Here is a 1,153,433-nt window from a genome sequence, read left to right as displayed (position 1 = left end):
ATTGTAGAACATATAAACTCATTCTAAGATACCAGCCTCTCCTTTCTTTCCCAGGGTCTAGAAAAGGCAGCCAGACTGGAGATGATCCAAAAGAAGCCATTTCAAAGCATACATCCTGTTTATGTGTCGGCCACACTCCCCACCTCTAGAGATTCTGGTCAGGGTGGGCTGGGAGATTCCTTAGACAATCTAATAGATTAGTTTCCAGTTTAGCATAACAGCTAGACAGATTTTTGCAGTGAAGTCATCCAAGTCAATTAAAAGGCATTTTTCCCTGCTGTGAGTTCAGAAGTCCCTTTGGTTTGTTCCAGCTTTCTGGGATGTTTCATAATACGTTCCACCCTGGGTTAATTAATAACTCTTGATTCCTACTGAAATGCAAAGACCGAAATCCTGTGTGCAAGCACATCCGGGCAGGGGCTGCTAACAGGGCTGGGGTGAGCCCAGCGGGGTCTCCTCTCATCAGGGCATGAGCCAGACCCCAAATAGTGGAGATGACAGCAGAGCTGGCAACAAATGTAAAGAGCGCCTGAGCAAAAGCTGAAGGTCAAAGCTGAAGGTCAAAGCTGGAAAAGTGGTGTGTGGAGGGGCAGAAGGAGGTGGAGGAGGGAGAGCATAAGCCCTTGAAGGAATCACAAGGCCAGAGATTAGGTTGGTTGGGAGTAAGTCGGAATGTGGGTGTGAAGTGGGTCAGAGCAAGTGGCCGGGACTAAGCTGGTGAATAAGATGCAGTTGACCGTGGTTTGCTTTCATGCAATGCCAGCTTAAACACATCCTGTGGGTTTGGTTCCATCCTCTCTGTTATAAGGAAAACAGGTCATCCCTTCTATTCTCAAATACAAGTTACAGGTATGAGAATGAAGCTTAAAGGGCTAAAGAACACATGCATTTTATGAAGTTCTTTCCATGAGCCTCCTCCCCAAGCATAATATTCCAGGATATGATGTTTTTTCACCCAAAATCCAGAGCTGAGTTTCCCTGCCTCCAGTCTCATGCCACCAATCCTACCAAGTCCATCTTCTAAATCCACTATCAGCATGTGCATCCTAAAATGAAAACATGATCACGTTTTCATGTCATGTTGCCATGACCTAAAAAGTTCAATAAATATGTCCCCACTCCCTCTGGGACACGATTTCTAGCCACATGCTTTGCCATACATAGCCCACCCCAAATAGAGACTGTTCTCTATCTTCTTTTCCAGGTTCATCTCCTACCACCCTTTTGCAGGTGTCCCACCTGTTTTTTTTTTAATTCCTCCAGCTGGTTCTTACATTTGAAAAGAAAAAAACCCTCTGTGGAGACCTGCACGCTTTTAAAAATAATACAAAACAGAATGTCTGAGGTCAGGGTAAGCCAAGCCAAACAAATAAATCTTGCAGGATTGTGTTAACAAAACAGGCTTAGTAGATCAGAGCAGGTAGAGCTCTGCTGGACTCAGCCCTGCAGAGAAACACCAAGCTCTGGTGAATTTCAAACACAAGGAGGTCAAATAAGAAGATCAAATTATGGAGCACTTCAGAGTTCAGCATCAATGCTTGGGCTGTAACCAGGAGAGCATTCTGTGCAGGATGGTCTCCAGAACCCATGAGTCGTGTAAAGTCCTAGAAATCCAGACCCAAAGGATCTTATAGATCATCCGCACAACCTCTATGGAGGGTCATTTGTCACTATCTATCAGAATTGTAAATGTCTTGAGAGGCAGACTCTGAAATGAACATTAGCCTTTGAGAGGTTCATTAGGGAGCGCTGGGAATCACCACCACTGGAAGGGAAGAAAAGGGAAGGAAGCACGACTGGGTAGAGGGAGAAGTTGGGCTACACTGCCGTCTCAGCAGAGGTCTCTGCCAACTCCGCAGGAGCTCTGAAGCTGGGATGGCCCTTCAGAGTTGTCTCAAATTGGGGTAAAGGAGCTAGGTCTTTATTCCCTGTGCCAGCCAAAGTCCCAAGAGATGTGCCCTTGGGGAAGGCAGATCTTTTCACCTGAGTGAGGCATTTCAGAATGAGGGCTGACAGCTGAGGGCTGTCTTCCGGTATCAATTCCAGCAGCTGGAGGAAAGTACTTCATTCCTCAAGGTGCATTATAGCATGCACTACCTGCAATGCTTTTTTTTTTTTTTTGCGGTATGTGGGCCTCTCACTGTTGTGGCCTCTCCCGCTGCAGAGCACAGGCTCTGGACGCGCAGGCTCAGCGGGCATGGCTCACGGGCCCAGCCGTGACGCGGCATGTGGGATCCTCCCGGACCAGGGCATGAACCCGTGTCCCCTGCATCGGCAGGCGGACTCTCAACCACTGCGCCACCAGGGAAGCCCTGCAATACTTTTTATAACCAGTTTTTCTATTCTAGATAGGAGTCCGACGGCTATACTAACTGATGCTTCAAATTAAATAAGTTTAGCATTGTTTATAATAGTAAAATTATGGAAAATAAATTGTGGTATATCCATATGACAGCACCCTTGGCAATCATTAACAAGAGTGAGACAGCTCTGCACATACTTTCATGGAATAAACTCTAAGATATACTAGATAGAAGGGTGTGTGTGGATGGACTGTGTCGCTCACTGTCTATTACCGTCAGCCCCACACCCATCCTATCCTCTCCTGCACTACGGGGGCTGAAGGCCTAACTCTACACTTCCCAGGTTCTTTTGACACACAATTCCAGCTTATTTCTACCAATGGGAGGCATTCAGGTAAGAGTTGACATTAGGAAGATGGTGGTAACTATTGCACTTCTTATGGTAGCAACAGAAGCTTCACAACAGCAACAGCAGTTAAAGCAGGTTGGTGACAATTCCTGCAGCATCAGTGGGAGTGCAGGCTCATGTTCTCCACTGGCAATAGTGGCAGTTCCAGCAGTGGTAGTGACAACAGTGAATGTAGGGGACTGCTGGGCTCTGGGCAATATGATTTCCCCCTTTGACCCATTTGGAATCAATCTTCCTTATTCAATACTCCTCTGAAATACAATGCTTTATGTTTTTCTGATCAACTACCATCTATGAAAAGCAAAGGAAAATAAACATGTATGTGTATTTGATTACTGCATTTAAAATTTCTCTGGAAAGTTGCCCAAGGAACAAGTGATAATGGTTAAATGAACTGGCTAATAAATAGTTAAATGATTAGTCAAAGAGAAACATTGGTGGGGGCAGGGTTGAAGGTAGACTTTTCACCAGATGCCATTTTTTACCTTTTTAATGTTTGACTATTTGAATATATTACTTTTATGCAAAAAAATAAATAAAAGAAAAAAATAATAAAAGTTATATCTGATTAGGTACATACATTTCCTGTGAAATATTTCCCAAATTAACCACCCAGTTTCTGCCAGAGCATTTCAAACACAGGGACTCCCTACCTACCAGAGGGATGTGGTCTATTCATCATTACTCAGCACTGCTGAACAGTTTCTGTTTATACCAAGTTGAAATCCATCTTCTTGTATGATGTACCATTAGCCGGAACTCTAATCCCAGTGAAGTAATATAGGCTGGTGGTTCAGCACACATGCAGATGAAACCTGGGTTCAAATTCCTCCCCCATCACTCATTTCAAGCAGGACGTTTAACCTTTCTGAGCCTTAGTTTCTTCATCTGCCAAATGGGGAGAGTCATAGTACCTATCTCAAAGAGTTGTGGAAAGGTTGGAATAAGATTATGCATATAAAGTGATTTAACCAGTACATTTGGTTATTGTTCTTGGTATCTGCAACACCAGCAGAAAAATGCAGTGGATAAGAGGAGGACTCTGAATTCAGACTGCTGGGGTTCAAAAACAAGCTCCTGCCAATTATAAATCAGGCAACCTTTGGAAAACCACTTATTCCCTCTGAGCCTCAGTTTCTGTTAAGATGGAGGCAATTATAGTGCCCATACCAAGAGCAAAAAGCATTTATCCTTATCTTGTAAGTACTCAACATATGGTAGCTCTAACTCTTTTCAACCACTCATTCAGGTGGTGGATAATTGCACAGAGTACAGTGGGTCCTACCAAAGGCCTCTCTTCTCTGGACTAAGCATCTCCAGTTCCTTACACTGATCTCCTTTGCTTCTCTCACTCCAGCCACTCCCTTAAGAAGGCATTCCAGGCTGCTACTATTCCCCCCTGGTGTGACGGTACAACTGGATCTCTCACTGGAGTCTGGGTAGAATATTGTGTGAGAGAGTTTGTGTGCTGTGTGTGTATGTGTGTGTGCCATCACCTTCCTGGATTCTAAATGCTGTACTTTGATAACGCAGCCTGAAGTGGCATCAGGTTTTGCAGGAGTAACAACCGTAACTATAGTTACTGAGCTCTTAATATATGTGCCAGAAACTATACCCAGCATATGACTTACACTGACTCACTCACTCCACACATTAACTTTAGGGGGTAGAAATTATTATCCTCATTTTTCAGATGAAGAAGCTGATGCTTAGAGATGTTATAAGTGAAAGGTCAACCCAGCTAAAATATGGAGCTGAGATTCCATCCCCAGTATATCTTACGCTGGAGTCACAGTCTTAATTTCCACATAATATTTCTTCTCACGAATATTAAGAATTTGTTCAACTCAAATTTTAGGTCTTTTTTTTTCTCATGAGATTTTAATATGCTAAATCTCCCCAGTCCTTCTCCTCTTCAGCTGAGCTTTTGAATAGGACCTTATATTGTATCCTTATTCAGTTTGATCGTATCAAATTTAATCCAGCATACTCTCTCTCCCATTAACTTCAGGTCATTGGTAAATGTAATTCGATAAATCACAGTTAAGAAGGAGCTGTAGAACAGAGCCAAGGGCAGAACTCTTTGGTAAAGTATTAGATGTATTTCTTTCAAGGTGAATTACTATCAAGTAGTCATTTCCTAATGGGGGTAATGTCCAACCTGTTACCAATCCACAAAACCAAATAAACTAACATCCAACCTCCACTTCTCTATCTCACCGACAATTATGTCTTGAAATATAACATGGCCTTTAATACAATATCTACAGTTAGGGTCCATGCTAAGAAAGGTTGCCCCAGAAAGAATTGTGGATGGTAGGCTGAAGTAGGTATGAAAAATATATACATCACGGTCCTGAGTGTTTAACTTATTTTAAGGGAGAAATTCCACCTTTGCTCCCAGCAGACAATTAAGTTGAGTAAATATATAAAGGGCAGAAGACAAACAGGATTTCAACCAACAGCCTTCCCTGGGATCCATATGCATCCACCTAAACCCATCTCAACTCCAATATCACACAAGGACAGGACTCCAAAGGAGCCACCGGCATTCCTATGTAAATCTGTGGCTTGTCCAGCTTCAGAAGAGAAGGATCTTCACCTTCTCCAGCCGCTCTTTCCATCTGCTGGAGCAAGGCACTGCCATTCCTTATGCTTTGGTACCTCCATTAACACTGAGGAAAGACTATTATAATTTCAGCATTTATTAGAGAAGAATGAAGCCCAAGGCTCTACCTCACCAAGCCCTAGTCTGCTAGTCTCAGAACTGTGAGTCTACTTGATATTAATCCATTCATCAACCTCACTGCTGAGTCCCACAGAGGGGTGACTTGCACCTGTGGAGAAAGAGACCCTTTGCCTCAAGTATAAACAGAGGAGAGCTTGACATGCCAACCACCCTGGCCGGAACCTCTCAGGCCCTGCTAGGACACTGCTGTGAGGCCCTGCAGAGCCAGCAGGGCATTCTGGGTAATAGGATGCAACATGAGGCAGCTTCCCCGACTGGCCTCCCCAGGGTTTCTTGATTCCTGGCTCTGCAAAAGCTGAGGCAGACAGTTTTTGAACTGGGGAGAAGAGGGTGGAGAGAAGTGCCGGAGGCTTCCTCTAGGCTGACCACAACTAACTCATTTGCTCTGTTCAGCAAAACCCAGACAGTGCAATTATCTGGTTAATTTGGTCCTTAGTTGGGAGACAGAATTCCAAAGTGTGAGGCCAGCTCAGACTAAAAAGTGGCTTCCATCCTAAGAATTTTCCTAAGTGCTATGCTTATGTGACCCACCCATCAATCCAGATGGGAAAAGACAAACAATTCAGACTCTAAGATGAGTTAAGGGAGGCCTATATTTCAGGGAAAAATGCCCAAATGACCTGCTAATTGGTCTCTTGGCTAATTTTGCCTTCTGGCTGCCATGGAGGGAGATGACTAGAGATCAAGATGACTGTAAATTAGCCAACTTTTTCCAGCATGATTGTAGCCCTCATAGACTGGCTGAGTGTCACCAGTGTCCTGGGTGAGTTATTCTTAGGGCAATTCTCTCTGATGCTCCTGCTTATAGATTTTACACCCGTAAGTTGGGCCAGAAGAATGGACTTGAGGATATGGGGAGGGGGAAGGGTAAGCTGTGACAAAGTGAGAGAGTGGCATGGACATATATACACTACCAAACATAAAATAGCTAGTGGGAAGCAGCCGCATAGCACAGGGAGATCAGCTGGGTGCTCTGTGACCACCTAGAGGGATGGGATAGGGAGGGTGGGAGGGAGGGAGACGCAAGAGGGAAGAGATATGGGAACATATGTATATACATAACTGATTCACTTTGTTATAAAGCAGAAACTAACACACCATTGTAAAGCAATTATACTCCAATAAAGATGTTAAAAAAAAATGCCCCTGGGGGTTTCACAAATGGGATGAGACAGCTAGCAACTGAGCATTTACCAGATGGTGTATGGAAAACTCAGATTTTTGAGGGAAGATTAAGGAAGAGCAATTTATCTCCATTGGAAACTGACAAGCAGCCTGGAATCTGTGGAATCCATCAGTTAGTCATTCTGCAAATATTTGCTTCCGCTCTAGTATAAGCCAGGCCCTGTGTTATTTAACAGAGTGAGATCCAAACGTCCCTACCCTCATGCAAATAATACCACATCTAAATATGTGGTTAAAAACTCAGATAAGGGCTAGGAAGGAAAAGTTGAGGTGCTATGAAAGGGAATAAGCAGCTTACCTGATTTAGATTGGGGTGGAACGGCTCAAATAAAGAATCTTTGAGAAAGGAATTTTAAAGCTAACACTTTAAGATTCTAATTTGTTTTTTTAGAAAGATCACTCTAGTTTTAGTACAAAAAATAAATTGGAAGTGGATGAAAAGATGAAGTTAGGAGGCTGTTGATTAGGAAGATTGGATGAGAGCCAATGATGGTTCAGCCAAGGACCTAGGCAATGGGAACGGAGAACAGTGGGTGGACTAGAGAGACGCGGGACATGGAGTCCACAGCACCTGGTGAATGGGTATAGTGGTGGAGGGAGAGGGAGGTACCCAGGAGACCATGCAGGTTTCTGGCTAAGGTGCAAGGTAGATGGTAGCACTCTGCACCGAGAGAGAGAATTTAGGAGGATGAGTAGGCTGGAGCCAGGGAACGACAATGTGTTCACACATCACTCCATACCCTGTACTTCCAGGCTCCTTACCTTTGCTCATGCTGATTCAGTCTCATGCACTCTTCCTGTTGAAATCGCCACTTGTTGAAATACTATCCATCCTTTAAGATCCATTTCAAATACCACCCCCTCCTTGAAGTCACTTCTGACTCCCTCAAATAGTTGTGGCCTCTGGTGCCCACAGCACTAAGTTTGGACCTCTCTTTCCTGGATTCTACCTGTGTTAGGTTCTGTGAAGACTTATCTTGCCTCCCTTCCTAGACCACAAGCTCTTTGGGACAGAGCCTCTGCTTCTCTATCCTTGTTCCCCACGTGTTAGCTAGCTAGCATAGCAGACGTTTGACAAATATTTGTCAAGTGAACAAAAATAACCTGCTCTTTGCCATAGAAGGAAAACCAGTAGACATTGGACTGACTTGAAAGCCACAGGATCAAATCGAAATTCAAGCTGTAGGTGTTTTAATACTAAGCCAACTCAAATTTGATGCTCAGAAAAGCTTTCTGTTCCTCCAACACAAAAAACTCAGAGAGTGCCATAAAAGTCACACCTCTCTATTTTTTTATCATGCTTTTCTGAGTTCCTCTTATAGCAGGAACCTTTTCTATCTTATTAATTGTTTGCCTTTGATGATGAGGATGATGATAAATGGGTAACATTTACTAAGTGTTGATATATGACAGGTGCTATTCTAAGTACTTTTCTTGGACTAACTCATTTGATCCTCTCAGCTACCCTGTGAAGTTGATGCTATGATTACCCCAATTATATGGATGAAGCAACTGAACTTCAGAGAGCTCAAGTATTGTTGAACCAACATCACACAGTTGGGACTGGAACCTAGAGTCTAGCTCCAGAGCCCATGCCCTGATGTGCCCTTCTAAGGCCAAGCACGGTGCTTGGTATTGAGTTAGTCCCCAGCAAATGTTCACTGAATGAATGGAAGGAGCCCTGGATCTGGAGACCACAAGTTCTGGTCCTAATTCTATCTCTGACTTCCATTGCAGCCATGGGCAAATCTGTGCTTCTTTCCCTATAAAATGAGGGGTATGGATGTTGATACCAGTGGTAATAACAAGAGCCAGTATTCAAGATTCTAATCTCTTTTGAAGCTTTACATAATTTAATCCCAAGGAAAATGAGACGCAGAAAGACTGACTTGCCCAATATCTAGAAAACAAGGGAGCCCGGATTCAACCCCATTGTGCTTCCTAGCCCAGGTGGTTCCAAGGAGACACCTTAGGGACCACGGTGGGGAAAGGAGGGAGGTGGAACAGGATGGAGCGGACAGACTTTTGGGCTCCCTATGACCGTTTCCATCAAAGAAGCTTTACGTGTCTCAATTTGGTAGAACGGGCTCCTACTTGCGATTTCCTTTGAATAAAAGTTCTGCTGTTAAAACAAAAAGGTTGAAAACCATTGGACTAAATAATTCTGGAATTTAAGAAGTCTCCCAAGTATAAGTCAGGATTTTTCTGGTAATCTTGACTCATTATAGTTATATAAGATGGGGAAGAAGGTTGCTCCTGGGAATGGCTCCAGCTATAGAAAAAGTCACGGCGATAGCACTAAAGCCTCAGCTCCAACCTACCTGTTCCACTCGGATCTCAATCTCTCCATTCACCTTCTTTCCATGGAAATACTTGGCCCTGTGAAGGAGAGGAAGAAATCTACTGAGTAAGGATGCAGACTGCTTCACTCTTTCCTCCCTTTTCCCAAAGGTTTTACCCCCAGACGTGCATGTCCAGACACATTCCCCACCTTCCTGCTCTCTCCCACCTAGACAGGTGATTTTCTCATTCTTTATATATATATTGTGTGAGAGAGGGGAAAGAGTACAGGATGGGAGGACTGGACACTCAGGTTCCGGTTCTGCCAAGCTGCTTTACCTCCCCGTGTCTCCATTTTATCCTCTGTAAAAGGGAGATAGTTATACGTGCACGATATATTTCTAAACATTATTTTAAGGATAAAAAGAAATAAAGAATCCTACGTAAATAAATAATGCAGAATTCTTTTGAGTTATACCCTATGTGATCCATAAAGGACGTATTAAATCGCTCTATCCAACTACTCATTTCTTTATTTGTCCATCTAGAAAACAAGGGAGCCCGGATTCAAACCCATTGTGCTCCTACATTGTGCTTCCTAGCCCAAGTGGTTCCAAGGAGACACCTCATCTGAAGCAGACCTCATCTGTCCCTTGGTCCATCCATCCATCCAACCACCCTTCCATCACCTTTCCTCTACACCCCTGCTTCTGTCTTCCCATTATCAATAAATGGCATCCCATCTATCCATCACTCAAGGCAAAAACCTAGACTTCATTCTTGTTTCCTCTTTCTCTCTCCCTATCCCCATGGATTCTACATTCTAATTATTTCTCAAATCCATCCACTTGCCCATTTTTCTCTGTAAGCACCCTAATCTTGACCTTAGTCATCTCTTTTCTCATATAAATTCTCTTTTCATACTCTACTTTTCTTTCATAGCACTTATTATAATTGAAATTACTTGCAATTAGTAACTGGGTTTCATGCCTGTGTCCAACCAAACTATAACACAATTCCTCCAGGCCAGGAACAACCTACCTTACTCATCATTCTATTCCCAACACCCACCAGAATGCTTCACACACAGTAAGAGCTCAATTAATATTTGTTGAAAGAATAAATGATTGAAGAGATAGATGGGGGAATAATTGTTGAATACTTACTCTGTGCCAAACACTGTGCTATACCCCTAGTCTTTCTCATTTAACACAGCTACCACCATGAGGTGGGTATTATTATTTCCATTCTATAAATAAGGAAACTCAAACCCAGGGAGACGAAATACTTTGCCTAAGCAGCTTTAATCCTGGACTTCCATTGCCACATCAATGTTTTTATCTCAGCTCTGAAAAACAGCAGCAAATATTGGGGTGCTCCTGGGTTTAGATGCCCTCCCGCAAAGCAAAAGTAATACAAGTTTCCATCTGCTCTTTTTGGTTGTTGGTATGATGAAACTAATAGTTCTCAGCGATTTGCTATAATCTGAGCACCGTGTTAAGCATATCCATAGACTTTCTCTGGGGCACAGACAGCTCTTTGCTCCCAATCCCAATTCTCCTCTTTGCCTACAGTGAGAGTGTTTATAGACTGGCACCAAGAAATGTATATCCCAACTCTCCATTTAGCTAGGTATGACCACATGATTGAGTTCTAATCAGTAATGTTACATCCAAGAATCTTCTGCTTAGTTTCTTCTTCTATTCTTTTCCATCAGTGGAACATCGATGTTGCCACCTCTTTTTTCAACCTTCCAGATCGAACCTTTGCTACAAATTCTCTGACCAAGCTGCAGTCTCTCTGCTTCTGAAGTCTATCCACACTTATCAGATGCCAGTGGAGTTCATCTCGACTGCCTGAACCACTGACTGATGGCTGTAATATTAATGCCACTTTTTCTTATAATGTTGACTGGCTCAGATGTCAAGTAGGTAGAACTTTATGGGAACAGGAGTTGTTAGTGTGACTTGAAAGCAAGATTTGTTTTTTTCTCCCAGGATGGTCTTCAACAAAATGTGTGTGCAGCCAGCCTCATGCAAAGAGAACCTTTTCAGTGTAGTTTGTGAATTTTATGAATCCTTAAAGGTAGTGCTGGCAAACCCCAGACCCTGGGATAAGACCCCCCTCTAATATTTGTAGGGCCTGGGACAAAAGAACAAATGGAAGCCTATGTATCATATGCCTGATATTTAAAATTGATAAAGCTAGCAAACATTTAAATAAAACATGCCTATCTTCCTTCCTTGACCAACACAACTTCATAATGACCTGGAAGGGTCAGAATTTAAACTTCTCAGAATTCTTGGAGATCCACCCAGCACATGGTGGCATGGGGGCTGCCAGCTCTTGATTTCCATCGTCCTTCCTAATTCTCCTCCCACCCTCCTCTCCTGCATCACTGGAGCTTCTTGTGCATGCTTGTGGATGACCCAGCCCACATGGCCAAGCTTCATCTCCTCACCCACACCGGCATCAACAGTGCCTTGGCCATGTCTGGGGAGGATGGATCAGGGAATTGGCCTACACAGGCCGTGGAATTGGGTCTGGGTCCCTATGCGCAGGGATTTCCACAGGTCTGGGTACCCACTGCAAAATCAAAGGGTGCAGTTTGCAGGGTCCTCCTTTGCTGTCAGGAGTGTAGCTAGTAAGGGCCAGAGTATGACTTAGGGCAGGGGTCCCTGTCACTTGGGTTTACAAGAAGTACTGGATGACCCTGGGACCTCAGGATGGTAACTAATGAATGAAATCACTGGTATACTGGGAAAAGCATGGATCTGGAATCACAGAGGCTTGGGCAAAATCTTAGCTCTACAACTCACTGCATGTTCCAAGACAAGGAACTTAACTCCTCCAGGTCATAGTTTTGTCATCAGTTAAGTGCTGATAACATCTGCCAGCCAAGGTGTGGTGAGAAACTCACTTGATCCTGTACGTGAAGAGCAGTAAGTAGAGTGTGTGGGCTCAGAGGCAGACCACCTGGATGCAATCCCAGCGCCACCACTCACTCACTGTGTAACCTTGGGTAACTCATTCAACCTCCGTGTGCCTCAGTTTCCACACATGGGAAGCAGAGATAATCACAGTAACTATCCCACAGGGGTGCTGTGAGGATTAAATGAGACACGACGTACAAAGCACTTAGAATGGTTCCTGGCACAGAGTAAGCTCCAAAGTATACAGCCCAGGGTCTGAAACAGAATCAACAATGACAGCAAAGAAACCACCGAGTGTGTATGCTGTGGCTACAGGGGGCGTATGTGGGGACCCACAAACAAACATAATCTTACCCTCATGGGGGTTACAGAACAGAATTACAGTTCATCTCACTTTGATCTGCCCCGTTAGCACAATAAGAGATTGGTGATGGTGCTGATGGTAAATAGGTGGCACTGGTACAGAAGGCCTACAAGTCCTTCACATCCCTCCTCCTATTGTATTGACTCCAGTGTCCACCCTGAGGAGCAGCAGGGCCAGGACCAGCCCCCACAGGTTCAAAGTCACATAGAGCCTCTAAGCAGCAATGGTGAGTTAGACCTTGTGCTTAAAGGTCTTCAGGATTCAGCTAGACCCTCTGGGACCTTCATGATCTGGACCCTGTTAACCTATGGTCCATTTCTTCTCTGGTTTTCTGCCCACCTACTGCACACACTCAACTTCCTGTGATTCCTATGCTTTTATGACTCTGAGCCTTTGTGTTTGCTGTTCTCTCCTTCTCTGCTTGGTTACCTCTTTCTCATGTTCAAGATCCCTGACTACCGTTTCCTTGAAATCAACCCCCCTAACGAGGCTAGGTTAAGTGTCCCTCCTCTGGGTTCCCACGGGGCGCTGTACTTAGCAACCATATAACACATATCACTGTGTGCTGGAATGACATGTCCCCTGCCCCCATACACCTAGTCTGTGAGCTCCTGGAAACCTGAAACCGTGTCTTAATGCTCACTGAATCTCCCAAAAGCAGCACAACGTGCCAGGGCACAGGCACATGTTTAAGGAATGTTTGCTGACTGGGTAAATGAATAATGTTTCCAGGGGTAGGCCATGGGGCATCCAGTGCTCCAGCTGCTCTACTGCCATCTACTGGTGCAATGCTGTAACACACTTACAAATCCATACCCATTACCGTGTGGGGCCACCATTCAGTGTCCAACACACACAACCTAGCAGCCCTCGACGGGATTCTGACTCTGATTCTAACTCAGAACTCAGAGCACTACACCAATACCACCCAAGCATCTCTGGCCTCACCTTCTGAGGAGAAACACTTGTTTTGCCCATCTCTGGAATGTTTACTACAGGGCCTGCCAGACGGACTCAGGCTGAAGCTAAGGGTCAGGCAGTCCATCCCCCTGCTTGGCCGAGAGTCGGAAGTCTGTCTCCTGACAGGCCACACAGACTGCTGCCTCCTTGCCTGGGGCTCATTCTGTCTGGCAGAGGAAAGGGTAGGGATGGTCTGGAATTCTAGATGCCCTGGGGGCTGGGGTTGCTGCCTGTGTAATTGCCTGGCTGTTTGACCTCAGGCAAAATGGATGACCCCACTGTGCCTGAGGTCTCAGTCTTCCTAATGCAGACCTCTTCCTAATGCCCTAATATGTTTATCCTCATAATGAGATCCCTGAATCCACAGGCCAGTCAGTCAAGTCCTTGGCCTTGGGAAGGGGTTGGGGGAAGCTCTTGATTCTACAAAGCTTCCATCTCTGTGGGTGGTCTCAGATTTTACTGCCACATCAGAGGCACCAGGAAGGAGAATATTATAAAACCAGTGCTGCCTTGGGTGGGAAATCCCTAGTTTGGGGAGGCGGGATTTGGTGAGTGAGCAAGATTTATGGGGAGGGATACCGAGTTCTTTCATGGCTGCAGGAGGGGCAGAAGAGGAGAATTAGCACAAACAGGATCCACCTGTGTCCAAGCAGCACCCTTTTAATAAATCCCATCTGGGATGTACAGTCAATGAGGCTAGGCCTTGGCAGTGCCCTTCCCGGGGAGGAGAGGGTCAGGAATGTTCTGTCTCAGAGTAGCTGGAGGAGAACGAAAGCAGGGATCTGGCCCTAGAAACAGATTTTCTTATTTCTGATGTAACATGCCCATTGCTCATTTGTGGCCTGGACAGAAGCTGGGGGAGATGGATGACAGACCACACAGGAGAACCCTGAAGGTGGACACACTCAGGGTTTTCTCAGTTAGCAGGATGAGGAGGGTCACATGACAGCTTGGATGGATGAAGGTGTGACAAAAGCAGGGCCTTTGAACACAGAGTTCCAACTCAGAGATCCAATTCTAGCTCCATTATCTACTCTTAAGAATAGCTAACCCTCCTGGTCCCCTCCCACTGCCAGAGGGGACCCTCCAATGATGGAGCAGCCTCATCGTACCTCTTTGCAACTGGGGGGGCTCCAGTGAGTTAGGACAGGGAGGGACCCTCTGAGAGTGACAAGGCCCCTTGCACCTGTACAGGGATCTGTGAAGGTGAGGAAGTGAGACATACTAGGGCCTGGAGCCACATGATATGATGAATGTCCCCTCGTAGGCTTCCGACAGCAATAGGGAAGGAGATTTGTGTGGGCAGCTCTGATCACAATTCATATCATTTATTCACTCCCTCATTTAACCACTACTTACTGAGCTTCGTAAGGACTGGGCACCCTACTAGGCATGAGGGGAAAGGCTGATACAGTCCCTGCTCTTGTGGAGCTAACAAGCTCTTGGAAAACTCAGGAAATTAACCAGGTGAAAAGGAAATGATGAATACAATGAACAAGGTGGTACAGGGTAGGATGTGAGGAGCAGGGAGGTCTGACCTGGGATAGCGAGGGAAGGCTTTTTTGGAAGACATTTAACACACTTGTACTAACCATCTACTGTGTGCTCGAGCCTGCAGACTTTAAGGAAACAGGGATGAAGATAACATCCTCATCCCTGAGTTCTTGGCCTCAGGGGGTTTACTACCTAACAGGAGGGAGAGACCCATAAAGGACAACGACCACACAGGGCATTAGCCCACAGAAAGGGACCCAGCCCAGTCTGAGAGCCAGGGGCTACTTCCCTGGTGAAGTGGCCCAGTTCATCCATCCATCCATCCAATGTTTGGTACTTATCCTTTGCCAGGACGAAGGGCTGCAAAGATGAATCTGAGAAGGTCTGATGTGTGTGTATGTGTGTGAAAGGCACATACAAGGACAAATGAGTTGGGCAGGCACTGGTGGCGCTCAGGGGGCTGATGAAGTTTCCTGGGGCATGTCTCCCAATAAGCAGGAAAAATGAGTGACGGGCATGGAGCAGAAGACCTAGATTTGAATTTGCAGCTCTGGCACCTGCAAATTTTGAACAAGCCTCTGCTTCCTTATCTACAGGGTGGGGCTGGGAAGATCCACCCATAGGATCATGAGGATAAAATGAGGACGCAGATTTGAAGGCCTCTGGGAACCTGCCAAAAACGTGCCAGCAAGTGGGCTGCTCACTGGTGGGCTGCTGAGGTGGACTTCACCCTCCAGGTAAAGAGGTGGGCAGGCACTGCTAGCGTTAGCAGACGACAGACCCAGGTCCTCTCCAGCTCTGCTATTTGCTATTTATTTCCTAGTGGTGCCTCAAACATCAACCTTCCTGAGCCCCAGTCTCATTTGAAAAAGTAAGCACATCACTATGTACCACTATGTCTGCTATAAGGCCCCATGAATGATATCCCTGACACCTGGCAAGTGTTTACTGCTCATCTCTTTCTCTCCTGTCCTTCAACAAGTGGGCATGTACCTGAGGAAGTGACATAGCATTTAGGGGAAGGTGGCAGTATCTTCCTTGCTCTAAATGGAACTCCTGCTTCATGTCTAGCATGATGGAATCCTGCCTTGGCTGCCACCTGGGAGCTCCTCTTCCTCCCCAGCACCAGCCTTTAGGGTAAACAAAATCGTCAGCCACCCACTCACTCTGACAGCAGAGATCATGCTAGAATGTTATCTCCCAGTTCCTAGCCCTCTTCTCTCCAAAGACACAACATTGTGTCACCCTCATTCCCACAGAATTCTGAAAATCCACAGCCTTCACTCCACCAAGACAGTTCACATTTAGAAGGCTAAGCTGTTCGCTCAGCAAACGCTTAATGAGCATCTATTAAGAGCTCAATCTGGGGAAATGCCCATGAAAACAGTTACACACTGAAAGGTAATTCATACCAAGGTGCAAGTGACTTATATCTGATCATCCGTAAAAGGAGTTTAGATGGTATAAGGAGGATGAGAAGGGGACCATGAGAATATTAAGTGTTTGATTTAGAAAGGGGGTGTGAGGCCTGTCAAGGTGAGAAGTGCAGGGCACAGAAGGAGAAGGCTGTGAGAAGTCATTTTCCCTCCTCCTCCCTCCCTCCACTTATCCATCGACCCATCCACCCATCCATCCACCCATCCATCCCTCCATCCCTCCACCCCTCCATCCAGGGTCTACTATGTGCTTAGCACTGTGCTAGTCCCTAGGAATTATGCTGAACAAAACAGCCCCCTGCCATCCTAGCGCTCCTGGTCTAGCCAGGAGACACGTCCAGATGAGGAATATTTACCCTGACTCCTGTCTTCATCAGAAGTTGCCAACTGGCAAACCTCATGGAGTCCACAGTCTTGTTTTGTTGGACTTAAATTACATAATTTTAATTTTAAAATAGAAAATTCATATGAAGAATTCAGATTTCTGGCTTCCCCTGAAAATCAAGAACTGGGCAACACCAGACCTGTATTCCCACATGGCAAAAAGTGGCTGAGTGGACGGCAGCTAGTGCCTTCAGAAGGGCATCAGTTCCCACGCTCAACAATCCCCACTGCTCCCTGTTGTCTCTCTGCAGCCAGAGTCAAGTGGCAGATACATGTGTCATGGAGCTTGCGCTGTTGTTTTCCTTGTAGCAGGGAAATATTTCTCTGTGCCCATGCCTTTTCCTAACACCTGCCTCTTCACTCACTGACCACCTTGTCTCCTGTGAGCAACTGCACAGAAAACCCCTAATTTAACAAATTCCATTACGAAAATGGCAGTTAGCTCCGTGCAAACCCTCAGGAAGCCCACACCCCCACCCCTTCTCCCAACTCAGAGCTGGAGGTCAGGAAAATGGACACAAAGCACCATCCCCTCTCTTGCCGTTACAGCCTCCCTCCTGTCGAGGAAACACGTCCCAGGCAGGCTTCCACAGGACCCAGGAGGAAAGACATTCTGTAATGAGGCTGGCATGCATCCAGTGCCATGCCTCCCGCAGGGCAAGGCTATAACCAGGCAGGTGAAGTCTGGAGGAACAGGAACAGCTACTGCTAGGAGAGCCCATGGCATCTGAGGGACTCCTTCGAAAGAGGAGGACCTAGGCGAGAAAACCACATTTTGGAGGGTGACAGAAGACTCAGAAGTTGAACAGTTGAACTCTTCAGAAAAAAGCAGGGCAAAGGCAGGAAAAGTGACTGAGACACAAAGCCAGAGTGGGGAAAATGAAAAGCTGCAGGTCTGAGACTCCTTTAAGGGCTTGCAGGCAGACTCGTTTAGAGTGTGAGCCTCTTCTGCACTGTTCCTCCCAAATCACCAGCCCAGTTGTACTGGAATACCTGCAAGTGACAGGGGGCTCACTCCCTCACCGGGAAGCCCACGTGGTCTTTGGATGACTTTACCATTCTGTACACTGAGCTGACATGTCTCCCTATTCGTCTGCTTCATTGGCCTCGGTTCTACCAGTTGGGAGCCACATGAAACCAGTCCTCTAGCTCAGTGGTTTCTAAACTTGGCTCTTCATCATTTAAAAAAATAGTTTCCTGAGCTCTCCTCTGGATATTTTAACTCCATAGTTCTAGGGGTACATCTCAGTGTGGCCTGTCTTGCACCCATTCTGACTTCTAGTAACAGCACCTCCATCTGTACTTGCATACATGGAACCAAGCCTCTCTCTTGCACACAGTCTTGATGGGACTGTCCCCAAGTGTCCCCAGGACACATTGTGGAACCAGCCAGGTTTGTTCTTGCTCAGGAATTTGATTTTTGAGCAGAGAGGCACAAGGTTGGGAGGAAACAGGAGCTGACGTCTCCAGAGACTGTCCACAAGTCCCTGCCTCTTAGGTCCTGGCAGAGCCCTGGGTCCTGACCTCTCCTAAACTCAGGTCTTCATGGCTTTTCTTTTCATTCTGTGAGCCTCCCACATATTTTCAATAAACTCCCATTTTGCCTAAGTCAGCCGAAGTAATTTCTTTTTCTTGCAAACAATGAACTCTATCCAATACAGAAGGTGTAGGGTGGTGCCTGGTAGTCTGAATGTCATTCTGATGGAAACAGTGTTTTGGAGACAGTGATCTTAGTCTATTGTCATTGTTTGACTTATGAAGAAACCGAGGCCCAGAGAGGAAAGTGGCTCCACTGAGAGCTCACAGTATCAGCAGAGAAGGGAGAACTTAGGAAGAAACAGCACATATCAGATTCCTCCCCACATTCCCTTCTGCTCAAAGACACTTCCCCCAGATTTCCTAGCCACAGTCTCAGAGGGTGAAGACTGTACCAGGGCAGGAGACAACTCTTCACTGTTTTCCCCTCTCTCCCTCTCTCCCTGCAAGAGCAGGGTAGGAAGCAGCAGGGGCATCAGGCCTCTGGATTGGATGGCGGGGGGACCTCACGGAGAGAGGTCAGCACTTGAAAAATTCCTCAAGTCAAAGGGCTCGGGGCCTGGGTGCCACACAAGGCCCTCACTGTGTGTGTACATTGTCCTCCTGATAAAAGGGGCCGGGCCTGGGAAAACGGCACTGGTGTCCAGGCGACGGGGCAGGCTGCTGGGGAATGCCCAAGGCCCCTCCCCGCCCAGGCACCAGGGTGGAGGGAGGGGGAGTGGCAGAGGGTGCCCGGAGTGGAAGGACGAGTCCAGAAGTCCAGCACCACACCAGGTTGTGTGAGGTGGCCTCTGTGAGTCAGCAGGTGAAGGGAGTAGGAGGGTGGCAAGACCCCTCTCATCAAGACTTTCTTAGCTCCCTCTCCCTCCACCTCTGGATTACCCCACAGGGAACTGGCAGGGCCCCGTCCTTGTTCAAGGAGAGTCTTAGATGTGGGGGAAGTGGTAGAGGGAGGCATAAGGATTTTGTTTCCTAGAGCCAAGTGTCTTCAACAGAGAGGTGTGTATCCCCCATTGAGCTCCCCACCCCGAGCCAACTCCAGGAGGAGGGGACCAGCTCGGCCCCCATCTTCTCATCTTCAGAGTAGAAAGTATGCCAGCCTACCAGCATCCAGACAGCCCTCCTCCAGGGCTTCTAGGAGACAGCTCTCAGGCATATCCAGCTGAACTGAGAAACATGCCAAGTGGCTTCCTTCCCCCTGGCTCCCAGTGCTATTATATTCACTATCAATTAGTGATTGCAATTAATTGTTAATACCAGTTACCATTTCAGTGCCTGTATGGCAGCTAAGCCCAGTACTAGCCCCACCCATGCCATCATCTCTAACTCTATAGTGACCCCTCGTGAAAGATGTGCCACGATCCGATCCTGCCTTACAACTGAGGAATGTGAGGCTCAGAGGTCAGACTTGCCCAAGGTCACATAAGTCAGTGAGAGAACAGGGGCCCAGGCAGCCTGCCTTGAGACTGCCACTTGGTTTTGCTCCTGCCCTGCTAGTAACTTAGATTGTTCAGTCCTCATCACAGGCAGGGAAAGCTGCTTCCTGAGCATGGGGTCGACTGGGAGAGCCTGGTTTGGCTCCCCAACCAGAAAGCAAAAATATGCAAGGGCCAGCCTCTCACTGGGCGCATATTAGCAGGGCTGGGCACTGTCTCTCGTTGCCACCTCCATCAGTAGCGTGGCCAGATAAACTAGTGGACACTCAGTTAAATTTTTTTTAAATATATTTTTTAAAATATTTATTTATTTATTTGGCTGCCCTGGGTCTTAGTTGTGGCATGCGGGATCTACGTTGCCACGTGCGAGATCTTCGCTGCGGCATGTAGGATCTTTTCCTTTTTTAGTTGTGGTATGTGGGATCTAGTTCCCTGACCAGGGATAGAACCCGGAACCCCTGCATTGGGAGCACGGAGTCTTAACCACTGGACCACCAGGGAAGTCCCAACACCCAGTTAATGCTGAATCCCGGGTAGACAACAGACAATTTTGCAGTATAAGTAAGTCTATACCAAATATTGCATGGGATATACTTATACTGATTCATTGTTTATCTAAGTATTAATCGGGTATCCTGTATTTTTATTGGCTAAAACCGATAACTCTACCCAAAACCTCTGCTGGTGATGCCAGTTCTGAGTTAATGCTGCTCCCCCGCCCCCTCAGAAGGTGGCACAGTGGGAAGTGGAAAGTCCTGGTCACCCTGGGGCCAATTAGGTCACAGCAAGCCTTCTCGGGCTGCCAAGACACCCTGCAGTCCTCGCTCAACCTTCACTCAAGCAGCCTGAAGCAGCTCAACTCTAAGGTGGAGGCTGGAGCCTTTGAGTTATCAGCTGGGCAGGAAGGAGGAAGGAGCCTGGGGAACAGCATGGAAGTGTCTGGTACCCTTCCCGAATTCCAGGGCAGCTGAGTGCTTTCTGAGAAAGGCTCTCCCCCAGGGCATCCTCAATCCTGAACTTTCCCTTAATAATAATAACAGCCTTGGCAAAAGCATCCATTTGCTTGTTAATTATATCCTCCATTTATCCTATTGTACCAAGTTCAAGGCACCGTGCTAGGCTCCGGGGATATGGTGGTTAAACAAGAGAGGTCTAAACTCTACCTCCTGGAGCTCATGTTCTAGAGCAGAACTGCATCACAGGTAAACAAACCGTCACACTGAAAAACGTCCATGAAGGAGAGGAACAGAGTGCTCTCATTGGAGCCTCATACCTCCTTGTGAGCTTAGTGGTATGGTGAAGGGGGTGGCATTATGAGGCCACTTTACACATGATGAAACTGAGGCTCAGAAAGGTAAAGCAGCTTGGCCAAGTCCTCAGAGCAGGTGAGTGGCAGAGCTGGCACTTCAATCCTGACCTGCCACCTGCCAGCCCTGAGTTCTCTGCATTTTATCTTCTTCCCGATTTTTAACTCTCTTGGGGAATCATGTCAGCCACGTGTTAGGAAATCACACTTTAATATAAAAACACAGGAGAAGAGAACAGAAAAGACCCTGTCGGAGCTCCCTTGGTGCTTTAAAAAGAGGAAAATAGTCCAAGGGCCACTTCTGCAAAGGGTCCAGCTTCCAAGCCTGAGCTCACAAGTGTCTGGTTGGCTGCAGGAAGCCCCTCTTCCCCTGGCACAGTGCTTAACATTCTGGCTGCCCAAAGGCACTGGTAGGGCAGGGCTGCCTAACTCGAGGTGGGTGCTTTCCTCTGAGGATGAGGGCACCAGGATCTTGTGCTTGGCTACAGTGCTGTAACAAGCAGTCCTGCCCTCAGACACCGAGCATATGTGGGTACGTGCACACATGTGAGGCTCCAGAGTCCTGCTCCATGGGCTGGCACCCTGTGCTCAGGTGGGAGAGGGAAGAATGATAAGAGAACAGGGATGCCCAGCCTTGCCAGCTGGATGGCCTGAGCTGATCCAGATGCCACCAGCATCTGCTCTCATTTTGAGCTCAGAGCCTCAGTTTTCCTTATTATTAAAATGAGAACAGTAATAGTACTCCATACAGTTGTTGGGAGGATTAAATTAGAGAATCTATGAAAACTATTTAGCACAATGTCTGGTCATAGAAAGTGCACAAGTGTTCGCCATATGACGATGATGAGGACATGACCCTATTCCCAAGGAGCTCGTGGTTTATTCTATTCATTTGTATGTTCATTCATTTTTCAACCAAGATTTTTCAGCATCTACCTCATGCAAAACACTAAAACCCTGGGCAGTGGTCAGCAGTAGGCAGGTCACCATGCGAAATGCCTTTCAAGAAGTTAGTTCCATTCAAGTCCCAGCCTACCACTCTCCTAGCTTTGGTTCCTCAAGCAGGTGCATGGTATGTCTGTGCTCTGCTTCCTCACCTGTAAAATGCTCCCCAGTAAAATCAGGAAGTGCAAAGAGCAGTGGTGTGCTGGCAAATGCTTAACAACTGGCTCTCTGGGGAGACCTAAATGCCTGGTTTGTAGCACTTGCCAATTTCCATGGTGTAAATGCTCTCACCATGGCCACTGTAACTTTCTGTTGGATTGAGTAGTAAGTGAGAGAGGGAAAAAGAGGGTTGAAGAATACCACCAAGGTCACTCCTCAATTTCACTGTCACACCTTCACCCTTGTCATTACCAATAACATCACCTTCAAATCACTCATTCAATTAACAGATGTTTCCTAGCCCCTATTATCTGCCTGCCCTGTTCTAGGCGCTGGGATACAAAGATAGCAAGTAGGCATGCGTGGGGTGGTGGTCATGGGGACACAAATTATCACACAGCATAAGAACTCTTGGTGAATCTAGACATGGCCAAGGTGCTTTAATGAGTATCATTAGCCATCATTTAGTAGAATGGTATAACCTCACAAACTCCAGGCTGAAAGCATAGTAGTTAAGGGGTGTTTCAAACTAAGAATCCTCTTTTCATTTCCTCAACAAATAAAATAAAAAAGAAATCCTAGGGAAGGGTGGAGAATAAAAGGGAAGGTAACAATAGATAATTGTTGAAAGGGGATAGCAGACATTCTGGGAACAAGGACCACTGATGAGGCAAGAGGAGAGGAGGGTTCCAGAGGCCACTGGAGGGAGGGGTGGAGGCCAGGGCTTAGCTGCTCTATGTCCCCTTCACCCCAACATCCCCTCCCCAAGTCCATTCGGGCTCCTGAGACCTTGCAGGTAAAACTGAGAACAAGGAAGTATACTCAACCCTGACCTGGTTATGAACAATCTTTCTTGGGGTCATATTCAATGTTCTCCTTTTAAAAAATCAAACCTAGGGTTCCAGTACATTCTGTGAATAATTTAAAAATTCATCTGTTTATGAATCTCAAATAGCTGCCTTACAGTTATTCTAGCTATGTACTGGAAAATAAAGAGCCAAGACTTTATACACAGGTGAGTAAAACTGGAAACCCCTCAACTGTATGTACTATATTGCTGACTTCTAAAGTAAGGTGAGTTTCAGGGCCAATGATGCCCAATAAAGGTTGTCCTGATTGGACTGGGTTGGGAACAATGACATATGCTAATTGAAAATATACATGTGTTGAGCACCAGGGATACAAAAAAGAATAAGACATATACCTTGTTCTTGCAGAAGAGACAGCCACCTAAAGCTAATTATAATACAGTGTCATGTGTGCTGCAGTGACACAATGGAATATATTTTAAGTTATCAAAGGAGGTAGTTATTAGCACTGTTGGCAGGGTTAGGTGTGTCAGGGAAGAATTCAGAGAAGACGTGACACTTGAGCAGGCTTTTAAGGATGAATGGAGATTGGCTCAGTGAACAAGATAGGGAAGGGTATTCCAGGTAGCAGGGAACAGAATGTGCTAAGGCAGAGGTGTGTTTGAAAACTACAAATCATTGCTATTCCTGCAGAATAAGCAGCAAAGCAGGAAGTGAAGTTGGAGGCAGAACTAGAGGGAGGGCAGACCTGCTTAATGACTCTGACTTTGAACCTGAGGGCAATGATGCACCACCAAATGGTTATAAAAGGGAATACACGGTGGGGCGTGCGAGCAAACTGATCAGATTGTATTTTCAGAAAGATGATACTTCGGTGGTAACATGAAAGGTAACCAGGAGGTGAGGTCAAGCCTAGAGGCCTGAGACCAGTGAAACTGTTGGAAAATTCTACGCAAGTAGGGCTGAAGAAAACTGAGCTTGAAATGCTTTTGTTTTATTTCTCCTTTCCCTTGTGGTTCTCAAGGATGACTGATCTCCCATCATCCCAGCGGACAGCACGAGCTTTAGTTCAGACCTACTACTGAGCCAGACCTTATTGGGGTGTGATCCTGGTCCAAAGCTCCCCAACATCCTTGATGTAGCCAGGCTCACCTCTGGGGCAACCCCAAAAGCTGGTGGGATCTTAAAATGCTCGGCCATGAGTCCTTCTTCCCAGCAAAGGTGGCTTTGGGACCCTCTGTGTCTCCTCAGAAGATGACAAGTCCTCCCCTCACCACCTCACGCCCCTTCCCCCGTTCACTGGCCAGGTATCAGATCATCCTTGGGGGGCCCAGGCTGGTTCAGAGAGTATGCAAGCTGGCCTGTCAGGAAGCAAGAGTGGGAGGTTCCTGCAACTCTCTCACCCACGAGGAAACCTGACTCTGCAGCAGGGTCCTGGACCTGGAAAGCGATGACAGAGAGAAGGAACTGGGGCTGACAAGGAAGAAAAGGGAGCCACATTGTTCCTGGTGGATTCACTCTCAGTCCAGACGGTGGATCTTCTCCCCACTCATTACCATCTCAAAGGAGGAAGAAAGGGGCTGTGTGAGCTGGCTTCTCCCCCTTCAACAGCCTCTTCCTCTCAGGAAACAGTCTGCACAATGAAGGAGGGGCTGGGCAGAGGGCTGACCCCAGGCAGCAAGGCTCTGCCAAAGCCACCCAGGGACAGTGGGGCTGGCCCGCCACCGCCTGGCCACTCCTGGTATCAGGGGGACAGGCATCCTTTGGGAACTCTGCAGTGAAGGATTGGGGTTTAAGGCAGCCAGCATCAATATGGGAAGCTGGGAATGTATTTGGAAAGGCCTGCAAGTTCTTAAAGGATCTAGGATGGAGTTCTATAGGAGAAGCTGTTACGTGCGGGTAGGAAGTCTCTGTCACAAACATCCAATGAGTGCAGAGCCAACTTCCAGGTGACATAATGAGTCTCAGTTTCTCACCTTTCCACTTTTTTAACCACTGAGAGGCAAGAAAAGGACTGCTGTTCTCAAGACCTAATTAACCTGTGGGCATATGAAGCGTGACTGAAACAGACTGGAAGAAATTCCTCTGGCCAAAAATTGTGTCCCCCACCAGGGTGCACAGCCTAACATTCACACATTGGTCTTGCCTGTGGATTAGAGAGATTGAGGACCAAAGTCAAAATTTAGATGTTACTTGGCTGAGGCTATTCATGGCATTTCAATCTCATTCACTGTGCGCCTACACTACACTACACACCATATGGGCACTGTGGGGGACAGAGATTAATTAATAAGACCCAACTTGATCATCTGAGAGCTAGCAGGGAAGAGTGATCATTAGAAAACCTTAGTACAACAGGGGTAAATCCTAATCCACTCTGCCTAATATTGGGCATAAAGAAATTAAATAGGCATGCCTACAGGAGCTGCTGTCAAGATGATTAATATTGCACAGAAGGTAACAATAGTCTGCAATAATAATACACACTTAAATAGCACTTACTGTCTACTAGACACATCCCAAACACTTCTATAGTAACTCAGATTTTAACCGTACTTACATATATTAACTCTACAGGTAGGTACCATTTTATTCCCATTTAGATGCAGTTAACGTTCAAAGGTCATATAGCTATTATGGGGTAGAGATTTGAATCCAGACAGCTCTGAAGTCTGAGTTCTTAACCACTGCACCATGCTGCCATTTATTAGGTCAGCCTCCACACAGGAAGCAACTTTTTAGACAAATACCCCCCATCACCATACCATGTTATCCCTGACTGAACCAGGGATAACACAGTCGGCAGAGAACACTCAAAATCAAGGTCAAATTGGGTTAAAGAGAAACAGAGGACTGCAAAGGCCATGTATGCATTTTGATTACCAGGCAGATAGGCAGCAGGATTGCACAGGCGAGAGTGCATGGAAGCCACACCTCTGCAGAAATCAACCCCTTGGCTCAGAACCTAAATATGATGCTTTACGTAAGAGCATAAGCAGAGATGAACAAGGCTTCATATAAGACCCTTCAAGCAAGCAGCATCATTGAAGACAATTCAGACTGGGTCAGAACAGAGGCAAGGCACATGACTACCCTGGTTAAGATGAAGTGATTTCTTCGCAGGAAAATAACGGCTAATGTCTGAACCTGCTGGACATGCTTTAATGTTGACTGTATTGAATACGCTAAAAACTATAAATATCTCCCACTCCAAAGTATAGGCTCAACCATTCCCAACCTGAGTTAACTCCTCAAGGAATGAATGTGAGTGCACACATCCGTGACAGAATAACAGAGCACCTGGCATGCTAAGGGAACTGAATACATTAATTTATTCATTTAATACATATTTACTGGATGCCTACTTTGTGGCAGCTTTTGGAGATGCATGCAGAAAACCTTGCCCTCCAGCTCCCATGGCATCCATGGGTCCACTGTCAGAATTGCCCTGGATGGTGTGCTTCTATGTCTCCACATTTGGGTTTACTTCCTGGACTGCAAATTCTATGTCTCCAACTGGAATGATAATATTTATCATATCTGTCTACCAAAAATTTGGAGTAGAGACCTCTTTTCTACCTGCAGTTCCATGTGTGCAGGGCCTGTTCATTACTTACCTGAGTACCTAAGACTGTTATTTGCACTCAGTCAGTGCTCAGTAACTACCTGTGGAACTACTGCTGCAATAACCTTGACACATGTGTCCAGTCTCTGCCCCCCAGGATGCTTACCATCTATCGGGGCGGGGCATACCTGGGAAGAGACTGGAAGGGTTGTCATTTCTGCCTACCTTTGCTGTTAAGAGGACAGGTTCTGGAACAAAACTGCCAGTACATGAAAGAGTAGGGATGCAAACTCAGACACTCTGTTCCCAAGTGTTTCAGATAAGGACTGTGGGCCTTTGTTGGTTTCTTTTACCCTCATAGCAACCCCATTCAATGAGAGAGGATGGCTGAAGCCGAACGAGGTCAAGCAACTTGCCAGAGTTACTGCAGGTTTTAAGTTTTCCATTTTTAGAAAAGTAATACAGTGCATATACCATATACTATATAATACTTCCAGTGAGCTCTGGGCAGTACCCCATATCAAATGTATTACGATGTCTGCAGCAAATCATATGAACAAGCACGGTGAGTGGCCCAATGAAGACTATTACAGTCTAACTTTCCTTCAGATCAGGTTTTGTTGCCAAATGGGTTATAAACTATTTTCTAGGTTTCAGAGCTTTTTGGATTTTGGATTTGCAGGTGAGAGATTTCAGACCTTAAATACAAAGCCCTTTGGACAGAGCATGGCACAAAGTAGCTGCCATGGTGCTTGGCATTAGTGGCCTTCCCTCCTGCCAATCTCTGATACCACAGAGCCTCTCACAGCTCTTCCCCTCTCTCTTCCCCACGAGGGAGATAAGCCCCATCTCCTCTCCTGCCCCTGGGGAGGGGGCACCTGCAGAGTCCCGCTTACCAGTCTGTGTGGGCAGCATCGATCACCAGCAGGATCCTGGGCCTTTGAACAACAGGCGTGGAGGGACCTGGAGACTCCATCGGCCCCAAGGGGGCCTGTGAGGTCTGCTTCATGGCACTGGAGAAGGAGCTAAAAAGGCTGGATCCTGGAGAGGAGAAGGAGGCTGCCAGGGGCTGGGGGTGCCTCCTCTCCATGGCTGGGGATGCAGGGGAGCTGGTGGAGCTGTCTGGGCGCTGGAGGTCTGTCATGTAGCCGTTCGGCAGGTTGGCCACAAAGCTGCTGTCAGAGAGGCGTCGCCGGAGGAAATTCATGGCTGTGAATGATGCGATGGCTTGTTCCTACTCAGACTGTCTCGGTGAGGCCCAAAACACAGGCTGCCAGGCAGAGGGAGTGGTAGGGTCTCGGGCACAAGAGCCAGGGGAGTCCCACGCAAGTCGGCTGCTGCTGTCTTTTTCTACCTATGGAAACAGGCCAGCAAACACATTAGTGGAAATGACCTCAGCCCCTTAAGAGCAAACAGATGATGCCCCTTCCTGCCCTGCTGCTGGGGGCAGTGCAAAGTGGGACATCTTTCTGGCAAGGCATTTGGCGACATCTAATTAGACCATACCCTTTTAACCTACAATTTCCATTTTCTGGAATTCTACCCCAAGAATGAAATCCGAGTTACAGAAAAAGCCTCTTGTACAAACGTATTTATCACAGCATTATTTACACTAGCAAAATACTGGCAAGTATCTCAACATCTGACCACAAGATAATGAACATGTAAACTGCAGCACAGTCATTCAGCAGAACCTTTTGTGGCTATTAAAAAGAGGTATTTAAAAAGGGATTTTAGTAACATAGAAAAAATTTTATGTTGTAATTTAAAAGATCATGATACAAGATTATAGGTGCAGAATGACTACAACCACATAAAAGTTGAAATAATAAAACTTTGGAAAGAAGAAGACATCAAAATGTTAAGTGACTATATTTGGGTAATGCGACTACAGGGTTTTTTGTTTTTTCTTTTTCTTTCCACTTACCTATGTTTTCCAGATTTTCTAGAATACTTACAGCTGCAAACTGAATTGTGTCCTTCAAATGCATATGTTGAAGCCCTCATCAGCAATGTGCTGGTATTTGGAGAGGGGTCCTTTGGGAGGTAATAGGGTTAGATGAGGCCATGAGGGTGGTGCTCTCATGATGGCATTAACGTCCTCATAAAAAGAGACACCAGAGAGCTTGCTCTGTTTCTATCCACCATGTGAGGAGACAGGGAGAACGCAACAGTCTACAAGCTAGCATAAGAGCTCTCGCCAGACACCAACCATGCTGGTACCCTGATCTCAGACTTCCAGCCTCTAGAGCTGTGAAAAAATAAATTTCTGTTGTTTAAGCCAGTCTGTGGTGTTTTGTTGTGGCAGCCCCAGCAGATTAATAAACAAATGCATTCCTTTCTGAACAGAATACAGTTAAGTTTTAAAAAACCAAACTGTTCATGTGAGATCAAAATAGCTCATTGAGAAAAATGATTGTTTATATCATGCAATTCAACCCCACCTATATTTTTTGTTAAGATTATTTTATATTTTTGTTGAGGTAAAATTTACTTAGAGTGAGATGCATAGTCCATAAGTGTACAATTCTTGGAGTTTTAATAAATGTATACACTGGCAGAAGATTTAGTATACTCCATTCACGTCAGGAAATTCTCCTGTGTCCCCTTCTGGTCAATCCACACGTCCTCATAGACAAATGCTCTGCTGATGTCTGTCATCGTATATTAATTTTAGCTATTCCTGAACTTTATATAAATGTGATTGTGTATTATTCTTTTATGAACAGCTTCTTTCCCTCAACATAATGGTTTCAAGACTCAGCTATGTTGTACGTATCAAGAGTCATTCTGTTTTTTACCACTGAGTAGTGTTCTGCTGGATGAATAAACCACAAATTGTTACTACATTCTCTTGTTGAAGGATGTTTGAAATGTTTCCAGTTTGGGAGGTATTCTGAATAGAACTGCTCTTAGGATGTTTTATTTAAGTAATTTTGTGGAGAGAGAGAGGGGGAGAGGGAGGGGCAAGGAGAGACAGAGACAGAGAGAAAGGTTGATTGAGAGATTCACTTTTTCTTTGGGAAAATACCTAGAAGTTAATTTGTTAGGTCATAGGGTAGGCACATGTTTAATTTTTTAAGAAACTGTCCAAAAGCTTCCCATAGCGGTTGTGCTATTTTGCACCTTTTATCGGAGTTCTAGTTGCTCCAAATCCTTACCAACCTTCGGCTGTTGTCCATCTTTTTAATCTTAGCCGTTTTAGTGGGTGTAAAACAGGATCTCATGGTGTTTTGTTTTTTTCTTGTTTTTTGCGGTACGCGGGCCTCTCACTGTTGTGGCCTCTCCCATTGCGGAGCACAGGCTCCGGACGCGCAGGCTCAGCGGCCACAGCTCACGGGCCCAGCCGCTCCACGGCATGTGGGATCTTCCCGGACTGGGGCACGAACCCATGTCCCCTGTATCGGCAGGTGGACTCTCAACCACTGCGCCACCAGGGAAGCCCCACTCATGGTGTTTTTATTTTCTCTGACACCTAATGAGGATAAGCAACTATCATGGGTTTACTGGCCATCGATATACCTTCTTTGGTGAAGTGTCTGTTCAAGTCTCTGTCCCATTTGGAAAATGGGTTGTTTACATTTTTAATTTATTTTTAGGAGTTCTTTACACATTCTGGATATAAGTATTTTGTCAGATATGTATATTGTGAACATTTTCGCTCAGTCTTTGGCTTACCATTTCATTTCCATCATGAGTATAAGTCTGGCAGAATGAAATAACTCTTACAAAAAAGTGAATTGTTACTCGAGATAAAAACATCCCAATGGAAAAAAAAAATTATACCACAGGATGAGACCACACTTCCATATTTTTGTTATTAGGAGTATTTTACCTATACATACAAAAATTATGTATATATGTGCATATGTATACACATTTATATGTACATATATGACATCTATTACGTCTATCTGAATATCTTTTTATAAACAGAAATTTAAAATTTTTATGAAGTCCAGGTTACCAAGTTTTTCTTTTGCATTTAGTCCTTTCTGTGTCTGCTTTTAAAAATCTTTGCCAACCCCATGATCACGATGATATCGTGTTGTAATTTCTTCTGCTTTATAGTTTTAGCTTTTCTGTTTAGGTCCACAGTCCATCAAAACTTGATTTTTGAGTGTGAGGAGAGGTTCATTTATCCAGTTTTCCAGCACCATTTATGAAAATATTTTTCCCAAATGAATTATTTTGGTGGCTTTGTTGGCACCAGTTGACTGCATGTTATCTATTTCTGGACTTTTTATTATGCTCCATTGATCTGTTATCCTTACACTGTCTTGATAACTGTGGCTTTATAGGAAGTCTTTAAATCAGGTAGAGTCCTCCAACCTATATTTGCTTTCACAAGATTGTTTTGAGTATTCTAGGCCCTACGTTTATGTACATTTTAAAGTCAAGTTGTACAAAAACGTCTGTTGGGATATTGTTTGGGATTATGTAGAATCTAGCTCAGTTTGGGTAGAACTGACATCTCAACACTATTGAATTTTCCACCTCATGAGCATGTTACAGCTCTCTACGTATTAAATCTTCTTTAGTTTCTCTCAGAAATGTCTTGTGATTTTCAATATAGAGGTATTGCACCCATTTTTTAAAGCTGATTCCTAACAATTTCTTTTGGGCTTTTTTGGATGGTATTATAAATACTCTCTTTTCTAAGTTTTATTTTCCATTTGTTTGCTGCCAACATCATATATTTGCCAATTATTATCAATATAGTGACCTGATAAATTCAATTACTGTTTTTCATGATTGTTTACAGATTCTTAAGATTTCCATTTAAACAATCATGCCATCTACAAACAAAGACATGTTTACTCCCCCCATTCCAATCTTTTACTTCTCTTATTACAGTTGCTAGCCCTTCCACTACTGAATACAAATAATGAAAGTAGACAATTTATCTTGTTCCCAATTTTAGGGGGAAAATGTTCAATATCTCATGTTAACACAATGTTATTAGCTATGGGTTTTTTCATAAATGCATTTTATCAGATTGGGACAGTTCCCTTGTAGTCTTAGTTGGCTGAGAGTTTTTATCATGAATGGATGTTGAATCTGCCAAGTGATTTTCTAAATCAATTGAGAGGATTATGTTTTTAAAAATCATTTATTTGCTTAATGTGATGAATTACATTAATTGATTTTCAAATGTTAAATCAAACTTGCATTCCTAGGATAAATCCCACTTAGTCATAGTGAATTACCTTTTTTATATAATGCTGGATTCAACCTGAGAATATTTTGTTGAGGATTTTTTATGTCCATGTTCATGAGAAATACTGGTCTCTGATTTTCTTTTTTGTCAATGTCTTTGCCAGGCTTTGGTATCAGGATAATATTGACCTCACAAAATATATTGAGAAGTGTTCCCACCTTTCCTGTTTTCTGAAAGAGTTTGTGTAATATTGGGTTTTTTTCCTTAAATTATTGGCAGAATTCAACAGTGAAGTCATCTGGGGCTGATTTTTTTCTTTGTTGGAAAGTTTCTAATAATTATCTCAACCTCTTTTATAAATGTATTCGTATTCTCTGTTTCTTGTTATTTCAATATTGGCAATATGCGATTTCAAGCAATTTGTCCATTTCATCTTAGTTGTGAAATGTGATAGCATAAAGTTGTTCATAATATTTCTTTACTAACCTTTCATTTTCTGCAGGGGCTGTAGTAATTTCCTGTGACATTCCTGATACTAGTAATTTGCTTTTTCTCTCTTTTTGATTAATCTGTGTTAGGAATTTATAAATTTTATTAATCTTTTAAAGAAACAACTTACAGCTTTTTCTATTTTCTCTATTATTTGTTTTCTATTTCACCTATATCTGCTTTTTATTACCTCCTCGCTTCTTCTCACATTGGGTTTAAGGCTTTTTTCTATATTCTTAAGATGGAAATGTAGATCATTAATTTTAAACCTTTCTTCTTTTCTAATATAAGCATTTAAAGCAATGCATTTCCCTCTATGCACTACTTTAGCTGAATGCAGAAATCTGACATGTTGTATTTACACTATCATTCAACTCAAATTATTCTTATTTCTTTCTAATTCTTTTTGACCTATGTGTTATTTAAACATATCTTTAATTTTCAAACTCCAGTGCTCTTTCAGATATTTTAGTTATTGCTTTTAATATGATTCTGTTATGATTATTGAACATAGTCTATAATGTTTTAATCCTTCAACATCTTTGACATCCACTGAGATTAATTTTATGGTTCAACATGGTCTATCTTGATGAATGTTTCATTTGCACTTGAAAAGAACATGTATTTTGCAGTTGCTGGGTACAATGCTCTGTAACATCAATTAGATCGTTGTTAAGTCAAGTTCCCCAGGACGCTGACTCTGCCAGGATGATTTGGAAGCAGAAAGTTTATTGGAGAGTGTCTCCATGATTAACAGCTGTGTGCAAGCGTGAAAAGCACACATGGGCTGAAGGAGGGGTTGAACTGGAATACAGTTTTCACAGAGGCGTCAGCTGATCTTACTGGGAGCACGGATTTGGGGTATCTCTTTAGATTTCCTCATTTTCCAGCCACTCTATTAGCCTGTACTCTGCTACTTGTCAAAACAATAAAACTGCAGCTTTCTGCTTTTTGCTTTCAAGGGAAGAGCCACATCGATGTGAATCTCACTTGGTGGGTGCCGCTCCCTTCTTTCAAGGGTTAAATCCACTCCAGATTCCACCTACTTTCTGTTTCTCTCCAGGAACCTCAAATAGATTCTTTTAAATACTTTACCCAAAGTTTATAGTTATCATCTATGAGAGGGTTACTCCAACACAAGTTACTGAGCTATTATTGGATCTGAACCTCTTCCATCTTCAAATACTGGATAAAAAAGTTAACAAACTATTAGAGTTAAAGGGACCTTAGAGATTATTTAACAATCCCTTCTTTAGGAACTCTGGTCGACCTTACACTGGTGGGAATTCCCCGCCTTCAGAAGAATCACCTCATTATCTTTTGACCAACTCCAATGTTCATCAAAGGCTCCTCCTATAATTTCTCCCACTGCAGGCCCCAGGGGAGCTTACAGTCTGTTAAGGGAAGCAGATAATGGAGAAATACTCATGGACTGTGGCAATACACAGAGCGCTGTTGTAGAGATTAACATGGGGGGAGGGTCAGGGAAGGCCTCTCTGAGGAAGTGACCTTTAAGCTGAGATGTAAGGGTGAGGAGAAAGGGAAGAACATACACAAAGGCCCTGAGGTAGGAAAGAGTCAGGCACATTTGATGAACAGAAGGAAGGCCAGCTCAGTCAGAAAATAAGAGATTTTTTTTGTAAGAAAATGTTTAGCGAAGTAGATAGAGGCCAGATCATGAAGGGCCAACCTGAAAATAATTCTGATTTTATTCCAAGTGTGAAAAGTAAGCCATTGGATGGTTATAAGCAGAGAGACGTCATCTGGTCTGCCTGGCCACTGTGCGGAAAACAGACTGTAGAGCAAGTGCGTGGAAGCAGCCAGACAAGTTAGGAGGCTGTTACAATCACTTGGGTCCTTACATATAAAAGAAGGGAGTTGGATTATGTGATTTCTAGGGTGTGTTCCTGTCCTGTGAGCCACTGACTCCCTGTGCCACTAGACACTGGATATCTCTTCAATGAAAAACTTAATTTGATGGTGGGACAAGGTGAGGATAAGGGGGATTCTGGAAAGAAGGCAGTGGGAACAGAAAGTCAGGAAGACCCTGGGATAGAATCCTTCTGGGATAGAATCCAGCAGGCCAGTCGAGCGCTCAGCCCCATGCTGCCCCACCAACAGCCGCTAGAGGGCAGGAGTGACCACACCAGACAGAACAAACAAACATTTCATAAAGCAACTTTGCAGGCTTACTTTTTGGAGGCTGCGGCGGGAAGGAAGACTTTACTGTGAAGAATTAAATAAAGGTTGGAGACTTCTCACTGATTAATGGAGCCACACAACAGAAGTAAGGTGTGAATCATAGGGATGCAGGTTTTGCATCAAAGCATAAACAACTCCATAGAGTGAGAGCTGCCCCACAGTGGCACCAGCTACTTTGGGAGAAGATGAGCAACTGAATGTGAACTGGACAGGAGAGGGGACATCTCTGCTCAGGTGTCTCATAGACACCCAGACTCACTTTCTTCCTCATCGTCTGATGAATTTTGTACCTGTGCCCCCCTCTTCCTCCCGGAAGTGCCACTATCCATCCATTCACTGTGGCCAGAGACTCGAGTCTCATACTTCACTCCTTCTTAGCCCTCAGCGGTTTCAGCCACTCAGGCACCAGGCCCTGTCAACTTTGTCTCCTGAAACATCCTTAATATCATCCTCACCCCTCCCTCACTCCTATCATAGTCTGGGTTCACAGGTTGCTAAATTTAAAAATGGACCAAAGACCTTAACAGAGACCTCACCAAAGATATACAGATGGCAAGTAAGCACATGAAAAGATGCTCCATGTCATCTGTCAGTGGGGAAATGCAAGTTAAAACAACAAGGAGAGGGCTTCCCTGGTGGCGCAGTGGTTGAGAGTCCGCCTGCCGATGCAGGGGACATGGGTTCATGCCCCGGTCCGGGAGGATCCCACATGCTGCAGAGCGGCTGGGCCCGTGAGCCATGGCCGCTGAGCCTGCGCGTCCGGAGCCTGTGCTCTGCAATGGGCGAGGCCACAACAGTGAGAGGCCCGCGTACCGCAAAAAAAAAAAAAAAAAACGAGACACCATCACACACTTAGCAGAATGGCCCAAATCTGGAACCCTGGCAACACCAAAGTCTGGCGAAGATGTGGAGCAACGGGAACGCTTATTCATTGCCAGTGAGAATGCACTTCTTCCATTTTGGAAGAAATCCTGGTTACTTCTTATACAACTTAACATACTCTTTCCATACTACCCATCAATCATGTTCCTTGGTATTTACCCGAAGAAGCTGAAAACTTACGTCCACACAAAAAAACCTGCACCAGAATGTTTACAGTAGGATGTTTATTCAGAACTGCCAAGACTTAGAAGAAATCAAGATGTCCTTCAGAAGTGAAGGGATAGAGGCTGGAGGAGAAGATGGCGGAAGATTAAGACGCGGAGATCACCTTCCTCCCCACAGATACACCAGAAATACATCTAAACGTGGAGCAACTCCTACAGAATACCTACTGAATGCTGGCAGAAGACCTCACACCTCCCAAAAGGCAAGAAACTCCCCACATACCTGGGTAGGGCAAAAGAAAAAACAGAGACAAAAGAATAGGGACGGGACCTGCACCAGTGGGAGCGGGGTGAAGGAGGAAAGGTTTCCACACACTAGGAAGCCCCTTCGCGGGCGAAGACTGCGGGTGGCGCAGTGGGGAGCTTCGGTGCAGCGGAGGAGAGCACAGCAACAGGGGTGCGGAGGGCAAAGCAGAGAGATTCCCGCATGGAGGATCGGTGCCGACCGGCACTCACCAGCCCAAGAGGCTTGTCTGCTCATCCACCGGGGCAGGCGGGGCTGCGAGCTGAGGCTCGGGCTTTGGTCGGAGCACAGAGAGAGGACTGGGGTTGGCGGCGTGAACACAGCCTGCAGGGTGTTAGTGCACCACGGCTAGCCAGTAGGGAGTCCGGGGAAAAGTCTGGACCTGCCGAAGAGGCAAGAGACTTTTTCTTACCTATTTGTTTCCTGGTGCGCGAAGAGAGGGGATTAAGAGCGCTGCTTAAAGGAGCTCCAGAGACGGGCGCGAGCCGCGGCTAAAAGCACGGACCCCAGAGACGGGTGCGAGCCGCGGCTAAAAGCGCGGACCCCAGAAACGGGCGGGAGACGCTAAGGCTGCTGCCGCCACCAAGGGGCCTGTGTGCGAGCACAGGTCACTATCCACACCCCTCTTCCGGGGAGCCTGTGCAGCCCGCCACTGCCAGGGTCCCGGGATCCTGGGAAACTTCCCCGGGAGAACGCACGCACGGTGGGCCTCAGGCTGGTGCAACGTCACGCCGGCCTCTGCCGCCACAGGCCCGCCCCGCACTCCATGCCCCTCCCTCCCCCCCGGCCTGAGTGAGCCAGAGCCCCCGAATCAGCGGCTCCTTTAACCCCGTCCTGTCTGAGCAAGAAACAGACGCCCTCCAGCGACCTACACGCAGAGGCGGGGCCAAATCCAAAGCTGAGCCCCTGGGAGCTGTGAGAACAAAGAAGAGAAAGGGAAATCTCTCCAAGCAGCCTCAGAAGCAGCGGATTAAAGCTCCACAATCAACTTAATGTACCCTGCATCTGTGGAATACCTAAATAGACAACGAGTCATCCCAAATTGAGGAGGCGGACTTTGAGAGCAAGATTTACGATTTTTTTCCCCTTTTCCTCTTTTTGTGAGTGTGTATATGTATGCTTCTGTGTGAGATTTTGTCTGTATAGCTTTGCTTCCACCATTTGTCCTAGGGTTCTATCCATCCGTTTTTGTTTTATTTTTAAAATTTATTTTCTTAATAATTAGTTTTAATTATTTTATTTTACTTTATCTTCTCTCCTTCCTTCCTTTCTTCCTTCCTTCCTTCCCTCCTTTAGACAACGAATCATCCCAAATTGAGGAGGTGGACTTTGAGAGCAATATTTATGATTTTTTCCCCTTTTACTCTTTTTGTGAGTGTGTATGTGTATGCTTCTGTGTGAGATTTTGTCTGTATAGCTTTGCTTCCACCATTTGTCCTAAGTTTCTATCCGTCCGTTTTTTTTCTTAAAAATTATTTTTTAATTTAATAACTTTATTATATTTTACTTTATTTTACTTTATCTTCTTTCTTTTTTCCTTCCTTCCCTCCTTCCTTCCTTCCTTCCTCCCACTGTCCCTCCCTCCCTCCCTCCTTTCTTTCTTTCCTTCTTTCCCTCTTTCCTTCTTTCCTTTTTTCTTCCTTCCTTCCTTCCCTTCTTTCTTTCTTCCTACTTCTATTAATTTGTTCTTTCTACTTTTTCTCCCTTTTATTCTGAGCCATGTGGATGAAAGGCTCTTGGTGCTGCAGCCAGGAGTCAGTGCTGTGCCTCTGAGGTGGGAGAGCCAACTTCAGGACACTGGTCCACAAGAGACCTCCCAGCTCCACATAATATCAAACGGCGAAAATCTCCCAGAGATCTCCATCTCAACGCCAGCACCCAGATTCACTCAACAACCAGCAAGCTACAGTGCTGCATATCCTATGCCAAACAACTAGCAAGACAGGAACACAACCCCACCCATTAGCAGATAGGCTGCCTAAAATCATAAGTCCACAGACACCCCAAAACACACCACCAGACGTGGACCTGCCCACCAGAGAGACAAGATCCAGCCTCATCCACCAGAACACAGGCACTAGTCCCATCCACCAGGAAGCCTACACAACCCACTGAACCAACCTTACCCACTGGGGAGAGACACCAAAAACAACGGGAACTACGAACCTACAGCCTGCAAAAAGGAGACCCCAAACACAGTAAGATAAGCAAAATGAGAAGACAGAAAAACACACAGCAGATGAAGGAGCAAGATAAAAACCCACCAGACCTAACAAATGAAGAGGAAATAGGCAGTCTACCTGAAAAAGAATTCAGAATAATGATACTAAAGATGATCCAAAATCTTGGAAATAGAATAGACAAAATGCAAGAAACATTTAACAAGGACCCAGAAGAACTAAAAATGAAACAAACAATGATAAACAACACAATAAATAAAATGAAAAATACTCTAGATGGGATCAATAGTAGAATAACTGAGGCAGAAGAACGGATAAGTGACCTGGAAGATAAAAGAGTGGAAATAACTACTCCAGAGCAGAATAAAGAAAAAAGAATGAAAAGAACTGAGGACAGTATCAGAGACCTCTGGGATAACATTAAATGCACCAACATTCGAATTATAGGGGTTCCAGAAGAAGAAGAGAAAAAGAAAGGGATTGAGAAAATATTTGAAGAGATTATAGTTGAAAACTTCCCTAATATGGGAAAGGAAACAATTAATCAAGTCCAGGAAGCACAGAGAGTCCCACACAGGATAAATCCAAGGAGAAATACGCCAAGACACATATTAATCAAACTGTCAAAAATTAAATACAAAGAAAGCATATTAAAAGCAGCAAGGGAAAAACAACAAATAACACACAAGGGAATCCCCATAAGGTTAACAGCTGATCTTTCAGCAGAAACTCTGCAAGCCAGAAGGGAGTGGCAGGACATATTGAAAGTGTTGAAGGAGAAGAAACTGCAACCAAGATTACTCTACCCAGCAAGGATCTCATTCAGATTTGATGGAGAAATTAAAACCTTTACAGACAAGCAAAAGCTGAGAGAGTTCAGCACCACCAAACCAGCTTTACAACAAATGCTAAAGGAACTTCTCTAGGCAAGAAACACAAGAGAAAGAAAAGACCTACAATAACGAACCCAAAACAATTTAGAAAATGGGAATAGGAACATACATATTGATAATTACCTTAAATGTAAATAGACTAAATGCTCCCACCAAAAGACACAGATTGGCTGAACGGATACAAAAACAAGACCCTTATATATGCTCTCTACAAGAGACCCACTTCAGACCTAGAGACACATACAAACTGAAAGTAAGGGGATGGAAAAAGATATTCCATGCAATTGGAAACCAAAAGGAAGCTGGAGTAGCAATTCTCATATCAGACAAAATAGACTTTAAAATAAAGACTATAAAAAGAGACAAAGAAGGACACTACATAATGATCAAGGGATCGATCCAAGAAGATGATATAACAATTGTAAACATTTATGCACCCAACAATAGAGCACCTCAATACATAAGGCAAATACTAACAGCCATAAAAGGGGAAATCGACAGTAACACATTCATAGTAGGGGACTTTAACACCCCACTTTCACCAACGGACAGATCATCCAAAATGAAAATAAATAAGGAAACACAAGCTTTAAATGATACATTAAACAAGATGAACTTAATTGATATTTATAGGACATTCCATCCAAAAACAACAGAATACACGTTTTTCTCAAGTGCTCATGGAACATTCTCCAGGATAGATCATATCTTGGGTCACAAATCAAGCCTTGGTAAATTTAAGAAAACTGAAATTGTATCAAGTATCTTTTCCGACCACAACGCCATGAGACTAGATATCAATTACAGGAAAAGATCTGTAAAAAATACAAACACATGAAGGCTAAACAATACACTACTTAATAACGAAGTGATCACTGAAGAAATCAAAGAGGAAATAAAAAAATACCTAGAAACAAATGACAATGGAGACACGACGACCCAAAACCTATGGGATGCAGCAAAAGCAGTTCTAACAGGGAAGTTTATAGCAATACAAGCCCACCTTAAGAAACAGGAAACATCTCGAATAAACAACCTAACCTTGCACCTAAAGCAATTAGAGAAAGAAGAACAAAAACACCCCAAAGTTAGCAGAAGGAAAGAAATCATAAAAATCAGATCAGAAATAAATGAAAAAGAAATGAAGGAAACAATAGCAAAGATCAATAAAACTAAAAGCTGGTTCTTTGAGAAGATAAACAAAATAGATAAACCATTAGCCAGACTCATCAAGAAAAACAGGGAGAAGACTCAAGTCAATAGAATTAGAAATGAAAAAGGAGAAGTAACAACTGACACTGCACAAATACAAAAAATCATGAGAGATTACTACAAGCAACTCTATGCCAATAAAATGGACAACCTGGAAGAAATGGACAAATTCTTAGAGAACAAATTCTTAGAAAGGCACAACCTGCCAAGACTGAATCAGGAAGAAATAGAAAAGATGAACAGACCAATCACAAGCACTGAAATTGAGACTGTGATTAAAAATCTTCCAACAAACAAAAGCCCAGGACCAGGTGGCTTCACAGGCGAATTCTATCAAACATTTAGAGAAGAGCTAACACCTATCCTTCTCAAACTCTTCCAAAATATAGCAGAGGGAGGAACACTCCCAAATTCATTCTACGAGGCCACTATCACCTTGATACCAAAACCAGACAAGGATGTCACAAAGAAAGAAAACTATAGGCCTATATCACTGATGAACATAGATGCAAAAATCCTCAACAAAATACTAGCAAACAGAATCCAACAGCACATTAAAAGGATCATACACCATGATCAAGTAGGGTTTATTCCAGGAATGCAAGGATTCTTCAATATACGCAAATCAATCAATGTGATAAACCATATTAACAAATTGAAGGAGAAAAACCATATGATCTTCTCAATAGATGCAGAGAAAGCTTTCGACAAAATTCAACACCCATTTATGATAAAAACCCTGCAGAAAGGAGGCATAGAGGGAACTTTCCTCAACATAATAAAGGCCATATATGACAAACCCACAGCCAACATCATCCTCAATGGTGAAAAACTGAAAGCATTTCCACTAAGATTAGGAACAAGACAAGGTTGCCCACTCTCACCACTCTTATTCAACCAAGTTTTGGAAGTTTTAGCCACAGCAATCCGAGAAGGAAAGGAAATAAAAGGAATCCAAACCAGAAAAGAAGAAGTAAAGCTGTCACTGTTTGCAGATTACATTATACTATACATAGAGAATCCTAAAGATGCTACCAGAAAACTACTAGAGCTAATTAATGAATTTGGTAAAGTTGCAGGATACAAAATTAATGCAAGAAATCTCTTGCATTCCTATACACTAATGATGAAAAATCTGAAAGTAAAATCAAGAAAACACTGCCATTTACCATTGAAACAAAAAGAATAAAATATCTAGGAATAAACCTACCTAAGGAGACAAAAGACCTGTATGCAGAAAATTATTAGACACTGATGAAAGAAATTAAAGATGATACAAATAGATGGAGAGATATACCATGTTCTTGGATTGGAAGAATCAACATTGTGAAAATGACTCTACTACCCAAAGCAATCTACAGATTCAATGCAATCCCTTACGAACTACCACTGGCATTTTTCACAGAAGTAGAACAAAAAATTTCACAATTTGTATGGAAACACAAAAGACCCCAAATAGCCAAAGCAATCTTGAGAAAGAAAAACAGAGCTGGAGGAATCAGGCTCCCTGACTTCAGACTATACTACAAAGCTACAGTAATCAAGACAGTATGGTACTGGCACAAAAACAGAAAGATCAATGGAACAGGATAGAAAGCCCAGAGATAAACCCACACCCCTATGGTCACCTTATCTTTGATAAAGGAGGCAGGAATGTACAGTGGAGAAAGGACAGCCTCTTCAATAAGTGGGGCTGGGAAAACTGGACAGGTACATGTAAAAGTATGAGATTAGATCACTCCCTAACACCATACACAAAAATAAACTCAAAATGGATTAAAGACCTAAATGTAAGCCCAGAAACTATCAAACTCTTAGAGGAAAACATAGGCAGAACACTCTATGACATAAATCACAGCAAGATCCTTTTTGACCCATCTCCTAGAGAAATGGAAATAAAAACAAAAATAAACAAATGGGACCTAATGAAACTTCAAAGCTTTTGCACAGCAAAGGAAACCATAAACAAGACGAAAAGACAACCCTCAGAATGGGAGAAAATATTTGCAAATGAAGCAACTGACAAAGGATTAATCTCCAAAATTTACAAGCAGCTCATGCAGCTCAATAACAAAAACACAAACAACCCAATCCAAAAATGGGCAGAAGACCTAAATAGACATTTCTCTAAAGAAGATATACAGACTGCCAACAAACGCATGAAAGAATGCTCAACATCATTAATCATTAGAGAAATGCAAATCAAAACTACAATGAGATATCATCTCACACCAGTCAGAATGGCCATCATCAAAAAGTCTAGAAACAAAACATGCTGGAGAGCGTGTGGAGAAAAGGGAACACTCCTGCACTGTTGGTGGGAATGTGAATTGGTACAGCCACTATGGAGAACAGTATGGAGGTTCCTTAAAAAACTACGAATAGAACTACCATATGACCCAGCAATCCCACTACTGGGCATATACCCTGAGAAAACCATAATTCAAAGAGTCATGTACCCAAATGTTCATTGCAACTCTATTTACAATAGCCAGGAGATGGAAACAACCTAAATGTCCATCATCGGATGAATGGATAAAGAAGATGTGGCACATATATACAATGGAATATTACTCAGCCATAAAAAGAAACGAAATTGAGCTATTTGCAATGAGGTGGATGGACCTAGAGACTGTCATACAGAGTGAAGTCAGTCAGAAAGATAAAGACAAATACCGTATGCTAACACTTATATATGGAATTTAAGGGGAAAAAAATGTCATGAAGAACCTAGGGGTAAGATAGGAATAAAGACACAGACCTACTGGAGAACGGACTTGAGGATATGGGGAAGGGGAAGGGTAAGCTGTGACAAAGCAAGAGAGAGAGGCATGGACATATATACACTACCAAACGTAATATAGCTAGTGGGAAGCAGCCGCATAGCACAGGGAGATCAGCTCGGTGGTTTGTGACTGCCTGGAGGGGTGGGATAGGGAGGGTGGGAGGGAGGGTGGGAGGGAGGGAGACGCAAGAGGGAAGAGATATGTGAACATATGTATAACTGTTTACTTTGTTATAAAGCAGTAACTAACACACCATTGTAAAGCAGTTATACCCCAATAAAGATATTAAAAAAAAAAGAAGTAAAGGGATAAACTGTGGTACATCCACGAAACTGAATATTATTTAGTACTAAAAAGAAACTGTGTCACTGGCAAAACCCGTTAACAATTCCAGGGAAGTAAAAATAGAATCTGGGTAATAAAATAAAATCGAACCTTTTTCTCTCCTTTGTGTTTAGTCTAGTTTCACTTGCTGACAGGAAACCGCCTGCAGAAGCCTGATATTCGGCACTTCAGATCAGAGTTCCCAGTGCAAAATGGCTGCGCCGACACTTCAGCTTGGTGGGCCGTGTGCAGAAGCGCTGTACACGGCGCCTCACTTCAAGATGGCGGCGGCGGGCCGTGCGCAGGAGCGTTGTGCACGGCGCCTCACTTCAAGATGGCGGCGGCGGGCCGTGGGCAGGGGCGTTGTGCACGGCGCCTCACTTCAAGATGGCGGCGGCGGGCCGTGCGCAGGAGCGTTGTGCACGGCGCCTCACTTCAAGATGGCGGCGGCGGGCCGTGGGCAGGAGCGTTGTGCACGGCGCCTCACTTCAAGATGGCGGCGGCGGGCCGTGCGCAGGAGCGTTGTGCACGGCGCCTCACTTCAAGATGGCGGCGGCGGGCTGTGCCCAGGAGCGCTGCGCTCCACACTGTGGTCGGCAGCACAGGGAGCAGCATAGCTGCACCTGACCAGAAAGAACTCTGCACCCTCCCTGCTGAGAAGAACCCTATAAAGCTGGGGGGGGGCAGTTGTTTTGTTCTGTTGGCCGCTCCGCAAGGTTTGCGGAATCTTAGTTCCCCACAAGGGACTGAACCCGGGCCCTCCGCAGTGGAAGCAGAGTCCTAACCCCTGGGCCGCCAGGGAGTACCCTGGGAGGCGTGGATTCCAGAGAGTGAGCTTGCACCTTTCCATCCTTCGATCAAAGGATAAAGCTTTCCTTTGCTTCTAAACCAAACTTGGTCCCGCTGTTTGCTCGAACAGCACTGAGCAAACAGAACCAACTCGGGAGAGTCGGTAACAAAACGAGCTGTCAAAGCCATGAAAAGCCATGGAGGAACCTTAAATGCATGTGACTAAGTGAAAGGAGCCAGTCTGCAAAGGCTGTAGTACTATGTGTGTATGTGATTCCAACTGCTCTAGAAAAGGCAAAATGATGGAGACGGCAAAATGGTCAGTGGTTGCTGGGAACTGTAGTGGGGCGGGGGTGTTTGCAGTGATGGGGAGGATGGAGAGGCAGAGCACAGAGGATCTTTAGAGCAGTGAAATTACTCTGTATGATACCATCATGATGGATACATGTCCTTAATACATTTGTCCAAGTCCAGAGAACGGTACAACACAAGAGTGAACTCATGTGAAGTATGGACCTTGGGCAATTACAACGTGTCAAGTTAGATTAATCAGTTATAACAAATGTACCACTTTGGTGGGGATGTTGATAATGGGGGAGGCTGTGCATGTGTTTATGGGTTTTCTCTGCACCTCAAGTTGTTGTGAACCTTACACTCAAAACACAATGCCTTATTGGAAAGAAAAAAGGGATTCTTTAAGTGCAAGACCCCTACCAAACCCAGGCTAAGGATGACCACGGCTTTAGCACTCTGGTGCTGGACACGGCTGGACAGATCCAGTAAGCCTGAAGCTTAAGCTCACGGACTCTGGAACCCGACTGCCTGTGTCTAATCCCAGCTCTGCGACGGTACTACCTACACAGCCTGTGGTAAGTTTCCTAACTTCCCTGGGCCTCGGTTTGCTCATCTGTAATATGGAGATAGTACCTATGTCGTAGAGTTCTTGTGAGAATTAAGTGACTTAATATATATAAAGTATCTAGAACAGCTCCAGCACACGATGAGCAGTATGCATTAGCTGTTGTGATCACACTGACTGCTTTTTAGACAGTGTGCTTCCTATTGTCATAAGGTCTGGCAGTGTGGTCAGCTTTAGTTTGCGAGGCAGTGTGGCAGGGACTTCAGTATTCATATGAGAACAGGCTTTGGATGGATGTGACTTTGAAACCCAGTCTGCCTCTTACGGCTGAGTAACATCTTGGCCACAGGCTCCTGATCTGCAAAGCGGGGATGCTAATCTCTGCCCTCCCTAATCCACAGGTCTTTGAGCAGAACAAAATAAAATGCACTAAACTGCTTTTTTCAAAATGCTTATTTTTTTAAGTTAACGTAGGGTAAAATTGACTTTTCTGGTGTACACATAGAACCACCACCACAACCAGGGTAGAGAACAGTTCCTTCACTCCACGGGCAATAACTTCTTAATCTTTAAAGTGCTCCACAAATGTTGATAGTACAGTGTTTCACGGGCTAACACCTGGCTCTCCTACAGTGGGACACCAGATAAGGAATATTCAAGGCCTAGCACATTTCTTAGAACATTAAAGGAAAAGACAAATTCCAATGTCTGAACTTCCTGATCATCAGCTGCCTTTGCACTGGCTGTTCCTTCACCTGCAACATTCTTTCTACAGATATCTGCATGACTCACCCCTCATCTCCTTCAGATCTTTGGTCAAATGTCACCTTCTCAGTGAGGCCTCCCATGACCCCCTAATGTTAAACCATCCGTCACTTTGGAACTCTCTTACTCTGCTCCATTTATTCTTTTTTCCCCAGCATGCATCACCTTCTATAAACTATACAATTGACTGACTTGTTTTTCTTATTGTTGGCTCTCTGCTCCCTCTGATAGAATGCAAGCCCCCCTAGAACAGAGATCTTTGTCTGATTTGTTCACTAATGTATCCCTAGCACTTAGAAAAGTGCCTAGGACATAACAGGGGCTCAATACGTATTTGTTGAGTGAACTTGCTTAAGACAACAGGAATAAAATTAAACTATCCTTACCTTTTGTTTGCGAAGACTAAATGTGTAATTGTATAAGAGAAAGCATCCATCCCAGTGGATGTATATAAGCCTAAGCTGGACCACAGTTGGAATAATGGGAGGGCATATCTGATTCCATGTTTTAGTGAATTCCTTCCCCATGAAAAAACACCAAGACTCATAAATTTTCTCTCTCCATCTTTGGCTCAATGAGTGATGAAAGATTTTCTTTTTCCTCGCCTACTAGGAACCAGCGTTTGGGCAATTAACAACTGCTAAAACCCTTTCTGCCTGAGCAAAAAGTTTAAAAATTCATGGAGACGACATGGGCTGAGTTTCATCCATATATTGATGAGCCCAGGCAGTGTGGGTAAGCCTTAGAACCCAGAGAGTGTGCCACTCAAGTTGCAGAGCTAAGAGATGCTTAACTTCCTGGAAAAAGGTCAAACACGCATCTGCTGAGGGAGCAGCTCCATTTCCACATTAACAGATCTGCCGGGCCTTTCATCCTCCGAGCTCTGTTCCAGCCACAGCTACATGAAAGTGTGTGCCGTCTTTGATGAGTTCAAATCCACTCACACAGGCCTTGATCTCCTGTGAGTGGCAACACTCTGGTTCCCACAGGTGGGACACTGTAGGTCCCCAGCCAAGAATTTGGGCTTCGGAGGTAGGATTTGTAGGTGAGTGAGCTTTTGCACCAGCAACTCCCTCCCCTTGTTGGAGAACGCCAGCGTGTCAGGAAATTTCATGGGAGAGGGTTTCCTCGAGGTCAATAGAGGTGAGATTTTTTTCCATGTATTAGAAACTACCCTCCCCAACCTGAAATATACCCAACTAGAGAAATGCCAAAAGACGGTCACAAAAAATATTCATGCACGTGAATATTTACATTTAGCAAATTAAAGCTTTTAACCTAAAATTATAAAGCAACTATAACTGTGTTATCCACAAAACAATCACAGGATATTTATTTACAAACAGAATTTACAGAAGTCTCCAAGCAGCCCCAGGTGGGACTGGGACAGAAGCTTGGCATTATCTGACAATCACACCGGCTTGTCTCTGATTTATCAAGACCTTCCTCTGAAGGTCATTGTCAAACATCTAACCCAAGGCCCTTGATAACCTGTAGTCTGGAGCTAAATAGCCATCTTGGGTCCCTCTCATTGCTGCCCATGATGTGCCTTTCAAAATAAATTAAGGTGATTTCTAGTGACATTAACTTACTGTAAAATAAAATAACATAAAAACCACATGTGGTTTGGGGGATATATTTCACAATATTATTTCTAGGCCTTTTCATCCTAAGCTGGAGCTGGAAAGGTGCCCACCTTGGTGATGATCGGGAACGCTGGCCCCTCTGGGCAAGATCCTGTCCTGAGGGTGAACTGCTCTGCCCCCCTCCCCCCTTTGTATTCCCGCCTCTCACGCTCAAGACCGAAGACACCATTTCACTCACAGGCCTCCCTGGTCTTCTTCCTCTTCTGCTACTTCTCCATTGCTCCATGGATTCTGCCTCTTTAACTGCCTCTGGAATCCAGTCCCTCTGGAACCCACCTCTCTCTTCCCCTCACTGCCGGGCCACCCTCAGCTCTCCCAGGTCAAGTGCTATATACCCTGCAGGCCTGCTTCCCCCTCCAGCCCCTTCCCCACACTGCAGCCGACTGACCTCTCGAGCACTTCAACTGGACATGATCACGTCACTTCCTGCAGCAAACTTTCCCGCACTTGCCCATGGCCTACAACATAAGGTCCTTCACAAGTCCTCTCACCTCCAGCTCGGAACAGACCACTCTTGCCCCACTCCGGCCTCATCTCCCTTCTTTGGCTAAATCTCACTTATCCGTTGACTCAGTCTTCCCTGAGCTTCCGCTCTACTTATGCCGAACATGGGGTTCCCTGAACCTGTGGGCCCGCTCTCAAGGGCAGCTCTCACACGTGCAGCAACCTCTGATTGGCTCAGCCTTGTTCGCCTTCACTGCATGGTTAATTTAAGTGGCCCCCTCCTTCAGAAGTCATCACCTACATCACGCACTCAGGCTAACCTTCCTGACCATCCCAGCATGCTGCAGGCCGGGTAACGGGCTGTTCTGAGAAACCACTCTTGGGTTTCTTCCCCTCACAAGCTGATGGCTCTGTCGATTTAAAGTCTCAAACTCTAATTATGTACCCATATCTCCTGGGACGCTTTCTAACTATAGAAATTCCCAGGCTTCGCCCTCAACAGCTCTGGAAAAGTGGCCCAGAATCTGCGTTGAATAAGCTCTCCAAATGACCCAAATGATTCGCTGCAGTTGGTCTACCACATTGTGGGAAACCCTTCTCCAGACCAGAATCTCTAAAGATGAAAAGTGCATCCCCTGGGGATTTCCAAGATGATACATTGGAGTGCAGGGAAAGAAAATTGTTTGAAATTTTCTTTCAGAATTTTCAACCTCATTCCTAAATTTTTTTTGTGTGTGTACTCTTTATGAACACAATTATTAGCAAAGTAGTCATGATTTATAAATAAATATGCCTATGTTGGGGTGTGCAATTTTGTAGTTTCAATAATCAGCCACAATTCTTCATCCCTCCCAGGATCTACACAGGTTGCCAAGTGACTCAGCAGTTCTACTAGTAGCTGACTCCCCTGCCCCCTGACCTTGGGCCCAGCTGTCAGACTAGTTTTGCCTGACGGAATGAGGGCAGACCTGACAGTGCAGCAGTTCGGAGCCTGACCTAGTAGGTATCATGATGTGTTTCTACTTGCCCTCTTGCATCTCTGACATTGCCATGAGAAAATGTTCCGTGGGCATGTTCTGTGGGCTGGCCCACGGATCTAAGGAGGAGAGACACGTGGAGAAGACCTGGACTCAAGCTGCGTCCCAGAGCCACCCAGACGAGCCTGGCCTACGTTAGTCAACTCCCAGTCAACCTGAAGACACGTGAGCAAGACAGTGTGTATCATCTATGCCATCTGGAGGCTGTGGTTGTTTGTTATAGTAGTAGCTCCTGATACAGCAATAATTGGTTTAGATTTTAGGCTCACTGAGGACAGGGTCTGTATTTCAGCTCTGCATCCACTGCAACTTGTAGGCAGTCAGTAAATAACAAGAATGAATGAATGAATGAATGGATAGAATCTCTATTTCCCGAGAACATCCTCATCAATACTCTCTGTGGCCCTGTTTGAAAAGATTTATGATGAACTCACTTTTCCAAAACCAACTACAAAGGCTGGGGCTCTTAGGGCTCCCCAGGGCACCTTTTCTGCCAGTCAGACTCAGAGCTTGGTGTCCAAGGGTACTCCAGGCTCTTGTATAATCATGAGATCAAAATACTGACCCTATTAACCATAAAATTAAACCTCTGAGTGGTCCAAGGGCTGACCTTGGCCTGGTTCTGTTCTTTTCTTTGACCAGTTGGGCTCTTCATTTCACCAGCCCCCACTAATCCAACAAGACCCTAGTATCTAATCTCTGCTTTAAATTCATGACTGCCTGTTGCCTGTGGGAGGATCAACTTCCCAACTCCTGGGACAGCATCTGAGACTGCCAGGCCCTTCTCCTTGTTTGGAAACCTAAGCCCTAGCCACTTCCAGAATCAGGGCTGAGAATGCTCTGCTCCCTCCACCCCTGCCAAAGAAAACCCAGAAAATCTCTGTGCCCTGATTTTATTGAGAAAACACGACTACCGTATACACCGAGAATAATTAGTATCCAAGGAAACATCTGAGTCTCTGTACACATCAGTGCGAGTCTGACTGCGGAACGGCTTACAGATTTCCTTGTGCCGATCACAGCTCCTTCCTTATCAGTGCCAAGGCCTAGAAGTCAGCTGTAAAATGCTAATTTCCACCAACTTCCCCAATGCCCAAGTCCCTAGAGAGGGATCTGCCCAAAGGTCCTCTTGCCCACATTTCATTCTGTAGCAACAGACCAGAAAACAGAACATTTGGATTCTCTCTAAATGAAGTCAGGAAATTTTGAGGTTTGGGTATGCCACTAGGATGCAGAGTGTGGCTGGGAGTAGGGGAATGCAGTGGAGGTCCCCTGATGGTGGGCAACTAGGATCTGGAACCTTCCCCCAGCAGAGCTTCTCATGCCTCATCCTGCATGTGGGGCTGTTCAGAAAATGCAAGTGGGGCAGCATCAACTCCATCATCAAAATGCAAGTGGGGCATCATCAACTCCATCCTATTTTCTTCTGTGCTTTCTTTTCTTCCCTCTTCCCTCCCTCACTTCTTCCTTCCCTTCCTTCTTTTCCTCCTTCCTGATTCTTTATCTTCCATCCCTCCACTTTTTCAGGAACTACTTTGGAATTTGAAAAAGAGTTGGGAGTTAATACTCTTTCTTATTCAATACTTCTATAGTGTTTCCAATGTGAAATTAATTGCTATCATTCATTGAACACCTATGAGGTGCCAAACACTCTGCTAGGAGATACAGATATCTCCTCTATATCTATATCTATAGAGAGATATATATATAATATCTTTACCTATATTCTAATTCAGATACTAATCAAAATCCATCATGGAGGTATTTTTATTTCCTTTAAAAAAACAAAATGAAAACCTCAGGGGGTTAAGTTACTTTTCCAAGACCAAACAGCAGGTGAGTAGCAGAAGCAGAATTCATTTCCACATACTGCAGTGCCTGAAATTCTAAAGTGGAATCTTAAGAGGATCTAGTGCAACTACCTTATTTTATGAATAAAGAGATAAGAGCCTAGCAAAGAGAAGTGAGTTTCATTTAACTCTGATTCATTTAGTCATAACAACTTTATGAGATATAAACCAGTATTAACATCATCTCTGTTTTAAAGATGTGGAAACTGAGGCACAGGGAGATGAACTGACTTGCCCAAGACCTTATGTCTGGTTAAATGGTGGAGCTGGGATTCAAACCTAGGCAGTCTGGGTCTCCCGGGGTCCAGTTTTAGCTACCCTATGCTGCCGTCCTACGATGAAGACTGGATAAGAAACAGACAGGGACACAGCACAGAGGGAACCTAACCGTGACACCCAGGAGCCTGTCCTGTCCCCTCCAGTTTCATCATTAACAGGGACTGTGGGTGGAAACCAAATTGCACGTGAGTGGAGGGAACAGAGAGTGGAATGGCCTCGGGATTTCCTTGTGCTGATCATAGCTCCATTCTTGTCAGCACTGGGCCCAGAGGTCACGTGTGCAATGCTTAGTTGCACAAGCTCCGGGGAGAGACCTGCTGCCGGCCTTTTGCATGACCTGGGGGAAAGCTGACAACACAGCTGCTAGCATGGCCGGAACAGCATCTGAATCACTGCTGCCCAGCAAAAGGCAGATAGTTTTCCAGGGCAACTGTGGCCTAGATTTACAGCACTTAATTTCCAGTCTCTAGGCTGGGTGATCCATGATGCTTGCTGGGCAGAGGGAGGGAGTCAGTGAGCAGGGACTCGGTGCCAGACCAGCCAACATGGAAGTATAATAACAACCATGATAATGGTAGTGCTGGTGGTGCTGGTGGTGGCTACCGTTTACCGAGCCTCTGTGGGGAGCCAGGGACTGCACACGGATGGCCTGCAAGTGGTCCCCAAGCCTCACAACAACCCCGCCCAGGAAGTGCAATCACCCCGTTTTACAGAAAAAGAAACTGAGGTCCAGAGATGATAAGTACTTTACTCAACCTGTAAGTAATCATTACAGTTCTGTCAGGTACTGTTCTAAGCACCTGACCCTATTAACTCATGCCGTCCTTCCTCCAGCCTTATGAGGTAGGTGTGCTGTTATTACCTGCACTGTACAGATGTGGACACTGAGGCCCAGACTTACACTGCTGACAAGGGGCAGAGCTGTGATTCAAATCCAGGCAACCCGGCTCCGGTGGGCATGGCGGTAACCACTGGACAGCACTGCCCCTCCACGGTATCAGGATGCAAACCCAGGTCTGTCTGGGGCCTATCGATTTTCCATCACGTCATGGTGCCTTGGGCCTCCATGAGCCTGGAATCTGTCTTCTTGGGTACCTTAAACTTAGCTCATTTACACAAATCTGCTTAGGGTTCACCATCCTGTATGCCCTGCCCCCCACACAACCGCTTCACATTTCCATTCCCTCTGCCTGGCACGACCTTACTTTGCTTTCCTACATTCTTCAGCTGGTTACCTCTGACTCAGCTTAACCTCTTCTACTCTGGGGAGGCTTCCCTGACTCTTCTCACCAACCAGTTAGGACTAAGAGAGCGGCTCTGTGTCCCTGCGGAGGCCTGCACATGCCCGTCACTGCAGGTTTGGAGAAGTGACCAAGTCTGCTGCAGACTCACTGAGTTGGAGATGGTGGCAGGCAGAGCCGGGCACCCAGAGTCCAGGAGAGATGCCAGCATTGCCAAGGCCTGGGAACCAGCCGTGGCAAGTCCTGTCTGCTGGGTCAGAAAACACATGGAGCCAAATAAGTAACCTTCCGCTAGAGACAAAGGAGATCTTTGGGAGGCTTGCTCAGGTCTGCAACATACCTGAGGATGCAAAGGAAGGGCTGAAATGAGGGGAAACACCAGTCACTTGGAACACCTGAATGAAGGTATTCACAGATGAGGAGACAGAGAAACACAGAGATGGAAAGACAGAGAGACAGAGAGAGAAACACACACACACAAAAACAGAGAGACAAAAAGACACAGATAAAAACAGAGAGACAGGGAGACAGAGCGGGCACAGGCTGTAAGCAGTGCAGCACTCAATTTCATCACCTTCAGTTCCTACAGCCTCTGCCTAAGCTTCCACAGGGCAGGTGGCCAGCCTGGCGGTGCTTCTGGTGGCCAGGTGCCACCCTAATGAGGAATTTAGCAAGTTCACTCTGGAGAGCAAAGGCATGCTATTAGGCATCTTAAATTTACGAGGTCCAAAACAGAACTCCTGTTTTCCTGCCATCTCCCCCACCCATACTGCCCCTTTTCCATCCTCCCCATCTCAGCAGATACCCCATCCAGTGCTTTAAGCTAGAAATGTGAGGAGATGCCAGGATTCCTCCCTCTGGAGCCTCCCACACCCAGGCCATCACCAGCTCTTATCTCCAACGCAGCCTCTGAATCCACCTACTTCTTTCAACTCCGCGGTCACCGCTAGCGTCCGAGCCGCTGTCATCCCTCACCTGGACCAAGCCGGAAGATCTCCTCTGACCTCCCTGTCTCCCCACCTGCTCCCCTGCTCTGATTCCCGCCCTTCAGTGCGAGTGGCATTCAATCTTCTTCTGCAGGCCGACATCGTCTGGGCCCCCTCCCCCTCACTCACTGCCTACAGCCAAACTGGCCTCTTTTCTGTCTCCCGAACAAGCCAGCCTCCTTCCCCAGCACTGCCCTTGCCCTCAGGCCTTTGCACGTGCTGTTCTCTCTGCTCAGAATGTTCTTCCCTGGCTCATCCTCCTTGCTGCCTCCTTGTCATCCAGGCCTCAAGTCCAATGCCACTTCCCCAGAGCTCTTCTCCGACCACTCCATTTCATGTTCACCCTAGACCCGCAATCCCACCAACTGTATCTTCTTCTATCCTCCTGAGGCATTTTCTTTATAGCGGGAATGGTTTCACTTCCTGTCGGACCTGACCCCCTCAGTCCTCTATTTCCCGCACCTCACACAGAACCCAGATGCAGGATTGGCACCCTGGGCGCTTGGTAATCATCTGTTGAAGGACTCCAGGCCCCCAGGGGAGTGCGGGCTATACCTCGGCAGAAACACAGTTACCTGGAGGGGCTGGACCTGGGGAGGTGGAGGGACACCTGTGAAATCACACAGAACCATACAGTGTGGCACCCCCGTTCCCATGACTTTGTTGCCTGATGGGGAAACTAGGTACAGACAAGGAAGTGACTTGTCTATGGTCACTTAGCAAAGTAGAAGCCAGGCCAAGCCCAGAACATAGGTCACCCAAGTCTTCAGCCAGTGTTTTTTTTTTTTCTGATTCCACAATTATCACAATTAAAATACGAGATTCTCAGGATATCAGTGCCTACTTGCTAGCCACTCACTTCCCCCTCTCTGAGGAGTACTTTTCTCCTAAATAAAAAAATACTAATAACCACCATGTGGCTGACTGCTTGCTCAAGCACTGAGCTAATTTAATTAAAAGCATCATTTCATTAATCCTCACATAACCCTGTGAAGCAAATACAACTACTAGCCCCATTTTACAGATGAGGAAACTGAGGCTCAGGGGCTTCAGCAACTGGCAGGACATCATGTACTGGGCAAGGGGCAAAATTAAATCTTGGCTCTAGATCAGTCTAGTCTATCTCCAGATGTAGCCCTTCAACCACTGTGATACCCTGGTTTGCTGGCCCCCCTCCTCCCAACAACCCGGGCACCAACATCAATGGGGTGCTCCTTGATAGCCTGGCACCTACTAGGCAGCACTCTGGGGCAGACTCTGCAGTGACCTTCACCTTGGAGAGCACTGGCTCAGAAAGTTCTGGGAACAGTGGGCTCAGCTGCAGTTATGGGGACACAGTCCCCTCTTGCAGGCTAGAGAAGCTGGCAGGAAGCCTCATGCTCACATAAAGAAGCAGGTGTGGGCAAGGCTAGCATGCAGATTTTTGCTAAAATAGGTAGTAGCTACTGCCACTGGCTCCCTGTGTGACCCTAACAGTAATGATGATGATGATGATAATGATGGTAATAATAACAATAATAGTAGCAACTAATAGCAGTTATATTAATAGTAATACAATAACTGTAATAGTAACAATAGCAACAATATTATAAATATATAATATTTATATAGTGCTTCCTATGTGCCAGGTACTGTTTTAAGCCCTGTTTATATATTCAATCAATTAGTCCTAATAGGAATCCTTCGTTATTATCTGCTTCCCATGCAGAGGACCAGAAAGGTAGAGTAACTTGCCCAGTTGTCACTGTGATTCAGTGTGGAGTCAGAATGGGGCCCAGATGATTTGGATCCCCATTCCACACAATCAGCATCCATCAGCATCCCCCTAGGCAAGTCATTCCATCACCCCTGCACCCAGGGGCTTCTCCCATTGGGAAAAGGAGGAGCTCAGATCTGAAGAACTCAGATGCGCATCTTTGATTCTCACTTTCAACAGAAAGAACCAGACACAGAAAAGTGGTTTCTTTCTCTACCTTCCTTTATCCTGATTTCTAATAATACTTGTCAGTCTATATTGATAATAGCAACATGGACAGACTTCCTGCTACATGTCAGACACTCAGCTAAGCACTTTACCTGTACCCTCACTCTCTCCTATACTCCTAATAATCCGATGAGGAAGGTTCTAGTATCTTTATTTTAGTGCTGAAGCACCCAAGGCTCAGAAAGGTTCAGTAACTTGCCCAAGGTCACACAGCAAGGAAGGTATGGAACTCTAATCAGGTTCCTCTGACCTCACAGTCTAGGCCTTGAACCACAAGTTTTGTCTGTTTGTTTCTCCTCCTCCCTCCTTCCTCTTTAGGAACAACTGAGCTGGGGAAGTAGCTGGCCTTAGCCAAGCAGCAGTAATGCCCCCTTAGGCCAGGCACTATGATACCTCATGGTTGATGCCATGTGACAGGTGGAGGGAAGCGCCCATGGGAAGCAGAGCTTTCCTATCCCAGCATCAGATTTCCACCCAAATATCCCCAGGCAGCCGATGCCAACTCCTTCCAGAGTGTGGCCCCCGAGTCCTCTCCAGCTGTCACTTGCAGGCAAGGGGAGGTTTTTGCACAGTAGTCCGCATGGAGATGGCAGCGGGGGCCTCCAGCTCCTGCAGAAAACAGCTGTTTCTGCTGCGCTTTCTGGTCAAACTGCTGAAGATAAGCTGGACTTGCCTTCACACCCACCAATGCTCTCTGAACTCCACTTACTTTTTTACTTATTTAAATTTTTTTTAAATTTTTTTAAATAAATTTATTTATTTATTTTGGCTGCATTGGGTCTTCATTGCTGCACACGGGCTTTCTCTAGTTGCGGCGAGCAGGGGCTACTCTTCATTGCAGTGCACAACGAAGGGGCTTCTCATTGTGGTGGCTTCTCTTGTTGCGGAGCACGGGCTCTAGGCACACGGGCTCAGTAGTTGTGGCTCGCGGGCTCTAGAGCGCAGGCTCAGTAGTTGTGGTGCACGGGCTTAGTTGCTCCACAGCATGTGGGATATTCCCAGACCAGGACTCGAACCCATGTCCCCTGTATTGGCAGGTGGATTCTCAACCACTGCGCCACCTGGGAAGCCCTCCACTTACTTTTTTAAATCACAGAAAGGTTTTCTCATATCCTTTCCCAGGGGGTTTGGACCTGCCTGGGGACAGAATCCTTCTCAGGAAAGGTGGAGACCTTCAAGGGCTTCAGAACGTGGCATGACATCAGCCCCAGGGTTCCCCTGCCCCGAGTGCTGCAGCATCTTCTTTTTTGGAGAAGGGGGATTAGGGGTGGAGGGAGGAACCGAGTGATCCCGTAGCCCCCGAGAACTGACCCCAGACAGGAGTCATCCCATTTTACAGAAGAGTCGAGTTAGGAATCTCGACTAGGAGTCAGGCTAGAACTCAGCCTTTCTCCCCTCCCTGGATCGTACTGCGAATAGCCAAGATGGTGAAGGACCCCTGAGCTGCTGGAGGAAAACTGGGGCTACTCTGGGACTTCTCCTGCCTCTCGGTCCTGGGGCCCCAGGACTGCTTTGTAGAGCCCACAGCAGAAGAGCCCTGGTAAGGCAATCCTGCTCCTAGACTCCTGTTTCGCCTCCCAGGGCCCCCTTCCCATAAAGCCTTGGCGATGCCCCACCAGAATCATTCCTGCCATCGTGAATATGAACCATATAATGAGCATTTTCAGGGCGCCAGGTTCCACGCTGAGCAGTGAGGCCTCATGGCAGTCCTGGGAGATGGGTGTCACCAACCCCATTACAGGGATAAACAAATCCATGTTCAGGGAGGTGAGATGACAGTCTAAAGTCACCCAGCCAGTATGGGATGGAGCCAGGATTCAAATTTAGGTCTGTCTGGCCCCAAGGGCCATGCTCAATGCTGCTATAACCACAATGTCTCCAGGGAGGGGTTTCAGCCTCCACATTTGTATATTAATGTTCCCTTGCCTCCTTTAGCCCTTTAATCAAATACCCTTTTAAAAATTTGCTCCCAACACTCCTTTTCCCCTTCCCTGCTTTAGTTTTCTCTGCAATTACCTATCACCATACTTTTGTAGTGTATTGTTTCTCTGCTGTCCCCCAACTTCAGTGCGGTCCCCATAAGGTCAAAGATTTGGGTTTTTCTTTTTTCACTGTTACATCTCCAGCACCCACCAGAAAGGGCTGGCACATGGTAGGCATTCAAAAGATATTTGTGAGCCAAAGAAACTGCGTGAACCCACCTCTTGTATTGTCAATGGTTTCTTCCATGTCCCTATGTTATAAATGTTTTGAGGACAGGGCTTGTATCAGATTCACCTCCACACAGTCCCATAATAGAGCAAAGGGGTTTGTTCTGGGTGTGGGAATGAATGAAAGGGATGCTTTCCCACTCTCTTCGTCTCCCTCAACTTCCAGTTCAGACACGCACAATCTCTTTCATGGACCACTGTAAAACCCTCCTTCCTGTCTCCCTGTATCCAATTAGGTCTCCTCCAAATCCATTTCCATAGCATACAGTGTCAGAGACTTTTTTTTAAACAGAAATCTGACCATGTCACTGCCCTGCTGAAACACCACAGTTGCTCCCTGATGTATATCCAAGCTCTTCCATGCAGCTCTGAGACCCTTCCTGCCCGGCCAGCTGAAGCTCCAGCTTCCTCTCCCACCATGGTACCCTTTCACATTATCTCCACTAACTCCTATCTGCTTTCCTCCCACGTGGTCTTATGCCTCTGCCTATGCTTTTTCCACTTCCAGGAATACCATCCTCTTTTATTCTCCTCTAAGCGCCCCCCTCCTCCCAATCCCATGGGGTTAGTGAACTCCATTCATCTTTCAAAATTCAGCTCAGACATTCCTTTTGCTCAGGAACCTTCAAAACTCTCCCAGATGATGCAGTTCTCCTTCTGTGTTGTCTGTCAGTCTAGCCTGACTCCTAGCCGAGATTCCTAACTTGACTCTTCTGTAAAATGGGATGACTCCTGCCTGGGGTTGGTTAGGCAGCAAATTCAACCACCCAACTACTATGGACTGAATGTTTGTGTCCCCCCTCAAATTCACATATTGAAGCCCTAATCTCCAATGTGATGGTACTAGGAGATGAGGTCTTTAGGAGGTGATTAGGTCATGGGGGTGGAGCCCTCATGATGGGACTGTGCCCTTATTAGAAGAGACACAAGAGAGAGCTTACGTCCTCTCTCCCTGTTTTCCACCCAGCGAGGACACAGCAAGAACATGGCCATCTGCAAAGCAGGAAGCAGACTCTGACGGAACCCAGCCACACTGATGGTGGACTTCCCAGGTTCCAGAACCGCGAGGAATGATGTCTGTTGTTTAAGCATTAGGTCTATGGTAGTTTGTTAGAGCAACCAGAACTCCTAAGACAACAACACAGTTGAAATAAAGGAAGAAAAGGCCCTAGACCCACCAGTTTACAGCACCTTTTTCTATACTTTACAAAAGGAGAAAAGGTCTTCAGTCCGATTATATTGATTTCTTCCTTAGGAAACAATGCATGTATATTGGGTAATTTGCCTTCCCTGACTTCAGCCAAACACACACAGCAAATCAGAATTTTGCCGGAGGAAAGTACACTGGCTACTTGAAGCGGAAAGACAGATTTAGAAGAACTCTAGACATAATAATCTAGGGTCATCTAGTACAATGGTGAACAGTCTCACATACAACAACAACTTTTAGGGTCATCATGTATTATAACATTTTATTTTGCTCTTTCAAACCTCAAAAAAGATATACCATACTGGTTTTTATTAACCAGACAAGAAAGAATAAAAATAGTAAGTTTTAACCCAAAGGCTAAAATCAGAAAAGAAAAATCTTCATAACAGGAAACTTTATCACTGAAATAGTCCCTACATGGAATAACCCTAAGAATAACACAATGGTGACACAGTAACTATTGTATGTGTGTTATTGCTGCTACTACTATTGAATACTCCGAAGATGCCCTGGAGGGTTTATGCAGCATAATAGTTAAAAGCATCGGTTCTGAAGTCAAAACGACCTGGGTTAATATCCCAGCTCTTCTATTTCCCAGCATTGTGACCTGGGCCTGTCATTCATCTTTCTGTGTCTCACGTTGCTCATCCTAAAACAAGGATAATAATTCTATAAACAAGGATAATAATTCTATCTCATCCATAGGCTGGTTGTGAGAATGAAATGGGTTAATCCATGTGAAGTGCTTTGAACAAGGCTTGGCACATAGCGAGTGTGCAATGAATTAGTAGTTAAGCCACAGGAAGATGTGGCTCTGGCCTCCTTGGAAAGCAGGCAGGATGACGTATGTGCAGGAAGGAGAGGCAGAGTCTGTGAGCTTTGAGGAAGGCCCAGGGTAGGACTGGGTAAAGGGCATCCTGCAACCAACCTCTGCATACTTCATGCCAGCCAGCTCGTTCACTGTAGCCACAGCTTTCCTCAAAGGCGCTGCATCACAGGAGATTTTGAAAGCACGGCAGGCCCTCTGCACACCCCGCTCTTGGACTGCTTGGTACCTTTCACTTTGGCAGGCCCCTTGTTAGTAAAGAGGGAGCTGATGAGTTGCTGCAATCCCTTGAGACTCACTGAGCACAGGAAGTCACATGACTCCCACCCATCACTAAACAGACATGTACTCTTTGGTCAACCATCGTCATCATCATCACCAACCTACATTTCCTCTTGGCTCCAGCCATTCTCTATCATTTCCAAGCTTCTGCTTTTGCTTTTCCCTCTGCCTGGCTGCCCTTTCCCCAGCTTTCTCCAAGTCAGAATTCCTGCTAAACACTGACACCTCCCCTCAAACATCACTTCTTCTGTGAAGTCACCCCAGCTAGCTCCCCCAAGAGTTTCTCATAGTGTGGTCGGCCAATCACTGACACAGAATGATTTGTGGTGCTTGCTGACCACAGACCTCCTACTTTTGGGGTGGGAACCTAGTCAGCTGCATTGTTACCAACCTCCCAAATTGACTCTAATACACACTAAAGTTTAGAGAGGCTTCCCAGAGAGCTGGCCTTGTACAACTTACACTTAGCCATTTCTCTGTCACCTGGGCTCCTCCAGGACTTTTCACATGAACTCTGAGAGCACACCTTGTCATATTCCAGGTGAACTGCTTACAATACATCTCCCCTCACCAGACTGTGAGCTACTTGAGGGCAGAGAACATGCCTGAATTACATTTAAATTCTTGGCACTTCCAGCAATGTTGCCATCCTTGAATCCTCTTTTCCCTCACATTCCATCCATCACCAAGTTCAGATGGTTCTACTTTCAAAAGATTTTTTTTTACCACTTTTTCACCTCTTCTACCCCAATGACCTTACTCCAAACTAACATCATCTCTGCCCATGGACTACTGCAATGGTCCACCTGCTGATCCTTCCAGTTTGACCCTTGTCCCTTACAACTTCCTTTCCACAAAGCATTCAGAATGATTCCTTAAAAAAACATAACTCACATATTCAAGAAAGCACTGATATCCAGAAAATATAAAGAATCCTCAAAACTCTAGAGTAAGAAACACAAAAGCAACTTAAAAAATGGGTAATAGACTTGAACGGACACTTCACCGAAGAGGATATAAGGAAGGCAAAAACACACATGAAAAAATATTCAACATCATTTGCCATTAGGGAAATGCAAATTAAAACCACGGCGAGATACCACTAAATGGCTAAAATAAAAAATACTGAAAATGCCAAGTGCTGACAAGAACACAGAGCAACTAGAACTTCTATACACTGCTGAAGGGAATGCAAAATGCTACAACCATGCTGGAAAATAGTTTGGCAGTTTCTTATGAAACTGAATGTAAATTGACCATATGTCCCAGCAATCCAACTCCTAGGTATTTCTTTACCCTAGAGAAGCAAAAACGTATGTTCACACAAAAACCTGGACACAAATGTTTATAACAGCTCTATTCATAACTGCCAAAAGCTGGAAAGAACCCAAGTGTCCTTCCGGGGTGAATGGATAGACAAACTGTGATATGTCTATTCAATGGAACACTAGCCAATGAACAAACTCTTGATATGCTCAACAACATGAATGAATCTTGAAGACATTATGCTGAGGGAAAGAAGCCAGCCTTCAGAAGGTTACATACTGTATGAGTCTTCTTATATGACATTCTCAAAAGGACAAAACGGTAGTGAAGGAAAGTACAGCTGTAGTTGCCATATGTTAGAAGTGGGGTGTTTGTGGTTACAAAAGGATAGCAGGAAGGAGTTTTTTGATGAAAGAACTTGTCTGTGTCTTCATTGAGGTGTTGGTAGTTCCATGAATCTATACATGTGTCAAAAGTCACAGAACTCTATGCCAAAGCAAAGTCAATTTTATCATATGGCAATTAGAAAAATAAAATGAGTTGAAAGAATAAGTCAAACCATGTAACCGCCTTGTTCGAAACCTCCAACTTAGAATAGAATCCAAACTTCTCTCCACAGCCCATGAGTCCCCACCAGATCTGGTTTCAGGTACCTCTCAGATCACATCTTCTCAAACTCTCCCTTCTTGTGTCTCTCTACCTACCCCGAGGCTCACTCACTATTTCCTCTGCCTGGAATTCTTTTCCACAGATATTTCCAAAAACCCATTTCTAAACCTCCTTCATGCCTCTGTTCAAATATCAACTTCTCAGAGAGACCTTCTTTAACTGACTTTTCTATAATGGCATTTCCCCTGCCCTTATACTGTTTCATTTTAATTCACGGCACTCATCGCTAACTGACATCTCACTGGATGTGCTTTATGGTTATTTTCTGTTTCCCCACCAGAATATAAGATCCACAAGGGTAGGAATCTTGTCTGTACCGCTCATCCTCAGCATCTAGGGCACTGCCTATCACAAGATAAGAGCTCCATAAATATCTGTTAAATGATTAATGAATAAACCCAAGAGATGAATATTCAATGATGGAATTCCCAATGCTTTGAACTTGGAGACATACTTTGGCTTCTTTGTAGCATCCCTCAAATCACCTGCCCACTTGGCCTCTGAGTAAAGCAGCCCCAGCCCAGAATATTTAGTTCAGCTATTGGTGCTTTAAAAATGATTTAAGCTCAACAGCTCCCTTCTAAGTGCAGCCTTCTGGGTGCTTGGTTAGGTAACTAGCATGAGGATGAGCTAGGACAGGGCAAGGCTGTAAGCACGCTCATTCTTAGAGTAAGGCCACATGGGGTTTCCTACGGGCTTGTAAAAAGCCATCTAGAAGTGGGCATCTACTAATGTGGGCAAAGGAGTTGGAGATGAGATTGAAGAAAGAAAAAATATACCACCTCTCCTCAACACCCTTCCAAGGAGAAGGAATAAATCAGCACTTAGAGGACACCTACTCTACATGTTCCAGGCACTCTCTAAAGGTTCTTATTTAATCCTCCATCCATCCTGCACGGTGGGGTCTATGGATCCCATTTTCATAAGTGAAAAAACCCAAACACAGAGAGGTTAAGTAACATGCCCAATGTCACACATCTACAGGCAATGGCCAGTGCTTTGAACCCAGGTCTGTGTAGCGTCCAACCTCATTCTTTTCCCACTTTGAATTTTAGAAGCAATAGTCAGAGGCATGACGGTGAGCACTGTCCAGAGAAGCCAAACAGACATGCCAACCTCAAGTAGGAAATGCCAGCCTGGACACAGCTGACCAAGTTCTTCACTAAAACTTTTCAAAGACCGGCATCAGCAAGTCTGCTAAAGCAAGCGGCTGAGTACCTTCCAGTAAAAGTGTACTCAGCGTCTGCTCTGTAACTCAGATCAGGGTACCCACATATATTATCTCATTTAATTTTCATTATCATTTAAAAAGAGTTACCTGTATGAAGTATTAGAGGCTGTTTATCCAAAACAATGGCATAAACCCTGCAAGCAAACACGAACACATTGAGAATTCTCTATCCCCCCACTTTATGCCAGTTAGAAATTTTGCAGTTACCTTCAAGACAGAGCAATATGAAACCCCACAACTGCATATAAATTTCATTTTGTGACTTCTTTTAGTCTTGGTCAGTGTTTTACATACTAGTTGGCACAGGAATTATTGTTCAGAGTTGCATACACAAAAACCATGTATAATGCAATTTGGGGGGCAGTGAAAATATTTTCAAAGGTATTTTGGTTATGAATGATTTCCACCCCACACTATGGCTTTGGAATCTAAATATGAGTCAGACGCAGCTCTACTCTACCTCTGGCCTCCTCTCATTCACTCCTGCATGATAGGTAATCAAGAAATCTTAGATCCAGAAAGGAAATCAGAGACTACCAAATGCTACTCTTTGCCAGGGCAGCAATGCCTGAAGGTTACCACACACTTCTGATGACAGTGGTCCTACCCACTGGACCACTGCTACCATCAGCACCCTCTTCCTGCATTTACCTGCTACCTGCTCCCCTCCACATCCACCCATGGCTGCTGGCTTTGCTCTCCAGCCCTGCAGAACAATTATAACCCCTCTTTCCTACGATAATCGTTAGGATATTTGAAGCCTGCTATTAGGATGATTCTTTCTTAACGTTATAGTGATCAAGAAAAGCGTCACACATCTGCGCTGCCCTTTTTAATAATAACTCGATGGCTTTTACTTCTGGGTGTACATCTCTGCACATCCGAGATACTGACACCCACCTCCCCACAAGGTGGCTCCACTGATTAGGTCCTACATTTTGGGAGCTGTGCCCTGGAAACACGCAGCCTAGCTGCGAAGAGGAAGAACGGAGATCTCATGTCATGTGGCAAGTGTTCTTACAGTGGTATAAATTAGGTGCCAACCACATGCGGAGACAAAGGGTCAGGGCTGCAGCCCCTCCACTGGGAAAGACTGCTGACCTGTGAACTGGACGCTCGTGAAACACAGCTTGTATCCTGAGTCTCTCCAGGGAAACTGACCAGGTCTCCCGCTTTGCTTGCTTACCAACCTCATCCGTGTCTCAGACACCTGCCTCAACATCAAGCGCACAGTAGGTGCTCAATGAGTCTTACTCCAACCCTCTGGCACTTCAAAAGGGCCTGGAGGTAAGAATAACTAAGTTGAAATGATCCCAAAGTTCTCAAATGAAGGTTTAAACAAACTCTTTACTAATAATACCACTTCAAACACCTAAGGCAAGGAGTCATCCCTGCCATCTGTTGACTCACTGAGTGAGTCAGGTAACCTAACTTCTCTAGACCTTCATTTTCCCAGATATAAATTGAGGGGCCTGGTTCAAAGGATTGTAAAGTCCCTTTCAGATCCAGGGACCGCCTGCTGTCCCAGACAGTCAACTGGATAATCCACAATAATCTGGCTGAATTAGTAGATCTGAAAATCAGTGCGTGATTTCTAGTAGAATGAAGAGCACACAAAGAAGCAAAGATAGATGCGGATTCCAGCTCCAGCCCTCCCGTTATCGTGCCACGTACCGCCATCCCAGTATAGTGACCAGCACAAATACCCCTGTCAGCATTCACTGAATGATGATCTTGGGTAAGTCACTGAACTCCTTCAACCTCGATTTTCACATCTTTAGATTGTACATCCCCCCTCCTGCCAGGTCTACTGGGAGGGTTACATGAGTTAAAATGTGTGTGAAGCCCCCAGCACCCAGAGGACACAGGCTACGTGTCCCTTTATGCAAACATCCTTTACCCACACCCAATCCACTTAATCAACAGACTCAGACTCTGAGGCTTTTCATGATGCAGAGCACAGACAGCCAGAGAGGAAGGGCTCTAAGAGTCAGCTAGTCCGACCCCCTCCTACCTCTGTGATTGACAACGAGGGAACTGAGGCTCAGAGAGGCACAGTGACTTGCCCAAGAACCTACATGTCACGCAAAGCCTGACCCAGAACACAGGGTGGCAGACGCCAGGGGTCATACAAGACATGGAGAGAAACCTTTGCGGGCTCTGCTCTCCCTAAGTAAACTGGGGACACTCCATGTATAACCAAATTCTGAAAAATAAAAACAATGGAACTTTTTATTTACCAATTTGGGGGAGGGCTGCAAGAGAGACGAAGCGTCATAGTTTATCCACGAAATGCAAGGTTTCCCTGAATTCCCTGTGAAATGAGTAGAGTTTCTTGCTAGCAGCCCTTCCCAGTTACTCTGCTCCCGTTTCCCCTCCCCATTTTGACTTTTTTCAGTTTGTACACCTTGGGGCAGACACGCTGCGTTAGGATCCTCTCTGGGCAAGGTGAGGAGCCTCAGGTCAGGGCAGTGACGCATGCCCCCTTACACACAAACAGGAAAATCCTCACAACTGCACTGTCATAATACAAAAATAATTCCCTCCCTCCCACCAACCCTAAGAGCTCCAGCATGGGACAATTAGGAACATGCCCAAATTCACGAAGGCACACCCATAACTCAAGGGTCAGGGATCCAAAGGTCCCCCTAAAAAACACAATCAAAAATCCCTGAGACCATTTAGGTATTTCTGGAGAAACCTCAGCCCAGAGTCCAACAAGGGCCACTCAGCTGAGTGGGAACACTGAAGAGGAAGCCCAGGCAAGATACAGAAGGGCCCGGGTGACAGCTGGCTCAGGGAGACAGTGCTAACCTGATGCCCCGCCTCCTGCCCCAGACCCCCAGAGAAAAGCATTCCTCTCCCAGAGGCATTTGGCAGAAAGCTACTTCGAGAGCACGCTTGTGGATAGTGCCTGGCCAACACACTCCCCACCAGTGTCTCCCTAATCTAAGCCCCACGTTGTGTTCTTGAGTAAATAGACACACACAGGGAGACCGTCCTGGCCCAGCTCACACCGCACGTGCGGGCAGCTTTGCATGGAGCCTGTGCCTGTTTCCTCCCACTGCCCCAAGGCTCCTCTCCTCCAGGTCCACTCTTCCTTCCAAAACCCGGAGCTTACCTCCCGGTTGCGAGGATCCCACCAGGTTGAACAATGCTCAGAAGCAGGTGGCCGTTTAGCAGTTCATCCAGTGGGACCTCTTCGGGTCAGAGCCGCTGGAGCTGTGCCCATCCCCAGTGGCCAGGAGAGACTGCTGCGTGGAACTTTGAAAGGGCTCTCTCTTCCCTAAACAATCCTGATCACCCCGCTCCGGAGTACTATGGAGACATGTGCTCTGCTTAGGAAGAGGTAAGGAGGAAGGTGCAGCTATTTACTGGAAGAAAGGCAGCAGCCAGCTGAGCCACGCTACACACTCACACCTAGCAGAAGAGAAATGGGGAAAAAATAGCTCTATGTGCTGCCACAGAATTATTAACCCTTGGGCTCCAGCTCTACTCCTTACACAGCTGAAGCAAGAGAAACAATACACTTAACCAATAGAGTGCCAGCCAAAGGCATTACATCATCGGTCAGCACCGTCATTGGCTAATAATTCCTAGAAGGCATTATCTGCTTCTAGGTGCTTAACCCTTTTGTGTACATCATAGCAAAGACTTCAGGCATTTGGTCTAAGCCAGTGGTTCCTGGATCTTGCTTTTATCAGGATCATCTGGGGTGCTTTCTAAACATACAGATTGCTATGTTCCACCCCAAACCATCTGAATTAGATTCTTCAGAGGATGCATGGGTTTCTATATTTTAAACAGTGTTCAGAGTGTGGAGACCACTGGTCTATTCAGAAAAGCTTCCTCTCCAAAAGATAAATGAGACGACGTTTTTCTGAGCATTTATTATGTGCCCAATACGTTACTACATCATCTCATTTACTTCCTGCACTGAGCAGTGGATGTGACTGGCTCAATTTCACAGGTGTAGAAAGTAAGGTTCAGAGACTAAGTCATTTGCTCAGAGATGGAGCCCGGCTTTGAAAGCCAGGCTGTTTGCACCATACCTTGCTACTCCTTTGAAGCTTCCACTTGAAATCAAACCAAGCTATTTGTCTACTTATTGCCTCCAGGGTTATAGAAAAGACAGACATTCTGGATGAGCTGGAAAATGCCAGTAACATGTGAAGAACTGGGGAGTGAAAAGAATAGGGAATTCCCATAGCAGGTGTTCAGGGATCATGAACCTTCCAGAGAATCATTCTCTTTCTCAGGCTCAGTTCTTTTGCTTCTGCTACAAATCTCTGCTTAGCTGTCACTTTCTCTAGGAAGCCTCCTCCCATCCCCAAATCTAGGACAGACGCCCCTGCTCCAGGCTCCTATGGTCCCCTGTATCAGTGGACTGCAGCTGCTTGTTTACTAGGTAAATTCCACAAGATTAGAGCCATTTCTACCTTCACCAACATATGCCCAGCACAGTGCCTGCCACATGTGAGTACTCAATCAAGAACGAAAGAAAGAAAGGAGGGAAGGAGGGAGGATGGAAGGAGAGAGGCAGGAGGGAGGAAGGGAGGGAAGGTCTTTGCTGAAGTTCTAAATAGCATCACGCTGAGGTGTGAAAGGCAAAGGACTGGAAGCCAGGGGAAAGACATGAACAAATTGTCTGACCTTGGGCAAGTTCATTCTTAGGGGGCCTTGGTTTCCTCACCTGAAAATGACAACAGGAGCACCTTCCTCATAGGCAGTTATGAGGATCAAATTAAAGAATGATCCAGGCTCGGATGTGCTCCTCTACACTCTCTCTCTCCCTAGATTCCACCTATTTTACTGGCTGACATCTAAGTGCTGACAACTCCCTTATTTATCTCTCCAGTCCAGATGTCCCCCCTAGGCTCTGTGTGGATGTCTTCCAGGCCATCTCCAAGAGAGCATGTGGATTTTCTCCCCTGACCACAGCCTGTTCCGCATCTCCACTCTCTGGTGCTCCCATCCACCACTCTTTTTTTTTTGGTAATTGGGGTGAAATTCGTATAAAGTAAAATTAACCTTTTGAAAGTATACGACTCAGTAGCATTTAATACATTCACAATATTCTGCAACCACCACCTCTACCTAGTACCAAAACATTTTCATCACCCTAAAAGGAAACCACTTACCCTTTACACAGTCATGCCCCACTTAGCCTTCTTCCCTCTCTGCACAAGCCCCTGGCCAACACCAACCTGCTTTCTGTCTCTGTGGGTTTGCCTATTCTGAATACTTCATATAAACAGAATCATGTAATATGTGACCTTTTGTGTCTGGCTTTTTTCACTTAGCATGTTTTCAAGGGTCATTCACATGGTAGCATGTATCAGTACATCATTCCTTTTCATGGCTGAGTAATATTCCATTGTAAGTATTTACCACATTTTGTTTATCCATTACCCTGTTGATGGACATCTGACATCCACCCAATCTTGAACCATAAACCTGGGGGGTCATCCTTGACCCTTCCCTTTCCCATATTCCTGACACGTAACGTATCAGCAAGTCCTGTCCATTTAACACCCCAAATACAGCTCCAATTCTTCTACTTTTCCAACACTATTGCTAGCCTGCAGCCAGGATACCAACACCTCTCTCACCAAACTCCCCATTTGTGACAAGGTCCCATTCTTCTCCCTACTCTGTTTTTCACCTGGTAGCTGCATAAACCCCACCACCCATTCACTTCAGCAATATTTACTGAGCACTTTTCTTCACGGAGCTTGCCTGCCAGAGGCATGACAGACAACAAACAATTATATACTGTATTTATAACGCCAGGTCATTACTAGGCTTAAAATCCCTCACTGACTTTTCATTGCACTTTCAGTAAAATCCAAGCTCAGCATGGCCTTCCAAGGCACCATCTATTTCTCCAAATTCATCTCAGGTTGCTCCCCAATCATGCCATGCTCCATTCCTCCACCTCGTGGTCCTTGAACAAGCTGTTCTCTCTGCCTCTTGACCTTGGCATTGCTGGATCTTCCTCATCCCTTAGATCTCAGTGTAAATATCTCTTACTGGTGATACCACTCTTCTAAGCAGATCTACCCTTCATTCACTTCACTCATTCAATAAATACATGCTAAACACTGTGCTAGGATAAAGTGATGTATGATCTCCTGGAGCCTTTAGTCTAGTGGGGACGACCAATGACAGGGAAGTAAATAAAATGTATAAGCAAGTGTGATGAAGGGGGAGTAAAAGAGAGGGGAACTGCTTTTCACAGGATGGTCCAAAAGGCCTTTTTGAGGTGGTTATATTGAAACCGAAGGGTGAGAAAGAGTCAATTGGGAAGACAGCCTGTTACTCTCCATCACACCCTGGCTATGCAACGGTCCATCCTTCAATGTTTGCTTTGGAGGAATCAAAGCATTTAATGTCAGTCTCTGTCTCCCCTAACAGACAGAACTGTATTCCCAGCGCCTAGGACAGTGCCGACCATTTAGGAGACACTCAATGCGCATTGATGACCTAATTATTAATTACTTAATCAATCCACCTATGAAATCACTGCATAGACTGTAACAAGTCATTATCATTTTTGCTGTTGTCGTTATTGTTATTATTTTGTGGCAAAAGGACACCTACTCTGTTGGGTTTTAGAAAACACTAACTGTACATGTAACTGTAAAATGAGAATAAAATACCTAAGTTGGAGTATTACTGGGTAGCTAGGAGAGAATGCATATGCAAAACAGACACTCAATAGTAGTCATTGTGGCCATTATCATGAAAGGTTCTTTCCTCACAGAAGCTGATCTACTCAATTCAAACTCCAAAATCCATTTTCAGGCACAGGCAAGAAGTTTAAAGATAAGAAAAGGAACGCTTCTTCAATGCCTGTTCTGCACTGCGCGCCTTCTGTCAGTCATCTCAGCCACTTCCCAAGCCCATGCTGTAAGGTGGCTGCCGTGCTACAGTTCTCGGTCCCCCCAAGACCGAGGCACCACTTACTCCCTTGTACCAGCTGCTGGGAGTGTTGGCTACGCATGGCTCCCAGCTGAGTTCTGCTTCAGGAACTGTCCTGCTGAAGGACAGCCAAAGTTGTGCCCCCTTCCCTGGGGGCAGCCTGCCCCCGCTGGCTGGTCAACATGGGGTTTCAAAGGCCTGGCCCCATGCCTCAGAAGATCCACTGAGGCCTCTCTTGCTCTGCATCACAGACCAACTTCTCCCTCTGCCCCATCCTGCTTCCCTCACCACCCCCTCCCTTGCAGACTGAGACCATTCCCCAAGAATCCTCCTACACACAATTCTCAGAGCCTCCGAGTCTTTTTCCAGGGAACCCAACCGATGACAGGTGGGGATGATGACTTCCTTTTAAGTCAGAAAACTGAGGTTCAGAAAGGTTGATAATGTCCCCAAGACACATGGTTAAAGTGACTTTCGGGTTTGACTCCCCAGCAAGACCTTGCTCTTCACGACAGCCTCTAACAGCTGAGGCTGTGTCTCTGTGAAGCAGAAGGAGGAGTCCAGGGAGAGGGGAAACCACATCAGAAAGGGCAGGCAGAGGTACCCTTCACAGTCCTCCAGGGGGCATCCCTGATGACAAGGTCCAGGTCAAAGCCTCCAGAAACAATATAAAGATGATCTGCAGGTTGCAGAGGCAAGCAATCACATGGGCAACATCTCCCTGCCTGAATGATCCATGCCTGGAAGCCAAGGAGCAGGACTCCTGGGCAGATGGGGCTGCCTTTAGGGATCGGAGTATTTGCAGCCCCATCCAAAATATGAACTACAACTTACCAGCTTTCTACTGCTCCAGTCTCCATCCATTGTCCACAGAGCTGCCAGAATTCTTCCACTGCCCTTCTTGACCCCAGGACAATATTCTATATAGTCTAAGGCTGCATTTTAAGTTCTGTGCATGTTTTAGCTCCTGCCATGTTAACAGCTCATTTCCTACCCACCTTTTGTGGTCCTATTTGATTAGCTGATATAGGATTATCTGATGTTCTAAGTCAGGATACTGGCCTTTTTCAGTTTCTTTACCTTTGCACAGGAAAATCTATCTGGAATTCCTGCTATCCCATCACACACACACACACACACACACACACACACACAAACCAGTCCACACAGCTTTCAGCCTGGCAAACCCTCCTACTCCTCCAGTCCCCACTCAATAGTCACCTCCTCTCAGACGCCTTCCTGGCTTGCTCATGGTCCTCCCCTCCCCTCCCCTCTCCTCCCCTCCCCTCCCGTAACATCCCCTGTACTACAGCGCACTGTAATTGTTCCTCGTATTGTCCTTCTTAGCCCCAGGAGCTCCTCCAAGGCACTTCTTCCTGACGCTAGGGCTTAGCACAGTGTCTGTCACGCAATAGGACCCCAATAAATGCTGAATAAATACACGGGGCGCTGCATAAAGTGCTAGTCTCTCTGCTCTTAGCTTGGCCAGAAAACCGCTTTGAGATTTCTCCTGAGTTCCAGGAGACCTGCAAATAGGAAATGGCTTGACAAATCTGACTCCTAGCCCCGGGGCAACAGGTCAGGAGGCGTCTGAAGACCTAGGCAGAGCAAAGTCCGGCCCCTGCGGTCGCCAGCTACCCGCAAGCTCTTCCCTGGGCCCCGGCGCTGGGTGGAGATTCCCTTGGAAGCCACTATCCTGAGACCCTCTGGCTCCCGGGCCCCTCAGGCATCCCCGCACGAGGACCTGTCTATCCCAGGGTCGGCCCCGGGACCAGGCAGCAGCAGCCCGGGGAGGCAGCGTGGCGCGGCGGCTCCTCGCCTCCCTGCCGGGCCCCTCCGCGCGCCGGCATCCCGCGGCACACAGCCGGAGCGTCCGGGGACTCAGCCTGGCGCCAGAACGCCACCAACAGCCCCGGCGGGAAGTGGCGGGGACTCCCTGCTGCCAGAAAACCCACAAAGTCTACTTCGCTGCGGGCTCTGCTTACCGTGCGAGCCACCAGGAATCAAGAGCTGGGTGGGTGCCTATGCCGCGGCGCCCGCCTGCTGATCCGCTCGGGTCCGGGAACTCAACCTCCGCCCCCCACCGCGCGCTAGCGTCTCCTCTCGGCCGCCCGGCCTCCCCGCGCCGCAGCGCCCCATTGGCTCGGGCAGCCAGGCCCCGCCCACAGGAGGCTCCAGCCCTGCCGCCCCTCCTGCCTTCACCCACCCAGCTCCTCGTCTCTTCAAGCCGGAAAAGTACTTCTAGACTCAGCTCTCACACGGCTCAGGCAGCCGAGAAAGGTAATAATTCTCCATCCCAAGAGCGTCTAGACGCCCCTCGGGGAGTGTGAAGAGTGCAGAATCCCTGGAAGCCAGCTTTGAGAAAGTCACTTGACCTCCCTGGCCCTCAAGAGGCTCCTTCAGAAACCCCACCGCAAATGTCTCAGGCAGTGTGCTAGGCACTTAACGCCAGGGCTGCATGGGGAAACTAGACAAAGTCTAGGACTTTGCGTGAGGTAGGGGTTGGGGAAGGCTATATGCAAATAAACACATAAAAAGATAATGTCAAATTGTTGTGAGCATTATGGGTGGGGGTGATTAAGAAAGGGAGCCGGGGATGCTATAAATGGGATGGTCCCGGAGGCCACTTTGAACCAGGAGATGGAGGATAAAAGCGATTCCAGGGCTGGAGGAAAAGCATTGAGGACAGGGGGCAGCAAATGCTCCGTGGTTCTGAGGCTGGAACTGTATTCTAGGATGGCCCAGTGCACTGAGCAGGCGGAGAGTGGGCCATGGCCAGAGAGGTGGACGGAAGCTAAGTCACCCAGAGCCGTGTGCGCCAGAGTGAGGAGCTCCAGTTTCGTGGTAAGGACACAAATAAGCCAGTGAAGGGTTTTGAGCGGGACTGTGACAGTTTTAAAAGACCACTCTGGCTTTTTGTGTGGAGAATGGATTTTAGAAGAGAAAGAATGGAAGCAAGGCGACCAGTTAGGAGGTGTCTTAGTCTTATTCTGCTTGCACTGCCATAGCAGAATACTATAGACTGTGTGGCTTAAACAAAGAAATATATTTTCTCGCAGTTTTGGAAGCTAGAGGTCCAAGATCAAGGCACCAGCAGGGTCAGTTTCTGGTGAGAGCTCTCATGCTGGCTTGTAGGCTGTTGCCTTCTCCCTATGTCCTCACATGGTGGGTAGAGACAGAGCAAGCTCTCTGGTATCTCTCCTTCTAAGGACACTAATCCTATTGTGAGGTCCCCATCCCCATCATCTCATCTAAACCTGATTACCTACCAAAGGCCCCATCTCCAAATATCATCACACTATGGGTTCGGTATGAATGGGGGGCCGGGGGCTGGTACATAATTCAGTGCATAGCAAAGAGGCTATTACAGAAGTCCTGGCAAGCGATGATGGGGGCTTAGACCAAGGCAGTGACAGCAGAGATGGGGAGAGTGGCCTGATTGAAATACATTTTGAGAGTATCATGAAAAGGCTTGATGATGGATTGGATTTAGGGGGTGAGGAAAATGGATGAATGAAGAATGACTCCTAGGTGTTTACCTTGAGCTACCCATGGGATAATGGTGCTATTGCCAACATGGGGAAGACTACAGAGGAACAGGCTGGAGGCAGAGGGAAATGAAGGCTCTCTTGTTGACATTCGAGCGACCTGTTAGACATCCTATAACAACAATGCCAGGCTCTCTTCAAATGTTTTCACATATATTAACAATTGTCTGTATAATTCTCATAATAACGATATGGCGGAAAAGTACTCTCACTGTCCCCATATTACAGATCAGGAAATGAAGGCACTGAAAGGTTAAGTGACTTGCCCAAGGTGGGTGGCTGGATATACAAGTCCAGAGCACAGGCAAGTGACTGTGGCTGGAGATGTGCATTGGGGTGCCCTGACCTGGGCTGTGTGGAATCACCTAGAGAGAGCATGCAGTGTGAGAAGAGAGGAGAAACAAGGGCTGAGCCTTTGCAAGGTTCTCTTCCAACGTCTTCCACTTATTGCATGGTCACCTTTACTCAGCGACCTCAGTCCATAAGAAGGAGTGACGCAACTTTAGTAACTAAGACCGAATAAGACTAGCTCAAGGATCGCACACTCTAATACCAATGGGGACAGGCAGTAATGTAGCAAGCGAAGTTGGCAGGGTGTGATAGAACAGGGAGGGATGGGGGCTGTGGCACACCGAGGTGTACCCACCTGTCTAAGGAGCAGTCGTTACTTTGCAAGAGCTGGGTTTTGCCATGGGGGAACATGGACCCTGAGTTGCCAGATGATCTGATTTTTATTAAGGAGCCAGAAATTCAGATTATGTTAAATCTCCAGATTTTTTTAATTTGGCAATTAATTTAATTCTAATTTGGCCAGGACTGTTGGGCAAAATCAAACCTATGTATGGGGTAGGATTTGCTCCTTTCGCCACTACTTATCACTTCTGGATTAGATAATATCTCAGGTCCTTCAAGAAACTTCCTGAATGGTTTCTGTCCAGACACAGTTGGTGACAATAGTTGGACATAAGAGGACCAAGGAAATCTCAACTCAGGGAGCATAGCATAGTCTTTGATGGCATTTGGCCAGTCTCTGCCTTGACCCACCTGGCATATCATTTCTAAGCCTCAGTTTCCCCCCTTGTAAAATGAGGAGCTCAGAGTAGTGCTCCTCCAAGACTCCTCCCAACTCTAACATTTGGAGTTATATCATAACAATAGTTTTTATTACTATTGGTTTTCAAATAGGCACAGGAAACTTACTTGGGGAAAAATGGAAAGGGTGTTCTTGTCTGGGTCTATAAATTCAAAAGACCTCACTAGTGTCAGTTTTAAACAAAGAAGAAAAGAGGAAACAGGGAGTGAGATAGAGGTTTAGTTGAGAAACCAGGCAAATTTTGGCAAAGAAAATTATTTTTTATTGTGCTATAAGAAAAAAAAGCAATTAGATACAGGAATGCTTAATAACCATTATTGAAAACTCAGTGCATTGTAGCCAGTCCTCTCTATATATCACCAAGGGTTTTGCAGTAATGAGATTCTCCTGTCATGTATTGAAGGTCAGCTACACTCTAGCATTATTTATTCTTATGTGCTGAGCTTATATAATGAAAAGAGCCTGAAGACAGATAATTGCTCTCCGTAGCATCAGTCCCTTCTGTCCCCACCTGAGACACGGTTTAAAGCTGCAGAAACAGCTTATGGTTTTATAAACCACTGGGTTTTGTGTAGCAGAGTGAACATGGGGTTGAGAGCCAGGAGACCTGACACACAGTCATTGAATAACCTCTCTGAACCTTCTCCATCAGTAAAATGACTACTGGACAAAGGTGGCTTTCCTAGAAGATATTTGTATTCATACCTCCACATTTCTTTGGAGGGAATTTTTCGTTCTGTGAGGACCTGGTAATTCCCAGGGCCAGATCCTTCCACAATTCTCCGCCTCTCAATCCCCCAGAATTCTTCAGGAAGAGATGTCGTCTAAGTTGGGCCAATTATATGCTCATTTCTGGGGCTTTGTCTCTCCAGAAAGTAGCAAGGCTGGAGAGAAAGAGATTGGCCATGAGATTGATCAGAGTGACGGTGGCGGCAGCAGCAGCATCGTGAAGAGGCTGGACCAGTGGTTGCTACTCAGTCATGAATCTTGTTGGCCAACCTCCAGAATTCCCCTGGTTTCTGCCAGTTTTTCATGCCTGTGCCTTCATGCCATTCCTGTCACCCATCCAAATTTAGTTTGTCAATCTCCCATCTCTGCTAAATTTCCTTCTTGTGTTAGCAGTTCAAATTGTTTATCTTGCTTTTAACCAAGACTCCTGATGGATCCAGGAAGGAAAGAAATGTATTGCATCACAGGACACTTTCCCCAAGGGGAACAGTTCAGCCCAGTAATGTGCATACGTGTGGATGCACACACGGTGACAGGTAAACATTCTCCTATCACTCATTAAGAAATCCAGCTCCACAGGGCAGTGGTAGTGGTGGTTAAAAAGGTTTTTTTCTTAACATCTTTATGGGAGTATAATTCCTTTAAAGTGGTGTGTTAGTTTCTGCTGTATAACAAAGTGAATCAGCCATACATAATATATCAGATATACATCCCCATATCTCCTCCCTCTTGTATCTCCCTCCCAACCTCCCTATCCCACCCCTCTAGGTGGTCACAAAGCACCAAGCTGATCTCCCTGTGCTATGCAGCTGCTTCCCACTAGCTATCTGTTTTACATTTGGTAGTGGATATATGTCCATGCCACTCTCTCACTTCATCGCAGCTTACCCTTCCCCATCCCCGGGTCCTCAAGTCCATTATCTATGTCTGCGTTTTTATTCCTGTCCTGCCCCTATGTTCTTCAGAACCATTTTAAATTTTTTTTTAACATTCCATATATATGTGTTAGCATACGGTATTTGTTTTTCTCTTTCTGAATTACTTCACTCTGTATGACAGACTCTAGGTCCATCCACCTCACTACAAATAACTCAATTTTGTTTCTTTTTATGGCTAAGTAATATTCCATTGTATATATGTGCCACATCTTCTTTATCCATTCATCTGTCAGTGGACACTTAGATTGCTTCCATGTCCTGGCTATTGTAAATGGAGTTGCAGTGAACACTGTGGTACATGACTCTTTTTGAATTATGGTTTTCTCAGGGTATATGCCCGGTAGTGAGATTGCTGGGTCATATGGTAGTTCTCTTTTTAGTTTTTTTAGGAACCTCCATACTGTTCTCCATAGTGGCTGTATCAATTTACATTCCCACCAACAGTGCATGAGGATTCCCTTTTCTGCACACGCTCTCCAGCATTTGTTTGTAGATTTTTTGATGATGGCCATTCTGACTGGTGTGAGGTGATACCTCATTGTAGTTTTGATTTGCATTTCTCTAATGATTAATGATGTTGAGCATCCTTTCATGTGTTTGTTGGCAATCTGTATGTCTTCTTTGGAGAAATGGCTATTTAGGTCTTCTGCCCATTTTTGGATTGGGTTGTTTGTTTGATATCGAGCTGCAAGAGCTGCTTGTAAATTTTGGAGATTAATCCTTTGTCAGTTCCTTCATTTGCAAGTATTTTCTACCATTCTGAGGGTTGTCTTTTCATCTTGTTTATGTTTTCCTTTCCTGTGCAAAAGCTTTTATGTTTCCTTAGGTCCCATTTGTTTATTTTTGTTTTTATTTCCATTTCTCTAGGAGATGGGTCAAAAAGGATCTTGTTGTGATTTATGTCATAGAGTGTTCTGCCTATGTTTTTCTCTAAGAGTTTTACAGCATCTGGGCTTACATTTAGGTCTTTAATCCATTTTGAGTTTATTTTTGTGTATGGTGTTAGGGAGTGATCTAATCTCATACTTTTACATGTAGCTGTGCAGTTTTCCCAGCACCACTTATTGAAGAGGCTGTCTTTTCTCCATTTTAGAGTCTTGCCTCCTTTATCAAAAATAAGGTGACCATATGTGCGTGGATTTATCTCTGGGCTTTCTATCCTGTTCCATTGATCTATCTTTCTGTTTTTGTGCCAGTACCATACTGTCTTGATTACTGTAGCTTTGTAGTATAGTCTGAAGTCAGGGAGCCTGATTCCTCCAGCTCTGTTTTTCTTTCTCAAGATTGCTTTGGCTATTCGGAGTCTTTTGTGTTTCCATACAAATTGTGAAATTTTTTGTTCTACTTTTGTGAAAAATGCCAGTGGTAGTTTGATAGGAATTGCACTGAATCTGTAGATTGCTCTGGGTAGTGCACTTATTTTCATAATGTTGATTCTTCCAATCCAAGAACATGGTATATCTCTCCATCTGTTTGTATCATCTTTAATTTCTTTCATCAGTGTCTTATACTTTTCTGCATACAGGTCTTTTGTCTCCTTAGGTAGGTTTATTCCTAGGTATTTTATTCTTTTTGTTGCAATGGTAAATGGAAGTGTTTCCTTAATTTCTCTTTCAGATTTTTCATCATTAGTGTATAGGAATGCCAGAGATTTCTGTGCATTGATTTTTTATCCTGCAACTCTACCAAATTTATTGATTAGCTCTAGTAGTTTTCTGGTAGCGTCTTTAGGATTCTCTATGTATAGTATCATGTCATCTGCAAACAGTGACAGCTTTACTTCTTCTTTTCTGATTTGGATTCCTTTTATTTCTATTTCTTCTCTGACTGCTGTGGCTAAAACTTCCAAAACTTGGTTGAATAATAGTGGTGAGAGTGGGTATCCTTGTCTTGTTCCTGATCTTAGAGGAAATGGTTTCAGTTTTTCACCATAGAGAATTATGTTGGCTGTGGGTTTGTCATATATGGCCTTTATTATGTTGAGGTAAGTTCCCTCTATACCTACTTTCTGGAGGGTTTTTCTCATAAAGGGGTGTTGAATTTTGTCAAAAGATTTTTCTTCATCTATTGAGATGATCATATGGTTTTTCTCCTTCAATTTGTTAATATGGTTTATCACATTGATGGATTGGCATATATTGAAGAATTCTTGATTTCCGGGGATAAACCCCGCTTGATCTTGGTGTACGGTCCTTTTAATGTGCTGTTGGATTCTGTTTGCTAGTATTTTGTTGAGGATTTTTGCATCTGTGTTCATCAGTGATATTGGCCAGTAGCTTTCTTTCTTTGTGACATCTTTGTCTGGTTTTGGTATCAGGGTGATGGTGGCCTCATAAAATGAGTTTGGGAGTGTTCTTCCCTCTGCTAGATTTTGGAAGAGTTTGAGAAAGATAGGTGTTAGCTTTTTAAATGTTTGATAGAATCCTCCTGTGAAGCCATCTGGTCCTGAACTTTTGTTAGTTGGAAGATTTTAAATCACAGTCTCAATTTCAGTGCTTGTGATTGGTCTGTTCATGTTTTCTATTTCTTCCTGGTTCAGTCTCGGAAGATTGTGCTTTTCTAAGAATTTGTGCATTTCTTTCAAGTTGTCCATTTTCTTCACATATAGTTGCTTGTAGTAATCTCTCATGATCCTTTGTATTTCTGCAGTGTCAGTTGTTACTTCTCCTTTCTCATTTCTAATTCTATTGATTTGAGTCTTCTCCCTTTTTTTCTTGATGAGTCTGGCTAATGGTTTATCAATTTTGTTTATTTATTCCAACAACCAGCTTTTAGTTTTATTGATCTTTGCTACTGTTTCCTTCATTTCTTTTTCTTTTATTTCTGATCTGATCTTTATGATTTCTTTCCTCCTGCTAACTTTGGGGGTTTTTTGTTCTTTCTCTCATTGCTTTAGGTATAAGGTTAGATTGTTTATTTGAGCTGTTTCTTGTTTCTTGAGGTAGGATTGTATTGCTATAAACTTCCCTCTTAGAACTGCTTTTGCTGCATCCCATAGGTTTTGGGTCATCATGTTTTCATTGTCATTTGTTTCTAGGTGTATTTTGATTTCCTCTTTGATTTCTTCAGTGATATCTTGGCTATTTAATAGTGTATTGTTTAGCCTCCATGAGTTTGTATTTTTTCCAGATTTTTTTTTCCTGTAATTGATATCTAGTCTCATAGAGTTGTGGTTGGAAAAGATACTTGATACGATTTCCATTTTCTTAAATTTACCAAGGCTTGCTTTGTGACGGGAGATATGATCTATCCTGGAGAATGTTCCATGAGCACTTGAGAAGAAAGTGTATTCTGTTGTTTTTGGATGGAATGTCCTATAAATATCAGTTAGGTCCATCTTGTTTAATGTGTCATTTAAAGCTTGTGATTCTGTATTTATTTTCATTTTGGATGATCTGTCCATTAGTGAAAGTGGGGTGTTAAAGTCCCCTACTATGATTGTGTTACTGTTGATTGCCCCTTTTATGGCTGTTAGCATTAGCCTTATGCGTGAGGTGCTCCTATGTTTGGTGCATAAATATTTACAATTGTTATATCTTCTTCTTGGATTGATCCCTTGATCATTATGTAGTGTCCTTCTATGTCTCTTGTGATAGTCTTTATTTTAAAGTCTATTTTGTCTGATATGAGAATTGCTACTCCAGCTTTCTTTTGATTTCCATTTGCATGGAATATCTTTTTCCACCCCCTCACTTTCAGTCTGTATGTGTCCCTAGGTCTGAAGTGGGTCTCTTGTAGACAGCATATATACGGGTCTTGTTTTTATATCCATTCAGCCAGTCTATGTCTTTTGGTTGGAGCATTTAATCCATTTACATTTAAGGTAGTTATCGATATGTGTTTTCCTATTACCATTTTCTTAATTGTTTTGGGTTTGTTATTGTAGGTCTTTTCCTTCTCTTGTGTTTCCTGCCTAGAGAAGTTCCTTTGGGCTTCCCTGGTGGCGCAGTGGTTGAGAGTCCACCTGCCGATGCAGGGGATGTGGGTTTGTGCCCCGGTCCGGGAGGATCCCACATATTGCAGAGCGGCCTGGCCCATGAGCTTGTGCGTCCGGAGCTTGTGCTCTGCAACAGGAGAGGCCACAACAGTGAGAGGCCTGTGTACCACAAAAAAAAAAAAAAAAAAAAAAGAGAAGCTCCTTTAGCATTTGTGGTAAAGCTGGTTTGGTGGTGCTGAATTCTCTTAGCTTTTGCTTGTCTGTAAAGGTTTTAATTTCTCCATCAAATCTGAATGAGATCCTTGCTGGGTAGAGTAATCTTGATTGTAGGTTTTTCCCTTTCATCACTTTAAATATGTCCTGCCAGTCCCTTCTGGCTTGCAGAGTTTCTGCTGAAAATCAGCTGTTAACCTTATGGGGATTCCCTTGTATGTTATTTGTTGTTTTTCCCTTGATGCTTTTAATATTTTTCTTTGTATTTAATTTAGGATAGTTTGATTAATATGTGTCTTGACGTGTTTCTCCTTGTATTCATCCTGTATGGGACTGTCTGCGCTTCCTGGACTTGATTGACTATTTCCTTTTCCATTTTAGGGAAGTTTTCAACTATAATCCCTTCAAATATTTTGTCCGTCCCTTTCTTTTTCTCTTCTTCTGGGACCCCTATAATTTGAATGTTGATGTGTTTAATGTTGTCCCAGAGGTCTCTGAGACTGTCCTCAGTTCTTTTCATTCTATTTTCTTTATTCTGCTCTGCGGTAGTTATTTCCACTCTTTTATCTTCCAGGTCACTTATCTGTTCTTCTGCCTCAGTTACTCTGCTTTTGATTCCTTCTAGAGAATTTTTAATTTCATTTATTGTGTTTTTCATCATTGTTTGTTTGCTCTTTAGTTCTAGATCCTTGTTAAATGTTTTCTATATTTTCGCCATTCTATTTCCAAGATTTTGGATCATCTTTACTATCATTACTCTGAATTCTTTTTCAGGTAGACTGCCTATTTCCTCTTCATTTGTTTGGTCTGGTGGGTTTTTACCTTGCTCCTTCATCTGCTGTGTATTTCTGTGTCTTCTCATTTTGCTTAACTTACTGTGTTTGGGGTCTCCTTTTCTCAGGCTGCAGGTTCGTAGTTCCCGTTGTTTTTGGTGTCTCTCCCCAGTGGGTAAGGTTGGTTCAGTGGGTTGTGTAGGCTTCCTGTTGGAGGGGACTGGTACCTGTGTTCTGGTGGATGAGGCTGGATATTGTCTTTCTGGTGGGCAGGGCCGCATCCGGTGGTGTGTTTTGGGGTGTCTGTGAACTTAGTATGATTTTAGGCAGCCTCTCTGCTAATGGGTGGGGTTGTGTTCCCGTCTTGCTAGTTGTTTGGCGTAGGGTGTCCAGGACTGTAGCTTGCTGGTCGTTGAGTGGAGCTGGGTCTTAGCGTTGAGATGGAGATCTCTGGGAGAGCTTTCACCATTTGATATTACCTGGAGCCAGGAGGTCTCTGGTGGACCAATGTCCTGAACTTGGCTCTCCCACCTCAGAGGCACAAGCCTAACACCCAGCTGGATCACGAAGACCCTGTCAACCACACAGTTTGATAATTATCAGAGTATTTTGTGCCCTCTGCCTGGCATGAAATCTCTTGGAGCATGTGCATGGGAGAGCATTCTGTACAGTGGAGCCTCCTTTTCTTCTCCATCAAGGTTCAGCCTTTCCCAATGCGGCAGGTAGAATGCTGTGGGCAACCGGCCAGGCTGCACACACAACTCTACAACTTACTACTGGTATACTTTTAAACTTCTTAACCACTTTGAGCTTCCATTTTTCCAACGGAGATAATATTACTGAACCAGGTTCGTTTTGCCCGACCAACAGGAAGCCAAAATGCTGAGATGCTGAGGTTTGCGGCAGAGAGAGGGTTTATTCGAAAGGCATCTAATCAAGAAGATGGGAGAACTAGTCTCAGATCCACTTCCCTGAAGGCAAGGGGCTTGGGGTATTTATGGGATCAGGATATTTGTTTTTGATAAGAACTCAGATCTGCTATTCTTAACAGATCTTAAAAAAAAAAAATACTGATCAAGCCCTTATAATAACAAAACAACTGCAGAAATAAGCCTTCCTTTATGTAAATTTTGCAGTTTGCAAAATCCTTTCACATAAATCCCCTCATTTTATATACATTCCTGTATGGTAGGCAGATTATATAGCATTCATGGTTTATGATTATATTAATAATAGCTATCATTTATTGGACACTTTTTTTGTGCCAGGCGCTGAGCTAAATATTTTACATACCCATATAACAAACCCTGCTAAGAAGATATTATCCCCATTTCATAGGTGAAGAAAATGAGGCTTGTGCAAGGTCATATAGATGATATATTGTTGAGGTGAGGACTCAAACTCAGCTCTGTCTTGACAACAAAGGCCATGTGTGCTTTTAACACACTCAGCTTGGTGTCATGTGATACAGCTAGTGAGAGACATTGCTGTAATTGGAACCCAGGACATGAGTCCGGAAAGTTTCTACTCCATTTGGGTATGGCTTGTTCAAATTTGTCAACAAGGGCATAGTTGATTTGGTTGTCCATCCATGGTGAGATTTTTAAGGTCATAGAAAATTTATTTCCTATTTCCCGCTCTCTACCTATCATGGTGCCTAAAATCCTTACGATCAAAGATGAATTGCTATGTTTGAAGATTGATCAAGGGACACAAATGCAAATATGCCTGTGAGGAGAAAAATGCTGCTTCATCAGCTGGAGGAGTAAAATGTCTCTGGAGTCTATCCAGAGTGGGTTAAAGTAGTCATCATTTCACTGTGTATATGCATATCGAATAATCATGTTGTAACTGCCTCAGGGTTCTTATCTATAGAACATAAAATGGAGATACTAATAACAACAGCAACAATAATAATACCTTCTGGAGTTGTGGTAAGGACAAAAGCTATTAAAACATAGAAAGTTCTTAGAGCATGCCTGGCATATATTAAGTACTCTTCAGGTGTTAAAAAATTAATTAAAAAACACAAATTTACAAAAAAATAAAAAGGTAAAAGTGGAAAAACTTTTCAATTTCACCTGTTTCCTCTTTGGATTTAAAAATTGTTTTAGAAAGATGGGGAGGTAGGGCATAGAATAAAAACAATCTGAAAATATTAATTTACTCCTATATTCGTTTACTTCATGAAATAAATGAAGCAATTCATTCCATCTCCGAGCCCTAGTAAAATGAGGGGAGTGTTTAAAATGTCCTAACATCTATGGTTTATTTTTAGAATCCCTAAGTAAAGGCTCAAAAGTGATATGGCCTGGTCTGGAGCTGAGGGAGATTCTGAGCTAAAGATTTCGAGCAGATTCTGAGATAAAGATTTTGTGCTTGCTTTTTCATAGTGCAGAGCATTTTTGCTGACGTTGCAAAAGATTGTCATGGCAACCAGGAAAGTAAGTTTCCAAGTCCTTGGAATCCCCCTTACAGGGAGGCAGATGTCAGTGGCTGTTCCTTTGTAATTAAGGGCACTTGAAGGTTTTAGCTGATCAGTCACTTTCAAGGTAATGTTCTAATACATCTGCCTTCACAACTCACTAAGAAGCAGCTGCAGAGAGGCAGAAAGAAGACCAGCCTCCATCTAATGGGATAGGCAACGAAAACGCCTAAGCAGTGGTTCTTACCACTGGTTGCACGTTACAGTCACCTCTGGACATTAAAATGCACCGATGTCTGGGCCTCTGATGCCCCAACCACACCAGTTGAGAGGGTATGGGGCCTGGGTATCAGCAGACATTTTTTGTCCGTCTTCCAGGTGACATCATTGTGTAATCAAGGTTGAGAACCACTGAGCTGGAGTTTGAGTGTCAGGTCCACAGCTTCCTGTGTGGCTGTGTGGTCTTGGCCCAGTCTCTTCACTTCTCCAAGTTGTGGATTCTTCACCTATAAAATAAGGTAATATAAATAGCTTTACAGGACTGTTGTGAAGCTTAAACATGAAAGCACCTGGCAGATACCATGATCTCAGTGTTAGCTGCATTTGAGTTAGAACCAGCATGGGATTGGGAAACACAGAGCCAAATATTTTTCAGTCCCAACCAGTTTATCCAACTTAAAATGTATCTTTTCTTTCCTTATTTCTCTGAGCCGATACTAAAAACTACATTTTATCAAGTATGCACTGTTTGTTAGGTCCTTTCAAAGGCATTTTACATATTTGATTTGATTTGATTTCACAAAACCCTCCAAAGTTGAAGTTATTACTGTTCAGAGAAGTGAACTTGTTTGCTCAAGTTGTTATACCTCTCTGTTGGGTAAACTGATCAATCAATCCATGCTAATGGCTTCAGGTGTCACCCTTCTAAGGTAGGATACTTATATTTTCACAAGAGCTTTCTGGAGACTTAATGCTTTTTCCCAAAGGAGGTCCACTCATGAGAGAACTCTGGGGCACTATTGCAGGCTGTGCTTCAGGCTGGGGCTCTGGGCACCTTTCCAATAAGGCACCTTTTTCTTACACATCGGCTTCTCCCTTCTGTGCATCTCTACTTTCCAGACCCATCTGTTCCTGTGCATGTGGTATTATTTACTCAAGAAAATATTGTATCTCACTTCCTGTTTGGTGTGGAAAGAGTAATTTGGCAGGAGTACCCTTCAAGAGACCAATGTGTATCAGTGGGAACGATTTGGGGCCACATCAGAATTAAAAATGCTTGTATCCCATGATCCAGCTATTTCATCTCTAGGACCCTTCATTAATGACAGGCTCACTCATGTGCAGAAAGAGATGTGTACAGTACAAAGATGTCCATCAAGGCATGATGAGCCACCTAACTGTTCATCGGTAGGGGAATGACTAAGCATAAAATAGCATGTCCATATATGTGTAATATTATAAAGTACTAAAAAGAATGAGGCAGATTCATGCTAATATGTGCTAATAATGGTCAAGGCAAATTGCTTAGTGAATAAGTAAATTGAAGAAAAGTGTTATAGTATGTGTGTGTGTGTCTATCTATCTATCTAGATGTAGTATATATTAGATATAGATAGTATATCTATATATAGGCATTTTACGTATTTGTGAATATATGCACACTATCTATCTACACACACTATACACACATATATAATGTATACACACACACATATACTGTAGGAGCACAAAAAAGTTACTACCAATGGTTATCTTTAAGGATAGCAAGGAGACAACCTCATTATATATGTGTTTGTGTGGGTAGGTTTCAAAGGGGTCTTTAGCCTTATCCATAATACTCAAATTTGTATAAGATTATGTTTGCATCATTAGTAATATAATCAAAATGTAATTAAAAAACCCAAACCCTAGCATTTTATTATTTTTCTTAGTTTGAACAATACAGTAGATATTTTTAAATGGGAGGTTTTAGAATGGAAAACCTTGAAAAAGTTTGCTTGAAAAAGTTTCTATATTTAGTGCTATGCAGAAGGAAGAGCACTAGAATGGGAGTCAGGTTGTCTGGCTGTGTGATCTTGGGGGAGTCACTTCCCCTCTCTGGGTCTCTGTTCTTCCTTTGTAGAGTGAGGAGGAGTTTGGACCTGGTCAGTAGTTTTCTATATACTTCCGAGTGTGAGGTAGCTCAGGGGCCAGTGCAAACTGTGTGTATGTGGTGGGGGGAGAGGGGTGTGTGGGGGGCAGGGCTTGGAGAGAGAGAGAGAGAGAAACATAGAGAAGGGTAGGGAGGAGACAGGGAACAAGAGAGGGTTGGGGGAGGAGGGGGGTTGGAGGAGAGAGAGAGAAGGAGGGAGTTAAGGAGGGAGAGAGACTGAGAGAGAGGGAGGGAGGCTTTCTATGATTCAATTCAGCTCAGCTATTCTAAGCAGAAGCAAGTAACAACAGAAGCTAGATGATTGGATCTAAATCCTAGTGTGTGTGTTGGGGAGCCAGCGAAGAGGCTTCTGCCTGGATATCTCTCCCTTGTCATCAGCAAGGACAGATTCAGCCCGGACTCCAGACATCTGGCCACACGGTGGTCCCTCCATGCTGGACTTTTGAGTCCTTTATGTTGGTCAGAGCAAACAGAAGAGAGAAGGACCTGCTGAGTGACCTGGATGCTGAGTTCCATGCCCTTAGTTTTGACTCAATGCACTGGGGGATGGGGTTCCCTCTCCTGGCTTTCAAGCCCCTGGAAGAAGAACAGAGTTTAACTTTCAGAGGCAGACAATTGCTTTTCCCAAAACTATCTCCATCCAGACATCAGAGGAGTCACCAGGATATTAAGAGAGAAGATGCATCTGAAAGCACTGCTTGGTCTATAAAATGCTATATACAAGGTAAAATTTTCATCACCATCACATAGTGGCACATAAATATTTGTTCAAAGAATGCATTCTTATAACTTTTCCTTTCAGAGGAGGTAGGAAGTAATGGCAAAAATTTGCCTGGGTATTACTAGAGATTTGAGTTCAAATCCCAGCTTTATACTTAAGTTGTGTGCGTGACCCTAAGCAGTAATAATAGCAATAATAATAATAATAATTGTGCACTTATGCACCAGGCTCTGTGTAAGTGTTTAACATCTCTTATCTTACCGCTTTCAATGACACTTTGGAATAGGTGTTAATATCCCCATTTTACAGATGGAGAAGCTGACACTCAAAGAAGCTAAGAAACTTACTCAAAGTTGCATACTTTATAAGTGGAAGAGTCAGGAATTGAACCCACATCTACATTATTTCAGAATCACTGCTCTTAACCTTTCTAAAGTTTTCCCTATCTGCCGATTTCAATTCTGCCTGTTTTGCAGGGTGACCATGGGGATCAGTTGGGCCAATTTATATTACCTGCCCTTTAATTCAGAACCTGGGATGTACATTTAAAAGCAGATGGAAGAGAGGAAGCAGTAGTTTTGTACATGGAAGAGAGCAGAAGAGCTTTTTTTTTTTTTTGCGGTACGCGGGCCCCTCACTGCTGTGGCCTCTCCCATTGCGGAGCACAGGCTCCAGACGCGCAGGCTCAGCGGCCATGGCTCACGGGTCCAGCCGCTCTGCGGCATGTGGGATCTTCCCAGACCGGGGCACGAACCTGCGTCCCCTGCATCGGCAGGCGGACTCTCAACCACTGCGCCACCAGGGAAGCCCCCAGAAGAGCTTTTATTAGTGATACTAAAATATACACTTGTGTTTGTGATTTTTGTGATAGAGTCACCTCCTCGTGGGCAGATAGGATTGTGCACAAGGGATTATACACAATCCCCCAAGATTGTGCATAAGGGATTTTTGCCACTTCCAGAATGAAGATTCTTTCTGTCCACTCCCCAACCAAATATTCCCCAGTAGGCTGCTCTAGCAGCATGATAGGAAAAGCACATTCAGGACAGGTGGAGTTACAAATTCTGCAGTGCTCTGCTCTGGCTATGACCACTGCTCCCAGCATGAATATCTCTGCTCATTCATTTACTGCCACTCTGGGAACTGGCAGTCTCCATCACCGTGTTGCCAGGCAACCAAAACAGCACCTGCACCAGGAGACAAACAAACCAATCAGGACAGTCAGAGGAGGAGCTTTACCTGGTTGGCCTCCAAGATAGAAAGAAGGCTCTCCGAGTCGACTCAGGACTGTGGCTGCTGGAATCAGCATCAGAGCTGTAGGGAACTCAGGAAATCTGAAATCTCTCATTTTGCGAGGCCTGGTTGGGTGGGAGTGAAGTCTTCAAGGTCACACAACAACTCTGAGGCAGAGCCAGGAGGACAAATGAGATGTGATCTGATCATTTCAAAACTCATGAATGGGGCACCATCTAGGTATCAGGCCCTCTGCTTGGTGGAAGATGCAGAAAGCATTTAGACACTGTTCCTCAACCATCTAACAGTTACTTATTACTCCTCCCTATTCGAGGCAGTATAGCATGGTAGTTAAGGGCACAATCCCCCACAGTCAGACAGAGCAGCTCAGCACTTAGCACTTACGGGAGACTGCAGGTTACTTAACCTTTCTCTGCTTCAAGCTTTCCCAAATGGGTAATTTATAAATTTCCCATTTATAAAATGCTGATAAGGATGAGAATAAAATAAATAGCTTATTGTGTTGTCGTTATGCCTAGCACAAAGCAAGGTTCGATCGATGTTGTTCATCCTTGGGAATAACACGTGGTGTCCTTGAGCTTGGACAGGGCTGCTTGGGTTCAATTCCAGGCTCTGCCTTGCGCTCACTACATGACCATTGTCAAGTTACCTACAGTTTCTATGATTTAGTTTGCTTACCTGTAAAATGAGTGTAATGATAGATCCTCATAGGAGCTAAAGCTATTTAATATACATAAAGTGTGTAGAACAGTTTCTGGCACATAATAAGTACTCTATAAATTTTAGTTAATAATTGTATGTCAACAAGTATTTATTGAGCTCTTAGTATGTATCAGGCACGGTCCTATGAGCTGGGGATATCAAACTAAGCAAAATAAGCAAGTCTTCATGGAACTGTGACTATTATTACATTCTTAATAATGTCCGTTTACTTCTCGGCTCCTGTAACTAGATAAATACCTTGAAGGCAGGAGCATGTGATTGCTCATAGTTATATTACCTGTGCCTGGCACAGAGCCTGAACTAGAGTTCAGGTCAATCAGTTCAGTCAATATTTGTTTGATGAATGCCTGGCACTGTGCTAGATGCAAGACACTGGTTCTCAGTGAGGGATGATTTTGTTCTCCAGGGACTATCAAACAACGTCCGGAGGCATTGGTTCTCACACCTTGGGGGAGCAGGGGAAAGTGATGGTGGTGCTATAGTCATCTAGTGGGTAGAGCAGAGGGTGCTGCTAAACATCCTACAGTACCAGGGACAGCCTCCCACAACAAAGAGTGATCCAGCCCCAAATGTCAGTAGTGCGAAGGTTGAGAAACTCCGGTGTCAGAGATCAGAGAGAAACGAAGCCTTGTAAAGGCTCCTTCCCTCCAGAAGCTCTTGGTGCAGAGCTTTGATAACCATGATAACAAGGCACACGAGTGCTGTGCAGGTGATGGAGAGAGTGCTGTGAGGCAGAGCGAAGAGGCCCTGGACAGCAGAGGCTTCTGGTGGAACCAGTGTCTGAGCTGGTTCTTCAAGGACGCGTATGCTCTTCAGGCAAATTCTGTGTGTCCTGGGAGAAGTTGTAGGGCTTGGGGAATGTGAGGGGAGGGCGAACGGCAGGAGCGAAGGCTCGGAAGTGGGAAGGGGTGCAGTTTTGTTAAAGTGCAAGGATGAGAGTGGGGAGCAGAGGCTGGGAGGGAGACCTTGGGGGCCCCAGGGGAAGCATACTATGGAGTTTGGGCATGATGCGGTCAGCTGGAATTTCCCAAAATCTGTTCTCTGAGAATGGATTCTTCAAGGTGTACCAGAAGCGGCCACAGGGAAAGAAGACTGAGAAAGTGCTGAGTACCACTCCCTCCCCTTTTGGAGATTTACGAGGCTTGAGAATTCCTACATCAAAGAAACTTGAATTATTTTATTTAATTTATCCCAGAGTCTTCCAAAGTTATTTGCCCATGGAAACTTCTTTCCCAGACATCTATCTACATGGAGTCTACAGACGCCTCTTTGGGAAGAGGAGCCATAGAAAACTATTGACTGTCTTGAGGAAATACCGTGGCTGGATTCGGTGTTTCAGGAAAGTCTTCCTGGCTCCTGTGTGCATTGGATTCAGAAGATAAGAAATGTTTATACGTGTTGTTCAAGCACTAGTCATGTTGCTGTGAAACAGACCTCTGGGATGTCTGTCCCACTAGATTGGTATAGGGAGCCTGTTTATTAACCACTCTGTCCCAGTGCCTAGCTCAGCCTGGTGGGAAGTAAGCACTCACCACATTTTTTGAATGCATGGATGTTGTTTTCAGTCATTGTGTTAGATACTGAGGCAGAAGAAGACAGATGCAATCCCTATTCTCATACAGTGAACAGCCTGGTAGGCACATAGTAGGCACTTTATACATGTTTATGGACTGACCAAAATGATTAGCATAAATAAGACTGAAGGTGGCAAGGATCAGAAGTGGTGTGGGGCCTGGGAATCTGTATTTTTAACTAGTTCCTTGACTACTTCTGATGTCCAGGGGCCAGCATTTGGGAAGCGCTATATGCCAATCAGAGAGGACATCTCTTTGATTGTCCCACTGAGATCAAGACCCCAACCTTCTTACACTGACTATTCTTGATCCTTGTCTCTTGGGACCTTTAAGTCCCTGGACTCACTGTCCGTGAGCAGTGAGTGACCCCAAATTTCTGACCCTGCTAGGATCCTCTGAATTGACCTTGGAGCAATACAGGTCCTTCATAGCCCAAACCCTAAGGGGAACACCTCTATTTGACATTGAGTGAGATGTTTGTTTCTAATTTCAACCTCTCTGCCCTCTCCCCAACACTCACGGCACCCTCATGGCCATAACACTGCATTCCTGGATCTATAAGAACATCTCTCAAGATCTTCTTGAAGACACCTAGAATGCAAAGCGCATTTATGTTTTAATGTAAGCTGTATACATGCTAAAGCTCTGTTTGGTGTTTGATGTGAGATTTTTTAAAAAGAAGAAGAAGACTGCATGGTCTTTTAAGATAGGCTATGGAGACTTTTATTCATTTTGTCCTGGAGAGAGTTTACTGTGGAAATGAAAGAAAAAAGTCCCTGATTGACTAGCTTGTGGTGAGTGGAATCAGTTTCTTAATCGATTGGTCAGAAACTGCCTTAACTGGTAGTTCTCAAATTCCGGCTTGGGGGTAAGCTTCACCAGAATCATCTGAGAAGCTTATGAAAAATTATGCCCAAGCCTCACATGATATCTTCTGAATCAGGGTCTCCACGGGTAAGGTACAGGAACGTTTATTTCCAAAACTATTCCCTGGAGATTTTTTATTTATTTAAAAATTTATTTATTTATTATTATTATTAATATTATTATTTTTTTGGCTGCATTGGGTCTTCGTTGCTGTGCGCGGGCTTTCTCTAGTTGCGGCTAGCGGGGGCTAGTCTTCATTGCAGTGCGCAGGCTTCTCATTGCAGTGGCTTCTCTTGTTGTGGAGCATGGGCTCTAGGCGCGTGGGCTTCAGTAGTTGTGGCACCTGGGCTCAGTAGTTGTGGCTTGCAGGCTCTAGGGCACAAGCTCAGTGGTTGTGGCGCACGGGCTTAGTTCCTCCGCAGCATGTGGGATCTTCCCGGACCAGGGCTCGAACCTGCATCCCGTGCATTGGCAGGTGGATTCTTAACCACTGTGCCACCAGAGAAGTCCCTAGAGATTCTTATATACAGTTCAGATTGGTAGGTATAGTGGGTGGTGGACCACTTCTCAGCCTGGCCCGGTCTCATCCTCTCATTAAGCCAGCTCTGACTCTTTCTGTCCCAGCTGTAAGTCACAGCATCATCTACCCCAGGCCACAGCAAGTAGCCCCAAGATTCTTTCTCATCAATTCTTGGACCAGCTCATGACAGCCAAGGCTGTTCAGTCCTGGCTGTCAAACACTGCTCTATGAAACCCCAGGGCTGGCCCCCATTGCAGCTACACTCCGCCCCCGGTAAATCCTCAGCACAGACATTTCCGGGCAAGGGAGAAAACCAATTTCTCCTGCAGCTCTCTCAAGGGATATAAGTTTCCTATCATTAGAGTTGGTAATTTCCCTGATGATGGGAACATCATGTCAGCGCTTATCCAATTTAAACAGATCATCTGTTGACTGGCTCTTCTTCCCCATAGGAAATAGGGGCAGGAGAGAAATGCCACCTATTTCTGCTCAGGAAAAGACTGAGGGTTTTCTTCTGTTTCCTTGAAACATTCCCAAAGTTTAAATAAACTTTGCTAACATTTTCTCATTTGCCTTCACCAACAATTCCTTAGGAGAGCAAAGGAACTTGCCTTTAATAGAGTCAAGGGGCTTGCATGTCCCAATCCATGTCTTTAGTGAGTGGGGCTGAAGTTCAAAGTTCAGAGTGCACATACATAACCCGATTACTAGACCCCAAATCAGTCTCTAAATAAAGTCATATTTTAAAAAGTCCAAACGAGCAATCAAAAGGAGTTTTAAACTGTGCCTGGCTCTCTTGAAGACCCATAAAAGGAGTCTATTTTATAAACTAGAACAACTGTTTTAAATCCCTTTTAGTCTTTCTCTCCACTCTTTCCCATTTATGCTCCTGAGCTCACCTTCATGAAATCCCTCAGACTCTAACACCCAGCCTTTGACGGTTTTATTTTTACTTCCTCTTTCTCTTTCTTTTGGATCTCTAGGCCTGTCTCTCCATTCATTTTCTTTGTATTCTGAATTTCATCACAAAACCCTCATAACTGGACTAGCAGGCCAGAACTCTACTAATTGCTGGACAAGTTAAAAAAAAAGTTTTAATGGAGGTGGGGTAGAGAATATGCAGGCTGGGAACATAGACACACTAGTAAATCTTGTCTCCTTCAAATGTGTATTTGGGGTTATCATCTGTCCTGCAGATGATAGTCCTGTAAACAGCCAATGTAATAGTATTCCTGTAACCCTCCCACAGCACCAGGAGGGCATTCAGACTTCCTGTCTCTTCTAACTAGGAGCTTCCTTCCTGGGTCTCATGCCCTTTCTCATCTTAAGCTCTTCCAGGTCCATTATCTGCTCATTCTGGTGATTCATATTGTGTTTCTCTGCTCTGAACTGATGTCAACAGGAAAGAGGGTGAACTGCCTGAATCAGCAGAGGTCTAGCATTTGTAAATGTTAGGAGGAGAGAGCGTAGCTTGTATTGTGTCTTCTTCCTCACTCTTCTTTATAGCCTGGTCTCTTGATTCTTCACCGGGACCCACTTTCATCTCTTCTTTCCTTCCATAGAATTCCACTCCTTCATGCATCATTGTAACATAAATTATCTTTGATGTGATTCCCCCCACCATGATCATGATCACAATTTGAGTTATCATCTGAGCAAGGAATAGCCTTAAGAAAAATAAATAAATGAAAACTAAGACATGGTTTCACAATAAGCAGCTCTACAGAGAAGAAAGGTTTCTCGGTCTTCAGTCCTCTGTCCAGGAAGTATGTAAAGGGAGGTACCTACCACAAAGGCCTGGACTACTTTATATTTGGTCTGGCATGTTTTCCATATATCTGACGTTTATTGAGTTCTTATTATGTGCTAGGTACTGCCCTCAGTGCTTGACACCTATTAACATGTTTAATCATCATTAACATCCTCATAAGACGGTTGTTGATATTATTCCCATTTTAATGGTGACTAAATTCAGGCTCAGAGACATTAAGAAATTGTCCAAAGTCACTTAATTTGTGAGTGGTGGTATCAGAATTTAAACCCAAACCACTGCCAGAGCCTGCACTATTAACCACTATGCAACACTGCTTCTCTACCTTTTAATCCAAGTAGCTAGTTGGATTCTTTACCAAAATATAGTGATAACCATATTCCAGTAAAAGAATTATATTTTTTAGGCTGGAGAAATAAACGTTTGGGAAGGTGGTTGGTATGATAGCTAATATGTGATAGGGATGGAATTTGAGGTCAGTTCTTACTTCAAATTGCATAGCTTTTTAACATTTGGGTAGTTGAAGAATTTCATTGGCAGTGAAAAGGAAAACCCTTGTGCCAATCTTTAGCGAGATTTCCTTCATTGTTTTTCTCAAAAAATGTATTTTAGTTCCCTTAGGTGAGTTAGTCAACTGGGCCTCAATTCCTCTTCTGCTTGCCACTATTCTGCACCAGTGGTTGCATATTATCTCATTATTCCTCATAATGCCCCAATGAGGAGCCGTAAGTAAAACAGTCCTCATTATTCAGAAGAGGTGACTGAGGCTCAGAGGACTTTAGTAACTTTCCATGATTATATGGAAAGTAACATTTCCATGATTAGTAGAACTTGAAGAATTGCTGAAAAGATCTTGGAGGAGAACGATTTATAGTGATCCTTATTTATATCTGTAGAGACTTCCTTGAAGAACTTTGCACTATTCTAATAATTATAGTCTTGAGTGATTAAATCTATAATTCCATATTCCTTCACAGAATCACATTCTCTTTTAGCCTCTCATAGCTGCTTTCACTGGATGGGATTAGAGAAGCACAGTAAATGGAAAGTTTTCCTTTCATGAGCTCTGGGAACTATCCACCAAAAATGTATCTTCCAGACGAGGTGATGTCATCCAGATTAGACGTGTCTTTAGAAACTAACATGCTTCCTGTGAGTGAGTCACCTTCCTTTGGGATGTCAGAATTAGGCAGTGTCAAATCTAATAAACATTGATAGGCTGGAAAGAATTCTAATGTACTCAGTGAGGTCAAAGAAATGCAGTGTCTAAGGCAGGGTCAGTAGTAACTTAGATCTGTTTCTCCTCTCATGAACCTTGAAACTTCTTTTCACCTATGCTTTCAAATACATTAGGAAATATACAGGAAATAGGAAATAATAAATAATAATATTAGGAAATAAATCTTCCTAACTGACTAAGTAAGAATACCTCTGGAGCTTAAATCAGAGTACCTGACTCCTTCCTTGATTCCTGTTTAGGGAATTGTCACCATACCCCACACCCATGTCACTGAATGTGCACACAGTTCTTCTGCTTGATGGTGACAGCACACTTGAGATGGGGTGAATTATAAATACACTAGTTTTAGGAATTTAGTTCTTGACTTCAGCTGTGTGGCTCTGTGGATGCAAATTTCCCTCTCTGTTCGAGGTACTTGTGTTTAGTAATTTTTAGGATTCTTCCTAAGATCTTTTTGAATACCTGATTTTGTGTGTGTGTGTGTGTGTGTGTGTGTGCGCGCGTGTGCGTGTGCGCGCGCACATGCGCGCGCGCGTTTGTGTATTCTAAAGTACCAGATCTTCATGAATTTTGAGAGAAAAACTTCAGGTATATTCCTGGTGCCAATAGCTCTTCTCTGCTGTCACTGGTGCTGAACTGTATAAGCTATTATTGTTCCAAATGTGGATACTTTGGTCTGGAGAGGAAAAGGTAAAAGAAAGAAAACCAAATGTTTAGACTTCATAAAGACCTATAGACCTGGCAAATACTATTCATCAATATGCCTATGAATGAAATGGACATGGACAAGCTTAAAAGAAACAGTATAACTATATAAATATTTATTAAATATATTAAGTTTTTGTAAGGGAAAGACCTTGTGTCTCTCTTCTTTAGTAATATATTTCTAATGCCAGAATGTTACTAGACCCTGAGTAGATTCTCAAAGAATATTTTTTTAAGTGAATGGCAAATAAGTTCAGTCATAGTGCTCAAAAGAAGTGAATATAGATTTTTTTTTTTTTTTTTTTTGCGGTACGCGGGCCTCTCACTGTTGTGGCCTCTCCTGTTGCGGAGCACAGGTTCCGGACGCATAGGCTCAGTGGCCATGGCTCATGGGCTCAGCCGCTCCGCAGCATGTGGGATCTTCCCGGACCGGGGCACAAACCCACGTCCCCTGCATCGGCAGGCGGACTCCCAACCACTGCACCACCAGGGAAGCCCTGAGTATAGATTTAATGTTTAAGAATGAGAGCTCTGGAATCAGACTATCAGGGTTCACATTGTGCTATGCTACTCACTACTCACTAGCTGTGTGACCCTGGAAAAGTCATTTCACCTCTACCAAATAGGACTACCTCAAAGGGTTATTATAGGATCAAAGGAGTTAATATACCAAAAAAATGCTAAAAACTGAATCTGTAATATTGAAAGGGCTATGTATTATTGTTATTATTACTTCTTTCCATTTTGTTACAGATATTTATGAATAATATATCCAAGACACATAATAATGATTAAAATGTATTGAGAGCTTATTCTGTATGAGACATATTAATTTCCTATTTCCTTAGGAAATACCATGATCTAGGTACTATTATTATTTCTATTGTAAAGTGAGGAACCTCATAGACAGAGAGCTTAAGTAACCTTCCCAGGGCCACATAGCAGTTTTAGAACTAAGATTTGAAACTAGGTTATCTATAGTCAAAATCTGGACCCTTAAGCACAACATTTTGCTGCTTCTCAATACTATTGACTTTCCACTATTGGTGATATAGAAGACAGGCTGGATATGGAAGGAATATTTTCCATAGATGAGAAGGTAGTGGCTCAAAGAGAGTTTTATGTTAAAAATCTTCTTCCAATATTGAGCTGTAACAGCCTGACAAAGAACAAGATAAACTTCCAAAATTTTAATCTTTTTCCTTGAGGGCATAGGAAGAGAAGGGATGTTTTTTCCTTTCCTTTTCCAATTAGGACACTTAGGATGTAAAGCCTAAACACATGCTATGTATATTTTATCATTAATCTTAATGCAGAGATTAGAACGTGTTATGCCTTTTGGTTTACTGCCTTCACCTCTGATCTAGTTATTAAAATAATTTTGACAGTCCATTTTGTTTATTGGGTCAATAGTCTAAACTTGAATACTGAATAGTCTTCACTTGAAATTCCACTTGCAGTCTGAGTATAATAAACTGTAATTCATGTCCAATCAGAATGGATGTGCTTACACACTACTGTTTTGTTTCCATTTATTTTTCAAAACTAAGCTTCTTTTCAGAGATATCTGAAGTGCATGTACTATTTTCAATTTGCAGTAGGAGACTGGCATATAAAAGAAATAAGGAAAGCTGCATTATTATGTTCCCAGAAAATAACTGGTAATGGTGTAATCAGTTTTCTCAGGGTTATTTCTTTTTCCCCATTTTTGACCGCTCAACCTCCATCCATCTGAATGGAAAAAAATGTTAAGCAGGTGCTGATTGCTGTTGTGCATGGACTAAATTACTAAAGTACAGCAGCTTTACAGGTAAGTTGGCTTATACCTCTCAGTCTACCATGTTATCATCATTTGGCCTAGGTCTTATGAGCTCTTTACTCATCAGTCAGTGATAGGCATAGCTGTAATGCATCTTCAGTGTGAAATGTACCAGGATGCTCAGGAAGGAGGAGCTAACATTTATTAAGTATTTACTATGTGTCAGGACCCTGGCTAAGTTCTTTGCTACATCATGTCAGTTAATCCATGCAATGACTCAATGAGGTATGTACTGTTTTCATCCCCATTGTATAGATGAGCAAACTGAGGCACATAAGAGTAAATAAACATGCCATGGTCATACCTGTTAGTTATGAAAGTTGGTGGCTGGGATTTGAAGCCAGGCAGTCTGACTTCAGAGCCAATGCTCGCTTTGTCTATGTTCTGCTGCTTTCTATGTACTCATAGTTTTCAAATCCTTAGATATAAATTCAGTAACATTGAATTAGCCTTTATTTGTGCCAGGGACTGTGTGAGACACAAAGGATGCTAAGATTATTAGATTATTAAGATGTAGTCTCTTCCTCTAAGGTACTCATGGCTTAGTGTGAAATTCATTGTTGGGTTTTTTCTTTTATCTTTTTTTTTTGGCCACACAGCATGGCTTCGTCTTGCAAAATCTTAGTTCCCCGGCCACGGATTGAACCCGCGCCCTCGGCAGTGAAAGCACAGAGTCCTAACCACTGGACCAGCAGGGAAATCCCTTGAAATTCGCTGTAATAAAGGCAGAGAGGGTCACAGAAGAGAAAGAGAAAGACAAAGGGGAGTGTGGGAGGAGAGGTCAGGGCAGTCTCCACAAGGAGATGGCCCTGGATCTAAGTTTTAAAAATTCAGAGGAAACAGCATGTGCCAAGGCTTGGAAATGTGGAAATGATTAGCGCAAAATAGATGGGGGACAGTACAGTGCAGTGATTGGAAGCACGGACCCCAGAGCCAGACTGCTTGGATTTGAATCCTGGCCCTACCTGGTGGCCAGCGGCAAGTTCCCTGGCTTCTTTGTGCTTCAGTTTCTCATCTATACAATGAGGATGGTAATATTATTAGCTCCCTAATAGTGCAGTGAGGATTAAACGTGAGGGTTAAAGTACACAAATCACTCAGAGCAGGGCCTGGCATATTTATTAACAGCACTCCACAGTAGCTAGTTATCCTCTTATTACCCACAATCTTTATTATTTTGATGCTTATTAATTTCTCATTGTTATATTAGAGATAATACAGACTTGACTGGATCATACACTGTAATTTTCTTTCAAGCCTCGCCAAGCTTTCCTGAGACATCAACACAGTTAACAAACGCAGTTTCTTCACAAAATGAATTGGCAAGGAATGGCCTTTTCCTCCTTTTAAATCTTGAACCACTCTGTTGAGAAGAGACCAGCCATTTAGTGCTGCTTGGAAAGTTCCCCTCAAGGCACAGTTTTATTCTGGGCCCCAAGGAAAGAAAGAAAGGAAAAGGGGGGCAAGGATGCTCTGCTGAGTGAACACAGATCGTTGCCCTTCTCCCCAGTGAAATCATTGGCCAGAGTGACTCTGCTCTTGCATGTGTTCAGGAACTTGTTTCAGGAGCAATCATCCCTCCCAGTGCTGGGGATTCTTAGGCATGTGAGGGTGAGGCTTCTGTTTATCTTCTCCCCTCTTCCTCTCAAGTGTTCTTTTGCAGATTTTGGATTAACAGAATGCAGTGAAAATTACATTGTAATCATAGACAGGAAACCTAGGTTCCAGTCCCAACTTTGACATTAACTGAGTAATAATAATTGCAGCCACTTACATAGTGCTGCTATGTGACAGACACTGTTCTTTACATGACACTTTGAATGACTGATTTAATCATCACAAGAGCATAAGGATTTGGCATATATATTAGTCAGGCTAAGTTAGGTTATGATGTGATAACAAATCACTACCAAATGTCAGTGGTTTGTTTCTCACTCATCCTCTATGTTCATTATGAGTCCATGGGGATTCTGTAACATACTATCTTTACCCCAGGATCCAGGCTAATAGAGAAGCCTCCATCTGGGATGTTTCAGATTTCATGTCAGGGAAAAGGAAAAGACATCACACATTGCCTCTTAAAAGCTTCCACGTGGAAATGACACAGTCATAGAACTCCCATTTTATGGCGATGCCTAACTTTGAGTGAGCATGGAAGAGATGTCTTATTATCTATCTGCAAGAGGAGAACCAGAATATTGGTGAATAGCTCTAAGGCTTCCATAATATACTATTATTATCAGCATTTTATAGAGGAGGAAACTGAAGAACAGAGAGGTTAAGTTGCCCAAAGTTACATAGTTCGGAAAGCGGAGAAGCTGGGATTTGAACTCAAGTGGTCAGCTGCAGGAGACTGCTCTTAATCACTGTGCATAAACCTTTTCCAAGGCGCTGAACTTGTCCAAGTTTCAGTTTCCCCATATGTAAAAATGGGGGAATCTTTTTCTTCCATCCCTCACAGATATACACTTAGACATCCTCAACCCATCCATCCATCCATCCATCCGTTTATCCACTCTTGCAGTAATTGGCATACATACTATGTGCCAATCATTGTTCTAATTATTGTGAATAAAACTAAGTCTAAATAGTAAAATAAATAAGGGAATAAATCAGTAAGCAAGGTATGGATAAATGCTCTGAGGTCAATAAAATATAGTGGTATTGCTATGGTCTGGATTGTGTCCCCCTAAAATTCATATATTGAAGGCCTATCCTTCAATGTGATGGTATTTGGAGATGGGACCTTTAAGAGATAAGTAGGGTTAGATGAGGTCATGAAGGTGGGGGGCTTCACTATGGAATTAGTGGCTTTATAAGAAGAGGAAGAGCAAGAGATCACTATTCTTCCACGATGTGAGGACACAGTAAGAAGATAGTCATCAGCAAACCAAGGGTTCTCACCAGAAACTGAATTGGCCGGTACCATGATTTTGGACTTCCCAACCTCCAGAACTGTGAGAAATAAATGTCTGTTGTTTAAGCCACCCACTCTATGCAGCAATCTGTAACAACCGGAGTAGACTAATTACACATTTGATAGAAAGTGACTAGGGAAGACTGTTTAGATTGGGGATCAGGGAAAGGCCATATGAAGAAGTGACATTTGATCTGAGTTTATCATGTGAAGAGCTAGAGAGCAGAGAGGAGACAAGCAAAACACCTCTGAGGCAGGAATAAGCATGGTGTGTTTGGGAACAGAGAGGGTTAGATTAGCTGTAGTACAATGAGTGAGGAGGAAAACGGTAGTTAGTGAAGGTATAGAGGGAGACAGGAACCAGACCATAAAAGAAAGATACAGACCTATCATCTTTTTACAAGATTTTACAAGTGATAGCCTTGTTTGGGGGTTTAAAAACCCCTTAGGGAATCTGCTGAAAACCATAGACATACTTATCAGTTAAGACCCTCATGTCCATACAAACCTCAGGTTGGTAACTTCTGAAAAATACAAAGACATTTCGAATAGTAGGAAAAGAGAAGAGAGAAAGTGACATTGTTTGCGAGCTTTCTCTGTGCCAGAAGCTTAGCCAGTTATGATAAATTATTAACATTTTTCATAATCCCATTTGATAAATGTTGAAACCAAATATTAGAAAGGCTAAGCAGTACGCTTTAGGCTAAGTGGATAGTGAATGATAAAGAACTTGAATTAAGGTTGGCTTCACTCCAGAAATGTTATTATTATTAGATGTAGGGTCTGGTTTCATCTTGCCCAGGGTATTTTTATTATTAGGTGAAAGGTCTATATTTTCAAACAGCTGAGGCAGTATCCATTTCCTTTTCATTGGCTCTAGCTGAATAGCAGAGCAGCTCAGATTCTAAGCTTCCATTTCTTTACTGCCACACTGATTATAACGTCAGCCTTTATTACTCCCAGCAGAGTGGTGAAATATAATCCCTACACCACTACCAATTAAGGCAGCACAACTCTATTCACATATGCTCCCTCGTTGTGGATTCCAGAAGACCTGCTTCAAGACTTTTCCAGTGGTTTAGCATTCTGCTCAAAGGAGTCATTTGCTGAGCACCATCCTTCTTAATTAGGGACCTAATGTATTGCAGCCAATCCTTTGAACAAGGGGAGGATGGAGACCTAAAAAAGCGGCATTACCATTCATTTCAAGGTAATCAGCTTTGAAGCTGCTTGACAATGGATATTGATTTCCTAGTGCCTGGAAAACCTCTGGAGAGAGGCTTCTGATCTCAGCAGCCTGGGCAATCCACGTGTTAACCTTATTCACTCACCACAGAAGGCCAGGAAATAGCCTATAATTTAATGAGCAAAAAAACTACCTTCTTTGAAAACCCACATGCAGAGGATGATTGCAAGTCTCCTCCTAGACCAAAGTCAGGAGGAAAAGTTGGAAACAGACAAGCAAACCCCATTTTCTTACCTCTTATAACCTTACATAGAAGCTAATACTAGCTATCCTTTATAGCACACACTCTAAATATATTATTGCCAATATCAAAACACTGCTGGTTTTACTGCCCCATTTTAAGGATGAAGAAATTGAGGCTCAGAGATGTGAGTTACTTTGCACAGTGTCACACGGCAAGTAAAAATCTGAGTAGAGAATTGAAATCCACGTTGGTCTCAGTATGAAGTCTTTATTCTTCCATTATATTAGGCTGCCTCATTTTCTAGGTATGCATTTTCCTCCCTTGACTTTCCACTTTAATTTTTTTGAGCCAGTTAAGTCAGCATGATTCAGAGATAATGATGTCATGTTGGTGGAATTTGGCTTCCTTAGGTGTCTTACCTAGGTATCTACAGACTGCAATAGAGCTAGATTGCAATACTACATGTTACCAGTAGGTGACACCATCTTATCTAATGTGTTATTTATTCAAAAATATTTACTGAGCACATACTATATGTAAGGCTCTATTGTAGGTGCTAGGGATACAGTCATGAACAAGGCAGAGTCTCTGCTTCATGAAACTTATATTCCAGTGGGGAAATCTGAACTACAAAACAATATATAATATTATATCAGACAGTAATTAGTGGAATCAATAAATGCTGAAATTTAAAACTTCAGGCTCTGAAATTAATCAGCTGTGTTTGAACTATATTATATGGGGAAGACCTGAATCTAGTGACATGAAACCAGCTGCCATACAATATAAGAGTTCATCTCTCAAGAAAGGTCCATGCAACTAACTCTGTTTATCCAACCAGTGAAAATTATCAGTGATCCCACTCTCCAGTGAAACAGATTAGGAAAGAAAAACTTCTTGGAACTAGAGTTTACAGAGTTTACTGCCTGAGTGTCCAACTTAACCCATTGCCATCATCTACAGAATAAGTCCCATGCTAGCATGGTCTACTAGACCTATTATGATCCAACTACCTCTCCAACTGACCCCTGACCATACGCTCCTCACAGTTTACACCCTGGAAAACCAGATCTGCTTCTATTCCCTACATGAGCATTCAATTTCACCCCTTCAGGTGTTTGCTGATAATAACCACTCCATTGGAAAGCTATTTTTATTTTTTCTCATTTATTAATTCCTTCTTCTCTTTTAAGGCCATATCCTGTTATCATCTCCTCCAAGAAGTCTTCCTTGTTTTCCTCAATCTGAATTAGATGCTCTCCTTGATACTTCTTCCACATCTTTTAGATTCCATCACTTGACTTCCACACTATTTTACAGTGGGATGTCTGAGCTTAGTTTTCTTCTTGAGGGAAGGAACTAGGTCTTATTCACCTCTCTATCCTCTTTGCCTAACTCAGCATTGTCCAATAGAAATATAATGCAAGCCACACATGTAATTTTAAATTTTACATTCTTTTTATCACACCAAGTCTTCAAAATTTGGTAGGTATTTTATGCTTGCAGCACGTCTCAACTCAGAAACCAAAGTTTCATCAGAAGTACTTGATCTACACTTAGAGTTTACAAAATTTCTTCTCAAAAAAGTATAGTCATATGCTCACACTGTGCTCCAAACATACTTAAAAGTTTTCTAAAATTGGAATTAAATACCAAAAATACCATTTTCCTTTAACATTCAAATTCACATAGGCAAAACTGACCCATTATTTTTAGAACAATTAATTTGGCTTTGAAGCTAAAGCATATCCATTTCAAAACTATGTCTATTCATAATAGATACATTAACTCTTGTGTAAACTCAGTATTAGCATTGGGTGCAAAAGGGTATTGTATAAATTGAAAAGCAACTCTAAATTTACTCCCAAAAAAAGGTCTTCAATTTTTTTCCTGTCTCTTTTGCAGCCAAGGTACATAATTCTTTCAATTTCAATTATAATCTTCATATTGATTCCCATTAGAAAAATGTGTAAATTATTATTAATCTGTGTAATGGAATTTTTAATTTCAGCAAATTCTCATACCAATCTTGCTGGGTCACAAATAAGCTTTTTCTTTCTATGAAGCTTCAAGTTTGGCTTATTTATACATAGTGTGATATTGGCTAGGAAATTGAAAATCTTCCACTTTTTGTAAGAATATCACTTTTAGTAGTTCCTTCATAATTTTCTTTAAAATGTTCATAAGTGAAATAATAATTCATTTTATTATCTATCAAAAAGTGGTTCTATGTATGTGTGTGTAAGAATCTAAGTCATTTCATAGTTGGCCAAAATTAAAAGCACAGATTCTGTTAAAAATCTTAAAAATTTTTTATTGATTGTTGTTTAATTCTGTTTAATCAGGTGACTAATTTAGTCAATTATTTTTTGACTGTAGAGAAGGAACTTCTTATCAAATTCATCATATTTGCTGTAAATGTCTCTAATGTTTGTCTGTTATCTTTTTTTTTTTAACAAAACAGAAATCTTTGTTTTATTCTGCGGTAAGTTGCAATTGCCCTTCACTGTAAAGTTTAAAATATTTTTCTTCCAATCTCTTCTTTTCTTTTCTATTCTGATCATAGTATTAGCTTTGCCATCTCCACTCAATCCTGCATCAGTAGTCTTCTTTTGTTTTAAATTTTAAAAGTTGTCCATACTTATTTTTATACTAAAAAATAATTTCATTGTATTATAATTAAAATATTAGCAAGCATTTCAATTTAATTATCAATTAAGATTTACATAGTTGTCACAGTAACTGGAGCTGTCAGAATAAAGTATTCCAAGAAACACCCTACAATGTTGCATGTATAGAAAAATATCATTCAAACTGAATCAATCCATCAAATCCAGCTAGATCAGTAATGTGTTTATGTGTATTAGTGGAAACAATGCATGCATGTAAGTGCATTACTATACAATAGTACTATCTTATGCAATGCAAAAGCTAAAGTGAAATGTACTTCTACCAAAACAGTAAAGCTCTATTAATAGAAAAATATTTTATGTTTCCATTTAACATTAAAAAAAAGTAACAAAAATTAAATAATATTAAAAATTTAGTTCCTCAGTGATCCTAGTCCTAAATCAACTGCTCAAAAACCACATGTGGCCAGTGGCTACTGCATTGGACAGCCAAGGCCTAACACATTGTATACAATCATCAAGTATCCTTTGAATAAATAGACCCACATAAACATCTTTCACCAACTTTACATTTGAGCCTTGGAAATTAAGTCCTCAGCATAGTTGCATCATACTCAGCTCCTCTCTAATCTAAGATCAGTGGTACAGAAACAATATCCAATTTTCAATAGACTAATGGGGATACTAGAGTTTGGAGTGGTGTAGACAACCATGTGTGGTGAAGGCAGCATGGTGTAACGGGGAAAAGCATCGGACTTTGGTCCAGATGACTGGGCTTGGAGTCCCCACTCCATAGCTCATTAGCTGTGTGTGTTAGATTTCTCCTCTTTAAAAGAGATTGCTTATGACACTTCACATATTTGCTGTCAGGATCAAACTAAAATATTTCTATTTATAAGTTTTAAAACACCGTCCAAATGTTCGTGTTTTTGTCTTGTCTGTGCCAGTGGAAATCTGTCTCAGGCTGAATGCCACTCCATCAGAAAGTACCCATGTTGCAGAAAGCAGGACGACTTTGTTAAGTAGGTGGGGAAGTCCATCTTGCTGGCAGAGTGTGTATAGGTACAGTCGATAGCGGAGAGATGTCTTACTCTCAGCCAATCACAGTAACACACAAAATTCAGAGATTAGAGCTTAATTGTTTATTTTTTCAGGTAGTGGATCTTAATAGCTAAAAGTGCAGGCTCCTGAACCAGACGACCAGGCTTGGAATCCCCGACTGCTAGAGGATTTAAGATTTGGGATTTAGGATTTGGCAGCTGTATGACTTTGGGTACATTAACTAATTTGCCATGTCTCATTTTTCTCATCTATAAAATGGGAATAATTATAGGGCCTATCTCATAGGGTTGACTAAAGAGAGAGATAGCCATTATAAAGTGTTTAAAAGAGTGCCTGCCATATATTAAGTTCTCAGTAAATGGGTAATAACTGTTATCCATTCTGAATGCACTGTCTAGGAATGCACTGTCTAGGATGAGCGTCTAGGAATTTCCTCATTTTTCTGATTCCTCTCCATCTACTTCCTCACTAATCCCTCTGTCCTCCATAAGGTACTCTGGTTCTAACTTGAGAAATCACAAGTCCTTAAGATCCAGCTCATCACTGGAGGAGACAATGTCTTCCATTTTCTGCAGAATGGAATATCTGTTAAAACAAGTCTTCCTGCTGACGTTGACTCTATTTCACAGCTGAATGTCTATGTGCTATCGTGCTGGGCAGTTTCTGCCTCTTCACTTAGGTTTATCAGAGAACCTCCCTGCAAGCAGAAGAATGTGAATGAAAGGAGACCTCATTCATTTATTCATTATTTCCAAAAATATTTATTGAGTACTTAACTTGTGTCAGACACTGTGTGCTGTGCTTGGCAGTCAACTGTTAACAAAATGGTCAAAAAAAAAAAAAAAAAACTCCGCCCTGGTGGAGCTTGCATCTTCGTGGCAGGGTGGGGCAGAGATGGGCAATAAATACTAACATAATAAATATGCAAATTATTCAGTATGTTAGAAAATTACAAACACTATGAAGAAAACTGAGTACACTTAACAGGGGGATTAGAGGTGTGGGATGTAGAGTTGGGAAATAATTTTAAACAGAATTCTCAGGAAGGCTTTTATTGAGAATAGAGCATTTGGGAAACTACGTGAAAGAGCCAGGGAAATAACCACAGGGTTATTTGGGTGAAGAGTGTGTTTAGAGAGGGAACAGCCACTGGAAAGTTCCGATGGTGGGAGTGCATCTGGTCTGTTCAGAGCACAGCAAGGAAACCGCTGTGTCTGGAGTAGAATGACAGCGGTGGAGCCATTGCATGTAGGGCCTTGTGGGACAGTGTAAAGACTATGGGTTTTACTTCCAGTGAAGTTATTTAGGGGCACAGAATATAACTATGGGGCTAGAGTTACTAATTGCATAGTTATTTCAAGTCATATTTGGTCACTGAGAGTATAAATAGACCACAAAATTGGATTCTCTGAGCCATCAGAGGCCTTTAGGAGAATTGAGTCTTCTTGCTCATCAATCCTTGAATTCCTTCCTCAGCATTGCCATCAGAGAGTCAACTTGCCTGTTCTTGGATACCCTGGTGACAGGGAGCGCTCGTCTTCCCGTCTTCCCAGTTCTGCCTGGTGGAAGAGTCTCTCGTGTATTGAGCTGACATCTGACTGCCTGTCATTGCCATCCATCACCTTTATTTCTACCCCCCTGGAGGCCTTTCAGTATAAGTCTAATCTTTCTTCCTCATGACAGCCCTTCAAATACTTGAAGACAGCTGCCTCATCCCCAGAGTGTTCTCTTCCCCGGTGCCTGCTCTCATTCCTCATACAACACTGTTCCTCATACAACAGCTCTCTGTCCTCGGACTCTGCTCCAGGTCTGCTTATCTGATGCCCAGAAGGGAGCCCAGATGTGCCTGGATGGAGAAGACCAGGCCAGAGCCATCCCATCCTTGGCCTGGGCCAGGTTCCAAGCTCTAGTGGGGTGAAGGGAAAGACTTTGAGAGGCATGGATTCAAATCCCAGGTCTGCCCCTTCAGTGTTGTGTGGCTCTGGGGAGTGCTTGAATGTCTCTGGACCTTTGTTTCTGGGTCCCTGCAGTGAAGGTGGTAACACCAACCTTGGAGATATGCTGTAGGAGTCTAGGGGTTTGATGACTTGACAGTTGTCTGGCACCTCGTAAAGGTTCAAAGTTGATTTTTTAAAATCTCTTCTGTTCCTTTGAGTTTTCCTCCCCCTGTCCACTATAGCATTTTATTCGCAGAGCCAAATCTCAGAAAATCCAGTCTCCTGAGTCCCTAGCAGAAATATTCTTTATGCTGTCCTTCTAAATCTTTAATAAGAGAGTTGTAAACAGGGTTTTATCTTTTCTCTTTTCTTCAACAAATGAATAAATGGAGAAGTTTCACTGGACCAAGATTCAGCTTCTCGGGGGCTGTAGAGGTGATTTGGGGAATCATTCGAGTGGGTCATGGGCAAGTACTATGGGGAACAGTGGATGGAGTGATCTACCTACGTTCTGGCTGCCTAACTTTGTAACAAATAGAGTGTTTATTCTAAGCCCGGGAGAGTGGGCTCTTTCTTTGTCATATGGCATAAAGATATAACTAGAACTATTTCAGAGCATCATCAGTATAGCTCTGCAATAAAAGTGACTCTCACAGCTCATCTGAAGCTGAAAGATCAGACAAGACACTGTCCCTGAATGGTTGTAGCTATTCTGATGTGGGAGATGGAGAGTTAGGGAGAAGGCTGTGGCATATCCGGGTCCTGGCTCTTTGGTCAAATCAAGTCTCCCTCTCCACCGTCCTGGTGGAGAGGCTCCTCATGTGCTGTGTGGACTATCGCACTCAGCAGTCTCCCAGCCAGGGCCCTGCTTCCAGGCTCAGCTCCAGTTCTGTCAAGCTGTGATCTGATGATGACATTCCTCTCAAAGCTCCCCCTGGTAATCAGGCTCCTATGGACTTCACACTCCAGTCTCAGTGGAACTTCCCAACCTCACATCCAGCCCACCCTTAGCTGTAATCTTTCAAAATTATTTGCCATTCCCCCCAGACACCATTCAGGTCCAAGCCTCAAGTCCTTTGCATGTGCTGTCAACTCCACCTGAAATGCCTTTCTCCACTTTTTTTGCTTAATGAACTCTCATTCATTCTTCAAGATCCACTCAGACATCAGTCACTTCATTTATGAGGACTCCCCTGTTTGCTTCAGAAAGAGTTTATTCCTCCCTCCCCTGTGCTCTTACAACACTTTGCACATACCTCTGTTGTATTGTAATTGGCGTGTTGTATTACAATGATCTGTTAATGCATCTGTCTTCTCCAACAGAGGAGAAAGACTCAGCCAGTTACCAGGGCTGCCATAACAAAGTACCACAAACTGGCTTAAAACAACAGGATTTATTCTCTAACAGTCCCGGAAGCTAGAAGTCTGAAATTAAGGTGTCTGCAGGGCCATGCTCCCCCTGAGGGCTCTAGAGAAGAATCCTTCCTGGCTCTTCCTAGCTCCTGGTGATTTCGGGCAATCCTTACTAATCCTTGTCTTGCAAGTTCATCACTCCAATCTCTTTCTCTGTTGTCACATGGCCTTCTCTGTGTCTCTGTGTCCAAATCTCTCTCTTCTTTCTCGTAAGGCACCACTCACAAGATTAGGGCCCACCTTACTGCAATATGACCTCATTTAAGCTTGATTACATCTACAAAGACCCTATTTCCACATTAGGTCACATTTTCAGGTTGGGGAAGGGATAGGACTTCAAAATACCATATTTGGGGGGGGGGACACAATTCAACCTACAACACTAGGTTTTATATGTTTGTGTACTGTCACTGCCTAGCATCTAAGCGGCGCATAAAAATGCTCATTCAGTAATGAAGGCAGAAATGGTGAGTGAAAGGAAGAATGTGTTATCCCAGTTCACACTCATTCACTGTGTGTTTCCATCTACGTCCGGCCCTGTGTGAGATGTTGAGATTACAGAGGAGAACAAGATGTGGCTTCAGCCATCATTTACTCCCCACGAAGGGCCTGCCCATCCCAGCTGTGTTCTTTTGTAGTCCTCAGCTCACCCTGCGTTCTTTAGCTTTAAATAGACCTCCCAATGTGCCTGATGCCAGAGTGCTCATGACTAATGCAGGACCTTCCTGGCAGTGAGTTCAGGGGCGTGGTAGTCCAGCTGGGACCCCCCCATTCTCCAAAGATCGCTGGGGCCTGCTCCCACTCATCAGCTGTGGGAGCATTACTCTCTGCATCTAGACACAGGATAAATCTGTAGGTTCTTTGGGAACAAGTCCCCACTTTTCCACTCCTGTCCTGCTCTGAGTTTTATTTCCTCACTTGTAAAATGGGGATAGTACCCGATTTCTCAAGGTTGGTGAGATAGTAGACGTGGAAGTCATTTACTACACTATTTATTAGCTATTTAGTATTCAAAATGTATTTGAACACACACTTCTTCTGTCTCTGTATTCTCACCTCTTTGCAAGGCAACCTTGCGGCTCCCCCCCCATCAAAAGGTGGAAGCAATTCTCTTACTCCTTGACTATAACCTTGACCATGTGTTTTGCATTGACCGATGAGAGAGTAGTAAATACGGTGCAAATGCAGGTTGAAAAGCACTTGGATATTGGCACTTGCTCTGTGGCTCTTGGTAGTCTTTAAAAAAATTCCTTAGGACTCTGAAAAGTGCTGGATCCCACTTCCTGCCTAGTCTCCGAAGTTCAGACATGCCCATGGAGTCCAGTAACCTCAGGTACTCTGAACCTCATCATTAGTGTCATACTCACTTAATAAGGGGTCTTAGTCTTAATTCTTCAGACTGTGTGCATTATTGAGTAAATAAAAAACTGGCCACAGCTTCTAGGAACACTCTAAGAACAGTCTAAGACCAGGGACGCTATGCATAGATAGTCTGCAAAGACAGCCTGAAACAGTGCTGAATATGTACATTAATTATATATATATCAGAATAAGTGTCACGTTTATAAATTGATGCCAACTTAGAAAGGGATTTTAAAATCATATTTCAACTGACCTTCATGACAGTCCTTTGTTCCAGGATAGAGATGCTATCTGCTTCTATTTATAAGGAATCTGGTGCCTGGAGAGGTAACATGACTTTCTCAAGGTCACACGGCTCATCAGTTAGTGTTTGCTGCATAATAACCATCCCAATACTTAGTGGTTTAAAACAACAGTCATTTATTAGCTCATGTTCCTGTGGGCCTGCAAATGTGACTTGAGATCTCTTGGGTACTTCTTCTGCTGGTCTTGCTTGGGCTTACTCATGCAGCTGCAGTCAGCTGACAGGTCAGTTGAGGACTGGTTTTCTTATAATGATCTTACTCATATGTCCCATAGTTGGGGCTGGCTGTTAGCTGGGGTGATGGAGATTTGGGGGCCATATGTCTTCAGTAGACTAACCTGGGCTTATTCATATAGAAGTTGTCACAGAATTTCCAAGAGCCACAAAGTCAAATACTGACGTTCAAGTACTTTTCAATCTGCACCTGCATCATTTTTATTGTTCTTGTTGGTCAGTGCAAATCACATGGTCAAGGTTATATTCAAGGAGTTAGTGAATTGTCTCACCCTTTTGATGAGAGGAACTGCAAGGTCACCCTAAAAGGGGCAAGAATACAGGGATAGGAAGATTTTTGTCTGTTTTTACAATCTACTACAGCTAGTTAAGTAGTAAATATGGGACAGGAACTAAAGAGTATTCAGTACTCGTTGTGCTCTGGCAGGGATCTAAGAATGGGCTCAAATAATGTTCAGTTGATCAGTCTATTTTTTTCTATTGCTCATGAGTTATAATTATGACTCTGCCATATATATATAGTGCATTACAATTTTACAAACAGGTGTATGTCCTAATCCAGAGACAGGCATATAAATGAGAGGTGATTGTAAAGGGGGAACATGAGAGATACAAGCTGAGAGGAGGTGTCAATGGCTTTTCTACCTCAATTTAAATCAGTAAGCTTTTATTGAGCATCTATTATGTGCCAGGCACTGTGTTCAGTTCATGAATACACAGGTGAATAAGTCCTGGTCCAGTTGCCCAAGAAGCTCTCAGAAATCTACTGAAAGAGATAAACATAGGACAGAAATTAATTATAATGCAGTGGGAAAGGTTCTATGAAAGATGTTTCATATAAAGTGTTTTGCGGCTTATGCAAGGAACAATTAATTCTGTTTCAGAATGTGGTCAGAGAGAAAGTGCTGGTGACAGGTGCAGTTTTACCTGTGCAAAGGCACAGAGGTATCAACCTGCACGGAATATCCTGAGAACTGCAAAACCACACAGGAGCACAGAGGGTTGGGGTGAGGGGCAGTGGAGACCGGAAAAGTTATAAGTGATTTTGAATACCGCACTGAAGGATTTGAAATTCATCTTGAGAGTTATGGGGTGACACAGAGACTTTTAAAGTGGTAGGGTGGGGACAGACAGACATAACTTTATAACTGTAATGTAGAATGATTGCAGGTTACATTTAGTAAAGAAAAGTTAGAGTGGGAGACTAATTAGGAGGCTATTGCCAAGTAAGACATGATGGTAGACTGTGTCAAGGAGCTACAAGTAGGATTGGAGAGGAGAGAATGAATTCTGAAACTATCTTGGAGGAAGGTTTAATGAATGATTGGGTATGAGGGATGAAAAAGAGAGATGATAAAGAGGGGTGGAGACCCCTAGTTTCCTGGGGTCTCCCAGGAACTAGGTCAGCAGGAGCTGGGATAATGAAGACTGACAAAGAAGCTGGTCTCGGGGAGTAGGGACAGAAGAGGGGAAAGGGCAGGGGAGGATGGATGGCAGATTAACTGGTGCCATGTTCAGCTGAGGGACCTGTGAGGATCTCCAGAGAAGTATCCAGAAAAGTAGCTCATTGAATATCTGAGTCTGAGGCTCAGGAAAGACATTTGGGCAGAAGATATCAAGCTGTAGGTCATCTACATTTAGGTGGAGAATTTGTTAGAACTCATTTGATGGTAATTGATGGAAAGTCTAATTCAAGCTGCCTTAAAACAAAATAGTAAAAAAGACGGGGCTTTGAATTCTATTAACAATAACATTGGAAAGTCCTAGAACAGTTTTGCTTCACGTATGGCTGGATCCAAGGAGCCCAATGATGTGATCAAGTCTTCAGCTCATTCTGTCTCTTTGCTCTGCTTCTCTCTGTATGTTGGCTTTATTCCAGGCAAGTTTTTATTTTTTTTTTTCCTAGATGGTAGCAGCTTATTCTCAATCAGTCACTTACTCGTGATATTTTATCAGTCTATCCTGACTCAGAAGACATAGTTTCAGGACGTGGCCAGGGCATCCCCAAAGGAGCTCTCCTGACACTTCTGGACTCATTTGGTTTGGAGCCTTCTAGAATACCTTCAGGGTTTTGAAAGTATCTGGGTCCATTCAGTGTGATGATTGGCCATCTTCAAGTCACAGTTCTTTTTCTGGTGCTAACTGGCTCTAGTTCTACTCTGGGTAAGGCTGGGCCACCCCCTAAAAAATTCTCCTGAAGTTAATGGTACTGGAATTCCAGTATTTCCAACAAAACCAGAAAGAAATAAGAAGTATGTGCTTAAATACTAGTCCTGGGTATCTTATGTTCTTTAGGCCCCTCACCAGGGCCCCCTTACCTTGCCTCCTGAGACACTGGATGAATAAGATGGTCCACGGAGGGAACAAAGCACTGGTGGAAGGGACGGCCAAAGATAAACCTTGGGAACATCTACATTTAAGGAGTCGGCAAAAAAAGAAATAACAGAAAAAGAAAATGAGAAAACTCAGTGAGTTTGGAGGAGAACCAGGAGAAAACTACTTCATTTATCCTCTGTCCAGAAGAACACCAGAATTATCAGACATCCTATCTATCTTTTGCTCCTCTGTTCTCTGGAGTGCTCTGCACTGGACAGTTAATTTCTTTAGAACGTTAAGTACTTCACAAGTTGCTGTAAATAGCCCCAAGGTGCACATCCAACACCTACCACATAGATTAAACCATTAATCTGGAGGAAGGGAGCAGCAGAAGAGATAATCAAGCTTAATGTGATTTTTTTCCAAGAAAAGCATAAGTCAGTGAGGAGCACTGTATCTAAATAGCCTCTTAAGGCACCTCTATCCAAGAGAATTAGTTCATTTTCTCTAGATCTTAGCATTAGGAGCTCCAATGCCTCCTACAAGGACATCTTTTGTTATCCCAATTATTTCTAATATGGCTCTAGCTAACTCAAGAATTAAGAGTTTAGGTCAAGTAAGAGGAAGGTGAATGCACTTATTCTGTCAGTTTCTTCATCTAAAATAGTGAGCATAATACTATGCTCTTTCAGGGTTACTGTAAAAATTAAATGACATGATGTCTGTCAACTGCTTCAAGTAGTCCTGGCATAGTGACAAATAATTATATGGTAGCTATTTTAGATAACTAGATATATGAAACCCTTGGAATGTATTTTTCATTTTTCTATCCCTAGCACTCAACATTTGCCTTCATAAAGCTTTTGTTGAAGTGAGACCATACACAAATAAGCAAGGAAAATATATAGCATGTGTAGAGGGTAAAAAAATCCCTCCCCAAAAATGTCACTTTGACATACAGATTATTTTGTGCTGGAGGCAAATGACAATCAACAGCTGCAGAAAGACTCTTTCCAGGAGCTTCCCATATCCGACTAAGAGCAGAGACTTCTGAGAAATGACTGCCATAAATCCCCTCTCCCAGGGAAGTTCATAGTCATGAAGAAGACAGAAAGTCAGCAATGAGATGCATCTGCACAAAAAAAAGCCTCCTCCATTAGTTCCCCCAAATATTCTATTTCCCTTCCCACACTGTACTGCCCTTGGAAGCCTAAACCTTTTTCTTTGTCTTATCACTTCTCTGCACATGTACTGTTTATTTGTTAAGATGCTATATAAGCCCAAGTTCTAACCACCCCTTTGAGTTACTCATCACTGGGTTTCTCCCACATGCATACGTGCTGCATGTGTTAACAAAATCTGTTTATTTTTCTCCTGTTAATCTGTCTTTTGTCAGTTTAATCTGCAAGGCCTCAGCATGGCCTCCTAGAGAACCTAGGAGAGTAGAGGAAAAGGTTTTTTTTTCCTTTCCTATGTGTGACGAATGGGAATAAATGGTATGGAGAAAAATAAGGAGTGTGGAGCAGGAAGGTGGTAATTTAAAATAAAAATGTTGGCAAGGGGTGTTTCCAATGAATCGTTTTTTCTGTTACTTATAGCGGAGGGCATCCTGATGGCTATAGATGTTGCCTAATAATTAGGCTTGGTTTCTGTCTTTGGAGAGCTTGCATTAGGTGGGGAATACCGTTGAGTAACCAGAAGATAATACTATATATGTGACCATGGGAGAATGCAGGGACTGTTGAAGAAGTACTTAGGCATGTCAGGCAGGCAAAAGGATCAGCCAGACCACAGAATACCTTCTGTGCTATGATTCCTTGCCTTGCTTAATGCTCCGACCCAAGCTGAGAGGAAACACAAAGTCCTCCACTGTGTTCCCTGACGAGACTGTTTTAAGACAAGATTCTCTTAATGAAACTTTGCAAAGGGTGATTGGATCATAGGGAAATAAACACAAGGGAACAACCAGTCTAGAATCTGTGTTGTCCATGTAGCTATTTAAATCTAAATTGATCAAAATTACGTAAAATAAAAAATTCACTTCTTCGATCATACTAGCTACATGTGCTTAATAGCTACATGTGGCTAGTGGTTACTCTATTGAACAGTGCAGATGTAAAACATTTCTATCATTGCAGAAAGCTTTATTGGACTGTGCTGGCTTAGATAATATGACTCAAGCTACCCAAACTCAAATGTGCATGTGAATCACTTGGGGATCTTGTCACAAGCAGATTTGGATTCATTAGGTCTGGAGGTGGTGCCTAATATTCTACGTTCCTAATAAGCTCCCTGGTGGCATCAGTGCTGCTTATTTACCAGCCACTCTTTAGTAACAAGGACGTAGAACTTAGGGCATGTTCTCCAGTGCTTGTAGGAAATAGATGGTGCCCAGGGAGCTTCTACATAACTCCTTCCACACCCCTCCTGGGTCTTATTTCTTTCTTCAAGGAAGAAGACATATAGCATATTAATCCCATTGTCCCTTACAAGAGGTTCACAGCTTATGGACAAGTCCATGGGCTAAAAACTCAGAATGCCTATGTTAAATTCCTGACATTAGAAGTTACTAGTTGTGTAAACTTGAGAAAGTCACTTAACTTCTCTGTACCTTAGTTTCTATCATCAAAACAGGGAAAAAAAACAATATTTTGTAATGTTGCTTGAAATTTTGTAAGTGCTTTATCAATGTTAGCTACTATATTTATTAATCAAATAGGTTTGATTGCAAAGCATATTTTCTCATATATCTACTCTGTGCTAGGGACCAGGAAATATAGATATGATCAAGACAGCCCCTGACCTTGAAGGGCTCCCAGGTAGAATTGTAGATGTCTGGCATTGGTATAGGTCTTTGGGAATGAGATGTTATGTAGTTTGTTTGCTAAATAAAAACGATGTCTCATGATGTTAGATGGAACATTTCTATGAGAATCTATGCTTCTCCTTTACCTTGATGCTCAGTATTTCTGCTGACATTATAGGGCAACCCTGCTTACAGCTTAACTAGTTATATAAGGTACCTTTATATGCAACTGGAATATATGTCACCAGGTCCACACAGAGTCATATCCAAGGAAAGACAGGCCAATAACTAACATTAGTAACAGCAAATTTATGTTTTTACTGGCTTCTCTTTTTATTTATTTATTTATGGCTGCGCTGGGTCTTTGTTGCTGCGTGCGGGCTTTCTCTAGTTGTGGCGAGTGGGTTCGTTGCGGTTCACGGGCTTCTCATTGCATTGGCTTCTCTTGTTGCAGAGCACAGGCTCTAGGCACACGGGCTTCAGTAGTTGTGGCACGTGGACTTAGTTGCTCTGTGGCATGTGGGATCTTCCCGGACCAGGGATTAAACCCACGTCCCCTGCATTGGCAGGCGGATTCTTAACCACTGCACCACCAGGGAAGTCCGTACTGGCTTCTCTTAAAGAGTGTTCCAGAGAATGCAATTTATAGCTCAAAGCAGTGCTTCTTAAAATCTTTTTTCCCTATTCCTTCAATTCTCTTTCTCATTCTCATCTTCCTATCAAATTTTTACCTGAAGTAAACCTTGTGATTCTTTCCTGCCTCTTCTCCCAATTTCCCACTCATGCAGTAGGCCCAAACCTTGCCTCTCTCACCTGCCCATCCCTTAATGCATAAACTGTTTCCTATGGCTTCCTCTTCCTCCAGGCTTGATGTTCACAGGCCCCACTGCCTTCCAGAAAGCTCATGCTCCTGGCCTGCTCCACATCTTGCCACCTGCTGGGAGAGGAAGTGTAATTCTAGCTCTCACCACTTTGGGGTGGAATCTGTCCAGTTCTCAGATGACAAAAGAGAGTTCAGAAACTGACCCTGAAAGCAAGAATTCTTCCTTCATAGAGAGAAGCTTTGAGGGTTTGGTAGACAGAATTCTAAGATGTCCCATAGGATCCCCACCTCCTGGGGTACATGCCCTGAATAACGCCTGGGACTGTAAGCATGCTGGATTTTACTCCTGTGATCAGGTTTTGTTACATGCATACTGATTTTAACAAAGGGAGATCATTCCAGGGAGCTTGACCTAATCAAGTGAGCACTTTAAAAGCTGAGGGTTTTCACAAATATGACATGGGCGTAGCTATGGGCTGATTTATTTATTAGTCAGGCAATAGAATGTAGCATCCAAAAGTAGGTCCTAGTATATATGGTAATTTAATATTTGACTAAAGTTGTGATTTTACCCAATGAAAAAGGCTGAGTAATTTAACACATGATGCTGACACTACTAGCTATCCAAATGCAAGAACAAAATTGGATCCTGCTATTAAATCATTAAAGGAAATCTTTTAGACATATTACACACATAAGTTTGGTAATAATCATTGTTTTATAGTACAGTCTAAGAGACTGTGAGTACAATCTCAGGCAGGAAAGATCTTAACCAAGATTGGAAACCCAGAAGTCATTAAAAACATGTAAATATATTTGAGCCTTTAATATTAAAATCTCATGGCAATAAAACCAAAGATAAGTTGAAAAAAGACTGGTCACGTAATGATACTTCAGTGATTAATATCTATAATAAAAAATGAACTCTAAAAAGTAGACAAAAAAGATAAATAACCCAAAAGGAAAATGAGTAAAAGATATGAATAGGCAATTTAAATAAGTGCAAATAACCAAGAAACGTGAAAATAATAAATTTCACAGAAATATGGAAATGCATATTAAAATAATAATACAGTCACTTTTCTCCAAACAGACTGGAAAAAAATTTTAAACCCTCATCTTTTTTTTTTTTTGATGGCCAGTAGTTTGTCACCAGTATATTAACAAGTTTTGAAGATGAATAAAATTTAACAATTATCAATAATAACACATTTTAACCAATGAAATAGGGGAAAAATAGGATAGGCCTTCTTTTTTTTTATAATATCTTTATTAGAGTATAATTGCTTTACAAAGGTGTGTTAGTTTCTGCTGTATAACAAAGTGAATCAGCTATACATATACATATATCCCCATATCCCCTCCCTCTCGCGTCTCCCTCCCACCCTCCCTATCCCACCCCTCTAGGTGGTCTACAAAGCACCGAGCTGATCTCCCTGTGCTATGCGGCTGCTTCCCACTAGGTATCTATTTTACATTTGGTAGTGTATATATGTCCATGCCACTCTCTCACTTCATCCCAGCTTACCCTTCCCCGTCCCCGTGTCCTAAAGTCCATTCTCTACGTTTGCATCTTTATTCCTGTCCTGCCCCTAGGTTCTTCAGAACCGTTTTTTGTTTTGTTTTGGATTCCATGTATATGTGTTAGCATACGGTATTTGCTTTTCTCTTTCTGACTTACTTCACTCTGTATGACAGACTCTAGGTCCATCCACCTCACTACAAATAACTCAATTAAAACCCTCATCTTTAATTGTTAGTTTGCATGTGGGGAGAAACATCCTCTCAGACGTTGCTGATGGTATTAGGAATTGCTTTAACTTTTTTAGAAACAAATCATTGAATAGCTATTAAAATTAATGTATATATAATTTACAATTTTCAAATTGTAATCTATATAAATATATAATATGCATTTGTTTATATTTATAATGTGCATTATTTTTAAAAAAATAAACCACATGGCAAAGCAAACAAACCAAAACAGACCAAAGCAGAGGGTTTTCTCTTGTTGGTCACTAGGAAGAAGCGAGAGAGGTGTGGTCCTGCTGACCTGGAAGAAGCAAGATGTTGTGAACCATCTATGGGGGCCATGTGGCAAGGAATGTGGGTGACCTCTAGGAGCTAAGAGAAGCCTTTGATAAGGAAATGGGGACCTCAGTCCCACAACCATAGGAACTGATTTTGACCAACAACTTCAATGAGCTAGGAACTGGATTATTTCCCCAGAACATCCCAAAAAAGAGCAAAGCCTGGCTGACACCTGATGTCAGCCTTGTGAGACCTTGAGAAGAGACCCCAGCCATGCTGTGGCTGGACATCTGACGTAGAGAATTATGAGCTAGTAAGTGGGTGCTGTCTTAAACCTCTAAGTTTGCAGTAAATGGTTACCTGCAACTAAAATAGAAAACTAACACAGAGGGAAAGGGAGGACAGATAAGATATGAAAGCTCATAGATGGATCATTTTTGTTGCGGTTCTAGATAAAATGATTACTGGTCACACAGTGCAAAGGCTAAAGGCTGAATGGAGCACTGATGGAAAGTGCTGACAGAGGCCACTCGAGGGACCTGTGGCCTGGGACAGTGGGAAATGGGCTACGTGCTGGTGATGGATGGTAGAGTTGGGTAGCTGGAGAGAAAAGAGAAAGCCTTCAGGTAAGAGGATTGATCTAAGGAAAAGTGTGTGGGCAGGAATACGCAAAACGTGAAGGTGTCTTGCAGGAAGAGTAAGGAGGCTGCTGGGGACCCTGCCTGGCTTCCCCCTTCAGCCATTTCCCTGCACTTTCACACCTCCTGCCCACCCCCTAACTTCTCAATCTCAGTAGGGTTAATCCCAAACCCAAGGTTTTATAGCTCAATAATGGAAGCTGGGAATCCAACAGGCTTACTTGTTCAACTATTCCACATTTATTGAAGAAAGGGAAGAAACTCTTTGCTAGGTCAATAATCAACCTCAAAATTTAATCCTTTTACCTAATTCTCATTTCCAGATGGTGGGTTTTCTTAAAGCAGGGCACACCATAACCAGGCCAGGCTGGCAGCCCTAATTTAGTAGGAGCCCTTGGCTGTGAGTTTCTAAAGCAGCTGGAGCTGTGAGGTGCTGCCTGAGGCCCCCAGTGAGAATTCCAGGGCCCCAGGCTCTTCCCACAGGATCTTTGATCATGTTCTCATTTCCTCCTCCAGAAACATGGGGCTAAAATAAACCCAGAGGCTGAGGCAGGGGTGAGTCAGCTTCTTAGAGTGGAGCAATCGCTGCATGGCTGCTCCTTGTAAGAAACATCCCCCTTGAGTCTGAGTTGTTTATGCCAAGAGCTGTAAGCCTGAAAAATGAGTTCCCCTAACATAGGTTGGCAGTAGGCTCCTCTTCCTGGAGATGGCATGGTGCTTCATAGCCTGGAAATTTTCTGTACCAGTGTAAAGGAGAGGCACACACACCCCTGAGCAGGGGAAGCCTGGTGACAAAGGAAGAGGTGCTTGGGCCGGAAGCCAGGTGACATGAGGTTTAGGCCCAGCTTAACTGCTTACCAGGTATGTCAGGTCAGGTAACACCCTCCACCACTGTGGGTCTCCTTTTTCTCAGTTGCAAAATAAACAGGTAAGCCCAGATAATTTTCAAGTTTTCCTCTGGCTTTGGCATTCTTTCAGTTTATCTGAGCAACTCCCCAAGTGCCAGGTCTCCAGGCTCATTCTCAGGTCCCAGCTGGCAGGTGTGGGATGTTAAAGATGGAGAAAGAAATTCTGAGGTGGCCCTCAGCAGCCTTTGCTCGACTGAGACAGGCTCCCTTGGCACCCACTGATCTGGCACCTCCACTGTGCCAGGCATCTGGGAAACAGCTGGGGATACAGAGGAGAAAGAGACAAGGTCCCTTCAAGGACGCATGAGGGTGTGAAAAGAAGATGTGGACAACAAGAAGATGACCGGCAGCACAAACTCTTTTGCTAATCCCTGATTGAATGATACACGCAAGTATTAATAGCTCAGAATGAGGAATAGGCCACAACATTCCAAGTGGGCTTCAGTAGGAATTCAGTTCTGTTACTAGATTGTCCCCACCTCAGTCAAAAGATACAAGCACCCCAATGTGCATTGCAGCACTATTTACAATAGCCAGGACATGGAAGCAACCTAAACGTCCATCAACAGATGAATGGATAAAAAGATGTGGCACATATATACAATGGAGTATTACTCAGTCACTAAAAAGAATGAAATAATGCCATTTACAGCAACATGAATGGACCTGGAGATTATGATACTAAGTGAATTAAGTCAGACAGAGAAAGACAAATATCATATGATATCACTTATATGTGGAATCTAATTTTTTTAAAATGACACAAATGAAATTATTTACAAAACAGAAACAGACAGATATAGAAAACAAACTTACGGTTACCAGAGGGGAAATGGGAGCGGGAGGGATAAATCAGGAGCTTGAGATGAACATACACGAACTACTATATATAAGACAGATGACCAACAAGGACCTACTATAGCACAAGGAACCCTACTCAATACTCTGTGATAACCAGTATGAGAAGAGAATATAAAAAAGAATGAATATATGTATATGTATAACTGAATCACTTTGCTGTACACCTGAAACTAACACAACATTGTAAAGCAGCTATACTCCAGTAAAATTTTTTTTTAAAAGTTTTACTGAGAAAGAGGTTAGTATGAAATGCCCAGAGAGGTTCAAAATTCATTTTCTTCCAATGATTTAACATTTAAACATCCACACAGTTTTCTCCAGACAGCAAGAATAATTCAGGATTGGTTACCATCCTGGAGTCTCCCCATAATTGAAAGACAAATAATTCACACACAATGATGGGGCCACTCAACTGAGAAACCACTTCTAATACCAAGAGTAAGATAGTGAATAATTCCTAAAGTGAAAACTCTATTTCTGTTGTGCTCATCATCTCATATAGTTACCGTAGTCAGCATTTCCAAAATGTCTTTCAACCATTTAAAAAATATTTATGACATTGCATTTTAAACCACATTTAAAGCAAATGTTAAAATTTAGTTACATATTTTAATATTCTCAAGTACCATGAGGCTTCATTTAGTTTTATGATTTTCTCCTTAATAAGTTTTTTTGCCTTCAGGCTTTTGTTTTGAAGATTTAAAAATAAAATAAGTAAAAATTAAGATATCACACATACAGAAGATGAATAGAACATATACATACAGAAGACTGAAGAAAATATATATATTATCTAATATTAAAATTCTCATAAAGCAAATACTATATAACCACCAATCAGATTATGTGGTCCTATAGATTCTTCTCTTTTTCTATCTAAGCTTATCTAAATTGCACATTTGTCATTTGTAGCCACAGTCCGTGCTCAGTCGGTACTCATCCTAATTGTGATTCAGATAGAAGCCAATGGATGTCCTTATTGTTCCTATCAGTCTGAATAAGGATTTCTGCACAGCCAGCAAGGCAGGGAGCTGGGCTCCAAGTCCAAGTCCAAATCGGGGCGACTCCCCAACCCACGCTTTCCTACAGTGCCTGGCTGCAGACATGGCTCTTCTGCTCAAGTTGTTTACCATCTGGCAGGAGGCTTTTGGCATTTTGCTGTAGTGGCAGATTTGATCCTCAGTCACAATGCCAAAGGGATGGTGGTTTGAGTCATTGTTTATCTGTTGTTCTAATTCTTTCATAATAAATATGCATTGCTTAGATAATAAAAACAACAAAGGGGAAAATTCCATGTGAGGCAGAGATACACAAAAAAGCTCTGCTAAAAAAAAAGAAGGCTTATATAAAGGTAAAGCTGTATGATGTATGTTTGGCATGTTTTTAAAAAAAAGCTGAACAGGATCAGGCCAGAGATAGGGCCAAGGCGTCGAGCCTTTTATCACACACTAGACACCAGTTCCCTTTGAGACCGGATTATTAATTAGGAGAGCTGGTTGTAGCTACTATCAAACTTCCCTGATTTCCTCCCACAATAGAGGACCTTACATAGAAATGCCCTAATCATGACAGCTTCTGAGGGCCTGGGTCCAGCTAAGAGAGGTCCTAGAACTTTAATAAGAGGTCCTACAAATTCATGTAATTCTCAAGACAGAGAAAGCCGGAGGAAATCTGCCATACCTTGGAAAGCTGGCTTACCACTGTGTTTTTATGTGGATTTGTCCACCTCCCTGCTTCACAGTGAGGTCTTAGGGACATAGAAGCTCTCTCTCTTTGACAAAGGGAGACCCTAACAATCAGGGGTAGTGAGGGAGGTTGTACCATAGAGACAGAGAGTGATAGAGGGATGTTGAAACCACAGAGAGGACAGCCTTCTGAGAAGGTAGAGGGCCCTGCCTAGTTGCCAGTCAGCACGGGCTGCACAGAGGGGAGGAGTCATTTTGGGAAAAGGAAAACTCTGAGTGAAGGTCTATCAGGAAGCAGATGGAATTTGTCTGTTGTGTGGTGCTAGTACAGGCTGCTTTAAGGCCCTTATTAGCTTTAGGCTTTCTCATTTTGGTTCCTCACTCAGACATGTTAAAATGCCCCCTACATCCCATGATAAATGGAATTTACACATGATAAATTGTAAAAATTGTGCGTTGTAAAAAGGTTATAAAAGTTGAATGATGCATTTTGTAGACACACTAAATGAAACACCTATTAATTTAATTTTACTGCTTTCATATTTCAGGGCCAGTGATTTTGTATTTGAGATCTCAAAGATTTCCCTAGGCCCTTGGAAAGCTTGTAGATCTTAGATACTGTTATCATGGAGCTTAACTGATGAAGCAGCCTTAGTGGATGAGAAGGACAGAGTTGTCCTCTGCTGGGCTGTAGGCAAGGAGCAGATGCTTTGATCTCTGTTTTTCTCAGTGCCTGGCAAATAGCAGGGAATTCAGTGACAGGGAGCTGATTGATGCTCAGGAAGGAGAGGAGGCTGAACTCAGATCAGGGTTGGTCTTTCAGGCAATCAGGTGGGTGTTTAGGCCAAAAGCTGCAGACAAGAGGGGGGCCGTTCTACGCAGGAGTCTCGTGCATTTTTCTTAATTTCATTTTTCTAAGTATAGGGCAGTGACTACAAAGATAACTATAAAAAAATCTCTCTATGCGTCAGGCACTGTGTGAGTCCCTGTTACATACAATGGTTTCAATGAAATCACAAACAACCCTGTACAGTACGTAGTACTTTTATTTATTTTTTTAATTAATTTTTTTTTTTTTTTTTTTTTTTTTTTTTGCGGTACGCGGGCCTCTAACTGTTGTGGCCTCTCCCGTTGCGGAGCACAGGCTCCGGATGCGCAGGCTCAGCGGCCATGGCTCACGGGCCCAGCCGCTCCGCGGCATGTGGGGTCGTCCTGGACCGGGGCACGAACCCGTGTACCCTGCACTGGCAGGTGGACTCTCAACCACTGCGCCACCAGGGAAGCCCAGTCGTACTTTTATTATATTTTACAAATGGTGAAACTGAAGCTGGGTAGGTGAAAGGACATGGAGAAAGTGACACAGCAGAGCAGGAACTCAAAGACTTTTGTCAGACGCGCAGAACCAACCCTCCCCTAGTGAGTTTTCAAGTGAGTAGGTGAGTGCTGGGTGGAGAAGGGGTAAGGGACAGTTGCTGAGAACTCTTTAGAGCCCATTTTTGAAAACCTGGTTTCCTGGGATCCCTGTCTCCTTGTCAGATTTCCTTTCTGTTCCCCTGCAAGTTCCCTGCTGAGCCTCCGGCTCCGTAGACCTGACCTCAGCTACCTCTTCGTTGCTAAGGACAGATCATCTTGGTGGGCTTTGCCAAGGGCATTAATAAAACAGTTCCTGTGATTATAGCCACACAAAGGTAGGCAAAGGAATTACTCTGATTCAAAAAACAGAAAACCACTCTCCAGCTGGAGCCCGATGACTGACCTTCCTACCCACAAGAGCATAGGCTAAGATTCCTTTTCTCCCCATTCACTGGATTAATTTCAGCCTCATAGACAATCCCAACCCCCAAGCCACGTTTACCTGCTGTTGTTTTTAACCTCAAACAACATCATAGCAACAAAGCTCAGAGGAAAGATCACAGTGTCTGAAGTCAGACAGACGTGTTGATAACCCAACTCATCCTCTTGCTAGAACTCGGATTTTGAGCAGGTTGCTTGAGGTCGGCTTGCTCATCTGGGGAGGGTTGGAAAGGAATTAAATGATGCAATACAAACCTTATAAATGTATTAAATTACCTGGGAATTCATACGCTTTTGAAGGAAGTGTGAGGCAGTGAAGCAAGAGAGATACCTTTATTTTCTCCCAGGGAATTAAGTGGAGGACAAGGAAGAGTTCTCAGGCTAAGGGAACAAACAGTGCAAGGCTCAGGGACAAATGAAGTCAGATGGAGCTGGAATGCCAATAAACTACGGGGAAGGGATTGAGGGGAAGTCACTTAAGGCTGGAAACTTCAGGCAAATCCTGATAGTTCAAAGCCCTGTAAGGACTTAGCACATGATCATAAAAGAAATGACGTGTCACTGAAGGGTTTAAGCAAAGAAGTACCATGACTTATGTTTTTATAACTTCATTTTGCCCGGGTAAAGAAAAGATTGCAGAGGGTCAAGGCTAGAGGCAGGCAGCCCAGTTGGGAGGCTGCTGACCCAGTCCAGGGGATAGAGTGGCAGCCTTGATGCGGAGATGGAGGTGGGTATAGAGAAAGGTGGACAGTTGTGCCACGTGCTCATTCTGTGGCTTTGGGTAACCTCACTAAGCCTCAGCTTTTCTTCAGTTGTTTATGGAGGATAATAACAGAATCCTCGTCCCAGAGTTGTTAGGGGATTAAATGAGATCATGCATGCAGAGTAAGGAGCATGGTGACTGCCACACACTGAGTGCTGGCAGGATGGAAGCGATTGTTATTGTCGCTGGTGGTGGTAGCAGGGGTCCTGGAAACATTACGGGATGCTCTCAGGGAATGCTGCGGCTACAAACGAGACAGACACATGGGCAGCGGGTACCAGAAAAAGCCCTTTTCAAAAATGAAATCCTGGTTAAAAGGTACAAAGGGTCCTGGTGAGGAAGGAAGTAGAGAGGGGAGGAGGGCTGTTGTCTAAAGAGGTCGGTGTGCCTGCTTTGTGAGCTCTCCTGAGAGTTAGGACACAAAGAGAATGTGTCCCAAAGGTGGCAGGTGAGGTGAGCGGGCTGAAACCCCTTTGAAGAGGGTTGGGAAAGAAAGCTTTAAAAACCTGCAGGTTAGGGGCTTCCCTGGTGGCGCAGTGGTTAAGAGTCCGCCTGCTGATGCAGGGGACACGGGTTCGTGCCCCAGTCGGGGAAGATCCCACATGCCGTGGAGTGGCGGGGCCCGTGAGCCATGGCCGCTGAGCCTGTGCGTCCAGAGCTTGTGCTCCGCAACGGGAGAGGCCACAACGGTGAGAGGCCCGTGTACCGCAAAAAAATAAGTAAATAAAATAAATTAAAAATCTCCAGGTTGGTGAAAAGGCAATTTTTTTTAGTTTGGTACGAGAAGTCCACGAAAGATGTATAAGCTGTAAACTGAGTGTTCCTCGCCTCCACCCTCCCTGCCAGGAAAATTAATCATTGAGTCAGGAGCATGGAAGCTGAAGTTGGTTGGAGGAAAAAAAAAAATCCAAGAGAGAAGGAAAGATGGTGAGAGAGTGTCTTGCTCTGTTAAATACATTCAAGTCGCATGGCTCAGACAAATGGCATGTGAAGATTCATTTCAAAATGGGAATGTTTTTATTGTTTTGCGGTTTTAAAGGAATGTATGCTCATTATAAACCTCTCAGACTGTTGAGAGGGACTATTTTGAGAACTAACTTTGTGACAGGAACTTGGCATTGAGCTTTTTATGAATTTATGCCATTTAATTATCACACCACAGTTATTGTGTAGGTAGTATTGTTTAACCATTTTACAGCTGATGAATTTGAGACCAAAGAGGATAAGTGACTTGCCCGGAGTCACACAACTATTTCTATGACTTGCTAGTTTGGGAGAGTTATTTAACCTCCCTACACCTTTTTTTTTTTTTTCTCCCAGTTGTTTAGTGGGGATAATAACATAGTGTGCACTCAGACACGAGCTGTACTCTGATTCAAAACCTGATTCTCCATCTTACTAATTTACGTCTTTGGGGAAATCACATAACCATGTGCCTCAGTGCCTCTTCCTTAAAATGGGGGTATTAATAGTACCTCAGATTATGTATCTCGGTCAGTAGAACATGGAACTCTTCATCCCAGGGTCATGAGTTCAAACCCACATACCTTCTTTCTGTTTCTAAAGGAGCAGTGACTATCATCTACCTATCGACCTGCCTATCTATCTGCCTGCCTATCCCTATCTTCCAAATCTTGTGAAAACTCCTCACATTAGCAAACTAGTTGTCAGGGACTCTGGGAGATAAGGTTTGCATTCAGTTTCTTGGCCTCTATGACACAGAGAAGGACATAGAAGGGAGAAATGGCAGTGAGTTGCCAACAGATGATCTGGTGCAGATCTTCAGAGTCAGAGATGTTGGACAGAGGACACATACAGCACCCTTGGTCATAGATACTGTATGTAATTTTCTCACATGTAAGAGTTCACCGGGAGCTTAATTTGTTTGAATAGCTTTAGGGATCCTGGAGGTATGGAGACAATTCCTGGGGATATGGGAGAATGTTTCCATTTTCAAACAAAGGAGGAAAATGGAAGTCATGAACTATAGTTGGTGAGCCTGGTGGAAATTCTGGGAGAGTTTCTACTTAAGAATACCAAGAAGATGGCACGTGAAGACTTGGACGATAAAACAGTGGTTACAAAGAAGGATCGGAGGTTTACTAAGAACAAGCCATACTCACCTTCTTTGTTGGTTTGTTTATACATGAATTATTGGGAGGATGACTAGAGACATGGGCATGTGGCTTTTAATGTGGCATTTTCCAAAATCTCATTATGCCTTTGTGAACAAATGACCAAATATTGACAGCATTACTGCTGAGCGGTATCAAATCTGAATGGCTGTGTCCTGAGATTGCTAACTAATGGGTTAGTGACAACCTGGAACAAAGGTCTCTGTTGAGGAGTTCTGGCTTTGGTCTTGTCCAGTTCCACATTTTTATCAATGTTTCATATGAGAGCATTGATGGTCCTCTAATCAAATCTGAGGGTGCACCAAGGCTGAGAGGAAGAACAAATGGATTGCATAATAGAATCAGGATTCAGAAAACTATCAATAGCCTGGCATGAAGGGAAGAAAAGAGCAAGTTGGATTGTGCTAGAAATAAATCTAAAACATTGCCTCTAAACCTTCAAACGCTATGGTGAGGGTAAGTGGGAGGGATGGCTTAATAGCAGGCTCTGAAAAAAAGACTAAGGTCTTGCCTTTATGGTAAACAATGTTAGACTGTTGGAACATACTGAATTGTCAAAATCATAAAATGACACTTTGGATTACATTTATAGAATATTTTTGGATAGAATAATGCCAGGCACGTAGTATGTGCTCAGCAGATACTGTTTAAAATAATGCATGATTTAATGTTTTTTCTGGAACACTGTGTTGAGTTATGCATGCATTCACTCAGCAAATACGTTTTGAGAACTAGAGCCAGGCTCTGGTTAGGTGTTGGGTACACATCAGTGAACAAAATCTCTGAAGAGGACTGAAACATTTGTTGAGCATCCAATATGTACCAGATACTCTGTGAGGTTGTAAAGATCAATGTAGTTCCTGCCTTCAAATTCTTATTAAAAATATGAACATATAATCACAACCCAGAAATGTTACATGCCATTATAGCTTTAGAAAGAGGAGTGGTTCTGAGAAGTGTACAATTAACTCATTTTAAGAGGTGTCTGGGAAAGCGTTGCAGTAGATGGGACATATGTGAGGTTTTTTTGGTGTGTGATGAATAGATATTTGCTCATTCTTGGTCCCATCTTTATGAATGTGTCCAGAATAAGACAACTAGAATTGTGGGTAAACCTCAATCCTGCAACATATAAGGTAATAGAGGAGGAACTTGGATTTTCTTTAAAACCTGGTGATGAAAAATGCTAGGAATAGGGCCAGATTAATGGACATGCAACATGTGAGATGTTGTTATATAAAATGAATAGTGGTCTTGTACTGTGTGGACACAAAAGATGCCTTTAGGATACAGCTGGAACAGACTTGGGTTCACACAAGGAAAATCTTTCTGATGGTAGTTTATCAGTGGAAGGATGTATTTGCAAAGTAGGGGATTCCTTCTCTTTGAGGCATTCAAGTAGAAGCTGGAGAGGACCCTTCAACATATGATGAAGATTGACTCATTGATTTGTGCTTTGGACTGAATGGCCTCTGAGGTCAGGTTTAGCCCTGAAATTCTATTTTATAAACTTCTATACACGGCATTTAACAATTTGTATCACACATTGCTATTTTGCATTATGTGTGAAAATCATTGCTCCTTAAGTCAATTTTGGACTTCCTGAGAGCCGGAGAAAAGATCTGGATGGTGTATTAGAGAAAACATGGATTTGAAATTCGTTAGAATACCAATAGGCTGTGTTCGCTTTGGCCAAGCTTTTTGTCTTCTCTGCAACTCAACTTCCACATCTACAAAACGAATGGAATAAAATGTATCCTATTGTGTTGCTGCGAGGATAAGTTATAGTGTGTGGGTAAAGCATCGTGAACAAAGTAACACACAACATGGACGTACATATAACGGTAGTTATATTTATTCCATATATATATATATATATATATATATATATATATATATATATATAGTGATCCCTTTGGAGCCTGGCATTAAGGAATACATGGATCAGTTCTGTCTCCAAAGATACCTGTTGGGTGAAGACCAAATGCTAATTGAAATATTGGGGCCCAGCAAGTCAGAGAATCAGTGGTCACTGATTCTTTCCCCGAGGAGAGGGGGATTTTACTCTGTCCTTTTGTAGCTCTCTCTGCTCCTTCTTTACATTATTCTTTCTCTCTCTGGCTCTCCACTGTTCTTCACTTTAGGTCCAGAAGCTGCTTGTGGGTAGATTGGTGGATTCTGAGCACCCTCTAGGGACAATAGAGGGATTTGTTCCACTTGAGAGAAGATAGATTTTTCTCATCATTCAGTTGCTGGTGCAGGTGAAATGTGCCAGGAGCAAGTGAGATGTGGGCGGAGGGAACCAGTGATGGAGGATCCAGCTTTTCTTAACCCACTCCTCCCTACCAATGCGCTTTTCTGGCTGCTTATGTATCCAACCCTCAGCAAGATCTGAAGACAAAGAGCCACACAGGATTCAGAAAAGAAAAATCCTTTCTGTTCCTGAGCATGGGTAGTCAGCTGGGAGTACATTCAACGGGACAATAACTGAATCTCTAGTGAATTCTGAAGAGGCCAAAGACTCAGGGCCAAGGAACTCACTAAATGGTGCCTGAACTAACTTCTTGGACCATCTAGGCAACGTATCCTGTTTAATTATCAGAAGAAGGGAGAGAAGAACTTATCCAAGCACAGTGAACCACAGAATGCAATTTTAATTATAAAATTTATCTTCAAATATTTAATCTCTAGTTCTTTCTCATAGTCAACTCTTTTAAAGTTCCACATCATTCCCGTCACTAAATAAACCTGAAGAACAACAAATTTCCTGAATGTAGAGGGGAAGAGTGTGAGGGGTCAGAAGACAGGGGAGAGAGGGGATTATGGTGGGTAATAATGGGGAAGGTGTAATAAGACCCACTTCAGGATCGTTACACCTTGGATAATTAGCAAGAGTTATTAACTTACCAGAAATCAGAACACTTATATCCATTTCTGAAAGAAAATGATGAAATAAATTTCTCAGAGTGAGAACGTTAAAACAGTAAAGTTTATCAAAGAAAGCATAGAGGAATTTATTTCTAATTTGAATTAGGCAACTGTTTTAAGTAGGACACAACTATAAAAGAAGATAAATGAGACTTTCATTTAAATGAAGATCTGTTCAAGATACACCATTAACAGAGTACATAGCTAATCCATAGAATTAGAGAAGAAATTTAAAATTTATATGTATCTGATAAAACATGTAATAGTAAAACTTAAAGATTTCCTGCCATCAGTGAGAAAAAGATAATCCAATTTAAAAATGGACAAACAGCTCATTCTCAGAAGAGGGTATCCACATGGCCAGGAAGTATAGTAAAAGGTGCTCAAGTAATTACTCTTCAGATAAATGCAAATTAAAATGACAATGATATATCACTTCACACTTACCAAAATGGCCAAGTTTTAAAATATTAATGCCAAATGATGGTGGCAATGTGAAACCACCTGAATTCTCATACATTGCTGGTAGCAGTATAGAATAGTATAACCCCTTTGGAAACTAATTTAGCAATTACTACTGCAGCTGAATATATGCCCACCCTATGACCCAGGAATTTCACTCTTAGGTATATTATACATAAGAAAGATGCGTGCATACAAGATGAGTGCCTGGGTCCACTATGAAAATACACAAATATGTACTTAGTAACTTTATTTACAAATAAAAGAAAAAAAATAATGCAAATTTTAGGATAGTAGTTATTTGGATAAAGGGAATGCAGGAAGGGATTATAAGAGGCTTTTGGTGTATGGCAACACTATACTAATTTGCCTTGGGTGGTGAATACATGGCTATTCAGTTAATTTATTACTGTTATTGACATATTTTATATGTAGTTAATTTAGGGTATTTTCACACTTAAAAAAGATAAATTTTTCTAAAAACTGCTATCTAAATGTGGGAACTCACTTCCTTCTTAAGCCTCAGCCTCTCCATCTGTTAATTTATCGGGTTGGAGTGCAACATCCAAGGTGTCTTTCTGTTCTTACACACTATTGTCCTGGAACCATTGGGAAGCTAGGCAACATGAAGATGGAAAATAGCCCCAATCGGGATATTATAAAAGATCCCTGATCATCAGTATAAATGGTCATTAATTAGCAGAATTGGCTATCTAGACATGTGCCCTAGTACAGAAGCAAAGTCTTCTAACTTGCATGTATCGTCTTGCGAGAGACTAGACGTGCAAATAATAAAGGAAATTGGTTAATAACGCATCTCACTCGAAACCTTGAAAAACAAACAAGTGAGACAAAACAGGGCATTTTTGGAATCACTTACCAGAAGAGCTTCCATTCTCAAGTTGTTTTCCTCGGGGAAGATGGAAGAACTCTCTGCATGTGAATTGTGTATAAGTGCTCTTGTTAATGGCAGCGTCTATCCCAGATCCCTAGAAAACGCAGGCTGAGGAAGAACCTTTATGTATGAATAATTTACTGGCGGGTGCAATCTTAGGGCACCAATTGTGCGTGAAATTGAAAGTTAGGCAAAAGAAGGACAGCAAATAGTGGTACGTTCCCATGCCCATCAAAGCTTTACAATAAACACAGCTGATGTTAGATTCCACAGGAGCACAGAGGGGCCTTGAAACTACTGCAGCTCAGAACCATTCATTGGAGAGAGAGAGATGAGAAGAAATATATCTTCCTGGCTTCCCCCTCTTTCCTCTTTTTCACTGTTTAAGGTCTCTATGAGGGATGGGTAGGCTGAATAATGGCCCCGAAAGATAGCCACATCCTAATCACTGGACACATAACAATTTATCATACGAAAGTAAGCAAAGAAAGCTGTTCAAAAGCTTGCTCTGAAGATTGCACAGGAAAACGTGCATGAAGGGTTTTGCAACTTTAAAGTTCCTGTGGAAGTAAACTATCACTGAGGGTGGTGTTGGTGCTTAGAAAAAAAATCTGGAAAATATGAAGACAGAATATATGATCTCCGCTATCTTACCTGCTGTATTCATAAAGGGCTCAAAATTTATGGCAAAATGATTTTTTTCTCTTTAAATATTTCTTGCCTTTTTATGGTTCCAATAATATATATTATTTATATATAAATATAAATAAGTGTGTAGATTATAGACTTTTCTCATAAATGGGGGCAATTTTAAGTGCAAAAGGAACACTAGTCATAATTGCAATGCTACAATATAAAATTGCATCAGCACAGTATACGTAAACTGGGACTGTTCCAAGCCATCTAAGACAAGTCTCCACCTTACGTATAATATAAGTGAATTGTGGCAGTACCAGGAGGCATGTTTGGCATATAAAATATTTGATAAATGTCACTTTATTTATATTAATGTCTTCTATCTCATTCAGTAAGTTTTATTTACCGAATAAATGAAAGAATTAAGGACCTGAACATGTCAAGTAAGTGAAACCTATGAGTTTAGATGGGTATGAGTATGAGATCAATTTGTAGCAATACAATTGGCAATAATAATGGCCAATATTCATTTTGTGCTAGTGGATATGATAAATTCTAATTGTTTCATTCTCTCAAAATGTTTTTGAGCCCCTTAATGTCTAATACTGGGCTATGGGATTTAAATGCAGGGCAAAATAAAAGTTGCAGTCTTTCTCTCATGGAAGCTGTAATTTAGAGGTGGATAGTAACATTAATAATTTTTTAGGAGATATAAATTAAATTGTAATAACATAGGAGAGGAGCATGGTGCATTAAGAATGTAAGAAAGAGGGTTGTCCAATCAAGCCCAATCATCTCTGGCACAGAAAGGCATCCCCTGGGCCCTCTGAGAAGTCATAGATGGTGGTGGAGGTGGTAGAGATGGGAGTGGTGGGGTATGGGTGTTCCAAGCAATGGGAGAGCATATCCAAAACCATGAAATAGGAGAGAGTACGGCAATGTGTGAAAGTATAGTGTTTGTAGCTGAAGTCCAACCACCAAGGGGAGAAGAGGAGGGAAAAGTGGCCAAAAAACTTGAAAAATGGAAAACCGCTGAAGGTGTAAAGGCAAGTGTCAAGGTAATTATAGCTGCATATTTAAAGCTTCCTGTGACTTCCAGGTTGAGAAGTAGTTGGCAGAAGGTCTGACTATGTGTTGCCCATGAGAATGGAGGATGTATTAGCAGAAGATGGTATTAGTTGTAAATGTGGGAAAAATGAAAAATTGATTTTATAGGAACCTTAGAAGGTAAAATTAATAGGTTTGGATTGGACAAGCATGGTGAGGCAGAAAGAGACTGTTGGCATGTCTGGGTTGAGGGTCTTGGTATTTGTTGGAAGTGGAGTCATGGAAAAAAGATGAGATGGGAAAGAAGAGGGAGGTCATGCATTAAGCTCCCACCCATGGAAACTCATTGTTGAGCTTCATCTCATCATTGTTGGATAATTATTTTTTTCCTCTAGAGCTCTCATGAGAGAAAGTTTATATTTATGTATTGTATATTACTTAAAGTCCTTCATGGGTAGAAACTGAGTTCCGCCAATTCCTATATGCCCAGTAACAGAACATTTCTTAATTCATTCTTGACTATGAAGAGAGACAAAGCAGGAAAAAGGAAGGGTTGGAGGGAGAAAGTAATAACCCCAGGGGAAAGCAAGCCCACAATTAGTCAGGATTATTTTTGACTTTGTATGGCAGAAATTTCACTACAATGACCTAACTAAATGAGAAGTTACATGAGAAGTTTGTCTCACATAACAATATGTCTAGAAGAAGGAAGTCCAGGGCTGGGTCCCCTGCTTAAGGTAATTGTTAAGGAAGCAACTTTTCTCTATATTCATGCCCACCTTGCAAATGGGGGGATATAAGATAGTGTATAACAAAATTTCTCCTAATTGGCCTGAATGTTAGATACACAGATATTCATTTTATTACTGTTTACACTGTACTGATGTTTTATGTGCAGTTTTTTTTTTTAATCTATTTATTTATTTATTTTTGGCTGCGTTGGATCTTCGTTGCTGTGCACGGGCTTTCTCTAGTTGCGGCGAGGGGGGTCTACTCTTCATTTGCGGCGCACGGGCTTCTCATTGTGATGGCTTCTCTTGTTGCTGAGCACAGGCTCTAGGAGCGCAGCCTTCAGTAGTGTGGCGCGCGGGATCAGTAGTTGTAGCTCACGGGCTGCAGAGCGCAGACTCAGTAGTTGTGGCGCATGGGCTTAGTTACTCCGCGGCATGTGGGATCTTCCTGGACCAGGGCTCAAACCTGTGTCCCCTGCATTGGTAGGGGGATTCTTTTTAAATTATTTTTATTTTTTTGGTGGTACGTGGGCCTCTCACTGCTGTGGCCTCTCCCGTTGTGGAGCACAGGCTCCAGACACGCAGGCCCAGCGGCCATGGCTCACGGGCCCAGCCGCTCCGTGGCATGTGGGATCTTCCCGGACCGGGGCACAAACCCGTGTCCCCTGCATCAGCAGGCGGACTCTCTACCACTGCGCCACCAGGGAAGCCCAGTAGGGGGATTCTTAACCACTATGCCACCAGGGAAGCCCTATGTGCAGTTTTAATTTAGGATATGCTCTACTTTTTAAAAAGCATTGAGCTTTAGTTCTCATGATCACAGTATGGCTGCTGCAGCTCCTGCTATTATATCTGTAAACCAAGGAAGAAGAAAAGGGAAGGACAAAGGGCAAAAGCCAAGAGCCAAAGAGTAAATTCAGTTGATCCTTCACTTAAATAGACTTCTCAGAAGCCTTTCTCACTTACTTACCATTGGCAAGGATTGTTTTTATGTTTCTTTGATTGGTGTCAAATTCACTTTTCTTAATGGGGCACTCAATTTTATGGACTTCCCCTCATTCTATGATGTTGTAGGAAATGTGAGAGGGGAAATTATGCTCATTAATTTAGACTTACATGAGGAAGGGAGGAGTGCTATTAACACCAAGCCATCCTAATTTCCATAAAGCAAATACCCAAAGAACATCATTTGAGGCGTTTCTTTTTCAGATTCTGCTTCATTCAGCTTGGATTCCAGCCAGACCTTGTCCTCCTTCTCCAGCTGCACAATGACAGTTCCCAAAGCATGTTTGTGACTGTCTTTGGCTTGGGCTTGCTTCCATCTGACCCGGATGCCATTCCTCATGAGTCCTATCTTCACAGATCTCTGAAACATCTCATTGTCAAAGGCAAAATTGTACACACCAGGGGTGGTGCAGCTGAATACTCCAGCGGTCAGATTAAAGTGATCCTACTGGTTGTACAGGGCTTCCTTGAAAACAACGGGCTGGAAGGGCTTTGGGAGAGGTTCACTAAGCTTCACGAAAAAGGCAGATTTTGGTGGCAATGGGCACCTCTCAGTAGCTCCAGGTGACCCTCTTTGTCCCATTTTTCCTGGATGACCTTGAGGACCTTTACACAAGATATACAGACCAAGGAAGGAGATAATTCTGAACTCATGCATTTTATGATCAGCGTACTTCTGTCTCCCTCCTCCCATCCACCTTTTTTACTTATGATCTTAAAGATTCTTTTAAAGTTTCTTTCTCTATTCTGTGGGAATAGCATCCAGTGCTAACTTTTGTCATAGCTTTTACCACACTGAATTGTAACCCCTTCCTTAAGCACTTGTGTCCTTGACTATGCCTGTGCCTCATTAGAGTGCCCAGCTTGCAGTTAGCATTCAAAGTATGTTTTCTGAATGCATAAGTGCATGAATTGTTTTTCTTAACTTATCCCAGAGGCAGAACCATATGTTTTCTTTATTATAAACCGTATAACTAAGGACCACTTTCTGTAGGAACTGATGCAGAAAAATCCAGACATCATATTGTGCTATAGCTAAAAGAGCACAGATCAGCTGTACTGAAACCCACGTAAGCGTTACAGTCACCCGTGGAGCTCAAAAGGCTCACTGATGCCCTGGCTGCACTCTGCTTCTTCTAAATCGGAATCCCTGGACGTGGAGCTCAGGTTAATGATGTACACAGGTCAATCTGATGGAAACCATTGTCCTCAGGTATCCAAGTGGCAGAGCGAGTGTTCAGAGCTGAATGGCGATCTAATCCCCAGCCTGTTGGTATCTTTTCATGATACCACCTTGCCCCTGATTTTGTGGGAATCACCACTGCTTCAGTGTGAAATATGTGCTGCCACACTGCACAGAAATAACAATGATATTTGTAAGAGTACATCTACTTAAGTGCTATTCAAGCTATTTTCTCAAGCTAGTTATCCTGACTGATAACCAAGCATATAAGCGCCACTGATGTCTTTTTTAGAATGCAAAGTTACCTTACTCTCCCAAATACATGACTGAACTTCAAAATTAAAGAACAAACTGAGTATTCATGCATATTTTGTATGGTATGCTCTCTAAATTCACCAGGTTCAACCATTTTCTCTAATCTAGCAAAAAAGATTTGTCTCTAAATGTTTTACAAGCGAGTTATTTTTCACATTGTGTTTGCATGTTTGTGGGTGTGTGCATGTGTGCATGTGCATGTGTGTAGCTGAGTGATCTTTCTTACCATGTGAATCAAAACGTATCTCAATTTAGAACTTACTATGTTTTTCCAATTCTAGAGGAAGAGCTAACTAGTGGGAAAACACTGGGTCTCTAGCCAAGAGCTGCAGTATTGGTGTGTGAATTCCCACTGAGCTCCAGCCAAACATTAATTCTTTATTCAGGGAGCACTTCTTGTTGCATAGTTGACTATGTGTCACCTGTGCCATTACCAATTTCTCTATGTATATTAGATTGAAATGTTTACAGGTCAGTACTTCCCTGATTTTGCCCCACAAAACAGCAATTTTGAATGGTTTAACCTACTGTAAATAGTAGTATGCAGATGGAATCCCTTTCTTGGAGATATTTTCAAAGTACAAACCAACTGCCTCAAACCCAGTTTGCTCTTCAGCAAGGTGGTGAGAGGATGGGGATGAATTTGTGCTACAGATACTTTTCCCCATAAGAATTCTCCCACATTTCTTTATACATACACTAAATGAACCTAATATATGTTTTTGTCCTTGCCCCATGGCATGCTGTGTATGAATAGCAACGAGAGTTATAGTTTTGGGTCTCCACTCCAGTGGTATATCAAATATCCTGAGAGCTTTCTAAACATATGGGTAATTTGCATCTATTCCCAAGTTTCTGATTCAGATGAAGTTTTGACATTCTGATGCATAATCAGAGTTGAGAAACAACTCATAGGCATTGAAAAGAAGAAATGTCTTGCTTCAGCAATCTTATCAGGCTCATTTAGGAGTTTAACTGGGTCTGTGAACATTACAACCAAAGAGAGAAAGGAAAGAACAGTAAAAGCAAAAGAAAACAATCTCTCACCTTCTTAACCAGCTATTCCCAAAGGGCCTGGAGGGCTTGGGGGTCCTGGGGGTCCCCGAGGTTCACAGCGTTCAAAATTTCCTTCAGTCTTGAGATCAGCTGGGGCTGATGTTATGGGCAGGGCCCAAATCCAGAAACCTAGAGCAGAAGAGTAACGGGAAAAGTGCACATAGACTGGAAAATGCTGCTGCTGCTCTTGAAGGATCGTGTTCCCACCCCGTCAAAGGGATGCAAGCCCTCACAATCCCAAGGAGTATCCATTACTGTGGGCATCCACATCAATGCTGGGACTAGGGTCAGAGATGGTTCGGAACGTTCCAAGGGCATTATCCCATGTTATCGAACCCTCCCTAGATGGGGCACAGAAAAGGCAAAAGGGACCTGCTGATCTTTCCTATTGGAATCCAGTGTTGCTTCTTCCAACTTATGCCTCTGCGGCCTAGAAATAGTCTCTGGCAGTCACATTCAGTACCTGGTGTTAGTTGTGATGATTTGGTATCTGAAGTCCACTCACTTAAGCATTAACGTTGTGTCTATAGAGAAATTGCCTTGTTTCTTTTTCTCTCAGTTTTCCCACCTATACATTGGGGGATAATTACACCTATCTAAGAGGGTAGCATAGGGTTTGGGGATAATATAATAAAGTATCTAGCACAGTGAAGACACAAGGCTGACTCCCAATATAAGATTGTTCTGACGTTTGCTCTTCTTTGAATATATCTAGGTTGTAGACATTTTCCTTGATTGACATCCTTTTATTCCCATTAACAAAGCAAAGCCTGGACATGGAATTAAATCTAAAACAATAGGTCACCAATACATACAAATTCTAGAGGAAATTGTCCCCAGAGACTGCACTGAAAGCACTGTCTGTCCTGATAAATCAACTATTGTAGCAGAGTGGTCCTAAATGTTACCTTACAAGTTTAATTTTTGTATCATCTTTTTTTTTTTTTTTTTTTTTTTTGCGGTACTCGGGCCTCTCACTGTTGTGGCCTCTCCTGTTGCAGAGCACAGGCTCCGGATGCACAGGCTCAGTGGCCATGGCTCACGGGCCCAGCCGCTCCACGGCATGTGGGATCTTCCCCGACCGGGTCATGAACCCGTGTCCCCTGCATCGGCAGGCGGACTCTCAACCACTGCGCCACCAGGGAAGCCCTTTTTTTTTTTTTTTGTATCATCTTAATACTTGCTTTAAAAGACAACTAAGCCACCAATCATATCCTTGGTAATAAAATTGGCTCTAATTTCTGATCCCATTGATGACTTACAAAATGGTAAGTCAAGTAAGTAAGTATGAAAGTAAGTCAATAAAATAGTTATTAGAAAAATCTGAGAATTTTTAAAAATATTTATTTATTTTATTATTTTTGGCTGCATCGGGTCTTAGTTGCAGCATGCAGGATCTTTTGTTTCGGGGTGCGGGCTTCTCTCTAGCTCTGGCATGTGGGCTCCAGAGTGCGTGGGCTCTGTAGTTTGCAGCATGCAGGCTCTCTAGTTGTGGCGTGCATGCTTAGTTGTCCCGCGGTATGTGGGACCTTAGTTCCCCCACCAGGGATGGAACCCATGTCCCCTGCATTGGAAGGTGGATTCTTAACCACTGGACCACCAGGGAAGTCCCAAGAATTTGTTTCTCAAAGTCAGACAAGGTTTCACACATCCCAGCTCTGACACTTCCCAAATGTGCAACCTTGGAGAAATTAACTAAACTCTTTTTCAGCCTCAACTATACAGTGATGCTATGAATTCCAACTTAAGTCGCAGAATTTCTTAGAGGTGAAAGAGTATGATGTAATAAATGTGCCTGCCATGATGCATGGTACATCAAACAGTCCCCATATATTAACTCCTGGCCCCTGGCCCCTACTCTCTACATTCTGATGAAAACACTGTACATATTTGAGCATCGTTATGACTAGAAATTATTGATGGTTTCTCATATTAAAGCCTTGGGACATCTTAAAATAATTTTAAGATGGCTATGAGAAAATCCCAAGTGTTCAGCACTTGCATAGCCCTCATTTTATTTTTGTAATTTTCTAGACCCCTCTGTGAGTTTGGGAGAGTTTCAATATTACATTCCTCATTGGAGAGAAGAAAAAATTGAGGTCCAGAAAAATGGAAGTATTTGGACTCCTTTGAGACTGTTTTACAGGATGGAACTTGTTCTGGAATATTCTTCTGTTTACTCTTAGGTGATTGTGCTTTCATTTAATTATGGCTGGGATCTCACATGACTGGAGATTAGTGGGGAACACCTTGTATGTTCAGAGTCTAAAGTATACCCCACACCCCCTGCCCCCAACTAAACATCCACAGACATATACCCACGCACCACTCAAACAGAAAGTTCTCATACACACAAAATCATTCAATACAGGTTGCGTACTACAACAAAGAGTATATTTAATAGGTTTTTGTTAGATGTTATAGCACTGTCCTCAGCACATATTGTAATAATACTTCAGCTGACTAGAAAATATAACCACCACTGGAAGGTGTTATTAAAGAATCAGTTGACTTATTTCATGCAATGTTCCTATATGAAATATTTGAAAATTATTTTTTCCTATCCATATTGCAAATCCCCAAAGACAATGCATATTTCCCATTATGGACAATGTGAATTATATAAGGGACCTGTTTTCTGTTTTGTTTTGCCCCTAGGAAAGTCAGATTCATATTTCCAACTAAAATTTTAAAACTGGGTAGGTGCACACATCTGCACTTTAATTGACCATTTACTATGGTTTTGCTTTTTGTCTTTTGTCTACTCCTAATTTTTACCTGCTTGTATTTTTCTACTTTGTCCTATTAATTTATGTAGGATAACTCAAATATGCTATGGTCTAATGTGAAAGCAGAGATAGAGGAGAGAGAGGGGATAGTGGATAGAGAGATGAAACATACACAATAGCTTTGGCTTTTAAATTGGATACAATGAATGAAATCAGTAGTAAACTTTAATATCTTACTATTATTAGTAAAACAGTAAGGGTGGTAAAGGAGAGTCTGGACATAATATAGTAAGAAAATGTGTGGGAGGGAGAGATAGAAAAGAGACAAAAGATGAATTAAAGGATAAATAAACAAACAAACAAACAAACCCAAGAGGTAGCACAGAAACACTCAGCTTTATAGTGATAAAACATGAACGCCAGAATCAGAGGCAAATATAGAGGAAGGGAAAGAGTCTTGGCAGGTATTGACAGGTCTCATGCTGATGGCTTAGACTCTGGGCATCAGAGTACTAAAGCTGAATATATATTTCAAAAGTACATATGTGGGATGTTTCACCACCTGCCATTCTCTCATAAGTCCTCTGTACTAATTTGCGTAACTGAGAGTAATTAAATAATAATGACATCATTCACGGTCACCATTTGACTTCCATTCCTACCCACTTTCACCAGTAGTAACGCAGAAATAAAATCTATACCTTTGACAAAGTTATGAGAATATGGTCTCCCAGGGTAGATATATTGATATAATATTTTCCATGTGAAAGAAAGAGGGGTAATGGAAAGTAATATAAGAGGTTTAATTTATTATTGTAACTAAGAGTGGGTACACTTACCAAGATTTCCCATGGAGAGGGTGCTTTTTCTTGGTCCAAGCATTCTGATATTATGGAAGGAAGCCTGAAAATCGACTTCTCAGCTATCTTGTTTTCGTCTCACTTGGTTTGATTTTCAAGTTGAGATTAGGTGATTTGCAGAATTGATTTCTCTAAATATTCGGTCTTCTGGTCTCTCCTGAGACCAATGTCCTGGTTATATTTTTAACCAGAGAGAAGTTGCTGCAGTTGATATTCACAATGAGGCAATACCATCCATATACATCTGGCTGATTTTACTTGGACAGGTCAAGGTTCAGTCTCTGAACATGTGGTCTTTGTCACTGGTGATCCTTGTATGGTCACTTTCTCAACTCATCAAGTGGGGCCTCCTCACTACAAACATTCTAGTACTGTATCAACAAAATATCAGAGGCAGAGTAGGAACAGAGGGAAACTGTCTTAACTTGATCAAAGACATCTTTATAAAACCTACAACTAGCAATATACTTATTGGTCAGAAACTGGATGCTAAGACAAGAAATGGAAATAAAAGGAATAGAGAATAGGAAGAAAGATGTAAAATTGTCATTGTTAGCAGAAGACATGACTGTGTATGTATAACATTTTAAAAACAAAAAAGTTGTTTTCCTTTGTATCACCAATGAACGTTCAGAACTTGAAATAAAAAAAAACACAGTAGAATTTACAGTAGTACCAAAAAATGAGATACCTAGGTTAAATCTGACAAAATATGTATAATATATATATCAGGAAAACTACAAAACTGCCATGAAAAAAAATCAAAGAAGATAAATGGAGAAATATTCCATGTTCATGCATTGGTAGACCCAAAATTGTTAAGATGTCAATTCATCCCAGCTTGATCTATAATTCAACATAGTTCCAACCCAAATCTCAGTAACCTGTCGTATAGGTATCAACACACTGATCTAAAGTTTGTAATAGAAGGTGAAAGACATAGATAAACACAATACTGAAGAAGCAAAACAAAGCTGGAGGACTCAGGCTACCCAACTTCAAGGCTTATTATAAAGCTACAATAAACAAGACAGTGTGGCTGCATGTGGAGAAGCTTATGTGGTTTGTGCTTCCCACTAGCACCAGAGGAAAGGAGCATCTGGACTTTATTATCAGCTTTCCCAGATGTGAAGCAGGAAGAGAAAAGGGAGGAATGAGGCTTAAAAACTATCAGCAAACATCAAAAAATGGGACTTCCCTGGTGGTGCAGTGGTTGAGAATCCACCTGCCAATGCAGGGGATACGGCTTCGAGCCCTGGTCCGGGAAGATCCCACATGCCACGGAGCAGCTGGGCCCGTGCGCCACGGCTACTGAGGCTGCGCTCGAGAGCCCACGAGCTACAACTGCTGAGGCCCGCGTGCCTAGAGCCCGTGCTCCGCAGCGGGAGAGGCCACCGCGGTGAGAGGCCCGCGCACTGCGGCGAGGAGCGGCCCCCGCTCGCTGCAACTAGAGAAAGCCCATGTGCAGCAACAGCCATGTGCAGCAACAAAGACCCAACGCGGCCAAAAATAAATAAAATAAATTAACCCCCACAAAAAAAAATGAATAAAAAAGGAAAAAAAAAATCAAAAAATTGAGTCAGACTCCCCCCCTTTTTTTTGGCCATACCTTGTGGTATGCAGCATCTTAGTTTCCCGACCAGGGATCAAACCCATGCCCCCTACAGTGGAAGCACAGAGTTCTAACCAGTGGACCACCAGAGAATTCCCTCAGACTTCCTTATTATGAATAAGTCATGTGGATAATATGTATCCTTGATAGGATGTGATGAAAATGACACACTCTACCTTTGTAGTCTTCCTGCCCCAAATCCATAACACTCTCTAATCATGAGGAAAACATTAAACAAATCTCAGTTGAGGAACATTCTACAAAATACTCTTGAAAACTGTCGGTTTTCAAGTACTTTTGAAAACTGTCAATGTTGTCAAAAACAAGAGAAGTCTGAGAATCTACCACAGCCAAGAGGAACCTAAAGGAGACAGACAATTAGATGTAATGTGGTATATTGGATGGAGTCCTGGAAAAGAAGAAGGACTCTAGGGAAAAAAAATAAGGAAATCTGAAGAAAGTATGGGCTTTGGTTAATGTAATATAAAATAAAAACCAAACAAAATGAATTCACCACCTTTGGAGGATGAAAGGAAATCAATAAAACTGGCAAATAAAAGAAAAACAGTCAAGCATTTGTTCCACCTTTCTTACATGAATTATACCCCTGGGTAGCCAAATACTAGATGAAGAGTAGAGTCTCATTATCAAATTATTCCAACTACCAAATGAAAAAGATCATAGACAATCAAAAAGTAGACAAAGAGTTGACTGTCTTTATCAAGTTATTCCAACTAATACATGAAAAAACATATTATAGAACATAGAATAACACTGTTTTGAAGCAGCAATGAATTAATGGATCTGGGCACCTAGCATCAGTACCTACTAATATCACAAAAAGAAACATAATGCCATCTGTAGTGTTGTCAAAAGGATTGAACCTGAGTCTGGTTGAGCCTGTGGATTCGTCCACTAATGTGTAAGTGGTACACAGAGAACAGAGAAATATTGTGACCTGCATGATGAGTGGGTAATCAACAAAAGCCAGGTAAAAAATAGTCATGGTAGTCATGGTATTGTAATGGCGATTTCAAGAGGTGATGCATGAGTAATAATAATAGCTAGACAGACATTGTTTTTCCTATGTGGTGTTCACGTATTAACATTAACGACACTAACTTACGTATACTACACTTTGGACTTCAAATAATGGTTGTTTTTGTCCCCAGTGATTAAGTTGTCACGGTTCCCAGTTCTTTGACCTACACAGATTTCTCATCCAGGAGCTTGCTTTCACTGCCTCCTGATCTGAGATTAGATACAGCAAGAAAGTATTCAAAGAGTGGTAAAGGAGCAAGGAAAATCACACTCTTGAGGTTTGGTTTTACCTGTAGCAGCAGCTATTGCCATAAGAGATATCTCTGATAGAAACTCAGGGGGTGACCAGGATTCTAGAATCTTCCTAGTCCAAACTCTGGAGCTAGTCAGGGTAGGTGACCTCAAATCCTGCTTGTGGTTGAACATTAATCTTATTGTGAACCCAGGTTGGATTGCATGAAAATATTTAAATATTGAAGAGGTGACTTCAAACCTTTAAGAAGTTCTTGCTACAGTGGAGTGCTAACAGGGGCCCCTGCTTCAGATTTAACAGCTGGAGTAACACAGGGGTCCTTCACATTGGGAGAAGCCAGCCCAAGAAGAACTGTCTCTTTGTCTGAGAATCACTGGTAGGGACCTGATGCAGCTGCAGGAAGGGATGGTCCAGTTGCCTGGTCCCTAGGAGAGGGTGGATTAGGAATAACTGGACTTAATAGGGCACTGAAACCTCCAATGTTGATCGTGGAATTTTCTACATATTATTTCTAGGGGCTTCTGCTTTGGGGGACAGGAAAAATACATAAATAAAAGACAAACAGTCCAGGCTGCTTTTTGTTATTTGCTTAAATATAAGGCATGTTTACAAAAAGGATATAAGGGTAAATTTTTTTAAAGGATCTAAGGCTGAGCACCTGGGGACGGGAAAGGAAAGGACCATATAGTATAGGCATTCATTCATTTATTAACTCATTCAAATAATGGTCCAGGCTCAGACTAGGATTCAGATCCTACCCCTTTTGCTTTCTGGCTCTCTGGTTTTGGATTGGTCATTATAACTTGCTGAATCTCAATTTTCTTATTTGTAATTGTGGGCCAAGAACTAATCTCTTATATAATTGAAATGGAAATTTGATTTAAAAAATAATATTTCTAGTATTGTGCCCTGTGCAAAATTGGCAATACCTAGGAGGCTCTGTTAATAATAATTCATATAATAGGCCAGTGTTATTTATTAAGTGTTCATTATGTTCAGTTGATAAAGAGATGGATAAGAAAGGAGATAAATAATATTGAGTGAAATCGCATTTGTAAATGAGTAGTGATTTCAGTCTGGTGGTTCATAACAGAACAGAGGAATTAATAAAGAGCCAGCTAAACTGTAGAGTTTAACGTGCTCAATTAGCTGACAAGTGGCACAGCTGTCATTTGGAGCCAAGTATGTGTGATTCCAGAGCCAATGTATAATTTTGACAGACCGAGCTTTAATTCTACCCACACAGATCGCATAAGCAAATAACTCCTCTTTGCTTTCTTGTTCTAGGCGTGTGGAGATTCACTATGTCTCTTCTGATAGCAAATACTTTCATTGAGTAAATTGGATGCTGTGGACCTCCAGGGCCTCCTGGACCTCTGGGGCCTCTTGGAGTTGCAGGTCCTAGAAGTAAGCAAGCCTTTTCTTCTGTCTCTTAATTTCCCCTCCCCCTTTCTCTTTGGGTAAAATGTCATAATCTTCATGGTATTGATAGCAAGTAAGAATAGAAAGAATCTGGGGAAACGTATGGACTGCACAAAGGGCTTCTTTAGCAGAGTGTTCGTTAGCCCAAACCACAGGTCTTATGAAGACTATGGAATCTGACCTAAAAGTCCAGACCCAGGTTGTTACTTAACGCAACACTGCTCCGTAAGGGTAAGTCAATGTAGTGGAGATGTCAAGAAAACTCATAGTTGCAGAGGTGGAATCACGCATCAGGAGAGTCTTTCTAGCTAAGAGGGAAAAAAAAGGAGCTAGTGGAACCTTATAGCACATAGTACTATATGAGAAGGTGTGCATTTGATCACAAAGACTGTACCAAGTCCAGATATTATGGGAAAGTTGGCACTCAGTAAGCCCTGGGTATGCTTATGCTCTAGATCCTTCTCACTGGTTACAACGCGGGGTCCCTGGTGTGCTGTTTGTCTTCGCTGTGTAGGCTTAAAGTGGATGAGTCAGAGTCAAGCTTCTCCAAGTGTTGTCCACAGACCAGCAGCACCAGCTTCACATGAGGTATTCTTATAAAATCAGATTTCGGTCTCTACCCCAGATCTAGTCTATGAGAAACTCTGGAGGTGAGCAATCTGTGTTTTAATAAGGCCTCCATGTGAATCTGATGCATGCCAAAGTTTAAGAACCACTCAGAATGGGGAGGCTTTATAAACTGCTGCTTGCAGCTGAGTAAGACTGAGTCAAAGGCTCCCCCATCCCCCAGAGAATCTCACATATTTTGAAAAATTTCTTATAGGGCCATTATTGTCATTGAATACCCATGGGCCCCTATCCTAGGATCAAATGTCTAAGATTTAGTGATTCAGAGGTTTGTTTTTCCTGAAAATAAGAGACCCAGGCTCTTGGATTCAAGAATAGTGTCATGAAGTAAATGGCAGACCCATGAAGTATATGGCAGACCCATAAAGTAAGGGGAAAAGAAAAAGTACAGTAAAATGATTTGACACTGCCTCTTTATTATGACATTATCCTAAAATCTTATTAGGAGCATAGATCACAGTCCAAAACTTAGAGGCCAGCAGTTATAATCATAAGAGCAAATATAATATTTAATGCTAACTTTTTTCCAGAACAGACCAATGAGAGTATATATCATGACTTGCTTTTGTGGATGATGAAAAAATGGACCCTTACAAATGTTAAGAAACTTGACCAGGGATGAGATATGACCTACACTATTTCCTTTATAAGCCAAAGCTCACACTCTTAACCAAGGTAGCATCTTAATCCCCACAGGAAGGCTAATGGAAAATTGACATTCTGATTGATGCATAGCTTGCTCAGATAAAAGTGAAAGAAGTTCCCTGGGGGGCAGGGATGGGGTGGCTAGTGGATAACAAGCTCAAGTTTCCAAGCTCTGAATAAGGATCACCAAATACAAAACTGCGACAGTCCTGAAGTGGTCAGTACTGGCCTAAGTATAGCATAGCAGTCCTCAAGACTTCGCTCCAGGGAAGGTTCAGCATCTGGATCCAGAAATGCCAGACAAAAATAGAGCAAGTACGGGACACTGTATTGAGGACTCTGATAGCACAGGGGGAGCTAGGACAGGAATTGAAACTCTAGATATTAGAGTCTAGACAGAACAACCTGCAGAGCAGTGCATCTCAAGTTCAGTGTGTGAAATCACACCACCACCAGTGCATTCCGGAAGGGTACACGCTCCTCTAAGGTATCAGTTTCTCATAGACTGTTCTGTGTTCCTCCTAGGTCCTGCAGGATTCCTGGAAATTACTATTTCGACTTTGATGTAGAGCTTCGCCACTGCAAGGTGAAGGTTTGGCTAACGACGAACCAACGCCAAGTTTTGGAAAAGGATCTGATTGCCAAAAAAGTGTAAGTTAATATCTCTGGTGCTATAATTATGCTTCTGAAAAAGGGGGACAAGGTGTGGCTAGAAGCAGAAGTTGAAACTGAGAAACCAAAGCAAGCAGAAGTCACTATCTATTTCTCAGTTTTCCTGAATTCATCCCTGAAACTAAGCCTCATGTGAGTCTGCAGCCTGAAAAGGAATAAAGCCAGTTTCTAATTTCTGAAATCTTGGATTTCTTTCATTCCCCATTCTGAGAAAAATAATTGCATGGGAAAAAAAGGCATTTCTGCTTTCATTAAAGCTGGGGCTTTAAAGATGTTATCAGAATCAGGAAATTAACTTGTTCAAACAACCCCATCCTCAAGTCCAAGGACATTCCTATTTACACCATCCCGACTAGAGTTGTTGCCGAAATATCGGCTTCCCTGTGCACCGATGCCGAACAAAAATACGGAGACAGATTTTGGAGGAAAAGAGAGATGGCTTTATTTTTCTGCCAGGCAGAAGGGGGGACACAGCTGAAGAAGTGAAGATTTATGTTTTGATTTGAGCGCGCTAACGTCTAACGTCTAAAGTCTGTTAACAAGTGCTGGAGCCAAAATGGGAAGTGCTTCCTCTAAGATTCCACCCCAACCTGGGAACCCTTACGGAAAATTTTAAATGACTAGTCGACCAATAGCTATGATCCAATGACAAAGAAAAATGGCCTGAAAATGGGTCTCCTACAATTAGATCTTTATTGCCACAGGATGGGGAAAATGGACTGAGGTTCCCTTACGTTCAGGACTTTATGCCCCTTTTATTATAATCCTGCTCTAGGTGGCTCCATAATCAAAGGCCTGAGGAATCAGAAAAAAAAACCAAAAAACCACTCTCCTGACATTCTAAATGATCCTCTTCTAACTTCTCCCAACTCTCAGGGGAAGAGAGGAACCAAGCTTCCCCCACTCCTTCAAGTTCCCTCACTCCTTCAGATTTTTCTGACCAAACTAAGACCCCACCTCCCCAGAGGGACAACCCCTGTTGGGACAACATTTTATCAGCCAGTCTGCCCCTGTTATTAGAGCCAATTTGAGCACTATCTGGTTTAAATTTTAGCTATGAAACCATGACCACAGAAAGAGAAAGATGATTTTTGACAGTATGGCCACAATATTCTTTAGACTCTGGAGAAAATCGGTTAAAATAAAACTGTTCTTAAAATTGCAAAACGAATTCTTTTTACATGTGCAATTAGAAAAAGCTAGCTTGTTAAAATACTTTTCTTCAAAATTCTGACCCTGAGAGAACAAAAATATGCCTAGGACAAAGCTTGAAGTTAACTCTTATCATGTCCTTGAGCTACAAACATAGCCCACTTTGCCTGAGACTTCAGCCTTGGGTTAATTAATAGAACTTCAAGCCAAGAAAAACAAAACAAAAACAAAAAACGGCAAAGAGACATTTTAAATCTCAAGTGGAAACTATGAGATCTCATGTCTGTCTGGATATATGTGTATGTCTCAGTATGTGTTTTTGTCTTTGGATAATGTTACTGAGGTTAATTTGTAAATGAGCTCTATTTAATTGGCTTAAAAGAAAAGCGCTTGCAAATCAAACAATTCTAAATACAAGAAAAATTAAATAAATTTCAGGTTCACATGAACTGGGAAATAGTCAATATAAAATTAATACCTGGTATTTTTTTCTTTTGTAAATTTATTTATTTATTTATTTATTTTGGCTGTGTCGGGTCTTCGTTGCTGCATGCGGGCTTTCTCTAGTTGGGGTGAACGGGGGCTACTGTTCGTTGCGGTGCTCGGGTTTCCCATTGCAGTGGCTTCTCTTGTTGTGGAGCACGGGCTCTAGGCACGTGGGCTCAGTAGTTGTGGCGCGCTGGCTTAGTTGCTCTGCGGCATATGGGATCTTCCTGGACCAGGGCTCAAACCCGTTAAGGTGGATTCTTAATCACTGCGCCACCAGGGAAGTCCCTAATACCTGGTATTAGTGTTTAAGTTTCTTGATCTAATTAATATAGACATGTCTTTCCAGCCATCAACATTAAGTATAATACTTTCATTGTGCCTAGGTTTAATATAAACTAAATAAGATCTTATTATATTTGTTACAAATTTGTCAGCAATAAAAATAACTCGATAAGAAGAAACTTTTAAGAAAAAAAACTGCAAGTGAGATAAGAGCTTTGGGTGAACTTTTTAGGAATAATTATGTTTTAGGCATATTTACTTAAGAATGATCTCTCCAGATATTCGACAATTTGAAAATTTAGAGTTGTGCTAACTTAAATTAAAGGATGGAAGTTTATTAAATAACTAAGCCATTTCCAAATAAGATACTGAAACATTAATTACTGAACACTGGCTTCCTTTTACAGAGAAACAAAAGGTTTAGAACTATTAAAAAATGTGTTTGGTGCCACACTGAGATATTTTCTATAAGAAAGCACATTCTTCAGAAATTATTATTTGGATGTATGTTTACCAATCTACAGAGTGCTGATATAAAGGACAGTTCATGGTTGCTTAAGGAAAGTAAGATGTATGTTTTTAATAAAGAAGGTATGAGGAATGGAATTGCAGTTTATTAAGAGAAAAGGAAGTAGGTCTAACTTACAGGTGGTTGTCTCTGAATGGGAAAATAAAGTGATGGATACAGAAAAGTAATAAAAAAGTTGTGGAAAGTGGACCCTGAGAAAGGAGTTTTATGCATGGTAAAAATTTTCTTAAGACGTTGAACTGCCTTGGATGACAGATTTTAAGCTTCTTTACCTTTTAAGTGATTAGTTCGATATTTGCCTTTAAAATCTTTTTTTAATTTTATTTAATTAATTTGTTTATTTTTATTTTTGGCTGAGTTGGGTCTTCGTTGCTGTGCTCGGGCTTTCTCTAGTTGCGGTGAGCGGTGGCTACTGTTCGTTGTGGTGTGTGGGCTTCTCATTGTCGTGGCTTCTCTTGTTGAGGAGCACAGGCTCTAGGCGTGTGAGCTTCAGTAGTTGTGGCACATGGGCTCAGTAGTTGTGGCTTGCGGGCTCTAGAGCTCAGGCTCAGTAGTTATGGTGCATGGGCTTAGTTGCTCCACAACATGTGGGGTCTTCCCAGGCCAGGGCTTGAACCCGTGTCCCTTGCATTGGTAGGCAGATTCTTAACCACTGCACCACCAGGGAAGCCCCTTTTAAAATCTTTTATTGTTACTTTGGCTAAGTGAATAACTATTGTTTCACAGTGATGTATGATCTTATCTGACTGTTTTAAACCCTTTTGATTTTTTTGATAAAACTTCCCAAATCAAATTGTGATGAAGTTTCTTTGACCTCTAGCTAACTTTGGGGTGCTTTAAAGGGCCCTGAAACATCCCAAAGAGAGATATTACATTAATTTGGTTCATTTGGTTATGTTAAAAGTACACAGGAAGTATTGTCAAATGTGTAATAAATCTTCTTAGGTTATATTATATGTTAATTGTTACTAATATAAATATTCTAGAAATTATATGGAGTTTCAAAAAAAATTCTAATATGTGCTGATAAAATGTTATCAGTCATAATTCTAGTTATTATCTTAAGTGTCATATGTTACAACAGTAACCAAGTTACCTTGTTAATTACATTGTAATCAGATTTTAAACTTGCCTTAAGTCTTTTGTCATTATAGACACTTACGGTTTCACTCTGATGCCTTTGCAAAAATGCTTCCTTTTCAAGATTTATAAAAAGGACTTTTGGGGCTTCCCTGATGGCGCAATGGTTGAGAATCTGCCTGCCAGTGCAGGGGACACGGGTTCGAGCCCTGGTCTGGGAAGATCCCACATGACGCGGAGCAGCTGGGCCCGTGAGCCACAACTACTGAGCATGCGCATCTGGAGCCTGTGCTCTGCAACAAGAGAGGCCGCGATAGTGAGAGGCCCGCGCACCGCAATGAAGAGTGGCCCCTGCTTGCCGCAACTAGAGAAATCCCTCACACAAAAACGAAGACCCAACACAGCCAAAAATAAATTAATTAAAAAAAAAAAAAAAAAGGACTTTTGGATAAATACAAGTTTCTGACTTTCAGACCATAATGCTAAACTGGGTATAAAGAAGCTCTTCTCCTCAAGCTACTTATGGTTTACAGCAACTTGGTAATTTACACCTATGGGTAAAATTAAAACATTTATCTTTTCTCTCTATCTACTCCCTCCAGGGACTGGAAACTCTTAGGTCCCCAGTACCTTTATCAGATAAATTAGGAAGGCTACCTCACTAACAGGTACAGAAATCGCAAGGTATTTTTGGGACCTTGAAAAGGGAGGAATTCACCTAGATCTGGTAAGCGAAATCTGTGACAAGCCCTTAGTGTGACTTTCCTGAGAGGTCTTTTAAAAGTTCGGTCTGAGATTCCTTATAAAAGTTTCAGCAAGCAAAAAGTCTATATGATCCATTACAGTTATATAAATCATCAGGCCAAGTTTATTGAGACCAGTCTGAAATTTGGTTCTCCCTCTCTGTTAAGAGAACAAAGTTTTCTTGGAATGCTGCTTTAATAACAGACTATGTCAATTTCTTTGCCTTTAAGTGATTTACATTTGCTTTTAAAATCTTTTGTTACTTTGGTAAAGTAAATAAGTATTATTTCACAATGATCTGTGAAGATGATGGCACATGTAGGTAAAGTCCATTCTGCTTCCACAAAAATTAACCCCTCAGTGTCAGACTTTTGCCATCCTGATGTCCTTAACACATGACAACAGTCTACCCCTAAATCAGGGAATTTAAAATGGGTAAACGTTAGCTGTCAAACAAGCAGGGCTATGGAAAATCCAAGACTGCTGCTTGGCTTTTTCCAGCTCCATGACAAACCTCATTTTTTATTTGATGGGATAAAGCCTTCCCTGGCCGCAGGGTTAATGCCCTCACAATGAAGTAAAAAAAATTATGTTTTACTGAATATTAAATTCTAGTTTTGTGAATGAAGGTCTGTGTTTACCAAGACTCACTTCCCAGATAGTTCCTTGTTGTTATGTTATATTGCTAAAAAGTTTAATTGAATTATTAAAGGACACTCTAAGTTTGTATCTAAAGCTTATCTCAGTAATCTATCTTTGGAAGAAGATCAGATGGCCCACTACCTACAACCAGGGGATTATACGTACTGGAAAAGACATAATTTAAAGGACTATCTCCAAACTGGATGGAAGTACCCTTATCAGGTACTCTTAACTAGCTCATACACAGTAAAACTAAAGGGAATTAACTCTTGGATTAATTTCCACTCACAAAGGGCCCCTGCACTGGACTGGCCTATAGAGAGGAGGGGTGACCTCAAAATCACCTTAAAACAACGCTCAAACAGAGGCGAAGCTACACGCACGCCAGGATGAGAAAAAGACAGCATCAGAAGTAGACAGCTTACCCAAGGTTCTGGGCCTGACTCATCTGCTCATTTATAGTGTCTTCTCGACTTCTTGGACCTTTGCATATGAATCTAATGTTTTTCTATCATAGGCATGATCCTATGCTCGTTTTAAAAATCCGTCCAGTTGTTGGGTTTGTGGCCAATTACCTATGTCTAGTACTTCTGGGTTACTTGAGTGGATTTATCCACTCCAAGGCTCTAATTGGTTGACTCTTAGGAAATTTATCTTAAAAGGAAAATTATAGTCTTGTTCAGGCCACTACTGATATTACTAGATGAGATCCCCTCACCCGACCAATTAACAATACCTGCTCTGACCCTGACAATAAATATGAATTTTCCTCTATTACTCAAAGTTCAATCAGAGCAATAAGCAAAATTTCAGCCAAGGAATAAAGCCTCCCACAATTATGGGATGGATTTATGTAATTAACACCAGGCGATGGTAATTTAAGTATAAAGGGTCCTCTATGCTGGGAACAATTAAATCATACTAAGGATAATCAGTCTAGTAACACTAGGAAACTGGGCTGAGTACCTTATGGACAATGCCAATTATAATTCCGTGAAGAATAGGGATTGGTACAGAAGAGACTAAGACGACCTGGGATATACTGGGCTGTACTCAGTGGACGTTCTTGGCTTCATTCTTACTTACGACTTTATTAATACTGCCAGCTATGTTATTTGTATTCTGCCTATTTCAAAAAATTATTGTTTCTTATGCTACCAAGTGTGTGACTGAGCATCTGATAAAATGATGTTGTATAGTTTCATGTGAGATCAATGATTGCAGTAGTCTAACTCTAGATATGAGAAGAAGCAACAAGAGGGAGTATTGTCCTGGACCATAAGAGACTAGGAAGACTGGTGGTCCAGAGACTTTTGGATACGAGTAAAGGCCTAGACCAGTAATAGCACGTGGAATGGCCTATCAGCAAAATCTTCGCCAGACCTGGGAATGAGCATTCCTAGCAACATGGGACAAAATGGTCCTGAAATGCCCCAAACCATGGTTGAAATTATGACCATAAAGGGGCCCTGCTGGCTGAAAACTGACACTTGCCATCTACTTCTACAAGGATTAAATCATGAGGTGCTGTTGTAGCTGGTGACCTTCAATACCCCCTACAAGGAGTTCAGGGTGGAGATCTGAAATGAGGCCCTCTATGCTCTGGGAAAAACTCACAGGACAGGCCTTCAGAGAGTTAAATACTTTCAGGAGAAGATTTTATGAGCCCCAATTCTTGCATCTTCTCATACCTAGAGAAACACTTCATTAACGGTGACACTATGGTGTGATTTTAGGCAAGTCCTTTTATTGCTAAGAACTTGAGTTTTCTGAGCTGTGTTAGATTTGGGATGTCACCAGCCATTCTCAAAACAATGTCTGCTGGCAGCTGGTAAGTGCAACCTTACTTCTTAAAGGTCTCCTCTTGTAACTGTTATACTTTTAGATGATACAATTACTTTAGATCATTAGTTAACAAAAAGAGAAAACACATGTAGTGACCAATAGCTCCTGTTATTTATATGTTAATACCACATCAAAGGTTAACACCTACTTTGATGAAACTAGATAACCGGCTCCCTGGCTACACGTCTCCCCAAAGTGCCAGGCCTAGACTGGGTTTCAGGCTTCTTCTCCTAAAAAGAAAGGAGATCTATTTTGTCTATTAATGTTTAGGTTGTCACTCCTCCAAATACTTCTAACAGGGTCTGTTACACCTACATCAATCTCACTGAGCTAATAGAAGAGGACATAAAATTATTTATATGAACACACCAAATGGCTCCATTCCTTTAGACAGGGTAACCCAAGTGCTGACTCTATCTAGATCAGGATCAAAATTACTACCAAACGTAACATGGCTCTTAATCCTGCATGGGCCCCCAGCTACAATCATTCTTTTACTCATCTTTGGCCTCTGTTTTTTTAAACTACTTGTTAAATTCTGTCTCTTCTGGATTACAATAGGATCACATCAAGATAATGGTGATGTAGAGATTCCGGCCATTTCTCAGAACAGATCCTGCCAAAACAACAACAGAAGTCACCCTGGGGCCCTTAATAAGACAGGGCAAGAGCTCCGTGACCCCAACTAGGTAGGGTCTACGAGCCCCATGCCAGCCTGGAGAAGCTACAGAAGACAGACCATCGTCCTTCATCCTCCCAATAAAGATTTCTTGGGGTTCATGTCTCTCAGGGGGGATTTGAAATAGGAGATAGATGGGCCCCTGGGCCGGAGAGCTGATGTTTGTCAAGTGGAGGAAAACTGAAGTTTTGTCCTCAGCCAGACAAGAACGACGCCTGTTTCCCTTCCTCCATTGATATGGAGAAAATGAACTAGCAGTGGGGAATTTGTTGCAGCAAAAATAGAAATGAAGTTTTCCCTCTCTTGAGAACAAGGAAAATAAAGGGAACAGTGAACAGGCTAGAGAAGAAACATAACCTGGCCTGAAAGAGTTAATCACTCCTAGTTGTTTTTTTCTTTTTTTTTAACTGTTACTAATCTGTAGTGTCTGTAACTAGATTTGTACATCACAAAGCTAATCTATTACTCTTTAGCACTATGTGAATTACATCCTGCACTCCCTTGTAGCAAATCACCCCTTGTAGCATTTGCATTTCAGAAAAAAATGGTCGCAGGCGGATAACCCAGAGACAAAGGGACCCAATTACCAGGCTGCCTGACTGCCAGCTGTGACTGTTTTGAAATAATGCAAGAAGAAGAATGCAAGACCTTCACTACTTTGATCCTTATCATATACCCCAGACAGCAAGCCCCATGTATAAAGTCTTCTCCGATTCCCGAAGGAGGGGGGGGCACAGTTCTTGAGGCGCTAGCCTGCTGTGTCTTCCCTTCTGCCTGGCAGAAAAATAAAGCCTTCTCTCTTCCTCATATATACACTACCAAATGTAAGGTAGATAGCTAGTGGGAAGCAGCCGCATAGCACAGGGAGATCAGCTCTGTGCTCTGTGACCGCCTGGAGGGGTGGGATAGGGAGGGTGGGAGGGAGGGAGACACAAGAAGGAGGGGATATGGGAACATATGTATATGTATAACTGATTCACTTTGTTATAAAGCAGAAACTAACATACCATTGTAAAGCAATTATACTCTAATAAAGATGTAAAAAAAAAATCTCTATCTCCGTATTTCTGTTCGGCATCGGTGCACAGGGAAGCCGATATTTCGGCAACAGACTTCATTGGACCCCAGTTCATCCATTTCGGGAAAATGTGATCAATGTACTCTCTCCACTTGCCCTAGTCACATCCTATCTTTTTTCAGAGTTTTTATGTGCCTGAAGATCTTATTCTCTGTACATTCTTCCATGTAAATAATTTTCTGTTACTCACCCCATAGGCTCTGTCAAGCTTATTTGCACTGCTGAAGGGGCCTGAGGCAAAACTGGAATTTTCCCTTTCCAATAATAAAGGGTAAGTGATTGTGATCATTCCTGTTTTTGAAACATGAGAATGATTTAAAATATTGTATTAGAAAAAGTGACAATAGCTGCTATAACAGATCCACTTATAAATCTCAGTAGCTGAACACAGTGCTCACAAAAATTCTGCAAGGGTATTTCTGAAAAAAAGGGTGAATCTCTTCCAGTGGTAAGGGAACCAAGGTCCTTCCTTCTTGTGGATGGGCATCTTCTTCCGCATTGCTTCTAGGTTCTCCACTTTCAAAGTAGCAGAGGAGAAAGGAAGATGGATGGGAATACATGGGAGAAATCTATGGACAAGTCTTTCAAGTGGCTCCCATTCTGAGTGCCGATACTGTGTGGGTTGGAAACCAGTTGTATGGTCCCTACTAACTGCAAGGTGAAGAGAGTTTACATATGCAACCAAGATAAAGGAGAAGCAGTTTGGGTGAACAGCTATCCAGTCTCTGATATAGAGATAGAGATAGAGATACACATCTATCTATATGTATACAGATATTCTATTCGCCTTAATAGCATTTCAAAGCTAACGCTATGTTAAGAAAGATACAAGGCTGAGTTTAGAGGGAAAACCTGATGCCAGAGAAGTAAAAGGAAATTAAGACACAGGAGCTGCTTTTTCCCCACAGAAGGCATTTTCCAATATGTTCATACATGAGCAGCCATTTAGTCACTTTATGGGACAATGAGGACAGAAGTAATGGCCCAGGAACTCTCCAAGTTGGGGAGTCTCATGAAAAACCCTCCAGGGACTAAGCTCTCCAAGGATTAGACCAAGATAAGAAAGAAACAGAACTAAATCTTCTAAATTTTTCCAACTAGAAGGGAATAGAGGGAATGTGTAAAGGGAATAATATTGCCTTGGTTTCAAGTGAAGCAAATGCAAATGGAAATACAATGTAACTGCTATGTAAATAGTTGTAAATACAATGTAAATGCAATGTAAATACAGTTGACCCTTGAATAACACCAGTTTGACCTTTGATTTTAATATAAAATTAATGTCAAACCATTCAAATTAAATCAAGGTCATTATGACATAAATAAACAGAACAATGGAGAGTGAGAAAATCCATTATATTTTTCAATTATGTTTTAAAATTTTTAACTATAATCAAACCAGCAGTATAATACATTGCTCTACATGTTAAAATTTTCTTTGTCTCTTTACCATTCTTAGTATCTGTCTCCGTTTCTATTTTTCTTTGTCTTGATTTTATCCCCAATTGTGTTTCACTGTGACTATCCCTGTGTTTACTGTTTATTCCCATTGAGGCTGTTTTCTGTCCCTTTCCAGATCTCTCTTGACTTATGTCCTTCTTGATCATCCTTGTTCATTATCTTCCAACTGAGTTTACTTCCCTACCTTCAACAATATCAACTGATATGATATAAAGTATGTTTTTTTTTTGTTTTGTTTTTTTTTAAAGAAGATGTTGGGTGTAGCAGTTTATTTATTTATTTTTGCTGTGTTGGGTCTTCATTTCTGTGCGAGGGCTTTCTCTAGTTGCGGCAAGCGGGGGCCACTCTTCATTGCGGTGCGTGGGCCTCTCACTATCGCGGCCTCTCTTGTTGCAGAGCACAGGCTCCAGACGCGCAGGCTCAGTAGTTATGGCTCACGGGCCTAGTTGCTCCGCGGCATGTGGGATCTTCCCAGACCAGGGCTCGAACCCGTGTCCCCTGCATTAGCAGGCAGATTCTCAACCACTGCGCCACCAGGGAAGCCCCTACAGTATGTTTTTGATAGTATCTATTGTTATTAATTATTAATGTTTGAAACATCCAATCAGTGTTTTTAAAGCATTTTAGTTGTTTGCCTCCCCCTGCACACAACTCTTTTATCTCTGTCTCTCAAACTTCCTCTGATTCCACAAAGTATTTGTGGGAGTTTGCCCGAATTCACATATTATCATAGGACAATATAAACAAATACAGGAGTATAGATTTTTTTAAGAAAACTTATAGCAAAGCCCAAAACAAGTAGGCTAAAATGGGGACTGAAGGAAATAAGGTGTAGGTATCAAGACAGTTTTTGAAATTTAGATGAAAATTTGTATCCAAGCTTTATGATGAAGAAGTACAGAACAAAACATAGTCACTTATGCAAATTATATTAATATAGTTTGTGAAGGTCATGCCTACTTCTTTCTTGAGGGTCTTGAACTTAGGACAAGAGGAAATCATCTTCCTGGATTTTCATTTATGGACACCAAGTAAGTTAAGCCACAAAGTCCTCATCAACTTTCCTCATCACAATAAATTCAATGAAAGGTTTCCTTTTACAGTCAGTTTATTGTCCTAGCATTATATTTTTAGAATAATGCTAGTTTAGCTCAGCAAAATCAACTGAACATATGATTTTAATTTAATTCTCTGTGTGGCCTTTGTGTATTTGTATGTATGTATGTGTGAGTATGTGTGTGTATCTATTTTGGAATCAGTAGGAATGGAATGGGGGAGTCAGTGACTGTAAAAAAAAGTTGTTGCCCACTTATATCCACCAAGACATAGACAATCCAGCACTATATTTGTGTGAAAGAACAAATCACCCAAGAGTCTGGAGATGTGCATTTCAATGCTGGTTCCATCCTCAAAAACTAAGAGCCTGGAGAAAGTACAGCCATCACCTTTTCTAGGCCTCAGTTTCTCCTTCTCTACATGATTGCATGTGATACCAAGCCCCCCACTATTTCATGGAGGAGTTTGGGAAATGTGAAGCAATGGAATGTGCCAAAATGTTCAAGATATCCTCACAGCTGTTTTTAAATTGTTTTGAGATATATCCTTAGTTTTCATGTAATAGATTGTCAAAACTCTTTGAATTAACATTCTCTCTGGTTTTAAAATCAGAATAGCACTCTCCCTGTAAGATAGCAAGAAGAATAAAAGTAATAAGGAATAATTTTAAAGATACATATATAAAGATATATAAAGTACCTGCTAGACTCCAGACAAAGAATATACACATATCTTCTTGAAACTTTAAAACTATTAAACAAGGCAAGCAGATGCTCCCAGCATCCTTCTATAGATGTGGCTGGGAGAGAAGTTAGGTGACTGCTCTAAGGTCACCCAGAATGGAGGTAACAATGCTAGGATTTGAATCCACATCCTCTGACTTTAAAAATATGCCCATAAATTAGCATACTTCCTTTCATAAGTTAACTTCAGCTTTGGAAGAGCATCTTTTGAATCAGAAATTAAGGCCAAAAAGTGAGGAATATCTTTCTTGAATTAGAAAGGATATTCTAAAAGTTACGGTTACTGACTGATAATTTAACAGTTAGAAGCACTCTACTTTCAAGAGCATATTAATCATGTTAAAGTTGATTGTGTTTCTTGACACAAATTTCTGTAGTTGTTGCATACATTTGTAACCCATAAAAGTTGATTATTGAGGGCAAGTAGAAGATTCAATGTGTCATAAAGGAGAAAATATAACAAGCGCATTAACAGAAGCTAGTATAATGCAAGCATATTGATCTTATTGGCTTGGTACTTCAAAGTGGAATGAAGGCTACTGCACTGAGTAAAAGTTTTAAGGTGGTGGGAAGTAACGGTTGGCTAATTCAGTATCTGGCATTTGTCGATTCATTTACCATCAAAGAACCATTTGTCATATATCTTCTAGGTTCGAAGCCCATCCAAGATATAAAGCAATAAGACAATATAAAATAACACATAGGCAAATCGGGTGCTTATTCATCATCATAAGAAGATTAATCACACCAATTATTTAAAGATCACTGCTAAACAGATGGCAGGAGGCTCTGAGTCCATGAGAGAGGAACTCTGGGGTTTGCATGAGATTGAAAAAGCAGCATGGGTTTCAAATAGGATGAGTTAGCTGATTTTCTTGGATTTTGCTGTGTTTGACTTGAAAGCATCTCAATTCAAAGTGCCTCCTGATCTTGTCTGTATGAGTCACAGCATTGATACATGTAGCATTTCATGGAACTAAAGACCAAAATAACATCAGTTTCTTGGAACTGTGAACCGTAACTTGACAAAATTTATAGCACAATCTCTTTAAGAGAGGCTGATCCATCTTCCAAACTATTTGAAACTTCATTCATTTTTCTTCTGCTTCAGGTTTCTGGATTTTAGCTTTATTTGTCCTGTTACTTGTGGCCGATGTCAAACCTTCAGCAGATTCTCAGCTATGTGAACCTTGTGGACCCCGAGGACCTCCAGGACCCAGGGGTCCTCCAGGGCTACTTGGTTTAGCAGGTGGAAAAATAAATGCAATTGCTCTCTTAGCCTCTCATAGTTTCTCTTTGACTGCAATGTTCATAGATTCAGTGAAATCTTCCAGGTGATCTGATGAGAATATTGATCATTGTGGTAAGTCATTTCTTGGTAACAAATGACCATGGTCTCTTTTTCGGAACTCTTAAGAGTCATAGGATTTGTCTACTAAGACGGCTTCCAACCACCAAGAAATCTGTGTGCTCAAACACCTCTTTAGACACACTGGATGTACAATCCAAATTGAGACATAACTCCATCTCTAGACTAGTGTAAAGCACTCCTATTGGTGTCATACAGTGTAGGCGTAAGCCGAGGTTCACACAGTGATACCAGAGTCATGTGGGCAGCAGATACATTGACTTACTGTTATCTTGTCATCTGCTGAGCGGTATGCTGGGCTAAGCTCCCACAGAGATCCCATCAGCTTTGAGTACTTGTACTGAACCTCTAAAGCAAAGGTTTTGAAATCTGGCTGAGCATCAGAATCACATGTTAAACATGTAGGTTCCTAGTCTCCATCCTCAGAGATTCCTCTAAAGGCCCGCAGTGTAGACTGGCCCTGAGTAACTGGGGAACAGGGGTGGGATGGTGTTCCACAACTGGTTCTAATAAACAGGCATATTTGGATACCACTGTTCAAAATTCCCATTTAGTTCTGGCAATAGTATGATCCCTGGATTTGTCTGGGTAACTTCCAATAGTGATCCTTAATACTCAGCCTTAGAGTAAAGATATATATATACTAATATATATACTAATATATAATTCATATACTAATTCATTCAGTTATTCACTTATTGAACATATTTTGAGTGCTAATTTTACAACTGATACTGAGTATGACATTTAGAAGGAAAATTAAGTAAGATGCCTCGTTCCCAGTATGGATAAGGAGACAGTCACTTAAGGGAGGGATTACAATTCTTTGTGGTAATTCTTTATACCTATGGTAACAATCAATACCAGATGTGGTACAAGGAGATAGAACTTTTCCAAATCTGGAGGAGACAAGAGAGCCTTCTGGAAGCAGTGATGCTTGAGCTAGGCTCTGACCAGTGAGAAGAAGGGTAGGAAGGAAGAAGCAATTCATGTATTAATACTTTGAAAAATACAAAACCTTAAATTCTATCCTTCTTTTTTCTGCTTATTTTGGGATCTAGGACCCCCAGGTGTAACAGGACCAAGAGGTATACCTGGGGTGCCTGGAGCCCCTGTCTACCTCAATCTGCCTTTTCCGTCTAGCTGAGTGGGCCTCTCCCAGGACCCTCCCAGCCCATTGTCTTCCAGGAAGTTCTGTACAACCGTCAGGACCACTCTGACCTGGCCACTGGAGTGTTCACCTGCGGCGTCCCCGGTGTGTACCACTTTGGCTTTGACATTGCGTTGTTTCAGAATGCTGTCAAGGTGAGTCTCATGCAGAATGGCATCTAGATCTGGGACAAATGAGCAGAGGCCAAGGAGAGCCATGAGCAAGCTTCAGGCAGTCCCATCTTGCAGCTGGAGAAAGGGGACAGGGTCTGGCTGGAGTCTAAGCTGTACAAAGAAGAATCTGAAAAAGGAACTACTCACACTGTGTTTTATGGGGTTTTGCTCAATGGAAATTAGGACAGCTAGGAGTAACTGCATGGTTCTCTCCCTCATGTAACACTGAATTTAAGAAAATAAGCCTCCTACTCCTCTCATCCCAAATGGTTCCTCTAGGATGAAGAGCTCACAAAATCAGTAATGACCAAGTTGAACAAAATGAATGTATTACCAATCGCTGAAACCAGTAAAGACTCATGGTTCATCAATTTGTCAATAATTTCTTATTTGTGATTCCCCAAATTCAAGATCCTAGGTGGCAAAAATGTGGGGAGGGGCATCCCTGGCAGTCCAGTGGTTAAGATTTCACCTTCCAATGCAGGGGGTGCGGGTTCGATCCCTGGTCAGGGAGCTAAGTTCCCACATGCCTCCTGGCCAAAACGAAAACATAAAACAGAAGCAATATTGGGACAAATTCAATAAAGACTTAAAAAAAATGGTCCACATCAAATAAAAAATCTTTTTTAAAATGTGGGGTAAAAAAGAGTGAGGTAGGAAGCTGCCCAACCATGTTGTTGTTAAATATACCAGGAAAACCCTCATTCAGCTCCTTTTTGAAGCCTGCCCCCCTCCCACCCCCAGAGGACAAAAACTTTGCTCAAACTCTCAAATCTATTCTGAGAATTAAGGATATAAATATAGAAGTAAATATCTCTGGCAGAGATGTTAAGTTTGCTTAAAAGACCAAATGAAGATGCTCTTCACCAGATGAGTCTCCCAAAGCATAACTGGGCGGGTGATAGAGGTGAGGGAATTTCTGTGGCTTCAGATTAATTATTAATTTACTTCAGGCTGCTACTTACCCAATATCCCTTCTTCTACCAATTTTTATTCTAGCTAAATTCGTTTGCATTGCCTCAACGAACCCGGTTAAAAAATGTAATTTGACCAGCTTCTGTTACGTTCAGGGTGGCCATAAAAAACACCATCCTTTCTGGTGAGATGTAAGTGCATGGTACTTGCGGGAGTCGTATGTAAGAGGGAAAAGACTCAACTGGCTTATGTCTTTGGCCCTTGGCCTCTGCCCTTTGCTTTCTCCATTTCTTCTCCGAAGAGTGTAGATGCAGGTCTTAACAGCTGCAACAGCCATCCTGCAGGCATCAAATCAAAGCCCCATATTCCATGCTGGAGCAGGAGGATAAAAGTAACCACATTGTTTTGTACACTGACATGAGCATCTAAGCCAAATTTGTACTACTGATGACCAGACTTTTAAAAAAATATTGGTGGGTTTTGTTTCTTTAGTATTGAATTATAACTTAAATATAGTAAAATGCAGAAATCTAAAGTACACAGCTTGATTAATTTTATATGCATACAAACATGGACCCACCATCCAGATTGATGCATAGAACATTTCTATCATCCTAGAAGTCTCCTTTGTGCCCTTCCGGTCCACAACTACATCTGCAGCATTGAATCTATTATTCTGACTTTCAGCATCATTTATCAGTTATCTTTGCCTATTCCTGTACTTTATATGAGTGATATAATCCAATATAAAATCTTTTGTGTCTAGTCGTTTTTCACTCATCCTAATGCCTGTGAAATCCATCCACACTGTGGTAACAGTAGTGAAGTATTTCATTGAATGGAAATGGCCAGTATTCCATTGTAAATATGCCGCCATTTATTTATTTACTCTTCTGCTGATGGATAGTAGAGTGACTTTGTGATTGACCTTTTCACTCAATATAATGAACTTAAGATCCATCTAATAAGGAGAAAAATCACAGACTCAGGATGGTATCACTTGCACTAAAGCCCATGATACCAAACCTAGATTTAATACCTAACCTAATTGTAGTTTCAACCTTCCTCAAAAATGTAATCTTAATCAGCCAGTTTGGAATTTTCTGGTCAGTACCAATGAGGTAACCTGTCACATTGGCCCTCTCCATCCTCCAAAGGAATTGGCATGATAACGTCCTCACCATTTCCTTCCCCCCAAAAAGATGTCCTGGCCCAAAATAACCCTTTCCATTCATTCCTTTGCTAATGACTTCCTTGCCCCACTCTCCTTTCTAAACCTTCTACTTTGTACCTCTCCTTGGAGCACCCTTCTAATTGCTAGATGGGATGCTACCCAATTCAGGAATCACCGAACAAAGCCAATTATATCTTCAAATTTACTAGATTGAATTTTTTTTAACCCATTGAAGCTGCTCTGAATATCAATAATTTTTTTCTTTTTGGTTGTTCACTAGTATTCCATTATATGATGTATCACAGTTTGTTCCTCCATTCACTCATTGAAGTCCATTTGGTTTGTTTCCAGTTTGGTGCTATAACAAATAAAACTATTAGAAACATTTATGCATAGGCTTTTGCAGAACCATACATTTTCATTTCTCTAGGATAAATACCCAGGAGTGGGATTGCTGGTTGTAGTTTTTAGCATACATATCCTATACATGTCTTGTTAGACTTTTACACAAGTATGTCATTTCTTCAGAGCCATAATACATGGTACTGTGTTTTTCGTTTCTATTTCCAATGGTTCACTGCTATATACAAAAATATGATTGATTTTTGTGTGTGTTGACCTTGTATCCTGTAACCTTGCATAACTCACTGATTAGTGCTAGGAGTTTCTTTTGTAGATTCCTTGAATTTTCTTTTAACATCTATATTGGAGTATAATTGCTCTACAATGGTTGTTAGTTTCTGCTTTATAAAAAAGTGAATCAGCCATACATATATGTATATCCCCATATCTCCTCCCTCTTGTGTCTCCCTCCCACCCTCCCTATCCCATTCCTCTAGGTGGTCTGAAAGCACTGAGATGATGTCCCTGTGCTATGTGACTCCTTCCCACTAGCTATCTATTTTACATTTGGTAGTGTATATATGTCCACACCACTCTCTCACTTCGTCCCAGCTTACCCTTCCCCCTCCCCGTGTCCTCAAGTCCATTCTCTATGTCTGTGTCTCTATTCCTGTCCTGCCCCTAGGTTCTTCAGAACCATATATATATATATATATATATTTTTAGATTCCATATGTAAATCCGTATGTGTTAGCATATGGTATTTGTTTTTCTCTTTCTGACTTACTTCACTCTGTATGACAGATTCTAGGTCCATCCACCTCACTACAAATAACTCAATTTCATTTCTTTCTTTCTCCACAGATAACATTTAAATTGGTATACTCTTTACTGTGGCATAATTACTCTGTGCTCACCCATAATTAACACTGGAATACTAGTGAGTTTCCTGCAAATTCAAGGGCAAAATGGTATCGTAGAAAGCAATTTAGAATAAGGTATTAGGAGCTTTTCCCTCAATTCTGAGAACTTATTCTGCCATCTCATCCTCACTGGAAACTATTCACCAATTTGATCCTGCATTAGTGATTCCTCTACCTGATTGTGCATCAAAATCATCTGTGGACATTGTTTAATGTTCAGGTTCCTGGATTCATCCCCTTGAAATTCCAATTCAGGTGGTCACTGCATTATTAGCTAAGACACTCTCATACACAGTCCAGCTGGGGAGACATTGCTCTAACAGCCCCTTTTATCTCTGGAATAATACAATTCCTAGATCTCCTTGTGTCATTGTTTTCCAAGAGTAATCCTTACTTGGTGTTTGTGATAATAAAAACATGATCACACCTATGAAATGAATTGAAAGGGCAATTCAAGCAATTATTTATTCAATCATTGCTTCCAAAAACATACTATGCTTATCAACTCGACCCTGGATACCATATAATGGCGCTTTAGGAACAAAATTAAGTAGGGCACTGGCTCTTCATCTAATTAAGGAAACAAAATAGGTAGATAATGGGAGAGATTACTATTCAGTGTAGCAAATGCTACAATCAAAGTAAACACTGGATTCTGCTACTATAATGGCAGAGAGGAAAGACTTCCTGGGAAAAGTGATGCATAGAGGATCTTTGAAGGGCAAGTATTAAGTTAGTGGGGGGGGGGTAGTGTGGAAAGAAATTTATGGACTGTGAAATGCATGAACTTCAAATCTCTATCCTCCTGTTTACCTTGGCCTTACGCCCAAGGCCCTCCAGGACCACGAGGAATTCCTGGAATTCCTGGAGACATTAAGAATTGTTCATCTAGGGCTTCCCTGGTGGCGCAGTGGTTGAGAGTCCGCCTGCCAATGCAGGAGACATGGGTTCGTGACCCGGCCCGGGAGGATCCCACATGCCGCGGAGCGGCTGGGCCCGTGAGCCATGGCCACTGAGCCTGCGCGTCCGGAGCCTGTGCTCCGCAACGGGAGAGGCCACAACAGTGAGAGGCCCACGTGCCGCAAAAAAAATAAATAAATAAAAAATAAAGAATTGTTCATCTCCCCCCAAATCTGCCTTTGCAGTGAAGGTGAGTGATCCCCTCCCAGCCCTCTCCCAGCCCATTGTCTTCAAGGAAGCCCTGCATAACGACCAGGACCGCTTCAATCTTACCACGGGAGTGTTCACCTGCACCGTCCCAGGCGTGTACCACTTTGGCTTTGACATTGAGCTGTTCCAGCATGCTATGAAGTTAGGGCTCATGAAGAATGGCACCCAAGTCCTGGAGAAGGAAGCCCAGGACAAGGACAATTATAGGCATGTTTCTGGAAATGTCAGCTTCCAGCTGACGATGGGAGACAGAGTCTGGCTGGAATCCAAGCTAGACACAGCAGAGAGTGAGAAAGGACTGACTGAAAGTATGTTCTTTGGGTATTTGCTCTATGGAAATTATACTGGCTAAGGGGTAAGAGCACACTTAAATTCCTCAAGTGGTCCTAAATTTCACAGCAGACTTCCCTTCCCCCCTGGATACTTTTCAGTGACCGTTGAATGAATAACATTAAGAATGCCCAATTTACCTATGTGAAAGTAACCCTAAAAAACAGTCAAGATTAATTATCCATTAATTCGTCAACAGTTTCTTACTGAAAGCCCATCAAATTTCATGTATTCTGCTATATCCAAGGAACTTCAGGAAGAGCATATGTCAGGAAATCAGAGCTGGTGGAGGCTGGGGGAAACAGGGAAGTCCTCATGCCTTTTCTTGTTTATGTGTGAACATTTTTCACCAGAGGAAAAAATAGCCTTGATCACAGCCCCCAACACCACTTCAATTTCACAATTTATAGTATAGCTAGGAGAGCAAATATCCCTGAGAGATGAAGAAAAATTGCTTAAAGTCACACTAAGCAGTGAATACAAACTACCAAGTACATATTTTGCATTTGATTCATAGTGCGTACGTTGATGATGGTTTGATCAAGAAAGGAGGGTACGGATTGAGGGAACAATTTCTGTTGCTTAATACTTTTCAGAAAGAGAAAAACAAATATCGTATACTAACGCATATAGGTAGAATCTAGAAAAATGGTACAGATGAACCAGTTTGCAAGGCAGAAATAGAGACACAGATGTAGAGAACAAACATATGGACACCAAGGGGGGAAAGAGGTTGGAGGTTTGGTGGTGGTGGGATGAATTGGGAGATTGGGATTGACATATATATACTAATATGTATAAAATAGATAACTAATAAGAACCTGCTGTATAAAAAATAAATTAAATTAAAAAAAAAACTTTTCAGACCCTGCTAGTTGCCTATGCAGTACCCATTCTACCACTCCTTGTTTAATTTATTTCTAACAGAGCTCAAACTTTGGGTTGTCAATGAAGCTAGTTAAGGGCAGGATCTTCAGCCTCTTTGCAAAGCATGGGTGGCATGTGATACCATCTGAAGAATGAAATGTAATCAGGTGGGGCTTCCTGGGTGATTCTTTAAAAGGTAAATCCTCAAGTGACTTGTTTCTTTGTATTTTTATTCTTTGCCCTCTGCTCTTCCCTCTTCACCCATCAATCCCCCTCCCCCACCCCAAGAAGATGCAATGCCTGGGGCAGAAGCAGCCATTTTGTAAACTTGAGAACAAAAGACACATATGCTAAGCAGGCTGAGGGAGTAGGATAGAAGCAGATCAGGTCCTTAATAATTTCCTTGCACAGACACACCAGACCTACATATAAGAATAATAACCACTGATTTTATTAAGCCAGTGTAGACTGGTTTCTGTTAGGTGTAACCAAATGCAACCCTGATATACTTGTTCTTTTCCTTCACAGACTTGCTCTCTCCTAGAGACTTCACCTACCCCCCACTCCCCTTACTCTTTCCCCTTTTTCTTCCATCATCTATTAAACATCTATGTTTAATATGCTGAGAAACTATCTTTAACCTTGAAGGTCCCAATCTAGTTCATACACAGACATGAGAGCTAGTCACAGCTCTGTAATATGTTACCAGAGGAGATCAGAGATCAGTGATATACCGAGAGGCTTCCTCAAGGGTCGCTGTACCAAGGTATCCAAAACTGAGTTCATGGCTGCATCTTCCTCCAACACCTCATGTATTTCCATTGTTTTCTTTCCCCATGAACAGCATTACCATGATGCCACCCACCTCCCTCTTGTCACCTCCCCAATCCAATCTGTCACCGAGCCAAATCAATTTACGTTTTTACATTCCCACAAGCAATACCATCATCTTCCCCTGTCACTGTGCTAACTGATGGACCAGTCCTCCACTCTGTGCCTCTTTGATTGGATTTATCCCAACCCAGCAGCCAATGCTCATTGCACAAAAGAAAATGTTATCATATTCATCCCTGATTAAAATCATTTCATGGTTTCTCATTTTTCTTAGGATAAAAATTAAATAGTTATTGCATATTTGAAAATTGCAAAGAGAGTAAATCCTAAAAGTTCTTGTCACAAGAAAACAAATTCTGTACCTACGTGTGATAACAGCTGTTAAGTAGACTTATTGTGGTGATCATTTCACAATATATATACAAATATTGAAGCACCTGAAAATAATATAATGTTGTATGCCAATTATACCTCCATAAAAAATAAATTATTAATATGGTTTACTTTATACCTCTTCATCATTTTTTCCCACCACACCTTTCCTTACTGGATGGTTTCCAGGTACATTGAATTTTTAGTCCCTCAAATAATGTATGGTCCCTGGACCACACTGCCATAGGGCATTTGCACTGGTTCATTCCTCTGCCTAGGTCACTTATCTCCATAGCCACCAATACTTTTTGTTCCCAGTCAGATTTCAGAACTACCTTCTTGAGAAAGGAATGGATTAACAAAGTAACTGGCCGAGTGGCCCTTTCATGCATTCTTACATTATGACCTTCTTCTTACCTGTTTGTAGCAATGGCCACAGCTTTATTTCTACATTTTCAAAATTCTCAGATTAACGTCTCTCTCCTCTGCTAAACTGTAAGTTGCATGATATCAAAAACTCTATCGTTTATTTTGGTCTTTACTGTAACCTCAAAATCCCACATATGTCTAGCACATTCTAGGTGCTCAATAATTTTTGAAACAATGAGAGCAGAGGAACACTTAGCATAGTTATCAGCACATGGTAAGTTTAACCTGCTATAATCAGATTTATTATTTTGTTGTTACTAGAAATTGCTTTGTTCCAATCATAACCTGTTTGATATGTATTAAGTACTTACTCTGCTCCAAGCAACTCACTTACCTGCTGTGTCTTAATTTACCTGGTGCTTTACAATACCTAGGAATATTCGAAAGGAGCCATATGATTTTGCCAATATTTTTGAGTTATTTATGAAAAATTTCAAGGAAGATAGAATATATTTTAAAAGTTTTAGTTGTTTCTGAATATGAAATCTCTACTAATGGTAAAGAACAGCAGGAAGGCACTTTATCCTTCCCAAACTCTTTTTTTTAAAATTAATTAATTTATTTTTATATTTATTTTTGGCTGTGTTGGGTCTTCATTTCTGTGCGAGGGCTTTCTCTAGTTGCGGCGAGCGGGAACCACTCTTCATTGGGGTGTGCGGGCCTCTCACTATCGCAGCCTCTCCTGTTGCGGAGCACAGCCTCCAGACGCGCAGGCTCAGTAGTTGTGGCTCACGGGCCTAGTTGCTCCGCGGCATGTGGGATCTTCCCAGACCAGGGCTCGAACCCGTGTCCCCTGCATTGGCAGGCAGATTCTCAACCACTGCACCACCAGGTAAGCCCCCCAAACTCTTTACACGCAGGCCCAGCAGCCATGGCTCATGGGCCCAGCCACTCCGCGGCATGCGGGATCCTCCCGGACCGGGACACGAACGCCTGTCCCCTGCATCGGCAGGTGGACTCTCAACCACTGCGCCACCAGGGAAGCCTGATATTAATTTTTATAAAATGTCTGTTCTATAATATGCATTTCGACAAGTTTTGAGTTTCCATCAGCCTTTCCAGGATATAGGTTTATTTTTTGAAAGCCCATTTAGCAAAATGGCCAGTCATTAAATAACTCATTTACTAAATTGGCTTCTGGTGAATTAGTCTGCCTCATATTTTTTCACCTGGCTAACCTGTTATGAGGTCACCTGCTGTCTTAATAAAAGGTTGAGCTTGGCTTACAGATACCTACAATGCTGGAGTAAAACATAATCAGGATGGGAAATCTTACTTTTTATATATATCACCATTCCTTATTTGAAAGACAGATTGTATCTTTTTCTATTACACATGGAAAATTAGCTAAGGGGTCGAAACTATTCTCTTCCCATTTCAAAGTACTAGTGTACAGATAAACAGAAGTTGGAGAGAATATTTCAAAAAACTGTAAGGAAGTTGCTCCAAAGCACACAAGAAGGGAGCTGATGTAACATTAAGGGCTGCATTACTCCAAGTCTCTCTTCAACAGTCTTTCAAAATCTCAGTGATCCTGGGTCCCAAGGAAAAAAGAATATCTATTCAGTCCCCAATCAGGGCCTGCTTTGTTTTCTACCCCAACATTAATTTCTCCCCAGGATGAATATCAGTGGGAATATCCCTTACATTTTAAGGAAAATTCTACCATTAATCGAGCGTGGTGTGATCAGTCCCCAAAATCTCAAGAGGATGTTCACAGTATCTGCATTAATCTATTTCCAAATCTGAATTCTTTCTTCTTAAATAACACTTTTTGTGGGGTTCCACTGTTGGCTTTCCTTTTCCCCAGCCCAGTCCAGTTCCCTATAATGTACTTTTTACAGGCATGATGTAAAGATATAATTAGGGCTGCATGTTCAATCCTGGAAAAGAACTCACATATTTCGTAAAAATAAATAATAAATTAGTAAGGAGAAGGCTATCTTACTCTGAAAGCACCTAGTTTTTCTAGTACACTAATTTGCCTTGAAAATATTTCCCACCATCAAATTGTGATACATCTTTGGTCATATATTATATCCCTACTGTTAATACCATAAAGGAAATCTCCTGGTTCCTATTTAACTACACCCTATCCACTAGGGTGCTGTATTCCATACTTTCTAAGGTACTCAACTCTTTCCAATTTTCTGGATTATAAGGAAGCATTTGTTAACTAAGGAAAAAATGCCCAAGCAAGAGGGAATAGCCCAGTGGGAATTGTCTTAGGGCAGGAGCACATTTTTCATGGTCGAGGAACAGCAAGGGATTCACTGTTTCTGAGGTGGAATCAATGAGGAAGGGAGCAATAGAGGCTGCAGTCAAAGTTAGCATGGAGTTGGGGTGGTGGATGGACTTGGACAGACCATATATAGACTCGTAGACAAATGGAAGGTCTTTGATGTTCAATGAAAAAGATGAGAAGCTAGTCAAGTTTAAGTAGAAGAGTTCCATGATCTTAATTCTATTTTAAAAAGATCACTCATACCATGATGGACTTAGACTGGGAGGGGGGTTGATATAGAGCCAGGCATACGAATCTGGGGGCTATTGCCATGATTCCATCCAAAAGTAATTGTGGATTACATCAAGCTACTAGGAGTTGAGTTTCTTTTTTTAAAAAAAGTTTGGATTTGGGATATATTTTGAAGGAAAAACTAGCAAGATGTCCTAACAAACTGGATGTGGTGTGTGAAGGAAAAAGAACCCAGAATGGCTGCAAGGTTTTGTGCTAGGAATCTAGAAGGACAAAACTGCCACATGCATCCATGGGAGAACTGTGGGGAAAGTAGATGTGTGGGGTAGGTCAAGAGCTTGGGCTGGGCATGTTAGGTCTGAGATGTTGTGAAGAAAGGATGGGGAGGGATAAATTGGGAGATTGGGACTGCCATATACACACGACTATATATAAAATAGAGAACTAATAAGAACCTCCTGTTTAGCACAGGGAACTCTCCTCAATACTCTGTAATGACCTATATGGGAAAAGAATCTAAAAAAGAGTGGAGATATGTATATGTATAACTGATTCACTTTGCTGTACAGCAGAAACGAACAAAACATTGTAAACCAACTATCTGCCAATAAAAATTAATTAAAAAAAATACAAATGAATGTATATGCAAAACAGAAACAGACTGACATATAGAAAAATGTGCGGTTACCAAAGAGAAGGAAGGGGAGAGGGGCAATTTAGGGGTAAGGGATTAACGGACACAAACTACTATGAATAAAATAGATAAGCAGCAAGGATATATTGTACAGCACAGGGAATTATAGCCACTATCTTGTAACAACTTTTTTTTTAATTTAATTTAATTTATTTATTTTTGGCTATGTTGGGTCTTTGTTTCTGTGTGAGGGCCTTCTCTAGTTGCGGCGAGCGGGGGCCACTCTTCATCGCCGTGCGGGGGCCTCTCACTGTTGCGGCCTCTCTTGTTGTGGAGCACAAGCTCCAGACGCGCAGGCTCAGTAGTTGTGGCTTACGGGCCTAGTTGCTCCGCGGCATGTGGGATCTTCCCAGACCAGGGCTCGAACCCGTGTCCCCTGCATCGGCAGGCAGATTCTCAACCACTGCGCCACCAGGGAAGCCCTGTAACAACTTTTAATGGAGTATAATCTGTAAAAATACTGAAACACTATGCTGTACACCTGAAACTAATATTGCAAGTCAGCTATACTTCAATTTTAAAAATAAAAAGAAAGATGAATAGTTGGTGTGACATTTGATTATCACCTTTTTGGGATGCTCAAAGAAATCTGTAAACATAACCAACCAGACCGTCTTCTAAACCTTGACTGATGGAATTTACTAGCTGGAAGATAAATAATAGTCTTGTAGGGAGGTTGCTATTACTGACTAACAATATAAAGAATAACAGTAGCAGGAAAGATCTAATGCTCTTGGATGGTTTATTTTAAATAATCCTGCAGCTTCTTAATGTAATGATAAAACATGGAAGATAGTCATGTAATCCTCATGACCACAAGGACCCAGCGACTCTCAAAGTATAAAACCCTAGAGATTCCAAAACAAAGTGTCTCTCCTGTGCTATCTTGTCCTGCTCACACAGTTAGCAACCAGCACTCTGAAACTTGATCTTTTCTCATCTGGGGTGAGAAAAGAGATCCAGTGATCTATGTCTGACGGATTCAGGATCTCCAAAATGTCTATGTTGTATTTGTGATAGCTTCTCTGCCATGTCCTTTGCCCACCCTCTGTAGAGCATGTTGCTTGGGTGAAATTTGTATTTCATGGGACTGTGCTTGACCATTCAGCACTACTCGACATCTCAGCTGTAGTCTGACATCCAGGAGGTTGGTCTGAAAAGAGACATTTCTGGAATGGTCAGCATCTAGAAGTTATTTAAAGGGATGAAATCACATGTGGGGTAAATGGATATAGAGAAGGAAAAAAACAGATCTAAAACTAGGACATGCCAACATGTAGGGGACTGAGAGAAAAATCACTGGGGTTGGAGGAAAATCAGGCAAGGGTGGTGACATAGGAGCCAAATGAGGAAAGTGGCAACAAGTCAGTGATCAAGTATATCAAGTAACAAGTGGACTGACCATCTGGAATCAGTGTCAAGGTTATTTGTGACATTGATAACAGCACTTTTGGCGGGACTGTGTGGAAAACTTGAGTGTAGTAGGTTGAAGAGAAGGGGAGATTAGGAATTGAAGAGAAGTATAGACAACTGTGTTAGTTTACTAGGGCTTCAATGACAAAGTACCATGGAACTGGGTGGCTTAAACAACAGACATTTCTCTCTCATGGTTCTGGAGGCTGGAAATTTGAGATCAAGGTGTTGGAAGTGTTGGTTTCCTCTGAGGCCTCTCTCCTTGGCTTGTAGATGGCCACCTTCTCGCTGTGTCTTCACATGGTTTTTCTCCTGTACCTTCCTGGGTCTAAATTTCCAGTTCATAATAGGATTAGAATTCCCCCGTCATGACCTGAATCACCTCTTTAAAAATCCTGTAATATTCTGAGGTACTAGGTGTTGGGCCTTCAACATAATAATTTTGTGGGGGAACTTCCCTTGTGGTCCAGTGGGTAAGGCTCTGAGCTCCCAATGCAGGGGGCCCGGGTTCGATCCCTGGTCGGGGAACTAGATCCCGCGTGCATGCCGCAACTAAGTCCGCATGCAGCAACTAAGAAGTCTGCATGCCACAAGTGCCACAACGAAGTTCTCGCATGCTGCAACTAAGACCCAGTGCAGCCAAAAAATAAATAAATAAATAAATCTTAAAAAAAAATAATTTTGTGGGACATAACTCAGCCCATAACAACTTTCTCAAGAAGATTTTGTGTAAAGAGGATAAATCAGGCAGTAGCTGGAGAAGGCTTTGGTGTCAAGAGAGAATTTTCTCTTTGAAGATGTGAAAACTCAGCGTGGTTACATACGAAAGGAATGATCTAGGAGAGAACAAAAAATAGGTGAGAGAGGGGAGACTTAATAAAACTATGTCTATGAGGAGTTCAAGAAAACAGGATCAAGTGCACAAGTGGAATTCCTACATAGCAGCGGGAGTGTCAGCCTGTGGGATAAGACGGAAGGCAGAGAATTCAGCAGAGATGCAGACCTGGGGGTCGGTGTGATGGAGGGACTTTGGGAAGTTTGCTTCTAATTATTTCTTCTTCTCAGCAAAACAGAACACAAGGTAATAAACTGAGTGTTGGTGCTAGAGATCTGGAGAGAGAATGAGGGTGTGAAATTGTAAATGGGAATGAAGGACACAGCATGGAGTTGCTAAGCAACAAAAAGGGCCTAATTGTGACCAATGGCCCTGAATTGAGAATGAAATCACTGTGGCTGCATACTGACATTTTTGTAATTGTGAAAAAAGCCTAAATACAGAAAAGTGAAAAGCATAAATGAACAATATGATAAGTGACTGAAAAACAACCCCCTGGACAAAATTCTCTTAAAAGACCGTACGCTCCTTTTAGGCACTTGTTTCCTATTTCTCTTCATCTTAATACATACACATCAATCATTTAAAAATGTAATTTAGGTTTGCATTTTTTTTAAATGTTTCTTTATTAATTTTAGTAGGTTGTTGGGGTTTTTTTAGCCACGCCATGCAGCTTGTGGGATCTCAGTTCCCTGACCAGGGATTAAACCCAGGCCATTGCAGTGAAAGCCCAGAATCCTAACCATTAGTCCACCAGGGAACTCCCAGTTTGCATGTTTTTTAAATTTATAAAAAGGGGATATGATTGTAAGTATCCTTTAAATCAGTAGTACTTTTCCTTCACAGCATGTGTAACATAGGTGGGCAACACTCATTTAATTTCATTGTATAGCATTCCATTGCATGAGTGCACCGTGAATCCTGTTTCTATTTTACTGTCAAGGTACATCTGTGTTGTTAGGCTATTGCAAACACACTTACTTTCTGCTGAGTATGCCTGCCAGCTCTCCAAGGATACACTCTAGGCACATTCCACACAATACAGCCCCTACACCACCTGTTTTCTGGGAATCCATCAATGCTGTCAATCAGTTTGGAGAAAATGCTTACCATATTAAGCCTTAATCCCTGAACAGGGTTTCTCTTTGTTTCTTTTATTTAAAACCCTTCAATAAAAATTTATACTACTCTTCAAAATAGTCTTCACAACTTTGTTAGGTTTAGTCCTAGATACATTTGCTTTAAAAAAAAAAAAAAATAGAGTGCCCTCCCCATACTCCAGGCTTCCCTCCCAGCAGTTGGTGGACACAGTCCCAGGCAGAGGCAGCAGAGGTGGCCACGGGAACCGCTGAGCAGCGGGGATGCAGCTGGATCAACCCATTCCTGCTTCTTCCTGTCAGCTCACTCGGCTGGAGGCATGCCCAGCCCCCTCTTCCCCAGCCCAAGTCGCCTATATTTGCTATTTTCATTGCTAGTTAAATTGTATGGTTTTTTTTTCATATTCTAATTAATTGATTCTGCTGTAAAAAAACACAATTGACTTCTTAAATTTATATCCAAAATGTTTGCTAATTTTCATTAATTTAATAACATATAAATGTATGTGTTTTTTTGGCTTGAATTCATACACTGGTAATATAACAAACTTTGCTTCTTTCTTTCCAGTTGTATATGTTTTATATTTTTCCTGCTTACTCCATGGATGAGGGTCTCCAGCTCAATACTGAGTAGAAGTCATTGTGGGTATATTATTTTGGTTCTCAATCTGCAAGCTTCCATTTCCAGGGTGAGATGTTCTGTATGTAACTTTTCAGTAGTCACTATGAGATTAAGAAAATTCCCTTCTATTCTTATTTCCTAACAGATTTTTAAATTATTAATAAGTTATGATTTTTTTAAGCAAGTGCTTTTATTGCCTTCTTAAATGACTATGTAATCTTCTCACTGAATTTGTAAATATGATAAAGGGTTCTTCCAGCCAGTAATGTGGGTTTAGGGACAAGAAAAAAATATGGCCTTGGTAGCTATGAGAAGAGTGATTTTTAAGTGAATAGAATCTATTTACCAAAATTCCACAATTCCGAAGGAGGTAAAGTTAGGGATGGTCAACGACTGAATTTTTGTCAATGGCACGCAAGCAAAAACTCTGTGACCCATCTCTCAGCCTTGCCCATTAAAAACATCTTTCACGAGACTCTCCAGGATCTTTCCACTTTTGCTGTCTTGATACAAGAATAATGGAGAGCTCATAAGCCACATGTCAAAGATGGCAGAGCCACAAGATGGAAGGAGTCTGAGTCCCAGAATCACTGTTTAGGAGGGAGTCATCCTCCAGTCCAGAATATCAATATTGGAATTTTAATGAGTCAGAAGTAAACTTCTATTAAGTTAAGCTGTTTCATTAATTAGTGTTACCTTAAATCATACAATATTTCCCCAAGTTTTTGTTGCTATGGAAGGAGGGTAAATCCTATTATTATCGTAAGCAGAATAATGGCAGTGTGTTTTACTTCAACCCTCTTTAACTGTAAAAATGATCTGACAGAATTTCCAGTGTGAGTGACAGAAGAGGAAAGCATTAGAGGGTTAAGGAGGGGCACATGGTGAATGAAACTTGTCAATTAGATGGAGAAGTAGATTGGTGAGAGGGAGGGACCCTGAGCCTGTTTCCCTTGGATAAAAGGTAAGACATTCCTCGAGGCTTCCCTGGTGGCGCAGTGGTTGAGAGTCCGCCTACCGATGCAGGGGACACGGGTTCATGCCCTGGTCCAGGGAGATCCCACATGCCGCGGAGCGGCTGGGCCCGTGAGCCATGGCCGCTAAGCCTGCGTGTCCGGAGCCTGTGCTCCACAATGGGAGCGGCTACAGCGGTGAGAGGCCTGCGTACCGCAAAAAAAAGGTAAGACATTCCTTTTTTTTTTTTTTTTAATTTTTTGGCCGTGCCACGCGGCATGTGGGATCTTATTTCCCCAACCAGGGATTGAACCTGCACCCCCTGCATTGGAAGCACAGAGTCTTAACCACTGGACCTCCAGGGAAATCCCGTCCCTTAGATAAAAGGATTTCCATCCAGTAACAGGGGTCTGGGGACAAAGAGGCAGAATGGCCTCGATAAATATTAGAGAAGTGATTTAAGTGAAATAATGTCATGATTTCTGGAACAGAATTCTAAGGCCCAGTTCCACTGTGACCAAATCTACCTGTTCCTTCATATAAACATAGAATGTACAAAACTTCCAAAATGCTAAGGAAAGGAAAGCCCAAGAGGCCAAGATATAGGGCATATTTATTTGTTTGTTTGTTTGCTTTGGACAGCAAAATCATAAGGGGTTTGTCTTCGCTATATAGAGAGGCCAGAACTATGTCAGGAGACCAGAGAAATAGACTGTAGCTGTGGCTTTGCTCCGGCTCCTTGGTTTCCGCTTCTGCTTCTAGCCATACCTTCTTGCCTACGCTCAGCGGCAGGCTCAACATGCCAGAGAGATTCCTGGACTCTTTGGTGGAGACCTGACACTTTTCTAAGACAGAACTTTTGTTCCTCATCAGCCGAACAATCACCTTGCAGTGCTGGAGCTCCACATCAGAGAGGAAACGGGAATTTCCTGGCACCCTGCCTGTGAAGACCCCAGTGTCCTCCTGTAGGTCTCTCTGGGCATTGTACAGGACCTCTGTGAAGGTAACAGGCTTCAAAGGTGAAGGCAGCTTGTCACTGAGCTTTGCAGTGAAGGCGGACGTTCTGTTGCACGGGCATTTTACACTTGGTCCTGGAGGTCCTGGCAATCCTGGTAAACCTGGTATCCCTTGGAAAAGTGGAGAAGACCCAGCAAGAAGCTCATAGCATCCAATAAAAAGATGGTACCTCAGTTGATGTATGAAACCACCACTTTTTGGTTATAACATCATGGTTAAGAGATTGATCTTTGGTGTATGATTAAATGGTTGCAAGTCACATCTCCGAAATTGACCAGCTTTGTAATCTTGCTAAAGTTAATTAATGTTTCTGGGCTGTATTTCCTCATCTGAAAATAATATTATTGACTTCTCATGTGACTGTTGTGAAGTTGTAATGAGACAATGCATTTAAAATACTTGTAGTGCCTACAAAACATTAAGCCTTACAAGAAGACATGTATGGCATGATCTCAGTTATAGGTGGACTTTAAAAAGCTGAACTCATAGAAGCAGAGAGTAAAATGGTGATTGCTAGAGACTGGGCGTCAGGGAAAAGGGGAGATGTTGGTCAAAGGATACAACATTTCACTTATGTAGGATGAATAAGTTCTGGAGATCTAAGGGATGGCATGGTGATTATAGTTGATCAGATCCATTGAAAATTCACCATTCTTGACATCAGGTAGTGAGAATGCAGGCGTTTCTACTCCCAGCTCCTCTCTTCACCCTGCCATGGCTCTAAATGTCCAGGAAGCAACCCAGAACATGTAGGTGAATGAATCCTCTGACTTCACTTCCAGAATATTTTTGCAAGTAGATTGTTGAAGCATTGTCATGACTTTGCTTTTGTGTAAGATATGATTGAGATTGTAAAAAAATCTCTGCTGTACTAAGGACCTAGGTAATTGATGATAGAGATTTCCTCCACCAAATAAAGTTAGAACTTGACCTTATATATAATAAGGTGGGGAAACCTTTCCTCATCTTCCCATGCGGCCCTAAAATTCTGTTTGGAGAGACAACTTCTTGTTGGGGAGAGTCCTTGCTAAGAATATGTGTTTTGATGTGGTTGCAGCTGGAGCCAAGACCACAGGGAAGAGAACTAAATGAACATGCATGTACCAGACATGATTTTCAGACCATAAATATGATGTTAACGGTAGCTTTTTGGGCGGATGTTCTTTATCAAGTGGAAGAAGTTCCCCTTTATTCCTAGTTTGCTGAGAGTTTTTATTGCGAATGGGTGTTGATTTTTGTCAAATAATTTTTTCTGTATTAATTGATATAATCATATGATTTTCTGCTCTATTTTTAAGACTTAGTTTATAATGTTAGTGATTGACACACTGTGGTTTTGGCAGAGGGATATAAGCATACATCAATGGAACGTAAAAAAAAGTCTACACATAAATCACACACGACCAACCTATCTTTCACAAAGGTGCAAAACCAATTCAGTGGAGAAAAGATAGAATTTTCAACAAAGGATGTTGGAACAATGGGTAGTTGAAAAAAATTAATGTTAACCTAAACCTCATGCCTTATAAAAATATTAACTCTAAGTAGATGATAGATCTCAATGTAAAGTGTAAAACTGTAGTACTTTTAGAAGAAAGCATAGGAGAAATTCTTCCCAATCCTGGGCTAGGTAGAATTCTTAGACAGGACACCAAAAACATAAAAGAAAACAAATCGATAAATGGACTTTTTGGAACAGAAAAATTGATTAGCAATTGTTCAAATCCACCCTTTGGAACTCAGGGAAGGTCATGAAGGCTGGAGTCTTGCCTACAAAAAAAGGGGGACAAAAAAAGGCTTCCGTGCCCAGGAGCCCACAGGGCCCGCACCCCCTGGTTTCACCCAGACTTCTGACCCATGGAAACTATGAAATAATAAATTCATGCCTTTTAGCTGCTGAATTTGTGGTAATTCCTTGTCAGCAATCAAGAACCACATAGGACGTGTAGTTTCCCTGCTTTTCCCACTGGCATCCTTTAATTCTTTAGCTTCTATCTTTGTCAATGTCAAGGAGAAAACCCAAGCTCACAAACTCAGTGGACACCTCTGGTCCTATTCTGTAGGTAGGGGGAGGAATAGGGGGAAGCTGGGCCCACATTCTGGGGCTGGTATGTGGCTACAAAAGGAAGAGATCCAGGGTAGAGTCCACTTACCTCAACAGTCAGATCCTAGTCGTCAGCCAACAACTCACTGCCAGAGGTATGTGGAGGGAAGGACCCCAGTTTGAATGTCAATCACCCTAAATTCTCTCTAATTAAAAATTAACCAGTCCGGGCTTCCCTGGTGGCGCAGTGGTTGGGAGTCCGCCTGCCAGTGCGGGGGACGGGGGTTCGAGCCCTGGTCTGGGAGGATCCCACATGTTGCGGAGCGGCTGGGCCCGTGCACCACAGCTGCTGAGCCTGTGCTCTAGAGCCCGTGTGCCACAGCTGCTGAGGCCCATGTGCCTGGGGCCCGTGCTCCGCAGCAGCGGGGGCCATCGCAATGAGAGGCCCGTGCGCTGCAGCGGGGAGTGGCCCCCACTCACCGCAACTGGGGAGAGCCCGTGCACAGCAACAAAAGACCCAACACAGCCTAAATAAATAAATAAATAAATAATAAAATAAATAAATTTATATTAAAAAAAATTAACCCGTCCATTAACCTCAGGAGAGATAAGAAATCAAACATTTTTTGAAATCAATGATTTAATCAGCCCTCCTAAACCTTTCTAAATGAAGCTCATGAGATGGGAACAGAGACATTGAGAAGCTCTATGGTTGGTCAAGTTTCTTTTCACAAGTCAGGTTGCCTGGGGTTGGCAGTAGAGGGGAACTCTCTTCATGATAATTACAGGTAAGGGTCCCTTACAAAGACAGCAAAGTTAAAGCCCTTTACTTTGTTTCAAGCCTGATTCTAAGTTTTTAATACATTAATTATTTCTTTCCCATAATATGTAGAATAACTTACCCTAGCATAAAAGAAATAAACATACTTTATAGATGGTTATTCAGACAGAAGCTTCAAAAACATGCAAGGGCTTCCCTGGTGGCGCAGTGGTTGAGAGTCCGCCTGCCGATGCAGGGGACACGGGTTCATTCACCGGTCCGGGAAGATCCCACAGCGGGAAGATCCCGCTGAGCCGCTGAACGGCTGGGCCCGTGAGCCATGGCCGCTGAGCCTGCGTGTCCGGAGCCTGTGCTCCGCAATGGGAGAGGCCCGCCTACCAATATACAAATATTTCACACTGTTATATATAACCTTATCATTTGAGAAATCTCTATTGACTTATAAACAATAGTGATAACAACGAAAGTAATAGCTAACATTTATTGTGAATTTATTATATACTAGGCTTTGCATGATTATTTTACTGAATACACAATGAGCCCAGGATACGAGTTACTATTATTATCTTCAATTTATAGAAAATGAAATGGAGGCAAAGTGCTGCCTAGTAACTTGTCCAGAAGCCACCTTTGGCACGGGGATATTGACTCTAGGGTCTACAGTTTTTAGCCACTCTGCTCTACTGATCTGTTTCTATTTATCCAAGAGCTGCCACGTATTCTGTTCTGTTTAATCCATTCCTTGTGAAAAGAGAGGGACATTTAGTGAAATCTCTGTCTAAATATGTAATCTATAAATTCTTATGAACTTAAGTTAAAAATTTAATACAGACAACTCCAATTAAATTGACAATATAATACCTGACTCAAAGCTATCCCTGTTCTAGATTCTCCTTCATATTCTGACTATTTCCCAGCTAGGTGCATCACACCACATTCCTCCCCTGGACCCTGAACTGTCCGCAGGCTGTAGCAGGCCACACCAATTTCCCAATCCTAATCCATGAAAACTCTCTCCACTCCAGTGCTGTGGGTATTTGACAGGATCCATTATTCCAACTTTGGGGGAAGTTATGGAATTTAATAGTGCAGTGGTTGCCTTATCTCTGTCTGATTAATTATCACTCCACCCCTTCTCCATAGAATTCTCTGAACCTAGCAGTACCAGATTGAGTTTTGTAGCAATTCTGCTCATGGATCACACGGGTAGGCAATGACATACGGACTCCATAATTGTAGAAACCAGCAAACTTCACAGTGTAGTCTCTTGTATTCTCCCTCCATTTTAGTTACGAGGAAATAGCCAAGGTCCCCCCACTCCATTCAGGAACAGTGTGCTTCACAGAAATAAATCTCTTGGGAACACTGACATGTAATGCTTTGGTAATCATCAGCAAATGGAATTCCACAATATATTAAAAAGTATACCTGGCCACAGGAAGTAGTTACTTATTTGTGTGAACTAGATGTCCCCAGGCTTGGCTGTATTTAAATTACAACTAAGATAATGCTGCATTTAATATTCAACTCGTTAGGATTTGTTTCTCAGGGAAGTCCTTTCCTTCTCCACCCATGGAAGCCAAATTCTGTTTTATGTACTTAGAGGCCCCCAGGGGCCCTAGCTCCCTCAAATAAATCATACGTAATTATACTTACAGCCTCAGTGAAGCAGGAATGTTTGAGATTAGAACTGTGTATAGAGTTGACCTGACTTCACTGTTTAGATAGGTAAAAATTCTGCCGAAACCCAATCGGTTCTTAGAGCCTACAACAATTAATTTATCCAATGTCCTGACTCCCACCTCTGTGACTGCTTTTGGTAAAAAGAATGAAGTTCTTTCTCTCACAGTATGTATGTCTCAAATACATCTGCTACAAGGCAGCATAACTGAGTGGTTAAGTGTCCATGAGTTTCTGTCCACAACCTGTGTGACCTCAGAAAAGTAACTTCATCTTTCAGTGCTTTGAGTTCTTCATCTATAAAATGGAGATGCTCATAGTACGTACTTCCTATGTTTATTAGAATTAACTGAAAGGTGAAGTATCTTTCCAAGGCCTATACAATCATTGAAGTATGTTCCAAACCAGATTGCCTTCTTCCAGGGCCATTAAAGTATATCATTGAATTATAAACTGCTTCTTTTTGCCTTTTGGATATAAATAAAGATAGAGTGTGGGCTACATATATCATTTTCCTTCCAACAGTTCCTTCAGTTGGAACAGTTCATGCCAAGTCCCTTCGAAGGCAAAATATATCCTGTTAAACTTTCCCTGTGAGAAATGGATGGATATATGTCATTGGTACATAACTTATATAACAATTCCAAAGATGAGTTGAGTCTCCCTTTCTATACCCATAGATATAACTTTTCAGGACAGGTTTTCTTCTTCTAAGGAAAATTAAGTCCCATCTCCAACTGGAAATCCATTACATATGATTCATACTAAAATTAAGGAAATGCCAGCATTGACCAAGGGTACATCTCTCTTGCTTCTCAGCCGCAACTAAGACCCGACGCAGCCAAAACAAATAAAGAAAACAAATAAATAAAAGTTGGCACAACGGAACAGTTGGGGAAATATGATCTCTTTAATTAACGGCACTGGGTCAGTAGATTATGCATTGAGAAAAAATCTTATATCTTATCTCACCTGGTATACAAACATCAAATACAGCTGAATATAGATATACATGTGAACAGTAAAATAATGAGGCTTTTTACTAGAATAGATAGGAGAATATCTTCATGCTTTGGCTAGGCAGAATTTTCTTCAACAGGATACTAAAAGCATTACTCTTAAAGGAATAAAATGATAACTTTGAGTTCGTTAAACTACTGTACTGGCCATCTCTCACATGCCCAGAAAGGCACCAGCCTTTATGCGCTAGTGTATGTAGCAGAATGAGAGCCATGGTGAGCTGCAGAAGTCTCAGAGCCAGCCATGTGTAGAGCTTTAGAGATGCTCAATTCCAATGATTCTAAAGCATCTTAAGTGTCCACAAACATCCCCTCCATCATTTAATTCTGGCATCTTTTTTTCCCTCTAGGGGCAAAGCCTTTCCCTTTACAATTAAAGATGACCCTGCTGATGCAAATGTCTTTGTGACGGGTGAACAATTGCTTAAATTACAATAAAAATAAAATATGCTGACTACTCTTTCTCTGAGCCAACTTTGATAAAGGAATGCATGGAGAGGAGAGTAGGGCCCAGAGATACTTTCTGTTGAGTCTTTCTCCTGGTTCACACTAAACAAGTCACGTCCTGGTAGTATATGGGAACCCACCAAGTCAACATACAACATTACTATTTTGTGGGTGGCAAGAACTTCTCTACCTTCCTGGTCAATATTTTGCCTCTGCAACACAGGTATGTCCTTCAGAATGCAAACTAAGTAGGTTTATTTTCAAATTTCACCATTAACAAGTAATGTGGGACTTCCCTGGCGGTCCAGTGGTTAAGACTCTGTACTACCACTGCGGGGACGCGGGTTCGATCTCTGGTGGGGGAACTAAGCTCCCGCATGCTGCACGGTGCAGCCAAAATAAATAAGTAAAGTTCATTAAAAACAACAACGAAAAAACAAGTAATGTGACCATAGGTACGTTGCCACATCCTTAAACCATATGAAGTAAAGATGGATTATAGGAGATCTAGGTAGTGTATTTAGGAAAGAGTGTTTTATCTCTTGGCTGTCCTAGTACATGGTCCAGGAGGCTGTTTCCCCTTCTACTCTGGCAAGGAGCTGGCTCAGCAGAACTGAGTTTGCTAATTGGAGAAACATGCGTTCTCTAATTGATAGCTACAGCATTTGAATGGAAATTCTCCTAGCTAAGCTCTAGACTATAAGGTTATTTCACCAGCCAGGTGAACTGACTGTTTCCTCTTTCTTTCTGAAATTCCCTGTAATTTTGTATATTTATGGGAGTTAGTGTTCTTCTATTGGAACACTTTCTTTGGTGCTTCCAGGGTAGTCAAGGCTATTTATTGACATACTTCTCAACAGAATGTTATACTACGTTATGTGTGTGTGTGTTGTGTGTGTGTGTGTGTGTGTGTGTGTGTGTGTGTGTGTGTTCCTGACTCTAGCAAAACATGTTGTAACTCAACCAGGGCTGGTATCATGGGTCTCAATTCTGCTTGCACTTCAAAATCAGTTTGAAAAGACAGGTTCACTCTTTCTCTTCCCCAAAGTCAGATATTTTTATTTGTCCCATGTCAGAGCAGGTTGCCCAGCTGCCTTATATATTCCTCAGGTGGGATGATTAGAGTCTTAACTCCTAAGAAAATGATTGCTGAAAATGGCTTCAAAATGAGTCTTTCCCCCTTAGTGGGTGGACAGTGCCACCCAGTGTTTCAAAGGGGAATTGTTGAGCAACGATCCTTTGACGACTCATCTCTCCATTGTTCAATCAATTCCCAGGTGTGCCAACAATATCTCTATTATTTGGCTCTGGTTAGGAAGGCTTCCACAGCTCCCATGCTTTTAACTGGTGTATGAAGAGGCTGTTCATAGCGAGGGGAGAGTTGCATGAGATGAACCTGAAAAGGCAAGCAGAGGTGATGAACTGTGTGCTAAGGTGAGACCCACACAGACCTACTCACTATTTTCCCCAGCATCTCAAGCATTTTGGATTTCTAAGACTTTGTCTACGCCGCTTCCTTTTCCCAGGAGGCTTTCCCCACCCACTCTGCTTGCCGATGCCCACTCTTCCCAGGAGGTTCAGCTGAAGCATCTGTCACTTTCCCTATGAAGCCCTGACTGATCACTGATCACCTCCTGCCCTTCCCCGGTAAAATCAACTATGTATTTCTTTCTGTCCCCTTCATGCCCTCTCCCCTATACCACTTAAATATGTGTCTCAATGTTTATATATTTGTTTTGCACGTAGACTCTAGGTCCTGGAGTGCGACGGACCATCTTATTATTCTGTATGTCCCCAAGGTTTAGCAGGGGATTTGCATATTGTAAGGTACATGATTGAATTTAAAAATAAATGAACAAATAGGAAAATATACACATATTGTTTTTTGAGGAATCATATTAAAAGCCCTTAGGGCAGAAAAATCAATGTCATTGGGAGGGAGGGAAGAAATACCGAAATCCTGAGGCTGGAAGAGCTGAAAGCTCACAGAAAGTGATAGTGAATTCTAGGAAAGTAACTAATTTCCCTGCCAGAGAAAGAGCTACTTGTGTAATACTAAAATTAATATAATAATAATAATTATCCTTAGTATTTCCTTAGAAGTATTAGTATTTCCTTATTTAGTATTTCCTTATTTAGTATTTCCTTATTTAGTATTCCTTAGTATTTCCTTATTCCCTTTCCTTTTTTCCTTGTTCTTTTTTCCTTATTTCCTTGTCCTTCTAAGGACAAGAGAGCCACATAATGGCTTACACCGGGATTAAGGGGCTGCAATTCAGAAGACCACTAAAACCATTTGAGAAGGTTCTAACTTTGCATTTCACTGAAATGTAAGATTTCTTGCTTGGAAATGTCTCAATTAATGGACGCATCAGCCTCCCAAGCTAGAAATCATCAAGATATCTTCAATCCTCCGCTTTCCCTAATTCCCAACACTCAACTAATCATCAAGGTCAAGTGCTGTGACCCCAGAAATGTCTCATAGCCAGCACCTCCAGTCTGGGCTCCTGGTTAGCCCCTCATCATTTCTCACTGAAATCATTCTGACAGTCCCCTTACCAGCTCGGCCCCAACTTTCCCCTTTCCAACTCATCATCCATCCCAAGATCACTCTGCCTGAGCAGTCTTTCTAGAACCCAGATGTTACTGTGACCCTGCCCAGGTGAATACTCTCAGTTGTCTAAAAGATAAAGCCCAAACTCCTTGGTGTGGCACAACATTCACGAGTTGCCTGTGTGCACATCTTAAGCCTCAGCCCCACCAATCTCCGCAATGCTGGGCGTCATCCTTAGTTCAAGGGCTCCCAGAACCAGTCATGCCCTTTCCAACCTTTAAACACTTTCACTTCTCCATGCCTTTGAACATGCTATTTCCCCTGCCGGAATATCCTTGAACCCTTTTCAGAGAAGGTTAAATTAGTATCTTTCTTTGAGACACAGCTCTGGGAAGAGACTTTTCCCACTTCTCGAAGCAAAGGTGACCTCTTCTCCACTGTGTCTCCACTGCACATTGTTGATGTACCTATTTCTGTATGTTTTCAAGCCGCTATTATAGAAACGATTAGGTTTCACTGGAAGTCTTTTGGTCTGCCCTCCACTGGCTGAAAGTAACTGAATGGAGGTTGTAAAGCTTTGGTATCTTTACAGTCTTCATTTCTAGTAGAGGGATGGAATATAGCAAATGCTCAAAGCATATTTGTGAAATGAATGAAAAAGTAATTGAAAATGAATGAGTGGACAAGCATGAGGAAAATATTAGGTGGGGAGAAAAAGCTTTACTAGTCTCTGTAGCTCATGGTCACAATGATATCTACGAGTCACCTCCTGCACACGACCCGGCCTCTTTCCCCATTATTTCCAATCAAGACAACACTCATTACTTAAGGCCTAGTTCTAATGCTACCTGCTCCAAGCTTCTGTCCACGATTAGTCAACCTGCAACCCTTTGCTTCTTGGCAATGTTCGGACGGCACTTATCACTTTCTAGCCTTTATGAGAAAGATTTCAAGCCAATCACAATGAGAAAAGCCAATCATTTTCAAATGTCTAGACTTTTCTTACATGGACAGGAGAGGGCATGGACAGGGGGTGGTCGTAGAACAGGCTTGTCCTCGTCATAATAAGCCTGGAGGGGAAAGCAGGGCTTTTCCTCTATAGCGCAGGAAGCTTAGTGTTCATTGGGCTCAGGTTTAGGGCCTTAGCTTTCAGTGTCAGAGGCAAGTCCATTTACCATCCTATTATTCCTATTTAGATGCAGGTGATCTAGCAAAGGGAGAAATTAAGGGTGAAGCTTTAAGAAATGGAAGACCAAGAAAATGAGATCCATGAAAATTTTACAGACCGTGTAGAATAGGCTAGAAGATCTCCTCTATTATTTTCCTCCAGGAATATAAGGTTATATCTATTCCTTTCACCTTGCATGTATATTTGAGGTATCAAGCAATCCAAGTCTTTGAAGCTGCTTGGGTTCCTTAGCAGTTAATAGGAGAAGTACATGGTAACCATGTCATAAAGCTGAAACATCATAAAGCTGTAGCCTGCATTCCGAACTTTCCCCATGTGATGGTGTAACGGCCTTTGGAAGCCTAGGAGCATCCTCCTGGAAAAACAACAAGAGACTCTATAAAGACCACCACGTTCCTGATCACCTCTTTACAGCCTTTCTACAGTTCTCTCCCACCACCTCGCCCTCCAGAACCGACAACTACACAGGTGGCAGATGGGAGCTAGAGTAATTTGCCTCCCTCACGGGAGCTCTTCGAAGCCATAGTGTGTTACGCGACTCACAGCATGTTACATAAAACAGGTGCTCCTTAGACAACTTTGAAGTTGAATTCAACCAAGGAAGATGAGATGGAGGTGGGGTCAACTGCCCCCCAACCAATTCAACTGACTTTATTACTCTCAAAAAAGAAAGCTCCCAGAGTACATTTCACCTATGAGTCAATCAATGGACTTTTGCTTAACACACAGTATCTGGATTCATGGTAGTAACCTACAGCAATGGTTCTCAGTCTTAACCTTGCCTCTACAGTAAAAATTTCTGGGAAATTCCCTGGTGGTCCAGTGGTTAGGACTCTGTGATTTCACTGCCAAGTGTGAGGGTTCAATCCCTAGTTGGGGAACTAAGATCTTGTAAGCTGCATAGTGAGGCTGAAAAAAAAAATTCTGGGAAGCTTTCAAAACCCCCAATGCCCCTGTTACACACCCAACCAATTCACACAGAAGATCTTGAGGGTGGGACCCATGCATCAGCTTTTTAAAGCTTTCCAGAAGTTTCTGGTATGCGGGGAAAGTGGAGAAACACTGTTGTAAAGTAATCCAGAGCTGTGTGATCCCGATCAAGGATTCCATCACTTTCCTTTTTTTTTAATTGAAGTATAGTTGATTTACAATGTTGTGTTAGTTTCAGGTGTGCAGGAAACTGATTCAGTTATACTTGTATATGTATATATTCAGATTGTTTTCCATTAGAGGTTATTACAAGATATTGAATATAATCCCTTGTGCTATACAATAGGTCCTTGTTGTTGTTGTTTTAAAAAATAAATTTACTTATTTTATTTATTTCTGGCTGCGTTGGATCTTTGTTGTTGCGCGCAGGCTTTCTCTAGGTGCAGTGAGCAGGGGCTACTCTTCGTTGTGGTGCCCAGGCTTCTCATTGCGGTGGCTTCTTTTGTTGCAGAGCACGGACTCCAGGCATGCAGGCTTCAGTAGTCGTGACTCACGGACCTAGTTGCTCCGCGGCATGTGGGATCTTCCCTGACCAGGGCTCGAACCTGTGTCCCCTGCAAAGGGAGGCAGATTCTTAACCACTGTGCCACCAGGGAAGCCAGTCCTTTATATATAGTAGTGTGACCTGATCCTCTTTGTCTCTCTACTGAACAAGCCTTGGTGAAGATGGAAGCCCGGGTGGCACAAGGGTGACATCCAGTGGTAAAAATGAATTTATTCTCCCATTGTCCCATTCCCTGAAAAATTACAAGTCCCCAGTAGAACCCAGTCTACACACCTCCTTGCATTGGCTCAGCGGTGGTTTTCTGTCCCATGTAACTGATGACACTCCAGGAAGATCACTGGCCTGAACAGCACTCTTGCAAACTCAGAGGGGAGGCTTTGGTCTTTGTCGAACTTGGTCTTCAACTTGGTCTTCACCTTCCCGTGCTTTGCCTGCCTGCTGACGGACCTGCTGTGGCTCTGTTCCCAGCCCTCATGTCACTCACAGGCGTGGGTCCAGAGCACCTTGCCTCAAGCCTCACCCCACCCATGCTTCACCCACTGTCGCCACTGAGAAAAGCTCAGTGCTGGTACGCACTCTGGCTCACCTGGCCAGGCCCCCAGGTTGCAGGCAGACAGACAGGAGGGGTGCTTCTGGTTCTCAGTGGCTCATAGGCTCTCCCCAGGCTCTGTACCCCCTTCTACATCGGATACCTCTGCTGCTCCCCCCAAATATGGGGGAAGTTGATGCCCATGGGGGTTGTTTTAGTTTGCTAGGGCTGCCATAACAAAGTACAAAGTACTACAGACTGTGGCTTAAACAATGAAGATTTATTTTCTCACATTTCTGGAGGCTGGAAGTCCAACATCAAGGAGTTATCAGGGTGGTTCCTTCTGAGGCCTCTCTCCTTGGCCTCTGGGTGGCCGCCTTTTCCCTATTTCTTCACATGGTTGTCCCTCTGTCTGTGTGTGTCTGTGTCCTAATCTCTTCTAATAAGGACACCAGTCATATTGCAGAAGTGGTGGGAGGGGTAGTGAGTGATTACTGATTCAATCTCCTTACCAGATATTGGTCTGTTCAGATTTTCTTTTTCTTCATTATTTAGTCTCGGCATGTTGTGTTTTCAGGAATTTATCCATTTTTATCTAGGCTATCCAATTTGTTGGCATACAAACTTTCATAGTATTCTCTTGTAATCCTTTTTATTTCTGGGGCATGGGTTGTAATGATCTCCCTTTCATTTCTGGTTTTATTATTTGAGTCTTTTCTCTCTTTTTTTGCTTAATCTTTTCAAAAGACCAATTCTTAGTTTGATTTTTTAAAATTGTTTCTCTATTTCATTGATCTCTGCTGTAATCTTTTTTATTTCCTTCCTTCTGCTAGATTTGGGTTAATTTGTTCTTCTTTTTTGTTCTTGTTCTTTTTCCTTGAGGTATAAAGTTGGGGTTTTTTTTGGCTTCACTGCACAGCTTGCAGGATCTTCGTTCCCTGACCAGGGATTGAACCCAGCAATGAAAGCACGGAGTCCTAACCACTGAACCACCAGGGAATTCCCTAAAGTTAGGTTGTTAATTTGAGATAGTTCATTTTTTGGTTGGCCCCTAGTCTGGTTGGTTGCCAGGCCCTGCCTTGTATAGATGCTGCTGGCTGCTGGTCCCGAGGTGGCTGGTTGTGGAATCCTAGGGGACCCTGGGGCTAGTACTGGCTCCCTGGTGGGTGGAGTCAGGGTCCCAAAGACCCCGGGGCTGTTGCCCACCTACTGGCAGGTAAAGCCAGGTCCTGGGGTTAGTGCAAGACTACTGGCAGTCGGAGCTGTTCCTGGGGTGTGGCTGCAGGGCCCAGGGATCCCAGAGCTGGTGTTAGATCATTGCGGGAAGTGGGGGAAGCGGAGGTGCAGGTGTGGACAATTCCTTATACGGTGGGGTATGGGGTCTGGAGTGTCCAGAAGTTTGCATTGCCCTGCTAGTGGGCAGGGCCTGGGCCCAGCTGGCTCCAGGGTAGCATCTGGCCTGCATTGCAGGATTATATTAATAGTTTTCTTGCTCCTGCTGTCTGCCCGCTGGTGGTTTAGAGACTAATGCAGGCTTCTTGATGGGAGGGGCTGGTGCAGGTCCATTGGTGGGTGGAGCAGGGTCTTCACTCTGATGTGCGCCGGCTGTGCCTAGGGGCGTGTCCAAAGGCAGCTGTAAGTCGTTAGGCAGCCTGTGTGCTGATAGGTAGGGCTGCGGCCTCTCCCAGTTAGTTGTTCAGCCTGAAGCGTCCCAGCACTGGCGTCTGTAGGGTGTTGGCTGGTGCTAGGTTTCGGGGCTCAAGAGGCAGGACGTCAGCCGCCACAGCAGCAGTGTTCACGTGGCTGAATGTTCCCCAATATGTGTCTACGTACGTCCCCAGGGTGAGCTGCAGCCGCCTCCCGCTTCTCCAGGAGACTCTCCAAGACCAGCAGGTAGGCCTGGCCCAGGCTCCTATCAAATTACTGCTTTTGCCCTTGGACCCAGCGTGCTTGAGATTTTGTGTATGCCCTTTAGGAGTGAAGACTCTTGTTTTCCCCAGTTCTGTGGGGCTCCTGCAATTAAGCCCTGCAGGCCTTCAAAGCCAAATTCTCTGGGGGCTCCTCTTCCCAGTGCAGGAATCCCCCGCTCTGCCCTGGGCTGGGGAGCCTGATAAGGGGCTCCGAACTCTCACTCCTGTGGGGAGAACCTCTGCAATACAATTATTCACCTGTTTGTGGGTCTCCCACCCAGGAGTTACAGGATTTGATTATATCTCTAGTCCACACCCTCCTATTCATTTCGTTGTGGTTCCTTCTTTGTCTTTAGTTGTAGAAGAGCTTTTCTGGTAGGTTCCAGTCTTTTTCACTGATGGTTGTTCTGCAGATAGTTGTGATTTTGTTCTGCTTGTGAGAGGATGTGAGCTCAGGGTTGTTCTGCCGCCATCTTGGCCGCTCTCCTAGTTCAATTTTTTTAATGTAAGCATGTACAGCTATAAAATTCCCTCTTGAGGAGACCTTCAAGATGGCGGAGGAGCAAGATGTGGAGATCCCCTTCCTCCCCACAAATACATCATAAATACATCTAGTGGAACATCTCCTACAGAACACCCACTGAACGCTGGCAGAAGACCTCAGACCTCCCAAAAGGCAAGAAACTCCCCACGTACCTGGGTAGGGCAAAAGAAAAAAGAATAAACAGAGACAAAAGGATAGGGCCGCGACCTGCACCAGAGGGAGGGAGTTGTGAAGGAGGAAAGGTCACACACTGGGAAGCCCCTTCACGGGCGGAGACTGCGGGTGGCGGAGCGGGGGAGCTTCGGAGCCGCGGAGGAGAGCACAGCAACAGGGGTGCGGAGGGCAGAGCGGAGAGATTCCCGCACAGAGGATCGGTGCCGACCAGCACTCACCAGCCCGAGAGTGCATGCTAAAAGTTGAGAAACTCTTCTCCGTGCTATGCTGTCTCCTTCCTAATAGTTAGCATAGTGCTTTGCACAGAGTGGGGATCCAGGAACATTGTGTACATCAGTGAAACAAACGTTTGCGCCAATAGGGCATTTATTTGGAAAGGAACCCCAGATCTTCCATATCTTCCTGATTCCCAATCCAGTACTGTTTCCATAAACCCATTTGGATAGCACTCCTTAGGATTCCTTCTTAAGTTAGGAAGGCATTAAACTATTGTCAGAAATGGTCCTCTGCTGGGTTTTTTTGGGTTTTTCTTTGTTTATTTGTTTTTAATTTAAGTTTTATTTTATATTGGGGTATAGCTGATTTACAATGTTGTGTTAGTTTCAGGTGTACAGCAAAGGGGTTCAGTTATACATACATCCATTCTTTTTCAGATTCTTTTCCCATATAGGTTATTACAGAATATTTAGTAGAGTTCTCTGTGCTATACAGTAGGGCCTTGTTGACTATTTGACATGTAGTTGTGTGTATCTGTTAATCCCAAACTCCTAATTTATCCCTCCCTCAACCTTTCCCCTTTGGTAACTATAAGTTGTTGGGGTTTTTTTGTGTGTGTGTGGTACGCGGGCCTCTCACTGCCGTGGCCCCTCCCGCCGCGGAGCCTGCGGACGCGCAGTCCCAGCGGCCATGGCTCACGGGCCCAGCCGCTCGGCGGCATGCGGGATCCTCCCGGACCAGGGCACGAACCCGCGTCCCCTGCATCGGCAGGCGGGCTCTCAACCACTGCGCCACCAGGGAAGCCCTGGTAACTATAAGTTTCTTTTCAAAGTCTGTGAGTCTGTTTCTGTTTTATAAGTTCATTTGTATCATTTTTTAAGATTCCACATATAAGTGATATCATATGATATCTGTCTTTCTCTGACTTATTTCACTTAGTGTGATAATCTCTAGGTCCGTGCATGTTGCTGCAAATGGCATTATTTCATTCTTTTTTATGGCTAATATTCCATTGTATATATGTGTCACATCTTCTTTAGCCATTCCTCTGTCCATGCACATTTAGGTGGCTTTCATGTCTTGGCTATTATATAGAGTGCTGCAATGGGCCCTCTGGAGGCTGTCTTTCAAGCTGCTAGAACTCAGACCCCTTGCCTGCTGGACTTACTGTCAGCCTGCCCACAAAGCAGGTAATTAGCCTGGAGCTAAGAGCAACAGTTAAGGTCAAACTCCCCCCACTGTCACTGGGGATAGTTTATTCTCAATACCATCCTTCATAAAGGATCCTCTCCCTCAAATAGCCTTAGTCCTGAGGAAAAAAAAATACTTTGAGATTGCTTTCTGATTAAAGTCCACTATGACCTTGATGTTTGCTGTAGTATTCTACAAGGACTGTTAACGCTAGGATAATCCAACTGATGGTGAATTTGATTCAGTCTTAAATTCCACTGCTGTGGGCTCTGGGGAGAACTGCTAACCTCTCTTAATGGAAGGGGACAAAGAAAGGCCATCTTTGGATTTGTGGGGTCACACACAGCTCAGGGAGCATGGAATTTATTGAGTTCGCTGCCAGCTCAAGCCATTTTCTCAAAATGACTCTCTCTGGGGAGACAAATTATGCTAATATTGTTAGAAGCTCAGAGGTTAGGTTATAAAACGATATTTGCCTGTTTTGTCAACTTTATGTTTTGTTTTAACAGTTGTTTAAAATGCAGAAAAATCAAGGAAGAAAAAACCCACACACCAAATAAAAAGACTAAAGAAAGAATGGGAGGTGAAGTGGAGAGTCAGTATATAAAAAGAGAGCAAATAGACAGATAAAAGAAAAACTTGGTATAGTGAAAAGGAGAAGAAAATTTAGGTCCTGGCTTCCTCCTTTTTCATTTGAAGAGAGCGTGAGCATAAGATTTCACTTTCCTGAACCCCTGCAAAATTGTTCATGACCCTGTTTTTTTTCCCTTTGAGCCTAAAACAGATATTGAAAGATAATCTTAGAAAATTTTCAGTTGCCTGAGTGTGGCACTGAGGCTGTCTGTAGACTACTCTGAGTCTGGTGCTGATTAGCAGAGGATGCAGCCACAGAAAAGGAAGCAATCCCTGCCTCTTGCACGTTTTAACAGCCCACACTGGCTGCCCTCTACCCTTCTCCCCTCATCTCCTGGAAACCCTTCAGCTGAGTCCTTCACGCTCGTTCTCTTAGAAAGACAGCTGCATGTAATCCCTTGCTATTTAGGGGAGAGATTCAGCCTTGCATGGGTAGAACAAGGCTTCTGGGCTCTGATCTGCACTATTCTTTCTCTCCCATTCCCACAGGAGGAAGACCCTGAACAATTGGAAGGTCAGGGAGGATTTCCCATGGGGCCCTAGGTTTCCACTCCCCACCACATCTTCCCCACCACACACACCTAGAAGCAAAAGTGTAGGAAATCCTCCTACCATTAAGAAAGTTATGAAAATTATAAGGTACCTCTCTCGTCTCAATATTTTGCCCCTATAAAAAAGGGAGAGGGAATAACAAAAAAGAATTAATCAAAAAGGCTATTTTGATATACAATTCTGGTTACAAATATTATGTGGTTTACATCTCTAGCGAGGTCAATTATAAACATCCAGGGAAAGTGGCTGTGCCGTCTCTTCCTACACCTCCTCTCTCTCTCTCCTCTGCTAGCCTTGATAGTCTTCTCTAAGAGGCTACCTGACCAATGAAGGCCAAGACATAGTTTTGAAGTCTAAACTTGTTTCTTCTTTGTATTAAAAATGTTAAATATAAAAAATGAGTGTAGCTTGATGTAGTCCCACTTTTTTATTGTTGCTTTTGTTCCCCTTGCTTTTGGTGTCAAATCCAAAATATCATTGGCAAGACCAATGTCAAGAAGCTTTTTTATACCTTGTGTTTTCTTCTAGAAGTTTTACAGTTTTGGGTTTTACATTCAAGGCTTTAATCTATTTTGAGTTGACTATTCTGTGTAGTGTAAGATAGAGGTCTAGTTTCATTCTTTTGCATGTGGCTGCCCAGTTTCCCCAATACCATTTATTGAAGACACTATCCTTTCCCCATTGTGTATTCTTGGTGCCTTTTTCATAAATTAATTGATCACACATGTATACATGGGTTTATTTCTAGGCTCTCTATTCTGTTCCATTGATTGAAATGTCTGTTTTAATACCATACTCTTGATTACTACAGCTTTGTCATATAGTTTGAAATCAGGACATGTGAAGACTCCAGCTTTATTCTTTTCTCTCAAGATTCTTTTGGCTATACAGGGTCTTTTGTGATTTCACACAAATTTTAGGATTGTATTTTCTATTTCTGTGAAAAACGCCATTGGAATTTTGATAAAGATTGCATTTAATCTGTAGATCACTTTGGATAATAGGGATATTTGAGTAACATTCCCAGCCTTTCTCCCCCACAGGAGACAAAATGACTTATGGAGTTTTCAGACCCTCTCTGTTTCCTCCACATGGGATCAACCTACCTGTATACCTTTTCTCACCTGCTCTCTGCAGTGTTGTAAAGGGCCTGCCCCTGTCAGGGGAGACCTGTGAGTGTGAGAAGTTGGGTCAATATCAGGATGAATGAGCATGTCTTACTCAGGATAAATGAGGAAGACCACTTTACAAAAGATCTGATTCATTTCACTCCAGTCTCATCTGTCAAAAGGGTGATATTTTGATCTCTATCTGCCTGACTCTTTTGCCTGTCTCTCAGGTAGAAAAAATAAACTATTCCTAAAATCTCAAAATAATCAATGCTAACGAGTCATTGCCATGAGCAGAAGATGAACCAAGAATACTTTTTTCTTTTCCATTATGGTTTATTACAAGATATTGAATAGAGGTCCCTGTACTATACAGTAGGACCTTACTGTTTATCTATTTTATATATAGTAGTTCGTATCTGCTAATCCCAAACTCCTAATTTATCCCTTCCCTCCCCTTCCTGCTTTGGTAACCATAAGTTTGTTTTCTATATCTATAGGCTGTTTCTGTTTTGTAAATAAGTTCATTTGTATCATACTTTAGATTCTACATATAAGTGATATCATATGATATTATTGTGTTTCTCTGTCTGGCTTACTTAACTTAGTATGATAATCTCTAGTCCCATCCATGTTGCTAAACATGGCATTATTTCATCCTTTTTTATAGCTGAGTAATATTCCATTGTATATATATATACCACATCTTCTTTATCCATTCATCTGTCGATGGACATTTAGGTTGCTTCCATGTCTTGGCTATTGTAAATAGTGTTGCTATCTTTTTGAAGTAGAGTTTTCTCTGGATATATGCTGAGGAGTGGGATTGCTAGATCATATGGTAACTCTATTTTTAGTTTTTAGGTAACTTCTGTACTGTTTTCCATAGTGGCTGAGCCAATTTACATTCCCACCAACAGTGCAGGAGGGTTCTCTCTTCTCCACACCCTCTCTAGCATTTATTATTTGTAGACTTTTTAATGATGGCCATTCTGACTGGTGTGAGGTGGTACCTCACTGTAGTTTTGATGTGCATTTCTCTAATAATTAGCAATGTTGATCTTTTCATGTGCCTATTGGTCATTTCTTCTTTGGAGAATGTCAATTTAGGTCTTCAGTTTTTGATTGGGTTGTTTGTGTTTTTTTTGTTATTGAGTTGAATGAGTTGTTTGTATATTTTGGAAACTAGGCCCTTGTGGTTGCATCATTTACAAATGTGTTCTCCCAGTTCGAAAATTATCTTTTCATTTTGTTTATGGTTTCCTTTGCTGTGCAAAAGCTTGTAAGTTTGATTAGGTCCCATTTGTTTATTTTTGCTTTTATTTCTATTGCCTTGGGAGACTGACAATGAAACATTGCTATGATTTATGTCAGAGAATGTTTTGCCTATGTTCTCTTCTAGGAGTTTTATGGTACCATGTCTTCTATTTAAGTCTTTAAGCCGTTTTGAGTTTACTTTTGCATATGATGTGAGGGAGTGTTCCAATGTCATTGAGTTACATGCGGCTGTCCAACTTTCCCAGCACCACTTGCTGAAGAGACTGTCTTCTCCATTGTATATTTTGCCTCTTTTGTTGAAGATTAATTGACCATAGGTGTGTGGGTTTATTTCTGTGAGCCAAGAATATTGATGGTGGGCAAAATCAAGATTAAAAGGAACAAGATGCCCAGTGTGAATCACTTGGGCATTTGCCTAAGGTGCCCCCTCCCCCAAAACATTTCATTTCCATCTACTGGAAAATGGTTATAATATGCTGATTTGGTTGGAACAAGACAGTTTGCTATCATCTGCCCAGAAACTGCCACAGTTCAGGTGCAAATGGTCAGTTCTTCAGATGGGAATGATGCCCTCCAGGGTGGTGTGGTACCCAATCTGTCCTACCGTCAAAGCCAGGCAATGCTGGTGTCTGACACCATATTAGGGGGAAGGCAGACACCCATACACCAAATTCCTTCTTCCTTCATTCAGTAGAAGCAGCCCTCATGTAAATCAGTCCCTCAAAGGCCAACTACTGGATTGGCCTCGCCTTGTTTGTGACTCAGTTTGGACTCCAGGAACCATACTTGTTATATCTAAATGAAGATGTCCAAGTTCTGCATGGACCAGCCTCTAACATTACCCGATTTTAGGTCTCTGGTACCAGACCTTTCTCAGGTCTACCAAGCACCCGGCCCTGCAGCTTGCTATTGCTAAATTCTGGTCACCCAATCCTAAAACAGTTCACTGATGCTCATGTGGCCCAGCGATGGGTCAGCATCCTTGTACAATCACCACTCCAATGCTCCCCATCTCTGCAAAACCCTAGCATAATGGGTGCTCAAAAAGCTATTGAATGAATGGATAAAAGAATACATTCCCCTTGTATGTACACAGTACAGCTTCCTCCCTGTGTCAAACTTGCTAAAATGTATTTATTCTTATATTACCTTTGTGACTTTTTCTGTACCCACGTTCTGCCAGTACTAGTATATTGTTGATATTCTTTAAATTGGATCACCTTTTTCCCTTAAATATTTTGAGTAAAAATCCCAATTTAAAGGGACACTTTAGAGTCTAAATGAAAAACAGTATCTCAGTATCCTTGTATCAGAGTAAAGGATCCAGGGATCCTTCCACACCTCACACAACCGAAAACCATGTCATGTATCAACATTGTGAAAGGATCACCCTTTAGGGAACACTGCCCTAGGTTCCGGAGTCCACCATGTCTTGAATCGGGACCCAGCGAACTCCCTGGTGCCAGCTGAATAATGCATCTGATCCCTACCTGCAGGCCTTGCCAAAGGCAGTTCAGGTTGTGACACTTGTTAACAACAGGACAGGGAGAGCTGGTGTCTGGAAGAACCAGGAGAGGTAGGTCACAGGCTCCCAGGCTGTCAACCCGTGTCAAAAGAAGACAGAGCAGGGCCTGCCAGCCAAAAGAAATGAATCAGAAAAATGATGCAGAGTCATTTGTCTGGAGGAGAAGGGGGAAGAGATTGTTTTCTCCTTTTGCAGGAAATGGTTAGGTGGGCGTGGACCCTGCTGGGCAGGCAAGCTCCTGCCAGATAGCTGGCTGGAAACTGGGATGACTCCATACTCCACACTCCCTGATAAAGTCCCCTCAGCATTGGTTGTCAGGGCTGTCAAATAGCTCATTGAGAAAACTTCTCGGCATCCTGACGGAAGACACTGCTTTCCTACATCTGCTTGGTTGTCAGGGAACAGCCGTCCCTAGGTGATGTAGCCCTGGGTGTGATAGGGACCATCCAGGTCAGGCAACTGAGAGTGACTTGCTGAGCAAAGCCATGGAGGATGCTCTGGGCCCAGGAGCAGGGCTGCAGGAAGCTGCCAGCTTTTTGGTCCTAATTCTGGGGTGCCTTGGGTGTACTGTAGTTCACAAAGGTTTAAAAAAAAATAAAAGGAAGAAAATGATCAACATTTGAGCAACCACAATGCACTAGGCACCGTGCTGACTGTTTTAGGATAGACGCTGTATGTCTGTCTTTTACCAAGTTTTAGAGTAGGTCTTCCTTTATTTTTAAATAACCAAATAATATAAACACTCATCCTGCAGTTTGCTGGAAGAACAGGGCATCTCTCAGGCATTTCTGAGAGTTCCCAAAGACTGCTTTGTGTTCCAAAAATCCATCGGTTGCTTGTCACCGCTCCCTCTGGGCTGCTTTCTGAACTTAAGTCTGTTCGCGTTGGCTGCCTCAAAATCATGTTTCCATGCTGTCACCGGCCTCACGGGGCTACTAGGCACATTGCCACACACGGGTCACCACCAGAGTGCATGCAGGATCTTCTTTGAAGTCCCAATGCACAGCTAATTCAAGGCTGCCACGCTGGATACTTTTGACCAGAGTTTAAGAATTAAACAAGGACACAGCACTGCAACTGGGCATCCATTGTCATGGCTTCTAGGACACATCAGCTCTTCCCTTCCCACGAAGCTCCTCCTGTCACTGTGACCCATAGCTGTTGACCTCAGGCTGTGATATGGGAGCTCATTCATCTCCCCAGACAAGAATCCTCTTTTTAAAGTCCTGTCGTTGCCGTTCCAGACCCCTTCTCTTTCTCCTCTTTCTCAGAGCCTCACAAGAGGAAGTACAAAATTAAAAAAAAAAATAAGTAAAAACAATTCGCTGGAGATATACCACCTGTAATGAAGATAGCCCTGTAATTATTAAACAGAAAATTAGACCATCCAGCCTAAAGTGTGCACGTTTGCAACTCACCATTTGCCTTGAGTTCTGAGTGACTAAATTATAAATGTACGTAGGTATCTATTTAGCAGACTCACAAAACACCTATTGAGTGCCAGGTACAGCTGTCCAAATATTAGCTCATGTGATCCTTATAACAACCATATGAGGTAGCATCTACTTTGATCCCCATTTGACAGATGAGGGCATTGAGGCACAGACAGCCTGGGTAACTTGTCTGATGTCACACAGCCAGCAAGTAGCAGAGCAGGATTTAACTCATTTGGCTGGGTAACAGTGCTCTTAACTACTGGACCACGCTTCCCTGCAGTGGTCCCCTACTGCTCGGAAGGAGGCCCAGTCCCAAAGACAATCCCAAGCGTACACTGTGGGGCCTTAGAGAAGAAATGCTATCAGGTGTGTCCCCTCCTCCTGTCATCAAAGGTTCAGAAATATTGTCGTCTAGATACAGGAGCCCTTCCCCCAATTACATTATCTAAGTTGGTCCTTATAACAACCCTGCTAGTTATATGTTCCCTGCATTTTACCACTGGGAAAACCGAGGCACAGTAAGTAGTGGTGCTTGGATTTGACCCCGAACCTGTCTGGCTTTTTAAAACTATGCACTTTCCACCATACAGAGCACTATATCTACATGATGCTACCAAAAATAATTTTTAAATTCACTTCATTTAAACCTTTTATCTGTAGTTATAAGGCTTGAACAGTTTAGAAGGAGAAAAGCTAGATTTCAAAGTAAAGCTTCCTGCAATGATCAGTTGCATAAGTAATGTGCTTGGGGCCATGCGTGGAAGGAAAGAGCAATTTGGAATGTAAACCTCTGGGCTGGGCATATTCCTGCACAGCTTCTTTTTTTTTTTTAAGATGTTGGGGGTAGGAGTTTATTAATTTATTTATTTTTGCTGTGTTGGGTCTTCGTTTCTGTGCGAGGGCTTTCTCTAGTTGTGGCAAGCGGGGGCCACTCTTCATCGCCGTGCGCGGGCCTCTCACTGTCGCGGCCTCTCTTGTTGCGGAGCACAGGCTCCAGACGCGCAAGCTCAGTACTTGTGGCTCACGGGCCTGGTTGCTCCGCGGCATGTGGGATCCTCCCAGACCAGGGCTCGAACCCGTGTCCCCTGCATTAGCAGGCAGATTCTCAACCACTGCGCCACCAGGGAAGCCTCTGCACAGCTGCCTTAACATGCTTCCTGCCTCTTGGTTCTCTTGCTCATCAGTCATCCATGCGCTCCCAGTCGGCGAGGATCTTTTTGCTCAAATGCATTCTTCTTCTCCAGATAAATGATGATGATAGTAATAATAATAACTTCAGCATATTCCTATTCATCCAATGGGGGTCTGTTTAGGTACTCATTAAGGGATTCATCTATCAGAATGGCTAGATTTGAATACTGGGCCCGCCTCCTATTAACTACGTGGCCATTGGCAAGTTATTTAACCTCTCCGTTCCTCAGTTCTTTGCTGTAAAAATAAAATGTATATGTGAAGTACGTAGAGCAGTGAGTGGCACAAAGGTTGGAGTGCAATAAATGTTAGTTGTTACAGTTATTTTTATCATTCGCCAACTGTAATGACAGGTACCAGTGACACAAGATAAAAGATCAATGTGGTGTGGCTGCAACTCAGATTAAATCATAACTGAGGTGGAAGTGCATCCGTACCATGACTGCTGCATTGTGAAACAAACATTATATGGGAGTAAATATTTACCCAGCACAGGTGTTCTGTCTCTTGACTAGTGCCTCAAAATCAGAGGGATGCTATGGAAACAGCTTGGAGGATAATCCCATGTATTTTTTGAACATTGGCTCTATCTGAAAACTAAGTCAGACTGAGTTAATGTTGCAGGGATTCTTAGTACTACAAATACTGGCTAAGTTAAAACCAGAAAAAAATTTAATACAAAGTCTATTAAATATATACACTTTTTCTGTTATACCAGCCATGTGCTTGGCCTTAGGTTGAGCCCAAAAGTAGGAAAAAGAAATACCTAGTTGCTAGAAACGAAATAAGGAGTTGAGGCAAATGTTAAGAGATAATGCTGCCCAGGGTTACTGGTCTTAGATATAGGTCATTAGAGCTAGGGACGGGGATAGTTAACAGCTGTGTGAGGGCAAGAGGCTTGGCTTTGGTGGGAGCGAGAGAGATGGAGAGTTAACAAAGCCCCTTGCACGGGGCTGGGCGCCTTGAAGTGAAAAAAAAAAAAAGAAAGAAAGAGAGCCTGAAGCATGCCTGGTACGTAATCTGAATTCACATTATCACCATAATTTAGAAAACCCCAAATAGGAAATAAAGGCAAAATTTGTTGTGGAATTAATGTGGTCACAAGGATCCTAGCAGCTACAAATTCAAAAGCACACTTTGAGGATACCTACAAGATACATGGACCTCCCACAGGGAAAAAAAATCATATGAACATGAGTTTCCATCTAAAATTATAAATAACAAAATTATCATGAGCAAGTAATGAAGAGAATTAGTATTCACACAATATGGAAAAAAGAAAACCTGAAAAAATATAAAATAATAATATGTAAAATAAAGAGACAAGACGAAACAGAAGTCATAAAAAACAAGGAATGTGAGTAAAAGAGTACACATATTTGAAAAATAATCAAAATATTGAAGAATAAAGAAAGGTAGTCATTAAAATTGAAAACAGTATGGTGGATTTAAATACAAGATTAGATATAGCTGAAAAAAGAATCAGTAAACAGGAAGATAAACCCAAGAAAAAAAAGTAGGTTGTTTTTTTTTTACTTCCACAGGGAAGTAAAACTATGAGATATTTTAAAATGAGGACATAAGAAGGTACAAGGACACCTTTCATAGAAATTTCAGAAAGAGAGAATATAAATATCTCAGAAGGAAAGAATAGAAAGAATAGGGGAGGCAATATTTGAAGAGATAACAGTTGCAGAGTTTTCTGAAATGAGCAAAGGTGCCTTGAAAAGGCACACTAAGTCCTGAGAAGAATAAATAAAATCCAGCCCAAACCTTGACACATCATGGTAAAACTTTTGAACATCAGACAAAAAGAAAACCTTGAAAGCAACAGGAGACAAAGAAAGACTGCCCTATAAAAGAATTATGATTAGATCGACAGCAGAGTTCTTATGGACAACAATAGAGGCTAGAGAACTGTAGAATGATATCTTCAAAGTTCTTAAGTATAAAAACTGCTGTCCTGGAATTTAATGCCAGCTCTCTCATATTCAGTGGAAGTGGTGAAACACTGCACTGGTGAGCATCCTAGATGAATTAGTTCCAAGCCTTGGCCTCGTAGAGCAGCAGATGAAAAGGACCATGGAAATCAGAGTGTAAGACAGTATTTATGGACCTAGAATTTCCTAAAAATAAATAAAAACATCTTTTTCTTTCTAGAAAAAGGAAGGAAGTTCATGACAGATAAATTTGTGCTAATTTTAGGTTCATAACCTATTCCAACCTCTGAGAGTAATTCCCTTCTCAGAGACTGGCTAGGCTCATAGTATGGGCAGGTGATTGAACTGACCTGGGAGGTTCTGATGGAAAACACATAGTTGTCTGGGCTGGTCAGGAGAACATTGAAATTGTCTCAGATCTCAAAGAGCTTACAAGACACTGAATGAAATAAGTAAGTTCATAATCATTATAAAGAATGGATGTACTCTAAAGCAGAAAAGTATGGTACAATGGCCACCCAGAGAGGAGGTGTCTGTAGTTCAGAGTTAGCTTGACATCCTAGATCTTTCACCATCATGTCCTATCAGATAATCTTTCACTACTCCCCAGACTAACCCTCCCCTCAGAATGGTTGGACTGCTCACTAACCCTTGAAAACAAGTCATATTTTATGAACTGTGTTCGTAAATTGGTTGATTGGTTGATTGATTGACTGGTTGAATAGACAAAAGCAATGTATATATCCTTATGTCTTGGCATCTCAGCTGTCCTAACCACTCTTGATAGATTATAACACCAGTCTGTATATAGAAAGAGAAATCTTCTGTATGATACAAGCCATGTGCCTTACCCTCCAAGTTGTGACAACTTTCATTTATGCAGGATAGTATATTAAACAGTATAGGCACAAGTTATGGAGTGAGGTTTCCTAGGATCTAATTCTGTTTCTACCACTAGCTCTGTGACCTTGGGTAAGATATTTAATTTCTTTATGTCTCAACACTGAACTATAGGAATAAAATGAAGACATAGCTTATAGTGTACTTTTAAGAATTTAATGAAGCAATATGCATAAAATTGAAATATTCCTGATACATGGCAGTGCTCAGTATAAGTTAGCATAAATTGCTATTAATTTTATTAACACTTAAATCACACAGAACAAGGAAGAAACATTTGCTATTCAACTTACACGTTATTGCAAGTAAGAGAAGGGTATCTAAATGAAGATTTGGAGAGGACCATAAAATCTTCCAATTTTCTATAATTCTACACTGACTCACAAAATGTTGAGTAACTACCAAGACTAGACATCAGGTCTCTTGATTCTTAATCTAACACTCATTCTATTAACTCTATCACTGGTACAACCCCAGTCTCCTGGCTCATAAACAGCAACTCTCATTACTACTGTTGTTACAACTGCTATTATTAATATTTACACTACAGCTACTGCTATTATAGCTGCTATTACTACAACCATAACTAATACTGCTGCTGTGCTGTCCTCACTAACTTACTACCAGAAACCATCGAAGCACCAACCTTATGCTGGACACTTTAAAAAAGTATTGTCTCTAATCATTACAGCAATTCTGCAAGAATTGTATTTATCTCCCCATTTTTACAGATGAGGGAAATGTCTAAAAAATTTGCTCACCACTCATAGCCAGTGAGCAGAAGCATTGGGATTCAAACATAGATCCCTCTAGCTCCCAAGGCCATGCCTTTTCTACTTCACCAGTCTGCACCTCGACCTAAAATGTATTTGAACACAATAGAACAGATTTTACCAGAGTTTTATAGCTGTTTCTCTCAGCCTGCAAAACAGATTGCTCCCAGTTTCTGAGACTGACAATCGGTACCAATTTGTCATAATGCCAGTGGCGTATTAATGATTTAGAAAAAGCACAGGCCGACAGCTTTTTCTACACCCAGCAGATGCCTGTGTTCCAAGAACTGTAACAGAATTAAAGTGCATCACACCCACTGACTTGCAATGTTTCCTGCAAATGACAAGTCTGTGGATGTCCTCTGGGGACCAAAGGCAAGGATGAACTCTGTCATGCTCACCTGCAGAAAGAAAGGAAAAAAAAAATAACCAAGATAAAACCACCATGGGGCTGTGAGTCTGGCAGTGGATGGCCTGAAGATTAGTTTAAGATAAGTCCTGTCTTCCTTCTGGTATTTGGAAAACCTTTGACCCTTCAGATTTCTCACTTAGTCTCCTCCCTTCCAGCTCTTGGCTTGATTATTTTGATGCAGTTCATCCTAGGTAATGGCCTCAATGGAGTCTAATTGACAAAAACACAAAACAGTAAGGGAGAGAAGGAAGCTGTGCGGCATGGAGGCTGCAGATAAATGGGGGCTACTGGAAAGGTGGGGTGAAAAATGGGAGAGTGATGGTAGCCATTTCGCAAGGTGCTTGACTTATGGACTCATGAGTCTTTTAGGACTTGGCAATTGTGCTTCAAAACAAGATAGAAAAATGAGAAATTGACTGGACACCAAATACAAACCAGCTTTCTGAGAGCAGGAAGCAGGATTCCACCCTCATGCCTTATGTGGTATCTCTGTGCACCATTCATCACCTGGGTGGGAGAATTCACAGGCCTTGGAAACCTCTGCAGAGTTTCAAAGGTAGGATGTGCTTTGAATTCTGAGTTATTACAACTCATTCAAATTCTCATTTTTCCAAGGGTTGCTAACCCTTATCAGGAGGTGGTTTTCTAAGGCAGGTCCAGACCCCGAGCATGCAAGAGAACAAGAAGGAATTCTGAGTCTCTAGTGATAGAGAACATAATGAAGGTGGAGGAGTAGTAAACTTCCAGGTAGAGGGAGTTGCCTAAGTCAGCTTGTGAGCAGCCTGTGTGGTGGTGGTGATGATGACAGCGATGGAGATGATGACGATGATGATGGAGATGATGACGGTGATGATGGAGATGATGATGATACCATAATAGCCGCAACCACTTGCAGAGCATTTATTCTACGCCAAACGTATGCTAAGAACCTCCATATATAACAGGTGTCATGTATTTTCTCCTACCTCCTGTCCTCCCCCTGGCCTCCATCCTCCATCCTATGTTTTTCGTACCCCTCTTTCTTTTTATTTGTTTGGCCTTAGGACTGTGAAAAGTCTGGGTTGTGAGGGGCCTCAGGCAATAGAGAATGCATGATCAGATTGCCTTAGCTAGAGGTATGGCTGCAGATGAGAAAAGAGTTCCCAGACTAGGGTGAAGGCACAGTATCAGAGGGGACACAAAGCTTTGGTCTCTAAGAAAAGAGTCTCATAGCTGGACACCCTCGGATATGGCTGTGTTAGTTCTCTAGGGCTGCCCTAACAAGATGCCGCAGACCAGATGGCTTAAACAACAGAAACTTATTTTCTCATGATTCTGGAGTTTAAAAGTTCAGGATCAAGATGGAGACAGTGTTTGTTTCTTCTGAGAACCTTCTCCTTGGCTTATGGATATTTGTCTTCTTCCTCTTTTTTTTTTTTTCCTTTTTTCCAGTCTTTTTATTTTATTTATTTTCACACACACACACACACACACACACACACACACACTGTATTTTATTTTTACAAGAGATAAATAAACTGACACCAAGCATTGTAAATGGATGACCACAACAAAAGCAACAGTGATTGCAATTACCAAACACGAAACACACTCATACTGTGTCATAATATTGACATTCAGTCCAGGAATCCTCCACTGTAACAGCTCCTTTACTTTGCAGTGAAAATTGATTTGTATATTTTTTGCCTCTGAGTCCTTGTGGGATTTTTTTTTAATTCAAACAGAAAGTCACAAAAATTATAATCATCCTCATCAATTCACTCAGTCCCATGTAATTAATTTTTTTTCATCTTGATCTTTTATTAGCACTTTTATGAATTCATCAGTTTTCCATTAGAATTCTGAAAATGCTTATTCATTCAGTTCAGCAGTATAGTCAGTTACCAGAAACCTGTACTTGTCAGAGACTTTTCCATGAATTCCTTGAAGAAGAAACCCTTTTATAGGAACATTTTTGCAAAAGCATCAGAGCACACCCAGAACTGTCTGTAAATGAAAAAAAGACTTAAAAATGACCACGGTTAAAGATTTGATGGGGAAAAAAAAAAAAAAAGATGAAAAAAAAAAGATGGAAAAAAAAAGATTTGATGAAAGTTCATAATAATGCAGTTGACAAGGAAATTTAGTTATTTCTGAGATACACATTTTAAAGTAATAACTAGAATTATGACTTATAACATTATACCAGAACATATAAGATTTTTAGAAATTTCATGTAATGTCTGAAACATTTATATTAACATATTTCCATACAAATAACCCAAAGAAAGTTTAGTATTAGTTGTTTGTTTTGCTTGTTTGTTTTTTTATACAGCAGGTTCTTATTAGTCATCAATTTTATACACATCAGTGTATACATGTCAATCCCACTCGCCCAATTCAGCACACCACCATCCCCACCCCACCGCGGTTTTCCCCCCTTGGTGTCCATACGTTTGTTCTCTACATCTGTGTCTCAACTTCTGCCCTGCAAACCGGTTCATCTGTACCATTTTTCTAGGTTCCACATACATGCGTTAATATACGATATTTGTTTTTCTCTTTCTGACTTACTTCACTGTGTACGACAGTCTCTAGATCCATCCATGCCTCAACAAATGACTCAATTTCGTTCCTTTTTATGGCTGAGTAATATTCCATTGTATATATGTACCACATCTTCTTTATCCATTCGTCTGTCGATGGGCATTTATGTTGCTTCCATGATCTGGCTATTGTAAATAGTGCTGCAGTGAACGTTGGGGTGCATGTGTCTTTTTGAATTATGGTTTTCTCTGGGTATATACCCAGTAGTGGGATTGCTGGATCATATGGTAATTCTATTTTTAGTTTTTTGAGGAACCGCCATACTGTTCTCCATAGTGGCTGTATCAATTTACATTCCCACCAACAGTGCAAGAGGGTTCCCTTTTCTCCACACCCTCTCCAGCATTTGTTGTTTGCAGATTTTCTGATGATCCATTCTAACTGGAGTGAGGTGATACCTCATTGCAGTTTTGATTTGCATTTCTCTAATAATTAATGATGTTGAGCAGCTTTTCATGTGCTTCTTGGCCATCTGTATGTCTTCTTTGGAGAAATGTCTATTTAGGTCTTATGCCCATTTTTGGATTGGGCTTTTTGTTTCTTTAATATTGACCTGCATGAACTGTTTATATATTTTGGAGATTAATCATTTGTCCGTTGGTTCGTTTGCAAATATTTTCTCCCATTCTGAGGGTTGTCTTTTCATCTTGTTTATGGTTTCCTTTGCTGTGAAAAGCTTTGAAATTTCACTAGGTCCCATTTGTTTATTTTTGTTTTTATTTCCATTACTCTAGGAGGTGGATCAGAAAAGATCTTGCTGTGATTTATGTCAAAGAGTGTTCTTCCTATGTTTTCCTCTAAGAATTTTATAGTGTCCGGTCTTAAATTTAGGTCTTGAATCCATTTTGAGTTTATTTTTGTGTATGATGTTAGGGAGTGTTCTAATTTCATTCTTTTACATGTAGCTGTCCGGTTTCCCAGCACCACTTCTTGAAGAGACTGTCTTTTCTCCACTGTATATCTTTGCCTCCTATGTCATAGATTAGTTGACCATAGGTGCGTGGGTTTATCTCTGGGCTTTCTATCCTGTTCCATTGATCTATATTTCTGTTTCTGTGCCAGTACCATATTGTCTTGATTACTGTAGCTTTGCAGTATAGTCTGAAGTCAGGGAGTCTGATTCCTCCAGCTCCGTTTTTTTCCCTCAAGACTGCTTTGGCTATTCGGGGTCTTTTATGTCTCCATACAAATTTTAAGGTGATTTGTTCTAGTTCTGTAAAAAGTGCCATTGGTAATTTGATAGGGATTGCATTGAATCTGTAGATTGCTTTGGGTAGTATAGTCATTTTCACAATATTGATTTTTCCAATCCAAGAACATGGTATATCTCTCCATCTGTTGGTATCATCTTTAATTTCTTTCATCAGTGCCTTATAGTTTTCTGCATACAGGTCTTTTGTCTCCCTAGGTAGGTTTATTCCTAGGTATTTTATTCTTTTTGTTGCAGTGGTAAATGGGAGTGTTTCCATAATTTCTCTTTCAGATTTTTCATCATTAGTGTATAGGAATGCAAGAGATTTCTGTGCATTAATTTTGTATCCTGCAACTTTACCAAATTCATTGATTAGCTCTAGTAGTGTTCTGGTGGCATTTTTAGGATTCTCTATGTATAGTATCATGTCATCAGCCAACAGTGACAGTTTTACTTCTTCTTTTCCAATTTTTGTTTCTTTTATTTCTTTTTCTTCTCTGATTGCCATGGCTAGGACTTCCAAAACTTTGTTGAATAATAGTGGTGAGAGTGGACATCCTTGTCTTGTTCCTGATCTTAGAGTAAATGCATTCAGTTTTTCACCATTGAGAATGATGTTTGCTGTGGATTTGTTGTATATGGCCTTTATTATGTTGAGGTAGGTTCCCTCTATGCCCACTTTCTGGAGAGTTTTTATCATAAATGGGTGTTGAATTTTGTCAAAAGCTTTTTCTGCATCTATTGAGATGATCATATGGTTTTTATTCGTCAATTTGTTAATATGGTGTATCACATTGTTTGATTTGTGTATATTGAAGAATCCTTGCATCCCTGGGATAAATCCTACTTGATCATGGTGTATGATCCTTTTAATGTGTTGTTGGATTCCGTTTGCAAGTATTTTGTTGAGGATTTTTGCATCTATATTCATCAGTGATATTGGTCTGTAATTTTCTTTTCTTGTAGTATGTTTGTCTGGTTTTGGTATCAGGGTGATGGTGGCCTCATAGAATGAGTTTGGGAGTGTTCCTTCCTCCGCAGTTTTTTGGAAGAGTTTGAGAAGGATGGGTGTTAGCTCTTCTCTAAATGTTTGATAGAATTCACCTGTGAAGCCATCTGGTCCTGGACTTTTGTTTGTTCGGAGATTTTTAATCACATTTTCAATTTCATTACTTGTGATTGGTCTGTTCATATTTTCTGCTTCTTCCTGGTTCAGTCTTGGAAGGTTATACCTCGCTAAGAATTTGTCCATTTCTTCCAGGTTGTACATTTTATTGGCATAGAATTGCTTGTAGTAGTCTCTTAGGATGCTTTGTATTTCTGCCATGTCTGTTGTAACTTCTCCTTTTTCATTTCTAATTCTATTGATTTGAGTCCTCTCCCTCTTTTTCTTGATGAGTCTGGCTAATGGTTTATCAATTTTGTTTATCTTCTCAAAGAACCAGATTTTAGCTTTATTGATCTTTGCTATTGTTTTCTTTGTTTCTATTTCATTTATTTCTGCTCTCATCTTTATGATTTCTTTCCTTCTGCTAACTTTGGGTTTTGTTTGTTCTTCTTTCTATAGTTCCTTTAGGTGTAAGGTTAGATTGTTTACTTGAGATTTTTCTTGTTTCTTGAGGTAGGCTTGTATAGCTATAAACTTCCCTCTTAGAACTGCTTTTGCTGCATCCCATAGGTTTTGGATTGTTGTGTTTTCATTGTCCTTTGTCTCTAGGTATTTTTTGATTTCCTCTTTGATTCTTCAGTGATCTCTTGGTTATATAGTAACGTATTGTTTAGCCTCCATGTGTTTGTGTATTTTACGTTTTTTTCCCTGTAATTCATTTCTAATCTCATAACGTTGTGGTCAGAAAAGATGCCTGATATGATGTCAGTTTTCTTAAATTTACTGAGGCTTGATTTGTGACCCAAGATGTGATCTATCCTGGATAATGTTCTGTGCACACTTGAGAAGAAAGTGTAATCTGCTGGTTTTGGATGAAATGTCCTATAAATATCAATTAAATCTATCTGGTCTACTGTGTCATTTAAAGCTTCTGTTTCCTTATTTATTTTCATTTTGGATGATCTGTCTATTGGTGGTAAGTGAGGTGTTAAAGTCCCCCACTATTATTTTGTTACTGTCGATTTCCTCTTTTATAGCTGCTAGCAGTTGCCTTATCTATTGAGGTGCTCCTATGTTGCGTGCATATATATTTATAATTGTTATATCTTCTTTTTGGATTGCTCACCTGATCATTATGTAGTGTCCTTCCTTGTTTCTTGTAACATTCTTTATTTTAAAGTCTATTTTATCTGATATGAGTATTGCTACTCCAGCTTTCTTTTGATTTCCATTTGCATGTAATATCTTTTTCCTTCCCCTCACTTTCAGTCTGTATGTGTCCCTAGGTCTAAAGTGGGTTTCTTGTAGACAGCATGTATATGGGTCTTGTTTTTGTATCCATTCAGCAAGCCTGTGTCTTTTGGTTGGAGCATTTAATCCATTCACATTTAAGGTAATTATCGATATGTATGTTCCTATGACCATTTTCTTGATTGTTCTGGGTTTGTTTTTGTAGGTCCTTTTCTTCTCTTGTGTTTCCCACTTAGAGAAGTTCCTTTAGCATTTGTTGTAGAGCTGGTTTGGTGGTGCTGAATTCTCCTAGTTTTTGCTTGTCTGTAAAGCTTTTGATTTCTCCATTGAATCTGAATGAGATCCTTGCTGGGTAGAGTAATATTGCTTGTAGTTTCTTCCCTTTCATCACTTTAAGTATATCATGCCACTCCCTTCTGGCTTGTAGAGTTTCTGTTGAACAATCAGCTGTTAACCTTATGGGAGTTCCTTGTATGTTATTTGTCGTTTTTCCCTTGCTGCTTTCAATAATTTTTCTTGTCTTTAATTTTTGCCAATTTGATTACTATGTGTCTCGGCGTATTTCTCCTTGGGTTTATCCTGTATGGGACTCGCTATGCTTCCTGGACTTGGGTGGGTATTTCCTTTCCCATGTTAGGGCAGTTTTCGACTATAATCTCTTCAAATATTTTCTCTGGTCCTTTCTCTCTCTCTCTTCCTTCTGGGACCCATATAATGTGAATGTTGTTACGTTTAATGTTGTCCCAGAGGTCTCTTAGGCTGTCTTCATTTCTTTTCATTCTTTTTTCTTTAATCTGTTCCGCAGCGGTGAATTCCACCATTCTGTCTTCCAGCTCACTTATCCGTTCTTCTGCCTCAGTTATTCTGCTATTGATTCCTTCTAGTGTAGTTTTCATTTCAGTTATTGTATTGTTCATCTCTGTTTGTTTGTTCTTTAATTCTTCTAGGTCTTTGTTAAACATTTCTTGCATCTTCTCAATCTTTGCCTCCATTCTTTTTCCAAGGTCCTGGATCATCTTCACTATCATTATTCTGAATTCTTTTTCTGGAAGGTTGCCTATCTCCACTTCATTTAGTTGTTTTTTCTGGGCTTTTTTCTTGTTCCTTCATCTGGTACATAGCCCTCTGCCTTTTCATCTTGTCTGTCTTTCTGTGAATGTGGTTTTTGTTCCACAGGCTGCAGGATTGTAGTTCTTCTTGCTTCTGCTGTCTGCCCTCTGGTGGATGAGGCTATCTAAGAGGCTTGATGGAAGGGACTGGTGGTGTGTAGAGCTGACTGTTGCTCTGGTGGGGAGAGCCCAGTAAAACTTTAATCCACTTGACTGTTGATGGGTGGGGCTGGGTTTCCTCCCTGCTGGTTGTTTGGCCTGATCAACCCAACACTGGAGCCTACCTGGGCTCTTTGGTGGGGCTAATGACAGACTCTGGGAGGGCTCAAGCCAAGGAGTACTTCCCAGAACTTCTGCTGTCAGTGTCCTTGTCCCCACAGTGAGCCACAGCAACCCCCACCCCTGCAGGAGACCCTCCAACACTAGCAGGTAGGTCTGGTTCAGTCTCCCCTGGGGTCACTGCTCCTTCCCCTGGGTCCCGATGCACACAGTACTTTGTGTGTGCCCTCCAAGAGTGGAGTGCCTGTTTCCCCCAGTCCTGTTGAAGTCCTGCAATCAATTCCCACTAGACTTCAAAGTCTGATTCTCTAGGAATTCCTCCTCCTGTTGCCAGACCCTCAGGTTGGGAAGCCTGACATAGGGCTCAGAACCTTCACTCCAGTGGGTGGACTTCTGTGGTATAAGTGTTCACCAGTCTATGAGTCACCCATCCACTAGTTACGGGATTTGATTTTACTGTGATTCCACCCCTCCTACCATCTCATTGTGGCTTCTCCTTTGGATGTGGGGTATCTCTTTTGGTGAGTTCCAGTGTCTTCCTGTCGATGATTTTCCAGCAGCTAGTTGTGATTCTGGTGTTGTCGCAAGAGGGAGTGAGTACATGTCCTTCTACTCCTCCATCTTGGTTCCTCCTCCTTCTTCTGTCTTCACATGGTCTTCCTTCTGTGTGTTCTGTGTCCTAATCTCTTCTTATAAGGACCCCAGTCATTATGGATTAGAGTCCACCCTAATGACCTCATTTGAATTTAATTACTGCTTTAAAGACCTTATCTTCAAACACAGTCACATTCTGAGGTGCTGGGAGTTAGGACTTCAACATAGGAACTTTAGGGGAACACAGTTCAGCCCATAACAGTGGCCTAAGGGACAAGGAACACAAGGAGTAGAAGGGGAAACACATAGGATTTGCCAGATCCTGTTTCCCAAATAAGACCCCATGCAGTCCAACAAGACCCCACAGTAGAAATGGCTGTATGTTGTATCCATGCAGGAAAACATGGGCTCACCTCACGAAGTTTGTCAAACCCAGAGTGGCCAAGACCTTTGTACCTAAGAGCAGATCAGACATAGCACAGACAGGTGGAGGACCTAAAACACTATGTCATCAAGAAAAAGGAAATAGTGACACAATATCTAAGATCAGACATGAAGAAGGACATCACAGAGAATATAAGCATGTATAGATGTTGATAACCAATACTGCCAAACATTTATATAACACTAAGTGCCAGGTGCTGTTATAGGTGCTACATTTGAATTAAATCATTTAATTCTATCATCAACCTTATACAATAGCTATTGTTATTACTCCCATTTCACAGATGAGAAAATTGAGTCCTGGAGACTGCCCTAGGTCATCAGTAAGGAAGTGACATAGCCAGGATTCAATCCGTAGGCTAAGCTTATAACTGGAGCTAATAATAATCACTACCCAACAATATGTCAACACTGCTTCTATAAATATCAGAATGCTTCTATAGTTGTTGGCATACAACTGTTGGTCCAAGACTCCTGAATGCCTTCTTCCTGCCCTGTTCACCAAGGTCCCCCCCAGAACCCACAGACCAGAGTCCATAAGCTAAGAATTAACTTCTATGTCCTCCAGGCCCATTTCAGCTCTGCAGGTCCCACCATTCAGATTGATAAATGCTTGTGCCACAGTGATTGTTTAAACATTATTTTAACATTTTAAATAACATTTAAAATATTTTAAACATTATTCCTGCCCTATACCCCTGTATTATATTGCATCCCATGGACCAGTGTCCCCACCAATGCCTTGGCTCTAGGGAACCCATTACATTATTCAATATAGGCTGCAATAACAGCCTCCACATCCAGTGGATTCATCTACAAAAGTCTCACTCATGCTACATGTCTAATATGTGTCGGCAAGTGTCTCTGCTCATCGTAGTTGCTCAGGGGTCCAGTTGATGAAGGCTTCATCCCAATGTTTGCTTGAACAGTTACCAAGGGAGAATGAGACTGTGGCATATTGAACACTGACTCTTAATGCTTCTACCAGGAAGTGACACATGGCATGTCTGCTTACTTTTCAGTGGGCAATGGGCATCATATAGTCACACATATCTTCAACGGAGCTAACCCTGCCACGTGTCTGGAAGAAAGAAAGTAGAAATGTTTAGCAAAGAGCCCTGGTGACATCACACGTGCCCAGCACTTAGTGACAATACAAAGGAAGCTGAGAAACCAAATGTTCTGAGATTATGCTTCTTTCATTCTTTCTTTATTATTTATTTATTTATTTGGTTGAGCCAGGTCTTAGTTGTGGCTTGCTGGCTTCTTAGTTGTGACATGCAAACTCTTAGTTGCAACATGCATGTGGGATCTAGTTCCCTGACCAGGGATCAAACCTAGGCCCCCTGCATTGGGAGCACGAAGTCTTATCCACTACGCCACCAGGGAAGTCCCTGAGATTATGCTTCTGACACAAGGGACTTATAATAAGAAAATCAAGTTCCAATAAAATTAAGTAATGGTATTCAAAAAAAAAAAGAACCCAAAAACCCCTGAATTTCCCAGCTGAGATTTTTACATGTTACACATGAATTATTTCATCAAATAATTAACGAAAATATTTTGAGATGAGTATTTTTATTCCTGTTTTATAGATGAGGACACTGAGCTCAGGAAAGTTAGGTAACTTGCATGAGGACATTAATAAATGCTACAGCTGAGATTTGAACCCCTAGACAGCTTGATTCCAGAACCTTCCAACTTTAAAACACATGTTCTCATTTTTTCATTCATTCAACAGTTATCTATTGAGAGACACTTGTATGTCAGGGACCATTATGGAGTTGGGAATAGAGCAGTAAACAAGACAGGGCTCTTCTGCACGGAACATACATTCTAGCGGAAGGGGAGGGGATCCAGGATAAAAACCAAGTAAACAACTATGCAAGCAAGAAAATATCAGATGACAGCAGTATTATGGGGTTATATGATAGAGCGGCTGCTTTGAGGGAGGTGACATCTGATCTCAGACCTGAATGCTAGAAAGGATCCACACACATGAATGCTTGAAGGAAAAGTCATTTGGGAGAAAAAAAAAGTTAGTTGCAAGGCCTCAATGTCAGGACAAACTGGCACAGTTAAGAAATGAAAGGATCTCACATGTAGTTGCAGTCAGATGTTGGAGCTACAGTCCTATGAAAGCTCCAGTGGACTGATGTCCAAGATGGTTCACTCATATAACTGGCAGCTGATGACGGCTGTTAGCTAGGAGCTCAACTGGGGCTCCACGTGAGCCCCTCCAGCCTATATATGGCCTCTCTGGGTGGCACGAAATTCTCACAGCTTGATGGTGGCGTTCCAACAGGGAATATCCGAGACCAAACATTCCAAGAGTCAGCAAGCAGAAACTGGCTTGAAATGATCACAGAATAACTTCCACAATATTCTACTGATCAAAGCAATGACAGGGCTTGGCCAGATTCAAGAGGGTTGCACTGGGTTGAATAGTGTTCCCCCAAATTCATTTCCGTGCAGAATCTTAGAATGTGACCTTATTTTATAGGGTCTTTGCTGATGTAGTTAGTTAAGTTAAAATGAGGTCATACTGGATTGGGGTGAGACCTAAATCCAATGACTGGCATCATTGTAAGAGGCGAGACAGGGGGATACAGGGAAGAAACTCATGTAGTGACAGAGGCAGAGATTGGAGTGATGCAACTGTAAGGCAAGGAACACTAAGGATTGTCAGCAAACTCCAGAAGCTAGGAAGAGGCAGGGAGGCAGAGAACATCCTCAGAGCCCCTAGAAGGAACCAACCCAGCTGACACCTTTATTTAGGATATCTGGCCTCCAGAACTGTGAGAAAATTAATTTCTGTTGTTTTAAGCCTCCCAAATTGTGGTAATTTGTTACAGCAGCCCTAGAAAACTAATGCGTGAGGGGAAAAATAAACTCCATCTCCTGATGAAAGTGTGTTAAAGTCACACTGCAGAAGAGAAGAATAATGATGGGAGATATTTTCAGGCCCATCTTTGCAAAATACAATTTGCTACTACTGTTCATATCCCCAAACAGTAATAGCCTCAGTAGCTGTCAGCTTGGTTTCCTCTCCCTTTAGTAATTCATGTGTTCTGTTTCTGTGTATGACCCATGATGTGGGTGTGGGTGGGTGGGTGTGTATTCTTTGCTATAAGTCTCAATATTTTCTTTGGAAAGTTCTGGGGTGTGAACAAACCAACAACATTTTCCTCTGGGGTAGGGCTACAGCTTACACCACAACCTTCAAGTTTCACTGTTTTTCTGCCAGACTGAATTTCAAACTTTTTTCTCAGCAGTATGTAGCAACTGAGCTAAAGCTTTGACAATTTCTGAGCTCCCACTGTGACTGAGATCCAGGAATCGTAATTAATCACCCAGGTGTTGGTGGATGCTGTTGCCATGCCTCCCCATAAGGCACCAGGGCCAGTCCAGCCCAAAGCTAGAGGGAGACCAGTACCCATGGGTCTGAAAAGATGGAGTGTGTCCCAAACACACTCATATAAGAGACAGACTTATACGAGTCTCCTGTGTCTTCTGAACATGCCTCAGGAAGTCCAGCTGTTTACCAGGAATCTGAGATTTAAGCTTTAAGTTTGAAGCTTAAAGACCATCAAAATACTGGCATCTCATTGTCAAGTGAGACAGTGGATATGGACAGATTTTTAAAAATGTAACAAATATAAGACAGCAGAGATTACCACAGATGAGTAGAGTTAGACCATGATGATCTCTAGTCCAACTCTTAACAAATCCTCTCACGACATCCCTCCACTAATAGAGAACTCACTACATATAAACGTGTCACAGATCCAGCCATCAGAGGCAAGGCAGCTTTTTATCCTGTCCAGGTAATAAGTGGCAGGCAAAGGAGGTGGAGAGAAAATCATCCACGGAATAACAAAATCCCATGCTCTTGCCATGCGTGCTCTCGCCATGCAGTAAGAATTAAACTGCCTCTATGATAAGAAGCCCAAGTTGAGAATTGAAAAATAAAATTAGTCCTAGATGATTGAAACTACAGGGTTCAAGAAGAAATAAATGTCAACCTACCCTGAAGTAACATTTTCACAATACAGTGGTCATAGTTCACTCCTTCCAACTCAAAACAAAATGGAAATGTGAACAAATTCTGCTAACATTGACTTTCCTAGGGAAAAAATTACAAAATACACGAGTAAATGAACTATCGTGAGGGCATGTGATAATAGGAAAATAATCATCCCCTCACCCAAAGCTGGAACTAACAAATAATTTCAAAAGAGCTGTAAGTATGCTTAAATAAAGTAATAAGAAATAAAAATAATAATAAATGGGAGACTGAAAAAAACAAGCTGTTTCAATTTTTAAAAAAACAAATAGAACTTTAAGAAATGAAAACATAGCAACTGAAATTTAAAACTTGGAGGTTAGGTTAAAATCAAATTAGATACAGCTACAGAGAGAATGAGTAAACTGGAAAAATTATCCAGAATGCAACAAAAGGAGATAGAAAATATCAAGTAAAAGTTAGAGACATTGAGGATAGAATGAGAGGGTCCAAAATATATCTCAAACCTGTAAGTGGCTAACCAAAGATCCTCAAAATATGTAAGGCAGGGCTTCCCTGGTGGCGCAGTGGTTGAGAGTCCGCCTGCCGATGCAGGGGACGCGGGTTCGTGCCCTGGTCCGGGAAGATCCCACATGCCGCGGAGTGGCTAGGCCCGTGAGCCATGACCACTGAGTCTGTGCGTCCAGAGCCTGTGCTCCGCAACGGGAGAGGCCCACGTACCACAAAAAAAAAAAAATGTAAGGCAAAAACTGACATAATTACAAGGAAAAAGTGACAAATCCGTAACTATAGAGTTTTTAAGATATCTCTCTCAGAAACGAATAGATTGAGCAGACCAAGGATTAGTAGGATTTGGAACATTTAAACAATCTAATAAGTAAACTTGAGCCAATGCACAAATAGAGAAATACACCACCAAAGAGAATAAATTTGTGTCCTAGCTGACATGAAACCACTGCAAAAATTGACCACAAAATAGCCCTTAAATAAAACTTAGCAAACACCAAAGAATAAATATTTTGCAGTGCCATTAAATTAGAAATCAATATCAAAAATACAATCTGCTGGGCTTCCCTGGTGGCGCAGTGGTTGAGAGTCTGCCTGCCAATGCAGGGGACACGGGTTCGTGCCGTGGTCTGGGAAGATCCCACGTGCTGCGGAGCGGCTAGACCCGTGAGCCATGGCCGCTGAGCCTGCGCGTCTGGAGCCTGTGCTCCGCAACGGGAGAGGCCACAACAGTGAGAGGCCCATGTACTGCAAAAAAAACCCCACAAAAACACCAAAAAAAACAATCTGCTAAAACCACAGTTGGAACTGAAAGTATACATTTTTGTGATTCATGGTTTGAAGAAGAAATTGTAATGGGAATTAGAAAATATTAAGAATCATATAACTATGAAACCAGAACATACAGAAGACTTTATGACATTGCTAAAGCAGTGCCTCGTGGGAAATTTATAACTTTAAATTCATATATTGAGAAACAAGGAATACTGAAAATATTTTAGGAAGCTGTTACGATCAAGAAGATGAAACAGAATAATCCCCAAAGGAAAAAGAATGGGAGAAATGGAAGAGTGGAAAGTCTGGATCATAATATAGATATGCATTAAATTTTATAAGAAACTGACAAACCATTCTCCAAAATGGTTGTATCACTTTACACTCCCACCAGCAACGTGTAAGAGTACCTGTTGCTCTGCATCCTCACCAGCATTTGATTTTGTCTGTCCTTTTAATTTTTGTCATAGTGGGTGTGAAATATTTTCTTGTGGTTTATTTTAAATGTTCCTGAAGACTAATAACATTTGCGTACTGCCCATTCATAAATATTTTTTAAGGTCTTTAAAAATATTTAAATATTTTTAATAATATTTAAGTGCCTTTTTATTATTGATTTAAAGGACTTCTTTATATTCTTATATTTGAGGCATGAACCTTTTTTCATTTTTTTCCAAAATAATATTCAGTTGTTCTTGAACCATTTATTAAAAGGACCCTCTATCTTCCTCTAAATTGACTTGGTGCCTTGGCAAAAAAATCAATTGACCATGTATGTGTGGATACACCTCTGGACTGTTAGGTTCCATTGATTTATTTTTTTCTCTCCTCATGTCAATAATACTGACTAGATACTGGTAAGTCTTTAAATCAGGTGTGTAAGTCCTCCAAATTTTTCCTTAGTTTTCAATATTGTTTGGCTCTTCAAAATTCCTGTGTTTCTTGGTGGGAATGTAAATTGGTGCAGGCACTATGGAGAACAGTATGGAGCTTCCTCAAAAAACTAAAAATAGAGTTACCGTATGATCCAGCAAACCCACTCCTCAGCATATATCCAGAGAAAACCATAATTCGAAAAGATTCATACACCCCAATGATCATAGCAGCATGATTTACAATAGCCAAGATGTGGAAGCAACCTAAATGTCCATCAGCAGATGAATGGATGAAGAAGGTGTGGTATATATACACAGCCATTAAAAAGAATGAAGTAATGCCATTTGCAGCAGCATGGTTGGATCTAGAGATTATCACACTAAGTAAATAAGTCAGAGAAAGACAAATATCACATGATATCACTTATATGTGGAATCTAAAAAAATGATATAAATGACCTTAAAAATATTCCTTCTGTTTCCATATAAAGTTTAGAATAATCTTGTCAATGAAGTTTTGATTGGGCTTCCCTGGTGGTGCAGTAGTTAAGAATCCGCCTGCCAATGCAGGCGACACGGGTTTGAGACCTGGTCCAGGAAGATCCCACATGCTGTGGAGCAACTAAGCATGTGCATCACAACTACTGAGCCCACATGCGTAGAGCCTGTGCTCCTCAACAAGAGAAGCACCACAATGAGAAGACTGCACACCACAAGAGTAGACCCCACTCGCCGCAACTAGAGAAAGCCCGTGCACAGCAATGAAGACCCAATGCAGCCAAAAATAAAATAAATTTATTAAAAAAAATGAAGCTTTGATTTATATTGTATTGAGTTTATAGATCAGTTTGGGGAGGGTGGACATTCAGTATGGAGGTTCCTTAAAAAACTAAAAATAGAACTACCATATGACCTAGCAATCCCACTATTGGGCATATACCCTGAGAAAACCATAATTCAAAAGGACACATATAACCCAATGTTTATTGCAGCACTATTTACAATAGCCCAGACATGGAAACAGCCTCAATGTCCAACAGTAGATGAATGGATAAAGATGTGGTACATATATATAATGCAATATTACTCAGCCATAAAAAGGAATGAAATGGGGTCATTTGTAGAGACATGGATGGACCTAGAGTCATACAGAGTGAAGTAAGTCAGAAAGAGAAAAACAAATATCGTATATTAATGCATATATGTGGAATCTAGAAAAATAGTACAGATGAACCTGTTTGTAGGGCAGGAATAGAGATGTAGACATAGAGAGTGGACATGTGGACACGGGGGGAATGAGAGGGTGGGGAAAAATTGGGAGATTAGGTTTGACATAAATACACTATCATGTGTAAAGTAGATAGCTAGTGGGAACCTGCTGTATAGTACAGCTCGGTGCTCTGTGATGACCTAGATGGGTGGAATGGGGGTGGTGGGAGGGAGGTCCAAGAGGGAGGGGATGTAAGTATACATACAGCTGATTCACTTCATTGTACAGCAGAAACTAACACAACATTGTAAAGCAATTTTACTCTTAAAAAAAAAAGCCATTGATTTTGAAAAAAAGCCATTGATCCTTTCTTGTCTATTACTAACCCACCCTGGGTTTAGGCACTACTTATCTTCTGCTTGTTCTATGTCTAGACCCCCTATACTCTTCACTTTGTCATCCAGTTAAACTCAGCTTTGTACCAATACTATCTCTTGCTTCGATGCCATACCTCTCATCTAATTACCAATCCATAAATTATCTCCAAGTTCATGGCTTGTTTCCTTCTTCCTGGGTGAGCTCTGCTCAGACTATCTACTCAGTATTATGATCTCTATGTCTTGGGAACTAGGCACTCTCATTTCCAGTTTCCATGGGATGCCCTGTACTTCTGGGAAGAGCCACGAGAATAGTCTCCAAACAGCTTAATGTGGTAGACAAGCCCTTTCATGGTGGGACCTCTCTAGTTTCCTCACTTAACCTCACTATCTTGTATTCCTGCTTCAGCCATAATGAGCCACTAGTAGTTCCTTGAACGCACATGCTCTCTCTCAGATCTGGACTTTTGCACATCCTATTACTGCCGCCTCAAACAGTGTGTTCCCCCAGACACACCCACTCCCCATCCTGTTAGCTTAGGGATTGTTCCTGATTCTTCAAGCGTGGTTAAGACGTTCCATCTGTGAACGCTCATAACAACAGTTTGCAATTCCTCATAGCAGCACTTACACTGTGCATGCACCTCAAAGGCAGGAACTGGGGTTTTCTCACTGTTAAATTTCCAGCACTTAGCACAGTGTCTGGCACAAAGCTCTCCATCAATATTTGTTAGATGAAAGAATAAATAATGAGTAGATGGATTTTCCTGGCAGTCCAGTGATTAAGACTCTGTGCTTCCACTGCAGGGGGCACGGGTTTGATATCTGGTTAGAGAACTAAGATCCCACATGCTGCGTGGTGCAGCCAAAATAAAATAAAATAAAAAATTTAAAAAACAATTAAAAAAAAAAGTAGACACTGTCAGTATGTTCATGATATACTCTTAGGGGATAGGAACCCTGACTCACTAAAGACCTTATGGAAGTCATGTACCTGTGGTGGAGACAGGTGACCTATTCTGCCCCCAGCACTTGTTAAAAATACCCCTTATCCAAAATCAGTTTGTGTGCATCAATCGATCTTCTAATCTTAATGCCCTTCCCAAGTAGATTTCTTAACTGGAATAGAAATGTGTTGGCTGGACGATACATAATGGTAGATAGGTTCACACTGTAAATGAGTATTTTGGCCTCTACTTTTAAAAGCAACCTTACATAATTTTGGTTGACATGGATACAATCTCAGAACTCCTTCTGGGAACTGAAAGAACTAAGTTTTTCTTTCCTTTTTTTCATATATACATTCCCCAAGGAGGGCAGCTCTTATTTCTCATGTTTTTCCCTCACAGGATCTAAATTAATGTAGAAGATCTTGATGATGTTCAATAAGCATAAATTGAATTTAATGATTAACAAGGCTGAACAGTAAACTCAAGGGACATGAGTTAGTTTGCTAGGGCTGTTGTAACAAAGAACTGAAAACTGGGTGGCTTATAAACAGAAATACATCGTCTCATAATTCTGTAGGCTAGGAGTCTGAGATGTTGGCGGAGTTGGTTTTTTCTGAAGGTTGTGAGGGAGAATCTGTTCCATGCCTCTCTCCTAGCTTCTGGTGGTTTGCTGGCAATCTTATACAAGTATCATGCTGATTTCTGTCTTCATCTTCAAGTGGCATCCTCCTTGTGTGTATTTCTGTGTCCAAATTTCCGCTTTTTATAAGGATGCTAGTCATATTGGATTAGGGGCCCATCCTACTCTATGACCTCATCTAAACATATCTAATTACACCTGCAGTGACCCTGTTTTCTAACAGTCACATTCTGAGGTACCTGGTGTTAGGACTTCAATATATGAATTTTGAGGATATAGCTCTAGACACCTACCACTTGCAGACTATGGGATTTTTAGCATCTCAAAAACTCTGAACCCCAATTTTATTCATTCATTCATTCATTTAACCAATCTTTACAAAGCTCTATTTAAAAAAAACCCAAAAAACTAAGCACTGTCTAAGCTACTAGGGATATAACATTGAACAAAACAGACACAGTCACTACCCTCATAAAGCATGTAATCCAGTGGGGAGTAAAGATAATTAAAGAAGCATTAACAAGAAATTAAGATAAGCGTCATGAGGTAGCAATTACGGAATTAAATAGCATCATAGAACAGGATTATCTAGCCTTGTTTTGGGACTGGGTAGAGAGTTGTGAAGACTTCCCCGAGAAGTAACTTTTAATGATATATATCATCCAGATGAGGAGAATGTAGAACCAAGCTTGTGGGGTTATCGGGAAGATTAAATTGGATAAAATCATTTATCTGAATGTTATCTTCATGCTCCCATTTACCCCTGTGAATGCACCTCTTTCAGACTCTACTGTCACTTACGGAGCTGCTTACTGTGTGTCAGGCACTATGCTGGTTTCCCATATCTTCTCTAATTCCTTTGTGACAACCTCATGAAGACAACATTTAAAGTGCTGTCATCTTTTAAAAACTATCCCATTTTGGACTAAATTATGCAAAGTGCAAAATACCATCGACTTAAAAGTAATTCTTTGAAACATAAAAGTAATAAAAATAGTAATGATATTATGAATGTAAATTGTGGAGAGAGCGCCATGCAATTCAGGGCAAAGAGAAATTCAGAATAACATTATAGATATAAATTATGGGAAAGTCTCCATACCACACGGAGTGGAGAATAAATCTTCAGCCAAAAAAATAAAGATAAAATATATTAAGTATCTGAAAATGTATTTTATTGAACTTGCAGTCCATTTGCTTCTGCTGCCTAGGGAACTGTCAGTTTTGATTCCTTGAAAATACTGACAGATAGCCATAGAAATGTAGCATTTTCAAATAAAATAGTGACTCTTTGGTAATCCAGTCACGTTTTCTCACCCAAGTCCTTGCACCAAATAAGGCTTGCTAGTATGATATAAGTGAATTGTCTATCCGAATGTAGAAAAATGTCCAAAACTCCACAGGCATTATTCAAACTATGTACCAATCACACCACTGCTGAAAATCTTATTAAACTAGTCCAAAAGTTAGTGAAAATTTTGCAAAATTCTTTCATCATATAACACTTTTGGATATTACATATTATCAATTGTAAAAAATGTGAAGAGAAATTACTAGGTGTAAATTTCTAGCATATACTTAGTTTACATGTAGCTCAACCCACTGGTGTGCAGAACATAAGTCAACTCCTTGAATATGTGTAATGCATTTGTTACAGAACCAAACTTGGGTCCACCTGCCCGCTCGCAGTAAAGCCAATCTACCGACAGCAGGTTGTGGTGAAGGAAAGTGCAGTGTTTACTGCAGGGCATCAAGCAAGGAGTCCAGGCAGCTAGTACTTAAAAGACCCAGACTCCCTGATGGCTCTCAGAGAAAGGTTTTTAAAGACTGCGTGAGGGAGGGGGATTGTGGGGTGTGTGATCAGCTCATTGACATTCTTCTGATTGGTTGCTGGTGAGGTAATCATGAGTCATCATCAACTTTCTGATTCCAACTGGTCTGGGGTCTGCATGCTTGTGGGTAGCATACAGTTAACGTCTTCCACCTGGTGGGGATTTCAGTATCTGCAAAACAGCTTAAAGGACACGGCTCAGAGTATTATCTATAGTCCTTGAGGAGGAACTAAAGGTCCTTGATTTTGTTTAATGGCTAAAGTATTATTATTTTGTCTTGTTTGACTGTTTTCCTTTCTGCATTTTCTCACTTCTCTAATTCAGTTTATCCTTTGGTACTTGGGGAAGGCCTACGAGGCTAAAGTTTTTCTGCAGACAAGAGGCAGGCAGAGGACATGGGTGGGATGGGATTTGTCCTGGGAAGGCCCCATAGGGTCCTGCTTGGTTACACATACATGACAGAGAAGCATTCAACAACTTTTTATCATTGAAATCCTGTGTCATAAGAAGACTTTTTTCATTTAAATTAAAATGATTTTGTGAGCCATGAGGAGGACAGTACAAATGTACTGGGACTCATACCAGTAGTGCATACATATGTTTTAGAATATTTTATTCCCAGAGGCTAATCAAGTAGCCAACAATATGCCTCCCAATCTTGATCCAAAGTTGAAAAAAACTGGAAATTTTTACCATGATGAATGAAAGCCAGTATATGTGCATCTTTTCAGAGTGATGTGTTGAGAAATGGTCAGTGAATACAAAACTCTATTCTTTTCATACTGACATATAGGAGTTGATAAAAACAAAATGTATTCTTTTTGGTTGAATGTTATTTATTTTTTTATACAGCAGGTTCTTATTAGTTATGTATTTTATACATATTAGTGTGTATATGTCAATTCCAATCTCCCAATTCATCCCACCACCACCAATCCCTCCCACCCCACTTTCCCCCTTGGTGTCCATATGTTTATCCTCTACATCTGTGTCTCTATTTCTGCCTTGCAAACCAGTTCATCTGTACCATTTTTCTAGATTCCACATATATGCGTTAATATATAGTATTTGTTTTTCTCTTTCTGACTTACTTCACTCTGTATGACAGTCTCTAGGTCCATCCATGTCTCTACAAATGACCCAGTTTCGTTCCTTTTTATGGCTGAATAATATTCCATTGTATATATGTACAACATCTTTATCCATTTGTCTGTCGATGGACATTTAGGTTGCTTCCGTGACCTGGTTATTGTAAATAGTGCTGCAATAAACATTGGGGTGCATGTGTCTTTTTGAATTACGGTTTTCTCTGGGTATATGCTCAGTAGTGGGATTGCTGGGTTGGTCATGTGGTAATTCTATTTTTAGTTTTTTAAGGAACTTCCATACTGTTCTCCATAATGGCTGCATCAATTTACATTCCCACCAACAGTGCAGGAGGGTTCCCTTTTCTCCACACCCCCTCCAGCGTTTGTTGTTTGTAGATTTTCTGATGGTGCCCAATGTAATCTTTTTTTAAAGTTAGGGATAAAAAGAAAACATTTCTTTGTGACTTCAATACTTCAATTACTTAGAATGGACTGATATATTTCAAAATGGGAGTCAGTATCTTGAATAAACTGAATCTATCATTTCAGAGCTAAAGGATTATAATTTTTAATGTCAGGACAAGGTAGTAGAATTTCTTAAGACCAAACTGTAAAGAAATTCTTCAATCATTATGGCTAATAATTTTCTTCCACTGTCATAGAAAGAAACTAATGATATATTATTGATAATGTTTGAAAAATAACATCAAAATGCTGTCACAAACCATGTAGAAATATTTTCCAGAGATGCATTCAACCCAAGAATGAATTGGTATTCATCTTTCAAGTTGAAAGATTAGTTAAAAATTAAAGCTTTGCCTATGATGTGTTCATGTCTAATGAACATGCAAAGCAATCTTCAGTGATAAATCTGTTCTTTCTGAGTCAGTGTTTTAGTTGAATACCCAGAATTATCTGAACATCCTTACAATTATGAATCGGGATCTTCCAATTTAGAAGGAGTAAAGAGTAAGGAAATCTACTGATTGTGGAAGCTGGACATGTGTCAAGCTATTCATGCTGAAGCTGGTTATAGATAACCTAAAAGTGGTGGCTTGTGTGCAGCAAATGCCCATGAAGTGGTCTGAAAATGCTGAGAAATTGAGAAAAGCCATGCTAGAAATTCTGACTAGGTTTCTGTCTCCTCAGAATGCCCCTCCCCTGCAACAGGGGATCACCTGAATCACAGACTGTTGACTAAGTTAACATCAGTCCTCATTTTGGCCACACCATTTCCCCCCAAGATTTGTACCCCATCTTTGATTTTTGACCCATGACTCAATCTGATTGCTTACTGTTGCTCACTGCTTGGACCCTTGATACTGTACTTCACCCACCATATTGAATATCCTGGAGCCAACTGCTTGAGTTGGGCAGTAAGATAGACTATGATGTTCCGTTGAATGTGGACCATGCATGTGCTCCTTCTGGAGCTTGTTGAGAAAGACGTGTCTCTTCCTTACTCCTGATGGGTCCTTCCATGTGGAGGTAGCTCAACTAGTGAAACACACCTGGCCTTAACTATCCTCATTTATGGGATTTGTGATTTTTGAAGAAGAAATTGGCATGAGTAACCCAATGCCTTCCTCCCATTTCCTCTTGGGACCATGCCGAACATGGAACAGGGGCTGCCCTAACGTGGGGCAGTCTGGCCAATGTCCCACATGAGCAATGACCAGGTAGATGAATCTGTCCATTACAGGACTCAGTATTAGGGATTCGGCTGGCCTTTGTGTCACGTTTACCAGTATCACCTTTTCTTGGTAAATAAAGTGGTACTTTTGTTCTCCCTTTACCCAGTATTTTCCCATCTCTCACCCAATTCAAAGGGTTAGGAGAGGGGTGCTATTACATAGCTTTGTTCAAATTCCAAACATGGGCTCTGTGGCCAGATCAGTTTCCTCCCTTGCCATCCCATCTTGGTGACGGGAACTTGCACAGTCTTTTGCCCATTCCTTGACCCCATCAGCTGGGAAACAATATGCCTGGGCCTCAGAGCAGCTCACTGTGGTAAGACTGACAAGTAGTCAACAGCCTTTGTCTATGGTGAGTTAACCAGTTATGAAAACATTTAACAAGTTCCAGCCAGTCCATACATCCCCATCTTGTCCATAAACTATTAGAGTCCATTTCAAAGGGCTTGGTGAAATCTAGGTGTATCCCTACCAAACGAGTAAAAGTGTCCAAAAACATAGTGAGGCTGGTTTGTTCTGAATTTTTATTAGAAAATTCTACTAAATTGATGGTAAAGCTAAATTTATATATATTTTTTATAACTTCTGTCCTGGCATGTGTGGACAAAAAATGTCACCTGCCATATTAGTAAACAGATAATGTTGTGGCCGACAAGACATCAGCCACTGCAGCTGCCCCTACTGTGCACCCTGAGGGGATTCAGGATGGAGAAAAGCAGGATCCTGGTCCTAGATAGTTAAGGTGCATATCAAAGGTATGATTTAAATGAGCCCAGTTTCTTGCATCTTCCTATACATAGAAAAAGGCTAAATTCATTAACTTGAGATGTCTGGTTTGCTCTAATTAGCAGTAATCTTTTGATGTTCTGACTACCTGTTTTTTTGGTAAAAACTCCTATATGTCCTGGCTCCTCCCATACCTCTTAGGAGCTGTCCCTCAGAAGTACCTGAGAGGCTGCCTCCTGAGCTTAAATCCTCAGCAAGTTCGCCAAATAAAACATAATTCTCAGCTTTTAGGTTGTACGTTTTTTTCAGTTGACACATGTATTACATACTCAATAAATGTTTTGATGAATAATTAATCAAATAAATTTGCTAACTCCTAATAATTATCTTAAGTCATAAATGCGCACAAAACATATTTTTAATGATATTTCCTTCAGTTTTTTGTTCTGATTTCAAACACATTACTATTTATTCCTAGAAGCCCTATTTTTTTTATCTTGTTGGTAAAACAGAACATTTACTTTCCCCCAGTCTTCCAGCCTAACTCTCCTTCTCCATCATTTCTTAAAGAGCAGAAATGTCGACTTCATCAACATAGATACAATTTATTAATATATTCTGTGCCCTGAGATGTAATTATTCTGGTCCTGGGAATTTAAAGCATGTTAAATGTTCTTTTATTATCATCTTTTATCTTCAGGGAAGTGTCCTCTTAAGGACAGCTTTCCTACCGTTTATTGTTAGAATTATTCCCCTTGGCAGTGAAGCAAAGTAGAAATTGAATCATTTACTTTTCTCTCATTCATGTGATAACATTCTAATATCTGCCTTAAAGAAGTGAGTCTATACCTTTGTTTCCTTTGTAGTATTATTTACAATTATGCCAGTCTCTGCTATTCCTGGAAAAATTGTTTTGGGTTCAATAATTTTTGTTGTTGTTTGGCTTTGAATCCCTTTCTCTGGATTTTGTACATATGCTTCTATTTGAAAAACAGAGCCTAGGAGAGGCTTTTTGAGGTCACTCCCTTTCTCTGAGAGTCCACGGCCAGATTTAAGGCTTGTGCGAGGTTGTCATCCCCCTTGACCACAGACTGGACAAAGGATGGACACCTGGGAAATCAGACTCTTGATCCCAGCAATTTAGAGCTGAGAAGGAATTGGTATTTTAGTCTGGGCTGACTACCTGAATGCAGAGATTAGGACCTCGGAAGCTGTGAAATGCAGCATAATTGGACTATACACAATGAATTGGTGAGAGAGGAAAATGGACAGATGTATTGAATGAAAGAAAGACAGTGAACCAAGGAGATGAGCTCCTGATGACTTTCCAGGTCCTAGCAAATCACGGCAGGATTGGTTTTTGAAATTCCAGTTTGTGTTCTTGGGTGTCCCTGCTCCCATTAAGAGGTGGTAGCTGGATTATCACTGTTCCCTTGACTGTCCATGGTATACGGTAGAAAACAAGAGCTTCTTAAAGACAACACAGAGAAGCAGTGTGGGGCTGTGGATAAGAGCAAGTGTTCTTGAGCCAGGCCATCTGACTTAGAAGATCTTGTGTCACTTCCTGGCTGCGAACCTGGACAAGTGACATAATCCACCTGTAGTCCCTTCTGTAAAATAGTGATAACACTGCCTACCTTGTAGTGTTAGTGTGACAATTAAGTAAAAATGTAATGTCCTTAGAACAATCATCCTCGTGTCATAAAGGAACTAATAAATGCAAGTTATTTTTATTATCTTAGGTTTTTTCCAAAGCCCAGAACTAATTGAAGAGCAGTACTAGATACCCCAGAGGGTGAAATGAGGGAGAGGGGCACCCTGGAGGACGTGGTGTGTGTCGGGAGGAGCAGACCCAGAAGATAGTAGAGATTAGAATGGCCTGGAAGAGAGCAGTTCATGCAACACTCAGAAGCAGTGTCTGAGGATGGGCTGAGCCTCAGAGGGGAGGGCTGCCTCCTGAGTTTGGGGAAGCAGGACACTGCTCCCAAACTTCGCCAGAGGCCCCCACGCTTAGAGGACGGCAGAGATGCCAGACTGCTAGCAGCTTCCCAATTTCCAGTCTTTCCTTCTTTAGGAAAAGAAAGCCAAATTTTAGCTGGCCACCCATATACAAGTGGCCAGATTTCCTTTTTTTTTTTTATTTATATATGAGAGAGAAATAGACTTCTATCTTAAGACATTGCTATTTTGTTTTTGTTTTGAATACAGTCATATCGAATCCTATCTGATTCAGCAAGAAAGTAACAGAGTTTCCAGACCTGAAGTACAGACTAGGACTATGGAGAAAATGACCAGGACAATAGGGAAAAAATAGAACAACAGGTGGAAACTGTGAACTGCTGACCAAAGCCTGGAGAGCTCTCCTCTGTTCTTTAGTGCCCCTTGGACAAAGGTGGGCAACGATGTCCCCCAAATAACCAAGATTTTATATCCCTCCAATCTGGCAAAATGGGAGAATCATAACCAGATGTACAGTGATGTCAATTTCTTGCATATCTGACTTTATCGTTTGAGATTCAAGACCACTGAAGAGGCTTAGCTGCCCTTGGGTTTTGTGATTTATCCCAGAATCCTTTTAATATATTCCTCTTTATTTGATTTTTCTAAAGTTAATTCAAAGTGATTTGTTACTTGCGCCCAAAAGGACCCTACCTAAGACACAGACCCCACCTGGGCAGCCACATTAATTTCTTAAGGTGTCTCTTTCTTTCATCTCTGGCTAGGAATATTTTACATTATATTGTCAGATTTCATTTTTACGGTCTTCTATCTTAGGTGTTTTGCTCTTTTGAAGAGTCAGTTTCTGGGATCATGTCCATTTTTTTGCCTCACGTTTGACATCTGCCTTATCAAAGTTTAGAGCCCTGGGAGGTGGGTGGTGTCGCCTCCTCCCTTTACCCCATGCTGACCTGTTTCTTTCATTTCATTGTCATTGCCAGACAGGCAGTCAGTGGTTCCTTATTGATCTAAACCAAGTCCAGAATGGCAGTTCTTGCTGCTTCCTCTTCCAGCTGAGCAGGGAACTGTCAGCAAGGCAAGCCAAGAATTTATCAGCTGTAATTCTTCCAGCAGAATTAATCTACTGAGAGATGCGTGGCTCCTCGAATCTTTCAAATGTGGTTTTTACAACATCTGGAGGACATGAGAAGAGATTCTCAGGCATGGTGTGGATAACACCTATGGGGACTGCCCTTGTTATTTTAAACTTTCACAGATCCCAGCACGTTTGGAAATTGGTTGACTGTAAAACAAACTGAAGCCAAACACTGGAGAGAAATAGCTGGAAAGAACACAGAGAGAAATGGGCACAGGACTGTGAAACTCAAACCCCCTGCTTTGCCTCTCGTTCACTCTGTGATCCCGTGCAAGCCACTCTAACCTGCTGGGCTTTATTCTTTCCATCTATAAAGTGGAGATAATTATCTCTCTTCTGGATAGCTCACAAAATTGTCTGGTACCAGTGTTTAGGAACATATGTTCTGTTCAAATGTATTGTCATGATCTTAATGTGTCCCAAGCCCCAGCTTCCCATTCCCATATGAAGAATTGTTCCAGCCATGCAAAAGGAAGGAGAGGAAAGGAAATAAGCAGCTTCTGAGCACCACGTATGCACCAAATACTATGCTAAGGATATTACATGTGCACTTCCTTTTTCTTTTTTTTTTTTGTTTTAGAGAATGTTGGGTAAATATTGTTTAGGTCTTCTTTGTGCATAAATGTAAGTTTAATTATAAAATTAAGGAAGTGTTGACAGAAAAATGAAATTATAGTTAAAAAAATTTTTTTTATTGGGGTATAGTTGTTTTACAATGTTGTGTTAGTTTCTACTGTACAGCGAAGTGGAGTTCCCTGTGCTATACAGCAGGTTCTTATTAGTTATCTATTTTATACATATTAGTGTATACATGTCAATCCCAGTCTCCGAGTTCATCCCACCTTCTGCACCCCCTGCTTTCCCTCGGGTGTCCATACATTTTTTTCTCTACATCTGTGTCTCTATTTCTGCCTTACAGACCAGTTCATCTCTACCATTTTTCTAGGTTCCACATATATGCGTTAATATACGATATTTGTTTTTCTCTTTCTGACTTACTTCACTTTGTAAGACAGTCTCTAGATTCATCCACGTCTCTACAAATGACCCAATTTTGTTCCTTTTTATGGTTCAGTAATATTCCATTGTATATATGTACCACATCTTCTTTATCCATTCATCTGTCTATGGACATTTAGGTTGCTTCCATGACCTGGCTATTGTAAATAGTGCTGCAATAAACATTGGGGTGCATGTATCTTTTTGAATTATGGTTTTCTCTGAGTATATGCCCAGTAGTGGGATTTTTGGGTCACGTGGTAATTCTATTTTTAGCTTTTTAAGGAACCTCCATACTGTTCTCCATAGTGGCTGTATCAATTTATATTCCCACCAACAGTGCAAGAGGGTTCCCTTTTCTCCACACTCTCTCCAGCATTTATTGTTTGTAGATTTTCTGATGATGCCCATTCTAACCAGTGTGAGGTGATACCTCACTGTAGTTTTGATTTGCATTTCTCTAATAATTTGTGATGTTGAGCAGCTTTTCATGTACCTCTTGGACATTTGTATGTCTTCTTTGGAGAAATATCTATTTAGGTCTTCCACCCAATTTTGCGTTGAGTTGTTTGTTTTTTTGATATTGAACTGCATGAGCTGTTTATATATTTTGGAGATTAATTATTTGTCCGTTGATTCATTTGCAAATATTTTCTCCCATTCTGAGTGTTGTCTTTTCGTCTTATTTATAGTTTCCTTTGCTGTACAAAGGCTTTGAAATTTCACTAGGTCCCATTTGTTTATTTTTGTTTTTATTTCCATTACTCTAGGAGGTGGATCAGAAAAGATCTTGCTGTGATTTATGTCAAAGAGTGTTCTTCCTATGTTTTCCTCTAAGAATTTTATAGTGTCCGGTCTTAAATTTAGGTCTTGAATCCATTTTGAGTTTATTTTTGTGTATGATGTTAGGGAGTGTTCTAATTTCATTCTTTTACATGTAGCTGTCCGGTTTCCCAGCACCACTTCTTGAAGAGACTGTCTTTTCTCCACTGTATATCTTTGCCTCCTATGTCATAGATTAGTTGACCATAGGTGCGTGGGTTTATCTCTGGGCTTTCTATCTTTTTCCATTGATCTATCTTTCTGTTTCTGTGCCAGTACCATATTGTCTTGATTACTGTAGCTTTGGAGTATAGTCTGAAGTCAGGGAGTCTGATTCCTCCAGCTCCGTTTTTTTCCCTCAAGACTGCTTTGGCTATTCAGGGTCTTTTATGTCTCCATACAAATTTTAAGATGATTTTTTTCTAGTTCCGTAAAAAATGTCATTGGTAATTTTTTTTTTTTTTTTTTTTTGTGGTACGTGGGCCTCTCACTGTTGTGGCCTCTCCCGCTGCGGAGCAAGGCTCCGGATGCGCAGACCCAGCAGCTGTGGCTCACGGCCCCAGCTGCTCTGCGGCACGTGGGATCCTCCTGGACCGGGGCACGAACCCCTGTCCCCTGCATCGGCAGGCGGACTCTCAACCACTGTGCCACCAGCGAAGCCCGTCATTGGTAATTGGATAGGGATTGCATTGAATCTGTAGATTGCTTTGGGTATTATAGTCATTGTTCACAATATTGATTCTTCTAATCCAAGAACATGGTATATCTCTCCATCTGGTTGTTTCATCTTTGATTTCTTTCATCAGTGTCTTGTAGTTTTCTGAGTACAGGTCTTTTACCTCCCTAGGTAGGTTTATTCCTAGGTATTTTATTCTTTTTGTTGCAACGGGGAATGGGATTGTTTCCTTAATTTCTCTTTCTGATCTTTCATTGTTAGTGTATAGGAATGCAAGAGGTTTCTGTGCATTAATTTTGTATCTTGCAACTTTACCAAATTCATTGATTAGCTCTAGTAGTTTTTTGGTGGCATCTTTAGGATTCTCTATGTATAGTATCATGTCATCTGCAAACAGTGACAGTTTTACTTCTTCTTTTCTAATTTGTATTCCTTTTATTTCTTTTTCTTCTCTGATTGCCATGGCTAGGACTTCCAAAACGATGTTAAATAATAGTGGCAAGAGTGGACATCCTTGTCTTGTTCCTGATTAGAACCATTAGAGGAAATGGTTTCAGTTTTTCACCGTTGAGAATGATGTTTGCTGTGGGTTTGTTGTATATGGCCTTTATTATGTTGAGGTAGTTTCCCTCTATGCCCACTTTCTGGAGAGTTTTTATCATAAATGGGTGTTGAATTTTGTCAAAAACTTTTTCTGCATCTATTGAGATGATCATATGGTTTTTATTCTTCAATTTGTTAATATGGTGTATCAGATTGATTTTTTTGTATTGAAGAATCCTTGCATCGCTGGGATAAATCCCACTTGATCATGGTGTATGATCCTTTTAATGTGTTGTTGGATTTTGTTTGCTAGTATTTTGTTGAGGATTTTTGCCTCTATATTCATCAGTGATATTGGTCTCTAATTTTCTTTTCTTGTAGTATGTTTGTCTGGTTCTGGTATCAGGGTGATGGTGGCCTTGTAGAATGAATTTGGTAGTGTTCCCTCCTCTGCAATTCTTTGGAAGAGTTTGAGAAGGATGGGTGTTAGCTCTTCTGTAAATGTTTGATAGAATTCACCTGTGAAGCCATCTGGTCCTGGACTTTTGTTTGTTGGAAGAATTTTTTTTTTTTTTTTTTGCGGTACGTGGGCCTCTCACTGTTGTGGCATCTCCCGTTGCGGAGCACAGGCTCCGGACGCGCAGGCTCAGCGGCCATGGCTCACAGGCCCAGCTGCTCCGCGGCATGTGGGATCTTCCCAGATCGGGGCACGAACCTGTGTCCCCTGCATCAGCAGGTGGACTCTCAACAACTGCGCCACCAGGGAAGCCCTGTTGGAAGATTTTTAATCACAGTTTCAATTACTTTACTTGTGATTGGTCTGTTCATATTTTCTATTTCTTCCTGGTTCAGTCTTGGAAGGTTGTACTTTTCTAAGAATTTGTCAGTTTCTTCCAGGGTATCCGTTTTATTGGCATAGAGTTGCTTGTAGTAGTCTGTTATGATGCTTTGTATTTCTGTGGTGTCCATTATAACTTCTCCTTTTTCATTTCTAATTTTACTGATCTGAGTCCTCTCCCACTTTTTCTTGATGGGTCTGGCTAAAGGTTTATCAATTTTGTTTATCTTCTCAAAGAACCAGATTTTAGTTTTATTGATCTCTGTTATTGTTTTCTGTGTTTCTATTTCATTTATTTCTGCTCTGATCTTTATGATTTCTTTCCTTCTACTAACTTTGGGTTTTGTTTGTTCTTCTTTCTCTAGTTCCTTTAGGTGTAAAGTTAGATTGTTTATTTGAGATTTTTGTTGTTTCTTGAGGTAGGCTTGCTATAACTTGCTATATATTGCTATAACTTCCCACTTGGAACTGCTTTTGCTGCATCCCATAGGTTTTGGATTGTTGTGTTTTCGTTGTAATTTGTCTTGAGGTATTTTTCTGATTTCCTCTTTGATTTCGTCAGTGATCTCTTGGTTATTTAGTAACGTATTGTTTAGCCTCCATGTGTTTATGTTTTTATTTTTCCCCGTGTTTGATTTCTAATCTCATAGCGTCGTGGTTGGAAAAGATGCTTGATATGATTTCAGTTTTCTTAAATTTACCAAGGCTTGATCTGTGACCCAAGATGTGCTCTATCCTGGAGAATGTTCCGTGTGCACTTGAGAAGAAAGTGTAATCTACTGTTTTTGGATGGAATGTTCTATAAACATAAATTAAATCTATCTGGTCTGTTGTATCATTTAAAGCTTGTGTTTCCTTATTAATTTTCTGTCTGGATGATCTGTCCATTGGTGTAAGTGAGGTGTTAAAGTCCCCCACTATTATTGTGCTACTGTCAATTTCCTCTTTTATAGCTGTTAGCAGTTGCCTTATCTATTGAGGTGCTCCTATGTTGCGTGCATATATATTTATAATTGTTATATCTTCTTCTTGGATTGATCCCTTGATCATTATGTAGTATCATTCCTTGTCTCTTGTAACATTCTTTATTTTAAAGTCTATTTTATCTGATATGAGTATTGCTACTCCAGCTTTCTTTTGATTTCCATTTGCATGGAATATCTTTTTCCATTCCCTCACTGTCAGTCTGTATGTGTCCCTAGGTCTGAAGTGGGTCTCTTGTAGACAGTATATATATGGGTCTTGTTTTTATATTCATTCAGCGACCCTGTGTCTTTTGGTTGGAGCATTTAAATCCATTCACATTTAAGGTAATTTTTGATATGTATGTTCCTATTACTATTTTCTTAGTTGTTTTGTGTTTGTTTTTGTAGGTCCTTTTCTTCTCTTGTGTTTCCCACTTAGAGAAGTTCCTTTAGCATTTGTTGTAGAGCTGGTTTGGTGGTGGTGAATTCTCTTAGTTTTTGCTTGTCTGTAAAGCTTTTGATTTCTCCATCTAATCTGAATGAGATCCTTGCTGGGTAAAGTAATCTTGGTTGTTGGTTTTTCACTTTCATCACTTTAAATATATCATGCCACGCCCTTCTGGCTTGTAGAGTTTCTGCTGAGAAATCAGCTGTTAACCTTATGGGAGTTCCCTTGTATGTTATTTGTCATTTTTCCCTTGTTGCTTTTAATAATTTTTCTTTGTCTTTAATTTTTGTTAATTTGATTACTAGATGTCTCGGCATGTTTCTCCTTGTGTTTATCCTGCCTGGGACACTCTGTGCTTCCTGGACTTGGGTGGCTGTTTCTTTTCCCATGTTAGGGAAGTTTTTGACTATAATCTCTTCAAATATTTTCTCTGGTCCTTTCTCTCTCTCTTCTCCTTCCGGGACCCCTTTAATGTGAATGTTGGTGAGCTTAATGTTGTCCCAGAGGTCTCTTAGACTGTCTTCATTTCTTTTTTCTTCATTCTGTTCCACAGCAGTGATTTCCACCATTCTGTCTTCCAGGTCACTTATCCATTCTTCTGCATCATTTATTCTGCTATTGATTCCTTCTAGTGTATTTCTTATTTCAGTTATTATGTTGTTCATCTCTGTTTGTTTGGTCTTTAATTCTTCTAGGTCTTAGTTAAACATTTCTTGCATCTTTTCGATCCTTGCCTCCATTCTTCTTCCAAGGTCCCGGATCATCTTCACCATCATTATTCTGAATTCTTTTTCTGGAAGGTTGCCTATCTCCACTTCATTTAGTTTTTTTTTATTGTGGGGTTTTATCCTGTTCCTTTGTCTTGGACATAGTCCTCTGACTTTTTACTTTGTCTATCTTTCTGTGATTGTGGTTTTCATTCCACAGGCTGCAGGATTGTAGTTCTTCTTGCTTCTGCTGTCTGCCCTTTACATGTGCACTTTCATTTAACTTTCCCATTAGCCCAATGTAGTATATATTAAGGTATATTTCTGTGTTCATTTTGCAGACAAGGTTCTGGGAATTTAAGTGATTATTTGCTCAAAGTCTCATAGTTGATAACTTTCAGAGACAAAATTCAAGTCCTAGGTTTACTCCAAAGCTGGTGCATGCTTGTTTAGACTATACACTCAGATGCTATTGGAAAGGGAGGTGAGGGATTAAGTAGTTGGAATTCCAAGGGCATCTTTTTTAATGACATATATTGGTGTTTGCTTTCTTCAGTAATTGCAGTATCTTTATGGCATGACATGAATTTATGGACATGGAACTCCAGGCAATTTATACCTGTAGAGAATATGAGCTTAATTTACAACAGCTAATGTTTTCACTACCATCCAGGAACCCAATTAGTTCTTAAATGCATGTCACTCCTCTTCCCAAAGCCCTGCAATGGTTTCACATCCCACTCTGAGTGAATACCCGTCTCACAATGGCCCCCCAGGCCCTGTGTGTTTGTCCTCTCCCACCCTTACTTCCTGGTCCTCATTGCTTGTTACTTTTCCCCAGCCCACTCTGTTCCAGCCCTCCTTGCCTTCTTGCTAATCCTCTAGGCTGCCAAGGATTCTCCTGTCTCGGGGCCTTTGCATCGGCTGTTTCCCACATGTCCACATGTCTCACTCACTCCCTTCCTTCAAGTCTCTGAATTTATCAGGGAGGCTTTCTCTGACCACCCTTTAACATTACAAGTATCCTCTCTCCCCACAGCTTTCACAAATCTTAAAGCAGCCCCTTTCTCCTTGCCATGAGGAGAAAATAGACCTTCCTAGGAAAAAGCACGTCTCCTTCTAGGATATAGAAAGCCTTAAAACAGCCCTTCACAGCGTAGGACCAGGGACAGCTTTAGAAATTGTTGCTATCAATTCTTCCATTTTTCAGATGATGAAAGGAAGCCTCAGTGAGGGGGAAATGACTTAGTCAAGAATGAGAAGCTGTGCAGAGATGGGTCTGGGAGGAGAATGCAAGCTCATTTATGTATTTATTTAACAAATATCTGTTTAGGATGTACTACACGTTAGGCTCTTGAATAAAAACATTTTCAGTTCTTACCTACCTCTAGAGCCTACGGCCTTGTCAGCTTTATTGAACAAGTCATTACATAAATGTGAACTTCAGCTGTGACAGGTGTTGCAAGGGAGAAATACTTGGTGCTATGGGAACATAGTTTGGGGGCTTGACAGGGAGCTCAGTGAACACTTTCTTGATGGAATGGTGCTAAAGCTGAGAATGGAAGAATAAGTGACAGGCAGCTGCTGGAGGAGCAAAGGGCTTTTTAGGCAGTGGGGTAGAGTGTGTGTGAGAAAAAGTTAGAAATAGATGTAGACGTTGGAGTCTGCAGCACCCTATAAGCCATGATAAGAAATTTTATCTTTATCCTAAGAAATACTGCAAGATTTATCTGATTCCTGTTTCTATTCCTTGCCTTTAATCACATTGTCAAATAACGTTAAGGATAAGTAACAGAGGAGACAGATTCAATTTCTATTTATATCCACGGACCATCCAAAGGGCAAAAAATAAACTTGGAGAAACATTCCTTCAGTCCCTTGCCACATCCTACTTTCCTGGCCACCTAGGCAGTCAAATGCCTTCTGTTTCTCTGAAAGCCGGATTTTTGTGTACACAGTAAACACACACAAACACTTTATATGTACTTCTTCATTTTAGCAAACAATGTCTTTTTTTATTATGTTGTGCACATTTTTATGCATTTATTAGCTATTTTCTTCTTTTTCTTGAATTTTATTTATTTTTTATACAGCAGTTCTTATTAGTTATCTATTTTATACATATTAGTGTATATATGTCAAGCCCAATCTCCCAATTCATCCCCCCCGTCCCCGCTTTCCCCCCTTGGTGTCCATACAGAAAACAGTGTCTTGACATTCCTGATACAGGGATAACAGAGCTTATTCTGATTCATCTCATTTAATTCCAATTAGTTTATCTACTTGGGTCATTTGATCTGCAATTACTTGCTCTCAGGGTGCTGAAAATAATGCCCATCCTGACTTCTCCAAATGATGGCAATGCAGTCGAGAGGTCTCTCCTGGTGTTCCATTCTCTGGTTCCAGAACATAGAGGAGACCCAGGAGCACCATTATTAGCCACTTTGAAGGTCTGTGATATAAACTGCTTGCCTGGTTAAACATTGCTCTTCTGTAAGAACCATGTGTTTCCCACATCTAGGGCCCCTCTGGGAGCTAGCTTTCTATATGCAAATCAACCAGTTCAAAGCTCACTCCCCCTGCCACCTCCTTTATCAAGCTCTTATACTCTGAGCCCCTTCTCTGATCCAATCACCGCAGGGCCAGGTACCAGACAAGAAGAGAAAGCCCTTACTTTAGAACCCACTGAAATTATTCAAACTAGCCAATCCTAAGCCTGCTTACCTTGTCTCACCTGTTGCCTCCCCTGCGGATCACAATAAGGGCTCTTGCCCACTTTTTTCTCCTCCTCCTTCTGCCTCCTGACCAATCCTGGTGCTTCCCATGTGGCCCCGCATGGTGTGCTGGCCCCCTCCTCTTGGGAACTGTGAGTAACAAACTCTCTTTTCAATGACAGTCATCTCCTGATCTGTTGGCCTCATCATACCTGAATAATAAAACCTCCATTTTAAAACCTCTTCCTCAGACTCTCTTCTTTCATTTCCTTCTGAGAAATCCCATGTGAAATCCCTCTGGTCTCCTCAGGGCTTCTGCTAGTGGAAAGGCAAGGATTCTGGAGCCTGGCAGACCTGAGTTGACCACCCTGCCACACCCCTTACCAGCTGCAAGACTGTGGGCTTTTGCTTCACCTCCTTGACCCTTACTTCCCATGCACAGAAAGGAGGATCACAGCATCGGTGTCACAAGGCTGGTTGAGGATTAAATGAGTAATGCAGGTCCTGCATCTAGCATAGGACCCAGGACATGGTGGCTGCGTAATGCACGTTAGTTCTCTCCTCCTGTCAGTCATCTAGAGCTTCCTTTGCTGTCTGCTTTCTGCCTGCCCGTTTTTTGTTGTTGTTCTTGTTGTTCAGTCAACTAGGAATCTTGAAGAAAATCCGTGGATGACTTATTGTAAGCTTTTCAACCTTTGCTTCCTTTATTTGTTAACCTCCAGCCAACCAGAGCCTTTTATTTTCCCCTTCATAAGCCCCCTGCCAACTCTGACATGTTCTGAGTGTGCGTTTTTGATGAAATGCTTGGACCCAGCACTCACTCCAGCTGCTTCTCTCTTGCGAATGGCTTGTCCAGGAGTTATCCCAAGAGCCCAGGACGTGGACTCAGGCCTGGGTTCCAGTGCTGACTCTGCTTCTTATGTATGACCTGGGCACTTTGGTTAACCACTTTAAGCTTTATTGGGTTAAAAATGTACATGCTGCCTATATCTCAGGACTGTTTTGAGAGGCAGATGGATGATGTATATGAGAAGTGTAAAGTGATGTAACACTACGAGGGACTATAATTAAAAATACAAGAGGCAATTGGGGTTGGACCTCTGCTTTTCCTCTTCTGTGTATCTTGTACTTCCCCCTCTACTTCCTGGTATCCCTATATCCTGCCCCTATCATCCCAGGTCTCTCACTGCTCAACCCTTCTCTTCTCTCTCCCATCCCTACCCCGCTGGTGGCTCTGAGCCCAGACTTTCCTTTCTGGGGGCAGAAAGAATCCTTGTGAGAGGGTCAGAGAAACAGGGAAAATAAGAGGAAAAGAAAGGATCAACTTGTGTGTGTGTGTGTGTGTGTGTGTGTGTGTGTGTGTGTGTGTGTACCTGCTATGTCCCAGTTTCTATCTCACATAAACTTCTTAGCCCTGAAAGGTAGGGATCCTGAGTGGCATCACTTTACAAATGACATCATGGAGGCTCAGAGAGATGCAGTGACTAGTTGGGAAGTAGCCCATCCTTGATGTAAAATGAGATCTTTTTAAAGTCTGAGCTCTTGACTACTATGGTATCTTGCTCCCCAGGCAATACATATTTATTGAGCATCTACTATGTGAGGGGCACAATGCTAGGTGCTAGAATATTGTTTCTTTCTAAAGAGAAACAACTTCCAAAGGACCACCCTCAGGCTGTATTATAAAAATGATCCCTTTCAGCCAATACAGGAAGGAAACATCTTCCTTGGAGCAAGTATGCTTCCTGGTATTCATTTCTTTTCATACTTGACTCTGACCATTTCTGTGGGTTCATCTTCTGTACTAAACAGTGAGCTTCTTCTCTGCATCTTCTGCCCATGGGGCTGAATCCAGCACACACATAGTTACCACTGAATGTCTGTTATTACATTTAATTAAGGGAAAAGGAACGTCTCCACCCACCCCAGGAAGAGAAGGAACACAAGGGAACGAGAGAGAAGATGGTGAAGGAAGAACTGGGTGGGGGGTAAAAGTGTCTGAGATAGGATGAGATATTTCTCCTTTCAGAAATGTAAGTGTTCTCAAAATGAAATGTTAGTGTCCAGTGCATGTTGGTACCACACCTGGCATGGCCCAAGCCTGGATTACCCAAAGTGAGAGCCCTACATTCTCTGAGACGCCCTGGAATTTGCAGCAAATGTGTACTGAGCTCCCCTTTGTGCCAAGGTGCCAGTGATGGGACACAGCAATGCCCCTTTCTCCTGAGGAGTGTCCAGTCTAGCCTGGAGAGAGGAGGGCCATGACGATCACTTGGTCATGCCAACCAGAGGTTCCTCCACAGGATGTTGTCATTGATTCACTCACAGTTTTTTGATTTTATCTTCTATCTCGATGAAGGTTTTGTAATGTCTAAACTTCTGAGAACAAAGAGAATTGGGACTTTTGGAAGTGCTCTGGAGTTCTGTCTTAGCCCCTAGACTCTTATCTACTCCTTAGATGATCTCAGACTACTGATGACCGAAGGCATTGGGACCATTTCCTAGGTCCCAAATTCAAATTGTGATTCAGAAATGGCTCTTAGAGAGTGCGTGGAAAAGGTTGTTTCTTTCATAAAAATATGAAAAAGAAAAAAATGAGCCAAAGGCAAGACATAATATAAAACAAAACGAAAGAAGAAAAAAAAGACCCCAAACACCCAACGCTGCAGTTGATTCTCGAATTTTAGTGAGGTGACCGTATATCCGATGTTCTGTCAGTGTGTCCAGGTGTGAAGGAAATGATAAGACTCTGTCTTAGCAGGATGGAGGGAGAGGGTCCCCCGCCAGCTTTGAAGAAGTAAACTGCCATGTTGTGGAGAGGACCACGTGGCAGGACATGACGGGTATCACCTAAGAGCCGAGGATGGCCTTGGGCCAACAGTCAGCAAGAAAGTAGGGGTCTCAGTCTTACAACCACAAGGAACTAAATTCCTCCAACACTGAACTTGAAGGAGGACTCCAAGCTCCAGATGAGAAACAAAGTGTGGCTGACCCCTGACTGCAGCCTGGTGAGACCCTCTCATCAGAGGGCCCAGCTAAGCAACTCCTGGACACCTGACCCCTGGAAACGATTAGATAAGAAATGTGTTAAGCCACCTAGTTTGTGGTAATTTGTTATACAGCAACAGAAAATGGACCCCCCCCCCCAAAAAGAGATTAAATGCATAATGAGGGATCTGTTATAACTGTATGCCATTTCATCCCTGGTCAGGGAAGCAGCAGAGATTAGTGGTCAAGAATATAAACTCAAAAAAAAAAAAAAAAAAAAAGAATATAAACTCTGGGACCAACCTGCTTGGGCTCAGATTCCAGCTTTGTTACTGACTGTGTGACTTTGGGCAAATTACTTAACCTCTCTGTGCCTTGATGTGTCCCTTTCTAAGATGGGTCTAGTCATAGTACCTACCTTAGGTTACTAATTAAACCTAGTATCGAACTTACTAAATGTAGAACACTTAGAACTGTGACTGATGCATAGCAAGTCCTACTCAAGTGCTTCCTAACATTATTATCAAATCAAAACCAAAACAATCTGTATTCAGAAACACAGGAGATCAACTGCTTTATGTTATAGACAGAAACTGAGCTCCAGAGAGAGGAAGTGTTTTGTGCAAGGTCAGAAGAGTAGTTCTAAATTTACAAGCTACATTTAATCCTGAAGGTAAAGGCTCAGAGAATCCGTAGGCTAAAAATCATGTTCTGTGTAATCTGTTCGTGGGGAAATCCAGCCTAAATCAGGTTCGAGAAAAATGGGGCAGTTTCAGGCCTCTCCATGCTCGGTGGGCCACTTAGATCAGGTTTACCTTCTTGTTCTTCGGGCCAATGACGGCCTCCTTCAGATGTGACAAAGACTCTCTCCTTGACCAAACGTTATTCAGGCTCCTCTGAGCCCTCTCTTCACCTAGGTCCCCATCCTGTCTTTGGCTAGCCCAGCCCAGTCTTAGCAAAGAATTCTTCCAAATCATTTTAGTAAGAACCATCGCCCCACACCTTTGATCTGATCACTCTTGGTATCTGAGCAAATTCTTCACCCTCTACCTTTTGATGTGTAAGTCCTTGACTTGTCTTGAGCAAGAATCCTGTTAAGTGGATTAAGAATCCCCCTACTCTTGATGTCTCCTCCTAGTAATTTTCCATACACCGACCTGCCCCCAATTCTGCTTGTTGTCTACAAATCTCCCCTGTACTCAGAGTTGAACCCAATCTCTTCCCCCCTATTGTGATAGTCCTGACACCTACCACAATAGTCCTAAGAAAAATCTTCTGTACTGCTTTTAACAAGTGTCAATCAATACTTTCTCTTTACCAAGTGTCATCTGTCTTGGAAGCCTTCCACGATCCCAGCCTGCAGTGAGCACCCTTCTGTCAAGCTTCCATCACATCCTGGGCTCCCTCCCCTTTACCTCCCTGTACGATGTTACTATTCATACACCTGTCTGTCTTCCCCACTGAACTGGGGTTCCATGAGGGCAAGAACTATGTCTTATATATCTTTGAATTATTACCACTTGGCACAGTTGCTGAACCCTAGTAACTTTTTTTTTCTTAAAGTGAACAAATCAGTTACTTAAGTGGGGTTTCTGCAGGATCTTGTGATGACTGCTGGACATGCTATCAGGGCTTCACAATATTTGGAAATAGCTGACTGATTCTTAAAGGTTGAAGAGACCATATTATGTATGGTCCATGGACCAGCAGCCTTTGTACCACGTGGGAGTTGCAGAAATGCCGAATCTCAGGCTGCATGTACTGAGTCAGATTTTATTGAGATCCTCACAAGTGATTCATTAAAGTTTGAGAAGCATTGGTGTGGGCCAAAAAAGAAAAAGAAATACACACACACACACACACACACACACACATATCCCCAAAGACTAGGCTTATTCTTACTATTAAGTTTCTTTCAACAGCGAAGATTCTATAATCTCATGTTTATCTGAATCCCTGGGAAACAGTGCAGACAATTAACAATGTCTTGAGCTATGGGGCACATAGACCTGGGTTCAGTTTTCAGGACTCTTATTTAACCTCTGAGTTTCTGTTCCCTTGTCTTTAAAATGGGGATAATACTCACGTCATATTTTCTATTGATGGTTAAATAAAATAATGTATTGTTCCGCAAATGTTTGTTCCATTCCCTTCCTTCCAAGTTCTGGACTCACTGTTACCTGCATTATTGAGAATGGTTCATGACTACCAAGCAGCTGTAGGAAAGGATTTAGACTTTAAGGAGGGAACCCATGTGTCCCCCTTGTCTTTGTCTCCATACCCCATACTCATGTCGCTTCCATCCACCAAAACTAGAGAGAATAGTCCTTGGAGTCCCAAAACTAGTGTTTGAGATGTGGTTCCCCCAATTACTTCATCTCACTGAGTCTTGGTTTCCTCATCTATGAAAAGAATAATCCTTCCTCTCATGAAATTCCAACAGGCAAGAGAAGCAAAAAAGCTAGCCCATCAGCACATAAGTGCTCCATAAATGGTGGCTGTGGTTGGCTACAGGTAGCTCTGAACAATGTTAGAATGTGCAAAGCAGATCTGTTGTCAGAGGACATGATTAAACTGGGGTCTTCCATTAGCCTTCTCTGCTGGATTAGACATAGGTTTTTATGTTTGCAGGTTTTATGTTCTAAATAACTCAGAGTTGATGAAACGCCCAAGCTCAGAATTGCCATTTGTTTTGGAATATACATAGGACACATTTGTTTTGGAATATATAGAGGACACACACATTTGTTTTGGAATATACATAGGACACAGAGTGCATCACTTATGGAGATATTCCTGGGATTTTGGAATCTGAGAGTGACTAACCTTGTGTGATGCAGTGACTGTGGATCAGCGAGAAAACAGAGACGTTTCTGGGATTTCTGAGGGGAGCCCTTTGTTTTGAGGCCAGATGGCCAAGCCAGTCTACATAAAGAGGGCTCTTGGCCCTTTTCCTTCAGGGAAAGGTGTTGGTTGTTGGGGGGTGTTGGTTGTTGGGGGGTGAGAGAATTTTCTCTCACCTAGTTTTTAATCCTTTAAAAGGTTTGAATACAAAATGTTTATCATAATATTCATGGGAAGGAAATCAAGTTGCTCACTTGGGGAGAGTGGAAATATTAATGAAATAGCTAATGTGGGATCACAGATAATGAGGTTGGAGGAAGGTCTAGAATTGTTATTTTCTTGTAGATCTGGGAAGCTGAAAAAACTCAAAAGGTTCACATTTATATCCACACATAACATGCACCCATCTGAACACACAAAGTATTTCAATTAATGGATGTATCTTAAAAGTTGCTACAAAACTTTAAGCAGGTAGAACATGATCACTTGTATTGTCCGGTAATAAGGTAACAGAGTGGGGTGAGTGATGTGTCCTATGACAGTATGCACTGCCATAGGGTCCCACCTATGGGACCATCTCAGCAATGCACATGCATACACACTGACGGTGAACCTTCTGGGTCCTGGCTTCTTCACCATCTGCCATAAATGTTTATGTTACATCATATGCTATTTAATATTAATGAACTCAGAAAGTCACATATGCATATATATCTATTTTCTGAATTGCCCTGTATATGTGGACCTATGTCTCACTCAAAAGACGAAGGCAGCAAGACAACTGTCTGTACCCTTCAAAAATGTCCCTGTCATGAGGTGCAAAAAAGGACAAAGGAATTGTTCCTAATTAGAGACTACGGGCAACTAAGATGTAATATGTCTTGGACTGGATCTTGGAATCAGGAGTGGGGGTGAGGGATGGGAGTGATAGGGGTTACTGATGTTAAGACACTACTAGAACAATTGGCAAACTTTAAATGTAGACTGTATGTTAGATGATAGTACTGTAACAATGTTAAATTTCTTGAATTTGATCACTGCACTGTGGTTATAGAAGGGAATGTCCTTGTTTCTTTAAAAAAAATACATCCTAGAATATTCAGATTTAAAGGGGCATGACATATACAATTCACTCTCAAATGTTTTAGAAAAAATATAGACAGAGAGATAGGAAGCATATGCGGCCAAATGTTAACAATTTGTGAACCTAAATGAAGGGCATACAAAAGTTATTTGTATTATTCTTGCCACTTTTCTGCACTGTAAGTTTAAAAATAAACTGTTTACATGAATGTAATATGGTGAAACTTATCTTGGCCTTGTCTTTTTACTTTTCAGCTAACTAGATAATTCTACACGACATGAAAATAGACTGCCTGGTTCACTGTTGTATTCACGTGCCCATCGCGGAGTAGATGCTCAGTTGTGTGGAATACAGAAGAAGTGATAAAGAGCATGATGAAATTATTCTGATGCACTGCAGCCCTGACTTTCTTCCTTCAAAACCACAGCAGCATAACTTACCCAGGAATCTGTTGAAGACTCTGCTCTGAGCAGGCCCTGTCAATCATTTTGTGACAGCGTCCCGGCCTCATTGACCAGAAGGTCTTGGTACCTTGGGAACCAAGTGGGAAACACTTCCCCAGCGCTGACTGACATTCTTTCATTCCAGAAGATATTGTCTCTGAAGACTACCGAATGTGTTGGAATAAACCAATGACCAAACCCATCAAATATTCACAATAAGAAACCCTATATGCCTAAACTTTAATGGCATTAAATTGGAAAATAAACCCTTAGGATTAAAAAAGCAAGGGGAAAAAAAAGCATATCATCATGAACTACACAAAGACATGACTGGATAAGCCCGGCAGCCCAACTGACTTCTGTATCGTATAAGGAGGCAGCAGCGTTCGGTGGAGACGTGGGTTTCTGATGGCAGTTGGATTTTGGTTCAAATTCCAGCACCTCCATTAACAACCTGTGTGATTCCGGGTAAGTAACGTTAATTTCTCTCAGGACCGGTTCCATTAGCTAAATAATGGGGATCATGATAAATACCTTCCTTATATTATAATGTTGCTGTGAGGACCCATCAGTGCCAACTCCCAGAGAAGTCCTGGCTCAGTAAATGGTAGCTCTTGTTATCTTCACCAAGAGGGTGCGGGAGCCGTGTCTGAGAGGGGATTTTAATCACGTTTCTTCCACTAACACAGAGCTCCCTAAAGGCCTGGTGACCACAAATGAAGCCTTAACTCAAAGACAGTAGAGTCTTTGAAAGGAACAGAATTAAAAGTAGGGTCTGTCCTTTCATGATGGGGTACAAAGAAGCTATTAGTCAACTCGGCAAATACGTCCTCTGTAAATCAGCTCAGTGCGTTTGGAGAGCTCACTTGGAAGCAGCATGCTGATGAGGTCCAAAGGGGAGCTTAAAACTTAGTGTCTCTACCTGTGCCATGTAATCTAGGAAATAACCCAGGAGAAGCATTCAGAGAATCAATTACTGCCCTCCTAGTTGATCTCAGCTGTCTAAATATGGTCATAGATTGCCCAGGTCTATTTCAAATGAATTTTGAGAAAGTCCATGAGCGTGGCAAGAATTGGAGCATCTAAGGAGGGGTTGCTGTCTAGGCTGTGTGGTTATTGTTGGATGGTGAACGAGGACTTAGGAATCTCATCATCTTCCATAGGTTCAAATCCTCTTGTCCGCCAATACTTAGTATGTTTCGTTTCTTCTGGGGAAAAGAGCATCGTTGCAGATTACGTGGCTTTGGATTTTAAAAAGTAGGCTTGGGTTTAAGTTCTGATTCTGCCATGTACTGACTATGTGAATTTGGGGGACTTACTGAATTTCCCAGAGCTCACTCAGTTTCCTCATCAATCAACGGTAATAGCCACTTTGCTGTTTTGCCGCAAGGCTTCAACGAGCTCCTGCATGCCCAGGGTCCTTTCACAGTGGTTACCCAATATATCTCAGCTCCCTCGGGCACTGAATATTATGGGGGCTAAAGGAGAGAATCCTGTCCTCCCTCCCAACTGAAAGCCAAGATGGTTTTGGCTTATTTAAGCATGAAATCATCAGTGTGCCCCATTCACCAGCGTCTTGTACCCTAGGGAACTGATACGAAGGAATCAGCATCTGTAGCAACTGCCTCTGACCAAGTGGCTACAGCTCCCCACACAGGAGCCGGGGCTGGCGAAGTGCTGCTGCCCTCAATGGAAGTTCTGGGAATTCACGCTGTTGGTGCGGCAGACCTCAGCCTCCACCGGCTTGGCAGCCTCTGTGTTGAACTTGGGAATCAGCCACGATCTGAGTTCTAGCCTTAAGTGAGAGTAGCTTCAGAGTGTCAGGCGCCTGTCTTTGGGGAAATAGGATTTCCTCTTGTGGGTGTGGAGTGTCAGTTTCTGGCTTTAATAAATTCAGCGTACGTGAAGCTACACCGTCCTCCAATTTATACCTATTGTCTCCAAGTAATTAGCACCTTCCTTCATTCTCAGAGCTGACCCACTTCAGATGATAATAGATTATATGGTCACAACTATACCCACAGAAATGCAAGTGAAGAAGCAAGGTGGCTGGGTGTGATTCAGGGGCCATGAAAAAATTTAAAAAATAAAAGGCTTTAGGGAATTAAAAATTGATTTTCAACACTGAGGAACTAGAGCTGTCAGCATATGAAAGTTTGAGTGCCTGTGCGTGTGTGTGTGTATGCACAGGGGAGAGGAAAAAGCAGTGGTGTGCGGGGAGATGTTTAACAACCGGCGCTCAGGGTGGCAGGGCCCTGATTTGTGATGTTTTCTGATTTCCATGGCGTAAATACTCCAATCACGGATGATTTCACGCTACAAAGGTGATGTCTCTGTACACAGGAGTAGGAAAGAGATGTGCACAATAAGCTGGCTCCCACACACCAGTGGAAAAAGGAAACTTTAACGTGAACTTTGAATACTTTTGTGATGTTTTGCTTTTTACAGTATTTATGTATAACTTTTGTAATAATACTGCATATGTCATCTATGTATGTGAGATATATATACACACACACATGAGACATATACACACACACAAACTTATGCATATCTGTGTGAGGATTAGTCCTAATAGTTTTCCTAAATTTGTCAGTAAATCTGAGTGAATGCACGTGACTGCGTGACACATTGAGGGCCTCTCATAAATCAGGCTGCTGCTGCGGCGTTTCATGACTAACAGGACAGTTGCCACGATTTCCCTTGCTGGCCCACATATGCTACCTAAAACATCTGGCCTTCAGTATTGAGACAGAAGCTGAATGGAAAATGTGAAAATGCTCTGAGGGTTGGAGCATGAAGTGAGATCTAACCTCAGGCAAAGAGAAAAAAGAGGTTCAAGTTCAAGCAATGAGAGAACACAACGGGAGAACAGAAAGTGTAAAGTTGCTGTTTACCGACTTTGCTGTCTACACGGAAGTGTGTCCGGTAGCTCCTTACAAGAGTGGGAGGGGAGTGGGGAAGAAACAGTCTGTACTTTCGTTTATTGATGCAGCGTTTGCTGGTCACACTGCAACTTGATACAAACAGCCCGGCAGAGAGTAGGGCCCTGACTCTTGTTCTCATCAATGTAAACACAACATTAACATTGAAGATTCAAGAAAATGGCTAAAAAGTCCAGTGTCCCTTCAATCTGTGTAACGGTAAAGGTGCTGGCCTACCCTTGGATGGGTCCCCAAGGGAGCCTGAGGTCATGACCTCGTCCCAGCTGCAGCGGAGTGGACGTGTGAACACAGTGGAGCCCAACACATTCTTCCCTAAGTTCTCCAAACGGGCTTGTGAATCTTCAGGACTGGGCTCGAGTGAATTACGAAAGTTCTTCTAAAGGCCTGAGAGGTTCGTACCTTTCGCGTGCATGGAAACCATCCCTTTAAAGCCCTGTCCCCATTGAATCAGTCACTGCCAATAGAAAACGTGACTGGTTGTAAAACAGCTGGTCTCTGTACTTCCACAGTCCCCATCGTAGCCCCTGGATTCTGGAAAGTAGGGAATTCAAGGTCATGGGGCCTCGGTGACCATCCCGAAGAAGGCGACCCGCGTCAATGTTGGCCGCAGACTCCCGTCCTCCTTGCTGGGCCACTGCTGATAGAGGGATGGCAGCTAAGCAGCTGCTTCTCCTTCAGAGCCTTAAAGGATCGGGTTTTCTAGCTGGGATTCCCAGACCCAAAATAAACAAATAAACAAAATCCCCCAAAACAAAACAAGAGTGACCTTGAGGATAAAGAACCGGGCAATCCCCACCCCTAGGTCCTGCCGAGTACAGTGTCCCCACTGGGTTTTCCCAAACAGTTCTGATCACTGGTGTGCCCTCCTTTTGGATACCCCGTTGAACTGCAGGGCGAAGAAGAAAGTCTTCTCTGATGAAGAGACACTTTTGCTTTTATTTCCTTGGATGGCTAACCCCTACACCCTGCCTTCTCTTTTTTTTTTTAAAAAAAAAAGCCATGAGAATATCCTAAAGACCTGCCTGGTGGTGTGCCTTTGCGGAAGGATAACCCCCTTGCTCCCTCTCACCCTCTGTGTCCCGTTCTTGGAGAGACCACATAGGTGGGCTGTTTTCCCACGCTCTGGGAGTGATGGGTCATGGGCCAGAGAGGGACTGGTCGGATCCTTGTCCCAGATCTCCGTAGTGAGGGCAGCTTTGTTGGGCCAAAGAGACAAATAAAAACAAACCAAAAAAAGCGGTGCTCAATTTGAGTTTGAAGGCTGGGCCCCACACAGCAAGTGGCTCTCCCCCTTGTAGAACGTCTCTCCCTTGTGATGGGCTTCTTGGTGCTAGCTGTTGTTCTCGGCCGTGAGATATTTGAGGGCGGCAAAGCCGTAGCGGCGGGACATGTCCTGCTGAAACTCCTCCTTCAGGGTTTTGAGACAGATGCGGTATTGCTTGTTGGACCGGAACTTGGTGATGTCGAAGCTAGGGGCGTGAGGCATGTGGATCATGTATGCGTTGGGCAGCACGATGAATTCATACTCCTGGAAGCAGACAAGAGCAGTGTGAGACCTGCAGAGCCCCCAGCGATGTGTGATGAACACCCAAGCGGATGGCCTCCTGACCAAGCGAAGGAATAAGTGGTGAATGACACCAGGAAGCAGGGCAGCACCACCATGTGGACGGGAGCAGTTCAGGGCTGTCTCCACGACCTTGGACACATTACCTGGCTTCTCTGAGCCTTAGTTTTCCCATCTGTAAAGTGAAAGTAATAATACCCACCTTGAGAGACGACCAGTAATGTAGGGACAGTGCTGGGCAGAGCTTATGGCCCATAAAACGTTCCTGATTAAGTGTGAGTACACACCCACATGTTTGCTCTAGAATGACACAAGCCACAGGAGACTCTCTTGCTCGATTAAGTGATGTCTGCTCATGTGACTTCTCATAGGGTTTGATGAGATTTAACAGTCTCGTCAGATTAGTACAAAAGAGGGAACAAAAAAGGAATGAGGAAAAAGATGCTCCACTGGACGGAAGCTCATCAAGAACTAAATTCTCAAAAACAAAACAGAAAAACCCCAACAAAAAACAAACAAAGGGCTTCCCTGGTGGCGCAGTGGTTGGAGTCCACCTGCCGATGCAGGGGACACGGGTTTGTGCCCCGGTCTGGGAAGATCCCACGTGCCACGGAGCTGCTGGGCCCGTGAGCCATGGCCGCTGAGCCTGTGCGTCCGGAGCCTGTGCTCCGCAACAGGAGAGGCCACAACAGTGAGAGGCCTGCGTACCAAAAAAAAAAAAAAAAAAAACACACCAAACTTCTCACCCACGCAGCCTTACTACGAATCATCGTATGGTATTCTCCACTTTGCAGAATATAGATAGGAACTCAGATAAAAAATAAAATGCCTCTAAATAGCTAAAACAGGTGACATAAATTCGGGATGTGTAACTCAAAGGAGAACCAGCACAGCTGCACTCAGAATTACAATCTCTGACTTTAGATAGAATGTCTGATAAGCTTTGGTCATCTAGTTTCCCAGCCCAGAGCAGATCAGAATAAACTCAAAGGGAAACGTCAAGATGGGGAAGGGTAGCTGTTCCACGTGGAGGAATACTGACAGCAGCCAGAAATGACAGTTGATGGTGAGGAAGGAGTGAGAAAAACCATAAAAAGAAAATGCAAGAACTCCCGGAGTTTAGCTGTCTGGGATTTTTCACGTGGGGACAAACAGCCCTACTGATCCCAACAGCTCCTACAGGTGTGGCTGGATTACCTGTCAGGTGTGTACTCATTACCTCCCTAAATCACTAGAAAGAGTAAAATTACGTTTGGCAGAGCAAGGAAAATATGCAACAAATTTTCAAGAGTTCTGTCAAAATCGTCTAAAACAAAGCCCAGGTCTCAGTGCTGGAAAAATTAACTTTATTGAACCAGTTCACCTCACCACACTGCCGGATGCACGAATATTACAACATTTCTTTCAAGCAGAAGCTGAGGCAGACTAAGCATTTCTGTCTGTGAGCAGCACTGGACCACCTCCAAGACTGAAAAAATGGACTAAAGGTCGTGCTCTCCGTTGTTAAATATGGACACCATCCCATAACCTTCTATCTACATCAGTGGTTTGCAACCCTAGAGGTTTATTCAAATCACCTGGGACTGTTCTCAAACACACTGGAACTGTTGGAAAGTTCTCCAGGTGACTCAGGGCAGCCGGCACTGAGTATCCATTGCTTTTTCTGAATTCAGGATGTTCCTGTTGAGAAATCTTTACACTGTGTTCCAAGAGGAGGTGCCTTGGAGAATAGCATACAGAGAGACCAAAGGGTGGGGTTGAGGGGCGTAAGCATCCTTCTCCAAACTGAACCAGAATAGCTTTGCTTTTGTTTGTTTGACACAGGGGTTGCCAAGCTGTGGTGTGTCTGGCCGGCTGCATGTTCTTTAATAAATAAAGTTTTATTGGAACACAGCCACGTCCATTCTTTAGATACTGTCTACAACTGAACGACAATAGCAGAACTGAGTAGTTGAAAAAGAAACTTGCAGGCCCCACAAAGCCTCCCAAATTTACTATCTGGTTCTTTGGAGAAAAGCTTTGCAGACCCCTGGTTTAACCTATTAGAATTCTGCGGAGATTTCTTTTGAAGTAGGTGCTCAGTTAAGTATTAGTTGAATGAATGAGAAGGTTTCATGATTAAATACAGCCTGAACATCATCACTCTTTTAGTTACAGGGTAGAATAAATAGCTGCTTCTCAGCTGCATGCTTTGTGTCATTTATACCGAACTGCTAGAATGCTTTGTGTCAGTTACATGACTCACAGGCTGAGTGATGAATGGTCATCATTTGCTTGTCTTCGTCACTGGGTTGAATGAGGATGAGGGGGTGAAGTGGTTTGTCACAGGACACTCACATGTGCCTGAGTCCTGGCTGGGAACCCAACTGTCTGTCACCCAAGGGAGAAGAAAGAGAAAAGTTTTGGGAATCAACAGCCCTGAGAATGAGTACTGTCATGTTCTCACTCTAGATCCCTGAACACGCTGCGTTCCTTCTCTGGTCCCTGCGTATTATCTCCAAGGCCCTTCCAGCTTTAAGATCCAGGCCTCCCCTTTCCCCACAGCACCGGGTCCATAACGTCCCACTCTTCTCACCTGGGCATCCAGTTCCATGATGTGAGCCACCTTGTTCCAGCCAAAGCCCACAAACCTCCGGTCGTACTCAGGGCAGTCCCGTCTCACGACAACATACGGCTCAAAATCGGCCTCCCACTCAACCCGGTAAGGCGTGGTGGCGGTCCGCCACTTGGCAAAGTTTGTGGGTGCGTGGCCTTTAGTCCAGACGTGGTACCTGGGACACATGGAGAAAAGCCACTGAGTGGAGGGAAGGAAGCTCAGCTTTCCAAATGCTGCTGGTTTGGAGGACGAAGAGCTACATGCTGATATAGTCCTTGTTGTGGGTTGCATTTTGTCCCCCACCCCCCGCCAAAAGCTATGTTCAAGCCCTAACCCCTAGTACCGGAGAATGTGACCTATTTGGAAAGAAGGTCTTTGCACATGTATCAAGTTAAGAAGAGGTCGCAGTGGATTATTGCAGGGTCTAATCCAAAGGCTGGTGTCCTTATAAGAGGAAATTTTGGATACGGAGATACACAGGAAGAATGCCATGTGAAGATGAGAGCAAAAATTGAAGTGATAGACCTGCAAGCCAAGGAACGCCAAGGATTGCTGGCAACCACCAGAAGCTGGAAAGAGGTACAAAAGAAGTCTTCCCTAGAGCCTTTGGAGGAAGCCAGGAACCACCATCACCTTGAGTTTGGACTTCTGGCTTGCAGAATGGTGAGAATAACTTTCTGTCACTTTAAGCCACCCAGTTTGTAGTACCTTGTTACAGCAACGAATACAGTCCACTATCTACATCCTTTACTAATGAAGAGGCTATCACTGTGAAAGGGTACATGACTTTCTGGAGTGCTCTCTGTTGTTTATGTGGAACTGCATGTTAGTCTGTAATAGGGTCATTCCTACCAGGGACCCTTGTGGAAGGCAGAAGACTCTCTTCTGGGTGACCCTGCCCTCGTATAATGTTCTCCCTCTTGAGGCAGAACCTGTGACTATGGTATCACCTCTGTGATTATGCTATATTATAGGGCAAAAGGGATTTAGTATATGTAATTATGGTCACTAATCAGTTGACTTTAGATTAATTACAAGGGAGATTATGGGGGGTGGGCCTGACTTAATCATGTGAACCTTTAAATCTGAGTCTGGAAGAAAGCAAAAAGCCATGCGTGAGATGCCTATGGGGGCCACATGGCAGTCCTACAATGACAAGGAAAGGAATCCTGCCAACGACCAGTGAGCCTGGAGGAGAACCACACGCTCCAGGGACAACTGCAGCCTTGCCCACGCTTTGATTTCAGCCAAACGAAACCCGAAGCAGAGAATCCAGCCATTCCATGCTTGGACCTCTGACCCTCAGAGACTGTGAGATAATAAATTTGTATTGTTTTGAGCTTCGAAACTTGTGGTAGTTTGTTATATAGCAATAAAAATGAATACAACCATGCAACAATAATGATAAGAAGCCAGTATTTAGTAAACACTTACTCTATACTGGTTATATTGTACATGCTAGACCTATAGTTTTAAATTCTTATTACGTGCCCAGTGTCAAGTTACAAATAGCTGTGGCGGAGTTGAGATTCAAACCTAGGCAGCCTGGCTCAAGGGCCAGGACCTTTAACCACGATGCTGGGTTACCTCTCTTATATGTCACTGTCACCACACTCTCTGGCCTATATCTAGAGCAAGTAGTCAATGGCTGTGCACTAAGTTGAGCAGATTAATGAATGAATGAGCACTCTAAAAACTTGAGAGGTACCTGAGACAGAAGCCAGTTAGTGGGGCAGGAATGTGCCTCTGGACGCTCCAAAGAGATGGCAGGAGGCTGATGCTCTAGTGAAACAGCAGATGGGGCCCAAGAAAAAGAACATTCTAGAAAGAAAAGCTTCAGAAAATGCCCCAAGAAACCTACTGTCAGACCAGTAGACAGTGGTCTCCAGGAGTTGCTTTCTGAGACCATCCTCAGCCTCCAAACATAGTGACGAGAGAGATTTCCTGGGTACACCTTGTGGGATGTTGCTTAGAGGAGATGCGGGGCACTCTGCTTTGAGCAGAGGTTCTCCAACGTGAGTGCGTATCAGAATGCCCTGGAGGACTATTTTCTAACAGATATCTGGGTTCCACCCCCAGAGTTTCTGATCCAGTAGGTCTGGGGTGAGGCTTCAGACCTGGCATTTCTAACAAGCTCCCAGGGGATGCTGTTGCTAGTGGCCCAGGGACCACACTCAGAACCGCTGCCCTGGAGGATGGATGTGTAGGTGTGTGGGTGATTTCTCATTCCAGGTGCAGTGCGGAGTAGGTTTCAGCTGTTCATCATTTGGAGGGAAGGTGACAAAAGCAATTTCTCGGAGGGAAGGTCTGTAATTTAGCACTTGGCATGGTGGCTTGCAAGCTGTGGGCCAGAGCAGCAATCGCGGACACAGCAGGCCAAACCCCAGCTCTCAGGCCCACGGACTTGGCCTTGAAATGAGTTCTTAGGTAATCTGGGGATGGAGAAGGAAGGAAGGAGGTCTTGAAAATTTGCTGATGGTCAGCCATTAGGCTGTGGCATCTAGAGTCTCTCTTTTTGCATGCATCTTCAAACACTGAAAGTGAAAAAATTCAGGACTTGATCAGTGGTCTGATGGTACTTCGGTTAAGAGCACAGGCTCTGTAGTTCCCCAGAGCTGGGCTGAATCCAGGCTCTGTCACGTACTGGCCGTGTGGCCTGGCAAGTTATGTAGCCTCTCAGAGCCTCGGTTTCTTTATCTGTAAAATGGGGACAACATATCTGCCTCATGGATTTGTTGTGAGGATTAAAGGAGCTGATCACAGTGCCTGGCACTCAATAAATGGTAGTTATTGTTTTTTTTCCAAAAAGAAAGGATTGGTTGGTGGGGTATTAACTCTTTGAGGCTACTTTCCAGAATTCTGGAGGGAGGAAGAAGGCTGGAGTTTGAGTCCTGGCTCCCCCAGGACCCCTGCACTCCTCAGTTCCTTTATCTGTATAAAAGGTGAAAAGGGAGCATCTCTGAATTGTTGCATGAATAACCTACCTGATAAAATTATTTCACAAAATAATGTTTGAGAAAACCTTCCAGAAACTTCTAGTGACTTAATAGTGATATGAAAACCTAAGTTATTATGATCTTTCCAATAAAATTCAGATTGCCTAGAAATGTATGTTCTTTAGCTCAAAGGAAGTGTTGGGCATTCTTACACGGTTCAAAAGGGAGGTCTCTCTTTAAAACGGAAGCAGAAGGAGGGTGCAGCTCTCTCTTTCTTCCAACTGCTCTGTCAAGAGACCGAGCACGATTCCTACTCCCCCGCCCAGGGGCGCTACCCTTAATGCTGTAGTCTGTCCCCTGCAGACAGAAGCCATCGGCACCTGTGCTATCCTGCAGACTCTCTGGGCCCTTTGGACAGGTGGAAGGGTAGCTCTTCTGCAATGTTCCTGCAGGACTTAGGGTACTAGGAAATCAGGGAAATGAAAGGTTTGTTCGAAACTGTCACTCGGGCAACAGGAAAGTCAGCTGCCACATCTGTTGTGTCCAACCTTGGAGTCACCTTGATGACTTGAGTGGTTGAAGCTACTGCTGCCCATCCCAGGCCCGAGGACCTCGGAGAACAGACCACCCACAAGAAAAAGGGAGACGGCCTCCACGGCACTAACGCGACGAAACACGCTTACCAAATGACTGAATGGACAAACAAACCAAGACAGGAATCAGAGCCGGGAGACGGGAGCAGAACTTAAACTGAGTAAAGTAGGAAAAGAAATAAGCTAACTGCCCTGCCCAGCGTTCCTGTCCTTGCATGTGGACACACAGGTCGATCACACGTGTACAAAAAGCGCATGGCACGTGGGAAGAGAAAACACTCCAAGCACACAGTGTGGGGCCAGCGGTGCTTTTCTTTGGCCTTAAAATGGTCTAATGCCACGACAACTGTCTGGGCCAGCAGCTCTGGCGCCTGGGTTCCCAGGAGCGAGAAGGCCTTCAGGCTCCCCCTCCCCCAGGAGGTGGCAGTGAGGGCCACTCACCTGAACGTGAAGAGGGTCCCCATGTCCAGCATCGACAGCAACTCTGCCTTCGACTTGGGGAAGGAGAGCCGGTAGCGCAGCGTCTCGAACGCAGGGACTATCGTCACCTTCTTGGTGTTGGCAAGGTCGAGCTGGATGACAGACTTCCTGGAGAGTGGGCAGGAAGAGAGACAGGGTCCCTGTGATGCCAGGCAGAGGCCTTCCCCACGGGACGGAGTGGAGGTGGTTGGCACAGGGAGGGGTCAGCCTCTCGGGTTAAAGATGGGGGATCCGAGGCCCGGGGAGGCCAGGTAGCTGGTCCAGCGCCACTCGGGAGCCCTGCTGTCTCTGGACCAGAGAGCGGAGTCTTCCTGGAGAGTGAACAGAGAGGCTGGGGGCCCTCCCTCACTTTCATAGTGTGTGCCCCTGTCAGAGACGAGTGCAAAAGCCAAGCGTCCGGGACGCACAGGGTTTGGAGATCTGCCCACCTGCTGGGTCCGCTGGGTCGGCCACACGCTCCCAGCGCACCACTGGCCACGGGAGAGCTGGACATAAAGCTAATGAGGTATCACCAACTTGGGCATCTGTGGGTCCCGTCTCTGTGACTCTTCCATCCTTTCCCTCCTTCAGACCCTGAGCCTTCAAAATGGCCAGACACACCCCACGCAGCCAGCAGCCAATGCGCCAGAGCTCTGCTATCCCTCCTCCTCTCATTCACTCCTGGCCTTTGAGCCTGGCCTTCTGCTCCTCAGACCCATGTCCTGCCTTATGGATTTATCTGCCATGGCCCAGCTCTGTGGCCAACCTTTGAAAGAGAGAAAGGCCCAGAAAGGTCACAGTGCACGAGGCCTGTAATGGACACAGGCAGGATTTGAATCCTGGCTCTGCCGCTTTAGGAGTCTTGCCACATCGTACAAGGGATTTAGCTTCTCACGACCTCAGGTTCCTCCCTAAGATGGGGCAATAATATCTCGCCCCTGAGGTGCTGTGGAGACCGGACAAGGTAACAGAAATACTAGTACTGTTTGGTACACCTGGCACGTGGCAGGCTGGAAGCGACAAATGGTCCCTATTACACTGCGGTGCTGTCCTATTCCCTGGCTTCACCTTCCAGCATCTCTTTGGCCGTGGCTTTGATACTTCATGCGGGCTCCCTGCTCAGACCACTGACCCTCAGGTCTCAGGCCAGCCTGGGCCATCTGCCCGTTATCTCTGAGACAGAGAAAGCAGTCTTCCTTGGGGTAATGCGAGGCGTTGAAGGCATTCTGCAAAAGTACCGGAAGCAGCAGCCCTCCAGAGCAATGCAACTGCTTGAAGTAAGAAGTCACTTTCACTCAACAGGACGCTGAGCCTGTGCCTACGCAGGGACTGGGGCTGGTCTGCAAAGAGCCGTCACCCTACGAGGAAGCAACACGTTAGCCCTGGCCGGCGTGGGACAAGAACAGAGCGGCCATCCAGGAAGACCGGCAGCAGGGTTTGGAAGCAACAAATGAGGGGGAACCCGGACCAGGTCGGGAGAAGGGCAGGTCTCGGAAACCACTCTTGGTTAAGGGGTTTCACCAGCTCCCAGTGCAAAGGTGGTGGTTGAGATGGACTGGAAACTGACGTGGGAATCCTCCAAATATCAGTTGCGGTTCACTCTTTATAGTTATGCTTAAGTTAACTATATACCAAATGATATATGGGCCTCACGTCGCTACTTCAGGGGAGATTCATAAACGATGACACCAAGATAGAATCTGGGTGAGCTATATGTAGCTGGTTGGAGGACCAGAGGTCTGAGTCACCCCGTTCTGGCGTGCATTTCTCTGTCTTTTCTATGCAATGACTTCATACAAACACCCGACGTTTCCTCACTGATGGCCAAGCATCCTCTTTCATATCAACCCTACATTGGACATGGGCAGAGCTGAAGCTCATTACCTTTCCCCCAGGAGAGGTATGTACCTTAGTTACAGATATGGGTGTTAGGGACGGGACACATGGGTCTAAAGAATACCCTTGGATCAAGATGGCGAAGCCCCTGGAGGGAGGAGGGAAGATGTCCCAGCACTGACGGGTGGTTGCCATTCGTTCAACAATCACCGAGCACCTACTACGTGCCAGGCACTGTGCTTGGCACTGGGAAATACAGAACAAAACATCCAAAGTCTCTTCCCACCTGGTGCTTACGTTTTCAACTGAAATGTCTCAGATGCTTAAGGCCCAAGGGCAAGTGTCTCTAAATTAGGGCTCTAGATTGCATTTGCAGCTAATTAGTTGAAGATACGACTGCTATGGAAATGGAGTGGGAGGCTAGGAGGGCTGAACTATGGAGGGAATGGTGAAGTGTACACACATACACAATAGACATAGAGATCTATGAACATGGACGTCTCTATCTATATAAACCCCACATTACTGTTACAGTCAAGGTTATTATAGAAGCCACTTCTTGGAATAGAAAATAATTCCCTCTCTCATGGTCCCCGTACATAGTCGGCAGCTCTGAGCTATGCTGACACATGTGAAGACCTGGCCAGGGCCGGGTGTTCAGGGGTAGACACTTGGGCTGAGCAAATTAGTTTCTTACTCTTGGAAATCTGAACAGATGCAGAGACTGGAGATCACAGAGCCGACTTGCACTAATATCAGGCAACACTCAGAGGTTTCTGAACTTCCACTGCAGAGTGGCCCGGAGCTGCCCAGGGTTAATTATGGTCTCAAGTATTGGTTTTCCAAATCCTACTTTGATTCCGTAAGATAAACCATTCAACATTTTCCCCCCTTTGATTTCTTTTCAGTTTAATTAAGTGCCTAGCACTGGTTTCTGTTGCTTGCAACAAAACCACCAATATATTGCAAGGCCCAGAGTAAGCAGACCTGGTCAGCAGCACGCCCTACAAAATTGAGTCCCAGAAAACCTTATTTCCCTCTGCACAGAGAGCATCAGACCCTCAAGTGTTTTCTGCAAATTCCCTTTCATCTCGCTAAAACACAAAATGCCATGGAGATGGATTTGTCGCTAGATAAGTCTGTTTCAGCCTCAGTTCAAGGAGGCTTTGATACCGATGTCCTGAATGGGTCTCATTATGAAGTTGTTTCAGCAACAAAGTGGTTTCAGGGCACCGACTCTGAGCACATCTGTTCCTTGAGACGGTAACGGCAGCCTGGGCTCTCCTGGGCTGTGTCCTGCTGGCATATACTACCTTGGCTGGGCCCGCGGACCACCTGGAGTTGCATGGTCTGTGGCCATGCTCTACCTGGGAAGCGAGTCTAGCAGGGGATGGAGTGTTCCCAGTGCAGAATCTTCCAGGAGCAGGGGAGGGCAGGATGGCGAGGTGGGAAGGCTGGCCTGGGAGCCAGCTCTGACCCGCTGAGTGGTTCTGGGTCCCATCGTCCATCTCTCTGGGACTGGTTCATCTAGAGTATTCAAACTGAAGATTTTGGAAGGCAGTCCGGTATGGTAGTAACCAGGCAAACGTGGTTTCTAGCTGACTCCACCACTCCTCTTGGGCAAGTCACTTGCACCCTTCTGAGTCTCCGAGTTCATGCATGGGTTAAATATTTTGATGAGAAGCAGCACACGGTGTGTGCGGAAGTGCTGGCGTGGTGCCCGTCACATACTAGGTGCTGACTACATGGCGGCTGCTGTTCCGGACGCTTACTTGCATGTGTCAATTAGGCTGGGCTGTGGTGCCCGGCTGGTTGGTTAAACAGTCGGTCCCGGCCAGGGCTTCACACGGGGAAGCATAGCTCAGAGCTGCCCCTATGTACAGGGACCATGAAAGGGGCAATTATCTTCTATTCCAAGAAGAGGCTTCTATAATACCCCTTTGCCTTAGACGCAGGTCTAGATGTTGCTGTGAAGGTATCTTGTGGATGTGGCTAACATTTAGAATCAGCTGACTTTAAGGCCCTTACCCTTGATAATGTGGGTGGGCCTCCTCCAATCAGTTGAAGGCCTTAAGAGCAAAAACTGAGCTTAACTGGGAAAGAAGGACTTCTGCCCCAAAACTGTCACATAGAAATCCTGCCTGAGTTTCCAGCCTACTGACATACTCTATGGATTTCGAACTTGCCAGTCAACACAGTTCCTTAAAATCACTATCCAGCCATATCTAACCATCCTATGGTTCTGTTTCTCTGAAGAATCCTGATTGATCCACTTGCCCTTGGCCAGGACCCCTTCAAAAAGATTCACAAACCTACTAGAACATTGTTGGACTGAAAACTTGTAAAAGACACCCTAGGTAGCTACGGAAGTAAATGAGAAACCTGCTGGTGTAACAGAGCACGGCAAACACAGGGACTCAGAGGCAGCCGGCACCGGGTTCAGGTCCTGCCTGCCACCCTCCTGTGGCCTTGGCGACACTGTAGTCACAGGTTCCCCATCTGTAAAATGGAGGTAACACTCCTCTCTTACCAATCAGCACTGCTGTGAGGATGAAATAATCATTTACAGCCAGGCATGCGCCTGACGTGGAATAACTGAGTAACAAGTGAGCTCGCGTCCCCCTTCCCAGCTCAGCTTCCCGCTGGGCCTGGTGCAAGAGAAAGTACGAGGGCAGAGGGTTCAGAAAAGGCCACAAACTGCCCACAACCAGGACAGATTTCTGGCTTGCCAGCCTGCCTGTCTATGGAAACAGTTTATTTGATTTCGGTCTCCAGCCAGCTCCCCGAGTCCTTCCTCATGTCAAAAACAATTCAGGTGTTTCTAACACAGTAAATTCATCCCTTCCAGTCTGGTGGGGCCGACCTGGTAGCAAGCTGTGAACTGGGTGGTGTCTGTCTTCCAAGTCCCCCATCTCCTCTCCCGTGCATCTTTTCCCCTCAGCCTCTCGTGCTAGTTTACTCAAGTATGCAAATAGTTCATGGCCTTTTTTGCTCCCATTTGGTAAAACTGGTGACCGAGTTTGCGGGGGGGTGGGGGTGGGGGATGTGAGTAGCAAGGCTTCCTGCGCCAGTTGAGGGGACGGAGGTGGGCAGAGACTGCAGGCTTTCATGGGGCTCAGCGCTAAGTTGAAGAAACAGCACGAAAGAGTACACTGTTAGGTAGATGGGCTTCCTGGCGCTTAAAATGACCAAACCTGAAGACTGACCCTGGCAGTTGACCGCGTATGCACGTGCGCGCGCGCGCACACACGCGCGCGCGCGCACACACACACACACACCCTCCCCCTCTTCCTCTCTCTTTAACTCCATCCTTTGCCCTAGAGGCAGGTCTCTGTCACCAGGAAAACAGCCCAGGTTCCTGGCATGAAGAGATTATGAGAAAGTGTCTCAGAGAAATAAGAAACAGGGATGAGCTGTGTGGTTCTAATGACGTCACCTCATCAGTGGTGAAGATGAGGGCTCTGAGGCTGGGAGGCTTAGGTTTGCAACCCGGCTGATTACTTAACCTCTTTGTTCCCCAGCTTCTGTCTGTAAAGATGGGGATGGTGATCACAGCATTAATCTCAGAGGGTGTTTGTGAGGACTGAATGAGCTCCTATATGTAAAATGCTTAATCCGTGCCTGGTAGATGACAAGCACTGATGTGCGCTGGCCATCGGCATGAGTGTCCGTCCCTCTTATGCCAGCCTGACCGCGCTCATAAAGCCTGGCGCCCACCCTGGATTCTCCCACTTCGCTCTTTCATTGGTTCCTCGCTTGTTCCACTCTGTGCCAGGCACTGTTGAAGCACTTGGGATACACTGGTAAACAGAACAGGCAGAAATCCCTGCCCTCGGGGAGCTGACATTTTACACGTGGGGGACAGACGAGAAGAACAGAGTGAATCACATAGTGTGTTGGAAAGTGAGACCTGCTGAGAGAGAACGGAGCTGGGTTAGGAACGCCAGAGGTGGAGAATGGGCTGTACTTTTAAATAGGCAGGCGTCATGGAGAAGGGGATATCTAAAACAGATACCTGGAGTAAGCGAGGGAGCATGCCATGTGGTGACCTGGGTTAAGAGCTTTCTGGGTTAGGGAAACAGCCAGTGCAAAGGTCCTAATGACAAGAGCACAGCAAGGAACAGAGAGAGGAAGGGGACCAGAAAGGCCATGGTGGAGGGGGAGGGTGCTGCAGATCATACAGGGCCTTACAGATCACTGAAGGGTGTGGTGGGCAAATGCCTCCCCCGCCTCTCCCCCAGTGAAAACCACCTCCTAATCCCAGGAACCTGCAGCTATGTTACCTTACACAGCAAAAGGGACTCCGCAGATGTGACAAAGGATGCTGAGATAGGAAGGTTATCCTGGATGATTCAGGTGGATTCAGTGTAACAGAGAGCATCCTTCTAAGAGGGAGTTAGGAAGCAGAGGCTGGAGGCCACAAGCCAAAGAATGTGGGTGGCCTCCCAGCAGCAAGAAAAGATTCTTCCCTAGAGCCTCCAGAGAGCAGCCCTGTTGACACCTTGATTTTAGCCTCCACAGACCCTTTTCAGCATCCTTACAGCAGCAACAGGAAACCAATACAAAGGTCTTGAGATCTTACTCAGTGAGATGGGGAGCCGCCAGGGAACTCTAAGCTGAGTGAGAGGACCTGCTTTCTGTATTGAAAGAATCACTCTGCTGCTGTGTTGAGAGCCGACTGTAGTGTCGCCTAGGGTAGAAGCTGGGAGGTCAATTACGAGGCCTTGACGCAATACAGGTGCTACCTTATGGGATGGCCAGATATTCTGATGTTTCAAGAGGAGCCTACTAAAACGATTTTCAGTACATGTGGGGAACGGGTCTCTCTCAGGGGCTGCCAGTTTGAAGAGAGGCTGAAGAGTGAGAAGAAGAGCACGGTCTTCCACATCAGACGATGCTGATTCTATCTCAACACCGCTTCACTAATCGTGTAATCAGGGGCAATTTTCTTAACTCTGGGCTTTTGTTTCCTTATCTTGATGATAATAAATACTTCACAGGCTTGGTTATGAAGAGAACTAAGATAATATATTCATTAATTTGTGAATATTTATGAAGCCAGACCAGAAATATTGAGTCCAGAGCTGGGTGAACAGATAAAACCTCTGTCCTGACAGAGTCCAAAGTGGAGAGAGGCAGAAGTGTAGGCTCTCTGGTGTGGAACTTCCCATCACTGAGCTGTATGTCCTTTTCATTTTCTCATAGAGACAAAAAGTATACTAAAGATTGTTAGGCACTGAGCAGAGAGGGAATGGGGAGTTATTGTTTAACGGTTACAGAGTTTCAGTTTTGAAGGCACAAAGAATTCTGGAGATAGATGATGGTGATGGCTGCAAAACAATGAGAATATTCTTTTAATGCCACTAAACTATACACTTAAAAATGTGTAGATGGGTTAAGATGATACATTCTTAAAAAATTTTAATTTTATTGGAGTACAGTTTTATAATGTTGTGTTATTTTCAGGGGTACAGCAAAGTGATTCAGTCATACATATATTCATTCATTTTTAGATTCTTTTCTCATATAGGTTATCACAGAGGATTGAGTAGAGTTCCCTGAGCTATACAGTAGGTCCTTGTTGGTTATCTACCTTATACATGGTAGTGTGTGGGTGTTTATCCCAAGCTCCTGATTTATTGCTCCGCCTCCACCTTTCCCCTTTGGTAACCACAGGTTCTTTTTCAATATCTGTAAATCTGTTTTTGTAAATAAGTTCATTTGTTATCTTTTTTTAAAAAAAGATTCCACACATGAGTGATATCATGTGGTATTTGTCTTTCCCTGTCTGACTTCACTTAGTATGATAATCCTTAGGTCCATCCATGTTGCTGCAAATGGCATTGTTTCATTCTTTTTTTAATGGCTGAGTAATATTGATTATATATATATATACCACATCTTCTTTACCCATTGATCTGTGATGGACTTTTAGGTTGCTTCCATTTCTTGGCTATCGTAAACAGTGCAGCAGTGAACAGTGGGGTGAATGTATCTTTTTGAATTATGGTTTTCTCTGGATATATACCACAGAGTGGGATTGCTGGATCATATGGCAGTTCTATTTTTAGATTTTTAAGGAAACTCCATACTGTTCTCCATAGTGGTTGTATCAATTTACATTCCTACCAATAGTGTAAGAGGGTTCCCTATTCTCCACACCCTCTCCAGCATTTATTATTTGTCAACTTTTTGATGATGGTCATTTTGACTGGTGTGAGGTGATACCTCATTGTAGTTTTGATTTGCATTTCTCTGATAATTAGTGATGTTGAGTATTTTTCATGTGTCTATTGGCCATCTGTATGTCTTCTTTGGAGAAATATCTGTTTAGTTCTTCTGCCCATTTTTCAATTGGCTTGTTTTCTTTTTTTAATTTATTTTTTATTGAAGCATAGTTGATTTACAACGTTGGGTTAGTTTCAGGTGTACAGCAAAGTGATTCAATTATACGTATTATGTCTTTTCTTTCCTTTTTTTTTTTACATCTTTATTGGAGTATAATTGCTTTACAGTGGTTAGTTTCTGCTTTATAACGAAGTGAATCAGTTATACATATACATATGTTCCCATATCTCTTCCCTCTTGCACCTCCCTCCCTCCCATCCTCCCTATCCCACCCCTACAGGCGGTCACAAAGCACAGAGCTGATCTCCCTGTGCTATGCAGCTGCTTCCCACTAGCTATCTACCTTACATTTGGTAGTGTATATATGTCCATGCCTCTCTCTCGCTTTGTCACAGCTTACCCTTCCCCCTCCCCATATCCTCAAGTCCATTCTCTAGTAGGTCTGTGTCTTTATTCCTGTGTTACCCCTAGGTTCTTCATGACATTTTTTTCTTAGATTCCATATATATGTGTTAGCACACGGTATTTGTCTTTCTCTTTCTGACTTACTTCACTCTGTATGACAGACTCTAGGTCTATCCACCTCATTACAAATAGCTCAATTTCATTTCTTTTTATGGCTGAGTAATATTCCACTGTATATATGTGCCACATCTTCTTTATCCATTCATACGATGATGGATACTTAGGTTGTTTCCATCTCTGGGCTACTGTAAATAGAGCTGCAATGAACATTTTGGTACATGACTCTTTTTGAATTATGGTTTTCTCAGGGTACATGCCCAGTAGTGGGATTGCTGGTTCATATGGTAATTCTATTTGTAGTTTTTTAAGGAACCTCCGTACTGTTCACCACAGTGGCTGTATCAATTTACATTCCCACCAACAGTGCAAGACGGTTCCCTTTCTCCACACCCTCTCCAGCGTTTATTGTTTCTAGATTTTTTGATGATGGCCATTCTGACTGGTGTGAGATGATATCTCATTGTAGTTTTGATTTGCATTTCTCTAATGATTAATGAAGTTGAGCATTCTTTCATGTGTTTGTTGGCAGTCTGTATATCTTCTTTGGAGAAATGTCTATTCAGGTCTTCTGTCCATTTTTGGATTGGGTTGTTTGTTTTTTTGTTATTGAGCTGCATGAGCTGCTTATAAATTTTGGAGATTAATCCTTTGTCAGTTGTTTCATTTGCAAATATTTTCTCCCATTCTGAGGGTTGTCTTTTGGTCTTCTTTATGGTGTCCTTTGCTGTGCAAAAGCTTTGAAGTTTCATTAGGTCCCATTTGTTTGTTTTTATTTCCATTTCTCTAGGAGGTGGGTCAAAAAGGATCTTGCTGTGATTTATGTCATAGAGTGTTTTGCCTATGTTTTCCTCTAAGAGTTTGATAGTTTGTGGCCTTACATTTAGGTCTTTAATCCATTTTGAGCTTATTTTTGTGTATGGTGTTAGGGAGTGATCTAATCTCATACTTTTACATGTACCTGTCCAGTTTTCCGAGCACCACTTATTGAAAAGGCTGTCCTTTCTCCACTGTACATTCCTGCCTCCTTTATCAAAGATAAGGTGACCATATGTGCGTGGGTTTATCTCTGGGCTTTCTATCCTGTTTCATTGATCTATTTTTCTGTTTTTGTGCCAGTACCATACTGTCTTGATTACTGTAGCTTTGTAGTACAGTCTGAAGTCAGGGAGCCTGATTCCTCCAGCTCCGTTTTTCGTTCTCAAGATTGCTTTGGCTATTCGGGCTCTTTTGTGTTTCCATACAAATTGTGAAATTTTTTGTTCTACTTCTGTGAAAAATGCCATTGGTAGTTTGATAGGGATGCATTGAATCTGTAGATTGCTTTGGGTAGTAGAGTCATTTTCACAATGTTGATTCTTCCAATCCAAGAACATGGTATATCTCTCCATCTATTTGTATCATCTTTAATTTCTTTCATCAGTGTCTTATAATTTTCTGCATACAGGTCTTTTGTCTCCTTAGGTAGGTTTGTTCCTAGATATTTTATTCTTTTTGTTGCAGTGGTAAATGGGAGGGCTTTCTTGATTTCACTTTCAGATTTTTCATCATTAGTGTATAGGAATGCCAGAGATTTCTGTGCATTAATTTTGTATCCTGCTACTTTACCAAATTCATTGATTAGCTCTAGTAGTTTTCTGGTAGCATCTTTAGGATTCTCTATGTATAGTATCATGTCATCTGCAAACAGTGACAGCTTTACTTCTTCTTTTCCGATTTGGATTCCTTTTATTTCTTTTTTTTCTCTGATTGCTGTGGCTAAAACTTCCAAAACTATGTTGAATAAGAGTGGTGAGAGTGGGCAACCTTGTCTTGTTCCTGATCTTAGTGGAAATGTTTTCAGTTTTTCACCACTGAGAACAATGTTGGCTGTGGGTTTGTCATATATGGCCTTTATTATGTTAAGGAAAGTTCCCTCTATGCTGACTTTCTGCAGGGTTTTTATCATAAATTGAATTTTGTCAAAAGCTTTCTCTGCATCTATTGAGATGATCATATGGTCTTTCTCCTTCAATTTGTTAATATGGTTTATCACATTGATTGATTTGCATATGTTGAAGAATCCTTGCATTCCTGGAATAAACCCCACTTGATCATGGTGTATGATCCGTTTAATATGCTGTTGGATTCTGTTTGCTAGTATTTTGTTGAGGATTTTTTCATCTATGTTCATCAATGATATTGGCCTATAGTTTTCTTTCTTTGTGACATCCTTGTCTGGTTTTGGTATCAAGGTGATGGTGGCCTCGTAGAATGAGTTTGGGAGTGTTCTTCCCTCTGCTATATTTTGGAAGAGTTTGAGGATAGGTGTTAGCTCTTCTCTAAATGTTTGATAGAATTTGCCTGTGAAGCCATCTGGTCCTGGGCTTTTGTTTGTTGGAAGATTTTTAATCACAGTCTCAATTTCAGTGCTTGTGATTGGTCTGTTCATATTTTCTATTTCTTCCTGATTCAGTCTTGGCAGGTTGTGCATTTCTAAGAATTTGTCCATTTCTTCCAGGTTGTCCATTTTATTGGCATAGAGTTGCTTGTAGTAATCTCTCATGATCTTTTGTATTTCTGCAGTGTCAGTTGTTACTTCTCCTTTTTCATTTCTAATTCTATTGATTTGAGTCTTCTCCCTGTTTTTCTTGGTGAGTCTGGCTAATGGTTTATCAATTTTGTTTATCTTCTCAAAGAACCAGCTTTTAGTTTTATTGATCTTTGCTATTGTTTGCTTCATTTCTTTTTCATTTATTTCTGATCTGATTTTTATGATTTCTTTCCTGCTGCTAGCTTTGGGGTTTTCTTGTTCTTCTTTCTCTAATTGCTTTAGGTGCAAGGTTAGGTTGTTTATTTGAGATGTTTCCTGTTTCTTAAGGTAGGATTGTATTGCTATAAACTTCCCTCTTAGAACTGCTTTTGCTGCATCCCATAGGTTTTGGGTCGTCGTGTCTCCATTGTCATTTGTTTTTAGGTATTTTTTACTTTCCTCTTTGATTTCTTCAGTGATCACTTCGTTATTAAGTAGTGTATTGTTTAGCCTCCATGTGTTTGTATTTTTTACAGATCTTTTCCTGTAATTGATATCTAGTCTCATAGCGTTGTGGTCGGAAAAGATACTTGAAACAATTAAAATTTTCTTAAATTTACCAAGGTTTGACTTGTGACCCAAGATATGATCTATCCTGGAGAATGTTCCATGAGCACTTGAGAAAAATGTGTATTGTGTTGTTTTTGGATGGAATGTCCTATAAATATCCATTAAGTCCATCTTGTTTAATGTATCATTTAAAGCTTGTGTTTCCTTATTTATTTTCATTTTGGATGATCTGTCCATTGGTTAAAGTGGGGTGTTAAAGTCCCCTACGATGAATGTGTTACTGTCGATATCCCCATTTATGGCTGTTAGTATTTGCCTTATGTATTGAGGTGCTTCTATGTTGGGTGCATAAATATTTACAATTGTTATATCTTCTTCTTGGATCGATCCCTTGATCATTGTCCTTCTTTGTCTCTTCTAATAGTCTTTATTTTAAAGTCTATTTTGTCTGATATGAGAATTGCTACTCCAGCTTTCTTTTGGTTTCCATTTGTGTGAAATATCTTTTTCCATCCCCTTACTTTCAGTCTGTATGTGTCTTGAGGTCTGAAGTGGGTCTGTTGTAGATAGCACATATATGGGTCTTGTTTTTATATCCATTCTGCCAATCTGTGTCTTTTGGTGGGAGCATTTAGTCCATTTACATTTAAGGTAATTATCGATATATATGTTCCTATTCCCATTTTCTTAATTGTTTTGGGTTCGTTATTGTAGGTCTTTTCCTTCTCTTGTGTTTCTTGCCCAGAGAAGTTCCTTTAGCATTTGCTGTAAAGCTGGTTTGATGGTGCTGAACTCTCTCAGTTTTTGCTTGTCTGTAAAGGTTTTAATTTCTCCATCAAATCTGAATGAGATCCTTGCTGGGTAGAGTAATCTTGGTTGCAGGTTTTTCTCCTTCAACACTTTAAATATGTCCTGCCAGTCCCTTCTGGCTTGCAGAGTTTCTGATGAAAGATCAGCTGTTAGCCTTATGGGGATTCCCTTGTGTGTTATTTGTTGTTTTTCCCTTGCTGCTTTTAATATGTTTTCTTTGTATTTAATATTTGACAGTTTGATTAATATGTGTCTTGGCGTATTTCTCCTTGGATTTATCCTGTATGGGACTCTCTGTGCTTCCTGGACTTGATTAACTATTTCCTTTCCCATATTAGAGAAGTTTTCAACTATAATCTCTTCAAAAATCTTCTCAGTCCCTTTCTTTTTCTCTTCTTCTTCCGGAACCCCTATAATTCGAATGTTGGTGCATTTAATGTTGTCCCAGAGGTCTCTGAGACTGTCCTCAGTTCTTTTCATTCTTTTTTCTTTATTCTGCTCTGCAGTAGTTATTTCCACTATTTTATCTTCCAGGTCACTTATCCGTTCTTCTGCCTCAGTTATTCTGCTATTGATCCCGTCTAGAGTATTTTTAATTTCATTTATTGTGTTGTTCATTGTTGTTTGTTTCATCTTTAGTTCTTGTAGGTCCTTGTTAAATGTTTCTTGCATTTTGTCCATTCTATTTCCAAGATTTTGGATCATCTTTAGTATCATTACTCTGAATTCTTTTTCAGGTAGACTGCCTATTTCCTCTTCATTTGTTTGGTCTGGTGGGTTTTTACCTTGCTCCTTCATCTGCTGTGTATTTCTCTGTCTTCTCATTTTGCTTAACTTACTGTGTTTGGGGTCTCCTTTTCTCAGGCTGCAGGTTCGTAGTTCCCGTTGTTTTTGGTGTCTGTCCCCAGTGGCTAAGGTTGGTTCAGTGGGTTGTGTAGGCTTCCTGGTGGAGGGTACTAGTGCCTGTGTTTTGGTGGATGAGGCTGGATCTTGTCTCTCTGGTGGGCAGGTCCACGTCTGGTGGTGTGTTTTGGGGTGTCTGTGGACTTATTATGATTTTAGGCAGCCTCTCTGCTAATGCGTGGGGTTGTGTTCCTGTCTTCCTAGTTGTTTGGCTTAGGGTGTCCAGCACTGTAGCTTGCTGGTCGTTGAGTGAAGCTGGGTGCTGAGATGGAGATCTCTGGGAGATTTTCGCTGTTTGATATTGTGTGGAGCTGGGAGGTCTCTTGTGGACCAGTGTCCTGAAGTTGGCTCTCCTACCTCAGAGGCACAGCACTGACTCCTGGCTGCAGCACCAAGAGCCTTTCATCCACACGGCTCAGAATAAAAGGGAGAAAAAGTAGAAATAAAGAATTAGTCAAGTAGAAAGAAAGAAAGAAAGAAAGGAGGGAGGGAGGGAGGAAGGAAGGAAGGAGGGAAGGAAGGAAAAAAAGAAAGAAGATAAAATAAAATAAAGTATGATAAAATATAAAGTTATTAAAAGGAAAAATAATTATTAAGAAAAAAGAAAAATTAAAAAAAAAATCAAAGACAGACGGATAAACCCTAGGACAAATGGTGGAAGCAAAGCTATACAGCATAAATCTTGCTCTCGAAGTCCACCTCCTCAATTTGGGATGATTCGTTGTCTATTCATGTATTCCACAGACATCAAGTTGATCATGGAGCTTTAATCCGCTGCTTCTAAGGCTGCTGGGAGAGATTTCCCTTTCTCTTCTTTGTTCTCACAGCTCCCAGGGGCTCAGCTTTGGATTTGGCCCCGCCTCTGCGTGTAGATTGCCGGAGGGCGTCTGTTCTTCGCTCAGACAGGACAGGGTTAAGGGAGCCGCTGATTCGGGGGCTCCGGCTCACTCAGGCCACGGGGATGGAGGGGTGCGGATGCGGGGTGAGCCTGCGGCGGCAGAGGCTGATGGGATTTTGCACCAGCTTGAAGTGCGCCACGCGTTCTCCCCCGGGAGTTGTCCCTGGATTCCGGGACCCTGGCACTGTGGCGGGCTGCACAGGTTCCCTGGAAGGGGGGTGTGGATAGTGACCTGTGCTCGCACACAGGCTTCTTGGTGGCAGCAGCAGCCTTAGCGTCTCATGCCCGTCTCTGGGGTCCGTGCTTTTAGCCGCGGCTCGTGCCCGTCTCTGGAGCTCCTTTAAGCAGCGCTCTTAATCCCCTCTCCTCGTGCACCAGGAAACAAAGAGGGAAGAAAAAGTCTCTTGCCTCTTCGGCAGGTCTAGGCTTTTCCCCGGACTCCCTCCAGGCCAGCCGTGGTGCACTAACCCCCTGCAGGCTGTGTTCACGCCGCCAACCCCGGTCCTCTCCCTGCATCCGACCGAAGCCCGAGCCTCAGCTCCCAGCCCCGCCTGCCCCGGTGGGTGAGCAGACAAGCCTCTCGGGCTGGTGAGTGCCGGTCGGCACCGATCCTCTGTGCGGGAATCTCTCCCTGCTTTGCCCTCCGCACCCCTGTTGCTGTGCTCGCCTCCGCGGCTCCGAAGCTTCCCCCTCCGCCACCCGCAGTCTCTGCCCGCGAAGGGGCTTCCCAGTGTGTGGAAACCTTTCCTCCTTCACAGCTCCCTCCCACTGGTGAGGGTCCCGTCCCTATTCTTTTGTCTCTGTTTATTCTTTTTTCTTTTGCTCTACACAGGTACGTGGGGGGTTTCTTGCCTTTCGGGAGGTCTGAGGTCTTCTGCCAGCGTTCAGTAGGTGTCCTGTAGGAGTTGCTCCACGTGTAGATGTATTTCTGGTGTATCTGTGGGGAGGAAGGTGATCTCCGTGCCTTACTCTTCCGCCATCTTCCTGTTTTTTTGACATAGAACTACATGAGATGTCTGTATATTTTCGAGATTAATCCCTTGTTGGTCACTTCATTTGCAAATATTTTCTCCTGTTCTGTGGGTTGTGTTTTCGTTTTATGGTTTCCTTTGTTGTGCAGAAGTTTTTAAGTTTAATTAAGTCCCATTTGTTTATTTTTATTTTTGTTACTCTAGAAGGTGGATTAAAAAAGATACCATTGTGATTTCTGTGAAAAAGTGTTCTACCTATGTTTTCCTCTAAGAGTCTTACAGTGTCCGGCCTTACATTTAGATCTTTGATCCATTTCGAGTTTATTTTTGTGTATGGTGTTAGGGAGTGTTCTAATTTCATTTTTTTTTACATGTAGCTGTCCAGTTTTCCCAGCACCACTTATTGAAGAGACTGTCTTTTCATTGAGCTACCATATGATCCAGCAGGCTCATTCGTGGACCTATAACCTAAGACAGAATTGGAAAGACACAGGCAGGCAAATCTGCACTGCACAGTATTACAAGAGACTTGGTGTCTTTTCTCTGTTAAATTCACCATAGGTGCATGAATTTATCTCTGGGCTCTCTATCCTGTTCCATTGATCTATATTTCTGTTTTTGTGCCAGTACCATACTGTCTTGATGACTCTGGCTTTGTAGTATAGTCTGAAGCAGGGAGTCTGACTCCTCCAGCTCTGTTTTTCTTTCTCAGGATTGCTTTGGCTATTTGGGGTCTTTTGTGTTTCCATATAAATTCAAAATATTTTGTTCTAGTTCTGTGAAAAATGCCATTGGTTGAGCTGTGTTCTAAAAAGCAGAAGTGGGACTTCCCTGGTGGTGCAGTGGTTAGGAATCCGCCTGCCAATGCAGGGGACATGGGTTCGAGCCCTGGTCCGGGAAGATCCCACATGCCACGGAGCAACTAAGCCCATGCGCCACAACTACCGAACCTGTGCTCTAGAGCCTGCGAGCCACAACTACTGAAGCCTGCATGCCTAGAGCCCGTGCTCCGCAACGAGAAGCCACTGCAATGAGAAGCCCGCACATCGCAACAAAGGGTAGCCGCCCCCCTTGCCTCAACTAGAGAAAGCCCGTGCACAGCAACAAAGACACAATTCAACCAAAAATAAATTAAAAAAAGCAGAAGTTAGCCAGTCAGGGGAGGGGGTTCAAGGTATTTGCAAAATTTGGAAATAAGAAAGCATATAGGATTCAGGGGAACTGAATTTCTTAGAACACACCTGGTACATTGTAAGTGGTCAATAAACAGTAATCAAAAGTGCTTGTAGGGCTTCCCTGGTGGCGCAGTGGTTGAGAGTCCGCCTGCCGATGCAGGGGACACGGGTTCGTGCCCCGGTCCGGGAAGATCCCACATGTCGCGGAGCGGCTGGGCCCGTGAGCCATTGCCGCTGGGCCTGCCTGTCCGGAGCCTGTGCTCCGCAACAGGAGAGGCCACAACAGTGAGAGGCCCGCGTACCGCAAAAAAAAAAAAAAAAAAAAAAAGTGTTTGCAACGTTTCCGTAACAAGCACTGTGCCAGGCACTTTATAGGCATTACTCCTTGAATCACTGCTGATATACTATGACATATGTACTAGTATTCCCAGTTTACTGAAGAAGACATTCAAACTCTGAGAAGTTAAGTAATCTGCATTAAAACGACAAATGATGATGATGATAAAATCATCATTGTATGAATTAAGGCTGCACCAGTGTAGAAATAACCTGGAAAGATCAATAATCACAGGATCTATGTGGACCAAGTCTGTTAATGTGGTGACTTTGCAGCTGGAGCAGTGAGCTTCTTGGAGCTCATGGATTAAGGCAGTTGGTGGGAGAGGTTAGGAAGGGGATGGAGGGAGATGGCAGGAGGCTGCAGCCTGCATGCGGATGCTCTGTACATGGCATCCCAATGGTGGATCCCACATCGTAGCGGCTAACTGGGCAGAGGCCAGAACACAGGTAGCGTTTGGAGGTGCAGAGACGGGCGTCCACCTCCTGGCTTACTGAGCCTCCTGCACTGATTTTTTTTTTTTTCTTTACCATCCACTAGCTTCTCTAACAACTACAGTCTGCCTCTGACTCCTTGGATCAGGCCAGGGTTGGCAATGTCCCCTCACTGTCAAATCCAACAGACTTCTCCATTCTCATCTTTCTTGACTTTTCTCTGCACTTGGTGCTAAAGACCACTCCCGCTGCCCTTAGCTTTAGAACAACGTCCCAGAATTCTGGAGAACATCTCCCCACCCTCTTGGGCTTTGATCAGGGTAATTGTTTTATGCATCAGCCCTCTTGATGCTGGTTACCGTCTGGACACATCTTGTTGCCCCTGCTCCCTGGGCAGGGATGGAGATCCTCACTCTCTAGACACGAGAGCTTCCACTCCTATAACGGAAGTGGTTGGGCTGATTTCTTTGTGTTGGTGCAATGAATGGCTGAGGTTGGTGCTGACAGGTGACAAACTGCTCGGAACCATGGGGCCGAAGGCACTGGGGCTGCTGTCAGGATGCCAGGAGAGAATGAGACATCGGCTCTCTGAGCCTCAGATGTCCACAGCATCAAATGTCAGAGAGCCGACTGTTTAATCAACCCTGTGTTGTAAGGAATCCAAGCGATGCTCATACAAGTTCCCAGGACTCACTCACAGGAACGTTATATTACAAGGACTGGGAGGAGGGAAAGAAATTTGTGCTGGAGTGCGTGTCTGTTTCTGAAACCCCAGAACAGTATCACGCTTTCTCTTAAGGCTTTGCGTGCAGCCAGTTAGAGAACTTTGCTTCCCTGCACCTCCCCTGCCCACCTCTGTTGGCCTTGATGCGGCCCCCTTGATGACGGGGCTACATCTTCTTTGGGACTGGTTCGTCCTGGACTTTTCTATTTTTATTTTATATTGGAGTACAGTTGTTTTACAATGTTGTGTTAGTTTCAGGTGTACAGCAGAGTGATTCAGTTATACATATACGTGTATCCATTCTTTTTCAGATTCTTTTGCCATATAGGTTATTACAGAATACTGAGTAGAGTTCCCTGTGCTATACAGTAGGTCCTTGTTGATTATCTATTTTATATATAGTAGTGTGAATATGTTAATCCCAAACTCCTAATTTATCCCTCCCCACTTCCTTTCCACTTTGGTAACCATAAGTTTGTTTTTGATGTCTGTGAGTCTGTTTGTTTTGTAAACAAGTTCATTTGTATCATTTTTTAAGATTCCACATATAAGTGATTATCATATGGTATTTGTCTTTCTCTGGCTTATTTCGCTTGGTATGATAATCTCTAGGTCCATGCATGTTGCTGCAAATGGCATAATTTCATTCTTTTTTATGGCTGAGTAATATTCCATTGTAGGTATGTGCCACATCTTCTTTATCCATTCCTCTGTCCATGGACACTTAGGTTGCTTCTGTGTCTTGGCTATTGTGAATAGTGCTGCTATAAACATTGGGGTGCATGTATCTCATAAAATTATGGTTATCTCTGGATATATGCCCGGGAGTGGGATTGCTGGGTCATATGGTAGTTCTATGTTTAGTCTTTTAAGGAACCTCCATACTGTTCTCCATGATGGTTGTACCAATTTATATTCCCACCAACAGTGCAGGAGGGTTCCCTTTTCTCCACACCCTCTCCAGCATTTATTGCTTGTAGACTTTTTGATGCTGGCCCTTCTGACAGGTGTGAGGTGACACCTCATTGTGGTTTTGATTTGCATTTCTCTAATGATTAGGGATGGTGGGCATCGTCCTGGACTTCTCTGCTCACCGAGGATGGCGGGTGGTGGCAGTGGTAATAACACGCAGAGTGCCTGCTTATGTACCTATCAGCTCTGCTAGGCTTGAGGTCAAGGATGAGCCTTGTTCATGGTTACGTTTCTAGCTCTGGCACTGTGTCAGGCACACATCAGGCAAGCAATAAATACGCAGGGAATGAAGGAATCAATTTGCAGTTGTCTTATGTGAGAGAGAGGGTGGTACTGTGAAGAGGGCCCTTTGGAAGCAACAGAGCTGGGTGGCAACTGTAGTTCCGCCACTTAAATACATACGACTTTTGATCAAGTTTATCTTTTGCGTTTAAAAAATGATAACGTTTGTGATTTAAAAAGATAACATTTGGGGACTTCCCTGGTGGTCCAGTGGTTAAGACTCTGCACTTCCACTGCAGGGGGCATGGGTTCGATCCCTGGTTAGGGAACTAAGAGCCTGCATGCCAGCGCAGCATGGCCCAAACAAAACAAACCAACAAAAAACCTGGAAAACATCTGTCAAGCACCTAGCACAACACCAGGTGCATGGAGGGTGTTTGTAAACGTCTCTCTCCCTTCCTCAGCCTGCACAGGCTGCCTGCACCCTCGTATCCTCCCACGAGGCTCACGAGGTGTAGATGGGGCACAGTTGGGGTGATCCCTATTTGAAGAGAAGGCTGAGATTCCCCCGTACCTTTCTGATTTCAGCTTATTCCTGGAACTATGTGGGCGTGGTTCAAACAAACAGAACCAGGGAGCAAGCTGGCAGCTGGTGAGAAGCAGCAGGGCTACCTTGGCCACAGATACCAGCAACCAGTGAGAAGCACAGATAGGTGCGTGTGCACGTGTACATGTGTGTCTGTGGCTCTGAGAAGCCCCCTGGTCCCCAGCTGCCCCCCACACCCCTTACACTGCCTACCTTCAAGAGTACCAGATAGAATCATGGCTTCCAACCAGAGCAATGGGAAATCATCTGAATAACGCTTTTCAGGACTTAGCAACCTACCTCTGGGCAGAGAGGGCGGAGGGGGCAGAGTTAAGCTGTGCTTATCATCTGCTCAGGTAACTGTGGAGGCAGACCTGGGCACAGCCCGTCCCAGGCCTTGCTGCACTCCCCTGCACAGGAGGCCAGGTAATGGGGTTTGCTAAGATTCTATTATAGTTGCCTAGGAAATGAGTTCCCAGCAGACAGGCTTCCAGGAGGTGTGTGTGGACAACAGCAAGGACTTGCAAATGAGGGAGATAAAGCTGCCTACAGGGAGTGGCACCGTAAGACAGACACATCACGGATGCGGGCAGAGAGGGGCAGAGTCATCTTGAGAGCTGGGGGGGCCTCCAGGGCCAGCAAAATTGGGTGGTTCCTGAATTGATGGCATTAACACATCCAGAGGGAGAAGCTGTCAGGCAGGGAGGGGCAGGAAGGAAAGAGAAGCTAAGAATGAGCTTTTGGGGCATGTTAATAAAAGAAAAAGCTGTCGTTGACTGCGCCCGGCTCTGTGCCAGGGACTCTACAGGCAGCATCTCATGTCCTTCTCAACATCCTCATTCATTCCTATCTAATTACCCCACTGCCCCTTTGCCGTTAGCAATCACGGCTGAACATCCAGCGGTGCTTTCTATGTGCTGCCCTGGGTCAGCTGTGAGCTGGAGGTTAACTGGAGGGGCCATTAAGAGCTTTGCAGTTCAGAGGGCAGCTCTGGGGCAGCCTGCCCAGATTCAGGCCCTACCTGGACACTCACCTGCTCGTACTCTCCAGCAAGTTACATCTTTGTGCCACTGTTTTATCCTCCCTGAGACGGGGATATATTAGGACTTGGGCTGTGGGGTTTTGTACGAATTAAATGGATTATCTCATGTAGAGCTTAAGACAGTTCTTCAACGCACAGAATGCACTTGATAACTACAACCTGTGAGGATGATCATGGCCATCATGATGATGGAAGAGATCAGCCCATCAGGCGTTTGGATCAATAAACAGGTTAAGCACAACAGCAAACAAATGGCTGGAGAGGGTGTGGAGAAAAGGGAACCCCCCCCCCATTGTTGGTGGGAATGTAAATTGGTGCAGCCACTATGGAGAACAGTATGGAGGTTCCTCAAAAAACTGAAAATAGAACTACCATATGATCCAGCAATCCCACTCCTGGGCCTATACCCAGAGAAAACCATAATTCAAGAAGAGTCATGTACCACAATGTTCACTGCAGCACTATTTACAATAGCCAGGACATGGAAGCAACCTAAGTGTCCACAGACAGACGAATGGATAAAGAAGATGTGGCACATATATACAATGGAATATTACTCAGCCATAAAAAGAATGAAATAATGCCATTTGCAGCAACGTGCATGGACTTAGAGATTATCATACTAAGTGAGGTAAGCCAGAGAAAGACAATTACCATATGATATCCCTTATATGTGGAATCTAAAATATGCCACAAATGAACTTATGTACAAAACAGAAACTCACAGACACAGCAGACTTGTGGTTGCCAAGGGGGCAAGGGGATATGGAGGGAGGGAGTGGGAGTTTGGGGTTAGAATATGCAAATTATTATATACAGGATGGATAAACAACAAGGTCCTACTGTATAGCACAGGGAACTATATTCAATAAATATCCTGTGATAAACCAAAATGGAAAAAAATATAAAAATGTAAATATATATGTATAATTGAATCACTTTGCTGTACAGGAGAAATTAACACAACATTGTAAATCAACTATACTTCAATAAAACAAACAAACAAATATTATAAAAACAGTAAGCACACAACGCCTTTGGATAAGCCAGGATAAGCAAGATGTCTGCTTAGTGATGCTGTGCCTGTGGGCATGTTATTTCACCCAGGCATCCTCATCTGTTAAATGAACTGTGATGAAGTTAAATGACAAAATACATGCAAAAGTGCTTGCAACAGCGCTTGGCCTGTAGTACGTGCTCAATAAATGTTAAATGTTGCAGTAGAAACAAAATGACGAATGTACACAAGGGAACGCCACCTGGTAATGTCCCTCATCGAGCAGCCAGTCGGCCTCGCCTGGCGCCACCTGTCCCTGGCCTTGTTCACATTTCTGTCCTTCATTCAACCAGTGTTTACAAAGCCGCCATCATGTGCCAGGGGACACGTGATGGGGGAGGGCGGTTAGATGTCATCCTGCAGAGAACACAATGAAACTGGAATCTGTCACTCCTGTACACTCTCAGGATATAGTCTCAACCAACGTGGCACGTTTGTCCCCTCGAAAGCGAGGCAACATTTGCAAAGCAAAGCACAGAGGTTTAAAGCTTCAAGCACTGAACAAAGATGAGGATTCTGCTGGGTTAGAGAAAGAGGCGAGAAACCTGCCCCAGTCTCGTGGATGTGGGACGTCCCAGCAGACAGAGCTGTCTAGGCCTCTACCATTCTGGAACATTCCTTGAACATGCCAAGATATTTCATGCCTTTATACCTATTAGTCCTTAAAGCCTGAACTGAGCTATCACCTATTTTCGAGGCCTTCCCAGCCCACCCACGCTGGGTCGTCATCTTGTGAGTCTGAGCTCCCGTATCTTTTATCTCTGTACCTGTATTGATAATGACAAGAGCAACAGCAGGGCGTGCAGCTGGAGTGCCCCCTAGAATGTAACCCCATGAGGGCAGGAGCTCGGGCTGTGCTGTGCACCGTGAAAGCCCCAGTGCCTAGAACACAGCCTGGTCACGGCAGATGCACAGTGTATATCTGTGGAATGTAGAACATACCAGGCATGTGCTAGGTGCTTTCCAAGTACTATTCCATTTAACCTTCCCAGAACCTTAAGAGTGAAGAAAGAATAGAACAGGATCCTCACTTCATAGGTGCAGAGTTTGAGGGTTAAGTACCTTTCCCAAGGTCCAGTAAAGGCTGAGTGAGGAGCACTCAGTGTTGAGATGCAGGTCGAGTGAATCCAGAGACAGCACTGTCACAATGCAGCACACTGTCAGGCACGTAGTAGGTGCTCACTCAATAGTTTTTGGAGTGAATGAGCACGAGTATATAGTTTCTCATTTCATTAAAAAAAAAAAAAAGATGGTTACATGAAGTTACCAGGCTGTACTGAAGGCGGCAGTTCGCAACAGTGGGGGTTATGGGCGGGGGCCTGGCAAAGACGTTCAGTTCTGAGCGTCAAAGCACAGAAAATTAACTTCTGTTGAACACCTACTGGACCCCCGCAAGAAGCTATTACTAGCCCCTTTACTAACTGAGGAAGCAGAGGACTGGGGAGACGAAATAAGCAACCCCGAGTCACATCCTTGACAAGCACGGTAGGACCTGCAGGCAAAGGCCGGTCTGCGTGACTTCTGCCACGCCTGCTGAATTTCACTTGACATTTCTGAAATCAGGAGTGAACGCTGCACATCTCCACCCTCATTTTTTTTTTTTTTTTTCGGTACGCGGGCCTCTCACTGTTGTGGCCTCTCCCGCTGCGGAGCACAGGCTCCGGACGCGCAGGCTCAGCCGCCATGGCTCACGGGCCCAGCCGCTCCGCGGCATGTGGGATCTTCCCGGACCGGGGCACAAACTCATGACCCCTGCATTGGCAGGCGGACTCCCAACCACTGCGCCACCAGGGAAGCCCTCCACCCTCATTTCTTAGAAGACACAGGTGAAGGGGTGGGAGTGATATTTTAGTGAAACTCTGCAGCTATGCCCATGCATGTAACCGATTTCATTATTTTCCAGTTGATCTGTTTGTTTTTGCTATGATAATAGCTGGTTGCTAAGCAACTGCTCAGGGAGCTATGATGCTGAACTTTTTTTGGTAACCTAGTAGGCTCCCCAAAAGGGGTGATATGGGTGTGTTTGGGGGTCTAATCAAAGGGCTGCCAATCAACCTGCTCCGGTATCCTGAGTTTTGAGAGGGATCTAGCCCCTTCCATTAATGAGCAGGCTATTGTAGAGGGGTGGCCACCTTCCTCCTCCGGCACGAAGATTTAACCTCTCTGGGGCCTCTGTTTGGTCACCTGTAATAACACTTACCTCACACAGAAGAAATTTTTCCTTAAGCTAATGGCAAGTCAGTATGGTTATCTTCACATGAAAAGGACAGTGCACGCTTACTTGGGACGTCTGATAGAATCGTATTCCTTACCAGTTCTCAAAATTCTAGTTCCTAGAAATGATCAAGGTCAGAGGTCATACCGACAAGGGATTAATCTCCAAAATTTACAAACAGCTCATGCAGCTCTATATCAAAAAAACAACCCAATCAAAAAATGGGCAGAAGATCTAAATAGACATTTCTCCAAAGAAGACATACAGATGGCCAAAAAGCACATAAGAAGATGCTTAACATCACCAATTATCAGAGAAATGCAAATCAAAACTACAATGAGCTAGCACCTCATAACGGTCAGAATGGCCGTCATCAAAAAGTCTACAAACAATAAATGCTGGAGACGGTGTGGAAAAGAGAACCCTCTTGCACAGTTGGTGGGAATGTAAACTGATACAGCTACTATGGAGAACAGGATGGAGGTTCCTTAAAAAACTACAAATAGAACTACCACATGATCTGGCAGTCCCACTCCTGGGCAGGGCATATATCTGGAGAAAACCATAGTCCGAAAGGATACATGCACCTCAATTTTCACTGCAGCACTATTTACAATAGTCAAGACATGGAAGCAACCTAAATGCCCATCGACAGAGGAATGGATAAAGATGTGGTACATGTATATAATGGAATATTACTCAGTCATAAAAAAGAATGAAATAATGCCATTTGCAGCAACATGCATGGACCTAGAGATTATCATACTACATGAAATAAGCCAGAGAAAGACATATACCATATGTTATCACTTATATGTGGAATCTAATGAAAAAAAGAGATACAAACGAACTTATTTACAAAAGAGAAGCAGACTTACAGACATCGAAAACAAACTTATGGTTACCAAAGGGGAAAGGTGAGGGGGTGGGAGGATAAATCAGGAGCTTGGGATGAACACACACACTACTATGACCAACAGGGACCTACTGTAGAGCACTGGCAACTCTACCCAATATTCTGTGATAACCTATATGAGAAAAGAATCTAAAAAAGAATGAATATATGTATATGTATAACTGAATCACTTTGCTGTACACCAGAAAGTAACACAACATTATAAATCAACTATGCTCCAATAAAATTTTTTTAAAAAAGGTCAGAGGTCACAACCTGGTGGTCTGTGGGGATGAGAAGGTTCTATTCATCCTGAAGACATGTTTGGTCTGACTCAACAGTGTTTACATTTTTTAAAAAATTAGTTGTCAACACTAAAAATTAAAACATGAAAATCCAGATTTCTAGCTCCTCTTGAAGAATATAAAGAAACAGGTTGAAAAAAACAGAATTGTTGGAAGTCACACAGTTTTTTACGGCACAGAGTGCGAGCTGGAACCAGGGTCGCAGCAGGTGCCTGTCCACCATGACACTCAGAGTCAATGCCATGATATCCTGCTTAGTCCGGGAAGGACATGGGCACAGCCGACCAAGAGGGGGCCAGCACGAGACACAGGCCAAAGCAGGCAGGACTTGCAGGCACAGGCTTTTGAAAAGGAAGCCTCAGGTGACAACATTTGAAAGAGGTTCCCTGTCTTGCTTCCAAAGTCCAGCCACCTTTGCAGACAGTTACCGATTTCAGCTGCAGAATCTCTCTCTGGTCCATCTACCTGTCTCTGCCGCTACTTCTGATCCCTTTGCTAGGCCTCCAACATCTCTCACCAGAATGAACACAAGAGTCCCCTAACTTATCTCCTCTGGCCCTACTGACTGTGATCCTTCCCTGATGCAACAAGAGTGATCTTCCTTAAATGCACACCTAATCATGCCATTCTCTCAGGGATCTTCTGTTACCCACACCCCCACACCCCACCTCATGAAGCCCAAACTCCTTAGCGTATTTTATGAGAAGTCCTGAGGGACCCACCCTGGCTTACATTTCTGGCCACATCATCTCTTGCTGTTCTCCCCATCAGGGCTCCGGCCACCTGCCTCTCCAGAATGGATCTCTCTCTCTACCTGGAACATCGTCCCCTCTCCTGGCAGACTCCAGCTCAGCCTCAGGCCTCCATTTAGATCTAACCTCTTCAGGACCTCTTTTCCTATTACTGCCTCCCCCCCAGATGAGGCTGAAAACCCTGGGAGAGGACACACCCATCACAGTACCTAAGGAGTCTGCGTCTTTGCTCAACTCTCATTCCTGTTGGTCTAAACCTCTGGGATCCTATCTGTGTGGTTCACAGATATGGGGGCCCCTAAGGTGCCTCGTAAATGGTTACTCACTAAACGAATGGACACTATGGATGGAGAAGAAAGAATCCGGAAAGTCCCACTATCTTTTCACTCTAGACGGAAGTCGCTTTGCTTCTCTGGTCTGTTCTCACGTGTGCAGTAAAAAAACACTGGACAAGATCAGTTATTCTCAACTCAGGGTCTCTGGACTCCCATAGGGCCTGTGAAGAAAGGAATGGGGTTTCAGGGGCAATCTGCAATATTTCCAAATGCGTGAGGGGAACCACATACCTTCTTGTGAGGAGGTGGCTAAAGGCCAACTCAAACTTCAGGTGACTGTGTAGTAAGGAAATGTTAATTAATGGGCAATACCAGTTATCTCACATTGGGTAAGGTCATGATTAGCAGTTACTGACGTCTTTGATCAATAAAACATAGGAAGACGACATAAAACGCAGTCTGTTCACGTGTAATGTTTTTCAAATCACGAGGCCCACGAGACAAAATTATATAGTCTTTGGATGGGGGAGCAGAGACCACAGACTTTTCAGATGGGGCCAGTTCACCTTCAACTAGCTGGAAGGAAGTCTCTGCGGGTGCTCCCGCAGTAGAGCCCCAGAAGGTGGGCTGTGGTCCAATAGCGAAGCCTCTCTCTTGCTGGGGGAAGGCAGCCCTCACCCCTACCGTCTGTTCCCTTGAAAGCCCCGCCCGACACACCCAGAGCCTGTCATCACCCTGCAAGCTGCAGAGGTTTCACAATTCACAGGAATCAGGGGCTGAAAGTGCTGTCTGGCCACACGGGGGCGCCCTCACTCCACACACTGGTATCCCAAGGCCCAGCTGGAGCTGGAAGACAGCTCTATTCCTGGCGTCCCTGCAGGGTCAGGAGTTAGGGTTCACAGAGCTCCCTACCACAGCCAATGCTTTTTGGGAAGACACCTCTCATCCTCCCTGACTGAGGGTTATGTTGACTCGGGGTCACTCACCTGTTGTTGTTGTTGTTTTTAAACATCTTTATTGTAGTCTAATTGCTTTACAATGGTGTGTTAGTTTCTGCTTTACAACAAAGTGAAGCAGCTGTACGTATACATATATCCCCATATCCCCTCCCTCTTGCGTCTCCCTCCCACCCTCCCTATCCCACCCCTCTAGGTGGTCACAAATCACCGAGCTGATCTCCCTGTGCTATGCGGCTGCTTCCCACTAGCTATCTATTTTACGTTTGGTAGTGTATATATGTCCATGCCACTCTCTCACTTTGTCCCAGCTTACCCTTGCGCCTCCCCGTGTCCTCAAGTCCATTCTCTAACGTCGGTGTCTTCATTCCTGTCCTGCCCCTAGGTTCATAAGAATCGTTTTTGTTTTTGTTTTTTTAGATTCCATATATATGTGTTAGCATATGGTATTTGTTTTTCTCTTTCTGACTTACTTTGTATGATAGACTCTAGGTCCATCCACCTCACTACAAATAACTCAATTTCGTTTCTTTTTAGGGCTAATATTCCATTATATATATGTGCCACATCTTCTTTATCTATTCATCTGTCAGTGGACACTTAGTTTGCTTCCGTGTCCTGGCTATTGTAAATACAGCTGCGATGAACATTGTGGTGCATGACTCTTTGCATTACGGTTTTCTCATCACCTGTTGTTCTTAATAAAGACGGTCTGGAAGGGACTCCACCAGCTCAGAGGGGACAGATTGATGCTATGGCATCCCAAGATAACCCTGGAAGGAAACCTGACTCAGACAGTGGACAGAGAACAGTCTGCCTTCTCTTTATCTAGAGAGCAGGGCAGGGGGGAGCTCGTATCACATCCGTGCTCTGGCTTTAGTACCAAAGGTTTGAAGACTCTTGTGGGAGCTCTTTTGAGAGTGAGACAGACAGAGACAGAGACAGGCGCGCGCGCACGCACACACACACACACACACACACACACACACACACACACACACACACACACACACACACGGAAGTGGGGGAGGGCAAGAGACCAGGAGAGAGACAATTCAGACCCTGCTCTGTTTGGGACAGTCATAGACCCCAGAGCAGCCAGACAAGTATGAAGCAGGGCAGGCTGCAGACCTGGGGTCCCACAGATACTGGTTCGAATCCCGGAGCCGCCTAGGTGCACCTGAGCAGGTCACTTTGCTTCTCTGAGCCTCACCGTTCACCACAATAAAAGGGAGGGGGTAACCATGCCTGCCTTTTGGGCTTGAAGCGCGGCTCCAGCAGGACAATTAATATGCAAACCACCCCTCATGGTACCTGGATCGGGAAGGTACTCACCTGGCAGCAGAGATAACTCATGTTGACAAACGACAGTGCTAAAGGATTAAAACGAATTTTGACCATTTACATCTTGTGACTTTGGTTTGCTCACGTGGGGACTTCTGGCCTAGGTGAATTCCATAGTCCCTTCCAGTTCAGATGGTTTGTTATTCCATAATAAGCGCAACAAGCTGAGAGCTCTCCCCGGCTGCTGGACGCCTGCCTGCCCGCGCCCCCCACCCCCGCACGGGGAGAGCTGGATGCAGTCACAGAGAGTCAGGCCGGCTGACCCCAGCTCCCACGTTAGTGTGAGCTCCCCATCTCGCTCCCAGTCTCCCGCTGGGAACATAAAGAATGACAATAGTACCCATGGCAGGGACTCCGCAAGGGGAGGAAATGGAATCCCACTTGCCATGCATTCAGAACAGTGCCTGACACTCAGCGAGCGCTTCAGTAAATGTTCGCCATCACCACCGCTTTGATTTGTTTTCCAGAAAAGGCAGTGATCTTTCTAGAATGTTTAGATGAAGGCTGTCTGATCCAAAATTGCAAGAGGAATGATATGTTTTCATAAAAGCTATAGGAAGAGCATTAGACTGGGAGACAGGAGATGCTTCCTGGACCAAGCTCTGCCATAAACATTTCATGAGGCCACCTGGGGTTCTAGTCTGATCATCGTAAAAATACAGACACCTGATAGCCTAACCGCCCCTCCAAACCCGGCAGTCAGGGGCCACTTATCTATGGGTGGACTCGGGCAGGTGCTCTCCCCTTCTGGGTCTTGGCTGACCCATCGACAGAGGGAACACTGGACTAGACGACGATCCTAAGGGGGGTTTTGGCCCCAGCACTGCCCGCGCCTGAGCCCCACGGGTCCTCACCTGAGGTACTCATAGAGTCCGTACATGGGCAGGAAGTCGATGTCGGACAGGAACATGTAGGGCGTGCCCACGTGCTTCATGGCCACGTTGCGCAGCAGGTTCACGGGGTAGAACTGGCCCTCCTTGTACACGATGTGGTAGGCCACGTTGTGGCGGCCCATGAGCACCTCCGAGCCCTGTGCGTAGCGGAGGAACTGCTGGGCCTCAGCGTCCGACAGGTAGAGGGCCAGGCTGATGGGCCCCTCCCAGTGCTTGCAGATGGCCTCGAGCATCTGGAGCCTGCAAGAGACGGGACACCTGACCCATCCGCGCATGCGCGGGCCTCATCTGCATCTACAGGTGTCATCTGCGTATCCGCGCGCATCGTCCTGTCCGCTAGCCTGGGGCTGGGGAACTCCATCTCCATCCACAGTTGGTCAGTCAGCTCCAAATCCAAACCCCTGCTCTAAATGTTAATCACTGTGTGATGGAGGCCAATAACCAAACCTCGGTTCCTTTATCTGTAAAATGGGCACAATACCACTCACCTTTTTGTGTCTAGTGTTTGAATGCTTCCACCCAGAGGGGTGATATGGAGAGAGTCACATCCCACTATACTAAGCTTTTTCTTTTCAGACTCCTCTTTTCAACAGTGGGTGGGAAAAAATACAGTTAATGATGTAAAGATCCCTTTCCAGCTTAAAACTCCTATACCTTTCCTTCTCCCTCAGCAAAGATGTACAGCAGCCCTCCCACTCTCCTGAAGCAGGGACCAGCCATAGGAGATTTAGCCAAACTGAGTTACAAGGAGCATTAAAACAACCAGTAAAAACAAGAGTAATAATAACCACAATCACTGACTCATTACTATGCACCAGACACTTCCCAGAATTCTCCCCCAAGCCCTGTGCCCCATCTGTCATTTCCCCCATTTTCCTGATGAAGGAATTGAGGCTCTAGATGTCCAGCCAGCTTTGGTTCTTGGACTTGCACCAAATGTGTGTGGCTAGGTTTCTGGATAGGACTTTGAAGACAGTGAGAAGATAATACTCTTGGGTGTCTGGCAAAGGCAAGGAAAAAAAAACATATGAATGTTGGGGACAAAAGTGAGCCTGGGGTGACGGTGTCTTCATTTTTCAGAGCGCTTATTGCTCCAGGGCACCAGGCAATTTTGCAAGGCTACCCGAGAGGCGCTGAGCCAGGGAGAGTGAGGGTGGGGTGGGAACAGAGCCCAGAGAAAAAAACGAAAGATGCTCCCAACCAAGAGGGTTCTGCAAAAATGTCTGAGGCGAAATCTATAAAAATGCCCCCTCCCCCCACCGCCCAGAAGCATTAGAAGTGCCTGGTACATAAAATCTATGGTTAAGAAACAGCAAAAGCCTATTTCAATTTTCCCTACCCAGCAAGAGGTACATAATCAAGTAGGCTCCTGGTCAGAATGGCCACTTCATTCGGACAATTACCAGGAAATAGATTCCATGCATTTCCATGCTTCTAAACAAAAGAAAATGGGCACACCTATCTTGTGTCAATGGCTTTCCTGATGGACTTTCAGTTTCCTCTCAGTTAATTCTGTGAACTGGTATTTCCTGGATTTGCTTCCTCTTTCACTAAGGAGGATTAAGATATTCATCAGGGTACAATGCCCTCCATTTCTCATACTTTATAGCATTTTGTTAATCAAACTGACCCCAGCCAGTTTTGAAAGAGGCACTACATTCTCCACAATGCTTGATTTCACTGAAATTTGTGTTCGGCCTCTGCTACAAGGGCCCTGGTTTCTGCTGGGCTCTTGAGAATCTGGGAGTTTGAATTATCCCACCTGCACCTCAGTTGCACTGTCTGCAAAATGGGAGGGCTCTGCACTTGGATGGGAGCGATGTTTGTACCAATCCTTGAGGATTTGGGGAGTACAGGGCAAGGGTAATTTCTACTATGTGGACGTCAGCATTAAAGGGAGTGGATGCGGGAGGCATGTCAGACCGAGTGTGAAGAGAGACCAGCTTCTGCTGTGGATTCTCCCCCTGACCTGGTTTTGGACTCTGTGTCCGAGTTTTCCGAGCAGGGAGCAAGCCCTGCCTGGTCCAGCCCCATCTTCCCACCTCTGACAAGTTTAGAGTGAAAACAGAGACACAAAATACTTAGGGTTCTCAGGAGAAAGGGGCTGCTGATGTGACAAACATCATATCCATGCAGACTCTACAGGAAATGCTGCCAGATGTTCCAAAGAAACTCACTGAGTGAAAACGAATCATGGCGCCATCGCTTCTGTCTCTCTGCCACTAGCTCCAGTCTCTCTTTTCCCTTAAAACCAAGCTCTCTGCCAGGACCCGAACAACAGTCAAACAGACAAGCTGAGCGAGGTTCATCGTAATGATGAGGATACGTAAAGTGCGATCACGATACAATAAGTCTCTACCTTTATCTGTTGCTCACAGCGTGCCAACACATTTTGGCTGTTGTCCAAAATGTAAATGTCAATTTGTAACATTTACAGTAATGCTGTAAACATAGTGGAGATTCTCAATCACTGTTTTACAGGTGAGGAAGCTCCAGGAGGTGAAATGACTTCTTTCAAGTCACACAGCTACAAAGAGGAGGGGCTGGATTCGCACCCACGTCTGACCCCAGTGCCAGGGATCCAGACCACTGCTCAACACGAACTGGCTTTGGGCTGAGAAAGATGTCCCCAGATATCTTCCCATCCCCTGTTTCCCCGAACAGGAATGTGTTCCGACCTTGGTGTCAGCTTCCCTCTAGTCCTTCCTCCTTCTCCTTGGTCTCTCTTGGAGTCCAAGATCCCCCAGTCTCTCCACCCTTCTCCTGGTTGTCTCCCCACGCCTATGCCCTAGGGCCTGTCCCTGTGCACTTCCTGTTGGGTTCTGTGCCGAGGCTTTCTTTGGTGTCTTAACGTAGGACGACAAAGGCTCTGGCACAGCAAGGACCTGGGCCCACGGAGAGTGTTTCAAGAGACAAAGATTAATTCAAAAAATGGGTAATTCCTACCCGTTTGGAAAGAATCTTTGAGATTTTTAGTCTGATTATAACATTGTTATGATGAAAGGCCTCAGCCTCAGAGAGGAGCACGACCTGCTGAAGAGGACACCGTGTACGAGAGGAAGGGCTGACGCGAGGACCCCCTGTCCCGTGCTCTCTCCCCTCCCCCACAGAGCCCGCCATCGCTTCACGCCGGGAAGAGGACGGCAAAGGCGCAGGAACGGCCAGAGATATTGTCTGCAAGACCTAGAAAGCAGCAGGGCTTCCCCCAGGGAGTCCTACTGAGACAGGAAGCCCCAGACAGTCTGTGTAGGTGAAAGGGAGCAGGCAGGGAGATGGCTGATTCGAAACCTAAAAGGCTGGGGTTGGAAGGAATTCTAGAATGTCAGTTGGCCAAGCAGCCCGGGCAGGTGGCCACTCAGTCTCTGCTGGAATGGGGAACCCACTCCCTACAAGGCAGACAACTCCAATCTGGTACACAGGGCAAGGCAGGCTGCAGGGTACAGAGGGCAACTGTGGGTTCTGGGCTCAGGCAGAACTGGGTTTGAACTCTGACCTGTGTCAGTATCTCTGGGCAAGTGACGATAGTTCTTTGAGCTTCCACTTCCACATATGCATAGAGGGGATAATAGTACCTTTGTCGACGACAGAATGGCTACAAATTCCTCTCCCGCTATCCATCTACACCTTTTGGTAATACCCTCTGCCACACTGATTCTGGGCTGGCCATGGGACATGCTTTGGGCCATGGGGCATTGGCAACATGACACAGGCAGGGGCGCTGAAAAGGGCTTGTGTGGTGGGGCTTGCCCGGAGCTGCTCTCGGAACCTTGCGAGCGCCGCTGTGTGAACAGCCTGCTTACTCATGACTCTCAAGTGTCTGTCACAGGGCTGGATGTGCAGCAGCACTCGTACATGACAGCTGTGATTTCCTCCTCACGTTCAACTCCTCCCTTTGGAACACGTGGTCCTCCAGCAAATATCCTGTGAGTATGTGCAATGTGCAGGCATTGTCCCCAGAATGAACGAGAAAGACAAGGTTCCTGCACTTCTGGAGAGAAGAAATAAACCAAGGTAAGTTCAGAGTGAACTGAGCGTCAGAGGGGCAACAGAACAGGAAACAGGATAAAGAGGGACGGTGAGGGCAGGCCTGCAGGAGAGGTCAGTGTGAGCCCCGGATAATGAGAAGGACTGGCCTTGAGAAAGCCTGGGTGGAAAGCTTTCCAAGAAGAGGGAAGAGCCCTTGGGATACAGAGTTTAGCACGCTCAAGAAAGAAGAAACAGGACCAGTGTGGATGGCACACAGGCAAGTGAGGGGCAGAAGGAGAGGCTTTGGGGGCTGGGCAGGTGCCGGGTCATATGGGGCCTTCAAGGTCATGGTGGACAGCTCTAATACTGTTCTAAAGGCACTGAGAAAGCATGATGTGACCAGATTAAGAGCGCCCTGGCTGTTGCATGGGGAAAGGAGTAACTTTCACTCTAGAACAATGCTTTCCCAGCTTCAGCTGGCTCAGGATCACCTGGGAGGCTTATTACAACACAGATCCCTGGGACCCACTGTAGAGATTCCTGTTCGGCAGGCCTGGGATGGGGTCCGTGCATCTGTGTTCTAACAAACTCCCAGAAGATGCTGTGCTGCCGGCGGAGGGATGGGACCTACAGGATGGGACCCCATTAGCTCAGCTCACGTTCTCTTTCCCCCACTTGCAGAAAACAGAGAGAAGGCCCGTCAGCCACACGATTCCCTGGAACTGTAGCTGGTACTTCAAGGACTTCATCCAAGGAGCAGGAAACCGAGCAAGCGTCTCCCGGCCAGGTGGCCGGGATGCTGCGATCAGGATGCCTCCTAGCCAGCCCGCTTTGTCCTTTCAACCATTCTCGTCCGCTGCTGGGATGGGAGGGAAGCTTCCTGAGCGAGCGCCTGTGTGAGGAGCAGCCCTCCCAGCTCCACAGCTGCAGCAGGCAACGTTCATTCTTTCTGAACGGAATTCTAGAGGGAGCTGGGCACGGGAGCCTGCACGCTGCCTCCCCTAATTCGTTGTGGCACTCACGTAGGGCCTACTTCTGACTCAAAGGTTTACAAACACACCCGAAATGTTTCTTCAATTAAAAATCAATCCAGCAGGCACCAGTCAGCCTGCAGCATCATAATTGGATATGTGGGATGGCGGCGTGGAAGGAGGAATTTCTGCCGTCTTCATCCACCTGTGCGGCTGCTTTAGAATTTTTGATTATGTCCCGCTAAGTGTCTCTTGCTAGGGTGTGGAATTCCTTGGGTTCTCTGAGGTATTGTCTGGATGGCACTACTTGTCACAGCGTGTCAGGGGATCGCACGCCTGCCATGCTGGGGGATGTGTGTGCTCTGAAGGGAAGGCGTCTGAGGTTAGTGTTTGCAGCAGATGTGAGAAGTGCCGGGGCTTTCTTTTAAGCCGGCTGGGAGGGGAGGTCCTGCCGGGTTTCCTGTAGCCCAGGCTGGACGCTTCGGGCTGGCCACAGAAGGAGGGGCTCTGTCCTGTCTGTATTCTTTTGTTAATAACAAGCATATACATAAGGATGGATTTGAGTTGTTAATAATTAAAAATGTTTGGCTTCTAATTGTTTGTAAATTCTGGGTAGCAAATGCCATAGCCAGCATAAAGGTGAAAAACATTAAGGAAAGTGAGCTAACATTCGTGGCCCACTTGCTAATCACTGGGCACTTTGCAGCGTCTCACTTTATAAAACCCAGACAGCAATCTGTGAACTTGACGATATTACTGCCACTTCATAGGTAAGTAGAGTGAGGCTCAAGCAGCCTGAATAACTTGCCCAAATTCACACGGTTAGGAAGTGGTACAACTCGACTTCGAACCCAAGTCTTCCTCCCTTTTTTTCCCCCCTACATCACGTTCTCTCTCCTAAATACCTACCATGTGCAGATGCTGTGGTCAGAGAACACAGACCTAGCAAGTACTGACTGAATGTAAATACGTCCCAGGGCTTTCCCAGAGATTCTCACATCTTCACCTGAGTTTGCAGGTGACCACTGGCTACTGACCTTGATGAAGAATATCTTGGTGACAAGCTGAATGTACGAATAGCAGTCGTGAACGTGACCAAGGAAAACCAGGATGCTCTGATGGGAACCTGGGATCACCTGGAACTCACTCACCTGGCCAGATCATAGTATCTGGACTTCAGGTGCCTCGTCTGAGGCGACTGAGATACATTGATGCCGCCTGGAGAACAGAAGACCCATCTAGACCATCATGCAGCACGAATATTAAGGATTAGGTTTTGTTTTCATTTTAAATGGCACAGAGGAGAAGGAAAAATAAACGTGAAGAGCGGCAGTTATGGCGGGTGACTTGCTGTTGTGCTTGGCGGGGAAGGGTGTGTACGCCCAGGCTGATAAGGAAGGGGAGGGGTGACTTGGGACACTGGTCTAGGCCAGTCCCTCATGGAGCCTCACTGGGAGCCTGGCAGGTTTGAGCAGGAAGGGCCGCCCACCTCTCCCGGTTTCCCCAAGCCCTGCCTACCTGGCCGAGATCTTTTGCTCTCCTCACCCTCACCCTGAGCACAAGCACCTAAGCTCTAACCGTGTGTGCCCCAGAGGGCCTGGCATCCTCTCCATCCTGTGGATATGCTGCACGCTCTACCTGGGGGCTGGCAGGGGGCTCCTCTCCCTACGAGCCTTCTACTGTCAGTCCACTCAGCCTCCCTCGGGGACATGCGCTCTCTCTTCCTTTCTCTGCCCCGGCCAGGATGCGGGCTCCTCCCGGAGCATCCCTCTGTGGTCAGAACCTGTTCCCTGCCTGTACCCGCCAGACTTCTAAGCTGGCCCCAAGACTCCTGCCCCTGCCCTGGTGTATCACCCTGTAGCACCCCTCCCTTGAGCGCAAGCGGAACCTGGGAATACGATGGGATATTACTCCTGTGACTAACAGACTGGAGAGATTCTCCTGCTGGCTTTGAAGAAGTAAGCTGCTATGCTGAGAGGGCTACATGGCTAAGACCTGAGGGTGGCCCCCAGGAGCTCAGAAGGACCCCAGCTAACAGCCAGCAAGGAAACGGGGACCTCGGTCCTGGAGCTGAATCCTGCCAAAGCCTGAATGAGCTTAGAAGTGCACTCTGACTCCGAGACGAGACTGCAGCCCAGCCAACACCTGGATTTCAGGCCTCGGACCGCAAGCAGAGAACCTGCTAACACATCCAGACTCCTGACCCAGACACCGTCAAAGTAAAAAAAAAAAAATGTGTTTCTAAAGCTGCCAAATCCGTGGTGATTTATTACACAACAATAGAAAACGAATACATGGTCTGAACTCTGAATACACTACATATTCCTTGAAGGCAGGAACAGGGTTACGTAGCCCCAGCCCCACAAGAGGCTGGCACGGGGTTCTAATAGATGCTTACACAGTCTTGCTGGGCAACCACGTGAATTCTGGAGATGAGAAAAGTGAGGCCACGGGAAGGAAAGACCTCTCCCGAGATGACACAGCAGGGCAAGGACCCAGCTGGAGCCAGAAGCTCTGTGCTTGTCCTCCTTACCCCGTTTGGTCTTTGTTACCTGTTACGGTCAGCAAGTTCTCTGAGTTTCTGTACAGGTGTCCCGGAGGCTGTGCATCTCCAGGAAACCACTAGCCACGAAGCCATTTAATTCTGTGAGCCGTCATTTGCTAATAAGCAGAGGGACTCACAGAGCAAAAAGGAACCTGCTTCCACAGCCGCTTTCAGCACGCATCATTCCCGGCTGCCTCCGGAGGCAAGGTCGCCCTCACTCTCCCGAACTCCCAGACTGCTTCCTGTCCGTGAGCCTTTTCGTGTCCCAGTGCTGTTCCTTTGTTTGTTCACTCATTCTTCAATCACTCGTGACTAATCACAAGTGACATTTATTGAACACTTAACTAAGTGTGCCACGTACTGTCCTCAGCACTTTACAGGCGTTAACTCATTTAATCCTAAAACGGCCCCATGGAATCTCATCCACAGGCTGGACAGGCATCTCCAAAGTGGCTCAAAGACAGAAGGAGACCATCAAACTCCCTTCCTAACTGTGGGAGTCGAGGGGGAATGACATGAAGGAAACTAGGGCAAGGGCAGCCACTGTGGACATCAGTAAATCAAAGAGGAAGCTGGTTAGCCGAGGTACGCACAAGGCACATAGGACGGCCAGGTACAGAAAAACTGCAGAGCCCTGAAAGGCTTTGAATCCATTCACCTCCTGGCAGCCAGAGAGATGTCTTCAAAAATATAAATTACAGCATAAAACTCTGTGAAATTTCTACAATAGGTTCTCAACCACGTTTAGAGTAAAATCCAAATATTTCATGAGTTTCTAATGTTTATAAACTTAACCTCATGCAACTTTCCCCTCAAGCCCCCTCTCAAGCGATGCTATAGTCACACTGGTCTCCTATCAGGTGTCTGAATACACGAGGCCCTTCCTACTGCAGGGCCTTTGCACTTGCTCTTTTGTCTGCCTGGAAAACTTTTCTCAGCAACTCACCTACCTAACTCCTTTTCTCCTCCTCAAGTCTCTGCAGAAATGTCCTCTCCTTAGAAAGACCTCTCCTGACCATGCCACCTAAAGAAGGTCTCTCCCTTGACATCGATAATATGTGTTTCATCCTTCAAAGCACTTACCACAATTATAATCATTCGACTTAATTACTGACTGTTTTTATACTGCTAGTCCCATTTTCTCAATGCTGCCTGCACGTGGCAAACTCAAAACAATTCAAGGTCTCCACTCCACAAAGATTCTTACTTAACTGGTTTGCAATGGAACCTGACCATGAATTTGTTTTAAAAGTTCCTCAGGTGATTCGATTTGTCCCCAGTCAAGGTTGAGAATCAGTGCAACAGACCATACGCCACATGAGGGCAGGGATCACGTCAGTACTTCCTGATAAAGGCTCCAGGAATGATGCTTGCATCAACACGTATATAAGGAAAACAAACAGAATTGCTCTCCAGCAGCAACTGTGGGTCCAGTCCATGTGTTTCCCTATAATACACTCCCCCTTTCCTTGAGGTAATGTGAGTAGAGCTCTATTTTTTTAGAATCAATTCTTCACCCTCACAAACAACCAGCACCATCAGGAGACAGGAGCCCTTGGTTCTCAGTGCTGGAGAGGGGATGAGACATAAGCCCTATCTTATCAGGCTTCAGTGTTCTAAGCCTGTGAGGCCACCTCTGCCTTCTCCATTCGACTGGGTGAAGGGCAGCGGCAAGGGGACTGTGTGGAGGGTGGGGGCCCGTCTGCTTACCTGTCCATGGAGAGCTGAGCAACCAGGGTGACGTCCGTGTTGTCTGAAGTGGGCTCATACTCGTAGTGCAAGAAGTACAGGTGGGTTCGGTGGACGGTGAAACGCTCTCGCCGGAACTCATAACACAAGTCGTCCTCATCCAGCTCAGAGAGCTGCTTCTGGAGCTGAAAGGTAGGCAAGCGGGCTTGGAAACGAGAAGAAGATCCCCGAGGGGGCCTGCCTGTTGTGCCCTGTCCTCCCCTGAGTTTGTTACCCATTGGACCTTACTGATGGGCCAATCCGAGAAGGACAGGATCCTGTTTTCATTTTCCTCTGCAATTTAATCTGATTTCAAAGAGGTGATGATAAAGGGCAGCTGCCTCACCCTCTGAGGAGTGAGACGCTCTGAGCCAACAGTGATGGTGGTGGCACTGACAAATGCATAAGCAACCACGAAGTCCTTATACAAAACAAAAAACGTTTTCCTTCATGACCCAGCACAACAATTTCAAATAACAGGGGGGGACTGTCGTCTATGAACAGAGTAATGGGAACCAAACGGAGCAGTACCTGTGTGTGACCTGGTGCCTTTCTCTCTCCAGAGCTACAGATTTCAATCTCTGTACCAGGTATTGGAAAGAAAATGCAAACCCATAAACGAAACAAAACTTCTTTTCTTTTCATTTCATCCAAGTTTAATCAGTCTCAGTACCCACTCTTCTTCTCCCTCTCTTCTAAGGCTCTGACATCTTTTACTTTATTAATCTGCTTGTAGGAGTTCTTTACTTACCTCTCCTATTCTCCTTCCTACCCAACTAGCAAAAGAGTGAGCTGTCCTGCTAACAGGGAACTAGGAACTTAGCATTTCACATAAGCAGGTGCAGATATACAGGTTTCCAGATCTGCCGATACACAGTATTCCTCCCAGGCAGGTGGGACTGACTGTGCTGCCTTACGGGTGAAAAACTGCAACGAACAAGTAAAAGAACTTCGACAGTTATGGAAATCCAATCAGTGGATGTGCGGTAGCAGAATGAATGGGCTGGGAACAGGCAGGAGAGAACTTTTTCGGGTGATGGGAATGTCTTACGTCATGCTCAGACGGTTATCTGGGTGTACACATTTGTGAAAATACATGTACACTCAGAACGGGTGGATTTATCATATGCAAATTGTATTTCAGTAAAACGTATTTAAAGAAAATAATAATTTGCCAAAGGTCACATGGTTGCTTCCAATATTTCTTCTGTTACATGAACCTTGTCCATCACATGATGACATATAGTTGAATATAGATTAAACTTTACATGACTAGAGTTATTAAGAGCTGAATGCAACAGAACACTTTTCCAAAAAGAAGATCTATAAAATCTCTAAACCAACAAGAAAATATATTCACTCACTCCTTTATGACCTATCAGTTAAGACCACTGCTTTGAACTAGGTGATGTGCTCTGATTATTCTTTTGTCTACAGTTCCAGTGATTTTATTGTTAAGGTCAAATGGATTTTCCTTCTTTATTCTCTACCAGTAGTTCAAAGTCATGGTAAATTTTAGTTTGCTTTATATTAAGACCATGCTGATCTTGCATTTTTTCTGTCTGTATTTCTGAAAAAAGACTTTTTTCTTTTTTAATATTTTGTTTTTTTTAATAAATTTATTAAAAAAAAGACCACTGCCTTGACAGGTTAAGCTCTGATATTATTTCTCAAGATGTGTGCTGACAGCCGACTGCATTAAATGCTCCAGTTTCTTCACTGCCCCCTCCCCCATATCCTTCCCCTTTGTCATGCGACCTTTGGTGCTGCCCACTACAGAGGCAAAGCCGATTTCTCTAATCCTTGAATCTGGGCCAGACCTGTGACTTGCTTTGGCAGACAGAATGGAGGGGAAAGCCCCAATCCTGAGGCTAGGGCTCGAGAGGAAGTGCATGCTTCTTGGGAAAATGCCTGGCTAGCCTGCTGGGGGAAGAGAGACAGCTGGAGCAGAGTGGAGTCTCCCCAGTTGCCTATCACGTGAGCAAGCCTGGCCGAGGTCAGTAGAGCTGCATCCATAAACACTTCTCACGGCACACCACTGAGGTTTTAGGGGTTTGGACCACTAGATAACAGGCAGTGTCATTGGCATTTTGTGTGGGGTACCTTTTCACTGGGTGAGTCTGTCCCACAGGGCGGTTGGTTTCCAGGGCCCCAGCCCAATAAATGTTCGCAGGATTCTCCAGACGGCTGTGTACAACTCCAAATGCACCCATATGTTCCCAAAGGCCACTCGGGGAACTGGTTGTGATCCAAGTGATCTATGAGACGTTTTCAGCTATCTTTGACATTTTTTTTTTTTTTTTATCTTTGACATTTTTAACCTTTAAGAAGGATGCGATCAGGGATACCCTTCAGCTTTTCAAGTCCAGTTCGATGTCCTTCCCTATTTGAAGATTCCCTCTATGCCAGCAGGGTAACTACTTGATATAAGGCTAGGAGCTGGAACTCTCATTCCACCTAAGATCCTAGGAGCCAGGTGACGCCTTCTGGCCTGCAGGACTAAACCCAGATCCTCACTGACAATCGTATACTCTCTCTCTGACCCATCAATCCCCACATACTCTGCCTTACACCAACGGTCTTCCCTCTGCTCCCCAAACCTGCATTCCCTCCCACGCCTCCGTGACTTGGCCCATCTTCCCTCCCTGCCACACCCTCCCTCACCTCACCCACTCTTCCCCACCTGCGGACTTTCTATTGACCTTCAAGATTCAGCTTAAATGGTACCTTCTCTGTGAAACCTTTATGGGCCCTGCCAGGTAGGGCTACTCCATTTCTTCTCTGTGCTCTAAGAGCGCTGAACCCGTAATTCCACCAAAGCACTTGCTAGTTTGAACTGAAATTGTTTAAGAGCAACTTCCCTGGCGAGACTGTGACACTTCACCATTGTCCCCAGCACCGTGCCCACCGCAGGACAGGTGCTCAATACGCGTGTGCTGTCTGCATGAGAAATACCTGCCGCACACAAGAAGGCTGCGGTCACTGAAGTTAAGGTCTGTCCATGTCATTTCCCTTTTGTATTCTCTAACGTTATGCATAGAAGCTTGTCATTCTTACGCCCATCATTGGCTCCTATATTTGCAGTTTGAGGGTCTGTGATGGCTGAAAAGGTTGTGTCCAGCAAACAAGCATGTGTTGGGCTCCGTGCAAGGTGCTAGGTGTGCTTGACTTCTTGTCCTTAGAGCCATCCAGTAAGGCATGTGTCAAACCCTCACTTGACAGTGGAGGAAACTGTTTGGAGATCTTGAGATCACCCAGGGAGGTCGAACTTGGGTCTCTGTCCCTGGACCACCAAGCTGCCTCTCCAGAAAAGATGCTTGTTTAGCCTCAGGTCAAGAAACAGACACAGGACAGGGGCTGAGGTTACTGCTTCGATCCCAATCCTGTCCGTGAAATCTGGGGAGAGTGGGTCAATCATTTAACCCTTCTGAGCCTCAATTTCCTCACCTGTAAAATGGAGATAATAACAGTAGCTACCTCAGGGGATGGCAGGAGGATTCCAGGAGATGCTGCATATGAAGAGCACAGTGTTTGGAGGGACTCAACAATGTCATCTATTATCGTGGTTGTGATCACAATTAGGAAAGGGAGATTCCTGGGCTCCCGGAGACACCTAGGTGGACGTGTGCTGAAACGTCACCTGAAGGAGATGGCATGGCAAGGGTCTGGAGGGCAGGGGAAGAGGGGCTGGATAAGGCTGGGTCACCTTCTGTTTCATGAGTGTCAGAGAGAGTCCCAATGTCTTTCTCCTTGAACTCAAATATGCCTGGAAGTTGCAGTGTTGTCTGCCAGGAGGAAACGGAACCAACCAACACCCACCTTCCCTTTCTCACCCACCCTGCTGAAGAAAACAAGTAATTACTGCCCCTTAGAGAATAAATGTCTGTCAAGTTCTTTGCAAAAGCAGGGCTGTTTGGTGGGTATGTGTTTTGTGTTGTATTTTTAATATGCTGATAAGAGTGCATGGCTTCCAGTCCAGTGAAGAGAGAGAGGGAGCCTGTGAGGATGTGTATGCATGTCCGTGTGTGAGCACGGCCAGACACCTGCGTGTGGAGCAAAGGGTCTTTCTTTGATGAGGTTTCGAAAAAGTTTATCCTCATCACATGAGAAAGGAAATTAGTGACCAGAACATGAGAAATGCATGTGTTACGGGGTTCTCTCTTCCCCCTTAGCCTTACACTGGCAGTATCCTTGAGTTGGGGAAAATGACATTCCAAGGTAAATAGTTCCAAGAGCCATTTTCTGGAAAGCGCCCATAGCGTGGGCTCCTAAAGGCAGGAACTGTATCCCATCCATCTCTGAATCCCCTGAACCCAAAACACCTAGTGCATCTTGAGTGCCCAGCAAGACTCTGTTGGATACATTCAGAGCCACAGCATGTTAAGAAAGGGAACAGTGACCAATGAAAATGCTCCTAGAGCTACCAAAGTATGGCTGCCCTAGCTGGGAGGGTCTACCAGCAGTCCCGGGGGATAAGGCGCCCCCATCTATGAACTTCACGGTACCAACGTGGTTCAGTTGCAGCCACATCCCCAGGTCACCTGTGGCCATCACAGTGCTCAACGGATAGGACCTAGGTAACACTGCCATTTACCAACCGCACTGGGTACTGTGGAAAGCACAGCAGGTATGAGGTCAGACATAAAACGTCAGAGTCTATTGGACTCTGGACCAAATAGATGTCTTCCTTGAGCTTTAATAGTATATTGATTATCAACCTGGCGCTCTGCACCTCTGCTCTAATATGGACTGAGCACCTACTGTGCGCCAGGTGTAGCGCTAAATCAGGTGCATTGCTTTACTAATTTAATCCTTCAGCACAGAGCTCCGTTTTACGAGAGAGGAAACTGAGGCTCAGAAGGTGTCCATAATCTTCCAGTTACAGCTAGAGAGCAGCAGTCTGGACTGTGAATCCAGTCTTTGGACCTCACACCAGGGACATCTCACAACACAATCACTTCTCTCCTGGCGGATGGATGTGAGGATCAAATGAGCTGGCGGAAGACACAAGGCTGTGTGAACAAAGCAGGCCATAAAAATGCACATGCGGTAAGATTCCAATACAGCAAAAAGACAAACAAACCAACCCCACACAGAAACAGACCAAAGGGAACACGTTACAATGTTAACAAAGCTTTTCTCTGAATGGTGGATTCACAGATGAATTTTATTGGCTTCTTTATACTTTTCTGTACTTAAGTAATTCCCTGCAATTTTCTCAAATGAGCTAATGCATGTACAAGTGCTTTGTAAACTGTAGAGTTCTACACACACCTCAGCGATGTTATTATGATCGCATTATGTACCTTTTCAAATTCTAATCTAGGACTGCTCATCATTGCTGACTGCGTGGCTGATGTTATCCCAAGGAGGAGACTAGAGCAGCTTGAAACCTGCCTCTTTTTCACCCAGGTAATCTCTCCAGGGAGATGCTGAGCTGGAAGGCAGGGCTGGGGTGACTTGGGTTAACAGGGTCTGAATGCTACCGCCACTGCCCACTCCAGCCACGTGGGGAGCAGGGGCCCCTGACAAGCAAGTCACAGAAACAAAAGACAGATTCCTCCTGAGATAAAGTGCATTTGCTCAGTTGCTTCCTTGAGCAGCCAGCTGAGGCACAGGGAGATCTGGACGTAAGGGCAAACGACCTTTAAGCAGTTTGCATTTATTTCTTCCCATCCTGAAGGGCAGTGGCCTAGATTGACCTCTGAGCTGCCAGAGATGATGGCTGGTCCTGCCTGAGGACTCAGATGGGTGGGAAGTGTGTCCCTGGGCTCTGGCCTGATGGACGTCTCTGCTCGAAGTCAGGAAAAACGACATGGAGAGATTATAGGGATAAGTGGACACTGAGGCCTGATTCCTCTGGCCCTCATTTTCCACGTGAACTTGAGCAAGTCATTTCTCCCAACAGCAAGACAAAGAGTTCTGGCTTCAAGGATCACGTCCTCACTAGGCCAGGTAAGGGCTGAGAGCCCTGTGGGCACTTTCTCATTAACACTCATGGTCACCGTGGCTTAGAGACCACCAGCAGTCCAGGTCTATAAAGAAAGCCTTAGCCACTTGTTCAAGGTCACACAATGAATGAACAGAGTAGCCGAGATTCACATCCAGGTGTCTCTCCTCCAAGTTCTTGTACATAATCAAGTCACTAGGATGCCGTGTTCAGCAGTCTCTGGGGATCTTTCTAGTCTAATGCCAGACGGTTCTGTGACTGCAGAGGACTGAATCACGTGCTTCCCTCGGTGGCAGAGATCTTCTGCTCTCGGGCTGAGTTTCCAACCTTCCTGTGGTGCAGGGGAACCATGTAGCCAAGTCCGCGTCAGTGGAATGTGGGCAGATTCTGGCCACCATAGGTACCACTTTTAAGACTGTCTCACGCACAGTCTTCTCTGTGGCAGCCAGAGCGAGAGCCCCCAGTAGAGGATGCTCTATGGAGGGCAGAGGCACAAGATGGAAGGAGTCTGGGCCCCGAACCTGGAGAAGAGCTGCCTGCCAATCAGGAACACCTGCTTGAACTTCGTGCGCGTCATAAACTTCCAGTCTGCCGAGCCCATTTTATGGCTGCTTGTGTTACCTTAACTAACACACCTACTTGACCTCTTCCAGCCACTAAGTGATGGAGACAGCACAACGGACCAGGTCAGGAGTCTCTGAGGCCACCCTTTCTTCTTTCGACACCTGTCCTTTGGATGCTTTAGGACAACAGGCAGAAACATCTGATGGATAAGATAACACTCAGGAGTGTTGCTTTACACTTTCAGCTTTCACTTTCAGTGGCCTGGATATCCATTTCTTCATCCGTTCCTCCCAGTGTCTACAGGAGACTGGCAGGGCCGCCCACTTGCCCCCAGTTGATGGATGAGGAAACTGGAGCACCAGGGATGTGCACAGAAAAGCTGGGGCTCTAAGTCACGTCTCCTGGAACCTAACTCAGGGCTCTTCCCTGGGGTTTCCATGAAGTGGTTAAGTTTTATTAAACCACGTGGACAGGAAGAGAAAAATTACTAGCTCGCTGGTTGCCTGCTGTGCATATTAATCAACAAAAGCCCAGGAACCCAAACCACTGTTTTCCAAGGAAACCAAACCATGGGCCACTTTCATTCTTTTGTGGGAGGGGAGAAGCATGGACCTTAGGACCATTCAGTGACGGTTCAGAGAGGGTCTGCTGAGCACTGCCTGAGGCTCTGAGAAAATAAGAAAAAGGCATGGTCTGCTCCCTCCCAGCTATCAGCATTAATGTGTACATTGCACACAATTAACAGTCCCTCATTCTATGCCAAGCCCTGTGCTAGGAATGGGGAATGAACCCATTTCTGCACTTAAATTGTTTATACAGTCTGGGTGGGGAAACAAAGAAGTCAGCAATTGTAAAACTGTGTATTCATAATGCAAACAAAACTCAAGGTTGGGGCTTCCCTTGTGGCGCAGTGTTTGAGAGTCCCCCTGCCGATGCAGGGGACACGGGTTCGTGCCCCGGTCCGGGAAGATCCCACATGCCGCGGAGCGGCTGCGCCCGTGAGCCATGGCCGCTGAGCCTGTGCGTCCGGAGCCTGTGCTCCGCAGTGCGAGAGGCCACAACAGTGAGAGGCCCGCGTAACGCAAAACAAAAAACAAAACTCAAGGTCGGGGGGATGTGCTAGGTGCTACACTGACCTAAGCTCCTGACCTGTCTTACCTTACTTAATCCTCATCAAGCCTACCAGGTAGGAATAGTCCTACCTGATTCCCATTTACAGGTGAGAAAACTGAGGCACAGAGAGTTGAGTGGTCTGAAATCCCAAAGGGAGTGTTCCTAACATCTTACGCAAGGCAGTCTCGCTCCAGAGCTGTCCTCTGGAGCCAAGGAGCCAGTTAGGGGAGGAAGATTCAGCCAAAAGGAGAAGAGGGCGGGGGCTGTGACTGACAAAGGCACAGGAGAGTCGAGCACCTGGCGGGTTTGGATAGGTGACAACCAGAGCCTAGGTGTGCGAAGGAAGGATGTCTTCCTGTGGCCCAGACACACCCTCTGAGTATCTGGACCACGACTCCCACCTTTATCCCTTCTCCTGGCCACCCAGGCAAACACTGTGACGCTTCAGGCTCTGGAACTTAACACGCCATGGAAAGTCACTGGAGGCTGGCCTCGGGCAGCCTGTTGTAGGGCTCTGGACGCCTCCACCCTGGGCTCTGCTGCCCACTGTGTGATTAAAGAGCTGGTGACATGTGGCTCGCACGTGAGAACAATAACGCATTCTGGGGTTTCTCTGGGATACAGCTGTTTCCACAGAGCCATCTGTTCCCTGGTAGCTTCTGTTAACATGTGTCTTATTTTTAACGTCTCACGGAGCCACCGTGAGGCCGTTGTCTTTTCTTCTTAGTGAGCTTAGCATCAGGGGATGTGACCCCACAGGTGGCCCATCACCCTTGTAGCACGAGGGGGTTGAACGTGGAAGCCCTCATTTCAGAGGTGAGGCAGGGGGCTGAGAGCAGCTGGATGGGAAGGCATCCAGGACGAGCTTTCTGGCCAATACTCGTAAGGAGACCGCCTGTGGCCTGTAGCCCTTCGCATACCTTAAGCCCTTCAACGCACATACCAGCCTGGGCTGGGTTTGTTTACTGACCATTTTACAGGTGGGAAAACTGAGGCTCAGGAAAGGCAAGAGTTATACTTGAAGGCATAGATCTAGTCCCGGGGCCTGGTTTTCTGATTTTAAGTACAGGGCTCTTTCCAGAGTACCACAAATACTTCAAGACAAAGACTTGTAATATGTTCATTGGTTCTACAAAATTTATCGAGCACATACCAGGCAGTCTTTCATAGGCATAAAGATATACTGATGAATGAAACAGACAGACATCCCTGCAGTCCCAGAGCTTACACTCTAGTTGGAGAGACAGAACCAACAAAATAAATAAGTCCAGAATATAATACATCGATGGGTGATAAGTGCTATGGAGAAAAATAAAGGCACGAGCTCTGGGAGATGGGGGTGCTGGGACTGGGGTTAAGTATTACAACTTTAGATCATGGAGTGTTTTCAGCAGTTGTAAAAAGACTACTCAGCAAGACTGATACCAGTTCCAGAGCTGCCACCAACCTGTCCTCTGATTTCACATTGCTGAGCCTCCGTTGTCTCCTCTAAAAAATAAAGATAATAATAACTACCTTGCAGGGTTCGTAAAAGAATACTGTTCGTAAGAACAGTGATATAAAGTAAAAGCAGCTAGGAGAGTCGCTGAATGACTTGTAGCTCCTCTTATGTTAATTTTAAATAGGGATCTACATCCACTTGAGGAGCATGGCCTCGGTCAGTCTATGACTTCAAAGTTAGGGCGACCCTGTTTCCAATCATGGCCCCATCATGTAGGAGTTGCTTGATTTTGAGCACGTAACTCATCTCTTCTGAGCTTTGGTTTCCTTCATCTGTGAAAAGTGACTCGTAACGTCTCCTTCCCTTGACTGTGGTGAAGATTAAAGTTGCATTTCCCTTTTGCTTTCCCTGCAGGAAATCTCCAATTGTCAAAGGCTAGAAGAAGCAGAGAAAGGTCTTGGAGCAGCACAGAGAGCTCTCCTCATGCAGGAGAGAACAGAATGATGAAGGCCTAGTGCACGGATGCCCGCATCTCCCGTGTTATTGCTTGGGGATTGTTACTGGTTCTCTGGAGTACTGTCTTGGTGAGGATACTGGGGTTGGGGCTGAGCCCAGATGGACAACTGGGGTCATCAATGAGTGATGTCTGCTGTGGGCATCGGATAAGGGAACTCCAAGTCTGCAGACACTTGTCTATTAACTTATAATTACATATAAATGTGAAAACTCATTGGTATCCAGTCTTTTTGCTTTTTTTCCACTTTTTAGGTGTTTGCTATGTTTCATAATTTAACTTCTAACATGACAGTGGGTAATTCTTTTACCACTGGACTTTCTGACTTCAATACCACTGGTTTTCCTTTTTTTGGCTGCCATGGGAAGGATGAACAGGGGGTTGAGCCCAGAAAGGGTTGTTCTGAAGCTGATGAAGTGAAAGTGACAGCTGTCAGAAAGGCATCTGCAGGATAAGCAGCAAACAGTCTGAGGCCATTTCCTGCCAGGATAAACAGCATCTTCCCTCCTCTGGCCAATTCCCGCCCCCTCAGCCTACTCAGTGCAACCTTAGTCACTGAAAATTGTAAATTGAGTTTGGTCTACTTTGGTTACTAAGGAAGGGCATGTACTTGAGTAAGATTCCCATCCAAATAGGAAAACATCTATCATAACATATATTTTAATGGTTTTGCATTTAGAAAGGTGAGTTTCTCTTATCTGGAACACGCCCTGAGGTGGAGCAATGCACTCTTGATGATAAAGCAGGCTTCTATAATACAATGCTTGGGGAGAGTTACATGTTTCCGGATAACACGCTGTACGGAAGCTACGCTATCTGCCCAGCTGTTGGGGACCACAGAGGGTGTCCTTATTTTTTCCTGCACCCAAGGACAGGACTCAGATTCATGGATTCTTTCCAGAAGGGGGGATTTTCAACTCAACATGAGGAAAAGGGGGTTAGCATCTGGAGCTTTCTAACAGCGAACTAAGCTGCTGGAGGTGGTGAGCTCCCTGTCCTTAGGAAGATTCCAGCGGAAACCAGATGTAAGCCTGTTAGAGACACTGTAGAAGGATTTTTGCACGGATTAGGGGGTAGAGAATATCCACGATTATCCAGCCGTGTTCTGTGGAGTCCCAGAGTTTCTGGGCTACGCTTGAGCAGCTGGGTTGCTGAGGAAAGGGGAGAGAAATGCTAATATATAGAATCTAGCTTCCACTGCGACTTCAATCAAAGTACAGTAACTAATGCCAAGTGAATGCTTCTTGCATTACACAGACTAACTTATTGGTTCCAGGGAGAGATGGCCAGACAAACTGTGGGACAGGAGTGGCAATGTCCCATCAGCTACTGTCATTCTACGCCGCCGCTGGAGCCCGAGCTCTTCCAAACAAAACCATCTTGTTTTGGAGCAAGCACCCCAGACAAAGGCTGGGAAATGGGGTTTTCTGCTTCCTAAAGGGTTGAATCCCCCAACCTCCTGAATTCATGCTCCTTCCCTCCCTCTTTTCCTTTTTCTTTTCTCTCTCCCTCTCTCTTTCCGGCACCAAGACCAACCAAATGGCCTCTTCCTCCCACCCAGAGTCTCCTGCTGGAGAAGAAATCTACCTGGGATTGTCTGATCCAGAGCAAATGTGACAGCCCCTTCCATGCTTCATACACAGATTTCTAAGTGACTCTGTAGGTTCATCTCTCTGCCAGGCCTTCCTAGAAAAAAAATCTTAAAATCCCAGAACCATTCGTGGAACGACAGACTATGATCAGACAGGTTGGGCACTGTGGTTTGTGATAAACCCCCTCCTCAATGAACGTTGTGTTCTGGGTGTCCTATTTTTGGTGATTTAACATACATTATCCATGAGACACTATGACAAAGGCATCCCTGTCCCCAGTTATTTATCAGATGGTGAACCCAAGGCTCAGAGCATCCACGTGACCTCTCTGAGGCCCTATGTCCATTAAATGAGCGATCTGGGATGACCAGAGAGCTCACACCCTTATCATCATCATCACCTCCGTGAAGACATAATAATACAAAAATGCACTTGTGCAGCCCTCCACGTGCTCACGTTGGCTTCACTGGAAGCCGAGTATGCCATGCTCGTGTTCACCTCTGGTCTCCACTGCCTGTGCCGCTCCCGCCACTCTCCATGTCTTCTCACTCCTCCTTATTCATCCTTCGAATTTCACCTTCTCCAGGAAGTCTTCCCTGACATACCAGCTCTCCCCTTCCTGTGTGCTCTCAAAGCATCACACTGTCCCGGCACTTATCACACTGGATGACAGCCCCGTGCCTGCCTGCATCCCTCACTAGACAAGCACTGTGAGAGTCAGGCTTCGATCTGCACTCGCTCCCCCCCAGGATCTCTAGCCCTGCGGCTGGTGACCATTTCGATGACTTATCTGCTGAATGGATGAACGCGTCTTGAGACTTAGACCCTGCCACCAGATCCCTTTCCCATCTGGGATCTGCAGTCCGATGGAGAGGTCCCTGACTTGCAGTCTTTGAGACGACCACTAACTGTGCGCTTGTCATAGTTCCAGCGACTTCTTCCCCAAAGCTGGGAGCATTCCGCTTTGGGCCAGATACGAGGTCTTACCCTTTCCCGCTGGCTCTGTTTGCAGATAACACTCAGCATGCTGCAAAGGATCAGGGGTAGAACTCCCCACGGAGACACGATTCCTGGCTGCGGTGTTACAGACTCTCTGCCTGCTCCAGTCCCTGCCGCTGCGGGCCTGCCCGGCCAGAGGCATCTGACTGAAGCAGAGCACAGGGACCTGCCGTCTTGGTTTATGGTTGCCAGCTGCGCTTGCTCCCCTGTTCTCAGCGCCCACAAAACAACCCATCTGTCCTCTCCATCCCCGCGGCCGCCGCCCCTGGTCAGAGCCCCATCACCATCTTTTGGCCTGGGATGCGGCAATGGCCTCTAAGTGGTCTCCCTGCCTCCAGTCTCACCCCTTCGGTTCTATTCTCTACATGGAGTGATTTTTCTCAAATGTAAATGTGACCACGATTAAAGCCCTTTGGTGACTCCTCACTACTGACAGGATTAAGTCTAAACTCCTAAGCACAGCCCAGGCCCTTCGGTCAGCTTCATTCTCTGCCCCTCTCCTGACATGCCTCTGCTCCAGTACAGAAACTACCAGCACGTTCTCTCCGAACTCTCTACTTCTTCAACGGCTCTTCCTTTGTGTCTGGTCCTTCATTCTTCCCTCTTATTTGTTCAGTTCAGTCCATAAACATTTATTAAGTGCTTGTTATGTGCCTGCTTCCATTCTAGGGGAGGGCACCCCAGAGGTGAATGGTACAGGCAGAGTCTCTTATATCTGGGGAAAAAACTAGGAAAAAAATGACATGAATCAAATAATTGTGGAGAGTAGGTACGCACTGAGGAAAAGAAAATATGGGACATCACAGAGAGTGACATTAAGGGTTACCCGAGGCTGGGGGGTGGTCTGGGTGTCCCAGGACTTGGGAAGCAAGTACAAAGGCCTTCCCAAGGAGGGTGGGGGGAGCCTGGGGTGCAGGAGGAGCAGAAAGGTAGTGGATGTGGGCTCAGCATCAAGGGGAGTGTTTGGGGGGACAGCTGAGGTGAGCCTCAAAGAAGGCTGCTCTCTCCTTCATGGTCCTCCCTGCACCCGGGCAGACTGTTCTCTTGCCACCCCTGACACTGGTCCATGGCAAGCACCTTCTATAGGGCACATGGGCCAGCCTCCGATTTCAACCACAGTGCCCTGCGTAGCGCCTGGCTGGTGGCCGGCTCTCACACGTGCGTGTTAAACAAGTAAATGCAGTCACAGATTCCGAGAGGGACAACCAAAGACTTCTCCCCTCTGATGACCCACCAGGGGAAGCTGGTGTAGGAAGAGCCGGTGAGTCATTTTTAAAGGGAGCTCCACTTTGTAAGGCATTGAGCAGTGCACCACGGGAATCACCCATACGGAGATTAACTGATGGTGTCAATCTGCAAGGCTTTTTATTTGAGCCTCTTCCGTGGAGGAAAAAAAAAAGGAGCAGGAGAAGAGTCTATATTTAATGTTTGCGGAAAGAGTGCAGAATGGGCACTCAAATATTGATGATGACAACAAATACTGATGTGAGTAAAGAGAAGGGAAGGAAAACCCAGAACACAGTGTTTGTCGAGACCCCTAAGGGCTTCCCAGAATCTGAGACAGAGGTCAAGTGCTTAATGGTTTTCCTTCCTCTCTTGCCAGTGGTAAAGAAGGGTAGACGCTGAGGAAGGTATGGAGGGTGACATGGAGAAGGGCTGGAGCTAGAGGCAGCGCCACTGTGACCTGGGGGCCAAGTGACAGAGAGCAGGGGTGGCCGTGTGACCAGTCATCCTGATACAGGGCCAGGTGAGTGTAAGCCCGCAAGAGCTTCCACACGCGCCCTCCCCTGCCATCGGAGCCTAAAGGAATTCTCCTGACATCCAAGATAAGAATACAAAAAAGAATAGCAACAAAACAAAATTCGGACTCTTTAACCCACTTCCAGCCTCCTTCCAGCCTGCCTCCTGGCTACCTGCTGCTCTGCATCTCCTGTTCTCCTCCTTCCCCAGCAGTCCCGGGCACACAAGTCATCCTTCAGTTCCTCACATCAAACCTGCCCTACCTCAGGACTTTTGCACCAGCAACTTCCTCCACCCGGTACAGTTGGCACACAAAAAATGACACATGATGAAAACATGAGTTTGGATATATGTATATACTCAGGTTACTATCACCACATTCAAGGTAATAAACATAACCATTGCCTCCAAAAGTGTCTTGGTTTTTTTCTTTGTGTGTGTGTGGTAAGAACACTTAACATGAGATCTACACTCTTAAATAAATTTTAAGTGCACAATACCCCGTGAACTATAGGCACTAGGTTGTAGAGTGGATCTCTGGAACTTACTTATAACTGTACCTTTATAACCACCGAACATAGCTCCCCATAATGCCCTCTCTCCATCCCCTGGTAGCCAGCATTCTGTTGTCAGCATCTATACGTGGGACTATTTTCGATGCCTCGTATATTTGGACTCATGCCTATATTTGTCCTTCTGTGACTGACTTATTTCACGTAGCACAATGTCTTCCAGGTCCATCAATCTTGTCACAAATGGTACGATTTCCTTCTTTTTTAAGGTGGAATAATATTCATACACACACACACACACACACACACACACATATATATTTATTATGTATATTTACTACATTATCTATATCCATTCACCTGTCGATGGACACTTAGGCTGTTTCCATAGCTTGGCTATTAAGAATACTGCTGCAGTGAACATGGAAACGCAGATATTGCTTTGTGATCCTGATTTCAATTCTTTAGGACCCAGAATACCCAGAAGTGGAATCACTGGATCACACGACAGTTCTACTGTTAATTTTTTGAGGCCCCTCCATACTGTTTTCCATAGCAGCTGTACCATTTTACATTCCACCAACAGTGTACAAGGTTCCAATTTCTCCACATCCTTGCCAACTCTTATTAGCTTTTTTTTTTGATAGGAGCCACCCTAACCAGCATAGGAAGATATCTCATTGTGGCTTTGATCTGTATTTCCCTGATCCCTTGCTCTTCCAAGGCTGTGTCTTTCTTGAATTTGGGTCTCAGATGAAATGTCACCTCCTCAAAGAAGTCCTCTCTGACTTCATATGTCACTATGTAGCACCTGTCAGTGGCTGGTAATTTTTCCTGATAGTTCGTCTAGGTATTAATTGTGTCTCCCCCACTAGAGCATCCATACCATGAGAGCAGGGACCACTGCCCTTATTTACCTATGAATCCTCAGTGCTCAGAATAAGAAGGCCTTCAGTAAATGTTGGCTGAATGAACCAATTACTTCTGTGTCTAATACTAAGGGTCAAGGAAAGGGCAGGGAGCAAATATTTATCAAGCATCTAACATGGCAGATGCTGAGTTAGGTGCGTTACATGCAGTTTCTCACTTAGTCTCAGAACAGCCCTATAACCGTTTTTTCTTATCTCTATTTGACAGCTGAGGAAACTGAAGCACAGAGAGGTTGAGTAACTTGCCTGAGGTCACAGAGGCGGAAATCGGAAGGGATTGAAGCCAAACCCAGGTCAGCCTGACCCCACATGCCCTACCTTTTCCACTACAGTGAGCTGCTGCCCCACATCCTGCTCCTCAGAACTTCAAATCAGTCTCAATTTTGTTCCTACATGCTGTGTGACCACGAGCAACCTGCTTAACCTCTCTGTGCCTAAATGTCTTCAACTCTAATTGGGGAAAAAAAGAGGGTTTCTATGAGCATCAAATGAGATACAACGTACGAAAAAAATTATAAACAGTGAAGAAACTGGACAATATAGTAGATGTCAGCTATGCCTGTGACCATTTGTGAAAATCTTTTGTGCCACCCCAGTCACTGACCCTGATTCCTGGGTCTCCTAGGTGGGTGTCACGTCCACAAAGACCTCAGAGTTTCCGGCTGTGGAGAGACCCTTTGTCTGTTGTTTCACTGGTGTTTTTGCTCACTGATTCCTCTGCTTGGCAGCTCCCTTCTGACTTCACCTAGTCTGGGCGAGCGTACCCCCTTCTGCATCCACAGGGACGAGCACAGAAGTGACCTGCTGATGTGCCTGTCCCCCTGGCCACGGCCCCGAGGTGGGGATGGTGCCTGGCTCCTCCTGGGCCTGCCCCGAGCCTGGCATGGGGGCTGGCGCCGGAGGTCCTTGACAGACCAGCAGAGAGGCCACTGCTGCCTGCGCGGCCGAGCCCTGGGACCACTCACGTTTTCACTGTTGACGTCAGCCTCGCTGGGGCAGCCGAACAGCTCCCGTCGCAGGAGATTCCCGTCGTACTCCAGGAAGGTCAGGTAGAGGTTGCGGAAAAACTCCACGTGCTTGTTCTTCACCCGCAGCTTCTTGGGGGAGTTCCAGTGAATGACCTGGCAGGTGACAAGGAGGCAGTCAGGCCGGGACGACCTGTGCTTGTGGGAGGCATGGCTGGGCACTGGTCTGAGTACTACCTGGGGGCCTGCCCATTCATTCATTCATTCATTCAAATGCATTCACTCATTCAACATTTGCGGTCCAGGGGTTAAGAGCTAGGGTGCTGAGGCCAGACTGCCTGGGGTCAAATCCTGGTTCTGCTCTAGGTAGTGATTTAATCTTAGGCAGATTACTTAATCTCTCTGTGCCTCAGTTTCTTCATCTGTGAAATGGAATAGTAACAGCTCCTGCCAAGGCCAGTCTCTGAGCTTTCATCTCTTGGCTCCAAACCTGCTTTGTGATGCTGAAGCCAGGACTCTGCCAACCCTGCTTCTGCTGTGTCTGCCTGTTCAGCACCGCCAACGGGGGCAGTGAGAGGGAGACAAGGTCTGGAGGGGAAGAAGGAACTTGCCCCTTCCTGTGTTCCTGTCCCTGCCCCTTTCTCCATGCCAGTGGCGGCGCTTCTCTCCTTCAGCAGCAGCTAAGCACACTTGGCAGTGTTTTTCAAAGCTCCGATGCAGCGTCATGGTCCTTTGTCCCCGCCCGGTACTGTTCCCTCTGGAGCTACCTGCTGACCCCAGAGTGTGGCTTCCGGCCCAGAGCTGTAATAACTCCTACCTTTTCCCTCTGTTCCTTCAGCTCCAGGGGTGGGAACTGTTTCCTGCAATTTTCTATTTTTGCTTTTACAGTTACCAAGTGACCACTTTACGTCTAGTTATCATTTTTAAAGATTAAATTCTCTGTTCAAATAACTGGTATGGTTTTTGCCTCCAGCCAGGACTGATGGATGCCCTGTCTCCCAGAGCTGCCGTGAAAAAGCAACTCATTAACACAAGTAAAGCACGTAAGCGGTAAGGACATGCGCTCAGTACATGCTGGCTCCAACTATTAAGTGCCTACAGTATATGGAGTTGGGAGACGGTCAGAGGCCCCTGCGGGCAGTGCCTGCCCCTGGCTTGCTCACAGTCTGCTGGGGAGCCATGTCCCCAAACGGGTAACAGGCGGCAATCGTGGAGGGAGGATCAAGAAGACATGGCAGCTCCAGAATGCTCCGAGAAGCATCTCTCAGAAGGAGGTACCTGTGCTGGGGCTCGAAGGCCCAGCAGGAGTTTCCAGGGGAGACAGGGCCTGGGTGGGGGGGAGGGGGGCAGATGTGGCTGCAGAGGTGACAGGGGAGATCCTGGCCCTGTGGGACCATGTTCTGAACTCAGACTGCATCACTGGAGATTTTTAAGGGAGGCAGGGAATTACTAACTCTGGGTTTTGGGAAGATTACTCTGATTGTAATGGAGAAGATGCGAGTGGCAGGGTGAGAGGGCCCAAAGCGGGACCGGGGACACTTCAGCTGTGAAGCCTGGGGGCATGGCTCACCCCCGGGGCTGGGGAGTCATTTCTGAGGGGAACCCTATGTTGCTCCACATTGTTTCACATCCACTGTCTTCCTTTAATCCTCACAATGACCCTAACAAGGAACGCAAATTTAAAGATGAAGAAACTGAGGACTCTCCCTGGCGGTCCAGTGGTTAAGACTATGTGCTTCCAACGCAGGAGGTGCGGGTTCGATCCCTGGTCAGGGAACAAAGATCCCACATGCCACAGGGCGTGGCCAAAAATAAATAAATAAATACGTACACACACAAATTTAAAAAAATCAAAAAATTAAAATACAAAGGATGAAGAAACCATGGAGATGTATCTTGCTCAGGGCCACAAAGCTGGTAAATGTTGGAGCTGGGATTCAAACATAAATCTGAAGAAATCTGATTCCAAAGTTCTTTACTCTGTGGAGAACGGGAGAAGCCACGTTCTAAAGACTTCTTTTTTCACGCTGCATCACATTACAGAAGAGACAACAGAGCTCTCCTCTTCCCCCACTGGCCCCCCATGGCCCTCACTCTCTCCTCCCATGGCGGGACCGACAGCCTATCTGACCATCTGAGCTGGGGAAACACTGCTTTGTAAGACCAAGCCCCTCTCTCAAGGTACAGCGAATAACAGGAAACCTATTTGGTCCAAACCACATCACGGCTCTCCCCTAATCAGCAAAGGTGTAACAAGAGAGCAAGAACCGGGGCTGTCAAAGCAGCCTAGGTCTGAATCCCAGCCATCCTCTTCACTAGCTGTGCGTGTCCTTGGGCATCTTGTTGCATTTCCTGGGGCCCCAATTTCCTCACGTGCAAGGAGGGGATCAGTAATCCCAACTTCACAAAGTGGTTATAAGAGGGTTACACAAATGCCTGGCATAGTGCCTGCATGTCACAGTGGCTCCATATATGTGGGTTCCCTTCCCCCTCAAAGATGGGACCAATCTGCACCACGAGTGCTCTGCCCTCCTTTCCCTCCCGCCAGCAGGAGGTCCACTGCAGCCGTGAGGAGGGAAGCAGGCATCTCGCACTCAGGAGAGGGCAGAAAGGGACAGCAGACCCTCCTTGGAACGAGGCCACTTGGCAGTGTTTGCATTTCAGGGAAGGATGAGTATACAATGTGCGATTCTCCTCCTGTGCACTCTGAAGGGTGTGAGAGGGAAGGAGAGGGAAGACTCCCTTGAGAATACACCCAACCCGGGCAGGAGAAGGTCCCGGGCCAGGCATTAAAATAATTGCATGAGAGCTGGTGACACTCATACCCAGTGGGGATCACGTCTTTGCTGTGAAAGATTCTGGTCCTTGCCAAGTGCTGAAGCCAGCAGGAAGGCTGATGGATGTGCGTCTGACTCAGGAAACCTGGGCTTCTTCAACAGGGAACAACTTTAACTAAGGGGAAATCACGGCTGGCCTATGAGTCCCCAGACAAACAAATCGTCACTTATCATTCACGAATCTACCAGGCACTTTGGAGACACTGTGTCATTAAATGCTCCAAATGAGCCCATTTGAATCCCACTGTACATTTTACAAAGATGGTACTTGACTTGCCTGTATTTCACAGCTGGTAAGCTGCAGAGCTGAGACACGAACCCAGCTCTGAACCTAAACCCCCAGGTTCCTGACTGCTATCGTGTTCCATGTCAATGGTTGAGCACTTTACAGGTGCGGAGAGGGAGGCCTGCAGAGGAGAGGTGGCTTGCCCAAGATCACGTGGTGAGTTTGGACCAAGCCCGGGCTGGGACGAGGATGCAGGTCTCCGGGTACTCCCCGCCCTCCCACTCCAGGTCACCTCTCATCCCATCGTGTCTCATCCTGTTCTGTGTCTGCCCAGGGATCTGGGTTCATCTACAGGTAAATACTGAGGTTATATAACAAGCGGCAAAGGTTAAAGGAAGGTAGGGGGAGAAGATGGTGGGTCGCTGGTAGGCCAAGGGGGTTTTAAAAAACCCTGTGAACCTAGCTGCCCTGTAATAGGTAAGCCCACTCAAAGTCTATTAATGTATATTCAGATTTACCTTTCCACCTAGGTTTTTAATCATCACAACAGAGAATACTCCATTCCCCTGTGCTAGGCTCCAGAGAAGTAAGTAATATCTATTGTTTACCTAATACCCATTATATGCTAGACATAGGTCAGGGCTGTTACTGTTGTTGTGTGTGTGTATGTGTATGTGTGGTTTCACATTCCATCCTCAAAACAACCTGGTAATGTTGTGTCTGTTATCATCCCTATTTTATAGACAATAATCCTGAGCGTCTCTCAGCTAGTAAGCAGCCAATCCTAACACAAAATCAGGCCTGTCTTACTCCCAAATCTTTTTCTTTCTGCCACATCATTCATTCATTCAATACTAGAATGAGCACCGACTCTCTGCCAGGCACTGATAGGGGCTGTGATTGCAGAGATGGACACAAAAGATCAAGATTCTCTTTCTGGAACCTACAACTGAGGGGAAGAGGCAGACATTACGTAACTGTCCATTTTCAATTACAAGTATGACTCGTGCTTTTAAAGAGATGGTAAAGAGAAGTTGTTGGTGATCGTTTCTGGGCTGGGCTACTTCAAGTATAGAGAAACCAAGGTCCAGAGGGAAAAAGTCACTAGCCCAGACTCACAGCAGAGGGAGAAGTGGTGCCCAGCTCTGTCTCCCAGGCCACCACTCCTCCCACTAAACCCACGCACCTGCCTCTGAAACTCCAACTCAGGATGAGTATTGCTGATAATTCTCATCAGCTCATGTCTGACTACTGAGAAATGTCATTTCCTGGTCCCTTGAGGGACAGAATCACCCATCATCGCTGGCTCAGGGCCAGCAAGCTGGTGGCGTAGATGACACACATTGACAAGCTTACACACACGAGACAAAGTGACACTGGGAATGGGCCCAAAATACGTTTTTGCAAGAAGCTGGTAAGTACACGTGAGTCTATGACGCTTGTGAAAACCGAGCATAACTGATTCCACTTGCTGGGACACATCAGCCCAGTAATCATTATTATTGTTAATATTAGCAGCTAACATATATTGGATGTTTGCTATGTGCCAAGCGCTGCTCTAGACATTTCATTCGTCACGGCTCATTTGTACTTTACTTAATACTACAGGTATATTCTCATTATCCCATCTTACAGGTAAGGAAAGTCCAGCCAATTGCTCCAGGTTACACAGCTAGAAAGTGGGAGAGTCAGGATTCAAACCCAAAGAGGTAGAGACATGAGGAATCTCTCTCTCTCTTATTTCTCCCATGTCTGTAATCATCAACTGACTGTTTACAGCAATGAACATGAGATTCTCAGAAGATTACAGGATCAGAAGTGAAACCTACTCTTCCCTCCCAAACATAGGCACGGCACCATCCCGGGGACACGAAGGCTGCTGGGGTGATTTAGGACTTCTCATATACATGGGCTGAACCTCCAGCTTGGGGGGAAGTAGAGAAGGAGGCATCCAGCTTGCATGGCAGGTGGGCTGCAGAAGCTACCAGGCATCAGGGGTCCCAGGAGTGTGATCTGATTGGATCTGAAATGTCTGTAAAGGCTGAGTATGTGTACAGACTTGCAGTCAGCCTGCAATGAGCCTGAGAAATTGATGAAAATTGATTACTGTCCAGGAAACTTAAACATCATCCGGGAAGAGAGCAAAAGTCAACGTGATTAAAGGAGAAACGAGGGACTATCACCTATCAAGGGCGCAGGAAAAAGCATTTCAAAGACAGAAACAAGACCTCAGTACAAGGACAAGGCTATGGAAGGAGTTTAGCCCATACTCCGGCTTCTCAAGTACTTGGAAACCACAGGGCTCATAAAAATAATTCTGATTTCTTGGCCAAAGTGCCAAGATATCAGAACCTGTGTGCAAATGCCACGTGAATAAGAACACGGGGCTTATGTGTTCCCAGTTACTGAGATAAGGGGTATTTGGAAAACGGGGCTCTGTCTCGAGACCTCCACTGACTTTCTTGGCTCATAGAATAACAACTATCCTCTTTAGACTGGCAGTGAAGCCTGCTGCAAACTGGTTCCCGCTTACAATTCCAACTCTAGCTCCAGGCTAAAAGAACTTCCTGGTATTTCTTGAACCTGTCTTCCATGACTCAGTGCTTTTGCATATGCCTTTTACCCCTCCTTAGAATATCTTGATTTCTTCTCTACCATATTCATGCCTGCTTGTCCTTCACAGCTGAGCTCAAATGCACCTCTTCTGTAACTCTTTCCCTGACCACTCATGCCAGAAGGTTGCCTCCTAGTAGTCTTTCTCTCCACTCTATTCTTCATTCCTAAAAGAACATTCATTTTGTTTGTAGTTGCAATGTCCCTAGCCCCTTTGAGTGGCTCATGATCCATTTCAGATCCAAGCACTCATGATGATTCTTCTCTCTGATTTCCCAGACTCCCTTGCAGCTAGGGGTGGCCATGTGACACAGGATTGCTCAAAAAGACACATGGCAAAGCATATATTTGATTTCTTAATCACAAGGTTCAGATAAGGTGCTGTCTTCCTCCCACCCCACTCACCTTCCTGTTGTGAACAGAGATGTGATGACTGGCACTCTGACAGCCATCCTGTGACTGTGAAGTCAACACACTGCTGATCTACAAACCAATTCTACAGCTGCTTACTCCAGGACTCTTAGGAAAGAAATTCAAACCCCCTATTTTATTTTAAGCCACTACAAATTGGGTTTTATGATTCTCACTGTAAGCATTCCTCATATAACACCTAAGGCAGTTGCTGGGCCCTTCCTCAGTAAGCCACAGGCTCTCGTACTGAACTCTATTAGAGAACTCATCGCATGCTCTGGTAATTATTTATTTACATTCCTGCACCTGGCAGCACTGGAATATGAATTTCCGGGCCAGCAGGGACCGTGACTTATTATTCTTCCTGAGTGCTATACTGCCTGGCAGGTAGTTAGTATTCAATAGCTGCCCTTTGGTTCAAGAATGGAAATCATGATGATGACATTCTCAATAATCCTCACATTCTGTCTGTCTATAGCAAATCAGTTATAAAAGCCCTATTCATGTGGGCTTTCAGATAGAGAAACATATTCCTCTTTTCTTCATCTAAGGGCCAAACAGCTTGTCATTTTCTTTTGAAGAAATTTAAGCTCCCTCTGTTCTTCCCTTGTCTGGTATTTCAGGGAGAAGGACAATGGTCTCAGAAGTCCCTTTCCTTGTCCTCTTCAGGATTATGATATATGCTACAAAAGGATAAGCACACGCACCTGATCCCAGCCCCAGCTCCAGCTCCAGCTCTTATCCGCTAGGTGGCCTGCACATAGTTGCCTAGTATCGTGGAGACAGTCCCTCACCTATAAAAGGGACATAACAGCAACTGCCTTGCAGTCTGTGGTCAAGCCCAGGACTGATGGGTTGATGGGCATGAAGGCATTTCACACGTGCTCATTAAATTACAAAATAAATCTGGTTTTAGACTTCATGAGTCATCCACCTTACCAATGAGGAAGGCTGGATGAAGACAGGAAAGGAAAGAGGAATAAGAAACAAGACTTAAAGGAGGAATTGCAGGTGGAGGCAGCCTGGGGCAGAAGGGCAGGATGGACACAGACAACACAGCCCAGAGGAGACGCCACGCCAGGGGCCAGGCTCCTCCTGGCTGGACCTCAAGGAGAGGCCCGAAGAGGGGGCTGTTCAGAAAGGAAAGCACTAAGGTGGGTTTAACACACTGGGCAGAGATTGGAGAGTGCTAACAGGCAGGGGGGCGAGGCAGATGTCACCCTTACTTCTTCCCAACTCTGTCACCCAAACAGCTTAATGTATCTGAACCTCTATTTTCCAATCTGTTCAAAGGAAACAATAATAATACCTGTTTCAGAGGATCAATGAGAAAAGAGATGTAAAGGCATCCACCATGGAGCCCAGAACAGACTGGTGCCCAGCATGTGCGCGTCTTGGGAATGTACGTGCTCCATTCCCACGGGATCTTCTCTAAAGTGATGCTGTCCCTCAGTCTGTATTTAAACCTAGACTGTTGGTTCCTTGAATGCAAGACTTGTGTTCGTCCAACTCTGCATGCACAGTGGCGGGTCCGGTCAACGTTTGCAGACTGCCACGGAATCCACTCCAGTTCTTTTCTTCCCTCCACCAACTGCTAAAGACTCTATTCCACCTCTCTCCCTTCTCCTTTCCCATTCCTGACCATTATCAGGTAGTGGCTATTAGATAAAAACAGTGTCCTTGGTACTCAAGACTTCAAGCCACAGATGTTCTGTGACTCTTTCCCTCCTTCTACAAAGGTTCCTGTGGTTCCTTGATTTTTTACAAGTCCCAGAAAAAAAAAAATCTTCCCAGACAAAAACATTACCCAGGAAAGGGGAAGAAAACAGATGAAACTCAGCGATTGTTTAGTCCCCTCATCTGGAAAACGTAGACACTTAGGCCAGCGCATGCATCCGAGGCCCTGTCCTATAGCCTGTCGTTTCTTGTTCTGTCACCTGTAACATTTCTTATTTTTCCCTGCCTGAGGTGCTGGACGTTGTAAAGAGGGAAAAAAAATGAGAACATAAAAATAGATATCTTTGATAATACTCAGGGCTGGGAGGGTCATGAATCCGAGAAGATCCTGCTCTGTTCTCTCATGTTCGTCACGTTTAATGTTTCTGGTTCTTTTGCTATATAATGGGGGTAGCAATCAATTTGAACTGGATTCTGGCCCGTCTGAAGAATTCCGATGGACCTCTGAGAGCAAGGAAGTGAGAAAGCGACGCATTCAGTACAAGGATCCTCCATGGCGTTGCCTAATGCGGCTTCTCTGCAGTCATGTGACCTGTGGATGGTAACCAGCCCAGTGTGCTCCCTCTCTAAGGCATTAATTACTAAGACTCTATTCACTTTCACAGAGTCCCCACAGGGTCCTCCAGGGAGTGTCTCTGTTGATTTGAGGGCAAGGAGGACAGAGGGAAGTGGGTTTCACCTCTAGAGACAGGCAGGGACCCTTCAGCTGAACGATTCTACCAAGGTTGGTTGAGAAGCCAATTTGGTGGAATGTCAGTAATGCCCCTGGGGGTGGGCACCCCGTGATTCACTGCTTGGAAACTCCAAGAAGGCAAACTGGCTTCCAGGATCCCAGCAGGCCTCTTCTGTAGTGGCCTGCTGTTGCTTTTCCGTGTGCTCTGCACCCTTCCTTCACAGATCAAGACCCTGCCTTCTTCCGATGATTCTAACAGGGCTACCGGTCAGGCCTGACCTGCTACAGCAAGGGCGTGTGACTCAGGATGACCAATGAAACATTTCAGACCGTTCGTGGGCATGAGTTCCGTGAAGGGTCAACAGAGTTGCTCTGCAGAGTCATGGAGGGAAAGAGGGTCTCTCTTTTCAGTATGGGATCATGTGTGCTAGTCACTCTTATGTTCCCTTGCTTTGATTTCTTCATAGCATGTTTTCCTGCCTGAAATGACCAGTTTGATCATTTGTTGTCTTGTTTGATATCTGTATTCTGCACTAGAATGTAAGCTGGGGAGAGCAGGGCCTGCATTGTCTGGTTTTCCACGTATAACCCGTGCTTGGAACAGTGCCTGGTCCACAGCAAGCGAGCAACATGTATTTGTTGAACGACGAAGCTCTACATACTGGCTGGGGAGGCTGCCAGAAGTCACCCTGCCATGACAGAGAAAGCAGAGGCAGAAAGAAAGCAAGACAGAGGGGCAGAGAGAGAAGGAGAGGGAGTGAGGTCTTACGTCATTTGAGCTCCCATATCTAATTGTGTCAGTGCAGAGCGCAGGATACTGAGCCCGCACATACTGAAACGTACTGAGGAATAAACCCGGCTAAGTGTTCTACCAATCAGACTACATCTATTTTAGTGCATTTATTAACATTATTTAATGATAACAATAATTTTAACTAAAATAACTCATAAAACGAACAAAGGATTTAAAAAGAGCCCTGCATTATTATTATTATTAACCCAAAGTACAAAATAAATACATGTGAGTCCCTGGGGTTATGAATACATGATTTAAGAAATAAATATAATTGGGGGAAAGAGACAAATCTCCCTAGAGAAGAACCCCAGTGATGTACGTGGATTCTACCCCCTCCCGGGAAGTGAAACTTCATCTCCTCACTCCCAGTGTGGGGTAGATAAGTGACTCACTTCCAAAAAAAGAAGAAGGAAAGGGAAACACAGGAACTTTACAGTGGAGAAGCCTGAAAAGACCACCTTAGCGAAAGAAAGGTGGTTAGCAGCCTTAATAGTAACATGGGTGGCACAGTACATGCCTTGGAAGTGTCAAGGTCAGTCATGAAAAAACAAAGACAGACTGAGACACTGTCAGAGACCAAAGGAGACTCAGGAAGCAGGAAGTGAATGGAAAAACTGGTGAAATGCAGCTAAAGCCTGACGTTTAGTAATAGCAATACAGCAATGTTGGTGTGTCAGTTTTGACAAGTTCACCATTGTTACATAAGACGTTAACATCAGGGGAAACTGGATGGGGCACACGGGACTCTACGTACTACGTTTGCAATTTTCCTGCACGTCTAAAATTCTTCCAAATAAAAGTGTATATTAAAAACACAAACCAGTTCTACAAAGGAACGAGAGGTTGAGAATACTAGTAACACAAGCTTTTGGGACCAGCAAGAAAACAGCTGAGCTGACACTTCTGCTCCCAATATAAGCTCTTCCTTAGCTACATCTCCAAGTAGAGAAATGCCCATCTAATTAGATCTGACAAGAAGCTGGCTGAAAAAAAATTAAATCCTCAAGACCATTTCAAAAACCATTTATAACCATGATCGTTACGGAAGAACTTCACCCCAAGTGTGTATTATGCCTCGAGATATTACTTAATGTTAGTACAGACATGCGTGATGAGCAAGACATTTAAAAACAAAGCATCCGAAATATAAAGACGAGCCTCCATGAATTCTGGATGACGTTTAAAGTCTTGTGAGAGTCAGTCTTGAAATTTACAATGTTTCACTAAACCCCATGAAAAGAGTTCTGCAGTCTCTTTGGAGATTTCATACATCAAAATGAAAGCTAATAAAATCCAATAAGGAAAACACTTGTGTTTCCTGCCTTGGCAAAAATGGCTGGAAAACACACAGAAGACAATCTGGTAACAAATGAAGTAAATTCCTGGGTCAGCAAATATATAGGAAGAGTCCTAGAAAACAAATGATGAAAGCCTGGAGAAACTAGTATTAAAACAAATTACGTGGGTGATTTGCTATAGAGTTAAATCCAAGTACAGAGGATTCTGACACGCGTCATCTTATGCTATTTGCAAGACTCTGTTTAGAAAATGAAATACACAAAGAACAACTTTTCAGTGAGCACTAAAGGAAAGATGTCCTGGGGAAGTGATATTCTGAGCAGTGAATTCCTACTTTAACGATGGTAATGCTTTATGGAGCGTGCATATGTGGAATGACTGAAGGTACAGCTGCTTTAGCTGGAATAACGAAAGGATACCAAGAAAAGTTACAGAGGGAGTGCCCCACACTGAATTCCTTTACTGTATCACTGATGGTCAAGTTTGCAACAAAACACTGGAAGCCAGTGTGCATTAGTACTATTAGATGTCGTTGATTTGGTTAACTTTATAAAGACAAGACTGAAAATATAGAATTTTTACAACACTTTCTAAAGACATGAGGAATGACAATGAAAATCTTCTGTCCAACATAGAGCTTAGCTGGTTAACTCATGGCAAAGGACTTATAATAAATGGCATACGTAAAGACGATTTATGCATTTCTGTTTTTATGAAAAAATGGTTGTCGGTGGTATGCTATCTCATGCTTTTGGGAAAAAACACACACACCTGAATCTGACCCTTCAATGTAAAGGTGATGAATGGAAAAGTAACTGCTTTTACAAAGAACCTGTAATATAGATGGAACTTTTAGAAATAAATATTTGAAATTGTTTTCCCATTCTAGGGATTTTTAGGCAAAAATGTTCCCTATCAAATCCCTCATTTCCACATTCCTAGAAACTTCAGTGGTTTGATGTCCATAATTACCAAATACTGCTTAGTTGATGGTCCCCTCTCTCAGAATCCTTTTCCTTCTTAATAGAGCCCAGATTATCCAGGGAAATGTTTCTTAGAGTGCGCTTCTAAAGAACCTGTTCCACAGGGCATTCCATGGTCATGGTTCTGGGTGTTGACATAGAATACGTGGGGGAAATGCAGGGGAATCAATAAAATCGATCAGATGTCCTTGCTGCAGGATATCATAATAGGGTATCTGGTACAGTACATGGTACACGGAACTCCTCTCTCCCCACCCCTCCCCAGCTCTCCTCTGTTTTAAAGAAATCTCACTAACAGTTCTTAGAACTGTTTAGATATGTACCCCACCAAGTGCTATTATTGAAGGGCGAATTCTCCAGAGCCATGGCCTTGCTTCCAGGGATCTTGTGGATGTTTCCAGGAATAAATGCATTTGAACTTCATCAGCTATGCATAACCAAGCCAGTGACGGATAACTTAAATCAATAACAACCAAAGGAGTTCAGTTCTAAAAACTACCACATAAGCCAAGAATGGGTGAGTGTTGAGGCAAAGACAAAAGACTCAAGCTTAAAGCACCCAAAGTCCCCTCCACTGAGTGGGTCGTTCTCCAGCACAGTATCAGGGCACAAGATGATGAGACACACACCAGTGCTTAACCCTGGGCAAGCCGTTTCCCCTCTGTGGATTCCTGTTTCCGGTCTGTGAAATGTGAGCGCTGGAATGGATGAGCAAGAAGGTCTCTTGTTTACAGGTTCTGCCTGTAAACTAGCTGAGTGAAAATTACCCCAAGAGAGTGGGAACAATACTGACAGATTATTAATAATAAGAATCCAAAAAGAGTCATGTACCCCAATGTTCACTGCAGCACTATTTACAATAGCCAGGACATGGAAGCAACCTAAATGCCCACTGACAGATGAATGGATAAAGAAGATGTGGCACATATATACAATGGAATATTACTCAGCCATGAAAAGGAATGAAATTGAGTTATTTGTAATGAGGTGGATGGGTCCAGAGTCCGTTATACAGAATGAAGTAAGTCAGAAAGAGAAAGACAAATACCACACGCTAACACACATACATGGAATCTAAAGAAACGGTACTGATGAACCTCGTGGCAGGGCAGGAATAAAGACGCAGATGTAGAGAATGGACTTAAGGACACGGGGAGGGGGAAGGGGAAGCTGGGACGAAGTGAGAGAGTGGCATGGACATATATACACTACCAAATGTAAAATCGATAGCTAGTGGGAAGCAGCCGCATAGCACAGGGAGATCAGCTCGGTGCTTTGTGACCACCTAGAGGGGTGGGATAGGGAGGGAGGGAGATGGAAGAGGAAGGGGATATGGGGATATATGTATACCTACAGCTGATTCACTTTGTTATAAAGCAGAAACTAACACACCATTGTAAAGCAATTATACTCCAATAAAGATATAAAAAAATAGTAAGAATACTAGGCATAACAGATACATACTACTGTATATAAAGCAGATAAACAACAAGGACCTACTGTATAGCACAGGGAACTATTTATACTCAGTATCTTGTAATAACCTATAATGGAAAAGAATCTGAAAAAGAATATATATATATATTCAGTTTTGCTGTATACCTGAAACTAACACAAAACTGTAAATCAACTATACTTCAATTAAAAAAAAACACACAAACAAACAAAAAAGAATACTAGGCTTACTACATGTCTCATAACCCCGTACTAATATATCACCCCTTTTCATCTTTACATCTCCTCTATAGAGTGATTACTGCCCCACTTTCTCAGATGACGACAAGGTGAAGAAAGGGTAAGTAGCCCAGCGACAGCCCTGCAGCCTAGCCCACAGTGGGTACTCTGCAGTTTGCTGGGTGAATGGGCGATTCCCAGGTACGAGCCCTAGAGCGATGGTGCCAAAAGACAGACTACTTGGACAGGGGCCAGCTGCCTCAAATTTAATCCCAGAACTCCTCGGGTTTACCAGCCGCAGCAGTGCACAGAGACAAGAAAACACTTCCAGTCCTCGGACCTGGGTCATGCAAGGAAATCAAACAGCCACTGGCCTGAAGTTAAGAGAGGTCTGGCTGGAAGGCGGTAATTCTAAACTTTAGATCTTCTTCCCCAGAGCAACTGTTTTTCCTTCCTCAATCCATCCTAATCCTCCAAAATCAACCTTACCGTTCATCATTCTTAGTACCCTCTCTCTGCCTTCCCCTGCCTCATTTTTCACTGCAGCCAGCTTAGCTATGGCAAGCTCAATACCCTAATACACGGTGGCCCCCCCCACCCCGTCTTCCTCAAAAGATGTGAAATCTGACACCTCTCTAAGTATTATAAAATGTTTTAAAACTTGAGTTATGTGCTACTCCTTTTATGCAAATGCTACAGATTGCCTCTGGAACACACATCATTTCCCCATATGGATGGCAGGTTTTCTCTTGGTTTTCCTCCTCTCCTTTAAGGTTCTCCTCTTAAGTGCACGCAGCTCCCAATTCAAAAATTCAGGCTCTGCGCCTGCTGCTTCAAATTCACATGTTCTTTCAAGGAGAGAACGTTATATTCAGGGTCTCTGTTCTGGAGTTAGCCCTCAAAAACGCACTTAATTTAAAGAGGGCTCACACAGATTAATCCTATAGAATCATTATCTCACGTAAAATACTTTCCTGGGAAAATACATTCAGGTGGGAACTCAGCCCCAAGTCAGAAGAAAGAACCTTGGACCGAGAGTAAGACAGACACGACTTTGAATCTCAGCTCTGTCCTATTGAGCTGTGGGATTTGGGGCAAGTAACTGACTAATCTGTACGATTCTTAATTTTCTGATTTATAAAACAGACTGAACAATATTCACCCTGTGAGACTTTTGTCAAGATTAAGTGACACCATACTTGGAACACCATTCCCACCCAACTGATCTGGAATATGCCATTTCATCCTTTGGGGTCCTGGTCACAGGACCAGGACCCCAAAGGATGAGATGTGTTTCCTGTCAATCCCAGAAAGGGATCAGTACATTCTGGGCAGCTGTTTCTCTAGCAACGGCGTGGTCCCTGTTGCTTGCCTACCCAGCATCCGGTTTACTCTTTCTAACTTGCATGTGAGTTTCCACTCCCCATTCTCCAGGGCTCTAAGTAGGGGAGGGACGGAGGGAGGACTGTGGAGAGGGCCAGCCTGGGTGGATGTGAGGGCAGAAGATGAGGAAGCAGCAGAATCTGGATATCAAGATTCAGCTCAGACCTCCTATAGAGATCCCTCCGAGATACAGGCTGCGTCACGCTCCCAACTAGACAGGGCTCCTGCAGCCGCCCTCAGCCCCCTTTACTTCCCTGCTTCACAGCACTTAGCAGGCTGCACTGGGATCTTCTGTTTCCTTACTGGTTAATTCTAAATAGTCTGTGACCTTCCCAAGGGCAGGAACCATGGGCTTACTCAGCCCTGGGCTCCAGTAACTCTCACAGACCTGAGGACTGGACCCACTGCTTGCCACTTCCTGGCCATCACCCACTGTTTCTGACCAGGGCTTCCTTCTCTAACAGACAGTCTACTAAAGACGCAAGGGCTAGACACGATTTCCTGGAATCCCGCGCAATCTCCCGGCTCTAGGCCAGCACACAGCTTCTTTGCTGGTCTCCTGAGTGTGTGCTCCCGGTGAAGGAATAAAAAGCCGCTCCTTTGGGTCCTTCTCTTTTAATTTAAGACTCAGCCAGGGAAGCCTGAGTCATCAAGGTTTAGGACTGAAGAGAAAAAAATGGAGGTCTTTGAAACATAAAAGACGGAGGTAAGGTCAAGTGCATTTCTATGGAGCACTCAAGGGGCCTGGCTGAGAACCGGGCCAAGAATAATGGCCTCCATTTTATCAAGGATTTTGTAACTGAGCCTGAGAGGTTAAGTGAGTTAGTCAAGTCCTTCAGCTGGTAAGAGGTAGAACTGTCAGAATTTACAGGACTGCTTGGCTCCAAAAGCCTAGATACTTCTTCTGCCTCCTCAGTGAAACCACTCCTCCCCTTAGATGTTCTCTTAACCTATACTCAGCATGAAGTTGTCCGCTGACGCCCAGGGCAGGCTAGAGGCCAAGGCTGGTAAACTCCTCTCTGGCATGAAGTGGGAGGCTGTGTGCAGCTACACCTGAGCCCTATGTCATCAGGAGGGAGCTGTGTTTGTTACCAAATGTGTTTTTACGCCACTTCAAATGTAATTGGAAAGGAAATTAAACATTCTTTGAATTAGGTGAGAGTTGCTATTTCCACGAAAGGCAAGATAAACGTTCTGGAACAACTCGATAAAAAGAAGTTCCTAAAAAAAAAAAAAAAAAAAAATTGGCTGTCAGACTGGGCATGGGTGAGATGACTCTATAAGAGTGAGGGAAATGCAAAAGTCCAGGACTGCCCTTCACTTGCTTTATGGGAGTCCTTAAGTTCCTGCTCAACTTGAAAGGACCCCGAGAACCACAGAGGACACAGATGGAGAGTCACTTAAGTGACCTTACAGCACAATCAGCCACAAAAAGACCTGGCCCTGGATTTGCCCCAAAGGACAGTCAAGGTTAATAGAGTTTTGTATGTCTTGCTGAAATTGACGTTCTCTATCAGCTGACCCAGCACAGGTCCCTGTGGATCCCACAGGTGAGCTTCTTAGATTGGCTACCCTTTGGGGCAACAGAGTGTGAGTTGATGGAGAGCAGAGCTCAGGGTACCCTGGATACTCCCCAGGGAGGGACATAATAACTAGCAAACAGGAGGTTCCTTCATAGATGTTGAACACAATGAAAAAAAGTGGGGGAGGGAGAGAAGAAAGAAAATTAAGAGGAAAGAAAACAACAAAGATACACCTTTCCCTGGAATCTGAGGCCCAGGTTGGCCTGGAGGGACCTACAGAAGAGCTTGGACCAGCTCTTCATCAATGTCCAGACCCTGATATGACCCAGAGGGTGGTGCTCAGGCCTTCCAGTCTCTCTCCCTCATCCCCTAAGCCTCTCCCCACCTCCAGGGCAGCTCCCCTTTCATATATTGCCTGTATTTTAGGGTTCTGTGTCAGATTTTGTTAGATAAGCTATCAGTGGTAAAATGACTTCTTTTTTAGGTTTATCTAAGAAGATATGGATTAAACTTGGTTTAAATCTATCTTCATGGTTTTGTCATTTGATGGAAACTCCTCTATTCACATATAGAAGAGGCTGCCAAAGGGGGTTCACAAATTATTTCGTTTGATAGGTTCAAAGTGACAATAATTAAGCAACACTAAGCAATGCCCAAGAGGCACAGCCATCTGCTACACCAGCACCTAAACTCTACGTGACCAATGGCTTTGTCTGTTTAGTTTCCTGCGGCATCACTAGGACCTGTAACAGTACCTGGCATATAGTAATCACTCAATAAATCCGGCAGCATGAACACATTGGTATGTACGTGGTGGGCAGATGGGACATACACTTGGAGACCAAGCTTTGTTGGCATCTACAAAACATAGAAGTTGAAAGTTTGCAAATGAAGAGTCTCCTCTAATTTACGAAGCTTTTTCTTTTCCTTTTTGTGGCTGCCAATTTACAGGTGCTCAGAAATCATGCCAAATATACTGGCTTATGACTGGTTTCTTTAATGAAACTCATACTAATCCTCCTAAAAACAATCAACTTCATAGGACACTCGCCAAGGTCCCTCCACCCCCAGATTTTTCTTTTTAATTTAATTTATTTGTATTTAATTTTGGCTGTGTTGGGTCTTCGTTGCTGTGTGCGGGCTTTCTCTGGTTGTGGAGAGCGGGGGCTACTCTTTGTTGCAGTGTGCAGGCTTTTCATGGTGGTGGCTTCTCTTGTTGAGAAGTACAGGCTCTAGGCGTGCGGGCTTCAGTAGTTGTGGCTCACGGGCTCTAGAGCGCAAGCTCAGTAGTTGTGGCGCACAGGCTTAGCTGCTCCGTGGCATGTGGGATCTACCTGGACCAGGGTTCAAACGCGTGTCCCCTGCACTGACAGGCGGATTCTCAACCACTGCGCCACCAGGGAAGCCCCAGATTCTTTTTTATTGTGGTAAAATATACATACAATTTACCATTTCAACCATTTTTAAGTGTACAGTTCAGCGCCCTTAAGTACATTCACATTGTCGTACAACCATCACTGCTATCCATCTCCAGAACTTTTTCATCATCCCATACTCAAACTCTGTACCCATAACTCCATATTCTCCCCTCACCCCAGCTCCTAGTAACCTTTAGTCTACTTCCTGTGTCTATGAATTTGAGTATTTTAGTTATCTCATATAAGTGGACTCATACAATATTTGTCCTTTTGTGTTTGGAGTATTTCACTTAGCACGTCTTCAAAGGTCATCCACGTTGTAAGCTGTCAGAATTTCCTTCCTTTTTCAATAAGGCCTGCCAAGGTTTTTAGTTGCACTGATTTTTGTGGAAGTTTATTGTTTTTCTTTTTGATATGAAAATAAGACTTGAGGGCTTCCCTGGTGGCGCAGTGGTTGAGAGTCCGCCTGCCGATGCAGGGGACACGGGTTCGTGCCCTGGTCCGGGAAGATCCCACATGCCGCGGAGCGGCTGGGCCCGTGAGCCATGGCCGCTGAGCCTGTGCGTCCGGAGCCTGTGCTCCGCAACAGGAGAGGCCACAACAGTGAGAGGCCCGCGTACTGCAAAAAAAAAAAAAAAAAGACTTGAGCTTTTAAGTCTACTGTGCCACTGCCTAGTCAAACAATGTCATTTGTTATGAGGACACATGGCCTGACGTCAATCTGTCACCATTTGCCCACTGGTAGCTGGTGGAGTGCTTTCTGCAGGAAGTCATCCACGTCTCAATTTTTGACCAATTACATCCAAGCCCTAGACTGTAAAATAGGTGTTACTTCAAGTTTACAATATGGTGCCAAAGGGTTTTCCCAATTTGGTTGTATACATTTACACTCCCATCAACACTACAGGAGAGTTCCTACTGTTAAATGAGACTTCATTAGTACCACTTTTTCAATTATTTGTGGTCTTAATTTTCACTTCCCTGATTAACAAAGAGGTTGTACATCTTTTCAAGTGTTTATTGGCCATTTTCTTTGCAATTCTGTGAAATGAATTCATATTTTACACATTTCTCTTCAAATTTTTTGTATACTTTGTTTACTAGTCCTTAGTTGTATATGTTGAAACTTTTTTTTCTTTTCTCTTTTTGATGCCACTTTGATGGAGTTATTAATTTCAACGTGGTTGAATTCACTGACCCTTTCATTTATGATATATGCTTTTGGTGTTTTCCTTATTCTGAGGTCATAGGCTAATTTCCTAATTTTTAAAAAATCAACATTTAATTTGGCCTTTCACTTTGAAGTCTCTAATCCATCGGAGTAAGTTTTGTATACGGTGTGAGACAGGGACCCATTTTCAGTTTTTCCTGATTATCATACATAATCAGGCGTCTCAACACCATTTACAGAAAATTACATCCTTTCTCCAATGGCCAGCAATGCCACCTTGTCGTGTATCAAATTTCCATAAGTGTGTGGGTGTTCGTGGGCACCCTACTGTTTTCTTTTAATTATTTAGCAGAACCCTAAGCAAATGCTCGGCAAAAGTTTGCTGTAGGTTTTCAGTAGATTCTGTTCATAAGAGGTTTTGTCACAAATGAATATTTAATTTTATCAAATAATTTTCCTGCATCTATTTAGATAATCAGATGGTATTTCTCCTTTAATCTATTAACGTGCTAAATGACACTTGTGGATTTTTTTCAATGTTAGATCACTCTTGTATTTCCTGGAATAAACCCAACTTGGCCATGATGTATGATCTATTTTATACATGGCTGGATTCAGTCCGCTAATATTTTGCTTAAGATTTTTACATCAGTATTCCTGAATGAGATAGGCCTGTAATTTTCCTTTCTTGTAATCTCCTTGTCTGGTTTTGGTATCAAGGATATCCTGGCCTCACTGAATGAGTTAAAAAGTGTTCCTCTTTTCCTATTCCTTGGAAAAGTTGACTAAAAACTGGAAATACCTTTTGATTAAAAAAAAAACTGGTAGAACATCTTCTTCTCACTATCTATCTAGGGGTACTATTTTCTTTGTAAGAAAGTTTAATGACTAGAAAATAACCCAGACTTTATATTTTTTTAAGTCAGTTTTGATAAACTATACATTTATAGGAATATGTTCCTTTCACAGTTTTCAAATTTATTGACATAATATTGTTCACAGTATTCTCTTATTATCTCCTATAACTCTGCTTTATCTCCTAGAGAGAAAGTTCCACATGTGAGAGGCTTTTGTTTGCTTTAATCTTTGTTGTATTCCTAGAACTCGGAAGAATCACTGGGCTCAAAAACATTAAGAGATTGAGTAAATGAATCTGCATTTGTATCTTCTTGGTGAACTTTTTGTTTTTAAGTCGTGACCATCTCTGTACCTACCAATGCTTTGTCTGATATCAAGATAGTCACCCAGTTTTATCTGGGATGATATCTGCCTGATATTCTTTTCCCATAATTTTACTGTCAACCTTTCTGGGTAGTTTTGTATCAGGCATGTCTCTTATCAATAGCATATGTTGAATATTGCTTCCTAGTCAATCTGACAACCTATCTTCTCACTGGCAAAATTAGTTTATTTGATTACTGATATAGCTGAACTTATTTATATCATTTTGATTTCCTGTTCTCTATTTCCCCCTACTTTTTCTATGCTCTTATTTATTTTTCTTTTCTTGCATCTAATTCTTCTTTTAAACGACTGAGGTATCTTGGTTGGTTATCTTGGTTTTTCTTATTCCATTCTATCCCACCCATTTTTTCCAGTTCTTTTAGAGCTTAACCTTGAAATGTTAGCGTGCATACCTAGCTTAGCAGCTAAATTTAATATCTCATCCCCCTCCTCAACAAAGCAATGACCTCAAGGAGTACTTTAATTCTCATCACTTCCCTCCTGACTTACATGATGTCACTGCCTGATAATTTAGGTATAATGTTTTTAAACAAACAAATTACATTATTATTACTGCTATTGCTATCATGTAGAAACTGTTCAGAGTTTCAATACATTTCTAATTTGTTTGTTCAACATTCCTTTTTGAATCTGAAATCATTTTCCAAAGGATTCCAAAGTACATTTTCCTTTGGATGTTTCTTTGCATAAGTATTTTGGTGGTAAATTCTCTTTGTTTTTACTCAATTCGATATTCCTCTCTCATGTTTGAAAGATTGTTTTGCTAGGTACACAGTGTGTTGTTATTGTCTCTCAGAACACTGAAGATATTCTTTCTACTCTTTTCTGGCTTCTGCCATTGGAACTCTCATCACACATGTGGAATTTCTTTGTAGAGAATCTGTCTTTTCTCTTTGGCTATTTTTAAAATCAGCTTTCTTTAGGGTGCTGCAATTTCACTACTGTAAGTCTAAATATGGCTTTCTCTTTACACTGCTTGGTAAACACAATCCTTCTTGTATCTATGGATACCTTTTAACAGTTCTGAAAAATTCCCATTCACCACCCCCATCCAATGATGCCTCACTTCCAATTTTCTCTTTATCTCCTTCTGATAATCTAATTAGACATATCCCAATACCTTAACTTCCCTTTATTTTTCTACCTCTTTTTTTTTCAGTGTGCGTGTTTTGGGTAATTTCCTTAGATATTTCTTCCTGTTCACTAAGTCTCTCTTCAGCTGGGTCTAATCTACTGCTTAACACATTTATTTAATTTATAATTTCAATAATTATATTTTTCACTTCTACAAGTCCTAGTTGATCTAAATAGGCCTATTCATCTTTGAGAATCTCTTGTTCCTCTAACCTACTTTCAATATTCTTTTTTTATTTTTTATACAATACAAATGCTTATATTATGTTTCATGCCTGATGAGTCTAATACTTGTAGTCTTTGAAGTTTAATTCTATGGTCAGTTTCTGCTCTCTCTCATGGTAGCTTACTTCCTTGTGTGTTCAGTGATAACTGACTGAGAACTCATTTTTCTAGAAACTCCACCTAAAGGATTCTGAAGTCTTGTTTTTGAGAGTATTCTTCAAGATCAGATTTCTGTTTGTTTCTCCCAGGGATCTGGAAATTTTTCATTTTTTTCTTTGTATTTCTGCCCTACACATATAATTTTAGCTCCCCAAATAATATGAGCACAGGCTTGAAATCAGGAGTTCTCAGGGGAAACATTTCTCCCTTATTCCACCAAAAGCAAAGAATGAAACAGGCAACAATCTCTGTTGTTTCCTCCTATACTATGGGTTTTTAAACTGTTTATCTACCGAGGATATCACTCTTCATGGATCCTGACTTTATGCCAGGGTCTTCTAATTGTGTTTTTTCGTGTTGGGGCCCAAGTTCCCACACATAGCATTTCAACAGAATGGCTATACGTATGGGTTGCCTGATTTTGATTTAGGCCTATTATCCCAGTGCAACCCACGGTAGCATTCCCTTGTTTGCACAATAATTATACAGCTATCTACATTTATACAAGGCTCCCAGACGCCAAGGATAAGCAAATATCCAGCAAATGTCAGATGCAGCTGCTTTTTGCTTATCATCCTGGAGTCACACTTTATTACTGTTTTTTGGCCTCTGTTTATTACTTCATTTAATTTATGAACTGATCAGCTATGCTTTCAAAACATTAAAAAAAATTTTATGCAGCATTTTTAGGTGTTCTTTATAGGGTTGGTTTTATTTTCCTCCCCTTTGAACTTCTAGTTTATGATATTCTTGGAAATATTCCTGTGCATTTCATCTGTTTTCCTTATGTCTAACAAATACATGACATATTGAAGGAATTTCATAAATGCCGATTTAAAGAATGAATAATGCAGGTACTTCTGTTTTAAATATTTTGCAATGAACTTCAAGTGCTTTAAAAAACAGTTCTTTATTTTTGACTCTGTGATTTCACTCCTGAGAAGGTGTGAACTTTGAGCTGTTCAATATTTATATTTGTGAAAGTTTGAAAACAACTAAGGTAACCAGAATGGCTAAGCAATGGAAGAATACAAAATTCCATGTAAATTGTGACTACAAATAAGACATAATAGGTACATAATGCGGATATGGACCAGAAACCAATAAGAGAAGCCTGACTTGTTAGAAAAGCAAGGTTTGGGTCCCTTTTTCCTTTTTATAACTTGCAATTATTGTTACCACATCGTCACCTGGGCAATGGGTATAAATTTTAAATGAAACAAACTCTCTATGGATGCATGTATCTAGTTCTTCTCTTACAGCCAGAGGGCAAACACACTTGGTGTCAGACAGACCTGGGTTCAAATCATTAATCTGTCATTTAATAGCTGAGATCAGTTTTTCATTCTTTCAACCCTTCACGACTACAGGCAGGGAATCCTGACACACCCCTTAACTCTGGGCTCAGCCACACGGTTACTTTGGCACATAGGATGTCAGCAAAAAGGACTCGGGTTTCCTTGTGTGCCCTAGGGCTTCCTTTTCCACCTCTGCTTTGCCATGAGAACGAGCTAGACTGGCCTGCTGACAGGACACAGGAGACACTGGAGGAGAACCAAGTTGCCCTAGCCACAGCCACCCCATCTGAAGCTGACCACAGACATTTGGCTAAGCCAGTGACTATCAGACAACCATCCAGTCAACCTGTGGACTCATCAACTAAATACATGGTTGATGATTTAAGCCCCTATTAGAATAGTTTGTTACGCAGCATTATCTGTGGCAGTAGGTAATTGATACACACACCCCTTCTTCTTTGTCTATCTCCTGTCAGGCCTTACCACTGTGTTTGGTACTTAGAGACCAATGATAAAGGCTTTTCTGTCACTGTCCTTTCTCCCTGCTGGCATCTCACCTCATCCACAACTATCATAGCATCTGTCATCTTTTTTTACATTTATTTCCTTACATGTTTCTCTGCTCCTCTCTGCCAAGAATGATTTGAAAGTAGAAAAGAAGTTATTCATATCCATATCTACAGCACCTGGCACAAAGGAGGCCCTCAATAAATGTTTTCATTTGAATTAAATGAGCCAACATGAACCAAAACAGCTAGCAGCAGGTAGCAGGAAGAGTAACCACACATGCTGGTTCTTGTGCTGGGAGGCCTGATGCTTTCCAGAAAGCCAAAACAGGGCGGGGTGGGGGGGAACAAAACAAAGCATAAAAGCCCATTCTTTCTGCTCTTCTGCACCCTTCTCTCTCTCTCTCTCTCTCACCACACTGCACACAAAGCTCCGAGCCAATCATTCCCCTGAACGGCGCTGCCCCATCCAGCTTCCCTCTGCCACCGCCCACCAGGGCCTTCCTTACCCTACCTTTAGATCAGACACGTCTCTGTAGCACTGCTCAGAGCGGGTGTGGTCTGACAGCTGCACGTTCCAGAAGCAGGGGAGCTGATACACGAGGAAGGGGTTTTGTTTGATGACAGCGTTGAAAATATCCTAGGGGATAAAAGCCAGAGATACGGTCACAACAGTCAGATGGGCTCAGCTTGTGATGCTGGCTCTTGAGGCACCACATCTCCTGTGCAATCTCTTGAGCCTCCGGCTCAGAGCACAGGCTCACTTGCACTGCAGGGCATCTCCTTTGCCTTTTATCTCTAGAAACCAAGCAGTCATGTTTGGATAGAGAGGGGGGAATGCCCCACACTGACTTGAAGCTCACGGGTCCTGCTGGTCTCAGTGAGCACCGTCCAGCAAAGGGGGCAGACACGGAGCGTCTTTTCCACCCGAGCCAGCATAAAATAAATGAAGTCACTTTTCCGCCCCTCTTCTCACCTCACCGAGGAACCCTGTTGTCATCCATCCTGAGCCTCCTGGAGAGGAAACTGCGTGATGACAGGTTGCTCTCCTTATTGAGGGGCTGAGACAAATGATATATCCTGCTTCAGCGGCATTCCCTGGGGCGCTGGGCAGACTCGATGATGGATGCAACCCGGGATTCCTGCGGGCCAGGGTGCCTGTGCCCGTGCTCCGCATTTCCAAATCCAACTCTGACTTTTCTAGGGAGGCTTTACTTCTTGCCGGCTCTTCTCCAAGCTCTTGCACCAGCCAGGCCACACATATTAACTAGCTGCTGACAGGTGGTGTCGGGAGGTGAATTATGGGCCTTCGCAGAAGGCGATGGCTGAATCAACTATCCTCCATGGACATGGACAGGCAATTGCTAGCTTTTGGGGACATACTCAAGTCATTATGACCTGACTTGAAATATGATGATGGAGGACAATTTTCCCCTCAGGTTTAAAACAGCTACCTGGGTAATTTTTAACTCCTTCATTATACCATATCTCACGTTTGAAAAAGGAAATTAGTTTCTGGCTGCTCGGGAAATACAGAGTAACAACAATGCTAAAAAAAATAGTAAACTAACACCACAGAGTTTCTTGTTTCCTCCACGTTAGAAAACTTTGCAAAAATTCAACGAATCAGACAACTGAATGTTGAACAAAAACAGGGAGCGAGCTTGCTTTTTGGTTAAACAGGAAAGGATAAAATGCAGAGAACTCAGAGAAATCGTCTTTACATTTCAAGACGGCCATTTATACCATGGGAAACTCATAATCTAGATGTGTGACCCTGGTAGACTCAAGGGCAAAGGCTCAGGCCTCTGTATTTCTTAGCCAAAATGAGAAATGGGGTTTAAATGAATTTATGTTAATAGTTTGGTGGAGTTCATGGGTTTTTTCAGATTGCCTGGATTAAAAGCTGGTTTCACCAGCCAAGGAGGTTTGTCCCTTCTCTTTAAATGCATTTCCCTTGAGGATGGGGTCATAGTATAGGATCTAAGCAAAAGGCTTTGCTTCAAAAGTTAGATTCTATTTGCCAGAAAGGAAAATGGAATCTTGCCTGGGAAATATGCCTTGGTATTCTGGAATCTCAGGGGGCAGGCACTGGATAGTCTACACCAAGATGAAGACTGTGACCTCCTAACACACCAAATTATCATTTACTTATGACTCTTCTTCAATAAACTATGAGCTCTCTGAGGCCAAGGACTGTGTCCTTCATTTATCTCCGTAATCCTATTTCTGAACGTATTCCCTGGCACGCGCAGTGTGCAGGGCAAGTCTGCTGAACACGCACACGAACGAACAAGGGGAATGAACTAAGGGGAGTGCTGTCGTCTCAGGCTGGCAAGTACAGGGCAGATCTATCCAAGTAAGCAGTCATACAGATCTGGAAGAATAATGCAGACTCAGCCACTTGCAAGTTTGAGACACAGCAGCAGGGTGCTCAGGAATAACCGTACCTTCTAAGCTGCCTACTTACCTGATCAGCTAAGGATGTGGAGAGCATGCCCATCAACTCCCTCTCTGCAGTCAGCCTCCACATCTGCTCCCACTTCATCTTCCGCAGCTTATCCAGAAGCAGCAGGATCACCCCTAGACAACAGTATAGGATGGAAGAGAGGAAAAATACGACAGTAAGAGAGACAGCCAGGCACGCCTGTCTACGTGTTTTGGAGATGAACACATCTGGATTCACCCCAGGCTCTGCCGGGTACTCAGGATGAGACGTTAAACAATCTCTCTGAAATAGCCTCATTGTATGGAGAACATTAACACAGACCTCAGCAGCTGTCCCGAGGACTAAGTGAGACGGGCAAAGGAGCCCAGCGCTCCCTGGAGATGATGGCTGCACAACAACGTCAATGCACCAAACGCCACTGAACTGTACACTTAAACACGGTTAAGACGGCATTTTTATGTTATGCTTATTTTACCACCAAAAAAAAAAAAAGCCTAGCACTGCACCTGACACATAGCACATCACCTGTAAGCACAGATTCTCTCTTATGTTTTTCTCCGGATATATGACAACCTACCTAGGGTTAGCTGATGGATGGTGTTTATACAACATATGCCATTTATCTTTACAGAAACAAAGCAGATCCTCTCTGACTTTATTCTGGGTATGTCTTTGCCAATTTGCTTTATACCTACTGATAAGCCATATGAGCTCGTTGCAGTATTCCTGGTTTCAACAGACTTCTTTGGTCCAACAGAATCAACACAGATGGAAACTATGGTGAAGGCTGTGCTGATGCTGGGTGTTCAAGATGGGGCTCCAAGAGCCTTTGGGTTCATAAGATACTGATAGTCAGAGGCTGCTTCCTCCTCCTTGCCACCTTCTTTTTTTGCGGTTAGTTTTCATGGGGAGGGACCTGAACGAAGGGGGGGATCGTCTAGGAAGGGAAATTGCCCTTGTTTACACCTTTGTATTTTTTAAAATGTTAAAAACAACTAAATGTATTATTCAGGTAAAAATACATTAGTAAAAGTCTAAAAAGAAAAATACATTTTGGCTTAGCTGAATGGCGTAGGAGCAAATGTCTACCAGCAGGTCGGTGAGAGCATGCAGAGACAGTACAGAGCACAGAGCACGAACGGCCAAGAGAAGGTCCCTGCAGGCCGCTGCAGTTACTTTGGTGGATGGAACTGTGGCCGTGATGCCCTCCCCAATCAATACTCCTCAGGAAGCTTAGCTCAGCAAAACAGTCAGCGGAGAAAACTCCAGGCAGCTGAAAAATGATCTTAGTTGATACCTAGTGCGTTTTCTAAGACTGCTGGAAAGAAACTGATTCCCCAAATCACACATAAATGTCAACACTGAGACTTTTTTCTACTTATTCCAGTGGCACATACTTGGAGAAAAAGTATATTCACTATTCTTTAAAAAAAAAAAGTTATTTATTTATTTATTTTTGGCTGTGGTGGCTCTTGGTTACCGCGAGCGGGCTTCTCATTGCGGTGGCTTCTCTGCGGAGCACGGGCTCTAGAGCGTAGGCTCAGTAGTTGTGGCTCGCGGGCTCTAGAGCGCAGGCTCAGTAGTTGTGGCTCGCGGGCTGTAGAGCGCAGGCTTAGTAGTTGTGGCGCACGGGCTTAGTTACTCTGCAGCATGTGGGATCTTCCCGGACCGAGGCTCGAACCCGTGTCCCCTGCATTGGCGGGCGGATTCTTAACCACTGCACCACCAGGGAAGCCCAAAAGAGTATTCACTATTTAGTGAAAGGTGTTTGTTCAGGGAGAGAGTTGAAATAAAATATATATGGTTATGGGAAGAATAGGATAATACACAGAGATCTGAACTTGTAAGTCAGAAGGGCAAAGCATATTTATTGCATATCTCCCTTGTGCTTTGTTAGGTTTTTTTGCACATCGATAAGGTAAATATTGTCATCCTTATTTTGCAGGTGGGGAAACTGAGGGGGGCGGGTGGGTCAGACACTTGAACAGTTCACAGTACAAGAGCAGCTCTACGAGATCCGAACTCAGATCTGCCTGACTCCAAAGCTGGTGCTTCTTCAGCTATACCACACAGACCAGAGCCCCAGCAATGCCTCTGGGGAGTTCTGTGACTCAGGCCAAGGCCTTCTCCTTTTCTGACTTTTGGTTTCTACCTGGGTAAAAGGAGGAAAATGCTACTTGCCTTGCAAACTCAGAAAACTGCCACGCCCCCTAGTGGTAGGCTGGTAAATGTTTAACCACCAGCTAGCTCTTCAGGGGAAAAACACCCCAAACCTAGATTTGTAGCGACTGCTGATTGCCATGGTGTAAATACTCTCATTGTGGCCGATTTCCAGCTACTGATGTGATGTCATCAAACAAGCAGTTGGGAAGGACTGAGCACAATTGGCCCTCCTGAGCTAGGGGGAGTTAGGTCCAGCACACCACTGAAAGTGTTCCCCAAACACGGGAGGAATTTTAGAAATAGCAAAATTCACCACAAGGGTATTATTTGATTGCTTCTTTGGGGGAGAAAGGAAAGAAAAATTGACAGTGTTACAAAACAAGAGAATATAGTGACGGATTCAAGAAAATAGATTCCAGTCCCACATATGAAAGAGAATTCCACTAAATCTTATTGCAGAAACTAATGCTAATTAGATTTAGAATTAGGGCTAGATGCTCCAATATATAGAAAAAATGAGGAATGCAGAAACTATAAACAATGACGAAAGATTGAAAGCCTCTGGAGGCATCAATGGTAGATCTATCAGTCTCTGGAGACTGACTGAGAATTGATGCTTTTCAACGGTGTTAAGACTTAGCAAGTCCTAAGTGGCAGATGTGACTCCATACAGTTTGCCAGGCTAGTTGAAAAGAGGTGGGGGGATGGTCCAGAACAGAAGACTAAAGGCAGAAATGTAGGGTCCTTCTCCCAGTTACCCAACCTTCTCCTTTGTGTGATTTTAATTTAACTTTTAGAAGCATGAACTATTTCAAACTAACAGAAAAGTACCAAAACTAATATGACAAATACCTACCATCCCGATTTAATAGATGTTAACATACTGCCACATTTGCTGTTCATAATAAAATGTCACAGGTAAATGAGAAGCTCCACCATCTCACTGTAGCCCTCCCTCTCCCAAGGGTAACCAGTATCCTGGAGTGACTGGGTTTCATTTCCCTGCATGTTTTTTTTAATTTGTATTCTCTATGCATATATTAATAAACAATATATGGCATTTTCAGTATGTTTCCCAGTGCATATTTTCTACTCTAACTTACCTTTTCACCCAATGTTATGGCTTTTAAGAGTTAACCATGTTACGGTTTCAGCATCTAGTTTATTCATTGTAATCACTTTATTCATTCCTTGTATAGCTGCACCACAGTTTACTTGTGCATTCCGCTGCTGAAGGACATTTTGGCTGTTTCCCATGTTTCTGTTCTTATAAACAATGCTGCAATAAACATCCTAATCCCAATTCACTGGGCACACTTCCGAGCGCTCAGCTGGGGTACAGCCTCCCATGTTGTACAAGGATTGCTGTGTTGATGGTGCTATTTGTCTTGAAACATCTTGAATTGCCTCATCTTCCTTTTCTCTTACAAATTAGGCCATCACAGAGACTCATGGAGTCTACATTTAAAGTGCCTTTCACATCTCTTCTTTTACTCACTCAGTCAACAGTTATTTGTTGAGCACCTACTATGTACAACCTAACTGAAATTTGTTTTTAAAAAAAATTGATGGGGGTAACATTGGTTTATAACACTATATAAAATTTCATGTGTACAACATTATACACACATAGATACAGAGAATAGCGTCGTGGTTATCAGAGGGGAAGGTGGAGAGGGTGAAATGGATAAAAGGGGTCAACTGTAGGGTGATGGATGGAAACTAAACTTTTGGTGGTGAGCACACTGCAGCGCATACAGATGTTGAAATATAATGTACACACAATTCATTTTAGAGGCACCTTTTGAGTAACTCCTACAGTTCTATTCACTGGGTTAACTGGGGACTCAGCAGTTCGTAAAACACAGTCCTTGTTCCTGGGGAGCAAGGCCTAACAGGGAAGGGAGATGGGTAACCAAGAAAATGGAAAACAGTGACAGATAGGAGATGTGTGAAGAACCGTGGGGAGCCGGGGACAGAGGAACTGATTGTGATCTGGGTGTGGAGGGACCATTAGGGAAAAGCTTCCTGAAATAACTGATGTGGAAACTGAAATCTAAAAGAGGCAGAGGATTACCTGCTGAAGGTCAGGCCAGACAGACTTCTCCCTTCAGGGCTGTGAATGTCAATCAGGCAGCAGATCTTTTCTACCACATTTGAATAGCAGACCTTAAAAGGTAATGACCCATTTCCCTCTCTTCTCTCAAAAAAGACAATTAAAAAGAGGCTGCATAAAGTTGTCTAGCATGGGTGAAAACATCTGTCTTTGCTCATAGATCTATAATTAACCACAGGTTATTTGTGTAATAAACATCCCCGTATCCTCACACTGATGCAGTAGAATGAATTCCAGCAACACAGGCATTTTTGTAGCTATCACAGAAGGGAGCTGTATGTAACATGAAAACTGTGCTGGACTTGGAAACGTAAGTCCTGGGTTTGAGGCCTGATATGATCACTTATTGCAATATCTCTTTAAAAAAGCCACTGGGATCCTGAGCCCCAGTTCCTTATTTGTAATAAGGGGACAATCCCACATTAGCTCCAAGATGATTATAAGGGCTTAAAAATTATATCTTTAAAAGCATCTGGTATATGCCATGATTTATTATTTCCTATCTTGAAGTAAAGATCCTATGAAAAGTCCAAAAAAAAAAAAAAACGTACTGGGCTTCCCTGGTGGCGCAGTGGTTGAGAGTCTGCCTGCCGATGCAGGGTACACGGGTTCGTGCCCCGGTCAGGGAAGATCCCACATGCCACGGAGCAGCTGGGCCCGTGAGCCATGGCCGCTGAGCCTGCGCGTCCAGAGCCTGTGCTCCGCAACAGGAGAGGCCACAACAGTGAGAGGCCCACGTACAGCAAAAAAAAAAAAAAAAAAAAAAAAGTACTGAGTACAGTAGGAACAGTACTCAATATTGCTGACTTGATAAATATTCATTGAGAATAAATGTCCATACCCCAAACTCCTCTATGAGCCTGAACTCACTGGTCTCTCTAAAAATCTCCTTGTGCGTGTAGAATGCACTGGACACTTAAAAATTGTGACATATTGCCAGGTCCATATTGCTTCTTAGTCTTCTGTCAATAGTCACTTAGGGTGTCACCACCAGCATGACTAAGATGTCCCTTGGGGTTATTGCAAGTGGCCACTAAGGGATACAACCCACAGGAAGAAAAGAAATTGATGGAAAGAAAATCCACCCCAAGAACAATCATGTGAGTAAATTACGTTCTTAAGCAGCTAAGGAGTCTGTTGAACCTGTCAAATATAATCACATGAATATGTACTTACAACAGAATCTGCCTGTTTCTTCAAAGGTTGGGAGTTTGTACCCAGATTGTACAAGAGCTAAAAAAAACAACATTTCCAGGGAAACATAACTCTAACTACTTATTGACCTAACTCCTATGGTGCTGGGGAGATACCCTAATTAATGACTGTGAAGGCCTTCGGAAATATGAAGTGGTACCTAAAAGTTTGTAAATAACAGTTACAGAGACTATACATTTCTTCATTAAGGTACCTAATTATCACGCATTAAACTTGCTTGATTCCCACTCGAATTAATACAAATCGTGTGCACACAGGCAATGTGGGAACAAGCTTTTTAAGTGAATCCTAGTTAAAATGATGAAAATGGCTCCTTCTGAAATGGGACCCTTTCAAGCTGAAACAACACAGCTTTGGCTTTGGAATAAGTGCCCCCAGACAGATGTTGACACTGCTTCCCTGCTGTCAGGGGGACAGGAGTGCCAAAAAGCTTGACTCTGGCCTTTGCTGCTGCGCGATCTGCCCTTTCCATACTTGCCGCTGAGGTCTGGGAGCATGGCGCAAGCCCTTTGCCCTGGAGGCCAGCACTCTGCACAGAGGCAGCAGGCCTTGAATTTGAAAGGCCCTCCCAAGGGAGCTGGCTGGGATGCATGGGGCTCACACAGCCTTACCTTCTCCTGCCGTGCTGGGTGGGAGCTTAAGAGACCAACACTAAATAAATAAATGAATAAATAAATTAAAAATCAAAGGCTTCTCCTGTGAACATCTGGTCCAGAGGAAGGGCGTTGTTTCATCTGTGGATCAGAGGACAATGTTTTTTTTCCCAAACTGAGTATGTAGTAACATCTCGGTAGCCAATATGGCAGGGAAAGGAAGCTGGATGTGGATGTGGAGAGAGAAAATAATGCTTTTTTAAAAAAATGAGCCAGATATTGATTTTTACCAATGCGACTGTAAAAGGGAGAACAGACTAAAAATGGTGACAATGCTGATGACTGTCACCTACTATTTATGAAGCAACTGCTGTATCCTGAAGACAAGGTGCCTAACCTAGATGACCTCTGACTCTTATGACAAGCCTGCTAGGTCAATGGAATTATCCCCATTTTTGAGACGAAGAAACTAAGGCTCGCACTTAGCTAGTGAGTGGCAAAATTAGTCTCACTCTTAGACCTGTGGTCTTTCAGCCACGCCATGCTGCCTCCTGGTGTGCGTGTGTGTCTGCGTACATGCCCATAGTAAATATGGCGAGACTTTGCTGAATCGGTGGCCTAAAACCAAAACAAGTCAGGGAGCTCCTGGAGGAACAGTAATGTGAACGTTTGGGGAGCTCTGTGAAGACCACAGGCCAGAACCAGACTACATGTGTCAGAACCTGGGAGAGACCAAGCGTACAAGGCCAGGAGAGGCAGGGTGGCCCTGTGTGACTGAAGCTGCTCGCACAGGTGGGCTCTAACCAGGTATAAGGGACCATGGGGGGCAGTCAAGAACTATTTCAATCAGCGCACCGTTCCAGAGCTAACTTACATCAACTCTCCCTCCCACACGGCACAGAAATCCTCTTCTTTCTGCATCTGAGTCCACAACCTCGCAGCCTGTGTTGGACCACCTCTTGCAGGCCAGGAGAACGCCTTAAAACCCCTTCAGCGAATGGACAACCTTAAGCTCATGTTATGAAAACCTGCTGTTTAAGAGGAGGTTCTACCATTGTCTTCTTTCTTTCTTTCTTTCTTTCCATGGAGCCAGTTTTCATCCTTCAGCCAAGCTAAAGAATACGGCTAGAACTGACCTGGTCAATTCTGATCACGTGCTTCCTTAATTCAGAAGAAGAAACTGAGGTCCAAAGTGGCTCCCTGATGTCTTCAGACCAGTTCAGAGTAGGTTTCAGATTAAACCTTTTATTCCTCAAGGCAGTGTTTTCCATGGCCTTCTGCAGGATGCTAATAGGTGTTGTGGGAAGCAGGTAGTTAGCTGTGTTAAATAAGTTTAGTAGATAGTGGGTTAAATGAAGTTAAACAGTGTTGGTTTTAGCAGTGTGCGTATGGCGAATCTCAGAGGTGGTTACCACATCCAACACCTTCTAGACTTATTTACCAGGACCTCTTCCCCGCGCCCCTGCTCTCCCCCAGGAAGCTGGTAGAATATTGTTTTTCCCTTCACTTCCACCTGCATTTTCTCAGCTCTCCACCTGCACTGTAAGGGCTGATACACGAAAATGAAGATTTATTCTTTGGTCCTTTAGCATTTCTTGTGGCTTCATTGGCTTGAACCAGAGAAAGAAAACTTTAAGTGGGCACTGAGTGGTTGGCTACACAGGAGGCTCTGGGGAAGATGCTGGCCCTCATCGTGGAAATGTTTATGACAATGACCCACATAACTTCGACTTTCCTCTCTTCTGCTTTGAAGCACTAGAGTCCTCTTCTCATGCATGATGACCCAATAGAAGGTGAGTTTATAAAAGTTCACCTACTTTAAAATCCCCTGATTTTACCTACGACTCACTTTTGATCATAAAAAGCGAAAGTAGAACCTTTTAATTTATAAGTGTTTTTTTTCCTCAAAAGCTCTTTATCAGAGAGAGAAGATGGAAATCCTTCCACCTGAAGCCTTCCCTGACTTTGCTGGGATTTCTGAAAGTGCGGATGGATGTAGTATAAAGGGCTGCTCAGACCTTATAAAAGGCTGGTCACTCACTCACTCATTAATTCATTCAATAAATGTCCATCAAGCGACTTCTACGTGTCAGGCACTAGGTACACAGAAATGGAAAACACAGCGGTCCCTGCTCTGAAGCATCTGGAGGTGCTGTGGGCACTGAAATAGAGAGGTGTGTTCTGGGCAAGCGAGGTTGGTTCCTTTAAAAGGAGGTGGGTTCAGATCTCATGTCATGGGGAGCGGTCCTTTAAGAGAACAGAATTGTACCATATCTCTTCCTCTCACTGAACAGAACTGTGATAGGACTGAGAACATAAAGGCTTTGGTGGCTGGCAAATGCATTTTAGCCAAGATTTTTATAAGTAAACTTTTTACTGAAGTATAATATACATTCAGAGAAGTACACAGATCCTAAGTACACAACGTGATGAACTTTCACGAAGTGAAATCGCCATTGTAATTAGAACCTGGACCAAGAGACAGAACATCACGAACAGACCAGAATCCCCCTCATATTCACACATACACCCACTGTCCTGCCATTATCCTGAATTCTTACACCACAGTTCAGTTTTATCAGGTTCTGAATTATATATAAATCAAATCATACAGTATTCACCCTTCTTATGACTGGCCTTTTGGCTCAGTATTATTTCTGGGAAGCCCATTTGCATTACTGCACGCTGCTGTTGTCCGTTCATTTAATTCTGTATCGTTACCTACACTATGAATATATCTCACCCTAGTTATCCATTACCTTGCTGATGGACACGTGGGATGCTTCCAGCTTTGAAAGCCGTTGTAAACATTCTTGAACACGTCTTTTGGCGTCATTTGTATGCATTTCTGTTGAGTGCAAACCTACTGTAGTTAAGGTAGTTATTAAAGACTCTCCAGCCTGTCTCTTTAAGTTTGAAGAAAGTATTTTATGGATCTGTATAGGGGAAAAATATAGAGTGTCCAAGGTGTTGATCTTAAAACGACCACTGAACAAAAGGGAGCATGTTTTGATGCTCAGAAAAGCCAGAGGTAGATGCAAGAGCCGAGCACAGCGCCACAGAGCCTGCCTGGGGGTCCACAGCCCCACGCGCTTTCTATCAGGTACTGAAAAATAACTACTCCCTGAACAGAAGTCCGATCTGCTGCCTGGCTTGTTGGAACGGAGATTTTAATTTTTAACAAATCATGAGCCTTCATCTCCCTACTGGCCTGGCTAGATGCTTCACTGCACAGGATGATGTTTCATTTGCTCACCAAGAAGGGAGAGACGGCTCGGATAGCCGGGCAGTGCGGACCAGGTGCACGTGCGCTAGAGCCTGACTGAGCGCCGAGCTAATGGACTGTGGAAGGGCGAGGAGCATTCCTGCCATTTCCAACTTGAACAAAGTGAACCCACACGGAAGGGCACGCTACGTATCTTTTCATCATTCAATCGTTCACGCACACGAGGAACAAGCAGGTGCTGTAAGAACAGGAGGTATGCAGGGGAGGTATGCAGAGCTCACGGCCATCACAGACGGAACTGCCTGGGATCCCTGGTGGCAGATTCCCTGTCGGAAGCATCGCGACAGACTGGAGGGTGGGAGGAAGGAGGGTGTCGTCCTCCCTGCGCACTCTCGAGTCTGTGCAGTGTTTCCAGCGGGGCCTGTCTCCCCTCCCCTGCAGCTTCCTCTGGGCACGGCTCTAGTTCCCACTGGTGTCTGGCAGCATCGCCTCTTCTTTGTATCTCACTATGGGCTGAACTGTGTGCCCCTCTCCCCCAGTTCATATGTTGGAGTCCTAACCCCCACCCAGGACCTCAGGATGTGACTATATTTGGAGGTAGGGTCTTTAAAGAGGTGTTAACTTAAAATGAGGTCATTGGAGGTTCCTAATCGAGTAGGACCAGCGTCCTCATAAGAAGGGGAAACCTGGGCAGACAGGTACAGAGGGACGGCCATGTGCAAACACAGGGACGAGACAGCCATCTCACGAGGAAAGGCCAGAGGCCTCAGAAGGAACCAACCCTTGATCTTGGACTTCCAGCCTCCAAAATGGTAAGAAGATAAGTTCCTGCCATCTCAGCCATCCAGTTCGTGGTGCTTAGCTGTGGCGGCCTTAGGAAACTAACACGTATCTCTTGGCCCAGAGCTGGTCACAGCTGCCGCTTCTGCCGGTCTCTGGTGCCTCAGCCTCCTTGCCGACACCTTCAGGGCTCTCTGTCCATCCCATAAACTGTCCCTTCATTAAAATACCTTGAATTACCTGATAAGATGCTGGGATCCTGACTAGTGACATGTATGTTATTTCATTTAATTCCCTGACTGCCTCTGTGAAATTGGGATGGTCACGCTTCTTTTACATGTAAGGAATCTGAGGCTGTACAGCTCATGAGCGGCAGAGTCGAGGTCTCCATCGGGGTCTTTCTGACTCCAATGGCAGTGTCTGACCCTGCAGGCTTGCAGCAGGCTGAAAGAAGGGGCTGTCTCTCTGAATCAGAGGCCCATGCAGTAGGAAGGACCCCTGGACATCATCTAGGGCAATCTCTTCATCTTCCATAAATGTGGAGACCAGGACTCAGAGAAGTGAGCTGAAGGTCCTGAGGTCGGGATGCTTATGCAAATGGCAGAATAAGGACTTGAACGTAAGTGTTTGGACTCCAGCTTTGATACTTTTTGTTGCTCCCTTAACTAGTTTGAGAATGATAGCAAGAAGAGAGTCACTTCCCAAGTCCCATATTTGGATTACATGGGGATCTGACCACAGAGATTAAAGGTCCCAGCATCAATCCACATGTCAGCTCCATGCTTACTAGCTGCATGACCTTGGTTAAGTGACCTAATTACTGCTCTACGGTTCAGTGTACTCTTCTGTAAAATAGGTATAAATAATAACTCACAGGACTGTGATAAGGATTAAAAAAGATAAAGTAGACCACTCAGCACAGTGACTAACACAAAGGCTAGTTTCAATTAAATAAGTGCTACTGTTATTACCTGGGTCAGATTTTTTTTAAAACCCAAACTAAGCTCCTATTCACCTGTAGGCACTGAATCCACCACTCATAAGCTGACCAAAAATAAATGATGACACTGATAGCTAACAAAGCTGGCAGCAACCCACTACTAGGTACCTGCCAGGCCCCAGGCAGGGGCCCCAGGTACTGTGTTAGGGATGCCCATCACCTCTATTCCTTAAAACATCCCAGAAATACTAAGTAACTAAGAAGCTAAGAAGTAAGAAGCCAAACACAGTTTCATCCGGCTCCCAAGCCCATGCATTTTCTAATACCGTTGTTGATAAGATGAAGTAGGACGTGACTAGTACAGGTAATCAGATGCAGAAAAGCACTACGTAACCCAGTCTACGCCCGCGACGTCAAGATGCAGTGAGTGTAGATATGTACAGGTGGCCCTGTATCTCACGTCCTCTGTACCCACAGTTTCCAACACCATCTACAGCACACAGTTGGTCTGCTCAAGATGGCCATAATGACCTGCACTTGTGTTGAACTGAAGTGAATTCTTTCTGGGGAGTTGGATCTCAATAAGCGAGTGTCCAGAGCAGAGGAGGGGCTGAGATAGCTCTTCTATTCATGCGAATCCCTATCGTACCAAAGCCGACTTCAAGGGGACATTTCAATGGGGTGAGTAGGCAGTTCTGCCTCCTTGTTTCCTAGAACAACCATAGTTCTAGAGAAGGCTTTGGATTTGGTCGAGTGCTGGCCCTGTAGTGCTGTAAAGACTTGGAGGCCCGAGATGAAGATTAATTCTGGATCCATTACTTATTCTCCATAGAACCTGGGGCCCGTGTGCGAATGTCTGTAGACTTCTCTTTCCTAGCCTGTAAAATGGTTATGGTGATATTACATTTTTTTTTATTCCCGCTCAGTCGATACCTGTTGAGAGTCTCCTACGTACCAGAACCCATTCTGAAAGCAGAAATCCTTATCCTTGTGGAGGCTTTACATGAATAGAAGACAGACAGTAAGCAAAGTAGGTTAAACATACAGATGATATATGATGATAATGATAGAGCACAGAAAGGCAGGAAGACTCAGGTGGGGGACCTGTTGAAATTTTCAATGGGTGGCTGGCGAAGGCTTCTCTGAGAAGGGGATGTTATTTAAGCAAAGACCTGCGGGAGGCGAGGGAGCATGCCACGCTGATAATGGGGCAAGAACTCCGGCAGAATCAGCTGCAAGTGCAAAGGCCCTGAGCGAGCTGATATGCTGCAGAATGGTGAGGAGTGCCTGCCTCTTGGGCTGCTGTGAACGTTAAACAAGTAAATAATCCATTTGAAGTATCACATTCGTAACAACTGCTCAATAAATGTTAGCTAGCACTATTAACATTATTCCCGTGGGCACACAAAGGGCCCTATCTACTAGAAAGTGAATCTGGCAGGCAAGGAGGCCGTGGTAACCCTTTGGGGTCTGAATCTTCACGAATGAATGTGCTCTCTGCTCTCTGCCCGCCTGATGTGGCAAACCCACAGGCTGCCCCGTTCATGGGAGAGGATTTCCTCCAAATTGGATTAGCGGGGCGTGCACTGAGTGCTGGGGAAAGAGAAGGGAGAACTAAACCCAGCTTTTTTGTGGTGTCAATCATTTTAAAGAATGTGCAAAATGATCCCCGGTTCAAGCTTTTGGGCAAGAGTAATCAGTGTCCTTCCCTTGATGACTTTTCCAGTAACACAGAAAGAAGGATGGGGGCGGGGGAAAGTGGAACCAAGCCCTTTATCCTTTTAAGGAGCTCTTTAATGCAGGGTGAGATGTCTCCCCAGAAACAAATTTCTGCTTCTGTTAAGTGGGGGAGGGGAAGCGTGGTGAGAGCTCTACCTGTCAGCAATTGTTCTGGGGGACTCTTAGGAATCACGATAACCAAAGAAGATCCCAGATGGATGGACTCCGTATTGGGAGGGTGGGGATCAGAAAATAAAGGAATGTGCTGGCCTCCTGGTGTTGGCTTTTAAGGGCATGCAGTCATCCTAAGCTATGCTTACTTTTTTTTCCCCCAGCCCTCTTATAACTGGATCTCTTACGAACAATTATGAATCTCTTTAAAATCATGGAATTATACTTTAAAAACCAACCAACCAACCAACCAAACTCATAGAAAAGGAGATCAGGTTTGTGGTTACCAGAGGTGTGGGATATGGGGAGGGGGCATTGGATGAAGGTGGTCAGAAGATACAAACTTCCGGTTTTAAGATACATAAGTGCTAGGGATGTAATATACAAGATAAATATTGCTAACACTGCTGTATGTTACATGCGAAACTTGAGAGTAAATCCTAGGAGTTCTCGTCACAAGGAAAAATAGCTTTTTCTTTTTCTTTTGTATCTATGTGAGAGGATAGATGTTCACTAAACTCACTGTGGTGATCACTTCATGACGCATGTAAGTCAAATCATGATGCTCTACACCTTAAACTTATACAGCGCTGTATGTCAATTATAACACTGGAAGAAAAAAATCATGAAATTCTGAGCTCTAACTGAGCTAAATATGATTTGCTCTTTCTCCCTCTTGCCTCCATTTACCCCCTACCCTCTCTGGCCCCTGTCCTTCCCAGCCTTCTCTTTGGATGCCTTCCTGGACCCTGCAGCACAGCTGGCCACGAGTCTCTTCTCCACCCACAAGCTATTCCCTTAACACTACTCATCTTGCTGCTCGGGGTCTCCTCTTGAGTTCTCCAGGGCAGGAGAACCCATCCCTATGGCAGGCCTGGCAGACAGACCCAGAGAATGCTTACAACTGAGCTGATAAATAAATGAATGAGTTCAGAAATAAGACAGAGGACCTGCCCAGAGGTACCTAACAGAAGTTCAGTTAATTAACCTGCTGAATGGCTAATTGGAAAAACGGCTTTGAAACACACAAATAAACTGGTTAAAAACAGATCCTAGAGGCTCTGTACAGTGCAGTTAGCTCGTCCAGGATGGGTGGAGCCAGGACAAATCAGGCCAGGAAGTCAAAACACTGTTCTTGTGTTAAATGACTGTCCATATCCCAATCATAGCCAGAAGTGTCACAAACTTTGCATCAGGAAGTTCTTTCTGGCCCATCTCCTTAGCCCACTTGCTACCTTTGGGCCAAAGCAGAGGGTTTTGCAAAGAGCTAGGGTCTGAAGTCAGACAGACTTGGGACTGAATCTGGTCTCTGACGCTTCCTGGCTGTGTGACACTGGGACTGTCACTTAACTTCTCTGTTCTAATCTGTGAAATGGAGGCAACGATACAGTTCTTTTCTCCAGAGGCAAGTTTCCCTTGGGGAATATTCTATGCTGTGCAGAATTACTCCTGTGGATTTTTTCCTCAAATACAAGCTTTTTACTTTAATTATACAAAGATTTTGAGGTACCTCTTGGTGATAATTCCAAAAAAGGTAGGAAATGGGGGAGTAGTGTGGTAAGATAAAGCAGTAGAAGGTGCTGGAACGGCCATGCTCCACAGTCCAGAGCCATCTGGAGTATCCCATCTGTGTGCTGACGGAGCCATGCGGGGCCAGAGAGAGGGGCGAGGAGATGATGTAGCGATAAATACCGCTCTAGGAAATACTGAATGATAAGTGAAGGCTACTGGGAGTCTCTTTTGCCGTAGCCATCTAAGTCACAGTTGGAACACACAATTAGGAATGTGTCCCTTGATGTCCTACAATCATATGAGCATTTGGAGAGAGGATCAGACATGGGTAGGCAAAGCAAAGCACAGTGATAAATAGCTTATTGACATGCAAGGGGGGGTCCTGCAAAACTATTGATCGAGGAATGATAAATAGGAATTAATCTTACACTAGTCATTATTACTAATTAGTAATGTACAAAAGATCACTGATGTTCTCAGCTAGAGGCTGTCTTTACCACTGTGTTACAGAACAAAATCCAAACTCCAGAGCATCCCATCACAGCCCAGGAAGCTCTTGCCTGATTCCCAGTCTCACCTCAAGCTTCTCCTGCCCCTCACCCCGCAGTCAGTTCCAGAACAAGGCGAGCCCGTGCCCCCACGGGGGCTGCTGGGTTCTTGTTTCCAGGCGAGGCCCATGGCCAGCTCCAGTGCACCCTTCGGGTCTCAGCTAAAACATCTCCTCCTTGGGCTTCCCTGGTGGCGCAGTGGTTGAGGGTCCGCCTGCCGATGCAGGGGACACGGGTTCGTGCCCTGGTCTGGAGGATCCCACATGCCGCAGAGCGGCCGGGCCCGTGAGCCATGGCCGCTGAGCCTGCGCGTCCGGAGCCTGTGCTCCGCAACGGGAGAGGCCACAACGGTGAGAGGACCGCGTACCGCAAAAAAACAAAAACAAAAACATCTCCTCCTCAAGAGAGGTCTGCTCCTGATATCCTCAACCACAGAATCCTGGTTAATTACTTTAGGGAGTAATCACACCTGTAACTCCTTTCTTTCCTCCCTCCCTCCCTCTCTCCCTCATAGGTGGGGAGGAAAGATTTTAACAGATCACATACATACATTAGTTCCATTCCTTTCCCCTTTATCTTTGGAGACGGCTCTCTCCAGTTAAAAGCAGGACTAGAATCAAAGAAAAATGGAAAAAAAAAAAAAAAAGGACTAGATCTCATGCGATTTTGTCCTTTCAGTGCCTAGAAAAGAAATCATATTTGCATAACAACTAAGGTGGGTGAAAGTAACCAATAATTACTGAGCATCTATACTAGTTCTGGATCATTGGGTTCTGTGCTCTGTTTACAATAGCTTATTTAATCCTCACAACAGCCTATTAAGGACATCTTCTTATTCTCATCTTCCTGCTGTGGAAAGCTAGGTGGCACAGGCAAGATCCTGATCCAAGTCTGGATTCCCCAAATTATGTTCCTTCTGCTAAGCTGCAAGCTTTCACTGGTAATCTTTTTCTTAAAGGGCCAGACTATATATTTTTGGCCCTGTGAGCCAATAAGTCTCTGTTGCAGCTACTCAACTTCTGCCAGTTTTAGCCCCAGCGCAGCCACAGACAAAACAAAAATGAACGGTGTGGCTGTGTGTCGATCAATCTTCATTACTGGACGCTGAAATTTGAATTTCATATTTTTATGTGCCGCAAAACACACTTGTCTTTTGATTTCTCTTCTCAGTTGTTAAAAAATGTGAAAACCATTCCTCTCTTGAGACAAACAAAAGTAGGTGGTGGGTAAATCTGGCATGAACCAACCCCTGCTGTAAACAGTTAAACATTCCTTAGGAAGATATGAAATTGACTCTGAATGAGATTAAGGGTTAAATGTTTCCTCAGTATATGTGCTGCTGCTGCAACTTGATGCTAGGCTTTTCCTGAAGACGGGAGTCATGTTTTCTACTGCTTTTGTTGTCCCCTTGAGCAGAGCTGACGACGAGCCTGCCTGCACTGCGCTGGGCATTCAATCTGCGCTGAATACATGTGGGTCCGACCGGCAAAGCTTGCCTGGGAAGGACAGCAACTTGAGCCATTTCTCTCAGATAATTGTCTGAGCTGAGATTCCCTTACTTAGAGCAGGTCCCACAGGGCTCTGCTAACCAATTCAGGATCGGTCTTGCCATTCTGATTCAGATACCTCTGACCTGCTGTGGAGAAATGTCGCATATGCTGTAAGAGGAGACTGGGCAATTGAGGGTCCAGGGCAACAAGGTGGGGGCGGGGGAGGAGGGATGTCTAAGCATAAAGGCGGTTGACAGGAACAGCTCTCAAGGAGATGACTAGGAGGCGGCTCTCTCCTTTTCTACGATGTCACTCACATTTTTTTGCTGGGTTCTGTCAGTCCCAGGGAAAGCACAGGATGGTAATCCAGACAAGGACAGAGGTGCAAAGAAACCACTGGAGGGGAACCCCTGCACCTCCTCCATCTGGGTATTTACGGATGATAATCCCTTGCAATTGCTCCTCAGTCTTTTTTTAAGGTTTGTTTTATTTTAACTTTATTGAGGAATAGTCGACACATAACTGTATTATTTAACGTGTCCAACATGATGATCTGACATACCTATATGTTGTAGAATGATTATCAAGACAATTAATGCAACCATCGCATCACACAGGTAACATAGGTAACTCTCCAAAGAAACTGAAATCAGTATTTTGAAGAGATAGCTACACACCATGTTCTCTGCAGCATTATAGCCAAGATATGGAAAAACCTACAAGTCCTTTGAGGATGAATGGATAAAGAAAAACATGAGATAGATAAATATCTATAAAAGAAGATTAAGAAAATGTTTCCTCAGTATATGTATATATAATGTGTACACACACACACACACACACACACACACACACACACACACGGTGGAATACTATTCAGCCTTAAAAAAACCCGCAATCCTGCCATCTGTGATAGCATGGATGAATCTGGAGGGCATTATCCTAGGTCTTTCTTGACAGTAGCCGCCTGAGGCTAGGATTCTGGTGTCACTTAAGCATCCCCAGAGCCTAGCCTGGGGCCTGATATTATCCACAGCTAATACTCAAAATATCTCGAGCTGAATGAATATACACAAATTCAAATAGCTAGGGAGTCCTGGAGTCTGGTGATGGTTAGGAAAACAGGACAAAGGGGATAAAGAGGAAAGGTACTCTTTCCTTTAGGACCTTTCCAAAGAAAGGTAGTAAAGTGCAAATGAGTGTCTTTATAATGCAATACTGGGAAAGATAAGGAAGCATTCCTATCTGGTAGATAGGATATCTGGTAGGTAGGAATCACCTGTATGATTTTATTTTTATTTTTTATTCAAGTATAATTGACTCACAATATTATGTTAGTTTTAGGTGTACACCTGCATGGTTTTAGAAACTACTGACAGAGGGGTCTCATATCAGAGGTTCTGATGGTTTAAGGTGAGCCCTACACTCACAGTTTTTAAATTCTCCCCAGGTGATTTCAATGTGCAGCCATGATTCTGAAGTATGTTCTAAGGTATGATTTTGAATAATCACGTAAACCTTCCATAGAATACAGTGAGAACTGAATGAGATCAAGCATGAAAAGCACTTAGCATAGGCTTGGCACAAAGTAAACGCTCAGGGAATGTTAGCTGGTGATCTGAACACAATACTGGGCCTTCAATTCGTAGATGGCAGCAGGTTACAAGGTGGTCCACAGCTGTCTACTCCTGTGTGTCGGGGAAGGGGCTGGACTTACCCTCTGGGACAGATCTCAGCGACTGCGCCACCAATCTCAAGCACCGAAGCCCTGAGAAGAGACTGCAAGGTAGGCTTAAGCAACGGCTCTGTTGTTCACTAGCTCTGCTAACTTCTGAAGTCAATTAGCCTCTCTGTGCCACCATCGGCTCCTCTAAAACAGGGATTACGTGAGCGAATGCACATGAATGCGCGAGTCAAGTCGAAGAGATGGGGACTGTGAACTTGAGAGACCTCCAGGAAATCAGATGCCTCTTCTCATCGTAAATATGCCTTCCAGGAAACCGTGCACTGAATGAATACCCGATTGTTTTCTTTACGGCAGGAAGATTCAGGATCACATGTTCCCTTTCTCTCCCTTGCACTGCAAACTGAACAACACAGGTGTCAGGGTGGCTGGGACCTGAGTGAGTGACACAGAAACCAGTGACCTTGCGTGGATCGGCAGAGTGGGGCAGAAACGTTTTTGGGAAATGGCCACCTCTTATGTCCACTAACAGGCCAGGTCAATTTAATTAGCCCCAGAGCTGAAATGCCAGAGCCAGGTAGAGTTACCCACAGCAAGGAAAGGGCTCTGCTTTACTTAGCCGCTGGTCCATCACTCATGGCTTCAAAGGCCTAGCTGGATCTTTTAGTCAGAGATCACCTGCCTATGTCAAAAAAAAAAAACAAAAAAACCCTGAAATTAAGTTCTGTGTTAGGTGGCTGGAGCTGCTATAGCAAAGTACCATGGACTGTGTAGTTTATGCAACAGAAATTAATTTTCTCAGAGTTCTGGAGGCTGCTCTTATAAAAGAGATCTCACAAAACTCCCTCATGCCTTCCACCAGGAAGACGGCCGTCTATGAACCAGGAAGTGAGCCCTCACCAGACACAGAATCTGCTGGCGCCTCCAATCTGCCGGTCCCCAGAACTGTGAGGAACAAATTTCCATCGCTTATAAGCCCCCAGCCTATGGTATTCTGCTATAGCAGCCTAAAAGGACTAAGACAGAATCATTATTCTCAATTCACAGAAGAGGACACTGGGGCTTGGAGAGATGGACTGACTGCCTTAAGTCCAGATGCACAAGCAGTAGGCGACAAACTCAGGAGGAGCGCCCAGTGTCCTGTTCTCCAGTTTGACAGATGCAGCCATTCTAGTTCACCTGGACAATGGCAGGTGAGGGCCAGCTCAGTGGAAAAGTTTTGGTTTTGCTTTTGGTTTCTTTTTGTGTTGTTTCCCATCATGCAGCACACAGAAGCCTTGTGATTTACTTATCAAAGAGGAAGAAAAACCACGAGACTATCAACAGAACTACCCGGGAAATAGAAAGAATGATTTATAAGGAAAATAGTTTACGCGAAAAGATCTCTCTTAGAGGGTGAGGAGAAGTTGGGGGCAGTCTTCTTGCACTGAAGGTCAGATTCTGGAAGCCTCAAATTAAATACACCTCTCCCGTGAGGCCGTGCAAGGGGAAGGAGGAAGGAATGACAGAGTAACTCTTCTAGAACAGTGGCTTTGGCTCAGGAGGGCGGGCGATGGGCAAGCTTGCCATCTTTTCAGGATGCTGCTGGGAAGACTCTTTAGCAGCTCAGTATAATTAGAGGTCCCCCCAACCAAGTCCGATAAGCAGCGGGGCTTGCGCTTGGCTGCGTCGTGAGGGTACTTCAGAGGACCCAGTGCCGCTGAAGGCAATGCGGTGGGTTAAGTGCCCGGGGCCTGCTGATGGGAGCTTCCGCGTAGCGTTTGAACAGGCTGCTCCTCTGCGTTAGGAGATGAAAACCTGGCTCAGGGACAAGACATAACTGGAGACAATAAAAATGGCAAGAGGATGTTGGGTGAGGGTGGTTTCTCCCTAGGGCCTGGAGCAAAACTGTGCGTTGTTTAAAACCCCACCAGCCTGCTGGATAAAGCTGAACTGCCTCTTTAGCATTCAGACCTTAGACCTACCCAGCTCCCAGCCTCACTGCTTACCTGCATGAACCTCCCATCTATCTCCACGGCTGGGCCAGGAATCCTAGCTACCCTGTATTGAGTGCTTCCTGTTTGTCAGGTATTTCCATTCACTTAATCTTTCCAGCAATCCTGTGAGTCTGTACTGATGCCCCTATTGTACAGATGAGGAAAGTCGGCCAAAAAACCCCCCAAAATGGAAAAAAAGATGAAGGGATATGCCCAAGGCCATTCTACTAGAAAGGATGGAGACAGAGGTTGGGCACTTAGGCACTCCCTGTATACTGGGCAGAGTCCACGTTGATTAAATTAAATAGACAAACTATGCATTGTTCCCTGACCCTGCCAAGTATTTCCACACTTGCTGCTCTGTCGGCCTGGAACATGCACTCCACCTTCCCCACTTACAGCCCTCCTGGCTCTGACACTCTTCTCAGTGCATCCAAGCACGTCTCTACCTTAGCTCTCTGTACCATGGATGTGCCCCTCCAACACAGCAGCCAACCACATGGCATTTAATTGTCCTTGACCTCCTGATGTTTTTTTTTTTTTTTTTTTTTTTTTTTTTTTGCGGTACGCGGGCCTTAAACTGCTGTGGCCTCTCCCGTTGCGGAGCACAGGCTCCGGATGCGCAGGCTCAGCGGCCATGGCTCATGGGCCCAGCCGCTCCGCAGCATGTGGGATCTTCCCGGACCGGGGCACGAACCCGTGTCCCCTGCATCGGCAGGCGGACTCTCAACCACTGCGCCACCAGGGAAGCCCAACCTCCTGATCTTTGAGTCTACGGTGGACCACCTGTAGGGGGCAGGGGGTGATGACGGTGCAAGCAGAGACTACATCTTATTTTTAATTTCTACTCCTGGTGCAGGGTCCAATGCCAGGCCAGTACCTGCTGAGGGCTTCGCCTACTGAATGCGCAACACGGTAAGAACTGGGAATACAGAATGTTTCCCACCAGCAGCTTTCCATGCTCCCTTCCATGCCCAGAAAGGAAGGAGACCAGAAGACTGGAATTCACTTACTCATTCAACAAATATTTATTGAGAGCTTTCCATGTCCCAGATGGGGACACAGGAATAAACAAAACAAGATCCTTGCCCTCATGGAACTTGCATTTTTATGGGCAAAGTCAGGGATATGAGTTTCCTCTTGCTGCCATAACAAATTACTTTAGGAGCTTAAAACATATCAATGTATTACTTCACAGTTGTATAGGTCAGAAATCTAGGGGCTGGGCTGGGCTGGGATCTCTGCTCGGACTCTCACAAGGTCAAAATCAAGGTGTCAGCCAGCTTGGATCTTATCTGGAGGCTCTGGGGGGAGAATCTAGTCCAAGCTCATCACGTTGTTAGCAGAATTCAGTTTCTTGCGGTTGTAAGACTGAGCTCCCCTCTTGTTTGCTGTCAGCTGGGAGACTTTACTGGCTCCTAACGGCTACTTACGTTCCTTGTCACTTTGTCCTCTCTATCTTCAAACTAGTAAGGGCACAGTGAGTCTTCCTCATGCTTCAAATCTGAATTTCCTTCTGCAATATCTGTTCTGCTTCTAGGTAGAGGAAGTTCTCTGCTTTTAAGGACTCCTGTGATTAGACTGGGCCTCCTGGATAATCCAGGATAATCTCCCTATTTTAAGGCCCGTAATTACAGCTACAAAGTCTCTTTTGCCATGTAACATAATATAATCACAGGTTCCAGGGATTAGGGCATGGACTTCTTTGCCGGGGTCATTCTGCCTACCAAATAGGCAGCAGGGGAATAATAAAAATTTTATTTGATTTTTATATTTGATATTTTTACTTCATGTATATATTTTATAATGTTGCTGGAAAGTGCAATGAAAAATAATAAATCTGAGTGAGGGGATCGAGGGTGCTCCTTTGGATAAGATGGTCAGGGAAGCCCACCATGAGGGGATAACATCCAAGTGGACAGAAGGAGGTAATGGGATGAGCGGGTGGGGGGGGCAGTGCGGGAGGCTGGCAGAAGAGCAGTCTGGGCAGAGGGCTGAGGCCCAGGGTGGGAATGCACTGGGCAACTGTCAGGAGGCCAGCGGGGCTGAAGGAGTGCCCAAGGAAGAGCAGGGGCCACGTGACCAGAGAGCTAGCCGAGGCCAACCCAGGAAGGCTCTTTTCTCTGACGCTGTGCTTTGCCGTGATTCACTCTGGGCTGCTGGTGGTCTTTACAAACTCTAGAGCTAAGGCGGGAAAACAGGACCAGATGCATGGCTCTAAAGCATGTTAATCGAGAGCTCAGAGGGCATGGAAGGCAGAACCGATGGCATTCGGAATCTGAGCACTTGGAGAATCTGATTTGAGCATTACTAGAGTGTAGCGAGGGGAACAGGAATGGCCCAGACATGGGCTAAGCATCTGGGGCTTGGTGAAGACCTGCTTGATGTCTCTGACCAGGGGATGTGAGGCATGATGATGCGAAAGGAACACACACATCCAGGTCCACTCCTGCTTGGGGGTCTCTGCACTCGCCCCTCTCTCTCTGCCTGGAACGCTATTATTCTAGATCTTGTAGATCAAGCCATCTTGTAGCATGGTGACAACTTCCACTCCTCAGGTCTTTAGCTCAAATGTTATTCCCTCAGAGAACCCTTCTGTAAAAGATGGCTCCTTCTAGAAGAATCCAATTCCCTCCATACTTCCCAGCCATCACATTATGTCAGGGTTTCCCAGACTCAGAACTACTGACATTTTGGGCTGGACAGTTCTTCGCTGTAGGAGACTCTCCTGTTCACTGCAGGATGTGTGGCAGCCTCCCTGGCCTTTACCCACTAAAGGCCAAGAGCATCTCCCTAGCTGTGACAACGAAAAATGTCTCTGGACATTGCCCATGTCCCCTGGGGCACCAAATCTGCCACCAACGCCCCACTGATAACCGCTGTTCTATGTCACTGTCTTCAAAACAGCATCTTCCAAAATTATTTATTTCATTCGACCACAAATACTTACTCAATGTCTAGTATATGCCAGGAATGATTCTAGGTACAGGAGATAAAGCAGGAAAATTAACAGACAGAATTATTACAACCCTTGAGGAACTTATATCCTCATGGAAAGAGACAGATAGCTAAGAAGAAAATGGACAGAATGATCATAGGCCAGAAGGCGATAAACACCGTGGAGGAGGAAGAGGCAGGGTGGGGGCACGAGGCTGCAGTTTGCAGCTGGAGAGACTCACGGGGGTCGTGTTCAAGGAACCGAGGGAAGGCAGAACGACGGGCGCTGGGTGGGTGCAGGAGCCCAGGAGGAGACGGCACCAAAGGACACCAGGGCAAGACTGCTTCTCTCCCACAATGACAAGCAACCTCCCATGAAGAGGGCTCCTTTTTGTCTTGGTCAGTGGCATCCCCAGGCCAAGATACGTGAATAGACAAATGAGTGGTCAGCTCTGGGGAGGGAGAGCTCAGCCCCAGGTGTCTTCACTGGACAAGAGACAGAGTTCCTATCAAAAGATGCGGAAGAGCCACATTGTGGGGCCCACTTTTGAACCTCAAATAGAAAAGGAAAGGGCAAGTGCTAATCGCTGATATTTATTGATCCAGACACTGTCTCAGGCACTTTTCAAAGAGTATCTCATTTCTTCAGCAAAGCAACCCTGTTAGGTGGGAACTCTTTTTGTCCTGACATGATAACTAAAGAAAAGATTGTTAATTGCCCAGAACCATGAAGGCAGGACTCGAACCCAGGGTAGTTCATCTCCAGAACATAAGCAATACTGTCTTTTAGCAGGAAGAATGAAGCAGGAGCTCCAGAAGCACAGGGTGACGGCCAGCCGCCCTGCAGTCTCTTTGGCTACTTTTAAGGGATGACGACACGCACCCGCTGCTACATTTACTGAGCACTGACGACATGCCCAATCTTGTCCTATCAGAGTAAATGTACTCTGTCACCTCATTGGCCTACCACAGTCCTTTGTGAGGCAGAAACAACAGCCGCTTCCATCTCACATGTGAATAAACCCGGGCTCAGAGAACCAGTGACGTGCAGGGAACCAGGGGTGTTAGGTCCCCAGAAGAGAAGAATGCGATGCATTGTTCACCTTCTCTTCCTCAGATATCTAAGGGGTCATCAGGCGGACGAGGGAGACTTATTCCGTATGAACCCACAAGGCAGCGCTAAGGCCAAAGGAGATTCTGGTTCAGGATATGAAGTGGACAAGCTCTGGGTAAAATCACTGAACCAGTTCCCTGTGCTCTACGGCAGGACCTTACTGTTTACCCATTCTACATACGCTAGTTTGCACCTAATCCCAAACTCCCAATCCCTCCCTCCCGCAGCTCCTCCAGGATAGGAAGCACTCTTATTAGTTGACATCAACCTCCAGGGAGATCTTGGGCACATCACGGCTTTGCGTGTAAGTCAGCCCGTTGAACACCTGCAACGCCTTGGATTCATGACTCTTAATGGGGACAGAACCCCTTTCCGGGACAGGCTGGCACAATGAAGAGTATTCCTGCATCCTGCTTGGGTCCCACTGGACATGCACGTTATACTTGTGTATAACTGTCATAACTATCTGAGTCTGAAACCAGTACTACGTCCAAAACAGAGTGCTTTTCCGGGCATCATTTAACAGACACTGAACTTGGAATACAAGCAAAGATGGTTATTTCCTGCTGCCTGAAGAGTTGTTCACTAGATTGGAAAACTTCTCACAGATGGCAAACCCCGCTCACGGAACCTGGACCGCCAGTGTCCCATTAGAACCATCTTGCTTTGTAGCTGCCACACTGAAGACAGCTCTCTCGCGAGCACAGGCATACAAGCATCTAGTACTTCATTAACTTCATTATGCCTTTGACTATAGCCAAGCCTGAGCAATTACACATTGCAGTCAGTATTATTTTATAGTAAATGAATTTCCTTTTTTTCTTTATATCATAGCTAGGGAACTGTACTGATTTTTTTGACATTATATTTGTAGACCATGTAATATAGGTAATCTTTGGATTTTATTCCAGGATTCTAAAAGAGGCACTCAAGACATTTGTTACCAAAAAAAGGGGCAAGGCCACTGGCTGAAAGAACAGAACGCATTTTCATTATTTTTGCAGTTGACCCTAAGTTGAAAACTAAAATGAAGTCAAATAAAAGGCCACAAAGATTGGCCTAACTCCAATAACACTCGCCAGAGATAAATATTAAGTCTGTGCCCCAGGCCCAATAAATCTACTACAGGAGCACGGAACTGGGAACCTTTGGCCGAACGGTCATTCAGGGAGCTTTTCAGTTGAACTCAAGTTCAACTGGAGCTTGATGTGCAAATGGCCATGCAAGTCTGACCCAGGAGGCTGGTATGCATCAGAACATGTAGGGAGCATGTTTACAATAGTGGTTACCTGGCCTCATCTTTCAAGATTCAGATTCAGTCTCTCCAGGTTAGGGCCTGGAAAGTAACATCTTAAATAGGCATTTTAAGTGATTCAGAAAAGTGGGTGGAAGTGTCCAGGTGGAGGTGTGAGCCTCTGATAAGAGCCAGAACGTGTCATCTGAATTAGAATGTCACCATTGAAGACAGAGATTGGGGCTATCTAGAGGCGGCCCACCAATTAGTATGGTGAGAGGTTTAAAGCCGTCTCACACCCCATTTCTTCCCATGGAAAGTTCTGGAGGGCTGCTAGCTGGTGACTGGCTTCAGATATGTAACGACACAGAGGATGTTGATTAAGAAGGTACAATTTTATGGTGCCTATGCCCTTATAGTAGAAAAATGAATGAGGACCTGCAGAACAAAAGACAGTAAACATTTCTATTAAGTGTGGTGTCAGATGAACCGTTCCTTGAACCGCAAGCATCTTTCATAGGGATTATTCTACAAACTCCATTTAAATACTTCTACACCAAGGGCTTGGGATACAGAGCTCAAAGTGATCACCTCTGTCCTCCGAGTTCACAGAGGTAGGGGCGGTTGTTTCCAAACTTGTTTCCATAGTTCTACGATCAAGTAAGAGTGGGGAATCCTGGTGGGTTTAACAGCTTTACTTCTGGACTTTCCAGCATCTCTAATATGCCAACGTGAAATCTGAATCTCCAAGGGAGGGATGCAATATGCAGATTTCTCAACCTTAGCTGTCCACGGTTCATAGTTTCTGAACACATGCTACCATCACCTGCAATATCTCCTAGAATTAGTCTAGAAAATGCTGGTCCAGGGTTATTGCGGGGCTGATGTTCAACTCTGAATCTCAATCAGGCTAGAGGCTCAAGTCACACTGAATTTATTTACAGATAAGCAAACTCTCCTCTACTAGACAATCATCTTTTTTTAAGAAATAAATTTATTTATTTATTTTGGCTGTGTTGGGTCTTCGCTGCTGTGAGTGGGCTTTCTCTAGTTGCGGCGAGTGGGGGCATCTCTTGTTGCGGAGCATGGGCTCTAGCCGCACAGGCTTCAGTAGTTGTGGCACACGGGCTCAGTAGTTGTGGCACGCGGGATCAGTAGTTGTGGCTCGCGGGCTCTAGAGCGCAGGCTCAGTAGTTGTGGTGCACATGTGGGCACACATGTGGGCACACATGCATGTGGGATCTTCCCGGACCAGGGATCGACCCTGTGTCCCCTGCATTGGCGGGGGGATTCTTAACCACTGGGCCACCAGGGAAGCCCAATTGGTATCACATTTAAAAAAATCATTTTCTGCCCTAAATAACAGACGCTCAGTAGTATGTGCTGAAGGAAGAAACTACATTTAAATCTGGTTTCTCTGGACGTACTTATTACAGACACAAATCATCCAATCCCAATATTCCTTCAGAGCATGAAGAGATCTTGGTTCTTGACCCAAGAGACAAAGAGGGCTCAGGGAAATGAAAAGACTGGCCTAGGGCTACAGAATGCCAGGTGCCAGAGGGAGAGCAGAGGGTGGCCCTACATCCCACACTGCCAGTTGTCCCACTAAAGCTATTTCTTTAACAGCTGTTAAGCAAGTTGTCAAATGTTGGCTCCTTCGATCGCCACCATGGAATTCGCCACCGTGTCTGACTTTACCACGAATTTCCTTCCCTTTACTTCTTCACAGCCCAGCTTGCTCCAACCTCAGAGGTGAGTCAGTCCTTGAATGTCCCAATTTTGTTGTTCTGTAGATAAGGATTCCTAGAGAAATTCTTCCTCCCTCCCTGGAGAGCCAGGCCTCCATCTGCCTGTCTCTGGCCTAATTTGGGGACTGGAAGGAACAGGATGCATTTTACTTTTAAATTGCTCCTGAAAGCATATCTTCTGGTTAATATTATATCCTTAATATGTCTCAGGGAGGACACATCCTCTCTGTGAGTAACGTCTAGGATCCCGTGCGGACAAGCCTCCTGTAAACTTGCCACCTTCTTTCTACTGGCCTGCCTTCCCCGGTCCCTTCCCAATCACCTGCTACTTTGAGCTCTCTTTTCCTTTCTGTTCTTTGCTGGTGTTTGTTTTTAAGATATTCACTCTCAGCGTATGAACTGGAGTGGGTTGAATCTTTATGAGACTATCATAATCTTGTTTTCATTTGTTTGTTTTTTAAAGTCCTGCAGACAGCTGCTTGCACCTAGGAGATGATGAACTGACAGAATGGTCGGGAATGGACACATCTCTGCGCGAGGATACGGGAGTTCTCCTTTATTCCACCTGAATGGCTGTAGCAAGGACCCTGAGCGGCGGCTGTCTGGACATCCACAGCTGCTGTGGTTTAGCAGCTCCCTTCATACGGAATTAAGTTGTAAACCGCTCCAGGAAGAAGGGAGCCGGATGAGTGGGAGAGGTGGGCAGATCTTCCCTCATCTTTTAGGACCCTGGGGGCTTTGTGCAAGCAGACTGGGAAAGAAAAACAAAGAGGAAGGGAAACTGGCTGGCTCTTCGAAGGCGAGTGTCTAGCATACAAGACAATTCTAGGAATTAACAAAGATGACGCATGGTAAGGTGCCTTGTAGGAAGCCTGGTGAATGCAGCTGTATCTGATAAATGTGGCTGAACCTGAATTACTTGAAAACAGATGCTAGGCTGTGGTCAGGAGGAGAAAGAAAAACCACCACCAACTTCCAGAAGCACTTGGGTTGACCAGCTCCCCTGTAACTATACCACCACCTTGGAGCCTCACAGCGGGCTCTGGGATAGGACTATCATTCTCAGATCACAGATGAGGAACCTAAGGCTTGGAGAGCTTGAGCAGCTTTCCAAAGGCACAAAGTTGAAAAGCGTCAAGGTCAAGTCTTAAGGGCAGATCTTCCAGCTCCAACATTTTATGCATTTTCCGGGACTTTTCAAAGTAGAATCGGCTGATATACAAACTAACATTGTCATTTTTTTTTTTCTAAAATGATATGAAAAGTTAACCTTTTCTAGTTAGTGGAGAGATTAAAAACTTCAAGGTGACTGCATTATATTTGGGGAAAAGCAAGAAAATGTACTGGTTCTTTCTGACCCGAGAGCTTAGGAGACCTCAGCAAACCCTAGGGAACCAGGTAACCACCATTTTTAAAGCAGGTGGATCCCATTCCCTGATGAAATAAGTGGCAGAAAAATGCAACAGGACACAGGCTAAGTTCATTAAACAAGTTACCCCATTAACCCTCACACACTAGGTGGTGGTGTTATTTATCCTGTTTTATAAGGGAGAGAACTAAGGTTCAAGGAGGTGAAGCAACTTGGCCAAGCTCCCAGAGAATAAACGGCGAAATTCCAGCCTAACCAGACCTGTCTTGGCTTCCCAGCACCAAGTTGAAGGCTCAGCATGGGGCTCGGCTGGAGATACCCCGTCTGGAGGCTTGAGATGCGCTGGGATTCAGGGGAGCAGGTTCTCTCCAGTGGAGTCCTGACAATTTCCGTTAGAAGCTAAGTGTCTGGATGACTCATCCACTGATGTGTGGCACAATCCTCAGTCTTAAAATAACAAATTCCCATCATGAAAGTCAATGCATTTCGATGTCGCAGAAATCCTTTTCTAACGATCACTTGGCGTCCCTGGCTTATTTAAATGGATACATCACTTCTAACAGGGCTTTTTCCCATCTGCTCTGCCCTCTTAGAAGCAGCCAGAAGGGAAGCAACTCCCTGCCTTGGTATATCAAGTAGGGGCTGCAGAGGGTTTAGGTACCTGTCTGTCTCCTGAAGGAGGGGACATGCCATTTGGGTCATCATAAATTCCCCAGTGTGCTACACTGTTCTTCCTCCTGCAAACCCAGACTGATGACCGGTGGTTTCTGTTTGATGCAGATAACCATGACCCCGATGCTGGGTCCTAGAGGCACTGCAGTTTGTCTCCATGTGACATTTTCTATTATTCTATGCTGTGGAAGGCAGGAACTAAACACACGCCAGGCCTCACCTGAGATGCCCCTTCTCCCACCTGATAAGCATGGGTGTCCCGAGCTGTAGGAAAGCCGGGAGTGAATGTGTGGAAACCCAGGCACAGGAGATCAACATGAGGTGATCACTTGCTGAGCAGAAGCAGCATGGGGGGCCCTCTCACTGGCCCACTGTGGGTTCCTACAGGGTCCAGCCTCAAACGTGCTGAGAAAACAGTTCCTGGGGAAGCTTGCAGGAAGGGGTAATGGGGTGCCACGTTTTATCAGAGCAGACCCTTGGACCTTCTGCTCCAGAAACATCCTGGAGGCTTCCTTTAGGGCAGAATCCTGGACCCCTCCCCAGACCTTTCAAGAGTCTAGGACTCCACATTTAAAAAAAGTATTCTTGATAGAATAGAAGCCACTAAAGTTCAAGCTAGGAAGGTTAGCAGTTAACAGCAGGCTCCTTACTTATCAGACTACATCCTTTCACTCTCTAAGCTTGAGTTTCCTGGGTATAAAACAGAGATAAGAATAGCCCCTGCCTCATGAGGTTAGTGTGAGATCGGATGAGATGAACACCTAGAACGCACCAGGGACAGCACCTGGTCAATACTTAGCTGGGATGCAGAGGCTTACCCATTATTAAAACACCGAAATACCTCTAAATCAGCTAAGAAAAGCTGCTGCTCTGAGCCCCTTTGGGCTCCCTCCCTGAACCTGGCCCCTCTCAGGGACTCCCCAGAATTTCCCACCATCCAGCAACTCACGGGTGAATGCCCAGCACAGCCTCCAGGATGCAGCCTGGGTCTGTGAAGGGCTGGTGGTTACCATTCTTCCATTGCAACCCCTGCAGGCTGTGATGCCTGGTAGGTGTTACATCCCGTGAGGCATGCCTGGACGTTCTGGCAAACGTTGGCTAAAGGAATGTCCCCCCAGTTCAAAGGACAGCTTTCAATGAAGGCCTCCCTAACCTCTGGCTGCCCAGGACACTGACCCTGGACCTTTCTTTCCTTGTCTTATTCCAGCTTTGACCCCCCTCTGACCTGATCTCGGAACCTTCACTTCTGGAAGCTTGACTCTCAGCCTTTTTCCTGTGGCCTCTGGGGCTCCGTGTTTGCACCTGACCTCTCAGGAATCTGACCCTCAGCTCTCAGAGTTGAGTCTGGCTCTTCCCCCTACAGACTGACCTTAGCGTCCAGGACAGGCTACCACCTACCACCTTCAGGTGGCGCCATGCCCAGACCCCTGCCCCAACGCAGTACAGCTGGTCCCAGATGCCAGGTCCCAGCCCTTCTTGGCCTGACCTACCCTACTGCCCCCTGAGCTCCAAGTTCCAGTTCCAGGTAGTGGCAAAGAGGATGGAGGGGAAGAAGCAGAATTCAGAGGCATTTCATAGGTAGACAGTGGCAGGACGTGGGCCTAAGGAGAGGGAGGTTGCTCTAGTTTCATCCTTTATAAGCTCCACGAGGTCATGGGCTGTGTCTGGTGTATTAGCATAGGGCCTAGTGCACAGTAAGCATTAGACAAACAAGAGCTGCACAAAGAATGACTGAATGAATGAATGAATGAATGATGCTGTTAACAGAGACAGAAAGAAAAGAGGAGGTGCACATTTTGGGTTAGCAGCAAGGTAGAAAATGGATTTGATTTCAGACACATGGGGTTTAGGGGCTGTGGTATCCCTAAGTACCAATTACCAAATATTTCTGCCTTTTCTTCTTCCAGGCACATGGTCGGGTTGCACTTGGCCACACTACTCGAAGGTGAGCACGACCGCACGATATGCTTTAGCCAATTTCATGTTAGCTCCTCGAAAAGACACATGCACCCCAATGTGCACTGTGGCACTATTTACAGTAGCCGAGACATGGGAGCAACGTAAATGTCCCTTGACAGATGAATGGATAAAGATGTGGTACATATATACAATGGAATACTACTCGGCCATAAAAAAGGGATGAAATAATGCCATTTGCAGCAACATGGATGGACCTAGAGATTATCATACTAAGTAAGCCAGACAGAAAAAGACAAATATCATATGATATCACTTGTATGTGGAATCTAAAAAAAAATGATACAAATGAACTTACATACAAGACAGAAATAGACCTAGAGACAGAAAACAAATTTACGGTTACCAAAGTGGAAAGGGAGGGGAGGGATAAATTAGGAGTTTGGGATTAACATATACACACTACTATATATAAAACAGATAACCAACAAGGACCTACTGTATAGCACGGGGAACGATATTCAGTATTTTCTAATAACCCATGAGGGAAAAGAATCTGAAACAAAAAGATATATATGCACGCATAACTGAATCACTGCTGTACACCTGAAACTAACACAACACTGTAAATCAACTATACTTCAATTATACAAAAAAAGGGAAAAAACAAAACAAAATAAAACAAAAAAGAAATTATGTCGCTTCTGACAAGAAACTTTCAGTCAATACACATCAGCAACTTTGCTCCCCATACAAAGACGAATCTTGAATGCTGAGGATGAACACAGACCCTGGGGACCTAAAGTGGACACGATGATCTCTAGTCTCTATGAAAAGAGCCAAGGAACCTACAGATCACACTCGTAAAGCTGTCCCGCTGAATCTGGGGCTGACGGTCAGTCCGGAGAGGGGTTTTTGGTGAGAATGCCATGGACTGCCACGGCCCAGTAGCGACTTTGCCTGTAGCTGCAGCCCTAAGCAAGAACCAGGAGGCCAACGCCTTATGTACCGTCCAGTGCAGAACTCAGGCAACCAGGTGGCCTTCTCCCGTGCTTTGGGCCCACCTCCTGTCCCACCCCCAGCAAGCCACCCTCATGACTTACCTGTGTTGTAGCCCCTTCCAAGGGCAGGCCAAGGGCGGTGATTTTTCCACAGGTTTCCGAGGTACCAATCACTCTGGTTCTCTACCAGGCCCAGGACCTGTTGACCTGTGAAGTACGGAGAATGCAAAGGTCTTAAAAGAAGCCAAGCCACGTGGGACAGTGAGTACTGAACGGCAGATACAACAATGGCAAATCATCGTAACACAGGTTTTGTTATTGGGAGCTTTTATGAGGTGCCAAACTCTTATCTAAGCGCTTCACTTGTATTAATATGTTTAATTCTCACACTTAGGCAGCCCAGCCATTTTCATTATCCCTATTTTATAGAAAAGAAATGGAGGTCGCACAGAGTACTTAATTAACTTGCCCAAGGTCATCCAGTTCATCTGTGACAAAGCCAGAATCCCAAACTATTCATCCGTCCATCTGTCCATCTATCCCTTAACTCACGTGAACACATATTTATTTACTTACATACTCTTCTTCAAATGTTCCAGTTCACTATTTCCCAAGGTATATTAATTTACTGGCTTTTGAGGCAGGAGTTGAGGTAATTTTCTCACTCAGAGAGGAAGAAAGGACCCTTGGTTAATGAGAAGGGAGCCCCCAGAGAAGAGCCACATTCTTGCAGCGTTTTTACTCTCACATCCACTTTGTCTTTTGTCAACAAGCATCACGTCAAGGCAGGCGTGTTTTCTAGAGGAACAATTGCTTCTCTGTCCCCAGAGCTCGGCTTTGACGTGGGCCTCGCCCTCTACTGTACTGAGGCCAACATCAAAGGCGAGTCAGGTCTCTCAATCAATTTCTTAGCAGCTTTAGCACCTCAGGTGAGTCCTCCACTCACCCCAATTTCTTAGAGTGTTAATGTTTCTGGACTCAGGTCTTCTAGGTGGGGCAGGCAGCCATCAGAATCAACTATCTTCTATTAGACAACCCTATCATGCCATGTGCAGAAGGTATTCCCTTGCAACTACTATCAACAGCACTTTACAAACTAGGAAAACTGAGGACCGTGATTTGTAAAACTTGTGTATCCTGGAGCCAGGATATGAATCTTAGTTATCTGACATCCAGATTCTTTCCACTGTCTCTGCATCACTGCTCACCTTTACAACAAACATTTGAGGCAGAAATTATAAGTCCATATTTTACAGGATGAGATACTGAGACTCAGAAATGTAAGTAACTTGCTAAAGGTCACAGGACTAATGGTCACTGTCTTCCACAGCTAACTGATGTCTTCTGGAGCTAAAATCCTTATATTGTCTGAGAAATAAAGCCCCTTCTGACCAAATGAAAGCCTAGCAGCCCGTGAAGAAAACACGACGGTTCTCCTGGAATACCACGCTGTGCGACATAGAACCTCTTTGGTGTGATGACAGCTCCCTGAAATGATGGTGTGTGGGTTTGGTGTAATTTATTTGATCAATTTATCGAGCTCCCATCTAAATCACTGCCCCAGCACAAATACATAAATTAGCGGCATAGGAAAAACACTACCACCCACTGTGTCATTGCATATAATCACAACCAAAACGTGTAGAATCCCTCAGAAAAACAGGTCACCAATTCAGAAAGTGCAAGAGCTAATCAATTCCACATGCAACAAGCTTGGGACGTTCGTGCACAACAGATCTGAAAGGCGCGGGGCCCTCAGCCAAGCAAGCTGTGTGCTGAGTCCTGATGCTGTAACCTTGTTAGGGAGCCTGTTTAATAACCTCACTCCGAGGCTGGGACTCAAAGGGCATGTGGGGTCCTTGGGGGAGCTGGTTCGTTATTACTAATGACCCCTGGGTGGCGTCACCATGGTTTTTTTTGGCATGATGAAAGAGGGGTGTCATGTGCTCAGAACCGATAAAGGGGAATGACGTTTCACTGAGTTTAGGGTGGCCATCCGAATTTCAGGAGAGGTCATCTTCAGCTACCTGAAAGTCCAAATTCCACTTTCGGACATGCCGTGAATTGTATTCTGCCTCGACCTACTCTTCAGAAGAATTTTCTAACAGCCACACGAAAATGCATAGCTTTACTGCTTGTGTCCTCATCTCCACGTCTTGCTCGTACAGCTCTCGCCAGCCTTGCCCCCTGCCACTCCCTACCAGTAATCCTTTCAGGCCCATCTCTGGCAAGAAGCAGACTGTGAATTCCCGCATTAGATGGGGGACATCTCGACTTAGCGCTTCCTCCCGGTATTTTTGCCATCGGCTGACTTATGTCCTCTCAAGGACAGAATGGGTGATGTTCAAGCACTCACGCCTCATCTGTAAATGTCCACTTCTCCATTTGTCCAAGGGCAAGGAGTGCATAATATCTAACACACTAATAGGCATGAATAAATGTCTGCTAAATAAATGACATCTGGTGCGTAAATCTCTCCTGAATGGAGACCACTTACGTTACTGCATTAGTGTCCCCACATTTCTGAGGTTGCAAAGCATTTCATCCTCTCCCCACTCGCCAACATCAACATATTCTCTCACTCAGCTCTGGGAACTCTGGCGTCTTCCTCAGTTGCATGGAAAACTGCAAAGATGGGGTGGCAGCACCTGAAAGCATCTTTTATATGGGTTGCTCTACTGGAGCCTTCAACTCAAGGGCTTCATCTTCAGAGAAGGAGTAATTTGCATGGTTAACCTTAAGCCATGTTATCTCAAAGGACAACATCCAAATTCTCCTTCTGTCACTTTGCACCTGGGCTGCATATCCTTTGATGGTGGCAAGCGGCCCTTTCACATATGCCCGTCCTCTTTAAGGTTAAGAAAACAAAATCCTTAATTAGCAACATGATAGCTGTAATTTTAATATCCACTGGTTGAGAAGGCAAAATAATAAACAGCTACTAAGATTTCATTTTGCTTTTTTAGATGAATTCATTAGCTGCTTTGTCGATGATTAAAGCGACAGCTGGGCTTTGCAAGTGGGCTTGTGAATACCCTGGGCTAGCTGCCTTCACCCCTGCAGAGGTCTGTGTCCGTGGACCGGAAACCACGTGCAGCAGTGTAGCCAGAGGGGAAGGCTGGGGCCAGGCTGCCTGGTTCCTATTTCTAGCTCTGCCACTTTTTAGCTGTGTAGCCTTGAAGAAATTACTTAACCTCTCTGTGCCCCAGTATCTAACTGCTGTGGCTTCACATGTTTAAATGACTTCATATGTGTTAAGGGCTAACCACAGGGGCTGGGGCACATTAAAAACTATATAAGTAATAGCTCTTCTTAAATATCATCATTCAAGCTCATCGGTCAGCTTCTGAAAGACAGTGAGCCCATCCAAATGGTTTTCTTTTTGAAGGCCCTCTAGCACAACAATTAAGTCCTTCTAGAAGTTTGTTTCTTTAAGTGTGGTCTGAGGACCAACTGCTACATAAACACCTGGGCTTCTTGTTAAGAGTGCAGATTCCCAGGCCTCAACTGTGACGTTAACTGTGACCGGAAGGCTGCTTCCCTCTACATCTTTCATTTTGTGAAGGAGGGATTTCCCGGCTTCTTACCCCAATCCTTCCTCTTCCCCAAGGGCAGGGAAGGAGCTACCTGACCTGGTGAGTTTCAGAGAGAGCCGAGCTCAGGTGGCCTAGCTATTCCTTCATCTTCCTCCTAGGAGCCCTTTTGCCAGCAGAGCTCCACCTTGGATCAGTTGTACAGGGCAGGTCCCCTCCGGGTGAGGCTGCAGTGGCCCCACGCTTCCTGTGACAGGGTGGGCCATTCCAGCTCCGGGGTTGGTATTATGAATATCCGCCGTAGATGCGCATCTAAGTCAAAACCTCCAATTTCACTTTTATCAGCAAAATAAGGTGACATTTTGCTCTCCTTTGTCTTATCTCTCAGGATCTGGGAGTATGGGGGTAATATCACATACTAATTCCCTCATCACATAACACTTCTAAATAAGAACTCTGGCCACTGGGTCTAGTAACCTGCATTAAAAAAAATCCCCAGGTAATCCGGATGCACGCTAAAATTTGAGAATTATTGATCAGGGGCTGGGAGCTCTGTCCTGGCTTTGGTTATCAGTGAGGTTCCCTTGCACGGCCCCTAGCAAACAATAAAACTCACGTGGTGTCTCAATCTAGCGCATCAACCAGCAGAATTCAGTGGCCGCCTCCAGTGTTACACTTCTTGAGTACAGTGAAGTGGTGAAGAAAGTGTATGAGAGACAGGCTGCCTGGTTTCCAATCCTGGCTCCTCACCCAGGTGCTAGCTGTGTGACTTTAGACAAATTACTTAACCTCTCTGTGCCTGTTTCTTCATTCATTTATAACATGGCATTGACAAAAGTACACACCTCAGAATTGAACATTTTTTTTCTCTAGGCACAAGTTAATTTGTGAAAATGAAGCTGTGTTCTTTGCTTATTCAAACATCACCACTAACAACGCCCAGAAAATAGTAAAATGTTCAGTAGGTATCTACTCTTGTCATCATACCCAGAATTCCCTGGCCCAATATTCTGCCCCATTGGCCTGGGTTCGGCGTCTTCGGTCTTAGCGGTTCCCTCCCTTCCTTAGCTGACACAATCCTTACCCTACGTACACTTTCGTTCAGTTTGATATTGATTGAGGGTTTGCTTTGTGTCAGATACCACACAAAATACTAAGGAATCAAAGACAGATAAAACACAGTCTGCACCCTAGAGGCAGTTGGAAGGAGACAGGTAAACAATTATGAAGCAGCGCGGTACATGCAATGACAGAAACGCTGATACGTAGGAGGAATGGAGGGCAGGCAATAGTGGATTCTATGGGGAGAGTGGGTGATGCCCGTTTCCTGTCTACTGCAGCCCCTGCCACACTGCAGGCCACACCTGCCCCTTCCACACAGACCTCCAAGCTCCCAGGCTTCCCCCAAAGCTTTTCGGGTAGCACTGCTGTCCTGGAACACTGTTCTGGGCATAGCTGTCCTCAGGTCCCCGGTGACAGCACATATGAGACAGCTTATTTTCACAGCTCTGGCAATCCCAGCTCACCAGCCAGGTGGCAACTACAGCCTGGTCTCCAGGGGTCAAAGTCTAAAGCCTTAATCTTGATGATGTAAACCCATCCTGGGCTTGCTATCCCATGAAGACGTACAACCCCAGGGATTCCTCTTGGGGAGATGACGCGGGATGCTGGTGTGCTGCCGCCCTCAGCATTCCACACCGCCTGTCTCCTCTATAATAGGAGTTATTATAATAAAACACTGTGATGAACAGAAAAGGCTCTGTCATTGTTTTCTGCGCTGGCCCTGTGGTTATGATTAAGTGCACTGTTTCCCGTCTTCCTTACTCTCGGCACAAGTTAACTTATGAAAATGAAGCTGTCTTCTTTGCTTATTCATACATCACCACTAACAGCCAGACAGAGCGAACAAGCTTGCTATTCTGCTGGGGCCCCGGTGCCGGTGTCACCAGCCAGCAGACGGATGGCTCCAGACCGGGAACTCCCCTGGTTCCCTCCTTCCGCAGTTTTTGGCTCCAGGCAGGGCTGCTGCCATTCAGGAGGTGAGGCCCCAGGGAAGCAGGGATTGGTGACGCTTCCACGTGGCACACTGAATGTGGAAAGGGTAGGCGGGGCATTTGCCCGCCAGGTATAAATTAGAAAGACAAAGGGTTTTACAACCAGGCAAAACAAGAGTTCAAGCTCCAGTTCTGTATGGCTTGACCAAGGCATAACTTCTCTGAGCCTCAATTTTCTTATCAGTAAAAGGGCAAGAACAGAATCCCCACCCCCTGCCTCTAAGAATGGATGTATTGATAAATAAGATAGTACCGGAAAGTGCCTGGTTCGTGGTTAGATGCTCAACTAAAGGCATCTCCCCTTTTCCCTTTTGTGACGGTCACTGTTCAGAAAGTCTAAGTTTTCCGATTCAAGCACTGACCCTGGCTGCATAGGCTGGGCTCTGCGAAATTCAGCCAGCTGCTCCCCAGCTGCCATGCTGCTGGCCCTTCCCCAGCCCCGCTGAAACCTTTCGAAGCCTTTAGCTTCTGTGACACTAGTCTCCTGGCTGTTTTCTTCCCTCTGGACATTCCTTCCCCACCTCCCTCATGGGGGTCCCCTCCCTCTGCCTCCCCTGAATGCTGGGCTCCCCAACTCCCAACCTTGCCCCCTTTTTGCTCTACGTCGTATCCTTGGATGATGGAATCTAACTCAACAGCTTCAAATACCACTGAGGGGGGCTTCCCTGGTGGCGCAGTGGTTGACAGTCCGCCTGCCGATGCTGGGGACACGGGTTCGTGCCCCGGTCCGGGAAGATCCCACATGCCACGGAGCGGCTGGGCCCGTGGGCCATGGCCGCTGAGCCTGCGCGTCCGGAGCCTGTGCTCCGCAACGGGAGAGGCCACAACAGTGAGAGGCCCGCGTACCACAGAAAAACAAGAACAAAAACAAATACCACTGAGGGGAAGATGTCACCCATCTCCGTATCGGACTACTTTCCAGAGCTTCTTACTCTTAAATCCAACTATCTTCATCTGGCTCTTTCACAGCGACCTTCAACTCAAACTGATCAAAATCAAATGCACACTTTTCTCTTCCTAAATAACGTCTGACTCCTGCCTTTTTGCGGTTAGTAGCATCAAGGTTTCACTTGTCACTGAAGCCAGGACCTTTGAATCAAGCTTGACACCCCCCTCTCCTCACCCCTCACATCATTGCCATAACCGACTCCTCCAGATTTTATCTATTATTTTTCAACCTCATCCCCTCCCTTGCTCTGTCCTCATCATCTCTCTTTCCCTGATACCTTAGCAGATTCATCCTCGATCACCTTTCCCTCAGGGGTGCCCCTTGCCATTCTATTTTGCTTTACTCAGCCGCAGAAATATTTTAAAAGTACAAATTTAATGACTTTGCTTCCTTGAGTGAGAAATGTAATGCTCCTGAGACCTAGTACAGTGTGAATGAATGGCTGGCTGGATGAATGAATGAAGAAATGAAAAATAAATATTATCTACAACCCACAAACCTAGACCATCCAGAACTGGTGAGCTCCACGTGAATGGCGTGGAAGTGGCTGTGCACCAGTTATAGCCTCTCCAGGTGAACAGCAGGAGCAGGTAGCTCTGCCCCAATGATGGATGCTTCCGGTGCTACCTGTTTCCCACCCCCAGGAAAGCTCCTGGGTGCACAGGGGGAGTCTGCCAACCACTGCTGCACATCCAACCAGCTGTGCTTATGGCAGCAGGGGAATATTAAAATGTTATCACCAGGGGCTGTCCTGAGTATCAGCAGGGAAAACAACAATGCCCTTCCAACCTCATGTGTATTCGACTAAGCTATTTTAAAACAGAAAAGCCTCTAATAGTACCATTCCTCCATGCATGTCTGAGTACAGCATGGCTGTAATAAGGAAAACATAAGAGTATCACATTGCCATTCACTAAACATCTGAAAGAACCGCTTCACAGCCATAGGTGCCCCCGGCTAGTGGGTGTAGAACAATAAAACATCTCCCGAGAAGATGGGACACAAAAGGGTATTTAAACAGCCCTGAAAGGGTTGAAAAGGACTGTTTTGGAACTTGCAGTTTCACGGTTCTGACTTCTTCCGTTTGGTTGTAGCTAAATGCACTCTGGGAACACAGAGGTTCACATGAGCTGCAGAGGGCTTAATAATTCCTCTGGAACTGCCTAGTTTGACAGATGAAGCCCAGAGAAGGGGATGGAGGTGTTTAGAAACAAGCCGTCAACGCAAGATATAGGACTCCACGACCGACTCTACGCTCCCTGTTTTTTTTTTTTTTTTTTTCCTATGCTTAAGCTTCTCCAACTTGGCCTCCTCTTCTTCCCTTAAACTTTAATATAATTCTCATCTGGTTCAAATTTCTAGCTCTTCTACGCTTGAATGGTAATCCTGGGCAAATTCTTAGTTCCTCAGCTTCCTCCTCTGTAAAATGGTAAAGGTTTCTATTTCACGGGGCTGCATGGGGACCCTGAGCCAGGTTTATGTGCCCCATGTTTATGTTGCATGTCCTTGAGATGGAATCCATGTGCTCTAGTTAAAAAGGTCCTGTCGTCCATCATTTTGTTTCCTTGGGGCTGCTTGACGAAGCACCCCCGGCTCCAGTTTATACCTTGTTCAGCCAACCCTGATTTCATTGGGAGAAAAATACTTCACCCTTACTGACCTCTATAGCTGAGGGATAATCCCTTCTAAGAGGAATTAGAATCAGTGTCACTCTAGAAGGTAGAAATAGGCTGCATGAGTTAAGATTGAAGGAAGATAGATTTGCTTCTTGTAAGCAAGACCGTAAGTATCACTGGAGTTCACCCAGACAGAGGTGAGCTGCATTTCCAGGGAGAAGCTCCCGGCACGGCTTCCGAGGCTGCGTGGCCCCACCCCCGTCCAGCAGGCATTCACCACGTCCCTGCTGTGCACTGGGCCCCCTACCACCTGCTGGAGGCACAGCAGTAAAGGAAACACTGCCTTCGGGACTGCATGATCTCTGCAAAAAGCTTCTCGAATGGTTTGGCTGCTCTCTGCACACCCCACCGGACTCTTAGAGAAGCAGATTCTCTCAGGGTGAGGCCAGGGGGTCTCTCTGCAAAGGACAGCTGCAGGAATTCTGATGCAAAGTAGGTGTGGGGACCTTTGGGAGCGGGAGGTCACCCGGCAGGCATGCTGTAGGCGGCGGATTACCTGCACTGAGCAGAAACACAAGATTTGCTGACCTCAAAGCTCCCTTCCAACCTGACCATGAGATCTCTTTATTCGGGCTAGCAACGCCTTTCTCAACATCCTCCTCGTGCTGGGCTGTCCCCACACATGTTCTCGCACTTGTGCTGCGTGTGTGCGCGTGGCTGCCCCGTGAGGGGAGGCTGTGCTTCTCAGGGCAGCCCCTGCTCGGTGAGCACTTTGCCCAGGCACCGGGATGCATGTTTGTCTTGCGTCATCTCAGAGTGCCCTACAACAACCCCAGTGAAGTGGGCACGGTGCTCATCTCATCTTTCAAAAGGGAAACTGAGGCTAAGAGAGGGGAAAGTCACGTGTCAAGGACATGTGACTAAGGACCACAGAGCTGGGGCTTGTGTTCCGGTCTCTGTGTTGCAAAAGTCTATGTTTTGCACCTAAATTCATGGTTAGGAACGATCTGCAAGGCATTCCTCTCCCCAGGGGAAGGGCTGCAGCTGGTACAGCTGTGGGCAAAGCTCCAAAGGACCTAGAGAGGATGGGTGGAAAGGCTGGTCAAGGCGCCCAGCCCTCCCGTTCCTGCCCGTGGTGCCCCCTGGGGCTGCAGGCAGGGCTCTAGGACCCTGCAGAGTCCTCTGGATCCCATCGGGGCCTCTGAGTCTAATTTCCTTCAGCATTAACACCAGGGCGCTGAGCTGAGAGCACGTCCTACCCAGGGACATCGAGGAAGAACAGAAAAGGCAGGCCTGAGACTCAGAAAAGAGCCTGCCATCCAATAAAGGTCCAGAGAACGATATTCCATCTGCTGAGATGCAATACCAAGCTTCCCTATCCCCCAAGTCAGCCCCAAGAGGGCCCGCATTAACTTAATGTACAGTTTAAAAACTCCTGCTCAGCCTCAAATAATGATTTCTCTCTTCTTCCTTCCGTGATCTTTGGTCTTTGGAAATGGGAAAAATGAAAAAGGGATGCGGAGCCAGCCGCTGGGCTCTCTTCCAAGGCTGCTTTTATCACACAGACTCCCAGGACGCTCGGCTGCCGTCGCCGCTCAGATGAGGCCTCAGCTCGGGGAGCAGAGCTGGCCTGCATCCAGCTACCACTGCCATCCATGGACTTCTTGGGTCGGTCTCTTTTTAAAAACACAATTGGTTGGTATCTTTCAGATCCTTCATTCACAGACACTCCTTGAATCACTAATAATAGTGCCTAGGAGCAATCCTCTCACTTTTCCCACTGGGGTTGCAGAAAAAGCACTTGCTTGCAGGATTCAAAGGGCAACATTTAAGTTCTGGCTTTTCCAATTATTAACTGCAACCCGGGCCCAAACTACTCCTTTTTTTTTTTTTTTTTTGCGGTACGCGGGCCTCTTACTGTCGTGGCCTCCCCCGTTGCGGAGCACAGGCTCTGGACGCGCACGCTCAGTGGCCGTGGCTCACGGGCCCAGCCGCTCCGCGGCACGTGGGATCTTCCCAGACTGGGGCACGGATCCGTGTCCCCTGCATCGGCAGGTGGACTCTCAACCACTGCGTCACCAGGGAAGCCCAAACTACTCCATTTTTGAACTTTATTTTTTATTACTGTTATTATTTTCATTTTATAAAAGGGATGATGATAAAATTCACCATCATGCCATCATAAGGTTGTTTTTAGAGTGAAATGAAAGGCTGTAAACTGTAAACTACCATTCAACTTTAAGCATTATCATTATTACCAAGCCTTTCTGGGTCTTATGTAGCTATTACTTAATTTTTTTTCCCCAATAGCATTTCTGAGATTACAGTATTATTATTCATTGATACTCTACTTATGCAGAAGCCAGATACTGAGCAAACTTTACAGTCTGAAACACAGCCTGGAAGGTGGGAGTTACCAGGAGAGGCCCCTGCGTGGCTGAGAAGCACTCAGGAAGAAGCTTGAGCACAAAATCTCTCTATATTTTCAAGGCTGGTCTTTGGGCAGATTATCGAGATGAAGTAATGCTCCTTCAGGGAGGAAAGACAGGCAGGAAATTCAAAACAGAGATACTGAAAGGATAAGGGAACATTGGCCTGGAACCACACAGTACAGGGTTTATGAGACGTCCATATTTCAAAGATGTCTGTCATCACCTTGAGATACGTCATTCATCCATTCACCAAATAGTTACTGAATACGTATAGAGCCAAACACTGTGCTGGGCTTTGGGGATGCAATGATGGGTAAACCCTGAGATGGTCCCTGCCCTCGGTGGAGCTAACATCCTTGTAGTGTGTATCAGTTTGTTAGGGATGCTGTAACAAAGTACCACAGACTGGGTAGCTTAAACAGCAGCTATTTATTTTCTCACAGTTCTGGAGGCTAGAAGTTTGAGATCAAGGTTCTGGAAAGTTGTTTCTTCTGAGGTCTCTCTCCTGTACCTGTAAATGGTCATCTTCTCTCTGGGTCCTCACGTGGTCATTCCTCTGTGTGTCTGTGTCCTCATCTCCTCTTCTTATAAGAACGCTAATCATATCAGGTCAGGGCCCATCCTAATGACCTCATTTTACCTAATGACCTCTCTAAAGACCCTAAGTCCAAATACAGTCACATTCTGAGACACTGGAGGTTAGGACTTCAACAGATGAACTTTTTGGGACACACAATTCAGCCATCCCATAGGGCAAGGTCACTAGACAATCACACCAACAAATGTGGAACTGTGACTCTGAAAGAACTGGGAGGGAGAGCTCCAGAGTAATGCACCGGGTCTGAAAGAGGAGACGTCAGCCAGGAGGTTACCTGAAGAAATAAGGATTAAATCAAGATCTGAAGGGAGATGGTTGGAGTGTCACAGCAAGGCGAACAGTGATTGTTAAAACCTTGCAGTGGGAAGCTTGACCAAGATGAAGGCTGTGGTGTCACAGAAAGATATTTGGTATTTGTCCCTGCTTCCTGGCACAGAGCTCCTACAATCCTTGGAATTTCCTGAGTGATAAGAACATCTTTTGTTCTAATGAGGAAACCCTCGGAAGCCCCTAGACAGCTTCAGGATGGGGGCTGCTTGCCAGAAAAGCCAACCCCTGATTAGAAGCTTGGAATATTCAGCTCCACTTCCCAACCTCCGGGCGAGAATTAGGTGGGGTGGGGACTGCGTTAATCACCAATGGTCAATGATTCACCCACGTCTGCCTGCTGGAACCTCCACACGCACCCCTAAACAACAGGCTACAGGCTGAGAGCTTTGAGTCGGTGAACACACAGGGGTTCTGGGAGGCTGGTGGTCCCGCAGAGGGGACGCTCCTCCCCCCATGCCTCGCCCTATGCATCTCTTCCATTTGGCCGTTCCTGAGTTGCATCCTTTATAATAAATGAGTAACAGTAAATAAAGCTCTTCCCTAAGTTCTGTGAGTCATTTTAGCAAATTAGCAAACCTACCTGAGGAGAGGGGGTTTTGGAAACCCCCAACTTTGTAGCCAAATTGGACAGAAGTATGGGTAACCCCGGGACCCAATACTTGTGACTGGTGGCTGAAGTACAGGTCGTCTTGTGGGTCTTAACCTGTGGGTTCTGTGCTAACACTTGCTAACACTGGGTAGTAGCGTCAGAACTGAAATGAACTGTAGGACACCTACGTGGTGTCTTCAGAGAACTGAAGAATTAGTTGGTGTCGGGAGGAAAACACACGTCTCAAAGGACTCAAGGCCAGTGGGACTGAGACCCACAGACCAAGGAGAGGATGGTAAGCTGATGGTGAGAGAGATGAGGCTGAAGTGGGTCAGGGCCCAGAGTAAGGAGGTTTATCCAGGCAGGACAAGCAGGGGGCGAAAGTAAAGGGTCTCAGGCACAACACCAGAGCACCGCTTGCAAAGAAGACAACGGGAACAGTGCCCCTTTGGGTGATGCAACATGGCAGTGCTGTAAGTGAGGGGCCAACGTGATCTGAATGTTCTGAAAAGAATATTCTTGCTGCTGTGTGGGAACGCATTAGTGGATGATTTGCCGAGTTAAAAACCAAGGGTTTTACTTTTTTTCCAATCTTTTAGAAATATCACATTAGAGACACACAAGCCTAGAGGTGCTGGGAGAGGTAAGGGCTGGAGACATACATCACGGTCAACAAGCATCCCCTAGCATGCAGGCGACATGCTCGGGTCGAGGGCCAGACCAAGAGGTAGAAATGAGAATGCTTACTCCCCCGCAATCTGGTAAGAGGATGAGTCGCGTGGGGAAAGGGGGTAGACGTCACTGCTCTTGTAACCCCAGATCTCCCAGGGCTCAGCGTACTGTGGACAGTGTCTAAAGGTTCTATATCTGTTCGCTGAATGTTCATGTTGGAAAAACAGCAATTTAGCCTGTGTTTGAAGCCAATCAGCCTCCAGGAAAGAGGTGGTAGAGGGGACTCTAAGAAACCATTCTTGTCTGTGTCCTGGGGGACGCAGAAGGGGTGCTGCTGGGTGTGCGTCCGTCACTGAGGAGCACGTAGACTGCGCCTCTAAAATAAAAGGCGGTGCAACTCCCATCAGCACAGGGACGAGGAGGAAGGAAAGCCCAGGCAGAAAGGATGGAAGGAGAAAAGTTCTCAGGCAAGAACACTCACTCATGCATGCTCTGGAGTCGGTGTGGGAAAAGGCGTGGAATAATAATAAGATAAAATAATGTATTCAGCCAGAAAAAGGAACGAAGCACTGACACATGCTGCAACTTGGATGAACCTCACGCACATTATGCTCAATGAAAGCAGCCAGACACAGAAGGTCATGTATTATGTGATTCCTCTGATACGATACATCCAGCATAGGCAAACCCACAAAGACAGAAAGCAGACGCGTGACGAGCAGGGGATGGCGGAGGGAGGGACGTGGAGTGATTATCTGATGCGTACACGGTGTTTTTCTGTGGTGATGAAAAAGTCTTGAAACTAGAGAGAGGAGATAGCTGCGTAATGCTGTAAATAACTAAACACCACTGAACTGCACATTTAAAAACGGCTGTTTCTATGAAACCATGTGAATGTCACCTTAGCACGGCAGGAGTAACTGCAAGACGCCAATGACATGCTTACACAGTTCATCCTGTTGAATTCTCACTACAAGCGCTGGCACGCCCCGGACCCCCTCACCCCCCAGAGCTCTCCTGTTCTCCAGCCCTGCCCTGTGTCCTCCATCATGTACTCCAGGCCACTGCTTTAAATGCCAACTGTAGGCTGATAACTTCAAACATTATATCTCCCGTCTAACCTCTACACTGAGTTCCAGAATCATAAATTCAACTGCCCACCTGACACCTCTACTCTGGACATCTAATAGGCGTCTCAGACTTAAATATCCCAAATCGAAATCTTGATTTTTTTCGCCTCTGCACCTGCTCTCCCCTCAGCGTCACGCAGGTCAGGAAATAGCAGATCACTCTCTCCAGCTGCTCAGTGGCTTAGGACAGCAATTATGGAGCATTCTTTTTTCCCTAAGCTTTATCGAAGAACAATAAACTTCAATAAATTCATCCATTTTAAGTGTAGTTTGACAAATTGTGGTACTTGTGTACAGTCATGTAACCATCACCAGCATCAGGATACAGAACTATTCCAACAGCCTAAGTTTTTCCTGTGGCCCTTTTGCAGCCAATCCACTTCCCCGAACCTCACTCCAGGCGGCCCCTGATCTCCTCCTGTCACCACAGTTTATCCTTTCCTGGAATTGCACATAAAAAGAATCACAGGTCACAGAGCATGTAGTTTTGCACGGTGGACTCCCTGTACTTAGCATAATGTTTTTGAAATTCATCCGAGTTGTTACATATATTATTATCACATTTCTTTTCATTGCTGAGTGGTATTCCAAAGTACGGATGTAGCACAATTTGTGGGCAATCAAGAGTTCTGTTTTTCCTAAGTTACGCCAGTTCCAAACCGCAGATTTTGATCTTTAATGATATTTAAAAAACATAAGCTCATGGACAGGAGAGGTTAATGGAGAAGAAGACCAAGGTGGAAGGCTGCTCCCTGCCCGCCCCCCCGCCCCCAATATTTAGCTGCTGTTGAACAAAGGAGGAAGAGAAGCCGGAAAAGGAGTCTTCCTAAAAGAGGACGTGCATGTCCCCACCCGCCCTGCCTCCCCGCAGCAGAAGGCCTCCACCTGGCCTCCACCTGGCTGTGTCAAGAAAAGCCAATGGGGATCTAAAGGTAGGGATTCTGGACTGTCACTGTATTAGATCTTTCTAGATCTGAAATTTGCAGGCAAGCAGTCTTGACCCCAAAGCTCATATTTACCACCACTTAATTACAGCTGCCCCACCTCTCCTTCACAAGATGCTCTACCTATGGTGAGACCCGTAACTGACTTCCTCAGCGAAAAACCAAGATCTCTTCCTCTCAGCAACTTTGGATGGCAATGCCTGCTACACATGTGTCATGATGCATATTCTTCCAGGAGAGAAACCAGTGCCAGTCTTTCTCCCTGGCCAGTGGCCAAGCCAGCCCACTTCTGAAGGAAAGCTGAGCCCCAGCTGCTCATGCAAGAAGACTGTGCCTCTCGTGTTTAGCAAGGCCCCTCTGTGTAGAGGGAAACTCCTGCATGGAGGATGAGGCCTTTGTACTTTTGTAAGAAACCTGGCGCAGCATCACAGCACGGGATATCAAAGCTGCAAGGGCCTGGGGGATGTTCTGGACCAAACTTTTCATTTGAATGATGAGACAACTAAAGCAGAGCGAGGGCTCGTGACCTAACCAAGGGCACGTGGTGAAGATGCTTTACCATCACACAGCATGAATTGAGCACCCGCTGTTTTCAGGACACCGGGCTAAGAAAGGAGGAAACATTTCAGTAGGTGCCATGAAGCTCCTTGACTGCTAGCATCCTATGGTCCGTCTTGCAGAAGTCAGTTCAGATGTTCCAAGACAGATAATAATAGAGATGTCATAAACTAAGACGCCTGAAGAACAAATGCCAAGGGTTGGCTGGGAAAGCTCGGGGGGAAGGGGTGTCTTGAACTAAACCCGGGAGGGAACAACTAAAATTATTTAGTACCTCTTAGGTGCTGTGCTAGAGGCTCCTGCAAAGTTAGCATTATTATTCTCATTTACAATTACGAAACCTGAAGCTCAAAGATGGAAGGTAACCAGCCCAGTTTCGCACAGCTAAGGAGTAAACGATGGAGCTGGGATCCAAGTGTGACCCCAAAGCCTCAGTGTTGCTTTACTGGGATGAAGTTAAAGGAGAAAGAGAAGAGAGGGGATTAAAAGAAGTTTCTGTATCTAAGAGGTGTCAGAGATGGCATGCAAGGGCGACCAGGTTCTGAGAACCTATGCATGGATGATTTATGAATTTTGCACAAGTTACCTGTCTTTGGGATGTTTCACTGCACAACCAACAGGTAAGCAAATGCAGAGGAAAGGGCTGGGTTGTGCTGTTCACTGAACACACCAGTATTGGGCACTTTGCCACACTCTGGGTGCCAAATCTATAGATAAGACAGCCTCCTTTGTAAAGGCTGCGGCTTCATCAAGGAAACAAAGCACATGACCAAACAGACTGAAATATGTGTTATGGAGGCATTGTAACAACAGGCAAACTTTAAAAGGAAATTTGAACACCATACAAATAGGAGATCTTCATATAGTTAAAAATATTACGGCTGGCAAAAACCTTACTGATCATCTAGTCCAACCTTTTCAGGGTATAATAGATGAAACTGAGTTGCAGCGGGGGGGAAATGATATTCTCAAGATCACACAGATGAGTATGGACCAGAACCCTTGTTTCTTAACAAAATTGCGCTTCTCAGCCACTCCACATCAACTTGGAAATGAAGGCTGCTGAAACTAACAGCTAGAACTGGGTGCGTAGACGGACCCCGGCTTCCTGCAAGCCCTGACACAGACTATTCTCACCCAACACCCCCGAAACCCGAGCAGCAAACATGCCACATGAACCACTGGGGGTTCTGCTAGTGAAGCCACCCTCTACAAGCCTGCTCATTGCTGCCCTCCTGGGACAGAGTCCTCTCTTAGCAAAGCCAAGGACAACATACCCACGACAGTCAGCTCACCGTCTTCTCCTGGCATGGCATTAAATCACCGACGGTAACAATGCTCAAGACCTCGCCTCTTCATAGTTTCGATATCCTTTCTGATAGAGACTAAAGGGAGGCTTCCAAATTCAAGGGACAAAACAATGTTGTCTGGTAAAGTCACGGAGATGCTTGAGCAGCGGTGGGGGAGAGCAAGAGGGGAGAATGCATGTGTGTGTGATGACCATGAAGCAGTCACTTTTCATAAGGAGCCAGAGACTGCATTGCAATCTCAATTTGCCCATCCATCCATCCATCCATCCATCCAAGCACCAATTATGTGCCAGGCACTGTTCTGGGTTCTGAGTCATAAACAACAACGTAACAAAGCCAAAACCCCAAAGTCCCTGTCTACTGGCATGTTCGCTTTAGTAGGGGAGTTGGATCACAAACAGATATATGATAAAATGCCGAGTGGTGCTAAGAGATAGCATGAAAGTAAAGTAGACGAAGGGATGGAGAGTGATGGGGCGGAGCCTCCACTAGAGAAGATGGGGGGCAGGGTTGGGAAAGCAGAGCTGAGCTGACATTTGAGGAGAAAGGACATTCTCCTTGCTCACAGGAACGCCAGGGGAAGCAGAAAGAGTTGGGGATGAACCGGAGGCCTCCAGGAAAGGCACTGTAGGGACGGCTCTGGCGGGCCTGTCTCAGGTGGGCTGGCTGCACAAAGAAGCTGTTGTCTCAGGCTTGATCTGGAAAAGGTCACCGATTTTGTAGTGAGCGGCGGATGAAAGCAGGCCTGGGATGACATTTGTTCCTTATTTAGGGCTCAGGGCTGCTTGGCAATGAATAGGTCAGGAAGGCATCTGGCTGCATGGTGGATATGTCAGAATAACATTTCAGAGCCACCAAAGGAGGGGAAAGACGCCCAACTCGCGCAGAGACCAAAAACTGCAGAAAAATGACACGTTCCCTCAGCCCAGAGGTTTAGAAGCTCGAGCGGGACTCCCTTGCAGATGGCTCATCCTCTTTTCTTGGTCAAAATGAGGACCGTTTCAATTCATTTATATTATAGTTTACAAAATACTCTTTTATTTTTCCTCTACCAAAAATTAACCCTAGATAATCTGCTATGTAGGTCTTCCAAAGGCCCAGCAGAGAGAAGGCCAGTGGGAGAATCACAGAGTCCTGTGTGCCTGTGCCACGCTGCCCAGGCCTGCGCTGAAGTCCCGTGCCCTCAGGGGAAAGCAGGAGGCTGGACATGGAACAGAAGTGCTTTATAAAACTCTCTTTTGCAGGGAAGGGTAAGCTGTGACAAAGTGAGAGAGTGGCAGGGACATACAAACACTACCAAATGTAAAGTAGATAGCTGGTGGGAAGCAGCCGCATGGCACAGGGAGATCAGCTCCGTGCTTTGTGACCACCTAGAGGGGTGGGATGGGGGGGGGGAGGGAGGGAGATGCAAGAGGGAAGAGATATGGGAACAAATGTATATGTATAACTGATTCACTTTGTTATAAAGCAGAAACTAGCACACCATTGTAAAGCAATTATACTCCAATAAAGATGTAAACACAAAAACAAAAAACAAAACTCTCTGCTGCATTTATAGCAGGGGTGCCCTTGAGGACACTGTCCGCCGCAGTGCTAGGTCAGTATTCCTTTTGGGAAATCCCAGGTGAGAAAGTCCTTTCAAAACTAAACAGCAGGTTTAACCTGAGTCCACGGGAAATAAATGATATATATTCTTTTGGAGCAAGAATCCTCTAACTGACCAAGTAGACCGCCCAGAAGCTCAGAGTTCAACTTTCAAAACAGAGTCAGATATGACGATGCTTGTCCATAAATTATGGTAACTTTTCTTATAAGTTGCCTAAAACCTTTTGCAAAATAAAGTAGGCTATAAATGAGTAATAAATAAAACAGAGTGTTTCTACAAACATAGTGCCTGTTAGATTCCTGTTCGTTTAAACGTCTTGCGTGGTCTCTGATTGTGACTTGTTGTCCATGAGTTTTTGATAACTGTTTCCTATTCTCTGGTTTCTAATAGGGGACCAGGGACCAGCTGACTTCACTGTCACCATATAAAGGTTTGGGACTCTCTTAGAGCTAAGACTTTGAGATGCTGTCCTTTCACAGACTTCCAAATGTGGACAAATCCATATGTTCAGTCGAGTCTCCCAGAGAGCAACTGAAATGACCCCACCCCGGTGGGTGGCGTCTAGAAGCTACAGCTGATGTACAGAGAGTCAGTGAACAGTCAAGGAGAGAAGGGGTCACCCATATCCCCAAGGGACCAGGCCCTGCACATGAACCTTGACTTGGAGCACATCTGACCAGCAGCCTGTGGCCAATTCCTCCTCATTCTGTCTCTGTCTCTCTCTCCTGGATCCTGTTTTTTTTTTTTTTTTTTTTTTTTTTTGCTGTATGCGGGCCTCTCACTGTTGTGGCCTCTCCTGTTGTGGAGCACAGGCTCCGGACACGCAGGTTCAGCGGCCATGGCTCACGGGCCCAGCCGCTCCGCGGCATGTGGGATCTTCCCAGACTGGGGCACGAACCCGTGTCCCTAGCATGTGCAGGCAGACTCTCAACCACTGCGCCACCAGGGAAGCCCTGGATCCTGTTTTTTTCCATTGGTTCTAGCTAAACTCATGCAGGAGTAACCCTGTCCTGACCTCCAGTTCCTGTGACCATTTCACTTCCTCTGGCTTCCACTACATGTCTGGGTTCTCTCAAAGTTTTCTCAGAAACCTGAAAAATGAGAAAACTACTCATTTTATCCTTTTCCCGTGGCATTTTGAACATACATCAGAGGCTTTCTTCATGGAAGTACATTTAATCTGTGCACTGGATTAAGCAACTGAAATGACATAAAGGGTCAGATCTGCAAGGATCAGAGGTCCTTCCTAGTGTCAAGTAACCACGAGGCATGAGAGAGGCAGAGAGAAGCCAGGATGGCGGTGTCATGCCACCACTCCTCCCCGCACTGGCAAGGGCTCTTTCTTTTTTTCCTCTACCAAATGTAACCCTAGATGTCCAGATGTAACATACGAGGTCTCTGAGCTATGTATTCTGCCATCACTTACACTAAAGGGAGCCATGTTGCCACGAAACATCCCTATTTTATATTCCAACAGATACACATACCATTTACGTGCTATTGTCCATGGAGCCACGTCCCACAAATCCACTGAGGAGATTGCTTTACCATATGCCACAGACTGAATATTCGTGTACCCCCAAAATTCATACGTCAAAACCTAATCCCCGGGCTTCCCTGGTGGCGCAGTGGTTGAGAGTCCGCCTGCCGATGCAGGGGACACGGGTTCGTGCCCCGGTCCGGGAAGATCCCACGTGTCGCGGAGCGGCTGGGCCCGTGAGCCATGGCCGCTGAGCCTGCGCGTCCGGAGCCTGTGCTCCACAACGGGAGAGGCCACAACAGTGAGAGGCCCGCGTACCGAAAAACAAAAAACAAAAACAAAACACCTAATCCCCGATGTGATGCTATTTGGAGGTGGGGCCTTTAGCAGATGATTAGGTCATGAAGGGAGCTCTCATGAATGGGATCAGCGTTCTCATAAAGGAGACCCCAGAGAGATCCCCTGCCCCTTTCTCCACCTGAGGACACAGCGAGAAGATGGCCATTCGTGAATCAGGATGCAGGTCCTCACCAGACACCAAACCTGTTGGTGCCTTGAGCTTGAACTCCCCAGCCTCCAGGACTCTGAGAATGAATATATGTTGTTTATAAGTCACCCAGTCTATGGTAGTCTGTTTCCACAGTCCAAACAGACTAAGACATCATACCAATCCTAGTATCAATACATGCTGCTAGAAGTGATCCACAGATAAGAACTCTCTCCTAGAAAGTACTAAGGGTGTGTCTGAGGGAAGGTCCGTCACTAGTACATTGATAAGATGACCAGGTCACCTTTCTTTCTTTCCTGGGTCCATAAAGGGAGGGACTGGATTGCAGTATGTTGAGGGCCTGCTGTCAATCCTTCCCTTCTTTCCCAGGTGTGTTTTTACACTGACCAATGCACGTGGCACGCAGAACAAAGTTCACGAGAAGCAGCTCTCCAGCACGTGGACCCGTCCCTGTTGTTGCAATTAAGTATGCTCAGTCAATATGATGTCAATGGATTAATTACGAGTGTGAAAAGACAGTTGTTTCTCTGAAAACTACACTGAATTCTTGAAAAAGATTTGATGAGGGTGAGTGCTAAAAAAAAAAAAAATGCTATTGTACTAGACAACTCAGAAAGATAGTTAAGAATCTAGGTGGATTCTGGATGCCAGTGCTTGAGGAATGCCTTTAAATATGAACTCTGCTTTAAGTAACTGGAATTGGAAATAACATTACGGGCGTAGGCTATGTAAGAAAAGTGCCACATAACTCTAATCAGTAGACTCTAACTCAAAGAAAAAGCTTGTGGCTCTAAAATACCTTCATTTGGAGCAATTCTCCCATCACACAGTGATGATCTGTTTGTACAGTTTCTTCTTATATTATGGCCCAGCTTTGTGATAATCTGAGCCATTACTACGGACAGTACTAGAAATAAGCAACGAGAGACCTGAGTTCTAGGCCAGGCCCAATTGTTCTGACCTCCACTTTTGTGAAAGATTTCCATAAAATCATCCCAAAGGCCCCGTTGAGTTCTGACTGTCTAGGATTCTAGGGCTGTCAATTATTCCATAGCTGCTTAAGACACAAACATAATCGCTAATCCGTCTGTACCAAAAAATCTCCCATATGACCTAAGAACCCTGACCTACCTTATTTGCTGAATCAATATCCCCATTTTGGGTATTTTGAATCTTTCTTAGAGAAAGGAAGGTTTTGGAAATATCACCGTCTTAACAGTTTTCCAACATAAAGGTTTTGGTTTGCCTGTGACTTCTGCATCTATGCTTAAATCAAAGTGTAGACTAATCCTGAACAACCTATAAAGTCCTTTTTGCCTTTGTGCTTGATGTTTTCCATTTCAATTAACTTTCCGCCGAGGTGTCATTGAATGAAAGGCATCAGAGGAATGGAAGAACCTGTTATAACTGCAACCTTTTAGCCCCCGAGAGATTCTAATTCCACTCCATTTATGCAATTTTTGACAGATGCTGACCCAGGAACTTAGGTGTAAGGCTCCTCGTGGTGAATCTTTTGAAAGAGCTTGTACGTGGGGGCAGCTGCAGCTCTGATCAGAGAGAGCTCAGCATGCCATCTGGTCCCCTTCTGTAGATTTGGAATAACATTCCAGGTGAGAAGTGAGAAGCCAAAGGGGGCCAGAGAGAAAGACGTGGACTGGGAACAGGATATTCGATCAAGTCATACTTGTGCAACTTATGTGACTTGGGCAGAGAGAAGCTCCCTGACTTGTATGTTTGCAGTCTGGAAACTTCCGTAAACTAGGGTCGGCTCGTGGAGACAGAAGGCTGGTCTTGACCTGTATGCAGGGCTGTGTGCACATCCAATTTGCTGAGCAGGAGAAGAACATGAAAATAGTCCTTGTCTTATTTATCCCTTAGGGTTTTTAAGAACCATAAGAGCAAAAGGAAAAATAACAAACAGAAGTGCCCAGTAGACATTGTACAGGACACATACGTTTTCTGATCATCTTAGAAGATAGATATTATTACCTTCCATTGAACAGAAATGGAAAGCGAGGCTCAGAAAATTTGAAGTCCCTTGCCTGTGGTCATGCTGCTAGTAAGCTATAGAGCTGGGATTCAAAACTAGGTCTTCCTGACTCCAGATATGGAAGCCTCTCGAATTGTTTAGTATCTCTTTTTAAAGTGGATCTAGGGGTGTGGTCCACTAAATCTACTAGGTGTGAAAGTCTTTACAGGGTAGTGAAGAGGAAAGTCAAGCAAAGCTCTATTGACATCATAGGGCAAATTTGGTACAGCTCGGGATAATGTAAGAATGGGATCTGACCTTCTGAGAGTTATCTTCTAGGCGGAATCCCCCTTGCCCAGGCAATACAGTTGAAATTCTCTTTCATGCTCTACCTGTCAATTCAGACAGCCCACTCCATACGCTCAGTAGGACCAGAGAGCAACGCAGGTGGGTTCTTGCTCTGTACACTGGACTACTGGGGGTTCTGAGCCCATGCGATGGGCAGACGTGTGGATGGGCATTAGCAAGTGCTGGGGAGTCTTACACCACAAGGTAGGCTAAGTCACATGATCTTGCTACACAGTGAGAAGACAGCTGCCTTGGGACATTCCCTAGGGGCGTTCAGATATGCGGAGTGATGCTTACTACCATAAAGCTAACTGCAGCAGTTTGAAGATAAGAGGGAATGTTTAGGAAAAAAAGGCAATTTCCTCCTCTATAAAACCTTCCTCAACTTTCTTGGCCAAACTTAGCTCTCCTGCTGCACTTCTGTTGCTTCTGCACCATGTCTTCATTATAATAATGATCTCTCGGCAGTGGCAGACATCAGGATCCTCTAGGGAGGTTTTTAAAAAAACTATATGTACTTGGCCCCATCTCAGAAGATTCTAACTTGCTAAGTCTGGGTTGGGCCAGGGAATTTGTATTTTTAAAGTGCATCTTAGGTCCATGAGTATCTGACCCTATGGAAGGGAATACATCCTGAAGAATAAAATAAAACCCTGGTAGAGAACATCTAAAAATGCTGGATTAAAAAAAAAAGGATTATCTATATGTATAAATGCACGTGTGAATTTATACATACATATAATGTATGTATAAGAAAAAATGAGTAGGCAAGAAAATAAGGTAATTCCTCAGAATCATTAAGGAAAACCGGTAAGAAAGCACAAACCCAGAGAGGGAACCAAAGTGAAGGCAGTACGTAAGCTGGGGAGCTTGCCCATCACTAGCGTCATGAAGCATTGATTTAAATGAGCCAAACGCAGGAACAGGAGACTAGCACTGTACAAAAGCAGCCTGGAGAACAAAGCACGAACCCAGAATCCCCCAAAAGTCATACCCTTGGTAGGTGAAGTGGTAGAAAGCTGGCCCTGTAGAAGAAGAGGGTAAGAAACTTGTCTTGGTTTTGGGTCTGGGTGAAAGACAATGATAAAGAGGCCTCTACTGGGAATTCTTAACTCTAGGGGTAGTTTGGGGGTCAGAATTCATAGCTATCTTTCTGGTCTGATAGCCACTGTGAAACTTGTTTCTTGGCAGAAGCAAACACAGGGACTTCCCGGGTGGTCCAGGGGTAAAGAATCCGCCTTCCAATGCAGGGGACGCAGGTTCCATCCCTGGTCAAGGAAATAAGATCCCACATGCCAAAGGGCAACTAAACCCATGCGCCACATCTGCCGAGACCGCATGCTTCAACCAGAGAGCCCGCGAGCCACAAACCACAGACCCCACGTGCTCTGCAGCCCAAGTGCCACAACTAGAGAGAGAAGACCCGCATGCCACAACTAGAGAGAAGCGCATGTGCCGCAACGAAGAGCCCGTGTGCTGCAAGAGAAAGATCCCGCATGCTGCAGTGAAGATCTCTCATGCCACAACAAAGACCCAATGCAGCCAAAAATAATAAAAATAAAAAATAAAGAAGCAAATACAAATTCTTTCTAGAGGACTGTATTTTAGAACCTGGCCTCAATTCCCACAGATAAATATTCCCACAGATAAATTCCCACAGATAAATATTCAAGGAACATGAACTCACACACACACGCACACACGCACACACACACACACACGATCACAAAATCTATCAGGAAACAAACCCTGCAGAAGTAACAATGAATTTGACCCCAAAAGACTGATCATTGGAATTAATATATATAGAACACAAGGCAGATCTGTTTAATATATTTAAAAGAAATAACAAGAATTACGTGGTGGTTTTAAAATATATTCCCAAAATTCTTTCATTCTTTTTGCATAAAAAGGTAGAGTCTAATCCCCCTCCTATTGAATGATTCATTTCAGTGACATTTCTGATGAATAGAATGTGACACATGTGATGCTATATGACTCCTGAGTTCAGGTGATAAAAAGGATACAACCTCTGCTGGTTCATTATCCTCCTCTATCTGCCTGGTTCATTCATATTCTTTCTCTCTCTCTCGTTTACTCACTTTGAGAGAGGTCAGTCTCCATGTCATGAGGATTCTCAAGATGTACTGTGGAGAGTCCCCAAGGAGGGAAAATAAAGTCCCTGGCCTACAGCAGTCACCAACTTGCCAGCTATGTAAGTGTATCTTAAATCAATTATCCAGTCTCTTCAATAAATGGCGTTGGAAAAATTGGATAACCACATGTAGGAGAATGAAATTAGACGCCTATCTTAACACCAGTCACAAAAATTCATTCAAAATGGATTAAGGCCTTAAATATAAGAAGTGAAACTATAAAACACCTAGAAGAAAACAGGGAAAAAAGCCCTTTGACACTGATCTTGGCAAAGATATTTAGGATACGACAACAAAAACACAGGAAACAAAAGCAAAAATTAATGAGTGGGACTTTCAAGCTAAAAAGCTTCTGCACAGTGAAAGAAACAATCAACAAAATGAAAAGGCAACTTATGAAATCGGAGAAAATATTTGCAAATCGTATACGTGATAAGGGGTTAATGTCCAAAATATATAAAGAACTCTTACAGTTCAATAGCAAAAAACCAAACAGTCTGATTAAAAAATGGGCAGAGGGGCTTCCCTGGTGGCACAGTGGCTGGGGGTCCGCCTGCCGATGCAGGGGACACGGGTTCGTGCCCCGGTCCGGGAAGATCCCACATGCTGCTGAGTGGCTGGGCCCGTGAGCCATGGCCGCTGAGCCTGCGCGTCCGGAGCCCGTGCTCCGCAACGGGAGAGGCTGCAACAGTGAGAGGCCTGCGTACCGCAAAAAACCCCCAACAAAAACAAAAACAAACAAAAAAAAATGGGCAGAGGACTGAAAAGACATTTTTCCAAAGATATAAAAGGTATACAAAAAGTACATTATCATCACAAATCATCAGGGAAATGCACATGAAAACCACAATGAAATACCACCTCCCACCTATTAGAATGGCTATCATCAAAAAGATAAGCGTTAATAAGTTTTAGCAAGAATGTAGAGAAATGGGAACCCTTGTGCACTGTTGGTGGGAATGTAAATTGGTGCAGCCACTGTGGAAAACAATACAGAGGTTCCTCAAAAAATTAACAAGAGAACTATCATATGATCCAGCAATCCCACTTCTTGGTATACATCCAAAAGAATTGAAAACAGGATCTCAAAGAGATATCTGCATTCCCATATTCATTGTAGCACTATTCAAAATAGCCAAGACATGGAAAAAACCTAAGTGTACAGCTGTGGATGAATGGCTAAGGAAAATGTCATCCCCACCATCTCACACACACACACACACACACACACACACACACACACACACACACACAGAGTGTACTATTATTGAGCCATAAAAAGAGGGAAATCTTGCCATTTGGGACAATATAGATGGACCTTGAGGGCATTATGCTAAATGACATGTCAGAAAGAGAAAGATAAATGCTGTGTGATCTCACTTATATGTGGAATCTGTAAAAGCCAAACTCATAGAAACAAAGAGTAGAATGGTGGTTACCAGGAGCTGGAAGGTGGGGAAAAGGGGAGATGTCGGTCAAAGGGTACAAACTTCCAGTTATAAGATGAATAAGTTCTGAGGAACTAATGTACAGCATGGTGATTATAGTTAATAGTACCATATTATATACTTGAAAGTTGCTTAGAGAATAGATCTTAAATGTTCTCACTACCACAAAAAGAAATCGTAATGATGTGACATAATGGAGGTATTTCCTAACACTATGGTGGTGATCATTTTGCAATATATAAGTGTATCAAATCAACATGGTGTAGACCTTAAACTTCTACAATGTTATCAATCATATCTCAATAAAGCTGAAAAAAAACCCAAACCAAAATACAAACAACCATAACACAATATCATTTTTATGTTAAAAAAGTCAATTATCCAGCCCAAGCTGACATATGACTGCAACTGCATGAGAGCTGCCAAAAGAGAATAGAATAGCTGAGCCATTCCTGAATTTCTGTCCAACAGAAACTGCAAGACCTAATAAAGTGACTTGTTTGAACTTACTAAGTTTTACTGCAATTTGTTATACATGAAGAGACAACTACACAGACTATAAAAGGTACAACAAAGAACAAGAAAACTGTCAAAAAATGACCTGGCATATGTGAAAATGAACCAAGTAAACGGTATACAAATGAAAAATGACTGACAGCTGACTTATCAACAGAAACAATGTAAGCCCTAAGAGAGTGGAATAACATCCTTGGTGGGCCAAGAAGAAATAACTGTCAACCTAGAATTACAGATCCAGTGAAAACATCCTTCAGAATGGCAAAATAAAGACATTTTTTCAGAGAATCAAAAACAGATTTTACTAGTAGCAGACACTCACTACAGGAAATTTTAAAAGATATATTTCAGGAAGAAGGAAAATGATCCCAGAAGGAAAGTCTGAAATGTGAGAAAGAATAGTGAGAAAAGAAAAGAGCCAATTTATAGATAAAATTTTAAAAAGCTACCAGGTGAAAATCAATAATACCATGTAACGAATGAAAACAGAACAAAAACAAAATAAACAAGCATACTTTAAATAACGGGCATATAGTTCAGGAGGAGGTGATTATAGATAAAGCATTCTAAAGCTCTCACATTGTTTAGAAGAGGGAAGATATTAATTTCAGACTTTAAGTATTCATGTTAAAATTCTTACTATGTAGCTTTCAATCTAGTAGAGGTTAAAAGTGGAATGAGAAATAAAAATTCATAATCAATCCACAGATGGTAAGAAAGGAGAAATAAAGAAATGTGAGACAAATAGGAAGCGCAAAATCAAATGGCAGAAATAACACCAACCATACTGGTAACAGCCATCTAGGTAAATAAACTAAACCTCCTGGGGGTAAGACAGATAGTTAAACACAATTTTTTAAAACTCAAGCTATGTATTATTGAACAGAAAGAAAATTGAAAATAAAGAGATGAAAAAAATATCCAAAAGGCAAATATGATCTATGCCTATTAATAAAAAGACATGATTAGCAGATGTGTTTATGTTATAAAAAAGTTGAAGTCTATTGATAAATTATTAGAGTAGGTTCTGGATAACAAAATGTAATTGTCTTTCATATACCAGCAATAGGTAAAAAATACACTAAAATACCATTTGCAATATCAACAAAATATATCAGGTACCCAGAAATACCACTATCAAAAGATGTGTGAGACGTTTATGGGAAACACTGTAAAATGTTATTGGAAGATATTAAAGAAGAACAAACCAAAAGAATAACAAATCATGATTACAGATAGGAAGACTCATCATCATAAAGGTAACAATTCTCATCAAAGTGATTTATGGATATAGAGTCAATAAAATTCCAATCAAAATCCCACTGTGTGTGTGTGTATGTCTGTGTATTTACGTACATGCATAGAACTTGACAAACTTATTCTAAAACATGTGTATTTGAGAATAGCCAAGAGGGTGATAATTCACTGTGCTATATACTCACACATACTGTATTTTTGTTATAGTTCAATTTTTTGAAGTTTTTAAAAAGGAAGGAGAACAAGTGTGGGGACTAAGCACTACCAGATGTTAAGATTTATTATAAAGGTATAATTACATAATGTGGTACTGACATAGGGATATACGAGCAGACCAATGCAACAGTCATTCATGTGTAGGAACTTGATCTCTGACAGATAAAGGAGGGAAAGGTAGCCTGAAAAATTACCTTGGAACAAATGGTTACCGTACAAAAAATAAACCACCTTTATCCATACTTCACATATGAATCACTCCCATATGAATGAAGGAATTAAATGATGAGAGGAAAAACTCTAAAAAAAAACTGAATAAAATATGCAGAATATTTTTATAACCCCAGAGTATGGGTTATTTTTTTTAAACCAAATACAAAAACATGCAAACCATAAAGAAAAAGCCTGATAAATTCAACTACACTACAATTAAGAATTTCAGTGTATCAACGGAATTGGCACCATTAAAAAAAAGTGGAAAGACATATTAAACCGAGAGATAATATTTGCAGCACATAAAATTGGCAAAGGCTTGGTGTCTAGAACATATAAAGAGTGGCCACAAACCAATAAGGGAAAGATGAGCAACTCAATTGAAAATGCACAAAAGACATGGACAAATATTTCTAAAATAGAAAATTCAACCAGCCAATAAACATACTAAAAATGTGCAGCCTCATTAGTAATAAAAAATGTAAATTAATATGCCACTGACATACCATTCTTCAACCACTAGGTTGGCAAAGATATTTAAAAGGAAAACTAATGAGTAAATACTGTTGAAGATGGATAGCCATGGGAACTGTTAATCCCTAGGATGGGAATGTAAATTGTAACTACCACTTTGCAAAATCACTGATGATCACTAATAAAGTTGAGCATATATACTTTATAACCCACTCCTATGTAACCCCTCAGGATAACCCCAGGAGACATGTGCCCCAGCAGATATTAAAATAACATTCACAGAAGTATTATTGTGAATAGCCCAAGTGACCTGTGACAAAAGAACTGATATACTGTGACTTACTCATACATGGTAGTGAACATGAATGAACTCGATTTACATGCCACAACAGTACATCCCACTAAGAGAACGTGAGCAAGAAAGAGGGAGTCATAGACGTGTCTGTGCAGACTGCTTCCAGTTACGTAAAGTTAAAAGAAGCAAAATAAATAATATATTGTTTGGGAACATGGGAATTCGGCTACAAAGAAGAGCATGGAATTGATAAATCCAAAATCCAGAATAAAGTTTAACTCTGGGCAAAGTGTACACAGGGCTCCAAAGGGTTTGATGAAGGCTGCTTTCTTTAGCTTGATGGTGGATATATGGATGTTGGATTTATTATTCTTTAAACAAAATATAAATATTATACATATTCCTTTCCATGTAGAATATGTATCATATATTTTAAATATGTAGGCAAAAGCAAAAATGTAACAATTGCTACAAAACAAGTAAAACCAGTAGGGGGGAGAACATGGGGAGAATAAGTTAACTGGGGATTCTGATAAATACCTCCAGTTGCATGCCTGTACGTCCAGGTTCTATAACGTTCTATTAAGTGTCTTCCTGTTTCAACTGTGAACCCAGCGAGGGCAGGGACTGTGTTCCACTCACATCCATTTCCTCAGCCCTGGCCTGGTGCAGAGCACAGTGCTGACGGGCCACCAACATTTGTTAAAAGGACGACCAGTGGTGACCACACCCTCCTTGTGTTGCTCAAGCCAGAAAGGTGAAAGTCAACCCTCTCCCTCAACCACATCCTAGCACACAAAATAGCACATCCCAAACGCATGTGAGGTCTGGCCACCTCTGGGCAAATGCTGCTTTGCGCTACCTGCTTCCATGCTTGGCTCTTCCAATCTATTCTCCAACAGTGCAAACAAGTTAGGCTTTTGGAATGCAAATCAGATCTCACTACAGATCTCAGTCCCCCCACTACAAAACTGTTTAAACATAAAAAGCAAACCCATTATCATGGTCTCCAGGTCCCTGTAGGAACAAGCCCCCGTCCATCTCCTATCTCTCTCAACACTGTCACTCACTACTGCAGCCACAGAGGACTTCCTGTTCCTCCAAGGCCACCAGTTTTTTCCCACCTCAGGCTCCACACAAGCTGGAATGCTCTCCTCCACCTTCTCCCCTACTCTTCTCAGGGTCGGCTCCTCTGCCCTCTTGCAGCTTAAATGCCTCCTCTGCAGAGAAGCGTTCCTTCATGTCTCTCTTTCCAAAGTAGCTCCCTGATCCTTATTCTCTAATTCTCAATCTCTTATGTTTCCTTCATAGCTCCCATCATGTTTATGCTTTTCTCCTGCCTCTCTTTCATACTTGGACATGAACTTTTTGGCAGTTGAGCTGTTGTTATATATCTAGAGCCCAGTAGTGCCTGGAATATAGTAAGTCCTCAATAAATATTTGTTGAAGGAAAAAAAGAAAAAACAGTAGCCTGGATTGAAATTGAAGGTATTCCCCAGATGAGCCATTAACTGTGATCCTAGATGTTTTTCCTTCTTTCCTGATCCCTCACTTAAACACCTGCTTTCTCAAGGAAAGAACACTTCCTTGTAACAAAAGGGCAGCAGGACAACCAGCCCTTGCCTCACCCTCCCCTGATTATCTTCTGTTCTCCCCACTCTGCCACACACATACCTTAAGAGGTCACTCTCTCACCCCGACCCTATTTTTCATCACTTATGAAGGAATGACATTATTGTTTCAATAATGTTGTTTCAATTCTCCAAGGGAAAGTGAAGGAGACACCCTCCCTCCCTTCCCTTGGTCACTCTTCTTTGCCTTGACCCCGTGGCTATCTCTGAATCTGTACAAATCGTAACACTCAGCTCAGTGTGCTCAGTACTGAGATGATCCTCGGAAGGAAAGAACAATTCAAAGGAAATGGCGTTGGCACACAGGGGACCTGGCGATTAACAGAAAAAGTCCTCTAATCTCATCAACCGTTTTCCTAATTAACTAGTCCCTTTTCCCCTTAACTGATGCATACTCCATTTTTGTCATTACAGCTCATTCATAAAGAGGCAGAATCCAAAGAGAAGGCCTTCTGAGTTTTGTTCAAAGGAGTCAAGTTTAAAAGCAAATAAGGTGAAGGATTAACAGAAGGTTCGAGTTTCATTAAGTGGATGTGTTGACGTTTCCAGAAGGTGAAGTAGAGAGGGCCAAGCCTTCCCATCCTTGGGAACACAGCGCCGCCCATAATGAATTCTGTGCAGCATCGTTTTCAACCCTGCGATATTTCATTCATTGATTTTGTTGTCAAATGTAAAGGCGCTGGTTCCAAGTGGCATTTAGTGAGACAGGCGGGGAGTGACCCAGACTTCATTACTTGGTGCTCGCTCTCCGGATAATTTCAATTTTACATGGGCAGAAAGCAACAGACGAGCAGGGTGCTCTGATTCCAACATCTGGAATGGCTTTGGTTGAGTCCCAAGCCACCCAAAGCCTCCCTCTTCAGTTCTGCCCATCTGTGGAGAAGCCTATCCAGGATGCTACGAAGTTCCTGGCTCCAGCTTCTCTCCTGTCGTGGTGAGGCTCTGCAGCCCATGTTTTTTTTTTTTTTTAATTTATTATTTTTTTATTTTTTGGCTGTGTTTGGTCTTCGTTGCTGCACGTGGGCTTTCTCCAGTTGCAGTGAGCGGGGGCTACTCTTCGTTGCACTGCACGGGCTTCTCATTTTGGTGGCTTCTCTTGCTGCAGAGCACGGTCTCTAGGCGCGCAGGCTTCAGTAGTTGTGGCTCACGGGCTCTAGAGCACAGGCTCAGTAGTTGTGGCGCATGGGCTTAGTCGCTCCGCGGCATGTGGGATCTTCCCGGACCAGCGCTTGAACCTGTGTCCCCTGCATTGGCAGGCGGATTCTTAACCACTGTGCCACCAGGGAAGCCCCACCCGCAGCCCATCTTGCTAGGTGTAGCAGAAGGTGAGGAATCTGACAGTAACACCTGGGAAGCATCCTGTCCAAAGGAATTAAACAGCCTGTTTCCTAAAACGTGGCGATGCTGATGAGTGTGCTAAACACAAGGACCCCAGTCTTTGCTCTGATGCTGCCACCCTTTCATCAGGAAGGTCCTCTTTGCTGAGGACTCTCCACATCAATGTCCTGAGAGCTACTCACTCCCATCAATCCTCTTCTCAGTCCCACGTCACCAACTCCATATCAGTGTCTACCTAGGCTGTCACTCAAACTCAACATGTCAAAAACCCAAAGTCCTAAATTTTCTAACATAGTCAACGTTTTGGGGCAACACATCTGGGGTCTTGAACGCAATTAATTATCAAATTTTGATCAAGAATTCCTTTGGAAAAAAGAAAGACAAAAAGCCACAGCATTTGATGATTTCCTAGGAACAGGAACGTCACGTGTATTCTCTGCTTTATTTTACCCCAGTGGCTCTCTGAAGTACGTATCTCAATCCCCATTTTCTTACAGATGAGGAAACTGAGGTTGAGAGATGAGGCTACTTGTGTAGGGGCAGACGGCTAGACAGTGGCAGAACCAGGATTCAAACCCAGGTTTGTGAGACCACAAAGCCCACTTCTTTCCATTACCCAAAGCTACCACCTGAAGGGTCTCATGGAATCTCACCTCTTCCCATCTGGACTCCTCATGAGCCCAGACCTGCATCCAGACCTACCTCTGACTGTACCCTTTCTCCAACTCACAACACTACCAGATTGCTCTTCCTATAACACCACGTTCACTGTTCATCATTCCCCAGGAGGTGTGAGTTTCATTCATCAGAAACCACAGTATTTAAATGGGCTTGAGAAGGCAGATAGGTTCTCTCTGGCTGACATCTTCAAGACTAAATGCCTTGGCTTCGACCTGTGCATACAACCTTCAAGGCCACATTCATTATTAGGTACCTGCCCTGTCTGAGGCACCTATATTCCAAATCCTGGGAATATAAACATGAAGAGACAATCTTTGACCTTAAACACCTCAGAATCTGTTCCTTTTGTTCCACGTTCCCCTCTCTGTCAAAACACACGTGTGCTTACTGGCCCCATAAGCCTGGTCTCATTATTAAGCCTCCCAGCACCCTTGCGTGTACCCCTCTCCCTCGCCCCTTACTCCCGTCCGAAAATCTTCCCCACATTTCCAGTCTAGTTTGAGTTTCACTTCTTCCGTAAGTGGGGGAGCAGGCCCTGCCATCCCTCTTAGGGTGTAGCCTACACACCTCATGCTTAATGTAGATTCGTTCCACAAGTACCCATTGTGCAAAAAGTACTGTAGTGTTGTGGAAACCATTATCAGTGGATACGAGCCAATTATTTTCTGGTTGCGGGACCTTAGCCAAGTCACCCACTCTCACTGAGCCTCAGGTTACATGTCTGTAAAACAGGGATAGGACGCAGGTTGTTGTGAGAACTGCACAGTCGGCCCGTATCTGTGGGCTCTGCATCTGTGGATTCAACCAACCCCGGGTAGAAAATACTCGAAAAAAATTCCAGAAAGTTCTGAAAAGCAAAATTTGAATTTGCCATGCACAGGGAACTATTTACATAACATTTACATTGTATTCACAAGTATTTACATGGCATCTACATTGTTTTAGGTATTATAAGTAATCTAGAGATGGTTTAAAGTATATGGAGGATGTGCACAGGTTATATGCAAATGCTACACCATTTTATAGAAGGGACTTGAGCATCTGTGGATTTTGGTATCTGCTGGGAGTCCTGGAACCAATCCCCCGCGGATACTAAGGGATGACTGTACATGATAATCTTTCTAAAAGTGACTTATAAATATGGTGAGGTTCAACATTTGAGTCCTTCTTCTAGCAGTGAGACATGGATTTGGGAAAGTCCAAAACCGACCTCGTGAAGTATGAAAACAACAATAATCATTATATTTTATTATTTTATATTATTATTGTTGTTATTACTGTTGCTTCTAGAGCAGTACAAAACATCTGCTCACATTCTCAATGTGCTTCTTCCATAATTTCTTTCAGGTCTCTTTTCTCTCTCATCTCTAATTTCTTATGTCTTTTTTTTTTTTTTTTTTTTTTGCAGTACGTGGGTCTCTCACTGTTGTGGCCTCTCCCGTTGCAGAGCACAGGCTCCGGACGCGCAGGCTCAGCGGCCATGGCTCACGGGCCCAGCCGCTCCGTGGCATGTGGGATCTTCCCGGACCGGGGCACAAACCCGTGTCCCCTGCATCGGCAGGCGGACTCTCAACCACTGCGCCACCAGGGAAGCGCTCTTACGTCTTATACATCTCATTTCCCACCACTGAACCTCACCTCACTCCAAAAAATGCCAACATGTGACACATTGAGTAACTGGTTGAGAGCAAACACAAGACTACCAAGGCCACTCTTCCACCCTGGCAGGTGTGGGTCTCAGCTCCTTCATTCCCTTCCATCGCCAGGCCAGGGGACAAAAAGAAGCTGGAAAACACTGGGCTGATGTTATGACCCATAAATGAGAAGTGGAGGCTCAGCTGAGAGCTGGGAAAGGGATGGAAAGCACACCCCCAAACTATTAGCTGCAGCTGGAGGTGAGGAGACATCCCTGAGTTAGTGCTGGGGGTCGTTTTACAGCCGATCCTCTGGTTTTATTTATTTATTTTTATTGAAGTATAGTTAATTTACAGTGTTGTGTAGGCTCTGATATACAGCAAAGTGATTCAGTTATATATATATTCTTTTTCATATGCTTCTCCATTAGAGTTTATTATAAGATATGAATATAGTTCCCTGTGCTATACGGTAGGACCTTGTTGTTTATCTATTTTACGTACAGTAGTGTGTATCTGTTAATACCAAACTCCTATTTTGTCTCCCCCCACTTTCCCCTTTGGTAACCATAAGTTTGTTTTCTATGTCAGTGAGTCTGTTTCTGTTTTGTAAATATATTCATTTGTACCATATTTTAGATTCCACATATAAATGATATCACATGATATTTGTCTTTGTCTGACGGACTTAGTACGATAATCTCTAGGTCCATCCGTGTTTCAGAGATTGGCATTATTTCCTTATTTTTATGGCTGAGTAATATTCCATTGTCTATAGACACCACATCTTCTTTACCCATTCATCTGTCGATGGACATTCAGGTTGCTTATGTGTCCAAGCATACTTTGAGCTGTCTGGGGACAAAAATGGTAGCTATCTGCAGACTTTTCCAAGCACTTTGTAGGATGTTGTACTCAAAGAAAATTTCCACAGTTTATAGTTGATGACGGAGGAAAAAAAAGAACAAAGAGAAGAGGAGAGCAGAAGGATCCAGCTGTACCTTCTCTCTTCTTAAATATTTATTTCTTCTCATATATCTAGTAGAATGGTGTCCAAGGAGGACAAGACTGCCTTCTAGTGGGTATTTTGGAAATCTAAGCAGGTGGTTTTTGTTGTCGCTATAACTGAAGGATGCCATTGGCTAAATGGAGAAGGCAAAGTCAAGGGATGATCAATATTCTGCAGTGTACGGGGCAATTCCACAAAACAAAGAACTTCCCTTGCCTCTAATGGCTTTCAAATACCTCACGAGGTATTCATTTAAGTGAAAAATGTCAATAATCATCTTGTATAAAATCCAAGGCGTATTTTACATTCAAACTCCAAGTGTTTCCTCCCGTGTTAATATATGTTGAACTTTCTAGCAATGCACTGCTGTGGAAATTGAGAGAAGACTGTACTCCGTTTTGCTTGGAATCTTACCAAGCGTTGTTCATCCTTTTGTAAAATAATGACAACAACAGCAGTGCCACTTGGAGTATCTGAGTCACCAACACAACCACACCCGCATCCTTCTGCATGTGTGGCTGTCACACGCACAGGAATTCTACCTGTTGATGCTTGCATGTGATGACGCCATGATTTCTTCTTGCATGGTCATTCTGAGCATAAGGGTGACAGTCGAAGCCCTTACCCCTGTGGGATGGGATTTAGAGAGGGGGCCTTTGGGAGGTAATTCGGAATAGATGAGGTCATAAAGGCAGGCCCTGGTCTGATGGGATTGGTGTCCTTATAATAACCTTATAAGAAGAGACGTCAGAGAGCACGTGCTCCCCGTCGCCCCACGCACACAAAGAAGAGGTCGCGTGAACCCAGAGTGAGACGGCGGCCAACTATTAAGCCCAGAGAAGAGGCCTCATGATGAAACCTACCACGCTGGCACCTTGATCTTGGACTTCCCAGCCTCCAGAACTGTGAGGAAGAAAACGTCTAAGCCGCCTGGTCTATGGTATTTTGCGATGGCATCCTGAGCAGACTAACATACCTGCTACTCTCAGCTTTTTCTGCTTGAAATGAAGGGCAGTGGGGAGGCTCAGGGCTGCCCAGGACACGAAGAAACTTCTTATAGGGCCTGCCTTGTGAGCCCGTCACAAGCTCTCTTTTCTCGGGTCATGCGGAAATCACTTTCCTGGAAAAAGTTTTCAAAGAGATGACAGAGAAGGGCTAAGAGCTTTACTGTGACTTACAATTTTCCAAGTGCCACTGGTAACAAGGGTATCGTTAGGAATATTCCGAGAGAAAGTCCCACCTGAGGCTTGAGAAATCCTGACACTTGAGTGTATAGATTCTTCCTTCTTCAGTGAATCAGGAGGGGATCAACAGACTGTGATTACAACACTTAAGCAAAAGTGAGGCAAGACCAATGGGTCCCTTCCAAGAAAGCATTTACTTGTCAGTTCTAAGGAAAGGGGATTTTTGCAATCTCTCTAGGGTCCTTTGTCGAAAGTCTCTATTTGATCATTATGCCGTCTAAGGATTCTTTGTCAGAAGTCCCTCTTTGTTTAGAAAACACGCAGGCTTGCTCTTGCGGTTCAACAAAAGATTAGGGAAATTTCTGCCCATCAGTATTCTGAATAAGGTAAAAGAAAGCTGTTTGTCCTCATGGGACCTTAATTTCATGTCCAGGAAAAATCACAAAAGAGTTCAGAACATGCCCGCAAAAGCTATCCATGGTCATGTGCATCTCCGCCAGCCGTGGATGCCCCTCACCACCACTACCTGCCCCACCAAACGTCAGTAAACTCCTCCAGTCCTGGGGCTCAGCTGAATTATTCCCCCTTCAAGCAACGGGCTAGAAGCAGTATGGCTATGACCTAGGTAATGCTAAGAATTGCAGTGAATCCGTAATAAATGGAGAATTCAAGCCTTTGACCACCATTTGTCTCTTGAACTCTTGCCAAGTTCCTTTCATTGCAATAAAAATAGTCCAGATGCCCAGAGAAAGGATCCTAGATTGTCACAGACTCTAAAATACTCACCCTCTGCCTGCCCCAAACCTCCTTCTACATCTCCGCAGCACCCAGCATCTCCATTTGTGCATTTGAGTCACAGGTCCTACGACTTCTTTTTCCTGGAAGCCCTCTTCTAAGTCTACAACTATTTCTTCTACCTTCTTCAGGGTCAAGGTCAAGGCCTGTTTCATTCACCCACTCAGACACTAATTTTTTTTCCCACTCTTTTTTTTTTAACATCTTTATTGGAGTATAATTGCTTTACAATGGTGTGTTCATTTCTTTTCTGCTTTATAACAAGGTGAATCAGTTATACATATACGTATGTTCCCATATCTCCTCTCTCTTGCATCTCCCGCCCTCCCACCCTCCCTATCCCACCCCTCTAGGTGGTCATAAAGCACCGAGCTGATCTCCCTGTGCTATGTGGCTGCTTCCCACTAGCTATCTATTTTACGTTTGGCGGTATATATATGTCCATGCCACTCTCTCACTTCCTCCCAGCTTACCCTTCTCCCTCCCCGTGTCCTCAAGTCCATTCTCTACATCTGCTTCTTTATTCCCATCCTGCCCCTAGGTTCTTCAGAACCTTTTTTCCCCCCTTAGATTCCATATATATGTGTTAGCATACAGTATTTATTTGTTTTTCTCTTTCTGACTTACTTCACTCTGTATGACAGACTCTAGGTCCATCCACCTCACTACAAATAACTCAATTTCGTTTCTTTTTATGGCTGAGTAATATTCCATTGTATATATGTGCCACATCTTCTTTATCCATTCATCTGTCGATGGACACTTAGGTTACTTCCATGTCCTGGCTACTGTAAATAGAGCTGCAATGAACATTTTGGTACATGACTCTTTTTGAAACAACCCAATCCAAAAATGGGCAGAAGACCTACATAGACATTTCTCCAAAGAAGATATACAGACTGCCAACAAACACCTGAAAGAATGCTCAACATCATTAATCATTAGAGAAATGCAAATCAAAACTACAATGAGATATCATCTCACACCGGTCAGAATGGCTATCATCAAAAAATCTACAAACAATAAATGGTGGAGAGGGTGTGGAGAAAAGGGAACCCTCTTGCACTGTTGGTGGGAATGTAAATTGATACGGCCACTATGGAGAACAGTATGGAGGTTCCTTAAAAAACTAAAAATAGAACTACCATACGACCCAGCAGTCCCACTACTGGGCATATACCCTGAGAAAACTAAGTTTTGACTATGACAAGTCAGTGGGCATGGGGAGAGAGGGAGGAACACAACACAGTCTCTGTTTTACAGTCCAGAGGGAGCAAAAGCACAGACCTCAGGTGCCATTCTCAGAGCAGCAGCTTTTCAGATGCTTGTTAAGTGAACAATACTTCCCAAACTGGCTTCCACAGGACACTACACCTGCCGCAATTTCTCCTCTGAGCTTCACAATACATGGAGGGGTACAGAAGACATGAAGGAGTTCTCTCTTTAAGCCTGTTTAACTTGGTGTCTCCCCAATGTATTTAACCACAAACACCTATTAACATCTTATGTTCTACAAACCAGTCTGGGACATGGTGCTGCACTACAAAGTAGGATGAAATAATTGCTGGGAGAGAACTTCAAATAAAGTGCCAAAGGGTACACTCTCCTCCACGCTGCTTTCCTAATTGCATTAGGATGAAGAGGTCTGACAGTTGTTTGGGAGCTCAGTTTAGCAGTTCAATACCTGTGACCTCGGCCAAGTCAATTAACCCCTCTGAACCACAATTTCATCATCCGTGAAATCATGATGAACTGTTTGTCACAGGATTTCTGTGAAAACTAAACGAGATAGCACATGGAAGCAACCGAAAAAACGCCTGGGAGGAACCTAACAGGTGCTCGGTAAGAGTCTGTTTCTTGCCCCTCTTATTTCACAGAGTTCCTGTCATAGGGACAGTCCGAGTCACTGACTTGGCACTTAAAGGTGTGAGTGAGTACTGCTAGCTATCTTTTCCTCGGAATGCTCCTTCGGGCTTAGACCTTGAGTCTTCTGAGACTTAAATCTCTTAATATTTTACCCCCAGAATGTAGCAGGTGACTCAATGTGTGGGTGACATCAAGGATTTTACTAATTTCCTCAAGGAGCCATGTTACTTGCATGCTGCAGTGCATACGCCAGCAGCTATTTCCTCAAGGAACCTTACTATTCACCAGTGTGGCTTTGGCAGCATGGCGACATCTCTATACTTCTCGATGCCTGATTTCTGAGCGCCCCCCTTTCCGGGCAGAGCATGCGAGCTACAGTAGCAGAAACTAGATTAAGACAGGTACCTCTGTGGCCAGGAAAGAGGCGAGCTGTAGCTGGTGGAGGGTGCTCCCATGTGGCCCCCTTGGCACCCTGAAGTTATGCCTGGCATAGGTCTTATGGACAGCCCTGACCTCGTCTCATTTCCCTCACTAAACCCTACGCTCTTTCAGAATAGGAATGGGGTCTTGTTCATTGCTATCTCCAATGCCTAGCACAGCACCTGGCACCTGATGAACACTCAGTAAATGGCAGATGGACAGAAGGAAGGAAGAATGTGAAAAAGGGAGGAAGGAAAAGAAGAAACAAAGGCATGAGCTAACCTCAATGCTCCTGGAATATAAACTCCCTAAAAACAGCATCTTTGTCCCTTGTTAGCTGCTTCTGTAGCCAATGGGACTTAGAACAGTGCCTGGCATTAGTAGAAGCTAAATAAATGTTTGTTGAATGAAGAGATGAGTGACTGAAAACTAAGCCAAGCTACTGGGAAAACTGGCTCTAAAGGATGACTACTCACTAACAGGTCAAGCTGCTCTCAGATTGCTTCCTGACCTGTTTATTCTCCCAAATTATTCAGATACTTTAATATCCATATAATCCAAAATGAGGGATGGTAACAAATACGAATGTCTCCTGCGGGCTTAAGCAACGTACAAAATTCAGGGAACGCAACAAGACAAGGTCTCTGCCCTCCAGGAGCTACAAAGACCTAGAACTGACTGAATTGAACACAGTGGGGTGGCAGCAGCATGGGGAGAAGGAATAGCACCACCCTCAGCGGCTTTAAGGATCGATCGTGGAGCAGGGCGGCGCCATCCCCACTAGAGCGCGCTCTGATAGCAAGGCAGAGACCGACAGTGTCAATTAATCCCTCCGTGATCCCAGTGTCAGAAATGCAAGCCTTCTATGATGCAGTAAAACAATTTTGATGGGTTTTCCCATCCGTTTCACGTCTTGATGTATCTTTTAATCAAAAAAGATAATAACAAGAAGTCAAGTGGGTATAAATCTCTTGCTCGTTTCTCTGCCCTTCCCTCTGTCCAAGGAGGAAAGGTGAGCCCTGTAGTGCCCCACACCAGACTTTCCTGTCCTCTCTGGGAGTATTTTCCAGAAAGAAGTCCTATTCGAGTAGTAGAGACCTGGGCTTTGCTTTTGACAATGAACACGTTCTCCAAAGGCTGCACATAAATGGAATCTCAGTAAATCAAATCTCATGTTTCCAAAAACTTTAGACATATATTACCTTTATTTCTGATGACAAAACAAAAAAGTGTTCCTTGCATGAAATGTGCAAAGCAGAAAAAAGCATAAACAAGAAAATGAAAATTACTTGCAATCTTATCACCTAGAGGTAATATTAGAATGTAATCAGACTTTTATTCCATGTTTGGATATACAGACATATATTTTGACAAAAATAGGATAACAGTAGAATTATTATGTAGCCCACTTTTACAGCTGATCAATGAATGATCAACATTTACTTGTGCCAAAATTCTACATTTTATTTATTAGTTCCGTATTATTCTGTTATATGAACACACCAAAATTTAACAAGTCTTTGTTTTCAGAAGTTGGATTTAAGTATTTTCTTATCATAAATAATAAGACCTTTTTTTCATCTCATGTAATTTCCTAGAAGTGAAAGTGCTATGCCACATATATGTGTATTTTAAAAATTAGTTACATTTTGTCAAATTGTCCTGCAAAAACGCTTTTGCAATTTCCTCCAGAAGGAGGAATGTAAAGAAGGGTTTACATTTTTCTCATCTTTTACTATCTTTACATCTTTACTATCACTGGAACTATACATATAAAGTACTGCCAGTGCTTAATTCCTGTTTTATTTTTCATTATTTGATTACTTGTGAGATAGAAGTTTTTACATGTGTCAACTGACTTGTTTTCTTCTTCAGTGAGGAGCATTCATGTCCTTTGGCCATTCTTCTCTTTCTCCCTTATTGATTTGTAGGAACATTTTACATATTGAAATACTGATCCATTATTTTTCATCTGAGATGTACATTTCCCCTAGAGTGGTTTGTTTCAGTATTTTTTTAATGGTGTTTTTCTTCCCTTTCCTCATCCATCCTCCCAATTTTTCATTTGTAGTTTCCTTTTCTCCTTACTTGTCAAATAGTTAGTGGTAAAGCAATACTTAGGAGAGAAAAAAATACCATCTTTCACTCCAGGTGTATCACTAATTTATCTACTGGATGATCAAAGGAATTTTCTTCAAGGTGATAAACATGCCCCTCAGAGCTACCACCAACCCAGGCAGAAGCTGACAGTTCATGTAGAAATTGCTCCTAGAGAAACCATCCCAGTACTCTTAGAAAAGTCAGCCAGTGGTAGTCTCAGTTGGGACAATAAAATTTTGAATGACAGACACAGAGGTCATAGACAGGGTTGAGAACTTGGAATCCCTCAAAGGACTCACAGTTTCTGGATCTGTGAGGCTACTTCCTACACGTTAAAGGAGGGTCCCACCAGTAAGGGAGATGTTAATCAATGCGTCATTTCCCTTTCCTTTAGAAGAGAAAGCTGAGCTAAAGGACCCCTGTCCGAACTTGAGGGTGGGGAAGCAAAATGGGAAGCTGGCTCCGTTGTTCTGACAATGGCCATGCCAGGGGGCTGAGCACTGGAGCAGCTCTGGGTGGATGGTGGGGGCAGGTGTGGTGCTGAGAAATTAGCAAAGCAGAGACTGCATGTGAGACAGGACAGAGCCAGGAGGCCTCGAGGCAAACTAACCCCTGCAGCACCAGAAACTTCCCCCTTCTATCTTCTTCCGGTTGTTGTTATGCCTCTTATGTTCTATTTATGAGTGTTGTTTTCCCCCTACCTTTGGATTGCAAAACTTCAATCATTTTGAAAGTCTTGGCTGGTCTGCAATGGGAGTGGGTCACACTTGAGGGTTAAGGGTTCTGTGGTATCATCTAGAGGGCCAGCAACACTGCTGCCTGGGTACAGAGAGAAAGGCCCCGTAGCAGCAGGTCAAATTCAGAAGGCACCAAACTTTTCTCAGAAAAGAAGGCATTTCTACTTCTAGAATCACCCTGCAGATCCAAGCTCTCATTTAATTAATTAATAATATTAATGTATTTATTTACTGTGTATTAATGGAAATGCTCTCCTGTACAACCAGCAGTCCAGCAAAGCTTGGGGAGACACTGGGAGCTTGGGGAGGAAAGGGTGGATGGGAAGGGGATAAGAACAGTGAAGAGGTAGGTAGAAATTGTGAGATGGAAGCTCTAGGCACTTTATTTAAGAGGGAGGTAAGTGAGAGGAGGCAGGGGAGTAGCCACAGGGAACTAAAGAGGAGGGGACCACACCAGGATAATAGATGCTTATAACGATCGCTGATGCTCTTAATTATAACCACGAGGCACTGCAGATCCTGCCTTGTTAAGGAACAATTAAATTATCTTCACTCAGTTAAACAGATGGTGGCAGGGCAGTGGGCCACTGGATTTTAGAATCCTCTTCAGAAACAGGGATGACACGCCAAAGGGTTGCAGATCTGAAAGGGGTAACACTCTAGGAGAGGCAGGAGTGACGTAACCTATTATCAGGTACATCCATCCAATTCCTTGTGAATTTCCGTCTACTGCTGGGCATAGGCTGGTGGTGTGTGCAGTCATCGCGGTGGTTTGGCAAAGTGAGACCCACAGCCAAGAGAGTTGCAAGGTTTTTAGATTTTCTGTTCATCCTCAAGCATATCTGAGGAGACAGTGGGTGTAAACAGTGGGAAGCAGTGATCTGGGCTGACGATCACTGTCTCCTCCCTACAAATACATTTCTCTCTCCAAAGATACTCTTTGGAGACATCCAAATCTTCAAAGATACGCTTCACCAAATAAAGAAACTGGGATAGTGGACAACTTGGGGAGATTCTGATGTCCCTATGTTTAAAAAATTAGTTAGATGCATTTCCATTGTTCCTTTCACTTTATCAAACACCCTTTTCAAATAAAATCAATATTTATGGGGCTAGGTGCTACGGGTAATACAAAGAAAAATGAGCCACGGTCCCTAATCTTGAAGAGTTTCAACTTAATGACTACTTAAGAGTCTTTTCTCCCCCTAAAACCAATAGCATCATGATTTAAATGCAGGAACAGAACTTACTCAATAAATCTTACTGTGAATCATACTTGGAAAGGGAATAATGTTTCTGGAAAACACATGTTAAAGGATGATAAATTCCTCTTTCCCAATCTTCTCAGAGTTTCTGCATCTAAAGGTGGGAGCAGTGTTACAGGGCCTGAGGACTCTCCCATCTTAAATGGAGGAGGGAAGGGCAGGCAGGAAGGCTCTTCAAACTGGAGAACACAGGTGTCAGAGAGGCTGAGGAACTACTCTCCTGCTGACTTGAAGGGTCAATCATAATGGCTGCTCTTCCTTCCCTTCCCTAGATTATTTTAGTTAAACCTGTCAGTAGATGCTGAGCCAGGACTACAGCCCTGCCCCCATCTGGTTATTCCTGTTCAGTCTCTTTCTTCCCCTGCATGCCAGCACCTCTCACTCCCAGCCACCTTGGCTTGTTGCCCCTTCAATGCAGTGAAATCCCCTCACCCAATGTCAATGAGTCTTTGTGTGTGTTTTTTTTTTTTAATTACAAAAGGAATACGTATTCCATACAGGAAATTCAGGAAATAAAAAAATACACGAAATAGAATTGTAATCCCATGAATTAGAGATTGGCACTGTGAGCATTTCAGTAGATGTTCAATGACTTTTTGACAATTAGATGCTTTAAAAAATATTTTTAGGGCTTCCCTGGTGGCGCAGTGGTTGAGAATCTGCCTGCTAATGCAGGGGACACGGGTTCGAGCCCTGGTCTGGGAAGATCCCACATGCTGCGGAGCAACTGGGCCCGTGAGCCACAACTACTGAGCCTGCGCGTCTGGAGCCTGTGCTCCGTAACAAGAGAGGCCGCGACAGTGGGAGGCCCGCGCACCGCGATGAAGAGTGGCCCCCACTTGCCACAACTAGAGAAAGCCCTTGCCCAGAAACGAAGACCCAACACAGCAAAAATAAATAAGTAAATTAATAAACTCCTACCCCCAACATCTTCAAAAACAAAAAAAACAAACAACAAAAAAAAACAAGATAAGGATGTCCACCCTCTCCACTTTAAAAAAAAAAAAAAAAAATTAAAAAAAAATCCTGTCCTGATTTCTACCAAATTACTGCTTTGAATTTGGGTTTTAAGGTAGGTCGCCATCCAAATTCAACAATCAGCTAAGTGCCACATTATCAGCGAGACCTCTCTGACCCACACCTGCCACTTACCATGAAGTCCCCTCCCCGGGCACACTGGCGCTTTCAGCCCCCCTAACTCTGACTTGCTTTTCACCAAGGCAGGTAACACCATGTAAAACCTATCTCTACGCATTTTCCCAGGGGAGAATATGAGCTCCATGAGGACAGGGATTTTTGTCTGTTTGTTTGCTGCTATATCCCCAGTGCCCAAGGACAAAAAGGATGCTGACGGAACAGGTCCAGATTATCCTGAGAACAGCGAATGCTTCTCTTTGCCAACAGTCAAGAGCTGCTAGGAACAAATGACGGTCTTTGCAGATTTGCTCCCTGGCACTTCTGCCAGCAGAGGGAAGGGAGGGAGGGACGCGAAGAGAACAGGAGACCTGCGGCCAGTGTGGGCTCTGCTGCTAATGTTTGCATTGAGCTTGAGCACGTGGCTTGTCCTCCCTGAGCCCCGGTCTCCTGGCTCATTTAAGTGCGAGGGCTGGGCGTACCCGATGCCCAAAGGCTCTTCCACCTCTCTGTTCTTCACTATTATACAGACTCTGGAGAAGACAACACGAACCCAAAGAAAGCAGGGTTCACTCGCTTTCTTTATGCGTCTAACCTGTGCGTCTAACCCTCAACTACCCCATGTTATCCACCTCCTTCCACTGTCACAGCACTTGACAGTTTACTAAGTGCTTTCATTTAGATTATCTCATTAATTTACCTACCAGCTAACCAGCCCGAGATTCTCAAACAGAGCATCAAAACCAAGCATGGAGGGCACCCAAGACACCTTGACAGTCAGCTGGACTAAACAGAAGAGACAGGGAGAGACAGCCGAAGAAAGGCCGAGAAATTCCATCCATCAGATTAAATGTAACTTCAGAGACAGGGAGAAAGAGAGCACCGAGAGGCAGGGGAGCTAATTTTCACACAGTTCATCCAAATCTTATTTAAATACTCCTTATGTAACTGTCACACTGCACTAATCCCACGGGGATTATCCCAACGGGTGCCAATCGAATCTGGGGAACAGGAAACTAGGTGAGCCTGTCCTCCTCTCACTCCCCAAACTTGGCTCGAGGGTTACAGGATCCTCAGAAAGCTGCCGCTAAATCTCCCGTAACTCATTTAGGAGAAGATATCTCGATTCCTATCAAATCTGTTTACTGGGTTGTATAACTGTATCTGATTGTAATCCTGTGACTTTTATCAAAATGCTAGATCTGAATTGCAGGCGCAAATATCCCTTTTCACATTCTCTCCGGGTGAGTGACTGCAGCCCAGTCCTTCTAGATTGCTGTAAGCTTGCAGGAGCAAACACCTTTTTTAAAATTTATTTTATTTTATGGAAGAGTGCTTTAGGCAACAGCAATTTATGCTCATCAAATGATTCACTCATTCACCTGTTCATCCTTTCACCAGATAGTTATTGAGCATCTCCTATCAACAAAACATTGATCCAGGCAATGGGGATAAAGAATCTCATTCAAACTGGAGAGAAAGATGCAAGTCACTAGTGCCAGGAATTAGAAAGTAGTCTCCTGTCCTTGTCACAGGTCTGCCGAATGCCCTGGACCCTACTCCACTCAGGGATGGAGACCGTCAATTCCTCTCGCTCTGATTTACATCAGTCTGATGGCTTCTCTGCAGCAGCCTATGATCTTGCTTTTCTCTTCCAAGTCCGTTCCCCCAACACACACTCCTCTGGCTGCTTTTCTGGCTCATGAGTTACCCCAGTCAGGACCTTCGGAGAGCACTTTGGTTTTAAAGGCCTTTCCCTCCAGCTGCCAAGCTGGGCAATCAGAGAGAGTGCCTATCCATCTTGCAGGGTCAGTATACGGATCGAATAAGGGAGATGGGAGAACGGGCTGCAAAGGATGCAGTGTTTGTGCTGGTGTTCTGAAGAGGTGACCTCATCCAGCAGAGTAAGGTGATAAAACGCACTGAAATCTGGAAAACAAGTTTGCTTTTTGGAAAGGAAAACAGAAAGCACGAACAGACTTGGGTAAGGAATCTCTGTTCTGCTACTCACTGGCTGCAGGACCATCTCGGGCACTTGATTTAAAATTTGGTGTTTCAGTTTCCCTACCTGCAAAATGGAGGTAATGGGATCTCCCCTTAGGGTTACTGCAAGGATTAAGTAAATGCTACCTTTGCTGAGCGTTTACGATGAGTCAGGCAGCGTGTGAAGCATTTTTACAAATAAAATCTTATTTAACCCCAGTTGTTCTAACTCACGTTAGCCTTGCTGAAGGATTCTGCCATTTCTGCTTCCCAGGAAGAGCGTTTTTCTGGAGCAACCGGGATAGTCCTGGGCTTAAATACTTCAACGGTGCACAGAACGTTTGGTGAAATTTCAGACAGAGCTGACCCAGAAGTCTAGAGTTGCGCTAATACGGGAGCCGCCAGCCACATGCAGCTACTTAAATTTACTTTAATCAAAATCAGATCAAATTAAAAGGCACCCCCCCAGCTACAGCTGCCACATCTCAAGTGCTTACCGACCAATGTGGTTAGACCTTACTGAACAGTGCAGGTATAAATTATTTCCACCATTGCAGAAAGTTCTATTGGATAGACTTGGGAGATGGAGAATAAGTTATGAGAGGAGAAATAGAAAACTCAACAGGAGGCCTTGAGGGTCAATTCCTCAGAAGCTCGTGAAATTTCAGCATGTTTTCAATAATTTGTCAGGGCCAACGGGGTAAGGCTGTTCTCATTGGTGGGCTGTCCTGACAAAATGCTTTTGGGGCATTTAATGGCTTCATAGGACAGCTTTAGTAGCTATGGTTACTAACAGTTCAGCACCATTCAACGGTATTACATTTTCAGATCTTTCACTAATTAGCAAAAACAAAATAAAGACATTTTTGAAAAAGTCATACAGAATCCACTCCTACAAGCTAAATGGCTCTCCTATCATTTGCCCTGACAATGTTAATTCTGATAAGCTAGCACTAAGGAGCCACTCCCCAAACGCAAGGAGTGGTGAGTCTAGGTTTAACCTAGCATATACTAGTGCTCTGACATGCTCCCAGCCTCCCTCAGGCCACACCCAATGCTCCTTGTAAAATGGACATGTGATCACACCACCCAGCTTCAAAATTTCCACAAAGCACTCCATTCCCTACAGTCCTGGCTTCTGATAGGATCCCCTTCACAGTGGAACTATATAGCTTGCCGAATCTCCCACTATCACTTCTCCACCCCTCTGCCCTCACCGCCCCTTCTCCATCCAATCCCCCGGCGGCCGCCTCATTCAGTCATTCATTCATTCCACAAATATTTATCCAGCACTGCTGTGTGCCAAATATTACTCTAGGTACTAAAGATATGGCGGTGAAGACAACAGAAAACAAGACCAGATCCCTACCCTTATGGAGCTTACACTGTAATAGGAGAGGACAGACAACGGAGAAGTAAATACATTAAGATGCAGAGAATGTCAAATGGTGATGGTGCTACAGAGGCCAAAAAATGGGTGGTGGCGGTGGGGGTAGTTTTTTTTATATTTAGACTTTACATTAATTTGTTTCTTAAATCCTTTAAAACTATCATTTATTCATTCATTCACTCAGTAAAGTTTTATTGAACACTTACCATGTGCTGAGAGGTGTTATGTGTACTGGGACCAGAACAAAGAACAGAACAGACAAAAGCTCTGACCTGAGGGAGCTTACATTCTAGTGGCAAAGAGAGACAGTAAACAAAACGATACTGTAAAGGCTCAGGTGAAGGTAAGGAGCATAAGGCAGGTGAAGAAAGATGGGAGCGCACAGGTGGGGCTGGGGTAGGTGGTGTTCCCACCTATACAGAAGGTCACTGCACCTGGACGTGCAGAGATTGTACACCTGCATGGCTTACAGTTGCTGGCATGCACTTTCCCCACCTTGCACACATGGCCACCTCCTCCTCCAAGCCCTGACTGCAACGATACTTTCTTGGAGTTTTTCTGATCCTCTCTCAACTGGCTCCTCTGTGTACATCGTGAATACCTTGATTTATCTAGTATCACATGATATTACATTATGTTTATGTATTTAGGTATATGTTAGTCCTGCTAGGTTCAAATTCCTGAAGGGCAAGGACTACGTCTTATCCATCCTCATTTATTTATTCCAGAAACTTTCATGGAACATCCACTGCAAAGCCTGCCCAGCTTCCCTATCACAGAGAATAAAAGAGGAACCCCGCCATGTTGTCCTTATTTGAAAGATTGCTTTTCTTTCCACCTCACTCATCGACAACAAAGGACTCATGTGCCGTTTAAATGAAATAAGAGACGGAAGGTGTTTAGAACAGCACCGGAACGTTGAAATTGCTCAGGACATATGAGTGGTTCCTATAATTATTACTAATCTAAATCAATTTTTGTAGATTCACTATAATACACGTACTGTTACCCAGTGTATTACTGAAATGATTCCGATTCTAGTCTCTGACCAGAGTGAGATGAAACCCACATGCCCCACAGCTGGTGCTACAGTTCCTGGGAATTCTGTACAGCTTATCTGCTCACTAAAGAGACAGTGCAATGCCTTTGAGCATGAGCTGAGTTAGAGGTGGTTACTGACCCTCGACATCACCTCCAACACTTTTCATACTCAAATATGGCGGAGAGGCTCTCTGTCTTCAAAGCTGACAGTTCAGTGGCCCTTTACCCCCAAGCCTGAGCTGCAGAGCTGCCCTCACTTCATAAACCTCCTCTGCTGTTAACCTCTTCCCACCACTGCTGTCAACTCCCTGGGGACTCTTCCCCCTTAGTCCCATGTTTCTTCTCTTTTACGTTGCCTGTAGATTGTCCTTTAGAAATTGGAAAGAGCCTTAGCAGTTCACCCAGACAAAACTGAACCTGGCACCCCATGTCCCACTGAAATGTCTGTGAGACCATCTTGGGCAGATACATCTCTGGGTCTCAGAATGCCCTTGTAAAGAGGGGACAACACTGGCTTTTAAGGCAGTTAAGAGGATGTTCATATCTTCACACGGTAGGGCTGGCATACAGTTTCCGGAATTGTCATTAGTACCGTGGTTGTTCTGTGTCTACTTCCAAGCTTAGGGACTTCCAGAAGCTTGAGGACACAAAAGTACTCTTCCTGAATAGCTGACTACTTACTACATGTGGTTATGTAAGATGCAGCTAAAGAATTATTAACTAGGCACAGGCAGGAACTATGTTTTTATATAGAGCTGCATGCGGGTAGGAAGAGACTGAGGTCCCTAGACCTGCATCCCTGGAGGGTCAGACAGAACGGCTGATGAAAGCAGTTAAGAAGATGAACGCATATTCTCAATGGAGCTATCCCAGCCAGCCAGGACTCAGTAATTTAAAAGACAATGCCAGGCGCTCATTTTAAGGTGAGAGGAAATTTTGAAGATGAAAGAATCTTCTCAAAGCTTCCTTTTAATTAATGTGCTGGTTGGCTGCATTTCTCCTGAGCTTAGCTCTTTGTCTATGAAGAGGAAATCACATCGGGCTTTGCCTACACAATAAGACGGTTAATCTGAAATTGGAACTCCATCACAAGTTTTATAGCCTCCTTTTTGGGCCCAGCACTGGGTAGGTTTGAAAAGCTTTTGGATGGTATGAATCCATCCATCTTTTTGACTATCACTGCCTGCATAGCTGAAACTAAGCAAAACTGTCCAACTGACACAGAGAAGAGGAACTCAAGATGTAGCTGAATTACTATGAAATGCAGACAAGGTCGGAGGCAGAAGCAAAGCATTCTGGAGGCAGCTGTAATGCAAATTTCTGCTGAGATGGGGACTGACCCACTGAAGGGGCTGCAGGACTCAACAGATGACAAGAGTTTCACAGAATATTTGAAAACCAGAAGGATGCAAACGTTGCTGAGTTCTGCAAAGAGTGGGTGCCAGCATGGTGCTGCTGAAGTACTAACGGGGTGATGACAGAAAAGAGAAAAAGCAGGGGGATGAACAGGCAACAGCAAGACCAATGGGGACTGGTCGGCCCCTGGCAGGTGACAGACAAGCCAAAGGAGATGTGAGGGAAAGGCGTCGAGATACTCCCGGCTCCGGAGGAAGGCTCTGCAGCTGGGCGGCGCAGAGAGCCGGCAGCTTGCGCCGCAGATTGCAAGGCCCAGCAACACAGCTGGCCCACCTCGATTCTCCAATGCCAGGTGGAGCCGAGGGAGGGTGGGCAATTATACGTGTGTCAGCCACCTGCTGGGCACTGTGCTCTACCTGTACGTGGGGTCATCTCCCGTGACACTGCCCCAAATGGGTCGAAGTGGAAAGCAATATCATCTTGACTACAGCAGAGGAAACAGAGTCTCTGAGTAATACACTGGTTACACAGCAAGCAGGAAGCACAGTGAGGACTCTGGCTGACCTGTCCCAAGGCACAGGCTGTGCGTTCCCAGAGCTCTGCAGATTCTCACTAACAAAACCCCTAAGAGCCCAAAGGAGTCTGCTGGTGAGCGAGCGATTTCTCTGAAGTCTCCATTTTTATCTTAATCGTTTGTGCGCATTCTAAAGTTTATCTCATACTTGTTTATGTTTTAATTGGAAAATGTTTTAAATTACTTACCATATAGAAGGGCATACTGACCCTGTCCTGGGGTCTCGGAACAGCGTCGGACACACTAGCGAGTCCCCTTGGGAGGGGAATGGGGGACGATGTGCACTCTGTCTTGAAAGGCAATGTATTCTACCATGCAGCCTGCTAACGTCTCATTTTCAGGGCAAAATGAGGAAATACCAGAGTACCCCATCAAAGTCAAAATTATGTTTAATGTCTGGGTAAGTGAGGAGTGTAGTAGGGCCCAGGCGAGTAACGTGTGTGTACTCTCTTTTTTTTTTTGCGGTATGCAGGGCTCTCACTGTTGTGGCCTCTCCAGTTGCGGAGCACGGGCTCCGGACGCGCAGGCTCAGCGGCCATGGCTCACGGGGCCCAGCCGCTCCGCGGCATGTGGGATCTTCCCGGACCGGGGCACGAACCCGTGTCCCCTGCATCGGCAGGCGGACTCTCAACCACTGCGCCACCAGGGAAGCCCTAACTGTGTACTCTCTTGAGTTGAGAAAGAACCTATCTCTGCTACCTTCCTGGTAAAAATCATCTCTGTCTAAGTGGATGTCCCTACTGGCATGGTGTTTTTTTCTTACATGCCCACATCTTTAAGTGCCTTTTGTGGAAGTAACACGACTGCTCAGCCTAGTGGAAATGACAGACTGACTCTGCATGCTGGTCCAGGTATTGGCCAAAGGGCTTTCCATGAGTTGCCCCCAATTAATCCCCCTCAACAACCCTATGAAGTAGGCAGAACTATCATACACATTTTGCAGATGAGGAAACGGAGGACAGAGTAGTTGAACCACTGCCCCAGGGGACCCAAGCTAGGATATCTTGGGACCGGGATTCACAGCCACGTAATTGGGCTCAAAAACATTCATTTTACCCTATGGCCCCAGGTAGCCTATCTCCTTGGTCCACATTTGCGTAGTACCAAGGTAACAAATATCAGTGTCCATTCTCTTGACACAGTGAGGAAGCTCTCCTAACCTATTTGCTGCCTAGGGCCCTCCGTATTCTGATTGGGGAGCGGTCATAGGGCGCCTTCTGTTTGCAAAGGGCCCAGCAATCGCTCAATCCCTTTTAAAGGTTCTCATCTACAAGATGCTACTCCGAGCGTGGTGATGCCCATCTCAGTTTAGCACAGGTACAAGGGTACATGCCCAAGAGAAGTGTGCTTGTTAACCTTTTCAGCCTAAGGCACTGAGTCTGAGTATTAGATGATTTGTAGATACCAGGTGATGCTCACAGCTACAGAGAACTTTGCCGAGAAGACGCAGTGCTGCCTCGTGGTCAGATGATGAGCTTTGAAGCCAAACAGCCCTGGGTGTGGGTCTGGAATTTTTCCAGTTGCAGGCTGCGTGCTTCTGAACACTGAATCTAACCAACACCTCTCCGTTTCCCCCACCTATGAAACAGCGATAGCAATACTTGCCTCTTGGTGCTGTTGTAAAAAGTAATGGAGATGAGCTTCGCCAGGTTAAATGCTACCTGATGGGTTGTGTAAATGACTGGAATGGCTGAGCTGCTACTAAAGATACAACACAGATTAATGCCCGTGAAAGCATTCAGCACAGTGCCTAACACATAGTGAGTGTTCAGTCAATGGTAGATGATGACGACGATGACAACTGCATCAAAATGTTCCATGCTGTGCTGCCATTTATATTTTCAGTTGGTCAGATCGACAACATCAATGCCTTGTGAATCTGTATCTTTTCAACTGTTCCAAACTGCTTCCCCACCAGTTATTCCCACGAAGCATCGCAACTCCCCTCGCAGGTAGGTAGCTCAACTACTGTACTCATTTTGCAGATGAGAAATGTGGGATTAAAGACCTTACTTCAAGGCACCGGGTTAGTTGGTATCGCTGCTGCAGCTAAGACCAGGAATTGGAGTCTCCTTTTTTATCTGCCACTGCTGCTTAGAAAACACCTACAGGTTCTGCAAAATTCACAATGAAGAGAGAGAATCCACTTCTCCAGGACCACGCAGCAAGTCCACGAGAGGGCAGGAAACTGCTCTGGAGTCTCTATCCTCTTCCTGTGATGCCTCAGGCAGAGGACTGCACGCTGGGGCTCAGAGGGAGAGCCCAACTCCATTCACGGATGCCATGCAAGCCCCACGTTGAGGAACAGGTGAGGATTTCCTCTCTTCTCTGTGTCCCCTGCCTGCAGTTCATCAGGAAGTCCTCCATGAACTAGCCCCCGACTCCCAACCCCTCTACCTGCTACCCCTTCAGGGACCTTGGCTTCCTTTCTCTTCCTCATATATCACAAACCCTCGCCTGCTTCTGCACACGAGCCCTTGTCTGCTTAGAGCACTCCTCCTCTCGTAATTGACGGTGTCTTTTCTTGCCTGAACCTTCTCATCTTTTGTGACTTTAAACAGTAGCCTCCTAGAGCCTCCCACCCCCACCCCTCCATCTCCATCGTGTGGTTCTTCTCTACCCCTCACTGCACTTAACCACCATCTGAGCTATCTTGCTTGTCTATGGTCTGTTTCCCCCAATTAGAAATCTACAAGCCTGGTGTCTGTCTTGTTCACTCAGGCAGCTCTTGGAATTTAGTGTAAAAAGCAAGATTCCCAGCCCCACCAGTACCTGCCTAGGAGAGATCAAAACTCAATTTGTACTTCAATACAGCTGCTTTGAAACAGCTGAAGCTGTTAAAAGACCAAGTCAGAGCTTGCTGTGACTGTGGTCTAATGCAATGTCCTCTCCTCTCTCCTGGCCGATGAACAAGGCTGACGTACAAACCTATGAATGCATTCCATCCTACCCAGAACACAGTTTTCAGACTCTATCTCCTATCCTACCTTCCCCTTTTGCACTTAAAAACCCTCAAGTTTCCTCTCTGCCATCTGTTCAGTGAATTTTTTTCATTGGTGTGCGTTCCCTTGCCTGGCAAGGAAATAATATATTCAACTGTGTTTTTTGTTTTCTTTTTATGTTTGTTTTTTGCTTTTGTCAAGGAAAACAGGGCTTTCTGTAGTATTCTGAGATACCTGGAGAAGGACCCAAATCCCAGGTTTAAAAGCAAGACTGCCAAGTTCAGACCCTGCTTTTGTTATTTTCTTAGGTAAATGAAGTCACCTCAGTAGAAATATAAATAGTTTCCTCAGTAGAAACTAAGGACCATGATAAAATGCCTGCCTCATGGTGACTGGATGAGAGAGGGCTATGTAAGTGCCAGCTACCATAAGTGTATTCTGCACAGTGTCTAAAAAGAGTCCTGTACTTCGGCAGAGCTGATTCATGCAAGATCACTGCCAGAAGCATAGGTCTCTATTCTTGTCAGTTTCTCAATGTGATAAAACATACCAAGTGTCTAGAACCTGCTGAATAAATAAGAGCAACTCTTTTAAAGCAAGGCATGAACATCAATGCAATACAGCATTAGTTACTTCTGACTTTTTCCTAATGCTCTGTGTCTCCACAGCACCTCATGTCATCAAGCCTTACAACAATTATGAGACGTGTAAACATACAGTACATTTTATATCATAAATACACTACATATACATTAAAATACATATGTATACATGAGATAGTATGTAAATCTGCTTATATGTCTCTATTTTCTTCTTTGTATAAGCTTCTCAGAGTAGAAAGTGGGTCTAATTCACTTTTGAATCCCCAGTGCTTAGTACACGGCTTTGCCAATAGTTAGGTGCTAAGTGGGAGATGCTGCTCTCAAAAGACCATTACACTTAAGCTTTGGAACATCTTTAGACAGCGAAGGAAGTAGCAAGGCACTTACGTAATCTCAATCTCCCCAAACTCCTAATCTTACCTGTCCAATTACAGGAATAAACGCCCTTTGAAAACCATGATGTTGACAATTAAAGGAAGGGAAAAATATGGTTGAAGTGCAGAGTCGCCCATGGGAGACCATTCGGATATACAAATTCTAGTGTGTATTTGTTAAAGAAAAATACTTTCCATGGCCTCCTGGTTTATAAGGTGGTTAAGTGCATGTACTTGCATCACTCTGCCTGATTCTAAGTGCAGAACCTCCCCCTGCTGACTATGTAACTTTGGGCAAGCTACTTAACCTCCCTAAATCTGTGTGCCCTCATCCATAAAGTGGGGATTAAAAAAAAAAGCACCTTCCCTTACGTGATTGTTGGGAGATTAAATAATGCAATATGTATGAAGCCGTTAGTCTAATGACCAGCTTTATCAATAAATCGAAGGTCTTACTACTAACGTCATTACTCTTATTGTTGTTACTTTAGTACTTGCTAACACAGAAGCCAATCCCAGCCAATGACCTAATGGGAATTCGCTGCTAAACTAAAGGAAGAGTTGCCATCCCAGGAAGGACTGGAGGAGGATCAAGTGCCCTCAGCTCAGATGCGAGCACAGTGGAGAGGGGCAGGCCACCATCACTGGATCGGTGAAAGGATGGAGGCTTCTGGGGGCGCCCACAGGAGGCTTCCCGGCCCAGCCCAGGACCCTCCACAGACAGGCTTGGAACATAAAGAGGAACCGAGGGAGTGGCGGGCTGTGACACTTCAAAGAAGCCGCAGGGCTGAATCTGAGAGGTACCGGATCGAAAATGATACATTAAGGAGCCGGACTCAGAAGGCAAGAGGATTAGAGCCACTCTCCAAGTCAGGGACGAAGCTAATGAGGCTTTTCTTGTCACCACCTGTAAAAGTTTATTACTTATACTTCAAAGGCAGTGGGCAGCAGAGGGGCTGGGGGAGAGGCGCTGTTCCTCCCAAGAACAGGAGTAGGAAACGGAAGATGCTGGCTTGGAGACAGGGTGGGAGGTCGTCCCCGTGTCTTTGCTACAAAAAGAGCCCAGCCCCATGGGGCACGAATCTGGATGCATGCACCCGTGCTGATCAGTAGCTGGCAGTGGTCACAGGGTGGGAGGAAGATGGATCGGGGGGAGGATTAATTAACTTTATTGTGGAGTAAGGAGACGGGCTGGCTTCCCTGAAGTCGCCCCCTGGCAGCCCTCAGCTCTGATCTCACGCGCTCTGCGGTTCTTTCCTGAAACTGGTAGCAAGTGCTCCAAGTCCTTCTTTACCTCAACCTTGCTAAACACCTGATTGTCCATCATCGCATGTTCTCACTGAACATGGTGGTCCAGACAGGGTGGCGGGCGGCTTGCGCAACGAGGCGGCTTGTTCACTCACCCAGGCATGAAGTGGATGACGCCTGCCTTCCAGCTTAAAGCAAGTCCCCTTTGACAGTTTGTAATGACAGGGAAAGGAACGGGTATTCATCCCATCATTCGATATTGGATGAGCACTTACTACAGCATGCCAGGTACTGTGGATAAATCAATGAATAATGGCGGCCCAGGCCCTGCCCTCCTGGAGCTTATAGTCTAGTGGGGGATGTGGATGTTAGAGAATCATGCAAATGCAGATAAATGTAAACTAACAGCCGTGATAAGTGCTACAAAGGGGTAATGTGTGATGTCTGTGTAGGTAATAAAATAGGAGGAACTGATCTGAACACAGGGAAGAAAATTCCACTATGAGGGAGGAGCATGTGTAAAGGTCCTGAGGTACAAGGGAGAATGATGCACTCCAGAAACACAGAACCCCAGTCTTTCTAGAGTGAGCCAGGGAGAGGGAGGTGTGGAGGGGTGAAGATGAAGACAGGCAGGCGTGGACTTTTGTCTGTATTGTCCACTGCTTACCTCTTCGACTCCTGCTATGTGCTTTGATAACACATAGTAGGAGTTCAAGTATAAATGTTGAACAAATGAAAGAGTACCTACTGTGGGCTAGGGTCTATGCCAGGCTTTATATCCTGCACCTCACGGGATCCTTCAGTTCACTGATTCTCATCACATCAATTCATTTTGCTGTTACAGAAAGAACACTTGATAAACCCGAAGTTACAGAAGTGGCGTATCCCAAAGTTGAGATCCCAATCAGGTATGCTTCAGAAGGTTTCCTGCTTTGTGTAACAGAGTAAAAAAAAAAACACCAGGTGAGTTACTAAACTAGACTAACGAGGTGGGGAAGGTCTGCCCAGAACACCTACGATGTGATTCCTGCACTCAGCAAAGGAGTCAAGAACGGTGACTAGGAGTTGCTGCAGCCACCATGGAAAATGGTGTGGCAGCTCCTCAAAATGCTACATATGGACTTACTACGTGACCCAGAAATTCCCCTCCTAGGCATATACCAAGAGAAATGAAGACATAAGTCCATGCAAAAACCTGTACATGAAAATTCAAGGTAGCATTATTCATAATAATCAAAAAGTGGAAACAACTTAAATGTCCATCAATTGATGAATGGATAGACAAAATGTGATATATCCCTACCATGGAATACCATGCAGGCATAAAAAGGAATGAAATCGTGATCTTTGTTATGATGTGGATGAACCCTGAAAACACGATGCTAAGTCAACGAAGCCAGTCACAAAAGGCCACATGTTGTATAAATCCATAGATATGAAAAGTTCAGAACAGGCAAATCCAGAGACAGAAAGTAGGTTAGCAGTTACCTAGGGCTGGAGGGATGGTGGAATGGGGAGTGACTGTTCATGGGGACAGGTTTCCTTTTGGAATGTTGAAAAAAATTCTAAAATTAGATTGTGGTGTTGGTCACACATCTGAATATACTACAACCACTGGACTGTACTCTATATATGGGTGGATTTTACAGTATCTGCACTATGTCTAAAAAAAAAAAACAGTAAGAGTTCAAATATTAGAGTCCAACAGTTGGGATTTGGAGTCCTAGGTTCTACTAATAGCTAAACCATGAGAAATAGGGCAGGTGAATTTCTCCCTCCAAGCTTTAGTTTCCACATCTGTGCAAGATGAATGAACCAACTCATGGTGCTGCCTTGGCCCCAAGACGAAACAGTTCACCTGAAGTGTTGGCATCCCATTTGCCTTAAGATACCCACATCTAAAAGGGAATAGAGCCGTTAACGAAAGTTCATCCCTTACCTAGACGCTGTGATTAATGAAACAACAAATGAAATTCAGAAGCACAGTTAATCCTGTTTTCAGGCAGGTGCTGCATTACTCAAGTGTTTGCTGTCCATCCTAGTTTGGACGTGGAGACAAAACTCAGGTGGGTCAGCCCAGGTCAGAAGGTAGGCAGTGGCCAAAGGCGTCAGGGGTGAGGAGGCAGTAAAGGGCTGACAGACAGACAGACTGAGCTGCTCCATTTCTAAAAGCTCCATATTCAACATGGAAAATGCCCAGAACACAGCACATTCCTGAAGAGTTTTTGTTTGTCAGTCTGTTCAGGACTGAGGAGGCACATGGCTTCAGGAGCCCATCTGTGTCCTTTCCTGTCCTCTCCCGTGTCCCGAGGTGCACAGAGGAGCCCTGGGCTTGGACAGGGGCTACAGTGAAGGGAACAAGCGGCCTGCCCGAGCGGCACATCCTTCCCGTAGCCCACCCAGATGCTTCCCTGACTTCCATCCGGAGCTGTTGTAACACCGTCACGCAGTGGAGAAGAGAGGATCCAGATGGGCTCCCATCACCCCTTGCCCAGCCCGCACGTCAGCCCCAGCCCTAGAAGGACTGCAGGGAGTGAGGATGGTTCCCTGGAAGAAGAAGAGCCTCACCAGGTCCATCAGAGATGCTCCAGATATTGGAAAGGTAATGCTGGGAAGAGGATTTATTCTGTATGGTGAGGGGCAAAACCCAAACAAGGGGGGAAGTTACAGGAGGAGATTTGGGGCTGAAGAGGAAGAACTTTCAAAAGCCAGAGCTCTTTGGAGGAGGCACAGCGGGCTGTGGTGAGAGGCAGTGGGTCCCCTGTCGGGGGTGTGTGTGCACAGGCGGACTGATGCTTCGGGCAAGGCAAGCAGGCATCCTAGGCCTTCAGGACTCCTTGTCATGCTGACAAGTGGGTCATTTTCGGCATCATCTCTCTCTCTTTTTTTTTTTTTGCAGTATGTGGGCCTCTCACTGCTGTGGCCTCTCCCGTTGCGGACCACAGGCTCCGGACGCGCAGGCTCAGCGGCCATGGCTCACGGGCCCAGCCACTCCACCACGGCAAGTGGGATCTTCCCAGACCGGGGCACGAACCCAGGTCCCCTGCATCGGCAGGCGGACTCTCAACCACTGCACCACCAGGGAAGCCCCTTGGCATCATCTCTTGGTTCCTGTCATTTGGAATCAATTTCCCTTCTCTTCCCTCACTTACCAATGCTTAATAAAAAGAAGGATCTGACAACAACTTTATTCCCAGGGCCACCTGCCCTCTGTTCGACAAAGCACTGGCCACTCTACACTCGATATAATGATCCTGCTGCCGGGGGCTCCTCTAGTCCCATTCACCTGAAGAGATGAATGTCTGAGTCAGGGCAGTAGCATCCCCTGTGTTTTACAGTTATGAACTATTCTCACTCAGTTTTAAGACTCACCGCGATGCATTCTCCCTGACACCTGCCCGACTCTCCTCCGAAGTTAGATCTTCCCTGAAGGGAGAATGGGTCTCCTTGCAAACCTCTTTGCCTCACAGGATGCCTCGAGCACAGTATGTGCTGCATAAAATGTATATAATTTTTTAATCGGAGAAAAGAGATATTCTTACTCAGGGCTGGGGAGGCAGCTGCTACTTTTGGAACAATTTTCCATTTAAATCCAGCAATAATGACAACTCTGGACCATGCGTGGAAACCACACAGCTCCTGGGGCCAGAGATCAAGCCCGCTGGAGGAGGGATTTAGCATCAGTGGCGTACAACCGCTCATGTGTCCTACAGGAACCTGTCTTCTTTGCCTAGGCTGGACGCCACTTGCAAAATCCCACTCGGGAAGGAGCTGAGCTAGTATAATGGAGCTAGATAAAGAATCTATGTGGTCCCAAATGGATCTCCTTCATTAGTAAAAATTCTAGTAGAATTTCTGGGCCTTCTGGCCTGAGATTAGCAAGCTGCTCAGAATTATCTAAACAACAAAGGTTCCTAGCGCAGACTGCAGGACTTGCTGCCAGATATCTGGGAGACACCAGAGCAAGAGTCTCTGCTCTCAGGGTCCTCACTGGCTGAAGGGACCAGGAGCAAGGAGTCATGAAGAGATCAGGGAACTGACAGGCATGACCCATGTAAACAGAGGGCTGAGAGTACCTAGCCGGTGGTGACACCCGATAGAAGCCTTAAGAATGAGTTGGGATTTAGCAGGTTGATGAGATGAGCCTTGGGCACCGGTATGAGCTTTTGCAAAGGCACAGAGACATGGGAGCTTGTGAGTCTAGTGAACCACAAAGAGTTCAGTGTGGCTGAGACAAAGGGTCTGTGTGGTCACCTGGGGCTGGAAGTTAAACCTAGAGAGGAGCCTTGAACACTATGGCTAAGGATGCTGACGGTCCTTAAGTACATGCCCAGAGGAATGAAACCGCGATACAGGATACAGTGTGGAAGACTTTATGCAAAGAGCTGGTCACAAAAGGAACAAATACTGAATGATTCCATTGATAGGAGGTACTCAGAGCAGTCAAATTCATAGAGACAGAAAGTTGAATGGTGGTTGCCAGGGCTCGGGGAAGGGAGGAATGGGAAGTTAGTGTTTAATGGATACAGGGTTTCAATTTGGGAAGATTAGTGGATGGGGGTGATAGGTGCACAACAGTGTGAATGTACTTATTTAATGCCACTGAATTGTACACCTAAATGGTTAAAATGCTGATTTTTGTTACGTATATTTTACCACAATTTTTTTTTTTTTTAAACAAGGAAATGCCCAGGAAGCGTGGTGTTCTGATAGACACATGTCCAGCACCACTCTAAGCTATGGAAGTTCAGAAATCTCAGCTTGTTTTGTACTGATGCAGTACAGGAATCATATACCTGTGGGAACTGTCCCAGACTCACTGTTTACAAATAATCTAGCAGTTTTAAGTAGCTGTCACCTCCCGAAAGACGTGAACCTTCCAATCACACAATTTTCCCCTCCTCCCCGTTTTTTTTTTTAAACAAGTGTTCCTAATCTTATACCTTTGGGTTGAGGGAAGAAAGGAGACAGCTGAGACAGCCAGGCTTCCCTTTGATAACTTGCTCCCTCTCCTAATTAACGAGACCCTGCACACAGCATCTATACTGAACAGGAGAATTTCACACAGCCCAAATCAGACACTGTTCACTCCAGTGCCACTCAACTCAATCCAATCTTCTGAAGACCGTCAGTAAGTAAGATACAGTCACTGCCAACTGGAAGGGGCGCCATGGGTTCCAAAGTAGCCTTTCCCCTCTTCCAACACACACCATGTTGATGGACAAGCAGATGGGAGCGTCATGTTAAACTCTATCCTTCAACATTTCTTGGAAGAGTTTTCTAAAACCTACATTTGATAGCTCTGTTTTTAGTTTTTTATGGAAAACAGAGCTACCATATGATCCTGCAATCTCACTTCTGAGTGTATATCCAAATAAACCATAATTCAAATCGACACATGCACCCCAATGTTCACTGCAGCACTATTTACAATAGCCAACACATGGAAGCAATGTAAATGTCCATCGACAGATGAATGGATAAAGAAGATGTGGCCTATACACACACACACACACACACAATGGAATGTTAGCCATAAAAATGGATGAAATAATGCCATTTGCAGCAATGGATGGAACTAGAGATTATCATACCAAGTGAAGTAAGTCAGACAGAGAAAGACAAATACCATATGATATCGTTTTATGTGGAATCTAAAAAAAGATACAAATGAACTTATATACAGAACAGAAATAGACTCACACACACAGAAAACAAACTTATGGTTACCAAAGGGGAAGCAGGGTGAGGGATAAATTAGGAGTTTGGGATTAACATATACACACTACTATATATAAAATAGAGAACTAGCAAGGACCTATTGTGCAGCACAGGGAAATATACTCAATATTTTGTAATAACCTATAATGGAAAATAATCTTTAAAAGAATATATAGATACATATATATGTATATTTATAACTGAATCACTTTGCTGTACACCTGAAATTAACACAACATTGTAAATCAACTATACTTCAATTTTCTTTTTTTTAAAATAGATTTATTATTTATTTTTGGCCGCATTGGGTCTTTGTTGCTGTGCGCGGGCTTTCTCTAGTTGCAGCGAGCGGGGGCTACTCTTAGTCGCGTTGCTTGGGCTTCTTGTTGTGGTGGCTTCTCTTGTTGCGGAGCACAGGCTCTAGGCACGCGGGCTCCGGTAGTTGTGGCAGGCGGGCTCAGTATTTGTGGCCCGCAGGCTCTAGAGCACAGGCTCAGTAGTTGTGGTACATGGGCTCAGCTGCTCTGCGGCGGGTGGGATCCTCCCGGACCAGGGCTCGAGCCCGTGTCCCCTGCATTGGCAGGCGGACTCAACCACTGCGCCACCAGGGAAGCCCCTCAATTCCATACATTTAGTAACTCGACACCAAAGTTTACATATTCGACTTTCTATTTGAAAATTATCCTTTCTTGGTTTTTCTTCCTTCTCTTTGGGTCTATTCTCCCCAAATTCAGAAAGAACTGTCATTTGGTGAGCTCATCCATCGATTTCTGTCATGCCGATGAATCCCCTTCTGCTTCCGGGAGAAAGTTACAACGCATATTCCGACATCTCTATAGTTATTATGCAGGGTGCATCCGAAAGGTTGATTCATAACTTTTGCTTACACCCCAGCTGAATCAGCTCCTTCTGGCAAGCATTGAAAAACAGCTCTGTGTGTTACTACTTCTTGTGGTCTTGTCTCAGGAGAAGCATGCATCCGACTGAGATGGTGTTTGCATGTCAAAGACAAACAGGGCAGGAGAACGTGGAAAAAACTCAGAGTGAATTCAAATGGTGGGATGTCTTTGATCCACAACTGCTTGCCTTTTAGAGTCATTAGTGCTAATTACTAACAACTACCCTGGCAGTTACTTAGCTGCTAATTGGCTTCAATTTACCGCTCTGATTTTGTGGTCACAGGTATATATCTGCTAGGGGAGTGAGGGAAAAGAGCAGGAATATCAGGTCTTAGGCTGGTCATAATTATAAAAGGGATCACCTGCCTAAAACGTCCAGCCCAAGCCAAGGGGTCTCACACTTTCCCACGTGTCAGAATCGCTGGGAGGGTTTTTAAAGCACAGACTCTGGGCCCCACCCCCGGAAGTTCTGGTTCAGTAGGTCTGGGGTGGAGCCCAAGAATGTGAATACCTACAAAGTTCCCAAGTGGTGCTGATGCTGCGGGTCCTGGGCCACCTGCTGAGAACCACTGGCCTCACCGTTACGCTCCTCCCACCTGCAATGCAGGGGCAGGGCCACAAGAGCAACCGCCACGCGGGTCTCAGCAGACATTGCACTGCACGGTGAACAGGGCTATAGTTAGCAGGGGGACAGCTGCTGAAAGGTGGGATTTTTTAAAAGGAATTATTTGTTTTCCTGTTTGTTTTTCTGGTTGTTGTTTTGTTTTTTTGGCCGTACTGCACAGCACGTGGGATCTTAGTTCCCCAACCAGGGATGGAACCCAAGGCCCCTGCATTGGAAATGCAGAGTCTTAACCACTGGACTGCCAGGGAAGTCCCTGTTTATTTGCTTTTTTCCCTTCAAAATCTAACCAGGAATTTTACAATCTCTCTATTCTGCTTTTCACTGGGACAGAACGAATCACAGAGAGATGAAAGGAAAAGTGAGCAGTGCCTGATTACCTGGGCTTCAGCTACTGAGGACTCAGCAATTAGAAAAAGCACCCTGCGCTTCACTTCTAGGACACATCCCCAACCTTCTCCTTATGAAAACCTTAGACCCAAAGACCCAGAATGTGTGAATACAACAATAAGATAAAGTGATGGCTCTGGCTCCTACCTAAAAGGTTAGAGAATAAATCTGAGGAATTATTCCATTCACCAAGCCACCCGTCAGCAGGCGACGTGCAGAGGGTAAAGGATATAGGCGTGGACACAGTAATAACCAGTTATGAAGCCCGCTGCACACCAAGCGGCATCATGGTACGAAGCCTAGTCCCTGCAGCTCCCTTGGATGGCTCTGGCAGTGCCAGTGATGCCAGCGAACGTGCACACAGCGCCTGCTGTGTCCCACACTCCCTTTGAGTGCTTTGCACGTATCTACTTATTTCATCACCATAACAACCCTGTGACTTAGGAACTTTACAGATGAGGAAACTGAGCCACAGAGAGGTTAAGTCACTTGGCCAATGCCACTCTGCTAATAAAAGGTGAAAGGTAAAATGTGTGCCCACATTACCTGGCTCCAGAGGGCCGTACTAAGGACTACGCTATCCACCAGTGTCTCTGCTGGTGAGTGATATCACCCATGTTTCAATGGATAAGAAAACTGAAACCTGCAAAGGTTAGAAACTGACTTAGCTTTTGATTCTGAAGTCTGTGCTACATGCCCAGGGCTCTCTGATGACAGGCACGTGGTTCCTGCTCTTGAAAGGGGGACAGGCTCATAGACAAATGCACACAACTGAAGGTGGAGAGTGCCGTGACAGTACTATGGTGTCAAACCATCCATCACACACAAAGCAACTCTCTTCCTCTTGTACTCATGGGTGATTAAATGACTAATGAGACCAATCTGGGGGAGGCAGATTTTGCTCCCATTTGGACAGATGTTTCCACATGTGGCAGCTATACTTGGGTATCTTCACATGCAGCTTTTACTGTTACTTCTTCATTATGCTGCCAGTACTACCTGTGTGAGCTGCACCTGTGTCTGCACTTCCTTAGGCCTTTACGTGGGGAGATCTGGAAGCTTAATACCTTACGTGGTAATATTCGAGTCTCCTTTACACCGTTAAGGAGGCTTGAAGGCTTTGACACAGACAGCACAGGTGGTATTTCCCTGGCATCTAAAGGGGTTTTCTACATGTTATCCATGTTGCTACTACAGAGAGAAAAGCAGGAATCAGCTTTGCATCATAAACCCCAGAGCCTTTCCGGCTCTGTTATCAGAGTTCTCGAATATTCTAAGGATTTAGGTGAACTAAGCAGTTTCACCACTGAGATTAATCCCATAAAGACAGGATGACTCTGGTCTAGGGAATGAACTCCCCCAAAGCTGGGACATTTGCAAGCCCCTATGACAGGGATGGCATGCTTCACCCAGGAGAAGCAATGCGTTTACACGCAGCGTGTCTTCTCGCCTCTAACTGCCTCCCTGGCATCCTGCATCTCTCGCGAGGCCATTTCTGCCCACTCCATCTCGGTAAGACAAATCTGAGTGATGTCAAGGTTGCTTGTCCCCCATGAAACAGGATGTCATTTTTCTACTTAGTGGCCAGCCTTTCCTCCTTCGACTCCACCAGAAGAGAAGCTTTGGTCAAACTGTCCAACTGTAACGTCCCCCCACACAGGGATGCGACCATGGTGCATCACCTCATCTGATCTCTTCATTTTACAGGGAGGAAAACTGAAGCCCAGCAAATGGAACTATTTTCTTGTGGGTTAGTGGGCAGGTCATAGAATTAAAATAATTTTTTTGAAAGCCACTATTTTTTTCTTTTTTTAAAAAATCAAAACCACCCTGTTAAAGAAAAATCAAAGTCATGGGCAGAACTTCTTTATGAGCAAAAACATTAAATGTACCTCTGCTAGGGCTCCCTCTGACATCACTGGTTGCACTACAAAGCGTCGCATGCCTTTTAAGAAGAAAATGAACAATGTAGATTAAGAACCTTAAGAAAATTCAAGTCCTCTGACCCAGAAATCACATTCTGCTAATCTATACTAAATAATGAATCTGAAAGAAGGAATGCCACATGCTAAAGAAATTCAACAAAGTCTTCATTAAATCTACAAAAATTCAGAAACATCCTAACTGGCCCAAAACAGGAGAATGTCTTAAAATAATAATGACGATAAATCACTGGATGGAACACTACCCAGCCAATGAAAGCGATAGTTATGAAGATCAATAATGTTAAGTGAAAATAAAAAGCGGGAACCAGAATTGCACACAGATGGAAGACAACTATCTTTCAAAATGTGCAGAAAAATAAATTGGAAGTAACTCATCAAATAATGGCGATCTCTAGGTAGTAGGAGATACATGATTTCTGTCTTCTCCCTCTAGATTTTCTCTAGTCTCCAACACACTCTGTGACGCATATGCTTTATTCTATAATGAGGAAGCATATTCACTGTTATTTTTTATATTATTTTTTAAATGCCTGAGCCAGATGTGTTGTATCACTTTGACCAAGGTTTTTGCAAAAAGAGGTGCTTAATACCCGAGGATCTCAGGAGATGCAAGCACTGCATCCAGGTGCCTTGGCTGGTGAAACACAGGTAGAAACACAGGCTGTCAGGATGTGCTCTGGTGTGACCATGAATCAAAGGCTCAAATAAAAGTAAGTACTGGAAAAGAAAAGCACTGCAGGAGAGGAGGCTTTCTGCAGAAAAGGAACCATGTGCTGGCTAGGGTAAAAGAGATTTGTAACAAATGCAGCCAGGTAGTAAGATTAATGAAAGGAGAAACCACTCTGCGTGGTGGTCAATCTTCAATAATTTAAGGGGAATAGAGACTAATTTCAAGGTAACAGGAAAAGCTGCCCATGTCTCAATTTTGGCTGAGATTCCTCTGTGTGCTCAACAGGCTATAACTCTTCTGAAATCAGTGTCATATTGAGCACAGAGCAACTCAAGCGCTTTTCGGTTCCTATTCCAGACTGTTACAGGGCCAGGGTCCCGAATCTCACAAATGGCGGGTGGATGCAGACCAGCCCAAGAAGATGCTTCTGCCCAAGGAAATCTGTAAGCGGTAAGCAGACTGATGAGGAGATCCAGCAGAGAGGGAGAGGCAGCTCTCAAATAAACAGAAATAATACAAACACATGCAAAAGAGGAACGTAAGCAAGATCTCCCTGAATTACAACAGAAATGATAGAATTCCTGCATTGGAAGGGGCAGGAATTCATTTTTCTGACCTTGGAGCATTCCCACATGTGCAAAAGCAGCATGTTTCAGGTCTAGAATGCTGGCTGAAAGGTGGTAATGAACTGCAGAAAGCTCTGGAGACTTGAAAGCTGGTGTGTGTGTGTGTGTACACACACACCAGTGATGATGCATACATACACACATGCATAGGTATATGTATGCATAGACTTATGTACACATGTAAAACATATATGTATAGATATACAGGCATATTCCATTTTATTGCACTTCACAGATACTGTTTTCGTTTTTGTATTTTTTTTTTTACAAATTGAAGGCTTGTGGCAACCCTGTGTGGAGCAGGTCTGCTAGTGTTATTTTTCCAAGACCATTTGCTCACTTCATGTCTCTGTGTCACATTTTGGTAATTCTCAAAATATTTCAAACTTTTGCATTATTATTAAATTTGTTATGGTGATCTGTGATCTTTGATGTTACTATTACAACTCACTGAAGACTCCGATGATGGTTAGCATTTTTTAGCAATAAAGTATATATATATATATATATATTTTTTTTTTTTTTTTTTTTTTGCGGTACACGGGCGTCTCACTGTTGTGGCCCCTCCCGTTGCGGAGCACAGGCTCCGGACACGCAGGCTCAGTGGCCATGGCTCACGGGCCCAGCCGCTCCGTGGCATGTGGGATCTTCCCGGACCAGGGCACGAACCCGCGTCCCCTGCATCGGCAGGCGGACTCTCAACCACTGTGCCACCAGGGAAGCCCAATAAAGTATTTTTAATTAAGGCATGTACGTGGTTGTTTTTAGACCTAATGCTATCTCATGCTTAATAGACTACAGAGCAGTGTAAGCATAAGTTTTATATGCACCGGGAAGCCAAAAATTTGTGTGGCTTGCTTTATGGCGATTTTCACTTTACTGCAGTGGTCTGGAACCCCAGTGCCATATTTCTGAGGTGTGCCTGGACCTACATGGAGTTGTAGACATCTCACATGGCCATATTTCAGTCGGCCGGTCTATATTTGGAGGAGAGACAATCATCTACATTCCAATACTATTTAAACTGAGTCTAAAATACAGGCTTATACAGAACTGAGACAAGCACTTCACTTTATAGAAGAAGACAGCAAGGTCCAAAGACAGTGACTTGCCTAACTCGGCTGGGGATGTGATAACAGGAAGTGACTGACAGCATCACGTGAACAGCAGGAACCAGGCCCTGGGCTCAGTGCTTCATGTGCAGCGTCTCCTTGGTGACGGGTGGTGTTCTGACCCCATCCTCCAGATGAAGACAAAAACAAACCCAAACTGATCTTGATAAGTTATGTGCTCAAGGTCTCAGCAAGCAGTAGAGCCGAGACTGGACCTGTGTGGAGTGATTTCAGAGCACAAGCCCTTGATCTCGAAGTCGCTCTTGCTGGTGGCGAGGCCTGGACCTTAACCTGGGTCTCTAGACTTGGGGTCCCAATGCTCCTTCCTTTACAGCATTATGAGTGGCTTTGCCAGTGCCAAGTGATCCCTCCAGACCCCGACAGACAGCCAACACTTCCCCGCCAGTCTGTTCATCCAGGACCTCTATGAAAATAAGCTCCGGAGGACAGAGGTTTGGCTTGTTGGTTTTCACTGCTGTTTTCTGAGGGGCTGGAAGAATCCCTGGCATGTGGTAAGCACTGAACACATACTTGTTGAATAAATGAATTAACTTTGACAGGGATCAGAGAATAGGAAGCCAGGACTGTCTTTTCCAGAATGCTGGAGCTGGACGAGAACCCTGGGCTCACCCAGAACACATTCAATAGTAAAAAGCAGAAAAGCTGCCTTCGTTTTGCAAACTGTAGAACCCAGGAGAGGGAGTGGCAGTCCTTTGACTTAATCTGCCTAGGAGGTAGTGCCGACGGAGGATGGGAGCCAGCCTCCTGACATGCAGTCCACCAAGCCAGGGTGTCCCCATGTATACTTCACAGATCACCGGTGCCCTGCGATGCTTGGTACAGTAGAGGTTCCCGTGGCTTAATAATTTGGTGAAACGCAACATGTAGTAGCGTACAAAGGGCTCTGAGAATCCTGCAGGCAAGGAGCAGGTGACCCTGTCTAAGCCACGCTCCCTCAGAGTCCCCTCCTCCACAGCAGCTGTTAACACGCCTTGGAGAGTAGGGTGTTTTAGCAGGTGCTCAAAAATCAGTGATGAATTCAGCCTCTGTTACACCAAGCCCTTTCCTCTGCTTCATGGTCAGGGTCCTGAATCTTACAAATGGCATCCAGAGAGATGGAGACCAGGAGGAAGAAAATGCTTCTGCCCGAGAAGATCAGTGATAAGCAGGTCAGGAGTCAAGAGCAAACCCTCACTGTTTCCTTGAACTTGAACTCTCACCCTTGGCTTGCCTTCGTCACCTGGCCCAAAGCATCCCCACTTGTGCACTCCATACACATCTGTGTGCAACATCTGTGTGCCCGGTCCTGTGCCAGCCATAAAGAGGACAGCAGGGGGCAAAGACAACCGAGCCCCAGCCCTCCAGGAGCTCCCACTTCGCCGAGCTAAGAACAGCAATAAATGATAAACGAGGAAATATATAATAAGAGTCACGTCTTTGCTGAAAAGGATTCAGGGAGAGCGTGAAGGGAGGCTGAGGTATCACCGCTAAATGACATCTGAGCAGAAATCCAGAGGAAAGGAGGGAGCTGTAGGGCGATTTGGAGACACAGCCTTCCAGGCAGAGGAACAGCACGTACGAAGCCGTGAGGCAGGCGTGTGCCTGGCATGATAAAGGCACAGCAAGAAGGCCCTTGGGCTGCAGGGAAGTACGGATGGGGGAGAAGCTCCACATTCCAGCATCCCTGCCACGGCTGGCTGCAGGGTCCTGTGACCTGTGCAGTCACACAGGGCCCTGTGCTGAGAAGGACTCTGCTTGGTTCAAAGCTCTGCGGCCACCATTTTGGAACTGATAACAATTTCCCTAAAAGGGCCCCACATTTAATTTTGCACTGGGCCCTACAAATTACAAAGTTGGTCCTGCCTGTTGCCATTCCATTCATGGAGGACTGGCCAAGATTACCCTCAAGAACAAGGCTGCCATTAACCAGGGAAAGCCCACCACCTTTCTCCTATTTAAGCTCCTTTGATCCTCGTTTACTAGAGAGTGATGACAAGAATCTCACAGAAAAGCCCATGGGGACACCATCATTTACTCTTTATATGTTTACTGGAGTCTTAAAAAAAAACACCCCAAACACTCTTGTGTTGGGGCCTGGGCCTCCAAACTGTGTCAACTCTTTATTACCTACGTTAATAAAGGGAATGGGGAGTGTGAATAATTCAGAAGAGCTGATGAGGATCCCCAGCTCTGTTAGGCAGCGTGTGGCTTTCCTTTCTGCATATTCCCCTTAATTGTGAAAAAGTCCAGACCGATGATCTTGAGGCCATACAACATGAGCCACGGGAAAGAGAACTCTAGGTGACTTCAAAAAGCACCTGTAGGATGAAAAATTGGGAAATAGCTACAAGTATATCCTTCCCCATCACCACTCATCAAGTGTTATACTCTAACCTCTAGGACAGTTTCCCTCTAAGAAAATGATGACCTCTGTGGGGCAGTTCCACCCAAAATGCACCTAATACACAAAATTTTGTGCACAATTTCTGAGGGGGTCTGAGAGTTGCTACAATCTATCCATGGACCCCAGGTAAGAATCCCCGACTCAGGAATGGGGGTGCATGGCCAGGAACTGGCCCAGCCCCTGCCCTACATGTGCATGAGATCGAGGCAGTGTACCCTAAGGAGGAAGGGGTAGATCTGGGTCAATAATAGTGGCTTCCTCTGGAAAAATAAGGCCACAAAGTTGGACCCCAGTGATCAGGGTCTAGACAATATAAATGGAATTAAATGAGACCAAAAGTTTACTTTCCTAGCTGTCTTAGGTAACCCCAACCCCTACAGACTTTTCTGTGATCTGAGGCTCCCTTTTCCCAAGACATGGGGATCCAGGGTGAGCCCTGAAGAGATAGAGCCAGGAAGACAACCACAGAATAACTTTAAGCCTCAAGCTAAGGAGCTAGAATAATGGCAAACAGGAACTGGGTACTCTACGCTAATTGCTGTTCTAAATGCATAACATACATTCACTCATTTGAGTCTCACGCTAACTCTGTGAGTTAGATACTGGTATTATCATCCCCATTTTACATATGAGGAAACCAAGGCCCACACAAGTCCAATCACCAGCTCAAAGTCACACAGCTAGTAAGCGGCAAACTCAAGATCTGAACCCAGGTGTACAGGGCTTCTCCACCTGTGCTGATGGTTGCAGTGAACTATACACTGTCTGCCCGGTGGGGCCTGTCCACGTCACCAGGCCACAGACAGTTCACTAAAGTAGGAGCCAACGAGGGAGAGGTGAGGCCTGTAGGAAAGAGAGTGCCAGACCTCCCCTGGGTGGGGGGACCTGCCGGATGACTGGACGGGGAAAGGGATGTGCTGGTGGCGGTCACCAGTAAAGGTTTAGATTCTGATCACATCCTGACACACCCAGGAAAAAGCACACAGATATGCACACAGAAAATCCCATGTAGACAGCTAGTGGTAATGTTTTTAGAAAAAGGAAAATACAAGGTTCGACTTGCAGCCTGATACCACCGTCAAAGGGAAAGAATCCCATGCATACGCGAGGATGGTGAGTGAAAGTCCGAGATTGAAGAACTCCTCCCTCAGCACAGTGATCTCTGGCAAAACTCGCAAGCCCCTGAGCTGCCCACATGGGGGAGGACACAGACACCCCAGAGAGGGGTCCATCCCAAAGGAGACGGAAGACAGGCTATGGCAAGGATCCCACCACCTCAGAGACGGAAAAAAGTGCCACTGGGCTCAGGATTTGCACGTTATACTTTAAAAATCCACTTACGCCAGAAGGGGGCACTGTTACCTCTAAAACCCACCTTACGCTACAGGTCCTGAGGCCGGTTACCTGAACTGCCGATAAAAGTCAAGCAGACCCTGCAGGACCTGATATCCAGGTCCCAGATCAGACTCGTCTCCCCACCTCCCACCCCTGAGGAGTTTATCCCCAAAATTAAAAACAAAAATCATACAGTTCTTCCCAGACTTCATCTAAATCACTGCCATTTTTACATCCTCTACAGAAGGAAGTCTGTCATTTAACCAAAAGAAGAAACTTAGTATGTTAGAAGGAGAAAAAGAAAAAAAAAAAAAGGCAAAGGAAAACCAGTCTTTTAGAGGCCTGATCTGGACGGCTACATCACCAGCCCACATTCTGTTTTTAATTGGGGGCATAAAAGAGATTACCAAGTCATGTTCTTAAGGAAAGGGGGATCTGTGTCATCTCGATATTCATTTAAAGAGCTCTGTCTTCTCCTTAGGGTTAAAAAGTTGCTCTGGCTGGCCTCCTCTTGTAGAGAGGCTAAGAAACTGTCCATCTACTCCAGCAGTTCTTAGGCTGCTGTGGGTCTGAGATGCACATGCAGAGTTGATAAAACGTCCTTCCCTGGATCCCACAACTGTGCAGAAAGGACCCTCCAGGCTTCTGTTTCCAACAAGCGTCAGGGGTAACTCACACCTCTCCCCTGCAGAACACAGAACTCGTTTATCTCTAACTCACGCCCCTAACACATGCCTCCACTACCCTCCTGGGCATTGGGCTGAACCAAGGTCAGTTCCTTGACTGCTTCCCAGGTCCACATCGGAATTCTAATCCTAGCCAGGCTCTGCCCGACCTCGTAAAGTTTTCTGCATCTTCCTGTGCTGGTTTCAGTAACACCCTGTGAAACATGGCCTGGTCGAAGTTCACGGGATTACTGTGCAAAACACGAGCCTTCACTTCGTCACTTGTTCAGTTTGGGGTTCTCTTCCCTCAGTTGTAAGAGGTGAGTGTTGAGCTGCTAAGGGTCCTATTTCTCTCCTTGTCGATTTGGGAAAGGCACACCAACCTTCTCATTTTATTCTCATCATTGCACTTACCAGTGTTTGAGATGTTTCTAGTATCTCCTGCGTTGTTCACATGCACTGTCCCCCTTTGCTGGAGGGTAAACTCCTTGAATTTGAGGCAACTGAGTTTCAGTCCCCAGCAGTCGGCAAAGTGGAGTCTTGCTAAGTATTTGTTGGTACTGCCTGCCTGACTGAAAAGTGAGATATTCCGCTGGCTTTGAACTACGAGTTATCTCAGGACATGGTGGAAAGAAAACAGGGAGGGGGCATAGGCAGGTCTGAGAAACCTTGTCTCAGAATTAGGACACTGTATCGGTTAACACTGCTGTGTAACAAATCGCCCCAAATGTAGTGGCTTAACGGTTCAGGTGGGCAATCTGGCCTGACTCAGCGGGGCCTCTCTGGACCTGGCTGGCTGCGGCTGACCTCTTAGCTGGGCTCGCTCGGCATCTGTTAGCTGGTTGATCAGCTGGCGACGGCTACTATATGACAGTCCTCAAAGGGCAGCTCAGGCGACAGGGGCTTCTCTCTGCATGGTTCCCCATCCTCTGACAGGTTAGCCCAGGCTTGTTCATATCATGGCAGGAGGCTTCCAAGAGCAGCAGGAGAGTGAGCCCCAATGGAAGCACTTTCAGGTCTCTGCTCCTGGCGTTTGCTCCTGTGTTCCACTGGCTGAAACAAGCCACAGGGGCAGGCCGGATTCAGGAAGTTAAGACAGACGCCTCCTCCTGATGGGAGGGGCTGCAAGGTCATGGCACAGGGCATAAGCAGAGGGAGGGGAAGAACTTACGGCCATCTTTGCAAACATGCACACACATTCACAAGCATACGTACATCCTGTTTTTCTAGTTATATCCCACTGGAAAGAACATGCAATATGCCTGGGAAGGTAGCTGCGAAGTGCTCTCCTTATCTGCTTAGCCACTTTCCAGCTGCATCTGTATTACTGCAGAAGGGGAAAATGAATCTTGGTGAACACGTAGCCATCTCTGTTCCAGGAATTTTGTCTTGACTGCCAAGTATGAGTCTGTAGGGGGCTGTATCCACTCGTGTTGCCACCAGTAAAGCCTGAGAGGGCCTCAGCATCACCAACAGAACGTGTTACCAAATTTATAGATTTTCACTAACCTAAGAGTTAAAAATGGTATCTCAGTATATACATTTTTTTGCATTACTCTTTTTTTTTAATTTTTGAGAGGGGAAAGTTGAGTCTCTTTTTATGTTTTAAGAACCATTTGTATTTCCTCCTCTGTGAACTATGTATTCATGTTTTGACCATGGTTACTGGTCTTTTCCATATTAATTTCTAGGAGTTCTTTGTATATAATTTTGAGATTAGCCCACTGTCTGTGACATGAATCACAGACATTTTCCTCTTGGGAAATCTTAATGACAGCCACCACATTAGTCACAGTGTGGCTGCCCTCCTGTTTTAAATGTCACCATTTGTCAGAAGCCTAACAGAGGTTATATCTACTTTGATGCTATGCCATTATTTGTACTGTCCATCATCTCATTTACTTTTTTCTGTTTGCATGACTATTTCCTTCTTTTTCCTCCCAGGTTAAACAATTTTTTTTTTTTTACTTTGAAATAATTATAGATGCACAGGAAGTTGCAAAATAGTGCATGTACCCATCACACAGTTTCCCCCAGTGGTGACATCTTAGATAGCTACAGTATACAAACTGAGAAAGGGATCCATTGGTATCACGTGTATGTACCACTTTATCATACGTGTAGATTCATGAAACCATCATAGCAACCAAGATACAGAACTGTTTCATCACCGCAAAGATCTCCCTAATTCGACCCTTTTAAAAATCATAGCCACTCCCTTGCACTGTCCCCTCCCCCATCATCCCTAACTCCTGGCAACCACTGATACTATTTCCTTTCTAATCTACTGATTTTTTCTTCATACTCTAGTCATCTTACAAAATCTCTAGTGCTCCAAGTATAGGATTAGATGTAAAATTTGTTTACTTGTGCAGAGCAGACTTCGGACTCAGTCCTGGGACCACATCTCATCCATCCTCACTTTCCCGAGCCCCGCCCCCATTCTCTCCAACCACCCCTTTCTAGAATTATCTCAGGTGCCAGACAAATGTCTTCCATCCCAGAGGTCGTAGGGTCAGCCCATCTCTTTTCTCATTCCAATATGGGGGTGAGGAAACAGAAATGGGGTGACCTCTGAAGGTCTGAGAAAGTTCCTTCCCTCTTCCTGGTTAGCTGAAATCACTGGTCTACCAAACTTCGCAAGCTAGCGATTTTAAAAAAAGATCCTCAAGTTGAACAGAAGTCATAAGCAGAGCTTAGCCCAGTGAGAGAAGGCACAGTGCAGGGGCCCCTTCTCCCCCATGTATATCTACTAAGTTTATCTCTGGTTGGCAGAGGTAGTTTGGTAAAGAAACCCAGCAAGAGGGACTCCAGAGAATTTGTCTTCACGCAGCAGGGCTGTAACCCCTGAGATGGTTAAGCATTTATTAATTTAATACACAGCTCTTGTGGTTTAGGAAGCATTTACATGTTTAATCTTGGTTTAGAATCTTTCCATCAGGCAGATATTGTCATAAAGATGGAAGTCCCATCTCAGTTGAGACACATAATTAAGGGCAGGGTGGGCAGAGGACAAGGGTCAACCCTGACCCCATTCTGGAAGGTCTCATTACACGCTCTGCCATCACGAACAGAGGGATCCCTTGACCTTCTGGCAATATTACACTCAGCTTGATTCTTTAAGGTCTAGGCCCAGAGAAAAGATGTCTTCAATGAAACTGTCTCCTGTGCAAATTCTACCAACACTGCAGGGCCATGATATCAGCGCAATTTGCAGCCTAGAAGGTGTGACCTCCAATGAGAGATGGAAGGTATTAAGAATCTTGACTGTGACTATTGTGCAAAGGAAAAAAAGAGGCCGAAGCAAGCTGAAAACTGCAAAAAATAGATTCTCAAATAATTTTGTTGCATGCCACTGAAAATAAAGAAAAACAAATGCAAGTGATACATGATATGTAATGAGATGCAGGCCTCAGACATGGATATCTACCTCTTAAATAGTATTGTGCCGTCATTCGTGGTTAAACAACTTCATCTGTTCCTAGGTGGCCCCTATACCCAGGATCCTCTGTGTTTTAACCCAGTGCACTGGACCTACTCATCAGGTCTGAATTGGTGCCCAGAGTGGTTGCAGTGATGAGAAGATTCTGCAGTCCTCTGCTCAACATTCATTGCTGGTTCCACCTGTCTGATTAGCTGGCATGCGATGAAGATACAGGGCATTGGTGTTCTTAGCACATGAACAGCTAAGTCTAAGGTAACAGGTTTGCAAATGGTGCAGTCACTTGGGCACAGTTTGGCAGTTCCTCAAAATGTTAAACAGGAGTCACTCTATGACTCAGCGATTCCACTTCTAAGTACATTCCCAAGAGAACTGAAAATATACGGCCACACAAAAACTATGTATGCAAATATTCATAGCGGCATTGTTCATAACGGCCCAAAGTGAAACAACCCAAATGTCTATCAGCTGATGAATGCATTTTAAAAACTGTGATACAGGGCTTCCCTGGTGGCGCAGTGGTTGAGAGTCCGCCTGCCGATGTAGAGGACGCGGGTTCGTGCCCCGGTCTGGGAGGATCCCGCGTGCCGCGGGGCAGCTGGGCCCGTGGGCCGTGGCCGCTGGGCCTGCGTGTCCGGAGCCTGTGCTCCGCAACGGGAGAGGCCACAACAGTGAGAGGCCCGCGTACCGCAAAAAATAAAAATAAAAAAATAAAAAATAAAAAATGTGATACATCCACAGGATGAAATATGATTTGACCTTAAAAGGGAATGAAGCACAGACAAATGCTACAACGTGGATGAATCTTGAAAACATCACACTAGGTGAAAGGAGCAAGCCACAAAAGGTCATGCACCGTATGAGTCAGTGTACATGAAACATCCAGAGCAGGCAAATCCTAGAGACAGATTAGGGGTTACCACGCACTGGTGGGCAGAGAAATGATGGGGAGTGGCTGCTAAAGGGTAAGAGGTACCTATTTCGGGGTGAGCAAATTGTTCTAAAATTAGAAAGTAGTGATGGTTGCACAGTTCTATGAATATTTAAATATACTAAAAAAACACTGAATTGCCTACTTTGGAAGAATAAATTTTTTTTTTTTTTTTTTTTTCTTTTGCGGTACCCGGGCCTCTCACCGTTGTGGCCTCTCCCGTTGCGGAGCACAGGCTCCGGACGTGCAGGCTCAGCGGCCATGGCTCACGGGCCCAGCCGCTCCATGGCATGTGGGATCTTCCCGGACCGGGACACGAACCCGTGTCCCCTGCATCGGCAGGCAGACTCTCAACCACTGCGCCACCAGGGAAGTCCGGAGGAATAAATTTTATAGTATATGAATTATGTCTTAATAAAGCTGCTATTAAAAAAAAGAAATAGGCTTGCCCAATAAAATACCTGAAGAAAGACCCAGTAAATGAATGCCTGCTAAAAAGTTAGTATTGGGGAAAAAAATCAAAGCAAAGTTAACCAATATCCTTATAACTGTGGAAGATGAGCTAAAGTGATTGGTCTCTGTGCTACATGTTATAAATGATAATAAAGAGCCTTCAGCCCACCATTTAGGATCTTCCTCCACTCACAGCCTGAGGCACTGCTTAATCATTCATTTTCTGAGATTCAAGAAAATCAGAGGCAGGGAGATGAAGCCAGGTAGTTACGAAGAAGCAGAACTGGCATCAGAATCTGGTCACTCCATTATTCATTCATTCCAGAAAGACTTATATGCCTACTATGTACATAGCACTTGAAGTTCTGTCTTCAAGAGCTTCTAGTCTAATGAGGGAGACACACATGAACGTATTAAATAACCATAATGCAAAGCTCTTAAAGAGGTCTGTTCTAGAAACAGACGGTGCTTATATGAAGGAGAGATGGACCTTGCTTGGCCTGGAGAGAGAAGAATGGACTTGAGAGAGAAGGTGATGCTCACGTCGGACTGGGGCCTTTGGAGGCATTGATCAGATGAATCCATCTCGTAATAGGCATCTGTTTACATTTCAGTGAGGTTCCCCAACTGAGGGCTTGGCTTGAGATTAAAATCCTGCAGAGTACAAGAACCAGAGCCTATAGTCTCAGTGTGCGTGAAGGAGGACAGCGCCTATTCCGAGTGGGGCCCCGAGAAGAGCTCCCACAGGGAAGCCAAACACAAGTCCTTAAATCACAAAGGCCATTCTGATCTTTCAGGGTAACTTTGATTTATTCTGTTTTCCTTTACTCTTAGGACACTAGAACTTCCCATTTCTGGGAGTTCCTTCTGTTCTCTTTGTATACTAATTAATCAAATAACTCAGTTAACTCACCATTCAATTAAAAATAAATAAATAAATAAATAAATAAATAAATATATATATATATATATATATATATATATATATATATATATATACACACACCAGGCAAGATGCTGGGAATGCAAAGATAGAATCACAGACTTGCTCCCAAGCAGCTCACGGCCTGCACTCCGCGTTTCGCAAACCGTGGCCCAAAGACCGCAGCCCTGCCACCGAGGGAGTTGGTGAAAAACATGGATCCCAAGGACAAATCCTAGTGGGTCTGGGGAGCTAGACCTGGAAATCTGCTTTCGCAGGGATGCCCCACATGCTTCTGGCCTGTGGTCCTGAAAACAACCTTGAGAAACACAGGTACAATGACAATGATACTATCACATGGCAGGGTCTCCAAAGGGCCAGGTGGGTGATGTATTGGGTACAAGAGTAAGGGCAGTGAGGTTTATCCTCCCAGTGGAGATCAATTTTCACATGACTCTTGGTGGGTGGTTCTGGGATGGGGATCAGTTCAGAGACTCCCTCAAAGGTGAGTGCCAACGTTAACCACTACTGTCGTCTTTCTCCATCAAGATGACTTAACATGTCCCTGTATCAGATGTGACACCACCTTCTGACCCAGACTCCAAGGCTCCCTGGCTCCTCTGTGGATGGTAGAATTATCTGGCCAGATGTTGACCCCATTAAAGGAGGGTGGCAAACAAACACAAAGGGGCTTTAGCCGTTTGGCTAAAAGGAATTACAACATCAAGAGGGAAAAAATAAGAGCAGAGAGAAGGCCCGAGGGGAAGAAGGAAGATGACCTGGTGTTCCTAAATGACAAAGCACACCCTACCCCAGAGTGACACACAGCCAATGGTAGGCAGAGACGGATTCCAGTTTGGAAGAGCAAAACAAACACCAGTGTTGGTGTCAACGAATCTTTGGACTTGAACAAACAGCTTCATCTTTCTGGGTCCCCTATTTCTGCTCTGTAAAATCAGAGAATTAATATTAACCTCTCAGGCTCCTGGAGGGGTTAAATATGGGGGGGAAAGTTCTAGCAACAGATCTTTGCACAAAGTATTGTACCTGCTTTCTTCTCCTTCAAACTATGGGTGCTAGAGGGTCAAACCTCGCAGAATTTCCAATATTAATGATAACAATATATTATTTAACGAGCGTCTACTAAGTGGCAGGCACTGTTCTAAGCATTTTACGTACATGGAGTCATTTAGTCTTCTAGCACTCCTGAGAGGCAGTTATTGTTATGACCGCTAGTTCTCAAGGTGGAGAGACACATCCACTACAATTATTGTACACCCACCATGAACAAGCTGCAACGTTCCACCTCCCTTACGCCACGCCTTAAACATGAAATGGCAATTTTCTTCTCTATTCTCTCTGTCTTTTCCTTCCCCAGTATCTTTTTTACCAGGCATGCCTTACCAAAAAAAGAAGCCTCCAAAGAGGAGGTTGAAAAGTTACCTTGCACATTTTTCAGAAGAGGAAATGGCCATCCCTCTCTAATCCCTGGATCATAGCCACTGAGTGCCATCATGGCCTTTTGCCTTGGCAACCCAACCCCTTTGCTCTCTCCCCTCCGCCTGCTATGTGTCCCTCAGGTTGAACCAGCACAGTGAACCAAAAGAAAGGCAGTGCGGTTCAAAGCCCACCAAATAGCTGAGTAAACTTAGGTAAACTGCTTACCTGATGTTGGCCTTAATTTTTTCATCTGTGAAATGAGGGCAAGGGATTAGGCCATTTCTAAGGTTTGCTTGAACAGAAGGTATCTCTGGTTTACTAGAAGTCTGTGTGGTAAGAGATGCAGGATGGCAAAGTAGGAAGCATATAGGCTTCAAAGCCAAACCGAAATTTGACCACTGACTATCCTTTGCTGTCTGTGTGTCCTTGGGAAAGTTACTTCTCCTTTCTCAGCTTCCCCTTTTTCTCTCCTGCTATAAGAACCAAGCTTTTGTGTTTAGGCAGCAGGTGGAAATTCCTGATTTCAAGAAATGTAGGCCTCTACTTCTTCCTGGGGATGACTAATAATCTGTATAAACCAGTCATGGTAATCCCCTTCCCGACTAGCAGTGATAGGGTCCAGGATTCAGTATGTGACCAATTTCTAAGCCGTGAGAAGTAAAGGGAAGTCTGCTGTGGAGGGTCTTATCCTGAATAAAAAGGCAGATCCTCCTAAGGAGAAAGAATTTTGGCCTTGCTTCTTCCTTCCTGCTTGAGACCCTGGAGTGAAGATATGATGTCTGGGGTTATGGCAGCCATCTTGCAACCAAGAGGCAAGAATCATGAAGACAAAAAGCTAATGTGCTGAGAATGAAAAAAGATGGAAAGAATCTGGGGTCTTGAAGACATTGTTGAGCTGTTGCATAGGCACTGGATTTCCTGCCTCCTTATGGCTTAAAACACTGGTACTTGTAGCCGAAAGCTCTCCTAATGGAAATGATATAATTAGCATTTGGCCCAGAACTGGACAAAATAAACATGTGCATTTTCTGTTGGGAAAGACTGCTTTGCTGAGGCATGTTTTAAGCTATCAGACTAGGTTCCTAATGACACCAATTTTATACTTCTCTGCTAAACTAAAAATAAAAACAAACCAATAATGGGGAAATCTTCCGCCTTCTCCAGGCACTCTGTCTTCTCTGGCCTTACATGATTCAGCTCACTTAGGTATTGAGAAGCTAGGCATATTCACGGTCCCGTGACCCCTGAAGACAAATGTACCAGACTCACAAGAGTACAGGCCCCACCCCAGTACCTGCAGAATCTGAATCTCAAGGATGGGAATCAGGATCTGAAAGCTCCCTAGGGGAGAGACTGTGATGCACATTCAAGTTTGAGAAACACCCACCTACATGATAGACTCAGGATTCTGAAGCAAGTATTTGGTCATTCTCCTGCTATTGGAAAGACGGCATCTTACTGTCTGGACATGAAGTACCATGGTGTACACACCAGGCATTCAGGCACTGCAGAGACTGATCCTCCACGTGGTCATTTAATGGTGACAGGGCACTGATCCCTGGTCCTCACTAACAGATGGGCCACTGGGAGACTCGCTTGTCCTGACTGTACTGCAGCCTCCTCATTGATAACCTTGGACCCGACCACCTCAAGCCAGGAGCACTGCACTTGTGGACCCCCCTCCACGTACAAGACTCTTATGCAAAATTACATCAATTAATCCTCCCGTGAGCCGGGGGCTGGACACCACTGTGACATCCACTTCCTTTTGAGGAGTCTAATGGAGATTAATTCACTGGCTCAAGGTCACGCAGCTAGAAAATGGCAGAGTGCAACAGGAGTAAGACCCTGATGCTGGTTTTGTGATTGTGTGCTGCTGCCCCCAGGCAAAGGTCCTGGTGAACTTGGAATTCTTTTCCTAGGGGAATTCAGACTATTTGGCCTAGAGTAGAGAAGCTCCCAGGCAGCTGTGAAAGCAGCCTTTAGTGACCTGAAGGACAGTCAGAGGAGAATCAACCTTGGCTATAAGGTCTCAAGAACAGAACTCAAACCAGAGAGAGGAAGTAAGAGAGCCATTGGTTTAGGCTTATACAAAGTTTACTCAAGATGCCCAGAAATAGAGAAGACTGTCTTGCCCGATGAGTTTCTTTCCAAAGGATGCATATAACCGAGGCTGCACGCATGCAAGGCAGGGGTTATAAGCAAGGGCTTGAAGCCTCAGGAGCACCAAGACGACCCAGAAAGCCGTTTTAGCACAATTCTGAAATGAACTTAGGCAGCAATGGTATACAACTCTGACATGCTTGGCACATGGTGGGCATTTAATTAATATTTGCTAAATAAATGAACTGAATATAACACGGATGAGGAGGACCAGAGATATCCCTTATTTTATCTCCATCATGTGCTAACGGTATTAACCTCTATAAAGCTTCCTTTTCTTGTACAATGAGATCCATGGGCTTGTTAATCTCTCAATGCCCCGTTTTATCCCCCGCCTGTAACACCTGTTATAAAACCTGTCTCCACATCCAGAGACTCTAGGATGGGTCTGTGCTTGTAAAGGTGAATGCACAGATGTACAAGTCCTGAAAAGGGCGAGACTACGGAACACCCATTTATTGAGCTCTTCTCTTATGCAGGTGCCAATTTCTGTCTTTCCCATGGATGGATTATCTCAAATAATCGAGATACCAACACTCTACGGCTGAGATCTTTCATCCCCAATTTATGGATATGAAAACTGAAGCTAAGAGGGGATGACTATCACTGACTCAGGAGTAGACAGCTAACAGGTGAGCACAGTTCTTGGACGCAAGTGGTCAGCATCATCACTATTACTAATAGTTGCTTAAGTTCTAGGCTTCTTCCTCCTGGTATTTCTAAGACATAACATTCAGACTATTCTGATTCATCAGAATGAAAGAAAGTGTTCAGTCCTACAATCCTTTTCCTTTATACATACAACAAGTGTGTGTTCATTCCTCCCTGATTGCTGAGCACAGTGTTTAAGCACAGTTGGCCTGGAAATGGCTGCTAGATAATGTCCAGTTATTGATTCATGAGAAATGGCCACAGAGATGAACCAGTGTACCAAAGGGCTAGCACAGGGCAAGACACGTGGGAGGTTAGAGCTCAAGCTATGCTTGTTGAATCCGAATGCTTGATTTCAAGATCATTCAGTGGGGGTAACTTAAAAAAAGGTAAAAATATTTAGAACAAGGAAACATCAAGCACATGCATTGACCACAGGGAGCATTTTAGAGAAGGGGGTAAAAACCCGATATAAAACTGAGCATCCTAGGAGGAGGTAGCCACTAAGGTCCACCCATGAGGTACACAGATCAGTCTTCTGGGAGCTAACAGATGTTCATTTTATAAGCAAAAGCAAGAGGTGTTCAGCCCTTTCAGGTACCTATAAAAATTTGGCTACTTTTGAGCTATTCTAATAGCTGCCTGACAATTTTATTAACGTTGTCAGCTGCTGGGTGGACCTGCCCATACCTGAAAGAGCGACACTTCACTTGGGACTATTGCCATCAGCTGAGTTCTATTTGGAATACCTTCCTGTTCTTAAATTAGCTAGACAACGAAGAGGCTGTCTGCCCATATGGTCCCTCAGAAACTCTGCGGAAGGCTGCCTCTGCTGGCATGCAATTCCCCTTCTCAGAGGCACAGAGAGTAACGTGAGCTGCGAAATCAGGCAGCGCTCTCTGAGCCTCAGTTTCTCAATACAACGCATGAAAAACACCCAGACTTGGGGGATTTTTACCAGTAATAAATGGGATAATGTAAAATGGAGAAAAGTGAACCCAGTGACTGGTACTTGGTTTTCAATAAATGTTAGCTTGTGTTACTTTCTCATGAGCCCAAAGCCATTTGAAAGAATTATTACCTATTATTATTACTAAAATGTTTATGCAATACTGTGTCAAGAGCCATGCTAGATGTCTGTGTATATTTTATGATATACATTCACAACAGTTCTATGAGGGACCAAGGACTGTCATCCCCATTTACAGGGAAACAGAAGCCCAAAACTACTTAATAACTTTCTTAAGACCAAACGTTAATAAGTGCCAGGGTCAGAAATTCCCACCCAAGGATACGCCTTGGTGTTTCTTAATTATTCATGTGCTGAGCATTTGGTGAACCCATTCAATCTAGAAATGCATGCTTTAAAAAATATAAAATAACCGACAAGGACCTACTGTATAGCACAGGGAACTAGACTCAATATGTTGCAATAACCTATAATGGAGAATGTAAGACAATGTTAAAAAAAAAAAGAATGAATATATATATAAATATATATACACACACACACATATATATATATATAACTGAATCACTTGCTGTACACCTGAAACTAACACAACACTGTAAATCAACTATATTTCAATAAAAATTAAACAAAAAAAAAGAAAAAAATCTTTCCTCATCTTCATCTATTAATTAGATGTAGAAAACCCCCAATTGATGCTCTAATTATCTTCTATCTCCTCTTTTCTAGATCTCTGTCTCTTTGTGTTACTTTAAGGAGATCTGCTCAACCTGGTCTTCTAACTTTTGACCATTTTGTAAAACGTCAACTCTCATATCTTTCATTTCCTAGAGTGCTTGTGTTCTGAACAATCCTTTTTTTGTTGTTTTTAAACATGGGCTCTGTTCACGTTTTATGACTGAAATAGCTGTTTTCTCCTCTCTGAGGACACCAATTTCAGCTTTTTTTTGAAGTTTCCTGCTCCCCTCTGCCTTATCTGTTTCTTACCCATTCCTTTTTTTAATTTGTCAAAACTGACCTCTGACTTTTCCATCTGCTTTTCCTCCAGTATCTGCTGACTCTTCACAGTACAGATGAGTGAGGCACTGAAGATGGCTTGGCAGCCTTGAGTCTTGGGTGAGCTTCTTTTCCACCTTTTTTTTTTACCCCCAGCTTTATTGCAATATAATTGACACATACCACTGTGTGGGTTTAAGGTGTACAACGTATTGATGGAACACATTTATAAACTGCAAAATGATCACCACCATAGTGTTCGGTAGCCCCTCCGTCCCATCACAGTCGCCATTTCTTTTTTGTGGTAAGAACATTTACAATCTACTCTCTTAGCATCAGTCAAGTATATGAGATGCAGTATCGTTAGCTATTCATGTGCTGAGCATTTGGTGAACCCATTCAATCTAGAAATGCATGCTTTAAAAAAGAAAAAATATAAAATAACCAACAAGGACCTACTGTAATTACCACGCTGCACATTGGCCCCCCAAACTTGTTAATAATTACCATGCTGCACATTGGATCCCCAAACTTGTTCATCTTGCAACTGGAAGTTTATACCCTTTGACATCTCATGGGGGCAGGCTTCTTGGCGGTTGGGCTCCATTAAAGGGTGATGAAGCAAGTCATGGGATTTTACTGGGTCCATCCGTCAGGGTCCAGTTAAGAAACAGGAATTCCACACAGAGAGATGTTACTAAAGACCTGCTAGCCAGGTATGAGAGACTATACCTATAAATGGCACCTAAAAGTGACAACTGCCATTCCTAGGTCTGGGCCAGTAACAGGAAGGAGTTAGGATTACTAGGCTTTTGGAGCTTGGAAAGGGGGTCCATAGCACTAAAGTCCAACCTCGGAGAAGGGGGCATCACAATGCAGGGCTGCTGATCGGAATGAACAATGCAACCCGATGAGGAAGCCTGGCTGGGATGGTTCTGCCAAAAACAGAGAGCAGACAAGCAGAAGCAGGACACTTCATCCCCTCCAGCCTCAGTTTCCCTCTTGCCCCGATGTGTAGACCTTCCCAGGAGCCTCTGGCAACACTGAAATGTCAGCAGAGTCCCAGCCTAGTATCACAGAGCACAGTCCAGAAGGGTGGGTTTGAAACTGGGAGTAATAACTTAAAATTACCTTAAATGAGCCCAGTGGGGTGTGGGTATCCCAAACATCAACACTGGACTCTTCGGCTGGGTCATTTCCCTAGAGACATCATACAATTTCTTGTCTGGAGGATACAAAAACAGCCTCAGACCTAAGTTCTAAGTAGAGGAGGGGGCTGAGGGGTCTTCCCTTTCTGGATGCATACTTTCAGGTCGTCTCCCTATTTTCACTCCAGTGCCTTGCCCAGCCCCATCTGTGCATGGTGGGCTGTGTCCTGAGCTATGTGGGTACAGTGTGTCCCAAGAGAAAAGCTCTAGCACTGTGGGGTGGGGGGAGGGAGGAATGGCTATCTGGCTGCACGGGCTGAAGAAAGGGTTGGGGTTCCACCTGTTTCTATACTCAGATGCATTCCATGCTGCATTTAGGGTACCTGGAGCCTCTCATGGCTGAGCCTTGTCTGAGCTCAGCAGAGCCAAGCACCTGTTTGCTGTCCTGTTGCCCAATCAGATCGCTGCTCTGAGATGCCAGTCCCCACCCCTCCACCTGCATTCTGGTTCCCAGACTTAGTGACGCCCCCTGTCTGCTCTTCTCTTTTCCTATTATCTTTGTCTTTGTGAACTTTGTCTTTTCTTTACTCCTTTCCTTCCAATTTAGTGGACTTTGGGAAGGCATAACAATAAGCTCATATGTTCAATCTCTGTTTTATAATTCACATTTTTAAAAAAGTATGCATGGGTCACTTAAAACACATGTGCAAGCCAAATGTGTCCTCTGGGCCATCGCCTGTAACATCTGCCAGGCACTGCAATACCGCAACCTGAACAAGGGAAAGCCAAAATAATTTGGGTCATTTTGCTTGGAAAGGGAAGGCAGAAGAACAAATTAATGGTAGAGGAGAGAACATTTGAGGACAGTTTGCAGCTGTTCTCTTGCTCGGAGAACATAATGAAAGGGCCTGAGCATTAAAGGGCAACAATGAGGGATTTTAACCACATATGAAGAAAAGCCATCTCTCACCTGGATCACCGTGCTGGCCGCACTGGTCTTCCTACCTGGGACCTCTCCGTCTCTAAACGGCTTCTGCGCTGTTCATTTCCCTGCCCTGATTTAGAACCTCTAAATACCACAGAGCACGTGTTCAGTCGTTTACCAGTTAATTATGGAAAGCGAAACAGGCTGGGGTCTGCGCTATGCACTGGAAGACGGTGGTGACTGCATAGATGTGGTCCCCTTCCTCTTGTGCTTCGCCAGAAACAAAGACACATCAACAAGCACTTTCAATAAGATATAAAGCCCATCTCTGATGGCTTCTCTTAGCTCATCTTTATCTGCCTCCTGGCCTAACTACATGCCAGGTCCCTGGCTAAGCCTCATGTTAAAGTTTACATATGCAAGCCTCACAGGAACCCTACGAGGTGGCTAGTTCACTATGATTATTCCCATTTATCCCCATGCTTAAAGCAGTGAGGTCATCTTCAAAAGCTATTTAGGTATTGTGTTAGTTTCCTAATTGCTGAGTTACCACAAACTCAGTGGTTTATTTATTTCATTAAAAAAATTTTTTTTTTAATATAGCAGGTTCTTATTAGTTATCTATTTTATACATATTAGTGTATATATGTCAGTGGTTTAAAATCACATTTACTACCTCATGGTTCTAGAGGTCAATACAAAATCTTATTAGGCTAAAGTCAAGGTGTCGGCAGGGCTGTGTCCTTCTGGAGGCTCCAAGGGAGACTCCGACTCCTCGCCCGTCTCGGTTTCTGGGTGCTGCCTGCACCCCTTGGCTCGTGGTCCCTTCTTCTGTCCTCAGCGTGCATTGCTCCAGCCACTGCTTCTGTCATCACATGGCTTCTCTCTGCATTCAAATCTCACTCCCTCCCCATCCTCTGACGACACTCTGAACTGCTTTTACTTGTAACACCTGGGACACCAAATGTGTAGGTATTTTCCTCACACCAGCCAATTCTCTTTTCTTTTTAAATTAATTTTTTTTTTGTGGTATGCGGGTCCCTCACTGTTGTGGCCTCTCCCGTTGCGGAGCACAGGCTCCGGATGCGCAGGCTCAGTGGCCATGGCTCATGGGCCCAGCCGCTCCGCGGCATGTGGGATCTTCCCAGACTGGGGCACGAACCCGTGTCCCCTGAATCGACAGGCGGACTCTCAACCACTGCGCCACCAGGGAAGCCCTTAAATTAATTTTTATTGGCGTATAGTTGCTTTACAATGTTGTGTTAGTTTCTGCTGTACAGCAAAGTGAATCAACTATATGTATACATATGTCCCCTCTCTTTTGGATTTCCTTCCCATATAGCTCACCACAGAGCACTGAGTAGAGTTCCCTGTGCTATGCAGTAGGTTCTCATTAGTATCTATTTTACACATAGTATCAATAGTGTATATATGTCAATCCTAATCTCCCAATTCATCCCACTCCCCCTTTCCCCCTTAGTATCCGTTATGTTTGTTCTCTACATCTGTGTCTCTATTTCTGCTTTGCAAATAAGATCATCTATATACCACAGCCAATTCCCTGTGTGGGCACTACCTGGATGTCCCACAACCCAATTCAATTCTGACACTTACTACCCGGACTCGGCACAGACCCCACAGGTTGAAGGGCTCAGTCCTACGAGATGCCCTCACTTTAGGTGTCAGTCACCAGAATCGGGTCTCCAAGGTACCCACAACCCTTGCCTTTCAGGTTCAATAATTTGCTACACTCACAGAACTCAGGAAAGCACTTAACTCTTGCCAGTTTATTATAAAAGATTCAACTTGGGAACACCCAAATGGAAGAGGTGCATAGGGCAGGTATACGGGAAGGGGCACAGAGCATCCGGGCTCTCTCTGGGTAGACCACTCCCCTCCCCGGGCCAGCACCTCCTTGTATTCACCAACCTGGAAGCTCACTGAATCCCGTCATTTAGGGGTTTTTAATGGAGGTTTCAGTACCTAGAAGGATTGATCAAATCACTGTGATCTGGTGATTAACTCAGTCTCTAGCCCCTCTCCTCTCCCTGGAGGTCGGGGAGTGTGCAGCTAAAGGTTCCAAACCTCTAATCATGCCTTGGTCTTTCTGGTGACCAGCCCCATCCTAAAGCTATCTAGGGGTCAAGAGTGGCATCATTAGAATAAAAGACGCTCCTATTATACAGGAAATTCCAAAGAGTCTAGGAACTCTGCGTGAGGAATCGGGGACAAAGGCCAAATATACATTTTTTTATTTTATCACAGAAACTCATGACATTTAGCGCTCACACATACAGTCCCAGATAATCTACCCAACTCAAGACTCCTAACTAAATCACATCCACAAGGTCTCTTTTGCCATAAAGGTTAACTTTCATAGGTTCTAGGAATTAGGATGAAGATACCTTTGGGGGCCATTATTCTTTCTACCACAGGGAGAAAGAGGAAGGCCTGGGATTCAGACCAGAGTCTTGTGCCCGAAAGCCAAGCGATTAACCACCCTGTACACCCGCTTCCCCACGAACCTTGAGCTTTAGCCTACCCACGATCACTGTGCCCCACGTAGACCCTGCAGGGCCATCCCTCCATGCCTTTCCCAAGGTGTTTCTTTTGTCTTTAGTTCCCTTCTACTTGGCGCCTCACAAACTCCTAGTTGACCTTCAAAGCCCAGCTCAAGTGCTTCCCCTCTGTATCTTTTCCCTGCCACTCCTGAGCAGAACTGGTTCTCCGTTTTCAATGCCCCCGCAGCACTCTGGTAACCTCTCTGTACAAGCAACCACCACATAGCTTTGCAGTTATTTCTGCTTCTTCCTGCCCTTTGGCCATTTATGTAAGAATTTCCTTTCTTTGTGGATTGTTTAGTATCTTCCATGCCCACTACTGCCTGGCACATAGTAGGTCATTCAATAAATGTTCCTGAACTAAACTGAAACTAGTTAAAAAAAAATAAATGAACTGTATGATAAAAGGCAGACTGTGCAGTCTTCCCCAAAGGCTAAGTAAAAAAAGAGAATCGAGACACATTTTTTTCCCATTTTTCCCATTTTTTTCCCCATCAATTTACTGAGCCCAATGCTGAGCATTATACCAGCTGCTAGGAATACAGAGATGAATAAAACATGACACCTGCCTGGAAGGAAAGGAAAACGAGATGTACGGAGTCCCCTACTATGTGCCCACCACTGTGTGACACCCCCAAATGCGTTAGCTCGTTTAAGTGGAGGTCTGCCAGGTGAGAGGGAAGCAGCCTCAATGAGATCCCCGTGGCACCTTCTAGCACATGGATTCTAGAAAATGAGTTTATGATTTCTTCTCTGATTATAGGCTGCTTTGCTGAATTTCAGAATGCTTAACATGGATTTAAAAGGTACCTTAAGAGACCTTCCAGTCCAGTGGTTTTGAAACTAGAGTTTGCCACACATTAGGGGGTTGTGAAAATAACGGATTGGGTTTGACAAGCATTTTAAAAATTAAAATACACCAAATAAATTAGAAAATATAAAAATTCATTGAACGTAGTAAGGTTAAGTACTGTTTTATGAAAATATTGTCTTAGTTGCACATCTACTAACGTGTCTACATATATGTATGTATGTATATATGTATAGATGTGTGTGTACGTACATACGCACATATATTTTTTGGATTGTGATGTAAAATGTATTTCTTACTGTGGGATACAGTCAAAAATGTATGGAAAGTACTGATGGGCCTACATCTCTACCTGGATACAAAGAGCAAGCAAGGCCTGGCAAGGGACTCTCGCCAGCTCTTTTAATCAAAGGCCTGTAGGTAAGCTCCCCAAGCCCATGGACACCTGTACTTCACACTCACTCCATTGCCATCCCTGAGGGTTGGGATGCTCTTTTATTAAAGGAGCCAGTGGAGTTCCCATGAGAGCCCAAAGGGGCAAATGACCTGATCAAGTACATCTTGTTCCATTACCTCGGCTGGCCTGAAAAATATATGTGGAAAGTTCCTTTAAATAGACTACAATGGGATTTCCTTCTAATTGTCATAATCAAGATCTGATTATCTAGCAATGGTCTAATTAAATCCCCTGAACTGTTGTGATGTGTAGCTTCGAGGGAAAAATGCAGCCTTTGAGGTTCTGCTGACCTGGGACAAAATCCCCATCTCTGCCACTTGGTGGCCATGTGACTGGGGACCCTCAGCTGCACTGTGGGCCATGGGCTTGGGGTGAGGGAGACGTCCCTTCAATACCGAGAAGGCCTGCACAAGAATACAAACTCAGTAAACATTCACACCTCCCACCTTCAGCTCCCCTTCTCTTTCTATGAATATTTGCAGAGAAGTTACAAAATAACCACATGCCAACTTCACTAATGAGTCAGAGAGAACCACCACTGAGAAAATGGCATTTCTCCTCCTGCAGTAAAAGCAACAGAGCCACATGACCTTCCGTCCCGTGGCTGGGGCACCGTGCGCCCGGGCCTGGCTGAGTCTCCCCTTGCACTGCGTACCAGCTGAAAGTCTGGAGTTGACCCAGGGTCTGCCCAGCGCGGCTGTGTGTGCTTCGTCCCACCACCAGCCTAGCCCTGACCTTTTCTGGTATTTGTGATGTCGGACTGGATTTTGATCACCGTTTGAGCTCTTGACACAAAGTAAACAGGTTGGCATACTTCCCTGGGAGGCACAAGCATCAGGATTTTAAACCTGTCTCCAAGCACTTCTCCTAAATGCTACCCTGCCCTGCCACCCCCCTGACCAAACAGCCAAGACACAATGTCTCTTTTGTTGCAGTAGCCAGCGGATCCTGGGTCAGTAACTTCTGGGCAGTGAGACCAGTGGGCAGTGGACCCATCTGCACTTGAGTGTTACATAAGGAGCTTGGAAAGTATGGATGTCCAGTGCCCAGACCAGAGATTCTGACTTGGCTGGTACAGGGTAGACCTGGGCATCATTCTTTTTAAGGAGCCTCTCTCCCCCGACCATGATTCTAACCTGCAGCCAGTGTGGAATACAACTGCCTTTGGGAGGAGTGAAGGCAACAGAGAGTGAGAGGATCTGGTCCAGTCCTCAGGCCAGTCTCTGTGAACTGGTGGAGAAGGTTTCCAGTTTCATACGAGGAATGTACAGCAGACAGAGGTTAACTGGCTCATCCAAGATCACACAGACAGTTGGGACCTGGCCGCGGGGCTATCTGACTCTTTTTATAGCCATGACATCACACTGTTGAGCTGAGAGCATCTACAGACGTCTGTATGTGAGCAGCCTTGGGCCACAGCCTTATAATGTTCAAAGGACAGGGCTAGCATTTTGCTCTTTTTTATTGTAGAATACCAAAAACAGTTGAAAACAGCCCAAGAATCCAAGGCTTGAATTTATAAATAACAACACGGCCACACCATGGAATACCAGGAAGCATAACAAATGACATGGTGCATAACATGGGGTAATGGTTGTAATATGTAGTTAAAGAAAAAATATTAGTATATAAACATTACTCTAATACAACCCCAATTTATATATTAAAAAAAAACAATTTTAAATGCACAGAAAAGTGCCTGAAAGGAAATACACTAAAATGTTACTGACATTCAACTCTAGGCAGTAGGAGTTTTATTTTCTTCTCTGTGTGTCATGGATAGGCACTGTTTTATTCATGACACACATATCAAGGGGATACATTTAGTGACCCTAATGATGCCCGGGACAGAGCAGTCTGTTCTTCAAAGCGTCCAGTAAATTCTTGTTTCTGCCTCTGGAGATGAGGCCCTTTCACTATTACACTAATGCCCGGGGGCACCTTTATGCTGCCTTCTCCCTGTCCTGTCTGGAATTCTACAAAGAATACATATCTTCTTCCCTGAAACTAATATATATATATACACACACACACACACACACACACACACACACACATATACGTGTGTATATATATACACACACAAACAGAGAGAGAGAGAGAGAGAGAGAGAGAGAGAGAGAGCGAGAGAGCGAGCGAGCACTGAGTCACATCAATGCGTCTCTAAAAACCTAAGAGAAACAAACATTTGGGGATAAGCACCTACTGTATGCTGCTATGAAAGCATCCAGAGGTATTCAAAAGCCCACCTCCCACTGTAATGGCTTCCTAGGCTGTCTCCGGAGATAGAGCCTGGAACTGAGCATGGGTTTGGCAGCCAGATTTATGTTCTGAGATTCTCACTGGGCTGAGCCAGCGGGTCACCACTCACTCTTTGGAGATCTAAATTCTCGTGGAACTCTGTTTGGGGGCTAACTTCATCATTCCCCTGTACTCTGTGTCTCCATTCCAGCCTTACATATGGTTTCTTGCCTGGATATAACCTCAGTGGTGCAAGCCCCTGGGGTGACTCCAGGGCATCTGTGATTCGCTACTTCATAGGAGCATAAAGGGAGAAAGAGTATTGTAGAACCCAAAGAGTCACAGAGGCTGAAGACCTAATTTTGTTTATTCAGTACAGTAATCCCTCCCTGCCCCCCTTATCCACAGTTTCTGCAGTTTCAGTTACCCAGGATCAACTGGGGTCCAAAAACATTAAATGGAAAATTCCAGAAATAAACAATTCATAAGTTTTAAACTGTGCACTGTCCCTGCTTTGTCCCCCTCTGGCTGTGGAGCATCTTTCCATCCAGCGTACCCTTCCCACCAGTCACTTTTTTTTTTTTAATGCTCAATTATTTATTTTTTACATCTTTATTGGAGTATAATTGCTTTACAATGGTGTGTTAGTTTCTGCTTTATAACAAAGGGAGTCAGTTATACATATACATATGTTCCCATATCTCTTCCCTCTTGCATCTCCCTCCCTCCCACCCTCCCTATCCCACCACCAGTCACTTAATAGCTGCCTTGGTTATCAGAAGAGCTGTGGAGGTATCGCGATGCCTGCATTCAAGTAACTCTCATTTTACTTAACAATGGCCCCAAAGCCAAGAGTAGTGATGTTGGCAATTCGGATACTCTTTTACTGTGCCTAATTTATAAATTCAAGTTTATCATAGGTAGGTATGTACGGGAAAAAACATAGTATATACAGAGTCTGGTACTACCCACAGTTTCAGGCATCCACTGGGGGTCCCGGAACTCATCCCTGCAGATAAGGGGGCACTACTGTAACTAGATTTTTAGCACCACCCAGGCCCGGATTGGGACATACCTTGAAGGCAGAGCCAGCAGGATTTGCTGGCAGATAAATGCAGAGCGTGAGGGCAAGAAAGACATCAAAGGGACTCATACTTTATATGGTGCTGGCTCTGCTTCTGCCAGTGTGAATTTGTATCAGATTCACAGACCTGAAAGGAACCCTGAGATCACCCAGTCAGACCTGTTTTACAGCCTCATTCATCTCTTCACCAGTCATTCAATAAACACTTATTGAACAGATATGCTTGGATCAGAAAGGTGGAGTGACTTGCCTGAGGCTAGCAATGGTAGAACAGAGACCCACATCCAAGTTAAAGTACTCCTGCAACTGTAACACACAAATGAAAGACCTTCTGGGTCTTCCTTTACCTTTGCAACAAAAAGCCCTGCACTAGTTCACAATCTCTAAGATTCATTCCTTCCAGTCGTATTTTCTCCACGCGTGCATGCCAGCAAAGCCACTCTACAACGTCCCCTGTTCTTAGTGCTTCCATACAAGACTGAAAAGAAAATTTATCTTTCAACGTGTCACCTCTCCGCTTTGAGAAACACTGATATATTTTGTAATTGACGTCCCGGGAAGGCTTGAATGATGACAAAAGTAATTAGGCCAAACAAGGAAGAAAGCCCAGGACAGCACCCGAGCTGGAGGCACTACTTACCACGAGCAGTGGCCCATTTCTCAGGGCAGAGTCATTTGTAAAAGGAAAGATCAAGAAGATATTCAGCCAGGTCAAACTTTCAATTTAGGTTGCATTTGTGGGTAAACAGGCTCCAAAATCTACCTTTCCCATCTAGACAGAACGATCCTCTAAGATGCTAAAGAAAATGTGTTCACGTACCAAAAATTTACAAACATCGATTACAGGCCCATCGTGGTCACCAGGGAGGACCTGAGACAGGAAATGGTGATGAGGATTTGTGGGAAAGGAACCAAAAAGGAAGACTTTATTTAGAATGGGTTCTATCAACCAACATGCTCCTTAAGGCTGCAAATAACAGAAATTTAAACTGACTTAAGAAATTAAAAAAAGGGAAATTTTGCTTCAGGCATGGCTGGAACTAGAGACTGCAACACAGTGTAATCTGGAATCTGTCTCTATTCTCAGGATCTCAGATTTGTTTTCCCTCTCAGACAGAGTGGCTGTGCAGGAAAGAGGTCACACACCCGGCCTGAGACTGCCATCCTTAGAAAGGCCTGCTTGCAAAGGTGGCCCTCGGCTGGCTCGTGTGAACCTGGGTTCCAGGAAGGTTCCCACTGCTCCCTGGTAAGAATGGCCCAATGTGTCTAAAACTGCTTGTGCAAACATTATGGTTTATGATGAATACCTGCTTTCCTTCTGGGATTCTAGAATTCTGTTATGTGCTAGAGGATGCCTATATGACCAGCCCCCACTAAAGATCTCGGGTGCTGGGTTTCTAATGAGCTTTCCTGGTAGACGGCATTTCACACATGCTGCCACAACTCACTGCTGGAGGAATTAAGTGTGTCCTGTGTGACTCCACTGGGAGAAGATTCTGGAAGCCTGAGCCTTGTTACCCCCAGACTTCACCCCATGAACCTTGTTCCTTCATTGATTTTGCATTATGTCCTCTGCTGTAATAAGTCATAGCCATGAGTTTGACTCATGCTAAGTCCTATGAGTCCTCCTAATAGACCACTGAACCTAGGGGTGGTCTTGGGGACCTTTGACACAGCGGAAAAATGACCAACGGAAGTTCCAATCACCTTCTCATAGTTTAGCAACTGTAGTAGAAAATCTCTCCCAGAAGCTCCAACTAAAGTCCTTTGCCTATGCTCATTCGTTGTGATTGGCTTAGCTTCGGGTACACAACCACCCTGGACCAATCACCAGAGCCAGGGAGACGGCTGCAGTCTTGCTGGTGGACAGGACTGGGTCATGTCCTGCAGTCAGGGATGGAATCACCACCCTTTACGCACACTGAAGACCATTTAAGACAAGGAGAAGACATGGTTTTCAAGAGAAAAAGGGGCATTCTGCTGATGTCTGTGGAGTGGGGGGGCATGGATGCTGAGCAATTAGGACAGAACTTCTATTTGTGAAGCACAAATATAGTGCATTATAAGGAAGCATTTGTTATATAAACATTAACCACCACCGGCACAAAGTCACAGAGCTAAAAGAGCTGAACTTCTTTTCTCACCCTAAATCTACGCTTTCTCTTGTATTTCCCACCTCATCTACTAAACTGGGAAAATAGGGACAAATCTTCTCTCTCTTGTACCACACCTTATCGGGACACCCATTTTTAATTGATTATGTTGCTGCATCTTACCTCCACCTTAGCTCAGGCAATGATCCTTTGTTTCTTGGATTACTGACATGGGCGACTAACTGGACTCTGGTTTTGGTTTTGCACCATCCAGCCCATTCCCCCACTGCAGCTCAATCACCTTTCTATACTGAGGACTGACCAGCCTGATTAGATCACTCTTCTCCTTAGAGACTGTTGATGGATTCTCACCATCTTCGGGAAAAGCCCAAATTCCCTGGCGTGGCATGCCACACCACACCCTCCATGATCTACCTCCCGCCTACTCTGCACTCTTCCATCATGTTTCCAATCCATTCTCTCAGACTCAATTCTTTGTACAAAATGGTCCAGCCGGAGGGAACCCCCTGAAGTTCAGGCAACATGCCATGCTGTTTCATGTTGTGAGTTTGGTCCACTTTGTTCTCCCTGGTCCCCCTTTCCCATGTGGAGATCTGCAGCCAATCCACAAGACCCATGTATCTTAATGTTGTGAGTGACGACTTTCCCAGCCCCCAAAGTTAATCCCCCCCCACAATGGCACCACTGTGCCAAGCATCTCCCACCTCTTCTGAATTCTCAACTAGAATTCACCTTCATGACGGCTGGCGAATCATCTTATCCATCCTTCTAGCTCAGTACTGACTACAGTGACAAGGAGTAGTGCGTGAAAACCTGTGAACTGAATCCACAAATGAAAGAGGCCGAGATCGTGGGTCTCCCACTTACCAGTGAGATGATTTGAGTGTGTTGTTCAACCCTTTTAAGCATTGGTTCTCCCTCTTGTAAGATGTGTCAGGATTGTTGTGAGGATGAAAGGAGTTAATGTGTGTGGAACATCCAGGCTGCACGCAGAGTCTGGACTGCACCAGGCACCTCATCAAAGCCAGTTACCCCCCAAATGTACCATACTAACGCAAGACAGTAATAAGGGAAACTGAGTGCGAGGTACATGGGAACTCCGTACTAACTTCACAATTTTTCTGTAAATCAAAAACTGTTCCAAAATTTTAAAAGTTCACTTTAAAAAATAAAAAAGTGAGTTCCATCCCTACCAACCAACCCTCCTCCCTCCTTTCCTCCTCACCTCCACACAAAACCCTTCAACGGATGCCTCTTTTTTTTTTTTTTTTTATATCCTAGTATCAGCATCATTTCCTCCCCACCAACAGCCCAGAAAAGATTACTGGCTGGGCTTCCCTGGTGGCGCAGTGGTTGAGAGTCCGCCTGCCGATGCAGGGGACATGGGTTCATGCCCCGGTCGGGGAAGATCCCACGTGCTGCGGGGCGGCTGGGCCCGTGAGCCATGGCCGCTGAGCCTGCATGTCTGGAGCCTGTGCTCCACAACGGGAGAGGCCACAACAGTGAGAGGCCCGCATACCGCAAAAAAAAAAAAAAAAAAAAAAAGATGGCTAGATTTGGGAAATCCTCTTTTTAATCTGTTAAGAATTTTTGCCATTATGGGATACGGTCTTTTGACGTCTAAGCAGTAAAGAAGAGAAGCCCCAAACTGCCATACCTTCTTTGTCCTGAGACCCATCAAAAGGCAAATAAGAAAACAGAAACCCAACCTTCCTTGTCGAATGGAGACGGTTGTTAATAAAAAAAAAATCCTTTGGCTTCTAGGGAAGCTGGTGATTTCACCTGGTCCTATACCAGTTGACAGTGTTCCCTTCAACGACCCCTCCATCCATCTCAATAAAGAATCAGCACACACAACTCTGTCCACTGCACTCTTCCAGATGGGCAAGCCCAGCGCACCGCACAGAGAAGAGAACAGCTATTTGTCTTCCTTGACAGGCCACGTCCGTCCTTGTCATATATTAGATTCTGCTAATAATCTACGTATACGCGTTTAGGAGAAAAAAAAATTGTGTCCTTGTGATAGTCACAGAATGATACGATTTCCTCTCTTCACAAGTCTGTAGATGGGCAGCACGTTGGATCCTCTTGTAATTTCGAGGGAAGATTGTAAACCCCAGTGGGTCCGAACCCCAAATCTACGGCTACGGATGCATTTGAGTCGGGTCAATTCAATCATACTTTCCCTTGGTATCACGTTTCCTTCCAGGTACAAGGGAATGAATGCATTTATTTACCTTCTGAAAGAGGAAATTTACTACTGGCTATTCAACTATCTGTGGCCCTAGGAGAGGAGAAAATTCACAGCTCAAGCATCTTGGAGGCTAGTGTCGAATATAAGAAAGAAGGGGAAGGAAGTCTGAAGCACACACGATAGGAGCTTGGGCACAGGGCTGACTCAGAAAGTCATTCAAAAAGGGCACGTGGTTAGGGGGTCTCCAAGACATGAACCAGTAAACAAGCGGTAGAAAGTTCAGATTTCATTTCCTCTTTGGGGCTATAGCCACTATCAACCACTTAAACTACCACCACCGGCACCTGACATCCTACACCTTTTGGTCAGTAATGGAGGGCCACTAAGGAAGTGGCTCCCAACAGAGAAGGACTTTGCCCTCAGGGGACATTTGAAGACGCCTGGAGATACGTTTAGTTGTCACAACTGGGGAAGGGGGTGCAACTGGTACCTAGTGAGTAGAGGCTAGGGATGGACAGGACGGCCCCCTACAATGATGAATTATCCAGCCCCGAATGTCAAGAGCTCTGAGGTGGAGAAACCCTGCATGAAGGCAATGGTTGTCAAAGCACCGGTGCTGTCCAGGCTGTTGGTGGGAGATGGGAGTGGGCCTTGGACTTGCACAATTTGCAAAGACACCACAGGTAATTCTGATACTGAAAGCCACCCTCCACCCCACAACTCAGAAGTACTGCTCAGAGAACACAGTTGTAAATGATCATTAGGTTACTGCTTGGCTATCACATGTCTATTAATCCAATTTGGTATTTCACTAATACAGACTCAGAGCAGAGCTAACCTTCACGGAAGACTCCTTTGGCCCCAGATACTTTTAGAACAAACAAGAAAAAAAGGCTTCTTTTCTGAGCACATGATTCTAAAGATGGGCTTTGTCTTTGTCTCCATAAATTTATTTGATAAGTATTTGCTTCTCACCTCTTCCCACTACCTGGACTGCACCTGTCTCTCACCGTCACTCCCACTAAGTCTCTCGTGCCTTTATTTGGTGCCAACCTGCCCCCTCCCCCTCCCTCCCCCCAGGATGACCTAGGACAGCCCTCTCCCCTTCATGCATCCACAATGGCTACGTTCACAATCAAAATCTCCTTGACTCAAGGCAGCTGATATCAGAAAAATATTAGAAAAGCAATCTGGCTAAGTAATTCGCATTAATGGCAAGTAACCCTAAAATGCTTCCAAAAGTATCTGATTTTTTCTAATAAGGATGAGTTAGTCACATGAATGTCTAATGGCCGAGGTATGAGAGAGAATAACTTGTGTGGCCGGTACCAAGTAGGTGTTCAGTAAATACTTATGGAGTGTCTGAATGAGTGAGAAAAGACCTTTGGGTAGAGTAACTTCCTGTAGTTTTAGGTTTAATGCTTAAACTTTTCAGTATCTCTCCCTGAAATTTTCAAAAAAATCCCGTGGGCCCATCAGGAGGTGGTAACCACTCCAACATGTGATATACAGGCAAGGTATTTACCAAAAATAGCAACAGCACAATGTGCCAGGACCCTGTGGTCATACAATAAAAGGTAATCAAGGAGTAGTCTACCAAGACCCCCAAATCCTTCTCTCTCACTGATTCTAATCAGCCTCCCAATTCAGCTTTTCCTTCTCCAGTCCAGAACCCTACCCACCATCCATCTCTCCTCTACTGCTCTAAAAGGAAAAGCTAGAGAAATAATACTAATAAAAATAATAACACCGTATTTTCTGGCTTCTAAGGGGGCACTGATTGTAGGATATAGCAGAACATTTTCCAGGAGAAAAAGACCATCAGTCAGGTTGCTCTGGTTAAGTCACATCTCAATTCCAGAAACCGTGAAATGTGAAAAACCCTGCCTGGAAGAACTGAGATAACACATCCCTGCAAAGGACCAGGTGAATTACAGATTCTGCTTCTGAAATATCATTCCCATTAAAACTGAAGTGTAAATTGCTTGGGAGAGCCGGGCCTCCACCCAGGTCCTGGGAGGGTCACACTCCACCGTCTCTGATCTCCCCACTGAGACACACAACCAGCTCTTTCCAAACAGGACAAAATCCTGACTCTTATTCTCACGTGACCCTCCCAGGCCCCCCTCCTCATCTTGCTTGAGGATATTTGGGGAACTTTTCTTATTCATGGAGGACTGATACCATCTCCTCTAAGATGAAGATCCTCCCAACGGAATCTCTTAGGTATGTAGATAGCTGCCTTATTGTGATGACAGTAAAATGATTCTCATATTAGAAACAGCAGCAGCAAAACACTGTTGCTGTTCACTCTCTGTGAGGAACTGCACGGAGACTTTCCTATGTACAATCTCTCATCACCCTCACAGCGTTATCATCCCCATTTTGCCTGTAGGTAATGGAGGTTCAGAGATTTGAGTAGTGCCAAGGTTATAAAGATGGTAAGAGTATGGATAGGGGTCAACCGTAGGAAAGGCCCTGGGCTGCTCTGTCCTATCACTCCAGGAGTGGACACTTGAGTTGGGTAAGGACTAAGGGAAGGAAATACTTCACAGTCACTTCTAGAAATATCTCCTTCCTCCTCTTCCATATGGGCCCCATAGTGTTCCTCTAGCTCATTTCACAGAGAGCCTGGATCCCTGTGCATGAAGGGAAGTCACAGAGTGGACAGAAGTCCCATTTGCCCCACTGGGGGATCCTGGGGATGTAAGTATCAGAGTGGCTGTCCTGCCCCATTCCGGGAGCTGTGCAGACAGGGACACGCAGGATGTGGCTGGCTTGATGATGCAGTGGCAATTTGAGGCAGGAGGCGACATCACTCACTGGATATGGGCTGCACAGTCAGGGGCTCCTGACACAATCAGGGTGAGCTCCATGACCCTTTCTCCGATGAAGTGTGGTCCCCTCCTCACTAATCACAGCTCGCCAATCACACCTCGCCCAGCCTTTGGACTTGCAGATCCCCGTCTGCCACCGCCCAACAGCCTCCCATTAGATCCAGCAGGTCCAGCAAGCCACCCTCCCTTCAGGGCCGGAAGCCACAGCATGGGCACCCCTGGATGCTACACCTGGAAGTCCAGAAAAGGAAACTGTCATAACCCGGTGAGAACATTTTAAGAAAACATCTCTACTTCGTTGCAATAAGGAAACACCTGAAGATACCTCCAGCCATCCTCTTTTGTAAGATCCAGACCTGTTCATTCCATCTCCACGTGTCCAACACTGAACTCGTCACCCAGGTCCATCCACTCTGCCTCCCTGTTCATCTCCCATCCGCGTCCTCTGCTCGCCCCCAGGGGCAATATCCTGCTCGGCCACTATCATATCCTGCCTGCAGTGCAGTAGTAGCCAGCCTCCTACCTGCTGCCCACACTGTCTTTCAAGGTACTGGTTTCCTGCTTCCTGCTCAGAACATCCCCACACTGCAGCCAAAGGAACCTTTTCAAATCGGAAAATCTGAGCATCCTTTTCTGTACCGGAAACTCCGAACTGTCTTTCAGTTATACCTTTGGATAAAATCCAAAGCTGTAATTTACAAAACCCTTCGTGGTTCTCTTGCCTTATTTCCCGCTCTGCAAACCACCTAGAATCATATGTCTATTTGTTCATTTATTCACTAAGCACCTGCCAGGTACTGTTCTAAGTGCTGAGAACACATCAGGAACAGGACAAAGATCCCTGCCCTCATGGTATTTATGTATTAGCAGGAAAGACACACAGTGACCAGGTAAAGCCAGCCACGTCCCCGGTACCCGGGTCTGTCGTGCTTACTGGGTGGAGCAGAACAGCAATCTTAATAAGTAATCAAAAACTAGATTAGAAGATGATGGATGCTATAAACAACATGAAAAGAACAGGGTGTGAGGGATGGGATGGTATCCCAGGTTGCAGGATGAAAGGGGCCAACTGGCAGAAATCTCACTGAGATGCTAAGATTTGAGCAAAGACTTAAAGGGAGTTATGGCAGCAAGACAGGGAGAGATCTGGAGGACAAACATTCCCAGCAGTGGGAGAGCAGAGCAAAGGACCAAAGGCAGGGCCCACCTGATCTGTTTGAGGACGAGACCTCGATGTTTCTTTCAGTGTCTGCACCGCTTCTCTCTCCGGACCTCAGGCCTTTGGGTATGGCATTCCCTCTAAGTGGGCCATGGAGGCTAATGTCCTCATGCCTCTTTCCTTCACAAGCCTTCCTGACCCTCCCAACCCTCCTGGCCAGGACTGCTTCCCCCAAAACTGTGACTGTACTTCACCCTGAATTCCGCCTTTCAAGGTACTTTCCATACTTTAATGTAACTGTGTGTTGAGTTGGATCTAGAATCTAGTGGTTAAACGCCTGGGCTCTGAGGTCAGCCTGGGGGCGGCCTGGCTTCCATCCAGGTTCCGCCACTGCCTCACTATGATCTCAAGCACGCCACTTAAGGACTTCTGAGGGCTAAATGAGATAGCCTGGCGCCCGACACAGAAAAAGCAGCTAATAGGAATTAGCACAGAGAGGGGTAGGGGGCAGGTCGGCCTGTCTTATTTACTATTTTATCCCCAGGGCCTAGGCCAGGTCCAAGGGCTCAAAAGGTAACGAATTAATGAAAGAATGAGTGACTGAACGAATGTGGAAGGCAGGGAGGCAGGGGGTGGAAGAGGAGGGAAGCAGGGGGCAGGGTTGCAGGGAGAGGGGAGGGGAGGGAAGCAGGATGGGCAGGGAGGCAGAGGGGGCAGGGAAGCAGGGAAGCTTCTGCTCCCCCAACTCTCAGGAGTTTCAGGTTGAAGAACAAGACAAAAACAAAGACTCAGAAGGAAAGGAAGGGGAAGATAATTTATTAAGTACTGTGTAAGGCAGAGCTATTTGGCGACTTAACAACCAAAATGCAGCCTATGGGGCAGTGATTACCATACCATTCCCCCACATTTACAGCACAAAAGAGAATCAGGGAAGGTAAAGAATGTTTCTAATATAGTAAGAGAAGGCAGATCCACTTCACCGTTAATCTGAAAAATAATTAAAACCTCTCCCCCCATTTTGCCAGGAATAAAATTCTGGAGGTTCCTCCCATGGTGAGCAACTCAGCTTGCCAAATGCAAGCACCGTGAGGCATGTAAGGAGAAAATCAGAGTGTAGTTCCTGGATTCGGAGTGGAAGGCAGCCGGATAACAGGTGTGAAGAGGGGGAGGAAGGAGGAATAAAGAGGCCCTGGGGCTTCCCTGGTGTCGCAGTGGTTGAGAGTCCGCCTGCCGATGCAGGGGATACAGGGGACACGGGTTCGTGCCCCGGTCCGGGAAGATCCCACATGCCGCAGAGCGGATGGGCCAGTGAGCCATGGCCGCTGAGGCTGCGCGTCCAGAGCCTGTGCTCCGCAACGGGAGAGGCCACAACAGTGAGAGGCCCGCGTACTGCAAAAAAAAAAAAAAAAAAAAAAAGAGGCCCTGGGGAGTTTCCCAAGGGGAAAGTCAACCAGGAATTAGAAGGTAAAAAACAGAACTAAACAATGAAAACTGGTGGTGAGGAAGGAGCTCCGTCAATACTAGGAGTGCAGGAGAATGTTTAAAACCATGCCCAGATGATAGAGAAATGCCCCAGTCTTTTAGTGGAATACTGTGATTGACAACAAAGACCACACACCCTGAGTGGTTCGCTCCCATTAGAATTCCAGAGCCTTCTGAACTAACAGCACATCACCCATGCACACACTGGCTGGGGGAGTCATTTTAAACCACTTTATGTGAGGCTTTAGATCTTTTAAAGTTTCTGCTTCTCTTCCCTGTGGCAAAGCAGGCTCTCAAGTTTAGAAACTGTCACGAGCCGCTGTGAGATGAACAAGACCCTGACTGCAGAGAGTCTCCTCCCCACAAGATGCTTAAACAGGTTACTCAGTCGTCCTGAAAGGCCTTCTTTGATTCCTTTCACACCAGCTAAAGGGAGGAAGCTTCATTTGGAGGTCAGTGAAGGGGCACAGGGAATAAGAACAAACTTAGACACAGGAGAGAGGAGGAAGGAAAGGAGAAGGGAACTCCTGTGGCCAGAGCATCCACTGGGGTACCGGGATCAGTGAATCACCTCCTCGGACCTCACATCACTATGAGAAAATGTGGGCATTTTCCTTGTACAGGTGCAGAAGCGAGGATGAGAGGTTAAACAAACACCCCAAGTCAGCCTGCCGATGAGTAGACCAGCAGGGATTTAAACTTGGTGTCTTCCTTTCAAAGCTTCTCCTACCCAACCAGTTCCACCGAGAAAGGGAGTGAGGGGAGAGGGGAGGGGAAGCGGCAAAGGAGGGAGGGGCAGGTCATGACCAGGTAAGAAGGAAAGACACCTGCGGAAAGGTCCAAGAATGCTAAAAACCCCTTCAAGGCAAGTGATTGTATAACCACAAAGGCTCTACAAATGTCTTTTCAAAAATAATACTTCCACAGTTCTTCATATTCAGCTTTTTTCACATTATTGTACACTTACAGCCACCCATGCCCACCCGATGGCTTTGTGCACAAAGCCGTGAGGTAATGGAGCAGACACCCACTAACGGTATCCGCCATTATCCCATACCTGCTGGCAGGAGTCCGTAGAGAAAGTGGAACATGGGAAGAATAATGCATGACACGTTGTGCATTTCTTGCAAGGACCCCGCTGGCATTGTTCCTGGTTCACTGAGGCCCAGAGAAGTCGAGTAACCTGCCTGTGCTCACAGAGTCGCTCGGGGAGCCCTGATGCTGGCTTATTCTTCTTGACAATGATGAGTACATGGGGAGAGCTCTTGGGGCTCACAGCTACTTTAAACAGGGTGTCCTGGAATGTCACAAGCTGGGCCAGGATTCTGGAGACTGAGGTTTTATTTCTCAAATCCTAGGAAGACCACACTTTCCCATGCCTCTGATTTTGCCCGACACTCCTGTTCTCTAAATGCCTACATCACCTTGGGCCCACCCTCTACAAGCTTTACACGGTCACCCAGAGTTCTTTCTTATATGTAACTTTGGTCTCTACAAAGAGACACTAAGACCCACCACCTGCTCTTCCAGGGACAGTCGGGTGAAAGGTAGAGTACTGAATTTAGAGCTGGACTCCCTGAGTTCAAATCCCAGCTCTATTTAAGAGCGGAGACTACGGGTAAGCTACCTTGTCTCCCGAACCACCTGTTCTCAAACCACCTGTTCTCAAACCACCTGTTCTACATTAGCAGTAATTACTTCAAGGGAGTGTCATGAGGCTTAAATGAGTTTACTCAAAGTTTAACAGACTGGCGGGCACAGAATAAATGCTTCAAAATGTTAGCTGTATATCGTAAACGGACAACCAACAAGGACCTACTGTACAGCACAGGGAGTACTGATCAACATTCTGTAACAACCTAAATGGGAGAAGAATTTGAAAAAGGATACATGTATACGTAAAGTTGATTCAATTTGCTGTACACCTGCAACTAACACAAAATTATAAATCAACTATACTCGAATAAAAAATAATTTTATTTATTTATTTTTTAAACATCTTTATTGGAGCATAATTGCTTTGCAATGGTGTGTTAGTTTCTGATGTATCACAAAGTGAATCACCTATAGGTACATACATATCCCCTCCCTCTTGCATCTCCCTCCCACCCTCTCTATCGCACCCCTCTAGCTGGGCACAAAGCACCGAGCTGATCTCTCTGTGCTATGTGGCTGCTTCCCACCAGCTATCTATTTTACATTTGGTAGTGTAAATATGTCCATGCCGCTCTCTCACTTCGTCCCAGCTTACCCTTCTCCTCCCCGTTTCCTCAAGTCCATTCTCTACATCTGCGTCTTCATTCCTGCCCTGCCCCTAGGTTCTTCGGAACCATTTTTTTTTTTTAGATTCCATATATATGTGTTAACATACGGTATTTGTTTTTCTCTTTCTCTGTATGACAGTCTCTAGGTCCATCCACCTCAAATAACTCAATTTCCTTTCTTTTTATGGCTGAGTAATATTCCATTGTATATATGTGCCACATCTCTATCCATTCATCTTTCGATGGACACTTAGGTTGCTTTCATGTCCTGGCTATTGTAAACAGAGCTGCAATGAACATTGTGGTACATGACTCTTTTTGAATTATGGTTTTCTCAGGGTATATGCACAGTACTGGGATTGCTGGGTCATATGGTAGTTCTACTTTTAGATTTTTAAGGAACCTCCATACACTTGTACATAGTGGCTGTATCAATTTACATTCCCACCAACAGTGCAAGAGGGGTCCCTTTTCTCCACACCCTCTCCAGCATTTCCTGTTTGGAGATTTTTTGATGATGGCCATTCTGACCAGTGAGGTGATACCTCATTGTAGTTTTGATTTGCATTTCTCTAATGATTAGTGATGATGAGCACCCTTTCATGTGTTTGTTGGCAATCTGTATATCTTCTTTGGAGAAATGTCTATTTAGGTGTTCTGCCCATTTTTGGATTGGGTTCTTTGTTTTTTGATATTGTGCTGCATGAGCTGCTTGTATATTTTGGAGATTAATCCTTTATCAGTTGCTTCGTCTGCAAATATTTTCTCCCATTCTGAGGGTTGTCTTTTCGTCTTGTTTATGGTTTCCTTTGCTGTGCAAAAGCTTTTAAGTTTCATTACGTCCCATTTGTTTATTTCTGTTTTTATTTCCCTTTCTCTAGGAGGTGGGTCAAAAAGGATCTTGCTGTGATTTATGGCAGAGTGTTCTGCCTATGTTTTCCTCTAACAGTTTGGTAGTGTCTGGCCTCCCATTTAGGTCTTTAATCCATATTGAGTTTACTTTTGTGTATGGTGTTAGGGAGTGTTCTAATTTCATTCTTTTACACGTAGCTGTCCAGTTTTCCCAGCACCACTTACTGAAGAGGCTGTCTTTTCTCCACTGTATATTCTTGCCTCCTTTATCAAAGATAAGGTGAACATTTGTGCGTGGGTTTATCTCTGGGCTTTCTATCCTGTTCCATTGATCTATCTTTCTGTTTTTGTGCCAGTACCATACTGTCTTGATTACTGCAGCTTTGTAGTATAGTCTGAAGACAGGGAGCCTGATTCCTCAAGCTTTGTTTTCCTTTCTCAAGATTGCCTTGGCTATTCGGGGTCTTTTGTGCTTCCATATAAATTGTGAAATTCTTTGTTCTAGTTCTGTGAAAAATGCCTTGGTAGTTTGATAGGGAATGCATTGAATCTGTAGATTGCATTGGGTAGTACAGTCATTTGCACAATGTTGATTCTTCCAATCCAGGAACATGGTATATCTCTCCATTTGTTTGTATCATGTTTAATATCTTTCATCAGTGTCTTATAGTTTTCTGCATACAGGCCTTTTGTCTCTTTAGGTACCTTTCCTCCTAGGTATTTTATTCTTTTTGTTGCAATTGTAAATGGGAGTGTTTCCTTAATTTCTCTTTCAGATTTTTCATCATTAGTGTATAGGAATGCAAGAGATTTCTGTGCATTAATTCTGTATCCTGCTACTCTACTAAATTCATTGATTAGCTTTAGTAGTTTTCTGGTAGCATCTTTAGGATTCTCTATGTATAGTATCATGTCATCTGCAAACAGTGACACTTTTACTTCTTCTTTTCCGATTTGGATTCTTGATTTCTTTTTCTTCTCTGATTGCTGTGTATAAAACTTCCAAAACTATGCTGAATTACAGTGGTGTGAGTGGGCAACCTTGTCTTGTTCCTGATCTTAGTGGAAATGGTTTCAGTTTTTCATCATTGAGAATGATGTTGGCTGTGGGTTTGTCATATATGGCCTTTATTATGTTGAGGGGTTAGTTCCCTCTTTGCCTACTTTCCAGAGGGATTTTAACATAAACTGGTGTTAAATTTTCTCAAAAGCTTTCTCTGCATCAATTGAGATGATCATATGGTTTTCCTCCTTCAATTTGTTAATATGGTGTATCACATTGATTGACTTGCGTATACTGAAGAATCCTTGCATTCCTGGAAAAAACCCCACTTGATCATGGTGTATGGTTCTTTTAATGTGCTGTTGGATTCCGTTTGCTAGTATTTTGTTGAAGATTTTTGCCCCTATGTTCATTAGTGATATTGGCCTGTAGTTTTCTTTTTTTATAGTATCTTCGTCTGGTTTTGGTATCAGGGTGATGGTGGCCTTGTAGAATGAGTATGGGAGTGTTCCTCCCTCTGCTGTATTTTGGAAGAGTTTGCGAAGGATAGGTGTTAGGTATTCTCTAAATGTTTGATAGAATTCGCCTGTGAAGCCATCTGGTCCTGGGCTTTTGTTTGTTGGAAGATTTCTAATCACAGTCTCAATTTCAGTGCTTGTAATTGGCCTGTTTATATTTTCTATTTCTTCCTGGTTCAGTCTCAGAAGGTTGTGCTTTTCTAAGAATTTCTGCATTTCTTCCACGTTGTCCATTTTATTGGCATATAGTTGTTTGTAGTAACCTCTCATGATCCTTTGTATTTCTGTAGTGTCACTTGTTACTTCTCCTTTTTCATTGCTAATTCTCTTGATTCGAGTCTTTTCCCTTTTTTTCTTGATGAGTCTGGCTAATGGTTTATCAATTTTGTTTGTCTTCTGAAAGAACCAGCTTTTAGTTTTATTGATCTTTGCCATTGTTTCCTTTTCATTTATTTCTGCTCTGATCTTTATGATTTCTTTCCTTCTGCTAACTTTGGGGTTTTTTTGTTCTTCTTCCTCTAATTGCTTTAGGGGTAAGGTTAGGTTGCTTGAGATTTTTCTTGTTTCTTGAGGTAAGATTGTATTGCTATAAACTTCCCTCTTAGAACTGCTTTTGCTGAATCCCATAGGTTTTGAGTCATTGTGTTTTCATTGCCATTTGTTTCTAGATATTTTTTGATTTCTTCAGTGATCTCTTGGTTATTTAGTAGTGTATTGTTTAGCCTCCACGTGTTTGTATTTTTTACAGATTTTTTTCCCTGTAATTGATATCTAGTCTCATAGCGTTGTGGTCGGAAAAGATACTTGATACTATTTCAATTTTCTTAAATTTACCAAGGCTTGATTTGTGACCCCAGATATGATCTGTCCTGGAGAATGTTCCATGGGCACCTGAGAAGAAAGTGTATTCTGCTGGTTTTGGATGGAATGTCCTATAAATATCAATTAAGCCCATCTTGTTTAATGTGTCACTTAAAGCGTGTGTTTCCTTATTTATTTTCATTTTGGATGATGTGTCCATTGGTGCAAGTGGGGTGTTAAAGTCCCCTACTATGACTGTGTTACTGTCGATTTCCCCTTTTATGGCTGTTAGCCTTTGCCTTAAGTATTGAGGTGCTCCTGTGTTGGGTGCATAAATATTTACAATTGTTATATCTTCTTCTTGGATTGATCCCTTGATCATTATGTACTGTCCTTCTTTTTCTCTTGTAATAGTCTATTTTCAAGTCTATTTTCTTTGATATGAGAATTGCTACTCTAGCTTTCTTTTGATTTCTATTTGCATGGAATAACTCTTTCCATCCACTCACTTTCAGTCTGTTTGTGTCCCTAGGTCTGAAGTGGGTCTCTTGTAGGCAGCATATATATGGGTGTTGTTTTTGTATCCATTCCACCAGTCTATGTCTTTTGGTTGGAGCATTTAATCCATTTACATTTAGGGTAATTGTCGATATGTATGTTCCTATTACCATTTTCTTAATTGTTTTGCATTTGTTATTGTAGGTCTTTTCCTTCTCTTGTGTTTCCTGCCTAGAGAAGTTCCTTTAGCATTTGTTGTAAAGCTGGTTTGGTGGTGCTGAATTCTCTTAGCTTTTGCTTCTCTGTAAAGGTTTTAATTTCTCTGTTGAATCTGAGTGAGATACTTGCTGGGTAATCTTGGTTGTAGGTTTTTCCCTTTCATCGCTTTAAATATTTCCTGCCACTCCTTTCTGGTTTGCAGAGTTTTTAACCATATGGGGATTCCCTTGTATGTTATTTGTTGCTTTTCCCTTGCTGCTTTTAATATCTTTTGTTTGTATTTAATTTTTGATAGTTTGATTAATATGTGTCTTGGCATGTTTCTCCTTGTATTCATCCTGTATGGGACTCTCTGAGCTTCCTGGACTTGACTATATCCTTTCCCAGATTAGGGAAGTTTTCAACTATCATCTCTTCAAATATTTTCTTAGTCCCTTTCTTTTTCTCCTCTCCTTCTGGGACCAATTTGAACGTTGGTGCATTTAATGTTGTCCCAGAGGTGTCTGAGACTGTCCTCAATTCCTTTCATTCTTGTTTCTTTATTCTGCTCTGTGGTAGTTATTTCCACTATTTTATCTTTCAGGTCAGTTATCCTTCCTTCTGCCTCAGTTATTCTGCTATTGATTCCTTCTAGATAATTTTTCATTTCACTTATTGTGTTGTTCATCACTGTTTATTTGCTCTTTAGTTCTTCTAGGTCCTTGTTAAATGTTTCTTGTATTTTCTCCATTCTATTTCCAAGATTTTGGATCATCTTTACTATCATTACTCTGAATTCTTTTTCAGGTATACTGCCTATTTCCACTTCATTTGTTTGGTCTGGTGGGTTTTTCCTTGCTCCTTCATCTGCTGTGTATTTCTCTGTCTTCTCATTTTGCTTAACTTACTGTGTTTGGGGTCTCCTTTTTGCAGGCTGCAGGTTTGTAGCTCCCACTGTTTTTGGTGTCTGCCCCCAGTGGGTAAGGCTGGTGTAGTGGGTTGTGTAGGTTTCCTGGTGGAGGGGACTGGTGTCTCTGTTCTGATGGATGATGCTGGATCTTGTCTTTGTGGTGGGCAGGCCTGCATCCGGTGGTGTGTTTTGGGGTGTCTGTGGACTTATTATGATTTTAGGCAGCCTCTCTGCCAGTGCATGGGGTTGTGCTCCTGTCTTGCTAGTTGTTTGGCATGGGGTGTCCAGCACTGGAGCCTGCTGGTCGTTGAGTGGAGCTGGGTCTTAGCGTTGAGATGGAGATCTCTGGGAGAGCTCTCACCGATTGATATTACAAGGGGCTGGGAGGTTCCGGTGGACCAGTGTCCTGAACTAGGCTCTCCCACCTCCGTGGCTCAGGCCTGACACCTGACTGGAGCACCAAGACCCTGTCAGCCACATGGCTGGGTCATCCAGGAGAAGATGGACTGAAGCCAGGAGAAAGCTAGAGGATAGGAGACCTGTCAGAAGGCTTGTTTGATGGAATCAGGCAAAGGATGGTGACATTCTGTACCCAGGCTCTACTCACAAAGCGGAAAGGGGTGCCTCGGGAAGCCGAGTGCACACTTCCACCTTTTTGCACTGACTGACCTGCAGTGCTGAACAAGCCAGGAAAATGCCCTTGGCAGATATCAGATTGGGGCCCCAGGTTCAGCTCCAGAAGCCCACTTTGCTGCAAGTAAGCCTTTGGCCTCTTGGATGGCCTCTGGGGCAAGGCACTGCTCCACTCACCATACCTGTTTTGAGGCCAGAACTTGACACTAAGGCAATAGGGTCTTCTTAAAGGGAAGGCGTTTGTCCTAATGAATACAAATACTACCCTGACTATTCAGCACGGCTTTCTTCCAAAATCTTCAAATGAAGGCTGCACATTTATTATTTATGCCTTTACAACGGCTTCCCCAGGTTGCTAGAATGAGATATTATTTCCAAATTTTTATGGAAAACGATGGCACCCAGGGGTCAAGCTGACTCATGATCGGCAGCCACACCTTAACTAAGATGCAGACCCTGCCTCCCAGGTGGTGGGCATGCCCTCCTCCATGCCATCAGGAAGCCTGGAGGGGACGCAGCAGGTAGCAGAGAGAGCACAGCCTCCAGAGCCACACAGTTTGGGCTCAGCCATGCTGTGCAATAGCTCTCTGATCATGGGAAGTTATTTAACCTCTCTTGGACCCAGTTTATTTTGATTTTCAAATGGGCAAAGCTTCTAGCTCAGTGGCTGGAACAGAAGAAGTACTTAGGAAACAGTAGTTACTTTCCCTTTGCTTTACAAATACTCATTTTATCCACCTGCCTCCTTCCCATCTCCACGTGGATGCCCAGTTAGGTATATTTCAAATTTAAAAATGCCCCAAACCAAACTCCTGATCATCCCCCATAACCTGCTCTTCTTGCGGCCTTTTCCATCTCACAGATGCCACCTCACCCTTCCAGCTACCTTGGGGCATCCTCCACTCCTGTGTCTCTGCTCCCCACATCCAATCAACAGGATATCCTGACTATCTGACCTTCAAAATGTACCTCATATGATGACGTCTTTCACCCCTACTGCCGCATCCAGGTCTGAGTCCACAACATGGCTCACCTGGATAACTGCAACCATCTCAGAAATAGTTTCCACGGCCAGGATGATCCATTACAAATGTAAATCAGATCACATCACTCCTCTGCTCAAAGCCAGACATCAGCTTCCCATATCTCTGAAGGGAAAGACAAAATCCTCCCACTGCCTTACAAAGGTCCCCATGATCTGACCTCACCAGCCCCCGCCCCTCTCCGGGGCTCACTCTGCTCTGTTCTGAACTCCATCCGAGTCCTCAAAGAAGTCAGGCCACATCACTCCTGAAACTTCACACTTGCTGTTCCTTCTGGCTAGGACACTATTCCTACCCTTCCTCTAGACAGCTGGCAGGCCTGTCATCTCAACTTCTTCAGATTTTTGCTTAAATGTCACTTTTCATGTAAGACCTTCCATTATGACCCTATTTGAATATTAAAATAACACACGCACACGCGCACACACACACACACTCACACACACACAGAGGCATCCCTTATCTCCTTTCTCTAACTTCCACCTAAGCACTATTCACTACCTAATACACTATGTATTTTATTATTATTATTTTTTGTTTATCGTCTCTCTCCCCCATTCACATATACACTAAATGAATAGGGACTGAACTTGATTTATTCTTGCAACGCTCCTAGCAGCAAACTATTTGGCAGCTAGCAGGAGCTCAGTAAACGTGACTCCTAATTCTAGCCATCAGTGGCATGTCTGATTCTTCCTGTTAAGAATCAGAGGCTCTGGGCTTCCCTGGTGGCGCAGTGGTTGAAAGTCCACCTGCCGATGCAGGGGACACGGGTTCATGCCCCAGTCCGGGAAGATCCCACATGCCGCGGAGCGGCTGGGCCCGTGAGCCATGGCCACCGAGCCTGCGCGTCCGGAGCCTGTGCTCCGCAACGGGAGAGGCCGCAACAGTGAGAGGCCCGCATACCGCAAAAAAAAAAAAAAAAAAAAAATAGAATCAGAGGCTCTGAAAATCCTCCAGCAGTTGGAGCAGGCTTGATAAGGGTGCAGATGCTGAGAGGGGAGCATCTGCAACTTAGGTGAAGTCAGGGCTCAGGGAGCACGTGCACATCCCCAAGAGGTACACAAAGCTGCCCACGGCAGAGGCTGAGGATGGTCTAAGCCCTCACTAAACAGCTTCATACTAGGTTCTCCACGTAATGACTTTAGGTAAGGGCGATTTCACAGCATCCTTAAGGAGTCAAGCCTATATGGGACTGAACACAAGAGCCACTGCAGCCCCAGGCAACTAGCTGTTCCAAACCAGAGAAAAACCAACAAGGCCAAATTGCATCAACATCACTCAAAATGTTTACAGTGAAGATGTCAACTGTGATGGCCTTTATGAGAGGGGAACTCTTCCTGTTGGATCAGCGCATTCTACATTTATGGGTCTGTCCTAAGGGACTTGCTTCCTGTACCATGACCTGGCTTCTAATCATTCCAGTTTAGAAAGAAAGAACCACACACACACACACACACACAAAGCAAACCCTGTACAAAAGAGTACCATACGAAAAAGATAAGAGCTTACTTATTTTCTTTTCACTTCCGTATTTTCCCAGAAAAGTTAGGGTGGGCATGGGAAACCCTCAGATGTTTTATACTCCTTTGATGGTGACAGATAAAAACGGAACACAGTATGCCTTGTTTGTGAGCTCCTTGAAGGCAGGTGTCCTGTTCTAACAACAGCATCTAATATATTCCAGTGGAGCCCTGGCTAATGCTGGAAATGAACCAGTGAGAGAATGAACAAATAAACGAAGGCTATTAAATCAACTGCACGCATTCAAATTTCCCCTGCTCTGATCCTGACCCATCTATTCCGCTCTGCCCCAGAAACTGCCTTGAGTCTCAGCCCTCCAAATCCAAATCCCTGGGCCAGCTCTGGGAGCAACAAGAGCCTCGGGCGCCTTCCCTTCCACGGATGATATGGGACGGGTACGATTTAACACCAGCATTATGACTGTTGTTATGACTGGTGACAGAACCCCACCAGCACTGTGGCAGGTCCTGGCTGGAACAGAATAAACGTGATTTCCTAGTTCCAAGGCTACAATCAGTGGCCAACTGTTCCAGGGATTTTGTTGAGTTACGCTTATCCAGGGGAGACTTGCAGTTCTGAATGAATATTTCAGATTGAGTTTCTTGGGAAGCAGACTCCAGGATGGGAGTGAGCACGCGGGAGGTTAACTCAGGGAGAGCTCCTGGAACAGTACCTATGAAAGGGAAGGAACACCATCAGGACAGGGCAGAGGGGGACATGGAGCTGCCAGGCAGACTCCAGGGAAGGCTACAGTGGATCCTGCAAGATTCCACATGCACCAGGCAGTCCATGATGTGGGGCGGCCCAGGAAGGGGGCATGGCCCCAGGCAAGGTGACTCTCTTCGCCTGAGATCATCCCGAAAGGGGGCTGAGAGCTGAACCCATCTGCAGGCAATGCTCCCAGCAGCTGGAGGAATAAGCCCTTTATTCCAAAGGGGAATGTGGGCACCCACCGCACACAACCACTACTCTTATCCGGCAAGACAGACACAATCATCACCTCTGCTGTGATACCGACCCAGCTTTAGCCCCTTCAGGAGAGGTGATAACTCTCACTCCCCTTCACTGCTCATCTTATAGCCAGAACCCATTCCCTATAGCCAGTGATACCCAGTGGGGATGCGATAAGTGCCCGTTGAATAAATACAACCCTGAATACTGAACATCGGCATGAAAATAGGAATAAAATATTGGGGTTGGCCCAAAGGTTCGTTTGGGTTTTTCCATAACATCTTATGCAAAAACCCGAAAGAACTTTTTCGCCAACTCAACCACATAGCTATAGAAAAACCGTCCCCAGTGAGTTCGACGTAATCGGAAAAAACAAGCAGACCTGATAGGGGGACTTGAAAAGAGATGCACAGGGAAGCCAACACACACAGGCATTCTGGTCTCAGCTCCGGGTAGAACCTTGCATCCTACCAAGCTTCTGTCCCTTTATTTGTGAAATAAAAAGACAGATCCAACCATGCTATGAAGAAGAGATCAGAAAGCTGAGACACACTCCATTTCAACAGCTTTGCTAAATGATGTCTTTACTAGTGTCATTACTGACACGAGTAAGGAAACTTTTGATCCTGGCAAGGAAAAGAGCCCAAGGGTCAGAGTGTTTCCCCCCATGGTGTGCGGAGGACTTTTTTCAATTACCCCAGAGCTGGGAGGCCCCCAGGAGGAAGCAGGCAGAGATTGGAGTGGGTGAGGAATTTACTCTTCTGTCCGTGAACGAAAACAGAAACCAACTGGAATATCCTCTGATTCATGAAAATGCTGTGATTTAAAATCACTGAGCAGTATTTCACTTTCATAGGATAAGGAGCTATAGAAAAGAGGCAGGAGGAATTTTAAACACAGAAGCCAGAGTGCAGAAGCCGGAAGAAAAAAAATCTCACTGCCATATTTATCTCTCATTGTATTTGTCTAATACTGAGAATATAAAATTGAAAAATTATGCAGTTTTAAGGAAGACCCCTGGAAGAGGGGTATTAAATAATAGTCCAAGGTTTGTGCTAACTTGCCACTTCTCTCATGCGTCCCCACCAGAGTTATGTACACCCATCGGGCTCACAATTTCCCACCTTATACTCGCACATACCCTGGGGCAGTGCCAAGAGCTACAGGAACTAACTAGATTAGAAGGAACGTCTTAAAAAGCCAAACTTACATACTTCTTTAAAACGATAAACCACAACATTAATGGAAGCCATGAGGACATTTGCAAACACTCTATAATCAATACCCATCGCCACCACCTCACAGGCTCTCTCGGCAATCAAAGCATCATTTGCTAAAAAGAGAAAACTGATAAATGCATGTCTCCACACCAGGAAGTCAACTCAATTATCTGCACACAAAATACACACATTCGATATTTGTCTCTTACCAAGCAATTCAGCAACCCTCAATTGGGTTCCTCCCATGAACACAGATCTTACCTCTTCAATTATTACAAAAACACAAGCAAATTCCAGTTTAACATGTTTCAAATGGCAGTACTAAAACTGATGCTCCACTCTATTTATAATTCCTTGTCTGTTTCATTAGAACGACCGTTAAGAGTTGACCTCACATTGGGAAAAAAAAAATCACTCTTCTTGACATGCTGACACCTTCAAAGATACCAGAAAAAAAATGAGCTACCATTACCTTTGAACTTGTGGAACACAGCCCAGAGCTCTGCAATATCGGTGGCAAAGGTGATGTCTGTGTCAAGGACGATGACCCTCTCCAGGTTGGCAGGAAGAGTCTTGGTGAGGACAAGCTTCATCAGACCGTAAATCCCAGAGTAATGTTTGTTGGGGATCCAGGAAACTTCAGACTAGACAGGGCAGTGAAGAGCGAGAGCAGGAGAAAGGAAAAAAAAAAAATCAATGCATTAATTTCTTTGTATAACCATTATAAATAGTGCCTGGTACATAAAAAGCATTGAATAAAAATTTGTTGAGTAAATGAATGAATATTTTCTTAAAGATCTGTTCATGGAACTTCATGGCATATGAAGTTCTTTTGGAAGAAAATGTATCCGAATCAAGGGAGAAGGAAAGTAATGTTTATGAAATAACTATCACATGAAAACACTATGCTCAGATTTAAAAAAAAAAAAAAGATTTTTGTTATTATAGAAATTATATAGGCTCATTGGAGGAAATAAGGATATGCACAAAACAAGAAATAAAGGTTTCAAAAATTGAATCCTACTATATATCTTTTTTGCAACCAGTACCTAATTGTTCCTGGGTAGACATATTTCTTTCAGTCATATTCCATTTCTGTGTCATTAAAAATGACTATTCAATGGTATCGTTACGCTTATCTATTTTGTTAAAGCTGTAATGGAGCTGGCCATCACCTTAAGATCTGAGGTCTGAGGACTTCGCGTAATTCCCTCCAGTGGGTTTTATATAACTCTTTTTCATGTAAGCCTCGGCCTTGGGAACTCAGCTCACTTTCCTCTCTCCCTTGAGAATTTGCCTGAACTGAAGCTTGGCACTCATCGGCCCATGCTGCAGAGCCATGCTATTTAATCAGACCTTTGATTAACTTATTCATCTATTTTGGTTACCATCAAAGCAGGAGAGCTTGGTGCAGGCCGAACACCAGCACGTTGGGGTAAGCCATCGAATTAGATGGCTCCAGCTTGACTTTAGTTTTTACACACACGCAAGGCACTCAGATGCATTACAGAACAGGGGGACTACAGGAATAAATTAATCTCAACATGAGCCCAGGACTGAATGTCGCCCCGAGTCCCCGACTTAATACATAATCAATTAAGTTAGAGTGTTCAATTAGAGGTAAAGGAAGCATTTGAATGAGTTTGTATTCAGAAAGAAAATCCCAGAAAGAAAACTCAGGAATCTATAGGGGGAAAGAACGTGTGGTGAGAAGCAGATGCATTTATCATAAATGGCTCCTTCTCTTAGAAGGAAGTAGCATGGAACACGCTCTGCCTCTGTCCAATTCCTGCTCTTCCCGCGAGTTCCAACTTAGAAGGTACCACCCTCCAGCCGCCCCTCCCCGCTGCCCCAGGCTGGGCGAGGGTTCCCAAAGCAAGGTGTTTCCCTTCTTCCAGCACAGCAAGCCATCGTGCTGTGTCTAATTTTCCACGTCTCTCTCCTGCTCAGGACTGGAACTCCTTGAGGCAGGGACAAGGTCATTTGTATTATGGTAACAACACAGTCATTTCTCAAAAAATGTCTGATCACGTGCATGACTGCAAAGTTAGCCCGGCCCGGGTTCAAATGCTACCGTTGGCATTTTCCTCAACTAGGAGAAGAGGTATCTGGTAATTGCTAGGGTCTAGGTCAGCACAGTACCCTGGAAGAGGCACAGCTTGTTGAGCCCCAGAGCCTGGGCTTTAGCACCAGTTCCACTTCCAATAAGCCGTGGGACCTCAGGCAAGTCATTTAACCTCCATGAGCCTCAGTTTTCTCATCTGCAAAATGGGAGCTTAAGACACTCACATCACAATACTGCTGGCGGGGTTACAAAGCATCCAGTGTAATAAAGCCCACTTTCCTTCCCCTAGTGACTGTGTGCCGGCACCACCCAGGCTCAGGTGATTCAGGATTTGGGGCGTGGTAAGTTATGGTACCTTTGGCAGTACAGGGGAGGCAGGGAACGGAGACAGCCTTGACAGGGAAAATAAATCACCCACCTATTTTTCCTATATTTCTATATAAAAGATTAATAAATCACAAACTGGGATCTACTGGGAAACGTCAAGCCCCCTCTGGTGGATCTCCAAATTGGACTGCACATCCTTGGTTTTAGGAGGGAAAAAAAAAAATGGGTGGGAGTGGTCACCCATATAACCTTTCGGGGCACTCTCCTGGTGCAATTCACACTGCTACGGATCTCACTTCCACCCTACAATAAACTTCAGTCCAACCAGGGACGTTAAGTCTTGGGGTCAACGGGGAGAAGTCCATGCTCAGAGGCAAGATGCAGAAACCTGGAGGGCATCATGCAGACCTACCCCAGAGTACCCTACAGAAACACCACCGCCTAGCCAAGCAATATCCTAGAGTGTTCTTCATCACTCAGCACGCGAAAGGGTTCATGTAATTAAAACAATCGTAAGAATGAAAGTTAGGTTTATGTTAATGGAAAGATTATTATCCTTGCAATGGCTGTTAATAATTCTAAGCAGCATGTTCTGACATTTAATTAGCAAAAAAATCCAACTGTGCTCAAGAATACCACCTAATGTACTCACATAAAGGAACAAAAGCAATCCCAGGTTTTAAGGGTTTCTGTGGAAAGTAGGGGGTGGTGGAGGCTCTCAAGGGGAAATTCACCTTCCCAAAGTGGTCAGTTCCTCGGGGGAATGGACCCCAAGGGGAGTTTCTGTGAAGTGCTACAAGTGATTCTAGGGTTCATGTGATGCTGGGTGGTCCAAAGAAAAGTTACTCAGGAAATCTGACCAGAACAGTGACATGAGGATGGAGGTAAAGGGCTGACAGAAGACACATCCCCAAAGGTGCGTGCTTAAAACCCAGGGCCTGAAGGAAAGCAATATCTCAGGGGTGAGGCTGGTTTCTGACCTTTGATAAACAAGGGAAAGCAGGGAAAGAGGCTGGTTTTGTCAGGAAATGATGCCTATTTCTTCTTTTTTTTAAAATTTTATTTATTTTTTAACAACTTTATTGGAGTATAATTGCTTTACAATGGTGTGTTAGTTTCTGCTTTATAACAAAGTGAATCAGCTATACGTATACATATATCCCCATATCTCTTCCCTCTTGCATCTCCCTCCCTCCCACCCTCCCTATCCCACCCCTCTAGGTGGTCACAAAGCACCGAGCTGATCTCCCTGTGCCATGTAGCTGCTTCCCACTAGCTATCTACCTTACGTTTGGTAGTGTATATATGTCCATGCCTCTCTCTCACTTTGTCACAGCTTACCCTTCTCCCTCCCCATATCCTCAAGTCCATTCTCTAGTAGGTCTGTGTCTATTCCCGTCTTACCCCTAGGTTCTTCATGACCCTTTTTTTTTTCTTCTTAGATTCCATATATATGTGTTAGCACACGGTATTTGTCTTTCTCTTTCTGACTTACTTCACTCTGTATGACAGACTCTAGGTCCAACCACCTCACTACAAATAACTCAATTTCCTTTCTTTTATGGCTGAGTAATATTCCATTGTATATATGTGCCACATCTTCTTTATCCATTCATCCGATGATGGACACTTAGGTTGCTTCCATCTCCTGGCTATTGTAAATAGAGCTGCAATGAACATTTTGGTACATGACTCTTTTAGAATTATGGATTTCTCAGGGTATATGCCAAGTAGTGGGATTGCTGGGTCGTATGGTAGTTCTATTTGTAGTTTTTTAAGGAACCTCCATACTGTTCTCCATGGTGGCTGTATCAATTTACATTCCCACCAGCAGTACAAGAGTGTTCCCTTTTCTCTACACCCTCTCCAGCATTTACTGTTTCTAGATTTTTTGATGATGGCCATTCTGACTGGTGTGAGGTGATACCTCATTATAGTTTTGATTTGCATTTCTCTAATGATTAATGATGTTGAGCATTCTTTCATGTGTTTGTTGGCAATCTGAATATCTTCTTTGGAGAAATGTCTATTTAGGTCTTCTGCCCATTTTTGGATTGGGTTGTTTGTTTTTTTGTTATTGAGCTGCATGAGCTGCTTGTAAATTTTGGAGATTAAGCCTTTGTCAGTTGCTTCATCTGCAAATATTTTCTCCCATTCTGAGGGTTGTCTTTTGGTCTTGTTTATGGTTTCCTTTGCTGTGCAAAAGCTTTTAAGTTTCATTAGGCCCCATTTGTTTATTTTTGTTTTTATTTCCATTTCTCTAGGAGGTGGGTCAAAAAGGATCTTGCTGTGATTTATGTTATAGAGTGTTCTGCCTATGTTTTCCTCCAAGACTTTGATAGTTTCTGGCCTTACATATTGGTCTTTAATCCATTTTGAGCTTATTTTTGTGTACACAGAGAATCCCAAAGATGCTACCAGAAAAGTACTAGAGCTAATCAATGAATTTGGTAAAGTAACAGGATACAAAATTAATGCACAGAAATCTCTGGCATTCCTGTACACTAATGATGAAAAATCTGAAAGTGAAATTAAGAAAACACTCCCATTTACCACTGCAACAAAAAGAATAAAATATCTAGGAATAAACCTACCTAAAGAGACAAAAGACCTGTATGCAGAAAATTATAAGACACTAATGAAAGAAATTAAAGATGATACAAATAGACAGAGATATACCATGTTCTTGGATTGGAAGAATCAACATTGTGAAAATAACTCTACTACCCAAAGCAATCTACAGATTCAATGCAATCCCTTACAAACTACCACTGGCATTTTTCACAGAACTAGAACAAAAAATTTCACAATTTGTATGGAAACACAAAAGACCCTGAATAGCCAAAGCAATCTTGAGAACGAAAAATGGAGCTGGAGGAATCAGGCTCCCTGACTTCAGACTATACTACAAAGCTACAGTAGTCAAGACAGTATGGTCTGGCACAGAAACAGAAATATAGATCAATGGAACAGGATAGAAAGCCCAGAGATAAACCCACACATATATGGTCACCTTACCTTTGATAAAGGAAGCAAGAATATACAGTGGAGAAAAATCAGCGTCTTCAATAAGTGGTGCTGGGAAAACTGGACACGTACATGTAAAAGTATGAGATTAGAACACTCTCTAACACCATACACAAAAATAAGCTATTTCTTCTTAAAGGCGTTGTTTTTAAGGAGGCACTGGGATGCTCCCGTAATGATCACAACAGGAAATACTATCTAGCATTTGCTGAGTGTTTACTGGGTGTCAGGCATTGTGGGAAGAGCTTTCTATGTGCTACCTCATTTACATCCCTTCCAACTAGTCTAAAGGTCAGATATTATTATCTCAGTACCTGAAATTTGGGGGATGAGGACTGAGTCCTTCCCCTTACCTCATATTTCAGTCCCCCAGCCCTAGATATTCTACTCTGAAATGATGCCAGTGTTTCTTTCTTCTTCACCCTTCCTGCAGCCCCGGGCCTATTCAGACGTGCTCTCCGCTGCTGGATTAGTTACTGCAGGGCCATAGCCAAGCCCCTGCCTCAACCTAGCCAAATCTATGTTTTTCAAGAAGCAGTTTTTCAAGGCAAGTAGGTACAAAGACTTTGGAGTCGGATACTCCTGGCTTTGAAGTCTCTCTGGGCCTTAATTTTCTCATCTGAAAAATAGGGATAATAGTAGCATATCCTGCTCCCTTCCTAGCAAGTTGCTCTATTTGTAATCTGGAAGCTTTCCTCATTATCCTGGAAATATTTATTACTCAAAATACATTTCTTATCCCTACCAACATTTTCCTATGGATTACAAATCACCGTGACCTATTTTTTAAAATTAAAAAGGAAAAACCATCCTAGCCCCAGAATGTCTGAAAAGTCATTTGCCTTTAATGTCATTTCTGAGTGGTTGTCTTGGCAACCAACCTGTATGTTCAGAACATAACTGTTGAGAAATGGAGGGTGAGGAGCTCGGATGGGATGGGGACTCCGGACAGTGCCACAGGAGGTCATGAACTGAGCATAAGCTTGGGAATCTGAATGGCCAGATTCCCACTGGTAGGCTCATCTCTCTAACCCTCAAACTCCTCACCCATAAAATAGAGAATATAAATACAGATCCCATGAGTTTTGAAAAAGCATTAAATGAGGCAAGAGAACTAAGGGGCCTGGTTCAGCGTTCGCTATATCATAAGTGCTCAATATTAGCTTTTCAATTGGTTAACAGCATGCACTCCAGAGTCTGAGTGCCTGGGTTTGAATCCTGGCTCCATCACTCACTGGCTGGGTCGCTTTGGGCAAGTAACTGAAGCTCAATGTACCTCTGTTTTCTCGTCTGTAAAATGGGCATCCTCACAGAACATACCCTATAGGCTTTTGAGAATTCTGATGCTGTATATAGGTACTGGCTATTATTTTTAATTGTTAATATTGTTACCAATTATATTTAGAGCGACAGAAAAGATGAGATTCTTACCTACTAGATAAAGTCATCTGCATTTGTATTTGCCCTTGCCAGCAAAAACATGCTCCAGTTTAGCTCAGTTGGAATCATTTAAATCAGCATTTACAGAACACTTAATATGGGTCAGGTACCGAGGAGGGGCTAGGGACCAGCATCCACAATGAATAAAACATGGCTGGTGCTTGAGGAGTTTATGGTCTAGTGTATATTCATTATCCTTTACTGCATAACAAGTTACCTCAAGACACAGCAGCTTAAAACGGCGATACTTGTTACCTCGCACAGTTTCTGTGTTAGGAATTTGGGAGCGTATCTGCTGGGTGGCTCTGGCTCAGGGTTCCTCATGATGTTGTAGTAAGGACGTCGGTTGAGCCTACAGACATCTAAATGCTTGGGACCTGCTTCAAGAAGGCTCACTCCTACACGCCTGGGAGGTGATGCCGGCTGTTAGCAGGAAGCCTCAGTTCTTTGTCACATGGGCCACCCCCATAGGGCTGTCTGGACGCCTTAACAACAGGGCAGCTGGCTTCTCCCAGCGTGAGTGATCCAAGAGAGAACAAGAAAGAAGCTAGGATGTCTTTTATGACTTGGCCTCAGAAGTTACATGGTGTCATTTCTGCCACATCTTACTGATTATACAGGTCAGCCCTGGGCAACATGGGAAGGGTCTAGACAAGAGTGTGAGTACCAGGGGATGGGATTATCGAGGTCTATCTTGGAAACTGGCTACCACATCTGTGATATTACGATGGTAAGAACGGGACTATGATACCTCCAGGTGTACGTATAGCAGTGATCTAGAAGAAGGACAGTCAAGGTGGGGTGGTTGGAAGGGAGGGAGAATAATCAGAGATGTCTGGAAAAGATGAGCCTTACATTTGATCTTGACAAATCAGGTGAAAATTGAGTTTTTCAAATATTGGGAGAAAAGCAGGATGGGAGAGGTATTATAGTATCCATGAAGGCACAGAGATATAAATAGACAATTGTATGTGTGTGTGTATGTGTGTAAAATAACTACAATCTGATATGTCCAGATAAAGCTTGAAGCTGGAAGTGATGGGAAAGGCTGTGGGGAAGGAGGAAAGGGTGAAACGTTAGAAAATACTGTATGAAGTACAGTATATGGAGAATATGTATAAAGAACTCTGGCCAATACCCTAAGGTCAGTGGGAAGCAACAAAAAGGTTTTCATTAGCAAAGACACATAATCTCAACTATATTTTCGGAATATACTCTAGCAACCCATAGAAGAGAAAGATTAATAGAAGGCAGTTGATGGGCATCAAAACCTTGGAGGACGCCTGCAGAAAATGCAGATTCCCAGGGTCATACCCAGAGGTGATGATTCATCAGGTTTGGGGTAGGGCCCAGAAATCTGTATTGTTAACCAGATCTCTGTATTGTTAACCAGATCTCTGTATTGTTAACCAGATCTCCATGGAATTCCTTTTTTTTTTTTTTAACTTCTTATTTTATATAGGAGTATAGTTGATTAACATTGTTGTGATAGTTTCAGGAGTACAGCCAAAGTGGTTCAGTTATACATTTTCCCATTTAGGTTGTTACATAACATTGAGCAGATTTCCCTTTGCTATACAGTAGGTCCTTGCTGGTTATCCATTTTAGATACAGCGGTGGACTACACCCTAAGAAAGAGTAGTTTAGGAGATACAGTAGGTACTGTATTTCTCAAGGCCTGTTGGCTGAATCATTTATATTGGATCACCAACCAGTTTATTGTTCAGAAACAAGAGATATAACAGCCCTAAACTGAAGAGTCCCACCTGAACTTGACAGGGTTGGATGTGTAGGGAGAGAGGATCTTTCTCAAAGACTAACAAAAGAAAGTGTCGGTGGAAGATCGTCGTTCTTTAGGTGACCCTATGCTTCATGGCATGAAGGTTTCCTGGCTGTTCTACTTTCTAAACTCAGAAATCCCATTTCGGCAAAAGCGGCTCTAGGTCAGCTCCCGTGAAATTCTGAGTAACCAGTACCAACAGGAGAGCTAAGTTACATGTTTCACATCTTCCCACAATGGAGCCTTGGAGGAAAACCTTGTAAGAGCCCTAAGTCGGTCTTTACAGGTAACAGCAATCCCACTAGGCATCCACGAACATTTATTTAGAAAATAAAACCCCAGCCCAAAGTGAGCTATGTGGCGTTCACCTGAAATGTTCATTATTCAGAAATCTACTGAGCCGCCATCTTCCACAAGCATCATTAACTCGAGAATGATGACAAAGGCACAGTGAATCAAGAGGAATGTGACCACGCATCTGTAAACATGCTCCTCCTCATATCAGTGGCAACGAAACCCCTTCCTCTCTCATGCCTGTCAAGAAGCATCCTCTATTTAGCTCTGTGAAGCCTGGGGGGATTGGTCACTGGGGCATCTATGGATCGTCTGAACCTCTCTGAGCACTTTACGTTATGAAATGGAGCATTGCAAAGCACTGGGAGTTCTGATTTGTGAACTGGACTGTTACAGTGGTTTAATTTCCTGAAATACTGCTGCCTTCTTAACTAATAGATTTTTCAATGCACTGAGGAGAAAACTGCGTTAGCTCCTGAGGAGCCTGGACTTATTATTTCTAGAAGCTGCAATTCTTCTTATTACAGTGCGCGGTATGTATTTATGTATGTCTACTTAGCACAGTGTCTGACACACAGAGGCACTCAATGAATAGTTTTGAAAAACCAAAACAATACACGTAAACAAGCAATGCTTACTGGGAACCATTCCTTGTGAGGGGAATACACTGGTGCAACTGCTTCATTCATTCATTCAAACACCAGATGAATGCTTGCAGGGGAATACAGTACAGTTTGGGGAGACAGAAAAACAATTTCTAAAAGTACTATTACAGCATTCCCATTAGTAGTTTACCTTGATGGGGGCTGGAGGAGGTAGGGTAATGGAATGCGAAGACATCTAGGTATCTTTGGTGATATTGTTCTAGTTCTAAGTCAGATGGTGTGGTGTTTTATTGGTTTATATCATAACCTCTTTATCTTCAATCTTCAACTGTGTGTATGTGCCTGCATGTAGAGGATGAAATCATAAGGAACCAAGGGGCAAGAATGTGACATAGAATGAACCCAGGAATAAAGCGGACCCAGCTAAAAGTCACAAATACACACACACACACACACCAGCTCCTGCTAAGAATGGAGACAATCATTTTTCTAGTAAATGCAAAGAACACAACCACTCTTCTCCTCCTACAATAAACTACTTTTTAGCATTCATTCTTTCTTTTCTTTTTTGATATTTAATTTTTGAGATTTAATGGACATTAAACATGACATAAACTAAGGATTTAGGTAAAAAATACCTATTTTTGGAGGTGCATTTTAAGATTCTGAAAGGAAGTTCAAGATACCATTTATGTTTCCTTTCATGTTGTTCTGCTTATCTATTTCTACATTACCACCATCTCATATTGATTCTTTTTTTTTTGAATTTTATTTATTTTTTTATACAGCAGGTTCTTAATAGTCATCCATTTTATACACATCAGAGTATACATGTCAATCCCAATCGCCCAATTCATCACACCACCATCCCCACCCCTCACTGCTTTCCTCCCCTGGTGTCCATATGTGTGTTCTCTACAGATGTGTCTCAGTTTCTGCCCTGCAAATGGATTCACCTGTACCATTTTTTTAGGTTCCATATATATGCGTTAATATACGATATTTGTTTTTCTCTTTCTGACTTACTTCACTCTGTATGAAAGTCTCTAGATCCATCCACATCTCTACAAATGACCCAATTTCGTTCCTTTATATGGCTGAGTAATATTCTATTGTATATATGTACCACTTCTTCTTTACCCACTCATCTGTCGATGGGCATTTAGGTTGCTTCCATGACCTGGCTATTGTAAATAGTGCTGCAGTGAACGTTGGGGTGCATGTGTCTTTTTGAATTATGGTTTTCTCTGGGTATATGCCCAGTAGAGGGATTGCTGGGTCATATGGTAGTTCTATTTTTAGTTTTTTAAGGAACCTCCATACTGTTCTCCATGGTGGCTGTATCAATTTACATTCCCACCAACAGTGCAAGAGGGTTCCCATTTCTCCACACCCTCTCCAGCATTTGTAGTTTGTAGATTTTCTGAGGATGCCCATTCTAACTGGTGTGAGGTGATACCTCATTGTAGTTTTGATCTGTATTTCTCTAATAATTAGTGATACGGAGCAGCTTTTCACGTGCTTCTTGGCCATCTGTATGTCTTCTTTGGAGAAATGTCTATTTAGGTCTTCTGCCCATTTTTGGATTGGGTTCTTTGTTTTTTTAATATTGAGCTGCATGAGCTGTTTATATATTTTGGAGATTAATCCTTTGTCCATTGATTCATTAGCAAATATTTTTTCCCATTGTGAGGGCTGTCTTTTCGTCTTGTTTATGGTCTCCTTTGCTGAGCAAAAGCTTTTAAGTTTCCTTAGGTCCCATTTGTTTACTTTTGTTTTTATTTCCATTACTCTAGAAGGTGGATCAAAAAAGATCTTGCTGTGATTTATGTCAAAGAATGTTCTTCCTATGTTTTCCTCTAAGAGTTTTATAGTGTCCAGTCTTACATGTAGGTCTCTAATCCATTTTGAGTTTATTTTTGTGTATGGTGTTAGGGAGTGTTCTAATTTCATTCTTTTACATGTAGCTGTCCAGTTTTCCCAGCACCACTTATTGAAGAGGCTGTCTTTTCTCCATTGTATATTCTTGCCTCCTTTATCAAAGATAAGGTGACCATATGTGCATGGGTTTATCTCTGGGCTTTCTATCCTGTTCCATTGATCTATATTTCTGTTTTTGTGCCAGTACCATATTGTCTTGATTACTGTAGCTTTGTAGTATAGTCTGAAGTCAGGGAGTCTGATTCCTCCCGCTCCGCTTTTTTCCCTCAAGACTGCTTTGGCTATTCGGGGTCTTTTGTGTCTCCATACAAATTTTAAGATTTTTTGTTCTAGTTCTGTGAAAAATGCCATTGGTAATTTGATAGGGATTGCATTGAATCTGTAGATTGCTTTGGGTAGTATAGTCATTTTCACAATATTGATTCTTCCAATGCAAGAACATGGTATATCTTTCCATCTGTTGGTATCATCTTTAATTTCTTTCATCAGTGTCTTATAGTTTTCTGCATACAGGTCTTTTGTCTCCCTAGGTAGGTTTATTCCTAGGTATTTTATTCTTTTTGTTGTAATGGTAAATGGGAGTGTTTCCTTAATTTCTCTTACATATTTTTCATCATTACTGTATAGGAATGCAAGAGATTTCTGTGCATTAATTTTGTATCCTGCAACTTTACCAAATTCATTGATTAGCTCTAGTAGTTCTCCGGTGGCATCTTTAGGATTCTCTATGTATAGTATAATGTCATCTGCAAACAGTGACATTTTTAGTTCTTCTTTTCCAATTTGTATTCCTTTTATTTCTTTTTCTTCTCTGACTGCTGTGGCTATAACTTCCAAGACTATGTTGAATAACAGTGGTGAGAGTGGACATCCTTGTCTTGTTCCTGATCTTAGAGGAAATGCGTTCAGTTTTTCACCATTGAGAATGATGTTGGCTGTGGGTTTGTAGTATATGGCCTTTATTATGTTGAGGTAGGTTCCCTCTATGCCCACTTTCTGGAGAGTTTTTATCATAAATGGGTGTTGAAATTTGTCAGAAGCTTTTTCTGCATCTGTAGAGATGATCATATGGTTTTTATTCTTCAATTTGTTAACATGGTGTATCACATTGTTTGATCTGTGTATATTGAAGAATCCTTGCATCCCTGGGATAAATACCACTTGATCGTGGTGTATGATCCTTTAAATGTGCTGTTGGATTCTGTTTGCTAGTATTTTGTTGAGGATTTTTGCATCTATATTCACCAGTGATATTGGTCTGCAATTTTCTTTTTTTGTAGTATCTTTGTCTGGTTTCAGTATCAGTGTGACGGTGGCCTCATAGAATGAGTTTGGGAGTGTTCCTTCCTCTGCAATTTTTTGGAAGAGCTTGAGAAGGATGGGTGTTAGCTCTTCTCTAAATGTTTGATAGCATTCACCTGTGAAGCCATCTGGTCCTGGACTTTTGTTTGTTGGAAGATTTTTAATCGCAGTTTCAATTTCATTACTTGTGATTGGTCTGTTCACATTTTCTATTTCTTCCTGGTTCAGTCTTGGAAGGTTATACCTTTCTATGAATTTGTCCATTTCTTCCAGGTTGTCCATTTTATTGGCATAGAGTTGGTTGTAGTAGTCTCTTAGAATGCTTTGTATTTCTATGGTGTCTGTTGTAACTTCTCCTTTTTCATTTCTAATTTTATTGATTTGAGTCCTCTCCCTCTTTTTCTTGATGAGTCTGGATAATAGTTTATCAATTTTGTTTATCTTCTCAAAGAACCAGCTTTTAGCTTTATTGATCTTTGCTATTGTTTTCTTTGTTTCTATTTCATTTATTTCTGATCTTTATGATTTCTTTCCTTCTGCTAACTTTGGATTTTGTTTGTTCTTCTTTCTCTAGTTCCTGTAGGTGTAACGTTAGATTGTTTACTTGAGATTTTTCTTGTTTCTTGAGGTAGGCTTGTATAGCTATAAACTTCCCTCTTAGAACCGCTTTTACTGCATCCCATAGGTTTTGGATCATCGTCTTTTCATTGTCCTTTGTCTCTAGGTATTTTTTGATTTCCTCTTGGATTTCTTCAGTGATCTCTTGGTTATTTAGTAATGTATTGTTTAGTTTCCATGTGTTTGTGTTTTTTACGTTATTTTCCCTGTAATTGATTTCTAATCTCATAGAGTTGTGGTCAGAAAAGATGCTTGATATGATTTCAATTTTCTTAAATTTACTGAGGCTTGATTTCTGACCCGAGATGTGATCTATCCTGGAGAATGTTCCGCGTGCACTTGAGAAGAAAGTGTAATCTGCTCTTTTTGGATGGAATGTCTTATAAATATCACGTAAATCTATCTGGTCTATTGTGTCATTTAAAGCTTGTGTTTCCTTATTAATTTTCTGTTTGGATGATCTGTCCATTGGAGTAAGTGAGGTGTTGAAGTTCCCCACTATTATTGTGTTACTGTCGATTTCCTCTTTTATAGCTTTTAGCAGTTGCCTTATGTATTGAGGTGCTCCTAATGTTGGCTGCATATACATTTATAATTGTTATATCTTCTTGGATTGATCCCTTGATCATTATGTGGTGCCCTTCCTTGTCTTGTAACATTATTTTAAAGTCTGTTTTATCTGCTATGAGTATTGCTACTCCAGTTTTCTTTTGATTTCCATTTGCATGGAATATCTTTTTTCCATCCCCTCACTTTTAGTCTGTATGTATCCCTGGGTCTGAAGTGGGTCTCTTGTAGACAGCATATATATGGGTCTTGTTTTTGTATCCATTCAGCAAGCCTGTGTCTTTTGGTTGGATCATTTAATCCATTCACGTTTAAGGTAATTATCGATATGTATGTTCCTATTACCATTTTAATTGTTTTGGGTTTGTTTTTGTAGGTCCTCTGCTTCTCTTGTGTTTCCCACTTAGGGAACTTCCTTTAGCATTTGTTGTAAAGCTGGTTTGGTGGTGCTGAATTCTCTTAGCTTTCACTTGTCTGTAAAGCTTTTAATTTCTCCACTGAATCTGAATGAGATCCTTGACGGGTAGAGTAATCTCGGTTGTAGGTTCTTCCCTTTCATCACCTTAAGTATATCATGGCACTGCCTTCTAGCTTGTAGAGTTTCTGCTGAGAATTCAGCTGTTAACTTTATGGGAGTTCCCTTGTATGTTATTTTTCGTTTTTCCCTTGCTGCTTTTAATAATTTTTCTTTGTCTTTAATTTTTGACAATGTGATTACTATGTGTCTTGGCATGTTTCTTCTGCCTGGGTTTATCCTGTATGGGACTCTCTGAGCTTCCTGGACTTGGGTGGCTATTTCCTTTCCCATGTTAGGGAAGTTTTCAACTATAATCTCTTCAAATATTTTCTCAGGTTCTTTCTCTCTCTCTTCTCCTTCTGGGACTCCTATAATGCAAATGTTGTTGCATTTAATGTTGTCCCAGAGGTCTCTTAGGCTGTCTTCATTTCTTTTCATTCTTTTTCCTTTATTCTGTTCCGTGGCAGTGAATTCCACCATTCTGTCTTCCAGGTCACTTATCTGTTTTTCTGCTTCAGTTATTCTGCTATTGATTCCTTCTAGTGTATTTTTCATTTCAGTTATTGTATTGTTCATCTCTGTTTTTTTCTTTAATGTTTCTAGATCTTTGTTAAACATTTCTTGCATCTTCTTGATCTTTGTCTCCATTGTTTTTCTGAGGTCCTGGATCATCTTCACTATCATTATTCTGAATTCTTTTTCTGGAAGGTTGCCTATCTCTCTGCATTTAGTTGTTTTTCTGGGGTTTTCTCTTGTTCCTTCATCTGGTACATAGCTCTCTGCCTTTTCATCTTGTCTATCTTTCTGTGAATGTGGCTTCTGTTCCACAGCCTGCAGGATTGTAGTTCTTCTTGTTTCTGCTGTCTGCCCTCTCAGCATTCATTCTTAAAAAACGCAAAATTTTTGCTTCTTGCAACAAAAGCAAAAATTGCTTTTGGGGAGCAAAAAAAATCTTGGATATTACTGTGATTTGTTATTAAAATCTAATGGGGGGAGTACAATTTTAAAATATCTAAAAAGGCTCCTGGGTGTGGGTAATAATAAATTTTTCAAAAGGTTGAAAAACTTCACTCTATAGGATTATATGCTACCAGATGAGACACAAAACACACAAGAAGTGTGCAAAAATAGATAAGTAACCCCAAACCTGGGTCCAGACATTTGCATCTGCTGAGTCTAGCAGTTCTTCCTGCCTTCCTGAATTTAATCAGAAGGCAGTTTAATCATAAAACATGACAGTGATCTGTCCTCAAGTTCACCTGGAGATTTGAGGACACTTTACCCATTCTCACCCTCTCACCCCCCATTCCTCCTCCTCCACTCTCACCACCTCCTTCACAGGGAACCATCTAAAGGACAGCCTCAGAGGCTGCAATTAACGTGGCCCCATGCTGCTCTTCATTAATGAGGCACTTTTCACTTTTAGAGGGCTCTGTAATCCTTTGGAGGTGAAGCCTTTGCTGGTGACCCTCTCTGTTCCCATCTCCAGCGATCCACCCTACAGGTCAACTTTACTGGAAATGCAGGGGAGGGCCAATGACAAGCAGGGAAGGAGGGTTAAGGAGGATGAACCAGAGGTGCCACTTAATTAATTTCTGGTTGGTTTAAAAGTTATTTTTTTTTAATGAAACATGGAAGGCAAAAGTCTTGGTGTAGTAAAAAGATCCAAAAGTAAACCTTGTCAGTGACAATCAGAATTTCTCTCAGCTCACAGCCAAAAATGAGCCTCCTCACTGGTCACCCCTGAAAAGATGATGCCTTTACTCAATTCTTGTAATGCATCTAGGAAATATTAACTAAAGGTTTTATTATAATTTCAAGTATTTTAGCCTTGACCTTGAAAGCCTTGTTTCAAGATGACTTAAGACTGTAGTTATATTGGCATTCACCCCCCCCATAACAGGCCCTTACTATTTATATGAAGAGTTGTCAAGGAAACCAGGTGTTGAGGATATAGCTGCCTAACTTGTCTAGATTTAGAATTGATCATATGTGAGAATGCAGAAGGGAAAAGAATGTCACCCTTAGAAAGTACTGTAGACAATGGTGCGTGCTACAAGATAATTCCATTTAAGCCTTTACTTCCACTTGGGGATTTGGCTACTGATCAAAGGAATTCCTAATGCTTTAAATCCCCCTTCAAAAAAAAAAATCACCTAATTCTGAAAAAGACTCATTTATCTAAACATTCCTTGTGTGTACAAACTCTGTACTAGATGTTAAGGAAAAAAACAATAAATGTGGAACATTCCTATTTCCTAGGAGATCACAGTTAACAGGAAAAGAATATTATTATATTTATAATAATGACAATAATACCGCATTTGTTGATTACTCACTTTGTAGTAGATACTATAAGCAATTTATAAATATTATCTTTTAAGTCACACAATATCCCTAATAAAGTAGACATCAAGGAAGTCACACAATCTTAAAGAATTACAGGAGCTGGAACTGAAAATCTGATTTGCCTCGTTCCAAAAATCTTAATCATTTTGGAACCGGACTCAAATAAGATATTCAAAAAAACAATAAGATATTCAAATGATCATTAGGCAGTGAAAGTTATAGATAAAGTCTTACTAGGAAGCTTGGGATGGAGCCCTAATTGCACCTGGAAATGGGAAGTAAAATCAGCAAAGGTGAAGGTGACACCTATATGGAGCTAATATTTGCAGCACAAATGAACACTGCAACAGTCAATGCAACTCATATGAGGAGTCACCAACCTTCTCAGCACAAATGTTTCTCCAACATCTGCAGGATGGTAAGTGGCCAGTAACATTCTACTAAGAAAACTGTTAACACCCAAAAAAAAAAAAAAAAAACAGAAAGAGAAGCCTGAAAAATAAGTCTAGATCCAGAAAGACCGTTAAAATGGATTCTTTTTTTTTAATTCAAGTACAGTTGATTTATAATGTTGTGTTAGTTTCAGGTGTACAGCACAGTGATTCAGTTACACATACATATATATTCTTTTTCAGATTCTTTTCCCTTATGGTTATGATAAAATGTTGAATAGAGTTCCCAGTGCTATACAGTAGGTCCTTGTTGTTTATCTGTTTTATATATAGTAGTGTGTATCTGTTAATCCTTAGCACCTCAAGAGGCTGCCAGAGAAAAATCTCGGCCTCTGATGCTCAGCCTTTTTTACATGAGCAATGCTATCTATCAAGGGCCCAGAGCAAAGGTCAACTGGAGTCTGGGTGTCCTTCTCCAGAAGGCTGATGAAGACTGACTGGAGCAGCGGTTCAGATTAGAATCACCTGGGCCCACTCCCAGGCCTGCCCAGAAAACCTAATTTGGGATATCTAGTTGTGGGGCCTGGCATCGCTGCTTGTTCTGGATTGATAAAGACTGCACAGGAGTGATGCTAATATACAATTAAGGGGAGAGGCTGGCACTGTTTTTCGGGTATTGTTTTGCATCACAAAAGCTACCAAGTGATTCCTTTGTGCGATCAAGCCTGAGGTGCCCAACAACTGGGAACATGAACCAACCAATCAATGCTAACTTCTGGCTGGGACCATCAACACCCAGATTAACGGCCCAGCTCTGTAACTCGCACAGATACCATCAAGTCCCTATCGATAGATGTTTTTTGTTTTGAATTCCCTGGTGGGAATACTTAAGCATTCTTGATCTGGAAACAACCTGGAATAATGAAATGAGCACTGGACTCAGAGTTGGAAAATCCAAGTTGGGGTCTGGGTCCATCCCCTGCTCTCTCAGATTCGGTATCTGAAAAATGCAGACAAAGCCACTTACATTTGTTCTGGGAGGCTGAGAATGGGATGATGTTTGTGGAAGCAGCTAGCAGAGTGCCTGACAGAATCTGCACTCGCGAGATGCTAGTTAGTTCTGAATCTAGAATAAGGAATATTTCATTACTAGACAAGCAGAATAAAGGTCTGATCATAGTAAGGGAGCTCGGAACGCTAGTGCCTTACCACAGCCGCCACCACCTGTGATCTCCCCTCGCTTCTTCAGAATGGCTGGTTTTGGAGGGTACGGTTTATGTATTATGTATATATAATGTAAAGGCAACAAGCACACTCTGGGACACAGTGTACGTTAAGTAATAACACCGTATTAATCACAATAGGGGACGAGAAAGGGGAGTTTCAGCAGTGCTATTATGCCTGTGAATAAGATGCTGATCATCGCTTGCTATTTTCTCTTCAAACATATTATTTAGCCAGTAGTGAGCAGATTTAAAACCCACTGGGGTTTTTGAATTCAGCCCGGCTGAGTGGTTAAACCCAATGAAAATATCCTAGTTAGATAAGTTTTTAGCCAAGGGAGTTGAGTACATAAAAGGATACTTAACAGGTCAGATTCTAAAGATGCCCGTCTTTCAAAAATGATAATAGGAATGACGACAGTAATAATAATCATGGACGCAGGGCATCTGCTAGTTTACAATATGCAGTTGCACATCTTTTATCTCATTTCGTTCTTGAAAACATTCCGTGAATTAAGCAAGGAAGGAATTCATATCTCCATTTTACATACAGGAAGCTAAAACTTCGAAACATCACTGTTCAAAGTCGCACAGCTAGTAAATGGTAGGGCTGGAACTCACCTCTTCTGACCTTCAGGAAAATCACTTTTCTGAAGCCCAGGGCCTTCTAACACCCCCATGGAATGTTGTGTCTTGATCACAGAAGGCAGACAGAATTTATAGACTGTGAAGTCCTGTCTACTGTTCTTAAGCGAGAAAACTCACACTTTAACATCTATATGCACCTTTTGCCAAAATCGAGTTGGTGACATGGTGCAACATGGGGTGAAAATTTTAAATGTTTCCTACTCAAAGTTATCCTTGTTTAGAAATAATTCTGGCTTGCTTTCCGTGTTTCAATTAGGGACCAAACAGGATCTGGCCCCTTGCTGTCACAAGTGAGGTCAGAGAGTTATGAATGGATATCACCATGGGGCCCACAGGTCAGGTGTCCAGTAAGGAACGTCTGCATGTTGCTTACGTTTCATGTGACTGGGAATAAAAAGACATAAATCCATTTGGCTGGTCTCTGAGTTAGTGACTTGAATTTTCCATCTCACTGCCTTCCAGAGCATCACAGGTCAGTCCGGCCTCGTCTAAACAGTGGAGTCACCCCTAATTTTTTCAGATTCTAATGCAGTGGTTCCCAACCAGGGGCGAATTTCCCCCCAAAGGGTATTTGGTAACACTTGGAGACATTTTTGGTTGTCGCACCATGAGGGGAAGGGTGCTACTGGCATCTAGTGGGTAGATGCCAGGGATGACGTTACACATCATCAGACAGGACGACCCCACAATGAAGAGTCACCTGGCCCAGAACGTCAACAGTTGAGGCACCTCGTCTGGAAGCTTTCGCGAAGACTCAGAAAACTGTGTGTGGATGAACGGCACGATCTCAATTTGATCCTGGTACAAGAGTACACGTTTTGTTTAGTTTTGACCACTGGAAAGTTCTGCCTTATCCAGAGTTAAGGAACTGCCTCTGAAGAAAGAGGTAAGGGTTTAAAGTCATCGGTATCCTGACTTACAGGAAGAAAAAGTGACAACTCCATAAGTAAGAAAGAGAAGTAAATGAGGCCTACAAGTGAAAGAATACAAAGTTGAGACAAGCAAGACCGTCCAGGAGTGGATTCAAGGCAAAGTCTCTCCGGCCTGGCAGCAATGAACTCTCCGGGCCCACGGACGCTCTGCTCCCAGCAAGAGGGATTCCACTTTTCCACTAGGCTCAGTGCCTCGTCAGCCAACCAGGTGAGCCTCATCCTAAACTCAACTTCACACTGAACCAAGGACTCTAAGCCCCAGGTGCTGGGCGCCTGCTGTTGATCAGCAATCTTCCAAATGCTTGCACCGAAGTTCAGGCTCCCCTGTACCGGAACCCCATATGTTAACGTCACTAGGTCAAGAGCACGCTCATGCTTGCCCTACCCGAAAGGGGGTGAGTGAGTAGATTCCTTCTGCTGGATCAGAGCCGCAGGACATACCTAGCTGTCCCCTAACCAGTGCTCACCTTGTAGCATGACCCCTAGAGAAAGGCCCACTTGCTCATCAGCTAATCCTGCACTGTGCAATTATGTAGGGGGCGGGGGAAGTCATGTTAAGTATGAGAACGTCTTTATTCTGGGACAGCTCCCGGTCACATACAGTATACTCCATACCTACCATCTCTAAGTGGAAGTCTAGATGACAGACAGAACTCTTGCTTTTCTCACTAAAGCCTACCGCTTCCTCAGTTTCCCCCAACTTAGACAACACCACCATACACCCACCATCTTGTTGCAGAATTCTATGAGTTGAACTTGATCCCTCTCCCCCTCTACTGCTACATCCAACAGGTCCAAATCCTGTCAAGTCTGCTGTTAAAACCTGTCTGCCTTTCAAGGCAGTCACCTGGAGGGGGTGAAGGCAGTCTACGGAGGTAGCTTTTAACAAAAACACCTCTGTGCTTTCTTCTGGGGGAACTGCCATGGCACACAATGGTAAGTCTGGAGCAGATGTGCCAACTCTATTCTTTCCTGATTTTCTACTCATCTGTCAAGACATCCTGCCCATATTGTCACTAGGTCTCTGGACCTGAGACCCTTAGTATCACCCTTAATATCAGGATCTTGGGACTTATTTGTTCATTTCAGCAATGACCCACAGGGCAAGAGTTGGCTTTCTGTTGCACATTATCTAATAAATAAGACAAACAGAACCTCAGGCAGGAATTCAAACAATGCCTATCCCACCCAGCTGCCTCTTCTGCCCTCAAACCCACTGAATAGGGCAGGGGAACTGGTTTTTAAATGGACTCTGCACACTGTAAGATGAAAAGTTCAGTTTTCCAAATGTGAGGTCAGTCAGGTCCACACTCATCCGCTACTAAGCATGCTTCTCTCCCTTATTTACTGTGGGTAATACACTCCAGCACACATGTATCCATCTCCTCTATATGGGCATCCTTTGTACCCTCTGTGGTAGGTTCACAGCTTTTACCTCGGAAACTCCCCTAGTGCTTTCCAAGATGTTCTGCGCACAGTAGACATTCCATTTGCTTTTAGTTCAAATGTAGACATATTGACTATTTGGACAGTGAAGACCAGAGGTAAAATAATCCAATTTCCACTCCCCTAGGGCCATGCCGAGCAGCCCTTGGAGATAGTTTAGTACTGGTTTATTAGGTGTTTCTACTATCAAAAGGTGTAGACTTCATAAGTGAAAAACAAGTGCCAGGCAGATAAAAGAAATGCATTTCTTTCTTTTCTGACAGAAAAACTGAAATGATAGGGTATTAAGTTTTACAGCTAAGCTCAGCAGATCATAAGCAGGTAAAGGAGTTCTGCTCGGGGAAAGCTATTCTCTTCTTCAGGCAATGAAAGCTATCATTAATTCATAGGGCAAGATAAAAAGCTCTACACCTGTTTCTGATGATGAGGTACCTAGCATGGGGAATGCCGCCTTTCATTTCTGTAAATCACACTAGCTCCCAAGGCCCAAAGCCAAGTCCCATCTCTCCTGGGAAGCCTTCCCTGCCTATCCACCTGGTAACTGATTGGTATTGCACTGTTCCCTATTTCTTTAGTTTCCACTAAATTCTTGGAAAAGACATTGCCTTTCCTACATCTGAATTCTCCTGGAATACTGTGTGTTCAGCAAATCCTTATCTACTGATTGATTTGTACACAGGTACAGACCTGAGTTGTTTCCTCTTAATTAGGTGAGAATTCAGCTACCTATTAATTAGAGTTAGCATCAGCTTTCCCCAGCCAGCCAGTTGCTCTGTGCTGCTAAGAAAATGGAAATTATTGGCAGTCGATCCACCTTGGTCTTAGACGGACTGGGAACTTCCATGAGGCACTTACAGACTAAGTGCCTCAGAAAATCCCAACACAGTTAGCCAACCCAAACTCCAAACTGCTTAACTCAGAAATCACGATTAAAGAAAGAAAGTAAGGGGAGAGCAACAGACACAGATGCACAAATAGACACACAGAAGCCCTCGCTTGCCCAGTCTCCTCTGTAGACATGAGGGGGCAAAGGACACGATCGTGGCCAATGCAGCTGAGGAGCAGTTTGCTGGGAGATCTGGGGGAGAAGATGCCTTCCCTGATAGAGAGGAATAAGGCTTCTCTTTTTCCTTCCCACTATCCTGTGAGGAGATGACTACTGGATCGGCAATGACCACTTTGACCATGAGAAGCCCAAGAGAATCCCCAACACGACTACCAACGTGCATGAAACTGCCAACCACTGGGCTTCCTGCTATGTGAGAAACAGGTTGGTTAAGTCACCTTTCCTGGGGTCTTTTTCTCCCCCACGTGCACCAAAAGCAATCTAACTGATACCACATCATCATGTCAAAGACTAGGAACCAAAACACTTGTGTTTGAACCGAAACACTTCTATACCTTCTCTTTGGGAACTGTCTGTCATAGTCCACAATGGTAAGTCTAGAATGGATGGACCAATGATATTATGACCACACAAATAAAGCAAGTGTCACTGGGGCCGCACAAAAGGCTGTGAGGCGAGTTCCTGATAATCTTTCCCCACATTTGGCTCCGGATCTGTCCCACACAGACACCTCAGATATGATCTAAGTGAAAAGGGTGGACTCGCCAATGGACATACAGACCCAAGAAACTCTTCGGTGCCCCTCCAGCCAGCTTCTCACCTGCAAGCCCCTCTTCCAAAAATGGTCACACGCCGGACAGCCACGACTCCCACGCAGACAGGCTAGACCCCAGAGTGCGTGTGCTCTTACACCCGTGAACACGCCACGCTGCCCTTCACACTGGGAGAACAAGGCTTCTCTTCTGGTGCCCTATCTGCTTCAGGTCACTATTTTCTCTTTCCTTCTCTCCCTCTTTCCCTCCTTTCTTTCAGAAGGAAAACTGTGTTTTTTTACAAAACTGTGCTACTATACAATTTTTGTAAAATGCAACAACAAAGAAAACTAGATTTCCTGTACCCAGAGGGGACCTAGTAAATGTTACCTTATGTTCTTCCTTTTACAATAATTTTATTACTTATATAGATGACTTTAAATTTGAGGAGAAGTAGCTTTGTGCCTTTTTTTATTATAACTTAACAGCACAACACAAGTATTTTCCCTTTTCACTTATTCAAGCAACATTCAATAAAAATCTTATTGAGTAATTTTTGAAAAGTTTCAAATGTGCCCTTTCACCACTGTAGGGATATAAGTTGTGTCTAACATTTGCTACTGGTAAACAGACAATACCAAAATGAGATTCTTAGACTCTGTTTCTGTATGACCATGAATTTCTGCATCATACCGCTCATATATTTTCTTTTTAAAAATTTACTTTTTATACAGCAAGTTCTTATTATGTATTTTATACATATTAGTGTATACATGTCAACCCCGATCTCCCAATTCATCCCACCACCCCCACTCCAGCTTTCCCCCCTTGGTGTCCATATGTTTGTTCTCTACATCTGTGTCTCTATTTCTGCCTTGAAAACCAGTTCATCTGTACCATTTTTCTAGATTCCACATATATGCATTAATATACAGTATTTGTTTTTCTCTGACTTACTTCTCTCTGTATGACAGTCTCTAGATCCATCCACATCTCTACAAATGACCCAATTTCATTCCTTTTTACGGCTGAGTAGTATTCCATTGTATATATATGCCACACCTTCTTTATCCATTCATCTGTCGATGGGCATTCAGGTTGCTTCCATGACCTGCCTATTTATTGTAAATAGTGCTGGAATGAACATTGGGGTGCATGTCTTTTTCTTTGTAACATCTTTATTGGAGTATAATGGCTTTACAATGTTGTATTAGTTTCTGCTGTATAACAAAGTGAATCAGCTATATGTATACATATATCCCCATATCCCCTCCCTTTTGTGTCTCCCTCCCACCCTCCCTATCCCAGCCCTCTAGGTGGTCACAAAGCACCGAGCTGATCTCCCTGTGCTATGCAGCTGCTTCCCACTAGCTGTCTATTTTACATTTGGTAGTGTATATATGTCCATGCCACTCTCTCACTTCGTCCCAGCAAACCTTTCCCCCTCCTCGTCTCCTCAAGTCCATTCTCTGTGCCTGCGTCTTTATTCCTGTCCTGCCCCTAGGTTCTTCAGAGCCATTTTTTTTTAATCCATATATATGTGTTAGCATAAGGTATTTGTTTTTCTCTTTCTGACTTACATTCACTCTATATGACAAACTCTAGGTCCATCCACCTCACTACAAATAACTCAATTTCGTTTCTTTTTATGGCTAAGTAATATTCCATTGCATATATGTACCACATCTTCTTTATACATTCATCTGTCAATGGACACTTAGGTTGCTTCCATGTCCTAGCTATTGTAAATAGAGCTGCAATGAACATTTTGGTACATGACTCTTTTTGAATTATGGTTTTCTCAGGGCATATGCCCAGTAGTGGGATTGCTGGTTCATATGGTAGTTCTACTTTTAGTTTTTTAAAGAACCTCCATACTGTGCTCCATAGTGGCTACATCAATTTACATTCCCACCAACAGTGCAGGAGGGTTCTCTTTTCTCCACACCCTCTCCAGCATTTATTGTTTGTGCACATTTTGATGACGGCCATTGTGACTGGTGTGAGGTGATACCTCATTGTAGTTTTGATTTGCATTTCTCTAATGATTAGTGATGTTGAGCATCCTTTCATGTGTTTGTTGGCAACCTGTATATCTTCTTTGAAGAAATGTCTATTTAGGTCTTCTGCCCACTTTTGGATTGGGTTGATTGTTTTTTTGATATTGAGCTGCATGAGTTGCTTAAAATTTTGGATATTAATCCTTTGTCAGTTGTTTCATTTGCAAATATTTTCTCCCATTCTGAGGGTTGTCTTTTTGTCTTCTTTATGGTTTCCTTTGCTGTGCAAAGCTCTGAGGCTTCATTAGGTCCCATTTGTTTATTTTTGTTTATATTTCCATTTCTCTAGGAGGTGGGTCAAAAAGGATCCTGCTGTGATTTATGTCATAGAGTGTTCTGCCTATGTTTTCCTCTAAGAGTTTTATAGTGTCTGGCCTTATATTTAGGTCATTAATCCATTCTGAGTTTATTTTTGTGTATGGAATTAGGGAGTGTTCTAATTTCATTCTGTTATATGTAGCTGTCCAGTTTTCCCAGTACCACATATTGAAGAGGATGTCTTTTCTCCATTGTATATTCGTGCTTTCTCTTTCAACGGTAAGGTGACCATATGTGCATGGGTTTATCTCTGGGTTTTTAATCCTGTTCCATTGATCTATATTTCTGTTTTTGTGCCAGTACCATGCTGTCTTGATTACTGTAGCTTTGTAGTATAGTCTGAAGTCAGGGAGCCTGATTCCTCCAGCTCCGTTTTTCTTTCTCAAGATCGCTTTGGCTATTCAGGGTATTTTGTGTTTCCGTACATACTGTGAAACTTTTTGTTCTAGTTCTATGAAAAATGCCATTGGTAGTTTGATAGGGATTGCACTGAATCTGTAGATTGCTTTGGGTAGTATAGTCATTTTGACAATGTTGATTTGTCCAACCCAAGAACATAGTATATCTCTCCATCTGTTTATATCATCTTTAATTTCTTTCATCAGTGTCTTACAGTTTTCTGCATACAGGTCTCTTGTCTCCTTAGGTAGGTTTATTCCTAGGTATTTTATTCTTGCAAGGGTAAATGGGAGTGTTTCCTTAATTTCTCTTTCAGATTTTTCATCATTAGTGTATAGGAATGCAAGAGATTTCTGTGCATTAATTTTGTATCCTGCGACTCTACCAAATTCATTGATTAACTCTAGTAGTTTTCTGCTAACTTCTTTAGGATTCTCTATGTATAGTATCATGTCATCTGCAAACAGTGACAGTTTTACTTCTTTTCTGATTAGGATTCCTTTTATTTCTTTTTCATCTCTGATTACTGTGGCTGAAACTTCCAAAATTATGTTGAATAACAATGGTGAGAGTGGGCAACCTTGTCTTGTTCCTGATCTTAGTGGAAATGGTTTCAGTTTTCCACCACTGAGAACAATATTGGCTGTGGGTTTGTCATATATGGCCTTTATTATGTTGAGGTAAGTTCCCTCTATGCCTACTTTCCAGATGGTGTTTATCATAAATGGGTGTTGAATTATGTTCAAAGCTCTTTCTGCATCTATTGACATGATCATATCTTTTTTCTCCTTCAATTTGTTAATTTGGTATATGATATTGATTGATTTGCATATATTGAAGAATCCTTGCATTCCGGGATAAATCACACTTGATCATGGTGTATCATCCTTTTAATGTGCTGTTGGATTCTGTTTGCTAGTATTTTGTTGAGGATTTTTGAATCTATGTTCATCAGTGATATTGGACTGTAATTTTCTTTCTTTGTGACATCTTTTTCTGGTTTTGGTTATCAGGGTGAGGGTGGCCTCGTAGAATGAGATTGGGAGTGTTCCTCCCTCTGCTATATTTTGGAAGAGTTTGAGAAGGATAGGTGTTAGCTCTTCTGTAAATGTTTGATAGAATTCACCTGTGCAGCCATCTGGTCCTGGGCTTTTGTTTATTGGAAGATTTTTAATCACAGTTTCAATTTCAGTGCTTGTGATTGGTCTGTTTATATTTTCTATTTCTTCCTGGTTCTGTCTCAGAAGGTTGTGCTTTTCTAAGAATTTCTGCACTTTTTCCAGGTTGTCCATTTTATTGGCATATAGTTGCCTGTAGTAATCTCTCATGATCCTTTGTATTTCTGCAGTGTCAGTTGTTACTGCTCCTTTTTCTTTTCTAATTCTGTTGATGTGAGTCTTTTCCCTTTATTTCTTGATGAGTCTGGCTAATGGTTTATCAATTTTGTTTATCTTCTCGAAGAATCAGCTTTTAGTTTTATTGATCTTTGCTATCGTTTCCTTCATTTCTTTTTCATTTAGTTCCAATTTGATTTTTATGATTTTTTTTTCCTTCTGCTACATTTGGGGTTTTTTGTTCTTCTTTCTCTAATTGCTTTAGCTGTAAGGTTAGGTTGTTTATCAGAGATGTTTCTTGTTTCTTGAGGTAGGACAGTATTGCTATAAAATTCTCTCTGAGAACCGCTTTTGCTGCATCCCATAAGTTTTGGGTCATCGTGTTTTCGTTGTCATTTGTTTCTAGGTATTTTGATTTCCTCTTTGATTTCTTCAGTGATCTCTTGGTTATTTAGTAGTGTATTATTTAGCCTCCATGTGTTTGTATTTTTTTCAGATCTTTTCCCGTAATTGATATCTAGGCTCATAGCGTTGTGATCAGAAAAGGTACTTGATACGATTTCTATTTTCTTAAATTTACCAAGCCTTTATTTGTGACCCAAGATATGATCTATTCTGGAGAAGGTTCCATAAGCACTTGAGAAAAAAGTGTATTCTACTGCCTTTGGATGGAATGTCCTATAAATATCAATTAAATCCATCTTGTTTAATGTGTCATTTAAAGCTTGTGTTTCCTTATTTATTTTCATTTTGGACGATCTGTCCACTGGTGAAAGTGGGGTGTTAAAGTACCCTACTATTATTACGTTACTGTAGATTTCCCCTTTTACAGCTGTTAGCATTTCCCTGAAGTATTAACGTGCTCCTATGTTGGGTGCATAAATATTTACAATTGTTATATCTTCTTCTTGGATCAATCCCTTGATGATTATGCAGTGTCCTTCTTTGTCTCTTGTAAGTCTTTATTTTCAAGTCTATTTTGTCTGATATGGGAATTGCTACTCCAGCTTTCTTTTGATTTCCATATGCATGGAATATCTTTTTCCATCCCCTCACTTTCAGTCTGTGCATGTCCCTAGGTCTGAAGTGGGTCTCTTGTAGGCAGCATATATACAGGTCTTGTTTTTGTATCCATTCCACCAGTCTATGTCTTTTGGTTGGAGCATTTAATCCGTTTACATTTAGGGTAATTGTCGATATGTATGTTCCTATTACCATTTTCTTAATTGTTTTGGGTTTGTTATTGTAGGTCTTTTCCTTCTCCTGTGTTTCCTGCCTAGAGAAGTTCCTTTAGCATTTGTTGTAAAGCTGGTTTGGTGGTGCTGAATTCTCTTAGCTTTTGCTTCTCTGTAAAGGTTTTAATTTCTCTGTTGAATCTGAGTGAGATACTTGCTGGGTAATCTTGGTTGTAGGTTTTTCCCTTTCATCGCTTTAAATATTTCCTGCCACTCCTTTCTGGTTTGCAGAGTTTCTGCTGCAAGATCAGCTGTTAACCATATGGGGATTCCCTTGTATGTTATTTGTTGCTTTTTCCTGGCTGCTTTTAATATTTTTTATTTGTATTTAATTTTTTTTTTTTTTTTTTTTTTTTTTTTTTTTTTTTTGCGGTACACCGGCCTCTCACTCTTGTGGCCTCTCCCATTGTGGAGCACAGGCTCCGGACGCACAGGCTCAGAGGCCATGGCTCATGGGCCCAGCTGCTCCGCGGCATGTGGGATCTTCCCGGACCGGGGCACAATCCCGTGTCCCCTGCATCGGCAGGCGGACTCTCAACTGCTGCGTCACATGGGAAGCCCCTGTATTTAATTTTTGATAGTTTGATTAATATGTGTCTTGGCATGTTTCTCCTTGTATTCATCCTGTATGGGACTCTCTGAGCTTCCTGGACTTGACTATTTCCCTTCCCATATTAGGGAAGTTTTCAACTATAATCTCTTCAAATATTTTCTCAGTCCCTTTCTTTTTCTCTTCTTTTTCTGGGATCCCTATAATTCAAATGTTGGTGCATTTAATGTTGTCCCAGAGGTCTCTGAGACTGTCCTCAATTCCTTTCATTCTTTTTTCTTTATTCTGCTCTGCAGTAGTTATTTCCACTATTTTATATTCCAGGTCACTTATCCTTTCTATCCCCTCAGTTATTCTGCTACTGATTCCTTCTAGAGAATTTTTAATTTCAATTATTGTGTTTTTCATCATTGTTTATTTGCTCTTTAGTTCTTCTAGGTCCTTGTTAAATGTTTCTTGTATTTTCTCCATTCTATTTCCATGATTTTGGATCATCTTTACTATCATTACTCTGAATTCTTTTTCAGGTAGACTGCCTATTTCATCTTCATTCGTTTGTCTGGTGGGTTTTTACCTTGCTCCTTCATGTGCTGTGTGTTTCTCTGTCTTCTCATTTTACTTAACTTACTGTGTTTGGGGTTTTCTTTTTGCAGGCTGCAGGTTCGTAGTTCCCGTTGTTTTTGGTGTCTGCCCCCAGTGGGTAAGGCTGGTTCAGTGGGTTGTGTAGGCTTCCTGGTGGAGGGGACTGCTCCCTGTGTTCTGTTGGATGAGGCTAGATCTTGTCTTTCTGGTGGACAGGACCATGTCTGGTGGTGTGTTTTGGGGTGTCTGTGAACTTATGATTTTAGGCAGCCTCTCTGCTAATGGGTGGGGTTGTGTTCCTGTCTTGCTAGCTGTTTGGCATGGGGTGTTCAGCACTGGAGCTTGCTGTTCGTTGAGTGGAGCTGGGTCTTAGCGTTGAGATGGAGATCTCTGTATGCGCTCTCGCCGAATGATAGTACATGGGGCTGGGAAGTCTCTGGTGGTCCAATGTCCTGAACTTGGCTCTCCCACCTCAGAGGCTCAGGCCTGACACCTGGCCAGAGCACCAAGACCCTGTCAGCCCCACGGCAGTTCCTGTGCTCAGATATGGAGGCAAAAAGAACTTCACAACACCACAGACATGGACAATAATGCCACTCTTAAGTTGACTCAGGGATGTATATACGTAATGTGTGGCTTGAGCCAAAGACATTGGTTCTGTAGAAAAATCTCTTACAGATCTAACATAAACATGAACAGTTGATCTGAAGTCCTCAGATGCTTTCAAAAATAAGCAAAGTTTACCATCTCTCCTTGTAGATGATGATGCTGACAAAACAACAAATCCAGCTACTGCAATGGTGTCCCCTTCATAGAAAATTTTAGCAGTCCTTTGCTAATTTTCAAAAAAATAATATACTGATGGTGGTGATCTCTGAATTTGAGTTTTCTTGTTCTTGTAGTCCAATCTTCAAAACAGCTCTTCTATTTCCACCATAAGTTAAAGAAGAGATACGTGAGAGTTTTCCTTTGTACCCACACAATGAACTCCAAACGTACTTGGAAATTGACTCACAGCTTGTATATATTCTTAAAGAATCTTGGTAAGTACTGCCAAACTATTAAAAAGACTATTCTGACATTCAGTTATAACAGACACTTTCATGAGAGTTGGTCCCAAGGGATACTTGCCAGTATTAGATGATACATTTTTTAAAGCCTTTGCCATTTAGATATAAAAATCTTATTTCCTGTTGCTTTGAATAGTTAGTGATATTGCTATATTACTCTCTCTCTATATATATATATTTTTTAAACCATTTGCTTATTTTATTTTGTGAATTCCTTTATTCTTATCCTTTACCCATTTCCCATTGGTCTATTTATTTTTCCTATTTATTTGTAAGAGCCCTTTATATATGTTATCTGCTATGTTTGTTCAAAGTATAATTTTCCCAACTTATCACTTACCATTTAATTTTGTTTCAATTGCTGATTGGCATTCAGAATTTTTCCCTTTTTTTCCTCATTTTAATAAGTCAAATCTGGTAGACTTTTCCCTTGACAGTTTTTTTTTCCCCATTTCCCTTGGGCATATGCAAATCTTCCTCACCCTTAGATGAAAATGTTCATATTTTTCTTCCAGTTTTGTTTAATGTCCTGTTTTAAACTTAACTCTTTAATCAATCCAAAATTCATTTTTTGTATCTGACAATACTCTGTTTCATCATCTTTTCCCAAATTCACAATCTTCACGATAACACCCTTTGCTGCATAATCTGTTCTTTCTGTATAGGTTGCTAATTCTTCGTCAGGCAAGGGTTGATAAATACCAAAACCTAAGACATCACTCTTTCCTTTTCATATTCAGAGCAGAGAGAAGTAACTGCTGCTGGGACTCTTCCCCGCTGAGTGGAGGAAAAGCCTCAGCAACCCTATCAGGACTTCTTCACCTGAATGTTTACTGAGAGTCAGTTCTGCGCAAGCACTGTGCTAACAACAGGGATGGGGTGGGCAAGACCATCCAGAGGACTTCACATTGTAGTGGATGAGTCAGCCTTATAACCAACACTTAGGCCGTGACGGTATTTAACAAATAATTATATAAGGAAGATATTTAACAAGTAATTATACAATGACAAGCGTCATGACAAAGGAAGCACAGAGTGGCATGACAGCCTAATTAGGAGGGGAATTCTGCGCCAAACATTAATAGAACGGTGGGCCAAGAACAGTGTCCTTGAGATTAACCTGAGCTCTAAATGACAGATGGGGAGGGAAGACGTTTCAGGTAACATGGCGAACTAGGTAACCCAAAACCCCTTTCAATGGGAGATATGTATACAATTTAATATACAAACATATATATAGTTATGTATATATTTTACACAATATATGCATATAATATGCATATTATATAGACCTTATATATACAGTATATATTAACATATATATTATAAATATATACCTATGCCTATAGTTATGTATTTAATACATATAATTATATATATATATAGTTTATATATATTATATGAATAAAACATAAGTTGGCATGAAAGCAAATCTACAAATATTAAAAGCAAATAAAAGTTGGAAAATTAGACTATAAGTAATTCCTGAACCCAAGTATTGCCCTGAAGGAAGCAGCCCTTGAACTTCTGCTTTCATTACCATGGGTGGAGTACAGGAGAGAGAAGATAAGGATGGTGGTCTGGCTTAATAAGGAGTCAGAGAGAAGACATCTGAACAAAATTAGGACCCCAAATTCTTTACTCCCTGAATAAAGGTAATCTAGAAATAAACTCAACCATCCAGAAGAGAAAAGCCAGGAAACACACTGGTGTTTAGCTTGATGACTAACTGTGGCTGGTTATGGGGGGGGAATCTTGAGAATTAGTACAATCCCTTGACGCTGTACCATCCAATGTGTGTGCTCTCAACTCAGGCTACCTGTTAGATCTGACAAACCTCAGAGAATTGAATTCAAAGTCATTAGGACTGACAGTGCCTCAGGCGGTTGGCAGCAATAAATGCAAACATTATTTCAGGCAAACACAGGATTACACCTCACTGATTTCACAAATCAGCATGGGATTTTACAGTGTTATGGGTGGGGTTAAAACCCAGACCCACAACCAGCTGAAGGGCTTCTTTCCTGTTTCCACCCCTTTCTAACCCAAATGTCCTGGCCAAATTGTCTCTAGTCTCAGGTTCCACATCTGCAAAATGGGATCATGATAGCACTAGTGTTAAAGGGTCATTGTGAGAATTAAATGAGATAATCCACATTAAATGCTTACAACTGTATCTGGTATGTGATAAATACCAAATAAATGTTGGCTATTATTATTTTCTATGTGTATTGTTGCATACTATCTTTACTCTTTCGCTTATTAATATTTTCTCTATTGTTCATTATTAGATTTGCCAGTTGTTTGCCATTTTCTTATATACAGAACCAGCTTTCAAAATTTTAGTTTTCTGTTTTTCTTACTTCATGGACTTCTGCTGTTAACTTCCCTTCTGCTTTCCTCAGGTCCACACCACTGTTCTTGTCTAAATTACCAAGTGGAATGTGAGATTCATTTATCATCATCTTTGTTTTTGAGTAGTGAAAGCACTAAAGGCTATTAAAACATCTCCAGTGACAGCTCTGGGCACATGCCATAAACTTTACAGTGAAATGTTCTTCGTTTGCTATTTTCAGAGCAGGCTGTGATTTTAGTTTTTATTTCCTTTCGGATTAAATAAGCATATAGAAAAATTCTTCACCCTCTCCTAATTTCCAAGTATCTTGAACCACCCATTTAAAAGTTTGCTTCTTTTTTTTCAAAATTTTTTTAATTGAAGTATAGTTGATTTACAATGCTATGCCAATCTCTGCTGTACAGCAAGTGACTCAGTTATACATATATAGACATACTTTTTTTTTAATATTCTTTTCCATTATGGTTTATCACAGGATATTGAATATAGTTCCCTGTGCTCTACAGTAGGACCTTGTTGTTTATCCATTTTATATATAATAGTTTACATCTTGCTCAACCCAAACTCCTAGTCCTTCCCTCCTCCAACTCCCCCTCCCTTGGCACAAATGAACCTATCTACAAAACAGAAACAGGGCTTCCCTGGTGGTGCAGTGGCTGGGGGTCCGCCTGCCGATGCAGGGGACGCAGGTTCGTGCCCCGGTCCGGGAGGATCCCACATGCCGCGGAGCGGCTGGGCCCATGAGCCATGGCCACTGGGCCTGCGCGTCCGGAGCCTGTGCTCCGCGACGAAAGAGGCCGCGGCAGTGAGAGGCCCGCGTATCACAAAAAAAAAAAAAAAAAAAAAACCACACAAAAAAAACCCAGAAACAGACTCACAGACAGAGAATAGGCTTAAAAGTCTGTTTCTGACATGTAGTTTTCCTACACTGTGGTCAAAAATGGGGCCTATATAATTTTTATGATTTGAATTTTAATGAGGTTTTCTCTGGCCCTCAATTTACATAATTTTTTCATGAACACTTGAAAATCCATTTTTATTCCATTTGAAAAATCATTTTTATTCCATTTGATGGATATGAAATTTGATATCTATTGATATTGATTACAGTTTTAAAACTATCTTTGTCATTAACAATACAATTTGCGTTTTTAGTGGCTGAAACTCCCAATATACCCCATATTTCTATCAGTTTTTGCTTTATATATTTGGAAGATTTCTACTTGGAAAATAGCTTGGCTAGTACATCCTCTTATGGATATCACACTCATCAATTCAAAATTATTAATTTTATCTAATTAAATGTGTTTAATTATATTTGTGTTCATCTGCAATTAACGTATCTTTACTGTATTTATCTTTGTAAGTCTGAGACACACTATAAATTTTATTTTTAAACTTTATAATTTATTTTAGGTGTGTTTCTTAAAGATAGTAAGCACACAGTTAAGATAGCACTATTTAATCAAGCATCAGTTTTGTCCAACAATAGAAGGGTTTAAAGCATTTATATTTATTAAAAGAAATGATGCTGGTTTTGCATCTGGAATAGTATTTTATGCATTATTTTTCAGCTTTGAGAAAAAATTTAAACACATTACAATCAGCCCTTTTATTTTTATTTTTTTTAACTTATTGTTATTTTTTGGCCATTTCGCCCGGCATATGGGATCTTAGTTCCCCAACCAGAGATCGAACCATCACCCCCTGCGGTGGAAGCGTGGAGTCTTAACCACTGGACCGCCGGGGAAGTCCCTACAATCAGCCCTTTTAAATGTACAATTCAACAGAAGTATAGTCTGCAGCTGCTACAGCAATCACTTCATGGAACAATTCCATCAGCCCCAAAAGTTTCCTCATGCCCCTTTGAAGGAAATCCCCACCACACTGCCATTTGGCCCCTAGTAACTTCTGATCTGCTTTCAAGAATTTCATGTAAATGAAATGATGTAACATGCAGTCTTTCTGTCTGGCTTTTTTCACTGAGCATACCACTCTTGAGATTCATTCATACTGTTACATGTGTCATACGTTTCATTGCTGAATAACATTCCACTGAATGGATATACTACCGTTGTTTTCTACAACTGACGGACACTCAAGTTCTATGAATAAAGCTATGTATATTCACACACAAATTTTCGTGTGCATGTACATTTTTATTTCTCTTGGATGAACACCCAGGAGTGGAATCGTTGAGCCATATTGTGAGTATGTGTTTAACTTCTTAAGAAACTAACAAACTGTTTTCCAAAGTGGTTGAACCATTTTATACTTCCACCAACCATGTATGAGAGTCCTGGCTGTTCCACATTCTCACCAACACTTTTTACTGTAAGTCTTTTTAATCTTAGCCATTGTAGTGAGTGTGAAGTAGTATCCCATGATGATCTTAATTTGCATTTCCCTGATGACTAACAACGCTGAGCATTCTACAGGGATTTACTGGCTATACCTGTCTTCTCTGGCGATGTGTCCCTTACAATATGTTGCCCATGTTCAAACTGAGTCATTGGTCTTCTTGTTATTGTTTAAGAGTTCTCTATATATTCCAGATATAAAACTTTTGTCAGACATCTGCTCTGCAAGTATTTTCTTCCAGTCTGTGGCTTGTCATTTTATTAATGTCTTTGGAAGAACAAAAACTATCAGTTTAGATGAAGTCCAATTTATCAGTATATTTTCTTAGTTTGTGGTTTTTATATCCTAGTGAAGAAATCTTTGACTAACCTGAAGTCACTACGATTTTCTCCTCTGCTTCCTTCTACTGTTCTGTATTTGTAGCTCTTACATTGAGGGGTGAGATTCAAGTTAATTTTTGCATATGGTATATAGTGAAGGTCAAAATTCATTGTTCCCCATAGGGACATCCAATATTTTTCTCATTGTCTTTGCTTCCTACCTATCTTATGGAGAGTTTCTTTCATCTGCAATAATCATCTCTAATAACTTAGTTTTAAATCTATTTATAACTTTACCAGCGGTCACCTTTGAACTTTCCAGAAACATCTTTTTTTCCCTGATGATCAGAATGAAGGGCTAAAAAAAAAACTACCATCTGAGTTACCCCACAAAACAGCAGAAATTTAGCAGCTTTTAAATCCAACACACTTCTGAGGCTGTTTCAAAATGTCTGTGATCATCTGGTTATTTGTATGCTTGTAAGAGCAACTTTTGGCATCTGCATGCAGCTTTGCAACTGACTTAAAACAATTATTTACAGATCATTCCATGTGTAACTTCTTCCCGTACATACTGCCTGCCCCTTTAGAACAAGACCTCTTCCATTTGTGAATATTCATTTTGATTACTTTTTTGGTTGGCTGGCAAGTAACTGATGATTCTTTCTTCAAGAAGTATAATACACTGGTGCATATTGTGTGAGCACTTGCATAACATATCTTTTGTGTTTTTTTCCTGTTGCCTTTATACATGAGAGAACTTGGCTGGTATTCTCAGGTCTCTGTCTTGCTCAAAACTCTGTAGACACTTTATTAGCACATAATAAAGTGCTTTATTAGCACTTTATTATTAGAGTGAGAATTTTTATTCTTCAAACACAGAATGGTTCCCTCCACCTCTTACCCTTGCATTATAAGGTTGCCTTAGAGATGACGCTCTACCCCTAGTCCACAGCCACCAACCGTACGTGGTTGTTGAGCCCGTGAAATGTAGCTGTCCAAGGTGGGACACATAAGACATACGCTGGACTTCAAAGACTTAGTGTGGGAAAAAAAAGTGTGCAAGATATCTCATCAGTAATTTTTAAAATATTGATCAATATATTTTAGATATACAGGATTAAATAAAATGTATTATTAAAATTCACTTCACTTGTTTCACTTTGCTTTTGCAAATATGGTACTAGAAATTTTTTAATTATGCATGATTCATCATTGCAGTTCTATTGGATGGCATTACACAAGAGTCAGACGACTTGGATTCACAGTTTAGTTCCACAGTACTGAGTAATTTCAACAAGTCTCTTTTATAAGCCTCTATTTCCTCATCTGGAAATGGGTGAAAATAATTATACTCACCTCAAGGCTTATTGGGGGGATAAAATAAGATTATGCATGTGAAGCTATTAAGTTCATACATAATCAACTCTTATTAATGAGAGCTATTCTTAAAGGAAGAATTTTTTTGTTCTTTATAATTTAAATATTTTCCTAATAGACTGGGAGAAAATATTTGCAAATGATGTGATTGACAAGGGCTTTATTTCCAAACATTACAAACAGTCATGCAACTCAGTAACCAAAAAACAAACAACCCAATCAAAAAATGAGCAGAAAACCTAAATAGACATTTCTGCAAAGAAAACATACAGATGGCCAACAGGCACAAGAAAAGATGCTCGATGTTCCTAATTATTAGAGAAATGCAAATCAAAACTCTAATGAGGTACCACCTCACACCTGTCAGAATGGCCATCATTAAAAAGTCTACAAATAACAAATGCTAGAGAGGGTGTGGAGAAAAGGGAACCCTCCTACACTGTTGGTGGGAATGGAAATTGGTGCAGCCACTATGGAAAACAGTATGGAGGTTTCTCAAAAAACTAAAAATAGACTTGCCATATAATCCTGCAATGCCATTCCTGGGCATATATCTGGACAAAACTAAAACCTGAAAACATACATGTACCCCAGTGTTCACTGCAGCACTATTTACAATAGCCGAGACATGGAGACAACCTAAATGTCCATCAACAGATGAATGGATAAAGAAGATGTGGTACATATATACAATGGAATACTATTCAGCCATAAAAAAAGAACAAAATAATGCCATCTGCAGCAACATGGATGGACCTAGAGATTATCATACCAAGTGAAGTAAGAGAGAAAAGAACAAATATCATATGATATCACTTATATGTGGAATCTAAAATATGACACAAATGAACTTACCTATGACATAAAAAGAGACTCACAGACAAAGACAACAGATCTGTGGTTGCCAGCAGGGATGGGACATGGGGGAGGGATGGATTCAGAGTTTGGGATTAGCAGATGCAAACTATTATATAGAGAATGGATAAACAACAAGGTCCTACTGTAGAGCACAGAGAACTATTGATATATTCAATATCCTATGATAAATCATAATGGAAAAGAATATGAAAAAGAATACATATACACATATATATAACTGAAGCACTTTGTTATACAGTAGAAATTAACACAACATTGTAAATCAACTATACTTCAATAAAATAAATAAAAAACTTTTTTCTAGGGTATATAGCCCGATGTGGGCAACTTACCACTGATTTTACCTGGATTGTAAGGGCCCCTTTTGATCTACATGCATAGAATTCTTTTTAGCTTGTGACAATTTTTTTTGTATTTCATCAGACTCTGGAGGGACCATCCAACACCTTGACTCTGAAGCGCCTGCAGCCCTTAATTTTCATTAGCTTTTCACCAGCTCAGCCACTCCAGCCCAGGGTAACATGCCAAAAATGCACCTCCTCTGACACACATTTTAGAAGCTCTAACATTTCACTCCCCAAACCCAGCCTTTTATCCTTTCAAAACATTTGGATAAAAACTCCTGCTCTCACTGTAGAGATTTTCTAACCTCACCATAATCTCCAGTTGACTCTGCCCACTACTTTCTCACTGTCCATCAAATACCTCTGGTCTCTCTTTTTCTCTCTTTTTTTTTTTGGTGGGGGGCGTCCAACTCATATTCCAAAACCCATCATTATACCTACTCTCTTGAATCACTGAAGTTGTTCAACTCAAATTCTGTACAAATAAGACCTGTGGTACCAGAGAATAACACTGCACTGAAGTCCAAGAGAACGAGATTTCAGCATCACTTAGACCTCTGATTAGCAGCATTCTGCTGATACCTTTGGTAAGTTCCTTATTAACCAAAGAAAACATTTGCTGTTTCTATAGCATGGGATTCTTGAAAAGACACAATGAAATCAGGTTCAGGAAAGCATTTCCTTCTTTATCAAGGAGAATGGACGAGAAGACCACAGCAATGCAAGTGGAAAGGGATCAATGCTCAAGATGAGGAAAGGGTGGGTCAGGGGACACTAAATTGCTTTAAATGAGTTTAAGTCTGAGCTCCAGGAGGGGCATGTCACATACACAGATCTGGAACAACCGTTATATTCTGAAGAACCATAGAGAATGGTAGACATAAGAGATAGAGAAAAAAGTGAGCCCATTCAAGGAAGGTAAAAACTCAGAAACCACTTATCGGGTTAACGCGTCAGAGGATAAATTTAAGTGTCAACTAGGCTCCCAGCACTGCCATTCGGATTATAGTTGAAGGCACGGGGATGATGAGGAGAAGACTTAGTAGATATGCTACGTCCTCAAACACCTGGCTGACCTACTCTGCAGACCCCAAACAGAGCTCATGCATTTTCTGGGAGCCATCACTGGCCAGGCTGTATCCTAAACATTGGGCTTAAAGAAAAAAGTGACAGGCCTTGCCCTCTCGGTTCTCACAGTCTAGTATGGAAGGCAGACAAGTGACCAGACAATGATATACACACTCACATTCAGTCTTTCTTAATGCTCAGGACCAATGGGGGCGGGAGGGGGATTAAAAAGATGAAGATTTCAGTACAGCACAAGGTGAACATTTCTAATCGAGTTTCTAAATATGGAACAAGGTCCTTTGGGAGGTAATGATCTCTTATCTCTGGAAGGACTCAAAAGCAGAAGATTAATGACCATTTACATAGAATATTATAGAAGAAAGTGGAAGGTTATGCCAGATGAATGCCAAGTTCCTTCCTAATTAAGATTCTGTGATTTTCAAAAGGGGACAGAGCCCATTCATTAGGACACTCCATTACATAAAGAGACATTTGCCTGTGTACAAAGTGAATTGTACAACTGACACAGAAAGATTCTTTTCTAACACAGATTACAATTTCTGTTAGTTGTCTACAATGTTCCATGTCTGATATTTAAAAGCCAAAGATCAGTCTTCTGAATACAGAAAAGTACGTTATGCATTTCACTGATCCACCTCTGTTCTGCGATCTCGCGCTCATTATTGGAGAGAAAAGCCTAACTCAAAGGCCCGAGGTGCATTGCAGTCCTTACAGAACCAGCTCTCCCATTCAACAGCCATGCAGATAATCCAGGAACCAGTACAGCAGTAAAGAAAATGGGAAAATGCCAACTTTTCCAGACCTGGACATAATATGTAACCTCAGCCAGCCCTCCTGTATAATATTTGACCCACAAGGAGAGAAAGAACTAGGGCCTAAATCCATAAACTATTCTAGAAAAACAACCTAAAACATGTGCCCTCTGATGAGCGGTCAGCCGTCGTTTGTTCCTTTGCTGTAGAGGAAGAGAAGGTGTGTGTGGATGTGGTAGGTTTGGAAAAGAGAAGATTGAACAGGTTAATCACAGCCATCTGCAAATATACCAAAGAGGAAGGGAAGGAAATAGAATCTGTTGAGGGCCTACTATGTGCCAAGCACCATGCTTTCCATGACAAGACCTCAGTTTTACCAATAAAGGGGAGCTAGAGCTACCAATGTGGAAAGATGATTAAGTTCTCTGTGTTACTCTCACCATTACCATATTACTGGTGAAACTGGACAAGGCAATTCTAAAGGCCACCCGGCTTCATTTCTTTCTTCTGCAGGGCATCTCCGAGCAGATCCTACCCTCTATGAGAGACACATGTCCCAGAGCTTCCGTCTCTCCTCTGCAGGTCAATTCTAATTGGAACTGCTCCAGCCCATGCGGGTATCTGGTCACTGCAATGGAAGCTCGTGCCAATGCCAAGCGTGTGGTCCCTTTGAACTATACTCCAGGCCTGGATCATAAAATCCAGATCTAGTTTGGAGAAGAGTCATATGTGAGATTTGGGGCAACTTGCTTAACCCCCACTGGGCCTCATTTGTCAAAAACTAGCTATGAGTATTGGGTTTCTTTTTAACCCTGAGACCCTATGAGTTCATGTCATTATCAATCCCTCCCAACTGAAAATGCCCATCACTCAGGAGGCATATCTTCCGAGGAAACGGATGGGGCGGGCAGTAGTGTCTCCATCCCCCAGTGAGAGGAACAATAGAAGTCTGTCTCCCAAAGGACAGCAGGTGCTGAAAGACGGCAGTTATCTGAGAGAACCTCTACAATACTCCATAGGGACCAGCACAAAGGCAACTGAGTGTGAGTAGGACGGCAACTTTTAGAGTCAGCCATCAATGTTTTCCGTGACCACAGCCCTGAATCCCACTTCATAATCTGTCTGATGCTGGTAATGAGCGGGCATCAGGTCTAAGAGAAAAGGAGATAAATGAGGGCTCCCAGCTAGACAGGGGAATCATGAAACAGCCCCGGCGCCAGCCACTTCCCTTCATGAGCTCGGGATCATCCTCACCCCAGTGGTGGCCTGGGGGTGACTTCCCGGGCCAACTAGGAGCAAGATCAAAGGCTGCTGGGCATGCAGGGCCTCGTCTGAACACTGGCAAATATCTCGCTGATTTAAGGCAAACTGTCCAGAGTGGTGACTGTTTAGTTTAGAAAATGATCCTTGGATGGCAGTGATGGGGCTGTCCCAGCCCTCAGCGGCATCATTAGTGAGACATACTTTGGTCCCCAGCAGGAAGGCCACTCGCTGCAGGCCTTTAAATGGAGGGGTCATGCTTAACGCATTTATTCTTCAGGAACAACCAGAAAAAGAACACCACCGAGAGCTCAGAGGACCCTTGTCTAGACACAATTATAGCATCTTAGCTTAAAAACAGGCCACAGAGAAGGAACCAGAACACAGGAGAAAGAACATGGATTATGGAGTCAGTTCTGGGTTTTAATCCCAGCTCTACCACATACTAGCTATGCATGTGATTTGGGCTTATTTAACCTCCCTAAGCCTCAGTTTCCTTATCTGTATAATGGGGATCATAATAGGACCGATCCACAGAGTTACTGTGAGCGTTCCATGAGAGAACCATGTAAACATAAAAAAGAAAGCGTTGCATATATAGCACAGGTTACACCACAGCCTATGGGGTCCAGAGTCACTGAAAACAGGAATCTTGAGTTCAAGTGCAATTCAACAGTGGCAGCTTCAGCCAGTGGCTGCAACCCACGTCCCCCTCCTTTCCTTCAGATCCATCCCACCTCCATGTCTATTGAATTACACAATCATGCATCTCATATCATTTCATTTGGAAAGGGAAAAATCAAATAGCTGCCTTGGCATTTATGAGCTGCCTGATCTTAGGCAAACATCCTTCAACTCCGAGCTTCAATTTATAAACTGCCTGTGAGATGGAGGTAACGAAACTCCTCTCTCCAGCCCACAGGGTGGTCCTGAGAAGTGAGTGAGAGCATGCCGCCACCTGCAAAGCTCCCCACGGAAAGAAGTCATCGTCCCTGTCCTGCTGCTCCCCTCCCCTGGTGACAGGAGCTGCACGTCCTGGGTAGAGTTTGGGGCACCCAGGGCCGGTAGCCTGTTGATCTGGGGCCTCGGAAGCTGGAAATGAATGGGCCACATAAACATCAGAAAGACCAGTGAGCGTTTCACAGGCCACAGGGACGAGCAGGCTGAGCCATCACTGTTTGCAAATCCGCACTAACTGGTCATTACACAGAGAAGCACAGCAGTCCAGCGCGAATTTCTCACAGCTCATTTTTTTTTTTTTGCGGTACGCTGCCTCTCACTGTTGCGGCCTCTCCCGTTGCAGAGCACAGGCTCAGCGGCCATGGCTCACGGGCCCAGCCGCTCCGTGGCATGTGGGATCTTCCCGAACCGGGGCACGAACCCGTGTCCCCTGCATCGGCAGGCGGACTCTCAACCACAGCGCCACCAGGGAAGCCCTCACAGCTCATTTTTAATCATGCACTGATCCTTCATAACTTCCTTTCCCCTATTACTCCATTCTCCAGCGCTAACAGATAGAATAAGGGGCCCACAGGAGTATTTCTGAGAAACGCCATTTCCAAGAGCTGTACAAAGTGATTTCTCATTCTTATCGGGGGAGGCCGTCTTACGTGTCTGCTGACGCTACCATCCGACATGCTTCCTGGATGCAAGTAAAGAACACAGCACCATTCCCTGTCATCATCCATCCCTTCTCTAATGCCATCTAATGGATGGTGTTTCAGTGTGTTCCCTTCCTGGTTTACCTGTCATGGAAAGACACTCCACCTGTCCCACAGCTGCTCTTGGGATGTTAAGGTGGGTTGGCACAGACGGAGCCTCCTCATCTATGCCACTGCAGGGTCACTGGTAGACAAATACCTGGCTGTCTGCCCATGCCCTGAGCCACAAGGGGCCTCAGGAATGTGGTGAACCCTGACAATGATCAAGAAACTCCTTCCTCAACCTAAATGTCCACTGACAGATGAATGAATAAAGAAGATGTGGTACATATATACAATGGAACACTACTCAGCCATAAAAGAGAATGCAATAATGCCGTTTGCAGCAACATGGGTGCAACTAGAGATTATCATACTAAGCAAAGTAAATCAAAGAGAAAGACAAATACCATATATCACTTACATGTGGAATCTAAAATATGACATAAATGAACCTACCTTTGAAACAAATAGACTCACAGACATAGAAAACAGACTGGTGGCGGCCAAGGGAGATGGGGTTGGGGGAGGGATGGAGTAGAAGCATGGGGGGAGCAGATGTAAGCTATTATATACAGAATGGATAAACAAGGTCCTACTGTATAGCACAGGGAACTATGTTCAATATCCTATGATAAACCATAATGGAAAAGAATATTAAAAAACAATGTGTATATATATATGTATAACTGAATCACTTTGCTGTACAGCAGAGATTAACATGACATTGTAAATCAACTATACTTCAATTAAACAAAACAAAACAAAACTGAAACCTCTTCCTAATGGCTTCATGTCTCTTAGGCACCCAGTGCTGAGTTTACTGTGTATCATTCATTTAGCAAATGTTTTCATAGGTGAGGCATCATCACGGTTTAGGTTTGTTGAGCAGGTGTTAAGCTTACAAGGTGATGAAAAACAGACAGGATCCCAGCTCTTTCGGAGCCTACACTCTAGGGGAGACAGACATTTACCAGCTCATTACACAAAGGCGTGAAAGCTTACACTCCGCAGCGAGTTTACTGAAGGAACCATATGTGATCCTCTGAGAAGATACAACAAAGAAGCCCCTATGCGATGATGAAGGCAGGGAAGGTTTCCTTGTGTACATGGAGCTTAAGCAAGAGAACGTGGACTCAATTAGCGATGGGGGAGAGCAGGCTGAGAGTACAACAGAGAGAAGAAATGACTTGTGCAAAGGGAAGGGAAGGGAAGGAGCAGAGCAGAAGGGAAGGGAAGGAGCAGAGCAGACTAGAAGATCCAGTGGGGAAGCAATGGTGCTAACAGCAGACGACTAAGTCAGGAGGAGGTAGGAGCCAGACTGTGCAGACAAACTCGACTCAGTTAAGGACTGTGGTCTCCATCTTAGTAGCATCCGGAAATCACTGAAGGTCTTACACAGAGCACGGGGAAGGTGTGGTTGGGCTTGCCTTTGGAAAGCCTGACTCATGCTGCTGACGGAGAACAGATGTGGGTGAGGAGACATGAGCGGAGGAGAAGGGAAAAGGCTTCTCTGCGAAAACAAAGCAAAACAAAAAACTGCTGTTGTGTTGGCGACAGAGCATTCAGGCTTAGACAAGGATGGTAGCAGGGGAGACGAAGACTAGCTAGGACCTCAAATGGCCAGATGCTCGGAGAGAGAAAGGGACCCATCGAAGGCAAACTCGGTTCTGGATAAGCAGCTAAGTAGGTGGTGGTGTTAGGTTTCAGGAGAGGCTCAGGTTGGGGGAGGGGAGTGGGCACACCACGGTTTAGACTTGTTGAGCAGAAGTATGTATACATTATGATGACTGTTTTCATGAATAATGGAAAAATTATGTTTTACAGAATGCCTTCATACTCACTGTCCTTACCAGATTCTGACAACTGCCTCACGGAATACAGGACTGTGGGTGATAGATGTTTTAAGAGGTAGGGAAATGAAATGCAGACGGTAGGGACATTGCATGGCAGAGTCAGCAGCAGAAGGCAGGGTCAAGGGCAGGACTCTGGAGACGATATCCTTTAGGACACATCAGATTGTTGTTGTTTTTTAGTTCTTATTTTTTAAGCCATGGAGTCCTCAATTCAAATGGATAAAAACTCCAGTGTGTAAAAATAATGGATACCTGGATTCATGTGGGCATGAGGGAGTCAGAGCCCTCGTCTTCCCCCACACCAGTCCCCTCCTTTCCTCCAAGACCCTAAGGAAGCCTTGGGGTTCCCGGGGGCAGCTTACAGGCCACCGTGCCTTACCTTTCAACCTCCCAGCTGCCCTGCGGGCCTTCAATCAAGAGCATTTTAATCCTATATTGCCATGGCTGCAAAGGGGAATGAGGGATTGTCAAGAACCTGCTGCATTTCAGGCACTGCTGGGCCTTCACATGAGTGATCTGATTTAATCCAGTATCTTCTCCCACAGCTGGCAGGGTTCCACCCATTTTCAGCTGCTCAAGCCAAGGCTCAGAACCCAAATCAGATATCAGCTCTTTAATGGCAAGATGCGAAATGAAGCTGGGGTTTTCAACTACTTCGTGTTTCCTCAAAGAGCAGAGGGGGTGCAGGCTTGCACAGGGCACAGACACAGGACTGCTCTAAGAGAGAACACGCTGTGCCAGACGTGGCCCCCTCCCCTCCTGCTGCTTTTCCCCATGGTGTTGGCCCTCAGACCCCGGGAGACAGAGTGGCTTGCTTTCACCTTAATTAGTGCAGCAATTTGCTAAATTTTGTTTTTCCCTTTTTAAGAGTGTTAATCAGTTTTAGCTCAGAATAGATTGGAATGGCACACAAATTACCACGACAATCCCCAAATGCTAAATTCTGAACATCTCGATCAACCTCAGAGCCTGAAATATGGGAAAATGAGAAACTCCGGCCAACATCTTTGTGATCTATTTAAAATGCTATGGCTCTGAAATGAAAAGATAATGGCTTTATGAGGTTTAGACCAAGCAATGTGCTAAAATCTGCCTCATGTCTAGGTGTTTAGTCCTTCCCAAGGTGACTGGAGACAGAGCTGCAACGGTTTCTGCAAAGCGACATGTTCCACTAATAACAGCAATTGGTTAAATCCACAAGCATTACAGGGTACCAACAAATGCGCCAGAAATACAGAAAAGAACAAGATGTGCTCCCAGCCCCGTCCCGTCAAGAAGGTTCTAAACTAAAGCAGTCGACGGGTAAGTGAACAGAAAACGTCCTCCTCTTTCCTGGAGGAGTCGTGGGACGTTCTCAGAGGGGGTAGCCATGGAGCTGAGTCCTAAAGGATGAGTGGGAGGTGTGACAGTAGCTGGAAGGGTGTGTCAGATAGAAGGAACAGCAGAAGCAAACGCTCAAGCGCAGGAGGGAGGGCAGAGAGCCCAGAGGTGGTTTCTTCGAGCTGAGTAATAAGCAAATTTGCAGGAATGGCCAGAGATGCGACTGGAAGAAGAGTCAAGAGCCAGAACGTGCAGGACTTTTAAATCAGACCGTGAACCTCAAGCCTGATGCAGACCACGTGATACCACAGGAGGATTTCTTTATTATTCTTTTTTTTTTTTTTTTTTTTTTTTTTTTTTGCGGTACGTGGGCCTCTCACTGTTGTGGCCTCTCCCATTGCAGAGCACGGGCTCCGGACGCGCAGGCTCAGCAGCCATGGCTCACAGGCCCAGCCGCTCCTCGGCATGTGGCATCTTCCCAGACCGGGGCACGAACCCACGTCCCCTGCATGAGCAGGCGGATCCTCAACAACTGCACCACCAGGGAAGCCCCCACAGGAGGATTTTAAGCAAGGGAATGACGTGGCCAAATGAGTCTCCTTTGGTTGAAACCCTCTGGCCCAACATAATCCTTAATATTTATTCAACATAGTCTTTTAAAGCACATTCACTCATGTTCTCTCATTTGAGCCTCTTAATGACTCCATGAGGTTGGTGTTATAAGTACATTTCTACTCATGAAAAAACAGATCCAAAGGTATAGCCTGTTTACTTTGTGTCTTATGACCAGTAAATGACAACATACGAATTCAAACACAGGCCTGTTGGACTCAGCGCTGACCTCACCGGGTAACAGAATTCTCTAGATATTGGCCACCATAGGCCTTCTTTAGATATGGACCAGGCCAGTAGCCTCCAGCCTCCACAGAAAGCCTTGGTGGCCAGAACTGCACAGACCAACACGCATTCTGTGCTCAAGAAATGGTTGCTTTAATGCTTCAGATAACCAAATCAGATTCAAGTGGCAAACACCCTCAGTTATACCCTGGACGTCTCCAGTTTGCGAGCTGAGATTTCTGCCTTTGCTGCTGTCTACTAAACCATAAACAAGAAAAGCATCCCGCTTGATCTCCCTTCTCACCGGTACCTTGAGCTCATCCGCGTTGTAGAAGTCTACTCGCACGGCAGGCACCATCCAGGTCTGGAAGAGCGTCGCCAGGATCTGCTCGGCGATGGAGTCGGCGATGACGTGGAAATGCAGGGGGTTCCGCCTGTGGGCAGGGAGCGGAGGAGAGTTAGGAGGGAGAACCAAGGCCGCAGAGACACGCTCTTACCAGCTGGTAGCGTGTGGCCAGTTTCTAACAGCAGTGATGAAGGACAATCAGGCATGTTACCTACTGGAGAGGACGTCAGAGCTGAGGAGAGAAGATGTCTCATCCAACCTCAGGATTTCAGAGACGTGGCCACCAAGGACCAGAGAGGGTAGAATCCCTGGTGACATTCAATGCAAGCCAACCGCCATACCTGTTACTAGGGCATCTGTGTTTCTAAAAATCTTAAGTAGCGCATGTGTAACAATTTGGTCAATGCTTTATCTTTACCACCTGGATGTACCGGCATCAGTGCAGAAGCACGTGGACAAAGGATGAGGTCTTTGGACCAGCTGTGCGGAGCGGGTAACGCACCTCTCCCCCAGCACAGCACTAAGTCCTATCTTCTGCCTGTTCCTCCCCGAAAGAGAAACAGGCAGCCACGATGGCATCACCTGGGGCTCCCATAACTGAGTATCAGCCCACCCTCACTCGTAATATTTCTAAAGCCTTTATTCATTCTACCTCAGTTGACCCGCTGTTACACTGAGCCAGCACCCAAAATGCAAACCAGCAGTACACAAGGGCAAGGCTTCCAATTCAAATGGAAATGGGTTCGAAGCCCAGATCTGGCATCTATCAGGGGAGGACTTCGAGCATGTCACTTATACCTCTGCACTGCTGCTTCTTCATTCTGCAAAATGTGAAAAACCTCCTCTACGGGCTACTGGGTCAGTTAGATGAGATAAGACGTACCATACATGATGCATCTCAACAACAAACATAGATGGGATAACAAGACAGCAGATACGCCTTCCTGAGGGACCGGCAGGCACAAACCAGAAGCTCAACCCAGTAGAACTATTACCAGAAATATCATTGCTCTAGTAAGAATAACGGCATACATCGTAATACCACGAACAAGCACCTCTGGAAATCTAAAGATGAGAATGACCTCGCCCACCCCAACCTCGAGGAGTTCTTACTACTTAGAGACAGTTAAATATGAACCCAAACATAAACAGGAGGTGGACTGTGATAACAGCTACAACAGAACACAAGGCTCCAGGAGAGTAAAGCAAAAGAAGGGCTAATCTGGACCGGGTCAGAAGAATGTGTAAGAGGTGGGGGAAGTAGTGCCCTGAAGGATAAATGACTTTATTCTTGGCAAAGAAGAGGGGACTCGATCCAAGGAGAATAACACGAGACTCTGGCTGGAGCCCAGGGGGTGCTGAGAGTGTGGTGGGAAGGGAAGGGTTAGCAGGGACTCAGGGGTTCGAGCAGAGAAGGGGAGAGATGCAAGCGCATAGGGAGCAGTGCAATGAACGCCCGCTTAAACAGTCTGGATTTGATCAGCTCGGTGTGGGGAGTAACAGACTGGCCCATAGCTCTCAGCCTCCTGCAATCACTCCCCAGCCCTGTTCTAAGTTCTAGATACACAGATTTCTTTCAATTCCCCCTACCCTCGTGCTCTCTCTCCACCTGGGCCTTCGCACACACCGTTTACTCTGCAGGAAACCCTCTTGCATTTGCTCGTTCTATAAATACTTATGAAACGCCCACTGTTCACCAGGTGACGTGCAGGATGCTGGGGACATGGTGGTAAGACACCATCCCTGCTCTCACGGTCTCGTCCTCTCCTTCTTCCTCCTCCTCCCCCCGCCCCTGCCTCCACAGCCCCCATTCAGCATTTGGTTCTCTCTCACCCAGCCTTCACTTCTGAGGTCTGCCATCATTTGCTTTTAGAATCCTTCCCTGACGACCCATGACTAAGTCAGGGGCCCTTCCTAATGCACAGTCAGCTCAGCATCTGTGCCCATCCTTAGGCTGTGGTTGCCTGTTTACTGGTCTGCACGCCCCCTCGACCGAGAGCTCAGGGGAGTAAAGGATGGTACCAGCTGTGCTGAAATGGAGAGCCCCACGAGCGGACTCGGTGCCTGGGGCGCCGCAGGAGTTCAATAAACGAAATGAAGGGTGGGATAGGTGATGGGTAGTGGGCAGCTAAGGGGAACAGAGGTGTATGCCTCACTTAGGAGATTAGGTGAATGTGAAACAAGAATCCGACTTAGTATCTGGGGAAGAGCAACAGCGAAGTGGAATCTAGAGGAATTTCAGGAGAAGAGATCTTAGATATGGGGGAAATGGAAAGGAAGAGGAAGACACTGGGGTTCCTGGGCTGGTGGTGATTCGTTCAGGACAGGGGCTACCAGAAGAAAGGCACACTGGGGGAAGATGATGGGTTTGGGACTGGGTATACCAAGTTTCAGGTGAGGGTGGCAAAGCCAGGTGGAACTGGGTAGATGAGTCTAGACCTGAAGAAAGTTATTATCCAAGGCCAACCTGCCAAACACATAGCAGGAGCTCAGGGTGCTGAGCTGAACAAATGACCCAAAGGAGCGATCAGCACTGCTGAACTTCTCCACGGCACCCGCTGCGCGAACACTGCAAGCTCTCCCATTAAACTGTCTATACTCAGAAGGAAGTGGCACGCCTGCCTTACAGCTTTCCTGGAAGCCCTACAGGTAGCTTCCCTATAAGATGCTGCCAGCAGTCCTAGGTGATGATTGGTGGCATGAGGGAGTGATGGTGTATTTGTTCACTGGCTACTGACTTACGTGGACGCTAAGCCAGAGACAGACAGACAGCCACCTGGAAGTCAGAGGGTCCCCTTAGCCCTCAGTGTTGGCACAGTCATCCCCCTCTCCCACGAGCCGCGACCGGAGTCTTACGTATCAAGAATGAATGAAGATAAATCTGTATAACTGTCAGCTTGCATTTTTATCCACAGTAGAGAGATGGCTTAATTTTAGACATGGGTAACAATACCAAACAGATCAACATACTACATTCGCCCCAATGCATCACGTTTTCCACACATCTGTATCTTTGTCTGGGCTGTTCCTTCTCCCTGGGATACTCCCCTGATACTTGGAGGTCCCTGAGTACCTGTTCTTCCTTTCAAACTCCCTTTGTCAGTCATCTCCTCCTCAAAGCCTTCTGTGAGCCCATCTTCATCCCTCCCTTTTCCTGCTAACTGGGCACCTCAAATGAAAAGCTAATCTACCACTTCCAGCGAAGCACTGGGTGATACAAATTCAAACACCTGGCTCCTTCTCTGCACCGCGAGGCCTCTGAGAACAGGAACCATCTTTTCATCGCCACCCCCAGTGCCCAGCAGAGAGCACGGCAAGTAACGGGTGCTCAAGAAACACTGGTGCAACAGGGGACGAAAGCCAGCGCCCCTCCTTCCCTGTCACCGGTCACATTCCCATAAGAAGTAAAAGCAGCTGATGGCACGCTTGCATCAACGGTTCAGGGCCGGCGCTCTGCTCCAGGACATCTGGGTCAGAACCCTGGCTGCATTAATGACTGACCGAGTGACCGAAAGCATGTGACTTCAGCTCTCTATGCCTCAATTTCTTCCTTTCAATTCAGAAACAATAATGGTAAGTAAGCAGCAGGACACTGGGTAATTGTGACAATTACATGATGTGTATAAAGCACTTAGCAAATACCTGGCGTGGAATATTTCCACATATGCTAACAATTGGTGTGGTCTGAAGGTTCGTTGCCTCCCACCCCAAATTCATAACCCCTAAGGTGATGATACCAGGAGGTATGGCCTTTGGGAGGTATTTAGGTCACTAGGGAAGAGTCCTCCTTCCTTATAAGGGGTTAGTGCCCTTATAAAAGAGGCCCTCTTGTTTTTTTGACCACATGAGAACACAGAGAGAAGTCTTCAGTCTGTAATCAGGAAGTTGGCCCCCAGCCAGAGTCAGGCCATGCTGGTGCCATGACCTTGGACTTCCCAGCCTCTAGAACTGAGAAAAAAAATACATGTCTCTTGTTTGTGAGCCACACGTTTGTGCTATTTTGTTATAGCTGCCTGAACGGACTAGGACAACTATTACCGGCACTAACTTATGAAACTGTTATTTTCTCCACTGCTTTTGCATCACTTTTCAAATAAAGTATTTTCAATTAATTCTTCCATTCACAGACAAAAAAATGAGTTGAATGAATAAACACCCAACAAAGAGCTATCAAGCAGCAAGTAAGGCAGAATAGGGATTTAGGCAACGAATGAGCTCAGAGTCCTCTCTTCAGGCAGCAATCAATCTGGCAGAGACAGAGAAAGAATACTAATAACGACATAAACGCTAGAACCCCGGTGTCGCGCTGTAACGCTGGGCTACACACACGGCCGCAAAGTTTGGGAACGGCACAGCTCCCAGGGAGCCACCTGAAGACACTGACGTGGACGGTGAGTGAAGGTACTCCTGGAGCTGGGGAGTGAACAACTTGCACAACTGTACAGGACGGTGCCACAAGGAGGAACACACATGCCACTGGAGTATAAGGTGGGAGAGACCACTTCTCACTAGTGGGGAATCTAGGAAGTGCCCATGGATGATGTGGCAAGTAAACCGGACCTCTGGATGCAAAAAGATGGAGGATAGAGGAAGGCATTCTGCAGGAGGTAACAGAATAAGGAAAGGAACGGAGGTGGGAAAGTCCACCGTATGTCAGTGAAAGAACAATAGTCTTCTTTGAGTGGATCACACAATGTTTATTGAACACCTAGTGTATGCCTGGAATGGGGAGGAAAAAAAGAAGAGAGAGACAGTATTAACAACAAGAAGACAGCCAGACAAGGTTTGGGGAGCTCAGCAGGCAGCAGATTGAAGTTGTAATTCAGGAGGTTCATCTAGTTACCGAGCAGAAGATGAACCAGCGTGGGTAAGAGGAACAGGCTCTCAGAGGACGGTGCAAGCATTTTTTTTTTTTTTTTTTTTTTTGCAGTACGCGGGCCTCTCACTGCTGTGGCCTCTCCCGTTGCGGAGCACAGGCTCCTGACGCGCAGGCTCAGCGGCCATGGCTCACGGGCCCAGCCGCTCCGCGGCATGTGGGATCTTCCCGGACCGGGGCACGCACCCGTGTCCCCCGCATTGGCAGGCGGACTCTCAACCACTGCGCCGCCAGGGAAGCCCCGGTGCAAGCATTTGTATGAGGCTTTCCCCCTCTCCTGCGTTCTTCCTCTGGTCTATTTAAAGCATCTCTCCAGAAGGGAGTGTAACTCCAGAAAGACACTGGGCTCCTCTTTAGGGCTAAACTAGGTGTTTGCATGGTCAAAGGGGTCAGTGAGCCTCATCAGCTTCCCTCATTAGACAACTAAGAAAACGCTTAATCTGAGGACACACAGTCCCCAGCTCAGGGGACCACCAGGACCCTGACAGTTCGCTGACCCCCTCAGTAATCAGCTTCCCTCATTAGACAACTAAGAAAACGCTTAATCTGAGGACACACAGTCCCCAGCTCAGGGGACCACCAGGACCCTGACAGTTCGCTGACCCCCTCAGTAATCCAATGCGGTCTAGCCAGCAGTAGCTCACGTCTCCTCGTGGGGAGGAGGAACACCTGGAGGGGCTCTGCTAATAATGCTCCACCTTGGGAACCATCACAAGGATGTGGGTCCCGTCAACTGCACCTCCAGCGGCCACGAGGAAAGCACCTGAAAGCATGGCCCAGACCACTTTTCATAGAGCTCCTGTGTAAGCCAGAATGTCACCCTTGAGCTTTAACTTCTGAATCTGGCTGCCAACCAGATGGTCCCACTTCATATCCCATGGGCCCCTTGGAATCAAGACGACCCAATTACAACCCTCCTAACAAACAAAGAATGTCAGCTCCATGGGGACAGGGACCTGGTTGGTCATTCACTGGTGTATCCCACCCCCTGGAACAGTGCCTGGCATATTAAATAGGGGCTCGTGTTGTCCTCTCTTGGCCCCTTACACATGTCTGTCCTCCTGAATTCCCTGCCTGAGTGAACGGTGCACCATTCACCCACACTCAAAAGCTAGAAATGGGGCTGTCACCTGGGCTCCTTCCCCGCCCACATCCCACACGCCCAGTCAACCGCAAGTCCCCAGAGGCAGCGTTAGTCTCATGGTTGGGGCTTTGAAGCCAAACCGCCTGGCTGCTTCTTATCTAGGTCCTGTCACAAATGATGTGACCCTGAGTGAGCTTTTTAATCTTAGTCTCAGTTTCCAAATCTGTAAAATGGGGTTGATGTTGATGGCTCCTACCTCATAGTTACTGTCTGATGAACTGAGTTAAAATATATAAAGAACTTAGAAGGGTGACTCCCAGGCAGTAAGGACTTCATAAATATTAGCTATTATTACCCCAACTAACCTTCAGGAACATCTTATGAATATATTCACCCCTTCTCTCCCTGATCTCTGAGCTTGCTCCCTCCAATAGCTCGTCCATCCTGTCAGCCCTGAACTCTCTAAAATGATCACATGATCCCCTGCTCACCATACAGCCTTGCGCCTGGAGCTAACCGGACCTTCAATGAGCTCCCCCTGTCCCCCTGTCCATGCTCACGCCTCCCCACTCCCTCCTGCACTCCAGCCACTGTCCTCCGCAGACCTGCATGTGGCCACCTCTTATCCCTCCTTCAAGAAGAAACCGAAGTGTCACCTCTTCAAGGAAGCCCTCCATGGCTACTCTACCCAAAATGTCCCTCTCCCTCCCCATCACTCCCCACCCCACTGCCCTGTTTGGTTTCTGTCTAGCACTGACTAGTATTAGAAATCTCCATCTTCATCGGCAGGTCTATCTCCACCCTCCACTAGAATGTGAGCTGTCTAGGGTAGAGATTCTCTCGTTTCACAAAGCACCTACTCTCTCGTTAACCCCCTCTACAACCCCAGTGCCTAGAAAGTGCCTGGCCGTGAGTCAGGTCCAGGACTTGGCCACGTTCTCCCACAGGCTGTGTTCACGCTGTCGTGGCTTCCACAACCGCCTACACGTTGCCGCACTTCCTGCTTCCAGCCTTCTGTTCTCAACTTAGACGCCACGGCTCCAAGGAAGCCATTCCACAGAGTCAGATGCCCTTTCTCAGTGCCTCCCACTGATATCAGAGCTCAAAACTTAGATTTTTCTGACTGTTCCCTGTTAGATGGAGTCTCGGCCCTGGAAGCTACATTTTGTTGATGATCTTTTCCTCAGATTTTTAACAGTTCCTTGTAGATATAATCATCCAGTGATTGTTTATTGAAAGAATGAATGAACGGACAAATGAATAATTACCAAAGAGAACCAAATTCCCTCAGAGTGGACACAATTACCTGGAAATTAGGTGTAGAGGCACTTAAAAGAAAATGTGAGAGTAAATCTTTTAATTTGGGGTTAGGTGATGGTCTCTTAGATATGACATCTAAAGCTCAAACAACAAAAGAAAAACAGATAAACTGGTCTTCAAAATTACAAACTTTTGTGCTTCAGAAAACACCATCAAGAGAGTGAAAAAGACAGCCCCAGAATGGGAGAAAACATCTGCAAAGCATATGTCTGATAAGGGACTTAAAACCAAGAATGTGTAAAGATCTTTTACAAAGACAAAGACAAGTTAGCAGGTTAAAAAAGGAGCAAAGGATCTGAATGGTCATTTCTTGGAGAAGATGTACAAATGCCAATAAGTCACTAGGGAAATGCAAATCAAAACTCAGACACCACTTCCCACCCACTAATGGCTAAAATAAAGAGACAGATGATAACAAGTGTTGGTAAAGATACGGAGATACTGGAACTCTCATTTGTTACTTGCGGAATTCTAAAATGACTGTACCTGCTTTGGAAAACTGTTTTGCAGTTTCTCAGAAAATTGAGCAAAGTTACCATCGCTGAGTTATCCAGCAATTCCACTCCTCGTTATATATGAAAAAGTATGAAAACATATATTCACACAAAAGCCTGAACATGAACATCCAGAGTTACATTATTCATAATAGTCAAAAAGTAGAGACAACGCAAATGGCCACCAACTGACGAATAAACAAAATGCAGTACATGCATACAATGGACTATTACTAGGCAAGAAAAAGGAATGAAGTACGGACACGTGCTACAACATGGATGAACCTTGAAAACATTATGCTACGTAAGGAGAAGCCAGTCACAAAAGACCAGAGAGTACGTGATCCTGTTGATATGAAATGTCCAGAATAAACACATCCATAAAAACAGAAAGTAGACTAGTGGTTGCCAGGGGATGGAGGGAGGGGGAAATGGGGAGTGACTACTGATACATATGGGTGTTTCTTTGCAAGATGAAGAAAACGGTCTTACGTTAGATAGTGGTGAGAGCTGCATAACTCTAACTGTACTAAAAACCACTTTTCAAGAGTGAACTTCATGGTATGTGATTTACGTCCCAATGCTTACTTACTGGCCTGAGATGCGGAGTGATGGTCTGACCTATGAGTTTGGGAGAGGGATTGAGGCCTGGTCTGTTCAGCTGTCTCTGGGCTTCTTTCCTGGGGAACTGTGTTGTACAGTAAGTCATTTGCCCAGGTGGGGAAGGCCTGCAGTTGTCCCGGTTGGCTCAGACTGTAAGTAAACCCAATTCATGAGGCCAAAAAAGAACTCACAATTGAAAGAACATCCCACAATTCAGAACTAACAGCAGTAGAGGTGATATTTCATTCTCCAGGTGTAACTTCTGAGCCTTATTTTGCAATTGGCTCCTAACTCAGGAAGGTAAAAATGTTTTAAAGATAGAGGCCTCCAATTCCCCAAATCAGCCAGAGGTGATGAGCCTCCATCCTACTCTCTGTTGTCCAGAGGTAAATTAGCAAGAGTTAGACAGATGTTAAGAACATATTTACGCCAAAACGAGTCTCATAAACTGAAGACAGTAAGAACTCATTCAGAAGAATCACAAAAGGAATAATTTTCTTAATATATGATTCAATGTTATTTAATTTTACATCTAGATAACGTCCGAAATAGTCTTTTATACCAGTCCACCAGTTACATATGCATTTTGGGAGCACTGCTTTAAGCCCATGAGAAAAGACTTCTACCTGAGCAGGCAAGCTTGAGTACACATCTTCAAATACAATGGGGTCCACTTGGCTGGGTTCAAGCAACACAGACACTAGGTCTGTTCTAATTCAGACCAGATCACACTTTTTTAACAAAGAAGGGAGCGAGTGCATGCTTCATCTTCAGCACAGTCTGCAGATTTTGCTCATAATGAGCAATGCTCCTGCTGCCTCTGGTTTCCTTAACTGCTCCCCTGTTCCAGGCTGGGATGCAATAAATATGGTAATACAAAGAGGCAAAGATGATTAAACCCTAGCTTCCTCCCTGCTTTTCCTTTCTTATTTTGTCAGGAACGTGCCACAGCCCCTGTAAGGCAATCCAAGGTCTGTTTTTGATTAAAATATACAAGGACAGCTGAGTTGAAATAATCCTTAATTATTAAGGTTACAACGGAATTGCAGTTTTAGAAAAAGAAAGAGCCTGTGACAGCAACTCGAAGGCTCAGTGAATCTGTTACACTGAGAGATGTAAATGGAACTCACTGCAGAAAACCATAGCAGCCAGAATGAGGGTTTTTCAGTGTGAGTTCTTGGATTGGGGGAGGACAAGTGGCCTTGATAATGTGGGAAGAATCGAGGACAAGTCAGTATTCATGTCAGAAAAGCTCTCCAGGGGAGAAGAACAGAGCAAATCAAAGGCCTCATGGTGTAGTAAAAGCAGCATGGATTCCAGGGTTGGCCGGAGCCAAGGCTAGAGACCCAGGAGCATCACTTATTCACCTGTGACCTTGATCAAGCTATTTAACCTCTCTGAGCCTCAGTTTCCTCATCCATTTGTGGGAGTAACGGCATCCACTGTACAGGGTTGGGATGAAGGTCAAATACAATGACCTACCCTTGGCATCTGAACTACACGAATTACTTCTTTTTGGTTTTACATATACATGCGTGACTAAATAGCATAGATCTTTTACCTGTTCACAGGTTCTACATGTCCTTGCTGTTTTTTTCCCTGAACTTTAGCGAGGTAAAATTGACAAATAAAAATTGAATATATTTAAGGTGTACATTAAATACTTTGAAAACATTAAAGGTGATATTTTTATACACGTATACATTGTGAAATCATCATCACAATCAAGCTAATGAACACACCCATTGCCTCACACAGTTACCATTTTCTCTTCTTTCCTCCATGCGATTTTCTTAAGTCTTACTAGAACACTAATGTCCAGGTCTTTAAAACCACTATCTATACTTATCACCTCAAAAATACATACCTGGGGGGGAATGAGGATGATAATGGAAACCACAGGAGTAATAATAATGTCTACATGGTCACCCAAAATGATGAATGAAAATAAAAATAAGAAAATGATACTCAAAATGGTAACTTTTCAAGAGCTCAGACTCTGAAGCTAGACTGACTGGGTCCAACCCCGGCCCTGCCCCTCCTCTCTGTGACCCTGAGCCTTGCCTTCACATACGGATCCTCAGTTTCATCATCTATAAAATGGGGATACCAGTAACCACACCCTGGAACTACATGAACATTCAATGCATTCATATCTGAAAAACACTCAGAACACAGCCTGATGTAGAATGAGAACTACCTTCCTATTTGTAAAATAAATAAAAGACATGAATGTTTCACGTCGATTACCTCTTTTGATAGTCACAACAGGGCTCTATGAGAGGCTGGGGGGCAAGGCAAAGCTCCAAGAAGTACAGTGACCTGCTGGTTCACCAGCTCATAGATGGAAAGTCCAGAATCAGAACCTACTTCTGGTTTCTTTTACTTAAATCCTAGGTTCCTCCCTTCAAAATCTGGAAACTGCTTGTATAACAAGTTTAAGCCTGAATAAGCAATAAGACAATTAGAGGCAGACACTGGTCACGAAGATGCTGTTTTATCCTCTCTATTCTTGAGGGGCACAAGTAAAGCTAAAAAAAAAAAAAAAGGATGGGCGTGCGCGCACACACACACACACACACACACACACACCCCAGCTGTTTGACATGTAAAGTAAGGCAAATCACCCAGCTTCTTCCCGCCAACAGGGCTGTGGAGTAACAGTTAAGTAGATCACCCCAGCAAACAAATATGAAATGTTTACAAGCTGGTCCACCTTCCTGCCCAGGAGGTAAGCACTTAGTGACTAAGTGAATATATATACTTTTTCCTCTGCTTACTAAAAGCTCGGTTTCCTTGAAGAGCAGCTATACTTCCCGGTTTATCTGCAGCTGGGATTGGAGTCACAGGCATCCCCCCAACTTTTCTTTAAATAGTCTCCCATCTAGGTGACACAGACACATATTGTGTTATTTCCTACTAGCTAAACCTTTGCTCACATTTATTTTGTATTTATTTTTCTCATCCTTTTTTCTTCATCATAGAGGGTGCAGAGTAAGATGACCAAAAATATATATAAAGAGAAAACAAAACCAAGATCAGCTGTATTTCTACCACCCCAGACACAATATACAAGAATTCCATTTTTCATGTATGTTTTGCTATTCTTTCACTCCCTGTAGTATTTCAACCATGTATATGTGTATCTGTATGCATGCCACACATGTGTGCATGTATTTATATAGTGGAACGATGTTATGCATGAGTTTTTTTTGTGTGTTTTCTTTTTTTTTTTTTTTGCGGTACGCGGGCCTCTCACTGTTGTGGCCTCTCCCGTTGCGGAGCACAGGCTCCGGACGCGCAGGCTCAGCGGCCATGGCTCACGGGCCCAGCCGCTCCGCGGCACGTGGGATCTTCCCGGACCGGGGCACGAACCCGTGTCCCCTGCATCGGCAGGCGGACTCTCAACCACTGCGCCACCAGGGAAGCCCTACACATGAGTTTTTGAACTGTGTTGTCACTCACCTTATATCATAAAATATCACTTGTCCATGTTATGACATACTTTTTACAACCAACTAAGAATATGGTTTACTATAAGAGGACATTCCATTATTCAGACTTATTGTTTAAGTGTTATTTGAATTTTTATGATTGTAAGCAATATTTTGCAAAAACTTTTTTCTGTAATTAGGATTATCCTTTTAAGACAGACTCCCTAAAGCAGTCATAGGGTAAATGTCTTGGTCATAATACTATGAACTTTCTTTCTAAAAGGTTATAGCAATTTTTTAGTGCAAGCATCAGCATATAAGAGTGCCCATAATACTTTTACTATCTTTTAAAATATAGTGTGCCCACTGTCACTAAGCATGCTGCAGAAGCAAAATTGATTTGATGTGACGAAGCAAACCTTACATGAAAGTTTGCTAAAAATCTTGTCTGGAAAATAAATCTAATTACTGTAATTAACAGTGAAAGCCAAAAGAAGCACCCTGCACCACTATGTTATTAACATTAGGAAGGTGCTCCATTTGTCAAAGTATTTTATAATCAAGTACTAGTTAATCCTCACAGTGTGCTTTGGAAACAATGAAGCTATTTATAGCTGGACTTTCTGAGCTGAATGTCTTTCAAAGGTCCTTTTGTCTTGATATCTCAAATCATTGTCACCAGCATATCAATTCACAGAATAATTCTCATCTGTAGAATTTCAAGGATGGGAGGGACTTAATTGGCTATTCGGTCCAAAGGGATCAAGTAGTCACTGATGTGGGGTGTAGAATGTTCATACCACATACTGAGAATTTACTTTCTTCTCAAGTCCCCATGCCTCCATGAAAGTATGGCATGCCATCAGCAGCTGATAATAAAACTACTGTTATGTTTTTAAATTTATTTATTATTTTATTTATTTATTTTTGGCTGCGTTGGGTCTTCGTTGCTGCACACAGGCTTTCTCTAGTTGCGGTGAGCAGGGGCTGCTCTTTGTTGCGGTGCGCGGGCTTCTCATTGCAGTGGCTTCTCTTTTTGTGGAGCGCGGGCTGCCGTAGTTGTGGCACGCGGGCTCAGTAGTTGCGGCGCACGGGCTTAGTTGCTCTGTGGCATGTGGGAATCTTCCTGGATCAGGGCTCGAACCCGTGTCCCCGGCAGTGGCAGGCGGATTCTTAACCACTGCGCCACCAGGGAAGCCCCCTACTGCTATTTTTAAATTTAACATCTTTGTGCTTCAGCTACTGTAGAAGTAAAAGTTTATACTCAACAGGATTCTTACGATTTCAACAACTATTGGAATTATTTAGGTTTTATGACCTTAAAGGTGCCATAATTGAGAGAGAGCGCGATGACCTGGAATCGTGCAAACACTCTTCTCTAAAGAGTGGGCTTTTTCCTTTCAATCAGGGAGGGACCCGAGGTCTTTAGTGGAGACAAGGAATAAACACATAAAGGCTGAGAACCACTCATCTGATTCAATGCGTAGCCTACAGAATGCCTGGTTTCAAGGGGCAGATGGAGGCTGCAGAACCGTGAGTCCCCAAGGTGCACAGAAGCCGTGGTGTTGGGAAAGGGCCCCTCTTCATTCGGCGTTCCCACCTCCTCCTCAGATGTACAACTGAAATCACAGTGGCGACCGGACAGAGCTACAAGGAGGACCTGAGCACCCCTAGCAGTAACTGATCCCGTAATGTATCTGTCGGTTGTTCACCTCTCCCTGCTCCAGGAGGCAGTGAACCTGATGTTTTGCTAACCTGCCAGCTGACTGCAGGAAGGCTGGGGGCCCTGCAAGAACCAGCCACGGGAGTTCAGTACAAACAGCTGAGCTCAGAAGTGTTGTTTTCAACCAAGTCAGTTTTGGGGTGAACTGATTCCTAGCAAAAGCTAACCGATATACAAACTAAAGTCTCAAGAACGAGATGATGTGCTGAACATCACTGAGCTACACGGCGGCTGGAATGTGAAGTCAAACTAAATCTGGGCTAGTAAGTAACTGGTTGAATTAACACTCTTCAGGTTATCTATTAATGCAGTCTCCTAGGTGCACTTATTAAACAAGTCAACACTTACTGAGCATATAATACATGTTAAGTACTCTGCTGAGATACTGGGAAAACAGGAAAAATAAGGCACGGTGTCTGTCTCCAGAAGCCCCAGATTCTACTACAGGAGATATAACATGAATATATAAATAAATTACAATGTAATAAATATAATGATAGAAAGATACACAGGGTATTATGGGCTGGTAGAAGGGGAGCCCCGACCCAGGCTTCTGGTTAGAAATGATACCTACACAAAGGCTTCAAGGATAAAAGGAGTTTGCCAGACTGGGGTGGCAGGGAGAGGCAGGGGGAGGGGAGAAATGGGCAGAGAGAGCAGCAAGAGGAAAACAATAGGTAGGGCGCACCTTGGAGAGGGTGGGGACCTACCAGCACATCAGTGCTACTGGAGCGTGAAAAAACAGCGAGGAGAAAGAGAACACTGCTGAGAATGACATCACATCCCGGATGGTCTGTGTGCCACAGTAAAGAGATTCAATTCTCTTCCCTCGACAAGGAGAAGCTAAGGAAAGGTTTTAGGAAATCAGATTTGCATGCCTGAAATATCATTCTGACATTAGGGAGGATAGGTCAGGGAGACAGAAAGCACAGCTGAGAGTACATGTAGACATGAACTATGACACTCACAGTGGGGATGGAGGGGAAGGGGTGGAAATGAAAAATTACTTAGGAAGGAGGACCTCAAGGCATCAGTGATAGATGGGCTGGTTGGGGGACTGAGAGAGGAAGGGGACACAAGATGAATCCCACTTTCCTGCAGGGTGGGTATGTCTTGGGTGTCCACCAACTCTCTCACCTCCATTTATGCTGTTGACAGATCTGGGTGTAAACCTTTACATGGATCGCTGTTCAATTAAACTGTGGGAGCTTTTCATGACTGTTCCTACTGCTAAGACCCTTCTGCATCCTGCCGTGGTTATCTGATACATTTCCATGCTGTTTACTGCAGCTACGGGTGAGCTTCGTCCAAACCCTTGGTAAGAAAGCAAGTTAGAGCAGAGCCCAAGGACACTGGCTGGAGCTGTAGGCCCAATTCTGGATACACTCTGAACATAACTAGATATCAATCAAAATAGTGAGGGGACAGAAGAAAAGTGCCATGAAAAAGCATTATGAAAGCAAATGGCCGGAGCTTAACTTGGAGAACAGAGGACTCAGGAGGGACTGTCATTTCCAGGTGGAAGAGGAATCCATCCTTTGTATGACTGTCTCCACGGTGATGCACTAGCACCAATGGACTTCATCACACAATCTACCAGTTGGAAAAGTTCAGTTTGATATAAGGCAAGACTGTCTAATGGTCAGAAACACCCGGAGGTGGGATGGGCTACACTGGAATAGAATAAGCATCCTGTATTAGCTTGCTAGAACTGCCATAACAAAATGCCACGAACTTGTGTGCCTTAAACAACTGGAATTTATTTTCTCTCGTTCTGAAGGTTAGGAGTCCAAAATCAAGGTGTCAGCAGGGTTGGTTTCTTCTAAGGTTTCTCCCCTTGGCTTGTAAATGGCTGTCCCGCTGTCCTCATCTTCTCTTCTTATAAAAACCTCAGTCATACTGGATTAGGGCCTACCTATATGATCTCATTTTAACTTAATTACCTCTTGAAAGGCCCTATCTCCAAATACAATCACATTCTGACGCCCTGGAGTTTAGGATTCAAACAGATAAAATTTAGGGGGACACAATTCAGTCCATAACACAACTTGTCAACAGGGAAGTGTAAATGGAGGTATGGTGAGTGTCAGGTAGGGGAAGGCAATGAAGTAGCAAATCTGGAGTGTCTTTGAAGGTCCCTTAAGGTCTAAGAGCTACAATTCTAAACATTGCGAGAGGGCCCCTCATCACTGCTGTTAAACATTATTAACATGATAATCTCCCCGGGGTTTCAGACAATAATTACATTTTCATGGCAGCTTAAATGATTGATGAGAAATGTTGCTTTTATTTAACCCTTCCTGGAGGAAAGGCACAGGCTGACAGCTACACACGTGAGCCCGCAGAGGACAACAGTCACGCTTACCTGTGAAACAGGACAGACTTCACCAAGGTGACAACATCCCGGCTGGCGTTGTATCCGGCACAGACAATGGCAACGTGGATTGTCTGGGAAGCAAAGAAAGCAGGGGGAGCAGTTAGATGGAGGAAGAGGACTTTGCTGGCGCTCTGGACCGCACGAAAAAGTGCCCTTATTTCTTGCTGGGATCATTGGGACACAAAAAGCATTGGCGGCAGCCGTGAAGAATAACTCGAGACAGTTTCATGAAGGCCTTTTTAATCGGTTTATGGAGCTATCATCATTTGGAAACCATTAAGGCTCTTTTCAATTACATTTTGGGGATGAGAGAAATGGCAACTGGCTTGAATAGGTAAACAGTGAGTCCCGTGCCCCCATGTCTGCAGACCGTGACAACTGGTAACAAGAGAAGAGAAAGTAATAGGCCCTGAAAGGATGACCTGACAATCGGGGATCTCAGACAGAGACGTGGTGGCTCAGAGTTTGGGAAACGTTCTCACGAGATGTCTCAGGTCAGGGGTAACCTGATAACAGAGCAAAGGGACCAACAAACACCTATGGGCCCCAGCTGGGATGCCATTCAAGGAACTGAAGACTGGCAGAATCAATGGGACGAGGATGGGTCATCTCATCCAAGCACTCGAGAGCATGGGCCCCAGTCTGTCCATTAACCAATCGCTGTAACACGAGGGGCATGACACGTATCCTGCAGGATGTCACGGAAGGGAACTATGCCACGTGCAGAAATACAGCACACTGCAGTCCACTCATGACAAAAACGTCCTCAAGAGCTAAGCTTCCCAAACGGGGTGACTTGGCACCTTGGTGTGCCGTGAAATGAATGACAGGCGATGAAGACACTCATCTCTTCAAGTGAGATCTCCAGGCTACCAGGCAGGTCTACCCCTCAGGCTTGGCTGCCCTCTGCTGCCAGCAATTTTTCCTATTCACCTCCTTGTACTACACAATTATCATCCTCTGTTTGAGCCACACTGACAAAGATTGGAAAGTACTGCCCTAGGGCATCCCCTTTAGGAAGTTGCCCAGCCTCTCTCAGAACAGCTGAAAGAAACGGGGCGTTCCTGCCTCTCCATGTTGTCCTTTTACCAAAGCACAGCCTCCCTCGAATTGAAACCTGCCTACTAACACCCACTCCAGCCCTGCTCTGTCCTGGGAGTACTGCAGAACCAATATGTTCCCCAGGGCGTCCAATACTGAAATTCGAGGGAGAGGTCTTGATAGGTGCCTCTTTGTTTTCAGAACCACACACATGGCCCTTCCTCCCAGGGCACGGCTCCCAGACTCTCTGCTATCCTCATGAGCCACTTCCAACTGCAGTGCAGTTCTGACGTCCTGGTCACTGCCACACGGGCTTCCCCAGACCTACCTTCAGCACCGTGCCTCCTGACATCACCAAGGGAAGTTTAACCACCTCAAGGATAAACCAGCCAAGAGCCTGGAATGCACTTCCAAGACCGCTTCAACTCCAGTGAGCTGCACTGCACCTTGGCCACCCACTCTCAATGCCAGGAGCTGAACCTCAGCGTCACCCAGATCCTCATTTCGAGAAATCCTGAAATCACGGGTTCACCCGCAGCTGTGGGATTCTCAGAGCCTCTCACCCCTGCACCTGCCCCTCTCCCCGTCCTGAAGAACCCCATTCCGCCCTGTGTACCAGGCCCTACCCTGTCTGACCCATCTTCTGTGCCCTTGGCTCCCTGACATGTTCAACCCCACACTCAATACACAAACCCCGACTCCTGGATCAGGGCTACAGGGTCCCTCCTCCAGACTTATACCTGGGGATCAAGAAGGAGGACAAGGGAAGATAAAGGAGACGAATAATCACCACACTAAGAGCTAATATTTATTGAGCAAATTATTCCATTCCAGGTACTGTACTTAGCACACAGATTGCCAGATTTAGTTGTACAAGGCAAGTACAGTGTTGCTATTTCAGTATTATAGATCAAGAAACAGGCTGAGAGATGGGATTTGAATTCTGCAAAAGAGATTCTTCACCCTGCTGGTGGTACATCAGCAACACACAAAAGATTTAAAAAATACACCCTGTGCCCCGGCCCCATCTCAGACCAATTAACAATCTCCTATGCCCAAGATCTTAAAATACCCTGCTGGGAGGCGGTAGTTCTCAACAGGGGCTAATCTACTCCCCTCTGCCTCCCCCAGAACGGGCGTCCATGTCTGGACTCATTTTTGGTTGTCACTCCTGGGGGTGTGCAGGGCTACTGGCATCCGGTGGGTGGCGGCCAGGGATGCCGTTCAACACCCTACAATGCACAGGAGGCCACCAAGACAATGATGCTGTGCAAAAGGTCCAGGTTTTCGGGATGCGGAGGGGGTGGGAGAGGCTAAGATCTCACGGGGCACCAAAGCCACCTTTCTCAAACTCATTTCTGCACGTCTCAACTTCTCCACCTGTAAAATGATGACAGCCCCACTTATCTCCGGATAATATCTCCAAAAGACTCGGAATCAAAGCCTGTAATGTGGATGCAACTGTCACAGTTTAAATCATGAAGGAAACGGATAGGGAAACGCCTGCACAGAGGAGACGTAACCAGGGCGGGGATGAGAATGGTAAAAGCATGCTGAATCAGGCTCTTTGGAATTGCAAATATTTAAACACCTGGCCTCCGCGAGATGTCAAACTCTGTCTTGGCTTCAGGGTTCAGGGACGTTTTCAAATGGGCCCATTAAATGTAAGCACGAGCGTGCACATTCTCAAACATTTTACATAATTTTCCAATCTCTTTAGTTTCATCCAGTACACCTGCCACCATGAATAAATTCATCCTCGGGAGCCGCTGCGGCAGAGCGCTGCTACCCAGGAAAGCAGAAAATTGGAGTGTCACGAACACGCGCTGGGAAGAGTTCGGGGTGGTCCCAAATTTTGTGGGTGCAGGAGCGAACGGCAGGAGTGAGGCAGGGCTTGGGGTAGGAGCGGAGACAGTCCGGGAACAGGGATGAAGGTTCCTTGAAAGAGCAGGGGTGCACACATGGTCCTACCATGAGAACTTTCTGGTCTGAAGCTACGAAGTCCAGGTTTTCATGTTTCTCAATGTGGTGGCTTAAAGATGGTCACAGATACATGGACATTCCGACTCCCAAAGGGAAGGGTCTAGACATCAGATTCTGTGACCACTGGTCCACTTCTGCCCTATACTTGGTAGGTGTCATACTTGCCTTTATTGGTCAAAGTCTGCAAGTAGTGTGACGATGCTCTTGTTTGCTCCTCTAGGCTCACTCTCTGCGCTTCTCCAACTGGCTCTGTGCCCCGAGAGCCTGATTTTTTTAGACCGAATTAACTGGGTTCCTCCTGCTTCTGGTTCCTGGTTGAGTTTGGTCAATGGGAGACCCTAGTGGGAGTCCAAAGGCCCCCCTCTTTATGTCCACTTCTTGCTGGGTTCCACAGGGCCTCCTGCCTGCACCTCTCGGGCCCAGGGGTCGTAGTGACTCCCTCGTGGGAGCCGTACCACCCTCTCTGGTTCCCCTTAACCCTGCGTTAAACCCTCTCCACCTCTTTTGTGAGCGTCCCCCTGTTTCCTACCAAGACCAGACCAAATTCCAATGATCCTCCCTCAGCACCCTATTTGTCCTGGTGGCTGAAGGGAACCACAGATGATTTTGGAGTATCCACAGATATATCACCGATATAGCTAAAATAAAACAAGGCAGGAGAGCAACTTGAGAATGGATAAATTGTAGTTAGAAATTTTAAGGCACTCTGGAATTCCCTGGCAGTCCAGCGGTTAGGACTCAGTGTTTTCACTGCCGGGGCCGGGGTTTGATCCCTGGTCAGGGAACTAAGATCCCACAAGCCGTGTGGCACGGCCAAAAAAAAAAAAAAAAAAATTTACTTAAAACAAAATTTTACGGCTCTATACAAAATTCTCAGACACAGGGACCACAAGGCTCTTTCTAAGGAAGCCAGTAAAGCTTCCCGCTCACTTACAGTGCTGCAACCTGCACCCAAAGATACAGGTTACAGTGCCGGAGCTAGGCTCTCATTCCTGATGCCACTGGGGTCAAGTGAGTGACCTTTACTTTTAGGGCCTGCAGGAAGAATTCAGACATGAGCAGAGTGTTTTTGGAGATTGATGTGCCAGGCACTGCGCTGGGCTCAAAGGATCAAAACGTCAATCAGCCTTCATCCCCCGGGTCAAGTGAAGAGAGAGGAAGAGCCAACCAGACAACCCCAGCAGGGACTGCAGAGGCTTCTGTGGTGGCAAGCTCGGCGTCCCTGCCCCTAGAGTAGCCAGCAGCACCCCAGACCGAGCAGAGGCAGGGAGAGCTTCCAGGAAGAGAGGGCATTCTAGTAATGAGACCAGGGCAATACTCACTGCGGCTATTCAAGGTTAGCAGGGATTTATAACTGTGTGCTTGCCAGTCTCCATGTAACCCGAAAGAGAACTGCCCCCCAACAGGAAGAAATCCCCACAGGGCAGAACTAATCAGCCAGCCATGTGTCTACCAGCGACCCCATGAGCAGCAACCCTGAAGGCCAGGCGTTCTGCCTGGGGGCACAACGCAGTGAAGGCATCTCATAACCGGGAGCCTGTGGGAGTAGGAGGGGAAACCTATTTAAACGCTGGCATACGTGTGGAGGGGCTGGGGGAGTCAGGCTCGGCCCAGATTCTGGACTGCAGCTGCTGGAACAGGGGGTGGAGAGGCAGGACCTCCCAGAGGACAGATGCTCCCATGGCAGCCAGGGAGAGGCACACAGCTGGCGACAGAGGCAGGAGCCAGTTAGCTGGGAAAACCCAACGAGAGTGAAGAGACCTGGGTCTGAGCCATAACTTCAAAGCTGAGTTGCTGTGTGACCTTGGAGCAGTCGCTTAACATCCCTGAGCCTCACTGGCCCACCTGTAAAATGGAGATCAAGGTAGACACGCCACTGTGTAGCTGGGGGGATTCAGACAAGTAGGTGCAGGTAGGTGCACTATTGAACTGATGCTCGTTCACGTGACTGACTGCATACACAGCATAACGAGAAGGTGTTCATCATCCCGTGGCTTTAACCTCCTCGTCTGTAAAACGGGGACATCATACTACTTACCCTCAAGGGGCTGCTGAGGGAAAGTGGTCCTCAAAGTCTAACGTGCATCAGACTCCCTGGAGGGCTCGCTAACATAGAGCGCTGGGCCCCTCCTCCTGAGTTCCCCATTCAGGAGGTTCAAAAAGCGGCCTGAGGATCCCCCGAATCCAGGTGACGCCGCTACTGCTGGTCCAGGGACTCCGCCTGAGAACTGCTCTGTGTGTAAAGCACTTTGAAGAGTGTCTCCGGTTAAACACTCCACAGATGTCAGCTGTGACTATGTTGGGAGAGGAGGAGGGGTCTTCGCAGTATCTGTTTCCGATACTCTCCCAGGAGGAAGCACCATCCCGCTTCTACAAGACAAGCAGAGGCACTGCTCCCGCACAGCCACCTCATTCTCCCAGCGCCTTGGAATTTACGACTCTTCCGGGGTGACGAAAAGGCCAGGGGAAGAGAACACGGGACGCAGCTTCTCCTGCGCAAAAGCAAAGCCCTGGAAATCGGGACAGTGGCCCAGCTCTGCCTCTGGCCACCTGGGTGCCCTTGGGCAAACGACCTAACCTCTCTGATCCTCGGTGACCCCTTTATAAAAAGAGGGATTTAGAAGTTCTATATACAGAGCTTTCCTGATACCCAGTATTTTCCAAAATTCAAGAGGAAGGAAGTGAGAGCAAATGAGTAACTGGTACAAGGCCTCAGCCAGTCAGCGGCAAAGGGGTGGAAGAACTCAGACTCCTGCCATTCGACCCACACAACTCGGCTCAGTAACACACATGTTAACTATTAAATTTTTAAAAATATATTGCTAACGTGCCACCTAAAATAATCTTACAAACTGCCCAGGCTCGACTCTCGGGAAACCACTGACCGAATTCTGTCTATTCCCTCAAAATACTGATCCACCGACCCAGAAGACAAAATTATTTCAACCCTGTAGAAAACAGAAGGAGACCCCTTCCAACTATAATGGAAGCCAAGTCATCAGGGGCTGCGCAAGGGGGCAGGTGGAACGCAGGGCCTACAGGGCCCGGTGAGAGGACGGGATGGGCCAACCCTCCAGGGGGTGGTGACTGCGTCCTCCGTGGCCAAGGCCCAATCAATGGACAACAAGGGAATGATCTCCCAGCATCCCCACCGGCATATTCCTGGTCTGCTTTAGGGTGGGTTTTCTTGTGTTATGAAGAGCATGATAAGCTGAGGAATCAGAAACCCAAGTATCTTGTGGAAGACATGTGAAAGGGTGAGACTGATTTTTGGGTGGGTTGAGAAGAGTTTAATTATTAGGGTAAACCCATGCCTGGGGCAGGTGGGTTGTCTAAATATAGCCCCGTACCCAGCACAGTTGACATGTATCACAATCCCATCTATGGGGCCAATGGACGACCGGCCTGATCCCCAAAAGTCTACACACCTTTGCCAAGTACTCAATCATTCTACAAGCGTGGACTGAGCACCTACGATGTACCAGGCTCAATTGTAGCTGCTGGGGATACAGCAGCAAGTGAAGGAGACTGAATCCTTGCCCCCCATCACGGGAGCTGGCGTTCCACTTGGGGGGGACATAGAAAATAAACAAACAAAGGCATATATAATTAAACTATATAGAATGCTAGACGATGATGAGTCTAGGAAGAAAAATTAAGCAGGGGAGGAAGAGCGGCACGTGGATAGGCAGCTGGTGAGAAGGGCTAAGATTTTAAAGTGGGGTTGTCCGGACAACTCTCCCTGAGAAGGTGACACTGGAGCAAAAATCGGACGTAGGTCAGGAAATGAGGCCTCTGGGTGTCCAGGCAGAGTGTCCCAGGCAGCGGAAACAACCCTGAGATACCAGGCAGCCGCCTGTGGAATAGAGAGCTGTGGAAAGGCAGCCTGGGAAAGACGGCAGGGAGGAAAGCTGGAGTCCGTGAGGCAGCTCTCCTAGAGCTCCCAGGCACCCTTAAGAACTCGGCTTTTCCTGTGTGTGAGGAGAGAAGCTACTGGAGGGTTCAAAGCCGAGAAACAGCACAATCTGACTTAAATTTTAAAAGGATCACTCAAACTGCCAGTTAAGAACAGATGCTCTGAGTGTGCACATACCTGGGGGTGGGGAGGGGAGCAAGCACGGAAGGTGGGAGCAAGGAGAATAGTCAGGAAGCTACTGCAATAACCCAAGTGCGGTGGACTCCGTGATATGCTGTCTAAGGCCCCTTTCATGAGGTGTGCGTTGCCCCACTTGCTAGGAACAGCCTCCTTGCCAAGAGCTGCCTTTTTGAGGGTCGGCCCCTTCCCGGGGCAGCTGCAGCCAATGACCCTCCCACGGCATCCTCAGTGGCTGGCCCCATGGACATGGCTTCACAGATGGTCAGCATGTGAAACTCCATCTCTGGGTGTGCTTCACGGCACGTGAAGCTGGAGATGAAATGGGCCAGGGAGGTAGTGGTGGGGGTGAGAAAGGGCCATACGGCATCCTAGTTCAAAGTCCTTCATGACCAGTTCACAGTCGGCTTCTCCAGTGGAGGGAGCAGGCTATCACACACATTAAGATTTACAACCGGGGCTTCCCTGGTGGCGCAGTGGTTGAGAGTCTGCCTGCCGATGCAGGGGACACGGGTTCGTGCCCCGGTCCGGGAAGATCCCACATGCCGCGGGGCGGCTGGGCCCGTGAGCCATGGCCGCTGAGCCTGCGCGTCCGGAGCCTGTGCTCCGCAACGGGAGAGGCCACAACAGTGAGAGGCCCGCGTACCGCAAAAAAAAAAAAAAAAAAAAAAAAAAAAGATTTACAACCTCTGGCGAGGATGTGGAGAGACCAGAACCCTTGTGCATTGTTGCTGAGAGTGTAAAATGGTGCAGTCACTAAAGACAAGAGTACGACAGTTCCTGGAATAATTAGAAACAGCATTACCATATGATCCAGCAATCCCACTTCTTGGTATATAACCAAAAGAAAGGAAAGCAGGGCCTCAGCAACGTATTTGCACACCCTCATTCCCAGCAGCTCTATTCACAACAGCCAAGAGATGCCAGCAACCCAAGTGTCCATCGTCAGATGAACAGATAAACAAAATGTGTGGTCTATCCGTACAATGAATTATTATTCAGCCTTCAAAAGGAAGAAAATCCTGTCACCTTACAACATGGGGAACTTCGTGGACGTTACGTTAAGTGAAATAAGTCAGTCACCAAAAGACAAACACCCTATGATCCCACTTACAAGCGGTATCTAAAGCAGACCAAGCACAGAAACAGAAAGTAGAATGATGGTTGCCAGGGGCTGAGAGAAGCAGAAATGGAAAGGCTCTGCTCATTGGGAACAGAGTCTCAGTTTTGAAAAAGTTCGGGAGATCTGTTGCACAACAATGTGGATATACTAAACATAACTGAATCGTGCGCTTGAAAATGGTTAAGAAGAGAAATTTCATGTTTTGAGGGTTTTTTTTTTTAACCAAAATTAAAAGAAAAATTACAACCTGGATCTGCACAACATGGTCTCACTAAGGCTAAGTTTCCCTGTCTATAAAATTAGGATGCTTAAAATGATTTCTTAAGCTAAGGTATGTCAAGTCCAATGCCGGCACCTAATACCTGCACAATTAATGAAAGCAGGTCTGATTAACATCATTACCGTCAGCAGTCCTGCCTCCACCTTTCACGCTGTTCACACCATGATCAAGCTAGATGATGCACTGAGCTTTCTTGCTTCCATGATGTGCCCTCAATCTAGGATGCTCTAGCACCTCCCCGCACCTGTCAAACTCGTCCCCATCTTTCAAGATACAAGACTACCTTCAGGGACTTCAGCTCCCTCATCTGTAGAAAAGGGATAATCAATGTGTCAACTTACAGGGTTGGACAGATTAAGTAAGATGACTCATGATTTAGAGCCTGGCATCCCGTAAGTAGTACATATATATATCAGCAGTCATTATTAAATTATTATTATTATTATAAGAGAGTTTATAATAGGCTGAAGGCTCTGAATTTGAGGCCTTGAACCTGTTTTTTTCTTTCTGGACGCACTGTGTGGCTTACGGGATCTTAGTTTCCCCGACCAGGGATTGAACCCAGGCCCTCAGCAGTGAGAGCACAGAGTCCTAACCACTGGACCGCCAGGGAATAACCGGCTGTGAACCTTACGTATTCTCAAAAGCTAGGCATCAGGTTTTTCCCTTCTGCTCTCACTTCTACTCCTCTTCAAGTAAGAACTGAAACAGTCTTTCCCTTACTGTTGAAAGGAAGGCTTTCAAAGATGCCCAATTCCCTCCACTGTTGAATGCGGGCACTGCCTTTATCCTCTCTTTCAATACAAGAAAGCAGAAAACCCGGGAATGTGGAGGTGAGCCACTAGCATCAGCATCTGGGCTGTGGTAGCAACTGTGGAACCTTAAGTAAGACCCTTTATATTTCCCTGCTTTGATTTCATCATCTTTAAAATGTGAGGGCTGCATGGGCTTCCCTGGTGGTGCAGTGGTTGGGAGCCCGCCTGCCGATGCAAGGGACACGGGTTTGTGCCCCGGTCCGGGAGGATCCCACGTGCCGCGGGGCGGCTGGGCCCGTGAGCCATGGCCGCTGAGCCTGCGCGTCCGGAGCCTGTGCTCCGCAACGGGAGAGGCCACAACGGTGAGAGGCCCGCATGCCGCAAAAAAAAAAAAAAAAAAAGTGAGGGTTGCATCTTTATTTGTTGTCATTGTTCCTAAGGGCACATTTTCAAAGGAAGTTTTACAAGAGGGCACAATAGATAAAGCAGATCAAGGCAGCCCTGCTTCGGGGTAAGCACAGCCAGGAGGCTGCCAGGGAAAGGGCCCCTTGCCATGGCCGTGGTGCGGAAGCCAGCCCAAGACTGACCCCAAAGATCCCTGCCAGCTGAGAACCATGCCCTGTGCGGCCCCTCCTACATTGTATCAGTGAGTCTGTGTGACCAGTCGAACTTAGCAGAAGTAATGGTCCGTGACACCCAAGGCCAGATCATAGAAAAGACTGTGGTGTCTGCCTTGTTCTGCTGGATCACCTCCCCTGGGGAAAGCTAGCCGCTACACCAGGGGAACACTCAAGCAGTCTTCAGGAAGTGAGGCCCCAGCTGGGCCAGCGTGCCAGCTTGGAAGCAGAGGCTCCAGCCCCAGGCGAGCCTACAGCTGATGCAGCCCCAGCAGATGTCTTAACTGCAACCTCAGGAGAGATCTGGAGCCTCAGTCTCCAACGAAGCTGCTCTCAGATTCCCAATTTGCAGAAACTATGAGACGATAAATGCATGTTGTTTTAAACTGCTAAGTTTTGGTAATAACTTGCCCTGAAGCAATAAATAATTAATACACTCAAGGAAGGTACCCGAAAGACCACACTGAGAGCTAGGGTTCCTGAAAATCACTGCAGAAGAAGTCCTCCTAGGTACCTTCCAGTACAACATCCCCTAGTTCCAGGGCCTGACATTTAGCAAGGATATTTTAGTAGATTTACATCCTTTGAGGAGCCCCAAAGACAACATATGAACCTAATGAAATGTGTATCCAAATGCCGTAAGAGTATCTTTCAACAGCAACGTGATGTATGAAAAGATTGCGGGCAAACCCTTCCACTGCGGAGTGATTATGGAAAGACCTTGAAGGTGAAGTCAAAACAAAGAGGTAGATCAAAATTCTTGGAGGTTTGTTATGGGTCCAGAAAACGCAGGTAAGAGGTGTCAAGGTTTATAAACATAAAACCCAAAGCAAAACGGTAAACTCCCACTGAGCTGACAAACGCGGTCACAATCCGGCAGGCACTTTAAAACAACCCAACTTCTTTTTAAAGAACAGACAGATCCTTGCTTAGACCTACAGAGGAATGATTACCCTCATAGGGCTGCGCCAGCCCCCAAGGTGAAAGATGACCTCCGTATCGTGACTGTCACCCAGAAGCCTTCTGAGGTGAGGCATCTGCCAGGCACAGGATAAGGACTGCAGTTCTGAGCTGATGGGAACACGGGTCCCAGCAGCTCTAATTTATGAAGTGTCCAGCACAGTGGTTCAGAGCACAGGTTCTAGGAATCAAACGGCCAAGGTTTAAATGTGAGAGCTCCACCTCTTCCAGACAGTGCAACTTTGCAATAATTATTTAACTTTTCTCAGCAGTAGTTTTCTAATCTATAAAAGGAAGAAAGTATGCTATGCAGATTAAATGAGATATTTTATGTAAGCTTTAGCATGGTGTCGCCTACACTTTCAGGGCTCAATACATGTTAACTTTTATTACTATTACATTACTATTTCATTTTGAATGAAGTTCAAAGCACGGAATAGAAGGAAAGAGATACTTCCTCAAGGGGTGGTCTGACATCAGACAGTACCATTCACCTGGCTTTTCATAATAACAATATCAACTGTTGCTGTTTTAATTCTTTGACGTTCTTCCCATTGAGGGATGGGATGTGTGCCCCTTCTCCCTTCAAACTGGGTGGGCTTTTGTGACTGTTTCAACTAAGAGACTACACTGTCAACAAAAGTGACACTATGTGACTTCTGAGGCCAGGTCATTAACAGTGCTTCTGGGGCTTCCCTGGTGGCGCAGTGGTTGAGAGCCGATGCAGGGGACACGGGTTCGTGCCCCGGTCCGGGAAGATCCCACATGCCGCGGAGCAGCTGGGCCCGTGAGCCATGGCCGCTGGGCCTGCGCGTCCGGAGCCTGTGCTCCGCAACGGGAGAGGCCACAGCAGGGAGAGGCCTGCGTACCGCAAAAAAAAAAAAAAAAAAAAAAAAAAAGTGCCTCTGTTCTGCCTTGCTCACTGGGATACTTGTACTTAAAGCCATCGGCTGCCACAGAAGCAGGTGACTGCTCTGGAGACGCCATGTAGTGAGGAAGCCCAAACTAGCCATAGAGGGAGACCACATGGAGAGACCCTGAGTCCACAACAGGGAAGAGAGATGCTGGGCCAGCGCCCATTGCTTCAGTCCTCACCATTCCAGCTGCAGCCACCAAGAAATTGCATGAGTCCTGCCTCCACCCCCAGACCAGAACCACTCAGCTAAGCCCTTCTCAAACCCCTGACCCACAGAGACCAGGAGAGCTAATAAAATGACTGGCATTGTTTCAAGCCATTACGTTCTAGGTGATTTGTTAGGCGGCAACTGAGAACTGGAATATCCATGATAAGTCTATGTGAAACCCATACGAAGTCAGTTTCCCACCTGCTGTCTCATTCATTTCATCCTCACAATTGCATAGGGAAGAGCACATTATTATTCTCATTTCATGATAATGAAATAGACTCCAAGAGGGTAACTGAATTGCCCAAGGTCACATGGCTAGTGAGCGGCAAAGTAAACATTCCTGGTTAGAAATTCGGACTCCAGTTCAGTGATTTCTGTGCTGTACCATAAGCTGACTCCCAGAATAGACCAGAACGAGAAATGCAAGAGAACTGCAGCGCACATCTGTACACACATAGGCAGAAGCGGAGATCAAAGAGGATCATCCCGTTCCAAGTCCCAAAGGCACAAAGAAACCAGCCCCTCGCGGAAGCAGCATTGTCCTGGCAACAGATATGTGCAAGAATAAAATGGGCAGCTCCTCGAAGGCCACACCATTAGAAAACAACAAGAGGGCACAAGGACTGGCAAAGGCCCCTGATTTCTATCACCAAATATCTCAGCTGACAGCCCGGGCATCATCTCAGAAGGGTTTTCAGAAATACTTGTCATAGCCCAGAGAAGTTTCAGCACAACCAGATACAATGACAACGTCCTTGGTGACGAGGCCCTGTGCACTGACAGCGTGTCAGGACCAACTTCAGCACTTGCAACCACAAGTGCTCCCATGAAGGGAGGATTCTATTTTGACTCCACTGACTGACATTTCTCATCTGCCTCTATGGCATTTTCCCAAAATTCTTTAAATATGCCAAGCGATGGAAACCGAGGAAGCACACTGCTGATGGGTATAAAGACAGCATCTCAGGGCACGTGTGCCCCCAGAGTAGACCACACTGAAATAAGATGCAAGCGGGTCAGGACTTTCTAATTCATCTATGAAACCTCGAACAGGACCTGGGGTTCATCACAGGTGAAGTCCACCAAAACATAACTTTTTAAGGGTCTAAGACATAACATTATCAAGACGCACAAAGAGAAAATAAACAAATGGACAAAACCTAATTCTCAGGTGCAAAAGACTAAAAAATAAGTTATAGTAAAAATTAACAAGCTCGGGGTCTTTATCTCTCAAAGAGCACAAGGATAAAGTGAACTCCATCATTTATTTTCGTTGTCCCTTAAAGCAGTGGTTTCCAAACAGTTTCCACGATCCCAGAATCACTGGGATACATATTTTTAATACTTATATTTTGGGCCCTATTCTCAGAGATTCTCAATCAGTAGATTCTGTGGTGGGTCCCATGAAAATGCATGTTTGGTATATAATTCTAATGTATAACCGAGTTCGGTAACTACTCATTTGACAGAGAACATTCACCGTAACCATAATATCTCTTCTCTCTAGGAGCAAACCTCCAAAATGTTAACAAAGAACATGGCTTCTTTAAAGAAAATCTATCTTTTCCAGGCTCCCTTGCAGCTAGGTGGCAGCTAAAGGTAGCAGCTAAATGAAGTTCTGCCAATGTGTTCCAAAAGGAACTGACTGTGAAATTTCTGAGACGTGTTCTTAAAGCAAGCTGATATGCCCCACCTTAACGCTGCTTCTTTCCTGCTAGCTGGAAGATGAATGACAGGGCTGAAGCTCTGGGAGTCATTAAAGACCATGAGATGACCTTGAGAATGCCAGTCATGCCAGCTGCGTGAAAGATAAAGGAAGCCTGCATCCAGGCAGGAACATCCCTACACCAATAGCTCCAGACTTCTTACATGTAAACAGAAATAAGAGGCAAAGCCACCATTAACTTGGGATTGTGGGATAAATCACAGTGAAATCAACTGCTAACCCAACTATGCTATTGTTTGCCTAAAGTTCTAATATCCACGGTCCCCACTCAAATAGTCTGAGGCAGGAACTTGATTTTAATCCATAACTTACAAACGAAGAAGCCAACACACAGAAAAGTGATGTAACTTGCTCAGTGCCACATGGCCATCAAGGTATGGAGAGGGAACCAGAATTGGGCTCCTGTCTCTCACTTTGAAAGCCAGTGGTCTTTGCCCACACTATTTGGTGGGGCGCTCGGGACAGAAGCCCTCTTTAGAAATATCAATAGGATGTGTGTATCTCAGAAAGCTGAGCAGGGGAAGACAATGGCCACGGAGACTACAGCAGGAAGAGGAATCCTCTGTGTTCTCCCTCTGTTCCACTTGTGTCCTCCCATTTTTTCCTTTTCCTTTTCTGTTTTTCACCTCCTTGATCGTAGTTGATGGTTTAAGTCAGCCTGAGTCATAATAATGTAAACACACTCGAAGAAAAGAAGTTCCTCCCTCTGGGCCAGCCAGCACTCTAAACTGATGCCATGACCATAACCTGAGAGCACAGAATCTGTAAGAAATCAAACCAGCCTTCGCCCAGGCAGGGAAAGAAGATCCCCAAATGAGGGGCCATCCCAGACCAGCCTAGACCAAGGGAATTTGTTAAAGTTGCTAAGTCCCCAAAGATGCAACACAGAGATCTTCCATTACACAGGCCACTGGCAATGGTTGTGGAAGATTAAATGAGGCTGGGCCTGGCATGTAGTCAGAACCTAATTATAGGAATGAGATCACTAGGCAATTGAACCTAACTCCTGACGTATGCTCTCCTGCATGCACGCCACGCCTTGCCTAACCTGTTGATTCTTTTCTTATATAAAAAGAAGCAAGGATGAAGAATGAAGCAGTTAAAAAATGACTAGCTCTCTACCCCTGACAGCCCCCCTAAGAATCCTGCAGGTAGATCACGCAGGCAACATAACATCTGAAGGAAGAGTCAGCCCGTCTGCATGCAATGGAGAATGATGCAGAATCCAGCCTCCTGCCTCAGTGATTCACTGAGATTCTTCCCCCTTTTTCCCCTTTAGAAACTGCCCTGGCTGAGCAGAACCTTCCGAGTTGGTCTCAGGTCATGAGTCCACCTTCCCCCCAGATCGCCAGCTCTTCTGATTAAAGCACTTTCATTTCTCCTGACACTCGCCTCTTGAATTACTGGCTTAGGAGCAGCAAGCAGCCAAACCTGGATTTGGTAACAGTACGAATTGCTCTTCGTTTATAATCTCTTCCTCACTTCCCACCTCAAAACATAAGAAGCAGAAGAAAGGGAGTTTTGTCTCTTTTTCAACCGTTGTTATTTCCCGGCACAGAGAACACTGTGAGACCCATAATAGAGGCTCAGTAAATATTTGTTGGATGAATGATGACTATGCAGCACCCGCTTCCCTGCCCAGGTTCTCTGTGCTCGCCTGACCGACCAACTCACTGAGCTCTGAATCCTTTCCTGCTTGACAGCGCCTCGCTGCATATTGTTCCGACTCACACATACACTCCTTGTTGGATGTCCTCCATCTACCTTCCTCTGCCTCTCCACCAGCCCACACTTCAACCAGGCTTGGGAATCCATGAGAAATCCTATTATCCTCAGGGGCTCCCCCTGACCATTCCAGTCTAAAATCTCCCTGACCACTGACCTTGCATAGAACTGAGTCTACGTCACTCAACAGGCCCCATATCCCCTTATGGCATACTACACAGTATCACCAATATCACTAAAAACCACATTCACGTGAACAGCATCTTACGGTTTGCAAACTGTTTTCTCTTCAGGGCGTCTGAAGTCTAACATTCTGAGAATGTAGGCAGGAAATGGAATAAACCAGCAGCAGGTAATATCTGCATCTAACTAAAAATAACAAAAATTACCCATAATTGAAAATATGCTATATACCAGACACTAATTGTGGCTTTACATGGCCATCCCATTTCCTTTTCACAAATACTGCAGGAAGCAGGTATTGTTTTCTAAAGTTTATTGATGAGACACATCTGAAGCTCAGAGAGGTTCGGTAACCTGCTCAAGCACTCACAACAGAAACCACCAGAGCTGGGAAATGAACTCAGGTTTGTCCGTCCCAGAAGGGCTTGCTCTTAACAGGGAGGTTCTAATTCCTCTCCACTGGGACTGGAGGAAGCAGAAAACGAGTGCGTGTGTGTGTGCGCACACGTGTGTGCACTTGCACATGCAGCGCACACATAAGCATGGATGCATGAACTGGGGGCGGGATGAGGGGCGAGAGGGAGTGGGAGTTTTCCAAACGACCAAAGAGTTACTAAGAAATACTCTAAAAGGGAGAAAATGATACAAAGCTATAAAAGTTCAAAGAACTGCTTTAGATAAGCAAGTCTCTGGTTCTGAATTACAGAAGCTGTGTATAAAGTGCGAATGAGGTCCAGGGGAACGGTCCAACAGGGCCTCAAGGCCAGGTGCACCATGCCCCCTGGAAGCTAAGTAACAGGGGCCCCCAGGATGACAGCTCGGCAGAGAAATCCTGAGAGTGTCAAAATGAGCTGCAAAGAAACAAGCAGCAGGTTCTGTGTGCTGCTCTTAATATCTCTGCAGGTGCAGGCCTCCTTATGCCCATTTTTCAGGTGGGGAAACTGAGGCTCAGAGGCTTAAAACGATTTGCCTGGCCATTCAGCAGAGTGAATGATCAAGCCAGATTCAGGCCCAGGCCTGAGCCAAGAACGCCAGCTCTCTCCAGGTCCCTGGCCACACTTCCTGGCGGCATTTGCAAGGGGTGGGTGTGGGCCACGTGGGGACTGGGACCTTGGAAGGCTCCGGGTGCTCTTTACCTCGCACTTCTCCACGACCGGCTGCTGCCCACACTCGGAGCTGTTGCCTGCCACGATGCCGGCCCGAAGGTTCTCGCTATCGCCGGTGCCCTCCTCCATGGAGTAGGTCTTCGAGTGGTTGCCGCGCCGGTGGGCCGGCCCGTGGCCCTGGGCCAGGCTGAGCTGCCGGCGGAGCGCGCGGTTCTCCTCCTCCACCTCGCGCACGCGCACCTCCAGGCTCTCGCGCTCCCGCTGGCTGGACGCCGTGTACCGGGGGCTGTGAGGCTGGGACTCCAGCGGAGACAGAGACACCGGCTTCCCATCTGCGGGTGCGGAGAGAACGGGAAGGGTTAAAGCCGAATAGAACTCCACGGGCCCCTACCCCTACTCCAGACGTCCAGGGCTCCTTTTGCCGTCCCATTTAGAAATAAAAGCCGGTGGAAAATGCATTGTAAATAAACACGCATCCAGACTGAACTGCGAACAAAGTTGAGAACAGAATGACTTAATGTGGTGATGAAAAACATGCTGTTTAACTGTTTACAACAGCCAAGAGCTAAGTGTCCATCAACAGATGAATGGGTAAAGATGTGGGGTATATACACAATGGAATATTACTCAGCCATAAAAAGAATGAAATAATGCCATTTGCAGCAACATGGATGGACCTAGAGATTATCATACTAAGTGAAGTAGATCAGACAGAGAAAGACAAATATCATATGATGTCACTTATACGTGGAATCTAAAATATGACACATATAAACTTATTTATGAAGCAGAAAGACACTCAGGGACATAGAAAACAAACTTATGGTTACCAAAGGGGATGGGGCGGGTAGAGATTAGCAGGAGTTCGCCACTGGCAGATTCAAACTACTATATATAAAATAAACAATAAGGTCCTACTGTATAGCATGGGGAACTATATTCAATATCCTGTAATAAACCATAATGGAAAAGAATACGAAAAAGAGTATGTATATGTATGTATAACTGAATCACTTGCTGGACACCAGAAACTAACGCAACACTGTAAATCAACCATACTTCAATTAAGAAAAAAACTAACACGCTGTTTAGAGAAGACAATCACAATATAATTTTTCCTAATTAAATGCACTGTCTTCTTTTCCCTACTTGGCACATTTCCAGGTAGATATTCTTGTTAGCAATAAAACATGAATATGAAGTAGGAGGAGGAGAGAAAGGAGGAGAATGGGGGGGAGTAGGAGGAAGTGGAGGAGAGGAAAAAAGAAGAGAAGGAATAAAGTAGTATTAATAATGATTAAGTTAATTTAGTTCTTCCTATGTGAACTCCTATTTACCCTTCAAAACCCAGTTTCAGAAGCATCACCTCCCAAGGGAAGCCTTCTTCAATTTGCAGATAAAATATCTATCAGCATATTCCAACAGCATTTCGTACACAGCACTAAGAAAAATATGTGCCTGTCACACTGGATTTGGTAAATTGTTTTACTGAATGTTTCCTATGAAGATTGGGTGTTCAACGAGGACAAAAACTGGCTCTTACTTATCTTTGTGGAAACATATCATAATATATGATAAATGCTGGAAGCATGGATGCATGTTCCATGACAAGAGAATAGAATAATTAAGTGCAAAAAGGAAGAAGAAAGTAGGAGCATAATCATGAAACTGAGGGCAGAAACAGTCTATTTAACAATCATACACAGAGAAGACAAGTAGGTCTCTCAAAGTCACACAATCAGAACCCAGTGGTACCAAAATTCGTACCCAGGTCTCTCTTATACCCGAGCCTGTACACACTCCCCTTAAATGCAGATTCATAAAAGGCTATATATAGGGCCACGGATTTAAAAATTATTAATGTAAAAACCTCATCTCCCAAGGATATTTAGCATAACTCCTTGTACACAGTAAGTGCTCAATGCATGCTTACTGTTGAGGAGCCCCAGGGACACAAGACATACCCAAAACTCTACCTTAAGGTTTTCTCTACCTTAAAACTCCACAGATTAGTCACCAATGAAGACACATAAAATAATAAAAGCCAGGCCTCAAGGAGGGGGAGCAGACGTTGGAAAAAGCCACATGCTGTACCGTGCCCGGTGCCTGGCATGTAAGAAGGGCTCAATAAACAGCAGAATCGGAACTGCTGGTTTGTGTGTTTGCAAGGTGCATCACCTTGAGCCGGCCCCTTCCTCTTTCTCTTCCTGAAAGGGAGTGTCCTGGAGATGGGCACCTCTCGGCTCTAACTTGCCGTGGGCTCGTGTACAGATGGACCCTGCATCTCTAACCCAGCCGACCCATCCAGTGCTGCATGGCCGGAAGTCAAGACAGTGGGGCCCGTTGCCCTGCCATGTTCACAGCTCATTCAGCCTGCCTACTGCTTTTGTTCCTGGACTACACATCTCTCTGGCTCCTGACTCCTTTTTTCCTAACCCTCTGGGGGGATGTAGTGGGGGCAGGGTTAGGACAGTGCAAGGCCTGCCGTCTTCGAAGTGGTCCGCACATCTCTGTGCTGGCTTCTGGGCCCTGGTCTCTCCCAGGAACGCTCCTCTTTCTTTGTGTCTAGGCCATCATTATAAAGCCCATCACGTGGGACTGTATCGTCTATGGAAACCACTGAACCCACAGCAGTTACTTCTCAAACTGGCAGTACTGAAGCTTTTCCCTCCAATCCACCTTGGATAAAATGTGGGCCCAATACACATGCCTAATACATAGCTTACCCTACATGCAATTCTTCACGTGAATTCAACAAACTGGTCCATACCCTAGTCATCAAGACAAGCTCCACTGATCGCATGCCTGACACATGTCCACCTGCTCTCGACATGCCTGCCCCCAACTTCCACACTTACCTTGTTGAAGACCAGTAACAGTTTGGGGGCTGTGATGGTTCATCCTATATGTCAACTTGACTGGGTCATGGGGTGTCCAGATACGGGGTCAAACTTATTCTGGGTGTTTGGGGATGAGATTAACATTTGAATCAGTAGAGTGGGTAAAGCTCATTGCCTTCCCTAATGTGGTGGGTCTCATCCAAACAGTCAAAGGCCTGGAGAGAACAAAAAGGCTGACCCTTCCCCACTAGGAAGGGAGAATTCCTCCTGCCTGACAACCTCTGAGCTGGGACATTGTTTTGTTTTCCCTGCCTTTGGACTTGAACTGAAACACTGGCTCTTCCTGGGTCTCGAGCCTGCCAACCTTCAACTAGAATTACATCATCGGTTCCCCTGGGTTTCCAGCTTGCAAACTGACCCTGCAGATTTGGGACTTGACCATCTCTATAATTGCATGAGCCAATTATTTATCATAAATTTCTTTACACACACACACACACCCTGTTTGTCTGTCTGTCTGAACAACCCTGACTAGTACAGACCAACAACACTCTGTAGATCACACTGACTACCACTGCCCAGTACCCAGCCTCTCTGTCCTCAGGGCCTGGCACGCTGCCTGCACTTAACAAGCATTTCAAGGAAGGATGAAGGGAAGGACTGGCATCTAGAGTTAAAAAAAAAAAAGGCATGAAAAAAACAGATCTAGCAAACCTTCAACTACCAGTTCACTTGAACTTTGAACAACCTGGGGGCTAGAGGCATGGATCCCCTACGCAGCTGAAAATCCATGTCTAACTTTAGAGTTGGTCCTCTATGTCTGTGGTTCCACATCTGCTGATTCAACCGACTACAGATCATATAGTACACGTATTAATTGAAAAAAATCTGCATGTAGTGGACCCATGCAGTTCAAACCTGCGTTATTCAAGGATCAACTGTACTTACAAAGTGACTTCATTATAAGGTTAATTGCTGGGGGAAGAGGGAGAGATAACCAAGAAAAGCAAACAAATCAAATCTAGTCATAAAAGCATGGGATTTGGAATAAGAAAGAGCTGAGTTTGAATTACGGTTCTGCCACCTACTAATAATTAACCTTAGGCAAAGTACTTAACTTCTGTGACTCACTGTCCCCATATGTAAAATGGGAGACAGCGGGCTGTGTACATTATTACCTAGCAGCAGGCCTAATCAGAGTAGATATTCAAATTTCCCCTTCCCACCCACCCTAACCTACCCCACCAAACCCAGAGGCAGGACACATAAAGACAACAGTGAATAGGATCCTTCATTTCTAAGCCCCCCTGACCCTTGCTTTTCTATTACCTTTCCTTCCAGGTTTCTTTTTTCCCCCCAGATCTGCACTATATTTGTACACAAGGTGCATCTGTGTCACATAATGCCTATATGTGTTGATCTACAGTTCAGCCCACTTTGAGTTTAAAATGTCAAACAAGACATTATTCAGAATCTCAGTTGGCAACATCTTCCTCCTCCCTCCCAAACTTCTCAACAAACATGAATTTATCATCAGATTTGAATCTCTGAATCCACTTGAGATGAATGCTCTGAATTAAGAATCAAAACAGCTAAGATTCAGAACAAAAAAGGTAAATTGAAAATCAACCTCCGTGCAGTACGGTGACAGAGATTAGGGACTTGGCATCCAAAACGTCCTAAGTGATGATCTGAATCAGTTTGTGCGCACTGACTCTCTCTGGAGTACTGGCGTTTCACACTGTGATAGCCACCACTGCAGACAGAACTGGGGGGGGGCTCATTAATGGAGGCAGGGACCCCAGCCCTGAAACCGCCATGTTGCAAGCTCATACCAGCCCCTTCCAGTGCTGACAGTCCTAGATCTTTCTGGCCAAGGACACCACAATTCTGCACTCATGCCCAGATTTCAGGAAGGCTGTCCCCCTGCATCATTCTACCCACGATGAAAACATCGCATCCCTAACATTTATTCGGCAAAATCCCCCTATGTACAATCTGTCACCAGGGCCTGCCAATTCTCCTGATGTTTGAAGCCCTTCTCATTCTATTTCAAACATTCCATCTCAAACCCAGCCTTTTAATCTTATCCTAAAACAGGGGTATCAAACTTCTGTAAATGCCCGGAGAGTAAATATGTTTTACTCTGTAGGCCATGCGGTCTCTGATGCAAGGACTCAACTCTGGCTTTGCAGCACAAAAGCAGCCACAGAAATTCCTAACACACGAGCATGGCTGTGTTACAATAAAACTTTATTTACAAAAACAAGCGCTGGGCCAGATTTGGCCTGCAAGCCCTAGTTTGTGGATCTTTGTTCTAGAACATTGGTCTCCTCAGTTTGTCTCCCCACTTCCAATCTCTCTCTGTTCCTGCCAGCCTTACTTACAGGTGCCAGGGATGTGCTTAATGAAAACCCTATTCCCACCACATTGTGCAGTTTGACAATGTACAGAAGCTTCTCCATCTGCTTCAAGGTCATCTATAAAATTCAACAAACACTTGGTCACTTCCTATTGAGTACATGTCCAGTGCTTAGAGGCTGTGTCATCTCATTTTAATTTATACAACACTTCTAATCGAGTGAGTGTTCTCACACTAACCCTATTGGACAAATGGAAAAAAAAAAAAAAGAAATAGACACATGACTTAACCTGTTCAATGTCATCCCAGCAACAGATGGCAAAGGGAAAGACTTGAACTCAGGTTCATTGGCTCCAGATCAATTTCTCTATTTGCCCCAAATCACAATGTCTCCTATTTGCCCCTCTCCAAATATGTCCAATCTAGTTTATTGTTGCTTCTGCTTCATCTCCTGGTCCCTTAGCCAGTGGTTCTCAATCCTGGCTACCATTACAATCCCTTGGGAAACTTAAAAAAAAAAAAAAATCCCAGATTAATTAGCTCAGAATCTCTGGAGGTTATGGTCTAGTTATGAGCATTTTAAAAAGCTGCCACCCGGGCTTCCCTGGTGGTGCAGTGGTTGAGAGTCCGCCTGCCGATGCAGGGGACACAGGTTCGTGCCCCGGTGCGGGAAGATCCCACATGCCGCGGAGCGGCTGGGCCCATGAGCCATGGCCGCTGAGCCGGTGCGTCTGGAGCCTGTGCTCCGCAACGGGAGAGGTCACAACAGCTAGAGGCCCGTGTACCACACACACACACACACACAAAACAGCCACCCTCCCGTGTTCTCATGTGTAGTCAAGGTTGAGAAACCCTGGCTTAGGCATTTCCCCCAACCTCAGGCTGAGACACCATAAACCCCATTTGCCACTGTTTGCTCCTTAAGGCAAATTTAAGGAACGGGCTCCGATGCAAAGAGGTCTTAGCAGCACTGTCGCACTTAACTCCGGTACTGCCCTTGCTCCAGTCTCTACTGTATTCTTAGAATAGCTCCCATCATGTAACCCAGGGCCTTCCTGATTTCCTATAACCTAGGCTGCCCGGCATTCTAGCTCTTCCACGCTTGGGGCTGTTTTGCTGCTATCAATCCCCCTTCCTTCCAGGATGAGAGCTCTTCCCAAAGCAGGGTTCTACTATTGCAGTTGCCAGACCTGCCAGCTTCCTCGGTTCCAGACTCCGCCCTCTATGACCAAGATGTCACTCCATTCCAATGATTTACTCCAATTTCTCGCCTTCCACATAAGGCTGCATTCATTAAGTAAGCATTTTGTAATTCTAAAAAGCACAATGCCTTCCTTGCAATCAACATAAAAACTTCACACTCTCCTTCAATGCATTTTGAAATTGCAAACTAAATTAAATATTGTGGCCAAAGTCATTTTAGAAAAATTTAGAAAACTCAGTTCAATCTTTAAAATCTCCCATTTAAAAACTGCTTTTAAATTGTGATCACTGGATCTCCACATGACAGCTGAGTCTACTCACACATCGCAAGCTCAGCTGTCACTCTTGGTAGGTTACAGGCTCAGAGTAAGACACAGGTCTGGGTGGAGCTATTTTCCCAAGTTCCGAATTGTGGAACCAGATTTGCCAAGAGGAGGAAAAAGGGACTGATGACACGAAAAGGCTGTTTTGCTTGTTACGGGATAAACAGGGAACATTTTTACCCAAAAATGCCCCAGAGTCATTTCCTGAAATCATCTTTGGCAACCAAAGCAAACTTGAGTTCCAGCAAAGACCTTAGAGCATTTCTGGCAAAGACCAAACACAACAGAGCTCCCGGCAAGCTTCTGAAAAGAATCAGCAACCAGCAGGCCAGGAAAAGAAGCCTAGATTTGTCTCATCATAATAGGGTAAAAGCAGTTTGACTTCTTTTCCTCCATGAAATTATTTTGCAGAACTTTGTCTTAAAGAGCTTCATTAAGTCAAGAAAATGAAGGCATTTTTAGCACCGATTTTCTGTATCCATAGCCGGGTTTGGGAGAGAAGCGCTTAAGGGTGCCCTAATAAGCAACGATGTCAGTGGTTTGCCCCTTGAAACTTCAGGATCAGTGATTTCAAAGCTTCAAATGTTTTTGGCCAAATATCCTAAGTTCTGAAAGTCTGAGGCAGGTGGTTCTCACAGCAAGAGTAACTTAATCTTTCCACTCCTAAATCTGGCCTATCTTTCTTCTCTTTGATGTCCAAGGAATCTAAGCATTAACAGAAAGACTTTGTTGGTAGCATTCAAATCGTCACCGAACACGACAAAGGATGATGTATTTAGTGCTCTATTTTTTAATATAATTGAATGGCGTGACAGCAGAGTTGAGTTCTTAGATCACCAGGTGCTTTAGAAACAACTCTTGGAGGGAAGAATACAGTGCATTCCAGAAAATGTGACGTTTATTCCAATCTGGAGAATCAACCAGTGTGTGAGAGCCAAATAAATTCATATTTCAATCACCTCTGCTCACTCTCTGCCCTCACTGAGTTAACTTCAATCACTTTTTGCATAGCCTCAAAGACACCCAAGCTTTACTGGTGGACTCCAACGGCTGAGTTTGAGAAAGTGGTCTTTCCCCTCCCAGAGTCTCTTGAGACATATTCCATTCACCTGCAATAGTTGGAAACAGTTCCCTTTATTAGGAAAGACATCAAAACTAAAATGAGCAAGATGATTTTATCCTTTGTAAAACGTGAACTGGACATCCCCAAGTCACCAATATGGCCCTTGACTGTAGAATCGGACTCAGAAATATTCTAGAATTTCTACTTCATTTTCTCTTTGGCAGCACTCAAGATATATGACTTCATATATTTCCACTGATCTATTTTTTTAACCTTAGCAATATATGTTATTTTATATGAAATATTCATAGCCCTTATAAAATCCCACTAATATGTTCCAAGAGTGGCAAATCATGTATGTCGGGGAGAATCATATTTTACGGTAAATTTTTTTTTTTTTTTTTTTTTTGCGGTACGCGGCCCTCTCACTGTTGAGGCCTCTCTCGTTGCGGAGCATTGGCTCCGGACACGCAGGCTCAGCGGCCATGGCTCACGGGCCCAGCTGCTCCATGGCACGTGGGATCCTCCCAGACCGGGGCACAAACCGGCGTCCCCTGTATCGGCAGGCGGACTCTCAACCACTGTGCCACCAGGGAAGCCCCGGTAAAAATTTTTTAATGAGGCTTGTTTTTCTTTGTTTTGTTTTTGGTAACTAAAATCTTGTTCATATCAATAAAGCTGCATGGGATGACGCTTTATCAAGGTTTTAAAATTTTACGTTCGTCGCACTAAGGATACTGAAAACTGTCCTTTTCTAAAAATGTGAACCCATGCTTTCCATAAGCCTCACACTGTCATACTTGGTGGCTATATTTATTTATCAAAAAACATTTAAAAAGAATTTTAAAAATTAAATTAAATTTTAAAAAAAGAATTTTAATGGTGAGTATTGACAACAACGTCTGGTTTGGATTACAGAGGGATGGAAGATTTCAATGGCAGGCAGCAGATGCTTCAGGACTCCAGACAAATCAGCAGAGCTCTGGCCCATCCATTGTGCTCCCTTCTCCTCCCCAGGGCTCCTAGATCATCTCATTTCAGGGGGGAAGTGCCAGAGCGGAATTCAGATCTAGGGAAAAGAGTTAGGGACTCTTGCAAAAAGGACCCAAAAGAACAACTGCCCTGCATCCTGAGTGCCTCTTTCATTGGACTGTGGCAGACTTGAACGATGGCGCTCTGCTCATCTAGGGAGGAAGGGGGACCACCAAACAGTATCCTCAGGCTTGGAGATTCTGCTGCTTTTGGAGGATGGTACTTTCATGAACGTCCCAGGGGTAAAAGAGGAAAACCGAGTGCAAAGCATGACCAGAAGGCGAGAGGGTAGTCTTCATGCTCTGCGTCAGTGATGGCGGCCAGTGTGCTTATCCACCACCGTATCTGAAATTAGGCACATGCCAATCTGAGCAAAAGCTCTCTTTCTCTGGGCTGCATTTAAGTGAGGATTAACATAGGGGAAGAATCCCTTCTCCCACTTCTGGTACTTCAGGAGGTCTCGTGTCAGTGAGGACTGGCTTGATTTGCATCCGATTTTTGGGGCCTTCTGACACACCTCATCTCCTCTACACTGAACTGGCTTTGAGACAAAGGCCTCTGCCCTTCGTGCAAACCTCATGCAGGCTGCACTACATCAGGAGAACCCAATTCTGGCCTGCAGTGTTCATGGTACAGTTTGACCTGATGAGATACTGAAAAAAAGGAGTTGGAAAGGAGATTAGAAGAAAGAGTTAACAAAGACAAGTAGGACGCTTGATTTGCACTAGTTAAAGTTAGTAATGGCTACGGAGCCAACCACCAGCACGAGTAGCTGCCATGAAGAATATTCCTACATATTTCAAAGAGAAGAGGAAGCAAGTGTTTTTGTGAATGTGGTTGATTCCTTCAATAGCATCCCCTTCCTGTAAACTGCCACGTCACCAAAATCAATGTTACCATCCTCGGCTCAATTGTAAATGAAAAACAAGAGAAAACAACCAAAAGCCTGACTGAACATGCTCTTGCCTATAAATGACTGCTCTCCTTTTCTCTCCTTTTCCTTTCTTCACAGTCTCCAACACCCCCACCCCTTATCAGCTTGACTTACTTAAAATTATATTCCAATTGCCACGAGCATCTATATGGAAGCAAAATTTTAAGAAAGAAGAAGAAAAGAAAAACCCTTATCATCCTTTTTTCACCCCTTCCTGACAAATCCAAACCATCCCTTGGGAGGAAATCAGAAATGAAGAATGAGGTTTTATCAGGATAGACTCGGGGCGGAGGGGGTAGATAGAAGATTTTTATCAGGAGCTCAGCTTGACAGAAATAGCATTTTTCAGGATGGGCACTTGGCAAAGATAAGACATTACCAAGAGCAAGATAGACGTTTGGGTAAAATATCGTGCTAATACCTATTAAGCAAAACCTGCCATCTCTACTTTTGACAGATGGTTATTTTCTTCCAAGTCCTCCTCCAGGGATGATGAAGATTTTTCTGTAAGGTGCTTCCAACCTTATCACAGAAGCAAAAAGAATAAAACTAAGGACCCTCAACTCAGCTCCACTGTAAGGCAAACCCAGGATTTTCCTCAGCAAGTTGAGAGGAAGCACGGGCTTGGGTACAGGGAGGACTTAGAGGGGACCCAAGGGATGCCTGGATGGTGATGCTCCAGTACAGACCCCAATTCCTGGCCCTGAAGAGAAGAGTCCCTTGCAGGCCAGAGGCCCACCTGAGGCTGTGCTAATGGGACTGACCTCAGAGGCCGTGTCAAGACATCAGAACAGATCTGTCAAGAGGAAACACTTATTCGAGGCTTTCTAGAGTTTCTGGAACTGCTCTTGAAGTCTCCTGCACTTTCTGACTCCATCTTCTGGCCCCGAAGAGCACCTCCGAGAACCATCCAGTATTCACCATCCAGTATTTCCAAAGCCTTTACACACGGCAGCCCTATGCTAAGATCCTGGCTGGCATGACCAGCAACTGGAATAAGCATTAAGTATTTGTGCCATTCCCTTTGCAGGACTTATCACCTGGTGAATGCTCACTGCTTCTCCAATATCTGGTTAAAAATTCCCTTCAAGGAACCCTTCTCCAATATGCCCAGGGTGGGATGGCCACTCCACTCCTCTCCCCATAACTGGATTTCCTGTAACCTCCCACCATGGATCTAAGGTGATGGCTCTTACTACGTTTGTAGCAGCTGTTCATGCAAACTGCTTGGCACTGGGACTTGAATCCCCTCAGCACCTGTTCTGGGCAGATGCTGTGCCAGGGAAGGCAGGGACCACGTTGAGTCACTTTTGTTTCCCAAGAGCCCAGCACCAGGTCTGTAAGCAATGAGCATTCTTATGTGTCCCCAACTGCGGAAAGAGACGATGACTCAGGAGTTACGTGATGTCCTCACATCCAAACAACAGCCCTTCCTAAACCTTCCGCTCCCCACTTCAGCCAACGGCATCACTGTTGTTCCCAGTGCACAGGTCAAAAACCTAGGGCTCGGGCTTCCCTGGTGGCGCAGTGGTTGAGAGTCCGCCTGCCGATGCAGGGGACGTGGGTTCGTGTCCCGGTCCGGGAAGATCCCACATGCCGCGGAGCAGTTGGGCCCGTGAGCCATGGCCGCTGAGCCTGTGCGTCCAGAGCCTGTGCTCCGCAACGGGAGAGGCCACAGCAGTGAGAGGCCCGCGTACCGCAAAAAAAAAACAAAAAAAAAAAACAAAAAAAGAAAACCTAGGGCTCATCCTTGAATTTCTTCCCTCACCTCCCACGTACGCTGCGTTAGCAATATATCTGAATGTTGGCTCTGCCTTCAAAGTATACCCCGAATCCAAACTCGCAGCACCACCACGCCAGCCCAGGTCCCACCATTTCCCACCTGGACTCATGCAACAGCCATCTACCAGGCCACCCGGCTTCAGTCTACTCACCACTCAGCAGCCAGATGACACTTAGACATGGTCCTCAGGCCCCACCACCACCCTGCTCAAACCATCCCTCGGACGGCTTCCCATCAAACTAAACACAAAACCCAAACACCTTACCATGGGTTACATGGCCCAACAAAACCCTGACCAGGGTTATCTTTCTGACCTTAGAATGTTCCTCCATTCCCTCCGCAGCCACCACACTGGCCTTCCAGATGTTCTCGAATATACCAACCGCTGTCCCACACCCTGGGGCCTCTGCACTTGCTGCTGGCTTCCACGATCTTAATTGGGAAACCTGCTTGAGTACCAATCCTCAGAGAAGAATCTGTACACCAGTCTCTGAAAACCCATCCCTGCCCATCCAGCAGCCCTGGTCTCCGTCACTCCTTCTCTGGTACTTCTTCTCCACTGTACACATTACACTACTCTCCCCAAGGAGACATTTCTTTGTTTTCTTCTTGTTTGTCTGTCTCCACCCCTAGAATACAAGTTCCGCGGTGGAAGCGTCTTTTCTGGATCTGTCTCATCCACTATTATATCTCCAGGGTCTAGAACCAGCTACACAATACGCACGCAGTCAAGGTCCTAAATGACCAAGGCAAGGAATACAAGCAATTACTAGCACAGTTCAATGACGGGAATTGGGTTTCGAATGAGGATGACAACTACAGCTCCCTTACTGGCCACGCATGTTGGCTGAGTGAGTTTCACACATTACCTTATTTAAGTCCCACATCTCTGAGGTGGGTTTTATTGTCTCGATTTTAAAGAAGCAGAAGCTCACTGAGCTAAAGTAACTTGCCAAGACGTTCTGCAAACAAAGGAAAGGGCTTGAACTGATACCCCCCCTTCCCCCCAGAAACCCTGTTTTCATTCCACCTTCTGTCTCTAAATAGCTCTCTGAAGGAAATAAAGGTTGCATTCCCACGGAACAAGTGGGGACACCCTGCATGTAGTACACTTACAAGATAGACAAGTAGAAGGACAGTTTCAATAAGGATCAAGAAAGTAAGGGACTTTCTGCAAAAAGATGAATAAGAGGAGAATTCGAAAAAAACCTTTTCTAACAGCCCAGTGAACTGTGCTCAGGCAGCTAGAACGCGTGAGGTGGACAAAGCGACCCAAATACACTACCAGATGTCCCAGAGGGCAAGCACACACAGGATGAAGGAAAGGAAAAGCAGGGAGGAGAAAAGTTCCTGATATCTTGATCTAGACATCCCGGGTGCCCTGTCTTGCAGTCTTCTTGTGTCCTTTCACCATCAGCTTTATTTTGTTTTACTTTTTTAAACTGAAGTACAGCTGATTTACAATGCTGTGTTAATTTCTGCAGTACAGCAAAGTGATTTCCTTATTTATTTTCATTTTGGACGATCTGTCCATTGGTGAAAGTGGGGTGTTAAAGTCCCCTACTATGAGTTTGTTACTGTCGATTTCCCCTTTTATGGCTGTTAGCATTTGCCTTATGTATTGAGGTGCTCCTGTGTTGGGTGCATAAATATTTACAATTTTATATCTTCTTCTTGGATTGATCCTTTGATCATTATGTAGTGTCCTTCTTTGTCTTTTGCAATAGTCTTTATCTTAAACTCTATTTTGTCTGATATGAGAATTGCTCCTCCAACTTTCTTTTGATTTCCATTTGCATGTAATGTCTTTTTCCATCCCCTCACTTTGTCTGTACATGTCCGTAGGTCTGAAGTGGGTCTCTTGTAGACAGCATATATATGGGTCTTGTTTTTGTATCCATTCAGCCAGTCTATGTCTTTTGGTTGGATCATTTAATCCATTTACATTTAAGGTAGTTATCGATATGTGTGCTATTACCATTTTCTTAGTTGTTTTGGGTTTGTTACTGTAGGTCTTTTCCTTCTCTTGTGTTTCCTGCCTAGAGAAGTTCCTTTAGCATTTGTTGTAAAGCTGGTTTGGTGGTGTTGAATTCTCTTAGCTTTTGCTTGTCTGTAAAGGTTTTAATTTCTCTGTCAAATCTGAATGAGATCCTTGCTGGGTAGAGTAATCTTGATCGTAGGTTTTTCCCTTTCATCAGTTTAAATAGGTCCTTCCACTCCATTCTCACTTGCAGCATTTCTGCTGGAAGATCAGCTGTTAACCTTATGGGGATTCCCTTGTATGTTATTTGCTGTTTTTCCCTTGCTGCTTTTAATATTTTTTCTTTGTATTTAATTTTTGATAGTTTGATTAATATGTGTGTTGGCGTGTTTCTCCTTGGATATGTCCTGTATGAGATTCTCTGTGCTTCCCGGACTTGATTGACTATTTCCTTTCCCACATTAAGGAAGCTGTCAACTATAATCTCTTCAAGTATTTTCTCAGTCCCTTTCTTTTTTTCTTCTTCTTCTGGGACCCCTATAATTCGAATGTTGGTGCGTTTAATCTTATCTCAGAGATTTCTAAGACTGTCCTCAATTCTTTTCATTCTTTTTTCTTTATTCTGCTCTGCAGTAGTTATTTCCAGTATTTTATCTTCCAGGTCACTTATCTGTTCTTCTGCCTCAGTTATTCTGCTATTGATCCCTTCTAGAGAATTTTTAATTTCATTTATTGTGTTGTGCATCATTGTTTGCTGTTTAGTTCTTCTAGGTCCTTGTTAAAAGTTTCTTTTATTTTCTCCATTCTGTTTCCAAGATTTTCGATCATCTTTACTATCATTTCTCTGAATTCTTTCTCAGGTAGACTGCCTATTTCCTGTTTATTTGTTCGGTCTGGTGGGTTTTTACCTTGCTCCTTCATCTGCTGTGTGTTTCTCTCTCTTCTCATTTTACCTAATTTACTGTGTTTGGGTCTTCTTTTTAGAGGCTGCAGGTTCATAGTTCCGGTTGTTTTTGGTGTCTGTCCCCAGTGGCTAAGGTTGGTTCAGTGGGTTGTGTAGGCTTCCTAGTGGAGGGGACTAGTTCCTGTTTTCTGGTGGATGAGGGTGGATCTTGTCTTTGTGGTGGGCAGGACCGTGTCCGGTGTTGTGTTTTGGGATGTCTGTGAACTTATTATGATTTTAGGCAGCCTCTCTGCTAATGGGTGGGGTTGTGTTCCAGCCTTGCTAGTTGTTTGGCATGGGGTGTCCAGCACTGGAGCTTGCTGGTCGTTGAGTGGAGCTGGGTCTTAGCATTGAGATGGAGATCTCCAGGAGAGCTTTCGCCATTTGATATTACGTGGGGCTGGGAGGTCTCTGGTGGACCAATGTCCTGAACTCGGCTCTTCCCCCTCAGAAGCACAGGCCTGACACACGGCCGGAACATCAAGATCCTGTCAACCACACAGCTCAGAAGAATAGCGAGCAAAAAATAAATAAATAAAATAAAACAGAGTTATTAAAATTAAAAATTAACAAAAGGAAAGAAGAGAGCAACCAAACCAAAAACAAATTCACCAATGATAACAAGTGCTAAAAACTCTACTAAAAAAAAAACCAACACAGACAGAGCCCTAAGACAAATGGTAAAAGCAAAGCTATACAGACAAAATCACACAAAGAAGCATCCACACACACACTCACAAAAAGAGAAAAATGAAAAAAAAATCTATATATAAAAAAAAGAAGAGAGCTATCAAATCAATAAACAAATCTACCAATGATAATAAACTCTAGATACTAAACTAAGATAAACATAAAACCAGAAACAACTTAGATGCAGAAGGCAAACCGCAAGTCTACAGTTGCTCCCCAAGTCCACAGCCTCAATTCTGGGATTATTTGTTGTCTGTTCAGGTATTCCAGAGATGCAGGGTACATCAAGTTGACTGTTGAGATTTGATCCACTGCTCCTGAGGCTGCTGGAGAGATTTCCCTTTGTCTTCTTTGTTCACACAGGTCCTGGGGTTCAGCTTTGGCTTTGGACCCGCCTCTGCGTGTAGGTTGCCTGAGGGTGTCTTTTGGGAAGTCTGAGGTCTTCTGTCAGCGTTCAGTAGGTGTTCTGTAGGAGTTGTTCCATGTGTAGATGTATTTCTGATGTATTTGTGGGGAGGAAGGTGATCTCCACGTCTTACTCCTCTGCCATCTTGAAGGTCTCCCTCTTGCGTCCTTTTAAAAGAATGCCAGCCATGGGTCGCCTAAGCCTGAGAGCTACTGCAGGGTGAAACTAAGGCCATTATTTGTGGAGCTGTAAGCAATCCCACTGCTGCAAACAGAGATGGATCTATTCTGCCTTCCGTAGCCTAAAAAACAGAAAGGAGGTGGGGGCAGAGGAAAGATGCACACATGATAATAAAAGGGGTCAGGAAGACTCAGCTGCCAGGCTCAGGCCAGACAGGAGACGGGAAGAATGGTGGGAATCAAAACCTTTGTCTGCAATCACCAGAGTATTCAGAGACTGGTTGGAAGCAGCAGTACCGGGGGGGGGGGGGGGGCCTAGAAATGGTTAACTCACAGTTACTCTCTGGATGAGTAGCTCAGCTGCTCATCAATAGAATCTCCAGCTGATAATTATTAAGTGAAACTCAGGGCTCGTATTTGCATATGTAAAGCACGCTTCCCTCCAAAGCCACAATGGGAGGGAGAAGCACTTCCTGACTGTGCGGCCCTGGGGAGATTTGGGTAGGGTGGGGCTCCAGCCTGCTTTGCATGTGCTTCTCCACACTCATCAAGCCAGATATTCAGCAAAAATAAACCCCACATCCCAAAATACGCCATTTGTCCCAATCCCCAGCTAAGAGACCTTTCTCTCCAGCTCTGGCAAGGATGCATTCTACCATGATACGTGTCTTATAAGGCCTGTGATTATGCAGTCTGGAGCACGTGGGCATGCACACACACACGCCTGGGTTGTTTCACTGGATGATGGCGCAGTTATTCGTTTCTCCAAAAAGAAGGCTTCCATCCTCCGCACATATTTGACACTTTTCAATCTTTGCACCTGTCGATTAAGAAGCTTTAACCCAGAAGAAGCAAGAAGGAAATGCAAATGGCATCAAATTCCAAGTATCTGATGGCTTATCTCTGTTACGACATTTATCTTGGCTTGTGAGAAGGAAAGAAGTTACTGAGCTTGTCTCTCCTCCCATAGGAAAGGATGCCACACAGGGAAAAGCCTTCGCTCCCAGGAGTATAGAGACGACCCTGTCCTTAGCATGGCTTGAAATATCAGGGACTTTAAAAGACCAATGTCATTTGTAGGCGCTAGGACATGCCTGTAATAAGGAAGCTGCCAGGACTGTCTAAATTTACAGGGTGTCTAAGATTATACCCATGACATTCCAAAGACAGAAACAGACAATGGGATGAAAAACAATATAAACGATGAATTCTGGGTCTCTTCATTCTTGGTTAAGTCCATGATCCTCTTGGGGTCTCAATGCTCTCATCTATAAAATGGGAGTGAAGATTCTGCTGGAACCCTCTTACACGGCACCATCAGGGTATGTACATACTAACAACATTTTATTTCAATTTACAACCTATATACGTGCCTTCGTTTGACAGCCTTCTGGTATGAGGCTAAGGCTTCTTCTGTAAGAGCATGCCCAGGGTGTGCAATTCTACACTGCCTTTCTGCTTCACGTGCTGAGACCACAAAGGAATTGCCAAGTGCTTTTGGTCTGGGTATCTTTAAAATGTAGGGAAAACTTCAAAAGACATTTGTGAAGTAATGAGAGTCGAGAATTCCTTTCTCATTTTTATCTCTTCCCCCATTTTTTTAGTTGTCTTGGTTACATGTAATCTGATGGCTTACTTTTTATGGCCATTCCAAAATGTACAACTTAGCTGTTTACAGAAATGCTTCTTCCTGTACTATGTCACTGTGTTATGTAATAATTATATTATTAATTAAATTATAAAGTTATATTAAATTATATTATTTAATTATATGGTAAAGGTACATCATAAAAGCCTTGATGATAGGTTAAAACGACTTTGGCTAAGAACACACACAGTTCAACTGGTGGGATCGGCAGTGCCAAATGGTACTAGAAAGTGGGCCAACGGCAGGAGACTCCACGTGCCCTAGGCAGTGAACGGCGCTGCGACAGAGGGGCTGGAGGAACGCTTGGGGACTGGGTGTGTTCTTAAGTGGAAGTGAGTCAGGAAATCCTCCACTGAGCATCTACTTGGTGGCACTGCTGGGAAGAATACATACGATAACGCACAGGAGGCATTTAGCTTCCCATGTTAGGTACGAAATAAAGGCTTGGGAAAAACTTCTTAGTAGTAGTTGATCTTATTACATCAGTCAAGTCACTTGGATGCTGGCTTTGAAATAACCTCCCATGAGCTTCTGATAAAAATAATACTCAATACTCCTTCCCATTGGTAGGACACCGTGAGACCAATTTAGAGCATCTGTGGGTGCACCAGTCCATTGGTCCCTCACGTGAAGTGACGTAGGTGGAGAAGGAACAACTGTGCCCCCTTCTCCATGAGGCGGGTGAGATCCAGGGGCCCAGGGGCACTTGCCTAATATCTCCTGGAATACTGGGAGCAGGACCAGAAGGAGAACAGAATTCTCCTTGTGCTATTTCACATTCCCTGGAGTTGTTGTAGTGCACACTCTGCTGCTGCTTATACTCCTTCTAAAGTTATAACGATGATACGTATTTAATGACATGAAAAGGAGCACAGAAACAGATCTTCCTTTGCAAAAATGAAAGTCAGGAGACAGCAGACTTGAAGCATCTCTGCAGACCCCTCAGCCCACCTTGGCCTTCCACATGAAACAGCGGAGCAGACCTTCAGTCCTGAAGCCTCAGTCTGTGTGACAAAGTCTTCGAGGCCCATACGGTTGCAGCAGAAGTGAGGAAAATCTTCCCCTGCAGCAAGGTAGCCATCACACAGGAGGACACAGAGGGGTTCCCAGCTGTGCTGACCTCGGGCAAGTCGTTTAATACCTCTAAGCCTCAATGAACAGGGAAGAAACTTTTCTACTTTCCAGGGCCATTTGGGAAATGCATTTTTTAAAAGGCTGTGGGAAAGGCCTAGGTAGGACAGGGAATCTTATGGGAATAAGACATAATGTTCTTCCTAAGTGAAGACACACAGGACTCGTCATTACTATTACTGTTATGACCAGCCAACGTCCACTCACCGTTATTTAATTTACGAGTAAAAACAGCCATCCATGCAGATGAAAGCATTACCATCCTCATATTATAAAGGTAAGGCAAAACGAAAGAAAAACAATGTCCACAGGGCTCTGAAAAGCCATCTGAGTCATTTTAGCCTGGTGGAGGACAGTCATCACGTCAGAAGGCTCCTGTTCCAGAAACAGACACGAGAAAGATACAGGACTGTGAACAGGCACCCGAACGGCCACCATCTGCTAGCTGAGTCCTGGAGTGACCTTTCCCACCCGCTCTGGTGTACAACCCCAAGTCCCACGCCCTCTGAGAGGAGCTGCGCCCCAGTCCCCAAGTCTCTAGCACCTCCCAGCGAAATGACTGCCGCACAACTGTATCTTCTAGAATGCTACAGGGTGTCGGGAGTTCAAGCCATCAGGCAACATAATATATTTCCCTCTCAAGAAAAGAACAAACACAGTTGAATCAAGTTACATCTACAATTTCTGAGCCAAAGAGATGTGTGTGTGGGTCAATGTCTCACAACACAAATAAATGCAAAAGAATCAAACTGGCCTCCACTGTTATTTGTATTATAATTCAGGAGGACGACGTGCTTGTACCCAGGGAGGTCTGTAGTATGTGGCCAGGGAGCAAATGAGGCCATGGGAGGAAAGAGACATGGCATGCCCTTAAGGTCAGGTCTTTTCAAAAGACATCCTCGTACAAATGAAGGGAGCCCTGTAGTTGTCAACCTGTCTGTCTGGAGCTGTTATTTTGACTTCCTCCAGTGTACAAGCTTATTCTGAACCAGATCCAATAGGTGTTTCACTCACTCGCTCATTCATTCATTCATTCAATTCACACAGTTACAAAGCATCTGCACTATGATAACATGAATATACAGTCCCTTTCCCTCGAGGAACTGAAAGCCCACTGCACAGAAAGGTAAGTCAAGACAAAATGACAGAGCAAAGAGATTAAGTAGTAGGATTGAGGACAGAGTGTGCTAGGGGAGCATGCAGAAGCGCCCCTGAGCTCAGTCTTAAAGTTTCAGGGAACCTTCTAGGAGTCATCATATCCGCGCTAAGAGCTGAAGGATGAGAGAAGTATTCAAGCAGAGGAAACAGCACATGCAAAGGCTCAGAACCATGGTTCCCAAACTGTGTGCCCAGGTGCCCCACTGTGACACAGTAAACCCCCAGCAGCACCACAGATGTTTTAAAAGTTCCAGAGAAGCACAGCAGTTCTCAGTATCTGCTGGGCACTTCCTGTGCGAACCAGCTCAAGGTGCCTCATGGTTTCCACGTTAGATTGTACCACATTCCCTATTTTTTGCAGAGCTGGGTTTTCAGAATTTGCTGTGATAAAAAGCAGTAGCTGCATGAAAATCAATGTGCAACGGGTGTCCAGTCTGATTCTAAGGTTTGAGAAGTTGTGCAGCCCAACAGGTAAACATCCCACAAGGAAATAGTTGTGGTTATTTCAGAGTGAAACGTAAAAAATTTTTCCTTCACTTTATGTGCATTGTTTTTTTCAACAGCTACTAAACTGTTAGGACATAACCGCTTAATAAATGTAATAGTTAAGTATTTCATTTGGCCTAGGGGCGGGGTGAAAAAATTACTAAAATTTTTACACCAAGGGCCCCAAGAAATGAGAAAATGTGAGAAACCTGTGGATTAGAGCCCAGAGACACAATACTTACAGCAGACATAAACTCCTCTCATATGACTAAGACACGGAGGGCAAGGTGAGGATCGATGAGAGAAGATGCTGGAAAGGCAGACGGGGCAGATCCCAGAGAGCCTTGTAAGCACATGAATGAACTTGGCCTTCACTCTGAGGCTGGGGCAGGGCAGGGCAGGGCTGTCACAAGAGTTTTAAGCTTCACTGTTGCAAAAAGTACCACCCGAATTTAACTGGACTTTCCCCAGTTCTTGGAATTGCTGTATTTCACACCCATCATGTGGATACCACGTGGTAGAGTCCACCTGAGGAGTGGGGGGTGACCGAAGCCATCACAAGCTCTCTGCTGGCAACATCATCTAATCCACTGAACCTAAGGAAAAACACAGCGTAAAGTGTAGAATGCTTTACAGACAAAAGTTATCACCATCTAGCATTCATATGTGTGCTGCGTATTCTAAAAGTAGTCAACCTACAATGAATATAAGTCCTGCCTCGACCCCTTGCACGGTGGGTTGCTAACATCTCTTTTCCTTTCTCTGCATCATCACCAAAGCTTATGCCTGGTTATTCCTCTAATTCCTAAAACAACTTTTGGAAAAAAAACGAGAAAGAGCTATATGGTGAACTCTGAACTGCTTAACTTCAAGAAGCATTTGTTTTTGTTTTGGGTTTTTTTTTAAATTGAAGTGTAGTTGATTTACAATGTCATGTTAGTTTTTGCTGTACAGCAAAGTGATTCAGTTATGTATAACTCTTCACATTCTTTTCCATTATGTTTTATCACAGGATAGTGAATATAGTTCCCTGTGCTATACAGTAGTTCCTTGTTGTTTAGCTATACTAGTTTGCACCTGCTAATCCCAAACTCCCAATCTATCCCTCCCCCACTTGGCACCCATAAAACTGTTCTCTATGTCTGCGAGTCTGTTTCTGTTTCATAGATAAGTTCATTTGTGTCATATTTTAGATTCTACATATAAGTGATATCATATGGTATCTTTCTCTTTCTGACTTACTTTGCCTAGTATGATAATCTCTAGATCCATCCATGTGTTGCTGCAAAATGGCATTATTTCATTCTTTTTTTATGGCTGAATAATAGTCCATTGTCAAGAAACATTTGAAACAAGGCATGCTGTCATTTCTCTCAAGTGTCATCTAAGAGTTTTAAGAATGTTGACTCTTCTCATCTGCCTGTGTGATTTACAATAAAGCATACTGAAAACCCATCTCCTAAAACGTTTTCCATGAAGGTTTCTTTTTTCCTTTAAAATGTTATATTGAGGGAAAGCTTCTTACCAGTTACAGAAAAGCTTTACGAATCTGAAGCTAAACTGACTACATCACCCCCACTTCTCTGGCACGTCCAGAAGTTAGAAAAAAAAAAACACCATTATGGTTAACAGGTAATCAAAGTCATCCTGTCCACCCTGGGTCTTTAAAAGAAGGAAGAAGGAGGATGTCATAAAGGCTGGCCTAGAACAAATGCCCAGTAAAGGAGCCAGGAGCACACTTGCATCTCATGCCCCTTCCCTTATGTAGGACAGAGAATGGTCAGGGGGCAAGAGACTTTGGCCCTTCCCAAGATCTCCCCCAGAAAAACCGACTAGTTTTGAAAATTGCAGCAAGAAAAGCTATCCTATGTTTATTAACCCTTCCACCTCACTGCTCAGGGTTGCAGGAGGGGTGAGCTCTACCAGAGCAACAAACAAGCCTGGGCTCTCATCCCAGTCGTCACTCACCCCTTCCCAGGGAAGGGGAACGACACAGCTGATCCAGAGTCTATGTGAAGGAGGTGCTCACCCTCAGCCTGACCCTGCTTCCCTGCTCTTTCGGGGTCCATCTGCCTGCAGGGAGCATGGGTCACAAGTCCCCATGGAGAGGACCTGATGAGGTTTGCTATGCTGCTAAGATGGTCTGATTTGGGTGAGGAAATAAGTCTACCTTGTGGAGACACATTCATTCTCCAAGCGGTTTCAACAAAAAGCAGTACCTTTCTGCCTGGTCCTATTTCTGTCTCTCAATGTGTTCTCATCTCAGATGTGGAAGAGAGGGGTATTATGTACTGATCCCTAAAACCTTGACCCTATAAAGAAAGTTAAGAACCAAGTCAGTCAATGGAAAGGTAGATCTGACAAGCCACAAATCATCTGCTTCTCACAGATATGACATGGAGCCCCTACTGTGCAAGACATTATTTAGGTGATGGGGACACTTGGAGAAGAAGGCAGATACCGTCTTTCCCTGGGAGCTATTTATAGTTCAACAGGCATATAATCAATCCCCGCTTAATTACTTAGTCATATTTGTGATAAATACAAAGTGCTGTGAGAGACCTCATCAAGATTCTCTGTCTTGGTCAATGTCTCTACCAGATGGGCAAGCCTCAGACCCAGGAACTACTCAACACTAACGCTGCCCCCTCCCCTCACTCCCAAACTGGACCACAGCTAATCCATCATCTAGTCCTAGCTACTTCATCTCCTCATCACCTCGCAGGGAAATCGGATTCTTTCCATCCCCACCAGCAACTCCACATGCTAATTTCCCAGGCGGTCTCTCCCCCGACTGCGGCAAATGGTCTTCCAACTGATCCACTCGGATCCATTCTTTTCTTTTTTTAAGCCATGTTTAACTGTGGTAAAATGAAAACAGCATAAAATTTACTGTTTTTACATTTTTTAAATGTACAGTGCAGTGGTATTAAGTACATTCATACTGTTGTGTGACCATCACCGCCATCCATCTCCAAAACTCTTTTCTTCTTGCAAAACCGGAACTCTATAGCATCAGACCATAGCTCTCTGTTCCCCCTTCCCTCAGCTCCTGGCAACCACCATTCTACTTTTGGCCTCTATGAATCTGACCACACTAGGTAGCTCACGTAAGAGGAATCACACAGGATGTGTCTTTTGATGGCCGGCTTCCTTTGCTTAGCAGAGTCCTTGACTTCAAGTGTTTGACTTCCGTTCTACTATCTCCAGCACCTGGCACTGTTGAACAAATTAGCTCAAGAAAACTTGACTTGGACAGGTTCAGAAAAGGCATATGCCTGAGAAAGTGAGATCTGATCTGAGGACTGAAAAACGAGAAAGAATTCACCAGGCAAAACTGGAAGAGGTAGAAGATCCAAAACAGAAGGGCAGGAACTCAAAGCCCTCAGGTGACAAGGAGGTTGGTATATCTGCAAAACTGGGAAACAAACAACATAACACAGAACAAGGGCCATCGTCGGAGGAGCAGTGTGAACGGGAGGGGCGGGGGGGGGGGCGTTCAGGTGATGGGCCGCCTGATGCAGCAGGACCTAAAGGCCTCAGCAAACTGATGTTCTCTGAAGACTCCCGATCCCAGCAAGTTCCAGTATAAACAGTACTACGCTAGCGAGGGACTTTCCCAAAGAACTGTCTCTAAGCAGCTCTCCAAGACCACCCCCGACCCAGTACACACACATAAGGACTGTGTGCAGGGCAATAACCCTAATTTCTTATATGCATTATTTCAATTAATCCTCCCAACACCTCTCTGAAGGAAATATTCTCTCCGGTCTAGAGGACAGTAAAGTGAAGCAAAGACAAGTTAAGCAACTGGTCCTAGGCCATTCAGCTGGTAAGTGAAAGGGCCTGAGACTTGGATAAAGATCTGTCTGCAACATCCGTGATATTTTCACCGAGTCATGACCTTTTTTTTTTCTAATGCTTACTTAAATTCTGGTTCCAAAAGACAGTTCTATGTTTTTATGCATTACAGACAACAGCAGTCTAAGTTGTAGGTGATATTTTGGTAACAAAGGGTATTTTTTGCACAAAACATCAAAAAGTGGCTCATGCAGATTCAGGGCTCACTGTCCTTGTTGGGAGACTCAGGTCACAGCTCTGAGGTTCCCCAAGGAAGCCAGACTCTGGAGATGAAACCAGAGGAGCAACAGACAGTCAGTTACTGGTGGGAGAATCCCCTGAGCCATGTCACTGGCCACATGCAGTTCTTTGCACGTGACAGTGTGTCTGGTGGGTTTAACCTACACGTCATACAGTCACAGATTCAAAGGGGAGAAAAAAATAGCTAGCTAAAAATGGTTTAGAAAGACAGTGAAAGAGAACTGAGAATGGCATCAAATGTACTAGACAAGTAAGTGAAAAGTCAAACTACATAAAGACCAATAGAGCTATACAATAAGAGTTAAAGTCTATTAATTCCCATCGAGACACTGAGATCCTTGAACAGGGGTTGGAAAACTTTTCCTATAAAGGTCCAGATACTAAATATTTTAGACTCAACTGTGCCATCTGTAGCTCAAAGTAGCCACAGACAGTATATAAATAAAGCTGTGCTCCCATAAAACCTTATTTACAGAAACATACGGTGAGCCTGATTTGACCTGCAGCCCGTAATTTGCCAAGCCCTGTAACTAAAGGTCAAAAACAAGTCTTCTCCAGAGTCACAGATGCAGAGAACAAACTAGTGGGTACCAGTGGGAAGAGGGAAGCGGGGAGGGGCAATAGAGGGGTAGGGGATTAAGAGGTACAAAATATTAGGTATAAAACAAGCTACAAGAATATATTGTACAACACAGGGAATATAGCCACTATTTTATAGTAACTATAAACGGAGTATAACCTTTAAAAGCTGCGAATCACTATATTGCACACTTGTAACTTATATAAGGTTGCATAGCAACTATATCTTAACAACAACAAAATAATAAAGAACGACCCTCACATCCTTCAAAGCAATAACATAGAGCTTGGATTTCACACCAGAAGGGAAATTAAAATGTTTCCCAAACTTTTATATAATTTTCATAAAAACCTACTCTGTGAGGCAAATATCATTTTATCCCCAGTCTACAGAAGAAGGAACTGAGGCTCAGAGACCTTTAAACAGTTTGCACAGGGCCACCCAGGCCGTAAAGGGCAGGGCCAGGAGTAGAATCCAGGCATGCTGGGCTTTCAGCATTCAGGGGCTTTTCACCATGCCATAAGGAGATGGGCCTTGCGATGGAAAAGATCCAAAGGGGATTCAGTCTGCAATCTTTAGGGGCAAGGAACAGAAACTCACTCAAACCAGCCAACTGGAAAAAGGACAGGTTACCATCAACCCACGGAAATTGTGTAGGAACAAAGTACTCTGAGTCTTGGAGGGACCGAAAAGCCACTGGAAATCAAGACAGCTATCTCTCCATGTCTTATCTCCCTCTTCCCATTCCTCACTCCATCCCGCCCCATTTCCTTCCTTCCCTTCCTCCCCTCCTTCCCCCCTTCCCTTTCTCTCTCTTCCTCCTTCCCTCCCAACCTCCGTCTTTCAGAAGCCTGAGAGTCTCTCCTTTGTGCTTTCCTCAGGGATCTACAACATTCTCCCTGCTCTACAAGCTGGTGTCCTCTGCTGGCTCTCAGGTACATGCCTTCACATCCCCAGGTGACATGAGAGCGAGTACACTGGCCAGAGTGGTACCGTTGCCCTGATGCCACCCTCTCCTTCTGCTCTAGACCCACAGCTTATGCCCAGTGTCTCTTTGTCCAAATTCTTGGGATGGAGCATCTAACTGGTCACAAGCAAGTACAGGGAGTAACCAGGGGTGGGTCACAGACGCATCCTTAGTCCAATCAGCCTGTGGATGATGGAGTAGGCCTGTGATGCCAAACATTTAGGAAGGCCTGCCAGACCCACGGGCGAAAGCCAGTTCTCTGAGAAGCTGGCATTCACCTCAAACACACCTAACATCAGAAAGAGAGGAAGGATGATTGGGCTCTACAATGCGAGAGAAAGAGCAGACAGATTGGAGGCGCACAAAGCCAAGCTGGAACCAGAAAATTACTTAAAAGGAGTGGGATGTGTTTACTCAATTCGGGAAGAATCTGGAGGACTTGGAAAGGGACCAAGTGAGAGTGATAAAAATAATCAGATGCATGAAAAAATCCAATATGCGAAACGAAAAAAATACAATGGTGGCAAAGGCTGTTCTTATTTTATGTAAAGGGATACTACTCAACAGTTCAGAAAGCTGCTTTTTAACCCCATAAAGGGCAAATCACGAGGGGTAAGAACCAAAGCAGGGGCACCTATTTGACTCAAAAGAGTTAACAGTAAATTCCAACAGGGGCTGCGAATGGGTACAAAAAAGTGTCTGAATCGACATAAATAACCTGGTATAAATCATCACCTAAATGTGTACACAGGACACATGGTGGCATGGCTGGGGTAAGGAGCACTGCAAAGATTTCTTCTTCACTTTATAAGAGACTTCAACGTGGAGATGCTAGACCAGGAAACCTCATTAATTTCTTTGATTTCTCTATCCAAATGATCCTTAGGCAACGAGAGATACACCTCTGCTCAAGTTCTGTTTTTAGCACGAGCACTGAGAACAGCTCTGTTTCTGCTTCTCCAAGCTGACCCAGATCTCTCAGCGTCTCTTAATGACGTGCTGAGATCTGAGGACAGTTTGTGATTTTGCTGTGATTTATCCTCCACAAATGTGAGCAGAGCGCACTATGGTACAGAAAGGACCTTCGTGATTACCACGAGGAAGGGGCACATCCGAGACAGTTCTGCATCTTGATGGCTAAGACATCGTGGTAGGGGTAGAGGTGACTCCCCATCTATTCCCTTTTCTCAATGTTCTACTAGTAAAAGAGTTGACCGCTGGGGAAACAGTCTCAATGCTTTAGGCAGTGAGTCCTAATGGCAGAATTATCTTTAGAGCTTTGTAAAAAAAAAAAAAAAAAAAAAAATTATATATATTTATTTATTTATTTCCCAGGCCCCTACCCACAAAACTCCAATTCAGCACGTATGCCATTATCTTTTTTTAATTTAATATGGATCTGGGAATTGCCCATCTGGAGAGCCCTTCAGATGGCTCTGTCATATAGTCAGCCCCGAGAACCGCTGGTTTAGGGCACGCAACATTTAAACAAGGACACCGACACTTTGGGCAAGGAGAAAAAGCAGAGGAATAAAGATCTCCATGCGCCAGCAAGTGAAGTTTGGAGCTGCCCATCCAGTGAGCTATCTGAAATCGAGCAGCTGAGTTACACATCCAAGAGGTGGCTCAGGAGAGAGGGCTGAATGCTGAGCCCCAGTGGAAACGTCAGAAGAGGAGGCTCATTTCTGCATCGGGGGAAGGAGGGTCTGAACAGACGTGAAGTTCCTCTGAAACCCCACGAATCCAAGATTCCCACAGGGGTAGAATGCCCTGAGGTCTCTGACATGGCTTTCCAGGCCCGTGTTCAGACTGAAGATGACACAAGGTTCTGACAGTTCTACCACACACTGAACCTAACACTTGCTTTTCCCTTTCCCCTGAACACTTCTGCCCATCCCTTATCTATCAGAAGTCACTCCCAAATATTCACAGGGTGTTTTAAAAATAACCCCTTCCCCAAAGACCTTCCTGAACTGAGTGTACACACATGTACTGTTTAACAGATGTACACCTAAGCATTCAGCTCTAAGACAGTCCTCCAGATCACTCCATGGCTTACTCCTGACTTTAATGAAGTTGTGGCCCAAAGGCCACCAGGTCCGAGACACCTGCCTTGGCCACTCCATCTCAGGTAGCCTCCTACACCAAGTACCGCTGGCTATCTGCCTCCCCCATCCTTCTTCACTGCACATACCATCACTTGACATTCTATTGTTTAAACTTAATATATACCTCTCCCATTAAGATACAAGCTTCCTGAGATCAAGGAGTCGGTTTTTTTTTTGTTTTTTTTTTTGTTTTTTTTTTTTATAAGGAGTCGGTTTTGCTCGCTGGTCACCTCCAGTACCTAGAAGAGCACCCAGCACAAAGTGAGTCCTCAGATCTTCATGGGCTGAACAATCAATGTAGGAATGGATCTATGTGCCAGCCACTTGCTGGTGACAGGCTGTAATGAGTTGACCTGGGCTCCCCCAAATTTGTTATGCTGACGCACGAACCCCCAATACCTCAGAACGGGACCCTTTTTGGATATAGGGTAGTTGCCGATGTAATTAGTTAAGCTGAGGTCAGACTCCGATGAAGCGGGCCCCTAATCCAGTAATGACTGGTGTCCTTAGAAAACGGGGAATTTGGAAAGAAACGTGCATGCAAGAGAAGGCTGCGGAAGACTGGGGTGATGCTGCCACAAGTCGAGGAACTACCAGAAGTGGGGAGAGAGGCCGGAAAAGACCGTTCCCTAGCACCGTTGTGGGTCATGGCCCCGCCCACATCTGGATTTTGGACTTCCGGCCTCCAGAAATCTTAGCGACAATACGTTTCTTTTGTTTAAGCCACTTGGGTTGCGGCACTTTATTGTGGCAGCCCTAGCAGGCTAATACACGGGAACTCCAAATTGAGGACGTCACCTTCAAGTCTAAAGCTGCTGACAGTCCCCATCTGGGTCACCCAAAGCAAGGGGCTGCAGGCCAGTTTCGAAAAATGGGGTCTCCGTTGAGTCTCCGAACACTGATAAAGGGTAGTAAGTGGTGGGAGTAAGTGGACAGCTAAGTGAGATGACCACTTTCGTGGGAAACACACTCAGGTGAATTCAGAGATACAGGCATGTTTACAACAAAACCAGTCCGTGGTCTCTTGCCTGGACCTTTCTACTTCCAGAACTGAGGGGGAGGCCAAAAGAGATCTTTGATAAACAAAGATGTACCCGTCGGGTTTTACAGTAACTATTAGCTGGCAGTAGCTCTTGCCCCATCCATCGAGCCTTTGGGAGGGACGTGAAAAACCAATCGGAACGGTTATGCCATCCTCCTGGGTCCCAGTGAACAGGCTCTTGCCTTTTGGAAAGGGCGAAGCCCACCCATGAGTGTGAAAGATGCAGATTCTTCTTGCATTTAGCAAAGAGGATCCTGACTTTCAGATGTCTCACTGAGGCGCTACCCAGAAGGCAAGTCATTATTTCAACTCAGATGTCTTCCCAGAATACCCCCCTGTCATCTGCTTTCAAAAAAAACTGAAAAGATGATGTTGCTGGAAATGTCATCTGCCTGTTACGCAGAAGCGAAATCAAAGTGCTCTTTGTGTTAAATGTGACTATCATCACACTTGAAATCCAGAGCATAAATGTTACTAATACCCTCTGCAGTCACCCACCCAGTTATCAGCTGGAGGAGGCTGCAAAGACCGATTCAGATTTCGTAATTTCGCCTCTTATTTTTTCTTGTTCATTTAAAAATAGCACAGTGTTTTAATTGCACTCAACTTAATGTACTATACCTGCCAGTTCCAACACCCTTCATTATTTATATTGCTGGAAAAGCACTTAAAAATCAAATTGCATAATTTGTACTTGTACATCTTTAAGGTAGATTTCTATCTGAAATTGTCAAGTAGCAGTGACAGCACTGCTCTGAAATATTAAACTTTAACAAGTTGGCAACCCCTAAACACATACAGAGAATAATGGAAACTGGTCATTAGTTATTTGAGTAGGTAGCTATTAAAAGAGGAGTTGAAAAGTCAATCCCTGTCTATAATTTTTAGGAGCAAGGGGTCTAGGGCCAGCTTGCCCGAGTTCAAATCCCGGGTCTGCTGTTTACTAGCCCTGTGTCCTTAGGCCCGTGACTTAAACTTCCTGTGCTTTCTCTTTCTCCTCTGTTAAATAAGAACACTAATGATACCTACCTCAAAGGAGTGTGGTTAAGATGAAATCAGATAACATACATAAACCTTTCAGAGTGGTGCCCGGCATACCGTAAGCACAATTTAAGCACTTGCTAAACTAAGTATTTCCCATAATATTAGTAACTACCACCACTCATATAACAATAATAATCCTTATTCCTTCACTCTATATTAGAGTGATTCTGTCAACTAGATTTGCACCAAATATTCCCTTTGGATTTCTATTTCTCAATTGTCATTCGGGGCGGGGGGCGGGGGGCGGCGCGTTCCCTGTGTTCTCAGAAAGTGTTTGCTAATTTGGAATTTTCACTTTGAGGATAATCTTTTCAAACTTCATAGAAGCACAATCAGGATCATCTGGACCACTATCTTAGAGCAGAGCCCAATGTCACTACCTGCTTCTGCACCTGGGTTTATGGTCATGCTGTTCCCAGGTTGTACCCACGACCTTAAGTGTCCTGGGCTAGTGAGAACAGAACAAAGACTGGATACCTAAATGACGCCGTGACACCATACAACGGCCAAGGATGCAAAGTGGTTTGGGGCTCTCTAGTGAGAAGAGAGGAAAGCAAGGAAAGGCAAGCCATAACGTGGCACACAGGCATCCCAAATTCTATGAAACCACGGTCTACCCCATATTTATGCTGGGAGAGTAACACAGCACCACCTGACATAATAAAACCATGTTGATAATTTGAACTTTTTGTTGATTGTGCAGTTTTGTTAGAAATATTATATACATCTGTGTATTGTACTATTCCAGTTGATTCAAGCTATCTCTTCACAGACGTTGCACCAAGGTGCACATGTAAGTAACATTATAATGAGAATTATTTACGTCTGTGAAAATTGTGCTGCTTGGGAGAGGGCTGGCAAGATACTCAAGCTGAAGGACCTTAGCCTAAAGAGCGATACATGGAGCAAATGGGCTGTGATCTGGCCCCGGCCTCTCTCCCCTCCCCGAGCACCCCAGGCTATTCCCTGTCACCAGGCCTCTACTATTTCCTCCAAACGGGAAACTCTCACACAACTCTCAGATCCCTCTAACACCCACCCATGGAAGTCCTCCAACTCCAGCAGGCAGAACTTAGCTCTTCTTTGACTAGTTCTGTCGCCCTGCACGCAGCCTTCCATTTCAGCAACTATCTCTTTGTGTGAAACCCTCTCTGGTCACATCTGTGTTCTCAGAAAACAGAAGGATGCTGCAAACCAGAGACCACAAATCTTTTTTTTTTTAACGTCTTTATTGGAGTATAATTGCTTTACAATGGTGTGTTAGTTTCTGCTTTGTAACAAAGTGAATCGGTTATACATATACATATATCCCCATATCTCCTCCCTCTTGCGTCTCCCTCCCACCCTCCCTATCCCACTCCAAGACCACGCATCTTTGAATTGCTGGATCTACACCAACTAACGTATAATGTGCCGTAAAGCAGAAGCTCGGTGAAAATACACCTGTGAGTGTATCACCTACTGTGGGCCAGACATTCTGCTGTGTGCCTGTCGCTGTGTTATCTGGACCCAAGGGAACACCAGAGACGTGTGGTTTGATTTCACTGGGACTTGGGAAGCCAATCCTTAGCCCATAGTGACACCAACAGGGACTTCCCTGGCAGTCCAGGGGATAAGACTCCGTGTTTCCACTGCAAGGGGCATGGGTTTGATCCCTGGTGGGGGAACTAAGATCCCACATGCTGGGTGGCACAGCCAAAAGAATAAAAAGTGACACCAACAGCAGGAAGTTCAGCCCAGGCTTCCTGGTTCCAACCCACCGTGTAAGAGGAACGGTAACAGGGGTGGAAATAACAATAGGTAACACATTATAAGCTCCCATGTAACAAGTATTATGCTAGGCGCTTTGCATTTTTATTTTAGCCTTAGAACACGGTAAGACATATGCTGTCATCATCTCATTTTTAGAGGACAGGAAACCGAGGAACAGAGTGATTAGGCAATGTACCAAAAAGTCACACAGCTGCTAAATGGTGGAGACGGTAAGTGAACCATCTACCACGCCTGCCTCTCTTCCCAGCAGTCTGACTGTACACCACCAGGAGAGCGGGGACCCTCTCTGTAGCCCTTCGTGAAAAGCCCAGCTGTGGGTCCAGAACTACTAGAACAGAATTGTTTTAATGGAGGTAAAGCCTCCACAGAGTCTAGGACATGGCAGCATCTTCATATTACCAGTGCTGGGAGCAATAGTTGTAACAGTAACAAGACTGCTCTAGCTGGAAGGCTGTCCCTTGCCACGGCAGCCAGGAGAGCGGGGAGGTGCTGAAAGTAAACTATTCCGAGATAGTAACGTAAGAGTTTTACAGTGAGAAGGTCTTTAGTAAGACACAGAGCAGGACGTAGGACCAAATGGGCTTGCCCTTAAGTCAGCAGCAGCAGAAATCATCACGGGTGGTACCCAAGGTGAATACAGATTGTGTCTGGGGAAGGAGTGTCGTATGACCCCTCTCTCTGGAATTCCTTCTCTCTGGCACCTGTTCCCTTTCTCAACCCAAGCTCCCCACCACCGACACGTTGACAACAAACTAAGAGGAAACGTGAGAAAACCATGATACAATGACAGAGACCAATTAGAGCACAAAGAGTGGCCCTGGGTTATCCATGTGTTTTATACCCTCGTGTCCCTGGTACCCACAGGGTGCAACCTACCCTCAAGGAACAAGACTGATGCAGGAGACCCCTTGAGGACCTTTTCTTTGAGGACTAATCTCATGTTTCACTGGCTTCCTAAGTAGTACTGCCTATTAGCAACGGAGTGGCTCATTTAGGAACAGTTATGGCTGCACAGAACGCCATGGGGACTGCGGAATTTCAGGACCTAGCTCATTGGGGGTCGCTATGTTGTCATGACAAGTTTCTCATTAGTTACGAGTCAGGCACCCAGGGGTGGAGAGAAATGTTGCCAAGTCAGCTAAGTGTCTCCAAAAAGCAGAGAACCTATTACATAACGCGACCCTCTCCTCCCAGCAACCTCCCGCACATCTGGCCAAGATGGCATGCCAATCCTACCTGCCTTCCTACAGTCGCCTTCCCTTTCTCCACCCCCAACCCCTCCTGCTGTTCCAGCCAAGGCTCTGAGCTTTTTACTTCACTGCCTTAAGGTGCCCTATGACATCTGCTGAGGGTCCACAGCATTTTGAGTCTTCATTTTGATGACTTCCTAGGGTGGAACCGCCATGCTTCTCCAGACTCCTAACAGCAGAGGTTTCCCTGGGAATAAGCATGTAATCAAGACAGAGGCCACTGAAATCCATCCTTAAACTCTGCACACAGGGAGGGGGAGGAAAAGAGCATCTGGCTCAGGAAGGTGTGTGTGGGCAGCTGGCATAGGTCCCGGAGATGACAAAGGCAGCATGATGGGGACCTAGAAACCCTGGGCGCTAGGTGGGTGCGGAGCCAACATGAGGGCACGAATATGCAAGAGACACCCAGAGCGATTCTGCCTGAAATGCTGACAGCAGATCCTCCTGGAGGCATCTATGAAAGTGTGTGGAAATTCCTGAAAATAGGAATATGAGGAACACGTGCTATCACGTGTTCTTTGAACTGCATTCAAAGTTGCATCGCTAATACCCAAATTATGGAATCCAAGCATGCCCCACTGGGACGTTGCGGGGAGCAGGGGTTTTCTATGTTTGGCATACTCCAGAAATAATGGCATCAGAATCAATTGTGAGGTTTGTCCAAATGCATGTTCCCAGGCCATAACCTCAGTCTGACTGAACCAGAATCCCAGGCAAGGGTCTCAGGAATGTGCCATTTTTAACTGTGGATTTTATTCCCACTGAAGACAGAGATCCCTGCTGTGTAAAGTTGTGGAATCAGATCTGGGTTCTAAGTCTGGTCCTGAGGATGAGGACAGCTTTGGAAGATGTCCCTCATCTAAGCAATGTCCCTGCTGAGGGCTGAATGTGGGTCTGGTACTCGCATGCCCACAACCTTGTAGAAAACAGAGAAATAACCCTGACACCAATAAAGCAAAGAGCACGCAAGTCATGTTTTCACAGCGCCTCAACTTTCTCAGCTGTAAAATGTGGACGATCCCAGCACGACCCCACCTGGTTGTGCAAGACTCAAACAAGAGGGAGACAGACGTGGAGAGCAATTAGCAGAAGGTTTGGCACAGGATAACGGCTCAAAAGATGAATATATTCATCTATGACAGTATCATATTCATCTATGACAGTATCTATCAATCCATCTACCTATACAGACTGCATATAAATTTACCAAGTGTACAAAGATGCAGCAAAACATGGCAAATGACTCTCCTTTCTGTGGGCACCTGAATCTTTAACCCGTCACAGCTCAGGGATACAGCAGGCAACGTGGTCCACAGTTGACCAGGGCCTGAGACTCAATACTTCCTCTCGTGAACTAGAGCTTAAGGAACCAGCTTAGGACTGCCTGACTCTCTTTCCCTGGCATATCCAATCCATCACCAAGTCCCACAGGTATCACAATATATCCCAAATCCAAATACTTCTTAGCACCTCCACTTGGGAACACCATGGCCTGGACCAACACCAGCTCTGTCCGGGGAGACAACAGCCTCCACTCCGGTTCCGACTACAAAATTCCTCCCAGCCAACACTCTCTCCACACAGCAGGGCCGTGCTCTGAGCCCATCGATGTAGGGTTCCAGCATTTAGCAAATAAAAATACAGAATGCCCAGTTATGTCCAAACTACACAATTAACTGTGGTTTATCCGCAATTCAAATTTAACTGGCCACTCTGTATTTTTTTTAAATATAAATCTGATTCTTTCTTTAAAATTAATTTATTTATCATTTTTGGCTGTGTTGGGTCTTCGTTTCTGTGCGAGGGCTTTCTCTAGTTGCGGCGAGCAGGGGCCACTCTTCATCGCAGTGCGCGGGCCTCTCACTGTCACGGCCTCTCTTGTTGCAGAGCACAGGCTCCGGACGCGCAGGCTCAGTAGTTGTGGCTCACGGGCCAAGCCACTCCGCGGCATGTGGGATCCTCCCAGACCAGGGTCCGAACCCGCATCCCCTGCATCGGCAGGCAGACTCCCAACCACTGCACTACCAGGGAAGCCCGCCACCCTGTATTTTATCTGGCAACCCTCTACCAATGGCTTCCCGCTGCACTCAGAATCAAAACCCATCTCCTTACTAGCGTCTGTGCGGCCCACACCACTGGCACTGGCCCTCTGCTCTCACCTTCTCCTCCTTGCTGTCCCCTGAGTACATCAATCTTGCTAGGCCTCCAGACGGCTACACGTGTCATTCCTTCTACCTGGGACACTATTCCCTCAGATCCTAGCTTGGTTCCATCCCCTGGCTCCACTCAGCCCTCTGATCCAAGACGGCCTCTTCAAGGAAGTCCTCCCTGTCCCAAAACCCCATTCTCCATCAGCCCCTCGGGCTCCATTTCTTTACCTTGATTATTTTATAACCTTCATTGCTAGTGGACAGAATTGCCTATCCATTGCCCTTATTAGAAAGCAAGTTTTATGAGCACAAAGACTCTCGTAGTCATGAATGGACCCCCTGAGCTGAGGACAATGGGTGGCACATAACAGGTGCAAAAGAAACAGTCATGGAATGAAGGAATGTGGGAAAAGGCCTTGCATCCCACTCCACTCCAGACAGCTTCACAGAAACCTTGCCAGCCCGAAACGCCGGGAGGTGGGGGAACGGCTCAGGTACAGCTTGTGCTGGCCAAGTGTGGCAGGACGGGAGGGGGCGGGGAGGCAGTAAGAGGACCTGTTCATCAGGTAGGCGCAATGCCAAACTAAGAAGTCAAAATATCCCCAAGGCCAATTCTTGTCCTATTATTCCTCAAGAAAAGGGCCCTCACAAGGAAAACAAATCTATGGTTACCAAAGGGGAAAGGGTGATGGGGGGCGGGTGGGTGGAGGGATAAATTAGGAATTTGGGATTAGCAGATACACACTACCATGTATAAAATAGATAAACAAGGACCTACTGTATAGCACAGGGAACGATACTCAATTCTTATAACAACCTATAATGGAAAAAAGAATCTGAAAAAAATATATACATATGTATGTATAACTGAATCACTTTGCTCTACACCTGAAACTAATACAACACTGTAAATCAACTATACCTCAATTTCACCTCAATTTTAAAAAAAGGGCCCTCAATCAGCTTCTCTCCATGGATGGTAAACAATAAAACGTCATGCCTGCAGAGAACTTCCATATGTTCGTTTTCTCCCAAGATTCACTGCAACCACACGTGGGAGGTCTGACTGTCCTCATTTTACTGGGGAGGAAATCAAGGCTCAGAAAGGTTAGGTAACTTACCCAAGATCACACAGCTAGGAAGTAACCAAGTCAGGATTTAAACACAGTGAAACGGAGCCAGTTCAGAGTAGGGACTCAAGAGCCGGAACGCCTGGGATGAAACCCAGGCCTGACGCCCTCTCTACCATAACGCCCATCTACAAAGCAGCCGCAAGAAGAGCAGTACTTGCCTCACAGAGACACGCTGAAGATTAAAAGAGTCCTAACTGCTGAGAACACCGCCTGGCACAAAGGAAGCAGAACCTAAGTGGTAAGCACCTCTTTAAGCTTAGATTTTGGGAGTCCAAATCCCTCGTGTGTTGCACTGCTTTGAACGCTTCCTCTGGCTCCTGCCCCTCCTTCACTGGCCACGCCGGCCCCTCTCCGACCCCTCTCTCTGAACCTGAGTCTCCTCATCTGCAAGCTGACAGAAATGGCCTTGGCTGGTCATTAAGCCCCTCCATGCTAATTAGCTGGGCTCCCAGGATCCGTGTGCTTCTTCCCTTCTGACTGTCACATGCTCACTACTTGGCCTCACTGCACCTCCCGAAAGTTTCAACCCCCTCCCCCCACTGGCCTGAACCTTCTCCAGTTCAGGAGGAGCTTTGCAAGACTTTATGTCTCCCTTGAGCACATACCCAAATGTAAAAACACTACATTAAACGCCAGGCCCCGGTTTAGAGCTCCAAGCCAGTAAATTAAAAATGATAGTTCCCACAGTAACCATCTCTCTTCCTACCGTGTCCATTTTTAGAACTGTGTATTACTGTACGGGTTGACAAATTTACTGCCTGCCTGCGTGTCTGTGTGTGCGTGTGTCTGGCTAACTTATGAGGAATGCAAAAATTCATTCCAACCTGTTCTGACTTTGGGGAGATAAAATTCTCAGCCACAGCCATGCGGCAGTGATCTCTCTCTGCCTGTGGTCCATCTCCTATAACAGGAGTCACCACACACTGAACCCGGATGGGTGATCAAGGAGTCATACTCCATCCTCTGCTCCTGTGCGTCGCGGAACAGGAAGCCGCAAGCCAGCATGATTCCCGGGGCTTGTGTCATGCTGTGTGTCTGGGGGCTGACTTCAAACCCTGCTGGAGTTCCAGGATTTGGTTTGGCAAGTATCAAGATAGATAAAAGCACAGAGATGAGACAGAGATGGGGGAAGAAAGAAGAAGAAAAAAAGGCATGGAGCAGCAGGCTGGGAGGAGAAATTGAGGGAGACAAAAAGGGAAGGGGGATCTCTGGGGAAAAAAACAAACAAAAAGGGAAGAGGAACTGCAGGTAGTCCAAAAAGTAGAAAAGACCAAAGGAAAGAAGGAGTGCTGGGCCAGGCCCCAAGAGAAGGGAGTAAGTAGAAGCATAAAGAGAAAACAAACAAACAAGGGTATAATTAAAATGGACGGGACCTGGCCTGAGGAACAGCAGCGGGAGATTCAAGAGTAGGGTGGTGTGAAAGAGGGCAACAGCAGAAGCAAGAAAAACTACAATCCTGCAGCCAGTGGAACAAAAACCACATTCACAGAAAGGTAAGACAAGAAGAAAAGGCAGAGGGCTATGTACCAGATGAAGGAACAAGATAAAACCCCAGAAAAACAACTAAATGAAGTGGAGATAGGCAACCTTCCAGAAAAAGAATTCAGAATCATGATACTGAAGATGATCCAGGACCTTGGAAACACAATGGAGGCAGAGATCGAGAAGATGCAGGAAATGTTTAACAAAGATCTAGAAGAATTAAAGAACAAACAAACAGAGATGAACAATACAATAACTGAAAACTACACTAGAAGGAATCAATAGCAGAATAACTGAGGCAGAAAAACGGATAAGTGAGCTGGAAGACAGAATGGTGGAATTCACTGCTGCGGAACAGAATAAAGAAAAAAGAATGAAAAGAAATGAAGACAGCCTAAGAGACCTCTGGGACAACATTAAACGCAACAACATTCGCATTATAAGGGTTCCAGAAGGAGAAGAGAGAGAGAAAGGACCAGAGAAAATATTTGAAGAGACTACAGTCGAAAATTTCCCTAACATGGGAAAGGAAATAGCTACCCAAGTCCAAGAAGCGCAGCGAGTCCCGTACAGGACAAACCCAAGGAGAAACATGTCAAGACACATAGTAATCAAATTGGCAAAAATTAAAGACAAAGAAAAACTATTGAAAGCAGCAAGGGAAAAATGACAAATAATATATAAGGGAACTCCCATAAGGTTAACTGATTTCTCACCAGAAACTCTACAAGCCAGAAGGCAGTGCCATGATATACTTAAAGTGATGAAAGGGAAGAACTTACAACCAAGATTACTCTACCAGGCAAGGATCTCATTCAGATTTGATGGACAAATCAAAAGCTTTACAGACGAGCAAAAGCTAAGAGAATTCAGCACCACCAAACCAGCTCTACAGCAAATGCTAGAGGAACTTCTCTAAGTGGGAAGCACAAGAGACGAAAAGGACCTACAAAAACAAACCCAAAACAATTAAGAAAATGGTCATAGGAACATACATATCAATAATTACCTTAAACATGCATGCAATGCTCCAACCAAAAGACACAGGCTTGCTGAAGGAATACAAAAACAAGACCCATATATATGCTGTCTACAAGAGACCCACTTCACACCTAGGGACACATACAGACTGAAAGTGAGGGGATAGAAAAAGATATTCCATGCAAATAGAAATCAAAAGAAAGCTGGAATAGCAATACTCATATCGTAAAAAATAGACTTTAAAATAAAGAATGCTACAAGAGACAAGGAAGGACACTACATAATGATCAAGGGATCAATCCAAGAAGAAGATATAACAATTATAAATATATATGCACCCAACATAGGAGCATCTCAATACATAAGGCAACTGCTAACAGCTATAAAAGAGGAAATCGACAGCAACACAGTAATAGTGGGGGACTTTAACACCTCACTTACACCAATGGACAGATCATCCAAAATGAAAATAAATAAGGAAACACAAGCTTTAAATGACACAATAGACCAGATAGATTTAACTGATATTTATAGGACATCCCATCCCAAAACAGCAGATTACACTTTCTTCTCAAGTGCGCACGGAACATTCTCCAGGATAGATCACATCTTGGGTCGCAAATCACGCCTCAGTATATTGAAGAAAATTGAAATCATAACAAGCCTCTTTTCTGACCACAACGCTGTGAGATTAGAAATGAATTACAGGGAAGAAAACGTAAAAAACACAAACACATGGAGGCTAAACAATACGTTACTAACTAACCAAGAGATCACTGAAGAAATCCAAGAGGAAATCAAAAATTACCTACAGACAAATGACAATGAAAACACGACGATGCAAAACCTACAGGATGCAGCAAAAGCAGTTCTAAGAGGAAAGTTTATAGTTATACAAGCCTACCTCAAGAAAACAAAAATCTCAAATAAACAATCTAACGTTACACCTACAGGAACTAGAGAAAGAAGAACAAACAAAATCCAAAGTTAGCACAAGGAAAGAAATCATAAAGATCAAAGCAGAAATAAACGAATTAGGAACAAACAAAACAATAGCAAAGATCAGTAAAACTAAAAGCTGGTAGCTCTTTGAGAAGATAAACAAGTTGACAGACCATTAGCCAGACTCATCAAGAAAAAGAGGGAGAGGACCCAAATCAATAAAATTAGAAATGAAAAAGGAGAAGTTACAACAGACACTGCAGAAATACAAAGCATTCTAAGAGACTACAACAAGCACTCTAGGCCAATAAAATGGACAACCTGGAAGAAATGGACAAATTCTTAGAAAGGTATAACCTTCCAAGATTGAACCAGGAAGAAATGGAAAATACGAGCAGACCAATCACAAGTAATGAAATTGAAACTGTGATTAAAAATCTTCCAACAGGGCTTCCCTGGTGGCGCAGTGGTTGAGAGTCACCTGCCGATGCAGGGGACACAGGTTCGTGCCCCGGTCCGGGAAAATCCCTAATGCAGCGGAGCGGCTGGGCCCGTGAGCCATGGCCGCTGAGCCTGCACGTCCAGAGCCTGTGCTCCGCAACGGGAGAGGCCACAACCGTGAGAGGCCCACGTACCGCAAAAGAAAAAAAATCTTCCAACAATCAAAAGTCCAGGACCACATGGCTTCACAGGTGAATTCTATCAAACATTTAGAGAAGAGCTAACACCCATCCTTCTCAAACTCTTCCCAAAAACTGCAGAAGAAGGAGCACTCCCAAACTCGTTCTATGAGGCCACCATCACCCTGTTACCAAAACCAGACAAAAATACTACAGAAAAAGAAAATTACAGACCAATATCACTGATGAACGTAGATGCAAAAATCCTCAACAAAATACTAGCAAACAGAATCCAACAACACATTAAAAGGATCATACACCATGATCAAGTAGGATTTATCCCAGGGGTGCAAGGATTCTACAAAATACACAAATCAATGTGATACACCATATTAACAAATTGAAGAATAAAAACCATATGATCATCTCAGTAGATGCAGAAAAAGCTTTTGACAAAATTCAACACCCATTTATGGTAAAAGCTCTCCAGAAAGTGGGCATAGAGGGAACCTACCTCAACATAATAAAGGCCATATACGACAAACCCACTGCAAACATCACTGTCACTAGTGAAAAACTGAAAGCATTTCCTCTAAGATCAGGAACAAGACAAGGATGTCCACTCTCACCCCTATTATTCAACATAGTTTTGGAAGTCCTAGCCACAGCAATCAGAAGAAAAAGAAATAAAAGGAATACAAACTGGAAAAGAAGAAGTAAAACTGTCACTGTTTGCAGATGACATGATACTATACATAGAGAATACTAAAAATGGCACCAGAAAACTACTAGAGCTAATCAATGAATTTGGTAAAGTTGCAGGATACAAAATTAATGCACAGAAATCTCTTGCATTCCTATACAGTAATGATGAAAAATCTGAAAGAGAAATTAAGGAAACACTCCCACTTACCACTGCAACAAAAAGAATAAAATACCTAGGAATAAACCTACCTAGGGAGACAAAAGACCTGTATGCAGAAAACTATAAGACACTGATGAAAGAAACTAAAGATGATACCAACAGATGGAGAGATATACCATGTTCTTGTTTTGGAAGAATCAATATTGTGAAAATGACTATATTACCCAAAGCAATCTACAGATTCAATGCAATCCCTGTCAAATTTCCAATGGCAGTTTTTACAAAACTGGAGCAAAAAATCTTAAAATTTGTATGGAGACACAAACGATCCCGAATAGCCAAAGCAGTCTTGAGGGAAAATAACGGAGAGGGAGGAATCAGACTCCCTGACTTCAGACTATACTCCAAAGCTACAGTAATCAAGACAATATGGTACTAGCACAAAAACAGAAACATAGATCAATGGAACAAGATAGAAGGCCCAGAGATAAACCCACACACCTATGGTCAACTCCTCTATGACAAAGGAGGCAGGGATATACAATGGAGAAAAGACACACTCTTCAATAAGTGGTGCTGGGAAAACTGGACAGCTACATGTAAAAGAATGAAATCAGAACACTCCCTAACACCATACACAAAAATAAACTCAAAATGGATTTGAGGCCTAAATTTAAGACCTGACACTATAAAACTCTTAGAGGAAAACACAGGAAGACACTCTTTGACATAAATCACAGCAAGATCTTTTTTGATCCACCTCCTAGAGTAATGGAAATAAAAACAAAAGTAAACAAATGGGACCTAATGAAACTTCAAAGCTTTTGCACAGCAAACGAAACCATAAACAAGATGAAAAGACAACCCTCAGAATGGGAGAAAATATTTGCAAATGAATCAATGGACAAAGGATTAAACTCCAAAATACATAAACAGCACATGCAGCTCAATAATAAAGAAACAAACAACCCAATCCAAAAATGGGCAGAGTACCTAAATAGGCATTTCTCCAAAGAAGACATACTGATGGCCAAGAAGCACATGAAAATCTCAACATCACTAATTATTAGAGAAATGCAAATCGAAAGTACAATGAGGTATCACCTCACACCAGTTAGACTGGGCATCATCAGAAAATCTACAAACAACAAATGCTGGAGAGGGTGTGGAGAAAAGGGAACCCTCTTGCACTGTTAGTGGGAATGTAAATTGACACAGCCACTATGGAGAATAGTATGGAGGTTCCTCAGAAAATTAAAAATAGAACTACCATATGACCCAGCAATCCCACTACTGGCATATACCCAGAGAAAACCATAATTCCAGAAGACACATGCACCCCAATGTTCATTGCAGCACTATTTACAATAGCCAGGTCATGCAAGCAACCTAAATGCCCATCGACAGACGAATGGATAAAGAAGTTGTGGTACATATATACAATGGAATATTACTCAGCCATAAAAAGGAACAAAATTGAGTCATTTGTTGAGACGTGGATGGATCTAGAGACTGTTATACAGAGTGAAGTAAGTCAGAAAGAGAAAAACAAATATCGTGTATTAACGCACGTATGTGGAAACTAGAACAGTGGTACAGATGAACCAGGTTGCAGAACAGAAGTTGAGACACAGATGTAGAGAACAAACATATGGACACCAAGGGGGGAAAACCACGGTGGGGTGGGGATGGTGGTGTGCTGAAGTGGGCGATTGGGATTGACATGTATACACTGATGTGAATAAAACTGATGACTAATAAGAACCTGCAGTATAAAACAACAAACAAACATACAAAGAAAACAACTAATACTAAACTTTCTTTGGATTATTTGTATGGAAATATGTTAATATAAATGTTTCAGACATTACATGAAATTTCTAAAAATCTTATATGTTCTGGTATAACATTATAAGTCATAATTCTAGTTATTACTTTAAAACGTATATCTCAGAAATAACTAAATTTCCTTGTCAACTGCATTATTATGAACTTTCATCAAATCTTTAACTGTGGTCATTTTTAAGTCTTTTGTCATTCACAGACAGTTCTGGGTGTACTCTGATGCTTTTGCAAAAATGTTCCTATAAAAGGTTTTCATCTTCAAGGAATTCATGGAAAAGACTCTGACAAGTACAGGTTTCTGGTAACTGACTATACTGCTGAACTGAATGAATAAGCATTTTCAGAACTCTAATGGAAAACTGATGAATTCATAAAAGTGCTAACAAAAGATCAAGATGAAAAAAAAATAATTACATGGGACTGAGTGAACTGATGAGGATGATTATAATTTTTGTGACTTTCTGTTTGAATAAAAAAAAAAATCCCACAAGGACTCAGAGGCAAAAAATATACAAATCAATTTTCACTGCAAAGTAAAGGAGCTGTTACAGTGGAGGACTCCTGGACTGAATGTCAATATTATGACATAGTATGAGTGTGCTTCGTGGTTGGTAATTGCAATCACTGTTGCTTTTGTTGTGGTCATCCACTTACAATGCTTGGTGTCAGTTTACTTATCTCTTGTAAAAATAAAATAGAGTGTGTGTGTGTGGGAAAAAAAGGAAAAAAAAAAAAACTACAATGAGGTATCACCTCACACCAGTTAGAATGGGCATCATCAGAAAATCTACAAACAACAAATGCTGGAGAGGGTGTGGAGAAAAGGGAACCTTCTTGCATTGTTGGTGGGATTGTAAATTGATACAGCCACTATGGAGAACAGTATGGAGGTTCCTTAAAAAACTAAAAATAGAACTACCATATGACCCCGCAATCCCACTACTGGGCATATACCCAGAGAAAACCATAATTCAGAAAGACACACGCCCCGCAATATTCACTGCAGCAGCATTTACAATAGCCAGGTCATGGAAGCTACCTAAATGCCCATCGACAGACGAATGAATAAAGAAGATGTGGTACATATATACAATGGAATATTACTCAGCCATAAAAAGGAACGAAATTGGGTCATTTGTTGAGACATGGATGGATCTAGAGACTGCCATACAGAGTGAAGTAAGTCAGAAAGAGAAAAACAAGTATCATATATTAACGCACGTATGTGGAACCTAGAAAAATGGTAAAGATGAACCGGTTTGCAGGGCAGAAATAGAGACACAGACATAGAAAACAAACGTATGGACACCAAGGCAGGGAAGCCGTGGGGTGTGGGTGGGGGTGGGGTTGTGATGAACTGGGCGATTGGGATTGACATGTATACACTGACGTGTATAAAACTGATGACTAATAAGAACCTGCTGTATAAAAAAATAAAATTAAAAAATACATAAAATGGAGAGAAAAACAATATGAATAAATAATCTTTTAAATACTTATAAATACATCTTCCACAATTCATGTTAAAGAACTTTTACCCATAGATGTTCAATACACATCATTTCCCCATGTACTAGACGCTTCCATGGGTAATCCTATCACGGTGTGAAGGGAGGAGCCAGGCAGGCCAGGGGCCAACACAGGCTTCACCCTATGCTCTATGACTTTCAGCAAGTTGGTGGACCTCTCTAGGCCTAAGTTTCCTCATCTAAATTGAGGATAACAGTCTTGTCCCGTGGGTGGTCATGAGGATTGCGTGCACACATGTAGAGACACGGAGTGCCATATAAACATCAGAGCTATACACGTTTTAGTGATTGTTCTGATCACTCAGTCCTCCCAACCACCCCAGATGTAGGCATCTGCATCCCCAGTCAACCCTTGAAGATGCCGGTACCCAAGTTAATACACCCAGTAATCAACAGGAGATGGAATTCAAACACACTCCGTGCTCCTTAGACTAGAGACCATGGGGGAGGGAAAGAGAGCATGGAAGTGAGAGAGAAAAAAAAGAAGAGGGAGAAGCATCCTTTTCCCCTTAGGTGAGATGGCAGACACGAAAAGGCAAAGAAATCAGAGCACAGGGAAGAGAAAAAAGGGGTGGGCTGGGTACAGAGATCCCGAGACCTTGACAAAGGCAACCAAGTTGAAGGTCAGCATTTGGACCATCTCCCATCTGGCCTAGTGGGTCCCTCTAGCCAGCGAGGCCAGCCCTGGGAGGGGGTCCCGCTGGGCTGGTCCTCCCACACAGCATCTATCCACCCAACACTCTTCTGGACTCATCCAGCACCACAAAGCCACGGCCGCTGCACAGAACAGGGGCTCCAGTGGACCCTGCTTTGGATCCTCTTCAAAGCACGAGGGTCCCTTTCTAGTTCTAGAAAGTGCGTTAGAGCCAGTGAGGCAGCAGGCCCGACAGCCCTCGCCTGGGGAGGGCCCAGCCTGACTGTGCGGCCCTGGCAGTTGCACACATCACCCTCTGGCTTGAGAACAGAGTAGATTTCTGGGGACGTTATCAAGAGAGAATGAATACTGAAACCCCACAAGGACTCCATGCCGTTGCTTTCCACGTGCTGTAAGTGGAGGTGGAGGCATCCCCAACTGCAACGTGTTAATCCAATTGACATTTGGGGGAGGAGAAGGAGAGGCTGCTGGTCAGGAAGAGCGGTTTCACACTTTTCCAAAAGATGGGAAGAAGGGGAGAATTAAAAATAGATTTGGTGTTGCCTTAACACTACAAGCCACGCACACGACATTGATCAGAGAGAATCAGTGTGGTTGAGTATGGGACGCGGCGGTACCAGTGGACTCATTTCTCACCAGCATATATTGACTGTGCAGTAAGAACGCCTGTGAGCCCAAGACTGGAACACGGCCCTTCACAGGCCAGGAGTGGGCAAGTCAGCAAGCAAAATACATGCCTGTCGGCCCACGTGCGTACACCTCCCTACACGCTCGACACAAAAACTGGCCAAGCCCCATTCATCTCTCCTAAGCCTCCCGGTGTGTCCTGGCCCATCACGGCTGGCTTTAAACAAGCAGTTGCAAAGGCTATGACTCCTCTTAACACTTGACCTCCTCCTATTCTCTGGGCCCTTCGATGGTTCTGACATGGACCCAACGGGAGACCCCTAAGGAACCAGGGAGGGGGGTCCCTGCTCTTCTCCAGGCAGCACGACTCTTCCTGCCTCTGCACCCACGTTCCTTCTTCTGTGTTTCAGTTTCTGTAATATACCTTTAAAGACAAGCATCTCCCTTGTTATTCCAATAATTCATTCCTGAAAATAAAATGTCGTGTGCCACAAAGCTAACAGGGAACCAATTTCCCACAATTTTCACTGGGAAAAGTTATAATTAAAATTATAAATTAAGATTGTAATTAAAACTTAACAATGCATTAGATGTGACGCCAACTCCCTCCCCTCCCGATTTCCTAAAATGAAATAAAGACATCATAAACATAAAACACCTGTACTGAAGTGACAAATTCTCTTGCGAGGATGTAAAAATGCTAAAAAAAAAAAAACCCCGGTGCTTCCTGATCAGAACACCGTCCACGCGGCTGTCAGCGTGAGGCCGCCACCTGGCTGTTCTCATCTCCGGCAGCACCCCAGGCCCACGTCCCAGGTTTGTTGGTGCTTGGAGGCTTCTCAGAATGTCTACACACAGTTCCAATTTTCTACCAGTTGTATCTGGTCTAGGACTTAATACTTACCGTAATACATTATCTTATTTAAAACAGTATATTGATTTTTGCAGCATAAATATTTTCCCTATGTAAACATCATCCCCCGAAATATGCTATCGAGATATGTACTTTGTATAAAGTTTAGGTATTTAAAAAAGGGGCAGCAGCATTATCCACAGTCCCCCGCTCCCCATAAGGTGGCAGAACCCAAATATTCATCCGAAGATGAATGGATAAACAAAATGCGATGCCTGCCTACGAGGACACATCGCTCAGCCTTGAAAAGGAGGGAAATTCTGACACATGCCACTATGTGCACGAACCTTAATGATGTTTTGCCAAATAAAATAAGCCAGACCCGAAAGGACGAATAATGCCCTATTCCACATATGTGAGGTACTTACAATAGGCAAATTTATGGAAATCAAGTAGAATTGAGGTTATCAGGGGCTGGTGGAGGGGAAATGAGAAGTTGCAGTGATGAACCAGTTTTGGAAATGAATCGTGGTGATGGTTACACAACATTGTGAATGTACTTAATGCCATGGAAGGGCACACTTAAAAATGGTTGGAGTGGTAAATATTGTCATGTATGTATATCTATCGTTTGGGGGGGTTTTATCGGTTTGTTTTTTTTTTTGGTTTTTCTTTTGGGCCGTGCCACGCAGCATGCAGGATCTTAGTTCCCCAACCGGGGATCAAATCTGGGCCCCGTGCAATGAAAGCACGGAGTCCTAACTACTGGACCACCAGGGAATTCCCTATGTTATGTATACTTTATGACAATTAAAACAAGAGGCACTCTACTTGGAAAACCTCAACCCCGAAGTAGGCTGTAGGTAGTAGGTTATCAATATCTGGACGTGGTAAATTTTGGAATGAGTTTTTCTTGGTGACATAGCAGCTTGGTAAGTGGCATATGGAATATTAGAAAGGAGGGCTCATTGGTGAGAGAAGGTTTTCAAGAAATGTGGGCTGGCTAAAATATTTTAGAGGTTCTCTCCTCGTTTTCATAAACATACTGAAAACCTAGAGAGATTGGAATCACCATCCTTAGTGATGCCATCCCAGGGGTGATCCCTAAGCAGTCTTGTTTCTAGCCTCTCTTTGGAAAGACCGCTCTCCGTTTGCCTCATACCGGCTACGAGGGTGAGAGCAATGGTCCCTATAACATCGCCATGCCTGCCTCTCATGAGCCTGTCTGCAAGGTGCTGGCGAGAGCATCTGAAATGACAGAAGGCAGAGATACAGATATTGTTCAGCTTTCTTGAACCACCTGATGCCTCCTGACTGATGAATATAGGGAGGATGTAGTGGGAAGTTAACCCTTTTTCACCTCAAACTTTTTTGGCCACTACTGTTACCTAACAAAATCATCTAAGATTTTTGCATGACCCAATTGATTTAGGTAAATTCGCACAAAAAAAGAAATAGGATGAGGTAGTCCCCCTTGGTCCCTTCCAACTATAACAGTTGACACTTAACCTTATCTCTGAAATGGCTGGTTGCAGTCTTTACGTGGCTGGCACTGACTCTGGGGTGGAAAGGCCAGGATGGGGAATCAAAGAAATCAGAGTTTGGGACTATCATTTGAGACTAAGAGAAGTAGTTAAGTCCTCATTGGGCATCTTCTGTGGATGGTGCCGAGTCCTTTCTGCCCTATATTCAGTTCAGCGAAAATCACCGTGTCCCGTAACATAGTGCCAGACAGCTGGACTAACTTCCTTAACAACCAACCAACCACCACCTGAGGCAGGAGAGGAAGGAGCCACACATTCTATTATTTTTTTTTTTCAAGATTTTTCCCTAACATTTTCTTATGAGAGTTTTCAAACATACAGTAATGGTAAAAGAATTTTACAGTGAACATGTATATCCCTACACCTACATTCTACCATTATTAACATCTTACCACACTTGCTATATCATACCTACCTACTCTTCTAGTCATCCATCAACCCATTTTTTAAATGCATTTCCAAACAGTAAGTTACTTGTCACCCCATTATTCTCTAGCCACTTTGGTATGTACTGCATTAACTTGGGTTTAATAAAGTTACATACAACGAAATGCACAGACCAACCATTGGTGAGTTTTGACAAATATCTATACCTATGTAACCCAAACCACCTTTAAGATACAGACCATATTGGGCTAATGATGTAATTCACTCAACCGACTTCCCACTCAACCTCTGCCCACACTCCCCACATGTAAGCACTTTTAAAATTTATTTCCATTATAAATTGGTTCTTCCCACCCCAGAACTTTGTCCATTAGGCATCAAATATATAATCTTTTGGGTATGCCTTCTTTCAGAGTGTAACATTAGTGCGATTCACCCACGTTGTTGCATGTATCAGCTGTCTGGGTTTTTGTACTGCTCAGTATGAGCTATGTCGTCATATTAATATATCACATTTATCCATTCTCTTATTGATGAGCACCTAGGTTGTTTGCAGTTTGGGCAACAACTACAATTGGAATGGAAGAGTCAGAGGACAGGTGTCTATTTAGTTTTATAAGAAGCTGCCAGACTTCTTTTCAAAGCAGATGAACCCTTTTATATTCCCACCAATAAAGTATGAGAGTTACAGTTGTACCACATCCTTGCCAACATTTGATGTTGTCAGTCTTTTTAATTTTAGCCATTTTCTGGTGGGTTTGTGGTGGCATCTCATGGTAGTTTTTCCTGGCTTTCTGTGGGGTCCTCAAGCTTTTTCTTTAGAATTCCATTGATTTGCTGATGGTGTTTTTCAGTGTATCTCTTTGTATGGCTTTTGGAGTGGTTGCTCTGAATATTGCATTATATCTACATAACTTAGCAACGCCTACCAGGGCGGACAGCTTACTAGTTTGAGTGAAGTGCAGAAACCTGACCTCCCTTTGTTTCCCTTTATCCTCTCCCATTTACAATAGGATTGTTGTAACATTTCCCCTACATACACTGAGAGACAAATCAGACATTCTCCAAACGCCTTTACATCTTGGACACCTACTGTGAAACTTAGTTTTCACCAAGCAGATACACCTGTGTGAGATTAGACGCAAAAATGAACATCACGGGGTAGGGCAGCTCTTCTGTTGCCTTGACTCTTTTCTGGCAAGTATAAGTAAGAGATATTTGGTATTTTCCAGAGGCATCTGTGATTAGATCCTCGAGTTCAGTCCTGAACTTCATGAGTACCAAAAAACATGGTGCCCGTGCTGCCCTCACAGGTCCCAGCAGACAAGGTGGTCCTTATGGGGAGAGGTATCCCAGTGGCTTCTTAACCACAGTTTCCCTGGCGATCTGGTTCTGGGAGGTTCCAAGAACTGCCCCTCAGCTGACAGTCTGTGCCTCTAGCTTCTCCTGGAATTCTGCAAGGCACCTAATAATGGCAACAAATCCTTTTCTGCTTAAACTCATGCATTCTCTAGTCTGTAACTGAACTCTAATAGATGGGAGTCCCATGACTAATTACTGGCAGAGCGGAGATCAAAACCCTGATCTCTGCTCTTTCTTCTACAGTGTGCTACTAGAGTCTCTCTCTTGACTACGTTCTTCAAAGAAGAAAGAGTTGAAAGTCCCATGTTCTATTTTGAGAACATGCACTGGGAATGAAATGTTTGTATTTCTATGTCATTTCCTTTGTCCACTTTCCCACACCTGCTGTCATCATTACGTGGGCTGGTTTAACCACTACTCAGGAGCCAAATACTGTGGGTCCTTCCCAGGCAGCACAGTGGTGACAACCATGAGAATATTTTTCTGCTCTGCCTTGTGACTGCAGTTGAATTAATCAAGACGTTTCTTTCTTAAAAGATTGAACTCACTCTAGGAAACAGAGAAGAATGTAATCTAAAGGGGCTTCCCATACTTACCTGCATGTGGACAAACCCTGAACTTAGAACCCAAAGATCTGGAAATCACAGCCCAGCTACATCCCAGCTTGGGCTACTGATCAAGCATTTTTTGAGCTTCCGCTGCTCTAGCTCCATTGGCTTCCTTGCTGTGACAAACATATTTGGTCTTTGTGCCCAGTTCCTGGCACACAGCTCCTAAAACCCTTGGAATTCTGGCATGATGAGTGTCTTGTGTATGCTAATGAGATGACTGGTGACTGGGGACCCCTAGAGAGCGTTAGGAGGGGGTCTGGTCACCAGAAAGACCAAGGTAGGATTAGAGGGTTGCAACTTTCAGCCCCACCCCATGCCCAATACCCAGGGAGGGGAGAGGGGCTGGAGACTGAGTTAAGCACCAATGACCACTGACTCAATCCATCATGCCTGCACAATGAAACCTCCATAAACCCCCTAAGTGACAGGGTCCAGACAGCTTCCAGGTTGATGGACACATCATGGTCCTGGGAGAAGCACGCCTACAGAGGGTGCATATGTGATCCCTGCCTTGTTCCCAACTTGTACCCTTTAATAATAAACCAGGGATAGTAAGTAAAGCACTTCCCTGAGTTCCAAAGATGGGGGGGTTGTGGCAACCCCCTGAATTTACACCCAGTTGAGCAGAAGTGCAGGTGCCAACCTGAGATATGTGACTGGAATCTGAAGTGGGGACAGTCTTGTGGAACTAAGCCCTTAAGCCATGGGGTCTGAACTAACTAGATAGTTAGTGCAAGCATTAAATCGTGGGACAGCCAGTTGGAGTCCTGAGAGTCAGAAAACTGGTGTGGGAAGAAACTCCCAAGCATTCGCTCTCATAGTGTTGTAGGTAAGAATTGCGTAGACCTGTTCCTCCAATAAGACAAGCACAGTCCTGCCACAGGACCTTTGCATCTGCAATTTCCTCTGGCTGGAACCTGCATCCTTTTGTTATCTGTATGGCGAGCACCCTCACTTCACTCTAGTGTTTACTCAAAAAGCCTTCCATAATACCTGGTATATCTTGAATTTTTTTCTTATAGCACAGATATGATTCAATCTTATAACCAGCCATCCCTTGACATCTGTGGGGGACTGGTTCCAGGACCCGCCCGTGAATACCAAAATGTCAAGTCGCTTATATAAAACGGCATAGTATTTAACCTATACACATCCTCCTGTGTATTTTACATCACTTCTAGATTACTTATTTTATCTAAGACAATGTAAATGCTGTGTAAACAATTGTTGGCGTGCGGCAAATTCAAGTGTTGCTTTTTGAAATTTTCTGGAATTTTTTTCCCAGAGTATTTTTGATCTATGGTTGGTTGAATCCATGGATGTGAAACCTGCAGATACGGATGCCCGACTGTACCTATTTTCCACTTCAGTATTCCCAGTACATGGAATGGTGACTGGCACATAGTAGGAGCTCAATAAATCTGAAGAGTGAATGCATGCCGCCTGTCTGCATGTTTACTGGGGATCCAAGGCCCTCATCTCTAAACCTGAGGTCACAACGCTGACCTCTGACAACCGTCGTAAATGTTAACTGAGATGGATTATACAAAAAGCCATGACAGTGAAGCATGTGCCCAGCACGTGGTGGATATTTTAAAAAATGTACTAATTCTAGGACAAACTGTTTTTCACATTCTAACATCTCTGAAATCAAGTAGCCTCCAGCAATAACTAGAGAGCATACAGCAGTGGTAACACAGCTGCACTGCTAGCACATTCACAACAGGTGTCAGTGGCTTCCATGAAAATCCTGGAGACAGTGGCGGGGGCGGGGGGGGTCACTTTTTAACCCCTATGCCCCACATGGTTGTGGGAAGGGGCAGGTGGAGGGTCCAGTGTGTCCACAACATTCCCAAAAGAGGAGCCAGGAGTAAGCTAGCTCCACAGCGCTGCAAAGTGGGTACAAATGCTTTCTCAGGATTCTTACAAGCGATCTGATGCTCATAACGACATGGAGGACAGTACAATAGAGAAAACACAGACGGCAATGACACTGTAGAGAAGGGATTCCAAAGAGTGAGGCTCAATGCGAAGAAGCTTTAAGAATACCTGAACTGGGACTTCCCTGGTGGTGCAGTGGTTAAGAATCCACCTGCCAATGCAGGGGACAAGGGTTCGAGCCCTGGTCGGGGAAGATCCCACATGCCACAGAGCAACTAAGCCTGTGCACCACAACTACTGAGCCTGCGCTCTAGAGCCTGTGAGCCACAACTACTGAGCCCACACGCCACAACTACTGAAGCCCACGTGCCTAGAGCCTGTGCTCCGCAACAAGAGAAGCCACCGCAATGAGAAGCCCGCGCACCGCAATGAAGAGTAGTGCCTGCTCGCCGCAACTAGAGAAAGCCTGTGGGCAGCAATGCAGCCAAAAATAAATAAATTAATTAATTAAAAAAAAATACCTGAACCAACATGCTTGCCCATATTTTCCTTCATATGTAGGCATAGCAGTAAAATATGATAAAACCCACCTAACTAGGTCTAAAAGGGCTCTTTCAATAAGTATGGGAATATATGTATAGCTGATTCACTTTGTTATAAAGCAGAAACTGACACTCCATTGTAAAGCAATTATACTCCAATAAAGATGTTAAAAAAATAAAAAACAATAAGTATAAAAGATTCAAAAGGATGAGAAAGCATTGTGTCACAGCTTAATTAAAAGCCTTTTTAAATTTCTTGGCTTTATATAAAATAATGGTGTGTCTTACAATTGGCAGCATCTAAGATTAGGTGATATAGGAGATTTGTTTGAGAAAAAAATTGAAACAAAACTCTAATGCACTCTTGACCTCAGATATTTCTCTACTAGTTCATCCATTGACTTAATATTCCTGTATTGAATTCCCATGTCTATTTTCAGGCCTAATTTACATCGCACGTTTTCCGGGGGGAAAGAAACAAATCTGGGTGTTTCTCAAGGACAATGATCTCTTGAAGGGTTGTCCTGGGGCCAGCAGTATCAGTATCAGCTGGAAACTTCTTAGAAATGCACAGCCTTAGGCCCCCCAAGTCTCCTAAATCAGAAATTGGGGGAAGGGGGAGTTGTTAGAACCAGCCCTCCAGCTGATTCTGATGGAGTCTAGAGTTTGAGAAGCCCTATTTCAGGAAAATCACCCAGCACCATACGCCAGCAGCTTGATCACTCAAGTGTAACTACTCACTGAAGTTTAACTAAAATGTCCTGGGAGGGCTTCCCTGGTGGCGCAGTGGTTGAGAGTCCGCCTGCCGCTGCAGGGGACACGGGTTTGTGCCTCGGTCCGGGAGGATCCCACATGCCGCGGAGCGGCTGGGCCCGTGAGCCATGGCCGCTGAGCCTGCGCGTCCGGAGCCTGTGCTCCGCAACGGGAGAGGCCACAACAGTGAGAGGCCCGTGTACCAAAAAAAAAAAAATGTCCTGGGAATTCATCCTATACCAGGCACCGTGTTGGGGGGATGGAGGACAGATTCTGATTCAAGAGTCCGGGTGGACTTCTCAGAGGAGGTGGCAATGTAGGGTAAGAAGGTTTTGGATAGGTTTTCTATGGTAGAGGAGAGAGATGCACTAAGGAACTAGGACAAGCAGAGGGCGAGAGCACATTCAGAGCCCCATGAGCATAGGGGGCCATCACTCAGGTGTGCTCTGAAATCTGATTAATTTGACATCCGCTCCCCCCCACCCCACCTTTACATGCTCACCATGGATTCCACTTGCGGCAAGGCCAGCCAAGTTGCCAGCCCAGAGCCGCTCTCCCTTGTCTGCTTAGGAAGAGAACCCGGCTTCCATTCAGGGGAGTAAAGCAGCCAGAGAAAAGACTGTATACCTGACAGCCTCTAGGGCAGCTAAGCATGGCTGTGGGACTTCAGGAAGGCCACCCAGAGGCAGTTTGCCCTCTGAGATGTGCGCCCGTCCTGGCCTTCTCCCTGCTTCTTCTTGGCTGCTGGCCTGCAAGGATGTTGACACCCAAGAGCCACGATGGACACTGAGGTGCTTTGACACACGGCTGAGGATGGGAGAATTGCAAGATAGCATCCTGGGATCTAGCGATACCGTTAAACTACCGCACCACGCTACCCTGCCAACACCCTGACTTCTCGGATGTGAGAGAAAACTAAGCTTCCCTCTGGTGAAACCACTGTTACAGGGAACCTGCCGTCATGTCATCGAGCCTAACTGTCACTGGTGCACCACTCTCTTTCCAACGGCCTCCTATGAACCTGCAAAACTCCAGGTTCTTCCTCCTCTTGCGGAATAGCTCTGCCCCCCCTCCCCATCTTCCTCTCCACCTACTGCCATTCTTCTTGAGAACATTATCACAGACCCGCCCAACCCTCTAGCCTGACGGCAAAATAAGGGCATCATTTCCAAGCACCTTCGCCCACACTCCCTGTAGCACCTTCATCCCCCCTACACCTCGCTGCTCAAAGTATGACCCAGGTACCGACTACATCAGCATCACCCGGGAGCTCATCACAAAGGAAGACTCACCAGCTCACCCCAGGCTTATGAATCAGAGTCTGCGTTTTAACAAAATCACAGTTTGAGAGACATTACTGTCATCGTCATCTTCACCTACAGCTGCTCACCTCCAGACCACAGATTGGGAAATGCGTTCTCTGGCTACACCCTCCCGTCCCTCCAGGTCTCTCGTTCTTTGTCAATCTTTCCTACAACTCTGAAAGCCACCGATACCATCCTGAATTGCTACTCACTCTTCCCTGGACAAAATAATCACCTTCACACTTCCCTGCTTTTGTTTATTTAACTGCTTCTGCCTGGGATGTCCTCTGAAGCCTCTGGCCACCCGTGGACCCACTCGCCCTCCAGTGTGCTATCAGTTCAGACGCCACCTCCAGACCATGAGTATTCTGGGGAGAGAGACTGAGTCTTCTCCGTCAGCAAGGTGGTACAGCAGTGGGCTCTGGAGCCCATGCCACTTACTGGAGCACGACTGAAAACATTTAAGGCAACTTGTCTCTGCCTCAGTTTCTTCATCTGTAAAACTCAGATAATCATGGGGCCTATATTTCCCAGGGCAGTTCTATCAAGTCAAGGATGTGATAGAATGAAAGAACTAGGACCAATGTTTGGCATGTAATAACTACTTAATAAATGCTAGACACTGATTCTGGACGCCAAGCCCTAGCATGGGAGCAGACACACGGTATGTTCTCAATAAATGTTGACTGAATCTAACTTGCAGTTTCTGCATTGACTTCTGTGTCTTCATTGTTCCTGGGCTCATGAGGCTACCGTACCCACTCTTCTCCACAGCCCAGCAAAAAGTCCAAATCCAGCTCCCCACAGGGACATCATTTAGGTGAAAGAACATTTTCTGCAGCCACCCCTGTCCTCAGAGCCTCGCCAAGAAACAGAAAAGCAAAGCAATATGCGTGTGAATTGGAAATTGTCTCTTTGCTCTCACTTCGTTAGGCTGATCTCCTGCAGTCCAACAAACGGAATCAGACAGCAGAAGGGACAGGAAAACATGGGACCTGGACATGCTGAAGCCCAAAGGACTCAGGTCCCAGGAGGAAATGCAATTCCAGGCCCACAAGGCTGCATGGAAATCAGGACAAAGGGCTTCTCCTTGGCAATGTCTTCAAGGTAGGAGGTGTGCTCCTGCCCTGGTCCCCTGAACACCCATCAACCAGTGCCTACGGAGTGCAGCCATGGGTCTATGTGGTAGGAATAAGAAGGTGGTTACAATGCAGTCCCTGTCTGCAAGGACGACTGGGACAGACAGACAAACTGACAACTACATGGTGTGTGATAATGCTACTAAGGGTACAGGTGCAAGATGTTAGGTAGGCAAGGAGGAGAGGAACATTACCAGATCAACGGGACTGGAAAGGAAGGAGGTCCAAGGAATTCTTACAGAGAAGACCCTGAGGCTGGGTTCTGAATAGGAGTTAGCCTGGCAAACAAGGCAGGAAAAGGCATCGGAGGCAGCAAGAACACAAGATACAAAGACACATGAGGGTAGGCTGAATAATAGTTCCCAAAGATGCCCAAGTGCTCATTCTTGGAATTTGCGAATGTTACATTGTAAGGCAAAAAAGACTTTGTAGGTACGATTAAAGATCGTGACATGGGGAGATCATCCGGGATTATCTGACCGGACCTGACACAATCACAAAATCCTTACAAGAGAGATGCAGGAAGAGCTGGCACCGGAGAAAAAGTCATTGTGAAAACAGAAGCAGAGATTGGAGACATGTGCTTCATAGATGGAGGGAGGGGCCACAAGCCGAGGAATGCAGCCCTGCCAACACCTTGACATTAGCCGAGAGAGAGACTGATGCTGGGCTTCTGACCTCTAGAAGTATACAAGAATAAATCTGTATTAATTTAAGGGGCTAAATTTGTGGTAATCTGTTATAGCAGCCACAGGAAATTTATACACATACACTGTTTGAGGTACACCTTCAGGAATGTTAAAGAAAAATGTCAGAAAGAGGAACCCAGCTCAGGAGGCAAAGCCACGGGCCAAATCACAAAAGGATCTGTGTACCAGGCTGAATTATCCTCAATACGGAGCTGCTGGCTAAAGGACATCAAGCGGACGGATGACAGAATAAGATCGCTAAAGCACTGAATTGCCAAACTTTTAGGTCTTAAATCTTAGCAATTACCACATGCCTAATTCCCCATTTTATTGACTCTCATTTCTTTTATCATAGGCTGTAATGACTTTATGAAAGGAAGGAATAACCAGCTGGTAGATGTAACGATTTGCAGCCCCCCCCGCCCCCAATTCCATTAAAATGTTTCCAAAGACGCGTACCTATATTTGTAGAGCTGCAATCAGGGATGAGTACGCAGCAGTGGACAGCCGGATGGCACCGGAAATTGGGAGCTTTCCCCGAAATTCTGACCAGATGATTACTGTAATATGTCTAAAAAGGCCACGTGCTGAAATAACCACCCCCCGACCCCCACCTCTAGGAGGTGGGAAGGCAACTGACACACTGAGTGCTCACTCGGGGCCAAAAGCTTCGTGAACACTGTGCCTCGCTGGTTCTCTGAGGATGTACGATCGTCACCCTTCTGGGCACACTCTCGGTGCCACTGGGGGATCCCCGAGTCTCGTGTGACCAAGCCCCATTCCCCAAGCACAAGGCCCATCAGAGAACCCAGGCAGAGGAGACCATCCCTCTGTCCTGCACCCACAAGCCTCTGCCCAGGGTCTGCACACAGAACGGCCTTTACACATACAATTGCAGCCACTCCCAGGCTCCCTGCCCTCCTACCCTCTCTGTGCATCACATCCTCCCTGCAACACCCGCCTCTTCAAGGCCTCTGTCAGCCGTGCCCTTTGCCGAACGTCACTTGTTGCCAAAGGAATCACCTAGGTGGCACCTAAGCAGCCCCGTATCTGAACAGCTGGATTTGCTCTGGCACTGCCTCCTGACCCCTGAGGCCACGGGACAGGCCCTGCAGAGGTTCAAGGCAGTGCCTTAGCTGTGGCCAAAGCAGGGGACCCACAGGGCATGGTGCTCAATGGAATGATTTCAAACACCGCCAGCCCTCCCTGGACCTCAGTTAAAATAGAGGGTCACTGCCTTCCCACCACCGCTCAACTCCCTCCCAAATGGGACACCCCCCAAACTGAAAGCCACATCCGCTTCCCAGGCACCTGACATTCCCCACAGCCCCAGAGGGCTCTGTGGTATTAAAACACCCAAGATGCCTGACAACGCTGGGTACATGTGGAGTCTTCAGTTTGAGCTGCTGTAAACAGCGCTGCTGTGAAGCCCTCTGACAGGCTCCACTCTACCCAGCTCCACCTTTTCCTTTAGAATCTGTATGTGAGAACAGTACATTCCTAAAAACAGAATCACTGAGTTAAAGGCTAAGCACGATTTATAGTTCTTGGGATGAACCAACAGTTGACTCTCCAGAAAGAGCGATGCTGATGGGACCAGCAATTCAGATTCGACGGCCGTTGATGGAGCCCTGGCTTTATTCCAGCACCGAGCTAGGCACCTCACCTCTGTTCTCTTTTCAGTATCCCACAGAGCTCAGTTACCCTCATGCAGCTGATGCAGAATGTGAGGTCATAAAACAAAACAACTGGCCCAGGGCAGTCCAGTTCTTTTGAGACGGGGCTGGGAGAAGAATCTAAGTCCCAGATTCCTCCAGTTCTGTGGTTTCTGCTGAATTACTCAGATCTTTGAGCTTCCCCACACAACTACAACAGCTTTCATTTATTAACGATAACCAGAGGCCAGGTTCTAGACTGGGTACTTTATTACGTACACTCCCACATCCATCCAAGTCAATGAGGCAGTCGAAACAATGCTGCTGCCGCTGATGAGAATAGCACCGACCCGTTCCTGAATGCTAATATGTTCGAGGCACTGTGCAAAGCACTTTATGTTCATCTATTATTTTAACTCTCTTAAAATCTATAAGCGAGACGTTAAGAGGCCCAGTTTATAGATGAAAGGATTGAAGCTCAGAAAAGTGACTTCCCTTAAGGGTCCCACAGACTATAAATAGGAAATACATCCATCGATAAATGGATTTGAACACAGGGCTGTCTCCCAAACCTAAGCGTTTCATCTCAATGCTAGACTGCCCCAACAGCCAGCATCATCCGGTGGGTGGCGAGGAAGAAAGTTTCTAAAGAAGGTGGTGAGAAAAATCAGCATTCCATTTCGGTTCCTCTTCCCCGCGACGTGCTGGCTGTGTGTAGTTTGATCTGTGCTGCGTTTATTTCAACGCCATCCGACTGGCTGCATACAAATGCAAGTCTTTCTCTTCTGAGGGCTGCTTCCCATTATAGCAAAGGAGAATCACAAGGACCGGCCCACATCCCGACACAGGCCTCCAATGGCTAAGACGGACCCTCTCATCAGAGCCCAGGAAGGCTCCCTCTCGGGGCACCCTCTGCAGTGCAGAGGCAGCAGTAGAAAGATGAGGACTCCTAGAAAGTGGCAAAAGTAGCTCTGTATAAGGGGAACAGCATCAGGCTGGGAAGGAAGTCACAGGTTCAAGTCCCAGCTCTGCCAGCAACCCACCGCGTGACCTGGGGCAAGTAAGTCTTGGCCTCATGAACGCTAATACAATTAATAAACAACGTGATGTAATTTTGGACTCCCCTGTGGAGGGAGTGGGGGAGATTCTTAGCAAAGAATGACTGAATGGCTTTAAAGAAAGGATTCAGCAAATCAAGACAAGATGCCTGGGTCCTAGATCATTTGCACAGCTAACCTGCCATTAGAAGTTCTTGTTCTCAAAATGCACAGGTATAAACCCATGCTTAGGCCTTTGTCTGCCCTAAGGCAGCTACCACCACAGAGTCTTCATGATCCTACACCAGTTCACATCCTGGTAACTCTGCAGGTTGAAAGCAGACTGAAAAAGAAATCATTGCCTCCATCATCAAGTAAGCATTCAAGCATCTCCAGGAGATCCAGAGTTGGCACACAGAGACCAATTCCAGCTGAATAATGTTATGACTAATAAAGAAATGGGAAGAAGGGGAAAAGCCACTCCCCTCCCTTACTACCCTGATATGAGTGGGATGTGCCTTTATCTTTGTCGTCCTCCTGCCAATTGCTAAAGGGACACCTCCCACGCCCTCTGGCACCAGCAGCCTGATGGTTTTACTGCGTGTCCATCAATAAAATACACGGAATGCCCAGATGAGTAGGAACAGCATTTGACCTAAAATAACAAAATTCATAAAGTTTGGCTTGCCAGAGATGCTCTTTTCATAATAACTTTGGAAGTCTCCAGGTGTTAACAGCTGGAAATGGTTATCAGGTTCCTCTTGCTGGGGTTTACAGCTACATCTGCAGTGCACAGCCGAGGTTTTCCAAGCACACAGGACTCCAGGCACATATGCATCAGCAACCCTCCACCACCAGCTCTCTCCCATCGCTCTGGCTTCCCGGCCAAGCTTACTCCCTGCTCCCAGTTCTTTGGAATCAAAGGAACTTTTTTTAAAACATCAAGCTGCTTGGGGAAAAAAAAAGTGTCAATTTGTAAATTCCCTACTTGGCCCCGTCTACCTGCAAAGATACAGAAAAGTCCGGGGGAAGGAAAAGAAGAAGAGGATTGTGCTTCTCTTTTTAGTTTCCAGATGGAGCTGACTCCCACTGGCTACCCACACACCCAAGTGGCTGATGTCACTGTTGTGATTTTAGTAGTACTGTGCAGGCCTTGGGCAAGTACCCCCATGAAAATCAACAACAGCGAGCACATCTGAGAAAGCCAGAGAGATAAAAATGAGGGAACCAATGTGTCCTCGGCTCTGAAAATGTCTGCAGAATCTCCAAGCAGAGACCCGTCAAATGGACATTTGGGCACATGTGCCAACTGGAGCAAGCCAAGGTTTCTCAGAGGCAGAGACACTCGGGCAGGCTGACGAAGTCTGAAGGGCTGAGAACGATGCGGCCCCAGATATCACCTTGTAGGACCCTTAGGAAAAAGGTCTTTGACCATTTCCCAGGATGGATAGCTCAGGACTCAACCACCACATGGCCTGGAGGAGAAAAAGTGCTTTCAGTAGAGCCTAGCACTGCCATGTGACCAGCCTCCACAGACTGAAGAGAAGCTGCTGACACTCAGAGGAGCTGGCATTTATAAAAGAAACTAGTGAACATGATGGTACACCAGACCCTGAGTCTATCCACCAGAAAGGGTGCCACAGAAGGTGGCAGTGGGAGACCTGGATGGACATGCCAGCCTGGACCTGTTTTACGTGGCTTTGCCAGGATGCCTGCCCTGTGCCACACACCTTAACCTAGACGTCATATGACAGCACGTCTTCTGAGTCACTGTACCTCTTCAGGTGACTGTCACATTGGAGTAGGTTTCTAGGGCTGCCATAAGCAAGGACCACAGAGTGTCTTAAGCGAGGGAAATTTACTTTCTCACAGTTCTGGAGGCTGGAAGTCCCAGAACGAGGTGTTGGCAGGGTTGGTTTCTCCTGAGGCCTCTCTCCTTGGCTTGCAGACAGCCATCTTCTCCCTGTATCTTCACATATTCCTTTCTTCCTCTGTCTGTGTCCCAATCTCCCCTTCTTATAAAGACAACGGTCATACTGGATCAGGACAGTCATACTGTCCATACTGGACAACAGTCATACTGGACGTGACCTTATTTTACCTTAATTACCTCTTTCAAGGTCCCATCTCCAAACATAGTCACATTCTGAGATACTGAGGTTTAGGATTTCAACATAAGAATGTTGAGGGGGACAAGTCAACCCATCCAAATCATTACCATCTTTATACCACTGAGGGACACGAGACACAGGAAGTAAATGACACAGGAAGTAAATGACTTCTCAAAAGACATACCACTCAGTTGTGGCAGACCTAGGATTCAAACCCATATTTCCTAGAGCCTAAAAACATGATCCTTTTGCTCCGAAAGAGCTGCCTCTGACCAGTGCTCAGGTTGCTTAAATAGCTTACCAGAGAGTCACAGATCTAAAAAGCGTGACACTGGGACTTGCACACAGGGTCTAGATAATTTTACCCTCAGTAGTTAATTGCATTGAACACGCCAAGACCACTCAGATTAAAACTGCTCTTTGTTGAGCCAGTAACTGTCTATCATTATAACTCATTCTCCTCTATTCAGGGTTGTCCAGACACCATGATTGGGTAGCTCTACACATTCTCCACTGCAGTGCACCAATTTTCAAAAACCTTCACTGCAGGCCATTCAATGGTAGAATCAGGACAACCCTCAGGACCCCCCATTTGATGGATGCCTGTTCTCCAAATTGGATTTCACGCTTCCTAACAGCCTCTTAATGGTGCCTCGTGGAAAACCTTGCATGGAGTCGTCAGCTGATAAATATCTGTTGGATACGTGAATGTATGTATGCATGGCTGGAGTAGTCAAGGCAACCTCAAAAGACCCCTCCCAGCTTTAAATTCCATGATTCTGCTGCAGGAGGTGACACTGGGATTGCTGCTTGATAGCTGAGAATTGTATCAGACCCAAATCAGCACCTTTCCTTCATACAGTGTATCTTCCTCGACCCAGCCAGCAGGTCAGGGCAGCATCACCAACGGAAACGGAAATGCCCTTGAGGATAACGTCCCTTGCCCAGGTACAGCATGACAGAGAGCCCTAGGACCAATTAAACTTTCCCCTTAGAATTAATCACAACACTAACGTGATGTTCCTTCTTCTCTTGCCAGACTCTTACTAGGTGGAAAAAAGGAGGAAAATTTCACAGTCATTATCTAACTCCACTGTCCCTGGGGTCTGTGCTCCTATCTGGAAAATGCAATTGTCGTTCAACAAATGTCTGTCTGAGTAACTCTATAAGCAAAGAGTTACCATGGGCGGTTTCCAAAGAAGTGGAAGACGATAGCTCATGAAAGCAAGGCATTTACAAGTAATTCAAGGAGGTAAAAAATATTCGAGAATGCAGAATAATATAACGCAAATTATATTAAAACGCGTTTAGTTTTTAAGGAGTCAGTGAATCAAAGAATTACACGGGAAACCAAAACTGGAAATCCTGACCTTGACCCTAGGAAATAGCTAGATCTGGGTCTAACGGATGACCATGGACATGGTTTGACCAGGGTACTCAGCAAGTTAGGAAGAACAATGGTTTAAATTAAAGACGCAGAAGCCATACTACGTGTCATGGGAAAAGGGACAAAACGGAGGTGGGGCTGCCTGGAGAAGGAAGGTGGCGCTGACAACTACAGAGCGCAGGGGGTTCCTGGGGGACCATGAATGGTCCTTTCAACTCAGGCGTTTAAGACCAGACACAATGGGCACCAGAAACCCATTCAGTTCTCCTGAGCAGATGCAAGTGGTTTCTGAGGAATTAACAGCATTCCAACGGCACTGCTTTGATCGGAGTAGAATGAATCAAGGAAGGTGGCCCCAACGGTGGGCATGATGATTCAAGGGCACTGAGGAGGTCTCATACGCTACAGAAAGAGAGAGCGAAGTTCTTTTTTGTTTTTGGAATTGGGAGGGGACATTTATTTATCTATTGAGTGTGTGTTACGTGTGAGGCATTGCTGTTGTTTGCTGGAAAAGCCAGGCTCAGGCATAGGCCACAGGAAAGGGAGACCACAATCCAAACACCAAATAAAAACATACGTAATAAATTACAACAAAGGAAGGGTGGTATGGGGTGAAAACCTAGTAGAGAGGTTCAGGGAAGAGAGCAAAGTTCTTGAAAACCAGGGACACATTTCAACAGGTCATTGCCCCAACAATGGGGTATGGGAGTAGAATATAAATATTGTGTGATTTTCTTCTCAAAAGACCAGTTATAGTTTTTAGACATTTCCAAAGCAACAAATCACAGAACTGGAAAAGAGCACTGATAACAAACTGTTCCAAACCCTTGTTTTAGGACGTCATTGATTCATCATTTACTAAGCCCGTACTGTGTATGAGGCACCCTGCTAGGCACAGAGAAGGCATGAGCATGCCAGGCATTGTAGGAGAGGTAACGGGATGAGAAACACCTGACTCCAACTTAATTCCTCAGAGGGGTGGCAGTTTTGCAAGGTGAACACGTGGAAACAAGACAGAAGAGAGAAATGAGTCTGTGCTAAGGTGCAAGGGCAAAGTGTGGCCTTGGGGCTACCAAGTTTGTCAACTGCCGGAGCTGAGGGACGGAGGGATGGAAGGACAGAAGGACGGAAGGACAAATTGTAGCTGCAGCGAGAGAGTATGAAACGGAGACTCCAAGAGCAGACTGGATTGATCTCTTTCAAGGGTTCTAACCTCTGTATTACAATACTCTGCTACTACCCAGCCTCAATCCCAATTCTTCATACTTGCATTTAAATGTGTCCTAAAACACCAAATGGAATAAAAGTCTGAAGAATGCTCTGGAAACCAGGAATGGCATTGATCATCTTGCTGTAGAGAAAGGAGGTAAGCCGCCCACAGTAGACTAATTCATACGGTGCTGTTCAGAAAGAAATTCGTGCCACCTCCAGCCAAATGATATGAGCAGAAACACCCCTGAGAGCAGACAGAGAGAAAAGAGCACAGAGCAGGGGAACGCGAGCAGAAATGTGGGGTTTAAATAAAGGCTGCTTCTTCCAGGTTTCACAAAATAAAGACAAGAGCTCATGCTTGCTGCATATTTAGTGGTGTGCCATTTTACAGACGAGGAAATTGAGGTCCAGGGAAGCAGAGTAACTTGTCCCAATCATCCAACCAGTAGAAGCTAATGCCAAGATTCAACCCCAGGTAGTTCGCCTCTAGGGAGCTTTAATCACTCCTGTACCCCATTCAACAGCCTGTGGGGTGAAGAACAAGGTGGAGGATGCTACCTCCATAGGGAAGCTAGGAACCTGGATGCCAGGCCTAACACTGGACATGAACAGCCTTGGACCAGTAAGGATGTCAGCCTCAGCTGGAGAAATGGTCCTTCCCTGAGCATCCAAGCAGTCTCGAGGCAGAGGCAGGACCAGATGGTCCATGGGACCTGAGGCCCTCAAGGGAAGTGTTCACGGAGGCCAGGGACCCACTGGCTATGAGGCATTGCAGAATGACAGTCCGCTGGGCAACTAGGTGAGCCACACCCTCTACTCCATCATGGATGGAAAAATATCAGGAAATCTCAACTTGCCTCCAAAGATGGCCAAGGCATAGCAATGAACAGGTGGAGAACTGGAGGAAACCAAGGCTGGGTAGAGTCACAGCAGTTGAGAAAGAGAGGGATGGAGGGATGGAAAGAGGGATGGAGAGGGGAGTGGAAGAATGTAGGGGCAGAGAGAGGGATGGAGGCATGGAGGGATGGAGAGGGGAGTGGAAGAATGGAGGGGCAGAGAGAGGGATGGAGGGATGGAGGCGGGAGTGGAAGAATGGAGGGGCAGAGAGAGGGATGGAGGGATGGAGGGGGGAGTGGAAGAATGGAGGGGCAGAGAGAGGGATGGAGGGATGGAGAGGGGAGTGGAAGAATGGAGGGGCAGAGAGAGGGATGGAGGGATGGAAAGAGGGATGGAGAGGGGAGTGGAAGAATGGAGGGGCAGAGAGAGGGATGGAGGGATGGTGAGAGGGACAGAGGGATGGAAAGAGGGATGGAGGGAGAGAAGAATGAAGGGAGAGAAGGATGGAGAGAGGGAGAATGTGTGTGTGTGTGTGTGTACACACATATGGGTATCATGCAACCTACTGAGGCCAGCGACAAAAGCTAGTAACATACTAGTCTTTAAAAACAAAACAAACAACAGCAACAAAAAAAGGGAGTAGAGGCATTAACAGGGGGAAGAAGAGCCAGTAACCTTGGCGCCCAACATCCCTCAGCAGCCTCGACCACAGTCAAGTTTAAATCATGCTCCTATGGCCCAGACCCCAGTGCCTTCAGGAATCTGCCTCACGTGGCAGCTATACTCACAGAGGTGTGTTTGGTGAGGGTGACAACGACAATTACGCATTTACAGCCATCTAAGCTGCTATCCCCACGGCTAATTTGTTTTTGTTTGTCCTCCAAATCTCCCCTCTCCATCTTGAGAGCAACGTCGCATCACTTGGGGGCTGAGAACTGCTAAGAAGCTCGGAGCTTCATTTCATATCAATTTCTTATAACTAATCAGTTTTATTTAAAGAGGAGGAGGGGAAACAGATATATCTGCAGAGCAGGGAAAATGGACGCAGCTTAGAGAACAATTATACATAATAGTCCCAGAAGGTTTAGCTGTTCAGATGATCATTAAAGAAATGGATGGAGTAGGTTTTTAAAAAATTTCCAGCTCCCTCTGCCTCCCCCGGATTGGATAAACAAAAACGAGAGGGCTATCTCCACTTCCTCCTGGAATCACATTAAAATGTATCCCCAGACAGCCTTTCACTAAGAACCTCCCACCTTGGCTATGCCACTAGTATATAAATGCATCGCACCACCTCTGGCTTTTGGAAGCACATCAGTTACAGTCTGGGGTTCACTCATTACTGTAGTTATTGGTGGTTTATTTTTAAACGCACCAGCCAGCACACACGCGGCTGGACACGGCGAACCAGGTTGACACTCTATTTAATCTGACAGCTCCTTAATTACCTAGTTGGTGGTTTTGTTTTGGGCTTCCTCCCCTCCCAGGTATATATTTCTTAAGTTATAAATGGTAAACCCCTGTATCTGTTTATTCTTTGACAGCATTAAAAATCAGTCCCCACCAGTCAATAATGATGAACTGGACCATCTTGCAAACTGGTCCAGGCAACTGAGGACGGCCTCCTGCTTTTCTACTAAGTTGGCTAAGACAGCTGCAAGGGTATATAGTGACCGGCAGGACAGAAATGGTCTGTCTCCCTATGCTATCACATGATCACATAACTCCAAAGAAATGAAAAGGTTGATCTTTGCCTGGAAAAATGGAAGTGTCCGCTCTGGAATCAGACAAACTAGCTCAAATCTTGGTTTCTTTGCCTGTGCACCCTTGGGAATACCCCCTTCCCTCACACGAAGCCTGTGGCCTCATCAGTAAACCAGGGGAAAGAATTTTACCTACTTCCTAGGATCAAACGGACAAAGTCAAAACCGAGACAAAAGACACCACACTGGAGACACAGACAAGTAATAACTCTTTTGAACATATGAATGCTCAACTGATAAGTGTAATACAAATGTGCCTGAGTAACAAACCAAAGACAAGAAAAACAAAAGAAACTTGAAAAAATCTGCAGTGTCCAGGTAAAATGGACCATGACATCATCCCATACTGCCACCCAACTTGTCCTCACGTAGGCCCATCACCGGCCCCTCCCAGACCAGCCAAGAGCACGCAGCAATCTGGCCCACTCAAACCTCACTCTGGCCTCCTGGGCGCCCTGAATTCCAACGTAAGCCATCTCAGATTATGGAAGGTTGCAGGATGGCGACCTCATGTGTCCTGAGCAGCGGCCTCTGAAGATGCAGAGGCGGCATGAGTGAGGGGTCTTTGGGATGATCCTGTCAGGAGTGGCAGGAGGGGTGGGAGAGAACTGGTCACTCAAGGCCTCGCCTCATTTCATCACCACACGCCCTGCTGAGTCTGGGATCCTCAGCCCTTTACTCAGATGGAAAAAGTGAGGCCCAGCAGGTTAGTCTGCTCATCCAGCATCCCCCCTGTCCACCCCACAGTTTAGGAATGTCAACTCAGCTCTGAAGTTCTCCAAGGCCCCCCGGCTCACTCCAGGTCGTCCTCTGGAATTCAAGTCACAGGCAGTCCCCAACTCATGTCCTCAGGAGGCACGCTGCCAGAAGAACTCTTGTGCAAGTGGGGTAGACCAAATGAGGGTAACATGGACAGGAAGGGGCCTGGATGCAAGGAGGGGGACCCAAAGACACGCTCAGCTAGTGGGACTCCTTGTCTTCTGCTCTCTTGGTCTTTTGCATGAGAAGCTTGGGCTAAAAAGAATCAGAGTTAGGCTGTTCCTCTGAAATCCTCATTTTACACAATCAGAAATTGAGGTCTGGAAAAAAGCAAGCAACTGGGCAGCAAGGTCCTGGCCGGGGCAGGACTAGAACCCATGGTACTTACTTACCATCGGTCTTTCCCCACATCTTCACATCTACGTGAGCCATTCCACCATCCCTGGAGCCCTCCCCACTGCTCCTCAGGGGCACCACAGATCCCTTGCCATCCTGCTTCTTTGAGTTAATATTCCTAAGGGCAGGTTGGTACCCTGATATCGGGGTAACACCTGGGCGATTACCTCGTCCACAAGTGGTCCCTCCAGGCCAGCTGTGCTCCCATCCCTGAAACTGCAGTGGCCCTTTTGCTGACTGCAAGGCAAACATTCTTCCATGGCTTCTCCACCAACTAAAACAGTAGCTCTCAAACTTAAGTGGACATCAGAGTCACCTTGCGGGCTGGCTAAAATGTGAGAACGCAGGGCCCTACACCTCCAAGGCAGTAGGTCTGGAGTGGAGTCCAAGAATTCGCATTTCAAACAAGTTCCAGGGTCTGAAATTCTCTCTCCCAAACTCCCCCATGCAGTGACAGGTGGCAGGGATAGAAAATCAGACCCTCATCTGCAACTCCAGTGGCATCAGACACACCAGGCTAAAGTTGCCCTACTTTCAGACACAGCTCAAATCTCTCCCGTGATCACAGACAGATGTCACTGAGCAAATGACCCCGTACTGACATGCTGTGGGTCCCGGCTGGCAGTGGGCTTTCTTTTCACTGCTCTGAAACCAACACTAAGAAATCTAAGGAGTTACAAACCATCCACGATTTATTGAATTTTGAGTTAATTCTCCATCACTAACTACTAATTCCAATTTCATGTTTCCCTCTAGATAAACTGTTTCAACCCTGTGCACAATCAATGCCCGAATTTCCACCTCATCCCATACGCTTAAGAAGGGTTCAAACAGGTGGCCCTCACTTTGTGAAACAGAGGCAAATCGTCAAATCTGTTTCCATAAAGTCACGCCTATGCCCTTGGGTAGCGCCAGATTTAGGAGGAAAATACAGTACACCCAGTAAGATTTGAAGTTCAGATGAACTAAAAATTTTTTTTAGTATACGCATGTCACATGCAATATTTGGGATATACTTATACTAAAAATTGTTAAGCATTTATCTGAAATTCAGATTTAACAAGGAGCTACGACACCCGTGCACTCATTCAAAAAGATACACATTGAGCCTCTACTAGGTGTTACTTGCTACAAATGCAAGACATATAGGTGGGGGTGTGTGGTAAATGTTTAAAAAGTGGCTCTTGGGGGAGGGGATGGCTTTCAGTACTTGCTGAGGCTTGAAGTTCCTACAACCATCTTGCAGAAACATGAGGAGACCAAAAGGCCAGCAGAGATGCCAACCCAGAGCACCAGGTTACTGAGCCACAGGACTGATGGCAACAACCTCCTCCCTCCAAGATCTTATACAGCAAGACAGATACACTCTTATTTAAGCCACTGTTAGTTGTTTTTTCTGCTACTAGTACCAAAATGATTCCCAACGGATACACAGAAGATACTCCTCTTTGCTACGTATGCTATCTTCTGCTCTCCAAGTAGAACAGAAGTTCTTTCTGTTTACGAGTCACGCTGGTGGATCTCTTCTTTCCTTCACTTTCATTTACTCATCCATCCATGCCTCCACCCACCCACCCACCCATCACACACAGTGTACCATTTACCTATTTATTCTATTGTAACATCCAATGGTGAAACACTCTAGAGCTATGGGGAGACATCCCAATTAGTGCCTCTGATTGACACTCCAAGAGTCCATGACCAATATTTACCATCAAGGGCCTCTTTCAAAGAGTATTTTGTAAATCTGCCCCCAGATGCTACCACAGAGGAAGGGCTTTTTTCCTTCCAGTACTGATAATCCCCAGACTCTCTTCTCACCTACTCAGTACACTTCCTTGGGGTCAGATTACAACACTGTAGAAATCCAAAAAAGCCACGGAGGAGCCCTTGAGGACCAAGAAATCCACTCCAGGACACCCCAGTACCCACAGTGGGGCAGGAGTGCTCTCAGCCACAGGTTATCCGGAAAGGCTGCTGACCCAGCAGATGCTTCTTTTGTGAACCATCCCAAGCACTAATGACTGTGCTTAAGAAACCAACGGGCACCTACTTCTCTCTCTGGTGCAACAAATGGAAAAGGAAACTTAGTGCATGAAGGGTGAAGGCCACCAAAACCATACATGGAACCACTTAACCAACCACGTCCTAAAATTTCATTTCAAATATACTCCTCAGAGTCGCTTTGTCCCAAAGAGTCAGGCTGTCCACCCCTATTCCAGCCCTCCTGGGCTGGGCCTCCCTACTCCTTGCACCATTAATTTCCGTCTCTGAGACATCCTTTTATCTGTCATCATTCTTTTATTCCTTCCATCTCAGCTCTAAAGCGTTTCTCTTTCTAAGCTCCAGGTTTCTGCAATACTTTGCAATATATGCCATTTAAAAAGAGGCTCACGGGCTTCCCTGGTGGCGCAGTGGTTGAGAGTCCGCCTGCCGATGCAGGGGACATGGGTTCGTGCTCCGGTCCGGGAAGATCCCACATGCCGTGGAGTGGCTGGGCCCGTGAGTCATGGCCGCTGAGCCTGCGCATCCGGAGCCTGTGCTCCGCAAGGGGAGACGCCACAACAGTGAGAGGCCCGCATACCGCAAAAACAAAAAGAGGCTCAGGGAGGGAGGAGTCCAGATGGCGGTGTGGAAAGACACGGAGTTAGCGTCTCCCCACAACTAGGGCAACTGTCAGCAGCTGATGGGGGATCTGACACCCAAGGAGATGGGAGGAATCCCAGAGTGAACCGGTAGGACACAGGGAGACCGTGGGGGGAGGAGAAGTGGAGGCCAGACAAGATCAGCGACCCTGAGGCCCGGGAGATCAGGAGAGGCAGACGGGAGGGGCACTCCCAGACCCGAGACCAGCGGAGCAGGGGAAGAGAGGAGGGCGTCTGCCCCGCCCACTCGAGCCCAGGAAGCCTGCTGGGCTCCCAGGTGAGTTCCCCTGCCCTCTGAGAACAGGGGTGGGGGCCATGCCTGGGCCCCTGCTGTTCCTTGAGCCTAAGCCCCACTCCCCCGAAAGGAGCATTTTCCAGCCCTGTGGGTCCTGAGCATGGGCCCCGCCCACCACGCAAACCTCGCCCTTGCTTAGGCCCCACGCTCCACAACCAAGGATTTCCCCTCACTTTTATTTTTTTCTTTTCCCTCCTCTTCTTTCTTACTATTGTGGTAATGATGTACTTTCCGGTTGCTGATTCATCTATATTTTTATTTTTACATTATTTTCTAACATATGTTAGTTTCCTAGTCTAATTTTATTTTCTACTTTGTTAGTGTTCTCTTTTTCTTTTTTTTTGCCACCCATGCAGCTTGCGGAATCTTGATTCACGAGCCTGGGGTCAGGCAGAAGCTCCTGTGGTGGGAGATCCAAGATGGAACCACTGGACTAACAGAGAACCTCAGACCCCAGGGAATATTCATCAGAGTGAGGTCTCACAGAGTTCCTCATCTCAGCACCAAGACCCAGCTCTACCCAACAGCCTACAAACTCCAGTGTTGGAAGCCTCAGTTCAAACAACCAGTAAAAGAGGAAGACAATCCCACTCATTTAAAAAAAAAAAAAAAAAAAGACAGCAAAAAAATATGTCACAGATGAAGGAGCAAGGTAAAAACCTACAATACCAAATAAATGAAGAGGAAATAGGCAATCTACCTGAAAAAGAATTGAGTAACAATAGTAAAGATGATCCAGAATCTCGGAAATAGAATGGAGGCACAGATTGAGAAAATACAAGAAATGCTTAACAAAGAACTAGAAGAACTAAAGAACAAACAGAGATGAACAACACAGTAACTGAATTGAAAAATACACTAGAAGGAATCAATAATAGAATAATGGAGGCAGAAGAACGGATAAGTGAGCTGGAAGACAGAATGGTGGAAATAACTGCCGAGGAGCAGAATACAGAAAAAAGAATGAAAAGAATTGAAGACAGTCTCAGAGACCTCTGGGACAACACTAAATGCACCAACATTCGAATTACAGGGGTCACAGAAGAAGAAGAGAAAAAGAAAGGGTCTGAGAAAATATTTGAAGAGATTATAGTGGAAAACTTCCCTAACATGGGAAAGGAAATAGTCACCCAAGTCCAGGAAGAACACAGAGTCCCATACAGGATAAACCGTAGAAAAAACACACCAAGGCATATATTAATCAAAGTAACAAAATTTAAATTCAAAGAAAGAATATTAAAAGCAGCAAGGGAAAAACAAAAATTAATATACAAAGGAATCCCCATAAGGTTATCAGTTTATTTTTCAGTGGACACTCTGCAGGAGAGAAGGGAGTGGCAGGACATACTTAAAGTGATGAAAGAGAAAAACAAACATGTACAACCAAGGGTACTCTACCCAGCAAGGATCTCATTCAGATTCTATGGAGAAGTCAAAAGCTTTTCAGACAAGCAAAAGCTAAGAGAATTCAGCACCACCAAACCAGCTTTACAACAAATGCTAAAGAAACTTCTCTAAGCAGGAAACACAAAAGAAGAAGAAGACCCACAAAAACAAACCCAAAACAATTAAGAAAATGGTAATAGGAACATATATGTCAATAATAACCTTGAATGTAAACGGTTTAAATGCCCCAACCAAAAGACACAGACTGGCTGAATGGATACAAAAACAAGACCCATATATATGCTATCTACAAGAGACCCACTTCAGATCTAGGGGCACATATAGACTGAAAGTGAAGGGATGGAAAAAGATATTCCATGAAAATGGAAATCAAAAGAAAACTGGAGTAGAATCACTCGTATCAGATAAAATTCACTTTAAAATAAAGACTGTTAAAAGAGATATGGAGGGACACTACATCAAAAGATCAATCCAAGAAAAAGATATAACAATTATAAATGTTTATGCACCCAACATAGGAGCACTTCAATACACAAGGCAAATGCTAACAACCATGAAAGGAGAAATCGATAGTAACACAATAATAGTAGGGGACTTTAACACCCCACTATACCAATGGACAGATCATCCAAACAGAAAATAAACACACAACAGACCAGATGACACAACAGACCAGACAGATCTAATTGATATTTATAGAACATTCCACCCAAAAGTGGCAGAATACATTTTCTTCTCAAGTGCACATTGAACATTCTCCAGGAGAGATCACATCTTGGGTCACAAATCAAGCCTCAGAAAATTTAAGAAAATTGAAATCGTATCAAGCATCTTTTCTGACCACAATGCTATGAGATTTAAAATCAACTACAGGAAAAAAAACCTGTAAAAACCACACATACATGGAGGCTAAACAGCGTGCTACTAAATAACCAAGAGATCACTGAATAAATCACAGAAGAAATAAAAAAAATACATAGAAACAAATGACAACGAAAACACAATGACCTAAAACCTATGGGACAGAGCAAAAGCAGTTCTAAGAGGGAAGTTTATGGCAATTCAATCTCACCTCAAGAAACAAGAAAAATCTCAAATAAACAATCTAACCCTACACTTAAAAACTAGAGAAAGAAGAACAAAGAAAACCCAAAGTAAGTAGAAGGAAAGAAATCATAAAGATCAGAGCAGAAATAAATGAAATAGAAATGAAGAAAATAACAGCAAAGATCAATAAAACTAAAAGCTAGTTCTTTGAGAAGATAAACCAAATTGATAAACCCTTAACCAGACTCACCCAGAAAAAAAGGGAGAGGATGCAAATCAATAAAATTAGAATGAAAGAGGAGAAATCACAACTGACACTGCAGAAATACAAAGGATTATAAGAGACTACTACAAACAACTATATGCCAATAAAATGGACAAGCACGAAGAAATGGACAAATTCTTGGAAAGGTAAAACTTTCTAATACTGAACCAGGAAGAATTAGACAATATAAACAGACCTATCACAAGTAACAAAATTGAGGCTGTAATTAAAAATCTTCCAACAAACAAAAGTCCAGGACCGGATGGCTTCACAGGCGAATCCTATCAAACATTTAGAGAAGCGGTAACACCCATCCTCAAACTCTTCCAAAAAACTGCAGGGGAGGAAACACTCCCAAATTGATTCTATGAAGCCACCATCACCCTGATACCAAAACCAGACAAAGATATCACAAAAAAAGAAAATTATAGACCAATATCACTGATGAACATAGATGCAAAAATCCTGAACAAAGTACTAGCAAACAGAATCCAACAGCACATTAAAAGGATCACACACCATGATCAAGTGGGATTTGTCCCAGGGATGCAAGGATTCTTCAATATATGCAAAACAATCAACGTGATACATCATATTAACAAATTAAGGAATAAAAACCATATGATCATCTCTATAGATGCAGAAAAGCTTCTGACAAAATTCAACACCCATTTATGATAAAAGCTTTCCTGAAAATGGGCATAGAGGGAACCTACCTCAACATAATAAAGGCCATATATGACAAACCCACAGCAAGCATCATACTCAATGGTGAAAACTGAAAGCATTTCCACTAGGATCAGAAACAAGACACTCTGTCCACTCTCACCACTATTATTCAACATAGTTTTGGAAGTCCTAGCCATGGCAATCAGAGAAAAAAAAGAAATAAAAGGAATACAAATTGGAAAGGAAGATGTAAAACTGTCACTATTTGCCAATGACATGATACTCTACATAGAATATCCTAAAGATGCCACCAGAAAAGCACGAGAACTAATCAATGAATTTGGTAAGGTTGCAGGATACAAAATTAATACACAGAAATCTCTTGCATTCCTATACACTAATGATGAAAAATCTGAAAGAGAAGTTAAGGAAACACTCCCATTTATCACTGCAACAAAAAGAATAGAATACCTAGGAATAAACCTGCCTAAGGAGGCGAAAGACTTGTACTCAGAAAACTATAAAACACTGATGAAAGAAAGCAAAGACAACATAAACAGATAGAGAAATATACCATGTTCTTGGATTGGAAGAATCAATATTGTGAGAATGACTGGACTATCCAAAGCAATCTACAAATTCAATGCAATCCCTATCAAACTACCAATGGCATTTTTCACAGAACTAGAACAAAAAATCTTAAAATTTGTATGGAGACACAAAAGACCCCGAATAGCCAAAGCAGTCCTGAGAAAGAAAAACGAGCTGGAGGAATCAGGCTCCCTGACTTCAGACTATACTACAAAGCTACAGTAATCAAGACAAAATTGTACTGACACAAAAACAGAAATATAGATCAATGGAACATGTTAGAAAGCTCAGATATAAACCCATGCACCTATGGTCAACTAATCTATGACAAAGGAGGCAAGGAGATAAAATGGAGAAAAGACAGTGTCTTCAATAAATGGTGCTGGGAAAACTGGACAGCTCCATGTAAAAGAATGAAATTAGAACACTACCTAACACCATACACAAAAATAAACTCCAAATGGATTAAAGACTTAAATCTAAGACCAGACACTATAAAACTTTTAGAGGAAAACATAGGAAAAACACTCTTTGACATAAACCACAGCAAGATCTTTTTTGACCCACCTCCTAGAGTAATGGAAATAAAAACAAAAATAAACAAATGAGACTTAAACTTCAAAGCTTTTGCACAGCAAAGGAAACCATAAACAAGACAAAAAGACAACCCTCAGAATGGGAGAATATATTTGCAAATGAAACAACAAAGGATTAATCTCCAAAATATACAAATAGCTCATGGAGCTTAATATCAAAAAAACAAACAACCCAGTTAAAAAATGGGAGGAAGACCTAAATAGACATTTCACCAAGGAAGACATAAAGATGGACAAAAGGCACATGAAAAGATGCTCAACATCACTAATTAATAGATAAATGCAAATCAAAACTACAATGAGGTATCACCTCACGCTGGTCAGAATGGCCATTATCAAAAAATCTAGAAACAATAAATGCTGGAAAGGGTGTGGTGAAAAGGGAACGCTCCTACACTACTGGTGGGAATGTAAATTAATACAACCAATATGGAAAACACTGTTGAGGTTCCTTAAAAATCTAAAAATAGAACTACCATACGACCCAGCAATCCCACCACTGGGCATATACCCTGAGGAAACCATAATTCAAAGAGTCATGTACCACAATGTTCACTGCAGCTCTATTTACAATAGCCAGGACATGGAACCAACCTAAATGTCCACTGACAGATGAATGGATAAAGAACATGTGGTACATATATACAATGGAATATTACTCAGCCATAAAAAGAAACAAAACTGAGTTATCTGTAGTGAGGTGGATGGACCTAAAGTCTGTCATACAGAGTAAAGTAAGTGAGAAAGAGAAAAACAAATACCATGTGCTAACGCATATATATGGAATCTAAAAAAACAAAAACAAATGGTACTGATGAACCTAGTTGCAGGGCAGGAATAAAGAGGTACACATAGAGAATGGACTTGAAGACATGGGATGGGAGGGTGAAGCTGGGGCGAAGTGAGAGTAGCATCAACATGTATACACTATTGAATGTAAAACGGTTGGCTGGTGGGAAGCAGCAGCCTAGCACAGGGAGATTGGCTTCGTGCTCTGTGATGAACTAGAGGTGTGGGATAGGGAGGATGGGAGGGAGGCTCAAGAGGGAGGGGATATGGGGACATGTGTATGCATATGGCTAATTCACTTTGTTGTGCAACAGAAACTAACACAGTATTGTGAAGCAATTATACTCCAATGAAGTTCTATTAAAAAAAAAAGGCTCAGGGACTTCTCTGGTGGCACAGTGGTTAAGAATCCGTCTGCCAATGCAGGGGACACGGGTTCGAGCCCTGGTCAGGGAAGATCCCACATGCTGCAACTAAGCCCCGTGCTCCACAGCTAATGAGCCTGCGCTCTAGAGCCCACGAGCCACAACCACTGAGTCCGCGTACCTAGAGCCCATGCTCCGCAACAAGAGAAGCCAACGCAATGAGAAGCCTGCACACCACGATCAAGAGTAGCCCCTGCTCGCCACAACTAGAGAAAGCCCGCTCGCAGCAACAAAGACCCAACGCAGACAAAAATAAATTAATTAAAAAAATAAAAAGAGCCTCAATCACAAACTGCAGTGTAGACAACCTTTTCTGTTGCCTTGCAGACAATTCTAGGCACTATCTGTACTTCTCCTTCAATCAAGCCAAATGAGCCATTATTTAGCATCAGTTCACAGTCCCTTATTAGCACACTGACTGTGTCTAGAGAGCAGATGCCCAAGGATGTCAATTCCTTGAGGTATTGATCCAAGAGGCAGACCGCAACAAACTCCCACCTTCCTGCTCCGAGGATTCTTGGCTAAGTGTAGTCCATCAGGACCACAGCTGGCTCACCAGACCACACTGTGCAGAGCCAAAGCAGATGCTGGGGAGAAATCTAAGACAGTGACCAACCACTTTATGAGGGGAACGAGGGGGACAAATTGGAAGGCACAGAATGAGGCTAAGAAAATAAACAGACAGGAAGCTTTTTAGAGGAAATCTGTTCACACTGAGGATAATTAATTAATGTGTTGACTGGACTCCCCAAGGCAATCACAGAAGCTGCAGCCATGATGATTTTAATAGACTTAGGTTTTTATTGGGTGGAAACAACATAAGCCAATAACGAGCTGCCTGGCCACATGGTCAATGGGCTGAGTTCTTTCCTTCCTGATGCATGATTATTTTAACTGAGAATGAAGTGGCCACACCACCCCAACTCCAAGGTACCATCATTTTTAGCTTCAACCAGCCGGGATTGCACCGTTTAGAGGGGAGCACCTTATTTCTGAATGTCCTGGACAAGTCCGTCATTGTTTGTGTGTCCACCCTGACTCTGCCTGCCCCTCTACTGATCACATCAGCCAGGGACGCCTGATCCAAGATGGCGACAGGGGGGCTTCAACCAGCAGTGCTGAGCCAACCAGAGTTATTCTCCTGGAAATTTTAAAGAAGGCACAAAAAGAAGTTCTCACTGGTGGTAGGTGACTAAGCTGACAGGCATTCAGGGTTGGGGCTGAAAGACCATACTGGGTTGTGCAGAAGAAGAAAGAACAGAGCAAGCTGGACAGGCGGAGGGGAAAAGAACACAGCTGATGAACAGAGACAGTGAGGAGAGGACATGGGGTGGAGGAATGAGAAAGAGAACAAGAGAGTCCGAGGAAAAAGATGGAAAGACACAGACATGGAGACAGAACTAGAAGAAACAGACCCTATGGCCTCCTACATCCTAGAAGAAGCAGCCTTGATTTCAAAATTTTCAGGTAAAAACTGAGCTGTACTTCCTGCTCCTGGGATTTTGGGCACGTTACCCCAGTCTCATAAATAACACAGCCATCCCCCTCTTTGAACCTGAGCATACCTGTATGTCTTGCAACTGAAATATGCAGGATTAGAACTTGCATCAACACAAAACCCTCTTCTTGCACTAAGTACAAAGGTTACTGTCCTTTTAAAGTCAAAACATGCCTCCATCCAACTAACATTTGTTGAACATCTTCTGTCTTTGACCTTGCACTTAGCGTTGGGTTAGAGAAATGAGTCAAAACACAGCTGGTACCCACCCACAGAGTGCAGAAAACAGAAGGAAGATGTCCAAGCACACACAATTATGAGCTGTGCTGGGAAGTGCTATTTATAACCTGTGTTAGCAAGGGGGCATGTGGAAACACAGAGCTTCTGCCAGGCAGGGGACAGGTGGGTGCTGGTTGAGAAAGTCGTCCTGGAAGAAGCAACATCTAAGTCTTGACAACAGCCAAGAATCAGCGAGGTGAGAAGGGTATTCCAGGCAGTGTGGTTCCAGTCGGGTGCCGGAGCTGGCTCCTACTGGCGGGAGAATTTACACCTTAGCAAGGGGTAAATGCTACATAGCAGGGCTTTTTAGAAATCACTCTTTTCTGAGAGATGGTAGACCAGCACGCACCTGGGGTCCAAGGCTAGAGAGGACGGTTTGTGGTTATACGAGGTTGACATGTAGGATGTCAGAAAAGGAACTGGCCAGAGATACAAGGTGGACAGGGGCCACGCTGAACAGATCCAAAAACTTACAATGTCCTAAGCCATTGTGGAGTGGGTGGGGGTTAAGTAGGGAGTGAAATGGTTGGTTGAAGGGATCTGGCTGTACCGCAGAAGATGGGTGCTAATAAAAGCTGAAGCAACTGAAGCCAGAGGGCTGCTGGGAGGAGAGCCTGGCCCTCCAGGACCGCCACTCCCACACAGAGCACTGGCTTGGCTCTGGAAGGGCAATTCCTTGGGTCCCTAGTGCCTATGGGATTCGCGAGGGAGTGGAAGGAAGCCAGAAATTCAGAGCATTCAAGGCAAATCAAATTTTGATGGAGGGACTTCCCTGGCGGTCCAGTGGTTAAGACTCCATGCTTCCAACACAGGGGGCGTGGGTTCGATCCCTGGTTGGGGAACTAAGATCCCACATGCCACGCAGTGCAGCCAAAAAAAAAAAAAAAAAAAATTTTTTTTTTTTATGAAAAACAAAAACAAAGACAGAAGGAAGTAGGATTCAGTAGTGTGGTGTCAACTAAACAATGTAACTGCGCTTTATTATTTGCAACCACTTGTATGATTGAGATTTGTGAGTAAAAGTGACTTTGGGATCAGGTGTTGTGTAGGCGAAAGAGTTCTGAACTTGGAGCCACTGGCTTTAGATTGAAACCTTGGCTCTCCAGCTGTGTGACCTTGGGCAAGTCCCTGAATCACAGCAAAACATGTATTCCTTCTGAATTTCAATTGTCTCATTCAGAGAATGCGGGCAAAAATACCTGTTTTCTCAGATTTATTACGAAGACTACATGAGAATTTGAATACGTGTGTCTCTTCTAAATACAATACTTGACGATTACGGGGGACTGATCATTAACTCAGAGATTGCCCACTTAACTTAAAGGTCTGGATAAACTGAAGCAAAGAATAAGAAAGGCTACAAAGAAGAAATGCATTCATGAACATTTTCACGAAGTGTCTGGAACAGATGTCTTTTAAGTCAAATCTAGGCTCTGATTGAAGAGCATCGTACAAATTTGACAGATGTAAGACCAGGGCAGCCTGAGAACAAACATGGGTGGTGCTCCTTTTAAGCTGATTGGTTGGTACAGGCTAAATGTACCGAAGAAAAACTATACGTGGTTTAAGGACAAAATCCTCTTCTCATAGAAGCTCTAGACTTCATGTCCCCTCTGCACGTAAAACCATTGATTTGGTCTGAGCAGTATCTTCCTTGGTGCTAAATGGGAACCGAAAAGCATTGTCTGCAACCCTTACTCCATTTCTTATTTTTTAGCTTTGTCTTTGACATACTATTTTATACCCGTTGGTCAGAAGTACAACAGAGCACTTGGATAAGAAATTAACTTTGTCAATTTTAAGTCACTATGAAGATATCAATGATGACGACGATGATGAAAACAGCAATGACACCAAACGTGATAAAGACGATATTCAAAGTCCTTCAATGATATGAAAATAAGTTGAGACTTACGATGTGTATGGAACTAAATGGATGTTATGGGGACACACATTCCTGCCCTTGGAGTCGAGCGGCCAGACAAAATCACACAACAGTCACAGCAGAAGGCACGTCATAACAACTCCTGCAATGCAGGGAGGCACCGTGGCAGTAATGAGGAGGCAAGACAATTCTGAGCAGACAGAACAGGGAGCAGTATTGGTAGAGGAAACAGTAAAGATGGACTCTGCAGTGAGGATGGGGTTGGCCCAGGGAGGAGGTGGGTCCTAACAGCACAGAGACAGAAGAGGGACACATGCATCTGGGGAACCAACACCGACGGCCAAAGCACAGGAATGCTGAGAGCTGGGGTTATAAGTGGGAGCTGAGGTTGGTGGTTGAGGGCCAACTGGATCGACAGAGTTGGAAAGAAAGGTTGGAGGAAGATCCTGGATGGTAGTAAATGCGAGACTGGCCTGCCTCTCTTGCTGTCCAGGCAAGAAGGAGCTATGGAAGGCTTCGGAGCAGGAGGGGTGCAGCCTTTGAGAAAGATTCCTCTGGAATCTCTAGAAGAATGGAGGGAAGAAACGGAGGCAGAAGGCAAGGTCAGATAAGAGCTAACAAGGGCTAATTCAAAAAAGACAGCCATGAGGGGCAAATACAAGAAAGAAAAGTTTTAAGTTTAAAAGAAGTTTATGAAGCGCCTGTAAAAGGGGAAATGCAGTAACGAATTTCTCGGCTGGCGGCAAAGCCAGCCCAGAGCTGGGTTCTTGGTGAAAGGAGCACAAGCCCCAAGATCAGGGAGGAAAGGAAGCATGCCATCTCCGGACCCCTCAAGTAGTAAGTCCAGGACTTGGTTAATGTGCAAAGAACTTCTAGATACGACCACCCCCATGCCTCCTTTCTTCTACCAGCCAGTTCATGTCTACAGACACTGCTGAAATCCTACTATGTGCCACGTTCTGTCAGGTGCGGAGGGGGAAAGAGCGAAAAAGGCAGCTGCTGATTCCAAGGGTCTTATACACACACAGAAACAGCTGTGGTACAGGCACATTTGGGTAAAGGATATATGAGGCTTCAGCAAGGAATCACGGTGAAAGGGGAGGGGGGCACAGGATTCAGAAAAGGATGAAGACACTGTTGGAAGGTGGTATTAGTGCCGGACTAGTCCCGTCTTCTAGGAACCTGCCATCCACACAGCCATCCCAAACCCCCTTTTCTTTTCCCACTCCCCGTGCGTTACGGTGCCTTTGGGGGACCTCACTCATGCCCACAGCTCCCAACACCACCTTCAGCCTGAGCAGAGCCTGGGCCTGGCCACCGATGCAACTGGAATTCATCACTGAGCCCAGCCCTCGGCGGCAGCCAGCACAGGGAAGAAAGTGAGGAATTGATCGGGACAAAGTAGGTAATTAAATAGTCAATCCCACTAGCGGATTTTAAGTAAAGAAAAAAGTATGGGCAACCCCTGTAAGTTAATGATGACTCAAGAAAGCAGGTTTGCTTAACCACAAAACCATGCAACAGGAGCACAAGACCCCAAACAATAAAACAATGGTGGCATGAGACCCACATCCTACCCAGTGAGCTCAATAAGTTAATGTTTCCTAGGACATGCTCCTCTGGGCACATTAAAAACAAAAATATAAGGAAAGGGTGACATTATACTGAAACCTGAAATGATGTGCCGGTTTTAGCATACGTTACCACCTTTTTGCTCATTTCCATTGTGCCCTGACCGTCCTGGCTCGACCACGGAGGGACAAGAAAACTCCCCCGCCTGACGTGAAAAAGGAGCTGACGATGGAAACACGACATCTACTCAAGAGTGAGGAAGAAGGTGGTATTTTCCCTCTCCCCACCTTTCATTTGATTATAAAACTGTAAGTTCTCGGGGCACGGCACCCTCTCGCCCGCCCGCTCGTACGCCTCACTAGCATCCTGTTCCAATAAATCACTTTGCATCTATCTATCACTTTGCCTCTTGCTGAATTCTTTCTGTGCTGAGACATAAAGAACCGGAGCTCTGTGGAGCCCACCCCCAAAACACCACCTAGCGGTTTCAGGATCTGGAAGCAACAGAAGGAAGAACCTGGGGCCAGTTCAGACCAGATCAGTTTCCTGCTTTAGAAATGGAATGGTGCTGACACGTCAGCTGCAGAAGGCGGCACAATCTGTGAGGGGAAGGGTCAAAGGAGACTTAGTGGAGAGAAAAGTGTGGACCAGGGACAGCGTGGGGGGCAGGGGGAACAGGCAGGATGCCAAGCAAGCGCGACAGAGGACAGCAGGGGGGACGTGTGCAAGGAAACACAGGCTGGAGAGCAAGAGGTGTGTGGGCGACGGAGCGGGCCACGGTCAGAGGCAGATTCCCCGAGCGACGCTGAGCGCGACACAGCCGGTTAGAGGAGTGACGGTGACAAAATGCATGTTCCTCTTTCCTCCTAAAAATCCCTCATGCGTTAGATGAGAAGGATGGAAAGGTCTCCTGCATGTCGGGGATGAGCAAAGCACAGAGCACAGCAAGGGTCCCAGAACAAAGAGCCCAGGACACAGAGACAAGGCTGACAATGCTGTGGGGATCAGAGACGTGAACCCGGGGCTGTCAGCCACCGAGTTCTACAAAGTTCTTCATGCGCTCATCTGTACGTGCAGGTGGGCTCATTAACCAGGAGACAAAATTCTCTCAAGACGGAGAAGGGAAGGGTTGACATAACATGGACTTGACCTCACTCAGAGCTTTCATGGTACTGGAGGCCGTCCCTCCCAGGAAAGGGTGAACAAAGGTTCTGCACACTCCCAGCAACTTTGTACTAACACAGAGTCATCTTTTCTTTTTTTTATATTGACCTATAGTTAATTTACAATGCTGTGTTGGTTTCAAGTGTAGAGCAAAGTGATTCAGTTATACATGTATATATACACACACATATAGTCTTTTTCAGATTCTTTTCCATTATAAGTTATTACAGGATACTGAGTAGAGCTCCCCGTGCTATACAGGAGGTCCTTGTTGTTTACCTATTTTACGTATAGTAGTGTGCACGTGTTAATCCCAAACTCTTAATTTATCTTCTCCCCCACTATCTCCCCGCTTTGGTAACCATACTGGTTTGTTTTCTATGTCTGTGAGTCTGTTTTGTAAATAAGTTCATCTGAACCGTTTTTTTTTTAGATTCCACTGTAAGTGATATCCCATGCTTTTTGTCTTTCTCACAGAGTCATCTTAATGTCTCCTTTCTCACGCGAGAATCTGTCCCCCTGCCATCTATCCGTTCATTCAGTTATTCATTCACGGGCTATTACTGAGTGTCCAGAACACGGCAGGCACTCTTCTGGACACCGAACAAGATCGACAAACTGCCAACCCTCGGGGCATCCGCATTCTAGCGCAAGAACACAGACAAGAAACAGCCTCAACAATGGCAAAACGCGGTGGATGTGTAAGGGGGTGATCAGAGCTGTGAAGGGGCTAAAGCAAGGAGACACAGGCGGGAAGGAGGAGGTCCAGCTCCGGAAGATCCTGGAAGGCCGACGGTCCAGTCTGATGGAGAGTTTGGAGCAGAGGCGCTGCGCAGTGTGGCCGTGGGTTGAGAGGACCCCTCTGCTGCTGTGTGGGGCACGCACAGGGGAGGTGGCGGTGTTCTGCCCGCCAGGTCCTGGAAGGATTCTGAACGCACAGGAAAGGAGCACCGACAACCCGACAGTGTCTGCTCTTCCAAAGATCCAGCCGCTCTGAGGCTCGGACAGTCTCTCCCAGGCCAGGATTCATCAGGAACCAGGGGGCCAGCCAACAAGGCTTCCCCCTGTTCCCCACTTCCCACTCCGCCATGTTCACTGGGCATCAAAAGAAAAGACCTGTCCACCAGGAAGAGGCCTGAGCGCCAGTAAGCCTGCCTCCCCATTGTCCTTCTGATGTATTTCGGTCAAAACAAAACACTCAAGACAACATCGGAAGATTCTCCTACCCCATCGTAGGCCCCCTAGAGGGCAAGGACGACAGGTTTACACTCCTTTTTTGTTTCTCCCAGCTTAGTGCCAGACACCGTACACAGTAAGCACTACCTAAATACCTGGGGGCATAAATTCAAGAACTACATCATCACCATCAGAACAGCGATGTTCTTAACAACACTTAATGATGTCTTATTCTATGCCAGTACCTCACCGCTGAGGGTGGCTTTGCCCCAGGTGACATCTGGCAATGGCGGGAGGCATTTTTGAGGTCACAACTGTACGTGCGTGTGTTGGGAATGGGGAGTGTGGTGCTCTCGCATCTAGCAGGTAGAGGCTGGGTAAACGGCCCAACTTCATTCAATACAAAGAATTTTCAGGCCCCACACGTCTAAGTGCCGAGGTTGAGAACCCCTGCTTACTTGATCCTCACAATACTCTTTATTTGAAAAAACTGGGCCACTGGGACATGAACTTGCCCAAAGACAGCTTGGTGAGGACCGTTCCGAACTATAAAGTGACAACAACGTAGGGCACCAGGCAGGCTGAACTGTTTCTAGTCGACATTTCTGATGCCACGTATGCAGGTTTTTTCTTCCCTCACATCAACTGAGTGTCCTCCAATCCAATTCACTTCCTGGAGTTAGTGCAAACCCCACAGGTGAGGGGCTCAGCCCCACGAGACTGTGCCCCACGTCACACACCAGTCACAGGTTTGGGCCTCCTGTACCACTGACCACCCAGCTGTAATGTCTAGAGTTCCCCAGATCCCCTCCTGGGGGTTCGATGATTTGCTAGCCTGACTCACAAAACTCAGGAAAGCACTTTACTTGCGATCAGTAGTTTATTATAAAGGATACAGCGCAGAAACAGCCAAATGGAAGAGATGTGTGGGGTAGATGTGAGGAGAGAGGGGCACAGAGCACCCGTGCCATCAGGGCCACCACCCTCCCAGCACCTCCAAGTGTTCACCAGCCCGGAAGCTCTCCAAACTCTTTGCTTTCATTAACTGGCCATGGCTGATTAAGCCACCGGGGATGAACTCAATGCCCAGGCCTTCTCCCCTCCCAGTTGGTTGTGCTGGCAACCAGTCCCCAACCTCCCAGTCCTAAAGCTATTTTAGGGCCCATCAGGTGTCACCTCATTAGCATAAACTCAGGTATGTTTGAAAAGGGCTTAGGAATAACAAAAGACACTCCTCTCGCCCATATCACTCAGACAACTGCAAGGGTTTTAACAGCTCTGTGTCAGGAACCAGGGCAGAAACCAAGTATGTATTTCTAATTATCACACAGGTAAGTAGACAGGGAGAGTGCACCAGACAGGCAGACAGATTGAAACAAAAATGAGAAATCAAGAAATAGGGAAAAGATGAGGGCATGGACCAAAAGTCTCTCTAAGCCCAGCTCTTCCAAGAATTGGCATGTGGCTCTAGGCCTCCCCTCCCCCCTGAGCCAGCACTCACCACTATGAAACTTCAGGAGATGCAGATCACTCACTTCCGGCTATAACGTTTTGGGGGCTAATTCTCTGGAGCAGAAACATTAGCTCTGTGCAAATACTGACAAACCTGTGGCAACACTCATCATACGAATCCTGAATTCCTTCCCCTTTGCCCCGAAAAGGCAGGAGTGCCAAATGCCTCTTGAGATACTTTTGGAAGGAAGAAAGGAGGGAGGGAGGAGTTATCTGTTGACATCCACCCTGGGTCAAGCATGGTGGCAGGACTGGGAATGTTCTAATACAAAATGCGTGAGGTTCCTCTTCACCTTGTTAAGTGTTAATTACCTGCCCAGGCCCACAGGCCCAGGCAATTCCCCCAAAGCAACAGTTGGGGGTGTCACACAGGGACTCTGCCTAACTCTCTAAACAACAAGCAGGATAGGATGGTGGGGGGAAGGAGGCAGCATTCCCCCCTCCCTGCCCCTGGCAATATTTACCTTCCACTCAATAAATCCTGATGTTCATCTTAATAGAAGTCAACACCCAGTTAACGGCAGAGGAATGAGAAATTAAGGCAATATGAGTGAGGGAAAGAGAGAGGTTTTCAGATGAGACGTGAGTGGATTTGGAAAAGCAACGTAGGGAGAACCGTTTGCCATGGTGAGTAGGAACAGGCAAAGGCTGGCAGCAGAACCAAGGTTTCATGAAGGTCGAGGCGAAACGGCAAATCCGCAGTAGCTGTAAGTTTAAGGATAGCCAGGAAGAGGGCTTCACAAGCAAGAGCACCTCCAAAACTGGCCCCCCTAAAGAGAAATGTTTTCTGCTTCTCACGACAGCGTCGTCATGCGGTTGTTAAAAAGAATCAAGAGATGTCAGATTGCTCTGAGACATCAAATAAAGCAGCTTGGATGGGTTTGATTAAGCCATTTAATTAGTACCCACTCTGGGCTGGGCACGGAACTAAGAGCGATCCATTCACTATCTGATTCAATCTTCACATTAAAAGAGGTGGTAGATTTCACTCCATATATACCGTAATGAAGGAACCAAGGCCCCAGAAGTATTTTGCTAAACCAAGTGAAGGAAGAGAAAGGGCCGGCACTCGTATCTCAGGGTGTTGGTGTCACTTTCTGCCACCACAGTGTAGTCCTGGGGATGGAGCTGGACCACAGAACATGAAGAGAAATGCAATTTGAGAGCCCTGTGGCTTTGAACCCCCCATGAATGCTGTCTCATGGCATTGAGATCAAGGTCAAGTTCATTTGTTTCAGGAAGGAGACAGATACTCTCCGGGATCTGCCTGTGGGGCCTTGCACAGGCCTCAGTGCCTTTGCATATACTTTTCTGTGTCCAGTACACCACCCACCCTGTTACCTGTGGCCAGGCAAATCACCTCCTGTGACAAGTCTTTTCTGACAACCACCTGTGAAGACTGAGTATCCTATTCCATGTCCCACAGCACCCTGTGCTAACTACCATCATACCACTTTTAATTACGTAATTTTGTTTCATTCACCTCTCTCACAACCCCCCGACTCTAAGCCCCTGAAGGGAAAGAGCTTATAGCTTTTCCCTCTGGACCCCTAATATTCAATAGAGTTCCTGGCAGAAAGTTGGCGCTCAAATTTTAGCTGAACGCCAAATGGATGAACAAATAAAACCCAAACCATTAAGCGGCAGACCTGCGTTGTTTCATTCCTGGTCTAGGACTCTTTGGTATGAAGCAAATCTTCTACTTTTAATACACCCAACATTCCTGAAGATGACACTACTGCAGAATCACGCAAATGCGATGAACAGTTTACAATCCTCAACACACTCAGCAATTCACAATGACAACATTAATTTAATGAACTTAAAACACTGGTGACCTCTTGAACGCATCCAAAGTTATTCACACTGGGATACGCATCCTTCAACACTGCTTACCAAAGAGAGACTCAAATAAAGATGACACATGTATCTTTCAAATGTTAATTTGCATTTTAAACTTTGATACCAAGAACTTGGCTTTTCTCTTTTGGAAGCAGGAAATCAAAAGAGATTAGCGACTTTTTGACCCGTTCATCTATCAATCCACCCATCCATCCATCCTCCCTGTATGACATGTACACCATTAGACCTTAGAAATTCAAAGAGATCACCCCTACCATCACATTCTATTTAGAGAGACAAACAAAAGTAAATACAATGTGATATGTTAAGTATAATAATCAAATGATAAAGAGCTAGGGGACTCAGAAGAAGTGAATGGTTTGGTGGAGAAAAGTATTCATGAAGGTGGCATATATCAGTTTCCTGGGGCTGCCACAAACTGGTGGCTCAGACAACAGAAATGTATTCTCTCAGTTCTCGAGGCTGGAGGTCCAACATCAAGATGCCAGCAGGGTTGGTTCCTTCTGAGAGCCGTGAGGGAGAACCGGTTCCAGGCCTCTCTCCTAGCTTCTGGTGGCCTCAGGCACTCCTTGGCTTGTAGATGGCATTCTCCCCGTGTCCTCACTTTGTACATGTCTGTGTCCAAATTTCCCCTTTTTATAAGGATGTCAGTCATATTGGATTAGGCCTCACCCTAATGACCTCATCTTAACCTGATCATCTGCAAAGACCCTATTGACAAATAAGGTCATATTCACAGGCACTGGGGGTTAGGACTTCAACATCCCTTTTGGCAGCGGGGGACACAATTCAACCCATAACATGGTGAAAAGCTGGGTGCTGAAAGACAGATACAAGCTCACCAACAGGACAGCAGAAAAGAGTGTGGGCACGGTCAAGTGAATGCAGGTCTGGGAGACCCTGTGACTGTCTGGCAAGCAGGCAGTGATAGCTCAGGGCGTGGAAGATGGGACAAGGTAACTGGAGGCCTTGACAAGGGCTATCATCCTATTAGTGACGAGAAACCACTGCAGGGGGTTAAGCAAGGAACTGAAACAACGGTGTGGTGCTTTGAAAGACTGTTTTGGCCACCTGCAAGATAATTTTTATTTTGTCCCTTTGTTTTCCTTGGTCCCAAGAACGGGCGGGGAAGCCCCATTCAACCTTCGCATTTCAATGGGGGGGGAGCTGGGGGTCACGCGCCTCCTTCCTAACAACCTCGCCTCCACTCTGGCACAGCGCTGATCTGTGCGCCAAGTGGCAAGTCACCGCAGTGGCCTCCTCCCACTTCTGTTTAGACTGGGAGGCTGGCAGGCACACCCCTTACACACCCAGGGAGTCGGGGGCAGACAAAGAGAAACTTTTCCACACTTTCTCTTGCTGCCCTGGGCTCACTCATATTAGTTTCCTAGAACTAGAGGATACCCAAGCCAGAGGACCACAGAGTCCTTCAGACTGTGTCCGTTGGATCTGTGAGGACATCTCAGGGAACACCCTGTGGCGTGAGGTCAGGAGAATGAACAGATGAGGAAATCCAGGCCTCCTGCTTCTGCCTTACCTGGAGCAGCTCCATTTTTATCTTTTTTTTTAAATAACACCTTTATTGAGATATAATTCACATACCATAAAATCTACCCTTTTAAAGTACACAATCCCGTGGTTTTTAGTGTATTCCTAGAGTTGTGCAACCCTCACCACCACCTAATTCCAGAACAATTTCGTAACCCAAAAAGAAACCCTGTACCCACGCCCAGTCACTCCCCATTTTACCCTCCCCCAAACCCTTGGAAACCACTCATCTACTTGCTGTCTCCATGGAATGGCTTATTTTGACATTTCATAGGAATGGAATCATAAGTATGCCCTTTTGTGGCTGGCTTCTTTCACTTATATTTTCAAGGTACAATCATGTTATAGCATGTATCAATACTTCATTCCTTTTTAGTTCTGAATAATATTCCGCTGTATGGCTAAATCACATTTTTTTAATCAATTCATAAACATTTGGGTAGTTTCTACTCTTTATCATGAATAAGCTGCTATGAACACTCATGTATAAGTTTTTGAGTATCTGTTTTCAGTTCTCTTGGGCATTTACCTAAGAATAGAATTGCTGGGTTATAGGCTATGTGTAACCTTAAGGGACTGCCAAACTGTTTTCCAAAGTGGCTGGGCCATTTGACATTCCCCGCAGCAAGGTCCAAGGGTAACAATTTTTCCACATTCTCTCCAACACTTGTTATTTTCTATCTTTCTGATAATCACCACCCTAGTGGGTGTGAAGCGATACCCCACTGTGGGTTTGATTTGCATCCCCTAATGACTAATGATGTTGAGCCTCTTTGTCATGTGCTTATTAGCTATTTGTGAATCTTCTTTGGAGAAATGTCTACTCAAGTCCTTTGCCCTTTTTTTTGGCGGTACACGGGCCTCTCACTGTTGTGGCCTCTCCCGTTGCGAAGCACAGGCTCCGGACGCACAGGCCCAGCGGCCATGGCTCACGGGCCCAGCCGCTCCACAGCATGTGGGATCTTCCCAGACTGGGGCACGAACCCGTGTCCCCTGCCTCGGCAGGCGGACTCCCAACCACTGCGCCACCAGGGAAGCCGCCCCCTTTGCGCATTTTTAAACTAGGTTGTCTTATCTCTGTTGAGCTACAAATGTTCTTCATCTATTCTGGATACAAGTCCCTTGTCAGATATGATTGGAAATATTTTCTCCTATGTTTTAGGCTGTCTTTTCACTTTCTTAACGGTATTCACACAATAGATTTAAATTCTGATGAAGTCCAATTTTTCTTTCTTTTGGCTTGTGCTGTTGGTGTCGTATCTAAGACAACTGCCTAATCCAAAGTCACAAAGATTTACTCCTATGCTTCCTCCTCAGTCTTAACAGCTTTCGTTCTTATGTTTATGTCTACGATCCATTCTGAGTTGATTTTCATTTTTACCCTTTTGAGGGGATGGTAATCTACATAAAATTTGTTTAACTCTCCCAACACCAAGCCACCTTATTTTACAGATTCTAGAAAGGAGGAGCATCATCACACTAGAGGCCAAACCTCCCCCAATGCGCCCAAGGCTCCAGTGTTGTACAGGTTGGAAGGGATCCTCTTCCCCTCTTCACATAGGCTGTGGCACCCCCGTGTAAACACTGGGAATCAGCTCTGCGGCGGCCCAAAACGACCCCTGTGCTTGCAACAGACTTGCCATGCCTGTCATCTGCTTCTCATTCATCCTACAACTCTTGCTAATTAATCTCAGGCCCCGTGCCTCACCCCCGCCACACACTGGCCCCCAGGTATTTAGGGGACTAAAGGATCTTTATCAAAACCTTACTTCCCCAAGTGGACCATTATCTTACAACAATTCAATTCACTGAACACTTACCAGCACCTTGCACTCCGCCCCAGGGATACAAAACTGAATAAGATGATACGGCCCCCTACTCTAGAGGAGCCGTCCCTTCAGGTGGGGCTGGGGGGAGACACACACTGAATACTGGCGCATTATCACCTTCCTGATGCTTAATACTACGAAATGCAATTGCTAATACGAATCCCTACGTGCCTGTGCTCTGCGTGCATGAGTTAACTCCGTAACAACTTGATGAGGTAGCAATAACACTGCCCCATTTACAGCACACATTAGGCACCAATTCTGCACAAAGCGCACTAATAATGGGACAAGTAAGGACCAGGGGCAAAGAGTGAGCTGGAGACTGCTTCACGTATAAGGGGACTGGGGGCTGGACAGTGGCATTTTTCTCAGGGAAAAAAGCAGAGAATGGGGGCAAAAATCCAGGCATTCAAATATCGGCCGAGTTAGAGCAAAAGCGAGCAGAGCGATGCCTGTAGATAGGAGGGAGGTGGGGCATGTCACGGAGAAGGGTGTGGCCCGTGTCAGCATTCACATCCACGGACCACCACCTGGAGAGCCAGCGAATTACATGAGAAAAAGCCACAGACAAACTTGCCTTGTGCCGGTACCTAATATCATTGCAGACTCTGTGCTCTGGAGACAAGCTGCCCCCCGCCCCGCCCTGCCCCAAATGCTGCCGATGAAAAGGAAAATGGCATTAATAAAATTCAGTGTGAGGATATGATCTAGGCGTGGGGAGGCAGAGATGAGGTTGTTTGATTACTTACAATAAATACTTGTATTTCAGATAATCGAGTTTGGTTCTTAGCGCTAATGTCATTTTCTGCTAATTTAATGCCCTGGGAATCCCTCTGAGTAGGAAGACTGCTGGTGGAATGAAAATAGAGCCATCTGGGAAAAAGAACCATCTCCCCAATCCAGGTGTGCTCAAAGGCTGCAAAGAAGGCCAATCCCTCCGAGTAGAGGGAGTTAAATAGATCCTCCGAGGTGGTCTGGGTATGAAGGCTGCGCGCTAAGCGGAAGGGGCAGTGGGTATTTGAGATCCTTCATTGTGGAAGCAAACTCATCAGGGCCGCCTGCACCAGGCACGTGGCAGGCCAGCGGGGCTCTCACATACCTCGGATGACCCCTGGTGGTGGTTTGCGGCGGGGGGGGGGCGGGCGTGTGGGGTGTGCGGGAGATGAGGTGAGGGGCGGGCGACAATGTGCACTGTGCCATCTCTGCTTCCAAAAGGAGCATGGAAGCATCCCCTGCCCCCAGTTGCAATGGAAGCTTCTTTGTTTACCCTGGACCAATCCCCACTTACGCCTGCTGTCCCAGCCTAATAACTTACGGCAACCTCTTTCATCCTTTAAAGCATTCCAGTCTGGACAATAAATTGCACTGCCTTCCTGGGTACAGTGGGCAGAACGTTAGCGATGAGCTAAGGATGCGGGGTGCCGGGGGGCAGGAGGAAGGGAAGCTTGAGAATCACTCAGAGAATGAGGATGGAAAGGAGCTTTTTCCCAAGGATAGAATTTGGTTCCCTCTCTGCTCCCCATACCACCGGGACAAAGGCACTGAAACTCTCAGCCTCGGTTTTCTCATCTGAAAAACGGAACAGCAATACACATCTGGCAAGTTGACTTGTGAGGATTCCACGAGACAATGTACGTAATTTACTTGTGCCGGCACAGCGCCTGGCACATAATAGAATCTCGATGCGTGATGAGCTATTATTGGCAGTCAGTTCACACCAGCAGGAAGAGCTGGGATGCTGAGCTTGGGAAAAAGCTCCTTTCCTTCCTAATTCTCTGAGTGATTCTCAAGCTTCCCTTCCTCCTGCTCCTGCCCCTGCACGCCCCCCGCCCCCCCCCCCATCCTCAGCTCACCGCTAATCACAGCAACAGGGCATAAAAAAGACACCCAGGTGCTGGAGTACTTCTCCAAGGGCTGAATAGGATTTCATAAACCAAAAAAGCCTACCGCTTCCAGCTGTGGTACTGCCCTGTTCTAATTTCCCCAGCAGTAGCGAGGACAGTGAAGCTGGGAGTTTCCATTTGAGGGAACATTTTTCCCTTCCCTCCATCTCCTGACAATGGTCGTCAATTACAGTGCACGATGCAGGGAGGCTAGGGGAGAGAGGGCAAAGAAGTGACCCCCCGGAAACACATCTGCAGGAGCAGATTACAGAGCTCCCCACAGACGCGGGAGCAGCCCCTGAGCTCATGGTGGGGAGCGGGGCAGGGAAGAACAGAAATAAAAAACTGCAGCTCCTCCCCGGGCCTGATGAAGATTAATATCTCCTCCCTGATGAGATGAGGCGGCTTAATCGCTTCTATTAATACAGAATCACTGAGGGCCAAAGATGGGGGCGTGGAGGGAGGTGGGGGAAGGGAATGAGAGTGCCTCGCCAATATCATACAGAAGCAGAAAGGGACACCCTGAATGTACGAAGATAGGATTTCTTCAAGGCTCGAAAGTTATGACTGAAACCAGCTAGCTGAGGCACTGCATGAGACCGTACAGCATCAGATGTACTTTGTGCTTTTCTTTTTTTCACTAAGACCAATGGACCAACTGGTTAAACATGCTGATCTCAAAGACTGAATGATCTCAGCAGAGAGACTGTCACCCCCTTGCAATCTCAAGATCCCAACCAAGGGTCTTCCAACTCCACTCTCCATGGACCACTCCAGGCCATGCTTCAAGACTCAGCCCAAGAGGCACCTTCTTCAGGAAGCTTTCCTGGACATCCCCAGATACTTACGAGTCCTTCCTTCTGGATCCCCAAAGACAGGCGTCCATACTTCTACTACAGTAATTCTTGTGCATTGCAATTGGGAGCCATCCTCCCATTTAAGTCTAAGACGGCTACTCTTAGACTTAAATATTTGCTTCCTACCATCCCGTAACTTCCGTTACCCACTAAACAGCGTCTCCATCACCTCATCCGCTTTCCTCCAAGGACCCACTATCCTCGGGGAATGAGCACATGGAGAAAGGTCACTGTCCCCTAAGACCAAAAAGAGAACAATTTTTCTTGAGGGCAGGGACCATGGCTCAACCGTCTTTGTGTCTTTCTCACATTCTAGTCCAGTATCAACCATATGCTGGCTTCTTAATATCTGTCCCATCATCTAACAGGAGAACAGGGGAGTGGAAAACAGAGGCACCAAAAATCAGCTGGCTGCACAGAAGAAACCTCAGCATGACAACGAAATAGACAAATACATCAGGGGTAACACAGGTCTATTCAAAAGTATTGGGATCTTTCTCAAAGGTGGTCATTAAAAAAAAAAAAAGGCAGCAAAAACAAATATCTCCTCCTCTACTCCCTACTAATCCTCACTCACTCAAGCACTGGGTGAATTTTCATCTCAAATAAGCTCAGGATTCCTGATTCCCCCCGTCTCACAGCATCTGACAACTGGGCTTAAGGGCCTGGGAAATGTGAACTCAGAATGGCAGAATCCCAGAAGAGCAAACCTCAGGCAGAACAACGTTTACCCTCGTGGTTCAGAGTGAACTGGAACCATTTCATTAAGTGCACGAGAAACTTCAAACGGGAAGGGGGGCTAGTCTGGGATTCATACAAGGGGACAAGCCATCACCAACATGTGTCTGATGATCATATAATCTGTGCTGTGTGTAGAATCATCAGCTCACGGGAACACAAAGTACACGCATATAGAATAAATGCTGCGGCCTTACAAGCGTGGAGGCTTCTTTGCCCCAGCTTTTCATTACAGGCACACCTTGGAGAAATTGCGGGTGGGGTTTTCCAGACCACCACAATAAAGCAAGTATAGTAAAGTGAGTCCCACGAAGTTTTTGGTTCCCCAGTGCATATGAAAGTTACGTTTACACTACACTGTAGTCTTAAGTATGCAACAGCGTTATGTCTAAAAAACCCATGTACAAACCATAATTTAAAAATACTTCATTGTTTAAAAAAAAAAATGCTAACCATCACCTGAGCCGTCATCAAGTGGTAACCTTTTTGCTGGCAGAGAGTCTTGCCTCCATGTCAACGGTTGCTGACTGATCAGCGTGGGGGATGCGGAAGGGTGGGGGATGCGGAAGGCTGGGGTGGCCGTGACAGTTTCTTAAAATGAGACCACAGCGGACTCTGCCACGTCCATTGACTCCTCCTTTCATGAAGGACTTCTCTGTAGCATGCAATGCTGTTTTATAGCATTTCACCCACAGTAGGGCCTCTTTTAAAGTTGGAGTCGATCCTCTCGAAATCTGCTGCAGCTTTATCAACTAAATTTATGTAATATTCCAAATGCACTGTCATTTCAACAACTGATTAAATTCACCACCTTAGATGGGTGTGGTTCGTGGCACCCCAAAACAATTACAGTAATAATATCAGAGATCACTGATCACACAGCAATCCCACTACCTGGGCATATATCCAGACAAAACTATAATTAGAAAAGATACATGCACCCCTATGTTCATAGCAGTACTAGTCACAATAGTCAAAACATGGAAGCAACTTAAATGCCCATCAACAGGTGAATAGATAAAGAAGATGTACATATACACAACGGAATACTACTCAGCCATAAAAAAGAACAAAATAATGCCATTTGCAGCAATATGGATGCAACTAGAGATTATCATACTAAGTGAAGTAAGTCAGAAAGAGAAAGACAAATACCATATGATATCACTTACATGTGAAATCTAAAATATGACACAAATGAACTTATCTATGAAACTGACTCACAGAGAACAGACTGTGGTTGCCAAGGAGGGGTCAGGGAAGGATGGAGTGGGAATTTGGGATTAGCAGATGCAAACTATACAGAATGGATAAACAACAAGGTCCTACTGTATAGCACAGAGAACCATATTCAGTATCACGTGATAAACCATAACGGAAAAGAAGATAAAAAAGAATGTATACGTATGTATAACAATCACTTTGCTGAACAGCAGAAATTAACATTGTAAATCAACTATACTTCAATTAAAAAAAGGAGATCACTGATCACAGATCACCATAAGAAATATGATAATGAAAAAGTCTGAAATATTGCCAAGAATCACCAAAATGTGACACAGAGACAAAGTGAGAAAATACTGTGGGAAAACAGTGCCAATAGGTTTGATGTTGTCACAGACCCGCAATTTGTAAACAATGTGCTATCTGCGAAGCACAACAAAGCCAAGTGCGATCAAATGAGGTCTGCCTGTACATTAGTCCTGACAACACTATAGCTAACCTATACCCCCCAAAACAAAAATGAAAAACAAAGTTGACATATCATGCAATGACACAGCTCCCTCAGGTAAGTTCAAAAAAAGACAAATTTAGAAACAACGGAATCACTCCCACTGTGGACACCGCCCAGTAAGGGATTTCAAGAGACCCAAAGCCAGTCTGAACCTTCCAGGCACTTCCAAGCTCATAGGAACGTAAATATCTGCAGAAAAACCAGCAGCTGAAGATCAAACGTTGGTCACCCGCGGGGGGCTGCAAGCATCTCGAGTGGAATCGAGACTTTCCTAAATGCCCGCGTGTGCACAAGCGGAGCACAGAAACGCTGAGCCAGCAATTCCACCCAACCCCACGGGGCTGGGAGTCCTCAGAGCAGCAGGATTCTGGCCGAGGCACCAACCCATCTCCCACACCCAGGACTGTAATTTCTCATTAAGCCACAGGCAGGGGCGCGGAAGACCCGTGGGAGGGGCTGCAGGGGAACGAGATGCTGAGTGAGGCAGCACAGTCAGAGCCTCTGGAAGGGAGAAAAGGGCAGGAGCCCTGGGACAACCGTGCAAAAAAAAAAATCCAGCCTTTCCAAGACCCAGGGCCAGAAGGCGGGTGCGAGCCTTCGAGGAAGAGACTCTGAGCCTGGATCCATGCTGCCCCTCCAGATGGAGCCTCGCTCAGGATAAAGAACAACTCCTGGACTCAGAGTCCCAGCAGAACCAGCTTCAGCTTTTAACATCCATCAATGAGAAACATGCCAATGACCACCGGCCCACTGTGTTTCTATGTTTCATCTCTTGGTGGCTCAGTCTCCTCCTCTGTAAGACAGGGATGACGATGGTTCCTCTCTACACGCAGAGACCATACAGCTTAGTAAGTCAAACCATGGTCCCTGGGGGCCAGAATGGCAGGCGAGTCTGAGCCCAAGCAGAGTGACCTTGGGCAACTAATTTAACCTCTCTGGACCTCAGTGCCCTCACCTGTAAATGGGGGTAATAACAGGACCAACTTCACAGGGTGGTTGTGAAGACTGAATGAGTTAATCCGTGTAAATCACAGACAGCGCCCAGCATATAGTAAGTGTTCAATAAATTAGTGGCTATTATGATTGCAGATGATGGTGACGTTCTTTCGCATCCCTTTTCCCTTAAAGGAGGCTAATACTTGCAGAACAAGCCCTGTACACCTGGCACCATGCATTCAAGGCTCACGTATTAGCTCACTTAAGTATCACAACCACTCCATGAAGAGCCGAGGGTCAGAAAGGTCAAGAGCGGCCGTGAGGCCACGCAGCTAGAGAGTGGCGGAATCGGACTCGCCACCCATGCGCTTTCCACCCCAGCATACCTTGAGCGCACCGCCTGATAAAGTTGGCACTCCAGCTTTACTTCAACCGTATTTTTATGATAAAAATTACAGTACAGCGTAGACTTCACTCTGGAAATAAAAAAGGCAGCCCAATCTTTCTTTCCATATAACATCTTTTTTTTTTCCCCTAGGAAAGATGGTTGACACTGGAGTCCTAGCTCACCTTCCTGCTGGGTGTCAGTGGTTCAAGGGTCCCAATACCCAGGTGTGAGCAGGTGGGATGCTTACTGTCACATCTTTATTTTGCTCTCTCTTTATTCTGCTCTCTCATGTCCCAAACCAGCCATCGATCGCCTGCCCCACACCTGCTCTCCCTCCAGGCTTCTCCAGCCAGCATCCACTTGCTCCCATCAAGACCTGGGAGTCATCTTTGATCCTTTCCGTCTCTCACCTTCACAGTCCAAACGTCACCAAGACCTGGAGGCTCTCCCTCCAAACCCTGTCTCCAGACGGCCACTTCCGCCTCATCTCCACTGACACCATCTGAGTTCAGGTCACCTCACAGCTCACCTGGATGACCACGTGAGTTACCTAGCTGGAGGCCTGGCCTAACTTCTTACGCCCCTTAGATCATTCTCTACAGACACCAGGATTGATTGTTTGGAAACACACACCTGGTATGTCTGGCTGAATATGACCCCTTAAGTTGTCCACATCCTAATCCCTGAACCTGTGACTATGTTGCCTCAAAGGATTTTGCAGATGTGATTAAATTAATGCAAAGATGCAAAGATTACGCTAATTATCCGGGTGGGTACAATGTAATCACAAGGGTCCTCATAAGAGGGAGGCAGGAGAGTCAGGGTCAGAGAGACGTAATGATGGAAACAGAGGCTGGAATGATGTGATGGCTGGCTTTGAAGATGCAGGAAGGCACCAACAGCAAAGGAATGCAAGTACCTCTAGAACCTGGAAAAGGCAAGAAACAGCCTCCTCCCTGGAGCCTCTGGAGGAAATCAGCCCTGCCAACACCCCGATGTCGGCCCAGCGAGACCGATTTTTTATTTTTACATTTATTTATTTGGCTGTGGCGGGTCTTAGTTGCGGCATGTGGGATTTAGTTCTCTGACCAGGGATTGAACCCAGGCCCCCTGCACTGGGAGCACGGAGCCTTAACTGCTGGACCACCAGGGAAGTCCCAAGACCAATTTTAGACTGATCTCCAAAACTCTAAGAATAAATCTGTGTTGTTTCAATAAATCTGCTTGTGATCATTTGTTACAGCAGAAACAGGACACTAACACACATAGCCTTGCTATCAGCCTAGACTCAGGCAGACACCCCGTGGACTTTAAAAGCGTCCAAACTCCTTTCAGTGGCCTGTCCACGAGGTGTCTGCCTACGTCCCCAACCTCATCTCCGACCCCGTATCCTCTCGCTCATCTACCCCTGACTTGTTGGACTCCACCAGCTTCACCCAGACACATCCGGTTCTTTCCAGCCTCTGAGCAATTACGCTTGTTCTCTTTGCCGGGGTGTTGTCCCCACACAGCTGGCTCACAATTATCCTTCAGGCTTCAGCTCAAACGGCACGTCATCAAAGTCCTTCCTGACCACAATATGCAAACGGCGCACGCAGGCGTCATTCTCTCGTTTGCTGACTCGTGAGCTCCATGAGGACTGGAGTATTTCCAAAGTACCCAAGTGCGCCTGGGACATAGCAGGTCCTCAATGAATTTCTCTTGAGTGAATGAATAAGTAGATGAGGCAGTATGAAATCAACACCAGACTGCAGACCCTGCTTCTAAAATGCCTAGCGGTGGATGGGCGGCACAGGAAAGAGTTATCGTTAGGGGCTGGGAGGAAAACGGCTTTGGAAAGAGCACCAGGAGGGTGGTGCGGCTTGCCGCTGGGCCTCGAAGGGGGGGCAGGAGCTGGGAGAGCGAAGGTGTGAACTCGCTCCGAGGCTGCTCTCTGAATGATGCAACGGGGCATGTAATAAATTCAGAAATTCTCCTATGGGGCTGAGCGCCCCCATCTTCTATCCCACAGACCTCAGCTACTGACTACATTCAGAGGGAGGAAGCACTTCATCTTTTGACTTCTACCCTAGATCCTTGTGTGGACCAAAAATAGCTCCTTGTTTCCAAATGCTTTCCGTATTTCTAGAAAATGGAAATGGACTCAACAGGGGAGCCCTGGAAAAGTACGAGCTGGTAATGCAATTCCACCTGTCCTTTGTCAGGCCAGCTCACCTTCATATACTTCATGGTTTTCTTCCTCATGGAATATTTCATCTTATCTCCACAACCACTCTGAGGGGAGGTCAGGGCAGACAGTATCACTCCCATCCTACAGCTTAGGAAACGGAGTCCCTGACGTGCCACGTGACTGTTTGGTGAATGAAGTCCCTTCTAGGTGCCAAGGACTTGAAACTTGGACAAGATATATTCAGCTTCCCTGGGTCTTCATTTTCTCTGAGAGGAAGACAATGCTAACTAACCTCGCTTGACCCAGAGCTGCTACAGGTCCAACGAGCAAGCTCTGCCGCTTACGAGCAGAGGGTCCCTGAGCCGTCTACTTAGCCACTCTCTGTTCTCATTTTTTTTTTTTAACCGTTTTTTGTTTTTGTTTTTGTTTTGTGGTACGCGGGCCTCTCACTGCTGTGGGCTCTCCCGCTGCGGAGCACAGACTCCGGACACGCAGGCTCAGCGGTCATGGCTCACGGGCCCAGCCGCTCCGCGGCATGTGGGATCCTCCCGGGCCGGGGCACGAACCCACGTCCCCTGCATCGGCAGGCGGACTCCCAACCACTGCGCCACCAGGGAAGCCCTCATTTTGCTTTTTCATTATGCTGGCAACAAGTCCAGTCCGACTGCATGTAAATGAAGCCTCTGTTTTATAATTATTGGCCAACAGCTATGTGCCAAGAGATGTTCTTACGTTATATTTCATTTGCAATTACAGATCTGAAGTTCACTGATAAATGACCTCATCAAAAATAAATGTAATAAAACAAGAAGCTGGGATTTACTGAGAGCCCAGCATGCATCAGTTGCCTACCTAAATCACACTCAGACCTTCAAATAAATCTGTATGGGAGGTATGGTTGTTCCCATTTATACATGAGAAAACTGAGCCTTAGAAAAAGTAAGAGACGCACCTGGGGTCACACAGCTGCTATGGGGCACAGACCCAGAGCTTTCTGGCTGCAGAGCTGTGCCCCTCCCACTCCGATTTGCTGTCCTCGTTCCCGGGAGGTACACGCTCCTCTCTGACAGGCAATGGAAATGCTTCACGATGTACACGGGACACCTTCAAATTTCCCTTTCACCCAGGCTGTTTCACTCCTCTGTGTCTAAGTCTTACTTCTGACCCCTGGTCACTGGTATGGTGCTCAGCACAGAGGAAGATCTCCATGCAGGCTACTGATCAGAATGGAAAGGAGGGAGGAAAAGGCGGCCCAGGAGCGAAGAAAGAGGCTGAGCGTCCGTGGTTAAGAGCAAGGGCTCTGAGTCACACAAGCCAAGTCTGCACACACTAGCTCTGCGTCCAGGGCAGATTCTCCACATCCTGCACGTGACCTATAAGAGGGGAGGAGGGGAGGTCCCACCTGAGAGAGGGGCTTCGCACAGTGCACAAAGCAAACGCTGGCCAGTGTTAACTTCCACTATCCTACAGTAAGGACAGAAGGGGGGAACTCCCCCACAGCCAGGAGGAGACCAGCGATGTCACCTGCGAACGGAACAAGTGAAGAAGCGGAGAAAATATGCAATTCCAGGGTCTCTTTCTGATGACTACCTGTCACTGAAGCATCTGGAAAGCAAGGCAGAGACTGTGTGGGGCAGAGAAGTGGACCAAAGGGAAAAGCAGACTCCTTTCTGCTCAGAGAGCCACCTGAGCAGGACTCTCTATTAAGAGACTGGTGAGAGAGGAATAGAAAACTTCTGTAAATACTCACTCCCAGAGATGCTGACTTATCCGCCCCTTCATGCCGCTCACCTCAGTGTTTATCCGAAACATGAAATACAGCCGTGCGTGAGATGTTCCTCTCTCTCCTGACCCTTCTCCCTCACTGCTGCCCCAGAACGAGCCCCCAGGTGTGCCCAGCCTCTCCCGGCACGAAGGCATGCCTGCGTTCATTTCTGCATTGCTGACTTCCAGAGCTCTGGAACCCCAACTGCCCCAAATCTCTGTGGAGTGAGCCAGGCACAGCATCCTAGGGAGCATACATCACAGGTACGGCTCCTGGGAAGGGCAGCCGAGGGCCCAGTTACCTTCCTGCTCAGAAAGGACTGACCCTTACCTGTGCCTGAAGCCTGGCCAATCAGTAACCGGGACAGAGGCACCTGGCAGAAGCCCAGAAGGCAAGCAGAGAAAAGCCATGGTCTGAAAAGTCAGCACAACTGAGCCCACCTGGCCTGGAGAAGTTTGAATCTAGTACCTTTTCCAAGTGTGTGTGAAGGGTTATTTATACACAGGAAATGACCAACGTGTCCCAATCTCCTTGGAGAACAGAGCAGAAGGAAGGAATCTCACACCGAAAAGAGGAAGATCAGTAATGCCAACTTAAGAGGTCAATGGAACCTCGGCTAGATCGTGGTGAACAGGACCGCCTGGGTTAAATCTTAACTCTACCACTTCCTAGCTCTGGAACCTCGAACTGATTTTTGAACTTGGCTGTGCCTCCTTTTCCTCATCTGTAAAATGGGAATATCAGTACCTACTTTACAGGGCAGTTCTGAGGAACACATGAGTTAATGCAAGTCAAGGATTTAAATGCTCCATAAAGAGGAGCTAATAGCATCCTCATTGCCGGCACTTCAACACCTATTAAGCGTCTACTTTATTCCAGGTATCGTGCCAAAGACTAGGGATTCAGCGTTGACTACAGAAAGGCAAGGCCTCACCACCTGAAGGGTGTAGAAATCACAGTAAATACTAATAACAATTTATCCAGCACTCATTATGCACCAGGCGCTTTTCTAATACACACCATTAAGGCTGCACAACAGCTCTGAAAAGGAGGTGAGTTATGTAAGTGAGGTGCAGTTCCACACACGGGATTAACAGACGCACAAACGATACATTAGGTGAGGATGATAATCTCACCCTCAGGAACTTGGTTGTGAGGACTAAGATTTTTTTTTTCACAGGCTCCAGACGCACAGGCTCAGCGGCCACGGCTCACGGGCCCAGCCGCTCCGCGGCACGTGGGATCTTCCCGGACCGGGGCACGAACCCGCGTCCTCTGCATCGGCAGGCGGACTCTCAACCACTGCGCCACCAGGGAAGCCCCGGACTAAGATTTAAATGTCAAAGGAGATAAAGCTGCTTTGTGAGACAAACAGCAGGCACTCAGTCAGTGCTGCCATCACCTACCTGATTCAACCTTATTAAATTCAAGTCCTGGAGGCCGGGGGCTGAGGAGGGGAACCGAGATCAGCCACCCAGAGGCTTCACTTTAGCCAGGGCAAACCTCTCAAACTGGCCAGAAGGTAAGGATCACCTGAGGCCCTTGTTTAAAATGCAGATACCTGGGAACCTCCCCTGCAGACTCCCATTTAGCAAACCTGGGCCGGGGCCCTGGCACTGTATTTTCCCTAAGTGTCGGTCCCGGGTGGGCGGAGCATCTGCAGGGTCAGCAGGTGCCCAGGTGATTCTTATCATCTAGCAATTCTGGAACCAGAGATCCAGGTGACTTCCTTACGGGCTGGAGGAGGAAATACTCTTATGTTCGTCCTAGGTTAGCAGCCAAAGGCAAGTCCAGATGGCTTGCTTCCCATGGAAGAGACAGGATGAGGAAAGAGAATTCAGAACACAGGTTCCAAGACCCTGTCCCAAGGCCTGTGAGATGGGTCCTACACCTTTCCTGGCTCTGTCCACCCCGCTTCCTCCTCTCCCTTCCCTCTGGCCGCCCTGTTTCCTCCCTGTTCTTCTGCAAAGGTACCAAGTGCTCTCCACCTTCTGCTATTCCCTCTGCCTGAAATGCTTTTCCTCCCGATCTCTGCGTGGCTCTTCTTAAACATCACCAGAGAGCCCTGTCCAGACCACGCTATCAAAAGCACTTTCCCCCTCCCCATGCCCCAACAAGCCTCTTCTGCTTTCTCTTTGTAGCATGGATCACCACTCAGCAGAGTATGAATCTGTCTGTGAATCATCTCTCTTCCTGCACTAGACAGGACATTACACGCTCCTGTAATTCACAGCTCTGTCCCCGATGTCCTAAAGCAGTGACTGATGGCGTTTGCTGAAGGGAATGAACCACCGTGGATGATGCACTAAGGAGTCTGACGCTCAGCCACCTCATCTGGGAAACAGGACACCCTCCCTCCCGGATGGGGCTGTGGGAGGATTGTTTAAATGTATACGGGAGAGCTCGGATTCAACACCACCTGCTACCTACCTGTAATTGCTACCCATTGGTGCAATGGAGACACTTCCTTCTGGGATGTCACTGCAAGCTTCAACACCCAGCACTGGCTGTGCACCGAGAGAAGTCATGATGGGCAGCAGATGGGGCATGGAGTGCCCTCTGCTGGGGCAAAAATGACAAATACCCACTATCTGAAGAGCCCACCCTAGAAAGAGAAGGAACCTTGCATTTTCAGGTTTCTTCCAAACAGTGCGATCTCAAACACTCAACTCTGTTGACTCCTTAAGCAATTTCTTGCTTCGGAGAGCCGTCAGCATATAAAACCCAGCTGAACACAAAGTGACTCTGTAAATCGACTCTCCGCTAGGCACGATGGACTCCTTTTCATCTGCACAAAACCCCTCTTAAGTAGGAAGCAGCACCTCCAACTTTGGAAGATACAGTTTAAGCTCAGAGAGGTTAAGTTACTCAGCTGAGGACACAGAGCATTTAACAGGGGGTTTGGGAATTTGAATAAAGTGTACTGATTCAGCTACACCCCATCAGAAAAATCTTTAGAGAAGTGATTCCACTTTGCTTCAGAGGATGGTCCTTTCCTCTCTGTGACTCTTTAAATGTTCTCACAACAGGTCACCTGTGTGAAATAACTTTCCCCAAATGTGGCCGATGGGTTCATGATTGCCTGCAGGTGTATTTATGACTACAGTTACAATATATGTCTGTGTCTCCTTGCCTCCTCCCTCCTAACACCCTGCTTTCTAACTGCAAATGTCTGGAAATACAGATGGATAGAAATGAACAAATGGGGCATTCACCTTTTGCCTTTACTAAAAATGTTAACGGACACATCAGTATCAAGCAGTGAATCAGGTGGTGATTCCAATTACACCACTGGCTGAGGCTTTGACCTTAGTTCATTCGGTCACATGCTCTAGACCTTGGGTGCCTCAGTGACCTTGTTTAGACCAGGTGGGTGATCTTTGGCATCTTTCCTAGGATGACCTTCCAACATTCTAGGAAAATAAGAGAGGGGAAGAAAAGCAACACTTACTGCCATTCTATAACATGTACTGTACTTAGCCTGTTAACATGTGTATGAGGTACACAGTTTGTTCCCCTTCTCGTGGAGGAGAAACCAACCAGCAGTGATGTTAAGCAATTTGTCTATTGTCACCCTGTGATTTAAGTGTCACCTGTCATTTAGGGACACGCTCCCCCACCATCAGCTCCTGCTCTAGGTAAAGTCCTTGGGTAGTTTTCAAAGGCTTGATCTGCTTAGGTTGTAAGCCTGCCTAGATGATTCCTACCGTCCACTCCTACTCATAATTGTATGAGTCTATGGCAGAAACAAAATGCAAATTGCATTAAGGGTTTAACTGAATTTTCTGCCTATTACTGGCTTATGATAACACCGTCAGCCACAGAACATGGTCTGCCTTCTCGTCCAAGATGGCCCCCGTTCCCGTCTCAGGGTTTGTCTTGTCCTTGTCTGGAACTAAAGCATTTTCACTTTAAACTGTCACCCACCAGTTGTTTCTACATCTGCAAGTTGTTGGGAGAGAGCAGTTTGCAGGCTCTTTACAGGCACGGCCTGGGTTCCAATACCAGCTCCCTTACGTACAACCTAGGTGACCTTGGCCAAAGACTTAAAGATCCCTCAGCCTGCTTCCTCATCTATAAAATGGGACAAGCGTGAAGGTGTTTGGAGGAAAAAATGAGATCACGTACGTAAAATACCTAGCCCAGCCCGAGGCAGACAGTAAGCCCAGACGTCCAAATGCAAGAAGTTAACATGGCCCTTTCACCTCTGCCATGCAAATGAGAGAGATACCTCTTCAGCTTTGGCCCTAGAATAAAGGAGATATGAAGCACAGCCACACACACTAATGAAAACTCTGCTCAGCTTCTCACCTTTTCATTGAGTGCTTTGTGTGGAATCCACAGTCACCCAGCACCAGCCAGGTGGCTGACAGGGTCTTGGTGCTCCAGCCAGGTGTCAGGCCTGAGCCACGGAGGTGGGAGAGCCAAGTCTAGGGCACTGGTCCACCAAAGACCTCCCAGCCCCTCGTAATATCAATCGGCAAGAGCTCTCCCAGATATCTCCATCTCAACGCTAAGACCCAGATCCACTCAATGACCAGCAAGCTACAGTGCTGGACACCCCATGCCAAACAACTAGCAAGACAAGAACACAACCCCACCCATTAGCAGAGAGGCTGCCTAAAATCATAATAAGTTCACAGACATCCCAAAACACACCACTGGACACAGTCCTGCCCACCAGAAAGACAAGATCCAGCCTCATCCACCAGAACACAGGCACAAGTCCCCTCCACCAGGAAGCCTACACAACCCACTGAACCAACCTTACCCACTGGGAGCAGACACCAAAAACAATGGGAACTGCAAACCTGCACCCTGTGAAAAGGAGACCCCAAACACAGTAAATTAAGTAAAATGAGAAGACAGAGAAACACACAGATGATAGACCAAGGTAAAAACCCACCAGACCGAACAAATACACAGGAAATAGGCAGTCTACCTGAAAGAGAATTCAGAGAAATGCTAGTAAAGATGATCCAAAATCTTGGAAACAGAATGGAGAAAATAAAAGAAACATTTAACAAGGACCTAGAAGAACTAAACAGCAAACAATGATGAACAACACAATAAATGAAATTTAAAATTCTCTAGAAGGAATCAATAGCAGAATAACTGAGGCAGAAGAACGGATAAGTGACCTGGAAGATAAAATAGTGGAAATAACTACTGCAGAGCAGAATAAAGGAAAAAGAATGAAAACAATTGAAGACAATCACAGAGACATCTGGGACAACATTAAATGCACCAACATTCGAATTATAGGGTTCCAGAAGAAGAAGAGAAAAAGAAAGGGACTGAGAAAATATTTGAAGAGATAGATGATAGTTGAAAACTTCCCTAATATGGGAAAGAAAATAGTCAATCAAGTCCAGGAAGCACAGACAGTCACATACAGGACATATCCAAGGAGAAACACACCAAGACACATATTAATCAAACTACCAAAAATTAAATACAAAGAAAAAATATTAAAAGCAGCAAGGGAAAAACAACAAGTAACATACAAGGGAATCCCCAAAAAGTTAACAACTAATCTTTCAGCAGAAACTCTGCAAGCCAGAAGGGAGTGGTAAGACATATTTAAAGTGATGAAACAGAAAAACCTACAACCAAGATTACTCTACCCAGCAAGGATCTCATTCAGATTCAACAGAGATATTAAAAGCTTCACATAGAAGCAGAAGCTAAGAGAATTCAGCACAACCAAACCAGCTTTACAACAAATCCTAAAGGAACTTCTCTAGGCAAGAAACACAAGAGAAGGAAAAGACCTACAATAACAAACCCAAAACAATTAAGAAAATGGTAATAGGAAGACACATATCAATAACTACCTTAAATGTAAGTAGATTAAATGCTCCAACCAAAACACACAGACTGGCTCAATGCATACAAAAATAAGACCCATATATATGCTGTCTACAAGAGATGCACTTCAGACCTAGGAACACATACAGACTGAAAGTGAGAGGATGGAAAAAGATATTCCATGCAAATGGAAATCAAAAGAAAGCTTGAGCAGCAATTCTCATATCAGACAAAATAGACTTTAAAATAAAGACCATTACAAAAGACAAAGAAGGACACTACATAATGATCAAGGGATCAATCCAAGAAGAAGATATAACAATTGTAAATATTTATGCACCCAACATAGGAGCACCTCAATACATAAGGCAAATGCTAACAGCCATAAAAGGGGAAATCGACAGTAACACAATCATAGTAGGGGACTTTAACACATCAGTTTCACCAATGGAGAGATCATCCAAAATGAAAATAAGGAAACACAAGCTTTAAATGATACATTAAACAAGATGGACTTAATTGATATTTATAGGACATTCCATCCAAAAACAACAGAATACACTTTCTTCTCAAATGCCCATGGAACATTCTCCAGGATAGATCATATCTTGGGTCACAAATTAAACCTTGGTAAATTTAAGAAAATTGAAATTGTATCAAGTATCTTTTCCGACCACGACACTATGAGACTAGATATTACAGGAAAAAATCTGTAAAAAATACAAACACATGGAGGCTAAACAATACACTACTAAATAACCAAGACATCACTGAAGAAATCAAAGAGGAAATCAAAAAATACCTAGAAACAAATGACAATGGAGACACGATGACCCAAAACCTATGGGAAGCAGCAAAAGCAGTTCTAAGAGGGAAGTTGAGAGCAATACCATCCTACTTCAAGAAACAGGAAACATCTCGAATAAACAACCTAACCTTACACCTAAAGCAATTAGAGAAAGAAGAACAAAAAGACCCCAAAGTTAGCAGACGGAAAGAAATCATAAAGATCAGATTAGAAATAAATGAAAAAGAAATGAAGGAAACAATAGCTAAGATGAATAAAACTAAAAGCTGGTTCTCTGAGAAGATAAATAAAATTGATAAACCGTTAGCCAGACTCATCAAGAAAAAAAGGGAGAAGACTCTAATGAATAGAATTAGAAATGAAAAGGGAGAAAAACAACTGACCCTGCAGAGATATAAAGGATCATGAGAGACTACTACAAGCAACTGGATGCCAATAAAATGGACAACCTGGAAGAAATGGACAAATTCTTAGAAAAGCACAACCTCTCAAGACTGAACCAGCAAGAAACAGAAAATATAAACAGACCAATCACAAGCACCAAAATTTAAACTGTGATTAAAAATCTTCCAACAGGGCTTCTCTGGTGGCGCAGTGGTTGAGAGCCCGCCTGCCAATGCAGGGGACACGGGTTCATGCCCCGGTCCGGGAAGATCCCACATGCCGCGAAGCAGCTGGGCCCGTGAGCCATGGCCGCTGAGCCTGCGCATCCGGAGCCTGTGCTCCACAAGGGCAGAGGCCTCAACAGTGAGAGGCCCGCGAACCGGAAAAAAAAAAAAAAAATCTTCCAACAAACCAAAGCCCGGGACTAGATGCCTTCACAGGTGAATTCTATCAAACATTTACAGAACAGCTAACAATTATCCTTCTCAAACTCTTCCAAAATATAGCAAAGGGAGGAACACTCCCAAACTCATTCTACCAGGCCACCATCACCCTGATACCAAAACCAAAGATTTTCCACATGCACACACAAAAAAACTACAAACCAGTATCACTGATGAACACAGATGTAAAAATCCTCAACAAAATATTAGCAAACAGGTTCCAACAGCACCTTAAAAGGGTCATACACCATGATCAAGTGGGGTTTATTCCAGGAATGCAAAGATTCTTCAATATACACAAATCAATCAATGTGATAAATCATAGGAACAAATTGAAGAATAAAAACCATATGATAATCTCAATAGATGCAGAAAAGGCTTCTGACAAAATTCAACACCCAGTTATGATAAAAACTCTCCAGAAAGTAGGCATAGAGGGAACTTACCTCAACATAATAAAAGCCATATATAACAAACCCACAGCCAACAGTGTTCTCCATGGTGAAAAACTGAAACCATTTCCACTAAGATCAGGAACAAGACAAGGTTGCCCACTCTCACCACTATTATTCAACATAGTTTTGGAAGTTTTAGCCACAGCAATCAGAAGAAAAAGAAATAAAAGGAATCCAAATCAGAAAAGAATTAAAACTGTCACTGTTTGCAGATGACATGATACTACACATAGAGAATCCCGAAGATGCTACCAGAAAACTACTAGAGCTAATCAATGAACTTGGTAAAGTAGCAGGATATAAAATTAATGCACAGAAATCCCTTGCATTCCTATACACTAATGAAAAATCTGAAAGAGAAATTAAGGAAACACTCCCATTTACCGTTGCAACAAAAAGAATAAAATACCTAGGAATAAACCTACCTAAGGAGACAAAAGACCTGTATGCAGAAAAATATGAGACACTGATGAAAGAAATTAAAGATGATACAAATAGATGGAAAGATACACCATGTTCTTGGATTCGAAGAATCAGTATTGTGAAAATGACTATACTACCCAAAGCAAACTACAGATTCAATGTAATCCCTATCAAATTACCAATGGCATTTTTCACAGAACTAGGACAAAATAGTTCACAATTTGTATGGAAACACAAAAGAGCCCGAATAGCCAAAGCAATCTTGAGAAAGAAAAACGGAGTTGGAGGAATCAGACTCCCTGACTTCAGACTATACTACAAAGCTACAGTAATCAAGACAGTACGGTACTGGCACAAAAACAGAAATATAGATCAATGGAACAGGATAGAAAGCCCAGAGATAAACCCACACACATATGGTCACCTTACCTTTGATAAAGAAGGCTAGAATATATAATGGAGAAAAGACAGCCTCTTCAATGGTGCTGGGAAAACTGGACAGCTACATGTAAAAGAATGAAATTAGAACACTCCCTAACACCATACACAAAAATAAACTCAAAATGGATTAAAGACCTAAATGTAACGCCAGACACTATAAAACTCTTAGAGGAAAACATAGGCAGAACATTATATGACATACATCACAGCAAGATCCTTTTTGACCCACCTCCTACAGAAATGGAAATAAAAACAAAAATAAGCAAATGGGACCTAATGAAACTTAAAAGCTTTTGCACAGCAAAGGAAACCATAAACCAGACGAAAAGACAACCCTCAGAATGGGAGAACATATTTGCAAATGAAGCAACTGACAAAGGATTAATCTCCAAAATTTACAAGCAGCTCATGCAGCTCAATGTCAAAAAAAACAAACAACCCGGGCTTCCCTGGTGGCGCAGCGGTTGAGAGTCCGCCTGCCGATGCAGGGGACACGGGTTCGTGCCCCGGTCCGGGAAGATCCCATATGCCCCGGAGCGGCTGGGCCCGTGAGCCATGGCCACTGAGCCTGCACTTCTGGAGCCTGTGCTCCGCAACTGGAGAGGCCACAGCAGTGAGAGGCCCGCGTACTGCAAAAAAAAAAAAAAAAAAATACAAACAACTCAGTCCAAAAATGGGCAGAAGATCTAAATACACATTTCTCCAAAGAAGGTATACAGATTGCCAAAAGACACATGAAAGAATGCTCAACATCTCTAATCATTAGAGAAATGCAAATCAAAACTACAATGAGGTATCACCTCACACCAGTCAGAATGGCCATCATCAAAAAATCTAGAAACAATAAATGCTGGAGAGGGTATGGAGAATAGGGAACCCTCTTGCACTGTTGGTGGGAATGTAAACTGATACAGCCACTATGGTTGAACAATATGGAGATTCCTTAAAAAACTAAAAACAGAACTACCATACGACCCAGCAATCTACTGGGCATATACCCTGAGAAAACCATAATTCAAAAAGAGTCATGTACCAAAATGTTCATTGCAGCTCTATTTACAATAGCCAGGACATGGCAGCCACCTAAGTGTCCATCGACAGATGAATGGATAAAGATGTGGCACATATATACAATGGAATATTACTCAGCCATAAAAAATGAAGTTGAGTTATTTGTAGTGAGGTGGATGGACCTAGAGTCTGTCATACAGAGTGAAGCAAGTCAGAGGGAAAAACAAATACCGTATGCTAACACATATATATGGAATCTAAAAAAAAAAAAATAATGGTTTTGAAGAACCTAGGTGCAGGACAGGAATAAAGATGCAGATGCAGAGAATGGACTTGAGGACACGGGGAGGGGGAAGGGTAAGCTAGGACAAAGTGAGAGAGTGGCATGGACATATATACTCTACCAAATGTAAAACAGCTAGTGGGAAGCAGCCACATAGCACAGGGAGATCAGCTTGGTGCTTTGTGACCACCTAGAGGGGTGGGATAGGGAGGGTGGGAGGGAGACCCAAGGTGGAGGGGATATGGGAATATATGTATACATATAGCTGATTCACTTTTTTATACAGTAGAAACTAACACACCATTGTAAAGCAATTATACTCCAATAAAGATGTTTAAAAAAAAAAAAGTTACCGTGAGCCCGACCGGGGTCAGCAAGTGAGGTAAGCAAAGACCAAGGGCTCTTTCTTCTCAATTCAGCTCTGAGCACGGGACAACCAGGGAGGGCAGGGACCATGACAAAGTGATTCATCCACACACTGGGCAAAGGAACAGCTACTACTCAGCTCCAGCCAATGGGTGCTATCATGAAATGAGGGTCCAGTTTGCTAGATATTTCCATTTTATTAAGAAAAGCCAGATATCATGATTTTTATGTGCAATCTCCAAATTTTTAACTGTTAATAATGAATTCAAAAATGGTAAAGGCAGTTGGCAGGCCAAACCCAACACACGTGCAGGCCAGAGGCAGCCTATTACCGCTTAACAAGCAATAAACAGATATTGCTATTGCTTCCATGACAGTTATAGTTTAAATAGTACATAGCCTTTTCATGTTTTCCTATTCCTACAATACAGTAAAAGTTTTCTTTGTTTTCCAGGCACCACGGCTTTATGAAGATGTTTACTGACTAATGCAGATGGGAATGTTTATCCGATGTGGTTTGGTGTCCATATTATGAAATAATATCATTTTAATATTAATTGGAGCTATGTCATTGCCAGACTTCTGGTAGGAATACTGGTCTTGTTTCAAATTGATGAAAACGCTCTTTCAGAATTAGGGTTTTATGGGCAAATTTCTGATCTTGCAGTCAGAGCTGTTATCAGAACCTCACAGGGGGAATACATGTCCAAATGGTGAGGTATAGAAGGAAGAAAAAATGGAAATGTGGTTACACGGAAATGTTAAACATCTATCTCCAAAGAGAAGTCCCATGCTTAAAAAGCATTTGAATTTCAAAGTTAAACAGTGACATAGATTCTTAAATCCCAAAGGTTAATAAAATCCGTCTCATCTGAAAAGAATGCAAGACCCACACCAGCTCTTCAAATTCAGGTACTTATTCAAGACCTGCAGAGGTTAAAAATAAATAAAACACAAACAGGAAAGTAAACAAATCATAAATGAAAAACTGGATGAAACGTCACAAAGTGAACACACCTGTATAATCACACAGGGTAAAAAGTAAATTCAGTTACTGCCGGCACCCCAAAGTCTTCTTTTTGTCCTGTCCCAGTCTCACCTCCACCCCTAGATTACTGTTTGCCCATATAATTCAAATCATACAGTATTTATTCTTTTGTGTCTGTCTTCTTTTGTGCAGTATTATCTGTGAGTAGATTTTCATGGCTCTGCTGTACTTCATATATATATGAATATATATGCCACTATTTATGTGTTTATTTTCACTGTGGACAGGCTTTCGCACACACCGATGTGAACGTGCTCTTAACACGTCTTTTGTGCTAATGCAGACACACTTCTCTCTGGTAGATGGCTGGGGACAGAACTGATATGTTGGGCTGATAACACCAAAGAGTGGTCCAGGTAGTTACACAAGTGGCTCTCATTTACTTAAAATTAACAGACCTCCTTAACCATCAACAGGTTGATGAAATCCCCCTCCGTTTGTTAAATTGGTATCTGAAACTAAAAAGTAAATGAGATCACTTTCAGACCAGAACCCCCAAAGAGCAGAAGTTCTGGGCCTTTCATTTCAGAAAACCTTAACCTATCACTGGTTACCGATGAAGCACCTATTATAGGCAATGTATTATAATCCAAAATTGTTTGAACGGGCAAACATGTCTGAATACAATGCCTTTTTCATGAGCGCTAAGTCCTGCTAGGTATTCATGTATCAAATCAAAATTATTGAAGCCAAAACTCCTGGAGCAGGATAAGATGTCCATATGAGAAAGTAGATGGTACAACACCACTTTACTTTGTCTCTAAAGAACAATAACAAGATGGAGGGGATGCAGGAGCATAGGACTGGGGGGGAGGGGTGTGGAGGGCCTAATAATGGTTCCCCAAGTATGCCCACAACCTAATCCCCACAACCTGTGACTATGTTACCTTACCTGGCCAAAGGGACTTGGCAGGTGTGATTAAATTAACGATTTTGAGATGGGACAATTATCCTGGATTATCCAGATAGGCTCAAAGTAATCACAAGGGTCCTTGTAAGAGGGAGGCAGGAAGGTCACAATCAGAGAAGGAGATGTGACCACAGAGGCAGAGATCACAGTCAGAAAGAGTAATTTGAAGATGCTACTCTTCTGGCCTTAGAGATGGGGGAAGGGGCCACAAGCCGAGGAAAACGGCAGCCTTTAGAAGATGAAAAAGGCCGGGAGATGAATTCTCTCCTGGGGCTCCAGGAGAAACCAGCCCTGGCAGCACCTTGGCTTTAGCCCAATGAGACTCATTTTAGGTTCCTGACTTCTGAAACTGTAAAGATAATAAATTTGTGCTTTTTAAAGCCACTACATTTGTGGTAATTGGCTCCAGCAGCCACTGGAAACTAATACAAGGTAGCTGCTGGGATTAGTGGAAACCAGTTTTCCTGACTCCTGGTCTAAGACTCTTGCCATGAGCTCTTCCAGGAGATGCAGCCAACTGACACATCAGGGTCATTTTCTGCACCCCAGCAGGATCACCGATATGATTTTAAGATCAAAAGCTGGGTGTAAGAAAAGTGGGGGTTACCTTAGCAACCAACTCACAACCAAATAAAATCGTGATAGATTTCCCCTGCCCTCTCAGATTCCAAGACCTTGAAGAGATGCCTTTTCGCCCAAGGCAAGAACCGCAGACACACGCAGCCCCTGTGCCCTGTGGCGGGGCACCACTCGCAGAGTCTCACTTGCACATTCTCATCCGTTATAGGCTTTTGCTTAGGCCCGGCACTGATGGTATTAAGCACTGGCTAAGAAAGCCCTTCATTTCTGATTTAAAAAAAAAATCAGTATGACTTTTACATTACCCTTACCATCTCATTTCGCATTCAGCATCCTACGTTCTTATACCCCGTAACATCCTTCTATGGTAATATCCGTATTAAGTCAGGGCCATTGGCAGAAAGGCAAAATAGCTCGGCTGCCATCAAAGCTGCCACCAGCCTAGCCTCAGGGGCTAATGAAACCTCCAGCACATTATCCGCCAGCACCTTGCACGGTCTGAGTTCACAGACCTCCTGGCACCGTGTCTGGGCTGATGGACGGGGAGAGGGGATGCAGGGCTGGGAAATCAGTCAGGTTTGGTCAAGCCCGCATCTCCCCTACTCCTCTGTTCACGTGCCTCGTGATCCCCTGTGACGATAAAACAAAGAAAACGCTTTAACTTACAATGCTGGTTCTCACTGCAACTCTTCAAAATGGTCAGATGTCAGGACCTCACTTCTTCCTGTTGAAATTTATAGTGACGACTCTCAAGCCATTCATTTCAGGAGGAGTTTGTGTTGATAAGAAGCGCATGAACAGTGAAGAGGGTTCAGGAACGACAAAAGGCAGGTGCGGGCTGAAATCGGCTAGGAATTAACATCCTATGCCTGTTCATGACACTGCTTTTAAATGTTCTGGACGTTGCAGCCTCTGAAGACATTTGCTTTTAAATAACACCCATACCCTCGCCGGCCCACCTCCCTGACCACAGGAAGCGTCTGCAAAGCGTCTGCGCAGCGTCTGCGCAGAGCTGGTTATAAATGATGAGAGGGCAACGTGTGATCAATTTTCTGAACCACTGAAAAGCACCCTTTTCCACCTGCTGCTAACTCAATAGCAGCTGAACGCCATCTCCCTGATGGGCAGAAAAGAAAGAACCACACCCCACAAACAAAACTCTCATGCCCGTGAGAAAAGGCGATTCTGGCAGAAAATAACAGACATGCTCTAAATTCAAGTTGGAGGGGTGTTTAAGCAGAACTAGTCAAGTCCCAGAATTAACATCCCAACCAGAAGGCAGGTGAGGCTCCTGGCACCATATCCTGAGGTCTCAAAATCAGAGATGCCCAGAGCACCAGGAAGAGCCCTCGTCTACCACTGGCTCCCGCTGCCCTTAATAGCGGAACCCTTTCCAGCCAACATTTACTAAGAACTCCGCCAGAGTGATGCTCAGGCTGTGGGAATGTGATGATGAGTAAAACAGACCCTTGTCTCAAGAATCTCACAGGCAAGTGGTTAGAAAGACATCAAACATGCAAAATATCCCTCGGTGAGTGTTGCCAGAGAAGTTTCCGTATAGGATCAGACATTAGAGGAAAATGACACTGAATATGGGCACTGAAGGTGCAGGGAGGAAGGGTTGTGGAAACAGAGAACTGTATCCTGGGCAGAAAGAGCAAAAATGAGCTAAGGGAGAAAGCCTGTGAAAGACCCCAGAGCCATGATAAGGAGTCTGGAGTTAATCCAGGAAGCAGTGAAGACAGCTGCCAGCGCTTAAAGACAGAAGAGTACACATTCCTTCGCTCATTCACTCATTCAACAAACAGTTCTCCTGGCACGTAGTAGGTGCTAGAGATGGAGGGATGGACAGAGTGAACCACTTCCCTCCTGATGCCTGTAGTCAGTTGTGAAGACAGCAATTATAAAAACAAGAAAAACGAAGTGCCCTGAGTGTGAGGGAGGAGAAAGGATGAGAAGTCAGCAGGGAGCGGGGGCGGTGTCAGGACGGGGTAGCTGAGGAAGCCAGCGAATTAAGGGTGAGGGGCAATCATGTTTAAGCTGAGACAGGAGGATCTCAGTGAGGCAAAGACAGGAGGGGAAGGAACAACACGTGCGAAGTCCAGAGGACCGAGGGCAGTGCACACCAGCATCAAGGAAGTCTAGCAAGGCTGGATGGGGAATGCGAGGAGGGTGCGAGGAGATGGGACCGGAGGGCAGACGAGGACGGCTGCCACGTCAGTCCTGATGCCAAAGGATGAACGCAGACAGCTGAGCCAGGGCATCAGAGGTGCTGAAAGGAAGGAAACAAGAGACACAGAGGCAAGAGGTCAAGATCAGATTCAACACGACATGGCGACCAAGCGATGGAGGGAATGAAGAAGGAAGAGAATGAAGGCTTAGAGCCTGGAGCATGGGTAGCTGGGGATGTTCATGGAGATGGCGGAAGAACAAAGGAGGGTGTGGGAAGAAATGAAGTCAGTAGCATTTAGGAACTTGGGGATTAAAGCACCAGCAAAAAAAATCCCCTGATTAGCATCCTCCACCAATGGTCAGTTGGCCTTTGACAAACAGCTCTGGGAAGGGGGATCTCAGTGCTTTCCCAGACGGTGCACTCCAACGCCTGGCAAATGTGTCAGAACAGCCGTTCTTTCTTACACTGAGAAAGGTCCTGCTCCGCCGTAACTTTTATGCACTGATCCTGGATCCACACTCCCGAGCAAATCACAATAAGCCTATTCCCTCCTCCTGTCCTATTTCCCATTAATTGGAGAAGATTCTGCTCATTTCCAATTCATTCACACCCAATGCTTAGAATCATAAGCGTGTAGAATGTTAGTGCACCAACAGGTGAGCTTCATTTCTACAACGTCGTTTCAAGCAGGAAGAGGCAAAGAGAGAGGCATGATCACGCCCCAAATCACCAACTACTCTGGCTGAGTTGATTTCAGAGCCTGAGACCCTGACCCCAGCCAGTGCTCTCTCAATGTATCGTGCTTCTGCGTGTAATCTGACTCCAGAGCCTTATGCTAAGAGCATCCACATCTCAGGGAGAGTTCTAGACTCTGCTCTCAGGAGATGATCCATTGAAATTAAACAGGGTTGAAAAATAAATACACCCACATAAAGCCTGAATAGCATTACCATGAATCCAGGCAGCTACTCTGTCCCTTATTTATGGCTCCACCTGCCTTGAACCAGAAAACTCAAGGGTATCAGTAAGTGGACTGAAAAGTTGTTATGTTTAACTACAGAGAAAAGGATGTCTCCGCAGGCTCTTTTGGAAGTGTACCGATGCCTGGGGCAGCCGGCAGGAACTCTGAGGAGGAAACCTTTGCCTCTGGATAAACACTCAGCCTCTTCTAGTCTCACGATCTCTGGGTCAGGACCGGTCAGGCAGATCACCCTGTGCAATTGCTCCTGACGCTCACACTTCTGTTTGCACACCTCTCATCCCTCCCTCCCAGGGCAGCTCGTCCCAGCAGTGGACAGAGTGACGCTTATCATGATGAGCTTGACATCTGGCTCCCTGCCACGTCCCTCCATAGACTCAGGGGCCATCAGAGTAATAAGCCTGATCTCTTTCAGGTGACAGCCCTTTGACTGTTGGCTGAAGCTGATCCTGTACACCTGGAGCCTTTGCTTTTCTCCAAGGCAGCCCCATTTTTTCCACTATTTCGTATGAAACAAGGTTTGAGTTGACACGATCATTCACCTATATTCTCCTAAATGTGCTGACCTGTCTAGACTGTTCTTAAAGTGTAGCATCCAGAAATAAATGCAGTGGACTGGTGGACTAACTGGGCCCGGTAAAAGAAATCAGTGGATTAACTGATACCCGGTAAAAGAAATCCGTCACCTTCATCTTTCTAGCTAGAATGCTTCTGTTAATGTATCCACGTCATCCAGCCGCTACTTAATGCAATCTATCTGCCTGCCTAATAAAATCATTCAAAGTCAAGGAGCACAGTCCCTCTATGGGCCAGGGCTGGACCAGAGAGCGTGATGCTGTAAAGCGACCTTCAAGTCAACATCAGCCCATCACAAAGCACAGCCAGCTGTGAATTCTCCAGAACCCAGATCAACTCCTAGTTTCTCCTCTTTGGGGAACGGCACCATTTACCTTTGGGGGCCACCCCTCCCCAGTTTCCCTCCACATGCTTAAGGGAACTCTTCTCTACCCTGTGACCAGAAATAGGCACAGGGCTGCCCTCACTAGCCTCCCCCAACCACAGTGAATGCTCTCCAGACCACGAGTGACCAGAGGCAATCCAATCAGAGGTAATGCTGGAGAATTAGGGGGAGGAAGTCCTCCTTTTTCTACAAGGGACTGGTGAGGATAAGTTGTAAGCCAAAGCTTTCATTGGGTAGGAAAAGCTACTCCTGAAAGAAACCATAGCAGAGAAAAGTAGAGCAAAGGAAAGTAGAGAGACAGAGCTACAAAAATATCATTGGAGTCCCTGGATCCAACCCTGCCTGAAGCTAGCGCTACCTTTCAACTTACTACTTTTATTAGTCCCCAAATTGCCTTTTTGCCAAAATTATTTGATGCTGGGTTTCTACCAATGAGTGAAAAATCAACATTGTACAATTTCCCTCACACACATCCAAAAACATCATGTGACACTTTGTCAGCACCCCCCTCGCCCCCCACCAAAGTCTACCCCCACCGAAGCCCAATCCACAACACGGTATTACAGCTCTCAAGTCCAATAATCCAGGCCACATCTTGCCTGGCTTTGGGCCCTCGGGGACATCACTGAAGCTGATCTTCCTTGCCCTCCTCATCTGTCCCCACCACATAGGATTATTGTGGAGGAAGAGTTAACAGGTGTCAAGTCCTTACGACAACGCCAGGCATGTAGAAATGCTCAAAATATTATGGTGTATATTGTTATCATCATTATTGCTATTGTTGTTATACTATTATTACTATAGTTATACTGGCAAAGTCAATGTTTTAGAGTATTAAACCCGTGTTAGTACCGATGCTCTTGGCCTTCTTTCACAGGGTCTCTTCCATCATCCCTGGAGAATGCTTCCTTCTACCTCTTCCAGTGCCAAAACCAACTCACCTTCCTCCCTCTGATCTCTTTGCCAAAAATCAACCTTCCACTGCCATGCATAATCTATCTAGCTGCTTAGAGGAGAGCTCTACTACTCCAGGGATGTCTGGGGCAGGAAAGGGACAGGGGTGTGGCCCTGGGCCCTTCCCTGCTAGCAGGCACAGAGTTCCACCTCGTCTATATTCAGCCTGGCGAACTCAGGGCAAAGCTCAGGCAGTGAACTCCTAATTAAAAGGTAGCCTTGAGCTGTCGATAAAATTATGCATAAAGGACATGTTTAAAAAAACACAGTAGTGACTTCCTGGAGACAGATTTTCACTTGAGAGAGCTATATATATTTTTAACTCAAGTGTTGGGGTAAATAAACAGAAAGTGTGCTCTTCAACACTGCCACTCCTTCCCTCCCCGAAGCTTAGAAAACCATCTTTGATACTCAGAACACTGCACTGCATTTGAAACTGCTGGCTGGAAGGATGTGAGACTCGTCTTTTCTGTGGATTTCGGGAACGCGGCAGGGATGAGCGTTTGTTATTTGTTTAGTGAAGGCGACTCCTTTGCTGAGCTCCTGTGCTCAGCCAGTCAGCATCACTACTCATCTTCTGTACCCAGCCCGCCTGACAGCCTCAGTCACCCTCTCCCCCAGCGCCCTGGGCTTGCCTTATCTTAACAGAGTATCACATACAGCAATGAACAGAGATCACATGTTAACCTGTCTCCTTCACTGCACTCCGAAGGTCCAAATCTGTTATCACCGGATTCCCAGTACCTGGTTTAGCATAGATGTTAAACAGTAGCAAAATGTTGAATGTGCAGATAAGTGAATGAATAGATGAAAGAATGAATGAAACATCTTACTCCACAAACAGCTAAGTAAGCCCCCCAGGACCCAACCTTTTCCCCTTTATCGACACGGCGATCAGCCTGCACAGCTGCTATCTGACGCTTGTGTAACCTCCTCCACGCTGCTGCATCCAGGGGCGCCTTATTTTTGCTTCTGTATTTAGCGTTTTCTCCTCCCATTACTAACTCCCTCTAATTCCCTCTGTAAACCTAGGCAAATCTTTTCCTGTGATCGGGCATCAAAATTCCATTGTTCTACAGAATGAGAAGCTGGGATTAGAAGACCTGGAGGTTCTTCCCAGGACTCTGGGACAGCCAGGGTTCCTTCCTCCCTCCATCCCTCTCCCTGTGGGAAAGCTTCCTTCTTACCTTCAAAGCTCCCAGCAAACAGGTAAAGCCAGGTGATGGCTGGGATGCAGAGCAGAGTCAACGAGGCAGCCAGGAATTTCCGTCTCCCTCTGCAGATTCCCAGCATCCTCTCGGAAGTGGCAATCCCTAATCCCAGCGCCGTTTCTCTGCCCGGAGCGTGGAGTCCTCGGCCTCCCTCATAATACTTTCTGAAAGAAAGAGCAAAGAGGGAAGGGCTGAGTTCTTAGCACTGTCAATGGATGCAAATTGCAAAAGAAATATCCTGCAGATCCTGAGACTGGTTCGACTCATCTACAATTTCCTGCTAACCTTTCATCCCAAGAGATGATGCAGCAGCCTTGCAGTCTACCCAAACTGAGAGAGCGCTTTACAAAATCAACAAATGCAGGATGATACAAACTATAACAGACCTCTGTCCCTCTCACATGCATACATACACGCATATATTTTATAGTTTAGGTGAGTTCTGAAGCCTGGACTAAACACTTATTAAAAAGAGCACCTAATTAGCATCTTATATGTACCAAGCACTAACCAGGTACTGTGTTTTCAAAAGTGACCAGAGTATGGGTTGGCTTTAAAGAACACTGTCTAACAAGAAAGACCAACACAAAACATCCACAGGAACCCCAAGAATGTGATGACAGAGATTTGCACAGACCTCTATGGGAGGACAGATGAAAGTACCGACCCATCCATGTTTAGTCAAGAGGGCAAAACAGTTCCCCGTGTTCCCGGCAGAGAGAACTGCGGAAGGCGGGCAAGGCTAACAGACGACACACTCAAGGGAAAGGAGACCGGAGAGGCCCCAACGTCATGGGCGGGAGGCTACATCTCAATCACCGGGGAAAACCTAGAAACACTCCACAGGGACTGTCTTAATAGCTTCCACCCTTTCACAGAAGATTGCCAGAAAAGCATGAAACATTTCAAACAAGCAGAGACCGGAGGGGAGCAGACAGACAACCTACAACCAGCCTGCAGAGGGACAATCGTGGACCACGCAGAAGGCTGGCTGAGACAGGTTCAAAGAAGACACAGAAGGTCAACCCAGACCGAGCAGAGGGCGAATGATCTTTCATCTGAGTACCTGACCAGGAAGGCATGTGACTTACGAAAAAATTTAAAAACCAACCGACCATACAATCTCATGTCCTCACAGCTCCCAACACAGACATCACAGTGGCTGGAGGTGGAGAGAAAAGTCCACGTGGAGCCCCCTTCGCAGAGCAGAGCTGCCACGGCAGGCAGTTATAGAAGGCTGCAGATTCCCAAGGAAGGGACGACCACCAAAGACCTGGTTTAAATGTCCCCTTGAATGTGTCCTTCCCTCTGCCATAACCCTTAAACCCTATGTGACAATGGTCTAGTTTAAGTGTCTTCCTTCCGCACCAGCCTTGGTGTTTCGAGAAGGTAGGTGCCCCATCTGACTCACCTTGTATTCACTGACACTTAGCCGACCGCCTGTCACCTGCAGGGCCTGATAATTGTCTGTCGAACAAATAAACGGAATCAGATTCTAACCAAAGGCGACCCTCTCAAGCTTCAGGAATCTGTGTTCGGCAACTTGCCGGCAATAAACACCCAACAGAGCCAACCTCAGCTGTCAAGGCTAAGCTTTCTTCTGTGACCACTCTGACGGGATTTTCTAAATGACCCTCTTTGGAAACAGATCAAAGACCACAGGGCTGGAGGGTGTGGACGAGAAAGTAAAACCCGAAAAAGCAAAATCCCTTTAAACAAAGGATGTGGACTTGAGAAGTCCCCCCTAGGGAAGTTTTCCATTCTGAAGTTAGGGAAACAAACCCTACACACAAACGCCGCTAGTCACTAAGAATGAGAAGCACAGCAATGCTGGTGATCTCTCAGGAAGAGGGAGTGCTGTGAGGAGAGGCTGTGCATTTAGAAAGATCTGGATGCAAATCCAGATACCACACTTGACTAGCTGTGACCTTGGCAAGGCCCCCGTCTCTGGGCAAGCTTCATTTTGTCCATCTATAACATAAGCGCTGCCCTCTGTAGTGGGGGATGGTATGAGCCTTAAATGAGAGCACCCTAGAATAAGCGACTAGCAAAGATGATCAAGCACAGGCAGACATGACCCCACCGCCCTTCCAGAACACCAAAGAGCAGCCTTACTTACATTTTTTCATCTCTCGCCATTCCCACCCTCCCCGGCCCCAAAAGGGTTTGGTAGAAAATAGATTTAAACAAAGAGGTCTTCACTGACATGGCACATGGGTATTTTAAACCTGAAAGACCCACCTATTTAATCCTCCTTCCGGTGGTAGGTACCATTACACTAAAATCACTTTTTTTTTTCACAGTTCACTTAATTATGGTAAAGGCAACTAGCAGTAAGTAGCACTTATTATGCATCAAGCACCTTCCAGTGTTTTTTTACTTGTTTGATTCTCAAACTAGCCTATGAGGTAGGTGCTATTTTTTCCTCCCCATTTTATAGATGAGAAAACCAAGACCCAGAAAGATGGATTAACTGACCAAAGGTTACACACACCTAGTGCAGAGACACCTCAGGCTCTGCTCTCCTTAAGTATTTCATTCTAACAGCTTTGCAAGGGGGGCATTTTCCTTCTGTTGGAAACTAAAGCCATCATACTGAATCTAATTATTTTCTTTCCCAGGGTCAAACATATCAACACAGTTTGCTCCCATTCCAAAAAAAAGTGCAATAGACAAATATAATTGGAAAAGCTATAGAAGAATTTATAATTTAGAGGAAAGTAGGAACATATATGGACTGGAACTCAAGTGGCATTACTATTTAAATAATACTTTTTAAGACGCTTTACAAACACAGCAGAAGCAAGAACAACTACAATCCTGCAGCCTGTGGAACAAAAACCACATTCACAGAAAGATAGACAAGATGAAAAGGCAGAAGGCTGTGTACCAGATGAAGGAACAAGATTAAACCCCAGAAAAACAATTAAATGAGGTGGAGATAGGCAACCTTCCAGAAAAAAAATTCAGAATAATGATAGTGAAGATGATCCAGGACCTCGGAAAAAGAATGGAGGCAAAGATCAAAAGGATGCAAGAAATGTTTAACAAAGACCTAGAAGAATTAAAGAACAAACAAACAGAGACGAACAATACAATAACTGAAATGAAAAATACACTAGAAGGAATCAGTAGCAGAATAACTGAGGCAGAAGAACGGATAAGTGACCTGGAAGACAGAATGGTTGAATTCACTGCTGCGGAACAGAAAAAAGAATGAAAAGAAATGAAGACAGCCTAAGAGACCTCTGGGACAACATTAAATGCAACAATATTCGCATTATAGGGGTCCCAGAAGGAGAAGAGAGAGAGAAAGGACCAGAGAAAATATTTGAAGAGACTACAGTCGAAAACTTCCCTAACATGGGAAAACAAAATAGCCACCCAAGTCCAGGAAGCGCAGAGAGTCCCATACAGAAAAAGCCCAAGGAGAAACACGCTGAGACACACAGTAATCAAATTGGCAAAAATTAAAGACAAAGAAAAATTATTGAAAGCAGCAAGGGAAAAACGACAAATAACACACAAGGAAACTCGCATAAGGTTAACAGCTGATTTCTCAGCAGATTCAGATTCAATGGAAAAATCAAAAGCTTTACAGACAAGCAAAAGGTAAGAGAATTCAGCACCACCAAACCAGCTCTACAGCAAATGCTAAAGGAACTTCTCTAAGTGGAAAACACAAGAGAAGAAAAGGACCTACAAAAACAAACCCCAAACAATTAAGAAAATGGTCATAGGAACATGCATACCGATAATTACCTTAAACGTGAATGGATTAAATGCTCCAACCAAAAGACACAGGCTTGCTGAATGGATACAAACACAAGACCCATATATATGCTGTCTACAAGAGACCCACTTCAGACCTAGGACACATGCAGACTGAAAGTGAGGGAACAGAAAAAGGTATTTCATGAAAATAGATATCAAAAGAAAGCTGGAGCACCAATACTCATATCACATAAAGTAGACTCTAAAATAAAGAATGTTACAAGAAACAAGGAAGGACACTACATAATGATCAGGAGATCAATCCAAGAAGAAGATATAACAATTATAAATATATATGCACCCGTCATAGGAGCACCTCACTACTATAAGGCAACTTGTTAACAGCTATAAAAGAGGAAATCGATAGTAACACAATAATAGTGGGGGACTTTAACACCTCACTTACATCAATGGACAAATCATCCAAAATGAAAATAAATAAGGAAACAGAAGCTTTAAATGACACAACAGATTAGATAGATTAATTGCTATTTACAGGACATTCCATCCAAAAACAGCAGATTACACTTCTCAAGTGCGCACGGAACATTCTCCAGGATAGATCACATCTTGGGTCACAAATCAAGCCTCAGTAAATTTTAGAAAACTGAAATCATATCAAGCATCTTTTCCGACCACCACACTATGAGATTAGAAATCAATTACAGGGAAAAAAATGTAAAAAACACAAACACATGGAGGTTAAACAATACATTACTAAATAACCGAAAGATCGCTGAAGAAATCAAAGAGGAAATCAAAAAATACCTACAGACAAATGACAATGAAAACACGACAATCCAAAACCTATGGGAAGCAGCAAAAGCATTTCTAAGAGGGAAGTTTATAGCTATAAAAGCCTATCTCAAGAAACAACAAAAACTTCAAATAAACAATCTAACCTTACAACTAAAGGAACTAGAGAAAGAAGAACTAACAAAACCCAAAGTTAGTAGTAGGAAAGAAATCATAAAGATCAAAGCAGAAATAAACAAAATAGAAACAAAGAAAACAATAGCAAAGATCAATAAAACTAAAAACTGATTCTTTGAGAAGATAAATAAAATTGAAAAACCATTAGCCAGGCTCATCAAGAAAAAGAGGGAGAGGACTCAAATCAATAAAATTGGAAATGAAAAAGGAGAAGTTACAACAGACACAGCAGAAATACAAAGCATCCTAAGAGACTACTACAAGCACACTATGCCAATAAAATGGACAACCTGGAAGAAATGGACAAATTCTTAGAAAGGTATAACCTTCCAAGACTGAACCTGGAAGAAGTAGAAAATATGAACAGACCAATCACAAGTTATGAAATTGAAACTAATTAAAAATCTTCCAAGAAACACAAGTCCAGGACCAGATGGCTTCACAGGTGAATGCTATCAAACATTTAGAGAAGAGCTAACACCTATCCTTCTCAAACTCTTCCCAAAAATTGCAGAGGAAGGAACACTCCTGAACTCATTCTATGAGGCCACCATCACCCTGATACCATAACCAGACAAAGATACTACACAAAAAGAAAATTACAGACCAATATCACTGATGAATATGGATGCAAAAATCCTCAACAAAATACTAGCAAACAGAATCCAACAACACATTAAAAGGATCATACACCACGATCAAGTGGTATTTATCCCAGGGATGCAAGGATTCTTCAATATACACAAATCAGTCAGTGTGATACACCATATTAACAAATTGAAGAATAAAAACCATATGATCATCTCAATAGATGCAGAAAAAGGTTTTGACAAAATTCAACACCCATTTATGATAAAAACTCTCCAGAAAGTGGGCATAGAGAGAACCTACCTCAACATAATAAAGGCCATATACAACAAACCCACTTCAAACATCACTGTCACTGGTGAAAAACTGAAAGCATTTCCTCTAAGATCAGGAAAAAGACAAGGATGTCCACTCTCACCACTATTATTCAACATAGTTTTGGAAGTCCTAGCCACAGCAATTAGAGAAGAAAAAGAAATAAAAGGAATACAAATTGGAAAAGAAGAAGTAAACTGTCACTGTTTGCAGATGACATACTATACATAGAGAGTCCTAAAGATGCCACCAGAAAACTACTAGAGCTAATCAATGAACTTGGTAAAGTTGCAGGATACAAAATTAATGCACAGAAATCTCTTGCATTCCTATACACTAATGATGAAAAATCTGAAAGAGAAATTAAGGAAACACTCCCATTTGCCATTGCAACAAAAAGAATAAAATACCTAGGAATAAACCTACCTAGGGAGACTAAAGACCTGTATGCAGAAAACTATAAGATACTGATGAAAGAAATTAAAGATGACACCAACAGGTGAAGAGATATACCATGTTCTTGGATTGGACGTATCAGTATTGTGAAAATGACTATACTACCCAAAGCAATCTACAGATTCAATGCAATCCCTATCAAATTACCAATGGCATTTTTTATGGAACTAGAACAAAAAATCTTAAAATTTGTATGGAGATACAAAAGACCCCGAATAGCCAAAGCAGTCTTGAGGGAAAAAAACGGAGAGGGAGGAATGAGACTCCCTGACTTCAGACTATTCTACAAAGCTACAGTAATCAAGACAATATGGTACTGGCACAAAAACAGAAACATAGACCAATGGAACAAGATAGAAAGCCCAGAGATAAACCCACGCACCTATGGTCAACTGATCTATGACAAAGGAGACAAGGATATACAATGGAGAAAAGACAGTCTCTTCAAGAAGTGGTGCTGGGAAAACTGGACAGCTACATGTAAAAGAATGAAATTAGAATACTCCCTAACGTCATACACAAAAATAAACTCAAAATGGATTCAAGACCTTAATGTAAGACAGGACACTATAAAACTCTTAGAGGAAAACATAGGTAGAACACTCTTTGACATAAATCACAGCAAGATCTTTTTTGATCCACCTTCTAGAGTAATGGAAATAAAAACAAAAATAAACAAATGGGGCCTAATGAAACTTCAAAGCTTTTGCACAGCAAAGGAAACCATAAACAAGACGAAAAGACAGCCCTCACAATGGGAAAAAATATTGGCAAGCAAATCAATGGACAAAGGATTAATCTCCAAAATATATAAGCAGCTCATTCAGCCCGATATTAAAAAAACAAACAACCCAGTATAAAAATGGGTAGAAGACCTAAACAGACATTTCTCCAAAGAAGACATACAGATGGCCAAGAAACACATGAAAAGCTGCTCTGTATCACTAATTATTAGAGAAATGCCAATCAAAACTACGATGAGGTATCACCTCACACCAGTTAGAATGGGCTTCTTCAGAAAATCTATAAACAACAAATGCTAGATAGGGTGTGGAGAAAAGGGAACCCTCTTGCACTGTTGGTGGGAATGTAAATTGATACAGCCACCATGGAGAACAGTATGGAGGTTCCTTAAAAAACTAAAAATAGAACTACCACATGACCCAGCAATCCCTCTACTGGGCATATACCCAGAGAAAACCATAATTCAAAAAGACACATGCACCCCAACGTTCACTGCAGCACTATTTACAATAGCCAGGTCATGGAAGCAACCTAAATGCCCATCGACAGATGAATGGATAAAGAAGATGTGGTACATATATACAACGGAATATTACTCAGCCATAAAAAGGAACGAAATTGGGTCATTTGTAGAGACGTGGATGGATCTAGAGACTGTCATACAGAGTGAAGTAAGTCAGAAAGAGAAAGACAAACATCGTATATTAACGCATATATGTGGAACCTAGAAAAATGGTACAGGTGAACCGGTTTGCAGGGCAGAAATAGAGACCCAGATGTAGAGAACAAACGTATGGACACCAAGCAGGGAAAGCGGCCGGGGGGGGGGGATGGTGGTGTGATTAATTGGGCAACTGGGATCGACGTGTACACACTGATGTGTATAAACCTGATGACTAATAAGAACCTGCTGTATAAAAAAATAAATAAAATAAAATTCAAACTTTAAAAAGAGAAGACTCTCTACAACACTCACTTTCCTCCTGTCCTCTCTCCATCTGCACACGTTAACTTCAACTGGCACAATTTGTTCAACGTTTTAATACAGAGTCTAGGGTGGTTTGCCTTTTATGATAACACTGGCATCTGAAATTAAACCCAGCAGGTGAAAAATGTTCCTTCATGAATCTGACTTTTCAATGACACCTCTGTGCACTAGAAACACATTTTAAAGAAAAATCTCAATTTATATCAGAAGTTCCTCCAGGAAGTTAGTATAGGAATCAACATAAGAAGAAGAAAGGAAGGAGGAAACTGGAGGTGGGCTGGAAATTACATCGCAAGCATGTGCAAATGTTGATGCATTAACTAGAAAACCAGTCTCTAAACTGTTCTTGCCTGGGGAAAGGGAGAAGGCCTCACCTATTAATCCAGGTGTCTAAGAGTCATCTCTAAATGCCCCTCCCTCAAATCCAACATCCAATTCCTTAGCCAAGCTGGTCAATTTCTCCTCCTAAATATCTACTCCATCTGTCTTCTCCCATTTGTCTTAACCAATGAAATTCACACCTATGAAATATACTGTAGGAGCCAGAAGAATTCCCATGAGCTGTTAAGCCACAAAAGGTAGGATTCAAAGTTGAACATAAAATGTGATTTCAAGTATCCTTCAATCCAATGTAATAAATTGTATATAAACATATAAATACCTACGTAGCTATAGATATGAAAGAGGTATAAGTGTTGAAAGTTATCTCTGGGTATAGCATATGGATAATTTCAATATACATGAACACTTACTTTTCCTAAATATTATATAAATATAAGGAGTATGCATTCCTTTTATCATTTAAAAATATTTAAAAGCTTAAATCACTATGTCTTCTTGTTATAGTGCTTTCCATTCAAAACACCTCAGTGCAGACACTGTAGTATATACATGTTACTTTTACCTTACATGCTAGGGGCAGTGAGTTAACATATGTAGGATCCTAGTTGGGATTATACCCTCGAGGGGTTGCTGGTTACCACCTGAAAGACCCCAGTCAGAGGCCCACATTCCAAACACTGCTGTGTTCAGCCATCTCTGATCAACACCAGAGGCTCTTTTTCTCTTTTATTTTTTTAATAGATCTTTATTGTAGTATAACTGCTTCACAATACTGTGTTAGTTTCTGTTGTTAAAAAAAAAAAAAAAAGAGAGAGACAACCAGAGGCTGTCTTTTAATTAGCATCATGGATGTTAGAAATGATTTTTCATGGGTGTTCAAGACGTGTGGATTGTCCAGAAACAATGTACATGAAGAGGGAATAAAAATCTAAGTAACCTCCAAAAACAAAGTCTAAGGAACACAATGGCCAAACCCATCAGAACCACTTAGGATCCCAAACTGATCCTAGGACAAGTAACAGACTTGGGCCACCGATTTTTCTAACTAAAAGAGTGGCTGAATCCTGAGAGTCGTAACATTGTCACCCCTGTACTAAGAGGGCAAAGAGATTATAAAACAGGTCCTACAGCAGATAGAACCTCTGCCGATGTTAGCTTGGCTGTTATCCTTATTTGTATTATTGCTGGTATGACAACCCCACCTCATGTCTATACCCAAGCCATCCCCTCACACATACCCCAACCGTCCTGCAATGTCCTTCCTCCTCTGCTGGACCTCAGGAGGAATTTCATGTCCTTACTGCTTCTGTGAAACCTTTCTGGCAAGTCCAGACCTAGAGGCATTCCTTCTCTTTGTTTCTAGACCCCAATAGGTGTCAAGAGCACATTCCTGATCACTTAATTGTTTTCTAACCATTTCCTGTTCTCTCTCCACGTCAGACCAAAACCCCCAAGGTCAAAGGATCCAGGTCTTCTACCAGCATTTAAGACAAAGGTTTACAGTAGCCATCTCAACCCAAAGTGTCGTCCCTGAACCAGCAGCCACTGGGCCCCACCCCGGCCCCAATGAATCAGAATCTGCATTTTAACAAGAGCCTAAGTGATTCGAGAGCACATTACTGTTTGAGAGGGCTGCACTCAAGCACTTAGTAAATAACTGGTTAATACCCAAAGCTCGCCTCTCCCCTCACCTCACCCTGCAGGGACAAGCCAGTGCAGAAGGGAGCACCTGGACTTCTTCAATTGCACATTTACTACAACAGTTCTCTGACTGACGGAAGCAGAGTTTCTAGAAGGAAAAGTGCCTTTTTCTAATTAAACACAAGCATCTTATGGACTAATGGTAGCTCTGATGACCTCCTGGCAAAAGCAATTCTTGCACATTTGAATAATAATGGAGCAATGCCAACACCACCCACAGAGGCACCACCACACCCATTTTACAGAAGGGAAAATCGACACTAAAAGAGGCTAAGGACACTGATTTAGTTGTTGGAAACCCTGCGATTCAAATTCTAGTATTTTCTGGAAAAAAAAAAAAACAGGAAAAGAGTTCTTTGCTACAGGACACCAAATTGATGACCAGTCTGAACCTCCCCAGTCAGAGCAGATACTTCAAGGGCAGGCACCTTGTCCATGCTGCCCACTGCCGCTTGCTTGTTGCCAGCACAGTCTCTGGCACACAAGGAGGTGATCAATAAATAAGTACTGAGTGGGTCAAGGCCTGAATCTCTCAGTGAGAGCCAGCAGCCTCCCCGGATGTTCATTATCATACAAGCGCCTCCTGTCACACAACCTCCAGCCCACGCTTTCCTCCCAAGTCCAACGATGAAATCCTGTGGAACTTCCACTGTGTGACCCACACATTCCTCTTTATCCTCAACTACCCCTCACTTCATGCTACCTCCAGCTTTTAGGGGAATGCATAGCTGTCCCCTGGACCACGGCTTTCCCGAGGGAAACGTCTTTCCACTACTCTCTCAAGGCAAACACATAACAACTGGAAAAAAAAATGCACACGCTAAAAGTTAAGAATTCTGTTTTATTCGGTGGATTTTCTGAGGACTTCAAACCCTGGAGGCAGCCTCTCAGTTTGCTCTGAAGAGGTATGGGAGGAGCCAGGATATATAGGAGTTTTGCAACAAAAACCAGGTAGCTGGAACCTCAGAAGGTCCCTGTTAATTAAAGAAAACCAGACATCTCAAGTTAATGAATTTCGCGCTTTTCTGTGTATGGGAAGATGCAAGAGTCTGGGCTCACTGAAATCCTTCCTTTGAAATGAATCTCAGCTATCCAGGGCCTGTTTCTTCCCATCCTGAGGCTCCTCAAAGTGCACCACTGAGGGCGGCTGCAGTGACCGAGGGGGCATTCTTAGTCCACAGACCTAAGGACTAGGAAGTGGCTCTCCACCCTCCTGGCTTCCAGTTGTCGCTACCGAATCTTCTGCCCCTCCCTCGCAGGACGACCACTGTTCCTCCCAGGCACCACCATGGGCTCTCTGTCCTAGTCAGTCATTAAGCAAGTAAGTCCTGGTCACGCCTCTCGTTCTTGGAAGACTTTACTTCTCACCACGCCTCTCCACTTTAATACCGTGATGCAAATAGCCAATTCACAATACCTGCCACTTCACATGGGCCAGGTTCACATTCTAGAACAACCTCCGAGATAGCAAATGTCAACATGAGTGGCCGCCCAGCGCCCTCTGGTCGCCTCCCCAGGCTGCCCTTACACAAATGCTTTGCTGTCTTCATGAACCTCGATCCACTGGCTTTCTTCATTACTATTCATCCAGGTCTAGATTTTCCTTATATTTTCACTTATTCTGCTCAGATGCTCAGATGCCCTGGTTTATGATTATAACTTCCCTCTGCAAGGACTCACCTCCCTTGGCCCTCCTTTTTTCCAACCGTACTAGCCTGGAGAAATCTGATGCTTCAAATGAACGAACACAGCTATGCTTGTTCTCCACGGCTTTCCGTGGGAAGTCAAATGCTAGAGTATGAAATCATGCTCTCGGGCAGGCAGATTTGTTCCCTTTAATCATTTCTGGTTTCAAATGGGCGGTCACCTGCTCAGAAATGCTACTATTTTTTCTCTGGTAAACTCACTCTCTTATCCTCTGAGAATTTTTTGTTTTTGGCTGCATTGGGTCTTCGTTGCTGGGCGTGGGCTTTCTCTAGTTGCGGTGAGTGGTGGCTACTGTTCGTTGCGGTGTGCGGGCTTCTCATTGCAGTGGCTCCTCTTGTTGCGGAGCACAGGCTCTAGGTGCGTGGGCTTCAGTAGTTGTGGCATGCAGGCTCAGAAGCTGTGGCTCACGGGCTCTAGACCGCAGGCTCAGTAGTTGTGGCACACGGACTTAGTTGCTCCATGGCATGTGGGATATTCCCGGACCAGGACTCGAACCCGTGTCCCCTGCACTGGCAGGCAGATTCTTAACCATTGAACCACCAGGGAAATCCCTGAGATATTTATTTCATATATGCCTTTTCTCGCCAAACCTCTTCTTTTCGGAATGGTAACTTCCAGGAGTGTTCCAGGAATCCGTTGGGGACACGTCATTGTTTCTCTACCCAGGGGATATCCCCAATTCCAATGGCTTGTAAAACAATCTCTAGGCTGATGACTCCCACCTTTGTATCTCTAACCCTAGCCTCTCTTTGACCTCCAGATTGACATGTATCATGATCTTCCTCTACTGCACATGCCTCAGACTTCAACTCCCGATTTCCCTTCCAAACCCGTCCCTCTCTAGATCTTTCCCACCTCCATAAAGGGCGACATCATCTACTCCATCGCTCAGGCCAGATACCTGGGAGCCATTCTCAATGCCTCCCTTACCCCTCTCATCTTGCCAAGTCCACGCATCCTCCCATCCTGCCATTTTCACCTTTAAAACATGTACTCTTTCCCATAACACACCCATTTCTCTCCAGTTTTCCTGCCACTATATGAATCAAAGCCGCCATCATCTCCCATGCGTGCTTCCTGCAGCAACCTCCTAACTCTGATCATGCTTGAAATCATTCAATGTTTCCCCCAGCTCTCAAATCCTAAACTCTCTGCCACGCTGACAAGGACTTGCTTGGCTAACGTCTAACTATCTCTAGGGTCGTGCTGCTGGCAAGTCTAGATCTGGCTGCATCTCTTCAAGTCTAGATCTTGAAAGCTACCAACTCAGAGAGGTCTTGCTGGACACTCCTAGTCCTAAGTATCCTCCTCCCCAACCCACTCCGCTTTGTCACCACGCCCTGAGTGTTTCCTTCACAGGACTCATCAAATTTTGGGATTATCCAATTACTTGACTACTCGTTGAATGGCTGCCTCACCCACTAGACTGTCATCTCCACTTGGGCAAAGTCCATGACTGCTTTATAATCAATGCGTACCCAGGCACATAGGAGGCATTCCTTAAACGAACAGATGAAGGTGCTGGGAGAGCCTCGGCAAACAGGCACCTTGCTGTCCCTTGTGTTGTTCCCAAAGCCATTTGAAACAAAAGTCTGCCAGCTAGCCGTCTGACTGTACACCATCTGTAATATGAGAAACAAAATCCACACTGCACCTCAAGTAGGTCCCTGCAGCAATGGTGTGCCCCTTAGAAACCCTCTGTTACGTCTGAGGTCCCTTGCAAAGTTCACTTCAGTAACTTTCTCTCCTTTCTCTGCCCCCGGAGGAAGAGCACACAAGAGGCATTGGACCTGGCGCATCCCTCCTAAAGGCCTCCCAGCAGTCTCTTCCTTCCTCCACCTCCTCCTGTGCACATCAGGCCCCAGAGCCTCTCCCTCCTGCAGATGAACCTGTGGCTTCGGCTGTCCAGCTGGTACTCGTGATCTCTTTTTTCATTCGGAGAATGGCACTTGGCCTGGGAGGCACTGTTTAAAAACTGATCATGTGAACTGCAAGAGTGAGAACCACATGCAATACGCTTTGAAACAAACACTAACAACGTGGGGTTCACTGTGTTTTAAGGTCTCGAAGGATCCATCCCCGCCAACTTACTTGGTCCTGATCCCGCTGGGAAGTCAAATTCTCCTGCTCCAGGAAAACAGGTCCTTTTACCTCGGAACCACCGTGATGGCCCAGATCAAGGGCAGAGGCCTCCCTAGGGTCACGAACCCAGTTTTCAACCACCTATTTCCCCAAAACTCTGCAGATACGACACACTACCTGCAGCCTGAGACTTCTGCCGGTTTTGTTTCTAATTATGTTTTTTGTTTGTTTGTTTGCGGTACACGGGCCTCTCACCGTTGTGGCCTCTCCTGTTGGGGAGCACAGGCTCCGGACGCGCAGGCTCAGCGGCCATGGCTCACGGGCCCAGCCACTCCGCGGCATGTGGGATCTTCCCGGACTGGGGCACGAACCCGCGTCCCCTGCATCGGCAGGCGGACTCTCAACCACTGCGCCACCAGGGAAGCCCTCTAATTATGCTTTAAAAAACAACCCCCAAGGCACAGCGGGAATTTCCCACGGACCTCACAGCATTTATAAGAGGACCGGGCGTCAGGACCTGGGCTTTGCACATAGGCTGTAGGATCTCAGAAAGTCATTCAATACCTCAGAATCTCCCATCTGTTTTTGTGAAGGCCCATGGCAATATCAAGCATTAAGGGTTGTCGCAAGGATCAAGGGAGATCAAATGAAACCCAAATACAATTACACAGCGACGTGAGATACGACAGTAGTATTAATAACATAAAAATGAATTTGTTGAATTTTAGCTGCTTGACCAATCAAATTCTAAAGACACCACAGACACTACTGCCTCCTTGCTGTGACATCCACAAAGCATGCAGAAGGGCATCTTAATCCATCTGGGCTGCTATAGCAAAAATGTCATCGATTGGGTGCCTTAAACAGCACACATTCATTTCTCACTGCTCTGGAGACTGGGAAGCCCAAGACCAAGGTGCTGGTAGATTCTGTGTCTGGTGAGGACCGTGTCTGGGTGCATCCTGGTTCACAGGTGGCCATCTTCTCCTTGTGTCCTCACATGGTGGAAAAGGTGAGGGAGCTCTCTGGGGTCTCTTTTATAAGGGCACTGATCCCATTCATGGGGGTTCCACCCTCATGACCTAATCACCTCCCAAAACCATCACACTGCGGGTTAGAATTCAATATACAGATTTTAGGGGGACACAGACATTCAGTCTATATAAAGGAGGAGAGGGAATTAATAAATATGACTGTGCCCTGGCCCAGCCTCAAGGTGGTACATATCAGCAAAGGGAGTACTATACAAAGGAAAGAAAATCCCAACATCTACCAGGAGGAAAAAAAGAAATGTGCCGAGCAATTATTCAATACGTTACTGCTCTTTATAAGGGGACAACTTCCGTTCTTTAAAAAGGGACTGCCCCATGAAACAAATTCTACTTCAGTACTTAGTACCAGGAAATGATTCTCCCATGAAGAACCAATATGCTTCCTTGGATAAGACAATAGCTACTCTTACAAAACTCATCCTGTTTTCCATACCTACTTTTAAAGAGGTAAAAGTAAATAAGAGGGCTTCCCTGGTGGCGCAGTGGTTGAGAGTCCGCCTGCCGATGCAGGGGACGCGGGTTCGTGCCCCAGTCCAGGAAGATCCCACATGCCGCAGAGCGGCTGGGCCCGTGGGCCATGGCCGCTGAGCCCTCGCGTCCGGAGCTTGTGCTCCGCAACGGGAGGAGCCATAACAATGAGGGCCCGCGCACCGCAAAAAAAAAAAAAAAAAAGTAAATAAGAGAAGTTAATTTTAATGATACATTTTGTTCAACTTAGCATGTCTAAAATATTAGCATTTTAACACACAGTCAATACAAAATATTAATGAGATATTTTACGCTCTTTTTCTCATTCTACATCATCAAAATCCAGAGGGTACCTTATATTAACAGCACATCTCCATTTGACCTAGCCACACTTCAGGTGCTGCAGAGCCATGATGCTGGACGGTACCAGTTTAAATATCTTCTAGGCCTTCACACCATCCTGTTTAGGGAAGTAAGTTTGGCTGCGGGCTTGACAATGGACTTGAGGCAGAGAACGCTGGTGGCTTTGCAGTAATACAGGCTGGATAAACAGCAACTTCGAGCGGGGTGGTGGCAGAACTAGAGAGAACTGGATTTAACCAGAGTTGGGAGCGCTCAGGAAAGAGGGCAACGTTCATTGGGCGACTAGGATGCCAGGCACCACACTGACACTTCTACACGGCCTGAGGTCACTCAGGCTTCACAACCAATCTGGGAGACTCCACTTTACAGGTAAAGGCACCGAGGCTCAAAAGGTTACGTAACTCAGTTCACACAGCTGGGAAGAGGGGCACTGGATTAACCCCAAGGCTTCTGGCTTCAGACCCAATGTGCTTTCTGCCAATGTGACTTCAGACCCAATGTGACTCCTGCCAACCTAGTCACTCCAGGCCAATCCGAGTCACACCTTCCGGTGCAGGACCACCAGGTGAAGGAAGGGCACCATGTCCTTCACACTTCCCTGCCTTTCCACTGCCGCCTCCTCTTGCTACTAGACTAACTTCTGCTTAGCAACATGGTAAGCCTCTAAAACAGTGGTTCTCTATTAGGGATGATTTTGCCCTCTACACAGGGACCTTTGGCAATGTCTAAGAGACATTTTTGATCATCAAGACTAGAAAGAATGGGGTACTGCTAGCATCTCGTGAGTTGAGGCCATGGATGCTACAAAGCATCTTACAAAGCACAGAACAGCCCCCAAACATACAGTTATCTAGCCCAAAAAAACAACAGGGCTGAGGCTGGGAAACCATGGTCTAAGGCACCGCTTCTTCAGGGGGGACCCATCCATCCCTCATTAAAGGGCTCAGAGCATGTTTCCAGGGGGAACATGCCAGGAAGAACTACAAATTCACCGTGGCCATCTTCTCCTCCAAAATCGCCTCCCTTGACCTGGGGAAGTGGAGTGCATTGACCTGAATCCCAGGTACTTTTCCTAATTTCCTTCCCTTCTATTATACCATACAACCGGGATTCTGCTTTTTAAGGGCAGGAACACAAGCTTGGTAAAGACATCAACAGGCAAGAAGTGAGAATATCACTTCTAGCACAGAGCACTCTCTGGGATGACACAGGTGGTGAAGCAAAAAAGGGGAAAAAGAATCGTGAAGCAATCGAAAATTTCCACTTACAATATTAACCTCTTTCAACAATGCATTGCCAAAGAGATCTTTAATGCAAATTGATCTTTCCTGAGGATATACACTTTTCCTGGGGTCAGACTCCAGCTCCGGGAAGGCTGATTTTTATGCTTTTCTTCTGAATGTTAAATCAGCTTTTAATCACATCCACGAGGCTACCCATGAAGCCACCCATCGGAGTGTTTTGGTCTTCGTTCTTTTGATTTCCATTCTGGAAAGGGATGATTTATGCAGGCATGCCTCACATTTTCATTCTGCTTAAGCAAACGCTCATAAGCATTTAACAAGGGCCGATACTGCAAAATGCACTCCAGTCTTCCCGACTGTTGGAGGATTACGTGTCTAACTTGCAGAGTCTATTTTTTCCTCCACGTTCAGAGGCCGATAGAGATTTTATGCAAATATCTCTTGTGGCAAATGAAAATGAAGGCAGTGAGTTCTTTGCTTTTTCTCAACTCTTTTGCCATTCATCAATTCTACACAGGCCATGTTTACTGGGCATACGCTCTATTCCAGGCCTGGGGCTTGGGGCCAGGGTTACATAAGTGAATAAGACAGGGTCCCCACCCTTGAGGAGCCCTGTGAGAACACAGCGGACAGACAGACACAGATCCCATGAACATGAACACAAGATAGGACCAGGGGAGGCAGGGGTCTCAGGAAAAACACATCTGATCTGCGCCAAAGAGGATGCCACAATGTCGAAAGGCTGGCAAGGCAAGAGCAGTCATCCCTGGCAGAGGGAACCACTGGGAAAAGTGAAGGGCATGCCTGGGGCCAGGGGATGGCAGCAAACCATCCTTCCAAAGGACAGTGCGCGGAGGCATCACATAACAAGACTGACGGGTGGAGGGAATGAGACCGGGACGGCCTTGAATGCTATGTGAAGGAGAACGTCAACTTCATTCCACAGCTCCTGGGGCGCTACTGAAGATCCGTGAGCAGGAATTACAGCATCTGTGCTTGAGGAAGCTAACACGTCTGCAAGCCATGTGAGGACTGAGTCAGTGCAGGAGAAAGTGCAACCCAGAGGCCAACCAGAAGGCTGGGAGCCAAGCCTAGAGCCATGTCCTTGATTTGAGAACACTTCTGTTAACAAAATGCTGATTTGGCCCATGTGTGGGTACAATGAAATGAATGTATCCCTCAAAATTCATGTATTGAAATCCTAATCCCCAATATGATGGTATTCGTAGGTAGGGGTCTTTCAGAGGTAATTAGGTTATGAGGGTGGAGCCCCCCTGAATGGGATTAGTGTCCTTATTAAAGGGGCTGTCTCCACCATGAGAGGATACAAGGAGAAGTCAGCAGTCTACAAACCAGAAGAGGGGCCACACCAGAACCCGACCATGCTGGCACCTGACCTTGGACTTCCAGCCTCCAGAACTGTGAGGAATAAACGTCTGCTGTTCATAAGCCACCCACTCTATGGCACTGTGTTACGGAGCCCTAAGGGACGAAGACAGTGGGGCGGCACTGTGCTGAGAGGGGACCTCCGGCTGCAGGGGATAAATCACAGCTGGTCTCAGTGTGTTGGAGCAACACCATTCTCCTTTGTCAGGGGTTGGTTGGGGGATGGCCCATGACTCAGTCCTGGTCATGTGCTGCAATGAGGGAAAAGTCATGGTGCCACTGAGCCACAGGAGGAAGAATGCCACAAAGTCCATTCCACTTTTGGAGGGACAGAAACATTATTTGCCTCAGATCACAGAAAACATCTCTCCTAGATTAAAGAGCAGACGCTGAAGGGCCTCCAGACTCCATGATATCTAACTGTCCTGTGTGATGACTACCAGTAGTTATATATTTTAACCCTCGGTCCATGTTCCCCTGATTTGGGCCACATAAATATCCTTGCAATTAAAGAAGAATGGATTTTCTTTTCATCGAGGTAAAATTCACAGGACATAGAATGAACCATTTTCACATGTACAATTCAGTGGCATTTAGTGCATTCATAGTGTTGGGCACCTTTATTTAATTCCAAAAAATTTCCATCACTACAAAAAAAAAAATCCCATGCCATTAAGCAGTCCCTCCCCACTTCCCCCGCCCCCGAGCTCCTGGCAACCACCAACTTGCTTTCTGTCTCTATAGATTCACCAATTCCGGATATTTCATTTAAGAGGAATCATACAGTATGCAGCCTTTTCTGTTTGGCCTCCTTCACTTCATATAATGTTTCTGAGGTTCATCCATGTTCTAGCCTGTATCAGTGTGTTATTCCTTTTTATGGCTGAATAATATTCCATTGCCTGCATGTACCACATTTATTGATCCATTTATCGGTTGAGAGATTTGGGTTGTCTCCACCTTTTGGCTGTTGTGAACAATGCTACCAAGAATGTTTGTGTATAAGTACTTGTTTGAGAAGAATGGCTTCTCTTGAGGTTACCTAAATCCCTTTGTTCTATGCACACAAGGAAGCATCTTTATTATTATTAATGGCTTTAAATTTCTAGAAGCTGGCACATGGGGAGCTCAAGTAACAGCACCTACTTAGCATCTACTGTGCGCCTGGCTCTATGCTGGGCGCCTGACAGCATTTACATCTCGTTTAATCCTCCTAGAACTCCTAACAGTTGTGTATCATAGTTCCACTGTACAGCTGAGAAAACCATGGCTCAGTGTGGGTTAAAGAATCTGCCTGCCAATGCAGGGGACACGGGTCCGAGCCCTGGTCCAGGAAGATCCCACAGGCCACAGAGCAACTAAGCCCGTGTGCCACAACTACTGAGCCTGTGCTCTAGAGCCCGCATGCCACAACTACTGAGCCCGCGTGCCACAACTATTGAAGCCCACGCACCTAGAGCCCGTGCTCCGCAACAAGAGAAGCCACCACAATGAGAGGCCTGTGCACCGCAACGAAGAGTAGCCCACGCTCGTCGCAACTAGAGAAAGCCCACGCACAGCAACGAAGACCCAACGCAGCCAAAAATAAATAAATATTTATTTATTTTAAAAATTAAAAAATAACATGCCACACGTTACACACATAGTATGGGGTAGAACCAGGATTCAATATGGTGGAGACGTGCCCAGCGTGTTTTCTGGTACAGAGCAGCTATATAATGAACACTGATTTATCAAGCACTTAAGGACAGTTTGATCATTAAAACACAAAAGAACTGGGAGTGGGATAAGAAGGTACAGTCTCCTCTTCACCTTGACCCCTCTCGTAACTACTTGCACGTTCATGGTGTAGAACGCTTAGTGGGTTACTGCATTACTCTCCTAGGACTGCTGTCACGAAGTGCCACAAGCTGGCTGGTTTTAACAGCAGAAATTTATCATCTCATAGTCTGGAGGCTAGAAGTCCAAGACCCTGATGTGAGTAGGGCATGCTCCCTCTGAGGACGCTTAGGGGAAGACCTGTTCCAGGCCTCTCTCTGAGGTTCTGGTTATCCCTCAGCTTGGGGTACCACAACTCTGGCCATCACATGTTTGAGGGCTCACCCTAATCAAATATGATCTCATCCTAGCTAATGACAACTGCAATGATGACACCATATTTCCAGAAAAAGAACACATTCTGAGGTCCTGGGGGCTGAGACTTCAGCATATAAATTTGGGGGGAAACACAATTATTTTTTTTTGGCTGCGTTGGGTCTTCGTTGCTGCGTGGGGGTTTCCTCTAGTTGCGGCGAGCCGAGGCTCCTCTTCGTTGCGGTGTGTGGGCTTCTCACTGTGGTGGCTTCTCTTGTTGCAGAGCACGGGCTCCAGGGGCGTGGGCTTCAGTAGCCGTGGCGCATGGGCTCAGTAGTTGTGGTGCACGGGCTTAGTTGCTCCACGGCATGTGGGATCCTCCCGGGCCAGGGATCAAACCTGTGTCCCCTGCATTGGCAGGTGGATTCTTAACCACTGTACCACCAGGGAAGTCCCTGGGGGGAACACAATTCATCCCATAACAGTTACCTTCCCCATCACACAAAGGTCAAGAAAAGAAAACACCATGAGGCAGAGTCAGGAAGAGACGTTTCAGTTCTATGGGGTCACAGGGATACCTGGTCCCCAGAGGCCATGGGTCAAAGAGCAGCAGGACTGACTCAAGGCAACTGGAGGATGGACAGGATGGCCTGAAAGCTACTACGGTCTCAACACTCTAAATGGTGTGAAAGGAAAAGCATAAAGCAAAGCTTCAGAATACCTAGTTCTAGCACCTTACTCCATGACCCAACTGGACACTCACTTCCCTCTGGGCCTTGGCATCCAATTAAAATAATTACAGGCTCCCATGTTGATCTCTGACACCCGAAACACAACATTTGCTTATCAGTTCCAAAATCCATCAGGAGATTTAAATCCCTCCTCTGCAGAGGTGCAGAACTATTCATGGCTTCTAACCATCTCCTCCTTTCCTAGCTCCAGGTAAGAACTCTCAGCTAATGTTCCTGCCACTTTCAAATTAAATCAGATTAAATCGCAGGCATCCAGCCTTCTAGAAAAAACATCAAATTGTTCCAATATATCTCACTCACCCAACACATCAGACAGATGCAACACATAAAGTAAACAGGCTAGTTAAGAAGTGCTAGTTCATTAGTTGTGGGGCTGTCAGAGAAGCCAAGAGCTGTGATAACACACAAAACTGTCTCCATCTTAGAAGTCAAGCTAGATGCTTTCATTTTATCACCCAATTCGTAATCTTGCTGTCTGGCGTTAAGGATCAATAGCTTGGTGGTTTTGGTATCCAATAAATCTGTCTTCATTTGGACGTTTTTCATTTTCCCATGCCACGTGAAGAAAGCAGGATAAGGTAAATTGTTCCTCTCGTGGCATTTTTTTCCCAAATCTATGATTTCACACTGACGTGTTCTACAATACAAACCAGTGAAGGCAAAGAGAGGGAAAGAGAGTAGATATCAGAGGCCCCATCCGAAGATCAAAAAAGCTTCCAACTGGGATCATCTGGGACAATGAATTTAACAAGTTCCCATGGGCAAAGGTCAACTGGTTTACCCAGGGTGACCCATCATTCACCTAGCAAAGAATTTTTACTTAGTACTTACTATGTGCCAAACCCTGTGCTAAGTAATTTACATGAATTGTCTCATTAGTTCTCAGAGGGGAGGTGCCTGAAAAAAAAAAGCCACTGTTTTATACACACACACACACACACAAAGGTGTACATAATGTATTTACGTATTTTTATATTTATTAGAACACTGAAACTGAAAGAAAGCAGGCAATTCCAGCTTTGTAGATAAGAGAAAGCAGCAGGAAACTTAAAGAACAAGCATATAAAAGGCATATATATATATATATACACACACACACACACACACAGACTCAAAATCACTGAGTTTAAACCTAACAGAGAAGTTGAGAGTTGGGGAGGGAGTAGCTCTTGAATCCAATACGAATTATCTGAATAAGGAAACTGGGGCTCAGACAAGGGAATGACACATCCAAAGTTATCCAGAGAGCACAGGACTGAATTAAGTCTAGATTCTGAATTCTAATCTTCTCAAGCTGCTCTTTCAGTTTTATCATCATCATCGTCGTCATCATCATCATCATCATCAAATCAACACATATTTTTTAAAAGGTTTAAAGGACCTAAATATAGGAAGACTCATGATTTGGAAGCATTCAAGATGGAGGACAGAGAAATCCTTCAAGAATCTCCCAGTCCGAATCCACAGAAACAGAAAGTGCTTACCCAGGACTTGAGGAAGAGAAGCGTGGGGAGTGAGTGCTGGTGTGTATGGGGTTTCTTTGGGGGTAATGAACACGTTCCGGAAGTCAACAGTAGTGACGGTAACACAGTCTGGTGAATATACTAAAACCCACTGAACTGTACACTTTAAAAGGGTGAAATTTATGGCATGTAAACTAGACCGCAATTGAAAAAATACCAATGGCATCAGAATACTCAGGCTTCAGTAACACAGATGAGCCCCTACCAAAATAAAGAATCAAGTTAAAAATAAAAAAAATTGAAAAAAAAGATTCTACCGGTCAACCTTATTCACCCTAAGCCATTTCTAGACATAAGCGTGTCAGGCAGCACACTCTAGTTCTTTGCCTGTTTTAATCTACACAATAATCCTGTGACATGAATGCCATTGTCCCCAATTTACAGATAAAGAACGAAATCTCCTGAAAGACAAGAGATGTCCTCAAGATCACGTAAGGGGTCAAACACCTGTCTTCTGATCTCCTATCATAGCACTTGGCAAAATATATTTTAGTTCGTTGGGTCTGGATTTCTCTCATCGGAGAGTGAGTTCCTTTGAACAGGGACTATGTTTTTTTAGGAAAAGAACACTTTTGGAAGAACAGTTTGAGATTTACCGGGAGGCAGACTGGAACAAGGGGATGGGAAAAGAGAGAGAAAACTGAGACATGAGAGTTTCCATGCAAGGAAGAAGAGGGGTCTCCTGGAGGTACTTCAGGCAGAAGGGTTGTCACTGTTCATTTAATCAAACAAATAACCACTGCAGCCTATTGTGCGTGAGAAATCTAGCTGGGGACAAGAGACAGGGGACACGATCGTAAAAACAGCAGCCTCAGTGCCACTGCGTGATCCTGACTATCTTGGGTAGAGAAGAGGCTCTAAGTCCCCAGGTGACCACTGATCATCAGGCTCTGCTGTAAGCAGGGGCCTGGGAGGGGGGGACTGGAGGCTTCTTTCATCAGTGGGTCATAAAGAGGTCCTATGGACTCAAACGGAACTCCTAAGTTGGTAAAACCAGTCAATGCTGAGCCACTAAGACGATCTTTCACTTCCTTCTTCCTTTTTCCTCCTTTTGTGAATGACAACCCCCAGTCCATCCTTCAGAGGTCAAGGTCACCTCTTTAGTGAAGCTGACCCAGACTCCTTTGAGCCACCCCCCCACCAATACTCTGCTAAGTAGAACTCTTTTTCTGTTCTGTTTAACAACTGCAACCATTGCTTTATTGCCGATGACTAAAACATTAATATTACTACTAGTAGTAGTACTATTTTCTATCATATCCTGAGCAGTCTCTTTGTACCAAGCACTGTATCTGAAGGGCCTTACATACAGTGTCTTACAGAAATCCAACCCCGTAAACGAGGTGGTACGATCCCCATTTTATAGAAGAGGAAACTAAGCAATTTGCCCAATACCACACAACCAGGGTGGGACAGCAATCGGACTCCAGACCATTTGTTTCCCACCGCACCTCCTAGAACAAGACTCCGGGAGGTTAACTAAAGCATTTCTGAATGTTCCTCTAAATTTGAGGGAATAGAAACTGAAGGTAAATGTTTCTAATGTCCTAATTTCCTTTTTAAACCACTTCAGAGTTTAGGTACTCCAATATAAGATTAAACAATACGCTGAAAGACTGCAATGAAAGTGACAGTCTACCCTCAAAGAGGTCTGTCTTTCTGTTTTTAGGAGATGCTTGCAGGCACTAGTAAGCACAAAATGAACATATTATTTATATGTATATATAAATTAAAAATATATATATACACATACAATTATACACATATATGCATATATACTTTATATTTACACATACAATAATATATATACTATGTATGATATATGTACATATAGTATATAATATATATAGTATGTATATACACACACTATATGTATATATCTTTTACTTTACTATCCATTTTATGAATTAGGAAATTGAGGTACAGAGATATTAACTAGTAAAGTCACTTAATAAGTAACTGGTCAAACCATCTCTCACTCACACACTTCCTAGCATTCTTTCTAAGACACCTCACCCGTTAATTCCGGAACAGCTGCTGTGTTCGGGGATCCACCAGGCTGACAATTAACACAACTGAAGTAACTAAAACATGAAGAAATCCAGTGCTTTATTTCTACCAACCTCTGAGAAGTTTAAGAAGGGAAAAAAACTCTAAAACCCATGCATTCGGATCACAGGCCCAACTGGGGAAAAAAAAATTACATACCCCAATTTGTTCTTATTTACAAATACTTTAAGCTGTTTGTCAAACAAAATGATTTTGTCTGCCAGATGAGATCCCAGTTTTGTAAGTTCATTAATGGCTGATGAACAGAAAGGGTCACCCTGATGATTTAATAATCTGGCCCTGACTCCCGTCAAAGCCACTTAAAAAAAAAAAAGAATCCAAGCTGTCAGGAGAGAAAGGAAATGCTATTTGATCCAATTTGTGCACTATTTCCATGCAAACAAGGAGTAGATATTTACAGGCATGCCGTATTAAATCTCCACAACCAGGGCAGGGTTGTACAAAGAAATACAAGAAAGGAAAAAGGCAGAGAATGTTTAAAATGCCCTGTGCTGGAAGCCACAGGGAGCTCTAAATTGTCTGGAGGCCAACTCTGACTGCCTCTTTTTCTTCTTCTTCTATTTTAAAATCCTGTAAGTAGTAAAAGCATAACTCAAATAATAAAACTCAGGATCATCAGGAAACGAGGAATTCCGTAAGAAGCCTGTCATCTGGGGCACAAGTAGGGCACACTATTCAGATGATGGGAAGACGGGAAGGAGGCTTTCCAAGTCCTAATAAGGCCCTTGGTAGGAGGGAAACTCTAATTTTTTACTATGACATGCACTTTATAATGCAAAGGAACACCAAGGTTCATATTCAAGTACATTAATCGGAATAATAAAGCATCCCCAATATATGTGTCTCCCAATTGCCCCATCATCAGCTATCAAGGTAAGATTCAACATTGCTACTCCATAGCCAGAGGGCACTTCTCTTTTGAGGAATTAGGCACATTCAGTCACAGTTACAGCTCTTGGAATTCCACGTCAGACTCTCCAGCGCTGAGAGAGGTCACCTAAGAGAAGATGGATTATTTTTTTCCAGGAGCTGGGAAATGGTATGAAATATTCTGACCTTATACAAAGGCACCATGGAGGGAGATTGCAGACCCAGCTCTCTCCCACTCCCTCCAGAGGGTCTCTATGCAGCCTTGCCTTCCAGATCCTTCTCTCCTATAATCCCCTTAACATCCCCCACAAGTCTCAATTCTCACTTGCTCAGGGAGCACCGCTCCTTCCTAGCATTTGCCATCTTTACCAAATACATTTATTTGCAAGGTTATTTTATTTCTTTACTTTCTTACCCTCTAGAGTGTAAGCTCCATAAAGGCAGGGCCTGGCTTCTTTCTAAGTCAAGTAAATATCACACTTTATTTCAACTAATGGCTGGTATTATTTTTCACCCAATGTTAAACAGGAACTACAGAAAATCTTTTAAGATTTTTGAGGGCTTCCCTGGTGGCGCAGTGGTTGAGAGTCCGCCCGCCGACGCAGGGGACGTGGGTTCGTGCCCTGGTCTGGGAGGATCCCACATGCCGCAGAGCGGCTGGGCCCGTGAGCCATGGCCGCTGGGACTGCGCGTCCGGAGCCTGTGCTCCGCAGCAGGAGAGGCCACAGCGGTGAGAGGCTTTTTTGCGTGCCGCAAAAAAAAAAAAAAGATCTTTGAAACTCCCTGACTTACAGTTTAACCCAAACCTCTGCGAAACTGCTGGAGAGGCAAGTTTCAGGGCCTGAAGACCAGGAGGCAGGCCAGTAACTTTAATCCAAGAGGTGATGTTTCTATCCTCAGTAGGAAATGAGAGCAGGTGGGGATTAATCAGGGCATTTTCCCCTATGATTCTCTTAAACACAAGTCTTCATGATAAAGTCTCAATATGCTTCATTAAAAGAGAAATGTCTTTTAATTTCTACAATTTCAGACTTCTATACTTGACACTAGATATTAAATAATATACATTTCAAAAGCAAATAAAATCAATTTTTATAACTGGCCTTTTGGAATATCCTTCCTCCCAGTTACCTACCAGGTCAACGCCTAACTGTCCTTCCAGACCCCACTCAACCCCCACCTCCTCCGTGAAGGTTCCCCATCAGGCAGAGTTCAGCTCCATCACAGTAAGAAAATCAAGCATTCAATTCAGTTTTTAAAAATCTCCTATTTTAGTTGAAAAAGACTCAGTGAGCAAGTTTCTTCCCCCCTTTTCAACCCTCAGTATGGTGCTAGTATATCCTTACAGCCCCTAACACTTGACAAGGGGAACTGAGGATGTGAGAATTCCCATCACCGCGCTTTTGGCTGGCAGCAGCACCTGGCCAGACTCGAACACAGGATGCTTCCATAAAGGTATCCATACACATAGTAAGGTCTTAAGAAGATGTGGCCAAACACCGAACAGGAGGACAGGAGTGACAGAGCTGACAAAGCCCTGCCCCACCGTAACCTCCACGAGGGCAGGGATGGCGTGTCCAGCTGCTTCCTGGCCGTGTCCGTGCGCTTGGCATAGCACCTGGAACACAGAGCCACTGAATAGTTACCTGTGAAGGGAGCCTGAGACTCGGGGACACAGCTGAATCACGAATGGACACAGCAGGAATTTAAACCACGTCTTCTTACTCTAAGCCCTAAACATTTTCAACTTTGGAACTCTATTCCAAAGTGCTTCAAGAGCCAATAAATATTTGTTAAGTGAATACAAAGAAAACTAAGATAGATCTTTTCCTTGAGGTGTTTATAATTCCACAGAAGTGCTTAGAATTCATACCACCCAGTGACTTCCATCTATCCTTTTGCCTTCAAAGATGTGATGAAAGGCCAACCTGTACCTCAGTAGAGGTTGACCAAAGTTTAGGTTTCTCCTGCCCATCACAGAGACTGAAAAGCTCCACATCCAGAGGATTGACCAATCTAACACGCCACCTTCCTAAATTCAGCAAAATATAAGACAGAATTGACAGGCGTTTCCAGAAGCTGGTTCAACTGTTTTTTTCATAGTAATACTTGTCCTATACCTATACCATAGAATACTTATTTAGATTACTTCTGAAATTTCAATCCTCATTTTTTTTTGTTTTCTTTTGTTTTGCCTTAAAATGCCCACAGACACATGTCCTTTCAAGGCGAACTTCAGGTAAAAATTCTACCAAAAAAAGCTGCAGTAACTTTTCTTTTTATACACCATAAACAAATTTCCTTAAGAGAACATAAAGAGCTCTGTTTTATAACTTGTGTTACCCATAAAGACTTTGAAAGACGAAAGAGCCCACTTTCCTAGAAGTAACTGAGAAAAGCTCGTAAGTGATGAGATAAATCGTTCAAATTAAAAAGCCTATGAGCTCCATACTGAAAAAGCCGTAGCCATCTTCAAATTTTCACCAAGCAATTTAGGCTGGGTGAGGATGGTCTGACAGCAGCGCAAAAGAAAGATGAACAATCAAAAGCGGTCACAAGAACTACAAAAGCAGGCTAGTTTGGGGTCTTTTACTGTCGGGGCAAACAGTGCTTCACACCTCAGTAATTCCCATGGCTTACACTATGGCACAAAGATGAAATGAGTCACATGAATGAAAAGTTTTCAAAGAAGATGCAGACTTGCCTGTTGGAGAAGGGAGACAAATACAAGTTTAGACATTTTCCAGAACATAATTATGCATTTTGGGGGAGACCTTCAAGATGGCGGAGGAGTGAGACGGGGAGATCGCCTTCCTCCCCACAAATACATCAGAAATACATCTACATGTGAAACAAGCCCTACAGAACACCTACTGAACGCTGGCAAAAGACCTCAGACCTCCCAAAAGGCAAGAAAGGCGACATGGAGATCGCCTTCCTCCCCACACACCGGGGTAGGGCAAAAGAAAACAGAAAAAACAGAGACAAAAGAATAGGGACGGGACCTGCACCTGCGGGAGGGAGCTGTGAATGAGGAACAGTTTCCACACACTAGGTAGCCCCTTCACTGGCGGAGACGGGGTGGGGGGGGGTGGGGGGGGAAACTTCAGAGCCGCGTAAGCTGAGGCTCGGGCTTCGGAGGTCAGATCCCAGGGAGAGGACCGGGGTTGGCTGCATGAACACAGCCTGAAGGGGGTTAGTGCACCACAGGTAGCCGGGAGGGAGTCCAGGAAAAACTCTGGAGCTGCCTAAGAGGCAAGAGACCACTGTTTCGGGGTGCGCAAGGAGAGGGGATCCAGAGCAACACCTAAATGAGCTCCAGAGACGGGCGCGAGCCGAGGCTCTCAGCACGGACACCAGAGACGGGCACGAGACGCTAAGGCTGCTGCTGCCGCCACCAAGAAGCCTGTGTGCGAGCACAGGTCACTATCCACACCTCCCTTCTGGGGAGCCTGTGCAGCCCACCACTGCCAGGGCCCCGGGATCCAGGGACAACTTCCCCGGGAGAACACACGGCGCGCCTCAGGCTGGTGCAACGTCACGCTGGCCTCTGCTGCCGCAGGCCCGCCCCGGACTCCGTGCCCCTCCCTCCCCCAGGCCTGAGTGAGCCAGAGCCCCCGAATCAGCTGCTCCTTTAACCCCATCCTGTCTGGGCAAAGAACAGATGCCCTCAGGCGACCTAAACGCAGAGGCGGGTCCAAATCCAAAGCTGAACCCCAGGAGCTGTGCAAACAAAGAAGAGAAAGGGAACTCTCTCCCAGCAGCCTCAGGAGCAGCAGATTAAATCTCCACAATCAACTTGATGTACCCTGCATCTGTGGAATACATGAATAGACAACGAATCATCCCAAAATTGAGGAGGTGGACTTTGGGAGGAAAGATATATATCTTTTTACCTATTTCTCTTTTAGTGAGTGTGTATGTATATGCTTCTTTGTGTGATCTTGTCTGTATAGCTTTGCTTTTACCATGTGTCCTAGGTTTCTCTCTGTCCTTTTTTTTTTTCTAGTATAGTTTTTAGTGCTTCTTATCATTGGTGGATTTGTTTTTTGGTTTGGTTGCTCTTCTTTCTTTCTCTTTATTACTTTTCAATTTTTTTACTTTTTTTTTTTTTTTTTTTTTGCAGTACGTGGGCCTCTCACTGTTGTGGCCTCTCCCGTTGAGGAGCACAAGCTCCGGACGCGCAGGCTCAGCGGCCGTGGCTCACGGGCCCAGCCGCTCCGGGGCATGTGGGATCATCCCGAACCGGGGCACGAACCCGTGTCCCCTGCATCGGCAGGCGGACTGTCAACCACTGCGCCACCAGGGAAGCCTGGATTTTTTTACTTTTAATAATTATTTTTTACTTTAATAACTTTATTTTATTTTACTTTTTTTTTTATTTCTTTCTATTTTTCTCCCTTTTCTTCTGAGCTGCATGTCTGACACGGTCTTGGTGCTCCGGCCGGGTGTCAGGCCTGTGCCTCTGAGGTGGGACAGCCGAGTTCAGGGCATTGGTCCACCAGAGACCTCCCAGGCCCACGTAATATCAAATGGCAAAAGCTCTCTCAGAGATCTCCATCTCAACGCTAAGACCCAGCTCCACTCAATGACCAGAAAGCTACAGTGCTAGACACCCTATGGCAAACAACTAGCAAGACAGGAACACAACCCCACCCATTAGCAGAGAGGCTGCCTAAAACCATAATAAGCTCACAGACATCCCAAAACACACCACCGGACACGGTCCTGCCCACCAGAAAGACAAGATCCACCCTCATCCACCAGAACACAGGCAAAAGTCCCCTCCACCAGGAAGCCTACACAACCCACTGAACCAACCTTAGCCACTGGGGGCAGACACTGAAAACAATGGGAACTGCGAACCTGCAGCCTGTGAAAAGGAGACCTGAAACAGTACATTAAGCAAAATGAGAAGACAGAGAAACACATAGCACATGAAGGAGCAAGGTAAAAACCCACCAGACCAAACAAATGAAGATGAAATAGGCAGCCTACATGAAAGAGAATTCAGAGAAATGAGGGTAAAGATGATTGAAAATCTTGGAAACAGGATGGAGAAAATACAAGAAACATTTAACAAGGACCTAGAAGAACTAAAGAGAAAACAAACAATGATGAACAACACAATAAATGAAATTAAAAATTCTCTAGAGGGAATCAATAGCACAATAACTGAGGCAGAAAAACGGAAAAGTGAGCTGGAAGATAAAATAGTGGAAATAACTACTGAAGAGCAGAATAAAGAAAAAGAATGAAAAGAATGAAGGACAATCTCAGAGACCTCTGGGACAACACTAAATGCACCAACATTCAAATAATAGGGGTCCCAGAAGAAGAAGAGAATAAGAAAGGGACTGAGAAAATATTTGAAGAGATGATAGTTGAAAACTTCCCTAATATGGGAAAGGAAATAGTTAATCAAGTCCAGGAAGCACAGAGAGTCCCATACAGGATAAAACCAAGGAGAAACATGCCAAGACACATATTAATCAAACTATCAAAAATTAAATACAAAGAAAAAATTGTAAAGCAGCAAGGGAAAAACAAAATATAACATATAAAGGAATGTCCAGAAGGTTAACAGCTGATCTGTCAGCAGAAACTCCACAAGCCAGAAGGGAGTGGAAGGACATATTTAAAGTGATGAAAGGGAAAAACTTAAAATGAAGATTACTCTACCCAGCAAGGATCTCATTCACATTTGACAGAGAAATTAAAACCTTTACAGACAAGCAAAAGCTAAGAGAATTCAGCACCACCGAACCAGCTTTACAACAAATGCTAAAGGAACATCTCTAGGCAGAAAACACAAGAGAAGGAAAAGACCTACAATAACAAAACAATTAAGAGAATGGTAATAGAAATATACATATCATTAACTATGTTAAATGTAAATGGATTAAATGCTCCAACCAAAAGACACAGACAGGCTCAATGCATACAAAAACAAGACCCATATATATGCTGTGTAGTAGAGACCCACTTCAGACCAAGGGACACATACAGACTGAAAGTGAGAGGAGGTAAAAAGATACTCCATGCAAATGGAAATCAAAAGACAGCTGGAGTAGCAATCCTCATATCAGACAAAATAGACTTTAAAATAAAGATTATTACAAGAGACACAGAAGGACACTACATAATAATCAAGGGATCAATCCAAGAAGAAGATATAACTATTGTAAATATTTATGCACCCAACATACGAGCACCTCAATACATAAGGCAAATGCTAACAGCCATAAAAGGGGAAATAGACAGTAACACAATCACAGTAGGGGATTTTAAAACCCCAATTTCACCAATCAACACATCATCAAAAATGAAAATAACTAAGGAAACACGAGCTTTAAATGACACATTATACTAGATGGACTTAATTGATATCTATAGGACATTCCATCCAAAAAGAACAGAATACAGTTTCTTCTCAAGGGCCCATGGAACATTCTCCAGGATAGATCATATATTCAGTCACAAAGCAAGCCTTGGTAAATTTATGAAAAGGGAAATCATATCAAGTATCTTTTCCGACCACAACGCCATGAGACTAGATGTCAATTACAGGAAAAAAACTGTAAAAAATACAAACACATGGAGGCTAACCAATACTAAATAACCAAGACATCACTGAAGAAATCAAAGAGGAAATGAAAAAATACCTACAAACAAAGGACAACAAAAACACGATGACCCAAAACCTACGGGATGCAGCAAAAGCAGTTCTAAGAGGGAAGTTTATAGCAATACAATCCTACCTCAAGAAACAAGAAACATCTCAAATAAAAAACCTAATTTACACCTAAAGCAATTAGAGAAAAAAAAAGCCAAAACTTAGCAGAAGGACAGAAATCATAAAGATCAGATAAGAAATAAATGAAAAAGAAATGAAGCAAACCATAGCAAAGACAAATAAAACTAAAAGCTGGTTCTCTGAGAAGATAAACAAAATTGATAAACCACTAGCCAGACTCAACGAGAAAAAAAGGGAGTAAGAATCAAATCAACAGAATTAGAAATGAAAAAGGAGAAGTAACAACTGACAATGCAGAAATACAAAGGATCATGAGAGATTACTATATGCCAATAAAGCAACTATATGCCAATAAAATGGACAACCTGAAGGAAATGCAGAAATTCTTAGAAAAACACAACCTTTTGACTGAACCAGGAAGAAAGAGAAAATATAAACAGACCAATCACAAGCACCAAAATTGAAAATGTGATTAAAAATCTTCCAGCAAACAAAAGCCCAGGACCAGATGGCTTCACAGGAGAATTCTATCAAAACATTTAGAGAAGAGCTAACACCTATCCTTCTCAAACTCTTCCAAAATATAGCAGAGGGAGGAACACTCCCAAACTCATTCTACAAGGCCACCATCACCCTGATACCAAAACCAGACAAAGATGTCACAAGGAAAGAAAACTACAGGCCAATATCACTGATGAACATAGATGCAAAAATCCTCAACAAAATACTAGCAAACAGAATCCAACAGAACACTAAAAGGATTATACACCATGATCAAGTGGGGTTTATTCCAGGAATGCAAGGATTCTTCAATATATGCAAGTCAATCAATGTGATACACCATATTAACAAATTGATGGAGAAAAACCGTATGATCATCTCATAGATGCAGAAAAAGCTTTTGACAAAATTCAACACCCATTTATGATAAAAACCCTCCAGAAGGTAGGCACAGAGGGACCTTACCTCAACATAATAAAAGCCATATATGACAAACCCATAGCCAACATTGTTCTCAATGGTGAAACACTGAAACCATTTCCACTAACATCAGGAACAAGACAAGGTTGCCCACTCTCACCACTATTATTCAACATAGCTTTGGAAGTTTTACCCACAGCAATCATGGAGGAAAAAGAAATAAAAGGAATCCAAATCAGAAAAGAAGAAGTAAAGCTATCACTGTTTGCAGATGACATGATACTATACATAGAGAATCCTAAAGATGCTACCAGAAAACTACTAGAGCTAATCAATGAATTTGGTAAAGTAGCAGAATACAAAATTAATGCACAGAAATCTCTTGCATTCCTATACATTAATGATGAAAAATCTGAAAGAGAAATTAAGGAAACACTCCCATTTACCACTGCAACAAAAGGAATAAAATACCTAAGAATAAACCTACCTAAGGAGACAAAAGACCTGTATGCAGAAAATTATAAGACACTGATGAAAGAAATTAAGGATGATACCAACAGATGGAAAGACATACCATGTTCTTGGATTCAAAGAATCAACACTGTGAAAATTACTATACTACCCAAAGCAATCTACAGATTCAGTGCAACCCCTATCAAACTACCAATGGCATTTTTCAAAGAACTAGAACAAAAAATTTCACAGTTTGTATGGAAACACAAAAGACCCCGAATAGTCAAAGCAATCTTGAGAAAGAAAATCGGAGCTGGAGGAATCAGGCTCCCTGGCTTCAGACTATACTACAAAGCTACAGTAATCAAGACAGTATGGTACTGGCACAAAAACAGAAATATAGATCAATGGAACAGGATAGAAAGCCCAGAGGTAAACCCAGACCCATATGGTCACCTTATTTTTTGATAAAGGAGGCTAGAATATACAATGGAGAAAAGACAGCCTCTTCAATAAGTGGTGCTGGGAACACTGGACAGCTACATGTGAAAGAATGAAATTATAACACTCCATAACACCATACACAAAAATAAACTCAAAATGGATTAAAGACCTAAATGTAAGACCAGACACTATATAACTCTTAGAGGAAAATACAGGCAGAACACTCTATGACATAAATCACAGCAAGATTCTTTTTGACCCACCTCCTAGAGTAATGGAAATAAAAACAAAAATAAACAAATGGGACCTAATGAAACTTAAAAGCTTTGCACAGCAAAGGAAAACATATACAAGACGAAAAGACAACCCTCAGAATGGCAGAAAATATTTGCAAATGAAGCAACTGACAATGGATTAATCTCCATAATTTACAAACAGCTCATGGAGCTCAATATCAAAAATACAAACAACCCAATCCAAAAATGGGCAGAAGACCTAAATAGACGTTTCTCTAAAGAAGATATACAGATTGCCAACAAACACATGAAAGAATGCACAACATCACTAATCATTAGACAAATGCAAATCAAAACTACAATGAGGTATCACCTCACACCAGTCAGAATAGCCATCATCAAAAAATCCACAAACAATAAATGCTGGAGAGGGTGTAGAGAAAAGGGAACCCTCTTATACTGTTGGTGAGAATGTAAATTGATACAGCACTATGGAGAACAGTATAGAGGTTCCTTAAGAAACTAAAAATAGAACTACCATATGACACAGCAATCCCACTACTGGGCAAATACCCTGAAAAAACCATAATTCAAAAAGAGTCATGTTGAGGATATGGGGAGGGAGAAGTATAAACTGGGACAAAGTGAGAGAGTGGCATGGACATATATACACTACCAACTGTAAGATAGCTAGCTAGTGGGAAGCAGTCACATGGCATAGGGAGATCAGCTCGGTGCTCTGTGACCACCTAGAGGGGTGGGATAGGGAGGGTGGGAGGTGGGGAGACGCAAAAGGGAAGAGATATGGGGATATTTGTATATGTATAACTGATTCACTTTGTTATAAAGCAGAAACTAACACACCATTGTAAAGCAATTATACTCCAATAAAGATGTTAAAAAAAAAAGATCCATATTGTAACAAAATGAGAAAAAGAAAAAGTCATGTACCACAATGTTCATTGCAGCTCTATCTACAATAGCCAGGACATGGAAGCAACTGAAGTGTCCATCGAGAGATGAATGGATAAAAATGTGGCTCATATATACAATGGAATATTACTCAGCCATAAAAAGAAACGAAATTGAGTTATTTTTAGTGAGATGGATGTACCCAGAGTCTGTCATACAGAGTGAAGTAAGTCAGAAAGAGAAAAACAAATACCGTATGTAACACATATATATGGAATCTTAGAAGAAAAAAAAATGGTTCTGAAGAACCTAGGGGCAGGACAGGAATAAAGACTTAGATGTAGAGAATGGACTTGAGGACACAGGGTTGTGGGAAGGGTAAGCTGGGACAACGTGAGAGAGTGGCATGGACATATATACACCAGCAAATATAAAACAGATAGCTAGTGGGAAGCAGCCACATAGCACAGCGAGATCAGCTTGGTGCTTTGTGACCACCTAGAGGGGTGGGATAGGGTGGGTGGGAGGGAGAGGCAAGAGGGAGGAGATATGGGGATATATGTATATGTATCGCTGATTCACTTTTTTATAAAGCAGAAACTAACACACCGTTGTAAAGCAATTATACACCAATAAAGATGTAAAAAAAAATCATGCATTTTGGGCTTTGTTTTTGGAAATTTCGCTGCTTAAAAGGCACAGTGTTCTTTCATCTGGAAACCCAACTGTAAGGAATATTTTACTGCTAACAATGCCTTATTATTAGGCTTTGGGGAGCTTTATGGGTAAATTTCCATAGGCATAATACTGCTAAGTTGCATTATTATTGGCATATTGTTATTAGCATATTATTATGCTAACAAATGATATATTCATAATATTATTAACATATGCTAACAATAATGATACATTAATATTATTGATGATTAATATCATTGTTATATTATTATTTATTAATATATTAACAATATTATTAGCATAACATAGGAGAATGTTATTTTTCTATGTAATAATCTAGCTGATTATTATAGAGAAATCCTTATGGACTTGCATACCGAAGCTACGCCAAAGGCTCACTACTACTACAACTAGCAATAGTATTACTAGTACCACTACTATAGTACTGCTAGTACCACTAATAACCACTACCACCATCTTTGTAGTAAAAATACTCTGAAGTCTTATTTGTGTCCAAGGGGAAATGAAATCTTCACGTGTGTCATTTGTTAGGCTCCATGCTCGGACAGGCCCTGGATAACATCATCTCACTCAATCCTCACAACAGCCCTCATGGGTAAATGACGCTCTTATCATTTTCCCCTTTTCTGTATGAGGAATGGGATGCCGGAGAGGCTGAGCGGATGCCGAGGCTCCTGCCACCAGCCCAGGGCCAATGTCCAGACTCAGACGCACCAAGTCCAAGGCCAGCGTTACCGTCACTCTAAGAACAGGATACACTAGGACTGCATCCTTTCTAGGATGAGACAGGTTAGAGGAGAAAAGCATGACCAGGGAAATCTGTTATTAGCGATGCCCACTAAGAGGGCTGGATGTGAGGGACCAGGAAGGAACGAGAAGCATCTTTCATGCCCTAAGGACAGCCCTACAAACCAGACTCCTCATCACGCGTTCAGAAACGAAGAGCAAAGCACACACCAAGAAACAGAGTTACAGATGTAGAAAATAAATTTACGGTTACCGGGGGGTAACGGGGGAGGGGATAAATTGGAAGATTGGGATTGACACATACACACTACTATATATAAAACAAATAACTAATAAGGACCTACTGTATAGCACAGGGAACTCTACTCAATACCCTGTAATGGGGCTTCCCCGGTGGCACAGTGGTTGAGAATCCGCCTGCCAATGCAGGGGACACAGGTTCAATCCCTGGCCCGGGAAGATCCCACATGCTGTGGAGCAACTAAGCCCGTGAGCCACAACTACTGAGCCCGTGAGCCACAACTACTGAGCCCACGTGCTGCAACTACTGAAGCCCGCGCGCCTAGAGCCCGTGCTCCACAATGAGAGAAGACACTGCAATGAGAAGCCCGCGCACCGCAACAAAGAGTATCCCCTGCTCGCCGCAACTAGAGAAAGCCCGCGGGCAGCAACGAAGACCCAACACAGGAAGGGAGGGAGGGAGGGAGGGAGGGAGGGAGGGAGGGAGGGAGGGAGGGAGGAAGGAACTACCCTGTAATGGCCTATATGGGAACAGAATCTCAAAAAGAGTGGTTATATGTATATTTATAACAGATTCATTTTGTTGTACACCTGACACTAACACAACACTGTAAATCAACTACACCCCAATAAAAATTATTATTAAAAAAACAGCACACACCCCAAAAACACAACAAGCTTCCAGACTTTTCCTCCATAGGAAATGCAGGGATTGCCAAGGCCCTGTCCCCACCATCCACACCAGTCTCTCTCTCCCCCTTCCCTACCCAACGTGACTCAGTCCCCAGGAGAACACAGACTTCCCTTCCCACTGGGTCCAGGAGTTTCCCCCAAACCCCACCCCTGAAAAAAAGAAAAGAAAAGGCAGGTGGAGGGCGGGGTGGAGCAGCCACACAGGGTGAGGGGCAGAAGGGAAGACACTGACCGTCTAATACTATCTTATTCAATATCCACGAATGACTTTTCACAAAAAGAACCAAGACCCCTGAGTGCGTCCGGAGAAGGGAGTTCCATGACCGGCTCAGGCATCACAGGCAATGCCACGCCAACTGATGAGATGCCTAACTGCCCTCCGAAGGCATCTCCGAGACAGGTGTTCCATAGCGCACTGTCACTCATATTAGTGACCCCGAGAAGATCTGGAAAACATGCCCCAAGAGTTTAAAATTTCACTCTTTCTCACCACCCTGGATCATTCCAGGGCTGCCGATTTCCCAAAATGTAACAGCTGGGGGAGAAAGGAAACAGCCAACAGCCCCATCTGATAACGGACACCAGCCTTTTCCAGGTTTAAAGCAGGAAGGATATCAGAGGTCTCAGCTCCCCCCTGGCATCCATACTGCCGCCCACAGTTGGGCAGAAAGAACACTCCCAACCAGGGAACAGCTGCTCCCAACAGCTCCCTTACATTTATTTAAATTAGGACTTCGGGTTCGTTTTACTACAGTTCCATTGTAGGAAATGAAAGCCTCCACTGGCCAGTTCCCACCTGCAAACCCGAAACCCGGTGCGGGCTGTGAGTGAAAAGTGAAGAATTCCCCAGCCCTCAGGAGCACAGCTTTCCTTCCAGAATATGGATGGTGGCTGTCACTTTCCGAGTCCCTCCTGCCACCCCCAAGAAAACGAGGAAACTTCTCCCTACGCAGGACTCTTCCCAGCTCCTGTCCAAATCTACGTGGCAGGTTTGCATTACTTCCTCCTCTCTGCAGGCCTCTGCTTATTGAAATAAGGCCAGCACCCTTTTCTCCTCAAAACTCTGCCTTTTCATTGCCTCTCTGTTATAATCATAAAGGAAGGCTGGTGTGAGAATTTCTTGCTTTCATGTAAATAGATCTGAAAATAAAGAAAAACTAACAAAAACAGAATGGATAGAGATAGCTTTTCTTTTTTTTTTTTGAGGGTTTTTGGGCAAAAGAATGTGTTTGGTTTCCAAGTTTTCTATAGGGCCTCTCTCTCCTCCAACTGCAAGGAAGATAAAGAATAACCTGGGCTTGGATATTGTAAGGCTGAAAGCATGAAGATAAGCCCTCGCTTGATGAGATGCCCACCCTTCTAAACTCACAAATCCACAATCTTCCCCAGACCCACATTCAGGTCTGTGAAGTATGTGGTTGGACCACGTGTCTGTACATATAATTGGTGAATAATTTGCAAATGCTGAAGGACGCTGTGTCTTTTCCCAGATACTGGACCAAAAAGATGGGGTCTGGTGGGAAGGAGGGAGGGAGGGAAAGGAGGGAGAAAGAGGGGGGAGGGGCCAAAAGCCCTGGCATCTCAGCCACCAGTAGTCCCAACTGGGCCTTGAGGACTCGGGCTGGCGCGTGAGGCATCTGCCCACAGACCTAGTTTTTTCAGCCAAAACTGCTCTCAGGAGGAGCACGCGGGCAGCAGATCGCAGAGGAACCAGATGGCCATGATAGTTGATCCCCCTGGCTCTTCGGGCAGATATTTCAAACCAACTCGACCTCTCACTGCCCTGTAGCCTTGGGCAAGTCACACAAATTCTCTAAACTCAGTTTCCTCATCTGTCCAGCAGCGAGACTCAATCACCCAAAGTGGGACCATCTCCAGAGTGAAAGGGAACACCATTTACAGACAATGAGGCCAAAATACCAGAGGATGGTTGAAATACGATGATGAAAGGAGCAGTTTCCTCAGTCTTCAGCATGGAGCAGGGCTCAGTGAGTGGTAATCCTTGCTGCGGGTCCTGTTTAAAGAGAACTGATCTCTAGAGAGATCCAGGCTCCATCTTTGTCAACTGTGTCACCCAACAGAAATTTCTGACTCTCTCAGCCTCAGTGTTTTCATCTAAAAAGTGGGATGACAATAGTAGCAAGCCATAGGGCTGCTGAAAGTTCAGCGTGGAATAATGTAAGTAAAACAACTAGCAAAACGCTCCGGCATACGGTACATACTTGGTTAACTCTTAACCATAATAATTACCGTCTAAATAGATGTAAACAATTTGATTCTGGCAGTATTTATGGATATATGTACATGGAGTTGTATAAATGTGTGCGTGCGTGTGTGTGTGTGTGTGTGTGTAAACACAGTTGACAATGATTAAGAGTGTAGACTCTGGAGCCAGACTGCCTAGGTTCAAATCCTGCCTCTGCCACCTATAGGCTGTGTGACTTTGTGCAAGTCAACTGACATCTCTGGGCCTGAGTTTCCTAACCTGTAAAATGTGATAACAGTTGTACCTACCTCACAGAGATTTTGTGATGTCTGAGTAAGCTACCATATATATATAAATGCTTAAAACATATTAAGTGCTCAAACATTACACAGGAAATGCAGAAATACAGACATAAATTAGATACAGCATTATCTAATTTAACATATCAGAACCTTTTCTGAGAGTCAGTTTCAATGAAAACTAAAGAACAGCTAAGAATCTAAAACATTAGAAGGTGCAGATGTACACACTGCTGTATTTAAAATGGATAACCAACAAGGACCTTCTGCACAGCACAGGGAACGCTGCTCAATATTCTGTAACAGCCTAAATGGGAACAGAATTTGAAAAAGAATAGATGCATGTATTTGTACAACTGGATCACTTTGCTATACACCTGAAACTATCACAACATTGTTAATCAACTCTACTCCAATATAAAATAAAAAGTTAAAAGAAAATTTAAAAAAAAGAACAAACAGCTAAGAATCTAAAACATTGGGGCGGGGGTACCAGGAGGAAACCGTGATGTCTTAACACACTTGGGGGGAGGGGCATCCAAAATTACCCAAACGCTAATAAAAAAAAGCAAAATAAACCTTTAAAACCATAAATCGAAGGAGAAGAGGTGTCAGGAACTGTATTTGCCTTGTAAAATTGCCACTCCAGAGAAGAACACAATAAAAAAAACTGACAGAAAGAAAATAGCGAAATCCCTCTAGTGAAAGACCCTGGGGAAATACAGAGAGACAGAGACAAGGAGGAAGAGGAGGGGACATTTCTACCTTAAAGTTGACGTAGTAAGACTTGGTCTTTTCTAAAATCACCTAGAAGGTGCTCATGAAAGTGGGACGCTACAAAGAACGTGAAAAACAGATGGGATATACAACAGAATACTACTCAGCCATAGAAAAGAACGAAATTTTGCCGTGTGCAGCAACAAAGATGGACTTGGAGGGCATTATGCTAAGTGAAATAAGTCAGACAAAGAGAAATCCTGTATGATATCACTGATCGGTGGAATCTAAACAATACAACGAACTAGTGAATGTAACAAAAAAGAAGCAGCCTCACAGATATGGAGAGCAGACTAGGGGTTACTGGTGGGGGGAGGGGGCAATACAGGGGTAGGAGAGTGAGAGGTACAAACTCTTGGGAATAAGATAGGCTCAAGGATGTACTGTACAACATGGGGAATATAGCCAATTATTTTATAATAACTGTAAATGGAAATAACCTTTAAAAATTGTATAAAAAATACATTTAAAGAATAATTTTTAAAAAAGAAACAGATGGGGGTCGGTGGGTGCATGAGTGGGTGGCTGGATTTCAAATAAATGTGGAAGTAGGCGGACGAAAGGGGACAAAGGAGACCGCTCTCACCTTCCCAGCTGCGCCTGCTGCTTCTCAGCCCACCCTCTTCTCCGGATGAGCCCCCGCAGCCCCACCTTGCTTGGTACAGGTGACCTCTGAGGCCCTTGGACCTTGTCATCTGCTTGCTTTACCCCCCAGGCATTTGCTCCTCTCTCCTCCTCCCAAAAGGTCCCAGATGAGCCAGCTGTTTGGGTTTGGAGAGGAGTTTAACCACCTCAAGTTTTACGGTTGGTTCCAATCAGTGTAATCAAAGCCCCCATGCCAGTGACTGATTCAGAGTCCCCATGGGTCTGAGTTGCTCCGATGACTGTAGAACCCACGGTGTTTGGGGGAAGAGGACAGTCTAGAAATTTGCCTGAGACACAGCTGGAGCCCTGGTCGATCGCGCCTGAAGTCAGCCCATCAGTCAGTGGCTTATCTTTTTTCCTCTTAACAGACTCATCTGCCAAAGCAGCATTTTAAATCTTGATTAAGCCGATTTATCATTTTTGTTTGTTTGTTTAACATCTTTATTGGAGTATAATTGCTTTACAGTGGTGTGTTAGTTTCTGCTTTGTAACAAAGTGAATCAGTTATACACATGTCCCCGTATCTCTTCCCTCTTGTGTCTCCCTCCCTCCCACCCTCCCTATCCCACCCTTCTAGGTGGTCACAAACCACCTAGCTGATCTCCCTGTGCTGTTTGTTTCTTTTATGAGTTGTGCCTTGTGTGTCCTCCCACCCCCACTTTTTGTAATCCAAGATGAGTAAAGTCACTTGAACTAATTCTTTAACCCTCCTATGACTCGGTTTCCTCATATATAAAACGGGGAGAGTAATTATAGCACCTGCTTCATGCGTTATTTTAAGAATTCAGAGTTGAACTAGATAAAGTACTTACATAGTACTCAACACACAATGTTTGCTGATGCTGTTGTTCTTGTTATTATTATTAGAAAATGCATAATACCTTCTTTCACTCAGACCACCTTGGGAAAGTCCTGAGAGCAAATTCCAGATAACTAACTACAAAAAAAATGCAAGTGAACAAACACCTGTGCAATGGAAAGATCTGGTTGAGACAGAGAGGACCAAAGAATGCTCTGAATACAGAAATCAGGCCAAGTTTCTCAAACAAAACATAAACCAGAAACAAAAGGAATTGTGACCCGAGGCAAAGCCAAAAATAAAATCTATAATTTGGCTTCTTCAACTCACAACCGCTAATTCCGTAACTGCCATTCCCACCGTACAGGGCTCAGAATTGCAAAGAAGGCACTAGAAAGGGGACTTCGACCCCATTAGCATTTAAAGAAATGTTCTTCGGCCCTGCTGAATGTTCCAGACCACTCAGTTTGGGTGTCGTCTTTGATTAGCACTGGCCGGTGAGGGCGGGTAATTGCCACTTGCTTTAGGAAGTGACTGTGTCCCCAGCTATGTACTAATGGGTGGCTCTGTGCCAGCTTAGTGTCAAATGAAAAGAATATTGTACATTAACCTTTGGGGAACTCCCACAAGAGGAGGTCTTCTTCCCTTTGCTTTGTTTAAATGGTCCTGAAGACAGACACGGAACTGCCCCTGCACTGGCCCCCTTGTTCGGATAATCTCCTAGGACACGTGGTAGGGTGATAACTTCACTTGTCACCTTACCTCTCTGCCCACTAGGATGAATTAGGTACACCCTCCTGTGTGACCCTAAGAAGTCATACCCATCACTTTCCACCTGGAAGTATTTCTTCCCATGTCTATCTCCCTTCCCCAGGCCATACCCAGGAGGGCAGGGACCCCACTCAACTCATTCCTGTACGCCAGTGCGCAACACATAATCAACACTCAGTAATGCAACAAGCTGCCCGGCAACACTAGATGGATGGGTGAACGGGTAAGTGGGTGAGCAGGTAGACAGACAAGTGGATGGGTAGGAAGATGGGTCGATGGGTGGACAGAACAAGGAAAACTACAAGAAGAGTGAGGTACACCAGGGAAGAGCAAAGTACTCTTTCTCCAAAGCACCCAACTCTACCAAAGCCTTACAGTCACTTCTGGAACTCCTCCAAGACAAGAGTCATAAACCTCTCTTTAACAAAGCTACCGTTATATCACGAAAGTGGCAGAGTCCTTTACTTCCCCAAAGTTCGAGGAATTCTGCTTTTGTAGAACTTACATTTTCTCTCTCAAATTGAGATTGTGTTTGTCTACGTCTATCATCTCTGTAGCTTACACGGCGCCCCACGTGTGGAACTGTCTTGGGAACAAGTCACCCACGGAAGCACGTGGGGATGTGAGTTGGTTTCTAAAGGCAAACTCACCTGGCGATCTGACCATTTTACAATGTGTTATGTATGGAGTGAGGACCCAGGAGATGCTAAGGGCATTCACGGGTCTGTAAAGTAACATGACTGATTGTTTAATAAGGCAAACAACCAAAAAGGGGGTGGGGTTGTCAGAGGTCCCCAGGTTCCATGACTCTCTAGGAGGACTCACAGGAGCCAGCAGAGACTCCCACATACTCACGGCTATGACGTATTACAGCCAAAGGATACCAAGTGGAATCAGCAAAGGGTAAAGGCAAGTGGGGTTAAGCCCGAGGAGACCAGGCACAAGCTTCGAGGGTCCTCTCCCAGTGGAGTCCCCCAGGACGTACCTAATTTGCCCAGCAATGAGTTGTGACAACACAGGTGACATGGGATCCACCAGGGAAGCTCTTTGGAGACTCAATGCCCAGCGTTTTTTACTGAGGACTGTCAGGTAGGCATCCTTTGCCTAACATGTACCGAAAGTCCAGACTCCCAGAAGGAAAGAAGTGTTCAGTGTAAACTATATTGTTTGTATAAATGGGGCAGGCACAGGCAGCCACTCTTCTGAGCTTTGGGCAGGGTGAGATCCCTCCTAAAATCGAAGTTCTCAGACACGAACCAAGGGCTTCCTAAGGACAGCAGTCAGGCTCGTTAAGTCAACTTCTTCTGCAGAGGGGATACACACAAATGAATTTTGGCCGGAGTAGTCTTCTTGGGAAGTCATTCACTGATTCCAACAGTGCTGCCTTTGTTCACAGCAGTTTGGAATTTCTCTTTAGCAGCTGCCTTGGATCCCTATACGCAAAACGTTTGAAACTTCAACCCACGAAGGTGGACCTTATCTCCAATAACCAAGGTATAGACAAGCCTTTTTGGTTCAAACCGCAAATTAACAATAAAATAATAAAACTGGATCTTTCTACCTTGCTCTCCAAGCACAGAAGGCAAGGACCATCCCACCATTCATTCCTCAAACATGTATTTGGCACCTTCTGAATCCCAGAGAATTTCTTAGTTGCTAGAGACACACATACGAAAAAAAGGGCTGCAAGAGGCCCACAGCCCTGCTCACTGCTCTTCAGTACAATAAACGTTTATCAGCGTACACCTGGGCACCGCTTCCCACAGAACATTCTGCAGAGCCAGCTGTATGTGTGTGATTCTGATACCACGAGCAACCTGCTTGTATTTTCCCCTGGAAGACTGCAACTCTTTGCTTTAAAAAAAAAAAAATCTGTTTTTAAAAATAAAACTAGGACTTCCCTGGTGGCGCAGTGGTTGAGAGTCCGCCTGCAGATGCAGGGGACGCGGGTTCGTGCCCCGGTCCGGGAAGATCCCACATGCCGCGGAGCGGCTGGTCCCGTGGGCCATGGCCACTGAGCCTGCGCATCCAGAGCCTGTGCTCCGCAACGGGGGAGGCCACAGCGCTGAGAGGCCCGCATATCGCAAAAATAAATAAATAATAAAATAAAATAAAATAAATAAAAAATAAAACTAGCCCCCAATGTTCCCAGTGCAGCCCAGATTTTATTTTTCCAGAGCATGGAGAGAGCGCAGCCAAGTTCAGGCTCCCCTTCTCTGCTTACACTCATTTCCTAGCCAATCTCAGCCAGGCACATGGCCTTAAAGGCCACCTAAGTGCTGGCAACTCCCAAATTCTATCTCCCAGCCCAACCTTGCTCTAGAACCCCAGGCTCGTGGCCACCGACCCAGCCCAGTGTCTTCACATGATTATCTACCTAAAAAGCGTCCATAATTCCATAAGACTAACACCAAACTACTAATAGCCTCTTCCAAATTGGTTACTCCTGTGATCTTCCCCATTAGAGAAAATGGAAGCCCCCCCACTCTTCCTTCTAGCTGCTCAAATGAGAAACCAGATTCACCACTGACTCCTTTGTTTCTGTTAGTTTCCGCATCCAATGTGTTGAACCAGCCTCAAAAGCACATCCAGATTCTGATTACTTCCCACCACTGTCACTACTGCAACTCTGGTCCAAGCCAGCAGCATCTCTTGACTGAATTACTGTCCTCATTTCTTAACCAGCCTCTCTGCCTTTACCCCTGGAGCCAGAGGGTCCTTTCGAAAAGCAAGCAGGTCATCTCTCCCCTGCTGGGAAACCTCCAGCGGCTCTCTTACTCCATTTCAACTGGAGTAAAGACTCTACCTGCAATTTTCCCTGTCTGACCTCAGCTCTTAGCAGGGCCACCATGTGACCCATGCACACTGTGCCCTGAACAAGGGGAGTGGACAGAGCGGGTGCAAATCCAATCCGCCCTTCTCATGAGCCCTGCACTGGGGCTGCACCTCAGAGGGGCTGTCTCTTGCTAATTTGTATAAGGCATTTGGGAGCTAGAGACAGCACTGTCTCACTCTTAATCCTCACTCAGCCTGTTCCTAGAAATCAAGGGCTGTCATAGGGAAGCACAAATCTGACTCCATACTGGATCTGTTTCTTTAACCTTTGTATTCTATTGCTTTTGCTATAAATTAAGAATGTTGCCTATACCTTGAAATATACAAGACAGCCCATTCTCGGGGCTCTGACCTTTAAAGGTATAACATTTTTCCATTCATATAGAGATAAAAAGTTGCACAAAAGAGAATAACATTTGTCTTGTTGGAGGTTTATAAGAACATTGTGACCTGACCTGCGTGGACAGCTGCAAGAACAAAGGATTCCGGCACCAAGAAGTCTGCAGCAACCAGCCACACCTCCTCCCCATTTATTTAGTACAAAAAAAGCCTGAATTCTAACGCGGGTAAGATGGTTCTTTGGGACACTAGTCCACCGTCTCCTCGGTCAGCTGGCTTTCTGGATAAAGCTGCTATTCCCTGCCCCAACACCTCGTCTCTCAACTCACTGGTCTGTCCTGCAGCGAGCAGTATGGGCTTGGACTTGGTAACATGGCCATGCTCCCTTCAGCCCTTTGCCTTGCTGTGCCCTCTGCCTGGGACGTTCTCTCCCTCACCTCCCTCGGGCTCCCTCAATCGTCCCCTGATACATCCCTGTCTAAAATGACAGCCATCATGCCCCATTTCCTTTCCCTTTCTTTTCTTCCATTTCTAAAATGTTCACTATGACTATGAACTTTGTTTAATGTCCATCTTTCCTCCCTAGAATTTTTTTCACTATTTTTAAAAATTTATTAAGGTGAAATGCAACATACCATAAAATTAACTGTTTTAAAGCAAACCATCCATCCACCGCCATTTAATGCATTCAAAATGTTGCAACCGCCATCTCTATCTAGTTCTAAAACAGTTCCATCACTCCAACTAAAACCCATACATACTGGGCAGTTTCTCCCCATTCCCTCCCCAGCCCCCCACCCCCCGGAAAACCTTGCTCATGATCAACCTGGATTTTGTCTCTGTAGATTAACTACTCTCGATAGTTCATGTAAATGGAGTCCTACAATATGGGACCTTTCTAGTGTCTGACTTCTTTCACTGCCCCTCAGTAGAATTTAAGCTTATGACAACAGGCTTTGTGTTATTCACTGCAGTATTTCCCATGCTGAGGAAAAAAAAAAAAAAAAAAAGTAGGCCAAAATAAGTGTTTGTTAAGTGAATGAATGGATGGACGGGTAGACAGATGAATGAATGAATGAGTAAATGGGTCATATCATCCAGAAGCAGAAGGAAGAAGCAAAAGCAGATTCACAAGGTTCCCTGGAGGAGCTGCGAGGATCAGACGTGACTGTGAAACCAAACCCAGAGGTGGCTGCACAAACTTGGCTACAGACACGCATTAGAATGGCACAGAGTCTCTGAGTCTGGCCTCCAGGACAGCCTGGAGCCTTATAAATGAATCTGGCATGTTTTCTAGATGCGGCGCTTACACGATCTTCAGCAGAAACACCTCTTTATATAACCACATACTGGACGAAGACAAGCTCTTTGAACGCTTTCCAGGAACATGGCTATATCATTATATTGAAATTATCTGTAATATGACACGTCCCCAACTATGACCTCCTTGAAAATGGGAAGAGAGCTTATTCGTCTTTGAATTCTGGCCCCCAGAGCAGTGCTCAGGCCCCTGAAGCTTCTCAGGGATGCCAGCTGCCCTGCTCACAGGGAGACAATGAGACTCAGAGCCGACCTCAAATCTTCTCCCTTGCACTTTCAAACCAGGCGCCTCCCAGAAACACAGCTTGATCAGTAGTTTGATGCAGCAGGTAAGACCCCAGCAAGTCATAAAGAGCAAAGCCTTGGAGAGAGCTTGCCTGGATACAAATCCCAGCTCTGCCACTTCCAAGCTGCGTGACCCTGGCTAAACTTCTCAACGTCTCTGTGCTCAGTGTCACCATTTGCAAAATCAGGATGACAGCCATCTGCTTCACAGGACTGTTGGGGAGGGAGTTAATCCACATGAAGTGCTTAGAATAGGGACCAGTGCGTAGTAAGTGCTTACGTAGTAAGCGTTCGTTTTCATAACCATGTCTTAAATTTTTAAGTTCCTCCATCTCCTTACCTGGAATAAGAAGGATGAAGCCTTGCCAGAGGGCTGGGAGGAGTCAGCAAGAGAACATATGCAACCCCTCCCCTCCCCCGCCATCACAAAGGTGCTTGACACAAATAAGTGGGGGTAACCCAGATGACAAGCCTTCTTCAGTCATGTATAAATTTCATCAACCATTATTTGTTGAGTGTTTGTAAACTGTGAGAGAGGCACTCTGCACAACTCTGGAATCAAACAGTCATAAATAAGACCCAGAATTTCCCCATCTCAAGGATGCTTAAGATCTGACACGAGAGATGGATGGAGTCCATAGGGCGAAGTGTGCACTGGGATTCTATTTTTTTGAGGATGCGGCAAAAGGAGCCAGTGTTTCACACACGGCTATACCGTGCGATGGTGGCCCTCAGGCTGTTCACAAATATCATCTGTCAGGCTCTGAGCACATAAGGACGGAACGGCTCTGCCCAGGCACGGCTACATGACTTACTCTGGCCAATGAAATAAGAACACAGGCGATGAAGAGGAAGCTTTAAGAACCAGTTGTGTGCCTTCCTCTCTCTGCCAGGATGACCAGCAATGGTCCTGATGGGATGGCCTCACCATCCTGGATCCCATGGTGAAAACAGCATGGAGTGGAGCCCCAGGTGACCAGCCTCGGGTGGACACACAGTATGTAGAAAACTGTGATTACCGTCTGCCTCTGAGATTGCTAACCCAGCATCATGTAGCCTCCTGAAATGCACATGGTTAACTTGTGAGTGGAAGTTGGGTAAATTCAGTGTTCAAAATAAGTGGGGAACTCGGAACTCTTCCTTATTTTAAGTGCCAGAATCCCACAGGCTGCTCCTCCCTGAAATCAGCCAGAGGGCTACTGCATCACCAGCTATGGTGGGGTCTGCTTTCATTCCTACTGGTATTACTGTATTTCTCACAAATAGCTCATTAAGGCGATTACCAGTCATTAGCACAGTAGCCCGAGCATCAGTACAATCACACACATTAATAAAACACAATTTAGCAGAGCGAGTAAAGGCATGAACAAACTAGGCTCCCTTGTGGGGAACTCCCGGCTTGAGCTGGAGAGAATTTCCACTAAAGGAAAGCAATGCACTTCACAGAAGCCTGGTGCCGGTCTCAGCACCTTCTTAGTCATCGGTTGCATGCAATTCAGTTCAACCAACAAAACCTGAAGTCTTGAAGGATAAGGAGGAATCTGGAAGGCAGAAAAAGTTAATATGCTTTCCAAGAGAAGAAAGAATTCCCAAATCTTGGAAACACTGGAGAATATGTCAGATTTAGAGAGTGGGGAAGTTGAGATCTGGTATATTGAGGTAGGGCCCAAGGCCAGGAAGGCTGGAGCCCAACCGGGAACAGATTTATACATGTTATTAGGCTGTTCGGACTTTTTCTAGACACAATGAGGAGTAATCAAGGAGGCTTAAGCAGGGGCTGTCCTGAGCTGCTCTGGGCTTTAGAAAAACCACAGTGGCAGCACGAGAACGATGGATTAGGAGACACAGGGAGGAGGAGACCAGGCCGGCCACTAGTGCCAATACTCCAGGCCAGGGATGATGGGAACCCCGCCCAGAGCTGTGACAGATGGAGGTGAAAAAACCTGCTGGCGACATCATGAGGGAATGGACTAACAGGGCTCAACTGGACGACCTAAGCGAGGAAGAGCCAAGGAGAGGGGAAATTGGAGAGAGAGAAAGCAAGTTTCTAAGGATGACTCTGAGATGTCCACCTTGGGGACATAATGATGCCATTAAAAGAGACTTGTAGAAATGTTTTGATAGGTTTAACCTGGGTGGGCCAATGCAGAAGACAATTAACACATGTAGATATAGACCTTAAAATCTCAAGTCTTTTCTTTGTCTTCCCTGGTGGCGCAGTGGTTAAGATTCCTCCTGCCAATGCAGGGGACATGGGTTCGAGCCCTGGTCCAGGAAAATCCCACATGCCGCCGAGTAACTAAGCCCGTGCGCCACAACTACTGAGCCTGTGCTCTAGAGCCCACGAGCCACAACTACTGAGCCCACGTGCCACAAATACTGAAGCCTGCGTGCTTAAAGCCCATGCTCCGCAACAAGAGAAGATACCACAATGAGAAGCCCATGTACCACAACGAAGAGTAGCCCCCGCTCGCCACAACTAGAGAAAGCCTGCGCGCAGCAACGAAGACCTAAGGCAGCCAAAAATAAATAAATAAAATTAATTTTAAAAAAAAGTTTTAAAAAAACCCAAAAACTCATTTCTTTTCTTACTCAAGGGCACTTAATATCTGAAGGTCCAGGAACAAGAGGCCCCAGAGGGTCAGTTCATGAGGTCAAGGCCATGCTAAGCTCCAAGAGGCTCTGAAATGTTCTGAGAATTGTGCCTGCCCTACTCTGCCTTCCTACAGTTCCAACAGAGAAGCTCACCGGCCCATAGCTTGTGACAGGCAGTTTCGTTTTGCACAAGGCTCTTTTGGGCATGTATTGTCTTTTCCCTGTCATTACTTCCCCTAGATGTGTGCCCAAGTGATGGCTCTGCATACCACAATGTCATTTCCACCTGCTTAAGTCTCCAAGGAAAACCAGGATTCAAACTAGAGCCCCCCAGCGTGCATGTTCCAGCCAGGGTGGGTTGTCACTGGTAAGACCTCAATCACACGTTCATCTCTCATCTGCCGGGTCAGGGCACACGTGGCACAGGCCTCGCCGGGCTGTCCCATCCATCTCTCAGATCCTCTGAGATGCCCCCCTTGGGATGGAGGTCCATTGCTGAGTTTTCCTTTGTGCAGAGCAATTCATTCCATTAAGCACAGTCAAACCTCAACAGCTGTCCAGGCCAACGGCATAACAGGGATCAGGACATTCCTTCACAGTCTGTTGACTCATCCAACAAACACAGACTTGGGCCTGACAGCATGCCAAGCCCCATGCTAGACAATGAAGCACAGAGATGAAAAGAAAACCATCTGTCCTTCAAGGAGTTCACAGCTCCCTCAAGGAGACAAAGAAAGAAAAAGACAAATAAAATACAGGTATATTTAATGTGATTGGTTCTGGTGGCTTTCTGTTTTTTCTTCCCATTAGGTGGTCCCAAATTAGTATATAAATGCAGACTATTAGTTTAGCGTTGGTTTCAGTGGTTGTCTATAGTCCATTCAAGCAGCTATAACAAAGTACCACAGACTGGGTGGCTTATAAGAAGAGAAGTTCATTTCTCATAGTCCTAGAGGCTAGGAAGTCTAAGATCAGGGTGCCACCATGGTCAGGTTCTGGTGAGAGCCCTCTTCTGGGCTTCAGACTGCCAACTTCTTGTATCCTCACATGGTGAAAAGCAGGTGGTGGTGACTCTTGTAAGTACACTAGTCCCATTTATGGGGGCTCTACCTTCATTTAATTATAATTATCTCCCAAAGGCCCCACCTCCTAACACCATCACTTTGGGGGTTAGGATTTCACCACATGAATTGGTGGCAGGGGGGGCGGTGAGGACACAGACATTCAGTCTATTGCAGTGGTGTTACCAGAAACATCTACTGCATTAAGGAGTGCCATTCTGGGCATATACCCAGAGAAAACCGTAATTCAAAAAGACACATGCACCCCAATGTTCACTGCAGCACTATTTACAACAGCCAGGTCATGGAAGCAACCTGAATGCCCATCGACAGACAAATGGATAAAGAAGATTTGGCACATATATACAATGGAATATTACTCAGCCATAAAAAGGAACGAAATTGGGTCATTTGTAGAGACGTGGATAGATCTAGAGAGTGTCATACAGAGTGAAGTAAGTCAGAAAGAGAAAAACAAATACCGTATATTAACACGTGTATGTGGAACCTAGAAAAATGGTACAGACGAACCGGTTTGCAGGGCAGAAATACAGACACAGACGTAGGGAACAAACGTATGGACACCAAGGGGGGAAAGCCGCGGGGTGGTGGTGGGGGTGGTGGTGTGAATGAATTGGAAGATTGGGATTGACATGTATACACTGACGTGTATAAAACTGATGACTAATAAGAACCTGCTGTATAAAAAAATAAATAAAATTAAATTAAAATATTAAAAAAAAGGGAAGTGTCATTCTAAGAAGCAACAGGGTGCCAAGCTTGTAGAAATTGCCAGCGTCACATAGACTCTTTTGTTTGCCTTGTGACAGTCAAGTATCCCACGGCCAGAAACAGAACAGGGTACCAATACTGTCCCCCCACAACACGTCTCAGTGGAAGACAGGTGTGTCTAGTACGTAGGATCCCCTCTGCCTAACAGACCGGGGGATTCATGAAACAGGATTGAGAATGGTGAGCGCTCATCTTCGGAGGTGGTGATGTGCTGCTGGTCCCATTTGGACACAACCATCGGGAAACCCTCCACTTCTGGCTATCTTGGCTCTCAGCTCGGATGACAACGCACTGCCTCACGATGCTCCATCTTTTCTGCTCAGAGATGTCGTGGGGAACTCATTTTCACTACGAACACAGGAAGCCCCGGCACTCTTGACCGCCACACTCTTCCCGTCTTGATGGACAGTTCCATCTCTTACATTCTGCAATGCTCCCAACTTCACAGCCCTTACTGGAGAATCTTTAGATTAAAACAACTGTCACATGAGAACAACTCCATGAACACTGAACAGGGAGGGCAACAAGTATTTACTGAGTGTTTAAATCATGCCAGATATAATCCACACTCTTGCAACAAGCTTAGATGTTAACGATTCGTTTTTTCCCATTTTAAGGAAAAAATGTAAAAGACCATCACTAGGGTTAAGTTACTGATCATAATGTGGGGTGGGCAAGAAGACGCTTTGAGGCCAAGATTTTAAGTCAGGTCTGTCTGATCGCCAAAATTAATATCCCTTCCGTGACTCTCACTCAATCATCTCAAATTCCAGAATGCTCTCCTGAAAAGGCTAGTCTGGTGGACTGTCACCCTCCTCTAAGCATCTCTACTACTCAGGTCATCCTCCCCAACCTGACCTCATCCACCACGGTATGTCCCTGGAGCTAAGACACCGGGTGTATGTCAGGCCAGCAAATGACACTTTTCCAATAGTCTCCAATGGGGCCAATACTGCATCTGGTTATTGACACACCCATGACAATGACAGTGACTGTATTGGTTAATTTCATGTGTCAACTTGGCCTAGAGTCCACAGTTATTCATCAAACACTAATCTCGGTGTTGCTGTGAAGGTATTTTGTATATAGATGTGGGTAACATCTACAGTCAGATAACTTTAAGTAAAAGAGAGGAACCTCAATAATGTGAGTGGGCCTCATCCAATCAGTTGAAGGCTTTCAGAGCAAAACCTGAGGTTTCCCAGAGAAGAAGAACTTCTGCCCCCAGATTACAGCATTCAATCCTGCCTGAGGTCCCAGCCTGCCGGCTGCCCCACAGATTTCAAACTTGCCTGCCCCAACAATCATGTAAGCCAATCCCTTAAAATAAAGCCTCTAGGGATATGTGTATCTATATCTATCTACATCTATATCTCCCATTGGTCTGTTTCTCTGGAGAACGCTGAATGATACAGCGGACACCACATGCATAACATAATTTTGTGTAAACTGTTCATCTGTGCAAGACTGCCCTTCCTACGGATGAGGAAACTGCCTCGCTTCCTGTAGCCAAATAACGTGTCCAAGGAACACACTGACGTTAACGATGACCATGATTTAGACTCAGACCTTCACACTCAAGATGGTATGCTGCTTTCCCCAAGATACATGGTCCCCCAAAAGTCACCTCAATCCCTAATGAGAACACCAAGGAAAGGAGATTTAACGATTTGCCACTGGCTACACTCTGAGCAAAGCCCAAGGGAGATGGGCGCCCACAGCCTAGCCACAGCCTCTTGGCGGGGGACGTGCAGTCTGGTGGCTGGAGTCTAACGTGTTCAGTATCTCCCAGAACAGTAAGGAGACCAGGGCAGAACCGAGGAAGGGGCCAGCCAAGGCGAGGGTTTCCCTTGGTCCTTATCCCCTTGGCTAAGCCCTCGGCCCCCCTCGTCTGCTCCCTTATCAGGCTGTCCAGCTGTTCCATATGAATGCCAAACTCGCTGTTCTTCATCCATTCACTGGAAGCCTTCACGTAAACCTCATTAACGGGCACAGTAATTGCTCTGTGAATATTGCCCATTTTCCAATTATGTTCCTTTCCTCATGCCGGGCGAATCTGCCACCAGAGAAAAAGCACTGTGCGGCCTTCGTCTGTTCTAGGACAAGTGGATGAGCGATTGGCTTTGGACAGTGGCTTCCACAATCGCACAACAGAACCCTCTGCATCCAAGACTCGATCTTGGGAACTGAAGGGCGTGCAGAGTGCAGGCACCCGTCCGTCAACCCAGCCCAGGGACCCACACACTTGGGGCTGCAACTTCAGGGAAGAGGCTGGCTGGCTGTGAAAAATGAAGTCTCGACACAGAGTTGCAGCGAGGATGTGAGTTCCTTCTCTGCCTTTCCCACGAGGGACGGCGCTGGAAGGTGTGTGTGTTCACAGCCGCACCGTTGCCCTGCGAGTTCAGCGTCTGCAGAGAACGGGGAGGGCTCGCCTTAGGGAGAGGTGCTTCAGAAGGAAGGAATGCAGCTGCTGAACCGTGTGTAGATCATCATAAGCACTTCTTACGAGATTATCAACTGCTCATCACCTCCCCCAAAACAGGCAACCCTCCTGAGTCCAATTATCTCCAAATTTTTCCTCTTTTGCATTCAATTTGCTCATTAAATGAGCACACAAAGGCATGGCCTGGCATTTGGACGCCTGCACTGTTTTCACAAACAGAAAGTGTCTAAGACATGGAAACTCAAGGCCTGACTCAGAGAGCACCCCGCTGTGTGGCCTGTGTAGGAAAGAAATGAGGAGTGAACAATCATCCTGGAGCAGTGCGGGGCAGCGTCCCGATTCTCCTGCCCGGCTTAATCCTCAAGAGGTAGTTTGGCTTTGAGAGAGAAAGAGAGAGAACATATGTAAATATAAATAAATTGAGAGATGGATGGCTAATTGATAGGTAGATAAATAGATGATAGATAGATAAAACATACATAAATATAAATAGAGATGGATGACTTGTAGGTAGATAGATAGATGATTGATAGGTAGATAGATAAAACATATATAGATATAAGTAAATAGAGATGGACGGCTGGTAGCTAGATGGATGGATGGATAGATCGATTGATAGATAAAACATACATAAATATAAATAAATAGATTGATGATTGATAGATAGATAAGATAGAGAGATAGAGAGAGAGAGAGATAGATAGATAGATAGATATGTTGGGGGCCCAGATTCTAAGTCAGGTCTGTCTGGCCTCCAAAATACCCCCTCCATGACACTCACTCAATCATCTCAAATTCCAGAATGCTCTCCTGGAAAGGCTGGTCTGATGGACTGTCACCCACCTCTAAGTGCCTCAATCACTCAAGTCATCCTACCCAACCTGTCCTCACTCACCACCACCTGTCCCTAGAGCTAAGACACTGGGTGAATGTCATATGTGTGTGCGCACACACACACAGTGTCAAATACATACACTCGAGCCTCAGCAGTTTCCCCTTTGCCAACCACACAAGTGTCCCGGCACCTGCCTCCAGCCCTGCCCTGTGCAGGCCCATTCCCACCACCAGCCTGTGCAGGTACTGATGTCCCTGCTCGGAACACACGTGTGCACTCACTCAGGTTTAAAGTCCTCATGTATCCCATACTGTTGTAAGCCCCTGGCATGTACAAATTCATTTACTGCTCAAAACAGCCTTCCTGTCTCTCATGCCATGATGACAGTCTTGCCATCTCCATCTGACAGCCACAGAGAGACAGTGAATACCTTGCCCAAGGTCTCCCCGCCAGAAGGGGGCTGCTGGGCTCCGGAGTTCAAGCTCATGAGCACTGCGCTGGACCATGTCTCAGACTCTGCCGGTGTCACTCCTTACGGAGGGCTCCCCTGACGACCTCCTTCCTCTCCTTCACCCAGAGCCAAGGCGCTCCACAGCCCTGAGTGTTCAGGGGCCTTTCTCAGGCGCTACCATTCCTCCCTGCACCTGCTCACCTCCCACCTGTCTCCTCTCTCTAGACCGGGAGACGCCGGGGCAGACCCCAGAGCCTCCATGGCTGGGTCCCCAGCATGGCATCCAGCAAACCCAACCCCCGGAGCAGCAGCCCTTTCAGGTGGTCGCAGGGCCACCAAGTCCAACGTGAGCGGTCACAGAAGGGAACACAGCAAAAACACAGAGGGCGGAGCTGCTGGAGCCGGACGCGGCTTCCTAAATGAACCGGGGGCAGGAAAAACCTGCTGGCTAAGTGGCTGCCTAGTACATCTGCCCTCCCATCGTAGCCGGGCTCCTCCACGAATTAGCAGGCAGTGGCACACCTTCTACTGGCAAAAGTCTTCACTGGCATTTTTATTAGTTATGCCTTACAACTTCCACTAGGTCAATATTATTGAGGGGGTCAGCAGTAAGACAGGACAAAATCATCAGCCATGTCTGACACATGGGGAAGCTGAAGGAGGGAGGGAGGAAACAAAAAGAACAGGGGCAGCAAGAATGGGGTAGGTGGTCAAAGGGCCTTTACAGGTTTAGACTCCAGTTCCACAGCTAATCTGACCTTGGACAGTTCACACCTATAAAAATGGGGATATTGCTCTACCTACTCCGGCACAAATATTCAAACCTCCCTATGACACAAGGGCCAGTTCATAATAGTTGAATAAGTGGCATTTCCCCTCCTACTCAAGGTGGGGCACAAGGGAGCGAGGGGCTCAGGATTCCAACGTGGCGGCCCCCAGGCTCAGGGTCAGAGTACGGTTTAAAAAAATTTGTTCGTAGCACAGGGAGATCAGCTTGGTGCTTTGTGACCGCCTGGAGGGGTGGGATAGGGAGGGTAGGAGGGACCTTAGACAGCCAGGGCATTTTAATGCAAAAAATGGGAGAAGGTCTTTTAGTTAAAAAAAAAAAAAGACAACAACAACAAAAAAACACAGGTGGTATATTTGGGTGCCCTCACTGATTCACAATATTTACTGAGCTTCATTACGTGCCAGGTACTAGTAAGAAAAAAAGGGGGGGGAAGGGGGTGTCTACTGTTTCCTCATGTCTCTCAATATCCAAACAGTCTACCCACATCTTCTTAGCAAGTTTTGAGACGTCCGCCCACCATGCCTCTTTCAATTCCTGCTCTGCACAGGCTGGTTCAAGCCTCCGCCCTCATGACAGATGCTGGTCCCCCAGAGTCACGGGCAGCTCCTTCTGCCTCCTCGGGACTCAGCTTGCCGTCATCTCCCAGAGAAGCCTGCACAGACCTTCCCTTGCAGCGTGCCCCCCACGGGTCACTCTCCACCACACCCCGTCTTCAGTTTATTCCAGGCACGCCACCGGGACAGAGACCCTGTCAACTCATTCATGAGTGTCTCTCCAGAGCCTAATAAACTGTAGTTGTGCAGTAAATATTTTCTGAATGAATAATAAGGAAAGGGAAGAAGGAGAGGGGAAGAAAGTGGGTGGGGGGGGGGAATCCACTCAGGGCGGCTGCACTAGATTGTAACTGACTATAGGGCAGGCAGGCAGGTAGGCAGATGGCCCTAGAGAAAAGCCTTGCTCGATGGAGGTTCTCATAAATATCTGTAGAGACCTGCCTTGCCCCCTGCATGCATTCATCTTGATCCTTCCACTTCTTAAGGGGAGCAGCTCTGTGTCCGACCCTTCTGTGCCCTGTGGACCTGAGCAGAGGGTACACAGCAAATACTCACTGGATCACAAAAACAAAGAGGCTCTGCCCATGCTTTGTCGTTTATTTTTAAACGGATGAGACACCCGAGGACACCAGCCAGCCCAGTAACTTGTCAAAGGCTCACAGAATTCAGTGGATGAGAATCCAGGTCATCCCAACTTCGAGGGCTTTGTTTTCTGTGAGCTCCCTGGAATGGCTAAATGACTTATTAGTCCCTCAACCACTCCCCAGGAGGGCATCCTCTCTACAACCGGATTCCAGCTAAGGCTGCAGGTTACTCCTCATTCCTACTTCCCATTGCCATCCTAAGAACTGGTGCTGTAAATACCTGGGCACACGGTACATGCTCAATAAATAGGTGTTGATGGACTGATTTATCCCCACGTTCCAAAGCAACTTCGAAGACCACCAGTTGGAAGAAAACTGGACTCATCGATTTCACCAGCAGCCTCATCCCAGATGGCAAGCAACTTGAAAGTTCACACAGGCCCCCCGTGGTCTTTGTAATCCAAAGGTATTGATCACGACAGCCAATTTCTATCAGGTCCATCGTCACATCACATTTTATCTCCTCCCAGTGGTATGCGAGCTGAAAGCCCACCATTGGTTTAATATTCTAGAATATGCATGGCAGGGCTAAACAAAAATTAAGGTACTCCACATATACACATGCTCAAGATGACGTTTTTTGAAATTCAGGCTTTCTGGCCATGAGCTCTGTATCCCTCTGCCGTCCTCTAAGAAATCTCAGGTTCCCACCCCAACCCCCCACTTTTCAATTATATCGCCATCCAGGGCAACTCTAGCAGGCCTGTGGCTATTCATCCACACCACTGGTTTACCATGTCATTTATTTTCCTGATACCAACAACCTACCCCACCACGTCTCCTTAGTACCAGCTCCTGGCCCTGGACAACCTCTAGAAGTTGACTCAACTATCTTAACTTCAAACACCCCTCCTTTGTTTATTACTTACTCACGTTATTAAATACTTAATCCAACCAAATCCACTCCAATTAACCCACACAGCCCCCTAACCAGCCTCTAATTTCCCATGAGGGGTGGTGGGGGAAGATAGACCTGAATGTGAATCTTACCTTCTCTATAAATAATCTATGTGCCCCTAAGGAAGATTGCTAGTTTCTCAGAAATTCAGTTTCTTCACCTATAAATTGGGCCCTTTGTGGAAAGTGGCAACTGTCCACCAAACCCTGGGCAGGGTGAGACATTCCCCAGCCTCCATGCAATGAGGGGTGACCATGTGACAAAGTTCTACCCGGTGGGACACAAGCAGCAGTGATGTGGGTCCCACCCTCACTGCTCACGCCCCTGCCCTCTGCTGTCTGGACACCCGTGTCCAGAGTTTAGAAATCTCAGGCGGACGCTGAGTTTCCTGCAGCCTGAGTCCTCTGTGGAGCAGAGACACCCCCCTCCTTTATTCTCCCCAACATACTCATTCTGAGAGGGGGAAACAGACATCTTGGGTCATTAGACATGCTTGGGTCTCCTCAGCCGGCTCTACCTCAGGCACCATTCTTCTAGCTTGACAGGATGGTTACGATAATTAAACAACGAAAATGAGGACTGGGCACAGACCCTGGCAATATGACAGATATTTGATTAATATTTTTCCTTCTCCCTTTACTTTCTCCTATAGTTCCTTTTTTTTTTTTTTTTTTTTTTTTGGTACGCGGGCCTCTCACTGTTGCGGCCTCTCCGGTTGCAGAGCACAGGCTCTGGACGTGCAGGCTCAGCGGCCATGGCTCACGGGCCCAGCCGCTCCGTGGCACGTGGGATCTTCCTGGACCGGGGCACGAACCCACGTCCCCTGCATTGGCAGGCCGACTCTCAACCACTGCGCCACCAGGGAAGCCCATCTCCTATAGCATTTTGCCCCAACTCTTTAAAGGAGAATAGAAGTTACCAGATATTAACTTCCCCACTATGGTAAGTTTATCCATATTCATCACTAGTTTTTAATTGTTAGTAATTACTAACAGCCAGCATTTACATGTCAAACTATAAGTGCCTTACATTCATGATCTCATTTCATCCTTACAATAACCTTATGAGGTAGGTATAATTAGTATTCCTGTAGTATAGGAATCTAAGGCTCGGGGGTTAAGGATTCTGCCCAAGGTCAAAAAGCTAATATAGAACCAGTGCCTGACTCCAAAGCTGATGTTCTCATCCTATTCAAAACAGGATGATCTTTTCTGTCAAACCTGGTCTTTCTCCTCATCCACTATACCACCCGCCTAGTTGCCAGGAATGTGTAGGTCCTCCCCGACTCTCCCTGCTCCTTTATCCCCCACGCTTGACAGCCACAAGTGCCACCCTTAGTAATAACATCATCCCACTGTTACTGTCTGAATTCAGCCCCTTCTCATTCACACTCACTCAAGGTCTCGACTGGCCTCGTTACCTCCATACTTGCCCCTTGCAGTCCTTCTCCAGGCTGCTGCTCAAGATGCATGCTGTCTAAAACCCACACCCCTGCTGAAAAGCTTCATGGGATGCACCCTCCTTTGCGCTGAGGTCCATGGTAGCTGACACCCACACTGACATGATACACGTACTTGTCAGTTTCACGGCTCTGGACCGTACGCTCCTTAGAGGCAGGAGCCCTTCTCCACAGGCTCTCCCTCCGTCACTGGGAACACAACGGTGAAGAGAACAAACAAAACTCTCTGTCCTCCTGAGAGCCTCCTCTGGGTTAGGGATCTCTAATTGCTTCGTATTGGCTGGCAGGCACCATGACAAGAACACAGACTGGAATAAAAAAGAAGCCTAGCTTTGCATACAAACGCTGCCACTTACCACGTAGGCGGGACAAAGTTGGCGGTCTTCTCCGAGTCTCAATCTCTTCATGGCAAAGTGGAAAAAACAGCAGCTACTGAGGGCTATTATTGGCTTACATGAGACGATGCACCCAGAATAGGCTTGGAACAGTGGCTGGCACACAGTAGGTACCTCCTAGTTTATTTCCCCATCTCGGAATTGCAAACTCCCAGACTGCGGGGCAGGGCAGGGCTGTGGGAGGGGAAGGATACGTGACACTTCTCTTTTTTCCCTGCCATGCCTTGGGGGTAAAAACCAGCTGACTAATGTTTGTTTGACTGTTAGGTAGTGAAGGTCTCCAGGAAGTGAGCCAAAGGTATTTAAGAAGATTTCTTTCCAACCACCTGCATAAAGGATGCCTAAGAGCATGTGAGGAGAACAGAGCAGAGATAACAGGCGAGACTACTCAAAATGATGCCACATATCCTCCCTGACCCCAACCAGTGACCTTCTGTTTGCTGAAGTCCATATTTCTCCTAGCAGAAAGATGTGTGTGTGTGTGTGCGTGTGTACGTACATATATGTGCTTATACCAAAGTAGCTCAACTGCGACACATTACTGGAAATGCTCAACAATCGTGAGCATGATGAACAAGAAAAAAAGAAAGAAGATCAAGGGAGTGAGACTGAAGTCTGCCCAAATGATCCAGCAGGTGATCGAGTCTACACAGGAAGGAAACGGAAAACTACAAACCGCAATGCCCCGACTCCCCAGGTACCATTTAAGTGACTTTTTTAGGTGACAAAAGTGTTACTGTTTTTATTGCTAAAACGTTTAGTTTTAACTAAGCAAAAGGACACTTCCCTCATCTTATAATCAATATAATAAATATACGCTAAATTTTTCTTAATGATCCCAGTTAATCACGTATCCCCGACCTTGGCACATTGCCTGGCAAAGAAACTGTGCAGCACTAAATTCTACTCAAGCTGCAGCAGCATTAGGTGTGCCCTCGGGAGCTACAAAGGGGTCCAGGCAATCAGCCCTACGCAGCAGATCTACTTGATCTGATAGTTGGTGGACACATCTTTCCTATACTTCTAGAGGTCAGACCCACTTGTCACTCGTGTTTCTGGCCGGCTTCTCAAGCTCTTCTTTCAAGGGCACTTTTGTTATATCCTCTAGCTTAAGAATTCAAACATGAAGCCGGTTGGAATAGTGTAGGGGTCCTTCAGGCTGTCAGGAATCCGCTGGTTCCTCTTCTCGCCGTCATAGGTAAACCTCATCTTCCCCAGTTCCTGGAAGTGAAGAGTGCCTGGGTGACTAGCTCTGGCCAAAGAACTGTGAGCAACAGCCTTCAAGAACCAGAACATGACTCCCCAGGTTCCCACTTCCTTTGGCCACGGTGAGCTCTGACATGCCAGGTGGTGGGACCCGCCTAGGTCCCAGAGTGTAACATGGGGCAAGACCCCTCTCTCCACATACACACATACCAACCGTAGATGAATGCATTACCTGAGTTGGAAGTAAATCTTTGTTATTTAAACCACAGAGATTTGGGGGTTGCTCATATAAGTAGCATAACCTAATCCATCCTGGTAAATATAAATGGTATATTAAAAAAGAGTAACAAGTTTATGAGTCATCTGCCAAAAGGCCCTCCAATGAGAAAACTGCATAAGCTTATATTCAGACCATGACACACACCTTGGCTGCCGAGGGCTGTGTGTGTGTGTGTGTGTGTGTGTGTGTGTGTGTGTGTGTGTGTGTGTGTGTGTGTGTGTGTGTAAATACATCCACAGAACCAGAGGGCACCTGTCATTGCTGCTTCCTTGCAGTGGGGTCCACTAGGAGCTGTAAGCTGCCCAAGGGCAGAGACCATGTCTTTTCCTCCTGTCTTCCCAGACCCTAATACACTGCCAGGGACAGAGTAGAGGTCAGTACATATTCATCTAAGTTAGCGATCTTGCTAGGTATCAGGAAGGAGAAAATAATTATAGTAACTTGCCCAAGTTTTCATGAAACTTGTAACTAGAAAAGGAATTAGGCCCAGCCATCCTTATACAAGAGCAGAGCTCCACCTACTGCCCCCGATGACATGGGGTGCCCCCTATTCTTGCCCTCCATGTGAGGACAGAGCCAATGACTCGTGCCCACCCACAATGTGATTGTGGACGATGCGTCTGCACGCGGCCAACAGCACCCTCTATGCACTGTACCTTCTCCTTTGATGGGAAGGAATTTCCCAGCCAGGCCCGTTGGTGGGTACAGCTCTTTCTGCTGCCCGTTGGGGTCAAGATGTCCTTGCTCAAAATGAGTCACCTGTACTGCTTCAAGGGCAGATCTTGGTACAAGACTTTAAGGTTACCTCAGGGTACATACACCACAGCCCATGTCACTGCATTCTTCATCTACATTAAGTACATCGCCTGCAGCCATTCACTGAGTGTTCACTGATTTCGTGCCATTATGCGGTGCACTGGCTTAGGTACTTCACTTACATGATTACCCTATCTAATCCTTACAACAGTCTTATAAGGTATATATTATTACCCTCATTTTACAGATTAGAAAATGACAGAACCAAAAGTTCACATCACATGTTCCCATTAGACACACACTCCCCTGAATCTTGCTAACATTTTATTGACTGATGCTTCCTAGTTACATCTGTTTCTCTGCGTCTGTGACTTATCTGTTCACCTATAAACATATATTGAGGGCCTGAGGCACTCCTATCCCCATTTTACACAAGAGCTTTAAATTTAACTAGTAGAGGACTTCCCTGGTGGCACAGTGGTTGAGAATCTGCCTGCCAATGAAAGGGTCACGGGTTCAAGCCCTGGTCCGGGAAGATCCCACATGCCGCAGAACAACTAAGCCCGTGCGCCACAACTACTGAGCCTGTGTGCCACAACTACTGAAGCCCGCGCACCTAGAGCCCGTGCTCCCCAAGAAGAGAAGCCACCGCAGTGAGAAGCCCACGCACCGCAACTAAGAGTAGCCCGCACTCGCCGCAACTAGAGAAAGCCCGCGTGCAGCAACGAAGACCCAACGCAGCCATAAATAAATAAATAAATAAATAAATAAATTTATAAAAAGAAAAGTTTTAACTAGTAGAGGATGGTTCCCGAAAGGTCTGACCAATTATAAACTCTAAACACTTTCTACTAATAATAGCACCTACCTCTTAGGGTTGTAATGAGAATTAAATGACTTAATACAGGAAAAAGGGCAACAAGCAGTGCCTGGCACACAGTACGGCCTCAATAAACGTTAACTGGTCATAAACTTAAATATAGTGACAGCCATCAACCACCAGAGCGTCTTAGCACAGCCTGGAGGGCGAGGGTGGAAAGGTGGGCAGCAAGGATCAGTCTAATGTCCCATTCATTCTACTGAAGCTCATCCCAGAGGTAACAGCTGGGACCTTTTCTTTCTTACACACAAGATGGGGAAAATGGATCAGGTTGTCTCCAAGAACCAGTCTTAAAAATGCTCTCATTTGTGATTCTAGTGGTTGACCAATAAATGAGTAACTTAATAACTAAGCATCCCAGACAATTATCTAAGTCCACCCTACAGAGAACACTGGCCTTTACTACACAAAACCATGGAGGGGCCCCAAATGCCACTTTGAAGGAAAAACTTCATAAAGGAACATTCCAGAGGCCAGTTTGCTCATTTCAGAATGGGGATATTTATCAAGTCTCCAGATATGGGAGGGGGACAGAGATGGAGGACAAAGTTTTGGTCCTAGTTTTTCCCACTGCCTGTCAACCCTGACTCCAAAAGGGACTGGATGCTGCTAAACTCCCAAGCCGAAATTAGTGAGAACAGAAAAGCAGGTGTGGGCGTGCGGCAGCATCATGATGGGGAGGAAGCAGCTGAGAATTCGAGACAGAAACTGCCACTCATGGGGGAGAAGGCAGAGCGGGGACGTTCAGGAAATCGTCAGAACCGAGCTGGGAAGGGACACTGCTGAGGACATAAACTCCGCCTGTCCCACACCCTGATGCCAACGACAGGCAGACCTGCCGTCCAGGACACATTTTAAACACAGACACAGCCATTTCTCTTCTTTTCTACAGCAGCTTCTTTTTTTTTTTTAATTGCGGTAACATTCCCTATACCTGCTGTAACACGAACTTGATGGTTTAAAAGAACAGAAACATTCTCTCACAGCTTGAGAGGCCAGAAGTCCAAAATCGAGGTGTCACAGAGCTGTGTTGGCTCCAGGGGAGGATCTGTTCCCCGCCCCTCCCAGCTGCTGGTGGCTGCCAGCATCCCATGGCTTGGGCCTGCAAGGCTCCAATCTCTGCCTCTGGTCACCTCGCCCTCCCCTCTTTGGGGTGTGAGAATCTCCCTCTGCCTTCCTCTCCCAAGGACACATGTGACTGCATTTAGGGCCCACCCCTCTCCCATCATCCAGAATTATCGCCCATGGGCTTTTCCCTACCTTCAAATAAGGTAACATTTACAGGTTCCAGGGATTAGGACCTGATATCTTTGGGGGGCACTTTTCATCCTGCTACAGTTCTCTTCTTACCTAATCTCAGGAAAATCAAATATGTAACCTTTCAAAACAAATGAGTAAGAGTCACCGAGCTAAAATATCCAAGCTGGAAGTAGCCTTGGAAATCAGCTAATTCCTGTTTCCTCCAACTGAAAAGGGGAAGCCAGAAGTGAAAGCGATTTGCTGGGATTCCCCAGAAGATCCACCCTAGCTCACAAGAGCTATTTCAATCCATGGCTTCTCCTAGGACATTTAAGAGTTCCTTGAAAATAGTAACCTATGACCTTCTTCCCCCTCCCCACCCAGAAAAATCCATCATGTATAAAAGTTGGGACCCATCTACTGCATAAAACGAGCCACATCTCTACAAAGGGATATCATTTACCAACAAAGCAACCTCTGCGTTAGCCCAGTAGACTGGAGATAAAAAAGTCCAAGCATTCTGGCCTGGGTTCATACCTGGACAACGTGAACTCAAACCTGTCACACAGTGGCTGATACAGAGACCACGGGAGGTGGCTGAGGAGAGGAAGGATGAGATCGGGGCTGCTCGTGGAGAAGGTAAGCTGGCATCGTGGTGCACCGCTGCTTGGAGCAGCGAGAATGCGCCATGGACACTGCAAAGGAGGCGCTTATCTCCCTCCCTGGATCTCAAATGTTAGGGAGCATCAGGACCACCTGGATAGCTGTTGCTGAAACACAGTAAGTCCCCTACCTAGGAACGAGTTCCACTTCAAGAGCGTGCTAAGTCCAATTTGTTCGTTAAGTCCAACAAAGTTAGCCTAGGTACCCAACTAACACAATTGGCTATAGCGTACTGGACTGTAATAGGTTTATAATACTTTTCACACAAATAATACATAAAAAACGAACACAAAAAATAAAGAAAACATTTTTAATCTTACAGTGCAGTACCTTGGAAAGTACAGTAGTCCCAGCTGCATCACTGCTGCTTTTACACTTGCTTCCAGACATCCTGGGCTTGAACTAAAGATACTGTACTACTGTACTCTATACAGAACTGTACAGTAAAGTACACAAGAGCACCACCACTTGTAGAGGATGCGTGCACATGACAATGTACGCCAGACACGTGAACTAACTTACGTGACTGGACATGTGAATGCACGTTCACATCTTTGAAAATTCACAACTTGAAGGTTTGTATGTAGGGGACTTAGAGTTGTTTTAGAAAAAGATTCTTAACAACCTCTCAGAGAAAGTAGCAAGTGATCACAGCACCGAATGAAGTGAGGTGAATGAAATCTGTAGAGATTTCTGGGCCCCATCCCTAGAGTTTCAGCTTCTGTAGATCCCGGGTGGGGCCCAAGAACGTGCATTTCTAACAAGCTCCCGGGAGCTGGTGAAGCTGAGAGCAAAACCTTGAGAGCCACTATTCTCTGGAGGACCTGGGGGGCGAAGGGTGGGGAGGGAGGAGAAAAGCGGTAGAAATGGGACCAAAGGGATGGATATCAGACGGTTCTGGGAGAATTCCTGAGATTCTGTGGGATCGGAAGACATGGGATGGCAGAAAGGGACAAAGGTGGTCCTCGCAGATAGAGGGAGCGGAGGAGGGAAGATGGAGAATTCTTTCTGTATTTGACATACTGAGTATAAAGCTGCCGGCAGGACAAGTGGGAAAATACATCCACGCCCCAAGGGGGTGAGTTCAAAAATGAGAAAAAGCCACATTACCCGTAGGCGACCTGCCTTTGAAGGGCAGGAAGGGACTGGATGGGAAAGCTCAAAGGGCAAGCTGGATCCCAGGAGAGCCCTCTTCCGGAAGTGCAGAGAGGAGGCCTGCACCTCTGAAGGAGGTGATGAGATCAGCAAGTGAGTTCAGGAAGGGTGAGGCCGGCAGAAACATGTTTAGATGTGATGACCAGGTCGCCCACGGCACATACAGCAGCTTGTGGGACGGAAGCCAGACACCGGTGGCCAAGCTGAGAAAGTCAATGCCTTCTCCATAAGCCCTTCTTTGGAGCCTGGGGATGAAGGAGATGGAGAGGATGCTGGGTTGAGAGAGAAAGGCTCTGCACTCTCTGCAGAGGTGAAAGCCATCTGAAGAGAGACAGAAGAGGTAAGCAAGAGAAGTGATGTGGATGGCCTGAGTGCCACGAATCAGTAAAGCAAGGTAACGGTAACTCCGGGAGTGCCTTCAATGCCAGCACCCAGTATCCCAGGGGTTTCCCAAAAGGAGTATATGTGTTTCTAAATCCCCAGTTGCTAAAGCAGTGCTTGGCACCAACGGCATCCTTAGTAAAGGATCACTGAATGAATGAACAAATGAGAAAATGTAATAATATTAGAATGAGAGAAAGAATTCTTTGCACGTGAAATGGGTGTGTAACCCTCCCCACCCCGAACACAGCCACCAAAGCCTTCTTGCTAATCACACTCCACCTCAGGACCCTGCCCTTGCCCTCTCTCTGGAATGCTCTTCCCCACTTATCTAGGTGACCTGCTTCACTTCACTCAGTGCTGCGATCACTTGCTACTTTCTCTGAGAGGCTGTTTAAGAATCTCTTTTTCTAAAAGAGCATCCCACCCATCGCTCATGGACTGATCACCATCTGACCCCTGGTACAGTAACCTGCTGTATCTTCCCTTCTCGGCCCCTCACTTGTTTCTTTGTTTACTAGAATATAAGATCCATTGGAGCAGGGCCTTGGCTTTGTTCATTCCTGTATCCCCAGTGCCTGACGTAGTGGCCGGCACATAGTAGGTGCTCAGTCAATATTTATCAAATGAGTGAATCCACTACCTTACCTCTCCGGAATTCTCCCAGCCTTGGTAGTCCCTTTAAGGCCTCCTGGAGGAATGTATTTGAACAGTAGAAGTTAGGGGGAGTGCTGAGAAATAACGCCCCCCACTGCACCTGAGCTGCAATCAGATGAAAACTGATGATTGGCAGAAAAATCCAGCCACCATCTGGCTGTTCAAGGACCCCTCCCGGGTGCTGACAGCATTGTCATTCAAGATAATGAAGATGAAAACAAACAGTGATCCAGGGGGACAGGTTCCCAGGAGGCGGCCTGGCTGGACTTAACTCCTTCTGAGCCAGGAGCCACTGAGCTTCCAGGCATCCTGAGACGAAAACACCCTTCCCTGATGGTGAAGGCAGGAGGAGGGCAAAGTCCCCGCTTGGGAGATTACAGGTGACTTGCCCCAGCAGAAGATGAGATGGAGAAATTCTAAGCAAAAGTGCTTAGGCAAGATAATGGCGTGGGTCGTGAGGAATGGTACCGCCATGACACATAACAAGCCATTTGCCCATCTGTCAACAGGGTCCTTCCTGCTGGGAGCCAACTGTGCTTCCAGCTCATTTATTAAAGCAGTGGTGGTGTACGTTCTCAGCCTCAAGGTTTGAGACCCATGGCCATGCTGTCTTCAAGGGACCCTCCATCTCTGAAGTACAGAAAGAGGTTGTCCAGCTTAATCTATTGCCATGAGCAAGTGCTGAGCACATTCGATTAGAACACAAAACTTCGGGGAGCTCAGGGAGGAGCGGAAACCAACGCCAACAGATGCCGAGGCGAAGGGAGCTGGCGGCTGTAATCCTTCCTTCTTCCCAGCTCAGGGGTAAGGAAACCATCAGGGACACATCTCCTCCGTGAGAGTCAGGAACGGTGCACACTATGTCAGATGGCCCGGTGCTGAATCCCACGTCTGCCGATGATCAGCGGTATGATTGTGGACAACTCACTTAACACCTCTGTGCTCAGTCTCCTCAAAGGTAAAATGAGGATCACAGCAAGTTACGACCAACCAGGTTGTTATTCAAGTTACATGAATTCATGTATGTCAGCTGGTTCATGCAAGCATTCTAGAGGCTGGAGGTGATGATGGGGATGATGGTGATGATGATCGAGGTGGTGACGGCGGTGATGATGGGGATAAATGGTGATGATGGTGATGATGGAGAAGAAGAAGAAGAAGGGGGGAGGGGGAGGAAGGAGAAAGAGAAGGAGAAGAAAAATGGTGACGGTGGGGACAGTGCTGGTGGAACCAGTAATAGTGATGGTGGTGAGGACACGGATCACGTGTTGGCAGAGCTTCTGGGGTTACACAGAGCAAAGGAGTGACCAAAAAAATTTCACGAAGAGAAAATTTCACAAGTGTTTCACAAAAATGCCGTATTTTGGTTTGCATTTGGGTGCACGTGAGCACCATCCCTCTGTGCCTGCTTTCCTAGTCCTCCAGGAACACATCTGGATATGAGGAGACAGGTGTGGAGAGCTGAAAAGGTACCAAGAGTCGGGAAAGAGCTGCAGGGAGGGCGGGCGGGAAGCTCTTCGGCAGCTGCCGCCTTTTCCTGGCTGTGCTGGGACCTCGTGCCCGCCCCAGGCCTCGGGCAGCCCCAGCCCGTGGGAGCACTCTCAGGGCTGACGTGAAACCCTGAAACTTGCTGTCAGAGGCTCAGGGAGCTACAGCCACAGACTTGCTCCTGGGGGTTTCCAGCTGCCTCCAGGCTCACCGACCTGAGTCCCAGGCCAGCAAGGCTGAGCATCCAGGAGGACGGATCCACAGAACCTCAGGAGGTGAGAAGAACACAGAGCTGGAAGCAGACTCCCTGGATTCAAATCCAGACTCCAGCACATGCTGTGTGATTCTGGGGGAGTTTGCTGAAACTCTGCAGGGAGGCCTACTTGGAACTGTGTCCGGGGTACAGTAAGTCCTATTATTAGACCACTGTTGCTAGGTGAGACCAGACAGGGCCTGGCAGGCACCCTGTAGTGTCTGAGGTGTGGCCCTGCCCACACGTGGGTAAAGGCAGGCCAGAGGGATTCAATGAGCCCCAGGGTACACATGTACCTTCAACTGGAAAAACCACTCTGGAGAACGTGGAAAAGCCACTCTGGAGAACGCTCCTATGTCCCACTGTGCGGGTGCGATGAAGTCTTCTCCAGAACCCCGAAAGCACCATGCTCACCAAGGAGCTTAGAATATACCAGCCTGTAGAGTGAGTTGACTTTTATGCTGTTAATGAGATTATCTCCTCAATTAGATTTTAAACTCCTCAGTACTACCTAAACACCGAAGAGCACCTTACCAATTACAAAGTATAATCAAATCAATAACCCTGCGTTATGGGCGGAACTGTGTCCCCACCCTCCCTATCCCCTGCAAATTCATATATTGAAGTCCTAACTCCCAGTGCCTCAAAATGTGACCGCACTTGGACATGGGGTCTTTAAAGAAGTAATGGAGGTTGAATGACATCACTAGGCTGGTCCAATCTGACTGGTGTTCTTATATGGAAAGGAGATTAGGTACTTCCCTGGTGATCCAGTGAGTAAGACTCCATGCTCCCAAAGCAGGACAGCCGGGTTCGAACCCTGGTCGGGGAACTAAGATCCTGAATGCATGCTGCAACTAAGAGGCCTGCATGCCGCAACGAAGATTCCGCGTGCCACAACTAAGACCCAGCACGGCCAAAATAAATAAATAAATAACAGTTTTTAAAAAAAAAGGAAAGGAGATTAGAACACAGACACACACAGAGGGATGGCCATGTAAAGATACAGGGAGAAGACAGCCGTCTACAAGCCAAGGAGAGAGGCCTCAGAAGAAAGTACCTGCAGATACCCTGATCTACTTCCGGAACCGTGAACAAATGCACTTCTGCTTTTGAAGCCACTCAGTCTGTGGTCCTCTGTAACGGCAGCCCTAACTAATCAAATACACCCCAAGACGCATCAGTCTCGATGTGTGATTACTGTCATTTTACCATGGGAACACTGGAATCTCAGACTTGCCCAAGCCAGCCAGCCACCAAGTGGTAAAGCTGAGATTCAACAGAATCAGCTGTTTCCACCACTTTCTGAGAATCTGACAGTTACTCAAAAATATTTACCGAGTATCTTCTCTGTGCTAAGATCTTTTTAAGGTGCTAAGGATATGATAGTGATCAAGAAGCCCCTTCTCTCATGGAGTTTACGACTACTGGAGGAGATAAATGATAAATATAGTCAAATAAATATAAAATAGCTACCTTCAGAAATAAGTGGAGTGTGTTGAGAATATAAGCGATTTTTTTTTCTCATTCTATAGTTTTGACTCTCAACATTTAAGCCAAACTATTAAAGTTTCCTTGCTAAAAAGTTAAACCATAAAAGTGAATATTCAAAGGGAAATTGCTGGGGGCAGGGGGGAAGAGCATTGCTCATTTATTTCATTCTTCTTTAAGTAAATGAAAAAAATCAGACAGGAGCAAGTCATCAGCTCTGAGTAAAAGTTTCTATCATGTCAACATGCCTCAGCAACAAAGCTGTGGTTTTAGAAATGATACAGTTAGCGTTTGCTACGCAGGAAAAATATTTCCCTCTAAAGTTTGAGGCCAGAGCTATTTCAAAGAATAACCATGCTCACGGCAATGCATTTTGTTTTTCTTTACCCAGATGAGAATTCACACAATGGCTAGCACGTTCTGCCAGGGAAGATTCTTGCAAAACTGGACGGAGCTGAATTTCACTTTATGGTTGGTGCTCAGGCGTAAATTATTATTACATGTATATAGGGGTTTTATGTCGGTATAATATTTTACTGCTGGAAAAGCACTTACGCAATATGTGGCATCCTTAAGTGTTTTTTTCATTTACAGTTCTGCACTTCGGGGTCTGTAATGGCAGACGAGTATCTGCAAACCCCCGATGATTGTCAACCCCCTGGATGGCTCAGAGCTGTGTCAGTGGGGATTAACAGCACTGCAGCCTGCAATGGAGGGGTTGCAAGGACTTCACATTTTCTATATCCCTCCTTGAGCGTGCAATGCCTCCACAGTCACATTAATTCATGCATTGGAGGGCATTCAAGACGGAACCAGAAATTCAATAGCATCCCCCAGGCTCGTGGATCTGAGCTGCCTAGCACAGAGGCAGGTGAGAAATGACATCTGAGGACCTGGCAATATCTCCCGGCACTCATTCACTCATGCTAACAACATGCTGGCACTGACAGCAGCTTGACTACTTTCAGAGTCAGGGTAACTATGAGCTAAGTTAGAATCCAGGATTCCGAGCCCACCTGGCATGGATAAATCCCTCTGGTTCTAAGCTTTGTTGTGTCATCTTTAAAATAGAGAAAATCACAAGACCCACATCCTAGGGTTAAAGCAACAGGGAAATGCCATCAGGCACCTAATAAGCTCTTGACCCCGGGTCTGACACAGCCTAGGCACTCAAGTTATGCTATTTAGATGAACAAGGTCATTGCTTATTGGCCAGAAAGATCCGGACAAGACCCAAAGTTAGGAATCACTCTTTCTTCTGACCATTTTAGCCCTGCGTCCAGCCTGACTTTGCAAGGTCAGCAACAGGGTTCTGGGCCCCCATAGGGATTCAGCAAAGCCCTGCAATGTGCACGCAGAACTGTGTGTGTCTGTGGTGGGGTGTGTGTGCGCACGCGCACAAACAAGCGCTTCGGGGGAAGAGGCCAAATTATAACAGCCCCTTAAAGGGAATCACAGCCAGAAAAAGCTGACAGTGAGCAGTGTGGAGTCCAGCTCTCGCCTCTTGCTCAGCCTGCTTCCTGCAGGCAGGACAGAGGTGGTGTGATGGAAAGAAGAACAAAGGAGTCAGATGGTTCAGAAGTTCAAATCCTGGCTCTGTGCCCTCCTCCCTAGGTGACCCTGGGGGGCTCTTTACCCCTCCGAGCATCATGACACCCCAGTAACACTGGGTCAAGGGTTCCTGGGAGGATTAAATACAAGAATAAATGTCTGGCATGCAGTGGTGCCAACTAAGTGTTAATCTCGCCATTCACAGTCCTCTGGGAAAGCAGAAGGTTCTTCTTGGCCAACAGGACCAACCGCCCTATCTTTCCGTCCATCTGCCGCTTCCTCGCACACCACGAACCCCGGCACCTTCACTATGCCTGCACCAAGCCAGGCTCAACCTCACCTGCCTACACCTCCCTAGGATTCAATGTTCGCTCTATTGTTGCCGAGCTCTACCCCATGCCTCAGCTGTGTCCTTTGATTTCAAGTGGCAGCACAGCTTCAGAAACGAGCCACCTGGGTTCAAACATCAGCCTTTCCAGTTCCTAGCTGGTTGCTTGAGACCAGTAACTCAACCTCTCTGTGACTCAGGTTCTTCACCTAGAAAATGGGAATGATCAAATATCTATTTTTTTCATTGGAAAAAATTAGTTAATCCATACAAAGTGTGAGGACAAGGTCCAGCACATCATAAGTCCTAGCTGTGATTAGTATCTGATTGCAAAAAACAGTGACTCAATGAAGCCAGCTCGGGTAATGCCATTTTCCCAGGAACACTTAGAAGACAAAAGGGAGACAGGCCCTCCCAGAACCTCAGAACAGCAGCTGTACTACAAGCAAGCAATACAGAGCCAGCAGCTGGAACCCAGGCAGAACAAGGGACCCAGCTAGGTGAGTGTGAGCTTGGCCACAGGCTGATTCAGCTGCTCCCTGTGTCTATGAGATCTGGCCCTGTCTTCTCCAACCTCACGTTCACTGCTACATCTCAGCCACAATGGCTTTTCTCTGTCCTTTGAACGAGCCAGGTCTATTTGCACCTCAGGACCTTTGCACTTGCTATTCCCTCTGCCTAGAACTCTCTACTGTCCTGTCTTTGCATGGCAGCTTCATCATAGCCTTCAGCTGTCCCCTCCCCAAGGGGCCCTCCCTAACCACCTAACCCTTCCCTTTCACCATCCACTCTCTGGCCCCCAATCTGGATTATTTCCTTCATGGCACTGATCTTTTAAAAAAAAATTTTTTTTTCTTATTTCCTTACCCTGGAATATAACATCCAAGAAGGCAGGGATTGTCTGTTTCCTCATGTCCCTAGAAGAACACCTTATCTGTACTAGGAATGCCGTGACTGTTGGCCACAGGAATGAATTCCTCTCCTGCTTCATTTCCTGCTACGAAGTGGCTGGTTCTCTCTATATTTCTAGTGAAGATTCTCAAAAGATGCATGTAACTAACACCATTATCACACACAGGTTGATATGCTAGCTTGCTCCAAAGGATGCTGCCCAGACTCTGGAACGGCCAGTGTACCAGCTGCCCACCCTGAAGCCAATGAGCACGTATTCCTAGGGCAGGCCATTCAACAAGGCTGAGGCCATGTCCACTGGCAGGTGTTGAGAATGCGGCAGGTTCCAAAACAGTCACGTCAAAGGCACAGAGTCTTTGTAATACTCTTTATTCTATATATGTAAGTCCGTTCCCCCAACACTATAAATTTCTTAACAACAAACACTTTCGTACCTGCCCCTGCCCATAACACCTTCAAGAAAGGCTAGTTCAAATGGAGGACCAGAACCAGATGTGAAAGGCAAAACTAGAGAGTCATAACAAATAGGAAAAGACAGAGGCATCAGTGAAAAGCCTTTGCAAACTATAAAAACGTCTGTAGGTGACCATGAACATTTAAGTCTTGAAGCATCTTCAAGAAGCCACAGGAAAAGAGCTGACCCAGGTGAGAGTGTCCGTATTAAACGGCCCCAGGTGGGATTGATGCCTCTGCCAGCGGCCAGAGTGGTCTCTGAATGGGGGTTTTGGGTGTCCTGAGGTGCTGCACCTCCAGCCCTGGGCCGGCAGGGCCCCTTCCATTTACCCCAGTGTGCTGTGCAAACATTATCATTTTCCACGGGGTTTCAGGGCGCAAGGAGTCAGGAAGTTCTACTGTAGAAGAGGGATCGTCAAACATTTTTACGTAAACGGTCAGACAGTAAATACTTTAGGCTCTGGGGGCCATAAGGTCTCTGCTGCGAATACTCAGCTCTGCCACTGCAGCAGAGAGAAGCCACAGGCGCAGGTAAACTACCCGGTGTAGTTGTGTGCCAGCAAACCTTTCTTTACCGTTACTGACATTTAAGTTTCACGTAATTTGCACATGCCACGGAATGGTACTCTGTTTTGGTGTTTTCTTTTCTTTTTCCTTTTTCTTTTTTTGGGCCACTGAAAAACGTAAATGCCATTCTTTGCTCATGGGCTATACAAAAACAGGTGGCCGGCCACAGTTTTGCCAATCCCTGTTCTAGACCATTCCCCACTGCTATCTCTTATCACATGGTCAGAAATGTCAAGGTCCTCCTGACATTCTATGCTGGGACTAAGCCTGCTGCAATCTCCTCCACTCAGTGTTCAGTGACTCACAGAACCACCAGGACCTCAAATTATGTTTGTTAAAAATTGTCCTTTGGTCTCTGATGATTATTTGCATCAGGGGAAGAAAAATGAAAGGAATGGACTACTTTCATGACAGAAAAATCTATCCCAAGAGAGGGAGCCAACACGGAATTCTGGGTGGAAAACTCTACTTTTACCTCAACGTCAGCTTCAGAAATAGCCCAGTTCACAGACCTACCAGGAAGACAAGAAATAGGAAAAGAAAAAAATGGTTCCTCTAGGTGACCTGGGACAGAATGAATTATACTTGTTGAATGAATGAATAAATGAATGAACAAATAAACGTATTTTAGCATGCCTAAACAGAAGACATTTTCATCATTCTACCAAAACTAGTTCAGGTCACAAAAACAGAACATCTAGTGAGAATAAGATTTAGTAGCCTAAAGAATTAAAAGATGAAAGCTATAGAGACCAATTGATTCTTTAATAAAATTCTTAATTTCCCTAGAGCCAGGCCGACTGCCTTAAAACATCTCATTTACATGAATAAAAAACATAAGAAAAGTGATTACTGACTACCTACTAGGTATGAGGCACTTTCACATGCATCGCCTCTTTTAATCTTCGTAACAAACACTACAGAGAACCATGATCCTTTATTTTTTCAGACGAGGTCACCCAGACCCAGGGAGTGTGGACGCCAGGGTTTCAAACCCAGATCCACGCAACCTTGAAAGCCCAGGCCCTTTCTGCTGCATACAACATAAAACCGCTCATTCCAGTCACTTGTGGATTATAAAATCATGAAATGATCCAACAGGCCAGATCATCTGAGAACATGCCTCTAAAATGCCTCTGAATTGCAGAAAGTAAAAGACTATGAAACCTACAGAGGAAAATGTATAATGTAAGAAACACACATCCATACTGACTAGGTTTGGGATTCTTTCCTACTTTGTATTTCATACAAAAGTACTCAATTTTACAATATCATAGGCAAAAACAGCTAGCACGGCACCAAACAGGCACCCCCCCATCCCCCCATAATGAACAGCTCCTGCTTAAAAATCTAGGAAAATTAATCACGGCCACATACACTTAAAAAAGAAAAAAAAGGATCTGGGCTTCCCTGGTGGCGCAGTGGTTGAGAGTCCGCCTGCCGATGCAGGGGACACAGGTTCGTGCCCCGGTCCAGGAAGATCCCACATGCCGCGGAGCGGCTGGGCCCGTGAGCCATGGCCGCTGAGCCTGTGCGTCCGGAGCCTGTGCTCCGCAACGGGAGAGGCCACAACAGTGAGAGGCCCGCGTACCGCAAAAAAAAAAAAAAAAAAGGATCTAATTCAGAAAAAAAAAAATGGTCCTAAAAATAAATACAGAACCCTTTCACAGTTTTACTCCTAGTCCTTAAGCGCTGCTTTCACATATATTCATTTAAAATTATTTTTGGAACTCAACTCACTTTGGGAAAATACTGAGTATTATAATATGGTCTAATCTCGTCTGTTAGTTTTGATCTGTGAAAAGTTTTTGCTCTCTATCAAATACAAAGTCAAAATTTGGTTTGAAAGGTTCTAGCACATACCCCTTGCAGGTATGTAATATCCGATCATGGTTTTACCACTTTGAAAATGCTTTTGGATACTTATTACTTTCATCTTTCCAACAACCCTAGGTCACAGATAAATACTCATTGTTTACTTCCTTTTACAAATGTGTAAAAAAAAAAAGTCTCACAGAGATTGGAAGGGGGCTTTTCCAGTGGCAAGTGATAGAAAAACTAGTCTAAACAAAACACAGAATTTAGTGGCTTTTAATCTACAAAGCCCAAGGGTAGATCTACCCTCAGGTAAGGTTTGATTTAGGTCTATGGTGTGACCTGGTCTCTCTCCATTTCTCAGCTCTGCTTTTATCCATACTGACTTCATTCCCAAATGCCAAGCTGTGGACCGGCAGCTGCTAGGTAGGCTATAGCAAGGATGTGCACAGCTACATCCTCTAAGGTTCAAGGCCACTGGAAAAGAACACAAACACGTCTCTCAACAGTCTCTACAAAACCCCCATCACATTTTTAAATAATTAATTAATTAATTTATTTATTTGGCTGCATTGGGTCTCAGGTGCAGCACACGGGATCCTCGCTGCAGCACACGGTCTTTTCTCCAGTTGTGGCATGGGGGCTCCAGAGTGCGCAGGCTTTGCTGCCCCGCGGCAAGTGGGATATTAGTTTCCTGACCAGGGATCGAACCCGCACCCCCCGCACTGGAAGACAGATTCCTAACCACTGGACACCAGGGATGATCCCCCACCCCCACCCCCACCCCATCACGTTTCATTGGCCCTGAGGAGGCCACGTGCCCACCCAAATTACTGTGGTCAGGGGTAATTTGAGTCATATGTCTCACCCTAAAGTCATGCAATATCATCTATACCAAAATTCATGGGCTGAAGTGTGGATTTCCAAAGAAAACTTGAGCAGGGTGAATAAACGCTGAGTTGGAAAACCAAGAGGTGCCCATTACAGACTGTGACTTGCCCAAAGTCACAGAGATACAAGGAGACAACAATCAGGAAAGACTCAAGTAGCAACCTCTGAAACCAAGTACTCCAAAAATAGTGGCAAATTGGTTTAAAACACAGAGAGTAAATCACAAAAAGCCTCCCAAACCGATTCTCTTGGTCACAAATAACATTATAAAATATTGATCGACTGCCTACAGAACTTCAAAGAAAGCCAAGTCCCTTTTACAAAATATAAATTTTGTAAAATTTAAATGAATTTAAATTTTATTAAAATTAAAATTAAATTTTATTAAAATTTAAATTTAAATGAAAAATTTAAATGTAAAATTAAATGAAGGTGACCATTATCTAAATCAAAATCCCTTTATAGCTCTAAATGGTTCCTCACCATCTGCAAAGCCAGAACATTGTACTCAAAAGGAAAAAGGAAAAGCTTTTTGACCTATTTCTGTCCCTACACTAATGTACAGCACCAACTCCTATTTACTAAGTACCATCAACGCATGCTATTGCACTGGCTATATGCAACTCTATAATGACACATATTTTCAGTTGGAGATTAGAATCTCAAGCAAGAGGGCTTTTCTTAATAAAAAATAAAATTAAAAATAGATTTGCCATTGCCTTTTTAATGAAACTGGTAGCTCTGCTGGCTTAGAGGGGAAATGACATATTTCTTGGGATTTTTACATACTGATCTGAGCAGTGCATTAAAAAAGTTACCAATATTCACATCTTGAGAAATTGCTCTATGCTTCTCCTCTAACTGTACATACCATCCCCCCACCGCCCCTCCACAGCGGACCCAGGCAGCCAACACACACTCTTCCCCCAAACACAACACCCTCTAAAACCTGACACATGCAGGAGGCACAGAACACTGGGTGCAGCCTGCCAGGTATGGGCCAAATAAGAAAATGATTTAGCCCGGCGCTATCCAACAGAACTTCCTGCAATGATGTACAAGTCTACATCTGTGCTATTCAATATGGTAGCCACTACTTACATGGGCTATAGAGACTGAGAAACAATTGTATTTAACTTTATTCTAATTATTTTAAAGTAATCACATGTGGCTAGTGGTGACTGAATTGGAGAGCAGCACAGATACTGCCCCTGAAAATTTCTCCGGCATGTCATCGATTGCTCTCCCCCACTTGCATTTTCTATCCCAGCCCAAAAAAAACCGCCTGCCGTTCCTCAAACAGGGTACCTGCTTGTGCCTCTGGACTGCTACATGTGCTGTTCCTTTGGCCTGGAATTTCTACTCCTAGCCTGCCTGGTAGACTCCTCTTCATTCCCCAAACTCAGCCCAGGTTTCACCTCTTCTCTGACGCCTTCCCTGATCTTTCCTCTCTCTTCCCCACTCATGAGAGTAGGTCACCTCTCCTTCTCCACTACCTCTGTGCTTGTGTACTTCTGTGGCTGGGCTCGACCATACTGTGATGTGTCATGAGCCTGTCCCTTCCACAGTGGAAGGCAGTAGGGCATGGTGGTATAAGCGAGCATTCTCGAAACAGCTGCCTAGTGTCAAATACTGGCTCTAGCACTTATTAGTCACTCTATAACATAAAGCAAGTTACAGGACCTCTCTGAGCTCAGTGCCCCATCTGTACAAGCAAGTTATTAATGGTAACTCCTTTATGGTTTTTGCAAGAACTAAATGACCAAACGCAGATAAAACATCACCAGGTTTGCCTGGCAAGGGGCAAAGACTCAATAAAATGGAGCTCTTTTGCATTATTTGTCATCAAATTATTAGACTATGCACCTTTGAGAATGTACTAGGTCTTAGCCATCTCCATAACCCAGAGTCAGAGTACACAGTATACGTTCATTAAAGATTACTAATCCTAAACTCAGTTCTGAATACACCCCATAATGCTAAACAGCCTTGTTCTAAATGTCAAACTAAGAGACTAAAAAGAACAGGGGCGGGCAAGGGCAGAAGGCTGAGGTCTCAGGAAGACCAAAGATACTTACGGATCCTCATTCAAAGTGCATCCAAACTGACGACCACCACCCTCCCCATATGTCCCACCAGACCCTCTCCCCGTGCCCAACCTGGCCAAGTCTTGACCAAAATGTCTCCCTCGGGGACTTCCCTGGTGGCACAGTGGGTAAGAATCCGCCTGCCAATGCAGGGGACACGGGTTCGATCCCTGGTCCGGAAAGATCCCACATGCCACGGAGCAACTAAGCCCGTGCGCCACAACTACTGAGCCTGCGCTCTAGAGCCCACAAGCCACAACGACTGAAGCCCGCGCTCCACAACAAGAGAAGCCACCGCAATGAGAAGTCCGTGCACCTCAATGAAGAGTAGCCCCCGCTCACTGCAACTAGAGAAAGCCGGCGTGCAGCACCAAAGACCCAACGCAGCCAAAAAAATATTTTAAAAAAAAAGTCCCCCTCTTTTCCTAGGTGGGTATCTGGATGAGGGGGGTGGAGGAGAAGAACCTTCAATTTACCGAAACAGCCCTACACACCTGGATTCTGTGTTCCACCTGTGCACCTGGCCCTGAAGGATGGGGGCAACTCCTGAGCCCCTCTGAGGCTCCTAGGTTTCACAACAAGCATTCAAAATGATTAAGCGTTCAATATACAGGCTTTCTAGCCCATGTAGAGTCTCAACAGAACTGCTTGTTCCCCAAATTCAATGTCCTCCTCCTCCTACAAGGCTCCCCGGCACAGGCACTCAGCCAGGAGTTTAGTAAAAGACAACACTGGGGCGCGTGGAGTGCACAGCAAGTGCATCTCTAATGGGGCTTTCTCTTTGGCTCTTTGCACGCAGAGAATGACGTCAGCCCAGCTTCCACTTTCTGGGCAAAGCAGCACTGGAATCCAGAATGCAGGTGACCGATCTTCCTGGAGGACCCTGTGCAGGAGGTTCTTTTCGGGCCACACCACGTGGCATGCGGGATCCTAGTTCCCCAACCAAGGATCAAACCTGTGCCCCCTCACAGTGGAAGTGTGGAGTCCCAACCACTGGACCGCCAGGGAATTCCCAGAAGGTGTAAGGGGTAACCAGTAGCACGACTGAGTAATGCAAGGAACATCTAATAAGAGGTCTGGGCTCTGCAATTTGCCTGCAAACTTGGACACATCACCTTCCCTGTCTGGGCTTCAGGTTCCAGGTTTATAAAATTAGGCAGTAATTTCCAAACTTTCTTTTTAAGGAGTAAAAACACCTTTTCATCCCAAACGAAAACTTACACGGGGGAACTCCAATATATACCACATACCGTGGAGCAGCTGTGATCAGAGTGCATTTGTGGGATTCCTGAAGCCCCACCTACCTAAGCCTCTCTCCCTTCCCTCTAGGAAACCCAGAATCCTAGAAACTCAGAAGATGGTGTTAGCAAACTAGATCACTTTTCTAAGATCACATCAAATTGGAATACTTCAGGATGTTACTTACAATGGACCTTATGACACCTCTCAATGTGGAGTGGATAAAAAACAAGACTAGATTGATGATTTCACTTAAAACTTTTATTATGAAAAATGTCAAAAATATTTGAAAAATAGTCAAAAAAGAGGAAATCCCCTATATACCAACAACCCAGCATCAACAATTACCAAGTCTTGTTTTATCTCTACCCTACCCATTTCCATATCCCTGAGATTTTGAAGCAAATCTCCAATATATTATCCAGCTAGTTAAAAATATTTCAATATAGTTATGTAAAATATAGAGATTTAGAAAAACTAGACCTCAGTTTCATTACCATACTAAGAAAAATAAAAACATTAATTCTTCAACGTCATCTGACACCCAAGGTCACTGCTCCATTATGATTTTCTGCATAATTAATTTGATGAAGAACTGAGTCATTTTTCTATAGAGTTTCCCATTGCCTGAATTTTCCTGGCTGCATCTGTTTGTCATTTAACACGAACTTTCTGGTGATTCCAGAATTAGATCCAGGGTCTTGACCAGATTCAAGTTCCATCAGGAGGCACATAACATCTCTTTTTTGTATTATTGGTAACCACTGATGGCCGCTTTCTATATTAGATTATTTTTCAGCTTCTTGTGTATCTTCCAAAATGCTTCACACGTAGATTAACACATAACGTTCTATTTTTAAATTTTTACCCACATTGCATTAAACCCTACTATTGTTCTGAAACCTTTTACTTAATGATTTGAGATTATTAATCTTTAAAAAATTAAAATTCAGTAAGATACATTTAACACGTTCATAATTATAGTTTAACTTCTGGCATGTGTCCAGAATAGTGCTTTATACACAATAAGTGACTGATACACAGTTCCTGAATAAACAAGCAATACCAGTAAATCCAGTGGATTTCTTAGAAGTAGTGTTATACTATCAGTTAATTCACACAAGAACTCCACCAGATGTACTGTGTGATACACCCAAGACTTCTAAAAATTCCCACTGTCTTCTCAGATTATAAATTAAGCAAAGCCAGGCAAGTCCTGTTCTTCACCATATCACATTTTGTCTTTTTTTTTTAAACAACTGCCTAAAACTCCACATGACTCCGTCTTTTTACTGCCTTAAGGCACCCATTTATCAGTCTTCTCCTCCCCCAAACAGCCTCAGCATAAACCACAGCCCCCGATCAATAATCAAACCAGTAATTCCTGCCTCCCCCACGAACACTAACTGGTGGTTACAAAATTAGCAGCCTGTTTCTACGTAGCCAAGCCTTAGGTACCCAAAACGGATCAATGTCACCGTTCCACTTCATGACTTGGAACTTGTTGTGGTGAGGGACAGCCACTCCCTGCAGTCAATTAATTGTCCCACGAAAGAAGCCAGAGACAGGAGCAATCATTACTAAATCGAGCAACACAGATTTTTTTTTTGTCCTCTGTAGGCTTTTTTTTTTTTTTACACTAGAAGGCTACTAATCCTTCTATCTGCCGTGCAAGCTCAGAGTATCAACAAGTGGGTGGCTTATCAGGAAAAGACTAATAAAAAGTGTCCCACCCAGTCTATCTCAGCCACCCCAGTATTTTTCATTAAGAACCTATTTACATCTAAAGCATGTAGTGTATACGGAGGGAAACCAGATGGTGGCTAAGTGGATTTTTGTTGTTGTTGTTGGGTTTTTTTGTGGTACGCGGGCCTCTCACTGCTGTGGTCCCTCCGTTGCGGAGCACAGGCTCCGGACACGTAGGCTCAGCGGCCATGGCTCACGGGCTCAGCCGCTCCGCGGCACGTGGGATCTTCCCGGACCGGGGCACGAACCCGCGTCCCCTGCATCGGCAGGCAGACTCTCAACCACTGAGCCACCAGGGAAGCCCCTTAAGTGGTTTCTAAACCAGGTTTGTAGGCCCAAGGAGACAGTGGAGTAAGACAGGGCAGGCGATAAGAGTTTTCAGCAGCAGCTCTCTTCCTCCTCCTCTTCCTCAAGGGCCACTGAATCCCTCGAAGTGAGGACCATTCCGTCCAGGATTAATGAAGAGAAAGAAAGAGGCCCATTATAACCGGTCCCAGAGCAGGAGCCCACCCTCTGCCTCTGCCAGACGAGGGAATTCCTGAAGCCATGGGAATACCCAGCACTCCTTGCACGCTGCCAGGCATTGGACCCTTATCCAGCGGTCTCACTAAAGGCATGCCCACCAATTACAGATCCCTAATTCTGAATCAACTGGTATTCAACTGATCCCTTGAGGAGAGTCCCTTGTGGACTTGGGATCAGCTCCTTGATCCACCCCTAACTAGCCTTGTGCAAATACCTTATCTGAGACACCTCTCCGGTCTCCAAATCGGAAGACCATATTCGAGACCTCCTAAGGTTTTCACAAAGGATTAAAAAGGCTAACTGCATGATAAAGGCTAATTCCTTTCTTCTCCACCCCACCCCATCTCTCTGCACTGTCTCTGCTGTTCTTCATCTGCTTACCCCGTCTACTTCATCTGCGCCTGACCACTGAGGACAGTTCCTGGACCATTCTCTCAGCAAGCACCAGCTCCGCCACAGGGACCATCCACAGAAAGATACACAGAATATAACCTCTAAACCCTGTGCCATTCCTGGTCTAGGGGTGATGGTGTGTCATTAGCCTGCATCACCAGGCAATGCCTTGGCCTCTCTCAGTCACCCCAGGATGGGATGCTGCATCAAAATAAGCCTGTCTCCTAAACTCCGGGTCCGACAGACACAGACAGGTCCACTCCACAGACACCCCAACCACCTGGGTGGGTACGACCAGCAAATGTCATTTTTTCAGGAACCGGTACCTCTCCACCGCACCATCCAGCACCCCATCAATTTCACCGTATCTTCAACAATATCCATATTTCTGGGGAGATACTGGTTCGGGCAGGGGGAAGAACGGGGACCCCAGCATACTGCAACAGACTCCGATTAGGACTACAATCCTCAAACAAGCAATGCATTGCCAGGTAGCACTCACAGGCTACCGTCTAAACACTGAGCTAAGAGTTTTAACTATACCAATTCCATTAGTTCCTATCACAACCCTGGTATCTCAATTTTCCACGTGAGGAAACACAAAGGTATAAAGAGATTAAATAACAAGTCCCAGGTCACATGGCTGGTCAGGGGTAGAGACAGGATGGGAGCCCTGGCTCTGTAGCCTTAGGTCTTCCCCACCGAAAAAAGGGAAGGAGGTCCAAGAAACCAGAGCAGCCATAACTGCACCTATCAAATCCATCCAGAGAAAAGGCACATGAACTGTCTGGATTGAGGAGGAGATCCAGGCCCCACCACCAGTAACAACACAGCCTTCCAACAGGGACCTCAGCTCTTCTAACCTCCATTTTCCCATCTAAAAGATGACGGTCCTAAATAATAGGTCTTATGTTCTAGAATTATCTGTAAGGACACAAGGAGCAGTCTTAAGGCTTTGGGACTTGAGGTCAGAAGGACCTAGTTCAAATATAGGCTATAAAACCAAGTGACTGTGGGTGGGTAATTTAGCCTCTCTATGCCTCAGTTTCCCCATCTGGAGAAGGGGACAACAATGACTTTGCTTTAAGTGCTAAAGGAGACAATGAGGCACACACTGGATAGTGTCTGATACCTACCACCCAATCAGTGGGAGATGGCAGTACTATTATCATCTTCATCCTCATCTGAAATTCCACAGAAGGAATGCCTCCTCCTTTTAATACAGGTAAGACCTTTGAAGATCCTTATTTGGAAGGATAATCTGGCTAACACATTTTCCAATTTAAATCCTTGGGCAATGAGAGTGGTGGGGATAGGGTAAATGGTTTCAAGGTAGCAGCTAGATCCCGGGCCCCTCCCTCACCTGGTCCAAAAATAAGCGTGGGGCTTTGTCAGCTCCCCTCCTTCTTCTAATTCTGCCCCACCTCCAACATGCCCCTCTCCCCACACTCCCATTCCCAAGACCCCACTTGTAACCTAACAGGTCTTTAGTGAATACCCCACCCTCACAAGTCCACATCTGCTGAATGATAACGACAAGGTTCCTACGGCAACCCTCCTTTCTAAAGTTGGGTCAGTGGAAGACGCTGGGATCCTTCAGCACCTGGCTTATGTTGCGTGAAAGTCCTCAAAACCGCATGTGATTTTTTTTCTCCACAATTAGAGCCAGGCTTTACCCTTTTATAGCACATGGCCGTTAATTAAGTGCTCTCACAGATGTTACCTACTATGTGAGACGAGGAGGAGAGATGACTGACACTATTTTTCCAAATTAAGAACATTAACAATTAGAGTTGTTAAGAGCACCGGGTAAGACCTTAGGTCTCTCAACTCCCAAATCAGTGCTCTTGAGACGGGCACTGCCTCTTGGAGTTTACCTCGTCCTCTAACAGGCCACTCCACTAGACATTCCCTTTCGCTCATCTTCGTGCCTGGAGGCATGCACACCCCAACACCTGCGTGTTGCTTTCTATCACATCCTGGTTTGTTTCAACTACCAGCAAGTGTATGTGTGACTTTAATTGCATATGACTTTATGCAATTAAACTGCGCACCCTTTAAAGCAGGGTTCACGCTAAAAACGGTTTGACATCTGTTAAGGAGCAACCACCTTAGTTCACTAGTGTTGTGATTAAGAGTCTGAGCTTAGAAATCACAATATGATGTGACGTAATATGACAAAAACCTAGGTGTGAATCCCAGTTCTGATGCTACTAAGCTGTGTGATCTTAGGAAAGTTACTTAACTTCTCTGTGACTCCATTTCCTCACGGGTTTAATGGAGTAAAAGTACTGACCTCTTAAAGTTATTGTGAGAATTAATGGGAGCTTGATGCAGGTAATAGAGTGTAAGCTCTTAGAAATTTTATGCTATTATTATCATTAATATTATTATTAACCAACATCACCACAACATTACAGTTAAAAAACTGAAGTTCAGGGCTCTGTATCTTGCCCAGGGCCACACAGCAAGTAAGCACTGCAGCCCAGGAGGAAATTCCAAGATGCCACCTTTTAGAGTCCCCACATGTACAACATACAGTAAATGCTTAGTAATACTCAGGAATTACAGAACATGACGCCTGTAAGGAGAGTCATCTGGTCAACCTTCTCGTGTTGCAGATTAGAAAATTCAGGCCCAGCAGACAGCACATCTGTTCAATTTGTTTAGCTAGTAGTACACTTGTCCCTCGTTATCCAGTGGGGATTGACCCAGGACCCCCGCCCCCCACCCCGCCAGATACCAAAATCCACGGATGCTTAAGTCCCTTACATAAAATGACATAGTACAGCCAGCCTTCATATTCGCAGGTTCCACATCCACGGATTCAACCAACCTCGGTCAGAAGACTGAAAATCGATCCGCACCTGGCTGAATCCTCGTGGATAAGGAACCCACGAATAGGGAGGGCCGACTGTAATAACCTACGGAGTTGTAGAGTGATGCCTAGTTACAAAGTTTTATTCACCATGAGACATGGTGCTGAAGCCTCCAGCCAAAGACCACCAGGAACTCACGTGAAGGCAGACACAGTTGGGTTTACTACCATGCCACAGAGAACCTTGGCATCTCAGTAGAGGATGTTAGGGGGTGCTCACTGTACAGATCTGGGCTTGTTCAGTGATGTGGGGGAGGGCTCAAGGAGACACAGTTTTGCTCCGGTGGGTGCAGTCGTAAAGCAGGAATGCTATGCCCAGGTTTCCTTGTAAATGTTTACCTAGGAGGCATCAGGAACACAGGGCTCTGGCTGTAACTGATAAAGACACAGCAGTCATTCGTATGCTCTGAGAGAGGCATGTGCTTGGTCAGTTCTGCAAACTGCACAATGTTCTTACTTCTATCTGTACTCCGTCTTGATTATGGAGTCGTCTTGTTTTTGTCTTGTTCTATCATCATCACAGAGTAACCCTGTCACATGTCAGCACGCTGTGAAATTCTTCACGTCCACTAGGAGAACATCAGGGCCCAGCTATCAGAGCCAGTCCAGTGCCAAGCTGACAGCGGTCAGAAGTTGCTGGGGTGGTTGTTTGTTTGTTTCTTTCTTTTCTCACTTATTTGTTCAACTATTCATAGTACCTGTTTGTGTCAGGCAATTTCAAGGGGGTCTCGGTGCAAAATAAGTAAAGATCCCAACCCTTAATGAGGTGACATTCCAATGGGGGGACAAGATAATTAAAAATAAACATAATACATTTAAAAAAATAAATCCTACAGTGTGTTAGGAGGTGATAAGTGCTACGGCAGAAAAGGAAAAGCAGAGCAGAGCCAGGGGGACTGGGAGCGCCGGGCTCGGGTAGGAATAATAAGCAGGGTGGTCAGGGAAGGCCTCCTCCATAGGAAATTTAAACAGATGAAGGAAGTGGAGGCGGTGACCATGAAAATGAACATCAGCCTCATCCCAGTTCAGAAACGAGAAAAGTGAGGCTTAGAGAGGTCGGGGAATGCGTCCGGGTCTGCCCAGCAATTACATGGTGGAACCGGGGAGCACCCAGAGTCTCTGCCTTTCCAACAACAAACCAGATCTCAGATCATGCTGGTGCAGGACTGAAAGCAGGAATGACTCCAGACTCATGGGTGGGAGCGTGAGGCCTGAAACTGGGAAGAGCCTCTGCTTTCTCACTCTCCCACAGGCTTAGGACACATCTGTGGATCCACACCGCAGGGGATCAGAATATGCCCCCCACCAAAAGATGCCACTCTGGCATAAGGACAATTGTGAACAGAAGGCACTGAGAAAAAGCAGACATAGGGAGAGGGCAGAAGACTCATCCTACCTCCCTGAAAGCAGGCTATAAATTCCCCTGGGAACGTGCCCCCATCCTCCAAAACCAGGAAGGCAGGGAAAGCTTCCTTATCATCAGAGATCAAGATGACACCAAGAAGCATCAACAGAAACCCGGCCAAGTAACCTTTTTCTGCCGTTCCCCCATGTATTGACCTTCCCACAATTTACGGCCCCTAAACCCCTTTCCTTTGTCTTGTCACTTCTCTACAAACTTATCCTCCTTTGTCAGAATAGTATACAAGCCTTCCATCCTAGCTGCTACTTTGGGGGTTTTCTCTTCTCTCTATGAAACCTCCTCCACCCATCTCTGCCCCACTCCCGTGCCACGGAAAACTTTTAACATCCAATAAAATTTGTAGACTTTTCCTCTGTTACTCTGTCTTTTGTCAGTTTATTTTACAGGTCCGGCCAATGAATCTAACAGGGTAGAGGAAAATTTTTCTTCCCCTGTTAAGCTTCCAACCTACCAAGAGCTTACCCTGTGCAGCCAGGCCGTCTGCTGAGCACTTCACATGTTATCTCAGTGACCCCGAGATGTAGTTCCAACCATTAGCCTCATTCAGCAGAGGACACAAGGCTATAAATGGTTGAAGTTCAATATCACATAGCTGGTAAGAGGCAGAGTCTATTTTCAAGCCCAGACTGCATAACTCCATAGCTGGAACTGATCTGCAAAACACCACACACCAGTATAACGTTTACAGATGTATGTGTGTGTGTATACAATCCCTAATAGTATCTACTGCACAGAGTTGTGATACTAAATAAGTATGCCTGAGGCAGCAAGGATGCCTCCCTTCCCACATAAGCTGTATTGGCAAGAGCTTGGTGCCGGAGTCTGTTCACAAGGACAGGATTTGGGGTTGTCTTGTGTATCCTCAGAAGACACGAGGATAGGGGTAGGCACTAAATAGTCATTGGATGGATGGATAGATGGATGGATGGATGGATGAAAGTACTTCCTTCTGCTCTTTGCTCTCAACACTCCAGGGACGCCTCCAAGAACACCTCTGGTTCAGCTATGGACATAAGGAAGCAAGTGTGAAAGTGAAACTGCTCTCAGCAAATCCCCAGCTGAGTCCCAACCAGGCAGGCAGAAAGGCAGCAGGCACCCAGCCCAGCCTCACATGACACTCCTTTTAGATCCTGAACAAGAAGATTAAGTTGTCTTATGGGGGGTAAGTAGTCCACCAAGGCACTCTAGAATTAACTCTGAAATCTACCTGTATCCAAAAAAAAAAAAAAAAAAAAATCACATTCAAATAGCTAACGTAAAGTTATAGTTGACAAATGCAATGATTAATGTGCTTTAAAAAAAAAAAAAAAAAAAGGAACTTGCCCTGGACATAAAAGACAAGCCCTGAAGGACTAGTCAGGAAGCTTTGTCAGATATAAAACGAATCTGAAAAACAGAAGTGACTATTAATTACTTTAGCAGTTGCCAGCCAAAAAAAAAAAAAATCTTGTCCTTGGAGCGTTGGTTTCAGTTTCTCAAGAGAAGCCCTCTTTTATATTTCAAGGGCTGACCTTTCACCCATCTGCTCACATCAGCCCTCTCCAGCAGATTCCTTATTTTTTTAAAAAGACAAAGTAAATCCCCCAGCTCTCTAATCAAGCTCCCTGACTCATCTGAAGGGTAACCTTCACAGGAAAGAGGCTACTTGATAAATTCCAGGAAAGTAAAAATAAAACATAATGGAAAAGATAGTCTAATCATCAAGGCTAATTACAAAGGAAGAGTAAATCGCTTTTTCCTCTAAATGTTTCTGGTTTATTATAAAAAACACCCATCTAACAAAGATGCCCTTTGTTACTGGTCTGAATAAGTACAGAAGGAATCTCGGGGGAGACAGCTGTGACTTACACACATAAAACCAAAGAGGTTAGCTTTTGAAATCGCCTTTCATGTATTTCCTGGTGACATATTTGAATATATATGAAGTCCCAATTAGATACGAGAGGCTGGGGAAGGTGCTGTGAGGGGCACCATGTTGAATAAGGGAAACTCTGTCCTCAACTAGCCTGTGGCCTGATAAAGATGACACACCTCATACCAGCTGATGGAGGCATCACAGAAACTGAGGAGGGAGACTGTGGGGCAACCAGCAGAGAGGGGTGCCTTCCATCCGGGGATAGGGCAGGTGACATTTAAGCTGGGTTTGAAGGATGGGTAGGAGGTGGAGGGGTGAAGTGACCGCTGAGAAGATGCTGACAATTAGCAGGTCATTCCAGTTGTCCCCAAAGTGTCCAACACAGAACCAGGAAAGAGACCTCGAAGGCCAGCGAGCCCCTCATCCTTAACCAGGGCTGCACAGGAGAGTCTGGAAATCTTGTTTACAGAATGCATGTGCCAAGCCCCAGACACAATGAGTCAGAATTTCAGAAGCGGGGCTTGGTCATGTGCTTATGAGAAGGGCCGCCAAAGAATTTCTTAGGAGCAGCTCCCCTTAAGAACCGCTGATCAACACTATCATCTCATTTTTCAAAGTGGGGCAAATGAGGCGTAGAGGAGGGATTCCTTATTCATTCAGTCATTCAATGAATATGTATTGAGTACCCCCCCCCGGCAATCTACTGAATAAAACAAAAATACCCGACTTCATTAAACATTTTTGCTCCCTGAGTCCTTGAAGCAAAACCATGGACTATTATTCTCACCCCCCCCTTTTCTTTTCTTTAAGATAAAGAAACTGAGGCATAAAAGGTTAAGTGAACACAAAGAATAAATGATGGAGTCAGGGTTCAGCCTGAGCTGCTTGAGAAGCATCTTTCACCCCGGGGCTGCTTACTGAGGGGGCCTCCTGTGGACCCAGGCCCTGGGCGATGAATGTGAGGAATGGCCTCTGTTTTTAGAAGCAGGGTCAGAGCCAAGGTGGGAGGAGCCATGGAAGAGAGCTCCATGCCAGACTTCCACTGAAGAGTTTCCAGAATGTTCCACAAGCATGGCTGTAGCAGCTCTTGAGTGCTGTGCTGCTCCAGAAATGTTCTCCATCCAGAAAGCCACACACCGTCCACGGAAATAGAGAAACCATTCCTGATGGAACCAGCTGTGTGGAGGGTCTAAGCAGTTACTCCCCTCTCAGGGCCTCAGTGAAGACCAAACTAAGAGGCTAAAACAAAGCCTCTGAGGTCTCTGCAGGTCCTAGCAGTGATAAAGAAAGAAATCTACCAACCACCAGCAAAGAGAACAAGACACATGGGGAAATGGATAAAGAAGATGCGGTATACGTATATATAGTACATGTATACACACACACGCACGCGCGCACACACAATGGAATATTACTCCGCCACAAAAAATAATGAAATAATGCCATTTGCAGCAACATGGATGGGCCTAGAGGTTACCATACTAAGTGAAGTAAGTCAGACAGAGAAAAACAAATATCATATAACATCGGTTACATGTGGAATTTTAAAAAGGATACAGATGAACTTAATTACAAAACAGAAACAGACTCACAGACATAGAAAACAAACTTATGGTTACCAAAGGGGAAAGGGGGGGGAGGGATAAATAAGGAGTTTGGGATTAGCAGATACAAACTACTATATATAAAATAAATAACCAGCAAGGTCCTACTGCATAGCACAAGGTACTATATTTAATATCTTGTAATACCTATAATGGAAAAGAATCTGAAAAATATATATACACATATAACTGAATCATTTTGCTGTACACCTGAAAACACTGTAACTCAACTATACTTCAATTAAAAAAAAAGACGGAGAGAGAGAATTCCACTGGAGCTGGGACTTAGAATCACTTCTGCATAAACATGAGGAAGCCATTATGTCTTCTGTGATGGGAGAACCAGAACAGAGCCCCGAACTCAGAGGTGTTTCCATGGGGATTTAATAAAACTCTGAAAATGCTTCTCATCTTACCTGGCCCACGACAGGTGCTCTAAAAAGGGCTGATGCCTCTGAATTTGCTTCTAAATGTAGTTTCTGAAAAATAGTCTAGGCCCCTCTAAGGTTAGCTGTCTGATGAACCTGTCTGTCATTAGCTTTTTCTTTTTCTTCCAATTTTTGTTTTGCCAAGAGCAAGCAGAAATAGCACCTTAAGTCGAGGTTCGTGGGGCAGACAGAGCTTGGCGACCTCTGGGAGCTCACCTCATCACCCACTGCCTCCTTTGTCCTGGAAGGAAAAGAAATAGACGCCCCTCAAGGGCAGGAGAAATTCACTATGAGCTGTTGACACACTCAAATAGCAAGGAAGCCTGCAAATGATGGAGTTCAAGAGATGGGGGCAATAAACATCCCCAATGGACACACAACTGTAAGAAATGGGGTCAGAGAAAGGCTGAGCTAAAGCAAGCATTCAAGGTCAGTTTCTTAGGGAACATACTAAGGACACATGTATTTAAATCTTTCTTATAGTTGTTGATATATAAATGTTAGCAATCGGTAACTAACGCTCTCCTATTTAAACAAAACGCTTATTTTAAATAGAAAATGAGGACAGACTGGATTGGACAGAAACTTTGGCACATCCCACAGGAGGTCTTGCCTGTGCTACCATAAGCCCCGTGACTGTGCCATCCCTTTATCAGGACTTGAGAAAAAAATTCCAGCCTCAAGGGAGCTACCCAGTGCAAACTCAAACCTATATGATGATAATAATGTCACATTACCATACTTGCTAATTTCAGAATGGCAACTCAAGGCAATCAGCTTTTTAAATAGGAAAAGAAAGGCAAGAGCTCTACATGAACTCAACAAACTGGGATACAGTCAAGTACATAAAGAAAGTACACTTTGGGGAAATCATGGGCAACAACAGAACACAAACAAAAAGCCTTCACTTTTGTGGCTCCTGGTGATATAAACTGGAACTCCATAAGGCTTTTGGGAGAAGTACTGTCTGAGCAGGGATTCAAAAACAAAGGTCCAAAGCCATCTCAGGCTTAACAAGAGCCAGGTGAATGTACTTCTCTGGACAGGCAGGGCCAGACTTCAAAGGCACGTGAAACTACTTCCAGGTACGGGCCATCATCGAGAACTGCACTCTTCAGATGACTCACTGAGCCCAGAGCAGAGGAGGGGTGGGCCCAGGCTGGTCCAGCGAGGCAGAGCCAGGGCCAGAAACCGGGTATCCTCTGCTTTGGCTGCTACCCACCCCGCCCTCACACCCTGGGACGCCTCAGAACCACCTGGCGAGTCACTGCAGAAACTCAGGTAGAAAAGCAATAGCACCACAGCAGCTAGGGTGCAGGAGGAGCTGGAAGACCCTCAGCCAACGTTTCTAGAACTTTCCCCATTGGCCCCTTTATAGAAAACATCATTCCCTCATCTATCAAAAATCCCAACTCCTACAACTATAGGATCTCAGCAGTAAAAAGAAGTCAGAAGTCGAGTATCAAACAGAGGCCTGGATTTAAATGCAGCTGTGTGACACTGCTCTCAACCGATTAATAAAATCAAGAAAACATGGGCAAAAGGTGGAAACAAACCCAAGTGTCTGTTGACAGATGAATGGAGAAACACAACGTGGTTTATTCATGCAAGGGAATATCATTCAGCCTTAAGTTCTGACACATGCTACAACATGGATGAATCTTGAGGACACTGTGAAATAATGTGAAATAAGCCAGCCACAAAAGGACAAATGCGGTATGATTCCACTTACATGAGGTACCTAGAGAGCAGTCAGATTCATCGAGACAGAGTAGAATGGTGGTCGCCGGGGCTGGGAGAAGGGATGTTTAACGGGCATGGAGACTCAGTCGTAAAAGATGAAGGATTCTGAAGACTGCTTACACAACAATGCGCATGTAGTTAACCCTTCTACACTGTACCTTTAAAAATGGTGAAGATGGGGCTTCCCTGGTGGCGCAGTGGTTGAGAGTCCGCCTGCCGATGCAGGGGACGCAGGTTCGTTCCCCGGTCCGGGAAGATCCCACGTGTCACGGAGCGGCTGGGCCCGTGAGCCATGGCCGCTGAGCCTGGGCGTCCGGAGCCTGTGCTCCGCAACGAGAGAGGCCACAACGGTGAGAGGCCCGCGTACGGGGGAAAAAAAAAGATGTCTTTTTTTAAATCAACAAAATGATACCTAAGCCCAGGGCTTGAAACAAGATTTAGACAACACAATGTTCATAATCTAAATACAGGACCCGGCACACAAGGGGTGTTCAAGTAGATATTTGTGTCTCCCGGTGTCTTCATTTTCAAAATAAGAAATAAAGCTGTATTTACAACACAGAAACAGATTCACAGACACAGGAAACACATTTATGGTTACCGAAGGGGAAAGGGGGCGGGGGGAGGGAAAAATTTGGAGTTTGGGATTAACAGATACAAACTACTCTATATAAAATAGATAAGCAGTGCTTCCCTGGTGGCGCAGTGGTTGCCGCAGAGCGGCTGGGCCCGTGAGCCATAGCAGCTGAGCCTGCGCGTCCGGAGCCTATGCTCTGCAACGGGAGAGGCCACAACGGTGAGAGGCCCGTGTACCACAAAAAAAAAAAAAAAAAAAAAAAATAGATAAGCAACAATGACTTACTGTACAGCACAGAGAACAATATTCAATATCTTGTAATAACCTGTAATGGAAAATAATCTGGAATATATATATATATATATATATAACTGAATCATTCTGCTGTACACCTGAAACTAACATGGTATTGTAAATCAACTATACTTCAATTTACAAAAAGAAAAAAAAAAGAAAGCTGTGACCCAGACAAGTTGATAAACACCTGGAAGAGAAACCAGAGCAGTTGGGAAACTCCGGAGTCAGAAGGTCCTGGTGCAAACCTGGTTTCTCCACTTAGGCTCCAATGTGGCCTGAGGACAGTCACCCAGCCTCCCTGCAGGCAACAGAATCGTCCAGAGCTCAGCGGGGACCATTCTGAGAATAAATGTGTGGAAAGTGCCTGCAACACACTTTAAGTTCTCATGAATGTGAGCCTCGCTGGAATCAACAAGGCCAAGTGGGGACGAATCCTACCTGGCCGATTGCCAGGCCACTGCCGGGACCCCCCGGGCCAGCCTGCCTCTCAGGCCGACTGCCAGAACGGGAAGATGCACCCCCATCCTCGCTCCCAGAAATCGTAGGCTGGCCAGGGCTCCAAAGCCTCCTTAGCCTGGGTGTATGGGGAAGGGGGCGGGGGGATCGCCCAGGCAGCCTCCACCTCGGCTACTCGTCCCGTCTGTCCTGCTCTTTGCACCCCCTCTTCCCATCTGTGCAGCGAGGAAAAGGTCAGCAAGCACAGCTGTGTCCTGCTCTTCTCACCAAAACTCCACGTTAAAGGAAAGCCGGCATCTGCCCAGAGATAACAGCAAATTGGTTTTCCCCTCGGTTAACCTGGTGGCCAAGGCCAGCCATACCTGGGCAAAGGATGCAGCCTTTAGCATCACCCGCTCTGCCCAGGCAACCAAGCCTCGCAGTTTTGCTAAATGTCCCCCCACTCACACCCACCCCCCCTTTACACACACACACACACACACACACACACACACACACACCTTTAGCCTACTCTTATCACAACGACCCAAGAAACGAGGACCAGCCAGTGGCAGCACACTGCCACAGAACAAGTCAGACATAGACTCGAATCCCAGCGGTGAACCCTGCAAAGGCTTCAGGGTCCTCACTGCAGAAGGGACACACTGCCATGCCTGGCAGCCCGACACTGCTACGGGGATCAGGGCTCGTAGATGCCCCCATCACATACTGGGTGCTGGCCCCAGTCCTGCTCCCACGGCTCCCTCCAGCCCCACTGGCTCCCCAGCAAAGAAACGCTGTAGCAGGAGGTACGCAAGTCACCTCCACTCAGCACCCTGCGGCCAGAAGTAGGAGCACAGCCCTGCCTAATGGAGAGGAGCCAGGAAGGGAATCATTCCCGTGGCCCCAGAAGAGGAGGATCAGATCTGGGCCAGAAGCAGACATTTCTAACTCAGACACAGTCCCCGTCCTTCAGAGCTCACGGCTAGCGGAGGAGATGAGACACACAGACCCCTAAGAACACACAATGGAAAAGGCCACAACAGAAGTTCACACAAACTGCTATGGGAGCAAAGAAGACTCCGCTCACTCCGCCTGGGAGCCCGCGGCGGAGGGTCCTGCTATCAGGGAGGGCTTCTCTGCGGTGGTGACAGCTGAACCCCGCCAGGAACAACACCGGACTTTCCCAGGGAAGGGGGCAGAGGGCAGTCACTGAGCAGCAACTCCAGCCCGGCCTTGAGGGACACTGCAAGCTCCTGCCTTTTCACTTCTCCAGGAGAGCTTCAGGTTCCCCTGCAACTAGATTATAATCAACTCACTCAGGGCGGGCCTACCTGACACTGTAGCTGCCAGAAGCAGAGTCACCAGGACCACGGAGGTGAACGGCCAGCCAGGACACCGGGGTCCCAGGAGAGGCAGCACGTGGACGTGCAGGCAAGACAGGTCTAGGTTCAAATCCCAGCTCTGCTACGTGTCCTCGGGGGCTACCATGATGCTGCATGTGGGCTTGATATCGCAAAACACAAATTCTTGTTATAAGAGCTGTGTCTTCAGCAATACAACAACAACTCTATTGACAAAGAAGGGGCAGTCCAGCAACACAGTGGTCAAAATTGTTATGAGGAGTAAAAACTGTCAAAACTATAATCATTGATGTTGCTATTAGAGCTTTTTATCTATTAGAGCTAAGATGTACTGAGTGCTTACGATGTGCAGGTTTGACCTGAAGAATCTCACTTAATCCTTACTAATCCTACAAGATATTACTATTGTTATTACCCTATTTTATAGATGAGGAAACAGGCACAGACCAGACGTCAACTGAGTTACCCGAGATCGTGCGAATGTGATAACAGAAAGAAGATTCCCTCCACACTGGGCCTCCGCAGGGTGACAGATGGAAACACAGCAGCCGGCAGATTAGGGGTCAAGTCTCAGATCTGCCGCTCAACAGCTGTTTGACCTTGGGCATGTCATCCCTTCAAGTCTTTTTTTTTCCTGTTTTTTTGTTTGTTTGCTTGTTTTTGTTTTGGCTTAAGACAAATGTATTATCTTAGCGTTCTGAAGGTTTTAAGTCCCAAATGGGTTTCACTGGGCTTACAGAGGTTCCTCATTTCTAAAGTGAAGAATAACATAGCCTCCCTGGGTAACTGAGACAATTAACATAAAGCAACATGAATCAAGTCCTTGACACAAAGTAAACTCCCATAATGTCGCTGACCTTCCTTTCAGCAGTTTGGGGATCTCTGCCCTCTGGGCTTGGTCCACAGCCTGCTGTACACCTCACGACGCCTGGGCAATGCCATCCCGACGTGCAGGCGTCTGGGCCGCGCCTTGGACTCGTTCTCAGCTCAGGTTAACTTTATTAGGACTAAAAGGGGAGTAGGCGCGCCTTTATTTTCAAAAGATTGTAAATTGTGGTTCCCTACTTTGAAGACACCAGTAGCAACCTGGAATTTTTCTGTAGCCAAACAAACTGGCATGTTCACATCAGATTTCAGTTTTACCTGAATGAAAAGTAAACATGCGAAATCCCACATTTGTTAATCTGGCAAAACAAATCCCTCCCATGTTTCCTGGTGACCCTGAAGCATAGAGAGGTGTGATTGGCTCCAATTACGTCTTCAGGGAAGGCTGGGCTTCCCTTTCTTCTTCCACTGACCGACAATGGCTCATGACAGAATCTTCCCAGATGGACCTTATCTGAAAGGGACAAAGAGGAGAAGGCTGGGAGCGACCCTGTAGACCACTGATGACTATTAAGGTTCCTTCCAGGTTTAAGGGCTCTGATTTACCTCAATGATCCCTACCTGTGCCTACAATTGAACTAGGTCTCAGGGAGGCCCATATTTTCAGGAGGGTTACCATAAAGATGCAATAAAGTGCTACACTGAGTATACGTTAAATATCCCAACACACAATACACATAACAAGTACATGTATGATAAAGATAAGAGGGGCAGTAGAGAAACCAATGCTGGCTTCATGTTACTAGGGAAAGCTACACCAGCAAAGTGCATTGGGATACAGAGCATCAAAGCCTTCCTTTACTTGCTTCAGAAACGCATGTCCACATACATGTTTCTAGATAAGACTGAGAGCTCCTTGAGGGTAGGAATGGTGCCTTGTTCACCACACTATCCCCAGTACTGTGGAAAGTGAGATGAGACTCAAATGCTGGATGGATGGATGGATTGGTGGATGGATGGATTGGTGGGTGGATGGGTGGATGGGTGGATGGGTGGATGGGTGGATGGGTGGATGGGTGGATGGGTGGATGGATGGATGGATAGGTGGGTGGGTGGATGGATGGATGGATGGATGGGTAGATGGATGGATGGGTAGATGGATGGATGGATGGACGGACAAACAGACAAAGCGATGAAAAAGATGGGGATGGTTTGGGAAGCTGCATGACTGCCTAGAGACAGCAACAGGAAGAACAATATGGATTTAACTGGTCAATCAAAGCCCTCAAAACAAGGCTTTCCCCAGAGCCCTGTGGTCACACTTCTCCTTTTCCTTTTCATCAAAACCCCAAGCACTCATGACCTGTGGTCTCCTGTATTTGGACTGTGCTCCTGACATGCTCTCATCCCTCCAGCCTCTCTCTCTCTCACTCTTTCCATGTGCCCTTACCAGTCACCTTTACCCCAGTTCTGCTCCTAACCTGAATTCCTGGCCCCGCCTCAAGATCAGTTCAGTTTCTGGATAAGCCACCGGCACGCCTGACAGGCCCAGGGCAGCATGCAGAACACATTCAGATGAATTTTTATCGCCAAGTATGGCTGACCTCTACGGTGGAACAAAATTCAGGGACCTCTGCTTTCTGCTCTGCCACCCCAGCCCTGACACAGAGCCCACTCTCCCCCATCCTCGAGAAGGGAAGGTGCAGCTCACCATGCCCCCAGGCTGCAGCCACCTGTTCCACCCAGCAAGATGCAGAAAAGTTCAGCTCCACTTTCTCTCCTTCCCAGCCTGACTTTAAAGTATTATCAGCACTACATCAAGAAGTAGGTTTCGTTTGGTTGGTTGGTTTTCATTAGTGAACATTCTGGAAAGGAATACTGGCACCTTGTTTTCTTTTTCAGAGTGACACTGACACAACGCCACTTCAACTTTATAAATGTTTTCAACCTAAATGAGTCATTTGGTGGAAACAGTGAGTTCGCAAGCCTGTATATGGGTTGACTCCTTTATCGAGAAGTGCAGTGGATTGTGTTTGGGGTTGAAAAACACTGAGAAGAATGAGATCCCATTTTTCATGGCAGTACACATGGAAAATAGGGAGAAAAGCAGGGAGATGGTTTAAAACTCTGGGGTCGGACAGAGTTCTCCCTGGGGTAGAATACAGCTACACCACTTTCTTTCTGTAAAATCTTGGAGGTGGGAAGAGGTACTTAACCTCTAACCATTGTTAAGTCCTCTGCAGTTGTGAGGATTGATTTAAATCACTTCCTATATGTAAAGCAGTTTTTAAAATTTCAGCATATAGAAAGTAATCAATAAATGTGAGCTGTTACTATTATTTAGAGAGAGTGTCGTAGGGAGCCGTGCTGTCCAATATACTATTCACTAGCAGTATGTGGCTATTTAACTTTAAATTAATTAAAATTAAATTAAAAAACCAGTTCCTGAGTCACACTAACACGTTTCAGGTGCTCGGTAACCACCTGTGGGTAGTGGACAGAGCAGATACAGGGGAGTTTCGTCTTGCACAAAGTTCTCTTGGATGGCGATGGCACAGAAATAAAGAAAAATGGCTTGATGCTAAAGGATCTGTGTGACCTTAGGCAAGTTATGTAACCTCTCTGTGCCTCAATCCCTCATCTGTAAAATGGGGATAATAGTAGCTACATTATTCAGTCATGATGAGGAACATCTGCTGGGCAAGTGCTTCCAATAATGCTTACGACAGTAGTAAACACTCACCAGCTGATACCCTACAATGAGGGACAGACATAGGCACAGTGAAGAATGGGTTGTTGGGAGGATTGGAAAGATTTTTATGTAAAGTACCTGCCATGAGGCCAAACACCCAGCAGACGCTCAGTTCACTCACTCGTTTTTTTCAACAAATGTTCACAGAGCACCTGCTATGTGTTAGGCATTCTTCTAGGCACTGGAGACAGAGACACGAACAAAGCCCCTGCCCTCGTGGAGCTTACAGTCTCCATAAACGGGGTGATGACGTCGATGCAACAGAAACACCAACATTCCCATTTTTACCACATATTAAATACCCCCAACAATAAAAAGGGAATGCTGTCAAACAGAAAGCCAGCTACAAAGGGGATGCCTAATAAAAGTGAATGAATGAATGAATGATGAATGAATGGAGGGAGCTGGGAGGAGGCTCAACAGATGCGTAAGTAGGGAGCTGGACCCTGGGTGATTCAGCTAATTCCCCCATGATGGGTGTGGCTAGCTCAGAACTCTATGGCCAAGCAACACTAATAAATGATCGCAAAGCAGTCCACAAGCAGAGTTATGTACGAATGCTTCATCATCTTTAACACGAACCTTAAAACCCAAACAACTGGGACAGAGAGGGCCTTCCCAGGCATGCCCTCCGGCTTCTATTCTGGGATGTGCTCTGACTCACCCTGTCAGCAGGGCCGGCTCCCTCCCCTCTGTACTACCCGGGGGGGTGGGAACAGAACCAACGGGGAAGCTGGCACCCACCTCTCCCACTGGGCAAACAGCCTTTCACTGGCTCTGGACACACAGAGCCACCCAAGAGGGAGGCATCCCGCTGCCCGGAAAACTCCTACCCAGCCCCAGACTGGCCTGCGGGCCTGAGCAGCCTAGCTTGCATGCTGGCCTGGGTTCTAGGACCCAGGAGGCAGAGCTCTCCCAGAAAGAGACAGATGGTACCACACCTCTGCATGCGTTTCTATTTCTAAACTCTAAAGAACATCGTGGTAGGTTTGCAGCTCCCTGACACAGCTAAAAGCCGTGGGCGGGGCTATGTGGAATCACTGGATCTTCACCTTACCAGCAGGGCAGGCCCCAGCAAGTCATTTCAAGTCCTTCAGCCTCCGCCTTGTGTAGTAGGGAGAAATAGTGTTTGCTCCACAATGCTGTTTGTGGGATTAAATGAGTAACTTGTATTCGGTAAGAACTAGTTTAAATTCTATCTAGCATGTCAAGATGGGCAGACAAGAGGAGATGTGGTTCGAAGCCCCAATCCTGTCACTGTCTATCAGGGCCATCTGGTCTACCTGGGCCTCACCCACCTCCTCATCACTCAAAGGAGGGAGCCTGACTGGGTCCATGCTGCCCACCCCGCAAACTCTTGCACACGACCTTCCCAAGTTTACAACCATGGTGCTTTACATCCTGCTGAAAAGAATACAGGGCGTATGGAAATTCAGTACCAGAATTCATCCCAGCAACCTCTTCCATCCGCATGAGGCTTACTTCCAAATGGTCACATCAGGACCAGGACGTGTGCTGATAGGTCTCACACACGAAAACAGATCACCAAGGATCAACGTAAAAATGCTTGTCTTGAATATGACACTTCAAAACACACAGACGTGGGTGAGATCTAAGGTTCTTCCTACGCTTGATATTCTATAGTGATTTCCACTAAGAACTGACCTGGCCAGGAGGACAGGGCTGACCCGAGGGAAGTGATGCTCCCTGCATGGCCTAAAAGGATCTCCGTCTATGTCTTCCATCACCCATAGCATTCAACTCCCATCACGCCATGGCTTCCTCTTGCTGTGGCCCTCCCCAACATGTCCTGAGCAGAATTACAGGCAACTTTCATTCCCATCCAAGTTGATTCTTCCCACTGGAAGCGCTTATGTACACTTTACAACACTCACACGTTTAAATGTCCCTTTCTAGTAACTGCCTACCCCTGGTTGGTCAACCAGAAATCACCAGACATGTCTATCTCCATTTGTTATGTATTTTCTGCATGTCTCCTCCATGGCAGGCTCGGACAGACAGGACAATGGCCATGGCTGACCTTGAGGGCCTCAAAAATAAGTGGGGAACAGCAAGGACATGAATTCACCTCAAAAGTAAATAGGCTGCCATAAATGCTTCAACAGAATTATAAAAGATGATGCGAATTCAGAGCAGAAGTGGCTGATTCCCAAGGTAGGAAGTGGAAATAGTGCTCTCGAACTAAGGTGAAGACGAGCAGAATTTAGACAGGGAGAGGGAAGGGAGATCCTCAGTTTAAAGGACTAATTTTTGATACACGCTCATCCCTCCAGGCCCTTCCCTTGAGACCCATTCTCTCCTTGAAGAAAATCCCAGCCCCTTGATAACCACTTAGATTTCCGCAGCATCCTCCCACTCCTCGCCTGTCAGTTGGCTACTCTGCGCTTGTTCTGACCCTTTCAGGCCGCTCACCTTCCTCAGTCCCTGGGCCCTGACCCAACACTGCACTCTCCGAGTTGGCATTAAGTGTAGCAAGGCTAAAATTAGGACTGTTTCCATAGATATCTAGACTTCTCTGTAGCAAATCTGCTCAGCTCCCAAGTGGAGAAAAATATTTTTTTCCCATTTTGGCTGCAAAGCAACTGGGGGTCTGGGCAATCCAAGCCTGTGCACGTCTAGACACACCTCTGAGCCTTCCTGACCCCATGCAGTCCCTGGACTGCACAGTGGCACCACAGGGGCCCACAAGGGGTGGCAAGCACAGGAAGCCCTGCGTGTCTGGGAGCACACACTCACCCTCACCCCATGCTGCCTAGCAGGTCCCTCCCGGGAGGTGGGTCTACCTCCTCCCCATTTCAGAGATGAGACAATGCACATCAGGGAGGCTGAGTACCTCGCTCGCCTGCCACGGGCCACACCATTCACAGTTAGTACATGGGAGACTGAGGTTCAAAGATGCCCTAAGAACCGCCCAAGGTCACCCAGCCAAGGGCAGTCATCATGACAGTGAGGACAGGGTAACAATAAGAGCAGGCACAGTTATCGTTGACTGGCACTGTTTCGTTCTAGGTTCTGTGCTCCACATGGGTTCTTCCATTTCATCCTTGCTATGGGCTGCACTGTGTCCGCTCAAAGGCATGCTGAAGTCCTAACTCCCAGTGGGATCAAGTTAACGTCGAAACAGTGACGGTGCAGATGTAATGAAGATGAGATCAGGCTGAAAGAGCATGGGCCCTTCATCCAATATGACTGATGTCCTTATAAAAAGATACCCACGGGAAGACAGACACACACAGGACACCACGTGATGACAGAAGACTGGAGGGACGGGTCTACAAGCCAAGAAACGCCAAGATTGCCGGCAAATGGCTAGATGCTAGGAAGAGGCGAGAAGGATTAACCTACAGGGTTCAGAGGGACTAGGGATCCACTCATACACCTTGATTTCCGATTTCTAGCCCCCCCGAAATGCGAGACAATACATTTCTCTTGTTTGGGGCCACCCAGTTTGCGGTACTTTGTTACAGCAGCCACAGGAAACTCATACGATCCTCATCACAATTCTACGAAGACTTAGGAACTAAAAAGTCAGGCTTTACACATGAGGACACTGAAGCTTAATTAAAAGCAAATACTACCAATAACAGATACCAACGTGGTTCTAAGTGCTTTACACAGAGTAACTCATTTAATCCCCACAAAAACCCTAAGCCTACAATGACCCCATGAAGCTATCCCACTTTAAGGAAGAGGAAAGGAAGGCAGAGAAAGGTTAGGTAATTTGCCTGAGGTCACACAGCTTGTGAGCGGTAGAATCAGGATTCAAACCCAGACCCAGAATCTGTGCTCTTACCCACCAGAACCACCTAAAGCCAGAACAGTATCAAATCTGGACCTGAACCTGGTTTCAAAGCCCGCATCCTTCTCTCTCAACTCTGTAGTCTGCCTGCCAAACGGAATGTTCTGTACTTAGCTGTCCCTTAAAATGCTTATCCAATGATACAAGCAATCAAATGAGCAGTGGCTTGCATACATCCCATTAGTTCAAATTAAATTTAAATTAGCTCATGTTAGCCATTAAGACTGACCCAGGCCCATATGGACAACAAAAATCAGGAAAGGAGTAACTAGGTTACCCGGAGTCCTAAGCAGGCAGAGTGACATAAAGGTCCTCTCTTACAAAGCTTTTAGGCACTAAGTCATTTCAGTAAACATTTAATGAGCACCTACTATGTGCCAGCACTATGTCAGGTAATGGCAGTATAAAACACACAGCACCAGCCCAGGATGGACATGGAAACGATTAAATTGCCACATATCCTGATAAGTCTTACCTCTGAAGTCAGAACAGAGGTGCTGTTGGAGGACTGAGGACAGGTACCTAAATCTGCCCATGTAAACAGCACATGGTTTCAGAGCAGGTGACATTTGAGCTGCACCTTCAATTTCAAGCTTATTTCTTAGTTTAAGGCTCATCCAACCCTACCCTCCCCCCACCCCCCACAAACACACACAAACACACACATCTTTCTTTCCTCCCTCCTTCCTCCTTTGTTTCTTTCTCTCTGCAACCTTTCCCTGAAATACTAGATTTTTTCCACCACGCAGTTGACCAACAAGATATCTGGCAACATTCAATGTTCTTGATTACTCATCCATAATGAAGGGACCGGAGGTAATTGGTCATCTTCAGAAAAAATGCTTCTAGGGTCAGAGCCTTGGATAACTAAAGTCAATAGATAACTAGTGATGGTGAATGTTAATTCAGCTAAACTATCCCTCTATTGATAGATACAGTCTATTTCTATCAACAAGGAGGAGAACACAGCCCTGGGAAAAGGGATGGGAACAGGGGTAGTGGGAGGTGTGTCAGGGAGGTAGGGACCTGCGTTCCTGGGAGCCAAAGAAGAAGGAGCTAGAATAAAGATGTGTCCTGTCACCCATTTTCAGCTGGCGACTCTCCCACCCACAGGATCACACCACACACAGCAAGTTGGCACGGTCATCACACGGCGGGCGGCTTAGCAGAAAGACTGCAGGCTCTGACTTGACCCAGGCCTCTGTCGCTTCCACTGTAAACGGAACACAGAGCGTCTGCCCTACAGTCGCTCCCTGAACCAGTGGGACCTTGCAGAGCACCGAGCAGACACACAGCCCACATTAGCCACGCCTGTTATTACTGAACACAGCCTTCACTATCACAGAACCTCACAGGCTCCCTGGGCAAACACACAGCAGTAATCATCCTATTCCTTCATCCTCACCACCCTCACCATCATCATCACCACGACCGCCACCAAAGCCGCCTACAAGCTTTGGGCAAGTCTCTACATCCCTGGGCCTGAGTTTCCACATCTGTGAAGCAAGTTCTCCTGGGCCATGAGGACCAGATGTGAAATGCAGGGACAGCGAGGCCGGGCCCCGCTCACACCAGGAGCTGGCCTGGGTGAAGAGTCATGGCACTGGCCTCACTGAGTACACAAACAAGCCTCTGGCACTAAAAATCAGATCCTTTGAACAGAAAACGTGCCCACTCACCTCTGCCCTGCAGTGGGGAGGCCGCCCCACAGGAGGGTGCGGAGTCGACCACCTCCGGCAGCCTTGATTACCTCCTGGAGCTGCCAGAACCTGGCCCCGTAGGACACGCAACCTCACGCCTGAAGCGGCCGGACTCTGGGTTTGGGTTGATTATTTCGGCACTGCCTACAGAAAGCCCTTGGATCGGCGTGAGTGTTTCTTTTTTTAACCCCTGGCATAAGCAGTGCACAACAGGGGCGCGCCTCCATCAGCTTGAGCTGTCCCGGATTAACGAAGCACCGTGAGGTTCACTGGGCTGGTCTCTTCTGAATGGGGTTAAACGGTGCACGGCTCCGGCCCCGGGGCCAGGCATCCCTGGGAAGCTCTGAGGCAGAAGGGCAACTCTGCAGGTGTCCCGACCGAACCATCCAGCAAACCCAGCTCAGCAAGCTCGTCTCCCTCTGGCCTGAGAGGTGACAAGGCCAAGGAGTACTGGATCAGGATCAGGAAACTGCCACGGATCAGCTACACGGCCAACAATGGGCCTCCACCTGCCTGCCACAGATGAACCTACCTACAAAACAGAAACAGAATCACGACGTAGAGAACAGACAGGCGGCTGCCAAGGGGGAGGGGCTGAGGGAGGGCTGGAGTGGGAGGCTCGGGTTAGCAGACGTAAGCTTGTATATACAGGATGGATACACTACAAGGTCCTACTGTATAGCACAGGGAACTATATTCTGTGCCCTATGATAAACCATAATGGAAAAGAGTATTAAGAAAAGAATGCAGGGCCTTCCCTGGTGGCGCAGTGGTTGAGAGGCCGCCTGCCGATGCAGGGGACGTGGGTTCGTACCCCAGTCCGGGAAGATCCCACGTGCCGCGGAGCGGCTGGGCCCGTGAGCCGTGGCCGCTGAGCCTGCACATCCGGAGCCTGTGCTCCGCAACGGGAGGGGCCACAGCAGTGAGAGGCCCGCGTACCGCAAAAAAACAAGCAAACAAAAAAGAATGTATATGTATGTATAACTGAACCAGTCTGCTATACAGCAGAAATGAACACATTGTAAATCAACTACACTTCTACTAAAAAAAAAAACAAAACTTGTAGAGCCCCTTCTCCTATTCATAGGCACCCTTCACCCTCCCAAGGCTGCATCTCACATTCCTCCTCCTCCCCCACCCACCAGGCCTAGGATCTGCTTCCTGCGAGGTCTCGCCCCACCCTTCTCATGTCACAAAACTCCAAGTTCAAGTCACCCACTGCACCTCCCTCCTCCCCACCTCCACTCCTGCCCCATGCCCTCCCCTCTCACCCTCCCACCCTGACATTTCTTCCCCCATCCCTACCCCACTGTGTATTTTTTTCTCTCTCTTCCTCCCCCTTTATGCTGCTCCTCTGGTCCTCTGTGTTCCTGCCTCTGCTCAGGGAACTTAAATGAGAAAACGGTGTATTATCTCTGCAGACTGCACTGTGCCATCCTGCCTTTGTCAAACCCGAAACCTCACCTTTCCTCGCTGATTCGGTCCTTTGTGAGAGTCGACATGGACACCAAGGATGGGCCACAAGAGGCACGGAGAGTCAGAAGGGCCCAGCCAGCTGGGGTGATGGGCATACTTCCCATTAAGGACACAGAGCACAGGCACAGATGAAAAAGCGGGTCTTCCCTGCTCCTAAGATGCCACCATGAAGGTCCTCACACATCAAGGTATCTCCTCTTTCAGGAGCACAGCCAACAGCCGTGGCGAGAAAAGAAGCGCCTCTAATTTGATCTGACCTCAAAACTTTTTCACAGAGGACATGACCCAAACAATAAGGCAGTGTGGAGATGTAGCAGCTGGAATGGGGCAATGCACTCACCAGCCGTCAGTTATGTTTATTATGTTAATAGGTCATAAAGTAATTAGAATTCGTCCTGGTTTTACTGGAACTATTTGGGAGAAGAGGGTTGTTCTGAAATAAATTTAATCCTCAGGCAATAAATCCGGAGTAAGCCAATAATGGCTCTGCCCACCATTCACTGGAAAGCATGCCATCAGGTAGCTCTGAGTTCAAATTCCACCTCTGCTACTTACTGGCTGTGAAACCCTGGGCCAGGAACCGACCCTGTCTGTGCCTCAGTTTCCTTGTCTGTTAACTCAGAATACTAAACCACCTAGAATACCTGTAACTGACCCCAGACACATCTTCCCCATCATTATGTGAACTTCAACATGTCAGGCAGTAATCTAAGGGCCTAATGTGGATTAATTCATTGACACAACAACTTTCACTAGGGACTGTTGTGATCCTGTTTCACAGATGGACGTAAAGTCGAGTGACTTGCCCAAGGTCACACAGCTGAGCAGAGGATGCAGACTTCACCCCTAGACAGTCTGGCTTCAGAGCTACACCACTCAAATGCTGTTAGGCCCAGTGGCCAGCAAAGAGTAAACTGTTCAACACCTCACTCGCTAGCATTATCATAATAATATTGGCTTTACTTTGATAAACATGACTGCCTCCAGAGGGGTGATTTTATATTGCCTTTTTGAATTAAACTTCCGTCCCAGGGGCACAGAGCCTAGTGTCATTGCTTATGTTTCTGCCTGCTCTCCACTCGCATCCTATTGGAGAGAAAGCCAGGCTCAGGGAACTGCTTGCCTGTGTGCGGCCTGATGGGTCAAGCTGCATTCTCTGGGCCAAAGAGGCTGGGGGGGTATCTCCATTCCAGAGGTGTCGGCAAATCTCTCGGTGGCTGGGGCCAACTGCAGAAGGACAGCCACCACCTGTCCCTCTTGACTGCGGAGTGGAGGGGGCAGGCGGCCACGACACCCAGAGAGAAAAGCTCCTCAGCCTGACGTACACAGGCCCAGATCCGACCACTTCCAGGGGCCTGCAGGCTGGACAGAGGCTGCCCTCCCCTGCCTGCCACTCCGGCTCCACCCCGAGCCAGCGATGACCGGTGCTGAAATCCAAGGTGCCCCAGGCAGCGGCCCCAGCCTTGCCCCCAGAGCTGACCAGCGCCTTCAGCTTGAATCTGCAGCACAGAGCTCTTTCACTGCAGCGGGAGGGAGTTGCTGGACGCTGGTTCATTGACAGCTTCTCTCGCCAGAGGCTGAACGCGTTTGTCAGCAGCAAAGCGGAGATGGGAAGCACGGGGCCACGAGGAGCCCCCCTGCCCCACGAGGAGCCCCCCTGCCCCACATGCTGACGTCTCCTGCCGCCCCACCTGGGGATGGGCTCCGCTGGCCAAGTCATTCTGGCAGGTGAGCCGTGGCCTTCAGGCCCCCTGGGCCCGGGCGCGTGCCTTCAGGATAAATCCAGCGCAGCATCACGGCAGCCACCCCCGGAAATTGCGCCGTCAGGCAATCTCAACCTGAACATCCCAACCTCGGGATCGTAGACAAAATGTCATAGAAGAAGACACAGGGGATGGTCAAGAACACGGGCTTTGGAGCACCACAGCTCTGAGCCTGAATCAGTGATCTATTCTCAAGCCATGAGACCTGGGCAAGCTGCATAGCCTCTCGGCCTCAGTTTCTCATCTGTGCAATGGACACAAGAACCAGGGTAGAACCCCAACCCTGGAGACCATGAGGGATGCAGGGCTGTAAAAAACTAGATACCCTACCATTCCAATCCTTAGATTTCACCAGAAAAGCGTGGGCATGCAAAGGTAGTCCATGGAGTCAGAAGCCAGGATAGCAAGCACCTCTGGGAGGGCCAAGGGGGACTCCGGGGTACTGGTAAGGTCCTATTTCTTGATCTGGGAGCTGGTTATACAAGTGGACTCCTCTGAATACCTGCAGTACACGACATGCTTTCTGTACTTCGTTGCTCGTAGAATATATTTACTATAATTCAATTTTTTTAATTTACTAGAAAAACAGAAAAAGCTTTGGCACGGGACATATAAATCGGCCTTTGTCTTCAACTCAAAGGGAGAACTCTGGATCTGAACAAGCTGGTTATCTTGCCACATGGGCCCCTCCCCCCCAGGGCTTATTCACAAAGCCATCCCATCAGGGCACAGTCGCACCTGCAGGCGGCCCAGTGGACTCAGAGACCATCCTATCCAGTGACGCCAGCCCATCCTCACTGACTTGCACAAATGTTCACCGAGCAGCTACTGTGGACCAGGCACGGACCTAGAGGAGAAGGAAACTAAGAGCGCTCCTCCTTTCAAAAGGCTTATTTTCAGGCTCCTCCAGATGATCCCCGGGGCTTCCCCACCCCCCAGCCCTCTGGTGTAAACCACCCACAGTCCATGCCACACAGAAGCCAAGAACCTTTTTTTTTTTTTTTGGGACGCGGGCCTCTCACTGTTGTGGCCTCTCCCGTTGCGGAGCACAGGCTCCGGACGCACAGGCTCAGCGGCCATGGCTCACGGGCCCAGCCGCTCCACGGCATGTGGGATCTTCCCGGACCGGGGCACGAACCCACGTCCACTGCATCGGCAGGTGGACTCCCAACCACTGCGCCACCAGGGAAGCCCCAAGAACCTTTTTAAGACTTTTATTCCCTCCAAGACTTTTTGAGGCATCCAGCACAGCAGGGCTCTGAAGACAGAGCACTGTCTCCAGGTTGAGCTCCTTAACCTCTCTGTGCCTTGGTTTTCCCATTCTGAAAATGGGAGTAATGACTACCCCTTAGGGTTCTGTGACAGTTATATAAGACGAGTCAGTAAAATGCTTAGAATAGTGCTTGGCATATAGTAAGCACTCAAGGCAGTCCGGCTGCTCCTGCTTTAGTGATTTCTGAGAATTCCCAGTGAGTTGTGCCTTTCCCTACATCCGCCCATGAAATGTACCTCTGTCTTCCTTTTCCATGAAAACCCACTACCCAGAGCACCCACAGTGGTCTCCACGGGTCCTTTACCTTCTCAGCCCTCTCAGGAAGGGGAACCAAATAAGGAAGAGAGAGACTAAAAGAGAGACAGATGCAGAGAGGGAGGGAAGGTGAGGGAGGGAGAGAAGGGAGGAAGAAAACTCACTTTCCCTGTGAAGCCACTTCATCTGTGGCTCTGGTTCCTCCCAACATGTCCACTGTCCAATACAGCAGCTGTAACCACACGTGGCTGCCGAACACCTGAATTGTGCTATAAATATAAAATATACACCAGCTTTCAAAGACTTAGCATGAAATAAAGAATTAAAGTAGCTCAAGAATTTTTTAATACATTTTGGTTATACTGACCTATTAAAATTAACTTCACCTATTTCTTTTTACCTTTTTTTTTGCATGTGCACTGGGAATTTTTAAATTCCATGTGTGGTCTATAGTATATTTCTATTGGGCAGCTCTGTTCTAGCTTATCAAGGTGTCTTCCTACACAAAGGCAGTTCCCTCTTTCAAAGGAATTTTCATCCCAGTTCTTAAAATAAGTGTCTCCTCTCGACATGTAGATATCTTTTAGACCAAATTCCATGGATGTAGAAGCTAAACCTGGGAGTGATGAAGTGGCCTGCAGAGGCTGGCAAATCGTGGGGTGAGAATTCGACTCTGGGTCTAGCTCAGTGCTGAGCCGAGCTCTTTCCAAGGCTGGAAACGAATTCACCCCCGTCTCCAAATCTGCTCCCTGAGACAGCGGTGTCTCCATGCCATCACCCCAGAAAAGAATGAACAACTAACATTCAGTTACTTGCCACCAGTGGGTGGCTGTGTTTTAAACAGTAAGATTCTTTGGTACCTCGAGGGGGGGGAATGGCTTAACCACAGTGTTGGTGAGCGCCTGCAGAGGTAAGATCAGGGTGTATGATACTCCCATGCCTTTGATACCCGGCCCTAAATGTCATCTCCAGTCTCAGCTCTTTCTTACACAGGATACACTCAAGGAACCCAGGATACTTCAGAGCTCTAATTGTTACAGGAGGGGTCACCTTGGGCCAGGTGTGTCTCACGTAAAGCAAGAGTGAATCCTCTCCATATCCCATGATACCTGGATTCTTTATGCCCATTTTACAGATGAGCAAACACACTCCCAGGAAGGCTCCATGATTTGCCCAGTCGGCCAGCTAGGAAGTGGCAGAACTGGAATTCAATCCCAGTTCCTGTTAGCAACTACGAATCCCCCCTTCATTTCACACTTCCCAGCCTTTGCTCCTGTGGTCCCCTGTGCTAGAGTCACCTCTTCCCCCAGCGAGGTCTGGCTCAGACCACCTTTTCCGTAAAGTCTAAACTGCTCTCTCCCTCTTCATAAAACTAATCACTCCTTCCTTTGGTCACCCATGAACTTTAAACCCCATCTATCCCATACTTTTCACAGGGTTAGAATTCATTGCTTACATGTCTACTTCCTCCATGACAGCCTAAGCATCTTCAGAGGAGAAGCCAGGCCTTGTCCATATGTACAGTTTCAGTTCCTGGCACAGTATCAGGTACACAGGAATTACTCAATAAGTATCTGTTGACTGAATGAAATAATCAACCAACCCATCTTGACACCCTGGTTTTTGCTCTGAGTCCCTTTTACCAACCAGCTTCCCTTTCCGGCATTCCCATGTTCCTCCCCATGGGCGGCCTCTCCACCAATCTGTTTGCATGGAGAGAGGCCAAATGCATTGCTTTCGACTGCAGCTTGGTAACACCAATTGTCACCTCTCCACTTGTATTAACTGCTGGGTTAACCAAGCACTCCGAATTGTGCCCACCCATGCTAACATGAAAGCATTTCTGGAAGGCCAAGGAAACAAGGTGTGAGCTGAAGCAAAAGGTATAATCTCACAGCCTTGTGGATCCTGCACAACTGCCACGTATCAGGACCTTTGGGTCTAAGTCAGAGGGGAGGGAAGAACTGTCTTGATCAAAATCTCAGCTCCTACACAGCAAATAGGTATCAGAGTGAACTTAGGGACTTCCCTGGCGGTCCAGTGGTCAAGACTCCGTGCTTCCAATGCAGGGGCCGCAGCTTCGATCCCTGGTTGGGGAACTAAGATTCTGCATGCCGCACAGTGTGGCCAAAAGAAAAGAATGAACTTTGATGTACGTCCTCATCTGAGCCCTGTCACCGTCCTATGAGAGCTGTTATTATGCCAGCTTTCAGATAAGGAAACTGAGGCTCGACTGAGAAATATACTACACACTTGCCCAGGGTCACCCAGCTGCACGAGATGGAGCTATAAGATCCAGACTCACTCCTCTTCACTGCAAGAGTCGTGCCGAGTCCCTGCCACCCAGGACCCGACGGTCACACTCCTGCCTCTTCCTTGTGGCCTGGCTCACCGTCCCAGACCTACCAGCCACATTCCGGTCACTTCAGTCACTTCAGGCGGCCCTCACACAAGTGATGTTTTCCTTCCTCCACCAAAGTTTTACCTAACCTTCCAGACATCACAGCCTAAGATGTTTTCAACTGAACCTTCGGCAAGGTCTTGCTTTCCAATTCTGAAACAATCTTCATAGGAGTGTTTTTGTTCCCTCTTAGGACACAGGTATTGGAAGCAGATGCCTCCCTGTCCCTCATTTATGCCCACAAAAATACGTACCATTTTGTGGGCAGTAAACACCGGAGCAGAAGGAAGGAAGGAAGAGGGAAAGATTTACTATACATGTGAATGTACTTTTTGGCTTCTGCTTGCAAAGATTGGGTACTATCCTTCCAAACTGTCCCCTTCTACTTTATAAGTAGCTTTTTTTTTTTTTTACATTCAATTAAGATACCACAGAGGCCACTAGGCCGACTTGTGATGACATTCCCTGACAGCCTCCCATATGGACAGTCTAACGTTCCAGATGCCTTCTGTGTACCAGGTTTCCAGAAGCACATTTACCAGCCCCCTGGGGCCAGAAAAGGAGTTCCGCACACGAGATGCACCACATGGCTTATGTCCAGCTTAACGAGCAAACTGCTCAAAGCCTCCAACAGCCCAGGAGCCCCCAGGGGTCCCTGCGCAACGTCAGCAGGTGAAGTCACCTCCAGCTCTCCAATGAGCAGGTGGAGAATTGGAAGGGAAGGTGAGCCTCTGTGTGGGAAGGCTGACCTGAGTCTCACTACCTAGAGAGGAATTTGAGAAACGGAAGGTCAAACCATTAGAATTACCAAGTCTCCCAAACGTGCGTAATAAACTGACCCCTTTAAAGAGGAGAAGGGAGCTGGTTAAAAAGCGCAGGTCTTACTTTTTGAAACTGCATTTCCCTTGCAAATGAGCTCACCTAAGAATCACAGCAAGGTTTTGCTTTGTTATTTATTCTAAAAATATAAGCCCCCAATTTAAAAAGTATTGTTGAAAGAACAGCTTCCTGGGAATTCCCTGCTGGTCCTAGGACTCTGTGCTTTCACTGCTGGGGCCTGGGTTCAATCCCTGGTCAGGGAACTATGATCCCACAAGCCATGCCAAGTGGCCAAAAAAATTTTTTTTTTTAAGAACTGAAAGGAAATAGCAGCTTCCTCTCTCAGAACATACAGATTGCAGACCCATGGAACCCATTTTGAGAAAGACTCACCTACAGTGTTAATTTCACCGCGGTTCAGCCTGGACTGTTCCGGAAACAAGTTACAGCACATCACTACAAGGGGTTAAAAGGCAGTGGGTGAAATCGGGGGCTGAAGTGGGGGGTCGCGCTCCTGTGCGTGGACAGGACGACACTGACCTCTGGGGCTTGTTCTCCAGGACGCTAAGCTGACGCTGCAAAAGCCCTCAGGGCCGTAACAACCAGGACGGACACGGATGGACATGGAGCAAAGTCCTCCCCAGCACCCTTGCTGCACCAGCAACACCGCCTCTGTCCTTTGATATTCCTTGTCCTTCTGCATCAAGACAAGGGCCAATGACCTAGAGCAAAGGTGCCCGTGTCTAAAGCTGGCCCGGCTTCTATCCAGATCTGCCACGCCACTAGCGCCCGTCCCCAGCAGTCAGAAAGGGCGCAGGGGACTCCCTAGCAGGGGACATGGTTAAAGCTTAGGAAAAACACCCAGGATGACATTCTACAAGGAAAGCAGGGGTCCTCTTGTTAAACAGCAATGCTGACCCTTGTCATATAAAGTAACTAAGGAGGAGTAAATAAAGCACTTTGCAAATCCAAGTTCCACACATTCCACAGAGCAATAAAATGCACTGAGCTACCTCACTCCAGCATCGCTAGTATATTCCTGAGATTTGATCTCGCGCCAACATGTGCACATTCCCTGCTTACAGAACTGAGACGAAATTTTGATTTTCTTCCACCCTTCTCCTTCTTTCTCTGCTAGGATTACCTTGAACTCCAGGAGCCCAAAATTATGGGGATTTCAGCAGACGGATCAAACACTTTTTTTAATTTATCGCTCCATAATCCAATTTTCTTCACGTTGGACCACAAATCGCTAGGCCTCTTCACAAATCCACAGGGGCCGTGAGACGTGACATACAGCTGGACGAATTATGTGGAAAATGGGAACACTTGTCACTTTGGGCCCCGGTTTCCGAATCAGTAACTCAACAAAGTCGGGTTAGAACTTCTCTAAAGACTCCTTGGCCGCCAACACTGGAGGAGCCTATGCAGTGGGAAGTTATCTTCATGTTTCAGCCTCAGCAACTTAAGAGCCTTTCCCTACAATATGATGGAAGCAGCAACGCATAAACCTGCAAGGCCAGCAGCATGAGGGCAGTGCCCCTCCAGCCAGGCCGATGCTTGACTACCACTTTGTAACCACCCTGTGCAGCAGGTTTTATTATCTCCGCTGTAGCACTGAGAAAATGAAAATTCAATGAGCGTGAGTAGCCCACCCAGGATCACAGAGATTGTAAGCAACAGAGACCCGGAATCAGCTATTTCTCAATGCCTCCCATCACTGTAGCCCTAGCCAAGTCACCCTCACGGCCTGCCTGAAATGAAGCCCCTCCTACATGGCACCCCTGCCTCCACCTTTGCTCCCGATGGGGAATCCTCAACATAGGAGAAGTCCCAGCGCCCCTGATAAATGAGTAACTCACGCCATTGTTCCGATGGCTCCGGCCCACGAGGGCCTGAACAACTGGGCCCCATTCCTCTCTGACCTCATGCCTCACTACTTTCCTCCCTGCTCCCTCCCTTCCAGCCTCGGGGACAGCCTTGTGGCCTCTCAATTAGCAACTGAAAAGTGGTCTCAGGGCCACTTACCTTACCTCAGCCTCAGCTCTTTCCCCAGATGGCTGCGTATGACTCGTTTTTTCACCTTCTCAGGTGTTTGATAAAATCACCTTCCCTGAGAATCCCCCTGTGACCAACTTAAACCTGCAAACTCTTACCACCAACACACACACACACACACACACACACACACACACACACACACGCTACCTTCCCTCAGCTAGAATATAAGCTCCCTGAGGACAAGAACTTCTATCACTCAGTTTATTAAACAAACCCACTACGCTGAGAGCAGTGCCTCACACACGGTAGGATTCAGTAAATATCTGTGAGATGAATCCAAAAAAAAAATTAAGATCGCTGAGAGCAGTGCCTCACACACAGTAGGATTCAGTAAATATCTGTGAGATGAATCCAAAAAAAAATTAAGATTTGAATGCAGGTCTGCCACAGGGTGGTCTCCGCTCACAACACCACCTCTCTCCCCCCTTAAGCCCCGTGAGGGTGGGAACTGAGCCCACAGAATGGGCCTCGGTCCACACGGGTTTCCTCCCATGGACTAGTCCTTAGTGAGCCTTCCCTCCAGGCTGTGGCAATGCATCACTTTAAAGAAAGCACTTGTATATTTGCAAAGAACACGGGTCTGGGTCACTGTACGCGGGACCTCTTTCCTCTGCTGGCATTAAAGAGCGTGCTCTTCACACACGACGCTCAGGGTGACTCTGTCCGGGAGAAGCTGCCCTCGTACCTACCCCCGCCTCTCTTCTGAGGCCCCAGCACCGTGTCAGCCCCGCAGAGGGCCTTGGAAGGCCGGGGCCACGTCCAAGCGACTGTGAGTTTGGCTGGAGCGTCACAACAATGCGAGGGATCAGTCAGTGGGAGCCGAGCAGGACCAGATGCAGGAGGCCCTCAAAGGCCGGGTGCCACCGCCCCACAGAGCAGCCAGATTCTCCAGGTCACCGCTTACACTGCTGGGGGCCGCAACCCAGCCTCCGATCTGCCTGCACAGGGAAGGGAGGCCTCCCCCTCCCGCCAAGTCACCATCTTGGTGGCACACACGCTCCAACTCCGAAAGCCAAGCCTCCAAGGGACAGTGACAGGAGCGTCTCCAGGTTTCCCGAAGACTCAAATCCACCTCCTTCCTGGCTCTGAAGCCCAAGCTCCCTGCGCTTCTAACGTGCGTGCCCAGCATAGTCACCTGCGCCTGTGATCGTACCAACAGCACATGCATCGGGGAGACTTTCCACCAGAAAAGTCCTTTTATTTTCGGTACGCGGGCCTCTCACTGTTGTGGCCTCTCCCGTTGCGGAGCACAGGCTCCGGACGCGCAGGCTCAGCGGCCATGGCTCACGGGCCCAGCCGCTCCGCGGCATGTGGGATCTTCCCGGACCGGGGCACGAACCTGTGTCCCCTGCATCGGCAGGCGGACTCTCAACCACTGCGCCACCAGAGAAGCCCGAAAAGTCCTTTTAATAAAAGAACAGGTAAGCGTCTGCGAGGGCTAGGAATACTAAGTGGAATGTGTGTATGATGAGCGGGGCAGTTTTCTAATGATAACTCCTTTTCATGCCAATGCTCTGATTAAACACTACTATCCCCATTTCACCCACGCAGAAATCGAGGCTCAGACGATACGAAGTCACCCACTCCAGCCAGGCAGTGGCAGAAGTTGCTTTCAAATCCCATGTAGACGGCACAGGAGGTGTGCTTCACAAGCAACACTGCCTTTCATAGAGCTGAACAGAATCTATCCTTTTTTAAGTTGCTGAAAATATAATTAAGTTGCCACTAAGCCACTTCATCACAAGCTGGTATCCTAGATGACCCCCTGCAGAAGGCAGGGGGCAGCTGAAACCCCAGAATGGAGCCCAGGAGCACTGTGGGAGGCAGATGCCCTTCCCTTAGATGGCAAGTGGCACAGTGGAAGGAACAGGGCCTTGAAGTCCTGAGCTCCCAGGGCAAATCAATCCCTCTAAGCCTCAGTCTGTTCACCTATGAAATGGGACTGTTTGCCCATCACCTGGTTGTGGGAAGGACCTTGTGGTTTTGATGAAGCACTAAAAGGCCTGTTAATGTGCTCTGTGGCCTGTAAAAAGCTATGAAAACAAAGTTATAATTACGATGAAATCTAGTGAGTGATGCCCATTAAGAGGCTGAGCTTTTGGCATAAGCAGTTCAGCTACCCTCTGGGGGTGAGCGTGAGTTCATCGGAGCTACAACGTCCTCCTGCTCGAGCCTGGTCTCTCCAAACATCATTAAAAGACAAAAATGCAGCCCTTACAAGGACCTTTCAAGAGACATCAACCCAGAGAGTGTAGCCCTGAATTACAGACTCCTCCTTCAGTCTCTCAGGTAAGGAAGTAGCCAAGGTGAGTTCCAGGCTGCAATCCCTCTTCTCAGATCCAGAGGACGCTGGCCTGGGGCAGTCCTGTCCCTGGTGCTCAGCAAGGACACATGGACCCAGTACATTACTACTTCTCCCTTTCCTTCTCCTTCACCTCTGAGGTCGGTCATTCTCCCGCAGGCAATCCCTCTTTCTTTTTTAATTCTTTATCAAATTCTTTTCCCATTTAGGTTATTAGAGAATATTGAGCAGAGTTCCCTGTGCTACACATTAGGTCCTTGTTGTTTTTTTTTTATATAAATTTATTTATTTTTGGGTGCGTGGGCTTTCTCTAGTTGCAGTGTGCAGGCTTCTCATTGCAGTGGCTTCTCTTGTTGCATAGCACAGGCTCTAGGAGCACAGGCTTCAGCAGTTGTGGCACGCAGGCTCAGCAGTTGTGGCTCGCAGGTTCTAGAGCACATGCTCAGTAGTTGTGGCGCACGGGCTTAGCTGCTCTGCGGCATGTGGCATCTTCCTGGACCAGGGCTCAAACCTGCATCCCGTGCATTGGCAAGCGGATTCTTAACCACTGCGCCACCAGGGAAGTCCAGGTCCTTGTTGTTTATTTAAACATAGTAGCGTGTACATGTACACATGTACATGTCAATCCCAATGGCAGGCAATCCCTCTTACACCATGTTCCTCAAACTTGAGTGCCCAGCAGCCACCTGTATGGAAAAGAAGTTGGCAAGGAACTCTATTTTGGCTCAAATCGTTTTTATTCCAGTATTATATAAGCACTAAAATGTAAAATATTAAAATAAAAAAAAATTTAAATAGTATTTATTGAGTGCTAAGTGCCAGGCACTGTGCAGGATACAGCGCTGAGGACAGTGACAAAAAGACACGCCCTGCCCTCAAGAAGCTTCCAGTCCAGCAATCAACCAAAGCAAGAAATGAACCAAAACAGCCTACATAAAAGCCATGGAAGTCAACTTGGGAACACGGCCTCAAAGGTCTTTAAAAACATAGAAGGCAAGTTTCTACGTGGGCAAGGTGGTGAGAGAGGGCTGAGGAAATGGTTCATAAACTGAGAGCAAGATGAGAGCAGGAATTATCCAGGACTGGGGCTGGCAGTGGCAGGCAGGGGTGGTGAAGGAAAACAGAATTCCAAGCCAAGAGAAGAGACAGCATGAGCATCAAATGAGGGACACAGGCCCAGAACTGGTGCCTCTAAAACAGCCTTGAAGCCAAAGTGCCTTCACAAGGTGCCTTGTTGTGGTTCAGTTCAACACTGAACAAGTTTAAATTGACTTAAAGTGACAGTAGATGCTAAGCCTAAACCATCACTCTCCCGAGACGGTACGGCTGGCTCTGCTCAGATCAGCCGGGTTCTTCTGAGATCGGTGCCGCCAGCCTCGTGCCTTCCCGAGGTTGGAAACACCATGGAACCACCCGGATGCTCCCTTCACACAGTCAGCCTCCTCCGTCCTTCCTTCCTGAGCTTTCCTCAGCTCAAAAGGGACCATCTGGTGCCCAAGCGATGACTCATCGGTGCCCATCCAGTGGTACGTGGTTATTCGTAGTCACGCAGATGACCCAGAGGATGCTTGCATTAATCTGAGATAACATCAAAGTGTCGATTTTTTAAAATGTCAATGAAAGCCAAAAATTTAATTTAAAAAAGTGACTCAGAGAACACCTGCAAGCCCATGAAGGAACACTGTTTGAGAAACAGTTCATAATGAGTCTTCTGCCCTTCCATTTTGTCAAAATCTTCGACAACCTTCAAAAAACCCCTCCCTGCTGCATTTTCAACTGCCTCTCCGTGGCCCTTCCAATCCAGGAAATGCTGTGCATTTGGTGGGTCAATGTAAGAAGAATGCTTGTATATCATGGATGGGGGTGAGAAAGTGGCCAACATTGGAAGCCCTCCTACCTATAAAGCACCTTCAAATATATCCTCACGCGATGCTCACAACAACCTTGGAAAATATTTCACCTGTTTTAGAGGTGAAAAAACCAGCAGTGTTTTTAGCAGATTAAAGTCAGACACACAGTCATGGGCCCGATTTATTTTTTCTTTTTCTATTTCTTTTTCTTTTTTTCTTTTTTTTTTGGCCACACCATACAGCTTGCGGGATCTTAGTTCCCCAACCAGGGATTGAACCTGGGCCCTCAGCAGTGAAAGCATGCAGTCCTAACCTAACCACTGGTCTCCCAGGGAAGTCCCTCCTCTTTTTTTTTTTTTTATTTTTATTTTAGTTGGTTAACAATGTCGTATTAGTTTCAGGTGTACAGCAAAGTGACTCAGTTATATATGTATATTCTTTTTCAGAATCATCTCCCTTATAGATTATTACAAGATATTCAGTATACTTCCCTGTCCTATACAGTAGGTCTTTGTTGTTTATCTATTTTATATACATAGGGTGTATATGTTAATCCCAAACTCCTGATTTATCCCCCCCCCATTTCCCCTTTGGTAACCATAAGTTTGTTTTCTCTGTGAGTCTATTTCTGTTTTGTAAATAAGTTCATTTGTATCATTTTTTTAGTTTCCACATATAAGTGATATCATATGATATTTGTCTTTCTCTGTCTGGCTTACTTCACTTAGTATGATAATGTCTATGTCCATCCACGTTACTGCAAATGGCACCATTTCATTCTTTTTTATGGCTGAGTAGTATTCCATTGTATATATGTATCACATCTTCTTTATGCATTCATCTGTGGATAAACACTGAGTTGCTTCCATGTCCTGGCTATTGTAAATAGTGCTGCTGTGAACATTGGGGTGCATGTATCCTTTCAAATTATAGTTTTCTCTGGATATATGCAAGGGCCTGATTTAAATCGAGGTATTGCCTGACCCTAAGGCTTGAGCTTCACGCAGGATCCCACCTCATTCCCCCGAAGAAAAGCCTACCTTTTGAAGAACTGGGTGTAGTGAAATGACAGGGGCCTGTAAAACTCTCCCCGAGCTCCTCTGCAAAGCGCCATGGTTCTTTTTTTAATTACATAAGCCTTTCCTCAAGCCCCTTCATTCAATATAAATGAAAACGATCCTTATTCAGTCTTCTCATCTTTCTGTTTTAATTGTCAGGTTTGCAAGCATAGCTCTCTGACAGTTCTCGTGGCCAAAACCCAGGAAGGCAGCTCCCTCTGGGGCTAGGCAGACGTGTGCACCGACCAGCACTCCCCAGCACCATTTGTGACATCCTTCTCAATGGGAGAAAAGAAAACGTATGCTTTGGAGTCCATCCATTCATAACTCTGAGATTTTGGAGCTGGAATAATACATCTTTGGAAACTCTGCAAAATGGCTACCATAAATAAACTTTTTTCTTTCTTGGTCCCTTCTGAAGTACTAGCAGAGGCGGAAGTCAGACTCTCTTCAAATGGGGCCTCTGTTAATCGACGTATGTCAATGCCACTGACGGAGAACATTCGAAGTGGGGAGGTGGGCTCTGGGGGTCCCCAGGGGCTCACCCAACACTCAGAGGGACCGACATAAAATGCCAGCATCACAGACAGGTTCCAGCTGCTAGTTTCTCCAGAAGAGGGTGGGATCATTTGAACCAGACCTTGAGTGGAGAATGGTCTTCAGTGACCAGAAGATGCGGGAGGAGAGAAGTGGAGAGAAGTACATTCATTTCTTGGGTACTTACCGAGTGCTCAGTGTGCAAAAGGTACTAAGCTTAGGACCAGAAATACAGTGTGGTCCAGGAAAACAGACACGGTCCCTACCCTGGTGAAGTATGCAATCTCACGGGATAAACACATAGGCAAAGAAACTACCTGCCATGTCAGTGCTGAGAGGAAAGCCCCCGACCAGGTCCTCAGGGCAGGGGGAGAACAGTGGTGGTCAGCCCTGCACAGAGAAGGGGATGGGGGACTAGGGGCCCATGAGTGTCTGCTGGGTACCAGCACAGAGACAGTACAGCTTAGGTTCGTGAAGAGCATGAGTCTGGAGGTTCAAATCCTAGTTTCCCCCACTAACTAGCCCTGTAATCTGGGCAAGTTATAAACTCCATGTTGTAAAGTGGGGACCATCATCATGTTTATGCCATTGTAAGGTGTTTTGGTGAGAACTTAAAATGTCAAATGAATCCATTCATACAGAGGTTTAAAAGAGTGCCTGGCACATAGTTAGTGCTTAAAAAAGAATTCTAGCTACTGTCTTTTTTAAATTAACCTGTACAACCCTAGGATGTGGATTTTTTTTTATATTTAAGTATAGTTGATTTACAATGTTGTGTTAGTTTCATGTATAGAGCAAAGTGATTCCTTTATACATACATATATGTATTCTTTTTCATTATAGGTTATTCCAAGATATTGAATATAGTTCCCTGTGCTATAGAGTAGGTCCTTGTTGCTTATCTATTTTATATATAGTAGCACATATCTGTTAATCCCAAATCCCTAATTTATCTCTCCCCCCGCCTTTCCCATTTGGTAACCCTAAGTTTGTTTCCCTAAGTTTGTTTTCTACGTCTGTGAGTCTGTTTCTGTTTTGTAAATAAGTTCATTTGTATCATTTTTTTAGACTCTGCATATAAGTGATATCATATGATATTTGCTTTCTCTGTCTGACTTACTTATTAATCTCTAGGTCCAACCATGCTGCTGCAGATGGCATTATTTCATTCTTTTTTATGGCAGAGTAATATTTCTAGGATGTGGATTTTATCCCTATTTCACAGGTGAAGAAACTGAGGCTCAGGAAGCTGTTAAGGAACTTCACCAAAATCTCACAGGTAAATGCTGGAGCCGAGATTCAGATTTGGGTCAAGAGTCTTCAGTAAATAGTTTCAAAAACCTTAAGATCTGGGTTACCAGAGGATACTTCAGGTTTATCTTATATCTGCACAATTCCTAGGACTATTCAAAAGGTTCATTATCTTGGTGATAAGCCAGCCTTATTAGGCAACAATTCCTCAAGTTCTTTAGGACAGAGTAGGTTCCAATACTTTTGTTGTGTTGCCTCAGTGTCCCTAAAGGGACAAGCATTGGAAAATTTGGAACGAAAGAGGTGAAGAGAATGCAGAGACTCAAATTTTCATAGCTTTACTGGTCAGAGCAGCTCAGAAGGTTCACGGCCAGTGCCTCCCTCACCCAACAGGTCAGAACAATAAACATTTACAACAGAGCATCTACCATGTTCCAGAAGCTATAAGCTGTAAACTCGCATCTCCTCTGCACGCAAAGCCACTTCTGCCTCCCTCTTCTAGTTCAGACTCCTCATCTGAGACTCATTCCAGAGTTTACCATTTCTAGAAGGTGTTAACCTTTCTAGGTTATATCAAGGGCACCCACTCTGTGCTCTCCCAAATACTTATATTTCCTCTCTCTCCACCACTGACCTTGACTGTTTCCTAAGAGTCAGCTCAGGAATCTGTCTCCCTACCAGGCTATGACTTCCATTCGGACACGGATGATGCCATTATTCGTTTTTAAGATATTTATTCATATTTTCCTGGAGCAGACATCTCTTGAGCACCTACTCTGTGCCAAGCCTCATGCTATGTGCTGATGATAGAGAAATTAATGGAGAGGATGCCAATCTAACAGGAGAGTCAGGTGCAGGGAGTGGAATGGCACTCTGATGTCAGTGCTTGGCTTTAGCAAATAACCTCCCCTCTCTGGCTTGGTTACTTGATCTAGAAAATGGAATTAAATGGAGTTATCTATTACTGTCTCTTGAGATGATGATGATGATTACATGAGATCATGCCTATAAAATGCTGAGCAAGCAGACCCCTGGCACTCAGCAGGTAAGCCAAATGCATGCTGGATAATTGTTTGTGATGAGAATTGTAAATGTTGGCTATTATCAAACGGGGGTGTTGCTTTCTCAACGTAGCTTTGAGTCTTTATTTATTTATTTTTTGGTAGCAAGGTCATTAGATATTTAATGGGAAATTGGCATAGTGTTTTGGCTCTGATGAGAAATCAATTTTGAAACATCACATATTTTAAACTCAGAAACCTAGTCAATGCCTCTCTATTCTAAACTTTGATAACATCATCTAAAAACACCTTTTCAAAAGCCCACCCCCTCATGAGGCTTTCTCTGATCACTCACCCAGAAGACTCTCCCTCCTTTTTTTTTTTTTAATTGAAGTATAGTTGATTTACAAATATTGTGTTAGTTTCTGGTATATAGCAGAGTGCTTCAGTTATACTGAATCAGATTCTTTTCTATTATAGGTCATTCCAAGATATTGAATGTAGTTCCCTGTGCTATACAGTAGGACCCTGTTGTTTATCTATTTTATAAATAGTAGTTTGTATCTGCTAATTCCAAACGCCTATTTTATCCCTCCCCCTCCCTTTCCCCTTTGGTAACCACAAGTTTGTTTTCTGTGTCTGTGGGTCTGTTTCTGTTTTGTAAATAAGTTCCTTTGTATCATTTTTTTAGACTCCACATGTAAGTGATATCATATGATATTTGTCTTTCTCTCTCACTTTCTTCCCTTAGCATGGTAATCTCTAGGTTCCATACTAAGAGATTGCTACAAATCTACATGTTGCTACAAATGGCATTATTTTGTTCTTTTTTGTGGCTAATATTTTATTGTGTGTGTGTACGTGTGTGTATATATATATACACATATATATACGTATGTATATGTATATACATATATATTACATCTTCTTTATCCATTCGTTTGTCGATGGACACTTAGGTTGCTTCCATGTCTTGGCTATTGTAAACAGTGCTGCTGTGAACATTGGGGTGCACGTATCTTTCCGAATTAGCAGAAGACTCTCCCTACTTAAACTCCCCTTACTGAGTCCTTTCTTAGGGCACTTTAGCACTTTCTCTACCTTGTATGAGTCAATGAGCTTATCCTGGCCCTCCCGCCACCATCACCAAACTCCAGGACTTCTTTCAAACAGGATCCACATCACACAGGAGTCATATCACATCCCACTATATCAGCCACCTGCTGCATAATCATGCCGCCTAACACGCCATCCCTGAAAGCAGTGTCTTAAGGCAACAATCACTCATTTTCACTAATGCATCTACACGTCAGCTGGGACTCGGCTGATCGAGGGTGGGCTTGGTTTCTCACTGAAGACCCCCGGGTTGGCTGAGCAGCTCTGTTCCAAGCGTCTCCCATCCTGCTTCTCCTTGGACTACCAGGGTAGGCTGTTCTTGCAGCAAAGGCAAAGAGGCAGGAAATAAAAAGGAGAAACACTCCAGGTCTTCCAAGGCCTAGGCTCAGAGCTAGCACACCACCACCTCTGCTTTATCCTTCAGGTCGAAGTAAGCCACACAATTAAGCCCAAAGTCAAAAGCTGCAGAAATATACTATGATCTTCGGCTAGGAATTCAGAAAGGTGTGAAGCATTGGGGTCATTAATACATAGCGAATCACATCCACCACCCAGGTGCCTCGTACATATAAAATAATCTTCAGGCACTGAATGAATGAATAAATGAATGAATGAATACTGAGTAAATTTCAGAGCCTTGTCAAGACATGACAATTTACCAGCAGCCACTGGAAGTCCTAAATCTGGTACATCTGTACCACTCTCCCTAAATTTTAGTTTGTGGTGGGTCCCTAGACTCCACTGTACTTTAGCTGGAGAGGTGGAATTTCAAAAACTTGTAGGTACGCATTGTTATTATTTTATGGCTCTCTGATTACGAAGGGAATCGATGTATCTATTCACACTTCGGAGCCCACATGCGCACACACATCACACCCTCTCAGTAAAAGAAGAAAAACGTGACACTGTTTTGCATATGTGGGGCGAGGGAGGGGATGAAGAGAGAGAAGGTGAAAAGGTGACTTTGAATCAAACCCACAGTGGTTAATTTCCATTTTAACTACCTAGCTGAGACTAGAGGTTCAGCAGAAGCACATTAAAGTCCGTGAACTTATGAAATGATGCATTATTGAAGCCACAGCAGGGGAAAGGGCTCGGTTTAGGAGACATAAAAGAACATAAGCCTGCATAAGTGTCGTTTTCCATTACAAGGTAACTGCTAGAAAAAAAATCTTAATTGAGAAAGAAGACACCTGCTCCAAGAGGCGAGGCAAAATAAAACTAACCCTCGGCTCTCTAGTCCCCCCGCCCCAGAAAAGCCCACAGTTCCCTCCTGGAGCTCAAGCCAAGGAATGAGTCTTAGATGAGTCTACGTCTCCCTCTGGATCCCACTGACCTCAGCTACAGGCCACCATTTGCTCATTCACTCAACAAATATTTACTGAGAGTCTTCAATGTGCAGAAACCTCTGAGGTCATCAGCTTATATTCAAGAAAATTGCACAGCTTATATTCAAGAAAATTGAATAACAAACGGTGATGCCATAGGAAAAATCAAAGCAGAGTGAGGAAGCCAGTGAGTGGAGTTAACACAGAGCTACACACTTAAATAGGAGGAAAACCACCAAGTTTTTTATCTCCCTCAGTGACCTTAGGTTCTTTGCGCTTTAACTTTGAAAGGCTTTTTAAATCAATCACCAAATGAAGTTGTTCAAAGCACCCAGGACAGATAAATTATCATGTCATTCCCTCTAGCAGACACAAAAATGGGGTCCCTACCCACAAGGCATTTGCGATCAAGAGGTACTTGAGTGACATGGGAAAACCACCAACCCCAGATTTAACCACTAACTCTAAGCAATGGCAACAGGCAGCCCGTGCAGACGCAAACTGCTGACTTACTAAGGCCTTTTGGGTGTGTGTCCCAACCCCTCTGTCCCTTTCACTGCGTGTTGAGGTGTGAGTTGATGGCACTGAAGATGCAGGGATCTATCCAATCCACAGGCCTGCCTTACCGGGTCCCCAAACTGGGCTCCTAGAAGCCAGTCCTGTGGACCTGGACTCTACTAGTCTAAGGCCAGAAGCACACAGGGTCTGCCTCTAAATGGGGAGGGAGAGCTGTGGGAGTGTCCGGACCAGGCCTCCATCCTTCGCCTCTGTCTTCTCCACCCGCTGCCCCACCACCTGTCATACAAAGGCCCTCCTTCCAGGATTCTGAATCTTGGGGGATTATGCTAATCTCCTGGGGAGTTTCTGATCCCACTGCCCAAGCTGCACCCCAAACCGGCTGAATCAATATTTCTGGGAGTGGGGCCCAGGCATCAGTAGACATTAAAGCTTCCCAGATGATTCTAACATACAACTGAGGCTGAGAACCACTCCCTCTCCCCCTAACCAGGGCAGCGGCCCCCGGCTGGACCTCCACCCCTGTCCACCTGGTCTCCCTCACTATCTTTTTTTCTTATTTACTTATTTACTTATTTATTTATTTATGGCTGCGTTGCGTCTTCGTTGCTGCGGGCGGGCTTTCTCTAGTTGTAGCGAGCGGGGGCTACTCTTCGTTGCGGTGCGCAGGCTTCTCATTGCGGTGGCTTCTCTTGTTGCGGAGCACGGGCTCTAGGCGCGCCGGCTCAGTAGTTGTGGCTCGCAGGCTCTAGAGCACAGGCTCAGTAGTCGTGGCACATGGGCTTAGTTGCTCCACAGCATGTGGGATCTTCCCAGACCATGGATCAAACCCGCATCCCCTGCACTGGCAGGTGGATTCTTAACCACTGCACCACCAGGGAAGTCCCTCCCTCACTATTTCAATTTAAGCTTTCAGCTATGCCCCCAACCCCACACTGTCCCACTGTGGTCCAGCAGGAAGGAATCCTCAGGACCCTCCAGGTGGCCTGTGTGTAGCAACTCTATTTTCCAAGCAAAACTGGGACACGGGATCTGGGAGAAATACCCCTGTACTCTTCCAAGGCAGGTAAGTTAGAGGGCACGTTTGGAGTTCTAATTCTGGTTTGGACACACACAAGCTCCATGTGACCTCGGACAAGAAAATGAACCCTACTGCATCTCGGTGTGTTCCTCTGTAAATCAGGCAACGTGACATCCACCTCATTGGGGCTGATGCAAAGACACAGTGACAACTGCTAATCAAGTGTCTGACATACAGCAGGTGCCCCCAAAATGGCGGGGGATTTTATTAATTTATTATAAGGGAGCCAGTCCAATCAGAGTTTACATACCAAAACAGAATATCTGGGACAGCTTCACAGTTTATGGGGACAACAAGTGAGGCAGAACATTAGAAATCAGAGCCATCCCAGAAAAATGTGATTACCTATATTTTGTGTAGTGAGCATTGTGACCAAGAGGCAAGATATGGGTTTAGGCCAACGCATGAGCAAGTGGGGGATGGAGAGGAAAGCTCAACTGCACACAGGTGGGTGGAGTTGGAACCCTGGGTCTCAGGACTCAGTCACTGCACTAAAAACCGCTGTCCTCAATATCCTGTAATAACCTACAATGGAAAAGAATCTGAAAAAGAATATACATATACATATATGAATCACTGTGCTGTACACCTGAAAGTTAACACAACATTGTAAATCACCCATACTTCAATAAATAAATAAATAAAAAGTAAAAAAACCACTGTTCTTCCTGCCAACAGGGAATGAGACACACCCCTCAAGCCAGAAATCGTAAGAGAACAGGAAGGAACCAGAGAGATGAAGTGACCTTAACAATGAATGTATTTGAACATTAACAGGAAAGAGAAAAACAGGCTATCTGCACACTCCCAGTGGACAAGAAGGGGTGATAGAGGCCTGAGGTGTCTGGGGTGGAAAGTGAGGATGGAATAAATTCAGAGAAGTCTCTGGTGAGGCTCAGTATTAGTTAGCTATTGCTGTGTAACAAATTACCACAAAGTTGGTGGCCTGAAACAGTACTTTATCTCATAGTTTCTGTGGCTCACAGTCTGGCCATGGCTTAGCTGAGTCTTCAGCAAAACAGAGACTCACAAGGCTCCAATCAAGGGACTTCCCTGGTAGTGCAGTGGTCAACAATCCACCTGCCAAGGCAAGGGACACGGGTTCAAGCCCTGGTTCAGGAAGATCCCACATGCCGTGGAGCAACTAAGCCCGTGCGCCACAACTACTGAGCCTGCGCTCTAGAGCCCACGAGCCATAACTACTGAAGCCCGCATGCCTAGAGCCCGTGCTCCGCCAACAAGAGAAGCCACCGCTATGAGAAGCCCGTGCACCACAACTAGAGAAAGCCCGCGCGCAGCAACAAAGACCCAACGCAGCCAAAAATATATAAATAAATAAATTTATTTTTAAAAAAAAAAAAACAAGGCTCCTGTCAAGGCATCCCCAGGTGGAGGTTCTCGGGGAGAATCTACCTGCAAGCTTGGGTGCTGGCAGAATTTACTTCCTTGTATCTGCAGGACTGAGGGTCTTACCTTCTTGCTGGTGGCTGGGTGTCACCCTCAGCTCCTCGAAGCCACCCACAGTCCCTTGCCATGTGGGTTTCACCAACAGCATCAAGCCAGCAAGGAGAGCCCCTAGAGCAAGTCAGCCAGCAAATGCAATTACAGGAGTCACATTCCATCACCTTTGCTATATTCCGCTGGTGAGGCGAGTCACAAGTCCTGCCCACTCACACCCAAGTGGACGGGATTACACAAGGGCATGAACGTCAGGACACGGAGGTCACAGGGTACCACTTTTTTTTCATTGTGGTCAAATACACATAACCAAATGTACCATTTTTAAGTGTACAGTTTAGTGTCATTAAGTACATTCACACTGTTGTGCAACCATGACCGCCATCCATCTCCAGAACTCTTTTCATCTTCCCGAACTGAAACTCCGTACCCGTGAAACACTAACTCCCCAGGCCCCGGTCACCTCTGCTCTACTTTCTGTCTCTAGGAATCTGACTACTCTAGGTACCTTATGTGAGTGGAATCATAATTATCTGTCCTTTGTGACAGGCTTATTTCACTTGGCGTGATGTCTTCAAGGGTCATCCATGATGGCTCACGTGTCAGAAAATCCTCGTTTTTAAGGCCAAGTAACATTCATTGTATGGATATAACCGCACTGTTTTTCTGTTCATCCATCGATGGACATCTGGGTTGCTTTCATTTGGCTATTGTGAGTAACGCCGGTGTAAACCTGGATGTTCAAATACCCATTCAAGTCCCTACTTTCGATTCTTTGGGGTATATACTCAGAAGCAGAATTCCTGGATCACATGATACTACAGACACTGTTGAGGCCCATGTGTACCTATACTGAGTCAGGTTGGCTTGAGAGCCTCTTAAGACTTGTAGGAGCAGAGGAAGAGTAAAGGGCGCCCAAGTACCTGAGAGCAATGTAACACTACCAGCACCACGGGTCCTTCAGTGATGCCACTGCCTCACTAGGATGTGCAAACATAAGAGTGTTTGCAGTGCCCCACCTACAGGATACCAGGGACACTGCCCACCCCCAATACCGATCCTTAGTTTGCCTCTGACTTTTGCTATCATTCTACATTTGAAAGGAGTCTTTTTCTGTTCCATTGTCTGAGTTTTCTATAATTAGATAGATAAGCTCGCAGGGAAAGCAAGAGTCTCTCAAAGCACCGCCCTAGGGCTGAGTGTGGATGCAACATGCCAGAGCCCCTTCCCTGCCAACCAGAGCTGCCAGCGGCATTCCAGCAGAGGTCCTCAAGGGAGGAAACTTGGGATCAGAAAAGACTTGGAGCTGCTTCTTCCAGCCATCTCCACAGTCTTTTGCATCGTGGAGTTCTCTGGCCACACCTCTGCAGGTGTGGGGCAGCTCTGCAGGCAGGCATCCAGTCCTTTGATATGTTCCCTGGAGTCTTCCAGCAAAACAGCTGGCCACCACGACCCAAACACACTTCAGCCTTTAAATCAAGCACATTCTTTTGGAAAACCTCCCACATCTACTCCTCCGCTCTTATTTTTGCTTACCCCAAAAGCTGCAACAGCTAAACTCGCGCTGGTGGTTCGGGAAAACAAAGTCCCAGGGATCTATTATTATGGGCAGAATGAGGGGTTCCTTCCTGCTGTCCCAAAGTAGCACCAGATGAAAGAGGGAAGCAGGCTGGGTCTGGACAGCCACGGAGCCACCCTGTCTCTAGGATAGGAGTTGCGATGGTGGTGTGATGGGAAAACACAAGGGCAGCAAAGAAGGCCTTATCTCCATCCGTCCCATCTCAGCCAGTGAAGGTGAAATCGGAGGGGGAATGCCAATGAGGCCGCCGGATCTCCAGACAGCCAAAATGTGCGCTTTATTTTGGAGTCTAAGTGACTGCAAACAAGCCATTATCAAATCTCTTCAGGGACAAACTCCGTGTTGAAGGGGACAAATAAAAATAAGTACATTAGCACAATAAATCACACAGACCTGTCGCTGAGACCCATTATCCCCGGGGGATTACGGGACTGTTTTCTTCCCTGCCTTTCAGCTCTTGGTTCCTGGTTTTCCCATCATTGTTTTAATACTGCAGCCATTACTCTCTGTGCCACGAAGAGCCTGCCGTTTCTCTGTAGTTCTGGGTGGCAAGGGCATAATTTGTTTTATGATTTGCTTGGGAGGGTAGCTGTTTTATATTCACCTTTAAAAGATACATTTGATAATCGTAGCAATGAGACCCCGCTTAAAAAGCAAGACCCAGCCTGGCATTCCTTTCAGCATCAATGTGGTCACAGTTGCAACAAGCCAAAAGATACCCGACCATTACCAGGAGGGCTGTGCTGTTTCTTTGGGGGCCGACATGCCCAATAACGGCCTTAGTCATGTTTAAAGAGTCACTGAATCATGTGACAGGCAGCCTGGGCTGGAGGGAGACAGTCAGAGGTTGGAACTCAGGGGGCCTGGGTTTTACCATTAAGTTGGTGTGACCTGGGGCAGGTCCTTTGATCTCCTGGGCTGAACCGTCCCATCTGCCCAAACAAACCAGTTGGTCCACATGCCTCTCTGGAGCTGGAAGGTTTCTGCATTTCTCTAAGGTGCAGAGGGAGTGGGCGGAGCTTTAAGCCAGATAACAATACTTTTCTTTCCACCTCTCTCTCAACAAGATCATTACAAGATTCATCTTAAAATAAAAACCAACCCATTATGCAACTGTCCGAGACATCTTCCCCCTGATCCATGTAGAAATCTTCCCTCCTGCCCCTCAACCCTCAAGTTGTCTTCCAGGACAGTGCATTCTGAATACTGTAACCAAATCCTCTCCCAGTGTTACCCACCAGGAAGTGGATGGAAGGATGGGAACCCAAGGACAGAATGTGCTGGGCCAGATGTCCACAGGGGACCCGTCTGCACTCTTCCCCATCAGAAGTGAGCAGGGCAACAAACCCCCTCAGCTCTTGTGCAAGATGGCTGTGGACTCCCGCGTGCGGCATGGAGACACCAATAGTCCTTTCAGGCATCCCCACGTCAATTACCACACTGAAATCCCGCCATGGAAAGACCACTTCTTGCGCCGTAAGGTTTCCAAGCACCGCACTGCGCGAGGCTGCCATGTAACAAAACTGATCCCAGAACTTCATGGCCCATCCGAGAGGCACAGACATAAAACCCACCCGATGCAGCCCAACTCTCAAAATACTCCATAAAGGGGTCAAGTTCAGAAAAGGCAAAAAAAAAAAGGTTACAAGCTCTCCTGTGTTAGATTTGGAGCTGGGTTTTATGGACCTCAAAGCCTGCCGAGTGGCCTCTCGGGAGTGGAATAAAGAGGTTTCCTTCTAACAAAGTGATGCCTCTCTGGCTTTGCAAAATTTGGTGTAACAACCCAATAAATACCAAATGGAGCTAGATATACGGTAGCTTTTAGTCCAGGATGCCAGGGGCAGGTGGCAGAGGAGGCAGGTCTGCCTGCAAACAGGATGGAGATCTGGGAGACAAGCGAACCCAGTCACAATGAACCAGGCCACCCAGAGTGAGAGCTCCACGCAGGCAGGGCCCTTGCTCTCCTCCCCACCACGGAGCCCAGCACAGTGCCTGGCACACAGCAGATGACTGACAACTGCATGTTCACTGAAGGAGTGAACAAAGGACTGAAACAGAGGCAAGTGGCATCCATGACCTGCAGCCCCTAAAAACTCTGAACCAGTTGATGGGGAGAGAGCTAAGAGCTAGCCAACAAAGTGAGACTTCTGCAGAGCTTTGAGCATCTCAAAGAAAACATCTACACGTACATATACTCTGACAGCAACACATAACTGTGCTGTATGTAAAAGGCAGTTAAAGATGCCAAGTCCTTTAAATGTCAGCGTGAGGGTTTTGAGGGCTGTTTTGGGTCTGTTTGTTGTGTCGCTTTTTTTACTGACCACTGCAAGTTATTAGGAGCCGGCAAAAGAGAAGCATATTCTGAAAACATTCTTAGCCTCTGCCCCAGTGAACCCCTTCTGAATATCAAAATACAACTCATGAAAAGAAACCAATAAAACTACTACACATTCCCACGCTCTCCATGAAAGATTCAGGAGTTGGGACAGATATCTCAGGATTCACATCCAAATTGTACTGTGGAGCAGCAGTGAGTGGCCAGCAAGCCAGGACAATGCAGCTACAGGCCACTCTAAGGGGCCACAGCTCCACCCTCTGGGGGGAACTTCCCCTGCAAATCTTGCCAACTTGCAAGTTGTTCCAAGTTTCCACCGAACACACAGCCCAGGTCACACCACCCCAAAGGACTTCCAACTGAAAAACTGCACGGGGGGCTTCCCTGGCGGTCCAGCGGTTAAGACTCCATGCTTCCAATGCAAGGGGCGTGGGTTCAATCCCTGGTCGGGGAACTAAGATCCCACATGCCATGCAGCACGGCCAAAAGAAAAAGAAAAACTGCATAGAACATGTCATGTATTAGATCCAAATGCTCCCAAGATACCATGTAGCGGGAATAAGAGACATGTAACATCCCGTGGGGCATTCTGCCATCACCCGGGGGATATATTTTCTAGGGTGCTTTCTCTTATGATTGTGTTTGAACCTTAGGCTGAAGGTGGACCTTGTTTTCTGGAGGAGGAAAAATAAAGCTAGGAGAGTAATGAGTTGAATTGTGTTCCCCAAAAAGCTATGCTGAAGTTCTAATCTCCAGGACCTCAGAAGGTGACCATATTTGGAAATAGAGTCTTTACAGAGGATTCAAGTTAAAATGAGGTCACTGGACTGAGCCCTAACCCCACACGACTGGTGTCCTTATAAAAGGTGGAAATTTGGACACAGGGACGCACACAGAGGGAAGACGATGTGAAGACACACAGTGGGAAGACGGCCACGTGACTGAAGTGACGCATCTCTGAGCCAAGGATCGTCAAGGGCTGTCAGCAAACACCAGAAGTTAGAAGAGGCAAGAGACGATTCTCTCCCAGAGGCAAAAGAGAGACCGTGGCCCTGCTGACACCTGAGACAGCCTGATTTTAGACTTCTGGCCTCCAGGACTGTACAACATCCCACTTGTTGTTTTAAATGCCCCAGTTTGTGGCGCTTTGTTACCGCCGCCATACGTAGCCAGTACGGAGCAGGTAAGTGCCCTACCCAAGATGAGCTAGCAAACAACATTTTGCTTGGTCAGAACTTCTTGCTCCTGGGTCCTATATTCTCCAAGACTGGCATTTGCTTTCAGTAAAGACAATCTCCAAATCAGTTACCACCACCCACACTGGCCTATGAAGGAGTGATATTATGTGGATGGATTTTTCAAAAGCTCACCGTCCTCCCAGGTAGCACACGTGCACTTCAACCACGTCCTGTAGTTTGCTTTCCAAACTCTTTAAGTTTTGGAATTTCTGGATTGTAGGTAAGCAAAATGCAGGTGGGAGATTTTTGGGGTTTTGACATGAAAAGACTACCGTTTGCTACCTATTCCCCACTTCCTTTCCGCTGTGATATTCCATTACAAACATCGACAGACCAGACAATGAACACGCAAGCCGTATTAAAACAATAATTAACGCCGGGAAGAGAACAGTGACAACTGCTTAGCAGAGGAGAATAACGGACAGGTTTGTCATCTGAGGCGCTTAAGAAGGATGAGCCTTGGGTGTGAATGGAAAGCAATTGCTGATGCAACAGTGGCCCTGTGACTTGGATCAAAGTGACTCATTAACCCCCTCGCTTGCAAACTCTGTTCCCTAAGACACAAAAGGCAGGGTGACAAGATTCTCTCTCACTCACACCAGCCCTGGCACAAGGAGAGCCCGGCAGAGCTCCCAGCCTGATCAACCACTGCTCCAGTGGAAACAGGAAGAACCCTGCCTTCGGCAGCCGCCTACCCCACACTCCCCCAAGAGCCCTAAAACTCATTTCACAACCAGAGTGCACCCTTCGGGGATTTCAGGAAAGGTGTTACTGCAATAACAGAGGCAGCACTGAGCTTAAGGATGAGAAAGGTCCAGATTCCCACTCTCCGATCCCAGGCATCTTTGACAAACTCAAACCACCAGTGCTCACCTGTACACTGTCTTCTCTCTACTCCTATTGAAGGCAAAAGTATACCCAAACAGCAAACTGCAACAAACTTACCATCCCCGAAGCCGCTGAGCTTGCATTTGCACAGGTGAACCTGTTACTAACTTGGGTTTTAAACAAGGTACGGGTATTAATATTATTTTGCAAAATATAACCCATTCACAGAGTTAAAATAACAGATGTGTTATAGAGTGAACCACACCACCACCACCACCCCCCGCCAAATTCATATGCTGAAGCCTTCACCCCCAGGACCTCGGAATGTGACTGTATTTGGAGAAAGGGTCTTTTAAGAGATGATTACAGTTGAATGAGGTCGTGAAGGTGGGCCCTAATCCAGCATGACTGGTGTAAGAAGAGGAGATTAGGACACAGATACGTACAGAGGAAAGACCACGTGAAGACACAGGGAGAAGATGGCCATCTGCAAACCAAGGAGAGAGGCCTCAGGACAAACAATGCTGCCAACAATTTCATCTGGGACTTCTAGCCTCTTGAACTATGAGAAAATAAATTTCTCTTGTTTAAGCCACCCAGTCCCTCCCTAGTACTTTGCTACGGCAGCCCTAGCAAACTAACACAGATGGAGTTCCCTAATTTTTAATTTATTTTTCTTAATCGCATAACTAATGGCTTTTTTAAAAAAAGAAATCACAAAATACATTAAGCCAGGGATTTGGGGCACTGCCTTAAGAGTCTTGATATTACCAAAGCAGGCAACAGACGGTATCACTAATGTCATTTTGTCAATGGGCAGATGGGTATCATAAAGGTAAAAGTGTTGGCTGGTGGTGCATGGAAGGGAAGAAGCATATCCAGGAGAGTGAAAGGCTTTTAGAGAAGACACCGGTAGTCCATTCGATCTTCAAGGTCTTCAGGTTAACCTTCCTACAGAGCATGTTGGGATTTTCTGTTTGCCCAGCTTCTCTTCAGGAAGCCCCCTTCTCCTCTCCCTAAGCGATTCCAATAGGATGGACCCCACCTCCCCTGACCAGGTTCAAGGATGTGACCTTGGCCCTTCCAACCAGATCATGACCAGGACTTTCACGAGATCTACTGGGAAAAAAATTCTCTCCTTCAGCTGTCATGGTGAGATGGGTAGGATGTAAGCCTGGGGCTCCTGAGGACCATCCCTGCCACCTGACAGGGACACTCTGCCTGAGAACGATGCCAGCACAGAAGAGAGCAGAGCCAAGAGACAAAGCAAGGACTTCAGGATGACATTTGAGGACCTGGATCCAGCACTACCTGAAGCTGTCCTTTTTTTTTCCCAGTTACTGAAGCAAATAAAGTCCATTTCTTTTTCTTTAATGTCAGTGTTAATTGGGTTTCTATCAGTTATGTCTGAAACAGTCCTTGCTGAGCCACTAAGGCACTCTGGTATACAAGATCACACGTCTAATACATATATAAAAGTTTCATCAAAATTGAAACTATGTTTACATTTTACTGCAATTCCCTACCATTTCAAGGGTGCTTTATCAGGAGTGCAATGATGGAGCCTTAGGAGACACTGATGCCCCTGAAATTCTATGAAAAAATAATATTTTGATGCAGAAGGGTCTGTGGCAGAAAACAACTTCAGAATTTCCACTCTGAACTTCAGTATCTTAGGGGGAAGTATAGTACAATTAGCTTCAAGCTTTTTTTAATTCTGAAATTTGAAAAGCTTGCCTATTTTTAGGCTGACGTCTAAAGTTTTCATCATAAACTGAATACCTTCTAAGAATAGAATTTCCAACATATTGTAAACACGAGCATTTTAAAAAAAGACTTCCACATCATATTTTTTAAACAGAATCTAACAATCTGATACCCATCATTCATTTTTAAAAGTTAAAAGCAAGTTATTTCTTAAGATCTGAAAATTTTATATCATTCCTTAGCATAAGAAAGGGGCGCCACATGCCCTGTTTCTAGCAGCAAGTTTAAACAAGTAAAAAAGAACGTGGAAAGGGGCAGCCTTGTAAAAGTGCCTTGGTTAGAAGGTTCCCACACACCAATTTCATAGTTCCTTTGTTCAGTGCCGCTTAAGGTTTTTATACTCAGAACAACGCACGTGAGCAAGATTAGTGTTGGGCAAGAGACGTGCCTTTTATAAAACAGGGACAAATGACTGTGAAAAGGGGTGGTCTCAGTCCAATCAGTTTCAAGAAAGGGTCCATATATGAGGTCGAAAATCTGGAAATTGATTCCCTTAAAACTATCCACACTTGCGATACTCCACGAAAGGCTTCGGTATCACCAGGGTTATGTATATTCCAGTGCTGAGACACCTGGGCTAGCAGATCATGGGTCAGAGATGAAGAGGAAATTATTCTGGAGATAGAACTGAGTTCCCGTCTCTGGCTTTATCACGTGGGCAAATAACCTCTGTGCACCTCAGTTTCCTCACCCATAAAATGAAACTGCAGCTCAGAGTGCTGTAGGATCAAAAAGTACCATGCAGGGGGCTTCCCTGGTGGCGCAGTGGTTGAGAGTCCCCCTGCCGATGCAGGGGACACGGGTTCGTGCCCCGGTCTGGGAAGATCCCACATGCCGCGGAGCGGCTGGGCCCGTGAGCCATGGCCGCTGAGCCTGCACGTCCAGAGTCTGTGCTCCGCAACGGGAGAGGCCACAGCAGGGAGAGGCCCGCGTACCGCAAAAAAAAAAAAAAGCACCATGCATGTCAAGCACTTCTCAGAAGCACATAAGAAACAACTGATAGATGGGAGCTACCTTTGTGACCACCCATTACTATTGTTACTGTTATTTTAAATACTGCTCATCACAACTGGCCAAGAGTCCTTTCCTATGCCCTTCACTGGCTCTCAGCCACCTTACCAGTCGGAGCCCAAATCCCAGTGAGAGTAGATAGCAAGGTGGACCAAAAGCTCCTGAAAAATGGCCTTGGGTGATCAGTGGGCAAGTGTTTGCCTTTACCTTCAGGGCTTCTGTGAACTTTCTGAGACCTCTGGACAGGGCTGAACAGAGAAAGTCGGTGTTCCCCCTCCTGGGCCCCGGGAGCTGTTTTCTTACTTTACCAACAAGCACAACCTCCAGAAGGGGGAGAGAGAGAAATAGTGGAGAGGCTCTAAATACAAACATCAATTACAACAGCTAATACGTATGGAGTGCTTTCTGTGTACCAGCTCCTGTCCCAAGCATTACACACACAATAATAGATTTAATGAGCTCAAAAATGCTGCGTCAACAGGAGTTATGGATAAACCCGAGCAGAACGAAAAGGAAAATGTCAAAAAGTATGAGCCAGAGAAAGCATCCTTCGGTGTGCATTAGGTCAGTCCATCACAGGAAAAGCGAAGGGCTTCCTGAACCATGTAACCAGTGCCCGTGCCAAGCGCAGGCTCATAAGGCATAGCACCGGGATCACACAAACCATCTGATAAGCCCAGGGTTCATCTATCACTCCTCCGTGATTCACGAAGCAAACCTACTCATGCAGCACCAATGCCTGGCTTACAAGGGCAGTGTCATAAAAACCCAAATGGACCTCACAAATACCAGAGGCAATAACAAATATCCAACATAAACACGTGCTTATCCAGAAGTCTTTGGGCGCTGATGCTGAGCTTCTGCACAAATGCATCCGGTCCTCCCTAGCCACTCCCCATCACTGTTTGATAATTTCTCAATCAATAATAATTGCGATTCTGCAATGGGTTCTCTAGGAATGTGGAGTGGTATTAAGCCTAGTAAACAGACACCACAGTCAAAGGCTCCATCAGTATCTAGGGACCAACCGCGACCAGAAAACACTTGAGGATAAGGCCTTCAATCAAACACTTGAAAAAAGGATGTGTTTTAGATTGTCTGATGATGACTCCATCAGGGTTTAAAAAGCCTAAGAGGAGGGCTTCCTTGGTGGCGCAGTGGTTAAGAATCCGCCTGCCGGGCTTCCCTGGTGGCGCGGTGGTTAAGAATCCGCCTGCCGGGCTTCCCTGGTGGCGCGGTGGTTAAGAATCCGCCTGCCGGGCTTCCCTGGTGGCGCAGTGGTTAAGAATCCGCCTGCCGGGCTTCCCTGGTGGCACAGTGGTTGAGAATCCGCCTGCTAATGCAGGGGACACGGGTTCGAGCCCTGGTCTGGGAGGATCCCACATGCCGCGGAGCAACTAGGCCCGTGAGCCACAACTACTGAGCCTGCGCATCTGGAGCCTGTGCTCCGCAACGAGAAGCCGCCATAGTGAGAGGCCCGCGCACCGCGATGAAGAGTGGCCTCCGCTTGCCTCAACTAGAGAAAGCCCTCTCACAGAAACGAAGACCCAACACAGCCAAAGATAAATAAATTAATTAATAAACTCCTACCCCCAGCATCTAAAAAAAAAAAGAATCCGCCTGCCAATGCAGGGGACACGGGTTCGAACCCTGGTCCGGGAAGATCCCACATGCCACGGAGCAACTAAGGCTGTGCTGCACCACAACTACTGAGCCTGCGCTCTAGAGCCCACGAGCCAAAACTACTGAAGCCCACGCGCCTAGAGCCCGTGCTCTGCAACAAGAGAAGCCACCGCAATGAGAAGCCCGCGCACCGCAACGAAGAGGAGCCCCCGCTCGCCGCAACTAGAGAAAGCCCACACACAGCAACGAAGACCCAACACAGCTAAATAAATAAAATAAATTTGTAAAAAAAAAAAATGCCTAAGAGGAGAGGAACGAGGAGGCTGAAGATCTGAGAAAATGGAAAAAGCAGAGAAACGCAGCAAGGAAAGAGCAGAAAAGGCAGCAAAGGCACCTCCTCCTCCTCCTCCCCCACCTCCCCCTCCCCCTCCACCACCTCCTCCTCCTCCCCCACCTCCCCCTCCCCCTCCACCACCTCCTCCTCCTCCCCCTCCACCACCTCCTCCTCGCCTCCTCCCCTCCAACTCCTCCCCTCCCCCTCCTCCCATCCCCCTCCTCCACTACGTCCTCCCCTCCTCCCCTCCCCCTCCTCCTCCTCCCCCTCCTCTTCCTCCACCACCTCTTCCTCCACCACTTCCTCCTCCTCCACCACCTCCTCCTCCACCACCTCCTTCCCTCCCCTCCCCTCCTCCCCTCCTCCTCCTCCCCCACCTCCTCCACTGCCTCCTCCCCTCCACCTCTCCCTCCTCCCCTCCCCCTCCTCCTCCTCCTCCCCCTCCTCTTCCTCCACCACCTCTTCCTCCTCCCCCACCTCTTCCTCCTCCCCCTCCCCCTCCTCCTTCTCCTCCCCCCCTCCTCCTCCACCACCTGCACCACATTCCTTGAAGGCATCAATGGGCCCCAGCAATGGCCCACCACCACCTGATCATCAGCAAAAGGGCATGTATTCTTTAGATTCAGGAATACCCCTGCAGTACAGCATAACACTAAAGGTTCAACTAGAAAAGGTTACATTATACCTGAATAGCAAGTTCAGTGCAATCCAAAATCACCACCACCACCACCACCCACCACTTACAGGGTAGAGACAGCATGGTCCAGGCAGACGGTAAAACACTGACGATTCCCCAGAGCCATGAGATGCCATCTTTACTGAAGGGCTCCCACACTCCGGGCAAGCCAGCCATCTGGAAGCTCGGGGAACACGGTGCAGAAAAGCACAGCAGGAGAAGCCAGTCCAAGGACAGATACAGTTCAGCGCCCAGTTATCAGGAGAAGCTTGAAGGAAAGACCGCCTGAACTGTGTTTTGAAGGATAAACAGAAGCGTCCCAAGCAAATAAAGAGGGAAAGAGCTTATCAGCCAGAAGGAGAAGTAGGTGCACAGCTTGGCAGATTTGGGGGAAAGTAAGCAGTGAAGAAGGAAAATAAGGAGTTGGGGATTGGTGGGTGGTGGGTGGGGTTGGCAAGAGAAGATGCGGCTGCAGAGAGAGGCAGGGGCCAGTTCACAACAAGCTTTGTGTGTCCTGATAAGAAAGATGGATGCTTTCCAGTGGCTGAGAGAGAGCCAGTGAGGGTAAATACACAGAACATCCTAGAAAAGCCCTCGTTCTTTAAAGATTCCAAATAAAGACTCCCTGTAAGGAATTGGACTCTCCTATTTGAAAAATTCTGTTATCCAGAATGGCTTACTCCACGTTTCTGAAAAGTGTGTCCTGTAATCTCTCAGCAAGGCCCTCCTCGGGCAGAGACACACCACCAGTCACGGGAAGCACGGCCCAGTTTCACTTTTAAGGTGGATCCGGAGCCCACATGTCAGAGTTCCAATAATTTCGCTCTCGGCCCTCCGCAGCTGCTTCAGGAACCACTCATGAGGAAAAGAAAAATTTTCTACATTCTACCCCTTACTGGGTGTCATCCTAGACTAGGTAAAAAGGTTGTTCTATCACCCTGGGCTCATCTGAACAAACCCCCAATAAGAGAGGCTGCAGAGAGAACATTTTCAGCCCAGCCCCATCCCCGCGCCCAGCCCAGCCACGGGAGGAAGTGCCATTCTAAGAACTACTGCTACTGTCACAAGCAGACTTTATCCCAGTGACGCTTCCCAGTGGGCAATGAAAACCATCTCGCACTTCAGTCCCAATGACTGGGATCAGAGGAGATCCCAAAGCTTCCCTCTGTGTCCATCCGCCTGTACCAGTTCTAGCTCAGTGGCCTTTAGAACTTCATATCCGAACTAGTACAAAAGCCTGTTCAGCGACCTCCCTGCTACCATCTCTCCCCACGCCAATCTGGCCCCGAAACTGCCACTAGGTTCATCTTCCTAAAACAGAGCTTTGCGTACACCATCCTCCAGATCGAAAGTCGTCCTGCCTTCCAAAAGTCTACAGCCCCAATCCACCTTGCCAACTTCATCTCCAGCTCCTCGCTAATGGAAACCCAAGCTGACTTACTTTATAACCCCAAAATTCATATTTGTGCATTCATCAACCTAGCTGGCTGCTCTACCTCCCTTTAACTCTTCCATCAAATCTTAATCATCCTGGGTCCAAGGACCCAAGGCAAATCCTACCTCCACTGCCTTTAAGCAGCTAAAGTAAGCTCCCGCCTCTGATTTCCCATCAACTTTGGGTTCCAATAATCCACAACCATTTCCTGCACTGCCACATCATTCCTACCGTCGCTCTGAACTGTTCACTTGAATCTTCTATCGTTGTTTAACTTCTCACACACTTTTTTTTTTCCCAATCTCTCTAACTATGTTGCTTGAGGGCAAGACAGAAGGCTTTCAATTTAATTGAATAAATGTTTATTGAAGGATTCCTAAGCGCTAGAAGTGTAGCCGGATGGGTGCAACCCAGTCCCAGTGCTTTCTAAGGCACTTACACATAAGGAAAAGAATAGGGAAAGTATACAGATATTGACAATGCCAAGTAGAAGGGAACAGGCATGGCCTTTGGGGTGTTTTAGGTGATGCTCCCTGTCACTCTATCCTTCCAGCTCCTATTCACTAAGACCCAATCTAATACTTTCTCCTTCTTTGACTCCCTCAAGCGTAATGCTACCAAGACACAGTGCCCACTGCCCTGTCCATGTCTTTATTAGTATTTACCTCCCTCACCAAGACGAGGCTACTAGATGACGCAGGCAGGTGATTTCCTCACCTCCCTGTTCCTGATGTCAAGCCGACACCTCTCAGGGCAGGAGTTTCACGAATGCTGGCGGATGAGTGAATGCTGGCTTAGTAGACGTTAACCAATACCATCAAGGAGACAGAGTGTATGGGGCCTGTAGGCAGGAAGCAGAGATTCTGACTAGAGGCCAGGTCAGCACAGAGACAGCAGACACAGGAGGCAGAACAGCTGTGAGTCAAGTCCTGGCTCCACGCTCCACAGCTGTGTGACCTGGGCAAGCCTCAGCTTCCATACCTGGAAAATGGAAGAGTAAGACCACCAACCTCGTAGGGTTACCATAAAGATGAAATGACACAAAATGGTCAAACAGAAGAGCGCCTGGCACAAAAGCAGAGCACGAAGAACGTGTGTGAGGAGAAGACTGAAGGCGAGTATGCTGGATGGAAGGGCAGGGAGCAGAGGACAGACAACCAGAAAGCAGGGGGTGTGAGAAGGCAGAGCAGAGCCTTGGGCCACATAAGGTGGTCAGGAAGCAGGGGCTCTGGATCTGCCTCCCCTCTGGATAATTTGACCTCCCCAGCCTTAGTTTCCAGAGCTGTGAAATGAAGGTCGAGCGGGCTCAAGGGTCTCCCGCAGCCCCCGAGCTGTCTCAACATCACAGGTCTGCCTTCCACTTATGGAGGAGGCATCCGTAAGTACTTTCAAAGCCCAGGTGGGAAGGATTCGCGCCAACAGAGAAGGGGGAGAAGATGCCAAGATGGCAGAGAGGAGGAGAGTCCTTCCTACTGGATGAAAAGCACCCGAGTCCCCCCTGTTTTCTCGGGCCCATTTCGTCCTCTGAACGTGGGAGCCCTGGCCCGATCCACATCTAAGTCACTGCACATTTATCACCGGTGCCGGAAAGATCATAGCCCACAATCCACCCTAAGGTATTAAAGATGCTTTTCAAGGCGCCCTGACATGCACACACGAACAAGCATTAGAGCCTGTTCACTCCTCCCAGGCCAGATAAGTCAAAATCCCTACAACTCAGAGGAAAGGAAACACAGGCCGCATTCCAGGATTGTACTTTCCTTGCCTTTTTACAAAGCCATCAATGTCTGCACCACAACAATGAATCCCTAAGAGAATTCATTTCGCTGATCTGAAACGTCCTTCACATTTTTAAAATAACAGCTTTCGGGAGAGGTCTGAAGGAGTCCAAGGCTGTGAGTCTGCTGGTATCCACTCACCTCTCCCTCCCCAACACCCCCACCCCGGAGCTGGAAACACAACTCGGAACGCAAATCATTCTATGTGGACACAACTGTTTATTCAGTGTAGACCTACTAGGTACCAGGCACCATGCCTGGAAGCAAGAAAAGCCCCTTCCTGCTTATCACTCAGGTTGCGCCTCTCTTAGCTCCCCAGACAACCACAAAATACCATTCCCTTCCCAGATGAGAGCTGACATCAGCCTCCTCCACCAGGAGGAGGCTGGTACACAAACAGTGTTGGCAGATTAAGGACCTACGCAACTGTTCTGGAAACAAAAGCGGGGAGGGGATGGTTCCCAGTCAGCCACAAAAATGTTAACCTTAGTAATAACAAACATGTGTTTAATGCATCAAGGCAGTCTCTAATAACACTGAAGAGTCCACAGGATTCGCTACTGATTTTAAATTAAAAAAAAAAAAACGAGGAAGAATGAAATCCCCGCATGCCTGTGTTCTGCTGTAAATTCCCCTAAGTTCTAATGCTACCGTGGAGAGCTGGAAAGATCAGAAGTCCTTTCTTCCCGATTGGCCTGGGTATGTCAAAAAAGGACTCTGGTAAGAGCAAGCCTCGCCCAGTAGCCAGGGCTCCATCTCCATGTGCGTTTGCTGCGCGTCCAAAGCGCAGCCCCATAATGCGACGAAAGAGGCTAAAATCATGGGTGAGGCTGCACTTCCCATTCTAGCCCCAGTCTGTGATTATCTACCACTCCAGGTTACCCAAAATTACCTCTGGAGCCTTAAACGCCTTACATTTTCTTTCATTCCTAGAACCAATTCTTTTTTGGAAACTTTCACAAGCGATGAAGGAACAAAAAAAACCAAAAGCCCTAGATATTTCGTGAGCGAGCACAATTTCGAGGGTTTTTCCTGTAAACATCTCATGCATATCGCCTCTACCATATACCTAGGCGGAACAAAATTAATTCCATGTCTCTGAAACTAGGAAAACTCAGAATCCTGGAAACGCTTACCTGATTTCCTTTTTAAACCACTTCTGTTCCTGATATATCCTTAGAGGCAGAATGTGAGGGTGATTGAGGAACTCATGCAGGTGGTACTTACGACTGCGATCTCCAGGATGAACAGTGGTTAAACCAGAAACCTGCCCCCAGTAAGTAAGTGAGCAAAGTAACACCATGTGGTCTGTCAGTGGTTACAAAGTTTATGTAACTACTGTCCTTCTTTCTGTAACACAGTTCAATATTAGGCTCCTTGGCAGGTGAACCTGCTGAGTTATTTATTAAAACATGGAAAAGTTTATATTTGAAAAACCCTTGGTTTTCTGTAACAGGTAAGGCTCCCAAAAGCATCCACCATGATTGCGTTAATCAAATAACCTGAAATACAATTAAGGGACTAGCTGTTAAAAAGATGCTTGCTATGAATCCTTTCTGTAAAATAAAAATCCTTTTGTACCCCAAACAATTACTTCTCTTAAATTATTTGCTTTTAAAATAAGATTTATAAGCCAAATTCTCCTAAAATAGGGCATTCTTACACTTAGCTTCAATTATGGAATAAACAGTTGAAGAGTGAAAACCAAATTCTCCCAATTCTCCTAAAACAGGGCATTCCTATGCTTACCTTCAAGGTTGAAATAATAATGTCACAAACCTTACATTTATAATTGTACTTAACTTCAAATCTCCTCTTTCCAATAAGCACTGCCCTCTCCACCCAGGACAGCATCAGTGCCAGAATGGTGAGGAAGCTTCTCTCTAGCAACGCAAATTTGGTGGCATAAAATTAAGTCGGTTTGCAATTTTCCTGACTCGTACTTTTACACAATTGCTTTTCTGAATCTGTTTTTCTTCCCAACATCCCTCCCTTCACACTCACCCCCCAGCTCCCCCTACGAGGTAACCTCCCTGGCAAAATGAGAAGATTCCCCTTTCCCTGTTAGAGCCCAGGCTTTGCAGAATCCCACACGCTCAACTCGCTTTCATTGACTTAATTTGGAAACAACTAAAATTTTCAGCACTGCTTTTTATCACAAAGCACATCATCGCAAGCAGTTCTCAAAGAGTAGGTAACATTCCCAAACCCACTGGTTCCCATAATACATAAGAAGTTAGCAAGCAAGCCCAGCTGCTTATGAATGGCTTAAGGTATCAGAGAAGTTCTAATGCAGTCTACAAGTCTACGGAATCTACAACCAACACAGAAAAGACTTTGTGGTTCTTCTCTTCAGCACTGCATACTTGTAGTGTCTGATATTTCAAGGTAGAGTATACCTTGGAACTGGTCAGGCCTCTTCCCATTTCAGAGCTGGAAAGCTAGAAAACCTAAATAGTCTGAGCTTTGCCACTAACTTAGGCAAGCCCTATCTCTGAGCCTCTACATTCCTAGTTACAAGATGAAAAACGCACTGAAGTTTGGAGACAACACCTGAAGCCCAGAGAGGTCAAGACGTATTCTAAGGTCACACAGCAAATTAGCAGAGGATGATGCAAGATGAGAACCCAGATCTCCAAATTTTACTTATACCACCCTGCCTACCAGTCAACTCAACTCAGGGAAGCATGACAGAGACACACACACACACACACACACACACACACACACACACACACACACACACACACACACACACACACACACACACACACACACACACACACACTGGGGCTTCTTCTACCTCCACTGCCCTCCTGGCTCCTGTTTCAGAAAAACTAAATATATTTGACCCTGGGGATCGCTCTAACAACTGCAGTTTTCCATTTTCTCTAATATCCTCTGGCCATTACATCGTTGCATCTCTTCCTTACTTCATAGTTTCCTCATTCCACAAAACACACACATAGGCAGGCCCACACCCATCCTCAAAACTATAAAACTCTTCCTTTTCCAACAGCAAAGAAAGTTGAGGCCAGAACTGAGATGATTCAAACACAAGAACCTTGTTCAAATGTTAACTGCAGCCATAACTTTACCCAGAAGTAAATATGACAAAATAGAATACACTCTCACAGGGAAAAATTTGTGTCCCTCTGCCACTCTATCATTTATCAAGTAACTCTGTCATTTCTCCCACTGCTGCATAATCACGTAATGAAAGCCCCAGATGTAATTCACATACACAAGAGGGCAGACTTCGGGTTGATAAGGGACCCTTTCTTTATTTGCGTTGCTAATAGTTTTTTAAAGAACAGGCAAAATGCTATATGTAGAAGGATAAAGGGCAAAAAAGAAAATGTCCTTTTCTGTTTGTAATAACAATGTGGGATAATCAACTGGTTCTCTTGGACCTTATCCAGCCACCGTTCTTGCCAGGGCTTGAATACACAGAGCATGAAACTAGGAATCCTATTAAATTATTTCCCTGCTAACACCAAGCTTTCCTCTTCCAGAACAGCCCCTCTTCCAGCCACACTACTGACTGTTCTCCATTCACACTACATATTTTAAGGTTTCCATGCTGTTCTTTCTGCATGGGATTCCCTCCTGTTCTACTATCCTGGCAAACTCAAGGTTTTACTTTGAACAAACCTGTACGTGAGAGTTCACAGCAATGGTTCAGCATCTGCCTGCCCCCAAAAGACTATAAACTAATTGTGGACCCTCTGCAGCCTCTACACAGAGCATGGCATCTGTCACATAATAGACATTCAGCTGTTACTTGCTAAGTTAAAAGGAGAAAAGTCTCTCCGAATGTCAGTGTGGTCCGGGAGGAACAGAGGACCTGAGTACCTCTCAATGTCAAATACTCTGGAGCAGAACCGCAAAGCCTCATCGACACTAGCAGATCCCGTGAGGTGGCTGTATCGCCAAGGGGTGTCAATGGCAGGGTGCCTGGAGTTCTCAGTCCCCTGGGTCTTACAGCCCTGGCCCCATGTGCTCCCCACTCTGAGAATCTCTGGCTACAAAGACACCTTCACCTTATTCATGGACCCTAAGGAAGGCCAGGATCCTGCGTCACTTTCTTCCTCCACCTCTGCCATGTGGCTTCCTTGAAATTCATAAGACTTCATTCATGCCTTAAGATCACAGTATATAAATTCCCCATGACCAGTTTTCACTAGCTGATGCTCAATGGAAAATTTAATAGTGTTCTCCTGTTCCAATCTCTAACCCCTTGGCTATACTGCACCTATGAGAATCAATCTACAAAGCCTTCGATAGCTGAAATAAAGCTTTATGCTGACCACTTCCCTATGCCACAACAAAAGGTCTCCTCAAACTACCTAAATACGCACTGTACATATGAGTAAAGGATCACAAATGCAGTCTACCAGACTCCAGAGTTCTAGGAAATGTAATAACGCATGCAGGTGCACAGATCCAACGCTGAGTCTAACTCTATATGCTGCACTGGGTCTTTAAGAATCCAGGAAGTCTTGGGCTTCCCCGGTGGCGCAGCGGTTGAGAGTCCGCCTGCCGATGCAGGGGGCACGAGTTCGTGCCCCGTTCCGGGAGGATCCCACATTACGGGAGGATCCCACGTGCCGCGGCGCGGCTGGGCCCCCATGAGCCATGGCCGCTGAGCCTGCGTGTCCGGAGCCTGTGCTGCGCAACAGGAAAGTCCGCGGCGGTGAGAGGCCCGCGTACCGCAAAAAAAAATATATATATATATGTGTGTGTGTGTGTATATATATATATATATATATATAAAGAATCCAGGAAGTCCTAAATCTTGTTGACATCTGCCTCTCTTCGTGCCAGTATTCTGAGTTGGGTAGTTTCTTCTTAGACTCTTTCTCCAACCTTTCCTGTCTGCCCACCTCTGGAGTCAGCTTTGATAAGACTTGGCCACAGTGGGTAAGCCTGGGCCATGCGGCTTTGTTCTTCAGCGGAAATAGAATTATCTTCAATTTCTGCTGGAAGACACCTAGACACTAATGATTTAATACCGTTGAAAGTGCAGAGAGAGCATCTGAGATGAAAGTGCAACCACACTGCCAAATGTTACGTTACATCTGTATACATACAAGGTATGTGCTTTTAAGGGGACAACAGTGAGAAATTTTAAGTTTAATGGAGTCAGTTCTAGACTCCATCTAGAATGGAGGCAGCATGATTTTATGAAGATGGCAGATGTGCAGCCCAAAAACCAAAGGGGGGAGTTTTGATTACAAACCCCTGGGAACTTAGAGTTAGCACGGTCTAATACCCAAAGGATGGAGTTTGCAGGAGGTTCTGTCTCCCCAAAATTTATAGCCCTCACTTACTTAGAGACTATCACTGAGTCTGCTCAGTCTCACATAATACTCTGCAGTTAACCTGTTCTGAGCTGCCCAAATGACACTTTAGATGTAAGCAGGCCCATCGCTTAAGCGTTCGGAATCCCCTCATTGGTGCAAGCATGCATTGGGTAGCAAAACGTTAGGTTCCTGAGCCTTCAAGACAAACCACAGCCTTTTGTAACATAGGTTCTTCAGTGGTGGAATAGAAAACTAGTCCCCCCTAGTGTCCTGCCACTGTAGGTGGCTGAAGGATGGAGACACTCCTGCATCAACTTTCAAGCACAGCTCAGGAACCCAGAACCACAGGAAACCTTCACCTCCTTCCCAAGAGGTGGAAGCACTCCTGGGACCCACGATGAGACGGAAAAACCTTTCATTTCATTCCCAAGGCCCTTCTAGTTATGTTTTAAAAGGCAAAGGAATCTGCATTATCTCACGCCAAAAAGTTAACCCCCAACCTAGCACACTTCATCCAGTGACGCCAGAGGGCCTATACCTGTTGGCACCTTCCACCCACTCCAGAGCGATACCATCTTTTCTTTAAAAACCTCTCTATACCACTAGGGAGACTGGTTTCCTTTCCCAGCCATTCTCGAAAACCCACTAAGATCTAAATCTTAACGATTTTGCCTCTCTGTTCCAAGTAGTTCTCTTCCCAGTTTGGAATTAACAGGGCCAGGCTCGATAAATGTGTGTTCCCTCAAGCAATTTTCACTAAAGTGTACTCCTGAAAAATAAAGGTACACTAAGAGATGTGTGAAACCTTCAAGCCAGTTTTTTTTTTTTAAATCCCCAGTGAGGACCCACCATGCCCGTGAGTAATTCATTCATGTCACCCTTTTGTGAGACATGAGAAGAGAAACCTCCACGTGTTCCTTTCCTAATTTAGAACCTTCCCTTATCTTAAGTCTACCAAAGCTGACTCCTGAGGTGGTAAGGCAGGAGAGGCGAGGAGGAAAATTAACCTGAAGTGACTGCATACTGGCAGGGAGTGAATAAGCACTTTGGATTTCCACCAGTGCCAGAGAGGGATGGCACCCGCATTTAGGGAAGGGGAACGTCCACCTGCCACCCCTTCCCCATCCCCACCCCCAGCCCATGAAGGAAGCAGAAGCCTGAGCCCTCTCTTGCGGCACTTACATAAGACCCTGTAAAACTTACTGTGACATTCACGCGAAGTGTAAGTTGCTATTTTGCTCCCTTGGGAGATCATTTTAATGGACTGAGTGACAAAATTCACAGATTCAGAATTCAGGAAAAACCTGCTCAACCGAGGTACATCAGCTCAGGGACGAAAAAATCCATCCCCATTAAACAGGGTCACCCGGGGGGATGGTTCAGTGCAGGAGAGACAATCTGTTCCCTCCTAAGTGACCCATTTAAAATCAGATCGTTCCAGGGAAAGCTCACCGTTTTAATAAATTTCAAACGGGCAAGGGTAGGCTTGCAGGACTGAGGTTCCTTAAGAGTAAAATTCTAAAGACAGTAATAAGGCACTGAGCAAAATAACTTAAGGATGCACAAACTTCGGAGTCAGTCACTCCACCTTTCAGAAACAATGACTTTCACAAGACTGTCTGGATCGCTACCCAGTGACCACTCATCACAAGCAGCTTTGTCCAGTAGGACTGGCACTGGTTGGGTTTCCTCTCTACTGCTATCGCTGCCACCCAACTGCTCTGTCCAATAGACGGACTCGCAAGCTGTGGCTCTCACCCCAAATCGGCCTCGACTCTGCGACAAGGAGCAAAGAAAAGTTCTTCACAGCATCACGCCAGGAAAGGCAGGTGGGGACTGCCCATAGGACAGCTCTAAACACAGCAGGTTCCCCCAAAGCACACGTGCTCACAGCCAGCAAGCTGCGGGGGAGGGAGGTCGACATCGCCTCCTGGTGTTAACGGGAAACTCCTCCTCGCTCTCGGCAGCCCGTGAGCCTAAGGAGCAGGGCAGGCCCTGGGACGGGTCCTGGGGGACGTCAGAAACTCGGCGACTTCTACCTCCAGCCTTTCCAGGGCTCCGGGCCCAGGCGGCAGAAGCTGTGCCCTCACTCCCTCCCTCTTCGCCAGCATTCCGAGTACAGGGGGTACCAGCCACAGGTTCGGAGAACTTGACCGACACCGCTCACCAGGGCGCCCCCGCGGCGGCTCTCTCGCACCCCCGGGGCTCCTACCTTGGCCGTGACTGCCACCAGGCAGAGGGAGACCGCGGAGCAGGTGGGTGGCGCCGCGGCGCTGCCACCTACGAGGCGCAGAGGGTTCCGGGTCGGGGTCCCAGCAGGCGCTGCCCTAGTCCAAGCGGCGGTGACAAGCGCAGACTTCGGGGCGGCCCCCGCCTCCAAACGCGACGGGGAAGGTCCGGGCCGCCGGAGCTGAGCACAGTCCCGTCTTCCTCTCCCTCCGGCGCTGCTGCCTGGAGCTGCTCCCTGCCCCGGGGACTCTACGGAGCCGGGGGCGCCCCGCATGGGCAGGGGCCTGGGTTCGCCTCGGTCTGAGCCCGGGGAGGGGGCGCTGGGAGAGACGCCGGACGGCCGCCGGGGCCGGCTCCACCTCCCGCGCTCCCCGCCGCTTCGCCCCTTCAGGGCAGGGCCTGCCCGCTCCCAGCCCGGCTAGGCGACCGCGGCCGCGCCCCCAGCTTCGGGCGCCCGGGCTCCCGCGCGGCGGCGGGGGAGCGGCGGTCCGGCCCGGCCGAGCACAGAGCGCGGAGGCGGGGGGGGCGCTGCAGCCGGCCTCGGCGACCCCTCCCCCCGGGCCTGCGCCGCCCGCCCGCGGCTCCTCGGTAAGGAAGCGCTGGAGAGGGCCTCGCCCCGGCCTGGGGCGCGGGGCCGGGGGCGCGGGGCCGGGGAAGGCGCCCCGGGAAGGTCACCGGAGCGGAGGCGGAGCACAGCGCGGTGCGTGCACGGAACCGAGGAGGGCGGCCCCGCTGCCGCCGGGAGCGCTCGCCGGCCTCGGCCGCCGCCGCCTCCGAAACGCGCCGGCTTCCCCGAGCGCCCGGCACTGGGAGCCGGGCGGCTGCTGCAGCCGCCGCCGGCAGCCGGGCGCCACTGGCCGGAGCCGGCGAGCGATCCCCGCCTCCCGCGCCCAGGCAGGCGGGGGCCGCCGCGCGGGGGGCGGCGGGGGGGGCTGGCGGGCGGGCGAGCTCTGGGGTCCTGGGTTCGGGCTGGCCCCGCCGCCGCGTGCCTAAAGCGCCGGGCTCGCTCAGCAGCTGCAGTGACAGTGTGTCTGTGTCATGTCTGTGCAGCCGGGGGGGACCGCGAGCCCGGGCCAAGCTCCGAGCGGGGGCGGGGCCGGCGCCCGCCTCGGCGCCCGCCCCCACCCCGTGACTGCGCGGCCGGCCAATGGCAGGCGCCTCAGCCGCGCGGACCGAGAGGCCGCCCCCGCCTAGGCCACGCCCCCCGGCAAGGCTCCTCCTTTCTACTTCTTCAGCTCGCTCACACGCAGGCAGAAGCAACACCCGGAGCCGGGATTTTGGCCCGGGTCGGGATGAAAGCGTGCAAGCTGGGAGCTCCCCGCCTTTCTCCCCCCACCCCTGCCGCTCTCGGCCGCCTCGGGTTTGGCGAGCCTCGCGGAAAGAGGGGGAAGGGAAGCGGGACGGGTCCGCAGCTGCTGCCGTAGAGACTCTTGCAGGCTCGCAAGGCCATGCAGACTGTCCACTCTTCCTTGTACAAAACAGCCGTCGTGGGAAGTAGGAAGTTTCCCCGCCTCCACTTCTACTCGGGTCGCCGCTGCTCTCGAAGGTGGGCAGAGTATGGGACAGGCTGAGGCTGCCAGAAGCCACGTTGAAGGGCTTTGACAGCATCATGTGGGGCTACGTATTCAAGAATCTGGTCGAAGGCTTCTTATTGTTCGGGGAAACTGCATTTTTTGCCCCCCCCACCCCCAACACACACACCCCAGGCACGCACAGCACGCCCCCTCCCTGTTACGATTTCATTCTTGCTCTTTCCCTCCCGGCACAAGAACCCTGAGCATAATATATCCCATTGAATGGACTTCCAGCCTCCCAATTCTAAAGACGAGGGTGGGGCGCCGAGAGTCCCCTATAGGAAGGAGTGAGTGAAATTGTCCGGGCAAAGGGGGAGGGCGTGTGAGAGTGGCTGGAAGGAGGACGCCTGGAGAGAAAACCCAGAGGAGGAGAAAGCACAGGCAGGGAGAGAAAGAGGACGCAGAGGGATGGACAACTCTGGGAGACCGGAGCTCCGGCGCGTAATCCAGCTCCCGGGATTTTGGTCAGCTCGGTCCCAGGGCTTCTGGGGTCCCCTTCCCCCCGGGTCCCCACCTCTCCCCAGCCGGGCGGGCCGCCGGCTTTCTTAGCCCTTGGACTCCGAGGAGGCAGCGGGAAGCCCACCCTAGTGCTTGGAAGCAGCAGGGGAAGGATGCAAAAAGAGATAAAGTGCAAGGGTGGGGAAGCGAGGGGGTGCGTAAGAAAAGGACGCCGAGCTCGGGCTGCCGCGCTGACCTAAGTGCTTCGGAGGTTCGTCCCTCGCTCCCCTCCGGACCTGGCTCCTGCCTAAATAACCCGGCTCACGGCCTTTAGCTTGACCCAGCCGGGACCCTTCCCCCATCCGCTCTCTTCCAGCCCCTTTAAGCAACGACTCCCCAACCCACCCACCCCACACCCCCCAACTACCCCACCACCACCACCATCCGCTCTTCCCCGGCTCTGGAGCGCTGTTTACCTAATCTCAGTGGCACACCGAGCCGAGGAGAACGCCAAAAGAAGGTAGCGTTTGCACAACAGCGTCCCCGGCGAAGAAGTAAAAAACGTTTGCATTGGAGCTTCGGGATAAGTTAACTGCGAAGCTGGGGTCCTGCTGTCCTATCTCTGCGGGGATGAGGCTTACCCTGCACGTTTGCAGGGACAGGAGATCTTGTCTGGTTTTGATGCCATTACCGTGTCGGAGAAGAACGTTATATGATAAAATATTATCTAATATCCTAGAGACCATTAAAGTGTCAAAGTTTAATGCCAAGCCTTTTAGCTCCAAAGCTGCTCCTTTCTTCCTGTGACGTGCAGCTCTGTTCTAGAACGCGCTGAAAACAAGGGGATCATTTTTATTTTTTTGCGGCCGACTGTCCTTGCTTCCAACTCTATTCCTCCTCCCCTACTCCAACCCCTGCCCCGGAACTGGGTAAAGTTAAGGCAAGAATTTGGGCTTTCTTTTTATTCATTGCTTTGCTTCACTTCCTTCGTGGTGTAAAATACATTATTACAATACATTTGCCTATTAATAAGGCTAATGTGACTGAGGAAGGAGAGACCTGAAATTTACAAGCAAAGGAGAAAATAATGGAATAACATCAGAAACTAAAAGACAAGCATGTGGAAACTGAACATCTCCATTATAATTCCCGAAGTGTAGTGCACTCTCGACATTGGATTTTATAAAGACAAATACGCCCATGGTCGGGGAGGGAACAATAGTCACCCTGGTCAGCAAGATAAATTGAAGATGTATTCATTATTCAGGGATTTCACAAAAATTACTTGCATCAGCCAATAACCACCTTAAAGGTGTAAAAGCTCCGTTCTATCAATTAAGTGTTGCAGTGTTTCAAAGTCAGTGGAATATCTCATGCTGTAAAAGACAGGAATGTTGCCACACAATGATTCCACAAACGGAACCTTTCTGTTAGTTACTGTCGCGTCAAGCCCCACATTGAAAGAATTCCTTTGCCCCACCAGCAGAAGATTTTATCTATATCTCCAAAAGTAGGATGTACTTGTCTATGAATTATATAGCCCTTTGACACAAACCGGATATAAATGTCTTCAAAGGATTTCAGCCATGACATAATATAGTATGAGGAATGCAGAATAAAATATGTAAGGTGATATGTCTGTTATTTCTCAGGAATCTGCACTGCTTTTGCTAAGAACTGAGAAGTGAAAATATATTGAGCCCTCTAAACCGACTGTTATCTATCTCCACGCAGTTATTGCACTTGTCACGGGAGAGATTCAGAAAGGTCTCTTTTTTAAAATCAGGGTCAAGGAGACCTAATCGTAAGAAACCTGTCTCAAAACAGTCACTAGGGGGCCCTAAAAGCATCTCAAAGAGGAAGAAAGAAAACCTGCTCTCACCTCCGTTTTTCCAAGTCTCATTTTCTGGGTACTAATGAAACTGGAATCTAAAAACAAGTTAAAAGCATGGTGCAAAGTTTGGAGGCAAGTCGGGCATTAAGTCTTAAAAGACCAGAGTCCCATTTTGACTCATGAGTCAAGAGTTTAGTCGCCGCACTCTTCTCGCTTCCAAGATATACAACAGAAAAAGGAATATTGCATTAATTGAGATGAAAGTGGCCAGATACTGTCACCATCTTTAAGTCAACCCAATTATTTTTACTATTCCAAATAGAACCTCCCTTCTAAGATTTTAGGGCTGTTTTCTGAATGTTTTGAATGTTCTTCAAGTGCTAGGTAGCAAGATGAATGCATCCTCACAGGGGTGACATGAAATGTTTTTAAGCAACCTATGCAGCAGGGCATCCGCCAACCAACTTATGGGAAGTAAGCCAGCCATAGGGGCACTAGCAATAGACGAGAGTCCTGGAAGTGAGGCAGGAGATAGATGAGCCCCAGGCTGAGTAGCTGGAATCTGTCCCCTGTGGACAGATACTCCAAGATAAAGATGATGACAGGAGCAAGGAGGAGCTGAGTCCTGCTTGGATAAAAGATAAAGAGACCACATATTTCTCATTCTTGAGGTCAAGGAGACCTCCCTGACTACACATGCGCAGAAAGTCTCCTTGGGAGTCAAAAGGGAGGGGGTGCCACACCATAATGGGTGTTGTCAACCTTCCCATAGGCCTCTGCACTGGAATCCATCTTGGCTAAAAGATGTGTATGCATGTCAGAGAGGGACCTAGGAAAGGTCAGGTGTGGAAAAAGAAGTGAGATAATTGGCCAAAGGCAAACAAAGACCCGGAAGAACTGCTCTATATAAGTGATTTGATCACCTCTCTGGGGCTGTCCGCCTCATTAGAGAAGATGCCCACACTCTTTTCTCTCTGGCTGTGTATCTCTGCCTTGCTTCTGTCTTAAATAAACCGTTTCTCTGTGTGCTCTCCCACTTATTGTGCTGTGTCTCAAATAATAAACTTTGTACCTGTTTTTACAGTTTTTGCCTCCTTGAAATATTCTTGCTTTCAAACGGTGCAAGAGCCAGGGGAACTTTGCTTCTAGCCTCCAGCCCTTGCTGGTCTAATGGCTAGGATTCCTGGTTTTCACCCAGGCTACCCAGGTTCAATTTCTGGGCAGGGAACTAAGATCTTGCTGCAAGCCTCCACTCACTGCTGTCTCCTCAAGATCAGAAGCACCTGGTAGGCCAGGTATTAAATCTTTAGTGTGGGCTCTGGTGAAAAGGTGGAGGTGGGAGGATGGGGTGGGGATGGAGGGGTGTGGATTCCTTGGGGAGGGCAGTGGCAGCTGGGGTGACGAGGCAGGGTACAGCTGGAATGGTGGGGTGGGGGAGGGGACACTTAACAGCCGATATGGAAGGATTTCAATATTTTAACAAGTAATGTTTGTCAAAACAACTGAATATCAGCCCTGACCATACATAAATTTGCCGCCAATTTTTTGTAGACTTCAATATCTAGCAATCAAATTCTCAGAGCTTCCAAATCCTTAGCCATCACATAATATATTTCCCAATCTTACCAGTAAATAAGGTTAAGCTGTCTTTTATGAGGGTCAAGAATCAAACAGCACTCAGGTTGCACAGATGTGGAGAAACCTAATTATCCTTTAACCAATACTGCAGAAATATCTACAAAAGATGTCATATCCAGACACATTTCAGATGTAAATTTAAGCACTGGGTGTGAAACTCTTCTCTGTCATTGAGGCCAATAATCAAAAGACATTCCTGGGCAGAACAGAATGCCTCCATCAGGGCTAAGCAGGGAACAAGCTACTTGCTAGCTGAAGAATTAAAGAACATTGCAAAAGCCACTAAATTAACACTAATGGAAATGTGATTTGAAAATAATTTAACTAAAAACAAAGCAAGTCTAGAATTGAGACGTGAGACAGAGAATGGGGATGAAGTCTTTCCAAGTGGAAAAAAAAATAGTTTACGTTCCCATCATCGTGTTCATTAAGCAGGCAAGGTACAGGTATTCTCAAAATAGCATTATTAACATCCAGAAAACTTGCCACTGAAAACCTCAGAGCCAGCTAATTAGAACAAATTTGGTTCTAGATGGAGAATCCCACTGTCTTTAGGAGAGAGAGTTTATTCACTCACTGACTGTGAAAGTCCATCAGAGGAAAACCTTGCCAGGTATATAGCACCCTGATCACCTTATGACAAAATGCTCAACTGGGGACCCAAAGCCCCTCTGCAGACAGGGAGGAAACATCAGTGCTAAAGAGATCAATTTAAAGGACAGAGTGAGCCTTTCTCCTGAGATCGTGGCCCCCATAAAGATAAGGGGACCTCAAGCCAGTGGATCACAAGACCCTCAAAACAAAAATGAAAAAAAAAATTCAAACATTGGTAAAGACATCGAAGTCCTGAAATAAAAGCTGATGGCTTACACCTTTTGGGGCTTTCAGGCAAAAAAACTTCTGTTTAAATGGCTGTCATAGTTGTGTGGCTATATTTTATCAGGTCTTTCTTTTTTCCCCCCCTCTCTATCTAAGGAACTCATAGATCAGGACTTCTCAAACCTCAATGTGCCTACAGATCACCTGGGAATCTTATTAAAAGGCCAATACTGATTCAGCAGGCCTGGAGTGGGGCCTGAGATTCTGCTTTGCCAACAAGTTCCTGTCCATGGACCACACTTTGAGTAGCAAGGCTGTGGAGGACACTTGTCTTGTCGGTAGTCAACCACATCCTATATCCCCTTTCTCATCCCGAGGGTATTGTGTTAGTAGGGCTCCCCAAAAAGTAAACCCTGAGACAAGGATTTGGGGGCAAGAAACTTATTTGGAAGCTTCAGTGAGAGTGAGAATGAAATAGGAAAGGAAGGAAGACCAATAAGGGATGAATTAATAAATGGTCAATGGGTGCTCTTCTGATAAGGACCCCCTAAGAGATTGTATAGAATGCCATTGTCCAAAAAACAAAAAACAAAAAAACAAAAACAAAAACAACTTCTCTGTGATGGAAATATTATATATTTGCCCTGTCCAATATGGCAGCCACTAGCTACCTGTGACTATTGTGCACTTGAGATGAGGCTAGTGTGACTTAGACACTGTATCTTTTCTTTTATCTAATGTTAATTGATTTGCATTTAAATAGCCACATGTGGCTAGCTACTGTGTTGGATGGGCCAGGTATAGAAAATAACATGGAATTGTCCCATTAAGGGCCAAGAAACCTAGAGGAGTATTTACCCACCAAATCCCTTCCTTTTTGAGGGTTGCTTCCGGAAATTGGTCAGTTCCTAGTAGTTCTACCATGCTCCCCTGGCCAGAGAATACCCACAGCAGAGAGTTACAGGTGTTTAAGGTAGGAAACCTTTAGTGTGTATGGAAGCTGTCCATCAAAGATGGAGGTGATCCCCAAGGTGGGTCTAGGGGAGATGAACAAGGTACTGACAGCATTTGCTAAAAGAATCCGGATTTTGTTTTGAACCTGACCTGTCTCTCATTCCAGGAGCAGACCCTGAATAGCATAAGCTCATCAATGCATTCCATACTCCTGACTACCATCATTGGTGCAAGGCTGAGTGGACAACCTAGGCTGGTCCAATCAAGGTGACTCTCGGGACTTTGGGGTGCTGGACTACTGAAAGTGTTCTTTCACCTCTGGACCACGTGGTCCACAGACACAAAGCTGCAGTCATTTTGCTGCCACAAAGGATAAAAGTGACATGGAGAACAGCAGAGCACAGAAAGATAGAAAACCCAATATGTATCAGTTAGGATTTCTTGGAGCTGCCAGTAACAGAATGCCCAGCTCATAGGACTTTAAATAATGATCTCACATAATGAGAAATCTCAAGGTGGGCAAGTCCAGGTTTGGTGCAGCAGCTCAGTGGTTTCATCGAGGACCCAGGATCTTTATATCCAGTCTACTACTCTGCCATCAGCTGCATATTGGCTTTATGTGTTGCCTCATGGTCACAAGATGGCTGTGGTAGCTCCAAACATCATGCTCTCAAACCAGCCTCCAAAGCAGAAAGAAAAAGGCAGGCAGAAAGCACTTTCTCTTTTACTATATTTCCCCCTTAGGATTGACTTACACTAATCATGATTCACCTCCTGGAAATGGAACATTGTTGGGTTTTGTTAACAAAGAAGGAGAGGAAGCGGCTCTTGTGTACAAACTAATAGTGCTGCTCTAGGACCCTTGATGACGCCACTGAGCCACTGAATAGGACCAGCCCTGAAACTTATCCTCACTCTGAATTCCTCATTTACATGAGCCAATAAATTTACCTGTGTAAGTTTTAGTTATTTCTCTTACTTGGAACCAAAAATATCCTAAACATTATAGACAAAAAAGCCTCCTGTCCAAAGACTCAGACTCAGCAATTCTCTTCCTCCCTATTCCTGGATGCAATGACAGCTGATCCTGGAAGGGTACGAGGCACTCCCTCTCTTCCCAAGAGTGAAATTTGGATTGGGAATCATTTGCTATTTTATGCTTGGCATGAACAGAGACCTAGATGCCTCATGAGCATCAACCTGCAATTCTCATACTTCATCTAATACCCATCATCCGTGCTTGGTCTACTCAACCACAACTTTCCTTTGCCTGCGGATCTATTTAACACTCCAATCCCCCGCTGAGTCTGAAGCAAATCCTGAGACCCAGCCTGCTTGGTTGGTCCTTTAACCATCCTCACCCCTACCCCATAGTTACTACCAGTATTTCTATCATGGGGGCTGGATCCTGCCTCCAGAACCTTTGCTTTGACCTTTGAAGATCTACATTCTGGCAAGAACCTGACTTGAGAACTGCTGATGACTCAAAGTTCCCGTAACAGCTCTTTTCTCCACCATGGCAACTGGACCGTTGGCTTTTACTTCTGTACATTTGGACTTGAAGATGCTATGGTCACAGAACTAGGGGATTTAGATTGATGACCTCTGTGTGGGTGGGGCGGTCATTGCTGTCCCAGTTAAACTCCAAACCCAAGCCTCAAATTATTCTCATCTCTCATGGGAGATTAGGGCATGCCTAGAAGCAAGGGAAGTGCAATCTCTGACAGTGTTTTACCAAGTCCTGCTGGAAAGTCAGGGATTTCTCATCTTAAATACTTTTTCTAATTGCTCACTTAAGAAGTTAAAAAATGTAACCTGAGTGTTTAGAATGATGATGTGAATAGTAGCTACTATTCACATATTACTACTGTGCTACCCATTCTATGGGGTAGGAGTGGTGGGAAAGGTGGATGAAAGAAATACAGATGTGGTTCCTAGAACTGAGAATCTCCAAATCCAATTCAGGAGACAAGCGTTTACTTTGAAGAGTTAAATGACTTTGCAAATATTAGATAAATAGGAAGCGTTGTCATTGAGTATTCTTGAAAGATGCAGTAAAGATAAGCAGTGCTGTGACTCTGGAAGAAAGAGATTACCATGGTTCATCGAGTCTCTGGAAAATGTCTAAAAGCAGAAGGTTCTTGTTGGGCTGAAGATATGGCAAGAGTTGACCATATGTAAAAGGAAGGAGTTTCAAGCTTTAAGAAGCAGCGAAGACGATAAGCAGAAGGTGTGACTGGCTAAGATGACACATCTATTTAAGGGCTCAGAAACCGGAAAGGTGAGTTGGGTCTAGAATTATTTGACAAGTAGTATCTGAATCCCTACTGTGTATCAGTTACTATGCTGACCACTGAGAATTTTAATAAAAATAAACAGTTCTTGTTCTCTTAGTGGCGCACAGCCAAATGGATAGAGGGGGAAAAATTAAAAGGTGATGTGTTAAATTCTTAATTTTTCATTGACTCATCCACTATTTTTCCTCAGTCACCAATCCTTGTCCATCCTACCCTCAAAATATCCTTCAAATCCATTCCCACTGCTTCATCCAAATCATTACTGCCTTAGGTCACCTGGAATACTGCAAAACCCACCTTACTAGCTTCCTAATACTGACTTTTCCCCATCCCTACATGTTAATCAACTTAACTCTACAAAGTAAATCCGAGCATATTTCTTACTAAATTATGTTTATGTCTGTCTTATTTATTCCACTCCCTTTGCAAAAAATAGTTATAATTCTAGCCTGACTCCCATATGTGGGGATCTGGGATCCCAGCCCCCGACAGGGTATGGGGGGATTCAAGAGCTCCATGGGCTCCAGAGAGTAGAGCCAAGAGAAAGCCCGAAGTCCAGAACTTCACTTGAAAGCCTCAAATGAAGTATCAACCCTGAAATATCAACCAGGTTTCAGTAGAGGCGAAGAAACGAGGGACAATGCAAAAGATATGAATAGGGCTTCCCTGGTGGTGCAGTGGTTGAGAGTCCGCCTGCCGATGCAGGGGACACGGGTTTGTGCCCCGGTCCGGGAAGATCCCACATGCCGCGGAGCGGCTGGGCCCGTGAGCCATGGCCACTGAGCCTGCGCATCCGGAGCCTGTGCTCCGCAATGGGAGAGGCCACAGCGGTGAGAGGCCCGCGTACAGACAAAAAAAAAAAAAAAAAAGATATGAATAATGATTTGCAATGGATTTGCAATCTGAGAGGCACTGTTCAGAACATTTTCATGCATAACTTCATTTAATCATACTAAATTGGAATATTATTCGGCCATAAAAAAGAATGAAATAATGCCATTTTCACCCACATGGGTGAACCTAGAGACTATCATACTAAGTGAAGTAAATCAGACAAAGATAAATATCATATGATATCACTTATATGTGGAATCTAAAAACAATGATATGAATGAACTTATTTACAAACCAGAAACAGACTCAGACTTTGAAAACAAATTTATGGTAACGAAAAGAGAAACATGGGGGGGCAGTGATAAATTAGGAGTTTGGGATGAACATATACACACTACTATATATAAAATAGATAATCAACAAGGACCTACTGTATAGCCCAGGGAACTCTACTCAATATTCTGTAATAACCTATGTGGGAAAAGAATCTGAAAAAGAATGGATATATGTATATGTATAACTGAATCACTTTGCTGTACACCTGAAACTAACACAACATTGTAAATCAACTATACTCCGATATAAAGTAAAAAATTAAATTAAAAAAGAGGAAACCAAGGACAATGCAGAAAATATGAATAATGACTTGCCATGGATTTGCAGTCCACTAAGTACTGTTCACAACACTTTCATGCATTAGCTCATTTAATCCTACTAAACCTTATGAGGGTGTTATTATTATAACACTTCCGAAGTTTACTTTACGCCATGTCTCTTTTATGGAAGACCTACATTAGTAGCTGTTTTCGCTAACCAAAAGAAATCTGAAGAGAAGTTTTGCTCTTACAAAAAAAGGCGAAAAGCAAAAATAGCATTCAACATTTGTTTTGCAGGAAGCCTTGACCGAGGAAGCAAGCACCCCAAGCGGTAAGAGCGGCCCCACCCAAGCTCCTTCCCGGAGGTCTATACTCTGCTGAGCATCTCTGCATCGAGCTGCCATAGCTTTGAACTGTGCCTGTGAGCATCTGGGCTTCATTTCCCTCTATTCTGAGAATCTGTTAGCAAGATGTGTCCCAAGGTCATTGCTTCTTCGCTTTACACCATTTCGGCTGACAAAAGGTCTCATAGGAACGCTCTACTTTCGGATAGCAGGGGACACCTGTATTATCATCATCATGACCAGTTTACAGATGAGATAAATAGGACATAAAGAAGTCAGATAACTTATCAAAGGTTACACAGTAATAGTAGGACTGGAATCCAAGCACAGTTACTTTATTTCTAGAGCCTGTGTTCTTAACCACTCTGTCATTTTGCCTCTGTAAAGTGCGAGCACCAGAACAAATTAAGATCATAGCACAGACTAAGAGATGAATTTGGAGGTACATCTCTGAGCTGCTAAAACAAAGCTGTAGGAGCTTTTTAAAGGTTGTTCACAACCTTGAGTAATGGCTGGGGAAGAGGTGGAGAAAGATGCAGGCTAGTTTCCTATATATTTTGTCTATATGTGTCATCTAATATAGATACCATTCACCATCTTGTTATTTTTAACACCCTGTCATTGATATACACCTTCGGGGAGGGCTACCTCGGTTTGTCCTCCCTTGCACTGATCCACATTTCCATATGTTCACTTCTGTTCTTCACTGCTTTATTGTACATGTTAATTTTTCTATTTGTATTCCATTGTTTTGTTCTCCTTACAATTCTTATTTATGTCATCTGTCTCCCCGTTAACTTCATTTTCTTCGTCTTGGTCTTCCTGCTCCAGTTTTGTGGATGTCAAGCAGGTTCTACAGTATTACTTTATTTCCAACAGTAAATCATTTTGACAGAAGTCCTTTTTCCTTAAATCTTTAGGATATTCTTCCCTTTCCCTTATTCTGTAGTGCTTTCATTGGCTTCATATAATTGCTGTTTCCTGCTTGTTTATCCTCAAATAAGAACAAATCCACCTGCATGCAGTGTTTACCAATACACTGATGATGGATTTCCCTTAGCTTAAGCCTCAGAGTGGTAGCTTTGAACCGTTTTCCAGATCTACAGCTGGGCAGAGATTGATGGGCACAAATAGCTACTGGCCCAATGTCCCCTCCCTGGCTAACTTGGGTCACATATGGCTTGCTGGATTGAGAATGAATCTTCTCTCTTCCTGCCACCTGGCTCTCCGATACTCTGAACAAGAGGGGTGTGCAAAACTACAATTCTCAGCCCTTCCTTTCACTGTGCATCACCATACTGCTTTACCTGTGGGGACTATACCTTTCAGATCCTCATTAGTTGAGACCTAGACTTTCTCAAACAGAGGAAGGGTCTATCTATGAATTCAAGCTCCTGCTGCTTCCACTGGCTCGATAAAGGTGACCCGTGACTGTTTGCTTCTCCATCCCCATCAATAGCTGCATAGTTGGTAGAAATAAAAACTCAATTGAGAGGCCCACGTTTCCATGTTATTGTGCTGTAAGAAGTTGCAAAAGGCAATGTGTGACCAACCAAAGCTATTTCATGCTCACGAGGGAGACGATCACGGCTTATTATTTTCTTGTGCCTGGTTATAGGACCTTTGTTTATGAGCACCAGCCGCTGAAGGATTTGCTTGGTGTTGTAATTTTAGTGAAAAGTCTATACTCCAGGGCTTCCCTGGTGGCGCAGTGGTTGAGAGTACGCCTGCCGATGTGGGGGACACGGGTTCGTGCCCCAGTGCGGGAAGATGCCGCGGAGCGGCTGGGCCCGTGAGCCATGGCCACTGAGCCTGCACATCCGGAGACTGTGCTCCGCAACGGGAGAGGCCGCAACAGTGAGAGGCCCGCGTACCGCAAAAAAAAAAAAAAAAAAGTATATACTCCAACCTCCCAATGGAAGCAGGCTGTGAGAATTCACATACTGCATCTTCTCTTGAAAACAATCATCCACTTCAACCAAACATTAGAAGAACACAAGAAGACATATTTGGTGATCAGATTAGCCACACCAAAGCCAGCTGGATTAGCCTAACAATTAGCCTAACTGTTGCTTTGGATTCACCCTTCCACTGAGACTGTGGTAATGAGTTACCTCTTTCCTGCCCAACCTAGGTAAAGTATGTGCTGAATGCTGGAAAATATCTCCAATGAAGACATTCGGGTTTATTTTAACATTCACGTGTTTAACCGGACTTTTTGAGGGCCTCCTCTTCTAGCCTGGTGCCAGATGTGAAGGTATATGTTCCTTCTCTCATGGAGAGTGTGATCTAGCTGCAGAGACAAACATTAAGCAAAGATAAATACATACGTAATTGTTAATTAGGGGAATACTGCAAAGGAAACAAAACAGGTACAATGGGAAAAGGACCAAAGTTAGAGTTCAGGATGATCTTTCCAAGGAAGGGACATTGAGGCTAAGATCTGAAGTAGGAGTAATTCAGGCAATGAGTGAGGACAAGATATTCCAAGTAGAAGAAACAGCATGTGCGAAGCAATGAAGCAGGAGAACGTGGTAGGTTTGAGGGACCAAAAGAAGGCCAGGGTAGCTGGAGCTTAGTGAGTAGGAGGGAGAATCCTGCAGAAAAGAATAGGACATGAACAGCTGTTGAGGGCGTTTGGGGGAATCAACAAGAGATGAATAAGTGGAGTGCCAATGAGCAGCGTGGTCCCTTGAACTTCGCATGAATTAATGCTGATCAAAGTCAGCACAGTTCTGGGACTTTCTCCAACAATATTCTATCACTCCATTTGTCTTTCAGTTTTGCCTCTGTTAAGGAGATGTGGAGAAACCCAGCTTTACCCTTTGTGATGTCTCCCTGCCCCTTCCCTCTGCATTTCTCTAATTCGTGCTGGAAGACCTACTTAATCCCCTTATGTAGCCTATTCTTAAATCATATTCTGGGAATACCCTATCCTAAGCAGGGAGATTATCTGAAAGCTGTCAATACTTCTTTGACTCTAAACTGAGTTGGTTTTGTTACTGAGTCCAAGCTCATACTGCTTGCCACACGACAGGCCAATCGAGAGACGAGTCGTTAGGGTAAGGAATAGTGACTTTATTTGGAAAGCCAGCAGACCGAGAAGATGGTGGACTAGTGTCCCAAAGAACCATCTTGCCTGAGTTAGAATTCAGGCTTCTTTTATACTAAAAGGGGAGGGAGTAAAGTCAAACATTTCCTGGTTCCAGTCAGCCTCTGGAGGGGATGTGTTAATTTCTTCTTTCCTGCAGTCATTCACAGGTAGGCCTGGTCAGGATGTTTCCTGTGAGCTAAACAAAGGTATTTTAGCTTAAGGCTCATCACCTGGGAGGCCGGGTTCCCAGAGATGGGCCATTATGTATAATTTAAGCTTATAGGCAACATGCCTTTAGTGATAAACTTGTAGCAAAAGCAATAGAATACAAAGGTTAAAGTAACAGATCCAGTATGGAGTCAGATTTGTTCTTCCCTATTACAATTTGTGATGGCATCTCTCATCCCATCCTCATCCATCTCCTTCCCAGTGGGGAAGACGTGGTGGCTTTACCGGGACCACCTCCAATCCGTTGCGTGGCTCTGAGTTTCCATTTTGAGGAACTCATGCCCCATCCCCACTTACCTTTAGAATAAAAGCCATGATCTTATTTTATAAACTTTTTTTGTCAAAGCATCCACCTGGGCTCCTCATTCTAGAAAGCCCTAACTGTTACACAGATAGCATTATCATATGACAGCTTTAATCCTTCCAATGAAATCTCTTGGAGTTAACCTAATCTCTTCCACTTGCACTTGAAACTAATTTCCTATTGTTCAGACCTTAGTAGAAACCAGACGATTTGGTCATAACCTTCCCTATGGAGGCAATATTCAAGTTACAAAAAATGATTAAATCACCCTGTTCAGCCTTCCTTTTGCCAGACTAATTTAAATTCCACAAACTTTTTTTTTTTTTCTCACATATTTAGACCTTACATACTTACGGGCTTTCAAGGGCAAGTCTTATTATTTACCAGCGTAAAGCTTTCCAAAAACAATAACAGCCATGAGGACAACAATACCTTGCAGCTTTATGGCAGTTAAGTTTTTTCCTAGTGCTTTTTTTGCACATACATTATCTTATTTTGTCCACTTAATGACTCTGTGAATTAGGGAGGCTGGATGTTATCATCTCCCTGGGGAAAAAATAAAACAAAACTCAGCCTTAATTCACTCGGGTAGAGGTTCAGGATCAAGCTGGACCAACGTGAGGCTTCAGTACATCACGGCAGAGTCTCCCTCTGAACCCTTCGCTGACTTGCCGCTCTGTGGAATGCCTTCAGTCTTTTATCAAAGGTCACCCCAGGATAAGAATAGCCAACCTTTGTTGAGCATTTAATGTATGTCAGACGTTGCGCTCTCTAAGTGCTTTAAATGCATTATCTTTCAACCCTCACGACAAAGGGGATGGTTCTATTGTTATCCCCGTTGCTCAGAAGACTAAGATGAAGCTCAGAGAGGTTAAGAAATGCACCCAGGATGCCACAGCTCAAGGGCGGAGTCAGGGTTCAAAGTCAGGTGTGTGTGGCTCCCAACCCTGTACTCTTAGATATGGTGCAGTGCTGCCTCAAGAACCAGCAGAAGAGGTTCTCCCCCACGACCCCTACCCCGTGTTTGCTGCGGAAACTCTTGGTGAGGACATTGTCACCCTACTGAATCTTCCTATATAAGGACTCTGTTTAGAAAACCCTCAAAATTTACTACTAGGAAGAATGTGCTTTCCCTGGAGGGAGGGGTTTGTTGTAGATCTTGGCTTTTGTGTTTGGTGCCATGTTGTGTTTTTACTTTCTGTTAACAAAAAGGTGTGTCATCGTGGAAAATAGCAGAGTTAGGAATTAGAAAGATGTGGCTTAGAATGCTCGCTGGGAATCAGAACTTAATGCGCTTAGCAGCAGCTCTGCTTGCTTACGTGACTTCACGTGAGTTGCTTTATCTCTTTGAGCCTTGATTTATTTCATTTCTAAAATGGGTATAGTCATAACAAATTAAGAGACCACTGTGAGAACTGGAGATTACGTATGCAAGAGTACACTCAGAGTAGTAATGCTTTTTTTTTTTTTTTTTTGCTTTCCAGGATCAGAATCCCACTCCTGTTTGGGGGAAATCCCCATTATTTAGGTCTTGGTAGAAGGTAAGTTCCCAAATTCAGATGTGGAAATTGAAGAGAGATACATCATCAGCTAGGGATCTTGACTGTGATCAACACAAAGTGATTCTAGATGACTAAGCGGAAGAGAGATCATTTACAGATCATTGGCAGGGCAGAAGAAATGGGCTCAAGGGATTAGGAACCGTGCCTCAAACCATGCTGGAGAGCTGGTCCAACTAGGAAACTTCTGTGCTGCCACTGAGTATTAGATGCTAGAGCTTACACCCTTGTTAGGAACTAGGCTTCTTCCTGCAGCTCAGATGCCACTTCTGCATGGGGAACTTGACCTTGCAACCAGCAGCGCCACAAAATGGAAGCTCCGCATAGAACCCATTTCCTTGTGTTGCCCCCTGCTGATAAGTGGAGCTGAGGTCACATGTCTGGGCCAAAGGTGCCAAGGGACGCGAAAAATGTGCTTTTCAGATTTGTACCTTGAGAAGATGGGACCTGTCAGGGAGGGGGTGGATTACCCAGAGATTACAAGGGGATCAAAAGGTACGATGCAGCCAGAAAACACAACAAATATCCAGCTATCTATTACAGGGCAGACGTTCCCTCCCCCCACTCTCTGGGAACTAAGACGTGAGCAGGTGACTTAGGCTGAGCCAATCAAATGTCCCCATCGAAGACATTGACATCTGAGAGAGCAAAGCAGACACCCAGGTCAGCTGGAGACGGTTCCTGTGGCGATGGTAGAATTGAAAAGCTGGGGTGGCAGCAGTGGCTTCCCAGGCGTGACAGGACCCACAGTGGCCTCCTAACCAGACTCTTTCTGAGGCATGGCCTTGATTCCGGTTTTGCCATCTTAGCGGCCTTTCATTTCTGCACTTATTCTGAGCCTACTTGTCCCTCCCTTTCATTAATTCTGTGAACTATGCAATAACCTTACAGTAAAATAATTTTCTAGCTGCTGTTTGCCACACTCATTGGTATAGAAATTGGTACTAGCGAGTAGATTGTGGGCCATAGTAAACCATCAGGGGAAAGAGAATCATCTGTAATTTTTTCTGGACTAATGGGGGCCGTGAGAGTCGGCAGATGGTATAAGGTAGTCTTTTAGGTTTGTAGGCCTGATTCCAACATGCGGGGATGTTGGGGGCTTTCCCCCTCGCCGCCAAGCAAGTCTGCAACATCGGCTGCATGTCCTACAATTCACCTCAATTCTGACACCGGCTACCCAAAATAGCATCAGATTCCACAGGTTAAGGGTTTAATCTACAAGACTGCCCCACCGCCCTCCTCTTCAGAGGTCAGTTGCAAGCCCAGAACGACTGGCCACAAACTGGAGGTTCCAGTGACCCACCCCCTCCAATTCAGAATGCCCATCCCAAGTCCTGGTTGTTAGCTGTGCTTCGGAACAACTGTATAAATCTGAGGTTCCCGTGACCCCTTCCTTTCTTAGTTTCTATTAACTTGCTAGAGAGACTCAGAACTCATGAGACATTTTATTAACTAGATCAATAGTTCATAGTAAAAGGATACAACACAAGAACAGCCAGATGGAAGAGATGCACAGGGCAAGGTGTGGGGAAAGGGCGTGGAACGTCCATGCTTTCCAAGCACAGCACCTTCCCAACACCTCCACGTGTTCACCAACCTGGAATCTCTGAACCGCATCCTCCGGGTTTTTATAGAGGCTTTTTTCCGTCAGCATGGTTGACTAAGGCATTGGCCATTAGACTACAGATTCAACCTCCAGCCCCTCTCCCCTCCCTAGAGGTCAGGGGGTGGGACTGAAAGTTCCAACCCTCTAATAACACAAGTTGGTTTCCTGGCAACCAGCCCCCAACAAGTCATCTCATTAACATAACAAAAGATACTTTAAATCACTTAGGAAATTCCAAAGGTTTTAGGAGCTTCCTGCCCCTAAAGGACAAAGACCAAATACATATTTCTTTTTATAAATCACAATCTCACACCAAATTTGTAGTGTAACTGACTCTTCCAGCCAGGGGGGTCTTAAGGGAAGTTTGGAATATCCATTGTCCATAGAAAGTTTCTGGTCAGTAGCCATAAATGCACATCTAGCAGGAAACAGCCTGAGGCAGTATTTCCAAGTCTGTTCCCTTATCACCCCTAGCTCAGAAGAGCAGCTCATTGTTAAATATTTGTTTATAAAACACTCCTAGGCTATTTGTTTTTCTCTTTCAGACTTATTTCACTCTGTATGACAGTCTCTAGGTCCATCCAGGTCTCTACAAATGACCCAATTTCGTTCCTTTTTATGGCTGAGTAATATTCCATTGTATATATGTACCACACCCTTTCACTGAAAGGTATCCCAGGAGGCCTGATTATTCTCTGCAAAGCAACCACGTGCTGGCCATACAGTGTGCACTGCCTACTGCCAAGGCCATTCTCCCTTTATCCTTATTGGCAAAGCCCCCAGCTCCAGGGAAAATCCTTATTAGTCTAAATATACCATTGAGGCACATACCCCTTGCCAGAAATTGGTTTAGAGTTATGACTTAAGGCAGTTCTGGCCAATGAGATGTGAGAAATATGCTGCAGCTTTGAGGGATAGGTTTCATTACTGACAAAAAGGGACACAGTAGAAGAGACAGCCCCCTCCTTCCTTTGGACATTTTGGTGTTTGCATGTAATGCTTGAAATGGCAGCAGCTGTCCTATGACCACGATTTCACCAAGCACAAAGTTCATACTATGGTACAATCGAGAAAGAAGAAAGATGGGTCCTTAATAATGTTGCTGAACATTTATTAATCAATTCTGAAGCCATCTTACCTCAGGATGCTTGCAATTTGAAATTTTAAAACTTCCTTACTGTTTAGATCGGTTGTGTCAATGTTACCTGTTCTTGCATCTTAACACAGGTATCTCATGAACCATTCACCCAGGCTTCTCCATCCCTGCCAAACTGAACTATAATGATCAATTTCATAGCTTTTCAAACTCCACTACGTATAAAAGTGTTTCTTTTTGGTAGCTTTCTGTGACCACCTGCTTAGCATTCAAAATTACCAGTGTGGGAGTTACCTGGAGGTCCAGTGGTTAAGACTTCGCCTTCTAATGCAGGGGGTGCAGGTTCTCCCTGGTCGGCGAGCTGAGATCCCTCATGCCTCCTGGCCAAAAAACCAAAACATAAAACAGAAGCAATATTGTAACAAATTCAATAAAGCCTTTAAAAATGGTCCACATCAAAAAAAAAAATCTTAAAAAAAATTTTACCAGTGTTATGTGAACATCCATCATCAAAGTCCTGATTACAGATGCAGGAGGATTAAGTCCCAGAAATAATAGTAATACTAACAACAACAACAAACACACACACACACACACGTATACATACATATATATGTACGTATGTATGTACGTCTACTACGTTCCAGGTACTGTTCTTTTGCATGTTGAGAAATTTTGCTATTAAAAAAAGAGGTAGGGGCTTCCCTGGTGGCGCAGTGGTTGAGAATCTGCCTGCTAATGCAGGGGACACGGGTTCGAGCCCTGGTCTGGGAGGATCCCACATGCCGCGGAGCAACTAGGCCCGTGAGCCACAACTACTGAACCTCCGCGTCTGGAGCCTGTGCTCCACAACAAGAGAGGCCGCGATAGTGAGAGGCTCGCGCACAGCAATGAAGAGTGGCCCCCGCTTGCCACAACTAGAGAAAGCCCTCGCACAGAAACAAAGACCCAACACAGCCAAAAATAAATAAATTAATTAATAAACTCCTACCCCCAACATCTTAAAAAAAAAAAAGAGGTAAATAGAGCAGAAGCTTTAGTCAAGAAAGGATTTCATCAATAGTATGCATAAGATTTTCCCAGCACTAACCCAACGTCCACAAAATCTTTAAACATGTCAATTCTCAGTCCTTGGAGCAACTACCCCAAGCAAAATTGTGTTTAAGATCCCAGCCCTTAGTCTAAGCTCATGTTATAGTTGCCAAAGGCCATACCAGAGAATCAGTGGTATTTGAGGGTAAGAGTGTAGACATAGGATAGAAAATCTTCCTTGGTTAAGCCTTGCTAAGATGACAAACATTCTGTTCCAGGAGAACAGAATCCAAGTCATTCTGAATTTAAACTCTGTTGAGAGAAATGTCCCATCAAGTGGTTAATTTTGGCATTATCCGTTTGCTACATCTGAGGGAGGGGGATTGACCTATAATATCTCTTCTCTAAGCATGGGCAATTCAGACATGTTTGCCTTATTGAAAAGTTTAGAAATACTTGTTTGTCCTTGCTACCTCCAGTTCCTCTCCCACCTGTCACTCTTTAAACCATACCCCCAATCCCAAAGCTTCTGACACTATTACTTCATGGGAGATGGCTCCTGCTAGAGTCACCATTGGCCTCCATTTTGCTGGATCTAATTCCAGTTTTACATGACCTCTGCACTGTAGGGGTGGTGTCTACAGTACTTATGTAGGTATTCCTGGTGCCTAGTAGAGTGTTTGGCACACAGTAGGTGCTCAGTAAATATTTGTGAACGAATAAATGCATACGTATTCTATGTCACATGATGCGCTGGGGGCAGAAGTTAGATCTAGAATCCAGAGTCCAGAGTTCTTGCTACCAAAACATAACTCGAGGGAGCTTTACATGGTGAGACTGAGGTATAATACAAACATTTTCTAAAGAACAGAACCAGAAACCACTTTTGCTTCCCTGCTTTTATAAACAACTAAATCCAGGAGCGCATTAAATCTAGGACTCACTTTCCCTTTTCATACATTCTTCCCAACAAACCTCATTGCCCAGCAAGCAGGTGCATGATGGAAAGGGTTCAGAAAATTTCTCACACGGGCATCAGTTTTGTTTTGAGTTCCACACACCCCCCCCCAACTCTCTCAATAATGCTCTGGAAGAACAATTAATTCCTGAACTTTTGACAAGGGGACAGGAGAGAGAGAAAAAAATCTGTTTTAAGGGCTCTGTTGTCAATCACATGAGCTGCCAATGATTACAATGTACCAAATCGCCAAAAGTGATGAGTATCTTTTGTAGAGATGGCTTCAACAGCCGAGAATGGGCCCAGAAAACCCAGCTGGGAGGCCCTGCTGCTCCAACCAAAGGGAAGCCACAGTGTACACATACCATCCAAATTCACCACTTGGGCAGCAAATCAGGGTTTTTTGGTTTTGTTTCGCGCAAAACCTCATGAAATCTCAGATAGAAACAAAGGCAATAGACATCACAGCTTCTTTGTAAGGGAACGGTCTCCTGCCGTGGCTAGTCTTCATGGGAAAGATAAATGTTAGCTTATTCTAGAGAATGACTGCTTGTCTATCAGTCCTCTTTTTCCTGGAGGAACCATTCTAGTGCCCAGTGGCCAAAAAGAATTGAAGCATCCAGAGGTTCTAAATATCAGTCAAGGTCATAGGAAGGAAGGAGGGAAAGAGGGACTGAACACTCGGCCTTCAAAATGAACCATGGCCATCAACAGGAAAGAGGGAGGGGATTGGAAGCCTGGGGGGTTGGGGCCAGGTTAGAATGCAATGTACTGAGTGGGCCCGGGAAGAGGGTCAGAACCAGGTAACACTGGGTGCTTGAGGTTGATGAATCAGGGAGACAGGCTCTTGCAGGGCTGAAGGCCAACGGCCATTTGCTCCTAGAAATGTTCCCTCTTTGCCTCTTGTGACATTGACAGGATGCAATGACAAGATACAGCCAATCCAATGTTACCCACTCACCTTGGCAGGTTTCACTTCACTACAGAACCGATGGAGGAAGACGATCTCATACCTTCTCAGTTTTCACCAGTTATACGTCCTGGCTGCCTTTGAATAAAAACAAAAATTTGCTTGTTAGTCACAGGTGACATTTTGCCTTTTGGGGTTTATTTTCTCTCTGAAGGACAAGTATATCTTCAAACTTATTTCAACCAATGCTTCCAATTTCCTATATTCTGTAAACACCACGATATCTATATAGCAGCTAGTCATGGATATGGATACAGCAAAGTCTGAAATTTAGGGTAACAAAGTAGGACATCTCAAAATCAGGCATCTTCTGAATTAATAACCTATTTTTGGTGATGACTTTTTCTATGGTGACCTCTCTAAGCTAATATACTTTTTATATTAAAGCAGAGGCTTTGGGGAAAGCGGAACATTCGCATTTTGTACAGACTAGTACAGCCCTTGGCCTTAGAGTTCCCAAGGAACAGGGAAAACACGAGAGTCCCCATGATAATGATGAACCAGAAATTTAGGAGGAGCTTAAGGGTACTACATTCGGAATGTGGCTAGATGTGTCTTGTTACCTAGTAAGACCAGGAAACATGAAAGGGGGGCTAAGAGAGCTAACTTAATACCATTTCGGGGGGATGAGGCAGTTTCTAGTGCTGAAGGAAGGCTGAGTCCTAATATCCAAGTTCTCTAGTCTGTATTGACCACCCCAGTACTCAGCTTTCCCAACAAATGGGTAGAGTGCCGCTTCTGCAATTTTAGGCGTGGCAGTAAACCAAAAAGCCAAGTACGTTGTCACTTTCTAAGAGTTCCATTAGCAGGTAGTCAGCTCCCAGCACAAGGTAGGGCTCAAAGCATAGGATATTTTGCTCTTGGAGGATAAGTACTGTGTTTTGATTAATCTCGGAGTCCCCAGGGAATATTTGTGAATGGACCAATGGATGAATGGAAGGGGAAACAGTGTGTAGCAGCCCATGCCCCCGTCATAGGTTGGGAATGAGATCCTAGGCATATTATTGGAACAGAAGCTGGTTCCAGGGGACAAAGGGTGACTGTAGGATCTAAATAATGGGTCACTCCGTGGGGACTCTTGCTCAAGAATAGGACTGAAACCCAGATATCCAACAAGAGCAACTTGTCTAATTCCGGTGGGCAGCAAAGGGCTTGATGCCAAGGCCAAACTAGAGCTCCCAGAATGCTCCTGAGGACTGGCTCTGTTGTAGGGAAGGGAACCCCTTCCAGGGCCCGAGAGCGGGCTCTTGTCTAACACCCGGAAATGAATCGTCCAAGGAGACACACGTGCGGACAAAGCAGGAGACTTTATTGGGAAGGGGCGCCCGGGCAGAGAGCAGGAGGGTAAGGGAACCCAGGAGCACTGCTCTGCCACGTGGCTCGCAGGCTCGGGTTTTATGGGAATGGCGTTAGCTTCCGGGTTATCTCTGGCCAATCACTCGGACTCAGGGTCCTTCGGGGGGACGCGCACATCGCTCAGCCAAGATAGATTCCAGCGAGGAGGATTCTTGGAGGTTGGTAGGACATATGGTCTGGTGTTTCCTTTTGACCTTTCCCGAATTCTTCCAGTTGACGGTGGCTGTTCAGTTCCGTGTTCCTTACCAAGGACCTCCTGTTTAAGGTAGCTCATGCGAATGGTTACTGTGGTGCCTGGCCAGGGCGGGCGGTCTCAGTCAGTGCTTCCACGACAGCAACAGGTGGGCCCCCAGAGGCTGCAGCTATGGGGAAGAGGGCAGGCTCTCTGAGACTGGCTGAGGAGTAAACATCTGGTCTGTGCTGTATCTGCCTCTTTCTCTTTCACAACTCCTTTTTTTTTTTTGGTCCCCTCTATTTCTCTTTACTCAATAAAAATTTCTCATCACTAAGACTGCTCTTAGATTTTATCTGCTTAAAAATCCCAAAGACCCATAGGCTTCAGTCTTCCAAGGCTCTATGTAGGGCTGATATCAGAAACACACCAGCACAGCCATACAGATTGTTCACCTACTGAAACATCCTGTACTGGTTGGTAAACAGCTGCTGTGCTGAGACCCCTGAGGGCTCCGGCCACCCCAGTTTCTCCCCTCCCCCTGCAGCCTTTGGACCGCCCATGATCCAGCAATTAAAGGGGCAGTTCCTGGCACAGCAGGGTCTGGATCTGTTCTGGAGGGGGCAGGGGAGGCAGAGCCAAGCAGGTTACTACAGGCTTTGAATGTCATGCTTGGATGTATTCACCCTCAAGGTGAAGTTAACCGCAGGATCACCAGCAGATTGAGAGCGTGTGAGAGCTGTTTTTGAGGGTGCTTGGTAAATAGAGGCCGGATACACAGTCTTTATTCTCCCTAAACTCTGAAGCTCCAGAGCAGTCCAACAAGGGACGGGTCCATGGAAACAGCATGGTCTGAACAGCCTCGTGTGCCGACCCCCAGAAGCCCTTCTTTTTATAGAGCTGCTTGTCACCAAAGAACTCAAAGAAAAACCAACTTGTGTCTTGGGCCAGAGTATGTGCTGAAACAGGAACTAAATTCTGGAAGCCTGAGGGTTCGCTGTGTGGAGTAACAAACCAAACACAGGGTGTAAGCTATATATTTTTTTCTTTTTGTTCTTATTTCCCCTTCCTCTGGTTATAGGCTCACTTTTCATAGTATCCTGTTCACTCACTTTTGCAGTTGGACACATGGCTCTCTCAAGGTCAATCAGATCTTTTCTCAAAAGAATGAGGGGTGCTAAAATTAATCTGATCTGGTCCCTCTAGGGGGAACTGTGTCCCTATTCCCGACACGCTGTCTGATTGTTCTGTCCTTTCTCTGATTTGCTGAGTGACCTCATTGTCCTAACAAAGCTCCCTTCCTTTTTTCTGTTGCTTGCATCCTAAGAGTCCAGAGCGATAGACCCAGGTAGTCAGAAATTTAAAAAATCACAGGAAAAAGGTGTAAGTGTACTCTCATTAAAAACCAGGTAGACAGTTACTTTACACAAGTATGGACTCAGACTTGGAACCGGCAATAGTTTTGTCAGTTGGATTTGAACTTCGAAAACTATGGAAAGAAGTGTTTCTGCATCCAAAATACTGTCGGCTGAACATTCCTTAAATACAGTTACACTTAAAATTAGCCTGACTTACGCTGTGCCACCATTGTCTTTTTGTCACTTTGGCAGAACCTTAGAAAAGAATAAAGAGGGGATATTATGGAAGGGCTGAATGCTGATAGATGGAGCCACGATGAACCAGTCCCTGTCTGACATACTTTCAGGGAACTCTAGCTATTTAGTAATTCATTTCCTGCAGGAACAATTTACTTCAAGCTTTTCTCTTATCCTCAGAAGAATTTGGGGGTGACAGGCACCTTCTGAGAGAACTCTAGGGGCTAAAATCAGGGGAAAAAATTGTGGGAACGGCAGTGGGAGAAATTAGCAAGGGTGAATAACTTGAGTTTACAAAACAGTAAATGGAGAAACCAGCGATTTCGGATGCTGATCATGTTTTTTTTTTTTTTTTGCGGTACGCGGGCCTCTCACTGTTGTGGCCTCTCCCATTGCGGAGCACAGGCTCCGGACGCGCAGGATCAGCGGTCATGGCTCACGGGCCCAGCCGCATCCGCGGCATGGGGGATCTTCCTGGACCAGGGCACGAACCCGCGTCCCCTGCATCGGCAGGCGGACTCTTAACCACTGCACCACCAGGGAAGCCCTGATTGTTTATTTTGTCAGGTGTAGCTTATCTCTGCTCATTCACAATAATTATACATTGTGGAGACTCATTATCCTGCCCCCCTTCTGTCTCAGTGCTGAGAGCAGTTAAAAGTAAATTTGGCAAGTCTGTGGGGGGAGTGAGATAATTGGGGTTAATGACCAAATGGGAAATCTGTGCTTGAGCCACTTACTGTGAGGGTGGCACACGGATCATTGAAAGGGTGCAGTCAGGCTTTGCAATATTTCTAAACTCTTGATTTCTTTTTTCTCCCATCAAGGCTTCATTGGGATTAAATACGTTCAAAGACTCACTTTCCCATTTCTTGTTACTCCCTCCTCTCCTAAGAACACAGAATCTTTTGGATTCAGAGTTCGGAATGATAATTGGTTTTTGGATGGAAGTCAATATAGACGTTTTGGAAAATGCTGGAATGTTTATTACTTGGGCTGGGGAATTTGGGGAGGCAACGTAATCATATGGACCTCGGAGCCAGAGAGTTTCCAAGCTCTGCTACTTACTAAGTCTGTTAATTACAACTCAGTTCTGCTATCATGCTATTAACAGGGGGAGAATAATAGTACCTACCTGAAAGGTTTGTTTGGAGGATTAAATTAGTTAATATAAGCAAAAGTGCTTAGAACAGTTCATGGAACATATAAAACACTATGTATTGTTTATTATTACTGTTATTATTGTTTGTAAAAGAGGCAATAACAGTATCTACCTTACAGACTACACTGTGAGGATTAAATAATATAATTCATATAGAGCTCTGAATAAACATTAGTTATTTTTAGTATCCATTCTGATTTTGTAAGATTAAAATTCTGAGCTCAGAATTGTCTTAGAACTGAAACTTCACATGTTACATACAATGCGTTGCTCAGTTCGATTCAATCAGCATGTTCTCAGTATCCACTTTCGGTCAAATCCTGGGAATATAAGATGAATTAGACTATGATCCTAACCCTCAGAAAGGGAAGGGAAACACAGAAGTGTATATCTTATTAGAGCTAGAACAGATGTTGAGAGACCCTCCACTCCATATAGAACTGAAGACAAAATATCATGAATTGCCTTTTTTGAAAAGATTTGCTAAAAAAGCTGTTGAGCCCCGAGAAGTATTTAAGTAACCAGGTCTCTTTCTCCATCTTTCACCTGAATCTCCCCATAAATGAGGTCCATATCCTTCCCCTTTATACAGATGAAGAGTACTCTGTTGCCTCTTGGACATGTGCTCTGGTTTTGCTTTCAAGTTTATGCACTCAGGACTGCCATTAGCCCATATGGTGCCTTCGTTCAAATTAGAAAACAGCACTCCTTGTTCTGGGTGCCCTGGTGCAGAAGAACTTGCACAGTGTACGTGACGGCCCCATGGCTCCCCACTCTCTCACTTACTTTGTTAACATCTCGACTCTGGATAGCTCTGCAAACGAAGATATCCCTTGAAATCTAACTTCTGAAGACCACTGCTGCCCTAGGGACGCTTTCAAAAAAGGCAAATTTTACAATTTTTTTTAAAAGAGAGGGAGCAGGAAGTGAGTTGTTTGGGAAAGGTTTTGCAAGGAGGCTCGATATTAGAACAGTTGCCTTTAACTTCTACGTCCTCCGGCCTCATCCACCCATGACTATAGAATGGAGTCACTTCACACTTATGTCCAAATTACAGTGACTAGGAAGCTTTCCACCCATACCCTCTCAAGCAGGAATGTTGGCCATTTGGGGGGAATCCTTAAAAGGGTGACCTTCCACTCCCGTTCCAGCTCCCATCATTGATCTTGACCACTCTGGAATCTGCTTAAACGATGCCTGCAGCTGTCACTGTACCTCACGCCCATCATGATGCTTCCTCGGTCCATGCAGAGCAGAGTGACTCAGTCCTTCCCAAACTGCCAGGACTTGGGGGTGTGGGCATCTGTGCAGACGCGGGGAGAGACATCTCATGATGTAACCCATCATAGCATTGAAGGAGGCCCCCAGAAATCTATGAGCTCTTGGTATAAGACCATTACAATCGGCCTTCCATATCTAAATATACACTAGGTTAATCCCTAAAGGGAGTCCATAATGAAAATTGGGAACCCATCTTTCCCTATAAGACCCCCAGCACTGATCCCATTATGCCTTCAATCCCTGGTTACCTCAGTTACCACCACACTCCCAAGCCTCTCAATTTTTTATTTTTATCCCACTTTGCCTCTTAGGGCCTTGGACACAGTGGATCATTCCCTCCTTCTTGAAATCCTTTCTTCAGTTGGCTATGAGGCACCCTCGTCCTCCCTATTTTCCTCTTACCCCACTGGCTCTCCTTCTCAACCTCTTTTGCTGGTCTTTCCTCTTCTTCTTGACACTACACGTATTAGAACTTCCCAGTACATAGTTCTATTTACTCTCACATCCTTTGTGAACTCACCTAGCCCTGTGGAATTAAATATCATCTATATTCTTAAGACTTCCATTTTTTTTCACTACTGTCACCTCTTCCCTGAGCTCCAGGACTCTGTATCCAGCTGTCTATTTTGAATTCACCTAAAGACGTAAATATCTAAATGGCAAAAACTGTTCTCTTGATTCTATCTCCCAGTCTTCTTCTCCTCCATCAGTTAGTGGCACCATCATGCATCCAGTTTCTCAGGCTCCAAACTCTAGGAGTTCTTGAATTCTCACGTTCCCTTGGGCCCAGATCCAATCCAACAGAAAATGCAAAACAGGTCACGTTTTTACCACCTCCTGTTATCATTCTAATCCAGGATGCTATAATCCCTGGTGGCGTAATAAAACGGTCTCCTGATTAATTTCCCCATTCCACTCTTGCCACCTACATTCAGTTCTCCACATAACAGCTGGAATGATCTCATTAAAATAATAAATCACTTCACGGTGCTCTTTAGTTAAAAACCTACTGATGATTCCCCAGGGTCTCAGAACAAAATCCCAAACTCCTTGCAATGGCCTCCAAGGGCTTGTATGTTCAGCCCCTGGTTATCTCTTCAAACCCATCTTCTACTATTTGGTGCCTGGAATATTTCCTCATACTTTTGCATAGCTTGCTCCTTCCCTTCATTTAAATCTTTACTCAAATATTATCTCTTCAGAGAAGTCTTCCTTGCTCACTCTGTTTGAAACAGCGCTTCCCATTAGTCTCATTCCCTTTAACTTGTTTATTTTTCTTTATAGCATTTATTCTACAACTTTTTTTATATATCTGTGTTTAAGAATTTTATATAATTGATAATAGTAACAGAATAAATAAGAAAAGCCACACTAACATTTCAGTAGATGCAAAAGCACATTTGATAAAAGTCAAGACCAAGTCATGGTAAAAACTCTCTGCAAACTAGGAATAGAAGGGAACTTCCTTAATCTGTTACAGGACACTTATTAAAAAACTTATGAATAACATAATAATTAATAGTAAAATATTTAATTCTTTCCCCCGAGGTCAAGAATAAGGCAAGCACGACCACTATCATCAGTCTATGTAATATTGTACTGAGCATCTTAGCTTTTGCAATAAGGCAAGATAAGGAAATTAAAGGCATAAGGATCAGAAAGAAAAAGGTAAAACTGTCTCTACTTGCAGATGTCATGGTCATTTACATAGAAAAGTCTAAGGAATCCACAAAATAACTACAAGAAATAGTTTGTGAATTTAGCAAGGTTGCATGGTTCAAGGTCAATATAAACATATCAACAGTGTTGTATATGTTGGTAGGAAAGAATCAGAAAATGAAATTTTAAAATTCTATTTACAACAGCATTAAAAACATACTTAAAACTAAATATACCAGAAGTCAAGATCTGTACACTAAAAAGTATAAAACATTGTTGAGAGAAGTAAAATAACTAAAATCAAAACATATACCACACTCAAGGATTGGAAGACTAAAATGTATATATTTTTGTTTATGTTTACTGCAGCATCTCCCACCAGAATGTAAGCTCTATGAGAGCAGGAATTTTTTCCTATTTCATTCCCTGATGATTCTTTAGTGTCTATTAACAGTGTCTGGCACACAGTAGTTTCTTATTACATATTTGCTGAATAAATGTCTACACAAGGCTCCAGAGAAGTTTTGATTTTGCTCAGTCTCATAAAGTTTCTCAGTAAAACAATCCTATCTGTCTTGTTCCTCTAGCCATAGGGACTAAACCTGACTCTAGCGGCCTCTGCCAAATGCAGAATTTCTTCTTCCTAGCCTTCATCTCCTCTTCAATCCCCCGCCCCCGGGCAGAACTCGAGTCTCTACTATTAGTCTCTGAACATATGCTCCCAGAGTGAATGAGGTGCAGAGACTCTTTGCAGGTCCAAACACCTTATCAGAGCAGGTACTAACTGCTAGCGGTAGAGAGGAATAGATTCAGGTCTTGCAGCTGCATTGGGTGGTACTGAATAGTTACCCTAAAACAACAAGGAACCAGAAGTACGGCCCCCAAAGGGAAATTGAATCCTATAATGGCTCCCAAGGGGATGGTGCAGATTAGGGTTGAGAGACAAAACCAGAGAGAAAGTCAGAAGCCATATACACTCTGTAGGGAGGGAGAACGCAGGACAACTGTTGAGACCTTGTTTGCCCCTTTTCTGAAGAGCAGAGGATGGCACATCGATAAAGGATTGGAAACCACAACGGATTTGAAGTCAGATATAAGTTGAAAGCCCAGGAGTATGCGTGGAGAAAGCTCTTGTTTTCCCTGAGGCTCACTTTCTTTCTCTATAAAATAGGAATTTTAATACCAGCCAGGCCTACCTTGTAGGACCACTGTGATGATCAAATGAGATAAGTGCCATGGGGAGAATGTTATTATTTATTAGCCAAGACTTATCATTATCTGAAGGATGCTCAAGTTTAAGTCTTCATGGTTCATTATTTAACTTGAAGTGAATTCCCATAACATAAGCTCTGTCCATATTCAAATATAAATGTAAAATCCATTTTGCTGTCAAATAATATAATATTATATTATTATAATATTAATAATCGTATATTTGACAGCAAAAAGGAAGGTAATTCATGCCTTTGGTTACCTGCAATTGTGTGCAGAATTGCTAGTGACTATGCTATCTTCTCATATAGTTGAAAAACCTCTTTTCCACACTTGCTCTTGTTTTCCAGCCACATAATCCCTGTCAGAAGCTCTTCTATAAATTATCCAACAAAAAAAAAGCATCCAGTAAATACAAGATTCCAACAAAGAAGCATCTAATACCTGGAGTAAGGAGAGAATTAACTCAAAATAATTACATAAATCTCCCATTTAAAAACTTCAACATCACGTTTACATTTGGCCACAATATTAAGTAGTTGGACCATGTTCCACTTGTTTTTGTAAAGAAATCTCCTTGGTAAGTTCAATTTTTTTTAAAGAGGTCCTTCTGGTTTATATGATACCAAGCACAAAATAACTAGACAGCATTATTATTATTATTATTTTGGCTGTGTTGGGTCTTCGTTGCTGCGCATGAACTTTCTCTAGTTGTGGCAAGCGGGGGCTTCTATTCCTTGCGGTGCGTGAGCTTCTCATTGTGGTGGCTTCTCTTGTTGCGGAGCACGGGCTCTAGGTATGTGGACTTCAGTAGTTGTGGCTTGTGGGCTCTAGAGCACAGGCTCAATAGTTGTAGTGCACAGGCTTAGTTGCTCCGCGGCATGTGGGATCTTCCCACACCAGGGCTCGAAGCCGTGTCCCCAGTATTGGCAGGCGGATTCTTAACCACTGTGCCACCAGAGAAGCCCCTAGACAGCACTGTTAAAATTAACTATACCTTGGGCAGAAGTAGAATATTTAGTAGTGTTGAGTGCTTTGCCATTTATTACATGGAAGAGCTATAAGTAGGTCAAATCAATGACAAGAAATGTCACATCACTCCAGAGCTTCTCAGGTAGGCGTGTGTATGTCTCAGCATCACTTATTTTCTGCCTTGAACATTGCTTCTCATCATTGTTTTTTCTTAATGAATTTATCTGACTTTAGGTCGGTCTATGCCCTTGTATACAGTTAAAAAAGACGATTCACCAATATGATTTCCCAGGAACTGGTAAATTCTAAACCATTGTTTCTGTGGAGCTGCTAGGTAGAAAAGTGAGACTAAGACATCTGAGTGAAAGGAAGAACATGTTTCTGACTTGTCTAGATTCTAAATGATACTGAAACATGAGCCTCAAAGCGAGGAAGTGGTCAAGCTGGGATTTTTAGCTCAAGTCTGACTCTAAACATTGTTCTTTTCTACAGAAACAGCACTGTCTCTTGTGGAAAAAAAAAATCACATACTTTTAAAGGATATGGATGGAAACGAGTGACAACCAGAAATGTTACAAAAAAGCCATTTCATACAATGGTTTGAAATATTCTGCCTCCATCTGATATAGGGATTTGTGATGGTCTTCATGACCTATCACATCAGTGATAAAAATAACCACTGGCTCAATTGCTTAGAGCTTGAAATAAATCAGAGAAAGGCAATCAATCAGTCAAATATGTTTCAGGTGTCTCCTGTTTGCTCAACACTCTACTAGACTCTGTGGGACATGACAGCTCACACATCAAAGTTCTTTGGCAAGCAAGAAGTGAATGTGAAATAGTATTATTAGAGAAAAACTACATGAGGTGGTCCAGCTTCAAAGAACTTAAAATCTTAATGTGGAGGAGGGGTGTTTTCAAATAACAGTAGATCTTCATCACCATAAACAGCACAGAAAATGTATTTAATTGGTGATTAGAACAGGGGCAGGCCAACTTCTTCTGCAAAGGGTGAGATAGAAAATATTTTAGGCTTTGAGGGACATACGGTCTCTGTTGTAGCTACTCAACTTGGCCGTTGTAGTGTGAAAGCAGCCATAGATGATAAAGTAAATGAATGAGTTTGGCTGCATTCCAACAAAACTTCATTTACAGACACAGGTGGCTGACTGTTTTTGATCCACCGTTGTGCTTTGGAGACTCCTTGTTTGGACTGAATGTGAGAGAAGGCTGCAGAAGAATTGATCACTGTGGAACAATCAGGGAAGCCTGATTGGAAGAAATTTCTTTGGGGACAAGTAAAGGCTTGAGTAGCTCTTTCCTCTCCAGGGTGAATCAATGAAGGTAGAGGAGGACTATGCCATCATATTTTACATGTCATCTTATCTATGGATTAGTTTCTTGATGGTGTTTTTAATTATTTAAGCATATTGAGAAAAAGTGCAGAAGGACAGGTGTTTTCTTTTTCTTGCTGATTTCTGACTGTTATGGGCTGTCCATTAAAGCCACTTGGGGTTGGTTACCTAGGAAATGCCTGGCTGACTGGGGATTTTAGATTGATCACCAGATTTATGGCAGGAAGGTGAGTCATGTGATGTGAATTTAGTTGCTTCTAAGTGGAAGAGTAGAAATTACTGAACATTAAAAAAGAATCACCGGAACTTTCCCTCACTACTCCTTAATTTTAAAGGTGAAACAAATGATCTTCTTTCAGGAAGTAACAGAGGTCTAAATTTATCCCCAGAGGAAGGGAGTTTAATGATTCCATGACCATATCAGACTTCATGGTTATAAGTCACCGTACTCAAGGGGGGTGTGTGTGTGTGTCCATGATAAAATCAAACTCAGCTATCTATTAAATTAATGAAAAATGATGTGGTTCCTATTTTCACAAGGATGAGGATTAATATCTGTGTGACTTTTTTTTTTTTTTTTCGGTACGCGGGCCTCTCACTGTCGTGGCCTCTCCCGTTGCGGAGCACAGGCTCTGGACGCGCAGGCTCAGCGGCCGTGGCTCACGGGCCCAGCCGCTCCGCGGTATGTGGGATCTTCCCGGACCGGGGCACGAACCCGTGTCCCCTGCATGGGCAGGCGGACTCTCAACCACTGCGCCACCAGGGAAGCCCATCTGTGTGACTTCTGAGTTCCCCCTGAGAAGCATCATTGCTTTATCCACAAAGCATGTAGTTTTAGAGATTCTCTGGGATAGAATAGAGTGAGTATATTCAATGAAACCAGCTCTGTAGCTAAAACAGTTATCTGTATGGTAAACAGAAGAACTGACATTTATCAGGATGAAAAGAACTAATCGAAATTGGAGTTTCTTAATAAAAAATGTCAGGCACTTAAAAAATAATGTATGGATAAAGAAAACGGTCACTTGCCAACTAGCATCTGTGAACTAGGTACTTTCACTCTCTATCTCATTTAATCCTAAAAAAGTAAAAGGTAGATAGTATAAAAATTTTAGAATTCTGATCTGCAAATATTTATTGAACACTTAATGCGTGTCTGCACCAAGGTTCAGAGAAGATAGGTAACTAATCCAGGATTAGAATCCATTTTTGTTCTACTCCAAAGGCCATGCTTTTCCTGCTTCACTGTATTATTTTTCTCTAGGGTATTTTTATATCGGAAGAGTGAAAATAAAACAACTAATTCTGGAAATTTTATTGTAAGAAGTTATCTACTTTGCAAAACTCAGATGTGAATGTGTGCTTACACAAACTTCCCTTTTTCCTAAGACTTTCTCTGGCAGGTCAAAATCACCTTAAAAATTTCCTTCTATCTTGTACCTGCCTGTAGTGATATAGGAACGGTTTATTAATAAAAGCAGCAAACTTTGAATAACTATTTAAGCGTGCTAGGCACTATACCTAATGCGTAATCTCCTTCAGATCCAACTCAACCCTATGAGGAAGGAACTATAGATGCCCTATGTTACAGGTAGTGGAATTAAGCATTAGAACAGTGACTTACCGAAGGTCACACAGCAGTGAGTGGCGGATTAATTTTTGTTCATTTTTTGAACGCTAGTCTAACTCCAGAGCCCATTTTCATAACTGCTTCAACATTTTCCTTTCCTTTGAGCTAGAACTGATTTTCCTAGCCAGGAAGTGGTGCCGAACGTCAAAGGTTTAAAAAAAATTACGGGAGGAAAACTGAAAATCCTCTTCATTAATATATTTCTCCTGCAAATGAAGAAATTAACATTATTCGATTTTTATCAGAAAAACACCTTGATTCAGACTATAAAACGTAAGTGTTTCACTGAAGTGGGATTTGAAAACCGTTGGGCTGGACGGACCCACATTTAGTGTAGAACTCCCAAGTAGACTCATCTCCCCAGGGGACAGATTTCTTTATGTTCTCAAGCATGGTGTCAGGGCAGGTACCACTCATGATGGGGTGGGGGCATAATGCTTGCACAGTGCCTGGAAGAGCACTCAGCACCAAGTGTGCCTCAACACGTGGTAATACTCCATGTAAAACAACAATCACTGTGTCTAGTAGAACTCATTTATATCACAGGGCTATGCGGATGGTGTTACGATTTCAAGACTTAGGATAACCACGTCTCCGTCATCTAAAAAATTAACCACTGGCTCTGAAATTCCACCATCAAAGCTCTATTCCTTTCTCTTTAGGCTTTGATGCTGCCTAAAATACAACCACTGCTGGTGAGTTGTCAGTCATGTATATCTCAGAGAACCTGAAGAATTTCAGACTGGGCTTTAATGGAAGGGAGGGGGAGGGAAGATCACAGGAGCAGAATGTTAGAGCTGGGAGGGCCTTGGGAGCATCATCTCACCTTCTCATCATCTGCAGATGGGGAAACTGGGCCACAGAGAGAGTGAGTGAGTCAATCTTTCTTCTTTAACATTTGTCCCACTCCCCTTTATGGGGGAGGATGCATGTGTGTGTACGCATGTGCTTACCTGTTATCTGCATTGGGGAGTGTTCCCGTCACTAACACTGCATAACAAACCACTCCACACTGAGTGGTGTAACATCGTGGCTGTGTTGTTCAGCTCACAGATTATGTGGGTCAGGAATTCAGGCAGGGAGCAAAGGGGACGGCTTGTCTTGGGGAGACTCAAATGGCTGGTGGGGCTCAGACACCCGGGAGCTGGGATCATGTGGAGGTGTGGTCTGGTACCCGGGGAGGGGATAACTCATCCAGAGCACCCAGGTGTGGCATGGCCCTCTCACAGCATGGCGCCTGGTTTCACAAAAACCACGTGGGAGCTGCCTGGCCTCTTCTGACCTAGTCCTGGAAGTCGCAGAGTCACTTCTGACGCACCCTCCTGGTTACAAGCAAGTCAGGAGATGAGCTCAAGTTTCAAAGGGAGGGGACTTCCCTGGTGGCACAGTGGTTAAGAATCCACTTTCCAATGCAGGGGACATGGGTTCAAGCCCTGGTCCAGGAAGATCCCACATGCCGCAGAGCAACTAAGCCCGCGAGCCACAACTACAGAACCCATGTGCCACAACTACTGAAGCCCGTGTGCCTAGAGCCCGTGCTCCGCAACAAGAGAAGCCACCGCAATGAGAAGCCCGCGCACAGCAATGAAGACCCAACGTGGCCAAAAATAAAAATAAATTAATTAATCAATTTAAAAAAAAGTTTCAGAGGGAGGTAATTAGATCCCACATGTCGGTGGGGGAGAATCTAGGTCACCTTGTAGAAGAGCATGTGTGATGGGAGAGGTTGTTGCTGCCATCTGTGGCAAATACAGTCTGCCCAGGGGGGAAAGCAGCAATTTGTAGCTCTGCCACCAAACCTTTAAAATGTCTTTCTTTCCATTCCTGAGGCCCCTCACTCCCTCTCTAGGCACCTCTGGGTCCATTTTATAGATGAGGAATCTAAGGTTCCGAGAGAGTCAGCAGTGTGTCCAAGTTCAAGGCCAAGATTTATGTCCAGCTCTCATTTCTACATCTGTGCTCTGTATTCCTCTGCCTCCCACCTCCCACAGATGCCAACTCCATTTCCAATAGCAGTGACCTTGGTTGGATGAACAGTAAGATAAATATTGGGTCCAGTTGTCCTGACCTGAGGCAGAACTCTTGCAAGGAGGTTGCTGAGCAAACCTGACACCTCCTAGGGATACTGAAAATGTAGTGTAGTCAAAAAGCCTGGAATATGCCTACTATAATTTGTCTAACATTTATACCTCCCCTTAGTTACCTTCTTGCTATAAATAAGTAGTGTTGTTCTGAGGTACTGAAAGAAATGTTTTTACAGTAGAAATATCCATTTATTTCCATAATAGAAAATTGACTATGTTATTGATCAATATGTCCCATCTGCCAAGTCTTCCTAATTATAAATTTGAAAGGTACACCCAGTAGCATAGCAACTGTCAAACAACTATCGGGAAGCTGTTGTTATATGTCTTGAAATGGATTCCTCTAAAGACAGACTGACATAGAATGAGACAGCAAATTAAATATGTTTCATTTACTGAGTAAAATGTTTTTTTGTCTGATTCTGTCTCCTAAGGGTCGATTAACAAAATAATCCTACGAATTTGTTGACTCCTCAAGAGAAATTAGACCTCACCCAGGGCCAGCCCTGAACCATGTTTACGAAATTGATATCTCACAGCCCAGATAATGCTCTTTTAATTTAAAAAATGTGATTAGTTTATGGAGCTCTTTATTTTTGTTATCTGGTCAGAGATTTTTATAATCCCCAGTCCATTTCACCTTATGAACAATAATTTTCTCACATGTCAACATCTCCAATAAATACCTTACAATATTATCCAAACAGATTGTTACATGAGCTTTTTTTTTTTTTTTACCATTTTGCACATTTTATATGCAATAAAGGATCTCAGAGATGATTCCTTATCTTGATTTACCCTCTAATTTGGTAGGGATGAAAGCTTTAGCCTGTCACAGGCCAAGACTATGTCAAACAGGATGAACTTCTGATGAATACACACTACTGAGACTGATAAACTCTAATTACACCATAAGCCTCTTCTGAAATGGGCACTTCCAATTCCATACACCGCAAATATGGGCCCAGAATCAAGGATGAATTCTGAACCGATGTTTTTATTGCATTTCAGGTAACGGAGAAGTTGCATTGGAGAGAGAAAGGAGAATGCCTCTATATAGCGATGTGCCTAATATAAATGTTAGGGGTGAGGATGGGGAACCCAATTCCCTCTGAGCACCTTACGTGCGAAGGACCCAAATTTGTAACATCAAAATATTGTCTTTTCCATTCAATGCTCAGCATTCTTGTGCCTGTTGAGTTTGAAGTTTTTTGTCTTTCGTGAACTCTGGAAATGTCTTCTCGTTCATTTTTAAATTCCCTATATCTCCTCCATTCTCTAGAATTCCTGTTTGAAGATGTTTGGTCTTTTCAAGTTATTTTCTGTGTCTTAATCTTCTTTCTTATTTTCTGCCTTTTTATTCCTTTCCACAGCATTCTGGGAGAATTCCTAGGCTCCACCTACCATATTCCCACACTGTTCCCCATGTGTGTCCATCCTGAGTGTCAGACTATCCAACTTGTTTGGAGTTTTAGGATGTTATCCATGATGGCTCTGTCTCTTAAGAGCCTATTTCTATTTCATGGATATCTTCCCTTGTTACTACGAAAATATTTACTTTTCTTTTAAAATCTTTTTCCTTTTTTTTTTTTCCCCTTTGATATTTCCTTGGGCATTAGTTCTTCCATTTGTTGAGCTTAGTGTTTCTGTCTTACATTGGTTTCCTAGAGCTGCTGTAACGAATGGCCGAATGGCCATAAAACAACAGAGAGGTGTTCTCTCACAGTTCCAGAGGTTAGGTCGCTGAAATCAAGGTGTTGGCAGGGCCATTCTCCCTCTGAAGGCTCTAGAAAAGAATCAGTCCTTTCTTTTCTCCTTCCTCCCTCCCTCTCTCCCTCCTTCCTTCCTTCTCTCTCTCTCTCTCTCTCTTTCTATTGTGGTTAAAAATAAAAGTAGCAAACATAACATGAAATCTACCCTCTTAACAAAATTTTAGGTGTACAGCACAGTATCATTAACTATATGCAAATTATGTCTCCAGCAGAACTGGAGATATTGTTCATCTTGCATAACAGAAACTATACGTATTGAACAATTTCCCCTTCCCCCTGCTTCTGGCAACCACCATTCCGCTGTCTGCTTCTATGGGTTTGACTGCTTTAGATACCTCCTGTAAGTGGAATCAGGCAGTATTTGTCCTGTGACTGGTTTATTTTACTTATCATAATGTCTTCAAGGTTCATCCATGTTACAGCGTATGACAAGATTTCCTTCTCCTTTAAGGCTGGTGACATATGCATCTCTCAGGGTGTTGCTTTTCCTCAGCTGTTCAGTGATTTTAGGTTATATGCCTCTCTTTGTTCTTGAGATTCCCTACCTTCCTGTCTGTGGCTTCTCTTTTTGTTACCACCTGTGTCTAATAGTTATGAGGAAACAATAGGACATAATCCAAGGATGGCCTCTCAGTAATTTTTTCTTTTAACGTGTGGGGGCTCCTCATTCTTTCTTGGTGTTACCAAGCATCTTGGGGCACTATTTAGCTTCTTTAACCAAAACACCTACACTCAAAACTCCAGCCTGGATGGGAGGGTGGGACAGGAACCTCCCAGCCCACTGCTTGGCATAAGAAGATGTAAGACACAGAAGAGGCTAAGGGCCTGGATGCTTAAAACATGGGCTCCCCAGCCAATCACGTTGATGTTTGCTTCAGAGGCTTTTCACGCACTGTCTCTAATCTTGGAGCAACCCCAGACCCTGGGAAACCCCTGCAGGTGTTTCAGGTCATGTTTTCACTCTGTCGGTGGTCTGATTCAATTTGCCTTCAGTCTCTCAGATATTCCTCTGATCCACTTGTCCTTTATTGATTTTCATCCCTGCTACAGATGTGCTCTTTCAAATATATTTTACCAGTTACAGGGTTCGGGGATGAGAGCAGGATGTAGGGCCATGTAGTTGGTCTTTGCTCTTGTTCCAACTTTCTAAAACACTACCTAAATGTAAAAGCAAAGTGCCTGGTGGGTAGGCAGAAAGGGTAATGGGGAATCAAAAAAAAAAAAGTAATGGCTTCCTTGTCAGTCTCTTCCCCAGACTCTCTTCTCTGCAGGCTGGACCCAGTCCTTTAATTTGGGAACTTGGGGATATAGGAATTAAGAACAAGTACATGGAATCGGATGGAACAGAGTTCAAACCCAAGTTCTTCTCCTTAGTGATGGTAAGATCTTGAGCACCTTACTGAACCTCTCTGGCCCTTTTAATTTATTTATTTATTTGTTTGTTTATTTATTTATTTGCAGTATGCGGGCCTCTCACTGCTGTGGCCTCTCCCATTGCAGAGCGCAGGCTCGGCGGCCATGGCTCACGGGCCCAGACGCTCCGTGGCATGTGGGATCTTCCCGGACCAGGGCACAAACGTGTGTCCCCTGCATCGGCAGGCGGACTCTCAACCCCTGCGCCACCAGGTAAGCCCCTATTTATTCATTTTTAAATTTCAAAACACAGAGGATAATAGTACTTGCTTCTTAGGGATATTATAAATGTTAACTGAGATAATCTGTGCAATTATCTCATGCACACAGTAGGTGTTTGATAAACTGAAACATTACCTTTTACAATGCAACCTTCAGTGGTCTCTCTGACTGTATGGGCTGGCTTTGCTCTGGCTTTGAGCCAGCCTTCTCATAAAGGTGGACCCTTCACTGATTCTCACATTGGATTAAATTGTATCGTGGTTTTTGCAGGTTTGGTAATTTTTTTTGTGAGGAGGTAGTGGAGAGGGTATAATAGTCACAGCAAACAACTTAGAAAATCTCCCATGGATTAACCCAGGATGTGTACTGATGGGGGTGAGCTAGAGAACCCATGTCTGCTCACAAACTGAGTAGATACAGGCACGGATTTTCATGACCACACAGAAGCTGTGCCCTTGGTACATGTGGGTTCATGCCACTTAACTCTTGTTCATCCCTCCTCTGGAGGCTAGGGTGAACCCTGCCTGTTCTCTACTAATAAAGGACCTTCTATGATCCATCGTAGCTTTGGCTTTGAACTGCCACCTATTACTCATTGGGCTGGGCCTTCTCAGCTACTGAGACTGCTTCAATCACCCTTATGGGACCTATGGATTCTTTGACATTTTGTACCATGCTGGCCAGCTGCTTTTTCTTACGGCCTCTGTTTCTCTATCTGCAAAATGAGTATAATTGCAGTGATGATCTATCCCACGGGGCTGTTGTGAAGTGTAAATGAAATAACATGAGCTAGACTGGATGTTCCACGAGGGCAGGGACCACATCTGACTTGTTTTACACTGGACTCGTCCCACTGTAGCTACTCTACAAATACTTGACAAAGGAATGAATAAATATATAAAGCAGTAAGGATGGTGGCTGTATTCGTATACTAGGGTTGCCCTGACAAATGACCACAGACTGGGTGGCTTAAGCAACAGAAGCTTATTTCCTCATGGTTCTGACAGCTGGAAGTCTTAGATCAAGATGTTGACAGGATTGCTTTCTTCTGAAGTCCTCTCTCGTTGGCTTGTAGATGGCTATCTTGCTGTGTCTTCAAATGGTCTTCCCTTTGTGTATGTTTGTGCCCTAATCTCCTGTTTTTATAAGAACACCAGTCGTATTGGATTAGGTCCACCCTAATGACCTCATTTTATCTCAATTACCTCTTTAAAGGCTCTATTTCCAAATACAGTCACATTCTGAGGTCCTGGGGGTTAGGGCTTCAACATATGAGTTTTGGGGGAATATAATTCGGCTCAAAACAGTGTCTGACAATTAGTATTTTTTCAATAAAAATTAGTTCCTTCCCCTTTTATATCTACTGCTCCCTCTTCATCTTCTCCTTCCTCTCCCCAACCCCCCCTCCCCCCCCAGTAATAACTAGCATCGTGGTAAGAATATGATGGGTTCTAAGCAAATTCTTATAAATATATTAACCAGACCAAGTGTGAAATACCTTCATAAAGTAAAAAAGAAGCTAGTGTTTCACAACACACAGGTAAAAGAACTGATTTAAATATAAAGCTGTCTTTATCTTATTTTGTATCTCTAACATTCCTTTAAGAACTAAGGAAATTAAAATTTATATCAAGTAGCTTCTACCTGCTGGACACATGCTTATCTCTACTAATGGCATCAATCTTGCTAGATGGACATTTTGTTATTCCCATTTTGAGATGAGGAAAGTGGACCTCAGATGACACAAATAACTTGCCCAAGGACTTTGCAACACCACACACCTCCCAAAGGTGGGCAGGAGCTCTGGGTGGGACCAACGCTGGTGATTCCAAGACGGGGAAGACTCAGGCTTTGGCCACGGTGTGCTGCCAATGTCGTGAGAGGCACCACTTTCTGCAGCTGACGGAAAAGCCAGTCAGAAAGTGACAAGTGTGATAACCGAGGTCAAAACTAAGGCTTTTGGGGGCGCGTGCATTAAATTTAGTCTTAGCTTTTAAAATAGAATTTTACCCTCCCCCAAAGTATTACCAAGGTATAATTTTCCTGTAATATCCCGCTTTGCTAAAGATTCTGTAGCCTTCTGGAGGAGTTCCTTCTGAGCTGCCCCAGACCCTTGGAGATGAATAGGAGGAGGATGGACAGAGCGGGAGTGGTGCTCAGTCAAGGACAGGGATGATTAGAAACTTTTCCTTACCGTTAAAAGCATGAGTATAGGGCTTCCCTGGTGGCGCAGTGGTTGAGAGTCCGCCTGCCGATGCAGGGGACACGGGTTCGTGCCCCGGTCCAGGAGGATCCCACATGCCGCGGAGCGGCTGGGCCCGTGGGCCACGGCCGCTGAGCCTGCGTGTCCGGAGCCTGTGCTCCGCAACGGGAGAGGCCACAACAGTGAGAGGCCCACGTACTGCAAAAAAAAGAAAAAAAAAAAAGAAAGACACAGAAAGAGAAATACTGCACAATCTCACTTATGTGTGGAATGGAAAATTGTCAAACTCGTAGAAGCAAAGAGTAGAATGTTTTCCAGGAGCTGGGGAGAGGGTTCAAAGTTCCAGTTATGCAAGATGAAGAAGTTCTGGATCTATGTACAGTATGCTGACTCTAGTTAACAATGCTATATTGTATACTTCAGATTTGCTACGAAAACTTAAATCTCAACACACACAAACAGTAACTACGTAGAGGTAGTAGATATGTTAATTAATTTGATGGTGGTGATCATTTCACAATGTATATGTATATAAAAACATCAAGTTGCACACCTTAAATATATACAGTTTTTCTGTCAGTGATATCTCAATAAAGCTGTTAAAAATATATACAAAAAGGAGACAGTCGGGGAGGAATTCTCCCACTGGGCTGCCTGCCTCTTTGCACTTCTTTGAGTTGTGTTCATCACAGGCTGCCTTACATAAGGGTGACGTGAATGTGTAGACACACATTTTCCCCTGATTACAGCCTCTTGGTGAGGAGGGCATCTATTTCACTGATCTTAACACGGCTACAGCAAAGAGCAGGCCCTCAGTGCTTGTTGGGTAAAAATCCAGTGGAATTCACTTTGGCATCAGCTATTAGGTTGAAAGCAGCCCAAGAAACATGGATATCAGGGTAACTCCATTTCAAAGATTCACCAAATATTTTTGTGAGTGCCCACTGGATGCTAGGCACCGCACTGGGCTCAAGGCTCCTAGCAGGCTCTGGTCAGTTTAAGAAGACAGATGTCCAGGAAAGCACCCAGCTTGCCAGCAGCAAGCTAAACAAGCCTGGACTCGGCGGCTCAAACAAAGACTGCAGGGACACAGCCCTAGAGGGAGAGATTTTGGTAGGAACTGCAGGTGGTAACAGCTGCAGCTGCCCTCCCAATTCTCACACCCACTCAGATGGCCTGTTTATTCTCCTGTCCACTGCCTCTGTTCCCAGGGCCAGGGACATGTTTTTTTTTTTTTTTTTTTTCCCCTAAGACGTCACCGGTGTGTACAACCTTCTGTGTGCAAACCTGCCACAGGGAGAAAGCGCGTGCAGGACACATTTGCATTTTGTTTGTTGCAGGTGAGTGGCTATTAGGGTCTGACTAAGGAGGTCACCTGATCATTCAGGACTTGAAAGACTCAAGTCAGCCACAGGCATCCATCCGACTGAGTGGGCCAATGAGAGATGGAGAGCAAAACATTCCTGGGAGCCGTATAAGGAGATGGGGACCTGATTTCAGGACCAATTCTGCTTAATACTTGAAGACCAATGCAGACAAATAAAAAGGTTCACAGGATGCATTTTCCCCCCATTCATGATGAAAATCACTTTGTTGAATCTGATGGGGTGTGAGGATGCCTATTCTTCTGACTCAAATTCCCTACTTTATTGGATAGAAGAATCTAAATGAGAAACTTGGCTTTGCTTTTCAGCCATTAAAAAAGTTAATATTCAAGAGTATTTCAGTGGTACCAATTTGATCCTGAAATTAGATCCGGGACTGTAACTCAAAGTTAAATGGGCCACAGTTAACCCTCCCTGGGTCTAGGAACTTGGACAGGCAACATCTCTCTAAGACTTCGTTTTCTTATCTATAAAATGAAGAGTTGGTCTAAATGATCTCTAAGCCAGATTTGCCATTTTAGGATATAAATAGATTCATAATGACAAAGACTCAAGGACTCCTAAACCTGGCCCTGTATCAGGAGCAGCTGAGGAGTGTGTTAAAAATAAGGATTTTCTGATGCCACCCTAGAGATTCTGATTCTGTAGGTCTAGGTGAGGGCCTAGAAATATGTATTTTAATAGGCCTAGAGGATTCTGCAAAGCCCGTCCTCAGCCTGCCTGGTGCTTGAGAACCACTAGAAGATCTGAAAGCCCTTTGCAGCCAGCCTAGATTGGGGTCATTCATATTATTTTAAAAGGTCTCATTGGATAAAAACACTGACCTCTCCCTGGCACCCCTCACTCCCATCCTGGATTCTGGGTCTTGAAACTAGCCTACATCTGTAGATATCCTTCAGACTATGTTATTCAAACTCATTTGGGGTGCCAGGGAGAAATCTTTGTATTTTTTGATTCCCTTATAGTTAGAACACAATTAGATCTTCCTACCACGTTAGCATAAAGTCCAAAGAGGCTTTGGGAAGGGGATAAAACCCTCCAACTCTGACTTGACTCACCCTGGGATGCTGGACCTGTTTTCCTGGTCTGGAAAATGGGGAATTTTTTCTTGTGTGACCTGTAGGTCTGAAGTTGAATCTTGGCTGCGTCCCTCCTGCAAGTCACCAAACTTTTTGTGCCTCAGTTTCTCCATCTGTAAAATGGGGGATAAAATAGGGTTTTTTTGTGGGGATAAAATGAGTTATATGTGAGGTGCCTAGACTACTCCCTGGCAGATAGAAAGTGCTCAGGAAACATTATAAATTGTTAATTTTATTGCCACTAATTACAAAAAGGAGGAAGACACATCTACTACAAAAGTTATGTGGATTAGATACAGAAAGATCCCAGTAATTCTCAGATTAGCTGTAGCAGGTTCACTGAGGGGAAGGGGTGGGAAGGAGCTTGTTATACATGCAGTTTTAAGCCCTCCCCCTCTGGGTTCTGATCAGCAATTTTTGGCGGAGGTGGGAGTGAGGGTGGGGGAAGGGTGTCAGGAATCTGCATTTTATTTTATTTCAGTTCAATTTTATTTTAATTAAATTTTTTCATTTTTTTAATTGAATGAAAGATTCTTTAAATTCTATATAGTGTTTTACGACTTTCAAAAGTTTCACACACATGATTTCTTATAATCCCATAATAACCCTTTTTTCCTCCACCCATATATTGCCCCTCCCCCTTCCCTCTCCCCACTGGTAACTGGTAGTTTGCTCTCTATATCTGTGAGTCTCCTTCTTTTTTGTTTGATTCACTAGTTTGTTATATTTTTTAGATTCCACATATAAGTGGAGACATACAGTGTTTGTCTTTCTCTGTCTGACTAATTTCACTTAGTGCAATACCTTCCAGGTCCATCCATGTTGCTGTAAATGGCAAAATTTCATTCTTTTTTATGGCTGAGTAGTATTCATTGTATATATGTACCACATCTTCTTTATCCATTCATCTGTCTGTGGGCACTTAGGTTGTTTCCATGTCTTGGCTACTGTAAATAGTGTTGCTATGAACATTGGGGTGCATGTATCTTTTCCAATTAGTGTTTTTGGTTTTTTCAGCTATATGCCCAGAAGTGGAATTGCTGGGTCATACAGTAGTTCTATTTTTAGTTTTTTGTGTTTTTTTTTGTGGTACACGGGCCTCTCACTGTTGTGGCCTCTCCCGTTGCGGAGCACAGGCTCCGGACGCGCAGGCTCAGTGGCCATGGCTCACGGGCCCAGCCGCCCCACAGCATGTGGGATCTTCCCGGACCGGGGCACGAACCCGTGACCCCTGCATCGGCAGGTGGACTCTCAACCACTGCGCCACCAGGGAAGACCTATTTTTAGTTTTTTGAGAAACCTCCATACTGTTTTCCACAGTGGCTGCATCAATTTACATTCCCACCAACAGTGTAGGAGGGAGGAATTTTTAGATAAGCTCCCCAGGTGGTTGTGTGGCCAGTGGCCTGGGGACCACATTTGGTAAAAACCTGCTTGTTCATGTCACAGTGTTCCTCTCTAAGGGTGTGTGTGTGGCTTTTCCATTGTTCTGGCCTTCTCCCTACATACCTGCACAGCTGATAAGAAGCCTGGATGCCAGGGTTTAAATATCACATTATCATTATTTTGCTATTTATCTTAGGCAGGTGTTTTGAATTCACCTGGCTTGAGTCTCTTGCATCTCAGAGCAGCCAAACTCGGACTCAGCTCAGCCTGGGCCGTTCCCTCCCAGCTCCTCTTCAGCCTCTCCTCACCCAGGATGAGCAGGGTAGTGTCTGCTCCAGTTGCTTCTAATAAATTTACCCTGTCAGCCAGCCAGGAAGGCCCATGTGCCCAGCTCAGGGAGGGCAGCCTGGTGTCTGTTCCATATGGGATCCCCAGCGTCTCACACAGGGCCGGGGCCACAGTAGGAACTCGATAAATGCTTGCTGAATAAATGAAACTGAATTGCATTAAATAACTTGTGCATACCGACTTTCCTTTCACAAAAGAACCAAGGTGTGTTGAACAAAATTAACCCACCACACACAATTTGGTTAGAATACGGGTCAGAAACCACTGCCCTGAAGGTATTTTCCAGAAGCTCAAGCAGATTAGCGTAGGCTCTTTGACTTGGGAAGGAGAAATTCGTAGCTGAGAGGGGGGAGATCACATGGCTTGTACATCGTAGGGGCTCAGTCAAATGTTGGTTCCTCTCCCCTTTTCTCTTCCACCCAAAGATTCAGTAGGTTAGGAATCCAAATGGTGATGGGCTCCCTGAGACAGAGGTTTATTGACAGATGAGGACATCAGGCCCAGAGAGGTTAAGTCCCATGCCCAAAGTCACACAGCAAGTCAGTGACCTAGTAGAGATTTGAATCAGAGCGGATGCTGCTTTCTGACTCCAGAGTTTTTTTTCTGTTATTATTTTTTTAAATTTTTATTGGAGTATGGTTGACTTACAAAGTTGTGTTATTTTCAGGTGTACAGCAAAGTGAATCAGTTATACGTATACATATATCCCCCCCCCTTTTTTTTTAGATTCTTTTCCCATATAGGTCCCATATTACAAAGTATTGAGTACAGGTCCGTGTGCTATACAACAGGTTCTTATTAGTTATCTATTTTATGTATAGTAGTGTGTATATGTCAGTCCCAATTTCCCAATTTGTCCCTCTCTCCCCTGCCCAATCCCCTGGTAACCATACATTTGTTTTCTACATCCATGACTCTACTTCTGTTTTGTAAATAAGTTCATTTGTACTCTTTTTTTTAGATTCCACATATAAGCCATATCATATGATATTTGTCTTTCAGTGTGTGACTTACTTTACTCAGTATGACAACCTCTAGGTCCATCCATGTTGCTGCAAATGGCATGTTTTGTTCTTTTTTATGGCTGAGTAATATTCCGTTTATATATATATATATATATATATATATATATATATATATATATATATATATATGTATGTATGTATGTATGTATACCACAACTTCTTTATCCATTCCTCTGATGGACATTTTGGTTGCTTCCATGTCCTGGCTATTGTAAAAAGTGATGCAGTGAACACTGGGGTACATGTATCTTTTTGAATTATGGTTTTCTCCAGGTATATGCCCAGGAATTCTTTCTCTTTTCATCTTATCAAAGTTTCCAGGAATTGACTCCCTAGCCATTTGCCTCAAACTCATACCTACTTGCAAAATGCAGAGTCAAGAATTCCACCCTGTTGAATCAGACCTTCCTGTAGTGGGGGGTAAGAATCTATATTTTCAGTAAAACAAGCAGGTAAATCAAGTACACCAAAGTTCAAGAGCCATGGCAAGCCAGCCTTCTCTCATTAACTAAGGAGATCCCTAAATTCATCTCAGCAAGGATCAGATTCTGAACGCTGCCCAACTGTTATTTTAAAAATTTTTTCTTTTTAAAGTAGTTGCAGCAAATGCCTCATTGAAAACCACCTTGAGTTGCTGGTGGCACTGAGTAAATGCACCCTTGTCTAAAGCCTCCCCTTGGTTCGAATATCACCATCTGGATGGCAGTCCAGCTCTCTCTCCCTTTTACTCAAGAAGAAGGGGGTGACTTTTAAAAGGCAGCCAGAAACAATAAGAATTAGTTTTTGCAAGGCCCCAGAGAGCTCGGCCAGATTTCTTAAATTCAGACCCCGGAGTTGTTCACTGTCAGGACGGGTTCTGAAAGGGAGCCACGGGTGTGGATTAAAGCATGCATTTTTAAGATGGTAAACTGGAAGCTGGAGTCCCTGGTGAGTTAACCTTGGGAAAGAAGATGTGTACCAGAGATGCTGTAGACAAGACAGTACTCAGGATAACAAAGGCAAGGACACTGCACTCCCCGGGCTCCTTGGCAATATGGCTTCACCCACAGTTTAGCTAACAGCGTGTCTCTGGGGCTTCTGTTGCTATCAAATTTATGCCTTATGAAATGTCAAAAGGGAAGTGCTACTTCTCCAAGACAGCAAGAAATTTCTTTTTCTTTTTTCTATTTTTTTTTTCATGTAATGCCCTCCTGGAGGATTTTTGCACCCTGGATAAATATTTCTCTGTCAACTCAAATGGAAAAGCGCTTATAACTTCTCGAGAAGGGTACTGTTGCCTCTTTATGAGGCTGTTCTGCAAAGCAGACGAGTCAGGCATCCTGGTGTGTGCCCAACACTGAGCATTTGCATCAACAGCTGAATCACAGATGCCTTCCCCCTAGTCAGTTACCTGGAGAAGAAAGAGAATACATTGTGATTACTGAGTGGGCAGAGTTTTCTCTTTTTTTGCATGGTGCCCGGCAGCCTGACCAGAAACAAAGTGAAGGTAGCTTTAAAGGCTTTGAACTCAAAATGGTCTCTGAGTCTAATCCATCCTTCCCAGGCCACACCTCCTCCAGGAAGCCTACTGGATTCCTGAAGCCCCATAGCTTCTTCTGTAGGGAAACTAACAAGTCCTGAGCACCAACCTTCGGCCACTTTATAGACATTATCTCGTTTATTCCTCCACTCAACCCAATGAAGTGGGGACTATTAAACTCATTTTATAAATGAGAAAATTGAAGCTCAGAGTTTAGGTTGAGGAGTTAAATAGACTTGGAGTTGAAATCTCACCTCCACCACCGTTTTGCTGGGTGATGTTGTGCAGGTTGCTGAATTCTTCTGAGCTTTACATTCTCACCTATAAAATAAGGATCGTACTGTACTTTCCAGATTCATGAGAATTAGTGATCTCAGTTGTGTATACATAGGGCTCAGCACTGTGCCTGGCACACAGTAGGCACGTAATAAAATGGCGGCTATTGCTATCATTATGATTACTCTGGAAATCTACTAAGGTAGAGAGGGGTAGAGCAGGAATTCAAGCCCAGGTCTGGATGGCTCCACAGTCCATGGATTTCCCGGGTGTGCCTTAGTGTTTGCCTCTGGGGAGCTTTATCCTCTTAGGTTTTCATTTTTATGGGTTTTCTGTCCAGTCTCTCTGAGGACACGGCCACACAACAGACCTCCTTTACTTCTGCCACACTGCTGGGCGCTGCTGTGCAGGAGTCGTGAGGGAGTAGCTGTTTCAACCACAGCCTTCCCAGCCTTAGTGTCAACGTTCCAGTCCGTGTTCTCCAGGCACTGCCGTCAAAGTAGTGAATCTTAAAAAAAAGTAAATAAATAAGACCACATCGGAAAATCTGTAAGTTATCTTGAGTATCTTGAAAAAGAAAATCACAACCTGTTTAGAGAAGAAAACCCCACTGAAGCAAAACCAGATTAAATAAGATCGAACTTATCACGAACCACATTGTGGCAAAAGCCCCACATACTGACTTTCTTTGGTCACGTGAGAAAGACCTCCTGAATCCCAGAAGAAATCCCAAGGAAAATTGCAGCATGTGGGAATTTTACTGGGTTTGGTGATCTCATCTTGGCTTGCCTTTCCCATTCTCTTATTTGGGAAAATCCACCCTTTCACAGGAATCTGAAATCCCCTCTCCTACTTAGGGATGTGAGACTTTGTTTTATAGCCCCTTTGGCTGATAGGTAGGCAGTGTAGTATAGCATTAATAACCGAGTTCTGGAGACGCTGGAAGGGAATCTCCATGAGAGTGGGAACACCTATTTTTCACTGCTGTATTTCCAGGACTGGGAAGAGTGTTGAATGAAGGAATGGGTGCATAAATGGACCAAGATGGCTTGGGTTTGAGTTCTGACACCACCTCTTGTTACCTGGAAGCTCAGGTGAGCTTCCTAATTTCCTGTATGAGTTTTCCATAATTTGCATAACAAATTACCACAAACTTTGTGGCTTAAAATCACCCGGTTGCATTATTTTACAGTTTCCATGGGCTGGGTATCTGGGTACGAGTTAGCTGAGTTCTCTGTGTAGGGTCTCACCGGCCTGAAATCATGGTGTTGGCCAGGAGCGCAATTCTCAGCTGAGGTTTGAGGTCCTCTTTCAAGCTCCCAGACTGTTGGCAGAACTAATTTCTTTGTGGTTTAAGCCCAAGGTCCCCCTTCTTTTTTCCTGGAGGTTGGTCATGCAACGCTTTCAGGTCCCACAGGCTGCTGGTAATTCCTTAGCATGTAACTGCCATAGGCAGCTCACAGCAAAACTCTCTGCTTTCCTCTAGGCCAGCAGGAGCAGGTCTCTCTGATCTCTTTAGTTTGTGACTGCTGGACCTCCTATTAAGAGAACACCTGATTAGGTCAGGCCCACCCAGGTCGAGCCCAGATCAACTGGTTAGGAATCTTAACCATGTCTGCAAAAACCTACTTTGATGTATATTGTAACATAATCACAGGAGTGCTATTCATCATATCCATTGGTCCACACTCCAGGAGAGGGGATCATATGAGAGCATAGGTCATCGAGGGTCATTTGAGAAGTCTGCCTACCACAAATCCTTAGCAGTAGGAGGATAATAATAACATCTACCTTTATAATATTATTAGGAGGATTATATGACATGATATGGACTAAATGCTTGTCATGGAAGAGTGATCAATAAATGTTCACTACTGTTTTTATTGTTCTAGGAGTCTCACGTGTGTCTCTAGGCTATGCACCCAGAATATCACCCACATTCTGTATTTTGGGACTAGTTGGATTCAGAGACCCAAGAGCAACTTCATTCAAGGAGGTCCTTTGTCAGTATAACTGTTTCTCAAACTGTCTCTAATTTTCCAGACAGAAGAGCATAAACTCATACTCTTGAGTGGTCTGGGGTGTGTCTGAAGGACACAGTCACTCCTTCAAAATTTCTTAGAAGTCTTATGTTGAACTTAAAATTAAAATATATATATATTATGTGGGTTTAGCATTCAACTCCAAAATATGTTTGTTTTAATATAATGGAAAAAATCTTTGAACAACGTGGATCCCCCAAAATAATGCACCAAACTTATCCTGCTGCTCCTTGAATCCCCTGACACATCAGTGTGTTTGAATACACCTGTCAAGCCCAAGCACAGAAGCCTCCCCAACTTTTTATCTCCTTGATCATGGATGACAATCAGGAAAAACTTCTGAGCATATTCTTTTATATATATATATATATATATATATATATATATATATATATATATATATACACACACATGGACTTCCCTTGTGGTCCGGTGGTAAAGAATCTGCCTTCCAATGCAGGGAACACAGGTTAGATCCCTGGTGAGAGAACTAAGATCCCACATGCCACAGAGCAACTAAGTTCATGTGCCACAACTACTGAGCTTGCGTGCCTCCACTAGAGCCCACGTGCCACAACTCCAGAGCTCACGCGCCCTGGAGCCTGCATGCCACAACTAGAGAAGAGAAAAACCTGCACACCACAACTAAAGAGAAGTCTGCGCACCACAGTGTAGATCCTGCATGCCTCAAAAAAATCCCACATGCAGCAACTAAGACCCAATGCAGCCAAAAATAAATAAATAATAAGTACATTTAAAAAATATATATATATAATTATTGATGAACTACATGAATGTACTACAGTATTATATATTAAATACATGAGAAAACACATCAGAAATAGAAATTTTTAAAAGATGAGATAAAAAGTAAATATGAAGAGAAATTCTAACATTTTCTCCCTATGCCCCATTGGATCATTTTGTAAAACCCCTGGTGCAGACACCTTGTTTTGGAGACAGCTAACTTAAGCGATGTATTACAGATTCTGCTGGCCATTACCTACCTTCCTGCCCTCATCCCATTGCCTTAGGGCAGTGCCTTGGGTGTGACAAAAGTATTAAAGAGCTTCACCTTTCCCAGCACATGAACACAAGAAGCAAAACCTTTGGTAGAGAGACAAAGGAATAACAAAACTCCCTCCCTCTCTTTCTCTCTCTCTCTCTCTCTCTCTCTCCCTCTCTCCATCTTTCCATTTGCTCTCACCCTGTTTTCCTCTTTTCGTATCTTGTTTTGGAGGGCAAAAAGGGCCCAGAGTGAAGACTAGAGGAGGAATCTAGCATTTATTGTCTACCTACTGTGTCAAGTTCAAACACATTATCTCTTTCAATCAGTGCAGCAGACTTGCTAGTTAGCTCAGAGTCCCCATTTTACACATGTTGAGGATGGAAGGCCACAGAAATAATGAAACTGAGCCCAGCTCTACATAGCGGCATTAGGGTTTTAACTTCTGTTTTATTCCAGTGCCTGAGTTTTAACCACTCTTTGATTTTGGAAGAGTTTTTGTTGTATATTTCAATGCTGTGAAAGAAGGGATTGTGGACGTGGGGGGTTAGGATTAAGTGGCATAAATCATGCTAGCCCTTTAAGAAGAACGTATAGGAGCTGGGGGTATCAAAGATACTCTACTCTGTCCCATTCTAGTCTGTAGATGGAGATTGAGCCAAAAGACTCTTCTGCTGAAAGGGTCTTCAGAAATCACCTAGCCCAAGCATTGACAAACTACAGCTTGCAGGCCAAATCTAGCTCACCACCTGTTTTTGCAAATAAAATTTTGTTGGAACACAGCTATGTTCATTTATGTACATATAGCTTTCATGCTACAAAAGCAGAGTTGAGTAGTTTTGACAAAGACCATATGGTTTCCAAAGCCTAAAATACTTTACAATTTGGCTTTTTACAGGAAAACTTTACTGACCCTGATCTAGTCCAGAGGCCTTCAATCTATTTTGATCATGTACTCCTATTAGTTAAAAAACCCACATCATTTGACCTACATATGTATAGTTGTTTATTTATAAAGTAGTATTTAAATGTACTACCATGCTAATATGCTTTTTAATCATAAAACATTTATCCAAAATGGAAATTTTAAAATGAGTTGAAAATAAAGACAAATTCTAGTATTTTTCCCAGTACCCCAAAGGGTCATTTTGACCCTTCTTTGGTCTAGCAATTTGGAGACTGATCTAGATGATGATTTTCAAACGTCATGCCTGCAGTGGAGCAACAAGGGGTTCCATAAATAATGAAAGAATTATGTCCAAGAATATGATTTAAATTCAGAGGCAAATTTCTCACATTTATCCCTCTGCTGTACTGTGATTCTATGACCGATTTCATTCAAAAAGAGAATTTTGTGGCTAAAAAGAGTTTAAAAAGGAATGAGATTCCTGTTACTGGCCGTGATGGAGTAACTGGGACTAGACTTGCCCTCCACTATAAAATGCTAAAAAATAAGATAAAATATATGAAACTGTCTTCAGTCATTGGATAGTAGGCAGTGTAGGATGATGGCTCTTGAGAGAAATGAAACAGAAGTGTGATCCCTGCCATTGTCCTGGCTTTCTGCTTGCAGGCACAGTCCTGACTGTGTTGCGCGGTAGTCTTGCTAGCATGAAGACACAGGTATTGGAGTCCAGGGAGGTTGTGGTGGCTGGTATTTACGGAGCATAGAGTCAGAGAGGATGGGGAAAGAGAGAGAGAGAGATAGAAAGAGAGAACTCTGGAAATCTATATAGGAATCCATCCGAGTCTTTTGCTGAACACTAAGCCACGTGTGTAGGGTGAAACTCGACGAGGCTGGGCAAAGAGTGACTGGTAAGCTATAAGCTGAAGAATTCTCAAGGTTCACACAGGGCTGAAGACATTTGAATTGTGACTTTGAACACCCAGGGCAATTTGTGGAGACCTAGAAGGGTCATGCCTTGGTAGTGAGGCTAGAGTGGACCCAGAGGGAAGACCACTCGAGGTCTGCCCTTGACACAGCTTAAAAACAACCCTAAAAAGAATGAACTCCAAGTAACATATCTGCATGCCAGAAAACACTCAACGTTTTTTTAAGGGAAGACAAAAATCTAATCCAATAAAAAATTTCACATACAAAGAAACAAATGTGACCAGGCAATCTAAACAGATCTACGAATAAAAGAGATGATGGTATAGTCAGCCAAGGACATGAACAAAAAGCTACTTTAAATATACTCATGGATTTAAGGGAAAATATGAACATAATAAGGAGAGTAAGATATAAAAAATGAAACTTCGGGAAATGAAAAATGCAATGTCTGAAATGAAAAGTTCACTGGGTGGGATTAACAGATTAGGCACTGCAAAAAAATCAAATGAAGTTGAAGATGTAGCAACAGAAATAATCTAATCATCCAAACTGAATCAAAAGACATTTTAAAACAAGAAAAAAAATTAACAGAGCCTTGGTGACATGTGACTCTTGGCATTGTGAGACAACATCAAGTGATATAATACTGGTGTAATTGGAGTTCCAGGTAGACAGGAGCAGGGACAGAGAAGATACTTGAAGAAATAATAATTGAAAAATTTCCAATTTGCTGAACACTATAAACTCACAGGTCCAAGAAGTTCAACAAATTCCAAGTGGCCAGAAAAAAGGACATATGATGTACAGGGGGGTCAAGACAAGAATGACTGCAGACTTCCTGACAGAAATGGAGCAAACCAGAAGACAAGGGGTTTGCATCTTCAATGATCTAAAATTTAACCCCCCCCCGTTATGGACTGAATGTATCAACATGTGTCCCTCTCACCCCCAAAATATGTATGTTGAAGTCCTAAACCTCAGCGTGCCATATTTTGAGTAAGGAAGTAGTTAAGGTTAAATGGGTCATAAGGGTGGGGCCCTGATCCAATCGGATTAGTGTCCTTATAAGAAAAACCACTAGAGATTTCTCTCTATACCATGTGGGAACACAGCAAGAAGACAGCCCTCATCAGAAACTGACCATGCGGGACGTTGATCTAGAACTTCTAGCCTCCAGACTGGTGGGAAAAGAAATTTCTTTTGCCTAAGCCAGCCAGTCTATGATTTTTTTTTTTACATCTTTATTGGAGTATAATTGCTTTACAATGGTGTGTTAGTTTCTGCTTTAAAACAAAGTGAATCAGTTATACATATACATATGTTCCCATATCTCTTCCCTCTTGCATATCCCTCCCTCCCACCCTCCCTATCCCACCCCTCCAGGTGGTCACAAAGCACCGAGCTGATCTCCCTGTGCTATGCGGCTGCTTCCCACTAGCTATCTACCTTACGTTTGGTAGTGTATATATGTCCATGCCTCTCTCTCGCTTTGTCACAGCTTACCCTTCCCCCTCCCCATATCCTCAAGTCCATTCTCTAGTAGGTCTGTGTCTTTATTCCTGTCTTACCCCTAGGTTATTCATGACATTTTTTTCCCTTAAATTCCATATATATGTGTTAGCATATGGTATTTGTCTTTCTCTTTCTGACTTCACTCTGTATGACACACTCTAGGTCTATCCACCTCATTACAAATAGCTCAGCTTTGTTTCTTTTTATGGCTGAGTAATATTCATTGTATATATGTGCCAAATCTTCTTTATCTATTCATCTGATGATGGACATGTAGGTTGTTTCCATCTCCGGGCTATTGTAAATAGAGCTGCAATGAACATTTGGGGACATGACTCTTTTTGAATTATGGTTTTCTTAGGGTATAGGCCCAGTAGTGGGATTGCTGGGTCATATGGTAGTTCTATTTGTAGTTTTTAAGGAAACTCCATACTGTTCTCCACAGTGGCTGTATCAATTTACATTCCCACCAGCAGTGCAAGAGGGTTCCCTTTTCTCCACACCCTCTCCAGCATTTATTGTTTCTAGATTTTTTCATGATGGCCATTCTGACCGGTGTGAGATGATATCTCATTGTAGTTTTGATTTGCATTTTTCTAATGATTAATGATGTTGAGCGTTCTTTCATGTGTTTGTTGGCAGTCTGTATATCTCCTTTGGAGAAATGTCTATTTAGGTCTTCTGCCCATTTTTGGATTGGGTTGTTTGTTTTTTTGTTATTAAGCTGCATGAGCTGCTTATAAATTTTGGAGATTAATCCTTTGTCAGTTACTTTTTTGCAATATTTTTTGCAAATATTTTCTCCCATTCTGAGGGTTGTCTTTTGGTCTTGTTTATGGTTTCCTTTGCTGTGCGAAAGCTCTGAAGTTTCATTAGGTCCCATTTGTTTACTTTTGTTTTTATTTCCATTTCTCTAGGAGGTGGGTCCAAAAGGATCTTGCTGTGATTTCTGTCAGAGAGTGTTCTGCCTATGTTTTCCTCTAAGAGTTTGATGGTTTCTGGCCTTATATTCAGGTCTTTAATCCATTTTGAGCTTATTTTTGTGTATGGTGTTAGGGAGTGATCTAATCTCATACTTTTACATGTAGCTGTCCAGTTTTCCCAGCACCACTTATTGAAGAGGCTGTCCTTTCTCCACTGTACATTCCTGCCTCCTTTATCAAAGATAAGGTGACCATATGTGCTTGGGTTTATCTCTGGGCTTTCTATAGTGTTCCATTGATCTATCTTCCTGTTTTTGTGCCAGTACCATACTGTCTTGATTACTGTAGCTTTGTAGTATAGTCTGAAGTCAGGGAGCCTGATTCCTCCAGCTCCGTTTTTCGTTCTCATGATCTCTTTGGCTATTCGGGGTCTTTTGTGTTTCCATACAAATTGTGAAATTTTTTGTTCTAGTTCTGTGAAAAATGCCATTGGTAGTTTGATAGGGATTGCATTGAATCTGTAGATTGCTTTGGGTAGTAGAATCATTTTCACAATGTTGATTCTTCCAATCCAAGAACATGGTATATCTCTCCATCTATTTGTATCACCTTTAATTTCTTTCATCAGTGTCTTATAATTTTCTGCATACAGGTCTTTTGTCTCCTTAGGTAGGTTTATTCCTAGATATTTTATTCTTTTTGTTGCAGTGGTAAATGGGAGTGTTTTCTTGATTTCACTTTCAGATTTTTCATCATTAGTGTATAGGAATGCCAGAGATTTCTGTGCATTAATTTTGTATGCTGCTACTTAACCAAATTCATTGATTAGCTCTAGTAGTGTTCTGGTAGCATCTTTAGGATTCTCTATGTATAGTATCATGTCATCTACAAACAGTGACAGCTTTACTTCTTCTTTTCCGATTTGGATTCCTTTTATTTCCTTTTCTTCTCTGATTGCTGTGGCTAAAACTTCCAAAACTATGTTGAATAAGAGTGGTGAGAGTGGGCAACCTTGTCTTGTTCCTAATCTTAGTGGAAATGCTTTCAGTTTTTCACCATTGAGGAAGATGTTGGCTGTGGGTTTGTCATATATGGCCTTTATTATGTTGAGGAAAGTTCCCTCTATGCCTACATTCTGCAGGGCTTTTATCATAAATGGGTGTTGAATTTTGTCGAAAGCTTTCTCTGCATCTATGAGATGATCATATGGTTTTTCTCATTCAGTTTGTTAATATGGTGTATTACGTTGATTGATTTGCGTATATTGAAGAATCCTTGCATTCCTGGAATAATCCCCACTTGATCATGGTGTATGATCTGTTTAATGGGCTGTTGGATTCTGTTTGCTAGTATTTTGTTGAGGATTTTTGCATCTATGTTCATCAGTGATATTGGCCTGTAGTTTTCTTTCTTTGTGACATCCTTGTCTGGTTTTGGTATCAGGGTGATGGTGGCCTCGTAGAATGAGTTTGGGAGTGTTCCTCCCTCTGCTATATTTTGGAAGAGTTTGGGAAAGATAGGTATTAGGTCTTCTCTAAATGTTTGATAGAATTCGCCTGTGAAGCCATCTGGTCCTGGGCTTTTGTTTGTTGGAAGATTTTTAATCACAGTTTCAATTTCAGTGCTTGTGATTGGTCTGTTCATATTTTCTATTTCTTCCTGATTCAGTCTTGGCAGGTTGTGCATTTCTAAAAATTTGTCCATTTCTTCCAGGTTGTCCATGTTACTGGCATAGAGTTTCTTGTAGTAATCTCTCACGATCTTTTGTATTTCTGCAGTGTCAGTTGTTACTTCTTCTTTTTCATTTCTAATTCTATTGATATGAGTTTTCTCTCTTTTTTTCTTGATGAGTCTGGCTAATGGTTTATCAGTTTTGTTTATCTTCTCAAAGAACCAGCTTTTAGTTTTATTGATCTTTGCTATCATTTCCTTCATTTCTTTTTCATTTATTTCTGATCTCATTTTTATGATTTCTTTCCTTCTGCTAACTTTGGGTTTTTTTGGTTCTTCTTTCTCTAATTGCTTTAGGTGCAAGGGCAGGTTGTTTATTCAGATGTTTCCTGTTTCTTAAGGTAGGATTGTATTGCTATAAACTTCCCTCTTAGAACTGTTTTTGCTGCATCCCATAGGTTTTGGTCATCGTGTCTCCATTGTCATTTGTTTCTAGGTATTTTTTGATTTCGTCTTTGATTGCTTCAGTGATCACTTCGTTATTAAGTAGTGTATTGTTTAGCCTCCATGTGTTTGTATTTTTTACAGATACTTTCCTGTAATTGATATCTAGTCTCATAGCATTGTGGTCGGAAAAGATACTTGATACAATTTCAGTTTTCTTAAATTTACCAAGGCTTGATTTGTGACCCAAGATATGATCTATCCTGGAGAATGTTCCATGAGCACTTGAGAAAAATGTGTATCCTATTGTTTTTGGATGGAATGTCCTACAAATATCAATTAAGTCCATCTTGTTTAATGTATCATTTAAAGCTTGTGTTTCCTTATTTATTTTCATTTTGGATGATCTGTCCATTGGTGAAGGTGGGGTGTTAAATTCCCCTACTATGAATGTGTTACTGTTGATTTCCCCTATTATGGCTGTTAGTATTTGCCTTGTGTATTGAGGTGCTCCTATGTTGGGTGCACAAATATTTACAATTGTTATATCTTCTTCTTGGATTGATCCCTTGATCATTATGTAGTGTCCTTTTTTGTCTCTTCTAATAGTCTTTATTTTAAAGTCTATTTTGTCTGATACGAGAATTGTTACTCTAGCTTTCTTTTGGTTTCCATTTGCATGAAATGGAAATATCTTTTTCCATCCCCTCACTTTCAGTCCGTATGTGTCTCTAGGTCTGAAGTGGGTCTCAGCAAATATATGTGTCTTGTTTTTATATCCATTCTGCCAATCTGTGTCTTTTGGTGGGAGCATTTAGTCCATTTACATTTAAGGTAATTATCGATATGTATGTTCCTATTCCCATTTTCTTAATTGTTGTGGGTTTGTTATTGTAGGTGTTTTCCTTCTCTTGTGTTTCTTGCCTAGAGAAGTTCCATTAGCATTTGCTGTAAAGCTGGTTTGGTGGTGCTGAACTCTCTCAGCTTTTGCTTGTCTGTAAAGGTTTTAATTTCTCCATTGAATCTGAATGAGATCCTTGCTGGGTAGGGTAATCTTGGCTGTAGGTTTTTCTCCTTCATCACTTTAAATATGTCCTGCCAGTCCCTTCTGGCTTGCAGAGTTTCTGCTGAAAGATCAGCTGTTAACCTTATGGGGATTCCCTTGTGTGTTATTTTTCCCTTGCTGCTTTAAATATGTTTTCTTTGTATTTAATTTTTGCTTGATTAATATGTGTCTTGGCATATTTCTCCTTGGATTTACCCTGTATGGGACTCTCTGTGCTTCCTGGACTTGATTAACTATTTCCTTTCCCATATTAGGGAAGTTTTCAAGTATAATGTCTTCAAATAGTTTCTCAGTTCCTTTCTTTTTCTCTTCTTCTTCTGGAACCCCTATAATTCGAATGTTGGTGCGTTTGATGTTGTCCCAGAGGTCTCTGAGACTGTCCTCAGTTCTTTTCATTCTCTTTTCTTTATTCTGCTCTGCAGCAGTTATTTGCACTATTTTATCTTCCAGGTCACTTATCCATTCTTCTGCCTCAGTTTTTCTGCTATTGACCCCATCTAGAGTATTTTAAATTTCATTTATTTTGTTGTTCATCTTGTTTGTTTCAACTTTAGTTCTTCTAGGTCCTTGTTAAATGTTTCTTGCATTTTGTCTATTCTATTTCCAAGATTTTGGATCATCTTTACTATCATTATTCTGAATTCTTTTTCAGGTAGACTGCCTATTTCCTCTTCATTTGTTAGGTCTGGTGGGTTTTTATCTTGCTCCTTCATCTGCTGTGTGTTTTTCTGTCTTCTCATTTTGCTTATCTTACTGTGTTTGGGGTCTCCTTTTTGCAGGCTGCAGGTTCGTAGTTCCCGTTGTTTTTGGTGTCTGTCCCCAGTGGCTAAGGTTGGGTCAGTGTGTTGTGTAGGCTTCCTGGTGGAGGGGACTAGTGCCTGTTTTCTGGTGGATGAGGCAGGATCTTGTCTTTCTGGTGGGCAAGTCCACGTCTGGTGGTGTGTTTTGGAGTGTCTGTGGACTTATTATGATTTTAGGCAGCCTCTCTGCTAATGTGTGGTGTTGTGTTCCTGTCTTGCTAGTTGTTTGGCATAGGATATGCAGCACTGTAGCTTGCTGGTCATTGAGTGAAGCTGGGTGCTGGTGTTGAGATGGAGATCTCTGGGAGATTTTCACCATTTGATATTATGTGGAGCTGGGAGGTCTCTTGTGGACCAGTGTCCTGAAGTTGGCTCTCCCTCCTCAGAGGCACAGCACTGACTCCTGGCTGCTGCACCAAGAGCCTTTCATCCACACGGCTCAGAATAAAAGGGAGAAAAAGTAGAAAGAAAGAATTAGTAGAAGGAGAAAGAGAGAAAGAAAGAAAGAAAGAAAGAAGGGAGGGAGGAAGGAAGGACGGAGGCAAGGAAGGAAAAAAAGAAAGGAGATAAAGTAAAATAAAATAAAGTAAGAAAAAATATAATAAAGTTATTAAAATAAAAATTATTAAGAGAAAAAAAAGAAAAAGAATTTAAAAAACAAACAAAATCAGATGGATAGAAACCTAGGACAAATGGTGGAAGCAAAACTACACAGACAAAATCTCACAGAGAAGCATACACATACACACTCAGAAAAAGTGGAAAAGGGGAAAAAATAAATCTTACTTTCAAAGTCCACCTCCTCCATTTGGGATGACTCGTTGTCTATTCACGTATTCCACAGATGCAGAGTACATCAAGTTGATTGTCTAGCTTTAATCCGCTGCTTCTGAGGCCGCTGGGAGAGACTTCCCTTTCTCTTCTTTGTTCTCACAGCTCCCAGGGGCTCAGCTTTCGATTTGGCCCCGCCTCTGCGTCGCCGGAGGGCGTCTGTTCTTCGCTCAGACAGGACGGGGTTAAAGGAGCCGCTGATTCGCGGGCTCTGGCTCACTCAGGCGGGGCGGGGCGGGGGGGAGGGGCACGGAGTGCGGGGCGGGCCTGCGGCGGCAGAGGCCGGCATGACGTTGCACCAGCCTGAGGCGCGCAGTGCGTTCTTCCGGGCGAGTTGTCCCTGGATCCTGGGACCCAGGCAGTGGCGGGCTGCACAGGCTCCCCGGAAGAGGGGTGTGGATAGTGACCTGTGCTCGCACACAGCCTTTTGGTGGCGGCAGCAGCAGCCTTAGCGTCTCATGCCCGTCTCTGGGGTCCCTCCGCGCTTTTAGCCGCGGCTCGCGCCCGGCTCTGGAGCTCCTTTAAGCAGCGCTCTGAATCCTCTCCCCTCACGCACCAGGAAACAAAGAGGTAAGAAAAAGTCTCTTGCCTCTTCAGCAGGTCCAGGCTTTTCCTCGGACTCCCTCCCGGCTAGCCGTGGTGCACTGGCCCCCTTCAGGCTGTGTTCACGCCGCCAACCCCAGTCCTCTCCCTGTGCTCCGACCGAAGCCGAGCCTCAGCTCCCAGCCCCGCCCGCCCCGGCGGGTGAGCAGACAAGCCTCTCGGGCTGGTGAGTGCCGGTCGGCCCTGGTCCTCTGTGCGGGAATCTCTCCCCGCTTTGCCCTCTGCACCCCTGTTGCTGTGCTCTCCTCCGCGGCTCCGAAGCTTTCCCCCTCCGCCACCCGCAGCCTCCGCCGGTGAAGGGGCTTCTAGTGTGTGGAGACCTTTCCTCCTTCACAGCTCCCTCCCACTGGTGCAGGTCCCGTCCCTATTGTTTTGTCTCTGTTTATTCTTTTTTCTTTTGCCCTACCCAGGTACGTGGGGGTTTCTTGCCTTTTGGGAGGTCTGAGGTCTTCTGCCAGCATTCAGTAGGTGTTCTGTAGGAGTTGTTCCACGTGTAGATGTATTTCTGGTGTATCTGTGGGGAGGAAGGTGATCTCCGCGTCTTACTCTTCCGCCATCTTCCCGGAAGCCTCCTGACTCACTTCTATTACCTTGAGCAGATACGCTATGATGTTTTTTAATGGGAGTCCAAGCAGACTAATATACCTACCAAAACTCAAAAACTGTCAATATAGAATTGCATACTCGGTGAAACTATCATTCAAATATGAAAACAAAATAAAGACATTTTTAGACAAACAAAAGCTGAGAGAATTTATTACCAGTAGATCTGTACTACAAGATTTATTTAAGGAATTATTCAGGGTGGTGAGAAATAATGTTAGATGAAATCTATACAAAAGAATAAGTAACTCTAGAAATGGTAAATATGTAAGTAAATATAAAAGACTTTCCCCCTTCTCCTAAAAATTATCTTTAAGAAAGAATTGACTACTTCAAGCAAAAATTAATAACAATGTATTCTGCAGTTTATAATGTATGTAGAAGTAAAATGTTTAGCAACCATAGCACAAAGAATGGGAAAAAAGGAAGTATATTATTGTAAGGTTCTTATATGTGTGGTATAACAATATTTGAAGATAGACTATAATCGATTGAAGATTCATATTGTAAAGCCTATAGAAACCACTGAAAAATAAAACAAAGAAATTGTATCTAATAAGCCAACAGTGGAAATAAAATGGAATGCTACAAAATAATTTTTAAAAAAGGCAGAAAAATAAATACAAAGAGAAGATGAGACAATAGAAAACAAATAGCAAGATGATAAATAGACAGTCATATTGATAATTTCATTAAATATAAATGGTCTAAATATAAATGGTCAATCAAAAGACCGAGGTTGTCAGAATGGATAAAAAGAGTAAAACCCAACTCTAGGCTGTCCATAAGAAATTCATTTAAGATTCAGAGATAGGTAAAAAGTGAAAGGCAGGAAAATGATATGCAATGTAAACACTAAGTATGAGAAAGCTGGAGTGGCTGTACTAACATCAGATGAAGTAGACTCTGGAAGGCACACAATACAATATTGTCAACTACAGTCACATTGCTGTACACCAGTTCTCCAGAGAAAGTAGATCATGGGTGTTCTCATTACATAAATGAAAAAAGAAAGAAAAAAAAAGGGAAATGGTAAAGTTATGAAGTGATGGATATGTTGATTGGCTTGGTGATGAATATTTCACACTGTATATGTATATCAGGTAATTGGGTTGTACATTTTAAAAATGTACAATTTTGTATTGTCAATTATACCTCAATAAAGCTGGGGGATAAAAGGAATATAGAGACGCTTTTCATAGTGGCAAGAGGGTCAGTTCAAAAGAAAGCATGACAGTCCTTGTTCTTTATATACCTAATAACAGAGCATAAAATATATGAAGCAAAATCTGATGAAAATAGAAGTAGACAAATCCACAATTACAATTAGAGATTTCGGCATTCCTCCCTCAGCAATTAATAGAACACGTAGACAGAAAAGGATATAGAAAACCTGAACAACACTACCAGTCAACCTGACCTTATTGACATTTATAGAATATTCTACCTATCGATAGCAAAATACACACTCTTTTGAAGTGCATGTAGAATTCACCAAAATGGGCATTAATCAAGTCTCAAAATGTTCTCTGACCACCAGGAATAAAATGAGAAATAAATAACAGAAAGGTATCTGGGATATTCCCATGATTTGCAGAATATGAAACATATTCCTCAATAACCCATGGGTCAATGAAGAAATCATAAGAAAAATTGGAGAATATTTTGAGTTAAATGGAAAAAAAAACCACACAACAATCTTTGTAATGCAGTTAAAGATATGCCCAGAGGGAAATTTATAGCTCTAAATATTTATATTATAAAATGGACTAGTTCCTATGCCCCCATTTTACAGGCAAGAAAACTGAGGCCCAGGCATGTTGAGTGATTTACATTGGTTAGGGTAAGAGTTAGAAAAAGACTCTTCTGGACTGGTTTCTTTCCTTCTCTTCTACTGTCTCTTTTAATTTTTTTTCCCTTTGGACTTTGCTGGGTGTTTTCAGCGTAATATGTCCAGACACTGTTCTGTCACTGCACTCCCTGCTGTACTTTAACCCTGAGTAATTATTCTTTACAGTTGTAAAGTGTGTCAGGAGCAAGGGGAAATGGAAATGACCATCTGTGTAGCTACTCTTAGCTACTCTGTGCTAAGCATGGTGGAACCTGATCTTACAGCAACTCTGATGTAATTAAATCACTTGCCTAATATCATGCAACTCGTATTGGCTCTTGCATTTGAATTTAGGTCTGTACAACCTAAAAATCCATGCTGAGGGCTGGATGAATCATCACTCCTACTATCAGACTTGTACTCAGTTTAGACTCCAGAACGATTGCTGCATGTTTACTCCACTTTAAGGCAGGGAATGAACACAATGGTGCTTTTCCTTTCTTGACAGTTAACCATATTCTACTGTTTTTTTATCCCCAACTGTGCTCTATGGTTTTTAACATCAGGAACCCACCCTCCCCATGTATGACCAATACTGCACTAACTACAAGTTAAAGTTTCTATACTCCACGTCAGTAAAAACTTTCCTTTTATCAAGCAGTAATCCTTTGCCCGGTGAGAGCTGCCAAAAAGGCAATAAACTCAATTAGGAAAAGATTTTGTGATTGAAGTCAAAGCTGGCCAGAGCTGCTTGTGGGGATTAGCCAGTAGGGGTCACTGCTAGAAGTCCAGCCTGCTGGCCATGTGCGTCTGAGCTGCTCGCATGGGCACAGCAGCTAGTCAGTGTGGGCACCTGGGTCCGTTACCCACAGAGCTGGGCATTCTCAGATGTCCTGTCAAGGGTATCCCCCATAGGCACACTGTCCTTGTATCTCCAGGTATCTCATAGGACACAAAAAGGGGCCAGTCCAATTACTCTGGATAGCTTTTCTTCTAATACCATGATCCTCTCACATGGACTTTAAGCTGGCGAGCACAGTAAAGCATAGTGGCCTGTTAACGTTGAAACCCCAATTCTAACACTTACCAGCTGTGAGACTTGGGCGGGTCGTTACCTTGCTAAGCCTTGGTTTCGTCGTCTATGAAGTGGGCGTAATAATAGTCCTGACCTCATAGGGTGGTTGTGAGAATTAAATGGGTTCATATATATAAAGCACACAAAAGAGCACTGTGAGCTCGTAGTAGTGCTGTGTAAACGTTAGTCTGTATTTTTAAGCAGAGTTTTTCACTAGGAATCTTTGCTGAACAGGTTTGTTTGCTCCCTTCTCTACACTACTGATCTTGGTTGCAAGCAACAGAAACTGAACTCCGACTGGCTTAGGCAAAAATGGAAGTTCAAGACTAGGCGTGGCTTCAAAACTTGTTGAACATCTAATGTTGAACATCTTACATCTAACTTTTGCAAATGTGAAGTAATAACCCAGGGAAGACTGAGTGAGCTGCCTCATATAGAGATTTAGGAAGAGCTTAAATAGGAGATGACTCGCTATGATCTCATGCACAGCGTTTTTGGGAAAAAAACTCACCTTGTCAGGCATATCTAGAAACGTAAAAAAAAATTCCTCTTCTAATATTCACTTGTTCAATTATTCAAAAAATGTTTACCAAGTACAAGAATATGCCTCTCCCTGTTTGGGTATAGGAGATACACTAAGATACCGGACCAAAAGACCTGGCCTCACGGAGCATACGTTTAGTGCAGGTAAAAAAGAGAAACCATCCACAAAACATGAGTAAATAACAGAATATGTAGAAAAGAAGATCTGAACTGTGAAGAAAAATAAAGCAGGGAGGGAGATTGATGAGTGCTGAGATTTATTCTCCGGGGAAGTATATATATTAAGAAAAAAATTACTCATGGGATGGAATGGGTAAGAGGCTATTCTATAGATTGGAAACCAGCTTAATGTTTACAAACTGATGACAGTTACCCTTCTCTTGAGGGAGACACTTAAAGAGCAGGATATGAGAGAGATCTTGGACTTTAGGTACTTTCACAATTGCTCTTCACATTAGCATCTCCGAGGATACAGATGACCCTCAGCTTTTCTGGTTAATAACATGGCAAGGCAAAGGGGTACCTGCAGGAGCGTCATGGGGTTCCAGGTGGGAGGGTGTTAAGTGTGATGCTCACATGAGACCCTGTCTAGTACGATGCCAGGAGGGAACCAGCCCATGCGACATGCATGGAAGGAAGGGAGAAAGGGTCACTTTCACTTATGACCCAGAGCTGGACCTTGAACTCTCTGAGAACCGTTGCATGAAGACATCAGGTTGATGTGCTACAGAAGATAGGAAGGCCAGTGCATTGCCTGGGCTCATTAAGGCTGGTGTCAGAAGCAACACAGAAAGCACCTTCTAGGTCTTGAGTAAACACCCTGTCTATTCCCAGCAGCGCGGTTCAGGCATCGAACCGCTGTAAGGAAAGAAAAATGATGTGGAATTACTCATCAGATTGCCCGAGGTCCAGGTCACTGTGACTACAAAGGCATGACCCCCAGCATCTCCACCCTCTTATCCAGGTGGCTATGTGGGTAGGTGGGCTCAGGGGCCCTCTTGAGAAGTCAGTTCTCTGTCTTTCTGTCTGTCTGTGTCTCTCTTGCCGCATGCCGGTTTGAGCATGTTCACCCTCAGTGTCAGAAGGCATTGGGATGCTTAGCCCTGAGATCTGAGCCACACGCTCAGCATCTTACTTGAACTCCACAATGACGAATTCAGCTCATGGGAAGCTCTGGCTGAAGTGCAGCCTTGATAGCCATTCTGTAATTGTCCCCTGTGTAAGTAGGCACGATGATTGCTGGGTCAGGGTCTGAGCAATCCTGCACACACCATCCTTTACTGCTAAGAAGCATGATAAGGAGGTTGAGTGGAGACCTACCTTATAAGAAGAGACTAGTGGCTAGAATGACATTTTGGAATCAGGCAGAAATGAATTCAGCGCCACCTAGTCTATGAGTTAACTTAATCTGAATCTCCTTTTCTGTTTAACGGGAACAATACGACTTGTCTTGCAGGGCAGCTGTGATGTGATTGAGCGATTTTCTTTCTTTTTTTTAAAATTTATTTCCTCATCAATTTTTAATTTTATCTTTTATTTTATTTTTTAAAAATATTTATTTATTTATTTATCTTTGGCCGCGTTGGGTCTTTGTTGCTGCGCGCGGGCTTTCTCTAGTTGCGGCGAGCGGGCTTCTCACTGCGGTGGCTTCTCTTGTTGCGGAGCATGGGCTCTAGGTGCACGGGCTTCAGTAGTTGTGGCACACGGGCTCAGTAGTTGTGGCACACGGGCTTAGTTGCTCCGTGGCATGTGGGATCTTCCCAGACCAGGGCTCGAACCCATGTCCCCTGCATTGGCAGGCGGATTCTTAACCACTGTGCCACCAGGGAAGCCCAGTCATCATCATTTTTAAAAATTGGAGTATAATTGCTTTACAATATTGTGTTAGTTTCTGCTGTACAACAAAGTGAATCAGTTATATGTATACATATATCCTCTCCCCCTTGTACCTCCCTCCCATCCCCGCCCCATCCCACCTATCTAGGCCACCACAGAGCACCGAGCTGAGCTCCCTGTGCTATAGTGCAGCCTCCCACTAGCTAGCTGTTTCACACATGGTAGGGTATTTATGTCAAACCTAATCTCCCAGTTCATCCCACCCTCCCCTTCCCACCCTGTGTCCACATGTTCATTCTCTACATCTGCGTCTCTATTCCTGCCCTGGAAATAGGTTCGTCTGTACTGTTTTTCTAGATCCCACATACATAGAGTGGGGCAGTGTACATCCATGCACTGCAAAAACCATAAGAGTAATAATAACAAAGGCATCATTATTATTAAACTTTGTGGTATTAACCAAAGCAGATGCTCACGTCTCCTCCCTGGATACCCCTGTCACGCATAGATACTAGTTAGGATGCACTATGACACAGCTCATGGCGATACTTGCTATGCAACGATGTCACCAAACAGTAGTAGACGTGGCACCAGATTTAGAATCACAAAGTCTGAATCGAAGTGCCAGCCAGCTCTGCCACAGACTCATTTTGTAACCCTGGGCAAGCAGACTGTGTCTTAAAATTCCTACATGCAAATAAAAACTGTTGCATATAACTGTAAAGCAAAGGCTCAAAAGCAGAGCCCCTTATACTACCACCCAGACCATCCCCAAACCTGTGAAGAGCCCTGTGAGTGCTCTTCCATCTCATATTCCTCTCCCTCTGTATTCTGTGCCAACCTCACCCCCTCTTACCTCCAAAATTTTAAATTTATCCTTCCTTGAAAGGAAGTTTCTTTACTTCTCATACATTTGCTAAGAAGACTGGATGAATCTTCTATGTGGACAGTGCAATGTAAATGCTCATTATTACAATTACCTTGTTTTAAAATCTGCAGTTATGTGGTCACAGGCTGGAGAATAGACACACGTTGGCTGCATTTTGGGGGGAAGATGCCCCAATTTCAACAGTCAAGTGCATTTTGTTTTCCTGCTCTGTGCTTATTGTCAGGGAGACAACCCCCATAACTTTTAACTAATCTGTTCCAGATGAAGAAACCAGATAAGTCATATTTCTTAAAATTGTGAACTGGCTCTCAGCTCCTTCGAGGGTGTCTTGCCTTGGAGTACAGAGCATGAGCTTCACTTCTCGCCTTTAAAGCCATTTGCTTCCGTGTGTCGGAGAACTCTTGTTTATCCCTCACATTTGGGCTGTGTGCTGAGGACCAGTGGTTCTCAGTGTTGAATCTTTCTTACATTTTTACTCCACTCGCTCATGCAGTAAAACTTTATTGTGTGCCAAATATACTCTAGTTGGAAATAGAGAGCTTTGAAGTTTTTTTTCTGCTTTTTTTTTTCCTGCTTTTGTGGACAAGGGAGTACACAGACATGTCATAGAACACTCTGTGCTATGAGAGTGGTGCCCAGATGCTCGGGGACAAGAGGAAGAGAAACAAGGCTCAGTGGTCAGGGGTTGCTTCCCAGAAGAATTGACACCTGAGCTGGGCTCTGAAGGTAGAATAGGATCTAGCTCGGTGAAGATGCCTGGGAAGAGTATGTAGGCAAAGGGAATAGTAATAGAAAGGTGCAGTCCTGAAAGAGAATGGGTGGACATCTTCCCTAGCCTTCCTCACCTGCTTTTCATCCAGGATGAAGGATGCCTCAGAGTCCTCCTTGGCATTGCTGTTTCCTTCACGCTCTCATCAACCCACCTTAAGTCCAGCTACTCCAGCAACTGAGTTGCTCTCAGGTCTTCTTCTCTTCGTATCTATGGCAACCATTTTTGCCTGGCTGGTCTCCTACCTGGGCTTCTGGAGTCCTCTCCTCACTGTTCTATTCAAGTCCATTCTTGCCCCCATAGGGTCTGATCTCCATCAGCAGACTGAACTTTCTAACACAGCAAATCTGAGCACCCTCCTGCTTAAACCCTTCAGGGGCTTCCTAGAGTTCTCAACATAAATTACTAACATCTGTATCCCCGCCTTTGGGACCCTACACAGTCAACCTCTGTCTGTTCCTCCACACGCACCTCCTGCCTCTCTCTCCTTGATCACTCACTGCAGCCATGCTGGCCGTTTTCTCTGGCTTTTTTTCAAGATTTTCTCTTTGTCTTTGGTTTTTCCATCAGGCTGGTGGTTTTCAAGTCCTAAAAACCTTCCAGCTCCTTCCTTTCTCAGGACCTATCTTCTCTGCTCCCGCTTGCTGTCTGGCCAATTCACATGTATCTTTCAGGTCTCAACTTTAATTGCAATTTCCTCAAAGAAGTTTTCTCTGATCCTCCTGTATTTAAAAATTTCTTCTCTTACCACATCTTATTTTTTCCCCTTATAGAACTTACCATTGTTTGTAAATTAAGCACCTACATGATGTTTGCTTGAGTCTTTCACCACACTCTAGGCTTCAAGAAGGCAAGGAGTATATTTCATTTACCACTCTCTACTCATTGTTTATCACAGTGTGTAGCGCATAGTAGGTCTTAGTATATGTAAGTTGGATGAATGGATAAAAGGGATAAGTAGCCCCAGGGGAAACATATACACTGGGGTTAGAATAGTCAGGGAAGCCTTGTGCCTTTGTTTTCTATTGATGCATAATAAATTGCCACACGTGTCACAGATTAAAACAACATAAATTTATTATCTCACAGTTTTTTTGGGTTAAGAATCCAGGCACAGCTCAGATGGAGCCTCTGCTCAGGCTTCATCAGGCTGCAGTCAAGGTGTTGACCACACTGTGATTCTTAGTCGGAGGTTGGGGTCCTCTTCCAAGCTCCTTTTGGCTCTTGGCAGAATTCAGTTATTTGTGGTTGTAGGACTGAGCTCCTCAGCTCCTAAATACTGCCCTTCTCCAGAGGCAGCTTTGTTCACTTCCTTCCTTGACACTAGCAGGATCATCTCTCTGAGTTTCACTCTTTTCCCTTTACCTTTAGAATAGATTCAGATTTATGAAAAAAGTCACAAGATGACACAGAGAATTTCCATATATTCCACACCTACTTTCTCCTATAATTAATATCTTACATTAGTATAGTACCTTTATCATCATTAATGAACCAATATTGATACATTATTACTAACTAAAATCCATATTTTATTCAAATTTCCTCATGAGTTTCCTAATACCCTCTTCTGTTCCAGGATCCCATTCAGGATACGACACTCCATTTATAATTTGCGATATACATTTACAAATAATCTAAGTCTGGTTTCAAATAACACTACACTACTTCACAGGTCCTACAGGTGCCTCATAGCAGAGTATTCCCAATTCCTTGTTCCCATCCATTGTGATATTACTGTTAATTTCACTTATCCATATGAATAGTCACCCAGTACACTGTTACCATTATTGCTTTAAAAATGTTATATTTTAGATCAATTAAGAATTAGAAAAACAAAAGCTTTCATTTTACCTTCATTTGTTCTTCCTTTCTTTATGCACATCCAAGTCTGATCCATATAATTTTCCTACTGCCTAAACAACTTCTTTTAACATTTATTATAGGAAAAGTGTTTTGGCAATGAAATCCCTTCAATTTTGTTTGTGTGAGAAGTCATTATTTCTCCTTTATTTTTAGAGAATAATTTTGCTGGATATAGATTTCTAGGTTGATGATTTTTTTCTTTCAACACTTTAAAGATTTCACTCCACTGTCTTCTCTCTTGCATGGTTTCGGATGCAAAGTCCCCTGTGATTCTTATTGCTGTTCTTCTATAGGTAAAGTGTATTTTTCTTTTGGCTTCTTTTAAGATTTTTCTCTTTGTCTTTTTGCAATTTGAATATGAATGTCTTAATATTTTTGTTTTTGTTTTCATTTATCCTCATTGGTGTTCTCTGGACCTGTGGTTTGATGGTGTTATTAATCTTGGAAAATTCTCAACCATTATTGCTTCAAATATTTCTTTTGTTTCACTCTCTCTTTCTTATAGTATTTCAGTTATGTGTATGTTACACCTTTTGATGTTGTCCCACAATTCTTGGATGCTCTATTTTTTTCCCTTTCTTTTTTTCTCTTTGTATACATTTCATTTTCGGATGTTTCTATTAACTATCTTCAAGCTCACTGATTCTTTCCTTGCCTGTGTCGAGTCTACTGATGAACCCACTGGAAGAATCTTTCATTTCTATTCCTGTGTTTGATTTTTAGCATGATTTGATTGTTTCTTAGAGTTTCTACCTGTTTACATTAGCCTTCTATTTTTTGAATGTTGTCTACTTTTTCCATTAGATCCCTTAATATATCAATCATAGTTATTTAAAATTCTCTGAAAGATAATCCTGACATCTGTGTCATATCTGAGTCTAGTTCTGATGATTGCTTTGTCTCTTCAGATGGTTTTTCTTGCCTTTTGCCCTACCTTATAATTATTGCTGAAAGCCAGATGTGTGGTATCAGGTAGTAGGAGCTGGGGTAAGCAGACTTTTAGTGTAAGGATTTATGTTAATCTGGCTAGAAGTTGGACTCTGTTTAATGTTTGCTGTAGCTACGGGTGCCAGAGGCTTCAAATCCATTAGTGTCCTTGTTTGTGTCTCTCTTCCTGACTTTGGGCTTCCTTAAGTACTCCTTCTCAGAGTCTGTGTCTTGCGGCTCTTTTAGCTGTGACCCACTAAGTTATTTTACTGCAACCCTGTTGATGTGGTGCTAAGGTATGAAGAAGGGGGAACAGTCTATAAACTTCCAATTGAATCTCAGTCTTTTGCTGGGCTTGTGTTTTTTTTTTTTTTTTTTTTTTTTGCAGTACGTGGGCCTCTCACTGTTGTGGCCTCTCCCGTTGCGGAGCACAGGCTCTGGACGCGCAGGCTCAGCGGCCATGGCTCACGGGCCCAGCCACTCCACAGCATGTGGGATCCTCCCGGACCGGGGCACGAACCCGTGTCCCCTGCATCGGCAGGTGGACTCTCAACCACTGCGCCACCAGGGAAGCCCTATGTGCAGATTTTTGTATATCAATTCTACCTCAGTAAAGCATTAAAAAAAATCCAGATGCTGATTTTCTTCACTTTGGGATTTCATCTTGAAGTTTTGATTGGAGAAATTTCTCAGGAGCTCACTTTGAGGACACAGATAGCTAGCCAGAAAGAATTAAAAATAAAGAACTCTCTCCATCGACCAAGAAAATCTTGAATGTCAAGATGTCTAGGTCATCTGGGGCAATGCTCCCAGTGAGCACTTGCCTTGCATTTGGGGTGGTTGGGTTGATGGATATCTTCCTTCTAGAAATGTTGCCACCTCGACTTTAATGAACTAAAGCTTTAACGAACAAGGTCTTTTCACAGAAGTGTTGTGTCTCTTCAATTTAGTCTTGTTAAGTAAACCTTTTCCTTATTTTTATCCCCAAACAAAAAAGTTAAAATAAAATACAACCAAAAAAATCCTACCCCTCCTTTTTTAATCTGGGGAAAGAAGTTCGGATAATTATAGATAGTTTCCTTTTTGTAATTATATAAATGTCATCCTTTGCTTGGACTGTCATTTTAGAGAACATTTTTATAGAAGATGTTTACATTCCTGCAACACATTTGGAACAAATGAAGCAGCCGTTCTGCAGGGAAATGGCATTGACAGTTGCCATGGGAACTGTGTGAAGTCACAGAAAGTAGATTATCTCATAATGCATTACCCAGTGTCAGAAACGGCAGCCCGACTGAGAACAAACTACCAATTAGTGAGCGACAATTCAGGGCCAGAGAATAGGAACAAAATAGAAGGCCACCTCAGAAAGGTCATGTTCAAGCTAATTTATTGGTTACTTTGTGCTACTCAAACCAATTATTCTGATTGCTTTCCACCCATATAAATCTATTTTAACTAGTTCAGACTTCTATATGAGGAAAATCCATAAAAATGGAATTTGACATTTTGGAGAAATGTTTAGGATTAAAAAAAATTCTTTTGCTCAGTTGGTGAGGTTTTTAAATTAATTTTTTAATCTTTTTATTCTGAAAGTCTTTGGGAGGCAATATCCTTAATGATTAAGGGTATAGGCCCTAGCATCAAACTGCTTGGATGTAAATTTTGACTTTGCCTCATTAGCTTTTTGGCCTCATAGAAATGGCTTCACTTCTCCAAGCCTCAGTTTCTTCATCTGTAAAATGGGAAAAATAATAGCTTTCGCTTCTGCAATAAAAATTTCCACCTCGTGGGCTTGCTTTGAGAATTAAATGAAGTAATCTGTACAAAAAGGCTCAGAACAAAGCCTGCTCACATTAAGTGTCCAATATGTGTTTAGCAGCGTTAGTCTGATGAAAATTCCCAGATTTTCTGGCAAAGAAGTTAGAAATTCAAAAAAGCTCATCCTGTGAGGGAAAAAAAAAAAGAAAACAAAATCTGTGTTTATTGCAAAGTCTAACTTGAACTAGCACCAAAATCACCTGTAAAGTTTCATCAAACTGTAGGTTTTAAGGCCCTACCCTGGACCTGCTGAGTCAGTATATCCTGTTATGAGGCCCAGATTTGTACATTTTAAATGACTTTCCTAAGTGAGTCTGTTTCATTTTATCAAGACTAAGAATCACTTCTGCTCATTGGAATGCATTTTTCTAAATACCATTTTCTGAGTTGATCAGCACATGTGTGTGGGGTAGTGCCATGGTGATGAAAATGTTAACAAGCATCTCAGGGGACTCTAATGCAAGTCGTAGAAAAACTGCACTTGGACAAATGCTGCCCTTCAGAGCCTCTCCAGGTCCCTTCCCTCACTCACACCTTACCTCCCCACTTGGAAGGAGGGGCTCTTACAAAGTTACCAGCTGCTTATGAGGATGGAGAGTGGAGTTTCCTTGGAAGAAACAAAGAGGTGAGTGGCCTCCTTCTTGTGGCAAGCTGCTAACTTCTTTGTCTCTCCTGTAACCCAAACTGCTTCCTTTTTGGGAGCTCTACTTCCCTTACCTCTAGCTCCCTCAGAAACCAGACTGGGGCCCTGGGCTGGAAGACTCTCATGCATGTCTTAGGCCACTTCTGCTCTAGATAAGGAAAGAAACATTCCCTTTGTATTTGTTTTCCACATTTCCCCTAGTTACTGGAACTTAGAAGGTCTAGGAAGTTAGGAAGTGATGCAATGGTCTAACAACTGCCCACCCCCCTAAAAAAAAGCCCGATTTGTAGCACTTGTTAATTTCTGTAGTGTAAATATTTCCACCATGGCTATTTTTAAGCTATCAAATGAAGTCACAGCATGCAGATTTGAGAAGAGAGAATGCACAATTTGCTATTGTGAGCCATCCAAGGCAGCTCCAGTATGCTTCAGGGGCAAGACAGAGGTCCAGGTTGTGGACTTAGTGGAAATTACGACACAAAGGAATAAGCCACTTGGCTGGGTATAGTCTTGGCCTTAAGCCAGAGGGACAAATGAGGGTCCAACTGCCTGATCTGTGGCCCAGGGTAGAAGACCACACTGGCCTCAGCAGGGTTAATATATTTCTTTGAAAGTGCCGACTTCAGTGAGGTGGTGGCTGCTGGCTGGAGTGCTGTGTGGAAAGGATTCTGAGGCTCTTATCTTGGTTTATCAGGAATGATTATTATGACAAGTTAGTGAGGCCTGAAATGAACACAGAAGAAGGGAGTGCAGTCACACGTGTTTGCCGTCCATGCCATTAGGATTCCATTCGTTCATTTACTCATTCGTTCAAAAAATACTGAGTCCCTATTAAGTTCCAGGCACTGTTCTAGGCTGTGAGCAAATAAAGAATGTACATCCTAGTGGGAGAAAGAGAAAAAGATAATAAACAAATCCACCTGTGCTATGTCAGTAGTGTACTGGGAAGAAAGCAAATAGGTTAAGGGCACAGAGAATGACGAGGTAGAGGAGGGTATTTGTGATCATGTGGTCAGGAACAGCATCTTGAGAAGGGGACATTTAAGCAGTGACCAGAAGGAAGTAAGGAGGTGAGAAACATAGTTTCTGCAGGAAGAGAGACCCAGGCAGAGGAAACAGTAAGTGCAAAGGCCCTGTGGTTAAAGCAGTGTGGGTTTGCCCAAAGCAAGGGGGCCATTGTGGTGGAAGCTCAGTGAGTAGGGAAGACAGGGGTGGGAAACTGGTGCCACATGCTGCCTGGGGGCAAGATCATGTTGAGGTTCGTAGGGTTGGGTCCAACACCCTAATTAGTAACAAAATGAGAATTCCTTATCTGTATATTGTTCTGAAAACTAAATAGGTAATTTGCCAAGAATTCAAGGGTCTTATTCAAAATGTCTTTCTATGAGAAGCATGGATGTATCTACTGGGAATTTCTCTAGCTCAGGGCCTGACTCTGGAAGTAGGAAAAGGCAATGAGAATACAGGTGTCTAAGGAGTAAAAAGTACTTGTACTGTCAAAGAAGATGGATTCCAATGATATTTCATTTTCAGGAAGGAAGGGAGCTTAACAACGACAAATAGGTTAACAGGTTTTCAGGTTTGGGTATTTCCTATGCCAGGATGAAAACTCTGTGGTTATACATACACATAGAGGTTGGTTCAGTAGAAACATGCAAAGATTTTGGAGACTGAGAGGAGTGGGTTTCAAATCTATTTCTGCCATTTCCTTAATTTTCCTTCAGAAATATGTACCGAAGGCCTATTTTCTGCCAGGTCCTGTGTGAGGCATAGGGAGATATAAAGATGAGTGAGATACTTCCCTGTCCTTAAGGAGTTTACAGTCCTTTAAGAGCTGTGTGAGTGACCTAAGGCAACATATTTAGCCCCATTGACTTCATAAGTAAAATGCAGGTAAAAATATCCAGCCCTGAAGGGTAGGGGGGATTAAATGAGATGACACAGAAAAACAAAATTTAACCAGTGTCTGGAGATGCCCGGTACACGTTTGTTTCTTTGTACATCTTTCATCCCTAGTTTCATTTAATATTGTGTGGAGGTTAGGGCCACTCACAGGATGTGTTATTCTGCCCAGTCCTCTAATCTGGCCAAAATGAAAGTCAAGAACAGCCTTGAAGGAAAAATGATTCACCAAAATGCACCATGATTTAGGGAGGTGAAACTACCCTGTCGGATACTATAATAGTAGATACATGTCATTATAAATTTTCTAAACCCATAGAATGTACAAAACCAAGAGTGAGCCCCAGTGTAACCTATGGGCTTTGGGTAGTCATGAGATGTGTCCGCATAGATTCATCAGTTGTAACAAAGGTACCATCCTGGTGAGTGATGTTGATAGTGGGGGAGGCTGTGCATGTGTTGGGGCATAGAGTACATGGAAAATCCATGTATCTTCCTCTTAATTTTGCTGTGAACCTAAAACTGCTCTAAAAATGTTGATTGAAAATGCACCATGTGGTTGGAGGGGTGCATTGGAGACTTTTTCTCATCTGACTTGCTTTATATGAGTATAAATTCAGACACCTGACAACCATAAATTTTACTCTGAAACTCCATTCATACATCAGTTTGTTTAGGACTTGAAATGGATTTTCCAAAGAGAAGATGTTTTAAGTGGTTTTAGGGAAACCCACAAAGGCATATTCAATCCACATGTAATTTCAGCTAAATTATGAGTTCCAGAGTTTCCCTCCAACCTCAGGCTTCCATGCATGCTGAGTTCTCAGGGGGATATTTAGCTGAGTCAGGAAGGTAGGACTGGATAGCATGGGTGGAAACCCTCTCTGCAGTAACCAGAGAGGTTATCAATAAACTGGTTACCAGTATAAAAACGTGCTAATAAACTAGATATTGCCTGCTTGTAAGCTTCAAACTTTCTTCTGTCTCTATTTTAAAGCAGACCCTCTACTTCCCCCTCATTGCTTAGTCACCCACCAGCTGATTGGATCCTGGAGAAGTAGAGGAGTTTTGGGGAGAGGGAACAGAGAAAGGAGGGGATGAAAAAAAAATAGGAAAGCTACGTGTGTGTCGATATTGAGTTATTTGTAGTGAGGTGGATGGACCTAGAGTCTGTTATACAGAGTGAAGTAAGTCAGAAAGAGAAAAACAAATACCATATGCTAACACACATATATATATGGAATCTAAAAAAAAAAAAAACGGTTCTGATGAACCTAGGGGCAGGACAGGAATAAAGACGCAGACATAGAGAATGGACTTGAGGACACGGGGAGGGGAAAGGGTAAGCTGGGACAAAGTGAGAGAGTGGCATTGACATATATCCACTACCAAATGTAAAATAGATAGCTAGTGGGAAGCAGCTGCATAGCATAGGGAGATCAGCTTGGTGCTTTGTGACCACCTAGAGGGGTGGGATAGGGAGAGTTGGAGGGAGACACAAGAGGGAGGGGATATGGGGATATATGTATACATGTAGCTGATTCACTTTGTTATACAGCAGAAACTAACACAACATTGGAAGGCAATTATACTTCAATAAAGATGTTAAAAAGAAAAAAAGATGTGTGTGTCTGTGTGTGTGTACTTGCATTAACAAACATTAAGGAAAGCATTTTTTCTTTATTTCCATCTCCTCCATATATATATATAGAAAATGTGGTGGGTGATGGAATTTTGTTTTGCACCTCTTCCTTCTAATACCACATGTGAAAGAGCAAATTTTAGGGTCGCCTGGTCCCTGTCTAGTGGAATCAGCAGATTTTCAGCTGTCTGTGTGCATGCATGCATTTAGACGCTCTGAGCATATAATTCAGAGAAGACCAATGTCTCTACTCTAAAGCCTTTATTTATTTATTTGCACGTGACATGTTTAATTCCAAGGTGCTGAAGGCATTTTGAAAACATTAAATGATGTGTTAATCCTCTCCATATCTCTATAAAGCAGTGAAAAAGTCTTATTATAAAACATTATGAACTAAATCTGAAAAACAGACTTAACAGGAATAGGAATAGTCAAGAGGGATGAGAAGAGAAAGATGATGCAATAGGAAGAAGAAACCTCAGTGAAAAGTCTTCTGCAGTTCCCAGCCAAGTAGGGAAACCTCTGTCAAATTTTCCCTGTAGCTGGGTCCCGAGCCAGCTGTCCCACATTCCATAAGGTGATTCTGTATGTTTGTTGCCAGTTTTGCTATTTATTATGTCAGTAGATAGATAACCTTGAGTAAGGTACTTCCCTGCTTGAAAACTATATTTCCATATCTGTAAAATGGGGATCCCCCCAAAATCTCTATTTACCTAAGAGATTTATGGAGAAGAAATCTTGTGATGTGTTATCTTTATAATCATCATCATCACCATCATCATCATCATTATCATCGTCTGTAATCATTAAGCAAATCTCTCTCTTGGTCACTGCTGATAAGGGATTATCTTGCCTCAACCAAAACTGTGTCTGGAAATTCCCCATGGTAGATGCCCCCAATTATCTACCCCTCCCTATTTCTATGTCCTTAACAGTGACTTGTCAGGTCTCCCCATCTCTATTTCCTTACCTCTTGACTTTGGGCTGGTTGTGCAACTTGCTTTGGCTAATTGGATACAGAAGAAATGATATTGTTCCAGTTTTGTGCTCAGACCTCAAGTGGCCTCCCACACTTCTGTTTACTCTCTTGGAATCTTGCCTTGCTACCATGAGAACCAAGCCAGGCTAGCGTGCTGGATGATGAGAAACACGTGGTCCAGGTGTCCTCATTGCCCAGCTGACAATTGTCTCACTTGGTCAGTCCTCAGCTGACTGCCAGATGACCACAGACACAAGAGTGAGGTCAGCAGATCCACCCATCTCACTTGTAAATTTGTAAGCGCTAAAACATGGTTGCTGTTTTAAGTTAGTATGTTTTGGGAATGGTTTGTTATGTAGCAATAGTAACTGCTACAGCTCTCTTTTCAGGTTTACCCTTCATTGGCTTTGCCAAAATCTTTCTTTCCTAACTCATAAAGATTAATTCATTCTATGAATTTATTTATTTATGGCTAACTCTGACCTGGGTCAATGAGGGGAAATGAATCAGTCAAAGTCCCAGTCATCAAAAGCATCAATCCAGTTGGGTAGGTAAAGCTCTAATGGATGGTGAAAATTGTAAAGACCATAAGAGAATTATCAATAAAAAAAGGCATTCTGAGAAGAAAGAGACTATTTCTAGCCTGGGGTTGGGGCAAAATGGGAGAAATGGGGGAAGTCACATAAGGAAATTCCTCCGGTATGTCTAGAGTCATACCTGTCCTTCCATTTTTACTTTTCAATCTGACTTCTAGCCAGGTTGCAATAGCTTTTTCCAGTTCCCTTTTCTAGTTTTGTCCCTACTCCAATCCATTCTTCTGTCAGATGATTTTTCTCTGAAATGCAAGTCTGGCTATGTTACTCCCCTGCTTTAAATCCTTTGGTGCACATACATATGTTATCTGGAGGTGACTCTAAGAAGGGGGAAAAAAGTGGGCTGAAGTCTCAGGTGGAAGAGCAGGCTAGGGTGAGATGCTGACAACCTCTGAGTGAGCTGGAGCCTGCATGCTGGTACCTTCAGTGTCTATTCCAGGTCGGATTATCTAAATGCTGGTGAGTGTCTTCACTCTTCTGATTGTGCTGAGGTCTGGACCTTCAGCCATGGAATCTGTCAGAGCAAGGAGGAAGAGAACAGCGCACGGACTTCCTAATTCAGATCTCCTAGGGCTATGATTTAAGTTGGCGTTTGTTCCCTGGCAAACACTAAAGGACAGAGAGGCAAGAGTGGCCAGTAGCTACTGGTTGGGAAATAAGGGACATTGGCAGATGGATTTGCAAAGGACAAGCCACACCCAATTAATCGAGAGTAGGGAACAACCGGAGCTTAAGCGCGCGCACACACACACACACACACACACACACACACACACACACACACACACACACACAATTTAAATCCTCTGTAAGCTGGCTTGGTAGGCTTGCTAATGGAATTTGTGCAGTGCCCCAGACGGAGGGTCAGAGAAGAAAGGGAGACGTGTCAAGATAATCTTTTCAACAGTTTTTTCCCCCCTTCTTCTTTACCTTTCTGAACAATAAACTGATTTTTCAACCAGCCTAATTTGGGTAACATAATAAATAGTGCTTATGGTAGAAGGTGTTTAGGGGTTAAAAACACAGATTTATTTAGATATTAGGTGTACCTGGATTTAAGTAATTGATCCACTGTTTGCTTCCCATATAACCTTGGGCAAGTTACTTAATTTCCATTTGTGGATGGCAGCCATAGAGTTGGGCAATACATAGACCTCCTGGCTATTCATGCTGCCTGGACTCTCATCCTCTCGTCTGAAAATGGGGACAATTTTTTCCTCATGGGGATCTTGGGAGAGTTAAGCAGGTTACTGTGCATAGATTGCTTAGCTTGGACGCTGACACAAAATAGGCATGCAATAACTATTGGTTATTAATATGGCTATGGGTGAGGGATTTTAAAGGCTTATTAAGTTTAATCCCCATAACCATCCTATGAGGCAGAACTTTCCCAAGTTCCCATAGCTAGTAATGGAAACATCTTGGATTTAATTTAGGCAGTTTAGAGCCTGTGCTCTTAACTAGTGTACTTTGAATTACATGTGCATTTTTCTTCTCTCTCTCCTTCACTATTATCTATCATAGTATCTATCTATCTGCATCATCATTGCGATCATCATCTCTAATATTTGTCTGCCTTTATCAATCATCTATCTTTCTACTGTCTGTTGACACACACTGTGCACATGTCTGTGTATGTATAGTTAGCCCAGTAATACAGAGAACAAAACAGACGCTCAGCAGACCTAACAGACCCCAGATAACAGAGCTGACTTCCTAGTCTAGAACTGTCTGACTCCAAAACCTGTACTGGGATTTTTTTTTTTTTAACTACATCAAGATTATGAATAAAGTAGCCAGCGAGTCTTTTTTAGTACAGTCATTTTAAACTTTACTGGGAAGAAAGGAAAACATATAAAAATGTCAGCTATCTCCCTCAACTATTTGCTCCTAGCAAATAAGAAAGCATATTTTAATAAGAGGTATTGGAGCTGACGTTTTGGAGACGGAGAGTACGTAGTTTTAGGAATGAGGACGGTACACATATCACTCACACACCGTCAAAGGCTTGGTAGCCTTCTTGTCTGGCTGTGCGGTTCTTCCAGGCACAAACACAAGTACTACTGTTTTCAAGACAACAAGCTAGCCTAGAGACAAGTGGCACCCAGGAAAAGTGAGACATGCCTTGTACATTTGTATATAGAGACACTCTATGGCACTAACACAGTTCTCTGCAGTAACAGAGGAGAGTTGGCAGCGTACAGGGTCCAAAAGAGCGGGCAACCCTCAAATCATAACTTTTGAACTTTGGAACGCAGGAATTCACTGGGATAATTTTGCATCTGATTAACTTTCCTAATTAGGCTTGCCGTAAACCAGCATGACCTGTTTAGCCTCTATCCCAGAATATATAAATCCCTCTTCAGATGTTCCCAGTAATTGGGGAGATGACCCCTGGTTGGCACCCTTTCCCACCTTTGTGTCAGTTGATCCGACTCATTGCCTTTCTCCTGAAAGCTACCTGCTTCACTACACCCCGCTACTCTCGACAGATGACCTTATTCTAACCCCACCAAGAAAATGGAGACATGCTGCCATGATTTCTCTCAACTTCCCTCACATCCATCTCTGAAAAAGAATATATAAGCAAACACATGTCAGTGCTTTCCTGGAAGCTCCCAATTTCAATAATTCTGTTTTGTTCTTCCAGTAAACTTCAGAAATAACTGGAAATGGCAATATTTTTGAATCCGAAGTAAATCTCTCTAGACTGCCTCTATTTGACCCCAAGTGACCCAAACTGCTCTGGTTCAGATATTTGGTTAAAAAAATATGAGCACTTGCCCCAGTTTATTCCTTTTCTTCCTGCTCAGAGGAAGAAGTGGTCCCACTCCTTTCCAAATAAATCCTCCTCACGTGTCCTGGATCCAGTTCCCTTCTAGGAGGCAATGCTATTGCTTTTCCTCCCTCTACTTTCAAGCTCTTCTTTTTTACTGGTTTCTTCCGGTAACCTTCAAACATACTGTGAAATTTGGGCAAAATACATACCAAAATAAAAGCAAAGACAAAACAAGCCGAAAACTTCCCGGAACTCAACCTTGCCCTCAAGCTGCTCCCTGATTTCTTCTTCTCCTCAATTACTATTATTACCTTTATCTTTCCCTCATTACCCATCCTGCAGCAGTCTTGTTCTTGCTGTGGCTGTCTTTCCATTGAAAGCACACTTTGTAAGGAGGCCGATGACCTCCATCAAAACACCTTTTCACACTGTATTGCTATATTTCGATGTCTATTTTCTCCCGCTGGCCTGTTCTTTGAGATCCAGGAGACTTAACTAATTCTGTGTTCTAGCATTCAACACAGGGCCTAGCACATTGTAACTTCTCAACTAACATTTATATTAAACTGCTAAGAGCAGATACTACACTTGGTCTTAGCCAAAAGGCTGAGAAGCAATCAGCTAACATTTATAGAGTGAATGAGCTCTGCCCAATCCAATGGATCCTTTTCACTGCCACTCTAGCCGTCTTCTCAGATGCCTTTGGTGCCGCTCACTGGCCATTATCCTTCTTGAAATTCTCTCACCCTTTGGATTCTAGAATGCAACTTCTCTTTTCCTATTCTCACCTTAACCTGCTCCTGGAAGGAAAGGATGGGGTATTGTTCTTTCTTGTATCCCCAGTGTCTTACACGGGGGTCACAATAAATTGACCGGATTGGAATGGGTGAATTACACTGGATATGTAAGAATTTTCTGTACTCTGTTTTCATTCCAAGGAAGGTATTACCTAAATAGATTTTTTAAAAAATAATTTATTTATTTACTTATTTATTTTTGGCTGCGTTGGGTCTCCGTTGCAGCGTGCGGGCTTTCTCTAGTTGCAGTGAGCGGGGGCTACTCTTCGTTGCGGTGCGCGGGTTTCTCATTGCGGTGGCTTCTCTTGTTGCAGAGAACGGGTTCTAGGCTCATGGGCTTCAGTAGTTGTAGCATGTGGGCTTCAGTAGTTGTGGCTCGCGGGCTCTAGAGTGCAGGCTCAGTAGTTGTGGCGCATGGGCTTAGTTACTCCGTGTCATGTGGGATCTTCCCGGACCAGGGCTGGAACCCGTGTCCCCTGCATTGGCAGGTGGATTCTTAACCACTGTGCCACCAGGGAAGTCCCCCTAAATAGCTTTTTAATTCTGAGAAATCTCAGATCTCTCTAGTATGTGGTAGCTTGAACTCTGCCTTATTTATATCCATGGAAATAAGTATGGAATACTATACTCTTTGTATTTAACCTTAACATTTTTTTTTTGAAATAAGTAGCCTAGAGAAGTTTTAAATCTAATTTCAACTAAGAAATCTGATGGAAGGTCAAGTATGCCTGATCTCTTTTGCAAGAAGAAGCAATAAACGTGGCCAATGCTACCTGTAAGATGAGTGGTTAATATTAAGTTAAAAGCTAGATTTATGGCCCCAAAGACTATGGGATAGATTGATTACAAAAGCTGCCTCAATTATTTAATGCCTCCTATAACCTTGCCCTTTGCAATGTGGTTTCTCACGGACATACGTCCACCCCCTTGAATCCTGACTGGCTTTATGACCTTCCTTATCCAACTGAATGTGGTGGCAGTGACTGCGTTCCAATTTCCAATTTCAGGGTAGGGCTCAAGAGGTCTGGCAGATTTCTACTTAACCTCTTAGAACTCCACTATCTCCATGTGAACAAAGCTGGGCTAGCCCATTGGAGAAGGAGAGATCACGTGAGGCAGGTATGAATCACTGCAGTGGAGACCACTCTAACTAGCCAGCCCCCAGATGACTGACTAGCTGACTGTAGACGTATGAACTAGCCCAGAAAGATCAGCCCAGCAGCACCACCCAGGGGACCCACAGATTTATGAGCTAAATAAATGATTGCCATTGTAAGATACTCTATTTTGGGACGGTTAGCATATCCAGACAAAGGAAAGGACTGAGTCAAAAATGTCTGATTGGTGTGTCTGACTATCTTAATGATGCAATGACAATTGTCTGACTGAGCTAATTAATTGGTTGTCTTGATTGATTTTTTTAAGAAACGGCTTTATTGAGAGGTAATTTATACACCATACAATTCATCTATTTAAAGTGTATAATTTGGGCTTCCCTGGTGGCGCAGTGGTTGGGAGTCCGCCTGCCGATGCAGCGGACACGGGTTCGTGCCACGGTCCGGGAAGATCCCACGTGCTGCGGAGCAGCTGGGCCCGTGAGCCATGGCCACTGAGCATGCGCTTCCGGAGTCTGTGCTCCGCAATGGAAGAGGCCACAACAGTGAGAGGCCCGCGTACCGCTAAAATAAATAAATAAATAAAGTGTATAATTTAATTTTTTTTCTAGTGTATTCAGAATTGTATAATCATCACCAAATCAATTTTAGAATTTTTTTATAGCCCTGCAAAGAAACCCTGTACCTACTAGCAATCATTCCCAACTTCCCATAACTCCCTCCCCCCATCCCTAGGCAACCACTAACCTACTTCTATCTGTATAGATTTGACTGTTATGGAAATATCGTGTAAATGGAATCATACAATATGTGATCTTTTGTGACTTGTCACTTAGCATAATGTTTTCAAGGCTCCTCCATGCTATAGCATGTGTCAGCACTTCATTTCTTTTTATTACCAAATAATATTTCATTATATGGATATACCACATTTTATTCTATCTATCCATTCATCATTTGATGGATATTTGGATTGTTTCTACTTTTTGGCTATTATAATTAGCATTGCTGTGACCATTTGCATACAGTTTCTGTACGGACATATGCTTTCATTTCCTTTGTGTATGTAACTAGGAGTGGATTTGTTTGGTCATATTTTAACTCTATGATTAATCTTTTGAAGAACTGCTAGACTGTTTTCCACAGTGGCTACACTGCTTTTCTCTCCCACCAGCAGTGTGTGAAGGCTCACATTTATCCATATCCTCATCAACACTTGTTATTATCTATGTTCTTTCTTTTAACATCTTTATTGGAGTATAATTGCTTTACAATGATGTGTTAGTTTCTGCTTTACAACAAAATGAATCAGTTATATATATACATATGTTCCCATATCTCTTCCCTCTTGCATATCCCTCCCTCCCACCCTCCCTATCCCACCCCTCTAGGTGGTCACAAAGCACCGAGCTGATCTCCCTGTGCTATGCGGCTGCTTCCCACTAGCTATCTACCTTACGTTTGGTAGTGTATATATGTCCATGCCTCTCTCTCGCTTTGTCACAGCTCACCCTTCCCCCTCCCCATATCCTCAAGTCCATTCTCTAGTAGGTCTGTGTCTTTATTCCTGTCTTACCCCTAGGTTCTTCATGACATTTTTTCCCTTAAATTCCATATATATGTGTTAGCATACGGTATTTGTCTCTCTCTTTCTGACTTCACTCTGTATGACAGACTCTAGGTCTATCCACCTCATTACAAATAGCTCAATTTCGTTTCTTTTTATGGCTGAGTAATATTCCATTGTATATATGTGCCACATCTTCTTTATCCATTCATCCGATGATGGACACTTAGGTTGTTTCCATCTCCAGGCTATTGTAAATAGAGCTGCAATGAACATTTGGGTACATGACTCTTTTTGAATTATGGTTTACTCAGGGTACATGCCCAGTAGTGGGATTGCTGGGTCATATGGTAGTTCTATTTGTAGTTTTTTAAGGAACCTCCATACTTTTCTCCACAGTGGCTGTATCAATTTACATTCCCACCAACAATGCAAGAGGGTTCCCTTTTCTCCACACCCTCTCCAGCATTTATTGTTTCTAGATGTTTTGATGATGGCCATTCTGACCGGTGTGAGATGATATCTCATTGTAGTTTTGATTTGCATTTCTCTAATGATTAATGATGTTGAGCATTCTTTCATGTGTTTGTTGGCAGTCTGTATATCTTCTTTGGAGAAATGTCTATTTAGGTCTTCTGCCCATTTTTGGATTGGGTTGTTTGTTTTTTTGTTATTAAGCTGCATGAGCTGCTTATAAATTTTGGAGATTACTCCTTTGTCAGTTGCTTCATTTGCAAATATTTTCTCCCATTCTGAGGGTTGTCTTTTGGTCTTGTTTATGGTTTCCTTTGCTGTGCAAAAGCTTTGAAGTTTCATTAGGTCCCATTTGTTTATTTTTGTTTTTATTCCCATTACTCTAGGAGGTGGGTCAGAAAGGATCTTGCTTTGATTTATGTCATAGAGTGTTCTGCCTATGTTTTCCTCTAAGAGTTTGATAGTTTCTGGCCTTACATTTAGGTCTTTAATCCATTTTGAGCTTATTTTTGTGTATGGTGTTAGGGAGTGATCTAATCTCATACTTTTACATGTACCTGTCCAGTTTTCCCAGCACCACTTATTGAAGAGGCTGTCCTTTCTCCATTGTACATTACTGCCACCTTTATCAAAGGTAAGGTGACCATATGTGTGTGGGTTTATCTCTGGGCTTTCTATCCTGTTCCATTGATCTATCTTTCTGTTTTTGTGCCAGTACCATACCGTCTTGATGACTGTAGCTTTGTAGTATAGTCTGAAGTCAGGGAGCCTGATTCCTCCAGTTCCTTCTTTCGTTCTCAAGATTGCTTTGGCTATTCGGGGTCTTTTGTGTTTCCATACAAATTGTGAAATTTTTTGTTCTAGTTCTGTGAAAAATGCCAGTGGTAGTTTGATAGGGATTGCATTGAATCTGTAGATTGCTTTGGGTAGTAGAGTCATTTTCACAATGTTGATTCTTCCAATCCAAGAACATGGTATATCTCTCCATCTATTTATATCATCTTTAATTTCTTTCATCAGTGTCTTATAATTTTCTGCATACAGGTCTTTTGTCTCCTTAGGTAGGTTTATTCCTAGATATTTTATTCTTTTTGTTGCAGTGGTAAATGGGAGTGTTTTCTTGATTTCACTTTCGGATTTTTCATCATTAGTGTATAGGAATGCCAGAGATTTCTGTGCATTAATTTTGTATCCTGCTACTTTACCAAATTCATTGATTAGCTCTAGTAGTGTTCTGGTAGCATCTTTAGGATTCTCTATGTATAGTATCATGTCATCTGCAAACAGTGACAGCTTTACTTCTTCTTTTCTGATTTGGATTCCTTTTATTTCCTTTTCTTCTCTGATTGCTGTGGCTAAAACTTCCAAAACTATGTTGAATAAGAGTGGTGAGAGTGGGCAACTTTGTCTTGTTCCTAATCTTAGTGGAAATGCTTTCAGTTTTTCACCATTGAGGATGATGTTGGCTGTGGTTTGTCATATATGGCCTTTATTATGTTGAGGAAAGTTCCCTCTATGCCTACTTTCTGCAGGGTTTTTATCATAAATGGGTGTTGAATTTTGTCAAAAGCTTTTTCTGCATCTATTGAGATGATCATATGGTTTTTCTCCTTCAATTTGTTAATATGGTGTATCACGTTGATTGATTGAAGAATCCTTGCATTCCTGGAATAAACCCCACTTGATCATGGTGTATGATCCGTTTAATGGGCTGTTGGATTCTGTTTGCTAGTATTTTGTTGAGGATTTTTGCATCTATGTTCATCGGTGATATTGGCCTGTAGTTTTCTTTCTTTGTGACATCCTTGTCTCGTTTTGGTATCAGGGTGATGGTGGCTTCGTAGAATGAGTTTGGGAGTGTTCCTCCCTCTGCTATATTTTGGAAGAGTTTGAGAAGGATAGGTGTTAGCTCTTCTTTAAATGTTTGATAGAATTCACCTGTGAAGCCATCTGGTCCTGGGCGTTTGTTTGTTGGAAGAATTTTAATCACAGTTTCAATTTCAGTGCTTGTGATTGGTCTGTTCATATTTTCTGTTTCTTCCTGATTCAGTCTTGGCAGGTTGTGCATTTCTAAGAATTTGTCCATTTCTTCCAGGTTGTCCATGTTATTGGCATAGAGTTTCTTGTAGTAATCTCTCACGATATTTTGTATTTCTGCAGTGTCAGTTGTTACTTCTCCTTTTTCATTTCTAATTCTATTGATTTGAGTCTTCTCCCTTTTTTTCTTGATGAGTCTGGCTAATGGTTTATCAATTTTGTTTATCTGCTCAAAGAAACAGCTTTTAGTTTTATTGATCTTTGCTATCGTTTCCTTCATTTCTTTTTCATTTATTTCTGATCTGATTTTTATGATTTCTTTCCTTCTGCTACCTTTGGGGTTTTTTCGTTCTTCTTTCTCTAATTGCTTTAGGTGCAAGAGTAGGTTGTTTATTTGTGATGTTTCCTGTTTCTTAAGGTAGGATCGTATTGCTATAAACTTCCCTCTTAGAACTGCTTTTGCTGCATCCCATAGATTTTGGGTTGTCGTGTCTCCATTGTCATTTGTTTCTAGGTATTTTTAAATTTCCTCTTTGATTTCTTCAGTGATCACTTCGTTATTAAGTAGTGTATTGTTTAGCCTCCATGTATTTGTATTTTGTACAGTCTTTTCCTGTAATTGATATCTAGTTTAATAGCGTTATGGTCAGAAAAGATACTAGACACAATTTCAATTTTCTTAAATTTACTAAGGCTTGATTTGTGACCCAAGATATGATCTATCCTGGAGAATGTTCCATGAGCACTTGAGAAAAATGTGTATTCTGTTGTTTTTGGATAGAATGTCCTATAAATATCAATTAAATCCATCTTGTTTAATGTATCATTTAAAGCTTGTGTTTCCTTATTTATTTTCATTTTGGATGATCTGTCCATTGGTGAAAGTGGGGTGTTAAATTCCCCTACTATGAATGTGTTACTGTCGATTTCCCCTTTTATGGCTGTTAGTATTTGCCTTATGTATTGAGGTGCTCTTATGTTGGGTGAATAAATATTTATAATTGTTATATCTTCTTCTTGGATTGATCCCTTGATCATTTTGTAGTGTCCTTCTTTGTCTCTTCTAATAGTCTTTATTTTAAAGCCTATTTTTTCTGATATGAGAATTGCTACTCCAGCTTTCTTTTGGTTTCCATTTGCATGAAATATCTTTTTCCATCCCATTACTTTCAGTCTGTATGTGTCTCTAGGTCTGAGGTGGGTCTCTTGTAGACAGGAAATATATGGGTCATGTTTTTGTATCCATTCAGCCAATCTGTGTCTTTTGGTGGGAGCATGTAGTCCATTTACATTTAAGATAATTATCGATATGTATGTTTCTATTCCTATTTTCTTAATTGTTTTGGGTTCTTTATTGTAGGTCTTTTCCTTCTCTTGTGTTTCTTGCCTAGAGAAGGTGTTTTAGCAGTTGTTGTAAAGCTGGTTTGGTGGTGCTGAACTCTCTCAGCTTTTGCTTATCTGTAAAAGTTTTAATTTCTCCATCAAATCTTAATGAGATCCTTGCTGGGTAGAGTAATCTTGGCTGTAGGTTTTTCTCCTTCATCACTTTAAATATGTCCTGCCAGTCCCTTCTGGCTTGCAGAGTTTCTTCTGAAAGATCAGCTGTTAACCTTATGGGGATTCCCTTGTGTGTTATTTGTTGTTTTTCCCTTGCTGCTTTTAAAATGTTTTCTTTGTATTTAGTTTTTGACAGTTCGATTAATATGTGTCTTGGCGTGTTTCTCCTTGGATTTATCCTGTATGGGACTCTCTGTGCTTCCTGGACTTGATTAACTATTTCCTTTCCCATATTAGGGAAGTTTTCAAGTACAATCTCTTCAAATATTTTCTCAGTCCCTTTCTTTTTCTCTTCTTCTTCTGGAACCCCTATAATTCGAATGTTGGTGCGTTTAATGTTGTCCCATAGGTCTCTGAGACTGTCCTCAGTTCTTTTCATTCTTTTTTCTTTATTCTGCTCTGCAGTAGTTATTTCCACTATTTTATCTTCCAGGTTATTTATCCATTCTTCTGCCACAGTTATTCTGCTAGTGATCCCGTCTAGAGTATTTTTAATTTCATTTATTGTGTTGTTCATCATTGTTTGTTTGCTCTTTAGTTCTTCTAGGTCCTTGTTAAATGTTTCTTGCATTTTGTCTATTCTATTTCCAAGATTTTGGATCATCTTTACTATCATTATTCTGAATTCTTTTTCAGGTAGACTGCCTATTCCCTCTTCATTTGTTAGGTCTGGTGGGTTTTTATCTTGCTCCTTCATCTGCTGTGTGTTTCTCTGTCTTCTCATTTTGCTTATCTTACTGTGTTTGGGGTCTCCTTTTTGCAGGCTGCAGGTTCGTAGTTCCCGTTGTTTTTGGTGTCTGTCCCCAGTGGCTAAGGTTGGTTCAGTGGGTTGTATAGGCTTCCTGGTGGATGGGACTAGTGACTGTGTTCTGGTGGATGAGGCTGGATCTTATCTTTCTGGTGGGCAGGTCCACGTCTGGTGGTGTGTTTTGGGGTGTCTGTGGACTTATTATGATTTTAGGCAGCCTCTCTGCTAATGGGTGTGGTTGTGTTCCTGTCTTGCTAGTTGTTTGGCATAGGATGTCCAGCACTGTAGCTTGCTGGTCGTTGAATGAAGCTGGGTGCTGGTGTTGAGATGGAGATCTCTGGGAGATTTTCACTGTTTGCTATTATGTGGAACTGGGAGGTCTCTTGTGGACCAGTGTCCTAAAGTTGGCTCTCCCACCTCAGAGGCACAGCACTGACTCCTGGCTGCAGCACCAAGAGTCTTTCATCCACACGGCTCAGAATAAAAGGGAGAAAAATTAGAAAGAAATAATTAGTAGAAGTAGAAAGAAAGAAAGAAAGAAAGAAAGAAAGAAGGAAAGAAAGTAAGAAAGAAAGGGAGAGAGGGAGGGATGGAGGAGGGAAGTAAGCGAGGAAGGAGGGAAGGAAGGAAAAAAGAAAGAAAGAAGATAAAGTAAAGTAAAGTAAGATAAAATAGAATAAAGTTATTAAAATAAAAAATAATTATTAAGAAAAAAAAAATTTAAAAAACCCAAAAAAGAAAAAGACCTGACAGATAGAAACCTAGGACAAATGGTGGAAGCAAAGCTATACAGAAAAAAATCTCACACAGAAGCATACACATACTCACAAAAAGAGGAAAAGGGGAAAAAATCATAAATCTTGCTCTCAAAGCCCACCTCCTTAATTGGGGATGATTCGTTGTCTATTCATGTATTCCACAGATGCAGAGTACATCAAGTTGATTGTGGAGCTTTAATCCGCTGCTTCTGAGGCTGCGGGAGAGACTTCCCTTTCTCTTCTTTGTTCTCACAGCTCCCAGGGGCTCAGCTTTGGATTTGGCCCCGCCTCTGCGTGTAGGTCGCCCGAGGGCGTCTGTTCTTCGCTCAGACAGGACGGGGTTAAAGGAGCCGCTGATTCGCGGGCTCTGGCTCACTCAGGTTGGGGGGAGGGAGGGGCACGGAGTGCGGGGCGGGCCTGTGGCGGCAGAGGCCGGCGTGACGTTGCGCCGGCGTGACGTTGCACCAGCCTGAGGCGCGCCGCGCGTGCGTTCTCCCTGGGGAGTTGTCCGTGGATCAGAGGACCCAGGCAGTGGCGGGCCGCACAGGCTCCCCGGAAGGCGGGGGTGTGGATAGTGACCGGTGCTCGCACACAGGCTTCTTGGTGGCGGCAGCAGCAGCCTTGGCGTCTCATGCCCGTCTCTGGGGTCCGCGCTTTTAGCCGCGGCTCGCGCCCGTCTCTGGAGCTCCTTCAAGCAGCGCTCTTAATCCCCTCTCCTCGCGCAGCAGGAAACAAAGAGGGAAGAAAAAGTCTCCTGCCTCTTCGGCAGGTCCAGACCTTTCCCCGGACTCCCTCCCGGCCAGCTGCGGCGCACCAGCCCCCGTCAGGCTGTGCTGACGCCGCCAACCCTAGTCCTCTCCTGGCGCTCCGACCGAAGCCCGAGCCTCAAGTCCCAGCCCCGCCTGCCCCGGCGGGGGAGCAGAGAAGCCTCTCCGGCTGGTGAGTGCTGGTCGGCCCCAATCCTCTGTGCGCGGGAATCTCCCCGCTTTGCTCTCCACACCCCTGTTGCTGTGCTCTCCTCCGCGGCCCCGAAGCTTTTCCCCTCTGCCACCCACATTCTCCGCCTGCGAAGGGGCTCCTAGTGTGTGGAATTCTTTCCTCCTTCACAGCTGCCTCCCACTGGTGCCGGTCCGGTCCCGTCCCTATCCTTTTGTCTCTGTTTATTCTTTTTTTTTCACCCTACCCAGGTATGTGGGGGGTGGTGCCTTTTGGGAGGTCTGAGGTCTTCTGCCAGTGTTCAGTAGGTGTTCTGTAGGAGTTGTTGCACGTGTAGATGTATTTCTGGAGTATTTGTGGGGAGGAAGGTGATCTCCGCGTCTTACTCTTCCGCCATCTTCCCGTTTTGCTGTACGCGGGCCTCTCACTGTTGTGGCCTCTCCCGTTGCAGAGCACAGGCTCCGGACGCACAGGCTCAGCGGCCATGGCTCACGGGCCCAGCCGCTCCGCGGCATGTGGGATCTTCCCGGACCGTGGCATGAACCCGTGTCCCCTGCATCGGCAGGTGGACTCTCAACCACTGCGCCACCAGGGAAGCCCTATCTATGTTCTTGATTATAGCTGTCCTAATGGTTATGAAGTGATATCTTATTATGGTTTTAATCAGCTATTCTCTGATTGCTAATGGCGTTATCTTTCCATTTGTTTATTGTGTCCATTTGTATTTCTTCTCTGGAGAAATGCCTGTTCAGATCCTTTGCCCACTTTCAGTTGGATTGTTTTTTTATTATTGAGCTATATCTTGATTAATGTTTTCCATGTGATTAATGTTTTCCAGTTGAAAAGCTAACATTTCAGTTGAAATTTAATTACCCAGTATCTTTAAGAATACCTTGATTTAGTTTTGTGGTTCCCAGTATGACTGACCATCAGATATATTTCGGGAGGCCTTTCAAAAACAGAACATCTTGGGTCCTACCCTTGGAAATTCCAATCTAGGAGGGATAGGGAAAGTTTAGGAATTTGTATTTAAACCAAATTATGCAGGAGATACTACTAATCAGCCAAATTTAGAATCCTTACCCTGGCTTATATATTCCTAGGTGAAGTAATGTTGAGAAATAAGGGAACTTACTTAGATATTTCAGGTCAATATCAGGGGAAAATAAAGGCTTCCAAATCTTGCACCTGGTGTATTCTTCTCAGCATGTAGGAAGGTTTAATAAACGCTGTGTTTGGATAGCAGCAATGGGTAAAGGATGTAAAGGTTCAGCTGTTAACAGTTTATTAACTGCTTTTGAAAAGCACAGACTCTACCCTCTGTAGGTCATAACTCACAGGCCCCAGAGGATAAGCTAACAAGAACTTAAAGGAAAAAACAAGTACTTATTGTCCCCTGCTATGTTCAGTAGCAGTCGTCCGAATAGACCCCTAGCTGGGAGATGTGGAGGGGAGCAGTAATGCTAGATGGAAAGTGATGGAATGTTCTGGAGCATGTAAAGTCAAGGCACCAGTCAAGCACCATCAGCTTCCACATTCCATATTCATATTCTGGGAGGAAAGCTCTGTCAGAGTCCCTAAGTTCTAGAAGGGTTGAGAAGGACTCCAACTTTGGGGTTGGGTACCATTACTTGCAAGTAATAAATATGCTTATTATTTCCACTTTGCAAAAATTCTTTTCAAAGATATTTGTAACAAAGTTAATTACGTAGTGAGTTCCTTTAAAAGCAGGCTTTAAATTTGTATGTAAGCTGTGGTTATAATCTGTTTAATAAGGATAGAAAAAAGCCTAGAAGGAAGTAAACCTTTTGGTTTAACATTCTGTACATTCCAGTTTCCCCCAAATGAATATAAACTGTATTTTTTAATTAGCAAATTTCTCTTTTGAGGTAGGTAATACATTTAGATTTAAGCGCATAGAATCATAAACCAGCCTGCCTGGATTTAAATTCTATCTCTGCTTATTATCTGTGTGCAACTGGGAAAATTAGTACCCTCTTCTGTGTCTTAGTCTCATCATTCTTAAAATGAGCATAATAGTAGGACATTCTTTGTAGAGATGATATGAGGACTGAATGAGTTAAACTATTTAAAGTGTTTCCCACATGCACCTGGCATTTAGTAGATACCATAGAAGTGTTTGATGTTATTATTGTGATGGTTTTAACTTTGTTGATTTTGGACTGATTCATTCATTTATTCATTCAGATATTCATTGAGCATGTTCCATGTGTCAAGGCCCATGCTACTAGGCATTAATAGTACAGAGATAAGAAGGTAGGGGTCCTTGTTACCAAGCTCATGGATGTTCCAATAGAAAACCACTATCATATTCTCCTTCACTTTGGTGGCGTGTTCACAGCTCCAGGCTTGTGACAAGTCTCGAGGACCCACAGGGCTTGGGTTGTGCCCATTTTCTGAATACCACTTTCTTCTGTTTCTATTCCGCATTGTTCACTTACATTAGTGCCTTCCATTCACCGTTTGCTTATCACACGGCATGCCATGCGCCATGCTGAGTGTTTTCCAGGCATCATGGTATTTAAGACTTACCTTTGCCCTTTAGGGTTCATTTTGTGACTTCCAAATGAGGAAATGAGGAAAACACATTTCTGAAAAGTCAAGTCATTTGGCTGTCATCTGCTACTAACTGGGACCCCAAAGCAGATGCTTTGAATGACTACATGCTTTTTCCTAAGTTCCAGTTTATTGGAACAAGCATTTTCATCAACCCCTCCAGCCATATTCTCTAGTGGATGTGCTATTGAGTTTTGTATGGAACTCAGCTTGGAAAGGAGGATGTGAAGTTTGAGGCAATGTCTGAGTCAGAAGAAAGCATTCACCAAATGACCCCTGAGGTTGCAGTCACAGACATGGAGTTAAAATTCTCCATTCACAGAATCAATTCTTGATAAACCACAGTCTTACTTCTTTCAAACCCTTCCCATCCCTTAAACTCCAAAGTAATAAACCATTCAGATAAAACCCAGTATTCTTCAAGGAAGAAGACAGAACATTCCTTCTTTTTTTTTTTTTTTAAGATGTTGAGGGGAGGAGTTTAGTAATTTATTTATTTATTTTTGCTGTGTTGGGTCTTCGTTTCTGTGCGAGGGCTTTTTCTAGCTGTGGCAAGCGGGGGCCCCTTTTCATCGTGGTGCGCGGGCCTCTCACTATCGCGACCTCTCTTGTTGCGGAGCACAGGCTCCAGACGCGCAGGCTCAGTAGTTGTGGCTCACAGGGCTAGTTGCTCCGCGGCATGTGGGATCCTCCCAGACCAGGGCTCGAACCCGTGTCCCCTGCATTAGCAGGCAGATTCTCAACCACTGCGCCACCAGGGAAGCCCAGAACATTCCTTTTTGTAGGAAGCATGTGCTAGGGCTTTTTGAAGAGAGCTGGCCCTTTAGAGCCATCTCAGATTGAATTTACTCCACACTGGGAGATAAATGTCATTTCTTATGTCAATGACATACCCCAGCCAGACTGCTGTTCCCAGCCAATTCACTCTCCCTGTGCTTTGGAAGATTGCTGTGTGCCTCTCTAGATTCAAGAGCACACAGAGTTCCTGCCGCAGCCTGAGTGGGGTTTTTTAAAAGAGGAAATGGACCTTTCTTCTGTGGTTTGTTGAGTTTAAGTTTGGACATGGTAATGAAGAGGAGCTTCTGTTTGCTGCTCTGTCTCAGTGCATTTGGTGCATACGTTTAATACCTGTAGAGGTCTTTAATACCCTACATGATATATGCTATATTTTGGCTATCATTATTGCCATGGAAATTGTTTGGAAACTGTAAGGTAACAAACAAAAAAAGGACTTTGATTCACATAGTTGATTCCACATTCTTTTTCTTTGGCCCTCTTATACATCAATTATCGAGGTCATTTGGCATTGTCTTTTTTTTTTTTTACATCTTTATTGGTGTATAATTGCTTTACAATGGTGTGTTAGTTTCTGCTTTATAACAAAGTGAATCAGTTATACATATACATATGTTCCCATATCTCTTCCCTCTTGCGTCTCCCTCCCTCCCACCCCGCCTATCCCACCCCTCCAGGCAGTCACAAAGCACGGAGCTGATCTCCCTGTGCTATGGCATTGTCTTTCTGCCTTTTTGTAAGTTCTGAAGAGCAGAACCCCTAATTCTCTGCACTTCTTAACTTGGTCTGAGCCCCTGTGAAAATTGTACCATAGTAGGAATTATCTTTTATCATTTCTCTCTCCTGTACCTGTCCATCCATACCAAGGTTAATTCTTTTGTCTGTCATTTTTGTTGATTTGGAAAGTGGTCTGGCATGAGCTGGTAAACATTTAAGGTTTTAGATTTATAGTAGGACTTGATTAAGAGTATGTTTATAGTGGACTTTCAGGTGGTATGACAGGTCAGGAAGAAGATATTATGGTTCAAACTTCATTTGGAGTTTAAAAAAAAGGTTGAAGATTGGGCTTAACCATCTATGGTGATTGAAAGTTGTTTTAGTGAATCAAATTTGAAAATGTAAGTATGATGTCTGTAAAATCAGTAGTGATCATTTTTTCAGGTTATGGTAAGTTAAAGTTCCAAGGTTTCTGGAGTTCTTGGTGGGAGGACTCCACTTGGTGGAGTGAGGTGGGAAGGGAACGTGTCTGCTGAGTCTTGGGTATCTACCAAATCAATCCCAGGTTTCCAGGGGTAATGTTAGTGTTAGGAAAATAAAGACATTCTTCATATCTTATTCCAGTAATATAACTGAAGACCAAAGTCATTCTAGCTCTAGAAGCAGGAGAGCAGGTTGAAGAGAGAGAATTGAGAAGAACTGAAGCTTAACCTAGTGACTATTTCCTTTTTTATCACCTTTAAGAGAGACACATTTGTTTCTTCTCTCAAATATCTTCTGAAAAATAATAGGTTTATGTAGTGAGGCTATGTTACCAGCCCAAGATTCCACAGCTAGTGGTTGACAGGGCTGAGTTTAAATCCAGGCAATCTTGTAATTGAAATACGGTGTTGAGATTAGGAGGAAATTATCCTAATAAGGTAACACACCTAGATAAATGGTGGACATACTCATCACTGTAAATGCATTTAATAAGACACATTTTCTGATGTTCCAGATAATATCATGGAGACATTTAATTCCAAATAGAAAATGTTAGAGCTGGATAGATACCCAATTACTTCATTTCATAGATTAAAAACAAAGTGAAGAAAAAGGGAAGTGATCTGAAGCAGGGGTCCCCAATCCTGGGGCCATGGACTGATACCGGTCCATGGCCTGTTAGGAACGGGACCACACAGCAGGAGGTGAGGGCGGGCCAGCGAGCGAAGCTTCATCTATATTTATAGCCGCTCCCCATCACTCGCTCCCCAGCACTCACATTACTGCCTGAGCTCTGCCTCCCGTCAGATCAGTGGTAACATTAGATTCTCATAGGAGCACGAACCCTGCTGTGAACTGCACATGCGAGGGACCTAGGTTGCCCACTCCTTATGAGAATCTAATGCCTGATGATCTGAGGTGGAGATGCTAGCGCTGGGGAGCGGCTGCAAATACAGATTATCATTAGCAGAGAGATTTGACTGCACAGAGACCATAATAAGTCAGTTGTTTGCAGGCTTATATCAAAACGCAATCAGTGAGTGGCAGGTGAAAACAAGCTCAGGGCTCCCACTGATTCTGCATTATGGTGAGCTGTATAATTATTTTATTATACATTACAATGTAATAATAATAAAGTGCACAATAAATGTCATACGTTTGAACCATCCCCAAACCATTCCCACCAGTTCGTGGAAAAACTGCCTTCCACAAAACTGGTCCCTGGTGCCATAAAATTGGAGACCACTGCTCTCCAGAAGCTCCCCCTCTCCCCTGCCCCTATGAATAAGATGCAGAAATAGACATTTCCTATCTTCTCATACAGTGGACCTTCTTCTACTCACAGTGTGACCCACAGGGTTTCCAGAGGCAAACACAGGAAATTAAACATAATTCTGAAGCTCAAAGTGAGACAGGCTGGGACCTGGGACCCTTTGCTGCAGTGCTGCAATGCTTGTACCTGGACAAACGTCTCCTTGAGCAACAAAATACAAAGAAACCATAAGGGACTAAAAATAACTGCGTGCATGTGCAGTTGGGGTAAATTCTGGACAACAAGATACAAAGAGACCAAAAAGCCCAACTGCCACTTCTGAAGGGCCAGGAGCAAAAGCAGGGTACTGCACACTCCCCTGCACACAACACCACCGATGGGGTGGGGAAAACACCGAAGCCACCCCTCAGGCCCGACCCCTGGACACACCCCTACCCTCACCCCATGTAAGGAACCAACTTGCCCCCCTCCGCCCACCCCCAGGACCCAGGGAGCAAGAGAACCTGTTGTTTGTCCTCACTCCCCCCTGCTGCAGCAGGGGGCCCAGTAAAGCCTTGAGGGAATTTCTCGTCTGGCCTCTGATCAATTTCTATTTATTGAAAAGGCCAAGAACACTTGTAGGTAACAAAAGTATTGATATTTTAGAATATGTGTACTGCATATGTCCTTGGATATGAAGTTGGGGTAACTTACTTGGGAAAATACTGAGGACTTGACATAATGCTTCTTTATGGAATGTGAAGAAAAAATATGAGTCACATTTTGTCTAAAACAGAACTGAGCTGCATTATATCCAAACCTACCATCCATTCATCTATCCATCCTCTGAATTCCTTTCTTTCCCTTTCCCTCTACATCCAACCAATTCTCAAGTTCTGTATTACAGTTTTCACCTCTTTAAGATCTTATGCATCTACCTCCATTACCACTGCTTCCACCCACAGCTCCCAGTGCTGCCCCAGTTCAGGGCAGCACCTCCCTTCCCTCTGATCATCTGCCACATCCTAACTGGTCTCCTTCCCTGAATATCCTGCCAGTGTGCTGATATGATTCCCTGCTTAAAACCCTTCTAGACTTCACCAGAGTTCCCAAGATAAGGCTGCCTTCCTTTGTTCAGCACTGCAGGCTCTTCATGATCTCCCCACCCAACTTCTTTATTTCCTCTCACTGTCCCTGCCTTCCACCCCATCTCTTCCCATCAATTTAGAGCATGCTCGATACACCTGTGCTATCAATAAATGTTTGCTGAACGGGTCAATGGACAGCCACACCAACCCGCTTGCCCTTCCCTGAACATGTCATTTTCTCTCGGTTTTCTAATTATGCTCACTAACCCATCCCTTACAGTATGCTCTTCCCAGTACCTGAAGTTCAGTCCCCAATAAACTCTTACTGATCTTTTAAATCTCGGGTCCAACATAATCCCCTGTGACCCCTCTGTCTTCACTCCGCTTTAATCTACACTAGATTAGACCCCTCCTCTGTCTTTCCAAACACCAACTATCCACAGCAGCAACCCCTCTATAAACTGGCCCAGTCTCCTCATTTTACAGATGAGGAAGCCAAGGCTCAGAGCAGGGAAGGGATTAGCCCATAAACATATTTGGTGAGAAGCAGACTCAGGTCTTAAACTCAAGTCTCCTAAAGCCCAGTGCATTTCACCAGTGCACAGGACCTCTCTGGAGTCTTGCTGATTTTCACAGTAGTTGGTAAAATTCTTCTCTCATGTGGTAGCTGTGTGACTTTGGGAAAGATGCTTCATCTCTCTGAGCCTCCCTCTCTGCAATGGAAACTGCATACAATAAGGTTATTGTATAACTTTGTATTGTATAACTTTGTATTTTATACAAAGTTTTATTGTGAGAATCAATTGAGAGAATGTGTGTAAAGTGTTTAGTATAGTTGTTGCCACATGTATGAGTCTGCCATATTGCACAACTCCAGGGTTCTCATTCCCATTGTATTCTTAGACCATTGTCCTGTTCAGTAAACATCACTTATTATCATTGTTTTTATTTTCGAAGAGATGCTCTGACTCCCATTTTGCCTTCTTGCCTGCTTTTTTTCCCCCTGTGGCTTCTTGTTTCCCATATAAGGAAGTGAAGACTTGTGAACTGGTAGAGCTATTTAAGACTTTCCACCCCTGAGTTCTGACCAGCAGGTTGGTGAGATCACCAATCAAAGCAGTGTCTCTACCCTTGGGTTACTCAGCAAAACCGATTTGGACTTTCTAACCCATATGTATTCCCTGTATATCTTCAGATTGAAAAAGTAAGTGGAAATTCAGTAACCCTGAACTAATGAAAGAAATAGTGTCGGGTGACTTTCAAATTTAAAGGGCAAATGCCATTTTGGAGAAAGGTCTCTTTGTAAAGTTGTTCTTTCATTCAGAACAGCATGCAGGTGCAATCATCCGGACAGTCAGTAGAGAAGTATTTGGGTGTGAGGTGACTATCCTTAGATTATGGGGGTTAGTAAGCATTTGTGTTTTAGAATTAGACAATATTATAGCCTTGAATCCAAAATGAGTTTTGAATGGGAAGCAGGGGCTGTGATGATTAGCTGTTAAAGTTGGAAAGTGCATGCTCTCAGACTGGACATGTGTTCAATCCTGATTCCCCAGTTTCTGCTTGTTTAATGTTGACCAAATTAGTCTCCCCCAGCCTCAGGGTCCTCATCCAAAAAATGGTGATATTAACAATACCTACGCAGAGGATTCTTCATTCATTTAGAGAAAATTTACTGAGTACATACTATGTGCCTATCCTAGGCATTTGGGTGATATCACTGAACAAAACAATATGTTGAATCAAATGAGATCATATAAGGCAAACACTTCACTCAAAACCCTTCCCTCAGCCCCTTGCATGCCATAAAGTGTTCATCCAATAACAGATATTTGTATTACGTTTTCTTATTCACTAAACAGAACTGTGACGTGTACTTTGTTTGTTTTGAAGGCTGTCCCTTGCCCGTGGGTGACATGTAGAATCTCTGTAACTTTGATTTTGGCCTGATCCATTGAACTAGGATACGGGGGAAGGGGGAGGGGGAATCCAGGCACTAAAATGCTGAGCGGAGGGTCTCACGATATCAAAAGCTTTCAAGGGGGTGACAGAAGGATGTCTCCTGAGTCACCCTTATCTGAATTAAAGATGAAGTTCTCAGTGGCAGGCTTATTTCTTCCATTTCTCACTGTCATGTTTTCCATACCCATTTTACAGACTGTGTTGGGAGAGGGCTGAAATGGGACCAGAAACAGTGTGCAGAAGGGAGTTTTTCTTATTCTTTTTCAACCTTGTTCAAAATGTCCGCTGTCTTGACTATAGGCTGGGAATGTAAATTCTACAATTTGTCTGTTTCCATAATACCTCGATGAAGACAAGTTTCTCCAGGTCCCTAAGGCCAGTGTTCCTGTGAAGGCAATCCTGGTGCCAGAGATAGAGAGCCTTAAACACACCAAACATGCACCTTGGAATCACGTTGCAAGACGATGGAAAGGAGAACTCATAGCGAGCGTGTTCCATGTACCAGACAGTGTGTTAGAGGCTGGGATAGAAGGGTGATGAGACAGATCAGGTCTCTGCCCTCAGGGAGACTAGGGGAAGAAACCACTTTTGGTGCGGAGTCAGGAAAGACACCCTGAGCAGCAGTTCTTTCATCTGAGACCCGAAGACCCAAAAGAAGCAACGTGAAGAACAGAGGAAGGAGTTACCAGAAGATGGCAGTTTCAGAGACCCAGGAGTGGGGAAGGACTTTTGAGGATTGGCATTTTCTAGGAGAAGAACCTGCAGTGAATGGAGCAGGGGAGCATGGGATGGTCACAAGAACTCTTTACGGGAGGCAGGTGGGCTGCAGGAAGGAGTTTGAATTTTAGTCCAAGTCAAAGGGAAGTTTCTGGAAGGTTAAAAAAAGTTGTTTAAACTTTGAAATACTTTTAGAGTTGCAAAGATAATAGAGGGTTCTCTGATACCATTTATCCAGGTTCTGCTAATGTTGACGTCTTCCATGGTACCTTTATCAGAAGCTAGCATGGACACTGGTGCAATGCTATGAACGCCACCCCAGATCATTGGAAGACTCTAAGCAGGGAGATGACTTAACAATTTAAGGCGACTTATCTTTTAAAAAGATGGTCTGAGTGGGAATGCATCAGATTGGGCTAAGACTAGAAATGGAGGACCAGTTAGAAAGCCATGGCGGGGAGCTGAGTGAGAGATGGTAGGATGTGAGGCTGACAATGAGGATGGAGAAAATGAAAGAGCTTGGGACTCAGGGTTTCATGGGGAACAAGTTGGGGGTAAAGGAAAGAAAATTAAAAATGTCTCCTAAACACACAGCCTGAGCAGCAGGATGATGCCAGTGACGTTGACTGAGATGAGGAAGGATAGTGAAGGGTGGGAGAACTTCAGGGAAAACCCAGGCTTCAGTCTTGAATGTGTTAGGCATGAGATGCCTGGAATTTTGTGACATTCTATGTAAATAAAATTTATTATTATTTCCACTGGAAGAGACCCTTGATTATGGGTATATTGAGTTGAAGACTTCTTTCCAACTTTTACATTTACCCTTTTAACTAGGAGGAAGCAATAGTATTAAATAATATTGAAATATTAGGCCCTAGTCTGGATCCCAAAATTCAGTTAATAGAATGTGTTTTGGCAACGGAACAGGGACTTTAGTATGGCAAATACTGGAAGAGATGAACTCTCTGGGTTGGGCCCTGAAAAAGGAAATCAAACAGTGATACACAAATCACAGTCCTGGAGGCAAGTCCCGGGCCGGCCTCTGAACTGGGGAGTTTCTTGTTGGCTGGGTACTGCTGGGTTGGGTTTCCTTACCTGTAAAATTGAGACAACAAGACACCATCGAGGGTTGTTGTATGGATTACATGATTTGATGTTCATAAAGTGCCTAGTACACTGCTTGGCATATACTGGGTTGGCCAAAACGTTCATTTGGGTCTTTCCAGCACATCTTATGGAAAAACCCGAACGAATGTTTTGGCCAACCCTATAAATGTTGGTCCCTTTTCTCCCCTTCTGGGCAGGTTCCTTTGTTTAACAAAGCAATCTCTTGCACTTAAAAACACTTCATAATTTTCAAAGTGCTTACAAGCATAGTCTTAGAGCCTAGTCTAATTGTCTCAGAAATCAGAATAAAATGAAAGTACTTTTTTTCTCTTCAAAGTAAGAAAACTTCAGAACACAGTTCATTAAGTGATCTGAATTGACTTCATTTAGTACAGAATTAAGGGCTCTCAGCATGGGCTGATATCCTTGACCATCACACTAGCCTGCACAGTCTCAGAGTCTGATGATTCCAACACTTCACCACGCAGGCATCTGAATGGCCTCTCTGACCTTTTGCAGTGAACTCTCCGTTTACTTCATCATCAATTAGTGGCTTCTCTCCCACTGTGGGTAGAGCTTTGTGCAGAGAGTGTTACATGCTCCCCACTCAGCTTTCATTTCGTGGCAATCTGGTATAGGGTTGCTGTCACCACCCCAGGGCTCTGGTGCTGTTCCACCCTCTGCTGGGTCCTCTGTGCCTTTCCTCCTGGACTGTCAAAGGCCAAGGCTATGCAGGTCGGTCTTGCCACCCATTCACACCTTGTCTTACTCCTTGCCTTAGCCCATGCTCGCTAAACCCTTCTTGTCTCCAGAAACACATTCGCACTCTGTGCCTTGCTCTCAGGCACTTGATTTTCCTCTTAATTTTTTTTTTTTTTTTTTTTTGCGGTACGCGGGCCTCTCACTGTTGTGGCCTCTCCCGCTGCGGAGCACAGGCTACGGACGCGCAGGCTCAGCGGCCATGGCTCACGGGCCCAGCCGCTCTGCGGCATGTGGGATCTTCCCGGACCGGGGCACGAACCCGTGTCCCCCACATCGGCAGGCGGACCCTCAACCACTGTGCCACCAGGGAAGCCTCCTCTTAATTTGACTGAGGAACTGGAAGCCAATCTACCAGAGTTTCCTCAACCACCTGTTTCTTCATTATTCATTTTTTGACTTATTACCCATTCAGTCATTCATTCAGTCTTTCACTTATTCTCAAATAATCATTCAATTATACACTCTTCACTTGCATCTCTCCCTTCACCCTATCTTTCCCCCTCATTCTCTTCCTCGAGAAGGAGGCAAGCGGAGTCCTTAGTTACAGTTATTGAAAGGGACGGGCAGATGGTTTGCGGCTGGCATGTCTGGGTTGGGTTCTGTCATGGACTGAATGTTTGTGTCCCCCAGCCTCCAAATTCATATGCTGAAACCCTACCCCACAATGGGATGGTATTAGGAGGTGGAACTTGTGGGAGATAATTAGGATTACATGAGGTTGAGGTCATGAGGGTGGAGCCTTCGTGAATGGGATTGACACCCTTATAAGAGTCATGAGAGAGTTTGCTTCTTCTCTCTGCTCTCAGCCATGTGAAGGTGTAATAAATTGGCCATCTGCCACCCGGAAGAGGGTTCTCACCGGAACCAGACCACGGTGGCACCCTGATCTTGAACTTCCAGCTTTCAGAGCTGTGAGAAGTAAATTTCTATTGTTTACAAACCACCCGGTTTATGATATTCTGTTGTAGCAACCCAAGTTGACATAGCGACAAATCCCCAAGGGCTAAGGTTCACTCCTTCAGTTGCTAAACTCCCTCCTCCCCCCACACTCAACAAATACAGTCATTATCCAGAGTAGAGTTGATTAGCCTCCAATAATGGGGCCTCAGAAATTATCTTGTGCATCCTGTCCCATCTCATAGACGAGGAAATGGAGGCCAGTCCACAAAGGTGAGCTGCCTCCTTGATGCTGGTGGTGCAAGGTACCTGATTTATAGAATCAGGCAGACAGGTATTAAATCCTTACCTGCCAGCTCCTAGCTTTGTGTCCTTGGGCAAGTGACATCTTCTCTCTGAACCTCCTTTCTCGTTTAGAAATTGGATCATAGTACCTACTTTGAAGAGTTTTTGTGAAGATGCAAAAGAGTTCGTATGAAGAGCCTAGCTCATTCCTTTACAAATGGTAAATAGTTCCTCAATAAATGGTAGCTGTTATTAGCTGAGACCTAAACCTAGGAACCCAAATGCTTAGCCCAGCACTTTCCCATTGCCCTGGGCTGACCCATGCTCATTCTATAAGATCTAGCTCTAAAGCTTTCTTTTCTGCAAAGCCTTCTTGTACCTCCCTCTCAGAGTTAATCCAACCTTTCACTGTGGCTCATTGAATTTTCGTTTAGACACTTTGGGGGCAGTCATTTCCTTCTGTCTTTTATTATAGGTACCTGTGTACCTCTCTGTCTCCTTTCCTGGGTTGCATAGCTTGGGGGCAGAGCAGTGTCTACTGAATTTATGTCTCTTTAGTGCAGTAACCTTCAAACTCAAGAGGATTACATATCACCAGGGAGGCTTGTCAAAAATGCAGATGACTCAGTCCAGCCTCCAGAGGTTCTGTTTCAATGGTACTGGTCCATGAATATGGATTTTTAACGAAGAAATCTGTGTGATTCTAATGCAGGTGAATCACGGCACTCTGGGAATTACAGCTCATCTGCCTATTTCAGTGGTTGGCATATAGTAGGTGCTCCAGAATCTTCATTAAGTGAGTTTGAAGAAGATGCACCGTGTCAGTCACCTGCTGCTACGTAATAAACCACCACAGAACGGCAACAATGTGTTAGTTTTCACAATCCTATGGGTTGGCACTCTGAGTAGTTCTGCTGGGCCCACATGGGCTTCTCATGAAGCTGCATTCAGCTGGAGGGTCAGCTGGGGTTAAGCCAACTGGCCAACTGGGCTTCTTTCTCCATGGTGTGTTCCATCCTCAAAGAGGCTAAACCAAGCTTCCTCACATGGTGGCAGCAGCATTCCAAAAGTATTAGCCTCATTGCAGAAGCATTTAGCAAGTCTCTGTCCGTGTTACATTTGCTGATGTACTATTGGCCAAAGCAAGTCACATGGCCAGAGCCAATATGGGAGGGGCATGCTGGGAGTCAAGATTTTTCAGTAGGGTTGCCAAATAAAACACAGGACAATCAGTTGTATTTGAATTTCAGGTAAGTAAAGAATATGTGTAAGTAGGTTCCATGCAATATTTGGGAAATACACTAAAAATTATTCTTTGTTCACTTTTGTAGTATAAGTATGTCCTATGCAATATTTGGGACATACTTATCCTAAAATATGATTTTTTTGTTTATCTAAAATTTAAATTTAACCAGTCACCCAGTATTTTTATTTGCTAAATCTAGCATCCCTATATTGGAAGCCATTAATGTGATAATCTATCACCTGCACTACTGTCTTTTTTAACCTTTATTATAAAATTCCTGCTTTGGACTTTTCTGCCTCAGATAGTTCCCAAAGTGGGTGCTTGTTTCTTTGCTGTTCCCAGGTACTAAGAGCTACTTGATGTTTTCTGGAATTTACGAGGAGCAGTTTCCACTTAGCTCTGTTCTTCTCATGTGTGGTATCTTCCTTCTTGAATACTTTCTCTTCTGGAACAGGTTTGCTCTGGAGTCACCCATCTCTATTTTTCCTGAAACAGGTCTCCCCCACTGGTCCCAGAGTTCCTTCTAGACACAGTCTCTTCATCTTTTTTGCATCACAGATTCCTTCGTAGTAGGGTGAGGATTATGGACCCCTTCTCAGAGTAATGCTTTTAAATACATAAAATAAAACACAAGGGAGTACTAAGGAACTACATTGAAATTCAGCTATCAAAATATTGATGAAACAAAAAACAAATAAGCACCATGATTTAGTAGTGTATGTACTTCTTTTTTCTTTTTTTAGTTAATTAATTAAATTATTTGGTTGCATTGGGTCTTAGCTGTGGCAGGTGGCCTCCTTAGTTGTGGCTCAAGGGCTCCTTAGTTGTGGCTTGCCAGCTCCTTAGTTGCGGCATGAGGGCTCCTCAGTTTTGGCATATGAACGCTTAGTGCGGCATGCATGTGGGATCCGAGTTCCCGGACCAGGTATCATCGAACCAGGGCCCCCTGCATTGGGAGCATGGAGTCTCAACCACTGCACCACCAGGGAAGTCCCTGTACTTCTTTATTAACACATTAAATATTAAGATCTAGAGACAGTTCTCCTTCAAAGTAGTAGGTGAGTGTAAACAATATTTCAAGATGTCTGCAACAACTGTAATATTGATATGATGCAGAAATACCTTGATTCTTTTGGCGACAGGGTCAAAGGCACTGAAAGAAATGCCAAATATCAGAGGTTAGTAAAAATAAAGATGAAAAATTTTTTGCCACCCAATTTTATAGACTCCTGAGTTCTATCCACAGCTTCCCAAGGGGTCCCTGCATCTAGAACAATCTGAAATCAATCTTCTTTTCTCTGGTGGTCTCCTGGCTCCTGTAGCAGAAGCATCTCATTTCACTTTGAAACTACAAGTGATTAACTACAGTTAAAAACACTGCAAAGCAAATATAAGTTAAACGAGTTAAATATTAAGACCTTTTTTAAAAAAAAAATTAATGGTCACTATGGCCACATTATCTAAAGGATGGAGTGGAGTCTCTCATGATATTTCCTGTCCAGATGGTCTCCACATATTTTGGGGACTGGGGCTTTGCAGATTAAGCTCTCAAAATTAATTCAAACCATGATCTGTGATTTTAGCTTGTAATTACTGTTTGAACCAAATTGTTCTTCTCCCTGATGATGGTTATTGATTATCATACAGTTATTTACCCAACATTGTTTCCTCAGTAAGTGTCCCTCTTTCTCCATGGAGATGGCGTCACTGATCGAACGTCCTTCCAGAAGGGGTGATTGACTTGGGCTTTTCTAGCCATATCTACGCAGGTGCTGGGCTTCTCTTGGCGTCAGGATACCACCCTCTCCTGCTTTCACTTCTACCTCACTAGCTTTGTCCTTCTCCCCTGCTGACTTGTTATCCTCTGTCTGATTGCAAAACGACAAAGTGTACCTGCACTCAGTCCGGGGTCCTTTTCTTGTGTGTGTTCTTTCTTGGTGATCACATCCAGCCCAAGCTTTTCTAAACCATGTATTTGGTGATAATGTTGAAATTATCATCTCTGGGCCTGACCTTCCTCTGCTCCAGATCCCCATATCCATTATCCCTTTCACATGTCCAGTTCAGCTTTGTATGGACATCTCAAGTGTGACATGGGCAAACGGTTGACACTTATTCTTCAAATCTGTCTTCCAGAACTTTCCGTCTCAGTGATATTGGCACAACCCACCCAGAAGCTCAAGCAAAACAACCAGAAGTCATTCTCAGTTTCTTTATTTCCCTTAACCCCTCGCAAAGGCAAGTCTCATTGGCTAACTCTCCCCCTGCCCCATCTGACCACCGCTTAACCATTTCTACTGCCATTACCTCCGTGGAGGCCCCATCATCTTTCATGTCACCTCCTACCTAGGTGGTGGCAATAGCTTTCTAATCAATCCTTCCCCTTCTCTTGCCTCCTTTATCTCCTCTTTCTATAGCAGCCAAAGTGATCTTTTAAGTTACATTACATCATGCCCATGCTTAAAGCCCTCTGACCCCTCCCCATTGCTCTTAGAATAAAATCCAGTTCTCAGGTGGCCTGTACAATTGTACTTCATTGATCCCTGCCGACCTCTTGGGCCTCGGCACTTCCCACGTTTTGTTCACTGAGTTCCAGCCACACTGGCTGCCTCTCTGTCCTTGAATGCCCCAAACTTGACCCCCACTCAGAGTCTTTGCACTTGTTTCCCCATCTTTCTGGAAACTGACGCTCTCATAATGTTGCCTCCTGATGCTTCTCCCCATTCAGCATCATTCACACTCATGGTTCACTTCTTTGGCGACCTCTCGGTGGCCTTTGAGCAGCCTTCTCAGTCACTGGAATTGAGCAGATTGTTCCAGTCACTCAGCCTTCCATTGTCCTATTTTGATTTCTTCGTAGCACTTAACACTCAACTAGAGTTTGTTGTTCATTTGTGGGCTCAATTCTCTATTCACTGTCTCCTCTCTAGAAGGAAACTTAATGACAGCACAGCTTTTGTCAAATGTGTTTACCCTTGACTCTCCAGCACCAGGAACCATGCCTGATGCCTAGTAATCGCCCAATAATTTTTTGTTGGCCAGTCTGGAGAAATGGATGGGCTGCTGTGTTGGTACTCTGTCCTCTGGATACCCCTAGTAACTGATCATCAGTGTTGGTGTGAGGTTAGGGATCTCGTCTCTGGCCAAGATGCACAGTAGTGTTATCTGGACCATTTGTGAGTTGAATCCAAAGCCTTGGTCTTGTAATTTTGAATTCGTTTGTGCTGAGTCTACTACTGAGGTACCCAGTAAGACACTTCATACCCTCAGAGCTGGTTGATTGTCTAATGCATTGATTGATTGATTGATTTTCAAAATCTAATCTTTACTCTGTGTCTCTTCTGAGCCAGACACTGATAAGCAATAAGGTGATATCTACCCTCATGAGCTCCCCCTCTGAGAAGAGGACAAGGGAAACCCAATTTGGGGGGTTTGAAACCCACTCTATTGGGATCAAAGAGGTCTTTTTAGAAGCAGGTGCCTGGATAAAGTTCCAAGGCAGGAGCTAGAGGAATCCAGATACAGGATGGGAGTGGTGCGTGAGGAACTCTTTTAGGAAGAGGGAGAAGCACGTGCAAAGAAATTGAAGACACTGGGGATATGGTGTTTCCAGAAAAGTAGAAGAAGCTCAGCGGGACTGGAGTGTAGCCTGGACTAGGAAGTTGTAACAAGAGACAAGGCCAGAGAGGTCAGTGGAAGATCATGAAAGGTCTCATGTATGATGTACAGGAGCAAAACGGAGAGTCACCAGCAGATTATAATTAAAGAAGATCACTTCTAGTTGTTGGAAGATGGCTTTGAGGGGGTGATGAGCGGGAATGAAGAGATTATCTTTTCAGGACTCAAATTTTGGACGAGAGATGGGAAAGAGGGATCTTTACTCAGTTCCTGTGTAAGAAGCAACTCGAGACCTGTAACCAGGACGCTAAGACTTTGGATGCCGACCATTCTGCTAAATGCCGTGTGTGTGGTCTCCAAAAATATAGACAGCGTTCTTATTTTTCATTTTTATGTCTAGAGGACTGCTCTGGCTGAATTCTTTCTCATATACTTCGATTAGATAAAAAGAAGGAACTGCTGAGTCTCTAGATTTTTCACTCCGTTTTACTTACCTCTCTCAGTTGACCCTTGATTTCCACTGAATAACCCCAGAGGGCAAAGCTCTGTGGTCCTCAAACAACTTTACCAACCATCTGGCTGGTCCCTGAGTAACTATTGAGTCTGTAATGGGTGGATTAGGGGTTTACTGAGATCCCAGCTATTAAGCTGCTCTTGTAGGACAAATGGATTATGTCCTATAATTGGCCACCAATAGAGACCAGGTCCAGGGCAGGATGGGGGTAGGTATTATAGGAGGGAGGAATGGAATGGGAGAAAGAAACAAGGGATCCCAGTGCTGGGGGCACAGTTGCTACTCATCAGGAGTAGGGAACAGGACAGACTGGAAGGCATCCAGCGTACCTCCCTTGCTTTAATTGTCAAAGTGTCAAGTGAATAAGCCCTTTTACCTGCTGTACCTAAGTGTGCATTCGACAAAGAGACTCTGGAGGCGGAGGATGAATCATACCTGTACATTGGAATATGGAACTCTTATAGATTCTATTGCTGAAAGAGGCTTTTGCCATTCACCCATGTAGACAAATCCTACTCAACTTGCTGCATAGGGGAAAACACCAAGGCTGCGGGAGGAGGGAGGGTGGTCAGATTCGCAGAGCTATTGAGTAACAAGCTTAGACTCTGGTCTCCTTGGTGTAATTTAAGAATGTTTCTATTATATTCCTCTCCTGAAGCAAGAATCACTGAGACAGTGGGAAAGGGATTGGATATTAACTACATTCAAGGAATGGTTAGGATGTTTGACCTTGCCTAGGTCCTAGGCATGAGTCCTAGGCATACAGTGATGAATTCCTACACCTGCTCAGGTCTTTGTTCAAATCTCAAATCAGCCCAGAACCCCTACCCAAGTTGCAGCTGCATCTCTCCAGTTACTTCCTTATTATTTCTCCTTGGCTTTTTCACAATATATAAGCTATATATGGTGACATGGCACACAGAATTCATTCCAGATTCCTTCTAGAGTACCTTCCTGTACTACTGAGGTGGGAAAGCTAGCAGTTACATTTCCCAGACTCCCTTGAAGTTAAGTTATCAAAACCATCAATTCCATCAATTATATGCACTTGCATGAGGCTTGGAAGGTGGAGGCCATTTTTTTTTTTTGCTAGAGTAGCTGGGATGTTGGATTTTTCTGCAGCAGGGTTCCAGGCTCCAGTCACTGCCTTCCTGCATGTGGAAAGGCAGTTCCTGCTGAAGGGGCAGCTCGAGAGGCTTCTTGATCATGGGATCACAAGACAGGAGTGTATTCTTGAAATCAGTGGTCCTGGTGTAGCCTTCCTGATTGTGGCAGAGGCAGAAGCTGCCTGGTAAAAATGAGCAACTCATTCTTAGAGGTTGAGCGTGGAGCATGTTCTGCTAATCCTGACAATGATTTTTTTAAGTGCTCATGGTAGATGATTTGCAAAAATGGCCACAATCCCTATTCCTCCTAACATCCATGCCTCTTTGCAATGAACCTTTGCAGGTCATCCCATCGAGAGGTGGAGTCTCTTTCCCCGCTCCTAGAATTTGGGCTGGCCTTGTAACTTGCTTTAACCAACAGAATGAGGCAAAGTAACATGGCCCATTCTGAACCTACTCCTTAAGAGGCATTTTCCCTTTTGTAACCCTCTCAGAAGCTGTGTGAAAAGTTAAAGCTAGGCTGCTAAATGATCATTAATACGTGGCCCAGTTGTACTCATCACACTCAATCAACAGATGCAGTGAGGCTTAGCTAATTTGCAATTGACCACAGACAAGAGGGACCCAGCCAAGACCAGAAGAACTGCCCAGCCAAGCTCAACCCAAATTGACAGCCCACAGAATTGTGAGCTAAGTAAATGGCTCTTGTTATAAGCCACAACATTTGGGGTGGTTTGTTACACAGTAAGAGAGAACGGACAGAACCCCTACCTGGGAAATAAATCCACTAATGCTTAAAATAACTAGAGGGGTTTTTGTTGCTTAAAACTGAGCCTTGATTGATATATACTTAAATTCAACATTTTTTTTTTTTTTTTGCGGTACGCGGGCCTCTCACTGTTGTGGCCTCTCCCGCTGCGGAGCACAGGCTCCAGACGCGCAGGCTCAGCGGCCATGGCTTACGAGCCCAGCCGCTCCGCGGCATGTGGGACCCTCCCAGAACGGGGCACGAACCCGTGTTCCCTGCATCGGCAGGCGGACTCCCAACCACTGCGCCACCAGGGAAGCCCCAAATTCAACAGTTTTAAGACCAAGATCATCATATCCCCGGACAGATGCTGGTTCTCTTCTGGAGTTTCCACCTTGTCATGTGCAACTCTTTCTTCTCCTAACCATCGTATCAGATCGGTCACTGAGATTTGTTGTTTCTACTTCCCAATACACTGTTGTGTCTACTGTCTAGGCCACCCAGTTCATGTCACCTTCCTTTCCTGCTTGGAGAACAATCGCCTCCCTGTTGGTTTTCCTGCCTTCACCCTTGTCCTCTTCCCTTCTCTTCTCTACAGAGCAGCGGGGCTGATAGTTCAAAACTACAGATCTGATTGTGGTGTACAGACCCCTCCATGATGTGCTTCACCAGCCTCATAATGCAGAACTCTCACCCTCTCTCTCCAAGGCATAGACTCTCTTCCTTTCCTTCAGTTTCCCAAACCCTCTTTTCACCTTTCCATCTCAAGACCTTTGCACATGCCGATCATCATGCCTGCAACAATTTGCCTGTGTACTTTGTTATTTCCTACCCAACATTCAGAGCTCAACATAAGTGTTATATATAAATATAAGGACTGTGTGGTTTACTGGCCTATTATATATAATATATAAAAATCATGTAATTGATATAATATATAGTAATTATTGTATAATATATAATTATAGATAATACAATATATAATTATATATACAAGATAAATATAATATAATTTATATATTTATATATAATTATATATAGTGTATATATAAATTTATTTATATATTTATATGTAAATATATTTATACATATAAAAAGTACTTATATAACATATTTATTTATATAGGTATAAAAATAAATAATAATATACTCATTATTGGAATATTATATATAATATATACTTTTATATATAGCATAATTTATGATATATATAAATTATATTATTTTATGTTTAATTTATAATTTATATTGTATAAATTATATCATTTATATATGTTTTATACACACACACACACACACACACACACACACACACACAATATTCCACTATACCACATTTTCTTTATCCATTCATCCTATATATTCTGATTTTGTAGACCTGAGTTCAGATCTGGGCATCTTCATTTTTAGCAGAATTCCTGGGGAAATCTCCATGGACCACACTTGGGGAAAATGTATAAGTGGAGGCTCTAAAGGTATGGAGACAATGTAGGATTGCCTTATGTCTTCAGTAAGTATTTAAGATGCACCAGCTATGCTGGGACAAAGTGAGAGAGTGGCATTGACATATATACACTATATATGTCAATATATAGTGTAAGCAGCGTAGCACAGGGAGATCAGCTGGGTATTTTGTGACTACCTAGAGGGTGGGATAGGGAGGGTGGGAGGGAGACGCAAGAGGGAGGGGATATGGGGATATATGTGTATGTATAGCTGATTCACTTTGTTATAAAGCAGAAACTAACACACCATTGTAAAGCAATTATACTCCAATAAAGATGTTAAAATAAATAAATTAAAAAAGATGCACCAGCTCTGCCTCTGGATGTGTAGATGTGTACGTCATGGACCTAGCCTCCAAGTATCTTATTTTAACTGGGGCTTCAAGCTTTTCCTGCATGAAGTATTTAAGTGTATGGTATATGACAAAATGTCCTAAGAAGAACTTTCTCTTATATGTCAGGGTTATGTGGAGGTGGGAGAAAACAAAGTTCTTAAGATGCTCATTTCTCACTTGAGACTTGGGAGAAAATTTGGCTGCTGGAGAGAGCAGTGACTTACAGTCTCTGTGGTTTTGTGTTCCATCTTTCCCTGAACTAACTGTATAACCTTAGGCAAGTTATTTAACATTTTCTGAGTCTCAGTATCTTCCTTTATAAAAAAAGAGATGACGATGAAGAGAAAGCAATTCCTATCTTACAGTGTTGTGTATTAGAAATATTATGGGTGATGTACCTAGCCCAGAGCTTGGGCTTCTAGTGAGGACTCAGATGGTGAATTATATTATTAATCCTGAATCGTCAAGCAGTACATAACTACAGCTCTTCCTAGTTGTAACTTCAGGCTTCAATGGGAGAGCTTCTGTGACCAAGGAAAGGCATCTTGGGTTTAAGTGTTCACTCTCTCCTTTACTAGCTGTATGACTTCTAGCACTTTATCTCTATTTTCTGAATCACACTTTGTTCATCTTTATTATTTTTTAATATTTTATTTATTTATTATTTATTTTATTTATTATTTTGGCTGAGCAGGGTCTTAGTTGCAGCACACGGGATCTTCGTTGGGGCATGTGGGATCTTTAGTTGCGTCATGCGTACTCTTAGTTGCGGCATGCATGCAGGATCTAGTTCCCCAACCAGGGATTGAACCCGGGCCCCCTGCAATGGGAGTGCAGAGTCTTACCCGCTGGACCACCAGGGAGGTCCCCTGTTCATCTTTAAACTGAGAGTAAGACTATGTATCACAAGTTCTTATAACCTAAGTTAAATGAAAAATAAGTAGTTAAAAACCTAGCATGGTGCTCTGAATATAATATTTGGTCTTCAATAAATGCTTATTTAGTAGCTTCCAGCACTGGGATTAAAGAAGGAGTACTCTTAGATATAAGAAAGTACCCACCCATTGTTTAAGAAAGGGGCTTAGGAATCAAAGGGACTAGAGGAAACTAATACTGACCAAAGATCATGTCTCTGTGAAATTTGGAGAGCTTGGTAACCTTTTCAGTTAAAATACAAGATTCTTTTTTTTTTGCAAGAGATACCAAACCCAACTGACACATGCTTGAGAAAAAAAAATCAAAAGGAGTATTCTGTATAATGAATATCTTCATTATATGTATGTAATGAATATATGTAATTGACAAGTTCAGACTAGGGCCAGATTCAGGCATGGCTGTATCAAGTGGTCATCAGGATGTAGTCATGCTGTCCGCATCTCCTGGTGCTACCTTTCACTGTTGGCTCCATTAGTGGGCTCCCTACCAGTGGAGACAAAATGGCTTCTAGCAGCTTGTAGTCTTCATCCTGTTCTCTCCTCAATCCAGGCAGAAGGAACATTCCTCTTCTCTAAATTCTTTAGCATAAGAACTTGAATTAATGAAGACTGAATTGACCTGGGTCGTTTGTCCATCTGGCCCCCTTTTATGAACAAAGATGGAACACCATAATTGGCACGGGACTGGGCCACGTGCCTACCCCTGAATCTGGCATGGCTGAGTCTAGCCATAACTCAAATTCCTAGGACCGAGAGGTAGAGGGCAGTGGATCTCCCCTAACATGTGAGTGTTATAATCAGAAGGGGCAATGGATGCTCGATAAATTAAAAACAACAGATTCCACTACATTCGTTTCTCTTCTTTTGCTATTTATATTCATCCCTCTCTATTCCCTAGTCCTGACATCCTAGGAAGAAGAAACTGTGGGCTTGTTTTCCACAGTAAAATTTGGGAGCCTGGACTGCATCCTAATTTGAAACTAGTCTTTGGTGGGAGACAAATCTGAGAAATAGAGGCAGCAGTAAGGAGGAATAGGAGGCTGGATTCATCCCTGGAGGCTTTCAGAAGGGGGAAAAGGACCCATGGGAAGTCAGTCTGGGAGAAGTTTACTTACTTCAACATTCATGGTTCCTGGATGCCGGCTGTGCCACCCAATTTCTCCCCTCAAAATCCCACTTTCATCAGAAAAATGCAGCTTACAGTTCAGGGAAGCCTGTGTGACCTGAGTCCTTCCTCTTGGCTCACACCACGGTGTCCCATGGGTCATCTTCTGGAGGGCAACCATTCATCTGCTGAGCAGGACTCTAGCCATTGGGTGGCTCATTAATCTGTGCCCCAAGGGGGCTAGAGCTATTAAAATAGACTCCATGCCCAGGAACTGAGCAAAATACATTGACCAGCCTTTATATCCAAGGCAGCAGCTGCAGCCAGATTGCAGCAGTGGCAGCCTCCCTGCACTCAGCATTTTCCTCGTAGAAAACAAGATCACTAAATGACTTTCCATATCCTTCCTTCATCTGCGGACCCCAGAGATCACTGGCAGCCCTTGCCAGTTGGTACATTTGCTCCGTCCCTGTTCTCATCCATTTTTCTTGTTGTCATGGAGGAAGACTTAACAAAACACTCACATCGATAATTCTGATGCCCTGTAAATGGCCAAATCCCCAAGAGAACCCCTTGGCCTCTCTGTTCACTTTGCCTCCTTCCCCTGCCACCCTCGTTGTTACACAACAGCATCTCTTTACTGTGATGTCAGCCCAGAACGTGGTAATAACTTGTAGCTCTATACCTTCTGACTCTCCAGTTATGAATCTTTCTGTACTGAAAACACTAAAGTGGTCTCTGACTTCGGACTTTTGTGTCCAAAACAATGCTGATACTTCCTTAGAGGAGCTATCTCATCAACTTATCAAGGAGCTGGCCCCAAGGCAGGGGTACCCGTAGGTACAACTACAATTAATTAGAAATATGGAATGATTGTGGTTTGGTGTAAAAGCTTACTGTTATGTTTTAAGCTCCAGGGGTAAATTTAAACCACATAGCCCAGTGGTTCTCAGCTGGGACTGGTGCCTTCTTCCCCAAGAAGACATCTGGCAATATCTGGAGACATTTTTGGTTGTCACAATTTGGTGGTGGTGGTGGGCTGTTGCTCCAGGTATCTGGCGTATAGAGAGCAGGGATGCTACTGAACATTCTACAATGCCCAGGACAGCCCCCCACAGCAAAGGATTATCCAGCCCCAAATGTTAACAGAGCCAGTGATGAGAAACTATGACGTAGAGTAAGGACAGTTATGAATTACTCATTAGTCATTTGATTCACTCATTCATTTAGCACTTGACAATGAAGCACCCAGGAGGTGTCAGACACTATTCTATATATCAGGGATTTAACTGTGACTGAGACTGTCTGGATACTTGTTCCCATGGAGCTATTATTCTAGTGGGAGCCTCTGATAATAAGTATATAAACAAATAAGATAATTTAGAAAGTAATATAGGCCATCAAAAAAAAAAAAAGGAGTGAATTTGAGATAGGACTGGGAGGTCCTGTTAGATATGGAGATTGTGGAATCAGCGTTTGATCTGAGACCTGAAATGTGAAAGGAAGCCAGCGAGTGAAAATCATGAAGGAAAATGTTTCAGGCAGGGAGAGTGGCAAGTGCAAAGGTCCTGAGGCAGGAAATCCAGGCTTGTTTGGGGAAGGGAAGGAAGACTAAGGTGTCTGGAAAAAACTGAGTAAAAGGGAGGACAGAAGAGATAAGAGAAGGGACTGGACTGATCCTCAAGAGCAAGGTCGACATATTTGATCTGTAAAGGGCCAGATGGCAAATATTTCAGCTTTGGGGTCCTAACAGTCTGAAGCTACTCAACTCTTTCATTGTAGTACAAAAGCAGCCATAGACAATATGCAAATGAGTGGGCATGGCCATGTCCCAACAAAGCTTTATTTACAGAATTGGGTGATGGGCTGTAGTTAGCTGGTCCCTGGTATAAGATGTTGCAGGACCTCGGGAGGGGTTTGAATTTTAAGTACCTATGGACAATTTAAAGCAAGAGAATAAAGATTACTTTAATTTTTTATAATGAAATATTTTAATAAGCAACAGTAAAACACATATGTATATGTATAGAAAAAGCTCTAGAATTATATACCATGCTGTTACCGGAAGATAGCTGTGGGTGGTGGGACTATAGGTTGACTTTCACTTTCTATTTTCAACGTTTTTGCATTGTATGAATTACTTTGGCAATACTAACAATTTTTTATGTTTTTCATTTTTAATTTGTATTGGAGTATAGTTGATTCACAATGTTGTGTTACTTTCTGCTGTACAGCAGAGTGAATCAGTTATGCATATACATATATCCACTATTTTTTAGATTCTTTTCCCATATTGGTCATTACAGAGTATTGAATAGAGTTCACTGTGCTATACAGTAGGTCCTTATTCGTTATCTATCTTATATATGGTAGTGTGTATATGTCAATCCCAACCTCCCAATTTATCCCTTCCCTCCTTCCCCCCCGGTAACCATAAGTTCGTTTTCTACATCTGTGACTCTTTCTGTTTTGTAGATAAGTTCATTTGTACCAGTTTTTTTTTTTTTTTTTTTTTTGCGGTACGCGGGCCTCTCACTGTTGTGGCCTCTCCCGTTGTGGAGCACAGGCTCCGGATGTGCAGGCTCAGCGGCCATGGCTCACGGGCCCAGCCGCTCCGCAGCATGTGGGATCTTCCCGGACCGGGGCACGAACCTGTGTCCCTTGCATCGGCAGGCGGACTCTCAACCACTGCGCCACCAGGGAAGTCCTGTACCAGTTTTTTAGATTCCACATGTAAGCAGTAAAATATGACATTTGTCCTTCTCTATCTGACTTACCTCACTCAGTATGACAATTTCTAGGTCCACCCATGTTGCTGCAAATGGCATTATTTTGTTCTTTTTTATGGCTGAATAATATTCCATTGTATATATGTACCACATCTTCTTTATCTAATCTCTGTTAATGGACATTTAGGTTGCTTCCGTGTCCTGGCTATTGTAAATAGTGTTGCAACGAACATTGGGGTGCACGTATCTTTTCCAGTTATGGTTTTCTCTGGGTATATGCCCAGGAATGGGATTGCTGGATCGTATGGTAAAAAATAGTTTTAGTTTTTTAAGGAACCTCCATATTGTTCTCCATAGTGGCTGTACCAGTTTACTGATGAAAGAAATCAAAGATGCACAAACAGATGGAGAGATATACCATGTTCTTGGATTGGAAGAATCAATATTATCAAAATGACTATACTACCCAAAGCAATCTACAGATTCAATGCTATCGCTATTGAATTAACACTGGCATTTTTCACAGAATTAGAACAAAAAAATTACAATTTGTATGGAAATACAAAAGACCCTGAATAGCCAAAGCAATCTTGAGAAAGAAAAATGGAGCTGGAAGAATCAGGCTCCCTGTCTTCAGACTATACTACAAAGCTACAGTAATCAAAACAGTATGGTACTGGCACAGAAAAAGAAATACAGATCAGTGGAACAGGATAGAAAGTCCAGAGATAAATCTATACACCTGTGGTCAACTAATCTATGACAAAGGAGGCAAGAATATACAATGGGGAAAAGACAGTCTCTTCAATAAGTGATACTGGGAAAACTGGACAGCTACATGTAAAAGAATGAAATTAGAACACTCATAACACCATACATAAAAATAAACTCAAAATGAATTAAAACCTAAATATAAGGCTGGAAACTATAAAGCTCTTAGAGGAAAATATAAGCAGAACATTCTCTGACATAAATTGCAGCAAGATCTTTTTGATCCACCTCCTAGAGTAATGAAAATAAAAACAAAAATAAACAAATGGGACCTAATTAAACTTATAAGCTTTTGCACAGCAAAGGAAACCATAAAGTAAACAAAAAGACAACACACAGAATGGGAGAAAATATTTGCAAAGGAAGCAACCAACAAGGGATTAATCTCCAAAATATACAAACAGCTCATGCAGCTCAAAAACCGAACAACCCAATCAACAAATGGGCAGAAAACCTAAATAGATGTTTTTCCAAAGAAGACATCCAGATGGCCAAAAAGCACATGAAAAGATGTTTGACTTCACTAATTATTAGAGAAGTGCAAGTCAAAACTACAATGAGGTATCACCTCACACATGTCAGAATGGCCATCATCAAAAAATCTACAAAAAATAAATGCTGGAGAGGGTGTGGAGAAAAGGGAACCCTTCTACACTGTTGGTGGGAATAATGATTACTTTTAAATGTGGTTCATGAGAAAAATCTCGTCACTGGTTTTGTGATGTTATAGTCATAACACTTCACCTCTCGTGGCCAGGATGTCCTCCTTTGTAGAATTAAGTTGTCCAGGTTCCATCCTAGATTGCTGTGAAGATGGGGCAGCGTGGATGGGATGAGTGAAGTGCAGATTGCAAATGCACGTTATTGCTGCTCTTAGAAGTGTTTCCATCTGCAGAGGCCGCAAAGCCCTCACACGTATCTTTGCAGCCTTCTAGTATGAGAAAGGCTCTGTTTCAGAGCTTGGAGGAGCTTCCTGAAACTCCAGGAGGCAAAATTACTCATTTGCAATCGCAGAAGGCAGAAGCAGTTGTGTTTGGGCTCCCGCCCGCCTGTCTGCATGTTTTTCAGCTCAAATATAGACTTAGCGCTCACTGCCTCGTGGGTGCTGCTTCTCCCCTAGGAAACCTATGAGCTTTATTTTCTTTGCAGAGGAATCACCTCTCCATGAAAAAAAGCCACTTCCTCTGCCTTGCTCACCCTTGGCAAATGCACCCTGTAGTCTGGCAGCTCAGTACCCAGGGGAGCTCAGATCAAGTTGACAGGGTGGGAACAGAGAGGCAGGAGCTGGGCCCTGGCAGCTGCACAGGTCTGCAAGGAAGTAACTGGCTCTTGGGGAGTGGCGGGAGAAATCCTGCCTGCCTGGCAGTCTAGGCAGGGTCAGCAGCTCTCTATTTCTTAGAATAGGACTCGAAGTCCTCGCCATGGCCCGACATAATCTGACCCCTCGTTATCTTTCTGCCTCACCTCTATCATTCCCCCCTGCCTTTCTTGCTCTTCTCTGGCCACACTGGCCTCCCTGCTGTTCTCCAAAATGCCCAGCACATGCTCTTCTCTGGGCTTTTGCAAGAGCTGCTCCCTCTGTCTGGGTTACCTTTCCTCCAGCTCTTCTTTTGTTTGCTAGGTCACTTCATAGAAGTCTCTGCATCAGTGTCACCCCCTCAAAGTGGCTTTCCAGGCCAATCTATTTAAAATTGCACCATACTCCGTCCATCACTTCCTATCCCTTTATTCTGCCTTATTTATTTTTTTATAGCACATCATATTTTCCCACCTGATATTATATGTTTATGTGTCTATCTGTTTAGTTTCTGTCTGCCCCTTTAGAATATAATATACCTGAAGGCAGGGCTCCATCACATCTACGGCTGTATCCCTGTCTCCAACTCAGTGTACTACACGTAGTAGGAGATTAATACCTCTATATTGAATGAATGAAAGAATTCAGTTAGGATAGGACAGGTATCAGGTGTTGACAGGCAGATGGTCTTTAGTGGGTTAGTCTGGTAGGAGCTGAGCTCTCTGGCAGGTGTTGGGAACCCAGCAGTTTAAGATCTGGACAAATATAATATGCAGTCTGTATTAGAGTCACACTAGCTGCTACAACAAACGAGCTTCCATATTTCAGTGACTTAAGACAATCTTTATTTCTTGCTCATATAACAGTCCATTGTGGATTTTCCTATTAATGGGAAGTGGTGATTCAGGAACTCAGAATCCTTCAGTTTTGTGGTGCTGCCATCTCTAAGGGCTGTGAAGTCCTCTGCATCCAGCTGGAGATGGGGAATAAAAGGGTAGACAAAGCATACCCACATCTCACCCACCGTGGCTTGGAGGAGACTCACTACTTCCACTCTGCTCCACTGGCGAGAACTGATTGCCTGTCCCCATCTGGCTGCAATGGAGGCTGGAAAATTTTGCCTCTCACTGGGTACCTGCTTCCCAACGACAGCTCTATATTAAGAAATACTCTGTACTCTGTACCCCAAATGCTGACAGACGTGTAACTGTCGCTGTCAGATGATCCTGGCTCTTTCATTTTCTTTGCTCTTTCCTACACTGACAGCCTTGCCTAGCACTAGTTTCCACAAAAGCCTTAGACATATTCATGCTTCCGATCCTACAAACCTTTTCTCTTGACTCTAAACACTCTCAAGCTACTGACATGGCCATTTTCTCCCCTTCCTTATTGCCAAATGTCTTGAAAGAATTCTCTACTGATTTCACTTTTCTCACACATTACTTTTTGCTTAGTTTACTGAAACTGCTCCAACTCAATGTCATCAATGACCTTATTGCTAAATCTGATATTCTCTTCTAAGCCTTAATCCTAGATGTCTTCTCTGCAAAATTTGACACCGTGGAACACAGCTTCCTGCCTGGAGCTCATGCCTTTCTGACCTTCCATTCTCCCGGTTCTCGTCTTACCTCTCTGACTGCCCTTTCTCAGTCACTGTGATGTTTTCTACTCAAGGTTGTTGTCACCCGATTTCTGTCCTTGATCCACCTCTCTCCTCCCTCACCATGTTCTGGGACTGAAAATACCTGAAAACCCTTCTGTATTAGTTTCTGAGAGCTGCCATAACAAGTTACCACAAACTGGGTGGCTTAAAATAACAGAAATTTATTCTTTCACAGTTCTGGAGGCCAGAAGTCCAAAATCAATGTGTCATAGGGTTGGTGCGTTCAGGAGGCTCTGAGGGATGCTCTGTTCCATGGCTCTCTCCTAGGTTCTGGTGGCTCCAGCAATCCTTGGTTTGCAGACCCACCAGTCTAATCCCCACCTCCATCATCACATGTCTTTCCCTCTGTGTTCTCTCCGTGTCTCAAATCTCCCTTTTCTTTCTCTTATTTGGACAATAGTCATTGGATTTAGGGCCCACTTTAAGTGCAGGATGATCTCATTTCAACCTTAAATTAATTACATCCACCAAGACCCTACTTACAAATAAGTTCACATTTGCAGTTACCAAGGGTTAGGACTTGGACATCTCTTTTGGGGGAGGGACCCTATTCAAACCACTACCCCTCCTAAATTTGTACCTCCATCACCAGCTTCTCCCCTGGGCTCCAGATCCACATTACTAACTCCCTACCACATGTCTCCAACGGTGCAGAAGAACTTCACATGCACAGGTCCAAACTGGCATTTATCTTTTTTTTTCTTACTTCTAATCATTCTCGATTTTCTCTTGTGGTGGATGGCTCACCATCTGTGCAGTCTTACAAGCTAGAAGCATGAGGCTCATCCTGGATTCCTTCCTCTTTTACCTCCCACCTCCAGTCAGGCACCAAGTTGTGTTGATCTGACTGGGAAATAGCCCCCAAGCCCTTCCATTTCCAGAATTTCCGTCTTGGTGCAGCTGTCAATGTTTATCACCACTGGTTTGCTCATAGCCCCTTCACCCACTTCCTTCCCTCCTTCCTCTGGTTTATCATTAATGCTGCTGTCAGAGTTTTCCACCTAAAGATTATGAATCTGATCATGTTAGAGGTCCATAATCCTTTACCTAAACCATGGAGCGCTCCAAAAGTTCAGAATCTTTCGGATTAAAGAAAATCAAGATACAGCACATTATGTAGGTCTAGCAGTGTACTCTGGGCCAGCACCCCATCCTCAGACACATAGGAGTGAAATGTATGAATATTCACATGAAGAGGGACCAATACAGATTGTAAACATCCTCATGTACATTTAGTGTTCGCTGCCAGATGAGTTTGTGCCAAACTCATGAAAAAGTCTTCAGTTGTCGGCTTTTAGAATTTTAAGATTACGGATAATGGATTGTGGATTTGTACTCTTTTTCTAGAAACTTCTGCTAGCTTCTGTCTCTTTTAGCAGGATTTGAAAACTCGTGCCTTACAAATGGTCTGTGACCTACAGACATGTTGTGTTTGGCCATCACCATATTTGTAAACATCCCAAATTGAAAGCCTTCAGGAGAACATGCACCAGCAGTGCGTCAAGTTGGCCTGGTTTTCACCAGCACATGTTATCTCAACATCTTATGACTTCACATTCATATTTTCTTCCTTATCCCTGTAGGTATTTAACCTTGAGTAGCCTACTCTCTAAGCTAATAGGCACACACAGTGTAGCATGCAAGGATGTCTGCAAATCAGAGTCCTAGGTGACTTCTCCAAGGCTATCCTGACCCCTTCTCTCATGTCTCCCTCAGCCTCCTTCTTATCCTGGGCACATCACATTGTGCAGGTAAGTGGAAATCCTTAGACTATAGAGGTAAGCCCCATGCCTTGGCATATGCTCTTGCCTCTGCCTGAAATACTGTTTTACCACTATATTTCTGGAATTCAAGATTCATTTATTCAACAAAAATCTATAAAACACCTACTCACCAGTCCCTAGGAGGGTTCTAGGAATGTAGCAGAGGTTTAGACAGACAAATCCCTACCTTCACACAGCCTACATAGTCTACCAAACTTAGCCTGGCTCATTAGTCTTACCATTACTGTACAATTAAATGTAGTATTCATGCCACCTCAGTTTCTCTGATTCCTATGACTTTGTTCATGACTCTTCCATGGCATTTGTTATAAAATGCATTGTATTTCCTTGTATATTTAGATGTGCTGTCCACAGAGTGTGAACTTCTAGAGACCGGGATTAGCCTCTATTAGTTCCTGTGACCCCCGGTTATATCCACAGCTCTGTAGTAGCTATATTGCCTAGATTTGCTGTTTCCCTATGTTCCCATGGCTTACTGTCTCTTGACTTAATTTTGTATGTCTGGAGTCACCCACTGTCCAACTTCTAGGTCAATGCAGCATATTTTAGATTTTTTGTTACGACAGTCTCTTCTAAGTACTCATTTCTGTGTAAGTCAGGAGGGTGGAGATCACTGTGCTGCAGTCATAACCGCAAAGTCTTCATGCCTTAACACAACACGAGTTTATTTCTGCTGCTACTGTATGTCCAGCGTGGGTGAGATAGAGGCTCCCTCTTGGCAGATACTTCCACAGTCATGGTGGCAGAGAGAGAGAGGTGGCAGTCTGTACCTGTGCTCTGAAAGCTTCTACTTGGAAGTGACACATGCTCTGTCTGTTTACAGTTCATTGGTTAAAGTAAGTCACCAATTACATAAAACTTTCCAGGGACGAGGAAGAACCTGGTAAAAGGAGAGCTAGAATATTTGTGTATATTTCTAATAACTGTCCTAACCAGTCTCCACCTGTTAGCAGCTAGCACATAGTAGAGGTCTCCCTTCTAAGGGGCCAGAGGCAAGAATTCCTGAGGGTTAAGTCAATGAGGACCTGGTTTTGGAAGATTTGGGGTCTCAAGTTAGGGTATGGAGGCAGGGTTTAGGCACAGGTGGGCCCCTTAATATTTAGGAGTCAAGGCTAAAGCATAATTCAGGGAACTGAGGTTCTAAGTGGGAGTTTGATCACAGGAGCAAAGTAAGAGTCTAGAATTGGTGCACATAGAACTGAGCAAAGATTATGGAAAGTCATCTAAATTATTTGGGTAATGACCTAGAGCTCCTTAAATTTCCTTTGCTAGAGCCATAATTAATTAATTGAAGACCTACTATGTGCCGGGCCTCATCATGGGCTGTGAGGCCCATTGTAACCTGATTCCTGCCAACCTTTCTCTCTCCCTGTCCTTCCTGTTGCCCCGCCACGTGGGTGGGCGTTTCTGCTCCTGAAATAATCAGGACTCAGGGCTTTGCACATGCCCTCATCTCCTTATCTGGAATGCCTTCCCTTTTCATCTTTAGGTGGCCGGTTCTGCCTCATTATTCAGACCTCGGCTTAAATGTCATCCTATTTCAGTCCACCCTATTCAATATTCCTCCCACCTCCCCTTAGAACAGGGGTGGGCAAAATATAGTCCCTGGGCCTGCCCCCTGTTTCTGGGAATAAAGTTTTATTCCTCATCCCTTTACATGTTGTCCGTGGCTGCTTGCATCCTGCAACAGGTGAGTTGAGTAGTTGTGACACAGACCCTACAGCCCACAAAGCTAAAACTATTTACTCTCTGGCTCTTGACAGAAAACGTTTGCCAGGCCCTGCTCTGGAGTCACTCTATAGCCATCAATTCTATTTTCCTTGTTACACTATTCTATGAAATCATCTCGTTTGTTATTTCAGCCTCCCCTTCCCTAGTAGAATGTGAATTCCATGAGAGTAGGGACGTTATCTCTATCTTGCTCATGGCTGTAACCCCAGAGCATTTGGAGGTGTTCAATGAATGTGTATTGTTCGACTGACTAAATGCTCTGAGAACCTGGGGAGGGGCTCAGTCTGACAAATGTATGTTGGTGGGAGGAGGGAAGAATGGGCAGTCAGGAAGTGGGGTGCATTTTCCAAATTTGGATTTTTGTAAACCAGCCGCCAGCACCCCCATTTGTTGTTTAAACCGTGAAAATGAAGTGCAAGAAATCAATTTCATAGCGTGGCCTAGGAGTCGATGGGGTGTGGTCTATGATAGGCTCTTGTTGTAATGAGGCTCCCAACCTCCTCAAAGGGCTCTAGCAACCACGAGGCAAAGAGGCATGAGATCGGCTCAGGCCACTACCCCCCAAGACATGAAATTCCCGCAAGGAATCAGCGCTTCATGAAATGCTACAGTCCCCAGCCCCCGGCACTGTTGTCTCATCCAGTGCCCCCAGCACTGTTGACTCATCCAGTGCCCCCAGCCCCCGGCACTGTTGACTCATCCAGTGCCCCCAGCCCCCCCCCCAGCACTGTTGACTCATCCAGTTCCCCCAGCCCCCCGGCACTGTTGACTCATCCAGTGCTGTACCACCCGGGATGGCGCTGCTTTCCGTGGAAGCCAACAGCCCCAACATAACGCCTTCCTGTGTGCAAATGATGCCTTTAAAAAAAGTAGACTAGCTTCCCAAATTACATTTGTTGGAGAAATCAGTAGCAATGACTTGCAGGCTCAGGCAGTGCCTTTGAGGAGGAAAAGATTGAGGAGGCAAACGGAGAAGGGTTGGGGAATAGAAAGGAGGCAGCCGGGTATGCTGGTCGATTTCACACTCCAGGACCTTCTAGTGGAAGTGGAGGGGCGAAACGAAAGGGATCCTCTCTAGAAGCATCGGAGTCACGGAAACGTGTTAGCCTAGAGATGCATTTGTGCAAACAGCCATCACCCTACTCTCACATCCTTCTCTTACTCTTCGCACCGACCACGCTAGCAAGGTCTGTAGGTCCCACCTCTAAAACACCTCCTGAATCTCACCTCCCCTCTCGATCACAACTATACATCCTGGCTCAGCTGTCATCAGCTCACACTTGGACTCATGCAATGGCCCCCTAACTGGTTCTCCTGTGTCTACTCCTACTGTTGCGTCAAAACCCATCCTTTTCACCTGAGCCAGAGCGATTTCCCAACAACAAAATGCAGATCAAGTCACCGTTCTGTTGGAAACCCTCTGCTGTCCTTACCGTGGTCCATGAGCCTGAATAACGCGACCCTTACATACTGTCTCCAAGCTCATCCCCTCTACCCTCTTCATTCCCACCCCACCAGATACCCAGGTCCCCTCGCTCTACCTCCAACATGATAAGCTTGTTCTTCCTGAGAGCACGTCTCTCAGTGCTCGTTCTGCCTAGTATAGCTTTACCCTCTGATCTTTCCCACCAGCTCCTTCTGCTTATTCAGGTCTCAGCTCTTCAGAGAGGCCATCCTGACCCCTTGTTTATAAGAAACCCCAGTGACTCTCTCTTACATTCCCCTGCATTATTTTCCTCATAGCATCATGACTATATAACCTATCTTGTTTATTCCTGTACTTGCTTCTTATCTCTCTTACCTTCTACAACACTTTAGCCCCAGGGCCTTGAACTGTACCCAGCGCAGAGTAGGCACTTAAGAAATAGCTATGGAACATTTGAATGCTACTGCCTTCAGAATGACAACTCTTCTATTAAAAAAGACTGGACACATGCTGGTCATTCATTCATTCATTTATTCAATACATTTCCTGAGCACCTGCTAGCTGCCAGCCTCTCTGCTTGATGCTGTGGGTAGAGACAGGAAGACTCAGTCCTTGCCCCTAGGTAGATTTTACTACGGGGAGGAGGACAGATACAGCATTGGTGGCGAGCAAAGATTTCAGCCTGGTAGGTGCAAGAGCAGGACTGTGAACAATAGCCAGAGTCCTTCAGAGCCTGAGGAGTCGTGCTTATATTCCCTGATGGAGAGGAGAAGACTGCCGAGGAGGTAGCACTTCAGTTGGGTTTTGAAGGATGATTAGGAGTTTGTTAGCTGTAGAGGGGGCATGGACGATATAGGACACTTAGTCAAAAATCAGTTTGCCAGAAACAGAAATAACATAGGAAGGGTAAGGAGGAGAGGTGGGTTTCAAGGCTTTGCTTGTGTGATCTTCTCAGTAATGAAAAGAAGGGAGGGAGGGAGAAAGAGAAATCACAGGGAGGAGTGGATTGAACAGCCATCCCTCACTTTCATTCTCTTCCTCCAAGTGACATCATCTGAGATACTACTTTTCTTTCAATTAGTTACTGAACCAATACTGAGCGCCCAAATGTATCAAGTTCTAAGGATACGTAATGAACACGATGGGTAACTCCCTCCTCTTGGGGAGTTCGTAGTCCCCAAGGGAGGGGACAGTTGCAGACAGAAAGGTGGGTGTGGTCCATCTGGCCAATGTTTTATCTAGGAAACTGTGCTTTCTCAGTGTTAGCAGATACGTGTCATGTTTAAATGCACAGGCTCTGGAATCTGACTAGAACTAGGTTCTAATCTGCCTTAAGTGAGTCTTGGTCTTTTCTTGTGTAGTGAAGTAGGGTTAAAAAGGAGTGGAAGGCATGAAAGGAACTAATGCAGGTAAAATGTTTAGCAGTATCTAGCATCTTGTAGATACTCAGTACACACCAGCAATTCCTACCATTGTAGCCCGTTTTTTGAGCTCTCACCGCCGCCCAGGCTGTGTGCTGAGAGTATCTCAGTGAATCTTCCCAACTGAATGACAGAGGTACCATTACCATCATTATTATCTACCTTGTGTAGATGCTGCTGCTGAACAGAGCAGCTAAGTCACTTTCTCAAGGTCACACAGCTTGGTGTGGGTCACTCCAGAGCCCTCTGTGCAGTGCCTCCCTTACTGACAGCCACAGAGTCCCTGCTGCTCCACTGCACCAGGTCTGGGCATCTAGTCAATACCCAATTCATGTGACATGAGACCAAGACTTCCTTCACAACCTTCTGTCCCCTGGTCCCGACTCTTCCGCCTACTGGCCATGACCTTAGGCCCACAGTTTGCCTGCTTCTGAGGCTCAGTTTCCCTATCTGTAAGAAGAGAGGGACTAGGGCATCCCTGGTGGTGCAGTGGTTGAGAGTCCGCCTGCCGATGCAGGGGACACAGGTTCGTGCCCCGGTCCGGGAAGATCCCACATGCCACGGAGCAGCTAGGCCCATGAGCCATGGCCGCTGAGCCTGTGCGTCCAGAGCCTGTGCTCCGCAACGGGAGAGGCCACAACGATGAGAGGCCCATGTACCGCAAAAAAAAAAAAAAAAAAAAAGGCGACTAGACCAGAGCTCCCCCGAGATTTGAGTCACTGCATTGCGGTAAAGCCTACTTGAATGAAATGAGCAGCAATGAGGGGGCCCTAATGACTACAGAATTTTCTGGTGAAGGGTGGTCTGCAGGCTTCAAGGGGTCCTTGACAACAAGCTTCCGGAAGAGAGAGTATTACTCTGCAATTCCTGGGAACAGCTAAGGTTCCTTCCAGGCAGCAATGAAGTGGGGGAACTTTCCTCTCTGTAGGCTCCTATAAAAGCAGGGGTATCGAAGGAAGAAATGTTCTTTCTTGAATTCATCGCAGTCAGCTGGGGTCAAACTGCTTTCATCTCAAGAACCCATCTCAGGGAGAAAGGTTGTTCTTTCTTCTGTCTGGGTGGGACCCAGGAAGGATGTCCTGGGCTGCCTTTGACCAGCAAGTCTGATTTCAGGTGGCAGGATCTGTATTCCAGTTTAGCCAAGTCACATAGTCTCTCTATGGCTCAGCTCCCCAGCTGTAAAATGAGAATAAATAATATTTTCCTTGTAAAGTCATTATGAAGAACATAAAATTACAAGCAGGTGAAAGTGTCAAGCTAAATACCCTAGAATTGTGTAGGTGCTCAGTGCATGTGAGGAGAAGGACTTAAATGGATATATTGGTTCATTGAAAGGAAGAACCTTGTAGAAATCAGACTTGGCACAAGAAGGGCTGTTCTGGCCCCAGAGCTTGCAAGATCTCATTCACTTATTCAAACAAAGTTAGGACAACCACTTGGCATTCAAGTGTGAGCCCCGTGAGGGCAACGATCTTTGCTTGTTTTGTTCACTGTTCTATTCTCAGTCCCTGGCACACAGTAGGTGCTCAAGAAATGTTTGTTGAGTGAATAAATGATTTTGCAGAGTGGATTAAAGCTTGGGATGGGGGTGGAGGGTAGACAAGATGGTGTTTAAATTCACTTCCAGATCTGAAATTTTATGAGTCTTTGAACTTTATGCGGGACCTTGACACCAGTATTCTGTGTGCTGTAAGTAATTAAGTGCTGCCCAGCCTTAGCCACATTGGGCAAATTCTGCTTTGAGGAAGAAAGGTGAAAAAACCTCTCCTAGTTTGAGAGGGTCTTTGGAGAAGGAGATAGGGCTCTCTTGGAAAGAAATTCTCTTTCCTGCCCTTTGTGTCATCTGCCCAGCTCCCACTTCTGAGCATAAAGACGTAGAAACAAGAGAAGAGGTTCTTTCTTATTGGACACAGCTGGCCCTCATCTGTTAATTTACTCAACTTTCTGAGATGGTTGAATCTACTTCAATTTTTCCCCAGAGCTAGCATTAGTGTCTATGCCAGGGTTAGGGTTAGGAAGACTGTGGTGGGAGATTAGAGGGAGGAGATACAGACAGACAACCCGAGAATAACAGCTTCCTGCTCATCTGCGTAAGGCAGAGTGATTTCCAACCAGTTTCTTCCTCCCAGATGCCCCAGTCTCCCTAAGTTCTCTCCTGAGCCGTCTACCCTGCTTATCTACTCATTCCCAGGCCTAGCGAGTATCTGAGCAGGGAGAACTGGAAACTATGCTGTCAATTTGGACTGTACAAGACAGTGATGAGGAGATGAGAGCCAGGGCCTTCCCAGATAGCAGCCAGGTGAAAATGGTTATAAATAAGGCATGGGGGTCACCGTCTGAACACACTGTCCTTGACATTTGTACACAGGCTCCGTGTTCTCGGCAACCAGCCAAAGGCCTGTCTACAGATTTATTTCTTCACCCTGCCTGGCGTGAAACTGTCCTCTAGATCGTACCTACAAGCAGCCCATTTACATGGCCTCATCTTTTAGACCTGCTCTTTTTTTGCTTTGAGTCCATGGAGACGAGCTGCAAATGTTCAGCTGAGGCTGAATCTGATTTATCCTCGAAACCCTTGGTGTCTAGCCCAGTGCAAAGTGTAGTTACAGAGTAAATATTTGTAGGAAGACTGAGCAAACAAATTACATTTTTTGGAGGCAGTTGCCTGTCCCCCTGCTCCCTTTCTCTCTAGATTCTTCCTGATCTTCTTTTGCTTCGTGTGTATGTCAGAATGCACTTGGCTCCAAGTAAAAGAAGATCTGGCTGATAGTAGATGAAACCATTAAGCATTTATTATTATTATTTTTTTAGCAAGACAGGAGATAGTGCTATAATTGGTTTACTGTTTCAAGAATATCATCAAGAATTCAGGTCCTTCTGTCCCTTCTATTCCGCCATCCTCTGGGCATCCCTCATGCCTCCTGTTGGTTTTTAGATGAACTTTCTTTGCTGCTTCTACAGACTTCTTTGGATGGAGATGAGCTTTTAATGCATTGGTTGTAAACTGATGGCTTTGTGACATGTTTAGCTTTCAATATTTTTTTAAAATTTAATTTCCAACATTTAAAATTTAGGACATTTTACTCAAAGTTCCAGGTTTTTGAGTTGTCTTTAAAAAAATCACAAGGTCTGGAAACTTTGCATGGCCACAACAAGCAAGAGCTGCCCTTTTTAGATGAGCTGTGTATTGTCATTTCTGCAGTGTTCCCACTGCTCCCTACTGGTGAGGCAACCTCTCAGCATCGCGCATTCGTATCACCTGCTGCTATTTGAGTTTGGATTTTTTTTTAATTTTTAAAAATTAATTAATTAATTTTTGGCTGTGTTGGGTCTTCATTGCTGTGCGCGGATTTTCTCTAGTTGGGGCGAGCCGGGGGCTACTCTTCCTTGTGGTGCACGGGCTTCTCATTGCAGTGGCTTCTCTTGTTGCGGAGCACGAGCTCTAGGTGCGAGGGCTTCAGTAGTTGTGGCTCACAGGCTTTAGAGCGCAGGGTCAGTGGTTGTGGCGCATGGGCTTAGTTACTCAGCAGCATGTTCTATCCCTGGACCAGGGATTGGCAGGCGGATTCTTAATCCGTGTCCCCTGCATTGGCAGGCGGATTCTTAATCACTGCGCCACCAGGGAAGTCCGAGTTTGGATCTTACTTTAAAGATTTTTCACTCCTGTGGCCTGCAGTTTCAGGCCATCTAGTAAAAACCTTTTGCAGCTCCTTTCCCCCTAGAAATTGCTCTACACGGTATCGCCCAATCTTCAATTGTTGGTTCTTCCTGGATTCTACCCACTGACTCTATATATGTCTCCAACTCTCACCTCTTTGAATTAAAGGCTGCTCAGTTTAAAAAAAATCTCTCATGACAAAACAAAATTAAGGTTTTGGGTGTGTGTGAGTGAGAATAAACTGATACACTCACATTGTGAAAGATTCAGGATATATATAATAATATAAAGTACTGAGAATTGGCCATCATCTTACCACCCAGATAACCCTATTAATATTTGGACGTGCATGATTTCTTGGGTACTTCCAACATGGTAGGCACTGTTCTAAGTGTTCTACATGTCTTCTTTCATTCAATCCTCCAAACAACCCTAAAAGGTAGATATTATTCTTATCTCCGTTTTACAAATGACAAACTTGAGGCATAAAGAAGTTAGATATACATTTACTAAGAACACACAATACATGTGAAGTCTCAGTTTTAATTTAAGTAGTCCAACTCTGGGACACACATGTTTGAAAACTACACCGTAATACTGAGTGTGTGCACGTGTGCGTATTTTATATATAAACTACACCATAATACTGAGTGTGTGCATGTGTGCATATTTTATATATAAACTACACCGTAATACTGAGTGTGTGCATGTGTGCATATTTTATATATAAACTACACCGTAATACTGAGTGTGTGCATGTGTGCATATTTTATATATAAACTACACCGTAATACTGAGTGTGTGCATGTGTGCATATTTTATATATAAACTACACCGTAATACTGAGTGTGTGCATGTGTGCATATTTTATATATAAATTGCTGGAGCTGCATCACTCCCCTCGGGAAACAGTACAATGGAAATTCCCTTTGTTGAGTTTTCAAAGAACTCACTAAAATGCTCCTGAAAGTATTTGGGAAGGTCAATCCTATTTCGCTATTTCAATTGCTGGTCTGTCTCAGTCTTCTCCTTGGATAACCAGACTCCTTGAGTAGTTGACTAAAGGGGTCAAGACATTGGCAAGGCATTTCTTTTCTAGCTTAAGTGTTTCTTATTAATAGTATGGAATTGATAACTTTTTATGAATATAGAGGATCATGTGAAAGAAGGAAAGGAAGAAATTTTTATTTCAGAACTACTATGCGTCTGGCACTTGACATATGATATCTCACAATGCCCATGTAGATGGACATTATTATTTCCATTTTTTTTTCAGGAGTCACATGTTCCAGGGCATATAACTAGAAGTGGCAGAGTGAAATTTGAACCCCTGTGGGTCCAACTTTAAAGTTCATAGTTTCTTCACTATTCTGTACCACACTCGATTGGATAATGTCACTAATTACAACTGAAAGGGTAACCATCTCATAATTTTGTCAGAAGAGTTATGAACTAACTGATGAGAATGCTCTGTGCCCTTTCCTGTGGGCATCACTGTGAGATATATGTGCATAATGTAAGGTGATTGATTTATGGGTACACTCACTTTATGTCACAGAAGTGTCCTTGAAAAAGTGAGTGCAAGGTAAAGTTTTGAAAATGATAAGTTTGAAATCCATTTCAGGGGAACCAGTATAAGGGAGGAAACCTATTATATTCTTTGCTAAAAAATTTTTATTGGAGTATAGTTGATTTACAATGTTGTGATAGTTTCAGGCGCACAGCAAAGTGAGTCTGAGATGAGTAAAATCCAGTTCTTGTATTTAAGAATCTCACGGTCTGAAGGAAAGACAAATACATAAATTGATATAAACAACGGTGTGATCAGCTAACCAAAAGATGTTCTTTTCATTGTTTCGACCATCCATGTATTCAAAAATATTTAATATTTAGCTCCTATTATGAGCCATGCTGTAAACACAGGGCTGGATATACAGTGGAGGGAAAAAGGAGATAAGGGTCCTACCTTCCTTGAGCTTATGGTTCTTCTTATGGTTATCTGCATAGCAGGCCACATATTATAGTATCAAAATGTATAGGTTCTGGGCTTCCCTGGTGGCGCAGTGGTTGAGAGTCCTCCTGCCGATGCAGGGGACACGGGTTCGTGCCCCGGTCCGGGAAGATCCCACATGCCGCGGAGCGGCTGGGCCCGTGAGCCATGGCCGCTGAGCCTGCGCGTCCGGAGCCTGTGCTCCGCAACGGGAGAGGCCACAACAGTGAGAGGCCCACGTACCGCAAAAAAAAAAAAAAAAAGTGTATAGGTTCTAACCCTATACTGCCTGGGATCAAATCCTCCCAGTTGCTAGTTCCATGACCTTGGGTAAATTATTTAACATTTCTGTGCCTTAATTTCTCTATCCTGTGGATTTAAACACAGTAAGGTATCTACTTCATAGAATTTTTCTGAAGATCAAAAGAATTAATATTTGAAAACAATAGATTAGTGATCCTCTCACAGTAAAGACAGATGGCATTCATCAATTAAGCAAATAGAATTGTATGTAATAAACTAGGGTTGTTTGAATTTTTGCCAAACCCATATTCCACTTTTACTATTTCTTATCTTTAAATTGACACATATTTTAAACTTAAATCTTCATCCGTGTTCTACCAAAAAGCCCATATAAGCCCATATTGCAGTGTGGGATGCATTGGCAAAGACATAATGATTGCACAGGGCATCTCCTTTGTGAAGCTATCTCTGTTCCCTGGGCAAAATCAGCAGGTCCATCCTCTGTGCTTCCACAGCACTTTGTGCCGAAAGTTTTATTAAGCGCTCATCAGAATGCCTAGAATTCAATCCTCATTCTTGGCCAGTTGGCCAATATGAGGCTGATCCTTTGGTTTGCCCTGCTCCATAGGCCCAGGCCTATAAAGACTGAGAGTAAGAAATAATCCACTTGTTGAGACACCGGATGTACTTAGAAAAGCTCATAGCACAAACTGTCAGATATCTTTATATGGGCATCCGTGTACCTATATGTTCATCAAGAGAATGGACACAGAACTGACACTTACCAGGGAAGGAACATGCCCACTTGAGCTTAGAGAGAACTTTGGAATAAGCCTGGGGGAGAGCTAGGGAAGATGTGTCTCTGAGGTGGATGAGAAGCAAAAGGTCATGTTCTGAAGCTGGTTCTGATTCTCCATTTTTATTTTTAGTTTTTTTAAAAAATTAATTTTATTTATTTATTTTTTATACAGTAGGTTCTTATTAGTTATTTTATACATATTAGTGTATATATGTCAATCCCAATTTCCCAATTCATCCCACCCCCTATTTCCCCCCTTTGTGTCCATACACTTGTTCTCAACATCTGTGTCTCTATTTCTGCCTTGCAAACCAGTTCATCTTTACCATTTTTCTATATTCCACATATATGCGTTAATATACGACATTTGTTTTTCTCTTTCTGACTTACTTCAATCTGTATGACAGTCTCTAGGTCCATCCACGTCTCTACAAATGACCCAATTTCATTCCTTATTATGGCTGAGTAATATTCCATTGTATATATGTACCACATCTGTTTTATCCATTCATCTGTCGATGGGCATTTAGGTTGCTTCCATGACCTGGCTATTGTAAAGAGTGATGCGATGAACATTCGGATGCATGGGTCTTTTTGAATTATGATTTTCTCAGGGTGTATACCCAGTAGTGGGATTGCCAGGTCATATGGTAATTCTATTTTTAGTTTTTTAAGGAACTCTGAACTGTTCTGCATAGTGCTTGTATCAATTTACATTCTCACCACCAGTGCAAGAGTGTTCCCTTTTCTACACACCCTCTCCAGCATTTGTTGTTTGTAGATTTCCTGATGATGACCATTCTAACCAGTGTGAGGTGATACCTCATTGTAGTTTTGATTTGCATTTCTCTAATAATTAGTGATGTTGAGCAGCTTTTCATGTGCCTCTTGGCCATCTGTATGTCTTCTTTGGAGAAATGTCTATTTAGGTCTTCTGCCCACTTTTGGATTGGGTTTTTTGTGTTTTTAATATTGAGCTTCATGAGCTGTCTATATATTTTGGAGATTAATCCCTTGTTGGTTGCTTCATTTGCAAATATTTTCTCCCATTCTGAGGGTTGTCTTTGCATTTTGTTTATAGTTTCCTTTGTTGTGCAAAAGCTTTTAAGTTTCATTAGGTCCCATTTGTTTATTTTTGTTTTTATTTCCATTACTCTAGGAGGTGGATCAAAAAAGATCTTGCTGTGATTTATGTCAAAGAGTGTTCTTCCTATGTTTTCCTCTAAGAGTTTTATAGTGTCCGGTCTTACATTTAGGTCTCTAATCCATTTTGAGTTTATTTTTGTGTACGGTGTTAGGAAATGTTCTAATTTCATTTTTTTACATGTAGCTGTCCAGTTTTCCCAGCACCAATTATTGAAGAGGATATCTTTTCTCCATTGTATATTCTTGCCTCCTTTGTCATAGATTAGTTAACCATAGGTGCATGGGTTTATCTCTGGGCTTTCCATCCTGTTCCATTGATCTATATTTCTGTTTTTGTGCCAGTATCATACTGTCTTGATTACTGTAGCTTTGTAGTATAGTCTGAAGTCAGGGAGCCTGATTCCTCCAGCTCCGTTTTTCTTCCTCCAGATTGCTTTGGCTATTCGGGGTCTTTTGTGTTTCCATACAAATTGTGAAATATTTTGTTCTAGTTCTGTGAAAAATGCCATTGGTAGTTTGATAGGGATTACATTGAATCTGTAGATTGCTTTGGGTAGTATAGTCATTTTCACAATATTGATTCTTCTAATCCAAGAACATGGTATATTTCTCCACCTGTTTGTGTCATCTTTGATTTCTTTCATCTGTGTCTTATAGTTTTCTGCATACAGGTCTTTTGTCTCCTTAAGTAGGTTTATTCCTAGGTATTTTATTCATTTTGTTGCAATGGTAAATGGGAGTGTTGCCTTTGATCTTTTGTTGTTAGTGTATAGGAATGCAAGAGATTTCTGTGTATTAATTTTGTATCCTGCAACTTTACCAAGTTCATTGGTTAGCTCTAGTAGTTTTCTGGTGACATCTTTAGGATTCTCTATGTATCATGTCATCTGCAAACAGTGACAGCTTTACTTCTTTTCCAATTTGGATTTCTTTTGTTCCTTTTTCTACTCTGATTGCCGTGACTAGGACTTCCAAAACTATGTTGAATAATAGTGGTGAGAGTGGACATCCTTGTCTTGTTCCTGATCTTAGAGGAAATGGTTTCAGTTTTTCACCATTGAGAACAATGTTGGCTGTGGATTTGTCATATATGGCCTTTATTATGTTGAAGTAGATTCCCTCTATGCCCACTTTCTGGAGAGTTTTTATCATAAATTGGTGTTGAATTTTGTCAAAACCTTTTTCTGCATCTATTGAGATGATCATATGGTTTTTATACTTCAATTTGTTAATATGGCGTATCACATTGATTGATTTGTGTATATTGAAGAATCCTTGCATTCCTGGGATAAATCCCACTTGGTCATGGTGTATGATCCTTTTAATGTGTTGTTGGATTCTGTTTCCTAGTATTTTGTTGAGGATTTTTGCATCTATGTTCATCAGTGATATTGGTCTGTAATTTTCTTTTTTTGTAGTATTTTTGTCTGGTTTTGGTATCAGGGTGATGGTGGCCTCGTAGAATGAGTTTTGGAGTGTTCCTTCCTCAGCATTTTTTTTTTCTTCTCAAAAGAAGGATGTATGTTAGCTCTTCTCTAACTGTTGGACAGAATTCACCTGTGAAGCCATCTGGTCCTGGACTTTTGTTGGAAGATTTTTCATCACAGTTTCAATTTCATTACTTGTGATTGGTCTGCTTATATTCTGTTTCTTCCTGGTTCAGTCTTGGAAGGTTATACCTTTCTAAGAATTTGTCCATTTCTTCCAGGTTGTCCATTTTATTGTCCATTTTATTGCTTGTAGTAGTCTCTTATGACGCTTTGTATTTCTGCAGTGTCCATTGTAACTTCTCCTTTTTCATTTCTAATTTTATTGATTTGAGTCCTCTCCCTCTTTTTCTTGATGATTCTGGCTAAAGGTTTATCAATTTTGTTTGTCTTCTCAAAGAACCAGCTTTTAGTTTCATTGATCTTTGCTATTGTTTTCTTTGTTTCTATTTCATTTATTTCTGCTCTGATCTTTATGATTTCTTTCCTACTGCTAACTTTGGGTTTTGTTTGTTCTTCTTTCTCTAGTTCCTTTAGGTGTAAGGTTAGATTGTTTATTTGAGATTTTTCTTATTTCTTCAGGTAGGATTTTATTGCTATAAACTTCCCTCTTAGAAATTCTTTTGCTGCATCCCATAGGTTTTGGATCGTTGTGTTTTCATTGTCATTTGTCTCTAGGTATTTTTTGATTTCCTATTTGATTTCTTCAGTGATCTCTTGGTTATTTAGTAATGTACTGTTTAGCCTCCATGTGTTTATGTTTTTTACGTTTTTTCCCACTGTAATTGATTTCTAATCTCATAGCATTGTGGTCAGAAAAGAGACTTGATCTGATTTTAATTTTCTTAAATTTACCGAGGCTTGATTGGTGACCCAAGATGTGATATATCCTGGAGAATGTTCCATGTGCACTTGAGAAGAAAGTGTAATCTGCTGTTTTTGGATGGAATGTCCTATAAATATCAATTAAATCTGTCTGGTCTGTTGTGTCATTTAAAGCTTCTGTTTCCGTATTATTTTTCTGTCTGGATGATCTTTCCATTGGTGTAAATGAGGTGTTAAATTCCCCCACTATTATTGTGTTACTGTTGATTTCCTCTTTTATAACTGTTAGCATTTGCCTTATGTATTGAGGTGCTCCTATGTTGTGTGCATACATATTTATAATTGTTACGTCTTCTTCTTGGATTGATCCCTTGTCATTATGTAGTGTCCTTCCTTGTCTCTTGAAACATTCTTTATTTTAAAGTCTATCTTATCTGATATGAGTATTGCTACTCCAGCTTTCTTTTGATTTCCATTTGCATGGAATATCTTTTTCCATCCCCTCACTTTCAGTCTGTATGTCTCCCTAGCTCTGAAGTGGGTCTCCTGTAGACAGCATATAGATGGGTCTTGTTTTTGTATCCATTCAGCAAGCCTGTGTCTTTTGGTTGGAGCATTTAATCCATTCACGTTTAAGGTAATTATCAATATGTATGTTCCTGTTACCATTTTCTTAATTGTTTTGGGTTTGCTTTTGCAGGTCCTTTTCTTCTCTTGTGTTTCCCACTTAGAGAAGTTCCTTTAGCATTTGTTGTAGAGCTGGTTTGATGGTGCTGAATTCTCTTAGTTTCTGCTTGGCTGTAAAGCTTTTGATTTCTTGATCGAATCTGAATGAGATCTTTGCCGGGTAGAGTAATCTTGGTTGTAGGTTCTTCCCTTTCATCACTTTAAATATATCATGCCACTTTCTTCTGGCTTGTAGAGTTTCTGCTGAGAAGTCAGGTGTTAACCTTATGGGAGTTCCCTTGTATGTTATTTGTCATTTTCCCCTTGTTGCTTTTAATAATTTTTCTTTGTCTTTAATTTTTGTCAGTTTGATTACTATGTGTCTCGGCATGTTTCTCCTTGGGTTTATCCTGCCTGGGACTGTCTGCACTTCCTGGACTTGGGTGGCTATTTCCTTTCCCATGTTAGGGAAATTTTCAACTATAATACCTTCAAATATTTTTCTTGGGTCCTTTCTCTCTCTCTTCTCCTTCTGGGACTTCTGTAATGGAATTTTGGTGTGTTTAATGTTGTCCCAGAGATCTTTTAGGCTGTCTTCATTTCTTTCCATACTTTTTTTTTATTCTTTTCAGCAGCAGTGAATTCCACCATTCTGTCTTCCAGGTCACTTATCTGTTCTTCTGCCTCAGTTATTCTGCTATTGATTCCTTCTAGTGTATTTTTCATTTCAGTCATTGTATTGTTTATCTCTGTTTGTTTGTTCTTTAATTCTTTTAGGTGTTTGTTCTTTAACTCTTCTAGGTCTTTGTTAAACATGTCTTGCATCTTCTCAATCTTTGCCTCCATTCTTTTCCTGACATCCTGGATCATCTTTGCTGTCATTATTCTGAATTCCTTTTCTGTAAGTTTGCCTTTTCCACTTCATTTAGTTGTTTTACTGGGGTTTTATCTTATTCCTTCATCTGGTACATAGCCCTCCGCCTTTTCATTTTGTCTGTCTTTCTGTGAATGTGGTTTTCGTCCCACAGCCTGCAGGATTGTAGTTCTTCTTGCTTCAGCTGTCTGCCCTCTGGTGTCTCTATTTGTTTACTTTTTAAAATTGAAGTACAGTTAATTTACAGTGTTAGCCTCAGGTGTACAGCAGAGTGATTCAGCCATATATATATAGAGAGAGACTTTTTCAGATTCTTTCCTCTTACAGGTTATTACAAGACATTGAGTCATTGAATACAGTTCCCTGCGCTCTACAGTAGGTCCTTGTTATTTACCTGTTTGATACATAGTAGTGTGTACATGTTGATCCCAAACTCCTAATTTATCCCCCATCCCCTCCAGTAATCATAAGTTTGTTTTCTGTCTGTGAGTCTATTTCTGTTTTGTAAATAAGTTAATTTATATCATTTTTTTAGCTTCCTCATATAAATGATATCATATGATATTTGTCTTTGTCTGACTTACTTCACTTAGTATGATCATTCCTAGGTCCATCCATGTTACTGCGAGTGACATTATTTCATTCTTTTTTATGGCAGTGACTTTCCATTTTTATAAGCCATGGAGGATGGGGCAGAAGCTCATTTATACTGTCCAAGTGGTCGAGAGTAGGGACCGAAGTCCCAGGTTTTGTTGCAGAAGAGAGGAAATGAGTAAAATTTATATTGGGGGCTCTGGAGGAAGTCATGTCTCTACCTATTTCAAAGGATGTAGGAAAGGCATACAAGGGTGAAAATTCATTCTAGGGCAAGGGAACAGCACAGAAACAAAGGAACTCAAAAGCATGAAACGTTTGGTTAATTATTGAGATTTTGGCAGTATTTGAATGTAGTACATAAACTGAAGAGTTTAGAGAGAAGAACCTTTAGAGGCAGGGAGCTGGTCTTAAAGTCCTCAAAGGTCCCAAGCACTCCTGCATATGCTTAAAAGGTTAAAAGAGAGTAAAAAATCCCCCATGTTAAACCACTGAGTGAATTCTGAAACAAATTTCTTCAAATAGAACCTTTTTTTTCATACTTCTGCAATAACCAGTCTTAAGAATCTGGCATTTAAATACACAAATGTTTCTGAAATACCCTATCACAGCAAAGTATCTGAAAATGTTTCTTAGTTGTTAGAAAAAACGAATTCTGTACGTGTTTGGAAAGAGTTTTTTTAAACACCACCCTTCAAACACACCATCTTTTCTGGTCCCAAGTGGCTGAGGATGGTGGTGCTAAGTGGTTTAATAGAGATGTGTGTGTCTCTCTCTTGTACATCACGCCTCCGCTTCAAGGCATAATTTTATTTTTTTGCTGCGTAAGTGCTCTAAAAGGTGGTCATAGATGTACAGCCCAGCACAGGGAAGGGTATCAGAGGTTATGCAGCACAGCTTCTGTGTAACCAGCCTGGCAAAGCCTTTTGATAATCCTTTGGCCAAACTGTACTTTATTCAATTTGAATGAGCTCCATGTGCATTTACCAAAGCCATGACCTCTCCAGTCTTCCTTAGGCAAATACAAGTCCCTCAACAGGTTCTGGTGGAAAGAAAACTTCTGCAAAGGGGCTGAGAAGAGAGAGGCGGCCATGTTCATATTACAGTTGGATGCAAAATAGGAATGTACTGGATTCCATTCATGGCTTGGGGCCAGTGCCTGCCCCCTCTGCTGCCACACCTTCTCTAAAGATCCTCCCTGCTTCATGGCCCCTGCCCACAGCATTCACTGAACTTGCCCTTCCTTGAGTGTACATCCTAATTAGGTTGGTCGTGTGCAACTTAGCTCTCGGTTATCTGCTGTTTTCCGATTATAATTGTCATTGTCATTGTTATCTCCCTTGTAGCAGAAGTAATCTGGGAACCGTGTACTCCAGAAGTGCTTGGAGCTCCCTGAACATGGCAGGCGCTCATCCCTTTGGGATTCTGCTTGTGCTGTTCCTGCTACTTAGAATGTTTGTCCCTCCTTTTGTTATTAGCCTGTATTAGTCTGCCCAGGCTGCTATTAAAAAAAATACCATAGACTGGGTCGCTCAAACAAAAGGCATTTATTTCTCACAGTTCTGGAGGCTGGGGAGTCTCAGATGAATGTGCCCGGTGAAAACTGTCTTCCTGGTTTTCAGATGGAAACAGTCGACTGAAAAAAAAATGCACAACCTAAAAGTTGAGAATTACGTTTTATTTGGTAGACAAAACTGAGGACTTAAGTCCAGAAGACAGGCTCTCAGATAGCTCTGAGGGACAGCTCTGAAGAGGTAAGGGAGGAGCCCGGATACAAAGACCATGTAGTGAACATCAAAGGTTACTGTTAATTAAGGAAAACCAGACATTTCAAGTAAATGAATTTAGCGTTTTTCTATGTATGGGAAGATGCAAGAGTTTGGGCTCACTGAAGTCATTCCTTTGATATGCACCTTAGCTATGTAGGGCCAGTTTCTGCTCTTCTTTATACTGAGTCCCCTCAGGATGCACTATTGAGGGAGATGCAGTGGCTGAGGGCTTGATGTCTGCAGCACCTTTGTTTGCTGATAATAGCAGGCAACATTTTTCATCCACGCCACCTTCTTTCTGTGTCCACACACAAGGAAGTGATCTTTCTTCCTCTCTTTTTTTTTTTTTTTTTTTTTTTTGGCGGTACATGGGCCTCTCACTGTTGTGGCCTCTCCCGTTGCGGAGCACAGGCTCTGGACGTGCAGGCTCAGCGGCCATGGCTCACGGGCCCAGCCGCTCTGCGGCATGTGGGATCCTCCCGGACCGGGGCACGAACCCGTGTCCCCTGCATCGGCAGGTGGACTCCCAACCGCTGCACCACCAGGGAAGCCCTCTTCCTCTTTTTATAAAGCCACTAATCCCACGTTCATGATGGGCCCCACCCTCATGACCTAACCTAACCCTAATTACCTCCCAAAGGCCCACGTCTAAATTCCATCACTTTGGGGGTTAAGACTTCAACGTATGAATTTGTGGGTGTGGGGGGAGAGATACAATTCAGCTCATGACATAGACCAAGTCTTTCTTGTCCTACAGGTCTTGGTTCAGATGTTAATTTCTCTGGAAAGCCTTTCTCAGTTCTCCCCACATGGGTTGAGTTCCCTCTCTGCAAATATATGTTATCACAGCACACATCAAACTGCTCCACCACAGTCCATTTATCTGTCCTTTTTCCTCATTAGATTGTGAACCACTTGAGCATGGGGCCTTGTCCTTTGTTTCTATTCCCAGTGAATATAATATGTAGTAAGTGTTCAATAAATGATTTAATGAGAGTAGGAGATAAGCAATTACTTTTAAAATGAATGCATAGTAGATGAGATTATTATCCACTCCTTGGATGGGTGTTATGAATGTCAATTTATACTCCAGACACCGTGAGAGCAGCTTTCGTTAGGACGGGCTTGCTAACCAAACTTCTAACTAGGGCAGGGGAGGAAACTGGCTCTCCTCTGTTCAATGGGACGTTGACTTTTCAGCCCGTGTGTTCAACTGAGTCCTTGTTTAATCACCACTTCTTTTAAATTCACCAGTTTAAGTCAAAACTTATCTCTGAACTCAAGCAGGAAGATCCTGGGGGCAGAGCCTTGAAGAGTAACTGTGCATCAGGCAGGATGGGAGAACACTATTATCAAATCCCCTACAGCTTGCAACTTTCTGTTCTTTTCATTCTTCCTCTGACAATCTTACATCTTCAGGCAATGTGGATGCGTCTAACAGGCAGGGAGGAAACTCACATACACTGAGATGGGAAAAGAGATGTTCTGTTCACTGCTTTATCCTGACACATAATAGCTACTCAGTTAATATTTATTTAGTGGATTAATGACTAAACACTTTCTCCCTTGTTTCTTTCCTTAGCAGAATTTTGCATTTCCCGTTCTCCAAGAATATTAAGGTCTGTTTAGGAATTCTCTTTACCCCACACCAAATAGGGGAGGCTTTCAGGGATTCAGGGAGCTGAACCATATCTTTTAGACCTGGAAGCATTTTTTTGTGGATGGCACATTCACAAAGTATGGTTAGTAACTGAGCCTAAACTCCTTTATTTGGGACTAAGTACTAGTACATCCTTCAGTTCTATACCGGAGCCCATGGTCCTAAATCTTTGAGGGTCCATATATCCCTAGATTACTTCAGATGTTTTCAGCTTCCACTCTTGTACACTGAAAGGTTCCAAAGGACCCATTCAAAAGCTGAACTCCCAGAACCCTGCAATCCAAATCACCCCACACACCCATCTCTACAATTTGACTCCCTACTGTACTGTTATCCTGATGTCCTATGGAGTTAGGGGTAACGATGCTCAGTTTCTCCTTGAATGTTTCTGTTATGCTTCTGCCTCTTGCCTGGTCAGACCCCATCAGACTCCATCTGTGTATATGTGTGTGTTTGTGTATGTATGCGCACTGTCCGTGTCCTCCTGTAAGTTCTCTATGGGCTACAGCAGTGTTTCTCAGTCCTGGTTACGTATAGAATCACCTGGCAGCTCTTACAAAACACCAGTGATGCCTGGGCCCCAACTCAGACCATTTGAATCAGAATCTTGGGGAAAGGAGGCCAGAGATTGATGTGAAAAAAAAAATTATTCATATCAGTGTGACATGAAGTGTGGTCCCTGGGACAGCAGTCAGTATCACCCGGAAGCTTGTAAGAAGTGCAGATTCACACACTCCAATCCAGATCCACTGATTCAGAGTCGGGGGTGTCGGTGGGGGAAAAGGGGAAGCACTTGGCCCTAGGTTGAGTTTGTGGGTCACCCTGTTCCACTCTCCCTCTATAGCTGGAACTTAAGGCAGGCTGCCAAGCTTCCTGGACATGAGCAAGGGTTTCTTGCCACTGGCTGTATTGTCTTATCTAGTGTTCCCTAGCAAGCCATGGTCCCATTTTTCACACTTCCTTATTCGTCTCTATGATACCACATCACACTAGTTGGTTTGGATCCGCCAAACCTTTTGTAAAATTAGCTACATGTTAAATAATTCTCCAGAGGTCTCCTCACCCAAAGCAGAGAACAATGGGTGGTCTAGTTTCCCATCTGAACATGGAAAAATAAGGAGAAAAACCAGTGGCATTGTTCAGTGTTGACCCCCCCATTCTCTTCTGCTCCAGAAAAAGTGACCCCAATGTCAGTTGGGATCAATGAAGTTTCTCCAGCAGAGGGGTGGGTCAGGGACAGGTATGGATTTCTTCATTCTGGCGGGCTCACGTATGGTCTGCATTGGGCAGGCCTCATAATGCATCTGCGGAGTGGAATGAATTTGAGTGGTAGACCATTATGCATGACAAGGAGCTCTATGAAGTAGGGAGAACTCTCCTCTCCACGCCCTCCCTTTCTTGGACTTGCATGGGGCCTCTACAAATACCTTGTCTCTCGGCATCATGGCGGCAGCCTCAGGGTGGCCTGATGCGGAGTTGTCATCAGCCTGTGAGGGCTGGTGAAAATGGCACACAGATCCCTAAGGATCCCAGACATGCCCCATGGATAGAGGAGGTACACGTTTACTCACATAGCATTCAATCGTGCAGCATGACGACACAAATGAGCCTATCTACGAAACAGAAACAGACTCACGGACGTAGAGAACAGACTTGTGGTTGCCAAGGGGGAAGGGGGGTGTGGGAGGGAAGGATTGGGAGTTTGGGATTAGCAGATACAAACTATTATATACAGGATGGATAAACAACAAGGTTCTACTGTATAGCACAGGGAACTATATTCAATATTCTGTGATAAAGCATAATGAAAAAGAGTATCAGATATGTATAACTGAGTCACTTTGGTGTACAGCAGAAATTAACACAACATTGTAAATCAACTAGACTTCAATAAAATTTTTAAAAAATGTGCAGCATAAATGCAGCTTTTTTATTTCTCCAGGACTGTTCTTATCATTCAGGTGTCTCCACCTCTCGGGATGGGTCCAAGCAGTAATCAAAGTCCAGTGTTTTAAGCTCCTTTTTTATCTGTGATAATTAGTTCATTGATTTTCAGACTGTTACCCTTCTCCTGTTTCTCTGCAAGTTAGAATCTGAGTAAAAAGGGAGAACATGTCTTAGGTGACCTTAAAGAGGTGGTGGGGAGGAGAGAAACAGGGCCTTTGAATTCAGATCAAATCTTCGGGATCCTTACTGGTCATTGCTGCAGAGAGGCTGGTCCGAGCATCTCCACGGATGTGCAGAGCCCTGAAGCACGCTTTGTCTGATGCCATCTGTTTTGTATTTTTAATACTCTCTTAATTTTAGAACAGTTTTCGATTTACAGAACTATTGCAAAGGTAGTACAGAAAGTTCCCATAGACAGCACATTCAGTCTCCTCTATTTTTAACATCTTACATTAGTGTGGTGCATTTGTCGCAATTAAGAAATCAATATTGCTACATTATTATTGACTAAAGTCCATACTTTATTCAGATTTCCTCAGTTTCCCCCAGCATCCTCTTTCTATTCCAGGATCCCAACCAGGACACCACATTACATTTGGTCATCAATCACGTCTCCTTAGGCATCTCTAGGTTGTGACATTTTCTCAGACTTACCTTGTTTTTGACGACTCTGACGGTCTCGAGGAGTACTGGTCAGTTATTCTGTACACTGTCCCTCAATTGGGATTTGCCGGATGTTTTCCTCATGATTAGACTGGGGCTACGGGTTTTGGGGAGGAAGATGACAGAGGTAAAGTGTCCACATTGTCAACATGGCTTATCACTGTTGATGTTGACCTTGCTGATCTGTCAAGGTCACATATGCCAGGCTTCTCCACTGTAAAGTTAACCTACCCAATTGCCGCATTGTCCTCTTTGGAAGGAAGTCCCTCTGCACAGCTGGCACTTAAGGAGTGGGAAGTGATGCTCCACCTGCTTGAGGGTGGAGTTTTTCCAAATTTTTCTGCGTGGGAGATGTTTCTCTTCTTCGCATTTATCTACTCCCTCAAGGATTTGCATAGACTCATGAATATTTATTTTATGGTTTGGGTTATAACCCAATAGTACTTTATGTTGTTGCTCAAGTTCTTCCAGCTTTCACCACTGGGAGTTCTTTCAGTGGCTCCTGTGCTCATTTGACGTACTCATCGTTGTGGGCTCTGTTGTTGTTGCTGTTATTGTTGTTTCTCGGTGCCATCTGTTCTTGTGGGTTGATCTGTGTGCTGGCGCTGCTGGAGTCTGTGGTCTTGGGTATTTGCTTCTGTGGTAGCTTTGCTCCATCACTAGGCTGCTGCTCTGATGTTTCCCTTGGAAACTCAGTTCCTCTCACTGGATCATGTAGACGTTCCTGGTCCCTTGGCCACTGGTACAGCCATGGGGACCCAGGAGTACCCCTTCCATCTCATCCCTCTGTCCACTCCCAGGGCCATGTCGGTACCTTTGCCTCTCTGCCAGCTGAGCTGAAGGCTGGAATTTGGACAGCTGTAGCATTACCCACCATCATCCTTCAGGATTCCGTAGTGTGTGAGGGTTTGAGGTAAGCCCCTCTAGATCCTTTCTGCTCTGAGTTGAGAAATAGCTTGCAGATGAATGGGAAAGACTTGTATATGGGAGTGAAGTTTGTCTGCATTCAGATACCAGGTTGGTGACGTTGTAGCTGTGTGATCTTAGGCAAACTATTCATTCATTCTGAGCTTCTGGGTTGTTTATCAAGAACATGGACTTATAATGCCTATGGTAAAGGTGAGGATTAGGTTTTGCTACTTAGGACAGAAGAGCCCAGATACCACTGACTTGAATAAAGGTAAGGAAAAGAGACTGAAAAATGTTCTCTTTGCTCTCCCTCCCCCAATAATCAGGGCTTTGTCAGTAAAGATGGACAGTAGAGTGGGTATTGTGTGATAATTGTCAGTGTCTGCCTTCTCCCTGGCAGGGCTCCCTGAGGGTGAGAGAGGATGTATGTCAAGTGCCTGAGTGTAGTAGATGCTCGATAAAAATAAGCACTCTGTTCTTATTTTACAGTAACTTGTGAGGAGATAGGACTTACATACGGCAATAGGGAAGGATTGGATTAGACCAGAGACTCGTAAGAAAACTTTCTATAGGTGAGATAGAATATGAATTTTAACTTCTATTAATTGGCAATAATATGAAAAGTATTGTAAAATAGAATAGGGGAAAATAGGAAGATAATGATAATTTCCATTTGTTGAGGTTATGGGCCAGACACTGTGTTTGTGCTTGACCTGTGTTACTCAGTTCTCACAATCATCTTATGAGATAAATGACTGTATTTTATAAATCGAAAAAATGAGACCTTAGACAGTTTGTGCTCAGGTAACTACTAAAGGTTCAATCCAGGATTTACAGCAAGGATAAAGCCTGTGGTTCTAACCATTAGGCTATATGAGCAAACCATTCATTCATGCAATGCATATTTGCTGAACTCCTACTTCATGCCAGGCATTGTTCTGGGCCCTGGGGATATCGTGGTGAACCATTACCGACAAGGTATCTGTTTCAACAAATGTTATATCCAAGTGGAGGAAATAGAAAATAAGTAAGTGAAGCCATAAATGAACAAAATAATCGCAAGCAGGGATGAATGACATGGAGGAAATAGAACAAACAGAGGATGGCTTTTTTAGGAAGGGGGCATTCTTTAGACAGGGTGGTCCAGGAAGGTTACTCCGAGCTGAGAACAGGATGTCCGAAAGGAGCCAAACAAGCAATGACTTGGAGGAAAGAGATTCAGGGAGAGGGGGCAGCCCTTCCCAAGGGAATGCACCTGGCTTGTTTGAGGAGAAACTGGACTTGGCTTGAGGAAGATGACCTGACGGTGAAGTTCCTCCAGCAGCACCCTGACCTTTAGTCCTTACAGAAGAAAGATGGAAGATTTCCTCTTTGGGGGGAGGGACAAGGGTGCTGGAGAAATGGATCAGGAGAGCTGGTTGAACAAGCAAGGTTGCTGTGTATTCTTGTGCTTGTGTTTATGATTTTCTCTTTCTGTTGCAGGGTTGGGTCATTATCAACCCACTTGATGAGGAAAGGCACATCGTATTCCGTTCAGGAGTCTGTATTGATTGCAGGTGGCTCTATCGGGTTCACCGCATTAGTGAGAGACACAGGTGTGTTCCGGGTGGTGGTTTTCCAGGTTGAACAAGAGTCTGTGGGTGTTGTGGAGCATGAGAGGATGTGGGAGAGAGACCAGCAGTCACCGCTGACAGTTGGGCACACCCTGTGTGGTGCTGTGCGCCATGAAGAGGTCCGTGGTGAGGGAAGGTGCAGGACCACAACTTCCACGAGATCAGGCGAGGGCTGAAACCCATCTGGTGATGCTGTACAGGGAATTAGAACAGCATGTATTTGCACCAGCATCTGACCCTCAAGGGCTGGGCTGGGAAGTTCAGGAGACGCGTGGTCAAGGTTTTGCTTAGCATACTGGGTTTAGACAGTTGGGTACTCCCTGGGTTGGGAACCCAGGACCAGAGTGTATGATGGGAGAGGTGATGTAGCTCAAGAAAGGGCCAAGAACTGTCCTCAGAAGACCTGCATCCAGCCGGGCTCTGCTGCATTTTGTGAAATCTGGTCACTATGATGGACAGGTTGCAAGAGACAAGTGAGAAGAAAAAGTGGGCAAGATTTAGGGATGTGGGAGGTATCAGTTCTGGGTGCTAGAGAGGGTGATGGGACAGAAGGAAGCTGGTCAGGAAGGGCAGCTGGCTTTAAAAATGTTGAGTTAGCGGCACCATTGAAGCACCAGGTAGCATTATGAGTTTTGGGAAAGAGGCAGGGGATATAGATGAAGCTTTGGGAATCTCATGGTGGGAATTTGAGGTCAACAATAAAGACTTTTGCAGCTTGTAAGCCATAGGGGACAATTAAATCAGGCCTCTAAGGTGATGGCTTACTAACTTACAACTCTGGCCAGCCCTGAAAAACTGAACGGGGCCAGTTCCGGTTCTGGCAGAAGGAGCTGCAGCTTTGTGGTTGGGAATACCGGGGCTCTGGAGGGGCTCAGCTCTCTGCAGTGATTCAGGAAAGTCACTGCTTCTCTTGGTGCGCACCCCCCCAGTCACTGACCCCTCAACCCTCTCGCAACCCATTTTTCTTGAGTGCTAAATGATGGAAGACAGACAATTAAGCCAGAGCCCAAGTACTTCATCTGCTGTTAGTTTCCTTAATTGTATTTCCGGCACGTTCTTTTATAAATAGATTTAAGCGAGACAGTATATTCTTCAATGTGTGCATTTCTGTTGCTATGGAAACAGTTACTTTTATCACCCCCTCCCCAAAAGCTTAGCCATAAAGTAGAAGTTAGCACCTGTTTTTTCTAGGCAGGTGAATTACCTACTAATCCTTGTTTTCTAAGAAGGTTTCTATGAGTGGGTTGGAATAACCTGCTGGTGACATCTCTTTAAGAAGCGCATTAGCTGAGGGTCTGCGATTTCCAGAAGGTAAAATGCATCCTTGCTATAACCCTTGACGTGATAAGCAACTCATTCCATAGATTCATAGGCTGTTGGAACTGGAGAGGTATCTAAAGAGATAATTCTTGTAATAATAATTAAAAACCACTCTTGATGGTAGATTTAATGCATTAACTGGTTTCTAAAGGAATCCTCTGATTAAATCATTTGTTCAAAAACATTTCCTGAACACTAGTACAGATCTGGGCAGACACAGGTATCTCAGAACATTGCAGATGCCTGGCACATGGAAGGGACTCCGCAAATATTTCTCTGTGAATGAATAAAGCTGCTTCCTCCTCCAGCCAGTGGGGTATATGGACATTTAATGGGTTATAATGTTCTCTGTCACATGCTGGAATACGGGTACGTACAGAGTGTCATGGGAGCATACAGCGAGTGGGTCGTAGATCTACTTCCTCTATTTTTGGTAAAAGGTGAGAAAATTAAAAGCAGAGAATTAGAAGGAAAGATACTTGGCAGCATCACATGACTATTTAGCGGCAGAACCAAGCCTAGTACCCAGGTTTCCTGAATCCGGGTCTGACAGCTTCCTTCCACGTCATGCTGGCTCTCACGCAGCTCACACTGCTGTGCTCTTCAAGCTTCCGTAGCAATCACCTGAGGATTTTGCGAAAGTGCAGATGCTGATTGAATAGGACCGGGTTGGGGTCTAAAAGTCTGCATTTTTTACGAACACCTGGGTGACGCTGATGCTGGTCAGGCCATAATTTGATTAATAAAGCTCCAGAACACTATTCTTATTTTTTAAATCGAAGTGCAGTTGGTTTACAATGTTGTATTAATTTCTGCTGTATAGCAAAGTGATTCAGTTATACATACATATATATATATATACACATTCTTTTTAAATATTCTTTTCCATTATGGTTTATCATAGGATATTGAATATAGTTCCCTGTGCTATACAGTAGGAACTTGCTGTTTATCCATTCTCTGTATAAAAGCTTACATCTGCTAACCCTAACCTCCCACTCCAGCCCTCCCCCAACCCCTCCCCCTTGGCAACCACCAGTCTGTGGTTTGAGAATCTGATTACAACTGAGGTTATTTGGTTGATAACAAAAACTCTAACACATATAGAATAACATAGCATAACACATAACATAATCAATTATATAAAATAATATATCATGGTCTATGTGAATTTATATATGTATATACAGTTGACCCTTGAACAATGTTGGTGTTATGGGAGCTGACCCCCCCATGCAGTCAAAAATCTCTATATAACTTGTGGTTGGTTCTCTGTATATGAAGTTGTGATTCTTCTGTATCTGTGGTTCCAAATTCTTGGATTCAACAACCTCAGATCATGTAGTACTGTAGTATTTACTGTTGAGAAAAGTCTGCAATAAGTGGACCTGTGCAGTTCAAACACGCATTGTTCAAGGGTCAACAGTATTCGTATATGTAGTTGTGTATATATATAATTCTATATATTATATATATAATAGGATGATGCAAACAAAGGAAATGTGGAACTTCCAATTATTGGAAAAGAAGAGGAGCAAATCAGCCACCTTGATGTGTGCACTTCTGTTGCTATGGAATTTGCAGAACTCATCGGCAGCCCCTTCCCCACTGTCGGGGTGAGTATGTCCCAATTTCAGACCTATGACACTCTGCTGAAGTCAGAGTTTTCCAAGGAAGGGACCTCATTGACCTAGCTGAGCCCCGGGCTGGCCCCTCAGCCGGGGGAAGCTTGGGAACTTTGAGGGACGATTCCATACTCACCAAAGGTAAAGTGGAGATACTTTGCCAGAAGAAGGAGAAATGCATGCTGGAATGTCAGGAGAAACAGATGACCAATAAAGACCATCGCTCCCCCAAAATGCACATACATCCACATGTAATCAGCCAGCAACCCCACTTCTGACCTCTTGGTGGCCACCTTTCTGTCGAGGCCGTCCATTGTCAGGTGGATCACAGCGTTTGCTTCCAAAATTATCTCCCTGCTCGACACTGCCCCTTCAGTCTGTTCTGCACCCAGCAGCTTGTGAGAGACTTAAAACCTAAGTCAGATCATGTTACATCTTTGCTCACAGCCCTCAGCTGGAATCACATTGTCCTCCCAGCTAAGTCAGATGCAGTCTGCACATTGCTCTGCAGGATGCTACAAACCTCCATTCCCCCACGGCTCCGCTCCGCCCCATCTCTGTCCTCCTCTCCCGCCATCCTCCCCACCACTCACCACACTCAGCCACACTGGCCTCCTTCCCATCTCAGGAATATGCCAAGACCTTCTCATCTCGGGGTCTTTGTCTTTGCTGTTCCCTCTGCCTAGATTGCTGTCTCCCAGATGATCGCACTGCTCAGTCCCTTACTCTGTTCAGATCTCTGCTCAAGTTTCACTTTCTCAAAGAGAGCTTCCAGCTCATGTTACCTGAAACAGCACCTGCCAGCCTGGTCACTCTCTGGCCTCTTAGCTTTATTATTGACAGAAACATATATTTGCTTAATGTTTCTTCCCTCACAAGAATGTAAGCTGCACAAGGGCAGGGGCATTTGGGTTTTGGGTTTTTTTTTTTTTTTTGTAACCCAAGAGGAACCAGGAAGGTGTTGGTACTTGTATTTAGGTGTTGTGGAAAGAATGAATGAGCATATATTTATGTCACATGCACATTTTTGCCTGCGGTTTCAGGGGATTTACAGGCCTTCTGAAGCAGGGGATCCATACATCTTGGGTTAGAAACCTCTGCTGTGGCCCAGGTATCTCCAACCCTGAGTGAAAAGGGTCTCTGCGATCAGCAACGCCTTCCTTCTCCCCAGGCTGGCTTTTCAGAGTGGGGCAATGCCATTGCATTTTCTACCTTTGGGTGACGAAATTGCAATTACAGAAGAGTTACGGTAAAACAATTGACACCTTCCCAGGGCACAGGATGGAATATGTTAAATGCAAGGTGCTTCTAATATCATTTGATAAATACAAGGGCAGAATGAAATTTTTGTTCTACTCAACAAACATTTATTGAGCACTCACTATGTCCTAGTCAGTCTTCTAGGTGCTGGGGGAATGGCAGCAAAAGAACAACATAAATTCTCACAGGGTATTCAAGAAGGACTAGGTAGACAATAAAATAAAATCTAGGTATGCTAGTTAGAATATCAAAAGGGCTACAGAGACTATAACGTCAGGGAAGGGGGCTAGGCAGTGCCATTGATGAGAGGAGTTATAATTACAAATAGAATTTTCAGGGAGGAGCTCTCAATTGGAATAGAGCTGAAGGAAGTATGGGCAGGTACAAAGAGATCTTGGGAAGGGTGTTCCAGGAAGAGGGAACAGGAAGTGCAAAGACCCTGAGGCAGGAGTCTGGTTAGGGTGATTGAGTCACAGCAAGAAAGTACATGTGGCTGGGATGGAGGGAGAACAAGAGATGAGAAGAAAATGTAGTCAGACCAGAAAATGTAAGGCCTCATGGGCCTTTGGAAGGACTTTAGCTTTGGCTTTGAACAAGGTAGAATTCTTTGGAATTCTGCAAGCAGAGGAGTGACATGGTCCAACTTGTGTTTTAACAGGATCATACTGGCTGCTGTGCTGACAGTAAACTCTAGGGGGCAAGCAGGGAAACAGTGGGACCATTAGGAAGATCAATCATTGTCATCAGACAAACAAAACACATCTTTTTTCTCTCACCTTCCCAGGTGGATCTCACCTGCAGCCAGTATTAAGGGAATTTGGAAAGACTTCACGGTTGTCAGCGAATAGAGTTAGCCTGGGGAGAGAACTGTCACTCCCTCTAGGTGTGCCCCAAACTTCCCAAACAGAGGAGATCAAGATGCATATTTGTTCCATCAAAACAGACGGTACCCCCAGGGAACTTTCTCAGCTGAAAGATTTAGAATAATCATCCTTCTGTAGGTGTTCAGCTAGCAAGGAGTTGTGTGATAGGGGGAAAGAAAAGATATGGTGTTTAAATCAGAAGCCACCCCACAAATTGAAATTAGTTAAATTCAGTCAATTGCTGACTGATTTTCTGTTATGGCGTTCAAATGCTCCAAGGCTCAGTCAATTGAAACCCTGTTTCACAATGAGCCAGTTATGGACGGATCTGCTGTTCTATTATTAAAAGAAATGGATCTCTTCAGAGCATAACATACATAACACTAAGAGCCCACTTGGTGGATGGACATGCTTGTTTGTTTGTTTGTTATTTTATCCCTGAAGACCTGGAACTAAATTCTGGAGAAAGTCAGAGACCTGCAGATTTTTTATGGCAAATCGTCTTAGAAATTGCACAGTTGATTTATTTTACTTAATCTGGAAATTCATACTCAGAGAGGGCTGATAAATGGTCCAAGGTAGGCTAATTACTCTGGCGAAGACTCCTAACATTTTAGTGGCTTACTGCAGTCAAGTTGTAATTCTCACTCACATTACATGCAGCGTGGGCAGGCCTGGGCTCTGCTCCATACAGTCTCTTGGGAACCCAGGTTCCTTCCACTTTGTGGCTCCTTCCTGCTACAAGTCCTCAGAGACATCTCTGTTTAGCTAGAGGAAGAGTGTGAGGATCATGCCAAGGAGGCATTTGTGGGCCAGACATAGAAGTGACACACATCAATTTTGCTCCCATTTCATTGTCCAGAACTCAATTCTGTGGCGCAACTGGGAAATGTTTTCTAACTGTGTGCCCCTGGAGAAGAGAGCGTGGATATTGGTGAGTGCCAGTTATGCCCACCAGGAGCACATGGTAGTAAGAGACAGAACTGGGGCCTGAGTAATAGAACAACAGGAAAGAGGGGAAATGCCTAATATATGTTTGATTCCTTCCCTCCACCTTTTCTTTCCATACCCCCATCTCTCCTTTCCTTATTTCCCCCTCTACCTCTTCTTTTCACCTCTCTCTTTCACAGATACCTAGTGAACATCTACTAGATGCCAGAGGTGTGAGGAGATTCAAGCTGAAACCAGCATGGACCCTCAAGGGCCTTTGGTCTAGTTTAAAGATAAGACATGGATATAAGTACATAGAACAGAGGCAGGAGTGATAAATGCCACAAGAGTTGGGCAGAGTGCAGTGGAGAAAACGTGAGGGAGGAGCCACAGAGGGCTGGGTTGAGTTCTGGCTGCATCCTGTGCCCAGCTGCTGGCTGTTTGACCTTGGCCTATTTACCCTCTCCTAGCTTATTTTTGTACTTCTAACTAAGATGGGGACAATGAGACCCTGAAGGGGGTGGTGCTGGGATGGAATGAGTGTTTCCCAGGGGAGGGGGAGATAACTTGTTCCTGGTGATGGGGAGAAGGCTGATGATACAGGCAGCATTTGAGCTATATCCTGGCTGCCATAACAAATGACTACAAGTTCGGGGGCTTCACAAACAGAAATTTATTATCTCGTTGTTTATGAGGCCAGAAGACCCAAATCAAGGTGTTGGCAGCGCTGAACTCCCTACAAAGAATCTAGAGGAGAATCCTTGCCTTCACCAGCTTCTGGTGGCCCCAGGTTTTCCTTGCCTTGGGAAAGCATGACTCCAATCTCTGACTATTAATTATATGACCTCGTCTGTGTCTCTGTTTCATAAATCTCTCTCTTTTCTCTTATAAGGGTCCGCCCACCCTAAATCCAGGATAATAGCATCTCAAGATACCTAGGCTAATCACATCTGCAAAGACCCTATTTCCATATAAGTTCACATTTGCAGGTACCAGAGGTTAGGATTTGGACATACCATTTTGGGGGCCACCATTCCACCCACTACAATCACCAGCTTGATAAATAACCTACCCCCTCACTATAATGGGATATCTGAGGGTCAGCTCTGGGCGGATGGAAAAATCATGTAACCACAAGGCAGTGGCTTTAGCCGTAGTATATTAGTTTCCTATTGCTGCTGTAACAAGTTACCATGAGCTCAGTGGTTCAAATAACACAAATGTATTATCTTCCAATCCTGGGGGATAGAAGTCTGAAATGGGTTTCACTGGGCTACCATCAAGGTGCCAGCTGGTCTGTGTCCCTCTTGAGGCTCTGGAGGAGAATCCACTCCCTTGCCTTTTCCAGCTTCTAGAAGCCACCTCATTTCCTTGGCTTGTGATGGCTTCACACAGGTTCAGTGTTGGCAGCACAGTGTTACAATTCTCCCTCTGACCCTGACCCTCTTGCCTCCCTCTGATAAGGATTATGATGGGCCTATAGGGATCATCCCAGATAATCTTCTCATCTCTGCTAAGTTACTTTTTCCATGTTGAGGTAACATGTTCACAGGTTCTGGGATTAGGGACATGGACATCTTTGTGGGGGGATGGGGCATTCTTCTTTTTTTTTTTTTTTTTTTTTTGCAGTACGCGGGCCTCTCACTGCTGTGGCCTCTCCCGTTGCGGAGCACAGGCTCCGGACGCGCAGGCTCAGCGGCCATGGCTCACTGGCCCAGCCGCTCTGCGGCATGTGGGATCTTCCCGGACCGGGGCACGAACCTGCGTCCCCTGCACCGGCAGGCGGACTCTCAACCACTGCGCCACCAGGGAAGCCCCGGGGCATTATTCTTTTTACGACACATGGTGAACCTGTTTTTCATGGAGTTCTCACTCTACAGAATGCCTTGTGCTGTCCTGGGTAGGGATGAAAGCATCTTGTTGTGCTTTGTTTGATATCTTCAGGATCTCGTTCGGGTGCTACTCTGATGCCCTGAAAGACACCTTTGTTTCTCTAGCATCACCCAGGTGCGGGAAAGGTAGAGCGAAGTACAGAGCAGACGTCACTACCTGCCAATCATCCATCCCCCAGTTAGCTAATCCTGGAAATTCTATATGGTGGATCTTCATTCCTTTAATTTAAGGCTTTGATTCTTTTAAAAGAATGTGTGAGAAAAAATGGGAAGGGGGGAAGGAGTGAAATTATTGTTATCAGTTGTTTGGACTTCAGAATGAATCAGTTTTTGATTATTTTTGTTGTTGAGAAAAAAATAGATCGAGATAAGAAGGTAAAAGGAGTTTTGGAGTTGTGTAGAGTTGTGTAGAAGGCGTGGAATCCATCAGCCCATGTGTGGGGTGTAAGTTTAAATGTGGATAGAAGCTAGAAGGGAACTTTGAATGTAATGCTGGGAGGCTAAAGGTGAAATATCTTTTTCAAATATAATCAAGTATAATCTCTACCCACCAGCCTGGCTCTCGGGCTTTTCTGGTCTGTTTTGCTCAGTACTCCTCCTTATGCTCACACAGACTTAGTATATGATTATTCAGAGTCTAATGTGTGAATGTATAAATGCTATGGGCAAATGCTATGCCCATCACCATTGAAAGCCCTCTAGTGGAGAGGGTCTGAACAACTCCAAACCCAAATCCAGGTCTCTGGAACCATATTCAGGATGGAAGGGATGGACCCTTGAGGAGAGGATTCTTGGGGTGGCCCCTCCCATATGATTACCCAGGCAAAATGACCCAAGCCACCTCTCTGCATTCCTCAGAATCTTTATGTGTCTGCAACTTTGTAGTACAACCTCCGGGTTGCACGGATGGGAACAAGGCACTCATTGTTGAGCTGTTTTTGCAGGGCTGGAGTTATGGAGGGCTGCAGGCTGGGAAATCAATTGGATTAAGGATGGTATTTTCTTTTATCAGCACACAAGGGAGTCGTAGGCCAGTATAGGCTTTCTGCTTCTACTGCACTAAGCCTTAATATGGAGTGAGCAAGGGATGCTTTGGAGGGGCCAGCAGAAAGTGGCCAAAGGTCATAGCTGTTTTGGCTTCAGCCAGAAAAATATTAAATACTGGGGACTATATTAATTTTCTGGGGCTGCCATAACAGAACATCAGACTGCGTGGTTTAAAAAATCAGAAACTTATTTTCCCACAGTTCTGGAGGCTAGAAGTCTAAGATCATGGTGTCAGTAGGGTTGGTTTCTCCTGAGACCAACCTCCAAGGCTTGTAGTCAGCTGCCTTCTTGCTGTGTCCTCACATGGCCTTTCCTCTGTGCACACACACTCCTGGTGTTTCTCTCTCTTCCTATAAGGACACTATTCCTATTGGATCAGGGCCTCATCCTTATGAACTCATTTAACCTTAATTATTACCTCCTTAAAAGGACATATCTCCAAATACACTGGGGATTAGGGTTCAATATATCATGGGGAGAGGGGGACAAACTTCAGTCCATAATGAGGATCATGCTTCTTGGTGGAAACACTCAAGGAGAAACATGTAACTTCTGAGAAAACGTGCCTATTTGGAAAAACAACCACTGGAGACAAACTTCCTTCTCCGTGGAAACGTATACTGTCTAGCCAAAGTACCTACTGTGAAAAATACACATCAGGAAGAATTCTCACTAAAAATGCTCCCTAGGAAAAATGTTAATTACGAAAATGTTCACCATGAAAATATTCACTAGGAAAAGTGTCCACTGGAAAAAATCATTGCAAAAAACAGGGGGGATGGGGGTGGGGATAACCTCTGGAGAAATAGCCTTTCTGGGAAAAATGCCTCCAAGAAAAATTTTCACTAGGAGAAATGACCACTCAAAAAATATGCACAGGGAAAAATACATACTGGAAAAAAACCCCAGACTTGTTATTTAAAATACCTATGGAGATGTATCCTGAATGAGACAAATACTCACTGGGAAAATATGCATGGGAAAATTATATATCTTCATCAGGAAAATGGCCTTGACTATATACCCCCTGTGAAAAACAGGAAAGTATCATTTATTTTGTGTACATCATGGGTCTTGCATTCTTCTAATAGCTTCATGTCTCTTAGCTCACTTAATCCTCATGAAAGCTCTATGAGGTGGGTACTGTTTTATGCCCTATTCAATAGAGGAGAAAACTGAGGCACAGAGAGTTAAGTAACTTGCACAAAGTTGCACAGGAAGTAAATGACAGCCCCCAGCTTTGAACTCAAGCAATGATCCATCCATTCATTTATTGAGCGTCTAGCATTGTGTTAGGCAAAGGGGTCTAACAGGTAATGAAACTTAAACCTCAGTTTTAAGAAATTAACGTGAGAGATAGATTCATAAGTGGACCATGAAATTATAGTGAAATGAGCCTTTATACATCCATCTCCACCTTGGAAACTGAAGTAAATGTGTCCCCCAGCCTGAAGTTCCTTTGTGGGCTTACAAAAGAAGCTACTCCCCTGGCCCTGAAGTAAACCACAGCTCTCTTGGGAATAACAGCCACTGGGGAAACATTAACACCCAGGGGAATATTCATCGGTGTGTCGGGAAAACACACCCCAGGGGGAAAGTTAATCAAAACATGTACCTCTGGGGGTACTTGTTTGGAACCTAGTCAGGTGTCTCCATTGTCCAGTCTGGGTCTTTGTTCTTGACCATATGAACCCAGCTGAGATGGTCAAGTCATACCATGACCTGGCTAGTGATGCAAAATGGCTGCAGGAGCTGTGTCGCAATGGGGAAATTGGATGGACTCTGGTGGGAGTTCTGAGTTCTCTTGATTTTTAAAAACGTTTACTTGTACATGGTCTAACCCCACCAATACGTCAGCTCCAAGAGTTCAGGCCCCTGCCTGTGTGGTCCATCTCAGCGTCCTCAATGCTTAGAAAAGTCTGTGCTCAATAAACATTTCCCAAGGAAAATATGTTGACCATTGTATATGCTGTTAACGGCATAGATGCTGGAGTCAGATGACTTCATTTCAATCCCGGTGTTGCCGTTTTCTAGTTGTGCCGAGTAGGCTAAGTTACTGGCTAACTCTGAGCCTCAGTTTCTTCATCTGGGCAGTGGGGACAATAATACTTTTCTCCTATGGTTTGTTTATCAAAATTTCAGAAACAAAGACCTGATTGAAGGAAAGAGGAGTTTATTTGGGCTATGTTAGGACTGCAGCCCGGGAAGCACAGATTCAAGAAGCACTTGAACTGTGTTTGTTCTGCTGGACCATAAAACGAAGGAAGCTTATAAAGGCAAAAATCACAAGGCCACGGTTAGTTACACATGTGGTTTGTCAAGAATTATGATTGGAGCTGCCAAGAAGTCAGGGTGCTTGTTAAGCAAGGATTGGCTGGGGTCTGAAATGGTTGCCTAGCTGCAAGGAGAGGTCCTTGACACTACCAGGTTGCAGCTAGCAGATATTCTAAAAATGGCTGGTTGTGTCCTTGGCTTTGGCACCGTTCAGAAAGTTCAGGTTCTCAGTGGTGCAGGGACATGTCTGGGACCAGGTCCTCTATGGCTGCCCAACTCTATTTTGTAGGCCTGAACTAGGATTACTCTACTGTGATTTCAGTCTGTCATCAGGTTATTGGCGGGAGCTGGTGGTATAACGCCTGTAGAGTATTCAGTGTAATGCCGGACACAGGGTAGATGATCAAGAAATAAGCGGGCATGGTGTCTCCCTTCATGAAGTGTCTAATCAGTTGGGTCATCTCCCAGCCACCATTCTGCCTCCAAAAGTTCTAAATTGGAGGCAGGGGCCTGGAAAAGCTGGTTATTTAAGTCCAGGATCTGCAACTCAGGTTTTCTATCTCCTCTGTCGTCTCTTGAGAACATGTGTGCTGTAAGTTTCCATCTGCTTCTGCAATAAAACATAAATTATTAAAACCATAAAATATTGATGAACTGTTTTATAAAACAGAGGGACTTAATGTATTGATTATGAATTGAGAAAGCCTTAATGGGCTTCAGGAGGAGAAATAATTGGGAAATGATGGGGAGTTGATTTCCTCCTGTGACCCTGAATGAGAAGCAGTTATAAGATGAAGTTCCCCTCAACCCATTTTGCATCACTGTCATCTAGCATTTTTGCCATGGTAACTTTAAAACCTACACTTCCATGGACATTAAATGCCACCCAAATAGATAGAGAAGGAGGGGGCGGGTGGGAAATCTTTTTAAACAATAACAAAGTATTCTGGTTGGAAAGTTACTTGCTTTTTGTTTATCTCCTTGGGTGGTTCCCATGGACTCTGGAAAACTGGTGTGCAGAGGGGAAGTATCTTGTCCAAGGTCTCACAGTTAACTGGGGTCAGGACTTGGCTTGGCACCCAGGTCCCCTCAAGGGGACTTTTGGATGGCAAGAGCTGTTCAAACGTGGAGCAGGCTTTTAGGGTTTAGTCTTGATGGGTAGTGAGACCTCCATCACGGACATTATGGCAGAAAGGTTGGGTAACCTCTTGACCTCTTGGAAGGGGATTTGAAATTCTATGGAGTGATGCTGTCATCCATACTGGCCTGCTGATCTTCAAGATCTCCCAGGTAAGTCTCAGGCTGGCAACTTTAGACACAGCCGCGTCTTGAAGATTCTCAGGAATGTTGACGGAGGGGAAGAGTCCGCTGTCAGTTACTGCTCAAGCCCTACAGGCATTATATGAGACGGGAAGATAAATGTCAGTACTGAGGAGGGAACGAGGCTCAGAGAAGTCAATGGAATTGCCCAGGCTCACACAGCCCATTGGTGGCAGAATCCAGGGCTAGAACCATGATCTTTGGAGAACTGGCCTACAGTTCCTATATAAATACCATGCCGCCTTTGAATTATATGTGGAAGATAAGGCTTATTTACATGGCACGGTCAGAAAATAAGGTCACCCCCATGATTGGGTTTTCACTGTGCTCTCTGAGCATTTTCAGAGAAGGGCTGAAGCTCTGTTGATGCCAGAATTTGCTGCAAAGGCAATCGTGATGTGTTTGCAGTGAGACCAGCTGAGGCGGGGGGGGGTTGGTTGGTTGCTTACCTCATTTTGCTTCCACATATGTTAGGTCTGACTCTTGCCAGGAAGGTCAGCAGGAAGGGCACTGAGATATTAGTAGCTGATATTTATCTAGCACTTTCTTTGTGCCAGGCAGCTGTGCCAAGTGTTTACTCCCATTAGCCCATTTGTTTTGGACAGCAATCTATGAAGCAGGAACTATTATCAGCCCATTTTATAGATGAAGGCACTGAGGCTCTGAGTTAGTGAAGCCAGGATTTGAACCCAGTGAGATGGATTTGAAAGCCTGTACTCCTTTTTTTTTTAATTGAGGTATAATTGACATATAACACTGTGTAAGTTTAAGGGGTACATCATATTGATTTAATGCATTTGTATTGCAATTGTTTGCTATTGTAGAGTTAGCTAACACCTCCACCACATCATATAATGATCATTTCTTCCAGTGGTGGGAACAATTAAGATCTATCTTCTTAGCAAGTTTAACGCTTATAATACAGTCTTGTTGTCTATAATCACTTTACTGTATACTAGGTCTCCAGACCTTATTTATCTGCTAGTTGCAAGTATGTATCTTAAACAACATCTCTCCTATTTCCCCAACTCACAGCTCCTGGTAACCACCATTCCACCCTCTGTTTGTGTGATTTCAGTTCTTTTTAGATTCCAGATAGAAGGACTATCCTACAGTATTTGTCTTCCTCTGTCTGATTCATCTCACTTAGCATAAAGTCCTTAAGGTCCATCCATGTTGTCAGAAATGGCAGGATCTCCTTTTTTTCCCTCATGGCTAAATAGTATTCCCCTGTGTATATATACTACGTCGTCTTTATCCATTGATCCACTGACATCACTTAGGTTGTTTCCATAGCTTGGTTGGTGTGAATAAAGCTGCAATAAACATGGGAGTGCAGATCTCTCTTCCATAACCAGTTTTCATTTCCTTTGGATATATACCCGAAGTGGGATTGATGGATCATATTGTAGTTCTATTTTTAATTTTTTTGAGGAAACTTCAAACTCTTCTTCATAGTGGCTGAACCAGTTTACAGTCCCACAAACAGCGAGTGCACTATGGTTCCTTTTTAGGGAGGCTATACTCTTAAGTGGACAATAAATGCGGGCACCTTTCTTCTTGTTTTGAATCACACTGCTTCTTTTGATACTATTGACGTCTCACTTTTTTGTGAAGCTGTTGCTTCTCTTGGTCTCAATTCTGACCACTTCTTCTTGGTCTCTTTCACTGACCCTGTTCTCAGCTGCCAGCCCCTTGTGGTTTCCCAGCATTCTACCATGGGCTCTGGGTTCTTCCTGTTAGCTGTGTCTCCTCGGGTAATCTCAGCTAATTGCATGGATTTTACATGCACTGTTATTTCCCATTATGCTGCTGACTCCCAGTTCCGTACTGCCAGCTCTGAACTCTCTTTGGTCTCAGTGTAATGCTGGTCTCATAAAACGAGTTGGGAAGTGTTTCCTCTGCTTATGATTGTGTAGAATTGGTGTTATTTGTTCCTTAAATGTTTGATATGCAATGATACCATTTGGGTATGGAGATTTCTTTTTTGGAAGGCTTTAAAACTCTGAATTCAACTTATTTAATAGTTATAAGTCTGTTCAGCTTATCTATTTAACCTTGGATGAAATTGAGAAGTTTGTGACTTTTTAAGGTGTTGGTCCATCTCTTCCAGTTTGTCAAGCTTATGTTGTCAGGTTGTTCAAAATATTCTCTTTTTTATCCTTTTAATGTCTGTAGGGTCTGAAGTGATATTTCCTCTTTTATTTCTGATATTGGTAATTGGTATCTTTTATAGTCAGTCTCACTAGAGGTTTATCATATTTTTAATCTTTTCAAAAAACAATATTTTGTTTCATTGATTTTCTCTTTTCATTTTTATGATTTCTGTTCTTTGTTATTTTCTTCCATCTGCTTAATTGTGGTTTATTTTGCTCTTTTTTCCTACTTTGTCAAGGTGGAAACAGATTATTGATTTGAGACCTTTCTTCTTTTCTAACACGAGCATTTAATACTATAACATTTCCCTTATGCACTGCTTTAGGTGCAGCTGACAAATTTGGTATGTTATATTTTTATTCGGTTTGATGTATGTTTCCCTTGAGACTTCCTCTTTGGCTCATTGATTAATTAGAAGTATGTTGTTAATAAACAACTATGTTGGTATTTTCCAGACTTTCTGTTATTATAGAATTCCATGATAGTCAAAGAAAATACTCTGCATAATTTTGATTCTTTTAAGCTTGTTTAGGTTGGTCTTATGACTTAGAATATGGTCTGTCTTGGGAAGTATTCCATGTGCACATGAAGAGAATATGTATTCTGATGTTTCTGGGTGGAATGTTCCATAAAATCAATGAGGTCTGGTTGACTGATGTTTTTGTTCAGTTCTTCCATATCCTTGCTAATTTTTTGTGTGTTAGTTCTATCTATTACTGAAAGGGGAGGGTTAAAAATCTCACACTATGGTTGTGGATTTATCTATTTCTCCTTTCAGTTCTGTTAGCTTTTCTTGATGTGGTTTGAAACTTGTTAGGTTGCATATACATTTTGGATTTCTTGTTGAATTGACCCTTTTACCACTATATATTGTCTCTCTTTACTCCTGCTAATTTTCTTTTCTCTGAAGTCTATTTAGTATGGTCACTCCAGCTTTCTTTTTATTAGTGTTTGCATGATATGTCATTTTAAACAATTTTTTAAAAATTTCAACTTATCTATATCATTATGTTCAAAGTGAGTTTCTTATACATGGCATATACTTGGGTCATGTGTTTTATCTATTATGAAAAATATGTCTTTTATTTAGTGTATTTAGACCTTTTACATTTAATGTGATTATTACGTTTTGATTTAGATTTATTGTTTTATTTTCTGTTCCCTTTGGTTTTGTTTCTCTATTTCCCTTACCCTGCTCTCTTATGAATTATTTTAATGTTCTTTAGTATTTTATTTTAATGTTTCTATTTAGACTTTGACTATATCCATTTTAATAGTCATTTTAGTCAACAAAGGGATTACAATACACATATTTAACTTCTTGCACTCCACTTATAATCAAAATTTTATCACTCCAAGTGGAATACAGAAAACTTACCATTATACAGGTAACTTTACCTCCCACCTTTATGTTTGTCATCTATTACAGCTAAATTCATTAAAACCAGAAAATGTTATAATATTTACTTTCAACTGTGAAATGCATTTTTGAAAACTCAGGAGGAAAGAATTGCCCATGATATCATCCGGATATTTTCTGTATCTCTTGTTCTTCATTCTTAACATCCCAGGTTTTCTTCTGGTTCCATGTACCTTTTGCCCGAAGAAGTTGCTTTAGAAATTCCTTTGAAGCAAGTGTGCTTTAAAGGTGTGCTGTCAAGAAATTCTCTTTGCTTTTCTCCATCTGAGAATGCCTTTATTTTAACTTGATTCCTGATGTAGTTCACTAAATACAGAATTCTAGATTGGCAATTTTTCTTTTTCAGCACTTGAAAAATATTATAGTACTTTTTTTATGGCCTCCATGGTTTCTGATGAGAAATTTATAGTCATTTGAATAACTGTTCTCCTTTAGTTAATACATTGTCTGGTTGCTTTCAGGATCCTTTTCTTTGTCTTCAGTTTCAGCAGTTTGAGTGTGATGTGTCTTTGTGTGTGCATTTCTTTGAAGGTATCCTGTTTGGGATTCATTGAGCCTCTTCAGTCTGTATCTTTAAGTCTTTTGCCAAATTTGGGAAGTTTTCAGCCTTTATTTCTTCAAATATTTTTTACCATCACACTCTTTATCTTCCCCCTTTGGACTCAGATAACACAAATATTAGACTTTTGTTATAGTGCCACAGGTCTCTGAGGGACAGCTTATTGTTTTCAATCTTTTTCTCTCTGTTCTTCAAGTTGGATAATTCCTATTCATATACTTCAAGTTCACTAAATGTCTACTCTGTCATCTCTAATCTGCAACTGAATTCATCCAGGGAGGGTTTTATTTAATTTCAATTTTTCTATTTTTAATGTTTATTTGATTCTTTGATATATCTTTTATTTCTTTAACAAGACTTTCTATTTTTCCACTTGTTTCAAAATTGTGGACGATTGCTTATTGGAGCATTTGTATATTGACTGCTTTGAACCCCTTGTCATATCATTCCAACATCTGTGTCATCTTTTTTTTTTTTTTTTTTTTTTTGCGGTACGCGGGCCTCTCCCTGTTGTGGCCTCTCCCGTTGCCGAGCGGACGCGCAGGCTCAGCTGCCATGGCTCACGGGCCTGTCCGCTCCGCGGCATGTGGGATCTTCCCGGACAGGGGCACGAACCCGTGTCCCCTGCATCGGCAGGTGGACTCTCAACCACTGTGCCACCAGGGAAGCCCTGTGTCATCTTTTAACTGATTTTTCCCCAGAGGAGTTACAAGCTTTCTGGTTATTGGTATGCTGAGTAATTTTGGATTAGATTCTGAATATTTTGAATAGTCTCTTATGTAACTCTGGGTCCTGTTGAACTCCGTTGAATATTTTTGTATGAGTAGAAAATCAATCTGCTTAGATTCAGGTGGAAAGTTCTGACCTCCCTTCTGTGGACTCTGATTCTAATATCAATTGTTTCCAAACCTCCACAGTGCTATTAGGTCTGCCAGTGTCTGCACCCCCTGGGGATCAGTCTAAGTACATGAGTAGTGGTAGAGCTGTTGGTTCAGTTCTCAGTATTAGGAATGCTGATTAGGACCAGACCCATGTGGGCACAGCTTGGGGGTGAGCACAGGAATTCACTGACCACTTTATGCTCACTTTCCTGAGCTCCTCTGTCTCCCTTATGTCTTTGGCACTTTACATTTGCCTGGGATCCCCTTTCACCTCCTTTGGATAGAAAGGTGGGGCTTTAGGTACATTGCTGCACCAACCACTTACCTGTGCCTGTATCCAGGGCCAAGCTGCGGGAGGTCAGAGAAAAAGAAACTGATGTAAGATGCTAACAGTAGGAGAAACTGCCTGTGGGATAAATGGGAATTCTCTGTGCTACCTTCACAACTTCTCTGTAAATCTAAAACTATTCTAAAATAAAAACATGTATTAAAAAGAAAATCAATATTTGCCCCAGCTTCTAGGGATCACAGTTGTACAGATCAGAGAGCCAGATCCCCTCTCTCCGAGTTTTGGCCCTCGTGGCCTCCCACAGGGGCCTCTGCCACTGACAACACACAAGATTTCTTCAGATCTGGGTATGTAAGAACAGAGAGGAGGAAAAAAATGAGTGTTTCCATACTCCCTCTGAGTGCTAGCAGTTCCCTTTCCTGTGCCTGGAGCCACAGCTAGAAGCTTCTTCTGGAGCTCTCTGTTCATGTTGATGCTCGCCTCCTGGCTTCAGGCCGCACTGCATTCGGCTGGGGAATGCTGGAGGAAAAACTGTGGTAAACACCCCTCCCACCTGGTGGTTCAGATTCTCATCTTCCTTCGTCTACCTGCTGCTATTTACTTTTCACAGTCTTTAAAGAGCTGCTCCATGCACTTTGCATCCAATGAGAGAAAGATGGTGGGATCTCTTTCTCCACTTTTCTCTTTTAATTTCACCTTTTTAAAAACCTTTTTATTATGAAACATAATATACATAAGAAAAGAGCATAAGGGAGATATATATATAACTATATATACACATATATATAGTTATATATAGTTAAATGAGTATAAATTGACATAAGAAATTGATATAAGAAAATAGCATGAGATATATGTATAACTATAGGTACACATATATATAATGTATATATGTATATATAGTTGAATGAGTATAAGTTGACACTTATGAAATAACCACCCAAGTTAAGAAATAAAACATTATTGATATCCCAAAAGCATCAATGATGACTCGTTCCCTTCCCTGCTAGAAGTAACCATTAACTCTTGAGTTTATGGTAGCCATTTCATACTTATCTTTTACTCACCATCTGTACCACAGTATGGCTTAGTTATACCTTTTTCAAACTTTATATAAATCAAATGTACTCTTTTATGTCTGGCTTCTTTTGTTCGACAGTGTTTGTGAGACGCAACCACGTTGCTGTGCATAGCTGTCGTTAATTAATTTTCATTTCTGTGTGCCATTGTATAAACATACAGCAGTATGTTATCCATTCAAGTGCTGATGAGTCTTCGGGTTGTTTCTAGTTTGGGTGCTGTAAGGAACCATGCTCTGTAATGTTTTTAGACGCTTCTCTTGGAGCACACACACACAGGTTCTCTAAGATATAGACCCACGTGTGGAATGGCTGGGTCATAGGGTACATCTTCAGCTTTAATAATAATGGCAAACTGTTTTCTCGAGTGTTATTCCAATTTACACTCTCCCCAGCAGTATCTGAGAATCCTGTGGCTCCACGGGGCCGTTCTTAGTCATGTTTGTTCCTATCGTGCATGGCACAAATGATGTTCAATATACATTTGTTAAGCCATTGAACTGACAGCTGGTTATGATTGTGTTTTGTGTGACTGAGATGAAATCCTTTTGTTCAAATTTTGAAAAGCCTTCGGGTACGCTCCACTTTCATTAGAAAGGAATTGAGGACGTGTCACAACAATTATCTCCGGTGGAAAATATGCTAAAGAAGACTAATGATGATTTGCAAAGGAGAACGGAGACACTTAGTCCTTTGAAGATAAAAATGGCATATCAAAGGCCAACGTCTCCTTATTTTAGAGTGTTAGGGCTGGTGGGAACCTAGGGGCTGGGGGATGGAAGGAATATAAAAGAGAGATTATTTCAAGAACCACAGGACAGGAAAGAAAAGAATAACTGAGAAAATTCCACGGTTGAGGAAGAGTGTGTGAGTCATTTGTTGTTATGTGTCAAGAATCACAATTCACTCCATCAAAGTGATGGTATTCAGGACTAGCTGGGAAGAATTCAAACCATGCAGTGTTAAACAAATGACACCGTGCCATTTCTGGACTCCAGTTTTCGGTCCTGACGTCCTCCCCCAAACTAGTTTAAACTGGCAAACTTGAAAAACCTTTGAAGCCTGGGAGTCAGACAGACAGTTTAATACGTAGGGATGACCTCATGGTCTTTAAAAAGATAAAGTACAAAATTCATAAAATCCTTCTGAATCTGGTACAGATGAAAAACTTGCTATGAGAAATAAGGATATTCTGAATTAAGTGAGAATTGCTGTGCAAACCCCCTGAAGAGATCAGTTTTTGAACAACAAAGTAAAATCAATTCAGTGTAACAAGTGGACTAAACTTAATAATAAGTAATTTTCTTTTATGATTACGTTTATTTTATATGCCACACTCTGGGTGCTTTATACGATTTTCTCAGTTAATCTTCACAAAAATTTTATGAGTCAGAAAATATTAACTTCATTTTACAAGTTGGGAAACTGAGGCAAAGAGAGGTTAAGTGACTCACTGAAGTTCACACAGCCAGCCAAAGTTGCAGCTGGGAACCAAATAGATAAAGTGACCCATAGCCTACCTTCTAGATTTTGTTTTTGGTTGTTTGTTTTTAATTTATAAACAACAAGACTCATTTTATTTTGCTGTACAGTTCTATGAGTTTTATTACATAGATTTGTGTCACCACCTTCACAATCATGACACAGAACAGCCCCGTGATTTAGAAAATCTCCCTCATGCTGTTCCTTTGTTGTCTCACCTGTCCCCATTCCTAGCCTTTGGCATCTATCTACAGTTTGGTCTTTGCTAAGATGTCATGCAGTATACTGCATATAATCTTTTAAGCTTGGCTTCCTTTACACAGCATAATGCCTTTGAGATTCATCCAAGTTGCTGTGACTACCAATACGTTGTTTCTTTTATTGATGAGTAGTATTCCATTGTACAGATGTACCATAGTTTATCCACTCACCTACTGAAGGACTTATTTGTAACTTACAGTTTATTGGAGTGATTTTGAATAGAGCTGTTATAAATATTCACATACAGTTTTTTAAGCAAACATGTCTTCATTCCTTTAGGGTAAATATAAGGAGTGTGATTTCTTGGCCAGGCAATAAGTGTATGTCTACAACTTTATAAGAAATTACTGAAATATTTTCCTGTATCATTTTACATTCACAACAGCAAAGCATGAAAGATCCAGTGCTCTCTGAAGTTACCAGCACTTGGTAGTGTCCGATTTAAAACAATTTTTTATTTTAGCCATTCTAACAGGTGTGCAGGGATCTCTCATGATTTTAATTTGCATTCCCTAATGACTTATGATGGTGAGAATCTTTTCATTTTTTTATTTGCCATCCAAATATCTTTGGTGAAGTATGTGTTCAAATCTTTTGCCCATTTAAAAAATCAGGTTTGGTTTCTTATAGCTTAGTTTTTACTTTGTTTATGTATACTAAATACAGTTTTCTGTGTGTGGATATATGATTTGCAGATATTTTCTTTCGGTATCTGGCTTTCCCTTTCCTTATCTTAACATTGCTTTCTGCAAAGTAGAAGTTTTTTAAATGAACCGTACTTTATAAATGTATCATGCCTTTGTTATCATGTCTAAGAATTTTTGCCTAAGGTCACAATTTGTTTTTTGCTGAAATTTTTTTATAAGCGTTTTATATGATTATATTTTCCATTTATATCTATTACCTACTTTAAGTTAATTTTTGTATAAGGTGCAAGATATAGATTGTGGTGCATTTTCTTGCACATGGAAACATAATTGTTCCAGTACCACTTCCTGAAAGGATTACCATTTGAATTGCCTTTGCAACTTGGTCAAAAATCAACTGACCATATTTGTGTGGATCAATTTCTGGACTCTCTATTTTAGGAGTTGGAAATTTTTTTCTCTAAGGGCTAAATAGTAATTTTAGGCTGTGGGACATGTGGTTTCTTTTGTAGTGAAAGTAGTTGAGGGAGAGGGGAAATAATTTTTCCTTTCCCCTTCTAGGTTCTTCGCTGAGACCCTCCTGTAACAGAAGACAAATTAACAGGAGAAAGACAAACAAAAGTTTAATAACATGTATACCTCCCGTCCCGTATATGTGGGAAAGACCCAAGAAAACTGAGTTATTTTTGAAATGGCTCAAGCCACTACTTTAAATAATATCTCCCCCTAAAGACAAAAGATGATGTGTGTGAGGGGTGTGGTAGGCAGTTATGGGAGGTTACTAGGAAAAGCATAGTAAACTTGGGAATGTTTGTTACACAGATTTAAGTCAATGTATTCTCTATCGATAAGGACTTCTAGAGATTTAGAATCTTTTTTCTCTTCCAGGTACAGAGAGTGTGACACCCTTACAAATGGAGATTTCCCTATAAATATAAATGTCTCTTACAAAAGTGTAACTTTGACTTGATTTTTTACAGCTTCTCCTGTATCTGAAGTTTCATAAAAAATAGTCGGCTCAAATTTTCCCAAGAAAAGTGGAAATATAAATCCATAAAATAACTCATAGGCAAAAGTTAATAGCAACCTTATGCACACCAGCCATAACCCAGAAAACAACCTAGGTGTCCATAACTAGGAGAACAAACTGTAGTATATTCATACGAAGGAGCACTACTGAACTGGCCGCTCAGAAAAACAAGGGATATCAGAAAAAATACAGATAAAGAAACAATGTGGTTGAATCTGAAACACATTACATTGAGAGAAAGAAGCCTTATACAAGAGTATTGTGTGGTTCCACTTGTGTGAAGTTCTGTAATAGGCGAAACTAATCTGTTGTGAAGAAAATCAGAACAGATGTTTCCTCTGGAGAGAAGGGGAGTGAGATCGCAAGGGAAGGGGCATAATGGGATAATGGTCATTTTCTGTATCTTGTTGGTGGTTTGGGTTACACAGGTGTATGCATTTGTTAAAACACATCAAATGGCGCCCTTAGGATTTATGCATTCCATGCTATGCAAATTTTACCTCAAGAGAAAAAAAATAGCCTTAAACAAATACTCTACTCTTTAAACAAGTAATAACTCTAGTTTATGATACACTGAAATATTTACTGGGCAGGGTACTCAAGAACTCATCTTACTCTGAAATGTATCCAAAAGTTGACTGATAAATAAATAGAAGGATTGATAGATGGATAGCTGTAGATCTAGATGAAGTGATGTAACATGTTCATTTTAGAATCTAGGTGGTGAATTTTCACTGTAAAATCATTTCAACTTTTCTATATAGCTGACATTTTTCGTAATAAAATATTGGAAAAAAACAGTCAACTCAAAATAATCCTTATGCCAAAGAGACAAATTTTAGGGTGGCAAATTCCGCCCCCGTTTGTAGTCATAAATAATAAATTATTGTAATGGCCGAGGCTGTGTTGGACATGGGAGATGAGGAAGTGGGAAGAGTTGAAGGTGATCTGCAGATTTCTACTTTGGGATCTGAAGTTATTTGAATATTCAGTCGCTAGAATTACGGGTAAGTGCAGTTACCTGTATTAGACACGTCTTGTATCCTGTGCCACAATTCTGTAGACGGGTGGTTCTCAAACTTGAGTGTGCGTTAGAATCATCTGGAGGGCTGGTAAAGCACAGCTTGCTGAGCCCACCCCCAGAGCGTCTGGCTTGGTGGGTCTTGGGGTGGGGCATGAGAATTTGTTTCTACAGTAACTTCTTAGCTGATGCTGATTTTGCTGGTCCTCCTTTTGTTCCAGCCATTACGGAAGCCGCCTGCTCCATCCAGGTGAATGTACTTGCACTGTTTTCTGCCCCGGGGCATCTCTGGATTTCCAGCAGAGGATGCTTGTGGGAGGCCTGGGTGGCACTCAAGGTGTGCTATCTGGAAGTCCCACGCAATTAACACCTCACGGTGAACCCCTGAGCCATAGAGGATAAGAGCTGGTAGATAAATGTTGGTAGACGATTCTGAGATGCATTCCAGACGGTTCCTCTGAAGCCCTCAGGGGAACTGTGTCCTTGTTGTCCACTCCGGGGAACAACTTCATATTATGCCTCATGCCCTTAGATGGGTTCCCCTCCTTCTATGATTCACTATCCAGTCTCCCACTCCTGTTGCCAGGCTCACTTTCCAAAACAAAGTACCTGCATGTAAGCCCCTGACTGAGGCTTGGCTTTGCAGGGGGGCCTCGGCCTGAGACATTTACTGTGGCTGTCCATCTCTCCCTCTGTCTCCATCATGAAGGAGACAGGTACTTTGGTTTAACTGGCACTAGAAACTCAGAGTTCTCTAGACTCCATTTTTGTACCCACAGCACACATGCTAACGACTGGCACATGTGGGTGTTCAGAAAATTATGGATAAATAGATCAGTAAAAGTATTTACACTTATTAAGGTGGTTGGAGGGGACGGAGCAAGAGGAAATAGCGGGTGGGAGAGAGAAGACTAGCTCACACGCAATGACTGGAGCCCAGAGAGAGACTCCAGCTAAAAAAGAGCTGATTAAAGGTTGAGGGTATGGAGATCTCTGTTGGAATTCAAACGCCACCATTTCCTGGCTGTGTGACCAGGGGTAGCTTTCCCTTTGAACTTCAGTTCCCCCAGCTATAAAATGGAGGAGTAATGATATCTGCCTCACTGAATTTTATGGGGACAAAAGTGTGGCAATGTGCACCTACCCATCAGAGGTGCAGTGGCAGGAGGATGGAATGCAGGACCTCTAAGATTCGCTCCACTTCTAAAATTGCAGGAGACTGGGGTAGTAGCCAGATACAAGTTATTAACATTAATAATGAAAACAAAGATGTTTATTAACAGTAGCTAATTTTAACATAGTGCTTGCTCTATGTCAGGTTCTGTTCCAAAAGTTTTTATATATTGGCTCATTTGATTCTCAAGCCACTCTATGAGGTAGATTCTATTATATTCCCAATTTTACGAATGATGAAACCAAGGCACAGAGAGGGTGAGTGACTCCATCAAAATCACACAGCTAGTAATAAGTTGAGCTGGGATTTGAACCAGTACCATCTTGCTTTTAACAATAGTGCCATATTTGGGGGATTTGAAATAGTCTGTACTAGTCTGACCATGGAGGCCCTGGGTCTTGTCCACCACACACCTCTCAGCGCTCAGACGAGTATAATGCCATTATAGGTGTTATGGTGTGTACAGCAATTTCCCATGTGTCATTTATGGAACATTTCAAGTGAAGAAGAGGAAGAATGTTACAAGTATCTCCTTAGCTGTGTGTTCACTCCAACCTACCCTATTTCATGCTGTTAAACACCTCATGTGTAATGAACCAGGTACTGAGATATATACAGGTAAGAAAGATACAGCCTCTACCTCTAAGAAGCTGCCTCTGCCCTTTAGGAGGGTGGGCCGTATGAACAGAGAGATGCCATATATGATTCAATGTGTTGGGGGAGTGAAAAGGAGAGGGAGAGAGGTCTGGGAGGTCTGGGGCGGGTTCCCAGAGGAGGACACTGCCAGGCTACCATCTCCCACGTCAGTCTTCTTCCGCTACTGCTTTCTCCATCATTGGAATTGCCTTCCGAGCCTCTTCACCTTCTCCCAAAGGAGAACAGCTTAAAAACAACAAAGATTACTGCTAGAACGTGTCAATATGTAAGAGGATAGAATGAGAATTATTGGTGTTTGCACAAAGCATTTGTCTCCTGTCCATTCCTGGCTGTTTATTTGAGAAGTTGCGCTGAAGAATGTCAGGTTCTGTTAGGATCTGGAAGGAGGAAGATTGAGATGCTCGGGTATTGCTTGTCTCCTCTCGTATTATTTGTGTACGTGGGAAATGCAGAAATCCAATGAAAAGTCTTTTGTTTTAAACTGGTCTGTTTGACGTGCCTGAAATTGATGGATCGTGCTACTGGCTTAATGCAGACAAAAATCTCTGTCTCTACCCTGCACTCCGCTCACATAACCTGGTGTCATTGTTTCCTTTTCAATGGGAGGCGAGCGGCAGGTAGGGAGAGAGGGAGAGAATGACTGAACCCTGTTGGGGGGAATCTCCCTTCCACGCCCACCCAATTTCTTGATTGGGACTTTCCCCTCCTCCACCCCCTTTGCATCTTCCATCTCCAGAGTGATGGAGTGAATTGTCCAGTGGGTGACCCATCCCCATTTCTGTTTGGACTAACATGCCAGAGGGGACTGATATGGTCCCTTTCTCCTTCCTTCTCTACACAATCCATAGGGGGCAATGGTCAGGGTAAAGCTCTCTGCTTTGCAAACGCAAACTTCCTACTGATGGTCCTAGTTCGAGACTGAGAGGCTGGAAGATAGTCGATCCATTTCCAAAATGGATTTTGTGCCGTGTGACTTTTGTTTGTCCCTTCAGGTCGAGGTCTACTTTCTCTGTTCTCTGCTGCATCTCACACTGTCTCCTGCATCAACAGACTGCCTTGCCCTCTGGTTGCAGACTCGGGTTGGGGGGTCTAGAAGGAGATCAAAAGGAAGGAGGAGAGTGAGGGTGGGGGTACTTATTCCCTTGGCTCTTTCCGAACTGACTGCCTTTAGTTGTCCTCCTTACTGAAGTCTGTGGCTCTGTCAGGCAACCCTCCTCCCTGTTATCCCTTTAGGCTAAGATGTAGTAACAGCTTCCTTGGTAACTAGGTCCAGGTCATTTTCTAAACCTTTCCCACACCCTTGTCAATAGTCATTTTATTAAACCCTCCTCCATAATTTAGCCTGACAGGTTAGCATCTCTCGGTGGGGCAGACTGTACTTTCCAAAGATGACTGAGCCAATATATATCCCAAATGTGATGTTGATACTCCTCCATCAAGAGACGAGAATATACGTCCCCACCCTTACATCTGGGCAGGTCTATGAAAATGGCAGAAGTGACGCCAGACGAATGCCAAGGCTAAGTCATAAAAGGCAATACAGCTTCTGCCTGGCCCTCTGGGAAGCCTTGTTCATGGAACCCAGCCAGTGTATGGAGAAGACATCTATCAGTGTCCCAGCCATGGGTCTCAGCTGATGGCAGCATCAATTACCAGTTGTGGGACTGAGTCTTCACATGATTCTAGCCCTTGACCTTCAAGTTGCCCCAACTGATGCTGGGTGGAGCAGAGACAAGCTGTTCCCATTCAGCCATGTCCAAATGGCTGCTTTAGGAGCAAAATAAGTATTGTTTTTAAGTGACTAAATTTCAAGGTGGTTCCTTATGCACATAATCAGTAATAAAGTTAATATTTGACCTCCATCTTTATAATGAAAATAAAGATGTTTATTAATAGTAGCTAATTTTTTTTTGTGGTATGCGGGCCTCTCACTTTTTTTTTAATTTAATTTTTATTTTATATTGGAGTATAGTTGATTTACAAGGTTGTGTTAGTTTCAGGTGTACAACAAAGCGAATCAGTTATACAAATACATATGTCCATTCTTTTTCAGATTATTTTCCCATGTAGGTTATAACGGAATACTCTTGTGTTTTGTTTCCGTCCTTGCTTAGAAATCTGGGCAGGGAGGAGAGATAAATATTTTAGGTCTTCTTCAGAGACTCCAGCACTGTAATACTCTGCTGTATTCCAGTCCCTTCAATAGGCATTTCATAATGTCCCCTCACCACAAACCTAGGTGGAAGATATTATCGTCCACACTCTTCAGATGAAGAGGCTGTAGAAACAGGAGAAAGATGAAGTTACCAATCAAGATCACTCAGAGGCTCAATGTTGGGTCTATGGAACCTACATCCTTTTTATTTTGAAGGGAAAAAGAATACCTTCCTAGGTCCTGGTCATCCTATATCAAATCCTATTTCGCCAGGTCCCTGTGATGCTCTGGGAGTGCATTGCTCCCCTGGGTGATGACCAGCAGGTCAAATTTTTCATCATCCACGCTCGCTCTGCAGGAAGGTGGAGAGAAACCTGGGCATGTTTTCCAAGGTCTTTCCCATGTGACCCCTGGTACCCTCCTGTGCTCTATGTGCTTCATAAGTATTGACTCTGTGCTCCTTGAGGTCAGGAAGTACAGCGATATGTTCATCTTTGTGTTGTCCCCAGTGCCGACAATTTAATAAGCACTTAATACGAACTTATTGAATGTCTGAATGCATGCTTATCTTCCTCAAGCAAACGGTTTTTATCTGGGCATTTCCCCTCTTTCATTTCTCATTTTAAAGCCTCCCCATCTCTGTGTCTGACCTTTATGCAGACACGATTCCCCATCTTACAACATGCCTTTCATTCTTGGACCAGAGCACTCATCCTGCCTCATTTGTAGGCTACAGTTTGCTGACACCGTGTTCTAATTTGTCTGTCACTCACCAGTGCTTTATCGAATTTTCAAAGTCATTTTCACCTTTTCCAGTTCTGCCTCTGCTACCCCAAACTGCTATCAGAGAGTTTTCTTAAAAAACACAACTTGATACATTTATTGTTCTGCTTAACTACCATTCACCCCTTGGTTTCTACACGACAAATGCCCAAACTTGCCATACGTAAGACCTTTCACAGTCTGGCTCCAGTAAACTCTCCACGCAGAGCTCTTTCTGCCTTCCCAATCCACACTCCATCCACTAAAGGCACACCGGACTTCCCATCTTAGCCTGGATAAAGTGTGTCCTTTCAGGATGTTTTGAACTTGTAACTGCTCTACCATTTCCTTGTTTTGACCACCCCTCCCTTTTCTCAGCCTGGCGAGCTCCTCAGCTTCAACATTTCCTCCTCTGTGATTCTTTTCTCACTCCACCAGGCAGATCAGCTTCTCTCTCCTTGATATAGTCACAGCATTTGTCTGGGACTCTATTCCAGTGTTTAACACATTGCTGAGTCATTGATGTGTTTACATGTCTGACTCTCCCATCAGTCTGCAAGCTACTGGGGGGTCAGGATGGTGGTTTACCTGTTGATGAATCCAGATGTTCCTGCTTCAGTCGCTGACCACAATATTGTAGGAATTAAGACCTGAGATTTGAAATAAAATTATCTGAATTTAAAACCTGGTTCTAGCTTAATTTTGCTGGCTTTGAAACCAAGGAAAGTAAGTTACCTTCTTTACGTCTAAATTTTCTGTTTTTTTAAAAAAGAATAAGAATACCTACTTACAGGATTGTGTGTGTTACATGAGATAACCCATATGAAACACTTGTCGCAGAGTAGACACTTAATAAATATCACCTGCAATTATCATTGTTCATAATGAACAGTTACCTTGTACCAGACAGAAGTTCATTAAATCTCACAGCGGTCCTCTTGAGTAGGCATTATTATTCCCATTTTATAGGTAGGTAAATAGACTCAGGGAGAATAAGGAGCTTTCCCAGGGTTGTGTGGTTGGTATGGAGTAAGCGTCTAGGTCAGGGTACTTATTAGGGGCTCAGAACACGCTTGATGAATATATTTGACCATCCTTCTAGCCTTTGTCTCTCTGGTGGTCAACCAAGATTTCAAAACCCTTTGCCACCGGAGCCAAAGTTCAACCCAAGGAAGATCTGTCTGGTTTTCCTTCCCTATCACCTTCTAGGCTGAGTTTGGAGCCAGGCTGTGTGTGTGCTGGTCTGTTTGTTTCGACTCCACTGAAAAGATGTCTTCAGACCCATTCCCAGGTCAGTACACAAACTCATTCCATCTGCTTTACAATTAAGATTCAAAAGAAATTCCTCCCTCTGCACCGATTCCAATCAGTGATTATGCTGTTAATGACCAGCTAATAAAGAATTCACAAAAGCAAACCACACCATTAAATGTAGAATTGTATTGATGCTGACCTACTGGGAGCACTTTCTGTTCCTTTTTCAGAACAACGTCTGGGAACAAGAATATAATTCTCTTCCCTTGAACATTTTTTGCCCTTTTAAGTAGAGATATCTCTAAAATAAAGATCAGGAAGGAGGTGTCAATTCCCCAGAAGCCAGTAAAAGGATGCTTTCAGAATACAGTCTGGGGCCACATCGTGTTCCCTGTGAATTGTTAGAACGTGATGAGCTCTGCGTTTGCCCATCCACAGACCAGCCTGAGTGGTGATTCAAACACTGTCCTCTCAAATGAGTGCCAGTGGACTGTGCCTGCTAGCACATGATGGGGAAATGAAAGAAGAGACGTTTGAAAACAAAGCCAAACCAAACATTCTATAACAACCTTGTTGAGGAACATGATGGCGGGCCAGCCTCTATGCTGAGAGATTTATATGTAAGATCTCACTGGGACCTGAGAAAAGTCCTGAGAAGGAGCCCCTGTCATTGTTCCCATTTTACAGATGAGCAGAGTTCAGAGAGCTCATGATGACCTAGAGATGTGTGCCCAGGTGTATCCAGTTCCCAAGCCCTGCCTCTAAGTCATGATTCACAAGAGAAAAGTCCTGAGTCCCCAAGTAGTGGTGCTGGGGGATGCTATGTCCATGTTTTGGCTGAATGTGTACCAAGCCTGATATTTAGTGCTTTCACATACATGAGACAAATTTAGCTTGACTAGCTCACTGTTAGGCAGGTCTTGTCCGTTTTCCTCATTTTACTGGGGAACTGGGGAGCTGAGAAATTATGTCACTTAAGGTGATCCAGTTGGTAAGTGGGACAACCTCGGCTTCTCAAACTATATCCCCCTGCATCTCTGGTAAGGTAATTGGGGTCAGTAGTGGGGACGGGCAGAAGGAAGGTCCTGCCCTTTTACGGGGTTGAGTTGGTAGCATCTTGCTTCAGTGAAGTCTGATTCTCTGTTTGGAAAAGGCCAGCTGGGACTAGAAAGATTCATGTTGCCCCCTGCCTGCCAGGTTCAGTGGCCCTTTGCACAATATCCGGAATATAATAAAAGTACTAAATAAATTATAATTTTTATAATTCTTGCTTTATTATTACCACTGCCAGTAAGAGATTGCTACCATAGGAAGCTCCCAAATAAAGATGTATGGCTTAGATCTCTCACGGCGTGTTTTACTTTTGGAAAGGAAAGAGACTTCTGGAAAGAGGTCTTTTCAAAGTTGAGGCTCAGAAAGACGAAATCCAGGAATCCTACCTCCAACGCCAAATCTTGAAAGCCCTGATAAAAGGGATTATTGATTAATACTCTGTAGTCTGCCCACCCCAGGGGTGAATGCTAACTGCTTACTAAGAGAAAAACCTGCTAAGGACAGGCCTTGTCAGACACTGCTGGGGTCCTGGAGAAGTCAGGAACATTGCCTTTCCTGGCAGAGGTGGGGAAGCAGGAACACACCCATCTTTCAGGGATTTTGTAGGCCCAGCCCGGCTTGGGGGTCAGGAAAGGTACATGACCTTGGGAGGGGCCTCCACTCATATCACCCCCTTTCTGATACCGGCAGTCTGTGTGGAGATTCTGCTTTGCTTACTGAGCAGCTGGACTGTGTAAATGTAATAGGGAAAAACAAATCGAACTCCATATTAGATCTGTTTCTCTTACTTTAACCTTTGTATTCTATTGCTTTTTCTTCCAGTTAAGAATGTTGCCTATAGCCTGAAACATACAGACTAGCCCATTCTCAAGGCTCTGACCTTTAACTGTTTAACACTTTTCCATTCATATAGAGATAAAAAGTTGCAGAACAGAGGATAACATTTGTCTTGTCGGAGGTTTACAGGAACATCATGACCTGAGTTCGTGGACAGCTGCAAGAACAAAATCTTCTGATACCAAGAAGTCTGCAACAGCAAGCCACACCTCCTCCCCATTTAGTATAAAAGAAGCCTGAATTCTGACTTGGGTGAAACGGTTCTCTAGGACATTAGTCACCATCTTCTCAGACTCCCAGCTTTCCAAATAAAGTTGTTATTCCTAGCCCCAATACCCTGTCTCCCGATTTGTTGGCTTGTTGTGTGGCAAGCAGAACTTGGACTTGGTAACACAAATAGAGTGTATTTTTAGTCTTGCTTGACCCCTTTTAAGTTAAAACAAAAGTCATCATCTTCCCCTTCAATAACAGCCTTCTCCTTACCTCCCAGCGCTCCCTTTCTCCGTAAGAAGTAGCACCATTCACCCAGGCATCCCTGGACTGCTTCTTGCATCTTTCTCTCCCTGATGCCCTCTATTCATTTTCCTGGTCTTGTGGATGCTACCTCTCTGACATCTCTCAGCCCCATCACTTTCCACTGCCCTTAGTTTATGGTTTCATCAACTCTCACCTGGGCTGCTGCAAGCCCGGCTTCTACTGTTCTTGATCGTGCTAAAATAAAGCAAAGCAGAACCCCAGTAACTGTCAGGTGATGCTATTATTATCATGTAATAAAAAACAACTCCAGAATCTTGGTGATGTTCAACACAGAGGTTTATTTCTTGCATACTCTACATACTCTTCACTGGTTGGCTGTACTCATCACTTTTTGTTTTTTGTTTTTTGCGGTACGCGGACCTCTCACTGTAGTGGCCTCTCCCGTTGCGGGGCACAGGCTCCGAACGCGCAGGCTCAGCGACCATGGCTCACGGGCCTAGCCGCTCCGCGGCATGTGGGGTCTTCCCGGACCAGGGCACGAACCCGTGTCCCCTGCGTTGGCAGGCGGACGCTCAACCAGTGCGCCACCAGGGAAGCCCAGTACTCATCACTTTTTACAAAATGGCAACATTCCAAATTTTATTTCTCCTTTTTGATTCATTGATTGAGTTATTGATTCGGTATAGAATTATTGATTCTAGAAAAATCAGCTTTTTTTCCTCTACTGTTTTGTTGCCTAGAAGTAAAGGAAGGCAGGTATTTTAAAGGAGTAAACTGAGTTCTCTAATATCTTTCAACGGTGACCAATTAGGTTAAATTTTTAAAACATCATTATGCACTCACGAGTGCAGATCAATTTGTTGTATTTTAACCCACTGAAGTTATTTTTCCCCTGATGCTCAAAATGTCCTATTTTTGGTCAGTGGAAGTCTCTTCGTTTTGGTCCTGGATTCTTTCTGACATTATGCTATTGGTCTTCTTGGAGAGTTTCCTAGGAATCCGGTATGGCAATATTTATATTAATATTAAGATACTAACTTATATTAATAATGTTTTAGGCTCACCTTGTGCATTTCTTGCCTCAGATAGAGAATCGGTCGTTTCTGCCAGGAGACCTGATTTCTTCTACTGGGAAGAGAAAAGTCAAGACTGCAATCTGTGCTTTAGGGATGCTCATTGCTATTAGGGTTTTCAATGTTTTAGGTCTTTTCAGTAGACAGTGCTAAGAAATATTTTCTAAGAGAAACTACATCATGAGTTTATACTGATATTTCCAATTCAATGCCAGGATTATAGGGTTTCTCCTTAATCTTTTCTGTATTACATCTGTATCTCCTTTCTTCTATTCTGAGATGCTTGATCTTAGGAAAATTGGGAATAATAGAGTATTAGAGAAAGCAATTAGTATTGCTTTATTATTGCAAATGCAGCAGAAGAATAATACCAACACTATCTCTAATAATATGATTACTAAAAACAGTTAATTTTTATTTTGTATTTTTTAAAAATCCTTGGTCTATAGCTCACTAGGGATGTACAGTTAAAATTACTGTCCTTTAAAGTTATTCGGAATAATTCCTCTCTGTGTGTCTCTGCCACAAATCAGATAGATTTTTAGGGATTTTTGTTGTTGTCAACTTGATTTATTTTTAATTTTTAGCCAATACTTTTTATTTTAGTTTACAATTACATAAAATAATTAATGATTCTAAATCGTGTATAAGACAAGATATATTCAAGTCTAGCTTCTATCTCTGTACCTTTCACCCTAGTTCTTCCTTTCCTTATAGATAACCATTAAAAATAATCCATGGTTTATCTTTTATTGATTTTTTAAAAATTGAAGTATATATATATAACCCTCTTTCTTGATAAACAGGAGCATGCTATATGCATGTTTCTATATTTTAAAATTTTCTCTTAAACATATAATTTGGGATTTACTCCATAGCAGTATATATAGATATGTCTCATTTCTTTTTTCATCTGTATACTAATACCCTCAATCCCCTCATTTTTTGGTTATGGTCTATTGGTTCTCTGTTATGAACGATTGCAATTAATTAACAGCTCTTTCTTCCTCCTCTCATCCCCCATCCCAAAGTAATACTTTGTAATTCCCAGTTAATAACTGTATATCAACCAACTTAGTTCAATTCTTATGTACTCTCCCTATATTCCCACCCATTTTGTATAGTTATTCTGTACCAGCACTTCCGTGATTTTGGTTAACTGAAGCTCACACTCAAGTGTATATTCAGGAGGAGCACTTTCTTGATGAGAAACATTTGCAAGTCAGCTTGGCTAGATAGAAAATCTTTGGCCCACATTCTCTTTCTTTTCCTTTTTTTCATTTAACAGCTTTATTGAGATATAATTCACATATCGTAACATTCACTCTTTTAAAGTGTACAGTTCAGTGGTTTTTAATACATTCACCAGGTTGTGAAATCATCATCACTAACTACAGAACATTTTCATCATCCTGAAAGAAACCCTGTACCCATGAGCAGTAACTCCCCATTCCCTCTCCTTCCAGCTCCTGGCATCCACTGATCTACTTTTTGTCTCTGTAGATTTGCTTATTCTGGATGTATCATATAAATGGAATCATACAAATGGGTATCTTAGGACTGGCTTCATTCACTCAGCATTCACATTGTCTTTCTTTGAATATATTGAATATGTTACCTATTGTCTTCTGGCGTACTGTACTGCTCTGAAAACAGTTGATGACAATCTGCTATTTTTCCCTTATAAGTGACTTGGTTTTTGTGCTTGGATACCCTAAGACTTTTTTTCCTTAAAGTCAAGCAATTTTATTAGAATATATCTCTATATTAGTTGACCTGGGTTGATTGTATATAATGTGCCATTTTAAATGCAGTGTCAAGTTTAAAAAATTTTCGGATAGTCTTTCTGATCTATAGATTTAGGGTTTGTTCTCTTCTTTGGATTTTCTAGAGTTCTAGAAAGAACTCTAATTAGACACGTGTTGGATCATCTTTGACTACCTTCTATATTTGACACTTTCTTTTAAAAATTCATCTTATTTCTTTATATTTAAAAATTCCTCCTCTTCATCTTCTCTTTCTTTTAAGGCATTATCTGTTGTGTTTCTCTACTCTTCCGTTTTTTTCTATTTCAGTCTTCATTTCTGAAGTACTGGGGTTTTTGTTTGTTTGTTTCTAAATTTTTCTTTCATTTTGTCATCTTTTTTTATACTTCTTATTCTTATTTATCTTATTAGCTCATATCTTCTATCATTGACTCTAATTTCTTTTTAGATCCCTTGGAAACATTAGGTTATATACAGCTTCATTTGTTTCTTTAAAAATTTTGGGGGGGTCATTCTTTTATCATATATAAGGACATTATTCTGCTCTTCCTTTGCTGTTTCTATAATAATTTTGATGGAATTTAAGCATAATCTTTTTCTCATGCTCATTTTCACATAAAATTTATTTTCCTGCACCCTTTGGAGGGACAGATGGGTCAGGATAGATTTTCTAGCTTTAGAGCTCTGGAGTTCTCTTTTCTGTTGTTTTTGCAAAGTGTTAAATAGTCAAGGCCTTATGAATTCTGAAAGCTCATGGTTGCTTTTCCTCCCTCCACTTTTATCTGGACTTCTTTGACCTTTGCTTCTGTTGTCTCTATCCTGCTCAATATCAACTCTATTTCCAGAGGTTTTCCTCAATGTGAAGCTTGGTCTTGAAAGGGTATATGGTATGTTGACCAGATAGTTTTGAGTGTATATAGGGCATAGACTGCTTCAACTTTGTGTAACCCCCTGGCATTCACTCACAAATTATGAAGGATAATGTTATTCTCAAGTTGACTCACTGCACTTCTTAGTGAATATATGATGCTATTTGGGGGGCTTTTATGGGCTTAGTCTGCTAGATTCCTCACTGCTTCCCTCTCCTACTGGATACAGATGCTGATACCATGAAGCACAAATAGCCATGGTTTGTCTTCACTGGGTCTTGTTATGGTGTTCCTGAGGCTATCTTGTCACCTGGTTGCATTGTAGATACTTACTGTCTGTGGAATTTCAGTTTTGCTATCTTAGTTGCTCTGTATGGTTTCATGGGAAGGGATTCAAAAGCTACTGTGCCACTGTAGCCATCTTTCCATCACTCCATAATGTGGTTTCAAAGTGCTAAAATAGCTGTAGGCACGGCATACCCCTGAAGTGTGGAGGAAAGTTAGGGCAGGGGTTGGAGTTCAGCTAGACGAGGTAACTGCTATCTGAACAAAGTCCCAGAGGAGTCCATTGGGTAAATAAGGGAGAAGAAGATATTCAGGCAAAGGGAACAGCATGTGTGAATGGTCAGGGATGAGAGAGCAGGTTGCATGTGGAGACCTGAGAGGCCCTGGTGCTTGCCCTGTGCTGGGTGGGTGTCTGGTGGGTGTGGGCATGTGGCACCTCCTCACTTTTGTATTGGATGTAAGCCTCTGCTTTTCCTCTCTGGCAGCCTTGTTTCCCAGAATGGATTGGTGCTTATGTATTGCTACTTCTCACCTTACTGGTCCCTGTGTAATTTCTCATTAATCATTGCAATTTACAATCCTCTCAATCTAGAGCCATCTGTGAAGTTAATTTCAGTGCTGTTTACTCTCTTCTCCCAAATCATTAATGAAGATAAAACATTCAATGCAACTGGGTTTTGCAGCCATTTCTGGGAAATTCCCCTGAGGCACTCTCTTGTTTCAGGAAATCACCTTTAATTCAAACATGTTATCACCCCATTGGTCAGTTGTTCATAAGGATATTAGGTTAAAGTTTGTGTTCATTTAATTCCAATTTTCCACAAAGACTCCAAAGGGTAACCCAGCCCTAGTCCTCAACAAAACAATAAAGAAGTAATCAAAGATATGCAAATTAAGGCATTATTGAGAAGTTTGTGTTTTTCACTGATTAAATTTGTAAAAATTTTAAAGGTTAGAACCCATGGATGGTGAAGTGTGCTGAAATTAGTATTTCTATATGCTTTTATAAATCAATATGGCAATTAGGCATTAAGGCCATAAGACGGTTTATCTTTGTCGCCAGCAGTATTGTGAATTTATCCTGAGAAAATACTTCTGGAGGAAAGAAAAAAGACTTTCTGCATGAAAATGGTTGTTGAAATGTTAACCTTCATGTTATAAAATGGGAGCAACCCAAATCCATCAGAAATAGGGGAATTATTAAACGAATTAAGGTGCATCAGCTGAATTAATGGGAAGTGATAAACACATAGGAGAATCTCAACAATTGGTAGCTACTGTATTTGGTGTTGATATCTTTGCTGCTGTTGTTAATCTCTGACCCTAGGAACAAGTTGTTTTTTCCTGTGATGTTACGACAGAACTCCAGTTTACTAATGGGAACATATTTTGTCTTCTAAAATAAATATCAAGAAATTAAATTAAGACCAGTGGTAACTTAGAGAGCACTAGAATGTGGTTTACTATGAATAAGAACTTTGTAATGGTTAGAACTCTTCAAAGTGGAGATAAAACAGGAATATTCATAGCAGCTTTGTTCATCATAGCCCCAAATTGGAATCAACCCAAGTGTCCATCAGCTGATGATTAGATAAATAAAATGTGGTATGTCCATACAGTGGAAAACTATTTGGCAAAAGAAGAAAGCACTGACACATGCTACAGCATGGCTGAACCTTGAAAACATTGTGCTAAATGAAAGAAGCCAGGCAGAAAGTTCACATTACATGATGCCATTTATATGAAATGTCCAGAATAGGAAAACCCATAGAGATACAAAGTAGATTAGTGATTGCTTAGGACTGAGGAGGGATAGGTGGAGTGGGGAGTGACTGCTCAAGGGCACGGGGGTTTCTTTTGGGGGATGATGAAAATGTACCATAATTGATTGTAGTGATGGTTGCAACAACTCCATGAATATAAAAACCATTGAATTTTACACTTCAAATGAGTGAATTGACGAGTGTGTGAATTATGTCTCAATAAAGCAGGTACCAAAAAAAAGAAAAAGGATGAAATAAGCTGACTACACAAAACCCAATTATTTAACCAATCTCTATAACAGGCAATAATTCAACCTGTAGCAAGACGTAAGAGAAATAGAATGACTCAGTATTGATATCAATAATTCTTAACGAAATTCCAACTCCTTATAACTATTCCACAGTTTAGTGAAGTTCTAATTTTTTAATGTCCCTCTATTTTCACAGTTTTCAGGCAATGAAAGCATTTTAAGAAATTTAAAAGACTGGCAAGCCACCTGAACCTTAAAACCAAGAGATTTTAAAGCAGTTGGTCTCCTTATAAGTTTAGAAACCATAGCAGTTAAAATTAGGTTTCACAGAAAATGGCAGAAACATCCAGGTAATAATTAATTAAACAAAATGGGTAGAAATTAATTCTCACCCATGTAAATGTAGGTAACTACAGATAATCCAAGGTGGACAAGACATTTCTATGACCCCTGGGTCCCAGCTCCTTTCTAGTAGCTAATCCACCATTTCAAACAGCATTCACCTCATAGTCCATGATAGTTGTCTGAGTCTTGCCAACACATCAGCATTCCAGCTAGGAATTGGGAGGACAGAGAGAAAAGAAGGATAGTTTTTCTGTGTAAACTTTCTGCATGTTTCTTTTTGCTAGAATTTAGTCACATGCCATAATTAGCTGCCAGAGAGGCTAGGAAATGTTGTTTTTATTTTGAGTGGCCACATGCCTAGCTAAAATTTTAAGGGGAGAATGGATATTGGAGGACTAGCTTCCTCTGATACAAAGTGTCCCTGCCCCTAATTTTTCACATGCTGATGTAGGGAAATGTATATTCAGAATTCTTGGGTTCGGATCCTACCTCTGACCTGGAAAATCACTTAATATCCATGAAACTACTTCCTCTCCTACAAAGTGAAAAAATTATTTCTACCTCATTAAATCATGGGAAGGGTTAAACATGTTAATATATGATGAAAGTGTTTTCTAAACTATAAAGCAGTGCACAAATGATAGAGGTACTTGAAAAAACAGTACGCATAGGTAGAATATAACAGCTGGTTTTCAATGTCTGAGGAATTCCTGAGAAAGACAGTTTTATTTTAAACCTCTGTTACCCCAGAGGGCCGAACTGGCCTCCAGCTGTGTATCAGATAGCCAGTGTCCTCCATGGCAAAGACACTCCCTCGTTACCACTTCCTTATAGACTGGCTTTCCCTTTCTTCTTCCTCCTTTCCTTCCCTGCATCTAGGATCTGTGGTAGACAACTTCTGGTACACAGGGTATCTAGGTTGGAAAACCAGTGTGGAAAAAATAATTGACACGTGTGTAGGTTGAACTTCTAAGTTTCTTTTCACAGCACATACACAAGAAAGAACATGGGCTTTGGTATAATGTAGTATGTTCCCTGAAAGCTCCTCAGAGGTAGATCTCACATCTTATTTAAGTCTATATCCCCAGAGCCTCACCTGGGCTGGGAGCAAAAGCCTGGTCTCAATGAAAGTCTGTTGAACTGTTATTCAACATGAGCTTTCTTTTCAATCTCAGCTCTGTTATTGACCAGCTATGAGACCACCATCACTTCACTTCTATGTGTTTCACCTTTCTTCATGTTAAAAAATGAAAATACTAGAAGTTGAGAGGATTCAGTGGGACAAGAACTCAATGTAAGTGTCTGTATTCGTTTCCTGCGGCACTGAAACAAATTGCCAAAAATGTGGTAGCTTAAAACAACAGAAATGTATTCTCTCACTGTTCTGGAGGCCAGAAGTTCTGCATTTTCTTTCTTTCTTTCTTTTTTTTTTACATCTTTATTGGAGTATAATTGCTTTACAATGTTGTGTTAGTTTCTGCTGTATAACAAAGTGAATCAGCTATATGTATACATAAATCCCCATATCCCCTCCCTCTTGCATCTATCCCCTCCCACCTTCCCTATCCCACCCCTCTAGGTGGTCACAAAGCACCGAGCTGATCTCCCTGTGCTATGAGGTTGCTTCCCACTAGCTATCTATTTTACATTTGGTAGTATATATATGTCCATGCCACTCTCTCACTTAGTCCCAGCTTACCCTTCCCCCTCCCCATGTCCTCAAGTCCATTCTCTAAGTCTGTGTCTTTATTGCTGTCCTACCCTAGGTTCTTCAGAACAGCTTTTTTTTTTTTTTAACATTCCATACATATGTGTTAGCATACGGTATTTGTTTTTCTCTTTCTGACTTACTTCACTCTGTATGACAGTCTCTAGGTCCATCCACCTCACCACAAGTAACTCAATTTCGTTTCTTTTTCTGACTAATATTCCACTGTATATATGTGCCACATCTTCTTTATCCATTCATCTGTCAATGGACACTTAAGTTGCCTCCATGTCCTGTCTATTGTAAATAGTGTTGCAGTGAGCATTGTGGTACATGACTTTCTGAATTATGGTTTTCTCAGGGTACATGGCCAGTAGTGAGATTGCTGGGTCATATGGTAGTTCTAGTTTTAGTTTTTTAAGGAACCTCCATACTGTTCTCCACAGTGGCTGTATCAATTTACATTCCCACCAACAGTGCAAGAGGGTTCCCTTCTCTCCACACCCTCTCCAGCATTTATTGTTTGTAGTTTTCTTATGATGGCCATTCTGACCAGTGTGAGGTGATACCTCACTGTAGTTTTGATTTTCATTTCTCTAATGATTAGTGATACTGAGCATCCTTTCATGTGTTTGTTGGCAATCTGTATATCTTCTTTAGAGAAATGTCTATTTAGGTCTTCTGCACATTTTTGGATTGAGTTGTTTGTTTCCTGATATTGAGCTGCATGAGCTGCTTGTATATTTTGGAGATTAATCCTTTGTCAGTTGTTTCATTTACAAATATTTTTCCCAGTCTGAGGGTTATCTTTTTATCTTGTTTATGGTTTCCTTTGCTGTGCAAAAGCTTTTAAGTTTCATTGGGTCCCATTTGTTTATTTTTGTTTTTATTTCCATTTCTCTAGGAGGAGGGTCAAAAAGGATCTTGCTGTGATTTATGTCAAAGTGTGTTCTTCCTATGTTTTCCTCTAAGAGTTTGATAGTGTCTGGTCTTACAGTTAGGTCTTTAATCCATTTTGAGTTTATTTTTGTGTGTTTCTTTTACATGTAGCTGTCCAGTTTTCCCAGCACCACTTATTGAAGAGACTGTCTTTTCTCCATTGTATATCCTTGCATCCTTTGTCATAGATTAGTTGACCATAGGTGCGTGGCTTTATCTCTGGGCTTTCTATTCTGTTCCATTGATCTATATTTCTGTTTTTGTGCCAGTACCATACTATCTTGATTACTGTAGCTTTGTAGTATAGCCTGAAGTCAGGGAGTCTGATTTCTCCAGCTCCGTTTATCTTCCTCAAGATTGCTTTGGCTATTCAGGGTCATTTGTGTTTCTCTACAAATTGTGAAATTTTTTGTTCTAGTTCTGTAAAAAATGCCAGTGGTAGTTTGATAGGGATTGCATTGAATCTATAGATTGCTTTGGGTAGTATAGTCATTTTCACAATGTTAATTCTTCCAATCCAAGAACATGGTATATCTCTCCATCTGTTCATATCATCTTTAATTTCTTTCATCAGTGTCTTATTTTCTGCCTACAGGTCTTTTGTCTCCTTAGGTAGGTTTATTCCTAGGTATTTTATTCTTTTTTTTGCAGTGGTAAATGGGAGTGTTTCCTTAATTTCTCTTTCAGATTTTTTATCATTAGTGTACAGGAATGCAAGAGATTTCTGTGCACTAATTTGGTAATACTGCTACTTTACCAAATTATTGATTAGCTCTAGTAGTTTTCTGGTAGCATCTTTAGGATTCTGTATGTATAGTATCATGTCATCTGCAAACAGTGACAGCTTTACTTCTTCTTTTCTGATTTAGTTTCCTTCTATTTCTTTTTCTTCTCTGATTGCTGTGGCAAAAGCTTCCAAAACTATGTTGAATAATAGTGGTGAGAGTGGGCAACCTTGTCTTGTTCCTGATCTTAGAGGAAATGATTTCAGTTTTTCACCATTGAGGACAATGTTGGCTGTGGATTTGTCATATATGGCCTTTATTATGTTGAGGTAAGTTCCCTCTATGCCTACTTTCTGGAGGGTGTTGTATCATAAATGGGTGTTGAATTTTGTCAAAAGCTTTTTCTGCATCTATTGAGATGATATGGATTTTCTTCTTCAATTTGTTAATATGGTGTATCACATTGATTGATTTGCATATGTTGAAGAATCCTTGCATTTCTTGGATAAACCCCACTTGATCATGGTGCATGATCCTTTTAATGTGCTGTTGGATTCTGTTTGCTAGTATTTTGTTGAGGATTTTTGCATGTATGTTCATCAGTGATATTGGCCTGTAGCTCTCTTTCTTTGTGACATCTTTGTCTGGTTTTTGTATCAGGGTGAGCGTGGCCTTGTAGAATGAGTTTGTGATTGTTCCTCTCTCTGCTATATTTTGGAAGAGTTTGAAAAGAATAGGTGTTAGCTCTTCTCTAAATGTTTGATAGAATTCACCTGTGAAGCCGTGTGGTCCTGGGTTTTTGTTTGTTGGAAGATTTTTAATCACAGGCTCAATTTCAGTGCTTGTGATTGGTCTGTTTCCATTTTCTATTTCTTCCTCGTTCAGTATGGGAAGATTAATGTGCTTTTCTAAGAATTTCTGCATTTCTTCCAGGTTGTCCACTTTATTGGCATATAGCTGCTTGTAGTAATCGCTCATGATACTTTGTATCTCTGCAGTGTCACTTGTTACTTCTCCTTTTTCATTTCTGATTCTCTTGATTCGAGTCTTTTCCCTTTTTTTCTTGATGAGTCTGGCTAATGGTTTATCAATGTTGTCTGTCTTCTCAAAGAACCAGCTTTTAGTTTTATTGATCTTTGCATCATTTCCTTCATTTCTTTTTCATTTATTTCAGATCTGATCTTTATGATTTTTTTCCTTCTGCTAACTTTGGGATTTTTTGGTTCTTCTTTCTTTAATTGCTTTAAGTGTAAGGTTAGGTTGTTTATTTGAGATTTTTCTTGTTTTTTGAGGTAGGATTGTATTGCTATAAATTTCCCCATTAGAACTGCTTTTGCTGCATCCCATAGGTCATCATGTTTTCATTGTCATTTGTTTCCGTAGGTATTTTTTTTTTTTTTTTTTTTTGCGGTACGCGGGCCGCTCACTGTTGTGGCCTCTCCCATTGTGGAGCACAGGCTCTGGACGCACAGGCTCAGCGGCCATGTCTCACGGTCCCAGCCACTCCATGGCATGTGGGATCCTCCCGGACCAGGGCACAAACCCATGTCCCCTGCATCGGCAGGTGAACTCTCAACCACTGCGCCACCAGGGAAGCCCTTCTGTAGGTATTTTTTGATTTCCTCTTTGATTTCTTCAGTGATCTCTTGGTTATTTAGTAGTGTATTGTTTAGCCTCCATGTGTTTGTATTTTTTATAGTTTTTCCTGTAATTTATGTCTAGTCTTATAGTGCTTTGGTCAGAGAAGATACTTGATACGATTTCATTTTTCTTAAATTTACCAAGGCTTGATTTGTGACCCAAGATATGATCTATCCTGGAGAAGTTTCCACGAGCACTTGAGAAGAAAGTGTATTCTATTGTTTTTGGATGGAACGTCCTATAAATATCATTTAAGTCCATCTTATTTAATGTGTCATATAAAGCTTGTGTTTCCTTATTTGTTTTCATTTTGGATGATCTGTCCCTTGGTGAAAGTGAGGTGTTAAAGTCCCCTACTATTATTGTGTTACTGTCTATTTCCCTGTTTTCCACTGTTAGCATTTGCCTTGTGTATTCAGGTGCTCCTATGTTGGGTGAATAAATATTTACAATTGTTATATCTTCTTCTTGGATTGATCCCTGATCATTATGTGGTGTCTTTCTTTGTCTCTTGTAATAGTCTTTATTTTCAAGTCTATTTTGACTGATACGAGAATTGCTACTCCAGCTTTCTTTCTTTTTTTTTTTTTTGTGGTACGCAGGCCTCTCACTGTTGTGGCCTCTCCCATTGTGGAGCACAGGCTCCGGACGCGCAGGCTTAGTGGCCATGGCTCAAGGGCCCAGCCGTTCCGTGGCATGTGGCATCTTCCCGGACTGGGGCACAAACCCGTGTCCCTTGCATCGGCAGGTGGACTCTCAACCACTGCACCACCAGGGAAGCCCCCAGCTTTCTTTTGATTTTCATTTGCATGGAATATCTTTTTCCATCCCCTCACTTTCAGTCTGTACGTGTCCCTAGGTCTGAGGTGGGTCTCTTGTAGACAACATATATACATGTCTTGTTTTTGTATCCATTCAGCCAGTCTATGTTTTTTGGTTGGAACATTTAATCCATTTACATTTAAGGTAGTTATCGATATGTTTGTTCCTATTACCATTTTCTTAATTGTTTTGGGTTTGTTTTTGTAGGTCTTGTCCTTCTCTTGTGTTTCCTGCCTAGAGAAGTTCCTTTAGTATTTGTTATAAAGCTGGTTTGGTGGTGCTGAATTCTCTTAGTTTTTCTTGTCTGTAAACATTTTAATTTCTCCATCGAATCTGAATGAGATCCTTGCTGGGTAGATTAATCTTGGTTGTAGGTTTTTCCCTTTCATCACTTTAAATATGTCCTACCAGTCCCTTCTGGCTTGCAGAGTTTCTGCTGACAGATCAGCTGTTAACCTTATGGGTATTCTTTTGTATGTTATTTCTTGCTTTTCCCTGGCTGCTTTTAATATTTATTCTTTGTATTTAATATTTGATAGTTTGATTAATATGTGTCTTGGTATGTTTCTCCTTGGATTTATCCTGTATGGGACTCTCTGCACTTCCTGGCCTTGATTGACTATTTCCTTTCCCATGTTAGTGAAGTTTTCAACTATAATCTCTTCAAATATTTTCTCAGTTCCTTTCTTTTTCTCTTCTTCTTATGGGACCACTATAATTCGAATGCTGGTGCATTTAATATTGTCCCAGAGGTCTCTGAGACTGTCCTCCATTCTTTTTTCTTTATTCTGCTCTATGGTAGTTATTTCCACTATTTTATCTTCCAGGTCACTTATCCCTTCTTCTGACTCAGTTATTCTGCTATGGATTCCTCCTAGAGAATTTTAAATTTCATTTATTGTGTTGTTCATCATTGTTTATATGCTCTTTAGGTCTTCTAGGTCCGTGTTAAACGTTTCTTGTATTTTCTCCATTCTATCTCCAAGATTTTGGATCATCTTTACTATCATTACTCTGAATTCTTTTTCAGGTAGATTGCCTATTTCCTCTTCATTTGTTTGGTCTGGTGGGTTTTAACCTTGCTCCTTCATCTGCTGTGTATTTCTCTGTCTTCTCATTTTGCTTAATTTACTGTGTTTGGGGTCTCCTTTTCACAGGCTGGTGGTTCGTAGTTCCCGTTGTTTTTGGTGTCTGCCCCCAGTGGGTAAGGTTGGTCCAGTGGGTTGTGTAGGGTTCCTGGTGGAGAGGACTGGTGCCTGTGTTCTGGTGGATGAGGTTGGATCTTGTCTTTCTGGTGGGTAGGACCACGTGCAGTGGTGTGTTTTGGCATGTCTGTGAACTTATTATGATTTTAGGCAGGCTCTCTGCTAATGGGTGGTGCTGTGTTCCTGTCCTGCTAGTTGTTTGGCATGGGTGTCCAGCACTGGAGCTTGCTGGTAGTTGAGTGGAGCTGAGTCTTTGCGTTGAGACAGAGATCTGTGGGAGAGCTCTTGCTGATGATACTACGAGGGGCTGGGAGGTCTCTGGTGGACCAATGTCCTGACCTTGGCTCTCCCACCGCAGAGGCTCAGGCCTGACACCCAGCCGGAGCACCATGACCCTGTCAGCCACACAGCTTAGGCTTCTAAAAATGCATCAAGCGTCCACAGCATAGAAGTCTGATTTTCTCCTGTTGTAATTCACTCAGGAAAGTTTCTAGGGTTCCAGTGGTGTGGGCATGTCAAGCTCCTCCTTTTATAGCCATGAATAAGTTGCTGTAACTGGCCCTTCCTTTCCAGTCCTTGCCGATTGGCTCTATTAGGCCACTTTTCTGATGCTCAGCAAGGCTGCTCTCTCCGCCAGTTGGCAGTTAATTTCCCGCCTTCTCCGCAGACGAGTGGGATGTCACGGGGACTGAGAGTCGGCTTGTTTAACCTCACGTCCTCCTCCTCCTGGTTGGAGGTCAGAAAGCGAAAAGCTACACTTTGCAGATCCCACACCTGCAGCTGGAGATTGGAACGAGATCCAGCTAGAGGCACCTGAGCAAAATTACGAAGCCAAGAGGAGGCCTGCGGTGTACGGCGGTGACTCGCAAGCAAGGTGCTGAGATGGGAGGTGTTTCTGTAGCCGCTTGCCAGGCCCCTTCTCCTGCGTGGTCGTGGCAGGCCCCTCTCCACTCAGGCTGCCTGATCCGTCTGCAGTCATGACGCCCAGCGCCTCACAGGGTCAAGTTCTGCATTTTCACTGGAGGTTCTAGGGGAGAATCCTTCCTTGCCTCTTGCAGCTTGTGCTGTCTGCTGGCCACATCACTCCAGTCCATGCCTCCATCTTCACATCACCTTCTCTTCTTTGCTGTGTATTTTCCCCTTCTGTCTCTTTTCAGGACATTTGTCTTTGGATTTAAAGCCCACCAGGAAATCCAGGATGATCTCATCTCAAGATCCTTAATTACATCTTCAAACAATCTTTTTTTTCCAAATAAAGTCACATTCACAGGTTCTGTGGATTTGGACTTGGACTTATCTTTTTGGGGACTCAGGGTACCATTCAACCCATAAAGTGCCTTTCATCAAGTTTCTCTTTCCAGCAGAAAACGTCTAGCATCCTGTGGAATTCAAGGAGGTTTATGTGCAACTTTTCTCTCTAGTAAACATGCAATTTGAAGTATTGCTGTTATTCTGTCATTTAACAAGCCTTACTTCTCTGTGTCATGAGCTGTGCTTGTTCATAACTGGGGATACAGAGATAAGGGACACCCAGTCTCTTAGAAGCTCAGTCCAGTTGAGTCAATTCACTCATTTTGAGTCTATGTTCTAGAAAATCTTTAAGAGCATAACATATGTGTCCCTATGGAAACCTTAACATTTCACTTATTTATGCATTCTCCAAATACTTATTGAATGCCTCCTAGCATCCTATTGAATGCCAGGCTCTTTGCTAAGCCATAGGGGAGACTCAAATGTAGCTAAAATACAATATCTACCTTCAAGAAGCTTACAATAAAAAAAAGGGATTTGAAACACATAAAAGGAATGATCGCTCATAGTAGAAAGATAAATAAAGTGAGATTGGACTTTTGAACACTTCGCAATGAAAAGAACATGCAAACATTGGAAGCAAAGACTCCCTAAGCTTGTACCTTCTCAAGTACACCATGCAGTTTTTAGAACATTTATTGAAGGTCGAATACCCTCAGTTCAGAGACAACCAAGGGAGGATTTATTCTTGAGAGAGCAGTTTTTCAGAATGTTCTAAGGAAGAGTGAATGCTTTTAATGGGGAGGTTAAAGTTGAAATGTATTTGGGGGTTGAGGGAGGAGATGAGTGTGGAAAGATACCAATTGTATTATTAATAAAATTGATCCAAGCTAGGCCAGTGGAAATAGAAGGAGGAATTACATCAATAAGATAAATGGTACCTCCTGTAACCTTGAACTCAGTATTGATAGGAGGGTGGTTGGGGAGATTTGGGGAATCAATGAAGCTATCTCTAAAATCTCAAGGCAATTGATTGAAAGAGAGTAAAGAAAACCGGTGAAAAAAATTTTCAGCTTTTCATCATTGCAAATGAGGTCGCGGTGTTGATCACCTGCTCTTAAGATCAGACTCTTAATACAAGCTTTAGGAAGGAAAAAGAAAAAAGGTGTCACGTCATCTGAAAATAGGTTAGGCTGCTCTGTTGTATTTATAGGAAGAGAATGATCTAGTTCACACATTCTAAGTAGTTCAACTTTTATGTATGAAATCAAATCAGCCCCACTCAGGATGATGGAATCTTTACCTTTAATTTCTCAAATACCCATCTTAATAGTTCTTCTTGTGTGAAAAAGGAAAATGAAAATATTCAGTCAATGTGTTCTGATGCTAAAAGGAAATGCATGATAGTGTATTTCATTGGTACCATGCAACCTCACTTCTGACAGCTTCTCCACAAACTTCCTGTCTGCTTTTGAACTTTTTAACCAAGAGTCTAAATAGCCCAGAACATGAGTCCCATATCAATCTCAACAGTCTTTCTTGACTATAACATACTTAATCAATGTAGTATTTTGGATGAATTAGGAAAAGGTTGGACTCTTATGTGTGTTACTACGTGTGGTACCTCTTAGTTACTGGGAATTCTCAGAAAATGGGTTGATCTGATTACCAGATAATTTTATATAGGGATACATTATGGCCAGTACCTGCCCACCATTCTTTTATCCTTATTCCAATTAAATCACTCTGATTTTTTTTTAGATGGTGACCCATCTTCCACTATCAGTTTATTCTTTTCTTCAGCAAATATTATTGAGCTCCTACCACATGCTTGGTACTATTATAGGTATGAAGGGCATAGTGGTGAGCCAGACGGATGAGATTCCTGCCCTGATGCTAGCAGGGAGAACAGGACATAAACAAAGAAATATACACGTTATGGAGGAGAGAAATTATCAGAAAAATAAAGTAGGTCGTATATAAAATTTGACTGGGAAAAATTGGAAAAGAAGAATATGTGATGGAAATTATTTATATATATGTATATATATTCTTTACCATTATGGTTTATCATAGGATATTGAATATAGTTCCCTGTGCTATAGAGTAGGACCTTGTTGCTTATCCATTCTGTATATACCAGTTTGCATCTGCTAACCCCAAACTCCCAATCCATTCCTTCCCTACCCCGCTGCCCTTGGCAAGTCTGTTCTCTATGTCTGTGAGTCTGTTTCTGTTTGGTAGATAGGTTCATCTGTGTCATATTTTAGATTCCACGTATAAGTGATATCATATGGTATTTGTCTTTCTCTTTCCGACTTACTTCACTTAGTATGATAATCTCTAGGTCCATCCATGTTGCTTCAAATGGCATTATTTCATTCTTTTTTATGGCTGAGTAATATTCCATCGTGTATATATACTACATCTTCTTTATCCATTCATTTATTGATGGACGTTTAGGTTGTTTCCATGTCTTGGCTGTTGTAAATAGTGCTGCTATGAACCTGGGGTGCATGTATCTTTGAATTATAGTTTTGTTTGGATATATGCACAACAGGGAAATATTCTTGAAGGAAGCACACTGAGGTAGAAACTGAATAACATGAGGAAACAAGCCATATGATAGTGCTGGGGTCAAATATTTCAGGCAGAGAGAAGAGCAGATGCAAAGTCCCTGTGGTGAAAACTAGCTAGGCGTTTTTGAGAAATAGCAAGAAGATCAGTGTGGCTGACATAAGAGTGAGCAGCGGGAGTGGAATGAGGTAAGAGCTAGAGGTAAAGGCGGGGACTGTATCAAGTAGGACCTTGGGAGTCAGAGGGAAGAATTTGCATCTTATTCTGAGTGAATATATTCCACTGGAGGGTTTTGAGTAGGGGAGGGATTTATATCTTTTAAAGATGATTCCAGCTTCTATGTAGAGAATAAAATATAGGAAACAAAAGAAGAAGCTGAGAGTTTGGTTAGGAGGACACTACAAATGTTAGATGTGGTTAGATGTGGGATGTATTTTTTGAAGGAAGAGCTAAAAGGACTTGCTGGTGGAGTGAACGTGGAGTGTGGAGACAGTGAGGAATTCGGTTGATCCTTAAGTTTTCATCAGGTGAGATTTAATGAAATGGAGAAGACCAGGGGAAGAGTGGGTTTGGGGTAGAATATCAACAATTCTATTCTAAGAATTTAAATTTGAGGTGAATAATAGACATGTAAATAGAGATGTGTGAAGGAGATAGTTTGATACATGAGTCTGGAGTTCCAAAGAGAGCTACAGGACTATCTCGAGAGTCTTCAGGGTATAGAAGATGCTTAGAACTAAGGGACCAGATGAAATCATCTAGGGAGAAATTATAGAAAGAAAAGAGAGGACCAACAAAAAAGCCCAGAGGTCCTCTGACTTTCAGGTAAGCTGACTTGAGCTGCAGCTCCAGGTATAATCATGTAACCCTAAACATCCCCTGGAGCTGATCTCATGACTCCTGAGGTTATTAGGAGGAAGATGTTCTCTTGTGGGCTGGACTCAAGCCCAGGAATGTTAAGCCTGGGATTTCTGGGAGCCACCAGCTGAAGAGAGCCATCTGAGAAGGAAGCCAACACAAAGAAAAGCAGAGCCAATAGGTGGGGAGAAACAGTTCCAATTACATCACCTAAGGACCTGGATCGAGCCATGCTTGAAGTTCAGTCCACTCTGGTTGTTTTGGTTTTCTTCTGTTACATAAGTCAATAAGATCCCCTTTTATTCAAGCCAGTTTGAGTTGGATTTTATGTCTCCTTTAGCTCTCCCCCAGCATCTCACCACGTACCCTATAATTGATGTGCCCAGGTTCACACAGTTATTAGTGACACAGCTGGGCTCAGTCCCAAGCCTCCCTAGTAGTCCAGGGTTCTTTCTCACCACATCATCTTGCCTGTTGCTCTTTCTTGTGCTGTACCACTTGCTGCGATGTCTAATTCCACAGTTTCTATATTAGGCTAACTTAGATGATGATGACTCTGGAGTGGCGTGTGTGTGTGTGTGTGTGTGTGTGTGTGTGTGTGTGTGTGTGTGTGTGTGTGTGTGTGTGTGTGTGTGTGTGTGTGTGTGTGTGTGTGTGTGTGTGTGTGTGTGTGTGTGTGTGTGTGTGTGTGTGTGACTAGGTACGCATCCCAGGATCACGTAAGTTGAGCACCACCAACCATATCCATTCTGAGAAAGGAAGCTGGGAATAGAGAAGGTTCCCGTATGGTTACCACCAGCTGGAATGCCACTGTGAATGGCTCCCACTATGGGCATTTATGCCAAACGTTAAGACCTCTGCTCTTATCAGTAGCATATTTAGGGCAGCCATCTGAGGCCCAAACTCTTGTTCTCTTGGTCTGAAAATGGCACTGGCTGTGTAGGTATCTATGAAGACAACCAGTGAGTTACCACGTCAATCGTCATCCTATCCCTGGGCCTCACATTTTGCACTTGGGCAAGAATGTCCTCCAAGGCCCTACTCATCCACTTACCATTTATTGAGTTCTTTCTATGCTCCTTACAGTATGCTGAGTACTGGAGAAATGAACAAAGATAGGAGCAAGTGCTGCAGGAACTCACAGTCTAACATAGGAGAAAGACATACCGGCAGAAAGGCCGTGTGACAAGCTCTGTGATAGAGTTAGGTGCAAGGTGCTAAGGGAGCAGGGGGCAGGTTCTGACTGAGTGAATCAGGGACACCTTCATGGAGGTGGTGATACCCTGAGCTGGGCTTACAAACTCAGGGACCAAGCAGGTAAAATAAATATTAAAGTGACCAGATATAGGACAACAGGGAAACGAGAAGCATCGTGCTCCTGGAGAATACCTGTCCTCTCCAAAGGCATTGGGTTTAACCTTTTAAAGAACATTGTGCTGGTGAACTAAACCTGTCTGCAGGATGCTATGGGGGCACCAGTTTTCAACCCCTGCCTTTGAACCAGTGAGTAAGAATTCTCCAAGCAGACAAGGCAAAGGATCACTCTAGGGAGTAGTTTACAGAGCCTGAGGATAGGACCCTTTCCAACATGGAGTGTATAAAAGCTCCCAGGCTGAGGCAGAGGGATGACACAATATAAAGATTGTTCTGACTCCTTGTTCTACGTGTCTGGATCTTGACCCCTGCTACTCAGACTGTCTTCATGCTCTGGACCATATAACCGATTTGTCCTTCAAATTTCAGTTAAACATTTTGGACTCTAACCCACATTGTAGCTTCACTCTCACCCTTTGTGGTACTCTGACCTCAACTTTCCTCCCTTTTGAAAGTGTCTCCTCTGAATTTTGTATCTGGCTGAATGTATCCATTATATTTCATAATATCACAGCAATCATGAGTATAGGTTGTAAATCAAACACCTGGATTGAAATCCTCACTCATCACGTACTAGCGGTGTAACTTTGGAGAAATGCCTGAACTTATATATTTAATTTCTCTGAGGCTCAATTTCATTTTCTATTAAATGGGAATAAACCATATCTTGAGCACTTGACACAATGCCTTGTGCATAGAGAGGCGTTGCTCTGGGGAAATGAATGAGTCCTGAAATATAATCAGCATCTCCACTCAGAATCTCGTGCCACGGTCCTAACTTTGCCTCCGTAACCAGGTTCCAGATTCCGCTGGATTTGTCATTCCTCTGATGATTCCTTATTCTCTGCTGGTTCGCTATCCTAGCCTCCCAGACAGCCTTAGCTTTCCAGGTTCTACATCCCTCCTTGCACACGCCCTGCCCTGCTTTCACTGGTCCTGATGCTGACATGAGTAGCCAACTTTGGATAAGATATTAACATCTGTCCATCAAGAACTTTTTTTTTTTTTTTTTTTTTTGCGGTACGCGGGCCTCTCACTGCTGTGGCCTCTCCCGTTGCGGAGCATGGGCTCCGGACGTGCAGGTCAGCGGCCATGGCTCACGGACGCAGACGCTCCGCGACATGCGGGATCTTCCCGGCCGGGGCACGAACCCGTGTCCCCTGCATCGGCAGGCGGACTCTCAACCGCTGCGCCACCAGGGAAGCCCCATCAAGAACTTTTGAGTGTGTGCTCAGCACTACATGGCAAGAGCTCTGGATTATTCTGTCCAGACAAAAGAATCAAACGTTTCCCTCTGATGATCCTCTTGGTCTTACCACCAGAGTCCTCTCCTATTTTCACTGATAGATATTGCTTCCTGTCTGCAACAAGACATCCTGGGCTCCATGTTTCAGTGGAATTGGTGAACTTCTGAAGTCACTCAGCCTGAAGCCTTTCACTTTACAACACCCCCTATGGTGCTCCATAATTGCCTGGAAATGCATGGTGTCTCTCATCTTGTTCCTTAATTAAAATTCAGTTCCGTTCAACAGAGTCACAACTAAGAGGTATTTTTGTCTTTCTTTTTCCTGCTATCATTTGAGGACCCCTATCGTGATGCCTTCTTGCTTAATCTGGAAATTGTTTGAAATATTTCCATGGGCGGTGTGTCATTGTAGTGACTCCTAGGAAAGAAAGGCACTATGTTCTATGGAGAACATATTAATGGGTACTTTCTGTTAGTTACTTTATTTGACCTCCATTTGGCAGGTCATATTATCCTCATTCATGCTGAGAAGAAACTGAGGCTCAGAGAGGTTAGGTAGCTTGCCTAAGGCTGCACAGCTTGTCAGGGCATGAGCAAGAATGAAAAACAGAGTCAGTTGTCTTTATCATGTCTTGGGAAGGATACTAAAGGAATTAGAGGTAGGATGATGAAATTGTCCTTATAAAGGATGAGATCTCAGATATCTGAAGTAATTATCAATGCTTCAGTAAATGCTTATAATTATCAACTTATCAGGGAGAATTAACAGTGATGACTGGCTGGGGGAAATCCAAAGTCTGCAACCCTCAAACTCTAAAATTTTGGGGAACTAGTGAAAGAATTGGTGTGTCTTATTAATTTCGCTACCCTCAACACACAGAGTACATCAAACATTGTGGTCCAAAAGTTCTGTGCTCCAAGCATCAATAGGTACTTAATCAATTGTTCAATTAAAAAATACTTTGCACATTGACTTAAAAATCAGTTTCTGTAAATGCTCTTGAGAAAAAGGGCTATCTTTGAAACACTGGAATTGACCCCATTCTCTCCTCAGTAGGACTCCATGGGAGCTGAATTCTGACTTTGAGTTAGCATTCAAAAATTATAAAATTATTTCCTTGAAGGAGTCTCTTCTCTCCCTGTAATTCCAATGCTAAGTGAGGGTTGACCCTGCAACCCCATTCCCACCCCATCCCAGCTCTCCAATTAAAGAGCGACTAAGGGACAACAAAACTGGAGGTTCTGCTAAATTACAACTAATCACACTGCTGGGGATCCCACTCAGCTTTGATCTCTTATCGTTTTGCGCACACAACCCTTTCTCTATAAGGCCGCTGCTCTCGGCAGTGTTGTGTCTAATCAGATGTGTCACACCTCCACTGAGGTAAATTGGGTTTATTGGAGAAGAGAAATTAGATTAAGTCTGTTAAGGAATTAATTGTGACCGTCTAGGCTTAATCTATCATATTATCCCATTGTGGTGTATCGGGATCAAAATCCTCTGACCCAGTTTTTAAAAAATACAAACTTTATACCTAGAAAATAGGCATAGTGTTTTGGACTGCAAAAACAGCAAAAGGAAAACGAAAATTTAGGAATTAAAAGGCATAGGATCCACATGATATCAGCTCATGCACTTCAGGAGAAAATGTAAAATAAAGTTATAGAGACCACCAAATACTCCTAACTCAGTTGGCTCACAAATAAAGATATGGTGGCTAGTGTATAGTAGGTCCTCAGTAAAGGGAAAAATGAATGAGTGGGTGAATTGCCATCATCTTTATTACCATGATCCAAAGGTCTTTATGGGGTCACCAGTGAACCAGGTTACATGGTAGGTACTGTCTGTTCATGTGCAAAACAAGTATTTATTAGGTACCTACTGTATACTAGGAGCTGTGCTAAGTGCTAGGGACACAAGAGAGACCAAACTCTTGCCATCATCTACCATATTGTCTAGAAGGGAACACAATATTTTTTTTTTTTTTACAAAATGAAATGTCAATATTTCTTTTGTAAAAAGGGAAAAGGCTCTAACACACAGGTACACACACTAATTTAGTAGTATTCATGGAGTAAAAAGAATGAAGAAATCTGGACAAAGACTTAGGTCCTATAACTTAAAATAAATTTTCAGATAGGATGCAGGTACTAAGGAACTATCATTTCTTGGTGAATCGGTCTAGGCTCTCCTCCCAGATTTTCTCCCCTCCTTCCCCCTAAGATTGCTACCAAACCAAACTTGGGTTCGCTTGCCTGTGCACAGTAGAGCCAAGCTACTGTCACCGGGTTGTGGTGAAGGAAAGAGCAGCGTTTACTGCAGGGCACCCAGTAAGCATTCTAAGCAGCTAGTGCTTATAAGACTCAAACTCACCAATAGCTTTTAGGGAAAGGCTTTTAAAGACAGAGTGAGGGAGGGGCGTTGAGGGGTGCGTGATCAGCTCGTGGACATTCTTCTGATTGGTGGGTGGTGAGGTAGTGGGGAGTCAACATCGTCAACCTTCTTGTTCCAACTGGTCTGGGGTCTGCATGCCTCTGGGGGTTTCAGTATCTGCAAAATAGTTCAGAGGATATGGTTCAGAATATTATCTACAGCCCTTGAGGAGGAACTAAAAGTTCTTGACTTTATTTAATGGCTAAGCTATTATTATTTTGTCTTGCTTGACTGTTTTCTTTCTGCATTTTCTCACTTCTCTGATTAAATTTGTTCTTTGGAACTTGGGGGAGGCCTAGGAGGCTAAAGTTTGTCCAAAGACAAGAGGCAGGCAGAGGATGTGGGGAGGGGAATCTGTCCTGGAAAGGCCCCAGAGTGTCCTGCTCGATTACAAAATCATCATTTTCAGTGAGTGCTGGAATTATCAGTCTTCTCAACACATGGGGATGGGGTGTTGGTGGCAGTGGTGGGGAAGAATGTCTAATGTTTCCCTTTGATTTTAGAACCCAAGTAGTTTGCCTGTCATCCATCCATCCACCCATTCGTCAGAGGCACTTCATAGTGTGGCAGGTCTAGCTTCAAGTTTCAGCTCAGCTACTTGGGAATAATGTAACCTTGGACAGGTCTCCTACCATCTAGAAGACTCAGTTGATTCATCTGCAAAATAGGTATAACAATAGTACCTACCTCACAGAGTTACCATGAAAGTTAAATAAGTACTTAATAAATATAAAGTATTATATAATAATAATTTACTTGTTTGTTTTAAAAGTTATTAAATGATTACTATCTGTGCTGTGAATCTGTTACTCCAAAGACAAATCAGCCACAATCTTTGCCTTCGAAAGGAGCTCATATTCTAGCTGGGGAGACATATTTCTATTGGTATATAAAATTAAAATTTACTTTGTGTTGAAATGAAGATGTGAAATTAGATGTTAAGGAAACCATGAGGAGGAACAATAATTCCACATGATCAGGAAGAGGTGGGGAGCTGATTAAGGTTTCATTGAGAAGATGGTTAAAATGGGAAGATTAGTAGAGAAGCGATAGGAAGACTATTCTACACTATTTAAAATTTCAAGTTGACTTTGATTTCATCCTTTTTTAGATACACTGTAACTTTCTTTGGGTAAATTTGCTAAAGAGCAGGAGTGAGTCTTGTAAAAGGAAGGTACTTTCTTTATATTCATTCATTCATTGCATTCAGTAAAGACTTGTAAGGTGCCTGGCACGTATTTAGATGGCAAAATTTACAGATGAGTAAGATGTGGTTCTTATTCTCAAGGTGCTCCTGTCTGGAAGAGGAGAGAAACAAATATATTTATTAGAGCAAAATATGATAAATGTCATGATATGGAGAAGGAGGCAAGATGGAGGACTAAAGAGTTATCCAGGCAGACAGCTGTAGATCAGCCATTCCAGATGGCAACACGGTCAAAGGATTAAAGGTAGGATAGAGCACAATACGTAGGGGAAACTCCACTATGTTGGTACTAGTAGCTATGAAGTAGGGATCGAAGTCTCTTAGGATATTTTCAGGACCTTGTATTTTATCCAAAGGTAAAAGGAGTCATTGAGGGGGTTTTAGCAGGAGCCATAGGGTCAAGTATGAGTTTTGAAGAGATCAGCCTGGCTGCAGTGTTGAGGATAGACCAAGCGGTCAAGATAAGAGATAAAGAGAAGAGATAAAAGACCCTAGGAGGAGTCTGGGTGAAAGTCGATGAGGATCTTATCTACAGCATTAGTGGAAGAGTCAGAAAGAAAGAAACAGATTTCTGAAATATGAAATACTCAGAATCTAAAATTGGTTTTTAGACTCCCACGCCCAGAGCATCTCATTATAGAGCTGCCTCCTCTGTAAGGTAATTAGGAGGGCTAGACCCCCAAGGGCAGCCTTGTACTAGACCCCAAGCTAGACAGTTCTATTCCCCAAGATCACCACCCTCTGAACACCTTGGGTCTGAATGCCTTGCCAACCATCCTTACTCCTTTACAGATTTCAGTTCCTGGAGGACCGATTACCCGTACTGTAAAACACAGATCACTAAACTCGAGCTTTCAGATGTTTCTGAGCACACCCTGTGGTTATTTCGTTTTCACAGCCGAAGCCTAAGCTTCCATGTTTCTTACTGAGTGAGCAGGGTGCATGGGACTGAAAACTTGGTGCCTGTGTTTTTTGGAAAGTACAAGTAAAGCAAAGTGTCTTAAATAATTTAGAACTGTCCTAAATTTTTCCAGCTGTCTCCCTTTTTCCATCTCTTCAAGGGAAGCAAAAAGCGGCCTCTAGCACTCTAAAATGTTCATTCTTCTAGAAGCTCTGGGAGAAAATAAGAAAACCCACGAATGTTCTCTCTTTAAATATTCCTTCTAGCCTATTTTTTTCCTCGTACGCAATGATGGTAGTTAATAGTTACAATTTTAGAGGAAAATGTGGTCTGGTGAAAAGATCTTGCATTTTTGCCATGGTTGCATTGAATCATAGAATGTTAGAGCTGAAATTAGAATTCAGAAACAATCTACTTCAGAGACGGAGAACACTGGGCATGTGTGCTGTAATCCTCGTCACCCACATCCTTGGCAGACGTTGCTAATCCTTCACTGTAGTCTTTTTCTGTGAGCCCAGGTGTAGCCTCAAATCCTTGTCAATACGGTGCCTAAGTGACTGCGTTTGATTGGAGCTGGCACACGAAATGAAACTCATTTGTCACCCCTGTTCTACTCCCAGCAGTTGCACAGGGGGAAACTGAGAAGCAGAAATGACCCCGCACCACCTGTGAGTAGGTTTTGTTGCTAAGACTTGCCTCCAGTGGAAGTAAAGCCCTTTTTATGGCTGACTTGGAATCTCTCCTATGTTTCTATGTCTCCGCACCCACCAAAATCTCTGTGTCTGTCTTTCTTTGAATCTCTGAGCATCTATCTGCTTTCTGATTGTCTCTGAGCTACTGTCTATCCCTCTGGCCACATCTGTGTCTCACCGTTTCTCAGCTTTTCCACTGAGTAGGTCTGGGACCTGGGAACGCTCTTGACCTCTTCGTCTGCAAATTAGGAGCTGCGGCTGCTGCTACACATCAGAGGAGTTTTGATAACAATAATGGGAAAGAGAGAGTAGAAAACAGATAACCATAAGGGAAGATAAAGAAGTAGTTCGGATTGTGATCGTGGGGGAGGAAGGTTTTTCTGGGACAGCAGAAATGTTGGAGCACGTTTGTGCATAAATAACCACCGTTTAATTAGCCTCAGGAGAAAGCCCGCTGTGGAGGTGGAAGAAGAACCAAAGGAGGCGAAGATGAAACGGGAGTTCACTGCGCTTGGAGGAGGAGTTCCTTCAGCATGCTTGCCCTTTTTATTTTGGTTTGTTTGATGGGAGTAGGGGCGGATATCCTCTTATGAGTCCCCAGCCTCTAGGAAACCACCTCCCTCAGAAGGATGTGACAAGGGTTTGGGGTTTGGGAAGTGCTCATAGCATCATCATGCTCATCAAGGAGGGTCCCTGGGTCCTTTCATCTTCAAGCTTGTATCTTTTTCATGGGCTCAAGAGAGATTTCTTTAAAAAAAAAAAAAGTAATAATAAGGGACTTCCCTGGTGGCAGAGTGGTTGAGAGTCCGCCTGCCGATGCAGGGGACACGGGTTCGTGCCCTGATCCGGGAAGATCCCACATGCCGCGGAGCGGCTGGGCCCGTGAGCCATGGCCACTGAGCCTACGCGTCCGGAGCCTGTGCTCCGCAACGGGAGAAGCCACAACAGTGAGAGGCCCGCGTACCGCAAAAAAAAAAAAAAAAATCCGCCTGCCAATGCAGGGGACATGAGTTCGATCCCTGGTCCGGGAAGATCCCACAAGCCGTGGAGCAACTAAGCCCGTGCGCCGCAACTACTGAGCCTGCGTGCTGCAACTACTGAAGCCCATGAACCTAGAGCCTGTGATCTGCAACAAGAGAAGCCACCGCAATGAGAAGCCTGCACCTGCGATGAAGAGTAGTCCTCGCTCGCCGCTACTAGAGAAAGCCCGCGCGCAGCAACGAAGACCCAATGCAGCCAAAACATAAATAAATAAAAAAATTAAATTAAAAAAGAAAAAAGCTCCATCTCCTAACAATGACTTGGTTTCTAAGCCAAGGACCCGCCTCCGTGTTTGACCCATGCCCTTCTCTTCAGACAACGAGCTTTTTCAGCGTATGAGTTTACGCAAAGGTAGATGGAAATATCTCAACATCAGTCACCCAAAGCAGTGGTGGTATCTTACTTTTAAATCAAAGGACACCCTCAAGTTGAGGCAGGCAGTGAAGAAGCCATCCCAGCGGGGGCTGGCTGGTCCTGCCAGATCTCCAAGCTCTACCTAAGCTCCTCCTTTCCTCTTTCTCCCCTGGAGCCTTTGTGGGTCTCTTTGTGCAAGGTTTCCTTTTCAAGGCAGAAAATCAGAGGTGTGATTCTACAGCACTAGGGCTCAAACTTGGCTGCACGTTGGAATCCCCTGGGGGGGTTGTAAAAAACAGTGATGTCTGGGTCCCACCCCCTGAGATTCCGATTTAGTGGGTATTGAGTATGACTTGAAGTATAGGGGTTTTAAAAATCTCCCTGGTGATTCTTATATGCAGCTTCAAAACCACTGCTCTATGGTTCCCAACCCTGATATACCCCACCACTGTCCTCCTTTGGATTACTTCTATAATTTCTACCAAAATGGGAGCTCAAAGTGTCCCACTACCACTTGTATCATCTGTCAGTGCGAGCATAGGATGCAATTATCCCTGCAATTGCTAACAAGCAAGAAGCAGGTGGTGAAGGCAGTTACTGGCCAGATTTCACGCATTAGGAACATTTGTGTTTATTGCTACAGTTGCCCCACTGTAGGGTAATCCGATGGTGGAAATATGTTACTCTCAGGGAGCTAAGGTTATATCAAAAGAATAGGAAACTTACATTGTGGAAAAAATACACCTTTATATTTACCAATATCTCTTTTGCATGGAGAACTAGAAAACTATCCAGATATAAAGGTTCACCTGCTGGAAAAAGAACAGAGCCTGGGTGACAGCTGAGTCACTTCAAATGGCAAATGGCAAGTTGGTATTGTGTGTGCACACCTGTACTCATCCTTGAAACACACCCTTCTGACTGCTACAAAGTTATTTAACTTCTCTGACACTACATTTTCTCTTGTGAATATCTGGAGATATTCATGGTTTTGTTTCCATGATGTCATAAAAAGGATGATTTCAGTAAAATCTCCTATGATTCTGCAAACCAGACTGCTCTCTCCAGGCTCCCAAAGGGCCCCAGAAACCCAAAGAGGATGTCTGAAGGGCATGAAATTGTCCTTGTATTCAAGAAGGCTTTTTTTCCCCCATTTATTTATTTATTTATTTATGGCTGCGTTGGGCCTTCATTGCTGCGCGTGGGCTTTCTGTAGTTGTGGTGAGCGGGGGCTACCCTTCATTGCGGTGTGTGGGCTTCTCATTGCGGTGGCTTCTCTTGTGGTGGAGCACGGGCTCTAGGTGTGTGGGCTTCAGTAGTTGTGGCACGTGGGTTCAGTACTTGTGGCTCATGGGCTCTAGAGTGCAGGCTCAGTAGTTGTGGCACACGGGCTTAGTTGCTCCACAGCATGTGGGATCTTCCCGGACCAGGGATGGAACCCATGTCCCTTGCATTGGCAGGCGGATTCTTAAGCACTGCGCCACCAGGGAAGTCCTCAAGAAGCCTTTTAACCACATAATAATCATAGCTAACTGTATTGGTTTCTGCAGGTTGCCATAACAAGGTACCACAGATGGGGTGGCTTAGAAAACAGAAATGTATTGTCTCGTGCTTCCAAGATCAGGGTTTGGGCAGGGCCATGCTCTCTATGGGCTCTAAGGGAGGATCCTTCCTAGCTTCTGCCCTTTGCCAACAATCTTTGGCATTCCTTGGCTCATAGGTGTGTCACTCCAGTCTCGCTTTCTGCCTTCATATTGTGTCCTCCCCGTGTCTATCCTGACTGATCCGTAACGAGGAAAAATGAAGGGGTCAAGGGGGAGGGGACCAAAGAGTGCTGAGTAACCACTAGAGGTCAGCACGTGCGTTATCTCATTTAATGCCCACGTCACCCCTGGAATTTAGCTACCGTTGCTTCTGTTTTACAGATTAGAATACTGAGTTGCCTTAGAGGCGTCGTGCCCTGCCCAAGGTCACTGACTACTAACTGGAGATCAGGTATCAGAACCAATACCTCCAAAGCATATGCCCCTTTCTATGGCCCCAAGCCTTCTGAAGAAGCAACTAGACAGCCTGCTGGCTGTTGAAATCCTACCATCAGTGGGAGAGGGTGACTCTGACTTTCCCCTGCAGTGTTCAAAGCCATGGTGGCTCTCAGCAAATCTGAGCTCCCACTGTGTCTTCTTTAGTGGATTCCAGCTGCTGACGGATGAGGCCAGTGCTGGAGCCAACAGTCCCTGACCAAGAGGGGGTCTGAGGTGCTAAAGAGAAGAGAAGGGTGTCACCCTCTTGGTTGAGCCTCTAGATCAGCTTCAAAGCTAACTGTGCTTGTAGGTCACCACATTTCTGTGTTTGGTGCAGGAAGTTGTACGCAGTGGCTAGAGCTCAGGCGTGGGTGTGGATATTTTTTTGGAATCTACACAGGAGTCTAGAATTTTTAAGTCCTAAGGAGGAGATGAAGCAGAATAGAGAGATGGACAGAATGGAGAAGGCCAGAGGGGAAGAGAGGTGATGGCAAATGGGTGCTTTTGGTGTCTTTCCATTGGGGAGGAGTGAAAAGATAGGGCCCCTAATTCCTATCACACTTGGCTGCAATCTCCATCCTGTCTTCTTCTGGTGTTGGCTCTCTTTCCTACACCCTGTCTATGTGATTTAAGTGGCAGTGACTCCATCCTACCCAGATCCAGAAATGGGCACATGAGTCAGCCCTGGCTTAATCACCGAAGTGCTCCTGGCCAAAGCGATTGTTTCAGGTTTGAATACCTGACTGCAATAGACCCACTCAGCATGGTTCCAGAACTATTGCAGAAACCACTGGGAAATCATAGCTCTTTTTTTCATAGGACGTCTTATGTGTAAAAATAATTTAAGTCTGGAGATGCAAGAATCTCCATGTGAGGACTTAAGGATGAAGCCAACCCAGTGGGAAATAAGGCCAGGAGGTGGGAGAAAGGTGGGAGAACAGAGAGAGAGAGGGAAAGAGACTGAGACCATTCTGTAAGCAGCTGGACCCAACACGGAAGAAATCAGCAACCGTCCTTCTCAGTTACATGAGTCAATAAGCTCTCAATAGGTTGAGATTTCCTGTCAATTATTACTGACAGTAGACTGGGCTTGGACAAGACATGCATGGTGTGTGGGAACAGTATGCCATTTTCAAGATATATGCCCTTCGTCAGGCCCCTTTATCTCTGTTAAAATTCTAAAATGAGGAATAATTGATATTCAAGGTTACTTCCTTTATGAATAATCATAATGATTTCTAATATTCATCTAGCACCCTATCTGCCCAGTAGTAGGCTAACATATTTATGGTATTTGTCCCTCATAACAGTCTTTTGGGGATAATCCTATAATTATCCCCATTTTACAGATTAGTAGACTGAAGTACAGACAGGAAAGTGATTCTTCCAAGGTCAGAGAGTTGTAAGTGCCTTAGCTAAGATATGAGCCCAGTGGTCTGTTACCCAAAACTATGCTCTTAACCACTATACTACTTGTGTAGTTTTTTTTAAATTTATTTTTTATTGAAATATGGTTGAATTACAATGTTGTGTTAATTTGTATAGTTTTTGTTGTTGTTGTTTTGCGGTACTCGGGCCTCTCACTGTTGTGGCTTCTCCCGTGGCGGAGCACAGGCTCCAGACGCGCAGGCTCAGCGGCCATGGCTCACCAGCCCAGCCGCTCCCCGGCATGTGGGATCTTCCCGGACCAGGGCATGAACCCGTGTCCCCTGCATCAGCAGGCGGACTCTCAACCACTGCGCCACCAGGGAAGCCCAATTTGTGTAGTTTTTAAATGAGAACAAAACACTCTGGCAACGGAGAACCGGTGGTGGGGTGGAAAGAGTGCTGGATGGGAATTAGGAGACCCTCATTCTAGTCTTAGTTCTGCTGCTAAGTTGTTCAACTGGACAAGGGCCTCATTTATTTTCATTTTTTCAGTGAAGGGGTTGGCCTAGATGTGCTTAAAGTTATATCCAGTTTGAACATTTTGTGATTCCATCCAGGACTACACCAGGTGCTGTGGGTTCACCTGAGCATGGGGTCAAGCAGGGCCAAACTGGGTGGGCATACCGGAAGTCTCCACTGCCCTGAGGGTCAAAGGTGGAGCACGGCGCCTAAGGTCTGGGGTATCTGGGAGGCTTCTGAGCTCCATTTATTTACATACTGTCTAAGGATACTTTTGTACTACAATGGCAGAGTTGAGTATTTGTGATAGAGACCATATGGCTGGCAAAGCTCAAATATTTACTGTCTTTTCTTTTACTGGAAAAGTGTCAGAAGATCACGTTTATTTTCCTCTTCTGGCAAACCAGTGGCTAATGGGCTCAGAGCTGTTCTCCTGCAGACCACAGTCAGCAAAAGAGCAACTACCAAGCAACGTGTCCTTGAACTTCTTTCAAAACCTAGGTTATTCATGATTCCAAGAAAATGGAGCACACAGTTCCATTACTAAGGGGCTCTTTTGGGGGAAAAGAATAGAATCTATTGGGGGGTTTGTCGCAAGCAACAGAAACCAACACTGGATTTCCTTAGGTGAAAGATAAATTGGAAGAGTGTGGGGAACTCACAGACCTAAAGGAGGCTGGGACTTGGCACGGAAATGGGGAGGAGCTGGGGAGCTCAGGAGAACTCATGGTAGGAGCCCCAACCATGGCTCCCAACTAGGAGGTCTGGCATGCACACATTCCTGTGATATTGACTGCAGCTCTTTTTTTCCATGATTCACTTGAGTCCTGGACAGAGCAGCCAACTGGATCAGCTTGGGTCACAAGCCCATCCCTTGTTTCTTCTGTGGCAGGGAGAAGGAAATTCTGTAGGAGGAGGGGTTCTGTAATGAGAAGTCCTCGCCTGGATGTACACTTCTCCAAGACATGTGAGAGCAAGTGCTCCTTAAAATGTCCGGTGCTCTAAAAAAGGAATGACCCCTGGGCAGGCAAAATGATAAACATTCTCTTCAAGGGTATAAATCACAGTTATACTTTTAAAATATCAATAGCAAATGTAGAAATATTTTTTAAAAATAAAAGAAAAATTATAGAGCTCTTTATTTCCCCTCTTCTTTTACCCTTTTCTCTTTCTCCTTTCCATCCATAAATATTTTCTTGAACATATTTTATGTAGGTGGATGTATGTATCAGCCTCTATAGACAGGCTGCCTGGATTTGAACCCCACCTACATTTCTACTTCATTATGAAACTTTAGATAACCTATTAAACCTTGTTGGACCTCCGCTTTTTCATAGGATACATAGTAAGCATCCTATAATGTTTAGGTGCTGTTGTTGTCACAAAGCTGTACAAAGAGTAAGATAGAAAGCTTGCCTTCTAGGAGTACACAATCTATGAAAGGAGGTGAAGTTGCATTGGTGGCTGTTAGTCTGTTTACTGCTGTATAAAAGCATTGGGAAAATCACAATGGCATGCAAAACAAGCATGTATTTTTCACTTTTGTAGATGTTGGATTGGCTGGGATCTGGCTTATCTACGTTAGGCTGGGCTTGGTTTGAAGCTGCCATTTGGGTGCAAATCTGCTCCGTGTGCTTTCCATTCTTCTTTGACCAATATCTACCCTCAGATGTTCTCTTCCTGGCAAAAGGCAGAAATGCAAGAAGACAGGCCTGGCTATGCAAGTACATTTCAAGTCTCCTTGTATCCCATTCTATAACAATCCCTTTGGCCAAAGAAAGTCACGTGTTAAAGCCCAAAGCCAAGTACATCTGGCCACGCCAGCTGTATAGGTATATAGTATTACCACAGAGGAATAAAAGGTTTGGGGCCAGTAATTAACCTACATCATGTTTATTTAGTAAACAAGTAGTAGAGATATATATAGAAATGTCAAAATTGTTTCAAAATTAGAAGAACTTAACCTCTAACTGCTCAGGAATTCAAGGAAAACAGTGTGGAAAGGGGGTTGTTTGAGATAAATCTTGTAAGATGAGTGAAGATATGGATTCCCAGGCATTGGAAAAGAGAAGGAAAGTCCAGGCAGAGAGAATAGCTATCAACAAAGTATGAAAGCAAGGGCATGTCCAGGACTAAGGAGAAGTTTAAGTTGGCCAGATTTATGGAGGGAAGTTATAGCTATCAGAAAAAGTTGGGACCAGTATGGGCCCCAATCAGTTTACAGACTGAACAGGCCTGTTGGTTGGAGAGAACAGAAGTTACCTTTTAGACATTCAAGAGCAAGTGACCCTCAGTAACTTTGGCCAATGAGGAAAAACTTGATCGATGATCCACACAGGCAAAGTGCAGCAACCAGTAAGATGGCAGCCCCTCAAGAACAGGGTAGTGTTACGTGTAGCCCTCAGCCAGGCCGGCAACAACATTAAACATTTGGACATGCAGCAGTGAGGGGTACTGAGTAACCAGGCTTCAGAAAAGTATAGGGATTAGGAAAGCTATTTTACTTTCTCAGGAAAGGCTGATGCCCTTCTCAGTTTGGAAGGAGACATAGTCAAAGAAGTTCATGAATTTAACAGGCAGAAGAAAGACAATGGGATTCAGAGTTAGATCATGAGACTAAGTGCCAAATCCATCATTTACTGTCTGGGTGACCTTAGGCAAATTATGTCACCTTTTATGGGTCTCAGTCTCTTTGCTTATAAAGTGGGGGTTAATAATACCTAGGGCTGTCATGATAAGCAAATATGATAGTATGTGATACAGAGTAACAGAGATATTTGTGGGAGAGGACTGGGGAATAAAGAAAGGGCTTTGAGGGAATCAGCGCTAATAGCAGTGAAAGTATCAATGAAGTGAGCTCAAGGGGAGGGAGAAGAAAGTTGGACCAAAGTTGTGTATTTTTGCTCATCATCTGCTCCAATTTTCTTCTTTTACGCTTTTCTAAACTAGACAGTTTAGGAATCTAAAAATGACATTCTCCATTGAAGGTAGAGTTTTTGATGTAAATTTTTTCCAATCAGACACATGTGAGACTTGGATTCAAAACTGAGATGAGTGGGAAGGGAGCACATATGAAGTGTCTGTGTTGCCAGTGTCTGGACCACTCTGGCTCTAGAGGGGTCAACATGCTAATGGTGGCTTCCAAAATCCCACATTACTCGTAAGGTGAATTGTTCCTGGATCCAACAGTTGTGGCATTGGGCTCCTGAGGCCTGGATTGTGGAAGCAGTAGTTAGAACACTGGCTTTCTGATTCCCTCATAGCCTTATTGTTGCAGGGGTTCCCTTGATGAGCCATTTCTGGAGTGTTCTTTGAGAGTCATTCCTGGTCATTCCCTACCTAGAACTTATTTCTCCAGAGCTTATAATGATTTTATAAGCATTTGATTCCCTGCCTTAATATCTTTAAAAAATTTAAAAAGCATTAGTTTTTGTTGTCTACAACAGCCTTGACTAGGACACTGGAGTGAATGCATTTCTAAAGGCACCATGTTGCTCAATTCTTCTCTAACCTCTTCGGGCTCTCACTTCCAACAGCCTCCTGGACACCTCTTTTTGACCATCTGCCACTACTAAGTAGTGTCCCTGCCTGTTGGTTTTCTACTCCCAATCCAACCTAAATCCTGTGGTCAGACTTATCTTCTTACAAGGAACTTACTAATCACATACGCTGTGATTTGCAGTTTCAAATGGTGGAGAGAGAGATTATTTCTTCTTCCTCCTCTTGGAGGTCACCCTCAAAGCAACAAAGATTATGTGGAAAGAAATGAAACCTCCATCTCTGGTGATGCCAGGAGACATCTGTAACCCTGAACCACAGCTACTCATGGAGAGGAGTTGCCAAATATAGATCAAATGAGGGGAGGGCACGTGCAGAGAAAGCACGCTCACAGCTACAGATCTCAGGAGAAAATGGCCAAACACGTTCTCCAAAATTCATGGCATATCCCGAGGGCAAACCTGGTGAGCCCTTATTTGAAACGACAGGAACCGACATGTAAATTTATGGCAGGAGCTTCCCTGGACCCAATTTGACCTGAAAGAGAAGCAGAGAAGATAGCGCTGAGTGAGAAATTCACACAGACAAATCATAAGCCCAAGAAGCAGTCTGCAGGTGAGCCAGGGGAGGCAGAACAGCCCGGAGTTTTCTGAAGGACAGAATGACATTTATCAGGATGCGGAGGGGTAAAGGTGAAAACCCACTGGCTAACATCCAGAGAGAATGGGAGGTGAGGAAGTACATCAGTTTTAGTATAAAGGGAAGCAGAATAATGGGGTAGGATCTGCAGGAAAGTGGGGTTGAAGAGTGTGATGGTTACTTTTATGCATCTACTTGACTGGGTCATTGTGTGCCCAGATATTTGGTCAAACATTATTTCTGGGTATATCTGTGAGTGGGTTTTGGATGAGATTAGCATTTGAATTTGTAGACTCAGTAAAGCAGTCTTCAGCGTAGATTTCCCTCCTCGATGTGGATGGGCATCATCCAGTTTGTTGAGGGCTTGAATAGAACAAAAATGTGTAGGAAGCGAGAATCTGCTCTCTCAGCTTGACTGTTGAGCTGGGAAATTGGTTCCTCTCTTGCCCTCAGGCTGGGACTTATATCATCTGGTTCTCAAGACTTTGAACTTGGACTAGGATCCACAACACTGGTTTTCCCGGTTCTCAGGCCTTTGGACTTGGGTGGGAACTACATCACTGGCTCTCCTTGCTTGCATGGTCTACGGCTTGCAGATGGCAGACTGTGGGACTTCTTAACCTCCATGACTGCGTGAACCAATTCCTCATAATAAACCTCATTATATATCTGTCTCTGTATCAATCTATCCATCTCTTTATCTGTCTATCATCTAGCTCTCTTGTATGGATTCTGTTTCTCTGGAGTATCCTGAGTAACACAAGGAGTGTAAGCATGTTAGTATGCTTATGGTAATGATTTAAAAGAGAAATATTGATAACGTAGGAGAAAGAGGAGGAGACAAATGTAAGAGCAATAATCTTGTGGCGGTGAGACAGGATGGGATGCCCTGTAGAGGAGAAGGATTTGACTTTTAACAGGAGCGTGTGTAGTTCATTGTTGACTACAGAAGGGAACACAGTATATGGGAGTAAATCTGGTAGTTTCATGGATGTGGTGGGGGGAGAAGATTGGAGTTCTCGTTGCTTCCATTTTTTCAAAGAAACAGAAAGCAATATAATCAACCAAGAGCAAAATGAGGCAGGAGATTTGAGGAGAAAGGAGAAAATGCAAAATTCTTGTCTAGGAGAGGGGAAATGAAGGAGCTAAGGAAAATTATTATGATTGTTGAGTGTTCCTAAAGGGCTCATGTGAATTTAATGGTCATAGATTTAAAGTAAGCCCAAGCAAAAGTGTGTGTCTGTGTCTGTGTTTGTGTGTGCGTGTGCATGTACCTGCATGTGCATATTTTCTGAACATGTTCAGTTGTCTGGGTAAGAAGTACTTAACCAAGGTTCTGTTTTTTTTCCCCAGACCAATATATTAAAGGGAGAAAAAAAAGCAAGGTATTTGAAGATAAACGTAAGGGAATGTGAAATCTGAGCTGGATAAAGAAGGAGGTAAGGATATGAAGTGGGGGACAATAAAATGATGGTAGAATCAGTATACTGAAGGTCCTCATTGGATTAAATAATTATTGGTGTTGGGAAAATAAAAAGAATGAGCTGGAAAGTTCAAAGGAGGTACGGCTTAGGAGCCTGAAACAGTTCAGGAGGGACTGCAATCAGTAACAATAAGACCTACCTGTGATTTGATTACAGGAACAAGAGACTAAGTTAGGTGGAGAATGAGATCATTGAAACAGAAGGGTCAAAGAAACTTAGAGAATACAGTATTGGGAAGATCATACATGAGGATATTGAAATAATTCAGAATATTATTGTAGGGAGCTGCAGAGATTGAGGTGTTAAAATCTTTGAGGGATGAGGGGATCGATCCAGATTTCTGTAGACGACTTCAAGAAGGAGGGGTCATTGTCACGTAATCTGATGGTATAAAATTCACAGCCAGTGTTTTTCAAGGAGAAAGGAGTGAAAATTGTCTGAAAAAAAATCAATGATGAATAAGAGAGGTAAACACCACACCTCCAGGTCCAGTGGTACAGAGGGATGTGGGGGAAATCAGCCAGCTCTGAAAAGCTCTGTAGGAGATAAATTGTCCTCAGTTAGGGCCAAGCTTCACTTAGATGGGAAAGATGAAGGGGTAATTCAGAGCAGATGTGTGACTATAAGGAATTTTGCTGATAATGGACTCTGAATTCTAGAAGGCAGAGAAGAAAATTTTCCAGAAATGAAGCCAGGTAGGGGAGGGTTAGACTAAGGGATAAACTTTGCCTTGTGAGAATGAGAGTCCAAATGATAACGGATATCCAGAGAGTCTTAGAACTCTGGTGGTTTTGACAAATAGGAATACAGACATGATGAGGTTAGTCTTGAACGTTTCCAAGACAATCTGCAGTGCTGAGGTTGTGAGTGTCTTCTTTGTACGTGAGTGTGGCTTGGTTGAAAGATTGGGTGCATTTAAAGGTCAAGTCAAGCTCTGGGGCTTCATCAATCTTTCTATAAAGAATTACTATAAAGCAGATTTTTAAAAAGACATATTTTATCATTACATTAAAAAATAAACCCACCTCCATGAAACAACCACCTCCATAAATTTAGTTTAAAGCAGGAATACAATAGGTCAGAGAAAATATGGTACAACAAAAAGAGTTTAAGTATGAGCTGGCAGAACTCAGGGGGAAAAAAAGAGAAAGATCAAAGTGAAACCATCAGAGGGATGAAGGTTTTTTCTTTATTGGCAGAGGCACATAAACAGACTATGTGTGGCTGATAACATAATAAGGGACACAGAAGAGAGAGTAAGAAAAGTGAGTTAAATAAAACGGCCATGATCAGAGGATTAAAATGGATTAGACATAAAATGATAGCAATGGGGCTTCCCTGGTGGCACAGTGGTTGAGAGTCCGCCTGCCGATGCAGGGGACGTGGGTTCGTGCCCCGGTCCGGGAAGATCCCACATGCCACGGAGCGGCTGGGCCCGTGAGCCATGGCTGCTGAGCCTGCGCGTCCAGAGCCTGTGCTCCGCAACGGGAGAGGCCACAGCAGTGAGAGGCCCGTGTACCACAAAAAAAAAAAAAAAAAAAAAGTGATAGCAATGGAATATGGATAATGGAGCTACAACACACATAATGGATGGTCTACTTTTTTTTTTTAGCATAGTGATAAAATATGCCTTTTAAAATAGTGGAACAGAAAAATAATCAAAACATAGTTCATGAAAAGTTTTCAGAAATTATACACATGTGCACACACACACACACACACACACACACACACACACATACTTTAAAAGGGACAGGCATACCCTGGAGACACTGGTTTAGGATGATCAACCCTGAGACATATAATACAATAATTAGGCCAACAGACTTTAGAAGTCAAGAATCAATATTTTAGGCAACCAGGAAAAGTATCAAGTCACTGGAAATGTCTCAGTCTTCACCATGGCAATTTTTAGAGGAAGAAAGCAGTGGAGCAATACTTATAAAATTCATAAGAAAAAATGTGACAAAATGATTTTTCTTTACACAGATGAATTGCATGTAGAGGCAGAAGATGGATCTTCTTGAGTGTGTGGTAACTCAGAATGCATTTCCCAAGAGCCCTGCTTGAAGAAGTGACCAGAAGATGAACTTCAGGATGACAGGAGGAATCACAAAAATAAGGCTCACAGTGAGTGTGGCATCCATCTAACTACAGAACTAAGACTAAAATAAACCTGGGGATTATGATTGCAGAACAGAACCTTGTAAACTTTCACAGTGTAGAAATTATTCAATTAAGAAAAGTTGGAAGAAGAAGAGGGAAACATGGTGGAAGGTGATGTTACATAGGCTGCCTTCTTAATCTTTCATAGCCAGAGGTCAACAGGTATTACTTAAAGCTGATAAGTCATGTAACAGAAGTATATTTTAAAATGTGAGAACTAACTAAAGCAACCTAAGCGTCCATCGACAGAGGAATGAATAAAGAAGATGTGGTACACACACACACACACACACACACACACACACACACACACACACACAATGGAATATTACTCAGCCATAAAAAAAGAATGAAAGAATGCCATTTGCAGCAACATGGATGGACCTAGAGGTTATCATACTAAGTGAAGTAAGTCAGACAGAGAAAGATAAATATCATATGATATCACTTATATGTGGAATCTAAAACAGGATACAAATGAATTTACTTGTGAAACAGACTCACAGACATAGAAAACAAACTTATGGTTACAAAACAAACTTATGGTTACCAAAGGGGAAGGGGGTGAGGGATTAGGAGTTTGGGATTAACAGATATACGCTACTATATATAAAATAGATGAACAAAAAGATCCTACTGTATAGCACAGGGAACTGTATTCAGTATCTTGCAATAACCTATAATGAAAAAGAATCTGAAAAAATATATAAATATGTATAACTGAATCACTTTGTTGTACACCTGAAACTAACTGAGCATTGTAAGTCAATTATACTTCAATTTTTAAAAAAAGAATCAATGAAAATTGGGTGGCAATGAAAGAGGATGTGAGAGGAAGAGGAAATGTACTGTTTTCATGGTTCGTATTAGGGAGCTGATAGACACTGGCTAAAGAATAGAGAATTAAAAAAAAAAAAAAGAATAGAGAATTAAGTATCACATGTAGTTATAGTTCTAAAGACAACCACTAGAACATAAAAAACCCCCAAACTTTCCAAAATATCACCAGAAAAGCATGCCCACACAGTTAAAAAGAAAAGAAAAGAAAAGAAAATCAGACTTTCTGATGAAAGGTTTTAAAAACTTAAATGATAATGACAAAGAATAATATTACACATGATTATTTGGGGTTTTTTTTTTTCTGTTCTTAATGTTTCTTTCTGTGTAGCAAGTTCGTTCTACTACTCCTGAGCTCTCTCTGCCTCTTTAGACACTCTGCCCAAGGGGAGGCAAAGTGATTTATCTATTTGGTAAATTTAGAAGTAAACGGATCACCCTTATCTCAGCTTTTCCTGGTTCCTCCTTGGGATGAGCTGCCCTTAGGGTATGTGAGTTCTAAGCTGCGCCTGCAGGCAGCGACTCTCATCTCTGCTTAGGGCTTTAGGCCTATCCTGGCAGGTTTGCCTGTGTCTGAGAGGGTAAGTCTTTGTTTTTTTTTTTTTAAGAAGATGTTGGGGGTAGGAGTTTATTAATTAATTAATTATTTTTTGCTGTGTTGGGTCCTCATTTCTGTGCGAGGGCTTTCTCTAATTGTGGCAAGCAGGGGCCACTCTTCATCATGGTGCACAGGCCTCTCACTATCGCGGCCTCTCTTGTTGCGGATCACAGGCTCCAGACGCGCAGGCTCAGAAGTTGTGGCTCACAGGCCTAGTTGCTCCGCGGCATGTGGGATCCTCCCAGACCAGGGCTCGAACCCGTGTCCCCTGCATAGGCAGGCAGATTCTCAACCACTGCGCCACCAGGGAAACCCTGAGAGGGTAAGTCTTAAACTCTGGGGTTCAGTTTTAGAAAACCTACAAATAGAACTCACATAATCCAACCTAGTCTTAATCAATAATAAGAACTATATTTTGACTCGATAGTCCTTTCTCTCAGATTATTCTGTACACAGGTGTGGGAGGGGATGGCACTTATCAGACCCTCACAAAAGACCCTCATAATGATGCTTTAGGGGTTTTTGAAGGGCTCAGCTCAATGGGTAAATATTTATCGAGCACTTAGAACAGTGTCTAAGGCACATGGCAGGTGCTTCATAAGTGCAGTTAAATGAATACGTGGTTGAATTTTACAACTTCAGAGCAAAATTACAGCTAGTTTGTCTCTGGTGTGGCAGAAAACAAGGATGTGCAAATGCAGGAACTGTAGAGTAGTCATCCTTCCATCTGTGTGCAGAGCAAAGAGACAGCTATTCTGTAGCAGAAAAGAATGACCCAGCTAACATAGAGGTCAGCAGAGATGAGAAACTTTGGGGACACAGAGGACACTGACTTGTGGCCATCTTGCTCCCTGTTACCTTCCCAGTTCCTGGTTCCAGACCCTTGTGGAGCCCAGCGACGTGATACACCCCTGGGTTCTGTAACTCACATGTGTCTCCTCCTAATAAACCCTTTCCCCTTTTATTTTTGCTGCTTAAGCTAATTTAAAGTGGATTGTTTTCACCATCAGTCAAAAGACTTGACTAACCCAAGAGATGCTGGGGTCCAGAGCCGTTGGAAGATGCTTTCTAAGTTTGCAAAATTTTTGAGAATTTTGAGTCTGGTCCAACAGCCAAAAGACTTTGTAGAAGAGCAAGGGCAATTTTGTAGCAAGGAAGCAACCAGTGGGTTTTCCTCAGCTGACTGTGGTGGGTAGGTCTGAAGTCAAACTATCACAGGGCCCATCACTTGGAGAGAAGCCATGGGCAGCCAGGAATATTAAACAAAACAAAACAAAGCAAAACCCCCACAAAGGCCAATATATAGCAGTTAGCATTCCAAACTTCCCACCTCATGAATCATCAGCGAAGTGCAGAGCTCCTGAATGCTAATCAGTTGGGTACTACGTTAATTCTACTCTCTAAGTCTCTCAGTTCTACCCCATCTCACAGATGGAGTCCACAAACAAAATAACAGCCTGCTCTATTCAGATTCAAGGACTCATTTACTTGTGCCCTGCTTTCCCGAGAGCCCAGGGTGACTGACTGCAGACCCTGGACTTCTGCGGGCTTAAACTAATAGGTATGGCAAGTGTCTATTCTGGGATGGCGGTAACCAGGAAGTGGGCAACGGGATGGGAGGAATATTCATTACACAAGCTGGGACTGAGACGAGCTTCTGCACTGGGGGGTAAATAATTCCAGTTAGTAAACAGATCCAAACCCTGGATGAATAAAGTATGGTTGTCACTTACCCACAAGTATCTGGCACAGAGCAGGGGCTCAACAAATATTTGTTGAATATTGAATGAAGTCTGGTGAACCTCTCATTTTTCTCATATTACATGTCTCTTTCTTTGGAAGCATTTACAACAATAATGTTTTCATTTACTTGAGTATTTATTCCATCAATGTCCATCTTCCCAACTAGAGAAGCAAGGGTGAAGGGGCTACATTCACATTTGCTCACTATTGTTTCCCAAGTGCATAGCACAGTGTTTGTATATTCTTTAATCTTCATTAATATTTAGTGGATAAGTAATACCTTTATTTATGAAGTATATGCTTGGCAAATACTGGTATCAGAAGCCTGAGTGTTTAATTTGAGTAGAGGTCAATGACCTTGACTATGGCCATTTGAATGACCTCTTGGCAAGGCGATGAGTTTTCTCTCTTCTCTCCTGCCCAGATGGTAAGGGACTGGCATGGTAGTATTAGGCCTCTTTCTTCTCTTCTGCCTGGAATGAAACAGTCAATCTTTATCAAATCAGGATCTATCAAAACTAACTGCAGTGATCCCAGCTGTCTGCCACTTCAACAAGAGAAGATTAATGATGCAGAACCAAAGGGACACGTTTTACAGCAGGAATCATGCACAGATTATCTGCAGGTAATGCCAGCTGGGGAGTTCCCTTCCCTCTGTGGGCCTTAGCCTTCGCTGTCACTCTTGTATAGTCCACTGGCTCTTCTCTTGGACTTCTGCAGTGAAGCTGGAAAGGGGATTGAAAGGCTGGGGTCCTGCAGCTCAGGAAACCTAGAGCATCCAGACCAAGCAGTGGTGCCTGTCTCTTCAGAGGCTCTGTTGAAGTTTCTGTTACAGCAGAATGAGGTTCTTCTGCCTTCTCCTTCACCTTTTGTGGTCCCTCTCATTCATCACTTCTGATTTGCATAATATGACATGATGAATTTATGCTCTGAAAAGTGATCAATATCACCATGCGAAGTTTTGTGTCTTGTTGATTCTTGCTCTGCATTTTGATGAGACTTGATGATGCAGATCGAGGGATGACAGCTGAGAATGTCTGGCCTGAACACAAAGAACCACATCAGCATGAAATAGGGATACTTGAAGAAACTGGTAGAAAAACGAGGAGTGAAATGGAGAGATCGTGGACTTTCAGCTGTTCACGAAGCTATGAATTGGCATTGATTGGAAGGTGACTTGTATTCACCAGAACTCCTTCATTGGCAAGTGACAAAAACTTAATGCAAAAAAGTTTAGGAAAGAAAAAAAAGAGGATTCTATTGACCCAGATTACTGGAAAGTCCCAGTGGTGAAGGAAGAATTTAGGCATGACGGGATGCAGGCACTTGGAAAATATTATCAGGAATCAGTCTTTTTCTCTTGGCTCTGTTTTCTTCTAGAAAAGTTTCATTCTCAGGCACGTTTTCTCCCAGGGAGTGGCTGCTGGGAGTTTGAAGCTGACATCATAGAAATGCCAGATTTATCAAATAAAAATACAGAAGGCTCAGACTTGAATCTCAGATAGACAACTAATACATGTTTTAGTATAAGTATGTCCCATGCCATATTTGGGATATACTTATACTAAAACATGTATTAGTCATTCTGTATTTTATTTGGCACCCCTACGGTATCATCACTCCTCTGCATAGCCGATAGCTTCAGAAGAAAGAGCATGGCTCCCTCTCTCCCACAGTCTATCCTTAAAATGATCCTGATTGGACAGCTCAGGTCATACACTCATCCCTGTGATTGGGGAGGTGGGTCCATGTAATTAAAGATCCCAGTGGGGAGAGGCAGTTTAGTCAGCCAATATGTGATAAATACCACTTTGTGCCAGGCCCCATTCAAGGTGCTGGAGATTCAGTGGTGAACAAGATAGAGAGGCACCCTGGCTGGAAAGATACTCAACTTTCTAGTTGAGGGTGGGAGTGGGCGACAATGAATATGCTTATAAATAAATAGGATAACTTCATGCACTGATAAGCGTTATGAAGATGATAAAATAGGATACTGTGGTAGGAAGTGTCTGGGGCTGTTGTGGGTTGAGATGCACCTCCTGCAAACAGATATGTTGAAGTTCTAACCCCTAGTACTTATGAATGTGACCTTATTTGGAAATAGGGTCTTTGCAGATGTAATCAAATGAAGATGAGTTCATACGATGTCAAGGTGGGTCCCTAATCCCATGAGTGGTGTCCTTCGGAAGGAAACATGGACACAGACACAGAGAGGACAATGCCATGGGATGATGGAGGCAGAGCCTGGAGTGGTGCATCGATAAGCTGAGGAACGCCAATGGTTGCTGGCGACCACCAGAAACCAAGAGAGAGGTATGGACCAGGTTCTACCCTAGAACCTTCAGAGAGACGTGGCCCAGCTGCCACTTTGATTTCAGACTTTTGGCCTCCAGAACCGTGAGACAATACATATCTGTTGTTTTAAGCCACCCAGTTGTGGCCATTGATTTTGGCGCTCTCAGGAAATTAATTCAGGGGCAGAGGTAGGCTGAGTGGTCAGAGAAGACCTCTCTGAGGAAGCAGCATTGAATTTGAGACTGGGAGGGTGAGGCGGGGGCAGCTGAAGAATACTTAAAGGAGAAGGAAAGTTACGTAGGAGTGAAGACAGACAGGGAGTGGAGTGGAGGTAGATGTGGTCCAGGCAAGAGGCAATGTGGACCCCTATGAGGGCAGAGCAGTGGGAACTGGGGGAGGGAAGGAACATGAGCTCCAGAGGCCACACTGACGGCCGCGACCATCAGAGCTTGATCCCTACTTCGGGTTGGCAAGCGAAACAGAGCTCTGTTGTATCTTTCCCAACTTGAAGCCAGCATTTGAAGACTCATATTTCCCTTGTCAACCCAACCAAGAGAAACTCAAGTTGGGGGAGTTAGCTTCCTCTGAAGATGGAAATCGAATGGGAAGGAAATCTAATGCTAGAAGGAGAGCTCTTTTTAGCCCTCTAAGGGTTAAACTTGGGTCCACTTCTCAGCAGGTCCTTGAAGCTGGCAGCAGTATTCAAATAAGATAAAGTTCCTCAAAGGCCCAAGAAAGTAACCCAAGTGTCTCTGGATGCTGAAGAATAATCCTCAGAGATTAAAGCAGCATCTGTGACCAAACCTTCACAGAAGATCTTAAACCTGAATTCAAGTTGCTAATTAAATCCTTGTTTGTAATGTTAGATCCCTTCAGAGGCTTAGTGGGGGGTAGGGAACGTGAGCAGGGAGGGGGTTAATACCTAAGAAAGTCAGTAACTAATCTTCTCTAAGGCTTAATCACATCCTGACAATTTAAATGCTGATATGAGTTTCAAGTTGGTCTTTTCAGGAACCTGTGATGGGGGAGGATGGAGTCAACCCTGAATTTAGGTAGAGGAACATAATGCATTTGTTCCAGGGAGCTGTTCGGTACTCTGTGCATTCAGCAGTGGATTGTATCAAGTGTTTCTGGAAACTTTAAGACAGCTATGGCATGGTCCAGAGGGCGTGGTGCTGGCCTCTAAAAGCATGCGGTCACACCAGTGCTCTATCCGATGAAGTGATGTCACGATTCCTGTGTCTCCTCTTTGAGGTCTTCTTGCTTGGTCTCATGGTGACACTTGTTCATTCTTTGCCATGGATAACCATAAAAACAGCAAAGACAAAGTGCTTACCATGTACCAGGTTCTGTTCTAATTTCTTTATTTGTATTACTTCATTTATGGCTCACAACAATCCCATGAAACATATTCTGTTATCCCATTTCACTTGAAGGATGAGGAAATTGAGGCACTCATGATGGATGGGATTTTCCGAGACCACAGAGCACTCACTTGGTGGATTTGGGATACATAACCAGGTAGCCAGGAAACAGAAACTCATTCTACTCTGACTCTTGTCCAGATGGGCTTTGGCATCTGACTGTTCCTCTCCAAGCCTCCATTGATTTTCGAGGTCCCCCACTACTTGGCTACCTTAGACAGTAGTTGGAAAACTGTTGATTTTGCATCTGCAGGTGACAGAATCACTCTAGGAGATAGCTCCAGGTCCAGGTCCCTTTCAAGACCCTTTCCCTTTCCCTTTAGCCCTTTCGAGAATCAGGACATAGGGAAAATCTTCCAATGTGGCTGCACCTAGGGGAGTTAAGGTATCTCTTCTCAGGATGAGTCCCAGTAAACTGAGGTTGGAAGAGATTAGAATATGAATAATTCCACATTCGGTATTTCAACACTCCATGGATAATTTTTTAGAATTGAACAGACTGTTTGAAGTTAGATGGATGCAAACCAGACAAAAGTCATACGGTGCTGCAAGTGATCTAAGGAGACCTTGCAGACCTAGAAAGTCCCATCCATTTAGTCACACATTCAATACACATTTATTTAGCATTTATCATGTGCTAGTCACTGCTAGGCACTATGGAAACATTGATGAGTAGAACTTAATTTCTGCCCTCACAGTGTTTATAGTCTAGAGGGGTGATAGACAGTGTAAAAATTAAAAAAGAAAAAGAAGAATAAGTATAAAATCACAAATTGTGCCAAGTGTAATGAGCATCGCTTTCCATTATTAACAATGATACCTCATTTTTGTGGCTTTGTTAGGAAAAAAGGTGGTTCATGTTGTTACATTTTCCATTAAGTTCACTGATGTTTTTGTCCTCCATTTTGGATTAAAATGTTTCAAATTTTACTTGGTAAGAGGCTAAGTTTCCAAAAGCAACCCCAGTAGTTCATGACCCCACATTCAAGTCAGACATGGTCACTCAGTGCATGATGGTGAAATGAGGTTCTTCCAGGTCCCTAGCTCTTCAGTCACTCTGGGGCACTGCGTATGTGGCAGTCGGGTGCTGAGAAAGCAAAAATGGACAAAATCAGAATAAAATATATTTTGTACCTTTGCATGCCAAGCTGTCCTCTGGGCACTTTCATGTTTATCATATATCTCACATTTTCTCATTAAATCCCAGTGACATAGGTATATCTTTCCCATTGAGAGGCTTGGGACTTAGAGATGTGAAGGACTTTTTCAAAGTTGCCTGGCGGGCAAGTGGATTAAAAAAATCCAGATCTTCCTGACTGGAAAGTCAGATGCTCATTATGGATTTCTCTCTGAGAAGAAATTATAGAAGAACATAGAACTAAATCACCCAGAATTTTGAGTATGGAGCTCACTATCCAGGTGCAAGGTTGTTTCCTGACATGAATGCTAGGAGCTGTCATCTATGTTCTATTTTCTGCTTGACGGTGTCTTTCCCATTTTATAATTCTGTCGCATCACATTGCAGGGTACCGTACTGCATCACAGCTCTTTCTATTTCATTCCTTTCCATACCATATCATCTCTTCCCATCCCATTCCTTTCAATTTCATTCCACTCCATCCCACTCCATTCCACCCCAGGCCATTATAACCCATCTCATCCTATCCTATTTCACCCCTTTCCATCCTTTCCCATTCCACTCCTTCCCATCCCATCTTATTCCTCTTCTTTCCATCCTTTTCCATTCTATGCCACCCCATTTAATCCCATCTCATTCCATTCCAAACAATATGAATGAATTAGGAAGCATCATAATGACTGGAAAGATTATAGGGCAGAGAGCCAGGAAAAGAGCCTTCCAGTCCCTGACATAGCATTTAATTATGTAAAACCTAGACAGATTCGTTTCTCTTCTCCCCATTCCTCAATTCTGCACCTGAAAAATTTGGTTTGATCTCTGTTTTCAATGCTGGCAGCATGTTAGAATCACTTGGAGAACTTCAAAGATGTACAGAACCTCTCCCTTCCCACATCCCCTCCCTCTTCCCCAGGTATTTGGATTTAGTCAGTCTAAGGTGAGTCTTGGGCACTGAGATTTTTACTTATTTTTAATTTAAAACTTTTTTAATTGTAACTTTTTTTGTTGTTATGAACTCAAGTCCATTTTTTTTAAAATCCAGATTTCCTCAGTTTTCCCCTAATGTCCTTCTTCTGTTCCAAGATCCCAGCCAGGATCCCACATGACATTTCATTGTCATGTCCCCTCAGGCTCCTCTTGGTTGTGACAGTTTCTCTGACTTTACGACCTTGAAAGTCTGGGGAGTGCTCGTCAGGTAGTCTGTAGAGTGTCCCTCAATTTGTGTGTGTCTGATATTTTTTTCATAATTAGAGTGGAGTTGCAGGTTTTTCTATTTCTTTTTTGAATTTTTTATTGGAGTATAGTTGATTTACAGTGTTGTGTTAGTTTCTGCTCTACAGCAAAGTGAATCAGTTATACACATACATATATCCACTCTTTTCGTGGGCACTGAGATTTTTAAATAAACCTTCCAAGATAAATCTAATCTACGGCCACGACTGAAAACCAGTGGGCTAGATGACCACTAGGGTTTCATTACTATCTACTCAACAAACATTTATTATACATTAACTATATAACTGGTATTATACTAGGATTGGGGTAAATTCAAAACAGAATCTGCAAAGACCTTGTCGACAAACTGTTTTTGTCTAGTGGACAAGGACATAAAAGATGGAAATACAGTGTGGAAAATCACAAGTTCTAAAAGTGGCTCAGGTGAAATGTACCATTAAGAGGATATACTATAAAATGTGTACTTTTCAGGTCTATAGTCTTGTCCTGTGTGCCTTTGGGCAAAGCCATTTAATCTCTGGGCTTTTCTCATCTTCAAAATGGAAAAGGGACTTGTTCTTCCAAATAGACCATGGGTTATCTAGGATGGTAAGAAGCAGCTCCCCGACCCTGATGCAGGGGATTGGAAGTTTAATCCATGACTGGGTGGTATTGAGAGTCCTCTGAAATGCAGTGAACACACAAGTTATTTAAGACGTCTCCGTGTGCCATTTCCTCAGATGTTGTCCTAGTCTGGGCACTGAGTCTAATGTACCTCCCTGGCATCTTGCCACAGGCAGAGTCTCTGTGGTCTATCCATTTCGTTTGGGCTGAAGACAGGATGATTTTGGCTCTGCTGGACCATCTCACTATAGCTAAGGTGAGAGACTTGGTGTTCAGCTCATGGGTAAGCTCCATTGTTTCAGATATAAGAACAGCTTATTACAATCCTCAATGACTCATCCACATGGACCAGTCGAAAGAAATGATTTTAACACTCATACTCTTAAGACTGAAGTCTATTTATCAGAGGAGTCATAAACAGCTCATTTCCCCTTATCTCTAATCCTTGGTTCCAAGGCAAGATATTCACATGGGTTAGGATGTCTCTCCAGGCAGGTGAGTGGCTGGAGATTCATGTGACCATAGTGTGTCCTCCACAGAGAGTGACTTGTGTCGGAAAAGTAATGCAGTCAAGTCAGGTCCAGCTCATCTTGGCAGCAAGAAATATACACTTCACGCGTCCCACCCATGACCATATTCAACCCTCTGCCTTCTTCCAGCATCTTTGTCAGATGCCATGAGAACTTGCTTCAGATGTGCCCATCTACCCCAGGTTTGCCCTATTAGAAGTGCTTGTTTATTGTCTTTCTTTTAAAACTTTTTATTTTGAAATAGCTTCAAACTGACGTAAAAGTGGCAAGAAGAGTACAAAGAAATAGTTTGTAACCTTTACTCGGATTTCTCAACCATCAACAGGCTTTATTATTTCATATCTATCCCTATATTTCTATGTCTACCTTTATATATCGATTGGCTTTATCATTCTCTCTCTCTCTCTCTCTCTCTTTCTGTAGGCCTTTCTCTCCCTCCCTCCCTCCCTCTTTCCTTCCCTCTCTCTCTCTGAAAAATTTCAGTGGCTAGTTTGATGCCTTTTACCCCCAACACTTCAGTGTGTATGTCCTAAAAACAAAAACATTCTTTTGTACAACTGGAGTACAGTGAGACGGTAAATGGGAAAGTGGTTTGCAAACTGTGATGAATAGAGAGGCCTGAGGGGCCCTGACTGTGATGAGGAATATTTTCTCAGATTTCACCAGGAAGAAAGGTTTTAGGTGGTGACCAGGAGGGAGCCCCCAATAAGAATCGCCTGGCGCTTTGCATACCAGGGGAAAATTCCATTTTGTTCTCTGTTTCCTGGTCCGTGGCTCACCTTTCCATCTGCCTGTGATCCCAGAAGCTCCTGGTCTTCCAGGAAGAGTTCTCAGATTTTGTCTTTGCTTCATCTCCTCCAACTCTGGGAGCTTGGCTGACTCAGCAAATTTTTGCAATTTGCGCCCGTGTTCAGGTTGTTAATATATAACAACTGTGTGTTGCTGGCCTCCGAGTGAGTGCCAGAAGGCGTGAAAATATTAACTTCTGTTCATGCAGAGAATTTGCTATTAACTCCAATGCTTTATTTTTAAAAAGTTCATTCACAGAAACCTGACAAGATTTTTCCAGCTTTTTCCAGCCTATTGACCTGATTCAAATATCTTAGAGGTTATTTTACCTTTCCTCACCCTATATTTCCAGGATTGTTAAAAATAAATTTTCCGCTGATTAAAAATAAATCATTCTCATGGTAGAAAATTTGGAAAGATCAGAAAAATATAAAGAGGAAAATAATTCCTTACATTTTAACTCCCTGAAGCATATACTCTCAACCTTTTGGATATATGATTCCAGCTTGCTTTTCCTCCCCTCCTTTCCTCCCTCCCTCCCTTCCTTCCTTCCTTTTCTCTACATTTCTAATGGAGTTAGACTATTCAGTATTTATAATTTTGAATGTGTCTTCTTCAGAGGTAACTAACTCTGCCTCTTCAAGGTCCTGTTCAATTCTCTGCTCAACGTTGAAATTACCTGCTGGTCCCAAGACTGTGGAAGATAAGTACCAACCTTATGCCCACCTCAAACTGAGGAGGAACTTACTTGCTATGTTGGTGGGTTTGTAAATGACACAACAGAAGGCAGAACACCAGGGAGTAGCACAGTAGAGTCCCCACAACTCTATTTACTAGTTTTGTGATGCTGGGAAAAGTTCCCTAAATGTTCTGAGTCTCAGTGTATTCTATTGTGAAATAGGGATAATGACATCTATCTCTGAAAGTGGTTGTGTAGATGAACGACACAGTGCATGTAGCTTTCTCAGCACATAGGACACGCTCAATTAATGGCAGTTCAAGAACCTTCCTTATCTGTAGAAGAAATCTGCTTTTTCCTACCAGGGATCCATCCCCTTTCTCCTTATTACAGCATCCTGATACTCCTCGGGGAAAGAGCTCCTAGCTTAGTCTGTGTGCTTCAGGTAGAGCTGACTTCACCCCTTGCCCCAGGGAAGGGTACATAGCTCTTGTGAGCTTGGCCATTCACAACACAGCCTTCTCCCTTTCACCACAGCAGTTGGCTCAGGATGGGTATTAAGGACTGAATGTTTGTGTCCCCCATCTCAAATTTGTACACTGAAGCCCTAATCTCCAACGTGATGTTATTTGTAAGTGGGGACTTTGAGAGGTAATTAGGTTTAGATGAGGTCATGGGAGTGGGTCCCCATGATAAGATTAGTGTCCTTATAAGAAAAGGAAGAGAGATTGGAGCCCTCTTTCTCTGCCATATGAGGACACACAGTGAGAAGGTGGCCATCTGCAAGCCAGGAAGAGGGCTCTTATCAGAACACGGCCATGCTAGCATCTTGATCTTGAACTTCCAGGCTTCAGAACTGTGAGAAATAAATGTCTGTTGTTTAAGCCACCCAATCTACGGTACGTTGTTATAGCAGTCTAAGCAGACCAAGTCAAGGGGCATGCAACCCAGTCTGGGCTTCAATAAGATGCAGTTATAAAGCTTTTGTTGCGACTTCTAGAAAGGAGAAGCTTTCTTTCCTCTGGCCTTGAGGCTGGAATAGTGCAAGCGTGGAACTCGCAGGAGCTTCTGCCGTTTATCCCCACGCCTCCAACCGTTATGGAGAAGGTTTGGCTGAAAATTGAGCCCAAACACTGGAAAGCAGAGTCAAGGGACAGGGAGATCGATTTCTGTCAATATGGTCTGACTACGTGGTTTCAGCCTTGCTTAAAGCTAGAATACCCAACTCTTCCTTCGCATGAGCCGCAAACCGCCACCCTTCATCCTTTCAAAGCTGGCTTGAGTTGGGTTCTGTCATCTGCGAAAGAGATTTGACCAAGATACTTTTCCAGCCACTGCTTTTCAAAATTTGAAGGTCCTGCTGCTGCCTTCCTCAGATTAGGTTTACTTGTGTATCAAGAGTGGTCTATTCAGGGGACTCCTGGGGCCAAACGGTTAATACTCACTTGGGGCACCTTTCAGCCTGGATCTACACACACATCTTCAGCAAATGTAGGAGAAACATGCAGGGTGCTTGATAAATCCCAGTGCAAGTTAACTTCTGATGGTTTGGGGTAACCAAAGTGGATGAAGTTCAATACGGAGTGTGACTTATCTTCTTATTTATTCCTAATTAGTACTGAAGCAATCCTTTTACTTATCAAGTACCCTCCTCCCACCAATTTTTTCTGCCCTGCTCAAGAAATCCAGCTACTGATGCACATCTCTTCTGCTTCATTTTTAAATCTTATCCTTTTATAATTAGAACAGACATGCTCAGAAAACTAATGAGAACGTAACTTTCCTTGTTCCGATAAAACTCTGTGATGATATATATATTTCTAATCAGAACCATGTTTCAGAGTCATTTAATCCCTACTTATTTGAGGTTGACTAATTATATGGGAATTATGTTTCATAGTTACAGTACTATTTATATATTATTCTTCTTATGAACTCATTTCAAGTCTTCCAAACCTTATTTTGTTTCTTAATATACAATTGATACAATTGTATCAAAAGGGATTTTAAATCTCAATAAGTAGTAGTTTAGGAATAAGTCTCTTTGAGGGTGGCTATTATTAATAGCATAAAACCTAAGCAATGATTAAACAATACCCACCTTTGCTCCATTAAGGAGTTTGTTGTTGCTGTAGGTTCAGCTGCTGAATAATGTTGTCACAGACTATGAATCTTTTTCTCTTTCTGCTCCACTATCCTTAGCACATTGGCTTTTTTTTTTTTTTTTTTTTTTTTGCGATATGCGGGCCTCCCACTGCTGTGGCCTCTCCCGTTGCGGAGCACAGGCTCCGGACGCGCAGGCTCAGCGGCCATGGCTCACGGGCCCAGCCGCTCCGTGGCATTTGGGATCCTCCCGGACCGGGTCACGAACCCATGTCCCCTGTATCGGCAGGCGGACTCTCAACCACGGCGCCACCAGGGAAGCCCACACATTGGCTTTTCATAATCATAATGATTACCTAATAAATGCAAAATGATTTCTGCTGTGCCAGATACCACATCCAAATCCAAGGAGAAGGAAGGGGGGAAGGAGAAGCTTCAGTGATCTGTCTCTACTCAGAAAAGCAAAACCTTTCTGAAAAGTTCCCAGCACTCTTTCCTTTTTACCTCTTGAGAAGAAACAGACATGTAGCAAGGAGAAGAGCCTAAGAAAAATCATGATTCACCACTTGGTGTTGGGCATGTTTTTTGTCCAGAATAAAATTGGGTTCTGTTAAAAAGGAAGAAGAAAGAAGGAGAGCTGGTGGGTGAACCACTAACAGTATCTGCCACAGGTACCTCTTCCTGAATAGATAAATTCTTTTATTGGATAAAATGCATATGTTGTGTATATTCTTTTATTTTCTTACAAATATGCAAATGAATATTTAGAATGAATTCATATACAAGTAAAGTGTTTAGAGTAGTACCTATTAGAAGGTACCATGTAAAGATTTACTATCTTTTTTTAATTGTTTAGGTATCTATTTATATGTAGATTCCGATACAGTTTCTAACTGTACTCTCTTCTCTGCACCGTGATCACCAACGTCTCTTCTCTCTAACTCCTGGGACACAGATTGGCAACGGGGAGAAATGGATCATGCTGTACGCCAGCTGTGTCCATCACTGATTGCCAGCGACACTTAAATGTTGACTCTCCGGGACACACATGTGGTCCTCGGCGGGGGCTCCTCTGCTGCGTGGTGCTATGATGTAGCGCCTGTCTTCTGCTCATTCCCTGTATTCCAACTCATAGACTTTTGTGAAGAAAGTCTCCTCACCAGTGACCAGCTCCCTGGTCCCAGCCCGCGGCTACATTCTTCAGTGTCCACTAGCCCACCAGAGACCCCTCCTCCCCAGCACAACTGTGGGAGTGCAGGCTTTTATGCTGCTTCTTCCTCTTTGTCCTGGCATTTCTTCCCAGCACTCTTCTCCCTCTGCCCAAATAGGCATGGAACCGGGGGAGATCAGAAAATACAAAGTACATCCAACATCTCACCAAAGAATGAAGTGTCCCCAGTCTTTACTGGTGATGCCCTCAGAGCCTTTCTTTCATGTCTTGGAGGAAGGAGTGACCCTCTCTTTCCCCTGCGGGGAGAGGGGAACACAACCATAGTCACATCTATGAGGACTCTGCCGGTATCTTGGAATCCCTTCCCTTCCCCTAGACACTGCTGGTATCTTGAAATTCCATCCTTTCCCCTAGACTCTGTGGCTATCTTGGAATTCCATCCCTTCCCCTAGACTCTGTGGCTATCTTGGAATTCCATCCCTTCCCCAAGCGATCTGGTCATACAGAAGAGAGTTTTGGGGTTCAGCCTCCCCTTGACACTCCGAGCGGGTGTGTGGCTGCCTAATATTCTCAGTTCCCTTTAGAATGTGGGCTACTTGATGCTACTTTGCCATTTGCTAATTCTGGGTCAACAGTAAAAATTCCATTTAATATCCTGCTACTCCTGTTACTTTAACCTAATTAGAAATTATATAAGTTGATAAAATGTGCATGTAAAAGGAAATAGAGCATTTCCATAAAAATGAAGTTAAATTAATTGGAAAAATTTGAAAAGCCAAGTCACTTAAAAATGCTGTTCTATCAAGTATATGTGAGGTAATAGTAAGTGGTTGGAAAACAGTAGTGTAAATGGAGAATGACTCTTCACTCTGATTGCTTCATGTGGGTCTCTACACTCTCATCCCATTTTAAAGGATTGGACACTAGAAGCTGAAACGTAAAGGAGGTTTATACCAGAAGATTGAGGGTATCCAATCTGCAGGATGCCGTGGAAAAAAAGATATGGGCCCTATGGCAAAAGGCAAACAAATGAGTATGTTTCAGGTTGGAACACAATTTTTAAGATGGGCATCTTTCATTTTTAAAGATTTCTCTTCTTTAACCATCTTTTCAACTAGCTGGTTCTAATCGTTCTGGATTAGGGCTTTTACAGCAGCTCCCCAGCTGCCAGCCTCCAGGCGCCCTGGCAGACAATCTCCCAGCCTGTGCAGAATGTCAAGCAGATTCCCGCCTTTCTCACAAAGCCCCTCCCCCTTTTCCCAGGCCATCATCCTTCCCCAGCAGTGATCAAGTGTTCAGCCTCCTTCTGCATCTCAGGATGCTTGCATCTATTTCTGTTGCTGGGTAAGGGCAGATAGAAAACCATGGAGGTGAAGTGGGGTTAGGGGAAGACTTGGGAACCATCTGCCCTGGGTTCACTCTTGACTTTTTATTCCCCAGTTTTTCTTCAATAGCCTGGAGGAGTTAAAAAAAAAAAATCAGATACCTTGTCCCTCAAGGTTTAATATTCTGTCAAAAGTCCCCCCCGCCACCCCAGGGCAACATGTAAGATTCAGTTTCTCACTAGCATAATTTTTCAATCTGATAAGAGTGCCTGTGTGTCTTTCTTGCTCAATATAAACTTTTTTTTATTAACTTTGGAAGCACTTTGCCCAAGTATGGCTTGAAAGTAATTAGATTTTATCTACTGATCAGAGGCAACAGGAGACAGACAGTACTGCTATCTATCTACCTATTTACCTAGCTGTCTAACTGTGTGTATGTATGTACGTAAGTGTGTATGTATTTGTCTATCCATCCTCTGTAAATTGTTGTGCCCAACACGTAGTAAGTGCCTGATAAATGCACGTTGTGATTATTAATGGTGATCATTGATAGTGTTATCAATTGATAACAATAGTTATCATGTTAATACTAATAACAATCATTATCAACTAACATCCATAACAGTGTTATCAATTGATTGATAATTGGTGATGTTCAGTGCCTGGTAGTTTGGTCCAACCTGTTCCTGGGATTTTGTGGGTTTTGTCTTTTGGCCGACTTCAATTTTTGATGTTTTTGGGCCCTTTAATCTTTTCCTATCCTAGTTCCCTAACTCCAGGCCTGCTCTGATCTCTGATCTCCATGAATTCCTATTTATCCTCACCTTGAATCCTCCTAGAGAGCTCTGTTCCTCTGCTTTGCCCTGAATCTGGATAAGAAATAACAAACAACTGCTTTCTCTGCTCCGTTCCTCCATTCTTCTACCCTTTAGCCCCAAAAGAAGCTTTTGAGACAAACTCTAAAATTTCAAAAAACAAAAAAGTCAATCCATATATCTGTGACAAGTATTAATGACGGGATCCACCTGGAGTGGCTATTGGTCCATGCTTGGATGTAGCGAGGGTGTTTCTGACCATAGAAAGTCAAAAGCAGCTTTGCCCCATCACTCTGCCTTCTTCTTCAAAGGCCCAGAACACCCAGCTCCTGGTTCACTGAGGCTGTAAGTATTTTCCATCTACTTCTCTGCTGGACCCATTTTGTCTTTTCCAGACTGTTTCCTTGGTCAGAAGATTTGCAGACTTCAAAGAGCAGAGATGGTGTGTGTTTTAGGTTTTGATAGCACTTGCAGCCAGGACCAGCCCTAACTGGAGTGTGAGGAGGGATGGGCTCTCCCAATTCCTGCGAGCACGATGTGCCAGGTCCTGAAGTCCACACCGTAAGGGGTAGAAAGGGGAGAGATCCACTGCAACCAGATGCAGTGCAAATGATTAACACGGTTTCCGGTTGCTTCCCTGGTTCTTGCATGCTCTGGCCTCTGCCTGTCTGCCATCTTTAGCTCTCAACACCCCCCACACACACACCCCGCCTCACTTCCTTGCCCACTGCATCACACTCCAGAAGCAATGAATTACTTGCAGGTCCTGGGACAAGCCTCACTCTCTTGCCTGCAGGTCTTCGTTTTGCCTAGAATACTCACCTCTTTTCTACCATGCCTTCTCACCCCATCCCCAACCTCCTTGGCCTGAAACTCCTACTTCCCCTTCAAGTCTCAATGTAGATGTCCCTCTTCCCAGAAATCCCTCTCTATACCCCAAAGATTGGTGAGATGCCCACCTACATGTCCTGCTTTGCTCAAAGCCCCTTTCACAGCACCACAGGGTGTTTAATTGTCTTTCCACTTATTGGTCTCTCCCACTAGATAATATTGATAATTTCTAAGAAATTAAGAACGATGTTTATCATGATATCTCCACTGCACATTGTAGGAGCCCCATAAAAATTCATGAAAGGAGTGATGGTGAATGAATGAGACGCTACAACCTGTGCTGGGCTTATTCTGGTCCCTCCAAATTAGATCCAACCCAGTGGGGTGAAGGCCAGTCTGCTGAGGAAGAGGACTGTTCAAATCAGTGCAGAGGGCATTGTTCAACTTAGCAAAGCTGTTCACGCAGGAGAGGCTCCATCTGTGAGGCCAACTTACCCTCCCGAGAAAGGGATCCCAAGTCAGAGAATAAGCACCTTACCAGGGACGGCTGCCTGGATTGAGCGCAATAAGGAGAGGAGAGGGAGAGAAACAGACTTCAGCACTGCAAGGGTATTAGGCTTCGAGACAGCAAATTTTAGAGAATTAAGAAATCTAATCAGCCTGGTGCAGTAAGAGGGAAGCTGCAAACTCCCGGGTGTGGAAGGAAGCCGGAGTATCCTGAGGGAGATCCTAATTAAAACGCAGCCGATCACAATTCCTCTGACAAAGGAAAATGAAAGGACTAAGGAACATCTGCTGTGGATTCATGAAGGACTGCGCAAGGATGCGGAATGTGAGAAAAAGAAATTCTTGACAGCACTGAAGAGGTACAGGGCATGTTTGTTCTCCATAGGGCAAAACTGGTAGGGGAGGGGACCTGGCAATGCGAAGATGGTGGTTTAGGATTGTTTTAGCCTATGGGGCAACGTAAAAGCTAAACGGGACAAGCCTCCCAGTACAGCCTAGAACGGCTGAAGGACCCCTCCATCTCTCTTCAAGCTGCCAGGCAACCAGTGAGCTGAGTCTTAGCCCCGCCCCCTAGTGGGAGGGACTATGCCTGACACTCGCTTTCCAAGGTCTCCAGGTGTTGGGCATCTGGTCATCCCGAGGGCTCGTCTCAATATCTAGCACCCAGTCTCAGTCTGCCTGGTACACAAGTCCAAAATGTGTATTTCCCTTTACAAGGTCACTTACATGCTCATCCAGTACAAAAGGAGAGAAAAAGGTGGGGTCCCTTCTCTGGAGCGCAGGCCCACAGGTTCTCCAGCTGTGCCCAGATCAAAGTACCCATCACTGCAAGGTGCAGAGGTTACAGGACACCCACGAACCTGTTGCCCTTCTGCCTGTGCATCTAGTGATCCCCAGGGGTTTGCTCCAGGCTTTATCCCTGCTATATCGCTAAAGAGAAGTTTAAACCTGGCTAACGTATGAGCTCAGCTATCCTAGATGTGACCTTGGAATTGCTGAGCTGGAAGAGAACTCAGAAATCATACAGCCCAATCTCCCACAAATATAGGAACATAAAATGTAAAAACCCAGGTAAGACTTAAACAACAATTTTACATAATAGTGATGGAAGTATTTCCAATGAGTGGTATAGGAAATACATACTATCTCTTTGTAGAGAAGGAAGTGTTGACCATGGCCTGGAGGAGTCCAGAAATGCCTTTCTTTGGGGATCTGCAGGGTTGGTCTAGATCCTGAAAGCAGGATTTTCAAAGGTCATCATAAGCTGGGAAAACCCTCTGGAAAGTGAAGGATGGGACAGGAAAATTCTAAGACTGCCTGGAGGAGATTGATTCTCAGACAGTGGTACCCAGAGACACAGATAGAGCTTACCTCCTTGATATAGTTACATCTCCAAGAGTTCCAATAATCTGATGCTGTATAACAAACCATCCCAAAACATAGTGGCCCAAAACAACCACCATGTTATTTTATCTCATGACTTGGTCAGGAATTCAGACAGGGCTCAGTTGGATGACTCTCCTGTTCCACGTTGCATCACCTAGAATCGCTCAGTCTTCAACCCATGGCTGGGCTGGACTCCAGGGTCTAATAAAACTTGTTCGCATCCCTGGTGACTTGATGGAGGGGACTGGAAGGCCAGTCTTAGGTCACTCTTCTTTTTCATGTAGTCTCTGCACCTGCCTCTCCAAATGTTCTCTTTTGCACAGCGGTCTGACTTCTTATATAGCTGCTCAGGGCTATGAGACAATGTTTCAAGAAACCCAAGCAGAAGCAGTAAGATTTGCTCTGTCACATCTTCAGAAGTCCCCCTGTTATTACTGTCACATCCTATTAGTCAAGTAAGTCCTAAGACTGTTACAGATTCAAGAGAAAAGGTATTAGACCCCATCTCTCAAGCATTCATTTCTGCAGTCAGTATGTATAGAGCTCCTATCCTGTGCCAACGTTTGGCTGGCTACTACTGAGGGTTGCAGAAGTGAATCACGCATGCTCCGAAACTGGAGAATTTTATAGTCTAGTAAAGGAGGGCTATGTGCCTACTCATAATGTCCATATAGTGTGGTAAGGACTAGAAAAGGCAGGAACTAAATGGCAAAGGGGCATAGAAAAAAGTAGCCTACTTCAGAGGTTGGCAAACTATGGCCTATGGGCCAAGTCCAGCCTGCTGTCTGTTTTTATAAATAAAATCTTATTGGAGCACAGCCAGGCTCAATTATTTACATAGAGTCTGCTTTGGCAGTGCAATGGCAGGGTTGAGTAGTTGCAACAGAAACCATATGATCTGCAAAGCCTAAAATATTTACTCCCTCGTCTTTAACAGAAAAAAGTTGCTGACTCCTGAGCTACTTTAATAAGTGTGGCTGAGTGCCAGGAACTGTCAATTCAAATTCGGGGCAGTTGTTCAGAATTTTTTTTTTTTTTGAATGTGTTTGGTTAGTGATCCTTCATTTTCTACTATACTTCATTTTCAAATATATTTTAATTTCCTTATATTGTTATGTTTTATATTATGTATATTTATAAAATTCTATTTATCCAAAACCCTCTCTATGCAAACTTATTATTATTGCTTGTGAAGAACGTACAATCCGGTAGTGGAAAAGTCAAGTATAAGAATAACTACAGGGCTTCCCTGGTGGCGCAGTGGTTGAGAGTCCGCCAGCCGATGCAGGGGACACGGGTTCGTGCCCCGGTCCAGGAAGATCCCACATGCCGCGGAGCATCTGGGCCCGTGAGCCATGGCCGCTGAGCCTGCGCATCCGGAGCCTGTGCTCTGCAATGGGAGAGGCCACAGCAGTGAGAGGCCCGTGTACCGCAAAAAACAAACAAAAAAAACAAACAAAACAACAAAGAATAACTACAATACAAGGCAAAGAAACACCCCAAAACCCCCAAAAACTAGGCAGGCGTGTGGAAAATGAACAAGGTTGAGATTAACCATATGCCAGGCTTTATGTATATTACTAATTTAAATGTCACAATAATCTTATGTGATAGCTATTCATAGACCATTTTATAAATGTAGACACAAAGGCTTGGAGGAATAAGCTAATTTGCCTAACTGATGTTAATCAGTAGGTTGTAGAATTGAAATTCAATTAAAGATTTACCATTCAGTCTATTTACTGAGGTTTTATTTGTTTTCTATTGCTATATTTTTCACTTCCTCAGTTTGTATTTGGTTCTTTTTCAAATCTGTTGGTAATTTTTTTGTAGTTATTGTATTATTGACTCTCTTCCTTCCTTTATCTCTTCGAATATTGTAAACATACTTAAGTTGGAAGCCCCATTCCCAACCTGGCCTTGGCTCCAAAGTATCAGAACGTTGGGTAAAAGGTAACATACTGAATACTAGGAAGACAGCTTAACTTCAGTAGAAGTGAGCTCTATGTTTACAGAATGGTGCTTTATTTATTATTACTGTTATCATCATCATCATCATCATCGTCATCATCATCATCATCCTTGGTTCTTGGGGTGTGACTCTGACATTTGCTATGTCTACTGACTCTCACTGACATTTATTCCTCATGTCGTTTATAATTTCCGTTTTACTACAAGCTCATGTTTAGTTGCAGCTGTTTTCCTTTGTGAATCCTGTATGTTCTAACTGAAGGAGTCATTCTGTGGAGACATCTTCCTCCAGCTCAGGTGATCAGCAAAGTTCATTGCTCCTTCTTTAAGCAGTGGAAGGGAATAAAGATAATATGTTTTCCTTTTGTTTGTTTTTAATTTATATGTTTCTATCAGTGTCATCTCCTTTGGTGTCATCTTGTGAACAGAGATCTTTCATATTGTATTTTTCTTACTGTTAGTCTTAAAGTTAGCTATTTCTGTTCTTTTAGTGGTTAGATGTCTAAATATGTATATTTAACTTAAAGTAACCTAAAGTTTATCTTTATTATCTTCCTGAACAATAAAAGGACCATAGAATGCTTTTATGCTTCTTACCTTCCAATAATAAAAATGATGCCTATTTTTAGTTCCTTTTTAACCCACAAACGTCATTTTATTGCCGTGTACAATTCTAAATTATTTAGCTTCACCCACATTTACTTTTCCCACATTTACTTTTTTTCCCTTCATCATCTCTCCTTGTATCTTATGCCTTTTTTGAGGCTCACATTTTTTCCCTTTTTAAATATATAGTTTATGAAGGTCCCTTGGTAGTAAATATTTTTTTTGCCTGAAAATATCTTTATGTCACTCTTTTTCTTAAAAGATGCTTTCTCTGAATACATACATTCTAGATTGACAATGATTTTCTTTCACTACTTTTGATATTATTCAGTCACCTTCTGGCTTTCATTTTTGTGGATGAGAAGTCATCTGTCGTTTTGTAGCCCCTTCGACAGTAACGTGCATTTTTACCTTCTGGGATTTATTAGATTTCCTGAACCTGTGGAATTATGCCTTTTAGTGATTCTGAAAAATTTTCAGATAGTAATCTTCCTAAGTATGACCTTTGTCTCTCTAGTCTTTCTATTGTCTTGTGTGGAAACCAATTGGTTATTAGACCTCCTTGCTCTATCCTCTATGACTCCTTTTTTCATATTTCCTGTCTTTTTGTCTTTCTTGATTACAATCTTGGTAATTAATTAAACCTATCTTCCAGTTCACTGAGACTCTTCATCTCTTCATAATTTGCCATGTAATCTACTCATAGAGTTTCTAATTACAGTAAGTCCCCTACACACAAATGAGTTCCATTCTGAGAGCATGTTCGTAAGTCCAATTTGTTCATAAGTCCAACAAAGTTAGCCTGGGTACCCAACTAACACAATAGGCTATATAGTACTGTACTGTAATAGGTTTATAATACTTTTCACACAAATAATGCATAGAAAAACCACAAAAAAATAAAGAAAACATTTTCAATCTTAGACTAAAGTACCTTGAAAAGTACAGTAGTACAGTACAACAGCTGGCATGCAGGGGCTGGCATCGAACGAACAGGCAAGAAGAGTTACTGACTGGAGGAGGGAGAGGAGGTGAAAGATGGTAGAGCTGAAGCATTGTCAATAATAGGAGATGGAGGGCAAGCTGCAATTTCACTCACACCTGACGTGGATGGAACACAGGTTCACATCTTTGAAAGTTTGCAACTTTTAGGTTTGTATGTAGGGGACTTACTGTGTTATTTATTCGGTTATTATTTTTAAAGTTCCATTTGGTTCTTTTTCAAAATTTCCTGATCAATTTTGATAGTTTTTTTTGGGGGGGTGGAGTTGGTCTTTTGTCATACTTTTAATACCGTATTTTATTTCTTTAAATATGTTATTTATACTTATTTTAAAATTTCCCTTATGTTAATTCTAATACTGAGAGTCTTTATGAGTCCAGTTCTGCAATTTTGTTGCTGTTCATGTTTTAAATCGTAATCATAATGACTTGCAAATTATGTAATTTGTTGCTGTGAGTGCATATTCTTTGCAACATTACTCCTCAGGGACCTGAGTTTATTTATTTTTTATTTTTTATGTTTTTGCGGTACGCGGGCATCTCACTGTTGTGGCCTCTCCCGTTGCGGAGCACATGCTCCGGACGCGCAGGCTCAGCGGCCATGGCTCACGGGCCCAGCCGCTCCGCAGCATGTGGGATCTTCCCGGACCGGGGCACGAACCCGTGTCCCCTGCATCGGCAGGCGGACTCTCAACCACTGCGCCACCAGGGAAGCCCTCTATTTTAGATTTTAACTAATTACCTGGAAGAGAGATTCAGGAGTGCTATAGGGACTTGCAGGTGTGTTCCACCAGGAGGGAAGGCAAATGCCACAGAGGAGGAATGGAAGAAACGGGCTGGAGCTATGGGTGGGACTGACAGCAAACCAGGGAGGGGAAGTGAGGCAGCTTCTTTCTACCAGCTGTGGTCAACATGTGGCCCTTAATGGACAAGCTAATCAGTGAAGCGGACTCTTGTTTCTTTAAGATGTCTGGTTTACCAGTTGGGCCCAGCTCTTTTAACAGACCTCCACCCTGTTTCCATGGTACCTGCCTGCATCACTCGTACTCAAAGCAGCAGCATGCAGTGTTTAAGGGTGAGTTCTCTGGAGTCAGGCAGGCTGTCAAATTTCAGGAATGTAATTTTCCATAAGTTACAACCTCTCTGATGGTCTCATCTATACAGTGGTGATGATCAAGGCCAGGATGAGGCTAAGGTGAATGGGAAGCCTACAGTGCAAAATTTAAGGAGGTACCCACTCTCTAGGTTGTGTCAGTTCAGGGAGGTCACTGGCTCAGCCCTGAGAATAAGTGCCTCCTTAAAATTTTAGCCCTAGGCACCCAACTTGTTCACCCTAGTCCCCTGGCCCTGGTGATGACCATATCTACCTCATATGGTTGATATGAGAATTAAATAAAATTATGCACAGAAAGTAATTAGAAGAGGGTTGGCTACATGGGGACAGTAAATATTCAGATGCTAAGCTACCGTATCCCCCCCTCTCATCTCCAATATGCCAATCTTGCCAGGCTGTGGAAAGGTGACCCAAAGAATTTGTTAGAAATGTCAAGCCTTTCGAAGGGGAAAAAAGCATCTGTTAGAATGAATAGAGCCCTGTCTTTGTGGGAGCAAAAATGAAAAGAGGCTCACAGTGTGAGCCCTCTGGGTAGCTGACATTTGTAAACAATAATCTACATAATTGTATATAGAAATAGGGTGTTTTATTTGAATAGTAGTAACTCATGAATAGTAGTAACTCATGACGACAAACACTGATTACTCCTGAATAACAGCCCTTCCCCTCCCTCTTCTTCCTTCTGGAATAGAGCACTTCCCACGACAGATGCTGAAAATGATAGGTGCTCACTTCCTCAAACTCCCTTGGAGCTATGGCAAGAGGATATGAACTTATTTTAAGAATTTTCTTCCCTAATGAAGAGAGATGCCTCAGTGGCACACAGCTGGTAAGTGGCCCCAACCTATATTTGTTAAATACCCTGTTAATATCACAGCATCACTCTGTGGAATAATGGAATTGCAGAGTTGGAAGCTACCTTAGAAATTAAGCACTCATCTCTAGAAAGCAAAATGGACTCAGAACTTCTTTTTGTTTATACTTTTGTGTTTGTTTTATTCTTCCCATCCAGCTTCTGAATTCTTCTTAAGAGAGAACTTTGTCATATTGTAACCGATCCAGATAGAGAGGAGTTTTGATAGCTGGTGAGTGTCATGGCGATATCTACAGGAAACCAACCAGATCTGGAGCCACTAGCAGGGATGGAGGGAAAACCAAGACTGAAAGGGATGGTCAACTGTGGGCCTGCCTGAGTCTATTCCCTTTGAATGTGAGGCTGGTGTCATTTCTCCAATCTGGAAGCTGGCAGCTGGGCTGTCAGAAAGCTTCAGAGGGCAACCCTTGGCAACAACACTGAACAGCCCTGGGGAGTTTGTCTGTAGAAGGACGTGCTGGAAGCAATCGTGAGACACCTGCAGATTGACAACATGAGAGATGGTGAAAATTAATAGCATAGTGCCTTCATCTGAGGGTGGAAGGGGGACAATGAGAAAAAGTAATCAGCAAAGCCTGAACTCAGTGAAGTCAGTTACAGAAGGTAATGTGGAAGGGGTGAGTTTGGAGCTGGGAATTCAGAAAATCGCTGGATGTATTTGAGCCAGGAAAGGATATTGGAGATCTTCACATTTAGTGTTTTCTAATTCAAATTATACATGAGAGGTAGGCAAACCTTTTCTGTCAAAAGCCCAATAGCAAATATTTTTGACTTTGTGGGCATCGGTCCCCGTTGCAACTACTCAACTCTGCCACTATAGCATGAAAGTGGTCATCGACAATGACCAAGTGAACAGGTGGGGCTGGGTTCCAATAAAACTTTATTAACAACGGAAGATGGTGGGCCGGGTTGGCCTGTGGACTGTAGTTTGCCAGCCTGTGCTCTGGGGGCCCAGAAAGACAGAGATACGGCATCTACTCTATGCCAGGCACTGTCTGGACTGTGGGAATATATAGAAGAAAAAAAGCACTGACCTTTTTTCTAAGATTTTACAGTTTCTCCTCTCCTGGCTTTTCAACTCCTCTTTTATCTTGGTCACCACCATCAGCTCTCTTCATGGGGCGTCTTCTACAGGTCAGACTTATTCTAGGAGATGGATATATATCTAGATATATGTGTGTGTGTGTGTGTGTGTGTGTGTACATATATATATATATATATATATATATATACACATACACATATATATGTTATTTTAAAGCTTCAAACAGTCCTGCAACATAAGTATTTTCATCTCCCTTTTGCTAACTAAGGAAATCAGAGCTCCAACTTGCCCAAAGCCCTGGAGCTCATAGGTGCCAGAGCTGGAATGTAAACCTAGATCTTTCTTGTTTCAAAATACCTGCTTATTTCAAGAGGCATTATGGATTTAGAAAAGGGGCCTGGAGACGCACTGCTTGGGAGTGAATTCTGACTGTGTGACTCTGGGCAAGTTATTTAACTTCTCTTATTTTCCTCATCTGTAAAACGGACACAATAAAAATACTTACTTCATAGGGTAGGTGATGATAAATTAACCTAAGTAGATCTCTTAAGAACAATGCTAGGGGTAAAATGGGTGTTACATAAGTATTTGCTATTGCTGTTTTTATTGAAAGAGGAACTAGACACGTGAAGAGGAAAATTACAGTATCCCAGGTAGAATATTACAAAGGTTCTTATAGTCAGTGTGATGCAACGCTTCTTAACTGTAGGCAGTTTGGCTCCCCAGGGGACACTGGACAATGTAGGGGTACATTTTTGATTGTCATGACTGGGGAAAGGGGACAGTTACTGGCATCTAGTGGGTAGAGGTACGGAATGCTCCCAGTCTACACTGTACAGGGCGCCCCCACCCCCGCCCTGCCCTTGCCCCAACAACAAAGAATTGTCTGGCTCTAAATGTCAACACTGTTGCAATATTTTGAACAATGAGGAAGAACAGGAGGACCATGGAGTGATGTATTTACTCTCAGCAAAGAATTGTTTAGGGACAAAAATAGGATAAGAACCCTTATCTATAGAGTCCACGTCCTGAGTTCTTTCTCCTCCCCCACATTGCTACAGGGACAACTGTGGAGTGAGCAGTGGCAATCTGGCTGGTGGCAACTTCATGTGCAAAAGCTTAGAAGCAGGGAAAATGTGGGTCTGGGACAGAACATCCTGATTCACTTGATTTAAATGGTCTCAGTGTGCGGGAGTCATGAGAAGCAAGAGAGGGAGGTGGGAAGGGGCCCCTGTGAAGAACTCAAGAGTTAGTGGCAGAGGTGATAGGGCTCCATGCTGGGCGTTTGAGCCAAGGAATGATAACTAGCTATTAGGACGAGAGAGGATCCATGCAGGAAAAGTCTGGAGTCTGGCGGGTCAGCTGACAGGTGACTGAGCCCCGAGCCCCTAGATTAGATGGGCAAGAGGAAGAAGAGGTGACTCTCAGAGACTTGGAGGAGGGGTCTCTGTGGAACTTGTCCATAACATGTGCTCTGCCTTCAGTCAGAGAAGAACGGGAGCTAATGACCTCTGGCCATGCATGCAAACCTCCTTCTGCACAGCCCCAAGTAGTTCGGTGCCTGCTAATGAGGTTTTCTGGAGGGCTGTTGAAGATCATTAAAAAGCAGTTTTTGCAAACCCAATATTAGTTTTTAAGTAGTTAGCAAGGGTAAGCCCTCACTGCTCGGTGTTAACCAAAGCGAGTGAAGAGTTGCCATTCAGGAAACAGAGAGAGGCAACGGTAATCCTTCAGGTCCCATGGGTGGTGGGCGGTGCTTCTGAATCAATTTTATCCCATTTATTTCCATTTGAGTCACAAAATGTTTTTTGAACACGTTTTCCATTACTAGAACTGTGCTAATCATTGAAGAATTATTAGTGATAATAGTAATAATAATAATTGTAAAAATAGAAATTTATTAAGCATCTACTATAGATTAGGAACTGTGCTAAGTGCTTTAAATAAACAGAAAAGCTTCTCTGTAATCCTTCAACACAGCTGCAGAGTAAGAATTAACAACCCCATTGTGCACATGAGGATTTTGAAACTGAAAAAAAACAAAATCGAGATCCTTTGAATCTGTCGATCTAATGGGACAAATGCTTAAACAAATGAATGTTATATCCTTTGATAAGACTGGAAACACAGTAATAATTGTTAACATTTATGAAATACTGTTAATGTGCCACGTGCTGTTCTGCTTTCTTTCCATGTGAGAGCTCATTTATTTCTCACAAGGCATTATGAGGGAATTACTACAATCCCCATTTTTCAGACAGGGAAAGTGAGACACAGAGCAGTCGTAAGAATCTTGGTAAAATTAGACAACTAGTCAGAGGAAGAGCAGGGTACAAGCTCGGGTATCACGTTAGTTACTCTAACCAACACTCATTTTGTTCACCTATATAACAGACTTAACAAAAATATTGATCTCACAGACGTTGCAAGGATTCAACCATCCAATGGGCATAACATATTTAGTGGAATGCCTGGCATATATCGCATGCTCCGTAACAGCCTCATCCAGGTGTTTTTTTCATGACCTTATCCTCAACGTCTAGAACATTGCCTGGTACAAAATAGGCAATCAACAAATATTTGTTGAATATATGTTAAAATGTCAGCTATCAAGCAATCATTATTATTGTTATTGAGGAGAGATGAAGGGTAATTTTGCATCACAATGTCTGAAGGAATTTATATGGCAACAAAGAATAAGGCGTGCTGGGAAAGATGATTTGGGGAAACTCTTCTGACATATAATCATAAGATGGCTGAGACATTGCTGGTGCAAACCAGCATCCCAAGCTTGGGAAAATGCTCTTGAGGTATCTGAGGGAAGAGATGTGTATGTAGAGATGAATGTGTAGCGGAGGTAGTTGCCATAGAAGCCAGTACATTCCCCAAACCAAGAAGGTGGACACCTAGGGAAGAAGAGCTCTGTGCTGAGAACAAAGGCCAGCCTTCCTCTGCAGCTGTAGCTCCTCCCCGTGTCCTTAGGAGAAAGGCAGCCCATGAGAGGGGAGGAGAATAAGTAGTTTGTCTCAGAAAATGGGGAGGTAATCTCAGAAATCGAAGGTGAAGAGTTTTAAGAAGGAGGTCATCAACAATGTCGACACTGGAATTCTATTTTAGGACTCAATTGGACAAGGGAAAACTCACAGTAGGTCCTGTATAAGCAAACATACATGTTGAGTGGACTTGCTGAAGAACAGAGTCTAAGTGAACATCCAGGACTTGGACTCCAGTGTCTGACTCCCAAGCCATAACTTTGTGCTATCCCTATGTCAACTCTGAATGTTTCCCTTTGAATCCCCCAAGCTTCATCTCACACATCCCTTGAGCACACCTATGTTCATGCCCTTAATTCTTCCTGGCATGCCCCTCTTCCTCTACCTATGTTGGTCAAAATTTTTGCAATGGTTTAAAAGATTCACTCTTCTTCCATCATGAAGTTGTATCTGATCCTTCCCAGCTATAAGTCATCACATGTTTTTTCTTCGGCTTCTCATCTATAATTCTCTTGTAACACTGATCTCATTGTGCCTTTTATTACACAACTGATTGTCTCTTGTTCTTTTTTGACTCACTTGGGGCCCCTTAGGGCAAGATGGTTCTCTTTATCTTGGTGTCCCCCGTGACACTTAGCACAGTGCTTTGGACATAGCACAGGGTCAATAACACTCGTGAAGTTGAAATAAGACATAAACAGGGTGTATTTCTCTCCATCTATTACCTCCCAACTTATCTTTAGAGATTCATGTTTTCTATAGAGTCAAAGATTTCATAAAATTTAAAGAAGAGCCTAAAAATACTCTTGGGCAAAAAGAAAGATGCATGAAAGAGTGGAAAAACTTAAATGCAGTACATCAACAAGGCACTAGTTGAATAAACTTTGGTATGGCCACATGGCTATAAGAAGGAGTATGTTTATAAACAGCAGTGGAGTGATCTCAAAATATATTCTGGAAGTAAATTAAGCAAAATGGACAAAAACGTGTAATTTAAGAAAATATGAGTGAGGATATAAATCATATATGTATATATATGTATATATATACAAATATTTATGTTTTTATACACCTTTATTGGAGTATAATTACCTCACAATGCTATGTTAGTTTATGTTGTACAACAAAGTGAATCAGCCATATGCATACATATATCCCCATATCCCCTCCCTCTTGAGCCTCCCTCCTACCCTCCCTATCCCACCCCTCTAGGTGGTCACAGAGCACCAAGCTGATCTCCCTGGGGTACGCTGCTGCTTCCCACTAGCTGTTTTACATTTGGTAGTGTATATATGTCCATGCTATTCTTTCACTTCGTCCCAGCTTATCCTTTCCCCTGCCCCATGTCCTCAAGTCCATTCTCTACGTCTGCGTCTTTATTCCTGCTCTGCCACTAGGTTCATCAGTAACATATATATGTGTTAGCATACGGTATTTGTTTTTCTCTTTCTGACTTCACTCTGTATGACAGACTCTAGGTCCATATTTATAATAATGCTGGGAAGATAAACCAAAAACGCAAATGAAAAAGGTTACACATACCTCTAAGAGCAGTGAAGAAACAAGATGAGGGGCATAGGGGGTGAAGTTAAATATCTCTGAATTAGACTCAACTCTGGAACCAGAAAGACATTTTACATAATTACAAAGCAAAATCAAATTTAGAAGATAGCAATCTCTAAAGATTGAAAGCAAAGTGAATTTTAATTGTATGTTCAATAACCAAATAGAGAAGAATTATTTCGAGTGACTTCAAAACACAATAATTTGACTGCATCTCTAGTGGCATATACTCCATGGGTAAAAATAGCTATAGAATACACTTAAACATCTGCAGTAATGGTAATGTTGGTGTAGTGTTGGTATGTTTATTCTGAGACTTCTGTGTGTACATTGTGGGATAAGTTGAGTGCTTATATTGGTATCTTGAGAGCTAGAATTATTAGTGTGGGGGGAAAGATGTAAAGGTGTCAGGTTGAAGAGAATAAGTAAAAACTCCTTAGTCCTGAATTTGATTTAGAAGTTTGAGTATGACTCATATTGAATTTCCTCAAATGAAAAAGAAAACAAAAACCTTATTTTCTAGCTTAGCCCACTGAAAAGAACTAGATACAATGCCCAATCCTGTAGCAGTGAGTACCCCTAGCACTCATAGTGTGGTCCCCAAATCCCACTTCCAAATAGAAGAAACTAGGGCGCTCTGTAGAAATGTCTGACTCCAGATCTTGGACAGATAAAATAATAAGATGAGCCTGGACCATTTTCCTAGAACCCAGAAAGCGGTTATAACTTAATGGGAATATGTCCAGAAGACTTGGAAGCCACCTTTATGAGACATCTATTGGCAAAAGAGAGACGACAAAATATATTTAAATCTGTGTTCATAAACATACTTCAGCCAAACAAGATTTTTATTTTGGCTATAATGGAATAACTGGGACAAGTCTAGCCCTCCTGCTGTAAACAGCTAGAAAACTGGACAAAATCTATAGGAAAAAACCCAGGTTTCAGACATTGAACAAGAGATAGTACAGAGTCTGATTCCTGAAAGATCATGAGCTCGTTGAGCGCTCTGGATTCCTCCATGGAGGCACTCTTTAGACCCTGATGCAGCGAGGGGGATCTCAGGAAAAACATTATGGTCTTAACCAAGTTGAGAAGACAAAGATCGGAGTTCGAGGAGACAAACGGCTGGAATTTGCGGGAAAGAGAATCAGAGAAGAGAATGCCGTAAAAAGAAAGCTCCAGGCATCTGAACATGGTTTTCTTGAGTCTGTTGACAAATACTAAATCACTGATACATTACATAAATGCATACGGTATAACTGCAAGGTTGGGCAAAGAACAACCAGGGAGCTGTAAGTTAAATAAATCCCAGATCCCATACAGGGCTGGAGACATTAGAGCTCCCACCAGCTGGAGTGGAGAGAGTCCTTGTTGAACATCAGGCATTCAGTAGAGACCCCAGAGGGGTCTTTAGTACTAAGGATCCTTAAAGTAAGGATATCCTTACTTTAGTAGTAAGGATAAACTAGCCTGGATTAAAGTCTACTGTAAACGCAACCTAATGAAGCTTCAAACCAAACCTCAGAAAGAATGGGTAATTATCCAGTAACTTAAACACTTGCTAGAACAAAGTCCAACACTCTTTGAAGGAAGGTTACAGCCATTTATTGTATATTTATACCACAATGAAACTATAGATTTCCTTCCTTCAAAGGGAGATGAGTGAATTGCCAACAATCACATGAAAAGATACTCAACAACACTGGAGATGAAGAAAAGGAAAATTAAAACCATAATGAGACACTACTACATACCTAGCAGAATGCCTGAAATCGGAAAGATTGACCATACTATATGTTGTCAGTGATATGAATCAACTGGAAATCATACACTGCTGATGAGAATATAAAATGATACAATCACTTGGAAAATTGTTTGATGGTTTCTTAAAAAGTTTAGCATTTACTTACGACACTACCCAGCCATACCACTCCTAGACATTTTCCCAAGAGAAATGAAAACATATATCCACACAAAGACTTGTAAATCACTTTTCCTGAAAGCTTTATTCATAATAGCTCAAAACTGGAGATAGCCCCATTGTCCATCAACTGATGATACATAAATTATTTGACATCCATATAGTGGTGGTACTTAGCAATAATATAACTACCGGTACCTTCACTGACGTGGATGAATCTCAAACACATTTTGCTGACACAAGACACAAAATGCAAATCTGATCTACAGCGATAGAAATCAGGATTGTGATGTTCTGGGGACAGCTCTGGGGGTCGATTGACTGAACTTCCTGTTGGCAATACCTTAAAACATATTGGGAACCTAACCCTTTCTCACCACCAACCCTGCCACATTCTGATCTAAGTCACCATTATCTCTCTCCTGGATCGTTTGCATAGCTTCCTAACTGATCTCCTTGTTTCCACCCTGACTCTACTTTAACTTACTCTCTTTGCAGAAGATGGAGTGATCCTACTTCCTATGGAATTCACATCAAGTAACCCCTCTGTTCAATGCTCCCCCTTTTACTCAAAGTAAGCGCTGAACTTTCTATAAAACTACAAAGCCAAGTGTGGCCTGGCTCCCACGGATTCTCTGAACTCATTGTGTGCTACTCCCCTTGCTCACCCTGCTCCAGCCACACAGGTCTCCTTGCTCATCACTGAACATGTCAGGCATGCTCCCATCTCAGAGCCTTTGCACTGGCTGTTCCCTGTGCCTGGAATTCTCTTCCCTCCAGATAGCCACATGGGATGCTCTCCCATTGCTTTCTTAAATATCCTTAAATGCCATTGCGTTCATTGCCTACGGCTGCCATAACAAAGTCCTACAAAATGGGTAGCCTAGAACAACAGAAATTGTTCTCTCTCCTTTCTGGAGCTTAGAAATCCAAAATCAAGTTGTTGGAAGAGCCACTGTCTCTCTGAAGCCTCTAGAGGAGGATTCTTCTTTTTTACCTCTTCTTAGCTTCTGGTGGTTGTTGGTAATCCTTGCAATTGTACCACTCCAATCTCTGCCTCTGCTGTCACATAGCTGCCTTTCCAGTGTGCCTCTCTGTCTTCACATGCTGCTCTCTTCTCCATGTTTATATCCAAATTTCCTTCTTATAAGGACAATAGTCATCAGATTGTGACCCACTCTAACCCAGTACGGCCTCATCTCAATTTGGTTACATCTACCAAGACCCTATTTCCAAATAAGGTCACATTTACAGGTACCAGGGGTTAGGACTTAGGCATATCTTTTTTGGGGGGGCACAATTCTACCCTCTACAGGCACTTTTAAGTGAGACCTTCTCTGGCCACCCCTATCTAAAATTGAAGCCCTTTCCCCACACCTCCCGTCACTCTTCCTTATTTCCTTAACACCTGCATTAAACATATCACATATGTTGCTCACTTTAAAAAGATTTCTGCCTTCTTCCAGTGGAATATGAGCTCCATGAAGGCAGGAGATTTTGTCTTTTTTGTTCACTTCTCTATCCTTAGTTCTACTAGGCACTCAATACATATTTGTTGAACAAACAAAGGAATGTTGTGGAAAATTAGGTGTTTGGGCCACAGCGCAGAACTTAATTTCTCCTGACTCTTTGCAGATTCATATTGACCTAAGCACAATTTTTCCTACATGAGAAACAACTTTGGTATAAACCTAAGAGTCTCCGCAAATAGCAAAACGATCGTACTCTACTCCCTTCTCACAGGTCAGTGTGTTTGGTTCCTGCCTAACTACTCTTCTTGTTCTCAATTCATTTTCCCCAAGATTGTCGGTTATCTTAGGGGATTCATAAATCCATTTCACGAAAGGGACTAGACAATCATCGCTGAGACAAGAGGAGGAAAGGATGTTCTATTATAGCTTCTTTCTGATCAATACTAGTCACTTGCTGTCATTGCCCAAGCTTTGATTCTTGTGTACCTTTATTTCCGCTGTCACCGCCACACCAATTCTTCCACACCAATGCTTTTTGCAATCCATTGGTGGGTGGAAAAAACCAATTTACTTGAATGTGACTGGATTCTTAAAAAATATACTAAAAAGAAAGAATTCAAGTTGTGTCAGGAAGTTTTTGTAAGTATTATTTCCAGAAAATTTTGTTTTGGTTAAGTGTGTATGTTTATGGGTATGTGTGTCAGATCTTGATGTAAAAAGTGTTCTGTACAGACATTCACTCTCTCTCTCTCTCTTTAATTACAGGAGGAACTTGTTAAGAATGGATGTTTGATGCACCATTTCCTCACATTTAAGTCTCCTGCTGTGCTTCCTGTCATTATAGCACAGTCATCACCTGAGCTACCCATTAGTGTGCACAAGGGGCATCTGGGGAGATCATTAAGAGGCGCTTCCCAGGCCCCACCCACCCTAGGGGCAGCGACTCCATACGTCTGGGTTGAATTCAGCTGAGTCACTTTGCTGTACAGCAGAAATTGCACAACGTTATAAATCAACTATACTTAAAAAAAAAAAAATCTAGAGAAAAAAAAAAGAAATCTTGTCCCAATGGCTTAGCAGGTGGTACAACTCACTGTCACTCGCTCTTGGAAGATAAGAAATATAAAGCAACGGAACTCTAGTAACCTGAGGTGTATCACTGACTTTTGGACATTCAGGACATCGTGAGGAGTGAATGGCCCAGAGAGTTGCTTTCCTTTATTGCAAATACACAGAACTGATTTCAATTTACATAGAGTGATTGAGAGAGTGACCAGCCTGGGCTATCTAGTCCGTTCTACCTGTGAAGGAATGAAATGACAGGGACAGTGAAAGAAGAGGTCACATGTTTGCAGAGAAGGCAGGGAATGCAAACTCTCGCCATCCAGGGCTGAATTTAAGTATGCATTTCCATACTGATGCACTATCAGAAGTGGTGTGGTGAAAGTGAAATTGAAGCCAGCACTCTACTTCAAATATAATGGAAAGTTAATAGATGTTGAGGGGATGAAGGTGCTACTCTAGAAACCTACAAATCTATAAATCATTACAAACATTGTTTCTCTGGGTAAAAGTGCTCTCTCTTCCAAACAAATAAATGACTTGGAAAGTAACATTTTTAGGTAGAACAGCATCCTAAATTGGTGAAAGTCTGTCTTAAAATGTTCTCCCAAGGAATGGGATATTAAGTTTTTCCTCTCCTAAACAATGGAATGCCTAATTATTTCTCTTCCAAATAGTTTCATGCTCAATTGTTCCTCTCTCAAGCAATGGCACATTCAATCAGTCCTCTCCCAAACAATGGAGACCACTCAGTTGTTCCTCTTCCAACAGTTGAGTAGTCAATTGTTCCTCTCCCAAGCAACGAACCATTCAATTATTCAGGTGAATGCAGTTGAAGAGATTTCATTTCTAGCAGTGTAAAGCAAAGCTGTGCTCACAGCACTGTTTGGGGCCCAGCTCACTTCTGTTGGAGTCGGGCAAGTGCATGGTTACTATCATGATCCTTTGGGATCATTTTGAAACTCTCTGAATAGGAGAATATCAGTAACTTATTGGAGCTTCACATTCTCCTGCCAACCAAGCAAAGTGACAAGAATGATCTCCATTTAACGTTTGAGCTTGTGGATACCATTACGGATATGTCACAGCTGAGGGGAAACTGAACAGAATACTTTAATATCACATCTGTATTCATTGAGCTCCTGCTACAAAACTGAGTACCATCCCTGCTCTCAGGAGGCTCACATTCTAGTTGTCTAGGGAGATACAACACGAGAGAATCATTTCAGTGGTTGCCAACTGCCCAGGTGACTCAGAGGATGCAGAGCTCCACTCCGCCTGGAGAGTTGGGAAAGGCCGCCCAAAGACGACAGTCCACTTTGGGCCTTGAAAAATGGCAAGTATTTTGACAAATTCAGAAGACTAGGAAGAATACATCTGGGCAGAGAGAAAAGCACAAGCATGGCGTGAACATTCCCAGCTTAGGATGGTGGAAAGCTGTAGCTGGTCTTGGTTTCGGATGCAGGCAGCAGTACGTGGCAGCTTGTAGCAAGCAGCAGTGAGAAGTAGCAGGAAGTGAGATCTTAGGTCCGGGACCGGGAGTCCTAACCACTGGACCACAGGGGCCAGCAGCTAGGGCCTGGGTCCCTAGTTCTCACCTGCCTTGTCAGGAAAAAATTCAGGCAAGGAGGCAGAAGGTAAGGACAAAAGTAAAAAGTTTATTGGAAGAGAAAAGTACATGCGGAAAGACGCATGGGCGAACTCTGAGAGTCGCGCCTTTGGGAAGTTTAAATCTTTTATGAGGGGGCAGTCTTCCGGGTCTTTGTCTTCTTTTTGGCCAATCGTATTGTTTGGACCCCATGGCTAATTTGCCTCTGGAACCTCCCCTGGGTGTGTACGCACCCTTTAGTTAAGATGGATCCCACTGCAAAGGCCTCGGGGAGGAGACAGCAGGACTTACAATGGTCTGGCATCTCCTGCCTTGTTGACCCCGTGAAGGCTTTTGCACATGCATAGTGTCTTCCTTGTCCCAAGGATGGGAAATGTGTAGCCTCTTGATCCTTTAATAGGGTTTAGTCCCACTCTGTCCCTGCCATAAAAATGCCCAATGTCTGGTTATTTACCCTATTCCTGTTGCTGGTTTTATGTTGAGGTGGAGATCTCTAAATATGGACAGGAGTCCGGTCATAAATATGTAGTCCTGGAGCCCGTTTATCTCTTGCTTCAGGAAATGTAAACAGGGGGCTGGTAATGAATGTCCGGCCTGGAGCTCATCTTCTCACCCCAGGAGGTGTGAACAGGAGGTCAGTTGTAAATGTCTAGCCTGGAGCCCATCTATCTCCTGCCTCAGCATGTTTTAGATACAGGATACTTGGAGCAAGGTGATGAGACTTGAGGCCGAATTTTGAAGGACGTGAAGTGACATTCTCTGGAGTTTTGCTTTTCTTCTGAAACCCTCCAGTTATACAGAAGGCAAGAGAAGACGTGATTGACAGCAGAGAGCCCAGAGATTAGCACAGTCTCGGAGATGTCCATCTAAGCCCTGATTACACAGGACATGGGGTGAGGTCCCTGATGTCCATGAAACTGATGAAAAAGTGGAACATACACAAAAGTGCCAAGTTTGCCCGTGTCTGACAGGAGCCACATTTCTTGCCTGACTCCTGTTTCCTATCTGTAGTCTCCAGATCTTTGTGGTTTCTCAAAATTCTTCTGAAGGCAGGATGTGAAACAAATGCTCCAAGGAATGTCCCTACTACAGAGACCCTTCATCTGTCTTGGACACACAGATGAAGTGTTCGGGGGATATAAACAGTGCACGGAGATGGAGATGGCACGCTGGTCATCTCTCCTCCTGGAGGTAGAAAGTCACCTCCAGCTACCGAGGAAGGGTCAACAGGATACCGGACACAGATAAGCTCCCCTTAAGCACCTAAAATCATCCTTTAGGGGTGAAGCTTATGAAAATAACACAATCCTTTGTCAAAATTGCGAAAATCAGAATATATCAAGGCAAACAAATGTCACACGTAATGTCTTCACCCAGAACGAATTAGGTTAACATTTTACTACTCTTGATCACATCCTTTCTCTTCTATGCATAGGTATACATAGAGCTTTAAAACATTTCAAGCAAAATTAGAATTATACTGGTGATGCATGGTTTTTACTCTGCATTTTAATTTTACCTTCTCTCATGAGTATTTTTATGTGTTAATGTACTTTGAAAATATCAATATGTGAGGTCTTTATGTGTGAAACAAATATCATTTTTATCATGCTCACTGTGTGTGCCATTTTACATATCTTAACTCATTTATTTCCCACAGAGACTCTATGAGGAAAGTGATTTTCTTTCCTTTTTTTTATTGTGATAAAGTATACATAACATTTGCCATTCTAACCATTTTTAAGTGTATAATTCTGTAGCATGAAGTATATCCACAATATTGTGCAATCCTTGCCACCATTCATCTCTAGACTTTTTTATCTTCCCAAACTGAACCTGTACGCATTAAACACCAACTCTCCACTCCCCTTCTTTCTGCCCTTGGTAACCACCATTTTCCTTTCTATGAATTTGACTGTTCTAGGTGCCTCATATAAGTGGAATCATACAGTGTTTGTCCTTTTGTGACTAGCATAGTATCTTCAAGGTTAATTCATGTTGTAGCGTGTGTCCGAAATTTCCTTCCTATTTAAGCCTGAATAACATTCCATTGTATGCATATAGACCACATTTTGTTTACCCATTCATCAATCAGTGGACCCTTGAGTGGCTTCCACCCTTTGGCTATTGTGAATTATGTGGCTATGAACGAGGAGGTACGAATATCTGTCTGAGTCCCTGCTTTCACTTCTTTTGATATATACCTGGAAGTGGGATTCCTCGGTCATATGGTAATTCTACTTTTAATTTTTTGAGGAATCACCATACTGCCATTTTGTATTAGCCGAAGTTCTCCAGAGAAATAGAACCAATAGGATATATATATATATATATATATATATATATATATATACACACACACACACACACACACATATATATAAAACAAATATACTTTATCTATCTATGTATCTATTGAAAGAGATCTATTATAAGAAATCAGCTCCTGTGATGATGGAGGTTGACAAGTCCAGAGACCTGCAGTCAGCAAGCTGGAGACCCAGGAGAACCAATGTTTCAGTTGAATCTCAAGGGCTGGGAAAACGCAATGTCCCAGCTCATAGGGAGTCAGGTAGGAGGAATTCTCTCTTATCTGGAGAAGTGTCAGCCTTTTTCGTTCTATTCATGCCGTCGATTGATTGATTGAGGCCCACATTAAAGAAGGACAATTTACTTAAATTAGTCTAAGCTCCCCCAAAACACCCTCATAGAAACACCTAGAATAATGTTTTAGCAAATATCTGTGTGCTCTGTGTCCCAGTCAAATTGACACATAAAATTAACCATTACACATTTGGAGGTAGTTAATATTATTTTTTTTTTTTTTTTTTTTGTGGTACGCGGGCCTCTCACTGTTGTGGCCTCTCCCGTTGCGGAGCACAGGCTCCGGACGCACAGGCTCAGCGGCCATGGCTCACAGGCCCAGCTGCTCCGCGGCACGTGGGATCTTCCCGGACCGGGGCACGAACCCGTGTCCCCTGCATCGGCAGGCAGACTCTCAACCACTGCGCCACCAGGGAAGCCCTCCCAGTTGTCTTGTTTATAATAACAGAAAGGTGGGCTGTGGTTGCCAGTGCCCCTTGCTCTAACCTTCTGTGGTCTGAGGTCAGGGTCATTAGAGTCATGAAGTTGATGGGAGACTTCTGCAGCACTGGACCAGGAATCATGGATTCTGGATTCTGATCCTGTAGTTTAGTAACTAGAAGTGGATAATGATGATGATGTTGATACCAGCTATTCACTGAACATTTAGGATGTTCTAGGCTCTCTGTATGTACTTTGCCTGCACTATCTTGCTTAATCCTCAAAATAAACTTCAAGGTAGCTTTTATTATTTTCCATTTTACAGATGCAATAATGGATCCACAAGGAAATTAAGTAACTTATCCCAGGCCACAGAGTGAAGAAGAGGAGGAACAGAGACTGGAACCTGAGGAGTTTGGCCCCATGGTACTTGCTGCCCTCCTGCCTTCACTTACACTAAGTCACTTCAGCTTGAGCTGCAGCTTCATAATGGAATCATTATAAGGGATCAATGTTTACAGCACTTTAGAATTTATAAAACATTTTAAAATCATGTTCATCTGATCATGTCCTCTTAACATTTGTTTTATTGCCTCGATTTTGGAACTAAGAAGACTGAGGATTGAAAAAGTTAAGTGACTGCACAGATTCACAAACTTGTTAGTAGCAGAGACGTTCCTTAGATGGGTGCTCCATACTCAGAGTTCCGGCATTTTCTTCGGCAGCATGGCAGCTAACTCTGTGAAAAGAGAAATAATCATCTCCCCACGGCCTGCTTCAGACCTGAGAATGTGAGAAAGTGCTTCGGAAGGTGTAAAATGTCCTACAAACGTGTCCTCCTGGCTTTAAGTTTAAAAGCACTTTCCAACGCACTCCTTAATGAGCTGGCCGTGGTACTGAAGATGGGAAACGACGCAGGCAGCTGGTCCTCTTTCCCTTGGGCGTTTCAGTTGCTTGAGTCTCTGACACCCCGCAGGTCCCCATGGTGAGGTGGACATGACATGTTAATTCTGCAGCAGGCTGGCCTGGAGCAAGCCTGGCAGCCATGTAATGAGAGGGACCCTTGTCGCTGCTGGCAGAAAGGGGGAAAGTTAGATATGACAAGCGGATTATCAGAGACAAATTGTGTTATGAAGAAAGCAAAGTGATATCTCTTGGTTTCCCTGGAAAATTGTTCTATCCACCTGGAATGACTTGGTAGCAGGAGGAGGGACTGATCAGGAGGGCATCAGGCAGGCTGGTGACTATTTTCCATAAGAAAAATTCAGGATGCCATTGGAGGTTGACAATTGCACAAAATAACAGGAATGATTGCCCCTATTTTTTTAGGGTTCACAGAATCAGAGAACCCATCGGGGCTTCACAATAACTGACACTGAATCCTCAGTAGCTCTTGTCCGCCCTGACCCTGATTCTTTAATGCAGCTCCCCCTGCCCCCATCCCCATGACCCACACAACCATTGACCTGTAAGGTGGAGCTGTGAACATGCCAACTCCTTTGGTGACAACAGTGTCTAGAGGAAACAGTCCAGTTCACCGTAGATCACATGGCCTGAGAGCAAACTCCCTAGAACCTTTCTTCCTGCCCTACCCTAGTTCTGTTCTAATTTGTGCCTGAATTTTGACATGGCTCTTCACCTTTAGACTTGGTTGAATTCAGTTTGCCTGGATAGGCTACTTCAAAACAGTAAGTGTTTTGTTTTGAACCTGCCTGTTCAGCTGTTTCCTCTCTCTTATGATAAGACACCTCAGTCTGGCTGTCATCTCTTATCATCCAGATGCCAGCACACTCCACTTGACTGACACCTGGCCAGGTCTCCCCGCCGCCCACCGCCCCTTTTAGACCCAGACTCTTTCCCAGACTTAAGGGTATTGAATACGAAGTTAACTCTTATCCTCAGTGACTTACTCCAGGCCCCAGAGCAAGGAAGAGAATGAAGAATTTGCCCAGAAGTAGAGTTGTGGGTAATAATACCAATACTGATATGACTACTATCACTGCTGTTACTACTGTTTGTAATAACAGTTACCAATGTACAGTGAGCACTTAGGTGCTGGTCTGAACACATTCTCTGTGGTGGGTCTATTATTATCCCATTTTGTTGATGGAAAACCTGAGATGCGGAGGTTAAGTAATTTCCCAAAGATCAAAAGGGTAGTCAACACTCCAGAAAAGAGTGTGGTAATGGGGATTTACTTTTCTGTAGCCCATGTTGATCCAAAGTGAGAGAAGAATAGTAGGAATCTCTAGGTAGTAAATTAAGAGGGAGTTCTGGTATTTCAAGCAATGGGAAGTCGACCCAAGGTGGTTTACAGGCAGTGATCAAAGAAACTAGAAGGAGAGCAGGTTTCAGGGTTTGTTTCATTTAGGGGCTCACCATGGATATGGGGCTGCAGGTCCATTTCCCCCCAGGTGTCTTGGGTCTGCAGGTCCATTTCCCCCTAGGTGTCTTGGTTCTACTCCTTTGTAGTTTGTCTTTGATCTCAGGCTGACTTCTCATGTCAATAATATAGATGCTGACAGCTCTCACGGCTACCTTGTCCCCCACTCATATCCAGGAGCAGAGAGATGACTTTTTATCTACCAACCACTGAATAAAAGTCTTGAAGCTCATTCTCTTGTGACAAATCAGTCCTAAACCCACAGGAGAATGCCACATGCTGGTTGGCAGAAGCCTCAGAGAGCGTACCACTCTGGCCTGTGTACCTTGTCTCCCAGGTTCAAGAGAGCACAGGATTGAGGTGACCACATTTGAGTTTGCAACCCCTGGATTTTGTGATTTCATGGGCCCTTTCATCTCTGGCATCACAAATATCTACCAAAAAAAATGGTGAATCGTACCAGAAATACCTACTTCTTAGCCATCTTGTCATCTCTGCAACTGTAATTCCTAGGAAGTGACTGAAATCCATCCACCTCCCCCCATCGTGGGAGGTGGGAAGAGGAATACAGACAACTAGCAAGGGGGAGGAAATGGGCTGGAGGCCACGAGTTGTTCTCTGTAGTCACTTACCCAGTCTTTGAAAGGTGCTAAGATGGGGACGCTGCTGAGGTCTCCTCCCACTCTGTTTCTTAGGACTTGAAAGACAGAGTAGATGGAGAATGTAGATAGAGCATATAGGCTACACCCAGAGTCACTGGCAAGCAGAAGGGGCTCAATGTGAATAGGCTAATATCTCCATCATCCCAGAAAGGACATCAGAATCCCCCACTTACGTTCAAGGCACCTGCTCCCTCTGGCCACTAGCCAACCTCAGATCATGGGGGGAGCTGTGCTGATGGGTAGGCTTCTGTCCCACCAGAAAAAATACAAAAATGCAAGGACTGGGGCATGACTTGGTCTCAAGTTGGCATCTTCTGAAGGCTTGGGCCTCTTATCTCCTCTCTGTTCTATGCTTCTGTTTCCTAGAGGCCTCTTATTTCTGACCAAATGGGTTGGAATCCATTGCCTGGTTTTGACCTCAATGTTGACCCAGTTTTGCCTTTTAGTTCCCTTGATTCAGCTCCTTTAGGTTCATTTTTGACTTCTGAATTCTAACCCTCAGCTGTTTTCACGCTTTACGGTTACTCAGGGGATAATCATGACAACAGACACCATTTATCGAGTTCCTACTCCATGCCTTGAGTTTTACAGAGATTTTCTAACAATACTGAGGAGTTGGTTATTATTATTTCCATTTTACCTATGAGAAAACAGAGACTCAGAATGGTTAAATAACTTGCCCCAAGTCTCTCAATTTGTTAAATGGCAGTGTTGGGGATCAAAGTCATTTCTGTCTGACTTCTATATCTTTTTGCTTTTCACAATATCCCACCATACCTCACAGAACAAGTGAGAACAGAGAATCAGGTTGGAAGACCATCTTCAGGGAAGAGGGGACAGATGTACACACGGCTCCCACTCCATTCCCCAGGGTTTTACCTTCTGTTTGGGTCTCTTCCTGGCTGGCTCCTCCTGTGACACCATGCCAAACACCCAAGGGCCACAGCTACCCTTTCAATAGTTGAATCTGAGCCTGACAAAACTCCCTTTTCCTCTATCCCTTTAACACAACTGAGACAGGCTGGTAATTTCAGAAAGAGTTTTACTAAACACTAAGGGAAACTGAAAGGAAATAATTGCAGCGAATACAGGCAGTATAAAAATAGCCAGCGCTCCAAATACATCTTTCTGGTTCTAAGAATCACAGTGAGAACAGCAGAAGGCTTTTCTGTTGTCCAAACCTAATGCTAAAGAAGCTGTCCCCGCCCCCTCCCCCCTCCCCCCGCCAAAGCTGCTGTAAAGTCCATTTTAGTGGAGCTCAGCCATGTTCATATCTCTGATATGGGCTGGGAGTCAAGGTTCTGACTGGGGAAGAAGGAATGAGTAGGGCAAGGCATGGCTGCAGGACCCACATCTCCCTGAAGAATCTCATCTAGTTCCATGACCTTGATCACCACCCATATGCTGATGCCTCTAGCCAGGACTTCTCTCCTGACGCCTACTGGACATCTCTGCTTGGATATGCCATGGATAAAAGAACTCCTCTAAACTTAAGCCCATCATCTTTCTCCCTCCAAGATCCTTCTTACTCCACCAGTAAATGGTACCACCAACTACCCAGTTGAGCAAGAGAGATACCAGGATGAAAGTCATTCCTGACTATCCCCTCATGCACAGCTGCCATTAAGTTCTGCCAGTTTTGTTTTGTTTCCAAAATCTCTTCATGCTTCGCTATCACCTCCACTACTACCCACATTCAAGTCACCTTTATCTCTTACCTGGACTGTTGTGTTGTCTCAGCCCCCCTCCTAACTAGTTTTACTACTTTTAGTTTTACCTGCTTGAGTCTATTCACTATGCTTGGGGCAAAACTTTTAAAACACAAATTGGCTTATGCCATTGTTCCTACCTAAAGCTCTCCAAGAGGCCTCTGTTGCCCTTACAACAAAATACGAAACATAATCTGACCCTGCTTATTCCTCCCTATACTTTTTTTATTAAATCTTTATTGGAGAATAATTGCTTTAAAATGGTGTGCTAGTTTCTGCTTTATAACAAAGCGAATCAGTTATACATATAAATATGTTCCCATATCTCTTCCCTCTTGTGTCTCGCTCCCTCCCACCCTCCCTATCCCACCCTTCTAGGTGGTCGCAAAGCACCGGGCTGATCTCCCTGTGCTATGCGGCTGCTTCCCACTAGCTATCTATTTTACGTTTGGTAGTGTATATATGTCCATGCCACTCTCTCACTTTGTCACAGCTTACCCTTCCCCCTCCCCATATCCTCAAGTCCATTCTCTAGTAGGTCTGTGTCTTTATTCCTGTCTTACCCCTAGGTTCTTCATGACATTTTTTGTTTCTTAAATTCCATATATAAGTGTTAGCATACGGTATTTGTCTTTCTCTTTCTGACTTACTTCACTCTGTATGACAGTCTTTAGGTCCCTCCACCTCATTGCAGATAGCTCAATTTCGTTTTTTTTATGGCTGAGTAATATTCCATTGTATATATGTGCCACGTCTTCTTTATCCATTCATCCAAAGATGGACATTTAGGTTGTTTCCATCTCCTGGCTATTGTAAATAGAGCTGCAATGAACATTTGGGTACATGACTCCTTTTGAATTATGGTTTACTCAGGGTATATGCCCAGTAGTGGGATTGCTGGGTCATATGGTAGTTCTATTTGTAGTTTTTTAAGGAACCTCCATACTGTTCTCCATAGTGGCTGTACCAATTCACATTCCCACCAGCAGTGCAAGAGTGTTCCCTTTTCTCCACACCCTCTCCAGCATTTATTGTTTCTAGATATTTTGATGATGGCCATTCTGACTGGTGTGAGATGATATCTCATTGTAGTTTTGATTTGCATTTCTCTAATGATTAATGATGTTGAGCATTCTTTCATGTGTTGTTGGCAGTCTGTATATCTTCTTTGAGAAATGTCTATTTAGGTCTTCTGCCCAGTTTTGGATTGGGTTGTTTGTTTTTTTGTTATTGAGCTGCATGAGCTGCTTGTAAATTTTGGAGATTAATCCTTTGTCGGTTGCTTCATTTGCAAATATTTTCTCCCATTCTGAGGGTTGTCTTTTGGTCTTGTTTGTGGTTTCCTTTGCTGTGCAAAAGCTTTGAAGTTTCATTAGGTCCCATTTGTTTATTTTTGTTTTTACTTCCATTTCTCTAGGAGGTGGGTCAAAAAGGATCTTGCTGTGATTTATGTCATAGAGTGTTCTGCCTATGTTTTCCTCTAAGAGTTTGACAGTTTCTGGCCTTACATTTAGGTCTTTAATCCATTTTGAGCTTATTTTTGTGTATGGTGTTAGGGAGTGATCTAATCTCATACTTTTACATGTACCTGTCCAGTTACCCAGCACCACTTATTGAAGAGGCTGTCCTTTCTCCACTGTCCTTTCCTGCCTCCTTTATCAAAGATAAGGTGACCATATGGGCGTTCGTTTATCTCTGGGCTTTCTATCCTGTTCCTTTGATCTATATTTCTGTTTTTGTACCTGTACCATACTTTCTTGATTACTGTAGCTTTGTAGTATAGTCTGAAGTCAGGGAACCTGATTCCTCCAGCTCCGATTTTCTTTCTCAAGATTGTTTTGGCTATTTGGGGTCTTTTGTGTTTCGATACAAATTGTGAAATTTTTTGTTCTACTTCTGTGAAAAATGCCAGTTGTAGTTTGATAGGGATTGCATTGAATCTGTAGATTGCTTTGGGTAGTAGAGTCATTTTCACAATGTTGATTCTTCCAATCCAAGAACATGGTATAACTCTCCATCTATTTGTATCATCTTTAATTTCTTTCATCAGTGTCTTATAATTTTCTCCATACAGGTCTTTTTTCTCCTTAAGTAGGTTTATTCCTAGATATTTTATTCTTTTTGTTGCAATGGTAAATGGGAGTGTTTTCTTGATTTCACTTTCAGATTTTTCATCATTAGTGTATAGGAATGCCAGAGATTTCTGTGCATTAATTTTGTATCCTGCGCCTTTACCAAATTCATTGATTAGCTCAAGTAGTTTTCTGGTAGCATCTTTAGGATTCTCTATGCAGAGTATCATGTCATCTGCAAACAGTGACAGCTTTACTTCTTCTTTTCCGATTTGGATTCCCTTTATTTACTTTTCTCTTCTGATTGCTGTGGCTAAAACTTCCAAAACTATGTTGAATAAGAGTGGTGAGAGTGGGCAACCTTGTCTTGTTCCTGATCTTAGTGGAAATGCTTTCAGTTTTCATCATTGAGGACGATGTTGGCTGTGGGTTTGTCATATATGGCTTTTATTATGTTGAGGAAAGTTCCCTCTATGCCTACTTTCTGCAGGGTTTTTATCAAAAATGGGTGTTGAATTTTGTAAAGCTTTCTCTGTATCTATTGAGATGATCATATGGTTTTTCTCCTTCAATATGTTAATATGGTGTACCACGTTGATTGATTTGCATATATTGAAGAATCCTTGAATTCCTGGAATAAGCCCCACTTGATCATGGTGTATGATCCTTTTAATCTGCTGTTGGATTCTGTTTGCTAGTATTTTGTTTAGGATTTTTGCATCTATGTTCATCAGTGATATTGGCCTGTAGTTTTCTGTCTTTGTGACATCCTTGTCTGGTTTTGGTATCAGGGTGATGGTGGCCTCGTAGAATGAGTTTGGGAGTATTCCTCCCTCTGCTATATTTTGGAAGAGTTTGAGAAGGATAGGTGTTAGCTCTTCTCTAAATGTTTGATAGAATTCACCTGTGAAGCCATCTGGTCCTGGGCTTTTGTTTGCTGGAAGATTTTTAATCACAGTTTCAATTTCAGTGCTTGTGATTGGTCTGTTCATATTTTCTATTTCTTCCTGATTCAGTCTTGGCAGGTTGTGCTTTTCTAAGAATTTGTCCATTTCTTCCAGGTTGTCCATTTTATTGGCACATAGTTGCTTGTAGTAATCTCTCATGACCTTTTGTATTTCTGCAGTGTCAGTTGTTACTTCTTCATTTCTAATTCTATTGATTTGAGTCTTCTCCCTTTTTTTCTTGATGAGTCTGGCTAATGGTGTATCATTTTGTTTATCTTCTCAAAGAAACAGCTTTAGTTTTATTGATCTTTGCTATGGTTTGCTTCATTTCTTTTTCATTTATTTCTGATCTGATCTTTATGATTTCTTTCCTTCTGCTAACTTTGGGTTTTTTTTGTTCTTCTCTCTCTAATTGCTTTAGGTGCAAGGTTAGGTTGTTTATTCGAGATGTTTCCTGTTTCTTAAGGTAGGATTGTATTCTTATAAACTTCCCTCTTAGAACTACTTTTGCTGCATCCCATAGTGTTTGGGTTGTTGTGTCTCCATTGTCATTTGATGCTAGGTATTTTTTTATTTCCTCTTTGATTTCTTCAGTGATCACTTCGTTATTAAGTAGTGTATTGTTTAGCCTCCATGTGTTTGTATTTTTTACAGATCTTTTCCTGTAATTGATATCTAGTCTCATAGCATTGTGGTCAGAAAAGATACTTGATACAATTTCAATTTTCTTAAATTTATCAAAGCTTTATTTGTGACCCACGATATGATCTATCCTGGAGAATGTTCCACGAGCACTTGAGAAAAATGTGTATTCTGTTGTTTTTGGATGGAATGTCCTATAAATATCAATTAAGTCCTTCTTTTTTAATGTATCATTTAAAGCTTGTGTTTCCTTATTTATTTGCATTTTGGATGATCTGTCCATTGGTCAAAGGGGGTGTTAAAGTCCCCTACTATGAATGTGTTACTGTCGATTTCCCCTTTTATGGCTGTTAGCATTTGCCTTATGTATTGAGGTGCTCCTATGTTGGGTGCATAAATATTTACAATTGTTATATCTTCTTCTTGGATCGATCCCTTGATCATTATGTAGTGTCCTTCTTTGTCTCTTCTAATAGTCTTTATTTTAAAGTCTATTTTGTCTGATATGAGAATTGCTACTCCAGCTTTCTTCTGGTTTCCATTTGCATGGAATATCTTTTTCCATCCCTTCACCTTCAGTCTGTATGTGTCTCTAGGTCTAGGTCTGAAGTGGGTCTCCTGTAGACAGCATATATATGGGTCTTGTTTTTGTATCCATTCAGCCATTCTGTGTCTTTTGGTGGGAGCATTTAATCCATTTACATTTAAGGTAATTATCGATATGTATGTTCCTATTCCCATTTTCTTAATTGTTTTGGGTTTGTTATTGTAGGTCTTTTCCTTCTTTTGTGTTTCTTGCCTAGAGAAGGTTCTTTAGTATTTGTTGTAAAGCTGGTTTGGTGGTGCTGAACTCTCTCAGCTTTTGCTTGTCTGTAAAGGTTTTAATTTCTCCATCAAATCTTAATGAGATCCTTGCTGGGTAGAGTAATCTTGGTTGTAGGTTTTTCTCCTTCATCACTTTAAATATGTCCTGCCAGTCCCTTCTGGCTTGCAGAGTTTCTGCTGAAAGATCAGCTGTTAACCTTATGGGGATTCCCTTGTGTGTTATTTGTTGTTTTTCCCTTGCTACTTTTAATATGTTTTCTTTGTACTTAATTTTTGACAGTTTGATTAATATGTGTCTTGGCGTGTTTCTCCTTGGATTTATCCTGTATGGGACTCTCTGTGCTTCCTGGACTTGATTAACTATTTCCTTTCCCATATTAGGGAAGTTTTCAACTATAATCTCTACAAATATTTTCTCAGTCCCTTTCTTGTTCTCTTCTTCTTCTGGAACCCCTATAATTCGAATGTTGGTGCATTTAATGTTGTCCCATAGGTCTCTGAGACTGTCCTCAGTTCTTTTCATTCTTTTTTCTTTATTCTGCTCTGCAGTAGTAATTTTCACTATTTTATCTTCTAGGTCACTTATCCATTCTTATGCCTCAGTTATTCTGCTATTGATCCCATCTAGAGTATTTTTAATTTCATTTATTGTGTTGTTCATCGTTGCTTGTTTCATCTTTAGTTCTTCTAGGTCCTTGTTAAATGTTTCTTGCATTTTGAGTATTCTATTTCCAAGATTTTGGATCATCTTTACTATCATTATTCTGAATTCTTTTTCAGGTAGACTGCCTATTTTCTCTTCATTTGTTTGGTCTGGTGGGTCTTTACCTTGCTCCTTCATCTGCTGTGTGTTTCTCTGTCTTCTCATTTTGCTTATCTTACTGTGTTTGGGGTTTCCTTTTTGCAGACTGCAGGTTCATAGTTCCCGTTGTTTTTGGTGTCTGTCCCCAGTGGCTAAAGTTGTTTCAGTGGGTTGTGTAGGCTTCCTGGTGGAGGGGACTAGTGCCTGTGGTCTGGTGGATGAGGATGGATCTTGTCTTTCTGGTGGGCAGGTCCATGTCTTGTGGTGTGTTTTGGGGTGTCTGTGGACTTATGATTTTAGGCAGCCTCTCTGCTAATGGGTGTGGTTGTGTTCCTGTCTTGCTAGTTGTTTGGTGTAGGGTGTCCAGCACTGTATATTGCTGGTCGTTGAGTGAAGCTGGGTGCTGGTGTTGAGATGGAGATCTCTGGGAGGTTTTCACCATTTGATATTACGTGGAGCTGGGAGGTCTCTTGTGGACCAGTGTCCTGAAGTTGGCTCTGCCACCTTAGAGGCACAGCACTGACTCCTGACTGCAGCACCAGGAGCCTTTTATCCACATGGCTCAGAATAAAAGGGAGAAAAAGAAGAAAGAAAGAAAAGAAGGAAGGAAGAAAGAAAAGAAAGAAAGAGGAAAGGGGAGAAAATAAAATAAAGTAAGATAAAATAAAATAAAGTTATTAAAATAAAAAATAATTATTAAGAAAAAAAATTTTTTAAAGAAAAACAAACAAAAAAACGGACAGATAGAGTCCTAGGACAAATGGTGGATGCAAAGCTATACAGACAAAATCTCACACAGAAGCATGCACATACACACTCACAAAAAGAGGAAAAGGGGAAAAAATCATAGATCTTGCTCTCAAAGTCCACCTCCTCAATTTGGGATGGTTCGTTGTCTATTCATGTATTCCACAGATGCAGGGTACATCAAGTTGATTGTGGAGCTTTAATCCGCTGCTTCTGAGGCCGCTGGGAGAGATTTTCCTTTCTCTTCTTAGTTCTCACAGCTCCCAGGGGCTCAGCTTTGGATTTGGCCCCGCCTCTGCGTGTAGGTCGCTGGAGGGCATCTGTTTTTTGCTCAGACAGGACGAGGTTAAAGGAGTCGCTGATTCGGGGGCTCTGGCTCACTCAGGCCAGGGGGAGGGAGGGGTACGGAGTCCGGGGCGGGCCTGCGGCGGCAGAGGCCGGCGTGACGTTGCACCAGCCTGAGGCGCGCCTTTCCTTCTCCTGGGGAAGTTGTCCCTGGATCCCGGGGCCCTGGCAGTGGCGGGCTGCACAGGCTCCCCGGAGGGGAGGTGTGGATAGTGACCTGTGCTCGCACACAGGCTTCTTGGTGGCGGCAGCAGCAGCCTTAGCGCCTCATGCCCGTCTCTGGGGTCCGCGCTTTTAGCCGCGGCTCGCGCCCGTCTCTGGAGCTCCTTCAAGCAGCGCTCTTAATCCCCTCTCCTCGCGCACCAGGAAACAAAGAGGGAAGAAAAAGTCTCTTGCCTCTTCGGCAGGTCCAGACTTTTCTCCGGACTCCCTCCCGGCCAGCTGTGGCGCACTAACCCCCTGTAGGCTGTGCTCACGCCGCCAACCCCAGTCCTCTCCCTGCGCTCCGACCGAAGCCTGAGCCTCAGCTCGCAGCCCCGCCCGCCCCGGCGGGGGAGCAGACAAGCCTCTCGGGCTGGTGAGTGCCGGTCGGCCCTGATCCTCTGTGCGGGGATCTCCCCGCTTTGCCCTCCTCACCCCTGTTGCTGTGCTCTCCTCCGCGGCTCCGAAGCTTCCCCGCTCCGCCACCCTCAGTCTCCGCCCGCGAAGGCGCTTCTAGTGTGTGGAGACCTTTCCTCCTTCACAGCTCCCTCCCACTGGTGCAGGTCCCGTCCCTATCCTTTTGTCTCTGTTTATTCTTTTTTCTTTTGCCCTACCCAGGTACGTGGGGAGTTTCTTGCCTTTTGGGAGGTCTGAGGTCTTCTGCCAGCATTCAGTAGGTGTTCTGTAGGAGTTGTTCCACGTGTAGATGTATTTCTGGTGTATCTGTGGGGAGGAAGGTGATCTCCGCGTCTTACTCTTCTGCCATCTTCCCGATTCTCTCTGCCCAACCCTATACTTCTCATACTTCATAACTTGTACCTGGTCCCTGCTCTTGTCATTCTGAACCACGTTGATTTCCTCTGATGTGTTACTTTGACATCAGGGCTTTGAAGACGCTCTTCTCTCTGAATGGAATATCCTTGTCCCAAGCCCCCTTGCCTACTTTCACTTGTTAGTTTAACTTAGATGTAACTAGCTCCCAAATGTTCTCTGTATCCCATAAAACTGGAGTTAAATGTCTCTCCTATGGGTCCTGAAGTAATACTTATCACTTTTAACATATTCTAGCTTTTATGAACATCTGCCCAGTAACAGAGATGTGCGGGGAAAGTGAACGTGTTATCTGGATCACTGCTATGTCACCATATATTATCACAGTGACTGGCACAGATGGGGCAGCACTCAATAAACATCTGATAAATGGATGAATTGATGGACGGGTGAATGAAAATAGGGTGACCAGAACTTTGGAGGGGGATAACGTGATTAAACATTGGTATAGAAAATATCAGTAGACTGGTTCATTTAACAAACATTTCCAGAATATCTGCTCTGTATCAGGCTGCTTGCTGGGCAATATGGGCCCAAGACACAGGGACCAGACTTCTTTCTAATCGGCAAAACCCTGATCTTGTACCACCTGGCTCTTGTTATATATTTACTACTGTGAATCTCACTTTTAGCAGGCCTAAGGACTCCAAGCAGGTTCCTAGGGGTCTTGTCTGGCTCAGTTTACAGCAGCAGAATTAAATTTTAAGAGAAAAATTAGTTCCTTTCCCTTTCTTCTTCTCTCCTTTCCCTTTGTTTTTCTTTTTTTAAAAAATTTCCTCTCCTTTCCTATTTAAATGAAAACCTATGCCATGCCTGTCTTCCCCCACTTTCACCTTCCTCTTTTAATTCATTTGTGGTGCTCCAGATCTCACTTTTATTGTGATTTACTTAATGTGAAATGTATTGGTGGGACCAGAGCTAATGCATTTCTGAAGGTGCTGTGAGAACATCTTAATTGGTTACCCAGGATCCTCTGTGATTGACAGATTCCCAGTGGAGCCTCCAGGCAGAGGAGAGCGCTGGTGAGTTGGAAAGGGATTAGTGTTAATTCCTCCCAGACACCTCCTTGTGATGTTTCTTGGTCAATAAGAGATTAAATGGGGGAGAAGGTTTAAACACAGTCCTGCCTATTCTCATCACCTGCTAATACCTTCCTCTCCATTCCCACAACAGGCCTTGGTGCCGGGGTCTTCGGCGTGTATCCACTGACACACACAGAGCACTCGAAGGCCTTCTTTCCTGTTCCTGGACCTGTCAGGAGAGCCCTGAGCAGCAAAGACTTCTTGTGTTGTTTCTAGGCAGATGCGAGGTGTGATCAGAAGCTGCATGGTCTACGGGGTCGGTGGGAGGGCAAGGTAGGAAAAGAGTGAGTGATAGGCACAAGATAGGGAGAGAAGAAGTAAGAAAGCAGCGGAGGTTCTCACCAGCATCTTGTCATTACTGTGCTCTACAGCCCCAGTGGTTATGGCAGACAGACTCTAGGGTGGTCTCTGAGATCCTCAACCCTGGGTGTTTACACCCTTGTATGAGTCCTTCCCTTTCAGTGTGGATGGACCCTGTCACTTGCTTCTAACCAATGGATATGTCAGAGGTGATAGGACCTCCTTCGATTATGTTATGTAAGGCTCATTTTGCTGACCAGTTCACTCTAGACTCTCTTTCTCTCTCTCTGTGTCTGGCTTTGAAGAAGCGAGCCACTAGAAATCCTACAACTGCAATGAACTGAACGCTACCAACAACCTGAATGATCTTGGAAGAGGACCTCTAGCCTCCGATGAGAACCCAGCTTTGGCTAACACCGTGAATGTAGCCTTGTGACCCCTGAGCAGGGAACCATAAGCCATGCTGGAACTTCTGATGCACAGAGACTATGAGATAATAAATGTGCAATGTCACTAAAAAAAGTGTAATGTCTGCAGTGGCAGAAACCAACAGTGATAGAATATGAATGGAGTGGTCCCTTTTCCTTCCGGCCTTGAGCACCAGGGCCTGGATGTTTTTATTTTCTTCAATCATCAAAAAGGTCTCTTGGGAAAGGACAGTAAATCCGTTCATACTAACGTGAACTTGACTAGCTACCCTCCCAACAGAGGCACTCATACACAGGGAGCCTTAAAAGCTGTGTCTCCTTGTAAAAAAAGTCTGCTGCATATTAACCCCTAATCAAATATATTAGGAACTCATACAACTCAGTAGCAAAAAAATCAAAAAATCTGATTTAAAAATGGGTAAGAAACTTGAATAGACATTTTTCCAGAGAAGACATACAGATGGCCAACAGGTACATGAAAAGATGCTTAATATCACTAATCATTCAGAAAATGCAAATCAAAACCACAATGAGATATCACCTCATACCTGTTAGGATGGCTATTATCAAAAAGACATAAAATAACAAATCCTGATAAAGATAGAGAAAAGGAACCCTTGTGCACTGTTGATGGGAATGTAAATTGGTACAGCCAGCATGAAAAACATCATGGAGATTCCTCCAAAAATTAAAAGTAGAACCACCATATGATCCAGCAGTCTCACTTTGGGTATGAATCCAAAATGAAATCACTATCTTGCAGAGATATCTGCCTTCCCATGTTCACTTCAGCATTGTTTATAATAACCAAGACATGGAAACAACCTAAGTGTCCACTGATCGATAAAAAAGTTGTGATATACATATATATAGTGGAATGTTATTCATCTATAAAAAAGAAGGAAATCCTGCCGTTGTGACCACATGGATGGACCTTGAGGGCATAATGCTAAGTGAAATAAGTCTGACAGAGAAAGACAAATACTGTATGATCTAATTTATACGTGGAATCTAAAAAAGCCTAACTCAGAAATGAACAGTAGGATGTTGGTTACAATGGGCTGGGGGTGGGGGAAATGGGGAGATGTTGGTCAAAGTGTTCACACTTCTAGCTATAAGAGGAATAAGTTCTGGGGATCTAATATCCAGCATGGTGACTATAATTAACAATGCTGTATAACATACTTGAAAATTGTGAAAGCCCAGATTTTAACTGTTATCATCACCCACACAAAATGATGGTAATTAAGTGAGGGGATGGAAGTGTTGACTGACATTTTTATAATAATTTCAGAATATATACATGTATCAAATTATCGCATTGTACACTTTAAACATGATATATGTCAATAATATCTCAATAAAGCTGGAAAAAAAGATTTACTGGTCGTTTGTGACTATTTACTTTAGATAATTCATTATGTCTTGAATTATATCCCCTTTTTGGGGGGGTGGGGAGGTGGGTTGTGATAGCACTTTTAATTTTTCTTTCTTTTAAACTATTCTACGCTTGACAGATTTTCATGGTCTGCTGTTTTCACTCTACTAGGGAGAAGATTACTTTCATTGTTAACTTCAAAATCCCTTTCTCAAAGCAAATCCTCTTCAGCCCAGAGTGGGTTGCCCCAGGCCAGAGGCTCCAGGCTCACTCAGGTTCCCAGTTAAAAGACAGCACTGCATCCCTGGATCTCTTGTGGATGGAAGCAGTGTTCTGAGAGGACGCAGGTATGAGCACCGGGTTTGGATATCTGGATAAGAACAGCTTTTACTCTTTTCACTTAATTTGAAGGAACACGAGCTCTAAAATCAGAAAGAACTAAATATTACTGTCTCTGAGCTATTTGTGGGCAGTGAGCAAGTTACTTAACCTGTCTTGTCCTGGTTCCCCATTTTTTTTGCAGTACGCGGACCTCCCACTGTTGTGGCTTCTCCCGTTGCGGAGCACAGGCTCTGGACGCGCAGGCTCAGCGGCCATGGCTCACGGGCCCAGCCGCTCCGCGGCACGTGGGATCTTCCCGGACCGGGGCATGAACCCGCGTCCCCTGCATCGGCAGGCGGACTCTCAACCACTGCGCCACTAGGGGAGCCCCTGGTTCCCCTTTTAACACATGATTATCGTGAACAGAGAGTGAGGTAACGTGGTGAAGAGTCCTCGGCACCATGTCTAGCCCCTGGCTTCTTATCCAATACATGCTAATTTTTTTCTCCTTTGTGTGTTTAGAGGAGGGATGTGAGCAGGAACAAGGACAAAACGAAGCTCCTCAGGGATGAAAACCCACATCTCAGAGCAGTGGGCTTGCTTCTTCTTTGCTCTTTTCCTCTGATTTCTCCTCTTTGCCTTCCTTCTCCCTCCTGAGCAAATACATTCAAAGTGTTTAGAACAGGGCCTGGCCACAAATGCTAATTTTTCTGCTGTTAGTATTTTTCCTGTAACTGTTATCATCACCATCACTGTCACCATTGTTATTGTCATCATCGTCTTCATCACCACCATCAGCAGCAGCAGCTTTTTCCTTCCAGCGCATTTTCCTTTCTCCAGTAGAGGTAATATGCCTTTACTTCTTTCTGTAATGCTGAGGCTGGAAGCCTGTGTAAATTACATTTCCTGAACACCCCGGCCATCTGGCTTCTTGTTCAGTTTTGCCAACACGGAGATACTGTCAGAGGGGGAAAAGCCTTATATTTGCTTTCTCTCTTTCTGCTTTTGGCAGTGTCTCCAGAAAAAGCTGCATCCTTCTGGGATGATCCTAGCTTTAGCCATAGCAGCCTCCTTCTTGGTGAACATAGCATCATCAGGACGGCCCTCTTCAGTGCTTCAAGCAGCATCCCCCTCTGTGGTTTCAGTGCAGACTTGGCTATCTCTGGTGGGGGGTGGGCGAGGGGAAGGGGATGTGGGAGAGAAGGGGAAGTGGGGAGAGGTGGAGGAGGAAGACGGCAGGGCAGTGGAGCAGAATGGAGAAGCAAGTGGGAGCAGCACAGGCTGTTACCCTGCTTTTCCTCTAAATGTGTTTGGATGAGTAGTCATTTGTTATCAGTCTAAAGATTAGTAAAAAAAAATGCTGAAAATGGCAGAGCAGAAACATGGAAAACATCTGAGTCCTTGACCACATGGTTGAGTTACTGGACTAACTAGCCCTGGAAGCTTCCTATGTTTAGACTTTGCTTCCTTGAGATAAACTTCCTTCCTTATTTTTATTTTATTTTTTTTTGCGGTATGCGGGCCTCTCACTGTTGTGGCCTCTCCCGTTGCGGAGCACAGGCTCCAGACGCGCAGGCTCAGCAGCCATGGCTCACCGGCCCAGCCGCTCCGCGGCATGTGGGATCCTCCCGGACCGAGGCACGAACCCGTGTCCCCTGCATCAGCAGGCGGACTCTCAACCACTGCGCCACCAGGGAAGCACCCCCCTTATTTTTTTTTTAACCAGATTCAATCAGTTTCTGTTAGTTTCAGACATCACCGTCCTACAGAAACAGAGAAACAGAGTGAAGAAATCTCCTCCCTCTCTTTCTCCTCCTTCCCTCCTTCCCATCCCCCTCACCTCCTCCTCTTCCTCTTCTCCTTCCTGTCCTCCTCTTCCTTCTTCTCTTTCTCTTGGAAAACAGGTAGCGTTGTCCACAAGCACCATGATGTTAGCTTCCTCTCATATCTCCTTGGCTACAATCAGAGCTCATGTCCATACCTAAGTATGTCTATAAAAGGGGACAGAATTTTCACAATTAGCCTAGACTGTGTGGTGTAGGGTGTGACATGGAGTCAGCTGTCAAGGACTGTGATGTACTGCTACATTTCCCTGGATGCTGGCAGAAGACATGAAATTCCTGAGTTAGAACCAAAGGGCATTGATTGCTCACAGCACAGCAGGCAGCATGAACTTCCGATTTTCCTGGCCTCCCAAATCCCACAGGAGCAATATAGAGGGGCCCAGGAGTGTTTGCATCACTGCTCAGGAACCCCAACCTTAGAGAACTCACATATTTCATAATAGGCTACAAGAAATTCTGCCATGTTCTGTGCATGAATGTCAAACAATCTAACATATGTGTTTAGAATTTCAGAAGGAAGTGGGGAAGGGAAAGAGTATTTAAAGAAATAAGGGCTAAAAAAAGTCCATATTTGATGAAAACTATATGCTCACAGAACCAAAGAGCTCACGATTCCTAAGACCAAACATTAAGAAAATTAGCAAAACAGAAATAGAGTCACAGATGTAGAAAAGAATCTTACGGTTACTGGGGGGAAAGGAGGGGAGAGATAAATTGGGAGATTGGGATTGACGTATACACACTACTATATATAAAACAGATAACTAATAAGGACCTACTGTATAGCACAGGGAACTCTACTCAATACTCTGTAATGACCTATATGGGATAGGAATCTAAAAAAGAGTGGATATATGTATATGTATAACTGATTCACTTTGCTATATAGCAGAAAGTAACACAACATTGTAAATCAACTATACTCCAATAAAAATTTCGAAGGATTAAAAACAGAAAATTACACAAATGTAACTAAATTGCTAAAAACTAGTAATAATGGGAAAATAAGAAAAGCCAGAGCAGAAGAAAATCATATACATGCAGAGGAACAAATTTAACCATCACAGCAGACTTCTCATCAAAATTTATATAAGCAAGAAGACATTGGAGTGACATATTTGACTGAACCAGAAAATTGTTTATTCAATGAAAATATTTTTCAAAAATAATCGGAAAAATAAAGCTGGGCCAATTTAAGAACAAAATACATTATGAGAATTGTTAAGCTATTTAGGCAGAAGGAGAATGATATCAGACAGAAATTTTGGTCTACTTTGAGTAATAAACACCACCAGGAGTGGCAAATGTTGGAATAAATATAAGATACTTTCTCTCTCTCTCTCTTTTTTTTTTGGCTGTGCTACCCAGCTTGCAGGATCTTAGTTCCCCCACCAGAGACTGAACCCGGGGCCACAGCTGTGAAAGCGCTGAATCCTAACAACTGGACCGGGAGGGAATTCCCTTTTTCTCATTTTTAATTACTTTAGAAGTTAACTGTTTAAAGCAAAAGTTTTAGCAATATATTGTGAGGTTTATAACACATGTAGGAAAAGAACTGTAAGATAAAAATATCACAAACAAAGGATGTGAAGGGGGACAAGGAAGTGCATGGCTATAAAATTCTTATGCTATCCATGAAGTGGTATAATACTGTTTGAAGGTACAGTGATTAGTGAAAGTTGTATAATGTAAACTTGAGAGCAACCGCGAAGAAAATAAATGAAAGAAGTATAGTCAAGAAGCCAATCATAGAGAGAAAACAAAATACTAAAATGTACTGAATTAATTCAAAAGAAGGCAGGAAAATAGCAAAAAAGGAACAAAGAACAGATGGAATAAAAAGAAAACAAATGTGCAATATGGTAGTTTAATACGCAATCATACTGATGATTACATTAGATCAAAATGGTATAATACTCCAAAGATGCTCAGATTGGATAAAGAATAAACATGAGACTATGTTATTTACAAGAAACCACTTTAAATATAAGGACATAGGTTAAAAGTAAAAGTATGGAGATACACACACACACACACACACACACACACACACACACACACACACACACACACACACACCATGCAAATACTTAAAATGCTGATCGGAATACCAGACTGTTCTTAGTGCTTTATTTACATGCATTACCTCAATGAATATTTAAAATAAGTTATGATGAACAAGTCATCATTTTAAAGATGAAGAAACTCCAAAGTCTATGCTCTTGACTACCATAAGTAGTCTTGACTACTTTAGACTTCTGGAAGGTAGGAATAATATCGTATTCACGTTTATATCTGCAGTGTCTGAATATCTAAAACATGAGCTCTGACTCATGATAGGTGACTGAGGATTCGATATTTAATGAATAATGAATGGATGATTGGCTGCCTGGCTGGATAGCTAGATGGACGGAGGAAGAAATGAATGCACCTGCAGATGCAGTTATGCCTCATCAGTCCATCGGTAGTGTGTGCCCTGAACAGACCTCAGTTTGAAAATGAGAACAAACATTTCCGGCAGCAGATAATGTCACACATCAATGATCAAGGTAAGAATTCAAGTTCTTTTGTGCAAGGAGCATGTCTAAGTTGGTTACTAAGACCAAGCAGGGGACCCTTCCAGTACCTGGGGTTGAGATTGGGGTGGAAAAGGTAAACCCTTAACATAAAGTCTCTTCCTTCTAAGACTACTCCCTCCTTGGCTCTGAGAACAAACATCCCACCTCCTACAATCCCCTATACGGCATCCTGTCTAAAAGCAGTGTCTGGTCAGATGAGAATTTAATGAGTTATTATATATTTAAATACTGGCAAAGAAACATATCACTACATCTGTCTTGCAGTTTGAGAGCACAAGGATAATGTGTTTGCCAGAGTTGTTAGGACGATCAAACTCATCAAAACCATTCCGAGTATATCCAATGGGCTAATGCCATTATACTTCTCACAGTATATTGTATTTCTTTGTTTAAAAGCTCCATTCTTATAATTCTTTAAGAGTAAATTATAGGTATCCACTGGAGATTGCTAAAGCAAAAATATATATATATATATATATATATATATATATATATTGGAGGGATCAGAGGGCTTCATTATAAAAATATATGTCTCATGTCACCCAAGGGAAAGAAAGTAGCTGAGCCTCAGGAAAAAATTGGAACCAGAATCTGGAAAGACATCAGGACAATCTCTTTAACTCATATGTTTACTTTTCTTTGAACCATTATTTCATATCCTTCTAAGGCTTTCTTTTTTTACTCCTCATTACACATGCCAAGCTATCCTTGGCCACACAATAGAATCTTGAGTTAACATCGTCTGTAAGTATAGGTCAGGCTTAACTAGAATGTCTATAATCAAATTTTAAATTTCTGGGAGAAATATTCACATTGGTCCATTTTGATTCAGTGTAAAGTCACCTAGAGGAATCGTAAACGTTACTTTGCTGGGTAATGAAAGTAGAGTCTTTTTTTTTTTAATCTAGATAAACATTCCAAGGATATAAACTTCTTGAGAGCAGGAACTCTCACTCATTTTCATGAATCTTGGCACAATGCCTGACATATGATAAGTAGTTGTAAGGGTTTTAATTCCAAACTGTTTAATTCCAAAGCCCTGAAGTAACTTCTACTTGAATTGCTCTTTTTCTCTATCTGTACATAACTCGTTTGTTCTGCTCTATACCAGTTAGTGCAGGCTAAGTTATGCCACATAACAACTGAGCCCCCAAATATTAGTGGCTTAGAACAGTGATTCTCAAAGTGTGGTCACTGGACAGTCAGTATCAATATCACCTAGGAACTTGGTAGAAATGCAGATTCTTGGTCTCTATTCCAGACCTCCTGAATGAAAAACTTTGTGATGGGTCCCATCTCTCTTGTTTTACCAAACCCTCTGGTTGCTTTCAGTGTACACTAAAGTTTAAGAACCACTGGCTTAGAACAATAAAGGTTAGTTTCTCATTAAACTTACAGGAGCCCTGGGGGTTGTCTGTAGTTTTGTTCCACATCACCTTACTTCGCTAGCTTATGGAGCAGACCCCACTGAGATGGAAAAGAGAGACATGAACCAAGAGCTAGCTCTTAAAACTTTGCTCTGAAGTTACATTCCACTATCCTCAGCAAATCTAATGGGGATGAGGCAGAAACATAGAATCCTATCACAGAGATGGGTTACCTAGGAAGGAAAATACAACTACTGTATTCATTTTTTTTTTTTTTACTGTATTCATTTTTAAATGTTCTCATTTCTCTATAGATTTCTAAACGGTAGTAAGCGTGATGTTTTGACAAACATTTTTCAAGGCCATGGAACAATCATAATTGTTCCCGTTGTTAAGATTGCTTTGTTCCACTTGCATGGCCATTTTTATTATCTCACACTCCTGTGCACAGCGAGGTCTGCCTATATTTGGAAGAGCAGTGATATAACCTACCACATAATTTTCCCTATCTCTGCTCAAATGTACCTTTCCAGAGAAGTTTTCCCTAACCTGCCTTGTTTAATATTGTTCTGTTCCTCCACCTTCTGTCACTCTATCACATTACCCTATTTAATTTTCTTCACAGCACTTACATTAAGCTGAAACTACTTTATTAGTTTAATTATTCTAAAATTTATTACCACATCAGCTTCATCAGAACAGGGACTTTGTCTGTATTACTCACAGCTTTATCCCCAGAACTTAGAGCGGTGCCTCACGCAGAAATGTTCATTAAACATTTTGGGATATGAATGTGTTGTTATCCCCTGAGATGGACCAACTAAACTCTCACTGCTATTTAAAATGGAGCTGGGGCCTGTCCTGAGTCTGAGCCAGGAGCAGGGGATGGCAGATAAGAAGGCTTCCCATCTGATGCCCAGACACAGAGGCCAATACTGGTCTGCTGGGTAAGGAGCTCATTTAAAGAAGCTGTAAGCTTTTAGCTCATGATTCCACCCTGGTGTCTATCTTCTTCCTTCCCAATTTTGAGTATACCTAGCCTTTCAAAGGAGGCTTCTCCTACCTCTTATTAACGAGAGAGATCAAATATCCTGGGAGAATTCCTTATTCCCATTTCTAGAAAGGGTATTATTTGAGTTGTATAATTCATTCATTTGAAAAATATTTATTGAGTCCCCACTGTTTGCCAGGAAACATTAATGAACAGGACAGAAAAATCCTTACCCTGATGGAACTTATACTGCAGGAAGGCAGACAAGGAACTAGTTGAAAAAATTAATCTATAGTATGTCAAGTGGTGAGAATCAATATGAAAAAAAATTTAAGCAGGCTAGGGCAGATAGAGATGGTGTGCTATTTTATACAATGTGACCGGAGAAGACCTCTCTCATCAGGGGAACCTTGAGAAATGATTGAAAAGTGAGAAAGCAGATATCTGGTGCAAGAGAATTCCAGGCAGAGGGCAAAGTCCTTCAGGCAGTGGTATGATTGGCATGTTGGAAAAATTAAAAAGGAATCTGAATGATCGGAGCAGAGGTAGCTAGGGCTCAAAGTTTTGGACCATGACCCAGAGTGAGACATAAATTTTCTATTGGAACAGAGTACACACACACTCACTCACTTGCACACACACATGCATACTTACATACACACACACACACACACACACACACACACACACACACTGAATTCAAAATTTCACAAAGGAATACTTACCCTTATCCTGTGCATTGCACTCTGATGTTGTCTATTCTATTTATTTCATTAAAAATTCTGGTCATGACTATCTAAATTGATTATATAACCTATTAGTAGATCAGAGCCCACAGTTACACTGAGATAGGTTGAGAGTGATAGGAATTAAGATCAGAGAGGTAGTGAAGGGCAGAGAATGGGCTTATTTAGGTTCTGGAAGGGGACTGGGTGAGTAAGAAGGCTGTTAAAACATTTAGAGTTAGGGAGTGATTTGTGTGTTTAAAACATGAGTCTGACTGCTCTTTGGAGAATGGAATGTAATAGGCCGAAAGTGGAGACAAAGAGAGCATAGCCCACATAAGAGATAAGGGTGGTTTGGACCAGACAGGTTAGTAGAAGTGATGAGAAGTGGTCTGATTATAGATTTATTTCAAAGATAGACCCAACAAAATTTTCTGATGGATTGGATGTGGGGTGATAAAAGTGAAAGACAAAGACAATTCCAATACTTTAGACTTGAGTGACTGGAGGAATAGAGCTGTCATGTACTCAGGAGGGTCAAACTGAAGAAGAATTAAGTTTGGGAGAGCGAATGAGATCAGAAGTTCCGTTTGGGGCATGTAAACTTTGAAGACACCTGAGTGGAGATGTTCAAAAGTCAGTTTTATATTTAGGTCTAGAAGTCAGGGCTGGAGACACATTTTGAGTGATGAGGTTATGAATGGTTTTTAAAGCCTTGCTGGGTTATGTTACCTAAGGATTGTGTATGAGGCACAGGGCCATGAGGTCTAACTCCTGCGCCCTGAGGCATACCAACATTTGGAAGTTGAAAAAGATGGGGAGAAGCCAGCAGAGGGACTGAGATACAATGACCAGAAAGAGAGACCAAGAGTGAGTGATATCCTGGAAGCAAAGCAAGACCGTGTTTCAAAAAGGAGGGAGTTGTCATGTGTATCAAATGCCGCTAATGGGTTAAGTAAATGAGGACTGAGAATTGACTCTTGGACTGGACAATGTGGAGATTATTGGTGACCTTCAAAGAGGCAGTTTCAGTGGGATGGGTAGAAAAAAGAAATAGCTTGATTGGATTGGGTTCCAGAGAGAATAGCTGGAGGTGAAGGAGAAACAAGAAGACATGGAAAAATGATTGGGCTGGCCAAAAAGTTTGTTCGGGTTTTTCCTTCACTACCCGAACGAACTTTCTGGCCAATCCAATATTTTGATGACCCTCCCTGTAAAGGGGAACAGAGAGATGGGGTGGTAGCTGTTAGGTGGGATGTAATACTTGTAGCTGTAGCAAGACCTTTTGACCACAAGGGATAGGCCAAGAAAATTTCAGAAACTTTGGCCAGAGACCTTACATTGATGAGGTACTTAATTTATTAAGCAAACAGTAACTATTCCTAGTCTCTAAGTTACTCTCAAACAATCTATTACTTGCAGCCAAATGTATCCTAGTGGAAATGGCACCAAATATGTGCTTTCATCGGGTCCTTAGTTTCCTGGCAACATGGCAATGTAGCTTGGGGTATGGGCGTTGGTGTGAGTTCCTGATGGGCTGCTGACCAGCCATGTGTGCTTGGGTAAATTATTTAACATTCATAAACCTCAGTTTCTTCATCTAAATAATTGGTATATAATTGTTCTGAATCCATAGGGTTATTTAGAGGGTTAAATGAGATAATCCTTAGAAAGCACTTATGCAGTGCTTTGAAAATTATAAATGCTTAATAAATATAAGTAATTACTGTTTCCTTTCTATAATCTTCACCTTATTAGGTGAAGATTATTCTGGTTAAGGAAAATCCTTTGCACATGCCCAGAAGAGGAGCTGCTGAGCTCTGAGTCCTCGATAGTTTTCTGCCAGAACAGTAGAGCAGCACAGTTCCCTTCACAGCTGTCCCCTTCCCTCCCCTGCCCCCCCCAACTTTGATAGAGTTATTCAGTTGTTCATCATGCCACAGTGGCCACCAGAAAATCCAAGTTCCCTGCAAGCCTCCTCAGTGTATTTAGTGCTGAGCAATGCTGCCTCAGAACAATTAAACCAAATGACAGTTGTCAAACGTGTTGGCAGTTCTTGGGCCTGTGATTGCCAGACTCCACTTCCTTTGTAGGTTGGCACCTGGAATTCGTTATAAACCTGCCTGGCTCCCTGCCCCCGTATTTCTCCAATCCCCTACACCACAGGCCATTTAGCCCCCATAGCAAGCTTGGCTTGCCTCAGGCTCTGGAACTAACCAGCCTCTGAATCAGAGGAAAAAGGAATATCCTTGGATAACGAATCTATCTGAGGATCTCATGGTGACGTGTCCTCCAGCCCCAGGGTGAGCCCGGCTCTTATTTCTTCCAAACCAGGAATTTCAGTCTTGTTCTCATTCTTGGCTCGTCATCCTACTTTCAAATCCGCCTCAGACCTGCATCCTCCTTACTTTGCCACCTGAGGCCCCCTGACCTCCATCTTCAGCTCAGCCTTCTACCTAATCTCTAGGGCCCTATTTTGGTCTGACCTGGGAATGGTACCACCTCTACAGAGTCCTGGCATTGCTTTAGAAACTTTATGTATTTCATTCCTTTTATTGCCCCTGTCAATCATCTGAGGAAAGTCAAAGCAGAGGGACCAATGACTGTCCCAAGGGCACACAAATAGTAAGAGGGAGGGATGGGTTTTGAGGAAGGCTAGGTTTTTAGGATGTGAGATGCGTCCAAATGATTTGTCTCCCTTCCCCCTGCAGCCTTGCTTTCCTTTCACCCTTCACGCAGGATTTCTTCCTGTGACAGGTAAATTTGAGAAATCTGATTAGGCTCCGCATCCTAGTGGGTAGGGTGACTGTTCATACAAAGGCAGCACTAGGATGATAATAGCTTCTCTCTCTTTCTTTTCTCTCTTCCCGTCCTTCTCTCTTTCTCTCTCAAACTTGAATGTTGTCATCTGGTGAATGCAGGGTTTGGTCCCATGGGGCTGGAGTAGATCCTTTTCTCCCAGGCTTCAGGTGAACCTCTTCATTCTCCAGTTAAATTTATCAGAGAGCTCTGCAGGGGCCTTTAGACACAAGCCCAACTAAGGATAAAATTTTACTGAGTTTTCCCATTTGTGATTGTCCTTTGTAAGTGTCTCTGATCCAGGGTGGCTGGATCTGAGTACGGTTTTGGGTTCCAAAGCCCAAAACCTTATGATGAATTCCTGAAATCAAGTCTGTCAGGCTTCAAATCCAGTGCTGTGAAAGTACAAAACTTAGTATAACACAAGGTATTCAATGCAGCAGTAAAGGACTTTCCACCACCTAGCCGAGCCCGAGCTCTGATGGGATCTCCTATGTATAATAAATGCTAAGCATTTGCTCAAACATGCCTTTAATCTCAGACAGAAAATCCCATCTGCAAACTTCCACTGGATATTCTACAATGGCTTCAAATTTCTTATGTTGGGCTGAATAAAACACCATCACTTCAATAATGGGAAATATAAAGGCTTTTCAAAGCACTGTGCTGTACAAGAAAGCGTTCTTTTTATTTTATTTTTTAAACTTCAACAGTTGACTTTTAATATCTGATGTTTGAATTTGTTGTTAGGGATTTTTTAACAGTAGGCCCATTGGGGGCAGGAGAGAGAAGAGAGACTTAGGTTTATTAAAAGAACAATAAAACATCTTTGAGAAGTTGTTCTGTGTTGGGTTGGTTGTATGGAAAATGAGGAAGCAGCAGGTCTGAAAGAGGTTACCCTGCATCTCAAAGACACCTCCTCTGGCAGAAGCTGAGGACTCACCCATTGATGTGGAGATTTCCCTCCAGTTTTGGCCTTGAACTCACCCTCAGCAACCTTCCTGCTGATTCACTCAATCTACATTTCCAGTTTTACTCAGTGACGCCCTTCAGCACTTGCTTTTCTGTACTGCTTCCATCAAACTCAGTTTCCTAAGAGATTTAGGATAAGCTCTATTCCAGCCAAATGCTCATCTTGATTCTAGGATGGAGATCCTGGCCCGAGTCCAGATCCTGTTCCCTTTCACATCTTGGAACAGGGAAGTATGGTGGGAAGAATATGGGGCTGAAAGGAAGATTTTAGTTGCATCTCAGCCCACTCATTTCATAACTCTGGGTAAGGTGTTATTTAGGGTGATATTATATGCGATGACAAATGAAGTCCCAAATGTAAGGGATATGTAATAGATGTTTGTTTCTTGTGCACTTAAGAGTTTGACATTTGTGCTCCTTGTTATTGGGTGGCCTCCCATATGGTGATTCAGGAACTCAGGTTCTGCCCATCTGGGGGCTCCACCCTCTCAGAAGCCCTCAGAATCCTCTTTCTTCAATCTGGATACGGGGGAATAGAGGATAGAAGAAGGGTAACCACTTAGCCAACTCAGCCTGGAGGTGACACACATTCCATTGGCAAGATCTTTGCAAAGGGCCCAATTAGATGAAAGGTAAGGGCTTCCCTGGTGGTGCAGTGGTTGAGAGTCCGCCTGCAGATGCAGGGGACACGGGTTCGTGCCCCAGTCTGGGAAGATCCCACGTGCCGTGGAGCGGCTGGGCCCGTGAGCCATGGCTGCTGAGCCTGCGCATCCGGAGCCTGTGCTACGCAACGGGAGAGGCCACAACAGTGAGAGACCCACGTACCGCAAAACAACAACAACAACAACAACAAAAAGATGAAAGGTGAACTTGAAATGTAATGTTTGGCTGGTCAATTACTTTGAAGCAATAACCTATACTACTGAAGAGTTAACAACAATCTTTGGTGGGTGGTTAGCTATTTCTAAACCTCGGTAAGCCTCCATTTCCTTATCTGAGAAATGGAGCTCCTAGAGATGTTAAATAAATTATCCAAGGTCCCACTGTGGGTAAACAATGGGTTTAATACTAAAAGCATTATCTCCCAGCTCATATGCTATACTGTCACTACCACACCTCTCAAATCATAAAAACTTTTCAGGTTAGCGTAGACCATGTCCTTTCCACTTTTTCCTTATGTCCTAGTATGAAGCTTAGGAAAGAACTATTTTGAGTTGACTAACATCTAGTTGTCTTTATACAGCAAAGAAATAGATGATGAAGTTCCATTCGGAACCTCAGAATATGACTTCATTTGGAAATAGGGTCTCTGCAAATATATTTAATTAAGGACATCAAGATATCATCCTGGATGTAGGGTAGGTCCCACATCCAATGACTTGTTTCTTTATAAAAAGAAGAGAGGACACAGAGACACAGGGAAGAAAGCCATGTGAAGATAGAGGCAGAGATTGGAGTTATGCTGCCACAACCGAGGAACACCCAGAGCCACCATAAGTTGGACGAAGCAAGGACAGATTCACCCCTAGAAACTTCAGAGGGTGCATGGCCTTGCTGATACCTTGATTGAATTAGGGACTCCTGGCTTTCAGAACTGGGAGGCAATACATTTCTGTTGTTTAAACTTTTCACCATAAGTGTGTGGTAACTTGCTGTGGCCGCCCTACAAAACCAATACTGATGCTTCCCAGGAACAAATGGTGGAACCTTTCATTTCACTCAAAGGGGAGCTGGAAACGGAGACTCTCCAAAGCAGGAGGCTTTCTCCTGAGGCAGGGAGATAACAGTGCACATATTCAGTCTGTGGTGAGTCACGCCCGTTTCAGTGACCCTCAATACCAAAGGAGGACTTTGCTCTACTAGCACCACTTATTTGGGAGCCAATCAATTCCTTGTTCCCTGGATCCAGCGTCTTAAGCTGTAGCACTTCTGTGATTGCTGAAAGAACACACACTTAGAGTGAGGCCTGGCTTCAAATCTGGGTTCTTCCATCACACCCTTTCTAAGATCTGGAGGCAGTCAATTTCCTCACAAAGTGGCACAGTCTCTACCCCTTCCTTGTCAAATTAAACAATACAGTACATGCAAAGCATCCTTCATAGTGTTGGCACAGAGCAGGCACTCCTCTGCAGTCTCTATACAAAATGTTATTCCCGTTCTTGTCCAGCACGTGTCCCCCTCCAGGTTGAGGGGGATCAAAGAAAAGGGGGAGGGTTGAAACTGCGTTTTGCTTTAGTCTCCCAGGTCCTCCCCTGAGTCTCAAAAGGTTGGTTCAAGAGTTAATGATTGGGAAATAGGAAGATGTAGAAACAAAGAATACTTGCTGGGCCAGGAAACTGGTAACACTTTAGACTACAAACCAGCCACTTAGCAGAGTTACCAAACTCCCAGTTCCCTGAAAGATACAGATAAAGGTCTGACGCACATTCCTAAATTGTTTTAACAGGAAGCAGACCTCCACCAGATGAAAACTGCTAACCGCAAGCACGTCGACCCCAGAGGGGTTGAAACTAGAAGGTTGGTGATACTCAAAACTTCACCTTGTTGCCAACCAATCGGAGAACTGAGCACAAGCTGATCACACACCCTGCAGCCCACGCCCTCACACTGCCTTGAAAAGCTTTGTCTCCTAACCGGCAACTTGAACATGGTCTTAGGACATTAGTCTACCATCTGCCCAGGTTGCTGACTTCCTGAATAAAGCAACTTTCCCTTTTCCGCCAACACTTGTCTCTCAAGTATTGGCCTTTTGAGTGGCGAGAAGCCGAACTTGGGTTCAGTATCAGCCTCGTCCTGTTACGCTTTCAGCTTCTTCCCTGTGTCCTCACCACTTATCCGAGCCCCTGAGTTTAACTTTGGCTTTGCCCACTACCTATGTTCAATAGATTTTAACCTCCGTATGGTTAAAGACTGTATGTGGGACACTGTTATAGCTCTAGCACCTGACTGGTGGGGCAAATAATTGAATTTACCTTACCCCTGGTCTAAGTTCTTTGAGAATCGGGGCCCCATTCTCTTATTTATTTTGTATTCTATACAACAGCTGCTTCCAACTGGACAAGAAAACATGCTCAGGGTGCTGCTTTGATTGAATTATTATGAGAATGAGTGAGAATGAGAAGAAAGGTCTTTGGGTCCAAGAAGAGAAGAATTAGAGATGAATGCATTTGGGGTCTTTTAATCGTCAAGGACTGCTGCTTCTCAGAGTTGGAGCACTTCATGATCTTTTTTACTTGTGCGTATACAGATTTATGGGAGCCTGTTTCAAGGAATGCATTCGGGATCATTGACTCCAAAGAAATTGTGAAGCACAAACCATTTTCTCTTTGGAAGGCTGGATTAAAAAGTCAGGGCTCTTAAAGTCAGCAAAATAGTGCTTTCTCTCTCTTCCTCTTTTTCTCTCTTTCTTTTCAAAAACTTTCTAGGAAGAAGAGTCCTGGAACTTGCTGGGACAGAGGGAGCCTTGTAGCGTGCACGGTTCCCAGAATCTTGGGTTCTGACTTCATGTCTCCTGGAGTCGTCTGCCAGTCCCTCTTGTCTGTCCTTCCCTCGGGCCACATGCACCTGCCCATCCGACGTGGCCCAGTGACTGCTGTGGAACTTGGCAGCAGCATGAGGGGGGCACTGCTGGCTTGGAAGACACTGGTGGGGAAGCATGTGGAATTTCTTCACTGGCTAACAAGGCAGATCTGGGGATAGTGAAAATCCCTGAGTTGGTTTCAACTGGAACTTGTTTCAGTGGCATTCTCCCACTTTTGAAATGGTGAATATGTTAATTAACTTGACTGTGTTAGTCATTCACAACGTATATGTATATCAAAACATCATGTTGTACACCTTACATACATGCAAGTTTTGTTTGCCAATTATACCTCAGTAAAGCTAGAAAAAAAATAATGCATTAGCAACATCTATTATGGTCTTACAATGTGCCAAGCATGATGCTAGGCATTTTACACCTCTTTCATTTAACCCTCATAATTATCCACTGAATTAGGTACCATCAGTATCATCTTTCACAGTTTTACAGATGGGAATCCAGGGCTCAGAGAGGTTAAGTAACATGCCCAATGTCACACAGCTCAGAAGGGAAAAGGTAGAACTGGAACCTGTGTTTTTACACGTGGGCACTGAGAGGAAGAAAAGGGCATCTAAGTGCCAGGAGCTAAGCCCATTGTTTTAGAGACTCCATTCAAATGGTTTCACATCCTGTGAAATGGTTAAAGTGGAAGAATAAAGTGGAACATTCCCTCTGAGACTCCTGACAACTGTGGGATAAGGGAATAAATCAGCACAAGTGGGATTTGGCCAATAACTTCACTTCTCTACTTCCTTACTGACCTCCAGGGTGGTTCCAAGATGTCCCCATTGGAAGTTAAGCACATTTTCTGGACCACCATATGCCAAAGATGTCTTTAGTATCTTCTCATTCTCTGTCCCCTAAGCTGGGGCCACTTTGACCTCAAGCCTGATTGCAAAAGGGGGGTTTCAGAAAGTCAAAGTTGAAATTTGGGGGCACTCAACATTAAGTCGTACCCCTCCTTGTATCTGCTTGGAGTACAAGTTCCAAGACACTGGCTTCTAACTTAACCTGGAGAGCGAGGTTCCTAAAGCAGTGGCCCATGATATGATCTAAACAATTCTAGGTTGAGATCCTCAAGCAAATGATTTTAACCTTCTTCATTGATGTTTCTTCACCTGAGTCCAAACTCTTCTCTGGCCAAATTTAAATCCCTGTGCAGGCTTTGAGTTCTACCTCCTTACAATCTGGAATGCAGATTAAGGATTCTTAATCTTAACCCATTCCATGGGATCTGACCTTACTTCATGCTGGTAAGACCTGAGATACAGCCCTGGTGTTAAAACAGAGCAGGCCTTGGGTCTTGTTGGGGTTAGAAGTGTTTAAGCTTATTTTAGGGGAAAGGATGCTGTACATTGCCCTGCCCATCTTGCCAGAGGTCTCTGCATTGGACTTTCAGCCCAAGTCCCAGCTAATAAAATCAAGGATCACTTTGCCTTCCATTAATTGGGCATTGTCCTGTGTATATTTCTCTGTCAAGGGCATAGTGAAGTGATCATTGATCATAAGCAAAAATTAGAAAGTCACTATGATATAAGAGTTAAGACATGAGTTCTGGAGCTGGACTGTCCAGATTTAAATCCTGGTGCTGTCACCCACTAATTGGGTGACCCCAGTTTTTTCATCTTTAAAATGGGTGTGAGTGCTTACCTTGGAGAATATTAACCTTTTTCATGGTTTCTGTGAGAATTAGGTGAGTTATTTCATGTAAAATGTGCTTAGAGCAAGGCGTGGCACATAATAAACACTCAACAAATGTTAACTGGGATGGTTATTGTGGGTATAATGTAATTTCTAAGTTGAACTGGGAATTCAAATTTGACCGGGGTTCACAGCTTAGTTCTGCCACTTGTGAGCTGTGTGACATTTGCTGAGTCACTTAGCCTCTCTGAGCCCCAGTTTCTCATCACTTGTAACATGAGACTGAATGCTGCACCCCTGATGCACTTTCTCCCACCCATCCTGTCATTCGGTTCTTTCTTCATCATTCTCTCTCCCAGGTAAATGCTGCCTGCAGGAAATACTATGTAATAAGCTGACACAGGAGTGTAAGGCACAAAAACACCTCTCCCAGATCTCTACTTTCACATCCTGGCTCCTGCCCCAGAGAATCAAGCCCTGTACCCCCTAGAAAAGGCCTTTCAGAGAACAGTAAGCAGTTCTGGGTTTTGGGGGGGTTCAGCCCAATCTAACACCATGGGGCAGGTGGTGGTGAGGTTAGGTAAGATAAAGAAAGTTCACAGGTAGTAAGGAGAGGTAGGAAGTTTTGAAACAGAAGGAGTGGGAGGGAGAGTGTGAAAGCTCAGAGGGGAAAGGGATATTTGATGCGGGAGGAGGCATTTGTCTTTTATGTCAAAGTCCGTGACAAAGTACCCTGCTATTCCCAACATGGGCCACTGGTTTTTCTCCTACTTCTTTTATTCCATTTCGAAAGGGAGTTGCTGCTGCCCATGATGAAACTGGTCAGTCAGGCTCACTTTACGTCCTTGGCCATTCTGTCTTTCAAGGGAACTTGGCCTGAGGTCTGGTGTTCTGATCTCAAAGAGGGGAGGTCTTAATGAACAAGAGGTGGTGGCCTCCGAGTTGGGGTATCATGACTTCTCTGGGGCCACACCAAAATTAATACCCTGGCTCAATCCCTATCGTGGAGTCCTTAGGACCACACCCATCCAAATCCTTCTCACCTTCTCTGCAGGGGTCCATGAGGGTGCCTCATAACAGACACCGACGGCTGCACCCAGCATTTCCTTCTATCCCTGGCACCTGCTAGCTCTCCCTCCCTTGATACAGACCACTAAGTGACCCTTGAACTGAAGGGTCATCCTCTCTCTGCTTCAAGGCTACTGAGGTGAGATATCCCTCCATCTCCTTAACAACTTAACAAATGTCTTCTGTTCCAAAATTCATCAAGTGAATCCCTGGGGATTCACCTTCCGTTTTACCCACACTGCCTCCTCTCACTGGGTTGTAAAGCCTTGGTTTCTACCAAAAGATGCAGAGATATAGCTATTTCGTCAGATTCAGCCTTACTGTAGCATCAACCTGCCACCCTATCCCACCATTCTGTTCCCTAGGATTTTGGTTCAAGTTCCTAAACTGAAAGTCATTGCTTGTCTCCATAGAAGCATTGATTCCAGCTTTTCTTTAACTTTCACCCATTCCTTGCTGCCATTTTCTATAAAATAAATTTCTCTCCAATTTATTTTTCTATCAAGGATGCCAAGCGGGAGTTTATATGGTATCTATGGTAAACACTTCGGTGCAATTTCCATGAAGCCAGGGTCTATGTCTATTTCATTCACCATATATTTCCAGACACTAGCAGAGGATTTGGCACGTAATATAGTCTCAGCAAATACATGTTGAGTAAACTAAATATTTCCACAGATGTTCTTCTCCCTCTTAATCATCCAATGAACGTGTTCTTATCCTACAATATTCGAGCTAAGCCTCCTCTCTTCCTGGAAGCCTTCCCTCTATCCCCTGAATCTGATTAAGATGCTTTTCCTCTGAGCCCTCACAGTAAAACGCTTGCTGGAGGCATGGCGCTTTGCTCAAAGGACATAATCATTTATTTATATGTCTGTCTTGTGCAAGCTCCTTAAAGTCAGGGACAATCTTTTATTTGTCATGTTTGATAAATGAAAAATAAAAAGAATGAATGAATGTGTGGCCTTGGTCCCTGATCACGCCACGTGTTTAATCATCGGTCCTGCCATGTGCTCCTTGGACTCTCATATAAATAGATCTTCAGAGTCTGGAAATGTCTAGGAATGTAGGGGGTCCGTAGCTCAAGATGTTATTCCAAGATTCCATCCCATAACATAACACATATCCCATCACTTAGTAAAGCAAGGACATGACTTGCTTTGAATTCAACTGGCACCAGATATCTTTATTTTTTGTGGAGATGGGGCAGACACAGGACCTGGAAGATGGAAAATCCTGAAGATGGAAACTCTTGTACTCCACCTGGAAGAGCAGCCTGGTCAATTCTGATGCTTAGACGACAGCTAGCAGGGAGTTCCTGGGACTCAGTATCAGAAAACTTTTTTTCCTAGACTTGCTCTGGCCCCTGTGTCTCCACCTGGGTCGATGTGGCTCAGAACTTCCCTGTAGTCTAGCTCCCATCCAAGGCTCAGCATGTTGCCTGTGGAAAGAGTGTCCATCATTTTAATTTTTTTAAATTTTTATACGATTTTGAAAGGTTACTTTCCATTTACAGTTATTACAAAATATTGGCTGTATTCCCTGCGTTGTACAATACATCTTCGAGCCTATCTTACACCCAGTAGTTTGGACCTCCCCTCCCCCTCCCCCTCCCCTATCTTGCCTCCATCCACACTGGTAACAACCAGTCTGTTCTCCATATCCGCAAGTCTGCTTCTTTTTTGTTATATTTACTAGTTTGTTGTATTTTTTAGATTCCACGTATAAGTGATATCACACAGTATTCGTCTTTCTCTGACTTATTTCACTTACCCCAATGTTCATAGCAGCACTATGTACAATTGCCAAGATATGGAAGCAACCTAAGTGTCCATCAACAGATTAATGGATAAAGAAGGTGTGAGATTATATATATATATATATATATATATATATATATATATATATATATATAATGGAATACTACTCAGTCATAAAAAAGAACACACTTTTGCCATTTGCAGCAACATGGATGGACTTGGAGGACACTATGCTAAGTGAAATAAGTCAGACCGAGAAAGACATCTTTTTTTTCTGTATAAAATACAGAAAAAAATGGATCTGTGAGCATGAAACCTATTCTGGTGAAGTGGATCCTTGCTGCCTTAGCTCAGGGTGCCCAGATGCTGACCAAAACCTGAGGTCTTGGATTACTGCATGGCCCCCCCTCAGATTTCCAATGTCATCCCCTCAGGGGCTCTGGTCTTTGGCTGACCTGCTAGAAATGTGACCCAGACTTGTCTCAGGGACTCGGCTCCTCTAAGCTGCCCTGAGCCTGGTAGATCTAGTCTTCACCTTCTGTTCTTAGCTCCGGGAAGAGGAAGAGAAACAGACACCGCACTTGTGAGAGGAGAGGAAACAACAGATTGCCCTCAACAGTTTCAATGTCAGCATTGCCAGGCGAAGACTTTCTGACTGGGAGGGTGCCCAGAAGACTTGTCATCTCCTGGTTGTCACTGGGATAACATGGGATGCCATTAACCATCCTTTACATATCCAGGGAGCACTGTTTTGTCCTCAACATTTTCAGGGTTTTTTTCCCTCACTTCACTCTCACAATAGCCTTGAAGAAAAGGAAGGGTCAAGTGGTCTTACTGTGGAAACATGGTCCAGTGGTCAAGTTGTACTGTTCTTTTCTATGGTCTGACTCTGATAATGTATCCTGCTCCACCTGTACACACGATGCTCGCCTTACCTCTCATCACTATGTTTCATGTCTCCAATCCATCCTCTTTCACTCCATCCCACTCCATTCCACTCCATCCCATCCCATTCCATACCAAAGCTTCTTACTGAAATAATAGTAGCACATGAGAAAAACCACGAGCTTTGATGTCAGACTTAGGTTCAAACCCCCACTCTACCTCTCATGAGCTGTGTGACATCACATATCCCAGCTTCTCTTTTTGTATTGTAAGATGTGCAGATCAATACCCAATCCAGAGGGGGATGGTGAGAACTGAATGATGGGGTTGAATGAAAGCTTGATATAAACTGAAAGTCCACATACCCATGTTGTGATCATTATAATTATTATGTGGAAGGTATGATGCTAGCCACTGGGGCAAATTCAAATGCTAGAATATATGGTCTCTGTCTTGTAGAGTCTTGAAATTTATAAAAGGGGATGATACTAGTGTTCCTGTAAACTATATCTGCTAAAATGTGTTAAGTCTTATGAGAAATACAAAATATAGTGAAAGGAAATAGTACCTCTAACCTGGAGGCTGTATGTGTGTGTGTGTGTGCCTGTAACAGAAAGAGCTTCACAGAGAAGAGAGCTTTTGTGCTGGGCCAGGAAGTAGGGTGACATTTTGTTTGACAGACAGGAAGTGTCAGCAGAAATTTGAGGTAAGTTATTTCACTTCTCTGAGCTTCAGATTCCTCAAATGTAACATGGAGAAATATTGTCCACCTCGTACAGTAAGTGAACAATAATAATAGTGAATGCTTATACAGAACTTAATTTTGCTTGGACCTGTTCTAAGCGAAGTGTACACATTATTTCATTTAATTCTTACAACATCTTTACGGAGTACATAGGTACCATTTTAATCCTAATTTTCCAGTCAATGCAACAATAACACCAAATGGTTAAATACATGTCCATGGTCTCATAGTATTATGGAAAACTGGTATAAATATGAAATGCTTACACTAGACTTGGGGGATCCAGGGAACCTTCCAGCAGGGGGAAGATGGAGGTGGTCCTGGAGGTGCCTTTGAGTTCCCAGAACGTGTTCATTCATACTCTGGTCACAGAAATTTTTACACTTCCCCCAACATGAATTCTGAGGCCGTATTCCAGAGCCTAGTGTGGTATATCAGTGGAAGGAATAGCTAGAACAAAGTTTTGCTAAACCCTTTGTAAACACTTCCTAAATGCTGATTTACCCCCTTAGAGGGCATCTAAGAAAGAAGGTTCATCACTGCTCCTTAAACAAATGTGTTCTGTGAGCAGTTCTGCAGCAAAGTGGAAAGAAAGAAGTGGATTCAATGGCCCCAGACTCACTCCAGACATAGCTATCCCAGGGTAAGAAGATGGAACCGACTGGGTAAAGAAATGAAAATAAGCCCCATGGATAAGTTCTGTTTAGTGTTCAAACACTCCGGCTGTTTCCTTTCCTCCTGTTCCCGGGTAAGAAAGGCAATTTCTATGGTGAGAGAGGTTGGGACTTGACTCGATTAGGAATCATTTGCAGGTAACAGAGACTACAGTAGATATTTTCAGCAGGAAGTATTTTTAGCAGAGGAGTAAGATGTCTCAAAATCTTTGGAAGTGTTGGAGGAGTGGCCAGCAGTCTGGGCTCCTAGAACACCCCAGAACGACACTGCAGAACCAACCCACCCACGGAGCTGCTTCTTTTGTCTCTCTTAAGAGTTTGGGGAATTAAGAAGTTCCAACACTAGAACTATTGGCTCCGGCAACACAACAACTGAGCTACAATCCAGGGGCCAGGAAACTTCAACTCCTGTTTCTGAGCCTACTCGAGGGAGCTGGGCCTGATGTTGGGCATACACCCCTTTAAAGTTCTGAAGCCCTGCCTTACAACTTGACTGCACCGCTCTCTTATGGGTGACCTCGTGGACATTACTTCACTTCTTCAAGCCTCAATTTTCCCATCTGTAAAATGTGAATAATCTTCCCACCTCTCAGGTTTTTGTGAGACCTCATTGAGAAAACTCGTGGAAAGAGCCCAGCAGTGTCACCTCTTTGGCCATTCCTTCACCTGACAATACAGTGTGGTTTCAGGTTTGTGGACCTACATTCCCAGATCCTCAGATACTCCCCTCCGCCTGTCAGGAGGCTTACAGTTTCCACAGGATGATAATAGATTGTTAGAGACAGAAGGAAATTTGTTAGGATCTCATCGTTTTTAACACCCAAGCAGCCCTGTAGCTATTTTCCCCCTGGGATTGAATGTTTCAGAAGGTGATATCTAAGAGTGCATCTGTTAAGTAATAATTAATTTGTACTCATGCTTTTTGAAAACCAAAGACATTCCACAAAGAGACCTTTTGATGGGCATGAATTAATCAGTTTTCCTACACTGAATGAATATAGTTTGAATCTTAGGTTTAAAGAAAAAGGAAAGAAAACTTGACATTTTCAGTTTGCTTGACTGACCTCACTTTGGGTACATGTACTATTTCCATTTGGCTTTTGTCTCTCAACCTGTACACACACATTCCTCATGTGAGAACCTGAGGGCCTTGCAGCTGTGTGCACTGATTGGCTTGGGGCCACTTGATCTGAAAGAGAAAAGCTCCCTGAGACATGTGAGCTAAGGTGGGGGAGGGGGGGTTCCTCAGATGGAAGATGAAGGGTAGTTAACTCACAAAAAGAGTAGAAGGAGTGCTGGGAGGCCAAAACCCAACAAAGGCCCTCTCTTCTAGAATTTTCCATTCAATCTTGACAAAAAGCCTGTGAGGTTGGCATTTATGTCATCACCATTTTACAGATGAGAAAACTGAGGCTTAAAGAGGTCAGCATTTGCACAGCAAGTTAGCATCAGAGCTAGGCCTCCTGGTCCTGAGGCCAGTGTTCTTTCCACAGGCAGATGTTCGGATGGGGATGCTCTGGCCATGAGCCTGGTCCCCGTCAGCTCTCTCCCTCCTGGAATTCCTCCTCTCCACTCCCCACTTCATCCCTAGGCTCAGTCTTTCATACCAGAGAGCCCTCAGGGTCCAAACTGCTTCACAACAGAGGCATTGCCCAAGTAGAGGTCCTTGGAATCCACATAGCTACAAGCCTGACAGCTTCCCACTGTGGGCTGCGAAATAATTATTGTCAGTAATTAGAACTAAATTACTCTTGTCAAAACACACAAAATTGCAGAACCAGCACTGCATCATTGTAGGTCCCTTTGTCCCAATTGTCTCCCTCTCTCTCCTCCTAGCCTAATGGAGACCCAGGTGGCCTCAACAAAGTCCCTCTCAATTCTGGACTCCAGGCGTGGGTCACAGTCACCACAACCTTAGATCTAATTTGCAGCTGTGAGAGGAGGAGTTTGGGTTTCTGAGCTCCCATTTCTCTGGACTGTGAGGCAGGAGGAAAGCTGGTGATAACAGTGGTCGTTCATGGCAGCTAAACAGAAGGAAACAGAACTGCAGCTTAAAGTGCAGTGGAATTCCAGGAGCTCATATTCAGTGAAGGCACCCTGCAATTATACAGAGCTGAATAAAAGGAGGAAGAAAGAAAGAAGAAAGAAAGAGAAAGAAAGAAGAAAGAAAGGAAGGAAGAAAGGAAGAAAGAAAGAGAAACGAAGGAAGAAAGAAAGGAAGGAAGAAAGAAAGAAAGAGAAAGGAAGGAAGAAAGAAAGAAAGGAAGAAAGGAAGAAAGAAAGAAAGAAAGAAAGAGAAAGGAAGGAAGGAAGAAAGAGAAAGAAAGAAGAAAGAAAGGAAGGAAGAAAGGAAGAAAGAGAAAGGAAGGAAGAAAGAAAGGAAGGAAGGAAGGAAGAAAGGAAGAAAGAAAGAAAGAGAAAGGAAGGAAGAAAGAAAGAAAGTAAGGAAGGAAGGAAGAAAGAAAGAAAAAGAGAAAGGAAGGAAGAAAGAAAGGAAGGAAGGAAGGAAGAAAGAAAGAAAGAAAGGAAGGAAGAAAGGAAGAAAGAGGAAGGAAGAAAGAAAGAGAGAGAAAGAAGGGAAGAAAGAGAAAGAAAGAAAAAGAAAGGAGGGAGGGAGGGAGGAGGGAGGGAAGGAGGAAGGAAGGGGGAAGAAAGGGAGGACTTCTATTGTTTCCATTCTGATTATGATAGCAATACAAGTCAGTTTTAGAAAATTTAGAAAATAGAGAAAAGTATATAAAGAAAGAAATAAAAATCATCCCAAATCTCAATATGCTGAGACAACTGGTCTTCCTATTTGGAGCATTTTCTACTAGTTAGATTTTTATCCTCTCCTCTCTCGCTCGCTCTCTCTCTCGCTCTCTGTCTCACACACACACACACACACACACACACACACACAGGATAACTGGATTCTCCCCTAAGCTCGTTAGAAAGGTACCGAGGGATATATTATTTCGTTTCTGCCATGTAGCAAATGGAGGACTGAATTCTACTTGTCCCAACAGGGCAATGAACATTTTCTCCCCCAAGTGTGGGCTTTAGGGCTGGAACTCCTGTGAATAGGAGAGGTCCAAGCCTCGGTAGAGGGAGCTGGGAAGAATGAGCCCGGAGGAAAGAAAAGAACAATGGTGCCCACAGCATTGTTTGGTATTGATTCTGTCCCTCTGGGCCCTCAGGTGACCTTAGAAAGAGGAATGATCTACCCACTAATGGCCCTAGAAGCCAGATTCCATTCAGTTCAGAAAAAGAACACATTTTGAAGTATTTTTTAACCTGAAATTTGTGGAGTAAATTCATGCTTGCTACACTGGTGACATCGCGCTGAATGTACAAGGTTTGTTCTGCCGACTTCCTCATGCCATCCCTGGGCTTCTCTGGGTTCCTTGGGTGGACATATCTTAGAAGGTTGGCTGGGCAAGGTCAGGACCAACAACTGTGGCCTCAGGAAATAAGGGGCCTCTGGAAAGCCTCTTGGCCTCACTAAGACTGGGTGGGAACTTCTAGTGCTAACAGTAGATCTGCAACTAGAGAGGAGGCCCAAGAGGGCTGGTGGCTGCCGCTGCTTCCATCAAACATAGGAATTCTTTGTGTACTTGGCTCTGAAATTACTAGTAGAGCGACCTAGTGAAGTTTGCTTAGCTGCTCTGCGCCTCAGTTTCCACTTCTGGACAATGGGGATGATAAGAGGGCCGAGTTCAAAAGATGCATGTAAAGATTAAATGAGAAAATACTTTTAATGCATGGGACATCATAAGTGCTCAAGAAATGGTAACGGTCAGACGGAGTTTCTCTTCTTTCTGCTCCAACAAAGGAAACTAGAGTAACCCTTCACATGCCTATGGTATTTTAATGGGAACGACCAGGGAAGTTGGTAATTTCTGGTGCCTGATTGTCGTTCTGGCCCTTTGTCTCCCACCAACACAGCAGCCTCTCACTCCAGGTTATCTTGTCCATGGCCCTTCAACTCCCCAACACCCATCCATCTTGTAGATCACAGCTGTCATTTCCTCGGTGATGCCTTTCCTGACCTTCTCTCCCTCCTTCAAGACCCTTGGAATTTGCTCTTACACCTCCGTGATCTCTACATTTCTTCCCAACATGAAACAGTTATTAAGTAAATAATTGAGCAATGCCTTGTTAATATATAACTAGACTGTAGAACCTACCACGATAGGAACCACGTCTATTTGTCTCACTACTGAATTCCCATGGCCTGGCACGGGGTGGGTACTGAAGAGAGTTAAACATGGTGGTATTGAATTGGAAATGAGAGGGCTGATATGATAAGGAAGGACCTGCATCTTCTGTCTATTGGAAAAGGGAATCACTTGGCGACTTTGGTCCTTAATTATTAGGAACCAACTAACTTTGCAACATGCCTCAGTATTCTTACGTTTAAGAATCTATGCTCCATGCATGCCTCATTTTCTCCTTCTTCTCCCATTTAAATAATAAATACTGGCTCCAGAGTTAGAAACTAACTCCTCTCCCTTGGGCAAGAGAGACAGGGGACAGGAGATACTGAGGGACTGTCGGAGGAAGCAAAGGATGGCCCGCTGAATGTGTATTCGTGCTGGCTCCCTGCTTTACACTCTTGTTGCAGAGAACCCTGGGCAAGGGCTTTCTCATCACTCTTGATGCAGATGTGCTCGCCCTTCTGTGAACTGAAAGTTGGAGGTAATTACGGGCAGAAGCGCAGCTCCAAGGGACACATTAGGCTGCCGGAGACTTTGCTGGACCGCAAAATGTGCCTCTAATGAAGCAGTTGCTGATGCAAGGAGCACGGAATCTAGTTTACAGGCTTGCTCAGGCCAGAAGCATCTCTAGCTGTAAGTGGTCTGATATGGTGTAGAAGGGGGAGAGTGAGGATGGGGTTGGGGACAGGTTGAGTGGGGAGATTAAAGGAGGGAAAGAGGATGGGAGGGAGAGAAAGATGGAAGGAAGGAGGGGAGGAAGGTAGAAAAGAAGGAAAGACCATTCTGTTTTCACATTCTAGGAAAGAGCACCAACTTCATTATAGAAGGCCTGAGCGCCAATCCTTGGTGTAATACCTTTGGACAACTGCCTGGCGTTATCTATCAAAGCTGAACGTATGACAAATATATGACCCAGGCAATCCTTGTCCAACTCCAAGTTTTATATCCAAGAGAAATGAATATATATGTCCACAGAAACGTATACAAGAATATCATAGCGAATCTGTTCATACGAGATTCATAGTGGAACAACCCTAATGTCCATCAAAAAGAGAATGAAGAGATGCACTGAGGTGTTTTCTATGTATGAGCAAAACAAAACAGATACAGAAAAGGACATTTTGTAGAATCCTGTCTTTGTCCAATTGAAGAACAGGTAAAACTAAGCTAATGAAACGGAAGTCTGAATGATGGTTACTTTTTATGAGGGAGGTATTAACTAGACGGGGGTTAAGAGAAGCTTCTCCGGGGCTGTAACTGTTCTATATCTTGATCTGGGTGTGGTTACATGGATGTAAAAACTATGTATGCTGAACATTTGCATACTTTAGTGTATATAAATTATAACTCAATAGAAACCTTTTTAAAGAGAAAAAGATGTATTTAAAAAAACAATAGGTGAAACATTCTAGCTTGTAGTTCAAACTTTCATTTCTTTGACTAAGTAAGGAAGAAAATCTTTCACATGTTTATCTGTCTTAAGCATTTATTGGGTGAATTTCCTGGGCATATTCCAGACCCAGGTTCCAAACGGAATTTTTGTTCTTATCTCACTAATTTGAAAAGCCTTGTTAAGTAACAGTGTATCTGAGTCCTGGTCTAGTTATTTATTGCAAATCCTTCTTCTCCAGTTTATCATCTCTCAACCTCTTACTTATGATGATTTTTTTCAGTGATGACTTTTTATGTAAAGAGGGTTTAAAATTTTATGTAATCAAATCTATCAATTTTTTCTCTTAGCGCTTTCTTCCATTGCCTGTTTCTGTTTTCTTCCCAAGCTTCTTTGGAGGAACTGATAAATGCAATGTAGCCGGAGAAGAAGAATGAGGGATAGGAGGTGAGCAAATTTGGGATTGGAGAGGCAGTGAGGATCAGATAACATGAGTTTTCAGATTCTGGAATGTATCTTAAGTGCAATAGATTGCCAGAAAGGGAAGTAAGAAGGGCAATAATGTAAATAAATTTGTGTGTGATGAAGGTCACTTTTGTTACTGGATGGGGGATGGATTGGAAGGACACAGAACCAGAAGACCCCTGGAGACAACGGCTGTGGTCCAGGGGAGAGTGGCCTGGGCAGGTGAGGTGGCAGAGGATCTGGAGAGATGGGGAGGCATTAGAGACAGGCTATAGCGCTCAGTTTCATGGGACTTAATGAGAGGCTAGATGGGGGTGGGGTGAGGGGTGAGGAAGGAAGCAGGGCTTGATAAAGAAGCTCTGGCTAACTGAAGACAGTTATAAACTCCCCTGCTCTCCCCCCCTGGATTTCTGATTTCTGGGTTTGTTTAAACTTTCAACTCTTTATCAGCACAGAATTGTTTGTAGTGGCTTGGTTGAGGCTAACCCAATGGTGAATCTTTCCATTAAAATATCCTGAAGAGAAAAAATAAAAAACAAAAATAAAATAAAATATCCTGAATAATCTCTCACTTCCTCATTGATGTGTGAGGTTTCCCTAGTCAATGAGGATCTCAGTTCCCCTACCAGGGATCAAACCTGGGCCATGGCAGGGCATTAATAGCGCTGAGTCTCAACCACCAGACCGCCCGGGAAGCCCCCAGGACCAGTCTTGTTTCCTTAACCACCCCCCTCTAATGATATTTCTCCTTTGGCTTTTATCACACATTTTAATGGTTGTTTGTTTTGTTTGTTTGTTTTGTTTTGTTTTATACATCTTTATTGGAGTATAATTGTTTTACAATGGTGTGTTAGTTTCTGCTTTATAACAAAGTGAATCAGTTATACATATGTTCCCATATCTCTTCTCTCTTGCATCTCCCTCCCTCCCACCCTCCCTATCCCACCCCTCCAGGTGGTCACAAAGCACCGAGCTGATCTCCCTGTGCTATGCGGCTGCTTCCCACTAGCTATCTACCTTACGTCTGTTAGTGTATATATGTCCATGCCTCTCTCTCGCTTTGTCACAGCTTACCCTTCCCCCTCCCCATATCCTCAAGTCCATTCTCTAGTAGGTCTGTGTCTATATTCCTGTCTTACCCCTAGGTTCTTCATGACATTTTTTTCCCTTAAATTCCATATATATGTGTTAGCATATGGTATTTGTCTTTCTCTTACTTCACTCTATGACAGACTCTAGGTCCATCCACCTCATTACAAATAGCTCAATTTCGGTTTTTTTTATGGCTGAGTAATATTCCATTGTATATATGTGCCACATATTCTTTATCCATTCATCCGATGATGGACACTTAGGTTGTGCCCATCTCTGGGGTATTGTAAATAGAGCTGCAATGAACATTTTGGTACATGACTCTTTTTGAATTATGGTTTTCTCAGGGGATATGCCCAGAAGTGCGACTGCTGAGTCATATGGTAGTTCTATTTGTAGTTTTTTAAGGAACCTCCATACTGTTCTCCATAGTGGCTGTATCAATTTACATTCCCACCAACAGTGCAAGAGGGTTCCATTTTCTCCACACCCTCTCCAGCATTTATTGTTTCTAGATTTTTTGATGATGGCCATTCTGACCAGTGTGAGATTATATCTTATTGTAGCTTTGATTTGCATTTCTCTAATGATTAATGATGTTTAGCATTCTTTCATGTGTTTGTTGGCAGTCTGTATATCTTCTTTGGAGAAACGTCTATTTAGGTCTTCTGCCCATTTTTGGATTGGGTTGTTTGTTTTTTTGTTATTGAGCTGCATGAGCTGCTTATAAATTTTGAAGATTAATCCTTTGTCAGTTGCTTCATTTGCAAACATTTTCTCCCATTCTGAGGGTTGTCTTTTGGTCTTGTTTATGGTTTCCTTTGCTGTGCAAAAGCTCTGAAATTTCATTAGGTCCCATTTGTTTATTTTTGTTTTTATTTCCATTTCTCTAGGAGGTGGGTCAAAAAAGTATCTTGCTGTGATTTATGTCATAGAGTGTTCTGCCTATGTTTTCCTCTAAGAGTTTGATAGTTTCTGGCCTTATATTTAGGTCTTTAATCCATTAGGGAGTGATCTAATCTCATACTTTTACATGTACCTGTCCAGTTTACCCAGCACCACTTATTGAAGAGGCTATCCTTTCTCCACTGTACATTCCTGCCTCCTTTATCAAAGATAAGGTGACCATATGTGTGTGGGTTTATCTCTGGGCTTTCTATCCTGTTCCTTTGATCTATCTTTCTGTTTTTGTGCCAGTACCATACTGTCTTGATAACTGTAGCTTTGTAGTATAGTCTGAAGTGAGGGAGCCTGATTCCTCCAGCTCCCTTTTTCCTTCTCAAAATTGTTTTGGCTATTCGGGGTCTTTTGTGTTTCCATAGAAATTGTGAACTTTTTTGTTCTAGTTCTGTGAAAAATGCTAGTGGTAGTTTGTAAGGGATTGCATTGAATCTGTAGATTGCTTTGGGTAGTAGAATCATTTTCACAATGTTGATTCTTCCAATCCAAGAACATGGTATAACTCTCCATCTATTTGTATCATCTTTAATTTCTTTCATCAGTGTCTTATAATTTTCTGCATACAGGTCTTTTGTCTCCTTAGGTAGGTTTATTCCTAGATATTTTATTCTTTTTGTTGCAATGGTAAATGGGAGTGTTTTCTTGATTTCACTTTCAGATTTTTCATCTTTAGTGTATAGGAATGCCAGAGATTTCTGTGCATTAATTTTGTATCCAGCTACTTTACCAAATTCATTGATTAGCTCTAGTAGGTTTCTGGTAGCATCTTTAGGATTCTCTATGTATAGGATCATGTCATCTGCAAAGAGTGACAGCTTTACTTCTTCTTTTCTGATTTGGATTCCTTTTATTTCCTATTTTTCTCTGATTGCTGTGGCTAAAACTTCCAAAACTATGTTGAATAAGAGTGGTGAGAATGGGCAACCTTGTCTTGTTCCTGATCTTAGTGGAAATGCTTTCAGTTTTTCATCATTGAGGACGATGTTGGCTGTGGGTTTGTCATATATGGCCTTTATTATGTTGAGGAAAGTTCCCTCTATGGCTACGTTCTGCAGGGTTTTTATCATAAATGGGTGTTGAATTTTGTCAAAAGCTTTCTCTGCATCTATTGAGATGATCATATGGTTTTTCTCCTTCAATTTGTTAATATGGTGTATCACATTGATTGATTTGCCTATATTGAAGAATCCTTGCATTCCTGGAATAAACCCCACTTGATCATGGTGTATGATCCGTTTAATGTGCTGTTGGATTCTGTTTGCTAGTATTTTGTTTAGGATTTTTGCATCTATGTTCATCAGTGATATTGACCTGTAGTGTTCTGTCTTTGTGACATCCTTGTCTGGTTTTGGTATCAGGGTGATGGTGGCCTCGTAGAATGAGTTTGGGAGTGTTCCTCCCTCTGCTATATTTTGGAAGAGTTTGAGAATGATAGGTGGTAGTTCTTCTCTAAATGTTTGATAGAATTCACCTGTGAAGACATCTGGTCCTGGGCTTTTGTTTGTTGGAAGATTTTTAATCACAGTTTCAATTTCAGTGCTTGTGATTGGTCTGTTCATATTTTCTGTTTCTTCCTGATTCAGTCTTTGGTTGTGCATTTCTAAGAATTTGACCATTTCTAAGAATTTGTCCATTTCTTCCAGGTTGTCCATTTTATTGGCATAGAGTTGCTTGTAGTAATCTCTCATAATGTTTTGTATTTCTGCAGTGTCAGTTGTTACTTCTCCTTTTTCATTTCTAATTCTATTGATTTGAGTCTTCTCCCTTTTTTTATTGATGAGTCTGGTTAATGGTTTATCAATTTTGTTTATCTTCTCAAAGAAACAGCTTTTAGTTTTATTGATCTTTGCTATGGTTTGCTTCATTTCTTTTTCATTTATTTCTGATCTGATTTTTATGATTTCTTTCCTGCTGCTAACTTTGGGGTTTTCTTGTTCTTCTTTCTCTAATTGCTTTAGGTGCAAGATTAGGTTGTTTATTCGAGATGCTTCCTCTTTGTTAAGGTAGGATTGTATTGCTATAAACTTCCCTCTTAGAACTGCTTTTGCGGCATCTCATAGATTTTGGGTCATCGTGTCTCCATTGTTATTTGTTTCTAGGTAATTTTTTATTTCCTCTTTGATTTCTTCAGTGATCACTTCGTTATTAAGTAGTGTATTTAGCCTCCATGTGTTTGTATTTTTTATAGATCTTTTCCTGTTATTGATATCTAGTCTTATAGTGTTATGGTCAGAAAAGATACTTCATACAATTTCAATTTTCTTAAATTTACCAAGGTTTGACTTGTGACCCAAGATATGATCTATCCTGGAGAATGTTCCATGAGCACTTGAGAAAAATGTGTATTCTGTTGTTTTTGGATGGAACGTCCTATAAATATCCATTAAGTCCATCTTGTTTAATGTATCATTTAAAGCTTGTGTTTCCTTATTTATTTTCATTTTGGATGATCTGTCCATTGGTGAAAGTGGGGTGTTAAAGTCCCCTACTATGAATGTGTTACTGTTGATTTCCCCTTTTATGGCTGTTAGTATTTGCCTTATGCATTGAGGTGCTCCTATGTTGGGTGCATAAATATTTACAACTGTTATATCTTCTTGGATCGATCCCTTGATCATTATGTAGTGTCCTTCTTTGTCTCTTCTAATAGTCTTTATTTTAAAGTCTATTTTGTCTGATATGAGAATTGCTACTCCAGCTTTCTTTTGGTTTCCACTTGCATGAAATATCTTTTTCCATCCCCTTACTTTCAGTCTGCATGTGTCTCTAGGTCTGAAGTGGGTCTGTTGTAGATAGCAAATATATGGGTCTTTTTTTAATATCTATTCTGCCAATCTGTGTCTTTTGGTGGGGGCATTTAGTTCATTTACATTTAAGGTAATTATTGATATGTATGTTCCTATTCCCAGTTTCTTAATTGTTTTGGGTTCGTTATTGTGGTGTTTTCCTTCTCTTGTGTTTTTTGCCCAGAGTAGTTCCTTTAGCAGTTGTTGAAAAGCTGGTTTGGGGGTGCTGAACTGTCTCAGCTTTTGCTTGTCTGTTAAGGTTTTAATTTCTCCATCAAATCTTAATGAGATCCTTGCTGGGTAGAGTAATCTTGGTTGCAGGTTTTTCTCCTTCATCACTTTAAATATGTCCTGCCAGTCCCTTCTGGCTTGCAGAGTTTCTGCTGAAAGATCAGCTGTTAACCTTCTGGGCATTCCCTTGTGTGTTATTTGTTGTTTTTCCCTTGCTCCTTTTAATATGTTTTCTTTGTATTTAATTTTTGACAGTTCGATTAATATGTGTCTTGGCATGATTCTCCTTGGATTTATCCTGTATGGGACTCTCTGTGCTTCCTGGACTTGATTAACTATTTCCTTTCCCATATTAGGGAAGTTTTCAACTATAATCTCTACAAATATTTTCTCAGTCCCTTTCTTTTTCTCTTCTTCTTCTGGAACCCCTATAATTCAAATGTTGGTGCGTTTAATGTTGTCCCAGAGGTCTCTGAGACTGTCCTCAGTTCTTTTCATTCTTTTTTCTTTATTCTGCTCTGCAGTAGCTATTTCCACTATTTTATCTTCCAGGTTACTTACCCATTCTTCTGCCACAGTTATTCTGCTAGTGATCCCGTCTAGAGTATTTTTAATTTCATTTATTGTGTTGTTCATCGTTGCTTGTTTCATCTTTAGTTCTTCTAGGTCCTTGTTAAATGTTTCTTGCATTTTGTCTATTCTATTTCCAAGATTTTGGATCATCTTTACTATCATTATTCTGGATTCTTTTTCAGGTAGACTGCCTATTCCCTCTTCATTTGTTAGGTCTGGTGGGTTTTTATCTTGCTCCTTCATCTTCTGTGTGTTTCTCTGTCTTCTCATTTTGCTTATCTTACTGTGTTTGGGGTCTCCTTTTTGCAGGCTGCAGGTTCGTAGTTCCTGTTGTTTTTGGTGTCTGTCCCCAGTGGCTAAGGTTGGTTCATTGGGTTGTATAGGCTTCCTGGTGAATGGGACTAGTGCCTGTGTTCTGGTGGATGAGCCTGGGTCTTGTCTTTCTGGTGGGCAGGTCCACGTCTGGTGGTGTGTTTTGGGGTGTCTGTGGACTTATTATGATTTTAGGCAGCCTCTCTGCTAATGGGTGGGGTTGTGTTCCTGTCTTGCTAGTTGTTTGGCATAGGGTGTCCAGCACTGTAGCTTGCTGGTCGTTGAGTGAAGCTGGGTGCTGGTGTTGAGATGGAGATCTCTGGGAGATTTTCGCCGTTTGATATTATGTGGAGCTGGGAGGTCTCTTGTGGACCAGTGTCCTGAAGTTGGCTCTCCCACCTCAGAGGCACAGCACTGACTCCTGGCTGCAGCACCAAAAGCCTTTCATCCACATGGCTCAGAATAAAAGGGAGAAAAATTAGAAGGAAAGAATTAGTAGAAGTAGAAAGAAAGAAAGAAAGAAAGAAAGAAAGGAAGGAGGGAGAGAGGGAGGGAGGAAGGAAGGAAGGAGTAAAGGAATGAAAAAAGAAAGAAGATAAAGTAAAATGAAATAAAGTAAGATAAAATATAATAAAGTTATTGAAATAAAAAAATAATTATTAAGAGAAAAAAAGAAAAAATATTTTTAAAAAAACAACAAAACAACAACAACAACAAAAAATGGACGGATAGAACCCTAGGACAAATGGTGGAAGCCAGGCTATACAGACAAAATCTCACACAGAAGCATACACATACACACTCACAAAAAGAGGAAAAGGGGAAAAAATCATAAATCTTGCTCTCAAAGTCCACCTCCTCAATTTGGGATGATTCATTGTCTAAAGGAGGGAAGGAAGGAAAGAAAGAAAGAAAGAAGGAAGATAAAATAAAATAAAATAATTAAAATAAAAAATAATTATTAAGAAAAAAATTAAAAAAACAAAAAAACAAGAAAAACCGGATGGTAGAACCCTAGGACAAATGGTGGAAGCAAAGCTATACAGACAAAATCTCACACAGAAGCATAGACATACACACTCACAAAAAGAGGAAATGGGGAAAAGATCATAAATCTTGCTCTCAAAGTCCACCTCCTTAATTGGGGATGGCTCGTTGTCTATTCATGTATTGCACAGCTGCAGGGCACATCAGGTTGATTGTGGAGCTTTAATCCGCTGCTTCTGAGGCTGCTGGGAGAGATTTTCCTTTCTCTTCTTTGTTCTCACAGCTCCCCGGGGCTGTGGTTTGGATTTGGCCCCACCTCTCCGTGTAGGTCGCTGGAGGGCGTCTGTTCTTCGCTCAGACAGCAGGGGGTTAAAGGAGCCGCTGATTGGCGGATTCTGGCTCACTTAGGCTGGGGGGAGGGAGGGGCACGGAGTGCGGGGCGGGCCTGCGGCGGCAGAGGACGGCGTGACGTTGCGCCGGCGACCAGCCTGAGGTGCGCCGTGCGTGCGTTCTCCCCGTGGAGTTGTCCCTGGATCCCGGGACCCAGGCAGTGGCGGGCCGCACAGGCTCCCCGGAAGCGGGGTGTGGATAGTGACCGGTGCTCGCACACAGGCTTTTTGGTGGCGGCAGCAGCAGCGGCCTTAGCGTCTCATGCCCGTCTCTGGCGTCCGCGCTTTTAGCCGCGGCTTGCGCCCGTCTCTGGGGGTCCCTCCGCGCTTTTAGCCGCGGCTCGCGCCTGTCTCTGGAGCTCCTTCAAGCAGCGCTCTTAATCCCCTCTCCTCGCGCACCAGGAAACAAAGAGGGAAGAAAAAGTCTCTTGCCTCTTCGGCAGCTCCAGACTTTGCCCCGGACTCCGTCCCGGCCAGCCGTGGCGCACTAACCTCTGCAGGCTGTGTTCACGCCGCCAACCCCAGTCCTCTCCCTGCGCTCCGACCGAAGCCCGAGCTTCAGCTCCCAGCCCCGCCCGCCCCGGCGGGTGAGCAGACAAGCCTCTCGAGCAGGTGAGTGCCGGTCGGCCCTGATCCTCTGTGCGGGAATCTCTCCACGCTTTGCCCTCCGCACCCCTGTGGCTGTGCTCTCCTCCGCGGCTCCGAAGCTTTCCCCCTCCGCAACCCGCAGCCTCCGCCCGCGAAGGGGCTTCTAGTGTGTGGAGACCTTTCCTCCTTAACGGCTCCTTCCCACAGGTGCGGGTCCCGTCCCTATTCTTTTGTCTCTGTTTACTCTTTTTTCTTTTGCCCTACCCAGGTATGTGGGGGCGTTTCTTGCCTTTTGGGAGGTGTGAGGTCTTCTGCCAGCGTTCAGTAGGTGTTCTGTAGGAGTTGTTCCACGTGTAGATGTATTTCTGGTGTATCTGTGGGGCGGAAGGTGATCTCCTCGTCTTACTCTTCCGCCATCTTCCCGGAAGCCTCGGTTGTTTGTTTTTTGTAAGAAAATTCTCTCTAATCACTCTTTTTAAAAAGTTCTCAGTAGTTTTCTTATTAATCTGATTTGTTTGTATTATTATTGCTTTTTCCCCCAGGAGAACTTAAGAATCCAATAATTAAGTTCCAAACAAATTCCGTTAGGATTGTAATGAGGATTTCATTAAGCTCATAAATTAATCCCAGAAGAATTAATGTACAAATCTTTCATACATGAATTTTTTTGCCTGTATATTAAAAATGTTTATTGTTATTTTTCAGCAAATTTTGGAGTGTATCCCATAGACCCTACTTATTCTTCAAGAATTTTTTTTTCCTCAGAATTTTATGTTTTGGTTACCATGGTAAAATGTCTTTTTTGTCAATCTCTCACGGATTATCATTGATATATATGAAAAATACAGATCTTAATACCTTCAGTGAAGCTATTTTACAAAACGAACTTGAAAGAAGTTTTAAAAATTCATTCTCTGGAGCTTTATAAGAATATAATTGCATTATTGTACAAAGTGATAATTTTGTCATCTTTTCGATAATCATATCTCTTCTTCGTGTTTCATGTTAATTGCATTGCTGAGAATTTTCGGAACAATGGCAAATGATAACGATGACAACGAGCATCTTGTTTGCTTGCTTGCTTTTGCCTATGGTTTTAATAGGAATTCTTGTTAGTTTTTCATGGTTAAAGATAATGTTAGTAGTTTCAGATTCAAAGTCTTAATATGTGAAAAAAAATCTTCCATTTCTATTTCCCCCCAAAAAACAAATTTGGGAGGTTTATAGAATGTACTTTGAAAGTTACTGACTGTTTTTTCCTCCTCTGTTAGAGTTGTTACACCTCTCTTCTCCTTAAG

The 1,153,433-nt window shown here is 43.9% G+C and overlaps 2 protein-coding genes, 1 non-coding gene and 2 pseudogenes across 3 annotated transcripts in view; 1 reads left to right on the top strand and 4 right to left on the bottom strand.

Moving 5' to 3' along the window:
• The window catches only part of SYN3 (synapsin III), a 398,733-nt gene extending 371,234 nt beyond the window's left edge, over positions 1 to 27,499 (bottom strand). Inside the window, exons 1-2 of the mRNA XM_060164685.1 lie at positions 27,150 to 27,499; positions 8,968 to 9,025 (exon numbers count right to left, since the gene is read on the bottom strand). Of these exons, the coding sequence (XP_060020668.1) occupies positions 8,968 to 9,025; positions 27,150 to 27,460 (369 nt within the window). The 5' untranslated portion in view covers positions 27,461 to 27,499. The remainder of the gene's footprint in view (positions 1 to 8,967; positions 9,026 to 27,149) is intronic.
• A 16,870-nt stretch (positions 27,500 to 44,369) lies between these two features.
• LOC132529291 (protein HP-25 homolog 1-like) lies at positions 44,370 to 161,173 on the top strand (annotated as a pseudogene).
• An 89,107-nt stretch (positions 161,174 to 250,280) lies between these two features.
• On the bottom strand, positions 250,281 to 840,194 carry LARGE1 (LARGE xylosyl- and glucuronyltransferase 1). The gene is given in 16 exon segments (XM_060165047.1): positions 250,281 to 251,692; positions 251,695 to 251,877; positions 254,489 to 254,684; positions 258,480 to 258,626; positions 288,013 to 288,291; positions 297,244 to 297,407; positions 313,581 to 313,736; positions 337,406 to 337,531; positions 339,362 to 339,474; positions 371,571 to 371,675; positions 488,232 to 488,403; positions 535,144 to 535,267; positions 551,079 to 551,161; positions 567,840 to 568,141; positions 688,631 to 688,818; positions 839,706 to 840,194. Coding segments are annotated over 15 exon segments (2,463 nt in total). The 5' UTR covers positions 688,737 to 688,818; positions 839,706 to 840,194; the 3' UTR covers positions 250,281 to 251,485.
• Positions 625,726 to 625,861, bottom strand: LOC132530121 (small nucleolar RNA SNORA76). Its single transcript, XR_009543679.1, has one exon. It is a non-coding gene; the product is annotated as a small nucleolar RNA SNORA76 (small nucleolar RNA).
• Positions 840,195 to 922,955: 82,761 nt separating the features above from the next.
• Positions 922,956 to 923,051, bottom strand: LOC132530148 (U2 spliceosomal RNA; annotated as a pseudogene).
• Between the last annotated feature and the right edge of the window lie 230,382 nt (positions 923,052 to 1,153,433).

Source organism: Lagenorhynchus albirostris, chromosome 11 (assembly GCF_949774975.1).
Source record: "Lagenorhynchus albirostris chromosome 11, mLagAlb1.1, whole genome shotgun sequence".
NCBI lineage: Eukaryota > Metazoa > Chordata > Mammalia > Artiodactyla > Delphinidae > Lagenorhynchus > Lagenorhynchus albirostris.
Note: the sequence above shows the minus strand (reverse complement) of the source record. Positions and strands in the feature narration are given on the sequence as shown.